Source organism: Aotus nancymaae, unplaced genomic scaffold (genome assembly GCF_030222135.1).
Source record: "Aotus nancymaae isolate 86718 unplaced genomic scaffold, 86718_ANA_hifiasm-v0.15.2.pri h1tg000006l, whole genome shotgun sequence".
Classification (NCBI taxonomy): domain Eukaryota; kingdom Metazoa; phylum Chordata; class Mammalia; order Primates; family Aotidae; genus Aotus; species Aotus nancymaae.
The window spans coordinates 78955704-79851257 of record NW_026988417.1 but is presented as its reverse complement, the minus strand read 5'-3'; the positions used below and the strand labels follow the sequence as shown (position 1 = coordinate 79851257).

Genomic DNA, 895554 nt, shown 5'->3' with positions numbered 1-895554 from the left:
TGGTTTTTAGTCATGTAGTTGTATTGCTAAACTGATTTCACATTTAAAATAGTAATTCACAAAATTCCAGTGCAACTGGAACAAGACACAATGTGAGCACAATAATAATTTTTCATCCCCCAAAACAAATGTAGGGATTTAACTGAGTTTCCACAATTTCCCAGACATTGTACACATATAATTTTAATCTCCTTGAAAATGTGGATATATTGTCTAGTTCACAAATAAAGAAATTATAACCTCAGAGAGATAGTTAATCTTGATCATGATTATATAACAAATTAAGTAGTAGAAGCAGAATTTGAACTCAGCTCTTCCATGACTGAAGGCCATGTTCTTAACACTCTACACAAAATTAGATTAGTTTAAGTGTCCCAACTAATGTCTGTTAGCATGGAATTCACATGAGCAGGCTCAAGGGAGCTGGCAGTAGGGGTTTTCATGCTGGCAGTTATATCTGGAGGACTATTTAAGAAGAGAAACAGGAAACCTGAATGATTATGGGAAAGCCAAATAGTTGAGAATTAGGAAGGAAAAGAAGTAATAGGCAGGATTAGACTAGAAAAGCTAAGTTACAGTGTCTTGCTGCAGCAGGGTTGGAGGTAAGAGCACTGTAAAGATTATGGCACAACTTCAAGAACTCAGCACTCCATACTAAGACCCATATCAATCCACAACACTTAAGTTCCATACTATCAACCTCACTGGTTTGCAAGAAATTCCACATGGCTGTCCCACAAAATTCAATGTGTCTAACATGGAACTTACAGTACCGAATTCCTCTCATTTGGTTCCCAACTTTTGTTAATGATGCCATTATAGACTCAGGATTCAGATTTAAGTGTTCATTACTTACCAAGTCATATTTAACTTTCTTCTTAAATCTTCTTAAATAGCTCCCTTTCCTATGAGTTTTCTTCCCTTTTTTTATTTTACTTCTTTATTCTTGTATTAAATAGCTACTAAGTGTCAGGTACTAATTCTGCTCAATTCTGGGGATATAAAGAGAAATAAGAGAATAACCTTGTTCTCAGAGAGTTCATATCTAGAGGGAGAGTGTGGTAGGCTGAATAAGATCCAAGATTCCCATTCCTGGTGTGTGTGCCTGATTTCATTTCCTCTCCTTGAGTGTGGATGAGCCTGACTGAACCAGGTGAGCTCTTTTTTGAGAAGGGGATCTAGGAGCCAAATAAAAAGCACGTCAGAGAGATCCAAAGCTGCAGCAGATTCTCTTCTGTTGCCACTGAAGGAGCAAATTACCATGCTGAATAGAGACTATATAGCAAGGACCTGAAAGCATCCTCTGGGAGCTGAGGGTGGCCTCTGGCCAACAGCTAGTAAAAAAATAAAATAAAAAATGACTGCAGTCATGGGACTGCAAAGAAATGGAATGTGCCAAGGGAACTAGAAAATGAACTTTCTCTAGTCAAGCCTCCAGATAAAGATAATCTGGCTACACACCTTGATTTCAACCTAGTGAGATCCCGAGCAGAGGACCCAGGTAAAATGTGCTGCAAGTCTAACCTACAGAAATTGTCAGGTAATAAATGCATATTGTTTTAGGCTGCTAAGTTTGTGGTAATTTGTTATGCAGCGACACAAACGTATACAGAAAGATAAATAGATCATTGCCTTGCTCAGTGCTAGGCTAGAGGAGTGCATGATAGAGCATAGGAGGCTATCAGAGCACAGACAGGGACATCAAACAAACACTAAAGTACTTAGGGAAGGCATCCTGCCAAAGGTAGGAACTGAGATAAATTCTAAAACAAAAGAGAGAGAAGAGAGAAGGAGAGGGAAGGAGGAAGAAAATATATTTTTTGAAAGAAAAGAAAACCAAAGAAAAAAAGAAGCTGGGGAAAATGTGGGTGACCAAGGGGGGACATGAAACTTCCTGGGCAGAGAGAGTTAAATATCCACAAGCCTCAAAGTCATAGAGTTCATAGTGACCTTTAGAAACTAAAAAGACCTCAATATGTCTAAATTGAGGAATGAATGAGGATAGAGTTGTAAAAAGAAAAAAGAATATTTAACATGTACATTTAACATTTAACATGTCAACTTTGTGGAAGCCCGCAGTGTCAGCTCATCCTCCTCACGACAACCCCAAGTCAGAGATCGATGGCACTGGTAATTTGTTTGTTTGCCTCAAATCTAGTCTAGCCTAGTCTAGGTGTCGTTCCTCTACTCTGCCTTCAATCATGGGGTGGTTTCTCCCAAACTACCTTTTCAGGGCTCTTTGATGGAAAACGCTTCTGGGTGGGTTTGGCCAATGGAAGGCACTGGGAGGAGATAGAAGAGCAGGAAGAGAGGTGACTCCTGGGTATTTCTCTTCTTTCTCTGCTCTGGGCAATGGCTCTGGCCCAGTGGCAGCACCTCCTCCATAGCTCCAGCTTCTACAGATCCCAGTGAATGGCTCTGCCTCCTGAGCTCCTGTAACACTAAGTTCTCCCCTAGTCCCCACTCTAGGGTGGCAGTTGCTTAATCCCTGAGTAGTCTCACCTTCCCCGTTGGGTCTTTCAGCATTAAATTCTCTCCAATGAACTACCTGGCATAAGAGTTATTTTCGTAACTGGATCCTCACTGAATCACCATGTTTTACAAATGGAGAACTACGAATCAGAAAGATTGAGCAACTTGCCTAATGTCACACAGTTAGATGTTGTGGGGCTGGGGTGTAGATGAAGTGTGTTGGGCTGTGAAGCCCATCTCTTCCCAGTAGCTGCATTGTCTCTCAGAAACTTTCCATCACCATTCTGAGTCAGCTCCTTAGAACTTCACTATTACAGCAACCTCCACTATCAGATGAATCTTCCTTAATTATACCTCTAGTCATGTGACATATTTGGCAATTGCAAAGGGAATTCAATGTCAACTCCTTATTCTAGACTCAAGACTTTCCAGAATATTTCTTAAATCAGTTTTTTGACTTAACTTTTGCTAGACATTTTGCTCTACTGGAAAGCTGCCCTTGATTTTCACTTCTTTACTTATTCCATTTCTTTTCTGTTCCCTTTAGCTAGAATGCCCTATTTCCATCTTTAAACACACACACACACACACACGCACGCACGCACGCACGCACACAAGACTGGGTCTTGCTATGCTGCCCAGGCTGGTATCAAACTCCTGGGCTCAAGCAATTCTCTTGCCTTGGCCTCCCAAAAGTGCTGGGATTGCATGCATCAGCCACCATGCCCGGCCTCCACCTTTTGATATAATATCTGTCTGTTGAAGCTTACTTCTTTTTTTTTTTTTTTTTTTTTTTTTTTGGAGATGGAGTTTTGCTCTTGTCACCCAGGCTGGAGTGCAATGGCACGATCTCGGCTCACTGCAACCTCCGCCTCCTGGGTTCAGGCAATTCTCCTGCCTCAGCCTCCTGAGTAGCTGGGATTACAGGCACGCGCCACCATGTCCAGCTAATTTTTTGTATTTTTAGTAGAGACGGGGTTTCACCATGTTGACCAGGATGGTCTCGATCTCTTGACCTTGTGATCCACCCGCCTCGGCCTCCCAAAGTGCTGGGATTACAGGCGTGAGCCACCGCGCCCGGCGAAGCTTACTTCTTTATTCACGTATTCATTCATTCAACGAGCCTGGGCAGGGTACGTTCTAGGCCCTTAGGAGAGAAAATAGAACAAGATGATTCCTATCTTCTAGAATGGGGGTGGGCATACTTTTTTTGTAAAGGGCCAGAAAGTAAGCATTTTAAGCTTTGTGGGCCACATGATCTCTGTCACAACTACTAAAGTATGCTATCATAGCACAAAGACAGCCATAGACAGTACCTAGAGAATGAATATAACTATTCCAATAAAACTTTATTTACAAAAGTGGGTGGTAGGCCATAGTTTGCTATGGTTTGTTGACACCCCCCTCTAAAAACTCACAGCTAAACAGATAGAAAAGCCAGCAGGAAATGGTAATGCATAAAACATAACAAAGAAATATGGAGGATTGTACGGCAGGCACACGTGACAGCAGTAACATAAACATACCCTGAGAATGACCCTGTATGGCAGATGCACCTGACAGTAATAACGTAAGCATACCCAGAGAATGACCCTGTGTGGCAGACTCACCTGACAGCAATAACGTAAGCATACCCTGAGAATGACCCTATGGTCTAAGAAGAATGTGTGTTTGGAGTTCCAAGCTAAGGAATCCAGGAGTGGCCAACCCGGAGAGTCATTCCTTATCTATGAGGACCATAACCTCCAGCCTATTCCACGGAATGCAGGCTGTACAAGGGATGGAGGCCCTCTTTTGTTTTGGGTTAAATGATATTGCCAGGTGGAGGTTGCTAGGGGAAGCGTGTTAAGTGAAAATGCTATATAAATTGCATGCTTTTTACAATTGGTTGTGGTTCTCCTGTCCAGCCCACCAACACTGGACCACGCTATATTTAAGTCCCCTCAATAAACTCTGTCTTGTTTGCAGGCTGCAAGTTTCTTCTTTGACCCCTCTAACATGGTGCCATCCCTAATGAAGTCAACAGGGGTCCAGCATGACAGGATGGAAGTAGAAGTGTCAGCATCTATGTGAGTCCCGAGAGGGGAAACGAGAAACAAAAAGAAAGAAGAGGACACAGGCTGGGTTCAGTGGCTCATGCCTGTAATCCCAGCACTTTGGGAGGCCAAGGCAGGCAGATCACCTGAGGTCAGGAGTTCAAGACCAGCCTGGCCAACATGGCAAAACTCTGTCTCTAATAAAAAATACAAAAATTAACTGGGCGTGGTGGCGGGCACCTGTAATCCTAGCTACTTCAGAGGCTGAGGCACGAGAATTGCTTGAACCCAGGATGCGGAGGTTGCAGTGAGATGAGATCATGCCATTGCATGCCAGCCTGGGCAACAGAGTGAGACTCAGTCTCAAATATATATATAATATATGTAATACATATTTTATATATATACATACATATATACACATACCTATGTACCATATATACATACATATATATATGTAACAAATTGATATAGTTTGGATGTGTGTCCTTGCCCCAATCTCATGCTGAAATGTAATCTGCAGTGTTGGAGGTGGGGCCTGGTGGGAGGTGTTGGATCATGGGTGTAGATTTCCATGAATGGTTTAACACCATTTTCCTGGTGCTGTCTTCATGACAGTGAGTGAGTTCTTGAGAGAACTCATCATTTAAAAATGTGTGGCATCTCCTTCCTTTCTCTCTTGCTCCTGCTCTGTCCATGTGACGTGCCTGCTCCCCCTTGGACTTCTGCCAAAATTGAAAGTTTCCAGAAGCCTCTCAAGAAGATGAGCAGATGCCAGCGCCATGCTTCCCATAAGCTGGAAGAACCATGAGTAAATTAAACCTGTTTCCTTAAATAAATTACCCAATCTCAGGTATTATTTTTTATAGCAATGTGAGAATGTGCTAACACACAAATATAAGTTACCATTTAATGATAAATTATCATTCAAATATAAAAGCATAGTAAAGCTGACATCAAGCCTCAGGCATACAAGTTCTCAGAAAATTTGTCACGCACGCACCCACATTATAAGAGAATCTGATATCTGCTTTAAGAGGTATCGGAAGCTGGGTGTGGTGTCCCATGCCTGTAATACCAGCACTTTGGGAGGCCAAGGCAGGATCATTTGAGCCCAGGAGTTCAAGACCAGCCTGGGCAATATAGTGAGACCTTGTCTCTATAAAAAAATCAAAAAATTTGCCATGGCCCAGGTATGGTGGCTCACACCTGTAATCCCAGCACTTTGGGAGGCTAAGGCGGGTAGATCACTTGAGGACAGGAGTTTAAAATTAGCCTGGCCAACATGATGAAACCCCATCTCTACTAAAAATACAAAAAATTAGCCAGGCATGCTAGTGCACATCTGTATTCCCAGCTACTTGGTAGGCTGAGCAGGAGAATTGCTTGAACCCCGGAGGTGGAGGTTGCGGTGAGCCGAGATTGCACCACTGCACTCCAACCTGTGTGACAGAGTGAGACTCTGCTTTAAAAAAAAGAAATAGCTACATGCGGTGGCATGCACCTATGGTCCTAGATACTTGGGAGGCTTAGGTGGGAGGATGACTTGGACCTGGGAGGTTGAAGCTGCAGCAAGCTATGATTGTGCCACTGTACTCCAGCCTGGGCAACAGAGTGAGACCCTGTTTTAAAATTTAAAAAAAGGCGGGGAGAGAGAGCAGTATCAGAAGGTATCAAACACGTAAGTAAAATCCAAAGAAGCAGGGTGCGGTGGCACGTGCCTGTAGTCCCAGCTATTTGGGAGGCTGAGGTGGGAGAATCGCTTGAGCCCAGGAGTTCTCGGCTGTAGTGCGCTATGCCGGTCGGGTGTCTGCACTAAGTTCGGCATCAATAAGGTGACCTCCCGGGAGCGGGGGACCACCAGGTTACCTAAGGAGGGGTGAATCAGCCTGGGTCGGAAATAGAGCAGGTCAAAACTCCCATGCTGATCAGTAGTAGGATGGTGCCTGTGAATAGCCACTGCACTCTAGCCTGGGCAGCACAGCAAGACCCTGTCTCTTAAAAAAAAAAATCCAAAGAAAAGAACCAAAGAAAAGAGAAATAGAAACTATTTCAATTACAACTCAGAACTAAAATTCTAAAAAATATTAATATGACATGATATCATGCTAATATCTGTATTTTGCAAGGGTAATAATATGGATTTGACAACTTTAAAATAAATAAATAGGGAGAAAATAAATAAATTTCTGGGGGAGAGAGATTCAAGATGGCTGATCACTAGCAGCTTGGGATTGTAGCTCCCAGAGAAAACGCACAGAACAAGAGGATGCCACACTTTCAGACGAATTTTTGTTACCCTTGGACTGGAAGATTCCCAGTGGAGGAGCCCCACGGGTCACCAGGGTGACTCTTGTGGCCAGCATCGTGGTTCTTGGTGCAGAGTAAATGGGACTGATCAATGTTTGGAGCTCCGGGAAGGCAGAGTCGCCCATTTACCTGATTGAGGAGGGGACTCAGGAGGGAAGCCAGACTGGAGATTCCCGGGCAGAAAAGCACCATGAACCTTGATGCCGCTGTTTTGGCCGGTGCAGTGGGTTGCTCGTATTTTGGCGCTGGGAATCAACAAGTTGGATGTCCACTCAGAGACCTAATTTGAAAGTAGGCAATTACAAAGACGACAGGTGGATGAACTCACAACGAAGGGAAGAAACCAGTGTAAAAAGGCTGAGAATACCCAAGATCAGAATGCCTCTCCTTCTACAGGTGATCACAGTTCCTCATCAACAAGAGAACAAGGCCTGATGGAGAACGAGTGCATTCCATTAACAGATTTAGGCTTCAGAAAGTGGATAATAAGGGACTTTAGTGAACTAAAGGAACATGTTCTAGCCCAATGTAAAGAAACTAAGAACTGGCCGGGTGCGGTGGCTCACGCCTGTAATCCCAGCACTTTGGGAGACCAAGATGGGTGGATCATGAGGTCAAGAGATCGAGACCATCCTGGTCAACATGGTGAAACCCTGTCTGTAATAAAAATACAAAAATTAGCTGGGCATGGTGGTGCACACCTGTAGTCCCAGCTACTAGGGAGGCTGAGGCAGGAGAATTGCTTGAACCCAGGAGGCAGAGGTTGCGGTGAGCCGAGATCGTGCCATTGCACTCCAGCCTGGGTAACAAAAGCGAAACTCCGTCTCAAAAAAAAAAGAAACTAAGAACCTTGAAAAAACGTTTGACGAAATCTTAACGAGAATAGACAATTTAGAGAGGAATATAAGTGAATTAATGGAACTGAAGAATACAATACAAGAACTCCATGAAGTATGCACAGGTTTTAACAGTCGAATTGATCAAGCAGAAGAAAGGATATCAGAGATCGAAGACCAACTTAATGAAATGAAACGAGAAGACAAGATTAGAGAAGAAAGAGTAAAAAGGAATGAGCAAAGTATCCAAGAAATATGGGACTATGTGAAAAGACCTAATTTACGATTGATAGGTATACCTGAATGTCATGAAGAGAACGAATCCAAGTTGGAAAATATTCCTCAGGATATTATTCAGGAAAACTTTCCTAATCTAGTAAGGCAGGACAATACTCAACTCCAGCTAATCAAGAGAACACCACAAAGATATTTCTCAAGTAGAGCAACTCCAAGACACATAATCGCTAGATTCACTAGGGTTGAAATAAAGGAGAAAATTCGGGCAGCTAGAGAGAAAGGTCAGGTTACCCATAAAGGGAAGCCTATCAGACTCACAGCAGATCTCTCAGCAGAAACCCTACAAACTAGAAGAGAGTGGGGGTCAATATTCAATATCCTCAAAGAAAAGAATTTTCAACCCAGAATCTCATATCCCACCAAACTAAGCTTTAAAAGCAAAGGAAAAAGAAAATTTTTCGCGAACAAGCAAGCACTTAGCGATTTCATCATCACCAGGCCTGCTTTACAAGAGCTTCTGAAAGAAGCACTACAAACGGAAAGGAACAACCAGTATCAGTCATCCCAAAAACTTACCAAAACATAAAGAGCATCTTTATAATGAAGAATCTACATCAACTAATGGGCAAAATAGCCAGCTAGCATTAAATGACAATATTGAACTCACAAATATTAATATTAATTCTAAATTTAAATGGATTAAATGTCCCAACCAAAGACACAGGTAAATTGAATAAAAAGTCAAAACCCAATGGTACGCTCTATCCAAATCTATTTCACAAGCAACGACATACAAAGACTCAAAACAAAGGGATGGAGGAAGATTCACCAATTAAATGGAGAGCAAAAAAAAAAAAAAAAAAAGAAAAGAAAAAAAACAACAGGAGTTGTAACTTTCGTCTCTCACAAAATAGACTTTAATAGTAACAAAGACTAAAAGAAACAAAGAAGGACTTTACATAATGGTAAAAGGATCAATGCAACAACAGGAGTTAATGCACAGACTTAAATGAAATATTGGTTGGCTGTTTATTTGTTATTTTCTTCCCTTATTCCTTCCTGTCTCTGTTGTTAAGCACAATTATTGGTATAAAAGAGGTTTTTAATACCTATTTTTAGATTGCATTCCAGCCGGGGCAATAGAGCAAGAATCCTGTTCTCTCTCCCCCTTTTTCTTTCTCTTTCTTTCTTTCTCTCTCTCAAAAAAAAAAATAAAAGAAGGAAAGAAAATCAGCCTTGTGGAGGTCCTGCTGGAGTCGGTGGGATTGAGCAGGTTCAGCTTGATGGTTGCATAGTCAACGAAACTACTCGGCCGGGCACTCTGCCCCCGGTGTGTCTACAGTGTTTATCTATGGAAGAGGCTTAGCTATACCCAGCAGCATTCCCAACTGTGGAAAGCCAGGCATACAGCTTCAGTACTTAAGACCATATAAATGTTGGTGTACAAATCTAAGAGTGAAATTTCTGTTGACATATATTTTAAAAACTAAAAATAAAAATAAATAAATAAATTTCTGTTGGTATCAGGAGACAGAAATTATACCAATAATTTACCAGGAATTTTTTTTTTTTTTTTTTTTTGAGACAGAGCCTCACTCATGTTGCACAGGCTGGAGTACAATGGTGCAATCTTAGCTCACTACAACCTCCACAGCTCGGGTTCAAGCGATTTTCCTGCCTCAGACTCCCGCATAGCTGGGATTATAGGGGCCTGGCTACTTTTTTGTATTTCTAGTAGAGATAGGGTTTCACTATATTGGCCAGGCTGGTCTCGAACTCCTGACCTCAGGCGATCCACCCACCTCAGCCTCCCAAAGTGCTGGGATTACAGGCATGAGTCACTGTGCCCAGCCAGGAAATATTTAATGTAAAAGTTATTAACTAATAAAACATTGTTAACTACTAAGGCAGGTAAAGGATAACTCAGGGATACCAGCACCTGGGCACAAGGGCTCATGCCTGTAATCCCAGCACTTTAGGAGGCCAAGGTGGGAAGACCACTTGAGCCCAGGTGTTCAAGAATAGCTTAGGCAACATGGTGAGACCCCATCTCTACAAAAATAAAATAAAATAAAATAAAATAAAATAATAGCTAGGCTTGGTGGTGCACACTTGTAGTCTCAGGTACTCAGGAGGCTGAGGTTAGAGGACAGTTTGAACCTAGGAGGTTGAGGCTGCAGTGAACCATGATTGCACCACTGCACTCCAGCCTGGGTAACAGAGTGAGATCCTGTTTCCAAAAATTAAAAATTAAAGAAAAAAAAAAGCAGCTGGTTTCAGTGACTAGCACCTATAATCCCAGCTACTTTGGAGACTGAGGCAGGAGTATCACTAGTCAGGAGTTAGAGACCATCCTGGGCAACATAGCTAGATCCCTGTCTCTAAAAAGAAAAGAAGAAGAAGAAAAGGCAAATGTAAACAGCATGACTACCTCTAAGGCTGAGGGAAAACATCTAAGGTTGTAACAAATTTGGAAGAGATCTCAACCCTGAGGCTAAAATTCAGACCTCCCTGGAGAGGAGGGATTGTAGCTAGATGGCAGAGAAATGATATCAGTAAATGGCAGAGGAATTCACTGGAGTGCTGCAGCTAGAGGTGGTGTGCAGCTGCAGGTGGGGACAGTGAGCTGGAAGCCATCTACTGGGGTGAGGTATAAGCTTACTGGAGAGTGAGTGCCACTGGGACTCCATAGGAGACACCACAAAAACAAGATCTAGAACAAGGAGATCTAGGAAGGGAAGCTACTGCCTCCGCTATGCCTGCAGTGCCTCTCTAGTGCCCTCTGCTGATCGGCCTAACATTGCACAGGCTGGCAAATGAAACGTTCATAGGATCCAGACCAAGATTGGTAACTCAAAGTGAGAAAAGAAAAATTGCTTTGGACGAAGGAGCAGCACATTGATACTGGCACAGTCTTACCGTACCTTTTTTTATTTTTTCCATTCACAGCTATACTATCAATATCCATCCATGCTCTATGTGTATGATTATTGGATATTCTAATTTGACACTCCTTGGTTATCTTTTCCTTTCATTGATTTGGGGCTATTTTATAGTTGTAGAAAACTAATATTTTATAGTTGTAGAAAACTAATAACAATGCAAATGATTTTAGTCCATAGAAATGAAAACTATTTGTGTCTGATGGAATATAATAGATTAACCACCCTGTGGTTAGACCATTTTGCATCTTTTAAATAAATACATTGTAGCATTCCTTGTTGCCTATTTATGTGTGGCTTTCTGAATTATCCTTTGATCTGTTGTAATATCTTACTGGTTCCTTCATTAATTAATGAAATAAATAAAAACTCTCACACATATTCATTTTATATGTATATGTGAATTATAATTTTACCTTTTAAAAAATTATACTTGAAATAAGCCAGTCCCAAATGGCAAATATTGTATGAGTCAACCCATGGGGTGCATGGGGTAGTCAAATTCACAGAGGCAGAAAGTAGAACAGTGGTTGTCAGGGCCTGGGGGGCAGAAAGGAAAGAACGAGGAGTTATTGCTTAATGGGTAGGGAATTCCAGTTTGGAAGGATGAGAATGTTCTAGAGATGGATGGTGGTGATGCTTGCACAATATGAATGTACTTCATGCCAATGAACTGCACTTAAAAATGATTAAAATGGTACATTTTTACATTATGCATATTTTACCACAATTTCAAAAATTAATATTAAAAATGGTAATACTGAGTTTATTGATTGCTTTTCAAATTCAGTCACAGTTTACTAAATATTCTGTTAGCTAAAGTCTAAATTGTAAAGTTAACCTCAAATAACTTGTATATGAAATAATGGGGAAAAAGAAGAAAATGGTTAACATTTACAAATAAACATACATATTATAAGCAAAGAGAAAATACATAGCCAACCTACTACCTACCTGTTTATTGTTATTTTTTCTTTATATATATATATATATTTTTTTTTAAAAAATAGAGTTGAGGTTTCACCATGTTGGCCAGGCTGGTTCTCGAACTCCTGACCTGACGTGATCCACTCGCCCTGGCCTCCCAAAGTGCTGGGATTATAGGCGTGAGCCACTGCGCCTGGCCAGCCCTGTTTTTTAACTGATGATGAGGCCATAGTTGATATTTATGCCCTTCCTCCACTACCTACTCTGTATTCCCTTTGCCCTCAGCCAGAAGCTCAGCTGGTCAGGTGTCTTAGTGGAGTGACCTAAACTTTCATTTCTAAATTGTCTGAGTCTTAATATTCTAGCCTCTTTTTTTTGGTGACAGTTTTCTGTTAATATTTATTCTTGCACATTGATATGGTTTAAATTCGTCCTCCAAAGTGAATATGTTGGAAACTTAATCCCCAGTACAACAGTACTATGTTAAAAGGTAGGACTTTTAAGAGGTGATTAGGTCATGGGGACTCTGCCCTCATGAATGGATTAACGTTGTTTTAAAGGAGTGGATTAGTTATTGAGGGAGTGGATTGGTTATGAAATCGAATTTGTTCCCATTTTGCTCTTGAGCATGCTCTCTAGCCACGGGGTGCCTTCCACCACGTTATGATGCAGCAGGAAGGCCCTCAGCAGATGAAGGCTTGCAATCTTTGACTTCCGAGCCTCCAGGACTGTGAGCTAAATAATTTCTTCTGTTTATAAATGATCTAGGTGGTAGCATTCTGTTATAGCAGCACAAAATGGACTAAGACAGAAAATTATACTAAGATTCAAGTTGTGCTTTAATAAATACTTGAAAATGTGGAAGTAGCTTTGGAACTATGTAATGGGTAAAGACTAGAAAAATTTGTAGCAGCAGGCTAGAAAAGATTAGATTGCAGCAAATGGAGTATTAAGGGTGATTCTGGTGAGGGCCCCAAAGAAGAGGAGAGCTGTAGCGAAAGGCTGAGACTAATTACAGATTACTTCAGTGACCATGATTAGAATGTTTGTGGAAATATGGACAGTAAAGGCCAATCTGATGAGGTCTTACATGGAGAAAAGGAATATCTCATTGGAAACCAGAGTAAAGGCCATCCCTGTTATGAAATGGCAAAGAACTTGGCTGAGTTGTGTTCATGCCCTAGGCTTTATGGAAGGCAGAATTTAAGAGTGACGAGCTAGGATATCTGATGGAAGAGATTTTTTTCTTGTTGTTGCTGTTGTTGTTGTTTTGAGACAGGATCTTGCTCTGGAATGCACCCAGGCTGGAATGCAGTGGTGTGATCACAGCTTACTGTGGCCTCAAACTCCTGGGCTCAAGCAGTTCTGCTACCTCAGCCTCCAAGTAGCTGGGACTACAGATGCATTCCACCACACTCAGCTAATTTTTAAATTTTTTTGTAGAGACAGGGTCTCGCTTTGTTGCCCAGGCTGGTCTTGAACTCCTGGGCTCAACTGAACTTCCTGCCTTGGCTTCCTGAAGTGCAGACATTATAGTTGTTGGCCACCACACCCAGCTGGGTAAAAGAAATATCTAAGAAAAACATTTTTAGGATCTGTGTGGCTACTTTTAACCACATACTGTAAGATACAAGAGGAAATAAATGACTTAAGATGGAATTCATAATTTAAAAAGAAGCAGAATGGGGCCAGGCAAGGTGGCTCACTGCTGTAATCTGAGCACTTTGGGAGACCGAGGCAGGTGGATTACTCAAGGTAAGGACTTCAAGATCAGGCTGGCCAACATGGTGAAGCCCCATCTTAACTAAAAATACAAAAAAATTAGCCAAGCATGGTGGTGGCATGTGCCTGTAATCCCAGCTACTCGGGAGGTTGAGGCAGGAGAACCACTTGAACCTGGGTGGCAGAGGTTGCAGTGAGCTGAGATCATGCCACTGTACTCCAGCCTGGGTGACAGAGCAAGACTCCTCAAAAAAAAAAAAAAAAAAAAAAAGTACAAAAAAAAAAACCAGAATGGAAGTATTTTGAAAAACTTCAGCCTGGTCATGTAAAAAATGAAAGTGTGTTCAAGAGAGAATACTAAGGGTAAGGCCAAGTGACCATTTGCTAAGGAGTTTAGTACATATAGAACAAAAAGGAGGGGAATAGGGGAGGGGCAGTGAAGGAGGGTAGGGAGGTTGGGAGGGATAACATGGGGAGAAATGCCAGATATAGGTGATAGGGGGATGGAGGCAACAAACCACATTGCCATGTGTGTACCTGTGCAACAATCCTAAAGGATTTCTCTTTCCCAGAGCTACAATACTCTCCTCCTCCTGTCCTTGGACATCAGAATTCCAGGCTATCTTATTTTGGGACTCCAGGACTTACACCAATGCCCCCTGTTTCTCAGACCCTTGGCCTTGGACTATTACACCATCGACTTCCCTGGCTCTGACGCTTTTGAACTTGGACTGAGTCACATTACCAGCATCTTAGGGTCTCCAGCTTGCAGATGGCCTGTTATGGGATTTCTCAGTCTCCATAATCATGTGAGCCAATTTCTGTAATCAATCTCCCCATAACACACACACACGCATGCATGTGCGCATACACACACACACACACACACACACACACTCTGTTGGTCTGTCTCTCTGGAGAACCCTGACTAATACAGGCATGGAAGTATTAAGAGATGTCCCAGGAAATCCCCTGGATTCCATATATAGTTCTGTTTGTACTCGCAGTTTAGCAGTAACCTGCGTTCCCCTTTGGTAGTTGGGTTCAATCACCAGCAGTACAGAAACCTATTCTACCTGTAGGTTTGTGACATAAGCAGCCCAAGATGGTCAGGTAGTATCCTCATCTTCCAGTGTAGTGGACTAGACACATTGTTATGTTTCTAATGGAAACATTTCTCTATTGAGAACAAAAACTTTTACATCAGCAAATCTCAGTTGCCAGGATAGGAAGAAACATTTCATAAGTGGGTTATTTGATACAGTAGTGAAAGGAGCCACTCCTACTCATACGCCTTGATTCCTGGACTCTTGTTTTGGCTGTGGAGGAGCTGGCACTACATCCTGGTCTCTGATTCAAAGTACATACTGCATCCTGCAAGACAGAACCCTATCTTTAAAAGTGTTGTTTCACATCTGGCACTACTGTGGTCTAAATGTTTATGTCCCCCAAAAATTCATATGTTGAAATCCTCACCCCCAAGGTGGGTGTATTTGGAAGTGAGGCCTTTGGAAGATGATTAGGTCAGGAGGCCATAGCCCTCACGAATGGGATTAGTGCCCTTATAAATAAAAGAAGGACTGAGAGAGACTCATCACCCCTTCTGCCATGTGACATTAGAGTGAAAGAAGGCTGTCTATCTGGAAGAGAGATCTCACCAGACTCAGAAATGAATGGTACCTTGATCTTGCATTGCATGACATACTGGTCAATAATGGGTAGTCCCATAAGACAATAATGGAGCTGAAACATTCCTTTACCTAGTGATAGTGCAACACATTACCCTTTCTATGTTTACGCAAATACTTACCATTTCAACTGTCAATAGTATTCAGTACAGTAACATGCTATACAGGTTTGTAGCCTAGGAGTAATAGGCTATTTCACATGGCCCAGGGGTGTAGGAGGCTATACCATCTAGGTTTGTGTAAGCACAGTCTAAGATGTTCACAATGGCAAAATCACCTAACAACACATTTCTTAGAAGGTATTCCTGTTTTCATGTGATACATGACTGTAAATTGCTCCCTCTCTTTCTTCCTTCCTTCCTCCCTCCCTCCCTCTGAGAGAATCATAATAAGTAGAAAAGGCATCTATATCCAGAATATATGTCTATTCTAATAAGGATGAATTTCTGCCTTCTCAGCGATGGAAGAGTTCCAGTATAATCAGCCTGTTACCAGGCAGCTGCTAATCATGTGGCAATGGTGCCATATCAGGGGTCAGTGTTGGCATCTGCTGTTGGCAGATAACGTGCTCAGCAATAGTGTTAGCCTGGCTAGCCTTGGTCAGGAGCTTCAGGAGAAGCCCATGTTGTTGAGCTCATGTCTAACCTCCATTCCTGCCATCATGACCACTTTATTCATGGGCCCATTGAGTAAACATTAAGTGTCTGGAAAAAGGGTTTGTTTGTTTGTTTTTTTCATTCACATAGTATGTCATTTTGTCCATTTGGTTATTCAGAGAATCCTCTGCAGTGAATGCCCCTTGATGAGCATTCACACAGACACACGGTGTCTTTGCAGTCTACGTCCTTTCCAAGAGGTGCATCCGTATATCTATTCCCCATACTTCTTTGCCACCAGTCTTTCAATCTTCCTTCCTTGACCATCCAACCAAATTCTTAGCAACTGCACATCAATCAATGGAAGTACATACATCTGTCCTCTTGCTCCAGACAAAGTAGATGTATTACTTTCCTAGGACTGCTGTAACAAATTACCACAAACCAGGTGGCTTAAAGCAACACAAATTTATTGTCTCATAGTTCTGGAGGCCAGAAGTCAGAAATCACAATATCAGCAGGGCATGCTGTCTCTCAAGGCTCTGGAGGAGAATTGTTCATTCCCTCTTCCTTGCTTCTGGTGGTTGCTGGCACTCCTTGGTGTTTCCCGGCTTGTAGGCATACCACTACAATCTCCGCTTCCATCATCACCTGGCATTTTCCTTGTGTATCTGAGTCCAAATCTCTCTTTTCTTGTAAGTATATCAGTCATTGGATTAAGGCCCTCCCTAAAGCAATACGACTTCATCTTAACTTGATTACATCTGCCATGATTCTATTTCTGAATAATCACGTTCACAGGTTTTGGGTGTACAAGGAGGTAGCTTGATGTGAAGAGTCCGAATCTAAGGGGGCTAGGAGGATATCCATTGATGGAAATGGCCCAGCACTCCCCACACCAGGTTGCTCCCACGTATGGACGACTTCCCTTCCTTTCTTGCTGGAGCCCAAGAAAGGAGGGGAATTTCACCCAGGGGGTGTGGCGGCCTGGCGTCACATATTGGAATACAATGAGATGAGGAGGGTATTTGCATGGGGAGGCGGTGGAGGAGGTGACGGTAAGTTGGTCATATTCAGGAAGATTAATATATTCAGGTAGATTAACATATTAAAAATAATCAGGGTCAGGTTTCTCACTGTCAGAGAAGGGGTTAAATTATAGAAATTGAGAAAACTAGTCCTCCACCTGTGCCCGCTGTAGCTTGTTCGCTTCGACTGCCCAGAGTCTGCGAATCCTCCGCTTGGAACCCTTCCGATTCCCCCAACCCCAGCTTTCCCTCCTTTGAAAACACTAAGAATAATGTCACTGCATCAGTTGTTATTAGAGATGATCACCTGTCATGTCTGGAACAGGGATCGTACCCAGATTGCCCTCAGTTTCAATAATCAGGAAGTGCACATCTCTAGGAAGAATGGGGCCGGGTGCCGTGGTTCACGCCTGTAATCCTAGCACTTTGGGAGGCTGAGGCGGGCAGATCAGGAGGTCAGGAGATCGAGACCATCCTGGCCAACATGGTGAAACCCCCTGGGTGTGGTGGTGGGCGCCTGTAGTCCCAGCTACTCAAGAGTCTGAGATAGGAAAATCGCTTGTAACCAGGAGGTGGAGGTTGCAACGAGTGGAGATCTCACCACTGCACTCCAGCCTGGGCAACAGAGCAACACTCTGACTCAAAAAAAAAAAAAAAAGTGAACGCTCATGAACTCAAGGAGCATGATGGATACATCACAGGTATTGACTGGGCTCCCAAGAGTGACCACATCGTCACTGGCAGGGCAGACTGCAATGCCTGTGTCTGGAGTCAGGAAGGTGGTGTCTGGAAGTCAACCCTGGTGCTCCTGAGAATTAACCGTGTAGCTACTTTTGTGAAGTGGTCCCTCCTAGAGAAAAACTTTCGGTGGGAAGTGGGGCACAACTCATTTCTGTTTGTTACTTTGAGTCTGAAAATGACTGGTGGGCGAGCAAGCACATTAAAAAGCCGATTTGCTCCACAGTCCTCAGCTTGGATTGGCATCCCAACAACGTTTTGCTGGCAGCAGGATCATGTGACTTCAGATGCAGAGTGTTTTCTGCCTACATTAAATAAGTGGATGAAAAGCCAGCCAGCACACCCTGGGGCAGCAAGATGCCTTTTGGGCAGCTGATGTCAGAGTTTGGTGGCAGTGGCACTGGTGGCTGGGTCCACAGGGTCAGCTTCTCTGCCAGTGGGAGCCACCTGGCCTGGGTCAGCCATGACAGCACCATGTCTGTTGCTGATGCCTCCAAAAGTGTGTAGGTGTCAACTCTGAAGACAGAGTTCCTGCGGTTCCTGAGTGTGTCATTTGTCTCGGAGAACAACGTTGTGGCTGCTGACCATGACTGCTGCCCAATGCTCTTTAATGATCGAGGATGCTTGACATTTCATCTCCAAGTTAGACATGGACATTCCGAAACAGAGCATCCAACGCAACGTGTCTGTCACGGAATGCTTCCACATGGACAAGAAGGCCATGACTGAGGACCGCAACAACGGCCTTGGAGACCCTGTACCTGAATAGCATCACTCAAGTCTTTATGTATGAGGTGGACAAGCAAGATTGTTGCAAATTTTGCACTACTGGCATTGATAGAGCCATGGCAATTTGGGATTTCAAGACCCTCAAGTCTTCCATCCAGGGCCTCCGGATAATGTGAAGCTGAGTGAGCCTTCACCATCCAGCATGACAAACTGTGGCCAAGCACAGCTGTGCTGTGGCACAGTGGTGAGAATGCCAGCCCCAAGGAAGCACTGACAACACATAGCACGCCAATACCGTGTGGTTTTCTTTGGATATAAAACTGTTGAGAGTGTTGGTTTTTTAAAAGCAGTGATTTTTTAAAGTTTCATTCCATTCTTGACCAAAGCTTCTCTTTAAGTCGTTTATTATGGGAAATTGTCACACTATTTTTCTTTTTTTTTTTTGCCTCACCCCCAAGAAATGATGGTGATTGAGAATTTAGTAAGTTCTCTGCATGCTGACCAGTGTGTCACACTAACTTAAAAGACAGGGTGAGGGAGATAAGTGAATTATCCACTGAAAAATTAAATAAAAAACTGAATGTGGTAAAAAAAAAAAAAAAAAAGAAATAGAGAAAATTAGAATGAACCTTGTGGTGATGGATTAGAATTGGAATTACTGGCGTGACCTACTGGTCTTTAATATATCAAGGTAGATATAAATGTAAACATGTGTATACACATTTACATATGTGCTTTCATATCCATATTTATACACATTTACATATACATACTCATATATATATCCATATGCTCATATGTATGTGTATACATAAACACACACATGCATTGGTTAGTTCAGTCCCCTGCAAGGACCTGGGAGTATTGGCATCTCCATAGCAATAGAAAAACCATATCAGATATTGGTTTCTTTTTTTTTTTTCATTTTGAGACAGAGTCTCGCTCTGTCACCATGCGCCAGGCTGGAATGCAGTGGCGCAATCTTGGCTCACTGCAACCTCCACCTCCCAGGTTCAAGCAATTCTCTTGCCTCAGCCTCACGGGTAGCTGGGACTACAGGTGCACGCCACCACGCCCAGCTAATTTTTTTGTATTTTTTGTAGAGACGGGGTTTCACCATGTTGTCTAGGATGGTCTCGATCTTTTGACCTCATGATCCGCCCATCTCGGCCTCCCAAAGTGTTGGGATTATAGGCGTGAGCCACTGTTCCCGGCTCAGATATTGGTTTCTTTTTTGTTTGTTTGTTTGTTTGTTCAGGTATTGGTTTCTAAATACCTCTTTGAGAGCAGGCAGAGCAGCTGGCCCATGGATATAGGCAGGCATTGACTATAAGGAGTCCTATTAATTTCAGGGAGGCAGAAAGTACAGCTGCTTACAGTGAGAGCACAGGAACTTGCAGGGATTCAGGGACCAAGCTTTGGGTCCAGATCAAGAGAGGGTTTGATCCCAGCTTTGAATTTACTAGCTAGTGGCAATAGCTTCCTTAACATTTTTAAGTCTCAGTTTCTCTAAATGGGATATTATAAGAATAAAAAGAGATGATGGGCTGGGCACAGTGGCTCATGGCTATAATTCTGACACTTTGGGAAGCCAAGGCAGGAAGATCACTTGAGGCCAGAAATTTAAGACCAGACTGGAAAATGTAGTGAGATTCTATTCTAAAAATTTTTTTTTCTTTTTAAACAACCCAGCATGATAGTGCATGCCTGTAGTCCCAGCTGCTTGGAAGGCTGAGGCGGGAGGCTTGTTTGAGCCCAGGAGGTCAAGCCGTAGTGAGCCATGATCGTGCCACTGCACTCCAGCCTGGGCACAGAGAAAAACTCTGTCTCTAAAAAAGAAAAGAGAGAGAGAGAGGATGTGAGTAAGTATCTGGCACGTTGTGAGCACTCGGTATTCTCACCTGGAACACTAGGAAGGCATGCTGCAGCAGCAAGACTCATCAAAGAAATAAGGAAAAACCCTGAGCAAACTGCAAAATCTCCATCTGAGCTTGGAAGGCCAGGGACTTGGTAGAGTTCCAGGGGATTTCCAGTCCCATATACTAGCCATGAAATTAATATGCAGCACTTTTATGTTAATTAAGCCTAGTAATACAATTTGAGGTAGGAGATCTGTCTGAACTGTGTGTTGGATATTCCCAAGAGTGGGGGTGTAGGATGAGAGGAATTATGCCAATCTGATTTTATTCCACAAAACTAATGAGCAGGGGAAATTCCTATGAAAAGGCTGGGATCGCACCACTGTTCTAACCAGTCAGTCTAAGTCGCCTCCATCCCCAACAGTGCTTATATCTAAACTGTCACAAAGCTTTCTGCCTCCATCTCCCCATAGCTGTTCTGTTTCTCTGCATCTCAGAGGCCATTCTGAGGCCCTCAATTCTGACTTGGTTAATTCAGGCAAAACATTCTAACTCGTCTTCCTGCCCCTAGCTTTTATGTCCTCTAAACCATCCTCCATCTTGCCGTGGACTGATTTCCCTTTTTCTAAGCATAAATCTGGTTATGCCACAGCACACAGATGCCTCAAATCCTGTTTCTTCCAGGATCGACTTTGTACCTCTTAGACGGCATTTGATGACTTCCAACAAATAATCTGCTACAACCAATAGAGGTCATTCACACCCCATTGTCCCTTAGGATGATATTTTCACATTTCTATCTAAGCACTTTCCTTAAGTCTTCCTTCTTTTTCCATTTTGCAAAAGATCGTTGCTCTTTATATTCTGCCATTAAAAACACTAAATTTTTTTGAGACAGAATCTTGCTCTGTCGCCCAGGCTGGAGTGCAATGACGCGATCGCAGCTCCCTGCAACCTCTGCCTCCAGGGTTCAAGTGATTCCCCTGCTGCAGCCTCCTGAGTAGCTGGGATTATAGGTGGCTGCCACCATGCCCGGCTAATCTTTGTATTTTTAGTGGAGACGGGGTTTCACCATGTTGGCCAGGCTGGTCTTGAACTCCTGGCCTCAAGTGATCTGCCCGCCTCAGTCTCCCAAAATGCTGGAATTACAGGTGTGAGCCACTGTGCCCAGCGTCATCTTGTGTTTTGAAGAACAGAGAAATTCACCTTGCAGGCAAAAGGGGCAAGTGCACAGACAGAAGCAGAAATGAAACGCAGTGGAGTGTTCCTTCTACTTCTTTATTTCAGTCTCTGCTTGAGGGCTGGCTGCATTTCTGTGCTTGTGTCCGATGAGATAAGCCAGTATCCTTATTATAAATCCCACTTCTGGTTTAAATTAGTTCCCTAGAAGTTCTGCTATTTTTAATCAAATAACCTTTTTTTTTTTTTTTTGAGTCTTCCTCTGTTGCCCAGGCACCCGACCCCAAATCACCTTAATTTAAGGAATTATGGATCAAGAGCTTGTGACTTTATCACAGAGCTCAGTGCCATATCACTAGTTTTGTTTTTGTTTTTGAGGCAGAGTCTTGCTCTGTCATCCAGGCTGGGGTGCAGTGGCATGATCTCGGCGCACTGCAACTTCCACCACCTGGATTCAAGCGATTCTTGTGCCTCAGCCTCCTGAGTCGCTGGGATTACAGGTTCCCACCACTACCCCTGGCTAATATTTGTATTTTTAGTAGAGGCAGGGGTTTTATCATCTTGGCCAGGCTGGTCTTGAACTCCTGACCTCGTGATCTACCTGCCTCGGCCTCCCAAAGTGCTAGGATTACAGGCTTGAGCCACCACGCCCAGTCTCGTTAGGTTTTATTTACTATAAGCCTTGCAGGGAATCTGGCACAGTTGGGCAGAGGATATAAGGTGTTGTAAGCAAGGGCTGGTAGAAGGGTGTGTATTTAGTTCATACAGAGTTAAGTAGGATATTTCACTTTCATGAGGCTTACAGTAAGCATTTAATAGATATTTGAACAAAGGAATATTTTATACCTCATAAATCTAAATCTGATAAAAAATTAGAATTTAAAGTGATTGTTAATAGCTATTGTGTCATGCTGAGATATACAAACTTGGTGATCATCCTTAATTGTTGCACCTGTGGTCACTATGTTGAGGTATTAGCCATATATTTATTTACCAGCTGACTTCTACCTTCAGGCAGCTGATTCGCTGTATATAGGAAAATTCTAGTGCTGACACAGGAGACCACCCAGAGAAGCTTTTGAGAAGTTGCAAACAGCTCAGGACTGAACAAGCATTTTCCTTAGAATATATATTTTTTTAATTTTATTTTTAGACAGAGTCTCTCTCTGTTGCCCAGGCTGGAGTGCAGTGGCATGATCTTGGCTCACTGCAACCTCCGCCTCCTGGGTTCAAGCGATTCTTGTGCCTCAGCCTTCTGAGTAGCTGGGGTTACAAGCATGCACCACCATACCCCGCTAATTTTTTGTATTTTTAGTAGAGACAGGGTTTCACCATGTTGGCCAGGATGATCTCGATCTCCTGACCTAGTGATCAGCCCGCCTCGGCCTCCAAAAGTGATGGGATTATATATATGAGCCATCAAGCCCAGCCTGCTTAGAATCTTTACTTTGATTTTGCCACCTTCAGTCACGTGTTGGCGTCTTGAGAATTCTCTTTCATCACTTCTTGACCCAGCTCCTCATATGTAATGGTGTTAGCTTGGCTACGTTGGAACTACAATTCCTAGAATCCCCTTCCTTGAATAATTTGTGTTAAAGTTGGAGATAGAGAGACCTGCGTGAGATATTGGTCATAGGAGGTAGATGTGAACGAGCAGCTATTCTGTGGGAGAAGGACACAGAGATATTGGCATATCCCAACTTGTCCCCACTCCCCATCATATTGAGAGACAGGTAAAGGTGGTGGTGAGCTCCCTATGTCCTTGTTCTCTGTTCCTCACCAAGTACAAGCACTTCTTCCCAAGTACAATCCCTGATGAATAAGAGGGATCCTGCTGAGAGTTCCACTTGGACAGCTGGAAGCCTGGCTTCTCACACTGGAACTTGCCCAGCTGTGCCAAGAAGGCTGATTAGTGACTTTTCTCTGATCCTCCAATGTCTGTTTTCAGACCCTGAATTCTCCAGATTCTACAATAGTGAGTAGTAATTATGTCTTGTTTGCCATCCCAGAAGTTATCACAGCTTCTAGCATATAATTAATTCTCAATAAACATTTACTAAATAAATGATTTTTTTGGGGGGAGGAGAGAGAGAGAGAGTGAGAGAGAGAAGAGAGAGTGAGAGAGAGAGAGTGTGTGTACTTCTCTTATTGAAGTGGCCCAGATGGTGGAAATTCTCTTCTGCACACTTCTGGCTAAGAAGAAAAGGTGTTTTCCAATCTTATATTACTTACTTTAAAAAATAATTCCACAAGGCATATTCCTTAAAAAAAAAAAAAAAAAAGGCACTGTTGAAATAGAGAAACGAAAGTAGCTTGCTTGCTTAAGATCCCGGGGCAAGAGAGGAAGTAAACCAAAATTGAACTTGTAGTTATGTTTTCTTTAAGTACAACTCAAATCTACTCAGCAGCTCATTCAATTTTATCTCCCTCCCTTTGTCAAACCCACTTTCTTTCATCACTACTTCTGCCCCTGCCCATAAACACACATATATGCTCATCCAAACACCACCATGTATATATATATGTGTATGTGTGTGTGTGTGTGTGTATGTGTATGTATATGTATATGTTGAAAGTATAGCTCTCCAAAGGGGAATACATTCAAAACAATTCAACAGATATTTATTAAGCATTTATGTGTAAGAAAAATTGTGCTCTCTGCAGGAAAGCAAGGATAAGTAGAGAGCAAATGTGTTGTAGCCTTCTCACTGGAGACACTTTATACAAATTATTTGATGTGATATCTTTTTTTTTTTTTTTTTTGAGACAGAATCACCCAGACTGGAGTGCAGTAGCACGATCTCGGCTCACTGCAACCTCTGCCCCTAGGGTTCAAGCAATTCTCCTGCCTTAGCCTCCTGAGCAGCTGGGATTACAGGTGAGTGCTACCATACCCAGCTAATTTTTCATATATTTAGGAGAGATGGAGTTTTGTCATGTTGGCCTCAAACTCCTGGCGGCAAGTGATCTATCCGTTTCGGCCTCCCAAAGTGCTGGGATTATAAGCATGAGGTAGCACATCTGGCCTGATGTGATACCATTCTTGGTTATTACCAAACTCCTGCCCTCAGACAGTGCCTTGTCTTTCATTCCTCCCTCGAGTCTTTGGGTGTGTTTCCTCATGAAAATACTCCCAAAGTAGTTTAATGAGATTCAGTAGAAACAGATCTTCCAGGTCATAGTCCATCCAAGGCAACATAACTTTTGAAACTTTTATTTTACGTTCAGGGGTACATGTGCAGGATGTGAAGGTTTGTTACATGTGTCATAGGGGTTTGGTACACAGATTATTTCATCACCCTGGTATTAAGCCTAGTATCCAGTGTGTCTAGTTATAATATTTTTCCTGATCCCTTCCCTGCTCTCCAAGAGAATATTTTATTATTTCTGAGGCAGGGGGTTCCTAACATTTGCCAGTAAACCTTTAACTGGGAAGCCTCTTTAAAATGCAGAATCCTGGGCTTTACTCCCTAACTCCCTTTTCCCTATTAAAATTCAGGATGTCTAGGAAATTTGTACTTTTCATAAGACTCTAAATGATCATCTCACACCAATGGTCTTTGGGTCATTCTTGGAGAAATGTCTAAAAACATCTGACAGAATCACCTGAAACACTTATTTTTAAAAAGCTGATTCCTTTAAAAAAATTTTAAGGGCCGGGCGCGGTGGCTCAAGCCTGTAATCCCAGCACTTTGGGAGGCCGAGGCGGGTGGATCACGAGGTCAAGAGATCGAGACCATCCTGGTCAACATTGTGAAACCCCGTCTCTACTAATACAAAAAAATTAGCTGGGCACGGTGGCGCGTGCCTGTAATCCCAGCTACTCAGGAGGCTGAGGCAGGAGAATTGCCTGAACCCAGGAGGCGGAGGTTGCGGTGAGCCGAGATCGCGCCATTGCACTCCAGCCTGGGTAACAAGAGCGAGACTCCGTCTCAAAAAAAAAAAAAAAAAAAAAAAAAAAAAATTTTAAATTTATTTTAATTTATATATATATATATATATATATATATTTATTTTTGAGATGGAATCTTGCTTTGTCACCCAGGCAGTAATACAGTGGTGCGATCTTGGCTCACTGCAACCTCTGCCCCCTGGATTCAAGCAATTCTCCTGCCTCAGCCTCCCTATAGTTGGGATTACAGGCATGTGCTACCATGCCTGGCTAATTTTTGTATTTTTAGTGGAGATGGGGTTTTGCCATGTTGGCCAGGCTGGTCTTGAATTCCTGACCTCAAGTGATCCACCCACCTCGGCCTCCCAAAGTGCTCGGATTACAGGCCTGAGCCACCGAGACTAGCCAATTTTTAATTTTTTTTTAATTTTTGAGATGGTCTTGCTCTGTCGCCTAGGCTGGAGTGTAGTGATGTGATCTTGACTCACTGCAACCTTCATCTCCTCTCCAGTTCAAGCCATTCTCATACCTCACCTTCACAAGAAGCTGGGATTACAGGCATGCACCACCACACCCAGCTAATTTTTGTATTTTTAGTGGAGATTAGGTTTTGCCATATTGCCCAGGCTGGTCTCGAACTCCTGACCTCAAGCAATCTGCCTGCCTTGGCCTCCCAAAATGCTGAGATTATAGGCATGAGCCACCATGCCTGGCCTGAAAAGCTGATTCTTGATCCCTAGCCCACACTATTTGAATCAGAATATTTGAGGTCAGAGCCTGGTAATATGCATTTTAAAGTCATTCCCCACTTGATTCTTATGGAGTCCAGAGAGCTCCCTCTGAGAAGTATTGTTCAACCTGCTCTACATTAAAGGCTATAAAAGCCCTCTGGAGAGAGAAATGGAAATATGCAGGGCCCTCCTCTCTAATAAACATTGATTTTAAAATCCTTCCTGATCGTTACAATTTATTCTCAGTTTATTGTGGATCTGACCATATCCTGGGAAATGGCTGAGTTCCCAGACAGTGACCCTTATGCCCTCTGAGGCGGTCAGGATTGCTGATGGGCCCATCCCAGCCAGCTCTAGTTTGCTGACTAAACATCATCTTCAGGCTCATCAAACAGGAATCAGAACCTCAGGGCCAGGCACAGTGGCTCATGGGGGTAATCCCAGCATTTTGGGAAGCCAAGGTAGCGGATCACTTGAGGTCAGGAGTTCAAGACAAGTCTGGTCAATATGGTGAAACCCTGTCTCTACTAAAAATACAAAAGTTAGCTGGGCATGATGACAGGTGCCTGTAATCCCAGGTATTCGGGAGGCTGAGGCAGGAGAAGCACTTGAACCTGGGAGGCAGAGGTTGCAGTGAACCAACATTGTGCCATTGCACTCCAGCCTGGGCAACAGAGCAAGACTAAGTCTCAAAAAATAATAATAATAATAATAATAATAATAAAAAGAACCTCAGAAGCCTAAGCAGTGTTCAGAGCCATCTTCCAGGATAATGGGGACTGTGGCCTTTCTGGGGGCCACCTTAGGTCACCACTTGTCTTCTCCACCCCACCCTAAAACTCTGTCTAACATTTCATACCAGATGCAAGGTTTCTTTTCTTCCTTGAGACAATATCTTGCTCTGCCACCAAGCTGGAGTGCAGTGGTGCAATCATAGCTCTCTGCAGCCTTGCGAGGCTTCTTTTAAAGACTAATACTTGGCCGGGCATGGTGGCTTAAGCCTGTAATCCCAGCACTTTGGGAGGCCGAAGCGGGCGGATCACGAGGTCCAGAGTTCAAGACCGGGCTGGCCAACATGGTGAAATCCCATCTCCACTGAAAAATACAAAAATTAGCTGGGCGTGGTGGCTCGTGCCTGTAATCCCAGCTACTTGGGAGGCTGAGGTAGGAGAATTGCTTGAACTGGGACCGGGAGGTGGAGGTTTCAGTGAGCCGAGATGGCGCTACTGCACTCCAGCCTGGGCTACAGAGCAAGACTCCATCTCAAAAAAAAAAAAAAAAAAAGACTCATACTTTGCAAAATGTAAAGCATTTTCTGGAATTTGAAGTACTATTCTGAACATTTCCAATTTCATGAAATTTTATTTATTTATTTTGAGACAGGGGCTTGCTCTATCACCCATGCTGGACTGCAGAGGCACGATCTTGGCTCACAGCAACTTCCGCCTCTCAGGCTCAAGTGATCCTCCCACCTTAGCCTCTTGAGTAGCTGGGATTACAGGCACACACTACCACGTTCAGCTAATATATATATATATATTTTAATTTTCTGTAGAGACAAAGTATCACTATATTTCCCAGGCTGGTCTCAAACTCCTGGACTTCAACAATCTGTCTGCCACTACCTCTTAAAGTGCTGGGGTCACAGGAGTGAGCCACTGTGCCTGGCACTTCCTGAAATTTAGAATGGAATACCAGATTTAGAAATTGAGGAGACTCTGTAAGACTCCTTAAATAGATTTTAGAGACTTTGCTTAATGTTTGGATAGAAGTAAGCTTGTCTGGCATTATTTTAATTATCTTATTATTAAATTTTAAATGTTATTTTATTTATTTTGCCTTTTTTTCTACAACTCTTGGTTCTGTGGTGCTTTTGGCATGATTTTATCTCTACTTTTTCCTTTCTCAAATATGTAACATATAATTAAAAGCACAAAGATTGCAATGTCTGCTAATTAACTGCAGGTGTGTCCTTTGATGTATTGTCGGTACTTTGAAACTAGGAAGCTGAGCAACAATTAGGAATTTGTTTTAGAGGAGCAAGGAGACAAAAAAGAATTAAGGAGTAAAATCCTCAGCCAGATTTATCATTAGGAGGCTAGTGCTTCTGCGAGTACAAGAAGTTTTGTACATATTTTTGAGACAGGGTCTCAGTCTGTTGCCCAGGCTGGAGTGCAGTGGCGCAGTCATGACTCAGTGCAGCCTTGAACTCCTGGGTTCAAGTGATCCTCCCACTTCAGTCTCCCAAAGTGCTGGGATTACAGGTATGAGCCAATATGCCTGGCAGGTTCAGGTTTCTTGAATTTCTTGATTAGACTTTCTATCAGAGCACTCAGCCTCTTGTTCTGGTCTCCATTTCCTCAGGAAGAGTTCAGTTGAATGGGATTTAAAAATGCTATTTTTATTTTGAGAGACAAGGCCTTGCTATATTACCCAGGCGGAAGTGCCGTGGCTATTTCAGGTGTGGTCATAGAGCACCACCTCCTGGAACTCCTGGGCTCAAGCAATCCTCCTGCCTCAGTCTCCTGAGTAATGGGGACTATAGGTGTTCCATTTATAATATATTTTAAAAGTCAATAAAATGTGACTCATTTAAAAATAATATTTATAACTAGAGATCTTATCTCAGTTTTCTAATTTCTCCTGATTTCAAGCTGATGATATACTTTTTATTCTTTTAATTATTTATTTACAAAAATAGAGGAGGGTTCTACCATGTTGCCCAGGGTGGTCTTGAACTCCTGGGCTCAAGCCATCTGCCCACCTTGGCCTCCCAAAGTGCTAGGATTACAAGCATGAGCCCCAGCACTCGGCCCAATGATATACTATTATTTATTTATTTAGAGACGGAGTCTTGCTCTGTCACCCAGGCTGGTGTGCAGTGGCATGATCTTGGTTTACTGCAACCTCTGCCCACCAGGATCAAGCGATTCTTGTGTCTCAGCCTCCCAAGTAGCTGGACTACAGATGTGCACCACCATGCCTGGCTAATTTTTGTATTTTTAGTAGAGACAGGGTTTCATCATGTTGGCCAGGCTGGTCTCGAACTCCTGGCCTCAAGTGATCTGCCCACCTTGGCTTCCTGATGTGCTGGGATTACAGGCGTGAGCCACCGTGCCTGGCCTCAATGATATACTTTGAAAGCAACCTTATAAGTCAGCATTAAATTGAAATTTCAATTGAACTGAAGCAAGTAAATCCTTTGTTTTAATTAGTACTTTATGGGGTGATGTTGTAACAACCTAAAGGCCTCATGTATTAAGATGGGTAAGGAAATACTTTTTTCCCCCCTATTCTTAGAACTAATACTTTGTGCTTGCCCAATGGAGGAATTCAAGTGTAGTTTTCAGGGGCTGAGCTCTCCTGGTGTAAGCTGCTCTGTGGCAGATGCGGGTTTTGTGGTGTCAGCCTGAGAACCAGCCAGAGATTCTCATCACTTCAGCTCTGCAGAGAATCCTAGGTTGTGAATCACATGCTGTATCTTGGAAAAGGATAATGGATTCTGATCTGCTTTGTCTCCCAAGGAACAGGGCACCTGGAGATTGTGACTTCTGCCTCTAAGAATAATAGAGAAATCGGCCTCTAGCTGCAGCCATTATTGTCTGTTTTGGTCACACAATAATATGTCTAAGGTATAGAAACCCACTCTAGAGCAAACAAGATGGGTGAGTGGATGAACGTTTTTGTAAGGACGCAATGGGAGTCTTATGAATACAGGGACTATGATTGGGTCAGAAAATCTGGAGAACTTAAAGGAGGTAGCTCAGGAACAAAATTGACCTGGGTTCAAATCTGGCTCTGCAGCTTACTAGTTGTGTAATCATAAACAAGTCAGTTTTACAGCCCTTTATTTTTTATTTTTATTTTTAAAATTGTATTTATTTTATTTTTTTGAGACAGAGTCTTACTCATTCACCCAGGCTGAAGTGCAGTGGCATGATCTCAGTTCACTGCAACCTCCACCTCTCAGGCTCAAGCGATCCTCCCCACTCAGCCTTCTGAGTAGTTGGAACTACAGGTACATGGCACCACACCTGGCTACTTTTTGTGTATTTTGTAGAGATAGGGTTTTTCCATGTTGTTCGGGCTAGTCTCAAACTCCTGAACTCAAGCAATCAGGAGTTCAGGAGTTTGAGACTAGCCTGAACAACATGGCAAACAACATTGGCCCCCGTCCCAAAGTGCTGGGATGATAGAAATGAGCCACTGTGCCTGGCCATTTTATAGCCCTTTAAACTCTTTTTCCCCCTTAACTGTACTAGGGAAAGTATTAATTTTTTCCCCCTTAATCTGTGAGGATCAGATGCCATGTAAAGTGGCTAAAAGTGGTGGCTAGCAAGGAGTAGGTGGCCAGCAATATACTTTAAAAATGACTCCAGTCCTCTAAGCCTGGCTCATGGGTCATTCCCAGAAATAGAAAAGATAGACAGAGGAGATAATTTAGGGAGTAGGAGATGAATTAATTTTGGTTATGTTGAAATTTTCATCTGAACAAGATAGTCCAGTAGGAAGTTCCCACAAATTGATATGCATCTGGGAAAGAAGCCAAGGCTGGCTAGAGAATCAGATTTGAGACCCATCCAAAGAGAAATGATAGTTACATTAGTGAGAGCAGAGCTGCTGAGAGTACTGAGGCAGAACAAATGGACTATGGGCAGACACACATCTAAGGGAGAGAAGAATGAGAGAAATAAGCAAAGGAGTGGCCAGGCAGGTGAGACAATGAGAAACTAGCACAGAACGGTGGAGAATATTTAGGGCTGTTATTTGGTGATTTTAAAGTTTTGGCAGATGTGTTGTTTTGTCGTTATCTCAGAATTGGTGTCATTACTAGAGAAGTTTTATAATAGCCATTAGAAAACTGTAAGCTGCATTTGTGATTTACACATTGTTAAAAAAAAAAAAGTCACTTTCTGAAATTAGAATGATGACACACACATATATATACATGTATGAGAAATTGTCATCATATTTGAAAAGGGTAGTTGTGAAAATGTTTTGAAATGTATGATCTAAATCCTCACCCCTAATTACAGTCCTGGGAGAATATGTAATGTGGTGTGATGAGGACAGCACAAAAATTAGAATAAGGCAGTCTTGGGTTCAAATCCTGTGGCCTTAGAAAAGTTATTCATGCTTGAGGTGCCTCCAGTTTTTCTTCTCTAATATCCCTAAAATTTCATCACTAAATTAATAGCGGCATATATTGTATGATAATTAAATAAGACAATGTATATGAAGTACATTGAACAGTTAGTAAATGTTACCACACTATTATTGTTTCTGTGGTAGGTGTTGATGATTATCTTTTGCATTCCTTCTTGTGCTTTAGTTTTAACGCTAGGTGGCAGCAATGCTTTCTTAACCAATTAAAACGACACTTTCTGGCATAGAAGAGATGGGTGAAGCCTTATCTAATAGGAAGATTAGTGTGTAGGACACCAGCAAAGCAGGCGGAAAAGGCAAATAGAGATAGCAATAGAGATCAGTATAGAGACATCAATAGAGATTAAATAGAGGGAGGGAGGGAGAGAGAGGAAGAAATTTTAGAAAGAATTTGATATTTTCTTTTTTTTTTCTAATTCAACATCAAGTATTTATTTATTGAGAATGGATTGTGCCAGCCACTGTGTAAGACACTGGAAATACAACAGTGATAAAACACAGACAATAAAACAAGTAAATAAATAAACAAGGTACAAATTGTGCCAAGAGCAGGGGAGAAAATAAAGGGGCAGTGCAATAGAACAGAAGTCCTAAGCTGCTGGTCTGGGACCCAGATGTAGCCTGATGACATGCTCAGCTTGCAGAGTGCTTTTTACAAAAAAATTTAGACCAACATCTAAAAATCCAGAGATTTTATGTAAAACAAACGTTTCTGACTTCTCTTTAAAAATTAGATTTGGGGGGCCAGGCCAGATCACAAGTTCAGGAGATCGAGACCATCCTGGCCAATATATTGAAACCCCATCTCTACTAAAATACAAAAAAATTAGCCAGGTGTGGTGGTGGATGCTGGTAGTTCCAGCTAATTGGGAGGCTGAGGCAGGAGAATTGTTTGAACCTGGGAGGCAGAGGCTGCAGTGAGCCGAAAACACGCCACTGCACTCCAGCCTGGGTGGCAGAGCGAGACTCCCTCTCAAAAAAAAAAAAAAAGCCGGGCACGGTGGCTCAAGCCTGTAATCCCAGCACTTTGGGAGGCCGAGGCGGGTGGATCACAAGGTCAAGAGATCGAGACCATCCTGGTCAACATGGTGAAACCCCGTCTCTGCTAATACAAAAAATTAGCTGGGCATGGTGGCGCGTGCCTGTAATCCCAGCTACTCAGGAGGCTGAGGCAGGAGAATTGCCTGAACCCAGGAGGCGGAGGTTGCGGTGAGCTGAGATCGCGCCATTGCACTCCAGCCTGGGTAACAAGAGCGAAACTCCGCCTCAAAAAAAAAAAAAAAAAAAAAAAAAAAATTTGGGGGCCAGGTGTGGTGGCTCACACCTGTAATCCAAGCACTTTGGGAGGCCGAGGTGGGCGGATCACGAGGTCAGTAGTTTGAGACCAGCCTGGCCAATATGGTGAAACCCCATCTCTACTAAAAATACAAAAATTAGCTGGGCATGGTGGTGTGTGCCTGTAATCCCAGCTGCTCACAAGGATGAGGCAGGAGAACCGCTTGAACCCCGGAGGCGGAGGTTGCAGTGAGCCTAGATTGCGCCACTGAACTCCAGCCTAGGCAACAGAGCGAGACTCCAACTCAAAAAAAGAAAAAAAAAAAAAAAGATTTGGCCACACTGGCCCTAAACTGTGGCTCTAAATGACAACAAAAAAAGAGGCAACTACCCTTTCAGATGGTATAGGTTTCTTACCCAGCTTGCTTTACTCATAAGCATTATCTGCCTGGCCCTTATGGACAACTGAGTTGGAAGATGCCATAATGAAGAGTAAAGGCCCACTTTATTTTATTTTATTTTTTTAGAATTTGATATTTTCAAAGGATATACTGAAATAGCCATTGCGGGGGAAACAAGATCCTTCCAGCTTCTAGAAAATTGTATCATTTTAAGGGCTGGGCGCGGTGGCTCACGCCTGTAATCCCAGCACTTTGGGAGGCCGAGGCGGGTGGATCATGAGGTCAAGAGATCGAGACCATGCTGGTCAACATGGTGAAACCCCGTCTCTACTAAAAATACAAAAAATTAGCTGGGCATGGTGGCGCGTGCCTGTAATCCCAGCTACTCGGGAGGCTGAGGCAGGAGAATTGCCTGAACCCAGGAGGTGGAGGTTGCGGTGAGCCGAGATCGCGCCATTGCACTCCAGCCTGGGTAACAAGAGCGAAACTCCGTCTCAAAAAAAAAAAAAAAAAGAAAAAGAAAATTGTATCATTTTAAAATGCATATGGGGAAGTGGCGGGTATCATGTATTTTTTTTGTGTTGACAATGTTAAGGATCTGAAGTGGTCCTGGATGAGACTTAGCAAAATAGCCACATAGCAAATGTCTGTAAAGTGTAATATGTTTTATGGTTCATTTTAATTTTAGTATTTACCTTGATTATAAAAGTATGACCATTTTCCTCTATATAAAACATTCCTTCTACAATAAGATATTTAGTGGTCTCTATTGCTATCTAATGCTATCTATTGCTGTGTAACCATTATTCCAAAAGTTGGTGGCTTAAAATGAGGAAATAATTTTGTTTTTCTTGAGACAGGGTCTCATTCCGCCACTCAGGCTGGAGCGCAGTGGTGACCACCGCTCACTGCAACCTCGACCTCCTGGACTCAAGGGATCCTCCTGCTTCAGCCTCTGGAGTAGTTGGGGCTATAGGTGTGTGCTACTATATCCAGCTAAGTTTTTTACTACTTTTTGTAAAGTTGGGGCCTCACTATGGTGCCCAGGCTGGTCTTGAACTCCCAGGCTCAAGTGATCCTCCTGTTTCAGCCTCCCATAGTGTTGGGATTACAGGCAAGAGTCACCATGGCCAACTATGATGAACATTTATTATCCTGTATTTTCTGAGAGCCAGGAATCCTGGGGTGACTTAGCTGGGTGGTTCTGGCTCAGCATTTCTCATGAAGTTTCAGTCAAGACCTCAGCTGGGGCTAAAGTTATCTAAAGGCTTGACTGGGCCTTGGAGAATCTGCTTCCAAGATGGCTCAATCACACGGTTGGTGGCAAAGGCCTCAATTCCATATGAATTTCTCCATAAGGCAGCTTGAGTGATCTTTCAAATGGCAGCCAGTCTCTCCTAGGGTGAGTGACCCAAGAAAGACTGCAAGAAGGAAGCCACTATAACTTTTTTTTTCTTTTTTCTTTTTGACTCTCTCTCTTTCATCCAGGCTGGAGTGCAGTGGCACAATCTCGGCTCACTGCAACCTCCGCCTCCTGGTTCAAGTGATTCTCCTGCTTCCACCTCGAGTAGCTGGGATTACAGGCACTTGCCACCATGTCCAGCTAATTTTTGTGTTTTTAGTAGAGACGGGGTTTCACCGTGTTGGCCAGGCTGGTCTCGAACTCCTGACCTCAAGTAATCCACCCGCCTAGGCCTCCCAAAGTGCTGGGATTACAGGTGTGAGCCACCACGCCGGGCCGCCACAATAACTTTTATGACCTCATCTCAGAAGTCATACACTGTCCAACATATTTGTTCACAGTGAGTCACACAGGAAATAACTAAACACAATTGTCAGGAGTTTTATAAATATGCTGGAAATGGAGTTCCTGTATAGAGAAATCACAGGCCTGACCTCCTCTGGTGTGGCCCTGGATCTATTTCTACATCTAGAAAAAGGGAACATGCCATGGAACCATGAGGATCTTCACTTCTAAGGTGGCCTCTTCCCTATCTGGATATGACCTAAAATAACTTCTCTGTCTCTTTTTTTTCCAAGACGGGGTTTCACCATGTTGGTCAGGCTGGTCTTGAACTCCCGACCTCAGGAAATCTGCCCGCCTTGGCCTCCAAAGTGCTTGGATTACAGGTGTGAGCCACCACGCCCGGCCTCTGTCTCTGTTTTTTCATCTCTGAAATAAAATCACCTAAGAAAGTGCCTTTCAAATTTTTTAGACCCATTTTAAGGACTGTATTTTACATTGAGCCTGAACACACACATACATACACACACACAAACACACATATGTGTATATGTGTATATGTATATGACAGAAATGAAAGTGCCACAGAACAATACCTTCTTACACTTATTTGTGTGATGTACTTTATTTGCCATCCTATGCTAACTCATTTTTTAAAATTCAGGCCAAAATCTACTACACTGGTCTCACAGTCAATTGAGGGTTTCAACCTTCTTTGTGGAAAGAAAACACCCACCGTCACTCCTTGGTGCTCACTTTTCATTGGTACTAGAGCAGAAATGCTGAAGAGTGAGCAAGTCCTTCTAGTTTCTGGGAGGCACAAAAGCACCTTTGAAATATGGGTCAGCCCTGCAAGCCTATTCTAATTAGAAGGATCAGAGGTTGCATGTCAGGTGGAAAGGTTACTTTGTTTATCTTTATCTTTTTTTTTTTCTTCTGAGATGGAGTCTGGCTCTGTCACCCAGGCTGGAGTGCAGTGGGGTGATCTCAGCTCACTGCAACCTTCACCTCCTGGGTTCAAGCAATTCTCCTGTCTCAGCCTCCCGAAGCTGGGACTACAGGCACCCGCCACAACTGGCTAATTTTTGTATTTTTAGTAGAGACAGGGTTTCACCATATTGGCCAGGCCGGTCTCGAACTCCTGACCTCGTGAACCTCCCGTCTTGGCCTCCCAAAGTGCTGAGATTACAGGCATGAGCCACCGTGCCCGGCCCATCCACCGCGCCTGGCGCATCTGTGTTTATCTTTAAAAGTTGGCTTTTTAATTTCCCACGTGACTCTGGGCAGTCCTTTAGCCACCCTGAACCCATTCGTCAGCTCCAGAATTGGAATAATGAGTAGTACCCCTCTTGCCTATTTCATAAAGTTATTATTACGCTAACAATCAATTAGGTACTTATTGCGTGGCGGAAAATCTCAGGGCAGGATCTTTAATCTTCACAACAACCCTCTAAGATATAGAGCATTATCTTTGCTTTATAGATGAAGAAATTGAGGCTTAGAGCAGTGACATATGCGAAATCTTACTGTTAAATCTTAAGTGGCAGAGCTAGAATTCCAAACCAGTTCCAACACCAAAACCCTCACTCAAAATGGAAATGTAAGCTCGTTTCATTTGACCATAAGGGGTGGCCATCTGATGTATTCAGATGAAGAAATATGGAATCACCACAGTGTAATAATGGCTTTAGAAACTGATCCTGTCTTGCTTTGAACACGAACACCTGAAACATCACACGTGGGCCTTGAGCTCACTGCCTTCACCCACTGCAGCGTGAGAACACTGACAACAGGGCTTTGGTTCCCGGTTCCCCAGATGTCAGCAGCCAGGACTGGGCTCATAAATGGCGACCCCAAAAGAAATCCAGATCGCTTCGATGCAGCCCCTCTATGTTGGAAAGTACATTTCCCAGGAAAGGTCTGGCTTACAGCCCTCTCTTTGGCTAGTTGGCTGGGTTCCGAGAGCGCGGCCTGCCCCGGCCTAGTCACGGGAGAGCGGACCCCTGGGGGGTGGGATGGGCCCCACAAAGCCCTTTATTGAGGTTCCGCGTGACGTGGGGCGCCCCGGGCTCGGCGCCCGCCGGGAGCGGGAAGGAGGCCGCGGGTCGGCTCCGAGGTGTGTGCGCCGCCATGTGCGCTTAGCCCGGCGCGCTCCGCCCTCCGTCTCTCGGCTGCGACCCTCCGAGCCCCTCGAGCCCCGGTAACTAGGCCGCCGGCTCCGGCTCGCGGGGACCCGTCACCCTGGAAGTCCCGCGCCCGCAGCGCGTTCCCGGCGAGTCGGAGGCCGGGTGGGGCCCCTGCGTGGGAAGCAGCCGAGGCTGAGGCTTGTCCCTTCGCCGCGGGCTCTGCGGGCGGCCGAGGCCCCCACCCGTCCCGGGAACCGGTTCCTCCCGGGCCCTGCGCTTCCGGGGAAGGGAAGGGGACTCGCCCCGAGTCGGCGTGCAAGGGCGGGGGCGCGGGAGTGGTGCTGAGAGTTCTGAATGAGGGAAAACCTGGGAAGGATTGTGCTCCGCTGAAAGTGCCCGGGCCGGGGCGGGCGGAGCCTTTGGTAGCTCAGCACGGCCACGATCAGACACACGTTGGCACTGCGGTGCTGGAGCTGGTCTGGCAGGCTCAGGCAAGGGCAGAGAGCGCGACACCGAAACTTTGTCTCAGGATGACGAAACTTACCTGGCATTTTCTCCTTATTCGGTGGCAAGAAATGAAAAAAATGAGTTCATGGAAAATGAATGAGAACATGGTTTTACATTTGGGGTTCAAGTTCAGTGAACACTTATTAAGGACTTTCTGACATTCAGATATGTTTTTCCTATTATTTGACTACAAAATATTCACATAAGAGGCATTAATTAGGTGCGTTGCAATCATTTCAGGTAAAGCGAACAGAGTTACTGTGACATTCCATCAGGCACCTATGTAAGGAAATCGTACTGTAAAAACTCGATATGGCTTATGGATTGCCAAGAAAGAACACAGTGAAAACCATTTTGCGGGGCTGTTGTTATAATGTGTAAGTATTTTTTTTTAATCAGGATAATCATTGATTGGGGTGGGGAGTATCTTGGCTAAATAAAAGGACTGGACACTGTGCTCCCATGAGATACTGGGCTATACGAAGTATTTTCAGGTGTCTGAGTTCTGATTTTTTTTAAAAAGGCAGCTGCTCTTATAAGAATAAGTTAATTATCTTACTTCGTCTTTACAACACAACACTTTAAAGTGACAAAATTGAGGTTCAGGAAAGTCTGAACAAAGTCACAGTTCTGTAGTAAGGAAATGCCAGGTCTAGATTCAGAGTCTTCTTGTTCTAAGACAACGTTTTCTGCTTCCACCTACATCTTTTTAAAAACTTTGTTTAGATTCTCCACATCTTCCAGAAAGAAGCCCTGGTGTCAGATGTATCTTAACAGAGCACCTAATTAGCTGGTACAAAAGGTCGGTTTTGAATCCTGTATACTTTGGCAGGTAGTGGATGGACAACACATGCTTTCCAATCAAGAAGACCTGGACTCTCATCCTGGCCCTGCCCCTGGCTCCCTAAGGCCACCCCTCTTTGTACCTTGATCTCTGCATGTGCAGGATGCATATAACAATTGGCTATGCGGTGTGGACTATAAATGAAGTTGTGTAGGTGAAGTACTTGCACAATGCCTGTCATCCAGTGAACGCATAGTGAGCACATGTTGCAACCACATAGTAGCTCCACTCTGTGGTATCATAGGGCAGTCTTTTCTTTTCTTTGAGATGGTGTCTTGCTTTATCGCCTAGGCTGGAGCACAGTGACACTATCTCAGCTCAATGATGCAACCTCCGCCTCCCAGGTTCAAGAGATTCTCCTGCCTCAGCCTCCCAAGTAGCTGGGATTACAGGTGCCTGCCACCATGCCCAGCTAATTTTTGTATTTTTAGTATGTAGACAGGGTTTCACCATGTTGGCCAGGCTGGTCTCAAACTCCTGAGCTCAAGTGATCCTACCTCGGCCTCCCAAAGTGCTGGGATTACAGGCATGAGCCACCGTGACCGGCTGGTCTTTTCCTTTCTTAAATGTTTGATTTTGTTCTGTTAATCTCTCTGTCACAGCTTATGACATATTTACCATTAGGCGTCAACTGAATTTGCCTTTTAAACAATATTCTATGAAGTAAATGAGAATTCTCTGTGTGGTTATAAAACCAGAGCTATGGGAAATTCAGAGAAAACTCACTGTTGCATTTTGTTTAGTTTTGTCAGTTTAGTATGTGTTTAGACCTTGAACTATAGGCAAGTACCATTATACTAAGTAGCATTACAAATGTAATTTTTAGTGAAGATACTCCTGTTTCTGGAGAATGATTTAAAGCACTGATTCCATGGTTTTGGTTATGCAGAATTTTATATCATGAACAATCTCTGCAACACCAGGGCTTTCTCTTTCATTCTCTCAAGAAAGTATTTGATATCATATTATTTATAAGAATAGCTAAGTCAAGAGGAACAGAATGGTAGTAGTGCTCTTCGGAATTCATTTGCCAAGGTAACTCCTTACCTGGGGCTTTTTGTGATTCAGTGTTTTTAAAAGATTGAGAAAACAATACACTGAAAACTTTCAAGCAGTATAGAAGCATATGACAGGAAAATAAAAATGCTCTCTTTCCCCATTCCCATTCCTAGTCCCATTCAGAGGTAAAATGTCTTATATGTTTTCTAGAATTGCTGTGGCTACACAAGACACACACACATATACACACACACATGTCTTTTTAACACATGAAATGGTATTGAACTTTGCTCTGCCCACCCCCTTCCAATATATCTTGCATAGCCTATTAGGTAAGAGCACTGATTCTGGAGTCTGACTTTCCAGGTTCAGATCTTAGCTTCACAACCAACGGCTTTGTCACCTTGGGCAAGTTGTTCTCTGCTCCGCAGTTTTTTTCCTTCCTTCCTTCCCTCCCTCCCTCCCTCCCTCCCTTCCTTCCTCCCTCTCTCCCTCCCTCCCTCCCTCCCTTCCTCCCTTCCTGGCAGGGTCTCACTCTGTCACTCAGGCTGGAATGTTGTGGCACAATTGCATCTCCTGGGCTTGAGCAATTCTCGCACCTCAGCCTCCTGAGTAGCTGGGAGCATAGGAACCCGCCACCACGCCTGGTGAATTTGTTTTATTTTTGGTAGAGATGGGGTCTCACTTTGTTGCCCAGGCTAGTCTCAAACTCCTGTCCTCAAGTGATCTACCTTGGTCTCCCAAAGTGCTGGGATTACAGGCATGAGCCAGCATCCCAGCCTACTCTTCAGTTTTCTAATCTATAAAATGAGGATAGTAGTAGCACATGTCTCTTTCTTAGGGTTGTTGTAGTAATTACATGAGTTCATGTGTGTAAATTGCCGAAAACAGTGCCTAATAGTAAGTGCCATATAAACATTAACTGTTTTGTTGCTTATCTTTCCAAATCAACATAGTCCTTATTCTTTCATTACATGTATGTACCACAGTTTGTTTAATCAGGCTCTTCTTGATGAATATTAAGGTGAGGTGATTTTCTTTCTTTCTTTTTTTTCTGAGATGGATTTTTGCTCTTGTCACCCAGGCTGGAGTGCAATGGTGCGATCTTGGCTCACTGCGACCTCCAACTCCCGGGTTCAAGCAATTCTCCTGCCTTAGCCTCCCAAGTAGTTGGGATTATAGGCACCTGCCACCACCCCCAGCTAAGTTTTGTATTTTCAGTAGAGATAGGGTTTCACCATGTTGCCCAGGCTAGTCTTGGACTCCTTGATCTCAGATGATTCACCTGCCTTAGCCTTCCAAAGTGCTGGGATTACAGGCGTGAGCCACCGTGCCCAACAAATGACACTTCAGTGAACTTTCTTATACATTTTTGTAACTTGTTCAAGTACATCTATAATAATCGTAGACTCTAAGTCACTCCTGAAAGTTAGATGATGAAGTATCGGGAAGCTGGAACAGGCAAACAAAGGGGTGACTGGTGTAACATGGTCACTTTCCCTGCCTGGGCCAAAGCAGGTCTTTCACTTTCTTCATGCATACGAGGCTGAACTCATATTGACTGCAGATGAGAAACGTGTAGTTGATATTTTCAAATTTCAGAATTAGGTGATTGAGTACAATTTTTAAACATTCATAGTGGTTATATAGCGGTTATTTTGAATGTTGTAGTTTGGAATTTCATCCCCATTCCCAGATTGCACACTCAAAGCCTGGCCTGTGCCAAGCACCCTGCTCAGTGTATGATTATGTCCTTCTTTCCTTCTTTAATATAACCATATATATATATTTTTTGAAAGAGAGTCTTGCTCTGTCGCGCAGACTGGAGTGCAGTGGCAGAATCCTTGTTCACTGCAGCCTCCGCCGCCTGGGTTTGAGCAATTCTGCTTCAGCCTCCCAAGTAGCTGGGATTACAGGTGACTGCCACCACGCCCAGCTAATTTTTGATTTTTTTTTAGTAGAGATGGGGTTTCACTATATTGGCCAAGCTAGTCTCGAACTCCCGACCTCAAGTGATCAGCCCACCTCGGCCTCCCAAAGTGCTGGGATTACAGGCGCGAGCCATTGTGCCCAGTCAATATGACCACATTTTTATGAGCTACAAAAGACTCTGGAGCTTACAGTTCTTATCTACATCCTCTTACATGGGAAGATTGGATTGACTCCATGGAGGCTGAATCAAAGTTCCTGGCATAATTTCTGGCCATTGTTCAGCATGATGTCTACATTAGCTAATATAAATCTCCCTCTGCTGTCTGGAAAATTCTGAATACCTCCCCCCACCCCCCATAAACCATCTCACATAGTAGGCGTTTAATCAATATTTATTGAATGAATAATGAATTTTTGTCCCAGACAGGAACCTTGGGATCTTGCACTGCTTACAAAGACCTGGTACACGAACCTAGCCAATATCAACTTGCCTTTCTTGGAAGAAATTTCATTTGGTGGTTCTGTGCAGCTCACAAAATGTACCCCTGTTAAAGATGGACTGCTCCCTTCTGCAGAATGTAAGTTCTTTAAGTTCTGCTTTCCTAAGTTATTAATTGTGTGCGTCATTTGTTTATCAGATAAATGTTTAAATCTGTGTATTTACACCCATACCTCCTATCTTTGTAGCTGTGTCATCTCGTTTATTATTCAAGAATGTGGATTTTGCTGTATGGTATTCAGTTTTGAGTTAGTTATGCCTGATGAAAAATGTCAGATTGTTTCGTATATTTTCTTTTTCAGCCATCAAACTTGAAAGGGAGTATGAAGTGAAGCGTCTCTGTAAACTTAAATGTCAAGAAAATACATCTGAGGAAATTCAGCTTCTTCTAAGGGAAAGGCCAGCTGGTTTGAGAAGACCTCTTCTATCTAAATGACAGCTCATGACTGAATCTGTACTCTGTCTCTTGCATCCAAAGGGATGAAGGTCTGTGGACCTTTCACTGTGTAAAGTTTGGGGCAGATATTTGAACGCCCACTGGTGGATGAGCCACTGCCCACAGCTGTGGGTTAGTGGCCAGCTCTGACAGATCTTCTGAGTCCCTGACATACTCTTGTTCCCTGTATCACAAGCAACAGCACTGTAAGTAGATGAAAATGCATTTGGAGTTGAGTCATTTGAGCTATTCATTTGAATTTTTGTAAAATTGCACTAAAAGGAGAGGAAACGTCTTGTCGGCTGCATTGTTTTCAAGAGACATTTTGAATACGCATCTTTGAATCCCATGGAGGGACCAAAAACAAGGCAACAGAGAAATTCTCTTAAAAATGATAAACTGGCCGGGCGCAGTGGCTCACGCCTGTAATCCCAGCACTTTGGGAGGCCAAGGTGGGTGGATCACAAGGTCAAGAGATAGAGACCATCCTGGTCAACATGGTGAAACCCCGTCTCTACTAAAGATACAAAAAATTAGCTGGGCATTGTGGCGCGTGCCTGTAATCCCAGCTACTCAGGAGGTTGAGGCAGGAGAATTGCCTGAACCCAGGAGGCAGAGGTTGCGGTGAGCCGAGATCGCGCCATTGCACTGCAGCCTGGGTAACAAGAGCGAAACTCCGGCTCAAAAAAAAAAAAAAAAAAAAAAGTTTGGTTTAATCTTACAATATACACGTACTACTTGCCAGGCCATCTGACCTGAAATTTTAGTTCAAAATATGGCCACTGTAGCTATGGCAGATCCTGATCATTTCTCTTTTAAAAAATAATAATCTCTGATAATCAGCTTGTCACTTCTGTCTTTCTCTTCAAAGTTGCATGGAGACCGGCACAGGCAAGTACTCCATGACTAAAACACCAAAAGCAATGGCAACAAAAGCCAAGGTAGACAAATGGGATCTAATTAAAATTCAGAGCTTCTGTACGGCAAAAGAAACCATCATTAGAGGGAACCGGCAACCAACAGAATGGGAAATAATTTTTACAGTTTACCCATCTGACAAAGGACTAATAACCAGAATCTACAAAGGACTAAAACAGATATACAAGAAGAAAACAACCCCATTCAAAAGTGGGTGAAGGATATGAACAGACATTTTTCAGAAGAAGACATATATGAGGCTAACAAACATATGAAAAAATGCTCATCATCACTGGTCATTAGAGAAATGCAAATCAAAACCACATTGAGGTATCATCTCACGCCAGTTAGAATGGTGATCATTAAAAAATCTGGAGACAACAGATGCTGGAGAGGATGTGGAGAAATAGGAACACTCTTACACAGTTGGTGGGAGTGTAAATTAGTTCAACCATTGTGGAAGACAGTGTGGTGATTTCTCAAGGATCTAGAAATAGAAATTCCATTTGACTCAGCAATCCCATTACTGGGTATATACCCAAAGAACTATAAATCATTCTACTATAAAGACACATGCACACGTATGTTTATTGCAGCCCTGTGTACAATAGCAAAGACCTGGAACCAACCCAAATGTCCATCAATGATAGACTGGACAAAGAAAATGTGGCACATATACACCATGGAATATTACGCAGCCATAAAAAATGATGAGTTCGTGTCATTTGTAGGGACTTGGGTGAATCTGGAAACCATCATTCTTAGCAAACTGACACAAGAACAGAAAACCAAACACCGCATGTTCTCACTCATAGGTGGGTGTTGAACAATGAGAACACGTGGACTTAGGAAGAGGAACATCACACACTGGGGGCAGTTTGGAGGGGATAGGGGAGGGACAGTGGGGGGTGGGGAGAGTGGGGAGGCATAACATGGGGAGAAATGCCGGAAATAGACAAAGGGGGAATAGAGGCAGCAAACCACCTGGTTATGTACGCATCTATGCAACAACCTTGCATGACCTGCACATGTACCCCAGAACCTAAGTTAAAAAAAAAAAAAGTAGCATGGAGAATTTGTGTGCAAAATATCACGTCCTGATATCGCCACTGTGTAACCCCGGAGCATAGGTATCATTTTGTGGTCTGCCCTCTGGAGCCACCAGGGAACACTAAGCATGCCACACTTCACCTCACAGCCTGGAACTTTTAGTTAATGGTGTTAATTGGGGGTAAAATTAATATGCTTCCATTTGTTGTCCAAAAGACCATCAGGATGGCTAAGTAGTAGAAAAGAGAGTTTTATTGGCGATAACAGTTTGCGAATTGGGAAGAGAGTCTCTTGAGTCAACTGAAGGTGCTCTTTCCTTGAAGAGGGAAAGGGCAGGCTGGGTTTTAGGCCTCTCAGGGCCTGTATCACACAATAGAGTAATATGTATTCAGCATGTTTTGGGGAAAAGGTATACATAGGTATGAAGGTAGTCAAGCACATGTGCAATGGGAAAACATATATGTAACATACTTTCCATGTTCACTTTGAGATGGAGTTTTAGCATTAAAATGAGGTGAAGTTTGGCTCTGCATCAAAAGTGAACTACAGGATGCAAAGACAGTTTGTGAGCAGCCTCTATAAGCTGGCAGTAACTGGCTTACGGTCTGCAATTGCTTATCAGCAGAGAAGGTTTGCAAGGCTGGTCCTCTGTTCAGAGTTGCAGTGGTCTGGGATGTAAATCAGGGTCAGGAGGGCTATGATAGCTCCTATTGTTTTGGAGTTTAGCAACAGTATGGTTTTTCTTCTGGGGTAGGAATTTAGGAAGTTGTCATGCCAACTGAGCCCTGAGCCCTTGACCCCATAATCATTTTTATTTCCTTAACCTTATGGACCATCTTAGTTAATAAAGAGGCATCTGTTTTGATCTCTCAGATCACACATTATTTTTTGTAACTTTTTTTGTCTTTTTTTTTAAATTTTTCATAACTTTTGAAAGTGAATGAAACGTGTATCTGTTTGTAAAATGTTTGCAAGAATAAAGCATTTTAATATTCCTTGAGAAAAGATGGAATTTGAGAAAGCTTTATTTTCTCATGATTTTCTTAAGAGTCCTGCTTCCAGCTTTAAGATTCTCTTAATCATGATTTTAGGTAGATGTTTCTGAACCTCTGAAAACTGCATATATTGAAATAAAATTACATTGCAAAATTGAGTAATATGTGTATATGTCTCTCTCTCTTGAAATGCCCTAAAAGAAGGAAAGAAATGCTTTCTTATGTTAGTGTTCCAATGCCTAACTCATATAGGCACTCAGTAGACATTCATTGATTGAAAATTTTCAGGGCCAGGCACAGCAGCTCATGCCTGTAATCCCAGCAATTTTGGAGGCCAAGGCGAGTGGATCACCTGAGGTCAGGAGTTCAAGACCAGCTGGGCCAACATGGTGAAACCCCATCTCTACTAAAACTACAAGAAATTAGCCAGGCATGGTGGCACGTGCCTGTAATCCCAGCTACTTGGGAGGCTGAGGCAGGAGGAGAATCACTTGAATCTGGGAGGTGGAGGTTGCAGTGAGCCGAGATCACACCATTGCATTCCAGCCTCGGCAACAAGAAAGAAACTCTGTCTCAAAAAAAAAAAAACAAAAAAAATTCAGAGGTGAAAGGTCTATAATAGAATGCACTTGATAGTTGCATCCTTATATTTTATTTTTTTAATTAAAATAAATTTTTTAGAGACAGGGTCTGGCTCTATTGCCCAGGCTGGGGTGCAGTAGCATGATCATTGCTCACTTCAACTTTGAACTCCTAAGCTCAAGCAATCCCAGCTACTTGGGACCATAGCTACCTATGGTCCCACCATGTGTGGCTAATTTTTTTTGGTATTCTTTTTAGGATAGGATGTATATTTTTTTAAATCAGGAGATAGCCATGATATGGTTAAATATGGGACTAAAACAGTTCAAGACAAAAGTCAAAATGAACAAATATAAAATTTTTACATAAAACATCTTAAAGTTATAACAATTTAATTAAAACTGATAACAATTCAACTTCAGTGGCATACAAAAATTCGACTTCTTTACATCTCCACTTTCCCATACTTTGGGATTGATGTCAGAAATTATATCTTTCTGTATTGTGTATTCATTAACAATAATTTATAGTTTTTTTATGCGTTTGTTTTTAGATTCTATGCCAAACTTAAAAGTGATCCACACAACATTACAATACTATAGAATTATATATGTATATATATATGTTCTTATATATATGCACATCCATATATATATACACACACATACATACATATATATATATATATATTTTTTTTTTTTTTTTTGCAATGAAGTCCCACTCTGTTGCCTAGGCTGGAGTGCAGTGGCATGATCTCAGTTCACCACAACCTCCACCTCCTGGGTTCAAGCAATTCTCCTGCCTCAGCCTCCTGGGATTATAGGCATGTGCCACCACACCCAGCTAATTTTTGTATTTTTAGTAGAGATGAGGTTTCGCCATGTTGACCATCAATCCCAAAGAACGGGAAAGTGGAGATGTAAAGAAGTCGAATTTTTGTATGCCACTGAAGTTGAATTGCTATCAGTTTTAATTAAATTGTTATAACTTTAAGATGTTTTATGTAAAAATTTTATATTTGTTCATTTTGACTTGAAACGTTTTAGTCCCACTTTCTCTGGTGCTGTAACAAACTGTGGAGCTTGCCTTTGTTCTCAGTGGCACCAAACTACTGTTCTGGTCACTGCTCCAAGTCAGGTAAGAGAAAACCAGTCCTTGAGTAGCATCCCTGAAAAACCAGAATGTTGGATACACAGTGCACTCTTCTTTTTCACTCCTGAGGAAGAGTGGAGTTAGAATTTTTCTCCAGATTGTGCCACCTTGTGCATGGGAGAAGGAAGGGCTAGGGCAGGTAAAATGCCATGAATTTTCCTACCCATTTCAATGCACTTGCTGGGGTGCTGCAATCTCTGAACTTGTTTCTGGAGTTCTTACAAAAGCAGTTTGGTTTGTTTATTGTTAAGTCAGTGTCTTCCTTGGGGAATGAGGATCTGAGGCTCCCTATTCTGCCACCTTACTGATGATATCACTGCAAATATGCAAATTTTGATACATTGCTATCACTCTGGGATTTTGGGTTATGAATAAGTTTGAGGTTACAAACCTATGCATTCCAATATCAAGTCGGTAGCATAAATGAGTAAAATGGTCCAGCGAAGCCATACAGGGAGGGCAGAGACTGGAGAAGGAGAGAGCATGTGCCTCCTCCAAAGTGGCAGCATCTGCTCAGCTCCAGCCTGTTGGTGCCATGTTAGTGTGGCATCAGGGGTAACATGTTTGATTTTCCCAAAGGGAAGATCTTCCAATTTTTTGAGAGAATATGGAAATAAAGATGAAAAAAATAACACACAAACAACTCGTTATTGTGGAAATTTTCATACATACAAGAGTAGTGAGAATAAGAAAATGAATCTCCATTTCATTTCTCTATCATCTTGCTGCAACACTTATCAACTCATGGCCAATTTTATTTCACTTATACTCACTTTCTACACCCCAGTCCCCACCACTGGATTGTTTTGAAGTAAATTCTAGATAGCATATTAGTATATCTGTAATTATAGAAATGCATATTTTATAAATGTAGATTTCCAATTTTATAAAAGTATGGATCAACCAAAGCATACCTGGGGGTCAGCATCCTTGTAGGCTCATAGTTTGACCTCAGTTTAATGAGTTACCTCCGGTGGTTGCTGCTTTAACATATTTAGAAGACATTATCTGAATTACCCTGATACTTTCTTCCATCTGTGACATATGGCACAAATGAAGAGCACTTTCTGTCAGGAGTTGATGTGAGTGACTCATTTGATTTAGTGATCCTCAGTCCTGGAAAAAGTTATCGGGAACCCAGGCTCTGTATATAGCCTTGGCTGCATGACTTGAGAAGGTGGAACGTTCACATTCCTAGTCCAAATATGCCTCATAAAATTTAATGTGCTCTGTGTAAGACTCTAATCTGCCAACCAGAAACACTCCCAGAGTTTCCTGGCTGAAAGTCTGGGAGTTGGAGCTTTCACCAATTACCCATTCTTTCTTCCCACTTCCTTTACACACCTGTCTTCTCCTATTTGTTCTTTCTGATATTTTGACTATTTTTTTCCTCCATCTCAGCGATTATCATAAATATTACAGCTGGGCTGTTAGCTGGGTAAAATGTGGAAAAAGACCATTTTACGATTATACAGCCAAAGATAGTCTTTAGCAGAAATTTAGTGTGTTTTCATTTCTTTGGAAATCAAAACCAATCCAGTTTTCTTTAAAAAAATCAATCTCCAGCTGTATCAACACATGTATTGGACTGTGACAAGATTCATGCTGTATGTTTATTTTTGTAGTTCACATCCCACTGAGTAGCCTTTCCTTCTAGGGTCACTGTCACTAATCCATCTAGTCCCAGGGATAATACTTCCAATAGTTTGTTTGAAAACTGTAAATATCTTAAAATCTAAAGTCCACAAATCTACTGCACAGTGTATCTGGTATTGTTGCTATTAGTTTTAATTTCTTAAAAATCAGATTTAAGTAAGATAGCAATAAAGAGAAAACTCTAGGTTTTAGTTGATCTGGGTTCTAGATTCTTCCCTATCCTAATTAGTTATATATCCATGAGAAAATCTTTTAATTTCAATGAAACTCAGTTTGTTTCTCTTTTTAAACATTGCCAGTTATCAATGTATTTTATTTTATATTATTTTTATTTTTTTTTTTTGAGACTGAGTCTCACTCTGTTGCCCAGGCTGGAGTGCAGTGGTGCAATGTTGGCTCACTGCAACCTCTGCATCTTGGGTTCAAGTAATTCTCATGCCTCAGCCTCCTGAATAGCTGGGACTATAGGCGCATGCCACCATGCCCAGCTAATTTTTGTATTTTTAGTAGAGATGGAGTTTTGCCATGTTGGCCAGGCTGGTCTTGAATTCCTAACCTCAGGTGATCCACCTGCCTCAGCCTCCCAAAGTGCTGGCATTACAGCGTTGAGCCACTCTGGCCGGCTTGTATAAATGTATTTTAAATAAAAACAGTAGTTCCTGAGCTGGGCGTGGAACTACTATAGGCTTATGCCTATAATCCCAGCACTTTTGAAGGCTGAGGTAGGAAGATCTCTTGAGGTCAAGAGTTTAAGACCAGTCTGAACCACAGAGTGAAACCCATCTCTACAAAAACAAAGAACAATCAAAACCCAGCCAGATATGGTGACACATGACTGTAGTCCCAGCCACTTGGGAGGGTAAGGTGGGAGGATTCCTTGAATGCTCAGGAATTTGAGGTTACAATGAGCTATTGCACCACTGCACTCCAGCCTAAGCAACAGAGCAAGACCCTGTCTTAAAATAAAATAAAATAGGCCAGGCACAGTGGCTCATGCCTGTAATCCCAGCGCTTTGGGAGGCTGAGGTGGGTGGATTGCTTGAGGTCGGGAGTTTGAGACCATTCTGGCCAACATGGTGAAAGCCTCTCTCTTCTAAAAATACAAAAAAATTAGCTGGGTGTGGTGGTGTGTACCTGTAATCTCAGCTACTTGGGAGGCTGAGGCAGGGGAACTGCTTGAACCAGGGAGGTAGAGGTTGCAGTGAGCTGAGATCGCCACTGCACTCCAGCCTGGGCCACAGAGCAAAACTTCATCTCAAAAATAAATAAATAAATAAAAATTAAATAAAATAATAGTTTTCTATACCACCACTCATTTCTACCTTGTAGAGTCAATTAATTTCACCTCTTTTACCTAGTTTGTTATTTACCTCCATGACTTGAAATAACACATTGTTATTACTACTACTTTTTTTTTTCTTTCTAGGCACAATCTATTGAATTTGCAGTATAGATGATAACAATTACATTTTCCTTTTTTTTTTCTTGTCTCACTTTGTTGCCCAGGCTGGAGTGCAATGGCATAATCTCGGCTCACTGCAACCTCTGCCTCCTGGGTTCAAGCGATTCTCCTGCCTCAGCATCCCTAGTAGCTGGGATGACAGGCACGTGCCACCATACCTGGCTAATTTTTGTATTTTTGTAGGGATGGGGTATCATCATGTTGGCCAAGCTGGTCTCGAACTCTTGACCTCAAGTGATCCATCTGCCTCAGCCTCCCAAAGTGCTGGAATTACAGGCGTGAGCCACCATGCCTGGCCTTTTTTTTTCTTAACCTTACCACAGAGCCACAGATGTAGAACATTTCCTTTTTCCTCTAAATATATCATTAGATTATGTTGTAATTTGTCTTAGATCAGTATTAAATGTTAACATTATTGTGACTATGTGTCTTAGTCCATTTGGGCTGATGCAACAAAATACTATGAACTGGGTTGTTTATATACAATAGAAATGTATTTTTTACAGTTATGGAAATTGGAAAGTCCAAGATCAAGGAGTCAGCAGATGCCTGGTGAGGTCCTGTTCCTTATAGATAGCTCCTATTCACGAGGATAGGAACTCACGCGAAGACACAGCTAGGGGGCTATGTACTCAAGTTGCAAGGAACCATTGCATGGTGGAAGGGACTAGCTAGCTCCACAGAGCTTCTTTTATAAGGGCATTAATCCCATTCATGAGGGCCCCACCTTTGTGACCTAATCACCTTCCAAAAGGCCCTTAATATCACTACCTTGGGAGTTAAGATTTCAACATAGAATATTTTGGGGACATAAACATTCATACCACAGCAGTATGTGAACATTTCAGAACTGAACTATGTAGTAAACTATGATTAATTTTTCCTTCCTGTTACTTTCTTTTTGCAGGATTTACAAATTTAGTAATTGGATTTAGTTATTGCTTAGTTTCCCATGTATTTGTCATGAAGTATTTATTTGTTAACCCCAAGCTCCTTGCCAGTTGTCAGTCCTCTCAAAACATTCTGATGTATTTTATTATTTCACCTTCCTGAGATGTCCCTTAAGAGATCTTGTCTGGCTGGACTGTTTATTTCCATACTCAGAGCAAACTCTTATTCTGTGATTTTGACATTATCCTCCTGGGGATTCGCTTCACTCTCTTCTGTGCAGATGCCCGTGTTTCTTATGTGATCATCTTCTTTCTTGGTTTACTGCTTTATTTTGGTGCAGCATCCTCTCCAGTAGTCACTTGAGGTAGGATAGACGGGAGGAAAATTTTTAAGGTCTTCTTGCCTAGAGTCTTAATTTTACTCTCAAGATGTAATTGATAACTTGACTGGGTATAGCATTGTAGGTTGTAAATAATATTCCTACAAAATTTTGAAGGCTTTGTTCATTTCTTTTTTTTTTTTTTGAGACATAGTCTCACTCTCTCGCCCAGGCTGGAGTGCAGTGGTGCCATTTCGGCTCACTGCAGCCTCTGCTTCCTGGGTTCAAGCGATTCTCCTGCCTCAGTCTCCCGAGTAGCTGGGATTATAGTCACGTGCCACCACGCCCAGCTACTTTTCGTATTTTTAGTAGAGATAAGAGTTTTGCCATGTTGGCCAGGCTGATCTTGAACTCCTAACCTCAGGTGATCTCCCTGCCTTGGCCTCCCAAAGTGCTGGGATTATAGGTATGAGCCGCCGTGCCTAGCCTGTTCATTTCTTTTTAGTTTTATTATTGTCAGCATTCTGAAGCCATTTTTACTCTGGATCCTTCCTTGAGATCTGCTTTTTCTCCCTGGAAGATTATGGCAGCTTCACCTGATCCCAGTATTCTGATAGGAATCATGGTGTAAGTCTGTTCACATCCAGTGTGGTACAGTGATTTAGAGCACTGAGTGTTGGGCATGGGCCAGCTGGGGTCGAATGCCAGTTTCATCACTTACTGTGTTGTCTTGGACAGGTTATTTTATTTTTCTCAGCTTTAATTTCTACCTCTGTAAAAGGTGGATAATGATGGTTTTGACAAGGAAATGAGTTAAATATATTAAAGCAGTTAGAACAGTGCCTGGCGCAGAGGAAGCCCTAACACCGTTTATGTTAGCTACTCTTGCCATTATCCATTATATTTGACATGCTTCAAACCCTTGCAATCTAGAAACTCACGTCCCTCACTTCTAGGAAATTATCTCAAAAATTAATTTGTATATATTTCTATCTTTTCCTTTTCCCTATACTTTCTAGAAGTACTATTATTCATGTACTGTACTGGCTTTCTAACTTTTTATCTTTTCTCTCTTGTTTTTAATCCCTTTGCCTTTTGCCACAATTTGTAGGAGATTCTCTCAGTGTTGTCTTCCAACCACCATAAGTTCTTCTTTCTACTATTTCCTTTTTTTTCTGAGATGGAGTCTCACTCCGTAGCCTAGGCTGGAGTGCAGTGGCATGATCTCGGCTCACTGCAACCTCTGCCTCCTGGGTCCCGGTTCAAGCAATTCTCCTACCTCAGTCTCCCAAGTAGCTGGGATTATAGGCATGAGCCACCATGCCCAGCTTATTTTTTTTTTTTTTTTGAGACGGAGTTTCGCTCTTCTTACCCAGGCTGGAGTGCAATGGCGCGATCTCGGCTCACTGCAACCTCCGCCTCCTGGGTTCAGGCAATTCTTCTGCCTCAGCCTCCTGAGTAGCTGGGATTACAGGCACGCGCCACCATGCCCAGCTAATTTTGTGTATTAGTAGAGACGGGGTTTCACCATGTTGACCAGGATGGTCTCGATCTCTGGACCTCGTGATCCACCCGCCTCGGCCTCCCAAAGTTTTGGGATTACGGGCGTGAGCCACCGCGCCCGGCCTCTTTTCTGCTATTATAGTCTTATTTTTTTCTCTGAATACTTGCCCTTCTCCTTTGTAAAAGGTAACCTGTTTTATTCATAATTGCTTGTCTTTTCTTATCTGTGAGGATACAAAATAGCTTTCTTCTCCCTGCATTGTATGTGTTCCCTCAAAGCTGTTTTTCTGCTTATTTTTGTCTCCATCTGTCGTGTGAAAAGCTCTCGTAGTAATCCAGGTGTGACAAAGTACATGACTTAAGGAAGTGAAGGTGGAGTAGATGATGCAGCTCTGACTCAAGAATCGTGGAAAAAGTAGAAGTCACAGCGTAGCTTAGGGAAAAGGATGTGAGTGAATGAAAGGGAGGAACCTAGGATGACTTCCAGATTGTGGGCCTGGGCCATGGGGTAAATGCTGTCGTCAGAGAGAATGGGAAAGGAAGAATTGTCTTGGGCATGTAGAAGATTCATTTGGTTTTAGGTTGGTGTTTGGAGCTCTCAGGAGACACTGGAGTGGAGATTTCCAATAGCAGTGGGCTTTACAGATGTGCTGCTCAGGAAAGGGAAAGTGGAAAGATGAAAACTGAAACCATGGATGTCTTTGAGCTCATCTAGGGAGACTACGCAGCATAAAAAAGAGACAGTAAACAGCCTAAAACCTTGACTGGCAGCATAGACGAGGCAGATCTTTAGAAAAAAATGAACTGGATATCTAAACCCCAGGTGAATTGCGTGCTGTAATTTTATTTTTCTTTGAGATTGAATCTTGTTCTGTCGCTCAGGCTGGAGTGAGTGGTGTGACCTCAGCTTGCTGCAACCTCTGCCTCCCATGTTCAAGCGATTCTCTTGCCTCAGCCTCCTGAGTAGCTGGGACTATAGGCATGCGCCACCACGTTTGGCTAATTTTTGTTTTTCCAGTAGAGAAAGGATTTCAACGCGTTGACCAGGCTTGTCTCGAACTCCTAACCTAAAGTGATTCACCTGTGTCGGCCTCCTGAAGTAGTGGGATTACAGGCAAGAGCCACCACACTTGGTCTGGGTGCTGTAATTTTTTAAAATGAAGGATAGTTTGGCATATACTTTTTAAAATCAGTTATTTACTTAGGTTCTTAAGAAATTCAGAACACCAATTTATGAGGATACATTCCTTTTTTTTTTGAGGCAGGGTCTCACTCTGTTGCCCAGGCTGGAGTGTAGTGGCATGATCTTGGCTCACTGCAACTTCTGCCTCCTGGGTCAAGTGATCCTCCCACCTCAGACTCTTGAGCAGCTGGGACCACAGGCATCCATCACCACACCTGGCTAATTTTTTCTTCTGCATTTTTAGTAGAGATGCTGTTTTGGCATGTTGCCCAGGCTAGTCTCAAACTCCTGAGCTCCCCCGATCTCCCAGCCTCAGCCTCCCAAAGTGCTGGGACTATAGGCATGAGCTGCCACGCCTGGCCTGTGAGGATACATTCCATTTGTCAGGGCAAACACAGATCACAGGTAGCCCTGGAGCTGAGGAATAGCTTTGATTTTTGGTAAAATCTGTGAGTCCACAGCTTTCTGGTCAATTTTGCGCTGCTCTGTAATCTTGTATTTCTCTTTTTCTGTGTTGAAGATCTCACCTTCCTGGTTCTGGGTTTCCGCAGCTGCTGCTTCTTGGAGTAGGCATCAGTAAGATGTTTTGGGATTTTTACATTGCTGATATCAATTTTGGTTCAGGTGGCAATGACAGATTTCTGGTGCGTTCTTTGTAGAGGATCCGGATTGAGGACCAGAGGTCCAGTCACAAGTAATAAGCCACTAGCCAGGTGCTTCAGGAAAACCACCCTTTTGCCTCTGTGGCGCCCGGTGAGGATGACCAGAATGGTCCCGGGGGTGATGCTGGCTTGCAGTTTTCTCGTGTGCTGACTGAAGGGTTTTTTGCCGTGGCTCAACAGCTTTTGAGGCACATCTTCAGTAGGATAACATCTAGGCATTTTTGCAATGTTTAACTACCCGGGAGCCATCGTTCTTGTCACCACCAAATGGTTTTGTAACAGTTGCAAGAAGCTTCTCCTTTTTCATTTCAACCTTGGATATAGCAGCTGAATACTTTCCCTTGTACATGGCCTTTCTGGAATACGTAGCAGATCGGAAATATCTGCCAATTCCTTTGACAAGGACAAGATTTCAGCTGCAATGGGACTTCTCCTTCTGCGCTTTTTAGCCTTGAGGTTACCCCTTTTCACCTTGCCACCAGCATCAGCCTTCTCGGCTTCGGGTTTCTTCTCTTTAGGATCTGGCTTTTCAGCTTTTTCACCCTCCATCTGGCAAGATGGGAAAGGGAAATCGGCATATAGATTTAATAGTGAATGATTAGAATATGGAATCTTTTTATTTTCAGTTGACAAAGCATATCAAAATTTTATCCATGAAAACATTTTATCTAATAACAAAGAAAAAACAGAGGAAAGAAAAAAATTAGCAAGAGTTTATTATATACTTGAAACTCCTCTAGGTGCTCTATTTCTATCCTTTAGTCCTTATCATAGCTCTGCAAGGGAGATATGGGCAAGAAAGAGCAGAGTTCTAATATCAGGAGGAGAAGAAGGTCTGGGGATGGGGCTGGCCCAGGCTCTTGATGAGGCAGTACTTAGACCAGCAGTTGACAGACCGGCAAGAACAGAGGGAAAAGGCTCTCGTTTGCTCATTGTATGTATCTCAGGATCTTGCTTTCACTAGCTAGGACAGAAGTTTCTCTAACGTCTTTTCATCTTTTTGTTATATTTTATTTAGAAACACTGTCTTGGCCAGGTGCAGTGGCTCATGCCTGTAATCCCAGCACTTTGGGAGTCCGAGGTGGTGGGATCACAACGTCAGGAGATCGAGACCATCCTGGCCAACATGGTGAAACCCTGTCTCTACTAAAATACAAAAAAAATTAGCTGGGTATGGTGGCACATACCTGTAGTCCCAGCTACTTGGGAGGCTGAGGCAGGAGAATTGCTTGAACCCAGGAGGCGGAGGTTGCAGTGAGTCAAGATCACTCCACTGCACTCCAGCTCTGGCAACAGAGCAAGACTCCATCTCAAAACAAAAAAAGAAACAGGTCTAGATTCCTGTCACTTTGAAGTTCATTATTTTCCAGAAGCTGGTGCTGTTGAGTTGCTTGCTTGGTCCACCTTTGACCTGGGGCCTGTATGGCCTGCTGATATCTGCTGACACCCTGCTGACACTCTGCTCTCATTAAGGCCTCTAGGACCTGCTGATGCCTGGATGAATGTGTGGCTTTTTTTTTCTTGTTTTCATGACACACTATGATTCTGTAGCCTGCATGTCTTGCTTACTGGGACTAGTAAGTGTTGCTTACTTAGTACTTATGCAGCCAGGGTTTGCTGAGGCTGGTTTCAGCCAGCATTGTGCTAAGTAAGGTCCTTGCTGGCCCATGTGTTTGATAAAGAACTTTACTTAAGGTGGGTGAGGACTGTTAGAGACAGAATGCTTGTTCTCAGGTGTTGCAAGGAAAAATTAGCATTCAGACAAAAAGTTTTCTCAGTGAGGCAATTTTACTTTCTGCAGAAAGGGTGCTCCCATTGGCCATCTTGCCATGAGAGTACAATGAACAAAGGAAAGGCAGGCACATTTATTCCTTAAGTATTGGGTCTTTACTGCTGTGTCCAATCTCTATTGGTTGGAACCAGACCTCACAATCTAAACTGAACCTGATTGGCTAACAACTTAAAACTTTTCTAAGTAGGTAAAGGAAATGGAGAACAAAGGAAAAGAGGAAGTTGCTTGTGAAAGGACTTAGAAAAGTAATGACATTCCCAGATAAGGAAGGAGCATAGACTGTGAGTTGGGACATGCCTGTGAGCACATCCAGCACAAATATCTTGGTTAAAGTACAAGGACTTAGAATGTACTTATTTCCTTATGTCTGACAGTGTCATAGGATAGGGCTTAACAAAGAGTTATTAGCAAAAAAGCAAGAAGTCTTTGAAGAAAGTTAGTCTCTGAAACAAGTTATTATTTCTAACATTTATTATTATTATTCTTTAACAAGAAGGGAAACTTTGAAGAGGAAGTTACTGCTTTACACAAGGCCTGTGTGCAATTTGCTTCAGGCCCAGTAAATATGGGCATTTCTCTTTAAAAACACCACTAACGGTGACCTGAGCCCAGGAAATTGAGGTTATAGTGAACTATGATCACACCACTGCACTTCAGCCTGTGTGACAGAGTGAGACGTTGTCTCAAAAAAAAAACCAACGAAAACAAAACGAAACAAAAAAAGCAACCAGCAATTGAAGAGCTTCCATAGCTTCAGTGATGAACCAAAGTGAGAATCTCATGTGATTAGTTTCTTGGGCTAAAACTGCTTGCTTAGGTCACAATAGTTAAAAATCCAACTGCACAATTGTAAAGTTGCGCCTTATTACCCAGGAATAATCTCTGGAGATTTTCAAGGTTAAAATGCCCAGCCTGCCTCTCGAATCTAAGGCACAAAGTAATATACCCAGACCCCACCAGAATCCTTGTTATTTTGGTCCCCACATTCCACCTTAATTCTCAATACTTCTGGTCAAATATATCTGATGCTAGAGTTTTGAGGGGCACCAAAAATTTGATACCCTTGTTCTTTGTCTAGGATCTGGACCAAATGTGAAATAATACCAAAGAGTAAACAGGTAGGAAATCTAAACCTCAGCTTTATGACTGCAAAAGCTCACATCGAAGACACAGCTTGTATAGGAGCAAGTGGGCCTCACATTAAAATTTGAAATAAGATAAATTTCCCTAGCCAATCTCTGGCAGTTCTGGGCCACAGCAGGCCTTCTGGGCAGCAGGGCCATTTTCAGCAAGTGTCCTAAAACCTATAAAAAGAATAGTGTTTTTTTTAAGATGGTGTCTCACTCTGTCTTCCAGGCTGGAGTCCAGTGGCACAATCTTGGCTCACTGCAATGTCCACCTTCCAGATTCAAGTGATTCTCCTGCCTCAGCCTCCAGAGTAGCTGGGAATACAGGCGGGCACCACCATGCCTGGCTAATTTTTGTATTTTTAGTAGAGACGGGGTTTCACCATGTTGGCCAGGCTGATCTTGAACTCCTGGCCTCAAGCAATCCACCCTCTTTGGCCTCCCAAAGTGCTGGGATTACAGTCATGAGCTACCATGGCTGGCCTTCTTAATTTTTACATTTTATTTATTAATCAATTTTTAAAATTTCAATAGCTTTAGGGATATGAGTGGTTTTTTACATGGATGAATTTTACAGTGGCGAAGTCTGGGTTTTTAGTGCACCCGCCACCCGAATAGTGTAGATTGTACACTATAGTAGTTTTTCATCCCACATTACCCCATTACCCCCCTCTGATTCTCTAATGTTCATTATACTACTCAGTATGCCACTGCACATCCATAGCTTAGCTCCCACTTATAAGTGAGAACATGTGGTCTTCGGTTTTCTGTTCCTGAGTTGCTTCATTTCCATCAATAATGGCCTCTAGTTCCATAGCTGCAAAAGACATTTTTTAAATGGCTGAATAGTATTCCACGGCATATATAAGACCACATTTTCTCTCTTTCCTTCCTTCCTTCTTTCTTTTTTTTCTTTCTTTCTCTGTTTCTTTTTTCTTTCTTTCTTCTTATTTTTTTGATAGAGTCTCGCTCTTGTTGCCCAGGCTGGTGTGCAATGGCGCCATCTCAGCTCACTGCAACCTCTGCCTCCCAGATTTGAGCGATTCTCCTGCCTCAGCCTTCTGAGTAGCTGAGATTACAGGCGTGCACCACCATGCCTGGCTAATTTTTTTGTATTTTTAGTAGAGACAGGGTTTTTCCATGTTGGTCAGACAGGTCTCGAACTGCCGACCTCAGGTGATCCACCCATCTTGTCCTCCCAAAGTGCTGGGATTGCAAGCGTGAGTCACCACGCCTGGTCAGTACCACATTTTCTTTATCCACTCATTGGTTGATGGGCACTTAGGTTGACTCCACATCTTGGCAGTTGTGAATTGTACTGTGATAAACATACATGTGCAGTTGTCTTTTTAATATAATGACTACTTTTCCTTTGGGCGGATGCCCAGTAGTGAGATTGTTAGATTAAACGGTAGATCTACTTCTAATTATTTGAGAAATCTCCCGACTGTTAGCCATAGAGGTTATACTAATTCACTTTCCCACCAGCAGTGTTTAGGCAAAGAAGCTAGTGATCTTCAGTTTCTGTATTTGTAACAAAGGGCATAATCTATTAGTCTGAATTAATCCCTAGAGAAGGAAAAAGCTATATAAGTCATTCTACTGGGAGCCTCAGGCCCTATTTTTGGATTTTCTCCCAATAGGCTCCTACTGTTCTTCTTAGTGTCAGTCCTTCTCCTTTGCTTTTTTTTTGAAGACAGGGTTTCTCTGTCACCCAGGCTGGAGTGCAGTGGTGCGATCTTGGCTCACTGTAACTTCCATCTGGAGGGTGCAAGCGATTCTTGTGCCTCAGCAGTCCGAATATCTGGAACTACAGACATGTGTCACTGTGCCCAGCTAATTTTTGTATTTTTTATAGAGACAGGGTTTCACCATGTTGCCCAGGCTGGTCTCCAATTCCTGAGCTCAAGCGATCCGCCCGCCTCAGCCTCCCAAAGTGCTGGGATTACAGGCGTGAGCCACTAGACCTGGCCCACCTTTGCTTCTAGTCATCCACCTCTATGCTAAAGGACTGCTTTTCACTTTTGAAATTTTCATAGCATTCAAATGTAGATGTCGTCTTTGTAGACTTTAGTGCAAGTGCCATTTTTTCCTACATCAGATTAACTCTATAAAATTAACTCCTTCCAAGTGCCAGAAAAAAACTCCTGTCTCTTCCTATTTTAGAGATTGCTCACCATATGTCTGTTTCCTGTTGGAATTTAAATTTACTCTCCCACTCTCGGCAACTATGTAGAACAGGTAGGACAAGCATACTGTGAACCCAACAAATGACCAAACATTTCCTAGCCTGGTTCACTTGCACTGCCACCTCCTCCTCAGGTGCTGTGTTGCATCAAAACTCAGGTGTACCCAGGAGAGTGACTGTCAGAATTCTAGCATTGCAGCTTGTGGAATTGCTTTACACAGGTAATAGAAATAGCTGACATAACTTCCTTAAAACCAAGAGGAGAGTTATTGCCTAATGGTGGCCTTCTTTTATTATGAGATCACATAAGTACATACATATTTTGTTTTCTCATGACCCTTTTAGTATTTGAAAGAAATTTCTAAGTTTTACTAACAAAAGGCTTTGGAAAACAAATCAGAAAATTGGAAGCAGGAGAAAAGAAGGATTTTTTTTTTTTTGATTCTGACATTGTTATTTTTCTGGGTTAGATGAAACAGATGTTACTAATAACAACGATCACCACAATAGCTAATATTTACTGAGCACTTAAAATGCCCCAGGCATAGTAGCTAGAATGGTCAGATGAGAAGGCTGAAAGTTTATACCAGGTGCCTGGGATTGATCCTTAGTTTTTCTAAGAAATGCTTGAGCTCAGCAACACTCTTTGTTCAGATTAATTCTGCCTAGAGTGCTAGGTGCATATCCTCCTCACCTAGCCATTGAAGATGAAGAAAAATACTTCTATTCCTTTGTAGTTAGGCCTTAGGGTTTAACTTCTGTTTAAAAAGTATAAGGAAAGGATGAATGACCACTTTAGTATTAGTGAAAAATATCTCATTTGCTCTGGTTTCATCTCCTTTTTGGGGGGCTGTTGGTCAACGTGGGGAAGGATCTGTTTTGCTTATGTACTCTTTTAGGTAGGCCACTATGAAATAGTTTAGAAACTAGGATGAGTGCTAGGAAATATTTTTAAGAAGTGAAAAGTCTCACATATTTATTACTGAACCCAGGCAACCAAAGCCGCCTTCTTCTTTTTTTTTTTTTTTAACGTGAATAATGGAAGCACTGTGGGTTGTACTAACTAATGCCTTCATAACAGATGCAGAGAGGAAACTGTTCAAACTTCTCCAGATAGCAGTGACATTTTTCAGCTTGATTTGGTAACACGATTGTGGCCTTAAGACAGCATAAATATGTGTACCATCACATGTGTATTTCCTTATAGACCCAGCTTGGTTCTTCTCCAATGTCTCCTTTTGGAGTTGTACCTGATTTTATTACCAGTTTGCATCCGAATCCACTGGGGAATGGGACGATTTTGCTTTTGTTTCTTGGCCAGGAATCGCTTAATCCTGAAAGTCTTGTGAGAAGACATGGCGAGAAACGGAGTAAAGCACACACCACGATGGCGGAGAAAGGAAGAGAGGAGGACCATGAATTTTTTAATGATGTAATTACTTCAAAATAAAAGTTATTCAGACATATGAATTAAAATACTACCCTTTCGGCATAGATATTATTCTTTTAGAATGCCAGTTAATATGTTTACTGTGTACCTGTTTTAGACCTTGTAAGGCACATGAATTAAAGGTTTAGGGTTAATAAGGTGAGTAGTAGTAATCAGGATATGGTTTTTTTTTTTTCTTGCTGAACTTTTTTTTCTTTATTCTAAAAACAAACAAACAAGCAAACCCAGGATCCACGCGCAGAGCGTGCAGGTCTGTTACACAGGTGTGTGGGCGCCACGTGGTCTGCTGCACCTACTGACCTGTCCTCTACGTTCCTTTCTCTTGCTCCCCACACCCCCCACAGACTCCAGTGTGTGATGCTCCCCTCCCTGTGTCCATGTGTTCTCAATGTTCAACTCCCACTTATGAGTGAGAATATGGGGTGGTTTTTTGTTCCTGTGTTAGTTTGCTGAGGATGATGGTTTCCAGCTTCATCCATGTGCAAAGGAAATGCTCTTCTTCCTTTTTATGGCTGCACAGTGGAATTGCTAAACTTAACAAAAAATGACCGGTTCACAGGAGAGGAGCAGTCCAGCAGCTATTCCGTCTTTTTCTGCTTCTACAATGTTAATTCAAAGAAATGCCATTTGTCTATTCTGCCTAGAAGAACCAGACTAGACTGATGGAGGGAGAAGGTGCCAAACATGAACCCCACAACTCCGCCTCCTTCTCTCTTCCAGAGCCCAGAGACCCTTCCAATGGGCTTTGCTTTTACAAAGAGCCCTGACACCACTGATCTCCCAGGAGAGGTGGCTGAAGTATGTGTGTGCCAAAGCTGGATTATTTCAAGAGACCTCTGCTCGAATGTCTAACTTGAAAAAATGCAGTCCTGATCATTTCCCTAGGACTTTGCAGCGCAACTTATAAATGATGGTGTTAAAGAATTTTCCACAGGTATCATTACCAATAATTTCCCCCAAAATTATGCTGACTCCAAACTCAATAGCTGGCCAAATTTATAGGCAGTGAAGTAGGTTCCGTCCATGATGCCTCTGCAAAACCTGCGGTGCGTTTGAATCTTCTCAAAGGAAGTCACAGGGGAACTAACAGACATGAAAGAGATGTGCGAAGCAGAGATCATGGGGACTGGGTCTACTCCTGATGCTTCAGTGACTAGAACATTCTCTGATTCGAGGGCTTTCCCAACCGGACACACGCGGCACTCGGTTCCCATGAGGACACACGCGGCACTCGGTTCCCACGCGGAGACACGCGGCACTCCGTTCCCACAGGGAGACACGCGGCACTCGGTTCCCACGCGGACACACGCGGCACTCGGTTCCCACAGGGAGACACGCGGCACTCGGTTCCCACACGGAGACACACGCGGCTCTCGGTTCCCAAGCGGAGACACACGCGGCACTCGGTTCCCACAGGGAGACACGCGGCACTCGGTTCCCACAGGGAGACACGTGGCACTCGGTTCCCACGCGGACACACGCGGCACTCCATTCCCATGCGGAGACACGTGGCACTCCGTTCCCACGGGGAGACACTCGGCACTCGGTTCCCACAGGGAGACACGCGGCACTCCGTTCCCACGCGGAGACACGCGGCACTCGGTTACCACGCGGACACACGCGGCACTCGGTTCCCACAGGGAGACACGCGGCACTCGGTTCCCACGCGGACACACGTGGCACTCCGTTCCCACGCGGAGACACACGGCACTCTGTTCCCACGCGGAGACACACACGGCACTCGGTTCCCACGGGGAGACACGCGGCACTCGGTTCCCACAGGGAGACACACGCGGCACTCGGTTCCCACAGGGAGGCACGTGGCACTCGTTTCCCACGCGGAGACACACGCGGCTCTCGGTTCCCACGCAGAGACACACACGGCACTCGGTTCCCACGCGGAGACACGCGGCACTCCGTTCCCACGGGGAGACACGCGGCACTCGGTTCCCACGCGGAGACACGCGGCAATCGGTTCCCACAGGGAGACACGCGGCACTCGGTTCCCACAGGGTGACACGCAGCACTCCGTTCCCACGCGGAGACACGCGGCACTCCGTTCCCATGCGGAGACACGCGGCACTCCGTTCCCACGGGGAGACACGCTGGCACTCGGTTCCCACAGGGAGACACGCGGCACTCGGTTCCCACGCGGACACACGTGGCACTCGGTTCCCACAGGGTGACACGCGGCACTCGGTTCCCACAGGGAGACACGCGGCACTCGGTTCCCACAGGGAGGCACGTGGCACTCGTTTCCCACGCGGAGACACACACGGCACTCGGTTCCCACAGGGAGACACGCGGCACTCGGTTCCCGCGCAGAGAAAAGCGGCACTCGGTTCCCACGCAGAGACACGCGGCACTCCGTTCCCACGGGGAGACACGCGGCACTCCGTTCCCATGCGGAGACACGCGGCACTCGGTTCCCACGGGGAGACACGCGGCACTCGGTTCCCACGGGGAGACACGCGGCACTCGGTTCCCACGCGGACACACGCGGCACTCGGTTCCCACGGGGAGACACGCGGCACTCCGTTCCCACGGGGAGACACGCGGCACTCGGTTCCCACAGGGTGACACGCGGCACTCGGTTCCCACGCAGAGACACGCGGCACTCGGTTCCCACAGGGAGACACGCGGCACTCGGTTCCCACGCGGACACACGCGGCACTCCGTTCCCACGGGGAGACACGCGGCACTCGGTTCCCACGGGGAGACACGCGGCACTCCGTTCCCACGCGGAGACACACACGGCACTCGGTTCCCACGCAGAGACACGCGGCACTCCGTTCCCACGGGGAGACACGCGGCACTCGGTTCCCACAGGGAGACACGCGGCACTCGGTTCCCACAGGGAGACACACGCGGCACTCGGTTCCCACAGGGAGGCACGTGGCACTCGTTTCCCACGCGGAGACACACGCGGCTCTCGGTTCCCACGCGGAGACACACGCGGCACTCGGTTCCCACGCGGAGACACGCGGCACTCCGTTCCCGCGGGGAGACACGCGGCACTCGGTTCCCACGGGGAGACAAGCGGCACTCCGTTCCCACGCGGAGACACGCGGCACTCGGTTCCCACAGGGAGACACGCGGCACTCGGTTCCCACAGGGTGACACGCGGCACTCCGTTCCCACGCGGAGACACGCGGCACTCGGTTCCCACGGGGAGACACGCGGCACTCGGTTCCCACGGGGAGACACGCGGCACTCCGTTCCCATGCGGAGACACGCGGCACTCGGTTCCCACGGGGAGACACGCTGGCACTCGGTTCCCACGGGGAGACACGCGGCACTCGGTTCCCACGCAGACACACGCGGCACTCGGTTCCCACAGGGAGACACGCGGCACTCGGTTCCCGCGCAGAGAAAAGCGGCACTCGGTTCCCACGCAGAGACACGCGGCACTCCGTTCCCACGGGGAGACACGCGGCACTCCGTTCCCACGCGGAGACACGCGACACTCGGTTCCCACGGGGAGACACGCGGCACTCGGTTCCCACGCAGAGACACACGCGGCACTCCGTTCCCACGGGGAGACACGCGGCACTCGGTTCCCACGGGGAGACACGCGGCACTCGGTTCCCACGGGGTGACACGCGGCACTCGGTTCCCACGAGGAGACACGCGGCACTCGGTTCTCACGCGGAGACACACACGGCACTCGGTTCCCACGGGGAGACACGCGGCACTCGGTTCCCACGGGGAGACACGCGGTACTCCGTTCCCACGCGGAGACACGCTGCACTCGGTTCGCACGGGGAGACATGCGGCACTCGGTTCCCACGCGGAGACACACACGGCACTTGGTTCCCACGGGGAGACACGCTGCACTCGGTTCCCACGGGGAGACACGCGGCACTCGGTTCCCACGGGGTGACACGCGGCACTCGGTTCCCACAGGGAGACACGTGGCACTCGGTTCCCATGCGGACACACGCGGCACTCCGTTCCCACGCGGACACACGCGGCACTCAGTTCCCACGGGGAGACACGCGGCACTCGGTTCCCACGGGGAGACACGCGGCACTCGGTTCTCACGCGGAGACACACACGGCACTCGGTTCCCACGCGGAGACACACACGGCACTCGGTTCCCACGGGGAGACACGCGGCACTCGGTTCCCACGCGGAGACACGCGGCACTCCGTTCCCACGGGGAGACACACGCGGCACTCGGTTCCCACGGGGAGACACGCGGCACTCGGTTCCCACGCGGACACACGCGGCACTCGGTTCCCACGCGGAGACACACGCGGCACTCGGTTCCCACGGGGAGACACGCGGCACTCGGTCCCGCGCAGACACATGCGGCACAGGATATGGTTTAGCTTGAGTGGCAAGAATAATATTTTATACAATTGAAACCCATGAAGTTTTATTATTTTACTTTTCATATATAGTATATGCTCAGGAGTCAACCTTTGCCATCTTGCCTTGCTGTTTGCTAACTTAGTCTGTGGCAAGTTGTTTAATTGCAGTCAGCCTCTCTTCACTCATGGGTCAATGAAGACAAAATGGTACCTACTTGACTGGGGTTCTTGGGAGGAGGAAATGAATTACCTAAGGGATGTATCACAGGGCCTGGTACATGGAAGACCCTGTGATGGGTCCCTGAGGTAATTTGTTTAGGAAAGACTCAACAAATGGTAGTTATCATCATAGAAAATCAGTATCAGTAATTTGCTCCCATGGCAGACAAACTCCATGAATCTCGTTTATTACAACTCGTAATACATTTTCTTTTCATAATTCTAGGATTTTAGTCAATGAGAAATTATGGTTACAAACATAATAGTATCTGATCTGATTAGCTGTAGCCAGAAAAGGTTGTTGGGAAAAGGACCACAAATACTACTATAAATAGCATGTTACCAGTGCAGGGTAAACGAGTCTTTCCAGTTAGTTTTGTTGACAAGATGCTTTGTTTTCCCTTCCGTCACTTTATCTTGAAGGTGGAGCAGGTGCTGTTTCAGGATAAACACCTTGCAGTCCCATCTACCACACTTCTCTAGGTCCTGACTTGGCCTGTCAGTTCTCCTCATGCCCTTGGATTTCATTTTCTGCAGGCATCTCTTACTAGAAGCGTTGGTATTTATTAGACTCCCTTATAAAAACCTAAGAACAAAGACAATTGAGTCATTTCAACAGTCCAGCTCCTCGTGGACTCATCAGGATGTTATCTGCCTGTAGGAGCTACTGGAATTAACCACAACTCCCTCTATTTTTATTCCTTTGCCTTCAGTTTCTTTTTTCTAGATTATAAAAATGGTAATTGCCAGCCATTTCAAAGATAGCAGATAGTACAAAAACACAAAGAAGAACAAATAATCGCTAATTCAGCATACAGAAGCAATCATTATGAAAATTTTGGAGTTTCTCCATTTAGTTGCTTATTATTTTAACATGGGTAGGAGCATTCTGTTTGTCTATCAATAAGAAAAAAATGATCATGTTTAATCTTATAAATATTTCTCCTTGTTAACATGTTTACTTTAAAAAAATTTTTTTAATTTTTATTTTTTGAGGCAGAATCTCACTCTCTCACCCAGGATGGAGTGCAGTGGGGTGATCATGGCTCAGTGTAGCTTAGACCTCCCAGGCTCAAGTGATTCTCCCACCTCAGCCTCCTGAGTAGCTGGGACTACAGGTGCACATCACCATGCCTGGCTAATTAAAAACAATTTTTTTTTTTTTTTTGTAGAGGTAGAGTCTCACTATGTTGCCCAGGCTGGTCTTGAATTCCTGGGCTCAAGTGATCCCTCCCACCTCAGCCTCCCACCTCAGTGGGAGGATTGCTTAAGCTTAGGAGTTCGAAACCAGCCTGGGCAACATGGCGAAATCCCATATCTAAAAAAATATAAAAATTAGCCAGGCATGGTAGTGTCGATTGTAGTCCCAGTCCCAGCTACTAGTGAGGCTGAGGTGGGAGAATCACCTAATTGCCAGAGGTCAAGGCTTCAGTGAGCCATAATAGCACCACTGTATTCCAGCCTGGGTGACAGAATGAGAACCTGTCTCAAAAAAACAAAAAAAACTAGTGGTGATGTTGTCCTAGTTTGTTTTCTTCTTCTTTTTTTTTTTTTTTTGAAATAGAGTCTTGCTCTGTCGCCCAGGCTGGAGTGCAATGGCATGATCTCAGTTCACTGCAACCTCCAATTCCCGAGTTCATGTGATTCTTTTGCCTCAGCCTCTTGAGTAGCTGGGATTCCAGGTGTGCACCACCACGCCCAGCTAATTTTTGTACTTTTAGTAGAGTCGGGGTTTCACCATGATGGTTAGGCTGGTCTTGAATTCCTAACCTCAGGTGATTCTCCCGCCTCAGCCTCCCAAAGTTCTGGGATTACAGGCATGAGCCACCATGCCTGACTGTTTTCTGTTGCTATAACAGAGTACCACGGACTAAGTAATTTAAAAGAAAAGAGATTTATTTCGTTCATGGTTCTGGAGGCTGGGAAGCCCAAAGTCACGGGCTTTCCATCACGTCTAACCAGGCCTTCTTGCTGCATCATAACATGTTAGAAGGCATCACATGGCGAAAGCTCGAGAAACAGAGAGAGGGAGGGGGCCAAACTTACCCTTTTTCTTTTTTTTCTTGAGACTGAGTCTCTCTCTGTCGCCCAGGCTGGAGTGCGGTGGCAGGATCTTGGCTTACTGCAACTTCTGCCTCTTGGGTTCAAGGAATTCTCATGTCTTAGCCTCCTGAGTAGCTGGGACTACAGGCGTGCACCACCAAGCCCAGCTAATTTTCGTATTTTTAGTAGAGGCTGGGTTTTGCCAGGCTGGTCTCGAACTCCTGACCTTGGGTGATCTGCCAGCCTCAGTCTCCCAAAGTGCTCGGATTTTACAGGCATGAGCCACTATGCCAGGCCAACTTATCCTTTTTATCAAGAGCCCATTCCCACCATAACTAACCCATTCTTCCCCACTGTAAGAGCATTAAGCTATCCAGAGCCCTCCTGATCTAATTACCTCTTAAAGGGCCCATTTCTCAACACTATTACAATGGCAATTAAATATCAACATGAGTTTTGGAGGGGACATTCAAACCATAGAGGATGTTGATCACTTTTTTTCAAGTATTTTGCCTTTTTTTTCTGTGAAGAGATAGTGTTTTTATTGTTGAGTTTAAAAAATATATAATGAATTTGGTTTTTTACTTTCTGTCATGTCTGAGTAAATAGTCCACTTTTTCCATTACTACCAATTTCCTTTGTATCTGTTTTGGATTTATCTCTCACGAATTTACCTAAACTCTGAACCTATAGGATTTTTCTGTTCTTCAAGCTTCTAGAAGTTTTCCCTTGCGCTACCTTTTAGAGCGTGAGAAACAGTTCCACAGTCAAGTCTGGTTACTTTTTCTTTCGGCACATTCCCCTCAGGCTTTACATTCCCAGCCTTTTCTGCTGGTTTTCCTGAGGAGTATCTTTCACCCCAAATTCTACTTGCAGAGGCTGGAAGTACATGAAATACTGCGATTTGTAGAAGTGGATCTCAAAATTAAGGTGCATACATATTGAACATATATAGAAGATAATATTGGAGATTGGGGATTAGTTTATTTCTCCATCCTTAAGCCAAATGGTGGTGTTTTACCCTTGAACTATGCCTAAGTGGTTGCCAGTCTTTTCCACGTGGTCTTGCTATTGACTGCTTTCCATTGCTTCCACTTCAGTGTGCGCCAGGGAAGGAAACGAGACAGGAGGAGAATTAGATTGAGATTTAAATCCCAATGTTATAATTTACCTGCTTAATAATCTTGGACAAATAATATGGCCCCAGTGGGCCTTTGTTACTTCTTAGAGTAGATGGGAGGATTAAGTGGGATCTCATGATCTGCCTCACTGGCTTGGGATGTAAAGTTGGTCATGCTTTTGAAAATCTTCTGACTCATCATTTGAACTTCTACTTGCCAATAAGGGCAAGACGCTTGCAATCCTGTATTTGAAATCTTCTTTACAAATTGACCAAGAACCCTAAGTGCTTACTCTTCCCAAGGAAATCCCCTTCCCATCTCCAGCTGGGGAGAAACTTGGAAAAGACTGACCAGCCCACTGGTAGGCCCTGGGATCACTGCTGTTGCTTCTGTAGGGACTTTTTGGTGCATCGGCCCCACCCAGGCCAGTGGGCCTTTACCCATTGCCACCATGTCCCTTCTGGTCCAGTCCTCACACAACATGGTGGTGTCCAAGCCTGACCTCTCAAGATGACTTCTCTTCAGGTCACATCCATACTTAGTCATTGTGTCCTGTGGCATCTGTCCAGGGTGACTGGACACAGAGGAACCTGTCATCAGGCAAGAAACCACTTTCTTTCTGGTGGGTATTAGGACCAGCCAACCTCAGTTGGAAACATTCTAATTCTCTTGAGAAATTCTGAAAACACTATATTTTAAAAGGGAAGTGGCCAAGGCCACCTTTCTCCCTCCCCCAGGAGGCTCCTTAAGGCTTCTATGCATATTTAGCCTCCTCCCCTCTATGAGCACTGAGTACCCAGCAAATCACAAAATTTCCTGTCACACCATCCTCATCAGGAATGCGGGTGCTTATACAAAACTTAAATTTGAGATTACAGTACTTTGGGAGGCCAAAGCGGGTGGATCATGAGGTCAGGAGTCTGAGACCAGTCTGGCCAACATAATGAAACCCTGTCTCCACTAAAACATCAAAAGAGTAGCCAGGTGTCGTGCTAATCCCAGCTACTCGGGAGGCTGAGGCAGGAGAATCTTGTGCACCCAGGAGACCGAGGTTGCAGTGAGCTGAGATTATGCCATTGCACTCTAGCCTGGGCGACAGAGAGAGACTCCGCCTCAAAAAAAAAAAAAAACAACTACCCAGAAAAAAACCCAATTTAAATCTGTATAACTAAAATGAGCCATTCAAGTGACTCTTCCTGGGAACAAAGAAGGTTGGCTAAGGGGCTTTTGGACATTATCTAGACAGACACTCTGACACCTTCTCCTGCTAAATAAGTAAATAAAGTTCTCCTTCACCAAACACAGCCACATTTGTGTAAAGCACCTAGCCCACCTGTATTAGTCTGTTTTTACGCTGCTAATAAAGACATACCCAAGACTGGGTAATTTTTAAAGTAAGGAGGTTTAATTGACTCACTGTTCCACATGCTTGGGAGACCTGACAATCATGGTGGAGGGCAAAAGGGAAGCAAGACGTCCTTCTCACATGGTGGCAGGCAGGGAAAGAGTGTGTGCAGGGGAACTCCCCTTTATCAAACCATCAGAACTTGTGAGACTTATTTACTATCACAAGAACAGCACGGGAAAAACCTGCCCCCATGATTCAATTACCTCTCACCAGGTTCCTCCCATGACATGTGGGAATTATGGGAGCTACAATTCAAGATGAGATGTGGGCGCAGGGAGTACACAGCTAAAGCATATCACCACCTCTGTCACCCCTGAGAAGTGCTCAGAAAATGTTAGTTGTCTCCCTCCTCCCTTCCTCCTCACCCTGATTACACCTCTGCATCATTCAAGCTGGGAACACATTGCTTTCCAGAGACCTTTCCCATTTCTCAGTGTCCATTCTCTGGAAGGCTCTGTGTAAATAAATACGCCCCATACTGACCCCTTATATACAACCTCCAGGGAGGTTGGATGGTCAGAGCTGCTTTCAGGGTTTGTTTGCCAAAGACAGTTTTTTTCCTTTCTTTCTCTCTTTCTTTCTTGATGGAGTCTCGCTCTGTTGCCAGTCTGGAGTGGAGTGGCATGATCTTGGCTCACTGCAACCTCCACCTCCCAAGTTCAAGCAATTCTCCCGCCTCAGCCTCCCGAGTAGCTGGGACTACAGGTGTGCACTACCACACCCAGCTAATTTTTGTATTTTTAGTAGAAATGGGATTTCACCATGTTGACCAGGCTGGTCTTGATCTCTTGACCTCATGATCTGCCTGCCTCGGCCTCCCAAAGTGCTGAGATTAAAGGCGTGAACCACCACGCCCGGCTATTCTTTCTTCAAATAGTTAGAATTTACTTCACATTTGAATCCAACTTGTATTTTTATACAGTCAGCATGTCCTGAGCATTCTGTCATGGAAAAGAATTTGCTCATCCAAGAATAAACAATGCATAGCTAGTAACCCTCTTGAGACAGGTAGAGGTGTTTATGAAGCGTGCCTTGTTACTAGCCTGTGCCCCACACATAAACTTTACTGTGAGAAAGGGTGTGGCACCTGCTTTTTTGGAGGTTTAGTTTCACAGAACAATACAGTCCTTGGGTTTTGCCAACAGTGCCTGATTAGAACGCACAGAGGTGCCTGGGCACTGCGGTCAGAGGCTGTCCGCAGACCCCCTTCTCCATTCCAGACCATGCTCTTTACCACGTCCCCTTGCAGGATTCCCAGATGTCCCTAGAGGGGGGCCGGGTATGCATCTCAAAGTAGACTCTCATCTCCAAAAGCAAATGACAGCTCCCTTGAATTATGTTGGGTGAAGGAATTGGTTTTCACATGTTTCATGAACCATAATTAGGTGCCTAATACAATATTATTCTTGCAGGTATTTAATTATTGACTTTAGACACAAATTCTAATAGAAATAAAAAGAAGAAAAACTGAGACAAATGCCGAAGCTCTCTTGAAATTATTCATAGTCCCTCCTGACATGTCCTTCACCGGTCGCCGGTTTTTTTTTTTTTTTTCTCTCTAATATTTCCAACAGAAATGCTTTGTTAATGCTACGAGGTGCGGCTGTGGCTTTGTTGTTTTTTCTGGAGTTAGCCTTTCTTTCTATGCATCCTGGCTCTTTGAAATCCCAACTGAATTTGGAGAAATTATTTCTTGGCATCCAACCTCCTTTCCTGGAACACAATGTGATGCTGACGACACAGCCCGGTCACTCCACTTGACAACAAGTTTGTTTGTCTCATTTCACATACATATTCAGTGGTGAGTAAGAACAGGAGTAGAAAGCCTTACTTACCACAGTTTATTATATGTTTCATGCCCATGATAATGACTTTTATAATGCCACTTGTGAAAAAATTGATCAGATTAGGATGAATCACCTCGCTGGGACCAACAGTTATTGGAATGATTCTCCACGTGTGACTTCGTTGCACTATTACAAAACGTGGTGGGATAGATCTGCCCAGCCGTCATGCGGATGTTTATTTGTAATGCTGCCTCAAGGAGATGAGGAGATGAGAGCCAATTGTTCCAGCAGCTCAGCCTGCCCTGCCAACAGTTCAGAGGAGGAGTTGCCAGTGGGACTGGAGGTACATGGGAACCTGGAACTCGTTTTCACAGTGGTGTCCACCGTGATGATGGGGCTGCTCATGTTCTCTTTGGGATGTTCCGTGGAGATCCGGAAGCTGTGGTCGCACATCAGGAGACCCTGGGGCATTGCTGTGGGACTGCTCTGCCAGTTTGGACTCATGCCTTTTACAGCGTATCTCCTGGCCATCAGCTTCTCTCTGAAGCCAGTCCAAGCTATTGCTGTTCTCATCATGGGCTGCTGCCCGGGGGGAACCATCTCTAACATTTTCACCTTCTGGGTTGATGGAGATATGGATCTCAGGTAAGTGACCCCAGGGAAGCTCAGCAGTCTGCCTCTCATCCTGCCTGGGGGGAATAACTGACACTCTTTTGTTAAACAGGCTTCCAATCTTTCCTTAGAGAGTCTAGGGGGAAATGTTGCAAATATCACAGAGACTTGTTCAGCCGTGGGCAGGCTTTCGGTGCTCAAAATTTACTTTGCTGGTCATCCTTTGCTTTATTGGCTACTGTTCTGAGCAGTGGAATACCTTTCCTACGTGATAGTGGAGGCAGGTCTCCACCTCACCCAGTGGCCATTCCTAAGCTTGAGCTCATTCTTATCTACACTGGCCTATTTAACAACTCCCAGGACTTAAGCCAAGAATCCCAAGAAGTTCACCATCGTGGTTTGGTAGCAGCCATTGTGGTCGTGGTGGCATAGTCAGAACAAGACCTCTGTAACTCCAGTCAGTGATGCCTGAGCACCTACTTCAGGAAAGAAGTACTTTGGAGGACTGGATGGGGAGCTTTAGGGGTGGCTGGTAGCCAGATCCAGCTTTAAGTGCTGGGATAGCCTGTTGATTTGACTTCAGGAGCAACATGAAGGCTCCCAGGACTAAAATTGTTCTTTCTTGTTGCTTTGCAGATGGTTAACATTCATCACGAGATTTGCATTCCTTCCCTTTAAGCCAGTGACCTTATTCACTATTATGGTGTAGATAAATACCCCTGGGAGACATTAAGCCTTGTCCCTTATTTACACTTTAATGAGGATGAATTAGTCACATGCTTTTCTGGATTACATGTTTTGATCGGAAAAAAAGAGCATTTGAGGAAAGAGTAGAGGGGTTAGCACTGGAAAAAGAGCTAAAAACAATGGTCTCTCGAGGCTCTTTGCTTACTTACGAACATCCTGTTTCACAATTTAAATCTTTGTCTCATGTGTATGTCATTTAGTTGAGATTTACTCTACCCTGAATGAATGAACAAGGGGTAATGACTGAGCTGGGAGTTGACAGCAGTGAGAGTCAGCTGCAGGTATGGGTTTCTAGTTTCCTGTATGTGCTGAATGTTTAGTGTATGGAACACATTTCACCTATAGATTTTTTTTGGACACCTGTAGATTTTAATGGGCTCACACCATGTAGAATAGGAACTAACTTTCCTATGGCAGTGTCTTTCAGTTACCCACTTATGAGAGATTTGAAAAAAAATATAACTTGATGAAGTTTGTATTTTACCATTAAGCCACTAATATGGATTGCTAATTCAAATTCAATAAAGTTGATTATTTAACTGGGAAATGAGAGTTATTCTTTGCATGAAATTTTTAAATCAGAGATAAATTCCAGGACCCAAAAGTTTTTGGAAAGAAAAAGGAAACTAATATTTATTAAGTTCCCGATAAGCATGAGATAGAGGCTTTCATGCTTATTTTCTTCTTCACGGTCATAGTGACCTTGTAAGTGACCTTTTATTATTCTGCATTTTACAGCTGAGAAAATTGTGATTCAGATTGGTTAAGTAGCTTGCCAAATGCTACAAACCAGTATGGTGGGACTCAGATTTGAATTCACATCTGTTTTACATCAGTCTGAAGTTTAGGCGCATTTCCCCATGACATTTAGCAACACAACTAGATCTTCTGTTTTGAGTAGCATCATAAATGAGTATTCTCAAAGCCTTCTGGGAGATAGAACACTTAGTACCTTAATCTCTTATTCGTCAATTAGTTGTAATAAAAACATCAATGAATTGAATGGTTAATCTATGAAAAATAAAGCTAATTTTTTCTTTTCTTTTCTTTTTGAGATGGAGTCTCTCTCTGTTACCATGCTGGAGTGCAGTGGTGCAATCTCGGCTCACTGTAACCTCCGCCTCCCAGGTTCAAGTGATTCTCCTGCCTCAGCCTCCTGAGTAGCTGGGACTACAGGCACGTGCCACCACACCCAGCTAATTTTTGTATTTTTAGTAGAGACAGAGTTTCACCATGTTGGCCAGGCTGGTCTCGAACTCCTGACCTTGTGATCTGCCCACCTTGGCCTCCCAAAGTGTTGGGATTGTAGGTGTGAGCCACTGGCCTGGCGCTAATTTTATTTTCTTTTGCCAACTCTATCTTTAATTCACCTTTGACTTAGATTAAATTTGGCATTAAATTTGTTTCTCACAAGACTATATATATATATATATATATATACACACACACACACACACACACACATACATATATATGTATATATATGTACACACACACACACACACACACACACGGGGAGGAGTTTTGCTCTTGTCACCCAGGCTGGAGTGCAATGGCACAATCTAGGCTCATTGCAATTCCTGCCTCCTGGGTTCAAGTGAGTCTCCTGCCTCAGCCTCCAGAGTAGCTGGGATTACAGGCACCCACCACCATGCCAGGCTAATTTTTGTATTTTTAGTAGAGATGGGGTTTCACCATGTTGGCCAGGCTGTTCTCGAACTGCTGACCTCAGGTGATCTGCTCACCTCGGCCTCCCAAAGTGCTGGGATTATATGCATGAGCTACCATGACCTGCTGACACAAGACTATATTTTATGGAGGAAATATTTACTTGTGTGTGTGTGTGTGTGTGTGTGTGTGTGTGTGTATTCAGGATGTCAGGCACATAGTAGTTGTATAATAAATGTTAGCTACTTTTCCTCTTTTCTTTCCAAATTTTGATTTTGAGTCTTACCAACAAAACAAAACAAAAATCAAAAACTAAATAATAGATTTTTAAAAGCATATAGGTACAAAAAAGGTATAAAATCAATTTTCACTAGAAACTCAAATAGGAGAAGATCCAGTACAGTGTGAAACAATATCCAAGTAATTACATTTCTTCACAATTGATTACGAACAAAATCAGCTTTAAGCAAAACTCAGTGGATCGTCATTGATATGAGTTCTATCTGCTTTTAATGCTGGATACAATCCAAGAGCATTTAGTACAACATCTTCATTTTACCTGTGAGGAAGTTGAGATTTAGCTCCCTGCGGATGACCCTGAATGTGTTTCTCATGCCTTCACTCAGTGCTTCATGCAGTGCACTCGAAGGTCTCCACGTGTTCACCCCACACAGGCATTTCAGAATCCATTGGTTTGAACCGGTTTGTGCATTCTGCATATGAGATGATTGATGACACCCATCCTCTTGCAGTTGCCTGGGCTTGTCGTCTTAGCCTTGCCCTGTGACTATCCTCATTCTCACCGTGGCCGCTCAATGCACTGCCAAGCCCTGCAGCCCCTCCTCTTGCTGTGTTGCTCACTGTTCTTGCTTCCCGTTGATCTCCACTAACTTCTTCAGGCCAGGCCCTCACAATTTCTTTCTTGGCTAATTGTATTTTCACAACAATGAAAGTGCTGCTCTCTGCTTTAGTCTCTTCATTATGGCTTTGCAGTAAGTGGAGATTATAACATTTCCCTCATGGTACTGTGAAGAGAAAATGAACATGTTGTATGTAAAAGGGCTCTCAACACCTACTAAAGCGGCAGAAACTACTCAGCCAGTTTACTTGACTTCTCCAAGTTCTTTTATCCTGCTAGCCGCCTTAAGAACAATGGTTTTTAGTCAAAATGGGCTGCTCTGAGTTCTCTGAGCATACCCCACACTCTTCCAGCTTTCTTTTGCCCATGTTGTTCCCACAGCCTTCAGTGCTACTGGCCTTACTCTGTCTCCTCCAGCCATGATGTTGTCCTTCCTTATAGCTATTCTAGAAAGCAGTTGGCTGATATGTATGAAGAGCCTTAAACATTATCCTGCTCTGGGCTGAATTTGGCTGGTCGTGGCTGGTTCGTTGACATGCTTGGGAGTTGGTTAAATGTAGACTGGTTGTGGGTGGTGACATGCTTTGGCTCTGTGTCCCCACTCAGATGTCGTCTTGAATCGTAATTCCCATGTGTCGAGGGAGGGGCCTGTAATCCCCGAGTGTCAAGGGAGGGAGGTGATCGGATCATCGGGTTGGTGTCCCCCATGCTGTTCTCATGATAGTGAGTGAGTTCTAACGAGATCTGATGGTTTTATAAGTGTTTGGAAATTCCTCCTTCGTTCTCTCTCTTGCTGCCTTGTGAAGAAGGTGTTTGCTTCCCCTTTACCTTTTGCCACGATTGTTAAGTTTCCTGAGGCCTCCCCAGCCATGTGGAACTGTGAGTCAATTAACTCTCTTTTCTTTATAAATTACCCAGTCTCGGGCATTTCTTTACAGCGGTGTGAAAATGGACTAATGCAGGTGGCTTCAACCGGGACAACTAGACACTCTTACTACACGATCTCTCAGTTTCTAGTAGACTAGCCTAGACCTAATCACATGGCTACAGCAGGGTTCTCAGAAAGGAAAAGCAGAAAAAGTCTTTTGAAGCATTGGCTTGAAACTAGATCCTCATCCTTCTACCACATTGCATTGGCCAATGTAGACTGCAAGGCCAGTCTAGCTTCATGGATTGGGAAAGTAGATTTTGCCTCCTAATGGGCTGAGCTGCCAAGTCACATTACAGTGTACATGGATAAGAGAGGGGTGAAGAATGGGGGGTATTTTTCCCCCCAGTATATTCTACTAGAGATAAACAAAATTCCTACTTTTAAGAGTAGGACATGAAAATTAAGATCCGGCAGTGTGGTGTAGTAGTTAAGTGCTCTGGAAACAGCAAGCAGACCAGTCACCTACTGACTGGATCATTTTGGTAGATTAAGCACATTTTTTATGCTTTAGTTTCCTCACTTCTAAAATGAGAAGCATTCCTACATCACGAGCTGTTGAGAGGATTGAATGGGTTAATATATCTAAAGTGCTTAGAATCTCACCTGGTATAAAATGTGATATAACTATTATTATTATATGAGGCAGGCAAAAGAACATCGTGTCCTCGGGTCTGTGTTTTAGTCTCTGCTCGAGGAGCTGTATGCACAACCCTAACCCTATATATAATATCATAATATGTATACGTCATGTTTTATTTATTCATCCATCAATGGACAATTGGATTGTTTCTACTTTTCGGCAATTGTGAATAATGCTGCTGAGTCCCACCTTTTATTTCTCTTGAGTGTATTCTTAGGAGTGGATCTGAGGTTAAATATTAAGTATTTTGTGACTACAGGAAAAGCAAAGCAAAATGTGAAGTCCAGATGTCCCCCTTTCCCTTCCCTAGTTTCTCCTGTCTGTCTCCATAATCCCAATTATTTGACTCTTCCTTATCATCTGTTGGAAAGCACTGCAATAGCTGGGCTACTTGTCTGCTTCTCCTACGATGTCTGTAAGCTCCTGGAAGGCTTGTTCATCTTTGTATGTGCAGTGCTAGCCTGGTAGTGGTAGGCACTCAGTCAACATGAGTGAATGACGACAGTTTCTGATTGCCTGTGTATATTACAAAAACTACCCCTGAAAAGAGGTCCGGGCCAGGTATGGTGGTCACACCTGTAATTTCAGCACTTTGGGAGGCTGAGGTGGGTAGATCATTTGAGGTCAGGAGTTCAAGACCAGCCTGGCTAACATGGCAAAATCCCATCTCTACTAAATATACAAAATTAGCTGGGCATGGTGATGTGTACCTGTAACCTCAGCTACTCAGGAGACTGAGGCAGGAGAAACACTTGAATCCAGGAGGCAGAGGTTGCCGTGAGCCTAGATCACGCCACTGCACTCCAACCTTGGTGAGCAACAGTGCAAGAATTCATCTCAAAAAAAAAAAAAAGAAAAAGAAATAAAGAAAGAAAGAAAGAGTTGCATTTATTGATGTAACTCCAGCTCCCACTGTCTTTCTTTCTTTTTTTTTTTTGAGATGGGGTCTCACTCTGTCATCAGGCTATAGTGTAGGGGTACGATCATGACTCACTGAAATCTTGGCCTCCTGGGCTTAAGTGGTCCTCTCACCTCAGCCTCCTGAGCAGTACTGCTGGGACTACGGGCATGCACCATCATGCCCAGCTAATTTTTTATTATAGAGACGAGGTCTCTTTATGTTGTCCAGGCTGGTCTTGAACTACTGGACTTAAGTGATCCTCTCACCTAGGGCTTCCAAAGTGCTGGGATTATAGGTGTGAGCCACTCTGCCCGGCCTCCCACTGTCTTTAGTTGAGAACTTTTGACATATATGAGAGGTTCAGTCTTCCCTAATGATGTATTTATGTTCTTAGCTGCAGACAAAGGATTCTGACCACGGGTGGTGGTGAGCCTGTGGAGCTCAGTGGCTAACTTTGACCTTTGAACTTCTTCAGTAGAGAACCTGGAAATAGGACTTCAAATGGTTCAGGTCTATCTGACATGTCTTGGTGGAAAACTGAAGCTCTTCTGCATTTAATGCTTTGGAGACAGAACTGAGACTGAATCCATGAGACTTCATGTAAGCTTTTGTGTCTCTCTGTACTTTAGTTTCCTTATTTATTAAATGGAAATAATACCCACACATAGAGTTATTGTGTAAATGAAAAGAGAATATATATATATGTAAAAGCATGAGGCATAACACCTAGCACATAATGCTCAATGAATACTCATTATTATTGGAAGGCAGCAGATGAGGGTAACATTTATATTTAGGGATGGAAAATTGGTCCTTGAACTCTTTTCTTTTTTCTTTTGAGACAGTCTTACTCCATCACCCAGGCTGGAAATTGCAATGGCCCAATCTTAGCTCACCACAACCTCTGCCTCCCGGGTTCAAGTGATTCTCTTGCCTTAGCCTCCTGAGTAACTGGGATTACAGTTGCTTGCCACCACGTCCAGCTATTATTATTATTATTATTTGTATTTTTAGTAGAGATGGGGAGATGGGGTTTCTCCATGTTGGCCAGCCTGGTCTCGAACTCCTGACCTCAGGTGATCCACCCACCTCGGCCTCCCAAAGTGCTGGGATTACAGGTGTGAGCCACGGCGCCCAGTCATCTTGAACTCTTTTATAGGGTCAAGTCTATTGGTATGATCTTATAGCTCACTCCATGTCCATCTGATTAGTTGGATAATTTTTTATTTCTTTTAGTCAGAAAGGAAGTGTATATTTTCATAGTTTTGAGAGTCGGAGTTCCTGATTTTATGGGATTTTTGAAATCACAATAACATATGAATAACTTAATCTCCAATTGCAAAATGTTGTTGACACTGCATTTTAATGTAATGTGTATGTATGTAATTTCCCTTCTTTAAGGGAGGGTTCAAGACTTACTGTTTGTCCAGACTTGCTGAATATGTCTCATTATTTTCTGTAATAGTTTGAAGATGATGATGCCATTCTTCTTAATGCAAGTGGAATCTTGTTATACTGAAGTTAGATTTTGCCAAAAATTTTCCTATATGACAAGTGAAGAGATCTACTTAGCCACATCCTCTGTTTATGCTACATCGGAATTTCATGACTGAAAATACAAGGCATGACTTTCCACTGCACTCACAGGCATTCCCTGTGTACTCTTCCAGCTTTGCTGGTATTTATAACAGTTGGCAGAGCACCAGGATCACCTCCTGCCATCCTTGACCAGTATCATGAGCACCATGGGCTTGAAAATTGTATAAAGATAGAAGCAATCACGTAGGTAATCACAGATACAGAAGTAGTCTGATAAATCTCACTTTGCTTCCCATGATCATGAATCTCACCTTTCTTCTGTTTGAGCCAAAGTCACCCAGTAAGGAAATGCTGTGCTGGTTTTTCAGGAGTTCAAGAGTAAAGTGATGTAATATGGAGTTCCATTGAGGACTTGATAATATGGAGAGCCAAGGAATGTAGCTCTATCATAGACTAGGAATTTGGAAAAAACTTTCCAAACATCCACTTCGTGGATACAGAAGTTTGAGAGCTGTGGCAAACTGCTTTTTTTTCTTTTAAATTACCACTAGTCAGGAAGAAGAATGCTTAAAGTAAGCATTCTTAATAGATAAAATAATTTTGGGTTTCATATGGGATAAAATATATGTAAGAACTGCTAAGACAAGTTTGAGAAGAAAAATTTTTGTGGAGGTATTTGCCCTACCGTATATGAAAACGCTGTAATTAGTATTTGTTCAGGAAAAAAGAAAGTTATTTATCAGTGAGCTGGAATAGAATTTCCAGAAAATATTTTGTATACACTTGGACATTACATATATGATAAATGTGACACTTCAGTATAGTGGAAATGGTTTATTTTAGTAAATTATATTGACACACTTGCATCTCAATATATTAATAGAAAGAATAGATTAGTCTTATACCTGTGACCATATAAAATATAAATTTTAAGTGAGTTGAAATATAAGTATAAAAGTGAAAAGTAGAAGGCAATATTTGAACGCCCTCAAATTGGGGTAGGTCTTTAAGATAAGAAACTCAGAAGCCATTAAAAAACAGCTTTGACTATATAAGTGTTAATTATGGCAAAAGTCATAAGCAAAGTCAAAGATATATACCATGCTTGGGAAAAAGACTTGCATTATTCACGATAACATGTGCCCTAATTTTAAAAGAACTCCTACAAGTTGAGAAGAAGTCTGACAAGCAAGATTGTTTAGAGAGGAGGACACAGAAAAAGCCAATTGATGTGAAAGAAAGCACAACCTGATAGACTCAAGAGTGTAGGCTGGGGGCAGTGGCTCACGCCTGTAATCCCAGCACTTTGGGATGCTGAGGCAGGTGGATCACCTGAGGTCAGGAGTTTGAGACCAGCCTGGCCGACATGGTGAAACCCCATCTCTACTAAAAATAAAAATAGCTGGGTAGTGGTGGGTACCTGTAATCCCAGCTACTCAGGAGGCTGGGGCAGAGTGAATTGCTTGAACCTGGGAGGCAGAGGTTGCAGTGATCCAAGATCACACCCTTGCACTCCAGCCTGGGTGACACAGTGAGACTCATCTCAAAACAAAAGAGTGTAACAGGAGTGAGATCAATTTTTCATTGCTGTCATGATAATTAGAAAGGTCTGGTCACATCCAGAGTAGGTAAGATTGTGAAATGTAACAATCTTTTTGGAAAGTAATCTGGAAGTATGTATTAAAACAAAAAACACAGACTTTTACACAGCAACTCCACCTTGGGAAATTCACAGAAAGAAAAGAATCATTTCAAGTGAAATATATATGAGAGTGTTTATTATAACATTATTTATAACTCAAAAAATTAAAAGCAACTTACCTATTGTTAATGAAGTGATTAAACAAATTAGGGCATATTTAGATTGTGGCCTACTTTGCAGTTCTTTAAAAGAGTAAGTTTAAATATACGGATCTGAGAAGATGTTTGTGATAGATGGAGTGGGAAAAAAAGCAACCAACTTGTAGAATAAGGTATATTCTGCATATCCTTTTTTTATTTTTAGAGACAGGGTCACCTCCTGTCCCCCAGGCTGGAGTGCTGTGATGTGATCATAGCTCACTGCAGCCTCAAACTCCTGAGCTCAAGCCATCCTCCTGCTTCAGCCTCCTGAGTAGCAAGGACCAGAGGTGTGCACTACCACATTCAGCTAACTTTTGTACCTTTTTTTTTTGTAGAGACCAGGGTCTCCCTATGTTGCTCAGGCTGCTCTTGAACTCCTGGTCTCAAGCAGTCCTCCCACTTCAGCCTCCCAAATTGCTGTAATTACAGGCATGAGGCACTGCACCTGGTCTGTTTCCTTTAAAAAGAAATAATAATGAAAGAAAAAAATCCTATTGACTTAACAAAAGAGCATGAAATAAATGGACTGCTTAAAAGAAAAACAAGAGCAGAAGGATACATATAAATGCTTGGAAGTTATCTAAGCCTGGATTTTTGAAACAAACACCAATCAGCTAAATATTTGCTTCTTAAAATTTTGCTTGCTTTTGTCCTGGAAGAGCATAATTTTATAGAAAGTCTCTTTTTCCGGATTGCTATGAGGCTGTTTACCATTTGAACTAAATATAAAGGGTCATTTCACTAAGATTTTTACCAATGTTCACCTGCAGATACATGACATATGGAGGAGACACAGAGAACAGTTTCATAGCACCAGTGTGTTGACATTGGCTCATTCTTTGATTCATGCATTTATTTCATAAGCATTTAACGAGCTCTTCCAATGTGCTGCAGCGTGAAACTATGCCAGGTCCTAGAGATGGAGAGGAAAATAGGACCTGGCTCTCATGCTGCTCATTCTGGCACAGAGGGACAAGTACATAGGCACTTGTGTAATGAATGGCACTTGTGTAGGGTACAGCATGTGTATAATTCATAAGCTAATGTCAATAAAACTGTGTCCAGAGGGCCATGAATTCAGAATCCTAGAAGCAGGATCCCTAATTTTCCTAGATAATGCCAGACACCTTTCGTGGTGTCCCATTTTTACCAGCAATGAGTGAGAGCACAGAGGGAATCTTTTTAGTATCATTGAAGTGAAATAGATGCTGCTTTGTCAAGAGTATAAACATTCTTCTGGCAGAAAATGTTGAAGTAGTCATAGATGTATTATTTTATAGGCAGGGTAATTGGTTGGAAGCAATGGTGATATATATTAGGAGGAAGAGTGACAGATGACTTGTAGTCCCAATAAAGTGCTGAAGGACCCTTGCTGTCTCTGCAGAAGACCCTGACATATGAAGGGCTTCCTCCCTCTCCTTTGCAGAGCAGAAGGATAGTCTGCTTCTCAGTCTGTCAATCATTTGTACCTTGAACACAGAATGAGCACAGTGTCTATAAGCGGTTCGTACATGCTTAAACAGAGTGTGCACTTTTTTCCCCAGCAAATTGAAAGATAAAATATTTTACAGGTCTGATGGGTATCTTATTTCCATTTATTTTCTTTCCCCTAATTTTACTAATGCATGCTTTCACTGGTTCTATCACTCAGGTAGGTACAAAATACAGCCTTAGCTTGGGGGTTGGGAGTGGGACTGAGATGGAAAGAATAGATTTGGGATGGAAGGCACCAAAAAGTAGGGGGAAGATTGCATGGTACTAAATCTATTTCTTGAGTTCTCATTCTCCCTGATTTTTGTTGGCATTTAGCCTGCATTTGGGAGCTCTCTTTTCTTAGCTTTCATGAAATAGAACCTCCCAGCTCTCCACTGACTTCTTTTTTAAAGTTTATTTTTAATTGACAAGTTAAAATCGTATATATTTATGGTGTACAACACGATGTTTTACCCACGCACTTCTCTGTTCTTTGTCCACACGCATCATGGGCTCTTCTTCCTCTCACCAGTCTAGAGCAAAGGAAGCCTTAAAATAGATGTAATATTAACTATCAGTTCATGTAACTAAGTGCTTTTCTCTACATAAAAAATGTAGACTAAAAATATATATTTGGAAAATATAAAAACACGATATACTATTGCTGGGCATGGTGGTTTATGCATTTTAGGAGGCCGAGGCAGATGGATCACCTGAGGTCAGGAGCTCGAGACCAGCCTGGCCAACATGGTGAAACCCAATCTCTACTAAAAATACAAAAATTAGCTGGGCGTGGTGGCCAGAGCCTGTAATCCCAGCTACTCAGGAGGCTGAGGCAGAAGAATCACTTGAACCCGGGAGATGGAGGCTGCAGTGAGCTGAGACTGCGCCAATGCACTCCAGCCTGGGTGATAGAGTGGGACTCTGTTTCAAAAACAGAAAAACAAAAACCAAACAAAATCCCCATAATATATTACAAATGCGTGAAGCAGTAACTTAGTTCATATAATGCAATAACAGTATAGTAATTGCCTTAGTCCATTTTGTGCTGCTATATAGGATACCTGAGACTGGGTAATTTATAGAGAAGAAAAATTATTGCTTCACATTCTGGAGGCTGGGAAGTCTAAGATTAAGGTGCTGGCATCCATTGTCTGGTGAGGGCCTTCTTGCTCTTCATGTGGCGGAAGAGAGAAGGCAAAAAGGAACCAACTTCCTTGGTGGGGTCCTTTTAAAATGGCATTAATTCATTCATAAAGGTGGATTTATCATGACCTCCCAGAAAGCTCCACCTCTCAATACTGTTGCCTTAGGGATTGAGTTTCCAACCAATGAATTTTGGAGGACACATTCAGACCACAGCAATAATCACAATACACAGTTTTTGAGGACTCCAAACCAAAAGACTATTCCCTCCACCACAGACATTAGGTACTTACAAAGTCTTAAGATCTGTCGCACTTAAAATGTGTTAGTCTTTTTACCTGGAGACAATTAACATCAATAATAGTAGAGATAGACGAACCAATGTTCTAGTAGAAATCATTCCGGGTTTGTTAAACAAAGACCACAACTCGCTTTGGATGGTCTCGGTTGTTCTCCTGGTAAAGCTTTGTAGCATGGCTGTTGGTTTTGATTTGGTTCATCCAACTCACAGACTTAATTTCACTTTCCAAGGTGGCCAGAGACAATTCCAATAATGATGAAGATAAACAGACTAATTGTCTTTTAGAAATCTTTCCAGGTGTGTTCACCAAAGACTGGATGTCCCACTATCACCCAACTTAACACAGCCCCTCAAATTGATGCCAGTGACTCAGCTTTTTTATCACACCATCATTTTGAAGCCGAAAAATCTTACTTCATACTCTAACTCATCACTCTACTTCAATCTCAGGTCCTTTTTCTTTTTTTTTTGAGACAGAGTCTCACTCTGTAGCCCATGCTGAAGTGCAGTGGCGTGATCTTGACTCACTGCAAACTCCACCTCCTGGGTTCAAGCGATTCTCCTATCTCAGCCTCCTGAGTAGCTGGGATTGTAGGCACCCACCATGATGCCTGGCTAATTTTTGCATTTTTGTAGAGATGGGGTTTCACCATGTTGGTCAGGCTGGTGAACTCCTGGCCTGAGGTGATCCACCCGTCTTGGCCTCCCAAAGTGCTGAGATTACAGGTGTAAGCCACCAAGCCTGGCCCAATCCCAGTTTCTAATCAGGATCACACAATATCAGAATCAGAACAGAATTTGTAATTCAGTCAAGCATCTCACATCAATTCCCTTTCTCTATGGTTTTGTACCCTCCCTTGTCCTAACCAACTTGCTCTGTTTGAAGGTCAGCGACTGTGGGGGTCACTGCTCTAACCAATGTGGAGTTTATGGCATGTGGTGTTTGGTGACTCCTTCCTGATGTATATTTATTAACACTTCACACCGGGCAGGTGTTTAGTCAGCTTTGTGGCATTCTAACTTGCTGATGTGGTTTGGATGTTTGTTCTCTCCACATCTCATGTTGAAATGTGATTCCAGTATTGGAGGAGGGACCAGGTGGGACATGTTTGGATCATAGCGTGGATCTCTCATGAATGGTTAATGCCATCTCCTTGGTGATAAGTGAGTTCTTGCTCAGTTAGTTCACATGAGATCTGGTTGTTTAAAAGTCTGGGATCTCCCTTTTCTCACTCTCTCTTCTTCCACTCTGGCCATGTGAGATGCCTGCTCCCCCTCCCCCTTAGCCTTCTGCCATGATTGTGAGCTTCCTGAGGTCCTCACCAGGAGCAGATGCTGGAACCATGCTTGTACAGCCTGCAGAACTGTGAACCTCCTTTCTTTATAAATTACCCAGCCTCACGTATTTCTTTATGACAATGCAAATAGCCTAATACAATTCCAATCCCCTTGGTACCACAACTAGATATCACAAGAAAACTTCAGACCAATATTTCTTATGAATATACATGCAAAATTCTTCAATAAAAATACTATCACATTGAATCTAGCAACATAAAAAAAGGATTATACACCATGACCAAATATGATTTATTTCAAAATGCAAGGTTGGTTCAATACACAGAAAAATCAGTGTGATACACTATATTAATAAAATAAGGACAGAAAAAGAATGAAGTTCTGATATATGCTAAAACATTGATAAACCTTGTCTTAGCCCATTTGTGTTGCTATGAAGGAATACCTGAGGCTCAGTAATTTCTAAAGAAAACAGGTTTATTTGGCTTGTGGTCTGCAGGCTATACACAAGAAGCATAGTGCCAGCATCTGCATCTGCTGAGGGCCTCATGAAGCCCACACTCAAGGTGGAAGGGGAAGAGGAGGAGGCATCACATGGTAAGAGAGGGGAGGGAGGTGTTAGACTCTTTTTAACAACTAGAGCTCATAAGAACTGAATGAGAACTCAGTGAATTTCACGAGAATAACACCATCCCATTCATGAGGGATCTGCCTCATGACCCAAACATTGCCCACTTGGCCTCACCTCCAACACTGGGAATCAAATTTCAAGATGATAATTGGAGAGGACAAACATTCAAACTATTATCAAACCTTGACAGTGTTATGCTAAGGGAAAGAAACTAGACACACAAAAAAGGCCACATATATGTTTCTGTTCATATAAGATGTCCAGAATAGGTAATCCTATAAAGACAGAAGGTAGATTTGTGCTTGCTAAGGGCTGGAGGAAGGAGGGATTGGGGAGTGACTGCAAATGGGGACGAAGTTTCTTTCTGGGGTGATGAAAGTATCCTGAAATGGTGCTATTATTGCATAATCTTGTGACTATACTAAAACTGCTAACTCGCCGGGCACAGTGGCTCACGTCTGTAATCCTAGCACTTTGGGAGGCCAAGGTGGGCAGATCATGAAGTCAGGAGATTGAGACCATCTTGGCTAACATGGTGAAACCCCGTCTCTACTAAAAAAATACACACACAAAAAAAAAATTAACTGGGTATGGTGGCACACACCTGTAGTCCCAGCTACTCAGGAGGCTGAGGCAGGAGAATTGCTTGAATCTGGGAGATCCGGGAGGTGGAGGTTGCAGTGGGCGGAGATTGCGCCGCCACACTCCAGCTTGGGTGACAGAGTGAGACTCTGCCTCAAAAAAAAAAACAAAACAAACAAATAAATGAACAAAATCTGCTGAATTGTACATTTTAAAATGATGAATTTTATAGCTAGTGGATTATACTTCAATAAAAAGGAACTAGCTAAGAAAAGATTCCTACAGTGCATAGCAGAATGTTTAAGGCAAGTAGAAAGTAAAATAAATATGAGGTAATTGATGGATGACAGGAACTGTTGGAAATCTCTTTGTAGACCACAAATACAGCCATCATTTCTTAAATAATAGGTGAGAAATGAGCTCCAAGGAGCTTAGTCCATGTAATCTCCAGAAAATTGTGTCCCAGGAGTTGCTTTTGGTAAAGACTAAATTCTTCACATCCAGTGCTCCCTCCTAAGCATTGTATTAATTTTACTTTCAGCATCAGTATGACAACCTGCTCCACCGTGGCTGCCTTGGGAATGATGCCACTCTGCATCTATCTCTACACTTGGTCCTGGAGTCTTCAGCAGAATCTCACCATTCCTTTCCAGAACATAGGTCTGTATGGGCCTGTGAAATGGAGGACTAACAGTAATAGTGATGACACTAATAGCTGTTGTTAATTACATAACTATGCAGGGAATTTTTTTGTAGTACCTAATTTAATTCCTTAAAGAACACTACAGTATAGATTCTGTTACCAGTTCAGTCTCCTAGGTCTTCAGGCTTCAAGAGGTTTAGTAACTTGATCAAGATTATGCAGCTGGTGACCGGGCACAGTGACTCACGTCTGTAATCCCAGCACTTTGGAGGATGAGGCAGGCAGATCATGATGTCAGGAGATCGAGACCATTCTGGCCAACATGGTGAAACTCCATCTCTACTAAAAAAAAAAAATTAGCTGGGTGTGGCAGTGCACACCTGTAGTCCCAGCTCCTCAGGAGGCTGAGGCAGGAGAATTACTTGAACCTGGGAGGTGTAGGCTGCCACTGTGAGCCAAGATTGTACCACTGCACTCCAGCCTGGGTGACAGATCTTGAGACTCGTCTCAAAAAAAAAAAAAAGAAAGAAAGAAAGAAAGAAAAAGATTATGCAGCTGGTAGGCACAGAACTGGAGTTCTAACCCAGGAATTTGACTACAAAGTGCAAACTTTTCACCCCTACAAGAGTGCATTTTTGAAAAAAAAAGTCAGATAATTTATTTTGAAAAAACAATAATCAAACCCTTATATAATTAGACTATGAAGCAATTTGACTCTTTATGCTTCAAGGTTTAACTGTATCTAATTGCTCTAATTAGACCTTCCTGTGACTTACCTTTCACCTTGCCTGCGAAACTTGACTTTTTCTTGTAGGTTGAACATAAATAATTCTTACTTATTATTATTATTATTATTATTTTGAGATGTAGTCTTGCTCTGTTGCCCAGGCTGGAGTGCAGTGGTGCAATCTTGGCTCACTGCAACCTCCGCCTCCAGGGTTCAAGTGATTCTCCTGCCTCAGCCTCCTGAGTAGTTGGGATTACAGGTGCCTGCCACCACGCTCAGCTAATTTTTGTATTTTTAGTAGAAACAGGGCTTCACCATTTTGGCCAGGCTGGTCCTGAACTCTTGACCTCATGATCCTCCTGCCTCAGGCTCCCAAAGTGCTGGGATTACAGGTGTGAGTCACCACACCTGGCCCATTCTTACTGATTATTAAAACTCATCCATATGTCACAATCATACTCATGTCTCTTTCATGATCTCCTCTCCTGAGTATTATTTCTCATTAAAGTCTGCCCTTGTCTTAAAGATCTCTGTGGGTTCACCAGGCTTAGAAGAGAAATGTGGTGAAATGATCTGCCTTTTCTAGTCTGGTCAGTTTTTGGAGAAGTGATAGACACTATGATTTTAAGACTCTCAGTGTCAATCTGGTGTCTCAGGCAAGCACCTTGAGGGCTTACAACCCATGGCCCATAGTTCAAAACCATGAATGAAACCACTTCCTCACAACAGCTGGATCCCAATGAATTTGTAAAATTTGAGAGAAACCTTAATTTAGAAACCGTGATTTTATGTGCAACTTTTTTTCTGATCAGTAAGTTAATGTATTCTGCTTTGATAATATGTTCTGAAAGGCACTCACAAACAATTAAGACTCAAAATGTTATGAGCAGCTTATACAACTTTGGAGCCAATATTGTAGGCATTTGTCCAGATCTGGAAAGTGGCATGGGAAAACGTCCTTTTAAAGCTGTTATCTAATTGAAATAGAAGTTGTCGAGAAGGACTGTGCAGTCAGGATGAGGGAAAACCCTCTGATGGATTATTCTTCTCTTTAGGAATTACCCTTGTGTGCCTGACCGTCCCTGTGGCCTTCGGTGTCTATGTGAATTACAGGTGGCCAAAACAATCCAAAATCATTCTCAAGGTGAGCAACTCCATGGCCACTGTTGGCACATCCTCAGACTCAGGGCCCTGAAAGACAGAAGTGAGCAGTGGCTGGGACAAGTGAGATTTTCCAATACAGCCCCACACCCAGAAATTCTCCTTACACGTCCTGCGGTTTTGGATCCAGAGATCATATTTTCTCCACCCTGTAAGCCTTGCTCTGCCACTTCCATAGGCCTGTACTCTGAGGCTTTTGGCACCCTGGAAAACAAACAACTATTGATTTAATGTCAGAAAAGCTAAAGCCTGTGTGAAAACACTAGAGCCCAGGCCCATCCATGCACAAGGCTTCACACAGGCGCTCTTGAGGCAGAAGCAGTTCAAGTGAGCGTGAAATAGAGACCCGTGTTTAGGAATACGGCTGGTTTCTTGGAAGAGTAGGAGGAAGGGCTATCTTGCAGAAGCATTCCTGGGAGCACTGCCAAAGCTGTAGTTTGTACACATGAGCAAGGCTGCTGACCACATGAATAAGACCGTTTAAATAAAATCATCCATAAAGCACTGAGGAGTCTAGCTATGGGATGACTGTGACTAGAACTTTCTACCTCCTCTTGTCTTCGCAATCTTGCCCTTTGTCTGCTGGAGAAACAAGCAAATGTTTTTGCTAAACAGCTTTTAAAAATAACTCAAGAGGCCAGGGGCAGTAGCTCGTATCTGTAATCCCAAAACTTTGGGAGGCTGAGGTGGGAGGATTGCTTGAGGTCAGGAGGTTGAGGCTACAGTGAGCCATGATCGTGCCATTGCACTCAAGCCTGGGTCACAGAGTGAGACCTCATCTTTAAAAAACAAAACCAAAAAAATGTGAAGAGGGGGCATTCTTAACAGTGATGTCAATCTCCTAGGGTGCTTTCCATGTTTTTTTCAGATTATGTATCACTTTAGCAGATATTAGGAAATATGTGTGGCTTTCATGAAGATTTGAAAAATGTATTAGTGATATTTTACATTTACAAAGAAAAATTTGGGGTTATTTAGAGTTTCAGGTAGTAAATCTCAGTTAATTTTGTTTTGTGGTTTATGGTTTGGCTCAGTTAAAGCTTTTGCCATTTGGCTCTACCTCACAGAACATTGCCACTCCATATGCCTGTGCCAATGGACACTGTTTTCCCAGTTAGGCATAAGGCTGAATAACTCCCACATTCCTTCAGTGTGATGGAGAATGACAGGAGCAGACAAATCAACTGGGCACAGAGAGCTGGAGGATGGCTTACTATAGTACATTTGTATTGCATATGGATGACTTTAACATCGATAGTGCACCCTTGATTTGCATTCTCCTTTTTTCCTTTTTTTTTTTTTAAAGATGTAGTTTCACCATATTGGTCAGGCTGGTCTCGAACTCCTGACCGCAGGTGATCCGCCCACCTCAGCCTCCCAAAATGCTGGGATTACAGGCATGAGCCACCGCACCCGGCTCATTCTCCTTTTTTCTAGCTGTACTCATGGAATAAAGTCCCATCTTTTCCACATTTATTTTTAAAAATTAGTTAATTAATTAATTCTTTGAATAGGGCCTTGCTCTGTCACTTAGGCTGGAGTGCAATGGCAAAATCATAGCTCACTGCAACCTTGAACTCCTGGGCTCAAATGATGCTCCCATCTCAAGCTCTTAGGTAGCTAGCACTACAGGCATGCACCATCTCGCCTTGCAAATAAAAAGACATTTTTCTTTTAGAGACAGGATCTTGCTATGTTGCCCAGGCTAGTTTGCAACTCCTGGCCTCAAGGGATCCTCCTGCCTTGGCCTCCCAAAGTATTAGGATCCCAGGTATGAGCCACTGTGCCTGGCCCCTTTTCCACATTTATTATTGTTATTTCAGTAGGAGAAAATTTCCAGTGTAGTAGTTACGATTTTGTTTAGAAAACAAGAGGAGGGAAATGATCACAGAAACGTCTTGCTTTTCAAGTACTCTATCTTTGATTTTTTTTAAAAAAAGGGCATTTAACAATAACAAAAATTATGATTTTGGAGTTTCCAGCTCTTCTATTAGGCCATCAGTCAATAGAGAAACCAGATACATCTTTTTTTTTTTTGAGACAGAGTCTCGCTCTGTTGCCCAGGCTGGAGTGCAGTGGTGTGATCTTGGCTCACTGCAACCTCTGCCTCCCAGATTCAAGTGATTCTTCTGCCTCAGCCTCCCATGTAGCTGAGACTACAGGTACGTGCTACCACACCCAGCTAATTTTTTGTATTTTTAGTAGAAACGGGGTTTCACCGTGTTAGCCAGGATGGTCTAGATCTCCTGAGCTTGTGATCTGCCCGCTTCAGCCTCCCAAAGTGCTGGGATTACAGGTGTGAGCCACTGCACTCAGCCACCAGATAAATTTTTTTTGTTTTTTGGAAATGAAAGGTCTCACATATTTATTACTGAACCTAGCCAACTAAGGTGTTCATAACAGATCCAGAGAGGAAATGAGTCCATCTCTCCAGATGGTGCCATTTTCAACTTGATTTGGTAACATGATTGTGACCTTCAGACAGCATAAATATGTGTGCCATCTCATATGTAGTTCCTTATAGACCCAGCTTGGTTCTTCTCCAGTGTCTCCTTTTGGAGTTGTACCTGATTTAATTACCAGTTTTCATCTGAATCCACTGGGGAATTGGATGATTTTGCTTTTGTTTCTTGGCCAGGAATTGCTTGATTCTGAAAGTCTTGTGAGAAGACATGGCGAGAGGTGGAGTTAAGTGCACACCACGATGGTGGAGAAAGAGACGGGGCCCAGATACATTTTTTATATGTCAGTTTTATTTTCTATAAAGAGCAGATTTAAAACTCTTTTCTTTTGGGTATCTCATAGGATTTATGGCAAAATAATAATATGCATAAATATTCTAGAGCACCTTAGTAAAAAAAAACTAGGCTAATGTAATTGTTACTTTAGTGTATCTTTATTCCCTGTTCTTAGTCCTATTTTAATTTTAGAGCTGACATATTTTCTGAGCAAATTTAAGTGTTCCTCATTTGCTCTTGGTGGATTTTAAACTTTGAAATCTTTGGTAGAGAGAGGAAGAGGGGATGTTACATTCAGAGGCTTTTTTTTTTTTTTTGAAATACAGTCCTGCTCTGTTGCCCAGGCTGGAGTACAATGGTGTGATCTTGGCTCACTGCAACCTCTGCCTCCCAAGTTCAAGCAATTCTTCTGCCTCAGGCTCCTGAGTAGCTGGGATTACAGGCATGTGCCATCATGTACTAATTTTTGTATTTTTTTTAGTAGAGACAGGATTTCACCATGTTGACCAGGATGGTCTTGAACTCCTGACTTCAGGTGATCTTCTCACCTTGACCTCCCAAAGTTCTGGGATTACAGATGTGAGCCACTGCACCTGGCCGAGAGGCCTTCTTATGTTTTAGTATCTTTCTCTTAGGCAGGGATCTAGTCTGTCTCTGTATTTGAACAGTAAAAATGACCCAGAACACATTTAAGGTCTATTGGGTCATTCTGTTGGTTTGTTCTCTTCTTTAGTTTCCTATGACCACCTTTCTTCACATCCTGAATCATTTAACGTCAAGGTTGACACTGTAACTAGGTACATAGTTTACTATCTACATGATATGAACAGGAGCTTGCCAACATCCTGATTTTCACAAAGTACCCTAGGCCATGCTTCCTTCCTATTTTATCTAAAACTCAAACTATTCAATTTTTTTTGTTATTGTTGGCTTTTTGTTTCTGTTGTTGTTAAACAATAAAAGTAAGAGACAGTAACTATTTGAGAGAGGATGGAGCTCTCCATCAGTATTTCTCATGTGATCGTATTGGCTCAGATTGTCCAGTGAAGAATGGTTAAATTTTATTTGGAGGGGAGACAGGCAGGCATCAAAGCAGCAGGCAGCTGCTGGAGTTTGAAGGGGTGGTTGGAGGGGAGGCAGATGGTCAGGCGGGGCAAGTGTGAGACTGGATATCACCAGCAGAGGTTCGTAGAAGTGTGTGCAGGGGTGTTGGAAGCTTATTGTTAGATCCCATTCATTTTACACTTTTGTCCTACCCACAAAAGACTCTCCTACCGAATCCTTTTCACAAAATCTTCTACTTGAAAAGAAAAGTAGATATGCTAAACGAAGACTTAGATTTGTTTCAAACTCCACCAATTTCTAGCATAGGCAAGTTACTTGACCACTCTGGAACGCAGATTTCTCCTATACAAAATGAAATTGGATTCAATCATCTCCAAGTCCCTTCTTTATTCTAAAAAGTCTAGATCTCAAGCATTTTACAACTTTGATGGACTTTGTATCATAGAGCCAAAAACTCTGAGTTTATACACATTTATTTTATTGTTTGCTTCAGATTGGGGCCGTTGTTGGTGGGCTCCTCCTTCTGGTGGTCGCAGTTGCTGGTGTGGTCCTGGCAAAAGGATCTTGGAATTCAGACATCACCCTTCTGACCATCAGTTTCATCTTTCCTTTGATCGGCCATGTCACGGGTTTTCTGCTGGCACTTTTTACCCACCAGTCTTGGCAAAGGTATAGCTAAACTATCCATAAACTTCTTCTGCAGAAGGTAAATTTAACACACTGCCGCTGGTAGGCTTTGCTGCTGTGTCAGGAGACATGAAAAGTTTTACTGACATAGTGGAATGGAGCAGGATAACTAAGCATAAAAGAGGGTCATTCATGGCGATTCATGGAAAATGTCCTATTAATTCTTTATGTAAATTAAAGCAAAGGCCAAATTGATGGGAAGTTGTAATTTGTGAAATGAAGATTGAGGTGTTAATACAACTTGTTGAGATCTGGATATATTTCTTTTCTTATTCTAATGATTAAACAGAAGGAATGAGATTATTTCACTAAATATAGGGCACATTCTAGGGCATGAGCAAGTTCCAAGAGATCAAATCCTTATGCATTGTTGGTGCCAAATTTTTAAAAAGTTGCTAATTATAAGAGGCAATAAGAGAAAAGAGACATACTTGAGAAATAGTAGGGATTTGTCTTACATATTATCATTCCGAATCAGGGCGTATAGTTTATAAAGACTGTGAAACATTAAAAATGATATGACGTGTTGGTATGCCCACAATGAGTTGAGCATTATCCTGCAGCAATAGAGGAGACATATGTTGGTATTAACTCTCTGGAAGGCAATTTAGTGTCACATCAATTGCCTTATCAATATTTATATTAGTTAATTCAATACTTTTAATTTTAAAAAGTCTGTTCTGAAGCTAGCACTATCATATATGCACACGAATATTGATGTACTAAGATAATTTAATATTATTTATAGATCTAAAAATAGAAAAAATTTAAATATGTAACAATAGAGAGATATTTAATTCCTGATGTATCCATATGATGGATATGATATATCAATTTTATTGATTTTGGAAAATACTCAAGAGATAAATTCAAATTTAAAAAGAATAGAAAATGACATGCATTTGATTTCCACTTTGTAGAAGAAAGCAAAAAGAATTCCATGCATCAAAAAATACTGGAAGAAATACACCATATGGTAACAATGTTTAATTTTGAGTAAGAGATTAAGGATAATTTTAGTTCTTTAGTATTTCCTTGGTATATTTTTGAAGATTTTCAATAAATATGTACTACTTGTAAAAGCGGAAAAAATTATTAAAGAAAAGTAAACTATGTAGCTGAATTCGAAAGGTGAAAGTTGGGAATTTTTAAATTGGTTTTATGCTACTTCCAATCCACTTGGGGAACATTTAGGGTTTTACTAAGCACTGGGTAAGGCTTTACCCCATCTATCTCATTTACTTCTTACTACAAGCTTGAGAAGTAGATCCTGTCACTACCCTCGTTCTACTGTTGAGTAGACCCTTCAGAGAAGTTAAGTGACTTGACCAAATTCACAGTGCTAGAGAATGGTGGCGTTAGGATTTGGACCTGGGTTTGTTTCCATCCAACAATTAGGAACATAGTCTGTTAAGTGGTCAGAATGTGATTGGATCTGGATGGAAAGTGTCCTCTGGCAAGATGAAGTTCACAGTCTCATCTTGTTCATACCCAATGGTCTGACAAAGGTCGGGACTGAGATCTGGCTCATGAATGGTGCAGGTGTGAGTTCCAGCTTAATCATACTGAATTTTTGACAAAAGTCTGAAAAAAGTGAGGGTGGTTTGAGGCAAGTGTAGCAAGCAATAGCGTATGTAGAAATAAAGTATGAACAAAGAGCTTGCCCTGTATCATTGATAGCATTTTCACCCCCTCATTACACACCCTCGTTACCTCCCCATTCCAGTCCAGCCTGCACATAGATGCTTGCTTGTTTTCTGAAGCACCTCTTTTATCTCCTCACTTCCACGTATAAAACCCTACAGGCTCCCTTTATAAATTGGAGACATGAAACTGCTTACCTCAGCTTTCAAGGTCCTGCCCATGACTTCCCTCTCTTCCCTCCTTCGTCTTTTTCAAATGAGGTTTATTTCATTTTATGCAGTCAAAAAAACCAATAAAATATAGGAAAATGGAAAGCAAAAAGAAAAATTACTACTAAACTCTTTCATCAAAGACAACCATTTTAGATATTTGGTCTTTATTTAGGGTTTTTGTGTTTGTTTGCTTATTTATTTATTGAGACCTTTGTTGCCCACGCTAGAGTGTAATGGCATGATCTTGGCTCACTGCAACCTCTGCCTCCTGGGTTCAAGCGGTTCTTGTGCCTCAGCCTCCCAAGTAGCTGGGATTACAGGAGCGTGTGCCACCATGCTTGGCTAATTTTTGTATTTTTGATAGAGACAGGATTTCACCATGTTGGCCAGGATGGTCTTGAACTCCTTACCTCCTTACCCACCTTGGCCTCCCAAAGTGCTTGGATTACAGGCATGAATCCACTGCCCCGGCTGTGTTTATTTGTTTTGAAGTGTTATTTAGTTTATATTGTTTCATATCTCTTTAAAAAATATATATGTATTTTTTTCTTTTTATAGAGACAGCGTCTTACTCTGTTGCTTAGGCTGGTCTTGAATTCCTGGGCTCAAGCAATCTTTCTGCTTCTGCCTCTCAGTGCTGAGGTTACAGGTGTGAGCCACCACATCCAGCCTCATAAATCTAATTCAACCTTCCATTCTCATCTCCTCCAATCCTCTCCTCTGTGCAGATTGGCTGACAGTATATGCAACGCCTGCTGAATAGGCCACACTCACACCTGTCCCTGGAACTTTAATTTCTATAATATTTCCCCTTCATAAAAAGTCTCTTCTATTTTTTTCCACCCTTTAATCCTACTCCTCTGTGAAGCCTTCTCTCACCCCTTCTGCCATTTTCTGAATTTCTACATCTGCGTGGCCCTTGGTCATACTTTGTCTTGTGTTGTTGCCGAACCTTTCCTGTGTGCTTATCTTGTGTTTCTACTCTAATTCCTAGGGCAGTGTTTGCAAAGCCCAACTCCACCGTGCCTCTCAGAAGACCACCTGCAGAGTAGGCACTCAGCAAATGACTGTGGAATGAGTACACATTTTCAGTGGCCCGAGGTCTTAGCTTCTAATTGTTACGACGCATATGAGAAAATGTGAGAATAGTTTTTATTGCTAGTGCGTTACTCTTGAAGCATTTTCTTATCGGTAGGTGCAGAACGATTTCCTTAGAAACTGGAGCTCAGAATATTCAGATGTGCATCACCATGCTCCAGTTATCTTTCACTGCTGAGCACTTGGTCAAGATGTTGAGTTTCCCACTGGCCTATGGACTCTTCCAGCTGATACATGGATTTCTTATCGTTGCAGGTGGGTGAACTCCCATTGGGTAGGAAATAGCTGACGGAAAATTGTTCAGCCCAACTTACCGACTTTTTTTCAATCCAAACTTGCATTTGCTGCCCCTGAGATACATTTTTTAAAAGCCTGACATTTCTGGGGATGATAAGGCACATGAGCAGGATAGTTTGGCACAAGTGGGAGTTTTACAGAAAAATATAAAAAACCATCTGAAAGTGAGCTTATAATTATAAACAAATACGCTTCACAAAAGTGAATCTACTATCAGAACTTACACTTCATAACTTGTTAAGACAAGATCTCCACGAGCAATCATCAGCTCCAAAATGACATTTGCTACACTTAAGCATTGATTTGTTATGTCTCATTAAAAGCCTTGAGGTCTCCCAAGTGCCAAGTTATTTCAGCGTTTCTGTGACTGAGACTTGTGCTGAATGGCTGTGAAATATTTTTCAAATATAAAATATTACACACATACAAATACCAAAACATATATATGTATGTACAGATATGTGCAGCCAAATATACATTACTTTGGAGTCAACTATTATGTAGGTTCACAGAGGCTAAATTTTAAAAATACATGTAACACAAGAACAGAAAACCAAATACCTCACTTATAAGTGGGAGCTAAACATTGGGTGTTCATGGACATAAAGACGGCCACAGTAGACACTGGGGACTACTAGAAGAGGGAGGGAGGGGCAAAGGTCGAAAAACAAACTGTTGGGTACTGTGCTAGCTACCTGGGTGATAAGATTATCTGTTTCCCAAACCTCAGCATTACATAATATACCCAAGAAACAAACATGCACATGTACCTCCTGAATCTAAAATAAAAGTTGAAAAAGAAAAAAAATATATGTGTGTTCACATACACACATATATTTTAATCTTGGGCCATGGTTAATTTTTACTGTTGTTAGGGAACAGGGTCTGAGTAAGACTCAATGATGACTGGTATAACTGATTATATTCTGATTGCTGGTTGTTATTATTATATACTGATTATATAACAATCCATATAACGATATAAGGAATACCTGGGGTTCAATTTCTCCAACAGATAAGAGAAATCCTGTTAGAGTCAAACTCTTGGTCTCAGATCCAAGTTTTCATTCCTTTTCATGGAGAGACTGAACTTAGCATCTTGTCTGGCTCATTCCCAGCTCCAGCCCAGAGCCCAGGAGAATGTCCTACTCTTAGTAAGCACTCGCAGGATTTGCCAGCTGACTGACTGACTGACTGACTGAATGAGTGAATGAATGAATGAGTGAATGAATGTATGAGTGTGTGAGCTGTCAGCAACCTGATGAGTGAGTCTCAATCACAAATGGTCTATTCCAGACAAAAGAGCCATTCTGATACAGCAAATCCTTCTGTTCCATAGCTTTCTCTCTTCCCCTCTTCTTTTTCCTGGGTGTTTATACATACATGATGCCACCCAAACAAACACCTGAAGGACTGGCGATTGTACAGTGTCACCAAATTAGACTCTTTTGTTAAAGTGATGTTTAATACTTGTATGTTTTAACACCTAGCATATCAGACGTACAAGAGGAGATCGAAGAACAAACATGGAAAAAAGAACTCAGATTGTATAGAAGTCAGCCATACGAGGAACTCAACTTCTTCCAAAGAGACCAATGCTTTCTTGGAGGTGAATGAAGAAGGTGCTGTCACTCCTGGGCCACCAGACCCAGTGGATTGCCACAGGGCTCTCGAGTCAATTGGCCACGTCACTTCATGTGAATAGCAGGGACTTGGCTGGACTGGCCCCCTTTGTTTTCAGCAGCCAGTAAAGACAGTGTGCAGCTGACACATGAATCTTGTTGTTAGGGCCAGTGTGAATATTTCAATGTCCAATGTTAGAATATTTATATTTCCATGTGGATTGTGAATTGTGATAGGATCACTTTTGGAGATGCCCATTTGAGGAAGTTTCTTCTGGGGGTTAACGTAACGTATCAGTGAGCTGCCTTGTGTGTTCTTGTCTTCCCATGCAGCAAATAGTACCTGGCAGTAGGTAAAATCCCGCATGATGGGAACTCATCCTTATGTTGTGGGTTTTAATTTAAGAAGAGTTAGGACTCTGAGTAGAGGAGATGTCACCTCATACTGCAGGGCGACGCAGACCTACGTGACTTCTTGACTCTGGGTAGGTCCTCTGGTGCACTGGAGGGGTGGGAAACACATAGCTCTTATAATAAATGGGGCACTTTTCTCAGATGATTATTACTTTTAAGAAATTGAAAATATTTTTTGATTATAGATGTAATACAAGCTTCGAGAGAATTTAAAAGACACATAAGGTTAAACATGGAATGCCTTGTATTTTCACTCTGTAAAGACAGACACATGTGGCCGGGCGCAGTGGCTCACGCCTGTAATTCCAGCACTTTGGGAGGCTGAGGTGGGCAGATCACCTGAGGTCAGGAGTTCAAGACAAGCCTGGCCAACATGGTGAAACCCCATCTCTACTAAAAATACAAAAATTAGCCAGGCATGGTGGTGTACACCTGTAATCCCAGCTACTTGGGAGGCTGTGGCAGGAGAATCACTTAAACCCAGGAAACAGAGGTTGCAGTGAGCTGAGATCACACCACTGCACTTCAGCCTGGGTGACAAAGTGAAACTCTGACTCAAAAAAAAAAAAAAAAAAAAAGAGGCCCATGCATATCCTTCTAAGCTGTGTATGTATACTATATCATTTTATTTTAAAAAATTGAGATCATTCCATATATTGTTTTGTAAGTCACTTGATGACATATTATGGAACATCTTTGAGTGTCAGTCTGTGTTGACCTACCTCATTCTTTAGAATAGTAGCTACATAGAAGTATTCCATTGCAGGGAAGGACTGTAATTTATTTAATCACTCTTATTCATGGACACTTGAATAGCTTTCAGCTGAACAGTATTACAGTGCTACTACAAACACTCTTGCCCTTAGGTGCAAGTAGTTCTGTAGGCTTACTTCTTATGACTTGAATTTACAAGCCGATCGCTCACTGAAATGCGGGACAGATTGCTCTCTGGCAATGTTGTACAGCAGTGCCTGAGAGGGCCTGGTTTCCCACAGCCTCATCAGTCAAATGAATGATCAATTTTGATTTGTCAAAACATCTCATTTAAAATTTTATTTAAAAATTGAGTGAACTAAAGCATTTTTCACAGTCACTTGCCTACTTAGGTCCTTTGCCTGCTTTTCTATTGTATCTTTTCCTTTTTGATGTACAGGTTTTGACCCATAATGACAGTGACAATGTGTCCTATGTGTTGTTGACATTCTATCTACTCTTTTATCTTTTGTTATTCTCTAATGTCTTTTGTGGTACAGAGTTTTATTTTTTTAACATATTCAGCTTATTAATCTTATTAAGAATATTTTTTTGGCTCTGATCTCTGCCAATGTTAGCATATTTATATATTTGTGTGAATTGTGAATTGTTATAGAATCTTTTTTTGAGAATGTATTTGGCCCCTTTTCAGGGAGCTCTTTTTGGGGGCTTATGTAACATATTTACTAGCTGCTGTGTGTACTTCTTGTCTTCCCATGCAATAAATGGTGCCTGGCAGTAGGTAAAATCTGTCCTCTACTAGACATTATTAAAAATATTTTCCCATGTGTTTTTCTAATACTTTGGTGGAGTGAATACATACGTATTTATTCCATTTTGAATTTATTGTTCTGTATAGCGTAATTTTTTTGTAGTTAATTATCTAAACATCATATATTGAATCATTATTCTTTTATCTACTGATTTAAAATGCTACCTTTATTACATAACTTCCTACATAATGTGTTTTTGTTGGGAATCTGCTTGGTTCCATTTTGTGTCTATTCTTATCTGTAAGTTTTGAAATGTGTGAGAAAGTGTTTTGTGATTTAATGTTTATAATTTTATTTTGTAAGTATTCCCAATAACTTGTGGGTTAATGCGATGACAATGATTATTGTATTTTCCCACTAATTCAGAAAGCCTTTGTGGTAGTACAAAAGGAGCCCCATTAGGTCTTAGAGCCACGGCACATTTTATATGGAAAAGAACTGTGCAGATTTATGACTCGATTGTTAATTTTCAACTGTTGCTTTACTATTTTGAGATTCCCTTTTATCCATGTGGCAAATGTTTATGTAATGAGAAGCTAGTCTGTTCTATGTTCAGACACATGGGACATAAATAGTAATGAGGCAGAAAGAGCTCCTGCCCTCACGGAGTTTATAGTCTAGCAGGGAAATAGATCACTGCAATGAACACAGTTAAGAGAGTTGCAAGTAACACAGATCCCCAGTTCTAAAATGAATATTATTATGAGTTTTTGTTCGTTTGTTCATTTTTGTTTTTGAGATGGAGTCTTGCTCTGTCATTCAGGCTGGAATACAGTGGCGCGATCTCAGCTCACTGCAACCTCTGCCTCCCAGGTCCAAGTGATTCTTCTCCTGCCTCAGCCTCCCCAGCAGCTGAAACTTATGGGCACCTGCCACCATGCCCCGCTAATTTTTGTATTTTTAGTAGAGATGGGGTGTCACCATATTGGCCAGGGCTGGTCTTGAACTCCTGACCTCAGGTGATTTGCCTGCCTTGGTCTCCCAAAGTGCTGAGATTATAGGCATGAGCCACCACATCTGGCCTCCATGAGTTTTAAAGAATCCACAAAAAATAAATGTCTAAATTATTTCTCCACATAGACACCTAGCACAAAATGGTAAAATTCAATGCTGTTCTGAAAGCATTAACAACATGGTCAGTATTTACAACAGTCAGGATGTTCCAAGGATGAGGGACAGGTCTATCAAAGGCCATCCTTTAAGACAGAAACAACACATATCAATGTAAGTGTTTGAAAGTACTCTTGTCAGAAGATGGCCATCTGCGTAGATGGTCTGTAAACATGTTACTGAGAACTTGAAATAGTGAAGCTGTTCGTTCAGCAGGCCACGTGTTATCTTTAGAACAAAAATATAACTGGAAAAAAGTCTTACTTGAATAAATTGCATTCTAATTGATCTAAATAATCGTGAGTTATTAAAAGCTGGGACCTATATGAAGCTCAGAAGTGGGGCCAGAGAAATCATGTCAAGCAGAATGAGTCCATGTCTAAGAGGAAAGAGGCAGCTGGATGGTCGGGGCAGCAGAGTGCAGTGGAGAGAACACAGGCTGCATCAGGGCTACCTGCATTCCACTTTTTTTTTTTTTTTTTTTTTTAGATAGAGTTTTGTTCTTGTTGCCCAGGCTGGAGTGCAATGATTCCATCTTGGCTCACTGCAACCTCCGCCTCCCGGGTTCAAGCAATTTTCCAGCCTCAGCTTCCTGAGTAGCTGGGATTACAGGTGCCCACCACCACGCCTGGCTAATTTTTGTGTTTTTTTTTCAGTAGAGATGGGGTTTCGCCATGTTGGCCAGGCTGGTCTTGAACTCCTGACCTCAGGTGATCCATCTGTCTCAGCTTCCCAAAGTGCTGGGGTTACAGACGTGAGCCATGGCGCCTGGCCTGCATTCCACTTTAATAGCTAGGATGCCTCTAGAGCTGTGGGTTGAAATCAGTCGGAGCTGAAATTGAACCTTTATCAGTTATCTGGGGAACTTTGGGCAAGTGACAATCCCCCTGGGCTTCAGATTCCTCTCTTAAAATGGTTGATAACACATTCAATCCTGAACACCCTGAAAAGGAGGGAAGGTGAAAACACCTGGTCTGATGCATAAGTGATCAATACATGTTACATCCCCTTCTTTTTCTTGTGTTATCAGAAATATCCCTTGTGTAGAGAATCACTCAGCCCAACCCAGTCAATGAATCATATGTAAGTCTCTTGGTTGCCGGGCGCGGTGGCTCACGCCTATAATCCTAGCACTTTGGGAGGCCGAGGCGGGTGGATCACGAGGCCAAGAGATCGAGACCATCCTGGTCAACATGGTGAAACCCCGTCTCTACTAAAAATACAAAAATTAGCTGGGCATGGTAGCACATGCCTGTAGTCCCAGCTACTCGGGAGGCTAAGGCAGGAGAATTGCTTGAACCCAGGAGGCGGAGGTTGCGGTGAGCCGAGATCGTGCCATTGCACTCCAGCCTGGGTAACAAGAGCGAAACTCTGTCTCAAAAAAAAAAAAAAAAAAAAAAAAAAGTCTCTTGGTAACCTTCCCATTGGCCTTGGTCTGTACTTTACCCAGCAGGAGGAGCCCCCTCTGAATGTCCAGCCTTCTTCATTCTGCTAGACCCACCTACAGCTTCCTTGTAAGCTGATAAATCAGCAGCATGGTTTATCAGTGTCCTGAAGGTTTGCTTAGCACGACCTTTGGAGTATAGTTATATTTTGGTTGAATAAATAAAACTGTCTCTAAACCTGTAAAAACTGAAGATGACTTTTAAATACTTCCTATCCGTGAATCTCTTCAATAGTTACACATTCAGATACTTCTAAATTTGTAAGAAGATCTTGAAAGATTGACATAGTGTTCGCTACCTTGTAAGGATGGTAGAAACTGAGGCAGAACTGGAAAGGCACACACTGCTTACTGCTACCCTGTATCAATTGCTGTTTTTGTCCTTATGAACAGAACCAAGATTTTGTTCAGGACAGCAATGTAACTAGCTAAAAATAACTTTCTTGAAGCTAGAGATGGGCATGGGACAGTTTTTGCTAATAAGACAGAAGCAGAAGTCTGCCCTTGTCTGCTGGGAAATTTCGTTTTCTTGCCCTAGGCACTCACTGACCCTTTCTCCCTGTCAATTCCTGTTTCTTTTCTGGAATGTGGATATAATAGCTGGAGCTGTGGCAGCCACTTCCAGGCCATAAAGGAAAGGCCAAGGATAATTAGAGAGCTGTTGACATTCTTGAGCTATAGAATTAACTGCCTACTTCTGAGCAAATGCCTTCTTCTGAGCTTGGTTTCTTAATGAAAGAAAATAAACTCTTAAGCCCTTTAGAATTTGTGAAAGAAAAAAACCCCAAAAAACTTGGAATCCCAATTCAGTATGCTGAAAGGAAAACAATGAAGCTGAAAGCTGAGCCATGCAAGAAACTGCCTTTTCTTTTGTTCCTAAGCAGATAGCTACAGATAAAGGTTAAATATCTCCACAGGTAGTTACTCTATCTTATCTTATGTACTGAGTGCAAGATAAATACATAACTATTTCCCTACCTGCTCCTTTTCTTTTGCAACATGTGAGTTCAGTAATGTAACCATATCCCTCCTCTTTCCCCTCCAGCTCACTTTTCTCCTTTAAATATTGAAGCCCTCAAACTCATCTTTGGAGAAAGGCATAGACCACAGACTGTTTCTGTGATTCCGTGTAATTTCTTCCAAGCATGTCCTTAACCTTGGCAAAATAAACTTTTAAATTGATTGAGACCTGTCTCATATACTTTTTGATTTACAACTTGTAAGGCTGTTTGGTTGGTTTTGGTTACTTGCAGTCAAATACAATCTCAAATTGATAAAGTAAAGCTTGATTGGCTTAAAAATATTATGCAGATCAGCCCGTAATTTGTTGCGTTTATCTCTACCATAACAATATTTCTGAACTATGAATTTCTGATTTATTATATTTCTGAATTATGTAAAATGGTAAGACATTCTATCATCAAGGTATTTACATCTGGAAGATTGTTGTAATAAGCTGTTTTTAAAAAATGTATTGGATTTATCACATTACATATAGATTAACTAGTTTTTTATAAACCAAAAAATCTGGCAGGCTATCTGGGACCACAGATGTAAAAGAATCTGATCTTTTTTCAACAGCCATTTATTTCCTGTTTACCATGATAATTCAGAATTATCTCTACTAATGACATGTACCAAAGTTTTGATTTTGAAATAAAATTGTTTCTAATTCTGCAGTGCTCAGGACTATACTAAGGATACTCAATCTTTTAGAATATATAACTTTAGCTCAGTTTTGTAAATATAATCTCCTACAATTTGTGCCTCCCCTTCCATAGCCTAGAGTTGTCAGTGGCCATCATTTGGCCAGTTCATAGAATGAGTAACAGCAATGTGTTTTGCATGTAAACCTGGCCCAGCTCATAAAATCTCTCCACAGGCAATCCTTTGTGGGGAATGGTGGCGATTCTCAACCTGGAAATCTATGTGTTGATTACAGAACTTTCATCAGCCTGGGCTTCCTAAAAATTGAGCCATAGATCTACATTGCTGGGCTGTTCACTTGTCCAGAACTGTTAAACTAGAAATACACAGTCCATTCCATATTTGGGGTTTATATTTTCTAGCACTTGGCTAATACAAGGTGTGTTAAGAGCTGAATTGTACTTATTCATTAATTTGATATGAGTGTTTCCACGTGCCACCCCAGCTCTGTGGCCTCACCTTGCTTTCTAACCAGAGTGGTCCTAGCAAAAGGCTCTTACCCTTCCATGCTGGTAGAGCCAGATCCCAGCTGAGGGCAGTAACATATTTACCATAATAAAGTTTCTATTCACAGGTCGTAAAGCTAAACCTGCATTTTCTTCCCAGTTTCCATTTCCTAGTGACATTTGTTCCAGAAAAAGCATCCTCCAGCTCCACCCTCTCCCATCTATGTTGACTTCAGATGGGAGCTAATCACCTCCAGCTGTACTAGCCCCTAGCGCTCTGCTGGCCTAGTTTCATATGCCAAAGACAGGAAAACAGGCCTCATGTTCCAACTCACTCAGAACAGAGACTTCCAAATGCCATTTAAAGCAATACAAACCTCTTTTTCAAATGAAATCGTCAGTTACGACCCAATCTATAAAACTCTGATTGAAGTGGGCATGGTGGTGGTAAAGCCTCTCTTGCCATATTCAGAGCCAATTCTGAGGTAGGACCCAAACCTGTTATCTGGCAGAGCTTTATATATTTACTGTGGAGCTTTATATATTTATTGATACTGTCTTCTGCCTTCAAATAGCCCCAGATTCTCAGGAATAGGTCCCAGCAAATTGCTGCACTTAAGATTAGAAATTCAGCTTTGCACAGTGACAGTATCATAGTCAATGAGGTTTATCTGAGGCACGATTATAGCTAATTGAAAACTTTTCCCAATATCCCGCTATGACGACTTGCTACACAGTCAGCACTGGCAATTTTTGACAGTCTCTACAGAGACTGGTGAAAAAAAAAAAAAGATTAGAAATTCAAGTCAACTAGCTCAGAACTGATGTAGTCTTATGAGGATGAGCCAAGCAATTTTCTGGGTCTTGGAATGGTGTTGAGGCAGGAGAACAGGATCTAGAGACAGAAAGCCCAAGGCCTTCTTGGAATTAGACTAAAAGGAAAACCCCACCCTTCCAGGATCAAGTAATTAGGGGCCAAATGCCCACCCCTCTCTGAACCTCCCCTCCCCTATGTCACCAATGGGTATGTCTGTAATTGTTCCATTCTGAAACCTTCATTTGCTTATACATCACAGGCAGGATGCCTCTGATTGGTTCTGGGCAGAATCCTGCCTCTGACTGGTCCTAGGCCAACGTCTTTATTTGTGTAGGGTATAACCTATCAGAGGCCTCTAAAGGGTACTTAGGGGTGTTACCACGCTCTTGTAATTCAATAAAAACCCCAGGAACATTATAATCAGGGCTCTTGAGCTACTTGCTTGCTCAAGCCCACTTCCACTTTGTGGAGTGTACTTTCACTTCAAAAAATCTATGCTTTCATCTTCCATTGCTTTGTCTGAGCATTTTGTTCAATTCTTTGTTCAACATGCCAAGAACAGACAACTCACAGTCCAGAACTTCCACTCGGTTACACCGTCACGGCTGAATGGAGAAATACTGTTAGAATTTAGTGAAAGGAATTTAGTACCGAGAACCAGAGAACTACTAAGTTAAAGCAGCTTTGAAATCAATCTCTTTTTTTCCTGTTTGGCAGAACCAAATATAAACCCTCAGGTAGTATGATACTGTTTTCTTTGATTACCCCTTGGTCAGTTAAGTACTGTGGCTAGGACTTGAAAATATTCTGATTTATATATCAGCTGGGCTCAGTAAGTGGGCACCATTCACAAAGAAGTAGAAGAAAGAAAGACTGAATTTCTGAGCTACTCTTAAACCAATACATGACCCCCACATCAGTACTTAGTGAAGATCTGTCAGGATTTCTGACAACACCTCTACTCTCTGTGGCTGTTAAGACTGGGGCCAACTAGGGAGACGGGAAGTGGTGTCTAGAGGTCCTTGTCTTCCCAGGAGCCTAGGTGTTGTTGAAAAATAACACATTGAAAATGTATAATTCGTCTGCACACAGTTTTGGCTTGTTCATGTTTTAAGGTGTGTTTTAATTTACAAAGTGAGATAATGCATTACAAACAGATGATGCAGTAACAACAGGTAACTGATAACTCCATTTTCATGAAAAAGTATATAAATATATTACAGGAAATTCTATATAGTAAACATTAGAAAGTGATACAGTAAACATTTGCTACTTTTTTTCTATGCCAATATTACTGTCATTTAAAGCTTAAATACTGGTTTCAAGTATCCCCTATAAAATAACTACTTTATTAAAATATTGGAAAACATTTTTGCTATAAACAAGATTGGTACATTAAAAATAGACTCAGCATGTCTTTGTAACAATGTCTGCTATCATCAAATGCTGCCTTTAATCATCCCTATGATCTGCACTGTTAGTGTTAAAAATTTTAAATAATTATCATAGGTTAAAGTAGCTGTAAAAATACAGCATTTCAATATTATTTATTGTCATGAAGAATACCCCTCTAAGACAGAGGAGAATATGCATGTTGTATGAACTTGCTGCTCTGTGATCTTTATTTTGGATAGAGAGCAGGAGTCTGTTGGAGGTTAAGGAGAGAAATGGAAATGCATCCAGACAGAGGCTCTTTTCATGTCACTTCAGAAGCTGAGGCCGCTGTTTTTGCTCTTCTTCTGCTTGAAGACGTGTCAGAACATAAAGGATGACTTGATAGCAGAAAATATATTGATCCTATGGCAAAAAAAAAAAAAAAAAAAAGAGAGATAGAAGACTTTAGATGTATAATGTAAATATTATATACAAATAGGTATACCACTCTCAGAAGTAATGTTTGAGGAGTTCTGAAAATATGAAAAAATTTTGTTAGAATGTTGAATGTAAGAAGCAGGGTGCAGAATTGTGTGGTATTACAAAAATTATAAAAAATAGAAACCAGATTGACAAAAAGAAGAGAAAAAAAGCCTGAGGGATGGGAGTGGAAGTATCCCAGAGTGCTAACTGAAGTTGTCTCTGATTGGTGGGCCACTAAAATATTTTTTATGCTTTGATTATACTTAGTGGAAAAATAACCTTCCTATATAATTTCTTCTGGATTTACTGAGCTCACGTTGATGTTTTAAAATGTCAAAAACTTAATAGCTAAGAAGCTATTCAAAATAATTGCCTTGCCAGGTATGGTGGCTCATGCCTGTAATCCCACCACTTTGGGAAGCTAAAGCAGATGGATCACTTGAGGTCAGGAGTTCAACACCAGCCTGGCCAACATGGTGAAATGTCATCTCTACTAAAAATACAAAGTTAGCTGGACATGGTGGCAGGCACTTGTAATCCCAGCTACTCAGGAGGCTGAGGCAGGAGAATCAGGGAGGCAGAGGTTGCAGTGAACTGAGATCACAGACTGCACTGTAGCCTGGGTGACAAAGTAAGACTCCATCTTAAAAAAAAAAAAAAAAAAAAAAGTCTTTAAATATTTTGGAACAAAAGCATGAAAATCAAAGTTCTTTGAAAACGAACTCCTTTGATGAAATTATTTTCTATTAAATTGATGGTGCAGAGATCTGACTTTTTTTGTTATTTGTCAAGGAACTGTGTCTGAAAATAAAAAATTCACAATATATTAAATGAAAAATAATAAAACAACCACAGTTGAATCTCATTTAAAATAACTGCATGTATGTATGTTTGAGCATGAAGGAGTGTGCACATGTGTTTAGGACAAAGAATATAAGAACATCTCCTAAAAACATTAACAGCTCTTTGAGAGTAGGAATACAAGTGGTCTTTTAAGTTTCTTTTTCACTTATCTGTATTTTAACTTTTCCATACATTTATCCTTGACTCTTTCTCTGACACTGCATACAACCCATTAGCAAATCCACTTCACATCATGTCCTCTTTCTTTCACTCTGTCCACACTTACCACTTCAGCTACCGCTGCTTGCCACCTAATGATCTCCTTGCTTCTAATCCTGCATCTTCCTCCCCAGACTTCCTCCCCATTCTAACACAGCAGGCAAGTAGTCCTTTAAAATGTGAGTCACTTCACTGCCACTCCATGCTACAATCCTGTGATGGCTCCCATTTCACTCAGAGGAACGCCCAGGTCCTGGACCATGTTACCCACCTTCTAACATCATCTCCTTCTTCTCTCTTCCTTCCCCCGTGTCCTGCCTGCCACATTGGCTGTGATCATACCTGAACACACAAGACCACTGGACTTCTACACAGGTGGTCCCTCTGCCTGAAAGGCTCTTGTCTCCAGAGATCTACATGACCCCCTCCTTTACCTTCAAATCTTTGCTTAAGTGTTACTTTGTCAATGGTACCACCCTGTTTAAAATCGTAACCCCGATCTGCCATGATTCCCTTTATCTATTTCACTTTTCTCTAAAGCACTTATCACTTTCAGAGATCCTATATAATTTACATATTTAATATGTTTATGGTTTCCATCCTTATCACTATTCCACTAGAATACCTTTGTTATTCTATCAAGCATCTTTGTTTTATTCACTGATGTACTCCACACACCTAGAAGAGTTCCTAATACATAGTAAGCACTCAATAAATAGCTGTTGAATGAACAAATGAATGAATGAACTTCCTAGGTGTAAAGGGCTGCTTATACCAATCAAAATGTTTTCCTTACCTAAAAAGTGTGATTGTAAATCAGCTTAATATTTAGGAGACAATTTGAATCAAAAAGGATTATGAAAGGAAAGTAGGCAAATGCTAATTTTTGAAGATAACAAATTTCCATATTTTTCAAGAGGCAGAGAAGTGTTAATTTATGGATATTTGAAAACAGCTTCTACATCCCCCACTCTCCCATTATGAACAAAAAGGATTGTGGAACTCTTCGATGAAGACAGACACTCTAAATAAGGCACTCCCTGCGAAGGACACAATTGTGTCAGTGGGTGATGTAACTCATGATTTCCTTTCAGGTAAGAGAAATGAAAATCATCAAAAGAGGATAAATGGACCCACATATTCACACTCCCTACAGAATGTCTTCTTTAAGCCAAGCAACTCCAGCCTGCCTTGCTGTGTTCCAGGCAATGCCGATGAATCCATTACCTCTCAGGGAATTTCTGTAGCAAGAATGTTACCTTCTATGTCTTTTTCAGGTTGGAAATAGGGAAGGAATGCCATTAATTACACAGAATTTTTGTACCATTCCCAAAGTCTGTCTCTAGCATGCTATCCCATTCTCTGTGATCTCTTCAGCGCAGATACTGCATTTTTAAGTTAAAAGTCAACATTTTAAAAAGCTTGGAAGTATCTTAATTTTTTTCTGAATTAGTATTCCTACTTAAAAAAAATGCCTCTCACTGCAGTAAATGTTTGGTTTTATGCTCTAACATGGGAAGCCTCAAAAAAGAAAAATGGTTTAATAGGAACTTTAAAAATATTAGAATCTTTACAAAAATCCTCATTAGGAGACGCAGCCATGACTCACCTCCGTCTGAACCATTCCATGTCTTTGTAGTCTCATGCAGCGCACCAAATCAGAGATGTCAAACTGTCAGAGGAAACCACAGGTTCGTGAGATTAAAAGGGTAACAGAATTTGAATCTCAAAAGGATCACAGTGGGTGGCTTACGTAAAATTCTATATCCCACTCTTCCTTCCCTTCTAGTAGTCTCAGGGAAACTCTCTGGGACAAAATGCCTTGGTGAATGGACTTTGTCATCACTTGGTATTCTTATTTTTTATCTTTCTAAGAATTAGGGAATGTTAATCTATTTGAAAATCCCCCAAAGAAAACAAATTCTCTTCCCTCTGAAATGTGACTAATTTCTAATATTACAATTAAAGAAGGTAAATTATTTTTCCTATACATTGCTCTTCAGATCAAGAGATTTCCAAATAAAAAAGATCTCTTGACTTTAGCTGACATTGAGCAGTTGGAAACAAGGGAGAAAAAGACTATTTGGTTTCATCCTACTTAAATTATTATAGCTACTGTGTAAAGTGCTTTTAACTAAAATTCTTTAAGAGACTGATTTTAATTATACATTATCTATGGTAAAATATTCTAGCATTTTAAGTAAGGTTTATACTGAGTTCAAAAGTAAGATTATACTCATAATAATAATTTTTAACGTAATTGTTTATAGAAAAACTATTTAGCATTAATTTGTATAATAAAATATACATTTTTTTAACCCATAGACAACAATAACACAAAAATACAAGCTTTTCCATTTCAAAAAATACTTTCTTTTGTGCTTCAATATTTCTATTTTTAAAGTGTGATAACAATACTATCTTATACAAGCCTAAAGGCTATAAGGGGTAAAATGAAATACTGCATAAAAGGCCTCTGAGCACACAGTTAAAGAAAAAAAACCAGTAAAACAAGTATAAAATAGAAGTATTATTTTTTGTTGATCATGGCCTATGCGGTTTTGAATACCAATGTTTACAAAAATACAATTTTGTATAAAATAAGAAAATAAAAGCAGTCATATGAATTCATAAGTTAAAAAAAATTTCAAGACCACAACACATTATCAAAAATTAGACTCCATCATTATTTCTGGCCAAATGCTCACTCAGCCCGTGTCTTGTACTCACATCAAGATCCTGACTGATTAATCCCAGAACCACATCTATGCAAATCAGGGTCCCTGAACGTCCAATGCCAGCACTGCAGTGAGTGATGATTGGGCCTGATTTGTGGATGTGCCTCATGTAGGAGATAAAAGTAAGCAGATCATCTGGTTGAGAAGGTGTATCATGGTCTGGCCAGGCAGTGAAATTCAGATGAGAAATATGGCGCACCTCTCTGGTCTGAAATTGCACAACAGAATAAGTGGATCATGACATATTATATTGTTTGCATATAATTTTTTTTTTTTTGAGATGGGGTCTTGCTGTGTCTCCCAGGCTGGAATGCAGTGGCACAATCTCAGCTTTCTACAACCTCTGCCTCCCAGGTTCAAGCAATTCTCCTGCCTCAGCCTCCAGAGTAGCTGGGATTATAGGCGCATAAAGCCACACCCAGCTAATTTTTATATTTTAGTAGAGACAGGGTTTTGTCATGTTAGCCAGGCTGCTCTCAAGCTCCTGACCTCAAGTGATTCACCCACCTCGGCCTCCCAAAGTGTTGGGATTATAGGCATGAGCCACTGCGCCCAGCCATAATTAATTCTTAACATTATTTTGTGCTTTCAAATTTTGGCTTGTCTATAGAATCGGCCCAAAGGAAAAGTGGAAGAAACTAAATGACTCCATTAAGAAAAACATGGGCTTCTATGAAGAAGGTTGCCAGATCCGCATTTTAAATATTGATAAAAACTACTTTTTGGAAACCCCAAAAACAAATTACATTTTGATATGGATAACAACCTTTTTTGGTTACCCCGTTCCAAATGCACCTCAGATAAAAGTCAGAGTCACTGCAACCCTACATAATCTGGCTGTATTTCCTCTTAGACCTCACCTCCTCCTCTTTCCCCCATGGCCACTTTACTCAAGTCAAATGATTCTCTGCGGTTTTTAAAATACAATGTGCACACAGTTTGGTCTCAGGATTTTTGTACTCGCTCCTTCTGACTGGAATGGATTTCTCCCCGGATATTTCCTCCAACTCTCACTCAACTCCTTCCCATTTTCCCCAAATGCCATTTTCTCACGCCTTCCCTGACTCCCTGTTGAAAATTACAACATATTTCTCACTCTCCCCCAACCAATTGTCCTTCTCTGTTTTATTTTTTTCCACAGCACTATCAATACTATTTCCTCTTCAGAATGCAACCTCCATGAGGTTAGACATTTTTTTTTGTGTTGTTGACTGCCAAATCTCCAGGGCCCATAAAGGGGCTGAGTTCTATAAACGTGTGGATTAAGTGGATAAATCACTTAAAGAATATCGAACAACTGTGCTAGCCTAAGTAATAGGTAAGCTAGTGTAAATCAATAAAAAATCATGAATCAAAAATTATAAAAGAAATTCTCAGGCTACATCTACATGATCCCAATAGAATTCAATTGATATGCTTTGTTTCTATAAAAGTAAAATCACTGTTTCTTTAAGAAAGCTAAATCTCTATTGGAAACATTACTTACACCTAGCTAGGATACTGCACACAGGGGTGTAGTAAGGTGAAAGAGAACACAGAGTGAGGAAACAGTAGCAGCTTTACTTGAAGTATGGCCACTTATCCAATTCAAGCTATATTGAGCAATATGGCCACTTATCTAATTCAAGCTATATTGATTCAGTGGTTAGGTAACTGCAGTATGAGTGATCTGAATAACAACAGTTTATGCTAAAATTATCCATGTATTCCTAAATATGTTAAGTTGCCTTTATGAAGAAATATTTTCTACTTACAGATTTTTAAAAATAGTTTTAATGAGTCTACTTAGAGGTTTGACCATAAAAACACAAGTTTCCAGCATGCAACTTCTGAGCCATTTTGTGCTATCACCAAGGATGATAATCACATTAAAAGTTCTGCATTTTCATTTTAGTACAGCACATAATGGAGGAAAGTGGCAGAAGTCATGAAGAAGGTCACATTTAAACTTACACGATAAAGAAAAAATAGCTAGCATTAGTTCCATTGCATGGGAACCACTGTCTTTTATCTAGAAATAACATTGGTGCAATCATGGAAAGAGTCCAGGCTTGGATTACGACTAGGAAATACACCTTGAAAAATGGAAAGATTTAATTCACTCACCTGAATATCTTCAAGGGTCATCACCCTCACCACAAAACCCTTCAGCTGCTGCATTCGCACAAGAGCCAGTCGAAGTCTGTTGCTGACCATTGTTGTTTTGCCTAGGATGTTGGGCCAATAGCGCTGGCATTTGATTTTTTCTCCTTCTACTTCTTGAGTCATCATAGCTATCACTGTGGATTTTTGTTCCCAAATCATCTGCCAGAAGTCTCCAACAGTTGTAGGTAGTGGTCCTTGGCAGGCAATGTAAACGAACTCTTCTTTTCCTACTGGTATCTTAATGAAACTAGCATTGATATAGCCACCTTCATCTCCAAGAGGCACTCTTGTAGCATCATCTGTGAATTTTCCACCACAAAACAAAGCCATCCATATCATGTATTTTAAACAAGAGTCTTACAAATTTAATGAGTCAGAGATCATGAGAAATTGTTATAGATGAAATCACCAACATATTTTAATAGAAGTAATTTTCAAATTGTAGCACACATTATTTCATATTTATTGTTTTTGCTCATCTTACAAACATATCTAAGATGTCAGTTTAGTGAGTTTCTGACATACGAAATTTGGTACCATTTACATAGATTTAGTTGAAATTAAGATTAGTAAGTTAATAAATACATTTAGAATTGTCTAATAAGTAACTAGAGAAACAAAGAAAAACAACAGATACTTCTCCATCATTATTTTAATGATGATGACAATAATAATAATGGCACTAAAAGGCAATGCCAAAAAAATTTTTCATAGAACAAAGATTAGTATTACAATATAGTACAAAATTTAGTATTACAATAACACTATTAAAATAAATATTACGGATGTTACTGGCATAATCAACTGTCACTCACCTAATAAAATTACATATTCCTTTAATAAGCAGCCAAAACAATACATTAGCACAATAAAGAACAGCTCACTTTATTCTCCAGGCAAAAAGGCCCTTATTTTTGTTTTATTATAATTTCATATAGTCAAAATGTAATTTTTTAAACCAGGCTGCCCCAGGGAAAAGTACGTATAAGCTATCATTCACTGAGGTTATACTGTCTTAAGATTTAACCAAGAGAATAAATTTTTATGTATTACATAACTTAGAAGTTATTTCTGTTTCAAATATCTATAAATTTAACTAGTAATTACTGTGATTACCAAACTAAAACCTTTTAATAATAGATTTCAAAATCCCCCCACCAATTTCCCTTTCTCACTTGATTTCTATCTTAGTCCATACTGGTCATTTGTTTTGTGGAAACAAATCGACTCATTAGTTTTGGATTTATGGTTTGTCCTATTCTGACTCTGGCCATTTTGCTGTCTAAAATAACTCCCATATACTTTATGCCAAACAATGATCTGAACTTTTAAAATGTTTAAATTTCATTTCTTACAGGAAGCTTTCCAAAATGAATTTGTATTTTCTATCTGTATTAGAAAAATACAATTGCATTATTATTTACCACGTGATTTGTCACTATTGATTTTATTATTTATCTTTAGATTTATGGTTTCTTGGTAAAGATAGGGTCAGTGTGTCTTATATTATAATCTAAAGTGCCAATATATATACATGTGGCTGGTAATTATAAGAAGCTGCTAGAGGTAAGTATTTTGGCACATATATTCATACATAATTTTAAAAACTCACAGTGTGATTTTTTTTCATCGGTAAATATTATTGCTTTTTTGTTTTTGAGATGGAGTCTGTCCACTCTATCACCCAGGCTGGAGTGCAGTGGCATGATCTCAGCTCGCTAAAACCTCCACCTCCCGGGTTCAAGCTATCCTCCTGATTCAGTCTCCCAAGTAGATGGGATTATAAGCCACCACTCCTGGCTAATTTTTGTATTTTTTAGTAGAGATGGGGTTTCACCATGTTGGCCGGCCTAGTCTTGAACTCCTGATCTCAAGTGATCTGCCTGCCTTGGCCTCCCAAAGTGCTGGGATTACAGGCATGAGCCACTGCACCAGGCCGAAATGATTGCTTTTATTCCCTTCCGGTATCTGAAATGATTCAAAGTCTAATATAGGCTGGTAGTACCACTGTAGTCATAAGCATGTACACAGCTATTCATTACTATAGATATTTCTCTAAACTAAAAATAAGTGGAATAAATTGATGGTGGCTGTGACAAATGAATCTAACCAAGAAAATGCTCAGCCTGAAGCCAGTTCCTATTTTTAAAAAGATTTTAAAATTAATGATTTGGCTTCACTGACTAATTGCTAATATTATATGCTAGTAAAAATTCAAGAATATCCTAACAAATATTTCAGGTTCCTCTAACTGATTTTCAGAATACATACATAATTTAAAAGGGAATTCACATGGAATATTTCAATGTATTTGTTACTGATATAAATCTCTGAATGTATGTGTATACACATGGTTATGTGAGGAATAGGTAGGTTAAATACAAAAAGTTTTAATTCATTCAAATTATACTGATCACATATTAAGTCTAAAGCCAAACTAGAACTTACAGGGGAGTATATTTTTATATCTGTTCTTTCTTCTGTTTTCCTTAGTTTGCCCAATTAGACACTGATCCAAAGGTTTTAATTCTTGAAGATTCTGTAAGTAAAAAATGGAAATAAGTTTGTTGAGATAAGCAGTAATTCAGTAATAATTGCAAACACTTTAAATGTGTAGGGTGCAAAGTTGGTTGATCAGGTCTGATTCTGAGTGTTAAGAAATACAGATGTCCTAAATAAGCCTAAAGTCAATAGTGATTTGTTAAGTCAGCATTGAAATATATTGTTACAAGTATCTTTAATTGAAAATGTTGCAGTCAACTTTATGAGACATCACTTTGTGTCTTAATTTTTAACTTCCGATTAAAAGTGTCTATAATTATATTTTAGAAAAAAATACAATTAAAAAAACAATTCTGCCATAAAGTGATGAGCTAGAGCACAATTTATTGACAGTATTGTCTGTGAGGGTTATAGGATATTCCATGTGGTAGTGTTGCCGTGGTCAGATAGTCCTATGTTCTAAAGTCAACTTTTTATCACTTTTCATTCATTCACTCATTCAAAAAATACATATTGAATGCCCATTATATGCAAGCTACTGTAATGTAGTAAGTGATGAGAATACAGTGGTGAGCGAGAAGATATTTTGGCTCTCTGGCCTTTACAGTTTACTGGGAGAAAGACAATAAAGAAGTAAACAAATACTGTAGTGTATATCTTGAAGAAATCAAGAAGCTGCTGTGGTAGAGAAATCCTTACAAACACTACTTTAGAAGGGTTGTGATGGAAGTTTTCTGATGGTAATATTTAAATCTAAGAACTTAAAGAAGATGTCATTCCATAAAATGGCAATATGAGGAGAGGAAGAGTATACCTTAATTACCGTGAGGCTTAGTTTCACAATCTATCATGGAACTGATATTTTGAGGAATACACACAAAGCAAAAAGCACATAGCAGAAGCTCTTATTAAAGTTAACTCCTTTTAGTGGCTACAAACATCAGGAAGTAGGCAAATAAGCAAATGGTTTGAGGGAGAGGGGCAAGGTCAACCTCAAAACCACTCCCTTTTCTAGTGGTAAATATGGATGGTGCTATGAGACCGCAGGAGCTAGGGCTCTGAGCCATTGCTGCTTTGAACTCGGACACACATTCTTGGAGCAGTATTAAATTAGAACCTGCTGTTAATGATGAAACATGTCTACAGTGAACTAGTTATAAAGTTTAGTGGATGGTTGAAATTTACACCTGGCTTTAAAAAAAAAAAAAAGAGTTTTTACCTTACATATGAAGAAGAAGGATAATCTTCAGGGAAATGTATCAAATTCCAAGTAGTTAATGTGATCCCTTTAAATCACTATTATAAGGATCCTAATAGAAAAATTAATTTTCTGCTAGATATGATAAGACAGTGCTTTTAGAGTTGGAAAATTTTCCAAATTTCTTCTAATCTTGGGCAAGTAAAGATACATTTTCCTTACAAATTAAATGCATACACTTTGGGAGAGAATTGTTGGCAGAAGCCACTTACCTCCAGCTCCTTAGAAGGAATTCCTTGATCTAGCAAACCCCGCAAGATTCGAATGACTGATTTTAAGTTGGCACCTGTGTATTTACCAGAGGGAAGGACTTTGATGACAGGGAGTGCAGCAAGCTCTTCATTTGTCAGAAAGGAATGATCTAATAGGAAGACAGCAATTTAAAAACAGTTCCTCCAGAACAGATTTAACTAAGTGAACTAATTTCAGCCTATTTTCACCTCATCTTACAAAAGGGAAAGTCTATTTATTTAGAGATAGAGCCTTGTTCTGTCATGTAGGCTGGAGTACAGTTCTGTAAGCCTTGATCTCCCAGGCTCAAGGTATCCTCCTGCCTCAGCCTCCTGAGTAGCTGGGACTAGAGTCATGCACCATTGTGCCTGGCTAATTTTTAAATTTTTTTGAAAAGATGGGGTCTCCCTGTGTTGCCCAGGCTGGTCTTGAACTTTGGGCATCAAGTGATCCTCCTGTCTTGGCTTCCCCATGTGCTAGGATAACAGGTGTGAGCCACTGCACCTGGCTAGGAAAGTTTTAATTTTACACACACACAAACACACACACACACTGAAACAGAGTATCATTCTGTAGACCAGACTGGAGTGCAGTAGCACCATCACAACTCAATGCAGCTTCAACCACCTGGGCTCAGGTGATCTTCCCACCTCAGCCTTCCTGGTAGCTGGGACTACAGGCAAGAACCACCATGCCTGGGTAATTTTTTGTAGAGACGGGGTTTTGTCATGTTGTCCAGGTTGGTCCTGAACTCCTGGGCTCAAGCAGTACACCTGCCCTGGCCTCCCAAAGTGCTGGCATTCCAGGTGTAAGCCACTGTGCCTGGCCAGGAAAGTTTTAAAATATGCAACAACTAATAATATTTCCCCCAGAACAAATTTAACTAAATGAACTAATTTCAGCCCTTTCTCACCTGATCTTACACAAGGGAGAGTCTGAGAGAATTAACAAGGCAATAGAATTAATAGGTAGGCTGACAACTACAATTAACACAGGGAAGTCTGCCCTAGCACACTCTCGTACCCAACTTTTAAGGAGACATCTCACTGATGTTCAGAAGTTTTTTAAGGATCTTGGCTCTCATTTATTTACAATTTCTAAAGGAGTTTATGTTGTTTCTTTTTGCTTCTCTTGACTCAAACGGCGCTTTAAAAAAAATATTGATAAGGAGTTTATTACGGGCAGCTTGGGGACAGCTTGTTTCTTTTCCCCTGCAAAACCTGCCATATAAAGGTAATTGTACTTAGTTCTCAGAACTTCAGAAACAACATAACAGGTAGGCAATTTTTAAAAAGAAGTATTCTAGATAATAGTAAATGAGATTCCTTCAACAATAGAACTCTGTTATAGTGAGAGAAGATAGGTTTTTTTCTGAAGAATGCCAAACTTCACAATATTTTCTATTTTATGCTCCCCTGACCTGTTATGCACGCATGTGCGTGCGCACACACACACACACACACACACACTCTCTCTCTCTCTAAAATCTTGATCTCATATATATAGAAAGGGTTTATAAATGATGGGAAAAGGTGAAAAAATAACAGAACGTCAAACAAATACAAAATTGGCATGTGTTAAGACTAACAGAAATTATTTAAAAAAACAGACTTTTAGTTAAATAAATACCTTTAAATTGTTACAACAGAGCCAATAGAACCATAATTTTAGTAGGTAATTGATAATTATAATGACAATATCCTTTGCTTCAATACTTTTACTCTAAAATATGACCATAAGTAAAACATATGTATGTAAGTTCTTTTTACAAACAGCTTAACTGCAGAAAACCAAACATAATTTAGATACATCTTAGCCTAGTTTTTCTTAAACTGGGCTTTGCTGACCCATGGAGGACAGTATTTCTATATAAGCATTTTTTTTGGTATTTATTTATTTTATTGTACTTTAGATTCTGGGGTACATGTGCTGATCATGCAGGATTATTGCATAGGTATATACATGGCAATGTGGTTTGCTGACTCCATCCCCCCGTCACCTATATCTGGCATTTCTCCCCATGTTATCCTCCCCAACCTCCCCACTCCCTGCTGTCCCTCCCCTAGCTCCCCCAACAGACCCCAGTTCTATACAAGCATTTTAAAGTTTTGTTTTAAATGCTTAAACTCTCAGCAGAAACCCTACAAGCCAGAAAAGAGTGGGGACCAATATTCAACATCCTTAAAGAAAAGAACTTTCAACCCAGAATTTCATATCCAGCCAAACTGAGCTTTAAAAGCTAAGGAAAAATAAAATCTTTTGCAAACAAGCAAGTACTTAGAGATTTCACCATCACCAGGCCTGCTTTGCAGAAGCTTCTGAAAGAAGCACAATACATATAAAGGAGCAACCAGTATCAGCCTTTCCAAAAATATATCCAGCTAGCATCAAATGGCAGTATTAAACTCATGTATATTATTAACTGGATAAAAAGCCAAAACCCATCGGTACACTGTATCCAGACCCATCTCACATGCAACGATACACAAAGACTCAAAACAAAGGGACAGAGGAAGATTTACCAACAAAACGGAGAGCAAACATAAATAAATAAATAAAAAGCAGGAGTTGCAATTCTCACCTCTGATAAAATAGACTTTAAAGCAACAAAGATCAAAGAGGCAAAGAAGGACATTACATAATGGTAAAAGGATCAATGCAACAAGAAGAGCTAACGATCCTAAATATATACGCACCCAATACAGGAGCACCCAATACAGGAGCACCCAGATACATAAGACAAGTTCTTAATGACTTATAAAGAGACTTAGCCTCCCACACCATAATAGTGGGAGACTATAACATCACATTGTCAATATTATACTGATCAACAAGATAGAAAATTAGCAAGGATATCCAGGACTTGAACTCAGACCCGGAACAAGTAAACTTAATAAACATTTATAGAACTCTCCACTTCAAATACACAAAACATACATTCTTATCAGTACTATATCACACCTATTCCAAAAGTGACTACATAATAGGAAGTAAATCACTCCTTAATAATTGCATAGCATTTCATAGGTTTAAATGAAATATTGGTTGGCTGCTTGTTTGTTATTTTCTTCCCTTATTCCTTCCTGTTTCCATTGTTAAGCACAATTATTGACATAAAAGAGGTTTTCAATTCCCATTTTTAGACTGCATTCTAGCCTGGGCAATAAAGCAATACTCTCGTTCTCTCTCCCTCTTTCTCTTCCTTTTTCTTCCTCTTCTTCTTTCTTTTTTTTCTTTTCTTTTTCTTTCTTTCTTCCTTTTTTTTTTTTTTTTTTTTGAGACGGAGTTTCGCTCTTGATACCCAGGCTGGAGCGCAATGGCGCGATCTCGGCTCACCGCAATCTCCGCCTCCTGGGTTCAGGCAATTCTCCTGCCTCAGCCTCCTGAGTAGCTGGGATTACAGACAGGCGCCACCGTGCCCAGCTAATTTTTTGTATTAGTAGAGACGGGGTTTCACCATGTTGACCAGGATGGTCTCGATCTCTTGACCTCGTGATCCACCCGCCTCGGCCTCCCAAAGTGCTGGGATTACAGGCTTGAGCCACCGCGCCCGGCCCTTTCTTCCTTTTTTTTTTAAAAAATAAAATAAAATAAAGTTTTATTTTAATTTCAAGATAATATAAAAAGCACTTCCTAGGTCACCTGAATAACCAACTTATAACTAAACACTGCATTATTTCAGTGCCTTGAGTTGCAATGTGTTGCTTACCCTGGCACCAGTAGTGACTGATAACCTAAAATAATGGTATTAAGTGTTACTCAAACTGGTCCATAAACATTCTTAGCGGTCCTTAAGTTCTCAAATTTGAGAAATGCTGTCCTAAAATTTTACAAGTCTGCTTATCTGTAATTGAATTCTAATCTGCATAACATATGCAACTTAAACTGTTACTTGCTCCCACTCCCAAAAAAAACCCCAGGAACTCATTACAAAAAGTTATCAAATTTAGTTCTGTTACTACTTTTCATTTAAATTAGCTTCTAAGCACATGGGGAGAGTAAGAGAGTCACTTTAGAAATTCCTTACTATGGGAGATTAGGAACACTGACTTCTCTCTTCATGGAACACTGATTTCTCTCTTCACCATCCATCCTTGGCACTCAGTGCCAGTTATCCCTGGCGTTTGATAGCTTTCTGCTTGCAAATGAAGAATTCTTTGAGTTCTTTGGGAGTTGAGTCAACTATCTTAAAAGAGGTATGGGTCTGATTTAGTACCTGCTGTATGAAAATTATTTATAATTGAAGGCAACTATTATCCTAGAAAAAAGGAGGGGAAACTTCTGGCTATAGACTGCAAAAGTGTAGCTTTAATTATGTCAATCAGCTGATTAAAGCGTTTTGTTGATGCAGCTAACATATAGGCAACAATGATGCTGGCACTGTGATGGATACAAAGCTATACAAGATACCTCAAAAAGTTTAACATTTAGCTGTGGAAAAGGTTGGGAATACAAAACACACACACACACACACACACACACAAACACACTCCCTCATATGAAATAACTTATAGAACTGCATGTGAATGCAACAGGAACTTAAAGGCTGGATGGATGAGCATGGGATACAGTGCTAGACACACATGTTGTACACATAACAACAGACTAGCCAAGTCAAAAAAGTGTTAAACTGTTAATTTCTTTTTTATTGTTTTTGAGACAGGGTCTGGCTCTATTGCCCAGGCTGGAGTGCAGTAGCACAATCTTGGCTCATTGCAAACTTTGCCTCCTGGGTTCAAGCGATTCTCCGGCCTCAGCCTCCCAAATAGCTGGGATTACAGGCATGTGCCACCACACCTGGCTAATTTTTGTATTTTTAGAAGAGACGAGGTTTCGCCTGTTGGTCAGGCTGGTCGAACTCCTGACCTCAGGTGATCCACTCACCTTGGCTTCCCAAAGTTCTGGGATTACAGGTGTGGGTCACCACGCCCAGCCTAAGCTGTTAATTTCTTAAAAACAACAACAACAACAAAACTAAGACTTTGAACGACAAGACTATGTTCTTTCATTATATTAATATAACACTTCCTGATACAAAATAAGAGGAAAGAAATACTAGATAGAATTACATTTCTCTATTGGCTCAGTAATAAGATGAAAAGGCAGTAATAGTGAAACAGACCAATTGACTCCTGATCATAAAAGATGAAGTTGGGTTTCTAGGATAATAATAATTCTCAGCTGGGAATGGTGGCACATGCCTGTAATTCCAGCACTTTGGGAGGCCGAGGCAGGCAGAACACCTCAGGTCAGGAGTTCGAGACCAGCCTGGCCAACATGGTGAAACCCCATATCTACTAAAAATACAAAAAAAAAGCCAGGCGTGGTGGTATGTGCCTGTAATCCTAGCTACTTGGGAGGCTGAGGCAGGAGAATCACTTGAATTTGGGAGGCAGAGGTTGCACTGAGCTGAGATCGTGCCACTGTACTCTTCAGCCTAGGTGCCATTGAGAACTTTAGAATATAACTGCGCAAATATCTGGTAATATAAATGAATTTTGATGTTTGTCTACATGATTTAACTTTACATTTAAAAGCAAATGATGTGGCCGGGTGTGGTGGCTCACGCCTGGAATCCCAGGATTTTGGGAGGCCAAGGTGGGCAGATCATCTGAGATCAGGAGTTCCAGACCAGCCTGGCCAAAATAGTGAAACCTTGTTCTCTACTAAAACTACAAAAATTAGCCAGGTGTGGTGGCTCACGCCTGTAATTCCAGCTACATGGGAGGCTGAGGCAGGAGAATTGCTTGAACCAGGGAGGTGGAGGTTGCAGTGAGCTGAGATTGCACCACTGCACTCCCAGCCTAGGAGAAAGAGTGAAACTCTGCCTCAAAAAAAAAAAAAAAAAAAAAGCAAATAATGTATGCATATGGTAAAACAGCATATCAAATGACATATCCATATAGTCTGAAAATCATCACTTAAAAACACTTATTTTTCCTATTCATTGTTTTTGAGGAAAAAACTGTAATTAAAATTCTTGCCTTTATCAGAATCTTCATGGTTTGTTCTCTCTATTGGCAACTCATCACTTCCCCATGTTACTTCATCATCATCAGTCTTCTGTTCTTGTGACTTCTGAATTAAGCTATGAAAACAAAATAAATTTGTAACATTTTCTTCATTTTTGTACTCAAATTAAATTTAAACATTATAGCCCTGAATGATATTCTCTACAATTATTATAGTATTTTAAAATAGAACATCTGATTAAGAAAAGCAAATCCACAATTCTTAAAATTTATTGGTAGACGTAAACAACTGAGACATAGTAGAATGGTTTAATACAGTTTTAAAATTTATCCTCGGACAGATCCCAAGTCTTTGAACTTTAGACTGAAGGAATCCATTTGAGGATGGAAAAGGTGGTAGTTTTGTTTCTATCCTTCAACAGGGATGAGTGATCACAACTGTATCAACATATAGCTCTCTCTCCTTCTTTTCAGCAGCTGCCCACTATTGCAAAATATGAATGTATCTTAATTTATTTAAAGACGTCTCTTGATGGGCATAGCCTTTTGCTACAACAGGAGGCCAGAAGGACACTATTCACTTAAGGTAATGAAACCCAGTACAAGTTCTCAATATTCTGGGGGTACATAACAGATGCCCTCTTTGGTAAGGTGGATGGCTAGGAAAGAAACTAGATAGGAGTACAGTGTTTAGTGCTAAGATGAGGTGAAAAAGGATTAGGTAAAAGCCTAGATACATTTTTAACTTTCTGATATTCAGGGGGAACAAAGCAGAGTACTTTCATCTGATGACATCAGTATACACCAGGACATGGACTAATGCTCCCAAAATGTCAACAGACAACAATTACGCTGCTTTTATGACAGATGTTTCCCTCTGTTCTAAACCACTGTGGGTGACAACACTTATTTTGCTGGGTTAAAAAGCTCTACAACCATGAAATGTCTGGGAAAGCTTCACTAGAGAGTTCTACTCCTCTATGACAATGTTCCTGCTCATTCCTCTATCAAACAAGGCAATTTTGTGAGCTTCAGTGGAAAATTACTAGGCATCCATCTTATAGTCCTTATTTGGCTCCTTCTGACTTTTTTGTTTCTCAATCTCAAAAAATTTATAAAGGGCATGCATTTTTGTCCAGTAAATCATGTAAAAAAGACTGCATTGACATGGTTAAATCTGCAGAACCTTAAGTTTTTTAGGGATGAATTAAATAGCTGGTATCACCTGCAAAAGTGTGCTAAACTTGTTGGAGCTTATGTTAATAAAGTTTATATTTTATATTTTTATCTTTTAATTCTATTTTTTCATGAACTTTTTGAAGTTCCCTCATATAAATAAAACCTTCCCCTCTATATATTTTTGTAAAAAAAAACCCTTATTTTATATTAGAAATTGTTTAAGATGTATTTTTGTAGGTTTTAAAAAACTTTCTTACTTTCTTTGGTTTCATTTTCTTACTAATTAAAAAATTTAAACCTTTTAAAGTACAGAAAAATAGAGAAGCTGAAAGATAAATTTTAGAAGGAGAAGACAGGTATTATCATGCTTGTTGGCACATTTCCAATTAGGTTACTCTTTCATTCATTTTTTCTCATGGTTAAGAGAATACTGCTTTTTGAAACAATGGTATAATAAACACATTTTCTTATGTCACTAGAACCTCCTTGTAACAAAAATTTTAAAACTTTTTTTTTTTTTTGAGAAAGAGTCTCAATCTGTTGCCCAGGCTGGAGTGCAGTGGTGCAATCTCAGCTCACTGCAACCTCCACCTCCTGGATTCAAGCGATTCTCCTGCCTTAGCCTCCTGAGTAGCTAGCACTACAGGTGTGTGTCACCACGCCTAGCTAGTTTTTATATTTTTAGTAGAGACGGGTTTCACCATGTTGGCCAGGCTGGTCTCCAATTCCTGGCTTCAAGTGATCCGCCCACCTCAGCCTCCCAAAGTGCTGGGATTACAGGCATGAGCCAGGCTAGTCATGAACTCCTGACTTCAAGTGATCTGCCTGCCTCAGCCTCCCAAAGTGCTGGGATTACAGGCATGAGCCACACCTGGCCTGAAAATTTTAAAACATTCTTAATATTCAGCCATAGTCTCTCTTTTTTTTTTAACCAATCCGTTTTTTTAATTCTTAAATTCTTGACATTACAGAACTAAACTGAAACTTATTAACATTCCACTCTTACATTTCTTATCGACAAACAAGAAATAAAATTCATGAGCCAAAAAACCCAAAACAAAACTAAAACCAGGGAAAAGCTTATAAAACTAAATATGGATCCCAGCATTAACAGCTGAACAGAGAATGTGTTTTTTAAATTCTTAGCGGATGATAAAGTTGTGTAGAAACTGAACACTTACAAATTATTTAAAACCTGGAATCACTGACCAGAAATTACACAGTTGGATCATGGGAAAACAGCAGAAAGGGGTTATCGAGGGAACCTACACTGTTCTAGCTGCACCCCATGCCCTTCTCAGAGGAAAGCTTGGCATTGATTAGATACTGGGCCAGACTAATACTGGCAGCAGAGCCAGTGATAGTAACCTGCCTACCAGAGGAGCCTTCCACTGGGTTGGCAATTTTGATCTAGGCCCCAGACATCTGGCGAATCTCATTAATGTTGGCGCCTTGGCGCCCAATTATGCAGCCAATTAAGTTATTTGGAATGGTGAGTTCATGGGTGGTTTGAGTAGATGCATCCAAACTTGCCCAATAGCCTTTCACCTCTGGAGAGCTGGAGTCAATTCCGGCAAATCCGGTCCCGCCGTGCATCATGACAAAGTGAGACTGTTGTCTTGCCACCTGGTTCAGCTTGGCCAGATCGAGCGGAGAAATGGTGTGTCGTCCTTGAATCAAGTAGGCATCTAGAGGTTGTCCCTCCAGGTCATGGGTGGCGTGGGGGTAGCCCGCAGCGTCGCTGCACCGATCTTGGCCGCCCGCGCAGATGACTGGGGAGCTGGCCGGCATGGGCTGGTACGGAATGGTCATGACTCTCCCTTGCGGAGACTGGGAGAGCGTCTCCAGCATGACCAGGCAGATCTGTTTGACACACTCGGTAACGGACTGCGGCACGCTAGCGATGGTGATGGCCCGCTCGGTGGAGTTGGGCAGCATATCCCCCGCCACCTGGACCTGCACCCCCGTACTCTCGCGGATCTCTTTGATCTTACACCCGCCTTTCCCAATCAGGGAGCCGCACTGGGTCCCCGGCACCACCAGCCTCAGGGTGACAGGGGGCCTACTGGCCGCGGTGCTGTTGATCATGGAGCTGTTGATATCTTCCTCCAGCTTGTCGATGATCATAGCGAAAGCCTTAAAGATGGCATTGGTGGGGCCGGTCAGAGTGATGATTCTCTCTGGACAATTACCCTCTGAGATGTTGATCCGCGCGCCAATCTCCTCGCTGATCCTCTTAACCAACTCCCCTTTCTTCCCAATGATGCTTCCTACTTCCTTTCCGTGCATAAGAAGCCGAATGGTGAGAGTCACATTTAGTCCACTTTCAGTCACACCGCCATCCATGGCGAGCGGCGGGCGGCGTTCGGGGGAGTTGGGCTCCTTACGTGGTCAAGTCTTTGGCGGCTGGCGAGGGGAGGGGAGGTGTAGGCCCACAACTGCGGGTGCGAGGCTAGCGAGGGCCGCGGGAGCGGGCAGGAGGCCGCAGCGTCTCAGGGGCGGGCGGTGGTGGCGGAGAGGGCGAGCGGGGCCGGGAGCGGCTGGCTGGCAGGTGGGCTATTCAGCCATAGTTTCACAATTTACTTAATAATGTTTATTGGAAAACAAATGAAAATCTTCAGAGCATTTATAGATAAATAGAAGCATTTGAAAATTATTTTCTTACCTTTCACTTTTTATTTTTTCTTCACAATATTCCTCACAGCCATTCATTTTGGCGGGCTACAATAAAAATAAATAAGAATCAAATTAGCCCATTGTAACAAAAAAAATCAATCTCATACTAATTTTTCCTAAGAGTTATTTCCTATATTTGCTGTATTGTTCATCCTTATATTGCAAAGATACATATTCGATTAATATGCTCCAAACAATGGCTGAGGCATCTTCAGTAGCTCCAGAGTGTTTGTTGTTCCCACTTAGTTATCTTCATACTCATCTTGGCTTTTCTTTCTTTCTTTTTTTTTTTTATGAGATGGAGTCTGTTGCCTGGGCTGAAGTGCAGTGGTACAATCATGACTCATTGTAACCTCAAACTCCTGGATTCAAGAGATCCTCCTGCCTCAGCCTCCCAAGTAGCTAAGACAGGTGCATGCCACCATGACCAGCTAGTTAAATGTTTTTTTCCTGTAGAGATGGGATCTCACTATGTTGCCTAGGCTGGTCTCAAACTTCTAGCCTTGAGTCATTCTCCTGCTTGACCTCCCTAAGTGTTGGGATTACAATGTAAGCCACTGCAGCCAGCTTGGCCTTCAGTACTTATATAAAAAATATTAAGAGGAAAGTGATAAAGAAGAAAAAAGATGAAAGTATATCTAAATAATTATTCAGATATGTACATTTGGTATATGCTTTTCTACTTCGATTTTAAAATCTGAAAAAGCTTCAAGAAAATCTTAGCAGTTTCAAATATGTTAAATATATTGCCCTTTTATAATTAAAGATCAATCAACTCATACTTTAACTGAGTATAGTGTGTTTCAGAGATCCAAATACTGCAGCAGGAGCAGTTTGCTATCATTAGAAAGAGATGCCAAGTTGTATTCTTAAATGTTTAGTAAGTTACACATTTTAATCTTTATCAGGACACATTTTCTTAACAAATGGGAAACTCTCTTTAAGGTTCTGAATTATCTGTCCCCTGTCTACTTTTATATCTCCCCTTTACTCACTAGGCTTCAAACTCATGGGTCTTTTAGTTCTTCAAAATCACTCATTTCTTCCTACCACAAAGCCCTTCTGATGGTGGATCCTTACTAAAAAATTCAAGGCTGTGTCTTCTCTTCCTGAAGGTGTTTTCTATCCACCAAATCTAAAGCAGGCTTCCTTAGTTACTCTCTCTCTCTCTCTCTCTCTCTCTCTCTCTCTCTCTCTCCCTGTGTAGCACTTAAAAACAACAAACTTCACAGACCTTATCACAACTTGTAATTATATATTTACTTGTGTGTTTGATTTTTTCTCTTTTCCTCTCCATTAGTAAGTTCTACCAAGGCAGGAATCATGTCTGTCTGCTCACCACTGTGTGCCCACACATGCTTACATCTGAGACATAGGTTATTTCATCCATTTAATAAATATGACACTTGTAATATGATCTTTCAGTTACAGACTTTGCAGAGTTAAAAAGTATCCATAATTAAATTACCCTGATAATAATTTCAATTTAGTTGATGTAAACGTAGAACTTCTACAGCAGAAGAAAAAAGTTTTTTAATTCACTGACAACTAAAAGGAAGCTTCCTAGACCTCATCTGTTTTGAGAAGCTGCTCATTTTAGTGTGGATTAAAATTTTTTTCCAACTAAAGTCATTTGAATTTCTTATTCCCCATTATAATTCTGGTCTCAGAATATAGTATGTGTATAATGATTTTGGAAAGTACAAAGCCTTTTATAAGAGTCAAGTGCTATTATAAATATGAAAATTTTAATAATATAATTATAAAATGAAAATGATGAGGTAAAGCTCAATTAGAAATAAGCTACAGTGATACCTGTATTAACCAATTCTCACTGTTTTTGTAAAGTTCACTTGTGTATGCGGGAAGGTTGGGTTAAGAAGACTGGCCTTCACTCTCTTGTCACTAAGGACTGAAGGACCTTTGGAAGAGGAGGCAGCTGTGTCTGCCTCACTGAAAATGTTTAAGATTTTTATCATGGTCAGCCCATTTGAAGGTTATTTTACAATCCTAGTGGCTCAAGGAATCCAGATCCAGTAACTTGAGAGTAGAGGAGATATTTCCTGGACCTAGGACGAACTATATAACTTGTAGTACCAGGAGCGACATGCAAATAAGAGATTGCTTGTTAAAAACTTATTAAGAACTTCAAGTTGGTGATGGCACAGCACTACAGAATATGAGAAGTAGGGGCCTCTTACAAGCACAGGGTTTTGTGTGATTGCACTGGCTGAATGCCCATAAAGATAGTCCTTCTGAGATCCAACAGTCAAGCAGGATTATCCTCAGGTGAGTCACTAAAAGTTTTGGCCTTGTTTTTGCTTAAGAAATTAAAAAACACTACATAACAAGAATATTTCTGAAGAAATTAAAACCATTAAAAAAATAACCAGAATTAGAAAGCATATAGATTTGCTTCAGTGGCAAGAGATGTGGAAAGATCAAATTCTTGGTATGGCATGTAAGTTACTTTATGAACTAACGTCTTGCTTTCAAGACACCCTGTGATACCCTACTTGCAATGATTTAGTGTCCTGAATGTTCCAGGCTGATCTATGCCTTCATTCTTCATTCTTCATTCTTCTGCAGTCCCACAGTATGTAAGGAATGCTCTTTCCTCTTAACTATCAAATGACCTTTAAGATGCTAATTCTGTAGAAAGCTTTAATAACTTTATCCACCTACTCCTGTGTAGCCCCTACCATTTCCCCCCTTCTTTATAACTCCCTCTGAACTTCTTTATAACTCTCTGAATGCCATATAAACATTTAGCAGAATATGTTTCCATAGCTTTTTAAAAATTACATTTACTTATTTACACATGTATATCTCTCAAGTTGACTACTAGACTGTACAAGCAAATTTAGGATAGAAATGCTGACATCTCTTTTTACCCCATCATCCCCAGCAAAATTAGTCAGACAAGTTCAATGGCTGAATGGTTTTGAAACTGTAGACAATAATTTATAGTAATGTATATGATTAGCATTCATTCTTTCATTCTTAAATAAGACACAGGCATTGACCTAAAGTATTTCACTAAGAGGTACTAGAGTACAGACAATTACAATACAGAATGAGAAATACAATGAGTGCACAAATAGCTATCAGAGGCACAATTTTTCTTCTATAAGATTATATTTCTATATTCCTATACTTTTGTAATACCAAAGGTTAGCATCTTAACTTGTGGCACATGATAAAACTTTCAAGGTTACAGAATATACTGTTAGAATGAATTCAGTAAATAATCTACAATTTGTTTAGGGTGATTTCAAGCACTTACATAAGACTATTATTAGAAGTATTAGAAACTCTAAATAATGCTTAAAACTAGCCAGTTCTAAAATGTAGGTAATATTCTAGAAATATAAAATGAAACAGAAAACTTTTCCAGAATACTAGCTCAGTCTTCTTTTCAGTGAGGGGAGATTAGTCATATTTGCATCTTTTAAATTTGTCTGCTTATGAATATAATTGTCATAGTGATTTAAACATGTTTAGAATTAGATGCAAATGAAATTTTTAAATGTTTTAATCTAAAGGGCTCTGTTACCCCTTTCCTAAATTTGTTCCATCACTTTCTTCACTTTGTTTACCATTATTTAAAATAGAGTCTAAAGCAGAAGTCCCATTTATTCAGAAGTGCTAATTCACTATCTAGTCTAAAATGTATTCTCAATGCATGTATTTGCAGGATCTATCTGTATTTTAGTGGCAAGACAATTACATACTTCCTAATAATTTGTTTCCTCTTACTGATAAATAAGAAATCTAAAATTCATCAATAGATGGCCAATTAATAAATAATAAATTATGATATAACCGTAAAATAAAATAATAGGAAGGCATTAGAAAGTATGAGGCAAATTTATATGTCTCACATGGAAAGAGGATAATGACCAACTGTTAAGTGAAAACCAAATTCAGAACCACGTGATAAAATGTATATTAAGAAATTATCTATGTATACAAATATTTACGTTTTGATATGCATGACAAAAAGGTAGAAATCAAAGTTTCAACAGCAGCTACCTCAGACAAATAAGATAAATATGTTTTTAAAAAGGGACTTATATTTTTAAAGAGTCTGTCGGAAATTTTTTTACAATGAAGATGTAATATTTTCATAATGAAAATAATAAAAAAGATAACTTGAAAGAAGTTTTTTGCCATAAAACAGTCGTAGCTCAGTATAAATGAGAATCTATATTATGTTGACAAGCTTTCTTTCCTTTTTTAAAAGAAAAAGCATGTAACATGACTTTTTTTTTTTTTTTTTGAGATGGAATCTCACTCTGTTGCCCAGGCTGGAGTGCAATGGCATGATCTTGGCTCACTGCAACTTCTGCCTCCTAGGTTCAAGTGATTCTCCTGCCTCAGCTTCCTGAGTGGCTGGGATTACAGATGTGTGCCACCACACCTGGCTAATTTTTTATATTTTTGGCAGAGACAGGGTTTCACCATGTTGGCCAGGCTGATTTTGAACTCCTGGCCTCAAGTGATATGCTCATCTTGGCCTCCCAAAGTGCTGGGATTACCAATGTGAGCCACTGCGCCCAGCCTACGTGACATTTCTGAAATGGCAACTAAAGATTTTTATTTTCTTAGTTAAAAGACATTACAACATACACTTTAAGGGCACTTTTAATGTTATTATTAAATATTAAGAAAAATGTAATAAAATAATGACTTAAAATGTCCAGAAAACCTTTTCTAAAGAGCTTATTTTTTACTGTAATTATTAATATTCCAATTATATGAAAAAGCATCTTAAGTAAAACTAGTGAATGCTACATTTTGAGATATCTAATATTTGTATGATTATTTTTGTTGCTTGAGAAGTGCATACTTACCAGTCATAAGCATAATACACATTATTTGTAAATATTTACATACAGTCATGTATGTATGAGATTGTGTGTAAGTACAGGCACCCATGATAACTAGTGTAAGAACATTCAAACCAGCATAGTTTTGATAATTTTGAAGATAATTTTGATGTAGGAAGACTAAGAAGGATAATGAGGAAAATAATTCCAGAATATTAAGCAAGGTCAGATTTGTATTCATAGGGTGATGCGGTTTGAAGAAACTTAAATATAATTTATCCACTATTTCATACTTTTTCTTAGTCTAATGTTCCAGAAGATCCAAAGTTTAAGGTTTTAAAGAATAATTTAGAAAGTTCAGCATTACATTTTTGAAAAGTAATTGTTTATTTTTTCTGTTTTTTTTTAATTTGAGAAAATTTTCATGATTCTTTCACTAGGATGACACTTTAATGTAACAAATGAAATTAATCTCCATTTTTCTCCTAAATTTAATTTTTGAGTAAAACAGGCAATAATCTCTGATTTTTCACCTTCTGGGTTAAAACACATAATTCTAACAAGTTGGCATATCCTAGGTTGTTTAGGTATTATTGTTACCTCAGTAAAATCCTCAGGTAAAGGTGAACCATCACAGTCTGTATCTTCTGTTCTCTCTTCTGATAACTTCCCATTCATCTTTAAGGTACCTGAGAGAGAAATATATAGGCCAAGAGGAATTAATAAAACTATTGAAAGGCTGGGTGCAGTGGCTCACGCCTGTAATCCCAGCACTTTGGGAGGCTGAGGTGGGTGGATCACAAGGTCAGGAGACCGAGACCATCCTGGCTAATATGATGAAACCCTGTTCCTACTAAAAATACAAAGAAATTAGCCAGGCGTGGTGACATATGACTGTAATCCCAGCTATAAGGGAGGCTGAGGCAGGAGAATTGCTTGAACCTGGGAGGGGGAGGTTGAAGTGAGCAGAGATTGCACCACTGCACTCCAGCCTGGATGACAGAGTGAGATTCTGTCTCAAAAAAAACCAACCAACAAACAAAACAAAAGAAAAACAAACAAAAAACTATCAAGGAGGTAGAAAAGTTTTCATTTGCCTGCAAAACAAGGCTGTATATGAACAATATCCATAAATAGTTTCAATGTTTTAACTAGAAAAGTTAGGAAGAAATGATGGAGTACATGTCGGTATAAAATTTCTGGTTAAACTTATCTATTAAAATTAAAACGGGAATGATTGGAGGAAAATGTTTGGACTAACATTTCTAGAAGTAAAAGCCAGGCCGGGCGTGGTGGCTCACGCCTGTAATCCCCAGCACTTTGGGAGGCCGAGGCGGGTGGATCACGAGGTCAAGAGATCGAGACCATCCTGGTCAACGTGGTGAAACCTCGTCTCTACTAAAAATACAAAAATTAGCTGGGCATGGTGGCACGTGCCTGTAATCCCAGCTACTCAGGAGGCTGAGGCAGGAGAATTGCCTGAACCCAGGAGGCGGAGGTTGCGGTGAGCCGAGATCGTGCCATTGCACTCCAGCCTGGGTAACAAGGGCGAAACTCCGTCTCCAAAAAAAAAAATAGAAGTAAAAGCCATGATATAAATGATATATTTTGAGATCTCACTAATAAGGTAACCCACTTACAAATATGGAAAAGAAAAAAAATAGGAGATAACGAATCTTATTTTATTTCTGAAATATTACCCACTAATGAGGAATAGAGGAAGAATGAATGCATTACATATTTGCTAAAAAAAATGCTCCCTAGTGATGTTCTTGTACTCCATAGTATACCCAATTTATTATCTGGTTCACGTACCTGGAACATAGGAGTTTCCTGCTGCATTATTTTGGTTTAAAAGATTCTGGGCTTCCTCATCCACAACATCCAGCAGAGACTGGATAACTTCAGCTTCTTGGGGATCATCATAAATGTCATCTTCTTTTATATAAGATTCTTGAAAAATAATATTTTACAAGGGGTTTTACTTTAAAAACATTGACAATGAGAATGGGACAAAGTGTTAAACAGAATTTGCTAGGTGCTTTCAAATTTTAAGCATCCAATTTGAAAAGTAGCAATGACTGGAAAAGTAGTTTACACTAATGTGATACAGTCATTTTTAGTTCTAGAACTACCCAGGCTGCTATGACAAAAGATCACACAAATGCAAATTACAAAGAGTAAACCAAAATCAATGTTGGTAATATGGCTTTTCACAAGGCATTAATAATTTAATGTTTTTTTTTTTTAAATTAAATGACTCTCAAAGTATTAATTCATGAAAGAAACAAAGTTACGTTACAAAGATTAAGGATATAATAGAGCAGACAAAACATCCTCAAGACACGTTTTCTAAACTATTAGGTAGCTAGTGAATTGCTACTTCACAAAATATAAGAAATACTGTAAAACAAAGCAGCTATCTTTTTAATCATTAAAAAAAAGTAGTCTCAGAGATGAGAATGAATACTGGGACATTTGTACATTGTTCTTTTATTTGAGCAATAATCTTTCCCTTTAAAGCTACAGTAACATATAAAGCAAAGAAAAGAGGATACCTATTTTTTTTTAAATTACCTGAATTATTAGAGCATTTAGAGTAATTAGATGACTGATTTGGAAAACTACCTTTAGACAGAGTCAAGTTTGGTGATTCCTTTATCTGATAAGTGGAATATTTTCCTTCAGGGTACAAGATTTCATTTATTTCTTTCCCATCAACCTAAAGCATAAAACCAAAGCAAATCATCAGATTAGTATTTTACTAACTTCCAGGATTGGGGGGACTGCACATTGCCCCTCTCCTCTTCTTTCTTAATACAAGATCCCTTTTACATCTCTCCATCTTAGATCAGTGTTTGAAGGAAACATCAGTGTCCTGAAATGTGCACAGGGCATGGGGTTACCCATCATTAAATATATCTGGAAACACTAGGTGAAACAATATTAACTCAAAAATTTTAATCCAGGAATTTTCACAACCGGTGCTAACATAAACTTATAAACTTTGAGTTGCCAAAGGAGAACTCTATGATGTAGTACTTCTTAAAATATTTGACTGTACACATCTCTTTTTTGGAAGCAATTTTATAAGACTTGTCTTTCATACAATTAAAAAAAAAGTTTAATAGCTCTATGAAAACTTTGAAGTTGAGGGAAAGAGAAAATACCAACTTTTCAAGTACTCGTGAGTCTATTACATGGATATAGTCTCCAATTTAGTGACCTGATAATCTATTAGGTATAAAGCTTTTCAAATCTAGTCTAAGTTTCATATAAATATAAGAAAAACAATGAATTCATAACTATAGAATAATTATTGAATAGAATGTAAATTTTGAAGGCAATGTTTAACTGTGAAACACTTCATGAAACATAGCCTATCAAAAGAAAAATGATTTGAAAAAATTGCAAAAATAAATGCTTGTAATAAATTAATTTTATACAAATAAAAGGTTGTGGTTTGCTTTGAAGGTTTCACTCATTCTATTAAGATAAAACGTATACATGGTAGATGCAATAGAATTTTAAAAAATAAATAGTGATAATATAATATCAAAAAGCTTCATTGGATTGTGAAAGTCCATTCTCAATGATAAATTAATATTATAGCTATTAGCATGCAAGGACAGAATACTGTTTGGGAGACTTCCTGGTAGATTTTAACTCCAACAACAACAACAAAAAAAAACGTTGGCAGCCATGAACAGCAAAAGTCCTGGTTTCTAGTGTTTTATGTTAATTTAACAAAAACTCTTCTTTCTTTCAACAACATGCTGATTATTTAAAAAGAAGAGCACTATTGTGTGAATACCACTAGAAATACACGAAAATTCAGTTGCTTTGGCTCTGTGAAATTGAAGACATTTTGAATAGACAGAGAATAGTGAGTGTTGTTGTAGCTCAATTTCAACACATACAAACATCAAAAAAGTTTTTTGTGTCTCAATCATTATTACCTTAAAATTTTCTGCTGTAATTATCTTTTCACAGCTTGCTAGACCAAGTCACAAGTGTGAGACAACATAATGAAATGAAAGGTGTAGAATTTTGGGCTTCAGGTCATGAAATTATTTTTCTCCTCCCACACTAATGCCAGCTCATGTTGACATGATAAGACTTTCAGATTAATAAAAGAGCAATCCCTCAGCACTGTATTTTATATGGAAAGCCATTCCAGTATTGAAGTTCAGAACATATTGTATGGGATGCATGTGGAATAAAACAATTCCATGAAATGAAGATCCAGCTGTGATCATTTTAGAAACGTATATTACATGACAAAGAAAACCACAAAAAGTAATGTTAGCCACACAAATGGGCATACAAGTAGACTTAAAGAGAGCATGAAATGGAATTGAACTATGCATTAAATTAGTTAAGTCACCCCTGGATTTCTCTGTGCTAATCTTAAATGATTAAAGCTCTCTCATTTAATCATGTGGTAAAGCATTTTCTAAGTCTTTCAAAAGCAAGTAAACCTTTTTTTTTTCTTTTGCTACTTCTGTTTTTTCGCTACTTCTGTTTCTTCCTCACTGGTAGCACAGATTTGAATTTGAAGGTTACTGCCTGCCAAAAGTAGCCCAAAGCAGCAATTCCACTCTTAATTGTATTATTCTCCTCTTCCTATGGTCTAAGAGACAATCAAAAGAATTGTGCATATTTAAAAAAAAATATCCACACTAAAGTTATATATTCAACTGATGAGTATATTTAAGAGCTGAGTGTGTGCTGAATGATGTACAGTTACCTGTGTGAGGCTCTACATTGTATGATTTACTTAGCAAGGCCTATTAGTTCAGTAAAATATAGCCTTGCTATTAACATGAATATCTAAAGAAGACAAATATTTAAAAATGATACCAGTTTGGTTCAAAACACAAACACACTTATTTAGATAAGAAGGTATGACATAAAAGAGGGTGGGCTTTTTCTTACCATGGAGAATGAATCATTAGGAGTGAGGGCAGGCTGGCTGCAAGAGTCCACACTGTGGGAACCTGAAAGGACAATACAGGAAGTAAGGGGATGAGCCAATCCAAACCACAAGAGGGACATCAAAATAATTAAAGAAAACTCACGTTTCTGGGACATTGTTATTTGTATTAGTACACTAAAATAATTCATGTTATACAATGATTAAAAACCAAATAAATGGAATAACAGTTGATTCCAAACCCCTAATATTTTAGGGGTTTATCCCAAGGAAAAAGCTAATTTCTCAACAGAAAATAGTTCACAGAAAAGCTCAGTTTGGGCTGAATGTTACAAGTGTGAGACACTAATTATAATTTATCCCAACTGAATGGTTGGGATAAACTAAACTAAACAGGTGCTTAGCTATGTTTACTTTACTATTTAAAAGAAGGTAGTAAGCTTTTTAAAGTCTGATTTCAAAAAGACTATCAATTTAACAAAGGAAAATAAATTATGGATAAAACTGAAAAGAATTATTTATTTATTCATTATTTATTTATTTATTTTTTATTATTTTTTGAGATGGAGTTTCGCTCTTGTTACCCAGGCTGGAGTGCAATGGCACGATCTCGGCTCACCGCCACCTCCGCCTCCTGGGTTCAGGCAATTCTCCTGCCTCAGCCTCCTGAGTAGCTGGGATTACAAGCAGGCGCCACCATGCCCAGCTAATTTTTTGTATCTTTAGTAGAGATGGGGTTTCACGATGTTGACAAGGATGGTCTCGATATCTTGACCTCGTGGTCCACCTGCCTCGGCCTCCCAAAGTGCTGGGATTACAGGTGTGAGCCACCGTGGCTGGCCAAGAATTTTTAATATATTTTAAACCAAATGTTAAATTTAACTGTTAACTACAATCACAAAAACTCAATAACTATATTAAAAAAGATATGTTTTACTTACAGCTAAAACATCACATAGTTAAACATAACATCATTAATTAAATTATATTTTCAAGAGACTGAGAAAAATATGGTAGAGTTTGGAAAACTTTATAAGAAAACAAGGAAATAAACAAATACATATAAGTACATTTAAGAACCTCTATTTGGGGATGACCTCAAAATAATTTTGCCTAGAAAGATAAAAGTTGAGATGGAATTTTTATAGATAAATCTTCAGAATTCTATGGATGATGTTACAAAAAGTCCAAGAATGTAGTTTAATATTCTTTCCAAGAAAAATATTACACTTCTAAGAAAAATAAAAAGGTATACTAATAATATACCACTGGTTCAAAATAATCATCATAGTTTAATCATAAACTAGTATGAAATATAATAGTTTAATATTTGTAATCTCTCTCTCCTGTTCCCCTATATGCTTCTTTCCCCTCTTTGTCCCATATAACCACTGAGCTGCTGTCACTATAATTTGCATTGTCTACAATTGTGTAATAGAATCATACAGTATGAACTTTTGTTTTTAGGTCTGGCTTATTTAACTCAGCACATTCATTCTGAGGTTATTTTAATTATTCTTTTGCTTGTATCAATAGTTAATTCTTTCTTATTGCTGAGTAGTTTTTCATTGTTTGGATATCTTACAACTGGTTTATCAATTCAACAGTTTTTGGACATTTGAGTTGTTTCAAATTTTGGCTACTACAAGTAACTGCTAGAAACATTTCTGTCGAAGTTTTAATACAGAACATAGGTTTACTTTCTTCGAGTGAACAACTGGCAGTGGAATACCTGGATTTTATTTTAGGTGTAAGTTTAAATTTTTAAGAAATTATCAAGCTGTTTTCCAAAATGCATGTGCCATTTTACATTCCCATTACTGTAGGAGAGTACAGTAACATGCATATATCCTTACCATTGCCTTTGGTTGGTTTTGGAGCTGAAACAGCAGACCTCTTTGAACTGGGGACCACTGGAAGATCATTTCTGTGTAGTAAAAAAAAGAAAATTACAAATGATCTTGGTTCACTGTAGCCTTGACCTCCCAGGCCCAAGCAATCCTCCTGGGCTCAAGCAATGCTCGCACCTCAGTCTCCCAAGTAGCTGGGACCACCAGCATGTGCCACCATGTCCAGCTACCTTTTCCCTATTTTTTGTAGAGATGGGGTTTTATCATGTTGCCCAGGCTGGTCTCGAACTCCTGAGTTCAAGCAATCTGTCTGCCTTGGTCTCCCAAAGTGCTGGCATTCGAGGTGTGAGCTGCTGCACCTGGCCTGGGAGATATTCTTGATCCAAAAAAGATTAAGAATCACTTCTTTACATAGTTTTTTTGGGGGGGCTTCAGTTGAACATATCACCCTATTTCCCCTTCTATTTAAAACACTGCTAATATTCATTATCTAATAACTTAGTTCACTGTCACTTAGTCAATAGTTGAAAGATAACTTAGAAGTCACAGTTCATTAAGTTTTATATATCTAAAGCCCTTGATACATGTTTTTCTTTTAAAGTGAAAATCTAGATGAAATGTTTATATTCAAAAGATTATAAGAATAGTACCACTCAAAGTATAAAACAGCCAAAATAATAGCACGTTAGAAATAGATTAGTATGTAATCTTACTGTTGCTAATAATTGAGGGAAAAGGGGAGTTGCCTAAAGGTATACAGTATTGGAAGAGGCAATATACCTCAGGTTCTGAGCACCCCTGTATGTTCTTTCTGACTACCCCCAAAATGCAAGGTCCTGACCTCTTTTTATCTGAGCCATTTCTCAAGGCTGTATCTGCAATGAGCAACCATGAAGGATGTGGTAACTTCTCTCCCCCAACAAAAAAACAGGCTTTCTCACAGACTGCTATAAAATGGTGGGTTCCCAAGGCTCTTCTTGTAGCATTCCTCTTCTATAATACAACCCATTGCATGTGTACAAATCCAAAGGCCCACATATGTTATTTTTATGGGACTTGGAAGACATGCGGAATTGACATAAATGCCATGCTCATGCTGCTTGCTATGCATTAGTAATAGTCTTTTATCTCTGATTCAGGAGTTTTATGTCTTCTGCCAGCATCCATTTAACAAAGACAGGCTAGCTTATTAGCTTGCAAGTATAGTAAAATCCCAAACCCTTTACAGTTCCCTTTAAGGAAGGAGGTCATAAACCAAGGAGTATGAGGAGTCTCTACAAGATGGACATACAGATAATTGTCTCACAAATATACATCCCTCCATTATTGCTACCCTATGGACTTTAATAAAAGAAGATACACACACAACAATGAAGAGAGAGCTAGAAGAATGAAAGAGAAAGCAATTGTGACTACCATGACTGTATTTTCAGTGACTATAGCTAAGTAGAAAGACAAAGGAAAATGACTTCAAGGTTGGGCTGAAGAGTGCTCTACTAATTTTGAGGCAAAATATTCAGTTTGACCTAAGGTTAGCAAAAATGTTAATTTTCACAAAAATACTTTCCAGGTTGTTTGAAGACTTTCCTCCCCTACTAATTAACATTCAACTATACCTATGAAAACAATTGTATGCCAATCCAATTTTAGACATATATGAAGGAATCAAGTCAAAGATTATGTTCAAGGGGGAATAAGGTACACAATCTAATTTACAGGTTCAGAAGGAACAAATAAGTTTATTATCAATGATTTAACAAGTTCCCATGTTTTAAAAGAAATAATTCACAAAGAAAAATGTGAATTTTCCCTTTATATAACTTAAGTCTGTAATCTAGAAAGTCTGGATTCCTGTAAATTGTGGTAGGCAGAATAATCTCCTTCCAAGATGTTTATGTTCTAATGATTCTGTTCTAATCCTCCAAACCTCTGAAGATGTTACTATTTATATGGCAAAAGAAACTGTAGATATGATTAGGTTCAGATTTTGATATGGGGAGGTTATTTTGGATTATCTGGGTGGGCCTGTTATAATCACAGGGGTCCTAATAAGTGAAAGAGGGAGGCGAAAAAGTCTGAGTCAGAGAAAGAGACGTGGCAACAGAAGCAGAGGATGCTGCAGTTGCTGACTTCGAAGATGGAAGTGGGCCATAAACCAAGGCATATGAGGAGTCTGTTGAAGGTGGAAAATAGATTTTCTCCTGGGACATACAGAAGGAATGCAGCCCTGCTGACACTTTGATTTTACCACAGTAAGACCCATTTTGTATTTCAGACCTTCAGAACTGTTAATATAATAAATGTGTTGTTTTTAAGCCACTAAACTTAGTCATTTTTTACAGCAGTAATAGGAAACTAACACATTTTCTCAATCTATTTCCATTATAAGTGAAAGAAAAGTTGCTATTAGCATTTTTTATAATATGTAACTGTTATAAGGTACATGTAGTAGTTCTACACCTCATGGGTAGCAGGCATGAGGTTCCAGTAGGATTAATCCTATTCCAGCTCTGGCAATGAGCCAGGACTGGCTTAAGTCAACCAATACCAATCGTCCCCAACTTATGATGGTTCAGCTTTATGACACTGTAAAAGTGACAGGCATTTGGTAGAAACCATACTTTGAATACCCATACAATCATCCTGTGTTTCATTTTCAGTACATATTCAAAAAATTACATGAGATATTCACTACTTTATTATAAAATAAGCTTTATGTTAGATAATTTTGTCTAACTATAGGATAATGTAATATAAGTAATGTAAAACTGTTTATGGTAGGATAGGCTAGGCTAATAAGCTGTGATGTTTGGTAGGTTGGGTATTTTAAATGAGGTTTTGACTTATGATATTTTCAATTTACCATGGGTTTATAGGGATGTAACCCCACTGTATGAGGAGCATCTGTATATTCTTATCCCTTGCTTCCAACTTAGAGATTGACCTTAATTTAGGCATAATGCAACTGGCACACAGTACCTGCTTGAATAGTAGTGATTGGTGAGATTTCTGTCTGAAGATTGCTCTAGGTGATATGATGTGGTATGTAGGTGGAAAGTATGAAAATGATGCAGCCATTTGATTATCATAAAGGAACTGATACAGGGAGTAGGCAATAACTAAAAATAGCAAAGAAATTAAGATAGAGTCCTGATTAGACTTTACCTGATAACTACCTCATCTCTGGACTTTAAAAAGTCCAACATAAACCAATAAATCCTTGGCCGCGCATGGTGGCTCACACCTGTAATCCCAGCACTTTGGGAGGTGGAGGTGGGTGGATTATCTGAGGTCAGGAGTTTGAGACCAGCCGGGCCAATATGGTAAAACCCCATCTCTACAAAAAAATACAAAAATTAGCTGGGTGTGGTGGTGGGTGCTTGTAATCCCAGCTACTTGGGAGGCTGAGGCAGGAGAATCGCTTGAACCTGAGGGGTGGAGGTTGTAGCGAGCCAAGATCACACCACCACACTCCAGCCTGGGCAACAAGAATGAAACTCCATCTCAAAAAAAAAAAAAAACCCAAAAAACAAAAAACCCCCCAATAAATTCCCTTTAATTGAGTTGTATTTTCTATTACTTGCAAGTGAAAACATCCTAACTGGTAAATGTGGTAACCATTTTATTGAGTGCAGAGATGTATCCAAACACTATTCACTTAGTATTCTCAAAATTGGCTATCAAGAAGTCTGTTTTAAATTAATTACTGCCAATTTAGTCTATTAATTACTAATTCAGTAATACATTTTCTGAGAATGTAAGTATAATCAATGACCTGAAATGCACACACATGCACAATCAAAACTCATAAATAATTGCAGAGTACCTTGTTGCTTTCAGTACCACTGAAGGGAGGGACATGTCCAATGCTCTGTTAACTTCCACCAAGGTCATTCCTTGTGTGCTGACTCCGTTCACATAATGGATAACATCCAATAGCTGGAGATTACCCTCAACAGCTGCAACAGACCTTGGATTAATATCACTAATATATACTACTTGGTAAGGACTGTCATGACCTCCAGATAAGGAAAAACCTTGAAAAAATATAAAATATTTCTCAGTCATAAGAGTACTTACTCTTAATCTAATCAAGAAAATCATATTGTACAAAGTTTGACTTTTCATTACCCAACTCCTCTTTGTTGCATGTGAGTGTTATGTCAGGCAGCAAATGAGGCAAAATTGGTATTCTAGGTAATTCCAGAAGTCGTCCAATAACTAATCTGACTGTTTTGGATGCAGCTCGGAGCAGATTAACTGCATCTGTGTGAGTCATATTTGTAACATCTGTATCATTAACCTACAAAAACAAGAAAGGGGCAAATGAGGAGCACAAGTTTTAGAACAGAGAAGCTAAATTGCCAAGAAAATGTAATAATCTCCCTAATTTGTAATATGTATTAGCTAGTAAGAGATTCACAATAGTGATCTTGAATTTATTGGTAATTCCCTTTATTATGGAAATCATAGACCATTACAATGAAATAATGTTAAATCCCTAAAAAATGCATCATTATTTTGCTAATCTAGGAAATTCATCCTTTTAGTAATTTAAACATCCTGTCACTGAGACCTGAGATAGCCTGTTTCATGCCTTAACTAAGAATAATGGGACTTTCAAATTAAAACAAATTTCCCAAACTGTTAACGATATTAAAGACCTTTACTTTGAAGTGGTAGAGATAGAAAACATAAACCAAACAGAGAAATACAGTATTACAATAACTCAACCTTCTTTTTCTGGCTTGCTGTTTGGCTACATTTACACAATTACTCCATTCCTCTTAAATGTCTCACCTTTATGAGCCGGTCCCCAGGTTTTAGCCTTCCATCACTTTTGGCTGGATCCTGTATGACATCATGAACATAACAACCAATTCTCTGATTGCCTTTGGTTACTGTAAAACCCAGGCTTCCTTTTTCTGATTTAATTAGGGTAATGAGGAGTTCTACTTCCTAAGGGAAGAAAACAGTAATATTTTTAGGTTGTCTACTCTGCACTAAAAACAAACAGAAAGATGACTGTTATTTCCCTTGATTAACAGAGGAGAAAGTCAAACTTTTAAAGGTTATTTAACTTGTCCAAGTGAAGAAGTCAAGTCTATCTGACTCTAGACAGTCTATCTGAATCTAGACAGACGTCCCCCAACTACATCCCACATAGAAGTTAAGATTAAGTACAACATTATGTGTTTGTCTAGAGACAGCAGAGACAGAATTTATTCATGCTTTCATTCTTGTATTTTCAGGATAAGGACACAATAGTGGTTATTTGAGAATAATTTTTGGAGGAAAGGTTCAAAAAAAGAATGATTTTTGGAGGAAAGATTCAGAAAAAACTTTCACACATTTCTAAACAACCAAGATAGATGCAAAGAACCACAAAAAAGCTTTTTATTTTTTTTTTGGTAAAAATATGAAGTCTTTTGGTGGATATCACAATCTTATTAATTTTGTTGTATAAAGAAAATATACTTTTAAAAGATTTCAAATGAGACATATAGGTTGTTTACAAGAGTGAAATATTTCTAAGAAAAATTAAAGATTAATTTTACTCTATTGCTAAGAATGAAACTGAGGATGTAGATGCTGCACAACCCTCATCTCCAATACACACATGCATACTTATAGGCAAAAAAAAAAGTACCTGGAAAGTTAGCTCCAAAATGTTAACGGTTTTGGGATGATAAGATTATAGTGGATTTAATCTTCTTTTTCTCTGTTTTATCATTTTTTTTACAATAAACATTTATTACTTGGATAATAAAAGCAGTATTTAAAAAGGCTGACTTTCAATCAGTATAAAGGATATTATACTTGGAAATGTTTTCCAAATCTTATTTGTAGGTTTAGAAGTTCTAAGACTATCGTTACAATGTAAGGATTCCATTTCGGCACACAAAAAAAGTGTGAAGGAGAAAAGAAATACATTCAAACTTGGTTAAAAATTAAATAGGTAACTCTTCAGAATTTGAGAAGCAGACAAAAATAATATTTACTAAGGGTCTACTCTGTGGCAGATACTATACTAGGTGCTTTACATGTTATTTCATTTAATCCTCACCACAATCCTGTCAGGTTACTTAATCCATTTTATAGCCAAAGCTACCACGACTCAGAAGAATTAAGTGACAGGTCCATATGAGTCTGCCAAGTTGTAGCAAGTCAGTGGTAGAGTCAGGATTTATACTCAGGTCTTTTTGTCTTATTTCTTAATTTCTCAGCGTAGAAACATACCAGATATGTTATCCATTTATTAGACACAGATATGAAGCTATTCTAAAAGATAGTTTTTCCCTAAAGGGAAACTGCATGACTATACCTTCTTTAAAAAAATATGGATTTTTTTTTTTTTAATATAGAGAAAACAACTTACCAGTTCAAAGTCTTCAAGGTGATTTTCCGAGTCATTTTTCAAAGGTGTCCAGTTTTCTTGTCTAGCTGGTTCAGAAATATGATGTATATGATATTTATCCATCAAATTAGAGGAAGCAGATTCTGATTGTGGTTGATAATTCTGCCCAGGAGCCATATCCGGTGGTAGAGGGGAAGAAGGATTACTACAGAGACAAAGAAGTAAGACTATTTTCAAAGATCTTTCATTGTCAATATGGTAAGTTTGTGCCAGAAAATGCTTAACAAATATTCATGTCTGATTTTGACTGAGATCCTAGTTACTTTTTATCTGACTCTGGACTATGAATTTATTCCATATATGTTAAATGCTAACATTAACAATAATTTATTCTCTGTCTAGGTTTTCTTTTTTTTTTTGAGATAGAGTCTCACTCTGTTGCTCAGGCTGAAGTGCAGTGGTGAAATCTCAGTTCACTGCAGCCTCTGCCTCCTAGGGTCACGCGATTGTCCTGCCTTAGCCACCCAAGTAGCTGGGATTACAGGTGTGCATCATTATGCCCAGCTAATTTTTGTATTTTTAGTAGAGATGGGGTTTTGCCATGTTGCCCAGGCTGGGCTCGAACTTTTGAGCTCAAGCAACTCGCCTGACTTGGCCTCCCAAAGGGCTGGGATTATGGACATGAGCCATCATGCCCGGCCTAGGTTCTATTTTGATGAAGCTCTTTAAGCTGCATAAAGTCAGCAAGATAGGTTAAACAGAATTCTCTTGATTCCTAGTCATTAATTCAAAGCTGAAGCTAATGTTATTCCTAGTCGTTAATTCAAAGCTGAAGCTAATGTTATCAGAATGTTAATATGTGTTTCAACATAATAAGGAAAAGAAGAAAGAAGAATCAAAGTCTGACTCCTGTGGTTATTTTGGATATGTGGATACATATAAAGATATAACCAAACAGTAAAACGTATGAATAATTATTCGAGGTATTGATGTAGTCTCTCTCTTTGTATGCTTCTATATTTTCAATCATTTCTTCTTTCCCCATCTTCTGTGTCTCACCTTTTGCAAACTCTCTGCCCTTATCTCCCCTCTATATTTCTGGTCCTTAGTCTCCTACTGTGTCACTACCTAAATAAGTCTCTTCTGTTTCTGGTTAAGTAGTATGATTAATGGTGAAATACAAATAACTTTCTCAGTTACTAGTAAATATGCTCAAGAGGGAAGGAAAACTCAAGCTGACTAACTAGAGAGCTTACTTGTTTGCTAACTAAAACTATCAGTCACAATAGCTAGACATCCAATAGAGTCATCCTCTGCCTAACCACTGTGAAGGTCACAGATACATACACTTCATTTTTAGAGAAATGCACATTGCTGCTACTGCTACTAACAACAACCTGTTGCTTTGAGAGCTTCACATAACATTATAATACCTGTCCTCAAACTCTATTTTTTTGGGAATTTTCTGAGGATAGTAAAACATGGTACAAATTGTATCTTCTTGACTCTTGGGTGCTTCATGATGACTCTGTGCCTGTGATACCATGTTGCTTAGAGTCTGATGCAAAGCTGAACTCCAGGTCGAATTTGGTATGTTTGCTGGAGCTGTCACTAAGTCATCTTCTCCACTCCCAGTGCTGTCACTGTAACTCTCTCTTCTGGATGGTGACTTGCACTGTTTCTTGCTTTTGTCAGACATTTCATTTTCGTCTGAGCTGGTGCTTTGCTCCACACATGATGGCTGAGAAGAGTCTTTACTGCTGTTTGGAAGTACTTGTGCTGGAGACTGAAGTGGGGTCTGTAATGGACACATTTAAAGAGATCTGTGACCACTTATATGAATTTTAGAAGCATTTATTTGAAAATAAATCATTGAACAACTTTCTACTAAAATATGCATTGAATTTTCTAATAAAAGTAATTTATGTTCACTAGAGAAAATAATATATAAATAACAGTTAATATTGTACAATTTATACCTTAAGTTAGAACTACAGTAATATTATATATTGTATTTTGTCTCATACTTTCAAAAATTAGAGTTCTAGCATAAGTATTTTCCTAAATCCTTAAATATGCTTTAAAGCAATTTTAATGCCTATATAATGGTGTAATGGATGGCTATACCTTTAATTTATTTCAGCCTTCTCCTTTTTTTGAACATAGAATTATTTCCAGCTTTTCATTATTAATAGAAATCCAGGAGAACTTCTTTGTATGCAAATTTTTACTTGAGTTTCTATTAGTTTGTAATTTTCTATACTGTCAGAATATAGGACATTTTTAATAGCCTAATTAAGTAATTCCAAATTGTTTTCTAAAAACTGATACCAACTTATACACTCATCAAGAGACTTCCATTCAGTTCTTCCTATATAGTGCCTCAAATCAATGTAGTCTTTTAAAATGCTAATTATAATGCATCTTACAGAAATGTTATTTTCCTATTAATGTCCTCCTAATACTTCCTCTTCCCCCAAAATAAGGATGAAAGCTTCTGGCACAGATAATCCTGCCTCTCATACCCAAGAGTCACCATTCACTGGTAGCAGGCTATTTTAAGTAGACAGGCCAAAAGCAGTCTTTCTTTAATGAGAATAGTATTCATCTATGTTTGTATAACATTGGAACAGTGAAATGATGAACATAACTCCATTTTTGTTTAAGAGGCCTTTATCCATTTCTGCACGTAGGCAAGGATAATTTTAGAGCACTGAGATTATATGCAAAAACAATAATCATGTAGTTTTAAAAACTAACTCTGGGATTAAGGAAGAAGTATGTAAACAATGAACTATGTTTTGTTAAACATTTATAGGAGCATTGCGACCTGACTAAGGATAAAGAAGTTCCCAACCTCTTCAGATCCTTGCTGGCAGTCAGATGTCTGTGGTCATCGGTCACCTCTTGATCCCAACCCCCTTCTCTTCCTCTTGCCCTTAACTTAAAAAGAGCCTGAAATCTGTACTGACTTAAGATGGTATTTTAGGATGACCATCTTTTCAGTTTGCTGGTTTTCCAAATAAACCTGTTTTTCTTCCTACCAACTCTCATCTCTTGTGTATGGCCTTTGAGCAGTGACCAGCTGAATCTAAATCCAGTTACATTTGGATTCCTTTCTGTCAGTAAATAATTTGTAAGTCACCATTTTGGATCTCTTAGCTATTCCTTGACATAAAAAAGGTAAATGGATAACATATCCCTTTATCTGTGACTTCTAGTGTTTTTTTTTTTAAAGGCTAAAATTCCGAAGAATTCTCATTTTAATCCAAACTAGCTCAGAATAAGAATTACTCTTTCTTGTTTGGTTCAATGGAGAAATGGACAAAAGGTTTTTGTAACCACACTTTATGTATTTTACTATTTCTATTTGTACTTAGAAAACAAATTCCCCAAATCCTAGAATCGTAGAATTGGAAATGGGAGAAGAGAAGGTGAATTGAATTACTTTATATTATCATACAAATATGGAATACATTCAAAGAAGTTGTCACACACAAGATAACATGCCTACCTAAAGAAGTAGCTAGGTATGAAACCCAGGAGAACAATTCATGATGAAACCACTACAGCAGAATTAGTTGCTAAATTGATATTCTATAAAAATGTAAATTAGTTTCATAAGTCTCACCAAAAGAGCAGTATCAATTTCTGGTAGCACACCAGGTGGAGGTCTGCAGAGAAGCAAGAATACTTCTGGAGCAGTTCCTCTGAGAGCAGATATGACTTCCTGGGGGTACCATGAATGACAAATGAAGGTACAGTTAAACCAGTATTAGAAACCATCCTGAAAGGCCCATTCATCTCATTAAAAATGCTATATTCCACATGCTAGGGGCTCACCTGCTGAGACAGTCCTTTCAAAGAGGCTCCATTCACTTTCAAGATAACATCTCCTACATCAATTTTTCCACTTTCTGCTGCTGGCTGTCCCGGAAACAGCTTTTTAACCCTTACTATGCTGGCATTAATTTGCTCTGGTATAAGATTATCTTCTCGAGAAAAACTGAATCCTAGACCTGAGCTATTTTTAAGCAGTTTTACCTCAAATGTATTTTCTGGAGAAAAAGATATGAAAAAATTTAGATATTGTTAACATGCTGTGTTTACATATGAACATACAAACATATGTACTTCTAGACACATTTTAAAAAGCCTATTTTCTCATAATATTTATAGCACTGTATATACTTATTGCACTCTTCTAGTACACTCAAGTCATATCTTACCGTCTATTTCTATCATTAAGAAATTCTATCAACTAACTGCATGAACTAAGCTGTTTGATTAGGAAGGAGAGTTCTGAAAGTAGGATTCTGAAAATGAAATTATGCGTCAAAGTCATGTGTTTTAAAGGACACTATGGTCAGGACAGTGGCTCATGCCTATAACCCCAGTACTTTGGGAGGGCGAAGTAGGAGGATTGCTTGAACCCAGGAGTTTGATACCAGCCTGGGCAACATAGTAAAATCCAATCTCTACAAAAACAAAACAAAGTATGATAACAGATAAAAAATAAGGGGAAATTTCACAGAAGGCCACGTATGGGAGAAATTCAGGTATACAGTGTGAGAAGGATGAAAAGAAGAGTAAAATAAATGTTAGAGGTTATGTGGAAATAAACTGACATTGCGATATTCTGGGAAGGTGTAATTTAACTCAGATGAATCACAGTGATGTTTCAATAAATTTCTTATCAGCAAAATAAACAACCAGAAATAACCAGAAAACAATTTAAAAACATATTTAAAGTCCTTGCTTATGGTTGGTTTGGGTGGTAAAAAAATACCAAACCTATTTAAAGAAAGACTTATGGGGCCGGGCACTATGGCTCATGCCTGTAATTCCAGCACTTTGAGAGGCTGAAGAGGGTGGATCACCTGAGGTCAGGAGATCGAGACCAGCCTGGCCTATATGGTGAAACCCTGTCTCTACTAAAAATACAAAAATTAGCCAGGTGTGGTGGTGTGTGCCTGTAATCCCAGCTACTCTGGAGCCTGAGGCAGAAAAGTCACTTGAATCCAGGGGAGAGAGGTTGCAGTGAGCCAAGATTGCACCACTATACTCCAGCCTGGGCAACAGAATGAGACTTCATCTCAAAAAAAAAAACAAAAAAACAAAACAAAACAAAAAACCCAAAAAAGTATGATGGAAGAAATAAAGAATAAAGATCCGTATGATAAAGTGAGTATGTTAATTTTATCTTCATAATCAGGAAAAATAATATAGTCTGCTATTTTTTCTCCTTATTTTTGGGACTGATTCAGAGTTGCTAACTTTTGTGTAAAATAAAACAAAACAATGACTGTATACCATTACCATCATTTATCATTACCATCATTTATAAAGTACAGGAAATATAAACCTCTTAAGAAGACAAAATCTTAAAGTGTACTCCGGTATTATGAACACATTTAGCCTTATTGAAAAAACCACTATTGGCCAGGCGCAGTGGCTCATGCCTGTAATCTTCTCAGCACTTTGGGAGGCCAAGGTGGGCAGATTGTGCCACTGCACTCCAGCTTGGCAACAGAGCAAGACTCGGTCTCAAACCAACCAACCAACCAACCAACCAACCACTATCCACTATCATTCTTAATTTATGGCCAATTAGTGATATGTCCAAAGGCTAGCATAGTTTGTAACAAAGACCACTTTCTGGGCACTACTAGGTGAGTATCTGCCCAGACTTTTATTCACGGTTTTTAAAATTACATAGAATTATAAAAATCTAAGGGTCAAGGTTTCACATGGGTTTGAAGGCATTTCAGCAATTGTTTATACTTACTTTTTCACTTACCAAATTTCATTTTAAATTTTACAACAATTTAAAGGATTTTAAAAAGACCATAATCAGGCATGACTTCATTATCCAAAGTCTTTTGAGACTCTATGAGCTGCAAATACGTTTCTGTCTTTATTCAGTATGGTGCTATGTCAGATTATTATTTGTACTTAACAAGAATAATTAACAAAACTAAGGTATTAACTGTAATCCAACATGTAAAAAATAATTTTGGATAGATGAGGAATAATTTAAAGGTGAGATTGTAGTCTCAAGGCCTGACCTTCAGTGACAAAGCTGTAGTCTTTGACATGAGTTGTTTTCTTCACTTTTTCTGTGCCTTGACCTTGGGAATTCTGATCTGAAAGGGTACACTGTGGGGTTACCGGGGCATGTTCTTTAGATGTTAGAGACTGTCCCTTTTCTAACAGCAGATGCACCACCTGGATAAATAAAATAGCATTTCACTAATTAAGAAGAATGCTAAGAAAACAGATACATTTTCAGGACTTTGTATAGTTGATGGTATAAAATCATTTAAAGTAGCTACCAAATTTGGTCCACCAAATGAAGAGGGAGGAAAAAAATATAGGAACATGGGGTTGAAAGTTCCAAAATCAAGTTTTTATTATATTTCTGTATAGAAAAAGAAATGATTAAAAAGAATCTATTACAAATATAATACATGTTAGAAATGTATGATAATGGCCAGGTGCAGTGGCTCATACTGGTAATCCCAGCACTTTGGGAGGCTGAGGTGGGCAGATCACCTGAGGTCAGAAGTTTGAGACTAGCCTGGCCAACATGGTGAAGCCCCATTTCTACTAAAAGTACAAATATTAGCCAGGTGTGATGGTGAGTGCCTGTAATCCTAGCTACCTGGGAGGCTGAGGCAGGAGAATTGCTTGAACCTGGGAGGCGGATGTTGCAATGAGCTCAGATCGTGTGCCACTGCACTCCAGCCTGGGTGACAACAGCGAAACTCCATCTCAAAAAAAAAAAAAAAAAAAAGCCAGGTGTGGTGGCTCATGCCTGAAATCCCAGCACTTTGGGTGGCCAGGGCAGGAAGATCACTTGAGTGTAGGAGTTTGAGACCAGCATGGGCAACAAGGGAGACCCCATCTCTACAAGAAATAAAAAATAAACTAGCCAGGCATGGTGGCATGTGCCTGTAGTCCCAGCTACTTGGGAGACTGAGGCAAGAGGATCACTTGAGCCCAGGAAGTCAAGGTTGCAGTGAGCTGTGATTGTGCTGCTACACTCCAGCCTGGGCCTCACAGCAAGACCCTGTCTCAAAACAACAACAAAACCCTCCAAAAACCATTAAAGATAATTTGGTAAACTCCCTGACTCAAAATATACTTCAATGAAATAAATTTTGTGTTGAGGCTAAAGAATGACTAAGAGTGAAAACCACTAGAAATCAGATGTTTATAAAACAAATTTAAAATGCAATTTCCACCCCTCCCCTAACAGATCTCTTTGGTAATATAAGAGTTACATGTGACATAGAAAGCCTAGCTTCCTCAGTGAAAAATGTCTTGTAATACTTGCATTTCAATTTGGAAGGAAAAAACAACAACCCAGATGGTAATATATATCAGGCTTGGTTTCTTGATTAGCTAACAAATTCAGAGATCTCAATGAGAACTGATGCTATTCACACAATGTTTTGCTCTGCTAAGGTACTGTAAAAGGTTGGTATCTGTTACCTGTCCTGTATTTCTCAGTGTTTCCACAGCTTGCTTATGGGTGGCTCCTTCTAGACTAACTCCATTGACAGCTAGGACACGATCACCTAAAAATTAGGCAATTATTTTGAAAGAAATAAATCATAAATATAAATCCTACATGTTCTTTTAAATATTATAGTCTTACTTCATCTTAATTTGTTGGAGGAGAGACTCAGGGAAATTCTGGAAGAAATTGTGTTACAGAGTTTATTATTTTATTTAATTTACTACTCAATTTTATGGCTATAAAGTATATTTTAGAACAGTATCTTCACAAAAATAAATTTAAATCAAGAGAGAAGATAAGTTGGACTATAAACATAGAGAGATTGGAGGAAAGTTCCTAGTTAATTCTTATTAGAAGTGTAGATATCAGGCTGGGCGCAGTGGCTCATGCCTATAATCCCAACACTTTGGGAGGCTAAGGTGGGTGGATCACCTGAGGTCAGGAGTTTGAGACCAGCCTAGCCAACATAGTGAAAAGCTATCTCTACTAAAAATAGCTGGGTATGGTGGTGGGTGCCTGTGGTCCCAGCTATCTGGGAGGCTGAGGCACGAGAATCGCTTGAACCCAGGAAGTGGAGATGGCAGTGAAACGAAATTGCACCACTACACTCCAGCCTGGGTGACAGAGTGAGACTCTATCTCAAAAAAAAAAAAAAAGTGTAGATACCAGTGTTTTTACAGAATTTGTTTCGTAGGACATGTAAAATATGAATGAAAGCACTGTCTAGATATTTTCTTTCCTTTTTTATTTTGTTAACTTCCCATACAATGTTGATGTATAGATATCATCTGATACTAGAAGAGTTTCTGAAATGGCCATCAAGGAATTTCTTAACACCAGTTTTATAACTGAGTATGTTCATATATATATATAAAATTGCACTTTAGGTTCTAGGGTACATGTGCAAAATATGCAGGACTGTTGCATAGGTACATACATGACAATGTGGAGTGCTGCCTCCATCCCCCCGTCACCTATATCTGGCATTTCTCCCCATGTTATCCCTCTCCAACCTCCCTACCCCACACTGTCCCTCCCCTATTCCCCCACAACAGACCCCAGTGTGTGATGCTCCCCTCCCTGTGTCCACGTGTCCTCATTGTTCAACACATGCTTATGCGTGAGAACATGCGGTGTTTGTTTTTCTGTTCTTGTGTCAGTTTGCTGAGAATGATGGTTTCCAGATTCACCCATGTCCCTACAAAGGACATGAACTCATGGTTTTTGATGGTTGCATAGTATTCCATGGTGTATATGTGCCAAATTTTCCCTGTCCAGTCTATCATTGATGGGCATTTGGGTTGGTTCCAGGTCTTAGCTATTGTAAACAGTGCCGCAATGAACATACGTGTGCATGTGTCTTTATAATAGAATGATTTATAATCCTTTGGATATATATCTAGTAATGGGATTGCTGTGTCAAATGGAATTTCTGTTTCTAGGTCCTTGAGGAATTGCCACACTGTCTTCCACAATGGCTGAACTAATTTACACTCCCACCAATGTATAAAAGTGTTCCAATTTCTCAACATCCTCTCCAGCATTTGTTTTCTCCAGATTTTTTAATGATTGCCATTCTAACTGGTGTGAGATTATATCTCAGTGTGGTTTTGATTTGCATTCTCTAATGACCAGTGATGATGAACATTTTTTCATATGTTTGTTGGCCTCATAAATGTCTTCTTTTGAAAAGTGTCTGTTCATGTCCTTTGCCCACTTTTGAATGGGTTTGTTTGTTTTTTTCTTGTAAATCTGTTTCAGTTCTTTGTAGATTCTGGACATTAGCCTTTTGTCAGATGGGTAGATTGCAAAAACTTTTTCACATTCTGTTGGTTGCTGGTTCACTCTAATGATTGTTTCTTTTGCAGTACAGAAGCTCTGGAGTTTCATTAGATCCCATTTGTCTATTTTGGCTTTCGCTGCCAATGCTTTTGGTGTTTTAGTCATGAAGTCCTTGCCTATGCTTATGTCCTGAATGGTTTTGCCAAGGTTTTCTTCTAGGGTTTTTATGGTGTTGGGACTTATGTTTAAGTCTTTAATCCATCTGGAGTTGATTTTAGTGTAAGATGTCAGAAAGGGGTCCAGTTTCTGCTTTCTGCACATGGCTAGCCAGTTTTCGCAACATTATTTATTAAACAGGGAATCCTTTCCCTATTGCTTGTTTTTGTCAGGTTTGTCAAAGATCAGATGGCTGTAGATGTAGCGTTGCCTCTGAGGCCTCTGTTCTGTTCCATTGGTCTATAATCTCTGTTTTGGTGCCAGTAGCATCCTGTTTTGATTACTGTAGCCTTGTAGTATAGTTTGAAGTCAGGTAGCGTGATGCCTCCAGCTTTGTTCTTTTTGCTTAGAATTGTCTTGGCTATGTGGGCTCTCTTTTGGTTCCACATGAAGTTTAAGGTGATTTTTTCCAGTTCTGTGAAGAGGGTCATAGGTAGCTTTACAGGGCTAGCGTTGAATATATAAATTACTTTGGGCAGTATGGCCATTTTCATAATATTGATTCTTCCTGACCAACAGCATGGAATGTTTTTCCATCTGTTTGTGTCCTTATTTCCTTGAGCAGTGGTTTGTAGTTCTCCTTGAAGAGGTCCTTTACTTCCTTGGTATTTTATTCTCTTTGTAGCAATTGTGAATGGCAGTTCATTCTTGATTTGGCTCTCTTTTAAGTCTGTTATTGGTTTATAGGAATGCTTGTGATTTCTGCATATTGATTTTGTATCCTGAGACTTTGTTGAAGTTGCTTATCAGTTTCAGGAGATTTTGGGCAGAGACAATGGGGTCTTCTAAATGTACAATCATGTCATCTGCAAACAGAGACAACTTGACTTCTTCCTTTCCTAAATGAATACCCTTTATTTCTTTTTCTTGCCTGATTGCTCTGGCTAGAACTTCCAATACTATATTCAATAGGAGTGGTGAGAGAGGGCATCCTTGTCTAGTGCCAGATTTCAGAGGGAATGCTTCCAGTTTTTGCCCATTCAGTATGATATTGGCTGTGGGTTAGTTGTGAATAGCTTTTATTGTTTTGAGATATGTTCTGTCAATACCTAGTTTATTGAGAGTTTTTAGCATAAGGGGCTGTTGAATTTTGTCGAAGGCCTTCTCTGCATCTATTGAGATAATCATGTGGTTTTTGTCTTTCGTTCTGATTATGTGGTGGATTATGTTTATTTATAGACTTGTGTATGTTGAACCAGCCTTGCATCCCTGGGATGAAGCCTACTTGATCATGATGGATAACCTTTTTGAAGTGCTGTTGCAATTGGTCTGCCAGTATTTTATTGAAGATTTTTGCATCTATGTTCATCATGGATACTGGCCTGAAGTTTTCTTTTTTTGTTGAGTCTCTGCCGGGTTTTGGTATCAGGATGATGTTGGTCTCATAAAATGATTTGGGAAGGATTCCCTCTTTTTAGATTGTTTGGAATAGTTTCAGAAGGAGTGGTACCAGCTCCTCTTTGTATGTCTGGTAGAATTCAGCTGTGAACCCATCTGGACCTGGGCTCTTTTTGGTTGGTAGGCTATTAATTGCTGCCTCAACTTCAGCCCTTGTTATGGGTCTATTCAGGGTTTCGACTTCTTCCTGGTTTAGGCTTGGGAGGGTGCAAGCGTCGTGGAATTTATCCATTTCTTCCAGGTTTACTGGTTAATGTGCATAGAGTTGTTTGCAGTAATCTCTGATGGTAGTTTGTATTTCTGTGGGATTGGTGGTGATATCCTCTTTATCATTTTTTATTGCCTCTATTTGATTCTTCTCTCTTTTCTTATTAATCTGGCTAGTGGTCAGTCTATTTTGTTGATCTTTTCAAAAAACCAGCTCCTGGACTTACTGATTTCTTGAAGGTTTTTTTTTTTGTGTGTCTCTATCTCCTTCCGTTCTGCTCTGATCTTAGCTATTTCTTGTCTTCTGCTAGCTTTTGAGTTTTTTTGATCTTGCTCCTCTAGCTCTTTCAATTTTGATGATAGGGTGTTGATTTTAGAGCTTTCCTTCTCATGTGGGCATTTATTGCTATAAATTTTCCTCTAGACACTGCTTTAAATGTGTCCCAGAGATTCTGGTATGTTGTGTCTTCATTCTTGTTGGTTTCGAAGAACATCTTTATTTCTGCCTTCATTTCTTTGTTTATCCAGCCAACATTCAAGAGCCAGTTGTTCAGTTTCCATGAAGTTGTGTGGTTCTGAGTTAGTTTCTTAATCCTGAGTTCTAATTTGATGGCACTGTGGTCTGAGAGACTGTTTGTTATGATTTCCATTCTTTTGCATTTGCTGAGGAGTGATTTACTTCCAATTACGTGGTCAATTTTAGAGTAGATATGATGTGGTGCTGAGAAGAATGTATATTCTATGGATTTGGGATGGAGAGTTCTGTAAATGTCTATTAGGTTTGCTTGGTCCAGGTCTGAGTTCAAGTCCTGGATATCCTTGTTAATTTTCTGTCTCATTGATCTGTCTTGTATTGACAGAGGAGTGTTAAAGTCTCCCATTATTATTGTGTGGGAGTCTAAGTCTCTTTGTATGTTGTTAAGAGCTTGCTTTATGTATCTGGATGCTCATCTATTGGGTGCATATATATTTAGGGTCATTAGCTGTTCTTGTTGCATTGATCCTTTTACCATTATGTAATGCCCTTCTTTGTCTCTTTTGATCTTTGTTGGTTTAAAGTCTATTTTTGTCAGAGACTAGGATTGCAACTCCTGCTTTTTTTTGCTCTCCATTTGCTTGGCAAATCTTCCTCCATCTCTTCATTTTAAGCCTATGTGTGTCCTTCCATGTGAGATGGGTTTCCTGGATACAGCAGTGATGGTTTTGGACTTTTTATCCAATTTGCCAGTCTGTGTCTTTTGACTGGGGCATTAAGCCCATTTACATTTAAGGTTAATATTGTTATGTGTGAATTTGACCTGAGCTGGTTGTTTTGCCCATTAGTTGAAGTAGTTTCTTCATTATTCAATGCTTTTCACCTTTTGGTATGTTTTTGGAGTGGCTGGTACTGGTTGTTCCTTTCTATGTTTAGTGCTTCTTTGAGGAGCTCTTGTAAGGCAGGCCTGGTGGTGACGAAATCTCTCAGCAATTGCTTGTTCATAAAGGATTTTATTTCTCCTTCGCTTATGAAGCTTAGTTTGGCTGGATATGAAATTCTAGGTTGAAAGTTCTTTTCTTTAAGGATGTTGAATATGGGCCCCCACTCTCTTCTGGTTATAGAGTTTCTGCTGAGAGATCCGCTGTGAGTCTGATTGGCTTCCCTCTGTGGGTAACCCGACCTTTCTCTCTGGCTGCCCTTAGCATTTTTTCCTTCATTTAAACCTTGGTGAATCTGATGATTATGTGCCTTGGGGTTGCTCTTCTTGAGGAATATCTTTGTGGTGTTCTCTGTATTTCCTGGACTTGAATATTGGCCTGCCTTGCTAGGCTGGGGAAGTTCTCCTGGATAATATCCTGAAGAGTGTTTTCCAGTTTGGATTCATTCTCTCTGTCACATTCAGGTACACCTATCAAGCATAGATTAGGTCTTTTCACATAATCCCATATTTCTTGGAAGCTTTGTTCATTTCTTTTCACTTTTTTCTCTAATCTTGCCTTCTTGTTTTGTTTCATTGAGTTGATCTTCAATCTCTGATATCCTTTATTCTGCTTGGTTGATTCAGCTATTGAAACTTGTGCATGCTTCGCAAAATTCTCATGTTGTGTTTTTCAGTTCCATTAAGTCATTTATATTCTTCTCTAAGTTGTTTATTCTCGTCAGCATTTTGTGAAACCTTTTTTCAGGGTTCTTAGTTTCTTTGCATTGGTTTAGAACATGTTCTTTTCACTCAGAGAAGTTTGTTATTACCCACCTTCTGAAGCCTGTTTCTGTCAATTCATCAGATTCATTCTCCATCCAGCTTTGTTCCTTTGCTGGTGATGAGTTGTGATCCCTTGGAGGAGGAGAAGTATTCTGGTTTTGGGTGTTTTCATCCTTTTCGCAGTGGCTTCTTCCCATCTTTGTAGATTTATCCACCTGTGGTCTTTGTAGTTGGTGACTTTTGGATGGGGTCTGAGTGGTGATGATGATGCTATTTTTTTATGATGAAGTTATTTCTTTCTGTTTTTTAGTTTTACTTCTAACAGTAAGGCCCCTCTGATGTAGGACTGCTGGAGGTCCACTCCAGACCCTGCTTGCCTGGGGATCACCTGTGGTGGCTGCAGAACAGTAAGGGTTGCTGCCAGTTTCGTCTTCTGTTATCTTTGTCCCAGAGGGATACCTGCCAGATGTCAGCCTAAGCTTTCCTTTATGAGGTGACTCTTTGGATATATGGGGTCAGGGAGCTGCTTGAGGAGACAGTCTGCCCCTTATAGAAGCTCAAGTGCTGAGCTGTGCGCTCCATTGTTCTGTTCAGAGCTACTAGGCAGGTACTTTTAAGTCTGCTGCAGCAGAAGTCATAACCACCTTTTTTCCCAGGTGCTCTGTCTGGGAAGGTGGGGCTTTATTTATAAGTTCCTGATGTGCTGCTGCCTTTTTCCAGAGTTGCCCTGCCCAGCAAGGAGGTATCCTAGTCATAGTCAGCCAGCAGAGGCATTGCTGAGCTGCCATGGGCTCTGCCCAGCTGCTGTGTGAACTTCCTTGTGGTTTTGTTTGTAGAGGTATAGTTAGAACTGTCTCAGTAATGGTGGTCTGCCTCAGTAATGGTGGACTGCCTCTGTAATGGCAGACTGTCTCGGTAATGGTGGAATGCCTCGGTAATGGTGGACTGCCTCTGTAATGGCGGACTGCCTCAGTAGTGGTGGACTGCTTTGGTAATGGTGGATGCCCTTCCCCCAACAGAGTGGACCGTTCAGGGTCTAGCTGCGCTTGCTGCCAAACTCTCATTCCAGAGCATTTCAGATTGCTGGTCTTTGTGGGGGTGGGACCTGCTAAGCCAGATCACCTGGCTCCCTGTTTCAGCCCTCTTTTTTTCATTTAAATCGTGGCTCTGTCTTCCAGGCATTCCATGTGCCAGTTGAAAGAGCTACCCAGATTTCTGTTTGTTTTTGTGCGGAGACCCATGGCCAGCTGAAACAGCCATGCTGAAAGTTTGTGGCGCTTTTCAGCCTGGGAATCTCTTGGTCTGTGGGTAGTAATAACTTGTTTGGAAATGTGTTCACTCACCCTCTGCATTGTTCTCGCTGGGAACTGACTCCAGAGCTGTTCCTATTCAGCCATCTTGGATCTGCCCTTATAACTGAGTATGTTCTTATTTCATATTATGAATTTGAAGATCAGTTATCAAGTTTATAATTTTTTATCTATTTGTTGTAATATTTGTATATATAATTGTTACATACTAAAAATACTATACCTTTGTGAATTCTACCATCAGACTCTGCTGCTCCCTTGGGAATAACAGCTTTCACATAAATGCCACCATGTCTGACACTTGTATTCACACCTCCCTAAGGAGAAAAAGACAAAATAATATTTTATAATATGAAACATTTTGCACTCTCTTTCAAATCTCCAGCCTAGAAAGGATTCAATTCATCAGGCAAAGCAGTAGCATCCCATCAGCATGTGCTGATGTATGGTATATTCATTAGTACATTAAGGAGGGTTAGTATATTCATCAGTATAATACAAAAAGAATTTTATTCAACAGCCTATGCTCACATTTTGACTACCTTAAAGATACATACATTCCTTGGTAATTTCTAAGATACTAACATGTTTACAAGGTATTATATATTAAGGAGAGTATATTGATATATATAGTCTTTAATTACCAATAATGTAGGTTAGAGATATATCTTATTAATCTATGCTCATGTAGAAACTGTCAAATATACACAAAGCATTGAATTAATTTTATATTTTCCAAGTTTTATATTCAGATAAAGCAAGTATAAAATCTATCGAGAAGGTAGTGTTTAATTTTTTTTTAATCACAGGAAAAAGTGACTAGCACAATTTTTAAAAAAAGTTTTTAGATATGATTCAATTTTAGGATTTTGGAAATATTTGATGTGTCCCTTTTAATGAAAAATAATTCAATTAAAAAGTTGACATGCAATAGGCTGCTGGAAATTAAAGAAGAGAAAACATTTGAAAACCTTGTCAAACAGTACCGTGACACTTATCCCCAAGCTGTTATCATTTTTAGCCAGTTCAACCTCAAAGATATCTCCAGGCTTAGGAGGTGATGAAGAAAAAGTTTTAAAATTCATTTTGTTGGATGTATTCACTGAAGAGGAAGATTCCTTAACAAAGAAAAACAAAGATTTCTTGTTAGAGTCAAAATGAATTATTTTAATTTTTCTTTTTTTAAAATTTTTAATCAATTAATTTATTTTTACCTAGCCCAGGACAAAGCTGACTAGAGGCAAAATGAATTATTACTGAAAGACAAATAAGTATTTTTAGGATAATTTAAGAAAAAGGAAGATATTAAATGATAAAGCATAGTCAAAGAACATAAAGGTTGGAAGAGATCTTAGAGATCATCTAGTCCAATGTATTCATAGTTTATGGTTGAGGAAATTGATGTACAGAGATTAAAGAGCTTGCTTCAGGTCAAACTGCTAGATATGGCAGATGGAAACCTAGATAGAACCCAGTTCAAACCTGGCTTTTATATAATCCTGGTCCAATGCTTTTTATATTCCCAAATTTATAAATTAGTTTTATTTCCTTTAATAATCACTATATACAAAACAGTAGCTTTTAACCTGAGTCTCTAAAATGAGGTTTCATGTCTACATTACTTATATTTATAAATCCAATAATATAAACATAGGAACATTAGCTAAGTCCTATTTATGAGAGCATAACTCTTGTAATGGAGCAATTCCCACAGTCAGTATTAAAAAATAAATAATTTTTTTTTTTAAAAAGAACGTAACTTGTGAGGAATATTGATTTTTCAGTAAATAAAAGGCATAAGGCTTTTTTCTAAAACTGCCTGTGAATTTGAGTTAAATTTATATCATTTCTAGGAATAAGCTATTTTCTTTCTTCTGTTCCTTCCCTTCTTTCTGTTAGGGTCTGGCTTGGTCACCTAGGCTTCTGGGATCAAGCGATCCTCCCACCCAGCCTCCCAAGGATCTAGGACTACAGATACATGTCACCTCGTCTGGCTAATTTTTAAAGAAATTTTTGGTAGAGATAGGGTCTCCCTATGTTGCCCAGGCTGGTCCTGAACTTCTGGCCTCAAGCAATCCTTCCACCTCTGCATCCCAAAGTGTTGGGATTATAGGTGTGGGTCAATGTGCCCAGCCAGAATGAGCTATTTTCTTTCGATGTCCTTATTATGATTCATTCAGAACTTCAGAATAATTTAGGCTATACATAGTAAATTCGAATGCCCATTATATGAACTATTTAGAAAAAATTTTCAGATATTAAAATACTCATATTATTATAAACATCAAATACTCTAGACAAACAACTGGTAAGAAAACAATCATAATCTGTGTATTCCTTCTTTGGGTTTTTAGATAGCAAGTTTGTAGAGTCATAACTATTTAAAGTTATTATTCAAAGCCGTTTATTTCTCTGAAAGTTTAGCATCAAATGCAGTAGCAAATAGTAGAAGATATAAACTATTTATTTTTTCCAGAATAATGAAAGCATCTTGTAGTAGATTATTGTGCTCTGTAATATATTTGCTGCTGTTTTGCTTTGTTAAATGAAAAAACCAAATTATTGGAATTAAACTATGCCTTTTTTGGTGTTTGATGATCCTGACTGCTGGAATAAGTCGCTTCATCCATGTCTGAATCTCCACGGTCCGAGTAATCAGTTGCATCAGAAATGCCGGGCTTTTTAGTTTTGCTTTGGTTACTATCAGTGAAAGTCTTTTTCTCAGTGGCTTTGGATACTGCAGATGGGGAAGGGCTGCCATGCTGTGTTTCCTGCCAGGTTTGGTCACCTAAATGTCTGGCAAAGAAACCATTGGCCTGGCTCTGAGACAAGCTGACACTCTCGGTCCTGGAATCTTGAGAACTCAGGCTTCCTTCTCGCAGGCCCCCAGACAGCCCAAAGGAATTCTCTGAGATGTGCTTCAGGGTACCACGTGACCAGTGGTGATCCTTGGAAGAAGAATCTATAGCACTGTCTTGCATGTAGGAAGATTTTTTCATGTAGTTTTTCATCCCATTGGTGAGATGAACAGGAGTAGAAGGCACTAAAAGTCAAAACCCATCAATGAGAATAACAAGTTAGTGACACACATTCTTGTCCTTCACACATACACAATGTTTCCTGAAGATTGTTGGAAGAATTTTTATAAGGATGACACATGCAAAACACATGACCTAGTAGACTTTCTTTGCTCTCTCCTTTGGTCATTCTTGTGACAACCTCTATTAAAATGCATTCCCCTTTTACCTTAACTCCCCATTTCCATTTCCAAGACCCATTTCAAACCAGTCTTCTCTGTGGAGACTCTACTGATTCCAAAGATTCTTAGTATCCACCATTCTTGGTCCTTATTAAATAGTTATTTGCACACTTACTTTATTGACCTACTAGATTGTATTTTTTGGACTCCAATTAATTATCATGGAAGGTAACTCCAAATTGCTTATATATCCTTCTTACCAAAAGCCACTTTAGGCCAGGTGCAGTGGCTCATGCCTGTAATCCCAGCACTTTGGGAGGCTGACACGGGTGGATCACTTGAGGCTAGGATTTCGAGACCAGCCTGCCCAACATGGTGAAACCCTGTTTCTACCAAAAATACAAAAATTAGATGGGCATGACAGTGTGCACCTACTCGGGAGGCTGAGTAGTCCCAGCTACTCGGGAGGCTGAGGCAGAAGAATTGCTTGAACTCAGGAGGCAGAGCCTGCAGTGAGCAGTGATCATTCCACTGCACTTCAGCCTGGGCAAAAGAGCAAGACTCTGTCTCAAGGAGCAAACAAACCAAAAACCACTTTAAAAAGCTTTCTGAAAACACAGACCACAGAGGACATGTGAAAAGGAATTAAAGATGAGAATGGATAAGAAATTAAAAGTTTTGGCCAGGCGCGGTGGCTCATGCCTGTAATCCCAGCACTTTGTGAAGCCGAGGCGGGTGGATCACAAGGTCAAGAGATCGAGACCATCCTGGCCAACATGGTGAAACCCCATCTCTACTAAAAATACAAAAATTAGCCGGGTGTTTGGCATGTGCCTGTAGTCCCAGCTACTTGGGAGGTTGAGGCGGAAGAATTGCTTGAACCCGGGAGGCGGAGGTTGCAGTTAGCAGAGACTGCACCACTGGGCTCCAGCCTGGTAAGACTCTGTCTCAAAAAAAAAAAGAAATTAAAAGTTTTATTTAGTAATTGACAACAAAGGAAGAATTAAGAGTAATGAGCAACTGGAAAGAAAATACTTGTGACAACAAGCAATAATCAAAGAGATAGTATCCCTAATATACAAAGAGTTTCTAAAATTCAACAAAAAAAGTGTTTTCAAAACTCCCATTGAACAAGAGATATGTAGACCGGAATAAGCAGACTGGAAATTCAGAGTAAAATACAAATAATAAATATATGAAAAGACATTCTCACTATTTCTCAGGGATCTGCCGTTTAATGCAGTTTTCTACTTATTTGGCTGACAAAAATGAGAATGACTGATGATTTCAAGAACCACTCACGGTATGAGGAGAAAAGCACTGTTATATCTACTTGACTCGTCTATAAATTGATAAAACTTTTTGTAATCCAATTTGGTGGCACTTTTCAAAATTTTAATGTACACACTCTTTAATCTAGTTCCAGACATTTAACCTGTAGAAATACATACATTTTCAATGTTGTAGTAAAAAGTTTATTCGCTGGAGTAACATTTATAATAGAATTACAGCTAACCTGGATACATAACAATAGAAGAAAAGTTAAATTTTGATATGTCTATAACAAATAAAATGCTGCATTAAAAAGATGTACATGTACATGGATAGCAACAGAATATGTTAAGTAAGCAGTTACAGAATGGTCTTTAGAGTATAAAACAGATTTTAAAAAATAGTGCGTATGTGTGTTGTTATATCTCACATATACATCTATTCTACACAGAAGGCTACATGTATGCCAAATGGCTTCCCCAGGTAATAAGGTAAGGGGATTTTGACTTCTTATTTCATAGGTTTTGCATAAACTGGATTTATTTTTAATAAACTAGTATGTATTCTGTAACTTCAAAAATTAGCAAACAAAAACAAAACTAAAAGCCTTCCTCTTTGGTGCTTAACAGTTAATGGGGTAGCTAGAGTACACATTGGTAATTTTCTAAGTTCTTTTGGGTTGTACTTCTTTTCAAAGTGTCACCACAAAATAGTTACGTACCATGGTAAGATTCAACTACGTTTCTGAAGAAACAATTTCACAGATGTATACTTTAACATTATACTTTTAATTTTTATTTAGCATAGATGGAAAAAAAAAAACCACATAAAACTCTGCTGAGAAGAAAAGCCTTCTCTGATCCTCTCCATAGGTAAAGTTCCTCTGTTATATGCCCTCTTGGCACCTTGGGCTTCTTGTTAACACTTACCACAGTTACAATTAAAAATCTGTCTAGTCAGAAAAGAATACTTATCTCCTCTGATAAAGTGCAAGTTCTATTAGGTCAGAATTTTTTGGCCTTGCACATCACAGGCACTGAATATTTGTTGAACAAATGAATAAATTTTCTACAAAACATCTACTGAAAACACGAGTAAGATGGAAATCCCTTAGAGCTTAATTCAGGGGGCAATAAATTAATTCTGAATTAATATGATCCTTTTGCTAAAAAAAGTGGTGAATAATGAGACTCAGTGATCTGCTTAAAAAAAATTTCTGGTCTTGGCTGCTTTAAACTTAGAAGTATGTTACAACATTTCCAACTGCAGTTGTCTTCCTTTGCCTAATGTGACTAGATTATAATTAGATTATATAAGGCTCCTGTGGGCAGTGGTGGTGTCTTCTATTTCCCTTCTATCGGTTATGTTTGCTCACAGTAAGCAAGTGTGTAAAGTATTTATATATGTACATATACAGACATACAAATTAATATAATATTCAGTAAGAAGAAACGATAGTCAAAATGACTCATCTGTATAAAATGTACTAATATTTTGTCACAACGTATTATATAATATGTTAATGTTTTCATCTTCTATTTTATCATAAGTATCTAAAGCTATGTCTAAAATTCACTATCTAAAATAGTTTTTCAGCTAATTTTTTTTTACTGATTCTTTTATGTATTTCCCAGTGTCTTTGGGATGAAAGTAACTTACTTGTATCTAGCACTTCAATGTTTTTGAAAAAGAATATTAATGGCAGCTAAGATTCACATTTAAATGCTTTATATGTACCAGGTAATGTGCTCATTCTTTATGTTCATTACCTCATTTAATTTTCATAATCTATAAGATAAGCATGTTTATAGTCACCATTTGATACATGAGCACAGTGAGGCTTAGAAAGTTCATGTGATTGGCTCAAGGTATACAGTTTTAAATAGTAGAGACAGAATCTGACTCTGGATTCTGCATCCCTGTTTCCCACTGCACTGTCCTATGCCACATGGGCTATGTGTGCTTCTTCCACAAATACAGTCCTACCACTTGATCCTCATAACAAATAACTCTGGGCAAGGCAGACAAGGCAGGGCAAAGATCATTGCCTACTCTTTAAGTAGAAACAAAAGAAAACTGTGGCTCAAGAAGGCTTAAGTCATATAGCTAATAAGAGGCAGAGGCAAAGCTCAAACACCTGGTCATCTGATCTTCATCAAGCGCTTTGTCTCCAAACCGCTAAAAGACTGGGATAATGAGACAAAATGAAATGGTCTCGTTTTAAAATTTATAGTTTTTGGTGATTGTTCTTTCCTTTTCATAATCTGGTTCAGGGCAGGACTTCATATATAACTAGTATGTAATATTAACTACAGAATGATAAATAACTCTGATTTGACAAAAGAAGAGATGGAACACACTAAGTAATCAGAAATAAGTTGCATCAATTTTGTATACAATGAATCCACCTTTGTGCAAACATTACTAAAAAGGAATGAGACAGAAAATCTTTGAAGAGATGAATGAAAAAGTAATACCGATGCATAAAACTGAAACAATAGAACTACACATGTCAAAATACTAGAAATAAGAAGCTTAAATCGAATGTATTGAAGTGCTTGTGAAAAGTGAAACAGAATACACAAGTAAGAGATATTCACAACATTACCTTTGGGTGTCTTTTCTTTTGGCTGAGAGATAACAAGTGTCACATCTTCAGGAGCATTTTGCAAAATTTCAATTGCAGCGTGGTGGCTGACTCCCTCCAGACTCACACTATTCACAGAAATCAAACGGTCTCCTGTACAAATAGACAGTCCAGTATCTTCAACAACAAAGATAAATTTATTCTCAATCTTAGAAATATCATCTCTTTCTCAACATTTTTGGCCGAAGTTCAATTTTCACCACCTGTGCAAATTTTCATGCCTGTCAGAAAATACTTAGAAAATTACCAAAATGTGAAGTACCTGGCTTCAAGCATCCATCCAACTCAGCTGGTCCTCCAGGGGTAATTGAACTGATAAATATCCCTAAGTCCAGTCTTCCCATCTTCTCCCCACCAATGATTTGAAATCCTGTAATATAACACATTTTAAAAAGATCTTCATATTGCTACTTTCAAAGACTAACGATTAGCCTGCCTGAAATGCAGAAATGTGGGGACTGTTGATATCAAATGCTTAATAGGTAACATATATTAAATTTGGTGGAAGTATTTCTTGAAGGCATTTCATATTTGGCATTTGGTGACTGGGTGGATAGGTAATGGGCTTGTGGTTGGGCAGCCAGTATCTTGAGATCAGAAGTGAGCTGGTGCTGCAATGCCAATGCTATGCTATAGACTTTTTCTCTGAATCCTCATAGACCTTCAAGAATCTCACAGTGACTTACCCAAGCCATACTTTGCATCTTTTTTCAGGTTCACCAAGGTGATCTCCCTTTCTGGTGAAGACACTATGCTCCATCTTTTGTGTTGCACATCTATTGGGAATTTATAATTTTAAAATAAATATAACATGCTCAGGCATTAAGACTGTCAGCTTGTTTTAACAATTTAAATGTTAACAAAGCATGTTAATAGATTGCTCAGTCACTTAAACATATATTTTAAGGTTACTGATACTGTTATAATTTTATATTTTTATAGTGATTGATAATTTATAAAATGACTACATATTACATTTATTCTTCATAAGCTATCCTTTTGAAATAAGTATATTTCAGTTACAAATGATTAAATAAACCTCAATAGGTTAAATGATTTGCCCAAGTTTAGTCAGCTAGTACAGGAAAGAGCTGAACTTTTCAGTTTAGGTTTTCTTACTGTTACACCACAATCAACTCCCTGAATTTGACAGCTCAATATATTTAAAAATTCCTAATTAATGGTTGACATTTTAATTTATAATTAGTAAAACATTCTTAGTAGGTTCTTGAGTAAAACAGCAAGAAGAAACAGAATCTCTTTTTTTTTTTTTGGAGAGTCTCACTCTGCTTCTAAGGATGAGAGTGTAGTGGCGTAATCACAGCTCTCTGTAGCCTCCACTCCTAGGCTCAAGTAGATCCTCCCACCTCAGCTTCCTGAATAGCTAGTACTACAGGCACGTACCACCATGGTCAGCTGATATTTTATTTTTGTAGAGATGGAGTCCCAGGCTGGTCTTGAACTCCTGGCCTCAAGTGATCCTCCTATCTAGGCCTCCCAAAGAGTTGGAATTTCAGGTGTGAACCACTGCACCTGGTCAGAAACTGGATCTATTTTTAAGAGTCCCATTAATAATTCCTTGTCTAGGACATGTACTCTCAAAGAATCTTTATTCATTTCAAATTTTACTTGTGAAACAATCTCATGAGGTAAGTAAAGAGATTTTTAACCACTGTTTTGCAGATGAGGAATAACAGTTTGTGACCTGCTCAACATTATGGCTAGTATCAGTGACCAGTAAAATGCTGAAGTCAGTACTTGATAAATCCTAGTTAAAAACTGAATGAATGTCAGCAGAACCAGAATTTACTTTTTCTTATTTCTAATAGGTTTTTTAAAGTGGCTAATCATTCACAAATAACTTCTTAAACCAATAATTATGACACTTAATTGACATGTTAATAAGTTAATTCATCTACTTAGCATTTCAAGCATTTACATAAACACATACACCCTTCTTAACATCAATTACAATGATAGTTCAAATTGGTATGTGTGTGAAGGTGGTGGTGAGTTTGTTCAACATATTTAGAAAGACATTTTTGCAAACCAAATCTTCAAATTCAACTCTACATAGTTCTGAAGTATATAGAAGCTTTCTGAAAATAAGAGGTTATGGCGTCACTAAACTGTAAGCCAGAATTTCCTTAAATCTTCATGTGTATTTTTGCAACAACCAAATCAGTATGAAAACAGAATTTATTTCTGTATATGCAACATATAACCACCCATGGACTTAAAATTGTATTAACATGTCATAAAACAAACAGTAATTTTGTCACAAAACTTGTATTGATGCTTAAATGATGTAAATGTGATGCTTCATATTCTAGAAATAAATTCCTTTAATTTCAAAAAACAATAACAATAATTTCCTCTCAGGAGTGAATTAGCCTTGTGTCTCAATACTTGCACTGTTTTGGTGCAAGTTTGCTAGCTCTCTGTAGTGTATATATTCCTATTCTGTCATTTCTTTGTAACCCAAACTTTGTTATTAGCAATAAGAGTAGTAATTCAGTATATCTAATAATTTTATTAATGAAATTACAAAAAGTATCATTGGACAATGGTGTGAAATGCCTTATATATTAGGTGGTTCTAAGCAAAAGACCATCCATTATTTAATGCCTACTTTAAGTGTCCAAGATCCTTTTATCAAAAAAATAGCCAATTAGTTCTAGTTTTTAGCTAGAATGAATAAAAACAACACAGAACAATACCCATAAAATGAAATAAAACGAGGCGGTGAGGTCACATTAGGAACTAAAATCAGAATAGCCTTAAAGTGACCACATTGATGAGGTGGTAAGAGAGAACAGTGCTTTGTAAAGTGATTAAATGATGATCATTGCTTTAAATTTCCATTTCCTTCTTTAAGTTTCAGATTTAATCACCCACTGTTCAGGAATTGGGATGCTTGGAAACTGATGAAATCCACTATTCTACGGTAGGTGCTTAATAAGTCCGTTAGGCATACAGTTCCCAGAAAAGCAAAATCCCAAGCAGTAACGACAGAGTGAAATGAAAGAAGAAAGAGAAAATGGCTTGAGGAGAATTATGGCTGAGTTGCTCTGGTTCTCATGCCAACTAAGAATAAAAAGGTACTTAACTGTGGTAGGTTTTAAACATCCCAACAAACCCATCAAAAGTTGAAATATCCTAAGTCAAAAATGCTTTTAATACATCTAACCTACCAAACATCCTAGCTTTAGCCTAGCATAACTTAAAAATGCTCAGAACACTATGTTAACTTATAGTTGGGCAAAATCATTTAAAACAAAGCCTATTTTATAATAAAGTGGTGACTATCCCATAATTTACTGAAATTGACAAACTGTAGTGTATTGAAAGTGGAAAAACAGAAGGGTTGTAAGGGTATTCAAAGTCCAATTTTTACTGAATGCTTATTTCTTTTGCATCACTGTAAAGTCAAACTGTGATAAGTTGGTGACCATCTATAGTTTGTGATTTGGACACTTCAGGAAGCAGTATGAAAAACTTAGTTTTTCAATTCCTGCATAATAATTACAGTAAAACAAGAAACATTAAAATCAATTTTACATAATTTTTGGAAATGTTTTACATATTTTTGTTTTTACTCTTATAAAGGAAAACCAGTGTGATTTTTCTAAGTTGAATAACTTTTTTTTTGAAATCACAATTAATCAAAGGATTAGAATCTTTTCCATATCACTGTTTCAAAGTGTGATATTAGAAGAATCATGACTTTCTCTTTGATCTTTTCTTTTTCTTCTTCTTTTTTTTTTTTTTGGGATGGAGTTTCGCTCTTGTTACCCAGGCTGGAGTGCAATGGTGCGATCTCGGCTCACCGCAACCTCCGCCTCCTGGGTTCAAGCAATTCTTCTGCCTCAACCTCCCGAGTAGCTGGGACTACAGGCGTGGGCCACCATGTCCAGCTAATTTTTGTATTTTTTAGTAGAGACGGGGTTTCACCTTGTTGACCAGGATGGTCTCGATCTCTTGACCTCGTGATCCACCCGCCTCGGCCGCCCAAAGTGCTGGGATTATAGGCGTGAGCCACCGCGCCCGGCCCCTCTTTGATCTTTTCTTTCAAATTTCACATTCTTTAAGAATCTCTGGAGGTCATAAAAGGTAAGATAGAATATAATACATTCATCCTTGTTCTAAGTGATGAATAATTTAATATTAACTGATGTTTATTTATAAGTTTAATCTAATAATCTTGACCAGCAGGAAGAACACTGGAATTAGAGTAAGAGGTCCTATATTTGATGCATGGGCAAGTAATTTTACTTTTTGATCCTTACACTATTTGCAAAAACATGTTTGCCATGCTCTATTATGTGAAAACTTGATTCTCAACAGAGTACTAATTCAGGCTACTTGGCCAGATTCAAAGAGAGTTTTGAGGAAAATTATAGCCTAGTTTGCAAGCTGAATGAGGCGTACCTCTATATGAAGGTGGATTGGCCCTACTGTACGGGGCAGATGGGATGATAAGGCTTCTGAAAGTTTAAATAGAGAAACTGCCCAATGTAAATTCATGCTCATTGGCTACTAATGTACATTCATATTCTTTTTCATCATAACCTAAGCTAAAACACATTTTTAAATTCTCATATTTGAATAGATTATTATCCAGCTTCTTTCAAAGTTTTAGCAAGGCATGATCACATTATGAGGAAGTGTAAAGAGTAGATTAGGGCATAGACTCTGGAAACAGATTGCCTTTGTTCAAATCTTGGCTCTGCCACCTGCTAACTTGGTGACCTGCTGCACAACTTCTCTATGCTTTGGTTTCTCATTTGTGAAAAAAAAATAACATTAACACCCACCTCATAGGGTTGTTTTGGGCATTAAATGAGAAATAATAAAAAGTGTTTAGAACAGTGCTGGGGACATAGTAAGCACTAAATAATTGCTAGTCAATAATTACGACCATATGGACATGTTAATAATTAAGTTATTTTAGGTATATAGGCATTCTAAATTCAGTTCATGACACAAGTTTGATCATTAGAAAGCTACATAACAGGATTAGCAATTTAGGCCCAAGTATAAGTTCAATAACTTTTTCTTTAATAACAGGCCGTAAAATATTTTTGAGGATTGATACATTCAAAAATAAAATGAGAAGGAGAAAAGCCTCATCTTCATTTGCTATGAGTATTTAAGACACTGCGTGTAGTTTTACTTTTAAAAGCAATTTTAATTCCAAGAAATTTTTTTCTCTGTTAAAGAATTAGTATGTGTATTTTTATTAGAGAATGAGAATTATATAAAAGAACACTTTGGTGTTTGACAGTTTTGACCTAAAAAAACCCCCAGCAATTCTATGTAGTGCAGTCTAATCTCATGCCTTCTGTTTTACCTTGGCTACAGGAATATTGAAACTAAATTTAAAACTTCATCAAGTTTAGCTGTATTAGTAATTTTAATTAACATAATGGCTTCTCTCTTATCAGGTTTTTGATTATTTCAACTTTAAGTATCCAAGACTCACACATTTTGGAGGAAAGTAGTATATAGATAGTAATAAAATATTCTTTTCTACTCATGACAGTTGTTAGAAAGATCAAATAAGATAATGTACATGAAAGTACTTTGCAATCTAAATTCTAAAAATTTTGAAGCCACTGATTGTCAAGTCATTGGACATTTCTGGTCTTCTTCTTACAATTTTGTTTCTTAGATTCCTTCTAAATTATAATCTCAGCATTTAAAATCTTCAAAATCTCCTCCTAATATTTAGCATAAGATTAAAAACTAGTCCCTACTTAGCTTTCAAACTTCACCCTGGCCCCCACATGCCACCATACTGAGACACCCACAGTTCACTAAATCTCTTTTCTCATGATTCCATGTCTCTGACAATGCCATGCCCTTGATCTGGAATGCTTATCTTTATTGTTCTGTCTGAATAAATCCTCCTTTCTCCCTAAGACTCAGCTCAAGAATCCCTTTAAAATAGCTGCCTCAGTTAAACCTTTTTAATAGAAATTCTCTCTCACCTGAACTATTATTTTAGCTTCCCAATTAGTGTCCTTATCTCTAATTTGTCATTTCATCAACATTAGCCTAAATCAGAGGTCCCATTACATCACCATGATGCTGAAAAATACAACTCTCCTTTAACTTCAATCTAAGACCAAGTCCTTGGCATGGAACTTAAGACTCTTCATTGTTAGGTCCAGGACTATCTCAGTAAGGTACAAGAAAAGAGAAAAATGATGGAAATGAGGGGAAAAACATTTTGTAAACCTACCATTTTCTTTTAAGGGTACTTGAAATGAAGAATTTCCAGAACTATGCATAGTCATTCCTGTGGCATAAATTAAATTATTAGACATTTCATAAGATGGTCAGATGCTAGATATCGAAATAATTTCTTCTGATAAGTTCATAAAAATAACAAAACAATAAGGCAGCAACATCTTGTATTAACACTGAAAAATATCCTCCAGTAGGCATTTTTACTATTTTAAATAGTAGCTAAGCGTAATAATTTGTTTTGCAGCATAAATTCAAATACCAATATATTGTTTCTGATAATATTTTGATGTGTCAAATATGAGATGAAACTGGAATGAGTTATTTGTTCAAGTGTTAAAAGAAAATTCATTATTCAGTTATAATGAATGAAAATACAGAAGAATTTCCTTTTAAGAGTGTTTTATATTTTCTATAGAATATTTTCCTTCTGATATGTAATGAATTTTCATGTAGACCAAAGCCTTCATAATGAAAATAGTTTAGAATGTATGAGGCCCCATTATATGTGAACATACTTTGAAAAGTATTTCCTAAATGATCAAATCAATCTTAGCCTATTTTCATTCATTAGAATGAAATTTGGAGTTTTATCTAAGTTTTTTTAACTGACTGAACTCAAATTGATGATAGTATAATCTCTGAAAGCTGTGAAAGCCTCCATTAATAATGTTGCTTCCATAAATATTTATGTATTATAATGCAGAGTTCTCTTTTGTCTTCATTTACTCCACATACCCTGAATCCAATTATAGAATTAAAAAAGCTTTTAGACTTTGGGTAATTAGAGATAAATTAACAAACCTTGGGCCTAAGGAGGGAGTTAAGTAGTAGTATTTGGTAAGACAACAGAAGGGAAACAATCCTTGTTTTCCTTTGGTTTCCCATGCTGTTTCATATTTTGAGTAGTAATTCAGATCTCTGTGCTTAAATAGCCATCATTTTGAAAGATTGACTCCAGTGCATTTCCCTTTTAAGTTACATAAGGCAACAGGAAACCTGAACTATTGGTCTTAAAAGGTAGCATGTGTATGTGCATATACCTATATGCACAAATGCATGCACACACACACACACACACACACACACACCCTTCACTTAAATAATATGCTCTGCTAGCTGGGAGTATTTAAAGAAACTTAACTAAGATTTTCTACCTATCAATCATAGCACATTTCATAAAATTATCTAAAGTTTTAGAGATAATTTTGTTCCTGCTAAGCTGAAAGCATCCTAAGTAAATGTTTCTTTAAAACTATAGCATGACCAGAGTTCATTTAAATAGGCTTGAAAGGAAAAGCCAGAAAAGGTAATCCAAAGCAATGGCACATGACAGTCTCAGTACAACTGTCATGGCTGCTGTGACCAAGAGAAGCTAATAGACTGGGTGTGGTGGCTCATGCCTGTCATCTTAGCAATTTGGGAGGCCAAGGTGGGCAGATCCCTCGAGTCCAGGAGTTCAAGACCAACCTCGGCAACATGATGAAACCCGGTCTCTATAAAATATATAAAAAATTAGCCAGTTGTGGTACTGCATGCCTATAGTCCCACCTATTTAGAAGGCTGAGGTAGGAGGATCACTTGGGCCTGGGAGTTTGAGGCTGCAGTGAGCCATGATCACTCCACTGTACTGCAGCCTGGGTGACAGAGTAAGACACTATCTGAGGGGAGGTGGGGAGTGGTGGCGGAAAGAAGAGAAGCTAACAGTCTGTACTATGAAGTAATCACTTGTTAAATCAAGTGTTAATTTGATTTGGTGCATTTTAAGTAGCCTCAAATTTATATTCAGATTTGGCAATTAGGACATGGAACCCAAAATAATTTCTTGGCAATTAAGATGATCTTGTTCACCTCACTCTGAGCAGGAGGTATGGGACAAAGAAGGTAAGCTTGTTTTTGCTGACCTAGAACATATGCTTGCCCAGGGTCTTCAATGGATGAGGAGTCTGATTCATGTTTCCTTCTTTCAGGGCTTCTATTTAAACTTGCAACAGACTTTGAACTAAAGAGGGAAGAGGAAGGTAGGAGGGAAGTATCAATGTAAAAAAATATGGTGAAAATAATAAAACGTCAAAACAAAAAGAAAAGTATGAAATGTAGAATTTACAAATACGTAATTGGGTTAGTTAATATGTTCTTACTTATTAAGTTTTGTGACTTCTGCCAAAGATTCTGCATCAGATCTTGCCATCTGGTGAGAAGGTTTTCCCACCAACTCTGCAACGGTTTGTGGTGGGGGTTCCATGTTAACAATGACATTTTTCCGATGTGGATAGAGAGAGGCCTGACTGAGATCATGATATGATTTACTCATCTCTCTAGGCTTTTCCTCCCATGAAGCTTTGTCATTCTTCTCTTTTGAACTGTTTTGCAATGGCTGATATAGCGACAGCTCTGAGCAGGATAGCCTCTTCAGAATCTCAGCTTGAACTGATAAAGGTCGAACAGCAAGTTTGTTGAGGGTGCTGCTGGCCAGACTGCCAGTGCTGATTGCTCGTCCCATATTAAATCCTCTAACAGACTCTGCTTGGAGATTCAGGCTCCTAAACGAAGCTCTCTCTACAAGGAAATAGGATTGCTTTACATGACGGAAATGCCACAGTACCTTTATGAGAATAATTATGTTAATAATTAAGCAGCATGCAGTTTTTAATCATTTTGATTGCCAGCGTTAAGTAGATAGCTTTCAAAGTGTGGCAATCAGGGTTTTAAAAAGGAGGGCTGAAGATCTCATCTTCATATTATATCTTCATCACTTTAGCTTTCTCTTAGTTGCAGCCTACTCAACATTTCCTGCTTCATCTAATGATTTTCTTGGACTCAACAATGTTTTTGGTTCAGGCTTGCTGACACCAAATTCCTTATACGTTTCAGTTAGAAATGAGAACAACATTTAACACAAAAATTTTCAACCCTAGTACTGTCTCTGCTAAAATACCTGTACCCAACACCCCAGGACAGGGAGAGGGAGAGATGAAACCTGGATGAGCTGACATAGTGAATACACACCTGAAAGAGAAGCTATGCAGAGTTTTGCCCAGAGAAAATGTTCTTATTCTTGATTATCATATTTTTTAAAGCTTAAGGCAGATTGTGGTGATGGTGAATTGCATACTGTAAATGGGTGAATTGTATGGCATTGAATTATATCTCAATAATGCTGTTACCAAAAAACAAACAAAAAACAAAAAAATCCTTTACAGCAAATTATTCCTTTTATTATTTCACTATGCCAAACCCACCTTCTCATCTTGCTGTCTTAATGATTTATCTGAGGCAACAGGGGAATGGGAGAATCAAACAGCACTAATCTCTATGTTTTAGTATCTGTAAATTAACATGATTAGGGTGCTGGGTGTCTCTTTATGCTTCAATTTCTTTCACTCCCAAATATACATCCAAAGTTGTCTTATAGAAGCTAAATTTAGAGATACTTTATAACAAGTGTTTGGCTATGATATTTTGTAGGAACCAGTGTCACACTGATATTTTAATATTTGAGGCTAATAACAACAGCATTGCAACATATGTAAATGAAGAACAGGAGCATAGGATTTCAAATGATTTAGTTTTTCATGTAGTTTTTGATCCATATCACAAGGCACTCCCTTTGATCCCCTCTGGAAAGCAGCAATTCTATGTTGTTGCATTCTATATGGAATTAAGTTTGACTGCTATATACCACAGCTTGAAAACTTCCTTTTATAAAGAAAACGTCTCCCTCAAGGGTCCCAGGTGATGATGATCATGATGGTGATGATGAAGAAGATGAAGAAAAAGAAGGAGGAGGAGGAGAAAGAGAAGGAAGGGAGGGAGGGAAGGAGGGGAGGAGGAAGAAAGAAAATATCAAATGATTACTGACTTAGTTTCATGGATTGTTTTATTTTTCTTCTACTTTCTAGGAAGATCAATCATTGATATTTTCTCTCAGGCATAAAGAGGTAGGAAGACATTAAAGGCTTTTAAGATTCATGCATCAGGATGAAGTTTAAAGAAACATGTCTTATTGTCACTAGGAAAATTCAATAATCTCTCTCTGAAGTGGAAGTAGGCACCAAGTTAAAACAAGACCTTAAAAAAAAAAAGACTTAAAAAAAACAGCTTCATTAAAAATTCCCATTATCATCTTTACCTCAGAATATAAAGTTTTTATTACAGCAGATAACACTATTCTATTTTCATTTACTTTATGAGCATCCTGTAATCAAAGAAGCAAAATGGAGTCTTCAGAAGAAAATGCCTCTAACATCCAATAGATTTCTTCATCCTTAAGGAAAATATAGACCAAATTTTGGCAGAAATAAGGCTCAGTTTAGTCGGTTTTGAGAACATATTAGGGAGTATGATATATTCAAATCCATTTGTTGCCTGCTCTTGGATATGGGATAGGATCATAAACCATCCATTTATCTGGTCTTTCCTACTGCCTTGTACCGGAAAGAACTCCAACACAGATTTGAATGGACCTGTATGTTAATAGTAGTGTTTCAAATTTGAACACAAAGGCTTGCTAGCTCCACACGCAGTCTGCAGGCCATACTTCCTAATCTCTGTTTCTGTGATTGTTCAGTCCCCTGTACCATTTTGTGCTTCCTTATATGGTCAACTTAATCATATTCTCTTTGAGGAGAGGGACTTCATTTATTCTCTTATCCCACAGTACTCTGCACTTACAAATAGTAAATGCTCAATAATTGATTATTAATCTTAAATCCATGCAAATCAGTTCTTGGGAAACTCATCAAACAGAAAATGTACTGGATTAGGAATTAAGAGATATGACCTCTACATATGACATGAGGGCAAAACACTATCTTCTGTGAACCTGTTTCACCATCAGTAAAATTTTGAACTTAATGACTTCTAAGGTTCTTTCTTGCACCAATATTCTATGACTCTAAAGCAGGAGCATACATTTGTTAGCCCATTAACATCTCACAGATAACATCAGTTGTTTTCACTTGTAGTACAAATAAATAGGCAGATAGTTACTTAGAAGCCAAGGGGAAAGATATAGATCACACCATCTTAAAGTGCTTTCACAAATGAGGGCAATGATACATGGCTGTGGTTATCCTGGGGGTAAACCTGTGATATATACACAATATTATCCCCACCCCCACTCCATGAAGAGATTGAGATTCTAAAAAGTCACTTACTTTCCTAAGGTCACTCATTCATCTACTACTATTACTCCTGCTGCTACCACTGCTATGACATAGTATAGTGGTATATAGCATAGTAGTAGTACTATCTTCTAGTGGTAAAACAATGTTGATGATGGTGACGACAAAAACGATAAGGAATACTTTGTGTCAGGTAGTTTTAAAGGGCTCTACGTGTATGAATTCATTTCCTTTTTACAACTTTCTGATATAGGTATTATCTTAAGGTAATCATTTTATAGATGAAGTAACTAAGGCAAAGAGTTTAAGTAGCTTGCCCAAGGTTTTGGGGCTTATAAGTAACAGAGCCTTGTTTGACACTGGCAGTTTGGCTCCAGAGCTCATGCTCTTAACTGGTATACCACATTGTTCTTTAGTATAAGAAATGTTGAGGATGAGAGACTTATTTTGAACTTTTGTCTTCTGATTCTGTTCACTATACTACAACTAACCTTCAACTGTTACGGATTGTACTGAATAGAATATTAGTCAAAGTAGGAATGCTGATGGCATCAGCTCTAATAGGTCTGATATTTCACTATAGTTTGAAAATATATAAGAGCATATAAACTTGCTAGCAGAGCAAAGCAGAAAAAGAATAATGAGATTACTTTATAGCAGTGGTTATTGTACTTTAGCATGTGTAAAAATCATTACTGAGGAAAGCCTGTTAAAGTGCAGATTCTAGGGACCAAATTCCCAAAGACTGTAGCTCTCCGAGTTTTATGTAGGTTCCTGGAATCTTCATTTTAAATCAGCATACAACCTCCACCCCCATCATGATTCTGAAAAGTTTAGAAACATCTAGTCATAGGTTGCCATTGCCCTAGTCTGGTTCTATGGAGAAAATATTTTCTGAATGTGAGACAGTTTGGGTAAAGAATTCATAGGACCTTGCTGCACAAGGTCATCAGTGCTATTTCATTCAATTTTTTAATCACATACTTCTGACTGTTTCACTTACACCTATAAGAATTTACTATGCAGAATTAGATTCTGTATGATTTTAATCTCTAACTGCAGGGTAAGCTTTAAATATTTCAGTTCTGATTGAGATATTTTTTCAGAGTCAGATTAGTTTTTTTCTGCTGGCTCCTTTTCAAAAGAAAGTAACACCATTCATCCGACCATTTGTATTGGGTACTATGATTACTCATTTCAATCTCAGAACAGGGATGCACCCAAGAAAAACTAATAGGTGGTAAATCTGCCACCCAGAAAGTGTGTCTCTTCACTGTCCTGTTCTGGGTGCATACTTCCCTCATCCTCTCCCTTGTTTCCTGAGTTCTTTCCCTCATCTGTGAAGCCCTTCCATTTATCTACAAACTACTTGCATTATTTTTATCCTTCATATCTAATTCAAGTGCCACCTGTTCAGCACTCTAGCCTCTGATTTCCCTGTTTTTCTGACAGTATAGATCACAGAGTTTGTACAATATAATCTGTTATTGAAATCCTGAACTTCCATTGTATATTACTATTTCAAGCATGTTGGTCTTACCTTTCCAAATATTGGAAAGTTTTCCAAGGGTAGAGAACATAGCCCAAACTTTTATAATGTTTACATCAACTAGCCTATTGTTGCTAAGTATAAAATGGACATTTAATCAGGTACTCCCTAGGAGTCTTCTCTCAGGGTGAACATTCAATTGAAATATTGCCTGCATTTGTGACACCTTCATAGACTTGATTTAACATGTATATACATTGTAAGTTTTCATCCTAAACTTGACAGTTCTTTTAAAACTTGGTGCCAAAAATTATGCATATTCCAAGGAGTCATCTGAAATAATCTGCTTCTCCTTACCAATATCTTGGGCATCTTGGTTGCTCTGTCTTGCTCTCATCTGTAGCTGGAACTTATGCTGAGAAGAGCAGAGGTGCAGCAGGTACTGGCATACCTTACTGTTGTCTGTCTGGAAGGCATGTTTTATTCCATCTGATGTATTTTGCAATGTGATTTTCTTTTTCTACAATATTAACCAAGGGTATTCATAATTATATTTAATAAGTAGAGATATTATTTGTATTTCCTGTTACTCGGCACTGGGTATTCTTTGACTTACATCTAATATAAATATAATCATATATAGACATGCATCACTTAACAATAAAGATATGTTCTGAGAAATACATCATTAGGTGATTTTGTCCCTGTGCAAACATCCTGAAGTGTACTTATACAAACATAGATGAGATGACTTACTACTACACACCTAGACTATATGGTGTAGCCTATTGCTCCTAGGCTTCAAACCTGTACAGCATGCTACCATACTGAATACTGTAGGCAACTGTTTGTGTAATATGTATCTAAACATAGAAAAGGTATAGTAAAGATACAACATTATAATCTTATGGGACCACCATTGCTCGTGGTCAGTTGCTGACTGAAAAGTCAATATATGGCACATGTATTATTTTAAACAAATGCAGGAAATAAATTAATATTGTTTGCCACTTTCAGAAATTGTAGCCTAACTATAGATTTTATATATCAGTCATCAACAAAAGAAACAAATTCCTTTGATAAGTTTATTGATATTTTGAATTTATGGTAATGTTTATAAACACCAAAACTGTTTGAAAAAGAAATAAGAAATATGTGTTCTACTCTATCGGGTAAAAAAAAATGTTTAACAAAAATATTTTTATTAATATATAATGACAAAAGCTGCAATTCAGTCAAGTAGAGTCCGCATCACATAATGGCTGAGTAGAAGTTGTGGAAAACTAAAGAAAATGTGAGATGGAGAGGTACTGATAACATAACTGTTGGGTTGAGAGATAAAACACATTGATATTTAGAGATAGTGATTTGTGCCAAATATAGGGAAAGTAGGAGAATCACAAATCAGTTTTATCTCTCTGATATTTCTTGAAAAATGAATGTCTCTTGTGGAAGAGAGTATACTCAAATTTGTAACCTATATGGTGAGGCTTGCAGGTGATCCATGTCTTAAAAGACAAGTATTCAACATGTCAGGGATCTAATACTAATGTCTCTGGAGAGCCACTTAAGTCCAGTTAGATTGTACTCTAGCTCTTGGCTACTGTGCAGATTATTCTACTTTGTCTCCCTTGTCTTTACTTCAAATGTGGAAATAGGCATGGAAAAGCCAAATTTAGTGGGCTTACAAAAGCTATAGTAACAAAGTATTACCCAAACTTCAATCATGTAGATGTCATCTTTACAATTTCTGGCCTTGTTTATTTATAAAATTTTCAATTGACTTTTCTTACTTATATAAATTCACTTTAAACAAACTTTATAACATAACTGTAAATAGAAAACCAGCACCAATTGCCATAAATAGAATCCAGCTATAAAAATATAATAAATGCAATAGAAATAAAACAATGTTGTTAAATTCTAGCTAGATGTTGTTGCCAATGGGATTAAATCTGTTTTCCTTGTTAGAAACAGAAATCAGTAAGTATTAGAGAGGAGTTAAAGACACAGTAGCAACAAACTAAGTCTTGATTATCAGTAGTATACCCAGTAACTCTTCAAATACTTGGAGAACATTTTTTTCCCCCTAACAAATGTAACATTTAACCAATGTCAAGGAATTTGCAAAGACACTGAACTCCATAGTTGTAAAAATCCCTCACTGATTCAAGCATTAACATTAAGATAAGAATCTCCTTAGTTGATCAGTCAAAAGAACTACAGAACTGGTACCTATAATAAAACACTCAAAGGCAGCAAAGATCACACACAAAAAATGCCAAAGATAGGTCAGAGGTTCATATTAATTATGAAAAGTGATAGTACAGATGATTTAATATCTAAGAAAGATGTATAGTTTCGAAGAATATTTGATTCTCTCCAAGTGTTAATGGATGACTGGATAAGAAATGTGCTTGAGAGAACTCAGTTGTGAGAGATGAGAAGACCAAATGGTAACTTTCCCATCTCCCCAGACGTTAGTAGAAGAAAAAAGAAGGGTTAAAAAAAAAACAGAGTTCTGTGTTAGAGAAAGAACTTCACGATAAATGAATGCTATTAAATACAGGAATAATTTACATGGGAATGTGATCTAGTCTCTATTCTTGCAGATCTTTAAAAATGAACTAATCACGGCTAGTTCTATAGATGGGGGTTAGTGTGGTAGCATGGCAAATTAGATAGAGCTAAATGCTGTGTGATTATGACTTGTCGCCTTTTCAAAACAGTCTAAAGTGGATTTGTACTTAATCTAAGGTTTCTTCAGACATGGGCTCTGCCAGCATTTCTGCTAGGGGAAGGAAATTAAACCCAAGTAATTTCCTGGTCCTGACAATCTTGAGAAGATGTGGGTGGTCCAGAGAACACATTATCTGGCAATCTTAGTGATACCTCTGGGTTTCAGAGGAAACCAATCAACAAACCTTTAGGTCTAGAAATGGTCTCGGGGTTGAAGATTATCCAGATCCATCAGGATCTTGGTAACTTTATAAACACTGTTTTGCTGAGACTATACTTTAGCCTAAATATGAACTACAGGTATTAGTAGTTCCTGAATAACATTAGGAAAACAAACATCTGAACATATTAATATTTTTTATTCATCTCTGAAGTCTGCCAATGGAACTTTAATGTTCAGATATCCCAACTAGATCCAAGATCAAAATATGCCTTTATTGTTCACTATCTTCCATAAACATATTATTTTCCAAAAATCACTTTCTAACTTTATAGAAATTGTACACTAAAAATCTAAAACTGCAGAAAGTCCTGAGACTAGTTCATAAAATCCAGTAAGTCTCTGTACCTCTGAGATTCAAATAACAGTTGCTATGAGGCGGGGGTCTACTATTAGGCCAGACAAGGTTCACTAGGGTTAAGATAATTATCTATCTTAAAAATATTAGGAAGATTTTTCTATGTGAGAAGTTATAACTCTAGAATAAGTTCTCACTTATTCAGAGAATTCAACTTGGTTGTAATTTAACTAAAGTTAATTGAGCATATAACCAGCTAGGAATGTGTAATAATCTTTTAAAAATCACCTGTTGAAAAAACCAGACATAAAATCTCAATAATACTTTTCACAACTACAAAGGAAGAGTCAAATAGTATTAACATGTGTTAGCCCCACTGAATGGCAGGGTCTAAGGAAAGTCTGTTAATATGTTACATGGAAGTTGGTAATATCATTTGAAAATATAATAAAAGGAGGTTAAATGGACATACAGAAAAAGATATTTTCTTGGTTTCCCTCCATGGAAAGCGAAGGACCAATGTACGAACTCCATTGTGAACTTCAAACACAAGGACACCTTTAGAACAGACTCCAAGCAATATTCCTGTTTGTGACTTTTTCTCAGGGTGAACTCGGTGAAAATGAACTCCATATTCTGTCAGTCTTTGGCAGACCTGTTGGAATAATACCATACCATAGCAACATACTTTGGTAAATGGTGACACAAAGATAATGAAACTGTATGATATGGTGTGGCTGTGTCCCTACCCAAATCTCATCTTGAATTCCCATGTGTTATGGGAGGGACCCACTGGGAGGTAACTGAGTCATGGGGGCAGATCTTTCCTGTGTTATTCTCTTGATGGTGAATAAGTCTCATAAGATCTGATGGTTTAAAAAAGGGGAGTTTCCCTATACAAGCTCTCTTCTCTTATCTGCTGCCATGTCAGACATGCCTTTCACCTTCTGCCATGATTGTGAGGCTTCCCCAGCCACATGGAACTGTAAGTCCATTAAACCTTTCTGTTTTGTAAATCGCCCTGTCTCAGGTATGTCTTTATCAGCAGTGTGAAAATATACTAATACAGTAAATTGGTACCAATAGAGTGGGGCATTGCTGAAAAGATACCTGAAAATGTGGAAGTGACTTTGGAACTGGGTAACAGGCAGAGGCTGGAACAGTTTGGAGGGCTCAGAAGAAGACAGGAAACTGTGGGAAAGTTTGGAACTTCCTAGAGACTAAATGGCTTTGAGGTCCAGGCTGGGGTGGCCTCAGGTGGAGATGAGGAACTTGTTGGGAACTGGAGCAAAGATGACTCTTGTTATTATTATTTTTTTAGCAAAGAGACTTGCAACATTTTGTCCCTTCCCTAGAGATTTTTGGAACTTTAAATTTGAGAAAGATGATTTAGGGTATCTGGTGGAACAAATTTCTAAACAGCAAAGCATTCAAGGTGTGACTTGGGTGCCTTAAAGGCATTCCATTTTAAAAGAAAAACAGGGTATAAAAATTTGGAAAATTTGCAGCCTAACAATGTGATAGTAAATAAAAAAAACCCATTTTCTGAGAATTTCAAGCTGGCTGCAGAAATCTGCATGAGTAACAAGGAGCCAAATGTTAATTACCAAGACAATGGGGAAAAGGTCTCCAGGGCATGTCAGAGATCTCTGTGGCAGCCTGTCCCATCACAGGCCTGGAGGTTTAGAAGAAAAAATGGTTTTGTGGGTGGGGCCCAGGGTTCCTCTGCTGTGTAGAGTCTAGGGACTTGGTGCACTGCGTCTCAGCTGCTCTGGTGGTGACTAAAAGGGGCCAAGGTACCACTTGGGTTGTTGCTTCAGAGGGTGGAAGCCCCAAGCCTTGGCAGCTTCCAAATGATGTTGAGCCTGTGGGTTCAAAGAAGTCAAGAATTGGGGTTTGGGAACCTCTGCCTAGATTTTAGAGGCTGTATGGAAACGCCTGGATCCCAGGGAGAAGTTTGCTGCAGGGGTGGGGCCCTCATGGAGAACCTCTGCTAGGGCAATATGAAAGGGAAATGTGGGGTTGGAGCCCCCACATAGAGTCCCTACTAGGGCACCACCTAGTGGATTTTTTAGAAGAAGGCCACTGTCCTCCAGACCCTAGAATGGTAGATCCACCGACAGCTTGCACCATGCACCTGGAAAAGCTGCAGATACTCAACAGCAGCCCATGAAAACAGCCAAGAGTGGGGTTATATCCTGCAAAGTCACAAAGGCAGAGCTGCCCAAGACCTTGGGAGCCCACCTCTTGCATCAGCATGACCTAGATGTGAGACATGCAGTCAAAGGAGATCATTTTTAAAGGATGTAACTGAATTTTAAAACTTTTGAGAAAAAGCAAAACAATTCTAGAATCAGTATGAACTTGCCTCTTATATCAAGTCATTCACCAAATTTATTTATTTCTTCTGTATAATGTATTTTGATTTAGAGTATGGAATAAGATAAAAGCATTGGATTAATAGCCAGATAGATATGGGTTCAAATCATATTTGCCACACACAGTAGCCATTGACTCTGGGAACATTACATTTCCTCTTTGAGCCTCATTTCCCTCTTTTACAAAATGGGAATTAGAATATCACAATTTTAGTCAGCAATAAATGAGATGAGATTATGCACAGTATCAGTTATTGGCACTGGACCTTTTAGATATGTGTCCTCCAACACTTCTTGCTTACTTGAAAAAGATACAAAGCTTATCATTTGTAATCTTGCCCTGCTTACCTTTAAAAATTCTAACTCTGTCTCTTTTTCAGAAGCTCCCACATAGGTATTATGCAATTTGGGTAACTCTTCTTTGATATAGGATAAATCAAGTTTCTCCATCACTCTGGCGGGCAAATAGTGCTCCATTCTAAAATAAGACATGCCATGAACCTAGAAAAAAAAGAATGTTTCACAAGCAATTTTTTCCCTTTTATTGGAGTAAACTCTCTTCAATCCTTTTTTTTTTTTTTTTTTTTTTTAAAGAGACGGGGTCTCGCTATGTTGCCCAGGCTGGAGTGCAGTGGCTACTCACAGGTGCGATCCCACTACTGATCAGCACAGGAGTTTTGACCTGCTCCATTTCTAACCTGGGCTGGTTCACACCTCCTTAGGTAACCTGGTGGTCCCCTACTCCTGGGAGGCTACCATATTGATACCAAACTTGTTACGGACACCCGATCGGCATAGTGCACTATAGCCCAGAATTCCTGGGCTCAAGTGATCCTCCCACCTCAGTCTCCCGAGTAGCTGGAACTACAGGCATGCACCACTGCGCCAGGCTCTTCCTTCTATCTTAAAGCTCTTGCTTTGGCTAAGAGATGAAGTACTTCTATTTCTACCTCTCTTTCTAAGGAATGAGTTTTAGAAGAAATGCATCAGTCTTTCTTTTTTAATCAGTGAGATAAAATGAACTGATTAGCAAGGTTGAGGAGTGTGACATTCAAGGGCCTCGTGTCACTATAGTTTAGGATGAACATTGTGAAGGATGGTGCTCCAATGGCACAGTTTTTAGCCCCTTGCTTCCTCTTAGATCACTTTTATTTAGAAGCATCAGGCTTTAAGTATACTGTCAGTTCTCCAGACAGTGTGCTCTGCCAGGCTGCCAGCCTATCATGTGGAAGGCAGAAGATCCTTTTAATCTATATTTGACTAATAACTCTTGTGTCTAGTCTCTATAGGTTAGAACTTGGGAGAAGGAGGGGTAAGTGGTAGCCATTTCTAAACTCCAAAACAGGATAATTTTAAATGGGGGAGTGGGGGAGTCACACACTTCATGATATTATATTATCAAAATATATAGAGTACTTGGTCATTTTGAGACACCAAAGAAGCCTCAAAAATCTTCAGATCTAGGCTGCGCATGGTGGCTCACACCTGTAATCCCAGTACTTTGAGAGGCCAAGGCGGGTGGATCGTGAGGTCAAGAGATCGAGATTATCCTGGCCAACATGGTGACATCCTCATCTCTACTAAAAATACAAAAATTAGCTGGGCATGGTGGCGAGTGCCCGTAGTCTCAGCTACTCAGGAGGCTGAGGCAGAAGAATTGCTTGAACTTGGGAGGTGGAGGTTGCAGTGAGCCGAGATCATGCCATTGCACTCCAGCCTGGTGACAGAGTGAGACTCTGCCTCAAAACAAACAAACAAATAAACAAACAAAACCACAACGGCTTCAGATTTAAACATCAAATAGTTAACTATGTTAAAGGTAAGAACACCAAACAAAAATGGTCCTAGAAAAAAACATAAATCCTACCTCTGGTTGATAATCTCCATACTCAGCCTGGAGAGCCAATGATGCCAGCAATAAGGAAGTCTCATCATCACAATGCATCCTTTCCTCCAAAATATCTTTTCGCAGCTGAAGGTAATACTGATGACAAGTCAGAGTATGCCTAGAAAAACAAATACACACAGACATCTTGCCTTCTGATTTTGAATACTGGGGTGATTTTTATTATAGACATGTAAGGTTAGTTTCCATAAATTTTTTTTTTTTAGACGGGGTTTCACCATGTTGGTCAGGCTGGTTTTGAACTCCTGACCTCAGGTGATCCACCCGCCTTGGCCTCCAAAGTGCTTGGATTACAGGCGTGAGCCACCACGCCCTGCTAGTTTCCATAAATTTATTATTAACCTTGTTATTAAGCTTTTAAGGCATAAGGATTAAATAAACTGTGTTGAAGGAAATATTACTTTTATTATAAAGCAGACATTATCATTGATTGGAATCAAGTAATTCAGTGTCAGGAAGCTAAATGGTCAAAGGACTGATGTCCAAAAAGAGCAAAAGAGAAACTCTTTTGTACTCACTGTATTAGACTAATATCATCCGTAAAAAATTTAATTCTGAAAAACAAAGTAAAATTAACAGTGGCTTTAGTCTTTTTCTTTGGTTCTTCTTTCCATCCCTCTGGGGCCACTTTGGTTAATTTTAAGTCAGGATCAACAAAGAAATATTCATTATCTAAAACAGAATGAGAAAAATCTTCAGATAAAACAAAAAAAACAGTATTTTCTTCTGACTTCTTCACTTTTGAGTCAGACTTGCATAAGATAGTATCATATGAGAATATAAATACAAGACTATTAAAAATGTGTCAGGGAGCTCTGAGATACTGTATGTAGATGCAAGGCAGTACGACCTACTCTTTTAAGAATGGAGGCTCTAGAGACATACAGTCCTAGATTTAACACATGGCCACAACATGTACTATTTGTATGACACTGATATATATCATTTTACCTCTCTAGACATCAGTTTTCTTGTCTCTAAGATGAGGATAGTGACAATTCTTGTTTTACAGCATTGTTATAAGGATCAAATGACATAATGAATGAAAACACTTGTTAAAGCACACAATACATAGTAGACATTTAATAAATATTAGCTAAGTGCTTGTTATTGAGCTACCAGCTGAAACCTAGGAGGAATGACATGCATCATTTTATTTTTTAATGTCATTAGTTAGCTATTATTTACTTTCTTCAAATAAAAGAATTATTCAATACAATCTGATTTGACCAGAATCTATAAGAAATTAGGTATAGTATAAGCAGAAATTTGGATGAACTGAATTAGCTTCATGTAGACGACATTGACTGATTTGTCTAAAAGTGAAATTATTAAGTGATAGAACATCAGTAGGTACTAACTGACTGTTTATTGGATGAGTCTACAGCATAAATTATTCATTTTTAAGGCACAAGAATTCATTAAGCTATATTGAGGAAAATATTTCTTTTAGGGTACAGAAGACAATATGAGCTTATAGAGTTTTAGGATCTGTTAGCCTGTCAACTGTCATTTATGGTACTTTGTTGTCTAAGCATTCCAAGTTAAATTTTGAGGTAAACAGGAAACTGAAATATTAAAGAGTAATTTATAAATATAATGGTTTATTTAAAAAGGAGATCAATTCCAAAAAGTTTCTTACTGCTATGGCAACTCTAACTGATAAATAGGAGAGGCTTCTACTGAAGCTGTCTTCTTAGACCACTGTGGTTGTGAACATCAGGGAGTTAAGTGGATACAATGTTTAAAAGATATGTGAAGAAGCTGATTTTTAGTCATCAATTAACATAAAAAAGACAAAAATGTCTTTTTTTTTTTTTTATAATGTCAATTGACATTAAAAAAAGACACTATGCTTTTAGGATAGTAGGCCAAAGAAGTTGATGTGGAAGTTCAGAAATAGGGTCTTGCTATACATTCAGACTTATATTATTAGGATATTAATTTCTAGAGTATACATGTAGGCCATTAACATATGAAATGGCCCCTAAAATATAATTAAAATCTATTTTTATATAGCCATAGCAGAAAACAAAAAATCTTCACAGTCAGATACAGCAGGTGACTAACAAAAGCTATTAAAACAACGAAAGTAGCTGGGAGAAGAAAAGGAGTTCCTAACTCACTTACACTAATTAGTTCATTTAGTTACTATTTGTCAAAATGAGGTCAGTCGTGATAAGCAGCATAGGAAGTCTGCTTATTGCTAAGTTTCTATATTGCACTCTGAATATTATAAAATGTCTTGGTACCTTTGAGGGTAGCTAAAGCAAACAAATGATGTTCTACTAAGCCAATATGTGCCACAACCATATCGAACACATCTTTACATATAGTTTTGGTATCACAGGTCAGTTCCAGTCTCTGCCCATTCAGAAGCATTATGTTTACTTTCCTTCGGTTATCCTCATTCTTCCCTTTCTTAGTCTACAATTGAAAAAATAAGTGGCATTTATTAAAATAAGCATTGTAAGAATTTTAACTGGTTTTTAATACTAAATTATCAAAATTATTTTCTAAGAGTGACACAAATTGGTTTTATTACTTACAAGAATAGACCTGGGCAAATCCAAAGATATAAATGGTTCGATTGTCATTTTCACAAACTCAGGGCCAAAGAAATTCTGCAAATCACATAAGCAGAATCAATAGTTTTGTTTTGTTTTTTTTTACCATTTATTCTAGCTCTTTTCTTGAAAATAATATTACAATGATAAATTACGTATGAAACTATAAAATCACATTAGAACTAAGGGATCTAAAACAAATATTGAATCTTTCAGTGAAGACATATATTGGAATTTACCAAGAACAGGAATGGAGTATGCCTTACATTAAGTTTAAACAAAAGTTTTTTCTCATCTTTGTTTTCTACTATTGATGTCAAACAAAAAGCCTTACGTTTATACTGTTTTACAGGGTTTTCATTATTTGGCATTCAAATAGACTCAGACTCTCAAAAAAATAGTCTTGAAGAAGTAATATAGAGTTATCAAGGTCACATAAAGATTTGGCTTAATATTGCTAATGTATTGTCTTAGAATCTCAAGTCTTAGAAAGTGATATTCAGCCTAAAACATGTCGTAGGCTAGGTGACTAATCTCAAAGCTTTGGGAGGCTGAGGCAGGAAGATTGCTTGAGGCCAGGAGTTTGAGACCAACCTGGGCAACATAGTTAGACCCTGTTTCTACAAATAATAAAAAGTTAGCTGGGCACTATGGTGCATGCCTGTAGTTCAGTTACACAGAAGGCTGAGGCCAGAGGATCACTTGAGCCCAGGAGTTCCAGGCTGCTTTGAGCTATAATCACACTACTAAACTCCAGCCTCACCAACAGAGTAAGACCCTGTCTCTTAAAAAAAAATTAAAAGCAAACAGACAAAAACCAAAAAAAAATTGGTCATAGTTAAAAGACATCTACTTTATGCCTATACATATTCACCTGTAATCACGTTCTTGGAACCCTGTGACACTGTACTTTTTGTTGTAAATAGTGGCAACTAGGGATAGTATCAGTCACATAGTCTCTGATCCCTATCAATGTCCCCAGCAAGAAAATATCTCAGGAAATAAAGGACCCATGAGATGGGGAACATGGAATGTACACTCTGTATTTACTGCTTCTCAGTCTACCTTTTCTCTTTTCTCCTCTTGCATATTCTAGGGTTTTGGCCAGGGGGAAGACTAGTGTAGGAGATGACTTAAAACAAGTTAGACTCTGGTTGAGAGAAGGGTTGAGAAAAGACTGAAAGATTATGTCTTAATTGGCAAAAGGCAGAATGAAACCAGGGCTACTCTTGAGGCCAGAGGCAGGTGGTTTGCATGTATGTGCAGGTGTGTGCTTGAATTAATGGACATTATCAGAGTTTTATTTTTGTTGGTTTCTTATTTGCATTTGGTTGTACAGCTCATTTGATTGCTTGGTATAGGAATTCTGTTCAATTTAATTGAGTGTATAATATGTGATAGATACCATTTATGCAAAAGTGAAAGTTTAACATTAAGGGTTAATATTCAGTGACCCACCAGGACACATTTTAAGCAAGAATAGAAAGAATGAATATGGTTTGCCATGGGAAACATAGAATGTAATAAAGATCAACTATGGCAACAGGGTATGAACAAGTTTGTACCAAAAGAAGAAAAAAATTCTAAAAATTTATGTCTTGGGAAAGAATATTACTTCAATTGTGAAACTGTACCTCTTAGTCCTATCACTCTTTTCAGCCTCAAAAATATAACCTCTAGCTCTTTTCAGAAAATACACTATGTAGTCCTTTAATGACCAGTAGTTCAAATCATCTAATCACTGATACAGCATATCTCTGATGAAGAATTGTTTGGTTTGAAATAGCTAGAAATTGACTGCCTAAAAAACAAAACAGGTTTTTAGTGAGATGACATATAACAGTGGTATGCTATAAAGGTATGATCTGTAATTTATGAATTGTGAATGAACCAAAATCTAGTTTAGTTCTCTGAAACTACGGTTTAGGAAAAAGGGGTGTATATGTATGTACCCTTTGTGCTGCTCACTGAATTATTATATTGGAAGCCCACACTATTTTGTATGACATCCTGTCTATTGCTTAGTTTTGATGTAGATATTGGTAATAATAAATTGATGAAATCTTACTGAGTTTCTTCCTTTTAGCTGAAATACATGCAGTTATATTTTATTGGAATCTAAAAACTTTAAAATTGGACAGTGTCTTATAAACTATAACCCACTTCCACATTTTAAAAATTAGCCCAATGAGGAATAAATAGGTTTTAAAATTTACATAAAGTCATATAACAGCATCATAAGGAATAGAATACATGTCTTCCAATTTGTAGTTCAATGCAATTTTCACCACCCAATAGTTTTTTCTCCTTAGAATACTGTGAAGGAAATTTGAATTCTATTAACTTCAGAGCATATAAATGGGCTTTTAAGATAATTCTGTGAAACAAAGAACAAAAAATGAAAATAGAATAGGGTAATATAATTTCTTAGTACAGAACTAAAAAGAAAAAAATCATTCTAGATTTTACCATGTTTACTAGTATTTACTTTGCTTTTGAAGAATTATTTTAAACTAACATTACAAATCAGATATTGCTTCACCTTTCAAGTTGGTGATAGTAAGAAAGAATAATATCCAGAATAGGTAAGAATATAAAAAAACAGTCATGACGATAGAGAGCATAAACTGGCACAAACTTTTGGAAGAGTAATTTTACAATATGTATCAAATGTCTTAAACAGTGTCTGCCTTTGGCTTGGCTATTCTACTTGGAGAAAGTTATCTGCAATGAGTTAGCTACAGGAATATTCATTAAAGCATCAGTCCTCAATCTTTTTGGCACCAGGGATGGGTTTTGTGGAAGAAAATTTATCCACAGACAGGTAGGAGGGTATGGTTTTGGGATGAAGCTGTTCCACCTCAGATCATTAGGATTAGATTCTCATAAGGAACACGCAACGCAGTTCTCAACAGGGTTCACACTCCTATGAGAATCTAATGCTAATGCTGATCTGACAGGAGGTGGAGCTCAGGTGCTAATGCTGACTCCTTGCTCACCTCCTGCTGTGACCAGGCCATGGACCAGTGCTGGCCTGTGGAGGGAGCCCTGCATTGAGCATTACTTTCAATAGCAAATTAGAAACATTTAAAATGTACAATAACTGGGAACTGACTAAAGAAATTATAGTACACAGTAAAGTCACATAATACTTTACAGCAGTAACAATAATAGAAGTTGTAAAATGTTTAAGATATTTTACATGAGAAAACTGTTCATTTTGATTTTATGTTTATAAAAATATAAAGTCACATGTTGAAAGAAAAATACATCAATTAGAAGAACAGACACATAAAAATATCCACCACAAGATACAAGGTACAGACTTGTTCCTTCCTGTCTTTGGATACTGTAAATATGAGGATATGATATTTGGAGCTAATGGAGTCCTCTTTTAACTATAAAGTGAATTATTACTAAAATTCTGAGAATCACAGAGCAGCAAGATGAAATGCACTTGATAACATTCTCAGGAAGGTGGAATGCACTTGATAACATTCTTGAACTTTGGAACTAACCTTGAACTTTCCATGTCTGATCTTCTCAATATATGGGATAATAGATTTCTTAATATTAAAAAATAATCCCCTACAATACCAAATAGAGCCAGTTAACTTTAAGGATTATGAATATACTTTTAAATTATATAATTAGGATACTCTAAATTCATCTACATTATAGTTAAAATGAAATAGTGAAAACAGCTATATGTTTATTTTAATATTAACCAAAAAGATACTTAATTCCAGTGGAAAAAACATGGGATTCAGTTTCATCTTCAGGTAACTTTAGACGGATACCTATAGCAATTTTTAAAAGTACTTTGCCCAAGAGTTCCCTGTGAGAGCAGGTTTAGATGTGTAGTAACCTGAGAATCAACTTACCCTAAGTTTTCTTTGGGTCATGGCTGTTTCAAGGGCAATTTCTCTTAATGGGTCCCTGGTGATGTCAAGCATGGACGCTTTGATTGTGTCTCCTGGATATAGGCTCAACCGAGACTGTCTAAGGGCCATTTTGGCTTGCAGCTGCATCAGTTCTTCTTCTTGCCGTTTTAGCATGATCTCTTGATTAATTAAGTTGCCTTCAAAGGGTGTTTCATATTGTCTGCTATATAGAAAAGAGGAGATAGGTAAGGATTGGGAGGAAAACAATTGTTTTAAGGCTAATCGAGAAAACTTAATTTTAAGTAAAGTTGAAGAATTTAAACAAATTTTATTTTCCCATCTCAGAGGAATCTTTGCATTACACAGTATGGTATGAATAAATATATAGGCCAGGCATGGTGGCTCACACCTGTAATCCCAGCACTTTGGGAGGCAGAGGCAGTTGGATCGCTTGAGTCCAGGAGTTCGAGACTAGCCTGGGCAACATGGCGAAACCCTGTCTCTGCAAAAAAATACAAAACATTAGCTGGTCATGGTGGCAAACACCTGTGGTCCTGGCTACTCAGGAAGCTGAAGCATAGGATTGATTGAGCCTGTGGGTGAGGGGGTTGAGGCTGCAGTGAGCTGGGATTGCATTACTGTACTCCACCCTGGGTGATGAGGAGGGGAGGGGAGGGGAGAAGAGAGGAGGGGAAGGAGGAGGGGAAGAAGAGAGGAAGGGGGAGGGAAAGGGAGGGAAGGGAGGGGAGGGCAGGGGAGGGGAGGGGAGGGGAGGGAAGGGAATATGTATTTGATCTTTGTCCTCAGTTCCTGACAAAGAGCTCATAAAACCCTTGAAGTTTCTTGAGTGTTAGGAGCCTCTTTTGTTTCAATAATGAAACTCTGATCATACTACCTATATAAAACAGAATTTGGACATTATTCCCTGTTCTTCCTATCCCCTTAAGTAGCTTCAATTTTCTTCAAGGCACCATGATTATATGGCAGTGTATTATTTACTTACTTTTTCATGGTTTATTAGTTATCTTTTATTTCCCTCAAGGGACTTTCTGTGTTGTTCACAACTCTAGTATCTAAAAGCACCTAGTACATGGTAGGTACTCAATGATTACTTGTAGAGTCAATAACTGAACATATTTTTATGGCTCACTCTCACTTAAGGGGAAGGTCCAAGATAATAAGACCTTGAATCTACACATTTAAATTCAAATCTGTTATTTTCATAAAATATTACAACCTTCTAGCTAAAATTATTTTACATCAGAGCTACTAAAAGGCAGCAAAAGTAATTATAATTGTTATCTCTCCAACTGTGATATCTACAAAGCTTCTATAAAAACTGAAAAGTTTGAGACAAAATCAAACACAAAAACAACTCTGACTGTTTGGAGTCAGAAACAAAGATTACCTCAACAAGCAGAGGCACAGAAGCAGCGGGGATGTACTATGTATAAACTATACTTCAAAGCTAATACATAAAAAGGCTTACAGATTCTCTTTGGAAACGGCTTTGAATGCTCTTTTTGGTCACTGAAAGACACTTTTGATAGCTCAGAATAAAAAAAAAATTACTCATTCTGATGCATCTGACTCATAATTTCCTGTTAATCTCCTCCCCCCACCCCACTATGATATAAATCAATAGTACTCTCTGGATCTGTTTTGACATTTTTTTCTAGCTAAAGGAAATGGAACTTTTTGTAAAGAAGCATGCAACATGTACAAATACAGCACTATTTATAGATTTTATGAAGTTTTGACCTAAAGAAGAAAACGGGACTCCTGATTACGTACCAGCATGTTAAGGATATTATCAGAGGGTTCTGCAAGTGAATAAGGAATTTAGACAGTATTTTAAGTTAATGTGTAGTTAAGTGGAAAGAAAGTAGATGAAACTAGTTAAAAGAAATAGAGTTTCTTAACAGAAGACAATACGTATATATAGCTAACAATCTACCTTTTGAAATATTTTTTTTTCACCTAAACCTATTTCTCATTCAGATGCTATCAACACCACATGGGCTTTTTGTCCCCATGAAGTATGAAAAAAAGATAGTTTGTCCCTTACACATGGATTTGACAAACATGGAGGCCTTAATATATCCTTAAGTAAAATCTTGAAACAATTAAAATTAAGATTCTCTCATAACCTAGACACTTTTGAGGATCCTTATCAAGAAAATTAACATAAGGCTCCCAAAATGATTTAATTTTGCTTGAATATGTTTTAAAATTAAAAAAAAAAAACCAAATTGGCTGTAAATCAATTGTTAACATATATCCTAATTTCTTCCAGTTGTTAGCTCTATTTCTATTGTTTATATTGAAAGCAAGAGTTTTCAATTGGCTAAAGGAGGGCATAATATTAACTATTCATAGGTTTCAAATTAGATACATAGAGAAAAGTCGCTTCTAAAAAACATTCTCCCTCAATTTATTGCTGAGCTTAGTGCAATTCAGTATTGGCTTCTTATTGCTGTTCATCCCCACATGCTTTTGCTTCATTAGAAAAATAGAGTAAACAGACAACCTACAAAATGGGAGAAAATATTTGCAAACTATGTATCTGACAAAGGTCTAATAGCCATCATCTATAGGGAACTTAAATTTACAAAAGAACAACAAATAGCCCAATTAAAAAGTGGGCAAAGCACATTAAAAAGACACCCTCAAAAGAAGACATACATGCAACCTACAAGCATTTGAAAAAAAGCTTCATATCACTGATCATTATAGAAATGCAAATCAGAACCACAATGAGATACCACCTCACACCAGTCAGAATGGCTATTATTAAAAAGTCAAAAAAATAACAGATGCTGGCGAGGTTGCAGAGAAAAGGGAAGATTTATACACTGTTGGTGGGATTGTAAATTAGTTCAATCATTGTGGAAAATGGTATGGAGATTCCTCAAAGAGCTAAAAGCAGAACTACCATTAGACCTAGCAATCCCATTACTGGGTATATACCCAGAGGAATATAAATCATTCTATCATAAAGACACATACACATGAACGTTCGCTGTAGCACTATTTACAATAGCAAAGACATGGAATCAACCTAAATGTTCATGAATGACAGATTGTATAAAGAGAATATGGTACATACATGATGGAATACTATACAGACACAAAAAAGAACAAGATCATGTGTTTTGCGGGAACATGGATAGAGCTGGAGGCTATTATCTTTAGCAAACTAATGCAGGAACAGAAAACCAAGTGCCACATGTTCTCACTTATAAGTGGGAGCTAAATGATAAGAACTTCTGAACACAAAGAAGGAAACAACAGACACTGGGGTCTACTTGAGTAGGGAGAAGGGGAGGAGGAAGAGAAGCAGAAAAGATAATGTTGGGTACTGGGCTTAATATCTGGTTGACAAAATAGTATGTACACAAATCTCTGTGACATGTGTTTATATAATAAATCTTCACATGTACCCCCAAATCGAAAATAAAAGTTAAAAAATAAAAATAAAAAAAAGAATACTGTGTAACATGAAGCATAGATCTTTGTCTCCCACCTCTTTGCTCAAAATTATCAAAATGGGGTCATCACAAGGACACAGTAATATAAAATACTATTACGCAAATATAGATTGCTTTAGGTAAATGAATACTTGCTAGAGTTTTCCTCAAAGAAAAAAATTATAGCCTATTTTAAAAAAGTCTAGAAATAAAACAAACAACTTTAATTAAAAGCAAACCATTTGGCCAGGTGCAGTGGCTCACGCCTGTAATTCCAACACTTTGGGAGGCTGAGGTGGGTGGATAACTTGAGGTTAGGAGTTTGAGACCAGCCTGGCCAAAATGGTGAAACCCCATCTTTACTAAAAATACAAAAATTAGCCAGGCATGGTGGCAGGTGCCTGTAATCTCCGCTACTTGGGAGGCTGAGGAAGGAAAATTGCTTGAACCAGGGAGACGGAGGTTGCAATGCGCCAAGATAGCACCACTGCATTCCAGTTTGGGCAGCAGAGAAACTCTGCCTCAAAAAAAAAAAAAAGGAGAAAGAAAAAGTGGGACCATTAACTAAAGAATAATTTAATTATGTAGACTGTAAACTGCGAATAGTCTGTTTTAATCACATGGCTAGGGTTACCTATCTATTAATAGTTTACAGATGTGAAATAGTATCTGGCAGAATTAATTAGCTAAGGGGCAAGTTTTTGTTAATTTCCAAATGATGCTTTTGTATTTGGTGGCACTTGAACTAAACAAACTGAACTAAAGAATTAGAAAGGATTCCCACATTTTAGAAGTAAATTCTGAAGCAACCTCTGGTTCTCTAATATATTATAAATTTGAAATTAATGCTTAGCATTAACAACATCTTTTGTTCAGGTAAGGGACCTGGGCATACAGGACAAAGACACACATCACTATTGACTTGACACCTTTCAGTTTAAACAATGTAAATCAACACACCATTCTAAGCCAAGCACAAACATAATACTAACACCATATGAGAAATTCACCAAATATTTCAGCAAAGAAATGAACTCTAAACAGCCTAAATCCGGCTTAAAAAAAAAATACCAGATAACCTCTTTTAAGCCAGGAAAGATGCAGTGAATAATTAACTTCTTACATAATAGGTTACTTAGTAGTAACGTACTAACTATTCATTCAACAAATAAATACTCACTGAATGCTTACTGGCTGAGCCTGTTCCAACCTTTCAAGAGAGGTATTATTCTCTTAGAAATCAAGGTTTACTATCTTCTCACAGATTTTTAATCCCATGCCCTCACCTTCCTGTTATTTTATATTCATATTGATAATTTAAAAAATTAAACACAACTATAAATAATTACAGTCAATTATGATGTTAAAAGATTCCAATACTTTGTCTTTTATATAATGGATAAATTTCTGAGAACTTTTATAAAAACCAAGAGAGCTAAGGGTAAGGAAGAGAAAAGGAAAATGCAAAAAATAAAGGAAGAAGGATAATTAAAAAAAATTATATTTGACTCACACCTGTAACCCCAGCACTTTGGGAGGCCGAGGCAAGTGGATCACTTAAGGTCAGGAGTTCGAGACCAGCCTGGCTAATATGGTGAAACTCAGTCTCTACTAAATATTAAAAAATTAGCCAGGCGCAGTGGTGTGCACCTATAATCCCAGTTACCTGGGAGACTGAGGCAGGAGAATTGCTTGAACCTGGGAAGCGGAGGTTGCAGTGAGCCGAGATCACGCCACTGCACTCCAGCCTAGGCGACAGAACACCAAACAAACAAAAAACGAAAAAACACCAAACACAATGAAAACAAACGAAAAATTCTACTTAATTTAAATAAAAAACAAACACCGGTCACTGGAAATATCACTACTTTTTCATGTGACATACCTTGGTCTCTGTGAGTGGCCTTGACTTGGGGTTTCATCTACCCCAGGGAGACCACTGCTGGATTCAAACCTCTTTGAGGCTTCACTTCTTCTCACTAATTATGAATGAAAAAATTATGGCACAGGCGATAAATACATGAGAGTAATTTTATTTAAAACTCAGTTAGCAGACACAGAGTTGTACAAATCAAATACACAGAACCAAATTAACGACATAATGTTATTAAATTCTTTTGAGGTAAATCATGCTACTTTTAAAGACAATGAATTATTATCTCCATAATAAAAAGGACTACATCATTATTTGATGAAACTGCTATTTAGTTCCTACAATACTACTGAGTAACCAGCAGCTTTTTATAATTTTGCAATTTTATACAGTATATTCTTTTTGACAACTTATATTAATATTTCAACACTACTGAAAATAATAATAATCATGGTTTCTTAAAAACAGTTTGCTTGTTCAGATGTCTCCTACCTTGTCTGAAATCTGATTCAGAGGAAATAACAGATGGACTTTCACTGGGGGTACTAAAGACATCACCGTGGTAAGTTTTGTATCTTCGAACTGGTTCTAAAAGGATTAAAACAAGAAGATTGGAAAACAAATTCATTAGCTGTTCCACATAAATCCAAATATTACTTTGAATCTTGTGGGACTAAAACATTTTATACATTGCTTTAAATTTACCAATCGCTGGAGTGTATTCAAATAACAGCTTCCAATTTTTCAGTTGGTGTAGTATACTGACTCAGAGCACAGACCCTGGAGCCAGACTGCCTCAGTTTGAATCTCAGTTCCACCACTTTCTAGTGTGTGACCTTTGGAAAGTAATTTAACCTCCCCATGACTCTTTTAAAATTCAGCCAAAAAGGGGGTATAATAGTGCACATTGCATAAGGTTATGAGAATTAAATGAATTAACATATGCAAAGCTTTTAGAGCAGAGTAGATGCCATGTAAGCATCATTATTACGGTTTCTGAATGTTTACTAAGTGTAATTCTCTGTTAGACTCTATAAGGGATAGACAATCCAAAGATACAACAATCTCAAAGAATTCGAAATGTGCAAGATAAGACAAGCATCTCGATGCTTAATTTGACACAGAACGTTTAGTTCCACCAGAATAAGATGATAAGCATTTGGAAGGGGGTACTACGTAGGTTTGTGCAGAGTGTGCACTGTCCAAGGGGGCCGGGCCCAGGGCCAAGTGTGGATCAAAACCTAAATTCTACCTTCTAAATATTTCTGAACCATCCCCTCTTCTTCAACCCCACTGTTTCTAGCATCGAGCACTATTTATGTCACTTCTCCACTATTGCCTGTCTCCTAAATCCCCTTTCTGCAGTTTTGCTCCTCTACATGATAATTCACATTACAGAAAGTAAAATTCCCAGAAATGAAAATCTGAGCTGCCCTGAAATTAAAGTGCTCACCATATAGTACTTCTTAGCTTGGTATTCAAAGCCTTTTATAAGCTGGTCCTCAACTACATTTATTTTATTTTTTTAGAGACAGACGTCTCACTCTGCTGCCTAGACTGGAGTGTAGTGGTACTATCATAGTTTACTGCAGCACAGGACTCCTGGGCTCAAGCTATCTTCTCTCAGCCTCTCAAGTAGCTGGGACTAGAAGCATGTGCCACCACGCCTGGCTCCCAACTACATTTATAGCAGTGGCTCTTTATATTTTGAAGTCACAGATTCATTTGTGAGAATTGGGCAAAAAGTATATATATGGACACACACATATACATATAATCAAAGTTTTGAGGAGTGGGAACACACACACATACACAATTTAAATATAAATTAAAAACTCAATTCAGGTAAAAGTCTTATCTCCATCAACTTCTCTAAACAAATTCTGCACTTGTGTTACTGAATTTGCAGATAATCAAAAGCATATTAATTTTTAGGTTCTTTCTGAAAGATACTTTCTGTGTCAGAAACACTGCTCTTCCCCTTCTTTATCTGAATACTTTTTCTAACCTTTAAGAGATGCCTCTTTCTACCTAAAAGCTTCTATGACCGCATAAAGGCTGAGTTAGACATTGTTTCTCTCACTTTCACATTGCCTTATGCTTAACTAATTGGAACTCTTCCACTACTTTGTAGTTCTCTACTTGTTTGTTTCCTCACCTAAATTATAAGCTCTCTGACAAAAAGAATTTTATCTATTTTTCTTTTCTTTCTTTGAGACAGGGTTTCTTGTTGCCCAGGCTGGGGTGCAATGGCACAATCTCGGCTCACTGCAACCTCTGCCTCCTGGTTTCAATCGATTCTCCTGCCTTAGCCTCTGGAGTAGCTGGATTACAGGTGCATGTCACCATGTGCAGCTAATTTTTGTATTTTTAGTAGAGACAAGGTTTCACCCTGTTGGCCAGGCTGGTCTCGAACTCCTGACCTCAAGTGATCCACTGGCCTTGGCCTCCCGAAGTGTTGGCATTACAGGTGTGAGTCACTGCGCCCGGCCAAGAATTTTATCCTTTTTAGATATACTTCTAGTATCTAGTCTAGCACGTACCTGGTACATAGCAAGCACAAAATAAATATTTTCTGAGTGAATAAATGTATATAATTGGTACATAAAGGTCACTGGTGACCTTTAAGAGAACTATTTTCATTGCATGATTTAGTCAGAGGCCAAATTAGAAAGGGTTAAAGGAGGACTAGATGGTAAGAATTTGAGCAAATGAGTATAGGGTATTCTTTCATGAATTTTGAGGATTGGGGAAGACAAGAAGATTTAAAAAAATAGAGAGTTTTTGTTGTTGTTTTTTGCACAGAGGAATGTTTGTGCTTGGTTTCAGGTGGTAGATAATAAGCTCACTGAGTGGGAGAGATTGAAGTGGCAAATGGTAGTGGGAAAAACTGATAAAAAACGTGTTGAAGGAAACAGGAGACGGAAAAAGAACACGTGGGATGAGTAGACTGGCAAGGAGGAAAAATCTTTCCTTCTTAAAAGAAGTAACAGACAAGGGAAAGAGTGAAACAGAGGGAATCCCAAGATATTCATGTAGAAAGTTGCATGGAAAAAAAAAGTCTATCACCCCCTGGGAGCCTGTTTGGCTGAAACTTGAGAAGATTAAAGAAATTCTGCTGTGAACAATGCTGATAAAAGTCAGCAAAAAGTACATGAAAGCTTACATGTAGCCATGAAGATGTAAGGTAGGCTAGAATACCTAAATTTTAGTGGAACCAATCAGAATTTTCGTGTGTGTGTGTGTGTGTGTGTGTTTGACACTGAAGAAAGTAGACCCTGGAAAGTGTGTAAAGCTGAGGAGTGACATGAAGTGCATGGCAGTGGAGAATCAAGTTCGGTGAGGAATTCTTTTTTGCTAGTCTGCAAACCTGAGGACAGTCTTCACATGATGAGTTATTCCTTATGTTAGAGTTATTCCTCTATGTTATAGAGATTCTTAACAGAAAAAGAAAGGAAAGAATAAGTGAAATAGTTAAATTGCACCATAGAAACTAGGTTTGTGGAATCAGAATGGGGATGATGAACTTAAAATTGAGAGGTCATGCTGAGACAAAGCTTTAAATAAATGGGAGGAGAAAAAGGATAGATGACTGGCCACAGACTCCATGGAGAGAAAGTTCTGCCTGTTTCTAGGATAATGTTTACTTGGAGAACTAGGAATAATAAAGCAAGCCTGACTGCCTGACTTTGTGTATGGGGAACAGAAATATCAAGTAATACTACAATTGAGTTTTAGAATTAAAAAATCAAGGTATTTACAGGTACTTTTTTTTCCCTAAATGATTGCATCCTACTACAGGAATAAACAATTAAAAAAAATCCTCTGGCTTATTATGAATGTAATTTGAAAGGACTGTAGAAGATGGAAAACAATCATTTTATTTAATACTAATTTAAATTGAATGAATATAGTACATTATATGCAAGCTACATTTTTACCTAGGAAGAACTGCTATTTTCAAGGAACACCAAAGTACATTTGTTTTGTTGTTACAGAGTCATGCTAAAATTTTAAGGAACTTTTCCAAAAAAACTTAACCAAATTGCAAGCCTGGAATTGCAATAGAGAGGACAATAAGACCATTAAGGCCATGGACAGGAACCAAATCTAAACAGGCAATATGGTTTTAATATCTTACAAAGAAAAGTAGGAAAATCACAATAAGCCTATTCAATAAACTGAGTAAAGAACTTTTAGTCACTTGGATGTTATGCCTTGCAACAATTTCACACCCCATATTAAGTAATAAACAAATTTAATATTTCACAACTATTTTTGCAAAGTGGCTATAAGATCATAAACTTTAATCTGAATTTCCATTCTTTGGTGGCATTTTATAATTGTTCTTATATTGTTTCACATGTCCATATTTCCTCACCCTTACTACTACCCTATGTTTTGCTTCTTCAGTTTACTCTGACACTACTAGTAAACATTTTTCAATCTCTGGGTTCCTTCTGTAAGACAAATAAATGCAACTTTGACTAACCACTCTTAAAAACATAACAATAAAACATTTTCCCTTGATGAGCTATTGGTCTGTAAATGTTTTCAGTAATATACCATGGGGAGGAGGTTATTACCTTATGATACTTTACTATTTTATAGTAATAGAGCACTGGTATTCCAAAACACAAATGGGATAACTTGCTTTGCCTATTAGGGGTAGAAAGACTTTTTTCTTTTCCTTCTCTTACTGGGGTAGGGGTGGATGTATCTATGTTAACTGAAGTAGTAGGAATTATTATTATTTTTTGTGTGTGTGAGCTTCTTGTGTTCTGGAGTGTGTCTTGGAAAACTTCTGAATAATAAATTTAACGTTTCCAGGTGTTGTTATAAATTATGTTCTTTACAAAGAGAATCTTGTACTTGTATATATGGAGAGGCACATTTTCTGTTTACAGGTCATCTGAGCAGAAACATGTCTTGGCTCTCTGGGATTTCCTGCACCTAAAGGTATCTAGTAGGCACTAACCAGATAGAAGTGATTTTCTTCTTCTGTTCTGGTCTGCTGAAGAGGGGCAATATCTAATTGTAAATGAGGTATGGAACACAATTATTAACTATTTTTTCTTTTTAGAGGATCCAGACACACAAACATGTTTTCTATTTTTGAGTGTAAAATTCTAGCACTTTAGATTTGGTACAGATCCCAGGAATGTGGTATTAATTGGCTGATTTTCAAAAAATTGTTTATTATGGAAACTTCCAAACAGACATAAAAATAAACAGTATAATGAATCTTCATGTGCCCATTTCCCAGTACCAACAAAACCTGGCTGGTATTTTAACTAGAAAGTATCAGACTATTGTTTTTTTAAACCAAAACAATGCTTCCACATACTTACAGAATATTACAAAGTTTTCTGAATGCCAAAATTTTTGAATCATATGCAATGGACCTATTAGGATAACCAAATATACATTTTATAAAATGCACATGTAGCCACCTTCATTGCAATATTATAACTATAATGGAAAAATTTTAAGCTTTCACCATTACAGTTGTCGGACTGAATTTATTTGCCTTTTCTGGGGCTGAAAATTAGTCTGAATATCTAATTTGTTGGTATGCAAATTTCTTTTCTCAGCTAGCAAATATCTAAATGAAGCGTACAATGTAAAAATTAGTGTACTAGGGTCCACTTAGAATCATGATTATTCCTTATTTTACGAGACAATTTCCTTCTTTTGACTTCCTATAAGTACTTAGTTTTCAATTACAGAAAATGAAGTTTCAGCAAAAGTTAGAAATATTAATGAGAAGAAAAGAGCAAATGGGAGGGTAAAATCAGCCTAGGTTTTATGCCACAAAATGTGATATCACCAAAAAAGAAGTACCAAGTTGGGTGTGTGTGAATAAATGTACATAAACACATAAAACATATATATTTTTTCCAAAAACCATTTTGTGCAATAGTCATGAGATAATGAATAGAATAAGGACTAATGAAGAATGGCTTAATGAATTAAGATTTGGGACAGCATGGTGGGTTATGCCTGTAATCCCAGCACTTTGGGAGGCTGAGGCAGGTGGACTGATTGAGCACAGGAGTTTGAGACCAACCTGGGCAACATGGTGAAACTCTATCTCTACGGTGGGTGGGGGGCGGGGGGAAGCAAAAGACAAAAAACAGTTAACCAGGTATGGTGGTACATGCTTGTAGTCCTAGCTACTTGGGAAGCTGAGGTGAGAGAATTGCTTGAGCCCAGGAGGCAGAGGTTGCAGTGAGCTGAGACAATGCTACTATACTCTAGCCTAGGAGACAGAGCAAGACCTTGTCTAAAAAAATAATAATAATTAAAAAAAATGAAAGCATTAAGATTTGCATAGAAGTCTAGTTATACAGAGTCTATAATCATGCATACTCTGAAATTAGAAAATAATCTTTCATCTCTAGTACTATTTTACCATAATTAAGAGTATACATTTTGTCAGAATATGAGGTATAAAAACTTAACAAATATTTTATTATCCTTTATCTGTAATCTTATCCTCTGAACAAAATTCACAGTGACTCTATTGTATTGATGCCATTTATACAGCAACAATGAAATGCAGTTTTTCAATAGGTAAGTGTGTTTTGCCATAAGTTTTTGACAACTAAGAGTCACAATTTCTACCACTACTTAACACAATTAGCACTTTTACCATATAAAGTTGTGGCATGTGATCATGTACACTATACTTTAAATGTTTAGGAGATCAGACTTGGATTATGAAGATTTGCATAATATTCTGGGCTTAAAGCTGTTTCAGATGAAACATTCAAGTCTACAATTTTCACATTAAAATGAATCTAAGCCACCACAAATTATAATCTGAAAACACCATTTACAAGTGACACATATTCAAGCTCAGACAAGTAATATGTAGAAAGTGAGACTCAGCCAACTGCAGCAAGTGTTAAATAACCACTTTTACCTTGGTATGTCTTTACCTTTAATATATGACCAAAATTACAGATGCAAGTTTCAAAAAGAACTAAAATGACTGGTTTTGTGGTGCAGAACTATAAAACATTTTTAAAATCCCACATTTTAAAGGATATGGGTCCTAACAAAATATTTCAATTTTCAAACAAAGCAGAACACACTAACAATATTATGTATTCATATATAAAGTGTTCTCTATTCTTCTTTTATGGGAGAATAATTTTGAGAGATGAGCGATTGTACCTTTTATGTGTTTACTAGAGTCTACTGTATTCTATATTACACCACATTGCGATCAATAGAATATGTTCTAAAATACCTTGAGAGCTAGACATAATGAATAAAATTTTTAACCTGGGTGAACAAACCTCATACAAGTGTGAATATATGTAAAAAAAGGAAGGACATATGGAGAAATGCTCTGTAAACTGTTAGTCACTCAATAGATCTAAAATATATGCAGAGTAGGGATAGCAGAAAGAATGAACAGTTTCCAACTCCCTCTATGGGGGTGTTGATAGAGTAGCCACATAGTTGGGCTGTGACTTGGGCTAGGCTCACTGTATCACTCTTCCAGAATCTTTAAGGATTCACTGTTATGACTAAAAATTTCATATTCAATGTCATTTTTAAAACTTTCAAAGAGTACAGAGTTCAATAGGAAATCAATTACATTCTCTGTTGGTTGTTCTGGTTTTAAGTGAAAAGTGTATGAGCTTACTCATAGAGTTGGACAAGACGGAGGAAGAGGAGGTATGATTTCTCCTCACTACATGCATAATTTGCCAGAGAATATTGTCGTAACCTATTACCTGAAATAGTATCACTGCATATATTAAAATTCTTTAATAGCCACATTACAATACTTTGTTTGTATTAATAAACATTTACTGAGTACCTATTATATGTCAGGTGTAGTGGCAAACACTTAGGATACAGCTATGAATTAGACCAGGCCAAATTTTCGAGGTCTGTAGGAGGAAAGACAAGCTCCTGAAAAGCAATAATTTCAATGCAAAACAGGTCATCATCTTCCTAAACTGGGGAGGTGAAAGATTCCTGAACCATCAATGTCTGAAAGCTTTGAGAGTTTTAAGGCAGATTGCTGTGTGAATAAAGACAAAAAAAAATTAAATGGCCTATAAATAGGTAGGTAGGTAAGTAGGTAGAATCATCTATCCATCCATCCATCCACACGTGTTTGTGTGTATGTATGTGTGTATTTCTCTATATACACACATACTCAGAACTGGGGAAGCAAGGAGGAAGGAAGAAAATGGGGAGAGGAAGGAAGGAAATGGGGAGAAGGAGAGAAAGAAAAAGGGAGGGAGGGAGAGAGGGAGAAAATGAGAATGTGTACATGATGTGGGAGTGAGGTATGATATGTGAAGTGCTAAAAGATGAGATGAGAAATATAATCATGGGGAACCTCAAGTATGATGATCTAAGGAGCTAGAATTTTATCTTGTTCAGGTGATGGAATATTTGCAAATGGCTGACAGCAGAGAATAAACATATCCAAACTTGCATGGCAGACAGACAAATGGAGAGATAAGGAGACTGCGATGAAATGCGGAAACAAGTTTAAAATTGCTGTGTCTTAAAACAATGTGATGATATCCATTGTTAGTAAGATCCATTTTCAATCTTTCTTAAGACATATCAATCTGTCCTTAGAGAATGGCTATGTCAAAGCCAAACTGGGTCTATGTGAATCATGCTATGGGTAGACTTAAATTAGGTCCCTCATTTCCAATAAAGGAGCATATTATTTCTGTGAACTCTGAAGTCAATATTACATCATCCACTTAAAAGTCTGTATTGGTTTTACCTTTAATTTTCCCTAGGATTTCAAAATGCAACTTTATTTTTCCACTTGGATAAATCAAAAGAAAAGTAAATACATATTCTCAGTTGTATTCTGATTTAAGCTAAATAATAACTTATTGCTCACCTTCTCCCAAATGGTTCTGAAACCAGTCTTTCCTCAACTGAGTGTTGGCTTTTTACACTAACCTAATGTCATATGGGAATAGTCTACAGCTGCACTGTCCAATATTCCAGTATGGTGGCCACTAGCCACATGTAACTATGTAAGTTTAAATAAAATAAATTAAGTTCCTCAGTTGCACTACCTATATTGCAAGTACTCCATAGTCATATGTAGCTAGTAGCTACTGAGTTGGACTGTGCAGATATAGAATACTTCCTCCACTGAAGAAATTCTGTTGGACAATACTGGTCTAAAATAGAAATCTCTTTAAAAATCCTGCCCTGGAAACACAGTAGATACTTCTTTCCTTTCTAAGGTGTTGATTCTATCTACATCATAATTTGTGTTCTTCAGAGACACAAAATATATTTGCATTTCATTTATAATCTTATAATTAAGTCTTCTTAATCTAGAAATTAAGTCATTAATACTTGAAATACATGTGATATTTGACCAATATTACAGGAAATCCCTGCTTATTCTCATTTACTTCTGTTGAACTGATAGAAATCAAATAAAAACACAAATATGAAAATTATTTATTTAAGCTCATGGAGTAATCTAAATAACTCAATCATATTTTTTCCTTGCTATTCAAAGGCAAATATGGTAAAGAAATAAAAAATAAAATAGTTCCTCCTTACTAGTTTTGAAATTTTAAAAAGATAAGTTTTGAAAAAATATATATATCTCCATAAGAATTATAAGATACTAAAAGTATCACACATGATACTTGAACATGAACGTACAAATTTATAAATTCATCCCTTTTCTTTTCTTAAGTGTAACTATAAGAATGCAAACTTTTAAATGCAATCTTCTCAAATGAAATATTAAGGTTCCTCAAATGAGAATGGGTTCCCATACTTGAGTGTTTACATATTCTAGTTGCACAACACAGAGCCTAAGCTTTGTTCACAGGGCAGTCATGGGACAGCAAAACTAGGCTAGGACCAGAGATCATACCACTAGAAAGAAGAAAACAATATTTCATTTTGATGTGAAGTATGTTGATTAACAGCTGATTAAACAAATAACACTTAACCATAGCCACTTTTGTAGAAATTAGTTTTATCTGTTCTTCATACTTTCTAGTATTGTGCAGAATGCAGAGGAGTTACAACTGTTGGAAGCCAAATGCTATTCATGATCCCCACCCAGGGTGTGGGAGTACTGCTCGTACTATACTCACAGTACTGGTTCCAAGTCAATCTCATAATCAGGAATGTACTGCCAACCCACAGAGCAATGGATAGGGCGTGTATGGTAATTACACCACAAGAAAGAAAGAGACATTTGTCAGATACTCCTATTAGAAAACAGACAAATACTCAGATCTTGGGATGGAGTTGAAGAGGTAGAAAAGAAAATACTGAGAAAAAAGAAGAGATTAGATAGTCCTGTTCTGAGGGTAAAAAAAAGTAGAATTAAAAGAATGACACGAAAAACAGCAACATCAATTTTTAAAACTAGTTTCCACTAGAGAAACCTAAGTTATATTTTTCCTGCCCCTTCCCTACTGCTTTATGTATATAGAGAACTATCTGAAAAGTGTTAACTTAATAATTGCAGTAATAATCTTCTATTTATAATTTTTCAATATCAACTACAATTTCTTTCTTGAGATCTTTTTTGTTCTCATCTCATTTTGTTCCCAAAGTAATCAGAGCACTCAATGCCAGTCGCTGCTTTTTGATAATTTATGCCCTATCTTGTCAGTCATAGGATTAGTTATCTTAAAGATCCAACCATAGTAGAACCCCACTAAAATACTATCTACCACAATAGATAACACAATGCAGTTCCATCTTAACCCCTGCACTGTATGGTTTAATGCAGAAAGAACTAAAAGTGCCTTGCTTTTAGCCATTCTTTCATAATACTATCTTGTTTTGCTCTATTAAAAATTATGTAATTTTGTTGAAGAGAGACTTAAGTTGACTTCATAGGCAGTTAGTTGAATATCCAATGTCCCAACCATGTATCTGACATGTGTCTGTTCTCTTCTTTAAATCAGGACAGCAGAGTGGAAGAATCCTATAATTGGGCTCTAGAGACTTGGATTCAAAATATAGCTTTGTTATGGATAATGAACTGTGGATTACAAATTATGGATTATGAATTATAAACTTCCCTGGACCTCTGAAAATGAGCTGTTTGTTTGGTTTAAATGGTATCCAGATTCCTTCCAGTTCCAAATTCCATGATTTGAAGGTCTAATGTCCCATATACTAGTTAGCTGGTTGTTAGCTGAAGAAATGCTGAAGAGACTATTTAGGTAAAGGATCATTTCAAGGGGATGGGGCCTGGGTTAAGGAAAAAGCTATATATCAGAGGTTGGAGAAAAATTGTTTCTTATTAACAATAACCCTTCTTTCACACCCAAAGAACAAATTAAAATTTAGCAATTTTGTTTCTTACAATTATTGTATCAGCTCAGGAATGTGGAACACAACTTAAAAAAAAAAAAAAGTCAAATGTAGTGGGAAATCCTTAGACCAATACTCTGAAAATCTATGATAAAAATCTACAATCTCCAAAATAATAAAACTCTAACATTAAGTCGTTATGTGATCTTGGGTATGTTATTAAATCTTCACAAGCCCAAGAGTATGTTTAGATAACACGTCCTTTAAGACCTCTTCTAGTTCTAAAATTACTGAAACCCATTAGCGACTGCCAAATTTCAAAATCACAAAAATTGTACAGAATATTTGTTTTTAAAAGTTTAAAATGCAAATATTTTAAGAAAAAAATGTGTACAATAAAATGTGTACATTAATGATATTTACTGTCTTGCTTGATTTAGCACACATAAAAGGGATCTGTGAAGCCTGTTTCTCATGAGAATTAAATGAGAAACATGGGATTTAAATGATTTTCTATTCCTTTTTCTTTGTATAGTAGCTAAAATCTCCATATTATCAATCTGCATGTTTGTTTGCACATCTTACATAAATTACCTCGCTTTTAGAAAAAGCAGAGCATAAGACCAGCAAGCTACTCAACTAGTAAGAATTAGTGCATTTGAATTCTAAACCTCTAACATTCCTTTTGAATAATGCTTTTAGCCTAAAGCAAACATAATTTATTGCTACTTTCAAGTTAGTATATAATAATGGAGGTTTAAGGTAGTATATCTCCATAATAATCCAACATTTTTAGGTGTTTGTTTAACTGAGCTGTAAAATATCCTCTGGGGGAATAACGAGTAGGTTCTTCATGAGAGAAAATGCTTTTGAAAACACTCAATAGTTAAAAAGATTTCAGGATTGTCCCGTATCAAACAATTCAAAGCACATTTTATAGTTTTTAAAAGATTTTATTTTGTTTGTGCATCCTGTAACAAATAAAAAATTTCTAAATCTGCAAATGATATCAAATATGTAGTTACCTTTTGAACAAATAAGGATCTACAAGAATTATGCATCATCTTTGCAGATATAAAAGCATATGTGGAAATAAGTTGGTCTGAGCTTCCTTAACACTTGTATCCATGTGCATACACATTACTTGAGAAGATAAGAGAATCACATGCGACAATAGTCTAATATATTTTGTTATTAGTAATGAAAAGCAAATGAAATATATTAAATAGGCCATTATGGCATAATTTAATAGATTAAATATGTTTCTATTAATGTTTGATGTTTTTCCTGTTTAACTCTCAAAGCAAGGTTCAAGTGTAAAAGAAAAATTCTCAAAGCTTCACTAATTCACATTACTACTAATTTATCAAATATTAAGACAAATAATCTTTTTAAAGTTAGATCACACATAAAAACATCAGCAGCAATTATAATTTTATTATTACTATCATTAGAGACAGGGTCTTCCTTTTTTGCCCAGTTTAGAGTGTAGTGGCATGACGACAGATCACTGCAGCTTCAAACTTCTCAGCTCAAGTGATCCTCCCACCTCAGCCTCCCAAGTAGCTGGAACTACAGGTGTGCACCACCACACCTGGTTAATTAAAACAATTTTTTTTTAAGATATGAGGTCTTTTTATGTTGCCCAGACTAGTCTTGAACTTCTGACTTCAAGCAATTCTCCCACCGTGACCTCCAAAAGTGCTAGGATTATAGGTGTGAACCACCATGCCTGGCCTATAACTTCATTTTTAATATTCACAAGAAAGATACTACTCTGTCTATTAAATGTTATAAATACTCATCTAAATTGGTATATATCTTCATTATTTATATTTTGAAAATTTTAATGGTTTTATCTATTTGAATCATTGAAAGGTTTTTTGTTTCCCCCACAATGGACAAGATTTCTTTACATAATTGTTTCCATGAGGGCATGCTCAACAGAAGGTTAGACTAAATTATTGTTCATATACTGCCTGTTGTACAACATAAAAAAAGAGATTTCTCTTTTAAACCATAGAAAGTGCCTAATCTCTTTGCCATCACAATTCTAAAAGTTGTAAAGTTGTATACAAATTTCTAAATTTTTACTTCCTATCTTTGAAAGTTTCCAATGAAGATTATATATAACCGTCTCATAAAGTTGGGTAATATTTTTGAAAAATTCATGCTATATAGTAACCTATATCAATTAAATATTCATTAATTTCCTCCATAATTTCAAATTCTTTACTAATTTTCAATTCCTGAAATTGAAAAAAAAATACAAACCTTCTTTTACTCAAAGTAAAACAAAACTCAGAAAGTATGTTCAGCTCCAGAGCTATGCTTAAAACTTAGGTAACAGAGCAACAGATCTGTAGAATACTTTAAAGGAAATACATGAATAAAAAATATTACACTAGAATGATGACCTTAAAGGGATAAATGTGACCCTTAATTATGTCATTCTTTTTTTTGAACTAGAAAACATCTTAAAGTTGTCTTTAATAAGCTATGACCTAGGATTTGTCTAGGAAGCAAGGGCAGCTATAAAATTTGAATCTTAAAAAAGGTACAGAATTAGATTAAAAATTCTCTCTTCTCGTGCTTCTATTCATACTAAAAATAGCCTCTACCTATATGTCACATCTATTTATGCTGAAAATAGCCTCTATCCATTAAGTCTTGGATATAATTTTACTCCAATCAAGATATTGAGTTTTGTGTGTGAAATCAAGTATTTTTGAAACAGTTTTTCCCTAGAATAAGAATTTACCACTTATGAAGTTATTTTTATATTACTCACACTACTAATGTAATATTAATCACTTTATATTCATTACCTAATTAACCTATTTTGAGAAGCCTATTTTATAGATGGAGTAATTTAGACTTGGAGAGATGAAGCCCAAGTAAAGACCACATAGTTACTAATGGAGGAAACTAATTCGAACCGAGGCTGACTCTAAAAACCTAAAGTGTACTATGATTCAAAACTTTATTCTAGACAAAGTAAATTATAATCTCTTATAGTTCTGCTGCAACATTTGTTTTTTGAAGCTGGTAGTTTGGGAAGCAATGCACCATAACCATGCTATTCTGCTTCTCTAGCATTGCCGATTTTGATGAACTGCTTCGTGTTTTCACAAACCAGTCATTTACTGAAGCCTCCCATGAGACAGTACACGGTAGATGGCATGGTGGAGAATTTAAGCTAAAAGAAGTAGAAAATATGCCTCCTGCCTTTGAGAAGCTTGCAATCTAAAAATATACTACCTCAAATATTGAGAGACTATAACATGACTGGGCATGTTTATTAGGGATGACTTTGTGGAAGCAGTGTACTTTGATTAGGGCTTTGATGGAAGGGAGAACAGAAAGACCAACCCAGGTACAAAGGTTTGGTAGTGAAAATAAGACTTGTAGAATGATTTAATAACCCTTCTTTATTTTGAAAAAACGTTTAAAAGACTTCTATTCGATTCTCTCTCAAACACACACAAAATTACTAACCTTCTACATTCATGGCCTCCCTCAGAACCTGAAGTTTCTTTTGTCTCTCTCGGATTCGGTCCAAAGCACTTGATATTGCTGAGGAGGTAGGCAATTCTCGAGTGTGATATATTGGATCCATTTTCTGAGGGCCAAAGATGTCCAAAGCTATACTTCCATCTGAGTATCTTGCCTCCTTTTTTCTAGGAGTAGTTGAAGTCCGCACTGTTACTGCCTCAGGGTGACAATGACGATATGTGCCAGTCTCTCCTGAAGAGAAGTCTCTGTCAGTCGTACAAAGCAAGTCCATGGATGAAGCCCAGCTCTTCTTCTTAGAAAGCACATCAATGCCAGGGATGGTTTTTTTTTCTGGGCCACTAGTTTTGAACTGGTAAGGGGAGCATGTATTTTCAGAATCTTCATGTCCAGAATTATCTGATAAAATGTCCTTGAAATAATCCTCCTCATCTTGTGAATCTCTGATGGACAGAAATCCCATAGATTTACTAAGCCCTTTGTTAAGAAAGGTCGGATGAGAGAGTGGAGCCTTTTGTATGTCTAGTACATCAGAAGTAGAGCTTCTTCCTGGAATGATAAGAATCTATCATGTATGCACAGAATTTTAAGAAAATAAATGGGAATGTAATCCACTACTGACAATGAAAGTGGTGTCAATTTTCTAAATGCTCCAAATGGAAGATCAGAGGTGAAATGGGATGGTGGTGATGGTGATAATGGAAGAGGAAAGAGATGTTACATTTGCATAACTTTTCATAGTTCATTATCTCTTATCTAATAAAATCAATAAACTGAAATTACATTTTGAGTGGTATTATTTTATATTCATCAAAGGTGAATTATTTGGTTTAAAAAAGCAGAACAAAGTTTCTGATACTACTCAGTTTAGAAGAATATTCATTATCCAATAAATTATTTGGGGCAATAACAGAATGTATAGTGAACTACTTTAACTTCTAAAGGCATAACAAACATATGTCATATCAGTATAAAGTCCTGGTATATTCTGAACTTCTAAATAAATACACTTACGGAAGAAACAAAGAATTCCTGCTATATTCTGGATAGAAACAGGATTGCAGCTTTTGGAATTCTTAAGTATCAAGGTTTTATTATAATTAGGTATGTTTTCAGAAAACTTTATCGTGTTTGAAATCCAAATAATTTGATTGTGTTTAAGTTATGAAAGAAACAATGTTTCCATGGCAGACCCTTAGGCACCAAAAAAGTTTTTTCCTCTAGAACATAATTTACCATTATTTGCCAATTGTAATAAAGTATCAGCTCTTATTCTTTAGTCCTTGATGTAGTTAAAATCAGTAGTCATTCTACTTTTTCTTAAAGGTAGTAGTCTATAAATGTGACATACACCAAAAATGTCCATCCAGTAATTAATTTTGTGAATCCATAGATTCAACAACAAAAAATCATATATATGTCCACTAGTGAAAAAAGAAATGTAGGTAAATACTTTATAGTTACTAACTCAATAGCCCATCAACACTGAAGATTTCCTGTGCTACCTTCTGTGATCTTTTTAATATTCTACCCACTATATAATGACTAAAACTTTCTTAGTAATAAATTACTTGTTTATTTAAAGACATCAATTGCCTCTTCAGTGTAACAACTATAAGCTTTAATTCTCTCAACACAAATTTTATCTTAAAAAAATCTTTAAAAAGAGAATTCATTTCAGAATGGCAGCAAATAATTGCTTAAGGATAAGATTAAAACATTGTGCTTTTATTGTACCTCATCCTCCCCTGAATCTATTCAAGTGTAAATAAGGATAACATCTATATTTGGGGCACAACATATAAAGAATACCAAGAAATATACCATACCACATCCAGACACAGATTGTCACAGACTCCAGCTTCTAATCTAAGATAATTTGAAAACTGATAAACATATGTCTGTGTTACAGTATTTTAGGGGTAAGTTATATTCTTAAAAACCACATTTTGAAACTAATTAATTTAAAATTTTATTAAATAGAGAACAGAGATATTCTTGAAAATTGATAGAACACATTAGATTTAAAAAAAGAACGGAAAAGATTCAAGGATCATAAACCATAGATAGATGAACTCAACCATTGCCTTATTCTGCTGCCTTGACTACCAAAGTAGTAGTTTCCCAAGTAGTCAAAACTTGGAAAAGCACCAAACAAGTGGGTATTTGGCAATACCATAAATTCATAGTCAACCACTTTGTACAAGCAATACCATGTGTTAATAGTAAGTCTGTTAACTTTCCACAATGACTGTTTCACTTTTCCTCGTTTTTCACATTTTCTACCTTAACTCCCTACTCTTTTAGCTGATGGTATTGTCATATCTCCAAGAAAACAGGAGCTGTTGGAGGAAAGCTTTCTTATCTTTCCATGAGTAATTCTATACTACTATGTCTACTCTTTTCTTTGTCATCTTAAAAGATGAAATTTCCTACCAGTTGAAGGACAATCCCCAATATGTATTCTGGATTCCCCCCTCATTTTACTTTATCAAATACTTTACTTCTTTAATTCTCTGTTGCTATCTCCTTCTATTTTCATTATTCTTCCTTTCTATTGAATATTCCCATTAGTATGTGAACATCATCTAATATCTCCCATAGTCAAACCAAATAAAACTAAACCCTTCCTCTGTTAATCACATTTCCCCCTAGCTACTGCTAACTTCCCATTTCTTACTTCCCATTCATTATTCTACCCACTTTAATCAGCTTCCACCTACTCCATACATTAGCAATTCTCATTAGGTATGGCCAATGATTTCTGCTTGCCAAATCAGATGTACATTTTGGTATACATATTTTACTTCTCAGTAACAATTGATTATGATGACCATCCTTTACTCAATCTTTCCTCTATTTACATACCTGGCTTCCTCCTACCTGTCAGACTGCTCACTCTTAGTCTTTGGTTTTCCTTCCTTTATTAGATATCCAAATGTTGGATTTCCTTAGGTGTCAGTTTTAGAATTCCATCTACTCACTTTGTCTTTTTCTTCCATTAACAAGGCTGTAATATCATCTATATGTTGACAACTCCCAAATTGATATGCTTAGGGAGTTCTAATCATATATAATGAAACTTCAACTTATACTTCAGAAGAACCTCAACTGCAGCATGCTCAAAACTGATCTTTTGCTTTCCACATCCAAAACTGTCCATTCTTCTCTGGTCTTTCCTATTACAATAAGTGGCCCCAATATTCAACTGATTGTTCAAAACTGAAATATAGGCACCATCCTTAAATCTTTTACCTTATTTAATCCCCATATCAAATCCATCAGTAAATGATGGTTATTTAAATTCTCAAAGATATTTATTATTTCATGTATTCTAAATTCCACTGCCATCAACCTATTTCCAATGAACACTACTGCTTGACTAGATCGCCTCAATGGTCCTAAGCATTTTCTTTCTCAAGAATGCATAGCTTGCTAAAAGCTAAATGGGAAACAAGAAATATACTTTATTTACAAATAAAAGATTTCATATTTGTATTCCTTGGGTAAGAGTTCAAGAACATAAAAGTCTTTGTAACAGAACACATTCCATTTATTTTAGTTAAGTTGAAAAAAACTTCCTTGTAAATTACATTATATTTTAACTTTTTGTTATATGTGATTAACATTGTCCTACATTGGATATTATCATTCACCTTTCACTTCACACAGACTCAAAAATTCACATCTCTTAGAAGTAAACTTTGAAATGACATTTCAATATTAAAAGAAGCTCCCCAAGTCCCCATGTACCCTCACAAATGTGTTCAAGTGCATTAAAATAACCCCATGATATTATTAATATGCCTAAGTTCTGAAGCAGCATCATGTTGATCTGATAATAGTGTAAGTTTCCATCTTAAGCTTGACAGGAAATGTTTGATTTCTTTCTGCTCAGTGAAGCTATTTTATCAGTAGTGGCAGTATTAGGTAACAAAGTAGGGGTAGACAGCTCACTAGTTTAGGCATTAGCTTCTGCAACAGATCTTGGAGGTAAGATATATGGAGAGACATTTTAAGGTCATTTACTTACAGATGAAAAATTTTATTATGTTTGAGCTGAACAATTAAATCACTAGGTATAAGGCATTATTCCCAAATTTGCTTACTTCTTTCCAACTAATTCTGTATCTCAATGCACATCTGAACATTTTCTTTATTAAAGACTGTGGTGAGGAGCCCAATAAACTAATGGTATCACCACATACAGATTTTAGGTTGGTGCACATTGAAGAAAATGTTTTACTAATAATGACTACAAGGTTGCTTTGCTGCAATTGACCATTGATAGTTAAGGACTGGCACTGCCAAGTGTCCTAGGCGTCTTAGAAGAATTACTTCTTCTTCAAGAGATATATTTTTTTCCAATCTTAAACTTTTAAAATTAGTGTATGCAGTTGACTATTAGCTGCTGGATGTTTCTGCCTGGTAATGGCTATAATTAGTATATTTATATTGGTTCTGTCCTTAAAATGAGGTTTTAAAATTTGTAAAAGGTAAATAAAAAGAACACTTGTGTAATACTATTGTGCAAAGCAATGATGGCTAAGAAGTTCTGAAGAATCCTCTTCCCTTGTACTTGATCCAAATAAGACTATTATTTCAGTATTAGGACCTTTACTTCTACTAAAAAAATAGAAATGTAAACAAAATTTGGTGTATCCTGAGTGACTAATTATAATTACTCACAAATTCTCTTGAGTTTAGATATAAGGGAGATTTTATTTTCCAATACAACTATTAGAGGATAAAATCAATGGACAATCTACTTAAGGATTTTATTTCTCTGTTAATTTTGTAAAGTCATGGCAGTCAATGCTTCCTTAACTGCATTAGAACAGAATATTAATAATAAGAATTCTAAGGAACTATTGGAAAATAATACTAAATCTTTCTTAGTATTATAAAAACAAAATCACATAAAAGCCATAAAAATCTGTATTAAAACTTCTGATGTTTTGTTGTTATAATAAGAAAATGGTCTAATAATACGAGCCAAGATGTTTTCTTTTTCTTTTTCATAGAACTTAATGTTTAAAATAGGCTAAATAAACTATAGTCTCACATATTTATGGAGCTATTAAATAATTATACTACAAATACATTATACTTCAAAATCTAGTATTTCTCTAAAACCTTTTCTCATTCAATCAACAATATACACTGAACACCTATAAAAACTAATGTACTTAATAGGTTTTCCTATCCCCAGCATCTATATGTCCAGAAAACTTAACTTTTATGAATGTCCTTTATGAAACAAATTATATGTCTATATGCAAATGACAAATAACCTGCTATTTAAAATATGTTATGACTCAATACAATCTCTTAATTGCTATCTTTAAAATACTATGTAACAATTAGTTTCTGAAACATTAAGCCTCTGAATCATTGAAAGTAATAAAATCTAAACGATGTTAGCATTTGATAATTCTTACAATTTGATAAACTAAATATTGCAAGGCTCACATTTTTCTTTCTACAGATCCACAATGGAAAGGGAGATAGAATGGGAGTTGTATATACATAAATAAATATATACGAACATTTTTTATTCTTAGAAAAAATAAACTGTTTTCAAAAATTAATAATACAACATTACAATTATTAAATCAAGAAGTAACAAATAAGCAAATAAATTTCAATTACGTAACATGGCCACTTAATGGTAGTAGGAAACGATAGTAGAGAACTGCTGAAAGAGGTTAGAGAAAGAATAAGAAAGAGAAATAAGAAAAGAGGTAGGGAGGGAGGAAAGAGGGAAGTGGGGAGAGGAAAGAGAGAGGGAGAAAATAGAAAAAGATAAATAAGAAAACAACAATGTCTTTTAAATCTAATGTTTCACTTATTAAAATGTTCATTATGTCTCCCAAAGGATTCTTTCACCTTGCTATTGACATTCATCTATAAGTTTCTGTTATTATTCACTTGTAAAATAGGAGACTGAGTGAAAATTTGATCCATTACTAAATTGCTGCTATGCTTAGTGCCAAAGTTTACACTATATACTATCTCAAATCCTAGAACAGTATAAACAGATTTTTACCTATAAAAAGAAAGGAAGAGAAGCACAGTATGGGGACACAAGTATAGGAAGAAAATATTTGCAAGGAAGTATGAAAAATACTTTCAAAATTGTCACTACATTGTATTTTTTTGACCCACATATAAACTAATTATACACGCATAAGAAAAAAACATTTTTCTATAGTAATTTATATCATAGATTTCATATCATCAGTGTAGTAACTTATTTCTAACCAGAAATAAGTTACTACACTGATGATATGAAAGCTAAAATATCTTTTCAGAAATACAGTCTTTATTCACAATTAAAATGGAAGCACCAGGACAGATACTTAACTGTACCATTACAAAATCACTTCCTTAGAAACAATTTTACTGCTTTTCTTTAACTTATATATTCCTTCCTCTCAGATATGAGAGTTCTGACTCTGTAAAACATTTGGTTCAGATAGTCAAGATCTACGTTTAGTTTTCACAATTAGAGTTGCTCATAGGTTTTAAATAAGACAGCCTTCTCTGATGTTCTGATTAAATTAAAATCTTAACTTTTTAATCTATTTTACTACCCTATATCAATTAGAATATATTTTATTAGAATATATTTAAGCAACTTGTACATTTACTTCTACCTAGCCCCAAGATCTAAGACAAGATATAAAAAAGTATTTTTGTTAATGTTTAGATTATCATGATTCTCAATATTGCTTGATAAGAAAAGAACAAAGATAATCAGCAAAATCAAAAGTTTATTTTATAAATAAGCCATGCCTCAAACTTAACAATGAAAATTAAATTGTCATATAAAATTATATTTACTTTTATTTCATGTATTTGCAATTTCCATTCATTTCTTTTTCTTTTCTTTTCTTTCTTTTTTTTTTTTTTTGTGAGACAGAGTTTTGCTCTTTGTTGCCCAGGCTGGAGTGCAGTGGTGAGATCTTGGCTCACTGCAATCTCCGCCTCCCAGGTTTAAGTGATTCTCCTGTCTTAGCCTCCCAAGTAGCTGGGATTACAGGCACCCACTACCACGCCTGGCTAATTTTTGTATTTTTAGAAGAGACGGGGTTTCACCATGTTGGCCAGGCTGGTCTTGAACTCCTGACCTTAGGTGATCCATCCGCCTCGGCCTCCCAAAGTGCTGTGATTACAGGTGTGAGCCACTACACCCAATCTGAAATTTCCATTCATTTCTTTTTAAAAAAATCAATTTAATAATTATTATAGGATACAGAATTATATAATGCTATTGACAAATAGTAAAACCACTATTCATCATTAGTTTTTATTTACTAAGTATCATATGACCTAAGGTAGTATTTGATAACTCCATGATGAAATCAATTTAGTGAGTTATTACTAGCATTAAAAAAAAAAAGAAATAGTATAAATATCAGAGTGCAGTAAGAAAAATGTTTTCTGAAACTTTTGTTTCAGTAGTATGTTCATAAACATGCATGTGTTTATTCAGTCATGCTTTAAAAAGTATTTTTAATATGAAATTCTATGATAAAGTAAATAAATGATATTATTATTGGTATAACAATACTGGAAAGGGAAATAATATACTCTGGGAATCCTAACTATAATGTTTTCTGTGTAACTTTAATGAAATTATTTTCTAATGTAGCTAGTGTTCCTATTCCCTACCTCCACTTTCTATGCTTGTGTTCTACTCATAGTCTCAACTATCAGATTTCAGAGCCAGGTAAGTATAATTTTGTTAAGAAAAAATGGGGTAAGATTAAAGCCTAGAAATTTCCTATTGATATACTCTTACCTGTTGGTAATCCTTTTCCTCGCAATCGGTCTCGAATAGCCTGGCTTCGATCAGGCTTTTGTTCACTGTTACAGGAAAGCTGATCTGTCTGTACACAGGTAATAAAAAATCAAGTTTGACAAAAGGATCTCTCTTTTGTTTTCATGGTAACTATCTACAGAATGACACTAGTTACACGGTTTTTGGAGGATATAATATAAAATAATGAGACTCTATGTCCTATTGTATTCGTACAGTAATTTGTATATTTGGATCAAATGTACATAGCCCAGGGCTGGCCAATTCATTTTAGAAAATTAAAAAGCAAGAAGCAGTGACTGAAGAGTAATCTAATAACTAGAAAACACCATCAGATTAAACTTGTTAAAATGAGTTCTATTTGAAAACAGTAAACTTGAAGTCTTTTTTCCCCAACCAGTAACTACTCTTAAGTTAGATTATAATTTAAAAACCACATTAATTTTGGTATAATAAAGTTTTCTCCTGATTATAACTATGCATTAAGGAATTTAAATTACTTTCCAAAATAATTTTATACATCTTACCTGCTAGAAATTACATTTGAGAAATGCTAAGTCTTTTTTTTTTTCTTTTTTGAGACAGTCTTGCTCTGTTGCCCAGGTTGGAGGATCTTGGTTCACCACGACCTCTGTTTCCTGGGTTCAAGCAATTCTCGTGCCTCACCCTCCAGAGTAGCTGGGACTACCAGAGCACGCCACCACACTCAGCTAACCCAGCTAATTTTTGTATTTTTAGTAGAGGGTTTCACCATGTTGGTCAGGCTGGTCTTGAACTCCTGACCTCAAGTGATCTGTTTGCCTTGGCCTCCCAAAGGGCCAGGATTACAGGCATGAGCCACCATGCCTGGCCGAGAAATGCTGCCTTTAAATGGACACTCTGAAGGATAACAAATTTAAATCAATGCTCTTTTAAGTTCCCTTTAAAGCAAAATGTTTAAGTAGTCTTAACATTTAATAGTTTTAATCAAGGGTATTTGCTTGAAATAAAGTATGTCAAATTAGGTCAAACTTCACATTATAAAGGCTAAAAAAATGGACAGATCACAGTTTTTTATTCAGGTGACCAATTAGAGGAGAAATGTCACTATAAATGGAATGATAAAGAGAAATTACTTAAATCTAGCACCGAGTATGCATACGTATTTGTTTACACACCCACACACCCCCCCACACCCCCACACCCCCACATACACCACAGAAATGTTTTAGTATTGATCCATTAGTGAAACTTGCTTGAGTATGGATTAAAAACCTGTCTAAGGTAGTATATTCACGGCTCAAGCATTATGTTTTCTACCTGTAAGAAGACTTGCAAATGGAAGTATTTCTGAAATAATGTTATTTAAGTTGTATAAATGAGGTTAGTCCAGATTATACAGTACTGTCAGTGACTGAAAAGACAGTAAATATCACACATCTTTGAAAATTCCTACATGGAAGTTACTATTAATAACTATTGTTTATTGAACAGTTATTATATGTTAGGTGCACACTTTGTGCTATTTAATCCTCTGTCAACTTCATATGGTAGAAAGTATTATCCTCATATTACAGATGAAGGGAGAAATAGCAAAGAAACTTCTAAGGAACTCAAAGCAGCTCATTAATATGGAAATAATTACTTTCACAACAGTTTAATAATATGGGTGATTGACACATATTATTATTCCTGTTTTACAGATAAGTAAAATTGTGGTCTAAATATTATAACATTAAATCAGTGGAAAAACCTAGACAAGTAAGCTGGCTTGCTGATTTTTACCCCACACTAATTAATTTTAAGTAAGAATGATGGTCACTTAGAATGAATTTCACACTAGTGAAAGACTAACTCATTCTATCAGCTACTGAAGGCAACAAAAGCTTTAAGGAATATATTGGGGTCAAAAACACCCAGTTCCAATGTCTTTGTCATTTACCATATCTGTAGCTATGTGCAAGTTATTTAATCTTTCTTAGTCTTAGTTTCATGCCCTCTAAAATGAGGATAAAAGTATCTCTATTAAATTGAGGTTGTTATGATGAATAATGTGATAATGCACATAAGCTCCTTAGTATAGTGCCTGGCACAAAGTAAAAAACACTTAAAAAACAGTAGCTGTTGGAATTACTTCTATCCAGTGATGTTTAGGAGATGAGGAAGAGCAACAGAAAGGTAAGGGGAGCATTATTATACTTAGTAAAAATTTGTCTTTGGCAAGGAGTGGTGGCTCACGCCTGTAATCCCAGCACTTTGGGAGGCCGAGGTGGGTGGATCACAAGGTCAAGAGATGGAGACCATCCTGGCCAACATGGTGAAACCCTGTCTCTATTAAAAAAAAAAAAATTGTCTTTGTAAAGGGAGGCTCTCTACCTGCTGATTCCAATTGATCCTTTTATTTTTCTCTCCCATTAAATAACCCCATGATACAACCTATGCCATATTGTTTCCCAAACATACCTGCTTTTCTATTTCACAGCCTTTATCCAGATTCACTTTCCTCTGCGGAGATTACTCTTTCTATCTAGCCTACAGGATATAGTTCAAAGTGCTATTTTTTCTTTTATTTTGAGGTAGGGCCTTATTCTGTTGCCTAGGCTGGACTGCAGTGGTGCGATCATGGCTTATTACAGCCTCGGCCTCCCAGGTTCAAGTGGTCCTCCCACCTCAGTCTCCCAAGTACCCAGGACTAAAGGCATGCACCACCACGCTCAGCTACAAAGTGCTATTTTTCAATGCAGTCATAATTTGTATCCTTTTCCTTCAAATTCTCACAGATGTTAAAATTTTTACTGTGTATCTTTTTACAGTCTTCTTTCATTGTATAATTAAGCAAACGGTTATGGCATTTTAGATAAGAACTCTTAGATGAATTTTTTTTTTTTTTTTTTTTTTTTTAGACAGAATCTTACTCTGGTGCCAGGCACCAGGCTAGAGTGCAGTGGCGCAACCTCGGCTCACTGCAACTTCCGCCTCCCAGGTTCAAGCAGTTCTCCTGCCTCGGCCTCCTGAGTAGCTGGGACTACAGGCACTCACCACCATGCCCAGCTAATTTTTGTATTTTTAGTAGAGATTAGGTTTCACCATGTTGGCCAGGATGGTCTCGATCTCTTGACCTCATGATCCGCCCACCTTGGTCTCCCAAAGTGCTGGGATTACAGGCTTGAGCCACTGTGCCTGGCCTAGATGAAATATTTTATTCAAATTTGTATCTTCTACAATCTCTAGCACAGGTTTCATATACAAATGAGCAATAAAGATCCACTATAATAAGGAGAACTAAATGCTAAATCTTAAAGGGATGAAGATTTTATATGTAATATGGGCAATTATTAGATAGCCAATAGAATGTCTATGGAGACAGAAAAAGAATTCTTCATTCAAAGACAGAAAAAATATCTCTCTCACAATTTTACTACAGGAGTAAAATTAGTAAACAGCACAAAAGTCTTAGAGAAAGTGTGGTGTAATAAAAAAGTCCCTGGACTGACTAATAGAAAACTCAAATCCCATAGTTGTTTGGGTATCAATTCCCTTATTCATGAAGTGAAGATTTAAAGAATATTAGTCTTATGAGAATGTTTGTGAAAAAAAGATCTCCAAGACCAAGTAAGTCTGGGAAATGCTTCATTTACATGCCTATTCTTCTTGAAGGTTAGTAATACAGTCTAGTATATTAAGGCTCTAAGAAGTTCTGCAGTGAAAATTTCCTTCGATTTTTTCTTAAGCATAGTCATAGAGGAATTTTTTGAACAAAAATATTAAAAACAATGTGAGCAACTTTGGTCTAAACAGATGGTTTTCATAGAATTTTTAACAGCTTTATCTTTGTTCAAAAAAAAAAAATCACAAGCAGAAACAAACATATCAAATAAAAGTGAAACTGCTCTAGTTAAAGATGGAAAATGGGCAACCAAGAAACCCATTTATTCAGCCTCTACTTACTACATTTCCTTTTACTATAGAACTGCAAAGGTTTCTTGGGGGAGAGTTTACAAACCATTTATCTAGAAGATCTCTGGGCCTGTCAGTTATCAACTGGAAAATGGTGTGGAATTTGGATATATTCCTGGCAGCCATTTGACATCCTGGTTAAGATGGGAACTAAACCCCTACCGATGAGGAATTCTGAGGAAGCCAACAAGAACACTGTGTGGTGGTGGTAAATTTGTAACCTGTACAAAGAAAAAGGACCAACACTCAGGGACTATAAGCCTAAGGATAAGAGCAGATAAAGTATAGATCCAGATCAGACAGTGCAAACAAGATAGAATACAGCCTTAGAAATGCAGAACAGAGGTGGGACTTTCAGGTAAGATAGAGCATTGGTTATTCTTGGGATTCTTCATATCCAAGACAAGAAGAAGAGTCCAGGTCTTGGGGAAATCTGGCAGGGATGCAAGCATGGATTCTCTCTGTGCACTAGGCAGCAGTGTTCAGAAAAGGAGGGAAAGTGGAGAAGGTTTGGGAAATATCTACAAGATGCAGACAAATGAGTGGTCAAGAAATAGCTATAAAGCAACCAAAAGTACATTTAAATATTTCTAAAACCAATTTTCATGTTAATACCTTTTTTTCTAGGTGTTCACAAAATCTAAGGAAGAAAACAAGAGCAGACATTTTCAGCTCAAACATGCTATCATTCTATGATACTTTGGGGAATAACTCTTGCAAAATCTATACTTATTGCAATGAGCTTCTAAATTTTAAGTATTGTTTCAAATAAACAATTTATATTAGAAGAAGAACTTAAATTTTCCATTTCTAGTCTTCATTGAGAAAATGCTACCTATATAGTATCTTTAAAGAAAGTTTGTGATACCCACTAAATTTTAAAATATGACTATATTTACCATTGTAACTGTGGCTTACCCCAGAAAGATTTCCCAGAACGAGTTTTACCAAGTGTTTCACATAAGAAAATGAGGGTGCACAATTGCTATTCCTAATGTGGGCACTGCAAGCATCCAGCACAGTTCGAACAGAAACTCGAGCATAAATAACATCCTCACACATTCCAAGCAGTATGCTGTTGAGATGATCTCCAAGCTTGATAGGCTGAATATAAATGAAGGAAAAGCCACATTAATAAATGTAGTAAATATTCTTTTTAATGAGACAAATCATTCTAGGAATCACAGGAACCACACTAAAATACACTTCACATACTTGAAGGAAATAAATTCCTTATTAGCATAAGTATCTTACTGTATTTTACCTTCTTATGGTCCAAAAAAATATTAGTAGAAGATGGTTAACTTATACTTCCCTAGATAGGAAGTACAGAAAAACTCCAAGCATTTAAAAATATAAAATAGTGAAATTCTTGTGTTACTCAAAAGTTTTGATAAACACTTACTGTATGTACACACACACATACACACACACACACACACACACACACACACACACCATTTGAGGGAATAAACTGTTTCATATTACATAAAATGTAATACGGTCAACGTATACAATTTGATACTTCCATGAAAATTTAAAGGAGATTTAAAATACTATAATGCCTCAAGACCATTTAAATATAAATTCTCATTATGTTGGCCAAACAGACAAGCCAGAATGTGAGGGCTTTTTAAAAAATTGGTTAACATATTTTGTAGAACATTATATCTAAATGGCCAAAGAGTACATGAAAGAGTGGCCAACATCATTATTCACTAAGAAATGCAAATTAAAACCACTACAAGAAGAAGCCACTACACAACCAATAAAGTAGTGAAAAATAAAAATACTAAGAATACAAGAATTGGTAAGGAGTGGAGCAATTAAAACTCACCTCCAAGCTGATGGTACTTTAAACTGGTATATCCACTTTGGTCTAAACAAATGCCTTTCCTATGACCTTTTCACTTCCCGTCCATTTGGGTAGTATTAATATATCATCCTTTAGGTATGTGCTTAGATGTAATGTCCTTTAAGAAACTTGTCCTCTCCCTCCAAGCCAAACCAAAAGTCCAAACTCTGTTTTCCATAGTGTCCTCCATTTTCCCTAACATAGCATTTACTGCATTATTTTGTAATCAGCCATTTAGCTGCCTGTTCCTTCCAAAAACTTCATAGGCATGGGTCACTATAGTCCTAGTGTCTAACAGTATCTGACCCAAGGTAGGTACTTAATAAATACTTTTAAATTAATGTTAAATGTTTCTGAAATATTTTGATTTCTGATTCTAAAATACAAGCTAATATTTCCCTTCTAATTTATATTTATTGATATTGACCCTCTATTTGTATTTGATATTGACTTTATTTCCAGCTATCAGAAAAGACCATAATGTGTTATAGACTGAAAGCACATTTTACAAGTTAGGTTGCATAATATAGGACACCAGTATTTCCAGTAATAATTTAACTTTCTCATTTATATTTACAGAATTGAAACTGAAGAGAGAAAGAAAACATACGTAATTTTTCATGACATAAAGTAAAACCAAACGAAATGAAGAATATCATTTATCTTTGATGGATCTTAAGATGTTTGGATTTTAAAATAAAAGCCTAAAATGCTTGTTACTTCTTATATTTAATCAGAAAAAACACACCTAGTTATTTTTGGTTTTGACTTATAAAGACCTAAAATGAAACCTAATTCTATATGTTATATCTTGCCTTGATGAAATATAGCTATTTTTAAATTTTCAATTACTATTTACTACTATGTTTATATTGGTCTTTAGGAATCAGAATTATTTTAGAAAATAATGACTAGAAGCAGCTCAATGGCAATTAGGGCCCAAGACCTCAGCAAGTGTTACTTTAATACGTGTGTTTGCTAATGTAGGGGTAGTGAAGTATGATGTGTGATTGACGTGCCAAGGGGAAAAGCTATGACATTCTCTAACACTACACTCTGAGACATAGGGCTACTATTCCTAGAGTTGTTGCATCAAAAAAGCTATCACTTTCAGTAGAATGAATCATCAAAGACAAGGGATTCCCAATCTCTTAACAGTCACCTAATTAGATAAAATGAAGTACATTCCCATTTCTTTTGCTATAATTTTTGAAGAGGCCAGCTCCATCTCACAGACTGAGTTGTTGAAACTTGGGTAGTGATTGCTACAATTCTAAGAATATCTTAAAAATAATGTCTTTAGTATTTTATTGTAAATCCATTCTGAAAGTATGACATTATTAATGTAAACAACCTCCATAGGAATGCTGGTACACCTGACCGTACACTGTAGAACACATATAAATGTGTGGAAGAGCTATGACAAAAGGCGTAAAACTGCACACATGTAAATAGTGTAACAACTGTAAAAACTTAACTTACTTGGCTCTGAGGCACTTCATGATCTGCGCCCCAATACAGTGTCATTCCAAGAGAATAAATGTGGATCTAGGAACAGAATTTTTAAGACATAATTTTATGACAAAATATAATAGAAAATTTAGCAAGTGCTATACATACAGATTATTTTGTTCCAAAGAAAATATAATACACAATTTGAGAAAATCATTTTACATTTTACATAAAAGTATATGAGAGCTTAAAAGAGATAATAAGACTGAAAATTATTACAATCGATGTTTTTCTAATTCCCCAGCCCATCCTTTTTGTGTAATCATTTTTTCTAACTTTTAAAGTTTCTTTATGCAAATCCAAGCAAACATGCATACATGTTCCTATTTCCTCCTTTTATAAAAGGTCAGAAACCTTAAAAATTATTGGGTACCTTGCTTTTTTTTTTTTTTGAGGCAGAGTCTGGCTCGTAGCCCAGGCTGGAGTGCAGTCAGTGGCACAATCTCAGCTCACTGCAACCGCCATCCCCTGGGTTCAAGCGATTCTCCTGTCTGAGCCTCCTGAGTAGCTGGGGTTATAGGTGCATGCCACCATGCCTGAGTAATTTTTCTTTTTAAAATAGAGATAACGTTTTGCCATGTTGGCCAGGCTGGTCTTGAACTCCTGACTTCACGTGATCTGCCCACCTCGGCCCCCAAGGGGCTGGGATCATAGGCATGAGCCGCCACCCCCAGCAGGCAACTTGCATTTTTAACTATCAGTAGATATTTCCATATCAATAGTTTAGAGATCCTTTTTTTTAAATGGTACATAGAATTCTATTAGTGGCAGTAGCACTGTTTATTTAACCAATCTGTTATTAATCGAGAATTAAGAGTTTTTTTCAAACCTTTGCTACTATAAATGATGTTTCAACAAACAAGCTTGTGATATCTCATTCTGTCCATACAAGTATTTCTCTTAAATTGATTCTCTGAAATAATGGATGAGAAAGTAAATCATCTGTAGTTTTCATACTTATTATCAGATTCCCTTACATAACAGTTGTACCATTTTGCACTTCTACCAGCAACATGTAAGAGTTTTTCCATAAGCCTTGTCCATAGAGATATTATGAAGACTTGGGGTTTTGCCAGTCTAAAAATTGACCAATAAATCTCACTGCATTACTGCAGTTTTTGTTTTCTTTTGTTTTTTGACAGGATCTCTCTCTGTTGCCCAGGCTGGAGTGAGGTAGTGCAATCATAGCTTACTGCTGCCTCAAACTCCTGGACTCTGGTGATCCTCCTGTCTCAGCTTCTCAAGTAGCTGGGACTACAGGCATGTAAAACCACACCTGGCTAATTTTTAAAATTTTTGTAGAGATGGGGATCTCACTACATTGCTGAGGCTGTTCTTGAACTCCTGGCCTCAAGGGATCCTCCTGCCTTGGCCTCCCACTGTTAGGTAAGAGCCACCTTACTTGGCCTTACTGCAGTTTTTTGTTTTTTTTTGTCTTTCCTCACTGCCGTTTTGATTAGCATTTTCTCATGATGAATGGGTAGAGTAGTACAGGAGAAGGAAGCCTAATTAAAGGAATTTTTCTTAGGTTGTTTGCTTTGTTTGCTTCTTAAAGATTAAAAAAACACAACATATTTTTATGCTGATAGGAATGATTCAACAGGGAAAACTGGAAATGCAGGAGAGAATGGAGATTGCTAGAGGAACACTTGAGAAGACAAGGAGATTGCAGCCAAAGGACAAATGGAAGAGCTGGCTTTATAGAAGAGTATGGACAGTTCATCTGTAGTAAGACAGCAGAGCATGTGGGAATTCACACAGGTAGGCTGGTAGAGGGATGCTAGGGAAAGTCTCTCCTGATTGCTTCTACTTTTTTCTGTGACACAACAATCAGGATCTCAGTTATAAGTAATCATCATTCCTATTTCTTTCCGTTAAGAGGTTCAGATCTAAACTTCTGGGCCACTTCTATCAATACTGAATTCTTGCTTTTGTTGTTGCTGTGTTTTGGAGCATCCTTACTAAAGCTTCATCTTATTTTCTTGCCTTTATTTACTCAGCTCCTATTTTTTACACCTTTATTTGTCAATTCTATAAACTGTCTCAAATCCTCTTTAGAAATTAGTTAGATATATGTAATAAAAGTGGGTAACCTCCTTACAATCTCACAATACTTTAATATATCCCTTAAATTGCTTCCTCAATTATAGATTAGAAAAGTTGTTCCACTTTTCAAATATTTTCATGGCTCCCAATTTTTAAGCATTCAAATTTTAAAATGATGACATTCAGGGCTCACTGTGACCTGCTTCTATTTCCATTTTGCAAGCAGATTTTTAAGTTTCCTTCTGTCATCATTCCTTCCTTTATCACAACCTAAACACTTCAGCACATTTAGATAATTTTCTGTTAGCAAAATACATCTTTTTCTTTCTCAACTTTTTCTTATCTGTTCTTTCCACCAAAAATATTTTTCTTTGTCTCTAGCTATTATGGATAGGCCAGAGATGATGTTTCCCCTTATATATGCTGAATAAATACTTCCAAACAGGTTTTTAAAACCATTCTCTCATATATGATAGTTATATTTCTGCATCACACTTCATTAGCATCTCTGATGAAGTAGTTAATTAGTATTACCTTGTTGTATAGTTAGATGAGTTCTTGTTTGTCATCCTTGGGGGGAAATAGTTTTTTTTTTTTTTTTTTTTAACACATCTTAGTATCCCTCTTAACAAGTAACACAGAACGTTACATAGTAGATACTCAATACATGTCTGTTGAACTAAATTAAGTGTGCATGAAGTTCAAGACAGCCTAGTGCAGATTATTTGTATCATATTTCTCTTTAAGTTTCTTTCCAAAGAGTCTCAAATGTAAAAACCTATTCAAAGAGCCTCATATATGAAAAACATTTTTCATAGCTTTAGCATAAAGGACTAATTGCATATTCAATTATATTAATTTTGGTTTATGGTTCTTTGAGATATGGTCCATGCTTTAAGATTCTTTATTACAGTTACTTCTCAATATGCCAAGTGAGTTACTATATGTTAATAATTTTTATACATGACTATAAAAAACATTCTTAAAACTAGGTTATAAAATTGTATACTTGCTGATCACCTATGTATACAGCGTAATGGTTAGTTGTATGTGTCAACTTGACTTGACCAAAGATGCCCAGATATTTCGTCAAATCTCATTCTGGGTGTTTCTGTGAGAGTTTTTGGAGGAAATTAACATTTACATGAGTAGACTGAGTAAAGCAGACTGCCCTCCATATTACGGGGGCCCTTTCCAATCAGTTGAAGGCCTGAAAAGAACAAAAAGGTTAACTCTCTTCTGAGTAAGAGAATTCTTTCTACCTAACTGCCTTAGAACTGGGCCATTGTTTTCCTCCTTTGGACTCAAACTGAAACTTTCTTGGGTCTTAAGCCTGCCAGTCTTTGAACTAGAACTATACCAGCAGTTGTACTGTTTTTCTGACCTTCAGACTCAGACTTGAAATACACCATTGGCTCTCCTGAATCTCCAGTTTGCAAACTCATCCTGAGGATCTTGGAGCTTGTGAGGCTTCAAATTGCATGAAGCAACCCTTTATAATAAACCTCTCACTACACACACACACACACACACACACACACACACACACGCACACCCTATTGGTTCTATTTCTCTGCAGAACCTTGACTAATAAATACAGGTATGAAATATCTGTATAGAGAAATAAAATATGCAAAATGATAATTGCTACTTTACTAGGATGGTACTTTGTGGGTTCCACACTATTAGTAATATTTTAAATCATAATTAAAAATACGTTGTTGTTAGATAACTCCAGGTATGTCAGATCTTTGTTAAAATAACATAATATCACCTCATACCTAATATTAGAAAAATATTTCTTACAGAATACAAAGAAAAATGCTTTTACATTTATTCCAAAAAATCTGTATAGTGTAAGTAGATGATGCTTCCATATGCATTATTCATAAATTAAAGGAGTTTGTACTGTTGGTACCACCTAAAAAGATACAGGCATAAAGGTCACTGATACAAAGATATAACTATATTAATACAGTAGCACTGATATGACTGAAAATGCTTAGTTCATCTGGTTAATAAATAGCAGCAGTAGATGGGTTACAGACTGCTTATAGACATTGTGTAGAAAGGAGAAAGGTCATGCACAGGAAGGATTACTTAAAAACAGGCAAGTATTTGATCTACTTATTTTCCTTTTTTTTAATGTAATGAGAAAAAAGGGGGAATCCACAATCTAGCTAACAAATATCTTCTACTAAAGATATCAACAAGTCAAGGCCCAAAAAAGAATCAGGCAGTATAAGTTAAAAAATGTTTTTGATCTGCCTCTCACTTGTATTGCTTATTTATTTAGCTTCCCAGGGAATTTGTGGTTTTGTGACCTTTGTTGGTCCATCTGTACCTTACCGACAGCACGGAGATGCTCTATTTCCCTTTCTTAGCATAGAAGTATAGCAGGCCAGGACACAGTCCTATAGAGGTGGGTGCCTTTGATAGTGATGATTCATATATACATGAATCAGTGAAAAGATGGAAGAGATGATTCTAGATGATATGCATGTATAGAAGAGCTACATAGCTACCCATTTAGTCAACATTTTTTTCTGAAAGTCACTAAGCTAGGGAGTATGATAAGATGCAAATATCTCATCTTGGTATCAATAATACTACTGTTATAAGCTAATATATATTATTATATATGTTAGAATATAAATAGCATGTACATAATGCTTACTGTGTGCCAAACTTATATATATTGTAGAACAATTTCTTCCTTTCTCTCTCTCTCTTTCTTTCTTTCTTTTTCTTTTTTTCTCTTTTTTTGAGACAGAGTCTCATGCTGTTACCCAGGCTGGAGTGCAGTGGTGTGATCTTGGCTCCCTGTAAGTTTCGCCTCCTGGGTTCAAGAGATTTTCCCTACCTCAGCCTCCCGAGTAGCTGGGATTACAGGCGGCTGCCACCACGCCAAGTTAATTTTTGTATTTTTAGTAAGACAGGGTTTTGCCATGTTGGCCAGGCTGTTCTCGAACTCCTAACCTCAAATAATCTACCTGTCTCAGCCTCCCAAAGTGCTGGGATTACAGGCATGAGCCACTGCACTCGACCCACATTATATACATTAACTCATTCATTCTTACAGAGGTAAGCTAACTTGCCAAAGGTCACACAGCCTGACAGAAGCAAGATTCTCACTCTGGCTTCAGTTTCTTACCCTCAGCACTACTGACATTTGGGATTGCATAGTTCTTCGCATTGGGGATCTGTCTGGTAAACTGTAGGAGATTTAGCAGGATCTGTGGCTTCTACCCATTAGATGCCAGTAGTAATATCTATTCCTACCCTCTCTGCTACGACAACCAAAATTGTCTCCAGATATTGCCAAATGTTCCGTACGAGGGAAAACTGCCTCTGGTTGAAAACTACTAATTTAATCTGTATATCATTTTCCAGAATTAAAAGTCTAACAGGAGAGAGATATAAATATATATGTATGCACCTATGTATTAAACAAAGTAGAAGTAGTAAATTTGTGCTAAGGAAATTCAAGGAGACAAGAAAAGGTTACTTTTGACTATTGAGAAGTTAGAAGAAACTTAAAGCAGATGGGAGTTAGGCTGAGACTTGAAACATAACTTATATGTCTCTCTCCCTGCTCTTAATATTCTGTATAGATCTATTATCATTGTGTATATTCCCTGCACATCATCATCATCATCATTTCTTTTTCTCTGTCTCTCAGCCTCCTGGCCCTTTGAGAGTAAGGTCTACTCCTTACTCATCTTTGTTATCTCCTTGACCTTTTATAGGGTTGGATATATTGTAAGTCCTCAGTAGATGCTCACTGAAAGAATGGATGGTACATAGGATGTGGAAACGTGAAAACAGGGATGAAAGGCATTGCTCTCCAAAGAAGTGAAGCCCAAAAGCACAAGATCTATCTAATAATCAGCGGCTCCAGCCTGTGCATCTAAAAAAGAGGAGTCAGAAGGTAGTTGGGAGCAGACTCTGGAGAGATTTTTATGTTTGGTTAAGGAATCTGTACTTCATTGGGTAAAAAAGGAGCAACTCAATGAAGGTTTTTGAGGGGAAAAACCCTCATGATCAAGGGTATGACATGATCGGGGTATTAATCTGACAGTGGCAGAGAGAACAGTCAAGAAGCAGGAATAAGAGTTAGGAGAAATGACAAAAGTCCGAGAGAAGAGAAATTAGAACTTCACCATAGTGCCAGCAATAGGGCTAAAGACGAAAGAACTAAAATGGCTAAACTTAGAAAGCAGACTTGAGAAATTCAGGCAATTAAGTGCATATGTGAAAAGGGAGGAACCAGAGATAGAGATAAAGAAAATGTGACATGGAAAGTTGAGAGTCAAGGAAGCTCATTAATGTAACTCCTATAGGATAAAAATACATTTCTGTCTGTACAGTTATAAAGTATGGAATGTAAACTCCATGCACAGAGGGATTTTGTCCTGTTCACCACTCTATCCCTAGACCTAGCCCAACATTTGCATTTTACAAGTATTATCTTCTTTCACTTTCTAATAACCCTACAAGGTAAGTACTATTATTAACACCATATAGATAAGGCACCTGAGGCATAGAAAGGTTAAGCAAATTGCCTGAGTTCATATATCCCTTAGGTGACAAAGCCAGATTCAACCCAGAGCCCATACATGATAAATATTTGTTGAAATATAAAATGGGATAATAATAAAATTATCATCATTGAGAAGGCTAACAATACTTTCTACCTCTTGATCCATTCTCTAAAGGGGAGATGAAAAGCCTTCAAAGATTTGTCTCACTGACCACAAGAGACAAGTTGGGTGAGACACTATAGTCTGATGTGCAGATACCTCTCATCCAGCCATCTCTGGATCTCTGTGAAGAAATATGGACTGCTTTATGTGTGCTACATAGCTCCTTTTAGCAACACACCCCTGAGATTGTGTGGCTATGCACTTAAAAGCAACAAATCATAGATACCTCTGGGTTAAAAAACTATTTTTACCTACTGCCAAATATGACATAGATGATTTGTTCTCAAACTACGTCATGCATCAGAATCACCTGAAGGGACTGATAAAACACAGGTGGCTGGGTCATATCTCCAGGGTGTCTGATTCAGTAGGTCTGGGGTAGGGCCTGAGAACTTGCTTTTCTACAAAATTCCCAGGTGATGGTGATGCTACTGATTGGAGGGACCAGACTTTGAGAACCACTAGTAGGGAACATAGGGAATACAATAGTCAGGAGGACAAACAGGGTCTCTTCCATATCAAATCTTCACTCCTGTTTATAAGAGAAGATAATGTGACATATGAGAAGTACACAGAGAGAATAACAGAGCATAGGAGAAAGCTTCACCTCTACAGTAAAAGTTAGCCAGACAGTGAGGGGAAGAGTAGAGTCGAAATAACATGAGTCTGGGTGAAAAGACTTTTTGAAGCTGAAAGAAGAGAATGCATAGAGGTTAATAAGAAAGAAAGTATGTGGCATATCTCAGACACTGAAGTGAATTCAGAATGACTGAAGCACAGAGCTTGACAAAACGATGGCTCAGACAAGGCTGATAAAATAAGACCTTGAAGGCCATGCTCGGGAGTCAAGAGTTTATTCAGGGGACATGGAGAATCTGAGTAATTTTAAACAGGAATAGAACAAGATCATATGTGGGTTTTCAAAAATGCACTGACTGCAGTTTATTAGAATTGTTCTCACCACTGGTCATTTGTGATGGACTGAACTAAGGAGGAAGCAGTGAGAGCTAATATATGTAGACATATATGAGATACTAAAGAGGTAGAATAAAAAGAAATTAATCATAGATTTAGGAAATGGAGCCAGAGGTGAATGAAAAATTAAGAATGACATCTTAGATTTTTCCTTGTAAATTAGGGAAATGATGGTCCGTTCATTTATAGGAAACACACTGGAAGGGAGAAAAGTTTCAGGGTATGAGAAGGAACAATGAGTTTAATTTCAGATCTATTGAGTCTGAGATGCCTGTGGGACATTCCAGTGAACTTTACATAAAAGTCAAGAGCATGGTGTTAGAGATATATACATTTGGGATCTGTCAGCAAATAGTCAATGACTTTCAGCCCTTGAGAAAAAAGCAAGAATAAAAGCTGTAATCCCTCTATCCAGAAGAATATATAAAAACACATTTTTTTGGTATGCATATAGTTTTTAAACTTTTAATAGCCTAATGAGCTTATTACTCTGACCTCTGAGGGTATGATGGAACTTAGGTTATGATCTGAAATATAAAGCAATTGCACAAATTTACTTAGTCATAATTCCTTTGTTTCGATATTTCCTAAAGGGAAAAACTCACCTCCAAATAAAGCTCAAAACAGCAGGCTGTTATTTTCTAATTTTAAAATTAACCCTTTCTCCACAACACATTACCTTCTACATTTTATCACACTTTAAATATTGAGTATATATACTTGGTTAGTTCCTAAGATATACCTAAGTAGCTTAATAATGTATCTGACAACTTATTTAACTCTAAGCTACTTACTGTAGGACTAGGAATACTAGTATACATATATTACAAACCAAAACATGTTCTAGTGCTCTAGAGGAGACCCAAAATGGCCCCAGAGATCTGATGAAGTAGGATTATTTTAGGATCCATTTTGGTCCCCTAAATCCTCTCTCATGGGGCTAAATTTCCATATTAAGAGTTATACCTTTAAGTTAAGATGATATAGACTTAAAGACTAATAAGATGATAATGTATTATCTCACTGGAACAAAACATTAAGCCATTAACACTCAATAACATTATCAGAAATTAGTTTTTTAGCTAGTGGAACATAGTATGGTGAAGTGATAAAGACCTAAATTTCTATAATGCTTTTGTACCTATAAAAACTTTAGTACTTGGTGTCATCTTTTATTGTGGTAAAAGAAACCACATAAGATTAAATTTATTGGCCAGGCGTGGTGGCTCACGCCTGTAATCCCAGCACTTTGGGAGGCCAAGGTGGGCTGATCACAAGGTCAAGTGATGGAGACCATCCTGGCCAACAGGGTGAAATGCTGTCTCTACTAAAAATACAAAAATTAACTGGGCGTGGAGGTGCGCAGCTGTAGTTCTAGCTACCTGGGAGGCTGAGACTCACTTGAACCTGGAAGGCAGAGGTTGCAGTGAGCCAAGATTGCGCCACTGTACTACAGCCTGGCAACAGAGGAAGACTGTCTTAAAAAAAAAAAAAAGATTAAATTTACCATCTATCTTTAAGTATATATTTTAGTAGTAGTGCTAAGTGTATTTACATTGTTGTGCAACAGTCTTGGAAATTTTTCATCTTGCAAAACTAAAACTCTATGCTCATTAAACACGAATTCTTCCCTCTACCCTCTCTGCCAGTCCTTGGCAATCACCTTTCTACTTTTTGTTTCTATGATTTTGACTACTTTAGATCCTTCATATGAGTGGCATCATATAGTGTTTGTCCTTTTGTAATTGGCTTATTTCACTTAGCATAATGTCTTCCAGGTTCATCCATGTTGTAGCATGTGACAAGACTGCCTTTTACTTAAGCCTGCATAATATTCATTGTATGTACATGCCACAGTTTTTTTATCCATTCATCTGTCAATGAAATTTTGGGTTGCTTCCAGCTCTTGGCTATTGTGAATAACATTGCTATAAACATGAGTGTGCAAATATCTTTCTGAGTTCCTGCTTTGAATTCTTTTGGATATATATACTCAGAAATGGGGTTGCTGGATCACATGGTAATTCTATTTTTAAATTTTTAAGAAACCTTTATACTGCTTTCCATAGTAACTGTACAATTTTACATTCTCATCAACAACACACAAGGGTTTCAGTTTCTCCACATCCTTGCCAACAGCTGTTATGTCCTGTTCTTTTGATAGTAGCCATCCTAACGGATGTGAGATGGTATCTCTATCTCTACAACTCTAACATTTAACATTTACAATTTAATTATATGATTACATGTTGAACTCTGTCACTAGACAATCCTAGAGTTTCTTTTTCAGTGGCACAGAGTCCTGACATATAACAAACATTTGTCAAATTTATGAATGAATGAATAAAAACAGGGGACGGGGGATGGATTAATGAGATTTAACACAGGGTATGTACTGTATAGTGTGATTAAGGGCATTTGGTCGTTTTTTTGGTCAAGTTTAGTTCAGGTTTCTGCTAAGCTTGGGTTAGTAGATTTACTATTATTGACCTTCTAAAGATGATCCTTGATTTTCAAAAAGCACAGAGATGGTAGGGGCAATAATTCTTGATATTTTAGACTACAAATTAGTGGCAATAAACAAGATTAGTTTATCAGGAACACAGTACAAATTTCTGGTGCACATCAATATTTTTGAACAGAAAGCACCTCAGGAATTTGATTCAAGCTCTATTCCATCAAACTGATTTCAAAAGAACTGTCAAATAAGTACACCTTCTGCCAGGCAAGCAGGAAGTAGAACATTTCCCAAAAAAGCCAAAGGATCAAAAAGCTTAGTGTGGCCTGTATAAACCTGTCTACTCAATTAAAGGCATGTTATCTTGAAAAGTAAAGTTTTAAGGTAAATAAATGAAAATGGCTATTTACATAGCTGATAGTAAGGGAGTTTTTTCATATAAACATATGTATACAGTTTACAAAACACTTTTAAGTGTAATCGTGTAATTCCTCTGAATGAAGAGAACATTTTCATATATCAAGAGTGCTAGGCACTGAGCATTATAAAACAATTTATATGTCATCAACAGCAAGCATTTGTTGAGGGCTAGTTAATAGCATATTCTTAACTCATGAAAGTCATTAAGTCCAGTTACTTTCCTCACTTGCAAAATGCCCTTGCCATTTTAAAACCAGAATACTGTGCTAGATGACCTTTGTTTCATGTTATAAACAGGATCAAAAAACTTGATTTTCTGGCCAGGCACAGTGGCTCATGTATGTAATCCCAGCACTTTGGGAGGCCGAGGTGAGCAGATCACGAGGTCAGGAGTTCGAGACCAGCCTGACCAACATGGTGAAAGCCCATCTCTACAAAAAATACAAAAATTAGCTGGGTGTGGTGCCACATGCCTGTAATCGCAGCTACTCGGGAGGCTGAGGCAGGAGAATTGCTTGAACCTGGGAGGTGGAGGTTGAGGTGAGCCGAGAGTGTGCCACTGCACTCCAGTCTGGGCGACAGAGCGAGACTCCATCTCAAAAACAAAAAAACGAAAAACGAAAAACAAACAAACAAAAAGCTGATTTTCTTTGTATTTAGAATTACACTTAAGATTTTGAGGCATGAGATAAGCTAGGAGTTCCAATTAGACAAAGAAATCAACTTTAACATGATAATGGCAACAACCCCACACCCATTTCATCCCCAACATTGCTTCTAAATACTTGGCAAAATAATAGAGTGGCTTTAGTCATTTTCCCAAACATGTGGTCTAATAGTTATTCCAAAACATAGGGTTAACTGGTTTGGGGATCTAGACATCATAAGGCAAATTGGGAAACCTCTCAGCAAATCAGAAAAGCACTTGTGCACCTCAAATTTCTACTAAGCACTTTTAAAATTTTATTGTGGATTTTAAATGTTTACAGAAAGAATTCATGATACCTATGCACACATACCATACCTACTTCCAATGTTCTAATCTCTCTTTTACAAGAGTATTAAATGAATCATACGGTGTACAGAATGACTGCATCCTGTTTAAATAACGAAAATGAATAACTATATATGTATACTATTTATATTATCTAACTTAAGAAAACATTACCAGTACACTTGAATACCTTCACGATACATAACAATGACCAAGACTATATCTACTCTATAACATACAAAAAGTTCTTTTCAAATACCGTATCTTTTGTCATGGGAAATTCCTTAGGCTAATGCCTTAAGCATTACCCCTGCCTCATAGCTACTATCTCCTTTCAATGGTTGCTTGTACCTCTCAAAATTCTTAAGTAGTTCATGGAACATAAAAGGTAGATAAACTTAAATCTGAATTCATTCTACCAATTCTAGTCTTTTTCAGATACATAATTGATGGCTCAAATCAAGATGCCTTCCTTTAGCTTAATCATCACACACACACTCATACTCACACAGATTCAGTGTCTGAAAAGAAAAATACGATTGTCAGCAGAAAGAAATTAGTAGAATTCCTTTAGATGGCGATTAGATAATGCATATTAAAGTTTAATATGTATATACTTTTTAACAATTTTGCTATTAGGAAATTACTAGGTTAATTTTTACACTTATGTGGAATGATATATGGGAAAGAATGTTCATAGCTAATTCTGAATTCTCTGGAGATCCCCACAACCCTAAATTACCCACAGCCTGGTATACAACACAATTATCCAATGCCTGCTGTAAAATACGGTATATATGCCTAAATTTTTTTCATAACTTTGACAATAAAATTAGGTCTTGTTCTGAAATCAGTTATATCACCATAGTCATATAGGATACTTCTATTATAAACCTTCACTTCTTCATTATGCCATCAAATAAATCATTACATCATTTTCAATTCTTTTCTACAGAGTATTAAAACTCTCTGGCTGGGCATGGTGGCTCATGACTGTAATCCCAGCACTTTGGGAGGCCAAGGCAGGCGAATCACTTGAGGTCAGGAGTTCGAGACCAGCCTGGCCAACATGGTGAAACCCCGTCTCTACTAAAAACACAAAAATTAGCCGGGCATGCTGGCACATGCCTGTGATCCCAGCTACTTGGGAGGCTGAGGCAGGAGAATTGCTTGAACCTGGGAGGTGGAGGTTTCAGTGAGCCAAGATCGCACTACTGCATTCCAGCCTGGGCGAAGAAGCAAGACTCCATCTCAAAAAATCAAAACAACAACAACAAAAACCCACAAAACCTTCCCAAATTGAGTCCCACAAAATCTTTCTTCCCCAATAGTTATCTACTTTTGTCAAACTTCACCTCCAAAATCACAAATTACATCAGCCATGCTCCTAAAAATATGATAGATCCCCACCTCCTAAGAAGAAAGTCTCAAGTTCTGGCATTCAAAGATCATCCTCCTTCTGACCTAGAGCCTTTCTTCCTTTCTTTAACCACATCCCTCTAGGTAGTAATGTTCTAGCCTAGCCAATCTAACCAACCATTCCCCAATCACAGTGGAAAATTCCTTAACTCTTATCATTACCCATACCAACTACTCTGAGTAGGATGCCCTTTCTACCTATTTTTATTGATCTGGAGTTTATTCATTCTTCATAGCCTAACACAAATGCTACCCCTTCTCTGTGATATCATTCTACACTAAAAATTAATTGCTCCTTTTGTAGATTCTCAAAACACTACCATTCTCCATAGTATTTATTTTATCCTGCCAAATATTATAGATTGGGGTCCACCTTCAGCCCCATACCAGTTCCATGGCCTGTTAGGAACCAGGCTGCACAGCAGGAGGTGAGAGGTAGGCAAGTGAACACTACCACCTGAACTCTGCCTCCTGTCACATCAATGGTGGCATTAGATTCTCACAGGAGTGCGAACCCTATTATGAACTGCACATTTGAGGGATTGAGGTTGCATACTCCTTATAAGAATCTAAAGCCTGATGTTCTGAGGTGAAACAGTTTCATGCTAAAACCATTCCCCTCCACCACCCCATCCTTGAAAAAACTGTCTTCCATGAAAACAGTCTCTGGTGCCAAAAAGGATGAGGACCGCCGTAATAGATTGTTCTGTACATGTTAATCAGGGTCAACTTTCTAGTTACTTTTATATCTTCCTCGGGCACAGTATTCAATACATAGCAGGTATTTAATAAGTATTTGTAAACGTGCACTTATAATGGCTAACTTTTTTTCATTTATTTTACAGATTTATAAATCTTTACAAGACTATTTGAATTCTTAAATAACATAACTATGAACTTCTTGGAATACATGATCATTTAAAACTCAATAGATTTTTCAGAGGATTGAAACAGAGTAGCCCATTGTCATTATTTGATTTATCTCCACCCAAATAAAAAACAAAATCAAACAAAACAAATTTAATAGTTACCTTTTCAACATCTGAGAGAGAAGTTAGTGATTGATTTTGAAGAACCTCTGGTGCAGTGAATGCTCGAAGATCCTGACTGGAAATATTTTCATCTGTAAATGACACACTACCAGATGGCAGCAACAGCAGAGACCATGGAGAAATGATGAAGCCAAGGGCAGCAGGATCAGCGAGGCTTACTGGTTTGCAATTGCACAAAATTAAAGAAGAAGAAGAAGAAAATTGCTCAAAATTATAATCAGAGGAAATAACTATCACTTCAATGGATAACTCAGCCTATTTGTATAGATGTTAATGAGTTAACATACATCAAATCAACATGCTACAAAAGATTGGGTTTCACATAAATACAACAGGTAGCATTATTAACAACAATGCCTTGATTTGGCTTGACCTATCAAAATCTGGATGGTAGATCCTAGAAACTAGATATAGAGCCCTTTCTTTGTTGGTCATAAGAATTAAACTTGGTTCAAATGTTTTATCACAGTGATATATAGATAGAGATAAGGATCAGTAGTTCCTGAACTTTTTTTGAATTATGCATTCCTTTAAGAAATTGGTGAAATGTATGGTTTCTCTCTCAAGGACATCACCCATAAATATAAAACTCTGTATAAATTCTGAAGTTTTATGGATCTACTTATAGCCCATTTATAGATCCCAAGGTAAAATTCTTAAACTATAGTGTTCAGAAATGGATAGAAATCAATTCCTTTGAAAATTCATCATATTAGGCATTCACAAGGTTTCTAACTACAATGAAATGTCTTGAGTCAAAGTATATATTTTGCTCGAATTCAGATTTTATCTTATTTACATTTGTTCATTATTTCACTAGCATTTCAGGCAGCTTGTTTTGCACTACATAATGTGATCAATGGGTCTCTTAACTTCTGTTTTAATGCTTGGCTGTATAGATGCCTAAGAGCTCATACCCAAGAGTATTAACAAAAATACATTCCCTAGACACCAGGAGGCCTCCACCTAAAAGTAAAGTTTTACATTAGGCTCAACAAGACAGACTGATTAGAAGAAATTTTATTTTGTCCCTCATATCAAAAGGAAGTTAATACAGGTTTTAAGAAAACTGTTAGGTGAACTTGGTTATAGACTCAAGATAATAGCTACAGAAAAATCGCAAAAGACTGAAATTCCTTTATTCAATCTGAATAGGTTATACTGATATCACTCTGTCACATAATAAGACATTGACAGAAGTCATGGAAAAGTTTATCATACAGTATCTATACTTTCCTGAAAACAATCAGAACTGACTTTTTCTTCTAATCAGAATGGAATCATTCTTTCTGATTTTTTTTTACCTCTACCTAACATCAACGTGATCAGAATATGACTTATTATTAAAAAGTAAAACTATTAAAGTCATTCCTCCTTGGAAGGTTAAAAATCTGCATTTTTATGACTTTGAGACATGTCTTTAATAATGGTATCAAAGAAGAAAAATGTGTTTGAATGCATCTTTTAATCAGTCAGCACATCTTAGGTTGCACTGAAGAGGTGTTACAGATCCATGGTCCTCAAAGCCTTAACCAATCATACATCAGACTTCTGAAACTTGGCCCACAATTGTTATTGCTAAATACATTTCAATGAATCATCATCACAGCTCATAATCCTAGGTATGTTGTTGCATTTTATAGTCACTATACAAGTTTTCTGTTAAAAGCTGCCTCTTAGTTTTTTCATACATAGACAACACACACTCTAGCTAGAAAAGAACTCAGATAAGGGAAAGAACAATCTTTCCCTTACCAAAAGATACTATTCAAAACTGTGAGATTTCACATCATAGATATTGTAAAACAATCTAAAATCAATTTCTGTCAAATTATCAACTAAGGGGAACAAACACTAGGAGACCAATTAGGAAGACAATGCAGTAATAATCTGGTGTGAGATGATGACAGCTTATAACCACAGTGTTAGCAACAGAGGTTGTGAGAACCTGCTGGAAACGGAAGATATTTTAGAGGTAGTGACAACAGAATTTCCTGACAGATTGGACTTAGAGTGACACAAGAAGAGGACTCTGGATGACATCAAAGTTTTGATCTAATTGAAGGACAAAGTGCCATCAACTGAGATTGTCTAAAATACTGCAGGCTGCTGAGGTGGGGGTTAGGAGATGGTGACAGGAATTAGAACTTTGGGACCTATTCCGTTTAAGATATCTGTTATATCTTCAAATGGGGATGTCAAATAGGCAACTGGATCTGAAATGTGGGGTAAAGATCAAAACTGCATATATATTTTTGGAGTCGCTAGCCTACTAGATGGTATTTAAAGCCTTGTGACTTGATGAGGTCACCAAACAACAACAAAAAAGAGTTAAGATAAAAAAGAAATAAAGACCAAGGATTGAGCCCTGGGTTATTCCAACATGAAGACTGCTCCTTCTCAGTCTTTTTTTCCAGGTTCTCCCTCTTCTCTTGGGCACTGATGCAAGTATAGTACTGTAATATCCCTCTAACACTTCTTTCACTCATTACTGCCAATCTCCACCCCAGTATGTTAATTAATTCTACTTACTAGACTTTCTGTCCAGTTTTCCAGTACCTAACTCCTGAATCTAACTTAGGAAGCTGAGATTCTGTCATGGCTAATTCCTGATTGTCTTTCTTTTGGAGGCAAAATTATGATTTTGGGTTTAACTGTTACCATTTCAAATTTATAAATGATTGCAGATCACAGCTAACACAGAGGTCTGAATGCCACCTAGAAGCCTAAATGTTATGCCCTGTCCTGTCATTCTGGTATCCACCTAGACCAGAAAAGGGCTTACTGCATTCCTCCTCTTCCTTCCTGGCTACAGACTGACCCTTTCTCCTCCTCAGCATGGTAGCAACCAATCAGAAACTGCTGAAGGTGAAAGCAATTCATAATTCCTTATCACTCTGAAATGAAGAGATTTATTCACTTACCAGCACAACCAAGGTCAGTAAACCGATTATTACTCTGTTAAGAACTATATATATTTCTTTTTTTATTGTCATATTTTGTTTTTAATTGACACATAATCATATTTATAGGGTGCAGTGTAGTGTTCTGGTACATGTATACAATGTGCAATGATTAAATTATATATTTCAACTTTTATACAATATGTTTTTGTTTGCTTTTATTGAACATCTAAAGTATATCATTATTTTAAGGATTATATATGTTAACATCTTTTTCCCAACATTACAGGTCATTTGCTAATAGAGTCTAAAGTATTACTGGTGAGATAATATGTACATAAATAAATACAAGATAGAAAGTATTAGGTATCTAAGATAAAAAGGTAATACAAAAAAGAATTTGGAGGAGAGCAAAGTTACTTCAACTACAACAAAGAATTAATTTCCTTTTTTATATGTGGCTCTTTAAGACAGGTAAGACTTGACCATGGCTAAGGTTAGGATTCTAAAAACAAGAAATGGCCAAAGCAAAGGCATGTGGATCAGGAAATTACTAAGTTTGTACAAGAAACAGCAAGAATTTTGGGCAGAGAAATGATGAAGAGTAGTGAGAAACAGAATTACCAAGGAGGCTCATACTTTTGCTTGTTAAAAAAAATATACACAGGCTGGGTGTAGGGGCTCACGCCTGTAATTCCAGCACTTGGGAAGCTGAGGCGGACAGATCACCTGAGGTCAGGAGCTCGAGACTAGCCTGGCCAACATAAAGAGACCCCATCTCTACTAAAGAAAAAAAAAAAGCAAAATTAGCTGGGCATGGCGGCAGGCACTTGTAATCCCAGCTACTTGAGAGGCTGAGGCAGGAGAATCACTTGAATCCAAGAGGCAGAGGTTGCAGTGAGCCAAGATCAGGCCACTGCACTCTAGCCTAGGCGATAGAGCGAGACTCCTGTCTCAAAAAACAAAACAAAACAGAAAACCACACATACACATAGAAATGAGAAATTACAAAAATATTTTCAAATGTGTTTTAAATGGCTTGTAATAAAGTTAAAACAACTGTGACAACAAACTACATTGCTGTCAAATTCCCTAAACACATACGTGACATTTAAGCATGGATTCTTGAAAAAACATAGTCAAACCACAGAAAATATTTGTAAATAATTTTAAAGGGTTATGCAAACCTGCAAGTGAGGGGAATTAATTTAGAGTTGTGGCTAGAATCAGTCTTTAATTCACTCATCTTGTCTAACTAAAAGGAAGAAATTTAAAGCCAATGTATTTAAAATCCCTTAAAAATGCTAACAAAAGAATATTTAACAATGAGATTCTAGAAGCTTGTATGTCCATGTACTGTGTTTTAATTGTATGCTGACTCCATTCAAAAATGCTATCATTATGAAAAAGTAAATCTGAAATGAATTGATTCCAGTAGTCAAATGGTTATAGATTTATCAATATTCCACAGAAAAATTGCTTAAACAGAATTTCAAGCAGCTAGAGGCAAGGTTAAGGATAAGCAGAAATTTGATTTGCAAAGAAACATCTTAGAGCTTCTTTTCAATGTTCTTTTAAACTGAGATCATTTTATGTTCATCCATTTTTTTTCCCTGAGGGTTCTTGCTATTTCCTTTAGATTGTCCCCTTAATTTCTTTTTCATCTTCCACTTATAGTATTAAAAATTAGGGAAATAATCTTAGCTAGGCAAAAAACATGATAAGTAAACACTAATCAAAAGTATCAGAAAATCATTTTGAGACTTAGAACAACAATGACATCATTTTGATCTGAAAAATCCCTTTGCCTATTCAAGCACAAGAAGTTGCAGTCCTTCAATTTTACATGTTCTATTAGGGTGTCTGGCAAAAATGTATGCAGAGGCCACTGTTCTAAACTCTGAAAGATCTGATAAAATCCCTCTGCAATATGGAATTCTCTCAAAAATTCAGTTCATATGTTCATAACAATATATCAAACATCTAGTATAACAAAGCACAAACATAAAATGAATGGTTTAGAATAGTTCCCCTACATCTTAACATTTTCCTGATAGTAAGATTTATGATACATTATTTAAGGTCCACTGGAAACTATAGCATATACTAGAAGTTGATTACAAAATAAAGCTGTATAAATTCCTCAAAAGTTTTGTTAATACTAAAAAAAAAAAAAAAAAAAAAAACTTTGTTTCTCTAATACCATACAGGATAGAATAGCAAGCCCTTATTGAAAATAAAATTGTGTAAATGATTGAAATCGATATCTACAATAATGTAAACTGATGATCATATTCTCTTTAAAGACATTTTACATGTAAGTTTTCTTGGTATAACTAATCATGCAACATCATTTAATAAACTCCTGTGAGCCTTTGGTTCTCAAGAATTTATATTCTGGTAGTAGTTGGTCCTAGACCTTGCTAATCATCCAAATCCCTAAACTCACCTAGAAGATTTAGAAAGATACATGTATAGGAGTTAAAAAGGAATTATTTAGGCAGATAGGGTAAGGAAGTCCTCAGTAAGGTTTTCCTTTAATGAAAAGCAGCACCAAAATCATCTCCTTTTCTAACAAAGAGTAGCCTGTAAAATTGAGCTGCAGACAGACAAGCAAGTTGGAAGTTTGCATGAGTGAATACTGTCAGCTGTACCAACAGGAAAAGGTTTCCTGGGACTAGGCATATTCAAAATGGCGACTCCATCTTCTCTTCTCTTTGCTTGCCACCTGTACAGCAAGGAGCAGACAACATGGTGCCAGCCACATGGAAAGTCCATTTGCATAATAAGATTAGGGTGGGGTGGCCAGCCTTCCCCATGTACTATGTAAACATCACACCTGGTCCTGCCAATCTGTGGGCCCTATGTAAATCAGATACCACCTCCTCAAGCCTGCCTATAAAATTTGGTGCACTCCCATTCCAGGCTGGAATTCCCATTCAGGAGTCTCTTTCTCTTTTCTCTCTCTAGAAAAAAAGAAAATGTTTTTGTAATCCTGTTTTCACATATTTCTTCCAGAATAAAAGTGGTTTAAAAATAGAAATCATAATTTCCCTAAATATCAGGTACAGTGCCATTATAATTATGTAAGTGAAATATTTGCAAAAAATGAATTTGTTTCCCATTTTAAATCTATACCACAGGCCCACAACCTTTTTAAGTTCCCTTCTAGAGAGAGCGGGAGAGAAGAGATAGAGAGAGGAGTTCTCCTTCCTCTTTCTTTTGCCTATTAAACCTCTGCTCCCAAACTCATTCCTTGTGTGTGTCCATGTCTTTAATCTTCTTGGCACAAGGCTACGAACCTTGGGTATTTACCCCAGACAACAATGCCAGTTCAGTATCAGAGAAACTGTCAGTTTCATTTAATTCTTTTTATAGTAGCTTACTTCAGTAATTTAGTATGTAGTCTCATTTTATTGAGAGATAGTATAGTGTAAGCCAGAATCCCTGGGTTCAAATCCCAAGTTTGATATTTATGGTTTATACAGTGATCTTCAGTAAGTTATTTAGCCCCTCTGTGCCTAAATTTGTTTATTTACAAAAATCATTGTCACATCATAGATAAGGCTATAGTGAGGAATAATGAAAAAACAAAAACAAAAACCAGAGACAAGGCAGTTACTGGCATACAGCAGTAAGTGCTATATAAAAGTGGTGACCACTATTATTTAAAACTTTTTCTCAAAGATACCAGATGTAGACTACACATCTAAGAAAAGTCACCACTCAAATTTGTCCTCAATCACCTACTTAGCACTTCCCTCCCATAGAAGACAAACAGTGTATTATCCATGACAAGCACTGTAGTTTCAGAATAGACCTAATTCTCAAACTGTTCTATTCTAGATCTTTGGAAATTTATTTTGGCATCTTTTACTTAGAAATAATGTTAGAGGCCGGACACGGTGGCTCATGCCTATAATCCCAGCACTTTGGGAGGCCAAGGCGGGTGGATCACGAGGTCAAGAGATCGAGACCATTTTAGTCAACATGGTGAAACCCTGTCTCTACTAAACATACAAAAAAATTAGCCGAGCATGGTGGTGCACGCCTATAGTCCCAGCTACTCGGGAGGCTGAGGCAGGAGAATTGCTTGAACCCGGGAGGCGGAGGTTGCGGTGAGCCGAGATCGCGCCATTGCACTCCAGCCTGGGTAACAAGAGCGAAACACCATCTCCAAAAAAAAAAAAAAAAGAAAAAAGAAAAGAAATAATGTTAGAAACACAAATTATTTCAAGTACAAAGTACCCTAAAATATCAATTTGTTCTTTAATTAAAATTCCTTGGGGAATATCATTTGTATAAGTAGTCTGTTTATTATTTACTACATGGCATTCCTAGTTAGCATAGATCCTCAATTTAGAACAATTGCTTTAAGATTTGAGGATCAAACCAATTAGTACTTATTGAGTAACTACATTTGTCAAATTGGTGCTTTACTATACATAGTCATTATTTTAGGTAAAACACGACTTAGTAAATGAAGACTTCTTTCGAATGCACATAATCAGGACGGTATCAGCATACAGTTTTAGAAATTTTTATTTGTAATACAAGTTGCAGTATTCTAATAACATGAAATCATGCAAACTTGTTACTCCAAATTGATCTGTTTTAAGAATAGGAGATCAAAGATATTTTTATTTCTTAATGATGACATTAGCCACACAAACACACACATTTTCTTTTTAAAATGACTAAACACATGCATGCTGCTTGGCCAAACCACAACCACTGGAATCTTGGTATGGCTTCTGATCAATTAGGCTTCTAGTAATTGTGTTTGTTATGTACTTGCAAGACTCTTGAGGTTCCAGAACTATGCTACTTGGCAACAAAACAGTCATGAAACAAGTGATATATAGACAACCTATATTAGCAAAACCAAATTGGTTATTACTAAAAGTAACAAGGCTTAAGTGATTGGACGATGTGGACAGAGGGAAGCAGGTCTCTTGCTGTCTTTTTCAGCAAGCCTGCTTGGCCACCCGATTCAAGCAGCATGAAAGAAGTTGTAGCAGTTCCTTTCATTCCTCCCTCCTTTCTTATCATATGCTGAGGAACCTGCTCACTTTATTCCTTTGATTTACTACGTTCTTCCTCTTTGATTTGCCTTTCACTTTCACCTTTTCCACCAATCTGATTTATGCTTACCATCAATAAAAACTGTATCTCCCCAAATTATAAGCCAAAATACTGAAAAAAAGTTTTTGTAACCCTGTTTTCACATATTTCTTCTAAAATAAAGGTGGTTTAAGGATACAAATTATAATTTCCCTAAAGATCAGGTACAATGCCATTATAATTGCCTAACTGAAATATTTGCAAAAAAAAAAAAAAAAAAGAATTTGTTTCCCATTTTAAAATCTATACCACAGGTCCACAACCTTTTTAAGTTGCCCTTCTGCCCTGCTTGAAAATAACTTACTAATTTAGATTTTGCTGATCACACGCAAAAAAAAAATATTTTGGAGTTCTACTCTCAAGAAAAGCAAAGTTTTCTTTCAACTTTCAAATACCAGAAACTCTAAATTATTCACCCAGAGAATACTTTTGATCTTTATCCTCCAATCTCTTTTAGTTATATTTTCAAGTTATTTAAATTATATTTTCAACTTATTTAAATAATTATATTTTCAACTTATTTAAATCTTATTTCAAGATTTAAAATAAGAGTCAGCTTGCCTAATTTGAATACTGAAACAAACTTATTTATAATGTCTGACTTTGGGAGTTTAAGGTAAGTAAGAAACGACAGAGGCTTTCTGTTTCCTGATCCACTGAGGACTTTGGTGTGAATTCTGGAGACAGAGCACAGGAATCTACACAGTATTTTTAAAAACCTTCCTGGAGATTCCCATATGTGTACCAACCTACCCCACACACAAATAAAAACCACTGCTCTCATTAGGGATATTAAAATGGTATAATAACTTAATTAAGTTGCTTCTTGACCTTGTACTTGCTCCAATTCTATGTCAATTAACTGGTATTAAGTATATAATAAGATGAGGTATGTATGACTTTATATCCTTTCTCGATGCTTTTTTTGTTTTGTTTTGCATCTTACAAAGCTGTAAATAAGGCACTTTACAGGAGATACAGCAAGCCAAAAAATGTTACAAGTAACTAATTTATCCAAATTATAATAATGTCATTTTATTAGAAAGGCAGAATAACTATCAGTAATTTCAGGCTACAAAAGAGGCTTAAATAGCTCTTCTCTATTTATAATATGGAAGCAGAGTAAAGTGCACCAACTTGAGTCTGTCACTGACATTTAGAAATAAACTGCCTTAACCACTGATGGGTTTCAGAACATGCTGCCCCAGATTATGGCACCTTGGTATTTGAGAAAACCACAGAAGCAGGAAGGTCACTTTCTGACCTTCTCCCACCCTTTTCATTGGAAATAGGTCAAAAGACCTTCATTCAAGAGGTGCCATTCGTAAAGCTGGAGGAAAGAAACATCCTCATCTCTGAAGACACAGGGACACAAAGAAGAATCTGAACAAAAAGGCCTTGCTAAGTTTCCCCCAGTTTATTACATTAGATCATACTTTGTTATCCAATTATACTCTCAACCCCACCCACTTCTCTATCAAACAGTGCAAAACCCCCCACAGGTTTACTTGTTCCTTTAAATTTTCAATTCCAAAGGCTCTTGTGTTACATAAAACTTATATACCATAAATTTGTATGCTTTTCTTTTGCTCATCTGTCTTTTATTATAGGCACCTCAGCCATGAACCTAGCAATGGTTAAGAAAAAATATTTCTTTTCCCCTACACATCTTAATTAAACATTAACTTCATTTGGCTTTTCCTATCTCATTCCCAAAGTAAAGCAAACTACAAATGAACTTCCTAAGTATTTTGTTTCTTCTGTAACACTTTGTATATATTTATGTATTCTTAAGAGTCGGGGTCTCACTCTGTCACCCAGGCTGGACAGCAGTGGTGTGGGTGATCATAGCTGGCTGCACCCTCAAACTCCTAGGCTCAAGCGATCCTCTTGCTTCTGCTTCTGAATAGCTGTGGTAAGTGCCTGTAATCCAACACTTCCTATAAATCCAATAAACATCCATAGTATATTAGGTGAGCACCTTTAATCTCTCACCCTGTCTGATATACAAACTCATCATTAGGCACACAATCAGTACCTCAAGAAGGTCAAGGAATTAATATGTTTTTATTTCCCTGAAGAGTATCCAAACTTTGAGAGGAAAACTATTCTATGTATGTGTAATATTTTAGCTGCAGACTTCTAAAAGACAGTTTGCTTGAAAGTGGTTTCTTTTTAAAAATATAACAATCATATCTTATTTGACCATCCTGTTAAAGCAGCTATAAAAATGTTAACTCTGAATGGTAAATTCTATTTAAAAAGTTAATCTTATTGTTAGCTTAACAATTTTGTCAAAGCAATTTTGGAATGATGTGCTAAGCCTCTTAAAGTGCTAGCATTTCTGTTGCCACCTAGCAATTTCATTATAGCCTCTGCAGATATTACAGCTGCCACATTACATTTTGTCAGATAAACTACAATGGAGATAATTAGCAGTAAAAAAAAGTTTTATGGTAAACAAAAAGCAGCAGGTTTTTGTTTTGTTTTGTTTTGCAAGTGCAGACAAAGTTTCAAGTTAAAAGAGATCTTTTTTTCTTCCACCTCTGCCATCTGCACAAATCTTGGGGGTGAGGGTGTAAGGAGAGCAGATACAAAATTTAAATAATGAACTCAGTGATTTCATTTTACTTTCAAGGGCCTGAAATTTATACAAAGACAGAAACATCAATAATATCAAAGGTGACTGGCATTTATTTCATTTTGGGGGAACTGGATGAAAAGGTCAATGACGAATAGTGTGTGCTTTTTAGTTTCCAGAGGAAAAAATATGTATCTTTCCAGAGAGAAACTGGCTTTGTCTTGTGATGACATGGTTCCATGTAAACATGATCTGTAGGTACTCATGAAAAATATTTTTATGATCACTAATGCCATTTTCTGCTGCTACTGACCATATCCCCCTCACCCCTCTCTGCCCTGCCACTTACATTGTAAAGACATTTTCCTTCTCAAAAAGAAAAGAAGGAAGAAAGATTATTTGAATGGTAAACTATTCAATTTTTCAAAAATAGTACACACTTCCTATAAAAATGTTAACTATGACTGATATACATCATGCCAAGAAGGTAAAATTTTAACTTGTTACTAAATGATACAAGGTATAAAGCTCTCTTTTAATTTCTATATTGGAGAAAAGATATTGATAAACACTTGTAAAATGTTTTCTTTAAAAACATTAGTTACATAATCTGAATAAGTCTAACAGAATGTTGAGTAAAAGAAGTCAAACACCAAAGAGTTCACATTGTATGATTCCATTTCCATGATGTTCAAAACCAGGCAAACATTATCTGTGTGATATGTCATAGTAGTGATTACCCTTGATAAACAAGAATTGACTAGGAGGGAGCATGAGGGAGCCTTCCAGGTGCTGAAAATGCTCTACATCTGAAGCTGGGTGGTGACTGTATGAGTGTGCACATTCATAAAATTCATCAGGCTGTACAATTAAGAATAATGCTGTTTGCAATGTATCTTATACCTCAACAATAAAGTCTCTGTTAAGTATAAAAAATTAATCAATAGATATAGTGAGAAAAATTAACATTTATCACCAAGGATAAGACTAGAGAGGATGAACTGTAGTAACTCTCCTAACTACGTGCCTATTTAAATTTATAAAACTGTCTGTTTAGAACATCTGAAGTCAAAATAATTTTAAATTAAAACACAGTGTATTGACTGTGTTTGTGGGGAAGGTTTGCTACAAGTGTGTCATATACTTATCTAACAACCTACATTATTCATATTAAGCATGTTAGACATTAAATATAATTTCATGTTTTATAGTTTGTTTCCAGGGAACAAATGGGTAATTTCACACAGCTCAAACACATTTAACTTGAAGGACCTGTTAATTCTGGACTTATGAATGCAGGGCAAGATGTAGCATGTCAAAGACAACTGATACACTCTCTTTACAAAATTATGGCTATAGATAATAAGGAATATAATATTAAGGAACTAGTTAGAATTTAACCTTTTAAAAGTTGCATAACCTGTACAAATATTTACTCAAAAACTTTTAATCCATAAAAACTTTCTATATTTCCTATAAAGTCTTTTTCTAAAAAAACCTCAGGAATTCAATTTAAAGTTCATGCTTTGTCTCTCTTCTTACACTTTAATTGTGCTACTTACTCTCCTTTGTTTCTACCAGATTAGAAGTTTTACATTTTCTTATTTTGTGATTATTGCTAAAAACTTTAAGGACATTTGAACTATGCAAACTCTAAGGCCAATTATTGCTATTATTTTCATAAACTGAATCAACCCTTAGACTGCTTTAATTCCTATCACCTACTTCAGTCTTACATACTACTGTTTAACATATAATTTTAAATTTGAGATGATTGCTGTTGATGTTTTATACAGCCATTGATTGTTTAGATTCACCATTAAGTTGACTGATTCTTTTGCTTACTGTTCCTTCTCTAATCTTTTTCTTTCTCTGGGTCATATTTTCATCTTCCTGAAATATATCTTTTAGTAATTTTTTAAAATGAGGATTTGTTGTTGGTAGTTACTCACAGTTTTCATATGAAAATGTTTTGTTTTGACCTTAATCTTGAACCAAAGTTTAGAAAGACATCAAATTCTATCTGTACATTCCAATGCAGTGGCCATCAACCATGTGTGGCTTTTAAGTTTTTTGTTTGTTTCTTTTTGTTTTTTGAGCTGGAGTCTTGCTCTGTCACCTAGCCTGGAGTACAGTGGCATGATTTCAGCTCACTGTAACCTCCACTTCACAGGTTCAAGCAATTCTCCTGCCTCAGCCTCCTGAGTAGCTGGGAATACAGGCACGTGCCACCATGCCCGGCTAATGTTTGTATTTTTAGTAGAGACAGAATTTCACCATGTTGACCAGGCTGGTCTTGAACTCCTGACCTCAAGTGATTTACTTGCCTTGGCCTCCCAAAGTGCTGGGATTACAGGTGTGAGTCATAACGCCTGGCAGCTTTTAAGAATTTGAAATGTGGCCTCTGAAACCGAGGAATTAAATTTTTAATTTATTTAAAATTTAATTTTAAGATGAATACTTAATCAGATGTTGGAAAACTTTTAAGTATGCTTGTAACAACTTAGGTATGTAAATTACTTTTTCATCTGTATATTTTATGAAATATAAACATTTTTGATAAAATTTAGAGTCTGAATTGGCATATGCTATGAGTGCAAAATAGATTTTGATGACTCAGTACAAATAAAGTGTACAACATCTTATTAATACTTTTTTATACTGGTTACATATAAAAATGATATTTTTAATATATTGGATTAAATAAAATACAGAAATTAATTTCATCTATCTCTTTTCATCCTTCTAATGCAGCTCATAGAGAACATTAAATTATATATGATGTTTATATTTCTTTTAGACAATGTTATTCTAGGTTGCTATAGTGATAATGTTTTCTCTTTTTTCTTAAAATAATTATGTATCCTTACAGCAGTTTTAAGATTGTTATAGTGATAATGTTTTCTTTTTTCTTAAAATAATTATGTATCCTCACAGCAGTTTTAAGATTTTATTTCTTAATGAAATTAAGTAGTTATAAAAATTTATTTAATTCTACCAAATTCTGACCTTATTTTTACTGTTCAGTCTGCTCTTAAGCGAACTCTTTTTTCTTTGTAGGTAATTCAGCTTTCTGTTTCTTTCTATTGCTTTAGAAACCTTCTCCTTGTTTATGGTTTCCTATACTTCCAATCCCATTAATCTATGTGTAGATTTTTTTTTTTAATTTTGACTGTGACTTAAGCTTCTAGAATTTGAAGATTCACATATTTTATCAGCTCTCAAAAATTATCAACTATTATATCTCAATTAATTGTTCTGTTTCCTATCCTCTTGGTTTTCCTTCTGGAACTCAGAGGTATGTTGGACCCTCTCATTCAGTGTTTCATAAACCTAAACTCTCTCATATTTTTAGTATTAGGGTGATCTCTTCAGCACTATCATCTAGTTTACTAATTTTCTCTTTGAAAAGAAAAGAGAAGTAGTTAAAAATTACCAGGAAGGAGACAGAGCAAGATGGCCAAATAGAACCCTGAGCAATAATCTCCCGTCAGGAACACTAAATTGAACAATCCATGCAAGACAGCACCTTCATAAGAACAAAAAAATCAGGTGAGTAATAAAAGTTCCTATGCTCAAACCAGGTACTTTTATCAAGGAAAGAGGCATTGAAGAGTATAGGAGAGACAGTCGTGCATGGACTACACCAATACGAGACAGTGCAGTGAGTAGTCAGAGTCTATATGCTTGGAGGAGACAGTGAAGTTAGTGTGGGACTTTGCAATGAAGCTCAGTGTTGCTCTGTCACAGCAGAACACAACACAGGTAGGAATTCTGTCAATGCCTATGGAGGGAGCATTCAGACCACCAGTGGGCTAGAGAGGAATCCTCAACTCCAGCAAAAAGAACCCAGTTTCAGGCCAGTGGGGGTTCACCACCAGCTGACTAAAGTGGACTGGATCACAGAATAAATTTGAGTAGCAGTCAGGCCACAAGGACTGCAGTCCTCAGGCAAACCCTGGTGCTGCACTGGTCTCAGAGGCAGTGGACTTGGGATGCAACCCAGTGTGAAACCAATGGTGGCAGCTAAGGGAGTGCCTGTATCACCCCTACCCAACTCCAGGCAGTGCAGCTCTTGGGGAAGACACTTTCCATGTGAAGGATGGAGTGGGAAGAGCACAGAGGACTTTGTCTCACAACTTGGTTACCAGTTTAGCAGATTCCTGAAGCCCCCAATTCCAAGTCTTTGCTCCTAGATGGTGTTTCTAGACCCATTCTGGGCCAGAAGAAAATGCACTGTCCTGATGGAACAGACTCAATTCCAGCAGGATTCACCACCTGCTGACTAAAGTAGTCATGGGCCTTGAATAAACACTAGCAGTAGTGGCCATGTAACTTGAGTGAACCCCAGTACTGTGCTGGTCTATAAGCCTTCAGGTGAGACTCTGCAGTGTCAGCTGTGGTGGTCACAGGAATGTCTGTGTCACCTCTCCCTCAAGTCCAGGCAGCATAGTACAGAGAGAGGTTCCTTCTGACTGGGGAAAAGAGAGAAAAGAGAGCAAGTGACTTTGTCTGGTAACCTAGGGAATTTCCCTTATCCAAGTTCACCACGGCAGTGTATGTAGGGGTCTGCGAGAGTTGCAGTGCTCCTGGGCTTAGGGCGCTCCCTAGTGCTGAAACGGCTGCAGTATTTGCAGGCTTAGATCACAACACCCAATCCCCTTTGAATTTATGGAAAGCCTTACCAAGAAAGTTGAGTACAAACAAGACTAGACTGCAAAGACTGGAATAAATACCTAACTCTTCAATGCCCAGGCATCAATAAACATCCAAAAGTATCAGGGACACACAAGGAAAAATGACTTCACCAAATGGACTAAATAAGGCACTAGTGACCAATCTTGGAGTGATGAAGATATTCCACATTTAGACAGGAAATTCTAAATAGCCATCTGAAGGAAACTCAATGATCATCAAGAAAACAAGAGAAGTAATTCAGAATTCTATCAGAGGAATTTAACAAAGAGATTAAAATTTTAAAAAATCAAGCAGAAATTCGGGAACTGAAAAATTCAAACAAACTGAAAAATGCATCAGAGAATCTCAACAGTAGAACTAATCAAGCAGAAGAAAGAATTGATAAGCTCAACAACAGGCTATATGGAAATACACAGTCAGGGGTAAAAATAAGAAAGAATAAAAAGGAATAAAACATGGCTACAAGATCTGGAAAATAACCCCAAAACGGCAAATCTAAGAATTATTGGCCTTAAAAAGGATGTAAAGAGAGAGAGAGTGCAATAGAAAGTTTAATAACAGAGAACTTTTCAAACCTACAGTATGAATAACCAAGTACAAAAAGATGAAAGAACACCAAGAAGATTTGACCCAAATAAAACTATCTCAAGGTATATAATAATCAAACTCAAAGGTGAAGGATAAAGAAAGGATCCTAAAAGCAGCAAGAGAAAAGATGAAAATAACATATAAAGGAGCTCTGATATGTCTGGCAGAATTTATACTGGACACTTCATAGGCCAGTAGGGAATGGAATGACACATTCAAAATGCTGAAGAAAAAAACTGTTTCAACCTAGGATATTATATCCAGTAAAATTATCCTTCAAACATGAAGGAGAAATAAAGACTTTCCCAAACAAAAGCTGATGGATTGTGTAGCACCAGATATATCTTACCAAAAATGCTAAAGAGAGGTCTTCAATCTGAAAGAATGTTTGTAAGCAACAAGAAATCAACTGACAGAATAAAATTCACTGGTGATAAGTACACAAAAAAATACAGAATACTCTAACACTGTAATTGTTGTGTACAAATCATGCACATTTTAGTAGACAAGAAAAACCCATCAAAAATAATAACTACAACACTTTTTAAGAGAAAGCTGTAGCAAACCAAAACCAAAATTTGTAGAAGAAATAAAGATCAGAGCAAAAATAATTAAAATTGAGACAAAAAAATTGGATTTTTTTTTGTTTTTTTCGCTTTTTGTTTTTAACAGATGGTGCATCACTACATTGCCCAGCCTAAAATACAGTGGCTATTCACAGGTGTGATCACAGTGTACTGAAACCTCAAACTCCTAGTCTCAGCTGATCCAATTCTCCTGCCTCAGCCTCCAGTGTAGCTTGGACTACAGGTGTGTGCCACTGCATCTGGCTAATTAGTTTTTTGAAAAGATAAGCAAAATCGACAAACTTTTAGCCAGACTAAGAAAAAAAAGAGACAAGACCCAAATAAATAAAAGCGGTGATGAAAAAGGGGATAATACAACTGATACCAAAGAAATTCAAAGGATCATTAGAGACTACTAGGAGCAACTATATCCCAATAAATTGGAAAACCTATAAGAAATGGATCAATTCCTAGAAATATATACCCAACCAAGACTGAACCATGAAGAAATCCAAATAAAAATAGACCAATAACAAGTGATGAGATAAGAGAAGTAATAAAAAGTCTCCCAACAAAGAAAAGCCCAGGACCCGATGGCTTCACTACTGAATTCTACTAAACATTTTAAAAAGTAATACCAATCCTACTCAAATGATTCCAAAAAATCAAGGAGGTGGGAATACTTCCAAACTCATTCCCTGAAGCCAGTATTACCCTGATATAAAAACCAGACAAAAACACATTAAAAAAAAAAAAAAAAAAAAACCTACAGGCCAATATTACTGATAAATAGAAATGCAAAAATCCTCAACAAAATACTAACAATATACAACACAGTAAAAAGACATTCATCATGTTCAAGTGAGATTCATCCCAGGGATGGAAGGATAGTTCAACATAGGCAAATCAATAAATGGAAGATATCTTATCAACAGAATAAAAGACAAAAACCATAAGATCACTTCAATACATGTTGTAAAAGCATTCAATAAAATTTTAATGATAAAAACTCTGAACAAACAGTATAGAAGGAACATACCTCAACATGATCAAGGCCATATATGACAAACCCATAGCTAGTACTATACTGAATGGAAAAAAAACTGAAAGCCTTTCCTCTAAGATTTGTAACAAGATAAGGATGCCTACTTCCACTACTTTTATTCAAAATAGTGCTAGAAGTTCTAGCTAGAGCAATTAGAGAAATAAAGGACATCCAAACTGGAAAAGAAGTCAAATTATTCTTATTTGCAAATTATATGATCTTGTATTTAGAAAAACCTAAACACTCTACCAGAAAATTGTTGGAACTGATAAACAAATTCAGTAAAGTTAAAGAACACAAAAATCAACATACAAAAATCAGTAGCATTTCTATACCAATAGCAAACAATTTGACATAGAAATTAAGAAAGTAATTCCATTTACAAGTGCCACAGATAAAATAAAATACCTAGGAACAAACTTAACCAAAAAAGTAGAAGATCTCTACAATTAAAACTATAAAACAGGCTGGTGCAATGGCTTATGCCTACAATTCCAGCACTTTGGAAGGCTGAGGCGGGCAAATAGTCTGGGCTTAGGAATTTGAGATGAGCCTGGGCAACATGGTAAAATCCCTTCTCTACAAACAAATACAAAAATTAGCCAAGCATGGTGCATGTCTGTAGTCCCAGCTCCTCAGGAGGCTGAGGTGGGAGGATCACTTGAGCCTATGAGGCAGAGGCTGCAGTGAGCCATGATCGTGCCACTGCACTCCAACCTGGGTGACAGAGTGAGACCATGCTTCAAAATGAAAAAACAAAAACACAACCCTATAAAACAGTGATAAAGGCCAGGCGCGGTGGCTCACGTCTGTAATTCCAGCACTTTGGGAAGCCCAGGCAGGCAGATCACCTAAGATCAGGAGTTTGAGACCAGCCTGGCCAACATGGCAAAAACCTGTCTTTACTAAAAATATGAACATTAGCTGGGTGTTGTGGTGGGCACCTGTAATCCCAGCTACTTGAGAGGCTGAGGCAGGGAGAATCGCTTATACCCAGGAGGCAGAGGCTGCAGTGAACATTCTCTTTGATAAATAATGCTGGGAAAACTGAATATCCATATGCCAAAGAATGAAGATCGACCCCTATCTCTTGCCATATACAAAAATCAAATCAAAATAGATTAAAGACTTAAATCTAAGACCTGAAACTATGAAGCTACTAGAAAAAAATATTGGGAAAAACCCCCAGGACATTGGTGTGCACAAAGATTTCTTGAGTAAAACTCAGAAGCACAGGCAACTAAACCATTTTTGTTCACAGCAAAATTGAACAAATAGGATTACATCCAGCTAAAAAGCTTCTGCATAGGAAAGGAAACAATACAAAGACAACCCACAGAATGGGAGAAATTTTTGTAAACTATCCATCTGATAAGGGATTAATAACTAGAATATATAAGGAACACGAACAATATAAGAGGAAAAAAACAAAGTATCCCAATTAAAAAGTGGTCAAATGATCTGAATGGACATTCCTTTAAGGAAGACATACAAATGGTCAACAGGTATATAAAAAAATGCTGAAAATCACCAATCATCAGAGAAATTTAAAACTACAATGAGATATAATCTCACTCCAGTTAAAATGACTTGTATAAAAAAGAAAGGCAATAATAAATGTTGGTAAAGATGAGGAGAATGGGGAACCCTTGTATATTGTTGGTGGTAATGTAAATTACTACAGCCACTAGGGAGAACAGTATGGAAGTTCCTCAAAAAACTAAAAACGGAACTACCATATTTAAGACATCTCTGCTTAACTCAGGGACACAATTACTGTTTCTTTTAGAACTTTAATTTTTGGTATATGGATATCCAGTTGTTAAAGCAACATTCATTGAAAAGAGCATCCCTTCTTTCTTGAAAATCAATTGACCATATAGGTGTGGATTTATTTCTGGATTCTATTACGTTAAACTCATCTAGTTGTTTATTTTGATTACTGTAGTTTTATAATACATTTTGAAATCAGGTAGTAAGAGTTCTCAAACACTGTTCTTTTTCAAAGTTGTTTTGGCTACTCTAAGTTCACTGAATTTCCATATGAATTTTACAATCCACTTGTCAATTTCTACAAAAACATACAGCATGTTAGAATTGCACTGAATCTAGAGATCAATTTAGAGAAAACCGACATCTGAACAATACTGAGTCTTTTGATACAGGAACACAGCATAGCTCTCTATCTATTTAGGTGTTAATTTCTCTCAGCATTGTGTTTTAGTTTTTGTTACATAGGCCTTCATATCTTTTGTCAGGTTTATTCCTAATTTTTTCATATTTCTAAATTTTATATTTCATATTTTACTTTTTTTTTTTTTACCATTTCGAAATGGTAAAACAGTTGTTTTTTGCATGTTGATCTTGTATCTTTCAACTCGTTAAACATTTATGAGTTTGAGTTTTGGATTCTATCAAATTTTCTATAGAGAACATGTCATATTCAAATACATACAGTTTTACTGTTTTTCTAATCTGGATGCCTTTTATTTGTCTTGTTTTATTTGTACTAGTTAGAACTTAGAATATAATGTTCAATGTAAGTAATGAGAGCAGATATCCTTGACCTATTCCTGATCTTAGAGGAATAGCCAATGTTTCACCAGTAAATACGATGTGTAGATACCCTCTATTAGGTTGAGGCAGTTCCTTTTCATTCCTAGATCAGAGCTTTTTTTTTTGGAGACAGGGTCTTACTCTGTTGCCCAGGTTGGAGTGCAGTGGTGCTATCTTGGCTCACTGCAACTTCCTGGGCTCAAGCCATCCTCTCGAATAGCTGGTACTACAGGGGTATGCCACCACACCTGACTAAGTTTTGTATTTTTTTTGTAGAGACGGGGTTTCACCATGTTTTGCCGGCTGGTCATAAACTCCTTGGCTCAAGCAACCTCTCCTGACTCTGGCTCCCAAAGTGCTGGGATTACAGGTGTGAGTTGCCATGCCTGGCCCCTAGTTTTTAAGATTGAAATGAATATTAGATATTACCAAATGTTTTTTCTGCATCTATTAAAAAGATAATATAGTTTTCCTTTTTTAATTGTTGCTACTATGGTCAATTATCTTGATTGATTTGTGAATGTTAAACCAATCTTGCATTTCTAGGATCCCTTTGATCATGATGTGCTATCATATATTTTTTTATATTGTTGGATTCAATTTATTAAAGTTTTCTTAAGAATTTATGCATCTATGTTCATTATATTGATTTGCAGTTTTATTTTCTCTATTTGTCTGACTTTGAAATTATAGTAATGCTGCCCTCATAGAATGAGTTGGGAAATATACCCTTCTTTTCAATGTTTTATTAGTATTTGTATAGCATTGCTATTATTTGTTCCTTATATTTTTAGTAGAATTCCCTAGTGAAACAACATGGGCCTGGAATATTCTCTATAAGGCATTTTAAAAATATAAATTCAATCATCTTGGCCAGGTGTGGTGGCTCATGCCTGTAATCCTAACATTTTGCAAGGTTGATGTGTGTGGGTCACTTGAGGGCAGGAGTTAAGACCAGCCTGGCCAACATGTCGAAACCCCATCTCTAATAAAAATACAAAAAAAAAAAAAAAATTTAGCTAAGCATGGTGGCATGCACCTGTAGACCCAGCTACTTGGGAGGCTGAGGCAGGAGAATCGCTTGAACCTGGGAGGCAGAGGTTACAGTAAGCCAAGATCATGCCACTGCACTTCAGCTTGGGTGGCAAAGTGAGACTCTGTCTCCGAAAAGAAAAAAAAATCAATCATCTTAATAGATACAGGACAATTCAGGTTGTCCATTTTTTTTCTTGAGTGAGGCTTGGTAGTTTGTGTCTTTTAAGGTGTCCTTTTCATGTAAGTTGTTGCCTTTGCTCATAATTTTCCCTTATTATTCTTTTAATAACTGTAGAATCTGAAATCATGTCACCTGATACTGGTTTTGTAAACCTCCTGTATTTATAGGAGTGTTATCAATTTTTAAACATCATTGTATGTACACATGAAGTGTTTTAATAGCTCTATATAGGTATAAGTTCACAATGGCTTGCTTTAAAATAGTTACATTATTTCTGCTCTTCCAATATTAACTCTTATAAGTCATTTAGACTTGGCTTTGTTTCCTTAATTCTAAATTATTAGACTGAACAGATTAAAATCTTTTCAGTTCTAAGAGTTGGATTCCATAAATAAAAAAATACATATGTGGTTCTGAGTTTATGTAGGTATTTCTTATACATACTTTTTCCTTTTAGTAGCAAGAGAATTTTCCTGAAAGTATTTATGCAATAAAAGTAATTGTATAAAAAACAGAACATAATATTCACTAAATTTTGCTGGTATTATTTAATAGATTATTTATTCCCTAATAAGATTTTTAAAAATTATCTATAAATTCTAATTTGTAAGCACTTTTTTTAGGAGTGAAGAGAAGTTTGATATTTGTCTTAGCTTTCTATAGTAATTTGTCATTTTTACTTATAAGACTTTATAAAAATGAAACCTGGCCAAATAATTATATATGCTCTGTTCTCTACAACCTTATCCAAATTTGTTTTCTAAAGAATATAAGAAATACAACATGGTCTTTCAATTTTCACAGGACACTTGCTGGTATGGTATCTCTTGGAACTTTTTAATGTAGACAATGAACCTGCTTTGTTTTTAATATTTCTCTTTATTAAATGCTTTATTCTATTATCTTTTTAACTGTTTATTCAAATTACTCATTTCATTAATTATTCTTTTATTTATAAAACAGGGAACCAGAAGTGAGACTACTTATAAAGGGATTTATATCCTTGCCTAAGTGAGGGAAATTGAGTCTCTTCCTTTGACTAATCAGTTTAACACCCTAAAACCTCAAGATTCAAAAGAGCTGTTTTCTGCAGATAGCAACAGTTCCATAACTAAAAAAAAAAAAAAAAAATACTGTTTTGGACAATTACTACTGTTGTAAGCTAGGTTTTCCAAGGTAGCAATAACCTCACTTCTAAAGATTATTAAGAAAGAGCAGGAGAATAGCATTTTTTTTATTATGTAGGAACACTGAGCTCCTACATGAATTCATCCATGATATAAAAGCTAAAATCTTAAATGTATATATGTTTTTCTGACATAAGCTAGGATTCTTAATCAGTTAAAAAGATGAAGTGGGTAAGGCATGGTGGCTCATGCTTGTAATCCTAGCACTTTGGGAGGTTGAGGAGGGTGGATCCACTGAGGTCAGAGTTTGAGACCAGCCTGGCAAACATGGTGAAAACCCAGCTCTACTAAAAATACAAAAACAAGTAGCTGGGTGTGGTGGCACCTGCCTGTAATCCCAGCTATTTGGGGCAGTGCATGGTGGTGAGGGGGAGGAAGATGAACTGAAAGGCATGTAACTGGGAAATCATAATACAGGAAGATTCTTAGTAAAATTTCCTCAGAACTTTTATTTCAATGACTACAATTAACTTCCTAATTAAAGAACAGCAACTCCTCGGCTAGGTAAAAATAAAATCTAGCTATCTACTATTCACAAAAATATCTAAATTATAGCACAGAGGATGTGAAAATGAAGGAGGAAAGCTATACTAGAGATACAAAAGGTAGGTAAGTGGCAACAAAAATAAAGTAAAGGTGGCAATATTAAGAGCAGATAACAGTATTTACTGCAATGACTTGTAGAAAAAAAAACTTACTTTATATTAATAAAATATCTTGTCCATTTATATTAGTCATTAGTCATCACATGTATCATACAAAATTGCATGAAAATATGTAACTACAGAAGAAGACAGACAAAAACATAATATAGCAGCAAGTTTTAACTATCCCTAGGAATTTGACAGATGAAGTATACAACTAATAAAGCTAAAAAAATTTTTTAAGCACAAACATTAACAAACTTAAGCGACAGCCTAGGAATAAAAAGTACAATTCTTTTCTAATGACTACAGAATATTTACAAAGATAGATCATGAATACTATCTCATGATTTCTCAGGGTAATCATACAGATTGCATGTTTTAGTAACCACAAGGCAACAAAACTGAGAAACTTACAACAAAAGGAGACCCACCTTGCATCATCACTATCACCTACATGTTTAGAATTGCAGAATTATTAAAAGTCTTACATTTTCCCTCCTCTGAAGAGAAATTCATTTGAAGATAATGTCTTTCAACAAGGCCATGCTTAGATATCATTCTACTATGAATAATAACCATAGCAATTTTTCTTTTAAAAATGGAAAGCCTTAAATTGCTGGGAGGCTCAAAAAGATGAAGGAATCAATAATGTTCTTGGCCTTTGTTCAATAATACCCCAGTAGAAATGCTTATTTCCAGCCTCCTCTTATAGAAATGTCAACAGCATGCTTGCCCTCATATACTAAAAAAGAAACAGGAGCAATGTACAAGTTCTAGACAATAAGGGAGAAAAGTTACTGACAAGAAAGCATTTTTTAAAATTATATTTTAAGTTCTGGGATACATGTACAGACTGTGCAGGATTGTTACATAGGTATACACATGCTAAGGTGGTTTGCTGCATCCATCCCCTCTGTCATCTACATTAGGTATTGCTCCTAATGTTATCCCTCCCCAATCCCCCCACCCCCTGCTAACCCTCCCCTAGCCCCTCCACCCCTCAACAGGCCCCGGTGTGTGATGTTCCCCTCCCTGTGTCCATGTGCTCTCATTGTTCAATACCCATTTGTGAGTGAGAACATGCGGTGTTTGGTTTTCTGCTCGACAAGAAAGCATTTTAAAAAAACAAACTTCATGGAAACTATTATACTTTACCTGCTTTTTTCCCCCCTACCACTCCCAGTGTTGTGCATAAGGAGTCTACTAAAGAACTAAGACTACCACCATTCATCTATAAAATAAGAAAACTAGTTAATTATTTTATTTAATTCATTACAAGATTCAGGAGAAGAACTTATGACAAAAAGATATTGTGATTAAATATACCAAAAGATATTGTGTTATCAAATACAAAGAATGAAAAATCATAAATTTCTGATAAATCAGATAAGCATTTGTTTCCTCCAAATAAATAGAAATTTCCAATTGGTAATCGTAACAGTTGGTAATCTGCAAACTGACAAAAAAAAAATTTCATTTTTTCTGTATTACTAACAATACTCTGTGAACTAGACTGGAGGCCTTATGCTAACCAGTTCCTATTGGATAGTATTTAAGATACAACTACCTCACAATTAATTTTATAATACATCTGGTCTCTTAATTATACTGTGTGAATATGTGATGTAATAATTGCTTCTCAATGACAAGACCTTTATATTCATTTGATCTCTATTAAACATTATGAAATGTGAAATAAAGAAAAACCCTTAGGTACTTACAGTATGCAAGATGCTTTATATTCTCTGAGTCATGGCCTGGGCAGTAATCCTGCCATTAGTATAATAAAAAGAAGTATTCTCTCTCCCTCCTCTGAACATCTGTAGTACTTATTGTCTATGTCACTCATTTGGCACACTGTTTTGAAGTGCTAAATTTGCACTTATGTCTTTTATTTGAATAAATCCCTTACGAGCAACAGTGACACCTACTTATTTGAATCTTCCATACAATACCTCCCAAATAGAGGTATTTCTTAAATATTAATTGACAATTATTAATTGACTGAATAATGCCATGAGTATGTCTTTCCTTCAATAACACCTTTGGAGCATAGCTACATTCTGCATACTCTGGAGTGCCTAGACTTTTCATTCTGAAAATTTTCTGAAAGCAATAATGTTTATTTAAAACAGCCAGATTTTTGGTTAAGTGATATTAGATAAAATGAAAAATTTTATTTGAATTAATACTAACTCTAATTAAAGATCATCAAACATAAAGGTTATAGCACTAATGCGTGGGCCCTAACATTGTTTTTTCGCAATCCTGTCTCTGAATTTAAAAAACAACAACAAAAACAACAAAGCTTTACCACCTGTCCTCAAACACTCTTCCTCTATCTCTAGACCTTCCTGTACTCAATCAGTAGTTATCCTGCATCTTTCCAAAAGGTTCTCAGGGCTCCTGGTCTTTAGCAACTCTATCCTATAAATGGTTCTCAAACTTTAGTATGCATCAGAATGTCCTTGAGGGCTTGTTAAAACACAAATTGCTGAGATTAAAATGTCCTTGAGGGCTTGTTAAAACACAAATTGCTGAGATTAGAATGTCCTTGAGGGCTTGTTAAAACACAAATTGCTGGGCTACACCCCCAGAGTTTCTTATTCAGTATGTCTCTAATGTGAGTTTTACTGTTATATGTCTAACAAGTTTTCAAATGATGCTAATGTTGCTGGTATCACACTTTCAGAACTATCACTACCCTCAAGCCTTACTTATTTCTGTCAGGTTTTTTTGTGCCTGATTTATGCATTCAAATTAATTTTAGAGACTGATTCTTTAGATGAAGCTTGCTTTTTTCACCTACTATTCTAAATAAGTTTTGGTCATGTGCTGTGAATGACAAACACCATCTTTACGTGCAACTTCTGACATAATAGGAAATACTTTTGGACAATCAAAGGATGATTCTAACTTTTCTAACTCCAAAATGCCACACAACCATTTGGACCAAGTGACTTCCTCTACAGGAAAACACCAAAATACTCGTTGACCCTATATTATTCTAATTTAGAGTAACAAGGATGCACATATTATTCTCTCCACCAAATTTTTTTCCCTCTCTTTCACCTGGTTAACGTTTTTAGGTCTTGGCACAGGAGTGATTTATGTAAGAAAGTCTTCCTTTTCTGCACCACGACCAAGTCAAATCTTCCCATTATGAGTTCTCAGAGAGTCTCTGAATACCTCTTTTTAACCCTTGTCATGGCTGCATTTTTCACATTTGTTCATACAGTACAAATGTGTGTACAAAAACACAAAGTTTTTTTTTTTTTTTTTTTTTTTTTTTTTGTAGGTGCAGTCTCACTCTGTCGCCCAGGCTGGAGAGCGGTGACATGATCTCTGCTAACTGCAACCTCAGCCTCCCGGATTCAAGCGATTCTCCTGTCTCAGCCTCCCGAGTAGCTGGGATGACAGGCGCCTGCCACTATGCCTGGATAATTTTTGTATTAGTAGAGATGGGGCTTCACCATGTTGGCCAAGCTAGTCTCAAACTCCTGACCTCAGATGATTCCCCCAACCTCAGCCTCCCAAAGTGCTGGGACTACAGGTGTGAGCCACTGCACTTGGTCCAAATATTTTATTAATAGCTATTTTCCATACTGAACTGTGAGCTCTAAACTGACAGGAAATGTTTTGGTTTCAATCACCATTACACTTTTGCTGCCTGGTGCAATATTGGGCACACAGAAGAAGTTCAAATGAATGTAGATAATATCTGAGCTTTTTCAGCCCTAAAAGAGATAAGGAAAGTATTCCTTTCATACTCTGCCAAAGGCACAAGAATATTGAAACAAAGACATGATCTCTGATCCTGTATCTGGTTTTTTAGCTACCCAATACCGAAACAACAACAGCAGCAGCAGCAGCTTACCTTTTCTGAATAATTCTTGGAGACTTTCAGCACTTTGATTTAATACAGCCCATACTTCTTCCTCCTGAAGTGGTCCACCCCGAACCTCCAAGGCCTCAGCTAGTGACACGTGCATATTACCTGGGAAACAAAAATAATAGATGGTCTATGCATCAGCAACTTAACTGTACTTGCAGTAGTAAAAGCTCTACATCAACGATGATAGACTATAAGCCCCCTGTCTACCTAATTTCTCAATATGGCTACCAATCTAAATATTCAACTCATAGAAGGTATAGGAATTGGAGGGAAAAACTCTCAAAACAACCACTTGCCCTAGCCCAACACAGTCAACTTTAGAGACAGAACTGGAGAATGGGGGTGGTGACCACTTCATGGAAGAAGGCAGAGACCCCAGGGTACTAGGAGGTACCAAAATACAGATCACAAACCAAAGCAGTCAGATTGAACTGAAGCCCTTCCAGGTTTCAGGTACAGGCTTCATTCTAACCATCTCAGATATAAAAGTAAAGAGAAATAGAGAGGAGACCCTACAGCCATGGTAGGAGAAGTTGGGAATAAGATGGAACACATTTCTTCCATTTTTCAGTTGATTTCTATTATCTCCAATATATATACTATAACTGAAAATTTGCACTCAATGCAATTAACTATTTCCAGGCCCAGCTTTGTTGGTAACTCACAATTTTCCCTGGGAAAGTCAATTTACCTTTAAACCTCCATTTCCCTATTGTAACACAGGAATGACTAACAAAAAACATGTCATTTTAGGGTGGATATGACAAGGGAAGTGGTTATGCTTGTGAACATGCTTTGAAATATGACTCTACAGAAGGTGAATTCATAAAAGATCAGAAAAGTATCTGTGGTCAAATTTTTGTCAGGTCAATTTTTCCAACGGTGTTCAATTAAGTCAATGATATATTGATAACACTGAAGATTTTCTATGGGGCTTAATAAACCTTTTTTTTTTTTAATGTTGGAAGGGTAAAATGTAACAAGTTAAAATCCTTCTATATAAATTTTCCTAAATTGACACAGCTTGAAAATTGTTCTTTAGAGTGATTTATAAGATTTCTACCCAGACAAAACCAATTTAAGCATAATGTATATAGTACATCTCTATTGGAAGGGAGAAGCAGATTTAGAAAAGAAGCTAAATAAGGAGTTTAAAAGTTATCCTATAAAAACATCTGTTTTAGATAAAAGTTGACTTTGTTTACTCAACAAGACAAGCTACTATTTTCTTTTAATTTATATTGATGATACTTAATCCTGACTGAAAAAAGCAATTCTAACTATAAATGAGGTCAGTATTGTCCTTTCACTTTCTTTTAAAAATGTTTACTAAAACATTTTATGCTAAAAGTCTGCCTCCAGGGTGTCTACTTAAATGCACAATGTGATAGCTAAAAGGAAAATATAAGATACTGCTTTAAAAAAGCCAAAAGTGTTTTTGCTTAGGTTGTACACGAAGTGTGATTATTTATTTAGATCCCCTGCCCGCACCAAAGTCTCTAGGTTCTCATGGACTTTATTATATAATAGCATATTTATTCAAGAGAACAAAGTAGAAGCTTCATTCCTTTCTAAAGATCTATGAGCTATTATCTTCTCCATGACAAATATTAATAAATTGGAAGTTTCAACATAGGCATCAGATACTATTAGCAATCGGATACCAACGTGACTTGTGAGAAAGACTACCCTGTAGCAAATTTTCAAAGTAATATGTCTGAGAACCGGTTAGATAGCTCTAAAGCCTATACTCAGGGTATAAAGAGTAGAGAGAAGATTGCACAAGAATTTCTTTGAAGAGAGTTGTGTACTGATTTTCATGTCTCCTCCAAAGTGGGAGGGATGCAGAAAGGTGCCTTCCTTTCACCTTAAGCCAGTGAAAGAAGCTTCAGTGGGACTCCTGGGAGTCCTTGATATATGTTCTCTGGAGTTAGTCGGGGGCATAGCAGACAGTGCCTAATACACACTTTAGGAATCTAAAGGCGTTGCCTATCACTCTGAGGCAGCAACATGAGGTAGACAGGAGAGGGCACATAAGAGTGAGGAAGTATGATGTCTCAGGAGCCAGCTGTACTTCCATTGCTCAGGGTAGGAGAGAGGCCAGGAAGCAAGGCCACACACAGGGCCAGTCTGGAGCTATATAAAATCCTACTAGAGGATTAAAATGTCATAAAATTTAGATAGTGGCAATGGTTGCACAAAAATTCTAAAAATCACTAAAGATAACACTTTATAAAGGTGAAGGCTGGGCATAGTGGCTTGTTTCAGGCCTGAAGTTCAAGACCAGCCTGGACAACACAGGGAGACCCTTGTCTCTACAAAAAATAAAATTAGCCAGGCATGGTGGTGCCTACTTATTGAGGAGGCTGAAAAAGGAGGCTCACTTGAGCCCAGGTGTCTGAGGTTACAGTGAGCTATGATCATGCTTCTGTACTCCAGCCTGATTGACAGAGTGAGATTGTTTCTAAAAAACTAAAAAGAATTTTTCTATAGGGTACGTTTCATTGTATGTGAAGTATATCTCAAAAAGCTGTTTAAAAAATTCTACCGAGTTCCACCTGAAGTAACCACAGCACCACCAAGGGAAAGGAAGAAGGGAGGAGGAGCAGGGGGAGGAGGGGAAAAAGAGAAAAGGGAAAGAGGAGGAGGAAGAGAAAGAAGAAGGATTAGAATTAGAATCAGAATTATTTCTACTGTGGAATGTCCTGAATGAAAAGAAGGTTGAGGGCCAGAAGGGTTAGGCTGGCTGGTTGGAGGAAAAAATTTCTGGAGTGCTACAGGTAGTATAGTTCCAGTGAAGGTTTGTGAAGAACCCACAAAAGTACACACAAGAAAAAGGGACAGCCTTAAACACGTATCAAGTTCAAAAAGAGTAAAGCAATTTCATGACAGGACACAACAACAACAAAAACTGTTTGCCTTGCTTTCTCTCTTTCCTCCCCCAGTTTAGATCCTGATGGAGTTAGACACAGCATCAACTTGCCAGTGGGTGAGGAGATAAGCAACAAAAAGAGAAGCTAATTACACTGTCTTCCATCTATAGATAATCTTACCCAGGGAAGGGAAAAGTTTTAGTTCTGAATAGACATTGAAATGTTGATTAATATACTGACTAGGCACTTAGGGAGTTGACATTGTGTTTTAAACTTAAGTGACTGTAGTCATTATTATTACCAAAGGGCATGGAGAAAATTATGGACCTGGGTTTCTATATAGAGGCAGAACTTCCCCTGGTGAAAGAAGGAAGGAAGGAAGGAAGGGAGTGAGGGAGGGAGGGAGGGAGGGAAACAAAATAAGTTGCTTATGATGATATCTTATGTATCCCATTGTAAAACCAGTATGTTGGCTTTATATATACATATATATACATACACACATATGTGTATATATAGAGAGCGCAAGAAACAGACTAGGTTTTAAATCTTGATACTGTTTTTACTTACTTTTTTTTTAAATTTGGGGTTTAAAATATAATTATTCCCCATAAATAAAAAATTAAAAGGTTAAAAGTAACCTCTTACACATTTTTCAGCAATTATTTTTTCTAGCTACAAAGATTACTAATTATACCTCTGTTGCTTGATTGAATCAGGTATGAATTATATCAATCCCCTGTTAATTTTTATTTAAACTTTTTTCTGGACAGTCAATATAGGATCTTTTTGAACATTTCTGGTTAGAACTTCTTAGCATTCCAAAACATTTGTTTTTCAAAGTTAGCATCAAGCTTTCAGAATAGATTTAATATTTTTAAATTAAAGTTCTTAACAGCTTTGCTAGATAAGAACTTAAAGATATTTTAAAAACCGCCTTACTCTGATCACCCAATGTCAGAATTTAATGTAGTATTAAAGCAGCTTTCTACAAAACAAACAACAAAGCTATCGGTTCATAAATTGCCTACTAGCACCATCTTTCTCTCTTAGATATGTTTATTTACTGTTATTATAGAACCTCAGATAATTAGCTCCAAAGATAACAAGGGAATGAAGGAAATGCAGAAGCTGAAGAGGAATGCAAAAAAGGAAAAAGAAAGTGGAGGGAAAAAAACTTGATTGAGGTCAACCAACAGATGAGGAAGAATTAGTTACAAAAAATTTTAAAATCTTATTGCTTCAATTGTTTCCTTTAGACACAGTACTAGGTAACATGGGAATACTGCTATATGACAGGCATTATTTTACCATCACAAAGGTTATATTTTAAAATAAACATAACCATATTATTTACTTTTATTCCCTTGAAAGTTATGTGCTACATGATAACTAGTAAGTTTTTGGGAAAAATTTCAAGTAAGAAAAATTAATTCTATCACATAGCCAGAACCATTATTATGTTTTTGGTTAACACAGGTATTACTGACTGACCTTAAAACTGCCCACAGAAACAAAGCCACAAAGGGATTCTAACAGATGTCATTTTAATCCTGAAGGATTGTGGCACTCACAGGAAGTGCATACGAGTGATTGAGAACAGAATGAAAAAGTAAACAGAGTAACTAAATCCAATCAAGTGATAAAATAACCTGTCTGGAGACAGATTAATTAGGAATGTTTAACTGTAATCTAAAGAAATAGGGCTTTTGGAACACAATGTTTCAAGAACAAAGCAGCTATAAAATAGAAACTCTGTGTATGCCACCAGTTTTGAGCATGGATTCACTCAACATCCTGGCTAAGGACATCATTGGTCGTTAAGAAACCACAGTGAGCTGAGAAGGCAACCCCAAAATTATAAGCATCTTTTCATCCAGGAAGATTCAGAATTAAGTATAGAAAAGTTTGAGACGCGAGCCCAGATATTAGTACTTTTTAAAATTAAGGAATCTGTACATATATAGTATCTTAGCTAAGAGAAATAGGTCAGTGAGAGTAACAGATTAGCCTGGTGATTCTGAAATAGTGTAATGAGAAAAATAGTTGAGGCTTGTATTTTAAAACAAACAAAATGCCACTGGAATATCATAAGAGACCTTTAAAGGTTTGCTATGTGTTAAGTCTTACTATATAAGTCTTCATTCATTAGAAGACTTATTTGGTGGTTGGGAAGGTTTTTCTGTCAGTCAGATACATGAAATACTTAAAAAGTAGCTTTTAATTGTATGAATGCAGTTTAAAGTGTTTATGGAATGTGAATTGACTAGATTTGAAAATTGGATTATACACTCAATCAAAGGGTCTCTTAAAATTTTCTGCATGTATAAATACAATAAAATAATTAAAGTGACCTTAAAAGCTTAAGAACTATAGCCAGGTGCAGTGGTTTATGCCTGTAATCTCAGCACTTTGGGAAGCCAAAGTGGGAGGACCACTTGAGCCAAGGAGTTCAAGACCAGCCTGGGCAATACAGCAAGACCTCATCTCTTCAAGTAATAATAATTTTTTAAAAAATTAGCTGAATGTGGTGGTGCGTGCCTGTAGTCCCTGCTACTTGGGACGTTGTGATGGGAGGCTTGCTTGAGCCTGGGAGGTGGAGACTGCAGTGAGCTATAGTGACACCACTCCACTCCAGCCTGGGCAACAGAGCAAGACCCTGTCAAAAAAAAAAAAAAAATCTTAAAACCTAGATTTTTAGAATTTTTAATGTAAAAAGAATATTCATTTTAAAATAATTTACAATAAGCTTTTCTGTGCACAATGAGACTTTGAAAGGCATTAAAAAATTAGGAGAAAATCATGGTGACTTTAGTTAGGCAATGTTTTTATAGATATGACAACAAATGCATGACCCAGAATAGAAAAAAAAATTTATAAACTGGAATTCACCAAAATTAAAAACCTTTGCTATATGAAAAGAACTGTTAAAAAAATGAATCACAAACTAAGAAAAATTACTGCAAATCACATAACTGATAAAGGATTTATATCCAGAATATATAATTAAAAAAAAAATCAGCTTTTTAGATTTGAATGCACTTCAGAGAAGATATATGGCTGGCAAATGAGCACATGAAAACGATTCTCAACATCATTAGTCATTTTGGAAATAAAACAATGAGATATGGTTATATAGCTATGAGGATGTCTAAAATTAAAAAGATTAATCACAATGTGTCAACAAAGCATACTAAGTATTGACAAAGATGTACAGAAACTGGAAGTCTCATACATTGCTAGTGGGAATGTAAAATACTATGCTTTGGAAAACTGTTAATATAGTTTCTTAAAATATTAAATATGCACTTAACATATGACCTAGCCATTCCATTCCAAGCTTCTTACCCAAAAGAAATTAAAACATATATCCATACAAAGACCTATACACAAATACTCATAGCAGTTTTATTTGTAATAGCTAAAAACTGGAAACAAGCAAATGTCTATCAACAGGTGAATGGATAAAAAAATCTTAGTGTATCCTCACAATGGAATACTAATCATCAATAAAAATTATTACCGATACATTTGACAACATAGATAAATCTGAAATAATTATGCTAAATGAAGAAAGCAAGACAGAAACAAGCATACATGTTGTATGATTACATTTATACAAAATTATAAAAATGCAAACTAATTTACAGTTACAGAAAGCAGATCAGTTGTTGCCTAAAGATAATATTGCCCTATGGAGAGGCATGTGGGAAAGATTAAAAAGGGGCCCAAGGAAATGTGGAAATGCTTGGAGAAGATAAATATGTCCATTATTTTGATTGTGATGATCTCATAGGTGCATGCATATGTCGAAACTCAACAAATTATATACTTTAAATATGTACAGTTTATTATATGTCAAACATTCCTCAATAAAGCTGTTAAGAAGAGAAGAAAAAAAACCTAAACCCAACCAAAGCTGAAAAATCAATCCTTTTCTTTGTTCCATGAACCTGACTGGATTTTTTTGTCAGAAGAAACTAAGCCACAACTTCAAATAATACTTGTTTTTTAAGAAATAATAATAAATAGTACATCTGTTTTTAAAAAGTTAACTTTTCCCATTTTTTTTTATTGTGGTAAAAATTACTTAATGTTAAATTTACTATTTTAACCATTTTTAAGTGTATAGTTCAGTAGTGTTAAATATATTCACATCATTATTGAACGGCCCTCTGGAACTTTACATTGTAAAACTGAAACTCTACACCTGTTAAACACCAATTTCCCCTCCCTCCTCTTCATGCCCTTGGTAACTAACTTTTTCCTTTCTGTTTCTATGATATTGACTATTTTAGATATTTCATATGAGTGGAATCATTTAGTATTTATCCTTTTGTGACTAACTTATTTTGCTTCGAATAATGTCCTCAAGGTTCATCCATGTTGTAGCACGTGACAGGATTTCCTTCTTTTTTAAGGCTTCAAACTATTCCACTGTATATGTATGTGCCACATTTTCTGTATCCATTCATCTGTTTAGAATATTTGGGTTGTTTCTAGTTCTCAGCTATTATAAATAATGCTGTGATGAACATGGGTATGTAAATATCTCTTTGAGATCCTGCTTTGAATTCTTTTGGATATACAGTTGACCCTTGAATAATGCAGGGGTTAGGATAACTGACCCTCTGCACAGTTGAAAATCCACATATAACTTTTGACTCCCCCAAAGCTTAAGGGTCAACTGTAAACCCAAAAGTGGAATTGCTAAATCATATAGTAATTCTATTTTTAATTTATTCAGGAATATTGTTTTTCATTGTAGCTGTACCATTTTACATCCCCACCAACAAGGCAAAGGGTTCCAATATCTTCGCACTCTCTCTAATAAAAGCACTATTAGAGCTGAAGACTAAGGGCTCATCTCCCTAATAAAAATATATTAATATTTCTTTCCATTAGGAGTAGTTAAAGATCAGGTGGTAAAGAAAGACATATTATTGCCTAATATAGTTAGAAAAAAATAAGAAAGAATTGGGATTTTAAGAAGAAAAAGAGATAAAGCTCAGTGAAGTTTTAATTGTATGTTGCCACAAGGTAGAAACAGTGTGTATTTAAATATTTTTGTTGCGCTTGAAGCGATGTTTAGTATTTGTCAACTTTTCCATTATGCTTTCCTTGTAAAAGAAGATAAACTAAAATAAACACAAGTCTAAATTGCCTTTCTGGGCCTCTGGTTCATGTCAACTACTTATCTAAATAGAAATCTAAATAGAAATCATGTATGCCTATTCCCTGCTTTCATAGGACAGCTTCAAAGAATAAGAAAAACTCTGGAATTCTTCAATCCCTCTCTGCATCATTTAAACTTCGGAGAAAAGTAAAACCAGGGAGAAAATCTCTAATTTCACATTTGTTCTTTCTCTTCACCAGCTGGAAGGTACCAACAGAAAACAATGTAATGGCAGAATTTTGATGTTGAGTATTGTCTTTCTACATCAACTTTCCTCCCTACTCAGACTTATGTTAAGATCATTGCTTTAGGATACTGTAGACAAGTCTACATATCTTAGGGAGATCAGCAGTATCCTAAAGCAATGTGTCTAATGGACAGCAACCAAAGGAAACAAATATGGATAAAACACAAAAGATCAAGTAAAATTCATATCTGTCCTTTATACTGTAAAAACTAAATTAGTGTTGTAAGAAGCATTCTGAAATTGCCCTCAAGATTCCTTTCATGTTGCAAACTACCTATGCAGTAGGGTACATGGCAAGGACCAAAAGGTGGCCTCTAGGAGCCAAAAGTGAATCCCAGCCAACAACCAGAAAGAAAAAGGTCCTACAATCACAAGGACTGAATTCTACCAACAAGCCTTTAGACTTCATGAGTCTGGGATAAAAAATTGAATAGGTGTGGTACCAGACATTAAACACATATATACACACACAACTAAAAACACCTAGTAGGTGAGAGGATAAATAAATGATTACAATATATATTATATTAAATGTCATAATGGTTCAAAGTTCCATGGGATTCAAAAAAGGGAATTTAATTAGACCAGAAAGAAAGATTTTAGAAATGATTCTGAGGTTGGGATGAGGGAGGAGGTATATATAGGAGGCTATAGTTAAGGCCTTCCAGGTAGAGGAAATAACCTATATTAAGAGAGAGACAAGAAGCAGTAGGAGGTGTTCAAATACTGTAGATTATCTAGAGAAGGGAAAGAGCAGACAAGAGATGATGCTAAGTGGTAAATACCAGTCAGACCATGAAAAGTCTCAAGGTACAGGAGGAGGTAGGTAAGCAACAGGTACAGTGACAAAGATTAAAGCGTGATTATTACCTTTCCAATAATACTTCATCTGGTCTGCTGAAATCAAAGGGAAAGAAGCATATGTAGAGATGGAAATAAGTTAGGTGGAGGACTTTTGTCTCATGGCCTCATTCACTGGCTTAGTGAGGTAGTCCTTATGACATGCTTCATACACCTGCCCATTTTCTGATACATACCCTCAAAGAATGGCTTTCTTTCAGTGTGTATTCAGGAATCTGTAGCTCCCCAGGTAAGTCCCACACACAATAATGTTAAAGAACCATTGCCTCTTTGGATAAAGCTTTTTCGTTGTTTTTTAGAGTTAGGTTCTCACTATGTTAACCAGATTGGAGCACAGTGGCTATTCACAGGCATGATCATCACACATTGCACCCTCAAACTCTTGGCCTTAAGCAATCCTCCCAAATAGCTGCAACTATAGGCATGCCACTGCCCCCAGCTTTTGGATAAAGCTTTAACCCTCAATTCCAGTAACTCCTATGGTGTTAATCAATTCTAACAGAAGCAATCAATGTCAGTCTTTCCTAATTACTCAGAGATCAGCTAGTTGAATACTTCCTTACTATGTTCATTCTTGATTTTAGCAAATGAACTATTCAACAAAGGGCTATTTTGAGTGGTGCCCTTTCAAGTCTACAAAATTAGAAAACTAAACAAAGCAAAGGGACTACTGGAGCTGCAGAGCTCAGGTACTATAGCATCAAATATCATCTTATAATGAGAGTACTGGTCCCTGGGTATTCTCTTTTTGGCTGTCCCTCGAGGCAGAGATCAGATCCTCAGCTTTTTCCTGGTTGCATTTAGCAACCAACAAATAAGAACAGAGAAGCCAAAGGTTTTCTTGGAGGATACTGCAGCAAGAGATTCAAGAGTTGTGGCAGGAGTTACTGTGGGGAAGGATCATGGTCTGGGCAGTATAAAAAAAGAAAATAAAACCAGAAGAGAGTCAAATAGATTGGAAGAGAATGGGATGATCCACCAAATAGATTATTAATTTCTTCATTTATTTAAATATTTATTACAACTATTATGTGCTAGGCATTGATAGGTGCTAGGTATTGATAGGTGCCAGGTTTTTATTCAATCAATTAACAAATATTTATTGAGTATTTACTATGAGCCAGACACTCTTTTAAGCACTGAGGATACAGCAGTGAGTAAACCACTTCTCCTATGGAGAAGACAGACAATGAATAAATAAGTACAATAACTAGAATATCATATGGTAATACATGTGATGGAAGAAAATAACTCAAGAAGGAGGTCTAGGGAATATCAGGAAAGTCAGAGAGTAGACATTTAAAATAAAACAATCAAGGAAGGCCTCACTGAGAATTTGTCATTTGAGGAAAGATCTAAAGGAGGTGAGAAAGCGAGATGTGCATATATATAGGAAAGAACATTTTGGGCAGAAAGTAAAGCATCTGGATCATAATCCTGAAAGTCGTAATTCCAAATACTAAAATCTCAAAAGATCAAAATCCCTAAAGTCCAAAATTCTGAAAATCACAATCACAGGATAGTTGCATCATGTTAGGCAAAACTATTATCTTGTTATTGTCTTTATTTGGAAATGAATTATGGTTTGAGGAGATGCATATGAGTGCCAAGCTGACAAAAGGTATACTTCTGGATTTAATTTTAGGTATCAGCTTGACTGGATTAAGGAATAACTATAAAGCTGGCAAAGCATTATTTTGGGTGTGTCCATGAGGGGGTTTCCAGAGATTAGTATGTGAGTTTGAGTGGACTGGGTGGAAAAAATCTTTCCTCAATGTTGGCAGCCACCATCCAATTAGTCGGTGGCCTGGATAGGACACACATAAAAGGTGAACTGGTCTCTCTGTGAGAGCTGGAACGAACTTTTCTTCCACTGCCTTGGACATCAGAACTGCAGACCTGCCCGTCTTTAGACTCCATGACTTAGGTAAGGCTGGTTGCCTTGCTGGGAGCTCAGACGCACCGCCTACCCAGGCAAGCTCAGACATGCTCAGGCATGTTCCCTTCTCCCATGACCGCACAGCCTGACCTTCCCTTAAAAAGCTCAGTTTGCAAACAAGGTGCTGCAACCCTAGCCTCTTTCTAGCCAATAGCAGCCAAGTCTTTCTGGCCAATAGCAGCCGAGCCTTTCTAGCCAATGGCAGCCGAGTAATTCTAACCAACGACAAGCCAAGTCCTAGCTGAAGGTTTGTAATTCTACCCAGTGACAGTCTTACTCTCCCACAACCAATCGAGCTATTTCACTCCCTATAAAACCCCATGTCTGAGAGGAGTCCGTACGACTTCTCCGGCCCCTCCTGTCGGGCCGCAGAACCTCATCTGGGAGGCTGAATAAATTCCTTCGCATCAGATCTTCTTGTGCTGGCCTCAGTTTCTTCTCTTTAAGCTCGGCGAGAACAAACCTTACATATGGTGCCGAAACCTGGGAGGAGTTGTAAGACCCCTCCTGGGGGAAACTGACTCCTCCACACAAAGCCGGACCGGGGAGCTGCCATTCCACCACAAGGTAAGACTTCTGTTGCCCACTACCCCACCCGCTGTTCTTGGGGATCACTGTTCGAAACTGTTGCAATGTGAGGGATTCCTGCCGTGAGTCCAGGACTCCGGCGCCGTGAGTCCAAGACTCCGGTTTTCTGCCATCGAGTCCAAGACTCCAGCTTAGGACCTGAGTGTAAGAGGAGACGTCCCTACACTCTAGTTCTCTCCCCGTGAGGGGTTTGTTAGGGTCAGGAATTTGAGGGAGACATCCTCACTTTCCTGAACCCTCACCAGTGACCGAGGTGTGGGTATTCAGAAGCCCCGTTCAAGTAGCCCTGCCTTACAGCAGAGTCACCCCCCCTGGCTTACGTCACTAAAACCTTTATTTTGAACTAGCCTATTGGCATAAAGGCTCCCGTTACTTAAGAAACTGTATTTTCGGTTTCTTTCTCTTTTTCTCTCTCTCTCTCTTTTCTTCTCTCCCTCCCTCTCAAAATGGCAGCCATCCCCTGCACCTAAGATGGCGGCTGCTTATAGACCTCAACCCCCTTCAGCTCCTCCACCTCCTAATTCCAACCTGGCCTCTCCTGTTAGTGTGCACACCCACTCGTGCTGTGCTCCTAATGACGAAACCTCCCTCCTTTGCCCCCTCTGTGAGGTGGCTGGAGTAAAGAGCATTGTCCGAGTGGGAATGTTCCTTTCTCCCTCTCCAATCTATTCATCCTCACCCTAGACGAGCGGGACCGGGTTTTAACAGCAGCCCAAGCTCTTGTAGCAACCCTGAGGCCAGCAGCCCACCGAACATCTGGTGGGGGAGGTCCATCGAAACCCTTCCAAAAGGCTTTCATTGCTAATGAAACCCATTTACCCAAGATGGGAAGGCCTTTCAGGGGAGAACAGTAGTGATGGCTCAAAGGTTTCAGATGTGGTTGAGAGGGACATTGTGCCCAAGAGTGCCCCTGTCCTCGACCACCTCCCGGACCCTGCCCAAATTGCAAACAGACTGGACACTGGAAGATTGATTGCCCGTCTCGGACCACAGGCCCACTCCCTGCACCTCTATGTGAGGAGCAGGCCGGTCTACAGGAAGCAATCCCTTTGCCTGAATTTCTCGGTTTTCTGGACGGCTGACGCAGCCCAGACTCAAGGACCCCCATCACCCTTGCCGAGCCCAGGGTAAAGCTGCAGGTAGCGAGTAAGTCCATTTCCTTCTTAGTGGATATGGGAGCTAACTATTCTTTCCTACTCAGGGCCTAGCATACCTTCCCAGGTCTCAGTCCTTCTTTACCATTCCTCTACACTCTGAGTCTTACTTTCTCTTTGAAAATCCTTCAGTCAGCCTTCATCCCACTTCTCTACTCAACTTGGCTACTTTGTTTCCTCTTCCATCCCATTCCCCCTCCCCAGCCCATTCCTGTCCTAAATTAATGGATACATTTGTTAACACCTCAGAGGGCCTGTCTAATCTTCCTCTCTCTAGCCCAGACCTTACCTTTTCACCTCCAGGAGAATACTTTTGGTGTAATGGGACCCTAACCAAAGTTATAAGTGCCTCTCTCCCCTCCCGCTGTGTGCCCGTTACTCTAGTCTCACGGTTGGAGGTATATGGGCAAGCTGAGCTCCTAACTCTCCTTACGCTTCCCTCTGCTCCCCAAAACAAATGAGTAGTCTGTCTTCCTCCCAATAGTTGCTGGTCTCTCTCTAGCATCCTCTCTAGCAGCAGCCGGACTCGGGAGCGGTGCCCTAAGGTACAGTGACACTTTAGCCGCCCAACTGGAAGACAAGCTCCATGTGGCCATTGAAGCGTCAGCCACCTCTCTGGCCTCCCTCCAGTGACAAATCACATCACTGGCCCAGGTTTCTACAAGCTCGTATGCGGGAAATTGGACGAGTGGCTGTTAACCAAATCCTGCTTCATCCCTTCATCCGAGTCTCAGTCGAGGCACCAGCCAACTGACCTGTCCCCTTACTTCGCCCCTATTCAGCAGGAAGTAGTCAGAAAGAGCGGCGCCCTCTATCTATCATCAAAAGGTCAGAATGTAAGGCCGATTGCCTTGCCAGGAGCTCAGACGCACCCCTCCCCAGGCAAGCTTGGACGAGCTCGGGCAAGCTCAGACATGCTCAGGCATGTTCCCTTCTCCCATGCCCGCACAGCCTGACCTTCCCTTAAAAAGCCCAGTATGCAAACAAGGTGCTGCAACCCTTGCCTCTTTCTAGCCAATAGCAGCCAATTCTTTCTAACCAATAGCAGCCAAGTCTTTCTGGCCAATAGCAGCCGATCCTTTCTAGCCAATGGCAACCGAGTAATTCTAACCAATGGCAAGCCAAGTCCTAGCTGAAGGCTTGTAATTCTACCCAGTGACAGTCTTGCTCTCCCACAACCAATCGAGCTATTTCACTCCCTATAAAACCCCATGTCTGAGAGGAGTCCGTACGACTTCTCCAGCCCCTCCTGTCGGGCCGCAGAATCTCGTCCGGGAGCCTGAATAAATTCCTTTGCATCGGATCTTCTTGTGTTGGCCTCAGTTTCTTCACTTTAAACTCGGTGAGAACAAACCTTACAACTTATACCAGCAGACCCCCAGGACCAGAAGTTTTCAGCCTCTGAATGAGTTACACCATCAGTTTCCTTAGTTCTCAACATACAGACATTGAGACATTGAGCTCCCAAACTGGTAGCTGTGGGACAGTTGGGAAGTGATCAGATTCTGGAAATATCTTCAAGGAAGGGCCAAAAGTATTTGCTGATATTGATGCTCTTTGCCCTAAGAAATTGACAGGAGGGAGTTATACCATTAACTATGACAGAGAAGACTGTGACAGGAGTTAGTTTGAAGGGAAAGTTTCAGAGTTTGATTTTGTATGTTATGTTTGCAATGCTGATTAGACATTCGAGTGAAGATGCTAAGTAAATAACTGAATATATGGGGTGGACATAAACATTTAGATATAGTCAGCATATAGATTGTATTTCAAAGCCCTGAAATTTCATAATCAATGTACTAAGGTAGTACACGCAGACAGAAGAGACATCCAAGGACAGAGAGATGAAGACTAACAAGAAAAGGAGACTAAGTGACTTTGCACCAAACCCACCTCTTCTAGAGAGCCCTGATTATCTAAGAATAGGTTTGGCTTTTAAATTGTATTTGTTGAAATGAGGATCCAAACAAGGTCCATACACTGTATATCCCTTTTAATCTAAAACAGTAAATCCTTCATTATTTGTTATATTTTTAAAGTTCAATTTTTTTTCCTTTCATTTTAAGCCCTAGAGTCCCATTATCAGCAACAAATGGAGTAAATTCACAGCAAATAGGTAAGGTTTTACTAGCCTTCATTAACCCACATTAGAAAGGGCTTTATGTACTTAGTTATTACCAAAGATGGCTGCATAAGCTTATATCCTGTAATTATGTTTATCAAAACTATCATCTAAGCTACAGTAAATGATAAAAAGCAAAATTTATAATTTATGTTCATACTGATTCATAGAGCATAAAATAAGGGCAATGGCCTTATTCTCCATACTCTATCAGTGTGAAGATAAATTTAATAGAATTTTACTAATTTGTGTGGTAATTACTCAATGTGGAATTCAAAAGGAAGAAAATAAAATGATCAAATGAAGGGGTTTCAATGATAAATGACCTTCTGGAGACACAAAGCAAAGAAGTTTTAGGAAAGAATAATGTTTATTTAAGGTTCTGTCTGTTATGGATTCTATTATAAACAATGAACTACAGATCTTATTAAAGTCATTTAAAACTCTACTAAGGACAGAAGTCCACACATTTGATATTGATTATTAGGTTATTGCTACTGTTAGGAAGGAGGATGAAGAGGAGAGAGGGAAAAAAATGACTGAAAAGAAAGGAAAAGAAAAATATGTAGCCTCACTTTATCTCTTATGCATATTGTTATTTATACATGGGTTCTCAACTACTAATGAGAAACTCCGGACCAGCTGTGTTATTTAAAAAAAAAAAAAAACAGTCATGCAGTGCTTATACTGTATATTCTGAAACATCCCCAGCAAAGAGGTCTAGGCCAATATTTAGTAATCTAACACATCAACATTTCTGCAGTAAACCTATGAATATTTACGCTAAGTGGGATAAATAAAAACTGTAAATAGCTTCATGTCAGTTCAGTCAGATTTTGCCACCAAAAATCTCAAGTAAATTTTTGCATTCATATGAGTTATAAAAAACATTTTTGCTTTTTCAGACATTTTTGCATTTTGAAATAGCAGATAAGAGATTGTGACTACCTATCTAAGGAGACTGGTTAACTGTATAAGAAAGTCTATTATCTTTGAGAACATTTTGCCATAATTCTAGGGACTTGAGAGTAGAACTGAACTTAATTAAAATTAATATGGAAAATTCTAAATGTATAAGGGCTAATTTTTTTAATGGAGATAAAAAAATTTTAAATATGCAATGCTTATTGAGAATACAACAGATTTTGATCCATCAATTGTTAAAGTGATCACACCCACAACAAAGGATTTTTGTCTACATTCACAGCCTGCAGTGTAATCCCCACACGTGTACCCCAGCCCAGGCTTTGTGTGCCTTCTAGGTGTACAGAAGTCATTAAACCAGTGAGAAACTGGAAGCACAAGATCCAAATAGAGGTAATATATGTGTCCTACATGATAGAGAGTTAAGTGATAAATCTGTTTTAGGGAGAAACGGGTGCTTCAAGAGAAAAAGAGCAGAGTGAGTCTTCTTGTGACAACAGATACCTAAATAAAAAGATAATAAAAATCTTTAGCTATGTCTATTAGTTGTAAACACTCGTCTAATTACAGAGAAATAGAGCTGGAGTAATAGTTATTTGACATTTATTTCTAAAATCACTTCTGTAATTCCCAGAGGTAAAGCTAGCTAGCCTGAAATTAGACCTGTTAGAAAGAGATAATGATGCACTGATTTAGGGAAGAGCACTTGGTAGAAATACATAAATAAGTACATTTTGTGATATAATTTGAAAATTAAATTTAATTGCAGTGTAGTATTTATGTTTCATTATATCAGTAATGTTGGCTATTTAGACATAATGCTCTAGGTCATGAAACTTGGAGAAAGAGGTCCTAGAATGTTCTTGCTCTCTTCCTCTTTACAATTAACCCATATGTGTACTGCATTAATGAACCATCTTGCTAAGACACTGACTTTCTCTTAACAATAAAATTTCTGCAGGTGCAGTGGCTCACACCTGTAATCCCAGCACTTTGGGGAGGCTAGGGTAGACAGACTGCTTGAGCTCAGGAGTTTGAGTACAGCCTGGATGACATGGTGAAACCCTATCTCTACAAAAAAATACAAAAATTAGCCAGCCACGGTGGTGTGTGCCTGAGGTCCCAGCTATTTGAGAGGCTATGGTGGTAGTACTGCTTGAGCTGGGGAAGTCAAGGCCGCAGTGAACTGAGACTGTGTCACTGCACTCCAGCCTGGGCAACAGAGTGAGACCTTGTCTCAAAAATAATAACAATTAATAATAAAATTTCTTTAAGATGTATTTCTTCCTTTTACAATCTTACCATTCCCAAATGCCTTTACTTAATATTTTTTAGGTGTCTCATTTTTATATTTGAATTTATTTATTTAAAAAGGAAATCTTAGATCAACATTATGTCCTTAAATGGAAAAGCAGTAAAATGTTCCATAAGTAGAAGGTAAGTACAAAACTCACTATCAATATGAAACATGAGAACACAATGATGTTATTAAATACGAGCCACAAGAGTGTGGCCTGCCTGTGCAGCAACACTCCCAAGCTTGGGACATGTCTCTATTTGTTAAAAAGGGAAATTAGAAAGTCAAACAAACAAACTAGCACCAGACTGGGACTCTCTCCATGACCTCATCATGGAGACAAGTACTGGGAAAAAAAACAAAAGAAAAAGAAAGTAACTTGCTTATTGCAGGATTTGATTTTCTGAAACGCAGCTGTAGAAATGACCTCTCTTACCATAATACGACTCTTAAAAAGCTCCACCTTAACCCAAATGTAATAATCAGAGATGTTAGAGAAAACATTTAGAAATACAGAAATGTGGTATGGTGACAGGAGTTAAAATTTGGACTCTTCCCTCCCTCTACCCCCTTTTTCACTTCTAGAAAGGCCTCAAGATTTGGAAAGATTCAGTATAAAATCTCATGTCACTGCTTAGACATAAAAATTAGATTTTTTAAAAACTGAAATGTGTAAAATATTTCAAAATGGAAACTGGTAATATCAAAATCATTTTTAGAATGGAGCAATTTGAGTAGAATTTTTGATAATTTCTGAATATTAAGTTGAAATTGTTGCAATTACTGGAATATATGTAATTTATTATGTTTCATCTGTGATTTGAGAAGATATTTGGGCTTACTCTTCCATTTATTTTCTCTAGGATCAAACTTGTTTCTACTCCTGAATAATACACCTAACCTTCTGAACACCATAGCTTAGCCTAGCCTAACACGCTCGGAACACTTACATTAGCCTACAGTTGGGCAAAATTATAGAACACAAAGCTTCTTTTATAATAAAGTGTTAAACATCTCAGGTAATTTATTGAACACAGTACACTGTAGGGTACTGTTGTCTGCTGTTTACCCACGTGATTGTGTGGCTGACTGGGAGCTGTGGCTCTCTGCCGCTGATTGGCATTGTGAGAGAGTGTCCTACTGAATATCAGTATCCCAAGAAAAGATCAAAATTCAAAATTCCAAGTACTATTTCAGCTAAATGCCTGCTGTTTTCACACCATCATAAAGTAAAAACATCATCAAGTTGACCCCTTGTAAGTCGTGGACTGTCTGTAGACATATAACTTGAAATCTGGTCAGTGTAACAGAAGAACTGAATTTTTAATTTTTTAAAAATTTTAATTAATGTAAATTTTAATGGCCACATGAGGCTTGAGGCTACCATACTAGATAGTAAATCCCTAGAAAATGATGACAATAGGGTTATAACAAGTCGCTTTGCTTCCTCTCTTGTCTCTTTGTAATCTATTCTCACTAGTGACTCTTTTCAATTAGGTCTAATCATGTAATTCCAATGCTTCGTGGCTTCCCATCACACTTAGAATAAAAATTTAAATTCCTACTCAAGCTCATAGCTCCCTACAGGATTTTTTCCCTCAGACTATTTCATCTTAACTATTCACTCTCTCCTCTTCAGTCCTGACACACTCAACTCCAGTCTTGGTGACTCTTAATTAAGCCCTTGCCTTTGTCTAGAACACTCCTGTATTAGGCTGCTCTTGCATTGCTATAAAGAAATATCCGAGGTTAGGTAATTCATAAAGAAAAGGGGTTTAATTGGCTAAAGGTTCTGTAGGCTTTATAGAAAGCATGGTGTTGGGAGGCTTCTAGGGAGATCTCAGGAAGCTTAGAAGGAGAAGGGGGAGTAGGCACATCACATGGTGAAAGCAGGAGCAAGGGAGAGAAAGAGTGGCTGGGGAGGTGTCACATACTTTTAAACAACCTGATCTCATATGAACTCAGAGCAAGAGCTCACTTATTACCAAGGGGATGACCCAAGCCATTCATGAGAAATCTGCCCACCCACCCCCACACTGCCCCATGATTTAAATACCTCCCAACCAGGCCCTGCCTCCAACATTGGGGATTACATGTCAAGATGAGATTTGGGCAGGGACAAATATCCAAACTATATCAACTCCTGTCTCAAATATTCACATGTCTGAGCTGCCTCACTTCATTCAGGTCATTAATCAATTGTTACCTCATCTCTATGAGGTAGCATATCTGTGAGGCCTTCCTCGACCACCTCAATCTAAAATACCAGCATCACCTGCTCCCTCACTCTCTCATACCATTATCCAATTACATGACACTTCGTGTAATTTACAACACTTGATATTATAGAATTAATCTTTGTTGAATGTATTTCACAACAAAATGTAAAACTCATGAGGAAAGAGATTCTGTCTCTTTTGTTAACTGGTGTATCCCCAAATGTCTTGAACAACTTCCAGTACACAACAGATTCTCAATAAATATTTATTAAATAACAATAAACTCAAATCTCATTTACTGTCTCTCAGTCTTACAGGCACATAACAAATATTTATTCAGTACTCATTATTTACAAGGCACTGCATCAGACAATGTAGGGAATTCAAACTGAAAGTAGCTTAGATCCTGTAAATCAGATTACTGCTGGAATAATCCTTAAAGTTCTTTAAATCCTAAGTTTTGAGCCTATGACTTGGAAATAGCTGGAACTGTTTCTCTTGGAGAAGAGAGTAGGAGATATGATGTCTATCTTATAATGTTAAAACATTTGCCATCTGGAAGAAGTAGTCTTTTTATGGGATTCCTAACAGAATGCAGAACCGAGGCCAGTGAGTTAAAATTGGGTAGTTTTCAGCATAGTATATGTACCTTCTAATAATACAGACAAACTCTTGAGATAATGTCCTTAAGTGGTTACACAGAGGGAAATAACCATCTGGAGAGGATGTCAGAGATTTTCCTGTATTAGCTGACAACTGGGGTGGCCTGAGAGTACCTCTAACATGTTTTCCAAGTCTAAGAGTATATTGTCTGTAAAATGCTATAATGAATTCAAATTAATATATGTTATTTTCTAACAAGTTGCTTCCTGCTTGTTATAAGTGATAAATTTCGAGGTTGACAGGCAGTGGGGAATGAAAATGAGGATCAAAATAGAGTTAACACACAAATATTCTACTGAATAATTAAGAACACTATATACTATGCTCATAGAAATACACTCATATAAATATCAGATTGAACCATATGAAACTAACAATATTTGACCATTTTTATGGTTCAACTTAAAAGTGACTTGTCAGGTTTTATTAGCATAGTCACTATGTAATTTCTGTACCTGCATTATTAGAAAGTCATTCTTAAAAATATTTGTTTAACAGAAAACAAAATTATTTCAATAGCATATGTCGTCTTCTAAAATTTCACTCGGACTAACAAAACATGATAAATCCTTAGTTCCAATCCGTAGACCGTGAGAGAGTCACTCTTAAAACCTAAATTAATAGGTCCATTAATTCCTAGGAACTCAAAAAATCTACTAAAAACAAATTGTGTACTATAATATACGCTAGGACTAGACGTATAGTTCAGTGGCAGATTCAAACCTGTTAGTTAATAATCAGAATCTGGATGACAATCCCTTACTTCAATTAGTAATTACATATTAGGCAATCAGTACAATCATAATACAACCAGGTTTTTTCCTTAATTCAAAAACCAAGTACAATTTTTAGCTCTGAGATTTATGAAGGGCATTTCAGCTTTCTTAATCCTAATTCTACATCTTAGCAGTCTAATGTTAGAGGTCATTTCCAAAATCAATAATACCTTACTGGAATTGGTAGCATTCCTTCAGTATTGAGATTTTTGGGTGAGCAAGCTTTACATTTTCCATGACAGGATTGTTTTGTTTTAATCCATGGCAAGACAACATAACCTTCATATCAGGAAATATATCTTGATGGTTTTGTTTCACTGTAAAAATCCCTTTACATTTATCTGATAATTCCAACTGGTTTTTGGCATGAATTGGCTATTTGTTTAATTGATCATGTCAAAAGTATTCTGTCAGAAGTAAAGGAAATTTTAAAAAGTCAAACCAAGAAATAACAGCTTTACTGAGAAATGGTTAAACTTCTCATAGTTAAAAAAAAAAAGGTTATCATTTTTGAAGAATAGTATCTTATCAATTTGTAAAATCAACCATACAATAGTGTTGACAAAAACTCTTGTATGAAAATAAAATTGCAATATTACAGTTTTAGTGAAAACAATTTATTTAAACTAATAAACAAAGTAATTTAGAGTGGGGTTATTTTGTTCTGTTTAAGAATGGGGATAATTTGGGTTGTTTTTATGTTCAGTTTACTGACAAAGATTTTTGTCTTAAACACTGTCTACAAATCTGTCTTGATAATACAACAAAAGCTACCCTTAAATAATGAAAAATTTGCTAATAAATTCTATTATATTTTATATAAAAACTAAATGGTCATGGTGCTTGTTTTTCCTAGCCATTTATGTCTGAGCCCCTTGCCCTTAAAAACAATATGATTGGCCGGGCGCGGTGGCTCAAGCCTGTAATCCCAGCACTTTGGGAGGCCGAGGCGGGTGGATCACGAGGTCAAGAGATTGAGACCATCCTGGTCAACATGGTGAAACCCCGTCTCTACTAATACAAAAAAAAAAAACTAGCTGGGCATGGTGGCGCGTGCCTGTAATCCCAGCTACTCAGGAGGCTGAGGCAGGAGAATTGCCTGAACCCAGGAGGCGGAGGTTGCGGTGAGCCGAGATCGCGCCATTGCACTCCAGCCTGGGTAACGAGCGAAACTCTGTCTCAAAAAAAAAAACACAATATGATTGACAATTATGAGTTAGAAAAATACTCAAATCCTAACACATAGTATTCTTCCATTTCCACTGCCCTGCCTCCTTATTGGCAGAGTCTGTCTTCCAATACAGAAGCCAGAAATTCTAGGTATTTAACTTCCCAGTCTCACTGCAGTAAGTCTATAAGCAACCCATCCTAGCTAGTGGTACTGAGACAGACCGTAGTGAAAGAGAAACCAGGAAAGATTTTCCTTCCTAACAAAAAGATACATAAGGAGAAATGTCTTTATTCTTTGTCTAGCTATGCAAAAAGGAATTAACATAGCGGGCCTGCTTGCAAAGTTAACCTTTGGCTGGCATCTAAGAACTTTGATTTCAGGAGGGTTCTCATTACTCCCCAAACTCTTAAAAGTGGCACATTGTGTGTCTAAATTGTTTGTGCAAACAATGTGGTTTATGTTGAATACCTGCTTTCCTTATGGGAATCTGGAATTTTGGTAAGTGTGCAGCGGAGGGTACCCACATGATCAGCCCCCAATAAAATCCTTGAGTACTGAGACTCCAAAGAGATTCCCTGGTAGACAACAATTTACATGTGTTGTCACAACTCATTGCTAAGAGAATGAAGTGCATCCTGTGTTGACTCCACTGGGAGAGGACACTTGTAAGTTTGTGCCTGTTTTCCTTCAGATATCATCCCAATTGCCTTTTTTCTTTGCTGATTTTGCCTTGTATCCTTTTATTTAAATAAATCTGTTGTGCTGAGTCCTTTCAGCAAATCATGAAACTTGAGAATGGTCTCAGGGACCCTTGATGCTATCAGTGGGGTGTGTCCAGAGGCAATACTTAAAACTGTGGCAACCACATTTATTGCAACTACTAGAAGATAAACCTTAAGAATTCTAAATAATATTCAGAACAATAGTAAGACAAAAGAAAAGCAGGAAAGAACAAGCTAGGGATCCTGTCAAATGCATGACTGAGTGACTGAACAAACTTGAACTTCCTTCTTCTAGACTTATGTTCAACATTTTAAAATATTTTATCATTTGCAATGAAAAGAATCCTTATAAATACTTTCTTAAAAATTGATTATGTGAAAGTAAAATTAAGGTCATTTGATGGCATTACTTTTTAAAAAATTTTTTAGATTTTCTAGCCAGGCGCGGTGGCTCATGCCTGTAATCTCTGCACTTTGGGAGGCCAAAGTGGGTGGATCACCTGAGGTCAGGAGTTTGAGACCAGCCTGGCCAACATGATGAAAACCCATCTCTACTGAAAATACAAAAAAATTAGCCAGGTGTGGTGGCACAGGCCTGTAGTCCCAGCTACTTGGGAGTCTGAGGCAGGAGAATTGCTTGAACCTCTGAGGCAGAGATTGCAGTGAGCCAAGATCGCGTCACTGCACTCCAGCCTGGGTGACAGAGTGAGACTCTGTCTCAAAAAAAAAAAAAAAAAAAAAAAAAGTTCGATTTTTCTCAAAAACAAATATTTAAAAAAACATGCTCAGAAGATGTTTCATTTTATAACAACTCTTTAAATAGTATTATCTAAGGTTGGAGAGTATTATCCAACTGACTTTCTATTTGTTCTGTCAACTATTGAGAGCAGCATATTGAAATATCTGAGTATAACTGTAGAATTTTCAATTTCTTTATCGCAGTTGTATCCGGGTCTGCTTCACTGAAATCTATACTTCAGTGTATTATTCAGCACATTCTCCATTTCATCTAAGTTGTCAAGTTTATTGACATAAAGTCATTGATAATATTCCCTTATTATTCTTTTAATAAGTATAGAATATGAAATGATATCACCTCCTTCATTCCTGATGTTGGTAAAATTTGTGTTTTCTGATCAATCAGGTTAGAGGTTTATCAATTTAATTGAACTTCTCAAAGAGCCAGCTGTGGATTTCATTGATTTTATCATTTTTTTCTGTTTTTTTTTTTTTTATTTTGCTGATTTCTCTTCTTATTCTTTGATTTTTATGCTTTCCATTCTTCTATTTACTTTTCTTCTACATATTACTTTGCTTCTTTTTATAGGTGACAGCTAAGGTCATTATTATGGGTACTATAAATTTTCTTCTAAGTCTTATTTTGGGAGATCACATCCTACACATTTAGATATACTGCATTTTCATTTGTATCACATATAGTATACATTCTTACGTCCTCTTTGTTTTCCTCTTTGAGCCATAGGTTATTTAAACATGCATTACTTAGTTTCCAAATAGCTGGGTATTTCCCAGAGATGCTTTGTTTCAAATGAATATTTTTAAGTTTATTAAAACTTGTTTCATGGTTGCTACGGTTGAATGTCCACTCCAATACTGTTCAAATTTGGTTGCCATTATGACAGTGTTGAGTGTTGAGAAATTGGGCCTTTAAGAGGTGATTAGATCATGAGGGCTCTGACCTCATGAATAGATTAATGCCATTATTGTGGGAATAGGTGAGTTATCATTGGTAGTGGGAACTTATTTCTAGTAAAGGATGAGTTCAACCCAATTTCCTCTCCCCGTCCCATGTACTTGCTTGCCTTTTGCCATGTTATGGCACAGCAAGAAGACCCTCTTCAGATTCAGCTCCTTGATCTTGCATTTCCCATCCTCCAAAACCATTAGCCAAATAAATCTGTTCTTTATAAACTACTTGATCTGCATGTAAAAAATAAAAATAAATAATTTACCCAGCACATAGTATTTTTTTTTTTTTGAGACAGAGTCTCACTGTGTCACCCAGGTTGGAGTGCAGTGGCACAATCTCAGCTCCTCAGCTCACTGCAACCTCCATCTCCTGGGTTCAAGCAATTCTCGTGCTTCAGCCTCACAAGTAGCTAGGATTACAGGTGCCCACCACCATGCCTGGCTAATTTTTGTACTGTTAGTAGAGATGGGTTTTACCATGTTGGCCAGGCTGGTCTCAAACTTCTGACCTCAGATGATCTACCTGCCTTGGCCTCCCAAAGTGCTGAGATTACAGGTGTGAGCCACCACACCTGGCTGGTAGTCTTTAACGTACTTTTAGTTTTTTATTTGCAACAAACTTTTTTTTTTTCTTTTTAAAGATAGTTGATTTAAACAAAAATAAGTAATGTGGGAGTTAGAACACATGTAAAGTAAAATTCACGATAATGGCACAAAGGTTGGGAGAGAAGAAATGGAAGAATACTATCATAGGTTCTTATGTAAAGTGGCATTGTATCACTTGAAGGCAAACTGTGATAAGTTAAAGATATATGCTATCAATGCTATAATAATGATTAAAATAGCAATAAACCAACAAAGGAGATAAAATGGAATCGAAAAATATATTGTTCAAAAAAGGCAGAAAAAGAAGAAAAGGGAAAACAAATAAGAAAAATAAAAAACAAATTCCAAAATGATCAACTTAAACTAACTGAATCAGTAATCCAATTACATTTAATGTAAATGGTTTGAGCACTCTAATTAAATGGAAGAGCTGCTCAGATTGATTTTTAAAAAGTCAAGACCCAACTAAATGCTGTCTTAGTGCTTAGTTTGAATGTTTGTGTCCTCCAAAATTCATATGCTAATATCCTAATCCTAAAGGTGAGATGGACCTTTTGAGAGGTCATTAGGTAATCAGAGTGGAGTCCCCTTGTTTGGGATTAGTGACCTTAAAAAAGAGACCCCAGAGATCTAGCTAGCCCCTTCCATCATGTGAGAACACAGCTAGAAGGTGCCATCTATAAGAAAGGCCTTCCCTGAACCCTGATTCTGCTGGCAGGTTGACCTTGGACTTCCCAGCCTTCAGAACTATGAGAAATCAATTTCTATTGTTTATAAGCTGCCCAGTTAATGGAATTTTTTTAACAGTAACTCAAAGGGACTTAGGCACTTGATTAAAAGTAAAAGAGTAGAAGAAAAACCATACAAATGTTAATCAAAAGAAAACTGGCTACGTTAATATCAAAGTAGATCTCAGGACAAAGAATATTACCAAGGAAAAAGATTATTATTTAATAATGACAATCTGGGAGTTCATCAAGAAGATGTAACAATTTGATACATTTATGCACCTAATAAGAGAGCTTCGAAATGCATAAAGCAAAACCAGACAGAACTACAAGAAGAAATTTAAAAATTCACAATTGTCCTCAGAGATTTCAATATGCTGCTCTCAATAGTTGATAGAACAAGTAGACAGAAAGTCAGTTAGATATAGAAGACTTTAAAACTCATCAGCTAACTTGACCTAACTGACATAGGATACTACACTCAATAACACCAGAATACATGTTCTTTTCTAGTGCACACAAAATTTATCAAGATAGTTCACATTCTGGGCCACTGTCTTAGTCCATTTTCTGCTTCTATAAAAAATATTGTCCGGGGCAGTGGTTCACACCTGTAATCCCAGCACTTCGTAGTAAATGAAACAATATAGGTAATATTCCTTGCCCACAGTAAGTAGTCAAAATGTTAGTCATTATTATTTCATTATTGCACTTTAAGATTCTTATAAAGTGGGCCAATGAATTTACTCTTCTATTATCAAGTTAAATAATTAGAAAAGTATCAGATACATTTATCGATGTAGTTAGCATTTCCAGTGTTCTTCATTTTGTTGTGTAAGTCATTTGGTATTGAAGGAATGTGTTCTCTTTTTGGGTCCACGAGGGTGCATAGTTTTAAGGGCAAGAATTTCCCAGCACCATGCTCCACTCCCCTCTCTCTCCATCTGGGAGATTTAAAGGTTTATGTTTGAATTTTGCGGGCGCGGGAAGAAACTAAAAGTTACTCACTCCAGCGGAAGTTCTAAGGAACTCCTTTCATTGGCCCAGGGTCATGGGGAAGGTGGGAATTTCTCCCAGGATAATTTCCCCTGCTCCTTCACCTATACCAGATTACCAGCTCTCTGGAATCCCCTCCCACATGGTGGGAGCTCCCTTTCCCCTCTGGGATTTTCCCCTCTGGAATCCCCTTCTACACTCGTCGTGTAAGTCTTTCTCGTCTTCTCTTTTCTCTACCTAAATAAAATCACCTTTCTGCAACACTTCTTGGGTCTGATATTTATTTTACAGGCGTAAAGCACACTGTAGTGGTCCCATCGCTTATTCTTTAAGAGACTGGAGACCAAGAACCCACAGCATTCTCTCATGGGAGCTGTGCCTCACCAGCACCCAAGAAAAAACCCGATTACAGAATCATTACCCCACTGCCTAAACAACTATCTTTAACATTTCTGGTAATGCAGATCTGCTGGTTATAAATTCTTTCAGCTACTGTGTATGTGGGAAAAAAAAAACTTTATTTCACCTTTGTTTTTAAAAGATATTTTCTTTGGGTAGAAATTTTAGGTTGACACTTTAAAGATGTCACTGTGCTTTCTTCTTGTTTGCATTATTTTTGACAATGTATTGTAATCCTCATCTTTGTTCCTCTGTATGTAACCCAATTTCCTTTCTGTCCCACACGCTTGCTTGCCTTTTACTTTGACTACTTCTAAGATTTTCTCTTTATTAGAGATGTTGAACAGTTTGAATATGATGTGCCTTGGTGTAATTTACTTCATGTTTCCTATGCTTTGTGTTAATGGAGATTCTGAATGCATGAGTTTATAGTTTTCATCACCTCTAGAAAAATTTCAGCCATTATTTCTTCCAATATTTTTTTCTATCATGCTTTCTCTCTCCTCTACTTCAGGGACTCAAATTTATATATGAGCTACTTAAAAGTTCCCACAGCTTAGATATTCTGTTCATTTTTGAGTCTTTAGAGGTTTAATATGTTCCTATTTAACTTTTGAACATTTGAAATATAGTTATACAAAACTTTAAACCTATTTATCTGCTAATTCTAACCTCTGTGTCAGTTTTGAGACAGTTATGATTATTGATTTCTCTTCTAATTATAGATCATATTTTCCTGCTTGTGTGCCTGAAAATTACTGGATGCTATCTATATACCATAGATTTTATCTTGTTGGGTGCCAAATATTTGTAAATATTTTTTAGTTTTGCTCAGGTTTGAAATTAAATTATCTGAAAACTTCAAAGTTTGATCTTTTCAGGTCTTATTTTTAAGATCTGTTGGATTTGTCCAGAGCAGTACTCAGTCTAGGGCTAATTATTCCTTACTATTGGGCAAGATTCTTCTGTGTGCTCTACCCAGTGCTTCATAAATCTTGAGCATTTATAGCTCCGTTTGTGGGAACAGGCATTATTCCTAGCCCTGTGTGAGCACAAGTACTGTTTCCTTGAATCCTTTTGTGTGGTTCCTTGTCAGGCCTGGTCGTTTCCCGACATGCATGTAATATTGAATACTCAGCTGAATACTCAAAAGGGACCATTTGTATAGATCTCTAAGGTTTTTTCTCTGCAGTTCTCACTTCTCCAGTACTCGGTCCTGTTAACTCTAACTGCCTTGGTCTCCTCAGACTTTCAGCTCCATCTCCTGAACAGCCTAGAAACTCTCTCAAGGCAGTAAGTAGGGGAAGTAATACAAGTAAATACTTAACTTTTTTCCATCTTTCAAGGATCACTGTCCTTTATTAACTGAGGTACAGTGTCCTAAAAATTGTTGTTTTGCATATTTTATCTTTATTTAGATTTTTGCAGGCAGAAGGGTAAATCTTATCCCTGTTATACCATCTTGGCTACAAGTTTCACTAACTTATTGTGCTTAATTCTCTGTATTGAACCGTTGTAAATAGCATCTCAGTTCAATCATCCCTGATGGAGTGAGGTCAAATCTTACATGGTTATGAGATCACCCTCTAGATTGTTTCTGTGGGTCTTTTCACTAACTGCCTTAATGGCAATCCATTCTTCTGCTTAAAAAGCAAATTTAACAGAAGTAATATTAAGACTAAGTAAGGAATTTTAATGCTATGGGGAAGAATGTCTGGAAGTTTGTGCAGCTAAATAAATCACAAAGTGATTGACCTCCTATAGAGCTTCTACAAGAAGGATTTTTCTCTTATAACTCTTGCAAATGAAAATAACACTCATGGGAGAAACAGAGAGATACTGAATGTGAAAGTAGGGAAAAGGAAGAATAGCAGAACTTATGAAAGGGGCTCAGAATAAAATTTTTCTAAGAAAACTAATGGAAATCAAGTCACATATTTACAATAAGACATCATCGTCTATAGATTTTAGGAACTAGTCTTCTGCTCTTTCTTCCTACACAAAAATCCAATTATTTATTTAATTAATATGCTAAGGTAAAATATTAATCAAAACAGACAGCTGGAATCATTATTATCACCATTATCCCTTATAAATGTCAAAACAAAACAGGCAAGTTCATGCAAGTGTAAGGCTGTTAAGATAATCTAGGGCATAAACTCCACATTGGTGGCCCACGGGCTTTATTTGGCCTGCTGACATGTTTTGTTTGGCCTATAGGACAACGGCCTACACCATATTTGCAAAAGTGTAAATTTGCAGCCCAACATTTACAAATTAGAAGACTTCACAAATTGGAGAGTTTCATATAAAAATTTGGGGGAAAAATAGGAGATGTGACATCACTCATGGTGGGTAGTAGCTACCCACTTTATCTAGTGTGAGCTCTTTAGTTTACTATAGTTTCCATCATTCACTATTGTTTTCCTCCTCACTTAACTGTCCTGGCCCCTTTTTTGCTCCTGCAGGAATTTAGATTAGTGACACTTTGATTTAGGCACTATACAATAATATTCTAACACACTAACATTATTTGACTTTGAGAATAACTGCATAAAAGCATGACCAAAATTTCTAATTTCTCTAAAGGGGAGATAGATTTCTAGAAAGATACTTCGAAAAGAGTTCTTATTTTCTACCAATAGTAAGAAAGCTGCCTTTGGGGTACGTTTTTAAACTACAGATTCCTGGGGCCACACGAAGTATCCCAAAATATTTATTTTTAACAAATTTATAGGTAATTCAGATACAGCTCACACTTGGAAACCACAATCTACCCCACCTTCTACCTATGTTTCAAAAGGTACACATACAATGAAGCATAATTACAAAAAGCTAATGGTGTTATTAGAAAATTATGTTCTGGCATACTTTTCCTCTCAATGCACTATATTTATGCAGGAAAAAAATACCTAAACTTCAGGTACATAATAAGAGAAACTCCATATTTAGTCAGTATTCATACTTAAACCAAGGAAAGAAAACTAGAAAAAACAAACATTCAAAAAAATTACTATGTATCTAGCTTCTTTGCACCCCAGTGATCTATAACTGTAATAGATCTAAGTTCCCCTTCCAACTGTAAAATAATCCAACTTCAGTTCTATCCAGTATTTGTCAACCTCATTTAAAAGAAAATTTTCAACTTAAATAAAACTGTAAAATTAGTACTGCTAAGACATCATGTTTGCTTTTACTACTAACTGATATTTAAGGGCTAACAAAAGAAAGGGATTAACAGGTCAAAAGTGTGAAACGTTTGAGGTAATCCAAGCGGGGAATAAAAAGCAGAAAAATAAAGTTATGCTATTTAACACATAAAAGGTGAATACTTTGTGTAAATTCTTTTCAAAAGCCAAGAGTTTTTTAGCATACAAAGAGGGTACATACAAAGTTTCACACTGAGGAAGACTAAAACACCAGTTTAGCACAACATTAATGTTTCTTCCTGGCTTTGATGACTTTACTGAAAATGAAGGATACAGAAAAGCACCCCAGGAAGGGGACTTGGAGAGAGTAGAAAGATGACTTACTTTTCAATCTTTGTACATTTTCAACCTTGTATAAATACAAGTTTTACCTATTCTATAAAATAAGATACTTAATAATAAAACAAACTATCTGCTATAACTGAAGTCTGCACAACTCATCCTTTTCAGAGGACAACGAAACTGTTTACTTAATAAAAGAGCTACGTGATCATCTAAACTATTTGCATATGGATAATGGTACATAAGTCTTAAGAAAAAAATAGATGTGATGACAGCCAGTTGAGGGAAAGGATTAATAGTGATTTTTCTTTTTTTTTTGAGACAGAGTTTCACTCTGTCGCCAGGCGCCAGGCTGGAGTGCAGTGGCGCAATCTCGGCTCACTGCAACCTACGCCTCCCAGGTTCAAGCAATTCTCCTGCCTCAGCCTCCTGAGTAGCTGGGACTACAGATGCACGCCATCATGCCCAGCTAATTTTTGTATTTTTAGTAGAGACTGGGTTTCACCATGTTGGCCAGGATGGTCTCGATCTCTTGACCTCGTGATCCGCCCGCCTCAGCCTCCCAAAGTGCTGGGATTACAGGCTTGAGCCACTGTGCCTGGCCTAGTGATTTTAATTTTATGTCTCAAAGAACTCTAGGCTATGAAGTCCACTTCTCCAACTAAGAGCAAATGTCAACCAATTGTGAATGAATTCTAAAACTATGTGATAAACTAAAATTCAGAAACTTTTGTAGTTCTCCTCAGACACTTTTTATATCACCACATACAAAGCATCTAGCCTTAGTCAAAGAGTTGATTCAAAGGAGAAGAAAAGAAACTTTGTTAGCAGTCACCAACAGTTTAGGGTTCTGTAAATAACTGCCATCAACCAAACCAAAAGATGATTTTTAAACATACTAAGTATGTAATGAAGAGTTGGTCATAAGCTATTCTCAATGGTCATACCTTAATAAGATAATTATTTCCAACTCTGAACTAAAAGTTATAAATGATTTTCACTATTAAAATATCTAGTGTGTAGTGTTTAGGCACACAGGCTTCAGAACCAGATTGCCTAGATGCAAAATGCTGGCTTTCCCACTTACCATCTATATTTGGGCAGATTAATTAATCTAAGTGCATCTTAGTTTCCATTATCTATAAAGAAGAAGATAATAGTAATATTTACCATAAGGTTGTTTTGAGGAATTACATTTTTATTAAACAGTATATTTTATAAGCATGCTATCATTATTATTACCTAATCATCTTTGTAAAGCAGCAATCCAGCCTCAAGTAAATCTTCCAAGAATTGGCTAGAATAATCAGTAAGCCTCCTCCATATTTACAAGAAAAAAATCTTCAGGCAAAATATCATAATTTGTTTCTCAACTTAACAGAACAGATTCTATACATAATGAATTCTTCACAATCTAATCTTTCTACTCCTAAAATAGGTTGGTTCTGCCTATAAAAATCTTTATAACGTACCCCACTATTTTTTTCTGGCCTCTTTAAAATGAGAGTTTTTATTAAAAAATAAAGCAATACAAAAAATACAGTTATAATCATGCTTTAGTTGCCAGGTTTTACCTTTTATCTATTTAACATTATATTTCCAAGTTACAAAAGCTCCTTTTCAATCTAATTTTTGGTGACCAAAAATTCTATTGTAAGGATTTAGAATAATTCATTCCTCTTCTCTAAGCTATTTATGTTGTTTCCAATTTTATGTTACTACAAATAATGCTGTGATGAGCATCTAAACGCTGTCAAAAGACTTTCAAGAGGGTACTTCATTATCTTTACTTTACTCAATAGATTTACAGGAACTCAGCACTGTGAAGAACAAAAGCAACAAGTTAGTAGAGGAAGACCTTGAAAAAAAAAGCTAAAAGGAAAATAAATCATTACAAGAACTGTTTTAAAAGTTCACTAAAAACCTCATAAATTTAGATGCCAAATTAGACCATCAAGGTCTCTTTCATCTTTTCTATGGAAATTGAGGCGATTTTTTGCCCCACCTTGAGATTGCTCATGTTAAAAGATGCCATTGATATGAGAAGTTATAGTTATGATAATTGACTGGAATAGGACAGACTTGGATTCAAGTGTGTGCTCCACTGCCACTCATTAAGCCTCTCTAAGCCTCAGTATTTTCATCTGTAAAATAAGAATAATAGCATTTACTTCACAGGATTCATGTACCTCAACAGGACTGTAAAGAAAAATAATATACTATGTGTCAATTTCTTAAAGGAGTGCCTAGCACACAATATCCAAATAGTACCTTATCATTGGAATCATTTTCAGTGTTCATTCAGATGATGTGAAAGATGATATAAACATATACATATAAGGTTTGTATATAAATTATTGGCTTAATCTACAGATTATAATGGCAGAGAATCTTATTTACAGACATCATAGAGATCTTTTAAAATATTTTCATAGTAGTATAAAAAGGTATAAAACTAGTATAAAAAGGTTGTAAAATGTAGATGGAGATATAAAAATTTTTATAATGTCCCTCATTAGGGTAGTAAGGGTATTTAAATTTGTTTAAAAGACTAATAGCTTTAAAGAAATCTTAAACATGAATTTTGCTGTTTATAGCACATAAAATTTTTTTTTATCTTGAGACAGAATACGATTTTTAAGTCTTATTTTATATGATAAAGAGGTTTAATGAATTTAAAAGAATGCTAAGTGCTCCAGGATTAATTTATCAACTGGAATAACATTACTTCCTCTTGAGTTATTTTTCTAATAAATATTTGGTAATATAAAAAGCAGCAGAAAATGTACTGGCCACCAATATGGACAGTTATTAATCAAGGCAATGACAATTCTTCAGATGATGTGGATAGCCAAAACGGTACTTTTAGAGGTCTACACTGAGTTTTGCTGTTATTTAACAAGCAACTAGGTGACTTCAAGCAATCAACTAGCTATTTGTAGAGTCAAGGAGTTTCATAATGTTATTTCAAGAATTAAGAAAAAAATCAAGTCCTGAGTGGGTAACATACTAAACATATTTATTAAATTGCATTGCAGCTGATGGTATAGCAAATAAAACATTTATCTGATTTTAAGATGGAAAGATGTGATTCATTTAGAAACATTTTAGGAATAGATACCTGCCAAGTATAAGACTAATTTGTAAGAGGAGAATAGAGAGTTCTTTTCATCAATTATTTTATTCATTCATTTCTATTTCTATAAAAAGCAGTCAAAGCAATTTGTGGAAAGCATTCCCAATAAATTTTAAATTATGAATCTTAGTGATTTGTTATCATAATAAATAAGCATAAAGACAAACAGTAAAATCACACTAGAGGCAAATATAAAACCAACTACTATAGCAGAATATTAAAAAACAGAATGAGATTTTGATTTAAAGTTTTTCTAAATGTATAGTGTAGGTGGCTCATTTTAAATACAATCCCCAACCCCAGATTAAGTGAACCAAGCAGTAACTAATCCACACAGCATATTAAATTAAACAAACATCATATACTTGTTTTAGCATCAAGATCCTTTGTTGGCTTGTTCTTAAAAATGGCAGATAGAGGAAAATGATAAATATCTTTAATTCAATCAACAGTTGGCTAATTGAGCAAATTTAGAAAGTACTAAAAAAATCACTCTCCATTTCACCCAATTTTCCCAGCCTCAGTGGTATTTCCTCATTACTATAAGCCCAATGTTCTACTTAACCATTATAGACTGCAATAATTTCTTCACTTTACTCTTCATTTTCTGCAAATGTGGACTGAGGCCATCACTGTTCAAATTGTTCAACTTCAAATTCACAAAGCCTCTATAAATCCTTTATCAACCTCTTATTACTTTCCCAACAGTAGTAATTCCTAACCTTTACCTATATCTCCTTTAACCTAAATAATAACTGGAGATAATCTTGCCTCCTATGGCAGCACTTTCTGAAGATACTATCATTAAGTGTAAATTATCTTATAAAATCTTATTTTTATTTATATTCATCAATAGGCCCACATCTATCTTTGTAGCCTTCCCTTCAATCTTACAGGAAAAAGTTGCTCCCCCTCACTAAAACTAATACCTTTACTTAGGACTTATTCTTTCCCACCCAGACAATCCTCATAAAAGGAGATGATTCTTTCTCGCTCTTTCTGCCATTTTAAATCTCTTAATCTCATAGAATCAATCTGTTCTTTCACCTCCTTTAATCTTAAAAAGGAAAAATGTTCTGACCCTATGAAACCTCATAGATCAGATCATCCAATTCTCATCTATTTTGCTACCAAATACCATCTTCCATTTCAATTTCCTTTTTATCCCTGCAATACTCAACTGATTACACTGTTATACTTTCCTTTAGTCTTCTCTCTTTGGCTCCCTGTGGCATCTGGAACTACTGGCCCTTTACTCTCACCTCTCCTAATGCATTTTCTTTAACATAACATTCTCTGTCCTACTCCTTTTCTCACTTTCACATGCCATCTTCAGCATTTCTTTTTAAATACTTCCCTCGTGAATTCACTTACTCTTATCTTTTGTTTTGCTCCATGACATACCATGCTCATCCATAGACATTTAATGTCTTCAAGGCTCAGCTCATGTTCTACTCCCCAAGTGAATCCTGATTAAATCAAATCACACTTTCTTCCTTAAAACTTTCATTGCACCTATTCAATATTTTACAATATATAAGGGTTTCCTATCTTTTCTCTGTGTGTTTTTATGCTAGATTTTAAGTTTTTTGATAGGAACCACTTTTATTTTTCAATATTTCTCAAAATATGGAAAACAATTCTTAATATAGCGTGGTCAAACATGTTACAGTAATATAATTGGTTTACATGAGAAACAAAAGGACATTTAACAAAAAATTAAATGTGTTTATAAAACATTTCTAACGGTTGCTATTTTTAAAACAGTCAAACAATACTGTGGGTTTTTTTCTTACCAATTTCTATATTTTTCACATATTGAAGGGGACATGGTAGATTTACCTATTTTGTTTCCTTTAAAAGTCAACCATTTTAGTCTTAAAGTAGCTTATACATAGCTACTCTGCCTAAAAAGATCTTACATATAAAACAATCTGACAACCAAAGCAATAGCAGTGACCTAATCAAACCAATACAAACTAAAGAGGCTAAAATCTTGGTGATAAAGAGATAAACTGTTTTTATCTCAGCATTATTAATCGGATTAGGCTGCTATTTCTCTCAGTATCATAGCTGAAGCGGGAAGTAAAGGTAAAGAATTCCTGTAAACAGAATCAGTAGACCGTGCCCAATCTTTTTATATGCATATAATTCAGGAGTAAAGCTTACAAAAGCTTATGAGATATAGATTATTATTTTCGTTTTACAGATCAGACACAGAGAGGTTAAATTATTTATCCAAAGTCATTCATTATTAAAAATGCTAAAAGTCAAACCAAGAACTACCCAAAATCAAAATGTGTGCTCTTTATATTACACTGTGCTTCCTAATTTAGGTCACAACATGAATAAACAAGTCATCATAACACTACCTGGATTCAGTTTTCACAAAAGCTAAACACTTAAGAATTAGTATAAATAGACATTAATTTTGTCTTGTTAAAAGGTTAACAACTCAATTTAGTATTTTGATGGTAGGTCAAATACTGATTTTTTAATTACATAAATTAATCATATTATTATAAATAACTAAATGTTAATGCAAAGCGTAAAAGTGCCAAATGATCTTAATGCCCATGAACTAGCCTCCCTGAAGAGTAAATCCAGTTTCTTAAATATCTACTAGGTCAAGGTACTTTATTAGCATCATCAGTGTGATGCTCTGAGTTCATGCTGAATAAATCAATTTATTGGCAGGATATATTGCAGAGAATAGCTGTGAAGACAAAATGACATGTAAAACATATATATGTAATGACTCATTTTATACAGTTAAAAAGGGAACTGGATGTAAAGATGCTAAGAGATGTTATGCATTCTGTAGTTAATAAGATAAATGAAAAATCATATCATACCTTAGGGATTCATAATGTATATTAGACCATATTAAAAGTTCTATGAGAAATACCAATTTTTTTTTTTTTTTTTTGAGATGGAGTCTTGCACAGTCTCTGGGGCTGGACTGCAGTGGCACTATCTTGGCTAGCTGCAACCTCCGCCTCTTGGGTTCAAGCAATTCTCCTGCCTCAGCCTCCCGAGTAATTAGGATTATAGGCACCCACCACCATGCCCAGCTAATTTTTTGTAGTTTTAGTAGAGACGGAGTTTTGCCATATTGGCCAGACTGGTCTCAAACTCCCGAACTCAAGTGATCCGCAGGCCTCAGCCTCCCAAAGTGCTGGAATTACAGGCATGAGCCACCACTCCTGGCTAATGCCAAATAATTTTTAACAGAAAAGCTACTGAAAGCATGCCCAATATCAGCTGGGAAATGTGGTCACAAACACTTTCCAAATAATTTTAGGTTATACTACACAGTACTTAGCCTCAGAAGCATAGCAACATAAGATTCACAAATATTAAGTAATAATTCTGTCTGAGACTATGAACATATACATTTTAAAAAACTGTAATTTATATATCTGACAGTGTCACCTTTCTAAATAGACACTTCAGAGGCATAAAGTACACTTGTTCTCAAAGACAATGTTATCAAAAATATTTCTGGAATCCTCTTTTTTAATTATATTTAGATATATTTAAAATATTCCTTTTACTTTATACTCCTTTTACTTTATACTACATTTTTCATTTTAGTTCAAATTACTTATCTTTTTTTTTTTTTTTTTTTTTGAGACAGAGTCTCACTCTGTCGCCAGACTGGAGTGCAGTGGCACAATCTCGGCTCACTGCAACCTCCACCTCCCAGGTTCAAGCAATTCTCCTTCCTCAGCCTCCCAAGTAGCTGGGACTACAGGCGCACGCCACCACGCCCAGCTAATTTTTGTGTTTTTAGTAGAGACGGGGTTTCACCATGTTGGCCAGGATGGTCTCGATCTCTTGATCTTGTGATCCACCCACCTCGGCCTCCCAAAGTGCTGGGATTACAGGCTTGAGCCACCGTGCCTGGCCCCAAATTACTTATCAATCACCTTTTAAAAACATGAAAACATGTATTAATTAATTATATCAAACCTACTCTCAAAAGATAAAGGATATGTAAAACAATACACCATATGGTCTAAAAGTGATTCCAAAACAGGAAATACAGTGTTCTAAACATGAGTAGTTTGAGGCCGGCATGACAGCTCATCCTGTAATACTAACACCTTGAGAGGCTAAGGCAGGAGGATCGCTTGAGTCTAGGAGTTTGAGACCAGCCTGGGCAACATAAGGAGGCCCCATTTACAAATAAATACAAATAATATTAGCCAGGTGTGTGTGGCAGCAGATGCCTTAATTTCAGCACTTTGAGGGGCTGAAACAGGAGGATCACTTGAGCATGGGAGGTTGAGGTGCTGCAGTGACCTGTGATCAGGCCACTACACTCCAGCCTGTGTTACACAGACCTTGTCTCAAAAAAAAAAAAAAAAAAAAATCAAAAAAATAATTACAGTAGTTTGAAAAGGATGACATTCATTTCACAAGATCTAGTAAGTGTGTAAAAAAATCAAAAAAATAATTACAGTAGTTTGAAAAGGATGACATTCATTTCACAAGATCTAGTAAGTGTGTAAAAAAATCAAAAAAATAATTACAGTAGTTTGAAAAGGATGACATTCATTTCACAAGATCTAGTAAGTGTGTAAAAATCAGACACACATCACATTTATCAAGCCCAAGCAATGAGTGGAAGGAACACGTGGCTCAAGGAAAAAAGCAGGGCTATAAACTTTGAAACAAAAAACCATATTTAAGTTCATATATTACCTGTACCCAATGTTAAAAAAAAAAACAACGGTTATACACGCCTGTAGTCCCAGCTACTCAGGAGGTTGAGGCAGAAGAATCGCTTGAATCCTGGAGGCGGAGGTTGCAGTGAGCCGATATTACGCCACTGCACTCCAGCTTGGCGACAGAGCAAGAAGACTCCTTCTCAAAAAAAAAAAAAAAAAAAAAAAAAAAAAAACGCACAAAACCAAACTGTTATAAATTAAATATAAGTATACCAAAAATAATAATAGCTAATATTAAACACAATAGTATGTATTAAGTACTATTCTAAGTGCTTTACATGTATTAACTCATTTGGTTCTCACAAAAACCCCATAAAGTAAGCTCGGTTATTATTCTCATTTTGAAGATGAGGAAAATAAAGTACAGCAAGGTTAAGTAACTTGGGCAAGGTCACAGAGCTTGTAACTCATGGAGTCAGAAATCAAAACCCATGCATTCTGACTCCGAGTCTGTGCTTTAAATACCATACTATACTATACTGTCTCTCTCAATCAAACGGGAGATAAGGGCAACATCATGCACAGCAACATCTAAAAACAAACCACGCTTATATATATTAAGAAAGGTACCCACGTTTGTTAAGTTTTACAAGGGAGTTGACATGTTATTTAATCTTATCTTCACAGCTATTCTGTACAATACATCTTGCCAATAGATGGAATTATTCAGCATGAACTTAAGATGATTAAAGCTATGTGGCCTCAGACTATTCCACTAAGTGGCCTGTCTTGGAAATATGTCTTCTCTATGTGTCATCAGTGTCTTATAGAATGTCTAGCAAAGAATAGGAATTAATGAATGAGGAACAATTAAAAAGGGAACTAGGTATACAACTGTTAAATAAGCCCAGATTTATCATTACAGATTCATCTAGAAAAATACTAGAACATTATGGCTCATAGACAGTGATTCTTTAGTATCACTGCAGGTGGAAGAAGAGTATTATTCATTTTTCCAATTGCATCTTAGTATCTCAATACAATCTTAAAATCCCTTTGAAGTTAGAAGATTTGTTGTACTAACATAAACCTGAAAAAGATTCAGATAAAATCTTACCTTAAAAACAGAGCTCAATTTGGTCTTCAGTCCCACAATGAGTGTGATATATTATGTAACCACATTAAAATATTATCTTTCGTTTCAAAATTGAAAGAAATTTCCATTAAAGTTTTAATATTAGAGAATAATATAGTCTAAATTTTTCACTGGAACTCTAAGAATTAAATGCCACAACCTATGAACATAGAGGAATATGTTACCTTGAATTTCAACTGAAGTTACAGTATCTCTGTGTACTATGTAATAACACACATCCTGTTTTTAATTTCCATACTCATTAAGGCAATGTCAGAATTTAAGCTCCAACGGAACTCAAGTGAATGGTATAGCTACAAGAGTTTTATCTGGTGTAGATTTGATAACTGAATGTTCCCAAACTAAAGTTTCTATTATTGTAGTAATTTTTCCATTTTTAGGTTTTGTTTGTTTTTAAACAACTGTCCCAGCTTTCATGAAGTACAGCTACAAAAATACATTTCAGTCTTGGTAAATTTTCATACAGTACTAGAAAATGGAGATATGTTACACATTGCTTTAAGTTCATTCCTTGAACTAGGCAGAGAAACCAGCAACAAATAAAATTAGAACAGAATGAATTTAATCAATATGGTATCCAAATAATTCCATGAAATTATATCTCAGCTAAAGTCAGAACATAAAACACATAGACAAGGGAATTTATCTATTATTAAAAAAGGAAACTCCTGTTCTAAAATACTAATTATTTTCGCTTCAAAAACTGAACTACATTATATGTTCCAGAAGAAATATTTAACTACACTAAGACCTAAAATAATCATCCCCTAAGTAGTTTAAATGTTTATTTTTAAAATTATACTTTTTTAGAAGAAGTAAAAATATGTAAACAGTGCTAAAAGAATTTTTTTAAGTTCTCTGGCTATACCTTTCCTCAAAAGACAAAACAGAACACAACTTAGAATATTTTTACCACAATCTAAGGTTATACAATCATTCTAACCTTTAAGTTCAACAAGAATGTTTCATTTTTGTTTCACAGACTCTGTTACAACTAAGTGGGGAAGCAATAACACATAAAAATGATATTGTACACAAAACTTTCCATCAGGCATCCTTTCAACAATATAACTCCCAATGTTCTGCTGTACGGAAATCTACCATATCAGAGTAGGTGAAAAAAAATGTGGTTATGTAAAAAGAAATATAACATCTACCAAGAAGGAATATTTTTATTTATTTATTTATTTATTTATTTATTTTTTGGTTTAGAAACAGGAGAATATTTAATCCATCTGAAAATACACATCAGGAAATGAGGGGAACGATAGGAAAATCCTCCACCTCTAACAGACAGAGCAAGGTTACTGGCTTCCTGCTTGCTCCAATAATCCCGAGGCTTGATGTTTGGAAGAAATTATCTGTCCTTCAGCTACTCCCAGATATTCAGATGTAAGTTACACACATCTGGAGGAGGACTCTGCCCTGCTAAAGCTAGAAGAGAGCTCAATGCATGGGAGAGAATCAATCTAGAAAAAAATGATCAAAGAACAGCTGGGTGACAGCGTGGGGCCGTCTCAGGCAGGTGGGCTCCTGATGCTCTGGTTTAGCCAGAATCCATACAAGCTGGGCTGGTTCAGGGAGCCCACCAGCCAGCCTGTGTTCAGCTACAGCTTCTGTGTTCTTATTTATCATCATCAGCCAAGAAGGAATATTTTTAATTGAAATTAATTATTGTTACTATTTCTACTCAGAACATATTGAACCAATAAAACTTTGATTAAGAAACATCTTTTTTAGGTGTGTAAGAAGTGGGTATAGCAGTTTCTTCTAGGCTGTGCATCAGTAGTTACCAAGTGATAAATACCATTAAGTTTGATGACACAGTCTTAGCGTCCAAACATTGGGAATTCTTTAGGAATCTAATTTTTTCAAGGAGATGCCTTCCCCTTATAGGAAAAAATTTAAGTTTCTCTCACACCTGCATGCTCATGTGAAAACTAATAAAACAGTTGTCTGTTGAAAAGCTCAATCACATCATTTGATAACTTAGAAATTCTGTATGCAAAAGAAAAAAGATCTTTATCAAAAAGGGAAACTTAATCAAATCCTAACACTTGTGTTGAAATGATGACTGTTTCTATTTTCAGTGTTTTGGGACATCACATTTCCACACCTGAAATTTTTTACAGTATACAAGGGCAATCAAGCCATTAGTTAGGTTTAGAGCACAGTGATACAAGTAATAAAAACAAGGCCACTAAATTTCCTCTTCTCAGTTAACTTTGAAAAGGAAAACCTTATAACTAGGTACAAAAGACTGAGGAAAGAAAAAATGTACAAAAAGTGTGGTATTTCCTCTGACTTTTAAAAATGTAACTCTAAAAAAAAATGCAATATATTTTTCAATTATAAATCTGAAGAAAATGACATAGGAATTATATATATGCCATTTCAGATAAGAAAAATACAAATTTCAAAATCTCTAAGCAGTATAGAACTTTCTGTGATGAGGAAATGTTCTATATCTGAGCTGTTTGCTACAGTAGCTACTAGCTGCAAGTGGCTTCTGAGCACTTAAAATATGGCTAGTTGTAATAAGCAGCAGAATTTTAAATTGCATCTAATTTTAATTAATTAAAATATAAATTTAAATACCCACATATTGCCAGGGAAACTACATTTGACAGTACAGCTCTAGGGAACTGGAAGGAAATATTTGTACCTTAAATTCTCATCCAAATAGTAAAAAGTCCTGTAGATAGGCATATACATAGACGCTTCTGAGACATTTTTGTGTTTTTAATTCTTAAGATTTATATAGAAGAAATACATAAATATGAAATATAATCCAACACAAAAAATGTTGCTGCACTTGTGGGAACCAAATTTTCTACACTCAATTCTAGTAGAGTCTAGAACATTGGTTCCAAAGTTGACTATAATTTCTTAAGGAGTTTCTCAAAATATGGATGCCTGGATCTCATCCGCAAAGAGTCTGGTTTAATAAGTCTGAGATGAAGCCAGGGCATGGAGATTATTAAAAGCTATCCAGCCCAGGTGCAGCGGCTCACACCTGTAATCCTCATGCTTTGGGAGGCCAAGGAGGGAGAATTGCTTGAGGCTAGGGAGTTTGAGACCAGGCTGGACAACATAAGAAGACCATCATCTCTACAAAAAATGAAAAATTAGCTGGGTAGTACACGCCTGCAGTATCAGTTATTTAGGACTCTGAGGTGGAGGGATCACTTGAGCCCAGCAATTTAAGGTTGCAGTGAGCTATGATCACACCACTGTACTCCATCCTGGGTAACAGAGTGAGATTCTGTCTCTAAAAAAAAATTAAAAAACTTTAAAAAGCTGTCCAGGTGATTCTAAGGTACAGGCAGAGTTGAATAGTACTAAACAAGAAAAAAATAAATAAAACTGCTTATTAAGTATAGATGAAGTACGCAACCAAAGACATTTATTGGCCAGTAGGTAAAGAGGGCCTTTTGACCAGCCAGATTCAAGTTACACATTCAAGAATGATTTGAGTAGTCATAAGTTTTCGTGATTATTTAATTTTTCAAAGAAAATTTGCAAGGAAGGAAGCAAACTAAATACTGAGTGTCAGTTTGCACTTAAATCATGTTTGTACATATTAATTTCATCCTCAAAATACCTTAAGAGGGAGCAGGCACGTTGCTCACACCTGTAATCCCAGCACTTTGGGAGGCTGAGGAGGGCAGATCACTTGAGGTCAGGAGTTTGAGACCAGCCTGGCCAATATGGTGAAACCCCGTCTCCACTAAAAATACAAAAATTAGCTGGGCAGGGTAGTGCACACCTGTAATCCCAGCTACTAGTGAAGCTGAGGCAGGAGAATTGCTTGAAACTGGGGTCAGGGGAAGGGTGCAGTGAGCTGAGATTGTGCCACTGTACTCCAACCTGGGCGACAGAGCAAGACTCCACCTCAAAAAACAAAACAAAACAAAAAACAAACCTTGAGAGGTATATGTTATTAAATTATTAAAAACAAACTTAAATACAGTCACTAGGATTCAAACAGCAGAGTCCTCCACACTCTATACTATTGCAGGATTTTGAGAAAGTTTGTTTCTGAAAATTTTTGTACTTTTCCAGTGTAAAAACAAATAAAAAAAAACAACAAAAATTAAAAAAGCAGGATTTAATGGCAGAGCACAGGATAAGGCAAACACATCTGAATAAGTACTTGAACCAGACCCTGTTCCTGTATTTCCTATGCATTTGATAGCAAACTTTGGAAAAAACATGTGAAGTTTATAGTTTAAATATACACCAGCCTCTATACAAGATTATTCAGGAATTGCTATCTTTTTATGCTAAGAAATTAGGCAATTGCCCACCTACTGCCTTACTATTAGTGATAGTCACACATTCTTGGCAACAGAGTTGGGCAAGATAGAGCAGGGTGCTTATTCACAGTGCCTCAAACTAAACGAAAATAAAGGTCTTAAAGGTGTTTTCATTTTCTCCCCACACTCAAAGGATTATTAGAACTCCACCTCCCAAAGCAGTTTACAGACAGAGTTCTGATGGGACATTTACAGCTAGTATGAAGTTTCAACTTTAACTTAAGCCATTAAAAGTCCTACATTAATGTACTCATTAAAAGCTATCTTTCAGCCTTGGTCAACACAGTGAGAATTTGTCTCTATTTTAAAAAATAAACAAAATTAGCTGGGTGTAGTGATGCACACCTGTGGTATCAGCCACTTTGGGGGCTGAGGTGGGAGGATTACTTGAGCCTAGGAAGTTGAGGCAGCAGTGAGCCATGATCAAGCTACTTCATTCCAGACTGGGCAACAGAACCAGATCCTATTTTAAAAGTTATCTTTAAAAAAATTAGTTCCTGAGTTGTTTGAACCATTTAGATTTTCAAGTTAAAAGTTTTTCAGAGAGAAAAAAAAAAAAGGAAATCCAGGCCCAAAGATCCTCATCCTTCCCATCAGTACTGATTTTTCTATCCTGAGACCCATTATCTTTTCTCCTTTCTCAGGCCTCTACCTTGTAAAGTGACATTAACTCAAATGAGTCATACTTGGTTGCATCAGAGGCCAATAGGAGAATACTTCCAACCAGAGTTCTCCTGAAGCATATTCCAAAACAAGAATATGTTGACAGAAATAACTACTAAATGCACGGGCTTGGAGTATGGTTGTGTTTCTTTTTCATTTCAAATGATGTTAATTACAATTTAATTATACATAAAAATGTTTTGGGGTTTATTTAAAAATTATGGACTGTCAAAAGAAGAGGGTGAAGAGGAAAAAAAGAGGAGTCATAGTTTATCCCTTACAGACCTTCTCTTCAGTATATTTGGGGCTGGGCACTAAGATGAGCTGGAAAAATAAACACTCAGTTGATATGGGTGAAACTACTTTACTTCCCCATCCAATACTTAACGTATTAAAGACAGAAAAAATCAACACCTGTTTTTCTCAATAATAAAGAATACATAAATTTCATTCATTTAAAGAGGAACACCTATCATCTATATTATCTATTCGAATACAAATGATTAGCTAATACTCATATTCACATACTGTATTTAGGAGGCAGCCCTCAAAAACAACCAAAAAAAGGTAATGTAAGTTTTATAACATGACCCCTATCATAGTATTAAAATCTGACCTTCAAATTGACATTGTTTTTAATGGTATGGGTATGTGTTACTTGTGACATGAAAAACCATTTATATTTTTGGATGCTGGTAATCATCCTCCAAGTAGGCTTTACATGCAAGTAAAAATGGTGGGACAAATGTAAATTCAAAGATAAACCTACATAATGGTAAAGCAAGCTGTAATTCTCTAACTGTAAAAGTGAGAAACACTATGAAATCACTCCTTAACAACTAACCTCAAATATTTTTCTATTTTTAATTCTAGTTTTCATCCTCTCCCCACACATATTCCCACAAAGCCTCTAGAAGATCAAGTAGAACACAATGTTAGGAAAAACGTATAATAAACAAGAACAGACATCAGTCAGTGTGCCTCTGTATAAATTTACTAAATCAATATATGTATGCCTTTACTAAAAAATGCTCCTAGTGATATTAAAACGAGAAATAATTTGTATCTTAGCACCACTCCAAGCAGCCAATGAGCATGAAGCAAGTTTTCACCTGGACCCTGCCAACACAGTCATCACTTTGGGAAAATACCAAAGCTTGTTTCATAATACAGACACTTTTACTTTTTTTCCCCAACGTTTAGTAAACTTTCTAGATATAAATTTTAAAATCTTGCTAATTAGTTATCAGCGCCCTTCATCCCACAGATGAGGTGTCCTACATTTTGTTTAGGTCCTGCCTTGAAAACAAACCCGATTGCCCCATTTTCTCAGAGGTAAGCTCAGCTCCAGGCAGCTCCCTATGAAGTCACCGCGTTTGTTGTTTCAAAGATGCAATTAAATGAAAATGACACAAGGCTGTCGAACAGATTAGTTGGAAGTGCCGTAGTGTCGATCAAATGCGTGTAAGGTCAATGAAAACTGTATTGCTGTAAATCTCTTAATAATATTTCTCCCCATCCTCCCCTCTCCATTATATTCACAACACAAGGAAATTAAACTTTGCAAGAATTTTCTTGACTTTGGTTTAACTGTAGCTTCCCAGCTGTCTGCTCTTACAGTATCATGTAATGAGCAAAGCGGTGGGGCTAGGAGGCGGGGGGCGGCGGCGGGGGGGCAGGTTAGAGTGTTAACTTGAGTAAGGAGAAGAAAAGCAATAAAAGAGCTTGCATCAGATAGTGTGTCTCTCTCTGCCCCCTCTTCCTCCGCTTCCCCGCCATCGCACGCTCTTCTCAAGCCCTTACACATACACATTCTTCTGGGCGGCCTCTAACCACACCATCTCCACAATCATTTGCAGAAATTAGAAACAGACTCCGGGAGCCCTTCCCTTAAGCACGCACAGAGCGGAGCTGTGCAAGCACGACGGGGCAATGTCACTCCGTATTACCCCACAATCTCTTACTCCCCCTGTGGGTTTCATTCCGGAGAATCCGGCTTTCTTCCGCAGAGGAGATGGATCTACCTAATTCGCCGTGGAGTTTTATCTCATTCTTCCCCACTCCAGTCACCCCACCCCCACTCTAACGTTCAAAAACACCCCACCACCACAACCAAAGAAAAGTTCCTTCTACCAGGGCAACAGAGGAGCTGGGTTTAGGGACTGGAGCAAAAGCAGAGAGGAGGAAGAGAGCGAGCGCACTGTACTTTGTTTTGCACTTCAGCACACGCAGCGCAGAGCCCAGGGCGGCTCTAGTCCTTACCCGCTGGTCCGGAGACCGGGTCCTGCTACTGGAGCGCCGGGCGAGGGCTGCGGGGACACGGCGTCGGGGCGGGCCGCCGGCAGCCGCCGCAGGCGCCGAGAGCCACCACCTCTTCTCCCCCAAGCGGCTGCGGGCGTGGGCTGAAGGAGCTGGAGAAGGAGCCTGGGGAGGGGGAGAAGAGGAGCAGCATCTCCTCCTCCTCCTCCTCGCCTCGGAAACGCCCCTTCAGCGGCGATCCCTGCCAACTGCCTGACCCCTGAGCGCTCAACGCACCCCCCGCCGCCCTACTGTGCTCAACGCCCCTCCAAGAGCTTCGCCAAAACCTTCTGGTGCGGGCGGCTCAACTCCTGCAGGCGACTCTGAGCGCTGCCGAGGAGGACCGGGGAGCTACAGAGCGCGGCTCGTCAGCACCACGGTCTCTGGGGGCCGTGAGCATAGTGTGTCACCCTCGCCTCAGCGCGGCCACCGGAGCTACTGGCACCACTCCGGCTCCACCTCGGGCAGCCGCGCCGGCTCCGCCCCCGGGTCCTGTCACTCAACCCTTCCCCGGCTCTGGGAGGACCGCAGATCTCCGACCCCGAGCTCCCCTCGATCTCATTGGCCCGCCTGGCCTCCAGCTCCGCCTCCTCCCTACGGACGAGGTCGCCTGGGAGACCAGCGCCCCGGTTGCCATGACAACCGGTGCCTTGGGCCTGGCTTTTAGCGTTCTTCGGACTAGCCAGACGCTCAGGTTGGTGACTGAGCGGCAAAGTTCCTAGCGCCTGCAGTGAGAACTCCAACTTTTAGGTCAAGTTGAAAATGCAGCCGACGGCCCCCACACTTCTAACTTCAGAAACGAACTTTATGACCCGGGGAGTGAAGGGGACAGTGAAAAGTGCATAAGTGCTGGCTCCTCCCTTACTCTTCCCTGCCTCGCAGCCTTGTTTCTATATTCTCACCGGGCGCTTTGGCCTTTGAAAAGATGAGGAGAAGCGGGGAGAGGAAGAGCACGGCTTTGCCAGCTCCCTGCAGCAGTATAGCAACTTAGAAATGGCGGAGTCAACGAAAAGAAGCCTGGTGAGTTTTCCCACGGTTGTAAAGCGATCTTCAAAGGTGTGGTGACAGCACAATGCTAAAGGCCCTAGGGAAAACTTGAATTCTCATGTTTTTGAAAAAAAAAGTTTGTAAATACTTGCCTTGTTATTTTCTCTATGAGACTAAATCCCGAAGTTTGAATATTTAAGGAAAATGTTTAAGTTAACATAATTGATAACTTCCCATTTTTCTATATGCACTGAAACTTGGCCAAGGTATATCCAGGCAGCTATACCCCTTCTTGCTGCAAGCTGAAAGATTTGAGTTTCAGTAGTTAATAAGAGAGTCTTGCTGAATTCATGAGCAAATAGTATCCTGTGATTTGAGTTTTGAAAGTTTTGGTTTATTCTCAGAGGTATAAGGTAAGCTGGTCCACTCTGGAAAGGGAACCTGAGGTAAATTTAGTCTGAGACCCTTAATGTTGAGCCCTAGGTAAATATGAATTTCATAGCTGGTTCCAAAGTGGAGAGAACTGAGGCTTATTTGGCTTCCCTAAGAAAGTCAAAGCTGCAATCCTAGGTTCCCTAGCCCCTGAGGCTGCCATACATGTATGATGAATGAGGAAATTAATAGTAATGATTTATCTTTGGCGAGCACTTGAGTTTTCATTATATCATTTACCAAGTGAATAATTGTGATAGATATCTTCAGTCAAATATACCTTGCAAGTACGTATTGAATGTGATTACTCACAGGGCTAAACACAACGGAAAATGCACAGCAGAATTTTAAGATAAGTCCCTGCCCTCAAAGAGCTAACCAGGACTAGCACTCTTGAAAGAATTTGAGAACAATGATAGCTAAAATGTACAGCCAAACTTTGAGTAGGTAGCAGATAAGAGAAAGTCTGCTATGTAAAATGGGCTGGATTCCTCAGTTTATGGAAGAGGGGAATTTACACTGGGCTTTGATGAATGCAGCAAAGATGAGGAAAGTCAGTTGAGGAAAACAACAAAAACTGAAGAGCAGCAGCAGGGTTGAGTGGTGAAAGTAAATAACAGGCCAGGCTCCTTGGACTGGAGACGGAAGTGAATGATGGGAGCCCTTTTCTCAATTCTCCCCCCCATTTTTAATTGTTCTGGTTCTTCTATCAGGGAGGTGGGAAAGGTAGGTTGGGAAGAACAAAAGCTTTCACGGAACATCTGCCTGTTTGCCTCTGAAAGAAAGTTTATGTATTTATTGGAAAGAAGAGCAATATCCTTAATTAATGGCTGCAATAGCTTGTGGATTTACATCAGAAAGAAGGTATAGCAAGTATACTGTTGTAAATTTCCACAAAGGTAGACAAACCACGGTGTTATTAGCTTTTTTCTTCTTTTCTTTTCCTTTTTTTTTTTTTTTTTTTTTTTTTTTTTGCATTAAGGCCATTTCAGGTGGTTGCCCTCAAGGCATTTTCATCAGTAATCCCTCTGTTTTGGTTAAGCTGAAAGGCTGGTTTTAAAATACAACCTGATAAAAAGCATACAAAAGGGAAATATATAGGTTAAATTCCTTTTGGATATAATGTAAAAATCAAAATAATAACAAATGGAACCCAGCACTACATTACAAATGATATGCCAAAATTAAGAAAATTACTTCATGTATATAGTATGGCAATTGTGCAATAATAGAAAGTTTTATCATATGCCTGATTATATTAATAAGTCAAAGGAGGAAAACATTATAAGGATCTCAATTGATGCTGAGAAGGATTCTGTAAAATCAGCATCATTCCCAATAAAAATTAGAATTCAAAATAATTTAAATATATATACACGTTATACTGAAAGCAGCAACTTCCTTTATAACATAACATTGTAATTATTCCTATTGAAGTCAAGTACAAGGCAAGAACACTCATCATCACATGGGAACAATAGAAATGATAGCCAATGCAATGAGATATGAAATAGAAATTAAGAAATTAACTATAAATAACTTAGGATTGTCATTTGTTTGCAAATAATAAGAAAACTCCAAAGAATCAACTGAAAAACTTTTAGAAGCAATAAAAGATAAATTAAGACAACTAGTTATAAAATTAACATACGAGGGGTGGGGCACAGTGGCTTATGCCTGTAATTCCAACGCTTTGGGGGCTGAAGTGGACAGGTCACTTCAGCCCAGGAGTTCAATACCAGTCTGGGCAACATGGTGAAACCCTTTCTTTGTAAACAATAAAAAAATTAACCAAACATGGTGGGATGCACCTGTAGTCCAGCTACTCTAAAGGCTGAGGTGGGAGGATTGTTCGAGGCCAGGAGGTTTAGGCTGACGTGAGCCATGATCATACCATTGCACTACAGCCTGGGCAACAGAGTGAGACCCTGTCTCAAAAATAACAATAATAATTTCAAAAATTAACATACAAAAATCAAGAGCTTTCTCATGTATTATAATCACCAATTTGAAAATATAATATAAAAATCCTGCTTACAGTAGCCACAAAAACTTAAGTAGCTAAAAATAAACACTAAAAGAAATTTATAAAACTGGCTGGGCATGGTGGCTTGTGCCTGTAATCCGAGCACCTTAGGAGGCTGAGGCAGGAGGAATGTTTGAGTCCTGAAATTCAAGATCAAGATCAACCCGGGCAATATAGCAAGATCCCATCTGTATTTAAAAACTAAATAAATAAATAATGTAAAATATAAACAAAAGTTAAAAGACTTACTTTAAAAATGTTATGATTTATAGTGGACTATGATTGTGCCTATGAATAGCCACTGCATGCTAGCCTGGGCAACACAGCAGGATCCCTTCTCTAAAAAAAATTCTAGACTCATGACAGACTTAAGAGAAATAACAATGTTTGAAATAAAAAAGAGATATACTTTAAAATTAAATACCAAGATTCAAACAAGGTACAAGGAAGACATATATCTGTATAATTCTTTTTTTTTTTTTTGAGACAGGGTCACCAGGCTGGAATGCAGTAGTGCAATCACAGCTCACTGCAGCCTCAACCTCCTATGCTCAAGCTATCCTACTGCCAAAGCCTCCCAAGTAGCTGGGACTACAAGTGTACACCACCATGACCAGCTAATTTTTAAAAAAAAATTTGTAGAGAGGGGTCTCACTATGTTGCCCAGATTAGTCTCAAACTCCTGGGCTTAAGCAATCCTCCTTCCTTGGCCTCCCAAACTGCTGGGATTGCAGGTGTGAGCCATGACACCCGACCAATCCAGTATAATTATAATCAACTGTCCAATAGAATACTTTTGGGAATTTGATAAAATAATTAAAAAATTCGTTTGGAAGAGTACCATTCAAAAATAAGCAAGAAGAGTCTTAAGAAGAAAGTAAATGAGGGGGAGTTACATAAAAATGTTAAAATAAATTATAAATTAGAATGATTAGCAGCAGAATCAAGCAGTTAACTAGGTACAGGTAAAGGGGAGGGAGGATGATATATATCATTCAGTGTACAGTGTTGAGAAACCTAGTTATTTCTTGTGTATCTTTTCAGACACACACACCTAAATATCCTTTTCCGAAGGATATTACTCATCTAATATGTTGATTTTTTTAACTTCATAATATCTATTTTATTTCTATTATCAGATGCTTTAGATGAGCCTAGTTCTTTTGAAAGGCTGTATAGTATTTTGTTGCTTATATGTAGAATAATTTATTTAACTCTTTGCTTTTCAATGGGCATATAGGTTATTCCCAAGCCTTTGCTATTCCTTACAAATTGAAATACATCTCTTTGTGTCTGATCCTGGCTTACATGTAGTGTACATCTGTAGGTTTAGCTTCTATAAGTAAAATTGCTAGATTAAAAGAGTAAATACATTTTACTTTTTTTTTTTGAGATGGAGTTTCACTCTTGTCATCCAGGCTGGAGTGCAATGGTGCAATCTTGGCTTACTGAAACCTCTGCCTCCCGGGTTCAAGCCATTCTTCTACCTCAGCCTCCTAAGTAGCTGGGATTACAGGTGCACACCACCACACCTGGCTAATTTTTATATTTTAGTAGAGATGGGGTTTCACCATGCCGGCCAGGCTGGTCTCCAATCCTGACCTCAGGTGATCCACCCACCTTGGCCTTCCAAAGTGCTGGGATTACAGGCATGAGCCACCACACCGGGCCACATTTTACATTTTGATAGACAAAACCAAGCTGCCTTCCAGATAAGTGGCACAAGTTACAATCATCCTAACAAAGATGGAAAGTTTGATAGCATACTATGTTCTCCCACATCCTCAACAGTACAGCATTATCAAACTGTTTTTATCTTTTCCAGTCTAATAATTATAAAGTGGTATCTCATTAAAATATAATTTTCATTTCTATTTGAGAATATTTTTCTATGCTTTCAAGCCATTCTTTTTTGCTATTACCAAAAAATATTCTCCCATGTTTTCTTCTAAAACTTTTATGGCTTTGTTTTTCACATTTTATTCTTTCATCCATATGGAATTTATTTTGGTGGTAGCAGCAGCGACCCAGTTGTTCCCACATCTTTACCTGATAATTCAGCTTTACCCCCACAGAAAGCTGAATTTGTGTATCATATTTAATTTCTGTGTCATATACAAATTCCTTTGTGATCTAGGGCCTACTTCTCAGTTCTCTTCTGTTTAATAACATTTAGATTTCCATATAAAATCTGAGTCATAACATACTAGAAGGAGATATGAGTGAATTCATTTAGAACCTTTGAGTCTTATTTCTATACATGATAAAAACCAAAAACTTAAAAGAATTTGTACATTTTACTACAGAAAATATAATAAGTTTCTGTAATAGAAAGATCATAAGTTAGTTTATTCCATTTGGAAGTACAATTTCAATGTCTTTCACAATTTATGTTTATATCCTTTAATTTATTCTACTTCAGAATCTTTAGCCTATATATATTTATATACATGACCAGAGATGTGATGAAGGATATTCATTGCCTTATTGTTGATAGTTATAAAATCAAAACCAAAATTAATGTCCATACTAACAGAATGATTAAACTCTGGTAAACCAATATATATGATCTAGCAACAGAATCAAGTTACCATATAGTATGATCTGATTTCTGTTTAAAAATACCTATATCTATAAATACATATGGAGATATTTTTCTGTTAACGTTTGAGGATTATAATTATATTATAATATTTGAGGATTATGCAGAAAATGTTGCATTTTTGAAAATAAAAAGATCTTTAAAACAAGCATATGTTATTTTTGTTATAAAAGATCCACATCAATTATTGCTACTACTACTAAGGAAATTAGAAAGCTGGTCATATCAAATATTGGGCTCCAAGTGGCATATGGGCCTTGGGTTGTTCATCACTTAGGGACTGTAGTCATGACACACTCTAAATCAGGAATATTTTATGTTGGACCCATGAACAACCACATAATGGACCCCCAAGAGTTTATTCCAAGTATGTGTGATTGTGCTTTTTTTCCTAGGGAAAATATCCATACTTTTTTTCTCCTTTTAAAAGATGGGGTCTTGCTATGTTGCTCAGACTGGAGTGCAGTGGCTATTCACAGGCACAATCATACTGCACTGTGGCCTCAAACTCCTGGGTTCAAGTGAATCTACGGCCTCAGCCTACCAAGTAGCTGGGACTAGAGGCAGGCATTGCCACGCCCAGCTTCATCTATAATTTTTTGACAAATTCACAAAGGGATCTATATCTTTCCAAAGTGTTAAGAGCTTGTGTTTTAAATGCCAATGATTTTTAAATGCCATCTTTTACCTCAAAGGCTAAAATGAATTCTAGGCTAATCTAAATCTGTAAATAGCAATGTTTTCCCAGCTGGCTTCTTGTGTTCATCTCAATGTGAAATATTTGTATTCTGGCTTGTACCAACTATGTTAGTGTTTTTCCCCACTTTAAGCCCAAAAGCATATTATCCTTTCTTGCTTCCAAAGTAAGAGCCGTGATGGGAGTGTTGCCCAGGTGAAGCAGAAGCAAGATAAGTAATCCACCAAAACATGAGCAGGTAATTGGAGCACAAACTCTGACAGTGCTTAAGGAAGACTCTGTGAGTCAATACTAACACTTCCAAGTGAACCAAGAACTAGCTAGGGGAAAAAATGGAGTGATAGAAACCAGATAGGACTACAATTACCTTCAGGTCCATTGAATACACAAGTTTTTTTTTTTTTTTTTTTTTTTTTTGAGACGGAGTTTCGCTCTTGTTACCCAGGCTGGAGTGCAATGGCGCGATCTCGGCTCACCGCAACCTCCGCCTCCTGGGTTCAGGCAATTCTCTTGCCTCAGCCTCCTGAGTAGCTGGATTACAGGCACGTGCCACCATGCCCAGCTAATTTTTTGTATTTTTAGTAGAGACGGGGTTTCACCATGTTGACCAGGATGGTCTCGATCTCTTAACCTCGTGATCCACCGCCTCGGCCTCCCAAAGTGCTGGGATTACAGGCGTGAGCCACCGCGCCCGGCCCACAAGTTATTTTCTTTTGGTAGTAGCTGAACACTTTTTAAAATTTGAGAATTCCCCTAGGATGTGGAGTCACATGACAGAAATGACCAAGATAACTAAACACTGGGACACAGCACATTGAAAAGAACACAGCAGTTGCACTCAGAAAACCTAAGTACAAGTGTTGGCAAGCCACCTAACTTCTTTGAGTATCTTTGTCATTTAGCGAAGGAAATAAAGTGAAGAAAATAAGTATAGTGAATGCGTTTCACACATGATAGCCTGTAATGTTTTTGCAGTATTCAGCAGGAGCAAATACAATATGTGCATGAAAACTGTAAGCTTTAGACCACTATTTTTAAAAGCCAAACAACAAAAACTACAGGTTTTTGGAATTATTGAATGTTTTAGGCTTGAGATAAATTTTGGAAATAATTTTTTCATTCTGAAAGGAAATTTTGGAAAATATTTACAGGTACCAGAATTCGCTACATCTATGAAATATTAAAACAGAAAAATGTAATTGTGGTGGTCCTGTGACTTCCACTTTTCTTTGCAAACAAACTTCCTTTTGATATTTAGCTCATTTCCAGTTTTCCCCCACTGGTCCCAAACTGACCAGGGCTAGTTAGTTACTCTTATTAGAGCTGGCTACACCATAAAAGCAACCATATATATATATATATACACACACACACTTTAAGTTCTAGGGTACATGTGCAGAATGTGCAGGTTTGTTACATAGGTATACATGTACCTTGGTGGTTTGCTGCATCCATCACCCCATCATCTACATTAGGTATTTCTTTTAATGTTTTAATGCTATCCCTCCCCTAACCCTCCCTCCCACTGACAGGCCCCAGTGTGTGATGTTCCCCTCCCTGTGTCCATGTGTTCTCATTATTCAACACCCACCAATTCTTACTTGTCAGGTGCTTCAAGGCTCTACCTGAACCAAAACATTTCCCTCACCTAAATTTCTTGGCTACAAATTCTCACTTTTAGTCATTAATGAGTTAAACTACAAAGGTGTTATCTTTAGAAGGTCATAGTTAAAATTCGCTTTATCTTCTAGCTTTCTCTCTTCACACCCTAATGTGGATTGGTTTATCAGATTAGTTAGTTGTCATGTTAAACCCTGAGGGAGAGAGATACTGGAGCTGCAAATTCTGATTAACGAAGGGGAAATAGGAAAGAGGGGAAGCCAGTTTCGTGATGAGTAGAAGAAAGAAAGAGAGGAATTTGTTGGGGGAAGAGGTATGTGGTATGAGGGTGGCCCTCAGGGCTGATGATACCAAGGGAGGGGATCAAGGAAGTATATGTAGTACTAAAGGGGTGTGGCACTGAAGTCAAACTGCCTAATTCACAATTTTTACTAGGGTTGGTCCTGTCTCTGACTCATTTCTACTACTTGTCCTGGCAGGTTATGTAACTGCCTATTCAGTTTGGTTGAAGGGAGTATGGCAAATAAGGGAGTTGAAGCGAGTGTGGCATAACCCTCCTGTTTTTTTGAAACTTAGCCATGTTAGAACATATACTAAGTAATTTAAGATGAATATGCTCTAATCTTGACCTATAGGGATTTGCCTTAGGGATCTTGATTTGTAAAAGTGTTCCCAGAAATGAAGACCAAGACAGAAGTTAAGCTTTCTACTTCATCTTCTGTCTTAAAGAGTGTGATTTCATATTGTCTGATGGGAGTGAGCTGCTGGGCAAGAAAATTGATTATTAAAGGCTTTGTTAGGTGGAATTAGAGCATTTAATTTAAACAGGTATCACTTGAAAAGAATTTTTTTTAAGTTGATTGTCTTGATTTTTATATCTCCCCCATAATGTCTAGCAGAAAACTTAGGAGGAAAATTGTCATATCTACAGAGACTAGTTATTAGTTTACGGCCAAACGCAGACTTATGATATTCAAATTAAAAGGGGAACCTACCACATTCAACAATGTGAAGAGAGGAAATTTGTCTTAGAGAGCTACAACAATTAGAATGAGTAGTTCTTCAGCTATTCTAAAAAGTTAAAGCACAGAACTATAAAATATTATACGTGTATAATGTAAGCATTATATTTTCACTAAAAACCTATCATTCACTAAAAACCTATGCATTCATTAGCCAATCTTTTGATGCTGGGCCAAGGCCTTCTGACCATGGATCTGCTATTGGGAGTTCTAGACTGTCTTATTTACATAAACACTTTCCAAAATGCAAAACCTATAATTTTTTCTTTTAGTTTTTGTTAAAGAGAAAATATAGCTTGAGGACACTTGTGAAACAATATGAGTTTACAATGCTTCTATTAAATATATTTGTGTAATATATTCCAGTTTTCTCGCCCATAATAATTTGGGCAGAATTAGTGAAATTATGTCTTTCCATAGCATTCAATTTCATTTTTTAAAAATGAAGAGAGACTAATACTGCATACAGAATCTTGGAGTATGGAGAGGAAAAAAAAAGACTTTTTTTTTACCCCTCTAATGATATGGTTACTACAGTAAGCCATTAATATGAACCCAAAGAAGAATAAACTCTACTGCATTCTTTTGCTTCATTGTTTGAATGATCTTCCTTTGTCTTTTTTTTTTTTTTTTTTTTTTTTTTTTAAGATGGGGTTTCACCATGTTGGTCAGGTTGGTCTTGAACTCCCGACCTCAGGTGATCCGCCCACCTTGATCTCCAAAGTGTTTGCATTACAGGCGTGAGCCACCACGCCCAGCCATGATCTTCCTTTCTCTGGTCCAGTTCTCTTAATGGGAAAGTCTTCTCAATAGCAGCTTGAATTGGATTAAAAGTTGGATAAAAGTGTTAGATAAAAGTCCTGGATTGGATATTGTTGAGCTACTATCTTGGACTTTTAATCCAAGATTTGTATTGGATAAAAGTCTTCTCAATAGCAGCTTCAAGCTTCTCTTCACCAATAGCAATGTAAATTGGATGAAGAGTTAAAGTATTTGTTAACCAAAAATCACCTTCTTTATAATCCCATCAGCTTTGGCTACAAACTAGATTCCAGTTATATTAATAATGCAAATTTAGGCCTGGCAAGGTGGATCACACCTATAAATCCAGCACTTTGAGAGGCTAAGTGGGAGGATCACTTGAGCCCAAGAATTTGAGATCAGCCCGGGCAACAGCCTGTAGACCCCATCTCTACAAAAAATTTTAAGAATTAGCCAGGTGTACTGGTGCAAATGGGAGGATTGCTTGAGTCTGAAAGGTCGAGGCTGCTATGATCTGTGATGGTGCCATTGCACTTGCACTCTAGCCTGGGTGACAGGTGAGACCCTCTTGTAGGAACTTCAGATTCCCCAAAATTTCTTACCACTCCCAATGTTTCCAGGATTTTTCAAATGATATTCACATGTGCTCTGTAAAAGTTTATCTTTGTTTTTCCACTTAGACCTCCTAAAAGTCTAATACCTGAATGCCACTTACAGTAGAGTTTCCCGACACTTCTACTGCTGCTTATACCCTCTGTGACAGAGTTAATGTTGATTCATGGGGATTGTCTCTCAGTGATTCCCAAACTGCCTACCAAGGAGCTAGACCTGGGCTAGGCTTAACTGCAGAAGTGAGGTGTGTCATACTTTGTCACTTGGTTCTTGAAGCAGCACCAGTTGTGTTTACTATATCACAAAGTCTCTGATGAAATTGACTATTTTATGTGGATTATCACCCTACACACACCCATGCATGCACGCATGCACACACACACACACACACACTCATACATTCATTCCCTATCCTTTAACCAAAAGTAAAACCAAAAGTAAAACACATATATGCATAAACGAATTCGCCAGTCCTTTCTTTGAGAAATCACCAGCCTTTTCTTTCAGCAAATAGCTAGACTTTGATAATCAGAATATTGCAAGGGGGTGGAAGGTGGGTACCTTAATTTAGATAAGATGAAAGAGATATCTTTTTTTTTATTATTATACTTTAAGTTTCAAGGTACATGTGCAGAACGTGCAGGTTTGTTACATAGGTATACATGTGCCATGGTAGTTTGCTGCATCCATCCCCCCATCATCTACATTAGGTATTTCTCCTAATGTTACCCCTCTCCAAGCCCTCCACCCACTGCTATCCCTCCCCTAGCCCCACCACCCCCAACAGGCCCTGGCATGTGATGTTCCCCTCCCTGTTTCCATGTGTTCTCATTGTTCAACACCCACTTATGAGTGAGAAGATGAGGTGTTTGGTTTTCTGTTCTTCTATCATTTTGCTAAGAATGATGATTTCCAGCTTCATTCATGTCCCAGAAAAGGATATGAACTCATCCTTTTTTATGGCTGCATAGTATTTAATGGTGTATATGTGCCACATTTTCTTTATCCAGTCTACCATTGATGGGCATTTGGGTTGGTTCCAGTCTTTGCTATTGTAAACAGTGTGGCAATAAACACACATGTGCATGTGTCTTTATAGTAGAACAATTTATAATTCTTTGGGTATATACCCAGTAATTGGATTGCTGGGTCAAATGGTATTTCTGTTGAAAGAGGTATCTTTTATTTAAGCACTGTCACCTACTTTGGGCATGTGATCATATTTTTCTCAGAATATGAACTTTTTTAGGGCAGTGCACCAGAGAGACTATTGGCTCCAAGTAATAGAGTATTTGATAAGCAGCGGCTTAAACAGAAAGGGTTATTTTCTTACATTAGAAACTAGGTAGTAGGCAACTGCTTCTGATGATGCAGTAGCTCAAAAATATCCAATCGGGGATCACTGGAATTCTCTTTGCCTTCCTCTTAAAGTCATATATACATGTATAACAACTAAGACTTTCCCCAAAAGACTTCTCTTCAGTATTCTTTCACCTGCATATTGATGGCCAGAATTATAGAATCAGATCACTTCTGATTACAAAGAAAGCAAGGAAGCAAGTACATTTCTTTTCCAGCCTCTAGAAAAGTTAGGAACAAGAAGAAGGGACTTAAAATATATATTAGTTTACTTAGGTAATTGTAAGTTTCTGCCACTTTAGTATCCCCAGAATGGGGGTACTACAGGCAGAGTTAATGTTCACTGGGTGGTGAGGGTAGGATGAACAGGTTATTTCGATGTAGTAACAATAAATTTTTCCATCAATCACTAATTAAATAAACAAACAAGACCTTTATAAGTTTCAATTTAACAAACAATTTTAAATGAGTTATTTGGTTTTTGAATAATACTATAATATTTTTATAAGATATTGTGTTAATTTTATTTATGTCAACTGATTATATTCAACACGTTCAACTATAACCACAGTAGTAAGATAAAAATACAAATGTCTATAATCAACTAAAATGTAAAGATCTTATAAAAGATTAAATTTTATGTGAAGTATCATTGTTTTCTCAGCTTCTATAGAAAGTTTCCTGTCAAATTACTAGTCTTTCAGGGCTCATTGGTTTAGTTCCCAATTCCTGTTTGACAGTCATCAGTGCCAGGCCACTGCCTCTCTCTTTTCCCACAGTGTTGCTTGTATAAGTGTGGTTTTTTTAGATGACATAGATGATTATTTCATTCTTGCTCTAGTTATAGATTAAGCCAAGTAAAAATGTAATAGCTATGAGGAAAGGAGGCCTGTTTTGGGAGGGAAAACAAAGAGCCAAGGTAGTTTTTTGATATGATCATCAATAAAGTAAAGGTTTGTATAATTTTGGTAAAACTAAGATTCTAAGTTTATATTTGTAAGATATGTGCAAAAACCCCTGCTTGATTTTGTCTGTTTTATACTACTATAGTAATCACTTTCCAAATAGCATGTATTTATATTAGTAATATGGTATCTAGTCCTTGAAAATTATGCTAATTTTACACTGTACTTATAACAAAGTAAACGAAAATGTATTAGTGAATTTGCCTTGTACTTATAAATTTCTTCTTCCCAAAAGGATTTTTAATTTTGAAAGAGCTAGACATTACATTTGTCTTATTTTTCTATTTTTTCCTAAATGCATTTCATATTTGCTATTACTTCCATTTTTACAGATCACAAACAAGTGATTTCTCGTACTTTTGAAGACAAAGAAAAAAGTCTATAGATTCCATGCAAAGCTCTTAAGAATTCCTATTACCTTTGGCACCTGATAAATAATATTTTAACAAAAAATAAGTTCCTATTTGGACATCAATTGTGCAAACCACTTGATTCACATGCCTCTGCAGTATTAGGAAAAACAAATATATATATATGTATATGGCTTACAGTGTTTTATTAATTTCCAAAAACTTAGCACCAGCAAATAACACATAAGAACATACAACTCAGTTGGTGGGTCCAATTAATAATGTTTTAAAAAATTAATAGTCTATTTAAAGATACATAGAGGTTATATAAAGAATTTAGAATTCTTATACTTCATCTTCAACCAAAGCAACACACACACACACACACACACACACACACACACACACACACACAAAATAACTGAAAAAAGATAGCTTAGTTATACAAAACAACCAGAATAAACATAACAAATTTCTTCAACTAGAACACCTGCTGAGGAAATGTGGCATGATTGAAATATCATTGATTGCATTCTGAGAACATGCTTACCATTTTTCTTTGCTCTTTTTGTACTTGTGAACATACATAATTTTGAAGAATCTAGACTTAATTTTCTTTATTACAGCAGGAACATAATCTGTATTTGACAGTTTTTATTATATCTCTAGCAGCACATTGCTAATTTCAACCTTTGGAAGGTTGGATTGCTTTGCCTATGGTAGTTATTCAATAGATATTGAATTTCCTTTTTTTATATGTGTTGAAATTATTTCTAATCTTGTTTTAGGGAGTAGAGATGATCTTTCCATTTTTTTTGTAGTTTTTTTTTTAATTTCAGATAAGGATATGTCCATATGCCATGAAAAATTCAAATAGATTTCCTTTTAATATTTTATATGTGTTGAAATTATTTCTCTTCCTGTTTTAGGGAGTAGCGCTGATCTTTCCATTTTTTCTGTAGTTATTATTATTTTTTTAATTTCAGACAAGGGTATGTCCATATGCCATAAGAAATTCAAATAGACATAGTACAATGCCCTCTGATTGTCTGCTGGTACAATTCTTGCAGTTCTGGGCATAAATTTAATCTATAAAATGCAAAGTAATTTTTCACGTGAAATAGAAGAGGGTCAACTAATTTAATATATACCCCAAAGATAATATTAATTGGAATTAAAGCAAAAGACCTTAATTCAAAGACAACTGACTATAAAATAGGATTCTCCTGTGGCATTAGAGAAGGCTTTGCATTCTGGGAGAATCTTGGAAGGGCCACAGAGAAACACTCATCTTCCTTTGATTTCACAATTCCAGGTCAAATCAGGCTGACTGTTTATCCCCAGGAAGGAGGGATATTTGGGGGTTAACTTGGTATATGGTTGTCATGTGTTATATTTTTCTTTCTCTCCTCTACCAACTCCTCATTCTGAGCTCCATTTAAAGAAATGTGTGTGCACCTGAGTTGTCCATGTTGCATGGAGTAGAGGGGAGGGTTTAATTATTTATACAATCTCAAGCTCCTTAGCTCCCATTAAAATCTTGCTAGAAAAAACTTGATTTCAATGTGATTATTTATGTTTTTAGCATGTTTAAATGATCTTTACCTATCTCAGGATTTTTTTAAATAGAGAAATTAAAATATTTGATAAAGTTGCATATTAATTAAAATTTCAGTAATTACTATTTAGAAGTACAGAAAATGGCACAAAATTAAGCCAAATTAAGAACATTAAGACCACTGATTTACTTTTTATGTTGTTGTTGAGATGGAGTCTTGCTCTGTCACCCAGGCTGGAGTGTAGTGGCGCAATCTCAGCTCACTGCAACCTTCACCTCCCGAATTCAAGCAATTATTCTGCCTCAGCCTCCAGAGTAGTTGGGACTACAGATGTGTGCCACTGTACCTGGCTAATTTTTGTATTTTTAGTAGGAACGGGATTTCGTCATGTTGACCAGGCTGGTCTCAAACTCCTGACCTCAAGTGATCTGCTCACCTTGGTCTCCCAAAGTGCTGGGATTACAGGTGTGAGCCACAGTGCCTGGCTGACTTTTATACAAAGGATGTTTAGTTTAATTATGAATTCGTTTCCAAACATACTGCTTGCTAAAGTACACATTTTCGTTAAGTTGGCTTAACTAGTAACTCTTAAAAACAGGTCAGGGATGGTGTCTCACACTGCTAATCCCAGCACTTTGGGAGGCAGGAGGATCACTTGAGACCCAGAGTTCAAGAGCAGCTGGGCAACATAACAAGATCTCTATCTACAAAAAATAAAAATAATTACTCTGCATGGTGGCAGTCATTTGTAGTCCCAACTACTTGGGAGGCTGAGGTGGGAGGATCACTTGAATCTAGGAGTTTGAGGTTACAGTGAGCTATGATTGTGCCAATGCACTCCAGCCTGGGTGACAGAGCAAGACCCTGTCTCTTAAAAAAAAATCCAAACCGGAAAATGTACATCCAATTTTAAAAATGTTTTTCTTTTAGTGTATCTGAGAACTGGTAAACTTAAAAATTGTCAAGTAATTATTATGGAAGTTAATATTTTTAATAGAGATGTAATCTCTGGAATTAAATTTTCTCATTTGTTAAGTGATAAGTATCTTCAAGATGGCCAGGCTTTAATATATAATAGAGTGCATATGGAAAATATAAGAAAAATGTATGTGTATGTTTATGTGTACACATATCTGTATTTGCTTTTATTTTTATGAGGAATCACTGAGAGGATTCAGACTATAAAAATGGTTAATTGCAGAGAACTGGGAAGAATGAGGTGAATGTGCATGGCAGAAGGTTCAAGACTTCTTACTGTATACATTTTGATATCTTTTGCTTTTTGAATCATGTGAAATTACCTCGTCAGAAAAAGAAAAAAGCACCTTAAATAGGAAGAGAAATAAATACCTGAGAAAGGAAAATGGAGATGTGGGGAAGGAAATAGAGATGGGAAAGTTTCTTGTAGATGGCTCCTGTTTTATCTGAGGCTAAGGAGTGGGATAATCTGCTGATTCAATGTACTGCTGTAGTAGTAACAAACTTTGTATCTTTCTTCTTATTCTTTGCCACATATCCTGTTAAATTAAAGATACATTCTTACTGGCAGAAAATATTGGGTGAGTTTCCAAGTTAGATTTGTATTTTCCATATGATTTTTAAAGATTATATCACATTTATTAATTTTAAAAAGTTATTAAGAATGAAAGTGTCATCTTTATTTCACTCACTTTCAGTGTTTTTTTGAACTCTACTGTTGCTGTAATATTGATGTTTTAATATATGTAATGATAGAGTTGGTAATCTATCATTATCTAGTAAAGCTATTGTTTTTGTTTGCCTATAAGACCTGAATAGCTTTTTCTATAACAAATCTGGATCTTCAAGATTTTCGGCCTGAAATGGTTCATTATGTCACAAGTTGGAACTTGAGGTGCAAGATGTCAATTAAGACAAAATTTCTCTTATTCTCTCCTCCATGAACTTTTTTTCCTCTTTTCATTCATTACAAATATTTGCTGCTAGAAACTCTTATAAACTGTATTTTAATAAATACTCTCAAATATGGAAAACAATAATTAAGCTGAAAATTGTCTATGATTTGAATGTTCACAAATATTTTAACCTTTGAAAATAAGCATATTACAATTCAAATAGTGCTTCAGGTCTTTTAAGAGAACAATGAAAATAACACATAAAACCACAGTAATAGTCCATGGCCTTTATTCTCCATCTTAGGTTATCTCTTTGTAGAGGCAATTCTTCCAGCTCTTTCTTCTGATTTTTATCTTCATGTCTCTAAACAACATCATTAGACTGCTATTGAAAGGCAAAGTAGTAAGGTGGTCAAGAGCTGCTGGGATTTAAATCCCAGCTCTCTCATTGCCATTTCTTTTCATCCTTGACATTATTTCTTAACCAAAGCACAATTGATATTTTGTGCCAGATAATGATTTTGGTAGGGAGTTGTACTATGCATTATAGGATGTTCAGCAGCATTCCTGGCCTCTACCCACTAGATGCCAGCAGCACTGCCACCCCAGCTATAACAACTGAAAATGTCTCTAGGTATTGCCAAATGTCCCCTGGGGTCAGGAGCAACATTACCCCCAGTTGAAAACTACTGATCTTGGGGAAATTAACTAAGTGTCCTGTGCCTTTGCTTACTCATCAGCAAACTTGGAATTAATAATACCAAACGTATGGATTACTACCTTATTAATATGAGTACTAATAATACCAACCTTAATCCTAATATCGGGATTAAATAGATAGTATTTGTGAAGCACTTACTGCCTAGGCCACAATAAATACTCTATAAATGTTTACTCAGTAAAATGGTATTTTAAATTTTTCATCCCTATGTTTTATCCATTAGAATGCCATCCCCCCATTTTTCTAATTCAATGATGTTAATTTCGATTTTTGTCAGTATTTAGCCTTTATAACAATTGCAACCATGTAATTACTCAAAACTGAGTTGCATAGTGTATTAGGATTGTTTTAATTTTCTTGTGCTATTTTATTTACCTTCTAGAGTAAATAATTGCCCTTTTTGGTTTGCTTGCTTGGTTTTCTGTGTACCTAAATATCCCTGAACTATCAGAAACATAAATCTCCTCTCAACAAGTTTGGCAAACGAACAAGTTTTTCCATCTTAGGGACTTTCTTATTAGAGCTTTGCATTCTCTTACTTCCATATGGACTTGTTCTCCTTCTTCTTTTTTCTTTTTCTTTTTTTTCTAGAAGAGATAGAGTCTTGCTCTGTCATCCAGGCTAGAGTGCAGTGGCATGATCTCAACTCACTGCAACCACCACCTCCTGGGTTCAAGCAATTCTCCTGCTTCAGCCTCTTGAGTAGCTGGGATTACAGGTGTACACCATCACACCCAGCTTATTTTTGTATTTTTCTTAGAGATGGGGTTTCACCATGTTGGTAAGGCTGGTCTTGAACTCCTGACCTAGAGATTCACCTGGTTTAGCCTCCCAAAGTGCTGGGATTACAGGCATGAGCCACCACGCCCAGCTGGACTTGTTCTTTAGGCCTGCTGCATAGATGTCATCCTGAAATTTCTTTGTACCATTGTTCTGGGGATTCCCTTTATCTTTATGGTGTGTTTGATCCTTTATTTCTGAGTCTATGTCCTTTTCCTTCTAGTTTGCTCTTTTGATTTAATGAAATACATCTCTCTTTTTCATTAAAAAAATTTTTTTAGACAGGGTCTTTCTCTGTCACCCAGGCTAGAATGCCGTGGCACGATCACAGCTCACTGCAGCCTCAACTTCCCAGGCTCAAGCAATCCTCCTAACTAAGCCTCCCAAGCAGTTGGTATTACAAGTCTGCACCATCACATCTGGCTGATTATTTTTTGTAGAGATGGATGGTGGGGGGTTGGGTCTCACTGAATTGCTCAGCTGGTCTCAAATTCTAGCCTCAAATAACCCTCCCACCTCAGCCTCTCAAAGAGCTGGGATTACACATGTAAGCCTCTTTACGGGGCCTAAAAATGCATTTATACTAAATATAATGTTGAAAAATCTTTTCCGTCCAAATATTGAAAGCAGCGCTCTATTGTCTCTGGGCTTTCAGAGTTGCAGCTGAAAATTCTATCATTTTAGTTCCTGAGTTTTTTTAATGTAAATTGTTTTCCTCAGTGGAAGGTTTGGGATCTTTGTCCTAAAACCTTTGTCTGATGCTCAGAAATTTCACAATAATAAACCTACTATAGGTCTTTTTAAATCATGCTGGGCACTGGAAATTCAGGTTTTTCAGTTTGAGAAACGTTCCTGCATTATAACTCCATTAACTACTGCACCTGCCCCATCCGCACCCCAATAAATATCTCTGTTCTCATTTTGTGGAGCTACCATTAATCAGATGCTAAACCTCTAATTTTCTTATGCTTTTTCTTGCCAATTTTCTTCTTATTGTCTTCCCCCCATTTTCTGAGAAATCTCTTAAATATCATCTTTCTTTTTTCCACTGAAATTTTATGTCCTATTTTTAACTTACAGGAGCTCTTTCTCATCCTTGAATGATTCTTTTAAAAACATACAGTATTACCTGGGCATAATGGCTTGTGCCTTTAACCCCAGCTACTCAGGAGGCTGAGGTGAGAGATCACTTGAGCCCAGGAGTCTGAGGTAGCAGTGAGCTATAAGCATAACTGCACTTCAGCCTGGGCAATATATAATACATCCTCCCCTCCCCCACAACACACATGCACAAACACAATATTATGTTATGCTACCTAGCATACAATATCTTCTCATCTCTCTGAAGGTGACAATGATACTTTATTTACTCCAAATTCCATTTTTTCCTGTTTATTTTTATCTTATCTCTTATGTTAGAGGTTTCCCTCAAATGACTTGTGATCTTTGTCTATGGTTTTGTGTTTAAGAATGAGTTACTACATCATAACCCCATCATACATCATGGGGTGTACTTGTTTATGATGTAGTAACTCATTCTTAAACACAAATGCAAGATTGCTTTACCATTAAAAAATTAATCAATGTAACTCAGCATATCAACAGACTAAAAACAAAACAAAAACAACATATGATCTGTTAGTATATGAGAAAGCATTTGAAATAAATGTAATATCCATTCAAGATTCAAAAAAAGAAAACTAAAACTCAGCAAATTAGGAGTAGAAGATAACGTTCTCAACCTGTTAAAGGATATCTATGAAAATACTAGAGCTAACATACTTAATAATGAATGATGTTTATTTTCTTTTAAAAAATCAGGAACAGCTGGGTGCAGTGGCTCACACCTGTAATCCCAGCACTTTGGGAGGCTGAGGCAGTGGGTCATGAGGCCAGGAGTTAAAGACCAGCCTGGCCAAGATGGTGAAATCACATCTCTACTAAAAATATGAAAATTAGCCGGTCATAGTGGTGGGCACTTGTAATCCCAGCTACTCGGGAGGCTAAGGTGGGAGAATTGCTTGAACCCGGGAGGCGGAGGTTGCAGTGAGCTGAGAGTGCACCACCGCACTCCAGCCTGGGCGACAGAGCAAGACTCTGTGTAAAAAAAAAAAAAAAAAAAGAAAAAAGAAAAAATTAGGAACAAAGAAAATACATTTGTTCTAACTACTTCTATGTATTAGTCAGTGTTCTCCAGAGAAACAGAACCAATAGGATAGATCTCTCTCCCATCTGACTCCATAATCCATATTATGATATGAAATATCTATAATTCTGAGATATTAGAGGAATTGGCTTGCATGATTATGAAGCTGAGAAGACCCACAATCTGCCATCTGCAAGGTAGAGACTCATGAAAGAAAGTGGTATAATTTCAGTCTGAGTCTGAAGATCTGAGAACCAGGGAAGAATCAGTGCAAATCTTAGTCAAGGGCAAGAGAAGACCAATGTCTCAGGTCAAACAGGCAGACAGGAAGAAAAGGAGGGAGTTTCTCTTTCCTTTATCATTTTGTTCTATTCAGGCCCTCAACAGATTGGATGATGCCCACCCACGCTGGGGAGGGCAATCTATTTTACTGAATCCACTGATTCAAATGCTCATCTCATTCAAATACATCCTCATAGACACACGCAGAAATAATGGTTAATTTGCTCACACTTTGGCACAATGAAGTTGACACATTAACCTTCAAATTTTGTTAAACCTTATATTAACTGCCCTGTTCAGAGCAATAAGGCAAGAACAAGAAATAAGATGTGTACAGATTATAAAGGAAGACATAAAACTATCAGCATTCTCAGATGGTATAATTTTCCCCGATTCCCCCCAAAATTATTTAAAATTCTATTAAAATTAATAAGTGAGTTTAGCTAGGTCACAGAAGATAAGATTGACATTCAAAAGTAAGTTGTATTTCTTGGCCATAGGTCTGACTTAAAAAAATTTGCATTTCCATATATACTTGTAATAAACAATTAAAAATTGACATTTAAAAAATATAACAATAGCATCAAAAAGGATGAATAATCAGAGTTAAATCTAAGAAGATTGAAAAATGTCTACATTGAAAACTATAAAACATTGGTGAGAGAAATAAAAGAAGACTTAATAAGTAGAGAGACATATGATGTTTATGGATTCAAAGACTTACTCTTTTTAACAGGTAAATTTATCTCATATTTTTCTATAGAATCTGTGCAATTTCAGCTTTTTGAGTAGAAATTGATAGGCATATTCTAAACTTTGTTTGGAAATGCAAAGGGCCTGGTATAAGCAAAATGATTTTAAAACAGAAAAACAAGAAAGGCCTCACACTGTCTGATTTCAGTACTTATTAAGCTGCAGTATTCAAGACGGTGTAGTACTGGGAGTATGGATAGATATATAGATAGAGTACAGAAAGATGCCCTCATCTATACAATTAAATGATTCTAACAAGGATAACAGAGTAATGTCATGAGGTAAAACATTCTTAGTAAATGGTGCTGGAACAACTGAACATCCATATGCAAAAAATGGAAGCTAAAACCTATGTCCACCATATAAAGAAATTAACTTGAAATTGTACATAGACCAAAATGTGAAACCTAAAGCTATATACATTTCTAGGAGAAATTCTCTGTGACCTTTGTTGTAAATCTTCCTTACATAGGACATAAAAAACATGAAGTATTAAAAAATATTTAAAAATTAGTTTATAAAAATTAAGACCTTGTGCTCTTCAAAAGATTCCTGCAAAAGTGAAAAAGAAATAAAACAAGCCACAGATTGGGACAAAATATTTGTGAAGAACATATCTGATTAAGAAGTTATATCCTGAATATATGAAGAACTTTCAAAACTAAAGGAAATAATTCATTTTTTAAATGGACAAATGATTTAAACAAATATTTTACTAAATAAGATATCCAGGTAGCAAATAAATACATGATATTCACCCAAATTGTTAATTAGGAAAATGCAAATTAAGATGAATGAGATATCACTATATACCTACTAGAATGGCTATATTTTCAAAGTTTAACACTGCAAATTACTGGTAAAGATGCAAATCAATGGGAACTTTCAAACGTTGCTGGTGGGAATGCAACATACCACAGCCATATGGCTTTTTATAAACTCAGACTCAAATTCATGAGGATGAGACTTGTGCAATTCAACAGGGCCTCATGCTCAAAAGAGTCCCATACTCATTTTAATATTCCACTGTTAGTATCTTGAAATTCTAATAATTTTATCTCTATACCTGTATTGTATAAGTAAGATCTATTGGAACTGTAATATGAAATATGTCTGCTAGTACTTACTGCCCTGTTTGCATATAGTGTTGGAGATACCCCATGAATACAGAATTCCAAGGGACCCAATAGTTCCTAAAAGTTTAGGGAGACTCATAGCTAGCACAAGGTAAGCATGTTACAGCTAAGACTGAGTAATCATAGATACTGATAACCTGTAGAGGCTATTTTTTTTTTCTAAAAAAACTGTCCAATTATAATAGATGACAAATTATCTTAAAATGTATTTTTTTTAATAAAAAGTAAAAGTCACATAGAATATGCTTGATTTAGAAGGTGCTTTTTTTTTTTTTTTTTTTTTTTTTAAGTGAATCAGATAATTTTGTACTGGTCATCATAACCTGACCACATAAAATATTTTGATTCCCAGTAGTATCTAAACTTTGTCTTCTTTTTATTATTATTAGTATACTTTAAGTTCTGGGATACATGTGCAGATCTTGCAGGTTTTTCCATAGGTATACATGTGCCATAGTGGTTTGCTGCCTCCATCCCCCTGTCACCTACATTAGGTATTTCTCCTAATGTTATCCCTCCCCAACCTCCCCACCCTCTGCTATCCCTCCCTTAGCTCCCCATCCCCCAACAGACCCCAGTGCATGATGTTCCCCTCCCTGTGTCCATGTGTTCTTATTGTTCAACACTCACTTATGAGTGAGAACATGCAGTGTATGGTTTTCTGTTCTGGTGTCAGTTCGCTGAGAATGATGGTTTCCAGATTTATTCATGTCCTGACAAAGGACATGAACTCATCCTTTTTTATGGCTGCATAGTATTCCATGGTGTATATGTGCCACATTTTCTTTATCCAGTCTATCCTTGATGGGCATTTGGATTGGTTCCAAGTCTTTGCTATTGTAAACAGTGCTGCAGTGAACATACGTGTGAGTGTGTCTTTACAATAGAATGATTTATAATCCTTTGGGTATAAACCCAGTAATGGGATTGCTGGGTCAAATGGTATTTCTATTTCTAGATCCTTGGGGTATCACCACACTGTCTACTAATTAGTATAATGGTTGCACTAATTTACCCTCCCACCAACAGTGTAAAAGGCTCTGTTTTTTATTTGAATGAGAATTGTTTCTAATGCAAAAAGAAGACAATGGCATTCTAAGAAACACAAATGAGAAAGGAATCCTATGATATGCTTTCTTATTCTCATTGTTTCCTGGTATTACACAGCTGGTTTTGCTGAAAGTAATGATGCCATAAGTCAAAGGTAGATAGTGTTGGTAGAATGTGTTGGTAGACTTGAAATAAAAAGTTGAGTTAATTTTGTGTAGTGTTTCCACTGTTCTGGTAAGAACAAAATATATATACGTATATGAACTACAAAATATGAATCGTGTGAGTTTGGTGATCCTACATCAGAGTTAAATGTTTACATTTGCATTAAAAGCTGGCATTATGCAATATAAAAATGAATGACAAAATTCAGCCTAAGAATTTAAAATTTTTCCTTCCTTAGAAAAAATTTTAACTAGCAAATAAAAAATAAAAAACCCATGACAAGTTGAAAAAGAGACCAAGAAAGAAAAACAAGCTTTGTATTTTATATTTTTAACGAAACTTTTTATTCTGCTTTTTGAACGAGGGACTTGTTTTATACTGTAGCTGACCCCATATAAATTAAACATACATTTACCATAGGACAAATACATCCAGTTATTGGGCTTCAGTGTAGGGTTGTCAGGAGATAGTCAACCATATCTTTGGCGCCCCCACAAATTTTTAGTGTGAGGTCTTTTCTTGTTCTCCTGGAAGGAAACCTCCAATATCCTGCTCCCACTAAGCCTATGTATAGCATTCTGGGGACTAAGTAGGAAAACAGATCGTTCTTATCAATCAGAGTACAGATTTTAAAAAATCTGTTTTTGTAGCTGGGCATGGTGGCTTAGGCCTGTAATCCCAGCACTTTGGGAGGCTGAGGCAGGTGGATCACCTGAGGTCAGGAGTTCAAGACCAGCCTGGCCAACATGGCAAAACTCCATCTCTACTGAAAATTACAAAAAAGAGCTGGGTGTGGGCGTAATCCCAGCTACTCAGGAGGCTGAGACAGGGAGAATTGCTTGAACCTGGGGGCAGAGGTGTCAGTGAGCCGAGATCAGCCACTGCACTTCAGAATGTTTCAAAAAAAAAAAAAAAAAAAGACTTGTTTTTGTTATGGTGCTCTATCTAACTGTGTTTAGTTATCCCAAGTTCAGAGTCCTCTGGTTAAAAATCTTCAGAGAGTAAACCATCAGTTCCTGTTAAGTTGAGGTGGGGTTGGGGCGGGGCAGAAGGTGGTTACTTTAGGTTACCTTGCTTCACAAGGTTGTTAGGAGCTGGGAGACAGATGGCCTGTTTCTTATTCAGATTTTCCACTCGTAACCCACCTTTTAGAGATAGTAGGTACCTCCAATTTCTGAGGCTTTTAAAGAATGAATTAGTTAGTTCTGAGGTGGTATATTAAAAAAAAAAAAAAAGAATGAATTAGTTTGTTTCTTGACTTTCCCAGCTACAGGTACTTAACTTTTAACTTCTTCTGTTCAGCTAAGAAGTCAGTTATTACTTGATCATATGCTTTCTGGTTTTTAACCTATTTTTGATGGTTCTCACTGTTGTTATCTCTAGTTCTCCTTTTCTTTAATGTTCTAAATTTTTAAAAATTTATTTCCTGCCCTCATTTTTGTAATGTTTTAGGAAGGAGAATTAATAAGCTCATATAGGTGTTCTATTCACTATTTTTTCCTGGAGAGATATATATCTCCAGTAAATATATATATATATGTTTAATATATATTAATATATGTAAGTATATATTAATAATAATATATATTAACACATAAGTATATATTAATAAAATATATTTATAAACATATATATGTTTAAATTTTTAATGTCATTGCAAAGATTTTAAAAATTAATTAAAAAAATTTCAAATTAATTTTATTTTCTACAGATTCCTATCACTATAAAAAACCCTAAGTATTTTATTAAGTATCTTTTATATAAAACAATACAACTTTAAAAAATAAATAGGTCAGGCCCACAGAGATGACAGAACCTGAAAGAAGGATCCATGTCTATAGGAAGAGTAGAGATTATGGCATCTTCTCAGCAGGGAATTCTGGGCACCCCACCTTCCTTAGCTGGTTAAAAACACTGTCAGGCAGCTGGTTATAATTGGAACTGAGTCTGTGGTAGATTTAAACAATATCAAATTGTGTTTGGTAAATACAATTATAGTTAGTAAGTAAGTACAGTTATATCCTGTATTTTTATATAGGTATTTACCAAATATAATTATCTGTAAATATTTCAGGGATCAGCAAACTTTTTCTGTGAAGTTTACAGTAAGTAAATATTTCAGAAGTTGTAGTCCAATAGGCAAAATCAAGGATATTCTGTAGCTACTTATATAACAAGAGAGAAAACAATTTCCTACAATTTTTTTTAGCAAAATTAAAAATATAATAAAAATTGAGTATTATTTGTACAATACCAGTATACTAATTAGAAGAATGGAATTATTTTGGTGGGGAATAACATTTTTCTTAATTGGGGTTCAAAGTTAGTGTTCCCTGTTATCAAATTTATTGGTAATATTTACCTGTATATATTTATCTATAAAATTAAATTTACCTGTACGTATTTATCTGTAAAAATCATTCTTAGGTCACAAGTCTTATGAAAACATGCTGTGTAGTTTGCTGAGCCTGGATCTATTTAACTATTTGCTCTACTATATTTTGAGATTTGGGATTTCTTTTGGATCTTATTTATCTTTGAATTCCTAGGCAACACACTACCTGGCACATTATATGTGCTCAGTAACTTTAAACAAGTTTTTTGTTTGTTTTTTTAAACCATGAAGAGATTTGAATCTTAATTGTCTCAGACTTTTTATCTTGATGAATACTACTTTGACTTTTTTTTCTCAGCTGAAATAAACAGTTCTCTTTCTCTCTCTCTCTCTCTGAAATTAAATATTTTTGTGGATTTAGGGGTACAAGTGCAGTTGTGTTACATGGATATATTGTGTAGTGATGAAGTCTTGGTTTTTAGTGTACCCATCATCTAAATAGTATGCATTGTACTGAACAGGTGGTGTTTTATTCCTCAACCCTCTCCCACCCACCTACCATTTGGAATCCCCTGTGTCTATTACTCCATTCTGAATGTCCATGTGTACCCACTGTTTAGCTCTCACTTATAAGTAAGAACATGCAGTTTTAAATTTTCTGTTTCTGAGTCATTTCACCAAGGATAATAGTTTTCAGTTCCATCTATGTTGCTGGAAGATACATGGTTTTATTCCTTTTTAGAGCTGAGCATATTTCATGGTATATACAATACCACTTTTTTTTTTTTTTATCCAACACATAGGTAAGTTGATTCCATGACTTTGTTATTGTGAATAGTGCTGTGATAAGCATACAAGTGCAGCTTTTTTTAAAAAAAAAAAAGATTTAATTTTCTTTGGGTAAATGCTCAGTTCTGAAATTGCTGGATCAAATGGTAGTTCTGTTTTTAGTTCTTTAATTCTTTCAGTACTATTTTTAATAGGAGCTAACCTAATTTACATTCCCACCAACAGTGTATAAGAGTTCCCTTTTCACTGAATCCTTGTCAACACCTGTTGTTTTTTGACTTTTTAATAATAGTCATTCTGACTGGTATAAGGTAACCTAATTGTGGTTTTAATTTGCATTTGTTTGATGACTGATAATGTTGAACATATTTTCATATGCTTATGGGCCACTTGTATGTCCTCTTTTGCTAAGTGTCTGTTCATATCCTTTGCCTACTTTTTAGTGGAGTTACTTGTTTTTTTCTTGTTGAGTTGTTTGTATTCCTTGTAGATTCTGGATATTAGCCCTTTGTCAAATGCTTGTGAATAATATCTCTGATTCTGCAGGTTGTCTGTTTACTCTGTTGATTGTTTTGTTGTGTAGAAGCTTTCCAGTTTAATGAAGTCCCATTTGTCTATTTTGTTGTTGTTGCATTTTCTTTTGAAGACTTAGTCATACATTTTTGCCTAGTCCAATGTCCAGAGGAGCTATTCCTAGGGTTTTTTTTTTTTTGGATTTTTATAGTTTCAGGGGTTACATTTAAGTCGTTAATCCATCTTGAGTTAATTTTTGCATATGGTGAGAGAGAGCAGTCCAATTTCATTCTTCTGTATATTGCTCTTCATTTATTCCAGTACCATTTATTAAATAGAGTATTCTTTCCCCAATGTATATTTTTGTCAACTTTGTTGAAGACCTGTTGGTTGTAGGTGTGTGACTTTATTTCTGGGTTCTCTATTCTATCCTATTGATCTGTGTGTCTATTTTTATACTAGTACCACACTATTTTAGTTATTATATTCTTGTATTATAGTATAATTTGAAATCAGGTGATGTGATACCTCCAGCTTTCTTGTTTTTGTTTAGGATTGCTTTGGCTAGTTGAGCTGTGTTTTTTTTTTTCTTTTGGTTGAATTTTAGCATTTTTTTTTCTAATTCTATGAAGAATGACATTGGTAGTTTAAAAGAAATTGTGTTGAATCTGTAGATTGCTTTGAGCAATTAATGACATTGATTCCTTATTTTTCCATTTGTTGGTGTTGTCTATGATTTTTTTCTGCAGTGTTTTGTACTTTTTTTTATAGAGATATTTTACCGCATTGGTTAAATGTGTTCTTAGGTATTTGGTTTATTTGTAGCTATTGTAAATGGAATTGAGTTCTGACTTGGTTCTCTGCTTGATCATTATTGGTATATAGAAATGCCACTGATTTTTATATGTTGATTTTATGTTCTGTATATTTACTGAAGTCATTTTTCAAACCCAGGAGTCTTTTGGAGGAGTCTTCAGGGTTCTCTAGGTATAAGATTATATCACCAGTGAACAGAGATATTTGACTGTCTCTTTTTCAATTTAGATGCCTTTTATTTCTCTTTCTTGCCTGATTGCTCCAGCTAGAACTTCCTGTCTTCTCATTTTTATTGCAAAGATTTACTTTCTGTTACGATAATAATACTTTACATATATTTTAGGAGATTTTGAGTATTTTTTCCTTTATGCTGTCTTCTTGAGCATCTAGCCTTCCCTAAGAAAAAATAAATTACTTTGACATAAACTTTTATTACTGATCTGATTTCATTCTATAATACATTTCTTTTTAAAATTTCTCCATATGTCAGTAGATCTACTGAGTATCAAATGAAATTCAAGATTTTAATAAATAAATATTTATTTATATAAATTTAAGGGGTGTACAAATGCAGATTTTGTTACATAGGTATATTACATAGTGGTGAAGTCTGGGCTTTCAGTCTTACCATTACCCAATTAGTATGGATAAAGTACTACTTTGACATTATGCAGTACTTTTCTTTTAAGAATTTTCATAACTGTTATTTCATGTCTATTACCTAATATGTAATAAGGAAAGGACTGATGTTATTATTCCCATTTTACTGATATGATCATGTAAGTGAATAGCATTTACCCAAAGTGACAAGTGATAGAGCCAAAACTAAAATAAAAGAATTCTGATTCTCAGCTATAGAGGGTTTTCCAAGGATTACACTACACATTCTCAAGTATGTATGCCTCTTGTTCACTTTAAGAATTATGAATTATTAGAAAACTCAGAGGTATAAGTAAACCAGCATGGGCTGGTGAAGTGGCTTTGTTGTCTGGGGTGAATAATCAGGGTTTGTTGTCTCACGCCAAGAAAATGTAGGACACAGACACACATGAGGAGTTTAGGAGCAGGGGTTTAATAGGCAAAAGAAAGAGAAAGGAAAACAGCTCTCTCTAGTGAGACAGAGGGGTATACCAGTGAATGGATGGAGGAACAAAGTCAATACCAAATGATAGTACCGACAATACTTTCCAAAAGAGGGTAAGGAAGAGAATGTTCCACAAGGTGTTAATATGTGCAAATCTTTTGTTAGGGAGATGGTTGTAAAAGACTTTCTGGAAGAGGTGGAAGTTAAACTACAACTTCAAGAAAAGATACCATCTAGGCAATGGAGAAGTTATAGGACCCTTGGGGGAAGGGCTTGAACAAAACCACGAAGGTAGAAAGAATGTGAATATATGTTCAGAAAACAATGAATAGGCCAGTTTATTGTGAGCAGGAGTTTTATTTAAGGAAGTAGTTGAAGATACATTTTCAGTGTTGGGAAGGAAGGTGATGAGAGAGGCCAAGTATAAGAGTTTGATAGTTTACTACAAAAAATAGAAATTTAAACAGTAAGATGGAGTTGAGATAAGCACAAAATATTATAGGTAAGCTAAATCTAATCTATTCCTAGGCTGAAGCATTGAATACTGTTAATTATTTTTGCCACATAAATGTGTACTGCAACAGCTACATCTGCATATTTTTTTCATTGTGCCCTTAGCGTTATCAAAAAGCTAAATGCAATTTCATCATTGATGATTTAGAGGGACCTTGAAGATCTTTCTGTGACTCAAATATTTGTCCTTTTTCCAGATCAATTATTATATTTTGGATGAATGGAAATGATAGCTTTTAGAGAAAAATTGTGTGTTTGAGAGTATCTTTATAGTCTACAATAGTATAAGAAGATATTTTATTAATGTTCTATAAGTTTAAGATTTGTTCCTGTCTACTCTTAAATTACAAAGTAATATAATGCTGGAATTGGAAACTTTTAGTTCATTTTTACGTGGATTTATTCTTTTGAGCAAAGTAGGAAATGTGGGTATGTATAATGTGAAAATAAACTCAGTATTTCACCAATAAAAATATATTGTTCTGAGCTATTTTAAAAAGTGAATTCATATAGAGATAAGTTTAATTTGCTTAATGTGTTGTTAGTGTACAGTAGGAGGCAGACTCATCTTCCCTCTCCCTAGCACAATTCCTTAGTGAACATGGGAACCATCTGGCTGCCACATATGCACCCAGCTGCACTCTCAACAGGAGTGGTGTATGTAAGAAGTTTCACAGAAGCCCGTTTGCAGGGTTAGACTTCCTCCTGCTAGTCTGGATAAGTTCTTGAGATGCCAAATCATTAAGCACAGTTTCCAGTGTGGGAGGCTCTTGAACTTCCCCCACCATCTCAGGCTTGAATAAATGCAGATCGTTCCACAAGCCTAAGCAAATACTCTATTGTGTTACTCTCCAGAGTCGTCTGAGATTGTACACTTGAAGAATTCCTCCCCAAGACTATCTTGCCATACTGAAAATGTACACTTTTCAGAGCTTTGGGGTCTAAATCCAGCCTAAAGACTATTTGCCAGTTTCACTTCCTCAAAAAGGCAGTAGAAGAGGAAGAAGGGGTATTTCCCCATGGCTTCATACCTGCATGGGATCACACAGATTTCTCTCCATTGCAGGGTAGAGAGTGAAAGAATTGGATTCATTTTGTGGTGTCTCCACATTTCTTCATTCATAGGCTAATAAACGTTTTACATAACTGCTCATTTCTTCTTTCTTTGGTCCGATTGCATGCCTTTTCAAGTGTATACTGTATCTTGAGAGAGGGGAGAGGTAAAGATGTCAATGAGGAAGCAAGCAAGAGGCTCTGAAACAAGCTACTTTGGGAGAGGCAACTTCTATATTACTAACGGTTTTGATCCCTTTCCTCTTCTCTTCTTGCATTTCTTTTTTTTTTTTTTTTTTTTTTTTTTTTTTTTTTTTTTGAGACGGAGTCTCGCTCTTGTTACCCAGGCTGGAGTGCAATGGCGCGATCTCGGCTCACCGCAACCTCCGCCTCCTGGGTTCAGGCAATTCTCCTGCCTCAGCCTCCTGAGTAGCTGGGATTACAGGTACGCGCCACCGTGCCCAGCTAATTTTTTTGTATTAGTAGAGACGGGGTTTCACAATGTTGACCAGGATGGTCTCGATCTCTCGACCTCGTGATCCACCCGCCTCGGCCTCCCAAAGTGCTGGGATTACAGGCTTGAGCCACCGCGCCCGGCTCTTCTTGCATTTCTTTTTCAAAACACCATACATCCAACACCTTTCAATGGCCAGCAAGCTCTTCATCTCAAAAGCTACACAAACCTAGGCAAAGCTATGCAAAAAAGTAGTTTAGATGTACAGTAGTCCCTCTTATCAACAGTTTTGCTTTCCATGGTTTTAATTACCCATGTTCAACTGTGGTCCTAAAATAACAAGTGGAAAATTCCAGAAATAAGCAATTCTTAAGTTTTGGGCCGGGCGGGGTAGCTTACACCTATAATCCCACAATTTTGGGAGGCTGAGGGGGATGGATCACCTGAGGTCAGGAGTTTGAGACCAGCCTGGACAAAATGGCAAAACCTGTTTCTGCTAAAAATACAAAAATTAGCCAGGCATAGTGGCGTGCACCTGTAATCCCAGCTACTTGGGAGGCTGAAGCAGGAGAAACGCTTGAACCCAGGAGGTGGAGGTTGCAGTGAGCTGAGATTATGCCACTGTACTCCATCCTAGGTGAGATTCCATCTCAAAAAAAAAAAATTGTCATTTTAAATTGTGCATTCTTTGTAGCATGATGAAATTGCACACTGTCCAGCTCCATCTGGCCTGGGATGTGAATGTCCCTTTGTCCAATGTATCCACACTGTATATACACCCATTAGTCACTTAGTAGGTCTCTTGATTATCAGATCAGAAATAAAACATACTATATATAAGGTTCAGTACTATCTGTGGTTTCAGGAATCTACTGGGGGTCTTGGAAAGTACCTCCCAAGGATAAGTGGGGAGGACTACTGTATTAGGTAATCAGAAAAATTACTCTAATCCTAGATGGACCTAGATATCACAAACATAAAAGACAAAAAGTGAATAGATACTTCAGCCCATAAATCTGGTAATTTAATTATCTGGGTATAAATAAAAATAATGCTGCTACTTTGAGCAAATTCTGTTTCAAATATTCTGATTTCTCTTCTCTCCTGGAATTTTCACAATGATTTCATCTGCTAACCTCAACACCATTTTTTTTAACCTCCCTCATATTTTGCAAATGAATATTTATGTTGGCAATCAAAAGTTTCCTGTAAGTAAACTATAAATCAAGATACTATTATGAATAAAATTCCTTTCTTCCATCATAAATTTAAGCCCCACTTCTTTCAGTTTACAAAGGTTTCCATGACTTTTATCTCCGCCTACATATTTGCTCTCTTCTCATGCATGCTTGCTTGTTCCTCTCATTGTAATCATTCAATGCCACACAAATATTTACTAAGTGCTCAGTATATATGACACATACCAAGGGTTATGTAGGAGTTTTTATGTGCTTGTAAGGAGGAAAGAAATAAACAAAACAATACAAGGTAGTATTTGACTGGTACCTTAAGAGTTATACAAAGAAGGAGCTTAAAGCATTTAGATGACAGAGAGCAGTTTCAGCTGGAGGAATTCTGGTTAGGCTTTATGGAAGAAGTGGCATATGAATGTTACCTTAGATTAGTAGGATTTCAACAGAGAACATTCTAAACACAGGCAACAGTGTAATCCAATGTAGAAATATGGGAAAGTGTGTAGTGTATACTGGGCAATGATTTGCAACATAGTTTAACTTGTAGTATGTGTGGGGATAGTGCAGCACGTAAAGTTGTTTATTTTTTTATTTTTATTTTTTTGAAATAGGGTCTTGTCCTGTCACCCAGCCTGGATTATAGTGGCTGGATCACATCTCACTGCAGCCTCAACTTCCCAGGCAATCCTCCCACCTCAGCCTCCCAAGTTGCTGGGACTACAAGCATGGGCTACCGTTCCTGGCTAAATTTATTTATTTATCTATCGAGACAACACCTCCTTATGTTGCCCAGGCTGGTCTCAAACTCTTGGGTTCAAAAAGTCTTCCTGCCTTTGCCTCCCAAAGTGCTGGAATTACAGGTGTGAGCCACTGTGCCCAGCTCAGCAGCAGGTAAAGTTGATGAGTAGATTGACATCTGATGTTAGAAGCATTGATGCTGAGGCTAGAATAACAATTGAAACTTTATTCCAAAAGTATTAACCCTTGAACTATTTTATTTTATTTTTTTGATAGGCTCTTGCTTTGTCACCCAGGCTGGAGTGCAGTGGCATGATCACAGCTCACTGTAGCCTCCACCCACTGGGCTCAAACAATCTTTTCACCTCAGCCTCTCAAATAGTTGGAACCATAGGGGCACATCACCATGCCAGGCTAATTTTTAATTTTTTTGTATAGAGACGGGGTTTCCCTTTGTTGCCCAGGCTGGTCTTGAACACTAGATGCCCAAGGGATCCTCCCGCCTTGGCCTACCAAACTGCTGGAGTTACAGGCATGAGCCACTGTGCCTAGCCCAACTCTTGAACTTTTTGAACTGGATAGTTATGCAATCAAAGTAGAAGTTAGAAGGAAGAGTCAAATTAGCAAGGATGGAGTGGGGATATTTACCCAAGATGGGAAGGCCTTTCAGGGGAGAACAGTAGTGATCCAAGAAGGAAATGGTAAATGTCCAAATTAAGATGATAAAAATTAGAATAGAGAAAAATGAATGATCCAACAAGAATTGCAAAAGCATAAACAGTTTATATTTCTTCCAACTAGATTGTTGGTTTTCTAGGACCAAGGACTATGTCTGCTTCTTGTCTCCCCAATACATTGTACATTGCTTGACATAGAAAAGTGTTTTATAATGAGTAAATATCCTCCTTAATTACCTGTTTCATCTACTTACATATTATCTGCTTTTAAGTAATTATGTCTTGACTATTAGACTATTAATCAAGCATCTTCTTTTCTCATTTCTCCCTCATATATATATAAAGAGAGAGAGAGAGCCAGCACAGCTAATTTTTCATAAGAAACAGATTTCAGTAATACAAAAATAGTTCTTCATTCACTGTAAATCAACAAGGGAATCAAGAATGAAAAGTTGATTGTGGATAAGAGGAAGGAGATTTTGGAGAATTGTTCTCAGTAAAAAATGAAAGAGCTTTGGAAACTAGGTTCAAATATGTTGAACATATGAGAGTCTGGACTATTAACACGTGATAGGATAATTTTTTGAAACACTACCACTATTTCTAATAAGCATTACATTACCTCACATTTTAGCATAAGAACTCATAATACACAGCAACTGACAGAGTCATCCAGGACAGGGGTCCCCAACCCTAGGCCATGGACCATTATCCATCCACGGCCTGTTAGGAACTGGGCTGCACAGCAGGAGGTGAGCTGTAAGCAAGTGTGCATTACCACCTGAGCTCCGCCTCCTGTCAGATCAGCAGTGGCATTAGATTCTCATAGGAGAATGAACACTATTGTGAACCCATGCGAGGAATCTGTGGTGCACACTCCTTATGAGAATCTAATGCCTGAGGATCTGACATGGAATAGTTTCATCCCCCCAACTCCTGCATCCATGGACAGATTGTTTTCCACGAAACTGGTCCCTGGTGCCAAAAAGGTTGGGGACTGTTGACCTAGGAGATTGAGAAGGGATTGTACTACATGTGGGTAGGATTTCCTATACTTTGCTCTATTTCTGACACAGATTCTATAGTGGCAAACAGGCTTCATTCCTGGCACAGCTCATTAACTATATTCCAGCATGTCCTAGGATTGCATAAGAAAGAATCCACTAACTGTATGAAAATGATTTTAAGTCTATTTCAAACTGAGAATAATTCCCAAGATTCCGTATTCTGAAGTCAATAAGGATTATTGCACAGTTTTTTCCCTCTGTTTTGCAATGCTAAGTTTATAGCTTGGTGCATCACTTAAAAAGGGGAATTGCCCGTGTATTACTACTTAACTACCTTAGATTAGCTGTTAGAGAGATAAGAGTGATGAATGGTGCTTAGCTCCAGTGGCGAAATGGACCTAATTCTAAGCTTCCTGATAGAACCAGCAGGTTTATCAACTACTCCCTAAAATAAATATTTGGGAGCATATGACAAAGGAGTGTAACTAATTCTGTACAAACCTTTAAAGAAGAATTCCATTATAAGTTGCAATAAATATTGAAAGAAGAAGGATCTCTTATTTGAAAACTGTCTTTTAAGGCAAATACAGTGTTTTTCCATTTTAGAAGGAAAAGATTATTTTGTAACATCCAAGCTATAGGGGCTTACACTGGTGGACTTTGAAAAATATTGAAAATATCCACCAATTGAGGTTTGCTAACAACAGGTCTCACTGTGACTCTGAACCTTGGAGTAAATTCTTTTTCTGTAGTAAAAAGTCTTTAGCCGGCTGAGGCAGGAGAATTGCTTGAAACCAGGAGGCAGAGGTTTCAGTGAGCCGAGATCTCGCCATTGTATTCCAGCCTGGGCAACAAGAGTGAAACTCCATCTCAAAAAAAAAGTCTTGTCATTTTTGTTAAAGTTTGTTTGTATGTTTACATATAAAGTAATGTGTATAAAATTTAACAACTTTAAGTTCACCATGATTTAATTTAGTAGAATTTTGAAACAAAATGGTTACTGCTGAAATTATATGACTAGCAATATCCTATTTTTATTTTTATTTTTTTCTTTATAATACAACATGACATTCAATGATTAGTAATATCATAAATTAAAAAAATTTGGCTGGTTTTATAAGGAAGGTGAGTGGCTATTTGTTTGTTTGTTTTGAGATGGAGTCTTGCTCTGTCACCAGGCTGCAGTGCAGTGGTGCAGTCTTGGCTCACTGCAACCTCCACCTCCTGGGTTCAAGTGATTCTCCTACCTCAGCCTCCTGAGTAGCTGGGATTACAGGCACATGCCACCACACCCAGCTAAATTTTGTATTTTTAGTAGAGATGCGGTTTCACCTTGTTGGCCAGGATGGTCTCAATCTCAAGATCCGCCCACCTCGGCCTCCCAAAGTACTGGGATTACAGGCATGAGCCACTAGACCTGGCCAGGGAGTGGCTATTAAGACTGAAACAAAATATTTGAGTAGTATAGTTTGAAAACTAAAGGTATACTTTTGCCTTTCCTGAAAGGTAATCTTTGCATTGCATTTTATACAAATTATCCAAAGCAGAGCAGGGGAAACAAGAAAGTTCATTGTGAAGAAAGAGACTATTTGCTGGTATTATGATTGAGTACAATTTAATAGAGTAAGGTATCATAAGAAAACCAAATAGCATAAGGAATCCAAGCTTGGAATAAATCTTAAAACAGAGATATCTCTTAATAGCATTTTCACCTAGATAAGGCAAATTAAACATAATTTAAACAATTATGGGATTTTTAGATTTTTTTTTTTGCAAAGATAACCTTACCTCCTTCAAAAAGAGTTGCTAGTCATGTAGGGGATAGAACAGCAAAACCACAGGATTTGGTTAAGCCTAAACATGAATTTCTGGGAATGTCTCAACAAAAAAGGAAAAACAAAGTATCATATTTTTCATTTTGCTTCAGTAGCAGACATTTGCCATTGAACTCCAATAGAAAAAAAATGCAAATTTACTTTAACCATCAACGCGAGGCATAATGCAATAGCAGAGAAACTAGTTGTAATTGGGTTTATAGCAGGTCTTCAGTTCACAAAGCACACAAGCCTGAACAAGCCAGCATGAGTCACTTCATGAGGTGGTATCATAATAATATTACCATCAAGATTTCTAGGTGAATGGACTCCGTGGACCCTAAAATGTCCCCATAAATGATCTGATACAGCAGGTTACACATTTTCTGAAAGTTTTTTTTTATGTAAGTTTTATATCTAATTGCAAGTAATGCATACTCTAATTTCTTCCAGGTACCAATCTGTACATTTAGTTGCAACATGTCAAAATTATGTCAAAAATTCATTTTGTAGCAAAGAAGAAAGCAACAAAATAAATTCTCAAAGAGGCAATATAAACTTTTCAGAGTGTAAAAGGAATTCAACTTAGCAATGTTGCTAAATGAGAAACATTTTCTGTTGAGAATGTTGAAACATTGATACTGATGGGAGAGAAAAATGAAGACGCCAACATGTTTATCTGTGAGCAGTTTTGAAGCTCACACTAAATGTGTCTCTGATTTGTTCTACGTCATTGGGCAAATCTCATACTAATCTCTTTTTGTCTCCATTTCCTCAACTATAAAGAGGGGATAATAATACCAACCTGCCTCAGAGGGGTGTGGTCAGAATTAATTAAGTCCCATAAAGAGTTTTGAAGGCCAAAGATGAAAGAGCATAGTAAGTACAAAGCCTTGTCTTTAGCACTGAATTTGATGGAATATAAAAACTTGTCTATTGATGGCACAATTCTCAAACATCTAATGAGAATATACTTTCCTGAATTTATGTAACTTAAATTTATGAATTTGTTCATAAATGTGTTTTATTTAGGTATCCCATATTTAATTTTTCAGCCTAGGCTAATAGAAGAAGAGAACACTAATTTGAAAATTAAAATTATGGCCAGTTAAAATTGAAAATATATATTTTTAATTTACTTTTTGTTTCACCTCTGTATGTATTAGCAAACTAATCAGGTGTTTGTTTCAAAAGAATGGCTGAGACTAGAATTGCTTTTTGGGGGAACATAAAAGAATAAACCATTTAATTTATTAAATTAAAAGGTTGTTGCAACCCTTTAGCATCAAGATACCAATGATTCAGTTTAGAATAAAGATATTATTAACTTCTACCTGAGTCAGGGCACTAAATGTGGGAAAGTATGTTTCTCCAAACTACCTGAATTTAGGAGCCAACCGAAGGAGTGTATATGAAAACAGAAATTTCATTTTCAGAAATATGAGTCCTGTTGCACTCCCAATGGCATATTAAGTTTCTTGAGTGCTAATATGAAAACAGAAAATATTATGATGAGTCAGACACCTCTACACTCTATATTAAGAAAAAATATTAGTTGCCTACTTTTGGCTGAAATGAAACAGTATTTTGGTTTCATTAAATACAACATCAAGTGCTGAGGGAATAAGCAATTTACCATTCAAAATATTACTAAATTTATCAGTAATTTTTAAGTGATTACAACTAGAGCCAGTAAGATTCTTGAGATATTATTTCCAAATTGATTGCTTAGTTGGACAAAATCTTGGATGACATAAATTAGCAATGAAACTGTCATGCCTCAGAGTTCTACTGTTCTTAGATTTTTAAAAATGTACTAGTTTTTTGTGACAGTCAACAGTCTTTCCTTATGCCAGTTCATGGGAACAATTCATTACTGATGTTTGTTTTGCCTTGGGTTGGGCTGTAAAAGTAGTCTATAATGACATAACTTGGGAGGTTGTTATTTTATTATATCTTATACTGGTTGTGGTCAAGGAAAAGACAGACTGGAAAACAGGAAGTAACATATCTTTACAACATTTACCATTGCCATTTAACAAAAGATTTAGTTTCACTGCAGTTAGAATTTCATTAATGGTCCACTTCATATTTCTTTTTAAAAAAACTCATTTTTCTTTTATCCCAAATTTGAATGTAAACATTAAATGTTGAGATTGATAGCCGTGGAATTTACCAGCTTAATTTTGGTTAGAAGATGAATGATTCACTGCTTTCTTGTCTGAAGAGTAGGAAGAGCATCATATTTAAAATGGCTCTGTCCCAGAAGGCAAATCTTATGGGTTTCACTGCCCAGCCCACTGAGAAAAATAAAACTTGGGGAAGTTACAACAGAATACAAACTGAGCATGGAATTGTAAGGACATCTTATAACGTGTTTTCTTGCTAGTGCTATAAAAATGGTTCTCAGTTTTCACATTATTCAATTTAAAATTTTAAAGATTTTAAGATTCTAGGAGAAATTTTCCAACTTATTTGGTTTAGTTATCCTTTTTCATCTAAGACTTGAAAAGAGTTTCATGAATAAATAAACATATTTTTGTTTTTCTCAGCATTCTATTCTTTTTGCAATCACAACTCTGTATTGTGTGAAACAAAAATATTTCTCTTTTCTCTGGTGTTTTTTTATGTCTTATTTCTTTTAGTTGACAGAAATAAACTGTTTTCAACCTCAGCGAGTGAATCAGGAATTAGTTTGCAGGTTCTTTTGCCTCAAGATGGTCTAAAAAACATTTCTCTATTTGTGCTAAATATTACATAAGAGTAATTTTTAAAAATTCTTTTAGGTGCACATGTGTTTTATCATATCAGACAATAAATGAGTAAAGTTTATTAGATATCATCTGGAATTTTGTAAAAAAAAAAGCATTTAATTTAATAAAATTCAACAAATATGTATTCAGAATGTTTTACCTGGGAAGGAGGCGAGATGAATAAAAGTTCTTTGTCCTCAGGGAACTTGTAATTTACTATGGTACCTGACATAGATAACTCATATTTTCTCAAATTTCATCAATCTATGGATACAGAACAGGCTTCATTAAATTAAAAATATATATTACATTGCTAGTATGAATCAATCCCATCCTTCTTCAGGAATTGTTTATTGCCCCTCATTTCCCACCTATTTCTGAAACAGCACAGGAAGTGTTTGATCAGTTTGGTTAAATGACCAGATAAAATGCAATGGACTGTAAAATGTTATGGCTCAAACCATTGAAATTCATACTCTAAATAGAATATAATCTTAATACCTAAAAAATCTTTCCTGAGGACCTTCAAATTAACCACTTAATGAATGAGCTTCCTGATATTATAAGGAGTGATGTGGATGGTCATATGTTTATGTCTAGTCAAATGGTCACATTCTTTATTTTCCTGACTCTGAGGGATGCAAGAACAAATAATAGGTGCTCCTCATCCTTAATTTAGCTAAATGTTTCAATATTCTCATTTACCCAACTTCTTACACTTTTAATAAGGAACAAATTTAAAGTTGTTTTCTTTCCTATGCTATAGTTCATTATATTTATTTAAATAACAAAAATGAAGGTAGTCAAAGAAAGATTGAAATAATAAAATGTATATAATATACAATATGCAAAGCATGCAAAATACCAGCATTCGGCTGCTCAAAAATTTATTTCAGGCTAAAGCAGTCAATTATTCTTGACTTGATATAAAAAATAAAATTATTCAGCCAGTAAGCATTTATTCAACTATATTCAAGACATTCTGCTAGGCACTAAAAATAAAAAACCTACGATCCCTATTTTTTTTTTTTTTAAGATGGAGTCTAGCTCTGTCGCCCAGGCTGGAGTGCAGTGGCGTGATCTCAGCTCACTGCGACCTCTCCCGGATTCAAGCAATTCTGTCTCAGCCTCCTGAGTAGCTGGGACCACAGGCGCACATCACCACACCTGGCTAATTTTTGTATTTTTAGTAGAGATGGGGTTTCACCATACTGGTCAGGCCACTGACCTGACCTCGTGATCCCTGCCTCAGCCTCCCAAAGTGCTAGTATTATAGGGATGAGCCACCCTGCTGGGCCGATCCCTATTTTTAAGAAACTTAGTTTAATGCAAAAGTCAAACACATGAATAAACAAATTGCATACACAGAAATAAGTGCTATTGGAGACCCTAGGCAAATTAGGGATGGCTTAACTGAGAAGATGAACTTGGGATAGTCTTGAAGACAGAATGAGAATTTGTTATATACAGAAGAGGAAGAAAGGGCATCTGAAGCAAAGAAGACAAAATTTGCAAAGGCATAGAATTTTGAAAAGATATGTGAGCAGTTCACTGTGGTTTGGAGCTTAGGGTTGTGGTGGAGAGTGGAAGGAAATGAAATTGGAACACTAAATTTGGGTTACATCACGAAGGGCATTGTACCCATACAAAATAGCTTTGCTTTTATAGGGCAGCTAGTGAAAAATCAGGGGAAATTGTTAAATAAAGGGGAGGGTGCAATCATGTTTGTTTGGTAAGAAAATAATGATGTTAGGAATGTAAAAGATGGATTACTGGGAGAGACTGATGGGGGAGGGACCAGATAGGGCAATGTGGCAATAATCTAGGACAGAAATCATAAGAGCCTGAATTGAACTAGTAGATGAGGAAATAGGGAAGAATGGTCATATTTTTGATACATTTCTGAAATGAAATTGACAGAATTTGGGTGTGGGTGGTAAGAGGGACTCCAGAATGAATTTTTTACTTGAGAAACTTGAGCACATTGATTCCATTAACCTTGACGGGTAAGCTGGAAATATTTGGGAATATAATTATTTCAGTCTTCTTTTTTTTAAAATGTATTAAGTTCAAGTGCTTTTGTGATAGCCAAATTAGCATTTGAAAAAGCTGATCTGGAACTTGAAGATAAATTAAAATTGAAGATACAGTCTTGGGAACTATAAGCAATAGCTTCTAGAATGTGAATGAAATAATATATCTAAAAATGTAGAAGGAACAGACCACCAAGGATGAAACCCTGGAACAATCAGCATTTAAGTGAGTGGCTCTTATTTATTTTCAACCTATGCCTCATTTTGAAAATCTAAAAATCTCAGCCTACCTATAATCATGTCAGTTCAAATCTCTCCCTTCTTTAAAGGCCCATGACTACCCGCTATTCCTGCCTCCTCCTCCCCTTTCCTTATTTTAAGAATTTCTGTCCAGCCTGGGCAATATAAGAAGACTCTGTCTCTTAACAAAAAAAAAAAAAAAGAAAGTCTAATGTAAGAAGTAGTCTGAAGAGAAGGAACCATTATAGAAAACTGAGGAGCACTTAGAGAAGTAGAAGAAAAATAAGGAGTGGAAAACATCCTGGAAAAAAAGGTCATGTTAACATCACATTGCTACTTTAATCCCTGACCAAATCCTACAAATTGAATGTAGGCACTTCCTCTCCTCACAGAATCAGGTAGAGTGGGAGACTTGGATGTCCATATTCAACAGAGCATCCAAGTTTGAGTCTTTCAGCTCCCTTAAGTTCCCCAGCATACCTGGAAGTGCACATGTAGCTTTTGTTCCCCCTGAAAGACCCTGACGCCACCTTCCTCTTTTAAGCAGCAGAGATCAGGGTAAAAGGAATGACGGGAGGAATCTGGGGCTGTGTAGGAAGAGAGTAGCTTCATATCAGTAAGCAAAGCATATTTTCTTTCCACTTTGCATGACCCAGGGGCTGTTCATGGTATAACCAAAACTAATTTTCAAAGTTTTCAGATTATCTAAGCCCTCTCTTAGCTTTGGGGGCTCCTTGATCCTTTCTCCTTCCTTCCAGAGGCGAGAGAACACCAACTGAAACACCATTTAGATGACTTATTTCAGTCTTACCTCTTGCTGCTCAGACTCTAAATGTTCAGTAATAGGTAGAGCAGTGGGAGACCCTCACTCTTCCTAACTGCCCTTGCCTACTACTACTAGGTTTTTACTACTGGGTAAATACCTCCCTGGGGAGTCTTCTCATAAATTCTAAGTCAGTCCTTAGGATCACTTATTCTTTCTCTTCCAAAAAGCCACGTCTGTCAGCATTCAATTCTTGTTGCCAAAAGTTTTCAAGTAAGCTGCCAAAATTTTATGGATGCTGGCAGAAGACAGGAGACTGCTGGGTCAGAGTAAAAGGACTTAATTACTCATAGGACAACAGGCAGCATGAACTTCATGCTCATACCATTCATGCCACTACAAGTCTCATGGATGTGATATGTGGAAGCCCCAGGAAAGCTGCACATGCAGTGGGTTAGTATCACTGCTGAGGGACCCTGAGCATAGGAAACCCTAATAAATTATTAAGGAGCTGCAAGCAAACCTACCTAAACTTTGCCTTGGAGGGAAACATTATCTTAATTATACTGGGCAGCAAACAAACCTGCCCTCTACTCTAAAAAGAGAAACTCTCTTCTTCCAAAATTGTTCTCTATACAAACATCCTTGAAAAAATATCCAGAAAAAAAGCTAGTACCTCTTTTCACACAACGTGCAGAAATGCAAGAGACCCATAGAAGATTGTCTCCCCACAGGTACGTTCTGGATTCCCTCCCTCCCTGCCTCCCTGCCTCCCTCCTTCCCTCTCTCCCTCCCTCCCTCCCTCCCTCCCTCCCTCCCTCCCTCCCTTCCTTCCTTCCTTCCTTCGAGACAGGGTCTCACTCTGTTGCCTGGGCTGGAGTACAGTGGTGCAATCTTCTCTTACTGCAGCCCACACCTTCTGGGCTCAAGCAATCCTCCCACCTTAGCCTCCTGAGTAGCTCGGACTACAGGGATACACTTCCATGCTTGGCTAATTTTGTTTATTTTTTGTAGCAACAAGGTCTTTTCTATGTTGCCCAGGTTGGTCTTGAATTCCTGAGCTCAAGAGATTCTCCTGCCTTGGTCTCTCAAAGCGCTGGGATTATAGGAATGAACTACTGTGCCTGACCTCTTTCTCCCTCTCTTAACTGGCCCCACTTTTATATTTTTTATTTTCTCACCTTTGTTTCTTTTTAAAATATAATTTAATCCATTCAAATTATTTTTAATAATACACATTCTCTAATGAAAAATTCAGCAGAAATAAATATCTATTTTTAATCCTATGAAAATAAAATTCATAACAGTTCAACTGTTATGGCAACAAATAGTTACAAGGAAATATTTAGGAAAAAGATAACTTATGGCTGGGTGCGATGGCTTACGCCTGTAATCCCAGCACTTTGGGAGACACACGGATCACTCGAGGTCAGGAGTTCGAAACCAGCCTCGCCAACATGGGGAAACTCCACCTCTACTAAAAATATAAAAATTAGCCAGGTGTGGTGGCGCATGCCTGTGATCCCAGCTACTTGAGAGGCTGAGGCAGGAGAATCATTTGAACTCAGGAGGCGGAAGTTGCATGAGCTGAGATCACACCACTGCACTCCAGCCTGGGTGACAGAGTGAGACTCTGCCTCAAAAAGGAAAAAAAAAAGAAAGAAAACTCATGTTATTATTTGAAGAGTATACTTTATCAATTTTAATGAAAATTCAAAATCAGGAATGATCTTGACAAAATTTCACTCAGTGGTTATGATTAGTTATAATTATGCATTGAGTAAAGGCAGTTCCTAAAATCATAGCCTAAATTCTTTCATCTCATTTTGCCTACTTAGAAAATTCATGGGCAAAAAGCAAAACAAAATTTAAAAACTTGACATTACTGCATTCAGCATATATGATGTGATCATTAAATAGTAGAAAACACATTTCTTTAAAGTAATATAAATGAAGTAGTTTCATTTGAGGGGCTAACACATATCCATATGCAGTTTGGTTAACTAACCACTTTTTTTACTATAATTATTAGAAGAGTGAGGTCAGACTATACAAATTGCCACAAATCTGGATGTCTGTATGCCACTATGGATGGCATTACAGAGTTCTCTATTTTCAGGAAAACAAGAAGATTTTACTTCCTGTCTCCTTGAAATTAGACTAGCTTTAGCTCATGAAATGTGTGCCTAAGTGATGTACGTCATTTTCAGAAGGATGAATTTATTACCAATGTTTAATTGCCCAGCCTATTCTTCCCCTGCTGGGTAATTGTGGAAGCATGTGCTGATGAGAAGGTGCTGTAATACCAAAGCATCCTAGAAAGTGGACCAACACACAGGAATATGAGCCTCAGGGGACTTTATGTGAAGAAGAATTAAATTTTGATTAAGTCCATGACATTTGGAGGTTTTTTTTAAATTTTGTATTTATTTATTTATTTATTTATTGAGACAGAGTCTTGCTCTGTTGCCCAGGTTGGAGTGCACTGCAACCTCTGCCTCTTGGGTTCAAGTGATTTTCCTGCCTCAGCCACCAGAGTAGCTGGGATTTCAGGCATGCGCCACCACACCCATCTAATTTTTATATTTTTAGTGGAGATGGTGTTTCAACATGTTGCCCTGGCTGGTCTCGAACTCTTAACCTCAGGTGATCTGCCCTCCTCAACCTCCCAAAGTGCTGGGATTACAGGTGTGAGCCACTGTGCCTGGCCTGGAGTTTGTTTGTTTTAACTGATGTTCTGCTTAGTCCATCCTGATTAACATGACGATGCTGCTGCAGCTTTTTAATTCTGAATTCTGATGCAAACTAAATGCCAAATTAGCCATGTGGATCTAGCACACCAAAAATATACAACTGTTCATTGTCATACTTTAATGCCACTGAATCTCCCTGTGAGATCCAGAGTCCTCGGGGAGTATGACTAGCAGTTCTATATGTATGTGATCCCATGTTCTGAATGAAGTAGTTCACTCTTGGGTATAAGCCCTGACTGTTTGACAGAAAGATGTCTCTTAGTATAAATTTGTGTGGAGAAGTTTCTTGTCTTTGAAGCAAATGGTAAGTCTATACACCTGGAAGTCGTGGTTACTCGAAAGCTATCCTTGAAAGGTATTGATACATAACAACTTATAAATCACTTGTAAGATTTATTTTCTGCCCTGAAAAATTCCTAGAAACCTGACTTTTAGGCTATAATGTGCCTTATGTCTCCCTTCCTTCCTTCATTCCTTCCTTCCTTCCTTTCCTCCCTCCCTCCCTTCCTCCTTCCTTTTCTTCCCTCCCTTTCTCTCTTTCTTTCTTCTTTCTTTCTCTTTCTTTCAACATTCTCTTATTTTTTTTGTGTGTGTGTTTATTCTTAGAAACAGGGCCTTGAGCTGTCACCCAGACTGGAGTGCACTGGCACAATCACAGCTCACTGTAACCTCAAACTCCTGGTCTCAAGTTATCCTCCCTCAGCCTCCTAAAGTGTTGGGATTAAAGACGTGAGCCATCTTGCCTGGTCTAACATGCTCTTCGTTAATGGGAAAGTATGTTTAAGGAAATTATTTTGTTTCAATAAACAGCTTAAGTGTTTATAAAATCTACAGTAGTGTATAGTAATGTCCTAGGCCTTCACATTTACTCACCACTCACTCACTGACTCACTCAGACCAACTTCCAGCACCGCAAGCTCTATCCATGGTAAGTGCCCAATACAGGTATACACTTCCTTATATTTTTATATGGTGGTTTTACTGTACCTTTTCTATGTTTAGATACACAATACTTACTATTGTGTTACGATTGCCTACCATATTCAGTACAATAACATACTATACAGTTTTGTAGCCTAGGAGCAATAGACTATACCTTATAGCCCAGGTATATGGTGAGTTGTACCATTTAGATTTGTATAAGTACACTCTATGATGTTCACACAAGGAAAAAATTGTCTAACAAAGCATTTGAAAGGATATATCCCTTTTATCAAGTGATTCCAGACTGTATTTTGAATACTTTATTTTTAATAATGGAAACTTTGGATAATTTCTATCACAATGACAAGATATGATTAAAATTATAGCTTTTATTTTTCCTTGATGTATAATTATATATTTATAAGCTTTTGTATTTTATATATATTAAATATTTATTTTTACTGGCTTTTGAAAATTAAAATAAAATACTGCATTAATATGAGTATTTTAGTATTCAATGAAATAAACAGTGAATTATCAGTAATATTTTCATTTTGTTCTAGAATGGAAATCACTAAATCATAACAGTGAAAACATAATTAGTTAGGCCTCACAGTGTTACAAAAATATAAAGGTATTTGAAGGGAACCAAATCTATTGAGAACGTGTTTTTTAGGCTTTCCACATCAGAAAGCTATATGGGATGTCCTTCTAAGTGGTCTCATTGTTCATAGTGTGCAAGTTGTGGCCTAGTGGAATCTAAAAATCACCAGGGTCAGAGTGACACTTAGAGTACCTGTATTAGTTTCTTCTCACACTGCTATAAAGAAGTACCTGAGACAGTGTATTTATAAAGAAAAGAGATTTAATTGGTTCGTGGTTCCGTGGGCTATACAGGAAGCATGATGGCTTCTAGGGAGGCCTCAGGAAACTTTCAGTCGTGGTGAAAGGCAAAGGGAAAGCAAGCATGTCTTACATACATGGCTGGAGGAGTAGGAAGAGAAAGAGAGGGAACACATGCTACACACTTTTAAACAACTAGATCTCGTGAGAACTCTATCATCAGAACAGCACTAGGAGGATGGTGCTTGTAGATGGCCCCTATGATCCAGTCACCTCCCCCCAGACCCAACCTCCAGCACTGGAGATTACAATTCAACATGAAATTTAGTGGGTACAGAGATCCAAACCATATCAGTGTCTATTACTTCAATAACCAGCAAAGCAAGCAGTGTCTGTAGTGTTCCCTTGAAAGTTTTCTCCAAGACTTTGGCTAGCATACTGGAAAATGTTGTCTTGTCATGCATATATCTGAGAAATGTTGAGAGTTGGAACCTGAGCTAGGGTGTGGTTGACAGGTCAGTGACCTCTATGATATCACATAGAAAAGCAGAGGATAACTAGTCTTCTGACTTCAATAATCAGCCTCTCCCTTTGAACTTTCACAGTGAGAATTTATATCGGGGATTTTCCCCTCCAAGCACTGCATAGAACCCATTCAAATCTGATCTTAATTTTAGGGTAAGGCTGGTTTCATGGGAATATGACTTATTCAGTCACATAGGACCTGTACTCAGAAGGGCCCCTTGCTTGGTTTAATGCCATTTTTGCCACCTTGAAATTCTTAGTAATTTTTTATTTTTATTTTTTATTGTTGGATACAGATTCTTGCTCTGTTGCCCAGGCCGGAGTGCAATGGTGTCATCCCGGCTTACTGCAGCCTCTGCCTCCCAAGTTCAAACGATTCTCCTGCCTCAGCCTCTCGAGTAGCTGGGACTATAGGCATGCACCACCATGCCCGGCTAATTTTTTTGTTGCTCAGCCTGGTTTTGAACTCCTGAGCTCAGGCAATCTTCCCGCCTTGGTCTCCCAAAGTGCTGGAATTACAGGCTTGAGCCACTGCACCCAGCCCTTAATAATTTTTGAACAAAGAGCCCTGCAGTTTTATTTTGCACTGAGGCCTGCAAATCCTGTAGCCAGCAGCACTGTTGCAGTGGTTTGCTTTAAGAATATCAGGAAGAATGATATGTATGTCTAATGTATGGCTAATTTTTTAAAATGTGAGATTCATGCTTATTCTACTTGGATATATTTAGGCACTAAGACAAAATGTCCCTGGTCAGAGTTGAAGCTAAACAAATATTTGAAGTGCTAAGATGTATTCCTTCTTCTCATTAATACCTCTCTTCTCCTTCCTGTCCATTAAGATCTTTATGCTGCTTCCTGGACTTCCCTCAGTCCTTCTCCCTGATGTCTCATCATTTTCCCACCATGAAAAATGCAATACACATGTATATTGTTCATTTACAGACATTGCTATCAATACATGCCCCTTTTCTTTTCCATTTCCTGCATTGTGCCATTGGAAAGCAACCTCAGAAGCTATTTTGGTAATTCTTCCAAGGTCTTTTTGTCATGGCCTTCATCATCATGCAAATGGTGTGGGTTTTGGAGAAAGTTCTCAGAAGAGAGCACACCTGCCTCAGTCTTCCCCACTCTCACTAAAATGCCCTCTTTATTCTGTCTTACCAAAGATCCTCTTGCCATCATGGATGAGGGGAAAGAAAGGAATGACAAGAAAAAGAACATATCACATTTTTTCATGCACTCATTGTTAGACTCAACCCTTTAACCTGATACATTGATTCTACCTTTGAACATTTTTGTATGAACAAGCCTTGCACTCATTTCAAAACCATGACTCCTTGGCCATCCATGCCTTGTCATGTATTCTTAGCCTTATGTTGATACACACATGGGCCTTCTTGATACACACATGAGCCATGGAACATTATTTGTCTCCTTTATTATCCAACATCTTAATATTTTGTAGTAGAAACAAAAATCCAGAGAAACATGGCCATGCCATTGCTTTCTTCCTTCCTCTCTTCTTTCCTTCTTGCCCTCCTTCCCTTCCTCTCTTTCTCCCTTCCATTTCAAACTTCTCCTTTAGAATCAAGTCGGAAGATTTTGTTTCTGGTTGAAATAGTTAAAAAAAAAAAAAAAAGAAAAACAACTTTCAGTTTGAAAGACAAGGATATTTTGGGCTGTGTGTGCAACCATGGAGCTGCTATGTCAGCAAAAGCCCTTTGTTCACCACAGGAAGCAATCTGGTCATAACAACTTCCTTCCAATATTCAATACAACTATTGTCCCTGAAACTTATCAGATAGACAAACTACCAGTCATCCCCATTAGCAACAAAATATAAATGATATCTTCTGTAAGTACTAAACTATACTTCTTTCAAAGTGACTCTATTTAGTTTTTTAAAATTTTCTGTGTTTATTAAGTTAGCTTGTATTGCTCACTGATTTTGGTGAAAGATTTGAAAGTGGATATTGTAAAGAGGTGACACTTTGATTTGTTGAATTGAAACTACATTTGCTACTTGAAGCAACTGACAAGAGAGAAAGATAAATGACTATTGAGAAGATGTTTGTGGCTTCCTATACTGCTGAATTTCCAGTAAGAATAGTATGTAGGCAGTAACTATAATATGTCTGTAATATCAGCTTCATCTGCAGAGTCAGCATTGTTTTATTCCCCCAAAAAAGTTTCTTTAAAACCATAAATCACGTCAATGCCTTTTTGTTTTTATTTTGAGGAATTTTTATCCTTTCTATGTCATCTCTAGCTCCCCTACTTCACATTAGAAAATTATTTTCTGCTTTGGGATTATACTAGTAAGCATCAGAAAGACAATTCATCACCTCTTGGGTTAAGAATAATGACTTAATCTCTTGTGGAAAAAAAACCTGTCTGAGGCATTCTTTGTAGGTGACAACCTTCTTATTGGAATTCCTCAACCCCTCCCACATTCCCCATTCTTTCCTTCCACATGAGCAACACTATATTGGGCAAAGAGACAAATCACTGTTTCTCCGTCTTTGCTTTTCTTCAGTCTTAGTTTAAATGACATTTCTATTGAAGGGATCCAGAATATACCTACCATACAGAGTCATTAAACTTCCTCACTGCTAGTTAGGGTGAGGTTTCGTTGTTGGTTGTGTGTGTGTGTGTGTTTAGTGAAATGACTTTTTCTTCCAGTGTTTTCTGTTCTCCTTTCCCTTCTTTACTTAATGACTCACTCTATCTCTTCAGATCCCATCTTGAAACATTCTCGTTTCTGTTTTCTTTGGACCCAGCTTGACTCCCACACAGTCTAATTCCCTTTACACTCCTCTTCATGTACTTGCCAAGGTTGCAAATGTGCTTAATTGTATCTTTTCTGCATTCAAATTTTAGTTTTTCTCTTTTTTTCTGTTTAAAATTTTCAAGTTTTTCTTGGAATAGATTACCCAGTCTGTTCCATTCTATTTTTTTTCTCTTAGGTTAGAAATAAAGATAAATAGAATAAAGGACAGTAGATTTTTACGACCCCAGAACTTAAAAGGTTTAGGGCCCTGTGAGTTAGGTGTCTCTTCAGCCATTGTGTAGAGTCTCAGGCCATGTGTCACTCTGGTGTATGGGAAGTTTGTCCCCAACAAGCCAGGGAGGCCTTTTTCATCATATGCGACAGGGAGAGGAAGAAAATACCCAGAGGAAGCTGCAAGACATGGATACAAGAATGGAAGAAGAAAAAAAATAGCTGAGAAATTAGTTTGATGAGGTCATAGTTAGTTTTGAACAGACGTAAAATTGCTAGTCTGGTCTCTGTTGTTCCTATAGCTCAATTCCTGGTGTATTCATCTCAATGCACCTACTTCTTTGGGAATCCATCTAGGTCCCCCCACTTGGACGGATCAAGTATGTGGTGTGAAATATTGCACCACATCCCTTTGGTTTCCTTGGCTTTGTGATTTCACAGATTGAAGCAGCAGTAACAAATCTGCCTTTCACTGGTTCCCTCTATAAGCCAACCCTTCCTTGCCCTCTGAGGCTCTGATGACCAACTGCATGATGAGGTAGTGTGCTCAAGATGGTATTTGGGGTCTTAGGCTGGATCTGTGGCTGATGCCAGTGATAAGCACTAGCTGCACTCCCATGCTGGTGACAGGCAATGCTAGGTTGTGAAGTGTCCCTTCAGACAGAGATTGCATGAAAAAGAAGATGGAAAACATTAGTGATATTGCTATGTTTCAGAAGCACAGCAAGCAGTGTCTGTAGTGTTCCCTTGAAAGTTTTTTCTAAGACTTTGGCTAGCATACCGGAAAATGTTGTCTTGTCATGCATATATCTGAGAAATGTTGAGAGTTGGAACCTGAGCTAGGGTATGGTTGACAGGTCAGTGACCTCTGTGATATCATAGGAAGTTTCGTTTTTTTAGAGAGAAAGAGTCTCATGTTGCACTCAGGATAGAGTGCAGTGGCTATTCACAGGTGTGATCATGGATCACTAGAGGCCAAGAGTCCAAGGCTGTAGTGTGTATGGCCTTGAACTCTTGGCCTCAGGTGATCCCTGTCCCAGCCTCCTGAGTAGCTGGGACTACAGGTACACACCACTGTGTCCAGCTAGGGAGTTGAATCCTTCATTTTACAGATGAAGAAATCTGGGGCTCAAGGAAGTTGAACGACTTATTCAACATCACACAACGGCCGGGCGCGGTGGCTCACACCTGTAATCCCAGCACTTTGGGAGGCCCCGGCAGGCGGATCATGAGGCCAGGAGATTGAGACCATCCTGGCTAACATGGTGAAACTCCATTTTTACTAAAAATACAAAAAATTAGCTGGCTGTGGTGGCATGTGCCTGTAGTTCCAGCTACTTGGGAGGCTGAGGCAGGAGAATTGCTTGAACCAGGGAGGTGGAGGTTGCAGTGAGCCAAGATCATGCCACTGCACTCTAGCCTGGGCAACAGAGCAAAACTCTGTCTGAAAAAAACAACAACAAACAAACAGCCCATCACACAACTTGGTAGTGGCAGAGCCACAGCTAAAACTCTGGACTCTGGGCTCCTGGCCTAGTATTCTTTGCATTATAACACACTGCCCTACAGTGCTTGTGCTTGTATCTGCTGGCTGGCCCAGGGTGCCAAGAGATAAGGGCCTATGACATGACATGCCTTTTTAATGCAACTGGGCTTCTTAATGTTATTTTTCTGGACATTATGGAAAATACTTCCGTGTCTCAATATTCTGAATAAAAATATAATGCATGTTCATTATGGAGAATAGAAAATTTGGAAACATAGAAGAAAATAACAGTATTTTATAACTTGATTATCCAGATAGGATCACTATTAACATTTTATTTCTTTCTACTTTTTCCCCACCTGTGGATGTGTGTGTGTGTGCGTGTGTGTGCGCGCGCGCGCACGTGCGCATATGTGCGCTGGTATATTTACAAAATTGGGATTATATATTTTGTATCAGTTGGGCTTCTTTCTTTAGTGCAAATAACAGAAACTGACCCAGTTACAAACTTAAAGAAGGAAAGGAATTTTTTAAAAAACACCCAGGCTTTGGAAGAATAGGACCCAGGAAGCTTCAGAGAGCTCTGTAGCAGAAACTCAGCGCTGCTTTTCTCAGAATAGAGAATAATTACTGGATAAGCCAAAATAGCACTGTATATAGATGTCCCAGCTTTGAAAATCACAATCATATCTTGTATGAGTAGAGTTTCTTTAAATTTCTCTGTAACTGAATTTATTTTGTCACCAGTTCGGTGCAACATCGTCTCTTCGAGGTTATTATCACATTTGAAGTTCAGACTCCTTCTCGGGGCTGTTTTTCCTACTCAAGACTTTTCCTTTTCACCCCACCTTCTTACCTCCCTGCTGGCGGTCTTTGGGAACAGAGGAAACTCATGCTACCACCCTGCTGCAAGGAAGGCATGTCTGGTCTTTGTGTGACCCTCCATTCCTTCCTGGCTGTGAAGTCTTGTTTACATGGATTTTGCCTGTGGATTGTTCTGGACACTGGGCAGTGCAGTGTCAAGCAATTGCTCCCAGGAGTTTGGTTATCTTCCCCTGCTGCTGATGAGAACCAACTGCCTCTGGCTTTAGTGTGGGGCCTCCAATCTTCTGCTCTGTTCCTCCTCCTACTCCCCGCTTTCCCCATAAGCAAGCTATCGCATTGTTCCCAGATCTCTCCCATGCCCTTTCAAGAAACCATGGGGATTGTAGGGGCTGATAGGGTAGGAGCCTCTCTCAGCCCCCACCCCACCCCAGTCCTGACTTGGTGCCATTCATATCCTTTGCAGCCACCCTGTGTTGTCAGTGGGCATTCTGAAAGTGGCTTCTCCCTGATTTCATGTAGGAAAAGTACCTCTGCTTTTGTTGTTCAAGACAGGGTCTTGCCATGTTACCATGTTGTCTCAAACTTCTGGGTTCAAGTGATCCTCCCACCTTGGCCTCCCAAAGTGCTAGGATTACAGGGGTGAGCTACCACACCCAGCCAAAAGTACCTTCTTTTCTCATGTGAAGAAACTTATTTGGAAAGACTACAGTCGCCTCATGGACTTTTCCTACATCTGACTTTCTTCCCTTTTTTTCTCTTTCTCTATGCTCTTCCCTGCAGCCCAAGAAGGGAATTTTTCTTCTTCCTTGTTATGAGGCAAGAACATATTAAATACTGCATTATTTTTATTCTGTGATTAACTTCTGTAATCTCTGTGCTTTTTAGTTTTCTAGACTCTGCGTCAGTTTTCCCAGTTTTCCAACCATATTCCTTTTTCATTAATTCAAAAGAAAATCCTTCTCTTTCAATGACCCAGTTCTTTTGTTTGAGACAGGGTCTCACTCTGTTGCTCAGGCTGGAGTGCGGTGATGTCATCCTGGCTAACTGCAACCTCCGCCTCCTGGGCTCAAGTGATCCTCCCACCTCAGCCTCCTGAGTAGTTGGGACCACAAGCATGTGACACCATGCCTGGCTAATTTGTTGTATTTTTGTACAGACAAGGTTTGGCTATGTTGCCCAGGCTGGTCTAACCCCTGAGCTCAAGGAATCTGCCTGCCTTGGACTTCCAAAGTGCTAGGATTACAGGTGTGAGCCAACATGCTGTGAATGGCCCAGTTCTTACATATCAAAGGTGCTTTGCTTCAGGGTGATAAGCCTGCTATCAGTTAAAACACATTTAAGCATGGAAGGGATTTCTCCTCTCCTGAAGACAATGGCTCTGATTGACCCAATGGATGGATTCAGTATTAATCTAATAGTTACAGGGCAACAGAAATAATTCGTGGAAATTATTAAATAATTTATTATAATTAATAATAAATTATTAAATAATTTTTTATTAAATAATAAATTTAGTTAAAATTTTCCGATGACAGTTTTATCTTTCTACATTCAGTTTCATATCTTATGTTTTCTACCATCAAGAGAATTTTTTAATACAGGGCTGCATTGGATTTGCTTAGTCATTCCACAGCTCATTTAAATTTCCTTCTATGGTTGAATATTTAGAACATTTTGAGATTTTGTTATTATAATTAATATTGTAACCAACATTCTTGGACACACATTTCTAAATGCCTCTTATTCTATTTGACAAGCATTTTAGTGGAACAATTATTGGATCAGAAAGTTAAAATTTGAAAATTTTTTTTATATATGTTGCAAAATGGTTTCCCAAAAATCTTGTTCTCACATGTACCCCAGCCAACAGTATAGGAGGGTGTGAGACTTGTTACACACTTGCTGACACTGAATAATGATTTAGTCTTAGCTTCCTGCAGCCCTCATCAGTTTATAGGAACAGAAGGGTCATATATTAGAAACTACTAACCTCAATATTGCCCTTTTCCGCCCTTGATAGCTGATGTAAGACCTCTAACACTTTTGGAAATTCTCACTAATCTCTGTGACCAAGAGTTTCTAAAAGCACCAGGGCTTTCTTGCTTGTGCTCACACTCCAACCTCCTTCTGATTGGCTTTGCCTCATCTAGTAGCTGAGGTTTGGAGCTTTAGAGGGTTTTGTGCAAAGTGTAGGATGATATCTTTTCTCCCAGTGTGTCACTCTAATAGGCCCGAAGCTGTGCTAGCATGTTCCAATGCTTTAAAGACGATGAAAGTGCTCTTTCAGGTTTTCTTCTTTTATCTTTTTTCTGGATGCCCCCTCTCACTTCCTCTGTAGGAGTTCAGTGAGGGAACTGGGCTAGAAGACAAATCTGAATGACAGAACAGACTGTACTAGTGAGAACTCCTGTTTTCCTGGGCTAAGCTAATTATTTTTCCATTTCTTCCTTGGAGTATATTCTTTTCCAGGAGGCTCTTGCATTTGCATACAAATTGGTTTTTTGCAAGCCCACCTCATAACTACAACACTGATGGGCATTGATTTTTCACTTAGACTTAAGCTGATGTGCCTATTACAGCATTTTAAAAATATATTTTTAATTTGATAAGTGAAAATAATATCTTGTAGGTATTTAAATTTACATTTCTTTACTATTAATGAGGTCAGGCATTTTTTCCATATATTTGTTTCTAATTTCTGTTTCTTTCTTATGAATTGCCTGGCTAAGTCCTTTCTCATTATCTCCTGGTGTTTTAGTATGAGATTTAAAAATATTAAATATATAGGCCCTTTAGCTATCATATTAGGTAGAAGTAGTTCTCCCTTTTTTCGTATTTTCATTATTATTACTATATGTACAAAAGTTTAATATTCTATGGAGTACCTTGTTCATGGATAGGAACAGTGAATATTTTAAAGACAGCTCTATTCCTAAATTGGTTTATAGATGCAATACAATTCTAATCAAAGTCGAAAAATGTTGTATGTAAAACCTTACAAGTTTACTCTAAAATTTATATGGGAGAGGAAAAGGCTAAAAGCATCCAAAATATACTTAAAGAAAAAGAGCAAAACAGGGAGGTTTGCCTCCCAGAAATTATGATTATATCGTAATTAACATTATGTGGGATTTGTGTTGGGATAAAATACTCAGGTGGGAGGAGTGAGTATTCAGTAAATGGTGCTGGGTTAATTGATTTCCTATAGGCAAAAAAAAAAAAAAAAAAAGGAATTATCTTGCTACATCAATCCATACATGAACATAGGTTCTGTGTGGATTAAAGACTAAACTGTGAAAGATAAATCCTTGAAACTTTTAGAACACAGGACACTATCTTTGTGAATGAGGGGTGGGAAAAGATTTATAAAACAAGGCTCAGAAAGCACAAACCATAAAGAAAAAGATTAATAAATTCAACCATATTAAAATTAATAATGGCCATTTATCAAAAGATATTATAAAATAGTGGCCAGATAAGCCACAAAGTAGGAGATGACATTTTCCACACATGTAACCTAGAAAAGATTGGTTTGAAAAATAGGTAAAGAATCTCAAAAAGCAATATGATACAAACACAAAGAATCTGACAGAATAATAGGCAAGAGAGAACCATAAGTATTTCTTAGGGAGGTACCTTGAGACTTGAATCTCTATAAGCTGGCTTCTCTCTCCTTTTGACCTGCAACAATCAGATTTTTCATGCTATTTTTATACATTTTCTGCCCCAGCTCTAGAATCAGCAATTTCTCCAAGGAACCCTGGTTCCTTTGGGGAAGAATGGTATTTCAAAACCGTGATTTGCATGTCGGGTACAATTATTACTGTTGGGATATCACTGTGGGATATCACTCTGTGAATAGAGCTAGGGGATATTTGCATACACACACTTACATCTATGTTTATTTCCCTTTATATCAATAACACTGAAAATCACTGCATTTCCACTGATGCCTATAGTTGCAATCTATCACCACAAAGTTCAGTCTCATTTTATTCCTGGATCTCATTATCCTGAATACTTTTACTTATTTGGTCAGTTCTTTCATATACATCACTCTGCCTTTGCCACCATCATCACTTCTCTCACAACAATGACTTCTTTATCTCACCTGGGCTCAAACATCCCCTGAAGGGCTACTGTTGCTGGACACCATTGTGTGGATTCCCTCTTCATCCTACTCAGGCTCGGACACCCTGAGTCAGGCCACCCTCATGCCTGCATACTCTCCTCAGGCTGCTCAGCTTCCAACATCCATGCTAGGCTTTCTCCTATGCAGATGCTCATCTTGCTTCACTCTGGGTCACCATGGCTATCCCTATCATGCTGCAAATGCCTATCCTATCCTACTTCTCTCTGCTGAAAGGCTTTATGACCAAGTTGTTCTGGAAAAGAAGGAAAGAGGAAGATGAAAGGCAAGAGCTACCTTTAGATCTTTATGGTTTCATTTTTACTATTGTGTTTTTAATCTATGGGAATATGGTATGATTTAAAGATAATTTTACTTAAATCATCATTTACTAAATAATTAATTATATTTCCATGTAAATATCTTTTTGATTAGTATAATGCACAATGTTGAAAAAAATGGCTGTTTTTATTTTTGAAGATAGTAGTAGAAAGACAACCACAGGAATAAGAAAGCAAATTGAGATTATATCTACAACTAAAGGAACTAAAGGAAGAAAAAGAAAGCTGAACTTTCATGAGAAAAAAATTTTCTTTTAAGGAGATAGTAATATAATGTCCCATTTGGAAAGTTTTTAAATTTCACTATTTAAAATTAAATAATAAAAGCTATTCATTAAAATGTGAAGCCTCAGGATGAATAAATATAATTGTGTCTGGGCTCTGCGACTGAATATGTTAGTTGCATGTGGAGGATTGTTCTCTTAACACATCTGTTTTCATCTAGGAAAATAAACAAAAAAGCCCTTTCTTACCCTTGGCTCCACTTCTTTGAATTATGTCAAGTAAAATGAAACACTGAAAAGCAAAACAGTCCAAAGAAAGCATGGATTTATACGAGCATATTTACTACTACAAGTATTATGTAAGAAACTGCCTGCTGTGTGTTCGAGTTTTTTTGGTGCAGACTATGCTTTTCTATGCAACACTAAATTATTTATTAGATAGTTGTTGCCTTGAGCCAGACTATCTCCCCATTTTTCCTATATCAATTTTCAATTGACTAGAAAACCTCATAGTTGTCCATCTCTGGGGACATGGGGAAATAAACTGTCCTACTACATTTCTTCCTTACTACATTACTATAGACTCACTATGAACTTCTGGGATACATCTTATGATTCTCTTGAGTCTGCTTTATTCCCTAAGAGCACAGTGGCCATACACTTGATAGGAATGTTCTGGGATGATCTATCATATCTGATAAAATGTTTTGAAGTATCTCATACCAGATGATAATAGACAAGCAAAACATTTTGAAATTTCAGCCCTGGGAATTTGGTAGATTAAATTCTTTTAGCTCAGCTTGTTTTTCATTTTTCCCCTTGAGGACTGTTTTACTACAAAAGTAAATTAAAGAGAATTTGGAGATGTAGATATCTCATAGCATAAAAAGTACACTGTCTGGGCTGTGAGTCTGTATATAAAGGAAGAAACAAAACAAAACAAAACAAAAAAGGTACATTCATTTAAATGTAGCCTTGGGCTGGGTGTGGTGTTTATGCCTGTAATCCCAGAACTTGGGGAGGCTGGGGTAGCATAGCAAGACACTGTTTCTAAAAAAACAAACAAAAAATTAGCAAGATGATTTCTTAAGTCCAGGAGTTCAGAGCTTCAGAGAGCTATGATAATGACACCACACTCCAGCTGGGGGTGACAGAGTGAGGAGACCTTGTCTCAAAAAATATATATATTCTTAGATTAAGTATATTGTTAATATGATAGAAAATAGTTAACTTAGGCTGCATCTTCATGTGCTGCTTGGGTTGCCCATTTTGAATGAATTGTTAAAACTCTTCAGGCAGTAATTAGCTTGTATTATTTTCTAGTAAATTTTGGAATTTTTGTAAACTCTTTCTGGAACTTTCTGGCTTTGGTAGGAGAATCTCAGGTGATCACTTCTCAGGAACAAATTTCAAGGGGCTATTTTCTTTCTCTTACCAACAAAACTGAATATAGAAAGAAGGACCTAAAAATCTAGTTATGATTGGATAGAAAAAGAATATTAAGTCATGTATATAGATGGGCATGAGTCTGTGGTTTTGGTTTCATAAGTCCCAAGGTAGAAAAGTGGCCTCTTCCATGAGCAGAGTCAGATATTTTATCCTTTGCTTCATATAAATTGATCTTTTAAAAAATCAGCTTTTTATTTATTTATTTTCTTCTTCTCCTCCTTCTTTCTTCTTGAGACCAAATCTTGCTCTGTCACACAGACTAGAGTGCATTGGCATGATCTTGGCTCGCTGCAGACTTCACATCCTGGGTTCAAGCAATTCTTCTGTCTCAGCCTCTTGACTAGCTGAGATTACAGGCATGTGCCACCATGCCCAGCTAATTTTTGTATTTTTAGTAGAGATAGGTTTTCACTATGTTGGCCAGGCTGGTCTCGAACTCCTAAACTCAGGTGATATGCCTGCCTCTCTCCCAAGATGCTGGGATTACAGGCATGAGTCACTGTGCCCAGCCTGATTTTTGAATAATTTTAGATTTACAGAAAGATTGTAATGATAGGACATAGTTTCCATATCCCCTCTCCCCGTTTTCCTTAATGATAATATCTCACAATACCATTGGGCATTTGTCAAAACTAAAAGCCAACATTGGTACCTCACTATTAATAAAACTTTAGACTTCACTCATTTTTTTCTAATGTTTCTTTTCCATTCCAGGATCCAACCTGTGATAATGCATTGCATCTAGTTGTTATATAACAGCTTTCATGAAATTTTGGGAACTTAGGAAAACAGAAAAAAAAATTAAAAAATACATTTATATTTAAAGAAATTCTGTGGTTAATTTCATAACTAAGTATTTTCTGTATTGGTGTTACAATGATTCCTGAAAATGTCTAAGTGACATCCTAGTTATATTTCAAAAAATGTGGCATGCATAGTCAAAGACACTGCAGAGTATAAAGACGTTTAATACAGGGCCTCTGCCTTCTAGAGAGGTAAATAATATAAGGAAACATTATGTGGTGGGGAAGACAAGTATTAATGAAGTGGCTTGGGAGCTGTAAGGGAAATAAATTTAGTGGTTATGGCAATAGGATCCCTGGGGAGGCAGGAGAGGGCTGTGTCTTTAGAAGCACCAAGGGCTCACAATTCTAGGGAGAGTAACGGTGCCTCTGTGAGATGAACAGAAAAATGGGGACATTGGAGGGTATTGATTCCTCTTTTGTGAAAGAAACATGCTCACAAATCAGGAAGCAAATAAGGTTGAGTCCATGAGGCATGAAGTCCACAGAGGTGGGAAGTCTAACAGTGAGATAGTGGTAGGAAGCAATATTTTAATGAAATATGTTTGTTCAGTAACTGTTGGTTCCAAACCATTTATACACTTGATTTTAAGGTAATATCATTCAGAGTCAGGCCACAAAGTAGCACACACTTGTGGTCCCAGATACTTGCAAGATTAAGGTTGGAGGATCGCTTGATCCTGGGAGGTTAAGACTGCAGTGAGAAAGACCAAAGGTACATGCAGAGCAAATATTGTCTTAGGATGTCATAGTAGGGGGGATATTTAGCCCACTAGTTAGGAATCTCAAAAGGATGGGTGCTGATGAAGATCTCCATTTTGGTTTTCTACTGAACCCTCAGTCTTTTTTGAGCAATTCATTTACATTTTTTATTTCTTTATTTTATCGTGATATAATATGCATAACAAAATTTGCCATTTTAATCTAAGTACATAATTCATTGGCATTAGTACATTCACATTGTTGCATAATTAACACTGCTATCCGTCTCCAGAAATTTTGCTTGATGCCATACTCAAACTCTGTACCCATTAAACAGTAACTCCTCATTTCTCCCCACTTTTATCCCTGGTAACCACTGTTTTACTTTCTCTTTCTGTGTATCTGGCTACTCTAGGCACAATGTGTAAATGGAATCATATAATATCTTTCCTTTTGTATATGACCTATTTCACTTAGCATAATGTCTTTTAAGTCTCATCCATATTGTGGTGCTCTACTTATATCCCTTAAAGTAGTCACAAATTATGCTGATTTTTTTTTTCCCTGAGTCAGTTTCATAGGCTAAGGTAAATAGCAGGACACACAAAACACACATTGGAGGGGAAGAGTATGCAAAGTCATTAGTAGAAGTAGGATACTGAGGTAGCCAACACAAAGGCCCCAGTCCCTTAGCTGCTAAAGGTAGAGCTAGAGATTGTGGACCAGGCAATGAAGGACCAAGCCAGAAGGCAGAGGCCATTGGTGTGAGGCTGGGATACTGGAGTGGGATGGAGATGTCAACAGGAAGGGCCAGGTAAACCTGTGGTCCCAAAAGTAGTAGTGCTTATGGAGGTAATTACAGATTCAGAAGTGGAGAGAAAGACTCTCCAGTGAGTGACTCAGATACCTAGGAGGGAGAGCCCACTTGGCTCAGGTGCCAAGGAGGGAAAAGATAAGAGTTTGGTGGAGCCAAGAAAGTTTTCAAGGAAAAGGTAGTAGATAAATGAGTAGCGTTTGGATAGGAAGAGAGGACTAGAATAATGATTTACTCCAGAGAAGTGGCATTAGGACAGATAGAGAGATGGAAACCATAACATGCTTTTGGACCTAAGTGGACCAGTTTGGTTGGGGCTTTATGGAATGCAGAAGGAGACAGGAGTAGCAGCCAGTTATTGACAAATAAATTATTCAGATTATTTTGAAAGCAATAGGCATCACTAGAAAATGTTTCTTTTCCTTTGCTTCAATTGTCATTAAGCTTGATTAGAATAGTTAGCACTCCTTACCTTATAGTAGCTTGGGAAATATCTCCATCTCCTAGGAGAATATAAACTACCTGAAGGTAGCACCATTTTAAAGATAGTGTCCTTTGTAGTGTTAAGCACAAGGTCTTGAAGTTCTTTATTACTCATTAAATATTCTTTGAATTGAACGGTAGTTAGAGTAAGAGATTTTGATGGGAGCTTCTTTGCCCAGGAGCTTTAAAAATTTTATATATATTTAAATAAATTTAAACTTATATATAAAATTTTTTAAAAATTTTAGTGACAGAGGTCTCACTATGTTGTCCAGGCTGGTTTTGAACTCCTGGTCTTAAGCAATCCTTCTACCTCAACCTTCTAAGTAGCTGGGATTACAGGTGCAAACCACTGTGCTCAGTGTCTCCCTGGGAGCTTTTTTCTAAGCCAATGGGATCCAGTTTGGAGATGAGTGGCTCCTCTCATCCTTTCCTACTGGTAAGTGAGCTCTTTGGCTGAGGTTCCTGGTCCAATGTCCAGTCTTCTTCTCTTGCCAGGCAGCTCTACCCTCCCCAAATCCTGGATGCTTTGTGTCAGGAGAAACCATGGCTTGCCATCTGTGGTAACTCCAAATCCTGTCCCTATTTCACATTAGAGATGTTTCCCCTGATGGCAACTTCACTTCCACCGTCTCTTTCCACACTACGTCTGCCAGGGGATTAGCTTAATTCTCTCCAATCTACCTCAAGTTTAAAAGCTGTTTAGTTACTGCCGTCTTGGTGAGGGAATCAGAGAGCTCACCCTCCAGAAACCAGTGCTTCCTCTTTCCTGCAGTGGGGCGAGGAAGAGATTCTTTATTTTTCATTGACAAGTCTATACCAATAATAGCATTATCAACAACAGTAGCAAAATAACCCATAAAAATGACCACTACTACTACTACTACACTCCAAGGCATCACTTTTTTCCTTACTAATTCATCTGATTGTAGATCATGTACCCTCACTGAGGGGATGTGAGTGTATCCTCAGCACGAAGGATCTTAAACATGATTGTAATGTAACAAGCTCAGATAGAGCTCAGGCAAAGACTGATTAACCTTAGGGTTTGATAAACAGAGTGGAATCTGGAAGAAAAGTAGCCAGTGAAGGAGAATTTTTTAGTAAATCCCCAGTGCTCTTCAATTTAAATGATCTGGTCACGATGACAGGTGTTGTCATAATGAAAAAGGATGTGACAAGTGATAGTTAGCTTGGTGATCACGGAGATCATCCAGTTCCCCACTTCTGCTACAATTTCTTCTGTACTGGTCAGTTCCAGATTCTGCCTGGTCAAGATCTCATCATGGTGGCTAGGCAGCCCTGAGAAATCCTACTGAAGTAGCCAGTCAGCCTCTCTAAGTAGCCTTCTCGTCTCATTTATACCCAAGTTCAAAAAAGTTCATCTGTTTATATTAAGATGACCACAGGAAAAAGATGCATTTTCTTTTGGTAGAAGCTATGATCTGAGTGTTTGTTTCTTCCCCAAATTCATTTGTTGAAGTCCATACACCAATGTGATGGAGTTGGGAGGCTGGGCCTTTAAGTGACTAGTTCATAAGAGCAGAGCCTTCAGAAATGGGATTAGTGTCCTTATAGAAAGAGGTCCTAGAGAGCTGCCTTGTTCCTTCCACAATGTGCAGAGATAGCAAGAAGGTATTTCCTATGAATCAAGAAATGGATCCTCACCACACATCAAATCTGCCAATGCCTTGATGGACTCTTCAGCCTCCAGATATGTGAGAATTAAATTTCCATTGTTTTTAAGCCACCCAGTTTATGGTAATTTGTTATAGAAGCCTGAACAGGCTAAGATAGTAAACTCTTGTTTTCCCACTGTGTGCTGTGGTACATATTGGTGGCATGGGTAACTGCTTTACCTATGAAATGGAAATGTTCCACTCATACATTCATTCATGCAATAGACATGCATTGAAAGTCTGCTGTGTTCTAGGGACTATTCTAAGTGTTGGAACTACAAAAATGAATCAGATAGGCATGGTTTCTGTCTATGGGGCTTATGTATTAACACAAATCAGAAAATTTTGATCTTTCATTTAAATATTTATTTTATTGGGTTTTTATCCAAGGTTCTTAAATGTTAGGCTGCTTGTATTTGAATCTGTTGTAGATTGCCTGGGCATAGCCCTGGAGATTCTGATCAGGTGGATCTGGGATACAACCAGGAAGTCTGTACTTAAAAAAAAAAAAAAAGGAAAAACAAAACCAACAGCCTCTTGAGTAGTTTGATATGCAGCTAGGTTTGAGAGCCAATATTAAAAAAAAGAATTCTCATTATTTAAAGCTAAACTTGTGAATGTGTCTGAATCATATATGGATGATGGGAACTTAGCACATAGACAAACATTATAGGATGTCAAATAGGAATTTTCCTTATGCCATGTAACTACTGCTAAGACCCCAACTGAGGACAATAAGTGCAATGTGTTCCATATTCTAAATTTATAGAGTCATCAGAAGTTGGAGTCAGCCATCCTTCTCCAGGGCTGTCTGAGATGCCCCTAGTTAGGGAACTGGCCCAACCACCCATCACTGTTCCTGTCTCCCAAGGGAGGTTGGGAGAGGGGAAGCCAACCTCTTGGGGAGTATATGTAGAGATTGTATTCATTCTCTCAAGTCAAGTGTGTGAGAGAGGAGAGCTCAAGCAAATAACTTGAAAAGAAGCAAATAACTTGAAAAGAAAAATAAACAGACATTTTGTTCCCTGACTGTATGACCTTCTGAAGTAGTAGACTTGCTGATGTGCTTTATTTGCTACTGAAATGTGGGAAAATAGAATGCAGTGGAGATGGCATGAGTGCCTTTCTAAGTGGAGATGGGGGCCAGTGATGATGGCTTTCTCCTTCAAAATAGGGGTAAAGTCCTCACATGCCTGCAGACTTGAGAGTTGGTGCAGAGAATGTAAGATTGGAAGCCACAAGTGTCCCAGGACTGATGCAGTGTGGGGGCCAATGAGGGGCTTACCTGTGGAGAATGCCACCAAGCCTGCATCTGCCAAAGAAGGCAAACAGATGTTTCATCTAAAAGAAATCTTAGCACCACCTCTGGTCCTCATCAAGCCCAGAGACAATAAGCTGAACTAGTGGTTACAATCAACTGCAGAGAGCACAGCAACAGTCATACGCAGAGATGCTCATATTTCTTTCTTCTTTTTTCCTTTCTCCCTTCCCCAATCCAAAGGAGTTCATACCCAGAAGGAGGAGGAGGTTGGTGGTGGTGACAGAGTCAGAACTCTTTCCTTCACTCAACACCACTTCCCCCACTCCATCAAATTTTTCAAAACTTTTAGTGTAAAACTGAAGATCTAACCTCTTCTGGGTAATGGGACACGTAGAATTATGATAAAATATAAAATCAAGGTGTTTAAATGGATAGAACTGAGTCTGAAATATTGGAATGCGAGTGTTCTAATCACCACATTTGACTGAAAAGCACAAAATTAGGCAAGATATATTTGGGAGTTTACTATTCACCAGGAAAGTGTGGGACATTTATTGGGAAAATAAAACCACTATGTGTCTAAGTTGGGTGTGGTGGTGCATGCTTCTAGGCCCAGCTACTCTGAAGGCTGAAGCAGAAGGATCACCTGAGGCCAAGAGTTTGAGGTTTCAGTGTGCTATATCACTCCTGTGAATAGCTATTACACTTGAGCCTGGGCAACATAGTGAGACCAATAAACAAGTGAATAACCCCCCCAAAATATTGCATGTTCATAATGAGTTGAGATGCCTTAGTAGACTTAAAATATTTTATTTAAAGGTTTAAAAATAATTATATATGCACATATCACTGAATTCAAAATATATAAAAGGATAAAAATAAAACCTAAGTTTGCTTTTCCGGTCCTCTCCCTCAACCATGAAATTTTTATGTTTCTTTCTGAAAATATCACAGAATTGCTTTATATTAAAGCTTCCAAAACAGTCATCTAGTTCCAAAACTGATATAGTTCTATATCAGTTCTATAGCACTGATGAACATATGCAAGAAATATATGGGTTAGATATATTTCCATATTCTATGGTTATGTTTCTTATCCAAAGTTTCCTTTTCTCTCTGTGTGTTTTTAAAATAATATCAACTTTTATTTTATTATAGATTCAGAGGGCATGTGTACATGTTTGTTACATAAGCATATTGTGTGGTGCTAAGGTTTGGGTTATGAATGATCCCATCACCCAGGTAGTGAGCATAATACCTAATAGGTAGTATTTCAGTACTTGCCCCTCCATTGCTCCCCCTTCTAATAGACCCCAGAGTCTACTGTTCCCATCTTTATGTCCTTGTGTACCAGATGTTTAGCTTCCATTTATAACTGAAAACATATGGTATTTGGTTTTCTGTTCCTGTGTTAATTCACTTAGGATAATGGCCTCCAGCAGCATCCATGTTGCTACAAAAGACATGATTTCATTCTTTTTTATGCTGCATAGTATTTCATGGTGTATATGTAATTTTCTTTATCCAGTCCACCGTTGATGGGCATCAAGTTGATTCCATGCCTTTGCTATTGTGAATAGTGCTGTGATGAACACACAAGTGCATGTGTCTTCTTGGTAGAATGATTTATTTTCCTATTGCTATATACCCAGTAATGGGATTGCCAGGTCAAATAGTAGTTCTGTTTTAAGTTCTTTGAGAAATCTCCAAACTGCTTTCTATAGTAGCTGAACTAATATACATTCCCACCAACAGGGTATAAACATTCTCTTTTCCCCACAGCCTCACCAGCATCTGTTGTTTCATGACTTTTTAAAAATTGGCATGTTGACTGGCGTGAGATGGTATCTCATTGTGGTTTTGATTTGCATTTCTCTGATGATTAATGATGTGGAGCATTTTTTTCATGTTTCCTGGCCATTTATATGTCTTCTTTTGAAAAGTGTCTGTTCATGTCCTTTGCCCACTTTTTTTTTTTTTTTTTTTTTGAGACAGGGTCTCACTCTGTTGCTCAGGCTAGAGTCTAGTGGGATGATCACAGCTCACTGTGGCCTCAAACCCCCAGGCTCAAGTGATCCTCCCATCTCAGCCTCTTGAGTAGCTGAGACCTCAGGTGTGCCACAGTGCCTGGCTAAATTTTTTTATTTTTAATTTTTAGTAGAGACAAAGTCTTGCTATGTTGCCCACCTTGTCTCAAATTCCTGAGCTCAAGCTATCCTCTTGCCTCGGCCTACAAAAATGCTGGGACTGTAAGCATGAGCTACTGTGCCCAGCTAATTTTGCCTGCTTTTTAATGGGGAACATACTCTAAGATTGACTACATGCTTGGCCTTAAAGCAAGTCTCAATAAATTCAAAAAAGTTGAAATCTAACCATATTAACCATCTCTTGGTCCAGAGAGGAATAAAAATATAATTCAATACCAAAAATATTTTTCAAAAACACACAATTGTATGGAAATTAAGCAACTTGCTTCTGAATGACTTTTGGGTAAACAAAGAAATCAAGGCAGAAATCAAAAAAATTCTTTGAAAATAGAGATACAACATACTAAATTAAGAAGTTAGAAAGATCTCAAATTTATGATCTAACATCACGTGTAAAGGAACTAGCAAAGAAACTAACCTCAAAGCTAACAGAAGAAAGGAAATAACTAAAATCAGAGCAGAAGTCCAGGAAGTTGAGACCCTAAAATCTATGTAAAGGGTCACCAAAACCAAAATTTCCCTCTTTGAAAGGGTAAACAAGAATAATAGACCTCTAACTAGGTTAACAAAGAAAAAAGAGAGAAGGTTCAAGTAAGCATGATCAGAAATGACAAATATGACATCATAACTGATCCCATAGAAGTACAAAAGATCATCAGAGACTATTACAAACACCTCTAGGCACACAAACTAGAAAATCTAGAGGACATCGATACACTCCTTGAAACACATGACCTCTCAGGATTGAATCAGGAAGAAATTGAACCCTGAAGAGGCCAATATAAAGTTCCAAAATTACTAATAAAAAAACAGCTACCATCCCCTAAAATCCCTGGATAAGGTGGATTCACAGGCAAATTCTACCAGATGTACAAAGAATAGCTGGTTTCAATTCTATTGAAACTATTCCAAAAAATTGAGAAGGGACTCTTCCTCTCTTATTCTGTGAAGCCAGCATCACCTGATACTAAAGTCTGGGAAAGACACATGAAAAAAGAAAGCTGCAGGGCAATATCCATAATGAACAGAGATGCAAAAATCCTCAACAAAATACCAGGGTTATCTTTTGAAAGCTATTGCCAGAAAGTATCATCTAGACCTCATTATTTCTCTGTGATCCATTGAATCTAATTTTAGTGTTTGAAATTCTCCAGAAGCAGATGTTCAGAAAAATCTTCAGAGTTTCCTTTTTAATTTTGAAACTTTGAAACAGCTATTCCTATATTATCTTATGTTTTGCTTATTCTCTGTATTTTGCTTATTCACCTAAAACTGGTTTATTTATTGAAGATTAGGTGCTTGTTCGGAAACCAACTTACCTCAGAAAGAATAATCCTAAGTGTTGAACTCCATTCCTGGCTCCTTTAGTGACTTAAGATTCTGTGTAAGTTGTACAACCTTTATACTCACTTTTCTGCATTATGAAACTGAATAAAGACAACTTGCTGTCTTCTACTTTGTACAGTGAGGAAAAATCTTTGTTAGCCAGGAATAACTGTTCCAGGCCAAGGGTAGAGGTGGAGAAGTTGACTTTTTTTTTGGTGACTGATTTTTAAGACTAGGGTGTGGGTAGGGTTAAAAAAGTTTTCACTGGCACCAAGTTAAAATGTAGGTAACAAATACAAATCTGGGAACCTCCTCATTCTCATCTCTCTTATCTAAATTGAATTTTGGTATTCTGTATTTGCTTGTGTCCCTCCCTCCCTCCCTCCCTCCCTCCCTCCCTCTCTCTCTCTCTCTCTTTTTAAATTGAGATGGTGTCTCACTCTGTCACCCAGCCTGGAGTCAGTGGCATGATCTTGGCTCACTGTAGCCTCTGCCTCCAGGGCTCTAGCCATCCTCCCACCTCATCCTCCCAAGTATTTGGGACTACAGGAGTGCACCGCCACTCCTGGCTAATTTTTTGTATTTTTGGTGGAAACGAAGTTTTGCCATGTTGCCCAGGCTGGTCTCAAACTCCTGAGCTCAAGTGATGTCCTGTGTCAGCTTCCCAAAGTGCTGGGTTTATAGGCATCTACCATTGTGCCCAGCCTGCTTGTGTTTCTTTATGTCAATGACCATTCTTTAGCTTGCTAACTCCTTAAGAATAGAGACTATAAATTATTTTTGCATGCTCCACAACACAAACCTAAGTGTTTCATATATGACAGGTACCAGATATTAGGTTGGTGCAAAAGTAATTGTGGTTTTTTTTGCACCAATCTAATTAAAATAATTGTTGAGTGATAGGCTAAGGAATATAGGGTTAATTCTCTAATGGATAGGAAACTAAAACAACAGCAGCAGAAGCAACACTGACAACAACTTAAAAAAAACCTAATTCAGTAATAGAAAGGGGAGAGAGTGTAAATATCAGTATTACATGACTAGAAACATGTTTAGAAAGATGGTATGTGCAAGGCTGCCAGATTTAACAAACAAATATTCAGGAAGCTCTGAATCTTACCTGGCAACCCTAGTGTGGTGTTAATATAGACTCTTTGGGAGAGTTGAAGGGGAAGACAATGGAGATAACTAGGAGATTACTGAAATTATTGTGGGAGAAGAGAGTTTTTGACAAATGCATGTGTAAGAACTGAATTGAGGGCACACTGTGGAGGTAGAATGTGCAGGACTTGCTGACTGGATGTGGGAGGTGAGGTATAAGTGAAATCAAGTGATTCCTTCAAGGTTTTAAATTTAGATTACTAAGTAGATGATTGCAAAAATGATATCCAGAAAGCCAGGAGGAGACAGTTTTGTGTGAAAGACTAAAGGGATTATCTTGGTCAATTTTGTGTTACCATAACAGAATATCTGACACTGGGTAATTTTTAGAGAAAAAGGGTTATTTTTCTTATGATTCTGATGGCTGTAAAGTTCAAGATTGGGTATCTGCATGATGAGAGCCTCAGGCTGCTTCTACTCATGGTGGAAGGTGAAGGGGAGCTTGTATGTTCAAAGATCACATGGCAAAACAGGAAGCAAGAGAAAGGGTGGGGAAACTGGCAGGCTGTTTTAAACAACCAGTTCCTTGGGAGCTAATGGAATGAGAACTCACTCACCCTTGAAGGAGGACATTAATCTGTTCATGGAAGATCCACACCCATAACCCAAACACCTCCCATTAGACCCCACCTTCAACATTGGTGATCAAATTCCAATATGAGGTTTGGAGGGGACAAACATCTAAGCCAAGCATAGATAGAGAAAGAAAATGAGTTCAACATTTCAAAAGTAAACATTTTTTAATTTGCCAGCTGAAATAACCATCAGATATTTAGAGATAAAGATTTAGAGCCTGGGAGAGATTTGGTAAATACAGACATACGAGACTTTAAAGGACTCTGAGAAGCAGGGGTAGATTTTGCTGGAATGCCAGGTGGTTGATCCAGGGTGAAGACATGTATCTCCTGAAGCTAAGTTTGGATCAAGAAACAGAAGAGCCAAATGTACATAAATGTTCCCTTAAACAGTGTTGTATATATCACTAGTATAATTTCACAATGGTGATATAAATCTGAGTATAACAGAGAAATGATGAAGCAAGAAAATTTCCCCTTAACTCTTGTAGAACCTTACCAGAGTAGAACCTTACCAGAATCTCTGATGGCTTTGCTTTGGTATAGGGAATAAAGGGCAAGCAACAAATTTGAATAGGCAGTGCTGCTCCTGCTTAAATCACTCCTGGAACTCTTAGCCAGGTATTTGTAGCCAGGTGTATTCTTGGATACATCTATTAAAGATCTATAGTAGGAGGATGTGTGTGTGGCAGGGATTGGGGATGGGAGTCAGTGTTTTCCACCAATCCATAACACTCCTGTAATGCCGCTGTGCTGCTCAATAAATATTTATTGAAAAAAAGTGAATGAATAAATATTGAATAAATAGCTAGAAATATAGCTATTAATAAATATAAGATAATAATATAAAAGTATTAATAATATCAATATAAATGTAGTAGAATGGAAGATATGAAAAATTAGAAATTCATTATTTTCCATGAGTCTTTAGAGGTCTCAGGGAAGAATTTTGTAGATAAGGAATTTATGTTGGAAAAGCACAAAAACTGGAGAACAGTCCAAAAAGGCATATTTCGAGCCCTGTCATATTATTTTTCCTGCATATAGCAACAAATTCTGTGTGTGGTAGGGTTGGTGTTTTTCCTCCCATGAGGATGTATAGGGTGTCAGCACCGGTTTATAGTTGCTGTAACAACTGTAAGTCACAAAAGCTTTTTCATTGTGAAGAGGGAGGAGCAAAGTGGGGAGAGTTGGATAAAAATATGTATGAATTGGTGCATGAATCAAATAAATCTCCAGAGATAGAAAAATAAGGATCTAGGTGTAGCTTCTCCCACAGATCACTCCTCCTGTCTGTAGTCAGCAACTGGCTTTTGATAACCTGAGAATAAAATGAGAATGGAAGGATTTAGATGGAGAACAAAAAGAACCAGAACTAAAGAAATAAGAGCACAACCTCTACCAAGAATACAACAAAACAGGAGAATTTTTTTTAAAGAAGTTTAAATGTTTTGAGCTCCATCTTCTGGTCATGAAGTAGGATAGAATTGAAATGTGATATTAATCATAAAAGCTAAAATGTATCAATCGGAACTGTGTGAAATGTATTATCTCATTTAACTTATCTGTCCTGCCAAATAAACTACCAACTCTCAAACTTGAAAATTAAGGTAGTTCACATTCTAGCTCCAACCTCTTGTTTCATCACCATTCATTTAGCAAGCATGTATTAGAGCCTAATAGGCAAACAGTATTATGTTTACATGGCTGGGCTTTGTGGGAAGTACAGACCCATTATCCTTGGCACCTACTTTCAAGGAGTGACTCTTTAATTGCCAACAAAACACACAATGAGAAAAATACCACAAGACAGCCAAAAAACTGAGATTCCAAAGTGTGAGAGAAAGAAAAGTCAACCCCTGAACACACACCCCACTGAGGAACCTGAAAATCTAGGTCATAGGAAAAGGATTTAACTTTACCTAGAGCTGAAATGGATTTAGGGACCCAGGTGAAATATAAAAGTAGAAAAAGCCATGTGAAGAGCCCTGTAGGCACTCTCAGTCCCCAGCTTGAACTCAGGGAAGCCATTCCTGGCCTAATCTCACAGAAGTCCTTGGGAAAGGAAAGGCAACCAGCAGAACTGGGGAGGGACCACAGGGTAAAGGAAGCTCCTAGTTAAACTTTGTAACAGTTTTGACTGAGCACAAATTTTCCTGAGTGCAACTGGTGGTTGGGGGGGAGGGGGCTGGTGAATGGGAAGTGCAGATACAAGTACACAAGCCATAGCTGATGGTGTGGCAGGCAAAGAGCCACAAAGCCTGAGAGCCCTGTGTGCTTTCTTAGTGGGGAGGGTTGTAGCCTGGGGCAAGATCTCAGCCCTGGTCACCAGCTGTCTTTATATAAACTCAATGTGGTTGGAGGGCACAGTGGGAGTGAGACTGGCCTTAGTGGCTGCATAGGAGCTGGGTGATGCCTGTCACTGCTAGCTTTCCCCCACCTCCCTGGAGGCCTATATGGTGCAACATAGGCAGCCATAATTCCCCTGGGGACATAACCCCATTGGCCTGAGAACTACCCCCATTCCCCACATTGGCCAAAACAAGCCTCACCCAAGGAGAATCTGAGCTCAGACCCACGTAATCCTTCCCCAACCTGATGGCTTTTCTCTACCGGCCTTGGTAGCTGAAGACAAAAGACATAAAATCTTGAGAGCTCCATGGCCCTACCCATTGCCTAAGAAACATGAGTACTCATTCTGGCCAACATAGGGCAAGATTATATCCCCCTCTACTGCTGCAGGTGGTGCTGTCTTGAAAGCACCATCTCCTAGCTGGAGGCCAACTAACTCAATCCATTACAGCAACTCAGAATAACTCTGCTCCAAAGAAGGAGAAAACAACAGCTAATTCCAATGCCTGCAACAACCTGGCTAACCAGAGGTCCTGAGTCTGTCCATATGGCTGCTTCACTGCTAGCATAACCAACATTCAAGAAAACTAAACAAAATTACAACAAAGGACTCTCACAGAGTCCACTTCATTCCCCTGCTACCTCCACTGGACCAGGTGCTGGTAGCTGAAGATGGATCACATCATAGGACTCTTTGGAGATATTTTCCAGCATGAGCCTGGAATACAGTAGCCCCATCAGTTGGCTAGACCCAGAAGGGCAATAACAATCACTGCAGTCTGGCTGTCAGGAAACCCCATCCCTAGGGGAAGGGTGTGGAAGCACCACATCAAGGGATCACCCTATGGGACAAAAGAATCTGAACAGCAGCCCATTAGTTCCAGAATCTTGCACTGAAACAGTCTATCCAAATAAGAAGGAGCCAAAAAGTAACTGTTAATATGACAAAATGAGATTCTGTAACACCTCCAAAAGATCACACTAACTTTCTAGCAATGGATATAAATGAAGAAGAAATCACTGAATTGCCAGATAAAGAGTTCAGAAGATTGATTATTAAGTTACTCAGGAGGCACCAGAGAAAGGTGAAAACCAACTTAAAAAAATTAAAAAAAAATACAAGATATGGATGAAAAAGTCTCCAGTGAAACAGAAATCATAAAGAAAAGACAATCATAACTTCTGAAATAAAAGACACCCTTAGAGAAAAGCAAAATACATTGGAAACTTTCAACAATAGAATCAAACAAGTAGAAGAAAGAACTTCAGAGCTTGAAGACAAGGCTTTTAAATTAACTCAATTCAACAAAGACAAAGAAAAAGCAATAAAAAATTGAATGAAGCCTCCAAGAAATTTGGGATTATGTTAAACAACCAAACATAAGAATAATTGGTGTTCCAAGGAAGAAGATAAATCTAAAAGTTTGGAAACCTTATTTGAGAGAATAATCGAGGAAAACTTTTCTGGTTTTGCTAGAGATCTAGACATCCAAATGTAAGAAACTCAAAGAACACGTGGGAAATTCATTGCAAAAATATTAGGCACATAGTCATCATGCTATCTAAAGTCAGAAGAAAGAAAAGAATTTTAAGAGCTGTAAAGCAAAAGAATCAGGTAACTTATAAAGGAAAACCTATCAGATTAACAGCAGATTTCTCATCAGAAACCCTGCAAGCTAGAAGAGATTGGGTTCCTATCTTTAGCCTCCTGAAACAAAATAATTATTTGCCAGGAATTTTTTATCCAGCTAAACTAAGCTTCATAAATGAAGAAAGATACAGTTTTTTTCAGACAAACAAATGCCAAGAGAATTTTCCCCTACTAAGCCAGCATTACAAGAAATGCTAAAAGGACTTCTAAATCTTGAAATAAAACCTCAAAATACACCAAAATGGAACTTCCCTAAAGCATAAATCTCACAGGACATATAAAACAATAGCACAATGGAAAAAAAATGCTAGGCCACAACTGGCATGGTGAGTAGAACATTACTTCATATTTCAATACTAACAATGGCCTAAATGCTCCACATAAAAGATACCGAATGGCTGAATGGATAAGAATTCACCAACCAAATATCTGCTGTCTTCAAGAGACTCACCCAGCACATAAGGACTCACATAAACTTAAGGTAAAGAGGTGGAAAAAGATATTACATGCAAATGGAAACCACAAGTCAGCAGGAGTAGCTATTATTAGACAAAACAGACTGAAAGTCTGTTAAAAACAACAACAGTTTATAAAAAGACACAGAGGGACAGTATGTAATGATAAAAGGACTAGTCCAACAGGAAGACATCACAATCCTAAATATATATGCACATAACACTGAAGCTCCCAAATTTATAAAACAATTACTACTAGACCTAAGAAATAAGATAGATGGCAACACAATAATAGTGGGGGACTTTAATACTCCACTGACAGCACTAGACAAATAATCAAGATAAAAAGTCAACAAAGAAACAATGGACTTAAACTATACCCTAGAACAAATGGACTTGACAGACATTTATAGAACATCCTACCCCACAACTGCAGAATATACATCCTTTTCTTCAGCACATGGAACATTCTACAAGAGAGGTCATATGATAGGCCACAAAACAAGCCTCAATAAATTGAAGAAAATCGAAATTGTATCAAGTACACTCTCAGACTATAGTGGAATAAAATTAAAAACTAACTCCAAAAGGAACCCTCAAAACTATACAAATACATAGAAATTAAATAATGTGCTCCTGAATGATCTTTGGGCCAACAATGAAATGAAGATGTAAATTAAAAAATTATTTTGACTGAATGATAATAGTGACACAGCCTATCAAAACCTCTGCGATACAGCAAAGTGGTGCTCAGAGGAAAGTTCATAGCATTAAATGCCTACATCAAAAAGTCTGAAAGAGCACAAATAGACAACCTAAGCTCACATTTCAAAGAATTAGAGAAACAAGAACAAACCAATCCCAAGCTCAGCAGAAGAAAGGAAATAACAAAGACCAGAGCAAAGCTAAATGAAATTGAAAGAAAAAATAATACAAAAGATAAATGAAACAAAAAGCTGGTTTTTGAAAAGATAAACAAAATCAATAGACCATTAGTGAGACTAACCAAGAAGAGAGAAGATCCAAATTAGCTGAATTAGAAATGAAATGGGAGATATTACAACTGATACTGCAGAATTACAAAAGACTATTCAAAGCTACTACGAACACCTTCATGTGAACACCTTTACATGCAGAAATTGGAAAACCTAGAGGTGATTGATAAATTCCTGGAAACATACAACCCTCCTAGATTAAACCAGAAAGAGTCTGGGCGTGGTGGCTCATACCTGTAATCTCAGCACTTTGAGAGGTCAAGGCGGGCAGATCACTTCAGTCCAGGAGTTTTGATACTAGCCTGGCCAACATGGCAAAACCCTGTCTACTAAAAATACAAAAGTTAGCCAAGGCCGAGTGTGGTGGCTCACGCCTGTAATCTCAGCACTTTGGGAGGCCGAGGTCAGTGGATCACGAGGTCAAGAGATCGAGACCATCCTGGTCAACATACAAAAAAATCAGCTGGGCACGTTGGCGCGTGCCTGTAATCCCAGCTACTCAGGAGGCTGAGGCAGGAGAATTGCCTGAACCCAGGAGGTGGAGGTTGCAGTGAGCCGAGATCGCGCCATTGCACTCCAGCCTGGGTAACAAGAGCGAAACTCCGTCTCAAAAAAAAAAAAAAAGTTAGCTGAGTGTAGTGGAGCATGCCTGTAATCCCAGCTGCTTGGGTGGCTGAGGCAGGAGAATCACTTGAACCTGGGAGGTGAAGACTGCAGTGAGCCAAGACTGCACCACTGCACTCCAGTCTGAGTGACAGAGCAAGACTCTGTCAAAAACAAACAAACACACAAACAAACAAAAATCAAAAACAAACAAAAAACAGGAAGAAATAGGAACTCTGAACAGAGCAGTAACAAGTAACAAGATTGAAATAGCAATAAAAGAAATTGCCAACAAAAAAAGTTCAAGACCAGTTGTATTCACAGTTGAATTCTGTTAGACATTCAAAGAAGAACTGGTACTAATTCTACTGAAACTATTCCAAAAGATAGAGAAAGTTCTAAATCTTGAAGTACAACCTCAAAATACACTAAAATGGAACTTGCTTAAAGCATAAATCGATATAGATAGGGGCAATCCTTCCCAAATCATTCTATGAACCCAGTATTACCCTAATACCAAAGGTAGGAAAGGGCATAAGTAAAGAAGAAAACTACAGACATATATCCTTGATGGACAGAGATGCAAAAATCCTCAACAAAATACTAGCTAACTGAATCTAATAGCATATCAAAAACATAATACACCATGTTCAAGTAGGTTTCATATCAGGGATGCAGGGTTGTTTAACATTCACAAGTCAATAAATATGATATACCACATAAATAGAAGTAAAAACAAAAATCATATGATTATCTTAGTAGATCCAGAAAAAGCATTTGACAGAATCCAGCATCCCTTTATGATTAAAACTCTCAGCAAAATCAACAGTGACCAAGCTAATCATATAAAGAACTCAACTGCTTTTACAAGATCTGCAAAACAAACAAAAACCCAACAAACAGCTTAGGAATATACCTAACCAAGAGATGAAAGATATTTACAAGGAAAACTATAAAACACTAGTGAAAGAATTCATAGATGACACAAACAAATGGAAACACGTCCCATGCTCATGGATAGGTAAAATCAATATTGTGAAAATGACCATACTACCAAAAGCAATCTATAAATTTAATGCAATTGCTGTCAAATACCATCATCATTCTTTAAAGAACTAGAAAAAACAATCCTAAAATTTATATGGAACCAAAAAAGAGCCCACATAGCCAAAGCAAGACTAAATAAAAAGAAAAAATCTGGCTTCTGGCTTTTGGCTTTCAGCTTGGAGGAGGCCAAGATGCAACTTTCTTCGGTCATCCTGAATCTGGGTTCATCCAACATCAGCCGCCTCCACCATGCTGCTGAAGTTTGACCCCAACCAGATCAAAGTTGTATACCTGAGGTGCACTGGGGGTGAAGTAGGTGTCACTTCTGCGCTGACCCCCAAGATCGGCCCCCTGGGTCTGTCTCCAGAAAAGGTTGGTGATGACATTGCCAAGGCAATGGGTGACTGGAAGGGCCTGAGGATTACAGTGAAACTGACCATTCAGAACAGACCTGCCCAGATTGAGGTGGTGTCTTCTGCCTCTGCCCTGATCATCAAAGCCCTCAAGGAACCACCAAGTGACAGAAAGAAACAGAAAAATATTAAACACAGTGGGAATATCACTTTTTATGAGATCGTCAACATTGCTTGACAGAGGTGGCACCAATCTTTAGCCAGAGAACTCTCTGGAACCATTAAAGAGATCCTGGCGACTGCCCAGTCCGTGGGCAGTAATGTTGATGGCCGCCACCCTCTTGACATAGATGACATCAACAGTGGTGCTCTGGAATGCCCAGCTAGTTAAGAAGCACAAAGGAAAACATTTCAATAAAGGATCATTTTACAACTGGTGGGGGGGAAAAAAAAGAAAAAATCTGGAGACATTACATTACCTGACTTCAAACTATGCTATGAGGTTACAGTCACCAAAATAGCAAAATAGCATGGTACTGTTTTAAAAACAGACATGGAGACCAATGGAACAGAATAGAGAACCCAGAAATAAAGCCAAATACTTACAGTCTACTGATCTTCAACAAAGCAAACAAAAACATAAAATGGGCAGAGGACGCCTTATTCACCAAATGGTGCTGGGATAATTGGCAAGCCACATGTAGAAGAATGAAACTGGATCCTCATCTCTCACCTTATACAAAAATCAACTCAAGATGGATCAAAGACTTAAATCTAAGACCCGAAACAGTGAAAATTCTAGAAGATAACATTGGAAAAATTCTTCCAGACATTGACTTAGGCAAAGAGTTTATGACCAAGATCCCAAATGCAAATGCAAAGAACCCCCTCAAAAAACATAAAAATAGATGGATCTTAATTAAACTAAAAAGCTTCCACACAACTAAAGAAATAATCAGCAGAGTAAACAGACAACTCACAGAGTAGGAGCAAATATTTGCAAACTATGCATCTGACAAAGGACTAATATCCAGAATCTACAAGGAACTCAAACAAATCAGGAAGAAAAAAACAAATAATCCCATCAAAAAGTGGGCAAAGGACATGAATAGACAATTCTCAAAAGAAAATATACAAATGGTCAACAAACATAGGAAAAAATGCTCAATCTCACTAATAATCAGGGAAATGCAAATCAAAACCACAGTCTGATACCACTTTACTCCCACAAGAATGGCCATAATTAAAAAATAAAAAAATAATAGATGTTGGCATGGATATGGTGAAAAGGGAACACTTTTACATTGATGGTGGGAATGTAAACCAGTGTAACCACTACGGAAAACAGTGTGGAGATTACTTAAGGAACTAAAAGTAGAACTACCATTTGATCCAGCAATACCACTACTGAGTAACCAGAGGAAAATAAGTCACTATATGAAAAAGTCGCTTGCATATACAGTGCATACAAGTCACTTGGCAAGATATGGAAGCAGTCTAAATGCCCATCAACCAAAGCGTGGATACAGAAAATGTATATATGTATGTATATATACACATACATACATATCATGGAATATTACTCAGGTATTTTAAAAAGGAATGAAATAATGGCATTTGTAGCAACCTGGATGGAACTGGAGACCATTATTATAAGTCAAGTGCCTCAGGAATGGAAACTAAAACAATGTATGTTCGTTCTCACTTATAAGTGGGAGATAAGCTATGAGAACATAATGGCATGAGAATGATATAGTGAACTCTGGGAGCCTTGGGGGAAGTGTAAGAGGTGGGGGTGAGGAATAAAAGACTTCACATTGGGTACAGAGTACACTGCTCAGGTGATGGATACACCAAAATCTCAGAAATCACACCTAAAGAACTTATCCAAGTAACTAAACACTACCTGTTCCCCCAAAACTATGATATAATAATCACTTTTAAAAATAGAAATAAACCCAACACACATTAATTATTTTACATTTTACATTTAATATGAATTACACAAGTAATACATAAACAATGCTTTTCTCCCCAAATTGAAATTTCACAGAAATGATGAAATTTTTCTTTCACTAGCACCACAGTCATAATCTCTCCTTCCTCCTGGCAGTAATCATAGCTGTGGGTTTGTGGATGCTTCTGAATATTATTTAAGCTATAATATATATGTAAATGTGCACATGAAAATTGTTACTTCTTGTAAACTTGAGTAGAGGTGTATTATGTATGAGAGTGTTTTAAGTACACTATTGTGTACTTAAAAACAAATTAGGCTGGGTGTGGTGGCTCATGCCTATAATCCTAGCACTTTAGGAGGCTGAGGTGGGTGGATCACAAGGTCAGAAGTTCAAGACCAGCCTGGCCAACACAGTGGAAACTGTCTCTACTAAAAATATAAAAAAATTTGAGACTTGTCTCAAAAACAACAACAACAACAACCAAACCAAACCAAACCAAACCAAACCAAACCAAACCAAAACAAAAAACAAATAGAGCAGACTCTCTAATATTTATTTAGGAATGAGACTTTGCAATGGAAATGCACATACCATAGTAAACTATGTACATATTCAGAGAGATAAAGGAAGACAAAGATTTTTAAAAGAAAAAATGCGAATTATATAATTGTTTTGTGATATTTAGTTTTAGCTGCAAGTATCAATACCAAGGGTGGTGCTAGTCCGAGGTTGGAAGGACAGTTGCTGGGCAGATGTCCTTACAGAAGTATTTTGTGTATGTAAAGTCATGATAATCTTTCTGCAAATTTGTATTTTTTTTTTTTTCAGAGCCTTTTGTGATAGTGCTTGTTATGAGGGCTTAGTGCATGAGAACCCTGCCTTCGTGGCTTTCACCATGATTCTGATAACTTTCGCATTTTCCCCTTTTGACCAAGATCTTTCTCCAAAAACATCACTGGTGAATCATCCTGTAGTTCAGGTTTGATTGTCCTTCAGTGCTGAAATAAACCTGTCCTGATTTGGTCTGGTCTTCCCATGTTTTAGGGAAGTGGTTTGCAAGTAGGAGTCAGTATCAGAACATTTTAGCCACATTGAGCAACAAGAGCACTTAGGAGGGAGTGGCTTTCAGGCTAAGGCTATCTGGAATCCATTGTTGTTAATTTTGTCAGTTCCATAGGTGTTTTTGTTACCATCTTAAAGTGCCTGGCCAGTATTATTGTATCAGAAGTTATACTTCTCTGAAAACTTAACAAGCAACAGGTATAAGGTTTAAAAAAGCAAATTGATAATCTTAGATTGTATAATAGTTTTGAGTCATGAACTAGCCTTAAAGGCAATTACTTGAGTAAATAAAATGACTGTGGGAAATTAAGTAAGACTTATAACCATGTGGCCTGTTTTCTCATTTTGTATTTATGATCTCAACTTTCCCAGAGGAATATATCCAGGTACAGCATGTAGTATTAGCAATAGTTACAGACATCTCCTTATTAGCCAGTAGGTAATATTGAGCAACTTTGTCATCTAATATCTTAGGACTGGATTGAATCAGAGAGTGATCAACCATTGTACTGGGAATGATGCCAAAGTCACCTACTAGGTAGACTAAAGGATCTCCTTGGCTGGGAGTGGTGGTTCATGCCTATAATCCTAACACTTTGGGGGCCCAAGGCAGGAGGATCATTTGAGGTCAGTAGTTCAAGACCAGCCTGGGCAATACAGTGAGATTCCGTCTCTACAAAAGATTAAAAATAAACTGAGTGTGGTGGTATGTGCCTATAGTCCTAGCTACTAGGGAGGCTGAGATGGGAGGACTGCTTGAGCCCAGGAGTTTGAGGCTGAAGGAAACTATGATTGTATGACAGATTGAGACCCCCATCTCTAAAAAAAAAAGAAAATAAAAGGAAAAAAATGATCTTTTAGGTAAGGTTCTGTCAAGCTACCAGCAGAAGGTACTTTTAATGTCACCGTTATCTTGTCAAGTGAAAAAGGTAGGCATTAAGAGAGGTAAGAGTCTCATTATGTTATGGAGGGTTCTTCTGATGTCTTGGAAAAAGCTGTTTGAGGCATGAAGACATCAACTTCTTATCCTGTTTTGCAATTTGAATGTCTCTGGCTATGGCATCAGGTGGTTTGTTGAATTTTCTGTGTGACACATACATCAGTCATGAAACTTATCCCTTAAAATTCTAGTTTTATTTTTAGGGCTTCAGGAACAAAACAGTTCCCATTTTTAGTAATTCCATGGGAAAAGCTAAATTGGAGGACTCTAAAAGAATTCAGGATCTAGTCTAGTTTGTAGGTAGATAGCACGGACTCAAAAACAATGCATAAGGCTACAGTCTAGTAGCACAAATATTATAGCTTTTCTTTAGAAACATAGCTCTTTATCTCAATATTGCTCACATGAAAATCTCAGATTTAAAACCTTTTGAGACTAGGAAGCCAAACTAAGATAGATTTTAGGTTTTACCTACCATCTTAAGGTTTTGGGACCTGCCAGGAAGTGACAATTTTTACTCATTCACTATAAGGCTGGAAACCCTTGAAACCAGGCATTCTATGCACGTTCTCAAATATGATATTCCAGTCAATGCCTTGGTAATATAGCCAATGCTTCCAATTGTAAGCTGTTATAAAGGGAAAGTAGATTTTCATTGAACTTATCCAAATAACCATACAGCCATACGAATACTCATAAAGAGTTTCCAAATTTTGGAGGGATCAAGCAAGAAGAAAAAGTCAATTTTTCCACCTTTGTTCACAAAAGTATGCTTTACCATATTGCTGTAAACTGTAGTTAGCTTACACTTGGAAAACAATACATTTAAGTAAAGAGCCAAAAATGTTTCAAATTAAAGTTATAAAAACTATCTTCAGCAGTTACTTAATGTCATGTAATTTTTGTTTTGTTTAATCTTTATGAGTAGTTTCATGAATTCATCAATTTCTTCATTAGAGTTCTAAAATTTTTTTAAATTAATCAATCTTAGTTATTAAAATCTGTATTTTAATTATTCTTCTTCTTCCTTCCCCCTTCTCATTCTTCCCCTCCCTCCCTCTCTTCCTTCTCTCCCTCCATCTCTCCCTTCCTTCCTCCCTTCTTCTCTCCCTTCCTCTCCTCCTTCTCCCCCTCCTCCTCCTCCTTCTTCCCTATTCTTCTCCTTTCTTCTTTTCTCCTTTTTTTTTTTTTTTGAGACGGAGTTTCGCTCTTGTTACCTAGGCTGGAGTGCAATGGCGCTATCTCGGCTCACTGCAACCTCCGCCTCCTGCCTCAGCCTCCCGAGTAGTTGGGACTACAGGCATGCACCACCATGCCCAGCTAATTTTTTTATTTTTAGTAGAGACTGGGTTTCACCATGTTGACCAGTATGGTCTCGATCTCTTGACCTCGTGATTCACTTGCCTCGGCCTCCCAAAGTGCTGGGATTAATAGGCGTGAGCCACCGCGCCCGGCCCTGTTTTTTCTTTTTTTGGAGACAAGGTCTGGTTCTATTGCCCAGGCTGGAGTACAGAGTGGCCCGATCATAGCTCCCTGCAATCTCTGCTTCCTGTGCTTAAGCCACTCCCACCTCTGCCTCCAGAGTAGCTCGGATTACAGGCATGTGCCATCACACCCAGCTGATTTTTTTTCTTTTTTTTTTAGTAGAGATGAGGTCTTCCTACATTGTCTTGAACTCCTAAGCTCATGCAATTTACCCACCTTAGCCTCCCAAAGTGTTGGGATTACAGGCATGAGCCACCACACTTAGCCGAAACCTGTATTTAAAATTTTTAAAAATTGATATATAATAGTTGTCACATTTTTGGAATGCATGTTATTTTTATTTTTATTTTTTGAGACGGAGTTTCACTCTTGTAACCTAGGCTGGAGTGCAATGGCATGACCTTGGCTCACCGCAACCTCTGCCTCCAGGTTCAAGCGATTCCCCTGCCTCAGCCTCCTGAGTAACGGGGAATACAGGCTTGAGCCACAATGCCCAGCTAATTTTTGCATTTCTAGTAGGGATAGGGTTTCTCCATATCGGCCAGGCTGATCTCGAACTCCTGACCTTGTGATCCTCCTGCCTTGGCCTCCCAAAGTGCTGGGACTATAGGTGTGAGCCACCACGCCCAGCTGCATGTGTTATTTTGATACCTTTATACAATGTATAATGATCAAATCAGGGTACCTGGGATATCGGTCACCTCAAACATTCATCTTTTGTTTGTGTTGGAAATAGTACATATCTTCTTTTCTAGCTATTTTAAAATACAGAATAAATTATTGTTAACTATAATTTTCCTTTTGTACTATTGAATACTAGAACTTATTCCTTCTATCTAACTGTATTTTGAACCCTTAACCAACCTCTCTTTATGCCTTCCTCCCCACTTTTCTTCCCAGCCTCTGGTAACCACCATTTTGCTCTCTACCTCCATGAGAGCCACATTTTTTGCTTTCATATATGAATGAGAACATTAGCTTTTTCTGTGCCTGGCTTATTTTGCTTAACATAACAACCTGCAGTTCCACCCATGTTGCTGCAAATGACAGGATTTTACTCTTTTTTGTGGCTGAACAATATTCCATTGAGTGTATATATATATATACTTAACATATATATATACACACACACACACTCAGTATATATATATATATACTTTATATATATATATACTCAATATATATGTATATATATACACACACATGACATTTCCTTTATTCATTCATCCACTGATGGACAATTCAAAAAAATTTCTATTTTTATTTTATCAGCAAATTCAAGGCCAGTTTATTGGGCCAGTTGTGGTGGCTCATGCCTATAATTTCAGCATTCTGGGAGGCTGAGGTGGGATAATCGCTTGAGGCCAGGAGTTTGAGATCAGCCTGTGCAACCTGGTAAAACTCTGCCTCTACCAAAAAAAAAAAAAAAAAAATTAGCAGGGCATGGGGGTACATATCTGTAGTCCCAATTACTTGGGAGGCTGAGGTGGGAGGATCACTTGAGCACAGGTGTTTGAGGCTGCAATGAGCTATGATTGTACCACTGCACTCTACTCTAGGAACAAAGCAAGACTCTATCTCAAAACAACATCCCTCCCCCCCCCCCGGCCATAAAAAACCCACCAATAGCTTAGTTATCAACGATTTACTTAAGTCATATGAACTAAAAGGCTTAGTTATCAACGATTTACTTAAGTCATATGAACTAAAAGGCATTTGGATTAATTAGTATATATTTTATGATTGCTCATTTACCTAAGCTAATCCGAATAGGATTTCTTAAGGAATTTCTAGCCAACTACACCAGATTTTACTATGTGGACGCAGCATAGAACAGATGTCAACACACATAAACACATATACATGTACACAATGAAGATCTTATAGCTTTAACTGTAGAATTTTAGTCACCATTAGACAGTAAAGCATAGTAATACAAACTGACAAGTTTATAAAAGAATAGTTGGATCCAAATTGTATTTTTGACAAAATGGGACCTGTTCACGTGAATAAATGTTATTTTCCATAATTGGTAATCTAAGAAAAGCTGTGGACCAAAATTTTTAGGTAAAGCATCTTGGTTTTAAATAAATCTTGTATCCTTTTTTTCCAGTTTTAAATGAGTTTAGGATGAAATTATCAATCGTTTACATTTTAGCTGGGACTGGCTGAATTCTATAAGAAAATCAAAATCTCCAGTTGCCTTGAAGTTTTTAGTAACAAATCTTTCTTTTGTTTGCTAGTCTGGTTTGCTTGACTAGTCAATGCAGGCAGGCAGGGAAGCATTTTGGCAGGTGGTTTTTTTTTTTTTTGGTCAACTTTTCCTGGCCCCTGTTTAGCAGACAGACAAAGCAACTTTTATGCCAGAGATACCCTGCATTATTGCTCTAAGTTCAAGATTTTGACCTTTTTGATCGGAGACACTAACCTGTATAAACATATCTCTTTAAGTCCTTTTAGAATATCAATCCCTCAATTAACTGTTTTATCACCCTAAGCAATTAATAGTTAGGGAAACCTAAATTTACATTCCAAAAGTGTCTAGGTTGTTGATTACGATGAAGCGATGAAGCGGTTGTAATTTGTAAGGCCATTAATTTGAAAGCCCTTTAAGGTTTTTATCTTTATCCTGGTTAAAATACTGTTTAAAAAAGGTCTGAGCAGCTTTTGAAATTAGCAACAGTGTATTATCTTAACACAAATAAGAAAGTCAACAGATTTAGAGTAGCCAGAGGAAAAAAAATAGAGAACTAAAAAGACTCTACGTGTTAACTTTATTGGTTGCAGTTTTTAATTGAATTCTAAGAAAAAAACAAGGTTGGAGACTTCAAATGATATTCATGATAGCCATTAATTTACAAACATGCACGAGGAAAAGCCATGTAGCCAGCTGGAGTCCCAGAAAGCTTGACATGCCTGAATGTTTGAGAATCGCATTCTGTTTCTGACTAATTTCTCCAGAGCAAAGAAAATTCTATAAATCCTGTCAGGAAGTTTAGACTGGTGGTTTAGATCATGGTGACCATCCCAGTGGCTTTTAATTGGCCATATCATGCCTACTATTTAGAATGTTTATTTTTGCTCTTGGAAGATGTTCAGAAACATAGGGAAAAGAGCCAAATCATTTACAGACACACATAACCTAACCAAAATGAAACCAAAATCCGAGTGCTCACAAATATTGTAACCCAGCCATGCAGAGCAAAAAAAAATGTTGAGCCTGATGCACCAAATCAAAAGTGAATTCACCAGAAAATAATGCTACACAGACAAAATGTAAACTCTGTAGAAATCGGAGAACTCAAACCAGAAGGACACTTGCCTTTTACCAGGAAGGGATTGCCAGAAACAACTTTTATAGCCCCAGGAGGGATGCACAGTCCTTTATTTAAGGTGGCCTTATAACCAAATCAGATCCCAAATAAAGAAAAAAGAACATACCAAAGGGAAGGAATCCAAAAGTCCTAGAGGAGATTCACTACGGCAGAAAAGGCAACACTGAAGTCAGTCAGTACTGCACTCAATTCCACAGGCCACCGATTCATCAAAGGTGAGCTAACTTTGGCCTCACTTCTGATACCATTAATGTGAAACTAAATAACAAACACAGGGAGACTCTGTAAAAGAAAATGTTATTTATCTGGGAATAGGAATCACAATGGGAATACACATGCCATAGTAAACTATGTGTGTGTTCAGGAGGGTAAAAGAAGACAAAGTTTTCTTTTTAAGTGAGAAGAATTACGTAATTGGTTTGAGAGATTATCGTTAGATACAGAGATTAATACCAAGGGTGATGACAGTCCAAGGCTGACAGACAATTGCTAGGGAGGTGTCTACAGAAGTTTTTTGTTTGTTTGTTTGGTATAAGGTTGCAATGGCCTTTGTGCAAGTTTGTGTTTTTTTTTCAGTCTTTTGGATAGTTCTTGTTATCAGGCATTGGTGCATGAGAACCCTCTCTTCATGGCCTTCTGATGCTCTTTTAGGATTTTTAACACAAGTGGCTCCATTTTGATTCTGACAGCTTTCACAGTATAATTCTATACCACTGTATGCAATTGCTCTTTACCCTTAGCAATACATCTTAAGGAATTTACCTATGATATTTTATATATATATGTATATATATATATATATACACATACACACACATAGGTTATTCTTTTGAATAGTAACATAGTATTACATAATATTTAGTCTGTTTCCTTTTTAGGCTTGTTTGCAGAATTATAGGCAATGCTTCAGTAAACATTATTGTACACATGGGTATTTCTCTAGGTGAGATACTGAGAAGTGGAATCACTGGGTCAAAAGGTAAGCATAGTTTTGTTTCTGATAGATAATGATTATTGCCCTTCAAAGTGGCAGTTGCATTGAAAGGGGTTTTTTCTTCACACTACTTTGTCTACATATCTGCTGACACTTGATATAGTCAGATTTTGTTTGGTCAATCTGATAGCTAAGAACTGGTATTTTATTATTGTTTTTTACTTGTATTTCCCTGGTTGTTTATTCTTTTATGTTTAATGACCATTTCATCTATTGTTCTGGGGCTTGACTCTTATTCTTTACATTTTCATATCTTTTAATCTATTTTTATTGGGTTGTTTTTATGTTTGCTATGTAGTAATTCTGTAATTCTTTTTTATATTCAGTATGATAATTTGTTATATATATATAAAACTTTTTTTCTGAATTATTGCTCCTTTTAAAAACAAGTTTAATTTTTATCTAATACACCAATTAGATAAATTTCTTATACATATTCTTTATAGCCTCAGGCATACATATACTTAGATTTTTATGTATATTGTATTAGTGTGGGCAAAGCCTCACCCAAATCCTTTTGAGGCTTACCACTTAGGACAGCTGCCTTCCCTGTGAGCATCTGTGTGTCTTTCCCTGATAGCTTTCTTCTCTCCTGCAGAAGAATTTCTGCTCCTCACTCTGGGAGCAGTTCTGACCTTTATTGTTGTGGTTGGTCTATAATTCTCTGCTCCTCTTGACCTTTGAGTCAACAGTGGCTCCTGGAGTTTCCAACTAGATTAGGCTCCAGTAGTGGTAATTTACTTAATAATATACACTTCGTGTACTGCCTTTCCTTCCCTGACTCCCTTCCTTCCCTTCCTACCAGTGATTCCAGTGGTCCCCTTTCAAATAACTATTTGTAGTTGGATCTTTGAGTCATAGGTCTGCTTCTGGGTGAACACAAGCTAAGTGCTACCCTTTAGTTAGCACTTACTCTGTGCCAGGCAGTGGCTAAGAGCCTGGGCTTATGAAATGTGCAATCACATTGCCTCCATTTTGTAAATGAAGAAACCAAAGTTTAAGCTAAATAAGCTACTTGGGGATGTTTATCAAGTAAGTGACAAAAATATAATTTGAACCAAGGCCCTCTGACTTTCAAAACCCATATTTTTGACCATTAGATTGAGAAACAACTGCCTTTCTAGCATGTCCCTCACTCATTTTCTCATGAAAATTCTGCTCCTTAATGGTCCTATTCAAAGGATAGTTCCTCAATAAAAGATTCCTTGGTGTTGGCTGGGTGCTGTGGCTCATGCCTGTAATCCCAGAACTTTGGGAGGCTGAGGCGGATAGATCACCTGAGATTGGGAGTTTGAGACCAGCCTGGCCAACATGGAGAAAACCTGTCTCTACTAAAAATACAAAATTAGCCAGGTGTGAAGGCACATGCCTGTAACCCCAGCTACTTGGGAGGGTGAGGCAGGAGAATCACTTGAACCCAGGAGGCAGAGGTTGCGGTGAACCGAGATTGTGCCATTGCACTCCAGCCTGGGCAACAAAAGCAAAACTCCTTCTCAAAAAAAAAAAAAAAAAAAAAAAAAAAGATTCCTTGATATTATGTTTCAGTTAAGAATTAATTTTTTCTTTCCTGGATTTTCATATAACTGACTGCCTTTCTTTTGGAACATAATACTTGTCTTTTGCTTATAGGTGTGCATATCCCATTTTCTGTGCTGTATAGAATAGTTCTTGGGTGCCTAACACACACCAGGTACATGTTTTCTTGAAGGAATTATTATAAATTTCTTTAGGGCAAGAAGTATGCCTCTATTGCCTAGTTCGTATTTTATGTCAAGGAGTTCAATGAGAGCTCATTGGATTGAAGTTCAGGAACAATATCATCTGCCAGAAGACATAGCATATACATTTTAGAAAGGACAGGAGGATGAATTGGGGAAGTAATTGATAGATATTGACACAATAAGTAGGCCAATTTTTTTTTCCTTTCTTTCTTTTCTTTCTTTCTTTTTTTTTTTTTGAAGTGTTCCAGGCATATCTTCTTGTTTTCTGCTCAGACCTGGAGTCAGCATTTGTGTCAAGGACCTCGAGTTCCTTTCAGAGGAAAATGATATATATATATTTTTTTTTGAGAAGCGACTATTATTACTAAAGTTTAAAAAACAAAAAGAACTATGTTGGCCAGAGCAGTAGCTCTAGCCTTTTTTTAGGTCATCTAGCTAGTTGATGACCTAAAGAAATTTGAAAATGAGTACAATTTAAATTGGCCAATGGGTTCGTGAATCCAGCTAAAGTTGAATCGAGTGTGTTCATAGGATATCTTTCATTATCTCTTCTGTTCCTAGTCTAGTATTAGGCATTATTGTATGATGGAAAGACACCTGTAAAACAAGGAAAATAAATACCTGAGGCTCTCATGTCTTCGGCAGGAGTTCAATTTAAAAGAGTTAAAGAAAAAGGAAACTTTTTTTTTTTGAAACAGGGTCTCACTCTGTTGCCCAGGCTGAAGTGCAGTGGTATGATCATAGGTTACTATAGCCTTGAACTCCTAGGCTCAAACAATCCTCCCACTTCAGCCTCCTGATTACAAATACATGCCACCACACTCAGATAATTTTTTAATTTTTAGTTGAGATGAGGTCTATGATGCCCAGGTTGGTCTTGAACTCTTGGTCTCAAGCAATTATTTTGCCTTGGCCTCCCAAAATGTTGGGATTATAGGTGCAAGCCACCTTGTCTGGCCCACTTAAAAAAAATAATTTAAACTTTTATTTTAGATTCGGGGGTACATGGGCAGGTTATATAGGCATATTGTATGATGCTGAAAGGAAACAAAAATAAATTATCAAAGAATAGAAGATTTGTTTGAAAAATTGTGTATTAAATTGCTGAAGCACTATAAAGGAATGATAAGAATCTGCTGTTGGCTAGCCAGGGAAAACTTCCAGAAATAGGTGAAGGTTGAACCAAAACAAGTATGTGATGGTTGTTATTTGGTAGAAAGCAGTGAGCAGAGCACTTGGGCTCTGAGCAGTGAGCAAAGTTTTTTTCATACTTTGGCTAGTATGAAAAAATAGTGGAGGGTTTAGAATTAGTGTGCTGTATTTATGGAGGATGCAGAGGGGATGGGCTTTGCTAGTGGAAAGACTTTGCTCGATATGTTTAATACGCCCAAAAGGGGGACTCTAGGCAAACTGGGAGGCAGGTGAAATTGGACTTGGGAGTTCTAGCAGATGAATCTTTCAGCACTTCTTTTCCTCTTCTGGCTCTTTTTTCTTTCCATCCCTCACCCCAGGCAGTCATCATGTATCTTATTGCCAACTCTTACTTAGGGCTGTGCTCACTCAGGTGTAGATAATGATCATTTAGAATTTGAAACAGTAAATCAATTGGAGGGTGGGGTAGAAAGAGCAGGGGAGGAAAAAGTTTTGCTAGTTAAGATACACATATTAGCAAAGGAAGAGGTGTGAATGTTTATAGACAACTTGATGAAAAGGCAGTGGTTTTGTTTGGCTAGGGCAGTGAGGTTCCTAATGTTTTTGAGTAAGAGAAACCCTTGTTAATAAGAAAAAATTAGTAGGTTCCTACATAATGGTTACTGTACTAAGAGTATCCTTTGGAAAAATGCATGTTGATAAGATTACTTTAAATTAATACATTTTATAGTAATAGTTTATATGGTAGTTAATTTAGTTTACAGACAACGATTGGAAGGATGTAGATTCATAGGCTTCTTTACGTTACTTTACTACTTCGGAGATCTTTGGCCCACAGATTGGATTTCACTGGGCTAGCATAGGATTTCTGTAGGGAGGTTCATTCTGTGAGACTCATTTTACTCATTCACTCAAGAAATACTTACTGAACTAAGTGCAGTATACTCTTTTAGGCTCTGGGAAAATCGTTGTAAAAAGAACTAAGGCCCTCCTTTAGGGTGTTTATATTTTAGTGAGAGGAGACAGACAATAAAAAATATCACACAAATAACTATGATATTTCTAATGGTCTTAAGTGTTACAGATAATAGGGATTGTCTGGGTCGGTTAGAGGGAATGTTACTTAGATTGAAGAGAGAACTCTCTAGTATGGTGACATTTGAATAGACATTTGAATGAATTAGGGAGAGCCCTGAAGGTCTCAGGAATAAGAGTGGAGTGCGTATAAAGCACAAGAAGTGGGAGCATGTTTACTGCCCTTGGATAAGAGCAAAAAGACTGGTGTGGCTAGAGTAGAATTAGGGAGATGAATAAATTGTGGTGGATTATGGGTTCTGGTAGTGCGTAGCCATATTATATAGGATCTTGCAGGTCATTGTAAGCACTTTGAATTTTACCCTAAATGAGTTAGGAAAAAGCCATTGGAGGATTTAAATCAGAATAGTGATGTAATCTGAAATGTTTTAGAAGAATTGCCATGGCTGTTTGTGAAATAGATTATTAGGTAAGGGTTGAAGCAAGAGACCAACTGTAGAAATCCAGGCTACAGATTAATTCTCAAATGCTTCCGATTGGTTGAATAAGATGAGGATGGAGAACTCACACTTGGATTTGCAACCTAGAGGTTACTAAGGAGAGTGTACTCAATTTTGTAGGTCACAATGAGCCTTTGAAAGTTTTATAGGGAAGTGATACCATCAGTGTTCTACTTTATGAAAATTTGCCAGCTGGTAGCCGTAGATGGGAAGAATTAGATTAGATGAAAAAGTCTGAGGATAGAGAGGTAATTTAGGTACCCATTTCAACAATCTAATTGAAAAAGTATGGGCACTGGACATAGAGTAGCAAAGGTGAGAATGAAAGTAACATTTCAGAGTCTGAACTGGAAGAATTAGGCAATTTAAGACATATAGAGCTGGAGACTAAAGAGTCTAAGTTAAAAATTTGAAATTGCTTGATGTGAAAAATTGTGGTTCCATTAACAGAATTCAGAAAGTTAGGAACAGAATGAGTTTGTTTGAGAAAGATGATACCCTTAACTTTGGATGCCATGACTTTGAAATTCTAGACTTCTAGGTTGACCTCATAGCTCACCTTTAAATTATTATTCTTCAATCCTCTTTCAGCAGTCCTTCTTTGAGATTCCAGAGGCATTGGAAACCATAATCTCCTTCTGAACTGAAGGATCCCACCCTTCTTCCTAGAGTAAACCTTTGTTACTTGACTCTATAGTCTGTATTAATGATCTACACAGAGAACAAGGCTAACAAAAAGTCCCTTATTTTTATTTGTTTATGTGCTAGGGTTGAGGTGTTGGTGGTAAATTTTGGCAAAAATGTCTTTTAGAATGGAAATGTAAGTCCAGAAGACAGAGAGAGATAAAAGTTGACTGAAATATGGGAGTCATTTTCTATCAAACTAAATAAGAACTCTAAAGGAAAGAATGTACCAAAGAGAATATTAATTATAGGTGCCAGAAGAATTCTCTGTAGTGGGAAAGATAATTTGACATATGGAGCAGAGACGATGTACATTTAAAAGCTATCAAGAATATGCCTCAAAAATAAAACTTTTTGTTTGTTCAATCACCTAGATGGGCCATATTACAGTGGAAAATAAAACTCAGCATGCTGAGGTCGAGGAGTGATATTAAGAGAAATAAACAGGAAGTTTTGTGAGTTTCAAAGGAATGGTCAGGAGAAATGTACTTCATATTAAGTCAATGTGAAGTAAAGCTAAGGAAATATGCTTTGGAGAATTCAGCAGAAGCAAGAAATCCAAGGAAGAAGCTATTTCAGGAGTGAGTTGGGGGATGCTGTTTTCTGTTATATTCTGAAGGAGTATTCTTCCCATTTTAATTTATAACAAAAATATATGGCAATGGAAGGAGGTGGTGACTATTTTGGGGACATTCAAGTTGTAAACGTACAGGTCACAACACATTTAGAGGAGAAGAAATGGAGATCAAAAAAATAGTCATTAAAGAGGCAAAAGAAAATGGTTTCAGAATATTTCTAAAACTTGGATTACTTTATACATGAACTGGCTAAAATGGCATGAAATCCATTTACCTTTAAAAGACCCTCCAGTGCTGTCATGCAATGCCCTGTCATTTTGTTGTGATTCTTGTTAAGGGATTAATTAATTTCCATAATAGTCTTTTTTTTCCCCAATATGGAGTCTCGCTCTGTTGCCCAGACTGGAGTGCAGTGGCATGATCTCAGCTCACTGCAACCTTCGCCTCCTGGGTTCAAGCGATTCTTCTGCCTCAGCCTCTGGAGTAGCTGGGATTACAGGCTCCTGCCACAATGCCTGGTTAATGTTTTGTATTTTTAATAGAGACAGGGTTTCATCGTGTTAGCCAGGGTGGTCTCCATCTCCTGACGTCGTGAGCCGCCGCCTCTGCCTCCCAAGGTGCTGGGAGTACAGGCCTGAGCCACGGCACCCATCCTCCACAATAGTCTTTACTTTCAACTCAGGAGATTGTTAACTTTGTGCTTTTTTGGGACTATTATGGATGTGAGGCTTCTTTATCTCCATGTAAATCTCACTGTACCACAAGTTCTCAAATAGACCAAACTGGAAATTGTAGGAAAAATTCAGCTATGCACTTTTTGAGTGAAGGATAGTAATCATTTCATTCTGTGGCACAGTGTAATGTTGAACCCAGTTGGTATGCCTATCAAAACTGACATGGAGTTTGTTCTTTGCACAGTAATGTGTGTGTGTGTGTGTTTATGTGTGCACACATGCACACAAATGCATGTTTTCTCTTTGAAGACTATTCTCTTTGAAACAGAATACCCTGGGCAAGTTATAGATGGATATTATGGATTTAACCCAACTAATTGTTAACGAATGAACGTTTCTTACCAGCAGGGTTCTTCCTATTTCCTAATTCTCATTCTGCTACACAGCAAGGAAACAGTAGGTTACAGAGCTGTTTGAACTTGAAAAAGAGCTCCATGCCACACAATAAAATGATATTTTAGTTTTACATTGTAGAATAGAATATATAGTGTAAATGATTCCTTGGTTCAGATAATATACAATATTAATATATGCTTATTAAATAAATATAGTTATATACTTGGTTAAAAGTTGTTGAAGACTATATATAAAATAGTATGTACCTGAACATAGGGCACAGAGAAACTCAAGAACTACTAACTGAACTAACTTTCAAGGTTTTCTTTTTTTTTTTTTTTTTTTTTTTTTTTTTTTTTTTTGAGACGGAGTTTCGCTCTTGATACCCAGGCTGGAGCGCAATGGCGCGATCTCGGCTCACCGCAATCTCCGCCTCCTGGGTTCAGGCAATTCTCCTGCCTCAGCCTCCTGAGTAGCTGGGATTACAGGCACGCGCCACCGTGCCCAGCTAATTTTTTGTATTAGTAGAGACGGGGTTTCACCATGTTGACCAGGATGGTCTCGATCTCTTGACCTCGTGATCCACCCGCCTCGGCCTCCCAAAGTGCTGGGATTACAGGCTTGAGCCACCGCGCCCGGCCCAAGATTTTCAATTTACCGTTTTTATTTCCTGTGAAATTCAGGTCATTATCACTAATTTCAACTGAAAAGAATTAACTAAAAAAAACCTTTTTTTTCAAGTCATAGAGAGTTTCCCATCACTGCAAATGAAATCTTCATCCACGTAAGAAAGTGTAAAGAATTTCATATGTTTACTAAAGTATCATGTTTTTACCATTACTCTAACCTTCTAATCAGTTTATATTTTTAAATGTTGAGATTTAAAATACGTATTAGAGAAAAAAATTGCCCTATTAAGGACCTTTAGGTGTTTGCTTTGTAGATGTGGGATATAGATTTAAGTTGTGCTGGGATTTATATTTTTGACATAATGTGTATCCACACTATTTTGGTTGTAGCAACATGGCTTTCATTTTGCATAACTAATAAGGGTAGCTGATGAGTCATTCTAATGATACTGCTTTATGCTTCTTTAGAATCTTTCATCTGCAGCTCACTAAATGCTTTGTAAACATTAATTAAACATCACAACACACATTGGAGGAGAGGTTAGTATTATTATCCTTTTATGGGGAAACACATACAGAGGGCTTAGGTAAGGCAAATATTAAATATACAGAACTAAGTTCTACAGGATGAAGGTGCCAATAATGCTGCTTCCTGGGTACAGAGAAAGGAGCATAGGTGTAATTACAACAAAACCCCCAAAGTTTATGGGGAACCTGAGTTTCAGGAAACTCAGAACGCTTTGTGAAATAAATTTCAGAGATTATATATTAAACTGAAGTTTCTGGTTAGAAGAGCATGTACCACACAGTACCCAAAGTTATCTTTTTCCTGATGATGTGGAAAATCAGGTCAGGATTACTGCAACGTGTTTGAACTTAATAACTGAAAATAGAATCATATGATCTGGGTGTTCTAGCACAGCCCGATTTCAAATAAGCTGATCTGCTTCTCCCATAAGTGGATTCAAACTATTCTTATTGTGTGACCTAATTTTTAGTTTTGAGGATCAAACCACCATAGGTATTATGGCCAGTTTTGAGCTTTATTTCTATATCCTAAAATGAACCTTGGGGATTGACCAATTATCAGACAATTTGGGTAATTCAAATAGCTGGCAAATCAGTTGTACAATTGCTAGTAACACAGACAGGAATTCAGCAAGATGGAATTTTGTTTTATTTTTCTTTCATAAAGGAAGGCTGAAGAGAGGCTTATATGATAGCTGTAAAGTGGTGTCAGTGACTCAGGCTCTTTTAGTTTTCTTCACCATCCACATAGTATGTGATTTCCATCCCCAAGGTTTTCACATGGTCCAAGATGGGATCCCAGACATCACATATGTCACATATGTCTTTTTTTTTTTTTTTTTTTTGTGGTGGAGTCTCACTCTGTTACCCAGGCTGCAGTGCAATGGCACAGTCTCGGCTTACTGTAACCTGTGCTGCCTGGGTTCCAGTGATTCTGCCTCAGCCTGCAGAGTAGCTGGCATTACAGGTGCCCACCACCATGCTCAGCTAATTTTTGTAGTTTTAGTAGAGATGGGGTTTCACCATCTTGGCCAGGCTAGTTGTGAACTCCTGACTTCGTGATCCACCCGCCTCAGCCTCCCAAAGTGCTGGGATTACAGATGTGAGCCACCGACATATGTCTTCTAATCAGGGAGGAAGCAGAAAGGACAAAAACACATACTTCAGCTGTCTGTCTTAAGGAACTTTCTCGAAAGGCCCACTCACTGTTTACCAAACATCCCTATCTGCAGGAGACATTGGCAAATGCAGTCATTTAGGCTGGATACATCACTACTTGGAATACAATTAAAGTTCTTAAAGTTTTATCATTAGGGAAAAAGAAGAGAATAGATGTTTGGTAGGTAACTAGTTGTCTTAACTATAGCAAGCAAGCAAAATCAATGATTAAAGCAAAAAGCAAATCCTCTTTGGATAGTGAATTATATGGTTTGGCTTTTTATCTTACTGATGTTGACAGAACAGTATACACGTTTCCACTGTGTTTCATGACCTGGAGGAACTGCCTATGGGTGTGTATGTGTGGCCCTGGCAAGAAAATAACCGAACCAACAAGCACATCAGCAGAATTGTCTGGAAATGCTCTTGCTGTGTTCCTCCCCACCCTGTTTTTGATCATGCACTGAAGTCAAGCTTCCTGGTGTGCTTGTAACTTAGCTGCTGGTAGTTAAAGTGAGGCAGGTCCAGGGCAGTGTAAATCTCCTCTGAACTGTTTGATTGCGATAATCTGGAGTATAAAGCTACTTTTCCTTTTGTACAACTTTTGTCCTGTACTCTATATGAGTGTGTATCTCTGTGTTATCCTGAGGTTTGCCTACTCCTTGCTGCCCAGACACTGATGGGAGGAGTTTGAAAGTATAGTAATGGCTTGCTTGCTTGAAAGAAGCATTTTTATTTAACACAATTGTAATCGCAAAAGGATGTGAATATTAACTTGTGATTCTTTTTAATTGGATGTAACGTTTGAAAAAGCAAATGGTCCATTCCACATTTGAATTAAACCCATGGTCAGGTGAACTTTAAGAGCGAGGTTAATTTGGAGACACAGTATGAAAAAAAGTGCATGTTTTAGTGCTCCCCAATATTAAGAACTCTGTTATTTTCCTTTCTTTGAGTGCAACTTTGGTGTTCCACAACTTCATCTATACAGATAAACAGATAAGGGTCTGTAGAAAGTTTGGGCTTATTCATAGGGGAAAAGGGTTGTTAAGGTTAGCTAAAAATGATGTTTGGCGATCAGAGGGTCCCTCTAGTGGTAGCTAGCTTAAATATGCTTAGGCAACAACAAATTGTGTGGTGTACCCTACATATTTGTGGTGGTGACCTACAGTTTATAAAGCCACTCCAATTTAATTCTAAATTCTTATTATAGCAGGGTTGTTAATGAGTCAACAGTCACTAAAAATTTTTAATATTTTGTTTCCTTAATGTAGATTTGGGAGCTTGTGGATCAGTCTTAATGAGACTAGTCTCCTTTGTTTCTGTGTTTGTGGACTTGCACTTTCTTCTTATCCAAAAGCCACAACCAGTCACTTTTCAAGGCACTCAGTTTGATGAAGTTTTAAGAGTCTCCAAAATGATGCCTCTGTTGTTACTCCTTGTGTATGGCATATGATTAGAGTTAGATAAAAGAATCAAACCAATGAAGATCAAAATGTCAGGTTTATTATTAATAAAAGTGATTCTGAAGAATGTGGCTCAGTTGCGTGGTAGCAGTAGGTTTCCTAGGACTGCACCAGAATTAGCTATTTTTCTGGTTGCCTGCCAGGCCTTGCTCTGCAGGGTTAGTCTCTTTTATATAAAGTGACACATAATTAAGACACTTTTATATAAAGTGACACATAATTAAGACACTTGATTGTGCAAATCAAGACACTTTTGAGAGTCAAAGGGGGCACTGATAAGATGAAATGCCAGGACTGTCCTGAAAACTGTGGCATAAGGCCACTGACTTTTATCTCATGACAGCAGCCAAAACAGAAAGCACATTGTCTGCAGGCAGACAGATTCCTGAGAGAAAGGGGAGAAAGGAGCTTAGCTCAGCATACTCAGTTGCTTCTCCCTAACACACCAATTAGATAAGTCAATTCTTTACCCCTGAAGAGAATTAAGGGATGGTCCAAGATGCCAGTTGTGCTCATGGAAAATCCATCCATAGATTCCACAGGGATATGGAATGGAGGTTTTTTCTAATCATCCCTGCTCCTAATATTTGCACAGCCAGAGTGGGGTGCTCTAGGCATAGGGACTGAGGAGTGGAGTGCAAGTGCTGATTGTTAGCATCTCTTCTCAACTTCACATTTGATGATATGATGCTTGGTACATTTGAAATTGGCCATGGTGGAAGTTTTGGCAAACTACAAACCAGGGCCTTCTTTTCTCCTTTCCAGAAGTGCTGGTTGTTAAAAAATCATCAGCACACCACTTAGCCCTGGACTAGAATTTTATTTCTTCTGGGTTTTATAACTTAGACTTCCCACCTCCCCCACGAGCTGGGAAAGATGTCTTTGATCAGCGATCATAGGCACATTTATTATTGCCATGAAAAACTCCAACCTCCGCACCTTCTATATGCCATATAGGGATGCACTCCATTGGTCCTGCTTCTCATGGCCTCAGCAGTTGCAGTGTAGTGTGTGTTCTGAGTCTTCCATCCTGGCATAGCCAAGGAGCCTGAGGATAGGTTTTCCATTTGACACTGAGACTGGCCATTCAGTGCATGCCTGCATAGTTCCTTGCCAAGTCTACTGAAATGGAAAGCATAAGTGCGACTTCGATGCTTTTAGAATCTCCCAGCCATTGGCAATGAGAAATAGGATTGTTCATAGGGGAAGTGAAATTCCTGACAATAGCATTGTCAGTAGAGCCGTAAGGTACCTGAGTTTTAGAAGTTAGAAGCTCTGAATTTGATTCCTGTTTATGTGAAATATAACTAAACTTTGTAAACAAATTTTTACTGCCTGGAGTGTTGGTTTCTTGTAAAGTGGGAACAATATTCTCCCATAAAAATAAGGTTTTGAGGATAAAATGAAATAGCATGTGAAAATGAGTTATAAATCTTAAAGAGCTAGGTTAATGTAAAGCATAAGCATTATAAGGAAAATGCATGTTTTGTGGCAAAAGGAGAGATTAGTCAGTGCTGACATTTTAGCTAATTATTTGCAGGATGGGAGGCAGAGCCGGATTATCTGGTTTATCTTTAAGGCTGTGTTTAGCCTTCCAGCAAAGGAGTATTGACTAATTTTGTTTTGGTGGGGGAAGGAATTAACTATTTATCCAGCTCCCCAGAACAAATTAATTATCATTGGAAAACAGACATTTGTTAGTTTTCTTGGTGATTATTTTATAGTTTATTGTTTTAAAATTATAATTTGTAAGAGAGTAGGGGTATTACATTCTTAAAAAGCACTTAGAATCTCTAAGAAAACTTAATCTAGTTACCATGACATAGTTTCCACTTGTGTTCTTGTACCTTCCAATGCTGTGACTAGATCTGGGGTAAAGGAAGACTTCAGGGGTCCATTTTGTATCATGTACTTTGTATAGGCCACACAAGGGCTATATTTTTCCTTCACATTATATTAATTTAGTATGAAGTTTCCTAGCAAAACACAAAATTAATAATATCTAATATTGAATAAGAACTACGTTTGATATTTAAAAAAGAACTTAAAAATGAAAATCTTCCAGGTTCAAGGCCTGTTTTTAAGGCTTGGGTTTTTCAAATGCGTATTGGCCTCCCTCTAGTGGTAGCTGAGGCAAACTGAACCAAAACATGGGCATACCGCTCATCTCTGAATCAAAAATAGTTGTCAACATCTACATCTCAATTTTAATGGCTGGAAAGCATGTAGCTAATCTCAGGTTTTGCATTATTTAGATCCATGGGTTAGTTTGAAGTTGTTGTCTGTATAATGTTTGGGCTTTTTGAGCTTCTGTGTTTATTTTTGATTAATGGAGTGTATATGTGTGTTCTTTTCCATAAAAATGAAGCCCTTTGTTTAGTTATAAATTTCAAGTTTTTGATGAATTTTAGAAAAAAATATGTTAATAAGTTCTGGCATGAATTATAGAGAAAAATGTTAAGTTTTTGGTAAAGCTTGAGATTATTCTTACAGTTCTTTTGGTAAAAATTAATACATGCAAAAAAATTCAACCAGGATCTGATAAAGCCTTTAGATCTAACTAGCAATTTTCAGAAAACACAGAGGATGGACAAACATGTTAAAATACCAATGAGCTGTAATCAGTCAGTCAAATTCAGAATGAGAAAGTCCATAGGACATAAAAGCACATTTTTTTTTTTCGACAAATACATTTCAAGAGGGGAAAAAAGGGAGAGAAAAATGGGACATGAAAATTAAAAGACATTTAAAATACAACAATAATTTACTATATCTCATCCTTGTTTGGGTCCTGATTAAATAAACACCATTAAAAACCCATATTTGTAATATTAATGAAACAAAACACACTACATGTTTGATATTATTAAGGAATTATTTTTAGATGTAATAATGGTATTTTAGTTATGTTGGTTTCATTATAAAGACAAACTATTGCATTTCAGTGATTCATGCTGAAATACGTATAAGTGAAATTATATGATATCTGGGATTTCCTTCAAAATAGTCTCAGGGGAAGGGATAGATGGAGCTGTGGATGGGACAGATTGGCCATGGGCTTGGTACTGGATGGTTATCAGGGAATTCATGATATTATTTTATCTACTTTTGAGTATGTTTAAAATTCTCCATAATAAAACATTTAAAAATACCAATAAATTGTTATAGTACCTTTAATAACAGCTATGTAAATAAATACTTCCTATCTTACCATATTATTAAACATTATTGTTTGATGGACTACATCCTCAACACAGGCTCACTTTAGGTCTCATATTGGAGGTATACCCTAAACTTGTTGGAGTAGCCCTCAGAAGTCTGGCTCTGTCTAAAGTGATTTGTTGGACTTCTAAGGAATTGTGTTAGTTTTTTCTGAACCTTAATTCTAATATAAACCAAAAGGCCAAGGTTTCTTAGGGAAGACACCATGAAATAAGCTCAAGTTATCCAACTCCTTGAGATGAATCAAGATCAACTTAAGGAAAAGTAAACAAATATTTAGTTAATTGATGCATAAAATATGTGAAGCATTTTGAAATTAGAGTAGTGGTGACAAAGAACAAGCCATTAATAGACCCCAATATTCACACTCCCTTAGCTCCAGGTTTTAAGTCTTCTCCTACAAATATCCCCTCCAGCTCTTTTTCTCCCCCATTCACCTGACCATGGCCTTCTGCTCGATCTCAGCCCATGTGGAAGGCCAGTTCATGTGGAAGGAAGGTACGGACCTTTTCCAAGGAGGCTGAGTCCTGCATTCTCTACCTAGTGTATCCCTGGATTCTGGCTCTGAACATAGTGTCCTTGTGGACCCAGAGAGCTACTGTCCTGCCAGACTTCCACTGTCCCCTTTCGGTGTAATATTCCTTCTCCCTACTCACAAACACAGAAGATTGGACCTCACTACATCCTGTTGTTGATCTGAAATAAGGATTTTAAACCTAGTGAATAGCTAGTATAGGCTGCATGTCCATTACTAAGCCACATGGAAAAAGAGGCCAGAGAACTTGGAAAGAGAAATAGTAAGTTCCATCTACTGACAGGTGATATCTCTGCCTAAACTTTTAAGGTCTGTTATCGTCTTACGTAGAAACTGAAGGTATAGGAGCATAGGGAAAACCTCCATGCTCTGAAACTTCTCTCCTTCCTAGATATTACACTGCCTTTAATATTCCCAGTGGAAATCATGTAGGGTAGAGATGGCTGGGCTGTCTCTTAGGAAGGGCAGGCTTAAGACTTGACCTTACTTATCTTGGGTATTAGAAAAAGAAAGGTAGAAGGGATTGCAAACACATATATGTGTTCTTTTTTTTTAAAAAAAAATTAATTAAAAAACCTCTAGCCAAGCAGGGAAACTGATTAAACTATCACTGTCTTCATCAACCATAGCAATCATTCACAGGGAGATTCCTAGAACTAAAGAGAAAAGCAAGAGGAAATGGGGTTTCCGAACCAAACGGCTTCCTTCCAGGCAGGAGTGAAGGGGGAGAGTGAGCTAAATGTGCTAAGGCACAAAATGACAGAAAGGCTGTCCTGAAAATTATCACATCTGAAGCAGCCAGATGCCAATTTCAAAGTGGAGTAGATTCTAGAATCCAGCACAAAGTAAAGACAGCCCAAATTAAATCTAAAAACAAATGGAGAAAGGTAAATGCAACAGAGAAGAGGATCTTGAGTAACTGCCTAAAATATATCAGAGATCTTTTAAAATTTCCTTTTTTTGTGTACAGATGAATTAGTCTAGCATAAGGAGTTAAGATCAATTGAACAAATAATAACTTACTAGGACATCCCTGATAAAAGAAAAACTTTAGCTGAATTAAAATTAAAGGAGTTTAAGTGAGCATTGAACAATTCGCAAATCAGGCAGCCCTCAGAATCACTGCAGATTCACAGAGACTCCAGGGGTGCCTTGTGGTCAGAACAAATTTATAGACAAAAGAAAGTGACATACAGGAATGGGAAGTGAGATACAGAAACAGTGATTGGTTAAAACTTGGCATTTCCCTTATTTGAACGCAGTTTGAACATTCAGCTGTCTATGAGTGGTTGAAGTATGGCTGCTGGGATTGGCTAACACTCAGCTACTGTTACAGGCGCATACTTCTAAGCTAACTTTTCAATTTTGTCTGACTAGTAAGCTAGGTTACAGTTCATCCATAAGGACTCAAATATAGAAGTACGGAGTCCTTCTCAGGCCATATTTAGTTTGCATTAACACCCATCATACATAACATTCATTTTTAAATTACAGTTTTTGGGCGCCTTCATTTCCAGAAGTAATAGGTATTGTCAGCATATTTCCCAACCCCAAAGCAAAACATACAGTCCTATAGTGGGTCCAATTTTTTTTTTTTTTTTTTTGAGTCGGAGTTTTGCTCTTGTTACCCAGGCTGGAGTGCAATGGCACCATCTCGGCTCACTGCAACCTCCGCCTCCTGGGTTCAGGCAATTCTCTTGCCTCAGCTTCCTGAGTAGCTGGGATTACAGGCATGTGCCACCATGCCTAGCTAATTTTTTGTATTTTTATTAGAGACGGGGTTTCACCATGTTGACCAGGATGGTCTTGATCTCTTGACCTCGTGATCCACCCGCCTCGGCCTCCCAAAGCTCTGGGATTACAGGCGTGAGCCACCGCACCCGGTCCCGTGGGTCCGAATTTTTAAAAAAATCAAGGCCACCTTGGGAAATTTCATCCACCATAGTAGCTTTAGATCAAGAGAACATATAACATTATTGAGCACCTGCTATGCTCTGAGCACTTTGTTAAGTATTTTACATTAATTATCTCATTTAGTCTCTACCCTAGGAATTAAGCAAAAATTACTCTCATATACGAAAACTGAGGCCTACTGAAATCAAGTGACTTGCCAAGGTCATATAGCTCATATGTGTGGTGGTGCAAGAATTTGAACTCATGGAGTCTAGCTCCAAAGCCCAGACACTGAAACCATTTTGCTGCAGAACTAACAAGGATAGAGGAATATTTTTATTTGGCAAGAAGAATGGGGAATGTGTATTCTATTCATATGGGATGCCCAAGAATCAGATGTTACTTAGGGAACAAAAAAGGAGAATGGAAAGAATTGTCCACAGCTCCTGAGTTAAATGATTCCTAAAACTTTGCTTTTCCTATACTGAACTATCTGCTGTGTTACAGGATCCTAACTCTTATCATTCCTTCTCAAGACCTACCTTCTGGGTAACTGCTATTTTAGCAATTGTACCTTGAATCTGAAGACAGTATTCTTACTTCTCTCACCCTTCGAAAAAAACTCACATACTGCAGTTTTGAGAACCAATTGTCATTTCATATCTGAATGTCTAAATCAAACTTCTCTACTGTTATTAAGAAAAAGCAGAGGTGCTAGTTATTAACAAACCACTGTCTGCCAAAAAATTGAATGAAGTAACCTATTCATTGGGACTACATTCGTTTTTTCTTTTTTTTTAAATACTTGCTGGAAAGGAAGAGACCTGAGTTAGAAACTGGAGAGTAAATTCATACCTAGTCACAGTCTCTAGCCTATATGTAAGCTAAAAAAAACATACACACACACACACACTGAGAGAGAGAGAGAAACACATACAAAACTCAGTTTTCTTTTGCTGTTAGGAAATATAAAAATACTTATATATGCTTAACAAACTATAGAATAAAATAATAATAAATCAGCATAAACAGCAACCAACGAATGCTTGTTTTAAAGTTGAAGCATTAAAGTGACACATTTTCCTACTGAGAAATAAAAATGGATTATTAACTGATATCCTAAATAGACCTACATGTTTCAATTTAGAGTCCTTCCTATCAGGTGATAAGGCCTAAGGGGAAAATAATCCCTATATCAAAGTGCTGAAGCCAGGGCTGCTGGGAGATAATATCCTGTAAAACCAGAGATTTTGATTCACCCAGCCTTGTACTAAAGAGGAGTGTCTGGAGTTTTAAACTCTGGTGGGCATGTAGGTTCATAGTCACAGTCTTCAGAACTGGGGTTGGGGTCATGAGGGTATAACAAAGCTCTACTGCAATGGCAAAGGGAGCTGCTGCCTGATGGACACGGCAGGATCTAATCCTGGGCAGGCACTCTGGAACCATCAATCATCTGATGCCCTTGTTGGACAGGTGCGCTTGCCCCTCACTCTGGGAGAGTGCTACTGTCATTCCTGCTCTGTGGAGCTATCTGTGTGCAAAGTCAATTTTGTTGCACCTATGTTTGAGGAACTTGTATGCTTTGCCTGTGTCTGTGGGATGCTTTCATACATCACAGCACTGCTACTCTGACTGCCATTCTTGCTCCAGTCCCTGATCCACACAACTCAACCCATGCCTGGGATAGCCAGGAATCCAGAGCTTTGCAGGCAGTAGTTTACATCTTTATACAAAAACAAACAAGCTAACTAGCTTGTTTTGAGGACTGAGGGAATTTAGCTAGATGGCACATTTTTAAAGCCAGTGACTCTGTCTTACTCATCCTTTTTCCCCCCAATACCTAACACAGTATCCGGTACATAGTAGTATGTGAGATTTAGGAGCTAAATAAATCAACCTTGCTTTTCTTCTTAAGTTGGAACTGACTGAGAGATAGACATAGGAATCAGATAGTTGGAAATCAACAGGCTGCTGTTAGCACATAAGTTACCTTTGTTCAGATTAGAAAAGCCACCTCCTTTTTCTTCCTTTGAGCATATGAATTAGAAGAAAATGCCCACTCCTGGAAGATGATTGTAAATAACTGACTCTGCATGGGTGAGTTAGAAGAAAGGTACCAGGGAACTGGCTTGGTGTGCAGAAGCTGGGCTGGACTTTAGCCCCTACTTTTTGTGTGGTGATTCTGGAGATCAAAGTAGAAGGGAGTTTTTGTTTTTGTTTCTTTAAATTTTATAAAAGTCGAATTAGAGTATATTGCATGGATGGGCCATCTAATCTCACATTAATTGAATTTACTTTTCAAAGTAGTAGGATTCTCCTTACAGGGCTAGAACTTGGCCCGTACACTTAACCACATAGTACAAAGTCAATCAGGATGCCCTCCCTGGACCAACAGTTATGAAGAAGTGAGGCCCAGAGGAGCCTCTGTCAAGCTTGCTCAGTTCTTTCTCCTCAAGTCTACAATGATAGACTTCATTTCTTTCCCTTGGGAGGAATGGAGGAATGTGGGGAGGGAGACCAAAGATGTTACTGTTGCAGTAGTTCTTACTCTTGGAATCATAATAGGAGAAAGGAGCTTCTTAGTGGCATAAACACTCAATTAATGTTTCCTGAATGAATGGAGATACATTTAAGAATGGGCAGATATGCTATTTATTGTATAAATTTAATTAGGAAAAAACAACACTAGAATAGCCAGGAGGAAAGTCTTAGGAGCAAAATGAATGTTTTGTGTTTTGCTAATGTATTGGGAGTATGTAAACCGTACTTGGCTTGTTATTTGGAGGGCTCGGTTAGACCATGATGCTGGAGATGGGGAGACTGACTACTGAGAGTGGAACAGAAAAAGAGCCCTTTGAAGAGCTTAAGTGTTCAGAGAATGAGTTTGAAGACACTCAGGATGTTTCGATTTTGGTGGAGAACGATTGATCAACTTGTTCAGAAACCATTCAGATTTAACTAGAGGAGTGGAGCTGAGGAGTTGGAGCAGTGACTTCTTAGCCTGGGTACATTTGAGCAGACTCCATCTCCAGGGAATATAATGATAGGTGCTTTTGTTCCTTAAGAGGAGAAAAAAGGGACAAACCCATGAATTCTCAAAATGCTACTTTAGGAGAAATCTTTTATTTCCTTTTTGGTGTCGGTTAGAATGCTGCACAAGAGAAAGGATAAGGAAGTGAGGAGGCTTATTTTGGGGCCTTTTTTGGAGACTGTGTGTGCTATCTTATTTATTATACTTCAATTGCATCATGAATTCATGTTAGTTTATCTGCTTAGTCAAGGATTTTGAGGTCCCAAAACATGTAAAACAAATGAGTTTTGATGGTGGAGAAAAGGTCAACCTTTGGGTGGATAGTGGGTGACACTGGGATGAAGATGGATAACTAGGAGGTAGGAGGAGAGCAGCGTCTACTTTGAGGTACTTGAGTATATAATTAGTTATCTATTACTGCATACATAATTATCCCAAGACTTACTGGCTTAAAATGGCAGTCATTATTTAGCTCACAATTAAGGTATGGGATCAGCATGGTGCTTGTCCTGGCTTAGCTGGGTTTTCTCACAAGTCTATAGTCATTTGCCACTTCTGAATAAATTATTGGGTCAGCTAGGGGTTGGCTGGTTTTGTGTGGCTTCCCTCAGATGTCAGGTGGCTGTTGGCTAGGGGATCTTTGTTCTCCTCCAGTGGCCTCTGCATAACACTGACCTGAAAGGTGCTGGTTTCAGGTTTCTAGGTGCAGCAAGAGAACAAACCCGAATGCGCGAGCACTTTTCAAGCCTCTGCTTCATCTTTGCTAATGTCACATTTGGCAGGTCCTGTGGCCAAACCCAGATTCAGAGTATCTCTTGATGGGAGGAGCTACACCGCCACAAGGAAGGAAAGAATCTGAGGTTATTTTACCACCTACTATAGGATTCTAGGCCGAGGTGAGGACTGTAGTTTGAAGATGATGGAAGAGAGAGGTACAGAAAGGGGGAAGGGTGGGCAGTACCAATCATCTTTGTCTAGTTCACAGCCTTTCCCAGGTTGTCCTAACATGGTCAACATGCCATCGTGTAGTGTAAAGACCTGTGGAGGTAACCACAGGCAGATTCAGAAACCAAAGTTGGCATCAAAAATCACTGGATAGATGTGGGTATGTGGGTGATTAGAAGATACATACTGTAAGAGAATTTTAAAATGTTGCCCAAGACAGCCTTAACTATTATTTCAACTCAATCCAGTAATCTAGATCTGATATTACCTTCCTGCTATCTGAATGGGAAAATTGGGTAAGGGGGTATTATCCAACTCATAAAATTTTGCACAAGGGGCTTGAGGAAACCAGGAACAATGTTTATTGAAGCTAAAACGATACACTGATGAAAAGGTATCATTTCCCTTATTGTTGAGAACAACTGGGGATATCTTACAATAGGTTCTTTTTCATCAGCTGTGTTGAGAGAATAAAAGGATAATGTCTGTGGCCCATATTACCAAATTGTGCTTGCTAGAGCCTTAATGAGATGATTAATGATCTGAGCAAAGCATCATTCGGATATGGGAGGAGGTGGGGGGAATGGTTCGAGGGAGCTGCTTTTCCTTCAGTGAGCTCATCTGTCAAGGGACTGAATTAAGACAGCAAGTGGAGTCCAGGGAAAAACTTGCCTCATTCTCTCCCCATCTGGGCCTCCTTTCTTCTCTTCTACTCTGCTCTTTCCTCTGCTGTCCTCTAGGTAGCATCAGACCTTATGGCATCTGAGTCCCAATTTTTCCTCAGTAAAATGAGGACAACAATCTCTGTCTCTCAGACTATTATGCAATCTAACTTAACATAAAGGCCTAAACTTTATACCACTCAGAACTCCTTCACCTCTCATCTTTTTTGTTCTTTTGATTTTATTTTAAGTTTTATTTTGAAATAATTTTAAACTTATAGAAAGGTTGAAAGATGGCAACTCCCATATACTCTATTCAGATCTAACAATTTTTGACACTTTGTCACATTTGCTTTATTATACTCCCTCTCTCTTTACACACACACACACACACACACACACTCTCTCTCTCTCTCTCTCTTATTTTATAAACTATTTTAAAAGCTTGCAATATCATTCCCTCTTAGCTCTTAGTTCTTTATTGTGTATTTCCTAAGGAAAAAAAGATATCGTCTTACTTTACCATAGTACAGTTGTCAAATTTATAAAATTTAACATTGAAACAATACTTTTATCCACTCCATAGTCCATAATCTAATTTGTAAATTGCCCTAATAATGTCTGTTATGGCATTTTCCCTTTCCAGTACAGAATCCAGCACAGGATCCTGCATTGCAATTGACTGTCCCATGTCTTCAGTATCCAAATCTGGAAGATTTCCTGAGCTTTTCCTTATCTTTCATAACGCTGATATTTTCAAAGAGTACAAGACAGCTATTTGATAGAATGTTCATCACTTTGGGTTTGTCTGATGTTTCCTGATGATTAGGCTCAGACCATGCCTTCCTCGCTGCATAAGACATCAGTGATTTGTCCTTCTCAGAGTACCATGTCCCAGGCACATAGTGTCTGTCTGCCCCTCACTGTTGATGTTAATTCAATCACCTAATCAAAGTGTTGTTTGGTTTCTCCACTATATAGCTACTATTTCCCTCTTTCAACCACTAAGCAATCTGTGGGGAGACACTTCGGGACTGTGCATATATCCTGCTCCTCATTTAATTTTTCCCCCGGACTTTGCCTCCACAGATAATTCTTGTCTGAATGAATCTTTATTATGGTAGTTGCAGAGTTTTTCTTTGCTTAACCTTATTCTGTATTTTTACCTTTCTTTTTCCACAGGTAGTTAGAACCTGGCTCCCAAGAACATAATCACATTATTCATTTTCTCAATATTATGATACCCATAAAAGTTTCACAATTGCTATACCCATATCTCAGTGAAAAATAAACTTATTAGAAAAAGTTCAAGATTTGTTTGCAGTTCTTTTATTCCCTAGATTGTGGGTATATTGTCAAAATACTATGATTATAAGTTACTTGCATTCCTCTCTTTTTCTCTTTCTTCTGTGTGATCCTGTCTACTCCCCAGTGTGGTTATGTATGTATGTATGTATGTAATGTATGTATGTATGTATGTATGTATGTATTTGTTTTAGAGATTGGATCTTCCTGTGTGTTGTCCTGGCTAGAGTGCAGTGGCGATTCACAAGTGCCATCATTGCCCAGTATGGTTCAAACTTCTGGCCTCAAGTGATCCTCCTGCCTCAGCCTCCTGAGTAGTTGGGGCTGCAGGTGGGTACCACCACATCCAGCTTTCCATGTGATTACTTAATAAAATATAGTTATGTTAATTTGTTACTGCATCTATTAAGTTTTAGGGTTTTCCCCTCCCCAACATCATCTTCCCAAATCTAAAATCTGTGGCCTACCATATTATTTGGCTTCGTTGCCATGACAGAATACCATGGGTCAGGGGGCTTAACCAACGGAATTTTATTTTTCACTTCTCAGGAGGCTGGAAGTTCACGAGAAAGGTGCTAGCGGTGTTAGTTTCTGGTAACGCCTCTTTCCTGGCTTGCAAATGGCTGCCTTTCACTATGCCCTCACATGGCCTTTTCCCTGTGAGTGAACTCTGTTGTCTTTTTCTCAGCTTCTAAGGACAATAGTCCTATTGAATTAGGTCACTACCTTTATGGATCATGTAACTGTAATTACCTCTTTACAGACCTAATCTCCAAATACAGTCACTGGAGTTGAGGGGTTCAACAAATGAATAAGCAACAGCACCGTTCAGTCCATACCATCTACTGTCTTTCCAGCTTTCTCATTCTTTCTCCAATGAAGCTCTTGAAACTTGTTTTGAAACTCATTGAGACTCCTGATTCCTTTTGGCTTATTTCCTTCTTGTTTGCATATTCATTCTTTCACAATTCATCTCATCATTCATTAATTTACTTATCCAAATGTTATTTATTGAACACCTATTAAGGATAATGCACTTTGCTAGACGTAGGAGATACAATGGTGAGGAGAAAAACTGAAACTTAAAAAGGATGTGTTCCTAGAGCTTAGAGTCAACTGAGGGAGTCTCATGACGTTAATCAAAGAGTCACTTAAAAATTATATTTAAAAAATTTTAAACATGTAAAATCACAGTACAATTGTGCTCCAAAGAATATACGTATAAGAGTGTAATAGGAGGGAACTGATCTAGTTAATGTGATTGGGGAAGGCATCTCCAGTAAGATAATCTTCATGCTGGGATCTAATGGAAGGCTAAGGGGTAAGTGGGAGAAGAAGAATAAAGAGAAAGGGAGGTGGGGGTAATAGGGAAATGATGGTTCCTTACAAGGAAATAGAACACCTTAAGAACTATCAGTTGAATAATCTTCATCAGTGCTATCAAATATTTTGCCAAAGGTTTGGCATTGTTCACTTTTCCCATCCCCAATGAGAAATTACTTCAATCATCTGCTCTTAGGACAATGTCGCTGTATGTCACACTTCTACGTGAATTACAGTCATGTGCCACATGAAACCCTAAGATTTTGGTTAATAATAGAATGCATATACTATGGTAGTTCCATAAGATTATAATATTGTATTTTTACTTTACCTTTTGTATGTTTAGACACACAAATACTTACCATCGTGTACAGTATTGCCTACAGTATTCAGTATAGTAACATGCTGCACATATATTTGTAGCCTAGGAGCAGTAGGTACACCATATAGCCTAGGTGTGTAGTAGGCTATGCCATCTAGGTTTGTGTGAGTACACTCTATGATGTTCACATGAGGAAATTGCCTAACGATGCATTTCTCAGACCATATCCCCATTAGATAATGCATGACTGTAGTTCCACTGCAGATTCGTCATCTCTAGTATCAGTTGCCTGCTTGCTGATGTTTCTGTGTCTATGAGCAATTCTTTTTCTATTTCTGTTGCTCAACAACTATTTCAAACCTGGCCCATTTTCCTTGAGCAATCTGGTTCATTGCTTCCTTCTCTGAATGAATTTACCTAACACATACCAAATAAAAGCTATCAGGTCAGAAGACCCTAAATACCAATTGTCCCATATTCTGATAAATTTGGTGCTGCCTATCTCTCTAGCCCCCCAGACTCACAGCACCAAACTGTATCTTCTTCATTCTTCTCTATTCCCCTATTATTTCTGTTGAAGAGCTGGTGTGTGTGTGTGTATCTTTCTGATATAATCTTCTAGTTGAGAGGTGAGGTTCAGGCAGAGGTGGGGGTCGAGAATGAGTGTCCTTTGTTGTCTAGATTGACAAAATCAAGGAATTGCACATAGTCTGAATTTGAAATAGGGAGAAATGCTGACTTGAGGGGCTAGAAAGGAGTCCAGGGAGGAGGTCTGTTTTGGAGACTTATATTATGAACACTAGCAATTAAAGAGACTCAGAAATAAAAGCAAGATAATTGTGCTGGTTGAATTTCTGAGCTGAGGTGGCTGCATATGACTTGCCTTTCTGTACATTTCTCTATATCAGTTAGCTATTGTTGTATAATAAACCACCACAAAATTTAGTGGCTTGAGGTAAAAATCATTTATTATTCCTCATGAGGCAGTGGGTGGTTGGGTTGGCTGATCTTGGCTGAGATCACTCAAGTGGTGGTAGTCAGCTTTTGGGTTGCCTCCATGCTGGTTGGTCTATGATGACCTTGCCTGGGACAGCTCCAGTTGATTCCACAAGAGTGTCTTTCACATCCTTCTAGCCAGCTAGCTTGGGCATGTTCCTATGGCTGTGGGAAGTGTCCGAGAGGGAAAGCTAAAACATGAAAGTACTTTTCAAGCCTCTGCTTGCATCAGGTTTCCTGATGTTTCAATGGCCAAAGCAAATTACATGATCAAGCTAAGAATCAGATGGTGATGGCAAGGTGGGGGCCATTACCAGAGGACACAGACACAAGGAGGCATAAAAACTTGGAGCTATCAATGCAGTCTGTCTACCATATTCCACAGTATGATGTTTATACTCTTATCATTTCCTTGGACCTGTTCTCAATTCCCAGCCCTATGGACTATTTTTTTGGTTTTACAGTGTCTAATATCTCCACAGTATTTGACACTGTTGGCCATTCCACCTTTTTGTTTGACTCTTCCTCCTTTTCTTTTTAGATATAGGGATGGAGTCTCACTATGTTGCCCAGGCTGGTCTCAATCTCCTGGGCTCAAGCATTCCTCTCATTTTGGCCTTTCAAAGTGCTGGGTTTACAAACATGAGCCACTATGCCTGACTTCTCCTATGATTTTAATGTAAGTATTCCATCCTGACTTTCTTCTAACATTTCTGACTATACATTTTGTGGACTCCTTTTCTTCTTCCTGTTGTTTTCATGTTGGGTTTCCCAAATGATGGTCTAAAGAGTCCATAAATTCTCCTCCTAAATTTAAAATTGAGAAATAAGACACACAGAGATAAAGACCTAACTTCATCACTGATAAAATTAATTAGAAAATGTGACTACCAAATATTAGGACATTTACAATGGACTTTCAAATATGTATCCAAATTAAATGTTCCCTCCTGGTCACAGCTTGAGACACTGGGGAGCAGAACTGTGAATGCCCTGCAGAGAAGCTGATAGTAAATAAGACAGAGGAAGGGATTACATGCTCAGTTCCTTCTCTAAACTACTTTATGGGATGTTAAGAGGTGGGAAAATAGGCCAAGAACACTATTCTTTTATATACTAACTTAAGGTCAGCGGAAAAATGTTCTTTCCTAATTCCAGAGTTTCATCGTTAATCTATTTCATTCTAATTTCTCTAGCAATGCCATTTATATGCATGATTTTAGCTACCTATGTAATATTCTCTTTTTCTCTAGCACAGACTTCTCTCCAAAGGTCTAAATCAGTATTTTTCTAGGCTGCTAGATATCTCTTTTGGATGCTGAACGTAGTCCATGAACCCAAATTGAAATAATCAGTTATTGGTTCACTTAGACAATAAAAGTTATCCAAGGCATTTCTAATTCCAATTTTTCTATTCTGTTCCTTATCTCAGGGCTATATTTGCCCAGTGGCCCAAGCCAAAAACCAGAAAGTCCTCCTGCGCTCTCTTCGTTGCTTCCCAATGTCTAATCTGCCACCTATTCCTATTCATCCAACCTTGTCAATATCTCTTATCTGACATATCTTACTCCACATAACCACTTAGTTAATTCAGACTCCTGACTACTCTCTCTTAGATTTCTACAAAAGCCTCTTAAATATACTACCCCCTGCTTTCTGTCTTACTGCCTTTGAATTTATTCTCGGTAGTAAACAAGAGACCGGTGCACTATATTCTGTGTTATAAGAAACAATTTAGGGTTTAGAGCAGTGCTGTCACTTAGTTATATGTCTTTCTGCAAGTAACTTAATTTCTCTAAGTGTCAGGGTATTTTTTTAATCTGTAAAATAAAGATAATAATACCCACATTTTGTCTGGTTCACATGAAGATTAGATAGATGTCAAAAATGTGCTCAAGCATAGTGCCTGGTCTAGCATCATAATAGGTAGCATTAAATTATGTGCTGGGTGTTGTGCTACTGCTTAATGTAAACTACCTCATTTATCTTTGGGTAGATTTCATTATCCCAATTTTCCAGATGATAAAATAATGTACAACTTGCACAAAGTCACAAAGCAAGTAAAGTATTGAGGAATTCAAGCCCAGTCAGTTGGCCTCCATAACACCTGCTGTTAACTACACAGCCATAACTACTAGGAGAGACAGAATGAGAAAGTGAGAGCATTATGAAGGCTTGCCTCCATTTTTAGCTGCTAGATGAACTTGGACAAGTTCTTTAAAGTTTTGAGCATCAGGTATCTGTAAAATGAGGATAATACTTGCTTGTAGTGTACTAATGGGAGTTAAGTAAGAATGAATTATATAAAGTGAATGGAACTCATTAGCACCCAATAAAGAATATCTATTATTATTGTTATTTCTAGGTTAAACGTATAATCCTTTAGCCACTCCATTTAAACATCCTGTTACATTCCCTCGGCTTCAAGGATAAAGCCCACACTCCTTAGCATGGAATACCACACCTCCATTACTTACCTCCTCCCCTCATCTTCCAGCTTGAGCTTTAGTAATACAACCACTGTGGTTCCCCTAAAGTACATTGCTCTCCCATAAATAACTGCCTTTGGAAGGCTTCTCTCTTGGCCTGGAAAACTATCCTTCCTTCTCTTGCTCCTATTCCAACATTTGTCTTCTGGCTAACTCTCATTCTTTAATCCTTGGATCTTCCCCTCCCCCTCTTTTTTTTTTTATAAAGCCCTCAGTCACAGAAAGGATGTCCTTTCTCAGATGCTGTTTTAAGTGTGCACACATCCATCTAGTCTCATTTCACAATTGTTCACTTGACTTTTTTCCCTGCTAGACTGAGCTGTTAGAGGATAGAGACTTTAATTCTGATATTCCAAGACTTAGCAGGGTAGGCAGGCAATGAATGCTTGATGTGTGAGGACTGAATGCAATAATCAGAGGTATAGAATCTGGTTCTTAGCAGATGTTGAATAAATATTTTCCAATGTTTTAATAATTTTTGTATAAAATAATATTTATTATATAATGTATTCTATTTTAATAATATTTATTATTTATTATTTCTATTAGTGTGATGTTCGTGGCTTAGCACTCTTTCTATTACCCTTTGTTCCCTGGAACATATTTGCACGTTTCATGAAGTCTCTCTAGTTTGTTCTATATTCTTACTTATCAGTAGAAGTAATTATAAAGTGATTCTGCATTCTTCTTGCTTTTGTTATTACCCAAAGTGAAAGTCTCCAGATTTTTTTGCTTTTTTAAAGCACACTCATAACCAAATGCAATGTCTTTTGTTGTTAACTGACCTAAAATATGGGCATTTCCACTAAATCCAGCTGGGAAAAATTGGTGAGGAATCTGCAGAAAAGACTTAAAGAAATAAACATGACAATCAACACAAAGAAAGTTGGAAATCCTTTTACAGGGGTATGGTTTGCCAATCTGACATCTTCTCTTTTGACAAAGATTCAGTGCTGGCAGCCCCTGCTGGGGAGAGGGTAGAAGAGGAAGACAGGAACTACGGGGACACAGCTTAAATGTTTTGACAGCTGAGTCAAAGAAGTGAATTGCCGCAGGCATTTGCACATTTAACCCCTGCTGTGACAGCTACAGTTCTTTCTCTCACTGTCTAAATCCTAGAATCAGTTCTTTGGAAAGCCAAATGTCTCATGCCTACCACAAAAAATAAATGAAAAAAAAAGTGAAAAAAATTAGGTGAGCAAGAATTGAATATATTTTCTTACTTTCATTTTTCATTAGCCTTAACCTAGAGGGCTAGAATTCTGTGCCTTATTCTCTTGGGTCTCATGTGTAAAATTTCAACAACACATTCTGGCAGGATGAGCAGATTTAATGGTGAGGAATATAATTATGATATACTTCAATTTAGTTCCAAAGTTTGCTGAGCTAGTCCTTCATAATTCATAGATGCTTCTGCTCATTTTTATCAAAACAATGCTATGGTAAGAGGCAAGTCAGTCAGCAATAAATTTCTCATTGTTGGAACAAAGCATTTTTTTTTTTTAGGATGGCAGGAGCTCTCTGTCTTTATCTTTGTTTCTATGTTCCTTTCTTCCTCCCTCTGCATCCCTCCACTATCCTTTAAATCATGGCACATAACTAGAAAAAGAGTGAGAAGAATAAAGGGAAAGAGGAGTGTGGTATTTGGGGCATTGATTTAACAGCATTTCATTCTACAAGCAAGATTTATGTTAGTGGACTGACTATTGTTTTTAATGAAGTCCAGTAGCGCTAAGTTTTTGGCAACATTAAAAAATATCTCACCTCATAATTCGTAATCACCTACTGCTCTATTAGGTGCAGGGGAGAATTTAAGAGATGCAAAACAATGCCGACATGCCCTGTTCCCCTACAAAAGAGCTAGGCAGGAGTGTGGAATTCAGAAATTAAAATGCCTATTTTAAAATTTATGAAGCTTGTAAGAGTTTTCATGGATAAACAAGGCCAACATGAAATCACTTAAAATGTATCCTCTTTTTGAAATATTGCACTTCATTGTATTATAAAATCAATTATAAATTTCTTGAAAAGTTTGATTTCTAATAAACTGCAGTGTTTTCTCCTGGTCTTGTATTGCTGTTTTTCTTTCCGGTGGCTTTTCCTTTAGAATTACTAAAATCCCATGATTTACTCCTACGTGGCTTTAAAACAGTTAAGAAAAATAACTCGAAGTGCCGAGAATTTAGAGAAATCAAGCAGCCCCAAGTTAAACAGAAAGTATGCATTGTTTTGCTTGTCAGATTGGCAGTTTCCTTTAGACGATTTCATGGGGTTAATTTGAATTTCTTGCCTTCTTAAAATTGTGAGACAACCACATTCTTAGGCACCTGTTTCTAGTAGTACATACTTGCCTTTAAATCCCTTTTCATTGCAATGGGCTAAGTGGTTGCTCAGCCTAGAGAACAAGCAAATCTCTGTAAGCACTTACTACTAGGGCAACATTTCTGGAACAGTTCATTATGTGTCACAGCTAGGGTCAACACTCAAATAATGGATGAGAACAATACCAGATATTTTGAGTGGAGACTAATTGAGGTAAGCAAGAGGAATTGCATGGCTACATGGTATAGAAATAGAATTTTAGAGGATGGGAATAATAGTGGCAAAGGGTGTTTTTTTTTTCCTCCACTTTCACAACTTTCATAGTTAAAAATCTTGGCCATGTTGGGGCTCAAAAAACAATATCCCAAAGCAATTTGGCATGCTGATTGGTGCTTTAAATTAAAGGAGATTAGAAGGCTTCAGAAGCAAGGTCTCTCTGATTTTCTTCTGCCCTCCTGTCTCTCACTTTACTTTCTCCCCCAAGCAAGTCATAAAATCTAGAATTCCTCTTCCCCAAGGTAAACCATAAAAACCAGAACTTCTTTCCTCCAAAGACAGCCATAAGACCTAGAAATATTATTCTAACCTTCCACTGGTTTCCTGTTTAGGAAGGAGTTTGCCATATAGAAATTCTCTGACCTACCTTGTCTGATTGTAGGTCATAAGACCCTCATACCTGGTTTGAAGAAATGCTGCATAGAAAGGTCAGGAAGAATCTGAATGGACAGGTTTGCTGGTTTTCCTGCCTCATTCTGTTACTGTTAGACCATTCCCTTTTTGTCTAATTGTATTTCTACATGGCTGGCCATTCTTCGTCAAATCTAAGCATAAAAATGGACAGTTTTCCCTGGGTCTTTTGGTCTTCATTTCTGAAGGCTTCTGTATCATTAACACTTTGATTAAATACATTTGTTATGCTTTTCTGTTAATCTGTCTTTTGTTGTAGGAATGAAAGCTGTTACTATTATGATGGATGAGGAAAGGTATCACCTTTTCCACTCCTACAGCCTCATAACTGTCTCTAATTTAGCAGGGATTATGGAAATTGAATGTTAAAGCCCATGGCTACAAATTTTATCATCTTTATTTCCAGATGTTCTTTTCTTCATTTTGTGCCGGGGTGGGAGGATTTACAAAGATTCCCGAAGAACTGTCAAAACTATGTTCATTTATTTATATATTCCTTCGTTTATGTGGCCAGTCGAACTTCTCTGGAATGCTCACTTTATATTAGCTGCTAATCTGTAGTTTTTCTTCAGCTCACTTTCTAGCTTTGTAAACTCAACCGGGGTGCAGTGGGGTGGAGTGGTTAAGTATGATGATGAAGAAAGAAAATTAAAATTTTCAGGGACTGGTAGAATAATGTTTGGTGTGTGAAAATTTTCTGAGTGTATTTTGCCAGAGACAATTTATAATGGAAAGTGCTGAATAACGTTGGGACCTCTCTATGCTTTTGGAGGACAATGGATGTCTCTGTTAATAGTAACTCCAATTTAAATATTTCATTTGAATTTCATTTTATGATATAAACATAGGTAGTTTATTTGTTTTTTTTTTTTTTTTAAATCCATGTATTAATTTCAACACTATGGATTCAGCCTTGGGATGTCTCAGTTATTGTACATACAAGCTATATTAATACTGATTCATCTCCAGAGATTGCTCCCGATAACTTTTAGAACTATATCAACCACAAAAGTAATCAAATGTGAATTTATACCTATTTTATTCATTTCTAACAAATAAAAATCGTGTGCCAATGATATGCCAAAAGTATCCAATGATGAATAAAACTGAAGCCCTATTGGAAATATATATATGACACACTCTAAAGTTTTCTTAAAAAAGCAAGTTGCTAAATTACCTGTGGTGCATGATCCCATGTGAATAACAAAGTACGTATATATATGTGGAAACATATGTGGGACCAAGTTGTTAACAATTTTTTTTTTTTTTTTTGGTAGAGACAAGGTCTTACTATGTTGCCAAGGGCTGGTCTTGAACTCCTGGCCTTAAGCTATCCTTCCATAGTGCTGAGATTTCAGGCATGAGCCACAGCATTTAGCTACATTTTATCCCTGGAGGATAGCATTGCTGGCTGCTGGAATCAGCTCACTTCTCTGGGAATTTTCCTTTCTCAAAGAAGAATGATTTTCTATAGTCACAGACATATTACAAGTTTCTACCCCTCCCTGACCTCAGATAGTGGACTAGTGGACATTAGAACCAAGGAGAGCCAAAGCATTGTCTGGGTTGAACCAGTTTAGATTTTCTCTAATGGGGTTTTAAAATTGGGACCCAGAAATGCAGATGAGTTGGTAAATTTGCAAGAGTGGGGAGGCACAGTGTTTGGGCCTCTATGTGAGGAGCAGAGAAAATTCAGCTGGGGCTGGAGGAAGAGAGAGACTATTTCCTAATCTCTTTCCAATTCTTGGACTCAGCTATGTAAATTTGACTGCACTTTTTGCCTTTGAGTTCCTAGAATTTTTTCTTTTTAAATAAAAAAAACTTTTACTTAATCTATTTTGAGTGGAATTTTTGGTAATTCAGAGAAACTTCACAATAGGTCACTCATTTTGTCTTTTTGAAAATTTAATCCTGCTGCTCTAAAATAACTTTCTCTAAGGTCGATATGTGATACTTGTTCAAATAAAGCCAGTTTTGACCTCCAAATAGAAATACAATATTCATGGTTTCAATATATTTTAAGACCACACTTTCTAGGCAAAACATTTGAGAAAAATTTCAAATTTTTGCAGGTCCTAGACAGAACTAAAGAAACAACTTTTTTTAAAAAAAATTATGCTTTAAGTTCTGGGGTACATGTGCAGATCTTGCAGGATTGTTGCATAGCTACACACATGCCATGATGGTTTGCTGTCTCCATCCCTCCGTCACCTACATCTGGCATTTCTCCCCATGTTATCTCTCCCCAACCTCCCCACCCCCAACTGTCCTTCCCCGGCACCCCCCAACAGACCCCAGTGTGTGATGCTTCCCTCCCTGTGTTCATGCGTTCTCATTGTTCAACACCTGCCTATGAGTGAGAATGTGCTGTGTTTGGTTTTCTGTTCTTGTGTCAGTTTGCTGAGAATGATGGTTTCCAGATTCATCCATGTCCCTGCAAAGGACATGAACTCATCCTTTTTATGACTGCACAGTATTCCATAGTGTATATGTGCCACATTTTCTTTGTCCAGTCTATCATTGATGGGCATTTGGGTTGGTTCCAGGTCTTTACTATTGTAAACAGTGCCGCAATGAACATGTGTATGCATGTGTCTTTATAACAGAACTATTTATAATCCTTTGGGTATTGGGATTGCTGGGTAAAATGGAATTTCTATTAATGGGATTGCTGGATCAAATGGAATTTCCCATTTCTAGATCCTTGAGGAATCGCCACACTGTCTTCCATATGGTCGAACTTATTTACACTCCCACCACCACATTCCATTTGACCCAGCAATCCCAATACCCAAAGGATTTATAATATCTTTTGCCCACTTTTGAATGGGTTTGTTCATTTTTTTCTTGTAAATCTTCTTTAGTTCTTTGTTAGATTCTGCATATTAGCCCTGTGTCAGATGGGTAGATTGCAAAAATTTTTTCCCATTCTGTTGGTTGCCGGTTCACTCGGATGACTGTTTCTTTTGCTGTGCTAAAACTCTTAAGTTTAATTAGATCTCAATTGTCAATTTTGGCTTTTGTTGCCATTGCTTTTGGTGTTTTAGTCATGAAGTCCTAGAAACATTTTTATTCTCAGATATAAGTGAATCAAAAATGACATTATTTCATCTGAAAAATGACAGGTAATATTTTTTCCCTCCGTTAACCGTGGAGAGTGTCCAGGTTCTTGGCATCTTCAACAAAGAATTAGACAAAATGCACAAACAAAGCAAGGAAGGAATGAAGGGTTTTGTTGAAAATGAAAGTACACTTCACAGTGTAGGAGCAGGCCTGAGCATCAGGGCTCAAAGGCCCTGTTACAGAGTTTTTGTGAGTTTAAATATCCTCTACCTGAGATACGTCCTATGTAAATGAAGAGGATGAAGTAAAGTTAAAAAGTCATCTACAGCATATGCCCTTTGGAGAGGATATTTCCTGTTATAGTTGCAGTGTGTGAATTGGTCTTATGTTCCCTGCCTCCAGACCCTGTTTTCCTGCCTCACTCCTATAGAGTTTATTGTATAATGCGTTTACTCATTTCAGAATCTTACTTGTCCTTCTATTGTGCAGCCTTTTTTTTTTGGAGAAAGGATCTTGCTTCTCACTCTGTTGCCCAGGCTGAAGTGCAGTGGTGTGATCACGGCTCACTGCAGCCTCAACCTGCTTAGCTCAAGTGATTTTCTTACTTACCCTCTCTGTAGTCCAGCTGGGACTGCAGGTGTGCACCATCATGCTCTGCTAATTTTGTTGTATTTCTTGTAGAGATGGGGTTCACAAATGATAATTATTCACATAGGTATTTGAAGATCTCTTAACAAGATCTATAAATACCAGTTAGAATTGCTCTTACTAGTTTAAAAACATTGTAGGAAGTTAAAATTGTAGAATACATAATATTAATCTACTGAATAAAAGTATTTAAATGAACTAAAATGAAATTTTATTATCAAACAAGTTTGTATACTTACTTCAATGTTTCATTTCTCAAAAACAGAAAACTCTTTAACTTGAAATGTTCATCAATTTAAAGATTAAATCAACTGAAATAATACTGGAATTTGATATATGATGCATTTCAGTCTCCTGTATTATAACTCAATTTGGTACATGTAATCAGTTTATTATGGCAATTGGTTTATTCCTGATGAATGTTGCTATGAAATTTTCTCAATAACTGCAACAAACCCCTAAACTCTTAAAAAGCAAATGACTTTTTATAATTTTATTAAAATAAAACATTTTTGGATTACTTTGAGTTTCACTGTTTTATTTATACATTCAGTTTCTACAGTCATCGTCTCTGATTTCGCATTAAAGAGGTACCCAGAAATCACCTGGGTTCATCTTTGTTGGAAAAAAAAAAATAAAACATAGCAGATGCATTATAGTAATTATGTAACAATTTTTGCTGCAGGCAAAAAATAACTTTCAGTCATTTTAATTAAGCCAACTATGTTTCAACATTCTTGCAAATGTACTTCATTTGATCTTCACAAAATCTGAAATATGGTATACATGTTAACAGTGATAACATGGTAAATGTTTTATGTTTTCAGGAAACAACCATTTTTATATAAACAACTTTATTTTAAAGTGTAAAATGTATTTCTGTTTTTCAAATATAAATCCAGACAATTATGTTTAATTTAAAGAAAACATGAGAAGCCAATTATTTTGAGAAATGATGGCTTTGTATTCAGCTTCCATTAGACTTATCAAAACAAATCCATCTATAAGTTTTATTCTTATTTAAATATTTACTGGCATTTTGTTGCTAATGAGGAATTAGGCTGGGCCCAAGTGGCTCACGCCTGTAATCTCATTAGGTTAAGTTTTCATGGGTTTATTTTGTAAGAACACATCAGTTTAACACTTATGAAATAAGATTTTTTCTTAATGATAATTTCTCCATATTTTTATTGAGATTGTACTATATGTACTAAATAGTTTAATTCTCTTTTTTTGAGGCCGGGGGACAGAGTCTCACTGTATTACTCAGGTTGGACTGCAATGGCGTGATCTCGGCTCACTGCAACCTCCACCTCCCAGATTCAAGCAATTCTCCTGCTTCAGTCTCCTGAGTAGCTGGGATTACAGTCACGTGCCACCACACCCAGCAAATTTTTGTATTTTTGGTAGAGATGGAATTTTACCATGTTGGCCAGGCTGGCCTCAAACTCCTGACCTCATGATCCACCCACCTCGGCCTCCCAGAGTGCTGAGATTACAGGCGTGAGCCACTTGGGCCTGGCCTAATTCTTCATTAACAACAAAATGCCAGTAAATATTTAAATAAGAATAAAACTTAGAGCTGGATTTGTTTTGATAAGTCTAATAGCTACTAATTTAATTTCTTGATTTTGAGTCACCTGACTTTTGCTTTGGTTAATTTTGGAATTAGCTTTTATTAGTTTTCACATCACCTTTTAACTGTCTTGTATAATAATTTTTAAAATAGAAATATAGGACAGTCTTGTTTTCTGTATGTAAATCAGTATTTTCACCTAACATTCAATTCTGTCTCTTGGTATTAAACAGTTATGAATCCCTTTGGCTGCAAACATAGAAAAAGAAGTAGCAAGATACAGAATGAGAAAATAAAAAGGAGGGAAAAGATAAGGAAGATGAAATGGGAACAAGGCAAAGAAATTATATTTAACAGAAAGAGGTGTAAGTTAGACAATTAACTTTGGAGAAAACTAATGAATTAAGAAGATAAGGAAATAGGTAAATATTAAAATAAAAAGACAGTGTGGGAAAAGCAAATATCTATGCTATTTATTTTAGTTAAATTAAACATAATTTTATGAATAAAAAGAGTTTGAATTCTCCTAGAAGACATAAATGTTAAAATATTGACTCAGACTTGTCACAACTTAGATAAAAATATAATCTTGAATCATAAAAATATTCTGATACTGTTATTTTCCCTGTAGCCATAATTCTCTGGGACAGGAAATTCCGAATGACATCAACTTCATGTTTCAATTACAAATCAAATTAAAACTATTTTAGAATAAAAATGGAATGTATCTTCATTTAGAAGCCAGATGTCTTATTAAATATAATTTCCTCTGTTGGCTGCTTTATATTAAGGGTGGATTTAAACCAAGAACAGCTTCTGTGAAATATAATTATACCCCCTTTTGTGACTTTTACAGTCATGGAGGTTGGAATAAAAAAGTAGCTGACAAACAAAGCTGCAAAACAGTGTTTAGTTTTGGTCTAAAGGATTTACTTAAATCTTAAATCAACTATCATTTTCTTTTGCTATTCCAGAACCATGTATTGTCTAGATTATGTTGCATTGATTGATATATCCAGAGTTTCCTTTTAAGGCTTTTAGAAAAAGCCTCACTGCCCTATGCAATGCTCAGCCATCAAAGACTTCTTTGGTGAATTTATATATATATATATATATATATATATATATATATATTTTTTTTTTTTTCCTTGAGACGGAGTTTCGCTCATTACCCAGGCTGGAGTGCAATGGCGCGATCTCGGCTCACCGCAACCTCCGCCTCCTGGGTTCAGGCAATTCTCCTGCCTCAGCCTCCTAAGTAGCTGGGATTACAGGCACGCGCCACTATGCCCAGCTAATTTTTTGTATTAGTAGAGACTGGGTTTCACTATGTTGACTAGGATGGTCTCGATCTCTTGACCTCGTGTTCCACCCGCCTCAGCCTCCCAAAGTGCTGGGATTACAGGCTTGAGCCACCGCGCCCGGCCCGAATTTATATTTTTTACAATTTTCTTTGCCTCTTAGTTTCAAAAAAGATCTCAAATAGATGCAGTTCCATCAAAGACAGAAGAATAAGGTACAGTTTGGGAATTACAGTTCTTGTTTCTTTGGGCACATCCTGGGTGAAAGAATGGCTTCTTTCTCTTATTGATGGTTTTGATTTTTCTTTTGCCTCCTTTAAAAAATTATTAAAGCATATATGTATTTTCTTGCATATATAAATAACCATAGTAGGAGGTATTCACTATCCTCTTTCTGCTACTTATGCTTGATGAAATTGGAAAGTATTGGCAATTGGAAAATCTTGGCAGTGAGTGATTGCCTGGTTCTTAAAGTTCACTCAAATGTTCTCTGCATTATCTACTAGACAGAACCATAGAATCCAGAAGCTCTCTGGTCCAACAACCTGCTCAATATTCTTGTTCTTAGTGTTCATACAGATAATGTCTGGGCACTGGTACTGGGGAGGAACTCCAGACTTGCAAGGCAGCCCATTCCACCTTTGAACAACTTAGTTAGATATTCTTCATTGGTTTGTGCTGAAGTCTTCTGAAGCTTCCATTTATTGATCACAATTCTTTTTTTTTTTTTTTTTTTTTTTTTTTTTTTGAGACAGGTTCTTGCTTTGTCATCCAGGCTGGAGTACAGTGGTGCAGTCATAGGTCCCTGCAGCCTTGAACTTCTGGGCTTAAGGCTCAAGGGGGCAACTCGGCTCAGCTTCCCAAGTAGCTAGAATTGATCACAATTCTAATGGCAATATATGGAAACCTTCTATTCCATTTCCCGCATAACAGTTCTTCATATATCTGAAGGCAGCTTCTCTGCCCCTCTGAGTCTTTGCTTTCCCAGATTTAACATTTCCAGTTTCATTTGTATTTCATCTGAATCCCCTGACCAGCCTGGTCAATTGGGAATTCTAATCCTGCCTCTACTACACAGTTGCTCTGAGTTGGGTTCTTTTTTTTTTTTTTTTTTTTTGAGATGGAGTCTCGCTCTGTTGCCCAGGCTAGAGTGCAGTGGCATAATCTCGGCTCACTGCATCTGCTCCCTCCTGGGTTCAAGCAATTCTCCTGCATCAGCCTCCAGAGTAGCTGAGACTACAGGTCCATGCCACCACGCCTGGCTAATTTTTGTATTTTTAGTAGAGACGGGGTTTCTCCATGTTGGCCAGGCTGATCTCAAACTGCTGTTCTCAAGTGACCCACCAGCCTTGGCCTCTCAAAGTGCTGGGATTACAGGTGTGAGCACTGCACCCAGCCGCTTTGTTATTTTCACACTTATATCATCAGGATATTTTGAAAAACTATTCTGTTTCACCTTTTAGAAATGGCGATTTTCCTATTTAATAAGGAGTTCTTTAAAATCTATTTTATATCATAAAGTAATTCAAAATGCAAAAAAATATGCATATACCCCTATTGTCAAATAAAAATCAAATCCAGACTTAGTAAGGAGAGCCATTATTTGAAAGGATTATTGCAACGTGGTGAAAGGGACTATTGCAATAGGGGGAGGGGGCTCTTGCAATAGGGAGAATGTTTTGACCATAATATATGCAAGCATCTCAAGAGGTAGGCAAAAAAGGGATTTTCTTTTATAGAGAGAAATAGCAAGGCTAGCATCAACCAGGTGTGGGGAAGTGGGATGAAAGGGTTAGCAAAATCAGGTAGTAGGTTAGAGAATGTTTTACCTTGAGGCCAGCCTATTCTCAGGAGGGTCTGTTAAGGAGGAGTTATAGTTTGGCCAAAATTTAGGGACCTGGGAAAAGGAGAGAATCTAAAAGCAAATTTCTGGTTAGCAAGCTTTTTGTTCCAGCTAGTCAGTAGGGGAAGCAGTTCAGCTAATCATTTATGAGGCAAAGAATGGGAATTTAGAATTCTGTATCTGGCCTTGTTGCAAGGTAAGCAAGTGGCACATTTTGGGTCTTGTCTAATTTACATGGGGACTCTTGCTTCTTTTCAGTAAGCCAGTTTCTGGAACACAAAAGGGTAGGTACTAGGGAACTTCTTTAATCAATGCTCTTTTCCAGGATAACAGGGCCTAGGTAAATTCAACATTGTCTCAGTTCACCACCTGATTTAAGAAGTGTCAATTTCAGAGGATGTCTGGGAAAAAAAAAATGAATAAATAAAAATAATTAAAAAAAAAAAGAAATGTCAAGATTTGCTTCGGCCATTTTTGCTTCAAAAACATTTTTAAAAGAAATATACACTGTAGACACAGTGAAACCCCCCAACCTATTTTATTTCCTTATCTTTCTCTGCAAAGTTAACCACTTTTAATTGGTTGCTGTGAATCTCTTGTTTTTAATGAAAACTGGACCATTTAAGAATTCAATTTGATTATGTGACACTTGACATAAATGACTCCATTCTAGTTTGGTTTTGCCTGTTGGGACCTAGTGTGAAGAAGGCTCACTTCAATACAGTGGCCTTCTATAATTTTTGGTTAATAATTTGAATGTAGCCAGAATCTCAGTCAACTTAAACTGACTCATGCCAGGGTCACAAAACTCTCAAATTTCAGAGTTTGATGCAATTGATGTATTTTCTTGTTCACATTCACATGAGTTGATAGGCTCTGTTCCACATCATCTTCACTCCAGGTACTGTAGCTGAAGATGCAGCACATATCTTGGACATGGTGGTCTTGTGACAGAGACAAAAGAGAGACAACAGACCCAAGGAAGGCTTTTAGAGCTTCTGTTTCAATGCCACTTTATGGCCACATTTTGTTGCTGAAGCAAGTAACCTGGGGTGAGGGCATGTAACCTCCAACAGGTTAGCCTGGGAGGGAGAGGTAGCAAATATTTTCACAGGGATACAATCTATCACACTAGGTGTCCCAAACCCTCTCTTTGTTCTGTGTGCTTTTCATGTTGTATTTAAGAAATAGTTCCCTAACCAAATGCCATAAAAATATTCTCCTGCATGTTTTTTAAAAGACTTGATTTTTACATTTGTATTTTTGACCTATCTGGAATCTATATTTGGGTATGGTATACGATAGAGATCTAAGTTTGTTATATTTTTCGTTAATCAATTACACTACTGGCATTCATTGGTGATTCCTTCCCTTTTCCTCTGGTTTTTACTTGTGACAGGTGATCTCTATCACATATCCAGTTCCCATGTATATGGGAGCCACTCTCCTCTCCTCTCTGGGTTTCCTGTAAAGGAGAACGTATGTTCCTGGACTAGGTTTTCTGTGCCTTCTCTCCTGGCCCTGCCTTCCAGAACCAAGGCACTGGCTTCCTCAGTCACATCTCTGGCTTTGAGTCCCTGTTTCATTTTTGGCACTTAAGATGTACCTTTCTAATGTTTTATTATTACCCAACTATGTAGTTAAGCTTATTTGGGGGTTATATTTTACCTGTCACTTCTATGTGTTGCTAATTGAGGGGAGTCTGTACACCTCAATCTGCCTGGTTGCTGAAACCCATAGAAGATTCTTTAAAAGTTTAAAAATCGGCCGAGGCGGGTGGATCACGAGGTCAAGAGATCGAGACCATCCCGGTCAACATGGTGAAACCCTGTCTCTAATAAAAATACAAAAAATTAGCTGGGCACGGTGGCGCGTGCCTGTAATCCCAGCTACTCAGGAGGCTGAGGCAGGAGAATTGCCTGAATCCAGGAGGTGGAGGTTGCGGTGAGCCGAGATCGCGCCATTGCACTCCAGTCTGGGTAACAAGAGCGAAACTCCGTCTCAAAAAAAAAAAAAAAAAAAAAAAAAAGTTTAAAAATCTGCTGTATTCAAATTAGTGAAGATTTAATGGTAGATTTGATAGTAACCTGATTGACAAAAATATTTATTTTATGGAACACAAACTTTCCCAAGGAATCTCAAACTACATTTTGAAGTTGAAGCAGCCAGCTTTTTTTTTTTTAAGATTCTTTCTTAGAAGTTAATTTTTTTAATTAAATTTTTTTATTTCCATTAGTTATTGGGGAACAGATGGTATTTGGTTACATGAGTAAGTTCTTTGTTGATGATTTGTGATATTTTGGTGTACCCATCACCCAAGCAGTATACACTGCACCCAGTTTGTGGTCTTTTATCCCTCACCCCTTCCCACTCTTTGCCGGGTCCCCAAACTCCATTATGTCTTTCTACGCCTTTGCATCCTCAAAGCTTAGCTCCCACATGTGAGTGAGAACATACAATGTTTGGTTTTCCATTCCTGAGTTACTTCATTTAGAATACTGGTTGCCAATCTCATCCAGGTTGCTGTGAATGCCATTAATTTATTGCTTTTTATGGCTGAGTAGTATTCCATCATATATGTGTGTGTGTGTATATATATATATATTCTCACAGTTTCTTTATCCACTCTTAAACTGATGGGCATTTGGGTTGTTTCCACATTTTTGCAATTGGAAATTGGGCTGCTATAAACATGTGTGTGCAAGTATCTTTTTCATATAATGACTTCTCCTCTGGGTAGATACCCAGTAGTGGGATTGCTGGATCAAATGATATTTCTACTTTCAGTTCTTTAAGGACTTTCACACTGTTTTCCATAGTGGTTTTATTAGTTTACATTCCCACCAGCAGTGTAGAAGCGTTCCCTGTTCACTGCATCCATGCCAACATCTATTATTTTTTGATTATGGCCATTCTTGCAGGTGTAAGGTGGTATCGCATTGTGATTTTGATTTGCATTTCCCTGATCATTAGTGATGTTGAGTATTTTTTCATATGTTTGTTGGCCATTTGTATATCCTCTTTTGAGAATCGTCTGTTCATGTCCTTAGCCCACTTTTTTATGGCCTTGTTTGTTTTTTTCTTGCTACTTTGTTTGAGTTCATTGTAGATTCTGAATATTAGTCCTTTGTCAGCTGTATAGATTGTGATGATTTTTCTCCCATTCTGTGGGTTATCTGTTTACTCTGCTGACTGTTCCTTCTGCTGTGCAAAAGCTCTTTTTAATTAAGTCCAAGCTATTTATCTTTATTTTTATTGCATTTAGTTTTGGGTTTGTGGTCATGAAATCCTTGCCTAAGCCAATGTCTAGAAGGGTTTTTTTCATTTTTCATTTCTAAAATGCTGCCTTCTAGAATTTTTATAATTTCAGGTCTGGATTTAAGTCCTTGATCCATCTTGAGTTGATTTTTGTATAGGGTGACAGATGAGGATCCAGTTTTATTCTCTTACATGTGGCTAGCCAATTATCCCAGTACTATTTGCTGAATGGGGTGTGCTTTGCCCACTTTATGTTTTTGTTTGCTTTGTTGAAGATCAGTTGGCTGTAAGTATTTGGATTTATTTATGGGTTTTCTGTTCTGCTACATTGGTCTGTATGCCTATTTTTATACCAGTATCATGCTGTTTTTGTGACTATGGCCTTCTTGCATAGGTTGAAATGTGATACCTCCAGATTTGTCCTTTTTTCTTTTTCTTTTTTTGAGACAGAGTTTCCTTCTTGTTGCCTAGGCTGGAGTGTAATGGCATGATCTCGGCTCACCACAACTTCTGCCTTCTGAGTTCAAGTGATTCTCCTGCCTCAGCCTCTGGAGTAGCTGGTATTACAGGCATGTACCACCACACCCAGTTAACTGTGCATTTTTTAGTAGAGACCGGATTTCTCCATTTTGGTCGGGCTGGTCTTCAACTCCTGATCTCAAGTGATCCACCTGCCTCAGCCTCCCAAAGTGCTGAGATTACAGCCGTGAGCCACCGTGCCCAGCCCAGATTTGTTCTTTTTGCTTAGTCTTGTTTTGGCTATGTGGGCTTATTTTTGGTTCTATAGGCTTGTGTTTTCTAATTCTGCGAAGAGTGATGGTGGTATTTTGCTGGGGATTGCTCTGAATTTGTAGATTGCTTTTGCAGTATGGTCATTTTCACAATATTGATTCTACCTTTCCATGAGCATGGGATGTGTTTCCATTTGTTTATGTCATCTATGATTTTTTTTCAGCAGTGTTTTGTAGTTTTCTTTGTTGAGGTCTTTTACCTCCTTGGTTAGGTATATTCCTAAGTATTTTATTTTATTTTACAGGTGTTGTAAAAGGGGTTGAGATCTTGATTTGATTCCCAGCTTGGTTGCTATTGGTGTGTAGAAGAGCTACTGATTTTGTGTATATTGATTTTTGTATCTGGAAACTTTGCAGAGTTCTTTAATCAGTTCTAGGAGCTTTCTGAAGGAGTCTTTAGGGTTTTCTAGGTAAACAATCATATCATCAGCAGTGACAGTTTGACTTCCTTTTTACCAATTTGGATATCCTTTGTTTCTTCGTCTTGTCTGGTTGCTCTGGCTAGGAATTCTAGTACTACGTCAAAGAGAAGTGGTGAGAGTGGGCACTTGTCTAATTCCAGTTTTCAGAGGGAATGCCTTCAACTTTCCCCCATTCAGTATTCTGTTGGCTGTGGGTTTGTCATAGATGGCTTTTATTGCATTGAGGTATGTCCCTTGTATGCTGATTTTGCTGAATGTTTTAATCATAAAGGGATGCTGGATTTTGTCAAATGCTTTTTCTGCATCTATTGAAATGATCATGTGATTTTTGGTTTTGATTCTGTTTATTTTGTGTATCACATTTATTGATTTGTATATGTTAAATCATTTCTGCATCCCTGGTATGAAACTTATTTGACCATGGTAGATTATTTTTTGGATATGTTGCTAGATTCAGTTAGATAGTATTTTGTTAAGGATTTTAGCATCTGTGTTCATCAGGGATATTGGTCTGTAGTTTTCTTTTTTGGTTATGTCCTTTCCTGGTTTTGGTATTAGTGTGATACTGGCTTCATAGAATGATTTAGGGAGGATTCCCACTTTCTCTTTCTTGTCGAATAGTGTCTATAGGATTGGTACCAATTCGTTTTTGAATGTCTGGTAGAATTCTGCTGTGAATCCATCTGGTCTTGAACTTTTTTTTGTTGGTAATTTTTAAAATTGCCATTTCAATATTGCTGCTTGTTATTGGTCTGTTCAGAGTACCTAATTCTTCCTGATTTAAAGAAGGTTATATCTTTCCAGGAATTTATCTGTCTCCTCTAGGTTTTCTAGTTTATGTGCATAAAGGTGTTCATAGTAGCTATGAATTATCTTTTGTATTTCTGTGGTTTCAGTTGTTATATCTCCCATTTCATTTCTAATTGAGCCTATTTGAATTTTTTCTCTTCTTTTCTTGGTTGATCTTGCTAATAGTCTATCAATCTTATTTATCTTTTAAAAGAACCAGCTTTTTGTTTTATTTATCTTTTGTATTTTTTTGGTTCCACTTTCATTTAGTTCTGCTCTGATCTTGGTTATTTCCTTTCTTCTGTTGAGTTTGAGTTTGGTTTGTTCTTGTGTTTTTAGTTCCTTGAGGTGTAACCTTAGATTGTCTGTTTGTGCTTTTTCAGACTTTTTAATGTAGAGGTTTAGGGCTATGAATTTTCCTCTTAGTGCTGCCTTTGCTGTATCCCAGAAATTTTTTTTTTTTTTTTTTGAGACGGAGTTTCGCTCTTGTTACCCAGGCTGGAGTGCAATGGCACGATCTCGGCTCACTGCAACCTCCGCTTCCTGGGTTCAGGCAATTCTCCTGCCTCAGCCTCCTGAGTAGCTGGGATTACAGGCATGCGCCACCATGCCCAGCTAATGTTTTGTATTTTTAGTAGAGACGGAGTTTCACCATGTTAACCAGGATGATCTCAATTTCTTGACCTCGTGATCCACTCGCCTCGGCCTCCCAAAGTGCTGGGATTACAGGCTTGAGCCACCGTGCCCGGCCTATCCCAGAATTTTTAATAGTTATTATTGTCATTATTTTCATTCAGTTCAAAGAATTTTTAAATTTCCATCTTGATTTCATTTTTGACCCAATGATCATTCAGGAGCAGGTTAATTTCCATGCACTTTCATGGTTTTAAACGTTCCTTTTGGAGTTAATTTCCAGTTTTATTCCACTGTGGTCTGAGAGAGTGCTTGATATAATGTTAATTTTCTTGAATTTATTGAGGCTCATTTTGTGGCCTATCATATGATCTCTCTTGGAGAAAGTTCCATGTGCTGTTGAATAGATGATATATTTTGGGGTTGTTGGGTAGAATGTTTTGTAAATATCTATTAAGTACATTTGTTTCAGTGTATAGTTTAAATCCATTGTTTCTTTGTTGACTTTCTGTCTTGATGACCTGTCAAGTGCTGTTAATGGAGTATTGAAGTCCCCCACTATTATTGTGTTGCTGTCTATCTCATTTCTAGGTCTATTAGTATTGTCTTATAAATTTGGGAGCTCCAGTGTTAGGTGCATATATATTTAGGATTGTGATATTTTCCTGTTAGACATTTTTATCATTATATAATGACCCTCTTTGTCTTTTTAAACTGCTGTTGCTTTAAAGTTTGTTTTGTCTGATATAAGAATAGATATCCCTGCTTGCTTTTGTTGTCCACTTGCATGGAATATCTTTTTCTATCCCTTTACCTTAAGATTATGTGAGTCCTTATGTGTTAGGTGTGTCTCTTGAAGGTTGAAGGTTGTGTGTCTTGAAGATGTGTCTCTAGTTGGTTGGTGAATTCTTTTTTTTGAAAGAATCTCTCCTTTATTTTATTATTATTTTAAATTATACTTGAAGTTCTGGGATACATGTACAGATCATGCAGATTTGTTACATAGGTACACACGTGCCATGGCAGTTTGCTGCATCCATCACCCCATCATCTACATTAGGTATTTCTCTTACTGTTATCCCTCCCCAATCACCCCACCCCCTGCTATCCCTCTCCTACCCCTCGACTCCTGACAGGCCCTGGTGTGTGATATTCCCCTCCCTGTGTCCATGTGTTCTCATTGTTCAACACCCACTTATGAGTGAGCACATGCAGTGTTTGGTTTTCTGTTCTTCTGTCAGTTTGCTGAGAATGATGGTTTCCAGCTTCATCCATGTATCTGCAAAGGACATAGACTCATCCTTTTTTATGACTGCATAGTATTCCATGGTGTATATGTGCCACACTTTCTTTATCCAGTCTATCATTAATGGCCATTTGGGTTGGTTCCAAGTCTTTGCTATTGTAAACAGTGCCCAAACAATTATAAAACATTCAATTATGAAGACACATGCACACGTATGTTTGTATCCCTTGTTAGTTGTATTCCTAGGTATTTTATTCTCTTTGTAACAATTATGAATGGGAATTCACTGATGATTTGGTTCTCTGTTTGTCTGTTATTGGTGCATAGTAATGCTTGTGATTTTTGCACATTGATTTTGTATCCTGAGACTTTGCTGAAGTTGCTTATTAGCTTAAGGAGATTTTGGGCTGAGACAATGGGGTCTTCTAAATATAAAATTATGTCATCTGCAAATAGAGACAATTGATTTCCTCTCTTCCTATTTGAATATGCTTTATTTCTTTTTCTTGCCCAATTGCCCTGGCTAGAACTTCCAATACTATGTTGAATAGGAGTGGTGAGAGAGGGCATACTTGTCTTGTGCCAGTTTTCAAAGGGAATGCTTCCAGTTTTTGCCCATTCAGTATGATATTGGCTATGGGTTTCTCAAAACAGCTTTTATTATTTTGAGATATGTTTTATTGATACCTAGTTTATTGAGAGTTTTTAGCATAAAGGGCTATTGAATTCTGTTGAAGGCCTTCTTTGCATCTATTGAGATAATCATGTGGTTTTTGTCTTTGGTTCTGTTTATGTGATGGATTATGTTTATAGATTTGCATATGTTGAACCAGCCTTGCATCCCAAGGATGAAGCCAACTTGATTGTGATGGGTAAGGTTTTTTATGTGCTGTTGGATTTGGTTTGCCAGTATTTTATTGAAGATTTTTCACATCAATGTTCATCATGGATATTGGCCTGAAATTTTCTTTTTTAGTTGTGTCTCTGTCAGGTTTTGGTATCAGGATGCTGTTGGTCCCATAAAATGAGTTAGAGAGGATTCCCTCTTTTTGTATTGTTTGAATAGTTTCAGAAAGAATGGTACCAGCTCCTCTTTGTACCACTGGTAGACTTTGGCTGTGAACCTGTCTGGTCTTGGACTTTTTTTGGTTGGTAGGCTATTAATTGCTGCCTCAACTTCAGACCTTGCTATTGGTCTAGTCAGGGATTCAAATTCTTCCTGGTTTAGTCTTGGGAGGATATATGTGTCCAGGAATTTGTCTGTTTCTTCTCGATTTTCTAGTTTATTTGCATAGAGGTGTTAATTTTGCATTTCTATAAGTGCATCCATTGTTTACTGAAGTTTTGATTTCTTTTATTTATGCTGGCTATTTCATTAATATTTCTACCTTCACTTTTTGTATCATTTTTTTGATTTCCTTACATTGGGCTTCACCTTTCTCTGGTGCCTCCCTGATTAGCTTAATAATGAACCTTCTGAATTCTTTTTCAGGTAGATCAGGGATTTCTTCCTGGTTTCGATCCATTGCTGGAGAGCTGGTGTGATTTTTTGGGGGGTGTTAGAGAACCTTGTTTTGTCATATTACCAGAGTTGGTTTTCTGGTGCCTTCTCATTTGGGTAGGCTCTGTCAGAGGGAAGGTCTAGGGCTGAGGGCTGTTGTTCAGTTCCTTTTGTCCCACAGGGTGTATCCTTGATGTAGTATTCTTCCCCTTTTCCTAGGGATATGGCTTCCTGAAAGCCAAGCTGTAGTGATTGTTGTTATCTCTCTTCTGAATCTAGCCATCCAGCAAGTCTACCAGATTCTGGGCTGGTACTGGGGGTTGTCTGCACAGAGTCCTGTGATGTGAAACATTTGTGGGTCTCTCACCTGTGGGTACCAGTACCTGTTCCAGTAGAGGTGGCAGGGTGGTGAAAAGCACTCTATGACAGTCCTTAGCTTTGATTGATTAATGCACTATTTTTGTGCTGGTTGGCCTCCTGCTGGGAGGTGGTGCTTTCAAGAGAGCATCAGCTGTGGTAGTATGGGGAGAAACAGGCAGTGGGTGGGGCCTTGGAACTCCCAAGGGTATATACCCTGTCTTCAGTTACCAGGATGGGTAAGGAAGGACCATTAGGTGGGGGGCAGGGCTAGGCATGTCTGAGCTCAGTCTCTACTTGGGTGGGTCTTGCTGTGGCTGCTGTGGGGGATGGTGGTGAGGGTCCCAGGTCAATAGATTTATGTTCCTAGGAGGATTATATGATTAGATGTTTCTCAGTGTCATGCAGCTCATCAGGGAAGTGGGGGAAAGCTGGCAGTCACAGTCCTCACCCAGCTCCCACACAACCCAAGGGACTGGTCTCACTCTTATTGTGCCCCTCGTAACACCACAAAGTCTGTCTTCAGGCAGTGGGCAATCAGGGCTGAGAACTTTCCCCAGGCTGCCCACTTCCCAGCTATGAAATAAACAGGGCTTTCCTTCTTCCCCTGTCTGTGGAGTCTGCACACTGGATTCATACCCTCCCCCAAATTCTGGTCAAGAGACTTCTTCATCAGTTCAAATTGTTACAAAGTTCAGCTGGAGGTTTTCTTCTCCCTGTGGCCTTTTCCCATGCGTCCAGCAGCCCTCCTCAAGGACCCCTGTGAGGCCAGGCAGATATGGCTTGGTAGGGGACCTAGCGAGCCCACAGGGATTTTCCCACTGCTTCCTCTACCCCTGTATTTCCCTCAGCTGTCCAAATTTACTCAGCTCAGGTAAGGTCAGAATCTTCTCTGGTAATCTAGACCTTCAGGTTCCCCAGTGGGGGTGTGTGTTTGGGGGCAGATGATTTCCATTTCCCACTTCCACAGTTTGGGCACTTACAGTATTTGAGGTGTCTCAGGGGTCCTGCGGGAGGCACAAGAATCCGTGGATTCTTGCAGCATTCCTAATGTATTCCTGCAGTCCTTCTGGAGCGAAAGTTCACAGTGTGAGCCTCCACACATTGCTCTGTCTGTCCGAGCAGGAGTTGCAATCTAGTCCTGCCTCCCGTCTGCCATGATCTCTCCTTTGCAACTAGCTTTTAAAATTAATTAAAAAGCTATCTGTTATCCAAGCTATTTTTATAGGCAAACTTAGCTTACGGGCAACTTTCTGACTCAGCTCCTTTCTATGGTGTGTTGAATTTAATGTCTCTGCCAATGTTCCTAATTATTTTAAAAAAATTATAAGAAACAAACTGAAAGAAGCTTTCAGACGTGTGTGTGTGTGTTTGTGTGTATGTGTGTGTGTGTTGTATGTTTCTGTGTGTGGGAGAGAAGGAAGTGGGAATTAGGGAAAGAAAAGGAAGAGGGAGGGAAAATTTTGTTTCAATCTTTTCCTTTAATTTTTTTTGTTCTTAATATTTATTTTCTCTTTAATAATTTCTCTCCCTTGCACGCTTAGAGTGAAAGTTAATATTATGTGTAACCCAGGTGTCTAATACCTGGATTGGTACTAACTACTTAATAGGTCTAATTACACAGTCTCTCCTACCAAGGGTCGCTTTAGTATATTTGGGCTGCATCTTAAATGATTCCTGGTTCTAGCCTGTTCTCTGTTGTTTGGTTCTTAACCATGGTTTTAGTTCTTTCTTGGGTCTCTGCATGGTCTGCTCTTGCACTTGATTTAACAATATAGTGGAGGAGCCAGATAGTTTGGTTTCAAATCCTGACTCTGACACTTATCAGCTTTAGGACCTTGGGCATCTCATTTAATCTTTCTGCATTTCAGTCTCCTCACTTGTAAAATGGACATAAAACAAATAGCTGCCCTCCAGGGTTGTTGTGAGGGTTATGTAGTAGATATCCTGTTCATATCTTGTTAGATTTCTCTTCCATCTTTTTGCACACAGGCTCCAGATGAGCTGTCATACCCTGAGCTGGTATCTGGTGTCTTTTTTGTCAACTCCTCTCTCAGAACCTGCTTTGCAGTCGAGATCTAAAAGTACCTGGGAATTTATGTACCGCCCCCTGTTCCCCCAGCCTTAACGAATGACTGCCACTTTAGGAATGTAAAATACTCCACCTCCCTTGCTCCACAGGCATGAGACACCTGGGTTACATCTAACTCAGGTTTATTTTACAATGATGCTCCTGTGGGATTGAGTTATTATCCCTCCCAAGTGGTTCACAACTTTGCTTGGCCTCCTTCACTTTCTGGTTCCACTGTACCACTCCCACTTCTCCTGGAAATACTTTTTCTTAAATCATTTTCACACAAATCCTTGCCTCAGGGTCTGGTTCTGGGGAAGTAAACTTAAAGTAGTTTATTTGAGTTAGTGTCTATATAAAATGCTTTGCATATAGTATGTCATATACATGTTGGCTGTTATTCTTCATGTTATTACCATGCTAGTCTAAGACAAGGTAGTTTGGTGAAGGTCTCCTTTTCCTGTCTGCCTCATCACCAGAATATATATTTCACTCTATTTAATAATTCATCACAGAACTGTTAATATAAGGCTGTTGTGTACTGGCTTCCTGGAAGATTTGGGGATAACAGGGTAGGACATACAAACTTAAAAACAAAATGATGAATGTAACTTATTTGAAGAGTCAAGGCAACCCTATTTATTTGTAGAGGACTCTACAAATAGAATCTGGCCTTGCTTCCATTATTAGTGGTCTATGCTTTTCTCTGAGATGCTCAGTGGGGGAAGTTCCTTTAGGTCTTTGTTACCTTGTAAATCCCCATCCTCTTCAGAAAACCCTTCACTGCACCCCACAAAATGTCTCTAAAACTTAACTTTGAATATGATCCCTTTCTTTGTGTGGTTGAGGATTTGGATTTACAACCAAATGGCATGTCAGATACTAATTTTATACCTTTTTACAATATATTGGAGAAGAAAAAGAAAATAACTTTTAATGGAAAGAATACTTTTGAATTTTAGGACTGCAGCATTAAAAAGTTCGGTCAGCCAGCGTTTTATTTTGTAAGCCAACATCTTAATGTTCTTTTTGAAAGTGCTGGAACAGTTTGCTTTAAGACTGAGACATTAAGTCGAACCCATATGCTGGGTTGTAAGTGTTCAAATAGCTGTATTATGTGAATTTCTAGAAAACTGGGTTTGCCATGGGAATATTATTATCGTTATAACCATGGGTAGGTTATTGTGGTTGTATCTCTGACCATAAAAAAAAAGAAAAGCAATAAAATTTATACTCTAGGGGTAACTGAAGAGGCAAAGGCAGAGATAATTGAAGGATTTCAATTATTTAAAAATAAATCTCTGTTTTTCCCCCATTTTCAGTTATAAATTAATATAATACTTTCTGTTTTCAAATAGACTCTTAACATTTATAAAAGATTTCAGTTTAGTCAAATTCTGAATGCTGATGTGTACTATTTAGCTCAGGTTTTAAAGTACGTGGTATGAAAAAGTTGTGCTGAAATATTGAGCTTTGTAGTGTTTGGGGTTATTCTGGAATTTCCTACTCACAGCACTGTAAATCTAAGGAGAAAATTAAAGTATATAATACTGATATTTCACTCTGACTAAACTCCACCATAAATTTACTAAATGATAAGTGATATTTACTGTTTGCAGTTGTAATGTTCAGACACAGTATTTGACTTAGTTTATTAGTTTTCTATTGCTGCTATAACAAATTACCACAGCTTACAGGCTTAAAACAACACACATGTGTTATCTCATCATTTCTGTGGATTGGGAGTTCAGGTATAATTTAGCTAGGTTCCCTGCTTAGAGTTTCCCCAGATTACAATTAAAGGATCAGCTGGGCTGTATTTCCTTCTGGAGCTCAGGTTCCTCTTTCAAGCTCCTGTGATTGTTGGCAAAATGCATGCCCCTGAGGTTATACATAGAACCGAAGTCCTCATTTTCTTGCTGACAATTTGCCAGGGTAACTCTCAGCTTCCAGAGGCTGCCCTTTGTGCTCCTATAACATGGCAGTTTACTTCCTCAAGACAAGCCAAGAGAATCTTGTCCTCCAGTGTGCTGAGACTAAGTCTCATACAATGTAACAACCACGGAAGTGACTATGCTATCACCTTTGCCACATAATGTAACCTAATCAAGAGAGTGACTATGCTATCTTTGCCATATTCACTTGGCTAAAAACAAGTCACAGTTTCCTCCACATTGAAGGAGATTTTGCAAAAGCATGCATGACTCTTTGAGGGTCATGTTAGGATGCGTACACCATGCTTAGTATACCCAAAACCATATAATCTGTTCATATATCACATTAAAGTTGACTAGGGTCAGGTTTTTTCATTTCGTGTCATGGTACGGGGTAAATTGATATATAAGTAAATAAATATATTATTGCAACATATGAGTCACTGAAACCATTGGTGGTCTTAAATAAAGCCTGCTTTAACTTGAATTTATGTTCTAAGTCTCTAAAATAAATGAGGTGAATGTTCCTTCATGACCATGATGACATTTGTGGTGTTTTTTAGTTAGTACCTGCTGGTGAAACTCAGAGCTTCAGATGATTTTGATGGATTATGGGAGTAAAACATTTTCACAGAGGATTAGATTTGGAGATTTAAAAATGACACTTGGAATACAAGGAACAAACCACAATCAGTTAGAACAGGGGTGTCCAATCCCCTGGGTCACAGACTGGTACAGGAACTGGGCCACACAGCAGAAGGCGATCCAGTGATCTTCCTCTGTATTTACAGCTGCTTGCATTACTGCCTGAGCTTCACCTCCTATCAGATCAGCAGTGGCATTAGATTGTCATAGGAGCAGGAACTCTATTGTGAACTGTGCATGCTAGAGATCTTGGTTACATGCTTCTTCTAAGAACCTAATGGCTGATGATCTGTCACTGTCTCCTATCACCCCCAGATGGGACTGACTAGTTGCAGGAAAACAAGCTCAGGGCTTCCATTGAGTTTACATTATAGTGAGTTGTATAATTCTTTCATTATATATTACAATATAATAATAATAGAAATAATGTGCACAATTAAATGTAATGCACTTGAATCATCCTGAAACCACCTCCTCCCTCCTCCCCTAGTCAGTGGAAAAATTGTCTTCTGTGAAACTGGTCCCTGGTGCCAAAAAAATTGGGGACTGCTAAGTTAGATGGTGTAATAGAAGAAAATGCCCATTTATGATATTAATAAAAGATGAAATACCTAGGAATAAAGTTAACAAGAAATTTACAAGATCTACTTTTAAACAGTTAAAATACTGCTAAATAACACAAAGAATACTTGGACAAATGGTAAGGCATATTATATTCTTGGATAGGAAGTCTTAGTATTACAAAACTGACATTTCTCTAGTTAATCCATAAATTTAAGCTAACAAAAAAAGCATTTTTTTTTTTTAAAGTTAGACAAGTAGACTCTAAGATTCATATGGAAAAATCATCAAGGAGCAATAGCCTAGAAAACGCTAACAAAAAATAGAGAGAAAATTTAGGGAGGATTTGCTCAGCATGTATTAATATGTATATGTTACATTAAAGCTATATTAATTAAAAGTGTGGTACTAGCGTATTAATGGAAAGAACAGAAAGCTATGAAATAGATGCTAATAGCAGGTAGAACTTCAATATAAAAATAGTATTTCAAATCAGTGGTGAAGAATGCTTTATTCAATAAACTGTTAAGAGACAACTCAGCTTTTTGAAAAAAGCTGAGTGGCTCCTATCTCCCCCCAGTAAATCCAGATTTGTCAAAGGCATAATACCAAAATATTAAACCACATAGTACCAGAAGAAATCATGAGAAATGATTTTATAAACTTGGTATCTGGAAAGCCTTTCTATAAATGACACAAAGCCTCTGAAATCCATTAAAAATGATTAAATTCAATTTTAGGAAATTAAAAAAATAAAAGACACAGTAATAATAGAAAATGACAAAATCAGAAAAACATTGGAAATATATTATTAAAAAGTGACACATTTTAAAAAATATAAACAATCCTACAAATCAATGAACAAACAGACTATGGACTAACAAAATGAAGAAATGTCATGAAAAAGAAGATAAAAGTGACTCAGATAAGAATATTTAATTCACAATAAGAAAAAGACAACCATAAATAACAATAAGAATGTACCACTTTTTCACTATATTAAGTGGCAAAGGTGAAAAGTTTGATAAAGCAAGACATATGGAAACATACTCTCATACATTACGGGTGGGAGTATAAACCGGTGCAAATTCTTAACAGCAATATCTATCTAACTATATCTAAGAATCATATAACCTTTGATCTCGCTATATATTTCTTATGTATTGATTCTGCATTATACTTATACATGTGCAAAATGAGTAGATACAAAAATATTAATTTATAATAGAAACATTTGTAAGCAACACAAATGTCTTTTGATGGAATATTGGTTAAATAAAAATTGGTTTGTGAGAATAGGAAGAGCTAACTTTTTTGTGTTTATGTGCTAAGCATTTACTAGGCTCTTTATGTACTGACGTACTCTAACTCCCACAACAACTGTATGAGGTAGGAGTCATTAATATTTTCATTTACAAAAGGGGAAACTGAGAAACAGAGAGCACAACTCACTTGCTCCTAATAATTAGTGGAGCTGGGACTGAAACTCATTTAATCATGCTCCAGAGCTGATATATTCTTTCACCAGGCTACATATTTCCCCATGCTCGTGGAATTCTAGGTGGGTGTAAAAAAGAAAGAATTCACTCTGTATGTACTATACTGATAATCTAGATTATATAGAAATACATACATGTATGTATTTTTATGATAAACATTTTAGGAGAAAACTTCGAGGAATATAATAGTGTAGTGTATTACCACTGTTGTAGAAAAAGAAAATACATAAATATTTGGAAATACATGGTTTATCTTCATAAATTCAAAAAAGAAAAAAAAAAGCACCAGTGTTTATATCATGGAAGAGGAACTGAGTGTCTTGGAAAGAGGAAGATCTACTGTTTATGTTTATCATTTCGTGTATTTTGAATTTTGTCTTATGTACATATACTCAAAGAAAGGAAGTTAAATAACAGTAGCAAAACCAGTAAACTCAGGGAATAGTGTTTTCGAAGAGGCTGGTTTTTACAATATGTGTATTAGTCCATTTTCACACTGCTATAAAGAAATACCCGAGACTGGGTAATTTATAAAGAAAGAGGTTTATTTGACTCAGTTCTGCATGGCTGGGGAGGCCTCAGGAAATTTACAATCATGGCAGATGATAAAGGGGAAGCAAGAACCTTCTTCACAAGGAAGCAGGAGAGAGAAGAGAGCAAAACAAAGGGGGAAGAGTCCCTTATAAAATCATCGGATCTCTTGAGAACTCCCTCATTATCACAAGAACAGCATAGGGAAAACTGCCCCCATGATTCAATCACCTCCCACCAGGTTGCTCTCTCAATGCGTGGGGATTACAATTTGAGATGAGATTTGGGTGGTGATACAAAGCCAAACCATATTAGTATGTATTTACAAGTAACTTGCTTCTGCTTATAAAGACAGTTTATGTTATAAACATTTAACATGCAACATAAATAAGTGAAAAGATGAGTTCCAAAGACTGAGAGAAGGTATATAACACACAGAATCAACAAATTGTTATTATTTAGAATATATAAAGGAGTCTTACACATCAATAGAAAAAAGACAAACAAATGGTAAAAATAAAGATATGAACAGGTAATTCATGGAAGAAGAAGTTTAGGATAAGCACATGAAAAGATGATCAACCTTATTAGTAATTAGGGGGAGGCAAATTAAATGAGACATAGCATTTCATACCTTTAAATTTAAAAGGTTGACAGTAAGAAGTATCAATCAGGATGGAGAATAATAGCAAATATCATACCAAGAACTGCTGGTGGGAGTGCAAATTGGTGCAACCACTTTGGGGAATAAATATAATGCCTAGCAGATAGAGAGATGCCTTTGAAGACCTGTGATTCAATAATTCCATTCACATGTGTTCAGGGAGACAAGCATGTGAATGTTTATAGTGGCTTTTTTTGTAAATAAAAACATTTACTGGGGCCACACATGGCAGCTAATGCTTGTAATTCTAGAGTTTTGGGAGGCTGAGGGGAGGATTGCTTGAAACCAGGAGTTTTTGACCAGTCAGAGCAACATAGTGAGACTCTTTCTCTCACTAAATAAATAAATAAATTCTTGAATATGTTAGATAATGTAATTCTCAAATATTTTATCTTAAAATTTCTAATCCTTGGCAACTGATACCTATAGCATCTATGAAATGGACATTGCTACCACGGTTTTACTTTATTTAGTAGTTGCTCTAGAGTATGCAATGTCCATTTACAACTAATCCAAGTCCACTTGAAAGTGAACTATATTGCTTCATAGGTACTGCAAGTACCTTAAAACAACAAGCGAGTATTTCTAATTCTTCCTTTCTGCCCTTTGTATTATGCCCTCCAGCCCCTTACTATCATTCATTTCACTTATATATAAGCTATAATCTATCATGAAATACATTATTTCTATTATTATTTTTAACAAACTATTATCTGTGAGATCAATTAAGAATAAGAAAAATTCAAGTTTTTTTCTTTACCTTTACTTATTCCTTTATCCCTTCTCTAATCTCTTTCCTTTCTTTAAGTAAATTTGAGTTTTTGACCTATATTATTTTCATTCTCTCTGAAGAAATGCTTTTAATATTTGTTGCAAGGCAGGTCTACTGGCAACAAATTTCCTCCCTCATTTTTTTGCTTGCTTTTTGACTTTTGAAGGATTATTTCACAGGATCTGCTAGTATTTTTTTTTTTCCTCTATATATTTTAAAGATTTGCCCCCCTCTTTTCTTGTTTGCATGGCTTCTGAGAAGTCAGGTGTAATTCTTATTTTGCTCCTCTGTAGGTAAGGTGTTTTTTTTTCCCTCTGGCTTCTTTCTTTCTTTCTTTTATTTTAGTGTAAATTTTGATTTTAATTTTTATTCTTACTTTAGGTTCCAGGGTACATGTGCAGGATGTGCAGGTTTGTTACGTAGGTAAACATGTGCCATGGTGGTTTGCTGCACCTATCAACCCATCATCAAGGTGTGAAGCCCAGCATGCTTTAGCTATTTTTCCTGATACTCTTCCTCCCCTTGATAGGCCCCAGTGTGTTGTTCCCCTCCCTGTGTCCATGTGTTCTTATTATTTAGCTCCTGCTTATAAATGAGAACATATGGTGTTTCATTTTCTGTTCCTGCATTAGTTTGCTGAGGATAATGGCTTCCAGCTCCATCCATGTCCCTGCAAAGGACATGATCTTGTTCATTTTTATGGCTGCATAGTATTCCATGGTGTATCTGTACCATATTTGTTTAGTCTATCGCTGATGGATATTTGGGTTGATTCCATGTCTTTGCTATTGTGAATAGTGCTGCAGTGAAGATATGTGTGCATATATCTTTGTAACTGAATGATTTATCTTCCTTTGGGTATATACCCAGAAATCAGATTGCTGGGTCAAATGGTATTTCTGATTCTAGATCTTTCAGGAATTGCCACACTGTCTTCCACAATGGTTGAATTAATTTACACTCCCACCAACCGTGTAAACACATTCCTGTTTCTCCACAGCCTTGCCAGCATGTACTGTTTCTTGACTTTTTAATAATCTCCATTCTGACTGGCATGAGATGGTATCTCATTGTGGTTTTGATTTGCATTTCTCTAACGATCAGTGATGTTGAGCTCTGTTTTTCATGTTTGTTGGCCACATGAATGTCTTCTGTTGAGAACTGTCTGTTCATGTCCTTTGCCTACTTTTTAGTGGGGTTTTTTTCTTGTAAATTTGTTTAAGTGCTTTGTAGATTCTGGATATTAGGCCTTTATGAGATGGATAGATTGCAAAAATTTTCTCCCACTCTGTGGGTTGCTTCTTTGCTTTGATGATAGTTTCTTTTGCTGTGCAGAGGCTCTTTAATTAGATCTCATTTGTCAATTGTTGCTTTTGTTGCAATTGCTTTTGGTGATTTCATCATGAAATCTTTGCCTGTGCTTATGTCCTGAATGATATCACCTGGATTTTCTTCTATGGTTTTTCTAGTTTTGGGTTTTATATTTAAGTCTTTAATCCATCTTGAGTTAATTTTTCTTTGAGTTAATCTTTCTTATACCTTGAGTATAAGGTATAACAAAGTGGTCCAGTTTCAATTTTCTGCATATTGTTAGCCAATTCTGCCAGCACTATTTATTAAATCTCTTTGGCTTCTTTCAAATTTTTTCTTTATCTTTGATTTTCTGCCATCTGAATATGATTTTTGTAGTTATTGGGCATTTATTCTGCCTGGTATTTTCTGAGCTTCCTGGATATGTGGTTTGGTGTCTGACATTAATTTGGGGAAAATTTCAGGCATTATTGTTTCAGATATTCTTTCAGTTGCTTTCTCGCTTTCTTATTCCGGTATTCCCTTCATGCATATGTTACACCTTTTGTAGTTGTTGCACAGTTCTTGAACAATGTGTTCTGCTTTTTTTTTCAGTCTTTTTTTCTTTTTACTTTTCAGTTTCTATTGACATATCCACACACTCAAGAGATTCTTTCCTCAGCCTATCAAAAACATTCTTCATTTCTGTTTCAGTGTTTTTGATCTCTAGCAGTTTCTTTGGATTCTTCCTTATACTTTTCTCCTCTCTGCTGATATTACTCATCTGTTCTTGCATGTTGTCTACTTTTTCTGTTTGTACCCTTAGCAAGTTAGTCATAGTTGTTTTAAATTCATGGTCTGGAATTATAACATTCATTCCATGAGTCTGGTTCTGATGCTTGTTCAGTCTCTTCCAACTGTGCTTTTTTTACGCCTTTTAGTGTGCCTTAGACTGTTTGTTGAAAGCTGGACATGATGTACTAGGCAGAAAAGGAAATGCTAAAAATAAGCCTTTAGTGATGTGGTGGTAAAATGTGTTGTGTGTGTGTGTGTCTGTGTGTGGTGGAAAAGGGCTCAATAGTCCTGTGATTAGGTCCTAGTCTTTCAGCAAGGCTGTGCTCTTGGTCTGTGCACTTCACAAGTGCTTTTCAGTTCTCCTTGCACTCATCTTAGGCAGGAAACGATAGCTAGAGGGGGTTGGAGTTGGGTATTTTCTTTTCTCCACATGGAAAACTAGAGGGGACCGGCATTGGATATTTTGCCTCCTGCAGGGTGGTTAGGCTCTGATGAAATCTAGTCAGTTAGGGGCTGGTGAAATAGTTTCTCCTGAGGGCAGACTTTGTTAAGCAGAGGAGAATGCTTTGGCGTATTTCAAAATGGTTTCCACCTCTCCCAGCTGGAAACACAAGCCAATTTTTTTTTTCCATTTTCATTGTGAGAAGCTGATAGAGCTCCTGGAGGTAAAAAAATTGCAGAAGTGTGGGCATCCCCTCTAAGAATGAGTCACCTTGGAGTTTTTAACACACACACTTATCTATTCAGAGCTACCAGCAATTCCTCAATTCTAACTTAGGTTTTTCTGCTTGTGCACTGGTTCCCTTAGAGATTTCTGCTCAGGGAAGTTGTGGTTCTCAGTGTCCCTCTCTGTCTCTTCAGGGCAGCGCTTTGCTCTGTGACCTCTCTTCTCTGATAGATCAGAAAAGCATTTGATGTTCAACTTGTTCAGCTTTGCCTTGTTGTTGAGTAGAGTTTATGACTTCTAAGCTCCTTATGTGCTGGACTGGAAAATGGAAGTTGTCTCAGTGGCATTATTTTTATTAAAATATTGAAAAATTGGAAACATCCCAAATATCTGTCATTAGGAGAATGAATAGTCAAATTGTGGTATGTTCATATCATGGAATACTGTAACACAGGTAGATGAGTGTACTGGATTTAAATAATTTAAGATTGTTCTATCACAAAAACAGAGTGGGGAAAAAAAGAGATGCAGAATGATACACAAATACTATATGTTGTTTATGAATACATATAAGTACAAAAGTGTAGCAGAAAGCTACATACCATCTTTAGGATAGTGATTTCTTCTGTGGATCTAGGGAGGAATTAAGTAGATAAGGAATAAAACAGAGACATCCACTATGTGAGTAATATTTTATTTCTAAAAAGAAGCAAATATTTAAAGCAAATACAACAAATTACTAATACCTGTTAAGTATGTGTGACCTTAGGAAAGCTAATTAAACTCCAAGTGCTTATAATTTTCTTTTCTTTGACATAGGGATAGTAATATTTATCTCATAGTTGCTGTTAGGATAAAATTAACTGATATATTTTTGAAAAATTTATAATAAGAATGTAAAGAAAATTACTGTAAAAAGGATTGAAATATTGAAATAATTTGAATGACTTTGAAAAATAACATTATATGAATTATTATTGTCACAAGTTTTACCATATTCAACTCAAAGTAGACCACGTACACCTGTTTGCATTTTTTACTCTAGCTGTCATTTTATTTGAAAAGTGCCATGAATACATCTGCTTTTGGTGATCAAATGATCAAGGGAAAATGGAAAAACAAGGCATTAGTTGTATTTGTTCTGGAGGAGCCAGAGGCTAATTTAGTTTCCATCAGCATTTCTCAGAGAATGTAGCAATTTTTGCTAAGGCTCTTTGATTTTTATCTACATACTTCAGTAACTCACAAAAAGATACTCCCCAGCCCCTTTTGTGCCCCTAGATTGAAATAAACATCTTTTCAAAATGCTAGTGGAATTGACTACTGTTTCTATTCATTAACAAAAAACCAGGAAGCAGCAGGAGAGCCTTCCATGGAAACAATAAGGGGAGCCTGGATGCCCCTTGAGTAGACTGATGCTTGTCCATCAAGCTTCTCCTCTGTCCCTAGTGTGGGTGGGGTTTCTGCTCTGATTGACAGCCTAGTCCATGTTTTTTAAATCACTAGAGTCTTCATGGCACATCAGGTTGCTGTGACCTTGCTTGAAATTGCTTTGAAAAGTACAGTGCTTTTGAATGACCTGGAAAATACCTTCTGTTTAGGAAAATGCTTGTTGTTCTGTATTCTGGTTATCAGTAAGGCTGAGACTATTAAAAAAATATAAAGTAGTCTGGACATAGTCTTTCTAGCTTTAAGCAAAAAGAATTCTACACAGTCATGTAAACTATTAAAGCCATAGCTTGAAGCCTGAAATTTCTATTGTGAAATAGCATGTCCCTGGAACACATGCTTTGTGGCTAAAAGGTTCATATGGTTTCTGTAACGATGTAATGCGAAAGTAGGTCTCGTTGAACCTAAACTGAGAGAAACTGTTGAAGCGTGAGTTACTCTGTGAACTGAATGCTTGCAGCAGAATATGAATAAGGATATTTTAGCAGTTCTGGGGCAAGCTTTGGGTTGAATCAGAACATTGCCCTCTAGGTCAAAAATTCTCTATGACTAAGTGAAAATGCCTGGCCAATCCCAGGTTTAATTTGTAGAAAGAAGATGGTCACACACACATTATATACATGCAAACAATGCACACAAAAATACATCCCATCTCCTATATCTGGCAATGCTGAGGAATGAGGTTTTCTCTATACAAATGAAACCTGATCAATTAAATATAATAGTTTAATATTTTATATGGATCTGCATTCTTTAATCTACACCAAACACATTTGAAGTTTTTCCTGATGATTCATCCATCACTATTAATAATTAATTATGATGCTTTTATTTCTTTGTAATGCTTTGCTTGTATTTCTCCTCCTTCCCCATTACTAAAGCAATACTCATTTCAGAAAATCAGAAAATACAGAGAGAAAAACATCAATTATTATATTTGTAACTTCATGTAAATATTTCCAAACTCATATGCACACATGTACTTAAACAAATAGGAACATGTAATACCTTTTTTGATCTGCCTTTTTCTTTCTCTTTTTCTTTCCTTCTTCCTTCCTTCTTTCCTTCCTTCCTTCCTTCCTTTCTTTCTTTTTCTTTCTTCTTTTTCTCCCTTCCCTTCCCTTTTCCCTTTTCCCTTCCCTTCCCTTCCCTTCTTCCTTTCTGAGACAGAGTCTCACTCTGTCACCAGGCTAGAGTGCAGTGGTGGGCGATCTTGACTCACTGCAACCTCCACCTCCAGGGTTTAAGTGATTCTCCTGCCTCAGCCTCCCGAGTAGCTGGGACTATAGGTGCGCATCACCATGCCCAGCTAATTTTTATATTTTTAGTAGTGATGGGGTTTCACCATGTTGGGCAGGATGGTCTTGATCTCTTGACCTCATGATCCACCTGCCTCGGCCTCCCAGAGTGCTGGGATTACACGCGTGAGCCACTGCACCCTGCCCATCTGCCTTTTTCTCTTAATGATTTATCATGAATATTTTTTAAAGTATCAGTGGACCCATACCTGAAACATCATTTTAAATGACATTATGTGTATGCGATTATGTGGACAATTATATTTTATTTCAATACCTTCATATTGTTGGGCAGTTACATTCTTTTTTTGAGACAGGATCTTGCTCTGTCACTCAGGCTTGAGTGCAGTGGTATGATCAGCACACTACAGTCTCAACCTTCTGGGATCAAGCAATCCTCCAACCTCAGCCTCCTAAGTAGCTGAGACTACAGGTATGTGCTGCCATGCCTGGCAAATTTTTTTATTTTTTGTAGAGACAAGGTCTTACTATGTTGCCCAGGCTGACCTTGAACCTCTAGGTTCAAAAGATATTCCTGCCTCATCCTCCCAAAGTGCTGAGATTATAGGCATGAACCACTGCACCTGGCCACGTTCAGCATTCTTATTTATTTATTTATATTATAGTGCTTTTATTTTATTTTATTTTATTTTATTTTCATTGTACTTTAGGTTCTGGAGTACATGTGCAGATCATGTAGGATTGTTGCATAGTTACACACATGGCAATGTGGTTTGCTGCCTCCATCCCCCTGTCACCTACATCTGGCATTTCTCCCCATGTTATCCCTCCCTGACCTCCCCACCCCTCCACTGTCCTTCCCTTGGCACCCCCCCCACAGTGTGTGATGCTCCCCTCCCTGTGTCCATGTGTTCTCATTGTTTAACACCCGCCTATGAGTGAGAACATGCGGTGTTTGATTTTCTGTTCTTATGTCAGTTGGCTGAGAATGATGGTTTCCAGATTCATCCAGATCCCTACAAAGGACACAAACTCATCTTTTTTTATGGCTGCATAGTATTCCATGGTGTGTACGTGCCACATTTTCCTTGTCCAGTCTATCATTGAAGGGCATTTGGGTTGGATCCAGGTCTTTGCTATTGTAAATAGTGCTGCTATGAACATATGTGTGCATGTGTCTTTATAATAGAATGATTTATAATCCTTTGGTTATATACCCAGTAATGGGATTGCTGGGTCAAATGGAATTTCTATTTCTAGGTCCTTGAGGAACCGCCACATTGTCTTACACAATGGTTGAACTAATTTACATTCCCACCAACAATGTAAAAGTGTTCCTATTTCTCTACATCCTCTCGAGCATCTGTTGTCTCCAGATTTTTTAATGACTGTCATTCTAACTGGTGTGAGATGGTATCTCAATGTGGTTTTGATTTGCATTTCTCTAATAATCAGTGATGATGAGCATTCTTTCATATGTTTGTTGTCCTCCTAAATGTCTTCTTTTGAAAAGTGTCTGTTCATATCCTTCACCCACTTTTGAATGGGTTTGTTTTTTTCTTGTAAATCTGTTTTAGTTCATTGTAGATTCTGGATATTAGCCCTTTGTCGGATGGGTAGATTGCAAAAATTTTTTCCCATTCTGTTGGTTGCTGGTTCACTCTAATGATTGTTTCTTTTGCTGTACAGAAGCTCTGGAGTTTAATTAGGTCCCATTTGTCTATTTTGGCTTTTGTTGCCAATGCTTTTGGTGTTTTAGTCATGAAGTCCTTGCCTATGCCTATGTCCTGAATGGTTTTGCCTAGGTTTTCTTCTACAGTTTTTATGGTGTTAGGTGTTATGTTTGAGTCTTGAATCTATCTGGAGTTAATTTTAGTGTAAGGTGTCAGGAAGGGATCCAGTTTCTGCTTTCTACACATGGCTAGCCAGTTTTCCCAACACCATTTATTAAACAGGGAATCCTTTCCCCATTGCTTGTTTTTGTGAGGTTTGTCAAAGATCAGATGGTTGTAGATGTGTGGCATTACCTCCAAAGCCTCTGTTCTGTTCCATGGGTCTTAATACCAAAACCCAGCAGAGACTCAACAAAGAAAGAAAACTTCAGGCCAATATCCATGATGAACATTGATGCAAAAATCTTCAATAAAATACTGGCAAACCAATTGCAGCAGTACATCAAAAAGCTTATTCATCATGACCAAGTAGGCTTAATTCCAGGGATACAAGGCTGGGTCAACATACATAAGTCTATAAACATAATCCACCACATAAACAGAACCAAAGACAAAAACCACATGATTATCTCAATAGATACAGAGAAGGCCTTCGACAAAATTCAACAGCCCTTTATGCTAAAAACTCTCAATAAACTAAATATCGATAAAATGTATCTCAAAATAATAAAAGCTATTTATGATAAACCTGCAGCCAATATCATACTGAATGAGCAAAAACTGGAAGCATTCCCTTTGAAATCCGGCACTAGACAAGGATGCCCTCTCTCACCACTCCTATTCAATATAGTATTGGAAGTTCTAGCCAGAGCAATTAGGCAAGAAAAAATAAATAAATAAAGTGTATTCAGTTAGGAAAAGAGGAAGTCAAATTGTCTCTATTTGCAGATGACATGATTGTATATTTAGAAGACCCTATCATCTCAGCCCAAAATCTCCTTAAACTGATAAGCAACTTCAGCAAAGTCTCAGGATACAAAATCAATGTGCAGAAATCACAAGCATTTCTATACAACAAGAACAGACTAACAGAGAGCCAAATCATGAGCGAACTTCCATTCACAATTGCTACAAAGAGAATAAAATACCTAGGAATAAAACTAACAAAGGATGTAAAGGACATCTTCAAGGAGAACTACAAACCACTGCTCAAGGAAGTAAGAGAGGGCACACACAGATGGAGAAATATTCCATGCTCATGGTTAGGAAGAATCAATATCATGAAAATGGCCATACTGCCCAAAGTAATGTATAGATTCAACGTATCCCCATCAAGCTACTAATGACCTTCTTCACAGAAGTGGAAAAAACCACCTGAAACTTCATATGGAACCAAAAGAGAGGCAGCATAGCCAAGCCAATCCTAAGCAAAAAGAACAAAGCCGGAGGCATCACGCTACCTGATTTCAAACTATACTGCAAAGCTACAGTAATCAAAACAGCATGGTACTGGTACCAAAACAGAGATATAGACCAATGGAACAGCATTCTTATATCACAAACAACACTGAATGTACTTGTGTGTGTTGGTATGTATATGTATATAAGTATATATAGTCTATGTTCCTTAATTAGTTCTTTATAATACATTATTAAATATGGAATTTATAGTTCAAAGATCATGCCCATTTTTGAAAAATTTGATAGGTTTTGTCAGCCAGGGCAAATATTCAGCTAATATATCCTATAGAAACGTTTAGTCTATAGCTTGTGTTACTCTGATTGTTTAGTGCCTGTGCTGTTTTGGTGGCTAAATATCTTGAAATATTTATTTTTGCAAAACTACACTACAAGAAAAATTTGTATTCCCACTGAGATTTATATTTTCAGGAGAGATGAGGGGATTTCCTTAAACATGTTTTTATTTCTTCTCATATAAAAATAATCACCTGAAACTCAAGAAGTGTTTGAACAGAAATTTTGGGGCTAGAAGGCTGATTTTTTTCGTGAATTAAAATATATAATATTTACAAATATGTTGATAGATACTTTACCAAAGAAGAAATGAGTTAGTACTAGACACTGATTGGATTGGCTAAAACAAAAAGCAAGAAACATAGAAACCTGACAATACTAAGTGATAAGAAGAATATGTAACAACTAGAACTCTCACACATTGCTGATAGGAATCAAAAATAATACAGACACTTTCAAAAACTGTTTGACAGTTTCTTTAAGATTAAACATACACTTACAATATGACCCAGCAATTCTACCTTTAGGTATTTATTCAAGAGAAAGGAAAATGTCTGTATACACAAGAACATATACAAAGCAAATATTTGTAGTGGCTTTTTCACAATTGCCCCAAATTGGAAACAACCCAAATGTTCTTATCTGATGAATGGATAAAAAATTGTGGTATATCTGTAAAGTGGAAGATTACTCAGCAATAAAAAGGAATGAACTATTGAAGCACATAGGAATATGAATGAATATCTAATGCATTAATACTGAACAGACTATATAACATATGATTTAATTTATATTTTAGAAAAGGGAAAATTATAGGAATAGAAAAGAGATTAATGTTTGCCAGAGGCTGGAGATGGGGTGAGAGGCTGACTTTAAAGGTTCATCATGAGGAAGCTTTTTAGGGTGAGCAAACTGATAAATATCTTAATTGTGTTTGCAGCTATATGACTATATGCATTTTTCAAAACATGTAAACCTGTACATCAAAAAGTGTTAAAGTCATAGATAAATTAAAAAGGCAAATGAAAATTAAAAAAATAAAAATAAAAATTTATTTTAACAGGAAAAAGAAAATGCCATGCTGAAACCTCTTGGCCACCATAAGAATGCACATTGCAGACCTTGAACCACAGTCAGCATGATTGACCAAAGGGCCAGCTTGCTGTGCTTGAAATCCTTTGCTGCATTTGCTAGTGACTGATATAGTTGGTATACTAAAGTAGGCTAATTCCTGGGAGTCATGAGGTTCCCCAGTGGCCTCATTGAAACTTCTTTAGACTGCACCATAATGTGGGATGCTTCCACCCCTCCCTCCTTTCCTCCTTTGCTCAAGTCAGACTTGCATGGTGGTCTAATGGTTCCCTCAGCCTTACTGGCCCCCTCAATTTCTTTCACACAGGCATTTCACAAAAAAAAAATCCTTGCATTTAAAAAATATATATACTTTAAGTTCTGGGGTACATGTGCAGAATGTGCAGGTATGTTACATAGGTATATACATGCCATGGTGGTTTGCTGCATCCATCACCCTGTCATTTACATTAGGTGTTTCTCCTAATGCTATCCCTCCCCTAACTCCCACCCCCTGCTATCCCTCCCCTAGCCCCCCTCACTCCCCAACAGACCCCAGTGTGTGATGCTCCCCTCCCTGTGTCCATGTGTTCTCATTGTTCAACGCCCACTTATGGGTGAGAACATGCAGCATTTGGTTTTTTGTTCTTGTGTCAGTTTGCTGAGAATGATGGTTTCCAGCTTTATCCATGCCCCTGCAAGGGATATAAGCTCATCCTTCTTTTTGGCTGCATAGTATTCCATGGTGTATATGTGCCACATTTTCTTTATCCAATCTATCATTGATAGCCATTTGGGTTGGTTCCAAGTCTTTGCTATTGTGAACAGTGCCGCAACAAACACACATGTGCATGTGTCTTTATAATAAACAATTTATAATCCTTTGGGTATATACCCAGTAATGGGATTGCTGAGTCAAATGGAATTTCTATTTCTAGATCCTTGAGGAATCACCATACTGTCTTCCACAATGGTTGAACTGATTTATATTCCCACCAACAGTGTAAAAGTGTTCTTATTTCTTTACATCTTCTCCAGCATCTTTTGTCTCTATATTTTTTAATGATCGCCATTCTAACTGGCATGAGATGGTATCTCAATGTGGTTTTGGTTTGCATTTCTCTAATGACCAGCAATGATGAGCTTTTTTTCATATGTTTGTTGGCTGCATAAATGTCTTCTTTTAAGAAGTGTCTGTTCATATCCTTTGCCCACTTTTTAACGGGGTGGTTTTTCTCATAAATTTGTTTAAGTTATTTGTAGATTCTGCATATTAGGCCTTTGTTAGATGGGTAGATTGCAAAAATTTTTTCCCATTCTGTTGGTTGCTGGTTCACTCTAATGATAGTTTCTTTTGCTGTGCAGAAGCTCTTTTGTTTAATTAGATCCCATTTGTCTATTTTGGCTTTTGTTGCCATTGCTTTTGGTGTTTTAGTCATCAAGTCCTTGCCCATGCCTATGTCCTGAATGGTATTGCTTAGATTTTCTTCTAGCGTTTTTATGGCGTTAGGTTTTGAGACGGAGTTTCACTCTTTGTTGCCCAGGCTGGAGTGCAATGATGAGATCTCAGCTCACTGCAACCTCTGCCTCCTGGGTTCAAGTGATTCTCCTGACTCAGCCTCCCTAGTAGCTGGGATTACAGGCACTCACCACCACACCCAGCTAATTTTTATATTTTCAGCAAAGACGAGGTTTCACCATGTTGTCCAGACTGGTCTGGAACTCCTGACCTCAGATGATCCACCACCTTGGCCTCCCTAAGTGCTGGGATTATAGGCATGAGCCACCACACCTGGCCTTTGCATGTTTAATCATTTCTTGTCAGATGCTTCTTGCAAGACCTGAACTAACACAACCTCCAATTTTACACTTTATAATATAATCATGATAAAGATAAAATGCATGATCATATTTTTAATTACTTTTACCCAATGATCTCTTTTATAAACATATTTTTTAAAGAATAACATACATAAAGGCATATTAAATGTAAGCACATGGCTCTATAAATTTTCACTAAGTGAAATTGCCACCCAGATTGAGAATTAGAATATTACTAGTAATTTAGAATCCCTTCCCCACCATTATGCCCTTTACCAGTGACTAATTCCCTCTTGAAGGTAACTAGCATCCTGAATTTCTAGCATTATAGATCTGTTTTGATTATTTCTGAACTTTATATAATTGGCATTTTTCAGCATATACTTTTATTTTTATTTCACCTTTGATCAACATGTTTGTGAGATTAATTCATGATGGTATGTATAGCAGCAATTTCTTCCTTTTTTACTGTTATAGAATATTCCATTGAGTGAGCATAGTACAGTTCATTTATGCATTCTACTTTTGAGGGCTAATTATGTTTTTTCCCCCAGTTTTGTGCTCTACAAATAATGTTGTTATGAGCTTATTTGAACATGGCTTTTGGTACATGTATATATTTATTTCTCTTTGGTATATCATTAGGAGTAGAACTGTGAGATTATAGGTTATGCATATGATCAGTGTAAGAAGATACTATAACTTTTCACTACAATAACTTTTCAAAGTGGTTACTTTCAGCAGCTAAGAATTCAATTTCTTCTAGAACCTCATCATTCACACTTGATATAAAATTGACAAAGACATAATAGTAAAGGAAAATTACAGGCTAATCTTTCTCATAGACAAAGATGCATAAAATCTTCAGTTATTAGCAAATAGAATGTAGCAGCCTATAAAAGATAGTAGTATATCACAACATGATGTGGGTTTCCTTGAATGCAAAGTGGCCTTAACATTTGAAATATCAATTTATGTAATTCTGCACAAATAACAGAATAAAAGAGAAAAATCATTTTGTTATCTAAATAGAAGAAAAAAAGCTCAATAAGTAAGATTACAGCCAAAAAAATACTATTAAGTATTAAAAATAATATAAGTAATAGTATTTTAAAGAAACTATAATATCCCACCATGATTTAAAAACACCTCTCAGCAAACTGAAGAGAAGGGAGCTTCCTTAGTTCAATGAAGAGTATCCATAAAACATCTGTGGCAAACATCATTTTTAATGGTGAAATATTGAAAACTTTTTCTCTGATGTAAACAAAGAGATAAGGAGATGCCCTTTATCATCACTTCTATTTATTTTTTTTATGTTAGTTCCCCACCAGGGAAATAAGGTAAGAAAAATATGGTATACGTATTGGGAAGGAAGACATAAAGTAATCATTTTACTATCTTCATATATCTTGATATGTTAACTATACAACAGTCAATATTATATCTTTATATCACAGGTGACGTGATTGGATACATATGAAATCCAAGAGACCCCACAACTAAATTCTAGAATTACGTACATTTAGCTAGGTTGTTGGATACAAAGTCAGTATATAAAAGTAAATTTTATTTCTACACATCAGCAATAAAACTATTAGAATTTGAAAATTTAAAAAACAATTAAAAATACGTCAAAAAAGGCTACTTTAGTGCTTATACTAACTGACCATCAATTGCCACGTGTTTGCTGTCTTGTCAAAGTTTTGATAGTTTTTCTATCTCTTAACTCACTGGGTTGTTAGCTACAATTTCTATTGCTATCATTATGCTTGCTTCTAATTGTAACTTCTTTTAGTAATTTTCTGCCTCAAATGTGCTACTATTGGAAAATCAATAAAAACATAAAATGGCTAAAAATTATTATAATAAAACTAAAAGGATTTTAGTGCTCAGATGTTGTGACTTTCATTTTGGCCACTCAGGAGTTACTCAGAGGCCTTTACACGTACATTCAGGGTCTAGTTTTGCTCAAAGTGACTGAGGTTGCCAGAAGTACAAACTCCAGGGAAGAAGGATTGTGAACTCTGCAAGTTCCCTGCTTGAATAGGACTTTCCTCAAAGTTTTCTATGAGATTATTTCATCTTGAAAGGTAAAGAAAAAGAAATTGATTTCAGCTTCTGTTTAGGAATTTTTAACAAAACATGATTACCTTTTTTTGGAGAAATATTTGGTATAAATCGAATCAATAAGTTTGCAGATAGGTATTGACTGTAATATGATTTAATATGCATAACAATTCTTAGATAATGTTGCACTGGCTATTGTTAGCCCTGGAAGGTTTTGTTTCTAATGTTAGTTGAATTTGGTTCAGCTCAGTAAGTAAGATTACAGCCAAATAAATACTATTAACTAAGTAAGCCAATAATTATCAGAACTGCACTCCAGAAATTGGGTTTTAGAGGATTAATTCAGTGAGCATTGAGTCTCTATAGCTAAAGTAACAGCCAGAACAAAAGTGATTAATGAGGAGCTAATGGGGCTGCATTATTAAATATTTGAGCTTTAGTCATGGCCTGTGGGTGCTCTGATGGCATCACATATTTTCTTTTCTTTTTTAAAAAAGTTTACTTTTTTATTAAGGTAAAATACACATATAAAATTTACCATCTTTGCCATTTTTAAGTGGACAGTTCAGCAGTCGTAACTACCTTTATATTCTTTTTTTCGCTTTCATTCCCTGGCCCCTTCCTGGCCTCTGGTAATCACCAATCTACACTCTATCTTCATGAGATTCACTTTTTTTTGAGACGGAGTCTTGCTCTGTCACCAGGCTGGAGTGCAGTGGCATGATCTTGGCTCACTGCAACCCCTGCCTCCCAGGTTCAAGTGATTCCACTGCCTCAGCCTCCTGAGTAGCTGGGACTACAGGCACGTACCACCATGCCTGGCTAATTATTTGTATTTTAGTAAAGATGGGGTCTCACCATGTTAGCCAGGATGATCTTGATCTCCTGATCTCGTGATTTGTCCACCTCATCCTCCCAAAGTGCTGGGATTACAGGTGTGAGCCACCGTACCAGGCCGAGATCACTTTTTTTATCTCTTGCATACGAACGTGATATTTGTCTTTTTGTGCTTGGCTTATTTCACTTAACATAATGACCTCTAGTTCTATCCATGTTGCTGCAAATGACCAGATTTCATTCTTTTTTATGGCTGAACAATATTCCATTGTGTATATAGATCACATTTTTATTTATCCATTCATTCATTGATGGACACAGGTTGATCAATGGATGAATGGATAAATAAAAATGTGATCTATATACACAATGGAATAAAAATGTCCATCCATTGATGGACACAGGTTGGCTATTGTAAATAGTGCTGCAATAACAATAGGAGTACAGATGTCTCTTCAATACACTGATTGCCTTTCTTTTGGCTACATACCCAGCAGTGGGACAACTGAATCATATGGTAGTTCTACTTTTACTTTTTTGAGAAACCTTCCTACTGTCCTCCATAGTGGCTGTACTAATTTACATTCTCATCAACTATGTATGAGGGTTCCTTTTTCTCCACATCCTTGCCACAACTGTTATTTCCTGTCCTTTTGATACAAGCCTTTTAACTGGTGTGAGATGACATTTCACTGTGGTTTTGATTTGTATTTCTCTGATAGTTACTTACGTTGAGCAGGTTTTTGATATACCTGTTGGCCATTTGTATACCTTCTTTTGATAAATGTCTGTTCAGATCTTTGGCAGATGTTTAAATTGGTTATTTGTTTTTATGCTATAAAGTTGTTTGAATTCCTTATATATTCTGGTTATTAATCCCTTGTCAGATGGATAGTTTGCAAATATTTTCTCCCATTCTGTGGTTTGTCTCTTCACTTTATTGTTTCCTTTGCTGTGCGGAAGCTTTTTAGCTTGATATCATCCCACTTCTCCATTTTTGCTTTGGTTGCTCATGCTTTCTAGGTCTTACACAAAAACTCTTTGCCCAGACCAATGGCGCATGATAGGATCTAGTTTCATTCTTCTGCCTATAGTTCTCCAGTTTCTCCATCATCTACTGAAAAGACTGTCCTTTCTTCACTGCATGTTCTTAGTACCTTTGTCACCATTTCTTTTCTGTTTAGATTCATGGCTTTAAAGTTTATTGATGACAACCTAATGTCAAATATACATTTTACATCATTACTCAGTATATTCTGAGTCACATAGATAAACATCGACATGCAGATATGTAATTGAAATAAAGTTTCAATAGAAAAAAAGCTTTTCTCCATGTGATATATATGGAGAGTTTCTATTCTATTGTAATTTGTTGTGTTTTGTTTAAGAAACGGGGTGGTAGCTCTCTCAATTGATTTCATGGCTCATTAATGTGTCATGAGGTTCAGTTGAAAAACACTAATTTCGATGACTTGAAGGGTCAACCTTCCTCCTTCAATGTTCCCTTGAACTAGAGCCTCAGACTGGGCACAGCTCAGCCCAGTCATGGTCCAGCAGTTATTAAAGAAAGCCTAAGCTGGGTGTGGTAGTTCATGCCTGTAATTGCAGCAGTTTGGGAGGCTGAGATGGGAGGATCACTTGAGCCCAGGAGTTTGAGACCAGCCTGGGAAACATGGCAAGACTCCATCTTTATAAGGCAAAAAAAAAAAAAAAAAAAAGGCCCAGACTATTTTCATTCTGGACCATAAACAGGAGGAAGGAAAAAAGTTAAGCAAGAATGGGGTCTCAGTTGAAGTCTTGTTTCAGGATAATTCCACAGGGAGTTCTGGAGTATTAATTGCACCAAAAAGTTGATCTTGCCTTCAGAAAAGGAGTTCAGCCTTTTGTATTTTGGTATTAGCTGCAGATTGGCACCAGCGGGGGTCCTGGAGGGCCTAAAACCTCAGAGGGGGCCCTGCAGCATGGGGGTTGGGGAGGCAGCTTCTGTTGTCTAAGAACAATTACCAAAAGAAAGGGGACAAATGTGGGCATCAGAGGAGTAAAGGAATGTAGGTAGGGAGCATCAACAAGGCCTCATGCAGTTTGCTCCTTGCGCTGATGAAGTCCACTTGCTTTTCACATTAACCTTACTCTGTACAAGTGTGATTTCTCCAGAATTCTGGATGGTTACAATTTCTGAAAAAATCTGCAAGAGGAGGGTTAGTAGGACAAACTACAGTCCTTGTTGCTACAGTTGATCCTTAGATCATACTCAATATCTTCAGCTTTTACCCTTTGTTCTACTTCCTCTCTCCCACAGGTATGAGCTGGCTAGTTGGCCTTTGGTTATGCAAATAAAGGATTATTCTTGTTGGCTGCCTATTTCTCTTTCCCAGAAGAACCTTATGGTTTGTTTGCCATTTCCATTGATCCCTGTGAGTCAGGCCATCTGCCCTTGTGCCCGTTATGGTAATTGTGCCTATCTTGCCGCTGAGGATTGAGTGCCACCATGTAGCTTTGTTATTTTGGGCTCCTCTCATTTCCACTACAAGTAGTGAGTGAAGTTCTGTAACATCTCCTGTCATTGGATCCAGCCCTTAGTCCACTCCCTTCTTAGAGTCTGTTTTCTGAAGACTCAAATTGTGAGAAATAAAGATGGAATTCTGGCTGGGCACAGTGGCTTACACCTGTAATCCCAGCACTTTGGGAGGCCAAGGCAGGTGGATCACCTGAGGTCTGGAACTTGAGACCAACCTAGCCAACATGGTGAAACCCTGTCTCTACTAAAAATACAGAAATAAAATTAGCTGGCATCTTGGCGTGCACCTGTAGTACCAGCTACTGGGAAGGCTGAGGCCCCAGAACTGCTTGAACTGGAGAGATGGAGGTTGCAGTGAGTGGAGAATGTACCACTACACTCCTGCCTTGGTGACAGGGTGAGAGTCCATCTCAAAAAAAAAAAAAAAAATCCTACGTCCCCTAACTGACTGAATGGACCTCGTCTTAACCAAGAAGAACCCAGAGAATCCTTGAAAACTGAGCTCCCAGCCAAGATGAGATGGGAGGTTGGACCCATCTCATTATACCCATCTGGCTAACTAACCACAATTATTAGGCTTTCTTCTCTAAGGGCTAAACAGAAATCAACCTTTTAAAAATACTCTGCCTCTGACATCAACCCACTGCCTGATGCTGCCTCTCCTTTTGCATTTCAACAAAACATCTGACCAGCATTCCTTCCTGATAAAAGACCCCTGAGCATAAAGTGATTCTGGCCAGTGTAAGGAGGATACACAGCAAGAGTTTTCATGTCCTCTGCTTCACCTTTTGACATCATAGGGTGAAAACTTTACCCTTGGATCATGCTAATATTGCCATTTTTTAAACATGGGTCCCATGGAGAGGCATGAAGCTCAATGTGCATGCACATATTTCTCTTTTCATCAATATTCATGACTCTTCCTATAGCTTATTAAATATGTATATTTGGCCACCCTGCTCAGCAAAAATTCCTGTTTCTTTTACTCTTCCCTTGAAGTGCTTGTTTATAGCTTCTGACCAAAGGCTATGCTTCCCAGCCTGTCAGAAAGGCCACTCTCTAGGCTGCAAACATTAATGAAGAATACAGCTCCTCTTTCTAATTTAGTTGACACCTGCAACACTAGGTTAAGCCAAATTAAATACTATTTCTATATTTAGGATTTTTTAAGTCTTTTATGGGAGAATGCAATGTGAATTTCCATGGACATAATATAAAATAGTTTGTAAAACCTCTATTTCTTCTGGTGACACTTGTCAAAACTGCCAAATTGGTATTCACTTGGGCCCTCAATGTTATCAAAATTTTAGGTGAAAAATATCAGTCGTTTTAATTTTTAATTCTCTTGTAATGAATATCTTTTCATATGTTTATAACATTTATATATCCTTTTTTTTTTTGAGATGGAATTTCACTCTTGTTGCCCAGGTTGGAGTGTGATAGTGCAATCTTGGTTCATTGCAACCTCTGCCTCCTTGGGTTCAAGCAATTCTCCTGCCTCAGCCTCCTAAGTAGCTGGGATTACAGGCATGTGTTACCATGCCTGGCTAATTTTGTATTTTTAGTGGAGATGGGGTTTCTCCATGTTGGTCAGGCTGGTCTCGAACTCCTGACCTCAGGTGATCCACCTGCCTTAGCCTCCCAAAGTGCTGAGATTACAGGCATGAGCCACCATGCCCAGCCTGTATATTCTTTTTACTAAACTGTTCATTTGTTCCCATTTTAAAAATTGAGTTGTTAATCTCTTTTTTATTGATGTGTAGAAGTTCTTTATATATTACTGGAAGTAGCTCTTTGTCTGGTATGAGTGTAAAATATTTTTTCTTAATTGTCATCTGACTTGAAAATGTTAAAAGGTTATCTTACCTTTTCTTTTTTCTTTTCTTTTCTCTTTTCTTCCTCTTTTCCTCTATTCCTCTCTCTCTCCCTCTTTTTCTTGCTCCTTTCCTTCTTTTCTAACAGCTTTTCTAGCCTAAGCCATTGTAATAGCCTTCTTATATTAATAGCCTGCTTTCATCCCTGTTTCTGTCAGTTTTTTCCCCATATAAACAGCCAGAATAATTTTGAAAAGCATATGAATATTTCATACAACCACTTCAAATATTTCAGTGTTTTTTCCATTGTTCTTAGGGGTAAGGTCCTAAATTGACTTACTAGGCTTCTCTGATCTGACCCCCCCAGCTATGTCTGTAGCCTCATTTGCAGCCACTTCCTGTATCATGACCTTTTTTCCTCTAATGTGCCAGTCCTCTTCCTCTCAGAGCCTTCACATATACTTCCACACCTCTCAAGGTGTATTTCCTCTATAAATTTGACTGGACAATATTTTGTTCTTTAGGTTTTAGCTTAAATGGCACTTTTGTGGGAACAATTTTCTACTCCTTAGATTATAGGCCCTTCTTGCAACCCTATAATAAACTTCGTACCTCCTGACCCAACTCTATGGTATATACCTATTTGTTTATTTAAATATTTGTATCTTCTGTTAATGTCTAAACTTTGTCCTGCCAGGAATTATCTCTTGCTCCTTTTATATTTCTAGCACCTAACAAATCGCCGAACACATAATGGATAGTTAGTAAATAATTGTTTAAAATATATTGGTTGAAGGAAAGAATAAGAATTGAGAGTTGGTAGGTAGACTTTAGTACTGTGCCAATGAATTTATACTTTATGCTGTAGAAAATGAAAATCATTAATACATTTAATATCATTTAAAATCACATTAAATCATTGATACATTTAATATTATGTTTGTTTTGTTCTTCCTTTTCTTATAGAATATTGGATTTTCAATCAATAATTACTTCTTGAGTATTGTTTCATACGACCAGGAATCTACCTGGGTACATAGTAGGAGATCTTTAAATCCTTAATTAAGATGGAGTGCATTCTTTCATCATTGGTCATGGGACTTCATTTTAAAAGTCTATCTATCTATCTATCTGACTTCTTTACTTAAAGCAAATAATTCTTAAAAGAGATTTGCCATTTCTTATCAATACTCTCCCAACCAAAAAATAACTTCAATGATCTGAGCCATATGACAACATTTTATGAGATGAGTTAATATTACAGTATTAGGGAACCACAGATTTTAACGGTAATGATATACTCTGATATTTTTGTGAAGAAAAGAAAACACATATGAGAGTAGCAGGTATTGAAAGAAAAGTTACCTGTTTTACCATTTTGTTTTTTTTTTTTAAAGCAGAGACAGGTTCTTGTTCTGTCACCCAGGCTGGATGGAGAGCAGTGGCATAATCATAGCTCACTGTAGCCAGAAACTCCTGCGCTGGAGTGATCCTCCTACCTCAGCCTTCCCAGTAGCTGGGACTGCAGGTGTGCACCACCAGGCCTGGGTAGTTTTATTATTTTTTGTAGAGATGGGGTTTCTCTATGTTGTTCAAGCTGGTTTTGAACTCCTGGCCTCCAGCAATTCTCTTGCCTTGGCCTCCCAAAGTGTTGGGATTATAGGCATGAGCCATTGTGCCCTGTCTGTTTTATATTTTATAATCTAAAAAATTATTAGATAATGATCTAATAATAAATATGATAATAATAATAAGCAGAAAAGATATCTCTGTGCTTCTCTGCTCAGTAATTTCTGTTTTAATAATATTAGGACTTACCTTCAGTTATGTAATGTTTTTCATGTTGAAAATGCTTAACCAAAATTAAGTAATTAATCCTTATATAAAATCCTGCAAGGCAGATAAGAACTATCTTCATTTTACATATTAAGTCTAGTGTACCATATTCTAAATGACTAAGGCTTCAAAATCTCTAATACCAAATGGTCTATGCTCCCCTGGAAGCATGTGGAAACCTAAATTTACATAGTAATTATGTGTTCAATTGTGCTGAGGAAGCAAGTGGCAGGCCCAGACAATCTTCAAAAAAAAAAAAAAAGGAAGAGAGAAAGAAAGAAAAAGAATACTAAAAGAATACTGATAATATACCAAAAATGAGTAATGTGGTTTTTACAGTCCTCGTCGAATAATATTATTATTCACATATAGCGATTCTTCAGAAGTCTTCCTATGCTAAAAATAAAAACAAAAAAAAACCCCACAGGAACCTTGGTAAATGCTAATGTTTTATGCACAGAATAAATCCAATGGGATGATGAAGTTTGCATCTTTAAAGATGAAAAAGGGTCCTCAGTCCATTCGGAGATAACAGTGATATACAGCTATTTCCTTATTATTTAGTACATAAATTTAAGTATTGGACTGCATTCTGCTTACTGTGAATATGCCTTGTGGGTGAAGAGAATTTGTGTTAAAAAAAAGATATTGTGAAAAGTTAATAAAAATGTAATTCCTTAGCCTTACATTGTGGAAGGACTCTGATAAATATACCATTTCTATTTTTGAAGACATAGCACTTTTCTCAAGGCAAAAGTACAAGTCATAATTGTCAGTTAAAAAAATGAGAAAAGTTGTCTGTCTATCTATCTATCCATCCATCCATCCTAGTTTTACAAAGGAAGATTTCAGTCAACCTGAGTCGGCATAACAGGAAAGTCCCCTCTGTTTTAACCCTATGTAAAGAAAGTAATGTTGAGAGCCAGGTATGATGGCTCATGCTTTAATCCCAGCAGTTTGGGAGCCAAGATGGGCAGATTGTTTGAGCCCAGGGGTTCAAAACCAGCCTGGGCAACAAGATGAAACCTCATTTGTCCAAAAAATACAAAAACAAAAACATGCAAAAATTAGCCAGGCATGGTGGCGTGCATCCATGGTCCCAGGTACTGGAGAGAGACTTAGGTGGGAGGATCATTTCAGCCTGGGAAGTCAAGGCTGCAGTGAGCTGTGATTGTGCCATTATGCTGCTCCAGCCTGGCGAAAAAGCAAAAAGACTTTGTCTCAAAAAAAAAAAAAAAAAAGGTAACTGAAAACAACCAATCTGCTTTTTGTTTTCTATTTCTGGTTTCTTCAGCCCTTTTTCTGCTGATAAAGTCAACCTCCTCTGCTGAGCTCATTGGAGCACTCATTCTGCTTTGCAGCATAAGGTGTTGCTGATTCTAGAATTGAAAATAAAACCCAATTAGACTTTTGTTGTAATTTTGTCTTTTGACAGAACTAAAAAAGATCAAGGTATGTTAGAATACCAGAAAACAGTAGTTTTCAAGACTAGGTGTGGCCTGAATTAAAGTATTTGAAGTCTTCATAATAATTGAGAGGAGGGAAAAATTATATCTTCTGATATTAAGACAGCTATATATTTTGTATTTTAGGTCACTCACTAAAGAACAGAAATAGAGTATAAAAATTTTAACATATTTGAAGAAGAGGGATGAAATGAGAGATTTATTTATAGAAATTAGTCCAAGTCTTCTAACCTTTCAGTGTAATTTAGAGAATGCTGTGCAATCTGTTTGTCATGTCTTGAAATGAAATTTTTTTTGTGTGTGTGTGTGTTTTTGTTTTTGTTTTTTAGACAGAGGTTTGCTCTTGGCTCTTGTTGCCCAGGCTAGAGTGCAGTGGCACAATCCCAGCTCACTGCAGCCTCCGCCTCCTGGGTTCAAGCAATTCTCCTGCCTCAACCTCACAAGTAGTTGGGATTACAGGCATCTGCCACCACACCTGGCTAATTTTTTGTATTTTTAGTAGAGATAGGGTTTCATCAGGTTGGCCAGGCTAGTCTTGAACTCCTGACCTCAGGTGATCCATCTGCCTTGGCCTCCCAAAGTGCTGGGATTACCAGCATGAGCCACTGCACCTAGCCAAAATGAAACGTTTTAATCCTCTTCCTCTTCCATCTTTTCCTTTTTGTTTTCCTTTCTGCTTTCCTTAAACATTCATTGGGCATCTGATATGGAATAGAACTTAGGTGCTATAGATTTAGAGATAAATTGAGACGAAGAAGGAAGGAAGATTCTGATGCAGACAAGAAATGGATCCTTTTGACTGAGGGAGATATGAGTGGAGTTTCAAAGGGGAAACTTGGTTAGCTACCAAAGGTGAGTGTTGCATCATTGAGAGAGTAAGATAGATAATTTTCTTTTCTTTTCTTTTCTTTTTTTTTTTATTGCATTTTAGGTTTTGGGGTACATGTGAAAAACATGCAAGGTTGTTGCATAGGTGCATACGTGGCAGTGTGATTTGCTGCCTTCCTCCCCTTCACCTATATCTGGCATTTCTCCCCATGCTATCCCTCCCCAACTCCCCACCCCCCTGCTGTCCCCCCTACTCCCCCCAAACAGACCCCAGTGTATAGTGCTCCCCTCCCTGTGTCCATGTGTTCTCATTGTTCAACACCCGCCTATGAGTGAGAACATGTGGTGTTTGATTTTGTGTTCTTGTGTCAGTTTGCTGAGAATGATGGTTTCCAGGTTCATCCATGTCTCTACAAAGGATGCAAACTCACTGTTTTTGATGGCTGCATAATATTCCATGGTGTATATGTGCCACATTTTTCCTGTCCAGTCTATCATCGATGGTCATTTGGGTTGGTTCCAAGTCTTTGCTATTGTAAACTGTGCTGCAATGAACATTCGTGTGCATGTGTCCTTATAGTAGAACGATTTATAATACTTTGGATATATGCCCAGTAATGGGATTGCTGGGTCAAATGGAATTTCTATTTCTAGGTCCTTGAGGAATTGCCACACTGTCTTCTACAATGGTTGAACTAATTTACACTGCCACCAACAGTGTAAAAGTGTTCCTATTTCTCCACATCCTCTCCAGCATCTGTTGTCTCCAGATTTTTTAATGATCGCCATTCTAACTGACGTGAGATGGTATCTCAATGTAGTTTTGATTTGCATTTCTCTAATGACCAGTGATGATGAGCATTTTTTCATATGCTTGTTGGCCTCATGTATGTCTTCTTTTGTAAAGTATCTGTTCATATCCTTCGCCCATTTTTGAATGGGCTTGTTTTTTTCTTGTAAATCTTTTTTAGCTTGTTGTAAATTCTGGATATCAGCCCTTTGTCAGACTGGTAGGCTGCAAAAATTTTTTCCCATTCTGTTGGTTGCCAATTCACTCTATTGACTATTTCTTTTGCCGTGCAGAAGCTGTGGAGTTTGATTAGGTCCCATTTGTCTATTCTGGCTTTTGTTGCCAACGCTTTTGGTGTTTTGGTCATAAAGTCCTTGCCTACGCCTATGTCCTGAATGGTTTTCCCTAGGTTTCCTTCTAGGGTTTTTATGGTGTTAGGTCTTATGTTTAAGTCTTTAATCCATCTGGAGTCAATTTTAGTGTAAGGTGTCAGGAAGGGGTCGAGTTTCTGCTTTCTCCATATGGCTAGCCAGTTTTCCCAACACCACTATTTGAACAGGGAATCCTTTCCCCATTGCTTGTTTTTATAAGGTTTGTCAAAGATCGGATGGTTGTAGATACGTTGTGTCACCTCCGACGCCTCTGTTCTGTTCCATTGGTCTATATCTCTGTTTTGGTACCAGTACCATGCTGTTTTGATTACTGTAGCCTTGTAGTATAGTTTGATGTCCAGTAGTGTGATGCCTCCCACTTTGTTCTTTTTGCTTAGAATTGACTTGGCTATGCGGGCTCTCTTTTGGTTCCATTTGAAGTTTAAGGTGGTTTTTTCCAGTTCTGTGAAGAAGGTCATTGGTAGCTTGATGGGGATAGCGTTGAATCTGTAAATTACTTTGGGCAGTATGGCTATTTTCACAATATTAATTCTTCCTAACCATGAACATGGAATGTTTCTCCATCTGTTTGTGTCCTCTCTTATTTCGTTGAGCAGTGGTTTGTAGTTCTCCTTGAAGAGGTCCTTTATGTTCCTTGTTAGTTGTATTCCTAGGTATTTTATTCTCTTTGTAGCAATTGTGAATGGCAGTTCGTTCTTGATTTGGCTCTCTTTAAGTCTGTTATTGGTGTATAGGAATGCTTGTGATTTTTGCACATTGATTTTGTATCCTCAGACTTTGCTGAAGTTGCTTATCAGTTTCAGGAGATTTTGGGCTGAGATGATGGGGTCTTCAAGATATACAATCATGTCATCTGCAAATAGAGACAATTTGACTTCCTCCTTTCCTAATTGAATACCCTTTATTTCTTTTTCTTGCCTGATTGCTCTGGCTAGAACTTCCAGTACTATACTGAATAGGAGTGGTGAGAGAGGGCATCCTTGTCTAGTGCCCGATTTCAAAGGGAATGCTTCCAGTTTTTGCCCATTCGGTATGATATTGGCTGTCGGTTTGTCGTAAATAGCTTTTATTATTTCGAGATATTTTCCATCGATACCTAGTTTATTGAGAGTTTTTAGCATAAAGGGCTGCCGAATTTTGTCAAAGGCCTTCTCTGCATCCATTGAGATAATCATGTGGTTTTTGTCTTTGGTTCTGTTTATGTGGTGAATTACATTTATAGACTTGCGTATATTGAACCAGCCTTGCATCCCTGGGATGAATCCTACTTGATCATGGTGGATAAGCTTTTTGATGTGCTGTTGCAATCGGCTTGCCAGTATTTTATTGAAGATTTTTGCATCTATGTTCATCATGGATATTGGCCTGTAGTTTTCTTTTCTTGTTGAGTCTCTGCCGGGTTTTGGTATTAGGATGATGTTGGTCTCATAAAATGATTTGGGAAGAATTCCTTCTTTTTGGATTATTTGAAATAGTTTCAGTAGGAATGGTACAAGTTCCTCTTTGTATGTCTGGTAGAATTTGGCTGTGAGCCCATCTGGACCTGGGATTTTTCTGGGTGGTAGGCTCTTAATTGCTGCCTCGACTTCAGACCTTGTTATTGGTCTATTCAGGGTTTCGACTTCTTCCTGGTTTAGGCTTGGGAGGAGGCAACTGTCCAGGAATTTATCCATTTCTTTCAGGTTTTCTAGTTTATGTGCATAGAGTTGTTTGTAATAATCTCCGATGATGGTTTGAATTTCTGTGGAATCTGTGGTGATATCCCCTTTATCATTTTTTATTGCATCTATTTGGTTATTCTCTCTTTTCTTTTTTATTAGTCTGGATAGTGGTCTATTTTGTTGATCTTTAAAAAAAAACCAGCTCCTGGATTTATTGATTTTTTGTAGGGTTTTTCGTGTCTCTATCTCCTTCAATTCTCCTTTGATCTTAGTTATTTCTTGTCTTCTGCTAGGTTTTGAGTTTTTTTGATCTTGCTCCTCTAGCTCTTTCAATTTTGACGATAGGGTGTCAATTTTAGATCTCTCCTTTCTTCTCATGTGTGCACTTATTGCTATATATTTTCCTCTAGAGACTGCTTTAAATGTGTCCCAGAGATTCTGGTATGTGGTGTCTTCGTTCTCGTTGGTTTCGAAGAACATCTTTATTTCTGCCTTCATTTCATTGTTTATCCAGTCAACATTCAGGAGAAGGTTGTTCATTTTCCATGAGGCTGTGTGGTTCTGGGTTGGCTTCTGAATTCTGAGTTCTAACTTGATTGCACTGTGGTCTGAGAGACTGTTGGTTATGGTTTCCGTTCTTTTGCATTTGCTGAGGAGTGATTTACTTCCAATTATGTGGTCAATTTTAGAGTAGGTGTGATGTGGTGCTGAGAAGAATGTATATTCTGTGGATTTGGGGTGGAGAGTTCTGTAAATGTCTATTAGGTTTGCTTGTTCCAGGTCTGAGTTCAAGTCCTGGATATCCTTGTTAATTTTCTGTCTCGTCGATCTGTCTAATATTGACAATGGGGTGTTGAAGTCTCCCACTATTATTGTGTGAGAGTCTAGGTCTCTTTGTAAGTCTTCAAGAACTTGCCTTATGTATCTGGTTGCTCCTGTATTAGGTGCATATATATTTAGGATCGTTAGCTCTTCTTGTTGCATTGATCCTTTTACCATTATGAAATGTCCTTCTTTGTCTCTTTTGATCTTTGTTGCTTTAAAGTCTATTTTATCAGAGATGAGAATTGCAACTCCTGCTTTTTTTTGCTCTCCATTTGCTTGGTAAATCTTCCTCCATCCCTTTATTTTGAGCCTTTGTGTATCCTTGCATATGAGATGGGTTTCCTGGATACAGCACACTGATGGGTTTTGGCTTTTTACCCAATTTGCCAGTCTGTGTCTTTTGATTGGGGCATTTAGTCCGTTTACATTTAGGGTTAATATTGTTAAGTGTGAATTTGATCCTGTCATTTTGATGCTAGCTGGCCGTTTTGCCCATTGGTTGATGCAGATTCTTCATTGTGTTGATGCTCTTTACCATTTCGTGGGTTTTTGGAGTGGCTGGTACTAGTTGTTCTTTTCTATGTGTAGTGCCTCCTTCAGGAGCTCTTGTAAAGCCGGTCTGGTGGTGATGAAATCTCTGAGTCCTTGCTTGTTCTCAAAGGATTTTATTTTTCCTTCACTTATGAAGCTTAGTTTGGCTGGATATGAAATTCTGGGTTGAAAGTTCTTTTCTTTAAGGATGTTAAATATCAGCCCCCACTCTCTTCTGGCCTGTAGGGTTTCTGCTGAGAGATCTGCTGTGAGTCTGATGGGCTTCCCTTTGTGGGTAACCCGACCTTTCTCTCTGGCTGCCCTTAGTATTTTCTCCTTCATTTCAACCCTAGTGAATCTGACGATTATGTGCCTTGGGGTAGCTCTTCTGGAGGAATATCTTTGTGGTGTTCTCTGTATTTCCTGGACTTGAATATTGGCCTGCCTTGCTAGGTTGGGGAAGTTTTCCTGGATAATATCCTGAGGAGTATTTTCCAGCTTGGATGCATTCTCTTTGTCACATTCGGGTACACCTATCAAACGTAGATTAGGTCTTTTCACATAGTCCCATATTTCTTGTTGACTTTGTTCATTCCTTTTTACCCTGTTTTCTCTAATCTTGCCTTCTCGTTTTATTTCATTGAGTTGATCTTCGACCTCTGATATCCTTTCTTCTGCTTGGTCAATTCGGCTGTTGAAACTTATGCATGCTTCGTGATGTTCTTGTGTTGTGTTTTTCAGCTCCATCAATTCACTCATATTCCTCTCTAAGTTGTCCATTCTTGTTAGCATTTGGTCAAGTCTTTTTTCAAGGTTCTTAGTTTCTTTGCATTGGGTTAGAACATGTTCTTTTAGCTCACGGAAGTTTCTTATTATCCATTTTCTGAAAGCTGATTCTGTCATTTCATCACACTCATACTCCATCCAGTCTTGTTCCCTTGCTGGTGAGGAGTTGCGCTCCCTTGTAGGAGGAGAAGTGTTCTGGTTTTGGGTGTTTTCATCCTTTTTGCACTGGTTTCTTCCCATCTTTGTGGATTTATCCACCTATCGACTTTGTAGTTGCTGTCTTTCTGATTTTGGTAATTTTAAGTCTGCAGCAGCTGAACTCATAAACCCTCTTTTCTTCCCCCCAGGTGTTCTGTCCCAGGGAGTTAGGGCTTTATGATTTCCCGCTGTCTTGCTACTGTTTTCCCTGCCCACAAGGTGGTGGCCTAGTCACACTCAGCCTGCAGAGGCTTCGCTGAGCTGCTGTGGGCTCCGCCCAGCTTCCGTGTGAACTTCCCTGCAGTCCTGTTTATATGGGTGTAGTTAGAACTGCTTCCGCTATGTTGGCCCATCTGGAAATGTGGTGTCCACTCACCCTCTGTGCCTTCTCTTGGAGCTGCAATCCCGAGTTCCTCCTAATCGGCCATCTTGGATCCAAATCCCAGATAGATAATTTTCATTGACTTGGAAACCATATTTGATCAATTAATGCCACTTTAATTTTTCTTTTTTTTAAAAAAAACGATTGAATTGAAAAGATAAAATACTAGGCACTGACTTTCTGCAGATGATTTTTCCTTTCCTAACATTTATAGAATACTTTTTGTGTGCTGAATACTTTACATTCATTAATCCATTTTATCCTTTCAAATGAAATATGAGGTAGGTACTAGTATTATTTCTTTTTTTAAAAAAATATATTTTATTGCATTTTAGGTTTTGGGGTATATGTGAAGAACATGCAGGATTGTTGCATAGGTATATACATGGCAATGTGGTTTGCTACCTTCCTCCCCATCACCTATATCTGGCATTTCTCCCCATATTATCTCTCCCCAACTCCCCACCCCCTGCTATCCCTCCCCTCGTTCCCCCCTACAGATCTCAGTGTGTGATGCTCCCCTCCCTGTGTCCATGTGTTTTCGTTGTTAAACACCCACCTATGATTGAGAACATGTGGTTTTTGATTTTCTATTCTTATGTCAGTTTGCTGAGAATGATGGTTTCCAGGTTCATCCGTGTCCCTACAAAGGACATGAACTCATCGTTTTTTATGGCTGTATAGTATTCCATGGTGTATATGTGCCACATTTTCCCTGTCCAGTCTATCATCGATGGGCATTTGGGTTGGTTCCAAGTCTTTGCTATTGTAAACAGTGCTTTTTACACTGTTTACATTGTGTGCATGTATCCTTATAATAGAACGATTTATAATCCTTTGGATATATACCCAGTAATGGGATTGCTGGGTCAAATGGAATTTCTATTTCTAGGTCCTTGATGAATCACCACACTGTCTTCCACAATGGTTGAACTAATTTATACTCCCACTAACAGTGTAAAAGTGTTCCTATTTGTCCATATCTTCTCCAGCATCTGTTGTCTCCAGATTTTTTAATGGTTGCCATTCTAACTGGCATGAGATGGTATCTCAATATAGTTTTGATTTGCATTTCTCTAATGACCACTGATGATGAACATTTTTTCATATGTTTGATGGCCTCATATTTGTCTTCTTTTGTAAAGTGTCTGTTCAAATCCTTTGCCCACTTTTGAATGGACTTGTTTGTTTTTTTCTTGTAAATCTGTTTTAGTTCTTTGTAGATTCTGGATATCAGCCATTTGTCAGATGGGTAGGCTGCAAAAATTTTTTCCCATTTTGTTGGTTGCCTATTCACTCTAATGACTGTTTCTTTTGCCATGCAAAAGCTCTGGAGTCTGATTAGGTCCTATTTGTCTATTTTGGCTTTTGTTGCCATTGCTTTTGGTGTTTTGGTCATGAAGTCCTTGTCTATGCGTATGTCCTGAGTGGTTTTGCCTAGATTTTCTTCTAGGGTTTTTATGGTGTTAGATGTTATGTTTAAGTCTTTAATCCATCTGGAGTTAATTTTAGTGTAAGGTATCAGGAAGGAGTCTAGTTTCTGCTTTCTGCATATGGCTAGCCAGTTTTCCTGACACCATTTATTAAACATTCATTACTTGTTTTTGTGAGGTTTGTCAAAGATCAGATGTTTGTAGATGTGTGGTGTTGCCTCCGAGGCCTCTGTTCTGTTTCATTGGTCTATATCTCTGTTTTGGTACCAAGTACTAGTATTATTTCTATTTTAAAGATGGGGAAATTGAGGCTAAACTGGGCAAAATGGCTTGCACAAGAGCTATCCGATTCCAGGACATAGGAACAGAAAGAGATCCATCTCTAGTAAGTTGGGGATATACAGGATTAAAGAAACTTAGCATGTAACTTTTCTGATGTGTTTCTCAGGTACTTTATGAGTCCCCTAAAAGGGGGTTGCAATATGGAACGTTTTCCCAACTTGTGGAACTGGTGTGTTGAACCAGCACAATTTTTAGGACCCCATCCAAATGCAAATTTATTTTGTCTCCTACCATTCCTCTAAATTTTTTTCAGAGGGTATGCACTTCTTTTGCCCCTTGATGAAAACTTGAACAGTTCACATTTTCTGATCACTGAACAATAAAATGTTTCATTTACTTCAAGTTGGAAACAGCATCTTAGTTGGGAATTTGAATGTTAGGGTAAAGTTCACAGTCTGTTTGCGTTTTTATTCTGAAAAGGATTTAAGCGTCCAGTCCATAGTGGCAGACCAGTTACCTTGAACATAAGCATCTTAAAGTTTATAATAAAAAATCACACTTAAAGAAAAGGAAAATTCTAGCATTGTATTCAGTAAACATTACATTGGCTTACTTGACATTAATATAGCATACTATAAAGTGAAATAACACAAGCAAAATCAATAACCATAACTAATTTGTTTCTTCAGATGAAACAGTGAGAGGCCAAAATACTAAAATGGAAAGGAATACAGAGACGTTTGGAAACAAACATTTGAATGAGAGAATCCTTAGCATGGCTTAGTGTAGGCTGAACCACAGAAAGGGATCTTTTTTTTTTTTTTTTTTTTGAGACAGAGTCTCGCTCTGTTGCCCAGGCTGGAGTACAGTGGCGCGATCTTGGCTCACTGCGACCTCTGCCTCCCAGGTTTGAATGATTCTCTTGCCTCAGCCTCCTGAGTAGCTGGGATTACAGGTGTGTGCCACCATGCTCAGCTAATATTTGTATTTTTAGTAGAGATGGAGTCGCCTTATTGCCCAGGCTGCTCTTGAACTCCTGGCCTCATGTGATCCACCTGCCTTGGCCTCCATAAGTGTTGGGATTACAGGCATGAATCACTGCGCCTGGCCAGAAAAGCATCTTAATTTATTTGTGACATATATTTAAAATATAGCACTGTGATATTTGTGACATTGCTGTGGAATAAATGAGTTCAAGCAGAGCAGAAAATCCTTAGGATAAGCAAACTGCTTGAGTCATAAAATTGAATGGTTTAAAGAAGGTCTTACAAAAACTGAAATCTCCAAACAAACAAACCAAAACAGGTGTGTTCGTAGTAGTCCAGTGAAAATATTAAAGCCTAATTTTTTTTTTAATACAGAAAAAGAGAATTACCTGGAGTCATTTTATATAACATATACGTGTCATATAGTTTATATATTTTCAAACTTTGTAAAAGAGCTAAACAAATACATGCAGCTTCCAGTAAATGCATGCTTTATGACTAGAAATAATGTTGGTACTGCTATTCTTTTTGCTTTAAGACTACCACTGTATTGTATACTGTTAAACTAATAAGAAATATCTTGGGAAATTACATTCTGTTAGGAGAAGAACAGGTTATGTCAGTCCTTATTCTTGTTGACGCCTTCCCTATTGTCAGTCCTTCTATGTGTTGATTCTTTCTTTGCTTGACTTTCAAGACTCTAAAACCCTTTCTGCCTCTGTCACTCCTCCACCTCCTTGCTGGTTATACTTCTTCCTCCTGACCCTGAACATGGAACGTGGTCCTTGACATTCTGCTGTTTCTTCACAACAGTTTTTCCTTAGGCGATTCATTGAGATGCTCCTCAAATCCACCCTGGCTGTGACATTTTTCTCTGAGATTTATTTTCCTATCTCTGTCTGCCAGCTGGGCATATTTCTTATGGTCAATTATGCTTGAATTATTGGAGTCAGCTTTAGCTCTCTCTCTTCTTTGTCTTGATATCAAATTAGTCATAATTCTTCTTTTTCTGATTCATCTTTTCAGATTAGCAGGAGTCCAAGTCCTGGACCTATGCTAACCTCATGATTTCCCTCATGATCATGCTACCCTCATGATTTCCTAGACATGAGAGTACAGTGGGCTTGTGAAGGAGGCCATATATGATTCAAGAGAGAGATTCCTAGGGTGAAGCCCAAATTGAGAGCAGCCAGCCAGCCTAACTACAACTCCTTCACAAACATACAAAGCATTGTAAGAACTTAAGTTGAGGCAAAGCAGTGGAAACAAGGGACATAGACTTGAAGAAGTTGACTGGTGTGTGGTGGCTCACGCCTGTAATCCCAACACTTTGGGAGGCTGAGGTGGGTAGATCACTTGAGGTCAGAAGTTTAAGACCAGCCTGGCCAACATGGTGAAACCATGTCTCTACTAAAAATAAAAAATTACTAAAAATACAAAAATTAGCTGGGCATGGTGATATGTGCCTGTAATCCTAGCTGTTCGGGAGGCTGAGGCTGGAGAATTGCTTGACTTGGGGAGGCGGAGGTTGCAGTGTCTGAGATCACGCCACTGGGCGACAGAGTGAGAATCTGTCTCAGAAAAAAAGACTTGAAGAAGTGGGTCTGAAGTGGAGAGTGGGAAGTAAAGTTGGTGGAATTCCATGAGCTGTCAGAACATCACCATACATATTATTTAATAGTCCATGGACTAAAACACCATAGATATTTTTATAATGCATCTTCAGCCTTTTAAAGGGAATGATCTCTTAGAGGTATTTCTTTTATATATTAATATTATAATAGTCTCCTAATTGGTTTTTGGTTCTCAAATCTTCACCTTTAGTGTACATCTTATATTCTAGTTTTAGGTTACTTTTCTTAAAATAATTTCTTTATTCATGCCTCTTCCCTATTCAAAATTACATTGTCTCTCTTTTCCACATGAAATAAAAATTCTTTGCCTAGCAATGGAAGCCTCCTAAACATGTATATAACCCAGTAATTACTTATATACAGCCCTCATTTCAGGGAAACCAGACTATTTAGTACTCATAACACAATAGGTGAAGCCTCACACCATTCTGATGCTATTCCTATATCATTCCCCTTCACAAAAAATAACACCCTCAATTTTCTTTGTAAGTATAAGGCTTCCAGATTTCCTAGGCTGTGTTAAAAACTGTCTACGTTTTCTTTTGTAACTTACCAGCTGACTGCCATAGCCATTAAGAACCACCACAACATCTGCAACAGCCACTGCTACCATTTGTTGAGCTTTATTAAATGCTGAGTACATGCATTGGCTGGTTTAATGTCTTATTTAATCCTTATTTGTTATTAGTAAATTCTTTGGGTCCTCAGAGCCTAAACACGGTATTATGCATATAACAGATTTTGTACTGATGCTTCAGCATTTTAAGAATGGGAAGGTCATTGGAATTAGGCTATTTAAATTATTTTCTTCTACCTAGTTTCACCTGAATTTTTTTCATAGAAATGTTTATGTGATAATAATGAGGACAATTCTTAGAATGACACTATCTCAGAATGCCTTTTGTCTTCATAATTGCTTCTCCAGGTAATATATGTTGTACCCTAAGGTATTTTGAATGCATTGTGATGCTAATATATGTGTAAATATCATAAAGGGACTATAACTACCATGTTCATTTTAGTTGCATGATGTCTGAAGTGAGAGTCCAGGAGAAGAGAGAATTAACGTCTGCCAGTGGAAAAGAATAAAGCAAATGAGAAAATAAACTTTACCTTTCAACCATCAGAAAGTCCATTAGCAAATAACAACAAAGACTAGAGAAAGAATGAAAATTCATTAAAAAAAATCTTATGCCCTCCTTAATGTATTTTGCTTCCTAATGTAATTTCTGTTCACTAGGATTTTCCAATTTTCATTACCTTAACAGGCTGTTCTCATTTCGAAAGCTCTCCCAGTTGAGTTTCACATACCCTCCTGTGTGTCATGTACCGTTAACAACTTTTCACCTTTTTGTTTGTATCCCTGCCGGTCTGTTTTGAAACTTACTTTAGAGAATGTGTTAAATATCCTACCTTATAGTACACTAAAGATAATTATGTCCTTGTTGGCTTACTAAGTATGCCAATGATGTTAATCTGTGTAAGGATTAAAATCATGGGTTATTTGCAAAAGAGAAAGAAACCATTCTGATTTCCTATATTATTCTCATAGGCATACCAGGAAGCGGATACAGTATGTTGTCATTTTTTCTTGTTTTGTTGGCATAATGGAATGAAGGTGCAAGAAACGTACTGCTACCCCACAGCACATCCCTCTTTGTCACCTGTGCCTGCTAATTTAACATTAACAAGTCATTCCCACATGTTAGGCATTGCCTTCTATTTTTATCTTCTTTAAAAATGCAAGTACTCTTAAGGTATAACACATTAAGTGTGTTCCCTAACACTTCATTCATTCATTCAGTTAAAACTTGAAAAATACCTGTATGTTGTAAGTTACTTGTAGATAGGAGCAACATAGCTGTAAACTTGACAGGTGAGGCCTTGCCCTTAAGTACTGACATTCTAATGTCAGAGACAGATGACCAATAAACACTCAAATGATGTAAAAAAATAGTTAACTGGTGGGAGGAAGCTGTAAGGGAAATAGGGTAATGCCATAGGTAATACAATGGGGCTAATGAGTGAGGAGGACCACTTTAGGCATGAAGGTACCTCTCTGAGGAATTGGTATTTGGGAAATAATGTAAAAGGCCTTTAGACTGGCCACAAAGGAGTGAGGCTGGAGTACAGTGAGCATGGGGGGGTGGTGGTGGTGACAGTGGTGGCACCTGATGGGAACAAAAACCAGATCCCTTAGGGCCTTGTAAATCATGGTAAGGAATTCAGGCTTTATTTTATGAGCAATGGGAAGCCACCAATGGGATTTAATCGGAGGAATGGCACGATCCTACTTATGCTTTAAAACTCACTCTGGCTGTGGTGTAGAGCATATTTGCAGCTAGTTAGTGGTAGGCTGAGATCTGCCCACAGGCATTCTGCTCCAGCACCCAGGTTCTTCCTGACTGCACCACACTATTTCCTTGCATTTGTGCTTTGTATTCCCTGTGCCTGGAGCAGGCTCCTTCCTCCCTGAGCCACCCGTTCTCCAGCTGGCAAATTCCTACTTTCTTTTTTAGATATAAGCTCAGATGCTACCTCCTCTATAAAGATGATGACTCTATAGTTTTTCATCCTCAGTAAGACAATTGAGAGTGTTCAAGAGGGCACTATTAGAAACTCTGCTAAACATATAAAATTGACTGTCTCAACCAAACAGCGATATGTGGCTACCTTTGCTTCCAAGTGGCTTTTACTTATTTACTTATTTTGTAGAGAATTTATAATTTATTGTTATTAAGCGTACGAAATTAAATGTGAATAGATGCACAATACCCACTAATCCAAAGCAATATAATCAAGTGCTAGGTGGTGTTGTCAGTCAGTGTACCAGGAAACAAACAAACAAGCAAAAAAGTGATAGAACTTGGGGAAATGACCCAGAAGACTGAGAATCCTATTTTTCATTTTAACTAAACACATGCACACACACACGCATGATTATTTCATTCAAAAGTAGATTTTGTATATGTAAATTTTTAATTTTTTTTTCTGAGACAGAGTCTTACTCTGTTGACCAGGCTGGAGTGCAGTAGCACTATCTCGGCTCACTGCAACCTCCACCTCCCGGGTTCAAGTGATTCTCCTGTCTCAGCCTCCTGAGTAACTGGGGTTACAGGAGCCTGCCACCATGCCCAGCTAATTTTTGTATTTTTAGTAGAAATGGGGTTTCGCCATGTTGGCCAGGCTGGTCTTGTATTCCTGACCTCAGATGTTTTGTGCACTTTGGTCTTCCGAAGTGCTGGGATTACAGGCATGAGTCACTGCACCTGGCTCTTAAATTTTTTTTGACAGGGTCTCTGTCACCCAGGCTGGAATGCAGTGGCACGATCGTGGCTCACTGCAGCCTTGACCTTCCAGGCTCAAGAGGTGGTCCCACCTCAGCCCCCTGAGTAGCTGGGAACACAGGTGTGTGCTACCACACCTGGCTAATATTTTATATTTTTTGTAGAGTCAGATTCTCTCCACATTGCTCAGGGCTGTCTCAAACTCTTGAACTCAAGTGATCTGCCCCCCTCAGCCTCCCAAAGTGCTGGGATTACAGGTGTGAGCCTCTGTGCCCAGCCAAAAATTGAGTTCTTAAAAGCAGCTATCTTAATTTAGCTTTTCATTAGTCCTTTGGGGCACCATTATTCCCTGGACTTACTAGATACTGACAGGGCCCTCAATAGAAGTACCTATGGCTAATATAAAAGTTCTAATGACAGGGACTTGTTCCTCAATAATATAAAATAAATATTTAGATCTGCACTTGGTTCATTTCTGAATGAGATATTATTTGGTAAGCATTGTATTCCAATACTTAGAAAAATAAACTAGGGTTTGAGAATTGGGCTTACATGTGTGTAATGCAGGTGATCACACCAGGCATATATTTGTTCCTCAAATCTACCTAACTCTCTGCCTCTCAAGTGAAATGCAGCTCATTAACAAACATTTATAGTATATTTATTGTAATTACCTTTAATGACCTGTATCCTTTTGGTAGCCTCTCAGGTCTTTAGGATAAATAATCAGGTCTTATTTTTTGTTTGTCTCAGTGGATGTTGTAGCACTTGGCACATATTCACTGACATTCCGGATTTTAGCTGTAGAACAAATGAGTGAATGCATCTCTATTGAGAACAAAATGTTATGAGTACAGGAGCTATAATGATGACTAAGATATAGTTGCAAGTTCTTCCTTGGGTCCTTACTTCTTTTATTTTCAACATTTTCTTTAAAAATTCAAATGCCTCTTGGAGAATTATTCTCTAATTTATTGCCATGGGTATTAGCTGATGTTACTGAACAAGAAAGATTTCTAGGAAGGAATATAAGAGAAAATAGACCAGAAAATAGCAACCGAGAGGTTATTTGAAGCTTTATGGATTTTTCTCTAATATCAATGAACATTCTCTTATACAACATTATTTCATTTTCATTAAAAAATTATTCGTCAATATTGGTGAATTTGAAATTCAAGTCAAGTACATACAAAAACTAAATACCAAGTGATAAGCAACTCAATTTTACTACTTATGGGTACATTAAATTTTTTTGAAATGAGCTGATTTAAAGTGCAAATCCCTCAAATTTGATGGTATAGTCATTTGATTTGAGTCCCTCAGTGTAATTAGGTAAGATAAATGCTGTATGATAAGTTGTTATGTATGTAATTTTTGTGTACATAAATGTATATATACATCATGCCATAGAGATAAATTGTTAGATATGTATGCATGGTAATATTTTACATATGGTATTTAATTTACAAAATGAATGCTTTAATTATTTTAGTACCCTCAAAGGAAGAAGGAAAGCAAAACCAATAAAATTGATAAAAACACATAGAGATATGATAAGGAAATACTTTTTCATTTAAAAAATGACACATTTTTATAGCCATAGCTATTCTTTAAAGCCAGTAAAGGAGAGTTTTTTAAAAAAAATTTATTTTATTTCAACAGTTTTTGCAGAACAGATGGTTTTTGGTTACATGAATAAGTTCTTTAGCGGTGATTTCTGAGATTTTGTTGTACTCATCACCCGAGCAGTGTGCACTGTAGCCAATGTGTAGTTTTTTATCCCCCATCTCCTTCCACCCTTCCCCTTCAAGTCCCCAAAGTTCATTATACATTTCTTTTCTTTTTTTTTTTTTAATTGCATTTTAGGTTTTGGGGTACATGTGAAAAACATGCAAGGTTGTTGCATAGGTGCACACGTGGCAGTGTGATTTGCTGCCTTCCTCCCCTTCACCCATATCTGGCATTTCTCCCCATGCTATCTCCCCCCAACTCCCCACCCCCCACTGTACCTCCCCTCCCCCCCAACAGACCCCAGTGTATAGTGCTCCCCTCCTGGTGTCCATGTGTTCCCATTGTTCAATACCCATCTATGAGTGAGAACATGCGATGTTTGATTTTGTGTTCTTGTGTTAGTTTACTGAGAATGATGGTTTCCAGGTTCATCCATGTCCCTACAAAGGATGCGAACTCATCGTTTTTGATGGCTGCATAATATTCCATGGTGTATATGTGCCACATTTTTCCTGTCCAGTCTATCATCGATGGGCATTTGGGTTGGTTCCAGGTCTTTGCTATTGTAAACTGTGCTGCTATGAACATTCGTGTGCATGTGTCCTTATAGTAGAACGATTTATAATCCTTTGGATATATGCCCAGTAATGGGATTGCTGGGTCAAATGGAATTTCTATTTCTAGGTCCTTGAGGAATCGCCACACTGTCTTCCACAATGGTTGAACTAATTTACACTGCCACCAACAGTGTAAAAGTGTTCCTATTTCTCCACATCCTCTCCAGCATCTGTTGTCTCCAGATTTTTTAATAATCGCCATTCTAACTGACGTGAGATGGTATCTCAATGTAGTTTTGATTTGCATTTCTCTAATGACCAGTGATGATGAGCATTTTTTCATATGCTTGTTGACCTCATGTATGTCTTCTTTTGTAAAGTATCTGTTCATATCCTTCGCCCATTTTTGAATGGGCTTGTTTGTTTTTTTCTTGTAAATCTGTTTTAGCTCATTGTAAATTCTGGATATCAGCCCTTTGTCAGACCGGTAGGCTGCAAAAATTTTTTCCCATTCTGTTGGTTGCCAATTCACTCTAATGACTGTTTCTTTCACCGTGCAGAAGCTATGGAGTTTGATTAGGTCCCATTTGTCCATTCTGGCTTTTGTTGCCAATGCTTTTGGTGTTTTGGTCATGAAGTCCTTGCCTACGCCTATGTCCTGAATGGTTTTCCCTAGGTTTCCTTCTAGGGTTTTTATGGTGTTAGGTCTTATGTTTAAGTCTTTAATCCATCTGGAGTCAATTTTAGTGTAAAGTGTCAGGAAGGGGTCGAGTTTCTGCTTTCTGCATATGGCTAGCCAGTTTTCCCAACACCACTTATTGAACAGGGAATCCTTTCCCCATTGCTTGTTTTTATAAGGTTTGTCAAAGATCGGATGGTTGTAGATATGTTGTGCTGCCTCCGACGCCTCTGTTCTGTTCCATTGGTCTATATCTCTGTTTTGGTACCAGTACCATGCTGTTTTGATTACTGTAGCCTTGTAGTATAGTTTGATGTCCGGTAGTGTGATGCCTCCCGCTTTGTTCTTTTTGCTTAGAATTGACTTGGCTATGCGGGCTCTCTTTTGGTTCCATATGAAGTTTAAGGTGGTTTTTTCCAGTTCTGTGAAGAAGGTCATTGGTAGCTTGATGGGGATAGCGTTGAATCTGTAAATTACTTTGGGCAGTATGGCCATTTTCACGATACTGATTCTTCCTAACCATGAACATGGAATGTTTCTCCATCTGTTTGTGTCCTCTCTTATTTCGTTGAGCAGTGGTTTGTAGTTCTCCTTGAAGAGGTCCTTTATGTTCCTTGTTAGTTGTATTCCTAGGTATTTTATTCTCTTTGTAGCAATTGTGAATGGCAGTTCGTTCTTGATTTGGTTCTCTTTAAGTCTGTTATTGGTGTATAGGAATGCTTGTGATTTTTGCACATTGATTTTGTATCCTGAGACTTTGCTGAAGTTGCTTATCAGTTTCAGGAGATTTTGGGCTGAGATGATGGGGTCTTCAAGATATACAATCATGTCATCTGCAAATAGAGACAATTTGACTTCCTCCTTTCCTAATTGAATACCCTTTATTTCTTTTTCTTGCCTGATTGCTCTGGCTAGAACTTCCAGTACTATACTGAATAGGAGTGGTGAGAGAGGGCATTCTTGTCTAGTGCCCGATTTCAAAGGGAATGCTTCCAGTTTTTGCCCATTCGGTATGATATTGGCTGTCGGTTTGTCGTAAATAGCTTTTATTATTTCGAGATACGTTCCGTCGATACCTAGTTTTTGAGAGTTTTTAGCATAAAGGGCTGTTGAATTTTGTCGAAGGCCTTCTCTGCATCAATTGAGATAATCATGTGGTTTTTGTCTTTGGTTCTGTTTATGTGGTGAATTACATTTATAGACTTGCATACATTGAACCAGCCTTGCATCCCCGGGATGAATCCTACTTGATCATGGTGGATAAGCTTTTTGATGTGCTGTTGCAATCGGCTTGCCAGTATTTTATTGAAGATTTTTGCATCTATGTTCATCATGGATATTGGCCTGTAGTTTTCTTTTCTTGTTGAGTCTCTGCCGGGTTTTGGTATTAGGATGATGTTGGTCTCATAAAATGATTTGGGAAGAATTCCTTCTTTTTGGATTATTTGGAATAGTTTCAGTAGGAATGGTACAAGTTCCTCTTTGTATGTCTGGTAGAATTCGGCTGTGAACCCGTCTGGACCTGGGCTTTTTTTGGGTGGTAGGCTCTTAATTGCTGCCTCGACTTCAGACCTTGCTATTGGTCTATTCAGGGTTTCGACTTCTTCCTGGTTTAGGCTTGGGAGGAGTCAAGTGTCCAGGAATTTATCCATTTCTTCCAGGTTTTCTAGTTTATGTGCATAGAGTTGTTCGTAATAATCTCTGATGATGGTTTGAATTTCTGTGGAATTTGTGGTGATATCCCCTTTATAATTTTTTATTGCATCTATTTGGTTATTCTCTCTTTTCTTTTTTATTAATCTGGCTAGTGGTCTGTCAATTTTGTTGAACTTTTCAAAAAACCAGCTCCTGGATTTATTGATTTTTTTGAAGGGTTTTTCGTGTCTCTATCTCCTTCAGTTCTGCTTTGATCTTCATTATTTCTTGTCTTCTGCTAGCTTTTGAGTTTTTTTGATCTTGCTCCTCTAGCTCTTTCAATTTTGATGATAGGGTGTCAATTTTAAATTTCTTCTGTCTTCTCATGTGTGCACTTATTGCTATATATTTTCCTCTAGAGACTGCTTTAAATGTGTCCCAGAGATTCTGGTATGTGGTGTCTTCGTTCTCATTGGTTTCAACGAACATCTTTATTTCTGCCTTCATTTCATTGTTTATCCAGTCAACATTCAGGAGAAAGTTGTTCAGTTTCCATGAAGCTGTGTGGTTCTGGGTTGGTTTCTGAATTCTGAGTTCTAACTTGATTGCACTGTGGTCTGAGAGACTGTTTGTTATCGTTTGCATTCTTTTGCATTTGCTGAGGAGTGATTTTCTTCCAATTATGTGGTCAATTTTAGAGTGCGTGTGATGTGGTGCTGAGAAGAATGTATATTCTGTGGATTTGGGGTGGAGAGTTCTGTAAATGTCTATTAGGTTTGCTTGGTCCAGGTCTGAGTTCAAGTCCTGGATATCCTTGTTAATTTTTTGTCTCGTCGATCTGTCTAATATTGACAATGGGGTGTTGAAGTCTCCCACTATTATTGTGTGAGAGTCTAGGTCTCTTTGTAAGTCTTCAAGAACTTGCCTTATGTATCTGGTTGCTCCTGTATTAGGTGCATATATATTTAGGATCGTTAGCTCTTCTTATTGCATTGATCCTTTTACCATTATGAAATGTCCTTCTTTGTCTCTTTTGATCTTTGTTGCTTTAAAGTCTATTTTATCAGAGATGAGAATTGCAACTCCTGCTTTTTTTTGCTCTCCATTTGCTTGGTAAATCTTCCTCCATCCCTTTATTTTGAGCCTTTGTGTATCCTTGCATATGAGATGGGTTTCCTGGATACAGCACACTGATGGGTTTTGGCTTTTTACCCAATTTGCCAGTCTGTGTCTTTTGATTGGGGCATTTAGTCCGTTTACATTTAGGGTTAATATTGTTAAGTGTGAATTTGATCCTGTCATTTTGATGCTAGCTGGCCGTTTTGCCCATTGGTTGATGCAGATTCTTCATTGTGTTGATGCTCTTTACCATTTCGTGGGTTTTTGGAGTGGCTGGTACTAGTTGTTCTTTTCTATGTGTAGTGCCTCCTTCAGGAGCTCTTGTAAAGCCGGTCTGGTGGTGATGAAATCTCTGAGTCCTTGCTTGTTCTCAAAGGATTTTATTTTTCCTTCACTTATGAAGCTTAGTTTGGCTGGATATGAAATTCTGGGTTGAAAGTTCTTTTCTTTAAGGATGTTAAATATCAGCCCCCACTCTCTTCTGGCCTGTAGGGTTTCTGCTGAGAGATCTGCTGTGAGTCTGATGGGCTTCCCTTTGTGGGTAACCCGACCTTTCTCTCTGGCTGCCCTTAGTATTTTCTCCTTCATTTCAACTGTGGTGAATCTGACGATTATGTGCCTTGGGGTAGCTCTTCTGGAGGAATATCTTTGTGGTGTTCTCTGTATTTCCTGGACTTGAATATTGGCCTGCCTTGCTAGGTTGGGGAAGTTTTCCTGGATAATATCCTGAGGAGTATTTTCCAGCTTGGATGCATTCTCTTTGTCACATTCGGGTACACCTATCAAACGTAGATTAGGTCTTTTCACATAGTCCCATATTTCTTGTTGACTTTGTTCATTCCTTTTTACCCTATTTTCTCTAATCTTGCCTTCTCGTTTTATTTCATTGAGTTGATCTTTGACCTCTGATATCCTTTCTTCTGCTTGGTCAATTCGGCTGTTGAAACTTGTGCATGCTTCGCAAAGTTCTCGTGTTCTGTTTTTCAGTTCCCTCATTTCACTCATATTCTTCTCTAAGTTGTCCATTCTCGTTAGCATTTGGTCAAGTCTTTTTTCAAGGTTCTTAGTTTCTTTGCATTGGGTTAGAACATGTTCTTTTAGCTCACGGAAGTTTCTTATTATCCACTTTCTGAAAGCTGATTCTGTCATTTCATCACACTCATTCTCCATCCAGTCTTGTTCCCTTGCTGGTAAGGAGTTGTGATCCCTTGTAGGAGGAGAGGTGTTCTGTTTTCGGGTGTTTTCATCCTTTTTGTGCTGGTTTCTTCCCATCTTTGTGGATTTATCCACCTATCGACTTTGTAGTTGCTGTCTTTCTGATTTTGGTAATTTTAAGTCTGCAGCAGCAGAACTCATAAACCCCCTTTTCTTCCCCCCAGGGGTTCTGTCCCAGGGAGTTAGGGGTTTATGATTTTCTGCTGTGCTGCTGCCGTTTTCCCTGCCCACAAGGTGGCAGCCTAGTCACACTCAGCCTGCAGAGGCTTCGCTGAGCTGCTGTGGGCTCTGCCCAGCTTCCGTATGAACTTCCCTGCAGTCCTGTTTATATGGGTGTGGTTAGAACTGCTTCTGCTATGTTGGCCCGCCCCTGTAGTGATAGAGTCTGTGTAGTGGTGGGTTGCCTTGGCTACGGGCAGATTGCCCTGGGAACTGCAGGGTGCCTCTGTAATGGAGGACGCCCCTCCTCCACAGAGCTGGATCATCCTGGGTTCAGTTGTGTTTGCTGTGGTGCTTTTTCTTGCCCGGGAATCTCCTGGCCTGGCTCCCTGTTTCAGATCACCTTGCTGGCTAAGAGGGGACACCTTCTCATCTGCTCTGCCCCAGGAGCCGCTGCGTCGACTGAAGCCGCAGCTCTGAGATTCGTGGAGCTTTTTTTGCCCGGGAATCTCCTGGCCTGGCTCCCTGTTTCAGCTCCCCTTGCTGGCTTAGAGGGGACTCAGTCTTGCTCACTCTGCACAGGGAGCCACTGTGCCAGGGCGCAGGCCAAGCGGCCACGCCAGTCCAACCAGTGGCACTGGCGACCCGTGGGGCTCCTCTGCCTGTGAATCTCCTGGTCTGTGGGCAGTAAAAATCCATTTGGAAATGCAGCATCCACTCACCCTCTGCGCTTTCTCTTGGAGCTGCAATCCCGAGTTCCTCCTAACTGGCCATCTTGGATCTCTCCCCCCCATTATACTATTCTTACACCTTTGCATCCTCATAGCTTAGCTCCCATATGATATTTGGGTTTCCATTCCTGAGTTACTTGACTTCGCATAGGGGTCTCAAACTCCATCCTGGTTGCTGCAAATGCCATTATTTTATTCCTTATTATGGCTAAGTAGTATTCCATGGTGTAGGCATACTACATTTTCTTTCTTTCTTTCTTTTTTTTAAGATGGAGTTTTGCTCTTTTTGCCCAGGCTGGAGTGCAATGGCACAATCTCAGCTCACCACAACATCCGCCTCCCAGTTTCAAGCAATTCTTCTGCCTCAGTCTCCTGAGTAGCTGGGATTACAGGCATGTACCACCACACCTAGCTACTTTTGTATTTTTAGTACAGATGGGGTTTCTCCATGTTGGTCAGGCTGGTCTTGAACTCCTGACCTCAGGTGATCTCCTGCGTCAGCCTCCCAAAGTGTTGGGATTACAGGCGTGAGCCACTGCGCCCAGCTGTATACTACATTTTCTTTATCCACTTGTTGGCTGATGGGCATTTAGGCTGCTTCCATATTTTTGCACTTGTGAACTTCGTTTCTATAAACATGCATGTGCAAGTGTCTTTTTCACATAATGCAAGAGACATATTTTCGTATTTGTGAAGACTTCTTGAATAGGTCTTGCAAATATTCTGCTGTTACAGTTTTGTGATAAGTAGGTCAAATTGATCAAGCCTCTAGGAAGACTATTAAAAACTAAAGGAGGAGGGAGGAACATTTTATAGTAGAATGTTTTGAGTAGTTTGCTGTTGCTAATTTTAGCTTATAATTTATTAGATCTTCTTGATGATTCTGAAGTTAACGCCTTGGTGCATTTCATAACAAATGATTTTGCCTAAAGTCTTTAGTAAACATTTAATTTTAATTTTAATCTCTTTATAGTTGATGCATAAAAATGGAACACTTCTCGTGACACTGGAAAAAAGTACACAAGTTTAGAAAACATGGGTTTAAAGAGGAAACACCATCTTTGATAGTGATTTAGAAATAGCAAACACACACAGAGGAAATAACTCTCCAGGTTAAAAAAAAAATACTCATTTGTTTTTTCTTAGGTACATGCTCTCAATATGCTGTTAAATCAAGTTATTCAACAAATGTTTATTGACTACCGTGTGCCTTTATGTTCATACTATTAATCATCATCTCCAATGACATTTACTCAGTTTGTACTGTGTGTATATTACTGTACTAGAGGGAGTTAGTGATTTGTTTATTTGTAGCAGATGCAGGTGCTGCTGTGCATTTTGGGGCTTAATGGTTTACTGACATAGGCTGTAGTCTCTTCAGAGAAAAGGGTTAGTTCATGATGTAACAAGGTCATCTGAAACAAATAAATAGCTTTGTAACAGAGAAAAATTTCTACATTTCAGGCCAAATTTTGGAAAAGCTATTTCATATATTTTTTTTTCTAAAATTCTCCCATCTACTTTTTGAAGAGCATAGCTATTCAAAGGAGAGAATATTCAAAGGAGAGAATCTTCAAAGGAGAGAAGAGCAATTTGGGAAAGGTCAGTAAGACCCTCTAGGTGGGGCAGCAGGAACTGCCTTGAGCATGCTGGAAATCCAACGGGATCTCATAAAGCGTGAATAAGTTCTCAGAGAATCCCTAGATTCCTTTAAACAGTCTCATAAATCCTGTGTAAGTGGATATTAAACATAACACCTCAATCCAGTCTTGTTCAACTCTATTAGAATGCAGTTTCTGTGGTTAAATGACTTCTGCTGAATTAGCTAGACCTTGGACCATAGCTTTCAACATGTTCAATAATCATATAGGCAGGAAAATTAATAAAGTGATACATTTTGAAGATGGTCTATATTTTTGGCAATTAAAAAAATCTAGGTTTTTAAAATTGCATCTACACATACAACCTGCCAAGGAGAATCAGAGCAACTTAAAAAAAAAAACCATTAAATGTAAATGAATAATATCAATAACAAAAACTCAGCCATACTTATTTAGTTATTCAAATAATTGATATTGAAGGGCTTTTTTAAAAGGAGAGTATGGATTTTTAATAGAAATCTCTAGAATTTTTAAATTCTACTTTTAAAATAACTTAAAAAATTATGCAAATAGCACACTTTCATTGTACAAAATTAACAAATACAAAGGTAAAAAAGAGAAGGAAAATGGCAAAAAGAAGCTTTACTAATTCTATGAGTACCAGGTAACCATTGTTTAAATTTTGCTGTATTTATGTTCTTATTTCTATGTGTACTTGTAGACATAAGCAGTTAATGCAGGTGTTCTCTTAGAGTATTGAAGAGGAGGGGAGTGGGTGGGCAGTGTAGGTGGCACTGGTCATCCCACATATAACCCACCTATGTGACAATTCCAGCAGCGGGTCTTAAAAGAGAGGCTCTTGAGGTAGTTGGGGGAAAGCAGTGATTCCACTCGTGGTCCCAACATTCCATGTATCTTCCTTTTGGTTCCAGCCTGGATATTTCTAGCAGCTAGGAATTTATTTCTTAAGAAGAATGTGTCTGGTGGTGAATTTATTTTGGAACTCCCTCTGGAGCAAGATTTAGCTGCTTCTGAGCTCTTACATCTGTTGCATGCGTAGGAAAGCCAACGATGCAATTTGAATGAGGAAGGTGCACACCGAGGTAGCTTCATATACGAGGTCTTGCTCCTCTTAAAATATGCCCCAACCAGTCCTTGTCATCAGTAGCAGGAGATTAATCCTCCCTGGCTAATGCCCTAAAAGGAATTCTGGGACAGATGATGAGAGGTATAAGAAGTTTCCTTCCATCCCTTTCCACAAGATCTGTGTTTATGAAGTAATAACAATAACAGGAACACAATCAATGAGCACTTTCCTCATGCCCGGCCCTAGACTTATTAATGCATTCAGTTTTCACCACACCTCATGAGAGTTCCTATATCAGTCTGCTCAGGCTGCCATAGCAAGATACCACAGAATTGGGGAGCTTATACAACAGAAATTTATTTCTCACAGTTCTGGAGGCTGGAAGTCCAAAGGGTTGGTGTCTGGTGAGTCCTCTCTCCTTGGCTTGCAGATGGCTGCCTTCTTACTGTGTCCTCACATGGCGTTTTCCTTGTGCATGTGAATCCTTGGTATCTCCTCTTATTATAAGGACATCAGTCCTATGAAATTAATGTCCTGCTCTTATGACCTTATTTAACATTAATTATCTCTTTAGAGGCCCCATCTCCTAAAGCAGCCATGCTGAGAATTTAGGGCTTCAACATATGCATTTTAGCAAGACGCAACTCAGTTTATAACAGTGGTACTATTATTGTCCACATTTTACAGAAGAGGAAGAAGATTTTATTTTACCAAGATCATCCAGCAGGCGATGATAAAATTTAAATCCAACTTTATGTAACCTGGAGTGCATATTCTGGATCACCACACTGTACTCCCATGAGATGCAATTTGGGTACATAGTTCTCTCTCAAGTTCCATTCTACTCTATTACTATTGTAAGTTCCTGTAAGATTCTGACATTAGGTTGTCCTTCAGTTTTAGTTTTCAAGGTTATTTTGAATTTTTAGCACTCTTTTTGGTCTCCTGGATATTTTTGTGAGAATATGAGAGAAAATGTATGGTCACCAGTAAATAATTTTGAGCCATTTGGGCTAGCTAATTCCAGATATCAACTATATGTTGTAGGGGGAGAAAAAACTGACTTCGTAATGGTATCAAATCTGTAGCTTTTCTCACCAGATTATAGCAGGAATACTTTACCCCAAGTAAAATGCCTGCTTGCTGCCTATTTTCTATTGATCTTACTAGTTCTTTGTTGAAGAGAACAAAGCATCAGAAATTCACAATACCCATGTTTCCTCAGTTATCAACAGCTCTATTGTGTAATAATGCTGCCTTACAGTTTTTCATAGAACTCTATTTGCTCTTAAAAGAATTATAATTCTGAAGTTATGAGACAAAAAAACCACATTGAAAGTTAAGTTGACATTTCTATGCCTCTTTAGTTTTCTGGAATCATTGACAATGTGGATTGGGAATGGGCTATAGCTAGCAAAGTTTCCAGTCCTGAACTGGCATGATCACAGACCATAGGATCTTGTCAACCACCACATGATGAGTCTACAAGGCATTTGCCAGATAAAATGCCTTTTTTTTTTTTGAGACAGGTTGTTGGTCTGTTGCAGCCTTGACCTCCAGGGTCAAGCAATCCTTTGACCTCAGCATCCCTTGAGTAGCTGGGAATACAGGCACATGTCACACAGCTGGCTAATTTTTTTATTTGTTGTAGAGACAGGGTATCCCTATTTTGTTATCACGAACAAGCTTTTAATGGTGCTCAGTGGGTGGAATGCAATGATTGGCTTAGCTGAGGTTATGCACCCCATTCCTGGAGCTGGGGGTAAACCCAGCTGTTCTAGGACAACATGGATGTTATGTCATGGATGAAGGGTAAAATGGTTGTTAGGATGATTGCCAAAATACCCAATTGTATTCATAAATACTCTTTTAGGGGACTTGAACCAAAACTTAAAAGCAAAAATGATCTGGGGTCTACTTAAGTTCCACGAGATCAGTTAGGAAGTATTAGCTTGTATCAAAGGAAAAAACTAGCACAGACTGGCCAAAATAATAGGAACAGAAAATTTATTTACAAAATAGAGATGTTCATCACTATGTGGACTTCAGGCATAATTTGATCAATATACAAAGTCATCCAGCAATTATTTTGACTGTACACTTCTCTGTGTGTCTCCTTCTTCTGCAGCTGACTTTCTTTATGGTAATAAAGTGGATAGAGATTGGTGTGCCAGGAATTTCTAGCATAAGGCCTGAGATTTTACCTGTTTGACTAGACTAGATCATATGTGTGCCAGTGAGCCCTAAATAGTGCTCAGAGGGCAAAATTCAGTGATTGGCTTAGCCAAGGTTATGCACTCCACTCCTGGAGTAAAGCCAGATGTTCTAGAACCACATGGATGTTACATCATGGATGAGGGGTAGAATGGTTGCTAGGATGATTACCAAAATATTCAATTGTATTCATAAATACTGTTTTTAGGGGACCTGAACCAAAACAAAAGCAAAAGGGATTATTTGAAAATAAATTATGTCCACCTGGTCTGAAATTATGGCCAGATTTTTCAATAAATTAGAATGAAACATATACAACTAATTGATATTTTTCACCACATTAAAAAATAAGCCACACAAATGAGATTCATGTCATCATTTATTCATTCATTCGAAAAATTTTTCTTTCAAATATTTCATATTTTATTACATTTATACTTTAGTGTCACTTTATTTCTTTTTAAAATTTATTTTTATTTTTTTACATTCACAAATTTTATAAACATTGATTGAGCACCTATTATGTGCTCACACCATGACTAGGATCTAGAGATTAAGGGGCTCCACCATTTAATAGGGAAGACAGACAGATGAACAGATATTTCAATATGCTAAGTGTAATTTGACAATATAGCAAAGTAATTGGCATCATGAACTTTGCTGACAGACTAACTGAATTCAAATTCTAGCATTGCCTTTCATTCAGTGGATGACAGTGGTAGACAAAAATCTGTGAGCTTCTCCACTCTGCACTCATCTTTTTTTCTCCTGTAAGTATGGAGAAATATCTCTTTCCATTCAAGACCACACCCTCCATATGTTCTCTTGATTGTATTTCCTCTGCTCATCTTCTCAGGAGCATTTGCTTTCTGAACCTTAGCTTCTTTTCAACAAAGTTGGGGGAATAATAGTACTTCTTTTTATAAGGATGTTCTAAATGTTAAATATAGTAATACATGTCAAAGATTTAATACAAAGGCTGGCAAATAAGAAGTTCTGAAGAAATGTATAGGGTAAATGCACCTTATAGCAATAACTCAAGCTTACCTTAGCATGACCTAGTATGGCAGAAGCACCCGAATGTGTGTTCTGAGCTAGGGAATGCAGGAGTGGCCATACTAGAGATTCATTTCTTGTCTATGAGGAATATGTAAGCCCCCATCTCATCCTGTGGAACATGGGTTGTACAGGGGATTGAGGGCCTGAGTTCTGGGTTAAATTGCCAGGTTAGATTGCAAGTGAAGATCATTAAGGAGAGGGTGTTAAATGAAAATGCAATATTAATTCATGCTGTTTGTAAGTGGTTCCAATTTTCCTGCCCAGCCCACCACCACTGGGCTGTGCAGTTATCTTGTCTAGCCTGCTGCCACAGCACCATTTCTGTAATTAAGGTGGTTCTCCTGTCCAGCCTGCTACCACTGGACTCCTTCTGCTGCACGTAAGCTCCTAATAAAACCCCATGTCTTCTTTGCTGGCCCTGGCTCTCTGGTCTCTTGAACCTAGTGCCTTTCCTGTTGAGGTTAATAGGAGTTAGGCATAATAGTAGCTATAACTGTTTATGGAAGAGCTGTATTCTGTGTTCAGTGCAGAGACTGGAATTGAATTCAGTCCTTTTTTTCTCTCTTATCTGACTGATTCCCACTAATACCTGATGATTCACCTAACCCACCTCCTATGCTGAGTTGTGTTAAAATGACTCTTCATTATATTTGAGTAGCTGACTAACCCTATTGTACAGAGTACCTAACATAGAGGGTTATATCTTCTTGTTCATTTCCCTTTCTGACTATATCATAAGCTAGTGGTTCTCAGACTTTAGCTTGCAGCAGAATAGCTGGATCCAGCTCCAGGATTTCTAATTCAGTAGGTCTGCGATAGGACCTTGAGGATTTGCATTTCTTACAAGTCCCAGATGACGCTAGTCAAGGGGCCACACTTTGATTAGCACTGCTATAAGCTATTGGAAGGCTTATCCAACCAAACTTGCCACAGTGAAAGCCAAGGAACTATGCTTTTTGTTGCCAGCAAAATTATTGTCCATATGTAAGTTCTCTCCTTTACCTGTATTCTTCTGAAAGGTCTAGCACTCATATGTCCTCTCAGTCCTCTTAGATGATAGTCTTATATTAATCATTTACACTTTTGTGTAATTATACCAGAGAGTGCTCAGGTGGTTGCAGGTTTGCTTTCTTACCTATTTCTTCTGTTTGGTCAGATAAAAAGATGCTTGCAAATTATAAAGCACAACAAAGATGTGAATTATTATAGTGTTTGGAAGAAGAAGATGATGGATTCTAACACTTTTCTTCCAGCTATTGAGCTAAAAGCATTAACTCACTCAATTCTCACAAGACAGCTATGAACAGAGATTCTACTCTTTGCTTATTACAGATGAGGAAATTGACTCTTACCTTAGGTCACAGAAGTAATCATCTAGATCTCTGCCAACTAAGAACTGTGTTGCTAGGACAAGGTAAAAGAGAGTGATTGAGTCTGTGAAAAATACAATGCCCATATATTCTGGTGGCTCTAAAAGTTGTATATATATGATATATGTGAAAAACTACCTTTAATTGCTCAAATATTTGTGAGTAGACTTTCTAGTATGTTGAATATTTGGGAGCAATTATATGTGTGTTGCATCAACATTAAAGTTTGTATTTGGTTCCTTTAAGGTTGGTAAGAATTCTGGAACTTGGAGTTTTTTGAAACCAAATTATACTGACATCTCTTTGGACTAAGGTCAAATGCTTTAGAGAATATATTGGAGATATTAATGTTCAACAAATCACAGCCAACTTCATCTTTAACTGTTATTTGAGGTGTATAGACAATTGTACACATCACTCATTATTACAGCATACTATATAGTCAATTCCTTTAGTTTTAACAACACATTCTGTTGCTATATAAAATTATATAAAATATGAGAGATCATCTTACCTAACTATCATGATTATTGAGCTTGTAACTGGTTATGTCAGACCCAGAAATCAAGAATACCCAGCTAGATTGGTTCAAATAAGAAAGGCCCAGAGGTGACTAATCCAATCAGAGACATGGAACTCAGTGTTTGGAAACCATGATAGCAGGTAATAAGCAACTGAGTGTTACTGCTATCTGCTAATGCCTATAGAGTGCTCATTATGTTTTGGGATGCGTGCCAAACTCCTGGGATCATGGGATTTTCTCATTTAGTCTATGTAAATCATTCACTGAAGTAGGTAATATCACTATTCCATTTCCTTATTCAAGGTTATAGAGTTAGCAATTATATAATTATAATATTACATTATATAGATTATAGCATAGGGATTTGAATCAGACTGCCTGTCTACAAAGCAGGAGCCTCTAACTGCTATACAACTCTTCCTGTCTACTAAGATAGAATTTGAAACCAAGACTTTCAACATCTGGGGCATATGATTGCTGACCTTCAGAAATTTCTTATAATGCTGTGAGACAAGATTTCTATGGATTTGCCCCTCTCTGCATACAGACTGTCTTTTTCTGAAATATTTTTGCTTTTCTTATTTTTAAAAGGGTGCTTAAAATGGTAGGATCAAATTGCCAGAAATCAACTTTAAAATTGAATTTAAAGGGACCATAATAAGGGTTATAAACAGTGATAAACCTCCACAGTACATAAAAATAAGAAAGCGTCACACTTAATGGATGATCTAAGAGTGGCATGAAGCAGTAGTCATTGGTAAGTACATTAGCATAAAGAGAGTCAATGAATCATGAATGAAGAGTAATAGAAGTCTGTAGTTCAAGAAAACAGTCCTAGAATCTGCACATTAAGCCTTAGGGTGTAATTTTCACAGGAATAGTTAATTGTAAGAGGAGATTTGAGAACATGCACTGATATCAATTCTCTTCCTTTCCTCTCTTAAGTGTTGTACCATTCTCTCCCATGTCATTCAGATACATATGTTATTAAGCACCCACTGTGTGAAAAACATTTTCACTAGAACAAAAAAGAATATATTGTTTAGACTGTGGACTTTGAATCCTAACTTGACTAGGAATTCAAGAGAGACATAAAAGAAATAGCTAATATGGGCTCTAATCTGGGGAGTTCACAATAGTCTACAACTAAGAATTACAAGTCTGGACTTGACATCATGACAACATGCTGATAAGGGTGGTAAGTTTTACCTTGGGAGGGTAAACAAACATAATCAAGGAAATTGGAAAGGAGAGAAAAAGTGGTTACTCAGTCTTCAAATGAAACATTTAGGCAAAGTCTCTGATACAGTTTGGCTTTGTGTCTCTGCTCAAATCTTATCTCCGGTTGTAATCCCCATGTGTCAAGGAAGGGAGGTGATTGGATCATGGGGGCAGCTTCCCCCATGCTGTTCTCATGTTAGTGAGTGAGTCTCACAAGATCTGATGGTTTTATAAACATCTGGCATTTCTCCTGCTTGCACGTCTCCCTCCTGCCACCATGTGAAGAAGGTCCTTGCTTCCCCTTTGCCTTCCACCATGATTGTAAGTTTCCTGAGGCCTCCTCAGCCATGTGGAACTGTGAGTCAGTTAAACCTCTTCCCTTTATAAATTACCCAGTCTCCATTTTTTTTTTTTTTTTTTTTTTTGAGACAGACTCTCACTCTTACCAGGGCTGGAATGTAGTGGCACAATCTCAGCTCACTGCAACCTCTTTCTTCTGGATTCAAGTGATTCTTGTGCCTCAGCCTCCTGAGTAGCTAGGATTACAGGCACTTGCCACTGTACCTAGCTAATTTTTTGTATTTTTAGTTGAGATGTGGTTTTACCATGTTGGCCAGGCTGGTCTCAAACTCCTGACCTCAGGGGATCTTCCTGCCTTGACCTTCCAGAGTGCTGGGATTATAGATGTGAGCCACCACACAGATGTTTCTTTAGAGTATTGTGGAAATGGACTAATACAGGCTTTAAGTCTTATGACCAATTTTCCCATATCATCCAGCACCAGTAACACATATGAAGCCATCAGTATCTCTTGTTTCTGAATTACCAAAAAACAAAAAATTGATTTAATTTCTGACATTCTTCTTCTGACTCAATATGAATAACTTGATATTATGTTTAACTGCTTCCTTAGCCTTAATTGTATCTTGTGTGCCATAGGATCTCACTATAGGTGTCAACCATGACAACGTGATTGCAAAATCTCCAACTCTAGGGAGTGAAAATTACCAAGGGTCCCAGATACTGCTCTCTGAAATCCAATGTTGCATTTGAGCCCAGGCCATGCTTTCCATGGGCTGCTTCTGGCCCGTGACTGACTGGCAGGGATGCTAAGGCAGGCCTGTTTCTGGGATATCTGGACCAACTTTGGACTTGAGTACACCCCAATGGCCTTGTTGAATCTTGCAGTCTAGGAAGCTTCCATCCAACCTTTCTTCCCTTTCTCTTTTGCTCAGGGTCAGGCTTATCCCACAGTCAAATGGCTAGCCTTGCCTGGTTCCTTCCCTATTTTCTCTCACATGTGTTTCTTTTAATGAAATCCTTGAATGGTTAATCCATCTAATTGACTTCTAAGAAAACTTCATTAACATACTGCAATTATAAGGAATTTCCTTTTTAAAACCCCAAAGTTTCTGCTCATAGGTTTAGCAGCTGATTTTTAAAAATATCCTGGTTCATGAATTCTTTTATATTTTCTGCAGTGATTGGACATATTTTAAAATAGCATTATAGGATAATCAAGTATGTTTCTGCTGCCCTGTGAATTTGCCTATGTTAAAACTGTGAATTAGGGAGCCCATGGTGACAAATGATATGATGCTGTATTTGGGATTGCAGATGACTTCAAACATAGTTGGGTCAAGACACTCGACTCTGTTATCAGAATACCATCTCTGTCTCTCTCAATTCTGCTTTCCTTCATGTTGGTTCGGTTTTATTCTAAGGCATATTCTCTTTGTGAAGTGAAAAAAAAGTCCTCTTAGCAACTCTAGACTTAGATTGTCTTACTGTGAGCAATTTTCATAAAATGAGAGCACCAGTTTTGTTTTGTTTTGTTTGTTCCAGCAGAGTCTTAGGTATGACTTTCCTTGTTTCAACATAGGTCATGTGCTCATATGGAAGTAATCACTATGGCTGGGGGCATAGGATGCTTTTTCAGTTAGACTCTGGTCATGTGTCCACCGCTGGAGTTCTGACAGTAGAACATAGGGGAGGAGGAGGAATAGTTTCTCAAAGAAAGTTTCAAGATACTCCAAAATGGCAGCAGATATCCAATACTAGTGTTATGGACCCTCAGCACCACTGAAGTACAAATTTCAGTGGTTCTCTCTTTGGGAAGATAATAAACACTAATGTTGATAAACCAATTTGAAAACACTGTTATATAAATAATTTACTTTGAGTTTTACAACATACTGTGAATATTTTATAAATGGGAAAATGAAAATTTAGAGATTAAGATATTGCTTTAGGGTCATATTAATTAAGACATAATAATATCAACATATAATAAAACAGAAGACTTTTAAGACATAAAATAAAATAGAAAAATATAAACAAGTAAAATTTAAAAAGTAAGACAAAGGATACTATGTTACACTAAAAGTTGTAGAGTATAAAGGTCTAAAGTAGGATTTACTTTACCTACACCTTCATGTGGAATAGAACATGGAGATTATAGAGTTGTCTGCAGTGAATTTGAGTTATACATTAAGCTTCCAGGTAGCCAAAGTAAAAAGAGAAATGTGATTAGAAAGAATAAAACATATCAGCTCCTACTGGGAGGTAAGGCTTTTCTGACTTTAAGATACGTAAGAAATGTATGCTGTGGCAGTTTGTATACAGTGCTTTTAGTTCTCTCAACAACATCTTTCTACGAATTGTAATTTTTAACACAATTTCCTATATTGCTTTTCATCGGAAGCAAAGAATCTAAAGTGAAAATCACTAAAAGCTAATCCTAGTAGAGGACAGAATAATGAGGTTCAAACCATTATTGCTGATGCCTATCTATATACCACATCATTTGTGGTATATAAGGAAATAAAGGAAATAGAAATATATCACATCTTGCATTTCTGTTATAATATAGAACAGAATATATTCTATATGTAGGAGTCCAGTGATAAACTCCTTGGATACTTCAGCATTTTGTACTCATCAAAATTTAGTTATTTTCCTGTAGTACATTGCTTTAAATATATTTTTAATCCTGTTAAAGGGATAGAGGCAAGTGGAAAATAAAAATTCTGCTTATAATGCATGTAGTTAGATATACTAAGGCCATTAATTTGTAATTTTGTAAATTACAATTTATTATCTCTGAGAAATTGACCTTGTGATCCATATTTGATTTTGTCATTTATTTTTACTATTCATGTTTATGTAAGCACACAATAAAATCTTCTTGTACTTTTGGATTTAATAAAATTCTTTAAAAAATAAAGGAATAATGACATACTTATATTTCACTGAAGAATTATATTTTATCAGTAGATTTTATAATTAAGCCTTTGAACTTTTGTTATTGAATGTCATTGAATTGGAAGTAATTGACTTCCAAATATTTCAAGGAGTTAAACCAACATTGAACCCTTCTTTCAGAGGCAGTGTCTGTTATATGTTGAGTAACATTTTATAAATTATACAGCTTATTTTGATTTTTTTTTGAAAGATATAAATTGATTCAAGCTCATTTATTATAGAAAACAAGTTAGCTATCAACAATATCCTGGTTTGAGTGTACAAAATTGGGCTTTGGAACTAAAAGGCATTTTTTATTGTGCTGTCATGTCTTTCTGGTAACTTACTATTTCAAGTAAATTACAACTCCCTGTTACATGAAAGGTGGGGGGGAGGGAGGGAGGGAGAGAGAGAGAGAGAGAGAGAAAGAAAGAAAGCAGAAAGATCATTACTATTCCTTGCTTATTTTCCATGTACATCACCATAGTAATGTTATCAGGGCTTGAAAGATGTTAGCTTCCTTTTAATATGATACTTTATCTTGACAAATGTGTAAACATGGGTGTGGGAAAGAAATGCATTAGTAGAAGAGCAATATAAATAACAATAAGTAAGAGGAAAAGCAATCATCATATAATGTCAGAAAAGAGGTGAGCTTTTGTCAGAAACTTGTCTAACCCTAAGGCATATCATTAAAAGTTCCAATGCAGTAGCAAAATAATGATAGTTTAGCAGGAACTTTATACATGATGTGACTATAAAATGTGAAAAATATATTTGTATATCTGCATGACAAATGTGTAATTTATATTTGTATGTATTAGCAATATATGCCACGAAAGAATGCTTCAGCCGCATCATGATTTTCAAGGTAATGATTTCCCATACTAATTTATGTCTCATCTAAGGGAATTTTTCTATAGAAAGTAGATAATTTTGTGTGTATTATAGAAAATTTAAAATAAATGTAGTTTTAGTCATTATCAAGTTTTCATTCTTTTCTAATATTGCTAAGCAGAACTATTAACTGTTTCCTCCTCTGTGTTCTCCTTGCACTAGGTTCCTACCATTAGGAAAGCATTTGCCACATTATTGTTCCACTAATGAACCACCTTAGTGGTAAGGATATCAAGTTCAGAGGGGATTTCTTTCTTACTTGTGTGTGTGTGTGTGTGTGTGTGTGTGTGTGTGTGTGATGGAGTTTCGTTCTTGTTGCCCAGGCTGGAGTGCAATGGCGCGATCTTGGCTCACCGCAACCTCAGGTCAGCGGTGTTCTTGCTCATCTTATATTCCCAGTGGCTATTATGGCGCCAAATGCACATGAGGTGCTCCATAGTGAGTTTGTTGAATGAACCAGTTGATAAAGCCACATTGGGTGGAGATTATAGCTGCAATTCTTACCCTCAAAATACCATAATACAAAAGTGGACAGCTTCTGCATAGCAAAAGAAATGTCAACAGAATATACAGATGACCTACAGAATGGGAGAAAATGTGCTAGTATCCAATCTATAAGAACAAACAAAAAACAATAACCCCATTAAAAAGTGGGTAAAAGACATGAGCAGATACTTTTTAAAAGAAGACATACAAGGGCCAAGAAATATATGAAAAAAAGCTCAACATCATTAGTCATCAGAGAAATGAAAATCAAAACCACAGTGAGGTACCATCTCACACCAGTCAGAATAGCTATTATTAAAAACTCAAAAACCACATATGCTGGTGAGGCTGTGGAGGAAAGGGAATGCTTATTCACTATTGGTGGGAATGTAAATTAGTTCGGCTACTGTGGAAAGGGGTTTGGAGATTTCTCAAAGAACTTAAAGCAGAACTGCTAGACCCAGCAATCCCATTACTGGATATGTATCCAAAAAAAGAAATTGTGCTACCAAAAAGACATATGCATGCATATGTTCATTGCAACAGTATCCACAATAGCAAAGACAGAATCAACCCAGGTGCCCAACATTGGTGGATTGAATAATGAAAATGTGGTACATATGCACCATGGAATACTACATAGGCATAAAAAAGGACAAAATCATGTCCTTTGCAGCAACATGGATGCAACTGTGGCCATTATTCTAAGTGAATTAATGTAGGAACGGAAAGCCAACTGCTGCATATTTTCACTCATAAATGGGAGCTAAATATTGGGTTCTTATGGACATAAAGATGGCAGCAGTAGACACTGGGTACTATTGGCAGGGAGGGAGAGAGGGAGGCAAGGGTTGTAAAACTAACTATTGAATACTGTGCTCACTATCTGGGTGACAGGATCAATTGTACCCTAAATTTCAGCATCACACAACATACCTATATAACAAACCTGCATGTGTACCACCTGAATCTAAAAGAAAAGTCTAAATTATTAAGAAAAATAATAAGGTACAGTAATATTGTAAGGAAAATGTGTAGTAAGTAAGAACCTTTTGACTTGAATTCATCCTTAAGAGAGGTAGGACAGTGTGTGGACTCTGCAGACATATTATTTGGGTTTGGTCTTAGCTCTGTTATTTATAGCCCTACTGTAGAAAAGGAATTTTGCTTTCTGGGTTTCAGTTTCACTCACTTTAAAGAGGGCACTGATAATAATACTATCTAGCATAGAGTTGTTATGAATGTGAATGAGTTGGTCTCTGTAGAACCCTGAGAGTAGCATCTGACCTAAAATAAATACTTAGTAATAATTAGCTACAAGATCTTTGGGCTTTTTTTTTTTCTTTTGATAATCTTTAGAAATAATAAGTTACAGGAATGTTTTCCCCAAAATTAAATTTCAGTGTTTCTTCATTACTTGAAGAACAAAGTTTTTGTTGTGTGGTCTGTCTGCCTGCCTGTGTGTCTCCTCTCACCCCTCTCTCTCCCCAGAACTGAGTTGAAGACTAGTGTTAGGAGTCGTGATGGTTGGGGATACAGATAAAGAGTGGAAAGTAGGTAGTTCAAAGGTTTCAGAGTATTGCATGTTATGAGTTCTTTGTCTGTACCTACTTCTTAAAAAAGAATTATATTTTCTACATGGTAATTGATTGGAACAGGAAAAAGCCAGTTTTTTTTTTCTTTTGCCATAGCAGATTCAGAGCTTATATAATGATCTGGAAAATTCATTTGGAAAACTGAAACCACAAACTAGTTCCATCTTCCCTTATCATTGGATATCAGAATAAATTTGAATAGATTGAGTGCAGAGGCTAAGGGTCAAATAAATGATACAAGTTAACACAGGGAAAAAGGTAGAATGATAGGGGCAAGAACAAGGGTATTGCCGAGGGAGGAAATTGTAGGTGGAGTCAATCAGTTGGAAGAAGAGATCTCATACCCAGAAGCCCAGGGGGAAGTTAACAGGCACTCCGGCAGGTGGGTGGCAGGGGTGGGGTGGGGGAGGTTCAATACCTAGAGAAGGGCAAAGATGCCAAAGACCATTTCTATCTTCTTCAAAGATGTTTGGAAATCTTTAAAATGAGATATTTAACCATCTGTCTTACATAATGAATTACTCAGTTTTTCTGAAAACAAAGAGTTCAAGTATTTGGCCTTAAAGTACTTTCTATCCCTTGGCAACTGCATGAAATATATAGTTGTAATGTGGCCACATTTTCTTCACCAGAATCTTTTGCAATAGTCAGTTAGACTCCATGGAATAGAGATATCCATCTATCTGTAACTTGAAGGATAAATTGATAAAGGTAACAATATAAAGGTTTCATTAAGAATGACTAAATCTACCTCACAGATTTAGAACCTGACCACAGTTAAGTTAGGCCAGCCACACCGGGTGCTTCTTAATTTATAATTTTTTTATCACTGAGGAGTCAATAAATATTTTAGATGTGCTTAATAAAAATATTTTTCCTGATCTGTTTCTAAAGCATCTTCTCTTTCTATTGTGTGTTCATCTTTTTTTTTCTACCTCATTCTGTTTATGCTCTAGGCTAGTAGCACTGTCCAATAAAAATATAATGTGAGCCACAAGGGGAACCACATATGTAATTTCAATTTCTAGTAACCAGATTAAAAAGTAAATAGGTGAAATTAATTCCAGTAGTGTATTTACTTATCTCAAAATGTTATAATTTTAATATGAAATCAATATAAAAATTATTAGTAAGTGATATAGTTTGTCTATTTGTACCTGCTCACGTCTCATGTAGAAATGTAATTCCCAGTGTTGAAGGTGGGGCCTAGTAGGAGGTGTTTAGGTCCTGAGAGTGAATCCCTCATGACTTGGTCCTCAGATTAGTGAGTCATTTAAAAGTATGTGGCACCAACCCTCACCCCTTGCTCCTGCTTTTGCTATGTGATGTACTTGTTCCCGTTTTGCCTTCTTTCATGAGCAAAAACTCCTTCCTGAAGTGGAGCAGATGCTGGCGCCATGCTTCCTGTACAGCTTTCAGAACTGTGAGCCAATTAAACCTCTTTTCTTTATAAATTACTCAGTCTCAAGTCTTTTTTTATAGTAATGCAAGAGTGGCCTAATATAATAAGCTACTTTACATTTTTTTTTTTTTTGGCATTAAGTCTTGAAAATGCAGTGTGTATTTTACACATAGTTTATCTCAGTTTGGTCTATCCCCATTTGAAGTGCTTAACAGCCACCTGTGGCTAGTGGCCATGGTATTGGGTGGAAGAGCTTTAGGTCTTCTCTGTTGGAAACATTACTTACTTAGGTTCACATTACAAAGGCTCCTGTCTGGACAGATAGAATGGATAGAATAGTGTGTTCTATGTGGTATGAACAAATCCTTGTGTCTTCCTAAAGTGCATATGTTGAAGCATTAATCCCCAAGGTGTGCCTTAGGAGGCAGGGCCTTTGTGAGATAATTAAATTTAGATGAGGTCATGAGGGTGGAGCTCCCATGCTGGGACTAGTGCCCACACAGGGTGACGAAGAGACACCAGGGCTTTCTTTCTCTGCCCTGTGCGAGCACAGTGGGAAGCAACCCTCTGCAAGCCAGGAAGAGAACCCTCGCCAATAATGAAATCTGCCAGTACCTTGATCCTGGGCTTTGCAGCTTCTAGAACTTTGAGAAATAAATATCTCTCCTTTAAGCCACCAGTCTATAATATTTTGTTATAGCAGCTCAAGCTGACCAAGACATTGCATAATATTATCTCCACTCCCCTGGCAACCTCCCCTCACTGCAGCCACAACTCCCTCCACCCCAAAAACTATCAATACCTGGTGATTGATTGTTGAACCATTTTATTACAATGATTCAGTTATATCATGTATTCTTTTGCTCCTACTCTTGGCATTTTTGATATTAATATTTCTTAATTCTTAGATGCTACATGAAAGCACGATTTTAGAAAATGTTGACACATGTTAGCTAATATATTAATCAAAATGCCTAGCTAAATAATAGGAATTATAAAGAGAAAATGTTTATTCTATAGCTAGAGATTAATTTTGGTTAGTTGTCCAAATATAAGACAATTGAATTTTTATATACACTAAATAGTGACCAATAAATAGGGATTTTGATCTTAGCTATAATTTTCTTTTTAATGAAATAATAGAAATATCTGCTCCAGTAGACCTTAGCTATAATATTAATGATACTTCCCTTTTTGGTATAATTATAAAACAAAGGTAACGTCCTTTGCTTTTGTATGCAAGTCTGAGCTTATAGTACCCTTTGGTCCCAAAAAGTTTATGGAATACTGAAGACTGCAATGACATACTGGGTTTTTATTGGCTCAATACTGTGAATGAGTGCATGTGGAGCTGTTTCCCAGAAGTGGTGGAAGATTTACATGTCTTTTTATTTGGTAGAGCAAAGTTTCCCCACAGATAGTGCAAGAATGGGCACAGGTGCGTGAATATATTGATCCCCTCAGCCACTAGAGCAGCTGGGTTTTGCCAGGGGGTGGCCCCAGAACCTGTGGCTGTCACTTCAGTTAGGAGCAACCTCATCCATTATCCCTGAGCGTGGTGCAAACATTGTTCCCTATGTGAGCCAAGATTTGCTAACGTTTGGAAAACCCTGTCATTGTAGATCCAAATCTCACTTCACTTTTTAAAATAAATGAGATCCTACTCAAGATAGAAAGCATGCTAAAATGTCTGTCATTTATAGTATTTTTCCTAACATCCTTTTCCATGAGTCTTTGTATCTTCCAAGTTTTCAGGTTTCCAAGTGAAGTCTGCTTTATCTTCTTCTCCTTAAACCTATTAAACAAGTGTTTCTCAGTTGAAAAAAAAATCCCACACCACTGTTAATTAAAAATTATTTTAAATATTATTTGTAGCAAAAACCAATTTTGAACTAAGAAAAATTCATTTAAAAAAAGGGTAAATAATTATTTTATTTTCAAGCTATATATATTTTCTCACTTTTGGTATATACCTTGGTGATAGTGATAAAGCCTTTCTAAAAAATCACTGAAAATTGCTTTCATTCTGAAATATTGATAAGCCAAGTATGACATACTTTTATTTGCTCAAGAGGAATAAGTTTGAGTATCATCAGTTCCCCTCCCTCCCTCCCTCTTTCCTTCCTTTCTTCTTTCCTTCCTTCCTTCCTTTCTTTACTTCATTCCCTTTTTTTCTTTTCTTTTCTTCTTGCCCTGTCGCCCAGGCTGGAGTGCAACGTTGCAATCTCGGCTCACTGCAAACTTTGCCTCCTGGGTTCAAATGATTCTTCTGCCTCAGTTTTCTTAGTTGCTGGGAATACAAGTGCCCACCAGCAAGCCCAGCTAATTTTTGCGTGTTTAGTAGAGATGGGGTTTCACCATGTTGGTCAGGCTGGTCTCAAACTCCTGACTTCAGGTGATCCGTCCACCTTGGCCTCCCAAATTGCTGGGATTACAAGCTTGAGCTACCGCACCCAGCCCCTATTTCTCGTTAGCCATCCAATGTTCTCTTTCTTCCCTAACATGTTTAAATGTTATGTTCTTAATGTTGCAATAACAGAGTAGGTCTTTAATACTCTTAAAGAGGTACCTCACCTTATGTGATTTAGTGAGACATGCAGAAAGTGGGGAAGACACTCAAGGTCAGGCAGAGAGTTACTGTGGAACTTAAGTCAGGTCTCTATTGTCACTGGTGTCATGAACAGCCCTTCAAGCTTGCTTTCATTCTTTATCATTCTACTAAGCATCTTTTACCCACAGATACAGTGACAGTACCTCACAGAATGTAAATAGAGGATGCTCTGGTTAGCATCATAATATATAATTGTCTTTTTTAAAAAAGCTAAAAATATTACTTGTTTTCTTCAGGAAAAGACATTGTAGTTTAATGCAAGAAATCTATAGTGGCAGCATGTAAAGTATTTGGTTTGTTGATGCTTGTCTGGTAGCGGTTCTGTTACAAGCAGTGCTTTATTTTTGATCACAAACATTGAGTTACAGGTAATCATGAATATTTTTATTGATTTATTTAAAAAATGGCAGGACTGTCAATGTATAAATAATCAAGTTTCTTTAATAGACCTTTTTCTTTTTGTTTACAAAAGTTAGTTTTCTTAAAAAAAAAAAGAAAGCTAGATCATTAATTTGATATAGAGTGGAAATTGCAAGAAATGAACTTAGATGGCCAAAAATTTGAGTTGAATTTGTTGAAATAAATATCAGCAGATTATACTAGATATGCATTTCAAATTATCATGCAAAATAATCTTAACTTTCTAATTGAAGTTATGCCTGAGGGGGAAAAATGCTACTTTTATTTTTTTCTCTTGAGGACAGGTAAAAATATGACTTTTTATCAAGACATTTAAATTTGATCTCCACATAAGGAATTCAATACATTTGTGTAATCCTCATTAAATCTGGCAAGTGTGCTATGACTCAAAGCCAGCCTCTGCAAGAAGTCACATTCAAGGACATAAGTCTGACTCCAGAACCCTTGAAGAACAATATATAGAATTTTAGGTTATATTTCCTTCTATAAGGACAACTATATATGTAGCTTATCATAAAGCAAACTTCCTAACAGTTCTGTTTATATCTCTCTCCATCTCCCTAAAGTCTTGTACTCATAAGAGCTGCTAGAATTCTCTCCTGTCCTCCTATGCAGTCTCCTCACCAATGCACTATCACCAGCCACTTCCTCTTTTTCTCTCTCCTTTTCCAAGTCGTCTTTGGCTCTTCCTGCTGCTTGCAGCATTTGTTTTTCAGTCACTCAGCAAGTGTTTATTGAGCACCTTCTATGTGTCTGACACTATCCTTAGTACTGGGGATAGGATGGAACACTATAATCTCTACTTGGTCTGCTAGTCTGGTCCTTTTTTTTCTTTTTTCTTTGCAAGAACGGGTGGGTTAGAAAAGATACAACTCAAAATAGCATAGTAAAAAGGGAAAAATACTGTAATGGCTTATGTAACTGAACAGGCGTTGTCTTGGTTCAGAAATAAGAGTCCATTTTTCTACTCTGAATCCTCTTTTTTTTTTTTTTCTTTTTGAGACGGAGTTTCACTCTGTTGCTCAGGCTGGAGTGTAATAATGTGATTTCAGTTCACTGCAACCTCTGCCTCCCAGGTTCAAGCGATTCTCCTGCCTCAGTCTCTCGGGTAGCTGGGACTACGGGCGTGTGCCACCACGCCCGGCTAATTTTTGTATTTCAAGTCGAGATGGGGTTTCACCACGTTGGCCAGACTAGAACTCCTGACCTCAGGTAATCGGCCCACCTCAGCCCCCAAAGTTCTGAGATTGCTGGCGTGAGCCACTGTGCCTAGCCATACTCTGAATCCTCTCGATCGACTTCATTTTCTGACTCTGCCAGCTGTCTTTGCAGAGTTCCAGACTCACAGCGTGATAACACCCAATCCAGTGTAAGAGATACTCCACTTCTAGACTGCTGCAGAGGGAATTTTAGAATTAAGCTTATTGGTCCCGATTAACCTGCCTTATAGGTCTGATGCTCAACCCTGAAATTGCCACTGTAGCCAGGGGAGAGAATATACTGCTAAACCTGTGGTGGGCTTCAATCCTGAATCCCTAAAGTAGAGGTAATTTTACTTGAAGCAATTGGCCTGAGAATGTGAAAGGACTTGTTTGTCCTGGAAGGAAATAAATGTGAATGCATGCTGGGTAGTCAAAAGACAATGGTTTATGTCACTGATTTTACTACTCTTTTCCTGCAGGATCCAGTCTCTCCTCCTTATGCTAATAAGTGATATCTATCTTGTTGCATATGAATTATTAGCTTTATCTGTGTAATCTCAGAGTCAATGCAGGAATTTCGTCTCCTAGTTGAAAGATTCTTGCCTTGACTTGAGTGTCCCCAGAGATAGAGAGCTCACTGCCTGGAGAGGTATACTGCCCCTTGTCTCTATATGTCATACAATCAGGACTCTGATTCATTTTCCACTCCTCACCTGGCTTGATATGGAGTGACAAAAAAAATCATGAATGCTTAGAATTGATGGTTCTATTATTCTTCAATTATGATGCACTTAAAAACCTTGCATGTAGACACATGCAAGATACGACAAAAGAATGAGCTACTCTGACTTGTATGACCACAGGTGAAAATCTAAAGAATTAATGGATTTTGTTTCCATTTGCTCTAATCTTAAAGAAACATTTTTCAAGGAGAGCCTTTTACTTTGATTAGAGTGATGATCTATGATAATATTTATAGAGGCTTGCATTCTGGTAACTTGCAAATTTGAGAAATTCAAATATAATTGTATGTACTAAACCTGTGCTTATGGAAGAAGCTGTTAAATATACAACTAAGATTGAATGTAAATGGTGAATCTTTGGTTTCATATTCCTCAATTTCATAAGTGATTTTTGTGTAGGCTTTCATATCTGAAAATAAGTACAAATGTGGAGAAAATAAAAGGATCTTTCCTAAACAGCATTCTAACATTTTTTAAAAGGTTGCACTGGTAACACAAACAGATAAAATAATGAACCCCCTCAGATAGCAATTATGTGACACAGGCTCTGAGAGCTAATCTCTGAGAGTCAAGCATATTAAGATACCAGCAATAACATCTACATGGACAGAAGACTGATAGCTTCTTTGACAAGAGCAAATGTATTGCTTTGGGCTCAAAGCCCACCACCTTCCCAGAAGCCCTTAGCATTCATGATCTACTCCACACAGACCTTCACCATTGGATTCGTACTGTCCTCCTAGGAAATTCTATAGGCTAAGTCAGACATAAAGGTGATGTGTGGATTCCCTCTCTCTTGTGCTCGTATCTGGCCATATATCCATTATCCTCAACAACTCTCGAAGTGCAGGTCGATCAAAACACAGGCACCTGTATCTTGCTGGCAGTCTTTTCTAGCTCTTTTAGCTTTCTCAGACTTGAGGAAGGCACACGTCTCCAACTGCAGGGAACATATTTGAAGCTTTCTAAGTGGTCTCATGGACACCCCTACCCTAGTTCAAAGTAGAGGTAGCATCCTGCCCAAGTTGCTTGGGGGAAGGGAGAGCATGGAAACCTAAAGACTATAGCTCTCATCTGTTCTCTTCTTTCTCTGCATTCTAAGGTGTCAAAAGTGTTGCAAAGCTGTTTTGAAAATTCTGCCTTTTATTTTGGCATCTCATAGGTAGAATCAAGTGCAGTAGTTTTCAGTCCTATCCAACTCAATAGACTTTTAAAATAATAACTTTTTATCATCCTCCTTTTCTACCATTGAATGAAATTCATAGAAATACAACCTACCTGCATATACGACTTTGAAGAATCAATATAATGCCTAAACTGTGAAATAAGAGAGAAAATTTTATGTATGTAGTAAAATGATATGCATTTCAGTATTTAAATACTCAGGCATGGCTCCACTGGAAAAGAAAAGGAAGGAGGCAGATGTTTGTCCTTACTTGGAATGAATAAATTTAGATTTAGGAAAAGGCAATATTCAGTTGATTGTCAATCCTTCCTTCTCTATAATTATTATTTTAAAACAAGGGATAAATAAATGTATTCATATTTTGATAGATGGGGGATGGAGAGAGAGAGAGGTTCTTTAAACATGAATTCAACAGCTATAAATGCAGACTCATCTGTTTGAAATATTAGCAATTCAAATTCCACAGTGATACTGCTTTTAGTAACACACTCTGAACTTCTTACTAACTCCAAGTACCTCTAAGAAGAAAAGAAAGCAGCATACAGTGTTTCCTCTACTTACACAGTAGTCATAATCCTAGAAAATGTGTTATATATGGAAAACTATGACAAAATATGAAGGTTTGTCATGTGTTGGATATTATAAAATTGCACAAAACACAGGACAATTCTTCATTCTGTGGGGCTGTACTACACATTTCACAACATCCAGTCCCTTTGGTCCCAATCTATAGTTGAGCCCCCAATCACTGTAAAACTCAGTAAAGACAAAACAAACAAACAAACAAAACAGAAAACAAAACAAAAATCTCTAAAAAATATCCGCTAGGGGAGTGTGGCATGCTCCCTTTCATTGAGAATTACTAATTTATTGTCTCATGATGGTGAGGACATAGTTAAATGTTATATAATAGTATTATTAAGAAACAGTTGGATGTTTATTACTAAGATCATATTGTATTAGTTCATTTTTGCACTGCTATAAGGAAATACCTGAGACTGGGTAATTTATAATGAAAGAGGTTTAATTGGCTCATGGTTCTGCAGGCTGTGTGGGAATTGTGGCAGGATCTGTATCTGGGGAGGCCTTAGGAAACTCACAATCAGAGCAGAAGGCAAAGAGAGAGCGTGTATGTCTTACATGACCAGAGCAGGAGCAAGAGGGTGTAGGGAGCTGCTATACACTTTTAAACAACCAGATCTTGTGAGAAGTCCATCAGGAGAACAGCACCAAAGGGGGAGATCCGGCCCCATGATCCAATCACCTCCCACCAGGACCCACCTCCAACACCAGGATTACAAATAAATTAGACATGAGATTTGCCTAGGGACACAAATCTGAACCGTATAACATATTGAATGCTATATGACAGTTTTTGCATTAAAAACATTACATATATTATTTTGTTTTATTCATTTATTAGTTCATTTGCTTATTCACTTAACAAATATTTATTATGTTCCTACTTTGTGGTGGGCAGTTTTCTTTGAGCTAGAAATAAAAGATGAGCTGTTGTGTTGAGTACATTTCATGCATCTATGTTTTCTTTTGAGACAGAAATATCGATATAATTTATGTTATGTATTAATATTGATCTTTATATGTATTAATGTTTATGCCTATATTAAGGTTACATAAGAAATGATTTGGATATGGTCATTTTTCATAGATTCAATCACCATCCTTGAATTAACTTGTTATACAGTAACAGTGAAGTGCAAAAGTAATTTGGGTAAGTTTCTGTGACATCAAGTCAGTGGTCAGGATTTCTAGAATCAGCAAGCTACACAGATGCTTGTTTCTTGCTCTTTTAACTCAAGTTAAAATAAGGAGCAGTAAATAAAAATCATCTTATGTGTGATTAGACATATTACTGAATTGACACTGAGATATCTGCTGGGTTCTTCATCTGTTTGCTTTTGCTTTTATATTTACTGTTCTTGGTTATTAGTATTTGTTAGTTATTAATTTTAGAGTTATATGAAATAAGTTACCACTCAAACATATTTCTATCCTTAGTCACAACTATAAAATATATGGATGTTTACTGAAAAAAGATAACATATAATGCCATGTAATAGCATGGAATGGTTTATATAAGCCACATGTATGTTTTATATATAGTCTTTCTGTCTCTATACACACACAGACACACACAGACACACAGACACACACACACACACACACTTTTCTTTCCTAAATTTTTGAAGTAAATTACAACTTACATCATAGATTATGGTTCTTTAAGTATTCAGTGTGGATTTTCTTCTAACATGATTGCAGAACAGTTATCAACTTTTTTTTTTTTTTTTGAGGTGGAGTCTTCTCATTCTGTAGCTCAGGCTGGAGTGCAGTGGTGTGATCTTGGCTCACTGCAGCCTCTGCCTCCCAGGTTCAAGCGATTCTTCTGCCTGCGCCTCCTGAGCAGCAGGGACTACAGGGGCACCACCACATCTGACTAATTTTTGTATTTTTAGTAGAGATGGGGTTTCACCATATTGGTCCGGCTGGTCTTGAACTCCTCATCTCGTGATCTGCCTGTCTTGGGTTCCCAAAGTGCTGGGATTACAGGTGTAAGCCACTGCACCTGGCCAACTTCTTAAATTTACATTGATAATTTCCCATTTGTTTAGTAGTTTTATTTTTAATATTTTTATTGTATATTTTATAAATATATATTATTTTTTCTGGATACTTTTGTGTATATTTTAATGATAGTTTTTAAAAAGACAGCTTTCTAGCTACTCTAAGTAACTGTCTTAAAGCCATTAGTTATATTCAAGTAGTAATAGTATTTCATATAAATCAGGACCAAATAGATCCAATTAAAACATAAACAACCCATAGTAGGAGGGGGAGGGGGCTAAACAATTAGAAAAAAGACTCACTACTTGAAGAAAAAAGTCAGTTCAGTTTACTCTTTCCATGTCAACATGTCCTTCATTGCTTCTGCCACACAAGGAGAATGAAAATAATAGCTTCCAAACGAGGCAACCAAGGGTTTTCCTTCACTTCTTTTGACTAATGTCAAAAAGAAATTGAATAGAGCACCTACAGCTGAGGCAGCATCTGCTATTAAGTCAGGGACTTGCTAAGTAGTCAGGGACTTGCTCCACTCCAAGCTTAGATATTGAAGATAAATAAACATCAGAAACATGTTTTATAACTCAAGATCCTGGGTGATAAAATTAAATATTGTGCCTTGCACAACCTGAATAGTTGTTTATTATAAAAGGAAGCTCTAATTTACTGCTTAATATAAGAACTTGATTATTTTGAGTTTTATACTTGACTGTTTTTAGTGAGTATATTTTACTAATAGTACAGAAAATCATTAGCAAAATTAAATCAGGCAATGATATTTCTTATTCAAGTAAAATGTGCTTCAGTTGTGCTGTTAGGCTTGAAGGACATCTTCCCTATCCCAGACAACCGCCATTGCCCGCTTCCCCAAACAATCAACCATAACATGACCAGCTCCCCCTGCCTCTCCAGCTCCTTCATTTCCAGTCATGAAGTACATAATAAAATATGCTGCAGCCATTTTCAAGCTAGATCAGCGGTTTTCTCCAGAATTTGTCTTTTCCATAGACTTCTGTTCTAAACTACTAATTTCCATCTCCTTGGTTTTTATCCTGTTGGTGTCTTGCCCAGATTTTTTCTTTCTGTACACTCTTTAAATTGAATGGTATTTTTAGACAGCCTACTCAGCCTCTCTATCACAGTCTTGAGGCATATGATGTTCCACATTCGACCCAGTTTCCAAAGATATCCTAGCCCAATCTTGATCGCAGAGCCCCAGATCATTCTGTTATTTTATCTGAAAAGTGGGCACTGGATGGCCAAGGGTTTAAGCTTTCAGGTTTCTGCCCGTAGTATAATAAGGCTTTATGTGGGCCGAGAACTTAAATTTGTGGAATCAGCCTTTCTACATTGCTCAACAAATATTTGCTAAGCATTTGCATAGAATCAGATACTGTTATCTGTATGTGTTAGGGTTTCAAATGGGCCAATAAATAGGACTTTTTTTCTGCTGTGCCTGGAATCTGAATAATTTCAGAAAAGAACTCTGAAAGGCAGATGGAAGCAAAATATCATCTCTGTCATTTGTAGATCAAGATTAGAGTCATAGATTAATGAGAGAACCAAGTGAACCAATTAACCAACTCTCAGAATTAGGAAGACCTCCCCATGTGGTCCCTGCAGCTCTGCACCAGGACAGGCAGACCTTTTCTCCACAGGGATTTAGACTCTAGAGGTGAAGGGAGATACTCCTGCCACAGGCAGGCAGTTCCCAAGAGGGAGAATGGTACAACTGAGCATTCCTCCTTACTTTTCTCAAGCTTCTATTTCTCTTATCCAGGGAAGAGTGAGTTAATGGACAGAGAGATGCTAGAAGTATGCTTAGAGAGTAATATCTCCATGTCAACCAGGAGTGAAGTATCGTGATTCTCTTCTAACAGAATGTACTAGAGACATAGTGTTGTGTAGACATGATCCTCCGCCACCCCCTCCAAATGGAGTTCATAATCTAATGGGAGAAGGCAGATTTTAAACATGTAATTAGAAATGATGAAGTAGGATGCAATTCTTCTCTGCATTGTACTTTCAGGGGGCAGATCTTGAGTGATAAATTGCATGTCTTTTAAATAACTTATAAAATCAGTCACAGAATTTTCTTTACCTGGCTAAGACTGGATAAATACTACAGTACTAGGATTTTCTTTTTGTGTGTTTGCATGTGTACTATAGTCTAAACACCTTCTTGCTATTCATAGTCTTTCTTTACATTAGACACAATACAATTAATTCTTTCACTTCAGTAAGTTATAGTCACTTTTCAGTCTGACATCATAGAGATTATACGCAGGTAATTTTAATGGAGTGTTGGGTGTTCCAAATTCTTTGGTTTTGCATCTACAGGGAATCTTTTGATTTACCCATCCTGGGAGCTAATCATATTCATTACGTGTGGATTTTTACAAGTTTAAACCTCAGATTTCTTTTCTTCATTTTGAAATTCGTGGGAAGTAACTTGTGGAACCCAAATAGATGTTCAGAAGTAACCATTCTCTATCAGTTCATATTAAAGATATATGATTAATTTATCAAGGACCAATGATTACATAGTTTATGTTTTAAAGAAAAAGAAATATATATAAGCAATATTAGCAAATCAGTGAGATGAGAGAACATTGCTAAAGTCAACCACATAATGTTTTTGAAATTTCACTAAATGTAAAGAATTCCTTTTTTTTTTTTTTTTTTTGAGATGGAGTCCTGCTCTGTTGCCAGGCTGGAATACTGTGGGTCACTACAACCTCTGACTCCCAGTTTAAGCGATTCCCCTGCATCAGCCTCCTGAGTAGCTGGGACTACAGATGTGTGCCACCACGCCTGGCTAATTTTTTGTATTTTATTTAGTAGAGACAGAGTTTCACTATGTTGGCCAGGATGGTCTCGATCTCCTGATCTCATGATCTGCCTGCCTCAGCCTCCCAAAGTGCTGGGATTATAGGCATGAGCCACTGTGCCTGGCCAGAATTTCCTTGGAAAGATTGTGCCATTTCTGATGCTGAGTTTTGCCTCCTTAAACTTTTAAATGGTAAATTAACAATGGTTATTAAATCGCTAACAGTGGCAAAAATAAACAGCAATGGTTGATAAACTAAAATGGTTGAATAACAAATAGGAATTGGCCAATTCTTTCCCCAGTAGCTTGTCAATAAATTGGCAATACTATTATTTATTAATTATATAAATATTTATTTTATATTGCATTGAAATTATTTTATTCTCTAAAACTGAGAAAGATAAGTAGTAAAGGAATGGTAAATAAATGGCAAAGTATGAAAAAAAAATGTTTTCTGTGCTTTTAACATCCTCAATAAACCTACTATGCTAATGCTATGTCCAAGAGCATTATATATAAGAAAACAATTTAGGTGTAATTAAATGTATCATATCTGTTTAGATATATCTAAATATATCACATCCATTTAGATATATTTTATCTAAATGAATTATATCTATTTAGATGTACTATTTGTTTTTTCCTTTTTCTCTCTAGTTTAGGTGAGAGTTATTAAAACTGTAGTTGTTTTCTTTCAGTATAGCTGTGTACTACTTAATTTCTTGCTCTACTAAAATGTTGCAAACAGAGTTCTCACAATTTTTGTGAAATATCATAAACAAGAACATTTTTTGTCAGCCTGCACATTTAGTCTTACAGTCGGCAAATCTGTCATCTTCATATTCAAAGCATATTCTGAATCCAGCCACTTCTCCTTTATCTGCCCCTGCCATCCTCCTCCAACTTAATAACCACCTCTTGCTTTAGCTGATGTCCTAATTTGCCTCCTTTCCTCCACTATTTCCACCTAGACTCTGATCTGCACATGCCTCCGGCTCCCAGAGTGGTCCTAGTGTAAATCAAGCTCGCTCTCAGCACTTCATAGCTTCCCATTAGGTAGAATAAAGTTCTGGGAAGTCCTTACCAAGCCTTCTGGCTACCCCACCGGCCTCACTTCCTGCTGTTCTCCCATCCATCACTGGCTGCCTTGCTGTTTGTTCGAGCACACCACACTCTGTCCTGTCTCTTGGTTCTTGTACTTGCTCTTCTTTTTGCTGTGAATACACAAACTTCTGTGCTTAAATGCTTATTTTGTGCCTGAAAATGTATACACCAGAGACTTGTTCTTGCAGTTTTCCCAGTTCCTGGTGTAGCACTTGGCACACAGATGGCACTCCAAAGTTTTTAAATGAGTAGCATCTGATGAAAACATCAGAGCTACTTTCTAGATTTGTGGAGATGGCCCAGATAAAAGCGGTAAAGGATAAGGAGAGATTTTATGTTTCCCCAACACTTGTAATATTTAAGCATTCCGTAGAAACTGGTGAGTACAAACTAGTCTATGAAGTTCAGAATGTGTAATGAAAGAAATAATATGTCTTCTAAGAGATTGAAGAATGAGAGCAAAGAGATTTGAAAGATTAAAAATTAATCAACGAAGATAAATCAGGCCATTAATTCTTCAGAATTAATATGCACATTAGTCACAGATTTTGCCCTTCTACTTTTCAATTGTGTGTTAAGTAAATTCTGTTATCTCTACACATGATTACCTAAGTTTTCTTTTTTAAAAAATATTTGTGTTCTTGGTACTTCACTCAACTCTTTGTAATGGTATTTAATTCTTTTAGAAAGTGAATTTCTACCTTTATCAAATGTAAGCTTAAAGGATAAAATAAAATTGAAGAGGAAAATATTATTATTTTATTCTCTATTAGAAAACAAACAAAGTTTCTATGTTTTGAAGACATGTCTTGGTGTTTTAATTAGAATACCTTTGGTTAATATTTCATCTTGAATTGATATAAAAGTACAGTAACTATTTTTTACTGGTTCATACTTAGGTCACATTCTTCATAAAATTAATAATTGGTTTGCTTTTGGCATTAAGATACTCCATGGAAAATTATAAAAATAAAAACCAGGAAGGGAGTTTAGTTCATAAATTGTTTATCTACCTGTGCATCCTGTGCTAAATGGAAAAAGAAGGGCTCAAAGGGTAAATGGGTAGGACAGGTTATGTTCTACCTTTGACTGTGGAAAGCTTGCTTAACTGACAGGCAGATCCTGACATAAACTTGCCCAAGTCACACAGCCCAGAGGCACCATTGAAGAGCTAAAGGATTTGCTGCTTGTGGGCTGCATGGCCTAGACTAAATAGGGCCTCATAGGGAAAAGTTTACTGTAAAGAGCTTGGACTTTTTCAGTCTTGTAGCTACCAAAGGGAAGGGAAATAAAAGAACAAGCCTTCATTGGAAGGAAGCCTAACGTATGCCTGAGATTACATTTATTTTATTTAACATTCACTTACATAGTTCTTACATTATGCAGAATGAGGATCTTCAAAGTGCTTAAAAACTCTTAACTCAATTTACTATTTGTACTAATTTTATGAGACATGTAGTTTCATTATCCTTATTTTACTGATAAGGAAAATGAAGCACACAGAAGTTAAACAGCTCACTCAAGGTCACACAGCAAGTCAAAAGTAGAAGAAGCAGTGATGTGAACCCAAGGATTTGTCTCTGGATCCTTGCTCTTAATACTGTTCTCCACTGCCTGTCACATTAAACTAAAACAGTGGTTCTCTGACACTACTGAGAAACAGAAAAACAGTGTTTCTCTAACATGAGTGAACAGCAGAATCACCATGACAGGAATGTGAGGTGCATGATGGTAATCAAAAGGATCATACTCTCAAGGACATGTATGTCTGTCTTTGAGTAATAACCCAAAGATTATATACTGCTATAGTTGCTGCAAGTTAACACATTCATTCATAATTTGGTTACACACCATGTGTTTATTGCACTCTGATTTTATGCCAGGTGCTGGGCTAGCATTTAGGTGAACAAGCAGTCACAGCCCATATCCTCAAATGGTTTTCAGTCTACGGGTGAGAGAGATATTAAAGATAAACAGACACATAAAATAGATAACCATAAACTGTGATAAGGTCTGAGGGAAAACAATAGTGTACAATTAGAATAATAAGTAAAAGCTTAATTTAACACATGGTGTGAGGTTGGCCAGGCAAGGACTCACTGAAAAGGTTTCAGGTAATCCAGAGATCTGAAGATTGAGTGTCGGTGGGGGGGATCAATGCCAGGTCAGTGTGGGGTACGGAGTCGTGCCTCTCCATATCCACTTTCCTCCTCCCTCCGTTCTTCTCTGTACTCCGAGGCTGACCTAAGTGGGCTACAGCAGGTGGTTGTACCTCAGTGGCCCTCACCTAGGGGTGATTTTGCACCCTGGGAACATTTGGCAGAATCTGGAGACATTTATGGTTGTCATAACTGGGAGGCATCAGGCTGGCAGAGGCCAGGATGTTTCTGGCTAAACATTCTACAGTGCTCAGGATAGCGCCCCCACCCAAATACAAGGCTTTATTGACCAGATGTCAATAGTGCCACTGTAGAAAAGCCCTGAGGAGGGAGGAAAACAATGGCTTTATTTCCCCATTCCTTCCCCATAGAGTTAGGCTTAGGTGACCTCATCTCTCACTGAACATGCCCCCTCCTCACAAAATGGAGGACTCTTTAGGATTCACTCCTTGTTGGGTCTAGGAGTGTTAAGCATTATTCACTGTGATTCCTCTATACCCACATGTTTGTAAACTGACCCTCTGTAAATAAATACACCTCAAATTATCCTTTTTAACTATGCCTTCTGTTTCTGGTTGGGACCCTGAGTGATGCAAGTGTGTTCTGGCAGAAGACACAGCCTGTATGAGGACTCCACGAGTGGGAACCAGGGGAGAGAGACTGCTCCTGCCAGAGACACCACATAAGGTGGAGAGGCAGGGATGCAAATACCTTGGCTTCTTCCTTTCTCCTGTCTTCCAATATCCTGAAGTGTCTCCCATTGGCTGAAGCCAGTTGAGAGACAGCTAACATGCATGTCTGAAAATGCAGGTCCCAGGCATCAGTGAAGGGCAAGGATGAATCTGAGGGTAAATACGCCTGGGACCTGCACAGGGATAGCAGCCCTACAGTGTGAATATTAGGAGGTTACTGCAGCAGTCCATGGAGAACCTGATGGTGTTTGGATTAGGGTTGATGGAGACAAAGAGAAGTCAAAAAAGTCTCCCATTGCCTTTGGGCATGTAGTGTGAGAAGCACACACCTCCATGTTAAAGGCCAGGAGGCTAGTGAAGGGGAGGCATGCATGTGTAAGGCCATCTGGATAGGGCAAACAGGTCCTTTCAGGCCTCAAGCAGTTGCTAGGTTGGAATGTGGCCCCAGTACAGCCAGATCCTCAGAGATTTCAAGAGAAGAAAGATCTCCAGATTCTTAAATGAAATCTTTCAATTTTTAAACAGTGACAACTAATGAAAACATATGCACTGTGAGCTGAACTGGATTTGGCTCCTGACTCGAGTCTAGAACAATGAGTTTGCAACCTCAACCTACTGAGGGATGTTATAAATGAGGCATATATTAGTTAGACTGTTGCTAGCTCTGCTTTGGTCTCTCTTTTTCTTTTTTAAATGCAGGATGTATGAACTGGATCCAGTGGTTTTTTTTTTTTTTTTTAATGCTAACAAAAAATACAGAAACACATATTTTATTCTGGGAATGACAGAACCACAACTGTCACCCATAAGTCAGGATTGAAAATGTCTGACTCATCAAAATAGCCACATTATGTGCATTCTTCACTTTCACTATAAAAGAATAGTACAAATTTAAACATGCATAATGTATTTGTCATTAACAAAACATTGCTTTACAGATTTTATACACTGGACTCTGAGATTTTTTTGAGGAAAAGAAAAAAGGATTTCATTTAAGAAAAGTGAAAACAAGTAGACTAGATGAATGCCCTAAAGATTGGTGATTAGAAAACTGGTAACCAGAAGGCCTGAAGCTCAGGGCTAAAATGGTCAGAAAAGCTTGTTTGTCAGTGGCAGTCCTTATCTATAATTGGCTTATTCACTGTTGTGCAAAGGCGGAGTTTATGGCTTCCTTACTCCCAACAAAAGTCAGCAAATAATTGTGAGAATCCAGAGGAGTGTTGATGCCAGGGAAATTAGACCTGCAAAGAGGGTAGCAAATGTAAACCTGGAGACCATAGTCCAACATATCACGGAAGATGAGAAAACCAGGTTTTAATAGGAAATGAAAAGAAGTAACAATAAGAAAACTCCAAAAGCTCCAGTGGCCAGTGAATCAAATTGTTTTTCTGTTTTTTTTTTTTGTTCCCTTTTAGGCATTATTCACATGCAAAATAATTTCTACAATATAGTAATGCTGGTGGTCAAGTTGTGATGCATGCAGATGGAGATGGACGTTTCATCTTTTTCAGACCTTAAAGTAGTAATGATTCTGCTAGGCCAGGTCTTCAGGAGGTTTCTTTGGGCTGCAGAATAAAGTTCTAGATCCTTAACATGGGAAACAAACAACCATCAGTTTCTCACTTTCCCATGAAACCTCAGCTCTCACCACACTGCTCTTGGAGCCATGTGCTTTTGTGTTCTGACCATACTTACCTACATTTTCTCACCTGACCTCACCAGACTGTTCCATGCTTTCTTGAGCATATGTTGCCTCTTCCTTATGGAAAGTTCTTCCATGAAGTCTTTCCCACCCACAGGTAGAACTGTTTCCTCCTTATGTCTCTTTACGGTTTGTATATTGCCTGTAGAAATTCATGGAGTATGTTTAAAGGCTGCCCTAGTCTTCTTGAGGGCTGGGTCCATGAGGGCTTTATGTGACTCTCTCCTGTGCCTATCCCAAGACCTATCCAGTGCCAGGTGCAGAAGAAGTACCAGATAACTGTTCAGTGACTGAATGATATCTTCGCTTTGTAGAATTTTCAAGGATGTCAGAGCAAATTTGAAATATTGTTGCATTCAATCGTTCACCAGATTTTTATATAGCTACCTACTACATATCAGGCATTTTCCCAGGTGCTGAGGATCCACTGATAAACAAAACATTGTCCTCATCCTCATACATTTTAGAGGGCGAGACAGAAAATGAACACATCAACATTTAATATGTCAGAAAAGGGTAACTGCTGTAAAGAAAAACAGCCAGTGACTAAGGGATAGAGGTGATGTGGGATACTATTTTAGGCAGGCTTGTCAGAAGTCCTCTCCAGAGCTCAGTGCGTTCCAAATGAACTGAAGTGTGAATAATGCACACACTAAGTAAGAGAGTTCCAGACAGGAGGAACGGCAAGTGCAAAAGCCACGAGGTGGAAGCATTCTTGACTTGTCTGAGAAACTACAAAGAAACTAGTGTGGGAGAGAAAGGTAGGGAATGGGGTCAGAGAGGTAGCTAGGAGCTGGAACATGTGGGACCTGGCAGGCTATGATAAGGAATTTGCATTTTATTCCCAGTGTGTTTTCAGCCACTGTGGGGAAGAGATGTAATTTGATACAGGTTATCACATGGTTGCTGTGATGGTTAATACTGAGTGTCAACCTGAGTGGATTGAAGGATACAAAGTATTGATCCTTGGTGTGTCTGTGAGGCTGTTTCCAAAAGAGGTTAACATTTGAGTCAGTGGCCTGGAAAAGGCAGACCCACCCTTAATCTGGGAGGGCATAATCTAATCAGTTGCCAGCATGGCTGAATATTAGCAGGCAGAAAAATGTGAAAAGATGAGACTGGCCTAGCCTCACACCCTACATCTTTCTCCCATGCTAGATGCTTCCTGCCCTTGAACATTGGACTCTAAGCTCTTCAGTTTTGGAACTCCAACTGGCTTTTCTTGCTCCTGAGCCTGCAGATAGCCTATTGTGGGACCTTGTGATTGTGTGAGTTAATACTTAATAAACTCCCCTTTATATATATATCTATTCCATTAGTTCTGTCCCTCTAGAGAACCCTAACTAATACAGCTGCTCTGAGAATAGACTATAGAGGAGGAGTAGCAAAAGCTAAGAGACTTAAAAATGTTTATTCCTAATATTGTTCATACTTGACTGCTTTAGTGATTCACTGATTCATTCAGTTTTCTTTGATTCAACAAAAATGCATTGAATTTTTACTATGAACTCTTCTAGGTATGGTGGCTATAGACATAAATAGAAAGGTCCCTGGTCTCATGAAACTTACACTCTAATGAGGGAGATACTCCCCATTCCAAGTAAGATTTGAGATTATCCAGCCGTTCTGGCTCTTCTCCTTCTTCACCAAGGCCTGAAGCTGGAGTGGGAAACTCCTGACTATAGAGGCACAGTAGAAGGCACTGCTGGTGGCTGTAGCTGTTGTGCCATTATCGTTGCCAGGTCAGCTTCTCTGCAGGACTTGGGAGAATCACAAGAATCACCTTTTCTTCTGGAAGTCCAGGTCTTCTGGTGGTTGGGCAATAGAGCTCTTCTGGAAGCTGCTTCAGCTATGGCCACCTGTCCTCAGAGATTCTTGCAAAAGAAATTGCCGTAAACCATGGAGGATCTGGATGTCTCTTACATCAGACTGCCAGTGTTAGATTAATCTGACAAGACAATAACAGTCTTAAGAAGTGGCAAGACTTCATGAAACACCTCTTTAATCTCCTTAAGATAGCAGCCTCACAGAGGATGACTGGCTGCTGTAGAATTTGGATGAGGCTGAGGGCTTTGCTTATAACATGTTGCACACTCAGCCTTGGAAATGGGTTCCTGCTTATGAAGCCATTGTGTTTCACACTGAGTCTGATGGGTTACTCTGGAGCAGAGATCCCCAACAAGGGCCGGGAGGGATCCATGAAGAGATTTCCCTACAGGAGGTTTGTTGTCTATGGTTGCAAAGTTTAGACTGGAATAAATTGCTCTTTAGTGGTTTCATGTAGGAATGTAGAAATAGGTTATATTGAATTTAAATTATTTCTTTTCAAAAGACAGGGTAGAATGTGTTCTGCAACATATTTATTTAAGAGACTCGATTTAGCTTTCGGAAAGTGAATGGTTGTTTTTCATGTCTAATGCTAGGAAAATATAGGCAATTATCTTAAAATGGATATGATTATATATGTCTTTAATAATTATGGTTTCTTCCTATTTTTCTACCAAACACTCTGTTAACTATTAGGGAGGATGTTATGCCTGAGACATGACTTCAATAAGCTCTCAGTCTAAGCTGAGGCCATAACATTTATTCAACAACCAGCTTAAATGTGTTATTTTGACAAAAATTTTGACCCATCTATAATTTACTATTTCTTTCTTTTGACGTCTTAATATGGTTAATTGGAGTCTACAGATTTTAGGAAACTTTTTATGGGTTTTACCGTGTTCACTTAGCCTTTGGCCTTAATTTCATAATGTCTATATTCTCATCTATAAAAATCAGAATTACCAACATGTTATTCACTTAGCTAAAATAAGGACTAACTTAGGCTTGCTATGTTTTCTTTTTGATATTCTGGAATATATTCTGACAAGCTTTGAGTGGGGAGAAGAAAAGATAACTGCTGTCTATTATTTAGTGGTATCTTACTAAGCTCAAAGATAAGCCTTGAGACTATCTAATAAGAGAAAAAATGGAATAACTTCCTGTATATTAGAAGCAAGTGATGTTCTTGAAAGATTGTTGAAGTTTGAGTTGACGTATCTCAATTTTTCCTACAAACTGAATTGAATTATATTTAATTGTAGAATACGGTAATGCCAAGAATAGGTGAATAAATGTAAAGACCATATCACAATGCTTGACACCTAGTAGACAATCAGTTATTTAGTGTTAAACTTGTAGAACTGAGATAATTAATTTGTACTTATATATCCACTTCATTAGAATAATAATGAGTTCATAGAGTTCATTACAGAAAGTTTTATGAGGTTCACACATAAGGGAAGGAGGTACTTGTTTTATTGATTGAGAGACTGTTTTCTGTTTGACTGTTATATTTATTAGAAATGAAATTTTCTTTCCATTTAATTATTATTTTTTTTAGAGGGGATCTCGCTGTGTCACCCAGGCTGGAGTGCAGTGGAATGCTCATGACTCACTGTGGCCTTGACCTTCTGGGCACAGGTGATTCTCCAATCTCAACCTCCCAAGTAGCTGTGACCACAGGTGCATGCCAACATGCCCAGCTAATATTTTTATTTTTTGTAGAGACAAGGTTTTTCCATGTTGCCCAGACTTGTCTTGAACTCCTGGGCTCAAACTATCTGCCCATCTTGGCCTCCCAAAGTGCTGGGATTACAGGTATGAGCCACTACACCTGGCCCTTTATTTAATTTTTATAAATATTGGTAATTGAACTTCTGGTTTGTCTCTCCCAAATTCATCACTGCGAGCTGTTGCAAGTTCTCGATATTACTTGTAGTGAGGAACCTGGCTCATTTTTCTGTTTCTATTGTAGATCTTTGGTTAACAGTCTCTTCATTGCCATTGGCTGGTTCCTTTTGTATGTTCCTAGACGTTTCTCATAAAATACATTGCTGACTATGCTATGTTTGTGTGTATGTGTGTACACACACATTTCCAAGCACTCTGATCACCCCAGCTAGAAATAGTCTTTTTCCAAGTGTTCATTGCTTTGTTCCCATCACTGTAATGATTTAGCAATTTAAGAAAAACTCTTGTTTTATAATCGTTCATATCTATGTCTAAAAATCACTGAGCTCTATGAATGAGCAAAAGCAATATCTGAACACGTTTTTGTCTTGATCATGTAGAGTAGACATTCAATGAATGTTTGTTAACTGGATGAACATGTGTGCTTGTTTGGGCAGGTACACATGCATTCGTAATATCATTGTATTTCATTTCTACAGATGATGTCTTCAATCAGAGAGTACAGCTGTGTTTGAAAAGACTACTACCAATATTCCTTCTACATTGTGTATGTGAATTGGCTTTTCAATTTAGGGACTGTAGTTATTTGAAGAGACTGAGAATTTGTCTCTTAAATTCAGTTGGCCTAAAAGACTTTGCTAAAAAAAAAAAAAAGCAGTCACATTCCTTATAGGGGAACTTCAGGTGTTCTATTAGCTGCTGTTTCTCAGGAGCTCACAGCCCTGTCACATTTTAAAAAAGGTGTGTTATTACACATCCTTGAAGGGCTTCTTCTGCCTTTTTGAGGGGGTGGAATTTCTCTGCTTCAGCTTACAAGGTCATAGCTGCTCTGACTGACAATTTTCCATAGGCTCCACACGGGACAATAATGATTGGACAGTGATTTAGTGCTCCCATTCTGAGTATGTGAAAAGACCTTCTAATGAGGGATTCACCTTTTTTTTTAAAAAAATTATACTTTAAGTTCTGGGACACGTGCAGAATGTGCAGGTTTGTTACATAGTATACAAGTGTCGTGGAGATTTGCTGCACCCATCAACCTGTCATCTACATTAGGTATTTCTCCTAATGCTATCCCTCTCCTAACCCCCAACCCCCAAAAGACCCTGGTTTGTGATGTTCCCCTCCCTGTGTTCATGTGTTCTCATTGTTCAATTCCCACTTATGAGTGAGAACATGCAGTGTTTAGTTTTCTGTTCCTGTGTTAGTTTGCTGAGAATGATGGTTTCCACCTTTATCCATGTTCCTGCAAAGGACATGAATGCATCCTTGTTTATGGCTGCTTAGTATTCCATGGTGTATATGTGCCATATTTTCTTCATCCAGTCTATCACTGATGGGCGTTTGGGTTGTTTCCAAGTCTTTTCTATTGTGAACAGTGCTGCAATAAATATATATGTACATGCATCTTTATATTAGAATGATATTTATAATCCTTTGGGTATATCCCAGTAATGAGATTGCTGGGTCAAATGGCATTTCTGGGTCTAGATCCTTCAGGAATCACCACACTGTCTCCAACAATGGTTGAATTAATTTACACTCCCACCAACAGTGTAAGTGTTCCTATTTCTCCACATCCTCTCCAGCATCTGTTGTCTCCAGATTTTTTAATGATCGCCGTTCTAACTGGCATGAGATGGTATCTCACTGTGGTTTTGATTTGCATTTCTCTAATGACCAGTAATGATGAGCTTTTTTTTACATGTTTGTTGGCTGCATAAATGTCTTCTTTTGAGAAGTGTCTGTTCATATTCTTCGCCCAGTTTTTGATGAGGTTGTTTGTTTTTTTCTTGTAAATTTGTTTAAGTTCTTTGTAGATTCTGGATATTAGCCCATTGTTAGATGGATACATTGCAAAAATGTTCTCCCATTCTGTAGGTTGCCTGTTCACTCTAATGATAGTTTCTTTTGCTGTGCAGAAGCTTTTTAATTAGATTCCATTTGTCAATTTTGGTTTTTGTTGCCATTGCTTTTGGTGTTTTAGGGATGAAGTCTTTGCCCATGCCTATGTCCTGAATAGTATTGCCTAGGTTTTCTTCTAGGGTTTTTATGGTTTTAGGTCTTATGTTTAAGTCTCTAATCCATCTTTATTTTTTGTATAAGGTATAAGGAAGGGATCCAGATTCAGTCTTCTGCATATGGCTAGCCAGTTTTCCCAGCATCACTTATTAAATAGGGAATCCTTTCCTCATTGCTTGTTTTTGTTAGGTTTGTCAAAAATCAGATGGTTGTAGGTGTGTGGCATTGTTGTTGAGGCCTCTGTTCTGTTTCATTTGTCTATATATCTGTTTTGGTATTAGTATCATGCTGTTTTGGCTACTGTAGTCTTGCAGTATATTTTGAAGTCAAGTAGTGTGATGCCTCCAGCTTTGTTTTTTTTTGCTTAGGATTGTCTTGGCTATATGGGCTCCTTTTTGGTTCCATATGAATTTTAAGTATTTTTTTCTAATTCTGTGAAGAAAGTCAATGGTAAATTGATGGGAATAGCATTGAATCTATAAATTACTTTGGGTAGTATGGCTATTTTCGTGATCTTGATTCTTCCTATCTATGAGCATGGAAATGTTTTTCCATTTGTTTGTGTCCTCTTATTTCCTTGAGCAGTGGTTTGTAGTTCTCCTTGAAGAGGTCCTTCACAACCCTTGTAAGTTGTATTCCGAAGTACACTCTTCCCGAGGAGTATTTTTGTAGCAATTGTGAATGAGAGTTCACTCATGATTTGACTGTTTGTCTGCTATTGGTATATAGGAATGCTTGTGATTTTGCACATTGATATTGTATCCTGACACTGCGAAGTTGCTTAATCAGCTTTAGGAGATTTTGGGCTTACACAATGGGGTTTTCTAAATATCCAATCATGTCATCTGCAATCAGAGACAATTTGACTTTCTTCCTATTTGAATATCCTCTATTTCTTTCTCTTGCCTGATTGCCCTGGCCAGAACTTCTACTACTATGTTAAATAGGAGTGGTGAGAGAGGGCATTCTTGTTTTGTGCCAGTTTTCAAAGAGAATGCTTCCAGCTTTTCCCCATTCAGTATGATATTGACTGTGGGTTTGTCATAAATAGGTCTTATTATTTTAAGATACATTCCATCAATACCTAGTTTATTGAGAGTTTTTATCATGAAGGAGTGTTGAATTTTATTGAATGCCTTTTCTGCATCTATTGAGATAAACATGTGGTTTTTGTCTTTGGTTCTGTTTATGTGATGGATTGCATTTATTGATTTGCATATGTTGAACCAGCCTTGCATCCTACGGATGAAGCCAACTTGATCATGGTAGATAAGCTTTTTGATATGCTGCTGGATTTGGTTTGCTAGTATTTTATTGGGGATTTTTGCATCAGTGTTCATCAGGGATATTGGCCTGAAATTTTCTTTTTTTGTGGTATCTCTGCAAGGTTTTGGTATCAGGATGATGCTGGTCTCATAAAATGAGTAGGGAGGAGTCCCTCTTTTTCTGCTGTTTGGAATAGTTTCAGAAGGAATGGTACCAGCTCTTCTTTGTACCTCTGGTAGAATTCGACTATGAATCTATCTGGTTCTGGGCTGTTTTTGGTTGGTAGGCTATTAATTAATGCTTCAATTTCAGAACTTGTTATTGGTCTATTCAGGAATTCGGCTTCTTCCTGATTTAGTCTGAAGAGAGTGTATGTGTCCAGGAATTTACCAATTTCTTCCAGATTTTCTAGTTTATTTTTGTAGAGGTGTTTGTAGTATTCTCCAATGGTAGTTTGTATTTCTGTGGGATCAGTGATGATATCCCCTTTATCATTTTTTATTGTATCTGATTCTTCTCTCTTTTCTTCTTTATTAGTCTTGCTAGTGGTCTATTTTGTTAATCTTTTCAAAAAACCAGCTTCTGGATTCACTGATTTTTTTGAAGGTTTTTTTTTTTTGTGTGTGTGTGTCTCTATCTCCTTTATTTCTGCTCTGATCTTAGTTATTTCTTGTCTTCTGGTAGCTTTTGAATTTGTTTGCCTTTGCTTCTCTAGTTCTTTTAATTGTGATGTTAGGGTGTCAATTTTAGATCTTTCTTGCTTTCTCCTGCAGTCATTTATTGCTATAAATTTCCCTCTAAATACTGCTTTAGCTGTGTCTCAGAAATTCTGGTGCATTGTGTTTTTGTTTTCATTAGTTTCAAAAAACTTATTTATTTCTGCCTTAATGTCCGTATTTATCCAGTAGTCATTCAGGAGCAGGTTGTTCAGTTTCCATGTAGTTGTGTGGTTTTGAGTGAGTTTCTTAATCCTGAATTCTAATTCGATTGCACTGTGGTCTGAGAGACTGTTTATTATGATTTCTGTTCTTTTGCATTTGCTGAGGAGTATTTTATTTCCAGTTATGTGGTCAATTTTAGAGTAAGTGCAATGTGGTGCTGAGAAAAATATATGTTCTGTTGATTTCTGTAGATGTCTATTAGGTCCACTTGGTCCAGAGCTAAGTGCAAGTCCTGAATATTCTTGTTAATTGTCTTGTTGATCTGTCTAATATTGACAATGAGGTGTTAAAGTCTCCCACTATTATTGTGTGGGAGTCTAAGCCTCTTTGTAGGTCTCTAAAAACTTGCTTTATGGATCTGGGTGCTCTTGTATTGGGTGCATGTATATTTAGGGTAGTTAGCTCTTCTTGTTGCATTGGTCCCTTTACTATTATGTAATACCCTTCTTTGTCTTTTTTGATCTGTGTTGGTTTAAAGTCTGTTTTATCAGAGACTAGGATTGCAACCCCTACTTTTTTTGCTTCCCATTTGCTTGGTAAATATTCCTCTACCCCTTTATTTTGAGCCTATATGTGTCTCTGCATGTGACATGGGTCTCCTGAATATAGCACACCTATGGGTCTTTACTCTTTATCCAATTTGCCAGTCTGTGTCTTTTAATTGGGCCATTTAGTCCATTTACATTTAAGGTTAATATTGTTATGTGTGAATCTGATCCTGTCATTTTGATGCTAGCTGGTTATTTTGCCCGTTAGTTGATGCAATTTCTTAACAGTGTCGATGGTCTTTATAATTTGGTATGCTTTTGCAGTGGCTGGTACCAGTTGTTCCTTTCCATTTTTAGTGCTTCTTTCAGGAGCTCTTGTAAGGCAGGCCTGGTGGTGACAAAATCTCTCAGCATTTGCTTGTCTGTAAAAGATTTGATTTCTCCTTCATTATGAAGCTCAGTCTGGCTGAATATGAAATTCTGGGTTGAAAATTCTTTTCTTTAAGAATGTTGAATATTGGCCCTCACTCTTATCTGGATTGTAGGGTTTCTGCAGAGAGATCTGCTGTTGTTAGTCTGATGGGCTTCCCTTTGTGGGTAACCTAACCTTTCTCTATGGTTACCCTTAGCATTTTTTTCTTAATTTCAACCTTGCTGAATCTAACAATTATGTGTCTTGGGGTTGCTCTTCTTGAGGAGTATCTTTATGGTGTTTTCTGTATTTCCTGAATTTGAATGTTGGCCTGTCTTGCTAGGCTGGGGGAGTTCTAGATAATATCCTGAAGAGTGTTTCCTGACTTGGTTCTATTCTCCCTGTCACTTTCAGGTACATCAATCAAACATAGGCTTGGTCTTTTCACATAGTCCCATATTTCCGGGAGGCTTTGTTTATTCCTTTTCATTCTTTTTTTTCTAATCTTGTCTTCACAGTTTATTTCATTAAGTTGATCTTCAATTTCTGATAGCCTTTTTTTTTTTTTTGGAAGAAAGAAAGAAAGAAAAAAAAGAATGAAGAAGAGGAAGAAAAAGGAAGAGAAAGAGAGAGAGAGAATGGGAGTATTGCTTTCTTGCCCAGGCTAGAATGCAGTTTAGTAATGGGTATTGAAAACCTCTTTTATACCCATAATTATACTTAATGATGTAGACAGGAAGGAATAAGGGAAGAAAATAACAAACAAGCAGCCAACCAATATTTCATTTAAACCTATGAAATGCTATGCGATTACTGAGGAGTGATTTACTTCCAATTATGTAGTCACTTTTGGAATAGATGTGAGGTGGTAATGTATGTTTTGTGTATTTGAAGTGGAGAGTTCTATAAATGTTTATTAAGTTTACTTGTTCCGGGTCTGAGTTCAAGTCCTGGATGTCCTTGTTAATTTTCTGTCTCATTGATCTATAGAATCATTAGCTCTTCTTGTTACATTGATCCTTTTGCCATTATGTAATGTCCTTCTTTGCCTCTTTTGCTCTTTGTTGCTTTAAAGTCTACTTTATCAGAGGCAAGAATTGCATCTCTTGCTTTTTGTTTATTTGTTTATTTTTACTCTCTGTTTGGTTGGTAAATCTTCCTCCTTCTCTTTGTTTTGAGTCTTTGTGTATTGTTGCATGTGAGATGGGTCTGGATGCAGCATACCGATGGGTTTTGGCTTTTTATCCAATTAGAATATATATAAGTTTAATACTGGCATTTGATGCTAGCTGGCTGTTTTGCCCATTAGTTGGTGTAAATTTTTCATTGTGTTAATGCTCTTTGCTTTTTGATATATTTTTGGAAAGGCTGATATTGGTTGTTCCTTTATATGTATAGTGCCTCTTTCAGAAGCTCTTGTAAAGCAGGCCTGGTGGTGGTGAACTCTCTAAGTACTTGTTTGTTCGCAAAAGATTTAGTTTTTCCTTCGCTTATAAAGCTTAGTTTGGCTGGATATGAAATTCTGGGTTGAAAGTTCTTTTCTTTAAGGATGTCAAATATTGGTCCCCACTCTTTTCTGGCTTGTAGGGTTTCTGCTGAGAGATCTGCTGTAAGTCTGATAGGTTTCCCTTTATGGGTAACCTGACCTTTCTCTCTGGCTGCCCTTAGTATTTTCTCCTTCATTTCAACCCTAATAAATCTGGCAATTATGTGCCTTGGGGTTGGTCTTCTTGAAGAATATCTTTGTGGTGTTCTCTGTATTACCTGGAGTTGAATATTACCCTGCCTTGCCAGGTTGGGAAAGTTTTCCTGAATGATATCCTGAAGAGTATTTTCCAACTTGGATTCATTCTCTTCATCACATTCAGGTACACCTATCAAATGTAAATTAGGTCTTTTCACATAGTCCCATATTTCCTGGAGACTTTGCTCATTCCTTTTCATCCTTTTTTCTCCAATCTTGTCTTCTCGTTTCATTTCACTGAGCTGGTCCTCGACTTCTGATATCCTTTCTTCTGCTTGATCAATTCGACTGTTTACTTCGCGAAGTTCTCGTGTTGTGTTTTTCAGCTCCTTCAATTCACTTATATTCCTCTCTAAATTGTCCATTCTCGTTAATATTTTGTCAAACCTTTTTTCAAGGTTCTTAGTTTCTTTGCATTGGGTTAGAACAAGTTCTTTTAATTCACAGAAGTTTCTTATCACCCACGTTTTGAAACCTGCTTCTGTTATTGGAACACACTTGTTCTCCATTAAGTCTTGTTCTGTTACTGATGAGGAATTGCGATCCCCTGTAGAGGGAGAGGCATTCTGATTTTGAGTATTCTCTGCCTTTTTAGGCTGTTTTTTTCCCTTCATTATATATTTATCCCTCTGTCGTCTTTGTAATTACTGACTTTCTAACTAGGTCTCTGAGCGGACGTCACTTGTTGATTCCCAGCACTGAAATATGAGCAATCCGCTGCGCTGGCCAAAACAACAGTGTTAAGATTGATGGTGCTTTTCTGCCCAGGAATCTCCAGACTCTGCACCAAGAACTGCCACGCTAAGGCACCAGCAAAACCACCGCGCTGCCACAAGAGTAGCCCTGGTGACCTGTGGGGCTCCTCCGCTGGGAATCTCTTGGTCCGTGAGCAACAAATATTCATCTGAAAGTGTGGCATCCTCTTGTTCTCTGCGCTTTCACTGGGATCTACGAGCCCGAGCTGCTAGTGATCAGCCATCTTGGATCTCTCTCCTCCTGATAGCCTTTCTTATGTTTGATCGAATTGGTTATTGATACTTGTGCATTTTTCACAAAGTTCTCTTGCTGTGTTTTTCAGCTCCATCAGATTATTTATGTTCTTCTCTACACTGGTTATTCTAATAAACAATTCCTCTAACTTGTTTTCCAGGTTCTTAGCTTCCTTGTATTGGGTTAGAGCATGCTCCTTTAGCTCAGAGGAGTTTGTTATTACCCTTCTGAAGCCTACTTCTGTCAATTTGTCAAACTCATTCTTTGTCCTGTTTTGTTCCCTTGCTGTGAGGAGTTGTGATCCTTTGGAGAAAATGAGGCATTCTGGTTTATGGAATTTTCAGCCTTTTTGAGCTGGTTTTTCCTCATCTTTGTGGATTTATCTACCTTTGGTCTTTTATGCTGGTGATTTTCGGATGGGGTTTCTGTGGTTTCTGTGTGGAGATCCTTTTTGTTGATGTTGATGCTATTCCTTTCTCTTTGTTAGTTTTTATTCTAACAGTCAGGCCCCTCTGCTGCAGGTCTGCTTCAGTTTGCTGGAGGCCCACTCCAGATCCTGTTTGCCTGGGTTTCACCAGCAGAGACTGTAGAACAGCAAAGATTGCTGCCTGTTCCTTCCCCTGGATGCTTTGTTCCAGAGAGGCACCTGTAAGATGCCAGCTGGGGCTCTCCTGTATGAGGTGTCTGTTGACCCCTGCTGGGAGGTGTCTCCCAGTCAAGAGGCACAGGGGTCAGGGACCCACTTGAGGAAGCACTCAGTCCCTTAGCAGAACTTGAGCACTGTGTTGGGAGATCCCCCGTTATCTTCAGAGCCTGTAGGCAGGAATGTTTTTGTCTGCTAATGCTGTGCCCACAACTGCCTCTTCCCCCAGTGCTCTATCCCAGGGAGATGGGAGTTTGATCTATAAGCCCCTGACTGGGGCTGCTGCCTTTCTTTCAGAGATGCCCTGCCCAGAGAGGAGGAATCTAGAGAGGCAGTCTGGCTAAAGGGGCTTTGAGGAGCTGCAGTGGGTTTCCACCCAGTCTGAACTTCCTGGTAGCTTTGTTTATACTGTGAGGGGAAAACCACCTACTCAAGCCTCAGTAATGGCAGACACCCCTCCCTCCACCAAGCTCAAGTGTCCCAGGTCGACTTCAGACTGGTGTGCTGGCAGCGAGAATTTCAAGCCAGTGGATCTTAGCTTGCTGGGATCCATGGGAGTGGGATCTGCTGAGCTAGACCACTTGGCTCCCTGGCTTCAGCCCCCTTTCCAAGGGAGTTAAGGGTTCTGTCTCACTGGTGTTCCAGGTGCCACTGGGGTGTAAAAAAAAACCTCCTGCAGCTAGCTTGGTATCTGCTCAAATGGCTGCCCAATTTTGTGCTTGATGTCCAGGGCCCTGGTGGCATAGGCATCTGAGGGAATCTCTTGGTCTGTGGGTTGCAAAGACCATGGGAAAAGCATAGTATCTGGGCCAGAATGCACTGTCCCCATGGCATGGTCCCTCAAGGCTAGGGGAGGGAGTTCCCTGACCCCTTGTGCTTCCTGGGTAAGATGATGCCTTACCCTGTTTCAGCTTGCCCTCTGTGGACTGCTCCCACTGTCCAACCAGTCCCAGTGAGATGAGCTGGATACCTCAGTTGGAAATTCAGAAATGACCTGCCTTCTGTGTTGATCTCGCTGGGAGCTGCAGACTAGAGCTGTTTCCATTTGGCCATCTTGCCACTTATAATTGAGTTCACTCTCATTTATTTTCTTAATTTCTCTGAATGTAGGAATTTCAATTCGATATGCACAGATGTCAATACTGACCCATGGCGGTCAATTGTGATCCTGAACAAATAACTTAAACTCTCTCTAAGCCTCAGTTTTCTTGCATAAAATAGGAATAATAACTCTACCTACCTTAGGATACAGTAGTGAGGATTGTAACGTAACATGGGCCCAGGCACCCTCTGGATGGTCGATAGATGTTAGAGATAATGATCGAGAAATACTGTGTGACTAGAGCAGATGTCTGTAAATCATCAGCTGGTGATGTGCAAAGCATGCTTTTAATAGATAGTAGCTAAAATCATGGTGATGTTAATGATGACATTGGTGATAATGATAAAAATGATAGCAGCTATGACTCATCATAAGGTAGTATTTATTAAATGACCCAAAAAGTCAGAACTGACTTTAGCAGTAGATCCTGTTCTCTTTGCCTTACATTTTCATTTACAATGTAAATGTTTGGTTTGTATGTTTTGCCTAGAAGACAATCTAGTTGAAAATAGTCCACTACTTTCCTACTTGTTTTAACTAGGAAAAGTGTTCTCTCTTTACTCTCATCCAAACAAGATATGTTTTCCCTCACTTTTTAATCTATTCTTATGAAATCTCTGTCTAAATTCTGTGCATTGAGTCATCTGAAGACTCTCTTTTCCATTTTGTTACGGAACCAAAATTTTCAATTTATCTAGACCTGATGCATTGTGAATGAAGAAACATACAGAGAGAGCCACTACTTGCCCAACATCTCATGGTTAGTCATAGCCACAGTGGAACTGAGACTAAGTTTTCCATTTTTTATCTGACTGTGGTGCTTCCTGAAGTAAATATAGGATTTGAGATCCATATTTTCTGCTTTCATGACTGTGTTGAGGTCTTTCCTTTTCAAACTGGAGACTTCGTTGTTTTTGTCCTGCATGTAGAGCTTCATTTATAGATTTTTTTCCCCTCAAGTGATCCAGTCTAACAATAAGATCACAAACTCCTTTTTGATGCGGACCATTTTTCAGATTTCTTTTTCTAATCTCTGGTATAGAGTTTTATACTGATATGCTACTCAGTGATTTTCTGGTTGAATTAACCTTAATTAAATGAAAAGAATGTCACATAGCTCCAACAATGACACTATTTTTGTTTAATTATTAAATAAATTTGTTATCTATTTCCTGTGAAAGACTGTATCTCTGAATATTTGCTGACCAAGTGGCTGAATTTTATCTGGGAAATTTCCAGTGAGAATTGCTGATGTCCTGAATAGTATCTCAGGTGTAGACTGGCAGGTAGGCTCAAATTTCTTCAAGTTTATTATTTCTTTAAGTGCTGCCTGAATGCTACCAGGTATCATATGATCAACTGCATCTCCTTTTGAATATACACTTTATCAAACAACAGAAGATAAATGCTTCTGGGCCATTGGACAAGGTTCACAATGTTATGTCAGGAAATTTTACTCTAAATGTGGGTTACATCTCTCACTGCAAATAGAATGTTCAATATCTGTCGAGTGACTATCATGTACTAAGGGTTGCTAGGCACTCTCACATACATTATCTAATTTGTTTCTCATGAAAAGTCTGTGAAGTGAATATTATTATCCCTATTACGTCAATGCCTAAAGTGGGAAATGAAGAGGCCATGTGATCTACACGGGTCACACAGACAGGCCTATACATATTTCCAATAAACTTTCAAAGTATTTATGCATTATCTTAAAAAATCTTTTAATTATTTTGTGCTCATATAAGGCATGTGTTGAATTTAATTACTAAAATCATTGCTCTATTTTCATGAATTTAGACAATTTTCAATATCAAATTTTTATTTTCCTGTTTCCTTGTTGAATATAACATTGCAATATAGGTGAAATAGCATGTTTAGGATATTCTAAGAAAATATTTTTTGTTAATGATTCGAAAATCCAGCAGATTTTTAGACCAAACATAAGCTGCACATATAAGTTTATGTTGATAAATATTTGGCTTAAAAATGTAAGACTACACCAAATTCATATTGTTAATTTTGATTATTACTCCTTTAAGTGTTTGGATATGATCATCATGTATTAATATTACTTATGCTATTGTTTAATTAGACAGACCCAGAATTCACCAACTAGTCAGGTGATTGCAAAAGTGTTCTCATATCAATGTTTAAAAATAAGCTCTTTAATATTAGAAATTAGAAATTTTTAGCAAGTAGTGATACTTTCAAAGCTTGTTGGAAATATGTATAGGCCTGTCTGTGTGACCTGCATAGGTCACATGGCCTTTTCATTTCCCAATTTAGGCATTGATATAATAGGGATAATAATATTTACTTTATAGACTTTTCATGAGAAACAAATTACATAATGTATGTGACAGTGCCTAGCACACCCTTAGTACATGACTAAACTCTTATTTTAATTTAATTACATCATTTTTGCTGCTTAGCAAATTTTTTGCTTCATATTTTGCTACTTAGCCTAGCTCAGTGACCACCTTTTGAGCACCATGATGACAAATTACAGTCAGAGGTCAGAATAGCCTCATTAAAAGTTGCAGGAATTGCCGCAGAGTGGGAAGTGGAATTTCCAGACCAAACTCAAATGTAATCCATGGTATCTTCATGCTTTTGTCATGCTTCTGGGACACTGCAGTGAAGCAAGGATAAGGGAAATTGGAATTGCTACAGATGTGTATGGATTGAAGTGTGAATAAACCTGGGGATGTCTGGCAAGAATAACTTTCTTTATCTCACACAACAGCTTCTGCTGGGATTAGCATCATTGTTCAAAACACAAATACCCTAATTAGATGTTTTAAGCTGCTGCTACCTGAGGAGGCTTAATCTTCTTTGATATTATTTTACAATAGACTTTCCCTCCCCCATTATCATTTGTGAACTAAATTGAAACTTTCAAAAAAAAAATGCTACTAGGATACTGAAAAGTTGTGTGTAACTGTTTTTATTGCAGCAGATATTTTGTATTTAACCACAAAGGGACATAATTTTGCTGGTTGTGGGGAGTTCCCAATCCAAAACAAAAGCAAAACCAAAACAGTGCTTTTATAAACTTAGTAACAGATGGTTCAAAGTACCATTGAATTCTAATAGTAGTGCTCTGCCCACTAGGAAAAACTTTCAGGAGACCAATTTATCTACTTTTGTTTGATGAAACACATTTGTTTTCTGAAGGTAAAATCAATTCCTGAGTAAGAAAAAAATTAAAAGTGATTCCAACATGATGGTATACATTTGTTAAAACCCATAGAACTGTATAACACAGAGAGTGAACCCTAATGTCAACTATGGATTTTAGTTAATAATGTATCATTGTTGTTCATCATTTATAACAAATGTACCACACAAATGTAAAATATTAATAATAGGGGAAACTGTGGGAAGGGATCAGGGTATAAGGGAATTCTGTATGTTTTTTTGCTCAATTTTTCTGTAAAGCTAAAGTTTCCCTAAAAATTAAGTCTATTAGGTAAAAAGAGAAGTAAGTGGAAGGTAGATCCCTTCTCTTACATGAAGTTTAAAGGTCAGAAAGTTTACTCATATTAGGAACTGTGAGTGCTTTAAATTCGCACCAATGGCAATCATTATGACAAGGGTAAGCTGTGGGCCCTGTGTTTCCCATCCCAACAGAACGATAAAAGATATTAATTAAAAACTACATTTGAGAAGTAATTTTGAGAAATTTAAATAGTTTTGTTTTCCTCAGGGCTTCTCAGCACCTTTAATTTATTAATGTAATATAGAAAACACCTTTTTGCCTGGCAAGAGTAATGCCATCTTGAAGCAAAAACCACCATGATGACTGATGTTTGGCTACTACGTAAAGTGTTCCTGCAGTAGGGTCCAAAAACAATGCCTGTAGCATAGAAAATCTCTCACAAAAATGTTTATCTAACTTCCCCAGGGGTCACAAGTTTTGCAAGAGAGTCTGAGACAGGACTAGCTATACATGTTTCACCAAAAACAAAAGCTTGCTATATAAGAATACTTTCTCAAGTGAAGGTACGGGGATTAAATGTTTTTTTCTGAGAAACTGGATTTGTCAGTCTCTTTCTTTGGCCTCTCAGCTTCCTTGGCCTGTGAGAGTAGGTTTACATAAACCTGCTCACTGTAGAACGTGCAACAAAACATGGCTTTCCAAAGGGGAGCTATTGTATGCAGCATTTCTGAAACTTTTAAATTGTGGAATAGTTTTTGCGAAGAGCCAGTGTTCCCCAAGTAGAACACACTTGGAGAATCTTATATCCTAATAGTTTCATGAAAGATATATGACTGACTCTCTGAGGGAAGGCATTCTGTGAAATGATAGTAAACATGATACTCAGAGAGTAAACGCTGAACCTTCACCATCCTCTCCTATTCAGTCAATCAGCATGTTTTATTGCTTTGTATTTCATAATTTTGCTTGCTTGCTTTTTATCAAACCCTTTGCATCCCCTTGTTGCCATCTTAATTCATGGCATAATAATCTAATTATTATGTTTATTATTCATATTAATTATTCAATCTAATTGTTGAAAGTATAGGTAGGTGACACTTCTTTAATGACATCACTATTTTAAGGCATCACTTCTTTTGCAACTCTTTCTTTCACAGTTGCTATCTCTCAACTTTCATCTGAGAGTTCAAGTCTATTCTAGATTATGGGATAGGGTGGCCAGCTTTCCCAGTTGGTTTGGGATTAAGAGATTTCCTATGATGTAGGACTTTAAGTGTTAGACGATGAGAAGCACCTGCTGGAACCTGAGAAGTACCTGGCAAATGGAGACAAGTTGGTCACCCTACTCTGGAACCACTTTTGACAAAAGACCTTAGGACATTAGTTGGTTTTACTGCTAGCCACCTTAATCCACTTGAGAATTGGATTCAGAAAGTGTTCTTCAGCACCTTCATTTCCTTCTGCATCTGAGTCCTGGCATTGAATTAGTCCCTGCAGCTGAACCTAGGAATCTGCTTACTGCCACGCTTTTCTGAAAACCTGTTTTTTGAGAGTCTGAATTCTCATCTGTTGATTGCTATGTAAACTTCCGTCAGTTGTCTGCCTCACTTCTGAGGGTTAGGTCTCTTAAATTCTGGTGACTCTGAGTCTAACCTTTCCTATTGCTGGAGCTGCTTTGGTCTGAAAAATGAAGATTCACGGTATGGAACTAGATATGCAGGTTTAGGAACCCTAACTTAATGGCTCATTCAACAGTTTCCCTTTTTCCCAAAAAAAATTTTACTTAAAAATGTTTAATGGCAGTTTCATTTACATAGGGTGAAATGCACAGATCTTAGAGTTACACTTTGAGGAATTTTGATGAATGCATATACCCATATAACTCACATCTCCATCAAGATGTAGGATCTTCTCATCACTATAGAAATTTCCCTCTTGCTGTCAACATAGTCTTTGACCGTTTGCCTCCTCCTATCACAGGCAATCACAGCTCTGATTCCTATCTCCATAGAGTAGTTTTGTCTGTTCTGAAACTTCATGTAAACAGATATATACAGTATATACTCTTGTTTTATTTCTCACTCAGCATGTTTTGAGATTCATCTGTATTGGTGCATGTTTCAGTAGTTTATTCTGAAAATGTAATGTTCTATGGTTTGTATTTATAAGGTAAGGAAGATCTCCTTGATTGGAGAGCAAGAAATATTCCTGAACATCTTTAGTCCTACCTCAGACTACACACATGATATTAAATAAATAGATTTGGACATAAAAGATACTAAATACAATTCCTTGCTTTTGAAAATAACTTAATTGACATTCATTTAAGACTCTTCTTTCAAAAACTCTTATGATTGATAAAACTGATAAGATTCAAGTCAGATTTCTATATTGCACACAGTTTTATTTGAAAGCATTTTGAAAAAGAGTTTGAAGCAGTTAAAGTGTTTTTAGACTTCAATACAAAGTTCAATGATGTAATATTGTAACAGAGGTTACCTTCTTTAATATTGGATATATCACAATTTAACATTCCATAATAATATTTGAAATAAAAAGTTTTGATAATTGTAAAAAAGAATTGTAAACTTCATATAATTATAATTAACCATAAATGTTTACTGATCACCTATCATGTATAAGATGATATGCTCTACATGGGAAAGGGAACGTTCAGGGAAGATAATGAGAAATAAAAATGATTAAGTCACAGTCAAGAGCAAGGTGAGTTTTTTATTTTTATTTTTTGAGATGGAGTCTTGCTCTGTTGCCCAGGCTGAAGTGCAATGGTGTCATCTTGGCTCACTGCAACCTCCACCTCCCGGGTTCAGGCAATTCTCCTGCCTCAGCCTCCCAGGTAGCTGGGACTACAGACACGTGCCACCACGCCCGGCTAATTTTTGTATTTTTAGTAGAGATGGGGTTTTGACATGTTGGCCAGGCTGGTCTCGAAATCTTGACCTCAAATGATCCTCCCTCCTCAGCCTCCCAAAGTGCTGGGATTACAGATGCAAGCCACCACACCGGACCAAGAGTTTTGGTTTTATCCAATCAGAAAAGGGAACTATTCAGATGTTGATTTTTTTTAAAACTAACTTGTATTACATAATCAAATTTTAGAAAAGTAATTTTCCTGAAGTGTATAGAATAGACTTAAAATATTATTTTAATAATGTAAATATAATTGAAATGAATATGTTGAGAATTAAAACCCTGTTTAGTAAGATCCACCCCAAAATATATGTGCAAGGTTGGACTCTATCATTCTGTAACTAATGCCAAGAATCAACATCTTTGGAAAATACTTCAAAAAGAGTTTCAATGGACCTGGAGCAGTGAGTGGCTCATGCCTGTAATTTCTGGGTGTGGTGATGCGTGCTTGTGGTCCCAGCTATTCAGGGCGCTAAGGTGGGGAAATCTCTTGAGCCTGGGAAGTTAAGGCTGCAGTGAGCCAAGAAAGCACCACTGCACTCCAGCCTGGGTGACAGAGTGAGATCCTATCTGAAAAAAACCCCAAACAACAACAACAAAAGAGTTTCAGGCCTGGTGAAGTGGCTCACACATATAATCCCAGCACTTTGGAAGGCCAAGGCAAGAGGTTCACATGAGTTCAGGAATTCAAGAACAGACTTAGACCTCATCTCTACTTTAAAAAAAAATAATAATAATTAGCCAGGTGGAGTGGCAGGGACCTGTAGTCCCAGCTACTTATGAGGCTGAGGCAGGAGGACCCCTTGGGCCCAGGAGGTCAAAGCTGCAGTGAGCTGTGGTTGCACCACTGCACTCCAGCTTGGGCAACACAGTGAGACCCTGTCTCAAACAAAAAAAAGAGTTTTAGTTAACCATCGTTTTAACTAAAATTTCAGTAAGGCAGGAGGAATAAAATTTGAGATCTGTTGCACAGCAGAGTGACTATAGTTAACAATAATGTACTGTATATCTTAGAATAACTAAGAGAGTAAATTTAAAGTATCTTACCATGAAAATGATAAGTGAGGTGACAGTTATGTTAATTAACTTGATTTAATTACTCCACATTGTATACATATATCAAAATAGCACAACATACTCCATAAATATATACAATTATGATTGTCAATACAAGTAACATTAATAAAAATAAATAAATTTTCAGAAAACTTAAAAAAGAAACTAATACCTAATGGATGAAAATGATTGGTTTTAACCTGTTCCTGGTTGCTATTACTTTTTAATGCTGAGTAATAGTCTATTAGGCAAATACAGTCATCCAGCAGTACTCTCAGGGGGATTAGTTCCAGGAACAACCCCTCCATACCAAAATCAGTAGATAATCAAGTCTCTTACATAAAATGACATAGTGTTCCATCCTCCTATTGTTTTAAATCATCTCTAAATTACTTATAATACCTAGTACAAAGTAAATGCTATATAAGTAGTTGTTATAGTGTGCTTTTTTCTTTTAATTGCTGTAGTGTTATTTTTTATTTTCCCCTCTTGAGATTTTTGATCTTTAGTTTTTGAATCCACAGATGTGGAACCTGTGAATATGGAGGGCTAACTGTACATCATAATTATCTGCTGTCTTGTTGATATACTTTTGAGTTGTTCCAGCTTTTGCTTATTATAAGCAAAGCTGGCATAAACATTTATGTTCAGCTTTTTTTTGGTGGACGTAGGTTTCCATTGTCTTGGATGACTCCCTATAAATAAAAGTGTTGAGTCATACTTTAGGTGTAGGTTTATAATTATAAAAACTACCAAACCATTTTCCAGTGTAGTTTTATCATTTTATACGCCTACCAATAATGTAGAAAAGTTTTGGTTTTTCTATATCCTTGTCAATATTTGGCGATGTTAGTCATTTTAATTTTAGTCATTTTTGTGGGCATGAAATGGTATCTCATTTTGGTTTTAATTTGCATATTTCTGCTGGCTAATGATATAGAATACTTTTTCATATGTTTATTGGCCACTTACAAATTTTCCTTTGTCAAATGCCTTTTCTAGTCTTTTGCCTATTAAACACAATTGTTTGCTTGTGTTTATTATTGAATTGTAGGAGATGTTTTATATAATCTAGGATTTGTGTGTACCATTAATATTTTCAGCTATCAAGAGTATTCAGATATATGTATCATCTAAACTGTGGCTTGTCTATTCATTTTCTTAATGATAACTTAGGATAAATGGAAACTTTTAATTTTGATGAAGTCTCTTTTTTTCTATTATGGTAAGTGTTTTCTGTATCTTAAGAAATCTTTGCCCACTGCAAGGTCAGAAAGCCATCTTTAAAAAAGATATATTTTAATAACTTTATATATTTTAGCTTTTATGTTGAGGTGTACAATTCATCTTGAATAAATATTTATGTTTACAATGTAAGGTAAGAGATGAAGTTCATTTTTTCCTCGTTGATGTATATTACTTGGCATTGGCTTTTTAAAAATTATTTTATTTTATTTTTAATTGACAATAATTATATATAATATGGGGTATAAGGTGAATGTGATGTTTTGATACATGTATATACATTGTAGAATCATCAAATCAGACTCATTATCTGTCATCTCAAATATTTGTCATTCTTTTTAGTGAGAACATTTGAAATCCTCTCTTTTAGCTATTTTGAAATAGGCAATATATTATTATGAAGTATAGTTACTGTACTGTGCAATGGAACACCAGAGCTTATTTCTCTTTTCTAATAGAAACTTTGTACCCATTAACCAATGTCTCCCCTTTCCTTGTCCACCTCTCTGTCCTCCAGCCACTGGTAACCACCATTCTACTTTCTATTTTTACAAGTTTGTCCTTTTTAAAATTTCACATATAAGTGAGATTATGTGGTATTTGTCTCACTGTGCCTGGCTTATTTCACTTACCATAATGCCCTCTAGGTTCATCCATATTGTTGCAAATGACAGAATTTCCTGTTTTTATGAGGCTGAATAGTATTCCTGTGTGTGTGTGTTATACATAATACACACACACACACACACACACATATATATATATATAAAATTTTAAAAATCCATTCATCTGTTAATGGACATGTTTTTATGACTATTAGAATAGTGATGCAATAAACATGGGAGTGTAGACATCTCTTCAACATACTGATTTAATTTCTGTGGGATTGGGGAATTGATTTTTGATATCCAAACTTAGTATAGAATACCTCAAAAGCCATAATGCCAATTATTTTGTGTTATAAAGTTGTTTGGCTATCAATTCATATTTTTGCATGAGATAGTTATCTTGCAGGTGGGCCCATTGAGAAGACTAGCAAGTGGTCTTGATTGATTCTTGTTGAAATTGAAATTAGAGTAAAGGGACGTCCAAACACTTATCCAATGGACTATAATGACATACAACTAATTCAAACCTTTCTTTTTCTAATTTTTCTTCCCAAATAAAACAACAGCAGCAACAGCAACAAAAACAAAACCTTATTTGTTTCTTACAGTTTTCTGATGTGTTTCAGTGTCTACAGTCACTGCTGAGTTTGCATCTGTTGCATGTTGTATCTTACTGGTAACATATGGAAGAAACTTCTTATTCATATAAGTATGTTGGTTCTAAAACATAACGTGGAATCACATACAACTCAGCACTACTTAGTAGCAATAAACAGAAACCTACCTCAAAGGAGTGTAAGCAAAAAAGGAATTGAATTAGATTATGTAATTTGACAAGTACAAAGCCTAGAGATGGTTTAAGCAAAATTTGTACTGAAAATTTTTCTTACATAAAACAGGTAAAACAAATTTGGTAAACCTGATTTTTTTTTTAATAGTGCAAGTAGTCAACTGCTGTCATTCCAAGAAACTATTATTTGTAGATAGTAAAACTGTATGGAGACTTAAAAAATACCCTATAACTGTTAAAGGAAGAGCAAATTACTTAAATAAAATTACGACATTAGTTCCAAATAGTAACAGTAAAATTTGTATCCGTTTTCTAGAAAATATCTGCAATTAAAAAAAAAAAAAGAACGCTGATGCTTTAACTCAAATTAATCAGTATTTTCTTTGTACTCTCAGATTGCAACCTAAGTATTAGTCTGTTGAGTTTGGTTTGGTGGATATTTATTCAGGATTTTTTTATAAAAACAAGGAAACAGAGAAGAGGAACAGTGCTGTGCAAATGACCTCGGGATTCAGGCGAGACTCAAATGCCTGCTTCTCTTCTAAGGTTATTACCGTCTCTTACTTGTTTGACGTTTAGAGATATCGCAGGAGATAGTTGAAAAGCAGAGGTTGACTGCATTTCCAGTGATGTTTTGCTCTGCTGGTATTTGTTCCTCGGTGCTGCTGTGCAAAGGGCCAGAGCTGCATCAAATGGATCTTTTCTTCAGGTTGTGCAGGCTGGCTGCCTTGATGCAGTTGCTGATGTTTGCTGCTGACAATCTTTATTCTTTACATTTGCCTGGTCCTCATTTAACCGGAAAACACAGTAGCCGTAGCTGCACATAGACTTTTCCTCTTTCTGTTTCTCCCTCATACCCCTCCCTAGACCTCTCTGGGCTTTGACGTCATGTGTGCTCCTTTCAGTTGCCATAGCAACCCCATTCCCCAAGCCCTCTCTGTCCGTCTCCTCTGGTAGGTTCCACAATGGTACAGGCAGCATCACGCTGCACAATGGTTTCTAGGCAGTGAAAGAGGGTGATTCAGCAAGCCACTCTTCTTCTTTTCTCTTTCACCTCCCCTTCACTTTTTATTTTTATGGGGGTGGGTGGTGCTTGCTATATGCTTACCTTTTTCTTTTCTTTTTTCATTTTTACAAATTTCCTTTTTTGTCCTCACCCCTTAATTCCTAGGGGCTTGAGTGAGTTTAAGATTGGGTTTTCTTGGAAATCACCTGTCCATCGTTAATTTTAAACAATTTCCCTATCTCCAAAGAATCTCTTCATTATTACAGTCTGGAATGTGGTTAATGAAAAACAAGTAGGGAGGATTTCTGGGGCAAACACTGCTGGATCAGGATCGTAGTTCTCAGGCACGGAATGGTAGGTGGCTCTTTGCTCGTTCTGGGTTCTAACCTGTTTTTGGAGGGTGGGGTGATGTCTATTGATTGCTCCTGGTGGGGCGGGAGAGGGAGTTTGGAAGAGACGCTAGAAATGGGGTGGAAAGCAGGTTAATCAAGTGAACTAGCTTTGAGGCAAGAAGCCACCAGCTTTATCCTCTGTGCAGAACATCTCTTAACCAGACTTGGGCGTGTTGAAACCTTTCTGTTTGGAGTGAGGGGTAGCAGAGGGAGGGAGGGATCATTCTTATTGTGACCAGGGGTTTTTAGACCAATGCAGAGCTACAGAAGGAGAGAGAGACAGAGAGAGAGAGAGAGAGAGAGAGAGAGAGAGAGAGAGAGAGAGAGACCGACCATACAGAGAGGGAGAGGGAGAGGGAGAGAAAAAAAAAGCTATGCTTGTTAAACTGCTGACCTTAGTTCCATATCTGAAAAATACAATGGGTTCTATAAAATATTTAAAATAATGTCTTTTAGTTTGAATTTATGTTTACTTCCTGAGAAGTATAACTTAAATATTTTAAGATGTATTTTACTAAGGAGCAGTATTTATATATATATTAGGTTAAGACTAATGGCATTACTCTTGCAGAACAACTCTAGGCTAAATCTGAGCTGGAGAGAGGAACACAGAACAGAGGTCAGGTTAGAGATAAGAGGAAGCATTGGCACTGCAGTCAAATAGGTAAGGGGTCCCTTTAAGAAAGTGATCTCCTAGTCACAGCAGGCAGGATTTTTTTTTTCATGGCAAGGTTCCCAGGTATTCTGTGCTGGGATACTGTGTCCCCTACAAATGTCAGAGCTCTTTTGGAAAAAAAATCAGTAATAAGTATGGCGATATATTTATTAGAATCTATGTATTTATGCCTTCAACAAAAAAATGTAATTTACTGGAAAATCTGTAAGTAAATCAGATTATAGATATTACAAGAAAATTATTCATCTATATATTTTTCTCACCCTCCTCCCACATTTAAATCTAGAGACCTAGTCTCTACTTTTACCCCTCTAAACAGATAACTTCCCAGGGTACTGCAATTTAACCACAGAAAAAGAATGGCTTACCCCAGAGCAGCAGGCTCTGAAGCAATCACAAGGTTGTTTACATGGGCTGCCTTTGGTGCATAGCCTGACAGTGTCTATACAGCAGCCTTGCCTGCTTCTGGTATGTTGACGATAACTTTTATGAACAAACTGCAAGGAAGCAGGCTAAGTCATATGGGACAGGCCACAGTTCAGGTGGAAAGAAAATGAGTGGAAATGCACCAGGCATTGCCAGTACAACATCCAATATCTACCTCTATCCCTAATCTGCTAGTTGTCGGACCCTGGAAGATCCCACAGAATGCTCATCAACATATTTAAAATGGTTGCAGTAAGGACCGTTTCTCTCAGAGAAGCGTCTGTGAATTTTCTACTTTAGGTCCGTATAGATGTTATAAGTATATAACAAATAAATATATAAATGTAGCACAAGCTTCCGACTTCACTTCAGAACCATTGGATTTTAGGGTTTGGATGCTTTGGATGATGTAGCAGCTTGGCTGCCTCTGGTATGTATTCCCATCTCTTCCTTGATCACACTCTTAAAATTGACATAAAGTATTGGATTAGGTTATTTTATTATGTGGAGCAAACTGGGGTTTCTCTCCCCTACAATGGACTAGAAAATCAGATGACAAATGTGGTGTGACCTTAAATATTAGAGTCTTCATGCTTTCTCATTTGCATGTCACTCCTCCGCTGTTGCAAAGTGTCTTTAATTTGAGGGGCTCCTGTTCTTAAAATTCTCACAGTTTCAGTAAAAAGATTCTGGATAATGAGGCAGTAAGAAATTATATTCAGAGTGGAAAAATCAGCTGCCTCCAGCTTCCTGCCTGCTCGCCCCAGAACAGCATCTGCTGTTGAGAGGAGTGTGTTTGCCATGCTGGAAGGGGATGTTTATGAACAGATCCCAGAGGGACTGAGTGTGTTTTTGCTGTCATTGTCTGGTACATCTGCAGCTATTAGTATTTAATGGTTTCATAGTACATGGTCTATATATTTTAGGGTTAGAATGAACTGAGAATTTATTGTCAATGCTATAAAATGTAAGTATTTTAAATTTATAGAAAAATTAATAAGATTTTCCTTGTTAGTATATCATACAGGAATATCATAAGCAAAACAAATTTGCCCAACCTAAGTAATCTGAAAAACCTCCCATGTTTAAAGGCATAAACAAGGTTTTATTGTGGTTTCATGTAAATCAATCTCTTTCTTTGGGTGAAGCCTAGTTATAAATTCTTCTTACGCTGATACTAAAAGCTAAAGACAAATTGGGTGTTTACTTGTTTGTTAAATATGGGAATAGATATTCTCCCTTCATGCTCCAGTTCTGGCCTCAGGTCACATTTGTAGCTAAAGGACTTGCAGTGGAATTGGTGTGTTCAAATCGAATGATTGCTTGGCCGCTTATCAGAATAATGGACTCAAAACAAGAGAGACTTCCTTCAATTGGAATAAATAGCAAACACATTGTTGTCTTCAATTCTTTCTTCATTGCCCTTTCTATTTCCTCTTACAGTCTTTTTTAAGCTTTTGGTTGGACATTGCAACAATCATACAAAAAGAGGCACGGAAGTGTCCAGTAGTGACAAGAATGGAGTACAATGCTCTGTTTGCTGCAGGACTGCTGAGTGCCTTCCTCTTACCACACATGCATCTATTATTGCATCTTCTTCTGAGGACCAAGGACTTGTGGAAAAAGTTGGGCCTAGAGACTAGTAGGGGAGATGCTTACTGGTAAAGAAGAACAGGGTCCATTTGCTTCTTTGGCATATTGGATGTATTTATTGCATTACATAAGTCTGAGATGAGACACTGTATTGCTGATTCAGATGAAAAGATCATGCTGCATATTGATTGTTTAAAAAAATGTAACTTAGAATTGGAGCCCGTCTTTTCAGAAATTCACCTACCTGTACATGTTTGCATAGTTAAGTTGTAAGGTTTTGACTAAAGATTATTCAGTTTGAGTACATTTTATCCTCATGAGCCAATCAAGGCAAAGAAGGAAAATACGAAAACCGTTTTGCACACCTTTTGTTTTCTGTATTTAATAGGGAGAAGCTTTATTTCTTATTGTGAATCTTGGTAGAAACTCTTAAGAGAAGACATCAGGTAATATTGAAAATCACTAAATAGAAACATTTTAGGTTTAAAATGTAGACCTCAAACATATACTATATTTGGTAAATAATTTTCTAGTTTATTTGATGTTTTGGATCCATAACAAGCCACTATGGCTTTTCTCACGGTTATCTCTGGTGACTATGAGATGTAAAACCCTTAAGGCTTGTGGAAATAACGCTTGTAGGAATGGAAATTGAAGTTTTCAATGGAAAAAGGAATGACTAAAGTCTCCTGAGAAGCATTCCTATCCACAGCTGCTCTAAAACCCTGAGGTGGTGTGCAGGTTTCAGGCAAAGCTCCCCTATAGGGCAATCGGGCATTTGCAGTGACCTGCTCAGTAATAAATAGGAGTTTCACTACCGTGTGTGTGTGTGTGTGTGTGTGTCTGTGTGTGTGTGTGTGTTTGTGTGTATGAAGAAAAACAAAAACAAAAACAGCAACAGCAGTGACTTTAAAGTTCCAGAAATTCATCTTAGTGACTTGTCTTCACAGAGATAAAACTGACTCCTGTTTGTCTATGTTAACCTGCCTGGGTGTCCTGTGCGTTTTCTGAAAATGGATTGCTTAAAGCAATTGTCCTCTTCTTATACAGTAGAAATGGGATCTGAAAGCATTGATAGTGAATTGAAGGTCTTAGGTTAGGTCTGTTTATTTGGCAATGTTTATTCAGTGTTTGTAGGTGGAAGCTCCATCGCAGCACTTACATAGTATAGTAATTGCCTATTCTTGTATTACCTGTATTCTCTACTAAGTTATAATCCCCATCAGGGACTGACTTTGTCTGTTTGGCACACAATAGGGACACACCAAATATTCATTAAATGAATATCTCTCATGTACTGAATTCTCTGCTAAGTTCTTTTTTTTTTTTTTTGAAAGAGAGAGAGAGAATAGGAAGGAGGAAAAAGGAAGAGAAAGAGAGAGAGAGAATGGGGAGGAGGGAGAAGGAAAAGAAAGAGGGAGAGAGAATGGGAGTATTGCTTTCTTGCCCAGGCTAGAATGCAGTTTAGTAATGGGTATTGAAAACCTCTTTTATACCAATAATTATGCTTGATGTAAACAGGAAGGAATAAGGGGAGAAAATAACAAACGAGCAGCCAACCAATATTTCATTTAAACCTATGAAATGCTATGCGATTACTGAGGAGTGATTTACTTCCAATTATATAGTCACCTTTGGAATAGGTGTGAGGTGGTAATGTATGTTTTGTGTATTTGAAGTGGAGAGTTCTATAAATGTTTATTAAGTTTACTTGTTCCGGGTCTGAGTTCAAGTTCTGAATATCTTTGTTAATTTTCTATCTCGTTCATCTATAGAATCGTTAGCTCTTCTTGTTACATTGATCCTTTTGCCATAATGTAATGTCCTTCTTTGCCTCTTTTGATCTTTGTTGCTTTAAAGTCTACTTTATCAGAGGCGAGAATTGCATCTCCTGCTTTTTGTTTATTAGTTTATTTTTACTCTCTGTTTGATTGGTAAATCTTCCTCCTTCTCTCTGAGTCTTTGTGTATTGTTGCATGTAAGATGGGCCCGGATGCAGCATACTGATGGGTTTTGGCTTTTTATCCAATTAAAATATATATAGGTTTAATACCGGCGTTTGATGCTAGCTGGCTGTTTTGCCCATTAGTTGATGTAAATTTTTTATTGTGTTAAAGTTCTTTGCTTTTTGATATATTTTTGGAAAGGCTGATATTGGTTGTTCCTTTATATGTATAGTGCTTCTTTCAGAAGCTCTTGTAAAGCAGGCCTGGTGGTGGTGAACTCTCTAAGTACTTGTTTGTTCGCAAAAGGTTTAATTTTTCCTTCGCTCATAAAGTTTAGTTTGGCTGGATAGGAAATTCTGGGTTGAAAGTTCTTTTCTTTAAGGATGTTAAATATTGGTCCCCACTCTTTTCTGGCTTGTAGGGTTTCTGCTGAGAGATCTGCTGTAAGTCTGATAGGTTTCCCTTTATGGGTAACCTGACCTTTCTCTCTGGCTGCCCTTAGTATTTTCTCCTTCATTTCAACCCTAATAAATCTGGCGATTATGTGCCTTGGGGTTGGTCTTCTTGAAGAATATCTTTGTGGTGTTCTCTGTATTACCTGGAGTTGAATATTACCCTGCCTTGCCAGGTTGGGAAAATTTTCCTGAATGATATCCTGAAGAGTATTTTCCAACTTGGATTCATTCTCTTCATCACATTCAGGTACACCTATCAAACGTAAATTAGGTCTTTTCACATAGTCCCATATTTCCTGGAGACTTTGCTCATTCCTTTTCATCCTTTTTTCTGCATTCTTGTCTTCTCATTTCATTTCACTGAGCTGGTCCTCGACTTCTGATATCCTTCCTTCTGCTTGATCAATTCGACTGTTTAAACTTGTGCATGCTTCGCAAAGTTCTCGTGTTGTGTTTTTCAGCTCCATCAATTCACTTATATTCTTCTCTAAATTGTCCATTCTCGTTAACAGTTCGTCAAACCTTTTTTCAAGGTTCTTAGTTTCTTTGCATTGGGTTAGAACAAGTTCTTTTAATTCACAGAAGTTTCTTATCACCCACGTTTTGAAACCTGCTTCTGTTATTGGAACACAGGTGTAATCTATTAAGCCTTGTTCTGTTACTGACGAGGAATTGCAATCCCCTGTAGAGGGAGAGGCATTCTGATTTTGAGTATTCTCTGCCTTTTTACGCTGGTTTCTTCCCTTCATTATATATTTGTCCGTCTGTCGTCTTTATAATTACCGGCTTTCTAACTGGGTCTCTGACGTCCAACTTGTTGATTCCCTGCACTGAGATCTGAGCAATCCACTGAGCCGGCCAAAACAGTGGTGTTAAGATTGATGGTGCTTTTCTGCCCGGGAATCTCCGGACTCTGCACCAAGAACTGGCGTGCTAAGGCACCAGCAAAACCACCACACCGGCCACAAGAGTCGCCCTGGTGACCCGTGGGGCTCCTTCACTGGGAATCTCCTGGTCCGTGAGCAACAAATATTCGTCTGAAAGTGTGGCGTCCTCTCGTTCTTTGCGCTTTCACTGGGAGGTACGTGCCCGAGCTGCTAATCATCAGCCATCTTGGATCTCTCTCCTCTGCTAAGTTCTATGGTAGAAAAAATTGAGAAACGGTAACACAAAATTTCTGCCAATTGGAACTTATACTCATTTGGGGAGATGAGGCTAAATACCAATAAAGATGGTATAAAATCAAGGGCCCATATTAGTGTTTTGATAATAAGTGCAATAGAAATTCAGAGGAGAAAGGAATCCACCTCGTCTGAAGTGGCGGTAGGTAATAATTAGGCCACACTAGGGTATCGGGGTGAGGTGGTGGGATGATGAGAGAGCAGTAGTCCTAGAAGTAATTGTAAACACCTGGCCAGGAAAGAGACTCAGTGTGGCAAAGAAGAGGCTTCTTTTGGGTATGATGACCATATTTTCCAAACTAGAAATAAAAACTTATGGTTTCACAATGGGTGGCATGTTAAAAACTGCCACAGAGTCTGAAGAATCGTGTCTAATATAATGGTGGGAAGAACAGGCGATAATGGTGAAAAAGTAGGTTTGTAACTAGATCAGGTGATGGAAGAACATAAATACAGGTCTTTTCGGACCAACTCCAGTTTAGGTTTACTTTCTTTTGCATACTTCAGAGGTTTTCAAAATTATCCTCCTTTATTTGTACCTATGTAACCATTATTCCAATTAAATCTTATATGAAAAGCAGAATATGTAAATGTATGTAACAGTGGAGCTCTCCCAGTTGAGGATGAATGGGGTGCCTTGTATTAGAAAACCAAATTCATATCACAAGACCAATTATATCAACTGAAATCGGAATTACTAATTTGGTTTATGCTCAGATATTAAAATATCTAGTTCTTCTGGTATTGATAATATCAAAGTTCTTGTGCTTGCAATAAATTATGAATAGAGATAACTACCTTGAGATGTTTTCTTTCCTCTGCCTGCACTCACCCACCCAATAACCAATTGTCTTTGATGTCAGCTTTTTGGTTTTCTAAATACAGGTGAAGTTCCCATTTAAATCTTAAAATCAAACTCATCTGTTTTTCGGCTTTACTTTTCAGGCTAGTGTGAGAAACACCAACGACAGACCCATCTCAGATCTTCACTATGGCAACTCATGCAAGAAACTGTTGAATTAGACCTGTTTCCTATAGATGAGAAACCATACAAGCTGTGGTGAGTTGCAAATTTAAAAACATTTCTTAGCATGAAAACTGTGATCTACATAACCAATTTAAATATTGCAGATGGTTTGGTATATGGATCTGGAGAAATACTGCTCCAAATAATGTCAACTACAGAAGTGAAAATCAATAGAACAGAATGTTTAATGGTGTGGTACTACTAATACCACATACAATAGTGAAAAGTGTTGAAGTGCATGGGTGCAGCATATACTACCACCATGGATGATACCTGCAATTAACATTTTCATGTGGCAGAGTAACAGTTGGGTACCGTTATTTTTAAATGACTTTTATTATTTGCAACATTGTACTATATTGTACTGATTCATCTTTAGTAGAAAAATTGGTTCTGAGCTAAATTATGGTTTTCAATTTCTTTTAGGAACACACACACACACACACACACACACACACACACACACACACACCCCATTTAGCTTTTCTGAAATAAGAGTAGAGAAATCACAGTTTTATAAAACTCAATTCATGGGCGTTTTAGCCTACAAATCCTTTTGCTTAACAAAACAATGTTAAAAATAGATCCAGTTGCTCTGCCTAGTTGGAATAACTTTAAAAATTTATTATTTTATAAAAATATCAGCACACACAGGTAGAATATCTTTTTAAATCAAATACTTGATGCTTCATAGTCACCAAAGTCAATAATCAATAGATTCCAGCAGAGATGAATGAGTTATAATCTGTCAAGTAACATCTTTGAGAACTAGAGTTTGACTGTGGTGTTTATCAGACTCCAAAAGAAGCTGTTTTGAGCTAGTGATCAATATCTTTCTTTCATTTGCCTAGTGGCTTATATAACTCTAGATAGGTAGGCTCCCCTGTGAATTAATGTATAGCCTATAACTGCAGAAGACTGTTGAAATTAATCGTAGAGTTACTTCATATAGTGATTTTATAAAACAATTCATAAAACACAACCTGTCTCCCATTATATTGAGGAAACAGATCTAATAGCCATCACTATACTGTGCTTAGTCAAAATGTATTTAATAAGTATTATAAAGAATCACAATTGCCAATAACAAACCATTTTTGATCTAAAATAAGGGCAATTTTATATGGTTTAACCTAATATATTATATGTTACTGCCAATCATGTAGAAAGCATATTATGCTCTCTCCATTCTGAATATTACTTCACTAATCAAACTCTTATTGAGAATCTGTGATATAGGTAGCAGGTTTAGCTTTGGGGGTAGATAAAAGGCAGTCCCTGCTTTAAAGGAGCCCTCAGTCTAAAGAGTGTAGTGCTTATAATAAAATGTGCTTATTAATGGGGTAGTTGTGTTACAGAGTGTGGCATTTATAAAATGCTATTACATGAGTAGGTATAGAGTGCCAAAGGAAGTTCATCAGAGGAGACTCTAATGCAGATGTGGTAGAGATTAGTCAAGGAAGGGTTCCCAGTGGAAGGGATCTTTTAGTGGACTATTAAGCACAGTAAGAGGATAGCCAGGGGAAGGGAGGATGCAGTGCATAGTGGGAACATTTTTTAACAGACCAGAAGCCTGAGAGAGCATGATTGTGTGGGGATACTAGGTATCGTTTACTATGCTGGAGCAGAAATTGTAGTGGCAGAGATAAAGTTAAAGAGGAATACAAGACATGTGCCATGAAGGGTCTCTTAGATAAAATTAAGGAGTTTGGAATTTGTTTTAAAGTGAAGAGCTTTTGAAAGATTTTAAGTAGGAGATTGACATAATCAGTTTATTTTTTATACCATACACATAGAAGAGTGTATAAAACATAGGTTAAAGAATAATTGTAAAACAAACATCATGTAAACAAATCAAACAAATAAATCAAACATTACATAATGCACTCCTGGCAAGCCCTTATGTGTCCCTTTCAGATCACATGCTTTTCCTTCCCCACTTCTAACTACTATCCTACCTTTTGTCATGCACATTACCTTGCTTTTCTTTGTAGGTTTTCTAATTATGTGTGCATCTCTGTGCTGTAAATCTTGGTTCTGACAATGCTTCAGCTCCATGTATTTGGAATTATAGCATATAGACTCTCAATCACCTGATGATTTTGCTAACATTGTGAGATTCTTTCATGTTAATGCATGGAGTTTATTCATGTAAATTGTTGTATAGTATTCTACTGTATTACTATGCCAAAATGTACTTATCTAGTCTACTGTTGTTGAACATTTGGATTAAATCTATTTTATTTAATGCTAGTATAAATATAAATTTAATATCATTTTTATGTTTATATATTAGTTATCATAGATTCTGGTATTTACCCTTCTCTAGGATAAATATCAAGGGAAGGAACTGCTGAGTTTTTGGGTATGTGCGCCTTTAATTTTCCTAAATAATTCCAAAATATTTTCCCCAATCAGTTGCATCAATTTACATTCCCAGCAGCAGTATGTGAGAAACTCTACATTCTCAGCAACACTTGATTTACAAGTTCTTAAATTTTGCTAATCAGGGAGATACATAATTGTACTCATAGAAGTATTAATTTGCATTTTGCTGATTACTAATGAAGAAGAGCATCTTTCCATTTTTTTTTTTTTTTTGGTAATTTTGTTTTCCTCTTTTGTGAAGTGCCTGCTCAAATTTCTTTGAGATGTGTCTTCCAAAATAATAACTAACACTTATTGAGTTCTCACTGTGTAATAGGCACTATAGTAAGTACTTTATGAACAGTTCATCTTCCTATTATCCCTATAATTTGCGGGTAAGGAAACCAAGGTTTAGAGAGGTTAAATCACTTACTGACAATCACACAGTTAATAACAGTGGAGTTAGCATTCAAGCCCAAGTCTTTCTGATTCCAGAGTTCTTCAGTTTCCCAGAGAGTGTTTGGAAGGGGATTTGATTAGAACCAGGGAGAACATTTAAGGTGCTATTGCAGGAATCTGGTTAAAAAGTGCATAAACCAAAGAATTTCCAGTAAGGCATATGTAACAAACAACCGGACTTGGTAATGAATGTGGTGGGCAAAGAAGAGGAGGGATTTAAAATGTCTCAAGTTTTAATACCTATCAGCTAGGTAGATTCAATATTAGTCATAAAATGTGTATACACACACACACACATTGTACGTGTATACACACATTGTATGACTAATATTGTCATCTATTGTACATATATTATATAATACATTGTTATATATTGTGTGTGTGTATATATATATGTATATATATAGAGTACAGGTATTGTTGTATGTACTAAGAATTCATTTTACAAAGTCCAGGCATTGTAGTAGGTACTAGAATACATTTTATAACTCTACAATTCAATCAGATGAATTTAGTTCACAGGTTCATACATTTTAGGGTTTAAAGCAACGACACTGTTCATTTGGGTCAAATCTTTACTTTTTTTTTTTTTAAAGATATGAAAGCCGCTGCTAAAATAAGGTAAGTGGCTTGTTTGTTCAGGATCACATGCTACTAGGTGTCAGGTTAAGAATAGATATCAGGCCTGCAAAAAAAATGCAAAGAAATAACAACCACCCGATTTTTAAATTAACAAGTGATGGCACAATCAACGTATTCTATTTCCTAAATATTTCTCAGATCAATCTCTTTTCATCTAAATCTGTTGTTACTGCCATAATTTAAGTCCTACTCCTCATCTTTAGCAGGTTTATTTAAATAGCCTAGTATATTATCTTCTTGTCCATTATTCTACCAGTGAAGCCACCAGACTTTTTATTTAATTTCAGTTGTTACTGTATAATTTCCCTACTTAAAGAATTTTTGATATACTCTGTCATCCATGTAATAACTTCCCTTTTCCTTAAGACATGTTATACTCCTGCAGGGCAGGTGGCTCATGCTTTTGTAATCCCAGCACTTTGGAAGGCCATGGCTGGTGGATCACCTGAAGTCAGGAGTTTGAGACCAGCCTGGCCAACATGGTGAAACCCCATCTCTACTAAAAATACAAAACTTAGATGGGCATGGAGGTAGGCACCTATAATCCTAGCTACTCGGGAGGCTGAAGCAGGAGAATCACTTGAATCTGGGAGGCGGAGGTTGCAGTAAGCCGATATCACACTGCTGCACTCCAGCCTGTGTGACAAAGCGAGATATGTCATACTCCTGTTCATCCCCATATTAGACACTCATGACCTTTTAAATAGCCTGGCAACACCAGTGTGCTTCAGTCTCATCACACATACTCAAGTATTTCCTACCTCTGTGATTTACTTCATGCTGTTTATTATGCCTGTTTTTGCTCTGCAAAACCCTTACTTACTGCTTTCCATCCTTTAAGACGTTTGCAGCTCTAAGATGGTTTGGGGACTAGCAGCATGGACATCTCCTGGAGACTGATAAAAATGCAGCATCTCGGGTCCTACTACTCAGACACACTGATTAAGAAACTGCATTTTCACCAGATTCCTAGGAGATTTTAATACATGTTAAAGTTTGAGAGTACTATTTAGAACCACTTTAGATTTCATAAGATTCTTTTTTTTTTTTTTTAAGAAAGGAAGAAAGAAAGAAAAAGAATAAAGAAGAGGAAGAAAAAGGAAGAGAAAGAGAGAGAGAGAATGAGAGTATTGCTTTCTTGCCCAGGCTAGAATGCAGTTTAGTAATGGGTATTGAAAACCTCTTTTATACCAATAATTATGCTTGATGTAAACAGGAAGGAATAAGGGGAGAAAATAACAAACGAGCAGCCAACCAATATTTCATTTAAACCTATGAAATGCTATGCGATTACTGAGGAGTGATTTACTTCCAATTATGTAGTCACTTATGGAATAGGTGTGAGGTGGTAATGTATGTTTTATGTATTTGAAGTGGAGAGTTCTATAAATGTTTATTAAGTTTACTTGTTCCGGGTCTGAGTTCAAGTCCTGGATGTCCTTGTTAATTTTCTGTCTCGTTGATCTATAAAATCGTTAGCTCTTCTTGTTACATTGATCCTTTTGCCATAATGTAATGTCCTTCTTTGCCTCTTTTGATCTTTGTTGCTTTAAAGTCTACTTTATCAGAGGCGAGAATTGCATCTGCTGCTTATTATTTATTTGTTTATTTTTACTCTCTGATTGGTTGATAAATCTTCCTCCTTCTCTTTGTTTTGAGTCTTTGTGTATCGTTGCATGTGAGATGGGTCTGGATGCAGCATACCAATGGGTTTGGCTTTTTATCCGATTAGAATATATATAACTTTAATACGGGCATTTGATGCTAGCTGGCTGTTTTGTCCATTAGTTAGTGTAAATTTTTCGTTGTGTTAATGTTCTTTTCTTTTTGATATATTTTTGGAAAGGCTGATATTGGTTGTTCCTTTATATGTATAGTGCTTCTTTCAGAAGCTCTTGTAAAGCAGGCCTGGTGGTGGTGAACTCTCTAAGTACTTGTTTGTTCGCAAAAGGTTTAATTTTTCCTTCGATTATAAAGCTTAGTTTGGCTGGTTAGGAAATTCTGGGTTGAAAGTTCTTTTCTTTAAGGATGTTGAATATTGGTCCCCACTCTTTTCTGGCTTGTAGGGTTTCTGCTGAGAGATCTGCTGTAAGTCTGATAGGTTTCCCTTTATGGGTAACCTGACCTTTCTCTCCGGCTGCCCTTAGTATTTTCTCCTTCATTTCAACCCTAATAAATCTGGCAATTATGTGCCTTGGGGTTGGTCTTCTTGAAGAATATCTTTGTGGTGTTCTCTGTATTACCTGGAGTTGAATATTACCCTGCCTTGCCAGGTTGGGAAAGTTTTCCTGAATGATATCCTGAAGAGTATTTTCCAACTTGGATTCATTCTCTTCATCACATTCAGGTACACCTATCAAACGTAAATTAGGTCTTTTCACATAGTCCCATATTTCCTGGAGACTTTGCTCATTCCTTTTCATCCTTTTTTCTCCAATCTTGTCTTCTCGTTTCATTTCACTGAGCTGGTCCTCAACTTCTGATATCCTTTCTTCTACTTGATCAATTCGACTGTTTAAACTTGTGCATGCTTCGCAAAGTTCTCGTGTTGTGTTTTTCAGCTCCATCAATTCACTTATATTCCTCTCTAAATTGTCCATTCTCGTTAACATTTCATCAAACCTTTTTTCAAGGTTCTTAGTTTCTTTGCATTGGGTTAGAACAAGTTCTTTTAATTCACAGAAGTTTCTTATCACCCACGTTTTGAAACCTGCTTCTGTTATTGGAACACACTCGTTCTCCATTAAGCCTTGTTCCGTTACTGATGAGGAATTGCGATCCCCTGTAGAGGGAGAGGCATTCTGATTTTGAGTATTCTCTGCCTTTTTACGCTGATTTCTTCCCTTCATTATATATTTATCCGTCTGTTGTCTTTGTAATTACTGACTTTCTAACTAGGTCTCTGAGCAGACGTCCAACTTGTTGATTCCCAGCGCTGAAATCTGAGCAATCCACTGTGCTGGCCAAAACAGCCATGTTAAGATTGATGGTGCTTTTCTGCCTGGGAGTCTCCGGACTCTGCACCAAAAACTGGCGTGCTAAGGCACCAGCAAAACCACCATGCTGGCCACAAGAGTCGCCCTGGCGACACGTGGGGCTCCTCTGCTGGGAATCTCCTGGTCCATGAGCAACAAATATTCGTCTGAAGGTGTGGCGTCCTCCCGTTCTCTGTGCTTTCACTGGGATCTACGAGCCCGAGCTGCTAGTGATCAGCCATCTTGGATCTCTCTCTCGTATTCCCTCCAAATTCTTATGTTGAAGTCTAACCCCAAGAAGATGGTATTACGAGATGGGACATTTGGGAGGTGATTAGGTCATGAGAACAAAGGTGACTGGGATTAGTGTCCTTATAAAAGAGATTCCAGAGAGCTAGCAATATTTTCTACCATGTGAGGATACAGCAAGAATACACTGTCTATGTGCCATAAAGTGAAACCTCACCAGACACCGAGTCTGTTTGTATCTTGGACTTACCAGCCTCCAGAACTGTCAGAAATAAATTTCTGTTGTATATAAGCTGCTAAGTTTATGGCATTTTGTTATAGCAGCCTGAATGGACTAAGACATTCTAGTGTTGTATAAAATTTTTACAAACTTTTTTCTCCACTGATTGGTAGAACATCTAGCTGTGTCTTAGGAAGATGCATTTGGGGCTGTCATTGTTTGAGAGTTCCCAAGTAATTTGATGCCTTATCAGGAGCACATATTCAGTGCTTTCTCTTAGAAATTGGGATTTTCCTGGAGTTTATTTGAAGACTGAGTAAGCATGTGCAAAAATTTTAGGTTCTTCATAAATAATTCTCTGTATTTTGATAATCAGTATCAAAGTAACTACTATTAAAATCAAAGTATGAGATTTTAATGAAAATTTGGTTAACATAACAAACCTATTCAGGTTAAGACTAGAAAAATGTAGTGTACAGTTGAACAGCATTTATTACATGTGATAATTTATTATTGGCATTGTAGATACTATAAATTATGTATGCCAGATGTTTTCAAGTTTTCTTTCTATTTGTACTTTTGGAAAGCCCAGGTGGGTTGTGAGTGCTTTAAATCCTGAGACTGACTTTTAGGCTGTTTCAGATTTAACTGTGGACAATCTTGATAGTATTGCTTTCAGAAAGTCACTTATAAATCTTAAGAATGAATGTAATTCTGTTTTGGAGTTTAGTTTATTAAAATGTAGATACATCTTAATAAAGATACTCTTCTATATTAAGACATAAATAAATAAATAAATAAATATATATACATACGTGCACACACACACGCACACACATATATGGGTACATATGTAATATTTCACTCATTCCCTGCCCAAAAGATTGAATAAAGTATATTAAGCAAAAACTATGTGAAAAAATGGGTAGGAAACAACTTAAGCTATACAGCTGACCTTTGAACAACATAGGTTTGAACTATGTGGGTCCAGTTATATGTGTTTTTTTTTCCCAAACAAACTTGTATTAAAAATACAGTATTCCTGGGATGTGAAACATCTAGATATGGAGGGCTGACTTTTCCTACAAGGCTGATTGTTGGACTTGAGTATGTGTGGATTTGGTTAGAGACCTGAGGTCCTGAAACCAATTCCCTTAATATACTTAAGGATGACTGCATTTTATCTTTTGTGAGTTTCAGACTAATACAGTCGGCCCTCTGTGTCTACAGTTTCACATCCACAAATTTAACCAACCATGGTTTGAAAATGCAGTTAGGCCTATGATGGTTATGTCTGTACTGAACACATTTTTCTCTTGTCATAAAGAATACAGTATAACATCGATTTATGTAGCATTTACATTGTATTAGGTACCATAAGTAATCCAGAGATGACAAAGTATATGGGAAAATGTGTGTGGATTATATGTTACTACCATTGTTACTACCATTTTATATAAGGGGTTTGAACATCCTTGGATTTTGGTATCCTCAGGGGTGGTCCTGGAATCAATCCCCTGAAGACAGCTTGTGACACCTCTATGTCGTGTCACATGTTTGTTTGACTATCCTATTGTCAACCAGGGTTCAGGTTAACAAAGTGAAGTATCACAGGCAATAATCTTTCATTCATTGTACTTATTGTAGTTTTGGTCCTTTGTACAGATGTCTGACTCTGTGTTATAATTTAAGGAACCAAAACACATTCTGATTTTCACGTATCTCTGCTTCTGAAACTGATATCATGTTTAAAATTTCCACTTGCTCTTTTAGTTGAAGACTCCTATTCAAGTAGAAATGTTATGAGGCAAATTGATTGGCTTGTTAACCTGATAAACTAACTTGAATTAAGGTGTGAATTGGTCATAATGGATTTTGGATCATAGGTACTAACCACTTTTGAATAAATATGGTGCATTAAAATAGCAGGACACTGAAGGAATATACAGGAAAAGTTTTTATATGGAGAGGGAATCAAGAATGGTTTAAAACAGAGTGTTTTGTTCGAGTTTAGGAGATTATTTTAAAATTTTATTCATATAGTCTCTGGAAAAGGAAAAGGCCTTGATGCTAGATTTTTATCCCAGCTATGTCATGAATTACTATTTCCTTGGGCGAGTCTTAATTTCTAAAGTGACTAAGACACCAATAGTTTCACCGGGTATGTTGGAAAATCCCAGTACAGTTTTCTAAAGGCAACTTTTAAAAGATTTCTCTCATAAGTAATCAATGAACAAATATTTGCACACACTAGTCCTTTAGCAAAGAATAATTTTAATATAAGACAAAGCTGAGCTTCAACTGTGTATGAGAGAGTTGTAATAGATGATGTCTAAATTTCTTTGTTTATAAAAATTATGTGGATTAAGTTTCACAGATTGAATTAAAGAATGAGATGATACCTAGGAGTTTACATCTGAGTTGGGTAACTTGGTGGGGGAAGATTTGGCTAGTGAAGAACTCCATGAGGATGTAAAACAGCTAAGAGGGAAGGAGAGGGCTCAGAAAGCTCTTAGAGAGGGACTTGCCAATGCACAGTTTTGCTTTAACCTTCCCCCTTTTGTTGTCTTCAGCTTAATTCTGCCCATTCTTATTTACTCTAAATCAAGAAATAAGATATTTTAGCTATAGGAAGTCACTTCTAATTATTAAAAATGTACTATCCATAAGAAAGATAGATAGTTTATGCATAGCCAGCCAAACTACATCAACTTTCCAAGTTCGCATCATTCTTTATCCTAAAATTATCCTTTGCTATTGAAAGACTAGTGTGCACAAATATTTGTTTATTGATTTACTTATGAGAGAAATCTTTTAAAATTTGATTTTAGAAATAACGATTTCTAAACTGTACTGGGATTTTCTAACATACCAGGTGAAACCATTGGTAGCTCCCTCCCTCCCTCCCTCCTTCCCTTCCTTCCTTCTTTCCCTCTCACCTGCAAATATTTACTGTCCATTTACTCTGTACAAGGTGCTGCAGAAACAAAGATAAATTTGACTTAGTCTCTGTTCCTAAGCAGCTCACTGTTATACTAGGGGGCTTAGGGGGTAGTGAGAGAAAGGAGAAAATCCTGTGAATAAATCTCACACATAGGATAGTTTCTTTGATAAAAGTTGAGAGCTGGTGTGGTGGCTCATGCTTGTAATCCCAGCACTTTGGGAGGCAGGATTGCTTGAGCCCAGGAGTTTGAGACAAGCCTGGGCAACATAGCAAGACACCAACTCTACAAAAAAAAATATATATCTGAGTGTGGTGACATATGCCTATAGTTCCAGCTACTCAGGAAGCTGAGGGGGTAGAATTCCTAGACCCCTGGAGGTTGAGGCTGCAGTGACTGTGATAGTGCCACTGCACTCCAGTCTGGATGACAGAGCAATACCCTGTGTCTAAACTCAACTTCTATCCAGGCATTATCAAATGAGGTTCTGCAGAGAAACATGTGCCCACTGCCCACAGGCAGTAATTCTCAAACTTTTTAGTCTCATGATCCCTTATATTCTTGAAAGGTATTGAGAAACCTAAAGAATTTTTGTTATAGCCACTAGTATTTATCATTTTAGAGATTAAAATATAAAATTTTAAATATTTATGTAATTTATTTAATAATGAACAATTGTAAATCCATCACGTTAACATACATAATGCTATCTTTTTATGAAAACTATTTTCTATAAAATAAAAATAATTTAGTGACAAAGTGACATTGTTTTATACTTTTGCCAATCTGTTTAATGACTACTTTAACAGAGGGCACATGAATTCTCCTATGTACCTATTTTTTGTTATACCATCAAGTTACCTCTGGAAGATTCTAACCTATACTTGTGAGAATATGAGAGTGACAATGTTGAACCATGTCTTCATATTATTTGGAATTAGTTTTGACTAATTTGGGGATCACATGAAAGGGTCTTGGGGACCCTCAGAGGTCTGTGTACTATACTTTGAGAACCACTTCTAAAAAGTATATGCTGTATGTAATGAATAGATGTCTCTTTTATGTATCTAGCATGGTACTATTAGGTAATACCCTTGGGAAAACTGAGAAAATAGTGTTTTGCTATTTAGATAAGGTACTGTAAATGAGGAAGGCTGCCAGACTACAAGCCTCATAAAAGCAGGGCTATTTCTCATTCTTACACATCACCTGTCACAAAATCTGACATGGGACCTGACTCTGAGAATCTCAGTGCAGAACATTCTAACGAGAGACGTACTTTCTTAAGTCACTGTAGTCCTAGGTAAAATGTGGTGAGTGCTACAAATAAGACTAAACATGGAGGAGCTGGAGGAAGCAGTCTTTTCCAGATGGTAAGTCAGGAGGGCTTCATGAGGAAGACAGCCCTGGGGTGGAAATACTAACATATTTTGATCATGCCAAGAGTTTGGAAAGGTAATTTCTGGAAGAGGGAACAGAATGATCAAGTAGCAGAGTGGGTTTGGAGTTCAGAAGTTTAGGCTTGGATGACTTATGCACAGGGGACATGGCAGTCAGAGACATGGCTAGGAAAATAGATTGGGGCCAGACTGAAGGAGGCCTTGAATGATCTGTGAAGGAATTTGGGGTCTGTTTCTATAGATGATGAAGTACCTCTGCTTTTTTTCTGAACAGATTTAAGAAAATTATTCTGGCAGTAATGTTGGTTTGAAGACGAGAGATAATAGAGGGAGGATGAGTAGTAAAAAGGAAGGAGAGAGAGAGAGAATCCAGCTTGAACAAGAGGCAGTAAAATTCCGAGTAGGAAGGTCCAGTTGATAAAGAAGGCCCCAATGTCTCAGATAATTTGGAGTAAGAAGCTGTAAATGAGAGTTTCACTCAAGGGGAGGAAAACACTGGGTTCTTTATGATTTCATTCTAGGCTCAGCCACAGTTTTGCTAAGCAATTATGCACAGGTCCTTGGGCTTTGGTTTCTCCATATGTAAAATGTAGGAATGGATTGCTTGCCTGTTTGTGTCACAGGAGTCTGTGTAAGGATTAATGAGCTCTTTGACAGAAAGGCACTTTATTAATCTAAGCCATCAATAATAAAAATGAGAATGTTTGCCAGGTACTTTTGCTCCTATGTGGAAGGCTGCTATGTAAATATGAAATACTGCCTGGAACTATTGTCATTGTTAATAATAGTAAAGTCATTACCACAAAATGCCTACACAGAAAACTTGTTCTCAAGTCAGTTCTGAAGAGGCAGGAGGAAGCCAGGCATGGAAGTTCATTCCATTTTGTTTATTATAAGTCTTCCTTATGGTAGACTATTTTCCTGGTTAGTAGAGAAGTCATTTTAACAGTATTTGTATTTTATTGTATCTCATTATTACCATCACTCTATTCTAGTCACGTATTCCATCTCTATCAGGGACATCATTCTCCTGACTTTCCCCATACAAAAAGAGATGTGACAACATTGATGTGTCTAGTTACCTGCATGAGTGTTCTTGTCAATTTTGGCTATTTTCATCAGTTTAACCCATGGCTGTATAGTCTGTTGGTCAAGCAGGTAAACTCCAGAGTTAAATTGCCGGGATGTAAATCCAAGTTCTACTACTTTACATGAGATCCTGCTTAAGTCACATAACCTCTTAAGTTTTGGTTTCTTCTTCTGTAAAATGGTACAAATAATGGTACTTTCCTATAAAGTTATTGTAAAGGTAATGAAGGTAAAGCTCATAGCATTAGGTGCTCAACAACTGCCAGGTGTTTTTTTTTCTTTTTTAGTCAATTTTTATTACCATTATCATCATGTTTTCTCTTTTTCTAATTGGAGTCCTTTCCCATTCCTTGTCAATTAATTATTTGCCTTCTAGTAGTTAATTTGTGGTAACATAATTGATCACAACCTTTTTATTACCTAGAGTAACATTCTAAAGAATCCACAAAAATCTTAAATTTTATTCATTACCCTTTTATATATTCCTCTTGCACTTGTTCTCCAGCAAGTTAAATACTTAATTCTGCTATAAATATATCTAATAAGTTTGTCCTAACCATTGACAGGTGGTATTTCCTATGACACATTGCTATCCTCCCACACAATTGTCCTGTAAAGAAAATTTGCTTGCCATTTTCCTTTTTGACCCATGTATTTATTCTCTTCTCAAGATCTGTATCAGTATGTTTCTGTTTTTGCTATTAATCATGTCTCCCAAGACAGCTAAAAGTACCTTCCCATATTATCTCAGATACATTGAGATCTGTTTGGAACATACACCAAACCCTCAGTTTAGAGTGCTGAAGCTATAGCCAACTTTGTCTTATGCTCACCAAACCAAAGCTCATTTTTCTAATTTGCGCAAAGACTTCAAGAGTATATTGGGATAGTGTGTGATCCTGTTTAGCAGCTTATCAATTGTTATCCATTAGTATTGTTAAGTCATGACTGTAAATTCCTGTGGGTTTTGGCCAAATATATCACTGGCAGATTCTCCTTTGTGTCATAGTTACATAGAATGAATACTCAGCCACCATCTCTCCCTATGTTGTTTATGACTTCCTTGTGTCACGAACCAAATGAAAGCAATGGTCTTGCTTCATGTGAAAAATTAATCTATATTTGCTAATAGTGAATTATATTCTCTTGAAATTGTATAAGACATTAAAAATTACTATTGAAAATGGCTGCTAGTAGAGGTGGAAAATGATTGAGTAGAAAGCCAAAACAGAATATATTAGCATTTAATCAGTTTCTTCTTTTATGATTCCAGTATTGAGTCTTTCTCTTAGTCACACTGGCTTAGAAACTAGTTAGATGAACATACCAGAAGGGAGTTTCCTTTTTGAAATTGTTATCTTCTATCTGGTATTAGGTCACAGAGATGAAAAGTTAGCCCCTCTGCTTTGTTTACTTTTTAGTATGTGGTATACTCACCTTAGCCACATGCTAGACGTGGTTTGGCTCTGTGTCCCCACCCAAACCTCGTGTTGAATTGTAATACCCAAGTATCATGGAAGGGACCTGGTGGGAGGTGATTGACTCATGGGCGTGGATTTCTCCCTCCTATTCTTGTGATAGTGAGTGAGTTCTCACGAGATCTGATGGTTTAAAAGTGTAGCACTTCCCTCCTTGCTCTGTCTCCTGCTCTGCCGTGGTAAGGTGAACTTGCTTCCTCTTCACCTTCTGCCATGATTGGAAGTTTCATGAGGCCCCCCCAGCCATGCTTCTATGCAGCCTGTTGATTTGTAAATCAATTAAACCTGTTTTCTTCATAAATTATCTGGTTGTAGGTAGTTCTTTATAGCAGAGTGAAATGGACTAATACAATATGTGATCTTGGCCAAGCTGTCTAATGCCTGGTCCCTCAATTTTCTGCTTTGTATAATGAAAACAATAAAAGCATCCATCCCATGAGGCAGTTGTGATAATTAATTGAGGAAAGAGATGTAAAGTTATTAGAACTATGCCTGGCACAGAGCAAAACTTTAGTATCTTTTAGCAAGTATCATTAACTACTTGAAGTAACATAGTAGTTAAGAGCTTAGTTCTGGAGTAGATTGGTAGGCTTGAGTTCTAACTCTATCATTTGCTGCCTGAGTAAATTTGTGGATTCACCTTTCTGAGCCTCTGTTTCATGTAAAATTGGTACAGTAAGAATATTTACCTGCCAGGGTTTATGTGAGAAATAAATGGGAAGCACTTAGCATAATTCTCATTGACTATTAGCTATCATTTTTTATAATCCTTATGACACATGACTTATATAACAATTATTTAGCAAATACTTATGGAGAACTCATTTTGGGTCAGGCAATATCTCAAGTATCTTACATATGCTATCTCATTTATTCCTCACAATATCTCTAAAGAGATAGGTAGCCATTGTTATCCCTATTTTACAGATGAGTAAATTGAGGCACAGAGAGGTTAAGCAACATTTCCAAGGTCCGTCAGTGAGTGAGTGGTGAAACAAAATCTGTGCATTTATCCATTATGCTCTATGACAATAAAGAAAAAAGTTGAATATAATGTTTGGAAAAGAAAATTCGACTGTTAGGCTAATGACTGAGGCTCTTGTTGTGTCCTGACCTTTTTCAAACTCTGAATCTATTCAATTGGTCAGATAAATCTGGTTAAAATGAAGATTAGTAGGTAGCACTAAAGAAGAAAATAAGGTAAGGCAATCTCTGAAACACCTGGAATCTCAGCGGCGTGTGTGGAAGTGAAGCCTTCAGTCCTTTTTCCCCAAGAAAAGCTCTTTTTATCTTGAGGATGTGGTGGGAGCATGGTTTACTTGAGTATTTCCAGTCTTATTTAGCTTCCGCCTCTTCTTCCCTTTGCTGCTGCCTCCCTTAGTCACTGCATGACTCTGCCTGAGGCCCTAGGCAATTGTACGCATTTGCTTTATACCCTGAATGTCCCTGGTGATATTTGGGATGACTTCTTCTTGTACTGCAGCCCTATTGTTACACTGTGTGTAATAGAATAGTGCCTGGCCACAGAGTGTGATGCTAAGGGCTTCTGCTTTCGAGTCATACAGAGCAGATTCAGATTCTCAATCTGCTTATATGGGCAAATTAGTCAGCATTTTTAAGACTTAGTTTTTTAATCTGCAAAATGGGCATATAGCACGTACCTGAGTCTTTGAGAGAACTGAATGTAAAACATTTTAATACCATGTCAGGTATTAAAATTCCGTGGGAATTTTGTTGTTAACACTAAACACTAAAAACTTTGAAAAAGATTGGTTTACTTTGGATCATTACCAAGCACTTTCATCACTGAAATAACAAAATAAACTCAGCTGTTATCATGACAAATGTCCTGGGGGTACTTTTTAGTGTAATAAACTAATTTCATTTCCTCATTAACATGTATACTCCTGGGTGAACCCTGCTAGGATTGGGAAGAGCAAGCTGTGGAAAGGCTATTGGGCTTGCAAGTACAAGAAAAACATGTGTCTATAAAATAGTTATCTGCCGTTTATTATCTAAGTGAGTATGTGAATGCAGAACTTGAAGCTGAAATCACCCCCAGAGCAGGGGAGTTCCCACAAAAGCATGCCCCAAACTGTCCTGAGATGGGGCCGGTTGGGATTCCAAAGAAAGAAGCCCAGATACCAGGGTGATCAGTCGAAAACATTTATTAGGGTAACTTACAGAGAGCTGCAGCAGTCCTCGAGATAGGCAAGAGGAAAGGGGTGTTCTACATAGATATATCTGCAGAAGGGGGTAAGGAAATGAAGTTTATATGAGGGTTTCAGGAATTCAGCTCAGGGCTAGAGCCAATTTCTTTCAGTGTTTTGGGAAATGACATAGATGCCTTTATCAGTGATTAGGAATGATCAAAGCCCCAGTTTGGTTCAAGCCTGCTGGGAAAAACCTGCAGCTGGCCAGGTCACAGAAGGGTCAAGGTACCCTGAGATTTTCAGTCAGGACACAGAAAGAAGGTGTTTGTGTGGGAGGGGAACTGGAAGGACACTACAGTGAATATACTCTGCAGATTTGCAAATTTTCTGCAAATCTAAGCTATTATTTTTATAATTTCCACATGAAATCTCAGAAGAAGAGCAGTATGGAATTAGTTTATTCAAGGAAGGCAGAGAGGAGGATGTCTTACATTATATCTTAAGGAAAGTAGATGGATTGGATTGGAGGAAATTGGAATTTGAGCAATTAGCTGAGAAATGGCAAATATGTATTGTAAGAGCATATCTGATAAGAATAAAATGACCAGTCTGATAGTACTGGGATATTTGACATCTATATGGGCAAATCAATGGAGCCCTGAGTGCTAGGTAAGGAATTCTGGGTGATATTCAGTTGGCCTCAGCCCATCAGTTCTTAGATTCCCTGGGGAATTAGCAAGCAACATTTTGTTTACTGCATGTGGAATGGCAATGGCAGATTAATTGGATCCTCTACTCCAGCTCCTGATCAAGGCACTGATACAAGGACTATTTGTTATAGTCCCTCCTTCTAGGTTGCAAACATGCTCTGGATTATCTGGTTGTGGTGGGTGCAGATGTCTATCATTTTGAGGACTCAGAATTCTCACCACTTTCTGTTTCCCCATTCTATTTCTGGTGTGAGGCAGTTTCTCCTTTATGAGTCTCCAAACAAAGGGACTTATATACTTTCTTCTGGACATCCACTCATGTAAATGTGGATACAGAGTAATTTCTGGGGAGTTCATCTGAATTGAGTCATGTGATTAGCACTTCCTTATTGATCAAGTTGACCATCAACCTCTTATCGTTAGTGCAAAAAATCATTTTTTAATTTAATCTATGGCAAGACTTCTAGCTACATTAAACTGAACCATTTAGAGGTAAAGGCAATCTGGAATGCACTATCAGTTACCATATTAATTCCAAGAATAGACTTTATTTTATTTATTCATTGCACAAATATTTATTGAGTATCTACTATGTGCCAGGTCCTGTACTAGCTGTGGGAATGCAGTAGTGAATATGATAGATTAAAAAATCATTCCTGATGTTGTGGAGCTTATATTTTGTTGGAAGGAGACAGAAAACAAACTGAATGAATAAATTAAATATTTCATATATTAGATGGTAGAAATGGTCGAGACAGAATATTGAGCAGAAATATAGAATAGAGAGTGTGGTGAGGACTTTCAGTTTCAGATAGAGGGATGAGGGAATACCTCCCCGGCATGTCATTGAGCAAAGACCTTGTTTGATATAATGTCATAGGCTTGTATTCTTCCTCTCTTGATTCCATGTTTGTCCCTTCCAAAGCTGTTGTTTGATAAAAGTGAAAGGAATTCCTGGATAAGAATGTCCTCTGTTCCATAGTCTGTGAGTAACCCCAATTACTTGATAGAAGCTCCAAATAAGTTCTCAAGAATCACTTATTAAAAAAAATGGGGTTGTCAGGCTAAAGTTAAAACATGTAATTCTGCTTAAGACCAGGTCTCCAATAGCTAATACCAAGTTTTAGAGTTAGTTATAATGGGTTATCTTTCCTAAAACACACACACTACCAGTTCAAAAGAAAACAATTTAAGACATTTTGTGTTATCTCTCTTCCATAAAATTGACTCCATCCTTAGCAATTATCTGACATTAATTTATAGAAGTAATTTCATGTTCTAGTTGTTTTCTCAAGATTATTGTCTGACATTTCCTTGTTTATCCATTTACTGTTTGATTTCAACATGAATTATAATTTTCTTTTTGTATTAAAAATCTTTTGATTCTAGTTTGATTTCCTTGTCTAATCTCCAATCAGGGGGACATCTCTGACATTATCTGAATAATGTAGTTGATATGGTTGGGCTCTTCATCCCCAGCCAAATCTCATCTCCAATTGTAATCCCTATTGGAGGGTGGGACCTATAATCCCCATGTGTCGAGGGAGGGAGGTGATTGGCTTGTGGAGGCAGTTTCTCTTCTTGTGATAGTGAGTTCTCACAACATCTGATTGTTTTGTAAGTGTCTGTCATTTCCCCTGCTTGCACTTCTCTCTCTTGTCGCCATGTGTAGAAGGTCCTTGCTTCCCCTTCCCCTTCCAACATGATGGTGAGTTTCCTGAGACCTCCCCAGCCATGTGGAACTGTGAGTCAATTAAACCTCTTTTATTTATAAATTACCCAGCCTCAGGTATGTCTTTATAGCAGTGTGAAAACAAACTATTACAGTAGTATATTATTCGTTGCAGGGCATGGGCAGAAAGAGGGAGAAAGAAAGGAGTAAGAGAAGAAGAAGGGGGTAAGAGAGAAGGAGCAAGAAGATAAAAAATAAAAATATTTTTAAAAGCAAACATATTTTTAGTCTGTCATTTCTATCTTTAGCAACCTTATCTGGCTATCTTTTATTACCTGAGACTCTAAGGCAGAATCATTACAGATAGATTTTAAATTTAAAAAATTATTTTTTACATATCATTTGCATACAATGTCTTGTACTTGTTTCATATAATGGAATTTGCCTTTAGCTTCTACAACCTTTGTGGTCTTTTAGTTTGAATAGAGGTCAACGTCTACTACAATATAACATGTACAACAAATTGTTAATATTTCTTGACCAATTCAAAACATACATCAGGGATTATCTCAGCTATTTCATAGATTATTTTTCATTTCGTTGAAGCTATAGAAATGAAATTGGAGGTGCAGGGTTGGTGTGTGAAGATGGGTATTGATAGTCAATTCTCTCAGATAATGTAATAGGTGAGTTCTGAGAGGCAATGATGCTGTCTGTCTTTTCCATTATGTATTTCCTGTTGGCATTAATGATATTCCTCTCCTTCTACAAATTTATTTACAAATATACATGGCACACATATGAAAGACTATTATTCGAGGCATTGAGTTCAGAAAAGATCTTGTCCTCAAAAGATTATAGTCTGGTGAGAGAAACAGACATTTTTCATAGTATGTATCACAGTTTCCAATTATTTATTTGTATGCTAACTTTCAATATTTGAATAAATTGTAAGAAAACAATATTATCAAGAGACTGAAGGTGGTTTTTCTTTTTTTAAATGGGTATAGGGTACTGAATATACTATAGGTGTCAGAGGAAGTCTCCTTGAGGAAATGTGTTTGTTTAGGAATAGTCAGATGAAGTGGGGAGGTTTGTGAGGTGGAAAAAAGTTTCAGGCTGAGGAGACAGCATATGTGAAGGTTCAGTGGGAACAGAGATTTGAAGAGCTGCAAGTTGTGCAAGAGGGAGAGGGATAATAAATGAGGCTTAAGAAGTACACAGGGTCAGATTACATTGTGAAGAGCTCTGTGGGCCATATTAGTTATGACATGGAAGACTTTAAGCGGAGTCAGAGATACAAGCAGATTTGAGCATTTGAAGAGTGATCTTTTTGATGTGTCGAAAATGTTTCGGGAAGGATGAGACTGACAGTGAAGGTACAAGGTGATCCAGGAGAGACATAGTGGTGACTTAGACTAGACTGACACAGTTAGAAGAGGAAGGAATGTTCTCAAAAACAGTAAGGAGGTAGAATCTGCAGGACTTGTTTGCATTTGGAGTATGGGGGAATGACAGTCAAGCATGAGTCTTGGCTTCTGGCTTGAATGCCTATGTGGGAGGTGGTTGCAATTTTAGAGAAAGGGAACACTGGAGAAGGAACAGGCTTGGAATGAAGTAGATGAATTCAGCTGTAGATATGTTGAGTTTGAAATATCCAGAAGGCAGTTGCATATATGTGTTTAAAGTTTAAGAAATAGGCATGGGCTGGAGGTTATGGTCAGTTCTCATCACGAAATAGAAGAATAATGGGGCAAAGAGAGATTCTAGGAACAAACCTTGACAAATATCATCAAAGAAGTGCAGAGAAGGAGCAGAATAATAATAATAAAAATTATAAAACTAAAACATATATAATACTCACTATGTGCCAGGCACTATATTATGTGTTTTTACATATATTAGATCAATTTAATCTTCTTGAGAGGCTGGTGCTACTGTGATCCCTGATTTTACAGATGAAAAATATGTGAGGCCCAGAAAGGTTAAGTAACTTACAGACTGTCACCAACCAATATATGGTAGAGATGATTTAAAACCAGGCATCCTAGCTTCAGAGATTGTGGGCTTTTTCTCTATATTCTACTGACAAGCATGGGAGTGCACTGTCCAAAAATTCTGGGAAGAGAGGGAGTTATCAGCCTTGTCGCTGCTTAGAAGTCAAGGAAGATCAAAGCCCCTTAGGTTTAGTGACATTTGCCATTTATGAGAACACATTTGCTGTCGTGACAGTGTGAGAAGGCAGAAGAAAGCAGGTTGAGGATCTCCTGGGAGATGAGGATATGAAGACAGTAAGTGCAGATGATGCTGTCCAGAAGTTTGGCTGGAAAGGTGAGGGGATAGGACTAGGAGAATTCTCAACTCTTCATGATGAGAAAAAAATCATGGAAAGAATTTGATTTCATGGCAGAGCAGAAAGGGGTTCTTTGCAAAAGGAATGAAATTGTTTTGTTGCCTATTAGAACTCTCTCCTGTTATATTATCTGAGAGTATTGACTGGTCCATTTCTCTTATTCCAGAATTTTTTTTTTCTAGAAGATGGTAGGTATTGCCTGACATAATTATAAAGTAATACTTGATTATACATTATAGAATTTGTTGTTTTCTTAAAATCTCTACAGCTGGGTGCAGTGGCAGTGCCTGTGGTCTCGGCTACTTGGAAGGCCGAAGTGAAAGGATCCCTTGCCCCCAGGAGTTTGAGGCCAGCCTGTGTAAAATAGCAAGATCCTGAAGATCCTATCTCTAAAAACAAACAAAAACAAACAAGCAAAAACAAACAAGCAAACAAAACTCCACAGCCATACAATGATTAGTTGACTACTATTACCTGTCAGTCAGTAGCCTTAAATTCAGATGCAAAACCTATGGCTAGAAACATACAGATTTGTGACTTCTCTCTTGAGAACCTTGGGAACAAATACATTATAAATTTTAACCAGTCATAAATGGAGTGCTTTCACCCAGGACAAATGACAATCATCTTTTCTGCATTTTACTCCATTTGCTCATTTCTTTCCATTTATTACTCTAAAATTACAGATGGCCAGGACTGCCTTGAGAAAGTTTCCTCAAAATTTCTTTTCCCTGTGACTTCAAATCAGGTTTAATTTTGACCATAGGCTTTTGTCTAGATTGGTTGAATCACCATCTCTGTTACAACCTCCAGATTATTAAAAAGCTCTTCTAAAAGATTTTGTGGAAGGTTACAGCACAAACTAGCCTATTTCTCTGTGGGAAGGTAGGGCTCAGGAAAATGTGACAAATGTCACAGTGAAACTCTGCTGTGTCAAACCACAAGTGGTGCCTCCATACAAAGGTGGACTGAAATGTATCCTCTAAAATTCGATATAATTTCATGGGTGATATTCTTTCCTTTTTCTATTACTGAGAGCTGAGATTACTGAGAATAGTTTTTCAGTGAATGTTAAAGGGTACTGATTCTATATATTTTTTTCCCAGTCTTAAATCCACAGCATGTGGTTGAAGAGATTTTAAAACTTTTTAGATTAATTAAAAAAAATAACCTCCCAATGAAGGAGAATGATTTATAAAATGATGCATTTAAATGTAAAGTTTCATTTAAGGTAAAGTATTATTTCAAACAGAGTGCATTTAAATTTTATTAAACATTTAAATGTAATATGCATTTAAAGGTAATTTATTGCTTTAATATCTTAATTTTATTGTACTTCTAGTTTGTATGTGTTGAAACATTTGCAGTATATTTTCATATTATTTGAAAGAAAAAAACACTGTGTACCATAAATGGAGTTGTGCTATTATGGCTAAATGTACATTTTTAGGGAAAAATGTGAGATTATCTGTTAACCACTCCAGAATCCCATTTAATCATTAAAAATGAAAAGGGAATTAATGAAAGAATGATATAGTTAATGATTAAATGAAATTTAGCTACAATCACAGAAAAGGTATAAGCAAAAACAGTTAAAGCATCAATTTGAGACAGTTTTTTTTCCTTCTAAACAGGCCTTGTAGATAATTATAGTTTTTGAATCATTTGTCATATTGTACATTTGTTCACATCACCTGTAAAACATATTTCATGAAGTTCATTTCATGATTGATTTGTTACTCTTAATAAAAAGTGCTGAGCCTTCCCCTGTTAAAAGAATTCAGTGACTTTGCTTGAGAAAATTCGTAGTACATATTCTTTGTTGGATGAAAAGCAGGATAGTGAAGCCAACTGAGAACATTTTTCTTTTCAGTTCCGGGACTGAGTTTGAGTGTAAAGCAACACCTTGTGCTCTCATGGTGCACTGCTCTCATCCGGAGCTTAGCATCTTTGCTGAGAGAGATAAACAGAGATGTGGTTTTTCCAGTTTGGGCCTATTCTGACAAGACTACCCTTAAGTTTATAGGCTGATGACAGGGTGCAGAGGGAACTCTGTAATTATACTCATACTTGAATGTGGCTATAATATATCATGTTTGAGAAATTTCCTGTATTCAAAGAAAATAACCAAGTTGGTCCTGTGTTCTGTCTCTGTGCCACTAAGTGAAAAAATATATGTTCCTTTCCTGCTTCAGCTGTTGTTTACTTTGTACAGAATTTTCTACTCCTTGAAAATGACAATTTTTCTGACTCTCATCCTTTGGTAAGAGCCCGAGAAAGGCTTTGACTTTAAGAACTTTCCTGGTGGTTTAAGGCAAGCTTGAGAGAGAAAGTCATTGTTCTTCTTACTGTCCTCATACTTCTCTTTTTAGCCTCCCTATAAAGATGGGTTATTATGACCTGCACTCTCTCTCAGTTTATCACAACATTCTTGAGCTACTTGTCAATATTTATGTTTTCTCACTGATAATTCTTTTCTAATCATTATTCATTCAACAAATATTTATTATCTGTCACATGCTAGCTATTGTGCTATAATTCTAGGATGACGATGAAAAGGATAAAGTATTTACACACAATCTTTTTGTATCCAGAAAGAACACCAACAAGTATATAAACACATTTTAATTAAGAATTTAAAAATAAATTTAAAACACAAATCCACCATATGACTATGTCAAATTAACCTATAGTAATGAATACTCCTTAGCAGTGGTTCCTTGTATTAGTCTGTTCTCATGCTCCTGTAAAGAACTACCCAAGGCTGGATAATTTATAAAAGAAAGAGGTTTAATTGACTCATAGTTCTGCATGGCTGAGGAGGTCTCAGTAAACTTACAATCATGACAAAGGGGAGGCAAATACATCTTTCTTCACATGTTGGCAGGAAGGAGAAGTGCTGAGCAAAAAGGGAGAAGCCCCTTATAAAACCCTCAGATCTTGTGAGAACTCACTCACCATTCTGAGAACAGCAGCATGAGAGTAACCGTCCCCATGACTCAATTACCTCCTACTGGGTCCCTCCCATGACAGGTGGGGATTATGGGAACTACAGTTCAAGATGAAATTTGGGTGGAGACAAACTAGATCATCCCTATAGTTTTTCTTAATCTGTATCAGAGCTTCCCTTAGGTGTGGGAGAACAGAGAGGAAAACGTAATGACAAAGATAAAATTTAGGTAGAAAGCCTGCTGCTTGCATCTGCTTAGATTCACTTGGCAAATCCTATTAGGATAAGAAGTTCATAAAACTAGCAGGCTTGTGAACTATTTATGAACTTGTACTTAAACACAAAAAAAACTGAAAGTAAGCACTGTATAAATTAGTTCTGATAGAAAGACATTGATTATTCTGAATGGACATAGCACAATACACCTCTATGTGACTTCTCACACATGCACATGCTCATTTTCAGGGATATGGACACATATGTACACACATTCACATAAGCCACACATGCCTGTATACTCTCTTTGCTGGCCCACCAGATTGAACTTTCCTGAATTAGGGACAGGAAATTCTACTAAATTAAAAGTCTGGAGAATATATGCCTCTGCCCATCTTTATTCCAGTAAGATTTAACTATTACTGGCTTTATTGCTTGTGACATTTATATAATAAAAGACATTCTTAAGATATGATGGGTTTTCCCAAAAAGTGCTTTATTTACTAATTGATTTCATTTTAGGAAGGTAAAAGTGAGGTTATCTGTGAAGACTGGAGGATAAGTTTATTCAGCAAGACTAGAGGAAGAAAGGCAAACTGTGACCCCGGACCTCTGCATAGGCACATAGCAGATGGCACAGTGGAGAACAAGGTGGTAAGAACAGGCAGAGAAAAGTAACACTGTCATAAGCCCCAAAACTGGGATCCCTCATTGCTGCTGGCTTCAACCAAGCTCAAGACCTTGCCCTTGCTCATGTTAAAAGGCTGCAGACAGTAAAAGCTGCACATATCTTACTTCTTGCAACACAATGAAGGTTGCTTCCTTAAATAAAATTGTAATATAAAACACAATTTAGTGTCTCTAGATTAAATGTAGTTTTAATCTCTATAATAATAAAAATATGAAAAAGGGTAGAACTAAAAGATCAGTGAATTAAAAACCAATTAACCAGCTGATTGAGATGTACTTAAATATGTTTAACACATTTGTGGAGACGGTTACCATACCAATAGAGTTTACAACATTTCACAAACTTTAAATAAATATTGATATTTGGCTTAGTTTATTTTGTGCTGGCATAACAGAATACCACAGACTGAATAACTTATAAAGAACAGAAGTTTATTTTCTCACAGTTCTGGAGGTGGGGAGGTCCAGGACCAAGGCACCAGCATTTGAGGTCTAGTGAGGGACTTCTTGCTGAGTCCTCACATAGAAGGTGAAAGGGCAAGCTAGCTGAATGCTGTGGGAAGCCTCTTTATTATTTTCATTTTTATTTTACTTTAAGTTCCAGGATACATGTGCAGAATGTGCAGATTTATTACATAGTTATACATGTGCTATGGTGATTTGCTGCACCTATCAACTTGTCATCTAGGTTTTAAGCCCCCTTGTGCATTAAGTATTTGTCCTAATGCTCTCCCTCCCCTTGCTTCCCACCCCGACAGGCCCTGGTGTATGTTGTTCCCCTCCCTGTGTCCATTTATTCTCGTTGTTCAGCTCTCATTTATGAGTGAGAACATGCAATGTTTGTTTTTCTGTTCTTGTGTTAGTTTGCTGAGAATGACGGCTTCCAGCTTCATCCATGTCCCTGCAAATGACATGATCTCATTCTTTTTACGGCTGCATAGTATACCATGGTATATGTATGCCACATTTTCTTTATCCAGTCTATCATTGATGGGCATTTGGGTTGGTTCTGAGTCTTTGCTATTGTAAATAGTGCTGCAATAAACATATATGTGCATGTGTCTTTATAGTCGAATGATTTATATTCCTTTGGGCATATACCCAGTAATCAGATTGCTGGGTCACATGGTATTTCTGGTTCTAGATTCTTGAGGAATCGCCACTCTGTCTTCCACAATGGTTGAACTAATTTACATTCTCACCAACAGTATAAAAGTGTTACTATTTCTCCACAGCCTCACCAGCATCTATTGTTTCTTGACTTTTTAATAATCTGCATTCTGACTGGCATGAGATGGTATTTCATTATGGTTTTGATTTACATTTCTCTAATGATCAGTGATGTTGAGCTTTTTTTTGTGTTTTTTTGGGTGCATAAATGTCTTCTTTTGAGAAGTTCTGTTCATATCCTTTGCCTACCTTTAGATGGGGTTGTTTCTTTCTTGTAAATTCTTTAAGGAAGCCTCTTTTATAAGGGCTTTAATCTCATTCATGAGGAAGGAGCCCTCATGGCCTACTCACTTCTTTAAGGCCCCACCTTTTAATACTATCACATTGGCAACACCTGAAATTTGGAAGACACATTCAAACCATAGCAAGATTTTATAAGAAATGATTTTTATTTTATTATAATTATTTTTGAGCCAGAGTCTCACTCTGTTGCCCAGGCTGGAGTGCAGTAATGTGATCTTGGCTCACTGCAACCTCCACCTCCTGGATTCAAGTGATTCTCCTGTCTCAGCCTCCCGCGTAGCTGGGATTACAGGTGTGTACCACCACACCCAGCTAATTTTTTTGTGTGTGTGTATTTTTAGTAGAGATGGAGTTTCACCCTGTTGGCCAGGCTGGTCTCGAACTCCTGACCTCAGATGATCCACCAGCCTTGGCCTCCCAAATTGCTGGGATTACAGGCATGAGCCACCATGCCCAGCCAGAAATAATATTTAAATAATATTGAAAAATGAATAGTAGCACACTACTTAATTAAATAAGCATTCTGCAGGATATTGAAATCATGTTGTCCATCAAAGAACTGTATTTGATACAAGAGTGAAACTTATAAATGTTTAAAAATTTGCCAAAAAAAAAAAAAAGTACTGAAAGTAATTCGGGGGAAGTGTCAGCTAGTACAAGACAGACGTTTTACTGTGGCATGCTGGCTCTGATTGAAGAAAAAACTCATATTTTAAAAAAATGAGATAAAAGTGAAATAATTTTTTGCAGGGTAAGAGAATTTGTGCTAAAAAATTTAAATGTATCCCTGTTTGGTAAACTTCACTTGGAATATTCAAAGACTCTTAAGATTTGTAAAATTTAATGAAGTATTTTACTTCAGACTGGGCACAGTGGCTCATGCCTATAATCCTGGCACTTTGGGAGAGTAAGGCAGGGGGATTTATTGAGCCTAAGAGTTAGAATCAAGATCAGCCTGGGAAACATAGTGAGTCCTAGCTCTATCAAAAAAAAAAAAAAAGGTTAGCTGGATGTGATGGTGCATGCCTGTAGTCATAGCTACTCAGGAGGCTGAGGTTAGAGGATCGCTTGAGCCTGGGAGGTCAAGGCTGCAGTGAGCGGTGATCACACCACCGTACTCTAGCCTGGGCAATAGAGCGAGATGAATTACCTACTAAATGAAATAAAAAGACTTACAGTTCTTGTATATATTACATGCATTCCTGCTGCACAGATATAAAAAGATTCTTAAAGTTGATATAAGAATGCTGAAAGTGATATAACAAGGAACAAGGTTGTTAAATACTTACAGAGTGTAGATTTAAAATCGAATAATTGTGTGTATTTTCTGTACCACTGGACATATTTACACAATTGTTAGCATAAACAGTGTGCTCCATTTTTCATTAGCAATTTTATCTCCCTACTGAATGCTAGACTTTTAGTTCTGTTATTTGTTATAGCTTAATTTGTTTCTCAACAGTGAAAAGAGATACGGACTTGTAGATTTTCAGCTATTTCATCTTAAAAAGCCAGTGTAATCTGACTACAGACGATTCCAGTGGTATATCACTTTAAAGGGAATTTGGGCTATTACTCAGCAGTCTATAAGATACATTCTTTTTTCAGCATTTAGTGGGAGTTAGGAGAAGCTATGGCAAACCATCTCACCATTAAATCTCCTCTACACAACTACTGCCCTGGCTCAGACCCTTACCATCTCTCAGGGAAGCCATTACAGTTCCTTCCCTATTGGGCCTCCCCACAGTGGGAATTATCAGGCACATTGAAATCAGAGTAAATTTTCTAGAATAGATTAGACCATGTCTCCTCCTTGCTTACATGCATCCAGTAGGTCACTGGCTCTGTGAAGGTCTTCCTGGAGTTTCCCACACCCAACAAAAATATTGCTGTATTATTTTGGTCTCGATAGCTCTACAACATACCTTTATTATAGCCCTGAACATTTATTATAATTTTGAAACGTTTACTACCCTTTGAGAAATTCTCAAGGGGAAGGCTGTTTTCTTCTTACTGGTCTTCTGGCACGCTGCATGAACGAAATAGGTGCTCAGTATAAATTAGTTGACAAACGATTGAATTAGGCTTAGAGTTTTTGCTTTATAAAAGTTTAAATATTATTTTCTTTGTGTATATTTTATCCTATTTGATACTAATAAAACTGCATTATTATGCTAAGTCATTTTATCATTCTTTAAGGAAATAATTATGGTGACATGAATTAAGGTGCAATATTCTATTCCAAACTTAAGTAAGTTTTTACTTAAGAACTCCTTTATATTAAAACTGTAACAAAAATAGTAATGTTCTAATGTAATTTTTATTTAAAAATTCAGATACAGTCATATCTTTTTGAAATCTATTAATTCCTAGATCTAATCTCATGTATTTTTATAATAAGCACTCATAAATAGGACTATATTTAGTAACATATTTGTTGATGATGTTATTTTAATAAATGAAATTTCAGAGGTAGTGTAAGCAAGCTGGCTTTAGAGCTAAACTAGGTTTAAATATTGCCTCCACTAATTACTAGTTGAATAACTTTTGAAAGTTACTGTGCCTCAATTTCTTTTTCTTTTGACTGGAGATAACAGTAGTAACTTTCCTTATAAGGTTGTTTTGTAAATTAATTGCATTATTTCATGTAAAATTGCCTGGGCCCCCAGTAAAGTCAGTAAGTATTAACTATTATTATTATTGTTCCTAAATTACTGCACTCTCTTTTCTTCCTCTGTGATCTGTGAAATCCTGGTTACTTAATTATTGGTATAGAGTGCTTTATCTTTCTTAGGAATTTTTTTAGTACAAGTTGCAGCTGTAGTGGGAAGCTCATAGGTATAGAAGAAGATTACATTAAATTTATAATGGAGAGAGAGCTGGAAATTAGAAACTAAATTGAAATTTCTATTTCCTTTGTGTAACAGTTCTTGTCTGAAACAGTAGGCAATTTAGAAGTCAATATGCACAAAGTGCAATGGCTTAAGTCTGAAAGCTTGTTCAGACTGTGAACTAAAAAAAGTTGAAATGGACAAGTTTTGCTATGCAGAGCAAATTTTATATACTTTATGTGTATGTGTCCAGGTGTGTGAATAAAGATAGTATTTTAGAAGGTACCTAGATTGTACCTAGATTGTAAGTGGAGGCAAGGAATTCACTGTGAAGAATTCCTGGAAAAAGGACTAAGAAATCAGGGGGAAACAGGTTCATTAATAATGCTCTTTATAATAGAATTTATTCAATGTATTTTATTGAGAATGTGAGTTTTTCATGTTTATAGAGATAGAGTATATTCCTTTTAACATAATAATTTGTCTGATTATTATGTGAGCAAAATGAACAGAAAATAATTTCTTGGAGGAAGGAGAGATGAGACTGAATGAATGATACAATTTATATTTTCCCAGCTCTAGTCATACCTCTGCGTTTTTTACTGGACACCTCCTTCTAGTAACTATCAAAACTAATGTAAGGAACCTGAAAACAGATTACTATTTGGTTTCAAATCTTGAAATTTTATGATTTGGGCATTCTAAAAACCACATTAAACCTCAGTTTCTTCTGTAAAATGAGGACAATAATAGTATGTAACAGTGTTGTGTGGACAGAAACAATAAATGTGTGGTTCTAGTGCCTGGCACAGAATAAGTTATAAATAAATATCGGTGCCTCCTGGAGTCAGGATGTTGCCCAAAGGTGTCATGTCTGAGCTTGTTTGGAGCTGTCCACTGCAGCTGAGGCTGAGAAATCAGAGATGAGTGAAAGGAAGTGGCTAAGGGTACCGATAGGGACTGACTTTCTCATGATTGCGTGTGATTGCACTGCTTCAAATTTTTATCATGGGATGACTCAGGAAGTTCCATCCCTTATTCAAGATGATTTATTCTGGTTATTTTGCATGAATTTTCTGAAATGGAGAAATATGTGTCTCCATCCTCACTAGATGAGGAATGGTTTAAGTCTTTGGACTCTGAAATGAATTTTCAGCAGTTTCTCTCTATTATTCCCATTCTGTTCTTCTTCACTTCTGGCCCGTGCATGACTTCTTTTACTCTTCTAAGTTAATTTGCCTGGCTACTTCCCACTTGCCTTTGCGTTCCCTAGTTTTCACCTCCCAGGTTCACCTTACTTGTCTTCCCTTATCAATGGATTTCCCATTCTCCAACCAAAGTTTTACTCACCCTGTTTCATGGGAGTGATGTATTGAAATGCTATTCTAGTCTTTTGAAACTTTGAACTGAAGAATGAGTGTTGGTCCCTTCTGCTGTTTAACTTCTGAGATACCCTCCAACTCAGAGGTTCAATAAACATAGATGTTCCCTCTTTCACTTAGAGTTGGAAGGGACATTAGAGATAATCTAGGCTGTCCCACTTTAACTTTCAAGCGAAGAAGTGCTATCTAGAGAGGTTATGCAACCTGCTTAGATCCCACAGTTAGTAATGGCATGGCTGTGATGAATAATTAGGGATCTTTCCAATGTGTTATACTGCCAGCATAATATAAATTATTAATTTATGTAAATGTCTGTAAATTGCAAACTTCTGGTGGCTGGAGGCTAGATCTATTTACTTGATTTATGTAAGCCCTACAATAGGCACAGTAATAGATAACATAATAACTCTCAGACAAGATCAGAGAAACCCTTCAAACGACGCAAGAAAATGGGACACAGGCCTTTCTATCATCTCTTCTTTTCCCATTGTGTGAATTTGGGCAGATTATTTCTCCTTATTATATTATATTATTTAGCTTTCTCAGTGGAGCTTCCCATGGAAGTGTTTAAATCTATAGATACTTTGAAATACATGGGGCAAGACAGCCTAAAGTCAGCAAGTATTTTTATAATTTTGAACTTTCTTTAGATTTTTTTTTTTAGTTTTGTTATGAATGAGTTTCTGCAAATACCCCAAATTATGATAGTCCTTGAAAAAATGTAGGCAACAAAAGCTCACTATATTTATTTTAGAATATTGTTTATTCTCCAGTGCTTACTGCTATTTTGAATTCTACATAAAATCAACCCTGAATAGGTTAGCTGCTATATAAAATGGAATACTGTCCCTCAAAACTTATGTCCACCAGAAACCTATGGATGTGATTTTAATTTTATTTTGGAAAGATGATCTTTGGAGACGTAATCAGGTTAAGATGAGTTCCTACTGGACTTGAGAGGTCCCCTAAATACAATATAATTGGTGTCATTATAAGAAGAGGGAAATTTGGACACAGAGCCACAGACACATTGGGAGAAGGCAATGGGAAGACAGAGGCAGAGACTGGAGTGATCCACCTACAAGGCAAAGAACTCCAAGGATTGCTGGTAACCACCAGAAGCATGAAGAAGCAAGAAATAAGGCTCCTCTAGAGCCTTCAGAGAGAGTATGGTCCTGCCAACAGCCTGTTTGCTGACTTATAGCCTCCAGGACTGTGAGAGAATAAATATCCATTGTTTTACACCAAGCTTGTAGTACTTTGTCATGGCAGCCTTCAGAAACTAATAGAGATGCTAAAATCGTATGACAAATAATTTCCAGGATTATTTATAGCATCTTTATTCATTCTGGAAGAGGTATGAAGTCAACCAGCCAAGACTATTTCTTGAGTATTTAGCACGTTCTCAGTAATATGTTAGAATTAATACGTTAGAATTAGTAATCAGTAAAATGTTAGAATTAATATGTTAGAATTAACAATATGTTAGAATGTAGACAGTGTGAAAGAAGGAAAAGACAGTTTTAACTCTAAAGGAATTTATAGATTTGGGTAGATAAATACTACAAAACAAGAAGCATAATCAATAGATAGTATGGCCCTGTACCAACTAGAAGTGCAGTAATATTTCAAAGAAAGAAGACTTCACTGTGGGCTTCAAAGAAATCTTCCTAGAAATACGGTATTTAAGTCTGGCCCCGAGAGGTGGGCAGGACTAAGGAGGGTAGAGTAATGGGCATCTTCCAGGGAGGGAGGAGAGGCTGAACGAAAGTACAAATGTGAGACGGAACCTCAGATGCATGGGAGGCTGATCTAATTGGAGTTTGGGTGATTTAGACTAGGAGAGATATTCCAATGGAAAAGGAAAAGCATGATAGCCAGATTCACAGTGGTGCCCCAGAGAACATATGACAAAACATGGTTTTGGAATACAACTTTGTCAGAGAATGCAGCAAACTGTGTGGTGGTGGGCATGCCTCTTGGAGGGACAGACCTCTTTTGGATATGCCAATGTCCTATTGTGTGATTTTGAGCAGATTATTTCTCCTTTGTGGACTAGATATGGATTGCATACTGATTTACTTTGGGATAAATCCATGTTTAGTAAGGCTTACACATAGTTTTAAAAAATTTAAGCATTAATTAGAAGCTTTTCAAAACCCAAAGTTTAAAAAAATCTCTCTCATGAAAAATGATAAAATCTGAAGCATAAGGTGGGGATTTCTACTATGGCAACAACTGGCTGCAGCTAATGCCATTAGAATGGCTCGTGTGGTTGTTGGGGTTCAGCTTAGCTTTCTCATGAATCTATGATCCCTGTGTAGTCCCTGTGGGCATTTGTATTTGCAGCCCTGGACCAATCTCTGTCTGCCACTGCTGCTTTCTTAGTCAATGACTATTTTCTTACCTGTGACGAAAATCATATCACCTTATAAATTATTGTTCATTTTAATAAAAGTAAAATGCTTTGGTTTTCTGCCTTGTTTCGGCCAATGAGAAATAATTGCAAATTCACCCGTACATTAAATTTGTTGCATTTTTCTGTGTGCTGTATATGCATGTGTGACAGAGAGTCAGAGACACTCATTGAGATTGTATTTTATTAAATTTACTGTGAGATATCCCTGGAAAAGCGAATTCATACATAGATATTATTAGTCATATGACCAATTCAGATTTATGTTTATATGTCAATATTCTTGTTGTTTTTTTAAAGAAAAAGTTGGCTTTAAGTTGTTCTGTCAATTTTACTTTAGAATAGAAAAAATATATAAATGCTAGGCTTCAGCTCACTGCAAAACTTTTTCAGATGTGAATATTGTTTTTGGTGCATGCAGTAAGTCATGTATTGCTAAGGATTTGCTATGCGAATATACTTTCTTTTGTTATTTTTCTTTTTTTCTTTGTTGCATGATGTAGTATTTGTTTGATATGATTTGCATCAACTCTGGAGGAATGAAAATTTCGGTGTAGCATCAACATTAGGAAGTAGCACCGGTGTTTGTTACAGAAGCATTTGTAATGAAGATAGCTCTCTAGCAGTGATGTCCTTTTTAAAAAAAATGTATGGGCAAATCTCATTTAAAAATAGTTACAGAGATTTACTTGCACAGAAGAGAAGAGTCTTAAGTATACAACTTTTTACTGCTTTGGGGAAGAAAATAATACTTTATTACTTTATTTTGTATTTCTATATATCTCAGAAATATTTAAGACTTTTTCAATAAGTCTACTTGAAGAAAAGTTAATGTAATCTACATTTGAAGCTGAGTGACTTAGTGTACACCTAATTTTTCTGGCATGATGTGTCTGTGTCAGCATTAGGAAATGCATTACTTTGCCAGGGTTATGTAATTTTACTTATTTGCATTAGAAAGCAACCTTGTACATACATACAAATAAAAGTAACAGGCAAAAACTATGGGTAATTTGACAATACACTATATAATAAGTACTCTAGAAAATATTTACATTGTTGGGTTTAGTATTTTCATTTCTAAAATGCATTTAAATATTTTTTAATTTTTAATTTTTGTATGTATATAGTTGGTACATATGTTTATGGGGTACGTGAGATATTTTGATACAAACATGTAATTCATAATAATTACATCATGGAAAATGTGCTGCAAACAATCCAATAACTCTTTTAGTTATTTTAAAATGTATAATTAAATTATTATTGACTATAGTCAGCCTGCTGTGCTATCAAATGCTAGGTCATTTTTTCTAACTTTTTTTTTTTGTTAATGGTTGTTACCATTAACCACCCCCTCCATGCCCCACCCTCCCACTACCCTTTCTACTTTCTGGTAACCGTCCTTCTACTCTATCTCCATAAGTTCAATTGTTTTGATTTTTAGATCTCATAAATAAGTAAGAACATGTGATGTTTGTCTTTCTGTCCCTGACTTATTTCACATAACATAATGACCTCCAGTTCCATCCTCTCAAATGTATTTTATGTGTGTTATCAAAGACTATATAGGGATATTTATCTATTGTAATGTATAATAGCAAAAACTATAAGCATTTGAAATTTTAAAAAGTATTTTAAACATTAAAAGCATTTAAAAATATTTATTAATAAGGGATAGGTTAAAAATAATTCTATTTGTTGGAATACTTTGTAGACATTAAAACATAGAAAATTTTATGACAGAAAGCTTTCATTTTAAGAGGAAGGAAATAGAAGCTTACGTGTATAATATGATCTTAAGTTTGTTATGCCTATCAGTATATCCCCCCATCACTCTAGATGGTATTATGGTTGATTTTTATTTTTTTATGTTGTATACCTAAATATTTTCCTTGCATATATTCTCTTTGTAATCAGAAAACAACAACTGCTATTTCCACTGAGTTATAGGCAGTAAGTGCATGTATCTTAAATGAATAGTGTGATAAATTTTCACACATGTATATACCTATTGGATTAGTCCATTTTCACACTGCTGATAAAGACATACTCAAGACTTGGAAGAAAAAGAGATTTATTGAACTTACAGTTCCACATGGCTGGAGAGGCAACAGAATCATGGTGAGAGGTAAAAGGCACTTCTTACATGGTGGTGGCAAGAGAAAATGAAGATGCAAAAGTGGAAACATCTGATAAAAACCATCAGATCTCATGAGACTTATTCACTACCATGAGAACAGTATGGGAAAAACTGCCCCCATGATTCAAATTATATCCCACTTGGGTCCCTCCCATATGTGGGAATTATGGGAGTACAATTCAAGATGAGATTTGGGTGGGAACGCAAAGCCAAACCATGTCACCTATGTATCCACCACACAGGTCAAGATCTAGAACATTTCCTAGAGCCCAGAAGGCTCCTTTGGGCCTCCTTCCAGTCAGTACTTTCCAAAAGCAATGGCTTTTCTGACTTCTGCCATTATAAGTTAGTTTCACCTGTTCCATACTTGATATAAATGGCATTATATAGTAAATACTGTTTTTGTTTCTGCTTTTCACTCAGCATTATGTCTGTAAAGCCCATGCATGCTGTTTTTGTGTGTGTGTGTGTGGCTGTAGTCCACTCTTTTGCATTGCTTATAGGATTCCTTGTATGAATATATCCAAATATATTTTATCATCTCTACTGTTGATAAACATATGTGTTCCTTCTAGTTTTGGCTCTTTTGAGGATTCTTGTACTTGACTTTTGGTGAACATATGTACTTGTGTATACATCTGGGATGGAAGTGCTAGACCATTGGATCCCTGTGTGTTTAGCTTTGGAAGATACTGCTATACAGTGTTCCAAAGTTATTGTGACAATTTGTATTCCTATCAGAAATGTTTTCTGAGTTCAGTTGCTGCAGTTGGTATTATTGTCAGTTTTAGAAATTTTAGTTATCATTCTGGTTGTGTAGATATCTTATTGTGGCTTTAAACTGAATTTCCCTAATGAAAAATAATGTTGAGAAGATTTTAATCTGTTTTTGGCTACTTGACTGTCTTCTTTTGTTAAGTGCTTATTCTAGTATCTCACCTATTTTTAAAAAACTGAGTTGTTTTCTCTTCCTGATATTGTAGTTCTTTTTAAGTCCTTTGTTGAATAGGTAGGTTGCAACATCTTTCCAGCTCTGGTCTTCATACTTTCTTAACAGAGGCTTTTGACCAGAAAAATATTTTTACTTTTAATGAGGTTCAATATATCAACCTTTATTTTTATAGTTATTGCCTTTATGTGTGTTCTTTTGAGGAAATATTTTCCTATCTCAAGAACATCATTTCCCTTACTTATTTTCTAGATGCTTTTTAAGCATTTATACTTGGGTCTGTGATCCATTAGGTGTGATGTCAAAGGAAAAATTAGAGTTCATATTATTTTTCAAATGCAAATTCAATGGATGTAGAACCATCATATTCCTCACTGCATTGCAGTGGCATCTTTTCCATAAATCATTTGAACAAAGTCTATCTATCTGTATATGAATGTATTTATATATATGTATTAATGTATTTGCATATACATATGTATCTATGCCTACATATTTGTGCACATATACATACATACACACACACATATATGCTTGCCAAAAACAATAACACATTTATGGTCATAACATAAGCTTAGTATACCAGCTTAAATAATATCAACACCAAAAGTACACATAGCTTTGCATTCCTTATACTAATGCTAGGAAATTGCTATAAAATTGAACTTAGACAATCCACTGTTAAGTTTTTAAGTGTAAGACTGACAAATCAATTTCCTGTCTGGTTGGACTGTCTGATGCTGGATTCTTCTGATTACAAAACACTTCTACTGTAGTTCCCTGGATTCCCACTAAACCACCAACCACTGTAATATGAATTTGGGAAATGATCTCTGTTAGATATCACTTAATATCCTGAAGTCTCTTTTTACATTTTTTCACCTAAATCATTGACTCTGAGAGAGTTGTAGTGAGTTAGGCTATGTGAAAAACCTTAAATTTATTGTGAAAGAGTTTGAATTCTAATTTTCAGACAGTATTCCAGATACAATGTAATATACTTGCTATTCACCTTTCAACCAAAAGTCCTGAAAGTTTCAGAAATATTTCTAGTAAGTTGCTTTGTATGTATGGTGGATAAGGAGCACTTGAAAGGACACTATGGATATTTTTATACGTGAAAACTAGTCACATGTAATAAAAATTAGAATATGGTATACGGGGTCCAAGAAGGTTGTTAGTATGGTGACCAAATATAATTACTAGTGATATCCATGTTAATTTAATATAAAGAGCAGCATTTGAAACCATTGGTTCTGTCCAAAAATAGAAGAAATTGTTTCATGTGGTCACAAGGTGCTTGTCACTAGAAGTGTTTAGACTGGATAGCCAGTGTCAGACAGGATGAAAGAAGGATGCCTCAATTGGATTGAACAATGATCTCAAACTTCCAATTCTGAGTCCATATATATTTCTTAGTACAGGATGCATATAGTACTGACTTTTGAGTTTATCAGTTTTATCACTGTTAATTCCAGAAGAAATCATGGTCAGAGAGTATAAGGATGTATACAAAATAATATATATTTTTTGAGTCTGCTCCATTTTGAGATGCTTTCCCTATATTGGCTATTTTGATTCTTTTATAAAATAATAAAACAGAAGGTGTAGAAGAATAAGACATAGGGTCTAATCAAGGGATTGATCTTTCCTTTTATTTCTTATGAAATACAGTGATTTTAACACCCAGACAGTATCTTCACAGTTCCTGCCTTTTGCCTGAGGGTGGAATTCTTCAGTAGTCCCCAAGGGTTCTGGATCCTGGAACCAGTGTGACTACCTTTTTAGAGAGGCATGTGACAGAGGGCTTGCCTTTGACGTAACCAAATCTCTGTGACCAGAAGGAGGTAACCAACCTAGGAGTAAAGAGTCTCACCATTTCTACCATTGTACTTGGGATAGATGACAGAAATGAAATATGTCCTCTATTTCTGCAAAGGGAGAGATAGAAGTTGTCATTATTTGCTGACAAAATGTGATTAAATGTAGCTACTGTCCTTTAAAGTCTCATTTCCTCTCTGCAAGATAATAAAAATTGTTTTTCGTAGTGACAATGTTGAAGTTAGAGGTTCTCAAATTCCAAACAAGAGCGATCCTAAAGGTATCCTATAATGTAAGATCAGTGCCATTAAAAGAGTTGTACAGTTATGATGGAAAAATTGAGAATCATATAAAGGATAAAGATTTACCTTGGATTATCTATAAAATTAATGAATAATAAAATGAGAGCCTAGGATTTGTAGTTTACAACTTTCTCCTCCTTAATATTTTGTCTTTTAAGCTTCTCTATTAATGTTGAGTCATTTTTTGTTGATATTAATACATTTATGCTATTCAAGCAATATGTGTTACACTTGCATATTAGCTTAGATGTTTGCTATTCAGGACAAATATGCACAACCCTCATGGTTGACTCTGTTGGGGTGTGTGTGTGTGTGTGTGTATAACTTAAAACTATGTAATCATGTAGTGGTTGGAATTTGGTGTCTTAATGTTGTATCTCTCTGGGTCTGACTTTGACCTTGGACTCTTACAGGAAGCCTATATAACAGCCCATCTTAAAAGTAATGCTCTAATGTTCTGACCTATGCCACAGTAGGAGATGTGGAGTAAATAATTAAAATTGCCGTCATGAAAAACATTCCACAGCAGGAAAGGGATAAAGAATCTTTCTTGAGAAGAAAAAACACTAAATCACACAGTGAGAAATTAGGAAAAAAATAACAGAGAGCAAGCCATTATAAATAGTGCCTCAAGGAAGTGAACTATATTTAAAAAATAAGACTCAAATTTAGGAAGGTGAAAACATTTAAATAGTTTTCAAGGCTGCCAGCAATTTTAGAATCAATTTCTCCCTTGACATTATATACCGATATTTTCACAAATAGTAATACAATATTTATGTTGCATATAAGAGGTAAAGCCAATGTACTATACAAATTGACCAGAAAACTTCACATTTCAAGTCATTCAGTCATATATTACTTGGTATAAAAATGGATGACCCATGTTCAAGAAATATATTCTCTGTATTTTTGAATAAAAGCCAAAATAGAGGGCATTGCAAGTTCGCTTAGAATGATGTTACTAATATATAACTTGTGAATCCAGAAAATCTGAGACAGGTCTCAGTTAATTTAGAAAGTTTATTTTTCCGAGGTTGAGGATGGGCCTGTGACATAGCCTTAAGAAATCCTGACATGTGCCCAAGGTAGGTGGGGCACAGTTTGATTTTATACATTTTAGGGAGACATGAGACATCAATCAATGCATGTAAGAAGTACATTGTTTCAGTCTGGAAAGATGAGACATCCTGAAGCAAGGGAAGGAAGACTAGAAGAGGGGGAGAGGTCACAGATAGGTGAGACATAAATGGTGACATTCTTTTGAGTTTCTGATTAGCCTTTCAAAGGAGACAATCAGAAAGCATGGACCCTAGTGAGCAGAGAGGTAACTTTGAATAGTATGAGAGACAGGTTTGCCTTAAGCAGTTTCCAGCTTGAGTTTTCCCTAGTGATTTTGGAGGCCTGAGATATTTTGTTTTTACAGACTCAAATAGTTCAAAGGATAGTGGTGTAATGCTTAATTTTTAGGCCTGCATGTGGGCTGGCACATATTGTTGTAAGTGTAGGTGCATTTATTAAGCACTTGCTACATGCCGGGCACTGCTTTAACTTCTTCCCATGTCTTCACTCTGATTCTTCTTAACAGTTCAATGGAGAATATCCCTTTATTATGTCCATTTTGTGAAATTGTCACTGAGGAAGAGAGAGGTTAGTAACTTGCCCAAGATCACACACCTTGGTAGCAGAGGTGGAATTGAACTGAGACTAATTGGCTCTGGGCGCATACTTTTAACCACCACGAACGATTTCTAGGTTATAGCCAGAAATGGAAAAAGCTCCAGTTGTTGATTTTCTGATTACTTCAGTATTGCTGGAAGCATTTCCTTAATGCAATTATGGTACAGACTGCTGAATGCAGGCTGCAGGTGACTGAAGGCAATGTAGCCCTTGGTCTTTAGTTCCTGAGCATATTACATTGCTTCACTTATTACACTTATGCAATCCTTGTGCATAGAGGGGCCAAGAAGATCTGCATGCCAGAGTGAATCTGGTATGTGTATCTGACCGTGATTTGCCTGCCCAGAGATGGAGAGGAGGAGATATTTATGCTGAACAGCCTCAATTTATTTTCATTTCAGTTATATAGTATGCAGTAGAGCTTTTAAATAAGGAGGCAAGTTACAAAATAAATAACAGAAAACCAAAATAGGGGCCAGATGTCAGTGCCAGCAAAGAATACTGTCCAATAAGACTTTGAATTTAAAATGATTTTTTTCCATTTTAATGTAAGGATTGTAGGATATAAAATGTATATACATATATATATACATCTATATGTATACACATACACTTTTTTTTCAATTTTATGCATGGAAGAAATTTTAGTGTCTCAAGTTTTCAGTTATTGATGAATGTGATAATAATGATGATGATAGCAGCATTTAAATAGCACCTTACTATGTGCCAGGAGCTATTCTAAGGACTTTTTATGTTAACTCATTCATCACCATATTGAGAGTTTTTAATATTATGAAATGAAATGAAATTCACTGAATACAATTTAAATATCAGAAGAGTTAGCTTTACTAACTTCAGTAGAATGCCAGTTCATATTAACAAATTTAGCAGAAAAGGTAGATGGTCGTTTATTTTTAAATGGTATGGTTTCTTTCAAATCCCAGGGAGCTTTGGGAATCTTTCTTCTAGGTCAGCAGAACAAATGCATTATTCCCCCAGTCTATTCTAAACTAAGCTAGAAGCCCAACGATTCATCAGGTAAGTAGTTTGTGGGTATTATTCTTGGAACATCTAAATAGGCTATTTATAATTTAACTAAATCATATCATGAGACACATTCTCACTTGCAAAAGGGGGGATGGCCTACTGGAATTTATATAAAAATAGAGACAAAGAGATATTAAATCATCATGTCCTCTTGCAAGTTTATTTTTTTCCCTTTTCTTTTTCTTGTCTGTAATCTTCAAGACAGCAATTCAGTAAAGAAAAGTGGCAGCTTGTAGGAAGACTGTACTCATTTTAAGCTCTAGCAGAAATATAGGATAATGCTAGATGTTTCATTCTTTGCAAGAAAATGAAATGATAAAAATCAATATATTTTTCAATTAGGTAAGAAACTCTTATCTCCCACCTCTTTGGAAATTTAAGGTATTAAGAGATGTATAAAGATCACAAATAGAGGAGTCTCAGTCCCTACTCTCTATTTTCAAATGCTCACTTAACTTCTATTCTGAAATTTAACATGTCCAATAACCATTTTCTTTCTCTCAAATCAATTCTCTTTTTTTGTACTTCCCTATTAATATGAATGATATCATCATTTCCCTAATGGACTAGTGTCAGAATCTGAGTCATTTTCAACAGGCCTTTCTCTGTTAATTGTTGTATTCACCTGTTAGTTCATTTTATATTTTTGTTTTAAAAAATGTCTCTTGCCACTGTAATTCTACAGTTAGAGCTATAGCTTAGGATCTAGTCATTGCTCCTTGCGTTGACTTAGATAATGGCTACTTGCTTGTGTCCTACCTCTCTTTTCTCTAAACCCATCTGATGCAAGACTCTGAGACTACTACTAAAATCTTTAATGATTCCCTCTTGCTTTAAAATTAACTACAAACTTCCTAGCCTGGAATTGAAGGACCTTGACAACATTCAACCACTCTACTATTCCTGATTAACGTCCCCTATTTGTCCAATAAGTCTATGTCCCAACCAAACTAGACTCTGCACAGTTTCCTGAATGTGAGTCATATGTTTCTGTTTTCTATCTTTGCATTCTTTTAAGGCTATTTCTTTCCCCTGGGACAACCTTGGTTTCCATTTCTACCCTTAAAAATCTTATTTGCCTGTATATGTCTGTCTCACACCACTAACTCTTTCTCCAACTTAAAGCACTGTCTTTTCTTTATGAATTTCTCTTTGCACTTCCCTTAAAGTTCCTTGTATTATAATCAACATCACATTTTATAACACTGGTTCAACTTCCTAGTTCCTACACTCATGCATACATGTATGAGTTCCCTATAAAATGTATTAGGCCAGTTGAATGGAATTGAGCTTTCATCACTCTAGGTACCTCTCAGGTACAACTCAGAAAGGCTCTAAGATCTTCCTTTAGCATATTAAAAACTCACCTGAAACTGTGCAATGTGAGCCCATGGAGCCCTTCTATTACAAGGTAGACTATGTAAACGCATATTTATTTTCTAAGTAATGGACCTGAAAGGACCTGTTCTGAAAATGTGACTCAGATAACTAGAATCTCATTTTATGCCACTGTGAGTCAGATGAAGATTTTTAGGTTTGCTTCTTTGTTCTCCCAGTATATCACCCTAGCTATGCTTCATTTACTCATCTGGCTCTTCTTATGATACATGGTTTACAATTTGAATGACTGCCCAGACTTAGAAAGTCAGTAGACCCGTGCTTGAATTATAGACTCTAAGCTTATCTCAGCCATGTAAAAATACACAGAATTCAAAGTAAGATATTTCCCTTCACAAAGACTACATATAAATGTGGGCACACAGAGAGTAATTATTTCTGCAACATTAGTGCTCATGGCCTTCATGGCAAGATTCTCATCTAATGGGTAAAAGGCTATGTCTGAAAAATCTTGGAGTTCAATCTGTTTTTAATTGCTGAAATTTTCCCAAGTGAAATATATGCCACATTTTTCTTTGATTCTTCCTCTAAGGGAATTTATTTTTCATTTTGTTATGTTGAAAGAAAAAATTCTAATGTGTTACAGTGCATTTTTTGTTTTCTGTAATATTTCTGGGCACATTGCACCATAATTACCATTTTAAGACTAATATAGTATCTTTGGAATTCTTATACTCATGTAACTGATCTGTTTATGGACAGATTCACTCAAAGTAGTTTTGAGTGAATACGTTAATGCAGTTGTTTGCAAAGTATGATTTGGGAACCCCTGGAAATCTCTGAGTACTTACAAGAAATGTGCAAGGCAAAAAGTATTTTCATAACACTGGAAAATTACTATTTACCTTTTTCATGCTCATCCTTTCAGGAATGTATGGTAAATTTTCCCAGAGACCACATGATATGTGATATCATAATAGATTGAATGAGAATCTAGCTATCCTTTATTAAGCAAGATATTAAATAGCTTTGCAAAAATATAAAACACCGCCACTCTTCTCATACATTTTAAAACATATTTAAAAAAAAATACATTAATTTTGCTAACATTTAGTGTGTTTATTGTAGTTACACTAATATCTAAAAAATGTTCTTAGCTAAATTTCTGATATGGTAAATCTGATAAATATAATAATCATAAATAGAAACTCTTTTGGGTCCTCAATTATTTTTAAGAGGATCTGGAGAAAAAGTTTGGTCATTGCTATATTAGTGTATATAAAATAAAGTCCCAATATTATCAAAAAAGTTATCTATTTCTTTATTTGTCAATTGTTTTATTTTTAATTGTGATAATATTAAGCATGACAATTGATTCTATTTCCTTGATTTAAAGAAATTACGTGTATTACAATAGACTCTTGCTTGTCTTAAAAAGAAAGTGATTGTCTGTTTCGATTTTTTTTTTTTTTTTTTTGAGATGGAGTCTTGCTCTTCTCGCCAAGGCTATAGTGCAGTGGCACTATCTTGGCTCACTGCAACCTCTGCCTCTTGGGGTTCAATTGATTCTCCTGCCTCAGCCTCCCATGCAGCTGGGATTACAGGCACCTGCCACCATGCTCAGCTAATTTTTGTATTTTTAGTAGAGCAAAATGAAATATTTGTTCTGCCTTACCACTATATTTCAGGATTACTTTTTCTTTGATTCTTAATAGTTTTAATTCTAGTACATGACTATCATTTAGTTATTGAAAATGATTCTAAATCTTATATAATGGACACATAAGCATTCTCAGAGAAATAATTTTAAAACATTACAGTGAGAATTCCTTCAATTTTCCAGAGTCTACATTACTGTTTACTAGGTTAGCATTTATGGATGGAAGTCTTTTCTTGTTATGAAACTAACAGGGATATAATGTAAGTAATATGTGTTCTGTATCACATTATTATAAATAAAATGTGCATCAATTAGAATTTTAAAAAATAATTGAAAAGAGTCTCAGTAAAATAAATATTAATATTCTTCATATGTGATTTAGGTGCATAATACTAAATAACCAAGAAGTACCATATATTTTTAATTCAGACAACACTGTTTCTAAAAAATAGGTGGTCTCTCAGATACACTCTTGAGTGAAAATTAGGGCCAGTGGAAAATCTGTATTTCTGGTTTTCCCACTAGCCTACATCTTTCAAAGCAAAAAACATGTTTTATTCATCTTTGTGTCACTTCTTCCTTTGCCAAGCATATAGTACATGACTTGTAGATGTTTGCTTGGTAAATGTTTATTGATAAATGAAAGTAGAAGTCACAGAAAAGGAAAATGGACATTTTAGCAGTTGTTGATAAGAGGGAAATTGGTTACTTGGAGCAAAAACAAAATGACTTTTTCACTTGTAGACTTTATGGAAAAATATAATTTAGCATGAAATTGAAAAGAATTGAAGGAAGAAGCTTAATGAAGCCAGAATGACGTAGGAGACGTGGATTAAGAGAGCTGAGAATTAGAGGCTTGCACTGTGGCTGTTTTCCCGAATTGCTGCAGTTAAGACATTTTTCTTCTGTCATACTTTATGCATTTGTAATTTAGGGGCCATAATTATTATAATTATCCAGACAGAATTTCCCCTAATGGGATGTTTGAGTCAAAAGTGGACAGGAGGCAGCTGTACTTGGCTCATTTTGTTATGAGTGAGGATGGAAGAAATTTAAAATAAATGTAGTTTGAAATAAAATTAAAAGTGGCATGAATCCTCACTGTGAATTTGGAAAAGTCTTTTTCTTGGTGATTAGCATTACCTCCACTTTCTTACCATTTATATTTTTATTTTGTTTATGTACTTTTAGGAACTAGTTTTTGGCAAAGTAGGCAGCCATTAGAATGAATAGATAGACTGGCTTTCGTCAGGTATTCTGCACGATTAAATTTAATTGTGTTTGAATACCTTAAGATTTAGATGTTTTTGCAAATGTTTGGATTTTTTTTTTTTTTCTGAAGCGAAGAGTGATTTTGAATATTTACTCCCTAAATAGGTTACTTACAAATAGTGGACTTAAAAATCAGCAGTAAATTTTGAATTTATGCCCAGGCAGGTGAGAGAACTCAAACTATTTACTAACACAGTTCACTGCTGTTTCCATGGCAACAGAGGCCAGTTACTGTCAGTCCAGAGTCGCTTTGCCAGTTGACTTCAGCAGTGAACTCTGTGTGATGTTGCCAAATGTCTGGCTTCTGTGTTTCCTGTTCCAAGCAATTGTTTCTTATCCTGAATACTAATGACTAGTGTACAAAGGCTGTGGTTGAATACCACTGAAGACGGGACTGTGAATCATGTGTGGAAAAGTAGTGAGCATTTTGCCTTTAGTGAATTTAAAAATATATGCAATTGGATTGTACATTCTGTAACTGGCCATGCCAATAATTTATTAATAATGTTATCTTGCTATTATTAGGCAGCTAAATAAGAAATGACAGCACAGCTGTCATCATTGAATCAACTGCTTTTTCAGAAAGACTTGCTGACATCGGCTGGTTAGCATCATCATGTAAATTCAAAAGATTGTGCACATGTATGCCAGCAGAAAAATAAAATTGCAACTGGATATTTTTCTTTTAAAAATGTTCATATATTGATTGCTCTGAGATGGAGAAAAAGCAGCTGCCTGAGATGCCAGTGAAATGACTGAGAAATTTAAAATGAGAGAAAAAAATTAAAGCATTTGAATAGAGAAAAAAGCTAAGCAGATTTTGCTTTTTTAAAAAGAAGAGTACTGTGATTTTTTTTTTTTTTTTAAGTTCTGGCTGTATGGTGGTTATCAGTGTGGAGAATTGGGACCTTCTCTCCCTGGCTCATACCCTATACCAGACATCTGAGGATCAGACTTGTTATAATCTGTTCCTCTCTGGAGCATAAGTTGCTTGAGGGTACACTGTTTTCATCATTGTATTTCTGACAGCTAACACAGAGCCTGACACAGAGTGAGTGCTCAATAAACATTTAATGAATTAAATGAAACTCAGTGAATCCCCTGCAAGGAGTTTCTGGTATTTAAGCCCATCAAATTTCCTGGAAGAAGCCTATTAGACTCTTCTTTTCTTTAAAGAGGATAATAGCTCACTGCTAAGTATATGATATGGAGCTTCAGTTGACAGTTACATATGGCTGTGGCAGCTCCAAATGTTTGTTTCCAGCAGACACCACTCAAAGATGGCTCTTCTCACCTTTTTTGTTTTTCTAGCTAGTGGATCCATCAATCATAGCTTTTGGTGGCATCTTTTGCCATTTCTAACTCTTGGCTTGGCCATCCCCTGCAGAACTTTCACTGTGAAGAAGGATGCTTTCTTCACAGTAAAAGTTCCCAGTAGGTAGCTTTAGGAAGGCATTTCCAATGTTCCTTTCTTTGTGCCAAATACCAACCCTGGTTCTCAACTGGGGAAAATTTTGTCTGACCACCCCTGCCCAACTCCTCCCACTGGGCATTTGGCAGTATCTGGAGTCATTTTTGATTGGCAGAGAGTGCTACCAGCCTCTAAGGGGTAGAGGCCAGGAATACTGTGAGCCATCCTACAATGCATAGGAGAGCTCCCACAACAAAGACTTTTTCAGCACAAAATGTCCATGGATGAGAAATTAAGCTCTTTTATGAAACTTGCTCAAAACCCTTCAGAATCACACCCTATTCTCCCCTTATCTCCTTTTTGGAACTGTTCCCTCTCTCCCCACTTAGACTTAGCTTGATTTTTTTAGCACTTTAACAATTTGATTTCTCTTCCTCAGAATGTCAAGATACTGTCATGAACAGAGAGACTCTTAGTCTTTGCTACCAGTGTCTGAACTTACAGGTACATAATTATCTTGCCAGTAGCCCCACATTCTAGAAGGTGAAAAGGCAAATATGCAAATCAAGTTCCAGGAATAATCTATCTTGATGATCCTATTGCTTTTAAGAAAGACATGCAAGGAATGCTCTACAAATATAGCATGTGGATTGTGGAAGCTGCTCTATAAATAATAAATATTTTGTATTGTTCTAAAACTTTTTCATGAATTAGGATTTTTCAGTTGGATATTTGTGTATTACATCAAATTCTGCAAAGGAAATGTGACTTGACAGTCTTAATAATAATTCTAAGGATTGGTATTTTTTTCTTTAAAAACCCCAAATTGATCTAAATGATATCATAGTTATTTTAAAACAAGTAATGAGCATTTTGATGCATGAATATGGGGCTCAAGTTTTGAATTCTAACATGAAAAAGATAATTGCACAGCATTGGATAGTTAGGCTTTTCTAAGACGGTAAGAAAGGAATACTGATCGTCACTTGTTAATGATTTCAGTGACACATAAAGAAGGGAGGGAAGCATTTCACTTTTAAAACTCTTTACAAATATAAGCTAATGAATCCTCAGAACTTCTTATAAGAAATGTATTAGGCCAGATGTGGTGGCTCACATCTGTAATCCCAGTGCTGTAATTACAAAGTGCTGTAATCCCAGCACTTTGGGAGACTGAGGAGGGCGAATCACTTGAGGTCAGAAGTTCAAGACCACCCTGGCCAACATGGTGAAACCCTGTCTCTACTAAAAATACAAAAATTAGCCAGGTGTGGTGGTGCGTGCCTGTAATCCCAGCTTCTTGGGAGGCTGAGGCAGGAGAATCACTTGAACCCAGTTGCAGTGAGTCCAAGTTGTACCACTGCACTCCAGCCTGGGAGACAGAGTGAGACTTCATCTAAAAAAAAAGAAAAAGAAAAAGAATGTATTATTGTCGTTCTTAAAAGATGTAAACACAGTTTACCATATAATATTCTAGTTTAGCAAATTTGTGAACAGTGATTATGGGAAGTGTTTCTGCTCTCAAATACTATAATTAAATCCTTTTCCTGGGTGCTTTCTTTGTAAATAGCATAACATAGTAATTTCTAGTCTTTGCATTTAGGTGACTAGTCTTCATTTGTCAAGAGAAAGGAAATTTGGAGAATAAATGTACAAAGTATCTTAGTCTGTCTGGGCCTCCATAACAAACTACCATAGACCGGGTGGTTTATAAATAACAGAAATTGATTTCTCACAGTTTTGTAGGCTGGTAAGTCCAAAATCAGGGTACCAGGCAAATTCCACCTCTGGTGAGGTCTCTCTTCCTAGACAGGCATCTTTGTGCTGTAAACTCACCTGATGAAGGAACAAGGGCTCTCTCTCCAGACTCTGTTATAAGGACATTAATTCCCATTCATGAGGCACCTGCCCTCTTGATCCCTCCTCTGAAAAAGTATCATTACTATGGGACTTAGGATTTCAACATGTGAATTTTGGGTTGACATAGACGTTCAGACAATAGCACAGTGTAATAGGATGAGTTAAATATATGTTGCCAAAAATCAAGTCTGTTAACTCTTTTCCTTTTAATTTTATTTAAAGTTTAAAAGTTTGCTTTCATGAATATCCACATACTTAAAGTTGCAAAACAAGGCATTATTTTTACTGCTTTTATTCTGAAAAACAAATTTCCCTGTTTTGGTCTAATCACTCTTTATTGTACCATTAAATTAGTTCAAATTTTAGACACATATCAAGAAGGTTATATCTCACAAGTATTCCAATAATAGGCAGGCCCCTCAGGTTTCTTTTCTTATAAAATGAAATTTAGTTGAGATGGGGTTTCCCTGTTTCTACTAAAAATACAAAAAATAGCTGGGTGTGGCAGTGCATGCCTGTAGTCCCAGCTACTTGGGAGGCTGAGGCAGGAGAATCACTTGAACACGGGAGGCAGAGGTTGCAGTGAGCTGAGATCATGCTACTGTACTCCAGCCTGGTGAAACCATGAACAGTGAGACTCCATCTCAAAAAAAAGAAAAAAAAAGAAATTTAGGAGTTACATTAGTACCAACTATTACCATCAGTGTCATAGGGGAAATAAAAGAAGCAGGAAGCTCTCTACTTCTTCTGTCCTCATTTTCAGAAACCATTTCCCAGCTTTCCCACCTGGTTCTCTACAGAGAACTGAATCAGAACCACTATGCCCATCATCTGCTTTAAGTTTTTGGAATTGGAGTACAAGGAAGAAGAAGAACAAAAATAAAAGAAGATGGTTATGGAGTGGTAAAAGTTATATCTGGGCCGGTCACCAAGAATTCGGGAGCAAATATCCGCTGACTGAATTAATTCTGATCACACACTAATCGCAAAATAAAAGACAGGCAACCAATAGTAAGTGTCTACTATGTGCTTGGGACTGAGATAAAGTGAGAGATGGTCTCTGCCGTCATGGAGCTTTCAGAGCAGGAGACAAGTGACACAGTTGGTAGTTCAAGCGCTTGTGGCATTGTCTGCAAAGAGTGAACGCATCATCAGGAATTGGCTTCAGTGGTTTCCTGAAGCTCAGCATGCTAGCCTTCCTGATAGCTAGACGAGGGTCACAGGGGTGGTTAATATAACAGTAGCTTTGTTTATTTAAAATAATAGAAACTTCTGGCCTATTTATTATTGAGTGTCATTCTTAATTTTTTTTAAAAAAATTAGTATCTTTTGTATCCTAGTATTTGTGGAGGAATTCAATAATTAATATTGTCATAGCCTCTCATTTGGAAATTTCTACGAACTACTGGGGAACACAAACAAGAAAATAGAAAATTGTGATAGAGTATGATGAATATTGGGTTGGGTAATCTGGATGCTGTGGGGGTACAGAGAGGACCATAGTGGGTTAGCAGGGACTAGAGAGTAATGGACATCCAAGAGTCGTAGAGAAAACATGCACTCCAACAGGTCAAATGAGGTAAATGGAGCAGTACTTTGGGCAGATAGGACCACACAGACAAAGGCTCTGATGCAAATGGAAACACGGAGAAGCACAAGTGTTCCAAGTGAACGTGGGATAAAAGGGGTGGAGGTGAGGAGATGTTAGCCAGGAACCTGGAGAAATAAGCAGTCATGAAAGATCTTCTATGACATCTTAGGAAACTTAGGATTTATTCAGACACAAAGAAGGAGGCATTGAAAAGATTACCAGAGGAAAATGACATGACCAGATTCATGTTTTACATCGATCACTCTTGAGGAATATAGGGAAAAGATTAGAGTAGAGGCAAGAGTAGAAATAGGAAAAATCGTTCAGGTAATAACATTGAATACTGTATACGGAGTCAATTATAGGAAAAAAAAATTCATTAGTAATCATTTTTATTGTAAAATTATTTAACTGGGTACAGACATAAAATTCTATATAACATCTTTATGCTTATAGTTTTTATGTCACTATAAAACCAACAGATTGAAAAATTACCAACCATATTTAAAAATAATAAAATTCAAATTAACAACATTCAATTAATATGAAAGATGGTGTGAGCTTCTTGAAAATACATCCCTGATACTAAGTGTAGTGGTTCTTAGAGGGTAGTCCTGACCAGCATACTAGCCTCACCCAGGAATTTGTTAGAAATGCTAATTTTCGGTGGGTGTTGAACAATGAGAACACATGGACATGGCGAGGGGGAGCAACACACACTGGAATCTGTCGGGGAGAAATAAGGGAGGGACAGCAGGGGGTAGGGAGTTGGGGAGAGACAGCATGGGGAGAAATGCCAGATATAGGTGATGGGGAGGAAGGCAGCAAATCACACTGCCCTGTGTGTACCTATGCAACAATCTTGCATGTTCTTCACATATACCCTAAAACCTAAAATGCAATAATAAAAAAAAAGAAATGCTAATTTTCAGGCCCCAACACAGACCTACCAGTCAGAACCTCTGAGGGCAGGCCAGGAAGTCCCTGTCTAATGACCCTTCCAGAGGAGTCTGGTACTCACTGAAGTTTGATAATCACTGCTTAGCAGGTGAACACATGGATCTCCTCTAATATGGAGAATACAAGACATTAATTTTTCTGAAAGCAGAAGGTCCTAGGAATAGAATTTACAAAAATTGTTTTAAGGAATCGTGAGAAATGAACATTTAGGGTCATTAGATGCATAAAATATAAGAAATTCTCATCATTAACTATATGATTGAACAGTAGAGAGGAACCATGAAGAATTATAACTGTAATGAGAATTTTACTATGCTTTTCTTCTTTTTAGAGTGGATTAGGATCCTTGTCTTTTCCAGTCTGTGGCATGAATTTTGTCATACCATTTAAATCGTTCAGGGCAAAGAAATTTATATTTACATTATGGTTCTATGTTTGCCAGTCAATACTGTTTGATAAGTTTTCTTATATGCATATTTTAAAAAATCTCATCTAACAGAAAAATGCCTACCTGGTTTTATGTGGTTCCCTTTTATCAGAAGGGTGAAATTTTTTTCATGTCCCACCATCACAGAAGCTCTCTATTTGTCTGTCAGGGGTTGATAAGCCTGGTGCAGGACCACCCAGGATTGGTTCCTTTCAGCTCCTGGGTGCTCCCTCACATGCAAGCATCTGTTCCACCTTCCAACCTCTGAGGCCTCAGCCCTTCCTACTTTTTTGTTAGTCACTGTTGAATTTTCTCCTCTTTCCCACAAATCCAGTCTTAACTAATCTTTAGGAATAAGAAAAAGACAAAACAAAAACACCAGTTTGCATTGCACCCAAATCTTTCTATTTTGCATTTCTGCTAGGGTTTGTGTGTTTGTTTGTTTGTTTGTTTGTTTTTTGAGATGGAGTCTTGCTCTGTTGTCCAGGCTGGAGTGCAGTGGCACAGTCTTGGCCTACTATAACCTCTGCCTCCCGTGTTCAAGCGATTCTCCTGCCTCAGCTTCCCGAGCAGCTGGGACTACAGGCATGTGCCACCATGCCCAGCTGATTTTTGTATTTTTAGTAGAGACGAGATTTCACCATGTTGGCCAGGTTGGTCTTGAACTCCTGACCTCAGGTGATCCGCCTGTCTCAACCTCCCAAAGTACTGGGATTATAGGTGTGAGCCACTGCACCCAGCCTCTGCTAGGTTCTTTGATCTTTGTTTTAGTTTCTGCTTTGAGCAGGGGAGGGAGAAAATAGCCCTTGAGATATTAGTAAGAGAGAAAAGAGGAAGGGAAACATAGAGATTATATGTATTCATATATATATTTATATATAAAGACATATATCAAACTAGAAGATGTCATAGTAAAACCTATAACATATTTTTATAAACCATGTTTTTTATTCCTTTTGTGTCATAGTAGACAGTCAGTACACATTGTAGCTGCAGTTGTTTTTCTAAAATATTTATTCAGCAGGTAAGCTAAGCATTTATTATGTGCTAGGAACTGCTCTAGAAGTTGATGAGATAGCAGTGAACACAGAACAAAAACTTCTGCCCTCATGAAGGTTATAGTGTAGAGAAGGGATGCTGTGACAAAAAAAAAATTACATTTATAAAATGTAGAGAAAGTTACATGGTGATAAAATTCTACGGAGGAAAATAAAGCAGGGAAGGAGGTTAAGGAGTAGGGAAGAGAATACAAGTTTAAATGGGTGGTCAAGGAGGGCTTCACTGAAAAGAGGACATTTGAGTACACCCCTAAGGAGGTGAGGGAGCAAGTGAAATAGAGATCTGAGAGCATATCCTCTAGGCAGAGGGTCTGGGGCCTAAGGGCAGTGAAACAGCAAACACTGTGGTGTTTTGTTCCTTCATAAAATGGAAGTGAGAGTCAGGGGATATGAGTGTTGGACTTTGTCTTAACACATAATAAAACCGTTTTGGATGGCATTGACATTTTCAAATCTTTTGGCAAGTGCAGAGCAGCCTTTGATGTAGGGCTTATTTAGCTGCACCACTCAGGTGATACCCTTCTGAGGCCTCTACCAAGTTCCCTGGATCACCAGTTTTTCCGCTTTGGCTGGTGAGATGACACACTCTATTGAGCCTGGTTTGAGCTCTGCCAATTGCTTCAGGAGGTTCTTTCCAAAGCCTCATGGAATTTCAAACCAGGCCTGTGCTGATCAGTACTCAGCCAAAGCCTCGAAGGGGTTTCTTTCCAGGTTTCCAGAGCTCTTTCTCTCCAGGATATCACCTTTCTCATATTCTGCCCTGTGAATTCTGGCTGCCTTAGCCTCCCTGGTCTCTCCTCTCCTCACCTTGTTCAGGCCATGTGACCACGGAGCTTTGTTAGGCTTTTCCTATCCTAGGGCTTTAGAACTGCTTCCAGGCAATCATTTGGGGAAAGTATAAGGATCATTTGTTTTCATTCTTTCAAAGAGCACAATATTGCTCTGGCAGTTGTCCAAGGTCAGAAAATACTTATTCCTATAGTTTCCTTTTTTTTTTTCTTTTTCACAGTAGGAGGACAATTCTCTGGGCTGTTAATCCCTCTTGGGTAGAAACAGAAGCTCTAGTAGAACTTTTGATTGCCAAACTAAAAAAAAACCTTTCACAACTTAACCTATATATTTATACATGAACTCTTGCCCACACTTAAAAACCAATATACCATGGAAGCAAAAATTCTGCCCATGAGGTTTAAATTGAGTTATCTCAAAGTAAACCTAGGGGCAAGGATTTAAGTGTAGAGCAATTCATTTGGGAGGTAGATTCCAGGAAACACAGGTGGAAGAGTGCGGAAGTGAAAGAGGAATGGGAAAGAAGACATGAAAGGGCATATTATCAACTCACTCACCAGATATACCCCAGGGCCCAGTCCTGCCAAGGAACTCTGGGAGCTCTATACAGCATACCTCGGAGCTAATCACACTGATGAGGAAAGAAGCTGGTTGTATGTCCGGGGACATGTCAGCCAGCATTTGCTGAGTTGCTTCCATGGGTGTTAACTCTGGTCTTCTGGCTTGTCCTGCCTGCTAGTTACACAGGTTCCCTGTGGTCAGAGAAGTCTTCAGGCAGAGTGGTGTAGTTTGGATATTTCTCCTCTCCAATTCTCGTTGAAATGCATTCCTCAGTGTTGGAGGTGGGGCCTGGTGGGAGGTATTTGAATGGGGCAGATTTCTCATGAATGGTTTAGCACCATCCTCTTGGTGCTGTCCTTTTGATAGTGAGTGAGTTCTTGTAAGATCTGGTCATTTAAAAGTGTGTGGCACCTCCCCCGTACTCTCTCTGTTGCTCCCGCTCCTGCCATGTGAGATGCCTGCTCCCCCTTTGCCCTCTACCATGATTGTAAGCTTCCTGAAGCCTCCCCAGAGGCAGAAACCAGTGCTATGCTCCCTTTACAATTTGTGGAACTGTGAGCCAATTAAACCTCTTTTCTTAGAAATTACCCAATCTTAGGTATTTCTGTATAGCAATGCAAGAATGGCTGAGAGCACAGAGATTCTCAGATGTTTACAGTAAGCAGCCTTCCTAGTGCAGAGGTGAGAGCCAATGGGGGTATAAGCAGGGTTACTAGTAATGTTGCCACATCAGACATGGGTGCAGGTTAAACACTTTCTTAAGAAGTGCTCTGTGCTCCAATTTCAACTCAGCAGACAAAGTAGACCTGACCAAATGGATGCAGGCTTATGTCAGTCTTCTCTTCCTTTTCATAATTATTAGAGGACATTCTTTAACTTTGTATTTCTTCAGAGTACTGTGAATACCTAAGCTATCTGGAAGTCACAAGGAGTGAATAGTTCTATACATTTGATATTTTCGTTGAAAATATTTCAGTTTCAACCTCTAGGGGACATTTTGGGACATTAATTTTTTATACGAATACATCCACACTTTTTATTGCCTTCTTTAATAGAGAATGTAAAATAAATTTTAGATTTTTCTGAAGACTGTGTTAATTTTATTTAATGTGATGTGTTTAAACTATAGACATAGCTGTATTTGTAGATGTGGGGAGAAAAACATTTAGGGTAGATGAGTACTCTGGTAGTAGCTTTCTTGACAAAATATCTCATGGTGACTTAGTTTTATACATTTGTACCTTTCTCATAAGAGGAGGGTGTAGCCCGATGACCTGGACATGGAAACAATAATGAGTTGTGCAAAAATAGTTATCAGACCACAGACCACCACCGCTTTCTCTGAAGTGGTTTAATTTGCCCTCCCACACTAAAAATCATCTCCTTGACCAAAGCTGTCCTCACCCTTTGACTTGTAGGCACTTTTCAAAACACATCTGTTATTTCTTTGTTTTGCTTTAGAAGCAGGGTCTCCCTCTGTTGTCCAGGCTGGAGGGCCGTGGTACAATCATAGCTACTGCGATTTCAAACTCCTAGGCTCCAACAACACGCCTGTCTCAGCCTTCTTAGTAGTTAGGAGCACAGGCAGACACCCTCACGCCCAGTTAATTTTTTATTTTTATGTTTTGTAGAGACAGGGTCTTGCTATGTTTCCCAGGCTTGTCTCAAACTCCTGACCTCAAGCTGTCCTCCCACCTCTGTCTCCCAAAATGTTGGGATTAAAGGGTGCCCAGCCCACAGCTATTATTTCTACATCTCAAATACAGTTGACCCCAGGAATTTCCTCATTCACTTATCCAAGTGCTTTTTCCTCCTACATGTTGTTGACAGAAGGAAATGAGGATTGTGCTTCATTATCTTAAGAATTTGTGCTAGAAATGTGGAGAGAAGTATTATATTTTCTTAACAGCCATTGAAGTCAATACATTATATTTTTCTGGAAATCACTCAATTGCACCCATTTCTAGAAGTTCCTCTTAACTTTGTATTGGAAATAGAATACCAGATAGTATTTTTAAAAAGTATTTTTACTCTAATAATTAGACAAATATTGAAAACCTTGCAGAGTTCTTGATAAATTGGTGAACTTCCTATAAATACTCTTCAGGATCAGCAATACTATAAAATCTAAGTAAGTATCTGTCTCCATGAGCTCAATTAGTGAAATAACACTGGCTTAGGAAGATGTGAGAAAAAGTCCAATGTAATGGTCCTTTTTCTTGAGGGAATCATTATGATTGCCTGAAAATGCCATCCACTGTAAGTACAAAAATCTATAAAATTATTCAGAAACAGTTATATGGCTATTCACAAATTGGCTTACACTTGACTCCCAAATATTGTATTTTATAAGAATTTATAGAATTAGCACTTGCAAAATGAGTCATTTTTTCTTTAACCTGTTTTAATCAAAGGGCATTTAGTTCCTTAGAATCCCCTCAGTTTGGAAGTTAGCAAATATCAATGCAATATAAATTATCTAGGAGATAGACAGTGCTTAGAAATGAATTATCCGAAAAACATAGAAATTTATGCTATGGTATGATTTACAATTTTTTTTTGTCAGTAGCATCTAACTTTCTAGTGCCATGTCTCAGTTTGAAATGACAAAGCTATATGCATTTCTTTAAAAAAATGTGCATAGCTCTATTGACTACTTTGCTTAAATAAAACCTTGTACTTTTCCCGTAACCACTAGACCTGAGATGGGGCATGCTTGAGCCTTCTCACTAAGAAGCATTTATCAGAACGTTGTATAGTTGCCTCAGGGTAGGCTGGTATGATGTGTAGCACAGCTACCTGGCATTGGACGACTCAGGACCTGTAAAAGATTTCAACAGCTGCTCTTCTGAAGTGCTGTACTGGTATTACTAAGGTAGATTATCAAGCTAGATTGAATTCCGTAAGAGTAGAGGTTGTGTTTCTTTTGCTTATTATATCCCCTGTGCTGAATCTGGTGTTAATGATCAATAAACATTTAGTGAACAGATGACTTAATTTGTTCAGAAGTTTTCTGATGTTTTTGTTATCAGAGATGATCTGATGTTTTGTTATCACCTTCATGTACAGGTGAAGTCTGACCTGATTCTCCACCTGTTTGGTTCTCTACTCACTTGTTTAAACCTCTAGTGGTCTTGTCTATAGTTGCACTTACCATACTGTATTATAGCTTTCCTATTTACAAGTCTTCAGTCACCACCAGACTGAGTTGACCCTGCCTTATATATTCTTGCATCATCAAAGTCTAAAACAATGGTTTACATAATGTCTGATAGTTTTTTAGCAAGCTGGTCTCAACATTTTAAAGTTACATGCAAGTATCTGCTTCCTTTTACATATTAGGTTTTCACTAGAGGAAGCTGAGTCTATGACCAACGATAAGCTTTGATTAAAAAACAAAAAGAAAAGGTCATCTATTATAGTAAATGGTGGCTCCATTTATTCATCGTTTTCAATCAGTATTTATTGAGTGCTGAGTGCCAGCCAGATGTCAGGCTTCATTCTAAGTACTGATGAAGTCACAATGAACAAAAGAGACCAAAAACCCTGTCTTTATGGATTTTATATTCTAATGAGTGAAATAGATACTAAATAAGATAAATAAATAAAATGCCTAATTTATTACATAATGATAAAGAGCTAAGGAAAATGAATACAGTTGGGAAAGGGGATACAGGTAACTTGGAGAGCTGCTTGCCTTTTTGATACATTGGCCATTGCCAGTATTACCAAGCAGGTAATTTTGAGAAAGACCTGAAGAAAGAAATGTTACCGTCTATGTGAACATCTGAAACAGGATTCCAGGAAGAAGGAAGAGCATGCTGAATCTGGTGGTCAGTTCTCAATTCTCATCTTACTTGTCCTTCTTAGCAGCTCTTGCCACAGTAGATCAGTCTGCTACCACAGGGCCACTCTCCCAGCTGTCCTCTGCTTTTGCTGATAGCTCCTCCACTGGTTTATCCTCTTGATTTCCAAATGTTGGAGAACTCTAGAGCTCAGCCACCATGATTCTTTTCTTCTCTCTCTCCTCCCTGTCTGGCTCATCCTATCCTGCGGCCAAACACATTTAAATTTGTATTTCCAACCTTGACTCCTCTGAAATCTAGATCTGTATATCCAGTTGCTCACTTAGCATTTTCATCGGCACAGTCAAATACTCATCTCAAATTTAATATGTCCAAAATCAATTCTTAGCCTCACTACCAACACATGCTTCACTTTATACTTCTTCACCTCAGAAAATGGCATCATTATTCTTTAGTTTCTCAGGCTAAAACTTAGAATTCCTCCACGAGCCCTCTTTTACTCATCCATCCCACAGAACATCCATTGGCAAGTCCTGTTGGATCTAACTTCAAAGTATTTACCTCAAATTAGTATTTCTATTTCTACACCTACTATCTTACTCCAAACCATCACCATCTTTTTCTAAGAATATAAACGTAAAGAACAATAGATATAATAAATGTATCATTATTACATATTACAATTATAAAACTCATTATAACATATACATAAAATAATTTTGGAATATAACAACATGTTATATTATTATATAACATATGCTATGTATGTGATTTATATAATTATAAATATAAATATAGAAATATAATTTATCATCTATTAACATATCCCATACTACAATGCTATAACTGAAAATATTTGTGTATATTAATATAAATGTCAAAACTATCTCCTAATTTCCTCCTTGCTTAACTGTTGCTCTCTGCCTCTTCATTAACTATATAGCGTCTAGAATGGTTTTTTAAAGATGAAGATCTGATCATATAATTCTTCTGCTCAAAACTCTTCCCTGACTTTCCATCCTTCAGAAGCAAACCCAACCTCCTTGCATGTCCAACAAAACCCTACCTGATCTAGCCCGTGGCTACCTTTCTCACCTCAAGACATAACCTTCCCTGGCACTTTGCACACACATCCAAGTAGCTCCTGCCTCAGGGCCTTAGGTGTTCTCTCTGCCTTGGATATACTAAATGCTCCTTCACATTATCCATGTCTGTGCTCAAATGTCACATAAAGCAGAGGCCATCTCTGACTACTCTATCTAAATATAATCCTCTACCAGTGTATAGTCCCTTGTTCTGTTTCATCTTTCTTGATAGCCTTCATTACTACCTAAAAGTATAGTGTATATTTATTTTTATTCTTTGTTTATCTTTCTGTTGCTTATCTAGGACAGGGTCTTTTTTTTTACTTTTATTTGTCATTGCTATATTCATCTTGTTTCTTAGAATGGTGCCTGGCACATATCAAGTTCTTATAATTATTTGTAGAATGAATGAATCAAGATCTCTCTTTTGAGCTTCATACCCTACTATTTAAAAACCTATCATAGCACTTAAAATTGTATCTAATGAGAAATTATTTTTCTTACTCGTGTGACTATGAGCCTCTGGAGGAGAAAGACTTTAACATTCATCTCCAATTTTCCAGTGCTCATAAAAGTCTCAGGTATATAGAGGTGATTCAAAAATTATGCTTAACAATTTAACAATTACTTGGACTCATCCCTCCCTAAAGAAGCAAATCCCTCTGGTGTTTCCCCAATGCACTAGGCTACTAGAGATACTGGACATCATGATTATCAACTACCTTGCCCTAGATACAATACAGCCTATTTCTGGCTTAGAAAATAGTTGAATGACATTCAGGAAGCATCTGAAATATTTGATTACTAGATTATGGTTTTTATAGCTAAAAAATGCAAAGAGTTTAAGAAATCTAACATTAGAGCATCTTAGATTTCATAGAGTTCAACATTAGTGATCATCTAGTCAAATGTCTTATTTTATCCATGATGAAACTGAGGGCCAGAGAGGTGGTGCCATTTTCCTGGATGATGACAAAGTCAGAACTAGTGTTAGGATACCTGATTGCAGTCTGGTTCTTTCTCCATCATATCATTTTCCGTATGTTACTCAATTTCTTTGGTCTTGGTCATCACCTCTCCAGTGGTAACCTCAGAAGCCTGTATCTAGGTAATGTCTTAATTCTATTCTATTCTATTTTCACATATAGATTTTCATTTCCATGTATTTAGAAGCCTCAGCGGTCTAAGTCAGTGAATCACACTTTTACGACAAGAATATTAAAAGTGCAGAAACATTAGATCAGACTTTTAGACAAGTTCTAAGCTGTATCTTGACTCTAGATACTATGAACATTATTGAACATTATCCTTAACTTGAATTATTTCTGGTAGTGATTGGGTTTTCTAGTAGTGAATTAAGTAGATTTATGCAGTAGTGTGTGATCTATGGATTATTGGGAGTAATTTTAATGTAAACATTTTCACAATGAAAATTGTATTATGCCTAGAACATAGAGGGACAATAAAAGTCACAACTTTCTTGAGCTTTTTAGAATCCCTGAGGCTTTGAAATGTGTGTTAAAGCATTACTCATGACTATTTCTTTCCTAAAACGATGGCAGCTGTGTTTCCTAACTTGTGATGAATATTCTTAAGAACACCATACAGAAAAGAGCAAGAATGTATTTAGAACACATGTCGAGTTTATGTGGTACATTTTTGGCAAAAACAAAACAAAGAATAAAAACTTTGTGAGTAGATTCTTTGATAGAAATAGTTCATAATTAATATGTACTTAGAAAGCTGAAAACTAGAATCACCTCCAGTAGAATTGTGGTGTTTTTATTTAACAATGACAAGCAGAGACAACATTTTAAAAAGGTTTTTGTGGATTGCTTATAAAGGTAAAATGTTATATTTATTGGTCTATGATCCTAGAAAATGGTTTTGTTATTTTAAGCCCTTTTTTCATGATCCTCTTTCCTTACCCAGCTGGGTAAATGTTCCGTCTTTTTCCACTTACAACACCTCAAGCAAATCATTCTGTTTTCCTCATTGAACTGAAATGGCGTGCTTATACTCTGCTTTTTCTTGAATGCAACTTAAGGTCCCTGAAGGCAGAGAGATCTGATTTTCTATTCCTGTTAACGATGCCAGCATTCTCCCAAACATGCTCTAACATGCTCTCTTCCTACCAGCTTTTAAAATCCTGTTGGTTCAGCTTTAAAATTCTGTTTTGTGAGGCTTGACTGACACTGAGAAGCATCATCAACAAACCAACAGGGTTATTCTGACTAAAGCTGTTATTAGGTGGGGAGATGGATGTGTTCAGGCTCCAGACATGATGACAACTTTCCTCCTCTCCTCATTTCTTAAGTACTTGATATTTCACACTGGCCTCATTTTGCAGTCTTGTGATTAAAGCAGGAACTCTGGAGCCAGGCTGCCTGGAGTGGATCTCTGCTCTGCCATTTACTAGCTCTGCCCCTTTTAGCTCTGTAACCTTGGACAAGTTTCTTCACATCTCTCTGCCTCAGTTTCCTCATCTGTAAAAAGAGGATAATAATAGAACCTATATCATCTGGTTGCTATAAGGATGAGATTAAATGGGTTAATAATATAAAATGCATAGAATAGTGTATGGCACAGAGCAAGTGCTATAAGTGTTACTGGTAATTATTATTATCATTACCATTCAGTAATGCTGGTTCTCTATGTAGAGATGGGAGAGAGAAATAACAGAATCTCTATGATAATAAGGTGGCAGTCTCTAAAAGATTGCCTCCCCAAATCCTTTGTTCAGGAACACTGTTCTAGGCTAGAAATCCAATGACGCCCCAGGTTTCAGATCCAAAGAGTAGGAAGCTATCCAGTGATAATCTATTGTGCTGTAGGTCATGGATTGCAAACTGTTTATTTGATTTATTGGTCTACACAGTTATTTAAAAATACATGTAACTGTGATGGTTAATTTTATGTATCAACTTAATTGGGCTAAGGGATGCCCAGATAGCTAGCAAAATATTATTTCTGGGTATATCTGTGAAGGTGTTTCTGGAAGAAACCGGCATTTGAATTGGTGGACCAAGAGTATTGCCTTCACTAATGTGGATGGAAATCATTCAGTCTGTTGAGGGCTTGATTGGAACAGAAATACAGAAGAAGGCAGAATTTGTTTCTGTTTGAGCTGGGATATGCATCCTCTTCTGCCCTCAGACATTGGAGCTCCTGGTTGTCTAGTTTTGGGAGTTGAATAGGGACTCATGCCATTGGCTCCGCTGGTTCTCAGACCTCTAGGCTTGGGCTGAATTACACCACTGGTTTTGCAGACAGCAAATCATGGGACTTTTGGCTTTCGTAAATTGTGTGAACCAATTCCTATAATAAATCTCCTTGTATATATATATCCTATTGATTCTCTTTCTCTGGAGAACCCTGAGTAATACAGTAACTATACAGATGCTAGACTTCTTTAAAATTCATGAATGAAATGATACTGCACTCATATAATTGCTCTGTCCAGATAAGTAAATCTATATGAATTGTAAGCAAAGAACTAGAAAGGCATCTTACAAGTGTTTTTAGAATGTGTAAATTTTGCTGAAGAATGGTCTTTAAAAGTAAGATTTCATGATTTTGGTTAAAACTAGCACATTACTGGTCTATTCTACTGCTTTTATTCCCACCTGCCACCTTAAATGTAAAAACATAGGAAAACATGAAAAGCCACAGCAGGAATGAAAATGAGGATTGCTTATTTACTTCTGCTAGATTACAAGGAGTTTTCTTTTAGTGAAAGACCATGTAAATAAGACTGAAAAAGGCAATGGATAGTCCTCATGGACAAAAAGAAAAATCCTGCTTTTCTGAGAGTAGGTAGGAAGACTTTTTATTCTTTTCTCACTCCAAGCCCTTGACAGAATTAAAGATCTATAGCTACTCAGGGACTTCCTTGAGTCCAGCTTTATATATTCAGTGTCCACTCTGTACTTCACTGGGATATCCAACTGGCATCTCCTACTTGGTGACTCTAAAACAGAACTCTGGATTTTATCCCAAGGAGTCAGTTTTGAATCCTCCCTTTTCTTTACTTCTAATGTTGAATCCACCAATAACTCTTGTTAGCTCTACCTTCAGAATATATTGGAACCCATCACTTCTTATCCCAAGAATCATTTCCCTGAATTATTTCTGTGGCCATTTCTGGTGTCTCATACTCTGTTCTCAGAACAGCAGCCTGAATGCGGTTTGTTTTTCTTTTTTTGACATGAAGTCTTGTTCTTGTCGCCCAAGAATGAGAGTGCAATGGCGGGATCTCGGCTCAATGCAACCTCTGCCTCCTGGGTTCAAGTGATTTTCCTGCCTCAGTCTCCCAGGTAGATGAGATTACAGGCACCTACCACCATGCCCAGCTAATTTTTGTATTTTTGGTAGAGATGGGGTTTCACCATGTTGGCCAGGCTGGTCTTGAACTCCTGACTTCATGATCCACCTGTCTTGGCCTCCCAAAGTGCTGGGATTACAGGCATGAGCCACGACGCTCAGCCAAACAAAAAATGTGAAAAAAGGCAATCCTTACCATGGCCTCCAAAGCCCCACATAATCTGGGCTCTGCCTCCTTGCCTACAACCCTCTCCCTCTTCCCCTGTCATTGGCTTCACTCCAGACACCGCCTTCTTGCTGGTTTCAGAGATGCCAGGCTTACTCTACACTCCTGGCTCTTGCACTTCCTAGTCCCTCTGGTTTAGGATGTTCTTCTCCATCAAATTGTACCATTTTTGCTCCCTCCATCACCCTCTTCTCCCATTTTGCTTTATTTACTTCAGAGCACCTATAACTACCTAAAATTCTGTTAATATTTGTGTTTATTGCTTGTTTCTCGCAAGAATATAAGTACATCGTGTTCACTGCTGTGCTCAAAGGGGGACTCGAATGATTGGCACTATCAGATCAAGGTAGGCTCAATACATCTTCTTCTCTTTTTTTTTTTTTGAGACAAGGTTGCTCTGTTACCCAGGCTGGAGTGAGTGGCACAATCACGGCTCACTGCAGCCTTCATCTGCTGGGCTTAAGTGATCTCCCAAACTCAGCCTCCCAAGTACCTGGGACCACAGGCATACACCCCCATGCACAATTAATTCTTTAATTTGTTTTTTTGTAGAGACAGGGTCTCCCTAAGAAAAAAAAAAAAGATCTATAGCTACTCACAAGGGATTCATAATCCTCCTACTGTGTATGTACTGCGTTTTTAGGCACTCAAATGCTGTTACCCAACTCTTACCAGTACAGTGTTTTCTTTATCTATGAAAAGGCTGACTCTCTGTGAGACAGAATCAGTGATAACAACAGCAACAATAATTCTGAAAACTATCATTAGCATCATCATTAATGTTTACTGGGTTCTTGTTCAAGCTGCCGTTCAAAGGACTTTTCACTTTAGGTCTTGTTTATAATAAACATAATAACCTATGAGGCCAGTAGTATTATTCCTTTTATATCATCAAGGAAACTGAGGCACAGAGCTCTGTGGAAGAAGTAGTTCCAAAAAACAGAGAGAAAAGCCAATGAAATGATGACATCGAAGCTGATAGCTATGAAAATCAGGGAACATAACTCCAACCAACCATAGAATGGAAGTCATTCAGAAGAATAAATGAAAACAACTGAAGTGAATCAACTTTCCCAAGGTAAGGAATGGACTGAGCATGGACAGCTCTCTGCTAAGGAGAAAGGAGAGGCAGCAGATTGGAGTCTCTATTCTCAGTCTTGTCAGATGCAAGTTCTTTCTCTACCACAGCTTTGCGTCCTTGGGCTAATTACTTAACTCTTCCAAACCTTAGTTTTTCTTTTTTTTAAATTTGTAAAATGGAGATAATAACACTGGTATGTTCCTCATAGAGTTTTTGTGAGGATTCAGTGAGTATTGTATTACATGTAAAAGGGTATATAAAAACTGTCTGATACATAATAAATGCTCAATAAATAATAGCTATTATTATTAAAGAGTTGAAAAGAGAAAGGAGGAGGATTCATTCTCAAATAATTTGTGAGGTGCTGATTAATTGGGTTTCTTTATTATGGGTCTTCTCATAATCCTTAATATGCTAACCTAGATTGTAAAACTTCAAGAACATTCTCAGGTTTATTTGACTGGAAAAAAACCCTTTCCCCATATGGAGTACAAATAACATCTCATGGACACTGGTGTTCTACAGATCACAGTGAAGGAAATATTCTTTATTTCACACTCTTTGTATACAAGAATAGAAAAACAGACATGAAAATGTCTTACACTGATGACCTGCACTGAAAGCAACTAACCATCAAAGGGCTTTTTAGCTTTACAAAGCATCATGAATACACTTCTTTCTCCATTTTATAAAACCATGTATCTAGGCAGTCAAATCTGATGAACACTTCCTTTTGTCAGCATCATCACCTGGAACATTGAAAGTTTTCTCAGCACTTTTCCCAGATGCTGTAAAAAATGAGTTAAAATTGGCACAGCTCCAGCCTTCTGGGAGATTTATTTTTCCAGATTATAAATCCTTCAAAGTATTTGTGGTTCGTTGTGTCTTATCATGTCATAAGGACACTGTTCTCTTGTGTGTTGAAATTACATTTCTCTAGCATGTCCCATTTTGATATTGGAATGCTGTTGAATTAACATTAAAAGAACACACTATTTAAAAGTTTTATATCTCTGCTGCCTAGCACTGCTGGTAGATTATATTGATCAGCTTTGTTTTATTTAATCTTCTTGTGTCAAATGACATATTCAACATGGTTTTCCAGATCAGTTTTGTTTTATTCAGTCTTCTTGTGTTGAATGACATATTCTACATGGCTTTCCAGAACTGGACCAGGGCTTATTTAGAGAGAGGTTAATTAGCTTATATAGGAATTATACCCATTATACTCCATTACTACTAAGCTGGGTTAAGGAAATATAATTAGAAATAAAATCTCCTACTAAACCAGTGAATCCTCTTTACAAAAATGTAGAAAAGAACAAAATAGTGTTACTACTGAATAAGCATTAAATCAGACTGTGATGCACATTACAGATGATCTGCTAAGGCAATTATAAAGGGAGAATGAAATATCACCCTTTATACAGCCAAGCAGATATAATCTATTACATGCATGTTGACTGCCTTTATCAAAATAAAAAAAAATAAAACCTCTTGTGTCTTTATGATAAGCAGGAAATTACATCACGGAACATGCACCTAGGCTTTGATTGCATAGAGATAGGGAAACAAGGTGACTTCTGTCCTCTTAGATGTTCCCATTTCAAAGAAATGCCTCTGATGCCTCAGGAAATACATTCCTAGGATGCAGAACTGGCAAGAGGCTTAGTAAGCTCTTAAAAAAGATTTATAAATACCTCAGAGAGACAGATAAAGCATTTAAATGTTCAAGTTTCCTAAGGGCGGGCAGGGAGAATACTCTTTCCCCTCTTGGTACCAGGGAAAATTTTAAATTAAATGTTTGTTTTCCCCCAAAATCTGTATTTATCCTTACAAGTTTCCTTTTCTGTTACTATTTTATAGTTTCAATGTAAGTTTTAAAATGATCTCCATTGGTGTTTCTACTTTTTCTGGCTAGTTTGCAGTTGACTAAATATCCGGCAAGTCCATAATAAAGTTATGAAACAAGCAATTATCAGAATTACAATAGGATGAATTAAAAAATTAAACACAATATTTGCCTGTGGGAATAACCTTTAATATCATAACACTGGTATGACTCTCCATTAGAATTCTGAATTCTTGATTAGCCGTGCATAAACATTGTCCATTAGACATTAAATTCACACAACAGTGTGGAGATTTCTGCTTGTGCATTCAAATGATTCCCTAGTTGTATATTACTTTGTAGTTTCTTGTGAAATGTTACCCAATTTAAGTCTAAGTAACAGCTTAACTCTATAATCAGATCACCTACGTTTTTAATTAAGAGTTTTTCTTGAAAGGCCAATAAACTTCTGCTGAGTTTTTGTCTGTCACGTAAGTAATGTAGCCTTTACATGTTAATCTAGTCCCTTCAGAATTATTCCATCTTCTTAAATTTTTCCCAGTTGTGAAACACAAAGCTAGCCATGGCCTTTATCTAATATAAAAGTCTTATTATAAGGCAGCCATTAATAATTACAGATTGAAATTTCAGTGTTTCATTTATGATGTGTTGTCTTAAGGACAAACCCAAACTATGGGCCGTTATTTTTTTGCATCAGTCCAATCAATAGTTGTATTATTATAACAGTAAATTAAGTCCCTATGAATAATAGACATCTACCTTTGTTTACTGTCTAACCTGAGCCTGGCAAGAACTTATGTTCTGGGCAAATGGACATGCCTTGAAAGATTGTGTGCTCTTCCTCAAGGAGCTAACATTCCAGTGGGATTTCCTTTCTCTTTGCTTATTATCTCAAACATCAGCTCAACAAGCTTCATTCTTGTTCAAAGTATGGTCTGTGAACCACATTTTCAGAAGCAAGGCTTAGGAACACTGCTGTTCTGTGACTATTTTATTTAATTTTATTGAGAGGGAGTCTTGTTCTGTCACCCAGCCTGGAGTGCAGTGGTGTGATCTCGGCTCACTGCAACCTCCGCCTCCTGGTACAAGCTATTCCCCTGCCTCAGTCTCCTAAGTAGCTGGGATTACAGGTGTACATTGCCACACCCAACTAATTTTTTTGTGTGTGTGTTTTTAATAGAGATGGGGTTTTACCATGTTGGCCAGGCTGGCCTCGAACTCCTGACCTCAGGTGATCTGCCTGCCTCCCAAAGCACTGGGATTACAGGCCTGAGCCACTGCACTTGACCCTCTGAGACTTTAGAAACTGGGTCATGGGATATTGGTATTAGGGTAAAAACAGCATGGTTGTGGTTAGCTGCAAATAGCAGAAACCAACATTTTATTTATTTATTTGTTTTTCAACTTTTATTTTAGGTTTAGGGGTTTCATGTGCAAGTTTGTCACAAGGGTATATTGTATATGGTGAGGTTTGGGGTGTAAATGAACCTGTCACCCAGGTAGTGAGCATTGTATCCAGTAGGTAGTTTTCCAACCCTTGCCTCCTTTTTCTTCTTTCCTCTAGTAATCCTCAGTGTCTATTGTTTCCTATCTTTATGTCCATGTGTATCCAGTGTTTAGCTCCCACTTATAAGTGAGAACATAAGGTATTTCGTTTTCTGTTTTTGTGTTAATTCACTTAGGATAATGGCCTATGGTTGCATCTATGTTGCTGCAAAGAACATGATTTTGTTCTTTTTTTATGGCTTCATAGTATTCCATGGTATATATGTGCCACATTTTCTTTAGCCAATCCACTGTCGATGGGCACCTAGGTTGATTCCATGTCTTTGCTGTTGTGAATAGTGCTGTGATAAACATATGAATGCATGTGTCTTTTTGGTAGAATGATTTATTTTCCTCTGGGTATATACTCAGTAATGGGATTACTGGGTTGAATGGTAGTTCTATCTTTAGTTTTTGAGAAACATCCAAGCTGCTTTCCACATTGACTGAACTAATTTACAGTCCCTCCAACAGAGTATAAGAGTTCCTTTGCAGCCTTGACAACATGTGTCATTTCTTGGCTTTTTTAATAGTAGCCATTCTGACTGGCATGAGATGGTATTTTATTGTAGTTTTGACTTTCATTTCTCTGATGATTAGTGATGTGGAGCATTTTTTTTCTTATGTTTGTTGGTCACTTGTGTGTCTTCTTTAGAGAAGTCTCTGTTCATGTCCTTTGCCCTCTTTTTCATGGGGTTGTTTGCCTTTTGCTTGTTAGTTTGTTTAAGTTCTCTATAGATTCTGGACCTTTGTCAGATGCATAGTCTGTGAATTTTCTCCTATTTTGTAAGTTGTCTGTTTACTCTATTGATAGTTTCTTTTGCTCTGCTTCTGCAGCTCTTTAATTAGGCCCCACTTGTCAATTTTTGTTTTCATTGCAATTGGTTTTGAAGACTTAGCCAAAATTCTTTGCCAAGTCTGATGTCAAGAAAGGTATTTCCTAGGTTCTCTCCTAGAATTTTCATAGTTTGAAGTCTTGCTTTTAAGTCTTTAATCCATTTTGAGTTTTTATTTATGAACGTAAGAAATAAAGAGATTTGTTGGAAGAGCATATGATGTCTCACAGAGCTGCAGGAGCACTGGAGATCCAGGGTTGGAAGATGGGCAGGGAGCAAAAAAGGTAAGCAGAGAAGCACACAGCCTGATTTCCACTTGGGGGGAGTGTGACTAGAATGCTGGAGTGAGGAATTGTCTGTTTCCTTGATTCTGCTAATGTGCCCCTTCACCATTATCCTTTCAGAAATCAAAAGTCCAATCAGAAGTGTTTGATTAGTTGAGCCACCCTCCGGTAATGTCAGCTTCATTGCAGCCAGAGATAAAGGGAAGGAAACAGCTGTCCCACTTTGTTGCTGAAGTAAGAGACATTACTCTGTCTCCATGTTATTCTGGTGTTTCTGTCAAATGGTACTCACTCTGGGCACACACTGCTCTACCATATGCTTTGCATATATTAACTCATTTATTTTTACAACTCTATGTGGCAGATATTATTCTTCCCATTTGTACCATAAAGAAACTGGGCACTGAAAGTTAATTTTGTTGCCCCAAATCACCCAGTAAATGGTAGAAATAGAATCTGAAGGTAGGTTCTCAGGCTGCGGAATGTGTGTACTTCTCTATATGCTCAACCTTGACTAAGACAAGTGATCAAAGGCTTAGAAGATAAAAAGGAAAAGAAAAAAACATATCAAAGAGAAAACAACAAATTAATAAGACAACAATCAAATGTTTATTTTGTATGATGATAAAATGTGCACATTTCTGTTTTTTAAATCTATACTGTACTTTTAAAAGTATTGTAAATCTATACTGTACTTTTAAAACAATTTTGTTATAATGTTAGACTTATAGAAAATTTACAAATATGAACAGTCTCATATAGAGTCTTCACCCAGCTTCCCCAAAGGCTAACACTTTACATAACCATGATACAAAGAGCCAAAAAAGGAAATGAACATTGAGATATTACTATTAACAGATGATGAACTTTAACATATTTCCCCAGTTTTCTCACTAATGTCCTCTTTCCCTTTGAAGGTTCAATCTAGAGTCTCTCATTGTGTTTACTTACCAGGTCCTTAATCCCCTCCAATTTGTGATAAGTCCTTTGTCTTTCTTTGTCTTTTGTGACTTTTAAAGTTTGGTCAGGTATTTTGTAAATCATCCTTCCATTTAGACTTGTTTTAATGTTTTCTTATGATTGATTGAGATTATGAATTTAGGGGAAGAAGGACTTTTTCTGTGTATTCTATCAGGGAGTACGTAACATTGATATGTCTTATTACTAGTGATGTTAACATTGATCACTCAGTTAAGGTGACTTATATGTTTATTTTTAATCGTTTCTTTTTAGTTTTTAAAAGATTATTAGGTTAATACTTCTTGTTTGAAACTTCAGTTGGATTAACATTTCCAATATTTAGTAAATTTTATTCATTTCTTTACTAGTGGATTTTGCTGTATTTCAAAACCTTCAACTCATATGGATCCCTGAACTAGACATAACTCCTTTTGCCTTTCAATCACTTACTGTGATTTAGAACATATTTCCTTAAACTACACATAACTCAATGTTCCATATGATGTATAACAAACTAAGCTGAAGATGAGTGGTCCACTATGTCCATAGTTTGGAGTAGACTCCATAGCCAAAGGCAATCCTTATTCTAATACAAAATGTACCAGCACACTAGGGAGTTAGTGAATTAGAATCAATTCTGTCTACTTGATGGGTATCCAGGCCATTTCTCTTGTTGTTTTTGAAAGCTACATTTGTTAGGAAGACCTTCAGGCCAATTTGGCTATTAGTCTAGGTTTTATGTGAAACAACTTTGCATATGTAAGACTGTATATCTGTCTTTTGATATGAGTAAAACATGCCAAAATAGTGATGTAGACAAACTATTGTTATAGAAAACTCTTTAGCAATTGTCCCTGTGTAAGCTCATCCTCTTTTCTAATTTGTATGTTTTACTTATAACTGAAGTACATATTTAAAAAACATCACAGTGTTATACTTTGTGATATATATCTGCCATTTCTCCTTAAAGTTTTGCATCTTGAGGAGTAGTATTCCATGTTTGTGTGTGTTTGTTTTTTCTTTGAAATAAACGATAACATCCATTCCAGGCCTCTAACAGATAGCAAAGATTATTAATGTTTGGTAAACCATTTGTAAACAAAACTAAATTTAGATGATTGATAGTGGAGATGTGGCTAAGGGTAGGAAAATAATAAAATTACATACTCATAATAAGTCAATGTTTGATGTGCCACCATTCTGGAAATGCTTTTAGATTTATCAACTAGAAACAAGTAACACCAGTTATTAAGCATCTTATTCTGTATACTTTGCTTGCAAATATAACTTAACACTTAAAGAATTACTGTCTGCTTAACCATGTAGTTACATAAGCATTAGTTTTTAATCTTAATACTTAGGCACTTTAAAAGTAATCCAAGTATCAAATTTAAGCTTGTTATACTAGCTTGTAAACAATTTTATTAGATTATCACTGCCAAGAGCTAACACGGAACCCCAAAGCCCTGGATTTTAATCTTAACATTAATATATTAGAAATCATAAAAATATAAAGAATTCAGTTTTCTTCCCAGGATTTGCCAAAGATGATGTCTACAAACCATTATTTCTTTTTTTTTTCCAGGTGTGTAATAGGGAAATAGGAGAGAAGCCATTAGGCAGAAGGGAGCAAAAAGCAAAATTAATGTTTTTGTAGACACTTTCTGTACTTTTTGGTTTCTGGGCAGATTAAAGAGCCCTCATTCAGAGAACGCATGCAGCAATGGTGTGCTGGAGATGGCTTGTACCAGCTTGAAAGAACCAGTTGTCAAATTCTAAGTAGTTCTGTCAACCAGTTGTTAAATACAGCCATTATTAAACATTAAATTATATAAATCCACAATTAAATAAATACTATTAAAAGAAAGATAACAAAACTCAAGACTGATCACTTTCTCATTTTTTCCTTACATATTACTATTGTTATTATTTTGTTTGTGTTCTCGAGGTTGTTTACTTCTGTGGTATCTGTGTTGTTGAAATACTACATAATGGTGTGCCACTGTGCATGTCCTCCCAACTCTGCACACAAGGAGTTCATATTGGTAGCTTGATGAGCTGATGATTAAAATAATGAGTGTGTATTTTCTTAAAGAAAATGAAATTAAATATGGTGGGAGACTATGTGATGTAAAATCATGTTTCTCTTTCCATTACTGACATTCTTTCTGTCATTCAAACCTGCTATATTCCTATCTCAGGCTGTTTGAGTTTGCTGTTATCTCTGCCTAGAATACTTTTTCTTCTACTACATGCTTGGCTATCTGTTTCTCATTAGAATATGCCATCCTTTCAGATCAACTTTGTCTGATTATCCTGTTGAAAATAGCCCACCATATTCTGCCCACTCCCTGACCTGGCAACCCTTGCCACTCCATCACTCTCTTTTTATTTTTGTTATAATGTTTGCTACTATCTGAAAGTGGTTTATCTGTTCATATGTTTACTATTTTCTCCTTCACTAGAATGTAAGCTCCCTGAGGGGAGGAATTTTCTACAATATTTTCATTTCTGTTTTTCAACACTTAAAACAGGGCCAGGCACACAATGGATTAACAAGTACATTTTTGTATTGATAAATGATTTAATATTTGAATAGACTGTATCAGTGAAGGGCATTTAAATTAAAATAGAGGTTGAGAAATAGGTAAAGCAATTTGAATATGAAGTAAAATAAAGTTTGTCAAAATCCCACCACTTGAAGAAAGAGACTCTAAGATACTGATATAAGCTATGTCGAACAAAGTGCTGTTTTGTGTGTGTAATTGATATAAATGAAAAATATTGAATTTTTATTAAGTTTCTTAGGAGATAGAATTTGGGAATAGATTATGTCAAAATTCTAGTTAGAGATCGGACTTGTACATTGCATTAATTATGCTGTACGCATCTGTGGAAAGAATGCTTCTAAAGCAACACTAATTACATGAACGAGAAAGAATGTTTTATTTTAAGGAATAGCAGCATATTCAGATTTTTGTGTGGCATTTCTCCAGCTACAGAAGCTAGCTGTCAAAAAGTACTTTCTTTCCCAGAAGACTTTTATAAGGTGAAAGCTGAGGCTGCAATTCTATTCCAAGCCAAACTTTGTACAATATGAGCAAATAAAAGGCCAAAAAATATTTTCAGTGACTTTGATAAGCGTAGTTATTTCTAATATTTAAGAGCCTAATCAACTTTATTGCTGACTTTTTAAAAGTATGATTGGGGATTCTGATAGATAAACTATAATCTGTAAGGTTATATAATGTATGGTTCATAAACTGTGGAATACAAAGTAATGAGGATATTGCTTATAGGATTAGTGTAAGGATTGACAAGTTGGGGAAAACATTTCTATTTGTTATTTCATTCACTGATTCAACAAATACGTTAAGCTCTGACTATGTATCAGGCATTGTTTTAGGTGCTAGGGATACAATGAAAGAAATATTCACCATCCTTAAACAATCTAACCAGGGAATAAAACAAGTAAACAGGCTATTGTGATACAGTGTAATGGGATGAGGAGATTCAGGACCTTCCAAGAATACATAAAAAAGACAACTAGCCCAGATTTATGAGGTTTGAAAAGTTGATCACATGGTCATAATTAGCCATGTGGATTAAGACAATTTCCGACTGGTATGTGAAGAACGGATTGCAGAGTGGTGTGCTAGCAACTATTTAAAAACTACCTCTTTGGGAACACAGAAAAGAAAAGCACCCTGATTTGTGGTGTTCGCCGATTTTTGTGGTGTGAATATGTCCACCACGGTGGTTTAAAGCTACCAATAAGATGTAGCTGAATGTGAAGATGAAAAGGGATGGTTGGCAGGGTGCAGTGGCTCATGCCTGTAATCCCAGCACTTTGGGAGGCTGAGGTGGGCAGATCATGAAGTCAGGAGATCAAGACCATCCTGTTCAACGTGGTGAAACCCCCTATCCACTAAAAATACAAAAATTAGCTGGGAGTGGTGGCGTGTCCCTGTAATCCGAGCTACTTAGAAGGCTGAGGCAGGAGAACCACTTGAATCAGGGAGTTGGAGGTTGCAGTGAGCCGAGATGGCTCCACTGCATTCCAGCCTTGTGACAGAGTGAGACTCCGTCAAAGAGAGAGAGAGAGAGAGAGAGAGAGAAAGAGAGAGAGAGAGAGAGAGAGAGGGTCACAGTTGGTGCTAGTGAGCTGAGATGAGCAGGATTCAGAATATTTCTGGTTGGAGAGGACAGAATAGAGACTCAGAGACAAGTGAGAGAACACTCTTCAAACAGGGAAAAGATGATGTGGTTTCAACTATATTGGTGAGATTTGAGCAACTTCCAGAGATGTTGAAGGGATAAAGAAACAGTTTATAGTAATGCTTAAGAGTTAAGACCATACCTAGACTCATAGCTAGACTTTGAGTCCACATCCTGGTGCTGCAACTTAACTAGCATTGTGATGCAGGGCTGTTTTTTAGCCTTTCTGGGCTTCAGTATCTCATTTCTAAATTGGTGATAATGATAGAACAAGACACTCAGGGTTGTTAACAAGGAATAAAGAGTCAACACACATGAAGTGCTTGAATCAGTAAAAAACACAGTACATGTTATCTTTAGCAATACAGAAGAGATATTGGTAATTAACGATTAGCATATTGATGGGTGGGCAAGGAAGGAGAAAGAGGAGTCAAGGTTGACTTGTGATTTTTTAGACTGTCCCAACAGGTAGCTAGAAATGTATGTAATTCTGGGAATCTTCCCAGTGACTGCTTATCTATCTTTGCACTGTTCTGTCAGAACGACATAAGCATGTGTCTTTTTTTAAACACTGGGTTTTAGGGCCTCTTCATTATAGCAGCTGAGACTACAGATATGGTGGGCTAGTACAGATGGATTCTATTTTCTCTGTGAGTGATGAGATGGAAGGGTTTTCTGAGAAATGAAAGTTAGTGTGGAAGGGCATAAGGTATGGAAAGAGTGAAATTAATTTGAAACAGCTAGTGGTTAGGGGCCAGGATAGTAAAGATAGGCACAAGGAAAATATAGAAACGTTGTGTGATAATCTCAAGTAAGTAGAAGAGCATTGATTCGTGGAGAAAGGAAACAACATAAATATCAATTAAATAAATAAACCCAACAAAATAGAAACAAAAAACTAACAATATAGGCCACAAAATTTCTACCAGAAATATTTACAATTTTCAGACTTAGTGTTAAAAATGTTTCATGACAGTGAAGATCAAAAGTATGTTTTCAATGTTACAGTACTTTTAAAACAACTTGTGAATTCTACTATTAATATAAAAATTTACAAAGTTTAGCCAGACATAGCTGATATTCATGTACAGCTTCATAGGCTTGCATGACTTTAAAGAAGTGAAATGGGCATTGACTGCCAGCAATATTTAAATACCAAATCAAATATAAATAAAGTGCTAGGAGCACTGAGATTAAATAAGATGGAATAATGCTTTAGCCTTATTATGGGAAGCTTCCTGAAGGAGGTGGTTTTTTAACTGAAACTCAAAATGGACATATCTTTACCCTTTGGAAACTAGAACACATATTATTGGTTCTATGCTTCGATTTTCATACATATTTTCTAGTGGTAGTAGGTTAGTACAAACGTAATTGTGGTTTTTGGGCAATGAAAAGTAATAGCAAAAACCACAATTATGTTTGCACCAACCTGATAAAAATCATATTTGACTTTAGGATCTTTATACTGGGGCAGCTATAACACTACAGTCATTTTTCATAGGCTGGTGAAACTTTCTCTGATATTCTTCCACATTGATAAAATGTGATTTTATTTTAATGTTCCTGGTATGAACCATGTAGAATTAAGTATCTGGGGTCATTCGCTAAAAGTGGACTACATCGTTTCTTTGTCAAAATTTTCACTTTAATCTGAAAAATTATATAGGTTATTTTGAATTGAGATCTTCTGTATATTGTAGCAAGGAAACATATAGAGACCTTACATTTTACACAACATTAGCTACAGTCTTATTTCCTAAGTAGATGTTGAGATAATGTTTTTCATATTTTTGTTTATTTATTAGGTAGTAAAAATATAATTGGAAGAATTCTTTAAGAGTCCATCATAATCAGAATTGTTATTTATCCTGCGAATAAACTGAGGCATTTTATACATTTAGTTTCTGCACAAAATCATTGTCACAGGTTTGATTTTTTTTTAATTTGAACCAAAATCCTTTATTTTGGTAGTGAAGAAAGTTTTTTCATGCAGTTCTGAAGATGAGTAAGTGTGCTTGTACGTGTAAAGCCTTAGAGAGGCTTTGTTTTCACTGGGAAAATGTTTTAATTTGGGAGACAGAGCCTTAAGCCAAATTCCTTGTTATCCTCACTTTAATTGAGAAAATTGCTTAACCTCAGTCTTTCTGTCAAGTTTGACTGACAAGTAACTGCTAGCTGTGAGGTGCACTGGGATTATGAGTACCTTAAAATATCTTGAGACTTCTTGAAGAGAGGAGGTATGTGTGTAACAGGGACAGAAATCATCAATGCATGAGGAGACATGTTTTCCTCTGTTCCTTTGCCTAACCAGTTTACCATACAGATTAGCATCATATTTAGAGGCTGAACAATAGAATTAAGGATGGATAAATGCATGAAGGTTTTGTCTTTAGAACAAAAGAGAATAGCAGAGGATAGAAAGGAAGAGGGAAAAGAAAGCCAAGTTTCATCGGGAGACAAGGGAGATAGGGCAGGAGGTTTAGGGGAAAGGGTTGAAAGTGAGAGGTGAGAAAGCTGAGGGGTGGGGAAAACTGGCAATCAATTGGAATAGGAAAAAAAGATTATACATTGGATCTCTTTTAACATTTTCCAAGAGATGCACCTAGGGATTAGAATTACTTTAAATTGCTTCTGGTTGCTGGTTTTCTTTCTTTGTCTATAACACTTTGATCCAGATATTTGGATTTTCTGGAAAAATATCACAAAAATGATAAATTAGCTTCCTATTCTGAAATACTTTAAAATAATGTTGTATAAAAATCCAATATGGTAAAGATAAAAATATTTTCATATGACATTAATATCTTATTACTCAGAAAGTCTAATTTATATGAAAGTCTTGGGAGACATTAATAGATTTATTTCCAGCTAAAATCCAGATTATTATAACTTAAACATGTTTAGCTTAAGACAAATTCAGTGTGAAGACTAATGTTTTCCCCTTACTTTTCTAACTTGCAATTCTCATGAAATATATTTTACTCTTTGATAGCTAAATCAATAAAATCCATTTTAAGTGACCTATATTTCAAAAAAGAGTTTTCATAGTATTGATTCAAGATTAGAATATTACATTTTGATAAAAATCAGTAAAACTAGTAGCTCTCTAAATTCTGACTTTTCTAATTTGAAACTGAGTCATCATGCTTCGAATGCTAAAGTCTTCTAATGTTCTTCTCTTTAATATATAAGACACAAAGCCTCTTTATAAGACATAAATTGCAACTCACAACTATAAGGAAAAGCATCAACTCTTTTCCCCCTAAGTTATTTTAATAGAAAGGACTATGAGGGAGGGGTATTAATGAAAAACAATGGGGGAGTAGACAAACCAAAAATTGTGCTTACTGCTCATTGAATTTAATCAGTAAGACTGTTTGATAATTAGAGAAGTGGAATAAAAAAGCAGATCTAGATGCTACCAGGTCATTTTTATGTATCATGGTAAGTTAGATTTAGTGACTCTTGGCAGTAAATACCTTCTCTGGAGATAATTTTGTATTGATTTCTTTTAAAATACCTTATTGAGTTCTGTGAGGCTGTGAGCTAGTTAATATTCATGCTAAAATGAACATGTTTACTATTGTTTCCCAGCTGATTTTATCTTCAGGATTTTAGAGAAGGAGGGGGATATGAACTATTTTGAGGATTTTTGGATTTTGCTAATAGGCGTGGCTTTTGTCTTGGCTTTAACTGGTGAGAATAATGCCTTTCTTTCGTTAGACTTTGGGCAAGATAAAATTCTTCTCTTACACAGCCTTTATTTTCTTTTTATTACATCAGACTTTGTGATTTTCCTAAAGCAAGAATGCTGATGTGTACCCTATGTTAAAAAGAAATTACAGATTTAGAAAAAAATTGGTAAAACAATGAGATTCCATAATTAAATGTTATAATCTTAGTTTTTCCTTATTTTATTTTGCAGCATTTTAAAAAGTGCTGCAAAATAGCATTGTGGTGTATTTATTAAAAGGAAGGCTGGTATCTGTGCCATAGACCTGCCATGCAGAATGAACAGCTGTACATTCGCAGATGGCTGCTAATGTGGATGTCTGGATAGAAGATGAAATTATTTGCCTAGCCTAGTGCATTTCCTAAGAGCAGCAGATGACGTAATTAGCCCATCATGCATGCAGACTTCAGGATGTGTGAGATCTTCCTATGAGAACTCCTATGGCTTGGGCTACCAGCAAATCTGGAAAAGGTGAAATTTGGTCACAGGAATATGTCATATGTGATTTGCCCTCCCTAGACCTATGAACCATTTTTAGCCCACTTCTGTTTGGGCTGTTCTTATACAGACAAGAGGTACAACACAACAACAGCAACAATACAAAGACTGGCAAAGTGTAAATGAAAATAATTAATTTTTAAGTGCTAGTCTTAGGTATCTAGTGTTTTCATGTTTCTCAGCAAAAATCTTTAACTTAAAACTTAGTATAAATGTATGAAAAAAATTTAACCTCTAGTTTATTCCTTACAAAAATTAATTTGAAATGGATTGTAGACTTAAACATATAAGCCAAAATCATAAAACATTTAGAAAAAATAAAAGAATATCTTTTTTTTTTTTTACTTGAGATAGTCATACACTTTTTAGAGCGGAACTAATTATAAGGGAACAAATATGGTAAATCAGTTTTCATCAAAATTCGAGGGTTCTGCTTATCAAGAAATAGTGCTGGAAAGATGCAAAGGTAAGCCACATGCTGGGAGAACGTATGCACAATACAGAATCTGACAAAGGACTTGTTTTCAGAATATATTAAAAATATTCCTAAGCTACTATGAGGTCATAAAAAGAATGAAATCATGTCCTTTGCAGCAACATGGATGCAGCTAGAGGCCATTATCCTTAGTGAATTAGTGCAGGAACAGAAAACCAAATACCGTATGTCCTCACTTAAAAGTGGGAGCTAAACTTTTTTAGGTCCTCAAAATCATAAAGATGGCAACAAAAGACACTGGGCACTACTAGAAGTGGGAGGGAGAGAAGGGGCAAGGGTTGAAAAATTAACCGCTGGGTACTGTTATGGTTTGGCTGCATCCTCACCTATATCTCATCTAAAATTGTAATTCTCATAATCCCCACATGTCATGGGAATGACTTGGTGGGAGGTGATTTAATCATGGAGGGCAGTTACCCGCATGCTGCTGTTCTTATGATAGTGAGTGAGTTCTCTTGAGATGTGACGGTTTTATAAGGGGCTTTGCCGCCTTTTGCTCAGCACTTCTCCTTGCTGATGCCAGTTGAAAAAGGACGTGTTTGCTTCCCCTTCCACCATAACTGTAGGATTCCTGAGGCCTCCCAAGCCCTGCGGAACTGAGTCAGTAAACCTTTTTTCCTTTCATAATACATTACCCTGTTTCAGGTATGTCTTTATTAGCAGCATGAGAATGGACTAATACATGTACCATGCTCACTACCTGGGTGACAGGATCATTTGTCCCGAAACCTTAGCATCGCAGAAAATGCCCAGGTAACAAACCTGCATATGTACCCTCTGAATCTAAAATAAAAGTTGAAAAAATTATATATTAAAAGAAAGTTTTCTTAAAATAAAAAAACTGAATTTTCTGATAGAAACTGAAATAACATATTTCTATGAATTAATAATGACAAACCAGTTGAAGAAATGGGGCAAAGGACTTGAAGAGATACTTCACAAAGGAAGATATAGAAATGGCCAATATGTACTCAAAAATGGACCAACATCTTTAGTCATCAGAGAAATGTAAATTAAAATCGCAGTGAAATACCATATCCCACCCACTAGAATGTCAAAAATTAAAAAACTGACCATATTAAATGTTGGTGATGATGTGGAGCAACTAGAGCTCTCAAGTACTGCCAAGAGGAGGACATAATGATACAACTACTTGGAAAAGCAGTTTGGTAGTTTATTATTAAATTAACATTTACCTGCCGCTGCTCCAGTAATTTTACTCCTAAATAGTTACAAACCAAGAGAAATGGAAGTTTATGTCCACAAAAAGATTTGTACATAAACTTTCATAGCAGTTTTATTTATAATTGTCCCAAACTGAAAAAAACCCAAATTTCAATGAGAAGTGAATAGATGAACTGTAGTATATTCATTTAGAGAAATATTAACAATTAATAAAAAAGATTGCATCAACTATTAATGCAATCTGCAACATTCATGAATCTCAAAAACATCATTCTGAGAAAAATCAGTCAGGCATGATTCCATTTTATGAAATGCAAAAACAAGTAAAACTAATCTATGGTGATAGAATTCAGAATAGTGGCTGCTTAGGTGTGGGGATAGCCTAGAATGGATGCTTGGGAACTTCTTGGGCTAACATCTGGGATATTCTACATTTTTATTGGGGTTGTGACTATAGGATGCACGTAGATATCAGAAATCATGACTTAAGGCCTGTGTGTTTCACTTTATGTCAATTTTACTTGAATTAAATTTCTTAATTCTTTATTATAATGTATCCTAAATGGTGCAGGAAGATGGGAATAAATTTGAATAACATCTTTATCTTAAAGGTAGAGTTTTGCAGAAGACATTTGATTTATCTTCTGTTGTCTTATTAAGATGATTTGATTTTACAAGTCTTTGAGACTTCTTAGGACTTGGGGTTTCCCCCCGAATTTTATATATTTTACTACTACCTGGAGTCTAGAAATTTTAAATTAATATCTCCCTAGTCTTCTGCATGCAAAATTCTAGTTATACTAGACTATGATAGCACTTTGCTGTACTAAAATTTTGATTGTCATTGTAAAAATTACAACAGTGTTCCCCACATTTAGATATAGTACCCGTTTTTTCTCTTTGTTTTGTACTTGGGAAGGAAATTTTAAAAAAATAGTACACATATTTTTCATTCATTGCTCATTTGCCTTCACTGTTTCCTGTTTTAGGTAAAGAGTAAATAAAAATTACCTCCCAAGAAATATACTAAAATGTTGAGTCTTACAAGTCAAACTAATCTCTTTATTTTATGTGTTAGAATGTCGAGGAACTTTTGAACAGTAAGATTTCAAATTTCTAGTTTGAATTACAACATAATAGAATTTTGCATTCCCTTAAATGGATGCTAGAATAAGTTAAATTGTGCAATGCCTTTAAAATACTTTAAATTTGTTGAAAACTGCTTCTTGAAAAATTGAAGGTATTTAATCATAACACTTGTATTTTTTACTTAAAATGGAAAACGTTTGCTATAAATAGATGTAATATCTTCAAAATGCCTTTCAGAATTTTTGGACTATAATATACGATTCACAGAAAAACAGTCTCAGGGATAACATGCCTGCTCACTGCACAAATATCTTTTAATCAAAATTTTCTTATTAAGTATCTTTGTTATACAGGAACCTTGCTGTTATATATTTCTTAAGGACTGACACCAAATATTGAATTTCTTGTCATAATGAAAAGAAATTTTGAACTAGGATGAGGTTTAATTGCTTTCTTATAATCTGTAATTTGTTATTTAGGACATCATTGTTAAATGGATTAAGTTTGGTTTTGCCAGAGAAGGTGGGAACAGAGTGTTGCAGTATTTGAAGTGGAAATGTTCTCCAAGTGGGAGTAGACAAAGGGAGGAAAAAAATAATGTGAATTAATAAATGAAAAGGGCTGGATAGAGGGGAGAGAGTAGGTTTAAAGATGCAGGGCCTTGAGGGCTGAGACAAGATGTACAGAATCTGCGTGCTTGTAGGCACTCAAGCACTTTCAGAATTGAATTATTAAGACCTAGGATGCCAGAGAAAGAACTTAAGGAGTGTGGTGAGGTAGTCATGGTGATAAAAAGGGAAGATTTTAGAAGATGCAATTTGAATTAACTGGAAGAAGAGATCTGAAGCAGTGAGTCTTGTAAAGAGAAATTTGAATTTGTCAAAATGACAGGAACCAAAAACATTAAGGAGTTTAGGCATATGTCATAATGACAGGGCAATGTACTCACTACACAGCTTAATAGCTCATTCTAATAGACTAGTGGGTTCAAATAATTTATGTAGTTCGTGTTTATGAAGTGTGGAGAGGAACATGGAGAATATCACATTGCAGGCAGTTGTTTATTTACTTATCTTTTTATCTTATGGTACTGGTATTTATTACTTTCACCTATACTCAAAATATAGCCTCAATATTTTGAGCCCAGAGAGGGGCATTTTAGTTATTCAAAAAATATTAGTAGACATTATGAAGTCAGCTAACAAATTGTTGCTGCATATGTAATCCCATGTACTGGGCACTATTCTAGACACTGGGAATGTAATGGAGAACAACACAGAAGTAGTTACTTTTCTCAAGAAGTTTATATATATATTTTACTGCTGAGAGAGTGGAGGTGACAGACAAGTTTTGTAATTTATTCATTCATTATTCATTCATTCACATACTGACACATGCTATGATGCATTTAAAAATGGGGTAATATACAAGAAAGTGACAAGACTTGGTCAGTAATTTTAGTTAGAACTGTCAAGGAAGACCTCTGGGAGGAAACTTTACTTCAGTTAAGACTTCAATGGTGAGAAGGTAGCCATATGAAAATCTGGGGAAAGAGTATTTGAAAATGAAATTGCATCAAATGCAAATAAACAGAAGTGAATTGAGTTTTGCATGTTCAAGAAAGAGAAAGAAGGGCAGTGTGAGTGGAGTAGAGTGAATAGTAGAGGACAGAGAGACCTGAGGGGCAGTGAAACACCATCAAGGCAGAGCCTGTGATAACGGTTTTAGATTTTATTCCAGTTACTGTAGGAAGCCAGGGAGACAGAAGGGTGATATGCTCTGATTTATGGTTTAGAATTGTCATTTTGGTTGCTGTGTGGACATTAAGACTGAGATAGAGGGCAATTAGGAGCCTCTTGCAAAAATTCATGTGAAAGATGATAAAGGTTGGAATCAAGATGTCATGGTAAAGATGGTGAGAAGATGGTGTGATTTGGGATCGGTTTTTGTGGTAGAGTGGACATGACCTGCTGAAGAATCCTATGTGCAGTATGAGGGGAAGACAGGAAGCAAGGATCACATGTAAATTTTCTAACTTTAGCAACTTGGTAGATAATGTGGCTATTTAAAGAGATGACAAAAGTTAGGTGATGGGAGAAATTGGTGTCTCTGTGTATGTGTATGGGTGTACACACTTGTCCATTACAGTTCCATGTTGGCTGTGTTACCGATCCAGTGCATAAATTTCAATAAACATTTCCTGAGCATATCCTATGTTTTAGCCACTGGGCTAGGTGTTAGGAAAACACCGAAAAGAAAAATAGAGAGACTTGCCTTCCAAATAATTTACATTGTAATAGAGCGAGCCAAGTAATGAATAAGTAGATATATGATTTAGTTTGTTAGATGTTAATAATGTCTATGGATAAATATAAAAACAGAAGAGTAAGGGAGAGTGCTGAAGGTAGAGATAGGTTTGCTTTTTTTTTTTTTTTTTAGTGAGATCATGGAGGGCTACTTTAATAAGGCAATGTTTGACGAGAAGTTTGATGAAAATGGGGCACCAGTAATATAAGTGTCTAAGAAAAAGAGCTCCAGTCAGAGTGCAAAGCAAGTGCAAAAATCAGAAGTGGGTATGTGTTTGGCTTATTGGAGGAACCGCAAAGAGGTCAATGTGAATGAACTGGGGATAAGGAGAACAGCAGCAGATGAGGCCAGGAGAGGCAGGAAACTGATCATTTAAGATGTTATAGACCATTGTGAGCAATTTGCCTTTTACTCTGGATGAGAAGCCAATGGAGAATTTGGGAGAGAGGGATTTGGTCCTGTAAGTCTCAAGGCAAGTAGTATTTCTAGACCTCCAGGTGGCTGATCTTGTACATGAGGGGACAGAGTAGCTTGCAGGAGTATGTAGAGTACGATGGCCTTGGGACAGCTGGAGTTACTGCTTAGGAGAACAAAGATAAAATGAGAACTATGTGGCTTTTGATTCTAACGCTTTTGTTAGAAATTTTATTTTAGCTATCTATTTACAAACCTAAAGGAAGGTAATTTTATTCTTCCAGAATCAAATTGAAACATTTGTGGGAAATCTATACTAATATAGTAACTTCTGTGATCTTTTCTGTTCAAGACAGTATTTATTTTGTATACATTAATTCATTTCCAAATGATTGCATGTCATTTACATTTGAATTACATACCTGTTGATTAGTTTCATCTAATGAGTTAACATAGAAGCTTTTGCTGGAGACCAAAATGATTCATACAGCTTGACTCCTCAAATAAATATGGACTCCAATTTAAAAGAAAATACATGAATATATATCTATACCACCAATATACATCCATATCACCAAAAGAAAACACATAAATACATATCCATATAAAATGAAGATATTATAATTTTGCAGAAAATATTATGTAATATTATATAACATTATTTGATATGTTGCTATATTTTAAATATTTTGTACTGTTTAAGTCTGGTTGTTAAGATGGCTGTATAGTTATAGATTTAGTAATAAATTCAAAGCTCCAGGGGATTAAGTGAATTTCAGTGTTGCAAACATAATAAAGCTTCTCAAAATCCTGGTGCATTTATGATTCACCAACATATTATTGATACATACTTCCCAATCAGGTATCAGATAAGTATCAAATAAGTTTCTTTTGTTATTTATTTGTTTTTACATGATTTGAATGGTTATTTGCATGACATGCACCAATTTCTACTCTAATTTACTTGTAATGGTAGAGAAAGTAGGAGATATCTCTTTGGCTTAGAGGGTGCTGACATCCCAGACTGTTTGTACAATTGGGACAAAATTATAACGCTAAAATGTTTGTCATTATTGTTAGTTACTACTCTAACTGTTTTGCAAACATTAACCCTTCAAACCTCACAGCAATACTGTGAGGTAGGGATTATTATTACAGATGAGGAAAAGGAAGTACTGATTATTAAATAACTTGCCGTATGCCAAGGTCATACAGCTATTAAGTAGTAGGCAAGCATTTGAAACCAGAGACTGCAACTCCAGAAAACCCAATCTTATTGACTGTGATTGACTTATTTCACATGTCTTGGGAGCTTGAAGGAATTTAACCTGCTGAAACTGAACTCCATCCTCCATTTACCAGATATTCCTCTTCTCTTCTCCTCTTCCCCTGTTGTTTCTTTTTTTTTTCTTTCTTTCTTTTTTTTTTATTTTTTGAGACGAGGTCTCACTCTGTCGCCAGTCTGGAGTGTAGCAGCATGATCTCAGCTTACTGCAACCTCCACCTTCCAGGTTTAAGTGATTCTCCTGCTTCAGCCTCCTGAGTAGCTGGGATTACAGGCGTGTGCCATCATGCCCAGCTAATTTTTGTATTTTTTAGTAGACACAAGGTTTCACCATGTTGGCCAGGCTGGTTTTGAACTCCTGACTTCAGGTGATCCGCCTGCCTTGGCCTCCCAAAGTGCTGGGATTACAGATGTGAGCCACCACCCCCTGCCCCTCTGTTGTTTCTTACACCTAGTAAGCCTCTCAGGGAAATTTCACACAGTTCCTCTCATGTTCTCTTGAATTTATCTGCCAAACAAGTTTACCACATTTCTGCCAGATCTTCCTTTTCGATTCCACCTTTCTCATACTCATATCTCTGTTTATGAGGCAACTCCACTACTAGTGTGAAAATGCTGATGTCTGTGTTAAAGGTACTTTTTCTTGCTGCTTAGAAAGTCCTTAATCCTCAAGGTCAGAGCAGGCCTAGGATTCATGCAGAAGCCAGAAACAAACCCCAACTCAACAATGGGTAGTATGCTGTCACTTTGACATTGAAATAGCACTGCTTGTGGTCAGGACTTCAGGAAAAAACATCTTAACAGTAGATTCTGCAACCTCTGCACCTAACGTGGCTCTCAATTTGTGCTCCAAATATCCTAAGGGGTTAAATGGGACACTAAGCATTTTTCTGTCCTTTATATCTCTTCCTCTTCTCTTTAATGTCTGAAACAAAAAACCAGAATGAAAACCCTTTCTTTTCTCTTTTACCAAAGCCTGTGCACTTCAAGTTATATAAATTATATAAATGGTACGCAAAGAGACTCCATAGCTTGGTAGGCCACCTTAGGGTTTAATAGTGAATCCATATCATTATATATATATATATATATATATATATATATATATATGTGTATATATATATATATATATATATATATATATATATATATGTATATATATATATATATATATTTTTTTAAGACAGAGCCTTGCTCTGTCACCCAGGCTGGAGTGCAGTGGCATGATCACGGCTCCCGGGTTTGAGCAATTCTCCTGCCTCAGCCTCCTGAGTAGCTGGGATTGCAGGTGCCTGCCACCATGCCCAGATAATTTTTGTATTTTTAGTAGAGATAGGGTTTTGCCATCTTGGCCAGGCTGGTCTCAAACTCCTGACCTCAAGTGATTCACCTCCCTTTCAAAGTGCTGGGATTACAGGCTTGAGCCACCGTACCTGGCCCATATCATAATACTTTTTAAGGCTGTTGGCCAAAGGAATGCTTCTGAACAAGCTCAGGATCCCCATATGAATTTCAGAGCCATCAAAAACCTAGAGACGGGGACTTAGTTTAACAGAAACATATTAATGAATTCTGTTTAAATCATGAAGAGACGAATGCAAGGTTAGCCTTAGGCACAAATGTGAATTCCACAATGTTTGTCTTCAGCCTTTTCTTTCTCAACCATTCAGTTTCCTCCCTGGTGTAATCCTTTATCAGAATCAGGAAAAAAACAAAAACAAATCTCATTGTAAATTTAAGTTTAATAACTTAGTGTATTTTAAACTTATTTTAAATTATAAGATGACAGGCTTCATTCTTTATTATCAAAGGAGCTTCAGACTTCATTGTGGGGGACTGGAAAGGAAGAAGCTTAGGTCTTTTCTGGCAGCCTTAAAAATCGCAACTCACAACCTACCAACTATTCCACCTATAAGGCTGATTCAGTTAGTGGGGCTATTTAAAGATTTATCTAATGCATGCTGAGAAGTTAAACAGAAGTATCATGTCTCTTCTTGTTCTTGGATGGTGTGAAATTCATTTGCCTTGGAAGGTTTTTTTAACTCTGTGAATGTTTGCACTTTGAAAGACCATATTCTTAATTTGGAATGGTAACTGTGCCAGATATCTTGGCAACTTTACAAAAAAAAAAACTTTAATGTTAAAGGAAAATTGTACACTATGAAGGCTGTCATAGTATGTTGCATTGATAGGGGACAGAATGGAATTAGTATAACATTTTCTTGTTAACTTAAAATTTCAAAATTAAAACACATTTTAATACATGCAAGAAATAAAATAATAAAATTCTGAAACATATAACTTTTCTGTTCTTTATATTTGCAGTAACTAGAAACAAGAAATTATTTTCTATTTAAGCAATAGCTATAACCAATAATGTGATAATTTGCTATTGTGAATTCATATGACAGAAATTAACAATGGGAGATTTTTGCAGCTAAAGAGAATTTTAATGCCTCTCTATTTAGCTGAATGGACCTTTGGAAATAATTCCTTAGTCAGAATGTGTTTTATAATATACCTTGGGTTACAATGATGTTATCAATAATAATAGTCTACTACTATTTTTTAGCACATACTGTGTGCCAAATATCAGTACATGTTTTTTAGTGTTTATCAGAAAACCTCACAGGTAAAGATATGTTTTGTTCTTCATAATTTGCAAAAGAAATGGAGGCTCAGAGAGTTTTTTCAACTCACCCAGGCACCAGTAAAGTGGTCGAATTGAAATTCAAACCCTCATCTTGCCAGACTTAAAGGCTTTGATCTTTCAGCTGTATCATGCTATGTCTCTAAAACAAAAATTAATCCCTATTTGCCATGCCAGCATATAAGTGGCAGTGGCTATAAGGGATGGACAGTTAATTTGGACTAGGGAAATTATAGCAAGATCTTGTCACGGAAGGGCAGCGAGGAACCACCAAGGGTTAAAGGTGATTTCAGCTAGATTAGACCAGGGAAAATAGTATTTATCACTGTAATTCTAGAGAGACAGGAGCAGTGATGGTGGGTCATGGCTGGTGGTTGAACCAAGTAAACTCATTAGTAGCAGGAAAATATATTGCAAGAGATTTGAAAAGTAGCTAAAGAAAAGGTGTTTCAGTTGAAGTCCTTAAAGAAACAGCATGCTTATATTTGGCACTTTGAGGAATATCTAATAAAGACACTAATTTAAACATGTGGACAGGATGTAGAGAAGTAACAAGGGACAATGTGATCTCCTCAGGAAAGTAACAAGAAGCTGTTACCACTCATACACCTGAAGTGGTGAGAGACAGTGGTTCCTGAAACCTGGAGATGATAGCTAGTGTGGAGAGGGCCATTTCACAGAAGCTATGGCCTTTGCAGCACCCCGTGATTCACCATGCAGGTAGGGAGCTGGAGGAATAAATACTTCCACCTCCTGCCCTACTCTCCATCCAATAACTTATTGTGGCCTTTGTCGGTACAACAGGAAGCTGGAGGGCAAGGTCGTCTGTTGATAAGATCCATGCTGCCCAACCTCCTGGACACAGAGTAGACTGGAGAAAGTTGGAGAGGAGATCTGGAGGTGCAAGTGGAAATTAGCTAGCACAAGATGTTAAGCAGAGGATCAAGAACCTTGATTCAGAATCAAGGATAGGGCAGAACTGGGGCAACTGAATAGCAGGATTAGGATCAAATGAGACTTGAGAGCTGAGGCTCTATCTTCCTTTTTCCACTGTATTGGTGAGAATCATTCATTCATTCATTCATTCACTATTATTAATTAATTGCTTAATTTATTCAAGAAAACATTCTTCAGTTCTACTATATGGCAAGCATATGATTATCGTACTAGGTTCAGTACACACTAGGAGCCTAATCATGGGGTGTGTTAAAAAGGCAACTAGAAACTTCCTGACATGCTTATTAGTTACTTATGGATTATTCTATTATCTGCTATTACTTTACCCTAAACTCTGAAGGTGCTACCAGGGGGTCTTTTTAGGTTCTTAGTCTGTTTTCTGGTGCTACAACACAGTACTTGAGATTGAGTAATTTATAAGGAACAGAGATTTATTTTTATAGTACTGGAGCCTGGGAAATCCAAGGTTGAGGGACTCATATCTGGTGAGAGCCTTTTTCTTGTGTCATCCATGGTTAAAGACAAAGGGGCAAAAGAGTGCATGTGCATGAGAGAGGGCAGAGGGAGAAAACCCACTCCTGTGATAACTAACCCACTCCTGCTATAGTGACATTAAACCATTCACCTAATCACTTCTTAAAGATCCTACCTCTCAACACTGTTGCATTGAAAATTAAGTTTCCAGGAATTTTGAAGGACACATTCATAGCAATTCATAGCAAATCATAGCACAACAAATCATAGCAGTTATATTAAAAAATTAGACCCACAAGATTATCATAAATCACACATGGCATCAAATTTGCTTAGAAGCATATGGGACGAGAACCTTAGTTGCCTAGCAGGGCAATGTCAGTTATGACTCTTCCATGGAACTAGCCCTCATGGCAGTCCATGATGAAGTCTATACTGCAGCACAAGAGCTATACTCTTTGGTTTCTCTTTGGTATGAAAGAATGATTCTCAGAGCAGGTATACAAATTCCCCTTGTTTAAAAACCTCATGTCCCACAGGAGCCAATATCTCTTGTAACAACTCCATAAGCAGAGCTTCTATGATCCTGAAAAATGCATGTCCAGTTACAAAAGTATAAAGCTATCCCTATCAGATATTTATCATTTATTTATAATTTTTCCCATTCCACATGCAATTACACAGATTATATTTACCCTAAGCAATCTTGCCCATTAACATATTTGACATACTTCCTTTATCAGGTTGTCAAGGGAAGAGATCTAGAAAGTGAATTGAACATCAAATTCTAAGGGAGAAAGAGAAAATATTTTGTTGACCCTTTATCCACACACATTATACTTCTAATTAATGGTTTTTTGGATCAAACAGAACTAGAGAAAGGCTTAAAAAGGCATGGGGCAGATAAAGTTTCTAACTCGGGTAAGATTTGGCATACCTACAGACAAATTCAGCTCCTGTTACAAAAAAGAAAACCCATATTTCACTTTGCACCAGCAAGTGATTTTAAATTGTCAAAGTGACTCAACAGTATCATCCAAAGAGGTGGTCAACAATTATGTGATGAATTGTTGAAACTATTATTATCATGAAGGACAGGAGCTTGATCTACTTCTGTATTCAAATAGGCCTTAGAATGAGCTGATATCTTAATATTTAGTTTGCAAGGTGCAAAAACATTACAAAGATTTTGTATTTTCTGTGCATGAAAAGCGCATTAGCATGGCCATTGAAATATGTGTCAAATATCTCGCAGGTTAATTGCTTCTCCTAAGTCCTCTTATAGTACACTATGCTTTTCTTATTATGTTGTATTAAACTTTTTAAATAAAAATTATCCCCACTAAATAGTAAACTCTCTGAGGACAATAATAATATTTATCTCATCATTGCATCTGCAGCATATAATGCAATGTATTGCATAGTAAATACTCAGTAAAATTTTTTGAATGAATGAATAAATGAAAGAATGTAACTATAATTCATATTACAGTAGATTCAAATTTTGGATAAAATATTTCTTATAGGACTGTCTTTGTCAAATGATGCTAAAATTTGACTTCCCTAATTTTTATTTTTTATAGAAAGCCAGTCACGTATGTTTTCTTTTAAGAAAGATGTATGAAGAATGACCCATTGATTATTAAAGAATACAGACAGCTTTGATTTGAAGTACATTTTTCTACAGGAAACTACTATGGAAATTATTTGCCAAGATTCCTTAGAACTCTCCCCTGAACTTCAGTGGACTTGTAATATTATCTTCAAGGTCCTCGTAGAACAGTTCTTAAGACCCAAAGATGAAATTAAATTCACAGAATCCACTACAAGAAAATAGATTCTCAAATTTATTTAGGGAGTGATGCAGTACAAATCCTAAATAAAGAGACCACTACTTGAAGTTTACCAATTTACTAGACTAATAATTCCATATATTATATTTGATAGTGATTTAAAATTTACAAAATATTTTTATCTACTATTTTAATTAAAACCTTGTTTCAGAGATGAAACTCCTATTTTACAAATGGCAAAGCCTCAAAACCGAATGTGACATTGAAGACAGAAGCTCTAGAGTCAAATAGCCTGGTTCCAAAATGAGACTGAGTGATCTTGAGTAAAATACTTTACTTCTAGGCTCTTCAGTGTCTTCATCTGGAAACTGGGGAAAATGATAGTGCTTGTTGTATAGGGTTATTGTGAAAATTGTAAAATGTGAAACTCTTAGAAGAGTGAATGGCTATTTTTAACTTACTTGAAGCCAAACAATTAATGAGCAGTAAAAGAGGAATTTGAATCTAGATTGTCAGTTTTCAACTTTAGTATTATTTTCACCACACTCCATTGTATATGTAATATTATTTAACCTTTATTTAGAATGATGTCGATTTTGCCCATGTTACACTTCCTCTGGCATTTGGAGATAGCTTGGCTTAATTATAAATGTATGGTTTATCTCTGAACTGTGATCATCTTGGTTAAATTTATTGGATAATGGCAGATAGCTGATGGTTTTCATTTGTAGATGCAAATGGCTTGGAGGGTAATGTTTTAAAATTATGTCTTTATATATTTATTACAGAAAATTCAGTGTACCAAGTCATTAATCACCTAATTATTACTCAAAATTATAGAAAAAGCATCACTAAGATATGAAAGCAAAGCTTTCTTTGATCTATCATAAATACCTCAGTTTCACACTATTGGAAATATAAATCTCTTGATGTGATTTGAATACTTCCTGGTTGCATAAAGCATAGATTCATTTTTACATTTACAGTATCATTTTTACCTCTATACAGAGTTGTTAGGTAAAATATTGTATTTAACTCAGAAATAGTACTTTATAGAAGACCTAAATATAAGTCTAGATTATAATAATGTGGGTGAAAGGCTATGGTAGGTTGGAAGAGAGTTTGAATATTTTGTGTTTGTGTTGTCTGTGGAACCTCTATGTGTAGATGTTTGGGAAGATGTTAGGTATATGGATTTGGGATTTAAGAGAGAGATTTGGAATGGAAATATAGATATTTCAGGAGCTAACATGAAGGAGACAGTTGAAATCATGACAGTGGCTGAGATGTCTTATGGAGAAATATGAAGAGCCTTTGGAAGGACACTTGGGGAACATTAAAAGTTAAGGCACATGTAGCAGAAGCCGCAAAGGATACTGAGAAAGAAAAATTAAGAATCAGGAGAAAAGCCAAGAGAGACTGTTGTCCTGGAAACCAAGAGATCTATTCTTTTGACAAATATTTTTTGTTATTATTTAATATAAGATGTTGAGATACATCAGCGAAAACAGCAAATTACCTTATATGCTACTGAAATGAGACAGAAATAAATAAGTAAATTATACATTTTATTAGAAGATGTTAAGTACAATAAAATATAATAAAGCAATATAAGAGAGACTGGGAGTGCAGGAGTCAGTGCTGCAATTTTAAGTACCAATCTGGTTGAGTAAATTTTACCAAGAAGTTGGCATTTTGACAAAGACTTGAATGAGGTTAAGGGAGAGAGATATAAATAATATCAAAAAGGATGCAGTAGTTTATATTTTTTAGAAGGGTTAGGTAAAATATGAATATGAATTCCATTTGGGTTTTTGAAATTTGGAGTCCACACTGACCTAGACAAAAGCAAAGATTTGGTGGCATGGAGTGGGGTAAAGGACAGATTGCATTGGATAGAGGCATAAATGTATGGTGAGGAAGAAAAGACAGCAAGGATGCACTATTCTTTCTACCAGTGTAACGGTGAAAGGTAAAGGAAAAACACAATGTGGTATCCGGAGGGGACATGAATTCTTAAAGATTTTGAACATAATTATAGATATAGAGAGGGTAAGCTAGCATAGAAGGGGTTTAAAACCCAGGAGTTGACAGGAGGATGATAATTTATAGGAGGTGGCACCTGAGAACAAGAAAAATGGGAAGAGATAATAGTATATAAATGGAGAAAGAGCTCCTCTGCTTGGAAAAAAAAATGAGTAAGGAAAGGTATAACCAACTCAATCTTTATATAGATTAATATAAAGATTGAGTTGGTGTATAACCAACTCAATCTAGTAATGGGAAGAGGCAAATGATGAGTTTTGTCTATGAAGTAAGGAGTTAAGGTGATTTGTTAAAAATTATAAGGTGAATAATGACAATAGAAGGCCTGTGATGATTTCATGTGGCCTCTGTGGGACAAAGAATAAGGAGCTGACTAGGACTGCAGACCAATTTTGCAGGTCCAGTTGAAGCCAGAATCCTTTTTTCATTAATTTTTCATATCATTCATCTTCATGATTGAGCAGCGTGGCATAGAGAGGAATGAATAGATAACTGAACTGATCCAAATCTGAAGTTTTGCCTGGTGTGTGTGATGAATTGAGTTAAGGGAGTCTACAAGAGTATATTCAGAACAACATTTAGATTAGTTGTAGAAAAGAGAGAAGAAATAGGAATGGACTGATGAATTGGGAACAAATAGAGAGATTACAGGGCAAAGGACATGGAATGTATGTCAGGAACCCATATAAGAGGATGTGGTTCAACAAATTTGAACTTGTAGCTTAAGAGTTAAAAAATGGAATAGTTCTGGATAATAGAAAGCCTAAAATGTGGATACCTGAAGTCAAGGGGAGGTGGGTAATAAGTAGAACTGAGGCCAAAGAAGTGTGAGTCAAGATTATCAAACTGGTCAACCATGTGAGGACTGACTTCACCAAGTGTGACAGTGATGAAGAGGGAGACTGTGAACTAGGTATAAAGTTATTGTTGAATCAGTGGAAGATAAAAATGAGGAAGAAACAGGGAGGTGATAAATGGATCATGTGAGCCCCAAAGGAAGATTTGGCAACATTTAAGACATTCTCCTAGACTCAAGAAGACTACCTAAGAGATGCACTGTGAGTGGATATGGTACATGGATTCAGTATTTATCCTTTTTATTAGCAAATTAAGCTACAGTGCATCATATTTACCAATTTACTGTAAACCAACCCACCCTAAGCTGGTACCTTAATTAAATGTACTTCTACTTCTTACAACTATTCTTTTCAATGAGAGCAAATCACAATAAAATAAGTTAGCATTAGGGGATTAATAAAATGCCAACTTGTTGGTCATTTGTGGTTGGAGATATATTCATGCTAGGGACCTATATCTTCTCTATTTTCTTCCTTAAGATGACACAATAAGGAATGATACTTGAAGTAAAGACAGAGAAATTGAGATAGCATGGCCAGTCGTCTGTTATAAAAGACCTAATGCAACCATTAAAAATGGAGAATAATATGTAAAGTTCAGATATTCAATGATACATATTTGGGAAGAAGTGTGTTAAGTACTAAGCACACACCAGGGACCATTTGATGCTGTGAATAAATAGGTAAAATATATTCTCCATTCTTAAAGAATCTGCATTCTATTGGGGTGAAAATTAAGATAAACAGATATCTAAGATATCTAAGATGAGACAAATACCATTTCTAAATATCAAGGTAGTGCTGGATTATTTTAAAGGCAGATTTTAGTTTCTGTTTAAGGTCTTATTAAAGCAGAGGGAATCTCATCTCCCACCCCATCTCCCAGAAAAATAAAATTTGCTTTTGATAAACTTTTCTAGAATTTAGCAATTGAAAAAAGTTACACAGAACCTTGATTTTTAAAAAATATTCAATATAGATACCAAATTTGACATTCAAAATAAGATTATAGTTTGAATTAGATATATGGGGTAGTTTCCGCCTGGCACTGCTTACAGGCAGACTGAACAGCAGATGTACTATCAGGACAGCATATATGCCTTGAGAAAGGAATGTGGCTCTTCCTCTTGAGATGTCTTCCTCTGACTCAGTGCCTCGTCTTAATAGGTCATGGTGCATTGATGAAGAGTGACAGCCCGACAGAGAGAGAGATGTCACACACAAAAAACTTTATATCATTCATGCTTTTCATTCACTGATACAGGGATATACATTTCTGAAAACTCAATACAACATATTAAAAAGAGCAGGTGAGTTTATTTTAGAACCTAGAGTGAACTGCTGTCAGTAAACTGGATGAGTAGCAAAATCCCAGGCAAATATGAGCCAGGAGGGCTTCTCTATTTTTCTACTTTTTACCCACCTTACCCTCGATCCCACCAGGTCTCCAATTTAGTCTCTTGTTTTTTACTAAATCAGAATATTCTTATTATTTTTCTTCAGAAAATAGAATTCCAAGGATATGTTACTCTGAATAAGCAGATTGGTTACCTTGGTGATGTCACTCTCATGTTACATCTTCGTATGGAATTGCATTTGGATATTAGCTTATCTTCTGTTGAAAAATAAGTGTGATCAGAGCAAGTGTTATGGTATTTCTGAGAGTATTTACAAAAACCTCAATTTTAAAAAACCCTTTTAAAAAGACGTTCCATTTAACATTGAGAATGGAGATTACAATCTTCCTTCAGTGATTTTAAGAATCAGCATCTTTTTAGGCTTCTAATGTGGGGACAAATATCTTTTGTGAGGGACAGTTCCTTTACTTCTCTGGGTTGCTCCCTGAAGTTTTATTTCAGTGAGAAAATTATTGGTCAGTTGGTTCAGAGCAACACTTTAACTGCATGATTGAGCTTACTTTATCCCAGCTATGATTTCCAACTGTTATAACATTGGCCACAGAGGAAGAATAATAGTTTTCTCCTAGAGTCAATCTGTCATGTCCCCTGGCTGTGTTGTGGCTCATGACCATTGGTGAAATTAATCAGTTTGACCCTTTGAGAACATGTTTCCTTGACAGTAGTACATTGTTAAGGCCTCAGGAAGCATTGTCCATGACTTCTTTACAACATAACTAGATTTCCAGAAACTATGGTTTACTTTTTTTCTTTCTTTGCCATTTTCTTGATTCTATAATAAATACATTTAAAGAGAGTCAGGGAATGCTAGATGACTCCTCTATGAAATTGAGGTGTAATTTAATTAATTTTTCAGAGATAAGTTGATTCCTCACTTCAAAGTTGGATAGATGTTGTCTTCTTTTAAATTTTTTTTATTCCAAAATTCTCTAGGCTTTCAGTCAATATTAACAGCAGAAGCATAGTTCAGTGGGAATAAGAGCTATTTTTATGATACGCTTAACCTGAGGATGTAGAATCGCCTTCTGCTAATGTTGTTTAAAATAGAATAAAGGTAGTCTGTCTGGAATGTTTTAGGACCTCTGAATGGGTATTTAAGATGACCACAAATACAGTATAAGGCCCACTCTAAAACCAGCCACTTGCCCCTGTGATTACTGGAGAGAAATGTTCATTTCAAAACCCTTTGTTGCTCAAGAGAAACAGATTTATTTAATCAATGATCATAGCTCCTTGGATGTGATAAACTTTCTGCAAAAGTTTGTGAAGATCAGCATTCCTATAAGTCTCTGGACTATTTACCATGAAAGGACCTTAAGATGTCTTTTACTCCATCATCTTCTTTTAGACAAAGGCAAAGTATGAGACATAGTCATCAGATATTATTTCTAGATGCTCTATTTTTGAGCACTTGTGTCCATCCTCACTTCATATGATTTTCCCCTTTTTAGACATGAGGCTTTTCGTAGTTCAATAACTTAGCATTTTTATTTCACATTCTCATTATGGTTTTATCAAATGCAGGCTCCACAGTCAGAAATGAGGTTTGTTTTGATATCATTGTATAATTATGAAGTTTCTTTGGTTTGCTCTCATAGGTATAAGCATCTTGACTGCGGTTATCATTAGGGGGCCCACCTGGCCTAGAAGTATATTTTCAAAATATTTGAAAAGACTATTTAACATGGGGTTCAAGACAATAAAAATGTATTCACCTTTTGTTGGTAGTGGTCAAACCCACTATATGGGCCAAAAAACTATATCCCATGCACTCATCATTACTGTAGCTGGGATGCACAGATAGACCTGGTTCTGACTGACCCCAAGTCACTTCCAAACCATATTTTCTCCTACCTTATTGCATTATGGAGGCTTGAAAGACTTTAAAAATTCTCTTTCCAGCTTCCTTTGCTGAAAGGGGTGACATGGTTCTACCCAAGTGGAAGTCTGCTGGGATAGCATCTGAGAAAATGTCACTTTCCAAATTAACAGGGACAATTTGATGGGCACAGGTCTACCTCTACTTGTTTTAGCAGCTAATGGGGATGTGATGCTTAGAATTACAGCAACTGCCTTGTGATGATGAAGGAAGCTGCATAGCAGAATCATAGACACTGGCCTTACATAACTGAGCCACTAAACCAATGCCAGCAGCCACCCACCTCCAGCTGTCTTTTGAAGTAATAAAAATAAGCTCCTATTTATTTTAGCCACTGTTAGGTTTCATTTTATGCATCTGAAAGCATATGGTATGTATGTGTGTGTGTATGTATGTATAATAAAATTCTGTTTTTAGCCATTAGTTTCCCCTCACATAGAAGCCAGAGGTTGATATGACCAAGGGAATCTACTTGGGTCTGTTTAGATTTCTTCTCCTTTATCATTTTGGTTTGCTGGTTTAGATTGATTCTACATTTTCCTGTGCTAAATTATACTTTTGAAAACGATTTCAGAGCCTTCTAAATCTTTCTGAATTTGTTCAAAATTTAGATTTCCAGTAGTCCCTTTATTGATAGTATATCTATATTCTCGTCATTACAATGCTGAGATTTATGGTTTGTTCTCCTTTGAAATATTTAATAAGATTACAGTTCAGCATCTCTTTATTATAGAAATAATGATATTACTGTTCTTTAGGGTTTTCAATCTGTTTCTCTATGCTTCAGTCTACAGGAGTAAATCCTTCTTGTTAACCCTGCATTGCGTCAGAAGGTGATCATATATCCCGATTCTCAGTTTAGGTGGGCAAGAAGAGTTGCTTTGTAGAATCTGAACTGAGAAAGATTCTTCTCTGATGAAGCATGAGCTCTATAAAACTTCCTTGTGGTATCATAAAAAACCTTTTCTGGCTGTAGCCACTTGACATTTAACTATTTCATTATTTAATGTCTACTAACTTCTAGGCTACCTTCTCATAAAATTCCCTGTGCCTATAATGTGCATATGGTAGGTGCTCAGTAAAGGTATATTGTTTAAATGTTGAATGATGAATTGAGATTTTTAAAAAAACTATTGAGTTTTCTTGATAAGTTTTCTTGACTGTCAGTTAGAATACAGTTTGTTGTGAGCTGGCTTTACAAGAAGATGTTAACAAATTAATTGAACATTTTAATTTAAACAACCAGCAATTTTCAAATAATTTCTCTAAATGGATTGTGAAAGACAAGCTTTTAAAAATTAGAAAAAAACCAATGACACACTGAGAAATTACATGGCTGTCAAAAAGTAGCTACAGGATTTCACAAATATCAGGATCTCATAAATACCATATGGTGATTAAGTACTTCTTGTGAGCTTTTTGCTTCTGGTCTGAGATAGAGACATGCAAAAACCAAAGAAACACAGCTTTGACTCTTTATCTAATTCTGTTAATCCTAAAGAGATAGTGTTGGCTGAGGGGAAGAAAAGTGTCAAGCTACTTCATATATGACAATGAAAAATTAGAAGGACCTTTGATATTGGCCAAGCCTGACATGCTGGAACGTGTCTCTTTTCTTAATTTTTTGAAGGATGTTATCACTTGGAACTTTTCGCCATTAACCAACATTCCCAACACTTCCATAGTTCAATGCTGCTGACCATGGTTTTCCCAGTGCCTAGAATGCCTTTTCTGTATTGTAAAACTCCTAGTTATCTTTTAAGACCAAAATAAAATGTCACTTCTTCTGTGAAGCATTCATAAAGTCCTCCAAAGCATCTTAGAAATTCCATTTCTGTATTCTCAGATCACCTACACAAAACACACACACACACACACACACACCCAACACACACACACCACCACACACCAGTGTTTATCTATTAGACCTCCATCACCTATTATGGTAATTTGTTGATTTATATGTCTTTCTCTCTTCCTAGACTTTAATTCTATGAGAATAGCGTCTGTGACTCATTTATCTCACTAAGTCAGGGCCTAACTATGCTTCAGACAGAGTAAGTGCTCAATAAATCTTTGTCCAATGAATGACTCTCCTGGAGAGAAAACGACTCAGCAGTAAAGATTCAATGGGAGTTAACAAAAATGTATAATAACAAGTCTTGAGATCAGGGCAGAGAGCAAACATGTGTTAGATTAAACAATAATTGTCAACTATTCAGAATTTGTAAATATGGTGCTCAATTATGCCAGTATTTCTCAGGATGCTTTTGAGTAGAAGAAAGTGATACCCTGATTGAAGTTGGCTTAAACAATGAGAGATGTTACAGGAAAATACAGAAACAGAGACAGAGCAGGCTGAGGGTACAGTACAATAGGAGTTCTGCTTTCTCATCTTAATGATTCTTTTGGTTCTTCCCTCTTCCTTCTTGACTTTAACCTGACTTCCTTCATAATTGGCAGTTGGATGATGGTCGGCAGAATTGGCAATAACATGCATCCTTGTTTTCTCTTGCTGAAGCTGAGTAAACCTCCCCTCCCACCAAGGAGTAAAGATTCTTACCTTTAGTCTGATTGGTACAACTTAGGTTGTACACTACCCTGGAGCATCACAGATGTTGAGGAATATCATTTAATGCTTGGTAAGGTGGTTGGGATGATCGTGATTGGCTTACTAATCAAGAGACTCTCCTGAAGTTGTAGGGAATTAACTTCCTACACCAGACAGGCTGTGTATGGGGGGAGTGGCATGGTGACCAGCAGACTCCAGTGTCCCACTGCTTGCATTCCAGTCCTGTCTCTTCTGTTCACCTGCTCTGTGAGTTCAGGCAAGCTGACTCTGTTTCCTCATCTGTAGTGGGGGTGGTAACAGGACCTACCTTATAAGATTACTCTGAGGTTTAAGTGAGTTATTAGATGTAAACTACTAAGAACACATGGTAAGCACCATGGAAGTGTTTATTCGTTTTCCCTTCTTAATGATTTAACCAAAATTGGTGTTGTGTTAAAAGGGCAACAGCAGGGAATACATTCTATTTAAGCAAACAAAGCTGTTAATTATATTAGTTTTTGTTTTACTTAACAACTTGACTTTTAAGGTTATTTATTTTTGAATGTTTATTACTTAGTAATGATAAGTTTCAGTTTTTAAATGGAAGGGTAATAACATAGAAAAGCATGTGATTAACTGTCTTTTAATCATATCTGGAAAGTAAGAAACATTATTTGACTATTTATTCTAAGAATGTTTGTTATGCCAACCTGATGGCCATAAAAACTGATTACAGATAACACATTTAAAAAATAATTTCGAGTAGTATATTCTGGGGTTTAATTAGATTGTTAAACATCATCTACCTTACCTTTTCATTTTGCATATCAGAAAACTGGACCAGAAGAAATTAAATAAACTTGCCCCAAATTGTATAGTTGGTGGTAGAACTGGTTTTAGAGGCAGTGATTATAACTTCAAATATGGTCTTATAAGTCAAGTATTGTTTTACTAGCCCATATGACATTTCTCTTGAGTGGTAGACCTACAATGCCTAAATAACTAAAGAGAGAGATATGTTCTCTTTATTAAGAATTGGCACTTGTGGGCCTGCGACAGTGGCTCACACCTGTATTCCCACTGCTTTGTGGGGCCAAGACAGGAGGATGGCTTGAGCCCAGGAGTTTGAGACCAGCCTAGGCAATATAGTGGGACCTTTTTAAAATTAATCAATAGGTGTGGTGGCATGCAACTGTAGTCCCATCTACTCAGGAGGCTGACGTGGGAGGATCGCTTGAGCCTGGAAGGCAGAGGCTGCAGTGAGCCATAATCACATCATCACACTCTAGCCTGGGCAACAGAGTGAGACCTTGTCTTAAAAAAAAAAAAAGGCCGGGCGCGGTGGCTCAAGCCTGTAATCCCAGCACTTTGGGAGGCCGAGGCGGGTGGATCACGAAGTCAAGAGATCGAGACCATCCTGGTCAACATGGTGAAACCCCATCTCTACTAATACAAAAAATTAGCTGGGCACTGTGGCGCGTGCCTGTAATCCCAGCTACTCAGGAGGCTGAGGCAGGCAATTGCCTGAACCCAGGAGGCGGAGGTTGCGGTGAGCCGAGATCGCGCCATTGCACTCCAGCCTGGGTAACGAGCGAAACTCCGTCTCAAAAAAAAAAAAAAAAAAGAAAAAAAGAAAAAGAAATCGGCACTTGTGCTAGTGTGTGCTTTGTAATTTGTAGTATAGAACCATGCATACAGCTGGGCTCAGCAAATCAATGTCTTCCAAGCCCTCGAATATAAGCAAGCTCTTATAGTTAGTGTTATGATGTATACAGGATTAAAAGAGACAGGCTACCCAGGTACTTAATATGACTTAAGTCATATTTTTCAGGAACTTGGTTACAAATACTAGCTAAAATTTTTAGATGTATGAAATGAAATAGAAAGTTGAGCAGATTTCCTGGAGATAGCTATATTCATGTTTATAAAGAGGAGAAAAAATGCATATCTAGACCACATATTGGATAAAATTCCCAAATGTTATATACTGCAAAGTGTAACATAGGAAATATTGTATCAAAGCTGAAGGTTGGGGAAGCAATCTAGAGCTTTCCAAATTTCACAGCAGAGTTTTATAAAGAAAATTTCTCAGACTCAGAGAGATCACATGTTGCAATCCAAAATAGAAAATGCAAGCACACTTAATAAGCTCAGCTCTTTGATTATCCGGCCTAAAGCTGCTTTTTAAATTGGTTGCTAACATTTTATGGCCTTACCAACATGTCTTCTAGGAATCACAAAATGCACGTACATACTTTATGCTACACTTTATGGACCCTCTCTGATGTTCACTGGAAGCATCATAAGCCACTTTACAATTCCTACGGGGGCCTGTTTTTATTAGGGTGGCTTCTCAGCTGGCAGTTCACTTATTCATGCTGAAGGATACTATTAAGCACTATTTTGAACTGAAACACCAGAACTGGCCCTTCATTTGATGCATCATTAAACAGAGACATAAGATCAAGTAAGTGTTAATGAGCAGTGATATATTTTAAAATCTATTTTAGAAATTGCAGACATCTCAAACGCAAGAAATTTTACCTTTCATATATTTATTGTTGCATAGATTTTACAAAATTTAGTTCATTCTCTGGTTTCATGTTATTAATCAAAAATGATCTTGTAGGGCCAGGTGCAGTGGCTCAAGCTTGTAATCCCAGCACTTTGGGAGGCCAAGGCGGGTAGATCACGAGGTCAAAACATCGAGACCATCCTGGCCAACATGATGAAACCCTGTCTCTATTAAAAATACAAAAATTAGCTGGGTGTGGTGGCATGCGCCTGTAGTTCCAGCTACTCAGGAGGCTGAGGCAGGAGAATTGCTTGAACCTGTGAGGTGGAGGTTGCAGTGAGCCGAGGTTGTGCCACTGCACTCCAGCCTGGCGCCTGGCAACAAAGTGAGACTCTGTCTCAAAAAAAAGATCTTGTATTAATACGGTATAATTTCACAAATCATGATGTACAAAGTGGTTGTTTTTTTCCAAGTGTTTTTATAAGTGCCTAAACACTGCTCTCCTTTTTCCTATGGACTTTCTCTTTCCTCCTGTTTTATACTTCTTTAGTTATAACTTAAGAGCTATAAAAACATCTAGAAAGGTGTATATGCCTTTGCAGCACTGTGGATGTGCTAATGCGAGCCTCTACTTATGTGACTCTTGAATCAATGCTTCTATTTGGCTTCTTTCCTGTGCTCCAGCACTAATCATGGAACAAGTGTTTATTGGGTTGCTATTGTGGACCACTTAGTGTTACTCAAAATGAAATTGGAGCCATTTGTGGTTTTGACCAGTAAAAAGACACAATCTCTGACATTTTAACAAGGTTCCTCTGTTAGTCATGTGTAATCATGAAACTTACATTCCAGTGGGTGGGGGAGGAGCTTGGGGAGGTAAGTACAAATAATAAACAAACAAATAAAATTAATTGTACCTTTACACTATGGACAAACTAAAGCAGGAAAGAGATTCAGAGTACTAAGATTGAGGGGAGGAGGTAGGAGGTGGGGAGAAGTTTTAAATAGAGTGGTCAAGGAAGACATCACTGAAAATATGATTAAGATCTGAAGCAAGACAGGGCAGGAAATGCATGGGAATCTGAGACAAGACAGGTTCAGGCTGAGGAAAGAGCATGCTCAAGGGCCCGAAAGTGTGAGCATACCTTTATCAGAGGCTGTATGCAAGCCTGGCTAGAGTGGAATGAGTGAGGTGAGGAAGAGGAGAGAACAAGTTCTGAGAGGTCACTAGATCGTAAAATCTATCTGGCCATTTTGAGAGCTTTGGATTTTACTCAGAATGAGATAGGAGCCATTTGTGGTTTTGACCAGTAAAGAGACACAATCTGGTGTTTTAACAAGGTTCCTCTGGCTATCATGTGTAGCAGAATAGACCAATGTGTGTGATGAATGACTAAATAGCTCCATAATTAAGGCTTCTAGGCACCTGAAACTCAACATCTGATGTATCCAAAATAGAACCTATCATCTGGGCAGGGCCAAGATGGTCTACTAGAAGCAGCTGAGTTCAGAGGCTCCCATGGGAAAAACCATAATAAGCATATGAATCCTTCACCAGCAACCAATGTATCCAGGTTCTCTCATCAAAATTGACTAGAAGGCTGGAGTGACCCATAGAGAGAAGGAAGAGCAGTGTGGTGCGGCAGCCAACCTGAGAGCCATAGGGGAAAGGGGAACCCCTTCCCCCTCAGCTAAAGGAGGCAGTGAATATCCTCACTACCCAGCCAGGAAATCAGTGCTTTTCCTACGGAACTCTGCAACTCACTGGTCGGAAGATCCCACTCGAGAACCACTGGGCCTAGTGTCCCAACCCCAGAATGTGCAGATTCTTCAGCTGGAATCTGCTTAAGTCTATTGAATGTCTGGGGGAGGGCCATCCAGCACTGGTTGCCACTGCCTGTTGACTAAACCCTTTGAGCTCCTTTCGGAAAGAGCAGCAGCAAGCACTGGGACTCACAACTGCCTAACATGCTAATCTCCCTGGGTAGAGGAAGAGCACACCCATTTCTATAGCTCCGGGCTTGGTCCCGACACTTGTCTCCACAGCCCAAAACACTGGCTCTGGCAGTAAGTGTCTAGAGTGCCTCTTCAGGTCTAACCCTGACCCATCCTTCCTCAGTGGGTGGGCCTTCCCTACAGGATCTCCAATAATCCCAGCCAGAAGCTCAGGGACAAAATCTGGATCTTCTTGGACTGAGCCCTTAGCGAGAGGGGGGACCACAGTCTCTGTGGATCAGCAGACTTAGCCTTTCCTCCTGGTAGTTCTGATGAATCTGGGCAGCCCAGACAAGTGGGTTTCCCCCAGAGAAGCACACCCTCTCCACCAAGGGCAAAGTGCTTCATTAAATGGGTCCTGCTCCCTGTGCTATCCAACTGGGTGAGACTCTCCAAGAGGAGTTGTCAGATAACCTATACAGGAGTGATTCTACTGGCATCAGGTTGGTGCCTCTCGAAGTCAAAGGTCCCAGAAGAAGGAGCAGGCACCCATCTTTGCTGTTCTCCAGCCTCCTTGAGTGACATCTCCAGGCACAGGAGCGAATCAGATGAATAGGGCCTGAGTGAATCCCCAGCAAACTGCAGCAGCACATCAGAAGAGGGACCTGACTATTGAAAGAAAAACAAACAAGCAGAAAGCAACAACAACAACATCAACAACAAAAAAGCCCCCTACAAAAAACCCATCCAAGGTTCAGCAGCTTCAAAGACCAAAACTAGACAAACTCACAAAAATGGGAAAGAATAAACAACAACAACAACAAACTGCTGAAAACCCTAAAGACCAGAGTCCCTCTTCTCCAAATGATTGCAACATTTCTACATCAAAGGTGCAGAACTGAATGGAGGATCAGATGGATGAATTGACAGAAGTAGGCTTCAGAAGATGGGTAAAGAAAAACAATGCTGAGCTAAAGGAGCATATTCTAACCCAATGCAAGTAAGCTAAGAACCTTGGTTAAAAGTTAGAGGAATTGCTAACTAGAATGACCAATTTAGAGAGGAACATAAACAACCAGATGGAGCTGAAAAACACAGCACAAGAACTTTGTGAAGCACATACACGTATCAACAGCCAAACTGACCAAGTGGAAGAAAGGATATCAGAGTTTGAAGACACCTTACTGAAATAAGACATGCAGACAAAAATAGAGAAAAAAGAATGAAAGGAATTAACAAAGCCTTCAAGAAATATAATATGGGACTTCAGAAAAAGACCAAACCTGCAATTGATTGGAGTACCAGAAGGAAATGGGGAGAATGGAAACCAGCTGGAAAACATACTTCAGGATATCATCCAGGAGAACTTCCCCAATCTAGCAAGACAGGCCAACATTTAAATTCAGGAAATACAGAAAACCTCATTAAGATACCCCATGAGAAGATCAACCCCAAGACACATAATCATCAGATTCTCCAAGGTCAAAATGAAGGAAAAACTTGTTAAGGGCAGCCAGAGAGAAAGGTCAGGTCATCTACAAAAGAGGAAGCTCATCAGACTAACAGCGGACCTCTCAGCAGAAACTCTACAAGCTGGAAGAGATTGGGGGCCAATATTCAACATTCTTAAAAACATTTTCAACTCAGAATTTTATATCCAGCCAAATTCAGCTTCATAAGCAAAGGAGAAATAAAATCGTTTCCATACAAGCAAATGCTGAGGGATTACATTACCACCAGGCCTGCCCTGCAAGAGCTCCTTAAAGAAGCACTAAATATGAAGAGGAAAAACCAGTACAAGCCACTGCAAAAATACACCAAAATATAAAGACCAATGACACTACGAAGAAACTGCATGAACTAGTACACAAAATAACCAAATAGCACCATGATGACAGGATCAAATTCACACATAACAATGCTAACCTTAAATGTATTATCCTGGATTATCTAAGTGGTCCCAATATAATCACGAGGGTCCTTTTAAGAGTGAGGTAGGAGGGCAAGGATCAACAGAAGGAGATGTGATAACCAAAATAGAGGTCAGTGAGAGAGAGTGTTGCAGATGTTACACTTTTGGCTTTGAAGATGGAGGAAGAGGCCCGGAACCAGAAATACAGGAGATTTTAGAATCTGAAAAAGGCAAGCAAACAGCTTCTCCCTTAGAGCTTCCAGGAGAAACTATCCCTGCCAACTCCTTGACTTTAGCCCAGTGAGACTGATTTTGGACTTATGACCCCAGGAACTGTGAGATAATTCATTTATATTGTGAAGCTACTAAGTTTGTGGTAATTTGTTATAGGAGCAATGCACAACTAATACAAGACATGAATCAAACATGTTCATTTTTTGAAACTTCTCAGCATGCTCATCACTTCCATCGCAGCTGACTCAGGCGCCAGGTCCCCATAGCTCCTTTTCTGTTCAGCTGTCATCACTTTGTTCACAGTATTGTAACTACTTGCTTGTCTGTAATGCTTGAGGGCTTAGATTTTAACCTCATTTGTCTTTACATTAGCACTACAATGCTTGGCAAGTAGGAGATGTTCAGTAAAAGATGAGCGACTTTCTACTATAATGTGATACATGTCAATTATCACAGAACAGAAAGTTTGAAAGCATCTTATTAAATTTCATTGAAATATAACATGTATACAGGAAAGAGCACAGAGCATAAGCTTGCAGCCCGATGGATTTTCACAAAGTGAGCACACCTGTGTGACCAGTACCCAGATCTGGAGACAGCATTTTATGGGCACCCCACAAGCCCTCTTTGTCCTCTCCCACTTCTAGGGAAGGCTTGACTTCAAACACTAGGGAGCATGTGCAGACAAAGTACAGTTTTTGGTAAGGATTAGGAATTCTGAATAAAAACTGAATCTCCCTTTTGATTAAGAATGTGGATAGGAATGTGTGGAACTCATAAAAATTATCCCTTTTGGGGCCTCCATTCCTTTATTTGGAAAATGAGATGCTCAGTTCCTCAGTTCACCTCAGTGTATGAGTCTAGGACCTCGTTCTGTGATGTATGTGCTGATTTGTGCAGGAAACAGATGTGACGCTCGAAGTTTCTATATTATTAATTTAAATTATACAAATAATACGATTTATCTAATAATCTATAAAATGAATGTAGCATGAGGGTAAAGGAGAGATGATCTGGTATGATTTTCTAAAACTCTTCTCTTTTCTCCTAATCCCTTACTGCATGTATTTTAGAAAATGTGTGTGAATATCTGTTTACTTTATCAAGTAAATAAAATGACAGAAAACTTTCCTTACAAAGAGTTGTATTTCTTGAAAGGGTCTTAGAGACTTTTGATTTAAGTCTAATATTGTAAGTTTCCTCTGAATTTAAAATACAATGTTTCTATGCTATTATAAACTTTGAGAACTAGAGGATTAACTCTGGGGTCTTTAAATAAAAATCTACATTGAAGAAAATTGATGATGCTGATTTTAAATGGAAAATGGTGATTTTAAATGGAAAAAGTTGATTATTCAGTTGCTTGGAGAAGAAAACAAATTCTCCTGCTTGTTAATACATTTGTCATTTGTCAGAAGATAAGACACTTATTTTAATATAGTATTTATTATTGAAGAATTTGCCCTAGATATTCATGGATTGGATAAAAGGACCTGAGATATCATAGTAAGGAAATTAAAGTGAAAGCCAAATACCTAATAAGAAAATAGAACAGAAACTGTTTGTATTTTAATAAGTAGTACTATGATATTAATCATATCAACTTTAACTCAGAATTTTGAATATAATCTATTCTCAATTTTGGCATACATTTTTGAGACAAAATAATTATTGTTTATTACTCAACAGGTGATAACAATAATATTTTGTCAGGTGATAAAAAGTACTCAATAGGTGATAACAAAAAGTACTATTTATTAAATATACAATACATATCAGAATCTTTACATTAATTTTTTGTCTCTATGATGCTGTATATCAATCTCAAAATGAAGATGTTGTTTTTGTTGTTATTGTTGTGTCTTGCATGTAAGGAAATGAAAATGACATTGTGATCAAGGTCTCTTAGCTAATCCATTCCGGAATCTGTATTTGAGTCTAGAGACTCTGACTTAAAGTTTAATTTTCGTTTTTGTAAATAAAATTTATTGGAATACAGCCTATGCTCACTTGTTTATATATTATCTCTTGTTGTTTTCATGCTATAGCGGCACAGTTGAATAGTTGCGTTAGAAACCCATGATTTTCAAAGTCTAAAGTATTTACTATGTGACTCTTTACAGAGAAGTCTTGGTGACCACTGGTATAGACCAATTCCTGTTAAAATGAACACATCTGTGTTCCTCTGTAATATAAAGGCACTTGATTCATATATAACCTAATGTCTAGGATTCTTAATTTCTAAGAATAGGCCTGGCTTCATGGGCATTTGGCTTAATGCTGTACTGTTGCTTGAAATAATAATTGTTGAAAAGGGTCCTGCATTTTCATTTTACATAGGCTCTGCACATTATGTAGTTGGTCCTGTCTAAGAGCATATATTTTTGCAACAATAAATATTAAGATTTTCTTTAATTCAAATGTGAGGGGAAAATGAATTACTATCCCTATAATTATATTTCTTTTTTTTGGGGGGGGCTGGAGTTAGGATATGATAGAGTCAGTGTGAGATAGATGACTTTTTTTTTTTAGAAAGAAAGAAAAAAAAGAATGAAGAAGAGGAAGAAAAAGGAAGAGAAAGAGAGAGAGAGAATGGGAGTATTGCTTTCTTGCCCAGGCTAGAATACAGTTTAGTAATGGGTATTGAAAACCTCTTTTATACCAATAATTATACTTAATGATGTAGACAGGAAGGAATAAGGGGAGAAAATAACAAACAAGCAGCCAACTAATATTTCATTTAAACCTATGAAATGCTATGCGATTACTGAGGAGTGATTTACTTCCAATTATGTAGTCACTTTTGGAATAGATGTGAGGTGGTAAAGTATGTTTTATGTATTTGAAGTGGAGAGTTCTATAAATGTTTATTAAGTTTACTTGTTCCGGGTCTGAGTTCAAGTCCTGGATGTCCTTGTTAATTTTCTGTCTCGTTGACCTATAGAATCGTTAGCCCTTCTTGTTACATTGATCCTTTTGCCATTATGTAATGTCCTTCTTTGCCTCTTTTGCTCTTTGTTGCTTTAAAGTCTACTTTATCAGAGGCGAGAATTGCATCTCTTGCTTTTTGTTTATTTGTTTATTTTTACTCTCTGTTTGGTTGGTAAATCTTCCTCCTTCTCTTTGTTTTGAGTCTTTGTGTATCGTTGCATGTGAGATGGGTCTGGATGCAGCATATCGATGGGTTTTGGCTTTTTATCCAATTAGAATATATATAAGTTTAATATTGGCATTTGATGCTAGCTGGCTGTTTTGCCCATTAGTTAGTGTAAATTTTTCATTGTGTTAATGCTCTTTTCTTTTTGATATATTTTTGGAAAGGCTGATATTGGTTGTTACTTTATATGTATAGCACTTCTTTCAGAAGCTCTTGTAAAGCAGGCCTGGTAGTGGTGAAGTCTCTAAGTACTTGCTTGTTCGCAAAAGATTTAATTTTTCCTTCACTTATATAGCTTACTTTGGCTGGATATGAAATTCTGGGTTGAAAGTTCTTTTCTTTAAGGATGTTGAATATTGGTCCCGACTCTTTTCTGGCTTGTAGGGTTTCTGCTGAGAGATCTGCTGTAAGTCTGATAGGTTTCCCTTTATGGGTAACCTGACCTTTCTCTCTGGCTGCCCTTAGTATTTTCTCCTTCATTTCAACCCTAATAAATCTGGCGATTATGTGTCTTGGGGTTGGTCTTCTTGAAGAATATCTTTGTGGTGTTCTCTGTATTACCTGGAGTTGAATATTACCCTGCCTTGCTAGGTTGGGAAAGTTTTCCTGACTGATATCCTGAAGAGTATTTTCCAACTTGGATTCATTCTCTTCATCACATTCGGGTACACCTATTAAACGTAAATTAGGTCTTTTCACATAGTCCCATATTTCCTGGAGACTTTGCTCATTCCTTTTTATCCTTTTTTCTCCAATCTTGTCTTCTCGTTTCATTTCACTGAGCTGGTCCTCGACTTCTGATATCCTTTCTTCTGCTTGATTATTTAGACTGTTTAAACTTGTGCATGCTTCGCGAAGTTCTCGTGTTGTGTTTTTCAGCTCCATCAATTCACTTATATTCCTCTCTAAATTGTCCATTCTCGTTAACATTTTGTCAAACCTTTTTTCAAGGTTCTTAGTTTCTTTGCATTGGGTTAGAACAAGTTCTTTGAATTCACAGAAGTTTCTTATCACCCACCTTTTGAAACCTGCTTCTGTTATTGGAACACAGTCTTTCTCCATTAAGCCTTGTTCTGTTACTGATGAGGAATTGCGATCCCCTGTAGAGGGAGAGGCATTCTGATTTTGAGTATTCTCTGCCTTTTTAGGCTGGCTTCTTCCCTTCATTATATATTTATCCCTCTGTCGTCTTTGTAATTACCAACTTTCTAACTAGGTCTCTGAGAGGTCGTCACTTGTTGATTCCCAGCACCGAAATCTGAGCAATCCACTGCACCGGCCAAAACAGCGGTGTTAAGATTGATGGTGCTTTTCTGCCCAGGAATCTCCAGACTCTGCACCAAGAAGTGCTGTGCTAAGGCGCCAGCAAAACCGCCGTGCCAGCCACAAGAGTAGCCCCGGCGACCTGTGGGGCTCCTCCACTGGGAATCTCTTGGTCCGTGAGCAACAAATATTCGTCTGAAAGTGTGGCATCCTCTCGTTCTCTGTGCTTTCACTGGGAGCTATGAGCCCGAGCTGCTAGTAATCAGCCATCTTGGATCTCTCTCCTCCAATTATATTTCTATATAGATTACCAAATTTGGCAGATAAAAATGCAAGGTGCCCAGTTAAAGGTGAATTTCAAATAAAAAATAAATTATTTTTTAGTATAAGTATGACCCAAATATTATATGTATTTTATCTGGCAATTATACTTCTAAACAAGTGGTAAAAGCTCTTTAGAGGTAATAATAAAGTACTCATCTGAAGTATCTACAATGAAGTTATAGGACATGCCACATAAATTATTTTAATAACCAAGTAATTCATGAGACTATTAAAAATCTTCTCTTTGCATTTTCACTTTCTTGTTAGCATTGGTCTTGGCTGAGTCTAATGCTTATCAGTTCATATTTTCTGATAAAATGTCCAAATGGACCTAAAATTATATATTCCTTCAGCATCCCTTTTCCAGTAGGTCTAGATTTTTAGACCATTCTTCCCAGAGCTGTTAAACAGCCATTCCTATCTAAGCAGATAAAAAAGGTCATGAATAAAACAAAAAGCAGACTGAACAAATATTTAAAAGGGCAGAGACTTTATAATTACCAATACAACTAGGTGATAAAATGTTGACCAGATGTTGTTATATGATATTTTTGAAATTAAAAACATTGAAGTAATAATATTTTGCTAAAACTTAAATTGCATAGAAATAAAGGGAAATAAATTAAGGGCAGTTTTAAAGAAATATTATAAATTAGTTCTATACCAAGAAAATTAACAAGTGAACTTGTACAAGTACAATTTCATTAATATAGAGGTAACATTAATTTTTATATATTTAGTTAAGTATTAGGCTGATGAGTGATTTAGATCCATAATTTCAGAAATCTATTCTCATGGTTTTTTCTATGTAAGCAGAATAGTCACAAAAATACATTTCTGAAGTAAAATTAGAAGAGGTAGTTTATTTGTGAAATTAGTAGAAAACAGTAGGTTATCAGGATATGTGTAGGCACATCACACTCTTTTGAACATTCCCTCAGAGAGGGTATGCCAAACCTTTCTTTATGTGTTATGTGCTATTTTCTTTAAGTGGTACAATTTATTGCCATATAGTAATTCATACACTGACAGTTCACGTGCTTAATTTCCCACTTAAAGATGAAGTTAATAACCTTTAAAATGAAACACAGTACTCAATGGGAAATATATTTTTTAATCAATCAAACTGTATAAATTTACCTTTCCTAAAATCACTTAAAGGTAAAAACAAGGAATTGCTTTTTTTTCTAAAGCAGGATTGGGTATTTTTAGATCTGACAACTCAGAAGTGTTCTATGAACATGTCATCATAATTTATCTTGTTTTGAGATAGAGTCTCACAATGTTGCCCATGCTAGAGTGCAGTGGTGTGAACATGGCTCATAGCAGTCTCAACCTTCTGAGCTCAAGTGATCCTTCTGCCTCAGCTTCTTGTGTAGCTGGAACCGTAGGTGCATACCACCATGCCCAGCTAATTTTTTGATTTTTTTTTTTTCAGAGACAGGGTCTCACTATGTTGCCCAGGCTGGTATTGAACTTCTGGGCTCCAGTAATCCTCTCTTATCAGCTTTCCAAAGTGCCGTGGTTATAGATAGATGTGAGCCACCATGCCTGGCCTAAACATGTCATTTTAATTTTAATATGAAAAATACACATGCTTGTAATTTTTTCATAAAATAAAATCATGGTTACATTTCTCACCTTAAAGAGTAAAAAACTCAAGCCTGTAATCCCAGCACTTTGGGAGGCCGAGGCGGGTGGATCACGAGGTCAAGAGATCGAGACCATCCTGGTCAACATGGTGAAACCCCGTCTCTACTAATACAAAAAATTAGCTGGGCACAGTGGCGCGTGCCTGTAATCCCAGCTACTCAGGAGGCTGAGGCAGGAGAATTGCCTGAACCCAGGAAGCGGAGATTGCGGTGAGCCGAGATCGCGCCATTGCGCTCCAGCCTGGGTATCAAGAGCGAAACTCCGTCTCAAAAAAAAAAAAAAAAAAAAAAAAAAAAAAAAAGAGTAAAAAATAAGAAAGTTCCTATGTATTTAATATTTTCAATCATGCATACAATGAAAAAAGCCAGTTGTTTTCCTGCATTCTTAGTTAACCATTAAGAATGTTAATTTCCTTCATAACACAGACCAAATCAGTTTATTCTACTATGAAATGGATAACTTTTAGATAGGGACAGGTACTAGAAAAAAAGAGAGTCTAGATACTTGTGGGGTTTGTAAGTTATTTCCATGTGATTGAAATTTGGTAAGTATTTACTAATGTAATAGGAATTTCCTTTTTGAGGTGTAGGCAAAATATAGATTCAACTTAATGACCCCACACATATTTCTGCCATATAATCTTTTCACAATGGCTACTTTATTACTTTATTACAACAAAATGTCAGCTCATTGAAAATATTTTAATGGCATATAATGGATGTATTTGGGAGTGTGTGTACTTAAATATTTTAATAGTTCATGATTGTTGTATTTCAGAATGTGAGAGTGTGAAAAAAATTAAACTTCACGTGGACCCTGGAATTGACTTTGCTCTTCCCATTGGGATTTAATTAGGATCTTTATGTTTAAACTTAACAAAATTTCAACAGAGTGTTGATGGGAAACCTTTAGTTGCCTTGAAAACTCATAGGGAAGATTGAAAATTTCAATATGTCAAGTATTTGTTTGAACTTTTTATTCTTGCTTTTTTTCAAAGACCGTACGTTTAGAGACCTGTAGAACTATAAATTAATGTTACTATGGTTTGAACTATGCATAGTCTTTGTGATTTAATGAAATTAGTGTAGTTGAAATATGAACTTAAGCTATATTTTATAGTCGTTGTTCATGAAGGACTGAAAATAAGGACTCAAAATAAAACTAAGCTAGTTTGGGAGAAACCATAGCTTACTTGGGAGTCTGTCTTCTTCATTCAACCAATATTTATTTAATGCATACTATGTAAAGTGCTGGAGATACAAACATGGATCAGATATTTCTTTACTTCGATACAAACATGGATCAGATATTTCTTTACTGAAGTAGTTCATTGTATATTGGGTAACAGACATTTAAAATTAAGATTTAGAGATTAGATACATTTATAAATAAGATACAAAGGGTGATAGAATTATGCCTACCATATCTTGTGAATACCCTAGAGTGGGAATTTCCCAGTCTAGGTCTAGCAAGAATGATCTGACAAGGCTTCTAAGATGAATTTATAACTTAACTGAGTTGTAAAATATAAAAATAAGTTAAAAAATAGAAGTATATGGGAGAAGGATTTCAGATAGATGAAACCACAGGAGAAAAGGGGAAGGGAGAAAGAACATGGTATTGTGATATGCAACACTTACCATATTTTCTGTGACCTTGATTTTCTGGCATCTGAGGACTTGATCCCGGAGAAATTGCCCCTCCCAGAGCTAGCTAATTCCTAGAGAGAGGAAATGACCCTCCTGCAAGTACACTTTTCATATATACACAAGCCAAACAATGCAGAGCCCATGCTCCTAACCATTTCCTTTATCATACTCTCTTACACGTCAACCCAATATTCTCCTGCCCTAAATCACCCAGAACCAGATGTCAGACAACTAGGGACAGTTCCTATAGCCCAGAGTCCTACAGAATTATTCAAGCTATCCAATCCTAAGCTTACTCAGTGTACCTACCCTGCCTTGCCCATTCCTTTTCAATAAAAGGTCAATGAGGATTTGGGCCATGCTCTCTCCTCTCACCTCCTGAGCTACCTTGGTAATTCCCCACATGGCCCTGCATAGCATGCAGTGTTTACTGTTTCTAGGGATCTGTGAGTGTGGACTTCTTTCTTCATGACAGTCATTTCTGTGTCAGCATGTCTTATATCTGATTAAAACAAATCCTAAGTACACTTTTAGAACAGACATTATAAGCAATTTAGGGTTAAAACAAAATGTGAGGTAAGGACAGGAAAGAAATAGGGATGGAGAGGCAGGCAGGGATCAGATTGCACAGGACAAAGAAATTTGATTTTAAGTAATATGGGCAGATCCATATTAATATTGTTTTATGGGTTTTTTTGGTCCCTGTGTGAGTAATGCCATTTTTAGTTTGGTCATACATCATCTCCAAGGCTGGTCTAAATGACTTTTAGGGCAGACCCTATCTTGTAGTTGATGTTGCTGACAGGTGAGAAAATATTCTTAGAGACCTGAGAATAATACCATCTATGTGTCTATTTTCTAATCATGTTTATACTCTGCAAAGTGGATATTTACACTTTTGTCACCTCTAGGAGAACAAATACATGGAAAATTGTGTGAGAGAACCCTTCTTATTTCTGATTCATCAAGGGCTCTACATTACCATGACTGACAAGACAAATTGTGACATTCATAATATGTTATTATTGAACATAAAACCATATTTTTTCAAAAAAATCAGGAAAAGCAATTTATCAAATCCAATGAAAATATATTACCAAGTGAAGCTAGGTAAATTAGATTTGCATTACTTTGGGAGTATACATTTCTCACATGGAGGACCTATAATCACTTCAAATGACATTGGCAAATGCCCAGGGACAGCTATATCAGACTCTTCAGGAATTCATTCTCACTATGGAAATGGCTTTCAGACCTGTTTGTAATATAGAACATAGAATGCTTTACTACATTGTCTTAACATGTAATAGAGATGAAATTCCAGGCACATCTGTCATTTCTCATTTTGTGGAACTGTCTTTAAAATTCTTGAGGAGAAATTAAGGTGATGACTTCCTCTTGGAATCTTGCATTGTGGGATAAATTACTCAGAAACTGATGAAAATAATATGCAATTTAAAATGTCCAATTAAAATCCGTTAGAGGGAAAATATATTCAAGTTTTAATGCTGTTTACTATACTGACTTATATGCTACAAAGGAATTTTGAAATATCTTTAAACTCTGGCATAATGTATTAGGATATTGCCCAGTGAAATTAGTGATCTTTTAAACTGCCACTGGTAATATGCTAAGTTTTCCCTCTATTTTTTATATGCCCCATTTTATTTGGCATCATCTAAGGATTTCAAAATGCAATATGATCTTGAAATACAACTTTCCACTTGAAACCTGGTAAAGTCTGGCTTTAAATGGAAAGTAAGCCTAGCCTATTTAGATACCCAAGTGACAGTTCAGAAGCTTGTGGTTTACTTACTCTGTAAGCCCCTCATACACTTAGATTTATGTTCTATAAAATCATGCCAGATGGGTTCACCGCCGAATTCTACCAGACATATAAAGAGGAGCTGGTACCATTCCTTCTGAAACTATTCCAAACAATCCAAAAAGAGGGAATCCTTCCCAAATCATTTTATGAGACCAACATCATCCTGATAACAAAACCCGGCAGAGACTTAACAAAAAAAGAAAACTTCAGGCCAATATCCATGATGAACGTAGATACAAAAATCTTCAATAAGATACTGGCAAACCAATTGCAACAGCACATCAAAAAGCTTATCCATCACGATCAAGTAGGCTTCATTCTGGGGATGCAAGGCTGGTTCAACATACACAAGTCTATAAACGTAATCCACCACATAAACAGAACCAAAGACAAAAACCACATGATTATTTCAATAGATGCAGAGAAAGTCTTTGACAAAATTCAACAGTGCTTTAGGCTAAGAACTCTCAATAAACTAGGTATCGATGGAACATATCTCAAAATAATAAAAGCTATTTACGACAAACCCACAGCCAATATCATACTGAATGGGCAAAAACTGGAAGCATTCCCTTTGAAATCTGGCAGTAGACAAGGATGCCCTCTCTCACTACTCCTATTCAATATAATATGGATGTTCTAGCCAGAGAAATCAGGCAAGAAAAAATAAATAAATAATATCCAATTAGGAAAGGAGGAAGTAAAATTGTCTCTATTTGCAGACAATATGATTGTATATTTAGAAGACCGCATCATCTCAGCCCAAAATCTCCTTAAACTGATAAGCAATTTCAGGAAAGTCTCAGGATACAAAATCCATGTGCAAAAATCACAAGCATTCCTATACACCAATAACAGACTTAAAGAGAGACAAATCAAGAACGAACTGCCATTCACAATTGCTACCAAGGGAATAAAATACCTAGGAATACAACTAACAAAGCATGTAAAGGACCTCTTCAAGGAGAGCTACAAACCACTGCTCAACAAAATAAGAGAGGACACAAATAGATGGAGAAACATTCCATGCTCATGGTTAGGAAGAATCAATATTGTGAAAATGTCCATACTACCCAAAGTAATTTACAGATTCAATGCTATCCCCATCAAGCTACCTGTGACCCTCTTCACAGAACTGGGAAAAACCACCTTAAACTTCATATGAAACCAAAAGAGAGCCCACATAGACAAGAGAATTCTAAGCAAAAAGAACAAAGCTGGAGGCATCATGCTACCTGACTTCAAACTATACTACAGGGCTACAGTAATCAAAACACCATGTTACTGGCACCAAAACAGAGATATAGACCAATGGAATAGAACAGAGGCCTTGGAGGCAACGCCACAGATCCACAACCATCTGATCTTTGACAAACCTCACAAATACAAGCAATGAGGAAAGGATTCCCTGTTTAATAAATGGTGTTGGGAAAACTGGCTAGCAGTGTGCAGAAAGCAGAAACTGGACCCCTTCCTGACACCTTACACTAAAATTAAGTCCAGATGGATTAAAGACTTAAACATAAGACCTAACACCATTAAAACCATAGAAGAAAACCTAGGCAAAACCATTCAGGATATAGGCATAGGCAAGGACTTCATGACTAAAACACCAAAAGCATTGGCAGCAAAAGCCAAAATAGACAAATGGGATCTAATGAAACTCCAGAGCTTCTGTACATCAAAAGAAACAATCATTAGAGTGAACCAGCAACCAACAGAATGGGAAAAAAATTTTGCAATCTACCCCTCTGACAAAGGGCTAATATCCAGAATCTACAAAGAACTAAAACAGATTTACAAGAAAAGAACAAACAAACCCATTCAAAAGTGGGCAAAGGGTATGTACAGACAGTTTTCAAAAGAAGACATTTGTGAGGCCAACAAACATATGAAAAAATGCTCGTCATCACTGGTCATTAGAGAAATCCAAATCAAAACCACATTGAGATACCACCTCACGCCAGTTAGCATGGCGATCATTAAAAAATCTGGAGACAACACATACTGGAGAGGATGTGGAGAAATAGGAACACTTTTACACTGTTGGTGGGAGTGTAAATTAGTTCAACCATTGTGGAAGACAGTGTGGCGATTTCTCAAGGACTTAGAAATAGAAATTCTATTTGACCCAGCAATCCCATTACTGGGTATATATCCAAAGGACTATAGATTGTTTTACTATGAAGACACATGCACATGTATGTTCATAGCGGCACTGTTTACAATAGCGAAGACCTGGAACCAACCAAAATGCCCACCAACAATAGACTGGACAAGGAAGATGTGGCACATATACACCATGGAATACTATGCAGCCATAGAAAATGATGAGTTTGTGTCCTTTGTAGTGACATGGATGAATCTGGAAACCATCATTCTCAGCAAACTGACACAAGAGCAGAAAATCAGACACTGCATGTTCTCACTCATAGGCGGGTGTTGAACAATTAGAACACATCGACACAGGGAGGGGAGCATCACACACTGGGGTCTGTTGAGGGGGAATAGGGGAGGCACAGCGGGGGATAGGGAGGTTGGGGAGGGATAACATGGGGAGAAGTGCCAGATATAGGTGACGGGGCATGGAGGCAGAAAACCACATTGCCGTGTAGGTACCTATGCAATAATCCTCCATGTTTTGCACATGTACCACAGAACCTAAAGTGCAATAAAATATGTATATATGTAAATTATCTTACCAGAAAAAAAAAAATCATGCCTGCCAAGCTCGTTTCAGTGAGAACAAAGTGTCAGCAGATGCTGAAAGCCAGAAATCCTCATGCAAGGAAAAATATTTCTAACTTTTTAAGAATGAATCTACATGTTTAATTAGTATATACAAAGACCACTTGTATTATCCTACATCCTGTAGTAATCAAAAGGTGTTTCTGGGTATATTATAGTGAAAGGATACAAAGTGATTTAGCAAAAGAAAGTGGTCCATGGGGTGAAATTCAAAGGGAACCATACACAAACTTCCGAGTCTTCTGTCAGTGGAGTCACATAGGACTTGCCCAGTTCCTACAGCAACAGATTGTGACTACATGTCTACCAGGAAAGCTCACTGAAAACTCATAGCCCAAGGATTTATTGGTGGTTAGTCATGTAGGCATCCTGTGCTGGCATGTACCAAAATTTGAGACTTTCAGGAGGAAAGCAGGCATTCAGCATAAACCACATTGTTCATACGAACAGTTATGACACTCTCATCAGTTCTGACAATGGCAAGAACCCTCCCCACATCCAAGTTTCCATACTCCAGCTCAGGGCCAAACTTCCTTTCAGGAGGAAAGCAGGCATTCAGCATAAACCACATTGTTCATACGAACAGTTATGACACTCTCATCAGTTCTGACAATGGCAAGAACCCTCCCCACATCCAAGTTTCCATACTCCAGCTCAGGGCCAAACTTCCAAGCAGGGATTCCTAGGGATAACAGCCTCAGGCCTGCTGTTAACTCTTTTCTGCACAGAAAACAAATATATTGATCTATTTGGATTCTTGCATGAGTATTAACATTTTCTCCCCTAGGATATTAACTTACTTCTTAGCAGTTACATTTATACACTAATTGAAAACAGTTAACTTCAAGCTTCCTTTAGGCCAACTAAACATCTGCCATCTATAAATTTTAGATTACTGCAAAATAAATGAGATTTAATTTTCATTGCAATAGAGAATTGTATTTAATATGTTATTTCTGTAAATGAATAATAAGGCAAGTCTCATTCATCTTAGGTAATATTTTTATACTTCCATTTCAGAAGATGAAATTCTCTGATCTTATTTTCTAACTTTGAGGGAGAACACAAACTCAAATTTATCAAATCCTGTGCATTGATTATGTTATCTTAAATTTTGGGGGCAAAAAAAGAGAAGGAATACATATGCTTGTGAATTAAATCAATAGCATTGATATTGGGTTATTGGTATTTGATCTTCAATATATCTGCCGTTTTTAATTCATTCTCCATAGTGACCCAGTGTAATCATTAAAACACAAATCTGATAAAGTCATGCTTACCCCGAAGGCCTTCAGTGGTTGCTCTGATTTTCAGTCCCTCACATTCTCTATGCTTCCTCTGCCACTGTCTTTGTATATGCGAGTCCCTTCACCTGGAATTCTCTTCCCTTCCCTTTTTACCTAGTGCACTTCTACTCATTCTTAAGCTTTCAGCCAACATACCACTTCCTTAATATTTCTGACTGTCTAGGACTGATTCCATTAGAATCGATAGGTCCATATAAGGTATTAATAATATACTTTTTTCTCCTGTCATTTGTCATAGTTAAAAATTTACATTTCTTAAAATGGCATTGATTAATAGCTGTCTTTCCCGTTAAACTGACAACTCCTCTATATTCTTGAGTATCTAGCACAATTCCAGGCCCATAGTATGCATTCAATAAATATTTTTTACATGAAAACGTTGAAAAAGTTTCATTTGTTCAGTGCTCTCAGATAATCAGAACTGAGGCAGGATTCCAACTTCTACATATGATATTTTGGATCCTAAAGAATGGCAACTAAGCTCAAAAAAGTTTTCAAATAAAAACTGAGGCAGGTCTAAGTCACCCTCCAGAGGAAGGATGACCATCCCTCTCACAAATTTGGTTCAGGTGTCAAGATTGATGATACCACACATGCCACAAGAGGATATAGAGGCTAATTATTTACATAATGAGACTTTCTGGGGAGAGCAGGGCATGTTTCTAAGCAGGTCCAAGAGTGACATGAGAAAGCAGGAAAAGAGACTGATTTGGGATTTTATTGTGGTTAAAAGGTAGGGCCAGAGTGAGAATTCTTTTTCTTTTATGTGCGGGCCAGGGCTTGTGTGATTTGAACTTCCTGTCGGCACCAGAGGAGGGAGTATCTAGGCTTTCTTGTTTGTTTTCCCAGATGTGGTTCAGAAGAGTAAGAGGGTGGGGTGAGACTTGGGGATAGGGGAGGCTACTGCCCCCTGCAGGTGGAATTTGCCTGAGGTTCCAGGTTTGCATCTATCTGTAGCAAGGAGTACTCAGTGGCAGTGCTGAGCTTTCAAGGTGCTGTTTTCGTGACCCAAGGCATAATGTGCAGGTGGGTATGGGGAATTTAGGGTTCAGGCCCTGTGAAAGCTTCTGTTCTCAGGAGAGCACAGAATGCAGCCAGCAATGCTGTTCTAATGGTGTGTCATAAGGTGCCAAACAGGACAATATCTTGTAAGAGAGAGTCTGTGGGCAAGTTATGGCCATTACAGGTGATCCAGATATTCCAGGAGACATGAGAGGAGGTTTCTAAAGTGAAGAAGTCTTGGGGAAGGGAGGCACTAGTGAGAATCCCTGTTGTACTGCAATTTGGACAGATTCTAGAGCCTTCTGTTGTAAAAGGGGAACTCATCAAAGGGGAGTTGATATGTCACACCCGAAATGGTAAAATTTAAAATTTGGTAAAAAGTAAATTTAAAACGGTAAAAAAAAAATTTTAATTGGTGAAAAGTAAGATTCGTAATGCGAAATACGTTGTCTCCATTATCGACCAGGCTTAAAAGATGTTGAGCTTGTGGGTATTGAGGGTCAATGACTGTTTCTTGACAGTGTCATGGATGGAGTGACCCTTGACATGCTAAATAATTTTTAGGAATTTAACCAAGGTGATGAGGCCTTGTACTGTGTGTGGGACAATGCCCATTTTCTCTTTGTGAACTCATTTGTGAATGTTTGTATGTCCTGAATAAGCGTGTAGACTGACTCTCCTTGGAGGAAGATGTCATCAGTGTGATGAAATTCCTGTGCTCCTGGAGAAGGTGGGATAAAGTTTAGAAGTAGGCTTTAACTATAGTGTGTAAAAGTGTATTAGAGGGCGCACAGATCTTCTGGAGGCCCAGAGGACCAGTTAAAAACAAAATGGACTTCCACTTCAGTAGGAAGAGGCTGGACACTGCTTCTCACCTATGTTGGGATTCTTCATAAAGACAAAGGTTTTTTTTTTTTTTTTAACTGATCTGCAAAGGCTATAATACAAGCTGTACTGTATTATGAAGTGTTAGTATTTGCTTGGGCACCATGCAGTTGCAACAGAGACCTCAGCTGATCCCACGGGTATCTGTAAAGTTGCAATGACCCTGTGGGGATGCCCCTAGTTAAGGCAAAGTGTGGAGATGGTGTGAGGGCTTTGCACCTTGCATTGCACAGTCACTGGGGAAGAGGAGTAACCTTGGGCAGGGAAGCCCCTTTTAGCAGAGGGCCATTTTTAGGAAACAGCACAGCTGTGTGCTGTCAGCAAGCAAAACTCCTGGCATTTGAAGAAATGACTGCCTCAGTTTGGAAGAGAGGATTTGAGTGTTATACGATATATTCCTCTGTATATGAAAAATGTGTGTATTAGTTTGTTTTTTCATCGCTATAAAGAAATATCTGAGACTGGGTAATTAATAAAGAAAAGAGGTTTAATTGGCTCACAACTCCACAGGCTGTACCGGAAGCATGATGCTGGCATCTGTGTGGCTTCTGGAGAGGTCTCAGGAAACTTCCAGTCATGGCAGAAGGGGAAGGGGAAGATGGCATGTTTTACATGGCTGGAGGAGGAGCAAGAGAGTGAGGGGGAGGTGCTACACACTTTTAAACAATCAGATCTCACAAGAACTCACTCAGCATCACAACAACAGCACTGAGGGTATGGTGCTAACCCATTCATGAGAATCCACCCCCATGTTCCAATCACTTCCCACCAGATCCCACCTCCAACACTAGAGATTACAATTCAACATGAGATGCTGTTTTCTGTGGCTTACGCCTGTAAGCACCTAGGGAGGCTGAGGAGGGTGGATCCCTTGAACCCAGGAGTTTGAGACCAGGAAGCATAGTGAAACCCTGTCTCTGCAGAAAATACAAAAATCAGCCAGGTGTGGCAGTGTGCATCTCTAGTCCCAGGTACTCAGGAGGCTGAGGTAAGAGGAATGCTTAAGTCTGGGAGGTTGAGCCTGCAGTGACTCGTGGTTACTGGAATTCAAGGCTGAATTCCAGCCTTGGTGACAGAGTGAGACCCTGTTTTTATAAAAAACAAAAACAAAAAATACACTTGAATATGAGATATTGGTGGGGACACAGATCCAAACCATATCAATGTGCCTCCTTTATTATCTATAAATATGCTTGATTGCTACAGTTTTTACACTGCCTTGTTTGCTGCATAAGATCAATTAGCAGAGTAGCCATCCAACGTGGCTTTTTCCTCCCACAGTTTGAATTACTCCTGTCAAGCCACTGACCTGTAAAAGCCAAGGACATGCTGGATGGCGTTGTTCTTGAGGCAATTGCTCAGGATTTACACCTCCTCACTTCTCCTGTTTAGTTTGATCTGAGCCCATTATCACTTCTCCATTTTGTCTTTCTGGCTTCACACTGGACTTTCTTTATTTCTAGACCTCTCCTTGGGAGTCTGTCTGTCCCCGACTGATTGGCACTTCCTAGTCCCCTTCTATTCAGTAGACTCTGTAGGCTAGCTCAGTGGAGTAGCCTAAGTGACATTTTAAGCTAGGGAAAGGGAGAACTTACCCAAATATGTTCATTGGAGAGGAAAATGATACAGAAAATAAAAATAATAATTCTCTGTCATTACTCAAAACATTCCTTCAAAACCCCCTTATATTGTTGGACAATTAAGACATAACTGGATCTACTGAACATATTTAAAGCTTATAAAGAGCCTAGAGATTGGGACAGAAATCAATGAGATAAAATAAACAAAAAAGAGACGTTTGCCCTTTGCCTTGATCCAAATGCTAAAATGTTAGATCGAAATGCCATACAAATATATTAGGCTGCACGAAGAAACCTAAAATATTATTGTGTTTACTGTTTAAAAATACCTGTGAAATTTTGAACTTTCTTTTCTAACTCTAAACACAAGTGAAGTTCAATGTAAAAATACATATTTCCTTCTAAATACTAGCCAATCATGTGTGTGTGTGTGTGTGTGTGTGTGTATATATATGTATGTATACATATGTAAAATATGTTTCTCTCTCTTTTCATTTAAATTCTTAAATTCTTTAGGATTAAATAGAATTTAAGGAAGAACTGCCTATGGCATCATTGCCCCTACTTTCTTGCCTCCATCTAATCTGTTAATAAAATATGAAGACTTATTATTTTCATCTCTTGATACTCTTGAAATCATATTATTCTTACATTAGTCTTATATTTTTCATGTTACAGATTACTCAATTCACAATATGCAGAGGTCAAATTAGTATATTGTCGACCTTGGTTTTGTTTCTTTTTTTTACTCTGGATGACACATTTGGCATGAGTAACTCTCATAAGTGGTAAGTGATGGCTCCGTGCAGGCCAGCCATTTAATGCTTTACTTGAACTTTATTTTTGTTGTTGTTGTTGTGACATTTTAACTTATCATAAAATGTCACAGGTGAAATTAATCCAAACTTAGATTATATAACATAACATTTTATTTAGTTTTGGGCCATATTAAGATGTCTTTGTTTTTCTACAGTTTTTTCCTACAATCAGTTTTACAACTGATATCTTAAAATAGTAAATGCAACTCAATGTATCATAACTTACTTAAATTGGATGTGGATTAAATTTGTAACATACATACACTTTGCAAAAGTGTGTGCAGTTTTGTGTTGTAAGATTAGGGAATGTATTGTAATTCATATACACATTTATAGAAAAAATATTAAAGCAAGCAATTTATTATACAGAGTACTTATCTGTAGATGGTTTTCAATAGATGATTCTTCTCTTCTTACCAGCCCATAACCTGTAACTTGCTTTGGTTTGTGTTAACAGATATTAAAGCCATTTGAATGCAAGAATATTGATATTATACCTGAAGAATATAAAATATTTTTCTTATAAAAGACTGAATTATTTTAAAAGTCTTCAAAGTTATCTATTAATTTATGTTATCATTAAATAATGACCTTATCATTAAATAAATGACCTTCTTCTAAAAGGTTAAGAGTTACTTGATAGCCTTTTTAATTATTTCAAAGCAATAAGAGATACATTTCCAAATTTCCAGAAATATTGTTATTCTTATAAGAAATAGTCTTTTAAAATATCCATTGCAAGTAGACTAAAAGAATAAATTAAGAAAACATTGACCTTGTGAGAATTTATAGCTTATTCGGCTTGAAGCACTGGATTGTGATTTGAGTTTACTAGGAAAATATCCCAAATATCCTCCTTTTCTTCCTTTATTTTATGTAGTACTGGCCAACTAAAAAAAGAAAAAAACAAACCTTTATGCTGCTAAGTGAAATGAATATTTGTACTTGTGACTCAAGTTGGTAGCAATGTGCTTTACTTTGGAATTTAAAATAATTTGGTTGTACAAGAGAGGATGTGCTAATTATATCTACACAAAGGGGCAGGTCTGAGAAATCTGCCCCCAACTCCATGGAATTCTCTCTTTCTATCTCTGTATCTGTCTCAATCTCTTTTGGGGAATAAAGAAAACGATTGGGACAAAGAGAAAGGGTTTAGGTTTGCATGTGTGCTCATGAAGTTTATCAGTAGAAAGAGGAAAGTGGAGAAGTCAGAGAGATGTATGGATAAAAAGGAAGGGAGGTAAACATTGTGTCTGGGGCTTTGGTGTGATGATGAATTCCCTCCCTACGAGAAGAGTTGGCTGGAAGCCCTGGATAAAGCTGCTTCCATTTCCAGTCTTCTTTTCAGTGATCTCTACTATTGAGTTTATGGTTAATTATTTTTACAAATCATTTCCCTCTTGCTCTCTTCACTACAATTCAGTTGCTAAGTGACTGGGAGATAGAGTGACCTCTGAATTTATTCTGCTCATTATATCATTAGATTTTTCCACATCACTTAAGGGATGGATTTGTTCATGTACAGATGGATTTGTTCAGCACCTCTCCAGGATTCAAGTTGACATTTCACCTAATTAATAGCCCCTATTGGTCTAGTAATTTTCAGGATGTGTAATTAAAGCAATAATACTCTTGTTCAGAGGAATTAAGATTTCATTTTGCCTTTTAAATTAATTGCCCAAAGCGTTATTTCTTTTTCTTGCTTAAGGCTTATGATTATGCCCATATCTGTTATAATAAACATATTTTGAAAGGCCATCCTTAGAAAAATTTAAAATGTTGAACTTTTGAGATTTAAAAATGAGTCTAGGCCAGTTGTGGTGGCTCACACCTGTAATCCCAGTACTTTTGGAGGCCGAGGCAGGTGGATCACGAGGTCAGGATATCAAGATCATCCTGGCTAACAGAGTTTTTTAGTAGAAACCCCATCTCTACTAAAAATACAAAAAATTAGCCGGGTATGGTGGCAGTCTCCTGTAATCCCAGCTACTTAGGAGGCTGAGGCAGGAGGATCGCTTGAACCCAGGATGTAGAGGTTGTAGTGAGCTGAGATTGCACCACTGCACTCCAGCCTGGGTGACAGAGTGAGACTCCGTCTCAAAAAAAAAAAAAAAGTCTATATATATTTACCATATTTTAATCTAATGGGAATTCCTTAAAGGCAATAATTTTAGCTTTTTGTCTTTGAGTTGTTCATTTTTGCTCAGGAAGTCCTCAGTATAGTGCCTCACTCAGAATTGATACTGTTAAATATTTATAGAATTATTCATTGAATCAGTGTGATGAGAATATGAATAAATTTTGTTTTAAAAATGAGGTTAATATTAAACATGACTATACATATAAATATTCTACTTCTCTTTATAAATAATTCTAAATAAAAATCAAAATGATTTTATGGACAATATTCCATTGCTATTTTTAGTTTGGGACTTGCAGTCAATATGTATTTATCTTCTGTGATGTGAACAGTTATTTACCTTTCATTTTTGTTTACTATATATGAGATAATGTATTTGATGCTTTACAGATAGGTATCTTATTAATGAGGAATCATTAAAGAAAAAAAAATATCATCTTTTCTTTCCAGTCATAACTTAGAAAAAAAGACCATGTATGACTCACATGTGTACATATACGAACCTAGCAATGATTAAAGATGTGGAGAATACAAGGATGTTACATGCTGAGTATTCTGTGTGTTGGAGGATGGCTGTGGTGGTGCTACATAGGGTTTCTTGCAGTAACCAAGAAGCTGAGTTGTATGCCACTCGATAGGTATAATGACAAAATGCGTTAAAAAATGTTGAAGAAAAAGATATAACTAGGCCAAAAATAAGTTTGGATACTTCACCTGTGTAAATGGTTTTTGTGATTGATAGTGAAACCTGAACTGGTAGTATTTGTTGAACCAATTCAAGAATTTTTAAATTAATTTTACAAATTATAAGGATGACAGAAAAAAAATCTTGTTTCTCTATATTAATATAATTTTGTACAGAATGTTTTAGAAAAATAAGTGAAATACTTGTATCTAGGTTCAGGCCCCAAATACATGAATTTTAGGAACAACTAGGGGAGAAGAAAACAATTCCCAAGAGGCAATTTCTAAAATGTTTCAAGTGTTTGCTGGCCAAATTTTGGTGAGAAATGTAGTCTGTGTTTAATGCATAGTATTTGGGCATTTAAATCTGACTCCTTATTGCCTTGTGGATGAGATGTATAAATTATGAGTTTCCTAACCATTTGCCATTTAGACCTCTGGTTTCTCTATGATAATAAGTTGCTCAGGTGTTTACTATGTTTTCTTTCAGTCCAAAATATCTGAATCCATTATTCTTTCACATACTGTAATAATATTTCACCTTATATAAATATGCATTTCTCATTGGGAAACATACATAAAAGCACAGAGTTATTAATGTGCATATTTCTATCTATATTTTCTAAAACTATATTCATATCTATTTTGTTTTAAAAGATTGGGAACACACTGTAATACTCTTTCATTGCCAATTTTTCCACTTTACAATATATTATGAACATGTATCCATGTCATAATTTATAAATAGCTAAATAGAATTATGTTCTATTTCTAACAATAATTACTTCATCACTTCCTTTTTATTGAACATTTAGTGTTTCTATTACTTTATTATAAATAATGCTGTGGTGAACATTCTTATGGATCAGTCTTATGGATTAAAACAGATATTTGATTACTTCTTTAGTATAAATTCTTATGTATGGAATTGCTATTTAAATCTTAAATGCATTTTTTTTTTCAGCTTTTTCTGTTGTGGCAAAATATATGGAACATAAAATTTGCCATATTCACCATTTAAAAATTTTTTAAATTTAAATTTAATTTATTTATTAATTATACTTTAAGTTCTGGGGTACATGTGCAAAATGTGAAGGTTTGTTACATAGGTATACATGTGCCTTGGTGGTTTGCTGTACCCATCAACACATCATCTACATTAGGTGTTTCTCCTAATGCCATCCCTGCCCTAGACCCTCACCCCAAACAGGCCCTGGTGTGTGATGTTCCCCTCCTGTGTCCATGTGTTCTCATTTGTTCAACACCTACTTATGAGTGAGAACATGCAGTGTTTGGTTTTCTATTCTTGTGTTAGTTTGCTGAGAATGATGTTTTCCAGCTTCATCCATGTCCCTGCAGAGGATATAAACTCATCCGTTTTTATGTCTGCATAGTATTCCATGGTGCTTATGTGCCACATTTTCTTTATCCAGTCTATCATAGATGGGCATTTGGGTTGGTTCCAAGTCTTTGTTATTGCATCTTCACCATTTTTAATTATACAATTGAGTGATATTAAATACATTGATCATGTGCAACTATCACCACCCCCATCTCCAGAACTCTTTTCATCTTGTAAAACTGAAACTCTACCCATTAAACACTAACTCCCCATTCTCTGCTCTCTACCAGGCCCTGGAATCCATTATTCTGCTTTCTGTCTCTATGAATTTGACGATTTTAGGTACTTTATATAAGTAGAATCATACCTTATTTGTCTTTTCATGACAGGTTTATTTCACTTAGCATAATTTCCTCAAGGTTCCTCCATGTAGCATATCAGAATTTCCTGCATTTTTAAGGGTGAATAGTTTTCCATTGTATGTATACAGCACATTTTGCTAATTCATTCATCCATGGATGGACACTTGAATTGGCTCTATATTTTAGCTAATGTGAATAATGCTGCTATGAACATAGGTGTACAAATATGTTTTTGAGATCCTGCTTTCAGTTCTTTGGGGCATATAACTGGCATGGAATTGCTGGATTATATGGTAATTCTATTTTTAATTTTTTAAGGTACTGCTCTACTGTTTTCCATGGTGGCTGTACTAATGTTCATTTTCACCAATAGTGCACAAGGGTTCCAATTTCTCCACATCCTCACCAACACTTATTATCTTCTGTTGTTTTTGTTTGGTTGTTTTTTTAAGAAATGATAGCCATCCCAGTGGGTGTGAGGTGATAACTTGAATTTTTTTTTAAAAGTTATTTAATGTTAGTTTCTACATATTTTGGATTTGAATCTCTTTTTGTCTATATTATATGAAAATATTTTCTCCCACTCCATAGGTTGCCTTTTCACTCTATTGACAGTGTCTGTTGATGCATGAAAGTTTTTAATTTTTATGAAGTTCAATTTTTCTGTTTTTGCTTTTGTTGCCTGTGTCTTTTGTGTTATATCCAAGAAGTCATTTACAATCCAATATTGTGAAGATTTGTTCTATGTTTTCTATAAGAGTTTGATCATTTTTGCTCTTACATTTAGATCTTTGATCCATTATTAGTTACCTTTAGCATTTGGTGTTAAGTATGTGTCCAGCTTCATTTGTTTGCATGTGGATATACAGTTTTCCCTGTACTGTTTGTTGAAAAGACTGTCCTTTCACCATTGAATGGTCTTGGCATCCTGGTTGAAAATTAATTGACTGTTTATACAAAGGTTTTTTCATTGGTCTATACATTGATCTTTATGCTAGTATCACACAGTTTTGATTATTGTAGCTTTGTAGTAGGTTTTGAAATCAGGAAGTGTGGATCTTTCCTTTTTGTTCTTTTTTCAAGATTGTTTTGGCTACCTAAGGTTCCTTGAGACTTCATATAAATGTTAGGGTGTATTTGTCTATTTTTGCAAAAAGCAATGTGATTCTGATAAGGATTGCATTGAGTTTGCATATTGTTTTGGCTAGTATTGACATCTTAATAGTATTAAGACATCCAATCTATAAACATGAGATGTCTATTTATGCCTTTTAAAAATACATTTTAATATTTTTTCTTTAGTTTTCATTGTACATGCCTTTTACCTTCTTGGTTACATTAATTCCTAAGTATTTCATTCTTTCTGATGCTATTATAATTTGAAATGTTTTCATAATTTCCTTTTCAAGTTGTTCATTATGTATAGAAATGTAATTGATTTTTGTGTGTTAACTTTGTATCCTGCTGCTTTGCTGAATCTGTTTATCAGTTCTAAGAGTTTTCTAAAAGTAGCCTGTAGGGTTTCCTATGTAGAAAATCAGATTATCTGTGAACAAAGATAATTGTACTTCTTCCTTTCAAATTTGGATCCCCTTTCTTTCTTTATGTCCTTGTTTCCTGTTTTTTTTCCCCCATTTCTCTGGCTGAAACTCCCAGAAATTTGTTGAATAGAAGTGGTGAAAGTGAGCATCCTTGCTGTGTCCTTGATGTTAGAGGAATATCTTTTACTCTTTCACAATTGAGTATGATGTTCATGATGAGTTTTTCATATATAGCATTTATTAGTTGAGATAATTTCCTTCTATTTTTAGTTTGTTGAGTTTTTTTTTAATCATGAAAAGGTGTTGAATTTTGTCAAATGCTTTTTCTGCATCAATTGAAATAGTCACATGTTTTTCTTCATTCTGTTAATGAGATATACTATACTGATTAATTTTTGTATGTTAAACCATCCTTGCATTCTAGCAATAAATCTCATTTTTGTCATAGTATATAATCCTTTTAATGTGTTGCTGGTATTTTGTTGCTAAGAGTTTTTTTGTTGAGGATTTTTCCATCAATATTCACAGGGATATAGGTCTGTGGTTTTATTTTCCTGTAGTATCTTTGTCTGGCTTTGGTTTCAGGGCAATGTTGATCTCATAGAATGAGTCTGGAAGTGTTCCCTCTTATTCAGTTTTTAGAGAAAGTTTGAAAATAATTGGAATTAGTTCTTCTTTGTATGGTAGAATGGTAGAATTCACCAGTGAAGCCATTAGGTCTAGGGCTTTTTCTTTGTCAGAGGGTTTTTGACTATTGATGTAATCTCCTTGCTAGTTACAGGTCTATTTGGACTTTATGGGTTTTTTTTACTTGAATCCGTATTAGTAGGTTTTATGTTTCTAGGAGTCCGTCCATTTCATTTAGTTTAATCAGTTTGTTGCCATACAGTTAATCATAGTAATCTCTATTTTCCCTTTCGTTTCTGTAGAATTTGTAGTAATGTCCCCAGTAATATCTTTCCTTTCCTTTCTGATTTCAGCAATTTGAGTCTTCCTTCTTTCACTTAGTAAATCCAGCTAAAGATTTGTCAATTTTGTTAATCTTTTTAAAAAACAAACTTTAGGTTTTGACAATTTTCTCTATTGCTTTCCTATTCTTCATTTTGTTGGTCTCTGCTCAAATCTTTGTTATTTTCTTACATCTGCCAGGTTTAAGATTAATATGTTCTTCTTTTTCTAGTTCCTTAAGGTGCAAAGTTACATTGTTATTCAAGATCTTTCTCTCTTTTGTATTGTAAGTATTTGCAGCCCTAAATTTCTCCCTCAGCATTGCTTTTGCTGTGGCATACAAGTTTTGCTATGTTGTGTTTTCATTTTAATTCATCTTGTAGTATTTTATAATTTCCCTTATGATTTCTTATTTGATCCATTGGTTGTCTAAAAGTATTCTTATTAATATCTACAAATTTCTGAATTTTTAAGTTTTTCTCTTTTATTGAATTCTAACTTCATACTGTTGTGACCAGAAAAGATACATGTATTACATCTTGGACTAACATATGGCCTATTCTGGAATATGTCCCATATGCACTTGAGAATAATGTATAATCTGTTGTATTGGGGAAGACTGTTCTGTATATGCTTATTAGTTATTGTTCATTTACTGTGATGTTCAAATTCTCTATTTCTTTACATATAATTTGTATTTGTATGGTTGTTATATTTACTATTTAGAATAAGGTATTGAAGTCTCCAACTACTGTGGTAGATCTGTCAATTTCTCCTTTCAAGTTTATTAATTGTTTCATTCTATATTTTCATGGTCTATTGTTAGGTGATTTGAATGGTTTGTTAATAGTGTCCTGTTTGTTTATTGTAAACTCTTTTTGATTTAAAGTTACTAATCTGATGTTAGTATAACCATCCCTGTTCTCTTTTGGTTACTATTTCCATAGAATATTCTTTTTTCTTTGTTTTCAAGACAGGGTCTCACTTTGTTGCCCAGACTGCAGTGCAGTGGTGTGATAATGGCCAATTGCAGCTTTAAACTCCTGGCTCAAGTGATCCTTCTGCCTTAGCCTCCTGAATAGCTAGGACTACAAGCATGCACCACCATACCCAGCTAATTTTATAATTTTTTTGTACAGACAAGGTCTTGATACATTGCCCAGGCTGGTCTTGAACTCCTGACCTGAAGAGATCCTCCCACCTTAGCCTCCCAAAGTGCTGGATGCACAAAACATATTTTTGCATTATCTGACTTTCAGCCTATTTCTGTCTTTGGATCTAAAGTGAATCTCTTATAGATAGCATATAGTTGAATCATGTTTTGTTTTTTAATCCATTCTGCCAATCTGTCTTTTGATAGAAGAATCTAATCTACTTACATTTAAAACAATTAACAAGAAGTAGGAAGCTCTGGCATTTTGGTATTTGTTTTTTTCTATGCCTCAGAGCTTTTTTGTCCCAAATTTCCTTCATTACTGTCTTTTTTTGTGTTCAGTTGATTTGTTTGTGTGTGTGTGTTTTTTGTACTGAAACATTTTAATTCCCTCTGACTTTCTTTTTTGTAGGCTCTATAACTATGTGTGTGTGTATAGCATGGGGATTACCATTTAACACGTTGAAGTTGTATCACACCAATTTGAATTTATACCAACTTAACTTCAGTAACATACAAAACTACTTTTTTTTCCAGCTTTGTTTTCCCTGTTTCTATGAAGAATATCATTGGTATTTTGATAGGGAATGAATCAAATCTATAAATTACTTTTAGTACTATGGACATTTTAACAATATTTATTTCTCCAATCCATAAACATGGACTGTCTTTCCATTTTATTGTGTTCTCTTCAATTTCTTTCATCAATGTAAAAACTGAAAATTTAAATCTACTAACATGATAACTATGGAAATCAGATTCTCCTTCTACCCTATTGTTTGCTATTTTTAAATTTTGCTTTGTTTCATTTTGTTTTTAATTGGTGTCGGCTTTCTTCATACTGAGGATTAACCTAGAAATTGCGAGCCTTCAATAGACCTCAGAGTTCCAAAATAGTTACATCATACAGACTTTGTCAGTCAGTGCAATTGTTGTCTAGGTAGGGAGGCAGATTACTGGTGCTTCCTACTTCACCTTTTATTCATTCACAGTGTTTTAAATTTTATGTAAGTGAATATATCAGTAGTGTCATTTTCATGTGCTTCTTAAACATTGCTTTAGACATGTATCCATGCTGTTACATTTAGATCCAATTTATTCACTTCCAGTCTTGTATTTTCCTTCACAAATAAATTTCTCTCATGGTAGGTTGTTAGGTTTCGTTGACTATTTTTACTATTAAAAACTGAGAGATAATGAACATGATTTCTCCTTGCATTTTGTATCAGGTTTCTCAGTGCAGATACATAGAAGTGGAACATTGTTTTTTTTAGTTTACATAGCTTCAACCTTACTAACTATTATCAATGTTTTCTTTAATATTGTTGTATAGGAATTATCAATCAGAGTTTTATATGCTAATTATTGTATTAATCTTCTTATTTTTCTATAAAATTGCCAACATTTGGTATTATCGGAAACTAATGATTTGCCTCCAAAATTTTATTTAATCATTTTATTGGTTAAAATAATTAGTCATTGCTATTGCAGTGTCTATCTAAACAATCCCATTGTTGTCAGTGGAGAACAGTTTGTTTTTTTCAATTTATGTGGCAATTTTTAAAATTTCATTTCATTTCCAGGGTACTATTGAGTAGAGACAATGATAGTAGACAACTTTATATTTTATGAAATCTGAGAGGGAATGCCTCTTTTTCTTGTTTTCATCATGAATTAAATATGATATTTGCTGTTTTTGATGGATAACTCTTACCCAATTATGAAAAAATGTCTTTTTTTTCTAGTTGGTGAAATATATTTGTGTATTTTAACCATGAATAGATTTGAAATGGTATCAAATTATTTTCTCTATTGAATATGACAAGGATTTTTCTAATTTAATGAATTAAATATATTGGATTATATTACTAGATATTCTCAAGTTGCCACATTCTTGTATGCTTGGCATACACTCTATTTTATTATGTGTATTTTTTTTTCTAACATATAATTTTGGTTTATAATTAAAAAAAAATTTCACCTGTATGTTCATAAGATTAGATTACAATTTTCTTGTCTTATATTAACTTTGTATGATAGTGTATGAACCTCAACAGATTAATAGGAGAATTTCTCACTTTTTTGTTATTATATAACAGTTTGTATAAAAAGCAAGAGATACTTATACTTTTCTATACTGTCCTTAAGATTTTTTTTACACATGATTTATCAATTATCGAGGAAGTTGTGTTAAAATCTCTCACTGTGATGGTGAATTTTTCAGTTTTCTTTTGTAGTCTTCTAATTGTGTTAATATTTGCTTTACACATTTTGAGGTAATGCTAAGTGCATATGAGTCCAAGACTGTTACATTTTCTTGGGGCATTTCACTTTTGCCATTAAGTAATGACTATTATAATTCCTAATAATACTTTTTGCCTTAAAGGCTATTTTGTTAATATTAGTGTAGGATACTAGCCCTCTTTGGTTTAAATATTTTTTTATGTGGTGGGCTTATCTATCCCTTACCACTTAAAAATCTCTTTCAACTGCTCTGTGTTATGGATTTGCTGTGATAGCTTATAGCTGAATTCTTTTTTTTTAAATTCCACTTAATGTAATATTCACTGACTTCTGATTTTTATTACTTTTCTCTGCCTTTTTGGTTTTACTGTTATTGTAGAATAGTTTGTGTTGACTTCTTGTTGCATTCCATCTCGGCAGTTCTGACTTTCCAAAATAATGGAAAGAACTTTTTTTTTTTAATTTTAAGAAAAATATCTGAGAGTTCGACAATCTCAGTTCAGCTCACACAGATTATGACTTGTGTAACCCACTGCCTTTTCCCAGTCTACAATTTAAGCCATGCATAGTGTCTACTGTTTAGTAAAAAGACAAAGAATTGGGAAATTACTGCAATATAATTTCTTAACAAGAGTAACTCATCGAAGTTGGAAGAAGAAAAGAAGCAATGACAATAAGCTGTCTGCAGTGCCCCAGAAGTTCTCAAACATGGCTGGATTTACAAAACTGAAGTCTTCACCATTCTGAGGTTCCTCTTTTGTTTCCATTCAGATTCCACACATTATTTCTCATATTTGTATGCTGTCTATGTCTATGCTTATATTACTGAATTATTATAGTATTGGGAATAATTTGTTGTACTAGCTATCTTGTTTGGTGTCCCTTTCTTTTTTGGTGATAACTCTAATGTTAATTAATTTTTTCCAACTGGTTGCAAATCATACTATTTTTTTGTCATCAAGATTAAATAATTTTACTTCTATCTTTTTATATGAACAATATTTTAAGAAATATCTAAGTTTTAGATGTAAAACTGTAGAGCTATTATTTATGAGAAATTAGATATTATTTTAGAAAGTATGTATACTTCTGGTCTTTGTCAGTTAGCATGCTCTAAATCAGAGGTTGGTAAACTTTTTCTATAGAGGCCAACTAGTAAATATCTTAGGCTTTATAGCTTATACAGTTCCTCCCATGATTACTCAATTCTGCAATTTTAAAGTGAAAGCAGCCATAGACAATTTATAAACTAATAGACGGCTGTGTTCAGATACAATTTTATTAAAACAGGTGATAAACTGAATTTGACTAATGGACCATAATTTGCTGCCTCCTGCTCTAAATGATAGCACATCTACTTAAGAATTTGACAGTATCTTAAAGTGAGCATATGCACAGTTATTATTAGAAAATTTAATTTAATTCTGTTTTCTACTGCAGCCCCTGAAAAGAGAATTACTTGTTTCAAGACATATTTTAATCTGGTCTTTCAACTATTTTAGGCAGAATCCTTTTGAATGTGGAGGAGATAAAATGTGTCTATGACAGCCTGCAAGCATATGTATGATATAAGAACACAAAGTCATTTTTAATTAACAATGAATTTGTATTCTTATATCATACATATGCTTGCAGGCTGTTATAAATGTCATTTATAATAATGACATTGTATACTGATTGAACTTAGAAACTGTTGAAACTTTTTTTTTTAATAATTAGTAGTTCATGTTTTTTCCTTCTGTATAGTGCATTTCAGTGAAAAACCATGGAATCCTGGAGCTGCCCAAAACAATTTGATTTTTGCCATTTGTGAAGCTTTTTAAACCTCCTGTGGTTTAGCTGACACATCTCATATACACAAGAATTTAAACATTGATCTAAACTGTGAAAACACATAATAGTTATATTCTCTTAAAGCAGCTGCTGTGTGTCAATTCAACCTAATAAATTCTTAAATGTATCTCATTCATGCAACTTGGCCTACTGCTTTGTTTGGAGTATCTGGTTATTCCTATAGACACGAAATAAGGAGAAACTAAGTACAGTGTGTTGCATAGCAAGAAATGCATATATGGGGCTTTTCCCAGAAGAACAACTAGTGATTGATCGAAAGCACTAAACTCCCTAAATTAGCACCTTCTCTTTCAAGCTACTCACAGGTCCTATATTGCACCAGTATATTGTCACTAATTTCACTTTAGCATAATATTGAGATACCACCTTGACCATTTATGCTGTTTCTATGCAATGGGCCAAATGCTCTCTGCCATGCTTCTAGGAAATACAATTAGCAAACAAATTTTTTTTTAATTTTCTGGGATTGTCAGCGTAAACATTCTTTATCTTTTAAGATGCCTTTGTGGAACAAGAAGATTACACAGTGACTTTGTAACTTTTTCAGTTATGGTGCTACACTGGAGTCTTTGTAATACAAACTAGGAAAGGTCAGGATGCTTGCTTTTCATAGCAAGATTATTCATTCATTAAAAATTAGAACACATTGTTTTGTTGGGGGGTGCTGGATGTTATTATTTTTCACACGTGCACTTCAGCAGTGCAGAAGTTTAACATCCCTACTCGTAGCATTTCTGAAGTCATTGTGCTTGGACTCTTTCCTTCGTATTTCCACTACTGCAAACTCTTTGCTTCTATTTGTTAGCATCAAATGTATCGCAAATTCACAGGTTTCAATATGAGGAGATAATGAAAAAAACTTAGATTTGTACTTTTACAATTTGGTTCTTCTTTCATTCAATAAACATTTTCTCAATATTATCTACATAGCAACAATAGTTGTAGACCCTGGGGTTGTGAAGATTAATAAAACATAGTCATTTTTCTTGAAAAGGTCTTAAATAGAATGGAAAAGACATTTAAGTCAACAGTTAAAATATTGTATGACATTTATAACAGAAGTAATGAACAAAGTGCTGTGAGAAGACTGAGAAAAGATCAAAAAGTGACTGGAAGACTTCCCTGTTTAATGCATGCTACAAGACAGTGGAACAACAATGGAACAAAATATTTTGAATGCTGAGAATGAACATTTTGAAAATAGAAATAAAATAAAAATGCCATTTTAAATAACATCAAACCTATGAATTCTTACAAACAAACTTTAAAGAGGTGTATAAGGACTACACACCTTTATACCATGTGAGTAAATATAAGATACCTTTTTGGTAATTTCTTAATTTCTTCCAAACATAATTGAGTCTTGAAAGCACAAATAATAGCAATGTTTTATAAGGTCTATAATGTGTGTATACGTAAAATGTATAACATCAATAGCTCAAAGGATTGGAGAGGAAAATGGAAGTATGCTATTAAAAGTTTCTTAAACTATATGTGAAGCAGAATAATATTATTTGAAGCTAGATTATTATAAATTAAAAATGCAGGGTGTTAACTCTAGAACAACCACTGGAAAAAAAAAAAAAAAAGAAGAAGAAAAAGACAATTTAAAGCTTCAAAAAGAAAATATAGGAGAATATCTCCATGAACCTGGGGTAGGCACAGATTCCTTGACAAAACTAAAAACGAGCTAATTATAAAAGGAAAATAAATTAAAAAATAAATTTATAAAATTAAAAATACTACTAATTTAAAAATAACAGTAAGCTGAATATGCGAGCTGAAGACTGAAAGAAAATATTCATAGTGCATGTTTCTAACAGGAATAGATAAAGAATTTCTATAATTTGTAATAAAAAGATAAAGTCTTCTCCCCACCCACAGTCCACTATCCACTGAGCAAAAGACTTGGAAAAGCACTTTACCAAGGAAGATAAATAAATGGCCAATAAACACTTAAAAATTTCTTAAAATTATTAGTCATCATTATATTTTCAAACACTCACTAAAATGATTAAAATTTAGAAAACTGATAACACCAAATGTTGGGAGGGGTGTGAAGCAACTGAATTTTCATACATTGCTGCAGGAGATTGAAAATGGTTCTGGCAACTTTTCAAAAGTTAAACATATTCCTTCAAACTAGGTGTCTATCAACAGATGAGTGCATAAAGAAACTGTGGTACATATATATACAAAATGGAGTATTTTTCAACCACAAAAGACAATGAGATCCTGTCATTTACAACAACATGGACAGAACTGGAAGACATTATGTGAAGGGAAATAAGCCAAGCATGAAAAGACAAATACTGCATGTTCTCACTCATATGTGGGAGCTAAAGAAATCGATCTCATGGAGATAGAGAGTAGAATGATTACCAAAGGCTGGGAAGAGTAGTAGAAAGGAAGGAGTAAAGAGGGGTTGGTTAATGGGTACAGAAATTCAATTAGATAGAAGGAATAAGATCTAGTGTTCAGCAGGATGATTATAGTTAACAATAATTTATTGTATATTTTAAAATAACTAGAAGACTGGAACTAGACTGTTTCTAACACAAAGAAATGATAAATGCTTGAAGTGATAGATATCTCAATTATCCTGATTTAGTCATTACACATTGTATATTTATATTAAAATTTCACATGTACCCCATAAATATGTTTAGCTGACTTGTATCTATAAAAATTAGAAACTAAAAAAATTAAGCATAGTCTTATCCATGATCCAATAATTTCTTCTCTAGGTATTTCTCCAAGATAAATGAAAACATACCTGTGCAAAAAGACACATTCATATATGATCATAGCAGCATTATTATAATATCCAAAAAATAGAAACATCTCAACTGTCCAAATGCAGAATCAATAAACAAACTGTGGTACATTTTTGTCACCAATAAAAAGGGACAATTACTGATAAATACACTAACGTGAATGAATACTAAAGATATTTTGCTGAGCAAAAGGAGCCCAACAAAACAGAGTACATACTATGTAATTTCATTTACATTAGTTCTAGGAGAAAAACTAATTTATAATGAAAGAAGATAGGACACTGTTCGGAGGGTGAGGAGTATTGCCCAGAAAATGGACATGGGGTTTTCAGACTATTCTCTATTCATTGGAATGTGTGTTTCAAGGATATATGCATTTTTCAAAATTCATCCACTTGTACATTTAAAAATGGTTCATTCTGCTGTGTAAATTAAACTTGAATCAAAACTTTTTTAAAAAACAAAACATTAACAAAGTAGTGGTTACTGTCTGGCAAAAAATATACATAAAATCCCTGGACATGCAATAAGGTAACCTTACAGACTAAAATTTAAAGAGTAAATTGCTTCTTTTGTTTTGTTTTTTACTTACAGATTATATTTCAGTATTTTTTTCTATAGAGAATTTTCTCATATAACAAAAAACCTAAAAGGGGAAAAGTTCTAGAATTTATTAATTCAATAGTTTAATAGTTCCTTTCGTCTTTCTACTTTAGAAACCTCAGCATTTCTCAAGAGCATTTCCTATTAGTGGCTATTATGAGCATCTGGTACATCAAATCAAACGAGCATACACAACAAGGCCCAGTAGAAGACTGAAGGACCACTAAATCCTTGTGTCACTAGACCATTTTTCTATAAAATATTTTAGAAACATCCAATACTATATATTTCATCTGTTTAAATAATGTAACAAACGTGTGACCCCACTGCCCAGCTTCAAGAAGTAGACATAGCTTATGTCTTTGAAGCTCCCTGTATGCCCCTTCCCAGTGGCATTCCTCATCTCCTCAGGATCATTATCTAATCTCTTTAATTTTGCATTTTTATTCTTTTGCTTTTAAAAAAGTTTTATCACACTAAAGCAATATTCTTAAATAAGATATTATTTAGTTGTGCATATTTTCAAAATTTCATAAATGGATTAAGCATAACGTTTTTTGTTTACTTAAAATATTTATGAGATTTTGTCATAGTTGACAATTGTTACACTGTTCAACTATTTCATTGCCACATGGTATTCTATTAAAGGAAAATACCACAATTTATTTATTCATTGTTCTTTCTACCAATATTTGTTTTTTCCAGAGTTCATTTTTATTATTTATTATGCTATTACAAAAATATTCTATCTTGTACATGTATACTGGTAGAAAAATATAAGAGTTACTCTAGGAATATGTGTAGATGTGGAGTTATTGCATTGTAGGCTGTGCACAAATTTACTAAATAATAGTATTTTTTCTCTAAATTGAGTTATTCCAATTGCCGCACCTATTAGCAATGTGCAAATATTCTCACCAACTTCCTTTCAAATACTGAATATTTATTATACTTTTCAGTTTTGGACAACTTGAAGGATATAAAGTAGTATCTCAATATGATTTTAAGGTACACATATACTTATGAGCCCTTGTATATTTTTTTCATGAAATTCTTCCATTTTTGGGGTTTATTTATATATTAGTCCTTTGTCTTTTCTTATTGATTTTTAAGGAGTTTTTATAGATTCTGGATACAGTGTTCACTGTTTATATGTATTTTTATTTCAAATTTGGGGACTACTTTTTAAACTAATTATCACATATTTTCATAAACAGATATTATTAATTTTAATATAGTTTATTTTCCTAATATATTTTTTCAGAGCTTAGCATATATATTATTTATGATTTATTTCATGGATACATTCAACCATTTTTAAAAATATTATTTAAAGTTTGGCCTTTCCTAAAGTTTCTGATCTGTCTGGAATTATTTTTTGTATACAACCTGATGTAGAGATTGTCAAGAATGCTGGAGAGTCTGAGATATTACCCTACTTGCAAGTTCACAAGTTAGCCTTTGACAGTTTCATGGATATTAGCAGAAGATACGTGACTCCTGGGTCAGATACTAGGGACTTTATTACTCAAAGCAATAGCAGCAGCTAGAATCTCAGAACTCATGTCATTTCCTTGGACCCCAATTTCCATAAGGTGATGTAGCAATTCAGGTGACCCCCGGCACCACAGTGGGTTGCATTATTGAAGAGAAACCTCAAGCTAAGCGAACCTGAATCATTTGTAATGGGCAGTAAACATGCTTGACCTTTGCCCCAGAGAGCCCCAGAATCATCAGATCTACTCTTTGCTCCAGAAGGAGATACTATCTCTATCTTTCAAGGTTGTCTGCTATAGAAACATACTTAGGAAGATAGTCTGGAACAAAGGCAGCTAGTGTTTCTGTTTGAAAAACGTGGAAGTATGATGCCTTACAACAGGAATCTACTTCCTCCCCAACCACATATAGCGACCAATTGGGGCAGATCAGCATGATTTAATGCATAGTTTCTTATTTCCTAAGATGTCTGCAATGCATATTTTGACATAATCAGGTTCTATGTATGTCTGTGTCTGTTCTGGGCTCTGTAGTCTATTAATTCATAATCTATTATGGCATCAATTCCATATATATTTGCTTATCACACCTTTATAATAGTTCTTGATCTCTGGTAAAACAATTCCCTCCCTCGCCCTAGGCAAACACCCACTTGTTCTTCTTCAGGAATGTCTTATATATTCTTATCCATTTGGTCTTCCTTAAATTTAAAATATCTGCACAAGTTCCAATGTAAAACATTTCTCCTTGTAATTCAGACCCTACTGCTTGGATTATTTTGCTTCCTCCAGAAGTTTATTGAAAATGTCTTACAGTAAGCTTTATGCAGTGTCTTCAGTGTGACTTCCCACCATAGATAGGTCTAAATCTTGCTTCCTGTACTCTGCATGCTACCATTTAAGAACTAAAGTTCTGAGGGGTTGGCAAGATAGCAGGCAAATAGACTCTGTTTGCAGATGACATAATTGTATATTTAGAAAACCCATCATCTCAGCCCAAAATCTCCTTATGCTGATAAGCAACTTCAGCAAAGTCTCAGGATACAAAATCAATGTGCAAAAATCACAAGCATTCCTATACACCAATAATCAAGCATTTCTGTACACCAATAATAGACAAACAGAGAACCAAATTATGAGTGAACTCCCATTGACAATTGCTACAAAGAGAATAAAATACCTAGGAATAAAACGTAAAGGAGAACTACCAACCATTGCTCAAGGAAATAAGGAAGACACAAACAAATGGAAAAACATTCCATGCTCATGGATAGTCAGATAAATATCATGAAAATGACCATACTCCCCAAAGTAATGTGTAGATTCAATGCTATCCTTATCAAGCTAATTTCTTCACAGAATTAGAAAAAAAAATACTTTAAATTTCATATGGAACCTAAAAAGTGCCCATATAGCCAAGACAATTCCAAGCAAAAAAACAAAAACAAAAACAAAACAAAAACACAAAGCTGGAGACATCACACTACCAGACTTCACACTATACTACAAGGCTACAGTAACCAAAACAGTATGGTACTGGTACTAAAACAGATATAGAGACCAATGGAACAGAACAGAGGGCTCAGAAATAATGCCACACATCTACAACCATCTGATCTTTGACAAACCTAACAAAAACAAGCAATTAGGAAAGGATTCCCTATTTAATAAATGGTGTTGGGAAAACTGGCTAGCCATATACAGAAAACTGAAACTGGACTCCTTACTTTCACCTTACACAAAAATTAACTTAAGATGGATTAAAGACAAATGTAAGACCTAAAACCATAAAAACCCTAGAAGAAAACCTAGGCAATACCGTTCAGGACATAGGCATGGACAAAGACTTCAAGACTATGATCAGAGTTAACAGGCAACCTACAGAATGGGAGAAAATTTTTGCAATGTATCCATCTGACAAAGAACTAAAATCCGGAATCTACTAAGAACTGAAACAAATTTACAAGAAAAAAATAAACAACCCCATCAAAAAGTGGGCAAAGGATAGGAACAGACAATTCTCTAAAGAAGACGTTTATGCAGCCAATAAACATATGAAAAATATTTCATCATCACTGTTCATTAGAGAAATGCAAATCAAAACCACAGTGAGATACCATCTCATGCCAGTTACAATGGCAATCATTACAAAGCCAGGAAACAATAGATACTAGAGAGGATGTGGAGAAATAGGAACACTTTTACACTGTTGGTGGGAGTGTAAATTAGTTCAACCATTGTGGTAGACAGTGTGGCGATTCCTCAAGGATCTAGAACCAAAAATACCAGAAAAACCTATTCTCAGTAAGCTAACACAGGAACAGAAAACCAAACACCACATGTCATTCATAAGTGAGAGTTGAACAATGAGAACACATGGACACAGGGAGGGGAACATCACACATTGGGCCTGTAGAGGGCTGGGGGACTAGGGGAGGGATAGCATGAAGAGAAATACCCAGTGTAGATGATGGGTTGATGCGTGCAGCAAAGCACTATGGCACGTGTATACCTATGTAACAAACCTGCACATTCTGCACATGTATCCCAGAACTTAAAGTATAATAATAAAAATGAACAAATAAAGTTCTAATCATAAGACGCAGCAGTTGGTCTGGAACAAACAGCAGCTTCAGCTCATTTACTTCTCTGCATGTATCCTTTCACATTGTTTTCAGCTTCTCAGAACTTTTCATGCTTTTGTTTTCAACAGCTCAGCTATGCATTCTAAAAGATGTTTTGTAGATTCTATGTAACATTTTTAGAAATTTTGTATTGATAGTAATTTTCAGGATATTTATCAATCCCATTGCCAGAAACCAAAGTCTCATTTTGATAGTGTTTTTAAATGGTTTAATCTTACAGAATTGTGCATTTTGCACATAATAAACATTCAACAAAATGTGTTTAATTGAACTGAAAAAAATTTATTTGTGTTTCTTTGATGTTGCTGTATCGTTCACATTACCAGTATCTAATCTGGTAATACTATCATTAGATGATTTTTTTCCTCTTCTTAAAATTTTACAAACTTAAAGAATATTTTGAACATACAGAAAATCATATAATTGAATCTTTGTAATTCCCACCAAGATTAAATTTATGCTAATATGATGCCTTATATTTTTTACTCCACAGTTACGTGTACTTAAAAATAGCATATAATCATTTTTGTATATTTTGTAATTTAAAAAATTTACATGAATAAAGTATATTCTTTATATCTGTTACAAACTGCTGTTCTTCTCAGTCAACATCATGTTTGAAAAATTTATCTATACTGATACACTAAGCTCTAATATAATTACTCCAAGCTCTATATAGAATTCTATTATAAATCATATTTTATTTAATAGTGTTTTTATTCTAATATATATATATCCTATTTAGCTTATGTTTGAAGTTTTTTTTGTAAATTAAATTTTTAGAACTGAAAATACATTATAATAGGATGTATTTCACTTTAAATTATTAGGTATGTCCACTTTCTTATATCTAATCTTTATGAGTGTGATGGAATTTGTTATTATAAAAGATATGACATTTTAACCTTATTTCATTATTAAATACAATTTGTGAAATGTATAGTATGGGTCAAGATAAGGATTTTGCTGGAGATATGTTGTGCATGATACCTTGCATATAACTCAAATTATGCCAAAATCTATATAATGAAAAATTAGTGATTTGGAAACTTATGTTCCATTTTCTTTCCTCTAGGTATTTATGAGCCTCCATTTCTTATACTACTGCAGTGAACCAACATTGGATGTGAAACTTGCCTTTTGTCAGGTGTGTGTTCCTTACAGGTAAAACAAGGTACAGTATATTCCCTTGTATTTCCACTTTGCTATTCCATTTGCATATACTCCACACCAAAGTCAGCACTTATATTATATTAAAAATAGTTTCAGATCAGTGTCTGGCAAGATGCCGAATAGAAACAGCTCCAGTCTGCAGTTCCCAGTGAGATCAATGCAGAAAGCAGGTGATTTCTGCATTTCCAACTGAGGTACCCTGCTCATCTCATTGGGACTGGTTAGAGAGTGGGTGTAACCCTTGGAGGGTGAGCCAAAGCAGTGTGGGGCATTGCTTCACCCAGAAAGTGCAAGGGATCAAAGAACTCCCTCCCCTAGCCAAGGGAAACCATGAGGGACTGTGCCTTGTACTCAGCCAAGTTACTACACCTTTCCCATGGTCTTCACAACCCACAGACCAAGAGGTTCCCTCAGGTGCCCACACAGCCAGGGCCCTGGGTTTCTTTTCATATATATATACACATATATGTGTATATATATGTATTTTATTGAGTTTTAGATTTTGAGGTACATGTGAAGAACATGCAAGATTGTTGCATAGGCACATACATGGCAATGTGGTTTGCTGCCTTCCTCCCCATCACCTATATCTGGCATTTCTCCCCATGTTATCCCTCCCTAACTCCCCATCCCCTGCTGTCCCTCCCCTAGTTCCCCACCACAGACCCCAGTGTGTGATGCTTCCCTCCCTGTATCCATGCATTCTCATTGTTCAACACCCATCTATGAGTGAGAACATGTGGTATTTTATTTTCTGTTCTTGTGTCAGTTTGCCGAGAATGATGGTTTCCAGGTTCATCCATGTCCCTACAAAGGACACAAACTCATCATTTTTTATGGCTGCATAATATTCCATGGTGTATATGTGTCACATTTTCCCTGTCCAGTCTATCATCGATGGGCATTTGGGTTGGTTCCAAGTCTTTACTATTGTAAACAGTGCTTCAATGAACATTCGTGTGCATGTGTCCTTATAATAGAATGATTTATAATTCTTTGGATATATACCCAGTAATGGGATTTCTGGGTCAAATGGAATTTCTATTTCTAGAATTGCCACACTGTCTTCCACAATGGTTGAACTAATTTACACTCCCACAAACAGTGTAAAAGTGTTCCTATTTGTCCATATCTTCTCCAGCATCTGTTGTCTCTAGATATTTTAATGATCGCCATTCTAACTGGTGTGAGATGGTATCTCAATGTAGTTTTGATTTGCATTTCTCTAGTGACCAGTGATGATGAGAATTTTTTCATATCTTTGTTGGCTTCATATATGTCTTCTTCTGTAAAGTATCTGTTCATATCCTTCACCCACTTTTGAATGGGCTTGTTTTTTTCTTGTAAATCTGTTTTAGTTCTTTGTAAATTCTGGATATAAGCCCTTTGTCAGATGGGTAGATGGCAAAAATTTTTTCCCATTCTGTTGGTTGCCGGTTCACTCTAATGATTGTTTCTTTGGCTGTACAGAAGCTCTGGAGTTTAATTATGTCCCATTTTTCTATTTTGGCTTTTGTTGCCCATGCTTTTGGTGTTTTAGTCATGAAGTCCTTGCCTATGCCTGTGTCCTGAATGGTTTTGCCTAGGTTTTCTTCTACAGTTTTTATGGTGTTAGGTGTTATGTTTAAGTCTTGAATCTATCTGGAGTTAATTTTAGTGTAAGGTGTCAGGAAGGGGTCCAGTTTCTGCTTTCTGCACATGGCTAGCCAGTTTTCTCAACACCATTTATTAAACAGGGAATCCTTTCCCCATTGCTTGTTTTTGTCAGGTTTGTCAAAGATCAGATGGTTGTAGATGTGTGGCATTGCATCCAAGGCCTCTGTTCTGTTCCATTGGTCTATATCTCTGTTTTGGTACCAGTACCATGCTGTTTTGATTACTGCAGCCTTGTAGTATAGCTTGAAGTCAGGTAGCATGATGCCTCCAGCTTTGTTCTTTTTGCTTAGAATTGACTTGGCTATGCGGGTTCTCTTTAGGTTTCATATGAAGTTTAAGGTGGTTTTTTCCAGTTCTGTGAAAAAGGTCATTTATAGTGTTGAATCTGTAAATTGCTTTGGGCAGTATGGCCATTTTCACGATATTGATTCTTCCTAACCATGAGTATGGAATGTTTCTCCATCTGTTTGTGTCCTCTCTTATTTTGTTGAGCAGTGGTTTGTAGTTCTCCTTGAAGAGGTCCTTTACATCCTTTGTTAGTTGTATTCCTAGGTATTTTATTCTTTTTGTAGCAATTGTGAATGGTAGTTCATTCCTGATTTGGCTCTCTTTAAGTCTGTTATTGGTGTATAGGAACGCTTGTGATTTTTGCACATTGATTTTGTATCCTGAGACTTTGCTGAAGTTGCATATCAGTTTCAGGAGATATTGACCTGAGACAATGGGGTCTTCTAAATATACAATCATGTCATCTGCAAATAGAGACAATTTGACTTCCGCCTTTCCTAATTTAATACCCTTTATGTTTTTTTCTTTCCTGATTGCTCTGGCTAGAACATCCAATACTATATTGAATAGGAGTGGTAAGAGAGGGTATCCTTGTCTAGTGCCAGATTTCAAAGGGAATGCTTCTAGTTTTTGCCCATTCAGTATTATATTGGCTGTGGGTTTGTCAGGACCCTGGGTTTCAAGCACAAAACTGGGCAGCTGTTTGGGCAGACACCAAGATAGCTACAGGATTTTTTTCCATACCCTAGTAATGCCTGGAATGCCAGTAAGACAGAACCATTCACTCCCCTTGAAAGGGGGCTGAAGCCAGGGAGCCAAGTGGTCTAGCTCAGTGGATCTCACCCCATGGACCCCAGCAAGCTAAGATCCACTGGCTTGAAATTCTCACCACCAGCACAGCAGTCTGAAGTCGACCTGGGACACTCAAGCTTGGTTGGGGTAGGGGCATCCACCATTACTGAGGTTTGAGTAGGCAGTTTTCCCCTCACAGTGTAAACAAAGCCACTAGGAAGTTAGAACTGGGCAGCACCCACTGCCGCTAGGCAAAGCCCCTGTAGCCAGACTGCCACTCTAGATTCATCCTCTCTGGGCAAGGCATCTCTGAAAGAAAGGCAGCAACCCCAGTCCAGGGCTTATAGATAACACTCCCATCTCCCTGGAACAGAGCACCTGGGACAAGGGGCAGCTGTGGGCACAGCTTCCGCAGACAGAAATATTCCTGTCTGCCAACTCTGAAGAGAGCAGCAGAAGAATGAATGAAAAGGAATGAACAAAGCCTCCAAGAAATATGGGACTAGGTGAAAAGACCAAACCTACATTTGATTGGTGTACCTGAAAGTGATGGGGAGAATGGAATGAAGTTGGAAAACACCCTTCAGGGTATTATCTAGGAGAACTTCCCCAACCTAGCAAGACAGGCCAACATTCAAATTCAGGAAATACAGAGAACACCACAAAGATACTTCTTGAGAATAGCAACGCCAAGAAAGATAATCGTCAGATTCACCAAGGTTGAAATGAAGGAAAACAGGTTAAGGGCAGCCGGAAAGTTTGGCTTACACACAAAGAGAAGCCCATCAGACTAACAGCAGATCTCTTGCAGAAACCCTACAAGTCTGAAGAGAGTGGGGGACAATATTCAACAATCTTAAAGGAAATAGATTTTCAACCCAGAATTTCATATCCAGCCAAACTAAGCTTCATAAGTGAAGGAAAAATAAAATATTTACAGACAAGCAAATGCTAAGAGAGTTTGTCACCACCAGACCTGCTTTTCAAGAGCTCCTGAAGGTAGCACTCAATATGGAAATGATAAACTGGTACCAACCACTGCAAAAAACATAACAGATTGTAAATACCATCCACACTATTAAGAAAATGCATCAACTAACAAGCAAAATAACCAGCTAGCATCATAGTGACAGGATAAAATTCACACATAACAATATTAACCTTAAATGTAAATGGGCTAAATGCCCTAATTAAAAGACACAGACTGGCAAATTGGATAGAGTCAAGACCTATTGATATGCTATATTCAGAAGACCCATCTCACATGAACAGTGGTTTGTAGTTCTCCTACAGTGACATGGGTCTCCTGAATATAGCATATCTATCTATTTATCTATCTATCTGTCTATCCATCCTATCTATCTGGGTGTATATATACATATTTTCAGGAGAATATAGCACACACATGGGCTCAAAATAAAAAGATGGAGGAATATTTACTAAGCAAATGGAAAGAAAAAAAAAGAAAACAGGGATTGCAATCCTAGTTTCTGATAAAACAGACTTTAAATCAACAAAGATCAAAAGAGAGAAGGAAGGACATTACATAATGGTAAAGAGATCAATGCAACAAGAAGAGCTAACTATCCTAACTATATGTACACCCAATATAGGAGCACCCAGATTCATAAAGCAAGTTCTTAGAGACCTATAAAGAGACACAATAATAGTGGGAGACTTTAACACTCCACTCTCCATGTTAGACAGATCAATGAGACAGAAAATTAACAAGAATATTCAGGACTTGAACTCAGCTCTGGCCCAAGTAGACCTAATAGATATCTACAGAACCCTCCACCCCAAATCTATAGAATTTACGTTCTTCTCAGCACCACATCTCATTTATTCTAAAATTGACCCACATAATTGGAAGTAAAACACTCCTCAGCAAATGCAAAAGAACAGAAATCATAACCAACAGTCTCTCAGACCACAGTGCAATCAAATTAGAACTCAGGATTAAGAAACTCACTCAAAACTGCAGAACTACATGGAAACTGAACAACCTGCTCCTGAATGACTACTGGATAAACAATGAAGTGAAGGCAGAAATGAAGATGTTCTTCAAAACCAATGAGAAGAAAGACACAACATACCAGCACACCTTTGGATTTTGTCTCTTGTTCACTGCTGTATAGCAACACCCACAATAGTATCTGACATAGGGTCAGTGGATTAGGCAGTTCTTGTGATGCTATAAAGAAATACTTGAGGCTGGGTAATTTATAAAGGAAAGAGGTTTAGCTGGCTCATGGTTCTGCAGATAGTACAAGAAATGTGGTGTGGGCAACTGCTTCTGGTGAGGGTCTCAGGAAGCTTACAATTATGGTAGAAAGCAAGGGAGAAGCAGGCATCTCACATGGCTAGAGTGGGAGGAAGAAAGAAAGGGGGGAAAGGCACCACACACTTCTAAGCAACCAGATCTCAGAACTCACTCACTGTTAGGAGGACAGCACCAAGCCCTGAGGGATCCACCTCCATGACCCAAACACCTTCCACCAGGCGCCACCTCCAGCACTGGGGATTACATTTTAACATGAGATTTGAAGGAGACAAATATCCAAGCCATACCAGTAGGCTGTCGTCAAACATTTAATGAATAAATTCATTACAAATGTTTTGTTTATATGTTCAGTTGCAGCAGTGATCCTGCTATTGTGGAAAATGAGCAGGACTGAATTTCTAAGTTAAAAATCGGAGCCCTACCACTTGCAAGCTGTATGACTGTGAGCTATTTCCTTAGTCTTCATTATCCAACCATTTACCTGCCATGAACACTTAAAATAATACCAACCAAAACCAAAAAAACGAAGTTAATGTTTTACATATTTCAAGATTAAATCTGAACGTCAAAAAATTTATCAATTTACATATCCTTAAAATTTCAGCCGTTTTTTAAAACGTAGAAAATCTTTGTGTAGGTTGTAGTTATTTTTCAGTTCAACTTTCTACATTTGGGTGCAGATACATAATGTTTATTTCTAATGAGAGTTCTTTTAAAGCAAAGGAGTAAAAAGAAGTGAAACATGAACTTTCTTAATGACTGGATTTTCCTGCTTACTATGAGCTTTGGATACATGGAAAATATGCATGCATGTAACATTTTTTAAAAATCTAGAAATATCATAGTAAGCAGAATGTTTCCAGTTGTGACTGGGCATTTTATTTACTTCCCATGTAGAATTTTCTTTGATAATAACATTTATTTTTATTTCTTTCTATAGCTCTGAGCTTCATTCACTTCTCTAGCAATTTAAAGAAAATAGTGTATTTATTTTTAGAGGCAGATCTATTGGGGTTTTCTTTCAAACTATGCTCCTTGGAAGTGTCTCATTTCCTGAGGCATCTCACAGATCCTTTATGTGCTATATTTAAGCTGATCACCAGCTTGGCTAAGGTTACTCTCAACATTTTGCCCAACAGACAATACTCAAATACGTTAAATAACTTGTCAATAATTAATTAATGATTAACTGTATCCAGAATTTCACTCTTTTAAGCTTTAGTCTATCAGTTTTTCAATTATGTCATATTTCTACGTTTTTCATTATTATCTGTAAGAAACTACAGAAATACAGAAAATAAAATTGTTGGATTGTATTTGTTAATAGAAAATATGTACATTATCTATAAAAGTTTTAACCTTAATTCTTAACTGAATTATTTAAAGAATATGGGATTCACTGACTTTTTAAGTTACTCTATTTTTTTTTTAACCCAACCAAGTAGCTTTTGAAGGCAAGAGGTTTCTTGTTATAGTCTGGGAAAAATTTTTCTTTGTAATGTTGGATAATAAAAGAATATTTTTTAGTCTGCACTGGTATTAATTCAGTAATTACAAAATATAAACCTACATGGAATTTAAAGTGTAAAAATTCTTGATTTTCTAGAGAAATAGGTAAATACTCAGCCCTCTTTTCTCAATTGAACAGAGGTATAGAACTATTACATTTCACTCTATGAACTAAAAAAACTCATGAAAGTGTACTTTTTGGAACTCTGTTGTATGGGGATATAGTCACGGAGAAATAATATGTGTTGGAACCCCCAACCCTCACACACTCACTGTGTCTACAGCACTTACCGCATTCTTTGTGCATTTCCATTTAGTTTACAGATTTTGTTTTTCCCACTCAATGGTACTATCTTAGGGTCAGAACCAGGACGTCTTCCTCCTTAACTCCCAGCCCCAGAAGTTTATCTTACTCCAGTAAATATTCAATAAATACTTTTTGAATAAAAGAGGGGAAATGAAAAACCCAGCAGAAAAACAGTTTCCTAAGTAGAAATGTGTTTGCTTGCTTTTCAAAATCAAATCAATTTCTCAGCACCCTCACATCTTACGAGTATATATTAATAGATTTAATTATGTTTTGGTTATTTTCCTCATCATAAAGCAGTGTTAACCTAACATTTATCAACTTATTGTCCTCTGTAAACATTTACCCATGATTTAGTTATTAATAATTTAAAATTATTTCCTGATTTTGAGAAGGCCTGTGACACAGAGGGTACAAATTAATTAATCAACAAATCATAAATTTAAGCAGCACTAGAAGTAACAGGGACTGAGCTAAGACTGGTCTTCCCTTTTTTATGACAGAAAAACTCCTAATGGCTCCTTATCTACTCATTGACTGATTGGTCATTCGTTTTACCATTCATTGATTCAACACTTATTTTGAAGAGTTTTTGGTAATTTTTCCAATTTATTAGTTTAATATCCTTCCCATTAAAAAAATTATTTTAATTTACTTTTAAAAAATGACACATCACAATCATACATGTTTATGGAGGTACATAGTGATGTTTTGATACATCAGGGTAACATCACATCAGGGTAATTAACATACTCATCATCTCAAACATCTATCATTTCTTTGTGTTGGGAACATTCAATATCCTCCTTCTATTTGAAATGTATAATATAAACTATGGTTCCCCTACAGTGCTATAGAACACCATATTATATTCTTCCCATCTAGCTCTAATTTTATACCATTTAACAAATCTCCTTTTTTCCCCCAACCCTTACCCATCTCAGCCTCCAATATCCTCTGTTCTACTTTTTACTTCTATGAGATCAACTTTTTTTTTTAGCTTCTATATATAATGAGAACATGTGGTGTTTAACTTTCTTTTCTTGTCTTATTTCACTTGACATAATGTCTTCCAGTTCCATTCATGGTGCTGAGAATGACAGGATTTCATTTCTTTTTCATGGCTCAGTAATATTCCATTGAGTGTATATACCTCATTTGCTTTATCTATTCATCTGTTGTTGGACAGCTAAGGTTGATTCCATGTCTTGGCCGTTGTGAATAGTGCAATAAACATGGGGGTACAGATGTCTCTTTGATACACTAATTTCATTTTTTTTTTTTGGATGAATGCCCAGTAGTGGGATTGCTGGATCATATGGTAGTTCTATCTGCAGTGTGTTGAAGAACCTATATACTGTTCTCCATAGTGGTTGTACTAGTTTACATTCCCACCAACAGTGTATAAGAGCTCCCTTTTCTCCACATTCTCACCAACATTTCTTATTTTTTTGTCCTTTTTATAATAGTCATCCTAACTAGGGTAGGATGACACATAAATATGGTTTTGAGTTGTAGTTCCCTGATGATTAGTGATGTTCAGTGATCTTTTAATATATTTGTTGGCCATTTGTAGGTCTTCTTTTGAGAAATGTCTGTTCATATAATTCATCTATTTTATAATCCAAATTTTTTTTATTGTTGTTGAGATATTTGAGCTCCTTGTATATTTTGGATATTAATTCCCATTGGAATGAATAGTTTGAAAATATTTTCTCCCATTCTGTAGGTTGTATTTTCACTGAGTTGATTGTTTCCTTTGCTGTGCATAAGCTTTTCAGTTTGATAGAATTCAATTTGTTTTTTTTTTTCTTTTTTGGTTTTGTCATCTCTGCTTTTGAGGTCTAGTTTCATAAAAATCTTTGTCCAGAACAATGTCCCAAAGCATATTCCCTATGTTTTCTTCTAGAGTTTTATAGTTTCAGGTCTTACATTTAAGTATTTAATCTATCTTGGGTTGTATTTGGTTTATTGTGAGAGATAAAGGTTTAGTTTCATTCTTCTGCATATGGATAACCATTTTTTCCTAGCGTCATTTACTGAAGAAGGTTTCCCTTCCCCAGTGTACGTTCTTGGTACCTTTGTCAAAAGGCAGTTGGCTGTAGATATGCAAATTAATTTCTGGGTTTTCTAATCTGTTCTGTTGGACTATATGTATGTTTTTTTTTATGCCAGTGCCATGCTGTTTTGGTTATTAATAGGCTTGTAATACATTTTGAAGTCTGGTGGTGTAATACCTGTAGCTTTATTCTTTTAGTTTAGGATTGCTTTGGCTATTTGGGGTCTTTTGTGGTACCATACACATTTTTGGATTTTTTTTTCCCTGGGAAGAATGTCATTGGTATTTTGGTAGGCATTTCATTGAATGTGTAGGTTGCTTTGGGTAGTATGGTCATTTAACAATATTAGTTCTTCAAATCCATGAGTATGAGATATCTTTTCATTTGTATCCTTTTCCATTTCTTTTGTCAGTATTTTACAGTTTTTCTTGTGCAAATCTTTCATCTCCTTGGTTAAATGTATTCCTAGGTATTTTATTTTTTTGTGTACTATTGTAAATGGAATTGACTTCTTGATTTCTTTTTTAGCTAGTTTGTTGTTCATGTGTAGAAATGCTACTTATTTTTTTTGTTGATTTTGCATTCTATGATTTTACCGATTTTGTTTATTCTAAAAGTTTTTTGGTAGAATCTTTAGGTTTTTCTATATATGAGATCATGTCATCTGCAAATGGACAATTTGACTTCTTCCTTTCCACTTTGGATGCCCTTTACTTATTTCTCATATCTAATTGCTTTAACTAGTTCTTCCAGTACAATGTTGAATAACAGTGGAAAGTGTGGGCATCCTCTTCTTGTTCCACTTCTTAGATGAAAAGCTTAAAGCTATTTAGTATGATGTTAACTGTGGGTTTTTCATAAATGGCCTTTGTTGCAAGACATCTTGCTGAGTACCTATAATATGTACTTGTAATTTGTATAATAGAAACTAGAGATACAGCATGATGCGATTATTCCACTAAAAAACATGCTGTTTACTCTCAATCATGTTAGGGAGTGATTAGGCTTAAAATTAAAAAAACCCCTACTCTTTAGAGTTCAAGACCTGAGAGATAAGCAACAACAAGTCACAAAACAACCAACCAACCAAAACCCCTCACTACTTATTGAATGCTTACTGTGTATGAAAAATTTATTAAGGTTTTACTTCATTTTATCTTTACAATACCACGAACTACATTTAACTGAGAATGAAAAAACTAAATGCAAAGGAGCCTAGGACTGTTGGACCAGTAGGGGGAAAACGTTTTTACACAAATTCCAAAATGTGGTTGTGGTATTTATGGCCCAAAATACTACTGGAGATATGACAAAAATAGCAGTCTTAATGTGGAGTTGTTAGTGTCAAAATTAGCCTTCAGTTAAAAACAATTCTTAGTTTATTTTGGCATTTTACATTGTAAGACATCATAGCCAAGATTAAACATGTTGCCTTATTTTTAGTCTAATATTATTTTTAAATAAATATAAAATAATATTAGATGACTTGATTAGTTAAAATGTATTTTATTTCTCTAATGTCTGGATAATAAAAGCACTATGTGTATATATGTAATAATATCTACTCTTTAGCAGAATTATTGATCACTTGCTTTACTATTTTTTTGGCACAGTGTTTTTCAATCTTTGGATATTTCAGGATAATTTGCTAATGTTTTATGGGGTGCAGTAGCTTTTAAGAGCCCGTTTTAAACCTGAACACTAGTAAACAAGGGAATTTATTTTTTTAAAAAAGAAATGTCTGGAGTGTCCACAGAGTGGTTTCATTTTAAATGATATGTTCAGATTACTAGTATCTAGAGCATTTTAAAAATATCATTAAACTTGGTTTCAGAATTATATGGGATTTTAAAAACAGCTCTCTTGATTTTAAGGCATTTTGAATTTAAAGTAACTTGTTTTGCTCAACTCATTTCATTTGATGCGTCTATGATGTTTCAAAGACTTTGAAAATATCCAATTAAATTTTTTTATACTTCATTGAATGGCCATCCTAGATGGAATAAAGACTTCTGTAACAACATGAGAAGTAGAGCATCAAAGAAAAAGATGTTTTGGTAGAGCAGGGCAAAGGAAAAAGCTGCATAATGTAACAAGTAAACTGTAAACCATTTTAGGTGATCTGTGAAACAAATGATGTGGTTTGTTTGGTTTAGGTTTTTGGAAGGACCCAAAAAACTCAATTGAGATTATTCACTTGATACCAATATGGCTTAAGGGGATCAGCAGGTTGAACCATGGATATAATTGAAAGCACTGGTGTTTCATAAATAAATGACTGTGGTTTTGACATATTAACCTATAGATCCCCCTTTTTTTAAACTATTTTAGTTTTTCATGTAATGGGGAAAGAGAAATTTTTACTTTACATTCTTTTAATGGGTTTTCTCTCTTGCATACTCTTTAAGAAAAACTGACTCTGACTTTCTTCTACATCTGCTTTAATATGTAACATTTAATTTTGCACTAATTTTCTGAAATCACAATGTATATGCTTTTGCTTACATGACTGTGAGTAAATCATTAAATAAAGATAAGGTAAACATTATCATAAAAATGTGATATATCTTGTATGCTGAAATAAATCACTGAGATTTCTAAACTGTCATGATAACCATCTACCTGTTTTTATGGATGAATGATTCATGTTGCTTGACAATAGTTTTTTTGGAGCATCCACAGGTGAACACAGTTATAGCAAATTTCAAAAGTGTAAATTTAGTGCTATGTTTCTGTTTTATAAACTGAGCAGTTTTTTTCTGAAGATTTATTAAGTAGTTATTTTAGTTAATGCATACACTTATGCTGCTCAAGTTTAACTCACAGAAAATTTGAAGATCCTAAGGTTCAGTTCTGTGATCATTAGCTTTTCTCTATTGGTTCATTGTGAAAATGTGGTTGATTTGCTCAAAGCACAAAGAGGTCAGATTTTTGACTCTTTTTTGAATTGGTTTAACCTAAATTTAAATGTAACTTGATCTTATGAGTTTAATTATTGTTGAGGTATGAATCAGATTAAATGCAGTTATTGGTTACATTTTTCAAAATACAGACGTTATGTTAAAAAACGTGGGGATTCAGTCAGGCTGATAGAAGAAATTTTAGTTATAGAAAATAAACACAAACACTTTTGAAAGGCCTAAAGGTTTTTTCTATAGGTCTTGGCTAAAGTCAGCCTAAATCCCCTTTGCATTTAGTTAATAAGAAAAGCAAATAGCTAAGGTATGTGGGGAGTTTACCTAAGTAACTTGTTTACTCATTAACCTTTGATCATTCCAGATGGCTGTCTCAGGGCGAGGTTGACTAGGGATATTACCTAAAATGGTGTTTGCTATGGGCATTGAAACCTGTCCTTTAATCCTCACTCTAGTGGTGTTGACTCAAAGCTTTTGTTATTTAATGTGTACTGAATAAAGGCCAGAGAGGCCAGCATATGGGGGCTGGAGGCTACTATCTCTTTATAGCACTTTTTTTTTTTTTTTTTTTTTGAGACAGAGTTTCGCTCTTGTTACCCAGGCTGGAGTGCAATGGCGCGATCTCGGCTCACTGCAACCTCCGCCTCCTGGGTTCAGGCAATTCTCCTCCCTCAGCCTCCTGAGTAGTTGGGATTACAGGCACGCACCACCATGCCCAGCTAATTTTTGTATTTTTAGTAGAGACAGGGTTTCACCATGTCGACCAGGATGGTCTCAATCTCTTGACCTCGTGATCCACCCACCTTGGCCTCCCAAAGTGCTGGGATTACAGGCGTGAGCCACCGCGCCTGGCCTATAGCACTTTCTAGGGAGTCTGTAAGTGGCTATGAAGTTACATTCATTCGTTTCCTATAAAATGATCTAGTGGCCACGTTGACATAAGTTTCTAGCACCTGTATAAAAGTTCCTGAGTGGCTTGGATATACATTTATACTCCCTTTCTTGGCTTCCTGACCCCACTTTCTACATAGAAGACCCCCAATTGCATCTCTCTACTTTAGGATTATAAAATAAGTAGGTTTGATTCATCCAAAATACAGCAGTGTCTTTTTTTTTTTTTTTTTTTTTTTAAACCTAAGATGGAGTTGCACTCTGTCGCCCAGGCTGGAGTGCAGTGGTGCCTTCTTGGTCCACTGCAACTTCTGCTTCCCAGGTTCAAGCAATTCCCTGCTTCAGCCTTCCTAACAGCTGGAACCACAGGCACATGCCACCAAACCCATCCAATCCTTTGCATTTTAGTAAAAATGGGGCTCCACCATGCTGGCCAGGATGGTTTCAAACTCCTGACCTTGTGATCCTCCTGCCTTGGCCTCCCAAAGCACCGGAACCACAGGCGTTAGCCACTGTGCCTGGCCTACAGCAGTGTCTTAAGTGCATGAATATATCAAGAAATGGTTTGTTGGGTGTGGTGGCTCACGACTGCAATCGCAATGCATTCTATTGCATTTGTCCTGTTTTAACATGGTGACGTAGGTTTGTGGTGATCTCACAGTATGTAAACGAAACCCCCCTTTCTCCTTTAGCTAGCTACCATGACACTATTAATCACTACTGCAGCAGGGCAGGACACGGGCCCCAGGTAACATGAAGCCCTGGATTATGTGTCTCCCTGGAACCCAAGAATTTTGAAAGGTTAAGGATTTTAGACCTTCATATATCCATTCCTCGATGGCACAGGATTAAGTACAGGGGTACTGGTCTTAAAATGTATCCTTACCAACTCTGGTTTTACCAACACACACACCCTGTTGTGCATGGTAGGCCTAGCCTAATCTGGTGAAGAATGGATCTGAGATGTAAAGCACATCTTGTGCCCTAGGATGAGACAACCCTCACCTAATCTTGGCTTCCTCTCTGGGCTTTTCACCTGGCCCAGCCTCTCCAAGCCTCTCTGCATCACCATTTCCTATTTAGATTAACTTTCAATCTTCCAGTAAGAGGCAATCAAGTCACAAAGCAACCCAGTTAAAACCTAGTCTCCCATAAAACATTTTCAAGGCAGAGAGGCTTTTAAGAGGACACAATGGCAGAAAAACCAGCTCTTATTGACAAAAATGAGGTAGGCAATAGGCTGTGCACTCCAAATTGTTGCTCTCTATGGTGGCAAAAACAACAAAAAGTATTCCTGCTGTGCAGACCTGGAGCTGCTGCCGACTTATCCCTGAGATTGCTCATGTACCTGGGAACACAATGCAGGAAATGAGGGCCTTAGATTAAAATATACAAAAATACAAAACCAGAATATTTACATTAAGGAAAAAAAGTTAAAATGCATGAGCTATGTCATTTGCACACAACTAGTGAGGTTGGCATCCTGGAGAAAGTGGGACCCAAGGTGCAGTAGCCAAAAGAGCAAATAAATAAAATCACATTGGCCCAGAATGAGGCCTTTTTTGCCATCATTACTACCCAGTGCTTAGGACAGTTTCCAGCACCTTATCCCAAAAATGGGTATGAGGATACAAGATGTGAAAAAAAAAAAAAAACACTGCCTTACTCCCGAGAGATTCCCTTCTGCAGAATGTAGTGGCTTGGCTCCATGAATCTGGTCTTATACTTAATCATTTTCACTCTGGCATGGGAATTGTTATTTTATATATATATATATATATATATATATATATATATATATATATATTTTTTTTATTGGAGACGGAGTTTCACTCTTGTTACCCAGGCTGGAGTGCAATGGCGCAATCTCGGCTCACTGCAACCTCCACCTCCTGTGTTCAGGCAATTCTCCTGCCTCAGCCTCCTGAGTAGCTGGGATTACAGGCACACACCACCATGCCCAGCTAATTTTTTGTATGTTTAGTAGAGATGGGGTTTCACCTTGTTGACCAGGATGGTCTCGATCTCTTGACCTCGTGATCCACCCACCTCGGCCTCCCAAAGTGCTGGGATTACAGGCATGAGCCACCGTGCCCGGCCTATTATATCTTTAAAAAGAAAAACAACTTCCCTATCCAGGCCACTTTCAAAAGCTGAACATTCTGGCAATGGAGCCTCAGATAAAGATTCTCTCATCCTGGTTGCCCCCAGAACCCTCACTTGCATTTGGAGAGAGCATGGTTGGAGTTGCTTTGACTCACCCTTTTCCCTGACCTAGAAGGAAGAAAGGGTGATGGTGTGAACTCCAGCCTGAGATACATGGCAGTGCCAACTAGCCCCATGCACCCTATTCTCACTTTCTCCACTCTGCCTGCTCCTCAAATCTTTCTGATAGCAAAGTAATAGTCTCCACCCACTGTGGCTCAATTCTGGGCCTCCAGGAGCATGGCAGGGCTGTGAATTTCTTCTTCTTCCAGAAAGTAGGTTGGCTTTCCCTGTGTGCTAGGGGCCTGCTGGGCCTTCAGTGGACATAAGGCTACCAGATAGCTGATGCTCTGGCAGAAATGGCACTATTTGGGCTGGGGTGGCGGCTTGGATTCCTTGGCATGATGGTCTAGACCTCCTGAGTTGTAGCACCTGTCTCCTTCTGATCTGCGTTTCTGCATGTTCTTCCCCTTTGGCCGACTCTCACTCCCAATACAGAACACCCCACCAGGTCTGGTGACACGGATGAATTCCAGATCCTTGGCTGACTTCTTAAAAGTGAACTCCAGTGGCTCACACCTCCTTCAAGCTCTGGAAGCCTTCCATATGTAGCTTACTCTGGTACACAAAGATGTCCACTGGGGGGTCCCGGCACAGGCGGTCATGGTCAGGAAGCCAAACCACATATGCACGTTGAACCACTTGCAGATGCCTGCACCATGCAGCGGCAGAGGCTCGTCTGCTGCCCCTGGCCTCATCTTCTGGCGCCTCCTTTGGCGTCTCTTCCGCTGCCTTGGTGCAGCCACCTGCAAACTGCTGGTTGGACATGAAGCCCATGGTCATCAGCTGAGCCCATGGCCCGGGGCCCCTGGTCGGGCAGCTACTGGCCCCAGAGGAGTCCGAAGGCAAAGGGCCAGTTTCTTAAATGTAACATTTGAAAAACTCAAATTCTCTTTTCTAAAAATATAAAGGCATATTTTAGAAATGAGTTAGTAAAATCCAGATAACTCGGGCTGGGTGTGGTGGCTCACGCCTGTAATCCCAGCACTTTGGGAGGCCGAGGCGGGTGGATCATTAGGTCAAGAGATCGAGACCATCCTGGTCAACATGGTGAAACCCCGTCTCTACTAAAAATACAAAAAATTAGCTGGGCATGGTGGCGCGTGCCTGTAATCCCAGCTACTCAGGAGAATTGCTTGAACCCAGGAGGCAGAGGTTGAGGTGAGCCAAGATCATGCCATTGCACTCCAGCCTGGGTAACAAGAGCGAAACTCCGTCTCAAAAAAAAAAAAAAAAAAAAAATCCAGATAACTCATTTTAACCATTTAGATTCCCAAATGACATTTTTACTTTCCTTATGATGAAATATTAACCTCTTACTCCCATTCTGAGATTTTAGAAAATATAATTTATTATTACTACCCTGGGAAATGTGTCCTGTCTTAATTATGTAGTACCACTTATTATTTCCGATTTTGTATGTCTTTTTTCTTTATTGCAAATTCTGAATGTGTAGATCAAAAGATGTAGAATTCAGTGTGATTCGTTTGGTAGTTTAGATCACTGTGATAATGAAGCCAATTACTCAGAAAAGTTTGCTCATCTAAGGGAAAATTTAATATTAAGCTCCATGGAGTCAGGAGCTTTGCATTCTCAGTGTGTAGGACAGTTCTTGGCACATTTTATGAACAAAATAAATATTTATTGGATAAAAGACATACTGCAGTAATAATAGATAGACTCCAAATCTCAGTGACTTACTAGATCAAAAGTTTATTTCCTGTCATTCAAATTCCAATTCAGGTGAGCAAGGGCTGTCCTCTATCTGGTGACTCGGGAATTTAGGTTTCCACCATCTTGTGATGCATAAGCTAAAACACCCCTGTAGAAAGAGATGTGTTGTGGAGGCACTTCACAGTTTTTAAAAATTTAATTTAATTTCAGGTTCTGGGATTCATTTGCAGAACATGCAGGTTTATTACATAGGTAAACATGTGCCATGGTGGTTCCCTGCACCTATCAACCCATTGCCTAAGTATTAAGCCCCACATGCATTAGCTATTTGTCCTGATGCTCTCCCTCCCACCACCCTCATGACTGGTTCTGGTGTGTGTTGTTCCCCTCCCTGTGTCCGTGTGTTCTCATTGTTCAGCTCCCACTTATAAGTGAGAACATGCAGTGTTTGGTTTTCTGTTCCTGTGTTAGTTTGCTGAGGATGATGACTTCCAGCTTCATCCATGTCCGTGCAAAGGATATGATGTCATTCCTTTTTATGGCTGCATAATATTCCATGGTGTATATGTAATATATTTTCTTTATCCAGTCTATTATTAATGGGTATTTGGGTTGGTTCCAAGTCTTTGCTATTGTTAATAGTACTGCATTAAACATATGTGTGCATGTACCTTTATAGTAGAAAGATTTATATTCCTTTTAGTATATGCCCAGTAATGGGATTGCTGGGTCAAATGGTATTTCTGGTTCTAGATCCTTGAGGAATCACCACACTGTCTTCCACAGTGGTTGAAGTAATTTACATTCCCACCAATGGTGTAATAGCATTCTTATTTCTCTGCAGCCTCACCAGCATCTTTTGTTTCTTGACTTTTTAATAATCACCATTGTGAATGGTGTAAGATGGTATCTCATTGTGATTTTGATTTGCATTCCTCTAATAATCAGTGATGCTGAGCTCTTCTCATGTTTGTTGGCTGCATAAATGTCTTGTCTTCTTTTGAGAAGTGTCTGTTCGTGTCCTTTGCCCACTTTTGATGGGGTTGTTTTATTCTTGTAAATTTAAGTTCCTTGTAAATTCTGAATATTAGATCTTTGTCAGATGAATAGATTGAAAAATGTTTCTCCCATTCTGTAGGTTGCCTGTTCATTCTGATAATAGTTTCTCTTGCTGTTCACTAGCTCTTTAGCTTAATTAGATTCCATTTGTCCATTTTTGCTTTTTTTGCAATTGCTTTTGGTGATTTCATCATAAAATCTTTGTCCATGCCTATTTCCTAACTGGTATCACCTAGATTTTCTTCTATGGTTTTTATGGTTTTGGCTTTTACATTTTTACGTTTAAGTCTTTAATCCATATGGAGTTAATTTTTGTATAAGGTGTAAGGAAGGACTCCAGTTTCAGTTTTCTGCATATGGCTAGCCAGTTCTCTGTGCACCATTCATTAATTAGTAAGTCCTTTCCCCATTGCTTATTTTTATCAGGTTTGTTCAAGATCAGATGGTTATAGATGTGCGGTCTTACTTATGAGATTTCTGTTCTGTTCAATTGATCTATGTGTCTGTTTTTATAAAGTATTATGCTGTTTTGATTACTGTAGCCTTGTAGTATAGTTTGAAGTTAGGTAGCATGATGCCTCCAGCTTTGTTCTTTTTGCTTAGGATCATATTGGCTAAATAGGCTTTTTTTTGTTCCATATGAATTTTAAAGTATTTTTGTTTTTTCTAATTCTGTGAAGAATGTCAATGGTATTTTGACAGAAATAGCATTGAATCTATAAATTACTTTGAGCAGTATGGCCATTTTCACAATATTGATTCTTTCAATCCACAAGGATGGAATGTTTTTTCATTTGTTTGTGTTGTCTCATTTCTTTGAGAAATGGTTTGTATTTCTTGAAGAGGTCCTTCACATCCCTTGTTGGCTGTACTCCTAGGTATTTTATTTTCTTTGTAGCAATTGTGAATGGCAGTTCATTTATGATTTGGCTCTCTGCTTGCCTATTGTTGGTGTATAGGAATGCTTGTAATTTTTGCACATTGATTTTGTATCCTGAGACTTTGCTGAAGTCATTTGTCAGCTTAAGAAGCTTTTGGGCTGAGACAGTGGGATTTTCTAGATATAGGGTCATGTCCTCTGCAAACAGAGACAATTTGACTTCCTCTCTTCCTGTTTGAATACTCTTTATTTCTTTCTCTTGCCAGATTGCCCTGTTCAGAAATTCCATTACTGTGTTAAATAGGAGTAGTGAGAGAGGTCATCCTTGTCTTGTGTCAGTTTTCAAGGGAAATGCTTCTAGCTTTTGCCCATTCAGTATGACATTGGTTGTGGGTTTGTCATAAATAGCTTATTTTGAGATATGTTCTGTCAATAACTAGTTTATTGAGAGTTTTTAACATGAAGGGATGTTGAATTTTATCAAAGGTCTTTTCTGCATCTATTTAGATAATCATGCGGTTTTTGTCATTGGTTATGTTTATGTGATGGATTACATTTATTGATTTGTGTATGTTGAACCAGCCTTGCATCCCAGGGATGAAGCCAACTTGATGTGGTGGATAAGCTTTTTGACTTTATTGAGTATCTGCATCGATGTTCATCATGGATATTGGACTGAAGTTTTTTTGTTTGTTTGTTTCTCTGCCAGGGTTTGGTATTGGTATGATACTGGCCTCATAAAATGAGTTAGGAAGATGTCTCTCCTTTTCAGTTGTTTGGGATACTTTCAGAAGGAATGGTACCAGCTCCTCTTTGTACCTCCAGTAGGATTCAGCTGTGAATCCTTCTGGTCCTGGGCTTTTTATGGTTGGTAGGCTATTTATTACTGCCTCACTTTCAGAACTTTATATTGATTTTTTCAAGGATTTGACTCTTCCTGGTTTAGTCTTTGAAAGGTGTATTTGTCCAGGAATTTATCCATTTCTTCTAGATTTTCTAGTATATTTGTCTAGAGGTGTTTATAATATTCTCTGATGGTAGTATGTATTTCTGTGGAATCAGTGGTGACATCCCCATTATCATTTTCTTGTGTCTATCTGATTCTTTTCTTTTTTTCTTCTTTATTAGTCTAGCTAGCAGTCTATTTGTTTTATTAATTTTTTTTAAAAAAACAGCTCTTGGATTCATTTATTTTTCAAGAATTTTTTTGTGTTTCTATCTTTTTCAGTTCTGCTCTTAATTATTTCTTATTTTCTGTTAGTTTTTAGATTTGTTTGCTCTTGCTTTTCTAGTTCTTTTAGTTGTAAGCACATCACTTTTTGAAGGCCTGTTTAGGTAACAACTGGCATTTCTTTTTTTTTTTTTTCTGATGACTTGTTTTACTATTTGATTTAAAAATAATGTTTAAACCCATAACACTAAAAAAATGTTTCAAGTAATACATTTTGAACCAGCAGTTAAGGAAAGGTTGCCTAATTATACAATGAGCCTCCACCTCTTCGAAAGACCATTGTTCTTACTTAATTAACATTAATTAAAACAATCCTAAAACAACAGGGCATATTCCCATTAGGATAAATTACTCAGACCTCAGCAGAGCAGCAAAGAATTCCCTAGAATAGAATCTTTCACTACTTTTCCACCTGCACTATATCTACCTCTCAAAGGACTCTGCTAGAGCTGGGAGCCTCCCTCTGGAAGGGGCATCTGTTCCATATTGAATTTGCTCCATTTGTGGCCATGGGTGGAGGGTGTAGCAGATTCCCAGGTGTCAGCAGAAACATGGTTGGGATGGAATAGATCCTCACCTGCTGTGGCTGTCTTTGAAGCACTTTTACCCTGCTCATTCTGGTCTCAAATCTTCCACATGGATATTTAAGTCTATTGTTGCTTGACTCAATATAGAGAAGAATGGGATGGGTAGTTGCCAGGGAAATGCTATTTTCTTTTCTTTTTTCTTTTCTATTTTTTTTTTTTTGAGATGGAGTCTTGCTCTGTCACTGAGGCTGGAGTACAGTAGCACCATCTCAGCTCACTGAAACCTCCGCCTCCCAGGTTCAAGTGATTCTCCTGCATCAACCTCCCAACTGGTTGGGACTACAGGAATGCGCCACAATGCCCAGCTAACTTTTGTATTTTTAGTAGAGTTGAGGTTTTGCCATGTTGGCCAGGCTGGTCTGTAACGTTTGACCTCAGATGATCCACCCACCTCGGCCTCCCAAAGTGCTGGGATTACAGACATGAGCCAGACAGCTGGCATTTCTGTATATAGTCACATGACATCAACTGCAACTGCAAGGAAGGCTGGAAAATGGAGAGTGGCACATGGATATTCATGGATCACTGTCTCTACCACAAATGAAAACAAATATATATATATATATATATATATCTTGTTATCCTGTAATTCTGATCTCTGATGGTTCTTTGTGGATTTTAAAGCAGTATCACAGTGATTTCACATGGCAATGTGGCTTATGAGCTAGGCCAGCTTTTGTTATAAACACTCTAAAACTGCTAACTATGGGTCTTAAATGTTGTCTAACTTCTCAATAATAATGATAATTATAATAATGGTGATAATTATATTAAGAATAATAACAAACTTCGAGAATTTTCTGTAACCTTATTCCATGCTTATAGCTTACATGGCTTATCTTATTTAACCTTTCAACCAATCAAAAGTAGATTTTTACCCTCATTGTGCAACTAAAGAAACAAAAGCTAAGATTATAAAGAACTTGCTGAATAAATAGAATCAGCCCTTTAAATTTCATGACATCTGTGAAAATCCAGCTTTCCATCACTACACAAGATTGTCTACTTCAACCTTGAATTATTTCATGTTAAGCTTAAACTTTAGGCTGACACAATTGATAAATGAGTTTATGAAAGAGGGTATTCATTCATTTCTCTTGATTGTCTTAGCTTTGTTCCTGAGTGTCACCTTATTATAGGAAAACCATATCACTATTCTTAATTATTTTAGCTGAACTAATACATGCTTTAGCTTACAAAAAGAAGACAACTTGTTGGCCAAACTTTGATTCATATTAATTAGTGCTACCAATTAATAGTCTGAGACTTTGAGCCAATTAATTAACAGCTCTGTAGCCCACTTTCTTCATCTGTTTTGAGTGTTCACTTTAACATGTTAACATAATACAGAGTACACCTATAGGAGATAGGCAATAATACTGGTTCAACTTTCTTTCTCCCCTTGTGTTATTGAGAGTTTATATCATACAAGTCATATGACACATATTTCTGTGACTTTCACTAAAAGTTTTTGTCTACTGCCTGTTGTTTGATTCCAGGTTTATTATATAAATAAACTATTGAATATATTCTTCCTGAAGTTTAGCTAAAGAATCTTATCTTTCCTATGAATTGGCGTTATACATTTTATGAGAATAATGAATCAAAACTTGCCACTCACTGTGGTTTTGTCGTTGTCATTATTTTTTTCCTTTGATGTTCCAGAAGTGTGACACTAAGTTTTGTGCTCAAGGCAATAGATATTCATAACTTAAGTCTTCTGGTAAAACTGTCATCTCCTAGCTTGCTTTATTTGATATTTGTTCTTAAAACTGGATTTAACGGTTTTACTGTTTCCCTTTTCTTTTTTTTTTTTTTTTGAGATGGAGTCTTGCTCTGTCGCCAGGCTGGAGTGCAGTGGTGCGATCTTGGCTCACTGCAACCTCCGATCCCGGGTTCAAGTGATTCTTCCGCCTCAGCCTCCCGAGTAACTGGGACTACAGGTGTGTGCCAAACGCCCGGCTAATTTTTGTATTTTTAGTAGAGACGGGGTTTCACCATGTTGGCCAGGACGGTCTCGATCTCTTGACCTCGTGATCCACCCGCCTCGGCTTCCCAAAGTGCTGGGATTACAGGCGTGAGCACCGCGCCCGGCCTGTTTCTCTATCTTTTACCGTGAGCTACACAAATATATTATGGAACTATACAGAATATAAATAATGAATGAAAGAATAAAATGGTTTGCCCAAGGTTTCACAGCTATTAAGTGCAGAATTGATCCAGGCTCAGTGCTATTTTGAGCTATATCATTTAAAAGAAACTAAGAAAGCTTAACCTCCAAAAATTCTTAAACCTCAGTGTTTCCCACTCAGGAACTGACTATCAGAAACATAGGACAGTCATCCACAAATGATGAGGAGGGAGTGCTACTGAAATATAGGGTATTATATTTGAGAAAAGTGCAATCAAAGCTTTGGACACCTGCAAGAGGAGTTCAATAACGTGAGACATTTTTCTTTGCAGCATTCTGTGGCTATAGGTTAGCAATGGAATTGATGATGAGGGCTTAGGTGCTGATATCAAGGAGAGTCTTTTATGACATTGTTTTTAACTTCCACATCTTTTGTTTACTTGATCTGCATTGCTTCCAGTTTTTGACTCTTTAATTAGTCATCTTTGAATGGTGGCATCTTTTATCTATACTATTGTCTAAAACAGTGATTCTCAAAGTATGAAACTTGTTAGAAATACAGATTCTTGGCCTTTTCTAGTATTACTGAATTAGAAACTTTGCATTTTATAAGCCCGCTAGCTAGTCTTAATCCATGTTAAAACTTCAGAACCTCTGCTCTAGACCAAGTATTGGCTAATCATACCTTCTCAACATAAATGTGTGTGTGTGTGTGTGTGTGTGTGTTTTAACTTTCTAGGTTCAAATAATCAGCTGTCTTGTCCTATGACCTGAACTCAGGAAATACTAAAATGTATAACTAGAGAAAAGTCATTTTCAGCACAAATAATATTTTTCTGCAGTGTGCTTAATGGAATATTTTCATGGGCACATTTCATAAACAAAAATTTATATTTGAACAAGGAACACTATATAGAAGCTGAAGGATAAAATATATTCTATTAAATATGCTCTGAACTTTTCAAAACTCAATTTAGATTTGTAAGCTTGGGGCACAGATGGAATCTGGGGGAAGTTCTTTAACACATCATATTTGCTATAAAATTCTTGATTATGACATCAATCTAAGAAAATTTTCTATGCTATTATATCCATGTCTTACTGCTTAAGCTAGCAATTAAAATAGACTTTTACCAATTATTTGAGATGCTTTCATGAATATCTTCCCTAACTTCCAAATTTTACCTGAAGTTTAATTCAAACTGGGGTATAAAGAAGAAACTTGAAAGGAAATTATATATTTGTGTGTGTGTGAATTCACAAACTTTGTAATGATGATTTTCAACTGGTTGCTGATGCTTGAATCCAAATCTCCAGAATGTTATGCCAATGACTTGTATTTTATCAAGCCCTGCTTCTCAGATGTGAATCCCCAGGTGGTTGAAATGCACGTTTATATCTGAGAACCAGTGAAAAGGGAGATTCAGGGATATTTTTGGTTGGGGAAAACAGATAAAATCTCCTCTCAAACATTACCAACTTTATACCTGTGACTTTGCATCCAGTAGTTGCTGTATACATAGTAGCTGAATGAATTAATGATAATGAATGAACGCAGATGGTTAGTTGAAACTGTTAAAGTTGTCAGAATCAAAATGGAGTCACCTGTGTTAGAAGAAAAAGAAAAAAACCCTGACAAATAGAGCAGAGGAAGGTCATAAAGAAAATGGTTCATATGCAGAAATGCCTGTTGGAAACTATTACAAAAGGCTGAAAAACCCACAAACTTGCACAAAGACCATCATAACGTTATGCAAAACATATTTCTGCAAAGACATCTGCCCAGCAACTGCCTGTCCCACTTCAGACTGGCATTACCTTTGTTATTGATCCTGTAGCCAAGGATAATTATCTCAAAATAATCATCCTCATTTTTCCTTTAAAAACCTCTGTCGTCCTTTACCTCCCTGAATACACACATAGTTTACTGTGGCACATATGCTGCCATTGCAATGCTTTATTTCAGAATAAATATTCACTTATTTCTATTATATAGAGAGAGCCTTTTTCTGCTTGTTAGTTTCTGTTTGCTTCCAGCACCTTCTTTTATTCTACTGTAGAATGTATTATCCATACTTTAAAAACTTTCTCATTTGATTGTCTTCATTCTAGACCAAACCTTATCTTTTTTTTTGTTATATTTCCAGTGCCAAACCTCGTATTGGGCAAATAATATGTATATCATATGTGTTTGTTGGGTTAAACCGTTCTAAATATTAAATAGGGTAGCTTGTGAAGTTAAACCTGAAAGAGAAGTGACATGGATATTTAGGCTTCTTTGATTTATTTGAATATACATTGAAATGTTGGAAGAGGAGGCACAACAAGTTGAATCAACTGTGATATGAAGACTGAGACTATAGCTAGAAAAGCCACAGCGAAGTCCAAAGGCATAGGGCCATGCCATGATACAGCATTAAGTCAGGAATCAGAACACAAAGTTCGTTGCCAATGATTAGTGTATACATGCAATGCAGTTGAGAAAGCTACACTTCCAAAGTGAAGGGAATAAGTAAGGGAAGGGGAGATATATTATCTAGGTTTGATGAGGCTAGTGTGTGCTAAAGATTTTGTGTGTGGTCAGAAACAGAGTATTAAAGGATATAAACCAGGGTCAGCACATGACAAATGGCAAATTAGGCACTTAATTCATCCCAAATTAAACTTGGCAGATGAATTCGTTTTAAATTTTAGCTCCAATTACTTTTTAACCTTTCTTAGCAAGGGAAAAAAGGAGGGCTTTATTCAGGCTATTCTGCTCATATGCCAAAAAGTCTAGAGTAGAAATGGGCCATGGAGTGGAGAGCAGTTCCTGGTACTGTGGTTGAAATCAAGGCTTGTTTAAAGACTAATGTTCTTGTTTCTGCCACTATCCACACCCATTGTCTAAATTCTAAACCCTGTTGTTGTCTCCTTCAATAGGCTTGCAATGTCCTGATGTTTAATGGTCTTGTTTTATTCCCTATGCCATGCTCCACAGACTGCTTTCTTGATTGTAGACCTTTTGTTATTGCATTTGCAAATCACTTGAATTTTTGGTTTCCTGTACAAGCAACATAAATTCCCATAAGTCCGCTTTACTCCTTGAGGTCTGAGTGCATTTGAAGTTAATGCTGCCACCATATCAGATGCAATCATAGGTTGGTGCCTGTCACACATATTGTACTCGCAAGTCTGTTTCCGCTATCTGGGGTCTCAAGATTCTAGCACTGGATTTGTAGGTTTTGCCAACCGTGTTCATATGGGCCCCACTGTATTCTCCTCATTTACATCACTGATGCTGCTTGGATCCTCTTCCAAGAGCATATGGGGAAAATTAGATAGTACTTCTATTTCAAGTTTTTTTATTTAGAGATGCAATGCCAAAACTTTCCAAGGAAAATAGTTTTATTATCAATCCAGAGGTTCAGAGCCTAAGGAGATTTAAATATTTTGAATTATACCAGAATTTGATTTTCAGAAAAGTTGGCATATGTTAAAATCATACAGAAAGTCTTTGGTTTAGATTCTGGACTCAAAACATTATAGGCAGATTTTTTTACTAATTAAAGCTTTGGCAGGACACTCACAAGTTGTGAGGTATGTGAGAAATTATTCATTGTGTGGGAATGACTCACGTCTCACTTCTTGTAGGACAACCAGCATTCTTTGACAAACCAAATCAATATAAATCCTACCTCTCCCCTTACTGTGGCATTTTAAAACCTGCCCACAAATCTCCTAAATGCCCCAAATGGGTCAAAGCCACCTTTAATGAGAACCACTGGCATACATTGTTTAATTTTCAGTGACTGGGATTGGAGAGAAATCCATAGAAAATACGGGTGCTTAAAACCTGAACAAAACTAGCAAGAAAGGATGACTGTTGGGAAAGCATCCGCCAGTGTGTGCCACAGGAATGGGCTACATGATATTCTTTGAGGTTCCTTCTAGCTGTAGAATTCTTACTATTTATGTCATAAGTTCAATATAAGATCATTTGTGGATCATCACAGATAATGGATATTTATATTATACATATATATTATGGTTCAAAATTGTAAAGACAAACTCTTCAATGACTAAATATAATTGATGGATTAACTTTTCTTAAAAATAAGCAAAAAATGCAACAATTAAGGTACTTAAAATCTAAGCTTCCAAAAAATAAAGTGTCATGTGGCATTTTAGAAAAATATTAACTTGAAAAAAATTTTGCTATGCTTGATTCAGAATAATAGCATTTGTGTTATTAATGAGAATAAATGAAGTCAACACTGTTTAATTCAAATTTACCCAATTAAAATACTTAAAACTTTACATAAGTTTTTATCTCAGTTCTTTCTGAGAAAGGGATGTAGGTACAATTTTTTTTTTTTTTTTTTTTTACTTTAAGCTTTGGAGTACATGTACAGATCATGCAGGATTGTTACATAGGTATACACATGCCATGGTGGTTTGCTGCCTCCATCCCCCTGTCATCTACATTAGGTATTTCTCCTAATGTTATCCCTCCTCAATTTTCCTACCCCCTGCTATCCCTCCCAAACCCCCCACAACAGACTCCATTGTGTGATAGTCCCCTCCCTGTGTCCATGTCTTCTCATTGTTCAATACCCACTTATGAATGAGAACATGCAGTGTTTGGTTTTCTGTTCTTGTGTGAGTTTGCTGAGAATAATGGTTTACAGGTTCATCCATGTCCCTACAAAGGACATGAACTCATCCCTTTTTATGGCTGTGTAGTATTCCATGATGTATATGTACCACATTTTCTTTATCCAATCTATCTTTGATGGCATTTGGGTTGGTTCCACATCTTTGCTATTGTAAACAGTGCCTCAGTGAACATACATGTGCCTGTGTCTTTATAATAGATCGATTTATAATCCTTTGGGTATATACCCAGTAATGAGATTGCTGGGATTGCTGGATCAAATGATATTTTATTTCTAGATCCTTGAGGAATTGCCACACTGCCTTCCACAGTGGTTGAGCTAATTTACTCTCCCACCAACAGTGTAAAAGCACTCCTATTTCTCCACATCTTCTCCAGCATCTGTCGTCTCCAGATTTTTTAATGATCGCTATTCTAACTGGCATGAGATGGTATCTCAATGTGGTTTTGATTTGCATTTCTCTAGTACTCATTGATGATGAGCATTTTTTCATATGTTTGTTGGCTTCATGTATGTCTTCTTTGAAAAGTGTCTGTTCATATCCTTCACCCACTTTTGGATGGGTTTGTTTTTTTCTTGTAAATCTGTTTTAGTTCTTTGTAAATTCTGGATATTAGCACTTTGTCAGATGGGTAGATTGCAAAAATTTTTTCCCATTCTATTGGTTGCCAGTTCACTCTAATGATTGTTTCTTTTGCTGTACAGAAGTTCTGGAGTTTAATTAGGTCCCATTTGTCTATTTTAGCTTTTATTGCCAATGCATTTGGTGTTTTAGTCATGAAGTCCTTGCCTATGCCTATGTCCTGAATGGTTTTGCCTAGGTTTTCTTCTAGGGTTTTTATGGTGTTAGGTCTTATGTTTAAGTCTTTAATCCATCTGGAGTTAATTTTAATGTAAGATGTCAGGAAGGGGTCCAGTTTCTGCTTTCTGCACACTGCTAGCCAGTTTTCCCAACACCATTTATTAAACAGGGAATCCTTTCCCCATTGCTTGTTTTTGTCAGGTTTGTCAAAGAGCAGATGGTTGTAGATATGTGGCATTACTTCCAAGACCTCTGTTCTGTTCCGTGGTCTATATCTCTGTTTTGGTACCAGTACCAAGCTGTTTTGATTACTGTAGCCTTGTAGTATAGTTTGAAGTCAGGTAGCATGATGCCTCCAGCTTTGTTCTTTTTGCTTAGAATTGACTTGGCTATGCGGGTTCTCTTTAGGTTTCATATGAAGTTTAAGATGGTTTTTTCCAGTTCTGTGAAGAAGGTCAATGGTAGTTTGATGGAGATAACATTGAATCTATAAACTACTTTGGGCAGTATCGCCATTTTCATGATATTGATTCTGCCTAACCATGAGCATAGAATGTTTTTCCATATGTTTGTGTCCTCTCTTATTTCCTTGAGCAATGGTTTGTAGTTCTCTTTGAAGAGGCCCTTCACATCCTTTGTTAGTTGTATTCCTAGGTATTTTATTCTCTTTGTAGCAATTGTGAATGTGAGTTCGCTCATCATTTGGCTCTCTGTTTGTCTGTTATTGGTGTATAGGGATGCTTGTGATTTTTTCACATTGATTTTGTATCCTGAGACTTTGCTGAAATTGCTTATCATCTTAAGGAGATTTTGGGCTGAGATGATGGGATCTTCTAAATATACAACCATGTATATTGAGACAATTTGACTTCCTCCTTTCCTAATTGAATACCCTTTATTTCTTCTTCTTGCCTGATTGCTCCGGCTAGAACTTCCAATACTATGTTGAATAAGAGTGGTGAGAGAGGACACACTTGTCTAGTGCCAGTTTACAAAGGGAATGCTTCCAGTGTTTTCCCATTCAGTATATTATTATCTGTCCTCATGTGACTGTTATAATGGATGACCAGTGATCATCTTTGTCATATTTACTTGAATCCTGAAGGATCTAATATAACCTCTGAGACCAGTGCATATTCAGTAGATATAGATGTTTATTCTACAAATGAATGTTTTCATGAGATACTTTAGAAAACATAATGCAAATAAAATTTAAGATAAGTCTATTATAAATAGTTTTAATGTTGGGAATAAGCCATTTCTTTGCATTTATTTCCCCAAGCTCTTTTACTCCAGGTAATCTTGTATGGATGAATACATTTTTTTTTTTTTCTATGTGAACGTCATGAAATAGATGATAGATGGCTAGGTGTTAGTAATCATTAAAAGAACAAGTTTCTGTACATCTCATCATCATTCTGCCTGTTCACTTGCCTCATGTTTTTGCTGTTCTTCTTTTTGACAGGGATTCGATAAACAAGTGGATGTGTCATATATTGCCAAACATTACAACATGAGCAAAAGCAAAGTTGACAACCAATTCTACAGTGTGGAAGTGGGAGACTCAACCTTCACAGTTCTCAAGCGCTACCAGAATCTAAAGCCTATAGGCTCTGGGGCTCAGGGCATAGTTTGGTAAGCAGAATGGATTTGCTATATTTTTAAAGGGAACATACTGTGTGCAACTAGTAGACACAAACACACAAACAAAACCCCCAAAATAAATAGTATAATTTGGGAGGGAAAAATAATCCTGCTGAAAAAATTATTAGCCTTATGTTTAATTCATTACCCACTTGCTAACAATATATACAACTTGGCTTGCGACATGTTTTTCTGGTCACAGAAAAAAAAATTGCTACACAAGAATCATAAAGCAATAAAGAGAACCAGAGGTTTCTAGAAGTTGCTAACATATTTATAAAAAAATCTTTTTTTTTATTTGAGATGGAGTCTCGCTCTGTCGCCAGGCGGCAGTGCAGTGGCTCCTTACACACTAGAGAGAGATAAAAGATATTTCAAATGTTTCTATGACTTTTCAAATTCAGTGTTTGAAACAGTTACCTATTTAGAAAAAGTAGTATTTAAAAAATGTTTGCCTTATGTTTCCAAAATGGGAAGATTCTGGGCTTCTTAGTAACTATTCTTTTATGACATTGTTGAGTAGCTAATTAAAATATGACAAATGTAGATTTGATTTACCTGTTATAAGGCTTTTGCAAAATTAATGATATCAGGTTAATTGATAAGCATTTCTTTTACACAGTTCTAATTTGTAATGTCACAACCAAATGTATTTAATATAAACTTATAATAATTATTAATATTTCTAATGGCTCACACAGATAAGTAAAAATTCAGGACATGTATCCTGAATATTTATATATGTATATTTATTTATAAAAGATATTTATTTATATATTTATTTGTTACTGCTCTATTCATAATGTCCATTTAAAATCACAAACACTTTTAAGGGATGAGATGAATTTACAGCAAGTCACCATAAATTTAGCCATTTTCTTGCTGACCTTACAGTTCTGTAAGTCAGAAGTCCTACCCAGGTTTCACTGGGCTAAAATTAAGATGCTGGCTGGCTGAGTTCCTTTCTGGAGGTACTAGAGGAGAATCTATTTCCCTGTTCATTTGAATTGTTGGCAGATTTCAACTCCTTGTAGTTGTGGTAAAAAAAGAAAAAGAGGTTCACAATTTAAAATACTTTAAATCTTTTAAAAGTCATGTTTAAGTGGCTACATTTATGGCGATTTGCTATGCTAACAATACTAATACACATGATATAGTAAAGATTCTGATATTAAGACAATTCCTATAAATGCCCTAAACTTACCAGTGACAGGAGAAAAATAGTAGTTTCTGGCTACCTTTCTTTGATGGAAAATTGTAGAATATTAACATGAGACAGTTTTCCTAAGATTCTCAGTTCAGATGCTCAAGTATTCCTTGGGATAGTTTGATCTTCCTTTGAATAGATCTGCCACAGATTTGTGGCCGTGAAACTGAATACTGTAAGTGAAAGAAAACATAGAACTTTAATGACTCAAAAATAGATCCAAAGCAGCATTTTGCTCAGGAAGTTAACAGATTATCACGGAAAGATTTGAACATTTCCTAATAATTTTGTAGTATGTTTTATAAGACATTTGGGCATCTATTTCTCCTTTTTATAGAGTGGAAATTATCCTTGGCCTTAGGTATAGTAACTGAAAATTTTTTTTATGTTGCCTTTGTCAACTGTGAGCTCATTGGCCTCTCTTACATCAATCGCATCCCTTCCCAGACATGTTTCTGAAATCCACAGACCTTCTCTATGAGCACAACTGTCAGACTGCATAATATCTTGAATGTTCCATGTAATCCTGAGTATAGTGACTGGTAGAATTTGTAAACTGGGTATATCTGAGATCTCTAAGGGACATACAAACTAAAACTTATCATTAATTTATTTTACCTTATTTTCTTTGTAGCAGAAATAAAACACGGAGGAAACAATTACAAAACAGATATCATCATTGTGCATGTGTCACCACGTGCAATTTTGCATGTGTGTTCATGAGAAATTTTGCTTTTCAAGCCTAAGTATTGGCATATGGATACTTATTATGTCACAGAATCTCCGTCCTCCTAACTTGTTTGAAATGGAGCCTTGGTTCTACTGTTCTGGTTACCTTAAACTTGTTATTGGGTTCTTACAATCTCTTTCTCCCCTTTAGACTGTTTTATTTCTTACTTATCAGTATGGGGAAAAAGGTAATACTAAAATATCTTCAAAAGAGATTAATTATTACTATACTGCTTTTCATTTACCATGGATGATAGGTCAAAAATGTCAATGTTGAGCACGATTAAATAAAAGCTAATATAAAATCTTTGGGAAAAAATGAAAATTTTTCTTCTGTCTTTGAGGGAAAAAAAAGTTCCCCCTTTTTAATGTATTCATTTTTATTAAAAGAAAAAAGTCACTATTTACTCTGATGTGTTTAGCGGCTTTTCCCATTTTGATGATGAATTTGAGTCACTCCATCTGCATTCTGATTTAATCACCCTTGAACTAATAACATCCATCCACAAAATGATTGGAAATGGTTGGGAACATCTTCCCCAAGGGGTTGGTAAATATGCACCAGAACAAAAGTCATTGCACCGTGGCCATGTTAGGGCGCATGATAGAAAGATATTTAATATCTATTTCTTGCTGATAAAAAATTAGAAGAAAAATTGATAAAATAAGTTCTCAGGATTCTGTTAAAATTTGCATATTTAAATATTATAGATTCAATTGCCTGTAGTTTAATATACCTTATATTGTCATCTTTAGTAATTATAGTTACAAATAAACTTATGTCCAACAAATACATTTTTCCCATTATGATTTGTCAATGATAGCTTTTAACTTTCAGTCTTTCAGAATCCAGGTTTACTCATCTGTAAAATGGAGATAATATTATCTCTTAGGACTCAAGAGAGTACAAAACAAGCTAGATACATAAAATTGCTTTATAGATCTGAAATTGTCAGGACTTTTAGTAGATTCAAAAAAGGTAGGCTTATGATACTTTTTCCTAACAATGGAAAATTGTAGAGGTCAGCACATATAACCCAGGAAAATGCCTGATTGTAACAGTTGCTTCATCATCACATTGTGTATATTATATACATATTACAGTTAAGAACATGGGATTTAATTTAAAAAAAAAACACTTTACTAATACTCGATCATGGAGGCTGGCAAAGAAGCATTTGAACTTTTTTTCCCCCCTATCTTTCATCCAGGGCTTCAGTTAACCAATATTATTTACAATATGTTAGTTTTAAACATTCATTTTTAAATCTGTAACATGGCTTCACAGGTCCAGCTAACCATCTTTAAGCACAGAATACGGATGGGAGCATTTTATGGTTATGAGGTTGGTGACATGAAGAGAGATGGGTAAGATCATCCGGAGGGTTTTCCAGAGCATCACACTCTCTGAATAACACAAAAGAGACTTGAGCGATGGACCCCAGATGATTTTATTTTGTTTCTGGAAACATCACTCAAGCTCTTGAGGCACATTTCTCTTAGAGTTTCTAATGAGCCATTATGCTAAATGACACAGATTTAATCACACATTTCCATTTAGCCCCTGACCAGTGGAAATGATTATCCTCTCATCCACATCTGGAATATCAGCACATTCTTCATCCCTGGCATTTTCCATTAATTTTACAATTTTGGACCTTTAACTGCAACCTCCTTGAAATAAGGAACATTGAGCTTCAAATACTGTCTTTTATACTTGTAGTAGGTTTAAGGTGGTGATGGCCCAGTAGAATAGGACAGAATAAGATCATATAATTCTTCCACCTTTTGCTGTTCTCCTAGGCCCCTTTGCACAGCACAGGCTACAAATTTTATTTACTGTATTTCTCAATTGATCAATAAGACTGGTAAATGTCATTCTTTTCCTTCACCAAGAAGATGTGGTATTTTGAAAAGCAATGCGTAGAAGTTTGATGGCAGTATATTTGCAGAAAAACAATTATATATATATATAATATCCACATTTCTATGTGTTAACCATAAAGTATGTATATGTCCTTAATGTATAAATACTTAATGTGGATGTGATAACTAATGCTGAAGGGGTTAGTAATTCATAATCTTAAAAATTATATTTGGCTTTGGAATGTATTATGGACATTTATTCTGAGTTCTGTCATTCTTCAGTTAATTTATAATTAATTTACAACCCTGTAGTAAAAACTGACAACAAGAATTTGTAGCCTGAAGGCATTTTTCTTGTCAGATTTGAAAAACAGTCATTTAAATTTCTGTAGATAATTATTCACTTCCAGATGACTGAGTATTTTCTGTAAATCCTTTGTTGATATAAATGTTAATGTCCCCCATTAGAAGAAATAATTAATAAACACGTTATTATATTTTTCAGTTTCAATTTCCATCCTAAAGATTAAATAGTTAAGTGATGCTGATTCTTATTTTTTTTAGAACTTATCTTTTAGGTCATCAGTGGGTATTTTCATTGCCAAAGTAAAGTCAGTTTATGGTCCATATACTATTCTTTTCAGATTAATCTTGATTAATTGTTAGGGTTAAAGTGTATCCATGGTTATATTAAAAAGTAACCTATAGCCCAAATATAAATATCTAACAAGTTAATCCAGCATCATCCAGTGCATCTTGGAAAAGCCAGAATTCCTCACAGAAAGGAGGCAGTTCGATCAGTTAAATTAAATTATGCTAAATAACAAATGGCAACGGCTGCCCCTCAGATTCTGGGAAGCATTCTCATTTACTGCCCTAAGAGAGCTGTCCATTCCATCTGTAGATAAGGTGGATTTGTTTTTTGTTTGTTTGATTTTTTAAGATAGTAGGTATGCGTTAGATATTTTGTAGCAAAAAATACCAAGGCTTAGAGGAGCTCCTTATAAAGCTCAGAGGAAAGGTAGTTGGCCCTTCTCTGTACTAGGTCATGTTTTTGGCCTGTTACAGCATTACTTTGTTTATAAGTCTGAGCTGTCTTGCTAATCATGGATTTGAATATGGGGGCTGAAGACAAAGGAAGACATCTTTCAGTTTGGAAGACGGAGTGACAGCCCTATCATTCCCTTTGTGTGTTCTCTGTCTCTCCTGTGATGGGATTTAAATTTATTTAAATTTTTGACCTTGTCAAGTAAGCTTCACTTTACATGTCCAAAGTTATGAAGGCAGCATTGAGTCATTGCATTTTAAGCTTCTGAGTGTGACGGGGAAGCCTAAATTACCATCAGGGAAGGCATTCAGTCACTTCATTTGATGTGGAGTTTCTTTTATTTAAAAACATGTACCTTAGGGCTCTTGTAGCTATGCTCTTCTTCACTTCTATTCTTCTATATTTTATTATTAAAAACATTTTTCACAGATTTTAATATGCCCATTCATAAAATCAAGATTTCACTCTCAATCCAGGGAGATGCAACTCCAAATATGTTTTTGAAAGTTTTCTTTTGGGTTCACCCAGGACATCAGAATTTGGTGTGCCCTGCACAAGAGCACCGAGATGAGGGACTTGTCAGGGCTGAACTCCAGCCTGGGCTCTACCAGTGGACCCTGATGCATGGTCACCTCCGCCTCCAGGAGCCGCTTTTTCTCAATCCCACACCAGGTGGGCTAGCAGCAAATACTGAATGAATGAACTTTAGATATGAAGTGACAATGACAGAAACTCAGTTTAACTAGCAAAAATATAAGTTGGAAAATAATTAGTGTATGGAAGATCTAATACATATAGGATGCTAAATAATTCACTGGCATGATGATTGAAGACACCTAAAGGGAAAGGAAATAATAAGGGAGCAGAGGAAATTTATAAGTCCAGTTGTTGTCATGTTAACATTATCCCTCCTCTTCAGTGACCCTGAGTCTCCCATCGCCTTTCCCTCCCTACATCTTTTTATGGATATCTCTCTTTCAAGGCCTCCCTGTTCTCCGAGCCCGTCACACTCCTGCTGGATTAACTTTTTCCCTATCTTGCCAGGAAACGTGAAGAGTGATTTCCTATACTCTTAGATGCTCTTTATAATCTCACCTCCTTGTCCTTTGCAGCTTTGTTTTCCAGACTTTCATCCGGATCAGCCCAAGTGGCTGTTTTCTCTGCTCCTGCTGGAAGGCTGAGCCCAGCTGGAGGAATGATATAATCACACTGATTTCCTCCATTATAAGTTTATGAGCTTCATCCTCAGCTGGGCCCTTGTTCCTGCTCAGCAACCATTTTGCATATATGTCTCATCAGCTCCCTATCTATTTCCCAAGGTGGCTGTTACAATCCTTTTCCAACTTTCATGAAAGCTCCCAATTCCCCTTCACCAGCAGCACTCCTTACAGAAGTTCTTACCTCCTGCTTCCCAGAGCAAACAGATGGACTCAGGCATGTAAACTCTCAATTACCCCTTTAACCTCCTAATTCTTTGTCATCTCCATTCTCCTTGCCCAGCTGGGGCAGCTGAGGGCTGTGTAAGGGAGTGGTTAGAGTGCAGACTCTGAGATCCTGACTCCCTCTTACCTGTGTGGGATCTCAGGAACTTCATCTGAAGACAGGGCTGGAAGAAATAAATATGTATGTATAGAATTGCTATTAAAGCATACTTAATTAGTTAATACAGTGCCTGGATTTGCTTAGTAGTCAATGCCGGTTAGATTTCATTATTGTAGCCGGCCTGAGATATGGCCAGGTTCTAAGGGGTTGGTTTGATTAGGGTACTGTCTTTTCTCGTTCAGTGTTCAGAATGCCAGTAAAATAATCCAATCCAGGCTGGTCATGGTGACTAATACCTGTAATCTTAGCACTTTGGGAGGCTGAGGTGGGTGGATCACCTGAGGTCAAGAATTTGAGACCAGCCTGGCTAACATGGTGAAACCCAGTCTCTACTAAAAAAAACAAAAATTAGCAGGACTTGGTGGTGGGCGCCTATAATCCCAGCTACTCGGGGTGCTGAGGCAGGAGAATCGCTTGAATCCGTGGGGGTGGAGGGCAGTGAGCCGAGATCACACCACTTCACTCCAGCCTGGGTGAAAGAGTGAAACTCCATTAAAAAAAAAATCCAATCCAAAGCTACAGAGGACAAGATTTGAACCAGTGGGCAGAGCAAAAGGAACCAGAAAGACAGGTACTACTTTTCAAGCCTAATGAGAAATGACATTCTAAATGAGAGAAGGAAGGCAAATGCCAAGAATCAGACCAAAACTGGATCAAAGTGGATGAAATTTGGGAACAATGGAATGAATCTAGAACAAATGTCATGAGTATTATTGGCTGGTGCTTGAGTGTTAGTGCTATTAGACTAGGTTGAAGCCAACTGTTTCCTGATGCCCTCCTACCTCTATGGTCAAGCATTATCTAACCGTTTTATTGATCATGTCTCTACCCTTCAAATATTTGTATTTTAAAAGTGTTCATCATCCTTTGGACTTTCATTTTTCACATTTCAATGCCTGATGTCTTCTGTCATTTGGCTATACTTTACTTCTAAGCTCTTGGTTCATGAATTATTTCCGTACTCTTATCTCCTTCAGATTACTCCACAGATATCTCAAATTCACCATGCCCAATATAATTTTATGATCTTCTACTCAAACTTGCCATTCATGATGTATTTCTTATTTGGGGACTGCTATTCCTTCAGCTGCCTCAATTAAAAATTGCAGAGTCATAGTTTCCTCCTTTCTCTTTCCAGATTGAGTCTAATTGTTTCTATTTCTGAAATATTCCTTCCCTCCATTTCGATTGACCGTTTCCAGGTCTTCATCATACCCCACTGGGCTATCATCATGGGTAGTTAACTGATGTCCCTTTCCCCCTTCTTATCTCTTCCTCTTCTAGTCCATTTTCCACACTGCTTATTATGGGTAAAGTTGCTTACACAATAAAATTCAAATATTTTAGAAGGGCATACTAATCATTGTTCTCAAATGTGCTGGCCACTTTTATGCTTCGGGTATTTATATGAAGCTATTTTCTTTCACCTGAGTCTCTTGACATGCTTGCCAATTTCCGTAGGAAATTGCTACTCATCTTCACATTTCAGTTACAGGGCCACTTTTTCTGCGAAGTCTTAAGTCACCTTCCCTACTGCTCAGCAAAAGTAATTGCCCTCTCATCTGTATTATCATGACATGTTATACTTACCTTTCTTTTGGCTCTCTTTATATTTTTGTTGCTATTAAAGTCCATGTCTGCTGCTAGATGATGATCTCCTTTTGACAAGTATTCTGACTTTTTTATCCTTATAGTATCAAGATTTCAGAAAGTACCTGTTGCATAATGGAAACACCTTAAATATTAACTATTAAATTTATCAATACTGTAATGTGTATGTTTGAGCATGTATTTACTATGTATCAGATAAATAATCTGACCCACTAATTTCAGGAGTAATACATCAAATCATAAAATGTACTTATAACAGGCTAGCATCAGCTGTAGGAAATAGCTACTGTTGTATGCAAACATCAATTCAATAATTAGAATAATTCTAACTTTCTCTTAAATTATGCCTTTTGGTAATCTAAAGAATTAGTAATTTGAAAATTGATTTTTCAAATCATTCATTAAATGCTATAACAATTTAAAACTGATTTGATAATATTAAAGACTGCATATATATGGCAAGTTTTAAAAGAATCATTAATGAGTACAATCTAAGGACTTGATACAAATTTACTAAAAGTATTCTTTCGTATTTTGGTGTCAATGTGAGAGACAGAATATAGTCACTATAAAATAATATTTATGGTATCCTTACAGAATGTATAATGTTAGTGTCATAAGATTGGGAAATAAGACATGAATGCCATTGATACAGCTAAACTCAGTATTGGAGGTATATTTATTAGTGTCTTTCACATGAGGAGCATTACTAGATTTTTTTTTTTTTGAGACAAGAATCTCACTCTGTTGCCAGGTGCCAGGCTGGAGTGCAGTGGCGCGATCTCGGCTCACTGCAACCTCCGCCTCCTGGGTTCAAGCAATGCTCCTGCCTCAGCCTCCCAAGTAGCTGGGGCTACAGGCACATGCCACCACTCCCGGCTAATTTTTGTATTTTTTAGTAGAGATAGGGTTTCACCATGTTGGCCAGGATGGTCTCGATCTCCTGACCTCGTGATCCACCAGCCTCGGCCTCCCAAAGTGCTGGGATTACAGGCTTGAGCCACCACGCCCGGCCATTACTAGGTTTAAAGGAGACTGAAGAAATGAAGAAAATGCAAATGATGGTGGTTGTCTAGATTCATTGTTTATAAACTGAAATAAAGGAAAAAAGACATTTGAGAGACTGAGGCAGGCAGATCTCTTGAGCGCTGGTGTTTGAGGCCAACCTGGGGGATATGGTGAAACCCTGTCTCTACCAAAACAAAACAAACAAAAGTTAGCCAGGCATGGTGGCATGTGCCTGTGGTATCAGCTACTCCTGCGGCTGAGGTGGGAGGATTCCTCGTGCCTGGGAGACAGCAGTTGCACTGAGCCACGATCATGGTACTGCACTCCAGTTTGGCCAACAGATCAAGACATTGTCTTGAAAGGAAGGAAGGAAGAAGGAAGGAAGGAAGGGAGGGAAGGAGGGGGGAGGAAGGATGGAAGGAAAGGAGGGAGGTAGGGAGGGAAGGGAGAAGAAGGGAGGGAAGGGGAAGGGAGGGAGGGAAATAGGAAAAATACGTTAATAAAAACAAAATAAAATATTTAATCCCATACTAAGATACCCCATAAATATACTTTCCTTCAGTAGATGTTTATTGAGTCTGACTCATATAAGACACTGGGCTATGTCATAGAAATAGAAAGTTGAATAGAAAGGATCAAAGATCCTGCCATCTAATCAAGAGATTGACGTAGTACATAAATGCCATTGCTGTTCCTGGGCTGGTTTCTTCACATTTTTCCATTAATATGCATTGGTTAGGATAAATCTGGCTGCTGTGACAAATTGACCAACATAAAATGATAGAAGCTCAAACATGATAGATACAAGTGTCCTTCTTATTTATCAGGTGAAGATGGGAGTAGATAGGGGAAAGATTTCTCTTCTATTCAGTGAGCTGAGGGGAGAGACTGATGAAAGCTCTGGCATATTCATCTTGTAATGCGTAAGGGCTCCAAACAGCCAGAAGCATGGAGTCATGCCTGGAAAAAGAAAACATGAAAAGAATAGGAGAAAAAGAAAGGAAACTGTGAGCCTTCATGTAATTTCTAAAAAGAGATACAGTTCTGAATATCAGAAAGGAAGCACTTATAATGTCGTTAAAAGTTTCTTTTTAAAAGTATGTTTAAAACCTATTAGTCAATCTTGTAGGCCATTGTATACCTTATTTTGATAAACTAAATAAATAATCTAAAAGGATTGTAAGTAAATGCCATTAAGGTGGATAAATTAAACAGCATACATCTGTGTGTTGGAAAGCAAGAAGAACCAATGATTTCTATAATTTCAAGGGATTATGCTTTCCAAAGAAAGGTGAAATATCTTGTGCATATACGGACATTTCCTAATAAACAAATGCGAAACATCACATACATGGGGAAACTGGAGCCAGCAAATCTGTAATGCTAGAATTCTTTGATTTATCTCAGCTTTAAAAACTGAATTCTTTCTTCTCTGTAGTACCATAGAATGGGGAGATTCATACTTCATCTTCAGAAGAAGACATTAATAATCACAACACAATAATACAAATCACAGTAATAGTTAACATTCATTGAGCTATTATTAGGCATCGTGTAAGCAGGGCCAGGCCTGGAAGTGGTACATTTCCCTTTTGCTCACATTTCACCTCCTAGAACTCCATTAAATGGCCACAACCTAACTTCACAGGAGGTTGGAAATATCATCTAGTTGAGCCGTGTGTCCAAGAAAAGGAAGAAGACTAGGATTTTGCAGTCTTTTCTGTCTCTAAAATGTCTACCATCCTCCTAAATCTATTACCCGTACCCTTCCGAGCAGCTTCTTCATAACCCTGTATATTCACAGTGTTATTAGCATCATCACATTAGTTTTACTTTGTCTCCTTACATGGTCTCATTTCCCACTAGACTGTAAGCTCCACAAGGAAGACTGTCCAGTTTGCCTTCAGTTGAATTTCTAAGGCTTAACACAGCTCCTAGCAGAGTAGGCGCTTAATAAATATTGCAGTCAAAGTGCTGATTTTCCTTTCTGCATCTGCTATTCCCTCTCAGCTCACTGGAATCCACTTCTATGCACTCTACTCTGCCGAAGTTGCTCTTGCTAAATTACCAGTAAACTAACCAAAATGTTAAATGCAGCAAGTAGTCTCTAGTCTCCATCTCATTTGATTTGGCACTTTGGTACTCTCCTCTTCAAGATCTACCTCTTAGTTTTTCAGTTTCCTAGTTCTTAGATGGACTCCTTTTCTGTTAAACTAGTGGTGCAAAGAAGAGCTCTTGGGTGTTAATAGCTTGTAATCTCAGATATGAAGGAAGGGCTACATTTTTTTTTTAATGGCAGGAGAGTGTATTTACTTTATTAAGGAGGAAATGCTAGATGTTATAGGTGGGGTGTGTGGAGAGAGAAACAGAAAGAGAGAATGGCTCTGAGACAGATTGTAAGAGGAGAGTGAGACAGAGAGACAGAACAAGAAAGATACACAGAAAAGGCAAGAAAGATAGAAACAGATGACAGACACAGAGGAATAGGAAGAGAGTATGCAGAAAGAGATGTAGGAAGATCAAGCAGGCAGCTGAGAGACTCCCAGAGAGAAATAGAGAGACCTAAGAGACCAGAAAGAAAAGTCATAATTGTTAGAGAACAATTTCTGAGAAAGCAGGATGGTACAAATGGAAGTAGCTTTGGAAAGAAGCAGTAATTCTTTGTGAAAGAGAAACATTGAGAAATATTATTTTTGCTTATGTTAAGACATCTTTGGTATGCTGTATAAAATTTGATCACTAATTTTTTTAAATCATCGAATAGAGATAGAAATTTGAATGGACCAAGAAGTCTTTTGACCCTGGTGCTACATAGGAAAAAGCAATTAAAAGGCAAAGCAGGAAAATTACTAGAAAAGATCACTGGACCCAGAGTAATTTTTGTAAAATTGCCACTTTTCTGCTTGTTTGTACTTTAAAAAGGAGAAGACTCATTGGTAGAAGTGCTGTATCATTGATATGTTTCTAAGGATTTTTTGGTAAACATATTACCAGGTAGGGAATAGACACTTAGACTCAGCTACTATGTCCATAGTGTGCAAATTTGTCTAATTGTGTTCATAGAGTTGTACTTATTTAATATCTCATTATAAGTTTTTAACATTTGTACTCCTTTATTTTTGCCTGAAAGCAAACATGGAGTTTCTGGATAGTGGCAGAGTATTATTACTCAAGGCAGTAATTGTATCAGTTACCTATGTCTCCTTCTTTCCTTACAGTGCAATGTTCTAAAAGACAGATGTTATCCTCTATGTGCAAAGGGCTTTTTGCATTATCAAAAAGAAATTATGAATCTCAGAGTTTCTATAAGGCCTGCTATACAGCTGCCACTTTGCTAGGAAGAGAGAGAGAAGAAGAGAGAGAGCGAGAGAGAGAGAGTGAGAGAGAGAGAGAGTGAGAGAGAGAGAGAGATATCTAGTTTTCCTAAAATAAGTATTCTCTGGGAGGAGAAAGAGAAGGTCCCTATTTTATCATCATTTGGAACGTAAATGTATGGCTCTGGGTTTCACGTCCTTTGAAATGATAACAAATTTCTCTCTGGAGTTCTCTCTACACTCTTTAACTTCCAATACTTGTCCTTTAACCAGGTGCTTTATTTGCTCAAAGAACCCTGACAATGCACAAACATTAAAATGTCTCTATGATGTAGGTATTATTATGTACATTAATAATGAAAATTCCAGTCTTATAAAGTAATAATATTTCTGGATTCAAATAATCTTGTAAAGTTTCTATTTAAAAATATTTTAAAATAACTGTATTGTAAAAACAATTGTTTTTAACAGCTCCTACTTAACTGGAACACAAGATCTTTTAATGTTTTACTTAAATCAATTTATAAGTACATGTGCTATGGATATATACTCATACTTGTTAAGTGTGCAGAAATAAAAATTACCCCCTTAAACATACCTCCAAAAAATATATTAGTAATTTGGTATGTTTTCATAAGAATACCACTAACTCCTCTTGTATGCATTCAAAAAGTATTTAACAATTTAGTTTGTAACACAATAATATCACAAACAATATGATTGATTGAAACTATGCTGTGTTCACCTTTATTCTCTAATAAGCTTAGCATCTGATAGCTATTTTCCTCGGTTATCAAAAAGAATGCCAGAGGAATTTTGGCTTTTGCCAGTGTAAGAATTTTTTTCATATAAAATGCAATATGTCTTTGGAGAATTGAAAGAATGTGCACTATTAATAAGATGTTGTAAAATAAAGTCATTCTTTATTTTATGTTTATTTCCTCATATTCAATGATTTCCTTGATGTTGGAAACCACATCTATTTCATTATATTCCATTCCATTTAAAACATTTTAATGAAGCACCTAATGTGTTTCAGGTACTGTATTGGATGCTTGAGCTATTGTCATGAGCAAAAGCAGACATGGTCCTCACTCTCTTTCCAAGTTTTGGTCTAGTAAGTAGAATCTGGTTGTGGATATCTGTATTAGAATATACTCTGAGGTGTCCTAACAAAGAGACACTTAGGACAGTGACTCCAACACTTCTCTCTTCCACTGAAGTCTGAGCTCCTGCGTAGTTCCAGGGAATAGGACAACTCTGTTTCACAGAAACACAGGAATCATGGCAGCATTGTTCTGTCCACATGCCCAAGCCACTAGGGTCACATTCCAGTTTATGGAATGAGAAAAAAAGCAAGTAGAGAGCAAGCTGCCTTTCTATAAGGATATCGATATGGTTTGGCTGTATCTCTACCCGAAGTCTCATCTTGAATTATAATCCACATAATCCCCACATGTCAAGGGTAGACCAGATGGAGGTAACTGGATCATGGGGACAGTTTCCCCCATGCTGTTCTTGTGATAGTGATTAGGTCTCAAGAGATCTGATGGGTTTATAAGTGTTTGGCATTTCCTCTGCTTGCACTTACTCCTTCCTGCCATCCTATGAAGAAGGTGCCTGCTTCTCCTTTGCCTTCTGCCATGATTATAAGTTTCCTAAGGCCTCCCCAACAATGTGAAACTGAGTCAATTAAACCTCTTTGCTTTATAAATTACCCAATCTCTTCATAGCAGTGTGAGAAAGGACTAATACAGATAACAACCTAGAAGTTGAATGTTTCCCTTCTGCCCTCACCCATTGTTTTGAACCTAATCTAACTGTAAGGCATTCTGGGAAATATATAGTTAGCTGAATGCCATGTGCCTATGTAAAACTAGGGAGGTTCTTATAACCACCAGGAGAAAGGGGATGGATCTTAGGAGACCATTAGACTCTGAAATAGCAAATCTTCCATTTCTGGATCTGGTAACTGATATCCAGTCCCTCTCCTTGTTTATCTGACTTTGACTTATGGGCCTTGCTTCAAGTCAATGTGGGTTTTATTTTTTGATCCTTCTAAATTGTGTCCCAGCCAGCTGCATTATATGGATTAGAGCGAATAGCTTCTCAAGAAATAGAACAATATAACATAATTTATATGACAAATCAACGAACTAGTGTCTTGCTAGAATGATGCAATCACCCTGTTTGTTTCCCTCACCCTGTTTTCCCAAGACCTAGCACAGTGTCTTGAACATAAGAGATATTGGGGAAAAAAAAACCTTCATTGAATGAATGAATGATGCATGAATCCTTTAGAATGTAAATGGATGGCTCTAGGTTTCACCTGCTTTGAAATATAAACATGTTTCTCTCTGGCAGTGTCTCTTTATTCATTGTTTAACTTCCAAGGCTTGCCCATTGACCCAGCTCCAGATTTCTTTGTTTAGCAAACCCTACCAGTGAATAAACATTAGCATATTTCTCTGAGATAGGTACTTGTTGTGCTTTGGAAATGCGTTGTATTTCCCCACTCAAACTCATGTTGAAATTAGATCCCTGGTGTGTGGTTGTTTGGATGTGGGGCCTAGTGGGAAGTGTTTGGGTTTTGGGGTGGATCCCTCATTAGCATCTTGGTGCAGTTCTTGTAGTAGCGAGTGAATTTTTGTTCTTGAGAGACTGGATTAGTTCTTGCAGAAACGTATTAGTTCCCAAGAAAATGGGTTGTTATAAAGCCAGGATGCCCCTCAGGTTTCCTCCTCTTTGCAGGTGTTCACTTTCCCTTTGATGTTTTCTGCCATGTTGTGACACAGCACAAAAGCCTTTGCCACAAGCCAGGGCCCTGCCTTGGAATGTCTCAGCCTGCAGAACCATGTGCTAAATAAACTTCTTTTCAATTACCCAGTCTCAGGTGTTCTATTATAGCAACACAAAATGGACTAAGATAGGACTATCATATCTATTAATAATGTAAAATTCTAGCCTTTAGCACATTGAAGAAACTTACAGGCTACATTTTAGGTTTAGCCTGTACATTTGTTCAATATGCATGTTTTAAAGTATATTCTTTATCAATAAATTCTACAGAGTTTTATTTTCTCCCATAGACTCTGAAAATATCCAGGCTATACCATTGTTACCCTAGGAATGGCTTTTCTTTCTGACATAAGATGCTATAGCTCAATGTTAATTTCTCTTTCTTGCATGCTGTAACTGATATTCTTACCTTTAATAAGAGAATGGTGTCTTAAACTTCTTTCTTTTGGCTAGAAAGAGTAAACTACTAGTGGTGTAGAAAGTGATGACAGAATATTTCCTTCACACTGAATAGAGATGTGGACTTTGTGACACAATTTCCTCAGGTTAGAAAAGCTCAGGGGATTATCTTGGGTCACTATATTTGAAGCACTTGCTGTATCTCTTTGTGTCTTGTTCAGTGGTTGCCTATCTCATGTTCACTACAGGACTATCATTTTAATATATTTTTGTAAGATACCAGGATCATGTTTTAATAAACTATATCCTTTCTGTAAAGTAATGAATCATTCCGAGCTTGACTTGTACGTTGCAGTGTGGCTGAACTCTTTAGAACATGGTACAAGGCCTTTTAGAACCTAAGTCACAAATAAGCTGAATGACTTTGAATAAGTTAATTGTCTTCTTTAAATCTTAATTTCCTCATGTCTAAATAAATGAGGGTATTGGGTATTGGTTCAATGATTAATGGTCTTTCTAGCTAAAAATTCAGTCTTGATATGTAGATTATTTGTTATTTAGAGAAATGCACAATTTGCTTTTTCTTCCTTTTTGAAATTTGCTGTTGACACAGTGCTTTTGACACTTTGCAAAGTATTTATTGTGCATCTGGTAAGAAAGTGAGCTTGAGATCCTGGGAAGTAATTACTAAGTCTCTAGCAGCCAGTAGCTGTGTGTGCATGCATGCGTGTGTGTGTGTGTGTGTGTGTGTATTGTGCCCACCTGCCTGTGCATACACATGTATGTGTAAATTGTAGCTGGTTGGAATCAAAGTACATACATAAATTTTCCTTTAATTTGAATGACAAAGAGAATATATAATTTTTACCACTAAAAGTAATATTTTTTCATTTTCCTAATTTCTTTAGATTTGGAAATGTTGAAACAACTGAATGCTGTTATCAGCTTACAGATCAGGTAGAAGTAACAGACTGAAAAAAGTTTATGTGTGTGTGGTAATATGATAATGGGATAGAGGGCTGGGTGGAGACTTTAATGTAGTTTTGCAAAATCTGATTATTAATTGCAATTAATAGAGCTTGAGTTAGACATTTTCAATTTCTCTGGCTGGTTAAATTTGTGGTCTATGAATACATAATGTAGTCATCACACTTCTACTTTCCTTGAAAATATACATAGGAAAAAAATATATATATATACATAGGAAGGGAATGGTTAATGAAATTAGAGCTACAGATACTTAATTTGGAGAGAGGTTGGCTCTTCAGGGAGATAAAAGATATCTTCAAATATTTGAAGTCATAAGTGTCAATAAATGAGTACACTTACTCAGCTTGACTCCAGAGCACATTCACAGAATTAATAGGACTTGGGTTTTGGCTCAATGTAAGATAGAATTTTATCAGAGTGAAAGCTATCCATCATGGGTTGTCTTCCTTGTGAAGGCGTAAGCAACTGGTGACTGATAGTTTTCCTGCAAAAGATGTCCAGATGAAGATTTCTTAGGAATATTGTATTTTACATAGAATTTCTTCATTTGGCAGAATATTGGATTAAATGAAATCTTAAATTTTCTTCCCATTCTAAGATTACATATTTTTCCATTACCTCAGAATTATTATTTATGAACTACCAATGCTTTTAAGCAAAGAATTTCCAGCTACAATGTGTCTGAGGTAGTTTGATGTTCAGATTTGGAATGCGTAATCTCCTTATTTACCACATTGTCAGTAAGGATGGACATAATCTCGGTTGGAGCCACCAGCAAGATGTCTGGCTCTGCACGCAAAGTCTGAGACAAAAGTCCTGGCTAAGTGTGCTAAGTTCACATACGTTAATACCCACAAAAAGAGTTTTTTAGAATTCAAATTATCTTCTAAACATAAAACTATAGACACATTTCTTTGAGAGAGGTCACATAGTTTAGTTCTGGCTCTTGGTCGTACCCTGTAGACCATTTTAGCTGTAGGCATTAAAAATTTTTATGTGGCCGGGCGCGGTGGCTCAAGCCTGTAATCCCAGCACTTTGGGAGGCCGAGGCGGGTGGATCACGAGGTCAAGAGATCGAGACCATCCTGGTCAACATTGTGAAACCCCGTCTCTACTAATACAAAAAAATTAGCTGGGCACGGTGGCGCGTGCCTGTAATCCCAGCTACTCAGGAGGCTGAGGCAGGAGAATTGCCTGAACCCAGGAGGCGGAGGTTGCGGTGAGCCGAGATCGCGCCATTGCACTCCAGCCTGGGTAACAAGAGCGAGACTCCGTCTCAAAAAAAAAAAAAAAAAAAAAAAAAAAATTTTTATGTTACAGACACAAAAATTCATATTATGGTTGGGCATTAATCTTATAAAATTCTGAAGTTCTCTCTTTAAGAAAAATCACAAATACAAAATTAAGAATGATAGTGAATTATTTACTTAGAATAAATACATTATAACAAATTACAAATTGTAAAAAAGCTGATAAGTACCACAGAATCATAAAATCAAAAAAGATAGTACTTTATTTTTCAGTTCTCTGATATAATACCCCTTTTACTATATATTTTTGGTTGCATATTCTTTTAACATGTCTCCACATGAAAATGATTTTGTAATATCATTATCTGTAGAGAAAATAGAAATTCAGTATCTTCTCTACTATGATCAGTTAAAACATATGTTTTGTTATTGACAGTTTGGAAAATTTTTTTTTCAGTTTCAAAATTTATTACTGATAATGTCATATACATGTTTAGAATTGTCAAATTTGAGAAAAACCTTTCCCAGTTTCTTTTATATATAGGCTGTCATATTTGAAAAACTCTACAGATTACATTCTGCCTTTGTACAATTCAAACTTTGTTTCTCAATCACTACCTACCTATGACATACTTGTATTGTCAGGTACTGTTCATATTGTGATATAACTTCTGGGTCTGCTCCTTGCTGTCATAAGATTGAGCGCCAGGTAGGTAGGCCCACTGGTAGCAGTATTCTTAGAAATCATATCTACACTGTAAAATGTTGCAATAATATAAATACATAAGTGACTGTGAAACAACAATAATCCAGTGTACCAAGCAAATATATTACCAACATAATTTTCTCTTAGACAAATGTCAAAACATCTGTAGCCATTCTAATTCTACCAGATACAATGGGCATTTGATGAAAAGAAAAGCTAGAATGTAAAGAGACAGTGAAAATTTAAATGGAAACAGCTTATGACTTGCTTTATTAAACCTTGTATTGACGATCTCCAACCTTTTTGGCACCAGGGACTGATTTCATGGAAAACAGTTTTTCCACGGACCTGGGGCTCGGGGAATGGTTTTGGGATGATTCAAGCACATTATATTTATTGTGTGCTTTATTTCTATTATTATTACATTGTAATATATAATGACATAATTATACAACTCATCATAATGTAGAATCAGTGGGAGCTCTGAATGTGTTTTCCTGCAGCTAGATGGTCCCATCTGGGGTTATGGGAGACAGTGACAGATCATCAGGTATTAGATCCTCATAAGGAGTGTGCAACCTAGATCCCTCATATGCGCAGTTCACAATAGGGTGCACACTCCTATGAGAGTCTAATGCTGATGATGATTTGACAGGAGATAGAGCTCAGGTGGTAATGTAGAGTGATGGCGAATGGCTGCAAATACAGTTGAAGCTTTGCTCGCTCACCCACAGCTCACCTCCTACTGTGTGGCCCACTTGAGGACCCCTGCCTTGTGTTATTTATAAGTTAGAGGAATTGAAGGTCAGAGAATATTGCAGGTAAATTTTTGTTGAACTTTAGGACAAAATCAATTGAACTTACCCTTAAAAATGCATTTTTATGACTATCATAGTCAATGTGTAGTTTCAAAGGCACATGACCTGTTGTTCCTCAATAAGGTAAATATATTTGGTTACATGCATTTCCCAATACAAAAAAAATGTGTTGGGTTTGAGTTTTCTTTTCAACGGTTGATAAAGGGCAATATAAAATCATTAGGAATAACTATTACACTACTCAATATTTTAACTCAACATGTATCAGCAATAAAATTACAAAAGAATTATATTCAAGTTTCATATATGTATCAAGGACTAAATAATTAGGTTATTAACTCATGGAGACCTTTATGAACTAGGTTGTTAACTCATTGAGACCTTTATGAACTAAAAATTATATCCAAGTTTCCTATATGTATAAATAATTAAATAAGTATGTTATTAACTAATTGAGAACCTTATTAACTCATTTAGACTTTATGGACTAGGATCAGTAATATATCATTTACTAACTAGAAGCAGAGAAGAGATGCGATAACCCTTGGAGTTAAGTTCCAGTTTTGCATTCCTTTAAGTTCATATTTGATAATCTTTTCTGATCTGGTACATTTCAATTTATTTTGTGGCTCTTACCAAACATTTTGGCTGTGTTTTCTCAGTGTTTCAGAGTCCTGTTTCATAATGTAATAATCCATGTTAGTTCTTTCGAATAAAATGTTATTTGCATCGTCTCATAAATAACATGATTTAAAAATGTTTAGTGTAAAGGAAAACACTTTTTAATGTTAACATTTTACATTACTTACTGGCCTATAAACAGGATTTATGCTGAAATAATTGACTAATTGCGTTTTTGGCACAACATGCTGCCAGTAATTCAATCATGGACTTATGGAGCCTCTTTTTTTTCTTTTTATTTTCTACCTTGAAACTGCAATAAAGCTGTAGTTTATTATAAAAACTGGGAGAGAATTATAGTTCTTGTTGTAAAAGTACAGCAATTAGTACAGATGGTAGGATAAATCCCTAGCTAAGTAGGTCCATTCCTAACTGCTTTTTTAAACTGATATATTAGTCATGAAATGCAGTTTGGGTTTTATTAAATCCTCAAGTTCAATTCCACATTCTGCAGTGATAATTCTTCATGTTAACTATTTTCTCTACTCTTCTTAAAGGCTTAAACTGTCTGTATGCCTGTTAGCTGGATAGTAAAAACAAAACAGGCAAAAACACCCACTAGGTCTTCTTTATATATGTTTTTCAACTATCAAAATGAAAATAAGTCAACCATCTCAATGGCTTGAAATTTTTTGTTTCTAGAAAAAGTGAAACATTTGATTTGATGTTAGTACCTTATTTTCAGTAATTCTCCAACCCCACTAGGATATACAGTCTACAATATGCCATAATTTATCTGTCCCTGACTACCCTCATGGAATCATTTCCTTCCTTATACCACGTAGATCTTGTGCCTTATATTACGATCTACCCCATTTATAAGCTTTCACTATCTTCCCCTTTTCCTTCTTGGCAAAACTCAAATACTTGTTCAGTCCAGCTCCTTAGCACTAGAATCTATAAACAAGCTTGGAGAAAAACATTCACATCGTTTGGTCTTTTCCAAATTTAATACCAACAGGAATGACTGAGCCTTTATCACTGTTCAAGATCTCTAGCCCATCTATGTTCCTACTGTCCTAAGTGACAATTTCATCCCTTTACCTCTTCCTCAAAACCCCAACATATTCTTACCCATCCTGTCTCTCATCTGATGATATTGCCTCCTGTTTCACAGCAAAACTAAAGGCTATCAGAAATGAATATCCATAAGCTCTTCCCTCCCACCACATTTACCATGGACTAATACCTGCATTCCTTCAATCTCCCTTCCCTGCTGATGCTATGCACAAAATGTTTTATCCTGTGTAAGACAATCTTGCTCTTGTGACTAGATCACATTTCGTTTGGTCACCTCAAGAACATTTATCTAGCAATTATTCTCTTTGTCATTCTGTATATTTCCTTAAAACAAGACCTTTCCATCAGCATCGAGTATTTTCTCCTTCTGACCTAATTATTTGTTTAATTGAATCTATCTTATATTCCTCAATATGATATAGTTCTTTGAGTATAAGAAACTTAACTTGTACTTGGCAATATCTACCACAATAAATATCAGCAAGTTTTTGCTTGATTCTATAACATATGACATGGTTTATTAACATTTAAATTTAACCTCTTATGAAGTCTTTTATTTTATCTAAATGAAGATATCCAATAAGTAAGAGAGGAGACATGCTAGAAGATCAGTAAATTGTTGTTGAACGAATGAAGAGATAGCTCACAACAACTTTAAATGAACTTGATTGTCAAAAGTGAGTATCAGCTCAAATTACAAAGAAATGCTACAAGAGAATTTCATTTCCCTGTAGCATTTAGTCAAAAGAAAAAGAGTGATATTATTTTTATAATCCCAGAGGACACAGAATCTAAGTATTCAAACAGTTTCACCTATGCAGCAGTCACTGAATCTATGCATGTGCACACATTCATACACATGTTTTCATTTTTACCAATAGCACAGAAAGAATATTGGTGAGAAGAGAATTTTTGTAATTGTTAAGTGAATCTTGTACATTCTGACCTTTCTCCAAACTTAAGCTACATCACAAAATAATGCATATATAAATCTCTTTTCTATTTTTGAGTTTATTAGTGTTCGCTGCCTTGTGTTCCCAAACTGTGCACACACAAAACCACAAAAGCAGGATGCACTGGGGAGGGCTGTTAAAATCAGCTGGTCAGGAAATCCATTTGGGGTCAGTAAACTGGTTGCTAATGACACCAACCAACAGGAAAAAGGTGGAGAGTGCAAGAGCAGGACATGCACTTAGGAGTAAAATCAATACTCACATTTGATTGGTGTGATACTTTTTAGAGAACTTTGCAAAGAAATCCCAATATGTAGTCTCAAAGTGCCAATCTTCGATCTTGGTTTAAAATACTTAGAGAAATATTAGCAGGTTATGTGAGAAGACTACTATCTAGACCAAACCTTGTCTGAACAATCTTCATGTTTATTTAAAACAAACAAAAACCAACTAACAATTGCAGACTTTATTAACCTTTTATATGGTTTTACCACATTTCTCAAACACATTGGTCTTATCAAAAAATAATTTTGTGACTTTTATATGCTTTTGGCTTTTAGTATTTTCTGGAAGCTCAATTTTTGTTTCTTTTACAGCACAAAGATGCTTGTGTAAAGTTTCAATAGGAGAAAATTCTACTATGCACTAATTGTTTAATTAGCGCATTATTCAACCACCCTGAACCTCAGTTTTCTCGTCTCTACTGGCTTGCCAATTTTCTGTAAAAATACAGGAAGTTAATGTTATTATCTGTCCAGAAAGTAAGTTCAATTTCTAGTTATTAACATGAAATGATTTTTCTATCATCAACTCTTTCGATTATCTAAATAAATATTATTTAACTCTTTGTTGACCTAGTGAATAAATGAACAAATTAACTGTAAAATTAGAGTCAGAAAGGCATATAGGAATTTTCTTGGTTACACTATTCATTATAATGAGAATGATACAGCCATCTTAATGGAATAGCTTGCAAATATTTATAGTTTTTGCTTTAATAATAAGGAAAAGTTTAAAATGTTAAAAATTCGAATAATCCTAAAAAAAGGAAAATTAATAGTTGTCATGCATCACAACAAATGACGTCAGTTACAGCTTAATTTTTCCAATATGTGTTGTGCTCCTATATACTTATAATAAAATATTTACCTCTTATTTCTAAATAATTTCAAACTTATGGAAAGTTTGCAAGCCTAGTAGAAACAGCTATAACAACATTATGATTGTATTAGTCCATTCTCATGCTGTTAATAAAGTTATACGCAAGACTTGGTAACTTATAAAGGAAAAAGATTTAATTGGCTCACAGTCCAGCATAGCTGGGAGGGCTCAGAAAAATTACAATTATGGCAGAAGGGGCAGGAAATTACCAGCATGTCCTTCTTCACATGGTGGCAGAAAGGAGAAGAATGAGAGTCCAACGAAGGGGGAAGCCCCTATAAAACTCTCAGATCTCATAGAACTCACTCACTATCATGAGAACAGGATGGTGGAAACTGCCCCATGATTCAATTACCTGGTCCCTCCCAGGACACGTGGGGATTATGGGAACTACAATTCAAGATGAGATTTGGGTGGAGACACAGCCAAACCATATCAGTAGTAATATTTACTTCATATAGTTTTAATGAGAATCAAGCTACTCATGTATTAAAGTATTAAGAATTTTAGAAACAAATGAGTTGGGAGCAAAAGTACTTAGAACTAATAAATATTAGTCATTATTATTAAGTCTTTATTTTGTCAATTGAACAATAGGAGTGCCTATCTTATAGGACTATTAGATGCATAAAATTTAGAAACCCATGGTTTTTCCAGTCTAAGCTAATGACAGCCTGTGCTATATATACAATGAAACTTACTGAAAGAAATCTAATCCCAGTGTCTAAGATTATTTGAGTAACACTACAATAAAATAAAAATCGCCTACATATGGTGTTTTTAAAGCTAGAGTCAACAATTATATCTAGTCTTTACATTTTAGGCTTCCCTAAGTTTCACATTGATCGTGATCAGTGTGAGGATAAGTTTAGTTGATCTCTGCTAAAATGAATGCAGCAAATTATTTGATATTTGGAAAACATTTACTGGTGGAAGAAAATGCAGTTACACTGTCTTTATATAGAATAAGCTATATAATAAAATTTTAGTAAAAAGAACAGTGTCTATTTGTTACTCTTGCACTTTTCAAATTGGAGTCCTTGTGCCTCAGGGTGAGGGCCAGGCAGGGAGGTTGCATGTACAATGTGCCAGGAGTAGTCAAAGCCACAGGAGAAACATGGCAAGACTTCCTGGAATCCAAATTTAGAAAAAGATGAAGTGTTATGGGGAAATGAGATTTTATATTAAAACAAACATATCTCTATTATATATATGTATATATTTAATTCCATACACATGGAATTAAAATACACATTTTACAGAATTTTAAAGTATGAAAAATATTTAAAGCCTGTTTGAGTACTGTTCATAGAAATCTAAGTACTATATATTCAATCTCCTCTGCTGTTAGGAGTCCACCAATCATCAGTTAGTTTACTTGTATAACAATTATTTATTTAGGGCCAACTATATATCAGACACTGTACTATGTTCTCAATGCAAAAATGAGCAACACTGATATGGTCCCTGGCTTTATGGGGCTTACGATCAAGTAGTAGCATGCTTTTTTAAAAAAGTTAAGCTAACTTAATTCTTCTAACAACTTTCTGCGGTGCGTTCTATTAGTTATTTTATTCATGTTCTGTTAAGACATAATAGTGCTTTAAATACAACAAGCAGGATTCTCAACACAAAATAATGTGGCAGGGATAGTCTAATTTAGATGAGATTTTGTGAGGATGGTGAGGTATGGATTGGAGGAAAGCAAGTTTTAATGCAGAGACCATGTAAGGGGCATTTTCTGGTGTAAAACACGGTGATGGAAATAGAGCTAGAGTGAAGTGGATCGATTTGAAAATATACATTGGAGGTACAAATAGGCCTTTTTCATGGATTGAATATGGAGAGATCAGATGAAGAAAATCAAGACAACTTTCCAAGTTGAACAAATGGGTATTTGAATGATAGATTGAAGGAGAGTGATTTAAAGTTAAAGAGATAAATCAGTTTGGGGCATACTAATTTTAAGATATTTCTAAGACATCCAATTAGAGATGTTTAGTTGTATGTATATAAATATGTACACTTATACAGTTGTATGTTAGGACCTTTGGGAAAAATATCTTAGCTAGAGATAAAATCTTGGCATCTTGAGTAACACAGCATTAAATTAATATATGCTTGCTTAGATTATTTAAACTTTTGTCCTTTATTTTATCCAATGCCCTTTTTCTAATATATTTAAAGCCCTGGAAATAAACATTTGGCAATAGTGAATATAATTTTATGCACCAAACATGTAGAGAATACAGAGCTAAATCCTTCAGGATTTCAGCCATTAAATTGTACAACTTTGAGGATAGAAAAAATACGATGAAATACAATAGATGATAAGTATATCATCATTATAGTACAAATAAACTGCTGCAAAGCAAAAATACAATTTATAAATGTCAGCCCAGATAGTGATTGAGTATTGGAAGTAAAAAAAAAAAGATAAATAGTAGACAAAGAGGGACAGAGTAGTAACAAAGGAATGAAGTCCAGGGCCCTACAAAATAGCTAAAAACATTTTCCAGAGGCAAGAGATGTTAGGAGTCATGCATAGTTGGCAATGCTGCAACAGTTGTAAGTCTAGTGGAGGATAATCATAAAGTCAGAGACACTGTGCTGGGGCAGGCTTTAAGGAAGGAAAAGTAGGCCCATGAGCTGAGCAATGAAGTTTATTTCTATCATAATTACATGTCCTGCATGTAGGAATCATTTCTAATTCCTGTGGGTCACTTAATGAATCTCATCAATTTTACAGGTCTCAAGAAATAGTACCAACCTGTAAGCCAATGGAACCATCTTAATGACTTTAGGTCATTAATTTTAGACATAGCACGTTCTTTACTACAAGGCTACTTTGAGAGTCACTGTGTTGCTGTTGGGTTTCTGGCACAAATAAAAGTTAACACAATATACTCAATACACTCTTTCATTCCTTAGCTAACTCTGGCATCATCCAGACACTGATGCTCATGCAAGTTGCCATGTAGATTTATGAGAAGAATTTTACTAAGATAAAACAACTAAGCATAAATAATACTTTAAATGTTATTGCCAGGAAGTGGCCGAAGGTAGGAATGTAGCAGTAACCCTGGAAGTGCAGTTCCTTGGTTCTGACTCTTTTGTCTTGGGAGAGTGATGTGTGAAAGCTTCTTCAACCAGAAGCACAGTGCCCTTGAGCAGCCGGGAAGCGTATCACTTACATCTAATAGGGAACATTTTGTTAATGAAAGTACACGCTGAAGTATATTATATTGTTTGTAAAAATACTGTTTTTGAAAATTGTTTTAAACAAACATTTTAGTGGGGCGCTGTGGCTTACGCCTGTAATCCCAGCACTTTGGGAGGCTGTGGCAGGCAGATCATGAAGTCAGGAGTTTGAGATCAGTCTGGCCAACCGAAACACCGTCTCTACTAATGAAACCCTGTCTCTACTAAAAATACGAAAAATTAGCCAGGTGTGGTGGTGTGCACCTGTATTCCCAACTACTTGGGAGGCTGAGGAAGGAGAATCATGTGAACCCAGGAGGCAAAGGTTGTAGTGAGCCGAGATCGTGCCATTGCACTCCAGCCCAGATGACAGTGCAAGACTCTGTCTCAAAAAAAAAAAAATGAAAAATGAAAATAAAAATACAGTTAATATTTTATAACTTATATGAATTGCCTAAATATTTTTTAATGAGAAGAATAATTACTCTTGGTACACCTCATGTATTTTAATCTGCTAAAATTTCGGATATTTTTCTGAAGTCAACTTTTTATTTATTTTATTTATTTGTTTATTTATTTTAGGGTTTTGCAAGCAGTGATTTATTAGTGTTCATTTCTAAAAATGAACAGTTGCTAATTTTATTAATAATTGCAAATTAGGATATAAAAGGTATTTTTCAGGGGTAAGATTCAAGGCATTAAAGAGCATCACTCCAAGAACACACACACATGGACATTATTTACTCCTTGTTTCTCTTGCTTGATTCTGTGGTGGACTTGCTACTAGCCTTTGGATGCAGGCCTTATTTGATTGGGGAAAATCCCATTATGTTACTTTTTTTTTCTTTATTGTACTTTAGGTTCTGGGGTACATGTGCAGATCATGCAGGATTGCTGCATAGGTACACACATGGCAATGTGGTTTGCTGCCTCCATCCCCCGGCACCTACATCTGGCATTTCTCCACGTTATCCCTCCCCGAACTCCCTGGCATCCCACTGTCCCTCCCTTGGACCCCCCCAACAGACCCTAGTGTGTGATGCTCCCCTCCCTGTGTCCATGTGTTCTCATTGTTCATCACCTGCCTATGAGTGAGAACATGAGGTGTTTGATTTTCTGTTCTTGTGTCAGTTTGCTGAGAACTATGGTTTCCAGATTCATCCATGTCCCTACAAAGGACACAAACTTGTAATTTTTTATGGCTGCATAGTATTCCATGGTATATATGTGCCACATTTTCCTTGTCCAGTCTATCATCGATGGGCATTTGGGTTGGTTCCACATCTTTGCTATTGTAAACAGTGCTGCTATGAACATACATGTGCATGTGTCTTTATAATAAAATAATTTATAATCCTTTGAATATATACCCAGTAATGGGATTGCTGTGCCAAATGGGATTTCTATTTTTTGGTCCTTGAGGAAGCGCCACACTTTCTTACACAATGGTTGAACTAATTTACACTCCCACCAACAGTGTAAAAGTGTTCCTATTTCTCCACATCCTCTCCAGTATGTGTTGTCTCCAGATTTTTTAATGATCGCCATTCTAACTGGCATGAGGTGGTATCTCAATGTGGTTTTGATTTACATTTCTCTAATACTCAGTGATGATAAGCATTTTTTCATATGTTTGTTGGCCTCATGTATGTCTTCTTTTGAAAAGTGTCTATTCATATCCTTCGCCCACTTTTGGATGGGTTTGTTTGTTTTCTTCTTGTAAATCTGTTTTAGTTCTTTGTAGATTCTGGATATTAGCCCTTTGTCTGATGGGTAGATTGCAAAAATTTTCTCCCATTCTGTTGGTTGCTGGTTCAATCTAATGATTGTTTCTTTTGCTGTACAGAAGCTCTGGAGTTTAATTAGGTCCTACTTGTCAATTTTGGCTTTTGTTGCCAATGCTTTTGGTGTTTTAGCCATGAAGTCCTTGTCTATGCCTATGTCCTGAATGGTTTTGCCTAGGTTTTCTTCTAGGGTTTTTATGGTGTTAGGTGTTATGTTTAAGTCTTTAATCCATCTGGAGTTAATTTTAGTGTAAGGTGTCAGGACGGGGTTCAGTTTCTGCTTTCTGCACATGGCTAGCCAGTTTTCTCAACACCATTTATTAAACAGGGAATCCTTTCCCCATTGCTTGTTTTTGTCAGGTTTGTCAAAGATCAGATGGTTGTAGATGTGTGGCATTGTCTCCAGGGCCTCTGTTCTGTTCCATTGGTCTATATCTCTGTTTTGGTGCCAGTACCATGCTGTTTTGATTACTGTGGACTTGTAGTATAGTTTGAAGTCAGGTAGCATGATGCCTCCCCCTTTGTTCTTTCTGCTTAGAATTGTCTTGGCTGTGGGGGCTCTCTTTTGGTTTCATATGAAGTTTAAGGTGGTTTTTTCCAGTTCTGTGAAGAGGGTCATAGGTAGCTTGATGGGAATACCATTGAATCTATAAATTACTTTGGGCAGTATGGCCATTTTCATGATGTTGATTCTTCCTAACCATGAACATGGAATGTTTCTCCATCTGTTTGTGTCCTCTCTTATTTCCTTGAGCAGTGGTTTGTAGTTCCCCTTGAAAAGGTCATTTACATACTTTGTTAGTTGTATTCCTAGGTATTTTATTCTCTTTGTAGCAATTGTGAATACGAGTTTGCTCATGATTTGGCTCTCTATTAGTCTGTTATTGGTGTATAGAAATGCTTGTGATTTTTTGCACATTGATTTTGTATCCTGAGACTTTGCTGAAGTTTCTTATCAGTTAATTTAAGGAGACTTTGGGCTGAGATGATAGAGTCTTCCGAATATACAATCATGTTGTCTATAAATAGAGACAATTTAACTTCCTCTTTTCCTAATTGAATACCCTTTATTTTTTTTCTTGCCTAATTGCTCCACCTAGAACTTCCAATACTATATTGAATAGGAGTGGTGAGAGAGGGCATCCTTGTCTAGTGCCAGATTTCAAAGGGAATGCTTCCAGTTTTTGCCCATTCAGTATGATATTGGCTGTGGGTTTGTCTTAAATAGCTTTTATTATTTTGAGATACATTCCTCCAATACCTAGTTTATTGAGAATTTTTAGCATAAAGGGCTGTTGAATTTTGTCGAAGACCTTCTCTGCATCTATTTAGATAGTCATGTGGTTATTGCGTTCGGTTCTGTTTATGTGGTGGATTACATTTATAGACTTGCATATGTTGAACCAGCCATGCATCCCTGTAATGAAGCCTACTTGATCGTGATGGATAAGCTTTTTGATGTGCTGTTGCAATCAGTTTGCCAGTATCTTATTGAAGATTTTTGCATCTATGTTCATCATGGATATTGGCCTGAAGTTTTCTTTTTTTTGTTGAGTCTCTGCCTGGTTTTGAATCAGGATGATGTTGGTCTCATAAAATGATTTGGGAAGGATTCCCTCTTTTTGTGTTGTTTGGAATAGTTTCAGAAGAAGTGGTACCAGCTCCTCTTTGTACGTCTGGTAGAATTTAGCTGGGAACCCATCTGGACCTGGACTTTTTCGGTTGTCACATTATTAATTGCTGCCTCAACTTAAGCTCTTATTTTTGGTTTATTCACGGTTTCAATTTCTTCCTGGTTTAGGCTTGGGAGGGTGCAAGTGTCCAGGTATTTATCCATTTCTTCCAGCTTTACTGTTTTATGTGCATAGAATTGTTGGTAGTAATCTCTGATTGTAGTTTGTATTTCTATGGAATCAATGATGATATCCCATTTATCATTTTTTATTGCATCTATTTGATTCTTTTCCCTTTTCTTTTTTATTAATCTGGCTAGTGGTTTGTCTATTTTGTTGATCTTTTCAAAAAACCAGCTCCTGGATTTATTGATATTTTGAAGGTTTTTTTTTTGTCACTATCTCCTTCAGTTCTACTCTGATCTTAGTTATTTCTTGTCTTCTGATAGGTTTTGAGTTTTTTTGATCTTGTTCCTCTAGTTCTTTCAATTTTGATGATACAGTGCCGATTTGAGATCTTTCCTCACTTCTCATATGGGCATTTATTGCTATGAATTTCCCTGTAGACACTGCTTTAAATGTGTCCCAGAGATTCTGGTACCTTATATCTTCGTTCTCATTGTTTTTGAAGAACATCTATATTTCTGCCTTCATTTTATTGTTTATCCAGTCAACATTCAGGAGCCAGTTGTTCAGTTTCCATGGGGCTGTGAGGTTCTGAGTTAGTTTCTTAATTCTGAGTTCTAATTTGATTGCCCTGTGTTCTGAGAGACTGTTTGTTATGATTTCCTTTCTTTTGCATTGGCTGAGGAGTGATTTACTTCCAATTATGTGGTCAATTTTAGAGTGGGTGCAATGCGGTACTGAGAAGAATGTATATTCTGTGGATTTGGGGTGGAGATTTCTGTAGATGTCTGTTAGGTCCGTTTGGTCCAGATCTGAGTTCAAGTCCTGGATATCCTTGTTAATTTTCTGTCTCGTTGATCTAATATTGACAGTGGAGTGTTAAAGTTTCCCACTGTTATTGTGTGGGAGTCTAAGTCTCTTTGTAGGTCGTTAAGAACTTGCTTTATGTACCTGGGTGCTCCTGTATTGGGTGCGTATATATTTAAGATCATTAGCTCTTCTTGATATATTGATCCTTTTACCATTATGTAATGCCCTTCTTTGTGTCTTTTGATCTTTGTTGGTTTAAAGTCCATTTTATCAGAGACTAGTATTGCAACTCCTGCTTTTTTTTGCTCTCCATTTGCTTGATAAATCTTCCTTAATCCCTTTATTTTGAGCCTATTTGTGTCCTTGCACTTGAGATGGGTTTCCTGAATACAGCACACCGATGGGTCTTGACTTTTTATCCAATTTGCCAGTCTATGTCTTTTGACTGGGGCATTTAGCTCGTTTACATTTAAGGTTAATATTGTTATGTGTGAATTTGATCCTGCCATTTTAATGCTAGCTGGATGTTTTGCCTGTTAGTTGATGCATTTTTTTTCATTGTGTTGATGGTCTTTACCATTTGGTACATTTTTGGAGTGACTGGTACTGGTTGTTCCTTTCCTTGTTTAGTGCTTCTTTCAGGAGCTCTTGTAAGGCAGGCCTGGTGGTGACGAAATCTCTCAGCAATTGCTTGTCTGTAAAGGATTTTATTTCTCCTTCACTTATGAAACTTAGTTTGGCCGTATATGAAATTCTAGGTTGAAAGTTCTTTTCTTTAAGGATGTTGAATATTGGCCCCCACTCTCTTCTGCTTGTAGGGTTTCTGTGGAAAGATCTGCTGTGAGTCTGATGGGCTTCCCTTTGTGGGTAACCCGACATTTCTCTCTGGCTGCCCTTAGCATTTTATCCTTCATTTCAACCCTGGTGAATCTGATGATTATGTGCCTTGGGGTTGCTCTTCTAGAGGAATATCTTTGTGGTGTTCTCTGTATTTCTTGGACTTGAATGGTGGCCTGACTTGCTAGGTTGGTGAAGTTCTTCTGGATAAGAGTGTTTTCTAGCTTGGATTCATTCTCTCTGTCACATTCAGGTACACCTATCAAATGTAGATTAGGTCTTTTCACATAATCCCATATTTCTTGAAGGCTTTGTTCATTTCTTTTCACTCTTTTTTCTCTAATCTTGCCTTCTTGTTTTATTTCATTGAGGTGATCTTCAATCTCTGATATCCTTTCTTCTGCTTGGTCGATTAGGTTATTGAAACTTGTGTATGCTTCATGAAGTTCTCGTGCTGTGTTTTTCAGCTCCATCAAGTTGTTTATATTCTTCTCTAAGCTGTTTATTCTAGTTAGCATCTCATCTAACCTTTTTTCAAGGTTCTTAGTTTCTTTGCATTGGGTTCGCACATGTTCTTTTAGCTCTGAGAAGTTTGTTACCACCCACCTCCTGAAGCCTGTTTCTGTCAATTCATCAGATTCATTCTCCATTCATCTTTGATCCCTAGCTGGTGAGGAGTTGTGGTCCTTAGGAGGAGGAGAGGCATTCTGGTTTTTGGTGTTTTCATCCTTTTTGTGCTGGTTTCTTCCCATTTTAGTGGCTTTATTTACCCGTGGTCTGTAGTTGGTGACTTTCTGATGGGGTCTCTGAGTGGACGTCCTTTTTGTTGATGATGAAGTTATTTCTTTCTGTTTCTTAGTTTTCCTTCTAACAGTCAGGCCCCTCTGCTGCAGGACTACTGGAGGTCTACTCCAGACCCTGCTTGCCTGGGTGTCACCTGTGGGGGCTGCAGAACAGTAAGGGTTGCTGCCAGTTTCTTCTTCTGCTATCTTCATCCCAGTAGGGTACCTGCCAGATGTCAGCCTGAGCTTTCCTTTATGAGGTGTCTCTTTGGGTATACGGGGGTTGGGAGCTGCTTGAGGAGATAGTCTATCACTTATAGGAGTTCAAGTGCTGGGAGCTCTGTTGTTCTGTGCAGAGCTGCTGGGCAGGTACTTTTAAGTCTGCTGCAATGGAACTCATAACCGCCTCTTTTCCCAGGTGCTCTGTCCTAGGAAGGTCAGCTTTATTTATAAGTTCCTGTCATGCTGCTGCCTTTTTCCATAGATGCCCTGTGCTGCACAGCGTAGTCTAGTCACAGTCTGCCAGCAGAGGTGTTGCTGAGCTGCTGCAGGTTCTGCCCAGCTGCTGTGTGAAGTCCCTTGGTAGTGGGGGACTGCCTCCGTAGTGGTGGTTGCCCTTCCTCCAATGAGCTGGACCGTCCTGGGTCCAGCTGCGCTTGCTGCGAAACTCTCAGTCCAGAGCGTTTCAGATTGCTTGTTTTGTCGGGGTGGTATCCGCCGAGCCAGATTGCCTGGCTCCCTGTCTCTACCCCCTCCCTTTCAGTTGAATGGGCCGCTCTATCTCCCAGACATTCCAGGTGCCAGTTGAAATGGCCGCCCAGATTTGTGTGAGTTTCTGTGCACCAAGCCGGCACTGGCTGAAACTGCCGTGCTGAAAACTTGTGGAGCTTTTCAGCCCAGGAATCTCCTGGTTTGTGGGCAGTGAAAATGTGTTTGGAAATGTGGTGGGCACTCACCCTCTGCATTGTTCTTGCTGGGAACTGCACTCCAGAGCTGTTCCTATTTGGCCATCTTGGATCCTCCAAGAGCAGAACTTTAAATGGAAATCTTAAACAAGTGGGATCAAGACTCTGAAGCATTTCTTCAAAGAATTGTAACAGGAGATGAAACACAGCTTTACCAATGTGATCATGAAAACAAAGCACAATCACAGCAAAGGCTACCAAGAGGTGGAAGTGGTCCAGTCAAAGCAAAAGTAAACTGGTCAAAAGCAAAGGTCATGGCAACAGTTTTTTGGGATGCTCAAGGAATTATGCTTGTTGACTTTCTGGAGGGTCAAAAGATGATACTATCTGCTTATTATGAGAGTGTTTTGAGAGAGTTAGCCAAAGCATTAGCAGATAAATGCCTGGGAAACTTCACCAGAAAGTCTTTTTCTACTATGATAATGCTCCTGCTCATTCTTCTCAACAAACAAGGGTAATTTTAGGCATCCACCTTATAGTCCTCATTTGGCTCCCTCTGAATTTTTTTTTGTTTTCTAATCTTAGAAAATGATTAAAGGCACCCATTTTTCTCAGTTAATAATGCAAAAAACAAAAAAAAACAAAAAAAAAAGAAAAAAAATATGGCATTAACACGATTAAGTTCCCAAGGCCCTGAGTTCTTTTTTTTTTTTTTTTTGAGTTGGAGTTTCACTCTTGTTACCCAGGCTGGAGTGCAATGGCATGATCCCAGCTGCAACCTCCGCCTCCTGGGTTCAAGCAATTCTCCTGCCTCAGCTTCCCAAGTAGCTGGGACTACAGGCGCACGCCACCATCCCCAGCTAATTTTTGTATTTTTGGTAGAGACGGGGTTTCACCATGTTGGCCAGGGTGGTCTCGATCTCTTGACCTCGTGATCCACCCACCTCGGCCTCCCAAAGTCCTGGGATTATAGGCATGAGCCACTGCGCCCGGTAGCCCTGAGTTCTTTAGGGATGAACTAATGGCTGGATCATTGCTTACAAAAGTGTCTGGAACTTGATGGAGCTTATGTTGAGAAATAAAGTTTATATTTATATTTTTATCTTTTAATTCCATTTTTTTTTCCAGAAACTTTTTGAAACTCCCTCTTATGTGGAATAAAAAAAGTTGAGCTCAGAGAAGCAAAGAATAGAATGGTGGTTACCAGGGGCTGGAGGCCAAAGAGGGGGAGACTGGAGAGATGTTGGTCAGAGCACACAAAGCTAGACAGACAGGGGGAATAATTTCAAGAGATCTATTGCACAACATAATGACCATAGTTATAAGAATATATCATATACCTATAAATTGCTTAGAGAGATTTAAATGTTCTCAACACAAAAAAAATCTATGCAAGGTAATTCTATGTTAATTAGCTTGAGTTAGCAATTCTGCAATGAATATATATCAAAATATGATGGCTTATACCACAAATATATATAGTTTTTGTCAATTAAAAATATATTTTGTAATCATCACAAAAAGAAAATAAGCAAAATTAATATAGAAGAACAGTCATTTGATCTAAATGAAAAATTATGATTCAGAGTAATCTGTATATGGATTTTTTGTGTCTCCTCAAAATTCATATATTGAAACTTAATCTTCAATGTGATATCATTACAAAGTGGTATCTTAGGGAGGTGATTAGGTGATGAGGATTTCCCCTCATGAGTGATATTAGTGCCCTTATAAAAGAGACCCCAAAGAGGTAGCTAGCCCCTCTGCCATGTAAGAACACAACAAGGTGGTGACTTCTATGAGGAACAAGCCCTCACCACTCACCAAATCTGCCTGTGTCTTAATCTTGTACTTCCTAGACTCCAGAATTGTGAGAAATAGATGTCTGCTGTTCATAAGCTGCCCAGTCTCAGATGTTTTGTTATAGCAGCCCAAATAGACTAAAACGTAGCTGCATGTGTTAAATCATTGTATGTGGGCACAGTCAGTCTTCTTACAATAATTACTAACTTTGAAATGGATGCTGATGGTCCTTTTGGAGAACTTTTTTTCTGGTTTTCATTTGGTTGTGACGAAGAAGATATAAGGAATAGAAATTTAGTATATAGTACTTTATGCAGTTTTAATTTTATTAATTTATTTCTGTTGGAAGAGTTTTAATGCAAAGTTAGAAAATATTTACTAAACATGAAAGGGTAAATAATTATGGATTTATACCACACAGTAAATGGCAAAATCAGTGTAGCAAGGCTATCTGACAACTCCCTATATGCCTTGTAGCAGGCCTGGCCAGTCTCTGTGCCCCTCACATATTTCATATCAAGCCAAACAAATTTTCCAAATTTTCAGCTTACCCTATCAATTGGCAGCCTGGCAGCTTTGTGGATTTTGTAGACTAAAACATGAGCTAGATAAATATATGAATGATCCATTGAATGGTCAGTAAAGGAGTAGAATGAGCATGAGACAATTTGTCACAAAGATCCAAGAGAAATTAAGATAGTCTGTGTGTGTTGCATCACCTACCAAGTTAATTCTTCTCCAGGAGTCTTCAGTTTCTTCTCCAATGTCATCATCCCTATTTCCAGAAATTGCCTGTGTCTAGAGCAGCCATCTTCTTTCCATTCATCTATTTTCTGTGGTGATGAGCTAGCTGAGCTTGTCCCATGTTTTTGATTAAGGTGAATAATCTTTGTGTGGTCTTACCTGTCTTTAGTTTGCTGAAGATTGTAAAGTACTAGTTCAGTTTCTAGTGTTTTAGGGAATTGCTGCTTTTGATACTGTCTCTGAGTGCTTAGCTGTGAGACCTACTTGCTGCCTTTGCTTTAGCTCAGTGTCTATCAAGTGCAAAGTGCTTTGGAATGAAAACTCTATAACTAGGCTTGGTTATCTTGGTTAGTTGGTTACATAGGTGAAATATGTCTTTTCTTGATGTTGTAGCATAGCAATGTTTATCCATAATTTGACCTGTCTTTTGCCTAGAGAAGCATTCATGTGTACTCCAGAGCATACTGCTGTATTTAGCCATGAGTTACTGCTTATCAAACCCTGTATTCCCCAGAAAGTACACTTTGAGATGGTGATTTCATGCAAGAGATTTTATTAGGAAGTATTTTAGAGGCCAATACCTGTGAAAAAATAAAGTAGAGAAAGAAGTTCAGCTGCAATATAATCTCAATGGAAGCCTCTGCTGACACTATTGGGAGTTCTGAGGAGGTAATGAGCCTTACCAGCTGTCCTGAATTGGGGTGAAGTGGCCAGGCTTCTATAACTACTCAGTCATTGAATGATGGCTGTCTATGAAGAGTGTGTAGGCTAGGTTAGGCAACTCTTTCAGCTGAGGTGATTCTCAAAGGGGGCTAAGAGCTGAGAGGCTGTCTGCTGGCAGCACACCTAGTATCTGCATAATAAGCCCTTTATTCTTGATAAAGAATCTTTGTGCATCACAGCACCTACACCACTGCCCTTGGATACATCAATAGAGTTCTCCTATTATTGGCTTTTTATCCCCAACATACCAAGAATGAACTTGCAGAAAATCAGAAGGCGAAGTGCTTAGGGCCCACAAAAATCACAATGCATTTCTGAAACCTGGATAAGCCTACTTTTATGCTTTCTGTTATATGATATAATGAATATCTATATTACCTAAGTTACTATTATTAAGAATTCTGTTACTTATAATTGAAAGTATTCCTAACAAATATAACCAAACTTGTACAGCCAAACCATTCAATGACAAAATAATTAACCCAAAAATCAGCTGTTAACTTTTGATGGGAAAACTAAAGAAAGCCTCTCTGAGGAGATAATATTTGGGCAGAAATCTGAATTGCAAATGGGGTTAGCCAAGTGAGAATGCAAGAAGAGCATTCCAGGCAGGAGGAACAATTGCAGAATCCCGAGGCAGAAGTGAATTTGGCAGGTTCAAAAACATGATTCTTATGAAAGATTTTGGCTTGCCAGGCTATGATTTAAGATGTTTAAGATGCTCCAGTAATGCCTGAGGATTTTCCCCCACAAATATTTAATATGATTACAAACATTTTAAATGTAAAAGGAAAGAGGAGCAAGAAAAATTGTCAAATAATTGATCATGACTTAGGAAGAACATTTATGTAAGAGGTTATCTGCAATTGTCAGAAAAAAATGCTTGATAAATACATTGAGAACAAGACTTGCCTTCAGAAGTGTGTGTGTGTGTGTGTGTGTGTGTGTGTGTGTGTGTATGTGAGAGAGAGAGAGAGAGTATTGTTGATATAAATAAATACAAGGAGGTAAATATAGCTTTATAGCATCATCAAACTGAATTAAACAACAGGAGCATAACAGCAGAAGGTTCTATCACTCTTTTAGGAATAAATGTGGTAGAAGTAGAGGTGTGTTAGTACTATATGCCAAGAAATTGCTGGAAAATCTTCAGCAATATGGCTGAAGAATTGTTGGAAAAATCTTCATAAAGACTTATCTCCATTTTAACCTGAATAAAGATAGCAGAAAGAAAAAAATGTTGAAAGAAAAAAAGTAAGATTTCACAAACCAAGATTCGATGAAAAAAATAGATGACTCAAGAGTAATAGAAAACTTTCAGACATGAATTTGTGACTGTACAGCATCAATGATGCCAACTTGCAGATGTATTTGCTAAACTTCTGCCAGTAATCACTGAGGAATTACAGAAAATGGGAAAGATTGTAGTGTCAGCCAAGGTTCACGGCAGAAGGCAGAAGCATTTTAAGTAGGCAGAGAATGGATGCTGTAAATGGGTGGCTGCAAAGTTAAAGGAAGGCCTGGAGAAGTGGGCTTTACTCTGGGCTACCTTGAATGACTCCCAGACACCAGAGAGCTGAAACACCAGGGAGCTTTCACTTCTGAGAGTGTCCTCAAACCATCAGGTTTCCAGAATATACAATCAAAGCTGAGGTTAGAAAATCAGAGAGCTGCAACTATGCACTTACTGTTGCCATGGCTACTCTATTATGCTGTGAACAGGGGAATGGAAGCAGGAATTCATTGGTGTCTTTGCTTCCACTCCTCCTCTTAACCAGGGATCTAGAGAATGACATGAAGTATTGCTTCAGAAGAAAATTTCACATCTCCACAAGACCTTACCTCCCAAACAAGACATGTCAGAAGATGCTGACCATCTTCACTTCTGCCTTACAAATTGCTCATAGGTGCACTTGCAGGATCTTACTGGAATCCAGAGTGCTAGCTGCAAAAGCCTCTGGGAATTGTACACTTAACTCTGAAGTACCTTTAATATAGAAAGGTATGATGTAAAAGGGTCAAATGGAAGTTCAGTAATCCGAACCACAGTATCCACACAATTCAAGACAGGCAAAAGTTCTTATTTCTTTAGAGGAAAGAATAGCTTTTATAAGAGACACCTCTTGAACTTGACACTGGTCCATATATTGGCTAGAAAAGACCCTGTGAGCCATTAAGACAGGGTGTAGTGATCACTGGGATTAGAGTGTTTGTTAAAAACTGTCACACAGATAGTTTATTAAAGTGGTAAGCCAGAGAACTCTATGGCTACAGTGTATTTGTTTATTATTGTTATTGATATGGGGTGGTCTCACTATGTTGCCCATGCTGGTCTTGAATTCTTGGGCTGAAGCAATCCTCCTGCCTCAGCTTCCTGAGCAGCAGGAACTATAGGCACATGCCACTGTGCCCAGCTTATAATGTATTTAAATTGTAACAAAGCTTTTTGTCTTTTTGGAAGATATATTTTATGATATCATGGGGCAAACTGAAAAATGTGGTCATGATGATGGTACCATTGAATGTATTTGTAATTAGTAGAAAGACTAAACAACTGTTGATTAGCAGATATGTGTCCAATTGTTGCCTGTGCTCTAGGAATTCATGCTTTATCCTGCCCTACATGACATAATGAATCTGGGAAGAACATTGATTTTAAAAATAGCAATAGCCATCATTTACTCAGTGCTCACTCTGTTGAGGCACTCTCTATACGTTATTAACTCTGTTATTCCTTACAACAAACTTGTCAAGTTGTTATTCTCTTCATTTTAAGTATGAGGAAACTGATGTCCGAAAGAGTAAATAACTTGCCCACATTTAGTAAGCAGCAGAGCTGACATTCATATCTAAAATTGCTTCAAGGAGGAAGTACCCCAGACAGGGGGAGAATGCCATAATGTTTCCAGGAGAACCGTCTAGTTATTTGCCTGCCAGGAAACCCTAGAGGGTGACATTTTCTCAGTTATGCCACATGAGGTAGGGGATGGACCACTGTCTCGCGTGATCTGGTCAGTATCTCAGGGGCTCGAACTTATATTGACAAGCCTCACTACCATCTCACATATAAAACCAGATGTCAATTTTTAAAATTATGACAGATATAACAGTCAGGCTGACCAATATAGACAATATTCTTATACACGTATCCTGAATAAAAGCCTGATTAGTAGAATGTTGACTGTAGAGGATAGAATCAGCCCAAGGAGACTCTGATTAGAATGCTAACTGGTTGTAGTTTCTGACAATCACAATATGAATGTATCCATCTGCCTGGCTGACCAGATCTCTGGACCTACCTGGAAGGGCATTTTCTTATTTGGCCAAGCAGTGCCAGAGTTTGCCTCTCCAACTCCTTTATATGCCTTCATGACTGATTGCCATTCTTTCTTTTGGTGTTTTAATAATTTTGGTGTTAAAATAATTTAATAATTTTGGTGTTTTAATTAATAACTTAAATTTAAGTTATTAATTATTAATAACTTAAATTTATTAATTTATTAATAATTAACTTAAGCTAAGTTAATTTTGGCTTCAGATTTAGTCCTTGTCTTTGAGGTGATTGATCAATTTTCTGCAAATACAATGACTTAACTTTAGAAAATAAGCTTAATTCTTGTGTTTCCAAATCTACTTTTGCCCTTATATATTACCTATAAGATACACGCCCATTTGACTCTATCTATGCTGCCATTGGTAGGTGAAAAAGAACAAACACAGGAACAGAAACACCAGTGCTAACATATTAGTGTAAGGGTAGCACAAGATTTTTAAGAAACAGTTTTTTAAATTAACATAGGCTCAGTGTGAGTCAATAGGGTGGGATGGAGAGAGAGGAGACAAGATGGTCAATTAGATGCATCTCCTGTCTGTGGCTCCCACCAAGAAGAATGAAAACAGTGAGTGAATCTTGCTACATCAGCTGAGATATCCAGGTTTTCTTACTGGAACTGACTAGGCAGTTGGTGTGACCCCACAGAGCCAGGAAAAGCAGAGTGGAGTCATGATCCAAGAGCTGCACAAGGTAAGGGGAACTCCCCCACCCAGCCAAGAGAGGCGGTGAGTGACTGTGCTGCCCTGCCCAGAAAACCATGCTTTTTCCATGGATCTGTACATCTTGTGGATCAGAAGGTCCCCTCATGAGCCCACATCACCAGTGCCTTTGGTCTCCAGCACAGAACTGTGCCATCCTGCTCAGGTTGCGACCAGTGGCAGCAGACCGGATGATGCCTAAGACAGCTGAGTTCCTGGGGGAAGGAGTAGCCACCCAACCATCACTGCAACTCCAGTTGGCCATTTTTTCCTGCTGGTGTCAGGAAGACTGGGTGGTTTGGACTGAGAGAAGTTCCCCACAGCACAGCACAGTGGCTGTGGCAGATCATGGTCAGACTGCTTCTTTAGGTGGGAACTGGATCCATCCCTCCTCACTGGGCAGGGCTCTCCGCAGGAACTGTAGCAACTCCAGCCAGGAGTTTTCAGACAGAGCTCTGATATCCCTGGGAAGGAGCCCCTGAGGGGATGGGCAGCCACAGTCTTACAGGTTGGAGGGACCTAGTCTTTGCTGGCAGTCCACATGAGGGGGATTCTCCCCAGCACAGTCCAACCTGCTCAGCCAAGGGGCAGCCAGGCTGCTTCTTTAAGCAGGTCCCTTATCCCAGGCCTCCTGACCGAGTGAGACGTCCCATCAAGAGTCACCAGACACTTCATACAGCATTATTATGGCCAGCATCAGCTTGGTGCCCCTCTGGGATGGAGCTTCCAGAGGAAGGAGCAGGCAGCCATCTTTGCTGTTTGGCAGCCTCCACTGGTGATACCTCCAAGGAGGGACCCAGGTGAACTGGGTCTGGAGTGGTCCCCCAGTAAACCACAGCAGTCTTATGGAAGTTGGGTCATACTGTTAAAAGAAGAACAAAGAAACAGAAAGCAACAACAACAACTTCAACAAAAAAGACCCCACAAAAACTCCATCCAACGGACAGCAGCCTCAAAGATCAAAGGTAGAAAAACCCATGAAGATTTGAAAGAATCAATGCAAAAATGCTGAAAACTCAAAAAGCCAGAGTGCCTCCTCTCCTCCAAATGAAGGCAACACCTCTCCAGAGGGGGCACATAACTGGGCTGAGGCTGCAACAGATGAGTTGACAGAAGTAGTCTTCAAAAGGTGGGCAATAATGAACTTTGCTGAGCTAAAGGAATTTGTTCTAACCCAATTCAAAGAAGCTAAGAACCATGATAAAACATTACAGGAGGGGCCGGGCGTGGTGGCTCACGCCTGTAATCTCAGCACTTTGGGAGGCCAAGGCGGGTGGATCACGGGGTCAAGAGATCGAGACCATCCTGGTCAACATGGTGAAACCCCGTCTCTAATAAAAATACAAAAAATTAGCTGGGCATGGTGGTGCATGCCTGTAATCCCAGCTACTCAGGAGGCTGAGGCAGGAGAATTGCCTGAACCTAGGAGGCGGAGGTTGCAGTGAGCCGAGATGGCGCCATTGCACTCCAGCCTGGGTAACGAGCGAAACTCTGTCTCAATAAAAAAAAATAAAAAAAAATTACAGGAGCTGTTAATCAGAATAACCAGTTTAGAGAGGAACATAAATGACCTAATGGAGCTGAAAAGAACTTCACAATTTAACCACCAGTACCAGTAGCCAAATAGACCAAGCAGAGGAAAGGATCTCAGGGCTTGAAGACTATGTTGCTGAAATAAGACAGGCAGGCAAGGCTAGAGAAAAAAGAATGAAAATTAATGAACAAAACCTCTAAGAACTATGGGATTATGTAAAAAGACCAAACCTATGACTTATTGGAGCTTCTGAAAGAGAAAGGGAGAATGGAAGCAAGTTGGAAAACATACTTCCCAATGTAATCCAGGAGAACATCTCCAACCCCGTAAGACAGATCAATATTCAAATTCAGGAAATCCAAAGAACCCCAGTGAGACACTCCATGAGAAGATCAACTCCAAGACACATAATCATCAAATTCTTCAAGGTCAAAATGAAGGAAAAAATCTTAAGGGCAGCCAAAGAGAAAGGCCAGATCACCTACAAAGGGACACCCAATAGATTTTGACAGAACTTTCCACCCCAAAACAACAGAACATATATTCTTCTTAGTGCCATGTGGCACTTACCCTAAAACTGATCACATAATTAGAAGTAAAACACTCCTTAGCAAATGCAAAATAACTGAAATCATAACAAATGGTCTTCTAGACCACAGCACAAACAAATTAGAACCCAAGATTAAGAAACTCACTTAAAACCACACAACTATGAGAAAGTTGAACAACCTGCTCCTGAATGACTCCTGGGTAAATAATGAAATTAAGGCAGAAATCAAGCAGTTCTTTGAAACCAATGAGAACAAAGAGACAACATACCAGCATCTCTGGGATGCAGCTAAAGTGGTGTTAAGAGGGAAATTTATAGCTCTAAGTGCCCACATCAAAAAGCTAGAAAGATCTTAAATTGACACCCTAACATCACAACCAAAAGAACTAGAGAACAAAGAGCAAACAAATTCCAAAGCTAGTAGAAGACAAGAGATAACCAAGCTCAGAGCAAAACTGAAGGAGATTGAGAAAAAAAAACTCCATCAAAAAATCAATGAATCAGGATCTGTTTTTTTGAAAAATTAATGAAATAGCTAGACCACTAGCTAGACTAATAAAGAAGATGAGAAAGAATAATCAAATAGAAACAATAAAAAATGACAAAGGAGATATCACCCCACAGAAATACGAACTACCATCAGAGAATACTATAAACACCTCTACACAAATAAACTAGAAAATCTAGAAGAAACTGATAAATTCCTGAACATGTACATCCTCCCAAGACTGAACCAGGAATAAGTTGAATCTTTGAATAGACCAATAATGAGTTCTGAAATTGAGGCAGTAATAAATAGCCTACCAACCAAAAAAAAAAGCCCAGATGGATTTACAGCTGAATTCTGCCAGAGGGACAAAGAGGAGATGGTGCTATTTCTTCTAAAACTAGTCCAAACAATTAAAAAGGAGGGACTCCTCCCTAACTCATTTCATGAGGCCAGCATTATCCTGATACCAAAACCAGGCAGAGTTATAACCAAAAAAAGAAAACTTCAGGCCAATATCCCTGATTAACATTGATGCAAAAATCCTCAGTAAGATACTGGCAAACTGAGTCCAGTAACATATTAAAAATCTTATTCACTACAGTCAAGTTGGTTTCATCCCCAGATGCAAGGCTGGTTTAACATACACAAATCAATAAATGCAATTCATTACATCAAACAGAACTAAAGACAAAAACCGCATGATTATCTCAAAAAGGCTTTCAATAAAATTTAACATCACTTCATGTTAAATAAAGCTCTCAATAAACTAAGTAGTGAGGGAACATACCTCAAAATAATCAGAGCCATTTACAGCAAACCCACAGCCACTATCTTACTGAATGGGCAAAGGCTGGAAGCACTGCCCCTGAAAACTGACACAAGACAAGGGTGCCCTCTCTTACCACTCCTATTCAACATAGTATTGGAAATTCTGGCCAGGACAATGAGGCAAGAGAAAGAAATAGAGGGTATTCAAATAGGAAAAGAGGAAATTAAATTGTCTTTGTTTGCAGATGACATAATCCTCTATCTAGAAAACACCATCGTCTCAGGCCAAAAGCCCCTTATGCTGATAAGTGACTTTAGCAAAGTTTCAGGATACAAATTTAATGTGCAAAAGTCACAAGCATTCCTATACATCAACAGACAAGCAGAGAGCCAAATCATGAATGAACTCCCATTCACAATTGCTACAAAGAGAATAAAATACTTAGGAATATAGCTAACAAGGAATGTGAAGGACTTCTTCAAAGAGAACTAAAAACGACTGCTCAAGGGAATCAGGACACAAACAAATCAAAAAACATTCCATGCTCATGGATAGGAAGAACGAATATCATGAAAATGACCATACTGCCCAAAGTAATTAATAGATTCAATGTAATTCCTATTAAACTACCATTGACATTCTTCACAGAATTAGAAAAAACTATTTAAAACTTCATATGGAACCAAAAAAGAGCCCAATAGCCAAGACAATTCTAAGCAAAAAGAGCAAAGTTGAAGGCATCACACTACCTGACTTCAAACAATACTGTAAGACTGCAATAACCAAAACAGCATGGTACTGGTACCAAAAAAAAAAAAAAAAAAAAAAAAGACGCATAGACCAATGGAACAGAATAGAGAACTCATAAATAAGACTGCACATCTACAACAATCTGATCTTTGATAAATCAGACAGAAACAAGCAATGGGGAGAGGATTTCCTATTTAATAAATGGTGCTGGGAAAACTGACTAGCCATATGCAGAAAATTGAAATTGGACCTTTTCCTTACATCTTATACAAAAATTAACTCAAGATGGATTAAAGATTTAAATATAAAACCCAAAACAATAAAAATGCTAGAAGAAAATCTAGGCAACACCATTCAGGACATAGGCATGGGCAAAGATTTCCTGATGAAAAGGCAAAAGCAATTGTAACAAAAGCAAAAAATGACAAATGGGATCTAATTAAACTAAAGAGCTTCTGCACAGCAAAACAAACTATCATCAGAGCAGACGACAACCTATAGAATGGGAGAAAACTTTTGCAATCTGTCCATCTGACAAAGGTCTAATATCCAGAGTCTACCAGAAACAAACAGATTTACAAGAAAAAAACGGAACAATCCCATTAAAAAGTAGGCAAAGGACATGAATAGACACTTCTTAAAAGAAGACATTTGTGTGGCCAACAAACATGAAAAGAAGCTCAACATTAACTGGTCATCAGAGAAACGCAAATCAAAACTACAATGAGATACCATCTTATGCCATTCATAATGGTGATTATTAAAAAGTTAAGAAACAAAAGATGCTGGTGAGGCTGCAGATAGGAATGCTTTTACACTGTTGTGGGAATGTAAATTAGCTTAATCGTTGTGGAAGACAGTGTGGCATTCCTCAGAGACCTAGCAACAGAAATATCATTTGACCCAGCAATCCCATTATGGGGTATGTACTCAAAGGAATATAAATCATTCTGTTATCAAGATACATGCACATATATGTTCATTGAAGCACAGTAGCAAAGACATGGAATTAACCCAAATACCCATCAATGATAGATTGAATAAAGAAACTGTGGTACATATACACCATGAAATATTATGCAGTCATAAAAAGGAATGACATCCTTCTTTTGCAGGGACATAGATGGAGCTGGAAGCCATTATCTTCAACAAACTAACACAGGAACAGAAAACCAAACACTGCATGTTCTCACTTATAAATGGGAGCTGAACAATGAGAAGACATGGACATAGGGAGGAGAACCACACTCATTGGGGCCTGTTGGGGCCAGGAAGCAGAGGAGGGAGAGCACTGGGAAAAACAAATGCATGCTGGGGTTAATACTCAGGTGATGGGTTGGTAGGTGCAGAAAACCACCATGTCACACATTTTCCTATGTAACAAACCTGCACATTCTGCACATGTACCCAGCAACTTAATATAAAATAAAATTTTTTTAAAAGTGAAAAAAAAAATAGTGTGGGGTGTCATTATTAAAGAAATCCAAGAAAGACTTAGCTGTATTAACTATGTTTGAATAGGATTGTTGCATGAATGAGTGAAGGAATGAATGAAGGAGTTACTAGCTCTACCCAAATCTTCAGTTACACTCTATACCCAGAGTAGCAATATTTATTTAGTACAGGATCCATATTTTCAGAGCATATTGACACATGAGTTTATTCAGAGGAAACTGACAAGATGGTGATGGGACTTGAAACCACATTCCAACAACTGGTGGTAGAGGACTGGTAATATTTAATTTAAGAAAGAAAAGACTTAGGCGAAAAATGCTAAAAGCTAAGAGTTACTGAGTGTATACTCTAGGTCAGGCATTGTGTGCAGCCTTTTAATAGATTTCATATATTATGGTTAATAATCGAAAGGAAAGATTTTCTTTTGAGTTTTCCTGGAAGGCAGGACTAACAGTAGTCAGTGGAAATGGCAGAAAGATAACTGCTTATTAGAATGGTGGCATTTCTATTCTCAAAGCTGCCCAACAATAGAAAGAGTTACTTGGATATAATGATTTCCATGTTGTTGGAGGTGTGCAAGCATAGACTGGTGAAACTTTTCTTGGACATATTTTAGAGAGGAATGAGTATTAAATGGAGGTATGGGCCAGGTGAACTCTAAGACTTTTTTCAACCTTATTTTGTGAATCTATCATTGTCTTACAGTATAGCAATTCCATTTTTGGCTCCTAGTTCTGTGGCATGAGCCTTCAATGGTCAATGTTACTTCTAATTTAGTAGTTCAGTTGTAGTGGATTCTGGTTTTGCATTTCCTCCTGGCAACTAAGACAAAACCCAACAGAACTCAAAGTCTCAGGGGTGGGACACAGATATTTTGTGAGTCCATCATTAGGTATAATGGCAAAAAGAGCTTCTCTCACTTTCTCATTTTATCTCTAAACTTGTGTACTCTTCATATGAGAGAAATAGCACCAAATATTTAGATTGCTTTTTCAAAGCATTGTAAATTTTTATTCTTGGTTTGAAAGCTTCACATGTGACTAGCATTTATTTTTGTCTTTGTATTTAAATGCACTTATTTATGTTTCTAAAATTCCCTCTGATTGCATTTCTTATTTTGAGCTTTGTTATTGTTAGAGTGCACTGTGATCATCCACCCCTCTGTGCTTTCATGGCAATTAACATCACACTTTAAAAACTGGTTCTAGTTGGGTGCCATGGTATGTGGCTTTAGTCCCAGCTACTAGGGAAGCTGAGGCAGGAGGTTAGCTTGAGCTCAGGAGTTCAAGACCAGTCTGGGGAACATAGTGAGACTCTGTTTCTAAAAAACAGAAACAAACAAACACCTGGTACTTATGAATGGGTAAAGAAAACATGTTAGTTTAAAACAACCAAAGAACAATGAGGTTTTATAGATATTAAAAATTAAATATCATATATTAACAGATGAGAAATTCAAGCTCAGAGAGATTGAATGATTTGTCATAGTCACATGGCTAGTGGGAAATTTGAATTCTTGTCTGCTTTTTTCCACCCACTTTGTGAGGCAATTATGTGCTATATTCTTAGTAAGATCTTTTTCTTCTCCTTTGCCATCTTCTCCTCCTTCTCTCCTTCTCCTTCCCTTTCTTCAACTCTTCTTCATCCTCCTAGCATTTAGAATATTCTTATACCAGTTACTCATATCTTTACTTACAGCCTGATTGGCATGTGACCAGCGCAGACAGTATCTGAGTAAGGTTCCAAAATAGGCTTTTCTTTACCTGTATCCTTAGTCAGGTAGGCAAGAGTTCTAAGGAATCTTGTATTCTTAATTCTGACTTTTGGATCTCTGCAGTGCTGCATATGATGCTGTCCTTGACAGAAATGTGGCCATTAAGAAGCTCAGCAGACCCTTTCAGAACCAAACACATGCCAAGAGAGCATACCGGGAGCTGGTCCTCATGAAGTGTGTGAACCATAAAAACGTGAGTTTTGTTATTTTTACATTTCTGGCAGTGGGAATTTGTGAGACTGGAAAAAGAAAATGTGTCTGTACTTGAGTAAGAAAGGCTTTCTTTCTTTCCTTTGCAATTCCTGCCTCTTAAGATTGTTTATCCTGCCAATATGCTACATTTAATTTCCTTGTCCTCATGGTAGCTTTCTGCTTAAAAATCACCTAAAAACCATATGAGGTGGAAGTGATGAATTTTATAAATATTTCCCTATAGAAAATTTACCATATTTGGTTATCTTGCTCCAAATTGAGAGTTTCATGCTTTCCAAGAAAGAAACGAGAAGCAAAACCAAAAAAAAAAAAAAAAAAAAAAAACCCTACAAAGCACCATGCTACATTTCTTTATAATTTAGATTTAATTGCTAACAGTTGAGTTTTATTCATGTTACCTCCTTTTTGTTTCAGCTGTAGTCTAGTAGTGGCCTCCAATTGTTCAGTGAATCCACTGTGTGTTGGCATTGTTTATTTCAGGGCTGGGCAAATATGCAAGTACATATTTGCAAAGCACTTGAGAACAGGATCAAGAGTTTTTTCTCATCGAAACTCAGCTAGGTAGACCATTAAAGGACTTTCTACACTTCAGAATCTAGGCTCCTTCAATCACAGGCCGAGACCTCTAGAATTCTTTCTGTGCTCCACTTCTTCTTAGTAAAAATAAATAAGAGATAATTCATTATTTTAAGGAAAACTTTTATTAATAAATAAATTATAATAAATATATTGAATACACTTTACATATAAATACATAATAAATTATTATAAATAAAATTTTATTTTCTTAAAAATAAAAAAAAGTATTATAAGTAAAATCATTATAAAGTATAATAGCTATAATAACTTCCTACAAAGTTCTCACATTACCAGTGTGGTTTTATAAACCATGGATCCTGTCCTAGTGCTAGCCATCTTCCAGTGGCACTGAGAAGACACAAATGTATTAGTATTAAGTTGAAAGATATTTGAAAGGCAAATACGCAGATTCAGGCCCCATGACAATATTTCTCTTTTCCTCTATTACTCTACCCTGATGATTTTTAAATTCAGTCTTTTGACATGTACGTGTTGAATGAATAAAATGTGCGAGGCACAAATCTAGATGGTCTGGATGTTGATACAGCAGTGAAAAAAACAGACAAATCCCCACCCATGTGGAGCTCATGCTCTATTGGCAAGAACAAGGAGATCCACAATAAGATAGGTCAATATGTAAAATGTCAGGTGAAGGTAAGTTCTATTAAGTAAAGCAGAGCAAAGCAAAGAAGGAAGATTTTAAAATGCTGGTCAGTGTGTGGTGGGGTAGGTTTGCCCTTTAAATAGGCTGAGCAGCAAAGACCTCACTAAGAAATGAAAATTTTATGAACTGCACACCCACAATTAATATGGCCATGCAACAAACATGAGACTTCTAGAAAGGAATACAGAAATAATAGAAAGAGTTATATACTAAAGTAATTTGTTCTTTCAGTATATTAAATAAAGGTAAGGGCAAGATTAGCCACATGATCAATACAATACATTCTGTTATACCAAGGAGGATGGAACATAACATGGGCAATGGAAAATGAATGGATACAAGCAATGGAAAACTTTCCATACAATTAATTCATCCTCATTCCAGGCCCTGTAATGCAATACAGTGTGGAGAAATGTCCACTTACTTGGCCAGTTTGAGAGAATAATACTTCCCATTCTAGACTGAAATGTTGGAGACTCATATTTAGGAAGCCTAAAGAAGAGTTCCAGATTGCAGTGATAGTTTATAAATAGCATCCCACCTGCTACCTTCCTTTTATGTGTGTATGGTTGTATGCAGAAGTCTACAGAAACACATTTCTGGAATGTTTTATGAAAAGGAAATTCACTTACAACCAAGTGTAAATTCCACATTAATAAGAACGTAGAACTCTGTTAATACTGTGGAAAGCAAAGGAAGGGTAAAGTAATCCCATTAATCTTTAATAATAGTGAGGAAAATCTGTTTAGAAAATACTTCTTTATGGTGTTAGTTTGGTCCCGTTATCTGTATTTCTTATCAGCTGAAAATTAGATTAGAATTCTTATTTTAAAAAAAGAAAATAAATATTCAATTCTAGGAACTAGTGATTGTGAGGCCTGACAAACATGGATTCACATCTGTGTGTCTCAAGGTGCTAGTATAAAAGAACTTAGAGTCCTATCTGGAAGCTGTTGAATTAAAATGGAAATAGCTGTGATAATCTCCTTCTAAAGATGCATGTTTTAAATTGGCTATTGGTAGGAATTAGAATTTATAAGAGAGCAAAGGAAGGATAGAGGATAAATTCTCAAAGGGTAAAAAGTGAGAAAACAAGGTCATAGGAAATGGGAAAATAAGAACCTACAGTAGGGAATAGATCTTGAGAAATTACCTTTTAGGACAATAAATCTTGATTTATTTAAAATTATAATGCTATTTTCTAGGTTTTTTTAGATTATCTATATTATTTGTTCACCAGGTGATCTGGGTTAGCATTTTTCCATTTTTAAGGAGTATTCATGCGAATGTTTGTGTGGGTGTAATGTGTGCTCTATACACAGTCTCCAATGTTTTTGTTTGAACAAATATCAAAATGAAATAAATTACTGCATGAGATTGATAAAGTCCTAGAGAAATGGACCCACTGTAGATGTTCCAATGAAAGGTGGACTTCATAGGCATTTTTCAACACTCACTGGCACTGAGATGCTATGAGAATACAGAATAACATGGCCCTTTAATAGCAAGTTTTAAAGATAATTTTAAAATAATTATATTTCTGTATGAATATTCCAACTACAAGTTTGCTTTAGAAGAGATAATCTTGTTTTATTTTTAAATATGGAATGCTTCACAAATTTGTGTGTCACTATATTATAACTATTGCTATAAATATGTATACTAGAAAATATTGGATGGTACTGTGATTATTTTTTGTCAATAATTTCTCAACAAGTTAAAACTACTTGAGGCATAAAACATTCCATAGAATTGAGTCAATTTTTCAGCTGTTTAAACTAATTTTATTTTGTGTTTATTACTCTATATGTTTTTATATCATTTATAAAGTTTACTGAAATTCATTGATTGGTGCTTTGAAGCTGCTTTTATCTTGACCTGTACTTATCCAGCTTTTATAAAATAGTTGCAACTATATTGTGAGTATAAGATTGTTATCTATATATTTTTATTTTCATTTCCTACTGGTATGTTAGTACAGAATATTTAGTTGGAAGCACATTTTGAGTTATTGATATATGCAATCTATTTGGAAATGTGACAAAGTGTTTTTACAAAATTTGCTTATGCTAGAAGGTAAATTTCTTTACTAGCTAATATATAAAATAAAGCAGGAAACAAAAAGCTTCTAACTGAATTTAAATAACTTTTAAATAATTTTCTACTAAATTCATCGTTGATATCTTTTAGAATGCATCTTTCCCCACACATATTATTGGAGCATTAGTTTAAGTAATATTTGAGTGTGAGGTAGAAGTAAAAAAAAAAAAATGAAGTAACAACACAAAAAAATCATGAAGAAGAACACCACTTTGTTCATCTGGAGAAGTATCCCATTGCTAGGTCTCATTGAGTGTTTTCCTGCCATCTCTCTTCTCACATGGCATTTCTTTTTTTGTTGTTTAATCCCATAAAGGCCTATATTCTGCCACAAGGAATCACACTTGAAAGCATTGTAACAATTATGCATCTCTCTGACTCTTCCGCCCAAGAATTGAGCTTTTTAGCTGCATTATTAACTTTGAGACAGATCACCTATGAGACAGCTCCAGAATTTTTTCCAACTTCTCTATTTTCACCATAGCAGTAGTGACTTTGAGTTGAAGTAAAATTTAAAAATAATACATTCTCTCTCTTTTTTCTTTCTCTCTTTCCTCTGTCCCTTCCACTCTCTTTCAGATCATTAGTTTATTAAATGTCTTCACACCCCAGAAAACGCTGGAGGAGTTCCAAGATGTGTAAGTAACAAAACTCAAAACTCCTGAAGGAAGAGACAGCACAGCACTCAAACAGCCCAAGGGAAAATCACACACACACACACACACACACACACACACACACACACACACAGAGAGAGAGAGAAAGTTGAAATCCTTGTACTGATCAAAAAGAGGTAAGAGGTGGTGGCAAATGAAAGGAGTACAGTGGTAGGTAAAGAAGATTGTGTTCGTGGTGTTATTTCCTGGAAAGATATTCTGCCTCCTTTTGGCCTTGTGGCTTTATATACTTAGTTGTTCTATGCTCTTGGTCAATCAGGTAAGGCTTATTTATTTATGATTATTAATAGTTTCCATGAACTTTCTACAATGAGTTAATTCACCTGAAGAAATAGTAATAAAAGGGATATGAAAATTATCTTTATTCTTTTGATTTTTGTAGTGCCATTGATTTTGTGCAAAGGATCTAACCAGTAGTGACAAAAGATGGAGGAGAGGAAGTGGTTCCCTAGCACCTTGTGTTTAACGCAGATGCATTGAATTTAACAGAAGAGGCTGTCTTGAATTTTTTTCTTATTTGTGATTATAATACTCATGGAAGAGTTGAGGGAATACAAGGGAAAGTGAGAGCAAAATTACGGTAAAAAATCTATGGGGATGAACCACACACTAATAAATGCTGCTTCTATTAGCAACCTTATGGTAGGGTTCCTATAGCTAACACACATGCAATACCTGGAAATTTTCATATTCTTGATTCTGTCAAAGTCAGAGCTAGGAAGTTCAGAAGACGTACAGAGTTAGGAGAGAATTCTGACTAAATCAAAGGACTTCATTGATCTTGTGATCTGGAACTAACATTGTGGATTTACTCTTCTAGTTACTTAGTAATGGAACTGATGGATGCCAACTTATGTCAAGTGATCCAGATGGAATTAGACCACGAGCGAATGTCTTACCTGCTGTACCAAATGTTGTGTGGCATTAAGCACCTCCACTCTGCTGGAATTATTCACAGGGTAAGAATACCTTCTCTAGGATTACAATGAAAATGCTTTAAGAGAAGAAGAGTAACTGTAGATTATTTTCTTTATACAGGGGCATTGGTCAAATATAATATACTTCCTCATTTATTTGATACTAAAATTAGCACCTAGTTCACTAGTTGTAGAAGGAAATTCTAGTTATATTGTAGTTGAGTTTGTTCAACGTTATGTTTCAGCTCATTGAGACACAGCTTCTTAGAAACCTTATGCTTTCAGCTCCTTGATTGGCAGAGGTCATACTTACAACTGAAATAAGCCAATTTATTTCCATAGTTGTTTCTGGTAGCATAAACACAGCTGCCCTTATGTCTTCTTCTGTCAGGCCTAAAAATGATATATAAGTTGATTTATATTGTCCTAAGGAGAAACCTAACAGAAGACAATAAATGATATTTTTTTTTCTAAAACCTCTTCCCAAGATTAGTGTAAATTGTGTAAATGATAACACAATTCTTTTCTGGGTTTGAAAACCTTTCTGGGGATTTTTTTAAATCTGAAAACTAATTAACTTATTTGTAGCAGTAAGCATTTGCCTTATCTAGGGCTCTGTAGGCAAGGGGGACCTCATCAATGCTACTTGCAAGATGGCTATGTTGATTGAGTCAATGAAAATAACATGTTTCACTTGATGCTGGCTTTTAATTTTTTCCCTTATCCTTATTGTTAGGATTTAAAACCAAGTAACATTGTAGTCAAGTCTGATTGCACATTGAAAATCCTGGACTTTGGACTGGCCAGGACAGCAGGCACAAGCTTCATGATGACTCCGTATGTGGTGACACGTTATTACAGAGCCCCCGAGGTCATCCTGGGGATGGGCTACAAGGAGAACGGTAGGGATGCTTCTGAAGAGCAGCATCAAAACTATGAATAAAACGAGTATACATTTTAGATAGCCAAAGGGAATGTTCTCTTTCATATACAGGCTTTTATAAAGTAGGCTGCCAGATAGCATATTCAGGTTTTTTTTTTTCTTAAATACTACTGGTAAGAATCACTCATTAAAAATGTGAAGGGTGTTATTGAGAAGTCAGCTTTGCTTGAAAAGCGCTAAATGTTAATAGTGAAAAAGAATTCTAAATGGAGTCTGATTAAACAGTCAAGTGGATACTGATTGGCACACATGCCTAGATATTGAGAAAAATTGCTATTTGGGTTGCAGCTCAGCTGAGCGTGAGTGTGAAAGCAGGAAGGAATCTACCACATTTAGCCATTTGGCTTTTATGTTGTGTCTCAGATTGATGGCTCTAGTTCTAGAAAAAGACAAGCAAAAAAAAATGCCACAAATCCTTGGAGTGAAAATCTTCACAGATAACTTTGAAATAATCCAAATTATTCAAATTGAATAAGAATTTCTGTAATACTTTAAGCTGCTCTATAAGAAATATTTAGAGTAGCAATTGCCTGTAAATCTTTATATATTCCAAAAATTGTAAAAACGGAAAATGTCAAATTTGACACTACTGGTTTCATAAAGAAAATTTAATATTCATGAACACTTTAGAATGAAGGTATGGAAAGAATCTTAAAAATGTATTACAATTGACTGTTGTTGATTAAAACAAAGGATTTATTAAATACCTGTTAGAAAGCATTGCAATGTATTATTTTGATGAGAATATATCTTACAGGTAATACACCATATTGAAAAACGTATTCAATATACTTAGGAATTAAAATAGTTTTAAATTAGCATTGTATATGTATTCAATGTACCTTTCATGTTTATTTTTATATTCTATTTAGTTTTTAACAGTCTATTTTTATAAATGCTATAAAAATAATCAGTGTATTTTTATGTATAGGTGCTACAGGGTACTTTAATGAAAATTCCCTGGCCCCTGAAGTTTACAGAAACTTCTTTGTATACTCTTAGATTAGAAGACAGAGAATGTATGTATGCATTTATACAGAGGAAGTTAAAAAGTCAGCTTTTATGAAGGTCAGGTTCACCCTGGTGGGCAATGTTGGAGTTCTGGTACCTTTTGACTCAGAAGAGATGAATCTAGCCCTCCTCACAAGGCAATACCACATCTAATTTATTCAGAAAAGAAGACATTTTTATACTTTCTTTGCAAGTTATTTTTAAAAAGTCAAATGAGAAACAAAGTCAAGAATCAAGAATGTACAGGAGACTGGGTGGGGCGGGGGTTCTGAATTTGCCTATTTGGGCTTTTGAGATCTTGGTACTACAGATAGCTGGTATTAAAATCCCTTTCCCTTCCCTCACTAGAAGAAATTGCAAGTTGCTGCCTTAGGTTTTTGACTTCTCTAAGTCCACGGAGAAGGGCTGCCTGGCACCCTGGTTCTGCCCTCCCACCAATGGGAGGAAGGTTATCATGCAGAAAAACCTGCTTGCTCCCACATCAGGCATGCCCCGCTGTCCCCTGCACCTAGCCCCGCCTACCTTCCCCATGGAGCAAAGGTTCTCTTTGTCTATAATACAAAGCAAGTTGGAAGCGGGTAAATATTGATAAGACAAGGCAAAGGCAAAGCATGTTTTCCTAACAAGTATGACAATTTGGAAATAAATATATGTACATAACAATTTTTAACACCTTTAATACTTTTTTCACTTTCCTTCCAGATGACTCCTTTATACATGTGCTAATTCATATGTCTTTTTTCTTGAAATATTTCAAACGGAAACTAAAACTCACGTTTATTTACAAGGAAAAACTTCTGAAGGAAAAGCTTAGTCCCAAATATGAGGGATTCCAATTCTTTTGCCTCTAAACCATAGTTCTAGCCATTTCGTGGTTTCTTGGATTTGGTTGAATTTATCTTCTTTTGCCCTCCCCGCCGCCACCAAAAAAAAAAAAAAAAAGGTGGTCTCTTGTTGCCCTATTCTCTGTAACTGAATGAAATAGAAAATGAAAATAGCCACCCCTACAGGTTAATATTGTTTTCTCTACATCCAGCAAATGACCCAGAAAACCCTTTGGTGGCTTTTAGCTGTCACCTACCTGCCATGGAACTTTTGGTTTAACTATTGCTTTTCCCTGTCACCAATGTCACCACATTATGGTACTATTGAGAGGCAATGTAAGGCACCCACAAAGTAATGGTTTTTTAAACATTAATTTGAGTTCTCATACTAGACACTGTTTATGTAATAGCATAGTGCTGGTTTTAATTCACCTTTTGGCCAACTTTTGGTGGGAGGTGAAAATTGTACTTTTAATCAAACTGTTCTTTTTCCTCCTCCTTCAGAAGTCAATTATCTTAGTTAACTTTACTTTCCTTCCTTTTCTTCACTACCCTCTCTCTCCTGTTCTAGTGGATATATGGTCTGTGGGATGCATTATGGGAGAAATGGTTCGCCACAAAATCCTCTTTCCAGGAAGGGACTGTATCCTTGTACCTTTTGCTACAGCTTTACCTGTTTTGTTCTCTCTCCCTTTTAAAAACATAATGATTTTACCAGGAGAGTAAAGATAGAAGCAAAAAGTTGGGTAAGTGGTGTTATTGTAATGAAAAAAAGTGATGATTTCTATAATCTGACCAGTACTGAAGACTACCTACCACAATGATTTCTTTAAATTAAATTTCAATGGGCTTTTTTCTTCTAAAATTACTTTCTTGCCTGCAACTAAAACTAGAAATGCTACTTTTCCTTAATAACAGAGGCCACCAGATCCCAAATGATTAAAATATATTTACCTTTATAACTAGCAAAATAAGTCACTATTTACAAGTCATTTTCCATCTCCTTTCTAAAACTATTTTGTACTTCTACAATATTTAGGCATAAAATTTCTCTCCTTGCTGACATTCTAAGCTTCTGTCTATGGCTTCACTGATTTAAATTACTCTTGACACTAAATCAAATCCTTAATGGGTCAATATAACATATCCTCCTCAAAATATGCACTTCTGCATTTAAAAACTGTAATTATTGTTCAGGTTGCTGGTGGTCAGGTGAATTTAAAATAGACTTCTCTCACTTGACTTGGAGATGTGGCATACACATAGATTCTTGTTTTCCCAACTAAATTTCTGATTTCATAAAGCAATTTTGATTTAAGTTCTATTGAGTCCTACAATAGAGTCCATCAGAAATTTCCTGTAGAGCTATCTACAATTTGGAATTATCAAATGAGCTGAAACATTCTTAAATGGCCAAAAGTTCACTCTGTAAAGGTACAGATATGTGTTTATAATATACAGATAATAAAGTTTACATATAATAGTAGAATATACTTTTAAAAATACAAAAATACCTTACTACAAATACTAGTGCAAATCTAAGTACAACCATAATTGACGATTTTAACAATTATAAGCCAAGATTGAATTTAGTATATTTATTACATATGGATGTTTTGGAAATTGGCACTAACCATGTGACCCATAACTCTGTTAACCATTCTATTTGATTGATAAGAAAGTTTATTAAGGAATCCTTTTATTATTTAAGAAAGATTATGATTTTTATTATTTAAAAAGTCAAATACAAAAAACAAAACAAAACAAAATGAAAACCTGACTCAGGAAGAAGTGGATACCATAATAAGCTTGTTTTTAGGTAGGCATTTATGCATTCTGCTGGTTGTTAATGAGATAGTCTCTAAATTCCACTAGTAATGTAAGAGTAATGACATATTCTAGAACCGCACTGTCTAGTAGGTAGCCACTAGCCACATGTGGGTATTCAGCACTTGAAATTATAGCTACCTGAAATTGAACTGTATTTTGTTGTTAAATGCATAGCAGATTTTGAATGTATTTCTAAAAGTATGTAAAATATGTGATTAATAATCATATAGATTGTGTTAAGGTGATAGCATTATAAATATATTGGGTTAAATATATATGTTGTTAAAATTAAACTCAGCTGTTTCATTCTTTTTAATATGGACATTAAACTTAAAACTACGTATATGATTGGCATTTTTGACTGTCATTTTTCTGTTAGACAGTGCTGCTCTAGAACATGAGAAAACTACATGGCAACTATTTATTTATAACCAATCTTAAAGTCTTGAATCTCTGTTTGCTCCATGTTCCTTTCCTATCTATAGTGTGAAGTCTCATTTTCATCATCAAATTTCATATGGCTACTTAGGAAAATTCATTTCGCTTTAAATTACATATCTATAGTTTGGGGATCAATTATATACCTACCATAGTTTATTTCAACAATGTTATATTGCACATTCATATTTAAATGTGCTGACTTTATTCAAAAGTAGGAATTATTTTCTTTTTGCTTTTGCCTTTGGTATATAATACATTTTAGATGAAAAAGGAACCTCTTTTTCTAACAACTCAGGGTGAAGTTGCACAGCCACATCTCTGCAATGCACTTGTTAGTGGAAAGCAAAAAGCCACAGACTTTCTCATTTCCATGTGACTTTTTATTATGTCACTTGATTTCATGTAGCGAGGTTGTTCTCTGAGATCTTATTTAGCTCTTCAGGCATTTATGAGGATTGCTTTTCTTCTGTTTTGACAGTATAAATTTAAAAGCCAATAAAATGAGAAAAAGCAAAAAGTTTTGAATTTAATCTAATCCTTCAGAAAAGCAAGCAAGCAAACAACAAACAAATAAAATAGCACCATGTTGGATAATTCTATTTTCTATTAAAAATTGTTCTCTTGGAAGCCCCCGCTTTTTTATCCTAGTTTGTTTTGGAAACATTTTTTAGAGCTGAAATTAAATTGTGTGAAAATAAATGCATAACATTTATATCCTTGGTATGTATGAACCTAAACACTTAAATAATCTTTAATATAAATAATATAGACTATAATAAAGGTTTGCAATCTGTATTTCTTTACCTCAAGTGATTATTACATAGTATTGCAGCCTTTGATAGCCTAGTGCCATATGTGACAATGACCCTGCAAGTGGACCTAAAAGTTAAAAAAAATTACATAAAGACATTTACAATGGAAAGCCTTTTGCTTAAGTTAAATTTTACTGAAATATGAGTAAATATTTTCCAACAAAATAGGTTAGATAAAAGTTTCCTTTTTGAAAATGTTTCCATTTGAATTTAAGTTCTCAGTTCATTTTACCTATAATTAAAATTCTGACTTAATTTTTAAATTAAATTTTAAAAATAAGCAAACCTATAGGAATCTCTGTTAAACAATTTTGAGTGGAATTGTTTTATTAATATTTAAATGAAATTAATATCATTTTATGCACAGGGCTGCCTACCACAATTGAGCAGTCAGATAACCTCCCAAACTTTGACTATGAGACACAAGGCTGAGGGCTGATTCGGGCTATTTATGGGCAGAAGAATTACACAATTTTAAGCATATTGAAATGAGTCTAACATTTATTGGAAGTAATATCAAAGCTAAGTATATGCTAATTGATACCTTGACTACTTCCAAGATTCTGCAGAAATTTCAAAAAACAATCAGAGGTTCTCATGACTTTCACCTGGAATGATTCAGAGTAATTTATGGTAAATTACTTTGAGGCTGAAAAATGATGTGGTAATACTATCATCATAATCAACATTTTTCTTCTCTCTTCACAGAACTTTTAAATTTGAACCCTAAGCAAAAATAATAAAATGTCTTGACAAATCAGAGAATCTTATGAAACTGTCATTGATGACTGAAGTTTAACTACTCTCCCGCATTTCCACATTTTCCCACATTTCCCCTATCTTTGCATTTTGAGGAACACTGTGGGGGTTTCTTAGCGGTTAATAGGATCTAGATGATATCACAGGGAATTGTCTTGGTTACTAAATTAGAATGTTTGCAAAGTAAACAAAATTGAACAAAATAAACAATACATATTTGCTTTTCCACCTATTAGTTTGCTAAGTAATATCCAAAGGATCACTTAATACTTATTTTTCTTGTATAAAGTGTTTCTTAATTATACATACACTATCATACACTTAATTTTCACTATAGTTTTATGATTAAAACATATTTCATAGCATATATTTTGACATAATGTAGTTTATGTATACAATATTATAATGCGCATTCATATTTAAATGTATTACTAAACATTCTTAACTAAGCATTCTTAAACCCATGCTGACTTTCAAGTTAGAGAATAATAAACATACCAAGTCCATTATTTTCTTTATGTAGTCCAAAGAACAGACAAATCAGTGGCTTTAGCTTCACTCAGATTTTATTCCTTTCAGCAAAATTTAAAGGACAGCAGTTTTACAATGCTTTCTTAGAAGTTTTTTCTAAGAACTATCCAGTCACTCACTGCCTTCACCCACCCCAAACCCCAACCAGGGTATGCCATCTTCTTGATTATCAAAGGCTCCTATAGTCCCAGTATACTTCTCATGAGTCCTTTCCTCAAACCTTCTTTTAGATAAATTCTTCAATCTTATTTTTTCCATTCTACTTCAAATGGTAGCACCTTCTTTGAGCAAACCCTGTGATGTTCCTTTATCTAAGTTCTTGGCCAATATTCTCTGGATATGGTAAAGTTAAAAACAGGCACACTACACTCATTTGAAAATTCTAGATCTCAAGTATATTATATCCAAACCTAATAGCTGGACTGCTAAAATAGCTCCTCTTGCCTTTCCCTCTGAAGAACAAGAAATTGCAATTAGGATGAATGGGATATACATATAACCTTGCCAGGGAGCCAAGTTATTAAGGAACAGGTAAATGGCTTTCCAAAGTATATTTGAAGAAATAAAGAAAACACCCCTAAATTAACTGAATGTTATATCTTTCTAAGTTTAAATATGAACATTAGGAAGGATCAAAGTAAAATGAACAAAAATTTGTGGTTACAGATTGTTATATCCATCTAGCACAGAGATACTTTTAAACTCTTCTTACCTCTTTGAAATAACAGTGCTTAATTCCTAATAAACTTTTGCAACTAATAACTTACTATACAGTCTAACTCTGTTTCTTGCAATTAAGATAATACAGGGTTATTTAAAACAATATAAAATGTATGGCTTTAAATAAAGTTAGGATGAAAAAATGTAATAGGTATTTTTTCATATCTATAAGCAAATTGCACATAATTATATATATTTAAAATAAAATTATTTATTATTTGAATGTATTTAAAAGAATACATTTATTTTAAAGAATACCTGTTTACCACTAGTGTGCCTGCTACTCTTCTCTTTTATTATTATTTTATGAAAATGTGAGACAGGAATCACCAGAATAGGAGCTGGAGATTCTGAGGTTGTAAAGAAATAAAAGCAAGTTTATAATAGGTAGATTCAAGGAGAAAGTATTTTTCTGATTTCCTGGCATTACACTATTTAGCGTTAAGTTTGTGAATTGTTGCTTATTTTTCTTACTTAGATTCACATGAGCAAAATATGTACATTCTTAGTTTATTTGTATATGTCAGTATCCTTAGAATTCTATTTTTGAACTGAAGTTTAATACAAGGTCCTTTTGTTAAATAACTAGATGTATAACTTAGTTAACTAATTTTAAAAGAAATGTTCTAATTTTACAACTTTTAATTTTATAACAATTTTTATAAAATTATTACATAACTAGTTTTCAAAGCAATGTTCTGATTTTAGAAAACTGTATTAAATATTCTTACTATCATATGTTGAGTTATTCATTGAAAGAAAATTTGTCTAAATTCTACGCTAAATGAAAATATACTTAGGTGTGTTAAGGAGAAGTCCCAGACATTATGTTAAAAGAGCCACATAATCTCCTAGATAGGAAACGTTTTCCAGAATAGAAGCTTACATAGTCCAAAAATGATTTAACCATGGATCGTGATCTGAACTATTAGACTGAGTGTGGAAGTAGCAATATAGTTCTTCATTTATTTAGATTTTACTTCCATGGCCTACATTACATCATGTCTGTCTCTTGGTTAGAAATAGAAAAAAGATAATTTAGTACAAGCTAATTTCTGACAAATAATCTGAGTGAGGTTCTCACTCAGAAAATTAATAACCTTATTTTGGTAACACCAAAACTTACTTAACATTTCTTTTAAGGAAAGTGACTCAGTTATCTGAGTGTTCCAATTGCAAATGAATCTGCCTTCTGCCTATGGAAATGATAGAATGATGATGGAAGAATGTGATGAATCAGAATTTTAAAAGCCAGCAGAATTCTACCTTGGCAGCATTAGTGTGCAGAACTCTTATAGATACCCAAATGCTAAACCAGATTGTCTCAGAAAGCATAAAAATCCAGTTTCCAACAGTGATTGAATTTCCTAATTACTTCTAAGGTGTATGCACCGTCTCTATTCATTGTAACACTTGACAATTTTATAAAATAGTATAGTCTTACCTTGATTAGCAATATATATATATGTCACTAATATATACAAATGCATATTTATTAGTTTATTTATGCATCCTAATATAGGAAAATCAGTAGAGGGAAGGCTTACCATCTTCCTTTTCAATAGGAGTTGACTGATATAAAATTCTTTTATTACATATTATTTGCTAGTGGGGATGACAAATTCATGAATTTTGGTACAATGGCTTTATCCTGGGCCATAATCCTGTCTTGAGTACAGAAAATCCATATAAATGTATGTGTATATATTCAATTTTTGTAATTCAAGGTAACAGAGCTTATCATTTCTAGGCACAAAGCTTAGCACTTTGGTAGCATAGATATAAATATACTCTGGGAAGAGCGAATGGTGAGTAAAGTTAAAATGGGAATTAGAAAGAGTCCTAGGTTATTTTCACCCAGAAAGATTTATTAAAATAAAGAAAATGAAATTCAATATGTACATCAGAATTTCAGATCTAGAGCTTTTATCTCTGCATTATTTTTATGCAAAAGCTTTGTGATCTATTAAATCTATTAAAGATACATTTTAAATAAATGTTCTTTTACATTGGAATATCTCCTAGATCCCCCACACAAAAAAGAGAACTGGGAGATATACCAGTTATTAATAGCAGTTATTAAATCAACAACTGTATAGAACCAATTGAGGCTAAGGCAACATAGAGACTAGAATTCCGTTTAGGCCATCTGTTGTTATTGCTTTTGCTGTTGTTTAAAGGCATATGAAGAACAGTAAAAACAAAAACAAACACACAAAAAAAGGGATTTTAGCCTGAAAGATAAAAATCAGCCAGTTTTAAGAGAGGTATGGTTAGGGATTACAGGTTATAGTTATATATTTGAAGGTTATTATATGGATGAGGAAACAAGGTCATTCCTGTTTACATAGTGAAGAGAAGTTCCATAGAGTCAATGTGAGTTAATATGTAGGATACCTTTCTAAGTGGTTTCAATAATAAAAGAGATTGCCTAGTGAGTAGTGAGTTTCCTCTATTGGAAAGATTTCTTTATTATAGATGTAAATATATAATATAATTATGTAAATTTAAAATAAATAAACCTTTTCCATATATATTTAATTCCCAAATATAATTTTAATGTTATTTAATACATGATGATGCATAAATAATATTTATTGGGGACTTACTATGTACCAGGGAATTGTGCAAGGATCTTTACCAGACATAACTTTTCAAGTCTTTCATAAAACTCTGCATAATAAATACAGTTTATCATTAATATTTTAGAGGATAAAATTGAGGTTTAGAGACAAGTAACCTGGCGAAGGTTATACAGTTAGGAAGCAATGGAGTCTGTTCTCTAGCAGAAAAAGATGAGTATATCTGCCAGAGATATTATAAAAAAACAATTTTGTACTAAATAAGAAGTGGAAATAGATGCTTCCTAAGTCCCAGACAGCTTGATGGCAGAAACTATTTTTTCTAATGTTTGAATGGAGATAGGCAAGATAAAACACTGCATATTGAGTTTTTTGGTCTCAATATTTTTTGTGTATCTCTTCCACAACATCTATAAGATATAGATATACCATAAATAGCAATTTCATCAAACTGGTCTCTTTGGACAGTATGATAGGAATACTTGCGATTTAAAAATAAATATTTTTCAGAGATTTTTTTTCTTTAATCAAAGATTTCTCAATACCAACCTGTTGTGAGACAGATATTACTTGAAATTACAAACATGTTCATAATAAAGGGGTGCACAACTGTTTGCTCTATCTTTCCCTGATATTTTTGCATGTCAGTTGCTTTCCTAAACTGGAAGCAAACAAACTTGCTTCTTTGGGTATGCTTATCACCCTCAAAGCTGTAACCATTTCTTTGCAGTGATCATTTTGTTTAGGTGTTAAATCAAACAATGGAAATTTTGGGTTTAACCCGAGTGAGATTTTCACATTGGAATGAATCTCATGAGGAACTCTTTAAGGTCACTGCCAAATTACAAGATGTAATTTGAAAAGTAAGTGGAGCAAAATTATATTGTGCTGCTGTCTTAATGCCTTTCCCTATTTGCTCCCCCTCAACATCCCTCATTCTTCTGGTTTATTTTTTTTTCCTCGTAAGCATGCCCTATCTCTCTTTCTGACTTTTAAGTAAAACAAGTGAGTAACCACGTATTGTACAAGGAGGAGATGTCACTTTGTTGCTTCACCCTTCCCCATTTTGCCCCTCCCCGTGTGCACTCTGCCCTGGCTTCCTGGTTTTAAGTTCTGGATGATACCTGGCAATAGCAGAGAGATCATTCATTGTAATTTCACCTTGAATTCCAGGTTTCTTTAGATTCACAGTCTCAGAAGAAGAATCAGCTCTTTAGACACGTTTGTTTCAAGTTGAACCATCCCATTTTGAAAGCTAGTGTTTCTTATCATTATAAAGCAACCATGTTTATAAGAATAAGACAAGGCTTCCTGCTGAGAAACGCTCCTTTGATGGGAGTCAATGAAACTAAGACAACGTATTCTGAAACATTCATTCTTGAACTGGCTTTTCACTTCTGGAACTGTATTTTATTTATAAATAAGAGTAAATGTGTTTTCTAAAAGTAACTCTTTTGAGGTTGCTGGCAGCTCAGCTTTTCTTTTTTCTTATTCATATATGTACACAAGAGTAAAAAAGAAATTGATTTGCATATTAACACTAGCTAGAATAATTTAAGATAAAAATCAGTAGGATTCTAGTAGATGAATGCAAATTAGACCTTTTAAATCAAAACCTAAATTAATCATTGAGTTATAATTGCAATGTAATATTGTTCTACTTTAGGTAGCATTGGGCAGCATTGTTAGTGCAGTTATATGACAGAAAAGGGCCTTGACAGTCTGCGAGCTCCCCTTTCTGCTGTTTAAAATACTAATGATCATGTGACTGGCCTCTCATCCAGTCAGTGAAAAGTCAGGCTATTGCTCTATGGCATGGGTAGCCCAGTGTTTTCATTTATTTGTTGTTCTATTCCTGTGTTCTTGTTTATCTTCATTTCATTTTTGTTTTCAGTTGACATGTGGTCAGTAGGGTGCATCATGGGAGAAATGATAAAAGGTGCAGTGCTGTTTCCTGGCACTGATCGTATCCTTCTTAGCAGCCAGTGGTATCTCTGGGTGTCACTCTCAATTAATTCTCTTTTGTCTCAGAAGCAATACTGCTTATGGTATTTGTTCACTGTCCCTAGAAAGTTTCTGTGAGACTCAGCGTCAAATATTTACAAGCTAGCATTATGGCAGAGTAACTTTGTCTCCTAGTAAGATCTTATGTGGATAATACAGTAACAAATATGAAAAGGTCAACCTGATATCAAAAGGTCTGCCTGAATTCAGTTCTACCAAACTAATAACATTGAGTACTCTTCTTTCTTGTTTTTGTTGTTGTAGATGTTTCAAAATTAAGATGTATTCATAGCTAGGTGATAAATTAAAAAGTCTTTCAGTTCTAAGACTGAAGAGTTGCACTTTGATATAATGAGAAATATTCATTTGGCATGGGCATTTTTATCAGATTCATGTTCCTCCACAAATACTAATTGGTTTATTTTCACATATATTCAGAAAGCATGCATGTGAATTTCGTTTTACAGCTGATCATTTTTTCTAAAATTATTTTTCTTATTCACTCCATTTATGGGAATAATATCTCTAATTTCTTCTCTTATTTTCTGCATATTATTAACAAGTGCAATAATTAAAACCTCATTAATTGATAATGGTTATATATAATATCTGAAGAAATACATTGAAATCACTTGAATAATTAAAAGTGATTCTCTCTTAAGCAACAAATAATTAACAAGTAAAGATCAAGGCTGGATGTGGCAGCACATGCCTGTAATCCCAACACTTTGGGAGGCTGAAGTGGAAGGATTACTTGAGCCCAGGAGTTTGAGACTAGCCTAGGCAACAGAGCAAGATCCCTGTCTCTACAAAAAATAAAAATAAAAAATTTAGCAGGGCATGGTGGCAGCATGTGTAGTCTCAGCAACAAAGAAACTATCTGGGAGGACAGCTTGAGCCTCAAGGTCAAAACTGCATTGAGCAGCGATTGTGCCGCTGCACTGCAGCCTAGGCAACAGAGTGAGATGCTGTCTCTAAACAAAGAAGCAAACAAAAAGATTCCAGAGGTTCTGCAGTATTAAACAGATATGGATAGTGTGTGATTAGTGATTAGTATATGGAGGTTCATGGGTCCTAGCATCAGGCTTAAAAATTAGTTACTCCCTTAGTTAGTTAAATATCCCTCTACACTTAGTCACTTATGAAAGTTTTATGTTTTCATCCTACTAAAGGTAAAACCTCTGCTTCAATAACATACTTCAAAAATAAAATCGAGCCTATAATAATGGGGTTTTAATGTCTTATTAGAATAAATCTAATTACTAATATGGTGCATCCATGGATGTTATAATTAGCCATTTGCTTTAAGTTTCTAACACCTACATTACAATTTTTTATCAAATGTTTATAATGTAAAGTATAAACTTGAGAATTAATATTTATATCTTTTTTATGTATACATATATAAATATATATACAGTTTCAAACATATGTTCTCTCTATATATTAAAAAAAATAGTTCTGGAAATGATTGAATTAGGCACTCAATTTTTGTTGGAAGAAAGAACTTAAAATACTTTGGTTAAAAATAAAGTTACACTCTTTTTAATTCTGATTATTCTTACTAAAAAGTTTTTTCTAATCTTACATTTGACACACATTTTTAAAAAATCTTTCTGTCTATATTGCTGTTTTGTTTTCTAAATGTACATTTTATTAAATGACATATATAATTTACCACATCAATGTTAATGCTATTTGAAACTATGCTGGCTTTATAAAAACTAAATTCCCTTGGATTTCTTAAAAATCTGGAGGATTAAAAAAAATACTTCTTTTATTCCCAATCAATTATAACCTTGTGTTTGGCCTTTGGGCATAAATATAAAATTGTCTTTAAGTTTTGGCTGATTTTAGATAATTTGATGAAAATCGACTCAATTTGTTAACTTCTGGAAAAACTTTGTTTTTCCAGAAGTTCATTGTGGTTGAATAATTGGTGACTGAAATGAATAATTGCCACCTGTAAATTAAAATGAGTGTTTTAAAATGACTTTTGTTATGTTTGGGAGAGGAGCATCACACACTGGGAGCAGTTGGTGGGGGTAGGGGAGAGACAGCGGGGGTGGGAAGGGAGGGGAGGGTGGGGAGGGATAACATGGGGAGAAATGCCAGATATAGTATGCACCTAAAGTAAAATAAATAAATAAATAAATAAAATTTCTACAACTGGCTTATTAGATACAATTTGACATTTCTTAGAATAGTTTCTTGGGAAAAGTTGCTTGTGTATCATTTTATAATTTGGGTGTCAAAATTTCTTGTAAATAATTGTTTAGGGTTCTGGTAATGTGGCAGTATCACATTCAATGCCCTTGATATTTGGATATGAAGTCCTTTATGGGGCTCTTGTATGGGGACATATTTGTAAATTCTTGGAGGACAAATAGGAATCATTTTCTCAAGTATGTCTTAAATTGTGGGCTGTGGTCTCTTAATAATTTCAAACATGGTTAAAGTTTTAAATCAGTCTTTTTAAAGCAAACAAATTATGAATACTGAATATCAAATAATTAACCTCTGAACATGTAAGACATTACTGATTTCAAAAATTCTGTTATTAGAAATGAGTTATCTGAAAAGACAATAAAATTATACCTAAATCTATTAGTAAAATAGAGACATTAAAATGGAGCTGGAGATATGCATATGTATAATATACACCTATTTAATACATTATAAGGAGTTATGATTTTTTAATCAATATATCCTCATTTTATAAAAGCATTCTCAAAATAATAATTTCTTTTTTTTTTTTTTTTTTGAGACGGAGTCTCGCTCTTGTTACCCAGGCTGGAGTGCAATGGCGCGATCTCGGCTCACCGCAACCTCCGCCTCCTGGGTTCAGGCAATTCTCCTGCCTCAGCCTCCTGAGTAGCTGGGATTACAGGCACGCGCCACCGTGCCCAGCTAATTTTTTTGTATTAGTAGAGACGGGGTTTCACGATGTTGACCAGGATGGTCTCGATCTCTCGACCTCGTGATCCACCCGCCTTGGCCACCCAAAGTGCTGGGATTACAGGCTTGAGCCACCGCACCCGGCCCAAAATAATAATTTCTAAAAGCTCTTGGAATATGAGCTATGCATATCTTTTTTTAATTTTTAATTTTTCTGGGTACATAATAGGTATATATATTTATGGGGAACATGAGATGTTTTGATACAGGCATGCAATGCATAATAATCACATCATGGAAGATGGAATATCTGCCCCCACAAATATTTATCCTTTATGTTACAAACAATTTAATTATACTCTTACAGTTATTTTAAAATGTACCATTAAATTATTATTTACTGTAGTCACCTTGTTATGCTATCAAATACTAGATCTCATTAATTCTTTCTAACTTTTTCTTTTATCCATTAACCATCCCCACCCACCACCTGGTCTGCTATCCTTTCCAGCCTCTGGTAACCATCCTTCTACTCTCTATCTTCATGAGTTCAATTGTTCTGATTTTTAAAATTAATTTAATGGCAGACTTGGTGGCTCAAGCCTGTAATCCCAGCACTTTGAGAGACCAAGGCAGGCAAATAACCCAAAGTCAGGGGTTCAAGACCAGCCTGGCCAACATGGTGAAAACACGTCTCTACTAAAAATACAAAAATAAGCCGGGCATATGGTGGCAGGTGCCTGTAATCCTAGCTATTCAGGAGGCTGAGGCCAGAGAATCCCTTGAACCTGGGAGGCGGAGGTCGCAGTGAGCCAAGGTTGAGCCACTGCACTCCAGCCTGGGTGACAGTGCAAGACTAGGTCTCAAAACAAAAAAAATTAATTTTAATTTTAAGTTCCAGGGTACATGTGCAGGATGTGTAGGTTTGTTGCATAGGTGAACATATACTATGGTGGTTTGCTGCATCTGTCAACCCATCACAGGTATTAAATTCAGCATCCATTAGCTATTTTTCCTAATGCTCTCCCTCCTCCCACTCTGCCCCCCAACAGGGCCTAGTGTGTATTATTCCCCTCCCTGTGTCCATGTGTTCTCATTGTTCAGCTCCTACTTATAAGTGAGAACATCAATGTTTGTCTTTCTGTGCCTTACCATTTCACTTAACATTTTAAAATGTACCACATTGTCTTTATTCATTCATCTGTTGATGGATGCTTAGGTCGCTTCCAGATGTTGGCTATTGTGAACAGTGCTGCAACAAACATGGGAGTGCAGAAATCTCTTCAAAATACTGATTTCATTTCTTTTGGGTATATACCCAGCAGTGGGATTGCCAGATCATATAGTAGCTCTATTTTTAGTTTTTTGAGGAACCACAGAACTGTTCTCCATAGTTATTATACTAACTTACAGTTCCAGGAGTGTACAAGCGTTCCCTTTCCTCCACATCTTCCCCAGTGTTTATTGTTGCCTATTTTTGAATATAAGCTATTTTAACTGGGATGAGATGATATCTCGTTGTATTTTTGATTTGCATTTCTCTGATGATCAGTGATGTTAGCACTTTTTCATATGCCTGTTTGTCATTTGCTTATCTTCTTTTGAGAAATGTCTATTTAAATCTTTTGCCCATTTTTATTCAGATTATTAGGTTTTTTTCTATAGGGTTATTTGAGTTCCTTATATATTCTGGTTATTAATCACTTGTCAGATGAGTAGCTTGCAAATATTTTCTCTCATTCTGTAGGTTGTCTCTTCACTTTGTTGATTGTTTTTGTGCTGTGCAGAAGCTTTTTAGCTTGATATGATCCCATTTGTCCATTTTTGCTTTGGTTTCTTGTGTTTGGGAGGTATTACTCAAGAAATCTTTGCCCAGACCAATGTCCTAGAGAATTTCCCCAATGTTTTCTGATAGAAGATTGATAATTTAAAGTCTTATATTTGTGTCTTTAATCCATTTTGATTGGATTTTTGTATATGGCGAAAGATAGGGATCTAGTTTTATTCTCCTGCATATAGATATCCAGTTTTCCCACACAATTTATTGAGGGGAGTGTGTTTTCCCAGTTTATGTTCTTGGAACTTTTGTTGAAAATGAGTTCACTGTAAGTGTGTGGATTTATTTCTGGGTTCTATTTTCTGTTCTATTATTCTCTGTGTCTGTTTTTATGCCAGTATCATGCTGTTTGATTACTATAGTTCTGTAGTATAATTTGAAGTTGGGTAATGTGATTCCTCTAGTTTTGTTCTTTTTGCTTAGGTTAGCTTTGGCTATTCTAGGTCTTTTGTGGTTCCACATAAACTTTAGGATTGTGTTTTCTATATGTGAAGAATGCCACTGGTATTTTGATAGGGACTGCATTGAATCATAGATTGCTCTGGGTAGGATGGACATTTTAACAATATTTGTTTTTCTGATCCATGAATATATAATATCTTTCCGTTTTTTTATTTTCTATTCAATTTTTTCAACAGTATTTTAGAGTTTTTTTTTTTTGTAGAGATCTCCCACTTCTTTGCTTAAATTACTTCTTAGGTACTTTATTTTATTTGTAGACATTATAAATGGGATTACTCTTTTGATTTCTTTTTCAGATTGTTCACTGGTGTCATATAGAAATGCTACGGATTTTTGTATGTTAATTTTGTATCCTACAACTTTACTGAATTTCTTTATCAATTTGAATGGTTTTTTGATGGAGTCTTTGTTTTCGCAAACATAGCGTCATATAATCTGCAAACAAGAATAGTTTGACTTCTTTTCCAGGTTGAATGGTCCAGAAATGCTGTCCAAGAGCCAAATCGTAAAATTGGTACCTCAGGAGCCTGCTTGGTGCTCTACCCACACTGTGGCCAAGCTGATGCCTAAGGTACAAGACAAAATCCCCTTTATTTTCTCTCTACTTTTTTGTCTCACCCCATAGTCACCACAATTGGGAATGTGCCAAGTCTCACCTGAGGCCAGCAAGTCTCAGAGTTTCACCCAAGCCCCTCAACATAGCACCTGGGTATTGCTGCTGGTTATTCAGGGCCCAAGGACTCTTCAGTTAGCAGGTGATGAATTCTGATATGAATTGGTTTTTCCCTTTAAGGCAATGGGTTCCCTTCTGTTTTATGGTGTATCTAGAAATCTCATCTGGGAACTGGGGGCTGGAAGGGAGGCCTCACAACTCTGATTGTTGCCCTAGCCTACTGTGGTTGAGCTGATGTCCAAAATGCAAGACAAAGTTCTTTGCACTCTTCCCTCTCCTCTCCTCATGTGGATGGAAGAGGTCTCTTTTGGAACTGTGAGCTATGCACCACGACACTGATGACTCCAGGCATTTATTATTAAGAAAACCTTGCATATGTGCTCTTGTAAACATATATTCATAGTACCATGGTTTGTAAAAGAAAAAAAAACAATAAAATCTGTATATATTCCAAAGTCTACTTATAGGATAATGAGTTAGTTATAGATACCCATAGAATGAAATACTACTCAGCTATGAAAATGACTTAACCATGTCCAGTCCATAAACATGAATAAATCTGAAAAATATAATGTTAAGTTTTTTAAAAAGCAAGTCACAAGCAAGTCACAAGAAAGTGACTTAACCATGTCCAGTCCACAAACATGAATAAATCTGAAAAATATAGTGTTAAGTTTTTTAAAAAGCAAGTCACAAGATAATGGGTTAAGGGAGGGGTGATGCCAGCACTCCCTTAGGTGCTCTGGCTGGTGTCTCAGTAGGTCACATGCCCCGAAAGTCCATTGACTCTGGGCCCAGTTCAGGACTAGGACTCTCTTAGGAGTTTCAGTCCTAGTGACCTAGACTGCCTTTCAAGTTTGTTCTCAGCCCCAGAGCAGTTTAGCCTGCAGTGGTAAGGCTTGTGGGAACTCAAGTACTGACTGTTGGGATTGGCGATACCCCTCTGGCTAAGGCTGGTTTAAATGCTCCTCCCATGGGCAAATGTTGGCTGAGTTTGGTTTGATTTTAGTTTCTGCTGTAACAAGGACAGCATTGAGTTCAATTCCTCACAATTGCAACTCTCCCTCTCCCCGGCACACAGAATTACTCTTTGCACTATGCTGCTGGGGATGGGGAAGGGGTGGGACTGGCAATTCAAGACAGTTTCTCCTGCCTCTTCAGTACCTCTTTCAACAATATGAAAATTAAAACCAGATACTATGAGTGGTCATCTGATTTTTAGTCCTTATGAAGGTGTTTTTTGGTATAGGTAGTTGTTAAATTAGGGTCCTTTCAGGGGGAATGATTGGTGGAGCCTTCTATTTTGCCATCATGTTCTGCCTCCTCAGACACGTACCTTAATATATGAACTAACTCAAGAGCAAACCTTAAAATGTTAAAAAGATATTGTATCTTTTATCTTTTGTGCCTGCAAAAGTTTGACACATTGTTTTTAGTAGTAAGAAATTTAGATAACCACACAGTTCTTAAAGGAATTTTTATGCTACATTATAGTAGATAATGTTAATTGAATTTTATTCAATCAAATATGTTTTTAATTCTCTATAAAAGAATCAAAATTTAACTGTTGGGATAATTTTGAGGGGTGAGATGCAATGAATTTTATCATAGTTGACATTTTATTTAAGAAATTATAAGATATTTTATATTAAACAAGTGAGTTAATATTAAAAGCATAACTTTTGAATAGGATTAATAGACACACAATACGCTACCATTCAGGTTAAAAAACAGTACATTCCCAATACTACCTAATATTTTTATGTGCTCCACAGCAGCCACATCCTCCCTTTTCCACACAGAGTTAGCCATAGTTCTAAATATCTATTTTTACTATATCTGTGATTTTCCTTATGTTTTTACCATATGCAAATTTATCTAATTTAAGCAATCTATGGTTTAGTTTTATGTATTTTACATACCATACTGTCATCATTATCTTGTGACTTGCTTTTTAAAAAACTTAACATTATATTTTTCAGATTTATTCATGTTTATGGACTGGACATGGTTAAGTCATTTTCATTGCTGAATAGTTTTTCAGTCTATAGGTATCTATAACTAACCCATTATCCTATAAGTAGACTTTGGAATATATACAGATTTTATTGTTTTTTTTTTTTTACAAACCATGGTACTATGAATATATGTTTACAAGAGCACAAGTGCAAGGTTTTCTTAATAATAAATGCCTGGGGTCATAGGTGTACACATTTTTAACTTTCCCATGTAACATCGAATTGATTTCTAGAGTAACAGTTTATATACATAGCTGTCTGCTCCACATCCTTATCAACTTTTGCTATTGTCATATTTATTTTTAAATTTGTTACCAATCCCTTGTATTTAAAATACTATTTCATTGGAGGTTTAATTTACATTTCCTTGTCTACAAGGGAGGCTAAGGATCTTTTTCTGTGTTCATGGGCCACTAGCATTTTCCTTTGGTAAAATATCTCTTTTATAAAACAAAGAATGAACACAGTTTTTTTTATTGTATTTTTTTCCTGTTGATTAGTAGACATTCCTTATATAATTTGGCATCTAATTTTTGTCAGTTTTATGTGTTGCAAATATCTTCTTGTATTTGGATTATTTTCCCATTTTATTTTATAGTAATTTTAGAAGCTGGCAGTCTGTCTTTTCCTATAATTTATATGTTTTATGTCTTCAGAATCATTTGAGACTACTATATTGTGCTATAACTTTACTGGAAATATTTTAAAGTTTAGTTTCTTATATTTAAACCATTAGTCCACATGGAATTGATTTTTTTTTCCTGTGTGAAAGAATCCACTTTATTCGAGTTTCATTTATTGACTAGCTTACTTTTTCTTTGCAGATTTATAATGCTGTCTCTCTAATAAGTCTCCATATATCTGGGGGAGGGGCGTTAAGTCCTAGGCTCTGTGTTCTGTTCCATTGGTTCGTCGGTCTCTGGATCGTGAACACCCTTTCTTAATGAACATAAATGTATGCTCTTCACTTATATCAGTTAGGGTAAATACTCTTCTTTTTTTTTTCTTGGTTATCTTTAGAAGTATCTTGACTATTAATGCACCATTGCTTTTCTATTAAGATTTTAGAATTGCTTACTAACTTTTTAAAAAAGATCCCTATTGGTATTTATTTTGGAGTTGTATTTAAAGTTCACTTTTGTATAAAATGCTATTTTAATTAAGATGATTCTTTTAATCTTTCTCTTGAACATAAAAGGATCTTGGCAAATGTTAATTTAGATAATTATTGCCCTGACTTAAATATACTATCAATGCCCAGTATTTTAGTTTTCATTTTAGGCTCATAAATTGACAATATTATGATTTTTTTTTTTTTTTTTTTTTTTACATAAAGGTGGTTTGTTTATACTTACCCTTAGGATTGCTTGCTATTTTTTGGCTTACCGCTACTCCTTACATTTTGACCTTTCATTTTGAGATTATTCTTATTTTCTCCTGAAGTATGTCTTTAGGAAGTATCTTTAGTGGAGTCTTTGATATTAAAACTCTATTTTAATTGAGGTTCCCTTATCTGAAAGACAGTTTAGTTAGATACAGAATTTTACAGTGAAATTGATTTTCTTTTGGCATTTGAAAGATATTATTCTACTTGCTTTTTTTTTCCAGTATTGCTGGTAAATAATCAGTTGTCAGTGTAATAGGCATCTTAGGAGATAATCTGTCCTTTTCCTTCATTTGGGATTTTTTTTTTCTTGGTATTTGATTATCTGCTGTTTCTTTACAATGAGACTCGGTGTGAGTTTCTTTTTATTTGTCTTCCTTGAGAATCATTGTTTCCTAGATTCCAACCTTTCTTCAGTTACTGGAATTTCTCAGCTGTTGTTTCTTTGAATATTTTATTTCTTCCATTCTTTGTATTATGTCTGTACAAAACTCTGATTGGGTGTAAAATAGACATTAATTTATAACATAAATATTTTTGAGCACCTACAGTATACTGGATACTTCTTGTCTCCAGAAATACATTAGTAAAAAAAAAACTGGCAAAAATTCTTATTATCATGATATTTACATTAAAAAATGCAAGATACTAAAAGAAGGTGATAATAGCTACAGAATAAGAGAGACCAAAATGCTAGGATGGAGGCATGAACAACCTCAGTCCTCCTTTTTTAGTTTAAATATCAAAAATTTTTTTCAACTATGCTTTAAGTGGTATGTATGTTTCCTTGACCTCATAAAAACTTGATTGTCTCTTCTTAACTTCCACTGTATGTAGTATTATATACAGAAATGAATGTAATTTTCCAGATTTGGTCTTACAGAACAGAATGCAGTGTCCCTAAATTTCTCTTAAGTAGAGTCTATATTTCTGTTAGTGTAGGCTGTTTGTATTAGCTCTTTTGTTTGTAATTATTTACCAAATTGGAAAGGGCTTTAGTATTTTTCAGCTTTAAAATAGAGATGCCAAATTACATGATCTCCAAGGCCTCTTCCCACTTTCAAAATACTATCTAATGCTGAGAGAATCAAGTCCAATATTTTTGAGATCAGAATATCATACAACTGAAGGTGGGTGCTATTTACCAAAAATAAAATTACCAACAAAAAATTAGTCTTGTAAGAGACCTATGCAAATGAAACACCCCAAAGATTAACCTTCAATAGCTTAATGAAAATTCTGCCATTTCAACACATTAATATATATTGGATTTGCTTGTATGTTACATGCCTCTCCATTTTTTTTTTGTTTCTAAGTAGAGATAGAATATAACAGTGAATAGATTTATATAAAGCTTTAAATATTAGCCTTTGGATATTCCATGTCCCATATTATACCACTAGCAATATGCTAGTGCCAGTGTACAAATAGCCTTTGACTTAATTTGCCAGCTTCATGTTGTGGATGTGTTTTGGCCTACAATTCTTCTTCCTATGCTCAATTATAATTAAAACAGATGTTAGTTACAATTGCTCATTAGGTCTTATTCATATTTCCTGTTACCAGAATCTGACAAGGACTTTTGAAAGGAAAAGAACATTTTCAAATAAAAAATACCCTAAAAACATTTTTTAAAGAAACAAAACAATTCAAAACATAAACATGAAAATCTAGATTCAGAACTCTATGTTTGTGCATATATACACATATATATCTTTATAATTATTTTTAGAAAAAATTCTTTAACAACAAATTTAATCACAAAGAACTATAATTAGTACTTTCCGTGGATAGTACTCCCCTGGTAATAGCAGCATACAATTTCAGTTCTTCGACCGATGATAAGGGACAGAAATCTCCATTTACTGGGAGCCTACAAGTACCACTTACTATAATTTCCCATGACTTTTGCAGGAAAATTGCATGGGCAAAGAAATAAAGATTGGTACTTTTCTTTCTCCAAGTATTCTCAGGTAAATGACCCCCAATTTTTCAGTAACAAATAGGTGTGGAATAATCTTTCGGTGAATTTGATCCTTTTCTTATTTGTATCATAAAACTGAAACATGTTAGTATTTTATTCTTACAGATGGACTTAGTAACTCACAAGAGACTTTTGGTATATTCTACACTAGTATTTCTCAAAATATAATTCCATACTTGATTACAATTACCACTGGTGTTTTTGTGATATCAGCCCAGACCTGTGGACTCAGAATCTTGTAGATCAATGAGTAGGGAGAAGGGATCTGTATTTTTGTAAGTTCCCTGTGTTATGAATATTCAAGTTTAGGAACCACGGTTTGATATAATAATGCGTAACACGTGGCACATGTGCCTTAATTTCCTTATCGTGCATCTGTTGCAGACATACTAATTGATCACAACATTTTTTCCTGCAGAGCTAATATAAAGCCACACAAGTCTACTCAACATTGTGCCGAAACAGCTGGTTGGCTTGGATGATAAAAATATCTCTTGGAACAATTCTATACCAACATTGCTATTTGGCAATATTGTCCTTAGGAACATAGCTAAGAATTTAGAGACAAACACTGATGTTCTTTAAATTGCAAAGAGAAGTCAGAAAATTTTTGCATAAAGAATTGGATATAAGGCCTAGAGCAGAGTAGAAAGCAAGCCAGAAACTATGAGGTGTCAGCTCTGGAAATCACATTCAAAGTAATAAGCAATGAATGTTAGAGGAAAACATAAACAGACAATGTAGTCATTCAAAGGACACAATTGAATGAGGCCATGAAATAGCTCTTTATGATTCCATTTAGTAAGTTCTGAAGTCTTAAATATGGATGGCATAAATTATTTTCATAATTATGACCCAAAATACCCAGAAAAGGATAAGTCTTATAAGGGGTCTGTGCAAAGAAGAGGCCCCAAAATTGATCTTTTCATACCTTAGGTTTAAGGCTTTATTGTTTTAGAAAGTTCCCTTACAAAGGAAGCTAAAGAAAGAGAAGTGCTTGAAATGTAAGTTATTAACTAATTGATAATATTAATTAAAAATATTTTCAATGTTAGGATTTCAGATACTCATTTTTACGTTCATATTTACTTTGTTTATTCTCCTATTATAGCACTATTTATTGAAAAACTTAGTAATAACATTTGTATATTATCTTGACATCGTGCTGTATAAAATTGAACGTCTTGCAATATAGCTCCACTTTTATGTAGTCAATTTAGAATTATATCAGGTGATTTACTGTCAAATAATTCTTACTAAATGTCACTTTTCTATTTGTATTCAATGAATTTGATAAGGGTATATGTTAAGGGTGTTAATTTCTGAAACAGTACATCAAAAATATAAAAACAAATATACTTATTGCTTTTCTGATAACTGCACAGGGTTAGGATCTGTAAATCCTCACTCTATGTGGTATAAAAATGATAACTTATGGATATTGTAAAGCAAATAGATTATTCTACAAAAATGGTTTTGGCCATTCTTTAAAAATATTTATCATGTTAATAATTAACACATAATCATAAAATCTAGTCAATATTTTATGTATTTTAAAAATGTAATCATTGTGGAAATCTCTTTTTCCATTTAAAAGATCACTTTATTTTCTATATAAAATATTTTTTCTGTATAAAATATTAAGAAAACTAATTGTTTCAGGGGAATATGTTAGCCTGATAGACTAAGGAAGGGGCTTCAGAGACATTCTTTAAGGGAATTGCTTGTGATAAAACACACCATTAATTTTATGGCCACATTAAAGCAATTTTTTACCGTATCAATTCCAAATTTACTCTTTTCCTTACTGGAATACTTGAAATAAGCACTGAACATGCAAAAAAGAGATAGGACTTCTAGTCTTGGCTTAGGTTAGGTTAATTATTATTATAAAGAAAAATCATGTGCTCAACTAAATTGGACATAGTGGTTCATGTTAGTATCCTATGAACATCTGGAAAACACGTACTTACCATATGTAGATATACATACCCATATGTTTATGAGAAGAAAAAACTTGAAATGGATTGGTTAAATAAAGACACAGACTTTTAAAGATGACTGCAACACAGATTTGCAGTATGAACATTGACAATGATAAAGATTCTTGCCACCCTTCTTTTTGTAAGCCATTGCATCGAGAACCACAACAGTGTTTCATTTAAAAGCAGTCTAAGGCAGGCATGAGCACGAGTGTGTCTATGTACTCTAATTATGATTTATTAAAAGACGCATTTTAACAATTCTTATTTAACAAATTCCAGAATATCTGACTCTCTTTAAACTTTAATGTAAAAGCATCACTTTTTTTGTTTTGGGAATACTTCTTTGAAAGCAATTCTTTACTGTATATGTTTATGATTCTAGTAAATGTAATTAGGATATAATACTATGTTGGGATTATTTTGCCAACTTTGTTAAATGACTTATTTACAGAAAATCTGACATCCTCTTAGCCTCTATTTTAAGTTTGACATCAAATGTTTAGAATTTTGAAGACGTTTGGCCAATGATGAAATGATAGCTTGGCAGGGCGTGGTAACCCAACTGTTTAAAAAATATGTCTCTTCATAATTTATAATGACAAGCACTTAGGTTTTATTTTACTACACTAATGTATTCTATTTAAATATGTCTAAGTACTTATCGCTTACCTATATCCATAGTAGTAATACAGGCTCTTGTCTAAGAGTAATTTGTAACTCTAACCTTATATAATGTTTTAGTTTCATTATTTCTAGTGAATTACTACTGCATTTTCTCATGCACATGATAATTAGATGAGCTTTTATCAAAGCATATTCTTATTTAATTATTGCTACTATTTTATAAAGGCATATTATTGTTTTTCCCACATTCATATCTTATGTTGATAGTCTGTAGTTATATATTTTTTATTTATGTATTTATTTATTCCAATAACTGAGAGAATATGTAATAATTTAAGTTTTATTCAGCCAGATTATAGGGAGGAAGAAGAGGATTTGCAAATTAATTTGATTTTATCTTTGTTCAATCTCCTAACTACTGTGTATTATATATTTATTTTTGTTGAATACAGTTAAGTTTATCTTTAATCAGGACTGACAATCTTTTTTAGTCCAAACCTCTTGAATAACTAGGAGTAAAGACTTTACAAACTTCAACTAAGTAATATTAAAGTAAGAGTCCCTTAACTGTCATACCTTACCTTAGTGGAATGAATTAACCAAACACCAAAGAACAGAGTTATAGAAGAATAAGCAATGTAGGAGAGAATACTGCTTGCAGTATTGGATGTAAGGGGAATTTCCAAGGTCTCTATTATTCACTGACACATGGCAAGGAAAACTGTTTGAAATCAGTTGTTTCCAGCTGGTTCTTCAGAGTAGATGGTGTTTATCACTCTCAAGGCTCTGATATATCAAATATTAATGATAGATGACAAAAAGAGTCTTAGTCAGTGAGTATGTCTGCCAAAAGAGCTAGCTCCAATTTAAGAGGGTATTAATTTTCATAGAGAGGTAATATTTTTTCTGTGGTATTCCTTAAGCTTAATATACTTTCTAAACTTGGATGTACTTGGATAGAAATCTGTTGTTTTAAATTAAATTTCCTCTGTTCACTCACATATTTCATTGAAAACAATATTCAGTGATGTCAGCGGTAAAAATAGATATGAAATAGGTGACTTCTTTCTTTAATAAATATGATTTTTAGGAATTTGGCAAAGAACTGAGTTGTTTTACTATCAAAAGTTATACTGATATGCATGATGTATACAAATATAAAAAAATTCCAGATTTTTAGAGAAGAAAAAAAATCTTAAAGTTAATTTAGGAAAATGAAAATGAATATAATCTAAAATATTTGTTTACTTATCATTTAAAAAATATAAATAATAGAGGTAACTTCAGGATAAAAACGTCACTGTAATGTGTCATTATATATTTTTATTTTAAAGCATATGATTATATAGAAGTTTATCTCAAGAATATGAGATTCTTCTTGTGTTATTTGAATAACTTTTTATCTGTACAACCCAAAGACTATTTCATGATATCTTCTTTTTTAAATAATTACTAGTTTTCCAAAAGTATATAAGTTTCAAAAGTGAATTTAAAATTTCAAGAAGACTCATACCCTGACAAGTCTGATTTTGCATTTTCATGCTTTGTTGCTTATTAATACTCTAGTTGCATTAGTGACTGTTTAGGACTTTGAGAAGAGTTAGCCTCCCAGTTGTTGAAAGGCTAGTGGTCTGCACTTCCTTTTTCCCTTAACTGTTCAATTCTCAGATATTGACCAGTGGAATAAGGTAATTGAACAACTAGGAACACCATGTCCAGAATTCATGAAGAAATTGCAACCCACAGTAAGAAACTATGTGGAGAATCGGCCCAAGTATGCAGGACTAACCTTCCCCAAGCTCTTCCCAGATTCCCTCTTCCCAGCGGACTCTGAGCACAATAAACTCAAAGGTATGCTCTTCAGGAATGACTTAAAAACAACTATGAGGGTGACGGGCCAAAGAAGTACACAGTATAGAGACGTCACTCTCTTTCTCTTTGTTTCCTTTTATGTTTAGTTGACACATGATAATTGTGCATATTTATGGAATACAGGGTGATATTTTGAAATGTGTATGGAGGTATAATGGTCAAATCAGAGCAATTGGTATAACCTATCACCTCAAACATCGATCAATTCTTTAATTGGCACAACCTCAAGTTAAAGAGTGGTATTTCTTGGAAGATCTTTCCTACAAAGGGGAGAAACCATGGATTTTAGGTCTGAATATTCAGAGGGAAGGATAGTGTGATGATGCTGTGCACTATGTATTTCATGGGGGGTTATGTAGAATCCTAAAGTTATTTAACTCTGAAAGACCAATATAGTATACATATATACATTGAAATCATGGTTTCAATCCTTTTTATTACCTAAAAATATTTTCAATGCAAGGTTTAGTTGCAAAATCTTGGAGATGCAGATCTGAATTTCTTTTTCTTATAATTTATGGAGTGCTTAAATTTTTTTTTATTTTAAAATAGTAACTGAGATTTTATATAGATTTTTTATTCAATATAAACACTTCCATTAATAAGTCATTTTTTCCTATCACTTTGTTGGCAGTTAATGTATTTGATTAGCAAATATCTTCACCCACAAAATTGACTTGATAATGCCTCAGTCTCATTTGGAGACATGGAATAAATTTGGCAATGCATAAATTGTAATATAAATAATATACTCAAATTCTTATAATTTGGGACAGTCCTGGAAATCTGATTTTGAAATAAATCTGTTTCCCTCTTGCCTGGTTTCAAATTTGTCCCTCTGCCTTAAAATCTGTATGACCCTGAGCAAGTTACCTAATTTTTCTTTCCTTCTTTTAACAAATGAACATAGAGAGAACCTACCTTATAGGGTTGTTGGGAAGATTAATTGACTTAATAATTTGTCGAACACTTACAGCAGTGCCTTGCTCACTGTGGATACTCAGTGACATTAAATATAATAAAAATAGTAGTTTTAAGATGTATCTATAAATTGTCAAAAAAGAAAAACTTAGGACACATGCTTTTTAAATTTAGTCCCAAATGTTACATGAACAAATTAATTATCTACAGACTTAGCTTACAAACTTAATATGTATAGCTGAGGAAGACTTAGACGAGATGAGGAATCTAAAATGTGGTGCCACTGTTTTCCAGGATGTTTTTATACCCTCCGAACTTTTATCTAATGGGGTTTAAATGTGCAACACTGTTTCTGTGCTCTTGACACATGTTGCACAGTTGGATTTCTTCCTTCAGCTGCCTCTATGGACTCTCTTACTGACAGTGGACAAAATTATTTCTAAATCTACTGCTTTTAAGATCAACATTGCCTGTATCCAATTTGAAAAAGAGCTGATACTCCAATTAAAGATCTTATAGAAGTCATGCCTTCGTGATACTGAGATATCAGGCAAGAGTAATCCCTTCTTATGAGGACACTTGCAACAATACAGAGACAACAAGGCCCTCATTCAACTATTGTATGAAATCACAATAAAAAGGCTATTAAGATAGTATGTTTCATAGTATAATTACAATTTTCTTGAGTTTACTTTTTAATTCAATTTGAATCTCTGCAATTATATTACTTTTGTAAATGATAAACTAGTTTGCATATTTGATTATTGATTTTAATTTTTAATATAAAATTGGCAAATATAAATAATCATAATATACAAATAACCAAAGAGAAGAATTTATTTTACTGTATTTGGAAAAGAGCATAACACATTTGCTTTCAATGAAAGAATGAAAGAGAACACATTGAAACATTTTCCCATATTGTTTCCTAACAATAGTATTGATCATTGTTTCTTAGCAAGATGATTTGGTCTTGCTGTAGTTCATGATCCTATTCATGAACAGTCCATTCTAATCCCAACTTTTTCTAAGAGCAGAAAAATGGATGGAATTGATGAGAGAATCTATGAGAATTGTACATGAATTTGGATGTAAAATTAGTTACAAATTAAAGAGATCTTTAAAGCAATGAATAAATAAACACAGCCCTGTTAGGCTATTAGGAGGCCATTGGCAATGAGAAAATTAAATATTGAATAAACATATAAGTATTTCTGTATTTTTGTTATTCCTGTGCAGTTCAGAGTTTTAATTTAAAAGTAATAATAATTTATAGAATTGAGTTTCCCAAAAAAATGGTTAATAAAAATAAAAAGTTCTCAAATTTAACTAGTGATTTTTTCATATTTGTTAAGAACATTAAAAGATATATTTATTGATTATCAAGTAAATTGTTAATTATTATCAATTACTAATTGGTAATAATTTATTAATTACCAAAAATACAGGTAAAAAATTAATTGCTTTATTTTAACTGTAGTATAATTAATATTATGTGAAAAATACATGAACAGCACTAGAAAAAAATATGCCAATAATCATAGTCATTGCCTCTAGCTAAGGGGTTAGATATTATTTCCTGATTTTTATATTTTATATAATTTTCAAATTTGTAGAATTAGTCCAGTTGTCTTAATCTGAAATTGATTAAATAAAAACTGATACATGTCCACAGAGTCATCTGTGTTGATTGTTTGAAAACCAATTTAATTTTGTCTCTTTAATTTGATGTCTTACCATGTTTAGAATAAACAATATTTTAACTGTTCAACTTTCAAATCCATTGAGTAACAATATTGATTTGATGTATTCATTTCTGTTAAAACTTTATGTAAAATTGTACATATTTTTAGAGATTAAAATTAATGTCTTTTAACAATGTTATTAAATAAATATACTATCACCATGTAATTTTATAACTGTTACTACCCACAACCATAAAATTAGTTATGATAACATTTACATAATATAGAATTTTTCCTTAGTGTCTGGTGTAGCATTAGACTGGCTTCAGTCTTTAGCTACTGGATTTCATCAAATCATGATTCCATTGATTAAAAAATGCCTGATGATTACACGATGTAAAAATAAAATTCAGTAGTTGAATGATATTATTTCTATCACATCAACTCTTATATTGCTTTTATATATATAAGAAATTTGTGGCTGGGAGCAGTGGCTCACTCCTGTAATCCCAGAATTTGGGAGACTGAGGTGGGAGGATCCATTGAGCTCAGAGTTCGAGACCAGTTCGGGCAATATAGGGAGACCTTATCTTTACGAAAAAATAAATAAATAAGATAAAACAGCCGGACATGATGGTGCATGCCTGTAGTTCCAGTTACTTGGGAAGCTGAGATGGGAGGATCCTTTGAGCCCAGGAGTTCCAGGCTGCAGTGAGCTGTGGTCATTCTACTGCACTCCAGCCTAGTAACAGAGGGAGATCCTGTCTCAAAAATAAATAAAAATAAAATAAAATTAAATTAAATTAATAAACAAAAAGAAAAAGAAAAGAAATTTATCTGATTCAAACTGTTAAGTCAATTTGTATACTTGAATTAAATTAAAATTCTGATAATTCTGTTGTATGGATAAGAATATAAAGACACTCATGGTAATTAACTTCAAACAGCCATCCACACATTTGTTAAACATCATGCATTTGCACTTTCCGTGCTCTTTATTCTGTTCATCCTATATTCACACAGGTTACCAAAGATGATTACTTTGCTTGCATAAACTCTCTGGGTTGATACATCTTACTTAGAAATTTGAGTAAATAATTTTATATTCAAAGCATTATAACCCTTAGAGAGCCTCAAAATGAAGCCTTAGGCTTAGAGACACAAAGAAACAGGTGTAAAATGCATTTCCTTTTCCATCACATCAAAGAATTTACCTGATGTTTGGAAGGAAGATACTATTCCATACTTTATTTTCTTAATTTCCTCCCTGTTCAACAAATTTCCTTACTGAAATCAAAATCTTACTAATTATTTTTCTCATTTATTGTTTCAGCCAGCCAAGCCAGGGACTTGTTGTCAAAGATGCTAGTGATTGACCCAGCAAAAAGAATATCAGTGGATGACGCCTTACAGCATCCCTACATCAATGTCTGGTATGACCCAGCTGAAGTGGAGGCGGTAAGAAATAGGCTTTCTTTACTTTCACAAACAAAGCACAGCTCATAGCAAAAACTGAATAAAACTAGAAGACAAAAGAATTCACAATGGACTTGTATAAATTTTCTAAGTCCAAAGCCTATTATCTGCCCCTCTAAAAGTTATTTTCTTCAACATATGTTTTAAATATATTTTTTTGAGGGCTTACTATAAGAGGGGATGATTTAGTTCAACAAGCCTTAGATGTCCGTGACACACTACCATTGTTTCTGTTAAATTGCTAACACTTGTATTTCTTCTTGCGTGTTTAACCGTGAGCCTCTTTTAATGCAAACTTAATGGTATGAAACAACAGAGGACAAGTTGCTTTGCTTGCATGTTTTAAAAAAGATACCTGCCACTAGTAAAATGTGATACTTAAGAATATTTCAATGAGAAAGTTTTTATAAGACCATTGGTGCCTTGTGAAACCTTCCATGAACTAGATGAACTAGAATTGGGTATTTCAATAAGTACATTCCTTCAGGTTGATCGATATGATGTATCTCCAGGTCTTATACCCAGACATGGAGAATCTTCTCAGAAGCTTAACTCTTTCTATCTTAAAAAATATTTTTTAACCATTTAAATACCTTCTATTCAACCTCCTTCTTTTATCTTTACCTCTCTCCTTTCTTCTGTATGGATCCAGGCTGAGCAGGGCAAGGGAGTCTTGCTGTTGCCCATGTGTGTTCTACAGGCCTCCTGATGAAAATTTCCTTTCTGTACCACCTTCAAATATTCCTATCAGCAATGTTCCTTCTCCTATAAACATGAAAAGCTTCTCAAATTCTTAGGGTACCTGTGATAAATCATCTCATTTTCTTTTACATAATACCTTCAAATTCATTTGTTTGGATTTGTTCTTAATCTTTCATTTGAAATACTGTTTATTTCCCCAAGGTATTCTTGAGGATATTTTCACTTTCTTTCAGTTTTCTTTCCTCTGCTTCACCGTGTGTTTTTCCATGTCAGAGGTGCCAGATTCAAACACATAATTCTCATTTCTTCATTCTTCACTAGAGAAGATATGAAAGATGGCAGTGAGGACTCAGTAGAATTGAACTTTACAGACACAATATTCAAGAGCTCCTTTTCATAATGTAACCCAACCTTTAAGCATTTAAAAACTTCAGAGAAAACACTTAAGTGATTAATGAGTCTCCCAAATGTGGAAACCGAAGTGTAACCATCCTACATTACATTTTTTTAAAGATCTGCTCTCTTAATTAGTTTTACAATGATGTTGAAGTTTCATTTTGCCTCAAGTTAATTTTTGATCATTTTATTTGATTCTTACAAAATAAAATCCCTACAATTAAATATTTCTGAGTTTAATTATAATGCTCCTAAAATTAATATATATTCTTACAACTAAAATATAGAACCTCTTCTAGTGTCTCACACTTGGGAAATACTTGCAAAGATTTTCTTGAGATGGAATGAAGTAATGAAGTGGGTGAGAGAAAATATGATGTAAATGTATATGAAAACTAAGTATAAAAATTTTATCCCTGATGAAATTCAAGAATATATTTTAGGTTATGTTGATAAAAATGTTATATAAATATAACTTATTTGAAATTGCTTCTCCTCATTTATTTAGAGGCATGTTAATTTAGGCCTCAATATATGGCATATTTATTTTTTCTTATATCTAACTTAATGTGTATAATCTGGTTTTAATGGGTTGTGGCCTAGAGTTTAATTCGAGTCATAAAGTCTGCACTTGTAATTCACTTGTAATTATGTTGCCTATAAAAGAGATAGTTGTTTGGAATCTGTAACAACATCATACAGAATAGTATCAATGAGTTTTTAAATTTACTTTAACTTTTTGTGAAAAAATTCTTTGTAGAATGAAAAGATAAAATTTAGGATACTAAAATAGCTAGAGCCTTTTTCTTAACCATTTTGATATTGGCATGCTAAGGCATGGATGGCAACAAGGCAGGATGCGTGAATTTTAGGGGAAGTATCTGATAGAGGCTGCAGGTCCAGGAAAAGAAATCAGTTAATACACAGAACAAGCAAGTATTTGACATCTAGACTGGGATCATTGATTGTACAAGGTTAAACATGTCTTACATCTAGATATTTTATAGTGAAGAGATGGGAATCCTGATACTAGGGCAAGAACAATTTATTACTCTATGAAGTACATCACAGTGGTCACAACTAAGAAGAGACAGATCCTGAAGTCTGTAGTCACCTATGCTTTCTGCAAAATCAGTAGTCAACTATGCTTTCTGCAATATCCTTAGAATTCACATCTCTGTTATTGCATGTGAACATATGTTTAAAATAAGACGACCTTTCTTTATGGACGCATGGCAAAATTATAATAGAGTAATGTATCTTCTGCCAGGGCTGACAAGACTGTTCTGCAAAATGTACTCCTGTATGTCTTCATAATCCAAATAAATGGAAGTATCAGATAATCAGAATTTTCATTCTGATCAAAGAGGCTTCAAGTAACTCACGTGCTGTTAGAGAGGGAAGGAAATTCAAAGGTGAAAGAGAAGAAAAATAAGTTTCATTGGATGGAAATAATGGCAAGAGGACAAGGGATAAAGGAGAAACTCTGATAATGTGATATTTTAGAGGAAAAGTGGAAAGAACATAGATATGCTATGTGTACTAAGCTATTAATCATACTATGAGCTATCATATCATGTTTCCAAATCTACCAAAGTACAAAAATCAAATGAGAAGAGCACATGAATGTTTTCATACTTCTAAGAGGAAAAATTAGTCATGTATGCATGAGTTTGAAAATATTTAAAATTCGATTCTAAGCTCAAGAGTAATCTATCTGTGTAGTAATAGTAAATAAATATTTTGAAATAGCTGTTCAAATTATTAGCAAGTTGTTATTCAAATAATGCTTAGAGTAACAAAGTGTGGTTTCAAAATGAAACATGCAAGTCGCATATGTCAATGCTTTTTCATGAAACAATTGGAAGATGCTCTAACTCTGGTTCAGTGCTCATTAAGAGGGCAAATATATTGCACATAAATGTAATTGGTTGAGTTGTTTGCATCTTCATAGATACGAAAGATGAGTTAGGTTTAAATTTCTGCTCTGCCCATTACTAATTTGCTTTGATCAAGTTTCTTAACCTTTCTGCAATTCAGTTTTCTAAACTAAGAAAGTTCTGCTTTCTTATCATATGTACAGCATAGCATTATGAGATTTTGAAGAATTAATGTGCATAAAGTGCTTAACAAGTGCTTAGCAGTCAGTAAGAATCATATAAATTATTCTTACCCTTATAACACTATTACTATTATGACTTTTACATGCATAGCTTTACTACCTTTTGATATTAGAAAAGGATATACGCATCTGGTGAAAAAGACTAGCTGGACAAGATATTGCAGAAATATTCAACAACATTTATTTTTTGAATAATGATGAAGATGATCTAATTCCCATATGAGTTTAGGTCCATTTTTTCTTTTTCTTTTGTCTGATGTATACCTACGTCTTCTTTGCCAGGTAGAAGAGCATCTAGTGTCATTAGTTTAAACGAAAATAAAGACAGATTATAGAGTCCACAAATCCTGATTATTATTCTCTATACTTTGGGAAAAGTAGGAGATATTTGGGATTGTTTTGGGGAACTCAGTTTAATATCTTCCTTGTGCCCTGTTGGAGGAAAATGCATTGTTTATGAAGCTTTATTGCCTTATCTCTTACCAGATTATTGAGTTTAGCCACCCTTCTAGGATGCAGTGGTGGCTTCACCCCTGAGAGTGGGGCTACAGAGCACCTTTTTTTTTTTTTTTATTTTGTTTTGTTTTTTATTTCTTTTTTTTTTTTATTGCATTTTAGGTTTTGGGGTACATGTGAAAAACATGCAAGGTTGTTGCATAGGTGCATACGTGGCAGTGTGATTTGCTGCCTCCCTCCCCTTCACCTATATCTGGCATTTCTCCCCATGCTATCCCTGCCCAACTCCCCACCCCCCCGCTGTCCCCCCTTCCCCTCAACAGACCCCTGTGTATAGTGCTCCCCTCCCTGTGTCCATGTGTTCTCCTTGTTCAACACCTGCCTATGAGTGAGAACATGTGGTGTTTGATTTTGTGTTCTTGTGTCAGTTTGCTGAGAATGATGGTTTCCAGGTTCATCCATGTCTCTACAAAGGATGCAAACTCATTGTTTTTGATGGCTGCATAATATTCCATGGTGTATATGTGCCACATTTTTCCTGTCCAGTCTATCATCGATGGGCATTTGGGTTGGTTCCAGGTCTTTGCTATTGTAAACTGTGCTGCAATGAACATTCGTGTGCATGTGTCCTTATAGTAGAACGATTTATAATCCTTTGGATATATGCCCAGTAATGGGATTGCTGGGTCAAATGGAATTTCTATTTCTAGGTCCTTGAGGAATCGCCACACTGTTTTCCACAGTGGTTGAACTAATTTACACTCCCACCAACAGTGTAAAAGTGTTCCTATTTCTCCACATCCTCTCCAGCATCTGTTGTCTCTAGATTTTTTAATGATCGCCATTCTAACTGGCGTGAGATGGTATCTCAACATAGTTTTGATTTGCATTTCTCTAATGACCAGTGATGATGAGCATTTTTTCATATGTTTGTTGGCCTCATGTATGTCTTCTTTTGTAAAGTATCTGTTCATATCCTTCGCCCATTTTTGAATGGGCTTGTTTGTTTTTTTCTTGTAAATCTTTTTTAGCTCGTTGTAAATTCTGGATATCAGCCCTTTGTCAGACCGGTAGGCTGCAAAAATTTTTTCCCATTCTGTTGGTTGCCGATTCACTCTATTGACTGTTTCTTTTGCCGTGCAGAAGCTGTGGAGTTTGATTAGGTCCCATTTGTCTATTCTGGCTTTTGTTGCCAATGCTTTTGGTGTTTTGGTCATAAAGTCCTTGCCTACGCCTATGTCCTGAATGGTTTTGCCTAGGTTTCCTTCTAGTGTTTTTATGGTGTTAGGTCTTATGTTTAAGTCTTTAATCCATCTGGAGTCAATTTTAGTGTAAGGTGTCAGGAAGGGGTTGAGTTTCTGCTTTCTGAATATGGCTAGCCAGTTTTCCCAACACCGCTTATTGAACAGGGAATCCTTTCCCCATTGCTTGTTTTTTTCAGGTTTGTCAAAGATCAGGTGGTTGTAGATATGTTGTGTCGCCTCCAACGCCTCTGTTCTGTTCCATTGGTCTATATCTCTGTTTTGGTACCAGTACCATGCTGTTTTGATTACTGTAGCCTTGTAGTATAGTTTGATGTCCGGTAGTGTGATGCCTCCCGCTTTGTTCTTTTTGCTTAGAATTGACTTGGCTATGCGGGCTCTCTTTTGGTTCCATATGAAGTTTAAGGTGGTTTTTTCCAGTTCTGTGAGGAAGGTCATTGGTAGCTTGATGGGGATAGCGTTGAATCTGTAAATTACTTTGGGCAGTATGGCCATTTTCACGATATTAATTCTTCCTAACCATGAACATGGAATGTTTCTCCATCTGTTTGTGTCCTCTCTTATTTCGTTGAGCAGTGATTTGTAACTCTCCTTGAAGAGGTCCTTTACATTCCTTGTTAGTTGTATTCCTAGGTATTTTATTCTCTTTGTAGCAATTGTGAATGGCAGTTCGTTCTTGATTTGGCTCTCTTTAAGTCTGTTATTGGTGTATAGGAATGCTTGTGATTTTTGCACATTGATTTTGTATCCTGTGACTTTGCTCAAGTTGCTTATCAGTTTCAGGAGATTTTGGGCGGAGGTGAAAGGGTCTTCTAGATATACAATCATGTCGTCTGCAAATAGAGACAATTTGACTTCCTCCTTTCCTAATTGAATACCCTTTATTTCTTTTTCTTGCCTGATTGCTCTTGCTAGAACTTCCAGTACTATATTGAATAGGAGTGGTGAGAGAGGGCATCCTTGTCTAGTGCCAGATTTCAAAGGGAATGCTTCCAGTTTTTGCCCATTCAGTATGATATTGGCTGTCAGTTTGTCATAAATAGCTTTTATTATTTTGAGATATGTTCCTTTAAGAAGCATCTGGGTGAACTCCAAGCTAAGGAAGAGTTGATTAACTATTTCTCAGGGCACAGAAGGGGATTTATGAGGAACATAAGCTGTAACTATTTTTAAAAACAGTTTTATTTCTGCCAGAAATTTCAGAGCACTTCAAGAAAGTTCCTGAGTACAACAGCCTTACAAAAGGCTCCATCCTGCAGTTCTTGTTCCTTGCAAGGGCATAGGGAGAGGAAGCGGGAGAGGGAGATGTGTGTTCAGGCAAAACCAGATACTTCAAAACTCAAAGAAATCATCAAGAAGAAGCCTATTACAAACATATGGAGTCAGTGTGCACTTTTTGATTCCTCAAGTCTTGAATAAAAGGAAGGATCTAGACTTGAGACTAGAACCATCCCCTAAGATGGGAGAGGTGCTGGGGCCAAGCTTCATGGCCAGTGGTGATCAACCAGATAGACCATTGTGTTGAAGCCTCTGTTTCAGAGAGGCCCAGATATAGTTGTTAATGGCTCAAACCTTACTCTGGGAACTAGGGCAGAGAGGCAGGTTGAGCTGCTTGGGCCACTGGTGTTTCAAAATGTTTTTCTCTAGTGGGTGAACTTGGGGTGCTTGAGAACGCAGAGGACAGCTAGCAGGAAACATAGAAACTTCTGTGTGGCAACCAAATGAAAGTTCCAGAAGAGAATGCTGGAAACAAGGCCTGGAAATGGTACTTCAACTATAATGTAGACCACAGAGAGAGAGTGGGCATGTTTTGTTTGGGAATCTAAGGACACATGACATCCTCAACTAGAGTAAGAGAAAAGGTGTAACTAATTCAGCCAGTTTGATTGGAAGGTGATTTAGTAAAAAGGGCCAGTGCTGAGCTTGTTATTTTTTACCTAATTCAAGATTAATTTGGGAATTGGGACAGGATTGGGTGGGAATTTAATCTACCAATATAGATCCTGAGTTAAACAACCTGATCTTTGGATTCCCAGTGAGAGTATAACCTGAGAAACAGAGTAACACTTGCATGTATTTGTGCTGAAGTTCAATGAAAATAAACACTTAGAAAACATGAGCCCAGAATAGTGTCAACACTATTACACATTTACTGTTTGTTTATAATGTAAAGTGGTTAAGAGAGTCTTAAATGATTTATTGTTATTATTATTTACTAGTTCATTACTTTAGGGATTATGCTATTTTTGCCTACAGTGAAAGAATTTATAGAAACAAGTTAACCTGACTATATTAAGCTATTTTATTACAAGACCATCATAGATTTCATGCCCCGTGAGCAGAGTTACTGTCTGATATGATTTTATCCATCTTCTTGTCTGCCATTATATCTTACTGGATATTACCAAAGAGGGTGCATGGAAGGGATGAACAACCATGCAGGAAATACACATTATTTTTAATCTTCTTGTGACATAAACATGTAGACTTTGATGTTGTCTGTGTCTGAAAATCTGTTCAAGGTAAATCTGAAGTGGGAACTTAGAGTTCACTGTGGAGTGGTTTTGTCCTGCAGTTCAGCAAACATCAACATTCAGAGTAGCTGCTTTTCAACTTTGATCAACTATAGGACCAGCAACCATGAAGAGGTGAATGGAATAGAGCTAGGCATAGCATCAGAAAGGAGAGAGAAGGGAATCAGAAGCCTATGGTCAAAGTAGAACAGGTTCCAGAGCTTGATCTGAGCAGTCCAGAGAGAGAACTGATGCAGATATGTAGGCCAGGCAGTCAAGGCCAGCTGGGCAGTCAGGAGAGACATGTGGTTTAAGATCAGAGGTCTAAGCAGATGAGACCCTAAAGGGTGTTTAAAGGGTGTCAAAGATAAGGATGTTCTCAGATTGCAATGCAGAAGTCAAAAGCAGATACTCTTGTACCAACACAGAGATAAGCAAAAATGGGAAGCTACTATTAATCTGAGAGCTTGGGGGTGGTTTACTGGAGCCTAGGTAGTAATGACCTGTCCAGTGGGAGCTGTAGTCACAGACACAGATAAGATACAGCTGCTTCTGGAAAAAAGTATGGAGAGAAATGGCCTAGATTCCCCCCTCTGTCTCCTGGTGGTATCTCCCTCCTGTTGGCTGAAACCATCCCTAAGGCAGCTGACAGACAAACCTAGGAAATATGGCCTAACAGAGTCCAGCCCCCTGAGAAAAAGAGCAACTAAAGAAAGTGGGACGACAGCATCTGTGGGCACATGTTTCCAGGGCTGGCATTTACCAGGTCATTCTTTCCTTATTCACAATTACGAAATACCTAAGCAAAAGAGAAGTAACCAGGGAACTGAGCACAATTCCTCTGGTGAGGAGACTTTAGATATTAGAAGAGGTGCTCAGATACCTTCACTAGTAAAGTGAAGAAAGCATCCTTCTGACAACTATTTAACTTCTTCTAGTATTTCATGATTTCTTGCCAAGAAATCACAAGTACTATACCAACCTGATAATCTTGGCAGAAGCGTATTTCTCATTGGGGTTTCCACTGAATGTGTGCACTTCCTTCCATTTATATGTTGATGTCCATCTTTCAGTTGTTGGTTGTAGGGCTGCAGTCTTGTTGAGACAATGTTGGACCACATATACATGAGGGGAGTGAAAGGATTCAGCCATCTATTTTCTTTTAGGTTGCTGTAAATCTACTCTTCTGCTGCCATAGGAAAGACCTCTATCACTAGGAAAGACCTCTGTCTCTTTCTTCTTACTCACCTCTTCTTCCTTTTTTGTCTCTTCTTCACTTCGTAATTCTTTTCTCTTTTTTATCCAACAGAGTTATTCAAATAAGCTTTCACTACTTGTTAACAGTTTAGTATTTATTCACTTATTTTTAAATATTTACTGAGCCCACACTTTGTGTTCAACACTGACCTAGATGATGGTGATTCAGCATTAAATTTTTAAACAAAAAATGAAAAACAACAGGTCCCTACTTTTATTGTTCTTGGTAGGTTTCTGATAGTTAATAGCAATTTTTACTGAATGGGAATCTTTGATAACTTATCATCTCCTAAAGAAACAAAATACACTCTTCCAAATATGAGTTATCTACTTTACTTGATTATTTAACTTGTTTACTGTATGATTTCCTGACTGTAAAATCTGAAATTCCATGTCCCTTGAAATGTTAATCAGTTATAACTAAATTGCAGTAAGAATCTGCTAATCTTCAACCAGATGTGTATCAACTGCTTTGAATCATAATTAACAAATTATGCTCATCCACTTTTAGCTATGATTTTTAAATTATTATTTGACTTAATATAAAACAATGACCTGCTGGGCAAGGTGGCTCACACCTGTAATCCCAGCACTTTGGTAGGCCGAGGTGGGTTGATCACTTGATATCAGGAGTTTGAGACCAGCCTGGCCACAATGGTGAAACCCTGTCTCTACTAAAAATACAAAAATTAGCAAGGCATGGTGGTGGCCCCCTGTAGTGCCAGCTACTGGGGAGGCTGAAGCAGGAGAATTGCTTGAACCTGGGAGACAGAGGTTGCAGTGAGCCGAGATCGCACCACTGCACTTCAACGTGGGAGACAGGAAAAAAAACAAACAAATAAACAAAAAGTCTTGACCACACTTGGTAACCCAAATGCTTAGATTATTACTGAAAATCAAAGAATCCTAAAGTTGCTATGCTAAACATAAAAATATAAAAATAAATCTTTAAATTATAAATTAAACCTTTCTATTTACTATAGCAACTAAATAAAAGTATTTAATTTATAGTTTAAAGATTTATCTATTAATTTATTGACCATCTGAAGCCTTCAAACATAATTTAGATGATTGATGGTGATGGGAAAGAATTATTCTCATTCATTATTACCACTGACTTTTAATTCTCTCAAATCCGTTTTCACTGTAAAAGCTAATATCATTTAATTATGAATATCCTGTGTTACTTGCTCTATTAAATCTACTCCATGAATGAGTTCCTGTTTGCATTGCTTCTAACTTTATTAACTGTAGCTTTACCAGTTGTCTTCTACTGAATTCTCTTAAATCCACAATAAATTCCTCAAACAGCATAGTGAAGAATAGGGTTATAAATATACTTGATTATAACTATAAGCAATACATTTTGCTAGACTCCATATATATGAATGTAGGAATGATAAGGAAAAATATGAGCTATAATGAATATGAATTTGATGCATCTAATGTTGAAATAGTTCATCAGTAGATGTCTACTGTTTGGAGATAAACCACTGAATAAAATATACATATATTTGCTTCAAATATTTTATTATCCTTTTATTAAATTGGTTTATCTGAGTGTAGCTCTGTGAGTTAAACTTGAAGCATCTGGAGAAGATGATTTTAATGAATTGTAAATGCAAACAGCTCTCTGTTCAGACTGTATCTCCCATTGGGAGGAAAGGGGATTAAAGTCTTTGTCAGTGACATTTTCCTTTGATGAGTGATATCAAAAGCTTAGGGCATGTCTTCAAGATAATTTCTGAATAACGAATCCATCTGAAATTCTGAAACTACTGCTTTTGTTTCCTGATTTTCCCCACAGGGTACAGTCATGTACTTGAAATATTTAATAGACATTATTTTTGTTTGCTGTTACTTGGTTTGCCTCAGAAGGAAGTCAGTTTGCATATGAAGTTTATTATATAAAATTTTGTAGCAACTCTCAAGTGGCAGAAAATGCCTATCAAATATTTAAATACTGTAAAGCTTGAGTTATTTAATGATTTTTTCATAGAAATTTGAAAATTTTTATTAAGAAGGCAAAAATCCATTTAGCTAAAATAATAAGAAAACTTTTTAAAAAAACATTTCATAGGTAGAAAAAGCCTCTGTTGCTTTTTATTAATAGAAAAGATATATAGTAGCTATCATGCTGTATAGGACCTTGGATTTGACTACTAGTTTATTTCTTGATGCTATATCTGTGTGCTCACTTTTAATAAGTTTCCCCCTTTCTGCTTCTTTAGATTTTTTGAAATATGCTTATTACTTTGGATTTCAACTTGGAAAGCTTATAAACTAAACATATTACTCTACTTGATAAAGCACATCAATTGAGTTTTCTCGGAAAGACCTATTTGGAGGTTTTTATAAAGGGACTTATTCTCAAAAAGATTTCTGAAGTTATTTCTAGCATTTCAGGAGTATCAGACAAAAATTTTATCTAAGTTCTCATAAATATTTTCCCTAGTAAGACAGACTACTTTAGAATAAGGAAAGAATAATTAACAATGTGAATAATTTCAAGCATCTGAAATATTTAGCATGTTAGTGATTTTATTTCCATAATATGTTACATAGTGTATGTTGTATATTTTAAACTTGACAGTCAGTCCACGTATTTCCCAAGTGCCCATCACCAGTTTGGTCTATAATCTGTATGCAGGTCACTGGTGACCTTTTGTTTCCTGGAGGTAGAAAGACAAAGAGGTAACTGAGCGATGTTGTACTATGAGACATCATTATCCTCTTTTCTCCATTCTAAAATTGCCATCACTTAAATTCTGTTTTTCAGACTAAATGTCCCTATGAATTATTTTAAATATGATTTGTTCTACTCACATGGAGTTAATAAACTGGCTGAATTCCTCCCTCAGCTGTTGTCTCCATCTGTCCTGACACAAGGACTACCTCTTTGAGTCTTAGGATTCTTATTGCAGCATGCGTCATGCTGTGAAAAAGCTAGTGTGACCCATGGCAGGCTTAATTTGAGAAATAGTTTAGTACCATCTATCTGTCATAGAAGACTCTTTCAGTGTGGAGTTGAACTCTAAGTAGGTTTGTTAGACTCAGAATGTATATAAATTTAGAAATGAGGAGGAAGAAACATGAGCTACAATGGATATGAATTTGATGCACTCTAATTATGTACTTAATTATAGAAAGAGCAATTTATATTTTGCGGTTTTCATTTGCCTGGTGAAAGTTAAATCAATGTCTCTAATTCCATTTTTGGAATTCTAAATTTCCATCTGTTCATGCTGATGTATTCTTTCAGCAGCAAAATATGAGCAATTTACTAATTGCCTTCCATAGAAAATATAGCTTCATTAGATTTTGCTTGCCCAGTGCCTCAGCTGCTTAAAGTGAAGATATCATTTGAATTGCCTTTGGATTGTTTAGATGCCATGTATTATGTTGGTGGGAGCTTGTCAAAATGTTTGTTGTAGATAGAGTTAGCCACCTGCTTTTAGGAGCCCCACTCCCTATATGCCTTATAATAGGAATATGTATTTTACTGAAACACTAATTCATTTGTCTCTAATTTTAACAAGTTATATTACTGAAGAGAAATATTCATCTTAATTTTAATTCATTGGGGTATTCAGAATCCACTGAATCCAAGATTCTCAGGTGTCAAAAACTGGAATGGTTGAATTGTTCATTCTCAGGAGAGACATGTTTTGTTGTCTAATAGAATCCATGCTTTGGTTTTTGTTTTCATGTTTTAGCTTGAACACTTTAGACCACGAGTGTTGTTAATCTTTTGAACAGATCACTGAGAGAGACTACTTTATAAAAAGGGAGAAGGGAACAAAAAAATATTTTTCTAGAACATTCCACACCTGTTGCTCTATGAAAGGCTGAGTTATGGCTAAGGTGTTCTGTCAGGTTCGTCCAAATACCTGATTTTATGTCTTCTCTCCTAGGTGATCTCTGAGATATTGTGAGTTCCACCTATTTATCTCGAGGTAGTGGGCATTTGTGAAAGTGTATTTTATGTTCATAATATGTTTCATCCTGGAAAAAAAGAGTTATCCAATTGTGTCATCTGCCTTGGATGTAATCCATAAGCTGTGAGAGAAAAAATATATGTTTATTTCCCGTTTAGAGTTCCTTCTAAGACATAAGCAAAGAAGTCCATGTGGGAACTTATGAGATGTTTTCTCAATTCAAATTTACCAAATTTTATAGTAAGAGGAAGAATAAAAAAGAGAAAAGAATAGGAGTAGGTCAGAAGAAAGAATCTCTGTCAGACAGCTTTGCCTTGAGATAAGTAGAGGCTACAAAATTGGCAAATCTCTAGGAAACATAACTCTTTTGGTAATTTGCATTCTTGCCTTGTTCGCCTACCTGTAATGTTGCTAAAACAATTAAACTAGACTTGAATTTTTGTCAGTCATCAAAGAATCTCTTCTTAACCACTGTGTATATATGTTCAAGGGCAGCTCTAATGCACTGCTACCCATCCTCATATCATTGTGGTTTCAGTAAAGAACTTCTATCGATAAAGAAAATGATATGCCCTGCAGAGGTGATATTGTTTTCTGCAAGACCTACATGTTAATTATTACATATCAACCCTGTAATTTAAGGACCACATCAGTTCTGTACTCAGCAGAATAATTTGGTGAGCAGCCCTGCTTAAGTTCCTAAAGGTTTACTTTAAGTAGTAGGTTTGCTATTTAACACATTTTTCTTTGCTTCTTTGCTCTCAGAATCAGTGAGGTTTAGTTGCATGATGAACTTTTAAATACTATATTCTTCTTAAAAACAAAACAAAACAAACAAACAATAATACCTGCCAGGTGCAGTGGCTCATGCCTGTAATCCCAGCAATTTGAGAGGCCAAGGCAAGTGGATCCCTTGAACTTAGGAGTTTGAGACCAGCCTAGGCAACATGACAAAATCCTGTCTCTACTAAAAATACAAAATTGGCTAGACATGGTGGCTCACTGCTGTAGTTCCAGCTACTTGGGAAGCTGTGGTGGGAGAATGGCTTGAACCTGGTAGGTGGAAGTTGCAGTGACCCAAGATTGCACCACTGCACTCCAGCCTGGGCAACAGAGGAATACTCTGTCTCGAACACCAGCAACACCACCACCCAAGTATAGACATACTGCATGATTCAATATAACAAATGCTTATAGCACCCCTATGAATGCTGACACTGTACAGGATCTAGAGATGCACACAGGAGGGCATATCTCTGCCCTTAGGCACTTACTATCTAGCACTGACCTTTCTTATGAACCCTGAGGATTCCTTGGAGGAACTTATGAGGGCTTTTGAAAAACATCCCAACATTTTCTGCCTATAATTATGTATTTACATCTTTCTGGACACAGAGTTCACAGGATTTTTCAGATCTTAGGAGTTCCTTTACTCAAAGTTTAATTCTTAAAGTTGTGAAAATCTGAGTCTAGTAAAGGAAGTTTTCAGTGGGTGGGGGGAGGGGACTGAAAAAATGCTGTTAAATACTTTTAGACTAGATTATCATTTATAGACATAACAAAAAGATTTAATACACTTTTTTAGGAAATAACTTCTCCTCAGGTAATTTTGAAATTTTTATTAAAATGCTTTTTCATCTGTAAAGGTCCTACTTTTTTTAAGGAAAGTGCTGGAGGCAGAAGTAACTAATAAGTATAAAATATTATGCTTTCAATTTTTATTATTGTGATTTTAAAAAATTGTTAACATTACAAAAACAGTTTCTTATGGTCCCAGACAATTTTAAAATGGCTTTTTTTTTTTTTTTTCAAGAAATAGAGATTAACAGCCACTGTCTATTCTTCAAGTAGCTAGTTCTTTTCTCATGCTGTGAGGCTTTCAGGAATTCAGTTGACATGTGACTTACAGCTTTATTGTTGCATTATTCTGCAATGAAAAATGCAGATTTCATGAGAATGGAAGATCTAGCTTTCCTCATACTTTCCTTCCACTGTTTTTTCCTAAGGACTCACTTGTTTTGCAATATTTATTTTCCTCTGCTGTGTTTGTCTCCAAAGATTTTTGTTTGTTTCTTTGTCCATTTTCTAAGAAGGTTGTTATGTTGTACATCACAACGAAAAGGCAAAACGAACAAATGAACAACAAAACACAAAAAAATTAACTAAACATCCTGTTTGAGAAGTCATGATTAGAGTTGGTGATGCTGTTGATATTAGGAAGTACAGTAAGGAATTTGACAGTCTAAGAGAGAAGGGAATATGATCAGAAAGTATAATCAATAATGATGCTGAAAATGAATATGTGTGATGATGTGAAGATAGCTTTAAACACTGTAGGATGTTTATGCTGACATTTTTAATTCCCCAAATGATAACAATAGACATGAAGTCAGAATGTCATCACAACTCTACATAGACTACAAGTCTGGAAGTTGAAGAGCTGCAAAAAGAACCAGAAAAAAGCTAGGCAGAAACTGTTCTTGGGTGCTAAATCAAGGTAACCTTCAGATTCAGGGAAAAGGCTGAATCTCAACATTTTTTTCCCAAGTGTTGATCCATGGCTCAGGCCCTAGGGTATTTGTTATATATGAGGAGAATGTAGAATAGATAAGACAGAATATTGAAAAGGTTACACTCCCTTTTTACAAGTCTGTTAAAAGTTTATGGTCTTTCCCAGAGTATGTGCTACAATAAAATTATTATGTCCCTTTCTAATGGCAAGGCAGTTGTAAGAATGATAAAAAACACTTCCATAACTTGCTGCAGGTTTCATATGAGACTCATAGGATTGTTTGTGGAATAATGGCCTACAATATCTTGTGAAAGAGAATAGACTGTATTGTTTGTAAAAAAAAAAAAAAAAAAAAAAAGAATCACTTTAATCGCCAACCAAAAGACAATCCCCACAGTTTCTAATTCCAGGGAGAATCTGATTTCTATCTTTAGGTGCATTTTGAAAACTGAATTCCTTTGATGTTCTTCTGTAAAAAGTCAGAGATAAATTAGCTAAGCCTCAAACACTTTTTCTGAAAATTTCCTCTCTGAGTGTTTTTTTGGACTTAGCAGAAAGAACTTTCGGTGACTTTCTTTCATGACATATATGCCAGAATGCTGTTTTCATAGTACAGCAATCTGTTACCACTTCTTTTTCTGAGACAGGCTTGCTCATGCTTCTTTTACCATTACTGTTTAATCATGAACGATAGTTTATTCTTAGTCAGAATTCTTACATGCATACTCACAGGTAAGTTTTCTTAATAGTGAATAGCTCCCCCAAGAATGGAAAGCTAAGCTTGAATTAAAGCAAAAAAACTTGGTTTGGCTTGCAGTTAGTTAATTTAAAATACGGCCATACATAATGTAGCTTTCCCAAAGCAAAGGCTGCAAACAGACAATGGGAGAAGAGCAAGAGCTGCAGAGCTTGGAGACCAAGGTCATGGCACTGGGAGACAGTAGAGCACAATGAAAATCACTGTGGGTCAACAATTAGAGGACATGGACTCAAGGTCTCATCATACCTTGGACAGATCCACCACATTCATTTGCCTAAATTTTGTTAAGCTTCAAGTGTATGCTGCTATTGAGGATTCACTAATTCTAATAATAAAAATACACAATTCCTGTTATTTAGTAGTTTTTAGTAAGTAGAGTTGATAGATAAGTAAATAAGGTATTATAACCATAGTACAAATGCCATGGAAACACAAAGGAATAAGGGATAACTCATTCTATAGCAGACACAGGAGGTTTTCAGGAGGAAGAAAAGTCTCAGGTGGGACTAAAAGGATGGGTAAGAGTCAGCCAAGTGAAAGGGAGGTGGAAGAGTAGAATCTGGTAGGCAAAGGAAGCAGCCTGCTCACGGTCGGGAGAGAAGACGAATCAGGACACCTCTGGAAAACTATGAGTTAATTCACTGTGATCAGGGTAGGGAGTGGTGAGAAATGCAGCTGGAAATGTAAGCAGGGCCCTGGTCAGGAAACACGCTTTAAGTCATTCCCAGAGAGTGCCCAAGCTGCAAGCTTGGTGGGGACGGCTGTAGGGATTTTAATCAGGGAGTAGTATAATGAGATTCGTGTTTTAGGTAGATCGTTCTTCCTGACTGAAAAAGTGATAATATAGCAGAAAGATTATTTAGGAAGCTGGTGAAGTAGTTGAGATAAAAGATGACAAAATGGACTTCAATGGCAATGGAAACGAAGAAAGAATGACATTCAGAGATGGTGGTATAATTGTATCACTATTCTTTACCCATGAAATGTCCTGTCTAATAATGCTTTAAAGGATAAAATATGTGAAAGTACTCAATTAACTTTGAAAACCTAGGATGTTACTAAGAGAGTTTTCTTAAAGCTTGTGGAGGTAATTGAACTATTTTAAACCTAATAGTTTTCTTCCCCACCATACCTGAGAGACAGTCATCAATTCATTAATGTCACCAACTCATCAACTTTTTTTGAGACCGAGTCTTGCTCTGTCACCAGGCTGGAGTGCAGTGGCGTGATCTCGGCTCACTGCAACCTCCGCCTCTGAGTTCAAGCAATTCTCCTGCCTCAGCCTCCCGAGTAGCTGGGACTTCAGGTTCATGCCACCACGCCCAACTAATTTTTGTATTTTTTAAAGTAGAGGTGGGGTTTCACCATGTTGGCCAGGATGGTTTCCATCTCTTGAACTTGTGATCCACCCGCCTTGGCCTCCCAAAGTGCTGGGATTACAGGCGCAAGCCACCACGCCTGGCCAGCTTGTCAATCTTTATTAAAGCAGTGATTCTTGATGTTGGGTATGGCAGATTCTTTTGGGAATGTTAATTAATTGGAAATAAATCCTCACTCTCAAGTGATTCTGTTCCCTAATCCCTCTCCTCAGAGCACCCTTTTCCCACCACACATACCTTGGAAATTATTGCTCTTGGAGCAACTTGAAGATAGAGGTTTTGTCTCATTCATTTACATCGTTTATGTAACTATGTGTTCCTAAAACACAGTAGGTTCTCAGAAATACTGGCAGAATTAATAAAATGTTTCAATCATTCTCACATTGACTATTTATTTAACCTTTCTACTCATGCTCCTTTTATTCATTGCCCCAGCCAAAAGAACCCCTACCACTACCTCCAGGTGTTAGTACACTCGTTTTACAGAATTTTAACATGATTTTACTTAGACCCACAAATAAGCCTAAGGTTCTCAACTAATCTTCATTTCATTATGTCACAGTATCCTTTAAGAAGTCCACTTTTCTTCACAAAAGTGGTATTAATAATTTTTATACTTAGAAAATTTAGAATTAAAATGAATTTATAAGAATCATATTTGCCGTTTTCTTTCTGATGAACATCTCATATGTAAATGTGGTACACAAATGCTTTCTTCTATAACGTGCCAAATATATTGAATCCATGTAGTTAGAAGGGGCAGTTTTTACTAAATTAGCAGACATCTTTATGCTTGCTTGAAAGACTTCATTAACCTAGAACCTTTATATCATGTTCTAAACTTTTTCACAGAGATTAGTGGTAGAAGGGGAAAAATAAAAATTTGTAACAAAAAGTATGTATATTTTTAAATTAATGAACACTTTGGAATTGAAAAAAATTATTAAATTTCAACCTAAAATATGATATTATCCCTCCAACATTAGTGAAGTATACTCAAATCAATTTTCCTTAATAACATTTCTGATTCTGTAATTATGTTTCTTCGTTCACTGTGGATTTGTATCCTGGGGCTATTCACTGATGCTAACTGGAAGAGTGTGGTTTTCTGTGGTTAATGTCTCCAGGATGCCCTTTATTGATTCATGTTACTAATGTAGGAGGGCTGAAGTTCACTTTCCCTTGTTCATTTGCTTTTGTTTTGTGTCTGTATGCAGAAGTGCAAATGACATGTGGCTTTAATAGACTGACTCAGCACTATCTGTGTTAGAAGTGTTTATTTTTCACCTAGAACTATTTTCTAGTTCACTTTTAGCTCATATTTGTTCTATACAATATCATTGGGGCTAATGTGATCTTTTGCCTATTAAAAGAAAGGCTTGCAACAAAAGCTGTTGCTTCTCAGAATTTTAAGTTAACTTGTTTTCTTTAGAACCTTCCATATGCCATCATCATATTATGCATTATGCTGCAATGATTCATTTTTATGTCTATCTTCCCCAACTCTACTGCTGTAAAGTTCCTTGGGAGCAGAAATTCAGCTTTATCTACTGAGTGCAGAGAAAACAGTGAGAGTAGTGGCAGGTGCATAGTGTATGGTCAGTAAATGTCAGTTGACTTGAACTCAACTACACTGTTCTGAGCACTTCTCTAGTGTTTATAAAACCCTTTCTGATATCCAATCTTATTTAAACCTCTCTAAAAACTCTAGAAAATGATGACTATCCTCAACAACTCTTAACTGAGCTTATCTTCTAAATACACCCTGACTCAGACCGCTTCTCATTCCTACATCTACCCTGGATCGTGTAATAATTTGAAACTTATCTCTCAGCTCCACTCTTGTTCCTTGTGGTCATTCTGCAGAATGCCTAGAGTTTTCCTTTTAAAATGTAAAACAGGTCACATTCACATAATTCCTCAGCTAATACTTTCCAATGGCTTCTTATCATATTTATAATAAAACTCAAAGTACTTATCACGGCTTGCAAGGCCCTACCACAGTGTTGTTTCAAATTTTATCATAACCTATAGTAAGAGGGGTGTTTTGCATTGCAACCCAGCATGTGTGTACATGTGCATATGCGTGCACATACACACACGCGCGCACACACACACACACACAAATGAAAGGAAAACGATACACTGATATTTTCTATCTCATTTTACTCTTCTTGGTTACATAAAAAGGTGCTAGTGATGACCCAGTGATTTATTTTCATGACTGCAATTTGGAAAACATTGCTCTCCTTGGTCTGGCTCCTGCCTGCTTTTCTCATATCACCTTTAGGCTTCCCTGTTCCACTCTGCTCCGGTAAATGGCATCCTTGTGGTTTCCTTACCACGCCAAGCCTGCTCCCCCTTTAGGGTCTTTGTATTGTATTTTCTTGTATCTGGTACATCCTTTTTCCAGATATTCACATTGCTCCCTCCTTTGCTTCATTCAAATCTCTGCTCAGGTGTTACCTTCTCAAAAAAGACTTTTATGACCCTCCTATCTAGAATAGTGCTCTTCGGCCACCCCCTTGCCTGTCATGCAGTGCACACTCATGGTAACCTGGCACTAAACCATAAGTATACAACCTGCTTCTGGGTCGGGATTTCCTATGTAGAAGAGTATGATGTGCTGTTGAAAGTTAGCCCTCAACACAAGGTTTTGTAAAAGTAATAATAATAATAATAATTTAAAAAGTAAAATAAAAACAAAAAAGAAGTCGAAAAAACTAAAAAGAAAAGAAAAAAACTAGAATAGCACTCTGTTACATGCTAGCCTCTTAATCTTTTTTCTCTGTAGTGTTGCTGTTTGACATTATATATCTCTCTTTATTGTCTGTCTCATCAACAAGAATTTAAGATGCATAAAAAGAGAGATGGTGACTCTTTGGGGCACTGCTTTACCTCCACTACCTAGAACACTCTCTGGCCCTTAGTAGTCATGGCTTTATTTCCTGAATAATGTGTCTGCTTTTACAATTGAAGACACTAAAGCTCAAGATGTTAATGGCTGTCAAGCGCATCGCCCATGATTGTGTGGCTAATATGTGTATATCAAAAGCTGGATTCTACTTGGTTTTTTAAAAATTATTTAAATAATGTCAGACACGATAGTTTATTTCGTCTCTTTACCAGACCTATTTTTCCAAGTTAATATATGGCATATTTTTGAATGCAGTAATTATTTTTCATTCAATAGTTCATACTTGTTGAATGTTTACTATGTACTTTATACTCTGCTGGACTAGTGAACAAAGACACAATCTTTGTCCTCAATTCTTTGTCCCACAGTCTAGTGAGAAGATAAATAAGTAAATGTTGATGATACATATTCCAGATTTTAAGCTTATTGTACATTGGAAACACATACAAATAACTCAGTAATGTGGGTTAGTGCAGGCTGCTTGGAGTGATTAATTTTCAAACAGGAACATGAAGTCCTGAAAAAGAGATTATCAAAGTGAAGAAAGACAGGCAGAAGAAAGGGTATATGCAAAAATCTCATGGTCAAGAGAGGGTGGGGAGAATGGTAAACCTTTCTGAGTGACTCAGTGGAGAAGGGTGAGAAATTATTTGGGGCTGATAAGCAGGGACCAGATAAGAAAGGACTTCCCAAGCATTGTCATGGGTCACGCACACTAGCCTAGGGTGAAGGGAAGCTATTCAGAAGCAAGTGGGACAATAGCAGATTTGAAGTTTCAAAGGATCACTCTGTCCACAATGTAGAACTGGAGTTGAGAAAGGGAAGATAGAAGGCAGGGGAATAGATCTGCAGTCATCTAAATTCCTGTAGACATGGGCAGAATATTCAAGAAATGTTTAGAAGCTAATAATTGACATGAATTGTAAATAATTAAATTTGAAATTTAAGGGGGGTGGAATTCAAAGATGACTAATAGCATATAGTAGTGGGTTAATAAGTATGTGTTAAATTAATGAATGAAGAAAGAACTATTCATGACCAGGGCACTGGGTGATTGGTGGTGCAATTACTGAGACTTTTCAATTAAAGAACCATAGAAAATTTTAATTTCCAAGAAGCAGGAAAGAGAAATTTCATTTTTAAGACATGATTACACTTTTTGTTGGTGTAGAGCTAATAAATTAGTGACCTACCATTTGAGAAAACTACAGAACAGAATGAAAAATAGAGAAAACTGAATTCAACTTCTTTGCCAAACCACTGGAGCATTATGTAATTAAGCTTTCCAATTACACTCAGTTCATATCATAATTAAAATTTGCATTACTAGCTTTCAGAGGTTCCTCTGGTCACCTAGTGCTATGATATCTCTAAGCAACATTAGTGCTTCCCATATATAACACATTATAACACATGGAAATGCTTTGTGCATTGCAAGTATTTAAGAGAGTTTTGTTGAATTACCTGGTATGATATTTGTTCAACATTTGGAACTAGTTCTCTCTTGAATAAAGCGGTAGATGAAATGCTTTCATTGCAAACTAAGTGACTTGCCCAAGGTCACTCATCTTTACTAGTGCCAGAGTCAATGGTGCTTCAAGTTCAGTGCTCTTTCCATTGTTCCTTTCAAAAAACCTGTGACTTATTATGAGGCTCAGAGATTCTCCCTGCTCATTTCAGTCTACAGACTGCATTTGCTTTGAGACACAAATCTTGTTTCCACTTTCATTACAATTCACAATTTTTTTTGTTCTGTTCTTTAAAATCATAGCATATATCTGTCCAGAAATCATTGTATTCTACCAAGAAATAGATGTCATTGAAGATTGAGAGAAAAAATCATCTATTTTCTCTAAAATGTTTTCTTTTGCATCTATACAAATGAAACATAATTAGGCAAATGACAACACTTGCTTTTGTACTGTATAAGTGGTTAGAGCAGAGGTCTTAATCTTTGCTGCACGTTAGAATCATTTGGGAAGTTTTTAAAAATATCCTGACACCAAGTCCTCACCCGGAACAATTAAATCAGAATCTCTGAGATGGAATCTAGGCAACAATATTCTTAAAATTCCCAGATGATTTCAATATGCAGCCATAGTTAAACCATAGACTAGAGCAACTTGGTGAAAATGGTGAAAACACACACAAAGCACCTCTTACTTATTGTCTTCTTTTTTTCTAGCCACAAGGTGGCAGCATCACAATATATTGCACATTCTCGCCCCTCTGAGTGTGGACGTGGAAATTTGCAACATCGACATTTTCTCTGTTGTTCTCTGTTACTTCGTTTGCCTAAAAAAAAAAGTTAAAATATTTTTCAATAGGTTGAATTAGTAGGAACTATAAGTGTTGGGTGGAAAAATGCAAAGAACACAGACTTTGTAATCAGTTAGATTTGGGGTTAAATATAGCCTCTGCTACTAACTGACAGATGTTTAAATCTTTGTGTGCTTCAGTTGCATACCTGGAATAGGAGGGTTATCACAAAAACTAAATGAGATTGTATATGAAAATCCACTTTCTATACCTGATAGTAGGATGAAGAAGATGTTAAGGAGAAAAAAATGATAACACTGTGATAGAGTCATTTACATAAGATCCAGAAAAACCCAGGATACTTACTCTTTTATTTATAACCTTTCTTTCCTGCATGTGGGTCTCTTCCTTCCGTGTCTGTGTCCTATGACTTAGTTTCCAGTGGCAATTACTTCTTACAAATAAACATGTTCTAGTCTCTTTCATTTCAAAGAACAAAGAATCAAAGCCCACATTTATTTTTAACTACACTTCTGCCTTTAACAATAGCCAAGTCTCTGTAAAACATTAGTCCTTGCTTATGCGCAATTTCTCTAGTTCACTTTTCAAACATTGACACCGCTTTCTCTAAATTCACCGGTGGTTTCTAAGGTGCCAAGTCCAAAAAAATTGGTATCTCCTGTATTTGCCCATTTAAATAAGTTGACAACACCCTACTTCCTGTACCCCTGCACATTAATTTCTGTGATGGCAGCACATCTATTCTTCTGCAGCCTCCATTGCTCAATGTGAGTTGTTCTCTCTTCCCTTAGAATTGTGCATCCCAGGAATTTTTTTCTTATAGCCCTAATTTCTTTTCTGTCTGGGAGCCTTATCTTCCACCACAGCCTTAATTTTAATTGTCATGAATGACTCAAAATCTATACATTGTACCATAGAGCTGACCTGAGTTCCAGATATATAAATCTAACAGTTACTGGAATTGAAATTGGCATTGCAAAATTAATGTATTAAATGTTAAACTGGCCATATCTCCTCTCCACACAAAACCTATGCTTCCTCCTCCTTCCAGTTGATGGCACTACTTTGTATCCAGGTTATCATCTGGATAATGAGATACCTTGGAGTCTTTCTTTCTATTCCCTCAGTCCCCTTCATATCCAAGGTGATTTGAGAATTTAATCAATTTGCATTCAAGGTAATTATTGACAGGTAAGGACTTAATACTGCCGTTTAGCTCATTGTTTTCTGGTTGTTTTGTAGGTTCTTTGATCCTTTCTTCCCTCTTTCTGTTTTTTTTTTTCTGACAAAATGATTTTCTCTGGTGGTATGCTCTGATTCCTTACTTTGCATCTTTTGTGTATCTACCATAATTTTTTACTTTGTGGTTACCATGAGACTTACAAAAACATCTTATAGTTATAACAAGCTACTGTAAGCTGATAATAACTTTTCACTTGCATTAAAAAAAAAAACTATACTTTTACTCCACCATTCCTCCCACATTTAAAATTTTTGATGTCTCAATTAACATATTTTTATATTATGTATCCCTAAACACATTCTTTAAATTTTACTTTAAGTTCTGGGATACATGTGCAGAATGTGCAGGTTTTTTGCATAGGTATATATGTGCCATAGTGGTTTGCTGCACCTATCAACCCAACATCTAGGTCTTTTAAAATTATTTTATATATTTATTTATTTATTTTTATTTTGAGACAGAGTCTCCCTCTGTCACCCAGGCTGGAGTGCAGTGTTGCCATCTCAGCTCACTGCAACCTCCACCTCCCAGGTTCAAGCGATTCTCCTGCCTCAGCCTACTGAGTAGCTGGGATTACAGGTGTGCACCACCATGCCTGGCTGAACATCTAGGTTTTAAGATCCTCGTGTGTTTTAAGACCCTAATGTTCATCTCAGCTTGCCCCCAACCCTCTGATAGGTCCTGGTGTGTGTTGTTTCCCTCCCTGTGTCCATGTGTTCTAACTGTTCAACTCTTACTTATGAGTGAAAACATGCAGTGTTTGGTTTTCTGTTCCTGTGTTAGTTTGCTGAAAATAATGGTTTCCAGCTTTATTCATGTTCATGCAAAGGACATGAACTCATCCTTTTTATGACTGCATAATATTCCAGTGTATATATGTGCCACATTTTCTTTATCCAGTCCATCATTGATAGGCATTTGGGTTGGTTCCAAGTCTTCACTACTGTAAATAGCAATAAACATAAGTGTGCATGTGTCTTTATAGTAGAATGATTTATAATTCTTTGGGTATATACCCAGTAATGGGATTGCTGGGTCAAATGGTATTTCTGGTTCTAGATCCTTGAGGAATCACCACACTGTCTTCCACAAAGGTTGAACTAATTTAACTCCCACCAACAGTGTAAAAGCGTTGCTATTTCTCCATAGCCTCACCAGCATCTGTTGTTTCCTGACTTTTTAATAATTGCTATTCTAACTGGCATGAGATGGCATCTCATTTTGGTTTTGATTTACATTTCTCTAATGACCAGTGATGATGAGCTTTTTTCAAATGTTTGTTGGCCACTTAAATGTCTTCTTTTGATAAGTGTCCATTCATGTTTTTTGCCCACTTTTTGATGAGGTTGTTTATTTTTTTCTGGTAAATTTGTTTAAGTCCCTGGTAGATTCTGGATATTAGATCTTTGCCAGATGAGTAGATGGGAAAAAATTTTCTTTCATTCTGTAGGTTGCCTGTTCACTCTGATGACAGTTTATTTTGTTGCACAGAAACTATTTAGTTTAATGAGATCCCATTTGTCAATTTTTGCTTTTGTTGAAATTGGTTTTGGTGTTTTAGTCATGAAGTCTTTGCCCATGCCCATGTCCTGAATGGCATTGCCTAGGTTTTCTTCTAGGGTTTTTATGGTTTTGGGTTTTACATTTAAGTCTTTAATCCATCTTGAATTAATTTTTGTATAAGGTATAAGGAAAGGGTCCAGTTTCAGTTTTCTGCATGTGGCTAGCCAGTTTTCCCAGCATCATTTATTAAATAGGGAATCTTTTCCCCATTACTTGTTTTTGTTGGATTTGTCAAAGATCAGATGGTTGTAGATGCCTTAACACATTATTGTAGCTATTATTATTCTTAATAGTTTTGTCTTTTAACCTTCATGGTAAAGATATAGGTGAATTACACATCACCATTACAGTATTAGAGTGTTCTGAGTTTGACTGTGTACTTACCTTTATAAGTGAGTTTTATATTTTCACATGTTTTTGTGTCATTAGAATGCTTTTCTTTTAGACTGAAGAACTCTCTTAAGCATTTCCTGTAAGACAGGTCTGATGGTGATGAATTCCCTCAACTTTTGTTTCAGAAAGTCTTTATCTCTCCTTCTAAAGGACAACTTCGTTGGGTACAGTATCCCTAATTTTTTTTTTTTTTAAATTTTAGCATTTTGACTCTATCATCCCACATACTCCTAACCTGTAAGGTTTCTGCTGAAAAATCTACTGCCAGCCTGATAGGGACTCCCTTAAATGTGATTTGCTTCTTTTCTCTTGGTGCCTTCAAGATCCTTTCTTTGAGTTTGATTTTGTTGATTTCATTATGATATGTCTTGGCGTAATCTTGTTTGGATTGAATGTGATTAGAGATCTTTAACTTTCCTATACCTGAATACATCTTTCCGAGATTTGAAAAGTTTTCTGTTATTATTTCCTTAAACATACTTCCTCCCCCTTGTCTTTCTCTTCTTGAACTAAAAAATGTGCTCTTTTGATGCTCTCCCAAAAATCACATATATTTTCTCTATTTCTTTTCTTTTTTTTCTCCTCTGGCCATGTATTTTTAAAGAACTCCTTAATCAGTCCTACTCTTGATGCTCTCTATTGCATTTTTCATTTCATTCATTATATTCAGCCATAGGATTTCTGTTTGTCCTTGAAAAATAATTTTTATCTCTCTGTTAAATACGTTTTATTTATTGTTTTTTTATTTTATTACATTGTTTCCCAATAATTTTTTTTAAGTTTGCTGAGCTTCCTTGAAACAGTTATTTTGAATTTTTTGTCTCATAATTTATATATTTCCATTTCTTTTGAGTCAGCCGCTGGGAGATTTCTGTGGTTTTTTTTGGTGGTTTATGTCACCTTGGTTGTTCATGTTTCTTATTTCCTTATATTGCTGTCTGTGCATTTGAAGAAGTAAGGGCTTATTCCAGACTTTGCAGACTTGCTTTGTCTGAGAAAACTCTTCATTAGTCAGCCTGCCCATAGTTCCCATGCATGCCATTGTGTGGTCTAAGAGTAGGCCTGCTGTTGGAGTACTCAGGCAGGTTGGCTGGATGCCTGGGACAGCAGGTGGGTGGGCCTATGGGGTTGGGCCTAAAGTCTAGATCCACAAGTGTGGGCCTATTGATTGAGTCCACATGGATGGGCCTGAAGCCTGGTTACACAAGGGCAGACCTGACGCTTATCTCTGCAGAGGCTGGCCTTAACGCTGGGTCCACAAGGGCTACTTGGCTCTGGGATGGGCTTTGAGTTTGAGTCTGCAGGGGATAGCAAATTACTGGGATGAACCTGAAGTCCAGGATTATAGGAGACAGCCCACTGCTGGAGAAGTTCCAGAGCTGGGCTGTTGGGGTAGACCTGGCAGTAGAGTGGCCCAGAGACTGAGTCTGCTGTAAAGACCTTGAGCCTAGGGCTACGAGCTCCTGATCAGTGTTGGGAAAGGTGTGGAAATGCAGTCCACAAGTACTAGCTTGGAGTCTAGGACTGTGAGGGTCTCTTTGGTGGTGAGTTTTACAGTGGCAGGCCCAGTGTTGGGGTCGAAGGAAAAGTCTGATGCTCACTTCTCTCTCTTCTGTCATGTGGAGGGTATCTCTCTCCATGCTGTGCTGTTTCGTGTTGGGGGAAGAGAACCAGATAATGTAAAACTGTCCTTCCTCTCTCTCCAATGCATCTTTTTTTATTTCTGTGCTATATCCAAGTACTGAAATCTCTCACCTGGTTTCCTTCACCCTTGTGAAGGTATTTTTCTGTGTGGATAGTTGTTCAAATTGGTGTTTCTGTGGGAGGAGGAGCACTGGAGAGCCTTATTTTTACCATCTTGCTGACATCTACTCAACTCATACTTTCAATAGGCCTTTATTCCATCTGTAGTAGTATATTGTTTAATATCTGTTTGAGAACACAGACATAGTTCCTGAACCATGCTGAAGCAATTTTTAATAATCAACTGATGGTATATAACAAAATGCCATTATCTACTTTTGGAAGGTAATGAAGTTTTTGATATTTAGAAACCAGGTTATTGCTTAATGAATAGTATAAGGTCACATTACTGATAAATCATAGGAATTAAATATCTCTAATCAATTCTTTTGATAATTGTGCATATTGCTATAATATTTTCATTATTTTGGTGGATTGTTGGAAGATTATTTGTGAAACAAATACTGAGCTCCATTTTGGGGTAATTAACTGCTGTTGGTGCTACAGAGAATATAAGGTTTTAGAGAAAAATAGAACATGCTAAACTGTCATTAGCCAAATAAAACCATAAAAGTAGATATCATTTAGTGCTTCATCAGAGTCATTTTACCAAATTTTTTATTTTCCAACTTAAAGATGAAAATTTAAGAAATCCTAATCATCAAAATTTTTAAATAAATTTAGAAAACTTATTCTATGTGTGTAGATTCAAGGAAATATAAAGTCAAAATGTTGCACATTTCCTAAATGGATTTGCTGATCTATCTAATATTGCACTAAGATATACCCATCTTGCTTAAAGCCTTTTAATAACCATGCATCTTTTGGCAGTCATCAAACTGCCAAGCTTAATAAGATAAAACAAAGCATGTTTCAATAAGATACAATAACATTTACTTAGATCCAGATGTTGAATTAATAGTGAACACACACACTGAGAGACAGTGCTATTTAAAGCTTTCATTGACATTTTAAACAAGGCAGCAGAATACAGGGAGATCCTTAATTAGGACAAAACCAACACCAACAACTTAATGATTGTCATATAGTTCAGAGCATGAGTGGTAGGGAAAAAGGTCAGTTCAGGGCTCAAAGATGAATCAAAGGAATGACTTTGTACAACTTAGATTTCTTATATCTGGCTTTTATCTCTTTAGAGATTCATATGTTTAGAGGTCTTTGATGTCAAAGATACCTTGACAGAAAGTGTTTAAGAATATAAGTGTTGACTGCTTGTATGATAGTTGCCAGCTCTAACTATATGTATAGACTGACAGAAAATTGGAAAAGAAATCAGTGTGTGGCAGGCTCAGATTTGTCTTTAATGAGTATCTTTTATAGGTGTCAAATTATCCAATTTAATGTTTCTTCAACCCATAAGAATTCCACTATTCTGTCTTTTCCCATAAGAGACCATAAATGTATTCCTCTGTCACTCATTAACTCTGTGATTATAGGCAAATCACTTATGCTTTTTAGTTTCTGTATTATCATTTGAAAATTGAATAAGGATGACATTAGATAATCTCTGAACTGTCTTTTACCACTAATATCCTATGATGCTGTTGAAAAAAGAATTATCTCAAATATTCAGTAAAAAATAAATACACACATTTCACTCAATGAATATTACTTATATATATGGTACAAAATGAATGAAGTCACAAGAAAGAGCAACTTTGACCTTTGAAAGATCAATTAGGGATTAAACAGGTACTTGTTAAAGAGATCTTTTAGTACAAAGTCATGGCCGACAGCTAGATCTTCATTGAATGCCTGCAGAATCCGTATTTTTCAACTCTAGATTTATTATGTAGAATTCTACTCGTGTATGTACTGTCTGCCAACAGCCATATTTTATAGCTGAATTGTACGTTCCTAAAAATAGAGAAAATGGAAGAAAATGCTGACCTGCTGTCTCAAGAGGCAAAGGGTACAGCTGCAATTGTTGAAACCTCAGGGATAGAAAAACATTGCAATTCAGTTGTTTTCTCTGTCCTCAAATTACTGTATACCTTAGCTCTCTAATATGTCATTATCACAAAATTGTTATGTAGAGTGCCCACATATTTAACCTCCAAACCACAACACTTAAGGGAGTGAGGAGGCTAAGGCCTACTAATAATTACAAGGACAATAAGCATAAAGTGGAACTATTTTGTATGAACTGGGAAATATGGCCACTCTATTGGCTTATGTTTCTATTTCTTGTTTACAAAGATGTTCACCCTAAATATTATTTTATTAGACTTTGTTTTTGATTCAACAGTATTGACACTGCTCTGGATTACTCTTTAAATTGGGTTTTAATAAAATTTTCATCATGAATTAGCCATATGACTTCAAGATATAGTTTAAAAAATTTCTTTGAATCTTAGTTTCCTGACTCTGAGGATTAGTAGGGCATATATATACATAGTTCTCAAAGAGACTTGGGAGAGTAGATCTGAGATCATTATACTTTTTCTAGTGTCACAATTGTTCTATAGTTTCTTTCTTTTAGTTATTTGGTGTTGAGGATCTTTTTCTACATTTTTCCAATTGTTTAGGTGATGTCTCATATTAATGTCCTCCACCAAAGATCTATCTGGGTCTTTCTAGGGGTAATAGCAATTTAAAGTTTAGAAAGTTTTCAAAGGATTCAGCGGCATCCTTTCTATCATGCCTTTCTGGTGCCCTGAGAGCCAAAATCTTCATGTGCTTCATTTACAAGAAACAACCAATTACTTCGTTTTTGTGAAATTCTACCTACTTGACTTCTATAACATAGCAATCTCATTTTTCATGTATTTGTCTAACTGTCTCTCTTTCCCTTAGTAAACTTAAAATTTGTCTCTTTTTCCCTTAGTAAACTTATGTTTCTCTGTCCAGTCTTTAAACCTTGATGTCAGACAGGGGTCCGCTTTGGCCATTTACTCTCTATACCCACATATCTTCCCTGGGTTACCTCATCCACTCTCATAGTTTCAACAAACATCTCTGGCTGGTAGACTCAAATCTATACATTCCTAGGCGACAGCATTGCTCTGAACTTCAGATTTTATACTTAACTTTCAAATCAACATCTCTACTGATATAACACTTAGGCTCACCTCTCTACCAATCTCATTTCCCCTTTTCTATTCTCTATTTCTTTAGATGGCTTCACCACATGATCATCTTTCCAGCAACTCAGCTGAGAGATTGGGGACTCATATTTTTCTCTCCCATCCCATACGTTCAATCAAAAACCAAATTGTAGCAAGCTTATTTATTAATATTTATTAATTATTCCTGAATCTGTATCTTTCATTCACCCTCATCTTTTTTTTTTTTTAACCCCAGTCAGAACTTTTAGTGTTATTTTTAGGTCATGCAATGTCTCCCTCCCTCTTCTCTCTGCTTACAGTTGCATCTTTCTTCAATCCAGCTGTAAATTTGGCAATGCCATTCTCTTACATTCTTCAGTGGCTTCTCCTATTCTTTAGGAAAAGGTATTTCTTCCATATTGTGATACCATGGATCATCCTTGGTCCACCCTCTTCTGATCCGTTTGCTTCTCTAGGCACAGCTCTTATATCTTGTCACTTCTGACCACATGTTTTATTTTACTGTGAAAAAAATTCCTTCTTGTAGTCTCTGCCTGCGTGTACACACAGAGAAACACACGCATCACCACCACTACCACCACCACCACCCCCCCCATTCTGTTTTCTGCATATTATGACTTGGCTTATAATTTGCTCTTGGCATGGAGTCACCTTTTTTCCTCCTTTTATCTTGACAACCTCCCACACATCTTTCGCTCACTGAATAAGCATCACTTAGTCCAGGAAATCAAAGTCAGGCTTTGTTAGGACTTCTTCATTCTGCTCCGTTATATCATATACATGTTTCTATCATTTATCGTATACTAATGATATGTTTTGAGTCAGCCTTACCCAAGTAAATTGCGAACTCCTTGAGCTCAGTAGTCACATTATTCAATTTTGAAATCTCAGTTTTTTTATATAGTCTGCCATATGATAGGTGCCCAAGACCTTTATTGAATGAATAAATTAAATAAATAAATTTTAGTATTTACTAATTCACAGCGACCATGTACTTGTTTGTGTTTTTTTCTCATTTAATTGAAATAATTCAGACATGTTTCATCAGTATAAAATTCATATAATTGACCATCAATATAAATTCATATAAAATTAACCATCAATAAAAAATATGTCTAATCCATTTTAAGTTACTGTTTATGCAATCCATATAAATTTGTGTTTCAATTTGTACAATAATTTCAATTAAGGAAGTAAAGTTCAAATCTTCCAAAATAATATAAAAAAGGTTTACAGTCTTTTGAAAAATATTCAAAGGGTGAAAGTCACAAGCCTTGATAACTCTCCATATACTATCCTTAATTTCCTCTTATCTTTAATTTCTCACATCTCAAATTAGTCTTATCTGCTAAACTCCCCTAAACCACTCTCAACAGACATCTCTGGGGCATTTCTCTTTATCCTCACTCCTCATTTATTTTTTAATTAGATTGTCACTTAGCAAAATAGAATAATTCCAATTAAATAAGGAAGGGAAATAGAACAAGTAAGTGCTCAAACACCAACTTCTCTTTAGCAGAAGGAGGCAGGGAATGTTTTGGACTATCTCATCCTGATGATGGCTGCCAAGCACTTATACGTGTTGTAACATTGCTCTTTTTGGATTATTGGTCAATTATTCTTTTATATTGTCACATAGAAGACATCTGTATGTGAATGTGCCCTTTTATTGGAGGTGACATTTGCATTTCCTCTTCAAAAAACAAACAAACAAAAATCTGAATATGTAGTAGATTTGCAGAGGCCCTCAAACAAATACTGTAAATTCCAGTGTGTTTAAAGCAGCCCTTTTGGTTTGTTGAAAGGAAAAATCTTGAACTCAGCACTTCGCTTTTTCTCTTGTAGTTTGTTTGTGATTAGAGTCTATATACTTCATACTTTATATATCAGCAACAGCTGTACACTGATGGTCCAAGGGAAACCTCCTCAAAATAGCTTTGTTTCTAAAAGAAAATGGCCTTTATGAACTTTGGCAGGAACTGTACTCTTGAGCTATGTTAAATTTTAAAACTTGAATGGAAAAATCCACTGCATGGAGAAGCCAGCCACACAGGATCATGAGCCGGATCTATTGTTAGAAGAAGAAGGAGGTGCCAACAGCTCACAGAGCTCTGGAGGCTCTCAGGGCTTATATACACTGTATCCTGTGGGGGTCCCGGACATGGCCACTTGGATGGGGGCCTAACCACAGCATTACACATGCTCAGGAAGAGGTAACGCTGGAAATTTACCACTTGGCAAAGCGTCTTTACAAAACCAGAGTTTGGCTTTGTGGTAGTTTCTTTAGGTAACAGTTTCACAATTTTTCAAAAATAACTTCATTTTACTCATTCACTCACTAAGTTAGAATGTTTCTATAATTTGAGAGTCCTTTACAGTGGTGGAAGGTTCTACCCTCAGTCAGGTCCTGAGAGCAGTGCCTAACCATCCCATTCCTGTCACCTTTATAGGGTCAATGTATTGTGTTTTCACTATTATCTGGGGTGGTGTGAGAGTCTCTCTTTGCTTAGTTGTCAGTGCTGATGGCTGCTGAGAGCTGCTCAGCCAGCCACATGTGAATTGCAGTAGGTGGTTTACAGCCTTCTGCCCCAGTATCAGTCAAAGGTGCTAAAAGAATATCTGGCTCCTTGAGTAGTTATTTCTCAGTACTTCAGTATTATGCTAAGTTACTTCACCACAGCTGGGCAAAGTCTTCTATTTTCATGGCAAGATACTTCTGCAGGATGTGAAGCTGCCCTAGCATGCCAGGGCTAGGATGAATATTTGTGTCTGCCACTCTTCAAGCTACCACAGATTCTGCATGAATTAGAGAAGGGTCACTTTAACCTGAGGGTGCTGTTCGTGAGCCAAAAAGTTCTCACAGAAGCCAAAAGCTGTCTCTGAAAATCTTGTCTAGAGCTTTCATAATAGCCATTTTCGAAAGGTCTGTGTCCTAATGGGCTTGCATCACTCTTATTCAGTGACTCTTAGTTTTTCACAAAAACTGTTGCTTTCGGAGTATTGGACAGGAACAGATTTAAGTGTTTTCCATCTCATGATACCAGAAATTTGATAGCTCTTTTCTGCACTCAATCTGGTGCCAGCCAGTGTCGTCCCTCAGCCTTGTTTCTCTACCTCATGGTGATTTATTTTCCCAAGAGCCTTTTTTTTTCCTTTCCATGTCACTTGGCCTGAACTGGAGCTACCCTAGTCACGATGATAGATCTCCCAAAGTCTAAATATCAGGAAGAAAAGGTCAGAGAGTTTATTTGAGATTCTACTTCCTGGTAGGCATGTAGGTTTGTGAAAAATCCCTCCTTTTCCATATTTGAACTCCACATGGGAAGAGAAATGCTGGCTCTATAAGTCAGACTGAAGGCCCTATCGCATCATTTCTACTAGAGAGGACTTAACCAAGGGCCACTCAGGGGTTCAAGGTGACCCACCTCTGGCAGCTTCTTCAGGAAAAAAGGGGGAAAAAAAGCTTTAAATCATTTAGGTATAGGACACACAGCAATATAAAGGTATTCTGTGATTTTTCATGAAAAATAAAAAGGTTGATCTGGTCTCAATATTTCTTTATATTGAAAACTAGTACTATGATCTGTTGAGAAATATAAACTTTTCTTCAGAGAAGGTCTAAAAATAGAACAAAATCTTATTAGTCTAGAAGAATTTTAGCATGGTTATGTTATAGGGCAAGTGAATGAAGGAAAAGTAGCTTCTGGGCCATTGAAATCAAGTGTTTTGTCTGCTTTTTAAAAGACCAGCCATTAGTTGCTTAGGCATGGGTTCTAAATCGGAAGATGTCAAAAAGTGAGCTATCAGGATTTGGGTTCTGCTGCAAATATTGCAGCAATTTTGGGTCAGCAGCAAATATTGCAATATGAATAAGTCCTCCATAAGTTTATGGGAAAAGTTTAACTTCTGAACTACTGTAATTACCTCATAATTTATATACGGTTCTAATAAAATAAATGAGTTGCAAGGTGTTCTCATATATTCTAAGAGTTTAATTATGTTTAGGTTATTACACAAAGATTATTGTTTGTTTTTATTTGGCAGCCTCCGCCTCAGATATATGACAAGCAGTTGGATGAAAGAGAACACACAATCGAAGAATGGAAAGGTAACTCAAAAAGTATACTTTTTGCTTTATTAAACTCAGAAAGTATCATCAGGGCTTTTCCTTGTAAAACAATGTACTAAAAGATGATTTTCTGACTGCTATTCTCTTAGACCATTTTTAAATTCCTAAAACTTCATCTGTCTTTTTATGCTAAAAGCAATGTTGCATTTGCTCAAGAATGAAAGGAATTTACCATTGGTACCTTTTAAAATGGTACTGATTGTCAGTGATTGTCATGGTGGGGGCAAGCTTTAGTTCAGAATTCCAGAATAAAATTTTCCATGTTTGTATATAAAATCATCATTTGACACATGAAATTAAAATTAATTCTGAGATGGGTTTAGACTTTAGAAAATAAAAGATAGTTAATATATGAGTTTACTCATTGGATTGATAGGACTTGAGAATTTAAATAGAAAATATATGTATCTGAGTAGCTTATTTTTTCTTTAACATAAAAATTAGAATGAACAATGCATTAATTGATTTTGCAACAAAACTTTTCCAAACACATACTGCATCTTTAAGATTATACTCAGAGTAAAACAAAGCAGAAAAACAATTGACCTAAAAAGAATTGTTAAACTAATCTAAATCACTACAGAATAGAATAAAGATGAGAAAGTCAAATGCAAATTGTAACAAATGATCAGATCAAAATGGGAAGAGCTGAAGGAAAGGAACTTTTGAGCTACCTTGAAGGAATTAGTAAATGTAATTAGGAAAAGAAAAAAAATTAAGAAAATATCAGATAAAGGACTAAGAGGAAAACAAAGGATAGGAATAAGCAGAAAATGTTATAAAGATATTAAAGAGGAACAAGTGCGATGGCTCATGCCTATAATCCCAGCAGTTTGGGAGGCCGAGACAGGGGGATCGCTTGAGCCCAGGAGTTCAGGATCAACATGGGAAACATAGTGAGACCCTGTCTCTACCAAAAACATACAAAAATTAGCTGGACGTAGTGGCACGCACCTGTGGTCTCAGCTACTCGGGAGGCTGAGGTGGGGGGGATCACTTGAGTCCAGGAAGTGGAGGCTGCAGTGAGCCATGATTGTGCCATTGAACTCCAGCCTAGGTGACAGAGAAAGTCTCTCTCTCTCTCTCTCTCTCTCTCTCTCTCTCTATATATATATATATATATATATATATATATATATATATAATAAAGTAAAATAAAAAATAAATAAAATTTTTCAAGATGCCAAAGAGATTCTACTGGTCCAGGGTCATGTTGGTTAATATGGAAAAGTGAACATATACAAAAAGTGGATCACGTGAAAAAAGATGCTGGGTATAGATGAAGAAAGCTTGCTTTGATCTAAGAAGGGACAGGAAGGCACTCATTAGGGGCTCATGAATAGGTAGGTGGTAGGATATTACCACCATTTGGGGAGGACACGGACTAAATTGTGAGAAATTGGAGAAAGAAGTACCTGTAAAGAATGATAATTATACAGATTGTAAGCCATTGCAAAGCAAGAATGAGTAAGGCTGAGTGATTTTTAGCTGAAGGGGACAAAGTAAAAAGAACTGAAACTATCCAATTTAGCTCTAGCATTCAGAAAGCCAAATACGGATGCAAGTCTGAGAGTAAATGAACTAAATTGTTTAATGTATTTGATTTTTGGCAAGTTTAGATTTACAAATCCAAGATATGAGTGTGGAAAAAAAGATGCAGTAAGAGATGGAAGCTCTAAGGATTGGTAATAATTTAAAGTTCATGACAATCTCACAGGAAGTGAGTATAAAAGAAAAATGGATATTCAAAACTAAAGCCATAAAAATTGTTACTAGATGAAGCTAGAATGTATTAGTAGTACCCCCAAAGAATTCAGAAAACAAGTAAAACATGTATTACTTTTTTCATGTATGTAGAAATAAATATTATTTATGTAGAAGTATGTATGAATAAATAATGTGTATATATGTAGAAATAAATAGTATGTTTCATGTATGTAGAAATAAATTTTTATACATTTATTTCTTCAGCTGCTGTATTGGATACCTATTTGTTCCAGGCTCTCTGCTAATTATAAGGGAATATAGAAATTAAAATAGAGCAGTAAATGTATCTCAATTGATTTTTAATTTACTCAACCCCATGAAAACGTTATTATTTCCTATTAACTAATAAATTTCCCTGTGGATTAAGGAGAAATTTGTTTTCTATAGTAACACAGATAACTATTTCTTACAGAACTTATCTACAAGGAAGTAATGAACTCAGAAGAAAAGACTAAAAATGGCGTAGTAAAAGGACAGCCTTCTCCTTCAGGTACTCACTCTCTGTGAATAACCAATAAACTAGTACTTGTGTAATTTCTTGGCCTTTGTGTAGGGTTGCAACAAATAACATTGCTTAAAGAGCAGATGGACAAATATCACACAGCTGTTTCCTTATAATGATTTTAGTTTTATTTCTTTTGCTATTAAGCGTGGCATTCGTTCTGATTATTCTGATTGTAATGATCCAACATGAAAACTTTTTCATAAATCATTTTAAGACAGTAATGAATCCTGAAGAAAATGTTAACATGGGCTAGTTAAAGGGTAAATGCTCCTCATCAAAATTCAGAGCCATAATGCCCTTTTGACCATCAAGTCAATGTAGAGGTCAGGAATCCTTTCAGCCACAAACTCTTCCCTCGTTCATTCTTAGTGTTTGAACTCTTCTCAAGGTTAGTGTGACAATGAAACATCTACCAAGATGGACTCCAGTTAAAGTCAGCTTGGAAAATCTGTTTTTTGCTAGCTACAGAATCTAACGTACAATTGTACATATGTGTTTTTTACCCATCCTAGTAATGTGCTTTAATATTACTTGAGATCATTTACTTATTAATGCTAATATATTTTTTCCTAAGGCCTATGCTCTCACTATAATTTAGAAAATGTGATGGTTTATTTTCTGCTTTAAGAAAAAACTACATTCAGTTCATGCCAGCCAAAATGTGGGCTACAAATGCCTAGTTTTGAGAAAGACTGATTAGGGTGTTGTTTTCCTAAATTATTTTAGGAAAAAAAGATCTAGGATGAAATAATTAATCAATTATTCATACTGATAGTACTCTTTGGATAATTAATTTACACCCCAAACCACTATGATACCCAAACAGATGCAATTCAGTTATGACATGCTTTTCTCACCAGTAGACTTGAAAATATACTCAGTTTTATCCCAAGTCTTTCCTTTCCTCAAAGAGAGTTAAGGGAATCATTAGAGTTGTTTTCCATGCTGCCCTCCTCACTCCTTCAGCCTAGCACACAGACTGACACAGTCCACGAAAGCTGCTTCTAACTAATCTGCATGTTTGGCCTGTTGCTCATTAAAAAACTCAAAGACAGAATCCAAAAGCCTCAAGATGACACCTGCTAAGGCAGGACAGTGCTTTGCTTTAAGAATTCCTATAATGACCAGAACATATTGTCTTATACTCATTAAGCAGCAGAAATACCAGAATTTAGTCATGGGTGACTTAGCATGTCAGGCTGGTCCTGGACAAATTTTAGTAGAACCTATTCTATCCATCTTCAGTTCAAGTTTCCTTTTCATATCACCGTATCCCAAAAGACTTTTTACGTCTTCCCAAAGATTAGGATCTTTCCTTTCTACAGGTACTACTAGTCCCTGTATTTTAAACAGTTGACCTCTTGTCTTATAATCGCTTATTGATTGTAATTTCATTGAGAAGACTGTATGCATTTATCTGTGTCCCATGTAGTGCCTGGCTATTGTGCCTTGCACAGTAGTAGCTCAATAAATATTTATTAATTTGAAAATTGCCACTCAATTTCTCCCTCAGCATATTTCTTGGTACTATTCCAAATATAGAATTCAAGATAGAATCACGTAACTTTAATACAGTATACTATTCAGCATGTTCTTACACCATTATTATATGTATTTATTCACTCTATTAATCTCCATGAGGATAAACAGGCCAAGCATAAAGTATACACATTCTTGCTATTGGCTTTATTTCATGCTTCACGTAAAGGTTTGCAACTTTCAGGTGTTTGATTCATTCATTTTGGGAAATACATATTCATGATTTTTTTGCAATCCTGCTTGTTAATGATTACTTCTAAAATATGCAACTTAGGCTCTACCTAAGTAAGAAGGCTCTGCCACTTTTTAATCATTCCCACTACCTTAACAATTAAAAATTGTCTATGTAATATACATGCCCTAAACTATAGTTGACTGGCTTAACCAATTTATATTTAAAATGATTGTGGATTAAATCTAGAAAAAATATTCATGACTTAATTATGAGTCATGTAGTATGACTTTCTCTTTTGTGAGAAATCATATGTATACTACACATTACAGGACACATTTCTGTATGATATATTTGTGCGCATGATGGAGAGGCTATAGGGCAGCCATGTGCTGGTGCTGACTCTACCAGCACATGACAGCCAATTGTGTACTTCTCTTCCCAGCTATGCATTTACTGTTGGTGTGTTGGCAGCTTGAAATCAGCCACAGAGGATTTACAACATGGAAATTGGCAGACCCTACAAATCAGGGCGTTTTTGTTTCCCCCCGCAGAGCCAATTGTTAAATTTTTATTGGTGCACCACGGTGTGTGTGCATTTGTGTGTGTGTAGTAAACTATGCTGGAAAGAAAAAGCAATTACTAAAGAAAAGTTTGAAAAGTCAGCTTTTTTTCGTTGTTCATTGTATTCACCTTTTTTCATTAATGTTCATGTAGTACATTTTATTTTAAAAATAGCTAGGGTAAAGTGTTTTTATAATAGAGACTCTCTCAGTATTCAGTTATAGCAACACTGGGAATTCAACAGCAGGGAATAAGTTAGTGCAGTATCTCAGGGGCAAAATGCTTCTAATACTGAAACCCATGTTATGTGATGCTTTTTAAATGTAAATAGGAAGTTAAATGTGTATTTGCAGAATAATTTATAGGTTTGAAATTTATTGATGGAATTGTATGTCAATAAGAGATAAATCTAAACTTCAGATGTATTTCCAAACAAATAATTGTACTCACTTCTGCTATCTGATTTTACTTGCACAGTAATTTATTTTCAAAGATGGCATAGCTACTTGCTTCCCGAATTGATTTGTAACAATTGCTGAGGGACTAGCAGTCCATGAATAGAAATTAATTTTCTTCTGAAAACATTTGTTATAGGACATTAGAGCTAGAACAAATATAGGAGAGCATCTGATTCACCAATTCTCAGGTTGTTCACCAGCCCTCTTCCACCTGAGAAGTAAAGCTCCCAAAACTAATAGTGACTCACTAAGATAAGGATGCTGAATATCAGAATGGGCAGAGATTTTTCAAAATCTGTAAGTCAAAGATAAAGCTTCTGGGTGATTTTAATATGCAACTGTTCCCTCCCCAATGTGGACCACATTCCTCACTATGGGAATATGTCTTAGGGTCACTAATCTAGTTCATTAATTTTATTTATGTTTTATTAAAAAATCTCAGGCCCAGACATACTGTGGCTCAAGATCATCTAGATAAAAAAGGGACTATTTTTTTCAGTCTTGTGCTTTTTCTAATTCATGTCTACGGTAGTATTTTGTTGTTGGGGGTGGGGGGTACCAGGAAAATAATTTCATTTAACAACAAAAAAAGCAGAACAACATTTTCCCCCACAGTGTTTTTTGGTTAAATAACTTCTAGCTGAGAATTTTTCATTAGCATAAAGTTACTCATTTCTATGAAATCTAATTTTTTAGGTAAAGTTGAAGGTAGTTAATATTCCTCATTTGCAACCCTATTTGCATTTTCAGTTCCTTTTAATACCATTTTTATTGACAGAAATTTGTAATGCTTTATTGATGGCAAAACATTTTTGAAAATGTATATCTCTACTGTTTTCTCTTAAGTAATATAGAAGGGAGGGATATTTATCACATTGCCTGGACAAGTGAACACTATGATCAGATTCAATTCAGTTCAGTTCTGTTATGAGATGTTCACAAACTGCTTGGCAGTAATTTAACAACTTTAAGCCAAGACCCATATCTTGTCCCTTAAATTTGTGTTTGGGTTTATGGTTTATAAAGCCTGCTTATTGCCTACATGAAAATAGATTTGAATGGATCATCCAGTAAAGCAAGCAGTGGCTGCAGGCAAGGAGGCATTTATTACAGTGCAATAGAGGGAGTAGTAGAGAAGCAAATAGTTTTCATCTAATAGTGGTGGACTGGTTAATATTTAACAACTATATTTTAATAAAGGAATTGATGAGTAGCACTTAACATTTTCTGTGGTATAAATATTCTCACTGTGACCAATTTTAAGCAACAATGTAACCTCAACAGATGCAGAGTTGGAAAGAGATGCTAATAATTGGTTCTAAGAAGCCACTAAAAGCCAGCTCCAACACACCATAGACAGTGCACATTTTTCTCCCACTGTCACACTGTATAATGAGGAACGATTGCCATCAAACAAGCGGATGTCATGGGTATTTTTACAAAGAAAGCACTGGAAGAGAAGACCTCTCTTAATGAATTAGTGCTGTATAAAATCAGAAGCAGTAGTCTGTGGAACCCTAGAAATACAACTGATTAACACTTTGATAGATTCTGAACTTTGAATAGTTGAACACTAATTATCATGTGCATTCAACATTGATCAAATAGAGAGCAGGACCATTCTAACACAAGAGATGGAAATTAGAGAGAACCCAATGATGAACAAAAGGAGAAGAAAGACAACTACAGCAACATGATTTCCTTTGGCCAAAAACAGCTTAACAGTTTCACTAGTTCAAAAGCAGGAAGGAACTTGCTTTTCCTCACAGAACCTATCTAGAAGAGTACACAGAAAAGATACTCAATGCTGTTTTGTTAACTTGAGTACTTATTCTATGTTACTGCTCAGCGGCAGACATTGTGGAAAACAGGAGAAATACAGAAGTATAATTAATGAAGTAAAAAGAAGCAGAGGAAATATATAATTGAGGTAATCTGTAACAAAACTATATATAATGAGGGGCTGACTGGTATGGCATAACACTCAGAATATTCCAGAAGTGTGCTGAAAATATGCTGATTTTGAAAACAAGTGCAGTAGGAGTGCTGTGTGTTTTATAAGCATAGCCTGCATCATGATCCCTGTTTATGAAGAGCTTATTAAAAGTTACTCTGGCTTTTGCTACATTCATTCAATGTTATTCATAGAAATAAATTTGTGTTTTGCTGCTGGGGAAATTTCTTCAGACTCATTGTGTAATATCTCTAGCTGCCATTGTTGTAGATGCGTGTTTATTTGTAAACATCAAATTATGTTCTTATAAGGGAACTTTATTTCAGCTAAGCCTTATCTCACCCTTATTTGAATCATTATTCAACTTTCACTGTGACAATAAGAACATGTCTACATAGGGACCAGTCAGGATAGGGGAAAAGTCCTATCTAAAAGGAAGACCAAGACTATTATTAAAAATACTTTTTGGTTTGTATTATGCCACAATTTTATTTTGAAACTTTCAAGCTGGTTATTTTCTCATAAATAAAGCATGTTATCAAAAATCTTCCAGGTTCCACCGGCATTCTGGTTAATTATAATATTTTATATATATGTATATATGTGCATATATATGCACATATATACATATACACACACACACACATATGCTCAAACTGGCTATTAGTGGCTTCTTAGAACCAATTATTAGCATCTCTTTCCAAGTCTGCATCCGTTGATGTTACATTGTTGCTTAAAATTGGTCACAGTGAGAATATTTATACCACAGAAAGTGTTAAGTGCTACTCGTCAATTCTTTTTTTAAAATATAGTTGCTAAATATACATATATATAATTATTTGATTTATTTTTAATATCCAATCCACTGACACTGAAACTTCTTATTGAAATAAATCCTCAATATAATTGTATTTCTATACATTAGCAATGAACATAAAAGAATTCCATTTAGAATAGCATCAAGAAATATATAGGAATAAATTTAGCAAAAGAAGTTCAATCTTTGGACTCTGAAAACTACAAAACATTGTTGAAAGAAATTAAAGAGGACCTAAATAACTAGAAAAACATTTCATTGTTCATGGATTAGAAAATTTAATATTGTCAAAGTGATGACAGATATTCCCCAAATTGATGTACAGATTAAGCAAATACCTATCAAAATCATAGCTATCTTTTTTTGCAAAAATTGAGAAGCCCATCTTAAAATTTGTGTGACAATGCAAAGGATGCAGAATATCCAAAATAGTCTTGCAAAACAACACAGCTGGGAGATTTACCTGTTCTGATTTCAAAACTTACTACAAAGCTACAATATTTGAGACAGAGTGCTCCTTGCATGAAAATAAACAAATAGATCAAGGGAATCAAACTGAGAGTCCACAAATAAATACCTACATTTATGACCAATTGATGTTTGATAAGGATGTCAACACATTCCATGGACAAAGAATAGCCTTTTCTTTTTCTTTTTTTTTTTTGAGACGGAGTTTCGCTCTTGTTCCAGGCTGGAGTGCAATGGTGCGATCTCGGCTCACTGCAACCTCCGCCTCACGGGTTCAGGCAATTCTCCTGCCTCAGCCTCCTGAGTAGCTGGGATTACAGGCACGCGCCACCATGCCCAGCTAATTTTTTGTATTAGTAGAGACGGGGTTTCACCATGTTGACCAGGATGGTCTCGATCTCTTGACCTCGGCCTCCCAAAGTGCTGGGATTACAGGCGTGAGCCACCGCGCCCGGCAAGAATAGCCTTTTCAATAAATGGTGCTGGGATGATTGGACATATATATGCAAAACAATGAAGGCGGGCCCCTGCCTCATATCATATATAAAAATGAACTCAAAATGAATCCTCAACTTAAGTGTAAGGTCTAAAATTATAAAACTCTTAGGAAAAAACATAGGGTAAATTTTTATAATCTTGGGTTAGAAAATAAACAAAACACAAGTGATAAAAGAAAAGATAGATAAATTCAATTTCATAAAAATTAAAAACATTTGTGCTTTAAATGACACATTCAAGAAAATGAAAAGACAAAGCATAGCATAGAGGAAAAACATTTGAAAATATATATCTGATAAGTAACTTGTACTCAGATTATATATAAAGAGCTCTTACAGGCCTGTCACAGTGGCTCATGCCTGTAAACTCACCATTGTGGAAGGCAGAAGTTGGAAGATCACTTGATGTCAGGAGTTTGAGACCAGCCTGGGCAACATGGCAAGCTCCTGTCTCTACAAAAAATTATTTTTTAAATTAGCCAGATGTGGTGGTGGTGTATGCCTGTAGTCCTCGGTACTTGGGAGGCTGAGACAGGAGAATTGCTTGAGCCCTGGAGTTAGAGGCTAGAGGGTACAGTGAACCATAACCATGTGCTCCAGGCTGGGTGACTGAGTGAAACCCTGTCTTTAAAAAAAAAAAAAAGAAAAAGAAGCTTACAACTCAATAATAAAACGAAAATAAAGCAATTAAAAAATGGCCAAAGGAGCCGAGTAAACTTTCTCCAAAGAAGATATACAAGGCTGACAAGCACATGGAAATATACTCAACATCATTAGCCATCAGGCAATGCAAATCAAACCACAACGAGATACCATTTCATGCACTCTAGGATGGCTAGCTAGATAAAAAAATAATAAGTATTGGTAAGATGTAGAGAAACTGGAATCCTCATACATTGCTGGTAGTAATGTAAACTGGTGCACCCACTTTAGAAAACAATTTGTCAGTTTCTCAAATGTTTTTAAACCTAGAATTACTCCATGCTCTTTCAATTTCATTTCCAGGTATACATCCAAGAGAAATTAACACATGTTCATACAAAACTCATACATGAATGTTCATAACAGCATTATTCATAAGAGCCAAAAACTCGAGACAACCTAAACATCCATCAATTGCCTATCAACTAATAAATAAACAAAATGTGATGTATCCATACAGTGGAATATTATGTGGCCATACAAAGATATGAAATACAGATACATGCCACAGCATGGATAAACCTTAAAAAATTATGCTATGTGAAAGCGGCCAGTCATAAATGATCACATATGGTATGCTTCCATTTACATGAAATGTTCAGAACAGGCAATTTTAGAGGCAAAAGGTAGATTAGTCATTGCCTAGAGCTAGAGGGTGGCTGAGGAATGGAGTGCAGGATTTTCTTTAGGGATGATGAAATGCTGCGAAATGGATTGTGGTGATGACTGCACAATGATGTGAATATACTAAAAAATACTGAATCATAAAAATTAAATTTCTTTTTTTTTTTTCTTTTTTTTGAGACGGAGTTTCACTCGTTACCCAGGCTGGAGTGCAATGGTGTGATCTTGGCTCACCGCAACCTCCGCCTCCTGGGTTCAGGCAATTCTCCTGCCTCAGCCTCCTGAGTAGCTGGGATTACAGGCACGCGCTACCATGCCCAGCTAATTTTTTGTATTAGTAGAGACGGGGTTTCACCATGTTGACCAGGGTGGTCTCGATCTCTTGACCTCGTGATCCACCCGCCTCGGCCTCCCAAAGTGCTGGGATTACAAGCTTGAGCCACCGCGCCCGGCCAAAAATTAAATTTCTTAATTATAAATGTGGATTATATCTTAATAAAGCTGTTACAAAAAGATATATGAACATCATTTGATACCTCAAGTCAAAACTAAATTAAGCTGTAGCACCATGATTTGAAAGGCATCCATAGTCTAGGAATATCCAGGAGACAAATAGTAAGAAAAAAGCAATTTCCCTCTGCTGGCTCACAATTGATCAGGCCTTTATAATAGAGTCCTGTGTCCAGTTTGAATCTCTACCTTTTATTAAGGATGTGGAAAAACAGAAGAGAATTTGGAGGAGTTTATTATAATGACACTAAATTATTAGCAACCTGTGAAAAAATGTGAAGGATGTTGGTATAATTTAATCCAGAATCGGGAGGAAAAGCAGAGCAGGGCATTTGTCAATGTAAGGGAACCAAGGGCTGTCTGCTAGGAGATAAAATCTCATTATTAGGGGAAAAGAACCAGCTCTGTACCATAGCTATAGGGGATATAATTAAGTAAAGTTGGAATAAATTGAAGCCATTCAAAATTAGAATATTATGGAATAGTATAACTTTACACATTGTTCTGATAGAGTAATTATTTACAGGAAGACAATAACAAGAGGACTTGAAAAATCTTTTCTAGAGACATTTAAGATTAGAAAGGATGGGTAATTTTAGGAGTTTAAAGAACATGAAAAATTCATGAGATTTTCTGTATATAAAATTATCAGGATCCAAAAAAAAAAAATACATATTAAGTGATCATGACCCGGGAAATTTCCAAGCAAAACGAATGACCAGGAAGAAATATATGAAAAATTTAACAGTTCTTACCATTAATTTGAAGATCGGTGCATATCATTATCTTTTTCCTATATTTTTTCACATTTCCTATAGAATATCTCAATATATTTCTAGTCAACAAATACAACTTAAAAACATGGAGGATACAGGTGATCTGTGTTAGTTCTGGTGTTTTTGTCCTCTCTAGATAACTAATACATTTTCATCACATGTTTTTCACAGGCAAGAAATGTCTACTTCAGGAACAAAGAAGATTATCTTAACCCCTCCCCTTCCTTAATTTCGTTTCGTTTTGTCTTTCTGATTTATTAGGCCTATGTGATAACACTATTATAACTGCCTTTGGATTTATTATTTTTCACCAAATAGGTCTTGCACACCATATTTGCTCAAATAAAATATACTTTTAGTAAGAATTCCTCATCTCTTATTTTCTTAGGGGATTATACTACAGATTTTTAATAGCAAGCTATTTCAGAAAGCAAGCACATTACCACTCCGATTGCTTAGGTATAAAGAATATACAAAGAAAAAAATGTAAATGGATTGTTTCCAGAGCGCTTTGGTTTAATTATCTTGCACAATGCATTTAGTTCATCTTTCTTCTGTTGATCTCAAAGCTGGCAACTCAGCAAGCCTTTACTGAGTGATTTACCATGGGCAAGTTTCTTCTCAGAGTTTCAACCTTGTATTCCCACATAACAGATAAACAATTTTTTTCAAATTAATCGAAGTTAATAATTCAGAGTTCTTATTTGGAGATCTCAGGTAAGCAAGCCTGCTGGAGAGTAAGCTCATAAGCAAAAGGTGTACTCAGCCTTCTATTTTTTTTTTTTTTTAACATTCATCAACAGTCCTACTTATGTCCTACTGGCTTTTCTATATTCATTTTAAGTTTGATGTCATTAATTATGACACAAATAGTATTTACTTTATATACCTTTCTTTCTCTAGAGACGTTCTGAACTCCACTTCGGCTCCTATTTCTGGGATAGGATCCTTGCAGATGTTTGTTTTAAAAGCTCCCTGTGTTAAAAAACAATCAGGATCAAGGCCAGGCACAGTAGCTCACAGTTGTAATCCCAGCACTTTGGGAGGCCAAGGTGGGTGGATCACGAGATCAGGAGTTTGAGACCATCCTGGCCAACATAGTGAAACCCCTTCTCTGCTAAAAATACAACAACAACAACAGCAACAACAACAAATTAGCCAGGCGTGGTGGCAAGTGCCTGTAGTCCCAGCTACTTTGGAGGCTGAGGCAGGAGAATTGCTTGAACCTGGAATGCAGAGGCTGCAGTGAGCCAAGATTGCACCACTGCACTCCAGACTGGGTGACAGAGTGAGACTTCATCTCAAAAAACAAAAAAACAAAAACAAAACAAACAACAACAATAAAAAACAGGCTCAGATGGCTCATTAAGAGGTTTTGCTTATTTGTCTCCTCCATAAGCCAGGGGTAATCCTTGACTGAATACACAGTCTCTGAGGAGTTTTTGATAAATGCAAATGCCTTGGCCTCACCCAAGGCCAAGTACATTAAAATGTATGCAATGCATGGGGGCAGGGGAGGTGGTGTGACCAGATATTAGTGTTTTTTTTTTTAAATTGAAAGTGTTAAAGGTGATTTCAAACATAAAGTGAGATTTGATAACCACTGCACTAGTCTGTGAATAACTTGTGACGAGGGACTTTCTATTGCTATGTCTTGATGGTCACCATTTAATATAGTCCCCAGTGTCAGCTGTTCTATAAAGGCTTGCCAAATGATTGATAGACTAGACATCCCCTGTTGTATTTGCTCATCCCTGATTCCTGAATGGCATTAGATGGGTCTGGTTCTAGATTTAGTCATGTTGGTCTTCATTTTCTTAGCACAGGTGCAGCAGTGAACAGCAGTGAGAGTCTCCCTCCATCCTCGTCTGTCAATGACATCTCCTCCATGTCCACCGACCAGACCCTGGCATCTGACACTGACAGCAGCCTGGAAGCCTCGGCAGGACCCCTGGGTTGTTGCAGGTGACTAGCCGCCTGCCTGCGAAACCCAGCGTTCTTCAGGAGATGATATGATGGAATACACACACACACACACACACACACACACACACACACGCACGCAGACACTCATGCATACACACAAATGCAGACACACAACATCAAGAAAACAGCAAGGCAGAGAATCCAAGCCTAAAATTAAATAAATCTTTCAGCCTGCTTCTTCCCCAGAGTTCTGTATTGCAGCTAAGCTCAAATGTATATTTAACTTCTAGTTGCTCTTGCTTTGGTCTTCTTCCAATGATGCTTACTACAGAGAGCAAATCAGACACAATTAGAGAAGCCTTTTCCATAAAGTGTAATTTTAATGGCTGCAAAACCAGCGACCTGTAACTGCCCTTTTAAATGGCATGACAAGGTGTGCAGTGGCCCCATCCAGCATGTGTGTGTCTCTATCTTGCATCTACCTGCTCCTTGGCCTAGTCAGATGGATGTAGATACAGATCCGCATGTGTCTGTATTCATACAGCACTACTTACTTAGAGATGCTACTGTCAGTGTCCTCAGGGCTCTACCAAGACATCATGCACTGGGGAACCACATGGTCCATTTCCTGTGATCTATTACTCTGACATAAACCCATCTGTAATATATTGCCAGTATATAAGCTGTTTAGTTTGTTAATTGATTAAACTGTATGTCTCATAAGAAAACATGTAAAGGGGGAATATATGGGGGGAGTGAGCTCTCTCAGACCCTTGAAGCTGTAGCTTCCAAATTTGAACGGATTAAATGGCACCTGTATACCAATTTGTAGAAAGAACATATGTGATGCTTATATAAAGTGTGGGGGGAGTGGGAAACAGTTTTCAGGCACAAAATGGTTTGGCCTTTAGAAGGCAGGTGTGAATAAAAGCTGAGAGTCTTTTCTGTGACAGTAGAGTAGGAGAGACTGGAGAATAGTGTGGCGGTGTGGACTGAGACTGAGGGGAGGTCATTACTCAGATTCTAGGAGACACTGGCGGCTCTATTTTAGAGATTTGGCCCTATTCCCATTTGTCATTTCTCAATTATTGGTCACAAGAGAGGCCACTGGAGAAAGTGGCAGGTGGTGAGGCAAGGTTATTGTGTGCGCTTTTGATGGTAAGAATCTCTCATTGGAATTGAGCAGAATTGCCTCCGTGTGAATTCCTTCAACAAGAACAAAAAAATGAGCCTGCCTAGACTACTTTCAGATTGTGGGTTGTGTTTTCCATGTGTGGGCTGCTTCCCTGGTTCATACCCCACCAAAGTTTTATTTTGAGAAATAATATTACTTTCCTCTTCTGGAATAAAATAATTAATAAGAATAAAACCCCCAAAGCACAGTGTGAGTCTCAGGTTAGCATTTGAAAACATCTCCAGAGATATTATTATTCTGCAGGAGTTTCCCCAACTCCTTAATGTGGCTGATGTTTCATGTTTATTTATTTATTTTCATAAGTATGAGCAATCGAAGAAGGGCTGATCATCTGAGTTTTGTAATGCAGTAGACATAAGAGCAATAACTCTGCCCATAAATTTACTGCTGCCAAATAGTTTTAGCAATATTAATTTGTCTTAAAAGCCATGAAGCATTAATGTCAATGTTTAGCAAAATTTCCTGAATTTAGCTTAAATTAAAAGAAAGTGCTTTCCTGAGCACTTAAGGAGGCACTGTGAAACATCTCGGTTATATACAAGGCAATACCAAGGCGATCTCAGCAATAATCAGTTCAGGCTTCCCTTCTTATTCACTTTGAAGTATCCATCACAGTAATTTGCACTCTGGCCATCTTGGTGCTCACCAAAGTGGTGATATTTCACCTGAAGAAGTGAAAGACAGGAAATATATGGTTGATGAGTGTGAACTGATTGGAAAATAGAATCCCCCCTGAAACAGAGCAAACAAGAATGCCAGTGCTCTGAAAACTGCCTTAAATACAATAATAGGGAAGTTTCTTTCTCTCTTCAAGCAATAGAGTCCACAGGGAACTGCACCCACCTGCACCATCACCATGCCTGTGGTGCTGCCATTCTGAGATTGTTTCACACAGTCAGATTCAGTACACATGGTCATTTGTTTAAAATAAGGAGAAGAACATTCCTTTGTGCAGCTTGTCCCCTGTAATAAAAATGACCCATTCTCTCTATCTTGCTATCATTTATTTTTTGGTTAATATTGTTGACAACCTGATTGTTGAAAATACCTCCTCAGTCACATGAGCTCCCTCTATTATCTTTCAGTCATATGCCTGTTTTTGTTTTTTAAAAAAACTTACCCTCTCTATATCTCTAATTCTTTACTGATTTTTCTTTCTGTGTACTTTTCTCTTGATATATCTGTGGTCTCTCCCCTCGCTTGCTTTATACCACATGGGATTAAGTGCAGAGAGCAGGGAGCTGCTTTAAAGAGAGTCTCAGGGGAATTTTATTGGCCCCAGGATGACATCACAAGGCAGAAGGAAGTCTCCAGTCAGCATCTTCAAAGAGCTTGACAGGCTATCTCTCATATCTGCAGAAGTGGTGATGTTTTTCCCCCTCAAATTAAACCAGGCAAGAGCTAGACAGAGCCCCTCCCCCACTATTAGCACCATCCCAAAGCTCAATTAGTCTTACATCTTCTGTGCATGGCTCTTGGGAATTGGTTAGCTTTAGCCAGATTTCCCTTATGGACAAGAGAAAAATGGAATAAATCCCTCGAATTTAAATATCATTTACAAATGGAGGTAAGGATTTAGCCCCCAGAATTTTTGCAGGATCAATTTTATTAGGTGATCAAAAAAAGGTAGATGATGGAGCAACAAAGAGAATCACCACTGTACAAGCCCGCAGTCCTTTACCCACTAGGTCTGCTTTCTTATAATATCTCTAGGAGGTGATGATATTATCAAATTCACAGAATATAGTATGTTCTGCATTCAGTTGTCTTAAACACACACACACACACACACACACACACACCCGCAAATACTTATTAGTAACTTCCCAGGAATGTCCTAACTTTTCAGGTAAGCAAGTGTCAAGTCACCTGGACAATATTCCTGAAAAAAATGAAGGCTCTACCCAGGACTGGGGCTCATTTTGGAACATGAAATTGGCACTCTGAGGAGCCTTATCTTCTGTCACTTCCTATAGAGCAGCTGGTTTGCAGAGATCCTTAATAAAATCTTTCACAGTATTTTGTAGGAAGGATGGCTGTGTACTCATGTGCAGGGAGAATTAAACTGCTGTGAGAGTTTGGAAAAACCACCATCACTTTACTATTAGTATGTCTTTACTATTTTTATATGTGTTTTGTGGGTCAGCGTGTTCAATTTTAAATAGGAATACACTAGCCTTACAACAGAATTTCTTCTTGTGGAATAAAAACTGATAATAAGCTTTCATCTTCAAGAATCTGATGACCGAGCTTTGTAGGAATGTACCCCCACAGTTGGACCAGAGCCTGGTCAGTTCCCACCAACTGGAGTAAGCTATTTAATTGAGGGCCAAGAAGCTCGATAGTGTTTTCAATCTGTTTTCAGAAAAATATTATCTTAAGACACTGATAGTGGCTGACTGGTAAAACAGAAAGTTGGCCTTAGCAAATGGAACTAGCAAAAAATAAATAAATAAATAAAAATACAAAAAATCTTTATGTTCTGTCAAAGAAAAAAAAACAAAGAAACCTGACTTTTTTGAATTTCAAATATTCATTGCAAAACCTAAACCATACAAAATCTATTTCGATTTGAATCCCTTAACATATGAAAAGCCACATCTTAAGTGCATTATGCTCATTATGCTCTGTAAGGCATGTTATTAGCCAGCTTTCCTGGAAAATATGTCTTCTACAGCTCAGAAAAAAAGTAAAATTGCTCTAGAAATTTTTGATCCCAGCCACTTTGGGTCCAAAGAAGAACCTGACTCCCCACTCACAATCCCCCATACACATTTTAATTATAGGAGTCTAACATTTTCCACAGATATCATTAAACCAAGCAAGGAAACTCCTTTCTGTAAAAACAACAAAAAAGTTACTATGTACATACTTATATTAGCTATTTTCTTTGTGATTAGAGGATAAGATTTTGTTAATTCCTTTGGCACTTAGACCTTTAACTATCTGAAAATGGTTCACTTTGACCTGTTTCTTTGATCAGCCAAACTTAAGTGAGGGGCCTCTGTTTATATATAGAATCTTGTATATGTAACTTTACTTATGTGGGACCAATGGCCAGTATACTCTAATGGACATAAATCTCGCAATCCTTATCTAGGATTATCTGTTCACCTTGCCATGTCCATCTTGCAATGAGACCTAACTTGCACTTGCCTGTTTTTCTGCATGATTGGACTCCAAAGACTATTATCAATGATGAGAACTGTCCTGTGTCAGTGTTTATAAAATGGACTTAAAGCACACACACATGCATACACACATTCACATCCACCCTTACAGTTCTAGACCAACCCTGCAAAGCAAAACCATGTACTCCCAGTTTCTTTGCAAGGTCTGAGTGGTGAGAACTAAATTTTCAGTCAGCCTAATGGGTAGAGTGCAATCTCAGTGATGTTTAATAAGGATTTGAAATCATTCAAGTCATTTCTGTGTTCTTTCTCACACCCTTTCCTATTTTCTCTTCCTTTATTTTCAAAATGTCTGTGGAACAAGAGGATGAATCGGGGAGAACTTTTGCTTCTTTTGACTCTTTGTAGGTGATACAGAGTTAATATATTGTGATTTTTGTTTCTTATGAATTATTAAAGTCAGAGGAAATCTGCTTCCCTCAACATAAAACCAAATCCAGACCCAGACGTTGTTGGAGTTTGCCTGTTGACAATGGTTATGATGCTGCTCACTGTCTTGAGTTGCATGTACCGACAGTAGCTCTGAAGGGCCTCATGATTTCATTTTGTCATCTGATAAATGAAACTTGTAGTATGGTCTGATTGTGCCAGGGAATAAATAAGAAATAAGGAATGACAATGACCTACTTTCTCACCTTGGGTCAAGAGTGTGTGATATGAATGTGACCATGTAATCTGTGTTTTTCATTAGACACTGGTTTCTTCTAAAAGTGACCTCATTTCTGTCTGCAGATACTAGTTGTATATCTGCAAATCAGTAATTTTTCTTTAAGGTATAAAATCAATGAAGGGGGAATAAAAAGATCACGGCGGGTGGCATTAGGTGAGTAGAGCAGGGTTAAATTTCCTAGATTATCAAATTCCTATTCATTTGAACTATTTTCTAACAGAAGAGGCAAAAGCCTTTGTTTATCTACACGATATCCAACTTTAATATCTCAAACTCCCTGGATAATTAAAAAGATACATGATTTCGTGGCTGGATGAAGAAGTCACTGCACTTGAGTTAGTTTACTTTGCAGTATCTGAACAATGTCGAGGAGTGGCCCTTCTATTTCTGTAAATGATGTTTTATTTAACCAATTAACTATTAGAAAGACTGGAAGATAAACATATGCATTATTACCTACTTCCTGTTGGAAGATATAAAGCAACAGCCTTTAGTAAGCTCGAGCACAGCTTCTATCCTGGTTTAAATCACAGATCCTTACTCTCTTTTAAAAAGGTCAAGCATAGGTACCTAAAAATACCCAAAATAGTAAGAAGGGAAATTGCATTCCACAAGATGATTGCTCATAAAGAGTCAGACGGAGTTACTGGTGCATTCTTGATACCATAGGTGGTTACCAAACATTTGGTAATTTTGACCAAGTTCACAATAAGAATTAAAAACAGTCTTGGACTTACTTTTCTTGAAGATTACTTATGGAGCAACCAACCTAGAAGGATGAATCTATTTACCAATAACAACACTGGTCACAGCCAAGGTAGAGGTTTTTGACATTATCAATTCATCACAGCAGTGTTTTGTATTTGTAACATGTCTTTTCTCCATGGATGTTGAGAGGCATGCTTGGAAGACATATACAAGTAGTGAAACACACTGAAAGTCCCACCATCACAGACCACTTTATGTTGGGAACCACCGTATGTGACAAGTCATCTCTCGTTTCCAGACTAAATTTCAACTGCTCAACCATTTAGATCATTGTAGTCTGTTTGAGGCACTAAAAACATGCTGTAGAAATTTATATTTCTCAGACACATGAAATGTGATGACACATACAGCAACGAGTCAAACACTCCTTTAACTTTTCTACCTTATGTCAAATATTTCTTACTTTTAAAGACATTCTTATCCTGGTATAAAACCCCACATAAAATAATCTTAGGGAATTTAAGGAATTAAAATTTCACTCCATAGAGTACATGGTTTTATTTCTTCATCACTGAACTTCTAGTAATATTCTTCATCTGATCTTGTCTGCAATGTTTAACCAAGAGTCCAGATCATTTGCAACTTGGGTACAAAATGTTATTCATCTTAAAAAGCCTTCACATATTGCCTAGAAAAGTGTCTCACACATAATTTGCCTTCATTAACACTTGTGAATCCATCCTGGTGAAAATATTGTTTAGAACAATTATACAAAAAAATCAGTTCTTATAATGCAAATAATATTTTACACAGACCAAGGGAATTCACAATATTAAAGTATTTCTTTTATAAAAGGAAGGTTTTTAGAAAATAATGGCCTCTTCCTTCATGTTAATATATTGCAGACTTGGATTTGGTATAAATCAAGTCCTAAAAAGATTGCTCTGAATTTCTAATTTAATTTCTAAGCAACATTCTAAAGCAGTTCGTTAATTTTCTCCAAAAACATTTATTGAACACTTCTTTGTAGGAGATATCTATCGCATGGTCCTTAACCTCAAATTCAGAGTTAATAAATCTTTGTTTAAAAAAACTAGTTAAAGCAAATATTTTTATTTCATTTATTTACTATATTTTTAATATAATAGTGTATTTAAATTAGTGGTGTGATTTGCATGAGTCAATTTTTATTATTTGCTTAAAGCAATGAAACAAGGAATCCGCTTCTTTCAATGTTCTCATTTTGTCTAATTATGTATAAATACACTGCATGAATCAACATGAGAATTTTGAATATTTTCCATTACAAGAGATGAAACCATTTTTAAAATTTACTTAAAATTTGAAATTCAATTTAAAAATGCATGGATGTTCTTTTCTGCATCATAGAAAGTTTGCTTTGATATATGGTTCCTCTGAGAGCTATTGGACCCGGATGCTGACTGACCTCAGAGCTTACACGTTCAGCATCACAGTCTCCAAATCAGCAAATGATATCACAATGGGTACTGAAAGTTCTTTGCAGTGACATTCTTATATGAAGCCAAATCTTTGCAGTATTTTCAGTCTATGGGTAGTTGTTAGAACCCTAAAATAACTTAAGATAGAATTTGGTCATTTATTGTTTTTTATTAAAAGGTCCAACTGAGAACATCCCTGAACATCTGAATCAGAAATTTCACATAGAGCTCTAAATATTCACTCATTCATTCATGCAACAAATATTTATTTATTGAGCACTTCAATCATCCAAGGACTGTTCTGGGTATACATAGTTGTGATGAAGTCAGCAAATGTGCTTCACATGGTCTGCATTCTAGTGGGAAAGTCAGATAGAGGTAAGTACAAGACCACAAAGGAGGTTAAAAAACAAGGTGTGAAAGGGATGCTATTTTATACAAAATGATCAGGGCAATCCTCTCAGAAGAGGTGATAATTGCTCAACACCTGACTAAAGTGAGGAAGTGAAGCTATGACATGGAGAAAGTCATTTCAGACACTGAGGAGAAAGCAAGGGCAGGCTCTGGAGGGAGAGCTTGTTTATGTAGACAAGGAGGGGCAAAGAGTCTTGTGGATAAAGCAGAATGAACAAGAGAAAGTGGGACTGTAAATGAAATATGAGAGCGAAGCAGGGTTAGAGCATGGCAAGATCTTAGATTTCATTCTAAATATGGGAAGATGGTGGTTAGATCTGGGAGAGGAAATGATACAGGCTAAATTTTCTTTTTAAAAAGATTTCTTAGGCTACAGAGTAAAAGGAATCTCAGGAAGAAAGATAAGAATGGAAACAAAAAATCCATGATAAGATAAAATATTAATCCAGACAGACATGATGGAGCTTAGACTCAGAAACTGAGATACTAAGAATGATTTGAATTCCGGACCTATTGTGAAGGCAGAGCTGACAAGATTTGCTGATAGACTGATGCTGTGATATAAAAGAGAGCAGAGATGACTCTAGATTCTAAACCATGAAGTAAATGTTGGTGTAGTTGACTGAGATGGTGAACAATGTGTTAGAAGACTATTGGGGAAAAAATCATGTTTGCTTGTGGAATATCAGTTGGAGATGTTTATTAGATATCCAAATGGAATAGGAGGAGTATATAGCAGGCTGGAGTTAAAGGAAGAGATTGAGCTAAAACAGAAATCTGAGAGTAGTCAGCTTATAAATAGTACTAAAAATTACGAGTCTGCATGAGACCATCAAAAGACAGCATAGATAAAGAGGAGAAAACCCAAGATGGAGATGCCTCTTACTCCAACGTAAAGACATCAGGAAACAGGAGGGTATTCTAGAACGTTCAGTGAGGTAGAGGGAAAACAAGGAGAATGTGCTCTCCTGGAAGCCAAGTAAAGAAAGTGTTTCAAAAGTGAGGGCATGGGCAGGGGTGCAGTGTTACTGAGAGACTGAGCAAGATGGGGACTGAAGATTCACCGTTGGACTAAATCTGTTTGAAAGTCATTGATGACCCCAATGAGAGCAGTTTCTATGAAGTACTGAGCAAGAAAAGAGTAACTCCAGTGAGTTCAAAAGAACATGGGAAGTGAGGAAGTAGAAAGAGATACAGAAAAGTCAAAATTTTTTCTACAAAGTGCGGCAGAAGAATGACGTAAAAGTTGGAGATAAATGTGAGATTGAGATAATTTTTAAAAACTAATACAGAATGGGTAATGGTGTTGGTGGGACCAACAGATAAATGGCAAAACTGATAATGCAAAAGAGAAAGGGGGTTATTGCATGTCTAAAGGCTGAGCAGCCCTGTAGCTAGGATGCTGTGTGGAAGCCGAAGCCGCACCTCCTGCATGGTCCCTCCGGCTAGCCGGGCGCCTCAGATGACAGCTGCACCCAGGCCAGCACCAGCCACTCAGCCACCAGCAGTGACACCCCCTCTGCAGTTGGCTCTCCTGCTGCTGCGCCCCGGCAGCCAGATCTGCTGTCCCAGATAGCAATCACTGCAGCTGGTGTGGCTGTGGGCTCTGCTGTGGGGCACACACTGGGCCACGCCATTACTGGGGGCTTCAGTGAAGGAAGTGATCCTGAGCCTGCGAAGCCTGACATCACTTACCAGGAGCCTCAGGGAACCCAGCTGGCACAGCAGCAGCAGCCTTGCTTCTATGAGATCAAACAGTTTTTGGAGTGTGCCCAGAACCAGGGTGACATCAAGCTCTGTGAGGGTTTCAGTGAGGTGCTGAAACAGTGCCGACTTGCAAAAGGATTGGCCTAATCAAGAAGTTCAACCTGGAGAAATGGAAAACCAGCTCTCATAACCAAGTTAACTTAATATAAAAATTTAATTAATAGTGAAGGTATAAAGTGTAGCCATCAGTTAAACCTCTCCTGTCATTCCTAGCTTCCTTGCTTCAGAATTGAAATGGAAGGGGGTGTTCCTACTCTGTAGAATTTGGAGCTGGTCAAATGTTTGTGTGGCCTCCTTAAACTAGCTGTTATGATTTTATTCTTTGTGAGTTAATTAGAATAAAGTGATTTTCATCCAAAAAAAAAAAAGAGAGAGAGAGAAAGGGATATTTATTGCTAGTGTAGCATGCTTGAAAAGACTCGAGGGATGAGCTCCAGTTTGTGGGCAGACGTGCTGGCCCTCCATAGTAACTGTAGCAGGCGGTGACGTGGTGTGCACAGATGTAGGTAGCTTGGGAATATGGTGATGTGACGGGCATAAGTACATACTTACCTTTTTTCTTTTCTCAGTAAAGATAAAAGTAAGGTTGTCAGTTGAGAATGAAGAGAAGAGTTTGGAAGTTTGAGAAGTGTGAAATTGACCTTGGAAACTGTGACAATAAGTTACTGGATAGTGAGGAAAACTATATGAGCCATATTCATATAGATACAAAGCAACACAGGTCAACATGGTGGTCTTTTGTTCTCTAGTCAGTCATGTTTAGTATTTTCAGGCACAGGTTAAGAGTAAGAAAAAGTTTTAGCCAGAGTCGCATTTTGTTTCTTTTTAATTCTTAAAGTAGTAGCATAGTGCTGGGAGTATAGATAATGGAATTTGGGAACAGGGATGGGAAAATAATTATGAGAAAGAACCACAGAAGCTAAGCTGGTTAAGGAGGGAAGCAATTAAATGGGGGACGATAGTTGGTGAAAGCTTACCAAGCTGGAGTGATGGTGCTAAGGGGAGTGACTAGAGAGAGAAGAAGTGATGACCACAGTGTGGGATGCTTGAAATGGAACTGCTGGTGATGCCAGTGATTAGTAATGACACAGTGCATGGTATGACCATGAGTGTAGTGGCTGATGTTCAGGCAGGGGCAGAACAACATTTTCAAAAGTGGTCAAGGAGCTGAATGGCCAAGATGGTGAATGGAGTATGAGCAGGGAGGGCGAGTGGGTTAGGTGCTAAAGTATTCAGTCAGTGATAAGGAGACATGTGCTTGTAAGAAGGTCTTTAGAGAGGAAGAAGGATCAAAGATCTGAAAGTAGCTGCAAATAGCGAGGCAAGATCGGTCTCCCCTTCAGGCCAATGATATGCAGGTTGTGGGACAGGAAAACAGCTAGGCTTGAGATGGCTGAAAGGAAGGTGATGTCTTCAGGAGGCAACCATGATTCAGAGAAGAGGATGTAGGGGAGGGTGATGGCAGCTGTAAGATCTAGAGGGGATCATGGAAAGGTTCTAGGAGGGGAGAGGCCATTGGAGATGGAAGAAAATGAGAGAATACACTGGGCAATATGGAGATAAGCAAATAGATGAAGGAAAAATGGAAAACTTGGACTATTTTGGCAATAGTTAACCAGGGATGAGGACATGATGGCATGACCCTGGGGATCACTTCAGTGTGGTGCATAATTAACCCAGTGAATCATGAGGAAGCAGGGAACAGGGAATGGGTGTGTGGAGAAGAGAGGACTGGGAGGGACATCCTGTTTTCACAAGAACAGGTGGGATGCTCAGGGCCTTCCCCAGAGGTAAGAGACAGTTTGTCCTCAAAGAAAATGATGCCAATTTGGTTTGCCACTTAACAATTCAGTGTTCTCGTGTTGCTTTTACTCCCTACTTAAGGCTGGCCTCATAGTGGCTTATCCCTCAAGAGGCCATTTAGACAGCAGCTATACAGAGGTTCAAAAATAAAGAGCATCATTCAGCCCTGGACCTGAGCTACAAATCGTGCTTTAAAAAGCACACTTTTCATCAGCTGAACTTTTTACTCAAGGATCTACAGTAGGTTCAGTAGATTTTAGTTGCCTGGGGAACTGTTAGTTCTCCAAGTCACTTCAGAGCAAGAGGGCCTTAAGCTGGGCAGTTCTAACTTTCAACTCATTCCCCACTTGTGCAATTAAGAAGACTATAAAGAGAATAATGAAATAGACTTTTGGGAGCCACAGTTCCAGCACTCCTTTCCTGTGGTTTGTGAGTTCAAACGAGGCAAAATGTTTCCAACTCTGGATGCTTTCTTGGAGTAAGAGAGTAGAAGCCACATGGGTACTAAGTGTGTTCTCAGGTCTCATGGCATGCTGCTAAGGAGGTTATGCACAATGCCATCTTGATGGTATGAACTTGGTAGGTCATGTTTATTTTATTGAAAAGACTCCCTAGGGTCTGCACTGAAGGCACATTTGCCATGCTGTTCCATGGGCTAGAAAGGCCCATTACCCAAACTGCAGCCATGTCTGATGACTTCCTACTCATCTTTCAGGACTCGCACCAAAGCCATGGCTCTGCAGTGCTCTCCTCAGCTTCACCTTTATGGTCTCTTTAGTTACTTCTATAGTACCTCATATAACGTGGCAATAACTGTAAATTTATGTCTCCCAGAACATCTAGTCCATAGCCCTCAGTTTATTCATCATAGCCCTTAGGAACATTCATCATATTTTATCCAATACCTTTAACACCCAACATCATTTTCAGTGTAGACATGCATAGAGTTGCTGAAGGACAGTTGTAGGTAGGGTTTAGACGTAATTTTCAGATTATGGATCTAATTGTATTATCTCAGAATAGAAAGAGTGGTTTGGGTTACTTTCCTTGCCATCAATCCCTGGTAGATTATCTGGGCACAGATAAACTTAAAATTCTCTGAGACAAGGGTATAATATGCTGTTCTGGTGAGCATGATACTTTTAATGCTGGTCAAATCCCTGAGGCCAGAACCTTGCTATGTTCCTTAGAAGCTGAAACACTCTTTCAATAGAAATAATTTGAGTGCTGATAGCTTCCATTTAGTGAACACCTACGATGTACCAGGAACCATGCTAATCCCTTCACCTATTGTACCACATTCTTCATAAAAATCTGATAAGGGAGGAATTATTACCCTTCTGTTACTTCCAGAAAAAACAAATTCAGGCTTATATTTATTACATAACTTAAGTTCATAAAGCTATGGGGTGACAGAGCTGGGTTTGAACCCTGGTCTTAGATTCCAAAACTCAGGCATGCGCTACTCTCATCAGAGTGCAGCTCTGCAATGTAAGGAACACCGGGATTTGTGGCAAGCATCACATTCTTTAATGCTGTCCTGAATTTTCAAGGTGCCATAATTATATCAATAGTATAAACTGCCCCTCCTAGGAATGATTTTTTGAAGAATATCCCAGCTTGTGAATCAGAGGGAATGATTACTTGAATTCCTTTGGAGTTTTTAGTCATTTCATAATGTTACATATAAAATCTATGTTTCAGTGGGCCTGACATCACAGGCAACTCTATTTTAAATGTTCTCCAAAGGATACTCAGGCATACGGTTTGAATAGTGAAGCTAACACAGTAGGCCCCTCACCAGCAAGCAAAGCCTTTCTCTTGAGTTTATAACTTAAGACTCATTTTAATTACCTAAGTAGTTTTAAAGAGGCATATACAGGATGTAGCAAATGAAATCTTGATACCACCTAACTACTTTGTATCCTTATTGATTTCCAATTTATCCTTATGTTAATTTGCAATTGACATTGTCCAGGCTTTTTATTGAACTAACGGAAATACAGATGAACATGCTGCTTATGGTATTCATTGATTAGAGATCATCATCACTGAAACTGACAATTAAAATTAACATTAGCATCCTTCAAATATAACAGGCCAAATAATACCGTGCGTGTGTTTTGCATATGTTTGCATTCCAAAAAATTACTGCAAACTCACTGTGCTGACATTCTCTTTGGCATAAGGCATGGAGGGATTTAAGAGCGAGAAGATACAATCCTGGCCTCTTAAAGAGGCTTCATTTATCAATAGAGTTATTAATAGAGCAAAGTGACAGACCCTGGGATAAGCACATTACATACCACCGTTAACAACGACCACATCCCTACTCTGTAAGAGTGAGTTACTATCTCCACTTTGCAGATGAGATCAGACAAGTCAACTTACCTGGCATTGTCATGTATCTTGCATAAGGCACGTCTAGAGGCGTATCTAGATTTGAATGGCTCTCAATTTTCTATTTCCACTTCACCACTCTCCCCTCTAAATTGCTTCTTATTTGGTGAAGAAAATAATCAGATGTGGAAAAGACAGAAAGAGATATAGCAAATTGGGGCACAAAAAGCAACTCACACTGCTTTGAGATTCTAGGAAGCTTCATGAGGAAACTGACATTGATTTGGCTCTTAAAGGATATTTGGAGTGTGCCAGCTAGAAGGAAGGCAAGCAAGAAGAACACAGCAATAGCAAGTGGAAAGTTCTAGAGGCATGAAATTGCAGGACAGGTGTGGCGGGAAGTGGTAGGAGACAAGAATGAGAATGAAACTGGAAGTCAGAGCCTTTTATACTATGTGAAAGGGCCTTGTCCCAGGCAACTGAAAGTCATCAGATGCAATTAGCAAGATCAAACTACGGTGGGATGGGTGATTTCAAAAAGGCAGCCTGCAAAGGACAAAAGAACAGGAGAGATGCTGGAACAAAAGGCACTAGGTAGGATGCCTTCATCAAAAGGTAAGGAAAAAGTGATTAATGAGAGTAGATTAAAAAGACAAAGATGAATGGAATAGACTGGCTGGTGAGCAAATTTATGAATGAAGAGGGTAGAGAAGGAAAATATGAGTTGGCTGAGCGCAGTGGCTCACGCTTGTAGTCCCAGACAAATTAAGTGACCCGCCACAGCTATGTATCTTGTTTAACTTTTGGGAGGCTGAGTAGGGCAGACAGCTTCACTGCAGGAGTTTCAGACCAGCCTGGGAAATATGGCGAAACCCTGTCTGTACAAAAAAATACAAAAATTAACAGGGTATGGTGGCGCACACCATAATCCTAGCTACTCGGGAGGCTGAGGTGGGAGGATCACCTGAGCCTAGGGAGGTCAAGGCTGCAGTGAACCGTGATTATGCCGCTGCAGTGAACCGTGATTATGCCACTGCATTCCAGACTGGGTGATAGAATGAAAGAGAGACTGTCTCAAAAAAAAAAAAAAAAAAAAACGAAAAGAAAACAAAAGAAAAAAATGTGAGTTAACATTTACGGAGTCCTTCTTGTTTTCTACTGGCAGCTGTGCTCAGCCTAACCCAAGCTATCTCATTAAGACCACATAACAAGTCTATGGGAGTAATATTTTTATTATTCCAATTGCACAGAGGAAAAAAGTTATGCATGGAAGGTTCAGTAACAGCTGGAAAATTGTAGACAATTTGAACCCAAGCAGTTTTACTGAATATCTTTTTTTTTTTTTTAACCAGTGCATCATATAGCTTCCTGGATGAGTCTGAGGTTTTTATCAACTATGATAAGAACTAGTAAAAGATGAAAAGATTGAAGGGAGAGTTATTAAGATCAATTTTCACATTTTGAGTTTGAATTTCCTGTAGTATGTCCAGGCAGAAGTAACTGGTTAAATAATTGGAAAGAGAGAGAAGGGAATTAAGAAGTTATTGCTATAAAGATACTGGTTGATACCACAGGACCACAGATGCTTGGTCGGTGGAAGGGTAGAAATAAAAGTAGGACAGTGGCAAGGATGAACGCAGTGCAGACCACTTTCCCTCCTGAAAATAAACAAACACATGCAAGCATTCAACCTTCAATACAAACCCCATAAACTCAAGTATGTAGACTTTATTTCCAATTATGCATTTTGTAACTTTTTGTTCTAGTGTGGGAAAGATTATTTGCCTGGCTTCTCAAAACTATTGCCTTATTGTGAAGAACTGTTCTCCCAAAACTCTAGCTCCAGAGACCCTTGGGCTTTTCTAGAAAATAGCAATGCTGAGGTTCCCATATTTGCCAAAATTGGAACTTTAGGCATTCACCATTTAAAATTATTGTGAGTATGTTTCAACAGGAAAGACTGATACTGTCAAAATGAGAAGCAAAATAGTTTGTTTCTTCCAAACTTTTCTCCTTCTCCTCCTGAACCCCCACCCCCTCACCATTCCAATTATCTTCTTGCTGCAAACCACCTTTGCCAGCTGGGGTAGGGAGAGATCCAGATGGCAATAGTCTTAGTGAGAAAAAAAGGTCACTACGTGACACACACTCTAGCAGTTTCACTGAGAGGGACACAGTAACGACGTTTCACTGCTGGTATTCCAAAGTGCAGTTGATGGGAGGTGGGAGAGATTTGAGTGGGAGACAGATGCTCACGCGGGCATGGTTTAGTAAGCTTTGTTTCCCAATT

At 37.2% G+C, this 895554-nt stretch overlaps 6 protein-coding genes, 1 long non-coding RNA gene, 1 other non-coding gene and 6 pseudogenes across 21 annotated transcripts; 7 read left to right on the top strand and 7 right to left on the bottom strand.

Annotated features, from left to right (window-relative positions):
• Positions 1–17066: 17066 nt before the first annotated feature.
• On the top strand, positions 17067–18437 carry LOC105707024 (actin-related protein 2/3 complex subunit 1A-like; annotated as a pseudogene).
• Positions 18438–37453: 19016 nt separating this feature from the next.
• CUNH4orf36 (chromosome unknown C4orf36 homolog) lies at positions 37454–42222 on the top strand. Its single transcript, XM_012437718.2, has 3 exons — positions 37454–37518; positions 41340–41494; positions 41718–42222. Exons 1-3 carry the CDS (start codon positions 37454–37456, stop codon positions 41849–41851), a joined length of 354 nt encoding a protein of 117 aa, XP_012293141.2. The 3' UTR covers positions 41852–42222.
• Positions 42223–53874: 11652 nt separating this feature from the next.
• On the bottom strand, positions 53875–54773 carry LOC105706987 (large ribosomal subunit protein eL6-like; annotated as a pseudogene).
• A 5759-nt stretch (positions 54774–60532) lies between these two features.
• LOC105707003 (large ribosomal subunit protein eL39-like) lies at positions 60533–60714 on the bottom strand. The gene has a single exon (XM_064364642.1). The coding sequence runs from the start codon at positions 60686–60688 to the stop codon at positions 60533–60535; it is 156 nt and encodes a 51-aa protein (XP_064220712.1). The 5' UTR covers positions 60689–60714.
• Positions 60715–71804: 11090 nt separating this feature from the next.
• SLC10A6 (solute carrier family 10 member 6) lies at positions 71805–99462 on the top strand. Its single transcript, XM_012437667.2, has 6 exons — positions 71805–72320; positions 87388–87506; positions 89272–89360; positions 93674–93849; positions 96919–97076; positions 98609–99462. The coding sequence occupies exons 1-6, from the start codon at positions 71920–71922 to the stop codon at positions 98821–98823; spliced, it is 1158 nt and encodes a 385-aa protein (XP_012293090.2). The 5' UTR covers positions 71805–71919; the 3' UTR covers positions 98824–99462.
• Positions 91896–92051, bottom strand: LOC105706997 (large ribosomal subunit protein eL39-like; annotated as a pseudogene).
• A 6556-nt stretch (positions 99463–106018) lies between the features above and the next one.
• Positions 106019–106159, top strand: LOC135272240 (U4 spliceosomal RNA). The gene has a single exon (XR_010340323.1). It is a non-coding gene; the product is annotated as a U4 spliceosomal RNA (small nuclear RNA).
• Positions 106160–107296: 1137 nt separating this feature from the next.
• Positions 107297–270888, bottom strand: PTPN13 (protein tyrosine phosphatase non-receptor type 13). Of its 7 annotated transcripts, none has more exons than XM_064368927.1 (47): positions 270739–270888; positions 243730–243908; positions 229651–229716; positions 227232–227417; positions 222360–222447; positions 214538–215101; positions 200231–200326; positions 199751–199844; positions 194396–194618; positions 190494–190568; positions 190197–190371; positions 188463–188616; positions 187906–188044; positions 186387–186539; positions 184133–184315; positions 180761–180923; positions 175930–176347; positions 175693–175790; positions 173784–173840; positions 168223–168312; positions 167799–167906; positions 167498–167629; positions 162998–163461; positions 161390–161536; positions 160642–160735; positions 153298–153383; positions 151869–152028; positions 149644–149858; positions 149432–149530; positions 147234–147598; positions 145822–146005; positions 144243–144401; positions 143574–143745; positions 143269–143479; positions 139449–139519; positions 137595–137656; positions 135285–135378; positions 134472–134609; positions 133257–133345; positions 127814–127869; positions 123982–124085; positions 117979–118127; positions 116455–116545; positions 113968–114305; positions 111854–112069; positions 110733–110795; positions 107297–108001 (listed from the first exon to the last, which is right to left on the bottom strand). In XM_064368927.1, the coding sequence occupies exons 1-47, from the start codon at positions 270851–270853 to the stop codon at positions 107906–107908; spliced, it is 7479 nt and encodes a 2492-aa protein (XP_064224997.1). In that variant the 5' UTR covers positions 270854–270888; the 3' UTR covers positions 107297–107905. The 7 variants fall into 7 exon arrangements, with proteins under 7 accessions (XP_064224997.1, XP_064225006.1, XP_064225015.1 ...); XM_064368936.1 differs by having other exon boundaries at positions 161405–161536; XM_064368945.1 differs by lacking the exon at positions 173784–173840.
• On the bottom strand, positions 126068–127494 carry LOC110568784 (poly(rC)-binding protein 1-like). The gene is given in 1 exon segment (XM_021673259.2): positions 126068–127494. A coding segment is annotated over 1 exon segment (1071 nt). The 3' UTR covers positions 126068–126423.
• A 47467-nt stretch (positions 270889–318355) lies between the features above and the next one.
• On the top strand, positions 318356–880541 carry MAPK10 (mitogen-activated protein kinase 10). 8 transcript variants are annotated; one of them, XM_064368904.1, is made up of 15 exons: positions 318356–318686; positions 540694–540803; positions 571580–571694; positions 716723–716794; positions 746275–746444; positions 794421–794550; positions 798493–798551; positions 799411–799549; positions 800244–800409; positions 802857–802928; positions 827498–827680; positions 831641–831765; positions 866353–866416; positions 868617–868694; positions 879617–880541. In XM_064368904.1, exons 4-15 carry the CDS (start codon positions 716729–716731, stop codon positions 879757–879759), a joined length of 1395 nt encoding a protein of 464 aa, XP_064224974.1. In that variant the 5' UTR covers positions 318356–318686; positions 540694–540803; positions 571580–571694; positions 716723–716728; the 3' UTR covers positions 879760–880541. The 8 variants fall into 8 exon arrangements, with proteins under 8 accessions (XP_064224974.1, XP_064224972.1, XP_064224976.1 ...); XM_064368903.1 differs by lacking the exons at positions 318356–318686; positions 540694–540803 and adding exons at positions 563917–564319; positions 695719–695828; XM_064368902.1 differs by lacking the exon at positions 540694–540803.
• On the top strand, positions 393922–396822 carry LOC135269957 (large ribosomal subunit protein uL11-like; annotated as a pseudogene).
• Positions 731946–732564, bottom strand: LOC105707007 (protein lin-28 homolog A-like; annotated as a pseudogene).
• Positions 832395–854739, bottom strand: LOC105707010 (uncharacterized). Its single transcript, XR_001104981.2, has 3 exons — positions 854623–854739; positions 854161–854292; positions 832395–832802 (listed from the first exon to the last, which is right to left on the bottom strand). It is a non-coding gene; the product is annotated as an uncharacterized LOC105707010 (long non-coding RNA).
• A 4106-nt stretch (positions 880542–884647) lies between the features above and the next one.
• On the top strand, positions 884648–889276 carry LOC135271524 (coiled-coil-helix-coiled-coil-helix domain-containing protein 2-like; annotated as a pseudogene).
• The last annotated feature ends 6278 nt before the right edge of the window (positions 889277–895554 follow it).

Bases quoted from the DNA above. Each gene is read 5' to 3' on its own strand.
- LOC105707003 (XM_064364642.1), bottom strand. From the start codon at position 60,688: ATGTCTTCTCACAAGACTTTCAGGATTAAGCGATTCCTGGCCAAGAAA.
- MAPK10 (XM_064368902.1), top strand. From the start codon at position 716,729: ATGAGCCTCCATTTCTTATACTACTGCAGTGAACCAACATTGGATGTG. The intron at 746,445-794,420 runs GTAAGCAGAATG...GGATCTCTGCAG, and splicing joins GGGGCTCAGGGCATAGTTTG to TGCTGCATATGATGCTGTCC. The intron at 794,551-798,492 runs GTGAGTTTTGTT...ACTCTCTTTCAG, and splicing joins AGTGTGTGAACCATAAAAAC to ATCATTAGTTTATTAAATGT.
- PTPN13 (XM_064368927.1), bottom strand. From the start codon at position 270,853: ATGCACGTGTCACTAGCTGAGGCCTTGGAGGTTCGGGGTGGACCACTT. The intron at 160,736-161,389 runs GTTTTCAAATGT...TTTTCTCCTTAG, and splicing joins TCACGGTACTGTTTGACAAG to GGAGGTGTGAATACAAGTGT. The intron at 110,796-111,853 runs GTGAGTACAAGA...TTCCTCTGACAG, and splicing joins TAATCAGTCAGGATCTTGAT to TTTGACATCTCTGATTTGGT.
- SLC10A6 (XM_012437667.2), top strand. From the start codon at position 71,920: ATGCTGCCTCAAGGAGATGAGGAGATGAGAGCCAATTGTTCCAGCAGC. The intron at 72,321-87,387 runs GTAAGTGACCCC...TTTTACTTTCAG, and splicing joins GATGGAGATATGGATCTCAG to CATCAGTATGACAACCTGCT. The intron at 87,507-89,271 runs GTCTGTATGGGC...TCTTCTCTTTAG, and splicing joins CATTCCTTTCCAGAACATAG to GAATTACCCTTGTGTGCCTG.
- CUNH4orf36 (XM_012437718.2), top strand. From the start codon at position 37,454: ATGGCTTATGGATTGCCAAGAAAGAACACAGTGAAAACCATTTTGCGG. The intron at 37,519-41,339 runs GTAAGTATTTTT...TTTTTGTCCCAG, and splicing joins CGGGGCTGTTGTTATAATGT to ACAGGAACCTTGGGATCTTG. The intron at 41,495-41,717 runs GTAAGTTCTTTA...TTTCTTTTTCAG, and splicing joins ACTGCTCCCTTCTGCAGAAT to CCATCAAACTTGAAAGGGAG.